This window comes from Aedes aegypti, chromosome 2 (genome assembly GCF_002204515.2).
Source record: "Aedes aegypti strain LVP_AGWG chromosome 2, AaegL5.0 Primary Assembly, whole genome shotgun sequence".
NCBI classification, from domain to species: Eukaryota; Metazoa; Arthropoda; class Insecta; order Diptera; family Culicidae; genus Aedes; species Aedes aegypti.
In genome coordinates, this window is record NC_035108.1 from 139,824,773 (window position 1) to 140,844,878 (window position 1,020,106).

General features: G+C 37.9%; 8 protein-coding genes and 2 long non-coding RNA genes across 11 annotated transcripts; 8 read left to right on the plus strand and 2 right to left on the minus strand.

The window, feature by feature from the left end:
• Positions 1-121,345: 121,345 nt before the first annotated feature.
• LOC110676061 lies at positions 121,346-122,358 on the minus strand. Its single transcript, XR_002500035.1, has 2 exons — positions 121,742-122,358; positions 121,346-121,684 (listed from the first exon to the last, which is right to left on the minus strand). It is a non-coding gene; the product is annotated as an uncharacterized LOC110676061 (long non-coding RNA).
• LOC110676062 lies at positions 122,205-122,801 on the plus strand. Its single transcript, XR_002500036.1, has 2 exons — positions 122,205-122,288; positions 122,357-122,801. It is a non-coding gene; the product is annotated as an uncharacterized LOC110676062 (long non-coding RNA).
• A 4,017-nt stretch (positions 122,802-126,818) lies between these two features.
• Positions 126,819-136,005, plus strand: LOC5565401 (17-beta-hydroxysteroid dehydrogenase 13). 2 transcript variants are annotated; one of them, XR_002500037.1, is made up of 6 exons: positions 126,819-127,457; positions 127,522-127,594; positions 135,139-135,206; positions 135,267-135,450; positions 135,505-135,627; positions 135,842-136,005. XR_002500037.1 is itself a non-coding variant. In XM_001649698.2 (5 exons), the coding sequence occupies exons 1-5, from the start codon at positions 126,936-126,938 to the stop codon at positions 135,903-135,905; spliced, it is 966 nt and encodes a 321-aa protein (XP_001649748.1). In that variant the 5' UTR covers positions 126,819-126,935; the 3' UTR covers positions 135,906-136,005. The 2 variants fall into 2 exon arrangements, 1 of the variants encoding a protein (XP_001649748.1); XM_001649698.2 differs by lacking the exon at positions 135,139-135,206.
• Positions 136,006-152,192: 16,187 nt separating this feature from the next.
• On the minus strand, positions 152,193-935,230 carry LOC5578284 (pikachurin). The gene is made up of 18 exons (XM_021842555.1): positions 933,850-935,230; positions 838,098-839,026; positions 643,945-644,061; positions 424,831-425,437; positions 424,141-424,253; positions 285,259-285,341; positions 278,775-278,893; positions 268,213-268,357; positions 252,245-252,434; positions 244,334-244,470; positions 243,312-243,389; positions 208,487-208,626; positions 204,281-204,356; positions 196,234-196,386; positions 185,193-186,829; positions 179,692-179,793; positions 177,432-177,535; positions 152,193-153,884 (listed from the first exon to the last, which is right to left on the minus strand). Exons 2-18 carry the CDS (start codon positions 838,183-838,185, stop codon positions 153,730-153,732), a joined length of 4,044 nt encoding a protein of 1,347 aa, XP_021698247.1. The 5' UTR covers positions 838,186-839,026; positions 933,850-935,230; the 3' UTR covers positions 152,193-153,729.
• Positions 455,600-474,946, plus strand: LOC5578282 (uncharacterized oxidoreductase YoxD). Its single transcript, XM_001663761.2, has 5 exons — positions 455,600-456,250; positions 473,876-473,948; positions 474,035-474,218; positions 474,560-474,682; positions 474,761-474,946. Exons 1-5 carry the CDS (start codon positions 455,711-455,713, stop codon positions 474,843-474,845), a joined length of 1,005 nt encoding a protein of 334 aa, XP_001663811.2. The 5' UTR covers positions 455,600-455,710; the 3' UTR covers positions 474,846-474,946.
• LOC5564804 (17-beta-hydroxysteroid dehydrogenase 13) lies at positions 482,679-498,083 on the plus strand. The gene is made up of 5 exons (XM_021842556.1): positions 482,679-483,327; positions 496,744-496,816; positions 496,887-497,070; positions 497,129-497,251; positions 497,467-498,083. The coding sequence occupies exons 1-5, from the start codon at positions 482,725-482,727 to the stop codon at positions 497,543-497,545; spliced, it is 1,062 nt and encodes a 353-aa protein (XP_021698248.1). The 5' UTR covers positions 482,679-482,724; the 3' UTR covers positions 497,546-498,083.
• On the plus strand, positions 530,003-552,103 carry LOC5567865 (17-beta-hydroxysteroid dehydrogenase 13). Its single transcript, XM_001651837.2, has 6 exons — positions 530,003-530,706; positions 538,280-538,456; positions 551,307-551,379; positions 551,456-551,639; positions 551,704-551,829; positions 551,895-552,103. The coding sequence occupies exons 1-6, from the start codon at positions 530,317-530,319 to the stop codon at positions 551,971-551,973; spliced, it is 1,029 nt and encodes a 342-aa protein (XP_001651887.1). The 5' UTR covers positions 530,003-530,316; the 3' UTR covers positions 551,974-552,103.
• Positions 552,185-553,115, plus strand: LOC110676063 (17-beta-hydroxysteroid dehydrogenase 13-like). Its single transcript, XM_021842558.1, has 4 exons — positions 552,185-552,274; positions 552,341-552,524; positions 552,590-552,715; positions 552,781-553,115. The coding sequence occupies exons 1-4, from the start codon at positions 552,226-552,228 to the stop codon at positions 552,878-552,880; spliced, it is 459 nt and encodes a 152-aa protein (XP_021698250.1). The 5' UTR covers positions 552,185-552,225; the 3' UTR covers positions 552,881-553,115.
• LOC5567864 lies at positions 566,440-607,994 on the plus strand. The gene is made up of 3 exons (XM_001651836.2): positions 566,440-567,448; positions 574,860-575,121; positions 607,373-607,994. Exons 1-3 carry the CDS (start codon positions 567,259-567,261, stop codon positions 607,560-607,562), a joined length of 642 nt encoding a protein of 213 aa, XP_001651886.1. The 5' UTR covers positions 566,440-567,258; the 3' UTR covers positions 607,563-607,994.
• A 45,176-nt stretch (positions 935,231-980,406) lies between the features above and the next one.
• LOC5567870 (putative ferric-chelate reductase 1 homolog) lies at positions 980,407-996,931 on the plus strand. Its single transcript, XM_021842559.1, has 7 exons — positions 980,407-980,565; positions 980,631-980,730; positions 980,968-981,025; positions 995,850-996,081; positions 996,223-996,335; positions 996,402-996,461; positions 996,527-996,931. The coding sequence occupies exons 1-7, from the start codon at positions 980,556-980,558 to the stop codon at positions 996,617-996,619; spliced, it is 666 nt and encodes a 221-aa protein (XP_021698251.1). The 5' UTR covers positions 980,407-980,555; the 3' UTR covers positions 996,620-996,931.
• Positions 996,932-1,020,106: the final 23,175 nt, after the last annotated feature.

Genomic DNA, 1,020,106 nt, shown 5'->3' on the forward strand with positions numbered 1-1,020,106 from the left:
CATAAAACATAATGTGGTAAAACTCACTAAGGTCTATCGTCTCCCACGGTGTGCCAGAAACCGTTATAAACAGAAAAAAATGTCCATGAATTTGGCACCTACCATTCGAAAGATATAGTATTCAAGCATCTTCTCCGTGAATTTGAAAATATTCTAACGAGGGAATCGAAAGTTATCGTGATTTTAAAGTTTTGAGCTGTTTTGGAAGGGAAATTCACATGCTTATAAATAATTCCCAACGGTGCATAATTATTAACTTGTAAACCAGCCAAGTTATCACCAGCTTTGCATTAAGCACTCAAAACATGTATTATTCAAGCACCTTCTCTGTAAATTTGAAATCATTTCGTAAAGAAAATCTGAAGTTACAGTGATTTGTATTTTTATGATTATTTCTGTGAAGTTTAAATTAGGGCTGATTTATATGCCTTTGTTATGAAAGTGTACGTAAGTTGCAAATTAATATGTCTATTGGACTGACCATCAGCATTCAAAAAACATAGTAGTCAATTATCTTCGGAGTTAGTTTGAGATTATTTTATTGAAAAACAACATAACTAGAGTACTTTGAAGTTTTGGAGTCATTAAGATTTTTTTTTTTCAATCGTCTAAAATAGTGTTCGCAACACGCATTTCATAATTTCGACACATATTAACTTAACAGATTTGCATTCAACTTATATCTTACATTGAAGAAATGCAGTGTTTCGTTAAATCATAAGCAAATGGGTTCGTTTTTGTGAATTTTGTTTCATTTTTGCGAGCAGTGTTTCGTTATGGCCAAAATAAGCATATTGGCGAACTTGAACAATTTGAAAGTGGCACCATGTCGAGTCGAGGTTGGATTATTAACTAGTGAGATCGTTTTATGCTAGTGTTTTAAATAAGTTAAAGATGATGGTTCACATTTTGTTCATGACAGCGAAGGGGATACGTTTATATATGTGTTTGTTCAATTAATAGTTAGTAGGAGTTTATTGTAGAAATTAACCTTGTTTCATATTTTGCAAAATATGTAAATGCAACAAGCCTTATATTTTGTTTAGTTCATAGAATTATATGATACTATAAGCGTCGACTTTTCCTTTAGATACTGATAGATTACTTTTTGGATTGATGCTACATGATTTGCATCATGCGAAATCTTTGAATAGTTCGTCATCAAAGGTATCGATTATACATTGATTCAGTCATGTTTTGTGCATATAAAAGGATTACTATTTATGTTATTTTATTCATTATGTTGATGACTTCATTATGTTTTAAGAGAGGTATAACAGGGTATAACAAGTGAAAATTATGTGATGATCCCTAGGACTATTGTAATTAAGCGTTTTGTTTACAAAGACGAATCTGTAATATAACCACTTCCAATTTTCCAAACTCCCATTGACTTCTCGTGGAAGTGCAGAGGATTCCAACGGCTTCTTCAAAGATAGTATCACGTAAATACTTATTCCATAACCCCAATTGACATGTATTCGGACGCAGCAGGACGCAGTATTGCTTAGTATAAGGAATGAGAATTCCATTACTTACACACTGAGAGAGCTGCGACTAATCCTAAGTAATATCCGTTGGTTCCTTGTGCATGTATAGTTGCTCTTGTAATAACGGAGAAGCAACAGTAGGTGGTCAATCACGCTATTAAATCACATTGATCAACATATTGATAAGAATTTGTTGCAATTAGTAGTGGTAAAAACATTGAACGTGGTAATTTAATACTCAGAATTTACTTTTTTATAGGTCCAAAACTTCAAAGTACTTTAGTAGTGTTGTCTCTAGATAAATAATTCTCAGACTAGCTGCGAAGAGGCTTGAATAATCATCATTTTAAATGCCGAGTGTCAGTCATGTGGACATTTTTATTTGTGTATTCTGTGCACTAATATAAAAAAGCCATAAAAAAAGCTCTAATTTAGACTTCATAGAAATAATGGTAAATATACAAATCACTGTAACTTCAGATTTTCTCAACGTTATGATTTCAAATTTACAGGGAAGATGCTTGGATATCACATGTTTTGAATGCTTAATGCAAAGTTGATGGTTACTTGGCTTGTTTACAAGTTAATAATGATGCACCGTTGAGGAATATTTATAAGCATGTGAATATCCTATGCAAAATAGCTTAAAACCTTCAAATCACTATAGCTTTCGATTCTCTCGTTAGAATATTTTCAAATTCACGGAGAAGATGCTTGAATACTGTATCTTTCGAATGGTAGGTGCCGAATTCATGGACATTTTTTTCTGTTTATAACGGTTTCTGGCACACCGTGCTCCCGTTATAGATAGATTGTCGTCTGATTGGCGACGGAGAGCGCTCTATCATGCCTGCCTGTTAGGGTAACCAATATATTTTGGACCTCTATATATTTTGGACCCCCTGGGCCATTTTCCTGCAAATTTTCCTGTTTAAATCGAAAGACCAATACAATCCGCATGCCATTTGGAAAGATAGGACTATTCCGCACTTGCATCAAGCGTTTGTGCATGTAAAATGTGTTTATTTTATCTGAAATCAATTTAATTAAATCGGTTCATCCATGCAACCGTTACAACACGTTACAGGCAGAAATTGAAGACGTCAGAATTTTTTCAAATGTAAACAAAAACTTTTTTCTAATTTCTGAATTAAAAGCGTAGAATTTCTTCGCTTTTCCATTATCAATCGATTGATTAGACTATGGGCAAGCATATTATACAACCAGTGCCGTGGACTTTGTCGCCAAACGATAAAAATATGCCGGGGGTCCAAAATATATACTTTGAGGGTCCAAAATGTATTGGTGTGTCCAAAATAATGAAAAACAGTGCATCACAATTCAATTATTTTCGACGTCTTATGGATCCTACATGACCGAATGGGCATTTTTATCTCGTAGAGAAAGTTTTTCTCTACATTTTGGTATGTTCTTTGACTTGGTTACGCTGTGCAATTAATTAACTGGGACAAAAATGTAAAATCACTTCCTTAGGGGGTCCAAAATACGACCGTTACCCTATAATTGTGTTAGGGTAACGTATATAATTTGGACATGCATATAATTTGGACAGGCTGGTCGTTCTTTGCTCATTTACAATGAGATGATGAGGAATTTTTGTACGGAAAATCATGTATTGCATTATTAATACACTATGCTACTTATTAATAATGGCCATTTTCATAACAATTACAAATTGGCTTCATAAATATAAAAATTGTAAATTGTATCAACAGAACATCTGTGAAACCTACGAATGCAAGAGGATGTACATTTCAAGATCATACTTTAATCGCAATAATAGCGCTCAGAATTGGCATTCATAAAAAGTTTAAAGGCGGCAATATGATAAAATATGTCTAAAATTGAAGCTAAGTTCATCTAAAATCTTAACATGAGTATATAAGGCATAAATCAGGTGGTGTCCAAAATAGATTACGGTTTTTGTTCAGTTGATGTAATTTGGCCATCGGGTGAAACGCACTGGAATGTCGCATGCATGCATACTTGCAGGCGTATTTCGTGGATCTGATGATATTTGCTTGCATTAAATGAAATTATTGATTATCTCTAATATACACATCCAATGAGCGAAAAATGCATGAGTCACATGTAAACTATTAAAACATTATGATATGATCATCTTTTTAAGAATCCATTGAATAGATATTGAGATAACGCTCCTGTCCAAATTATATTCACATGAGGGTGTCCAAAATGTATATTTGATGTCCGAAATGTATAACAGACAAGCTGCTAAAAACGCTATTTTGGCAGCTAATGCTACAGTTTGTAAGCTTTTTCTCTCCAGAAACTCAAAGTACTATGATGCATTAAGCATATAAGTATCATAGCGCAATAAAATAATAGTATCTAAGGCAGTTAATCGATCGCTGTTTCCAGACATACCCTTAGCCTGTCCAAAATACATAATTTACCCTATTTAGTGTGTTTGGTGTTTTAATAAGTCCGTGAACTTACGTTTTAACTTTTAGGTTTGACGACGGATTTTATATTATAACACAATCCTATATCGTGTGGCAGCTACTTTGATACCTTATGCCCAGGGAAGTCAAGGAAATTTCCATTACAAAAGGTTCTGGACCGACTGGCAACGAACCCAGACACCTTCAACATGGCTTTGCTTTGTAACCGCGGACTCTAACCACTCGGCTAAGCATACCACATACCCTTATCTTCAGCACACGTTGTTGCTGGTGGTTCATTATGAACACTGACTTCGCTCGCTGCTCACTGGTAGAGGTTGAGGTTGCCGACTGTTTTTCGTAGTCGTGGTGATCATCGTGCTGTTCTCATCGGCGATCGTCGTCTCCGTCGGTTTGGTTTCAGGTTTTATTTGCTTGTACAAATGTTGATGCCACCCGGCCCGATACCATTTTAGTATGGCACACCGCTAACAGCGCGAAAAAGGGTAAATTTGTAAGTAGGTATTGGGTATGTATATTTAACAATGATAAGGGATTTTTATTCGATCGATAGGGTTGTTTGATTTTCAAGTTGGCAATCGATTCACAATGCTTAATTGAAATAATATCAATTATTAGGTTTTGGTGAACGCTTACATTTGGAAGTCTTCAATTTATTAGGGATAGAGAAATTTGGGCTGCAATGCTGCAGCAAGGAACGCGACAAAACGTGGAGGGATATAAAAGAAAACGAAAGCAGCAAACCCGCCTATTTCGGGACAAAAAGCGCCGCCTCGAAGAAGCGGAATGTGAAGAAATGGAACAGCTGCATCGTTCACAAGAAACGCGAAAGTTGTACGAGAAGCTTAACGCATCCCGAAAAGGCTTTGTGCCGCGAGCCGAAATGTGTAGGGATAAGGACGGAAGCATCTTGACGGACGGACGTGAGGTGTTTGAAAGGTGGAAGCAGCACTACGATGAACACCTGAATGACACGGAGAACATAGGCGCCGAGGGTCACGACAGCGGAGGAAGGAACAGCACGGCGGATTAAGGAAACCAACCTGCCCCCACTACCCGTAACGCGGGTAGATCACCTTTTCGTGGTGCGTTACGGGGTAAGATCTACCAATTTGAACCCTAGTCTCATCTTGTCTGTCGGGCTTGGGTAATATGTTCTGGTAATTCAAGGATTCGCGGTACAAAGTCCTTGTTACTGGCAACAGTTTCTGAAAATTATTCTATTTTACCTAGCAGATGGTTAAAGACTTGGAGTTGGCCAGTCCCGAGACTACACTTGAAGCCAGGATAACAATCATGGGTATTAACTCAACAAGGACTGTTAAGTACTGGTAATTCAAGGAATCACGTGAATTCTGATTACTAAACAAATTTTCTAGCTTGATTCGGTTTTGCTGCTAGCATAAAGCCCCTTTTTTCTAGTATTTTTCTGGGACTAAACTAAAAGCGAAACAAGGATGTGACTAGAGTTCCGTTGCATGGTCAAATATCAATAGTACCGATTTGGTTCCTCAGAAATTGAATCGATTATGTTTGCTAAGGGGCGCGCCTTCGCTGAGATGTAAATTTCTATGAAGGGTGTAAATAGCGGGACCTTTTCATCAAAGTCGATTTTTATCAACATCTGGGGAATCAAAACAAGAACTGTACAGAAATCAATGCTTCATTACCTGTCAATGGAAATGGAGTAATGCGACATGCACTATACACTAAGGATACGGGTAATGCCACAATAGATCTAAATACTGGTCGCAGTGGCGCATCCGAACAGAGAGAAAAAAAAAACCTGCCCCCACATTGAAGGAAGTTAAGGATGCCATCAACCAGCGCAAGAATAACAAGGCCGCTGGTACGGATGGTATTGGAGCTGATGGGCCCGGAGAGGTTGGCCGCCTGTCTGCACCGGCTGATTGTCAGAACCTGGGAAACGGAACAGCTGCCGGAGCAGTGGAAGCAAGGGGTCATATGCCCCATCTACTAAAAGGGCGACAAACTGGAATGTGAAAACTATCGTGCGATTACTATCCTGAATGCCGCCTACAAAGTGCTATCCTAGATTATCTCCCGTCGTCTATCACCAATAACAAATGAGTTTGTGGGAAGTTATCAAGCTACTTTCATCAACGGCCGCTCGACAACGCACCAAATCTTCACTGTATGGCAAATTCTCCAGAAATGCCGTGAATACCAAGTCCCAACGCATCACCTGTTCATCGATTTTAAAGCGGCTTATGATAGCATCGACCGCGAAGAGCTATGGAAGATCATGGACGAGAACAGCTTTCCCGGGAAGCTCACAAGATTGATTAGAGCAACGATGGACGGTGTGCAGAATAGCGTGAAGATTTCGGGTGAACATTCCAGTTCGTTCGAATCCCGCCGGGGACTTCGACAGGGTGATGGACTTTCGTGCCTGCTGTTCAACATCGCGCTAGAAGGTGTCATGCGGAGCCGGGTTCAATAACCGAGGTACGACTTTCACAAGATCCAGCCAATTTGTTTGCTTCGCGGATGATATGCCCAGACAACCAGAAGTCGCATAAAAGTTCACGTAATAACTCGTTTATTCATGCAAACTACATCAAACCCGCAAAACACGGTGGATAAAATCGTCAGATTGATGAATTTCCGCTTTTTTCTGAGTTCATTTGTACATTTTGTTTCGTCCCGTACACTCGTACAAAGTAAATCGGATCAATCCGTAGCAGCTGTCAAATCAATATTTGTTATCATAGTATAACTCGCATAAGATCACAGATCAGTTCGGTAGAAAGTTTACACTCTCACATTGTATGCTATTATTCATCACATAATATGTGCACTTATATCGCCTCCACTTTTATACGTAGAAAGCCTTTTCGCGACATCTTATAAGTAACATTTTACACATACAAAGCCTCCAGGTGATTTCATTATGCGTACATTTTGGTTGTCTGGGTGGATATTGTCGGCAGAACATTTGGAACGGTGGCAGACCTGTACACCCGCCTGAAACGTGAAGCGACAACAGTTGGCCTGGTGGTGAATGCGTCAAAAACAAAGTACATGCTGATAGGCGGAACCGAGCACGACAGAACCCGCCTAGGAAGCAGTGTTACGATAGACGGGGATACTTTTGAGGTGGTTGATGAGTTCTTCTACCTCGGATCCTTGTTAACGGCTGATAAAAACGTTAGTCGTGAAATACGGAGATGCATCATCAGTGGAAGTCGCGCCTACTATGGGCTCCAGAAGAAGCTGCAGTCGAGAAAGATTCACCCTCGCACCAAATGTACCATGTACAAAACGCTTATAAGACCGGTGGTCCTCTATGAACTTGAAGCATGGACCATGCTGGAAGAGGACCTGCAAGCACTTGGAGTGTTCGAACGAAGGGTGCTTAGGACGATGGCGGAGTGCAGGAGAACGCTGTGTGGCGGCGGAGAATGAACCACGAGCTCGCTAGGCTCTACGGCGAACCCAGTATCCAGAAGGTTGCGAAAGCCGGAAGGGTGCGCTGGGCAGGCCATGTTGCAAGACTACCGGACAACAATCCTGCAAAGATGGTGTTCGTGTCGAATCCAGTTGGCACAAGAAGGCGGGAAGCCCAGCGAGCGATGTGGCATGATCAGGTGCAACAAGATCTGGAGAACGTGGGCCAAAATCGAAATTGGAGAGACACAGCCATGGACCGAGTAAATTGGCGTAACATCGTTAACGAGGTTTTATCGAATTAATTGATGTAACACCAACTAAATAAAATAATAGAGAAATTTTATTAAGTGAAAATGATCACTGCAATTACGCTCTATTGTACTAAATGCGAGTAATCATTTTTACAAAACTTGACATTCAAACTGTTAGATTATACACAAATTATCACCTAACAAAGACTTTATCTAAAAGAAATTAACAACATTCAAGATACTTACTCAACAAACAGGGTATATATTTTGCTTAGAAATTTCGGGAAAACTTTCAATGCTATATAATATATATATAGATAGAACAATAAATTTCTTTAAATATTATTAATGTTTGAATGGATTAATATTTGTTCATCCTTTAGTTTTAAAACTACACAAAATAAGATTTTCGGGAAATTCATTAACCATTAGACATTGTTTAAATAAAAACAAAATTTGCTTCTCTGAAAAGCCGTTCTCGTCCTCGATTTTTCAAAGCTCTATGCAGTCAACACTATCTTATACCGCCTTGAAATCGATGAAAAGGTGATGCGTTGGGACCTGGTATCCACGACATTTTTGGAAGATTTTGCGTACAGTAAAGATCTGATCCGTTGTCGATCGGCCGTCAACGAAGCCGGCTTGATAACTTCCCACAAATTGTAGCTAACAGACAACGGAAGATAATCGGGGATAACACTTTGTAGGCCGCATTTAGGATGGTGATCGCTTGGAAGTTCTCACACTCTGACTTGTCGTCTTTCTTGTAGATGGCGCATATTAACCCTGCGCTCTTACCATCATTTAACTATCAACGTTCCGTCATCGTAATCATTGTCATCATCGAAACTTCAAAAGCAAATTTTCTGTTCGAAACTAAAAATTATTCTATGAAAATGAGCTCACTGTGTTTCGGTTGGAGAATAGAATATAGTGAACACATTTTCCTGTAAATTTTCTTGATTTGGAACGAAAAAACTGCATTTGAAAATTCTGGAATCAATGACGGATTCTGCCCCCTTATGTGCTCATCGAAGTGCTGCTTTCACCTTTCGATCATCTCACATTTGTTTGTCAAGATTTTCCTACGCTTATCTCGGCTCGCGGCACGAAGCCGTTGCGGGATGCGTTGAGCTTCTTATAGAACTTCCGCGATTCTTGATAGCGGCACAGCTGTTATATCTTCTCGCATTTCGTTCCCTCAAGGTGGCGTTTATTTTTTCTTAAAAGAGGTGGGTCTGTTGTGGCCGTTTTCGTTTAAAACGTTCCAAGTTCTTCCGAGTCCCTAACAGCAGTATGACCACTCGCACTGCATTATTCTCCTTCATAATCTCCTTCCTCTTCGAACCAATCGATCTGTGCCCTATGTCGGAAGTTGTTCTCAACTGCATTACTGATATTACTTTTCACTAAACTTCAGCAGTCCTCAAGAGGGGCTTAATCAAGTTCACCCTCTTCCGGTAATGCAGCCTCGAGATGATGTGCGTATGCAGATGAGACATCCAGTTACTTTAGTCACCCTGTGCCATTCCGAGGAGGTTGCTGTCAGTACCGAATACTGTTTTGAGCGTACTTTTAGCATCACCAGATAGTGTTATGTAGAGTCGATGGTACCTCCACGATAGGTCCTGATGTCAATAACGTCGGATATGTGTCGTCCATCAATCAGAACGTGGTCGATTTGTGATTCGGTCTGCTGTGCTACCCCAAGTAACCACAAGCATTATAACATTGCACGTATTCTACTGCATATCAAAAACATTGATGTAACATTGCTTTTATTCGACATATTTCAAGAGCTGTCAAGCAACAAAGCATTAACTCTACATTAGAAATGTATCAATACACTGATAACACTTTATAAATTGCTGCACTAATGTTACTTTATAAATTACTTCATTGCTTTATCGTCGTGTTTGCATTAGTGCAACTGTAAAAGGGCCCTTTTCTACTTTTTAACTACTTTAATGGTAGGCTTACGACAATGCAGCTGCATTATATATGCAATGATATAATGCTCCATTATTATTTGGGACGGTTCTGTAGATGCCACAAATTGCCATATATCTGGAGGCGCAATTTTTCTCGTTCTACGTGGTCCTTCAGCACATCGGCGAGTATGCGTGTACTCCCGATGAAGTTGAGAGATTTACAGTTTCACGAACTGAGCTTCCAATTGCTAGTCCTCTTTCATCGCTGTGGTCTTTGCCTATTCGTGTTCTCTCGTAGAGTATTCTTTGCTTGATTTTTTACGGCTAGATTTCCGGAGTAACCCTTTAATTTTTCGGAGTGAATTTTATAAACTATCATGTAATTTTGATATTGATTAATTTTTTTATTAATTTTTTTATTAAAATCACTCAATTTCAATATTTAGAATCATATTTTACAAAGACTCACTGAAGACAAAAAACACACGCACAAAATACGTCTACCACTCCCAGTTGGTTTCTGCTATCGTCATCAATGACGTACACACATTACGTTCTATGGGTTGGTCCAACTCGCCAAAAATAATACTGTGAAGGAATTTGTACAACAGGTATTGCGCTTCTTCCACGATCAGTCGCTTAGCTTTGCTTAAAGGCGATCGTTTCGAATGGTTTGCCTATGATCTATTTGCTGTTTGCTTACGACAACGATGACCATCTTAGCTGTTCTACTGATAGTAGTTGTTTTCGTTTGCCCAGGCGGCGTTATTTTACTAAGAAAGCCTATAGTAGAGCTCGTTTAATTGTCAGTGCTGCTTATACTTTTACGAGAGATGAAGTAGAGGGGCAGCAGGAACGGTTTGCAATTTGTTCGCAACGCTGAGTGGCGGCAAAATACTTACGACTTTGATGGGAGAAGTTCTAATGGTGTTTTGTTTTAAAACATCACATCGTAGGTAATCTAACGTTCGACCGAAGCAAATAGCGCCACCCGGTAATCAGTCGAGTCACTTACACGCTTCACGCATACAACAGACAGGTTTCGAGCTCCGGCGGCGCACAGTGGCGCATGGCTGGACAAACATTTATGTTCCCAAAATCACAGAGGTTAGTAAATTTATAGTCTTTTACACCATTTAGTGGCAATTTCACTTATTTGTTAGATTGTTTTGGATTTATTTCATTTTTTTTTTCGAAATCTTACAAGCGAGAAAGTCAGCAACATTTCACTGCCTTAAATTTATTCGGGAATTGCATGGAAAACAGACTATGACAATGCACAAGTTGGCTATCAAACTTCAACTTACCAATTTAAGCTCAAAGGGCTTCATTTGAAAATTTAGTCCTTAACCTAAGATTTGATGATAGCTATTTAGTTTGTGACCTGTTATGTTGTTATTTGTAACAGAAAATATGTTTTTTATTCTTTCTTCATAATTGCTGTTAACTTTCAAAGCACAGTGCTGTTCTAAATAATAGCAGCCCATGTCGATTTTCATTCAAAATGCTCAAATTTGATATGCTCTTGTTTTACCCGTTAACGCCCAGTGTCCCATTTTGAGGAAACTTATGTTTGAAGAACTTGTTCATAGACCTGATATCTTCCACTCAGTGGTAATTATATTTAGGAATTCACTCACCAGGTGGCGCCACAGTTTGATCAAATGTACCTCACATCTGCACATCCAACCCCCTAAAAACGACGGAAATCCAAATTTGACAATGCATTTCTTTGTTGTTTTCGAAGCGATTTCAAAAATTCTTTCAGCAATGGAACCGAGCATCTTGCAATATCAACGTCCATTTTAATATGTTCTAAATAAATGCGTCTACTCAAAGTTATTTAGTAACAGATACTTCCTATCATTTTGGAAATTACATTCAACAATGAAATAAAATTCTAACTTCTAAGTCTAATTCATAGCGATGATATCTAGCTTTTTCAATATGACATTGCTTGTACAATTCCATTGGACGTATTTAAGCAGACATAGTTATTTTGGATTACACATTAAACATTTTTTACCAAAAACTTACGAGAAATCATAGACTTCAACTTTTTTGTCTTAAAATCAATATATAAAGCAATGGCATATTTTTATGGCATGAATATGTAGAAATTCAGCGACCATATATGGGAAAAATAGTAAATTTTGAACGCACTCAAAACTTATTTTACCAAAAAAAACTGAAAGAAAAACTTATTTTGTTTAACTATAACCATAAATCGAGTTCTAAAGCAATGTCATGTAGTTCTCAGTAATACATTTGATTGTACAAGAACAGTGATTACCTTTGAGAAGAAAGAGACATTTTTGATTACACTCAATTTTTTTGTACCTCTAATACAACAAGAAACTGAAGTTTTGAACTTGTTTAGCTTATAAATTGGAATTCAACGCGATTACATATAATTTTTTTTGCGTTTATTTACTCATATAAGTTTGGTTAACATGTTTGGGAAAAAATGAAAATTTCATATTACACTCAAAACTTATCCTGCTTAAAAATAGAAGAAACCCTCATTGTTTTAAATTAATTGCTAGTTAACCCAAATTAACTTGCACAACAAATTAACGATAACATTCAATTTTTTCGACATAAATTTGAAGCTAGAAGTCTAGAAAATATGAGCAGAAATAAAATTTTCGAAAACACTCAAAGTTTATTAAACCTTAAACTACTTAAAATCTTTTTTGTTTCAAACCGTTTGCTTGTAAATCAAAATTCATGTTAATAACATGTATTTTCTCAACAATGCATTGATTACATAGTCTGGGCAACGCGTAAGAGTAGAAATTAAGCTTTTTGTTTACACTTAATTTATTTTACCTATAGAGCTACTATAAGCTCAAGGTTTTAGCCTGTTAGTCTGTATATCAAAAAAGAAAGCAATGATATGTTGTTTTTTTTATATACAGGACGGACTCGGATTATCCGGAGACCTGATATTCCGGAGACTCGATTTTCCGGGATTCGATTATCCGGAATATGTGTTTTCATATTCTCAATTTTCAGTTTTTATGCATAAATTTGAGATAATTTATTTTTGCAATATACAATATGAATGGATTAGCTGTTTTGGATTTAGGTAGGAAAAAGGAGTTTAAAAAAATTGTTTTTATGCAGGCTGGTAAAATATATTTTTTTCTTATCAAGACCCCTAACATTCCTAGAAATAAGTTCTGGGTACGCTACTGCATCATATAGATAAGATAACATTTGATTTTTTTTATCGCAGATTTTCTTTTTTCTTTTAATGATTCGATTATCTGGAGGATTCGATTATCCGGAGTGAAAAAAAAATCGATACTCCGGATAATTAAGTCCGACCTGTATTTTGCTTTTAGATGCCTAGTGAACATGTTTGAGCAAGAATTACATTTTATGTAACATTCAGAATTTTTTTTTATTTAAAAAAAACTAGGAAATATTAAATTATTTAACCTTTTTTTACTTTAAATCAAAACTCAAAGCAATGACATGTTGTTTTTTGTCTTAAATTTGTTTGCATAAGATATATGGACAGAAATAAACGAATTCACGAGTCAATGCATTAAATTTTAGTTCAAAAACAAACAGTAACGAAAATACTTTTTTCGACGTTCTAGGACAATAAATTTATGTATAATAAAAACTTTCTATTTCAAATCATGAATTATATTTTTTCATTTTGTCTTCTATTAGCTGTTTGATGTAAAAATTATATATTTTTGTTTTATATATTTAATCGGATGACATCAGCAGAATCCGATTATATCCCAATGATGTATAACACATTCATGTTTGACAATTATTTCCAGTTACAAACTATAATACAACTCATGACAAAACTACAATTCGCCAAGAAATGGAAGTGAAACAGATTCAAATTTTCTCCGGATCGTTTGTCGGAGAGCGTGGAAGTCGAAAAAATTGTTTCTAATTTTTGAATTGCAAGCAACAAGTTTATAAAAGGGCTTTTCGTAAGTTTGTAGTAAAATAAATTTTGAATGCACTCAAAAATTTTATTTCCAGGCCGAACATGTTCACCAAACTTCTGTAATTAAATTTAAAGCGACAAAACATGGGATAATTGCATTAAATTTTGATGTATTGGCAATTAGTATGAAAACATAGGAATTTCGTCATTTTCAAAATTGAAATCTATTTACAATGTAATCAAAAAATCTTATTTCTACCCAAATATATTCAATAAACCTCAGCAGTCATGTTTTAGTCAAGAAAACCACCAGTTGTTACTTTGAAGTTCGCTTTATAGGCAAACAGTGATAAAAATAATATAGTTTTCGTAGTTTTTTAATGAAAAGATATTTTGAGTGTAATAAAAAATATATATTTCTGCCTAAAAATGTTTGCTGGACTTTCATAATCAAATTCATGTAGAAACAGTACCATGTCACTGGGTCGAGTTTTGGTTTATAGGAAAAAAGGTTTAAAAATACGGTTTTTCGAACACTCAAAATACAAAATAAAAATTTTGAGTATAATAAAAAAAATTTGTTTTATCCCAAACATGTGAATTGTGGTTCCAGAATTTATTTTTAACCAATAAAACCATAATTTATCACTTTGAATATTGTTACATTGCTAAAATTTGTGCCATAAATCCTTACCAGATAACACTTAGATGTAACTTTTTGTCAAATGACTTTAGGTATACTATCTTTTTGAATAAATTTTAAATGGATATTGATTTCAAAAAGTGTCCAATCTACATCTCGATATTGAAGGGACCATCGAGATAGGGAGAGATCGAGACAAAGAACACATTTTTAAAGAATACTAGTTAGAAAACCACTCCGTTACCAGGAAAATAAAAAACAAACTATCGTCTCATCGTGTTCCTTAACTGTTTTGAATCAATGAAATCGGGTCTATTTACCTTTGACAATGGGCATATCGACATACAGAGAGAAAAGCGGGAACAAAAATCAACTAGGAACACATCGAGATAGGGAAATATCGAGATATAGAGGATATCGAGATACGGAGAATGAAATGTATGTAGAATAGAGGGACCGAAGAAAGAGAGATATCGAGATATACAACATTAACAGGTTAATATCTCGAAGAACTTTCACTATTCATAATAGTAAACAAAGCATTGTATTGTGTTGTGTCGATGTTCTTGTACTTCATGGACCCAACTGAATATAGGACTGAGTATCTACAAACGTAAGTAGTAGTTGTATATTGATGATTCTTAGTTATGGCATAAAATACTAACTCTACATATAAGCAAATGGATCAATGTACTGATCTGTACTGATGTTCTTGAATTAATTTCATAAAAAAGTGACATCAATTGAAATTGCGTTAAAAAACCTTCGTTAATTGAGGTTTTAGTGAATTGCATTTAAAATGGCGTCGGATATCAATTTTCGTCATCGCCTTGTCGTGCCCGTTCCGAGAATACCCATATTGCATGGGTTTTCATGGATTTTCCCAAACCGGAGATCACCATATTGGATTTCAAAATGGCGTTGGACATCTATTTTTGGCATCCCCTCTTCGTGCTCGTTTCGAAAACACCCATATTTCATGGGTTTCCAGCGATTTTTTCTAATTCATTCCAATTCATAAATTCGTTTGCGTAAAAAAAGACTTCGTAAATTGAGGTTTAAGTGTAGTAACCAATTTAAACTCAATATGTTCAATATGCTTCCTGACCCGACAAAATGTTTTTGTTTTGTTTCTGTTTTTTTTTAGTTTTAACTGTGCATATTTGTATATGGAGATGTTAATATGTTATCCATGAATTGTGTCTCTGTTCATAGGAAAGAGCTGCACAAATTGTGGAACTTTTTTTTGAGATGTGTTCACTATTTTAATGGAAGTATCTAAAAAGTCTTTATTTCCAATGGAAGGTTTTCAAATTATGTTTGTTGAACAAAGTAGTCCGTAAAGTTACTATTTTCCGTATTATGTTTGCAGTAAATTTATGTTAAAGTTTCTATACGATCCAGAGAATCCAGAGATCCTTTAGAAAATCTTGAACGACTATTATATATGTTCCTCCAGGATATCTTTAAAGATTCCTCGAAAAAATCTTTTTTAGAATCGTTTTCATCATGGGAATAATTTTTGTAGATATCAAGAATGTCTAAAGTCTTAAAGAAATCAAGAACGACAATTTTGAAGGAAGTCCTGAATAGACAAAATCAGGCGTAGAAAAAATCGGGGACTAGCAAAATTGGGTCAGTTCTGTATAGGGTGACCCAGAGAGTATAGGCACGACTTTACCATATTGTCATTTCAAGGCTACTTTAGATAAAAATATGGTTTAAATTATTATACCTCCATATCACTTTGATTAGATTTGATGAATGTTGTGAACTGCAATAGATTTATAACAAATTTACTTTGGATGATCAATAAAAATCCATAAAGTATGCAGTCAGAGTGGACCAAGTGCTTATTAACATAACAGCGAAAATGATCAGCGCGCTGATGAATGCGAGAAAATGAAGGACATTTCAAGAGATTTGTCAGATTTTTTCACATCTAATGATTCATCTTTTCATCCATCAATAGAAATTCATAAATATTACTTAATTCGATCCATTTGACTTTGATTTTTGGCCATTTACCATATTTGGATGAGTGATCAGAAATTGCAACAATTTCTGTGCAGACAGAGCGAACCAAGTGTCAAAAAACAATAAACTGATTGATTATTGTTTTTTTAGTTGATTTCAGAGTCCGATAGAAGTTTTTGGTAGTTCTATGGTGTCTGTAACGAATGTCTTAGAACCCGCTCAACGGACAAGTATATATTGGCCGGCACTCAAGATTTTGACTTGGTCCACTCTGACTGAACACATGTATGTGAATATTTCTGGTCTTGAATGCCCTGACCCTGCAAAACTTTAATGTTCAAGCTATCGTAATGCCACTGATTTTGTGATTATAAAAGAATTTACGATGCTGGCGTCGAAGGATGTTGATAATCTGTTTATCTAAAAGCTATGCACCCAGTTTGACCGTGCAAGCATTAAATGATAATTATTTTCCTAGAAATTGTTCTGTCAGAGTGAACAAAATCACTAAACGATGGTCCTTAGTTCAGTCAGAGTGGACTAAGTGCACATAGTCCATCGAAAAATTGTTCTATTGGAGGTTTAGATTATGTTTTTTCATGATTCTCACTTTACATTATATTGTTTGTAAGTAACACAAAGATGCATAGAAATATTGAACCAACATATTAACGAGTCAAAAATATTACAAAGTGATATACTCTAAGCCAATTTTTCTCAATATATTCAAAATGTCACTTGGTCAACTCTGACTTAACGCCGACCAAATGTCTTACCACTGAACTGCTAAACGTGAATTTTCAGCGTTTACACTGAGAATGTTTAAATAGCACACAAAGTAAATCCAATGAATTTAAGTTTTTCAAATTATTTTGTAACAAAGACCACATTATTTCATCGGTTAAACTTTCATCACATAAAATCTTGTTTGTAATAGTATGCCAATTCTGTTGGCATCGACATATGAGAATACGATGAAACGAAGAAAGCTAATGAATAATGATTTTCATTCGTTTTGAGACTCATTTAAAGTTTCGTCTGACCTTTATATGAAGACGCTCCACTGTGCGGTGGCGGCAAAAAGTGTTACTTTAATGATCGGTCATTTGAGCATTTGAACGCCGGAACTCGATCATCGCCGGACAGCGTACCTATCTTCGCTGGGTTGAGTTTGGCAACGTGCCCAGTTTACCGGTATTAGTCTCTCGAAGGTTAGATTAGTCAATTAAAGATGAGAATTCGCAACAAAATCGGGGTACTGGGATTTCCAGCGAACGGAGCATTTGTGGGGGTTTTTGTCGAATCTGAAATCAGAAGAGAAGAAAAAAAAACAGTGAGAGAGAAATCAGTGAATGATGCATATCAAAGATGATGATGGGGTTGTTGGTCGGTGTGGCAGTATACAAATCCCCACGGTCACAGCTCTGCGGATCATACACAAAACACACCATAAATAAGCCCGAGACACTCTACTAGCGGGAGATTTCATTGCCAATGCCCAGTTCGGTTCAGTAGTGGAGAGTGCACGTTGACCGTGACCTTAGCAAAATTATTACTCGTTGAGGGGTAAAATGGGCAGCAATGAAGTGGCCAATTGTTTTCAGTTGATCGTGTCGCGCTATAGCTGAGGGAAACGTTGGTACCAGCGGTATCAGCTGTGGTAGATCAACGACACAGACGAATGATCTTTATGTCTTTCAGCTCCTTGGGAAGCAAAATAGCCACAAACGTGTCGCCATGGGTCAAATGAATTTCATTCAGAATGTAAAATTAAGTGCAGAGCGAACGACGTCAAACTTGCGATTATTTTACGTTACGGCATTATAAAAAGCAATTAAAAATTATCCCAAAAAGTTATTGTTTATGACTCCAGGCTTATTTTGACGGCAGTAGCTAAAATTGTTTTTTAAGAGGCGAAAGAAAATAATCAATATAGAGTTGTTGTGTTTAAATTCAGACTGCGACGAAAAATAAATCAAATTGCTCTCGAATTATTAATAACAGCGGCAAAGACACTAGCAAATCGATATGGAAAAAATAAATAGTTTTGAATTTTAGCTATTTTTTTCATATTTTATTATTAGTATCACTTTAGTCATTACAATCATTTCTTATATCAAGGTGTTCTTAAGGTGAAGATGAATCAAATGCCAAACATCAAATTTTCAAGAGCACAAATCTGGAGAACCGAACACCCGTTTGAGCTGAAAATTTAATCGATTGGTCACCACCAGTTAGTGACCAATCGATTAGCTTTTCAGCTTAAACGGATGTTTGGTTCTCCAGACTTGTGCTCTTGAAAATCTGAGGTTTGGCTTCGATTTATTTTCACTTTAAGAGTTAACGGCAATACGTGACTGTCTCCTTCTTTACTATTTGGAAGGAAATCTTGATTCTCGTAATGGAGGTCAAGATTTCCTGCCTAAATACCCCAAATTCGGAACAGCTGACCACGATAGGCAGCACGCTTTATTCGAGGATTTTTTTGTAAATTTCGCAAGACACCTGAGAAACCTTGAATATATCCTATGATCCTGTTATCGGGTAGATACCAATGTGTTTGCCAAACACAACAATTCTCAAAGGAAAATGTTTGCAACCAATTCGATTGTGCAAGCTTCACAGGAGCGATGATATCAGATAAGAATGTTACGAGAATTTTTTTTTCGAAGAATTCATAGCGACTAAATTTTACTTATTTGAATAGTGATAATATTATGCATATCTTGCAAAGTGTTATGACAGTATGTCAGTATTTGTAATAAGTGAAAATAAACCTCAAACTACACTGTAAGTAATAGTCCTGTAAATTTGCAAGATATCTTTCAAACAATCCACTCTTTGTGACACCATTTCGAATCCAGGATTCACAAACATTCAATTTCTATGTCGAAAACAACTAGGTAAATAAATGCCTATGAAAATAAAATTCGTCACCTAAATAAATGTAATCGATTGAGAAACACAACATTTGCGGAACCTCAATTCTAACAACCTACTTTTCAGTTAGTCAAAATGTGACAGCGTAAAACAAACCAACATCGACCAACACAAGGCGGTCTATGCTGTTTGCCTAAGTTATCTCGGCGCTGATAAGAAAGACAAGACCAAAAACTGATAATGGTCCCCGTGGTTAGAGCTGTGCTTCTAATAAAGCACATATAGTACTGAGTTGGCTACGTCATTCGTAATTGATAACGAGCCAAATTTGAGGAAAGTTTTTGCTATTCGGTACCGCTATGATGTACTGATAAATAAAACATTTTGATGTGATTTTTAAATAGATTGCTGCACTGCTGCAAATATGATTCAATCGTAACCATATCAAATATGAAGAGAACAAGATAACAGTTATGCAATGGCGAGAATCGGGGAATTGTAAACTGTAAACATTATTTGTTGAATAAATGCAGGTTTTTGTTTGACTCAGAGAATTTTTTTTGTCGTGCCCTACGTCAACTTTGAACCTTTTACATATATTTAGGACAACATGTTAGAGGCTTTTCTAGCCTTGTAATACCCGCTGCTGCAAATCAAAGTCATGCTGAAGGTTCAATTCCTGATAAGTTCGAAACTTAATACTTTACTTAATACTGATCAGTTTTTAGGATATTTCTTGAATATTTAATTCAAAAATGCAAATGTTCTGAGTTTTATATTTTTAAAACAAGTACTGCCACCCATAGCTCGTGACTACATACTGTATTTTGTTTTTTGAAAGATTTAAGCATGTTTACAACAATGTTTTATGTGATTTTTTCATTTAGCTGATATGGGGTAACATTGATCATCCATGTAAACAACGTTCGGTTATATTGAAAATGTCGTTACTTACTTAAATCATGGCCCCTGAAGCCGAATATGATGTCCAAACGCTTACATCTCATTTACATTTTGAGTTAATCTAAAATTAAAAACACCTCAAACTTCGAAATACGCCTAAAGGTAGGCAATTTCCTAAGGGAATTTTACATTCTTAACAGTAATTCGTTAATGTTGCCTAATTGATCATACTTATAAAAGTTTTGACAGCGGAATCGTTTTGGGCGATGCCATTTTTAGTGAGAACCACATTTTCCTTGCTCATATCGCTTGCAGAACCTATGTGAGACATGAATCTCCGGCAGTGTCATCCTTAACCATTGAAATCATTGTTTCGCAATCTTGACAAATTTACGCATAAAGTTAACGCAATTTTTGCAAAAATCTCAATTTTTAATAGCTCATTAATATAAGAAAGAGAAGCAACATTCATGCTTTGGAAATGTTACATCAATAAATGATGATAACAACTTTTTACGAGATGAGTCATTCCGATCAATGCTACCCCGCTGATCAATGATACCCCGGATTACGATACCTCCCTTTGTTTAAAGTGCCATGGACACACACAGGTTAAACGAATCCGTAGATGTGGAATTTCCGGAGATTGTGTTTGCAAAATTTCCTTTAGGGGCAAGGGTCTGATGAAATTGAAAGTATCTACCATTTATCGCTCTCAGTAACAACCATAATCTACAACTCACAATGAATATCTGTTTATCGTCTACTGTTACAACTCTGGTTAAATCGGGGGATAACAGTGCATGATAAACTCCGTCTTAACAAGCTCACAACATATGCGTAGCTACTGCTGTCAGAAATTCGGGGGTTGTCAATCATCCAGTAGAATAAAATACCCACCCCCCAATTGCAAATAAGCGAGAAAAATCGCTCTTTCTTTAGGGCTCTCCTTCACTGAGCTTACTTTACAATAGGGTAACGACTGTTTATTTTGATCTTAATCGCTAACAGTTGGCGCCAGTGGCAAAAGTATAGACAACAACCCTTCGAACATTCAGTTTATCTGTGCTGGCCGCCTAGCGGCGACACTGATGTGTGTATTCCTTTCACTGATCGCGCTACGCTGGATTCTCAAATTTCTCAAATTTCAAACACAAGCGCATGCACGGAGAAGAATTTATGTATGTTGAGATTAATATCCCATTGATTACTTTTACTTACGCACAAATAGTTGTTTCGAAAGAAAAACTATTTACTCCAACACCACGTTTACCATCAAACTAAATTGACACACTTCATTGATTCAGCATTCCACTTGTGCTTATTTCAATCATAATCTTACTAACTATCAATATCCGAAAACATTTACATCGCTTGACTTCAAGTCATGCGCACAAATCTACTCACTTCTAACTTGAGAGGAATAGTGTAGGTGACAAGATAATCGGTACTCACGCAGGAGACCACGTATCAAGTCTAGGTTTGCACTTTATTTTGATTTTTCCAATCGTTTTTTTTTAAGTCGATAGAGCAGCTATGAGTCTTTTTGGATATGTTGATAAAGCAGAGCAAACTGCTGCGTAAACATTGCAAAATATTGCATACTCAACTATATTTGCTTTGAGTCAACTAAAATATAGTTAAATTTTGACATTTGACGTTTGTAAATTCAATACAAAACATAGTTTTTAACAACTATACGGTATAGTTATTTTTAACAATATATTGTTAAATCAACAATATTTATGGTTATCTCTAGAACAACCTAAAAATATAGTTAATTCGACCGGACAAATGATTACGAACACTATATTTTGTTCTCCGTGTGGAAGAATGGTAGTCGGTGAACTGTCAAAACGTATGGAAAATTTCTTTCTAAAGTTTTATCGGCTCTATCAGTCTTAAGGCAGCTAAAACGACTTTTGCTTCTACTTCTCCGACGTTTCGGCGTATATTTCGCCTTCTTCAAGGGTATGGAAAATAATGAAAAACGTAAATTACTTGCAATTAGGAAACTGGATCGAATAAGTAGTGATTAGAAATCAAGCGTAATATGAATACATAACTTTTTGTGTTTAGTTCATCTTCCATTGTGCTTTCTTTGCTTCAGGATTTCGTTTTTACTACCACTGAAAAAGAGTCATCTATTGCCTTTTCAGTTTTGAATATCGCCCTATTGTTACAATTTGTGAAACATTACCGATCATGGATCGATACAGATACAATGTTTTTCTTCGCTTGCTTTGATCGTGCTTCGAAATCAATTAAGAACGAGTTCTGCAATGCCTATCTAGGAATTAAAAACTAGAAGAAAACCCGAAAAAAAAATCATGTAAAACTGTGGAAGAATCAGGAAAAATCCTTGGAGGAACCCGTAACTGCAAAAATCTCTGGCGGTATTTCAAAGGCAATCCTTTGTAGATCCATAAGGAAATTCCTGAGAACGAAAAGACTCCAAACATAAATTAACCTTCCAGCCGTCACACGGTTTGCCACCATCAGAGCCACCAGTGATAGTCATTGCAAGCTACACGGTAAGAAATCAGCACGTCTGATTTAATTGATTGATCTCTTGACTCAATCCAAAACACCAATCATCATGATTTGAAGAGCTCTAAGTTTGGATTAGCTCTACTGTTTCTAGCACTAGACTCTGAAGGGAAAAGTCGTTGATGTTGAACATCATGTCCTTTGTATAAAGGCAATCATTGACAGCTAACTGTAAAAAGTGATTGAAATTAATTCAACCACTTCTAACAGATGCATGTCGATGTCGAGGTAAGAAAAAGGAAATGCACCTCGAAGATTGTAGGTTCAAGTCTGAGTCAGATGGAATCGTTTATTTGGCCTTTTTTAAATTTCAAAACAAAACATACAACGTTGAATTCAAGGAATTTTTATTTGGTATTGCCAAGATTGAACAGTAGTCAAATCGAAGTGCAGAACAATTGATATCATAGTGATTTTTTTTTACCGTGTAAGAGTTGCGCACTTGGCTGGTAGTGTAGCCTGGGCCCTGTTTCCTTCCAACTTCAGCTAGATTGAGAGGGTGCTTCCTCCGAGCGTCTGTTCACCAAGTAGATGTGGCTCAAACAGCGTCTGATAGGCATCCAAAGGCGGAATAAGAAATGCTCTTCCCGGAAGCTACACCTAAGATGGCAGCTCTATCACGGCGAATAGGGAACCTTAGGCATATTACATTAGAGTGATGCAAATTTTGAAATTTTAGCTCCCCTATGCTTAAACGATTTTAATTATGGTAAAAGGTAACCTCTCAAAGTTTGAAGTGATTCGGAAGAAATTTGACTGTGCACAAGCCATTTGAAGTTTATATGGAGATTACTATGGAAAACGCCAATCCTTTGTGCCCAGCCCTCTACCTCTTCGTCATAAAATTTTAAGGAAAAGTGAATAAATTCTTCTAATTGAAATCCTCCCAGGTACAACTTTGCCGAAGACCACTTTTTGATTAGACATCAGGATAAATTGTTATTCATCATCATAAAGTTGGTTTGCATGTAGCATGCTTCACCATCTGTTCGGCAGGCAACAGTGGTGCTCCTGGCGGGAAGAATAGATCAAAGTAATCCAGGCTACTATGTTCTACAGCAAAAAAGCAGTGTTGCTCTGAAAGTAATTGAATGATCATCTCAGTATGATATAGACTTTGTTATCAATAATAACAAATTATCCTTACGTCCCATCAAAATGTGGTCTTCGGCAAAGTTGTTGCTGGGCAGTTTACACATGAGATGAGTGTGTTCACTTTTCCATAGATTGCACATTGGACCGAATCGACAATTTAGCCGGAAAAAAGTATTTTCTCTGTTCTCGTTGATTTTAGACGTTTGATGTCTTCAGAGAAGTTATTCATAATTGAGTTTTGCATCTTTTAAGAAAAAAGTTGAATAGGGTGGCCCTTATTTAAGTTAAAATTTTTACTCAAACTCTTTTGTTTGATGAAATTTGTGGCTGCGGTCTTCTGCAAACTTTTAGAAAATGTTATTTTGAACAACTTTGTCGAAGACACTTTTGATCTAACTCTTCATTTGAACTAAGTAAATTAATTTTGAAAGTTTTAACTTAGGGTGGACCCAAAAAATCAGTTATTTTGATATAACTTTTTTATTTTCAGTTTTTCGTGAATGTGGTCTTCAGAAGAGTTGCAGAGGAAGTGAAGATACACATTTTTGCTGAACATCGCAAGTTTGTAATTCTTGTGATTTTGAAGTTATAAGCAAATTTATGTGAAAAACTCTAAAATCTTCAGATGCCCATAACTCATGGAGTTGGTTCGATAAAAATTTTCTTTTAGTGGCAATCGAAAGGCCATACGATAGGCAACTTTTGCTGCAAAAACTGTGAGAACGTAATTTTTGTAAATTGAGAAAATTCACTTTAAAAATACACTTAAAAACTCTTAATTTGCTTGTAACTCACAAGATTTCAAAGTTAACGGCGTGCTGTCTTCAGCAAAGTTGTAGGTTTTAGCCAGATCTACAACTTTTTTCATATCAAACCTTATGCAGAAATGTGAAATAAAAAAATAGAACTTTATAATACATTTTACTAGGCCACCATTTGTGTGGTCTTTGTTCTGTCGCGGTTCATCACTTTGAAACCAGTGGACTAGCCGTACCGGAAACACGTTTAATGGGGAAGGATTCGATTGTTGCAAACACAAATAAAAGTCAGCTTTAGGTAATAAAATTAACTAAATTTAAAATTAACTTCAAAATCACAAGAATTACAAACTTGCGATGTTAAGCAAAAATGTGTATCTTCACTTCCTCTGCAACTCTTCTGAAGACCACATTCACGAAAAACTGAAAATAAACAAGTTATATCAAAATAACTGATTTTTTGGGTCCACACTAAGTTAAAACTTTCAAAATCAATTTACTTAGCTCAAATGAAGAGTTAGATCAAAAGTGTCTTCGACAAAGTTGTTCAAAATAACATTTTCTAAAAGTTTGCAGAAGACCGCAGCCACAAATTTCATCAAACAAAAAAGTTTGAGTCAAATCATTTTAACTTAAATAAGGGCCACCCTATTCAACTTTCTTAAAAGATGCAAAACTCAATTACGATTAACTTCTCTAAAGACATCAAACGTCTAAAATCAACGAGAACAGAGAAAAGACTTTTTTCCGGTTAAATTGTCGATTCGGTCCAATGTGGATTGTTATGACGAGCAGTTAGCGGACTGAACACAAAAGGTTTGCCTTTTCCATAGTAATTTCCATATAAACTTCAAATAGTGTGTGCACAACCAAATTTCTTCCGAATTACTTCAAATTATGAGAGGATCATTTTCATCATAATTGACATCGTTTAAGCATAGGGGAGCAAAAACTTCAAAATTTGCATCAGTCTAATATTACATAGTGTCCCGGAAACTTCATAAAATGTTCAAGAAACCGACAGAGAAAGATTACGAACTGATTTAACGGCAACGACTTTTAGGGCGAAACAACGGCAGGGTAAACTGGCACAACTCGCTAACGAGGTGCGAAGTATGAAGCTCGAGATCCTAGGACTGAGCGAAGTCCGTTGGCCAAACTTTGGAGACCACATAATACTATATGGATAGATTATGCTACATTCTGGCCTGCGATGTGAACACGCTCATCCCACCGTGGAGTTGGCTTTCTGCTTAGCGCTCAAGCTTAAGCCGCACTTATGACGCGGGAGCCTATAAATGAGAGAATAATCGTTGCTAGGTTTAGAACAAGGGTTCGAAACCTTACCATAGTTCGATGTTATGCGCCAACCAATGCTACCGAATTGCAGAACAAAGATAACTTTTACAGCAAGCTCAAATCTGTCGTGGATAACCATTTCAAGTTCAGCACCAAGCCTGCGATGGGACCAAATTCCTCCGTTCCCGAAAGATGTTCCGGCCAACAAACTTTGGGAAGCCTGGCAGCGGTTCCGAGAAAACTTCGAGATAGCAGTATCGTTATCGACCGTTATTGATCCCGTTGGCCGAGCCAAATTACTCTTCTTGTCTATGGGTCCGGATTTACAAGGGATCGTGAGGGCCACCAAGCTACGGCCGAACCTTGACCAATCGAATTGCTACACCTATTTTCGTAAACAATGTGGAAAGACATCTGAAATCGATGACCGACACATCATCCGAACATGAAGACTTCTTAAGTATGCGTCAGAAGATTGGGGAATCAGTAGTCTCCTTCCATTCGAGGCTTACAGAACAGGCTACCCTATGTGATTTTGCTCCAGCACACGAAGATCGTTTTATTCATACCCAACTGCTCAAAGGTATGCTGAATAAGGAATTGGCTAGAACCATCCGAACGTTCGAGTATGACACGAACTACATCGTGCAGTCTGCAACTAGAGATGAGACCTACGAAGCAGGAAACGAAAATAACGATCAGGAGGCTTTCGCCGTCACTCACCGAAACAACAACGAAAAACGCTTCAAAAAGCCTACGCCAATGGTGCAGAATTCAGTAAGGTCGAAAGAATACGAACAAAAACCAAGAGGATATGGTCAAGGCTGACGTTCGCGTTGTTCGAGATGTAATCGCTTGTCTCATTCTGGAGGACAATGCCACGCCGTGAACAAGAGATGCAACAGCTGTGGCAACATTGGCCACTTTGCGGCAGCTTGCCGTAAAATACGTGTCAACCACGTGCAAGAAGGCCAAAACGAGAAAAAGAAGCGAGGCGATTCGTTGGATTGTACCGAACAAGAAAACGCTGCGCAGGTATGATTAGTTGTTAAAAACCTACTTAAATAAAAAAGATACTCGTAAGAACTATATAAATGAAACATACGGGCATAATCTCGATCACGATTGAAGACGTCTTAGTAGACTACCGCATAGGATCTTCAATCCCTATCACGTTCTTGATCGACTCCGGATCTGACGTTAATATAATTGGTGGATCGGATTGAGCAAGACTACGTGATCAGTCAGAAAAGGGTTTGGTCAGACTGGAAACGTTAGCAATGCCCAAAAATCAAGAATTTCAAAGAGCATACGTCGTAAGAACATCCATGAAACTTCATCACGCTTTCCGAGCTCAAATCGAAGTAGCTGGTAGCACAAAACCGACTGTTTCTGCTGAATTCCTTGTAGTTGAAGAGGGTCGCAGATCTCTGCTCGGAAGATCGACCGCAAGTGAAATGCGGCTGCTAGAGGTTGGATTGGGAGTTAACAATTGCGAGGATTCTACGTTGACCGCGGTATTTCCAAAAATGCCTGGTATAAAGGTAAAATTTAGTATGGATAAATCGGTTCCTGCAGATAAGAATGCCTATTATAATGTGCCAGCCGCATATCGAGAGGGAGCAATGAAGCGTTTAGAGGAAATGGAGGCTCTTGGTATCATCGAGCGGGTCCATACCGCAGCTGAATGGATCAGCGGTATGTCGGACGTACCGAAAGGTAAAAACGACTTCCGGTTAGTGGTTCACCTAACAAGCCCATCAAGCGTGAATCTCCTCTGCTTGATGAGATTAAGATCAAGCTACATGGTTCACGTTTTTTCACAAAACTTGATCTTAGTAACGCCTTTTACCACCTTTAGCTCGCCAAAGAATCACGAGAATTGACCACGTTTCTTACGGAGAGTGGTATGTACCAATTCACTCGATTGATTTCGGCGTTAACTGCGCCCCGAGATCTTCCAATGGGAAATTAGCCGCTTGCTCGAAGGAATCGAGAACGTCGTCGTCTACATAGACGACATTCTTATCTTCGCTGACACATCAGAACAGCTTCGGATGACCACCGCAAAAGTATAGGCTATTCTAAGGGAAAACAACTTAACCCTGAACGTTGCGAAATGCGAATATGAGAAAACTCATATTAAACTCTTGGGACACGAGCTGAACGAGAATGGGTTCCACGTGGACGAAGCAAAGACCAAAGACATCCGCAAATTTCTCAGATACAGAACTGACCCGATTTTGTCAGACCCCGATTTTGTCAGCTTCTTGACCCGATTTTGTCAGCCTTTTTTAGATTTGTAAAACAAAATTATCGCCTGATGAAAATCTTGTGTTTGAATTCTTCAAATATCGTCTCCAGCACTCGTATTTATAAAATAATTACTTCATGATAAATTGGAAAACTTATAGAGTCCACTAAACAACCAGATTTTTGAAAAACATCTTGCCAGAAATTATTGGAAGGTTTTATCAAATCTATAAGGAAACTCAAATGTGTTTGCCTAATATATTGACAGCAGATTATTATAATTAAAATTATAAGAGAATTAGAGAAATATCCTCGTAATTATTCTTGGGATTTCATTTATATTCCTCAATATATTTCTTCAACTTGTTTCTCGAATTATTTCTGAAATTATTTCGTAAATCGTTCCTGGGCATTTCTACAGAGATTCCGCCCCAATATTTTAGGGTGGTTGTTGCAGATGCCTCTTAACACTCTTCCATAAAAACTTTCATAGAAACTGAGACCTCGAGTATCACCAAATGATGTTTCGTTACTAAGATCGTTATTAAGATTCACACTGCCGAGTTCATGAAAAATATCTAGGTGTGTAGGTTCATTCATGAATTTCATGGTTAATTTTCGAGAATTTCTCTCAGTAATACTTCGTACCTGCCACACGATATACACATGCAAAAATGGTTATTGGCATAGTAAGCTCTCAGTTAATAACTGTGGAAGTGCTTATAAGAACACTAAGCTGAGAAGCAGGCTCTGTCCCAGTGGGGACATAACACCAGAAAGAAGAAGAATACTCCAAAAATCAACACTATTCTACCGGTTTATGCGACTTTACTTATGATAACAAATGTTTATTTGACAGCTGCTACGGACTGGTTCGCTTTAGTTTGAACGAGTGTACGAGACGAAACAAAATGTAAAAAAATGTAACTCATCAATCTGATGATTTTATCCACCGTGTTTTGCGGGTTCGATGTAATTTGTATTAATAAACGAGCTATTACGTGAACTTTTATGCGACTTTTGGTTGTCAGGGTTGCCGGGACCACTAGTTTGAAATAAAGTTTATTACAACAGTGATCGACCATTCGTTTTTTGTTGAACAAATACACAACCGAAATGTCCACTTCGCTGTCTCATTAGACTCATTAGAATTCATTAAAGAAGAAGAATGAAACGAGCTCACCAATTGATATATCTTTCTCGACTGTTCAATCTCTCTGTTATTTGTGGTAGATCCCAAAAACGTATGCATTTTTTCTTCATACTTGCAAAAATGGAAGGCTTCTCGTAATGCTTCCAAAAGTCAACTAATAAAATACCTACATAAACAAAGAGCTTTACTAGTTTTATCTGAAAAAAAAAACACAATGGGGACAAAAGAAGCACTTCATTGGTATTAGCCATCACAAGGTATCTCTTTAATTTCAATATCTTTACCATGTCTCTTTGCTAGAGCCGCCTTTGAGGGTTTCCAACCATTTAGCATACAAATCATACATAGGCAGCAATTTGATTCCTATCGCATAATCTCAATATCCAACGGGAAGCGGGTCGCGCGTAAGAAAGAGGACGGTTTCATCGCCAATTTAGTAAACCTTCCACGTGGAAACCATTCCGAAACAACCGCTGAAAACGTGTACGCTCGCTAATGTTTCAAGCAAGTAGAATATAGTGACCTACTCTAGGATTGGCATTGTTGGCAGAAAATTAGCTTGGTAGCCGTCCGGGAATGAGTAGCTTTGTCACCAATCACTACGCCGTGCGGAGTGTATACAGTGTCGCATTACCGCAAATAATTTATCGAACGATTATGACTGCTAGACAATACAATGGAGTTTATTATTGGGTGTTTTTGCAACCATTTGATGACAAGGCTAGAGCTAGACGTTACACGACACAGAACATTCCGGTCGGTTAATGAAGCGAGTAAATTTGATTAACTGCAACCAAATGAAGAAACACTGCATCTACTGTACAAATCTGGTTGCTGGTGTATGAGTAATTCAGGTGACGCAACCCTAACAATAACTCACAATGGCTCGTAAAGGTAATTTGCTGTACTTTGTCGCATTGAAGAAGATAAAATGCTGCACAAGTTCACTCTTGGTGGCGAAAAATTCGGGCAATATAAGATAAGACTAATCCTCTCAGGTAGTGGTTCTCAAACCCAGTTTCCGCGGTGCTGCATCGCAAGCTGCCTCAACAAGCTGGAGTGGCGCAAAACCAGACTTTAGGAAGTGAGGCTTCCTGTGACTAGAGAAGATTGATGGTTCCGACTCATTTATGTTTCATTAGAATTGAGTAATTTTTTGTAAGTTGGATAAAAATTAATAACACAGCGTAAAAATGTGAAGCCCGGTTAGGCGTGAATATATCATGAATCGTATCACCAACCATAGAAGAATCCAAGATCCTTACCTTATCCCAAGTATCCAATATCCTATGAAGATGATGAGTTATTCTGGAAATTATGACTATGTCTATCTTTTTCCACTCATTATTCCACAAATCTACACTACAGTGACTACACGTAAGAGCAGTTGCAAATCAACTGTTTATTTCCATCGTAAGCATGGGTATCATCCGTCCATCTGAATAACTGGTTGCATTCTTCTTCTGCATAAAGCCCCCAAGGCAGCCTTGAAAAAAAAAAGTTTACAATTCGAAATGCCACATGCATCGCATAAGGACTCTCCTCCAAGTTCGAAGTATGTAATTCGTTTAATGCTTTAATGTCAGTATTCTCCAGGAGTATTTACACGGTTAATGTTGGTAACTGTTGGTTACTGTTGGTAACTGGCGATCTTCCACTCTGTCATGAATAAACCGCGACCACTGAAGCAGCAATGTCCAAAGTCCGTACTCCATTCCGTTTCGTTGGGATGACGACGTCCGACGGCTAGCCCTCGAAAGGTGTTAATTATGGAAGCAATAATAATCAGGTTCATTGCAAATCGAGTGACACCGAAAGGCAGCAGGAGGAAGTTCTCCATCATCCTCGTGCGGTTACAATTAGCAATGAGATGTCATTGGGGGGAACCTTTAGTGTCCGTTTCGATGGCCGTGCGGCAACAAAGCATCGCCAGAGAGACTGGACAAGATCGCTTTTTTATTGTGCTATGCGGCGAGATTTCCGAACAAGGTTGGAAGTACTTTGAGTGTATTTCCTTATTCGGTGTGTATTTATTATGTAACGCTGAAAATGACAAATATTTAAACAATAAATCTCCTAGCTGTTGAGTGGAATATCCATAAAAAAATAAAAATCGAATATAGCTCTACACCATGTTATTCCGCTAGAGTTTGTATGCTTCAACATATGTGCGTATTTCGACTTCAACTGTAAGACCGTCTTCAATGTCATGTACTAGACTAGATATTTTAATTTTTCTTCCTGATTAGTAATGTTTTGTAGTATGGATATTAAGGTGGTTCAAAAAATCGTTTTTGCCCCACGTCGCTCAATAACTCAATAACTAATTACTGAGGTGTCCGATTTGAAAGCGTAGCTCTAATCTTCAAGAGCACATGGGCAAACACTATGACCGAATGAATAAAATGCTTGCGTTTTCCATAGTAACTCCCATACAAACTTTGAAAGGCTTGTGCAGTCTCAGTTTTCATCTGAATGAGCAAACATTGTGGGAGGACTCTCTGAATTTGACATTGAATCGAATGAGCGATGTGAAGCAGAATCGATATTTAGAATCACCTTAATGGATATCTTATTTTACTTTGAGTGTCTATTTGTTGAGTGTCTACCAGAAGATTCTACGGTATTAAAAGTTATCGAAAAGACAGAATTCGCTATTCAGCTTTTCACATAAATTGAGAGTTGACAATTTCAACAGCATTGAAAAGAGCGATGTTTCTTTTACTGTTACATCTAAAAATAAAAAGTTAACAATACGAATGTTAGTGAAGGTGGAAAACAGTTTTCGCGACAAGATCTAGGGACGCCACTTCAAGAGAGATGCTAGATACATAAAGATATGGACGCCGCCACTTTATGGGAGGATGAGTGGCTAAGATGTCAAGAAAATCATAGGCGAAGCAAAGGCGCAGATCGTGGAAAAAATATTTATTTCGTTACGACACAGCTGTTGCAGATAATGTTTGAACACGGTTGTTTAACGAAAATTATTATGCTGATTGGGGTTACACACAAGTTATGACACGCTAAAATTGGATATTTTCGATCCCTACCCCTTTGTCATGCTTTTTGTATGGATAGTTTAAACATTTTGTAAGGCTTGTCACACTTTCCATGACCTCCCCTCATCCACTTGGAGCATAACGTTATTTATGCATTGACTCTTACGTGCAATGCTGGATGGTTCCAAATCAAGTGCTCGGATTTTAGATGATGTGTCAAACTCATTTGTGACGCTAGACAGATTGAAGCAAGGAGATGCACGTTCAAATTTATTGTTCAACATTGCATTTAACCTTAGTAAGGACTTTGGGTCTTTTTCGACCTATTCCAAAGCTCAAATCAATGTTACTTCTGTTTGGAATAACCCAGCAATTTAAAATTTCCAGACATTTTTTTTGTGGGAGATTTATTTTTAAAGGAAAATAAAGGTTTCGAATGACGCCTAGGAGAAATTCCATAAAAAAAACAATTGTGACTAAGGGTCGTTTTTAATCCGATAATTCAAACAGCTCGCAAAAATAAGTGTGTTGAACGATTTCAGTTCTGTTGGACTTGGCACACAAATCAAGTTTCAGAAAACCTCCATGAGATGCGGAGTTGGTCACTATGGCCGCGGGGAATTTGCCGGGAACATCTGAAAAAAGTCCCTTTAGAGACCTCAAAAGATTCTGAAATCATGCCCGCACTCATACCCTGTAACGGAAACCCTACTTTGAGGAATATGTGATAAAGTGAGAATCTTGATCAAGGAACGCAAGGTCGCGTTGTGTCTCATGAGTGTTGCAAATTGAGAAAATCTCCGGAATCTGTGAAACTTTACGAATCTACGACAATTAAGCCTACCAAACTGTTCAGCTGTTAATATTGTAGGTAAAAATCATAGGAATTTATAAAATAACCTTAGTGAGTTGCCTCTACAATGCGCTCATCTAAAAAATATGCATGTCTTGCATAATGTCTCACATAATATGTCTTGCCTGTTTTTTGACATGTATGCAGGAGATATAAACCAATAATTCATTGAAGTTTTTGTTAATAAAAGAACATCTTATGTAAGGAATTTTATTAGATCCAGCTCAAACAAACAAACTATATAGAGAAGCAAAATTTTCAAAATGCATGTGTTATGAATATCCAAGGTCCTAGGATGTTTGTCCATTTTTTCCAGCATTTCTCGAAAACTTATTCAAACAGTCTCAAGTCAGAAAAGTAAACAAACTTACTTTATCAATCCTACGTGTTCGGCAGTCGAAATTCTACATGTTCCGCTCTAAACTAACCCGATTTTCCAGTTTTAGAACGTTTAATTTCCGAATTCTCAAAACGGTATGATTTTCAACTTTCAGAACCAAACCGCTACTTTCATCGCTCCGTTGTATGGAGAGACAAAATGATTTAACCACGAATCAAAACAAAACACTACTTGAGTCGATATTACACTGGTACAAAAACGTCATAAGTAACAAAATGAAACGGCTTATCATTTTGTAATATATTTTTGTGGGAAATGATGGAAAGTAACTATCGAGCTGATTGTATGTACAATTTGTGCAATGTACATGACGAAAAAATGTTTAAAAGTTTCAGAAGACTAATTGTGATTCTTCTTAATAAGTAACGTATCCCCTCAAAACAATTAAACACGGGTAATTGAACACGACATGCTCCGCTGTTTCCTCCACATCAGCACAATGGGTTACATGCATGCCCTGATTCGCTACTCCCCCATAGTAACGCACTTGCGCTAGTGTCTATGCAAATCGCTACAAGGTGACTCGAAAAATATTTATATGGCGAAATGCATCTAACGAATTATTTCTCGAAATTGGGAACTATTTTCGAAATTATTTGGTACCGGTTGTACGTAATGATGATGGCTATCAAGCCTACCAATTATTTTTTTGATTACTGCTTTCATTTACGTGAAATTTGAAATTAGATGCCTTTCCCCAAACAAAATACAACGAGAAAACTCCTGCTGATCAACTGTGGACAAGAGCAAAGCAAGTAATCCATTGGGGTACGCAGGAGATTCTGAGTGAACGAGCCTATGCAGGTACTGTCTATAGCAACCATGACAGAAACTGTGTCAGGTGGAAGTTCACTTCCCCATGGTTTCTTTCATACCAATTTGACACATTTGGTATTAGTCGATGGACTCCTCTGGTACCTCTTTGGATGAAGCATTGAACATGATAATGAGCCCGATGGGCGTCATCCCAGCTATGTTGCACACTGCCTCTTTAGATACCTTTCGGTATGCACTTGCTGTTCTTGAGCACATGATCCTGTACGAGCCTTCCAACCGCTTTAGGTTTCTGTTCCTTCTAAGCGCTTGTGACCATATTGGTCCTCCATACCTTAGTATGGATAGCGCCACGCTTGCCAGTAGTTTACGTTGCTGGAAATTACAGCAGAGCTGTTAGACATCATCCTCGAAAGCGCCGCTATAGCCACAGAGCGAAGCTGATCTTGTCATCGATCATTACCCCAAGATGCCTAAGGGATCGCTTGGACTCAACGGTACAATCACCTACCGAGATAAGCGCCCATTGCTCGGACTTGCGGTTGTCGATCACCACCACCTCAGTTTTGTGACGGGCCAGTCCTAGTTTCCTAGACTTCATCCATTTCTCAACTATGGGAATAGAGAGCGCTGCTGCCAACTCTACTTCCTCCATCGATTCGCCATAGACCACAAGGGAGATATCGTTAGCGAAGCCAACAATCTTAAGACTCGTCGGAAGGTGCAGCCTTAGAACGTCATCGTACATCGCATTCCATAGCATCGGTCCCAAGATTGAACCTTGAGGCCTTTCTACCCCTCCTCTGTATCATACAGTAGTATCTTACTATCAAAGTAGCTTTCTAGAAGCTTACTCAACTGCACCGGTACCTTGATGCGGTGAAGTGCCTCGGCTACCGATTCCCAGTTTGCGCTGTTGAACGCATTCTTTTCATCCAGAGTAACAACCGCGCAGTAACGGATGCTGTTCCTTTTACGCTCGATTGCCTCTCTAAACGACCGAATGGATAGCGTCCAGAGTCGATTTACCTTTGCTGAATCCAAACTGTTAATTGAACAGGCCGTCCGCACCTTCCGTGTACTGTATTAGCCTGTTGAAGATCAATCTTTCAAAAGACTTGCCCGTCGTATCTAGTAGACAGATGAATGTGGACGCTGACGTGTCACCTGGTGGTTTCATCGCCTTTAGCAGTAGCATCAATTTCTGTCGCTTCCATATATCCGGAAAGAACCTTTCATCAATGCAGCGTTGACTCTTGATATCCTTTTTGAGCACTGACTTTGCCTCTCTGAGTGCTGCACCACGTTCTTGTCTTTGTGCTTATGTGCGTGCGCGTTGCATTCTTCGTCTAGCCCGAAGGCAGATTGCTCGAAGATTTGCAATTGATTCGCACCACCAGTACACCAGCGGCCTGTTTTCTCTAGGAAGGGCTTTTCTCGGCATGGAAGCATTAAACGCTCGTGATATCACAGCAACTAGCTCTTTACCGTTTAGGTCCTGAGTGTTCCGTTCGCGCCTCAGGGCTTCAGTGAATACTTCGCCGTCGAAGCCTGCTTGGGTCGAGTTACATCGCGCTGCCTTCCGCCCGCCTGGTATTATACAACAGCGAATCGACTGATGATCGCTATGAGTATAACCGTCATCAACACCCCAGTTCATGGTACCTAAAAGATTAGCACTACAAAACGTGCACGTCGATAATCGATTCTGCACAATTTCTGCGGAAGGTTCTCGCTGTACCCACATTTGCCAGATTTACATTTAATGCGGCCAGAGATTCCAACAATAGCTGGCCTCTTTGGTTGGTGCAGCGACTACCCAACACCACTGCTCATGCATTAAAGTCATCAGCTATCACTACTGGCTGCCGATTAGCAAGTTCGGCTGTCATCCTGTCGACCATGTGGGAAAATTCCTCAATCGACCATCTTGGGGGCGCGTAACAACTGTAATCCACGGTGTACTATATTGAGAACAAAGATGGTAAAAAGGAAAAAGATGATCGACTCTTTATTTTGCCATATATATTGCCGACGACACGTTATTCAAGTAACACTACTGCCGTCTGTTGAGTGAAAAGCGCGTTAACATTATATTCAGCTAAATCAAATCATCGTGTAATCAAAACACAAAAAGGGGAACAAATCAAAACAACCACGCTTAAAAAGTGTTACTCAGAAGTGAGTTCAACTCTCATAACATCAGGCTCTTCTGAACCAACACAACATTTGGGTAGTTTTTATAAATACTAAAAAATGTTCATGTGCTGTTTTTTATTCTTTTTCTCACATTTTTTGCCATTTAGAGATGATTGGCAATATCGGATATCCCCGTGTGAGCTGTGTACCTTTTTCCAAGCGTGAATGTCATAAACGAACAACTCAACATCTAGTGGTCGCTAGGAGAACGTTGCATATTAGTTGGCTTTTGACTCACCAGAGCGGCGCTATTCATGTCGCCTAGAAAAGACGGGAGTCGGTTATCTTTTTCCTTCTAACCATCTTTGTTGAGAAGGTGATATATTCCGAAAACTGACAGCTACGGCATTCCTATCCATCTCGAACACATTTTTGAAAAAAATTATCTAGTGGTCCAGATGGTATATGGTACGATCGTATTGACGTCACATGTTTACAACCAAAATTGATGTTTATACCAGTAAAGAGCCTGCCTTGTTAATTTTTATACCGTGCTGCAATAGAACACGCCGTCAATTTTTGCTATCGCAAAACCGTCATTTGAGATAGAGACTACTTCTTGGATTGGGTATCGTCCTGTCGTCCCTATAGCTGCTAGCTGTTGAGACCTATCCGCCATCTAGTACCTGCTGGTATGCGGTATGGGTCCGATAGTAACACCACGTCAGTCTTGGTATCCGAGACTGGCTACCAAAACAGCTGCTGGGCTGCATCACATTGGTTTAAATTTAACTGTGTCACTTCGATTTTGGCTGCTTTGATACTCCGCTTGTGCTCGGACATTTGGGTCCAACCGTTAAGTGTCCGTTGTCTGCTTTATCGAGACACATGAGGCATTTAGCGATTTTCTTTCAATTACTTGCTCTATGGCCTTCGGTGCCGTATTTTCTACACAGCTTACTACTGTCGGGACCATTGTATTTTCACGACTTATGACCCTTCCCGGAACACTTGAAGCAAACTTCAGGAGGCTGTTGTATGTTCAGCCGGAAAAGCTACAAGCCTACCCAAGTTCTTCGCTTTGTTGGCCTCTGCAACCGGCAGCCTGATCCCCGCTCTTTCTAAGGTGGATGACCTTACCGACTACGTCGATGTCACACTACTCTTTGAGGGCAGCCGAGACCTCCGGTGCATCGGTGACCTCATCCAGATTTTTACACTGAAAAGTCGATTCTGCAGTCAGGATCTCACATCAACTTCGTCGCCAAGTACTTCTTGTGCTAGTCGCTTATAAACTGCGCCCTTTTGCTTGACGTCTTTTTTTAAGAGTACCGTCGTTGGGGGTGACAATGGGTCAAAAAGTGATATGTGCGATTTATTTTTTGAATAACTATCGCAATTTAACTCCAACAAACTTCAAATTTCGTGTGTATGTACTTTGATGGTACATTAACAACTGTTCAAAAAATGAGAGACAAATATTTATTCACAGCGGCATCACAAGTGAATGAAAAATGACCCAATCTCACCCCATAGAGGGGGTGACATTGGGTCACTGTAATTGAAATAACTTGTTTTTTAAAATATGATTTCAAAACCATTCCCAACTGAAAAATATTGATAAAAAAAAACGATGCAAACAAGACAAAAGATATCTAAGATGTTTCACAAGTATGATAAACCCACTTAAAAGAAAGATTATACTGAAAATTGAAGAGCTATGAGAAAAAATATGTATACCCAACATTTATCGTCAAGTTTACATAAATTTTCTTGATTTTTCCCTCAAATTGTCTTCAAAGTCTCATCCCCATTACTATAAAGCCCATTCAGTTTCCCCAAAGGTGTACTGAAACAGTGATTATTTTAAACCTTCGCAAATAGTTAAATTTTGGTGCGACATGCCACGATCAATAAATTTCAGGCAGAAGTTGATGTCATAATCCCAGTATTTCAGCGATCCAACTCATTTGTACTTCCGTGAGATATTTCTATAATATGAAAACACTGATAAATAATCAAATTTAGAAAAAAACACCCTTTTGATAAAAAATTACGATGTTGCTGCGCACGAAACACAGTTGCTGGTTTGAGAAGTTGTCAAGATGCGTTGTATTGTTATTCAATGCACGGAATACTCAAGTAGACCTGTTTGGTGTTTTAGAGATGCTGTATTTAGAAAGAATAAACACATCTTAATGAAAAAAGAAAACACCCGGTACCGTAAAATGTCAAAAAAGTGGACTAGGAATTTAATTTACTATCGTTCTTGCTTGACCCAATCTCACCCCCATTTTCAATGTCTTAGACATCGTACCGAAAAACATGATTTTGTTGTGGGAAAATCAAACAGATTCCGGAAAATACCTGTGATGTGTAATGAAAAGACTTTCAACATTCTACTAATACAACGATAGAGGCTAGAGTACATGCGTGATATTTTGTACAGGGGAAATTTAATGTTGTAAATTTTATCTAGTTTCAACATGCAAAGTTTATTGATGTAGTACAGAAAAACTGCTATTTTTAAAAATGTATATTGTTATGAATTATGTGTAATAATATGTTCCCTAATACATGAATTATTAATTTTAGTAATATCAGCGTTATTAGCTGAAATATTTCACAAAACATATTTTTCCGTTTTGACCCAATCTCACCCCCTAGACCCATTGTCACCCCCATCGACGGTATGATCATTTCACCAATCCTAGTCCGCGTTAAGCTCTGCTCATCTGCGCTAGCTCATCAATCGATGTTCCAAAAATCGATGTTTTCATTACGATTAATCGATTTTTTGAATCGATGTTTGAAGCATCTGAAATCGGATGAAAAAATTATAAAATGGACGCTGCCATATTGCGTTGCGACCAGTATGCCATGAACACGACCTTACTGGCATCAATGCTTATGTGCCGATTGGCACATTCTGGACAACATCCCAACTCACAGAGATCCCAAGAGGGGTGCTTTAAGCCCCTGGATTTTCGCCCCTGCTGCCCCGGTAGATCTAACCTCGTAACGCATCACGTAAAAGTGTTACGGGTTTGGAAACAGTACTTCAATTAAAATGTTATGCGAGGAATAAGGTGTAAGAAGGATTTTCAACTTATTCAGTCAATTATTTTGTTTTCTTCGCAGATGATATGATCTTTGTCGAACATTTGACCTGTACATTAGGGTGTGGCTTATTTTTCAAAAGTTCTCAAAACCGAAAATTCGAGTTCTCTACTGAATTCAAATCACATTAAAAGAGAAACCTCAAAATCTGAGCCAAAAATATTAACATTTAGAGGTGGCGCAAACGTGTTGAAGGTGAATTTTCAAGTTATAAAAAATGACCTGCAGTTAAGTAAACATAACTTTGTTATTTTTCAATCGATTTCAAAACTTTTAGCACTATTTTCTTTCAAATTAAATTTATAAATATTTTGTAGAACATCGAATTTGTCTTAAATAAAAAATTGTCTTAGTTAAAAATACTTTTATCCAAATTTTTCCTCATTTTGCTAAAAAAAACATTTTTGTTTGACCATAACTTCATTAAAACTCAATCGATTCTAAATCTTTTGGCATACTTTTTAAGCAAATTTATTTGTTTTCAAACTGTACATACAACATTTTTTTCTAAAAAATATTTTTGACTTAGGTATTCAACAAAAACTACCCAAAACCATGATTTTTCAATGAAAAAATCAAAATTCTTTGGATTATTTAAGTTTTTTTTGCCGAAAATAGCATTTTTTCTATTAAACTTAGATATGTAAAGTAGCTTGCCTTAATTACGAAATGAATAGTGCATATATTTTTTTAACATATGCAAACATAATTTTGTTTCAAAATTATTTTAAAATTGTTGCAAAGTCCTTCCCAAAGGTTTAAAAAACGAGAAAAATCAGTTTCAGCTGAAGAGACAATATTTAACTGCCATAGATTTGACAAAACTGGCAGTTTTCGTTAAAAAATAATGTTTTTGTGCAGTTTTTGCTGAATAACTTGGTCAAGACATGTTTTTAGTGAAATGTGATATATGAAAGGTTTGAAAACAGTTAAATTGGCTTCAAAAACATGTAAAAAGATTTGGAATCGGTTGAGTAATCGTAAAGTTATGGTCAAACAAAGTTGAAAATTTTAGTAAAATGAGGAAAAATTTGGAATAAATTACTTTTAACTAAAACTTGTTTTGATTTTAGACAAATTTGGTGTTCAACAAATGTTTCACAAATTTAATTTTGAAGGTATTGATGCTAAAAGTTTTAATATCGGTTGAAAAATAACAAAGTTATGTGTACTTCACTGAAGGTCATTTTTTAAAACCTGAAAATTCAACTTTAAGACGCTTGCGCCACCTCTAAATGTTAATATTTTTGGATCAGATTTTGAGGTTTCTCTTTTAATGTGATTTGAATTCAATAGAGCACACGAATTTTTGGTTTTGAGAACTTTTAAAAAATAAGCCGCACCCTAATGTACATGTATCTGAAACGTGGGACAACAACTGTCGAACCTAGTACAGTCGGGACTCCTATTAAACTCATTCCAATTACGCGCACTCCTATAAGACACACTAGAGCGTTATGGGAGACCTAGGGCTTATGGAATTTCGTCACTTTGGGGGTATTGCTGAATATCTCGTATGCCAAAATAGATAGCACAGTACTGTCTTCGGCGAAGTTTCAATGCTAAGAACCTATCTACCTTTAGGAGTTGAGGATCATTATTTTAGTTGAAAACTTATCCGGTAGTGACGCTTTTTCTGATTTGCACTATGGTTCATATGAGGGATAAGAATGCAAAATTTTGTAACATATGATATCTCTAGATCCTGATGTTTTGGAAGGTTAGTGTCTTCGGAAGATTTGTTCAGTAGCTCAAGGGCTGACATGCGGTGGTCATTCTGATACGGAATTACGCCACCAGGCGGCGCTACTGAGCATGGAATTTTTGTTTTCTAGATAGCTCAGTAGCCTGACCACATTGAAAGATGGCGTCTTCGGCAAAGTTGTTCAGTATCACAAAGACTAGCATTATTTAAGCCAAAAGTTTAGAAGTTTTGCCACTAGGCGGTGCTAGTGAGCATGAAATTTTTGTCTTGCGCATAGCTCAGTAGCCTGACCACTTAGAAAGATGGCGTCTTCGGCAAAGTTGTTCAGTGTGGCAAGGGCTATTCCTCGCATTGTCACGTTTAAGTAAAAGTGTCTACAGAAAAATTCATGTGATGAATTATTTTCTACAATGGGATAAATAGTAACAGTATCCTAGTATTTTCGTCGGATTGGGAAGTTTTTGATCAATGATTTGGTATGAGAAATAACTATAATTAAGAAGTTTTTCTCCCGATATTTGTGGAAAACAGATGTTTTTTCTTTCTCTATTTTAAATTTTTCACCTTCCAAAACATCAGGATCTAAAGATATCATATGTTACAAATTTTTGCATTCTTATCCCTAATGGTTCATATAGTGCAAATCAAAAAAAGCGCCACTACCGGCCAAGTTCTCAACTAAAAGGATGATCGTCAACTCCTAAAGGTAGATCGTACTTAGCACTGAAACTTGTCATAGATTCGTGTAAGCAAAAGGTGAACGCAGCAAGATATGTAAGCAGACCATGTGTAGATTGATTTGGCGAGAGTCGGACGCAATATTGGTGTATAGATATGGAAAGAATAAAAAAATGTATACTAGCCAGAATTGAACCTATGAATTCTGGGTTACGAATCATTGCGTATTGGTACGCAAACAGAATCCCATAAAAATACGAGCTTCTGTATTCAACAGTTATTAAAATCATCATTGCATAACTACATCACACAATAAGGTATGAGTGAAACAGTGGGGCCTACCTCAGCCTTGTGGTAACGGCCTCGGCTACAAAGCGTACTGAAGATGTCTGGGTTTCAGGATCTTTTCATCATGACAGTTTTCTGGATTATTCTGTGCAAAGAATGTCATCCTACCTGGTAGATACTCGAAAAACGAATGCGAAATTGGAAAATTTGAAGTTAAAAAGCATGCTTTATGTCAGCTGCGTCGTAATGCCGAGAAAAATAATAAGAAAAAGTAGCGAGACAAATATTTGATCTATGCATAACAGATATCTGACAATCTTATAGCAGGGGTGACATTGGCCAATGAATTGAATTTATTCTTCTGCATCTTGCACGGATTTCTGGTTTTTCTCGGTTCGCTCCGAGAGCCTTCAAAATAAAAAAAATGTCTTGCTCGGATGAACCGCCAACTGTCGTACCTTCTGGGTTCATGATCCATCCCAAAGACAGGGAAAAAATACCATCATTCATACGCCTCTATAGAGGACAATTGCCTGCGAAGGAGGAGGCGTAGGGGTGGATTTCATTTCCAACTACACCTATCTATACCGAGAGCGCTTCATCGCCGATCGAGAATAATCTTAAAACAACACATGGCATTCTTTTTCTTGCTGTTTCTGCACAGCCAGGGAAGAACGAATGTGACAAAGTCATTGACGGTGCAATTTATTTATCTTCGCTCTCCTCGGCGGTGGTGGTTTCCTATCTGAGACTGCGCAGGAGATTCGGATTTGCACTTATTGGACGATTTATTTGTCAACGGAGCTCTCGTTTGCATAGCAATTCACGCAGGCAAAAAAACTGACTAGCGAGGTAGGAATAATTTCTGCTGCTGATGACATGCATGATTGAAGAAGTGATTTGTGCAGCTCTGAAGGAGATGTCGTTTCAATTTGAATTTGAAACAATGTCCGGCATTTTTCTTCGACTTGAACTTCGGGTTTAGCTTATGCATGATTTTCCTTATCTTCTTTCTGGCGATACGTCCCCACTGCTTAGTGTTCTTATGAGCACTTCCACAGTTATTAACTGAGAGCTTACTATGCCAATGACCATTTTTGCATGTGTATATCGTGTGGCAGGTACGAAGATACTCTATGCCCTGGGAAGTCGAGAAAATTTCCAACCCGAAAAGATCCTCGACCGGTGGGATTCGAACCTCAGCTTGGTCTTGCTGAATAGCTGCGCGTTTACCGCAACGGCTATCTGAGCCCCTGATTTTCCTTATATTATTTCTCGTTCTGAATCATATTCTCATATCGGCAGAATAATAAACTCGTCTAATCTCTCCCAACAGGAACTAGAAGATATGGTAATCATGTTCGGACCACCTTTAAGGCGAAATTCTTGGAATTTGTCATAATTTACAAACAAGGCAACAGTCCATTCATCTTCTTCTCAGAAAAAAAATCCCTTGCCAGCTGATAATGCGCGATGCAATGCCCATAGTTCTGAACGGTCTAACAGGGAAAATAGAAGTCAAGTAAGACACAAAGTCAACAGAACACCAGAAGAATCCGGGAGCACCACCAACTATGTGCATCGTGCAAACCACACTTCGATGTTGGCAAAGTTGTCGGTAGAATGCACTCCGTTTTTTTTTTGCCACATATGTCGAGAACCGCCTTCTGATCTCCAGTGCGAAACAGAATAAGTGCAGCAGAGAAAACTGAAAACCGTAAATAAACGACAGACTATCTGTTGCATTGCCACCAGCAAAAGAATGACACATGTTGCACGTTTCATAAAATCTTGGCGGACGTTGCTATTGAGACTTGTCGCCTTTGGGTACGTAGGTCTAGAAAAAAAAAATTGTGAAATACTTTATACGGGAGCATAAAATTATCAACGCATTTTTCAGAAGGCCTTCTCGCTGTCAACATCGTTAGGCGATATGAGTCGGACTGATTGCTGCTTGTTCGTGTTTCGAACATCACTCGTGTCATGGATATTACGTCGAATGTCATCCAAGTTATTGTAATAATATATAAAAAAAATACGTAACTGGTTTGTTTACGTTGTTTCATCTTATTTATTTTAATAAAATGGTATAATTTTACGCAATTCTTACGAAGCCAGTGATATCCAATGACAATGGAACTCGAGATGAAGAAAATTTCTGCTGATTACCAAAGTATTAAACCAAACTCAGTTGAAATAAAAAAACAATAGGTTTATTCTATAGAAGTAACTAAACAAAAATCTATGCCTACGTTGACTAATGCTGGGAAAGTTTACAAATCCTCTATTATGAATAAAATATTATAATTTGATTCAGAAAATTTCATAATTCATTATACTCTTTTTCTAAGTACAAGAGAAACGTTTTGAAATCATTGAATATACTCTAGTGGGTCGTATTTAAAGTAAATTCATAACAATCAGGTGTTGAGATGTATTTTTTGTAGCTTTTATTAGCCTCTCTCAATCTTGGGTTATGAAAACGACTTATGCTAAAAAAAAACGCAGAAACGTAATTTGCAACTAGAGTTATAAAAAAATATTTTCTCATTCTGCCTTTCATGGAAATAAATAACTATTATACTCTTTCCTTTATGATGCTTTTTTATTTTTCCGGGATTCCCGGGATGACGAAATTTATATCCCGGGAAACGGGTTTCTATACCAGATAATTTCCAATACATAAAACGTGATTGAGGCATTTTTTTTCTATCTTTATTAACGAGATTTTTAGCTCTGAGCTAGTTCGGCTTTTTCCCTTCCGAAGGAAGTCAAGTGATTGAGGCATGAAAAAGCCCTGCATAAGAGGTAATATACTTCAAAAAATATCTCATGCATATTCTACTAACACTGATAATTAGATCAGGTATTGTAATATCGTAAAAAGGGGTATCTTTGATAATGCGGGTAACTTTGATATTGCGTTACCCACCACATACCAAACGAAATATCATAATTTCTTTTAATCGGTTAAGCAAAACAAATTCAAAACTAAGTAATATTAGTATAGCACTTCATGTAAAAGCTGTTTTCATTTAAATCTAGATCATTTGAGGCTTTATATACGAACATTAAAAATTGATACGATTTTAGCATTTTCGAAACGCTTACAAACAATCTGTGCTACGATCACTATTTGATGTAGTTTTGAATAGTTGGCACTTATCTTTGAAAGCCCACTCGTCATAGAACTTGAATGTGGTCTTAAATCTCTTAGCGAAAAGCATTTTCACAAACTGGGACCATTTTTGTAATCTAAGTAAGAAACAACTTATAAATGTTACGTAATTCAATCAATTTTGTTCGATTTATTTTCCATTATCAAAGTAACCCCAAAACAGAAAACCGACTTTCGATTATATGAAAAATCATATATCCATTCAAAATAAATATTTTGACAATCTATCATCTGCAATCGATAGCTAGGATGCCAGTACTTGTTTTGAAAATATAAATTATAGCTCTTTGAAATAGCATGCATGAATATTCAAGTTTTCTTCGAAAAAACTATCATAGTTACCCTGTTTTGCGGTACCTAAATAATATATGATGGATTTTTATATAAAAAGGAAATGTTTCTATAGTATACCTCAAGCAGTCGTTAAAAGCTGTCGAATACCTCAATGAAGTATTTTTAACTGTTTTATTTTTTTTTTCAATGCCACTATGATATAGAATTGAGGTGTTGATCACTTAACAATATTGAACCTTCTAATTTCGAAATTACAAGCTTCAAGGCATGATGCTGCTAAAATTAATGACGAGCTACTTTGCCTTCAAACAAATTATCATGTAGGCCAACGTTGCGAGTGTATTCAAAGTTGTCATTTTCGCATTCTTACATCGTGTCGCAGGCAAGATTATATAAATGTGATTTCTGAGTGTTTAGATTGTAAAGATCATGTCTTCGATTTGATGTACATTTTACCTCGATTTTATGAACTTATGTCAGTGACATAAGTTAGTAACCAAATGCTGTTTTTCCATACAAAATGCCCAAGCTTGGGGTGCTGTATCTCAGCTTCTGGTAGTCCGAATTGGCTGAAATTTGGATGACGAACTACAAATAATGTGAAATTTTGCCTGTAAGGGAATTAGTACATTGCAGTCATTTTACATAAAGTTTCAGAGGGTTGTTCAAAGACAAAAGTAAGTAACCGAGAGACTTTTTAATTTAATTCGAAAATGGTAAGTCGTAGAAAGTTGGTGTGTTCTGCAAATTTGTGTGACTTCTGAAATTGAACAACTTTGTGGAACAGACCAACTTTCCACGACTTACCGTTTCGAAATAAATTAAAAAGTATCTCGGTTACTTATTTTTGTCTTTGAACAACCCTCTGAAACTCTGTGTAAAATGACTGCAATGTTATAATTCCCTTACAGACAAAACTTCAAGTTATTTGTAGTTCGTCATCCAAATTTCAGCCAATTCGGACTACCAGAAGCTAAGATAACCCCCCCCCCCCCAACCCAAACTTGGGCTTTTTGTATGAAAAAACAGAATTTGCTTACTTACTTATGTCACTGACTGTAAAATTATCATGTTTTATTTATTGATGATTATGCCATACTTAACCTATGTTATGTAAATTAAAAACCTCACGCTATGCTTACGTAAGGGCTGGATCCTGTTTTGTTGCAAAATATTTAAAAAAAATATCAATAAACATACAACAAAGCTTTTACAAGATAGAAGGAGTTTGAAAATAAGGAGACTTCAGTGGGACTTCCTCAGCATGTTTTTTTTGCATTTGAGTGTTTTTGGTTTGGGTTTTGACCCAACAAGCGAAGCTATGTCCGTGACATGAATAACCAAAAAATTTTAACTTGATGCCATTCACAAATTCAAAATTGCTATAACTTAGTCTATACCGATTTGCGCGAATTGTTGTTATTATAGGTTACAATTTCATTCTCTTGATTGATTCAAAAATTTAAAAATTTCGAATGTCTCATTTGTTTAGTTTTTGCAAATATTTCTTCAAAAAGTTGTTAATTAGGCGGCATCCTCAAATTACGTAACGCTCTAGAGGGAAAGGGAGGGGGAGCTTAAGCGTTACAACTCATACAATAATTTGAAAATTTTCATACAAAAAGCGTTACGGACGGGGGTATATTGCCGTAAGACGTAGTTAACGTCAAAAAAGTGAGCTATTTTTTGGTGATATTAGCGCTCGTAAAATGCTGGAAAGTTCATCCAATAGAGTAAGGTGGGGCAAAAGTTCGACCTTAGTGGTATAATCAAAGTTTCCAGGAAAATATTAGCAGATGAATCTAAACAAATACCATACAGCGAACCTTCAACATATTGGCTATAATTTTGCTGAACAAACTTGTGTCAAAATATTTACCCATTTTTAGTTATAATAGTTTTAAAATTTATTGTCTTAATCGAACTTTGGCCCACCGGTGGGGCAAAAGTTCGAATCTAGTGTGGGGCAAAAGTTCGTTGGCTAAAACACAAAATATCAATACTTTTATGTCAGGTATACTTTATACCAGCCGTAAACTTATGTTTGCCGAAAAATACATACTAAATTTTCTTCAAAAAATGCTCAAAACAGGGTTAATTGTAATACTCCCAAAAATAGCAGTTTTTCGCAAAACTAAGAGGAAATGTAAAATTTTTGTGACATTTTTCGCACGATCAGGCAAATTTCGCTAAATTTGAAGATAATATGTAGATTTCAGGATATTTGAAAATTTGTCCGCGGATTTATACATGGGTCGAACTTTTGCCCCGCTATGGACCAAAAATTGATTCCAACTATTTATGCAAAAACTAATACACGTCGAAGCATCCTTATGACAGGCCTAGAAACGCCCTTACATAAAATATTGAAAAATATTTTATCTTCATATGGTGCCATGCATCGAAAGTTTGACCAAATATTACAATATTTACGTCGAAAAACAACAAATAGCCATAACTTTTCCAAATCTCAATCGATTTTTATGATACTTGGAGTGAAAGTCTCTTACTTGAATAGCATTCGAACCACCATTACATTTCTAAGTTTTGATTTGATTTGAGCTAGAAATCTTAAAAAGAAACTCTTGCCCAACTCGAACTTTTGCCCCACTTTACTCTAAGCTCCAATAAGACATCTGGTAGTGGGCATGAGAAAAAAGGTGTTCAAATCCACAAAAAATCAATGCTGCGAGTAGAAAGCTGGATGATCTCGGATTGTTTTCAAGCTGCTAACAACATCTATCAATCTATCAGTTTTAACTTATCTAGATCAAATTCGAAGGAGTTGAAATGAATAACATACATTACATTACATTTATTGGTATTAAATTGATATTACAATAAAACCGCGTGAACAATTCAACGCCATACAACTCGGTTCGTAGCTGCCTCCCACCATCCTCGGCTGCGGCCCACACTCGCCCAATCTTACAGCACTTGGTCAGCCCACCGTGCCCGCTGTGCTCCTCGCCTTCTTGTACCAGCCAGATCGGAAGCGAACACCATTTTTGCAGGGTTGTTATCCGGCATTCTTACAACATGCCCGCCCAACGCATTCTTCCAGCTTTTGCTACCTTCAGGATGCTAGGTTCGCCGTAGAGTGCAGCGAGCTCGTGGTTCATCCTCCGCTGCCACACACACCGTTCTCCAGCACACCGCCAAAGATCGTCCTAAGACTCCGAGTGCTTGCAGGTCCTCCTCGAGCATCGTCCACCGGTCTAATCAGTGTTTTGTACATGGTACATTTGGTGCGTGGACGAATCTTTTCTGACCGCAGGTTCTTCTGGAGTTCATAGTAGGCGCGACTTCCACAGTTGATGCGTCTCTGTATTTCACGGCTAACATTGTTGTCCATCGTCAGCAAGGATCCGAGATAATGAATTAATCTACCACCTCAAAAGTATTCCCGTCTATCGTAACACTGCTTCCCAGGCGGGCTCTGTCGTGCTCGGTTCCGCCTATCAGCATGTACTTTGTTTTGGAAACATTCACAACCAGTCCGACTCTTGTTACTTCACGTTTCGGGCGGTCGTACATTTCTGCCACCGTTTCAAATTTTCTTCCGATTATATCCATGTCATCAACAGAGCAAACTAATTGACTGGACCTTTTGAAAATCATGCCTCGGTTGTTAAACCCGGCTCTCCGCATGACACTCTCTAGCACAATGTTGAACAAAAGGCACGAAAGTCCATCACCTTGTCGCTAACCCCGGCGGGACTCGAACGAACTGGAATGTTCGCCCGAAATCTTTACGCAGTTCCACACACCGTCCAACGTCGCTATACAGTCGACTCTCCACATCTCGATATCTCTCCCTATGTCGATGATTGCTTCTGTCCCTTCATTCTGCATACATTTTCGCTCTCCATATCTCGATATCCTCCTTATCTCGATATCTCCCTATCTAGATGGGATTTTCGTCACCAATTTTCTCTCCGTATGTCGATATGCCCATTATCAAAGGTTACTAGACTAGATTTTAGAGATTCAAAACAATGTGCGAAGACAAAATGACGTCTGTTTGTTTTCCTGGCAACGGAGTGATTTTCAATCTAGTATTCGTTAAAAAATGTTCTATGTCTCGATCTCTCCCTATATCGATGGTCCCTTCGATATCGAGATGTGGAGAGGCGACTGTAATTAGGCCTGTGAGCTTCCCGGAAAAATGTTCTCGTCCATGATTTTCCATAGCTCTATGCGGTCGATACTGTCGTATGCCGCTTCAAACTCAATGAACAGGGGATGTGTAGAGACCTGATATTCCCGGCATTTTTGGAGGATTTGCCGTACTGTAAAGATCTGGTCCGTCGTCGAGCGTCCGTCGTGTTCGGAGCTGTTCAGAGTCAAATTGTTTCTGATTACAAAATGGTAGTTTACTGTCGATTTGATGGTTATACAATTATTTTTTTTGTCAATACCATAATAAATCACATCTTGCTCGGTTACTCGCGAGTAAACATTCCCGAGCTTGTTGCTACTTCTTTTGACATACTCTCCAGAGCAGAGGTGTGCGGACTTACTCACACCTAGCCAGCTCGCGAGGCTGTGATGTTATGCGTTGGTATGCGTTGGTATACACTCGTGACCTGCTTCGTGATGTGAACTTTTCCACTACTGGCGTCCGTTCACGAAACCGGCTTGATAACTTCCCAAGAACTCATTTGCTATTGGTGATAGACGACGGAAAATAATCTGGGATAATACTTTGTAGCGACCAACTTCTCCGGGCCCTTCTTAATGAGTCTCGCTTCGATACCATCCTTCACAGCTGCCTTGTTGTTCTTGAGCTGTTAAACGGCTTCCTTATCTTCCCTCAAAGTGGGAGCTGGATGGTCGCTATTGTCCAACTTTCCGACGTAGTCATTTCTCCCGCTGCCCTGAACCTGCGTGCCTGTGCTCTCAGCACCATTCATGTGTTCGTCGTAGTGCTGCTTCCACCTTTCGATCACCCCACGTCCGTCCGACAAAATGTTCCCATCTTTATCCCGGCACATTTCGGGTCGCGGCACGAAGCCTCTGCGAGATGCGTTGAGTTTTTGATAGAACTTTTGCGATTCTTGGGTGCAGTGCAACAGCTCCATTTCATCGCATTTTGTCTCATTCAGGAGGCGCTTTTTCTCCTAGAACAGACGGGCTTGATGCTTCCGCTTCTGTCTATAACGTTCCACGTTCTGACGAGTACCTTGCTGCAGCATTACTGCCCGCGCAGCGCTCTTCTCCTCCAAAATCATTCTACACTCCTTGTCGAATCAATCGTTCCATCGACTCCGTTCAGCGTACTCAACAATGTTCTCGCCTGCAACGTAATGGCTCCTTTTATTGTATTCCAGCAGTCGGAGTCGGAACCGTAGGTTGTTAACGACGGAGAGTTTTGGGCGCAGCTTTACCATTGCCAGGTAGTGGTCGGAGGCGATGTTAGCGCCACGATAGGTCCTGACGTCGATAATGTCGGAGAAGTGCCGTCCATCAATCAAAACGTGGTCGATTTGCGATTCTGTTTACTGTGCTGATCTCCAGGTGTATCGGTACGGAAGGCTATGTTGGAATAAAGTGCTACGAATGGCCATATTCTTGGAGGTGGCGAAATCAATCAGTCGAAGGCCGTTCCCGTTCGTCAGCCGGTGGGCGCTGATCTTTCCAATCGCCGGTCTGAACTCCTCCTCCTGGCCAACCTGAGCGTTTAAATCTCCTATAATGATCTTAATGTCGTGGCTTGGGCACCGATTGTATTCACGTTCAAGCTGCGCGTAAAATGCATCATTATCATCAACAGAGCTTCCGGAGTGTGGGCTGTACACGCTGGATATGCTAATACTCTGCCCTTGATCTTCAACCTGCACATCATTAAAAATCGGCCACCATTCGATCACGCGTTTTTGCATGTCGTCCATCACGATAAAAGCTGTTCCCAGCTCGTGTGTGTTGCCGCAGCTCTGGTAGATCCGAGATCTACCGAGACCCCCTAGATTTCCGGAGGACCATTCCCCCTAAATGTTCGGAGGGCCATAGTGCACAGTTTAGCTTAGAGTCCTTCTCTGGCACTCGGACGATGATCAGCCGACCCTGACATGGGGAACAGACGCTGTTGTTAGCCGCTCCTAACATGGAGTACAGACGTTCCAGGTTTGCAGAAGCAAAAGCAAACCCCCCCTTCCCTGTCAGTATACGTCCAAAGCTCCCACCGGAATTGGTTACCCGATCTTCCCTAAGGTTACTCGTACCCCGGTCAGGTATTATTATTATTCCTGCAGGTACGCAAGGTACCAATTGTTCGCCATGCCCAGCCATTTACCGTACCAAAGAAATGTCAAAAATGCCTCAATGAACAACGTTGCTAAAAAAATGTTTTTGTAGAACGCTCCTGTCAGAAGATAAAACTAATCTAATAAATTCATCAATGAATTTTCATTACGTCGTCTTGAAGAAATCTTCGAGAATTAAGCTTTTAGAGATTTTTTCAGTAATTCAGAAATAGTTATTTATGCAACAAGTTGCAAAATAATGATTTTTTTCAGTACGAGTCGTACATTTATCCAACGAGGCTTGCCGTCCATGCTTAGCAACAGCTCAGATTTCCTAAATCAGGTAGGCTGTGGCATGACTGTCACAAATTTCCACATTTGCATAGCCGATTCAATTTTCAATTACCAACCAGGTAAGACGCTACAAACAATATTCTTACAAAATCGAAATTATTATTTTGTCCTGTGCGAACCACCGCATAAACCTGCTGGCTTTTTTGAGAGTGAACAAATAAACTCTACGCCCACAAGACGATTCCACTCCAACTCAGAATCCATCATAATAACTAGCACCTGACTCTATATCCGTTGAACGATCCGAATTCGACTCAAATCGGATATTCAAACGGATGGAGAACCAGAATCTAGTTGAGTAATACCTGAAGGTCGTAGACACAAAAGTCAATTTGGACAAATTGAGTTGTAAGATTGTGAAAAATAATAGAATCGTTCTGGTGGGCTTCGATCTCACGACTCCCAATACGCTAGACTGGGCGCGTTAACCAACTACGCCACAGAACGGGTAACGATTCTGCAGCGCAATCGGCCAACCTGAAACCAAAGTCCGTCAAAGTCAGGTTGGCCGATTGCGCTGCAGAATCGTTACCCGTTCTGTGGCGTAGTTGGTTAACGCGCCCAGTCTAGCGTATTGGGAGTCGTGGGATCGAAGCCCACCAGAACGATTCTATTATTTTTCACAATCTTACAACTCAATTTGTCCAAATTGACTTTTGTGTCTACGACCTTCAGGTATTTTCAAAACACCGTCGGCTGGTTAAGCCGTAATAGACATGACAACCCTAGTTGAATAGTTGAGTAAGTTATTTAGATATTCAGAACAAATCGATATATTACATATAGAGCCAGTCAGATATCAATTTGACAACTCTAAAAGTAGTGCTGAAAAGTGCTACTTTTCGATACCGTTATTAGTGCTGAAAAGTAGCACTTTTCAGTTCTGTTTTTTTTTGTTGTATGAAAAGTAGGCCATTATGTTGACTAATTTCTTCTTATAAAGTAGGCTGATATACAACGGAATCGCAAAAATGTTCAATTTAAAACTTGGTTTAAGTGTAAAGTATATTTCTATGATCTTGCAAAGAAATTCTTTCAAACATTTTTACTCAGATTCTCCAAGCATTTGCTAGGCCTTACTGGTATTTTTCACTGTTTTTTTTCAAGACTTTTCCGAAGAATTGGCATTGGCTGGATACTGAAATTTCCGTTTACAAACTCAATGGCTCAAATTAAACCAATCAAATGCTTATAAATAATATCGCGTGACTTTTCCCACCTCGCCTGATGTTACATTCCAATTCTGGGTCAACGCAAATGGGCATGTATTTTACTTGAATTGCATCAAGCGTAAAATGGAAACACTTGAGTTAACTTTTTTTGTTCGTCGGCCATACACTACCGAAAATGCCAACTGCTGCTGGTGTTACTTTTATTACGATCGAAATATAGCAGAAGCGATTCTATGTGGGTAAATAATAAAGTAGCTCCCAGTTGGTTTGTTTTGGTTCGAAACGATACGATAAGCAGCTTGGGAAGCGGTCAACGGCCTTGGTTTGCGGTTTGTGGAGGCCCGCTCCATCGATTATTCAATATCGTATAGAACGGGAACACTTGAACAAAAATTGCTAATACCTCTGTTTACACACATCGCATTATTGCTGAAGTTTAAACAAGATGTTTTTTGTCCGACAGCACTGTTGAATATCAATTTAATTACTGCTGTAGTCGATTTAAAGTTTTACGCACGATGTTGAGAGGAACTGCACCAAATCGAGGTCGTTAAATGAGATTTATCGCCTCGCCCGATCTGTTTGGAACATGCTCCACAAATGTCCATATAAAGCCGAACGTGACAAATTTATTGCGTTTGGTTGTTTCTAAAAATAATCAAACTCCCTCGGTTAGGTTCATATCTTCAAAATTCGTTTCGACGTATTTTGTGTACCTACTGTCGTCAATTCCCTAAAAGGTACGTAATAAGTTAACTCGGATCACAAAAAGAAACCGCGCCACCAGATCAAACCCGCCAAGTATATGTATGAATTATTTCTCTTTTCGTATCGAAACCGGAAAATGCAAATTTCGCAAGCATCAGCCGTCGCAACACGAATGAAATAAATTGTACATTCATCATTTTCTGCTCGCGAATCAGTAATTGACAGAGAAGTGCTATGAAGGGAAGGTATATGGCTTGCGAGCGATCCGAGAGCAGAAGATTTTATGGAGAAGGTCTCCAATTTAACACTTTGCGACTCACGACAGAGGTTTGCGTTGATTCTTGACTTTTGGTAGCATTGTGGATAAAATGAAGTGGTTCTTCGAAAATACACATTAAAAAGCCTGATACATCAAGACGAATTTGTAAATGTCAACACAGTGTGCGAAACTGGTCTCGTAGGTGTCCTGCATGTGGTATAAAAACTGACCGTGACCCATACAATTTTATTCGCAGATGCATCTAAGTTGATAAATGCTGGCTCTAGAGGCACTGGCTCCGCCAATTTGAAAAAAATTGTCCTATCGCCATATTATGAGTTCATTTCATTAAGGTACCGCGGGGCAAGTGGGAACGAAAAAAACGATAGTTCAAACAAATTGTTGAATAAAATTTTCAAATGTCAATATTTTTCAAATCCAACAACACAATCACGTTTTGGCAACATATTTGCTGGTGTGTGCATGAAACTAATCGAATAATTTCGAAATTGTGAAAACCTTGGAAGAAAGTTTTAGAATGAGCCAATGGACGCAGTTACCTCGCTAAGCGGGGCAAGTGGGACACATCCAGTTTCATGCGTCAATCCACATCAGTAAGTCAACCATTACAATAATAGGATTGATAAGTAATAGATTTTTTATTTTAAGTAGATATTTGATGTACATAAGGGATCAACCATAAAATACGTTACGTTTTAGGAATAAACCCTTTATTTAATAGTTTGTCACCTCACATTAAATATTAACTGAAAATTCCTCAATAAAAGCGTAAAGAGGAATTAAACATGTTCAAAATATATCATTTATAAGTTGTTAATCAAAATCCCAAGTAGCACGCGAAACATCTTTCAAAGAAATGCTTCCCAAAAATGGTTTCAAAGATGAATCAATAAAAGCATCTGTAACTTTTCTAGTTCTAGTTCCGTTGCATATTAGTCAAAAGCTCATAAGGTTTCATTGTCGTTCCAATGAACTTGCATTTTACCCCGTGTTTGACGTCTAAAATCATTAAAACGACGGGATTTGTTGCAAATGTCCTCTGCAAGCATCAATGAAGTCAAGTTTTTAAGATGTGTTCTGTAACTTTTTAAACAAACGCTTGCAACTTCTTCAAAAATACCAATTTTAATGTTATGTTTCAATATACTTTCATTAAGAGCATTCGCAACATAACTTCATTGCATGCAAGATGCGTTTCAATACCCACAACTTAAGAAGATTCATCCCAGTTGCGTGAAAGTTGCACTAAACTACGTTTTTGACAGTTAAAAGTTTGTTTGTTTCCATCAAGTTGCAGTATAGTTGAGTTGCACCTCACGTATCATGTAACAACGAAAACATGTTCTAGAAACAGTTTGTTTACTAACATGGTGTTTCTCATATGTTGCGCGAAAGTTTTTGCAAAAACTTTAGCTCTGTTGGGCTTGTCCATATTTTGCCAGTAATCAACTTGTATATCGAAGGGTGCAGTGAAGTAATAAGCAACAAAGCAATTCGGTTGCTTATGTAGTGCATTGGTGAGGCAATTTTTCGAAGGGCTGCTGGAGTAGTGGATAGAGGAGAAGATATATGATCTAGGAGTTCAATTCTCGTTTATATTTTTTTTTTTTTTTTTCTCCTCTTAAGTATTTTGCAACAAATATGGATTTTCTCCGTAACATATATATTAGACTGGCCCTTAAACAAAAAAGTTGTAAAATTCAACGGGGCACCCCCTAGATATGTGCCTTAGGGTAAGTAAAAAGCTCTCTCAAAATTTCAACTCATTTGGTTGCTCCCCCAGCTGGCGCATTCAATTCAAAGTTTGTATGGAATATTCGTCTCAAATATATTCAAAATTGACCCTATGTCACTGTTTCGTCTCGTACACTAGCTAATCGCATTCAAATGAGCCCAGAATGACAAATTCACTAGTTGATACGCTAATGAACATAGTTGCCGAAGGTTGTATCTGGATTTAAGCTCATTTTCATTAAGCTTTCAGTTGTTGAAAGTTAGGCTTAGATCAGCACTCCCGTACAATCACACATGTGCATGCACCTTGTGCCGCAGCTCGCCCAGCGTCAGCAAAGTTGAAGGAATACTAAGCAATATTGCAAATCTACTTCAGATAGTTAAAACACCAACTTTATCAATTTTAATCATCATACAACCTTCTACAATATTGTTTGCTATAGTATCAAGTATTGTTTTTGACATTCTGAGTTCAATTGAACGTGATCAACAATTTTCCCGTCTCAAACAGGAGATGATGTGCTGTTTCCTATAGAGTAAAGTGGGGCAAAAGTTTGAGTGGGGCAAGAGTTTCTTTTTAAGATTTCTAGCTCAAATCAAATCAAAACTTAGAAATGTCATGGTGGTTCAAATGCTATTCAAGTAAGAGACTTTCACTCCAAGTATCATAAAAATCGATTGAGATTTGGAAAAGTTATGGCTATTTGTTGTTTTTCGACGTAAATATTGTAATATTTGGTCAAACTTTCGATGCATGGAACCAAATGAAGATAAAATATTTTTCAATATTTTATGTAAAGGCGTTTCTAGGCCTATCATAAGAATGCTTTGACGTGTATTAGTTTTTCCATAAATAGTTGGAATCAATTTTTGGCCCATAGCGGGGCAAAAGTTCGAATCTGCGGGGCAAAAGTTCGACCCATGCATAAACCCGCGGAAAATTTTTCAAATTTCCTGAAATCTACATATTATCTCCAAATTTAGCAAAATTTGCCTGATAGTGCGAAAAATGTCACAAAAATTTTACATTTTCACTTAGTTTTGCGAAAAACTGCTATTTTTTGGGTGTATTACAATTAACTCTGTTTTGGGCATTTTTTGATGAAAATTTAGTGTGTATTTTTCGGCAAACATAAGTTTACGGCTGGTATAAAGTATGCCTGGCATAAAAGTATTGATATTTTGTATTTTAGCCAACGAACTTTTGCCCCACACTAGACTCGAACTTTTGCCCCACCGGTGGGGCAAAAGTTCGTTTAAGACAATCAATTTTGAAACTGTTATAACTAAAAATGGGTAAATATTTTGACACAAGTTTGTTCAGCAAATTTATAGCCAATATGTTGAAGGTTCACTGTATGGTATTTGTTTTGTTTCATCTGCTATTATTTTCCTGGAAACTTCGATTATACCACTAAGGTCGAACTTTTGCCCGACCTTACTCTATGTTGGAGCTGAAAATCCCATATTAACTTCAATTCGATTGCGCCAGCTCATGGAACGACCAAATGAGCTGAAACTTTCAGGAAAACTTCCTCTTACCCTAAAGAATAATCCTGGTGGGTGCCCCGTGGAATTATACAACTTCATTTTTCTCCCAAACTAAGGTGGGCCAGTCTAATAAATATGTTGCAAATAGGCTCCGCCTCATGCGCTTTTTGCGTTGCTATTCAGTGCAATTGTATGTAATATTTTCAACGATTTTCAACTCTGATTAGTTTCAAGAGATATGTTTATTTTTGAGTTGAAACAAACTGTATTGCTTGGGATGTAGCACATAAACAATCAATAAAGCCTGTCCACGTTAAATTTCAGACACCTAAATAATGGCAGCAAAAAAAAGTTACTCATAATTCAACAAAAACAATTGTTTATTTCAGAATAAAAGAGTTATATCTACAAAATAAACAGTTGACAAGGATGTTAATCCTTCTTTCTGTAAAATTCTCGAACTTTCTGTGGTACACCCGCCATCCGTGTCCGAAATTTATCGTGGACAGGCTTTAATTGACGAAATTATAAATATGTTTTGTTATTATTTATATGCATGGCAGAAAACCACCTTATGGGATGGAATTGTTTTCCATCACTACTTAATTTGGTAGAAATAACAAATAAAGTTCAAATAACATAGAAAAGTAATCATTCTCATGATGCATTTCAAATTTCAGCTGTGTGTTTGTTCAATTTTGAAGTCGAATTTCAAAAATAAAAAAATAATTAAAAAATAAAGAATAATAACATTTTTCTTCTCCCTCTTATGCAATTACGTAATTTGAGGTTGATCTTTTTTGATTAAAATTATTTGTTTGAATGTTTTAGTGCTACTCTCTAGCAAAATGTATGAAACGTGTACGAAAAGTTTTGATTCTGGTTTTTGTTTTGATAGGTCCCACTTACCCCAGGTACAAATATATTTTGGGGTAAGATAGACCATCGAAAATTTCATATAAAATGAAAACAAAATACTAGGGGTATTCACTTAAAGCTGCGTAAAACGTAATACTGCGTATCTTTAGCAATGAAATATTTCGCATGAAATATTCCTTTTCAAATGTCAAATGTGAGATTAATGATCTAGTTATCCGCTGAGAACGTCAACCATTCGATTGGAAAGTTGTTGTTCTGACCCAATAAAATGTTTTAGATTTCTCTTTTTAGGTTCATTTTGAAAATTCTGATCATTAAAAACAAGCACTCATCGTCCCGCCTATTTATCAAACTGGAGGAGTTTGAATAATTAACTGTTGGCTCACCAAAATTTTACCAGAAACGACCAAGTTGGATGTGCAGTATGGTTTGACCAAATGACCTTCAGAAATAATTCGAAGGGCACTTGCAGCTAGCTCCGGATCATCGGACATTTTCACTCATCCAAACAAACATTTTTATGAATTGAGAGTTGAACAAGTCACTCTCAAGCATATTACAGCTGAAAAAACTGAAACCCAATTTCTAATGTTTCGTTGTAATCTGTTGGGAAGAGACAGCCCGATCTGCATTTCGCCTTCAAACGCTATTTGACGTGTCAACCTAACCTAACCTCTTAGACAATTATAAAACCAAACCTCGTTCCATACACTTATTCACGGAGGTTACATGTTCACGGTTGAACTACGTTAACAAAACTCTGGACCAAAGTTAATGGACACTTTATAGACAACGAATACTCCACATGGTAATGCGCTGTACATATTTCAAAATTACTTAGTTTTTCCTATTGGTTATCATTATTTGCCCCAGTTTTCTAATGTCCTTCCTTTAATTCTCAGCAATTTTTCGCAACCGTTCATAAGAAAAATAAGGATAATTATTGATTGTTTGGAGTTTTCTCGTTACCATTTGTCAGATAAATCAAGGCGCTCTTTGATTGATTAACCATTGAATTTCAAGATTCTGAAACGTTTCATTGACAGTATATGAAATGTTTAAATAATCAATTTAGTATGACTTACGCAGTGGTTTACGCTGTTAAGTGAATCCCCTTACTGGTTTATCGTTAGCAGCTTGTAATAATACTAAAAATTATAGCTTACCGATGGAAATTCGATTTAAAACACATTTATTTTTTTGCGAGTCAAGGCAAGACGTGAAACGTGTCACAATTTGTCATGCAAGTTGAAAATGGCGCTGAACTGACAACTGTTACATGAACCACATGGTAATAAAAATAACAATATGTTTAGTACTACATACATTCCTTGTCATTGTATCTTTAACTTTCTAGAAGAATACCCCCATGAAAAACTTTTCCTAGTTGAGCTATGACGAAACGCCCCACTTACCCCGGATTCTCACTTGCCCCGGGGTACCTTATCATACCTGTTGGGATGAGAGGTAAACGGGAGGAAATAGGGGTGGGATTTATTGAAGATGAAAGAGGGTATATACCTCCATTCTAATAACGTTCCTCAAGCGGCTTTGCAGAACTCATAAGTGAAAGGAGAGCCTATAGCTTCTTACCACAACGGGTCACAAAGTAACACAAGTGACTAAGCAAGACCTAAAAAGATCACTGAATTAGTTCGGCAATTTGAGTTCGACATGCTAACCTTGATCTTAGGTTGGGTGATAAATTAAAATTAAATCTTTGCAACAGTATAAAGAATAGCATGTTCATTAGTATCAAGAGTGTGTATTATGGTATAAAATTCAAAGTGGGACTGTTAGAATAGTGTTTGGTCCATCAATTGTGTCTCCTGCGAGAGCGAGCGAAGCGGACCAGAAGCACACTCGTTTGGCGTGCAATGCGTATCCATGTAATAACGCGAAGCCGAAGGCGCAACTTTATAATGATTTTTTTCCTATTCCCACTAATCCAACATCCTTTCCATAACAACTGTGGAGATACAGAGGTATATTCGGTCTCTAGTAACAATGGTCGTCTAACTAACATTCCTTCCCTTCCCCGATGACCGCATTAGGCGTGGCCGGCGTCGTTATTGACTTTTAAAGTTTGAACTCTCGATATCTGCACATTGAGAATGGTTAGCTAATCCCAAGTCCAATTCATTGAATCTCTTTGCAACTTCGATTGTTCTGGTCAAACACGGAGTGCAACGAAGTGATCATTTATGCTTATGCCCATGCTTTCAGTAAATTTCTATGCGTAAAAGTTCCACTGATAGTAGTGACCAATCATGTGCTGAGCATACTGCTGTAGATAACCGTGGTTACGTTTAGACCAGTGTTTCCCAAACTTTTTTGACTTTCGCCCCCTTGAGATCAGAACATTTTGGAATCGCCCCCCTGATGCGTAAATTTATATTTTTCTATTATATAACCGCTATACTGTGTTGAGATTCTGATCTACATAAATTGATCACAATATCAAATATCAATTCAGGCAAATATGGTCAGCGTTCAAACAAACTGGACTACTCCCTAATTTTGGCTTTGTACAGGTAATTCAAGGACTCCATCAATTTTGATCTTTTTTGATGATAATTTGAAACGGATTTTTTTAAATAGGTAAGTTCAAATACTAGAGGAAATAATACAAGTACCTTCTTATTATGCATGCTTGAAGTACATTTTCTTGAAACCATGAGAATCACTTGGCCTGAAACGTCAAAAAATATTCTGCACTTGCATATTTATAAAAGAGTCATGGAATACCTGTTTCGACGGAATCTAACTGTACTCGGATTTCGGAACATAGACTGAACGGGACACTGAATTAGGTAATTTAACGACACTTTATTTTAAAGTAATAAGTCGGCACTGTAGAACCGAAGAGATATTTATTGCTTCTTAAAAAGCGGTCGCAATAGAATAAAAAATGGGTCTGCGCGCACGGTCGATTGGAAGAAAACTAACTGCTACTAGTTTAGAATCTATCGTGTGCGCCTATATGCGATATGATCTGTTCGGGTTGATGAGAAACCGACTGATAATGAGAGAGTGCTCTGAGCAAACTGTGAGGCTGTAGAACATGTTATGCTGAACGTTAGGGTGTCACTATTCAAATTGGTTCAAACAATACCATTACTGGCATCTGAATCAGTTTTCACTAAACTGCGACCATCGATACAGTTTTAGTTCACTTCTTGCTTTATGAATCTTATATAGATTCATAATGTTCCGTTTTCAATTACATGTTGTTTTGAGATTGTTGGAATACATTTCCAAAATTTTAGATTAATGATTGACGATCCTGAAAACGTTTTTTATGCTTTCCAAAACTTAAAAAAAATGTATGAAAATCCTAAAAGTTTTTCTACTTCTATTTCATTGATACATATTGTAGAAAAGGTAATTTTTTTTCAACTCTGAAAAACTTATATTTTTTTACTTTTAGAAATTTTAAAATAAGTAATATCAATAAAAGTGTGCGTGAAAAAACAGATACCTATAATGAAAGTATCTGCTGCCTAATTTTAAAATTTCCCAAGAAGAATTTTATAAAAAATAGTTTTTTTTTTGTACAGAGCCAGCCCCGGGCTGCAAATTTCTTAAATAAAGATATGTTTTTCCCTTTTGAAATATTTGTTTATGCTTCGTTTAAAGTGTTTATTTTGAAAAAAAAACAAACAAAAACTGTGTGAACAAATTATTAAGCTCTACGTTATCTTTGTGGCAACTTACAGTCATTGATTCATATTTTATAATTCACAAAATGTACGAAAAAACCTGAATGCGTTACTCAAACATTCTGTCTTTGGCAATCGTCAAGTTTTGCCTTAAATGATTTGAAAATTAGCAAACCCAGAGATATAAACAGAGAGAGTTGTAGCATTAATTATCATTCAAATGCATAACAGCACATGGGATAACAGTATAATCTTTTATTAAAAAGAGTGTCTTCTACAAATGTTATGAGTAATTGTTTTCAATTTCTCATATACTAGCACGTTCGCCCTCTTCCTGGCCTTTACGCCCCCCAAATTAAGTTTTCAAATTTTCGCCCCTCGACCGAATTCGCCCACTTTGGGAATCACTAGTTTAGATTGTACCGAATGTAGAGGATGTAGGGTAAATGTACCAATAGTGGAGGTACTAAGTACGATTGAACTACGTTTAACCGCCTAAATTCAAGGAGCGCAATTAATGTACAAAATGATTTCATCGTAGTAATCCACGGCATGTCAGTGAAAAATAGTACCTCCACTATTGGTATACTGTTCCTTTAGTTGCGGTATTTTTTTAATTTGTGTTCCTATAGTTGCGGTATCCGTTGTTTTCTTATGGAATCCTCCACTATAGGAACACTTTACCGCAACTATTGGTACAATCAAGAAAATTTTTAGCAATTTTAGTGATATTTCATCAGTTTTGAAGCAATTTGAATGCTCTTTTCAACTATTCCGTGCATCAACAAGCCAAAACGTCGATTGGAAGTGTCGGTTCTGTGGCTAATGTATTAAAATCAGTGGAAACGGCACTACTGCAACTATAGGAACACCCACAACTAAGGGAACACTTACCCTATACGTTGAGGCAATTAATGAAGGCTCAAGTAACATGTACCAAACGGAGCTACATATGGGAAGCAAAAAAAAAAATACGATTTTATACTTTGGGATGAAAAACAATAAGGGTATTCACTTAAGAGCGTGAATCACTGCGTAAGTCATGCTAAACTGGTTATATGAAATGTTTCATGAACCTGCATAAATAATCAATGAAACCTTTCAGCATGTTCAAAATCAATCGAAGTATGCTTTGGTAATGGCAGTGTGTCACTATGGGAATTCCAAACAAATACAAATATTATGTAACGGAAAAGACTGAAAACCCAAAGTTTTACCTTTCTACTGCAGGAAATTGTAAAGAATAGAGTTTGAAATAGAAGATTCTGGGCGAACTTAAGTGTACACTTGGAAATAAAATCACATGTTGGCCATTCTACGTTTACGTAGTTTCCGTTTACGTTGGTCTCGTGTCTAGTGAAGGTAGTTGAACCGGGTACACTGGGTACATGGCTTGTTGTAGCATGTGAGATAGAAACTGCACCTATTTGGCTTTGTCATATAGGTCCCACTAGTATTCCCATCTTCACGTATTCCCATACCATTACTCCCCCAAGTCATGCACATATGAAGATCATGGACATTTCCTTTTACACGATACAAGGAAAAATATCCTGAATGACCACAAACAGTGCACTGGCTCTCATTAATTGCTGTTTCTTAAGTTGGTTTCAGATTATTTGAATGAATAATGAATACATAAACAGCAGTTCTGAAAAATTATCCTCCTACGATAAAATACAATTTTGAGTTCAAACAACAAACCTTGGACGACTGTTTGAAGTTTATAATGGATAACTAGATTGTATTTCTTTGATTTGACATTCTATTGAAGCAGACGAGGAATGTTTTATTTGAAATGTTTGATTGCCAAAGTTACGCAGGATTTCATTTTACGCAAGTTTAAGTGAATACCCCTAATGTATTCTGTATGTAAGATACTGAGAAAATGTATAAGTTAGTGAAAGCAAGAGTAGATGAGTAAGTTAGAGAGCTCATAAGATTTTGTAAAGGTGATAAATTGGATTATCGATTTTAACAGCTGCTGACATGACTTATCTGCATTTTCAAAGTAGTTCTGCGGTGTAACTATTTAACTCGAAATTTACCGACACAAATCTTCACAGGATCTATTCTTTCTTTGTTCTTCTTTTGCAAAATCATGCTGCAAACTAAGTTTTAGATCCGCCAATATATTTTTCTTTAGACTTGATTTTCTAATTCATGAAGTTTAATATGGTGCAAGATAGGCCTCAGGACCGCCGATATAATGGCCCTACACCTGGGGAACTGGGTAGCCAAATAAATCCGGCATGTGATGAAGTCATCCAAATACGTTTAAACCATATCTTTGGACTTGATTTACATATTCATGCAGATTGACATGTCGTTATCCTGGTATCCTCCAGGAAGCCAGGGTACTCGGAACTACCCAGCATGTGTCTAAACCATCTATTTTTTTATGTTTATTTTTTTTTTCCTGTAGCGGGATTTGGGGCAAGTGTGCCACCTTAAGCAAATTGTTCTCTAACTTTGTCTAAAGCTTAAAAAACCCGCCAATTCAGCCTCACGATGTTAGTTTCACATCTTTTCATAAGCACTGTGCCATTTAAAAAGAATATAATTTCAAAAAGTATTAGTTTTGGAGCTCCTCAAATATTATCCAAAATACCCTGATTTTCAACACTATGGGGCAAGTGTGCCACCCTTATGGGGCAAGACGGCCATCGAATGAACTTTCATGTAATTCTATTTGTAATGAAATTTTCATTATTTCCTGTAAATATTGCTAACAAAGCAGAGCCTAATTGACAATTTTAAAAATATTTTTAGGTTTACCGTCATGAGGGGATGCTTTATAACAAGGTTCATCACATGTGGAACTCTCTACTAGTCAATTCGGATAACTAAAATCGGTTTTTTTGTCTCCATTCAATGCGATATATGAATTACTCTTTCATTATGGAGGATCTGTATAATATTACACTAGATCAGCACTAAATAAAGATAAAATATTGATGAAAATAAGTAAAATAGTTCTTAAAACGCCTAAAACCATGTTATTATCGAATATTTGGAGAAAAAAATAATTGTGGGAGCAAAAATGTTCGCTATTCCTTTTCTACACTTAAAAAACCACTACTGGTGCCTCATTTTGGTTCATTATCATGATTTTGTTGATGATGTTTACATTTTTATGAATTTCACCCCAACCATTTTTGTTTACCAAATAGGTGGCACACTTGCCCCAAAAAGTATAGATTTCAACCAACATGGATTTTGTATGTAAAACTAAATATTTTTTTCGTTCAAATGCCACAATAACTTACACATTTGTATAGCTTCACAATGTATAGTACGTTTGAAAAATTCGTTATTAATTTACCTCTCACCATGCTATTTAGAAACGACGAAATCTTATAAAAAATCACTGAAATTTTATGGTTTTCACAAAAATCGATGTAAATACGTGAAAAATAGAGCAATTTGCGTCATATTTTGACCATTGTATTATGGACTATAAGGGAACATATTGTTAAGCTCAAATAAAACATATAGCTTGTAGTTTTTACAAAAATCAGGGGTGGCACACTTGCCCCTATGGCACACTTGCCCCAAATTCCGCTACTTGGTTTGCTAGATCATGAAGTTTGATGTGCCGCAAGCCATGGACTCGAAGTAGAAGTGATAAATGATCCTTTAAGTGGGATTACCTCAGTATTCCCCGTAATAATCCGAACGTAATTTTCGAAACGATGAACTCGGTTCAGGAAACTATAATATTTTTGCGATCGACCCTGGACATTCGTTGCCAAACGGAATTAATATTTTGAAATTGAAAATTTTGATCAAATTTGACGTCATGCAATTGAAAATATTAAAGCACTTCGAAAATACAAAAACATAGTATGTAAAGCCAACGTACGAAGAAGATATTCAAAACGGTTTCTCCAAACCACCGCCAGTTAAAAACTGCGAACTGAATATTTTGTTCGAGATTAGCGCTGCAAATTGTATGGCGTGATAATTATGCGTAGAAATACAACAACGGGACAGTTATGCGTGAAAAATCAACAATGGACAAATTGACTTGGTTTGCTTTTCATTGAATTTCACGAAAAACCTTTCTTTTTGTGAGTGTTTTCCAAAACTATACACGAACTTTTGCACGATGACTTGAATGACTGTTTCATTGATTTTAAATACTTTTCAGATTTTTCCGCCCAAAATTCGGGAGTGCTCTTCGAAGAATATAAGATTACGATTCTAATGACACGTTTAGTATACAAAATTCAAAGAATGTTTTGGAAAAATACAAACGAGGTAAGAATAACTTATTGCCTTTCGAAATCTCTCTATTCAATTGGAGGTGTTATCACAGAGATATGGACAAAACACTTTTGTATGTTTTTAAGGGGGTGAACCCAAACTTTAGCACGGGAGTGCAGTTCAATATCATTCTTTCTGGATTCCCAGACGTCCATTATTTTGTGTTTGGAAAATGTCTTGTGAGGAAAGCTACAAGCAATTGCGAAATCCTCGGTAAAACTGAAAGTTTCTCATTTCCCCGAAACTAACTTCTTCTTCTTTTTCTTCTTCTTGGCTAACGTCCTCACTGGGGCAGATCCTGTTTCTCAGCTTAATGTTCTTATGAGCACTTCGACAGTTATTAACTGGGAGCTTTATTTACCAAAGTTATCATTTTCGCATTCGTATACCGTTTGGCGGTACCATGATACTCTTTGTCCAGAGAAGTCAAGAAAAGATCCTGCACCGACCGATAATTGAACCCAGACACCTTCAGCATGGCTTTGCTTTGTTACTGCGGACTTTAACCACTCGGCTAAGGAAGCGATCAAGAGAAGCACAAGAAATGATGGTATTTGAACTACCACATAAGCCGTGTAACAGGTGTCATTTCAGCGACATAATGTACTTACATGGCAATTAGAGGCACTTTTAACGTTTCGTTTCACTTCGTAAGGAAATTCTTGTGTCAAAAATAGCATTATTAACGAAAAGCACAAATTTTGATTCAGTGGCTTTGAGCAGGCATGACTCTTACTCCAAACAGTAATAATTTTAAATGCTTAAACTAACATTTTCAACACTTTCAAATATTGAGGACTTGTGTTGTAAAATTAAACAGTAAGTCTAGTTTTCGGAATTTGAGATAAAACTGTATTCTGATTTCATCTCATTTGCAATAAGACAAAATTCCTCCGAAATGTCCTAATATCCAAAACAAGGATTGAAATCAAATTGTTTTCCACGAGTTTAAATTATTGACTAGTATATAGGCACTCAAACATTGAATGTTGCCGAAAGTATCATTCACTTATTATTTACTTACACTGGTCGACAAAAAATTTTTTTTTGGCTGGATCAGGGACGCGGTTATATGGGTCTTGAAGTGCATGAAAAGTGTAGAAAAAGGCCGTTTTCAAATGATTTGCAGCACCCCTGGATTAGTTTTTGACAAAGTTTGAAAATTTTGCATTTTTCATCAAAAAAAGCGTAATAAGCAAAATATCAATATATTTTCAAATTCAATTATTCAACCATTGAATTAGTCAAATCAATATTTTTTAGCCCTAGATCGCTTCAGGGAAACGTGCACCATTTCAGAAGAATATTGGCATCATTTTTATATATGAATTTGGAATGTTAACGATCATTAAACAAGCATATGAGGATGTGCACCATATAAATACTACTTATTTTTCTATTCCACACATCTGCTTCATTATATAATAATTATTATAGGTTCAAGATGACGCTTGATTAGGATTTAATTTTTTGCTCCATTTTATAAAGCAATGAGCAATGCAATCCAGTAAAATTTGATTTCAACAAGGATACGAATAAGGGAATTGATGTGTCTGTTATGTTTATATGGGTTGTTTGGTCTAATAAACTCTCAGCAGTAATACAAAATTAGGTTGGACACTGACATGTAAGTGGTCTTACATGAGCTAGTCGGTTTATCAGGAGCCGATGGCGAAGTCTGTGAAAAATGTCATAATAATGTTATTTGCGATTTCCAAAGATTTTTAAAGGTACTCATTAAGAATAGATTACCTATCGTGAGGTCCATTTGTTATCAGAATATCCCTAGAAATTACAGACTAACGTAAAATAGCAACCAATAATGCAGTAATCAACATTTCAACATTTTTTGTGACAACATTTGACAGCCACTCAGGCAGGCATGAGATCTTTTTGATTCAGTTTGCGCACAATACTAATCATTTGTGAAGACTGATTTAGTGGTAACATGCCTACTTCTTACTTGTAAGATGATACAATTTCTGGTTAAACCATTTCCGATTTTTTTGTTGGTTCTACATTTTACAAATTTTTCGGCAATTTTAATCAAACTTTCAAATGGAGCGTTAGTTTCATGTTCAATGGGATGTTTTCTTCAAATGGGTTTAGTTGTAAGTATATTGGAAACATAAAGAAGTCGACCATTAAGGTTAATTTTAAACTCGTCTCCCATATAAGGACAAACGTGTCCATTTATGAGCCCCCATTCCCATATCCTCGAAACGAGTAAATATGTTTTTCAATTAAGTGAAGAAACAATTTATCCATACATTTGTGATAAACAATTTTGCGAAACTTCACGTAATTTCTAATTTTCTTTCTTTAAACAAGAAGACATAGAAAAACAAGTGTTTTACTCATTTTGAATATATCGCAATTATTTGTGAAATTCATTCCAAATCTCAAAACTGAAAGTTTGATAAAAATTGCCAAAAAACATGTGAAATTAAGAACCGAAAAACAAAAAAATATCGGAAATGGTTTAACCAAAAATTGTTTCATCTTACAAGTAAGAAGCAGGCATGTTACCACTAAATCAATTTTTACAAATGATTAGTATTGTGCACAGACTGAATCAAAAATAGATCATGCCTGCCTGAGCGGCTTTCGCAAAAAATGTGATAATGATGATTACTAAATTATTTGTTGCTATTTTATGTTATTCTGTAATTTTCCTAGGGATATTCCGAGGAAAATGAATGTCACGATAAGTAAACAATTATTAATGAGTACCTATCGAAATATTTAGAAATTGCAAATAACAATGTTATCACATTTTTTTTACAGACATCGTCTTAGCTTAGCTTAGCTTAGCTTAGACTGACTACACATATCAATGGTTGCTATTCCGTGATTGACCGAAGTCAGTGAAAATGCACAAAGAATCAACTAGAAGTTTGGCTGGGATTGGCCATAATCTTCTTCAATGTGCATAATTCAGTGCCTCTATTAATACAGGGTCAATAACGGCGCCGGCCACGTCCTTGCAGTCAGGTGAGATTGGGGGAAGGAATGTTAGTGTGTAACCTTTGCTTTTTGGAGACCGTGTTTGCCTCTGCATCTTCACAAAGGTTACTGGGAGGGATGTTTGTTAATGGGAAGGATCGTTGGATCACAGGATTCACTTTGATAAGCGATTAGACCATGATAAATAATGATTTGTGAGATATATACATGCTTATTTGTAAATATAAAATTTTCATTTGATATGAACAATTTCTATGTAGTGGAAAATTATGCCGACGCTTGAGGTGACGAACCATTCAAAGTTTGTTGAACAAATACCTAAATGTAACATTCCTACAGCTGTCAGGACGAAAGCATGTGTTATTATATTTTACTTATTTGAAAAGAAACAAAAAATTTGATTGGTTGGAACGTCATAGAACACTCTTATTCTTATGCCGACACTTACAGTGGCGAACCATCCAATGTTTGTTGAATAAAGTGAACTTTTCGCAAGTCTACACTTGTAGTGTCGAACCATTTAAAGTTTTTTTTTTAATTACAAAAATAAAGGTAAAAAGGGGTGTTCTGAAAATAAAAAAAAAAATGTGAAACATAAATAATCGTTTGCTCGGCTATATAAAAGCACTCAGGAAAAAAAAAAAAAAAAAAAAAAAAAAAAGAAAAAGCGCGCGACCCGAAAAGGAAAAAAAACTTGGCTTTCTTGACGCACTGCTCAGCAGCAAGCGTCAAGGTCAAAGGATCAAAAAGAACTAACCGATCACGCCACATTTTCACTTAATAGACCGACGCGCGACATGTTTGATCCTGCCCTCGTCGCTGGCCCCCGTAGGAGCAAGCGTCAAGGTCGAAACATCAGACAGAACTAACCGATCGTGCCTCTTTTCATTTACTCTAACTGATCACGCCACTTTTTCACATACTAGACCGACGCGCGACATGTTTGATCCTGCCTTCGTCGCTAACCCACGTAGGAGCAAGCGTCAAGGTCGAAAGATCAAACAGAACTCTCCATTTCAAATTCAATTGTTTAGTTAAGAAATCGAAATCAGATTAAAATTGAAATAAAAATCTAAGTTTCGAACACTTCTTCTGATTATTAAACCTCGTTTAAACATAAATCCATCCACTTATACAAGGTACAAGTGCACACTTCGGCCCACATTTTTTTACAGACATCGTCTCCTGATAAACCGACTAGCGCATGTAAGACCACTTACATGTCAGTGTCCAACCTATATAAATTTTGTATTTCTGCTGAGAGTTTATTAGACCAACCAGCCCATATATTCACATCACATCACATCACAGACACATAAACTTTCCGTAGTCGTATCCTTGTTGAACTCAAATGTTATTGGGGTGCATTGCTCATTGCTTTATAAAATGGAGCAAAAAATTAAATCCTAATCAAGCGTCTTCTTGAACCTATAATAATTATTATATAATGCACCAGATGTGTGGAATAGAAAAATAAGTAGTATTTATATGGTGCACATCCTCATATGCTTGTTTAATGATCGTTAACATTCCAAATTTATATATAAAAATGATGCCAATATTCTTCTGAAATGGTGCACGTTTCTCTGAAGCGATCTAGTGCTAAAAAATATTGATCTGACTTATTCAATGGTTGAATAATTGAATTTGAAAATATATTGATATTTTGCTTATTACGCTTTTTTTGATGAAAAATGCAAAATTTTCAAACTTTGTCAGAAACTAATGCAAATCATTTGAAAACGGCCTCTTTCTACACTTTTCATACACTTCAAGACCCATATAACCGCGTTTTTTTGTCGAACAGTGTTATTGTGAGGGCAATAAATGATATTTCCAGTAGAAACCCTCTTCCCAAAGCATTACATTTTGGCAAAAAAAATAAAAAAAAAAAAATGTTCCACGATATTTTTTTAAAATTTGGAATGGTTTTAAATTCAAAAAAAAAAAAAATTAATATTAATTTAAAGAACATACATATGATCAGCTCATTTTGAAGATAGCCATATGATTCTTAGGGGAACGATACTTCCCATAAACAAATCTTTGACCTTCATTTTTTTATTAGAAAATAAACTCATCAACTTTATAAAATAACAACTACACAACGTCAGGTTTTCAGGAGTATCTCCTTTAAAATATCACACAAAACGCTTAACTTTTTTCCAAGAAGTTTAAAAGTGATGTTTTTGAAGTTTATATTGCTGTGTGCGTTTGAAACGCAAATATCAAATGCGGGAACACCAAACGCGGTAAGATTTTCCACAGGCAATCCGATGTCAAAGTAAGCTTTTCTGTGCTAGGTTGGCGGTGATGTGTGTAATCGTTGCAAAGTGTCCTTTGATTATTTCGTCTTACCATTTGAAGGACATTTAGTGCGGAATTGCACTTCAAATGCACACAGCAATATGTAATGTATGCGGCTCGAGTGATACTATAATCATAAATGCTCTGTACTCAAAAAACGGCACCAAAACAGACCATAATCAAAGTATTGTTTTTAAAAGCGACGGCTATCCGTCGGTCCCTCAAGAAATTTCCGAATATCTCCCAAACCAGATCATTAATGATCAAAAACGATACAGATTAACCCGTATAGTGCTGAGTGAAAGCAAAAATACTAAAACCCTCAGCAACGCTCAGCAAATACTTGACGGATTCAAATATTTGCTTGTCAGTATATTGGCACACATGTCCTGTTTTTCAAAGTGTCCAGAGGAACTCGGGAATATTCCTGAGGCCGAGGATATTCCGATGGGTCACTGGGTCAGGTCCGATAAAAAGAACTATTTTTGAGACATGGTAAGTTATCTTTTTCTGCTTGCAATGACAATCATTTGAATTTGCAAAAATCATCGAGATTTGATGTTCAAAATTATAATATGTGGCAACCCTCCTCCACATAAACATTTTGCATTATTTGGGTAATTATGCATTACGAAACTCAAAAGAGTTACTTAACGGAAAAGCGTTACGTAATATCCATTATGTAACTGATTTCAGTTTGACAGATTGGCGTGATAAAAAAGCCTATTACGATGAGAAATTGCAAAAATAAAATATTTTCCGAAGACTTTTTCCACGCATAAGGACGACATTCATGACGTTTAACAACCCTCCTTGCATCACATGTTCCTGCTTCAATTTTCCTGAAGTTTGATATTCATGTCAGAAATAAATTGAAATTTACCCTGCGAGAAACTAGTTCAAACCTTTTGAACAATTTAAAAGTAATTAGAATTAAGCATTTGTTGAAAAAAAACACAACTTTCAAAATGAACTATTCCTTGAATACAAATATTTATAACGAGGCATGTTTCTATGAACATGTTCACTAAGACTTGATATAAAACTTTGTAGAACATGATATAATACAATAAAAAAAATTTTTTGCTTTCAATATATTAAAATCTAAATGTTTTACCAAACAATACTGCCTAAAATCGCTTTAAATTTACTGAACAACTTCAACCTCAGAATATTTAATTTTGCACATTTTTGATGAAGACAGCAAAGAGTTATCTCGATTGTTTTTCAAGTTATGGACGATTTTTGTTTAAAAACATATTATTTTCAAAATTTGGTTGATCTCTTCAAACAAAAACCGCCCTATTATCTTTCCAATGGCGACGAAAGATTAAGAATTCGTTTGCGCTTGTCAGAGATATCGGCATTTGAAAACAACTATTTTTTTAAAAGAAAATCTCTGATAACTCTGCAATTATCAGAGATGGACCAATAGTTTCTTCGACAAAAAGTTGCGCAATCAAAAGTTTCAAAAGTGTTTGGAACAAAGTTTTTGCGAGAAATTATCGTACAAAAAGTTATCAAGAAAAATCTGATTTTTCAGTACCACCCTAACTTATTTGTTTAGATAAGAGATAAAAATTTGGGTTCTTCGACAAAGTTGCTCCAACTAAATTGTTCTAAAACATTGTAGAACATTGTATAGCCCTAAATGCGTCAGCAAAAAAGTTTATATTCTGATCTCGTAAACCATGTGGGCCACCCTAATTTCACATCACTGAAAAAAATGTCTGAAAAATATGGAGAAACTTTGCCGAAGACACCATGTATTTAAAATTGATGGCTTACGCGCAATTATTCTTGTCTTCCTAGATATGGCTTTGGAACCAATGTGCAATGTAGTATTCAAGTCGTTGTTTGAATTGTGAAAAAATTGGTCCTGCTTGGTTTTCTTGCGACTCGATGTCTACACCATATAACGTTGCCGCTATAATTTTGAAAAATTCAACCTGTCCACAACGAAATTAGTGATCCAATCAGCATATGTTTCCATCTGTGATCATATTTCAAATTTTTCACATATTTTCATTCCAACAGTATAGAAAAAATGCACCGATAACCGTTCATTGATTATTCAAATCTATCCCATCCATGCAGCCGAGCATTCTAGTGCCCCAATCCAAAAGCGATGCATTCCATCGAATCAAAACCGAATCTGACTGCATTCCGAGCCATGTTTGTCTACTGCGTTGATTGTGCTCTCAACGCGTATAAAAATTTGTCATCTCACGAGTTGCGCCGTCGCGGCCTTTTTATCGATGCATTTGTGGTGGCGCAGTTCGACATAGTTTATCAGCTTTTCCACTCTACTCTCTCTCCGTTATTCGAACGACGTTGGATTGTTTCGATGCCACCGGAGTCATTAATGAATCCGAAAATTACTCATTCTGATTGGATTATGCTTTTTTAATGCGTTTTCGAGATCAGATTTGACTGCCGGTTTGTTTTGTGTTCTCCACCACTCGAACTTAACGAGCGTTCTCTCGCCATAATCTTCTCACATTTATAACGTGAATTGAGTAGGATGGTTCCATTTGGAAAAGAATGTTTCTGCATCACAAACGTTCTTCTATCTTCCAGAGTTGCACGAATCAGTCATATTTGCTGATGGCTGTTATACTAATGCTATCAATATCACTTTCTAGCTATCAATATCTCTTTGACTTGACAACCAACAACAATGATGCGACTTCGTTCTCTAGATCAGAATCACTGTGGTAATAGTACAAACTTTTAGTGTTTTTCAGTGACCATCATATGGTTTCAAACCGTCCGCAGCATTGTCTAACTGTTGAATTGCCATTTTGTTTGATTAATTTAAGGCTCATCTTAACCTATCAGTGATATTCATAGTCTATCGCCACCAAAGCACTGGTGATAGTATGAACAGCAATGGTGTGGTACAGAATGATCCGAATGGTATCGCAGTTCCTATTATATGTAAAAAACGGTAAATTTTAAGCATTAATAGAGACATCGGGGGCCCAGATAACCGTAGCGATAAACGCGCAGCTATTCAGCAAGACCAAGCTGAGGGTCGTGGGTTGGAATCCCACCGGTCGAGGATCTTTTCGGGTTGGAAATTTTCTCGACTTCCCAGGGCATAGAGTATCTTCGTACCTGCCACACGATATACACATGCAAAACTGGTCATTGGCATAGTAAGCTCTCAGTTAATAACTGTGGAAGTGCTCATTCGAACACTTCTCAGCTTAGTCCCTGTCCCAGTGGGGACGTAACGCCAGAAAGAAGAAGAGAAGACATCGAGCCACTCTGCTATCTTCTATCTTTCTATCTTCCTGTCTTCCTGTCTTCCTGTCTTCCTATTTTCCTATCTTCCTATCTTCCCATCTTCCCACCTGCCATCTTCCTATCTTTCTATCTTCCTAGCTTCTTATCTTCCTATCTTCCTATCTTCATATTTTACTATCTTACTATCTTCCTATCTTTCCATCTTCCTATCTTTCTATCTTCCTATCTTCCTATCTGCATATCTTCCTATCTGCCTATCTTCCTCTATTCTTTTCTACTATCTTCTCTTTTCTATCTTCTATCTTCTGTCTTCTTTTCTCTATCTTCTATCTTTTTTAAATATAAATGATCGATCCCTTCTGCACAAAAGAACACCATTCCAAATTAAATATTCTAATGCATTCTTAAAAAGACCCACCCTAGCGAGCACGGTACGATCGCTGCATTTAATGCGTGCTTTCGCGCCACTTGATACCGACGTCGATGCACGCAATCAGTTGAATTCTCAGACAGGCGCGGGAGGGGTTACTAATGTGAGAATAGTTCTCACTATGCGAGGTCCAAGAACTGATAGACGAAACCGTTTTATAGAAGAATCTCATTTAGCTGCATTAAAAGGCTGGATAATTATGAGAAACTGGAAACCCATTCCACTTCCAGTCTGCAGTGTGAGAGATATGGAATGTTGATTAAATGCATATCGAACATAGTGTCGAGTTGCATTTGATTAAATAAAGGTGGTGCAAATATTCGACCTTTAGTGGCCATTTTCTCATACAAAATGGTCAACTTCAGATAGCTAAATCTCCGCTGTTTTGTAACTATTTTTCAATGTGTGACGAACTAAAAGCTACCTGAATTTTGATAAACAATAAAAAAATGAATGAAAAGTTACATATAGGTAATGTTTTTAAACAATGTGTCAACACAAAAAGTGTCATAGGAGAAAAAACTAGAATTCAAACTTTTGCCCCACTATACTCCACGGTATGCTTACCGGTCATAATATTAAAACCGATATTGCACCGAGTAATGCTTTCATCAAACGATTTGAAAATACCTCGTTGCCACAAGTTTTAGTTTCAGCTGAGTTCCGAAAGCTCTCAACCGCAATGATGTAAATTGGTTATAATAGTAAGCCGAGTTGTTGCGCGCGCGCCCGCCCTTTTAGTTTGCGATAAAATCAACAAACGGAATCGGTTATACCGCATCCAATATTTGAGCTCTTGAATGCATTTGCTCGAAAAACAGAACCACAGTTTGTTTTGTCGAATTCCTATCCAAGCGCGTCAAATGATCGATGAAGCTGTCACAGTGCCTGCCAACAAAATCAACGGCATATCATCGTCTAGTCATTGCGATACACTACTCTGATGATATGATGTAGTACTTGGGGGCCCTCTTGACGGGTGTCAAGAGTGCCGCCTCGACTTCTGGTGAACCACTTGTTCATTACAAACGCTGAGTGCTTTTGAAAGACTTCTTGCCGGATGGACGCCTTGGGCAACAGGCGAATCGAAAATTGCTTCCAAACTGCTGACGAAACTCACATGAGTGCTGTGGAATGATGTTGGTTTTATGATAAGTGGTGCAAATTAGGTCATTGTCAGAGGATCTGCGAAAATAGTTCTTTATTTTAGACACGCTTTTCACGCTTATTTGAAGTACATACAAGTACATAGTATACATCTTTTCTTTACACCATAATTTCTTCAGTATATAAAAACCTAATAATCGAAATTACACGACATAAGAAGCTTTGCAGTAACATACATCTTTAATGTACAATTTCGGGGACTCCAAACTTAGTCATAACAATAACGATGCCGACAACGTTTTTACGGTCATAGGAAGAGGAAGGAATGTTACCTCTGCATCTCCTTCGTTTTCACAGGAAAGAGTTTTCTTAGTGGGAGGGTTGAAAAGCTATATGATCAGGATTCACCTTGTGATTGCGAATCATGTAGCCTCAATTTAAAAAGTTATCCACCAGTGCGTCTTCATTTTAAACGTTAAACTATTCAAAGGTTATTTTTAGTAATAGCGACAAAACAAATAATAGGTACGTGTACCTCAATCAAACTGGAATGAGGGGTTATGCCGATACTTTATGGTGACAAAACATCCATAGTTAATTTAACGATTAAGTAAATGTAACGTTGCCACGATACAAATTCGTGTTATTACAAACATGAAACAAGCTCATCAGTTGAATTCGAAACAAAACACGAGTTATAATCTAAAGTAGTCCTTATTCTATAGAATGAGTGTAACACTTGCAATCTCAAATTCTGTTACACAGAAGATGTGTTCTATATTTTGGCGAACAATTTTATTTTCATTTTTATTTGCCCCTGCCTTAAATCATACACTTTCATGGCGACCGTATTTATTTATTTGTGCATGACTCCCAAAAGTTCTGGCTCGTTTGAATGATTGAGAATGATGAGAAACTAACTTTAAGAATTGTTACAAGAAACTTAATTCCTCGATAGAAAAACAAAATATGGCATTTTTGATTCATTCATTCAATGGGGTTTCTATAAAGAACTACGGCCAACGGTTCTAGGACAAATTGCAGTGAGCATTCCTGGGAGTAATTCTTTAGAAATTTCTGAATCGGAATACACTTCTAGAATTTTTTGAAGAAGTACTGGATTAATCTAAGACCAGCTGCATCGTGCTATACAAAGCATGAGAGTGGTTGTGCCTACGATTTCTGAACATGCGGTCACTCTATCAAAACATTGCTGAATGTCTTGACGATTTTCAAAGCAATGTCTATTGAACTTTTACCACACACTCTCTAAAAGTTCTTGACTAATTCAGAACTGCCGTAGAAATATCTGGAAGTACTTAAAGAACAAAGAATAATGAATTCCCGAAAAATGATTTGATAGTTTTATCACAGATATTAGTGACATCACTCATAAACATATGGAGAGCAGATTTTCTTAAACGTTTTGTTTTTACAGAATCGATAAATAAATTCCATAGAAATATTTGAAGGATTTTCTGCGCGATAAAACGTTTTCCCAAGAGTTCAGCTTATCGAAAATTATTTATTATAAGGAAATAAGAACAACCTCACTGATAGTAAATGTAACCAGTTTGGTATATTTTTGTCGAATTTGTTTATTAGAACTGATTTAAAAACATTTCAAGGTAAACTATAAAGGGCGAACACGAAATTATTGCTACACTGAAAATGTCATGCCAATTTTCTTATAATGTTTAGAATCAAACCAAAATTTTAGGGTAGTTTTATACATATATTTACTTTAAAAATCAAAAGAAAAATTAATCGATGGAGCCTTGAGTGTAAAATTGAAGGCGTTCCCGCATCATTATTGCCCAGTACTGCTCCACCGGGCGCAGCTCCGGACAGTTTGGCCGATTCATGTCCTTTAGAACAAAACTGATAGAATTGGCCTCATACCACTCCAGGACACTTTTAGAATAGTGACATGATGCCAAATCTGGCCAAAATAGCGGAGCTTCGTCGTGCTGCTGCAAGAACGGCAAAAGGCGCTTCTCGAGGCACTCAGATTTGTAGATCTCGCCATTTATACTGTGCCCTTTGTCACGAAAGGCTCACTCTCCAGTCCACAAGAGCAGATGGCCTGCCAAATGAAATATATGGAGGCGAACTTCGACTTTCTTTTTCTTAAATTTGTCGTCCACATCGAACTTGCTTTTGCCGGTGAAAAACTCCAACCCCTGATTTTGCTTAAAATCGGCTTTTATACACGTTTCGTCGTCCATCACACAGCAGCCATATTTTGTCAGCATCTTCTCGTAGAGCTTCCGTGCCCGAGTTTTAGTCGTCGATTGTTACCGCTCATCGCGGTTTGGGAAGTTCTGTACCTTGTATGTATGTAGTCCAGCTCTCTTCTTTGCATTCTGGACGTAGCTCTGCGACATACCGATCTTTTTAGCCAAATCACGGCTTGAGACGTTGGGATTTGCTTCAATTATCCGCTTCACCTTCCCGTGGTCCAACGTCAACTGCTCCTGGAACCGCTTCAACACTCTGGAGACGATTGAATGGTGAATGTTCAACATTTTTCCCAACTACCGGTGCGACAGGTAAGGAAATTCCTGGTGTTTGGAAAGAATTGGTTTTCTCGACTCACGTTGGTTCACCTTCATTTTCGTTGAATCGAAAAACACGACTTCGAGTTTGACAGCATGAAAACAATACACATCAATGAGAAAGTGTGCAAAATTTGGTTGATCTTTACCCAATGGTAGAAAAGTTATGCCCTGTTGAATGTGTCGCAATAATTTTGTGTTAGCCCTTTGTTTCATAATATGAACACAGACAAACAGACGTAACACTTAGAACAAATCTCGATCAAAATCATAGTCACGAGGATATGTACGCCCAATGCTAAAATCAGTGTGTTTGGCCGACAGGCCAACAGATGGCGGTAGTGTGTAAACGTCAAACGCGAACAAAAACTATGCGAGCGCTGCAGGTGGATGATTGGCCACGTACAATATATTTGAATCAACCGTTAAAAAGGTGGTCGATGCACAATGATGAGAGTGTGACGTCTGTTTGTCTGTGATATGAATGTTTATAAAAGTTAATGAATCAATGGAAGATCGTATAAACCAGACCTGCCCAACCTTTTTGAATTATGGGACAAATCTAAAATACAATACTGTTAAGCAGACCATTTTGTTTTACTACAACAATTTAGAATTTTATAGTTAATGCAAATGAAAATGTAAAAATGTCTTTTGGAGAAATTGGAAATTGATATTTGGTAATCTTGCTGATAATCTGATAATCTTGCTGAAGACTTTGTAAGAACAGTGCTCAGGATGTCGTCCAAGATTTTATGAAAACTAGAATTCTATAAGATTTTTTTTATAAAATTATATCAGATTCCAAGCATTATTTAAATATTCTGCTCAAAATTGCCATACAATGAAGTCCCGAATATAGCGAATTTAGGATGCTATGAAAACTGTCCTTAGAATTCCGCCAGAACCCCACCAAGATCCATTCCAGAATCATGTTCTAGAATCTAAAGAACTGTATACTGCTCAGAATTCTGTAAGTAATTCCTTAAATTATTTGAATATCTTTTCTAGGATAAATGTTACGAAAAGTGAATCATTTTTCCGTAACAATGCAAAGATAGCAACGATGAAGAGAAAACGATCATTGCAAGTGAGCCCTGATGGGAAGTCACTGTTAGTCTGTTCGATCTTTATATGAATTCAACTTTATCTTTTTAACGTTCTACGATCCGTCATCATAATCATCGTCATCATTGAAATCTCAAAAGCAATTTTTCTGTTGGAAACTAGAAATTATTTTACGAAAATGTGTTCACTGCGTTGCGGTTGGAGAGTAGAGTACGGTGAACACATTTTGGTGTAAATTTTCTTGATTTTGAAAGGAAAAATTGCTCTTGAAAGTTGCGAGATAAATGGCGGATTCTGCGCCCTTAATAGTGAAGCCTTGTATAGACGACAATCTTTTTGTCTTGTGGTAACGACTGGCATGGAAATGAGGGAGTTAAAATCAAAGGTGTTTAAGTGACGAAAACCTAGTTTTGAGAAAACCAACTTTTGAGTTTTTCAGCTTTATTCGTTCTATACAAATTGCATTTTTATTTCTGTTGAGTGGAAAAATACATGTATATATTGTTGGGAAGCTTGAAAACAGTAGAATTTTTCTTTTTTGGATTCCATCACGACTGTCGGTATTTAGTTACTCAAAACCGACCAAAATGTCACTGACACCCATTGCGATTGGGCCTCTTAAATATAGGGGTTCCTAGGGTAAAATGCACTGCCGGGGCAAAATGCACCTCGCCAATTTCTCTGAAATGAACTATTTTTGAGAGAAAATCACAATGCAGATTGATGAAACGTTGCAACTTGTTGACACTCTGAGAATTTGATACATTTTGGAAAACTTAACAGGGAGACAAACCATTTATTCGAAAAGCACGACTCTGATGTGACTTTTTCGATCATTTCAATTATTGTTTTGAAAGTGATGAATTGAGCATTTTAACAATCTTAAACCATGAAACAGATGGTTAAAGTCTAAGTTAACAGTTGATGAGATGATTCGGCAAAATAACACAACGATTTCTATTTTCAATAACATTTTCTGTTGAGCGCCCGGTTGGGGCAACATGCATTCCATCGGTCGGGGCAGAACGACCCATCCCTAAATAAATTACAATCATAAAATTTAGGTCATGTGAAGACTTTACTAACGTATTTATGCCCAACTGTACCATATATTTGACGAAAATCATCCAAAATTCGTGTTTTTACGATAAATAAAATAACGTTTAAAACACGATTATGCATCTTGCCTCATTGTTGTAGTGCACCTTGCCTCAATATTGTTGTGCGTTTGGCTCCAAAAAGCGGTGCATCGTGCCCTGCACGAATCATAATTCACGCAAAAGTAGTGTTTGAAAAAGGTTATATTTTCCAACAATCTACCCAGTAAACACAAACTCGTATACGATATAAGGATACGCATAAGGAGGAATAACAGAGGTGTTTCTGCGAAAAACTTTTATAAGTGCCGAAGATCTCTTCAAAGTCCTCAAAAAAATAAAATAAAATTCCGGCCGTTGTGCGGAAGCACCAGAAGCACCACGCTGAAGCTTGTGTGGTACTGAATGAACATTGTCATAGATCTTGTCTTCCAACCCTGTTATGATGGCTGACAATCAAAAGCCTGTTGAAAGATATCCGAGAATGTAGCAGCGGATCGAACATCAAACGATCTAGTAGGCATGGCACAACTTTGACGCCTCACTCCTATAGTAACGTCAGAATGGAATGAAAGGTTTTTCGTGGGGCTCCCGCTTGCCAACATCGATTCTGAGCTTCACATTTGGCGATCCTGCCAGAATTTTAAATAATATTTCGTGTTCCTGGAGTGCCTGGATTCGTTAAAAAGCGGGAGTGTCCACTAAAAAATGTGTTTGTGTCGAGTGCTTCTTAAATCGCGTGTGAAAATATGTGTTCAGAGTGATTGTGGAGTGAAGTTTGAATCTGATAAAAAAGGCATATATCTGTAAGTAAACAGCAATGTGGTATTTTCTATGAACAAGAGAAACTGATTGAAGAGGAAATATGACATGAATATGTATTAGCCGCTTCACTACTCGTTGAAGCAGCAATGTTTCTCTCTGTGCTTGTTGTTGTTCTTATTGAACACCAGCATCACCTCAACTATTTGAGTTGCGCGATGCAGGCTTTGAAGTGAATATTTTGTTTTGCTTTTGAATTCAAACAGATTACTTCGATGAAAATATTGGAATGTTAGTGTGTGCAAATTTTCCTAGCCATGGGCGATTTTGAATTGATGTTCCAAGAGTAGATTTTTCGTTCCAATTAATCGATTTTTTTATGTTGGCACTACATGAAATCCTAATTCAAGGGATTTGGTCTTAATTTGAGCCGTTGTTCTTGTAAATTTGCTTACGATTGGAAAAATCGAATCGATTTAAAAAAAAAATGGATACAAAGGATTCGATTGAATATGCGAAACGATTCGACGTATCGAATTTGAATCGATTCAGTATTATCGATGTTTTGGTCAAATTTGCTCAATAGTGCACATGATTGTTTTCTTTCCTATTTGCTTCAGTACATTGTGTATCCAGTAATGTTTACAAGTTAAGTGTGAAGCATACTGAATCGGTAATTTTTTGTGAATTTTGTGTCGATAATCGGTGAGATCCAAACTATTCAAATCTGCTCAGTTCATTATTAGTTCTAAATAAATGCCATGTTAAAAAACATGTATGAATGCAAAAAAATGTCCTTAACACGACTGGTAGTTGCAACGGAAAAAATGTCCTTAACACAACTGGTGTTTGCAATGCAAAAAAAAAATGTCCTTAACGTGACAGGTGGTTGCAATAAAAATAAATATTCTTGCCGCGATTGGAGTTTACAAACAAAATGTCCCTAAAAGCGACTGGTGGTTGCAATATAAAAGTAATGTCTAACGCGACAAATGGTTGCAAAATATGTCCATAACGCGACTGTTGGTCGCAAACTTGTTCCTATCAATCAATGTTATTGATATTGCTAGCGCGACTGGTGGTCGCATATTTGTTCTAAGCAATGGTAGTGTACACTTGCCTCCGCGACTGGTGGTCGCATGGTTGTTTCTATGAAGTGCTATTGATGTTGTTAACTCGACTGGTGGTCGTATACTTGTTCTTAGCAAGTATTATTGATGTTGTAAGCTCGACTGGTGGTCGTATATTTGTTCTAAGCAATTGTGGTGTACACTTGCTACCTCGACTGGTGGTCGCATACTTGTTCTTAGTAACTGCTATTAATGTTGTTAACTCGACTGGTGCTCGTATGCTTGTTCTTAGCAAGTATTATTGATGTTGTAAGCTCGACTGGTGGTCGTATATTTGTTCTAAGCAATGGTGGTGTACACTTGCTACCGTGACTGGTGGTCGCATACTTGTTCTTAGTAACTGCTATTAATGTTGTTAACTCGACTGGTGGTCGTATACTTGTTCCTTTCAAGTATTATTGATGTTGTAAGCTCGACTAGTGGTCGTATACTTGTTCTAAGCAATGGTGGTGTACACTTGCTACCTCGACTGGTGGTCGCATACTTGTTCTTAGTAACTGCTATTAATGTTGTTAACTCGACTGGTGGTCGTATACTTGTTCCTATCAAGTATTATTGATGTTTTAGGCTCGACTAGTGGTCGTATATTTGTTCTAAGCAATGGTGGTGTACACTTGCTACCTCGACTGGTGGTCGCATACTTGTTCTTAGTAACTGCTATTAATGTTGTTAACTCGACTGGTGGTCGTATACTTGTTCCTTTCAAGTATTATTGATGTTTTAAGCTCGACCAGTGGTCGTATATTTGTTCTAAGCAATGGTGGTGTACACTTGCTACCTCGACTGGTGGTCGCATACTTGTTCTTAGTAACTGCTATTAATGTTGTTAACTCGACTGGTGGTCGTATGCTTGTTCTTAGTAAGTATTATTGATGTTGTAAGCTCGACTGGTGGTCGTATATTTGTTCTAAGCAATGGTAGTGTACACTTGCAACCGCGACTGGTGGTCGCATACTTGTTCCTATCAAATATTATTGATGTTTTAAGCTCGACTAGTGGTCGTATATTTGCTCTAAGCAATGGTGGTGTACACTTGCTATCGCGACTAGTGGTCACAAATTGATTCCTAATAAAAGTGATGCTCACATGCATGCGCGACTGGCGGTCGAAAATGTATCTATAGAATAATATATGTAAGCCCAATGATGTCTAGTAACTTAGTAGATCAAGGTATGTTATATCAAAACAAGTAACAACAGCCAAACAAGTCTTCGAGTGAGTATTTCCGTGAAAGTACGGTGGTATGAATGTACAACAAGATGAGAGTCAAACGCTGATGCTACTCTGTTCAACATGTATATGTCAGTTTATTAATAGCAATATTTTGTCCAAAATTAGTTCGTCTTAGAGATGTCATTGCATAGAATTAGCTTGCCGTTTCTAATGAATGGAACGACATTCAACCGATCAATAAGTTCAACACCGTATCCTACAGCGAAAAAAATGTTTCCAAGTCGCATGTACAAGTGAACAGTTGAGATATGAGACAGTATACATCGGGGAAGTTCATAGCGATGTGAAAGATATATCCTAAATTCCTAAAAGCTTTCGTGATGACGAAAACGATGTGAAAACTCATCACTTAAAACTTTTTTTTTCCTGAGAAGAGGGAGGATGTGTGGTACTGAATGAACATTGTCATAGATCTTGTCTTCCAACCCTGTTATGATGGCTGACAATCAAAAGCCTGTTGAAAGATATCCGAGAATGTAGCAGCGGATCGAACATCAAACGATCTAGTAGGCATGGCACAACTTTGACGCCTCACTCCTATAGTAACGTCAGAATGAAATGAAAGGTTTTTCGTGGGGCTCCCGCTTGCCAACATCGATTCTGAGCTTCACAAAGCTGTAAGATTTTTTGCTGTGTTGCACAAATTACAACAGCGTGACTACTAAACCATAATCCACTCCAAATTGGTCCCAAAGCCATATCTAGGAAGAATAAAATGATTGCGCCTAAACCGTCAATTTTAGATATATGGTGTCTTCGGAAAAGTTTCTCCATATTTTTCAGAAATTTTTTTCAGGTATATGAAATTAGGGTGGCCCACATGGTTTACGAGATCAGCACATAAACTTCTTTGCTGACGCATTTAGGACTACACAATGTTCTACAATGTTTTAGAACAACCAAATTGGAGCAACTTTGCCGAAAAACCCAAATTTTTATCGCTTATGGTTCGCGAGTTATGATTTTTTTCAAACAAAAAGTTAGGGTGGTACTAAAAAATCATGTTATTCTTGATAACTTTTTATACGATACTTTCTCGCAAAAACTTTGTTCCGAGCACTTTTAGAACTTTTGATTGCGCAACTTTTTGTCGAAGAAACTACTGTTCTATCTTTTATGGTTACAGAGTTATCAGAAATTTTCCACGAATAAAATGGTTGTTTTCAAATGCCGATATCTCCGAAAGGCGCCAACGGATTTTCAATCTTTTGTCGTCATTGGAAAGATTATCTCTTTTTCTGTTTATGGTGAATAAACTGTGAGGACGTTTTTTGTTTGAAAAGATTGACAAAATTTTGAAAATAATTTTTGTTTTAACTAAAAACTGTCCATAACTTGAAAACCAATCGAGATAACTCTTTGCTGCCTTCAGCAAAAATGTGCAAAATTGAAAGTTCTAAAACTACTACTACGTGACTACTCGAAAAATCCAATTACTGAAATTTGTTGTAAAGAATTGAGTAAAAATTGTTACATTTTTCGTAGGTATTTAATAAAACCCTTTGGAGAATGCTATTTGAAAATAATCAATTCATTCCTCTTTTATTCAAAAATAATCTCAAAATTTGTATGAATCCCAAAAGCTTTCAGTCATCTTTCAAAAGAGATTGGCATTAAAACGAATTCCGTGTCAAATTTAACAGTCATAAAACTTGAACATATTTGATTTGGATTTTATTTCAAAAATATTTTCAGTATGTATTCTACCATAGAATTTTTCGAGTCTTTCCATAGAAAAATTTATCATTTTGACTTATTTTGTTCTTGTTGGAGAATCGCTGTTAGATAATTAGATATTTTATTTATTTCATTTAATAATTCAATTATTCAAATTTCCTAATTCAAAATTTAATTGATAAGGTTTTGCATTTAACTGTACATTACTTACTTGTTTTTAATTATGAATCGTGGTTTTACGACTAACCAGCCGAGTGGAAGTTTAACAACTACCGAAAAGCTGTAATGTTTACATATAATTTGCAATTGGATTAGATGGACAAATTGATGTGAAAATTTGCGAAAAAGTTACACGTCTTCTCAGTGAGAATCGAACTCACGACTCCCCGATAACTACATAACTTGATAATGTCTGCATATAGATAAGTGATCGTGATAATCGTTATGATTGAGAATAATTTCAATGTCAAAATATTTTTATTTAATAAAAAACAAAACTTTTTTTTAATATCTACCTACGAAAAGTTATGCTTAGAAAAACTTGTTTATCAAATATCTAGTCTCCCTCATGAAACTTCGTCACAAACATCCTTTTATGTTAAGATTGAGGGGTTGTAGTAGGCCTAGAATCAACAAGACGTTTTTTTCAACGTCTCTTTGCCAGGAGGAGAGAATGTCACAAACTGTTCGAACATGTTCAATATATGGATTGATCCTGTTTACGAGAGTGCTTTGGAATAGGGTCCTAAAATGTTTAATGAAATCTTGTTTTTATTCAATAACACGAAAAAGAATGTTACTGCAACTAATTTAGCAATTTTTCCCGCTCAAATAACGTCTATATCATATTTAAACTTTTATTTAAAAATTGGGACCAAAAATGAACCTTGACACTTGAGATCATGTTTGACGTTCGCTTAGTTAAGCAAAACACCACAGGGCTTTTAGTTTTAACACTGGGGTTGTTCCTATCTGACATTTCGGAAGGGACACGGAAAACAAAATACACCCAAAATTTGAGTTTAAGCCAAGGGGTGTGACAAAATCTGAAATAAACATAAAAAATGTTTTTTGGACTTAAAACTACCGGAAAACATTAAAAAATTGAGTAAATATGTGTTCTTGGCCTAAACTTAAGCGTTTGGCACTAAAATTGGGACATGGCTTTAGGACCCTATTGAGGAAGAACATGCCGTCTAGGACTGTTCTTAACATGTGAAAGGTGATCGTTTTTTTGGGTGCGTTCCGTTTGTTGGACTGAGGACGATTTTTTTTTCGAATTGATGCGGACTGCGGAAATTTTTTTGAAGTTGCTTCTTCTTTTCTTTATTTTTAGTTTTAACTCGGATTGTTTATTTAATTTTTGTCAACTGGTTACCTTTCTATGAACACATGTAAATACACTAGGTGGGAACATTCCTTCTATGTTTTACCTTTTATCTTTTTTCGATATTCAATATTTGTCAAATAAATAAATTAATGATGTATGGTTCGTCACCCCGTGTGTCGGAAAATACTTGCATCAAAAACACTCATCAATTCAAAATATTTTTTTTTTTATTTAACAATAATTTTTAAATAGTTCGTCACCACAGGTGATAACATACATTTGTCTACGTTTATAATAAAGCCATAAAAATAGTAATAATTTAAATCAAAGCTTCATGAGTCGCATCACTTACCAAGGTGAATCCTGATCATGTAACTTTTTGACCCTTCCCACTAACAAAAATCTTCCTGCGACAACCGTGGAGATGCAGAGGTGATCTGGGTCTCTAGTAACAACGGTAGTCACACTTACATTCCTTCTCCTCCTCGATGATTGTAAGGGTGTAGCCGGCGCCGTTATTGACTTGTATTTCGTTATATTCGAAGCTCTCGAATTGTGCACTTTGAGAATGGTTAGCTAATCCCATGCCCCGTTCTTTGGTTTTCTGTGCAATTTCTATTGTTCTAGTCAATCACAGAGTAGCAATTACGAATTGTACAGTCATCCATGCTCATGCTAAACATCCTTTTTCTGTTAAGATTGTATGGTGAAAATCTTTAAAAAATATTAAAACTGAGGCTTTTGTGTAATGTAAAATAAGGTTTTATTTTTGAATTTTCTTTGATGAAAAATAAAATATTTTTTCGAACGTTTTTTTTTGTAGTTCAAACGGTTCATTACAACTTTTCATAGAACATTTTTCTTTAAAATTTACAGTTTCAGAGCTTTTTACAATGTCTCCTTTGCTCTAATTGATTTCCATATCTTTCTGTAACAATGTTGAATATTTTCACCTATTCACTCATAGTTCTGAAACAATTTTAGAATGTTTGCCAGTCCTCCTACACCCTGATTTTGATTGAACATCCTTTTTAAAGCATAGTCTTTCACCAGCAGTTCAAAAATAACACAAAACTTTTACTTATCTGAGTCCCCACTTGCTTTAATGTTGTTAGAAGTTACCAACGATTCAGAAAGTAATATTTCTACTAGAAGACCCAATCAACACCAAGGAACCCATAATAGAATTAGTTGGGTACATCTTGAATACATTTTTAAAAACGCACTGGAAGAATTACTTGAAATTGTTCAAAACAAGATTCAAGAGAAATTCTTCGAGGAATGTCCAGAAAAATCTCTGATGTTATATTATAACCTATAGGAAGGATCTAACAATTTCCCATTTTGATCAAAACTTGACATTTTGCCAACAATTTTAGAAGAATCCAATAGTCGAATGGGTAGACAAGACCTGATACTTATATGAGCACTTTGGAGTATTTCAATCTGGTGGTGGTGACTAAGTGAGTTTTGGTTTTTGTTTTTGAATTTTCAACTTCATATTTCGTTCATAAAAAATCTCGTGGTCATATGGGGTGGGGATGTATTGGCAAAAATCACGTAGAGCCACGATGGAGTTAGGTATCTATGGCTCATACTACACAGTTAAAAATAAGGAAGATTACACGTCGTCATGTAAATTTACGTCTGAAATCATGTGACAATGTGTTATATGTCATGTAATCACACAGAATCCTGCTGGATTACATGACATATAATTGAAGTTAACATGACATATCATGTAAATATGCATGATATTCCACGCTCGAATTATGTGCATTATATGTCTCAGAAATTTACACGTTTCGTTCGAACTTTGTAGATTAAAATTTAACTTTCGAAAATCACGTTGAAAGCATTCAAGCCAAATGTAAGAAAAAATATGTAAAATGTCTGTATCCACTTATTAGCATTAGCATTAGCATTAAGCGATTCGCACAAATTCGTAGGTGGCACAGTCCTGAACCGTTGTATGAGGGTTGCTTCCCCCCGTCCGTTACCAAAGTCAAAGCTGTGGGACTAACCCTTGACTCTTAGACAAGATTGACGCATCCTTCAACAGTTGAGAGCTGTCCTAGCCACGTCCTTGCGATGGTTAATTGAACACCCACTTGAGAAAGATGCAGAGAACTTTACGACCTCTCATAGGTGTTACGGGATATTGTGAAATGTTAATGGGGTGGGAAAGGCCATAGGGTACGCTTGGCAGACGTTCTGGCACTGGTACTGTTGTCTAACACAGGACACCTAGATATAATGAATGAATGTAATGTTGGGAATGATACTAATAAAATTATATGGGCAAATTCTCTTATATTTTTCAGTAATACATATATGACAAATATTTCTGCGCCAACTGAAATGATGTGAGTTTTATACTGCACACATTTGAATACTTATGGGTTTAATATAGAAGTTTGAAAGTGTGTCCAATATCTACGCTTCAAACAAATTGTACGGACAAATGTCTTAAATCCCCAAAACTGTTGTACATGGTCTATGAACAGTGGGATATAGGAATATACGAACATATTTTGAGTTCTTGTTGTAGTCGTCTGCTGCTAGATTCTAGTAGCTGTACTCTTCCATGAATCGGGGTGCTATATATATTGGCTTTGACGGCCACAACAAAAACTCTTAATATGTTCGTATATTCCTATATCCCACCTTGTAGATTGCTGACGTGTTGCCGAAACGACGCCTGACGCTAGAGAGATTTGTCTTTTTCTTCCGAACTGTCATTCAATCTACCTACTACTGCAAAACTACGTGAAAATCGCATGACTGCTTCACAAACGACGCAAAAAGCGCCGTGAGTGATGACGAACACATCTGAGAGACAACATGAAAAACCGAAAATGAACAGATTTCGCGAAATGGGAATAACAGCAAAGCAGAGACGTTGTATGTTTTTTCATACCTGAATTAGGCATTGGAAGGTCAAACTGTGGCTAAAAAAAAACATCTCATTCAACTAGAAAAAGGTGGCTTCGAGATTTAGTCGGTCATTACCCCACGCATTTTTTTGTGGGGCAGTCCATTTAGGAATTAGACCCAATACCGTATTAAGCCCCCCTCAGTCGGCATTGGCTGAATGATAGTACCTAATACCAAGAAATACATCGATGGGCTAATTCAAATGTGGGCAAGCCTCAGCCAAATAACCGTACCACATGGTGGGTTTGGAGGTGAACAAAACGGAAAGCAGACGATTTATGCTTTTTTAAGGTTTCCCAGAAATGTGACTCGAAAAGTTCAGCAGATAGTGCTGGTTGGATGACGTACATGTGTCTTAAGCCATCATCACACGAACACACCCGATGACGTGACGCGCCAATTGTAGGTGGTTTTTGGCAAGCGCCAAAAAGTGTTGGCTTAAAAAACGGATAACTGACTCAGCACCTGATGATTTCATAATGATTGTTGTTTTCTGGAATTCGATGAATTGTGTTTAAATCCACCAATTTGTACTCTACTGGATATGGTTTTACTACTCATCCACACAATGCACATGATAGTAACAGAACTAGTTTGGTTGTAATTTTGTAAAGGTGTGAACGACGAAATTGACTTATCTGTCAAGATAAGCACTATATTAGAGATTAAAGGTATTTGATTGCCTTAGTAATGACTTTTATTTTTTTTCTGCAAAAGTGAAGTGTTAAAGTTCAATTAGTGTTTTTCTTAAAGATACTCTAATAATCCCTCCATTGAAATAAAAAATATGTAAGGAAAATTTACGTTTTATTCCATAGTCCAATCTACTGGTACATTACATCCATTGGTACTGGCACCCTACGGATTGCTTTACTCGCTAGGCTACTCTCCAATTTAAAGCATCCAAAAAAATATTCTCAACCTGTTCAGCTGTGTAGATATGTTGCTCACGCGAGATCGTACGATATTGCCCCGAAGACGATATCCACACAAACCTACGAAAGAGCAAACGCCTGGGTCCAATTCACAGCTCTAAGCGGTAACCACACAACCCCTAAAGTACCCTCGTGCAGCTTCAACACCAATACCAGCCCGATGGTGCTGATGATGATTGTAATCATGATCGTCATCATTACCATTACTGTACCTCTACACCACATCTTCGTATGATTGACCCCTCGATGGCCCGACCACGGTGGCTCCCTTCTCAAGAGGTTCACTGTTTTTGTTGTTGGTGGTCAAGTGTGATTCATAAGTACCACTCTCGTAAAAAAAAACTTGAGACCGAAAATCGTAGAAAAGTAGAAGATCAAAACCTGAGCTACGAGCTGTAAAGTGGACGATCAACTTTCATCCTGATCCTCTTATGCGGCCTCTGTTGTGCGCAACCGGTTAGTTAATGATCGCAGACTGCAAATAAGCTTGGGATCGTTGTTAGCTATTCAGCGACCTTGACAATGAACTATAGTCCCATAGAGCGAGCTTGAGTTCAGCGTTTAAAAATGGATAACAGCTCTCATGTACCTACAGTGGTTTGTTCAAAGCGGATAGTTCGTTTATGATGCATCAGGTGATCCGATTTTCGTGCAGATTGATTCATTTCGATTTGCGTTAAGGTGAAGATGAACAAATTCAAACAAATCTAGAGAACCAAACAGTCGATGAATATTTGATCAATTAGTTATTGGCTGGTGGTAATCAATTCGATCAAAGATTGATCGTTATTTTGGTTCATTTGATTTGTGCTCTTAAAAGCTTCAGGTGTGGCTTCGTTCTATCTTCACCTTAAGATGAAGATTATCTTTCCGTGCCCACGTGACGCCTTGGTACTCAGAGACTTTATGGGCCGAATAGAAATCGTTTTTGGTCGGAAACAAAGCATGACTGGACAAATTGGAGGAGAATTGCAACTGCATTGCGATGCCTACTTCACGTTGAAACTGCTGGTTGTATGAGAATGAAGCGTACAGCTGTGTGCGAAATAGTGCAATTTTCGATTACATAATCATCCCAATAAACGAACGACCGTAGCCTAGGGGCTGTGAGAGTGTGCCAAATGGGCTCATGTGAATTGAGCATCGATCCAACAGGGGATTTTTTTTAATTCCGTACGGGTTTGGGCCGAAAGATCTCAGATTTTCATAAAACTTTTTCCACAGGCAGGGCTCATCAATATATGAATAAAAAAAATAAGAAAAATTCAGCGTCGCCTGTTTTCCCGGAAAACTCAGTTGAAATTTTTTTATTTTCCCCTGACACTACTAACTTTGAAAAATCATAACTCAAGAACGAAGCATCATAGAAACAAAGTTTTTTTTATGAAAATGAAAGCAAATTTTCCCAGGAACAAAAAAAAATATTAACTGGAAAAAGTTTTCCACAAAATTTTCCACCGTTGAGAAAATTCGTAAAGAAAAGCCGGAAAAACGATGCTCCAACTCGTGGAAAATTTTCAAAAAATGTGTTTGAGAAGATAATTTTATAAGCTTTAATCGCTGAAATTTTTAAAATGTACTTATTTTTCGTTTTTGAGTTATGGCCAATTTTGTAAAAAAATGTGCAAATGTGCCATTTTGAGCCTCTTCTTTGAAATGAAAAATCTTTGTTTCTCCGATGCTTCGATTGAAATATGGATTTTCAAAGAAAAGACTTATATGGTCATTTTTCACAAAATTGGCCATAACTCAAAAACAAAAAAAAATTTCTTTTCAAAAATTTCAGCGATTAAAACTTATGAAATTATATTCTCAAAAATATTTTTTTTTAAATTTTCGACGAGTTGGAGCATCGTTTTTATGGTTTGTCTTTACGAATTTTGTCAACGGTGGAAAATTTTGTGGAAAACATTTTCCAGTTAATATTTTTTTTTTAATTTCTGAGAAAATTTGCTTTCATTTTCATAAAAAACTTTGTTTCTACGATGCTTCGTTTTTGAGTTATGATTTTTCAAAGTAAATAGTGTCAGAGGAAAACAAAAAAAAAATCCAACTGAGTTTTCCGGGAAAATAAGCGACCTTGAATTTTTCTCAATTATTTTTTATTCATTTATTGATGAGCCTTGCCTGTGGAAAAAGTTTCATGAAAATCTGAGACCCTTCGGCCCACTTTGTACGGAAATAAAAAAAAATCCCCAGTGAACGAGATACAAACAGTTACCGTGGGGTGAAGTCTTAAATAGCATCAGAAGTAGGGTAGTCTCATAGATATATGTGTATTTTAATGCTCTCGACTTTAACTTAAGTATGAATATGAAGTGCTCCTTCTTACGATAGTGAGGGAAAAATGGGGATGGCCCATTTTGCATAAGGAGGTTTGGCGAAAGCACGTTTGGCATAACTGACGTTTGGCATGATAGTTCCATACAAGAGAAGAATTTTGAAGAATGCATATACACCCCAACCTCTTTTTACGACCGTTATCGGGGGGTCGTAAAAATTAGTAGTTATTGCAGTCCGGGTTTCGACTACCGATATTAAAATTTAATGGTTTTTCGGATAAACGCAGATAGACCAAGAAATGACGATTGATAGTTTGGAAAAACGAAAATTTGACGATAAAACTACAATAGTTTCGAATCCATGAAAAATATCTAATACGGATCGAAAAGTTGGAGTTTTTGATCATAAAAATTCGACTGAAACGCTAACAAAAACGATTTATCCAACAGTCAAATTCAAAATGTATGCAAACATCTCAGATTCCTGACGACTAAGAAAAATTACGCCTATGGTAAACTAGTCCAGTTATTGTTTCTTTATTGTTGTTATTTCCATCTGACATCGGGGTCTTAATGAAGAAATCTTAAAATAATTAATTAAATAAACGAGATCTGTACAATCGCTGTCTGAATGACTCTACAGAAGAGTTAAAATCGAACAGCTCGTAACCTTCTACAAAACATCTACTAATATAATTCATCGGATCATTTGCTCCGTAATTAGTATTCCTGGATTCAACCTGAATAACTTGTCTGGACCGTAAAACACGTTCAGGGGCATAGAGTCGAATACGCTCCAACAAAGCTGCACAATCTACTTCGCTACGAATTATTTTCGCTCCATATACAGCTCTATCGATTCTGCGACGTACACGTAACGGTTCAATTCCCAGCAAGGCACAACGATCCTCATAAGGTGGTAGCATTTCAGGATGTCGCCATGGTAGATTTAACAAAGCACGCCTCACGAATTTTCTTTGAACAGCTTCTATTCTTGCAATCCACACGGCTTCATATGGCGACCACACAGTAGATGCAAATTCCAAGATAGATCTAACAAGAGAGCAATATAAAGCGCGCAAGCAAAGAGGATCGTCAAAATCTTTGGCCATTTTGAAGACAAAACCCAACTGTCGGTTTGCTTTATCCACGATGGCGCAATAATGCAATTTAAACGTCAATTGGCAGTCTAACAACACCCCAAGATCCTTGACTTTATCAACGCGTTCCAGTTTCTGTCCATTTATACTGTAATCGTACAGAATTGGAGATTTGCTTCGACGGAACGAGATGACGCAACATTTAGGAACGCTTATTATGAGGAAGTTTAGGCAACACCAACGTGCGAAGGTATCCAAAAGGTCTTGAAGTTCTCTGCAGTCAGCTTCAGTTCTCACTACTAAAAATAGCTTCAGGTCGTCTGCGTAAATCAACAATCCTCCATTAGCGAGCAAATCTTTGTTTGAACCATGCAATTCAATATTTTTCCCCCATACGGTACGAGTGAGTATGATTTATTGTCAAAAATGTCAAACCTCTTGGCTAAAATCAGCCATTTTTACGAAGATACCATCTTTCTAGGTAGTCAGGATAATGAGATATCTGAAAAATAAAAATTTCATGCTCACTGAAACCACCTAATGGCAAAATCTCATATCTGTCTGGTAGAATAATTACAGATCTTGAGCTATTGAAAAGCTTTGCCGAAGACGCCATCTTTCTAAGTGGTCAGGATCCCGAGATATACTTACTTACTTATTTGGCTTTACATCAATTATCTTGATAAAGCCTCGCCAACAATATATCGCCAATTCCCTCGGTTCATGCCCGCTTCTCTCCATCCTCGACTGTGACCCACGCTCTCCAGGTCCTGGTGTACCTGGTCAATCCACCTAGCTCGCTGCGCCCCACGCCTTCTTGTTCCGACCGGATTCGTGGCGAACACCATCTTTACAGGGTTGTTGTCCGGCATTCTTGCAACATGCCCTGCCCAGCGTATCCTTCCAGCTTTAGCTACCTTCACGATACTGGGTTCGCCGTAGAGTTGAGCGAGCTCGTGGTTCATCCTTCGCCGCCACACGCCGTTCTCCTGCACGCCGCCGAAGATCGTCCTGGGGGTCGAAACCCCAAGAGCTTGCAAGTCCTCCTCGAGCATAGTCCACGCCTCATGCCCATAGAGGACTACCGGTCTTATGAGTGTTTTGTACATCGTGCATTTGGTGCGGGGGTGAATCTTTCTTGACCGCAGTTTCTTCTGGAGCCCATAATAGGCATGACTTCCGCTGATGATGCGCCTTCGTATTTCCCGACTAACATTGTTGTCAGCCGTCAACAAGGATCCGAGGTAGACGAACTCGTCCACCACCTCGAAGGTATCCCCGTCTATCGTAACACTGCTTCCTAGGCGGGCCCAGTCGCGCTCAGTTCCGCCAACCAGCATGTACTTTGTTTTCGACGCATCCCGAGATATCAGAGGAACAAATTTCGATATCCATTAGCGCTGCCTAGGGCAGAATTCCGCATTTCAATGACCACCGCATATTGGCCCTCAATCAACTTAATAATTTTGCTGAACATCAGGACTCTCCATTTTGATTACTTTTTAAGATATTGATCATATATGAAAACGATCGTTAATCTGAATTTCGGTCGTAAAAAGTGGTCTCATGCGTTCTGTCACATGTGCTGTTTTAAAGTCAGAGCAATAATTGACGTGATGACAACATTTTTCAACTCTCGGATCGCAAGGGTTAGACCATATTGAGGCGCTAAAAAGTCGAAGAGGCTCTTCGTTGCTAAGCAGTTATTCCACAACTTGGATTCCAATAATGAGCCGTAGCGCCGCGCAGCACTTGAGACGAGGCTACCCGAGAGCAGAGCACCGAGCACGCGCTTTAAGGATTTTCATGAGACTCAGGCTAGCGCAGCAGACTGCGATTCTGATGAGCTGGAAGACGGCTTGGCTGGAGACTCGTTAGTACATTTATGTACTTCTGAGTAGTGATGGAAAGTGGCAAACAACTCTGCTCAACTGGAATAGAAACAAAACCAAATGCTCCCAAACGTCAAAGTGCTGCTTTACTCGTATCTGTTGTGCTCCCGAGTAATCGAAGCTAAATTGATTCGTGATCGTTTGTGCTTTTGGAAAAAAAGGTGCTTCCCCTCCGAGATTTCTGGTTTTCAAGAAATTTTGACTACAAAATGGGAGTTCACTGTCGATTAGATGGCTATCCAATTAGTTTGTCTGTTAAAACTATATTAACCCTCTAATACCCAAATTTTTATTTTCGATTTAAGTATTATTTTTCATTATCTAATATCGTTCTAAACACGTTTTGGGCATTTATTTAGTTTTATTCGCAAATTTTTAAATTTTGGTTTTTGATTTTTATAATTTTTTGTTTTTGAACATCCCTAGCTTTTTTCATTTTTTCTTGAAGCCTTTTCTAGTTGTTGATTTTTGGCAATAATAAAAATATAAATTGTTACGGTATTTTTAAAAATATTAATTTTTTTTTCGGAGCGTATTTTATTTTCCGTGTAACTAACGGAAAAACAGGTTTGAAATGATTTTAATACCACCAGGCTCTTCGTTTGTGATAGGTTAATCGTAGAAAAATATAAAAGGTACGATTTTTTATATTACACGTTAAATGAAGCCCAGGCATTTGTAGGTTATATAAGAATGCAATTTTTCAAACAATTTCTAAAAATACAAAAAAGTTTCAAAAGTCATAAAAAACTTTTCTTATATGCGTGTTATGAGTCAAGGTATAAGCCAAAAATAAAATCATTTTGATTTCCGAGCTACGAAAAAATACACAAAATTCCAAAGTGTACCCCGTCTAAAGGCGGGGTTGGGTATTAGAGGGTTAAACTACACCTTGCTCGGTTATTCGTGAGTAAACGTTCTCGAGCTTGCGGTTACTTCTTTTGACATGTTCTCCTGAGCAGACGGGTGCGGACCTACTCACACCTAGCCCGATCGCGAGTCATTTTTGTTATGAGTTGTGTCGCGAATTTTCGGGGCTATACACTCGTGAGCTGCTTTGCGTTGCGAACTTTTCCACCACTGCTCCTGAGAAATATGTAACTCTACTTTTTACTCAAATTTGTAAACTGTATTTAGTTCTTCCCGCAGTTGGGTTATTTGCTGCTCTCGTAACAGCAATATTGTCAAAAACAGAAATTAGAGCACCGACACAACGTCGAATGTCCGTGGAATAGGTCAAATTAGGGTTCTTTCGAGTTTATCTAAATTTAAGTTGCTTTAACCCACGAGGGGTAGCAGCAGCCGTATGCGTGGATGGCTACTTTTTATCGTTTGCTGTCACGTTCATATCGAATCCCCGTAATTGATTCGGCCGGTGAAATTTTCAAACGGCTGGTGGTGCTATGCCACCTAGAAGATACTGAAAAAAACAATGAAGTGATCCCTGTGGTTCAGCTGTACAATTCCGGGAAATTAGCGTTAGTGTAAATGCCAGTATTTACTGTGAGTCACATCAATAATGATGTATTTAAGTGGATGGATCAATTTCACAGATAAAAATATTCAAATTTCAATGTAGCGTAAATAGAGGAAGATAGTAAAAGTAAATTGAATTTGAATTTGATCTATTGTTACAGCATCACGCTTAATTTTCATCTGGAGATGCTTGAATGTTACATGATCGTGTAAATTATAAGTGTATTAGATTGAAAAATAAGCGATTTGTCGTTGACATTTCAGTTTATTTTGATGCTCCAAATATGTGCAAGAAAAAAAACTTAAATTTACAACATCCCATAGCAAAGCTCAAAGCATTGAGCCAACCCTTTTCCAGTAGAGAAGCTAGGCAAAATACAGGACGCTTCGATGCTTACTGACTATAAAATGGCTTGCTCAACTTTCACCACCTAATTAAATTTCAATCTTGTCGCTCCCTTGCGACGCCTATCCACCTATTCATTGCCATCATTTGCTTCTATTGATTCTCTTTAACTTTGAGTCGCATGACCGATGAAGCCATAAAACAATTGAAGTATCATAAAGTTCAAGTTAAATTTTATCAGCGTGCGTTCGAACTGGTTTCTTCTGGTTTGTTTTATACCATGGTTTGAACCAATGTTTCAAACCTAGGTTCAACCGAAGTTGAAGTGTACCGGGTTCAATGTGCAACGCGAGTTTTTTTGTCGTCGTGCATTTGCTGTTAAACACGAGTAGAAGGATGCGAACCCAAGTTGAACATCGGTAATGTTCATGGGAAGACTGGCTGCCACGTTCACGCCAACATTCTGCAGTTCTCGAGCCAGGAGCCCAACAGTCGTGGGTCCATTCAAAGTTCTCACGATCTAAGATCTGAATTTTTAATCGTTGTCTTTATTTCGTTGCCAGGTCTGTTGCCGTAAAATCAATCCATTTGCTCTACTTTTGCCTTTCTAGGTTGAGAAAAGCTTTCGATAGGCAACCTAACCAGGGTTGCGCTACCTACATCGTATTAGAGGGGCTGCCTTCTAGGTGCTGCCACGATACAGCATTGTCCGTTGTTCTTTACATGATGACCTCGGTTATAGCCAACATAACCATCCACATTAATCAGTGCTTTGGACCTGTAGCTTTGGTTCTCGATAGTTTCATGTTCTTTCGGACATGCTGAGCCGTCATGCATTTGGCAATTTTCGCATCTTACTAGTAAGTTCTGTTTTATCTCAAATGCCAAAAATGACAGCAGTGATTCCGTGTTTTTATTTTTAATTTGATTGTTGAGGACTTGTAATGTAATTTTGTTCTGCTGCTAAAAGCAAATGACATTTTTTTTAATAAAATAAAACATACCGTCAACTCCCCATAACTCGATATTGAAGTTAGGGAGGTATCGAGTTATTGAACACAAAATCAGGGCAAAAGCGATTCAAGGAACCATCGAGGTAGCCATGAAAACCAACTTTCACTACTCGATATCGAGATACGATATATCGAGTAATTGAGAGTTGACTGTATTAGAATAGTTTATCCTTTGATCTCGGGGCTTGCAAATTGGGTTGAGCGTTAATATAAATATAATCTTTATCGTTTACCGAAACGAATCCCTTCAACAACCCTCTCCCAAATACAAACTCCAAGTGTTTTCTTGTGGAAGTGCAGAGAACTCAACGCACAATGATTCGAAGGCGGCCAAAACCTCAAAAATCAAAGTTGTTTTCTCCGAATGGTAGAATTTTTCCCGACTTCCTTAACCTATTGATGGTTGGAATCCAAAGTTTGAAGCAGATTCATTGCATTTTGAATTTTATACAGCTGTTGGAGTGGACCGTGAACATGATTTTTCAAGAAAATTAATAATTGCGATCTTAAATTCACAACCTATTTACGATTATAAAAAGAGTTCAAATCACAATGGTATATTCAGAGAAGTTGCTTGTTTATACATGAAGTAGACCTGAGTTGAATAAAAAATTTCATTATATTTATACAAAGTAAGTTAAGGCAAAAAATTCTTTAAAAAACGTATTTCTTTTCATAAAAGTGCCCTAAGACATTAGTAGCCCGCGAATGCCTGCGATGAGAATAAGCTCATTCGAAAGCTTAAAACAAGAGCATTCAAGAAGGATACAACTTATTTTGCGAAAACTTGCGATATACCTCTTTTAACGCGTTTGAAGGTGTACGGAGTGCAATTCTAACTAAACAATAACAATCCTGTGATTCTCTAGTACGTGCATTGCAATCATAGTAGCCATGCATAGCATCCCGAGAAGGAACGAATAACTCTCACCTATCAACTTCTTCATCGAGTAGTGTTGGATCCGTTGAATCTGTTGCATGCTCCTTGTGAGCGAGCGACGGAATCCGGATCCATTGTGTCCAGTTTGCGCTGCGCGGAAGAAAAAACGAAGTGTGCCGGTGAAAAACAAAAAAAAAAACGCGTCAATAGAGTTTGATACGTTGAACCTGTTGTATGCTCCTGTCGAGCGAGCAACGAATTCAGTATCGTGTCTGGTTTGGATAGTGCGGTCATTCGTGTATATGCTCACGTATTCATTTCGAATTATATATTTATCGTTTACCAAAACGAATCCTTTCCCATATCCAAACTCCCAGTGTTTTCTTGTGGAAGTGCAGAGGACTCCTCGGCTTCTGTAAAGCAAGTAACACGGGGGGTGGGACATTTCGCATAAAGACGTTTCGCATAAGGACGTTTCGCATACGGATGTTTAGCATAATGGACATTTGGCATAATGAGAATTATATGCCTTCTTTAAAATGCTACCTGTTCTTGTATGAAACTGCTTTATGCGAAACGTCCATTATGCTAAACGTCCGTATGCGAAACGTCCTTATGCGAAACGTCTTTATGCGAAATGGGTCACCCCCAGTAACACGTCAACATTTCCCTCCCATTCCCAAATTGACCTGCATTCGGACGCAGCCGGCGCCGGTATTGTTTATTATAATAATAAGAACACCAGTATTTACACATTGAGGATGATACTGATCCCGAGTAGCGTCTGTTGGTTCCCTGTGTAAGTACAGCTGTTCTGCAATAACGGAGTAGAAACTGCGGGCGGTCAATCATGCTCATGCTCTGCTTATGCCCATTGGCGTAGCTAGGATTATTTTCTGGAGGGGGCCTAGGGGGGCCTAGGGGGGCCTTACAAATACTTGTTTACAGAAGTAATTTACTTATTTTACAGAAGCAATAATCACGATTTTCAAAAATTGTGTAGTTTTTAACTGATTTATCTTGATTTTATTTATTTGTTCATAGATATTTGTAAAATTAAATTTTCGATATGAAAAAGATTTATTCTTTTTGTAATCCAGTCAAAAATCATTCAAGAAAGCAAAACAAACTCACAAGTCCTTTGCAATTCTTCCATGAACTTTTCAGGTATTCAACCATTTGCTTTGAAGAGATTCCTCAGAGAAATCCTACGGGTGTTTTTTTATGTATTATGTTCGTACTTTTGAGTGTTTTCTCCAAGAATTTCTTTACTATCAGTTTTCACTGAGTTCGTCCTGGGAATCCAACGGAAAATCATTCCCAGATTATCTGATATCACCAGAAGATTTCTCGAGGAATCTCTATCGGCAGTTTTTCTAACTTTGCTTTTGATGTTCTTACTAAAGTTCCTCTACAGGATTGTTTGAAAAATCGCAGCAAAAATTATATGATTTTTACAGGTGTTACTTTAAGGATTTCTCGTAATATTCCACAAAGATTTTATGAACAATTCACAAGAATTCAATTGGAAAAATGTTATTCATGACTTCTCAAAGAAGTTCTCCGAAGATCTGTCTGCATTTTCACAGATAATTAATTTTAAGATTTCTCTTAAATTAAGGAGCAACATCATTCCTTCAAAACTCTCTCGAAAATATTTTATTTTGTTTTTATATTGTTTCAAAAATACCTAACTAAGAAATGTTTAAAGAAATCTAACACTCCTATAAAGTTCCTAGCGGAATACGTTCATCTGTTCTTAAAAAAAAAATCTTCCGTGGAAATACTCAATGATTTTCCGAGTTATTTATTCAGGGATTTCTTGGATAATTATATTATTCTTTCCCTAATTTGCTTCCGAAAAATTAACCAGAGATTCATCTAAGTATTTCCCAGAGATTTTTTTTATTTGAACAGTACTCACCATTCTTTTAGGATTTATTCTATGGAATTTGTCATCAGATTTACTAAGATTTTGTAATTCATTTTTTAAATTCTCAAAAAAAATCTCCAAAAGTTACATCAAGTATTCTTTAAAGTTCAAGAAAAAAAACTCCAGAAAAAAAATAAAGGACTTTTTTTCCGAATGGTGATTCTTCCCAAAATAACAATTAAAAATTCATCCACTCTTCATTCTGTGCTTCAGATCCAGGAATACCTTAACATTTTGGGGATTGCTTTACAATTTCCTCTACAAATCACTTTATATTAGATTTCTGGAGAAGAATTCTGTAGTTTTTTTTAAACTCCCATCATTTATCTTTCTTAGATTGTTTGAAATGTAGCTTTTGGAGTATGGAAAGATTTTTGAACGAAGTTCATCAAAGCGTCATGTGAAGGAAGGAGAAACAACAAAATATTCAATTAGGTTGAACTTGAAAGATAACTTATTATATTTTCTCTTGAAGTTAATTATAGGATAGTTAGAACATCTTTAATAAATTTACAAGTAAAGCTATTTTTCAAGAAAATCTATCAGAAACTTCTTTAGAAATTATCTTTCTAATCTATCCTTCCTTGACTTCTGGTCTTCTAGAATTCTGCCAGAAAGCCTCTAGAAATTCCGCCGTCGTATCTTAAAATACTGACAATAATTGGTAAAATTATTTCTTGAAAAGTGGTTTAAGGAAGATCAATACAAATTTCACAATGAATATCTTCATAAATCCTTTCCCCCTTTCCAGTTCATTTGCTACATGTTTCCCTACAGATTCCTTTACCACTATGCTAATTTCGGAAGTAAAAATTTTTCAGGGGTTTTTCAACAAATTTCCTCCGAAGATTCGAAGGCAAGAGACATTTAAAAAACAATTGTCTTTGCAATTCTTGAATAATCCGGGAATTTGAAGCAAAATTTCTAGAAAAAAAACAAAGAAGAATTTTTGATGGAATTTATGATTCATTTTGGAAACACTTCTTTAGGATTTTTGATGAACTTTGCGGAAGAATTTGTAATAAAATTTTTGGGAAAACTATTTGAAGAAATTCACAAAAAAAATTTCTAGTAGAACTTTCAGCAAAATATCTCAGAATTATATTTGACAGAAGCAATGATTTTTTGGAGGAATTGCGAGGAAAAACTTTTGAAGAATTATGGAACATTTTTTTTAGGTTAATACGGGAACATTTTCCGGAATCAATCAGCTAATAAAAAAGAAGACAAAGAAGGAATGGATGAATTCGTTTTTGAATAAATCCCACAATATCATTTGACTAATTTCCAAGAGTTTTGCAAAAGTTCTTAAGCCACCCTCTAATATTCCTTGAGGAATTTGATTGTACTAAAATTTTATAAGGTATATCGTATATAAGTTTTGCTACAAATATGTTGGAAATTGAACAAATATTTTATGAAATATATATATATATTTTTTTTTTTGTAAAAATATAGATTAAGCAATAACTTTATCCATGTGACAATACTTAAATCAAAATCAAAGAGAGAATTTATTGTTGGAATTTAACACTATGATCGATTCTGATACATTTTTTTCACACCAGGTTATATTTCTGCCTTTCATCTAAAGAAAACTTGCCCATGCCAAAATTCCTTGAAAATTGAGCCTTACCCAACTAACAATTCAGAGCCACAAACAAGCATGCATGTTTAATTATTGTTCAATAATGGTAATGGCAGCTGAATAAAAAAAATGCTCTATAAAGAGCTGAGAAGGTGCTTTTTTAACACAAACTTAGATCAATGTTCAACGTTATGCATTACAATGAACAAAAGTTGAATCGCCACTTATTAAACGTTTCCAAAGATTCTCATTCGACTAGTCAAGATTGTTCTACAAATGAGCTGAACAAGACATGTTTCCCCCAATTAAAAAGCCAATATTCCACTAAACAAATGTATATGTATAAAAGGATATTCAGAAGACGAACTAACGTTTTACTTGCGTCGCACTTCAGCTATTCCCACATGTTTAACATAAGCATGAATAAGACCTGAATAAGTATCTTATAAAATCCTAATTCAGCTTCAGTATATTATAAGAACAGTTGATCCAATAGAGGCCAAAATGACGTTTAACAAACACATTGTTCAGCAATAAATAAGCCTTGTAAAAGCGATCACACTATAGCTAAATTTAATAAAATGGACAAAATATCCGAAATTCGTGTTGAGTTCCGAATGCATTTCAAAGCTCATAAATTATGCTATCTTAAACTTTTAAAATAGCTGTTCGAAAAATAAACATGGTCAGCCTCCAGAAATGCAGAATTATTGTGAAAAACAAAAATAAACATTTAAGCTAAGTATTCCGAGTAGGAGCAAAGTACTGACAAACAAAGCGTGATATTGACTTGATTGACATAAGAGATAAAATATCTAAAGACAATATAAAAATTTTGTTCCTGGAACTTCTAAACCTATGAAAAAATTTCTTTGACAGAATTGATTAAATAAATTTCTATAGCCAGCTACATTTCGCATGACATTTCTCCACAACTGAATAAATACTGCGCTCTAAGAAAAATGATTTACTTGGCCATTTCCGAAAATAAAAATCGCATCAAGATATTCGAATATTTTTCTATTCAGGTGGGTTCTGAGGATTGAACCTTCAAATGATTCAAATATATTCATACAGAGAACTTTTACTTCAATGCATATGTAATAGGTTTATGAAAAATACAAATAAAAAAATAATCAAACTATAATTTATAAAATTATTTAAGTTAATGAATCAGTTTTGAACAAACTAAAACTTATTACGAAATTAGATTAATCATTTCAGACTGTTTTTACTTTGTGTAAATAAACATTATTCTGACCAACATCGACATAAATTTTCTCACTGTGCGCTAAAAATAGCCGACTGAACTCAGCTTGGATCAGCACTAAACAGCAGCTGAATAATATGCTTGTTCAGTTTTAGATTAGCGTACCATGTGTTGATTAGACGTTGTCGAATAGAAGCTCGAACATGGTCAATATTCAGCTATGAGAAGTTTATATTTTGCACTGGACGGTATAATCATCAATTCTAGGATGGCGCAGATGGCAAGGCATACCGCTGACGATTGGAAGGTCTCGAGTTCGAATCCAGTATACAGGCGATTTTCAAATAAGATTGTTATACTATCATAATAAAAGTGCACACTACATTTATAAAGTAAAGTGCCTAGAAAAATATTTTTTTGTTTTTATTAGTCTATAATTATTTTTAGACCAGCCGTATAAAAGCTGAACTAAATGCTTGTAAAACGTTTTTAAAGCCGAAAAATAAAGTTGGTATTCAACGACATGCTTTAAAGTTTCTCCAAATTTGTGTGAACAATGCTTTAACAAAGGTTGGCCATGGAAATTATTAAAATGTTATAAAACATGATGCTGGATAAAACTGCCATAATGGTGTTTGTTAAATGAGTGAATGTTAGTTGGGTATTTTCAATTATTTTTTTTGGACATTATACGCTAGAAGTTGATGTAAGGATATCTTTATAGAATTCTCATAAAAGAAATCATAATCACCCCACACCTCGAGCAGGGTATCCTTAAAAAAACATGAGAAATCAGAATGCAGTGAATATGCTTCTTCATGCTGAAACAGCATTATTTGGATTCTTCAGAAAAGAAACATTTGAAATTGAAAATTTTGAAAACAAAATTTCCAAGATACTGACGCTTTTTGAAACAAGGTATTTTTTGCAAGTTGTCGAAAAATTGCGCTTATCGCATACAACAAGACTCTAGTTCTAACAGAAACTGATCGACTGTTAAGCTTTCGATTGTTACGCGATTAGTCGAAGCCAGAACAACCACGCTGATGCTGTATAAGACAAGCGAGGTTTTTCTCACTATAGTTGGACAATATAAAATAACGTAACTATTGAAGCGATTTTTTTGTTTACAGCAAGAGTCATCATGTACATTAATTCAGAAGATTTTGCTTCATGTTAAATTGTTTTTTTTTTAATAGTCATTAAAAATTCTGGGGGGGCCTGGATGATTCTGGAGGGGGCCAGGCCCCCCTGGCCCCCTGTTCCTACGCCAATGCTCATGCCTATCTACTTCTTCATCTTTTTGCTGGTGTTACATCCCAACTGGGACAAAGCCTGCTTCTCAGCTTAATGTTTTCATGAGCACTTCCGCAGTTATTAACTGAGAACTTTCTTTGTGGATTGAGCATTTTTGCATGTGTATATCGTGTGGCAGGTACGATGATACTTTATGCACTGGGAAGTCGAGAAAATTTACTTTACGAAAAGATCCTCGACCAGTGGAATTCGAACCCACGATTCTCAGCTTGGTCTTGCTGAATAGCTGCACGTTTACCTCTACGACTTTCTGGGCCTCTATGAATATAATTTTTTATATTAGGGTGCCGGTGCCATTAGTGGACTACCTAAGCTGTAAAAAAACATAACAAAATAACGAAAAGCCCTAACCGAGATCTTTTGGCGTGAACAGAAAGATTTCAACCTCTACTATATGGGAAAAATATAAAAAGAGTGATAAAACTATGTTTTCAACATAAAATCGCTTGAGCCACTATTGGTACACGTGTTCCAGTAGTTGCGCTATTGCTCCAGTAGTAGACGTTTTGGAATTATACAAGGAACTTTTAACAAAATGGTAAATTTTTACATAGGTTTAACATTTTTCCCACGGAACAGCAATTAATATCTTTCGAATGAAGCATAAAGATCATCTCTAGGGCTTTTTTTCATTTTTATACATCCATTTTAAAAACTGCTTCCAACCGTTGATCCACTACTGGAACACGACGGCTACTACTGGTGCAAGGGAGCCAATTTTTTACGTAAACTTAATTATTTATATGACTTTTTAATAAGATAAAAAGCTGAAATTTGGCAAATCGGCTAAACTAGAGACAATGTATCCATCAAAAATAGAACATGTCGTTTGTATCGAAAAATGTACGTTTTATTCCATAGTCCAATCTACTGGTACATTACAACCATTGGTACCGGCACCCTATACCTTTTTTGAAGATTGTCCACCCCTCCATTTTGTATTATTGTGGTATTGAAGTACTTTTGATTAAAATTTGAACTGTTACTAAATAAATTCACTAAATAAAATAACACAAGTCATCTCGGCTTATTAAGAAGGTCGAACTATTTCCTTCGAAATGGAGCTTCCAGCCTCCAGTCATATTAGAAGAATCATTCCCTACGTGGGCTTGCTTTTGCTTCCAAAATAAATTTGAGAACAGACTGAAGCTAAACACATGACAATCATGCTGAAACTGATGAAATTGATGTTACTTGCATTAAGGCAGGGTTAGATCTGAGATATTAATGGACAAATTCGTATTAATTTTCTACAGTTTTTCAAAAATCACATGAATTTCAACATATATTTTAGAGTGATTTTTCAAATCACGAGTTCACCGTAGTGATTTTTTTTTTACAAATTCGAATAAAAGGCATTTAAAAAAAGTAAAATCGTAAAGTTAGGCGAGATGAACAAATTTGATGATGATGGTTTTTGTGTAGAGCTACCATATTTTTGGATAAATCATAAATAATTTTTCTTCAGAAATTTCACTTTGTTCTAGTTGTTTTTACTATTGGAGCTGTGCACAAAAAATGCTTTAAAATATATGTTGAAATTCAATTAATGCCTGACATGCTGTGTAAATTTCAATTCAATCCATCGATAAATAAGTGAGAATCAGCCTGCCCAAGCAGACCATTTTTCATGGAAGATTCAAAAACTTACAAATATATTGTCCAAACCTGTATACTCTAGTAATCAGTCTAAACCAAGAAATATTTGAAAATAAAAGCCCAATACTTATATATGGTATAAAATATGCTAAATATATGATTTCAGCTATTTTAAAGAAAGTTTGAGGTTTTGGCCGACATTTGTTCTGGATCGAACCAATGTGCAACGGCTTCTTTAAAGCAAGGAACACCAACACGTCAACATTTCCTTCTTATCTCCAAATTGGTCTGCATTCGGACGCAGCTGGCGCCGTTATTGTTTGGTATAATAATGAGAGCATCAGTACTTACATATTGAGGATGCTACTACTGATCCTGAGTAGCATCTGTTGTTTCCCTGTGTAAGTACAGCTATTTTTGCAATAACGGAGTAGAAACTGCGGCGGTCATTCATACCAATGATCATGTGGGAATGACCAAAAATTAACAGACTTTAAGTTCATTGTATTTATTAACCATTATAATACGCTTCACGCTTAATATTCAAAATCTTGTTAATAAATCTTCACCTATCGTAAATTTCAGATTTTATAAACCATCCAAATACATTCTTCCGAAAGCCCTGGCGGTAAAACATTTTCATGGATTATGTTTCGCCTCCGGTAGCAGCGAAACGACCGGGAGCAATCCCTTCTGATCTGGGCAAATGAACGCCCTTTTGGTGGCAACTTGGAAGCAAACGCCAACGGTCCAGTGAAATTATCCGGCGACGTGTTTTATGCTTCGGTAACCCAATTCCTCACTGAGCGATTCCCTTCATTCGGATTGGTGGGGCTTATACTGCAAGCCGCCGTCGCTTTCGAAGGGATTTGAATATCATTTTTCGGATCTCTGCCGCTGGAGTTGAGAGGAAATCTATTTCGGTGCATATATAGTGGCGTTGATCATCTTCAACCTGTGGTGACTAGTTCCCAATCTAATCTGGCGCGGGATTATTCAGAGCCGAGAATTAGTTTACGAAGCATAAAACCGGAGTTAAAAAGTGAGTCATAAAATATATTGTGTCAGCGAACCGGTAGATGAAAGGCGGTTTTCCGAAAGATTGTCACGGCTCGATGGGTTCGATTCGGTCTCTGCTGGTTGAGATTCTTGTTCCAGAATGGTGAAAACAAACAAGCGTGATGAGTCGTTACCATCATGTTTGGTACACACTATTTGGCTTGTTTGGAAAGCGTGAGTGGGACAATATAATCAAAAATAGTATAAATCTTGCATGATTTCAGAATTCAACATGCTCATGGAAACTGAATGGAATGCAGACTATGAATTTAATAACGGCAATTAATTTTGACTAGAGATACTTTGAAACTTAAGCGTATTCTAAGTGGTTCAAAACAACAAAGAAGCTCATTCTTTTTGAGCTACGATTTTATTGACTCTCAATGACTCGATTCGGATTAGATTGTCTATCCCAGGTCATTCTGGGACAAAAAATTGCGGGTTTTGTGAAATTTCGGAACATTCCGGTATAAAAGTTCTGACGTCCCGGAAATTCCGAGATTCCCGAAATGAACGTAATATGTGATTAAGACTGCAAAAGAATCACACTTTTAATCAAACTCAAAGTTTGTTCGTTGAGAAATAGAAGCATCACAAAATAACAAGAATAATTAGGATATTATTTTCATTAATGGACTATTTATTGCATTGCTTTGCCGTTTATTTAATAAAACACAGGCTGAGAATTAAACATCAATTAAATCAATCAATTAAACGGTAAGAGTACTCAAGTTTAAATTTTAAAAGCCTTTTCGTGACATCTTATACGTAAAATTTTGCACATGTAAGCCTCGCATAACGGAAAAGGTGATTTGATTATATGTACATTTTGGTTGTCTGGGATCTTGGTCAATTCATGTGCTTGAAAACAACATGCTACATACTCGGTTTTCGTACCTTTTATGTCGAGATCAAAAGTTATACGAGAATTATTATTATTTGAGAATCTGCTCAAAATATCTCAGGCAGAAATTTTGTAAGTTAGTTTTAGCTAATTTCTTGCAAGGTCCATTGCGGATAGTTTGTAAAACCTTCGAAAAATTTCTGGAAAGATGATAAGCCTCATTATTATGTAGAACCAACAGTTTCTTCAAGAAATCTATCATGACGCAATTATTTATTAAATACAAGTTTTAGGGACAATTTCATAAAAATTCAAATACAAGAACAATTCCTTTATTGAATTTTGTACCATAAGCCACGGTAGATAACTGGCCTATCCCTTCATCTGTCCCCCTCTGGTTTCGCCCATGCTAAGATAAGCAAAAGATAAAGAACGAGAAAAATTGAAAGAATTTCAATTATATGGTTTCAGCGCAGACACTTGTTAATTTTGCATTCTCGAGTGTCAAGATTGATCAATGTAACTTTAATTGTCGGGCACGTAATCAGTTATCACAGCAACACACTGTACAGCATCAACCGTCTAGCTAGAACATCCACCACAAAACCACCTAAATCAGTGTGCAATGAGAGTTAATCGCCCATTTCCGATCTCTCGAGCGCACTTGTCGTAAGTACTTACATATTTCAATTTAACATCTAAGTTCAGCTAGATTTGCGCTCTATCGAGAGCCGAGAATCGCCAACCTTCGGAACGAACCGGTCATATCAGATCTGTTGCGGCAATTGCAGCTATATTGCAGTGAAGTGTATGGAAATAAATAGTTAGCAGGGCAGACAGCCGGACAGTCGTTCTATTGCGAAGTACCTTGCTTGCAGAGCGGTTGGCTTGCAAGACTGTACATTTTCAGACAATATTGTATTGGCAATAGGGTTTATTTTTCCCTGTATTCTACTACCCAGGAAACGGGAAATAGAAAAGTCATTTCTCAAGATTTCTCAACCAAAATCTACCTCGTGTTGATAAGTTTGTTCTGCCACTTGCTCTATTAAAGCTTGGTAATCTGGTTCAATGATGAATATCAGCATCAACATGAATAGGATAGTGCTACCGTACCGATTTTAGGAGTATCATTTGTGTTGTTTCATATAAATTGCTTAAAACTTGACAGAACTCCCTAGTCATCACCTAATGCTCTAGACGGAAATGTACTCTTTGAATCAGGGTTTCCCAACTGGCAAATTTTTTAATTGATGACACTGCAGAACAATTTTAGTGCCAAACATTTTCCACATTTCAAAAAAGGTTTTCAAGGTCATTTGCAGCATAAAAGCCAAAACATAAAAGTGGATAATAGCTACGACTATTGAAATGGCAACGCACCCACTTCTAGAAAGAGCCATAACCACACTCACATTGAATATACCAATCCAAAGTCAAGTGGTACTTTTTTCTGGCCATTCGAACCGGAAGCGAAATAAATCAATTCCCTTCCCGATCGGCTTTGCCTCTTTTTGCGTGTGTCTTCCAACTCCTCCTCCACACGATGTGCGATCGTGGCAATGGCACAAGACGACAACGAAAACCAGCACGAGCTCTACAAAAAAAACCGTAGATAATTAACTATCTACGATATCCCCAAGGGGAGAGATCAGCCGAACGTATCGATCCTCGCCCGATCTTTTCACGGCTCGGTAGATCTTGTCGAATGGTATGGCTCATGAAAACGCAGAGTTTCTACTCTTGACTTGTGAAGTTTGGTGTAAAAATGGTGTTCTTAAGAGATGTGTTGAAACACACCTTGCAAAGGTTACAGAATTATGCCCATTTTTTTGGGTATACTATAAGCATAATTTTTTACTGACACGCGCTCCACGCACGCACCTAGCTCTTAAATTATAGGGAATTCAAACTCGGACCAATGTACCTTGCGGTAGTTATTTTCCGTTCTATGATTCAAGAGCAAAAAAACGCAAATTAAAGATCCAGTCGCTACTTATTCTGTTCGTCTGGATATAATCAATGGGAAATCAGTTCTAAAACAGGTAAAGGTATGGCAGACTTTGGTGGGATGGTTACTTTAAATGGAAGAAAATAAAAATTCGACTGTAAACCACACAAAGTTCATCAAACTCATAGAAAACAACAAATTCGCTGAATATTGTTTCGAGTGGTGTTTGATATGGTTCCAATATCCTGCTCCACTGCCCGTTGTGCCTCTCTTCGCATTGTACCGGCTGGATTTGAGGTGAACAACACTTTTTCGGGATTGATCACAGACGGGGTTGGTGGTCTAATGGCAACCGTTTCTGCTTCATAAGCAAAAAGTCATAGATTCAATCCCATGCCCGTCTCTTTCCTCGTACTTTGTAATTGTATCTTTCACTTGCTTCTGTCTTCCACTCATTAACTATCACACTTCAATTATTCTTTCATAGCAATCGCTAGACTCAGAGATCGATAAGAAACCGTTTCCCTTCGCTTCCATTCTTCCATCATTATAGTACGCTTTCCCTTACGTCTGATACATAGGTAGGCTGCTAACCAAAACGCTGTCATACCCGAAGAAGAAAGAATAACTCGCAATAATGTATGCATACCTGATCTGGGTATCATACCATAATCATTTTAGTATTATAATGGTATTTGAAAAAAAAAAAAAATGTTTAAAACAATTTAAAATACTTCATTTTGGTATTCGAAAGGTATTGAGGACTGCTGGAGGTATTTAACTATCATTGAAAAAAAAACTTTTTTTGAAAATCCATCACGTATTATATAGGTATTACAATACCTGATCTAATTATCAGCTTGGTGTTTGTAGAATATTCAAAAGGTATTATTTGAGGTATTTTACCTCTTATGCAGAGCTCAATCATATCTCATTCAGGTTGTGAGTATTGGAAATTATCAGGTATGGAATACCTGAATACCAACAGTAGTTATTTTCTTCTGCTCGGGTAACATGACATCCATTTACCTTCCCGCATGAACTAGCGTAAATGCAGGGGTATATCCAGTATACTGTCGGCCAGTTTTAAATACATCATCTATTCCTCCCCATATCCCTCATTACTCTGCATTTTGACGTGACAGGCGTCTTTGTTGCCTTAAATTAGAAGATCACCAGCACGTATACACAGATCTGTCGATAATGGAGTAGCAACCACGGGCAGTCAATCAAGATCAAGCTCAAGCTCATTGTTGTCCCACGTATTTTAAAGACGTCCCCTTAGCGCATGTCGTTCATAAATTTTTAGCGCTTGCAACCCTCTTTGAGCATTGTCCACATCTCATATCCGTGGAGCATCTTGTACATGGTACGCTTAGTATGGGGATGATGTTTACCAGACCGCAATGCCTTGAGAATTACGTAGTCTTCGAATTTGTCCACTGCAGTTGTTATTCGACGTTACCAATGAATAGAGGTACAAAAATTCATCCATCACCTCAAACTTATTTCCGTTGTTCGTCGCTCTTCTGCCAATGCCAGCTCTTTCGCGCTCGGTTTCTCCAGCCAACAGATACTTTTTGTATGTCACATTTACCTTCAACCTTTTCTACTTCACGTTTCAGCCTGGTGTACTTCTCCTCAACCGTTTTTTCGATTATGTTCATTAGGCCACCCCTTATTTTCCAAAAATTCTAAATGTTATGGTATCATATTTGTAAAGTGCACGTTTTGTCGAGAAAAAAAAATCAGATAAAATTTTATATGTCTGTACTTTGACGCTAAGTAGCCCCTAATTAGCCATGAATGTATCAGGTATATGTTTTATATCATCCTTCTCAGCTACTATGTGGCTCTTACACTGTTTAATAGCATCACCTTCACTCATTGTGGGAGTTGACACGTCTCCCTCATACACCGTACCTATGAAACCAATCCTTCTACTGTCTTGATATTTCGTCTCTACGCCATTCAGGTGTATAGTGTAATACTGCTTTCACCCTTCAATAACGCCTAGCCGAACTAATCGTTTCTTCGATTTCCTTCCACGCACCCAATTGCACCTTCTGCAGCGTTGTGAATGGCTTCGCTCCAGTACTTTTCCCATCCCTGGCTGCAGCTTCAATTTATGTATATCTAATCAATGGTGTGGTACTCTTAAGATGAAGATGAATCGAAGCCAAAGTTCAAATTTTCAAGAACACGGATCTGGAGAACCAAACTTCTGTTTAAGCTGAAAACTTAATCGATTGGTCACTAGCTGGAAGTGACCAATCGATTAGATTTTCAGCTCAAACAGATGTTTGGTTCTCCAGGTCCGTGCTCTTGACAATTTGAACTTTGGCTTCTATTCATCTTCACCTTAATATGATACAGTCAAACCCCAATGAGTCGAGAATTAGGGCACCATCGTTTCATGGAAATAATGCGTCATGGAACAGATATTCTTTGGAAAATTGTTTGAGGAAACTATCGTAGTAACCAAGATTTTTTTTAATTCAGTATGATTTCATGAGCCTATAACGAATAATAGAATATCGATACACAGAGTTTTAACTGTAAAACTGTTGGACATATGTAGTTTTGAATCATATACTTGTCCACTAAACTACGGCCTTGGCTCTCTTATCCAGAGTCATACAATAACTGATATGACAGTTTCCAAGCGTCTAAGATCTCTAAGATCTCATAAGATAAAACAATCAATACACTTTTAACTCACTTTTACTTATCAAAACTTGTCAAGAATCGTAGAATGAATTACTTTGTTGAATTATCAGTTTCTATAAAAATTATCTATTATTATCTTAAACGCGAATTTTTGCGATCTAACCATCCAAAGTTCTTTCATTGAATTGTTTTTCGCTGATAATGACCGTTCTTAACACTCACTCCTTCCTAACGCTTTGTACATGAATTATACAACATTTCGAGGACATCCATCCATCCCCTTCGGTTTCGGTGTAAAATTTGTGAATAGGCCAATTATGTTATCTGTGACTACAAAAAATCACATCTTCGTTAAATATTTTAGAAAATTTAGATTCACGTTCTGAAATACACATCAAGTAACATTAGTAGTTGAATAATGATTTATTCAGCTGAAGTATGCTTGAGAATGATTTGTTCAACTCTTATTCAGCAAAAATGTATGTTGGGACATGTGGTGCAGAAACTGATTTTTTTACAAAGTCTTGTCAAAGCTTTGTCTATCATTATTTAAAAATGAGTGAGCCATGATACAGATAAATAGAGGTGAAATAGTTATGAATGTGTGGAATCAATTATTCTACAAATTATCAGAGCATATCTTTCTAAATAAAGTGTCTTTGCCATGTCTCGTCAAAATTATATGAGATGATTTTTTAAGTTTCTTCCACTTTCGCTCCCTTTTTAAATTTTTCGCCCCCCTTCCCTCCCCACAATTCAATTTTACAAATTTTTGCCCCCTGGGCCTGAAAATCGCCCACTTTGGGAATCACTGGTCTAGAGCTTAGCATTACGGTATACGAATCTTTCAAAAAGCCGAAGTTATGTGAAAACTGCGTGCATTACGTTGATGTCAAGGTGATATGCAATTTACCACGAAAAGTTACGGAATATCGTGGACAAGAACAGCTTTCTCGGAAAGCTCACAAAAATACGCGTATCTGTCAAATACTATAAACTCTAGTCGAATTAAAACTTGATACCTTGCCGGGCGTATTGTAGAGCCCCTTCTTCGTCGGTCTTGGGTGATACATCTCCAGTTGTCCCGAACGTTTAGGGTCGCCAGGTCCTCTTCAACTGCGTACAGCCAGCGTTTCTTCCGACATTCGCACTAAATGACCAGCCCACTGAAGTCTGCCATATTTCAAACGCTTGAAAATATTCGCATCTTTGTACACTTGATACAACTCGTGATTCATGCGTCTGCGTCACACACCATTGTCGAGTTTCCCACCGAATATTGTCCACAACAGCTTACGCTTGAAAACACCAAAGGCTTTCCGGTCTGCTTCCTTCAACGCCACCGGAAGAATCAATGTTTTATACAGGGCGATTTTTTTCCGTTTGCAAGCGGCGAGACCTAAGCTGGTTACGTACCAACTAACATTCACTCATTTAACAAACACCATTATAGCAGTTTTATTCAGCATCATGTTTAATAACATTGGGCCTCGTGGCCGTGTGGTTAGTGTTACCAGGCATTTAAGCGCATCGTGTCATGGGGTGTGGGTTCGATTCCCGCTGCAGCCATTGAAACTTTTCGTCAGGAATGTTTCTCTGCTGTGCCACTGGAGCATTCTTGTCCGTTGTCTAGTGTTAAGTTACAGTCTGTGCAGCTAAATGGCTGAAGACGGTGTCCGTGTCTTTTAATAATTTTCATGACCAACCTTTGTTCAGGCGTTGTTCACACAAATTTGAAGAAACTTTAAAGCAGTCGTTGAATTCCAACTTTATTTTTCAGCTTTTAAAACGTTTTACAAGCATTTAGTTCAGCTTTTATACGACTGGTCCAAAAATAATTAAAAACAAAAAAAAAAAATTCTAGGCATTTGATTCAAAATGAAGTGTACACAATTATCATGATATAACAACTATTTTTAAAAATCGCCTGGATACTGGATTCGAACTCGAGACCTTCCAATCGTCAGCGGTATACCTTGCCATCTGCGCCATCCTAGAATTCATGGATAAATCGTCCAGTGCAAAATATAAACCTCTCATAGCTGAATATTGATCATATTTGAGCTTGTATTCGACATCGTCTAATCAACACATGGTACGCTAATCAACAACTGAACAAGCATATTATTCAGTTGCTGTTTAGTGTTGATCCAAGCTGAGTTCAGTCGGCTATTTTTAGCGCACAGTGGCAAAAATTGATGTCAATGATGATCAAAAATAATTTTTATTTACACAAAGTGAAATCAGTCTGAAATAATTAAGGTGAAAATGCATCGAAGCCAAACCTCAAATTTTTAAGAGCACAAATCTAGAGAACCAGACAGCGCAGCGGTTCTAACTGAAAATCTAATCAATTGGTCACACGCTGGTGGTAACCAATCGATTAAGTTTTCAGCTTGAATGGATGTTCTCTAGATTTGTGTTCTTGAAAATTTGAGGTTTGGCTTCGATGCATCTTCACCTTAGTCTAATTTCATAATAAATTTGAGTTTGTTCAAAACTTCAATTTGAATGATTCATTAACTTAAATTGAAATTCATTTATTTCATAAATTTTATTTGTATTAAAGAATTATATTATGGATTTGTATTTTTCATAAACCTATTATGCAATAAAGAAATAATCCTCTGTATGAATATATTTAAATAATTTGAAATGTTCTGAGGACTATGCGCCTGAATAGAAAAATGTTTGAATATCTTGACACGTGGGATTTTCATAAATGGCCAAGTTAATCATTATTATTCGATAGTACTATTTAGTTGTGAAGAAATGTCATTTCAAATGTAGCTCGCTATAGAAATTTATTTAATCAATTCTCTCGAATAAATTTCCACTTTTCTTGTACGGAACAACATCCCGAGCAGATGAAAAAGGTTTTGCAATAGCAAATTATAATATGGATAGCTAAAAGTGATATTAACTTGGTATATATACATAATATATAAAAGATCTGGAAATGATATCTTAAATTAACTACATACAAAAAACAAACAAAATTTTGATGTTCTCTTCAGATCTTTTATGTCAATCAAGTCAATATCACGCTTTGTTTGTCAGTACTTCGCTCCTATTAGGAATACTTAGCTCAAATGTTTGTTTTTGTTTTTCAAAATAATCCTACATTTCTGGAGGCTGACCATGTTTATTTTCTGAACGACTATTTAAAAAGTTTTGAGAAAGCAAAAGTTATAAGCTTTGAAATGCATTCGAAACCCAACACGAATTTCGGATATTTTGTCCATTTTATGAAATTTAGCTATAGTGTGATCGCTTTTACAAGGCTTATTTATTGCTGAACAATGTGTTTGTTAATCGTCATTTTGGCCTCTATTGGATCAACTGTTCTTATAATATACTGAAGCTGAATTAGGATTTTATAAGATACTTATTCAGCTCTTATTCATGCTTATGTTAAACATGTGGAAATAGCTGAAGTGCGACACAAGTAAAACGACACAAGTGGAATATTGGCTTTTAAATTGGGGGAAACATGTTTTGTTTAGCTCATTAGTAAAACAATCTTGACTAGTCGGATGAGAATCTTCGGAAACGTTTAATAAGTGGCGATTCAACGTTAGCTCATTCCAATGCATAACGTTGAACATTGACCTAAGTTTGTGTTGAAAAAGCACCTGCTCAGCTCTTTATAGAGCAAAATTTTTATTCAGCTGTCATTACCATTATTGAACAATAATTAAACATGCATGCAGTTGGGGTAGTCCACAAAAGGCTCTGTTCGAAGCCGCAACACGTCTATTCACTTCGCGGGAAACGTCGTTGTCACATGGCACAAGGGTTCTAAGGTAAACAAATTCTCCAACAACTTCAAACACATCTCCATCAAACACTACCTCAGCACCTACACCACCAAGCCTGCCTCTATTCCCACCTGCAACCATGAACTTAGTTTTGTCAGATTAAATGCTCAGGCCTATTCTCGCTGTCTCCCTTTTCAAAGGCACGAATGCATCATCTACTGACCTGCGATCGATTCCAACAAGGTCGATATCATCCGCAAAGCCAAGGTTCATTTGCGACCGTGTTATAATACAGTCGACTCTTCCATCTCGATGTTATATATCGCGATATCTCTCCCTATGTCGATGATTTCTTCGGTCCCTTCAGTCTGCATACATGTTCTTTCTCCATATCTCGACATCCTCCTTATCTCGATATCTCCATACCTCGATATGCTCCTGTTGATTTGTTGTTCCAAATTTTCTCTCCGTATGTCGATATGACCATAATGAAAGATGACTAGACTAGATTTTAGGGATAAAAAACAATTTCAGAACGTGAGATGACGTCTGCTTGTTTATTATTTTCCGGGTAGCGGAGTGGTTTTCAATCTAGTGTTCATTAAAAATGTGTTCTTTGTTTCGATCTCTCCCGAGATACGGAGATTGATATTGAGATATGGAGAGGCGACTGTAGTACCATTTCTCTGCACGCCAGATCTCCTGATAGCACCCTCGAATGCAATGTTGAACAGTAAATTCGAAAGTGCATCTACCTGCTTCAATCCGTCTAACGTTATGTACGACGTTGAAACCTTGTTTGCGATCCGAACACTTGAATTCGAACCATCCAGCGTACAGTCTAATTAGTTTCGCCGGAAAGCCATGTTCAGATATTATCTACCGCAGCTCATTTATATTCACTGAGTCGTACGCCGCCTTGAAACCAATAAACAGATAGTGAGTCTACAAGTTATTTTGATCTTACAGAATTTTGTGTTCCGAATACAGCAATTAAATCCATCTGTAATTGACACACTTCAGTCTATGGTCTTTCTTGTGGATTGGACGTATGAGATCATCCAACCAGTCCTCCCATAACTTCAGAAGTACTCGTTGCTTAAAAAGCTTCTCGTCCTTCCCAGGAGCCTTACCGTTCTTCAGCTCGCTGATAGAGTTTTTAACCTCTCATATGGTCGATGGGTCTCTGTGCCAATACCTTCCCGCGCCGTAGTTGTAATAGCTTCGTGGATATGGTCCCACAGGCTATCGAGATCCCCAGCAACGCTGAGCCTTGCCAACTGTTTGTCTAGCTGCTGGCGGTATTATGCAGCTACCTCATCAGTCAACAAGCATTCACACTCGAAAAAATCATGTGATTTTACGTCTTTTGGATGCACATAAAAGAAGCGAGCCAAATGACGTGCATTTGTGTCACATTTTAAATACGATGGTGTCTGATTTGGGAAATGTCAATCATAGTGCCAGCGTTCTCATGTCCTTAATCATGTAGAATTACATTTTTCGTTCAATACATCTTTCAGAACACATTTTTACGTCATTTCATCACTTACATCATGTGCCATTCAGTCATACTGTCAATTACGTCCGCAGTGATTTTCATTATTTTTAAGAGTGTTGAATATTGAAGCGCACCGTTCTGTTGGTTCTGGAACTCGTGGCGCTGGATAACCGCACCCGAATTTTAGCTACAATGAGATAATGGTCCGAGTCGATATAGGGGCTTAGGAAGGTCCTGACATTCATAACATCTGAGAAATGTCGCCTATCAATCAGCGTGTGGTCTATTTGGGATCAGGCATCGCCACAGAACCGACACTACCAATCGAATTCGGTATAATGAAGTTCAATAGTGCTTAGTACCTCCACTATTGGTACATCTACCCTACTCGCCTTTTTAATGGTAAATTTTAGACAATTTTTTGTTGGGTCCAACATTTTAAAGTCTTCTACATCGGTGTTTATAAAAGTTGGCCAAATAAGAGTTTTTGGGTGATTTAAGGCCGGTGTTCGGATTTGCAGCATCCGGGAAATTCTAATCAACATGGTTTGTCACGAAGCTCATTTGTTTCCACAACTTTTAAAATTAAAAGTTTTTGTAAAATGTTAAATTGAAATAAATAAAAAAAATTTATACGGATTTAAAAAAATAGCTTTAGAAAAATTTGCAGAAAAATATTTGATGGAAGCGATGAAAATTTAAGTTGCTTCAACTAACTTTTAACATTTTTGTAACGGGCGTACCCTGAGCAACCAAAATAAACACATCATGAATTAAATCTTCCTGCAGCCCGTAAATTTGCATGATGTCACACCCAGCGGGCAGACATCTGTTTATTATTTCTCTGAGAGCGAAAGAAAAAAAAAAATGACAGGAGCGGTTGTTTGTCATCGTGTAACAAATTAGCATCGAAAGTGAAATTTACCACTCCGGAACCGTATATGCTTCATTTTTTTATGAAGAACAATACACACGAACGTGGGTGGATGGAATTCACGTACCGTAGCAATCGTGAGGGGATCAGATTTTCTTCTCAAGTTGTTACTTTAGTACGATGTAAAAATCAAACTGACTATCAACAATTTCTCTGCATTTTTAATTTGAATTGTGTTCAGAACTACATTTTCTATGGATTTGTAAGATGCTCAATAAATTTATTGATGTCATTATATTTTCTAACGTTGATAAACAAACAAAACATTTCTAAAGTTTTTGAAACATGTTCGTTTAAATCTTCATGAATATTATCCTTGTTGATACACCTTATAGATTACTAGTCTTGCAAATATGTAGTTTCAAAGAACTGTACGAACTCAAAACTTAATAGATTATGATTATTTCAGTCTTCTCGAGTATGAGCCTTATTCAAGAAAATATTTCTGAATTATAGGGGCCTTCCTCAGCTGAGCCAAAGCAAAGTCATGCTGAAGGCGTCTTGGTTCGATTCCCGGTCGGTCCAGGATCTTTTCGTAATGGAAATTTCCTTGACGTCCATGGGCATAGAGTGTCATCGTATCTGCCACACGATACACGAATGCAAAAAATTACAGCTTTGGCAATGAAAGCTAAAACACTAAGCTGGGAAACAGGTTCTGTCTCAGTGAGGACGTAATGCTAATGAGAAGAAGATATATGAATTATCAAGAAGAATATGGAGTACTTAAAGATGTTTCCCCTAGAGGTTTCAGTAATACCGGAATGATTGAGCTGCAAAGTAATTATCATTTGCTGTACATGAACATGACAAATTCTATCACATGAACAAGTTTATACAGCACAATCTAGCAAAATAAGCCACAATTACTTGTATATTAGAAAAAAATCTCATAGCCAATGAAAGAATATAATTCTTATCAGATTATAATCAATAATTCATCAACCTTAGGGTCCTATGAAAAGGAACATGCTAGTCATCAAAATCCAAGAGCCTTGCCAGAACGTGTCAGAAATTAATCAAATAGACACATTATATTTTTCCTGTGATATCTCCGCTGCATCAAGTTTACTGCATGTTTCTTCCGCAGCTGAAATGCGTGTTGTTAGTTCCGTTTCCACACCTCGTCATGCCGTGAGCATCATAAATCAATTCCCTAAACTCCTCCGTGTAGTTTATTCGTGAGCAGCATCGTTGACAACCGAAGCACGTGTATCCGTTTGGAATAGAAAATTTCCACCGTCAAACCTTGTTCTGGCCGTGTTTGGCAAAACAGTGCAGCTCTTTCCCGAAAACTGCCAGAACCTAATTCCTCAAATGCTTTTTTTGGTGTTTAAAAATAAATGCCTAGAACCCAAAACAAATCAACAAACGTGCGACGGCGTTGTATAATTAAATATTCACCTTTCACTGTCGCTGCCTCTGTTGTATGAAGACACACTTCCACCTCCGGGGTTTCCTCAGGCGACGTTTTGAATGCTTCTGTTCGTTTTGCTGATTTTACGTTTCGGTGATCTTCTCGTTTCCACCGGGTCAGACAATCCGATCAACTAAAGTCGTTCTACGGTTTCACATTTCACGTGGGCTGCTCAGCGTAAATCCCCGAATCAATTAGGAAATTCGCTAAATGTTCACTTGTCTTACGAAGTGATTTCCGAACAGATGGACTACAATTCGCAAAATTAAATTAAAACAGTTTTGGCCCGGTTTTTGTTTGCCAAAAACCACCCCATAGCACCTGTAGCTCATCGTTTCATCACAATCACAGGCATCAAATGATCAAAATGATCAAATAATAGAAAATACGAAAAAGCGGCGAAGTAAACCTCAAAATTCACACTCACATTGGCTTTTTCTTTGGTCAGTGACCACACTGCAAACAACACGTTCTGATATAGCCACATAGATTCGAGATATAATTATGAGAGATGAAAAAAAGAACGTTGAAAAGGTAGACACACAAATCCTCGCTAACATACCGATTTCAAGCAATTATTGTTCTCGCTGTTTGTCTTCTAGTTTACTTTTATTTCACAAGTGCGCAGCACACCAGGTTCTAAAATCCCATACCAATCGCGAACCAATGCCGAATAAGCTCTTTCCTTCCGAAGAAGCAGCATCCACCAGACTTTGAAAGCCCGGCAATGATCGTCTAGCATACCGCAAGCATTTGGATACCGGTGATCATCACTGACCGAATCTCTCTGCTCTCGTCAAACTTGGAGCATATTCTCGCACATTCATTCTTTCCTCATAAACAACATGGAATGGACGATACGACTTGTTGCCTTCTATCATCACTTACAAACATCCAATGTGCGCTGACAATTACCTACTTAGGAAATAAAACAGTCATTACCAACAACCATGTTTGCTTTCTCCGTATTCTTCTCTTTGTGCAACTGTCTGTTGGCACAGCTTTCCTAATTTCCACATTAACACTTGGTTGTTATTGCACCATAAATAAACATGATAACACAAAAGTTCACTTTAGTTTGGTCTTGTTTCAAAGCCGCAAAGTGCCGCGTGCCTCCAAAATGATCCAAACCCGGACCAGTGCGAGAGATGGAGAGACAATTTACCGGTTCCGCTCTGTTTACTTGTGCACTCTGTGAACGTGCTCCAAAGGTGGTTGCGTTTGTTGGTGTTTGCAGCACACGTGCGTAAGAGTTCAGCCAAACAGTTCATTTCACACACACAGCTCTCAGCTTCACTCTCATCGAATAGCAACGGCGCGTCTGAAAATCGCCTGCCAGTACCTTGCTCAATGCTGGTCATAGCAGAACATCAGCCTCTTGCATGAGAATGGTAAGCGCGAAGGAAATTCAACTTTTCTCTTTGCTGGCCTCGGATTGACCGACTGGGTGCCAGTTATTGTAGTTTGTTCGTTCTGAGAAGGTACATCAGAAAAGTACTATTCTGCATTGTTAGAGTACTTGTGCGCATCATCATAAATTTTGGTTTCTACTTTCATTACAGTTACTGTGATATGGTTTTCAAAAACCCCTTTAAATCTGAGATATTTAAAAAAATATTTTTGTTGGCCATGATTACCAGAAGAAATGTCCCATTAAAATTTGTTTCAAAGTTTGTTTAAATTGTTTGTAACTTCTGAGCGGAGTTTTGAGTAACGCACTTTGAGAGGTGTACACACTTAATTTATTTTACGGATTCCTGTAAAATCTCAACAGCTGAACTGTTCGGTGAAATAAATTAACGGAGTACGGTGATTTTTTACATTATTTGGTGAAAAATCACCGTAATCCGTAAAATTTCTACGGAATTACGGTGTTTTATTTCACCGAACTGTTCAGCTGTTGAGATTACGGTGAAATTCACCGTAAGAGCTTAGTGTGTAAGCATTAAAAATTATACCTTTTTTATTTCTTTATTAGTATCATTTCAAACATTACATTGATTTTTTTCATATCTAGGTGTTCTGTGTTATTAGACAACACTATCATCCTGTGGAAAACACATTTTAGATTTTATTAATATTTTGTTAACAACATATTACATTTCATTTGCCGTAGCAGTTCAGATTTTTTACAGGCAAGTTAACTTCACTTGCTTATAAGCGAAAAAAAAACACGTTTTCAATTCACTTTACCTAACATAACCTTAACATATAACGCATTAATTGTAGCAATAGAAGATTGTAACGATTTTTACCTGAAGTTATTAATTATTTTAATTGATATTTGTTCAATGTTTCAACATTGGATATTCTATGTAACTCATTGGTACTATACCAGGGAGGAAGCTTCAGAATCATTTTCAAAATTTTATTTTGAATTCTCTGCAGAGATATCTTCCTGGTATAACAACAGCTACTCCATATTGGTACAGCATACAACATGGCTGGCCTGAAAATTTGTTTGAATATCAAACTTGTTCTTAAGACAAAGTTTTGATTTTCTATTAGCACATATTGGACATTTTACATATTTGTTACATTTGGCTTGAATGCTCTCAATGTGATATTTGAAAGTTAAATTCCTATCCAGCATGAGCCCTAGATACTTAACTTCATCTGACCAATTTATTGGAACCCCTCTCATCGTGACAACATGTCTACTTGAAGGTTTTAAATAAAGAGCTTTTGGTTTATGTGGGAACATTATTAGTTGAGTTTTGGAAGCATTAGGAGAAATCTTCCATTTTTGCAAGTATGAAGAAAAAATATCCAAACTTTATTGCAAATTACTACAGATGACACGCAGGATTCGTCCTTTTGCGGAGAGGCCTGTGTCATCCGCAAACAATGATTTTCGACATCCCTGAGGTAATTCAGGTAAGTCAGATGTGAATCATTTTACAATATTGGTCCCAAAATGCTGCCTTGAGGAACACCAGCTCTTACAGGAAGTCTTTGAGATCTGGAGTTCTGATAATTAACCTGAAGTGTACGATTTGACAGATAACTTTGAATTATTCTAACAATGTATGTTAGAAAGTTAAAGTTCTTCAATTTTACAATCAAACCTTCATGCCAAACACAGTAGAATTGCCTTCAGATTTGTTGGAACGGATCAAATTTGTTACACAATAAAAGTTGATGAGTGGTCGAATGTCCATGGCGGAACCCGAACTGTTCATTGGCAAAAAATGAATTTTCGTTGATGTGGGCCATCATTCTGTTCAAAATAACCTTTTCAAAAATTTTACTGGTGGAGGAAAGCAAACTGATTGGACGATAGCTAGAAGCTTCTGCCGGATTTTTATCTGGTTTCAAAATTGAAACAACATTAGCATTTTTCCATTTGTCAGGAAAATATGCTAATTGAAAACATTTGTTAAATATATCAACTAAAAATGATAAGCTACTCTCTGGAAGTTTCTTGATGAGGATGTAGAAAATTCAATCATCGCCAGGAGCTTTCATATTTTTGAATTTTTTAATAATAGTTCTCACTTCTTCCAAATCAGTCTCACAGGCATTTTCGAGAACGTTCTCTTGATTGAGAATATTTTCGAAGTCCTGAGTAACTTGATTTTCAATTGGACTAGTAAGTTCTAAATTGAAATTGTGCGCACTTTCAATCAAATTCAATTTCAAGTTTTTGAGCTTTATCGCAATTAGTTAGTAATAATTTGTTTTTCTCTTTCAATGCCGGTGTTGGCTTCTGGGGTTTTTTCAAAATTTTTGATAATTTTCAGAAGGGCTTAGAGCCAGGGTCCAATTGAGAAATCTTATTTTCAAAATGTTTGTTTCTTAATTGTGCAAAACGTTCCATGATTTCTTTCTGCAAATCCTGTCATATAATTTTCATAGCAGGATCGCAAGTGCGTTGAAATTGCCTTCTCTTCACGTTTTTAAGACGGATCAAGAGTTTAAGATCATCGTCTTTAATCTCGGATTCCAATTGTACTTCACATTTTGGAAATGCAATGCTCTTGGCTTCAACAATGAATTTGTAAAAGTTTCAAGAGCATTGTCAATATCAAGTCTGGTATCCAAAATCAAATCAACATCATGCATTATGAGCGATAAAGTGATAACCATCGCGTGTTGGCACAGTATCGCATATGTTCGATTCAGAATTTTCAATCATGAATCCAATCACCCTTCACTGTGTCTTCATGGGCTGCACGGAATCGATGTTATACTTAGCCTTGATACCCTTAACCCAAGCCGGGTCGTCAAGTCTACTAAGTACATTAACCCCTCTACCGGCAGCTTCACTTTTTACCGCAGAATAAATATTCAAATCGTCATAACTTTTTTGTTTTTCAATATTTCTGCACCATTTTTTCACAAGTTCTCAAACAACTCCGTGTTGATATTAACTATTGGTGATCTGGTTTTGAAGATATTCCTTGGGGGACCGACATTTTCCATATAAAATGTTTTTGGCGGCCATTTTGTTTTTGATCAATTTACCAAAAAAATAAAATGTGGACTATATAATGCCACGTAATAAGGAGCTTCTCTGAAAAAATCATCTAAATCGGTTCAGTGTTCTTGGAGATATCTGAAAATTACAATATGATGTTTTTTGAAGTTTTTAAGATCTTTAATTGGCCAGCGTGGTTCCAGAAACCTAAATGATGATTACTTAAAGACGGCTGCACCAAATTGCTTCATTTTTCACAATATACTCTCATTAATGTATTGTTCCGAAGAGTGAATATCCGAAACGATTAAAATTCTATAGCCAGAGAAATTAATGGGGGATTCTAGTTACGGGTCGGTCCCCCAAGGAATTTTGGAATATCTTCAAAACCAGATGACCAATGATCAATATCGACACAGATCCTGAAACTAAAAGAGTTGTTTGAGAACATGTGAAAAAATGGTGCAAAAATATTGAAAAACAAAAAAGTTATAACGATTTGAATTTGAATTTTGCGGTAAAAAATGAAGCTGCCGGTAGAGGGGTTAATAAGCTCTTTGGAAAGCTGGCTTTATTGTACAGAGCTGCTGGGTGCTGATAGTGTGACTGTTCATGCGTTAATTATTGCATTGCCGATAATTGCAGTTTGTGCCGTTCACAATCGTTAGTTGTGAGGAACGATATGTGCCTTTGGATGACTTTCAGTCTTAGTAAACGTATTGCTCTCACCTAGAACGGAACATCTTACGTAAAAGAGGGCTATGGCTTACCTAAAGTGCCAGGACGAAGTTTATGAAGCAGCAAATGAAAGTGACACAGTTCCGTTTAGTTGGACCAAAGTGATTTTAAAGTTGGTAGTGCAAACCATTTTGAATATCCCCTACCATGTGGTTGATTTCATCAAAGCGTACATTTGGAGTCCGAAAAAGAACATAAAAGGACACGTGGTGCTCGTGAGTGGAGGAGCAAATGGGTTAGGCAGAGCGTTGTGTCTTCGGTTTGCTCGGGAGGGGTGCGCGGTAGCTGTGGTGGATGTTGATCAGAACGGTGCCACTAGAACAGTGAATGAGATTCGTCAGTTGGGGGTAAAGGCTGAGGCTTTTCAAGTGGATGTCAGTGATGTACGATCGGTGAGGAAGTTGAGGAAGGATGTTGAAAGATCGCTAGGACCAGTGCAAATATTGGTCAACAACGCTGCATTGCTGTCGTTTGCATCGATAAACCAGGGTAGCGATGATGAGGTTCAGAAACTAATCAACGTAAATTTATCTTCACATTTCTGGGTACTACTCACGATTATCTGTGGTTTGGAAAATAGTTACTATTTATATGTTCACTATCATTCAGATGATTCGGCAATTTCTTCCCGGGATGCAGCAGAGAAAAGAAGGTCATATTGTAGCCATATCGTCAGTGCTAGGTAAGTTCCTTGAATAATGATCCTACAGTTTTGAGAAATAATTCAAACTGTTTCCATTCAATTTAGTTATTTAGAAAAGAAACATAAATTTATTTATTTTGGAATTTTAGCATGAATAGCAGTATTTTAGATGTGATTCAAATATGTAATACCTAGGCTGATATCTTGATGGCTACAGCGTAGCGTCAAGCCATTGCAGGGTGTATTGTAGAGCTCCATGTTTGTCGGTTTTGGGTGATACTTCTTCAGTTGCCCTGAACGTTTAGGGTCGCCAGGTTCTCTGCCACTGCGTACAGTCAGCGTTTTCGTGGTCTTCCACGAAGTCGCCGACCTATACCTGGTTCAATTCTGATTATGATTTTCACATTTTTTCAAAGTTACAAGCCCACTGAAGTACAAGCCGTATTTTACACACCTAATAATATCCGACTTTTTATACACTTGATATTACTCCTGATTTATACGACTGCACCACACATCATTTATAGTTTCTCACCGAGTATAATCCACATCACTTGACGCTAGAAAATATCGAAAGTATTCCAATCTGTCTCCGTCATCGTCCATTATTCGTACCAGTAGAGAGCCACCAAAGCCTTCCAAAAGATCTTAGATAAATTCCGGGAGTATAACTTGCATACCCACCATCTGTTTCAAGGCAGCGTATGATTTAGTGAAAAGAAATTAGCTGTGGCAGATAATGTCTGAACATGGTTTGCCGGTGAAACTAATTAGGCTGGTACGTGAAACACTGGATGGTTTAGAATCAAGTGTTCGGATTGCAGATCGTTTGTGACGATACACGAATTGACGCAAGGAGATCCACTTTTGAATTGCGCATTGCATCGAGGGTACTATTAGACGATCTTGTGTGCAGATAAACAGTACTACAGTTAACTCTCCCTTACTCGATATTCCGTATCTCGATATCGAGTAAGAGAACCATAGTAAAAATTGGTTTTCATGGCTAACTCGATGGTCCCTTGGAACGCAATTACACTGCTTTTGTGTTTTGTAACTCGATACCTCCCTAACTCGATGGTCCCTTCAATATCGAGTAAGGGAGAGATGACTGTATAATCACACGATCCCATATGCTCCTTGGCCTGCAGACGATATCGACCTTATTGGAATCGATCGCAGATCAGTGGAGGAGGCCTTCGTGCCTCTGAATAGGGGATAGACCTGATCATTAATTCTACCATAACAAAGTTCATTGTTGCAGGTAGAAATAGATGTAGGCCTAGTAGTGTTGGTGCTGAGGTAGTGTTTACTGGGATGTGTTTGAAGTTGTTAGAGAGTTTGTTTCCCAGCCCTGTCTTCGTAAAATTTGAGCTTCTCAGTCGTCCTTTTTGAGGAAGCGTTGCTATAGCTCAAAGGACGCTTCTATAGCCAGGCATTAATGAGGTCGTCTCATAAGAACGTGGCCACCATATATCCCAAACACACGAGAATCAATATGCATTTGATTTCAGTTGAATTCAGCATCAATTTGCAATTATTTGCGCAATATGAACAAGGGAATGAATTGACTGCCTAATGAACATATGAGTTGAGATTTTTTTTCAGCTCCAAACTGCCACATATTTTATCAAACTTCAAGAGTTGCTTCGATCGATATGCTTTCACTATTATTATTATTACTATTATTATTACCACTAATGCTCAAGTGTATGTCAAAATGTCGACATAATTTTGCTTGCCATACGAAGAAGGCGTTATTAGAATTTATTGGTGTCAATGGGCGATAGTCCGAAAAAGTTTGGGAAATACTGATCTGCTGTGCTCTCGTGATTCATGAGTTTTCTCAGTTTTTGGAGTTCATTCGCACATATCGTTTCGTAAACATAGTAAACAATGTTAGTCAGATCAATTCGAAGCAACTGTCAAATCTATTTAGTAATCAAAAATTTAGGCGCATAAGTGTACAGTAGGGTGAGGCTTATTTATCAAAAGTTCACAAAACCAAAAATTCGTGTGCTTTACTAAATTCAAATCACATTAAAAGAGAAACCTTAAAATCTGAGCCAAAAACATTAACATTTAGAGGTAGCGCAAGCATCTTGAAGGATAATTATCAGGTTATAAAAAATGACCTTCAGTAAAGTAAACAGAACTTTGTTATTTTTCAACCAATTTTAAAACTTTCAACATCAACACCTTCAAAATTAAATTTATAAAAACTTTGTATAACACCAACTTTGTCTAAAATCAAAACAAGTTTTAGTTAAAACTAATTTATTCCAATTTTTTCCTCATTTTACTAAAATGTTCAACTTTGTTTGACCATAACATCATGATTTTTTAACCAATTCCAAATCTTTTAACGTGCTTTTGAAGCTAATCAATTGTTTTCAAACTGTTCATACGTCACATTTCACTAAAATATATATTGACCAAGTTATTCACCAAAATCTTCACAAAAACATGATTTTTGAACAAAAAATGCCAGTTTTTTCAAATTTTTGTCAGTTAAATATTATCTCTAAAGCGGAAACTGTTTTTTCTTATTTGTTAAATCTTTGTTCTTCTCAACAATTTTTAAATAATACTGAAACAAATATATGTTTGCAAATGTTAAAAAATATATGCACTATTCAACTGGTAATTAAAGCAGGATGCTTTGTTAGTTTGAGTTTTATAGAAAAAAATGCAATTTCCGGCGAAAAACCTTGAAAAATTTAAAGAAATTTGATTTTTTCATTGAAAAATCATGTTTTTGGGTATTTTTTTGTTAAATAACTAAGTTGAAACCATTTTTAAGAAAAATGTTTCGCATAATCAGTTTGAAAACAACTTAATTTGCTTCAAAAACATGTAAAAAGATTCGGAATTGATTGAGTATTTATGAAATTATGGTCAAATAAATTTGATTTTTTTAGTAAAATGAGGAAAAGTTTGGATAAAAGTATTTTTAACTAAGACTAGTTTTGATTCAAGAAAAGTTTGATGTTCCACAAAGTTTTTATGAATTTAATTTTGAAGATAATGATGCTAAAAGTTTTAAAATTGGTTGAAAAATTACAAAGTTATGTTTGCTTCACTGAAGGTTAGTTTTTATAACTTGAAAATTCATCTTAAAGACGCTTGCGCCACCTCTAAAGGTTAATATTTTTGGCTTGGATTTTAAGGTTTCTCTTTTAATGCGATTTGAATTCAGTAGAGCACACGAATTTTTGGTTTTGAGAACTTTTGAAAAATAAGCCGCACCCTAGTGTACAGACACCTTCGAAATGAAATTGATACATTTGCATTGTATGTCAATTTTCAACACATAAAATAGGCACGTATTTCGCTTCTAAATTTTTACACAAAAGGTATTTAGGTATGATAGTCTAGGTCGTTCGTAGAGCATGGTATTTTAAATTGGTTCTTAACCAGCCTCATCAAGGACACAGATTATAAAATTCGATTGAAGTCGCCCAGGGCACCTAATCTGCATAAAATGAGGAAGTGTAAAAAAGTCAAATTACTCCGTTGACGTGTCTTGACCATTTCAATTGATGCCATACACGACATTAGGATGCACTTTATCTACATAGGATAAGGTCAAATTACTCGAGGGCGTTGATACAGCACGGAAATTTCGATTGATATTTTTAAAAATGGCCATTATCTACGTAGAATCAAATCAAATTACTCTAGGGCGTCAATACAGCCTGGAATCAACAATTTATGTCTTACAGGGTGACAAGATGTACCTGATCTACAAAGGATAAGATAATATACTCCATGGCTTGGAATTTTAATTGATGTCCTACAGGGCGTTAAAATACAGCTAATCTATTTGAGACAAGGTCAAAAAACTCCAGGTCATTGATACAGCACATAATTTTCGATTGATTTTTTACAAGGCCTTAAGATACTTCTGATTTTGCAAAGATCTATGCCAAATTAAGTTAAACTACTTCAAGGCGTTCATACAGTGTGACATTTTTGATTCATGTCATATTTCTACGTTGAAACAGGTCAAATTACTCCAAGGTATTGATAACTAAGATGCACCTGATCTACATAATATGGGGACACATTACTCCAAGGCGGTTATGCAGATTGGAATTCACTATTGATGTCCTACAAGGCGTTAACTTACAGGTGATCTGCATGAGACAAGGTCAAATTACTCCAGGGTGTTGATGCAGCTTAACAATTTCGCTTGATGTCATACAGGGCTTTAAAAGGTCGAATTACTTCAGATCGTTAGTTCAGATTGGAATTATTACGTACAGAGCGTTAGGATGCACCTGATCTTCGTAAGATAAGCTCAAATTATCCACGTTGATACAGCTTGGAATTTTCGATTGGTATCCTACAGGGCGTTAAGGTACAGTTGATCTACAAGGTAAAATAACTCCAGGGCGTTGATACAGCTCACAATTTACGATTGATTTCATTGCTTCTGATCTCCGAAAGCTCTATGTAAAATAAAGTTAAATTACTTCAGAGCATTAGTACTGGTTGAAAACTTCGTTTGATGTCTTATTGGGCGCTAGATTGTAGCTGATTTTGGAAAGCTCTATCACCTTACTTATAATTTTTCATGAACTCTGGTAAAAATTATAGTCTGAGAAAAGCATCTTAGTTGTCGAGCAAGCAAGACTAAGCAGAACGTTAGAGCTGTTGTTTACCTTGGAACACTTGTGACATGTGGCAGTGACGTTTCCCGCAAAATGAAAAAAAAAATGCGGCTACGAATAGAGCCTTTTATGGACTACGTAACAAGCTTAGGTTCCGCAACTTGCAAACGGAAATAGAACTCACCCTGTATAAAACATTGATTCTTCGGTGGCTCTCTACGGGCACGAAGCGTGAATGTTGAAAGAGGCAGACCGGAAAGCCTTCGGTGTTTTTTAGATTAAGGTGAAGATGAATCGAAGCCAAACTTCAAATTTTCAAGAGCACGGATCTGGAGAACCAAACACCCGTTTGAGCTGAAAACCTAATCGATTGGTCACCACCAGCTAGTGACCAATCGATTAAGTTTTCAGCTTAATCGGATGTTTGGTTCTCCAGATCCGTGTTCTTGAAAATTTGAAGTTTGGCTTCGATTTATCTTCACCTTAAAGTGCCGCGGACAATACTCGGTGGGAAACTAGAAAACGGTGTGTGGAGCAGACGCATGAATCACGAGTTGTATCAAATGTATAAAGATGCGAACATTATTAAGCGTATAAAAGTGCGGCCGACTTCAGTGGGCTGGTCACTTAGTGCGAGTGTCGGGAGAGAGAATTGCGAACATATTGTTCAGCAGGGAGTCAGGTAGAGGTCAGCGACTTCATGGAAGACTACGAATACGCTGGTTGTGGCAGTACCAGAGGACCTAGCAATCCTAAACATTCGGGGTAACTGGAAAAGCATCACCCAAGACCAAAGAAGATGGAGCTATAACTATTCTTCGACAACCTCGATTCATCACCGTCAATATGAACTCGAAGTGGGTGGATTGCCAGAGGACATGAGCCCCTCGCTATCATGTACTTCGTCACATTGATGTTCAGTCCGATTCGCCTAGCTTCAGCCCTTAGCCGGATGTACGTATCCGCCATCGTTTCAAAGTTTCGTGCTAAAATATCAATGTCCTCGGCAAAACCAAATAACTGAACGGACTTCCTGGAGATCGTGACACTCGTGTCAATCCCCGCTCTTCTTATCACACCCTCTAACGCAATGTTTCTGCAAACTTCGGTGAGATTCGAAGGGACTCGGGAGTGTCCCTGATATTCGGACTTCGCACATCACTCGATCCATGGTCGGCTTGATCAATTTTATCAGTTTGTCCGAAAACCCGTATTCATGCATAATTTGACATAGCTGTTTCCGATCGATTGTATCAAAGGCCGAATTAAAATTGAAGAACAGATGATGTGTATTGTACTTGCGGCATTTTTGTGACACCTCTGGTATATATCTGGTCCGTCGTTGCTTGTCTCGCCTGATATTGCCCAACGAATGCTCTAGCGATGGATTACCTACTTTGTTCTTGTCCACAGGTGATCAGCAAAAGTTTTCCCAACAATATGAAGCCAGTTCCTAGCTCATTTGTGGTACCACAGCTTTGGTAGATGGTAGCCGCACGATGCCAACTTTTGCCCACCTTCTGTCCCATCCAACAAAGTTTCAGCATCGTAACGCTGCTACGAAGTTACGGGGATACAACACCAAGTGACTTGCAGTTCCATGTTCCAAGGTTGCAATCGTTACCCTTATTTCGTCGCGTGAGTCTTTGTCGATTGTTCCGGGTCGTATTATGTCCCTATCTCTCGCTACATATCAATTTTCGAAAAAGCTTTGATCGTTTTTTTTTTCAATTGTTTACCGGCCACTAGATATGGTTCATTGCGGAACTCTTCACGCCTGTCACTCTTTGGCACTCTTCATCGAACTTTCGTCGTCGTTGACTAGTACAAATCGTGCCCCAAGTCGCTATGGTCACAGCTTCGTGTATATGGTCCCATAAGCTGCTGACATCTCTAGAAACGATGATTCTGCTGCGCAGCTTTCCCATCCATTGACAAGCGTTATTAATTAAATCGCATCATCCTGTTGTTTCTGAAACTCATGACGCTGAATAATCAAGCCCGAATTGTAGCTGCAACGAGATAATAGTCTTGACTTTTATGACATCAGACAAATTAACCAACACGTGGTCTATTTGTGAGCAGGTATCGCCAATAGAGTGTCGCCGGCGAGTTTGCGTAAATACTAACCTGCGAGATTGGTTCTACAGTCGACTCTCCACATCTCGATGTTCTATATCTCGATATCTCTCCCTATGTCGATGATTTCATAGGTTCCCTCACTGCCCATAACTGCATAACAGTCACATTCGACATTTTTGACAAACTGGAGTTAATACCATGATAAATAGTTTCAATCAACTTACTAAAATCTGTTAGATTGTTCTAGAAAATTCAAAAAAAAAAAAAAAATACCAAGTTGTTTTGTCACATTGGTAATTATAACCACATAACAGTCACATTGAGTTTATAAATGAGCCTCGTTATGTAATAGCAATGAAAAAATGCCGTAAAATGCACGCTTGGAATTCTATTCACTCAATGCCTACTTTTGTCGAATGTTACAAATATGCAGTTATGGTCAGTTCAGGCTGCATACATTTTCTCTCTCCATATCTCGATATCCTCCTTATCTCGATGTGTTTCTGTTGATTTAATGTTCCCAATTTTCTCTCCGTATGTCGATATGACCAATCTTGAAAGTTACTAGACCAAAGTTTTGGAATTTTAAACAAACTAGGAGCGTAGAATGACATCTGTTTGTTTATTGCTTTCTTGGCAATGGAGTGTTTTTCAATGTAGTATTCATCAAAAATTTATTCTTTGTCTCGATCTCTCCCTATCTCGATGGACCCTTCGATATCGAGATGTGGAGAGGCGACTGTAATTGTTGCCATTCCACTAGGGCAGCGAAGATCACAAGCCGCATGCCATTATAAGGAAGACTTTTCGTGTCAAACTCGGATCGAAAAAAGCGGATCCTTGCCGATTATTATTTCGAAATCTTATTTTGGGTACTCTCCATAGGTATCATTTTGGAACACATTCTCCATGTAATCGGGCATCGAAAGGCTAATGTTTAATCGTTTATAATCGTAAGGCAAATAGTTTGAAATCATAGAATTTAAATTTACCAATATCAAATTACTTCACAGGAATTGTTCCGAACTTCCGTACGATTGCGTACAGTGCCACCAAATTTGGAATCCGCGGGATGATGGCCTCTCTTAGTGATGAACTGTATTTCAGCGGATTCGGCGACAAAGTTTTCACTACCTGTGTCTATCCCGATCTAATTGCCACCAGAAAAGAGCTAATACAAACAGTCAACAAAATGGGGTGAGAATTCTCGATTACTTTTAAATGTACGCACTTAACTTTTGAAAATTGTAGCCTTTCAACGCAAGTGTTATCACCTGAGCATGCGGCCAACTTGGTGGTGGATGGAGTTCTGCGGAACAAAACGGACATTATTCTGGCCTCGTTTCCAATACGGAAATTCATAAAGCTTTCCGAGTAAGTATTCAGCAGATAATATGAATGTATTGCCTTTGCAATATTTTTCTTATGATAATTCGATAGTTAGAAACGATTTCAATTTGATAGTTATCAACATTTACAAATGTGGTATACCTGATTTTGACGATGTATTCATAGAAATACAACCAAATGCAAACACCTGATATGCATGATGTATGATAATAACAAACTTTTTTTTGTCTTGTTTTAGGTTCTGCTCATCGAGGATGCGACGCATTTACACTTCATGTATTTGTACTCATCCAAATGAATAATAATTCAGTGCAAGAGAACGGCTTGCCATATATGGTTAGTTATAATACTGACTACGGTTGTTTTAGTTATCAATAAAAATGTCTTAATTTTGGTTTTATATTTTTGCGTTTTTGCATTTATTTTTCTAACTTGTCAGGTTTTTTAATATTGCAATTTAGGGAGTCGATGCCGGTTATGGACCCTTTGCGAATTATGGACCCCCAACAGAAAAACATAAAATTAACACTCAAAGCAACTTTATTCCTATGAAAATCCACCGGGGGAACTTCGATTACATTGTTAGCCAGCAGTTTCAAGCAAAATATTTGGTTTGAGACGCATAAATACAGATATTTGAACAGTTTTGTAAATGAAACCACACAAGAGGGTCCATAATACACATTTCCAGGTGGGTCCATAATAGGCTCGTCGGCAGTGAGCCGGATTATTTGGGAATCAAATGGAGGGTCCATAATACGCAACGTCAAATTTGTTAACAATCCTATTATGGACCCCGGGAGGGTCCATAATAGGCATTCGGACAACAGTTTATCAAATGCATATTTCGCTGGAAAAATCGAATGATTTTGTATGTTTCATAGACGTACTATGAAGTAAAGACATTGAATTTGTTGTTAGACTCCACAAAACGTATATGCGTCTGAGATATCATTGCGGAAATGCGTCTAGAATGAATTTCAGCTACTAAGGGGTCCATTACTAGCATTGAAACCCTACATTTGTACCGAATCCAACCGAAATTTAGAAAATAACACAACTAATCAAATCATGGTCATGGCGTTTATATTTTGAAACAAAGTTATCTTAAGAATCAATTCAGCATGTTTTCAGTCGTTCTTTTTAGGCCAACCTTACATAACTAGGTACTAGGTTCAGAATATTTAACGCCACAGCTAGAAAAGCCGCAACTAGATCCAAACAATTATAACTGTGTAACAGACAACTAGTAGCACCATAAAACTATGAATAGGATAGGAAGGAAGTACATACAGCAACGAAGTTTGGAAGGAGAGTCACGTAGCCGCCGAAAATTCGTTGTACGAACTGAATGTGAGCTACCAAATTAGTATTCTATGGGAGTACCTTTTGGGATGGTTGTAATTGTACGGGACGTTGCGCGCTAGAATCTGAACGATCAGTCGAACCAAATATGGAGGCGAAAGATTAACGCCGTGTCGGTCATTGTTTGGGGGATCTAAACGATTCAAGCATTGACTGGTGCTGTTTTTGGCGCTACGTTTTATTGTTTTTCTATTGTGGATCAAATTCTGACAATAATCGATAAAATTAAGTGTTTCGTTTATTGCTGCTGGTATTAACAATGATGATGATGAGTTATTAATGAACTTGTTAGTTGCGCGCTGAAAAAATATCAGCTTTCGAAAATGAAATCAGAAAAATCTTTTCAGACTGCAATATAATAAAAAAAACAACTTTTAAGTCGTATGACAGCTACTAAGCAAAATTGGTCGGAACCCTGCGGAAAATTAACCTTTTATGTACAAACGGTTTCGACGAAGCGCCATAATTGTTCTCGTTTGCACTTCGAACTCCATGTTTTTTTAAGATGGTTTAGACGATTTTAGTTAATTTTCTTCAAGTTTCACTGTTCACCATGAGATCAAGTTTTCAAAAAAGATATCAAAAACGCAGTTTTCAAACATGTTTTTAAATGAAAAACAAAATGAAACATTTATTTTCAATAATATCTGATAGATAAGCAAACGTGCGAAAATAAAAAAAAAACGTTTTTCGTGTTTTGTTCCTCAATACGTGTATATGTTCAAACAACTTTATTTTCTGCTGTAAACCTCAATAATTTCATCTTCAAGAAAACTCTTGCAAATTAGTTTTTAGTATGAGTTTTTCTGACCGATTAATCATTTTTGTCTAGTTTTAACTTTCCCGAAAGAAAATTAATTTTCTTCTGTCGTAAACCCCAATCAACCGACAACTATTACTGTTAGTATCTTTCTGCAATGTTTTTTTAGGATTGATAAATCGACTAGAAGAAATTTTCTTTCCTAAGCTTGCCTACATTTTGAGAAAAAGTTTTTTTTTTCTATCTTTATTAACGAGATTTTTAGCCCTGGGCTAGTTCATCTCGGGACCAACGGCTTTACTTCCCTTATGAAGGAAGTCGTCACTATAACTTTTTTGTCAGTGACTATCTTGGGGATGGGATTCGATCCCAGGTCCTCGGCGTGAGAGGCGTGTGTTCTAACCACTACACCAGGACCGTCCCCCGAGAAAAAGTTGAGAGCCTCAAAATGTATGGGAAAATGAAATTTTACTAAAATTTTGGTCTATGAAAACCGAAATATGATGACAAATTTGCCCAGAACAGGGTCTGTAACCCTAAATCCGTGTTCCTCAATACTTGTCATGACTTGTCAAAAATATATTAGGTATTTGTCATAATATTTTCAAGTTGGACCACTGTGCATGAGCCATTTTCCAAGTTTCCTGAGATATGTGACCGATGCGGAGGAAGTATGGAATCACTTCAGTATGGGTATCGAACTTTATATTTTTTCTGGAAGATGTCTCCAAAAATATTTACAGAATCAACTTGTAGCAGATTCCGAGTCATCATGTCACAACACACAAAACAAATGCAAATATCAACAATTAGTTTTACGGTTTACAATTCTTACATTTGTTGAACATTTGTTAAGGAGTTCCGATAAATAATAACAAAAGTAACATGTAAACGATGAACATATTCTTAAATTCTTTTTTTTTTTATTTCACTCATGTTCGTTCATATATGTTAGGGCAACTTCACCAGTGGTCTAAATTTTGGTCTTAATTTTTATCAAAAATAGATCTGTCAAAATTAAATACACCAGTTAAAATAGATCAAACCGCACGCGCATGCCCCGGTTGTTGTATTTTGTTTTCGATTCATTTCGAATGTGATCAACAAAAACAAACAAATAGTATGGAACTAACAAAATTCTAAAGTTTAATTTCGGAAGCTAGAATTTTTCAACTGATATTTACTGATAAGTGGAGCGCTGTGGAAGAATTTATGGAATAACTTCGGAGCAATTCTTGGTTGATCTTCGGTGGAACTTTCGAGGAATTGCTGGATGAAATATATGAGAATTTTGGGAAAAAAAAGGAATTCCCTGAGGAACTCCGGAGAAATTTCAGGTGGAACTCTAATTCCTCTAATTCCGAATAAATTCTAGGACTCTTGAGAAATTTACGGACCTAAGTTTCTCCGGATTTCTCGGAGGGTCTAGGAAAATTCACGAAGTAACCCCAGTAGAATTCCTATGAAACACTGGAGTATTTCTGAGGAATCACCGATCGGAGGAACCCTGAAGAATTCCTGAAGAAAATGCGATTAAATTCCTGGCGGCACAATGGCGAAAATTTGAAGGAATTATAAATGGAACTACAAAGGATTTCTCGGGGGAACTCCAAAGAAAATCCTTGTGGAACTTAGAAGAAATTCTTGGAGAACCTCAAAAAAAAAATTCTTGGGAAACTCTGAAGGATTTTCTGGAGGAACTGTTGAATATTTTTTTGAAAAAATCCGGAGAAATTCCTGAAGGAACTATGTAGGATATCCCGGAGGAACTCTGTAAAATTTTTTGGAACATATTCAAAAGAATTCCTGGAGGAGCTCTGATTTCTGGAGGAATTCCGAATGAATTACCGGTGGGCCTTCAAAGGAATTCCCGGTAGACCTTTGAAGGAAATTGGAAATTACTCTGGGAAATTCATGGAGGTAAGGAAGTTCTTGGAAAAAATCTCCGGAGGAATTTCTGGAGACTATTCACGGACAAATGCCTGGAGGACAATCCACGGAGAAATTCATGGTGCAAATTCCAAGAGACACTTCTGGTGGAAATCCCTGAATAAATTCTCTGAATTAATCCACGGATCTTGATAAAATGTCTGGATAAATTCCTGCTGCAAACCCAAAAAACATTCTCGGAGGAAATCCAGGAACAGTTATGCTCTTATGGGCAGTATATAAAATAATAAATAATAAATTATCTCTAAGATTTCACAACAATCTAGAAAAAACAAAATAAATCAGACTTAATTTCGTAAACTTCTCCTTAATGCAGCATTTGAAATTTAGGTGAACAACGTCGTGCGGCAGCACCATAATACGTGATCTTCTTATTCATATAACTCAATTCTTTTTTTTTACATAGACTGAAAAAACTCTGGCACTAAGTAGAAATCATTTGCAGTGTATGAATCTGTTCGAGCAGTTTTTTATGTTTTCGAGTTCATGAAATCGATATTTTCTCACCGAACACTTAACTTCATTTTACATAGAATTGAGTTTATTGCTCCTTCGCAAATTCATTCTTTCTTTTATCACATCTTGTTACTTACATAGATGATTCGCAATATTGAGCATACCTGTAGGTCATAAAATTTAAGAAAATAAGCAAAAACTGTCCCTGGAACAATATTTTAGCATGTGTAGAAATTACATATATTACGAGGTCTAGTAGAGTTTGATTTTGTGTTATTCGTAATCAATTATGCATAATTTTTATTAAGCGTGCTCCATTGCAAGCTATATGCTAATAAATTTCTACATGACTTCGATCACGACTCTCCAGAAATGTACGTTGAATGCCAGAAGTTAGCTCTAGCAGCTTAAGAGTCAAATACTCGAAATTGAGGATCAAACAAGTGTAAACCTGGGTAAACCGACCAGTGAATGGGAACAAAAACATAAAGTATCGAAACTATGAGAGAAACAGCGAAAATGTACGCAGATGACTGTCTTCGGTAAGTTATCTAGATTACTGATGGGAATTTTTTGGGAGTGATTACTGCTCGAAATAACTCGTGAGAAAAGTTGTGTTCAATGTTGTATTCAAGAAGCACGGAAAAGCGGATCTACTCAAACCTGATTTGTTTGAACACAAAACTCAAACAGAAGCCCAATAAGGGAAGATTCAAATATGACGTCCATCGTTTTTCGGGATTTCTAGACCCCCCCTCCCCCTTCGGTCACTCTTCTTCCAATACCTAAAATGATGGACGTCATTTTTGGATGACCCCTAACCAAAAATTGGGTAGAGTTTCAAGGCCCCCATTAAGGGTCGTCCATTACCCACGTGGTCATTCATAGGGGGAGCGAGGTTTCTAACCAATGACTTTGGGCCTTACTATTTTTAATATTTTTTGTATGGACGAAAGACCTCGAAGTGGAGGAGGGGTCTGAAAATCTGGAAAAAAATGACCACGTGGTTTATGGACGACCCCTTAAGAAATTTGAGAGAAATTCAATCCGACGGATAGCAGAAGAGATATTCATGAGTTTATTCGCTATTATTTAGCTTAAAATGGGATTATAGCCCTGCAAACATGTACAAAAATCCCAAACAAAATTAGCTCAAAAGAGATTTGTTTCTTCAGCAACTTTCTTCATTAAGGTTCGAAGAATGTGTTTTCAATATGGGATGACAAGTTTCTACTTAAATTACAGTACTAGTGTGTTTGAAACATTTCTCAAAATTTCTCAATGGAAATTTCCATATAAACCTGCATTGCCTTGGGCCACCTTTAAATCACCACCTAGAAAGCTGAAAATTTACCAGAACACTATTTTTATGGTGAGGATTGTAAGCAACATATGGGAGATAGGGTTTTCAAACATTTTTAAAATTTGAATCGCCCTAATGGAACTTGCTCTCTATTTCAGACAACATTTAATGAGAAGAGAGGCAATAGCGAGACATTTTTGTTTTAAATAATGGAATTAAGCAACATTTTCGAGGTCATAGAATGTAAACAAAATTCTGTCTTCCTATCCTGAAAGAAGACAACCATACTAGCAAAACCTTTTTTGGGATTTGATTTGATTAGTTAATGTTTGGATGAGCTTCGACTGAGGTTATGCTATTGAACCAATGTTGGCTGAGCAGCCTTCAGGGAATTAAAGACGCTAATTTTTTATTTTTCCCGACGTTTCGGTCCGTTTGGGACCTTTTTCAAGGGTTCTATCACTACGGTTGTCTAGTCAAGATGGCTTTGCTAAACGCTAAAATGTCATGCGGAAATATCGGTATCGATTGAGTCCGACCGGTTCTGAACCATCGTGGGTTGGACATTCTCGTACCTACCGAGCGGTCTGGAATTCGGTGTCCTATATTTAGATCTTCCACCATTACTTTACAGGAAAAGTAATGGTAGAAGATCTAAATATAGGACACCGAATTCCAGACCGCTCGCTAGGTAGGAGATTGTCCGCCCCACGATGGTTCAGAACCGGTCGGACTCAATCGATACCGATATTTCCGCATGACATTTTAGCGTTTAGCAAAGCCATCTTGACTAGACAACTGTAGTGATTGAACCCTTGAAAAAGGTCCCAAACGGACCGAAACGTCGGGAAAAATAAAAAATTAACGTTTTTAATTCCTTGAAGACTACTCAGCCAACTTTGGTTCAATTTGATTAGTTAAAAATTTGGTGTTACGCCTTTTTTATTTTTATAACATGAGAACATTGTCATTTTTATAAAACGAGAACTCCGGCCACGAAAAATGGCTGTTGTCCACATTTTTAGGTCAAAACTTATGAATTGTTTATGTTTTAGCATGACTGTCTTCCACAAAAATATGCTACTAACCAACAAAAACTCCTTTGCTGAACTTGTTGATAAGTTACTGAGTTCGAATCTAGTGAGGAGCAAAAGTTCGCCGACTGAAGCAGAAAATATCGATACTTCCATGCCAGACTTCCTTTACACCAGCCTTATGTTTGCAAAAAAATACAAACTAAATTTTCATCAAAAATATACTCAAACTAGGGTTGATTGTAATGAACATTAAAAGCAGCTTTTCGCAAGACTAAGGAAAAACGTGAAATTTCTTTGTTATTTTTGTTTTTACATTTTGGACAGTCTTGCATTATTTTATTTATATTTTCTTGCATATTTTTGAAATAGATTCCGATGGCCCTGCAGGTATTGGTGCTACTTCTTAATATACAGTAGTTTCTCAATTTTATCACTGCTCGTTTTAATATCGCTTAATTAAATCCCTCTCGATTTTGGCACGGTTTTCTGTTCGATTTTATCACGCCCAAATAATTGTAGGAGTTTCATACATTTTTCATTAAAAATAACCCCCAAACAACCAACATGTATCTAATTGATCTAACTCTCACATGCTTTGTATTTTATTTGCTTTATTTCTGCAACATAAAGCTCAAATTTTGATGAAAATTATATGGCATAAAAAACGTTTTCATTATATCACGCTTTGGTACATACCGCCAAAAATTTGTGGCTTCGTGATATAATCGAGAAATTACTGTATATAACGAGCAGTGAATCACTACGGATACACGCGTATTTTTTTTTCTTTATTAACGAGATTTTTAGCCCTGGGCTAGTTCATCTCGGGACCAACGGCTTTACTTCCCTTCCGAAGGAAGTAGTCACTTTTTTTAGTGACTATTTCGGGGATGGGATTCGATCCCAGGTCCTCGGCGTGAGAGGCGTGTGTTCTAACCACTACACCAGGTCCGTCCCTTACACGCGTATTTGTTTATCTACAGTATGGCCCATAAAAAAATGCGAAAATCTTCATATCATGTTTAATGGTAGTTTTTATATGGAAAATGTAAACGAAACATAAAACTTATTCAATATTGGTATTGTATAGTCTGTTTAGTCCCTGTGTTTCGCTTTGGACATGATTTTTATCTATTACTTTCACCTTAGTGGTGAGGAATTGGAAGCTTACCTTCATTTTTTATCATGCAGCCATCGAGTTCAATATCTTTGTGTTGAAAACTTCTAAAACATTAACGATGGGGTGAGATTCATCACAATCCTTGTCTCCAGCACTCGCCCATATCAAATAATAGAATGGATTCATACCTGGAGAATTGGAGACCTAAACATATTTTAGAAAATTTGATTCATTCTGGAGAGTCGTGGTTGAACCTTTATATAAGCGTGATAAGCGGTTCTGTTTTGCTCAAAACCTATGAACCAGTACAGATATAAGTTGTCTCTAGCCGAAGGAACAATTTTTTTACTTAAAAAACTGTTATAGATCTCTGTTTTATGTTTTATTAAACTTAAACAAGAAATAAAGGCATTTCAAACCCTTAAGACGCAAATGCCCCCAAATTGATTAGCCTTGCAAAATATTTTCTTGTGACCATGAAAAACACGTTCTCTAAGAACTCATCCATCCGCTGATACCAAACAAACCAATATTTACAACAATAAAGTGTGATTTTAGAAGGGGGAAAGTTCACCACTAGAGCATACGACAATCAGACGCTGTTTCTAACTTTGAGCGGACAAAACCTCTAAACTTCTTTGCTTTATTATATTATTTTGGCTAGCAAGTAAAATATGATAAAAATTGTCCCAGATAGTGAAGTTATGTTAAAATATACTACAGTAATCGGAAATTACATTCACTCACAAAAATAATGAAATAAACGCATGTGGATACTGAATTCACGTTCAAATAATTTTCGCATTTTTTATGGGCCATACTGTATACTATAAATAAATAGGTTTCCTCTTTAAATAGCTTAAGTTAAAAGCAATTAAACAACAAAAGCTCCGGGTTCTTCGTCAGCTTTTCAGGTAAATACTGACCTTATACCACATCCAATCCTCAAGTCCGTAGCACTTATAAGAAAGTCGCTGATTCGCCGTGACCTCTCATTGAACAAGTATTACATCAACATTTCCTTCCCCTATCCCAAGTTACGGTGAAAAAAGGTATTGCCGGGAATATATTCATGGTTTTGGTAAGAACAAGGTTATCTCCAAATCATGTTACTGAAAATATTTCAAATGATCGAGGAAAAAAACAAGAATATTGCTTGTACCGTAATCCGGGGTAACATTGATCAGCGGGGTAACATTGATCGGGATGACTCATCTTGTTAAACGTTCAAATAAAGATTTATTGATGAAGCATTTTTGAACCATGAATGGTGCCTCTCTTTCGTATATTCATAAGCTAATGATAATTAAGGTTTTTGCCAAAATTGCGTTTAGTTCATGCGCAAATTTGTCAATTGTTTGAAACATTGATTTCTATCATTTTCATGTCTCACATGAGTTCTGCAGACGATGTGATCAAGGAAAATGCGGGTGTTACTAAAAATGGCATCACCGAAAACGATTCCGTTGTCAAATCTTTCATAAGTTTATTCATTTAGGCAACATTAACTAAATACTATTACGAATGTAGAATTTCCTGAGGAAATTGCCTACTTTTAGGCGTATTACGCGGTTCAAGGTGTTTTTAATTTTGAAATAACTCAAAAAGTAAATGACTTGTAAGAGTTCGGTCTTCATATTCGGCTTCAGGGGCCCTGATTTTAGTAAGTAACGACATTTCCAATATTAGCGAACGTTGTTTACTTGGGTGATCAATGTTACCCCATATCAGCTGAATCAAAAAATCACTTAAAACATGTATTTAAACATGTTTAAATCTTTCGAAAAACAAAATAAAGTACATAGCTAGGAGCGGTGGGTGCCAGTACTTGTTTTAAAAACATGAAACTTGTAACATTTGTATTGTGAAATGAAAAATTTAAGAAAAACTAAAAAAAATGATCAATGTTACCCCGGATTACGGTATCTAAATTACGAAGTATACCGTAACCACCCGTAACTATACTAACGCGAACGCTAACTTTGAAAAAACGAGAAATTTGGTGAGTGTTTTTCGCACAATCATGCAACTTTCGCTAAATTAAAAAAAAAAATGAGGATTACGGACAGTTTTCTAATTTGTCCACGAGATAATATATGATTCGAATTCTTGCCCCGTTGATTTGAACTTTGGCCCTAATATGTGCCAAACATGGTTTCTGAGCATTTATGCAAAAACTTATACACCTCAAAGCATCCTAAGATGTAACCTAACATCAGATTTCAATTTCATTCATGAAATCATAGGTTATAACAGTTAATTATCTCGTTAAAATTCAGATTGTGTCTGCAACTGTAAAATATTCATAAAATTTTCACCAAGTCGTGGAAATTTGACCATTTGGTTTGAAAAATCATAAAAATTGCAAATACATTATGTAACGATAACTATGTTACAAATGTATTATTTTCGGATAATGTCAATTCGACAGAAAAAATCAAATTAAAACCCAATATCGCTTCATTTTATTTGAATCTCTTTACCATTTACATACTTTTCGCTTCACCCTAGTACATGTGTCAAGAACCTAAACCAGTTCTTGATTTTAGGTTCGAAAACAATTCATGGAATAGCATCGGACATTTTCAGCACTGAAACTCTCCGAAACTAAATACAGTGTCCTTAACGTAAGCATCTCGTTTCGATGTGTAATTAAGTATACTTAAAGGTAAACGAATCGAATCGTAACATTGCATGTTGTTGTTCTCTTTGATATGCAAAATTTTCTAATTTATTAATTTTCCTCGTTGAATGTCTAACAGCAGGACGTTACATAGGGTTTAAAGTAAGTATATATCGTTAGTGGGTTGCAATCAGGTTTGTGAAAAGTACATCCAGAACTAAACCGCTATAATTAATCCTAGCACGATTGTTGCACATCACATTGTCTTGAACATTTATAAGCAGATTTTTTTTCACTAGTCTTCTAAGGAGCTTCTATTTACACACAGGGGAATTGGGTTTCTTCTTTGGTAGTGACGAAAAGCTTTCTTTTCAAATAAAACAAATCAAATGTTGAGATTTCACTTGTTCCTCCAGTCAGTTTGCATGTAACATGAATGTATATATAGCTTTTAATGGCTCACGATTTGAGAGGGCGCTTTTTTAGACTATTTACAGTATACATTTTATTTAGATGCCTATTACTAGGATGTTCTTTTGTAGACGAGAAAATAATATCTTTCTTCTGCGTATCACACAAATAAACACTGCTACGATATATCATCTTTCTTCTAAAGGACAGCTCGCATTAGACTATAGAGTTTGCAGCATTTAAAAATTTCGCTACCAAAAATCAATACATGGGCTTACAAAAATCGCTGCACTACAACTGTAAATACCTGACTGACACGATGTGTGTGATCTTTTTTTTTTTATTGTGATCAAAAGTTTGCTACACTTCATTTCCATACTGCCGTTTGCGCTAAGGGTTTGCTTTTGAACTCAAATACACTTTTCTACTGTTTTGTATGTTCGTTTTATATTTGCACACGTTTAAGCACAGACAACATTGTTCATCATTTCATCGATTGTGATTCATAGTTTTTGTTTCACCCTACATAGAGCTCCAGAATGATTGGTGCTTGAATTTGCAGCACAATTGTTTGCATTAAAATGTACATTAAAAGTTATTTCATCTTTGTAAAGCACTTGAAATGTATGACAATTACAGGGACAACAAAGCATTCGTTTGGAAACAGAAAATGAAACGGTAAGGATTTCGTTCAAAAACTGTTTAGTATTTCCCTGTATTGTTGCATACAAAATAGTTTTGTTATTAATTATTTTCATACACTTTTTTAAGATTATTTGCTTCATGATACTAAGTGGTCTACTTGATCAATCGAGTCGAGTATTATTCAAATGCATTCATTGGACAGTATGAAACAGAGTTATTCACTTATTTCTCCGTGATTGCTCAGTTGAAGTAATCATGAACACTATTCATGGAAAGAAAACTGTATTGTACTTTTTCAAATAACTTCCCCACTGGGAAAGAACCTGAACCTCAAATAAGTGTTTTGAAGAACTTCCACATAAGTGAGACAATTTTGTCAAAATCCCTGCAGGGACATTAAGGATAGTTAATAAAATGTCCATTATGAAAATATTCCGGACTGTCCGGGAATCGCACCCAGACACTTTCAGAATGACTTTGCTTTACAGCCCAGAAGTTGCTACAAAGTGTATATTTTTATAAACTTGCGCTATCTTTGGTAACAATAAAACTCAATTTTACCAGAAGCGTATGATAGTCGATCAGTGATCGGCAGTGATTCCAAATAGTAAATTCATATTTTTCGGCTCGACTAGAGCAATAGACCTTTAATAAATTGGTTGTTAGCTTCTTAACGTATGATCATTTGTGAAAATAAATCAATTCAGTTAACACTACATTTTTTTTTTGAAAAGAAAAGTTTAAAATGTAAAGCTTTAAGCAACACACAAGTAGGTTCCATTTCTATTTGATTATTACTGTTTTGTTGAATACCTGTCTTGTTTTGACCATTTTTCTGCATCTGCATTCAGCTTATTGAAAAACATTTTCAATATGATATGGTGGTATTATTGTTCTTGTTTTTGTTCTCTATAAGTGGAGTAAACTCGGTTGCAAACTTCTGACTTGATTAGATGCGCGAAACTGAAATCCAACCAAACATATACTTTAAGGAAGGCCGACAAACGAATTGACGCTCTTATAACTGTTACAATGAATTGTTCGTTTTTAGATTAGAAGAAAAATTTCACTTCGTTTGGGATTATGGTTACTATCTGATTCATTCAGTACATGATCGGACACACTACATGAAATTTGATGCTTGTTAGAATCGGTGCGATTTTGAACGATTATCTCATGCGGTGAGAATGAAAAAAATTAAAGTTTCTAGCATTAAATATATGAATACATATGAATGTAAGCATTTTCTGGTACACAATTTAAATTTTATTTTCAATCACAAACACATATTATTAACACGTAGGTACGCAGCTGGCATACAAATTTCAAATTGTCTGTATTTTTGTATATATTTTTTTTAATTTTGAGGTTTGCTTAATTATTTGTTGTAGTTGCATGGATGACAGGAAATCATAAACTTATAGTACTGCGAACAGAGTTATACCAGAACTTCACTGGGTAAAGTAGGGAGAAATTCACCTTAAGTTTACTTTAGCTCTGTATTATTGTTTGGATCGATATGCTCTCGTACAAGACATGGCGTACCTCGCACACCTGAAGGAATAAAAAAGAACCCTCTGTGTGGTCCTTAGCCTCCTGCCCAGCAGCTCCTATCCCTACCTCCTCGTGATACTGGCCAGGGTACGAGTAAACTTAGTGAAGTTCGGGTAACCAACCCCAGTGGAAACTTTGGTCATATGCTGAGAGGAGGGGAGGGAGACGGGTTTCTTTTACAAATCTGCAAATTTAGCATATGTACTTCATATAAGGAGCGGCTCACAACAGCGTCTGTTCCCCATGTCAGGGACGATTGATAATCGTCCTAGTGCCAGAGAAGGACTCTAAGCTAAACTGTGCACTTTGGTCCTCCGAAAATCTAGGAGGTTGGTATCAGGCCCTGCAAGCCAGCCGTAAAAAAATCAAACAACGAATAATCAACGAGAGAATACGAACCGGAACAATCGGCGAAGCGACGTAAAGGGTCTAGCGATTGGAAACTCGGTACGAGGAACAGTAAAACTATCCACTTCATCGGGAACACACGCATACTCGCCGATGTGCTGAAGGACCGCGAATCCGGCATTATAGCGTTGCAGGAAGTGTGTTGGAAGGAATCAATGGTGCGAAAGTTTGGACATAACCATACCATCTACCAGAGCTGCGGCAACACACACGTGCTGTGCAAAGACCGGTTCTTCAACTTCAGTATAATAAACGTGCACAGCCGTCACTCCGGAAGCACTGATGATGATAAAGACGCTTTTTACGTGCAGCTCGAACGCGAGTACGACCGCTACCCAAACCACGTCGTCAAAATCATCATAGAAGATCTAAACGCTCAGGTTGGCAAGGAGGAGGAGTACAGACCGAATATTAGAATGTTCAGCGCTCACCGGCTGACGAACGAAAAACGACTTACGACTATTTGATTTCGCCGCCTTCCAAGAATATGGCCATTCGTAGCACCTACTGCATGCGCAGCCTTCCATACCGATACAGCTGGAGATCACTACAACAGGCAGTATCATAAATCAACCACATTCTGATTGATGGACGGCACTTCTCCGACATTGTCAACGTCAGGACCTATCGTGGCGCTAACATCGACTATGACCACTATAATGGTGATGGTTAAACTGCGCCCAAAACTCTCCGTCGTCAACAGCGTACGTTACCGACGGCCGCCCCGGTACGATCTAGAGCGGCTCAAGCAACAGGATGTCGCAGCGGCATACGCGCAGCACCTCGAGGCTGCATTACCGGAAGAGGGAGAGTTGGTTTAAGCACCTCTTGAGGACTGCTGGAGAACAGTGAAAGCAGACCTCAACGATGCATCTTAGAGCAACGTAGGACGGTGTTGACGAAACGACTTATTCGACAAGGAATGTGGGCAGATTATGGAGGAGAACAATGCAGCGCGTCATGCTGCAGCAAGGGACCCGGCAGAACGTGGTACATGGTCGACGGAAACGGCAACAACAGACCCGCCTCTTTCGGGAGATAAAACACCGCCTGGAGGAGACGGAGTGCCGGTCTCAAGAAACACGTAGGTTCTATCAGAAGCTCAACGCATCCCGCAACGGCTTCTTGCTGCGAGACGAGATGTGCAGGGATAAGGATGGGAGCACCAAGCATGAGGTGATTGAAAGATGGAAGCAGCACTTCAACGAGCACCTGAATGGCGCTGAGAACACAGGCAATGAAGGTCGGGACAACGGAACAGTCAGTATTGCAGACGAAGGAAACAAACCAGCCCCCAATTTGAGGGAGGTTAAGGTTGCCATTCCACAGCCCAAGAACAATAAAGCTGCTGGTAAGGATGGTATCGGAGCTGAAGTCATAAAGATGGGCCCAGAGAGGCTGGCCATTTGTCTGCACCGGCAGATATGCACAATCTGTTAAACAGAACAGCTACCGGAGGAGTGGAAGGAAGGGGTAAAATTTTCCATTTACAAGAAAGGCGACAAGTTAGATTGTAAGCACCTTCGAGCGATCACAATTTTCAGATCGTCCAGTTCCAGATCATCTTCCGTCGTCTCCCACCTGTAGTAAACGAGTTCGTGGGAAGTTAACAAGCCGGCCTATGGACGACGGACCAGATCTTTACTGTACGGCAAATTCTCCTAAAATGTCCAAACCAAACCAGGTCCCAACGCATATCCATTTTATTTATTTTAAGGTGGCGTACGATAGTATTGACCGCGTAAAGCTGTGGAAAATCATGGAAGAGAACAGCTTTGTCGGGAAGCTTACAAGACTAATAACAGCAACGATGCATGGTGTGCAAATTTGTAGGAAGATTTCAGCCAAACATTCCAGTTCGTTTGAATCCCGCCGTGGACTACGACAGGGTGATGGACTTTCGTGCTCGCTGTTCAATATCACGCTACAAGCTGCAACACGGAGTGCCGGGCTTAACGGGTACAATTTTATGAGATCCAGTATATTTGTTTGCTTCGCGGATGATATGGACATTGTCGGCCAAACATTTGAAAAGGTGGCAGACCTGTACATCCACCCGAAGCGCGAGGCAGCAAAAGATGGACTGGTGGTGAATGGACCTGCAAGCACTTGGAGTCTTCGATCGCCGAGTGCTTGGGACAATCTTCGGCGACGTGCAGGAAAACGGTGTGTAGTGTAGTCCAGCGTGCGCTCGCAGCGATTTACTGGATTCACTCCGGCGTTGACGGTCTCTCCTACTGACGCTGCGACGATCGGCAAGATGGCACCGATACCGGTGAACAAAGCTTGGGGTAATGGCGGTTTTGAGTGGGCTGGAATGACGGTCTTCAGCGATGTGGAGTCGGTTCGGATGCACAGGCGCTTCCTTCGGACGAAACCGGTCAACGACGGCAAGGCCGCTCTCTGTCGAACCGTGAAGGGAATTACTCCTTGGTAATTAGGGCCGTTGCCCGAGTACTGTCCTCCTTAACGTTGATGGCCTTCGGCCAGAGGAAACAATGGTCCTTGACTGTTGGGTCTAGTGACTACAAGACTACAAAGGACACTTCGACCGTAGCGTGCAATGGCCGTGTCTCCATTTTGCTGTAACTTCTTCATGCCAAGATTTTACGACCGTTACATGAAGTTATGTCGAATCGCACAGTGGTTTGGAATACTCGATCACATGGTGCAATTTAAAAAGGAATTTTAATTCTTGTAACAACGGTTACACTGTGCAAAAAAATATCTAATCAGGATTAGTTTGGAATTCCTTGTAGTGGGTTAAAACAACTTGAATTTAGGTAAACTCCAAAGAACCGAATTTGGCTATATCCCATTGAAATTCTATGCTGATCTGGTGCGCCTCCATTTGACAAAATTGCTGTTGCAAGAGACGCAAAACCACCCAACTGAGAATAAAAACTAAATGCCGTTTACTCAAACTTGAATTCAAAGAACTTTTTGAACTTTAAAGAAGTTTTTGATGTGTGTTGTTGTGCACGCAATTTACTGTTTTCTTCGCCTGTCTTGATTAAAAGTTTGATTCGCTTATGCTCTCCTGCAAGAAATTAAAAAAAAAGTCATGATACAATAATCGAGCTACCGTAATATACCTTTCGGGTGAGAGGAAGTGAACCCTGGATCCGAAGAATTCAATTTCGGTAGACCATCAGGTACCGAATTAGAGCAAAATTTCAATTATCTTCAATATCCAATCTCATGTAATAACGTCTGTTAATTCTTTACGAACGTTGTAAATCACTGTATTTAGCCATTATATGCTTCAAAATAATACATATATCTATCCCTTGTTTTATTATAATTAATATTTGTTGTTCGAAAACATATAGTTTTCTAATAACAGTACAGTGCTAAAAGTAATTTGATGTGTGTTTAACCCTACCTGACCTAGTGATGTTCTAGAACTAATTTGTCCATAATGCTCCAAACCTATGATGGCCTATCATTCACCAATATATAATAAATATTGGAGCACACAGGTTACATTGCTAGCTGAATAATAGTTTATTCAGCTGGAAACAGATTGTTTAAACAGCATTTCAAATGAATAAGCTGTTATTCAGCTGGCAATAATACTTGGGAAATTTCAAAATTTAATGAAGAAATATCGGCCTCTGGTCAAATACAAGCAATTTGAAATATTGAAATATTTACGAAACTTTGAAGTTTTATAATATTTTGATGTAACTAGAACCTAATGATGACTGCAACGAGTGATACTTTGCAATTGCGTACCATTCAGAGATTTTCACTTTTTTCACATTTATAACGAACTGTTTTATTAATTGTTGGTCTTGGTATGATCTTCAAATATGCCTTATTTAATTTTACAACATAACAAACTAAACGCTTTTTTCCTCAACCGCCACGATTCCAACAATGCATCAATCTCCACTATGCAAATTCTCTTCAATTGAACATTCAATTCGACGAAGTCGACTCCGGTTTCCGTTTTATCCCATAAGTTTTCGCTCTTTAACATTAATATTACATTTCATCAGTACCTATATCTTACTCTTAAATTGTTATCCTAGATACTCATCCTTATATAAAAAATTCATTTAGTCTAAATCGGTGTGTATGTATTCCGCGTAGTTTATCTGTCTGCTGTTGCATTCTATCCCTTATACTCTCGCACTCAAATCCTGCCGCATCCACAACCGTTTTATCAGACGTAGTCCTTCGCTTTGCCTGCAATCATTCGCAATCTTCTCTCACGCTCGGCTCGTAATGCGAACCCTTTCAATTTGTATACTGGACACCTTTGAGACCACCCCATTCCCCGCTCCCCATTCCCAACCAACCCCAACTCGCTGATGGACGTTTTCAATTGATGTTACTCCTAGTAGTGTTGGCAGTAGCCGTTGTTGCCCTAGTAGTAGTTGTAGTGGTAGTAGTAGTGTTAGTAGAAGTGGTTCTAGCGATATCATCATTCGGCGGCAGCGAAGACGACTGCTGTCCGGCTTTGACGCTCGCCGCCTAAATCTACCTTCACGGGGCGCCCGGTTCCACGTTGTGCGCTGTGCCCAGTATCGTCGAGTCGAAGTTTAGCCGCAACTCGCCAGCCAGTATCAGCTCTGAGATGCAGCCCACGATACCGGATGAGTACCGTTGTCGTGTATAGAAGGATGCAGCCGGCAGACCACCTGCGGGAAAGTAAAATGCATTTAAATTCTAATTAGTATTATGCTGATTTTGTCGGAGATGAATCAAGGGGTGAAAGCAAGCAGTTCAATGGAGATTTTACGGCAAAAATTTGTGCTCAGTTCACATTATGTCTAGTGTCCATGTTCCGGATTTTCACCAAATTTGGGAATATATACCATCCGTTCAGAAACGATTATTGATCTTACTTATCCCACACCAAGTATCTACACAATGTACTTATACACCAAACCCTCATTGGGACAGAGAATGCTTCTCAACTTATAGGACACTAAGTTCACTCTTTTTCTATTCCTAATTTACACATGGTTTGCTGGCAAAATATGCACAAATAAATGTTGAGTTTTGTTATCTCGTTATTGACTGAGGAATCTGCCAAAAAATAATTTTGGAGCTCAACAGATTTCACCGAGCGTCTTAAAATGAATTCAGATAGGTATTCTCCAAATATTGCCCAGAATTTTTTCTTGGGATCCTCTTAATTTTAAGATTATTCTATGAATTTATGTTATAATCATTCCAGGTACCTCAAGTACCTGAAGGAATAAAATATACCTTTTTATGTGATCCTTAGCCTCCTGCCCAGCAACTTCTATCCTTACCTCCTCGAGGTACTCTGGTCAGAGTACGAGCAACCTTAGGGAAAATCGTGTAACCAAAACTGATGGGAACATTGGTCGTATGCTGAAATGGAAGGAGGGATTTGCTTCTACATATCAGGAGCGTGTGTACTCCATGTTTGGAATGGCTCAAAACAGCGTCTGACTCACTGAAAAGGGTTAAACTGTGCACTACGGCCTTCCGAATATAAATGGGAAATGGCCCTCCGGAAATTTAGGGGATTTGTGCAAGGCCCTGCAAGCCAGCCGCAAATAAGAACTGGGACAATCGGTGAAGTCTACAGCGCCATAAAGGGACTAGCGGTTGGAAGCTCCGCACGTGGAACTGTTAATTTCTCAACTTCATCGGGAGCACGCGCATACTCAACAATGTGCTGAAGGACTGGATTCGGTATAGTAGCGTTGTAGGTAGTGTGTTGGAAGGGATCAATGGTGTGAACGTTTAGAGGTAACCATACCATCTACCGGAGCAGCGGCAACACACACGAGCTGGGAACATCTTTCATAGTGATATGCAGAGGCGCGACATCGGGTTGCGGCCGATCAATGAGAGAGTGTGCAAGTTGAGGAACAAAGGTCGGTTCTTCAAGTTCAGTGCAATAAAGGTGCACAGCCCTCACTCCGAAAGCACTGATGATGATAAAATCATTAGAGATTTAAACGCTCAGGTTGGTCAGGAGGAGCTCAGGTCTACGATGGGAAAGTGTGGTAGAAGCCCTACTTCTACCACAGCCTTCCGTGCCGATACACATAAAGATCATAACAGCAGACAGAACCTCAAATCGACCACGTTCTTATTGATGGACGAAAGTTCTCTAATATTATCGACGCCAGGACCAATTGTGGCACTATCATCGACTTTGAGCATTATGGCTATTATGGCTGAACTGCGCCCAAAACTCTCCATCGTCAACAACGTACGGTATTGACGGCCGCCCCGGTATGACCTAGAGCGGCTATAGCAACGAGACGTCGCAACTGCATACGCGCAGAACCTCGAGGATGCTTAACCGAAGGAGGGTGAGTAGGATGAAGCACTTCTTTAGAACCGCTGGAGTACCGTGAAAGCAGGCATCAAAGATGCAGCTGAGAGCAATATCGGATACATGGGACGGAGTCTACGGAACGATTAGTTCGACAAGGAATGTAGGCAGGAGAAGGAGAATGTAGCACGAGCGGTCATGCTGCAGCAAAGGATCCGGCAGTACGTGGATCATTATAGACTGACATGACAATAAAAACTCGACTCTTTCGGGAGGAAAACGCTGCCTGGAGGAGACGGAATGCGAGTAGATGAAACAGATGTGCCGGTCTCACGAAACGCTGAATTTCTATCAGAAGCTCAACGCATCCCGCAATGACTTCGTGCCGCGAGCCAAGATTCGCAAGGATAAGGATTGAAAGGTGGAAGCAGCACTTCAACGAAGACTTGAATGACGCTAAGAGCGCAGGCCATGAAGGTCGAGACAACGAAGGAAATGCCTTCGTCAGTACTGTGGACGGCGGAAACCAACCAGCAGAGCGCGACAGAGCTTGCCTAGGTAGCAGTGTTACGATAGACAGGGATATTTTCGAGGTGGTCGACGAGTTCGTCTACCTTGGATCCTTGCAAACGGCTGACAATAATATTAGCCGTGAAATGCGGAGGTGCATAATCAGTGGAAGTCGGGCTTACTATGGTCTCCACAAGAAGCTGCGATTAAAAAAAGATTCACACCCGCACCAAATGTACCATGTATAAAACGCTCATAAGGCCGGTAGTCCTCTAAGGGCATGAAATGTGGACTATGCTCGAGGAGGACCTGCAAGCACTTGGATTCTTCGAACGTCGGAAGCTTAGAACGGTCTTTGACGGTGTGCAAGAAAACGGTTTGTGGCGGCTAAGGATGAAGCACGAGCTCGCCCAACTCTACGGAAAACTCAGTATCCAGAAGGTGGCCAAAGAATTCATTATTCTTTCAAAATATCATCAATATAACTGCCGATTTTTATTCAATGGAAACTTCCAGAGTGAGTGTTAGGAACCTTTATTACATATCAAGTTTTACAGCGAGACTATGGGTAAGAATTTGGAATGCGAGGACCAGACCTGATACAGTTGGCTATAGAGCAATTTGGTCTGATTGAAGTGCCTGCATTATATGCACGCAACGTAAAATACTTTTGTACTTAATATAAGAAAGCCAATTTTGTTGACCATGGTGTTTATAAAACGATTTTGAGGGGACGGACCTGGTGTAGTGGTTAGAACACTCGCCTCTCACGCCGAGGACCTGGGATCGAATCCCATCCCCGACATAGTCACTTATGATGTAAAAAGTTATAGTGACGACTTCCTTCGGAAGGGAAGTAAAGCCGTTGGTCCCGAGATGAACTAGCCCAGGGCTAAAAATCTCGTTAATAAAGTCAAACCAACCAACGATTTTGACGAGGTACATCAAACATCTGCAAATAGGATTAGTTCTCCTGATCATGATAACATATTTGTGTGATTGTTAATTCCAGCTAATTACAGCAAAATTACGTTTCTTGGGCAACCATGTGACTTTGATAACGGAGCTGATGACTCTGATTGATAAAAAGTTCATAATTAATATTTGAAGTTATGGCTTTCAGTCTTCAATAAAACTCAAAATCGGATTTTCGATTACATCCGACATTTTGGAATCATGTGCAAACAAAAGAATTGTGTTTATCCTATGTATTATGTGAGGTGAGACTAGTCGACGAAAGTTGAATTGCTTCCATTTGAGATCAGCTCGTCGCGATTCATCCGACTTACATCAAATAACGTCAACAACGCGAGGGGTCAATCGGTTGTGGTGGGGAGTCAAGGTGATCAACTGGAGTCCCAAAATATCGGTCGCCGCATATTGAAGGCTTAAAAATCGATCAAGAAATATTAGTACACCAAAGCAGATCATGTTGTACTAGTATATGCTACCTCCAGTAATTGCAAATTTCCACTTTTTCAATGACCCTGTTATTAACGTCAAAATGACACCCTGTGAAATAATCTGAAAAATCTCTACACCGGACAACAATCCTGCAAAGATGGTGTTCGTTTAGGTTCCGGTTGGTACAAGAAGGAGTAGAGCGCAGAGAGCTAGGTGGGCGGATTAAGGAGACACGGGAGACCGTGTTATTTTCCCTATCTTTCGTCTCACTCTAACAATAATAATCAAAACTTTGTGGAAGCAAATCTCGAGTTTTAGTGAACCGATGAAGCTGAAAATTTATCGGGTTGTGCACTACATATATAGAATCATAGTGATACATTTTCGCATCGATATATGGAGTGGTTCTTGAGATTTGCTTCTTGAAATGGATAGGGTGATTATGATGACGTCCCGTGCGGCCTTAAGTGCACAGCGATTTGGTGAGCGTGGGGCAGAACATATAATGGGGAAAAGCGGCTACGAACCGAGTATTGAGGCATGAAATAGTTGATTCGGTGTCTCAGTCTTCAGTATTTTAAATGTCTGTTTCACCAAATGAATGAATGAATGAAGTGTTTATATAAAATTCGTTGCTGAAAGTACATCGAATTTCTCAAGCTACCAATATCTTAACATATTTTTCTGCCCCTAAAATTTTTCCAGGAATTATTCTATGAATTCTAGAAGAATTTTCTATGAAATCTATAGACAAATTTAGTGAAGAAGATTCCTCCAAGTATTTGTTTAAAATGGCTCTGGGGAATGTCCCATTCTGGGGAATTACTTTCTGGGGACCGTCCTTTTCTGGGGATTGTATTTCAGGGGAATGTCCTATTCTGGGGAATGGCCTTCTGGGAAATGTCGTTCTGGGGAATGGGTTTCTAGAAAATGTCGTACGTAATGCCAAGAAGAAGAAGAGTCTAACAAATTTCCCCATTCGTTACAATTTCTCATTTTGCTGACAGGTTTAATAAAACCCAATAAGGACTTTGGAGGAGTGCAATCTGGTAGTTAGTGGTCTTATAAAATACCAGTACAAATAAGTAGGTATTATAAGTTTTGATTTTTGTTTCCGAATTTTCAACTTTTAATTGTGTCATCCAAACCACGTGGAGAGAGGGGTATTGACTGACCAAAACTACGCAGAGCCACGAGAGGAGAGGGAGGTGAGGTAAAGTCTGAAAAAATGACCACGTGTTTGATTGACGATCCCTAATCGTTATTCTAGCTGTGATATGTAAAATTTTCGGTTGACGATCTTTCAAAGTTACAACTTTTCTCGACTTTCCAAGGCATGGTAAGTATCAGTGCTGGGAACGGTAATAGTAGTAAGCTTGAATTTCGAGAGAGTCACGTGGCTTTCTGACTACAGTACACCCGATTCGGTTTTTGCACGGATTTTTTTTACACGGCCGTGCAAATAAAGTTTCCATACATTTTTTTCCGCCAAAACCTTATTTTTACATGAAATGGTGTTACTTTTTTTGCACGGTTTTTGGAATTTTGAACTGAAAACTGAATGTTTCAACATCAAGATATATCCTATATTGTACTGCTAACACGCAAAAAACTTTTCAAAATATGAAGGCATTCTAGATATCACGTATGGCGAAATAGGGAACCACTATTGCCATAACTGGTTCAAAAACGTTGAATCTCATCAAGTAGCCTATGTTGGGTGCATGAATTTTCTAAATCGTTAGTGTCATTGAAGGCTCTAAATGCGGGAAATGCAGTGGGAAATACAACATTTTTCTACAGTAATTTTGGGTTGCCCTTAGCAACGGGTGTTTTGCAATTTTCAAGGCTTTTTGCCTACAGCAGCGATGGGCGTGAGTTTCACTGGCTTCGCTGACTGTGATTGGTTTTGTTTGGCTAATGTAGAGTGAATTTCAGATTTCATCCCAACCCTGGTAAGTATGTTCGTACTTGCCTGACGATATAAAAATGCAAAAATGGTCAGGTGGCTAAGGAAGCTCATATAAGTCCATAACTGTGCAAGTGCTCATAATACACTAAACTGAGAATCAGCTTGGTTTCCACCGGTCTGAATAACTGATTGGCAAATTACTCCAAAACGTCCAAAACAAAATATCCAAATCTGGTCAAGGCTCAAATCCGAATGTAACATGTGTGAAATGTGGTTTCGGATTTTCATTTTAAATGACAAATCGCATACCATCCACAGATACGTCAACAGACGGACTCCATGTAATGGTTCCACCTGTCCGGCAGGATCTACATGTAGATAAGCTAGACCGACCACTTGGTAGCATCAGCATTCAGCATATTAAATGGGTGAAACAGCTGGTGCCACCTCGAATGTTGAAACAAAAACAGAACAAAAAAACAATTCCGAAAGTTCATCCCTCCTTCTCCCGGTTTGGGACCCGAATTGGATCAAATTTTCGTAATGGGATTATATTTTCCCCGGTGTGTATGTGTGTGTGTGTGGAGCAGCAGCAAAACGACACCAGATACGTGTGGGTGTGTGGTCAAACGTGTCACGGTTGTTCCTGAGGGCGAACGAGGTTGCATCGGTATTAATTAATAATTTAATTCGGTTTTGGCAAATCCATTTTATAGCTTTTTGATTAGGTTCATTTCGAAACGATTCTGTATGGAACAGGTGCATTTGTGGGTGGATTTTCAAACAAATTGATTGAATTGGAATTACTAATCGTTGGTTACGAACGAGCACAGTTCAAAGCCGAAACGTTTGATGCAATTGGCATTGACTTTTGCAGAATTAGATGATTCGTTTAAGGTAATTATAAAACGAAGCCAAACTTTGAATTTTCAAGTGCACAAGCCTGGATAATCTGAAAACAGTTTGCAATGAAAATCAATCAAATTACTTGCTTGCTGGTGGTGACCAATGGGATAAATTTTCAACGCGGAGCGCTGTTTGGTTCTGAAGTCTTGTGCTCTTGAAAATTTGAAGTGTGGCTTCGTGCTATAATCACCTTAAAATATGTTTGTTATGCGTAGTAATTAATAAAATGCTTTCGTTTAAAATTGTTATTAACTACAATTTCAAAGTTAAGATTGATGAAAGACTTGTGTTTCAGTGCGCATTGTACACTCGTACTGTGCGAACAGGAAATCTTTCTCAAAAAGGCACCTCTTCATCTTTTCTTAAAACATTACAAAATAAACAATCTTAACAATAAGAGGCTCAAACGGCATTGATCCATAGCAGAGCCAAATCCTTGAAGATGTGAAAGGTCCAAGGAGAGGTCCATAGTAGTAAAGGTACCACATATAGAAAACTGTTCTTCAAAGCTGAAAAGAAACGTACAAAAAAAAGACAAGTATCATACATAATAGGAGATTTCATTCAAAAACTGAAATAAATGTTTCAATATTGGAAGGCACATATTTCCTAAAATATCTCTAACAGATATTGGAGTAGTATGATTTAAATTTTGAATTTGTTTTAAAAATTATTCCTTGGTATAGCATATCTTGAACAATGAAAAAATATATGATCAATGTTTTCATACAATGGTCCATAATCACATAAAATTGAATCTTTTATGTCGATGCGATATAAATGACTGTAACAATTATAATGATTTGATATCAGTCTTGAAATGCTACAAATGAAATTTCGACTAACTGATAAAATTTTTAAACCATGGATTTAGACAAACTTTTGGTTGAATAGAATGACACCAATGCCCTTTATCACAAGAGTCCCAAGACGTTTGCCAATCATATCAAGAAGATTCCTTAAATTTTGTATGATATTCAGATGCAGAAATACTACGGTTATATGTAATAACACAACGAACATCCAATTTAGCTAAAGAATCATCTTGTTCATTGCCATAAATTTTTGAATGAGATGGAACCCATGCAAATTTAACGATAAATACTAGTAAATTTAGTTCAAATAATAATTGTTTTATCATTAGAATAAGATGATAAGTATTAGCATGAAAATTTACGGATCTAATGGCTTTAAGACAACTGAAACTATCAAAACAAATAAAAAATATATACCCCACCAGGCACCAGTAATAGTTTTAAGGAAATTTATTCGCTTCGAACACGTTTTTTGGATATATTGCTGTGTGCATTTGAAATGCAAATATCAAATGCGGGAACACCAAATGCGGTAAGATTTTTCACAAGAAATGCGGCATCAAAGATAGATTTTTCTATCTAGGGCGGCGGTGATTTCTATAATTGTTGCTAGGTGTCCTTTGATTATTTTGTGTTACCGCATTTGGAAGACGTTTAGTCAAGATTTGCTTCTCAAACGCAAACAGCAATATTGAATACTAGTGGTCCCGGCAAACTTCGTCTTGCCATCAAGTAGGCTGTTGAAAAATGTCATGGAAGCTCCCATACAAAATGATGTATTAATACTCTCCCGTTTTACCAAATCTCCCGGGAACTTCCCTGATTTTTTTCGTCACACGAACACGTCGGAACCCTTCAAAAACACAGCAGTGAAAGAATCGTGCAAACTGGATGTCCCGTTCTCAAGCCATTTCGTGACATACAAACACCACTCCATTTTTATTTATTAGATAGATAGATGATATTTCCACGTTAATTTGGAATCAAACCATATTCCGAGGTATTTATATTCATCAACCTGTTCAATTTCAATATTTCTAAAATATAAATTAATGTTTATAACAGAATAATTACGCGAAAATATTATACATTTTGTTTTAGCTACTGAAAATGTAAAACCATTTTTATGTGCCCAGCTACAAATATTATCCAATGCACATTGCATAAAATGACGAATCACTTCTCTATGTTTGCCACTGACAGATAAAACCTTGTCATCAGCAAATTGATAAAAATGGCAACCACTTGGTATAATAGATGCTAAATCACTTGTAAATAAATTGTATAATAAAGGGCTCAAACAAGATCCTTGAGGTAGACCAAAATAGCTATAACGAACCATTTTAGAAGATCCATTGAGAAAAAAATTCATAATTTTGAAAGAAACCATATAACATATGAAATTTAATAAAACAATTGGAATTTTGAAATTCAACATTTTTTCATATAATAAATCAATAAGAACAGAATCATATGCTCCAGAAACATCAAGAAAAGTGGAAACCATGCCTTGCTTTCTATTGAATGAAAGATGAATTTGAGATGCTAAAAGAGCAGTACAATCACGAGTACCACAACCTTTCCTGAAACCATATTGTGATGAGGCAAAAATGTTATTCCTCTCAGCCCATAATTCAAGGCGATTCGAAATCATTCGTTCCATAAGTTTACGTACACATGATAATAAACTAATAGGTCTTCTACTGTCAGCCAATGAAGGATTTTTACCTGGTTTTAATAAACTCATAACTTTTACAAAACGCCATTCTGGTGGGAATATATTTTGAAGAAGAAAATAATTATATAATGATAGTAAATGCATTTTGCCTTCAAACGGTAAATTTTGTAGTACAATCAATTTTATTTTATCAATTCCTGGAGAAGCATTATGAGTAACAGATAGAGTTTAATTAATTTCTTCCAGAGAATATAATGCACAAAGCTCAGGAAAATAGTTAAATGTTTGATGAGTTTTAAAATTATTATTTTGAGATGCAAATTTAGGACAAATTTTTCTATTCATTCATTAGAATATTCTAAAATAGGTTGAGTTGAAAATTCGTAATTTCTTAAACTCCATGCAACCTTCCGTTAAGTTGATAATGAAGATTCTTTATCAAGATTTTGAACAAAATTTTTCCAATTATTTCTTTTCTTAAATTTGGTTATCATAGTAAATTGTGCTTCAGCTTTGCAATATAAAAAGTAATTATCCCTAGAACCAAACCTTCGGAAATTTTTAAATGCATCAGATTTATTTTTTCAAAGCTAATGAACAATTATTATCCCACCAAAATGTCGGACGTTTTTTAGCAGGAGATTTAGAGACATGTTTTTTTGTTTGCGATTTTATTAAAGTTTCCATTAAAAGCTTCCAGGAATCCGGGAATATTTTTTGAAGTAGATGCAATATTTAGAGGAAGAAAATTTTGTTCTAACAATTTTGAAGAATGAGTATATGTTTTAGGATCATTATAAACAGAGGAAATGTTAGGACGTTTTCTTTTACTTGGAGGTTTGTAAATACATTTATCATTTTTATCAAATGTATTATCACTTTCAATATCAGATAAAGTTTCATATAGATTTGGTCAACTGAAATCACCAGAAGTTTTCAAAATCTCTGAATATGAATATTCATTTTAATTTCTTAGTTTTTCATTAAGTGTTTTGATTGGATATGCATACCGAACAATTATTAAATGAATTATGTTTTTGTTTGCAATAAATACAAATATCTGATTTTAATTTACATTCAGATGTAGAATGAAGATCTCCTCATTTTGAGCATTTTTGTTTATTTGAGCTAAAATCAGATGTATGCCCAAATACAAGACATCTATTACAATGCATGAGCTTTGGGAAATAAAGCCTCACGCAAAAAAAAAACATTGTCAATATTCAGAAAATCTGGCAAAACAGATCCTGAAAAAGTAATTTTAATACAATTGGAATGAACATATTTAGAAATTCCATTTGTATCAAATGATAATTTCGACAAACGTTCGCAATCTAAGATTTTGGCCGGTGAAAACGATTGATTTCTAAAAATGCCTGTGCCATGGGACCTAATAACGTCACAATCTAATGATTCATCGTAAATTACTCCGTTGATTTCACAAGAATCGCACGGAGCATACACACGATAAGAATTATTAAATAAATTAGACTCTAAAAGAGAATTGGCTTCATCTCTTGTTCCAAAAACAACTCAAAGTCTAAGGAATTTTTTTAATTTCCCTCTCTGATTTATATTTCTTGTATACTTCCGATGAGATCAACAAAATATTTATAGGTCGATCTTTTTTTCGGAAATAAACAGGAAATGGAAATCTGAATTTTGGCCACCCCCGTCAATTTCCATAGTGGAAACTGAACGGGGATTCAACTAATAATAAAAACAAACTAATCAAACAACAAAACAAATAGGATAATACTTAACAAAATTCAAAATGAATCCAGGAAACACCGGAATGACTAAATGGACCAAATGTTTTCACTTCTTTGAACACCGCCAAAAAATGTTTCAAAACTAACGCCAACCAGCTAATAGGGGAAGCTGAACACAGGATAACTAGATCTTACAGGACCCAATTAAGTAAATCGTCACAATTGGAAATTCTTGAAAAATCGTATCTGAAAAATGGAAGAAAAATGACAAGCAGAAAAAAGACCATCCAAGCCGTACAAGGCCTACTTACCTTTTAAGAATCGTGATTAGTTAGACAGGAGCTGAGATGAGACTAGCGGAGACAGTCTTCTTTTTCTGCGATTGCTGAGTTTTTTTTTCTTGTTCCCCTCATTATTTACATCTATCTTGAGCAAGCCGTTCAAGCTCTCACATGACCATCTCAGCAAAAAACTATTGCGTTTGAATCACATCGAAGCATAAACCGCATTTGAGTGAAATTTCATGCCAGCAAGCATAGCAGACATTATAAATAACTATGTCTTGTGTTTAGATTTATCAGCATCTTTGGAAAAACTGCTCCACTGATTTAGATTTTTATTAATAATTTATTTTGAATACAATACTTTTCACTTTTTCACGACGGGCTGCATTTGACGTTTCGTGACAGCGGAATCTGGGCTGCATATGACGTTGATATTTTTCCTCTTCGCGAGTCTTTCTCAGGGCAGGAGATCTTAAACTCCATTAGGGGAATCAAGGTTTCCTCCAAAATCATAAAGAAAGTAGACTGCCGCGTTTTATCGGAAGCTCTTAAAGATCACGAGCTTCTTCCCAAACATCTTAAAGAGAAGAAGCACAAATTTTTCACTTATGACGACAAAACCGAACGTTTGTCCGAAGTTGCCTTGAAAAGTCTCTCATGTGACTATAAGTCACCTGAAGCGATCAAAAATAGAATAAATTATTTACTTGGATTTTCCCTAGTCCAAGTAATCATTATGAAAAAGAGAACCCAATTTGACATTGTTCGGAAAGGGCTTTCTCAAGAATATAATTTAGTTTACTTTAACAAAAAAATCTTAATAATATTAAAGCTTTAGAATAAGCTAGACTTATGTTTGATGTCCGTATGACATGTGAACAATTCCAGAAACCTGGAGAAAATTTCCAGAACCCCACTCAGTGCCGTCGGTACCAAAAGTGAGGTCATGAACCAAAACATTGCCACATGGATGCTAAGTGTAATTTTTGTGATTCAAAAAAAAAACAGACATACTCTATTTCACACCGAACAACTAAAATGTACCTAGAACAGAGCTTTTCTCCACTTAAATTTTAGATTTGAACTGTAACAGTTCAAATCTAATATTTAAGTTGTGCGATGATAAATGACAGAAATCCAAACATTCCACTTTCCATCATCAGACCATTCTGTATTTGCTGAATCCCACATAATATGAGTGAAATCACATTGTAACCATATTTCACCAACCGAAGCCTGTCCCAGCTTTCAACATCGGGCCATCCATTTAGGTGATCCAAAGCTTAGAAAAAAGATCCTAACGCATTTCGTGCCATCTTTTTTTCCCCCGCACCCTTTCATAAAAAGGTCGTGAATGAAAAACAGCTCCCGTCGACAAGAGCGCATGGAACTAAGTATTTTCAACGCCCATCCAATAGGTACCCCAACTGAGATCCGAGCGAATGATTATGTCCTCGGTCCTAAGTCCTTCCAATCCCAACTGAATTTTTAGTTTTGTTCGAGTGAAAGAGGGAAAACCCGAACAAATCGCAACGAAAAAAAAACGTTTTAAAACCGAACAACATATTGCTCGACCATGCTGCGCAGCATAAATATCAGCTTAATGGACGAGACTGAAAACTGGTCCAAATATTTGCCTTGCAGTTCTCCGGTCTGGCGGTTGGTTTGTCCGCTTGAACGCCATTTCACATTGGGCTGGACCGGAAAATTAGGGGGAAAACAATTCGAATTTGAAGATGAAAGCTTAGAACAAAAGTACCTACTATAAATTCCTTTCGTATATTATTAAGGAATTCATTATAAAATCATGTGACATAAGGATGATCCCACAAAATACGGAAATATTTCTGCCATATTTTGCTTTTCATGTACGTAATTTGTACGTCTTCTCATTGATTAAAAGCAGGATTGTCTTTGAAAAGTTTCAGTTCATTTTAAATTTAAATTATTTTTCTTTAAACTAAATCATTGACAACTGTTTCTTTTCCTTATTTCACACAATGTCAAAATGTAATCCTTATTAGCGTACCGATTTTCTCAAACATTTTTTAGTTCTGAAAAATCTAACTTCATTAGTCAAAATATTTTTCGATCTGGCCCAATGTGCATTGTGGATGGAACAAGTGTAAGCTCCGGTGCTATCGGTATCACCATCATCGACGTCGGCATAGTCGTCATCAGCATCATTCTATCGTTTGAAGAATATGGATTCCATTGAAACTAAACACAAAGAAAATAATGATAGCACATTTGAGGACCCCCCAACTCGAGAAGAAGCGAAGAAAATGAGAGTGCGAGTGGCTTACGAATCAAATCATGCTGAAATGGTTATTTTTCTGCCACCAGCTCCACTCAGGGTGACCATATGGTATTATAAAGGATCCAATTTTTAGACTTTCATACAAAGTAGGCCAAAATCGTATGAATGGGTCGAAAACTAGTGCTAGGTCGAAAATAGCTGCTCTTTCTCTTCCATCTTGATTTGATAAAACAAAATTAGGCTTTTACTAAATGTTGTTAACGAAATATTACATTTCGTTGGCCGTAGCAGTTTAGATTTTTTGTAGGTAAAGAAATCAACTCATCTGCTTATAAAAGAAAACATCAGAGGGGGTTGTGTACAAGACACGACCGCATGACGTTAACTACGCCAAGTGATTTTCTGCATTTGAATTTTAGTCGATTGTCATAGTTGCAGCCTTCCTTTAGTTCAAAATCTAACATATTCTCGTGACGGTCGCAACATTTTAGATTTTCAATTGACACCCAGTATATTGCCGTAAAACGTAGTTAACGTAAAAAAAAAAAACGTTTTCGATTTACCTGATCTAACTTAACCCAATTATCTAACCCATGAAGAATAGCAATAGAAGATTGCAATGATTTTTGTCTACCATTATTAACAATTGTATACGACATTTTCCGATGTTTTGACATTGGATATTCTATGTAATTCATCAGTACTATACTGCCCATAACTGCAAAACAGTCACATTCGACATTTTTGACAAATTGGAGTTAAGACCATGGAGAGTCATCAAATGATAAATACTTTCGATCAACTTACTGAAATCTGTGAGAATGTTCTAGAAAATTCGAGAAAAATACCAAGTTGTTTTGTCACATTGGTAATTATAACCGCATAACAGTCACACTGAGATTATAAATGAGCCTCGTAATGTAATAGCAACAAAATTTCTATCAGAATTATTTTCTGGCTATTCACCTAGTATGCGATATCAGTTGTACAAAATATCAACCTCAAATAAGCAGTTTTGAGTTCCTGGTAATTTTTAGAAACTTTAGTTTCCTCCCATACTGCCGTAAAATGCACACTTAATGTTCCATTTACTCAATGCCTACTTTTGTCGAATGTTACAAATATTCAGTTATGGGCAGTATACCAGGAAAGGAGTTCCAGAGTCATTTTCAAAATTTTATTTTAAATCCTCTGCAGAGCTTTCTTCTGGTATTACAACAGCTAGTCCGTATTGGTACAGCATACAACATGGTTGGCCTGAAATTTTGGTTGAGCTTGTTATAAATACAAAGTATTGATTCTCTGTTAACAAGTGGATCCATATATTTTATACGTTTGTTACATTTGGCTTGAATGCCAACATGTCTTCGAATAAAGAGCTTTTGGTTTAAGAGGGAATATCATAAGGTGAGTTTTATAAGAATAAGGAGAAAATTTTAATTTTTGCAAATCCAAACTTTTTTGTAATCGACTACAGATGACACGCAGGCTTCGTTCTTTGATGGAAAGGCCTGTGTCATCAGCAAACAAAGATCTTTGACATTTGTGAGGTAACTCAGGTAAATCAGATGTGAAAATATTGTATAATATTAGTCCCAAAATACTGCCCTAAGGAACAAAATCTATTACAGGAAGTCTTTAAGAATTAGAGTTCTGATAATTCATCTGAAGTGTACTATTTGAAAGATTACTTTAGATTATTCTGCCAAACGCTGTCGAATGCATTTTCTATGTCTAGAGGAGCAAGTCCAGTCGAATAGCCTTCAGATTTGTTGAAACGAATTAAATTTTTTACTCGCAAAAGTTTATGAGTGGTTGAATGTCATGTCGGAAACCGAACTGTTCATTGGTAAGAACTCAATCATTACAGTTGATCAAAATAACATTCCATTCTTCAAATGATTATTATTATCCCCCTATCAAATTTCCATATGGTCACCCTGGCTTCACCACAACAGTTTGAAAATTGTACGGCTTGTTGCCTTTTTCTGTATATAATTCTACTTTACGACCAACCGACTCCGAATGACTGACTGAATCTAACAAAACGGATCCTTTCGGTTTCATTTTGGCGTGCGATGACGGGTACAGCGCGTACGCTTCTGATAAAATTAAAAATTCCTGCCTCGACCACAGGGATTTCGTTGCATGGAAGTTTAAGCTAGGAGGAGATGTTCCCATTTTGAATACTTTCGCAAAAATTATCTCTACAATAACGAACAAACAACATTCATTGGGTTCATGGAGGTCTAAACCTAAACAATTTAGCAAATGTTTGGCTACATGGCATAATAGTAAATGCTAAAATCTTTTAAACATATACAAGAATATTCCCACATTATTCTTTTTCAGAACCAATTTAAGAATGAATAAAATTATGAAAACAGCATAAGCCATGTAGTATTTTATCACAAATTTTTGAAAAACGGATACAATGGTCAAAAATGTTTCGACTTAGCAACATGAAATCGTACAATTCCACACAAAATAACGTCACATTCATTAGGTTTTTATGGTTTTCCCCGACTTTCTAATGGTCAACTGGAATAAACCATTTTTCAAACCGGATGCCGCAATTTTATTCGTGTCATAAATTTTATCCACTTGTTTCAGTTTTCACTGCCATCGTCATCGCAAGCTGAAGCAATCTTGTTGAGCAATTGTCAGACCAACCGTTCTAAACGTTTCTGCAGTGGGACGAGTTATGGTTTAGTGAAATTTATTTAATTTTCTTTAACGTTCAACGCTCCGTCATCGCAATCATCGTCATTGTCGAAACTTCAATAGCAGTTTTTCCGTTCAAAACTGAAAATTATTCGATGAAAATGTGTTCACTGTGTTTCGGTTGGAGAATAGAATACAGTGAACACACTTTCATGTAAATTTTCCTGATTTTGTACGAAAAAACTGCCTCTGAAAATTCCGAAATCAATGACGGATCCTGCCCCCTTAAGCGAAAGGGATTGGAAAACAGCTGCGCACCGTTTGTGAAGATCTACGACGGTATATTATGTCTATCATCATTGTTATCATCTGGGTGAGAAATGATATGCGAACGAAATTGGCACTTTGATTGGTAGGCACACTGAGGACTCATAAATCATTATTTTGATTTTGGGTTGTCCATATACCACGTGGTCATTTAATTTCTATTGACAGTACGATTTGTGAGTATTTGACCGCACACAATTTTTTTTTTTTTTTCAAATTATGGACCGTGGCATTTGATCGGAAGCTCTTTCCCAAGTAGTATATGGACGGCTCAATCGAAATCCATGAAACAGTATCTCAATTCCATAGAAATTCGATAAGGAACTTTACTAGTACCTACTTTACTTTAGGTTTGACTGTAACACTTAATCGTTCGGATTTAACGGCTATGCAGTCTTTACAGGAGTAAAACTAGTTTTATTACTTCCTCAACGTTTCGAAACGGGGTTAGTGTTTTCTTTAGTGAGAACTGGAAGTGAATAAATATACTACTAATAATGATATCCAGGACCCAGATAGTCGTAGCGGTGAACGCGCAGCTATTCAGCAAGACCAAGCTGAGGGTCGTGGGTTCAAAAACTAGTCAATTTACAAAGAAAACGCTCATAAGAACATTAAACTGGGAAGTAGGCTCTGTCTCAATGGAGACGTAATGTCAAAAGAAGAAGAAACTGGTTGATAGATTGACAAAGTCTGCCAAGCGATACCGGGTGTAAAATGGCTTCCAGTTTACTGGCGCTCCACAGTGCGTTGAATATATTCAGACCTCTTAGAGGACACTCTAAAAAATATGTCTGTGAGTGATTTAGGGTGGAACTTTTTATGAATCAATTATCAAAGTTACAAGTTAGTATTTCATAAGTTTGATTTCAATAGCCAACACATCATGTCGATCTCTCATATTCAAAGTGAAAATTAGTGTGCTTATCCCATCAAGTATACTTTACCAACCTTGAACCATGTTCTCTTCTAGATTTTGATTAAATATATTGGTTTCAACACTCTCCGTACTAGTTGAAAAGAATGCTGAAAACTTGCGACAAAATGTAGTTTTTCTGCTACTCCGACAACTGTCATTTTCAACGCTTGTTGTAGTAGTTTTTGTGCTTTGTATATCTTTTAAATACTTGATTGAATAGCGGATGCTATCTATAAACACTTGTGGATACTTATTATCGCCGAATAAAATGACTTGAAATTTGATTTTTGTCTATGGAGCAACGCACTGTGCGCTCCTTCGACTCTAGTCAGGGATAAACCCCGCCGGTGGATCCATCTTACTCTCCGGAAGAATTCCACGGTGGCAAGAGATCTCCTGAAGCGATACTATCCAAACTGATGCCGATGACGGTTTTGTGATTACAGGGGGAGAAACTTTTGATTCACAAGCGACCCGACAAACATTAGGTAATGGTGAACGTATACCGATGACCCACATATATTAATTTTCTAGCAATTCCAAAGTCCTCCATCGATTTCCTTAGTATATCTTCCAAGATTTACGTTTAGCGCATCTTAAAAAAAATCTTTGGAAGATTTCCTAGATTCACAACTGGAGAATGTGGTTGAAGGATAAGTGAAAAATTATCTGAAGGAGCTCCTCGTATACGTTCACAAGACGCTACGGGAGACAAGGCATAACACTTATCGTTCTTACAAATCGTCAAAAAGTTTTAAAAATTGCCTTTGCGTAGACCTTACAAGCTTGCAGGAACTCTTTCACTGTAATACAACTAAGGTGTCCGTGTCCCTGACCTCGTGAAATTGCTGACCTCCGCCTGGTTTTCTGCTGAATTGTACTTTTGCAATTCTTTGATCTGACATTCGTTCTAAGAAGCCCCACTCAGCAATCCCAACACTCAATTGATTGACCGCATGCCATGATTTGTTTCACGTACAAGCCCAATTAGTTTCGTTGGAAAACCATGTTCGGACATTCGATAACCCAGCTCATTTCACTTCACTGAATATCAGCTTGAATGAGTGCAGTTGTGAGTCTGCAGTTATACTTCCGGAACGAATATCTGATTCGTTGTTGAACGATCCTCAAGAATACCAGCTTGGTATTCACCGACGAAGGACTCCTCGAACGATTGATGTTTGTCAGTAGTGCAACCAGGATTTGGTTCTGGGAAGTGGGGGGGGGGGGTTTGGGGGTTTGCAATTTTTTAAAAGCATAAAACATATTTTTTGATAAAAAATATAAATAATATAAATAGGGTGGGCGTGCCAATTGTGGCCATAGAGATTCCCTATTTTCCCATAAATGATAATTTGATTTTTTTTTCACATTTCGAAGGGTTTTGAGTTTTGAGAATGACTTCGACACCATTTTTACTTGGGCCTTAAGCGCAGGAATTTAAAATATAAATCATTGGCACCATTGTTGCAGTAGGTCGAAAGTAGATCAGCATTGCAAAGCTCAACTGCCTTGTCACATCTTACAATCAACAAAATCCATAAAATCGAGTTCAAAGGTCAACAATGAGTTGTGCTATTTTTCTGCTTCAGTAGTTATCTTTTTACATTGCTATTTTTTTTAGTAGGGATAATCAGATTTTCTTTTCAAAACCTACACCTAAAGGCATAAAACCAGAGTCGTTGTTTTTCGTGTCCTGGAACAAGTTTATGTCAAACCTTCCACAAAAAATACAATTTTTGGAGTTCTATAGCCAATTCAGTATTAACTCAACACTTAAATCCTGAAATTAACAGTTGATGCCGTCAACAAAATTCACAGCAATATTTTAATTGATCTTGGAAAAATGAATTACTGTAAACTGAAATGCATATGTTTATAAAAAATATTGCAGTGGTTTTATTTTTTTTTGTGGTATTTGTTTAGTTAATCAAAAATATTCACTCCTATTCCATAACTTTCGTAAACTCAATTGGTTGTCAGTTGTCTAAAAATAGCCATTTTTGACGCCCACCTACTACCTCATAACGCATTTTGTATGACTAATTTTCGAATTTTGTATGAGCTGTAACATTTTCAGGATACCCACCCATGCCCTTTAGCGTTATGTAATTTGTGAATGGGCCCGTAGTGTTTAAAATTCTGAATGTTAACCTACCTATATCATGTTATATAGTATTGCGTCAGAATATCGAGAGTTTTTTTTTTGTGAAAATTATGTCCAGGAAAATAAAAGAAAAATAATCAGAATCTTCAAAGAATTCTATCAGAATGACACCAAGGATTATGTTCAAATTAAAGAATGTCCAGGATTTCGTGGTTTGACTTTTTGTATTGTTGGCAGATATGTTTTTTCGTCCTGTACGATTTTCTAAAAATACATATGTTCATCAGACCTGCAATGTTCACAGCAAATTGAAGAGAGAAAGCCATTCAAACAACAAATTTGCTTATGTCCTGGTTTGTGTAAAAAACTTAGCTATAATTCTGTGGAATCCCAAAATGCTTTCCAATATTTTGTGAGTTTTTTTTAAGATAATTTATGAATGCTGCCCTAAATTTTCTCCAGAGAACTGTGCCAAATTTAAGATGGAATTTTTTAAGAATCTAGTCTATGATTTAATAAAGTTGTGTTTGACGAAAATTGTTGTAACGCAACAAGTTTTCCCCAAATTTAATAGAAAGTTGCTTATTAAATACTGCCGTGAATCGCAAGTCAGTCCCATCTGCATTTTCGTCCAAATTGAGTTGAATTCAGTTTTCAACATATCTTCCAATGCTCTTTCAGCTGCCCTAATGAGATAATAAGATTTGTTCAGAAAAAGTAAGTCAAACAAGTCAAAAAGTCATATAATGAAAAGTAATCGAATATCAGTCCCACTACAGATTTCCGCACCATGTAAAGTGAACCGTGTTTCGATAATCTTTATATTTCTCTTAGAATGATATTGTTGTGAAAATCAAATTGTGAAAGTTTCATAAAGATTTAAACATGTTTCAAATCTCTGGAATTGTTTGAATATTCGTATGAATAACGAGTTAGAAAATTTCACAGCCTATTTTCTCAATTCCTTTCTTATTTATTTACATTTTGAACTTCAATTCATCACATCACAAATTACATTCATGTGTAAAATAATCGTAAAGGCTACATATGATAGTCCTTCCAATAGCCGCTAATATGACTCTCAAGTAGTTCGCTCTGAATCTAGCTGCGAAATTTTTTGATTAATCCCAAGTAGGCCGTTAATGAAATTTGTAAGCGTAAATCTTTACTTTTATATATTTTTAATCAATTATTGATGATTTTTGCTATTTTTTTTCCTAACGTCAGGTCATAAAATAGTGTTAAAAAGAATCAAAAGTATACTCAATTTTCAATGTTAAGTTACCGTGTTTTTTTTTTCAACTGGCGCTCTTATTATATATGTCTCTTCCAAAATCATGACAAGTGCTTCACGTATTTTGGCGCCCCCTTATAGCTGACACCCTTGGCGAGTGCTAACCTGGCCAAACGCAAGCAACGGCACTGCATAAAACATGCTCATCTTTTCAACAAAATATTCAGTACGACGCTTCCAGTGAGAATTGGTTCTCTTGTTAGGTGTTCTGCTTCCATTGTGAAGATTTTATGACCAATTAAGTGATAACACCTGGAAATTTTCAATACGACCATTAAACTTATTAAGCTTATTAAACATTTTGGATGGCTTTGAAATTCGTTTGATTTACAATTGTAATGGGACGCCAATGCGTCCATTTTTGTATCAACAAATCTGAGTCAATTTTTCAACATTTTTAAAATGAACATCCTATTTTCATGATTTACCTGAACAATAGAATGTAATTCATGATCCGCACCTACAAAATCACAAATTTGATCTGCTTTGGAAGTTGCAAAATTTGGCGGAATGCAAGAAAAATGAAAGATTTTTGATATTTCAGGTGCTGTACCAATATAAAAGATCCAATATATCTGAAGGTTTGTCAAACTTTTGACACAATGCCTTCAGTTTATTATAAAAAAAAGTTCAGACAATTTCGTTATTTATTAGCTTATTATAGTAGTGACTCGTAGGTAATTTTGTTTTTATCAAACTCTTCAGGGGTCTTAGAATAAAAAAAAATGTTTTTAAATATTACGATGCTGATAACTACTGAAATTCACAGTGTTAATACGAAATGAACTGTGTTACTGCTTAATAGTTGTAGGTTATGTATAGTTTAGTTTCAAAAATATACTTGGTAAGTCATATATTTTTCCGGCTTCGAAGGGGGGGAGGTTTGACCTTCAAAACCCTCCCTTGGTTGCGCTACTGATAACTATTAACAGAATGAGCGTATTTTTTTTTATACGCAAAATTCTGCAGAGTAGTTTTTCTGTATTCGGCGTACTGCAGGCTGTATATTGTAGCTTGTATATTTGACGCTTAAGACAATCCAATTAACCGGTGGGCATTTTCTTGTCATCCCATACCCTCTGAAGTATTCGACGAATCGATTGGTTAAACCGTTTACTTCCGTACTTAAGACGCTTTACCGGGATCTCGTCTTTTCCAACAGTTTTAAAGATGTTCAGTCTTATTCACTTCTCATATCACTTTCGGGACCAAGCAACACAATTGTACTAAACATGATCTTTTTTAAGCTTACAAAGGGCTGAATTTATGTATAGTTTGTCTTCGGCTAGAGAAATTTGATCATAATGATGAAAAATTTTCCATCGCGAAAGGCTTATGGTCCGTGTGTCGACGACTTTTTACTGCTCATTCCACCTGGCAACCACCGCTTTTACAGTCGCCTCTCTACATCTCGATATCGAAGGGTCCATCGAGATAGGGAGAAATCGAGACAAAGAACTTTTTTTTATTGAATACTAGATTGAAAAACGGTCCGTTGCCAAGAAAATAATAAACAATAAGACGTCATTTCGAGTTCCTAATTTGTTTTGAACCCCATACATTTGGTCTAGTAACCTTTGACCATGTATGTCATATCGACATACAGAGAGAAAATTGGGAACGAAAAATTAATAGGCACACATTGAGATACGGAGATATCGAAATAAGGAGGATATCGAGATATGGTGAGAAAAATTGTATGCAGAATGAAGGGACCTAAGAAATCATCGACAAAGGGAGAAATATCGAGATATAGAACATCGAGATGTGGAGAGTCGACTGTATATCGATTTGCAAATTCCCCTCATAATGGATCAGTGCACGAGTTCACTAATTTGACGTTTGAGCGGTGCCGAATTCACTCGTTGCCATGGCTACGTAAATAACGAGGCACCGCTCAAACGTAAAATCGTAATTTCGTGCATCGGTCCATTGTGACATGCAACCTTTGCACATCTTCCTGGTGCAAGATGTTTTATGCTGCAGCTTGTTTGTGTGTGGTGCATACAGCGCTTGGCAGCATGCTTTACGTCTGTCACTTTCCAGCACTCTTCACCAACACCAAGAGCTATTGACATCTTCAAAAACGTATTTAAATGTTTCGGCACTTCTCGTCTATTCAACCGTTTCTCGAGTCCATTCCACGTACAATATAGTTATGCAATAAGCTTCATCGTTGATGGCTGCTTTGACTATTCTCTATCAGTCCTCAAGAGCGGCATAAACGTGCTTGCCGAAAACGCTGCCTCAAGATGCTTCGCATCTGCGGTGAGGACATCTGATTGCTTCAGTCGTACAAGATTGTACCGAAGTGGGCATCAGTACCGAACCTTTTAACGACGAATATATTTGGGCGTAGTTCTATTAACACCAGGTTAAACAATCATCAAGCCGAAAATTATGTGCTGACGTAATTTATATAGGTCAAATGTCTTTCAGTGATCATGGTTGATTTGCGATTATGTCTACTGTGGTGATCTTCAGGTTTAGTTGAGTAAGGCTGTATTGGATTTAGATGCTACCAATGGTCTAATTTTTGCAAGCGATGAAATCCAACATGAATCCCTAGGGGCCGCCTGAGTGAAAGCAAACTTAATTCAGCCTTCACTGCTCAGAGAATACTTAACGGATTAAAATGTTTTTTGTCGGAGTACTCATACACATATTTTGATTCTTAAAATGATTAGCGGAACTCGGGATTCTTCCTGTGACTGAAGTTATTCCAATGGATAAATGGGTCAGGTCGGGTAAAAAGGGCAATTTTTTGACATGCCAAGTTATCTTTTTTTATTTGCAATTACAATCATTTTAATTTGCATAAATCATAAAGATATGTTGTCTTCAGTTCTTTCTTGAAGAATACACAAAACTCGTCACGATACGAGATTTAGCTCCGAAGCTAGTGGAGATACACAGTTTGACCTTTGGAAAACATCCAATAGTTGTATTACTTAATGTTTCACTTCATACGACAAATGGCAGTGAATGTTAATAATAACACACCTTATTAAATGGGGATCGTTGAAGATCTCAATTTTTCACCAAACTACCATTGGAACCACAATTTTACAAAGTCTGGCGCTCGGAAGTGAACATATGAATGTCGGGATAAAACCAAATTACATTTACTCACCGACATACAGTCCGGTGTCTGTGTTGAGCTGCCTCAGCTTTCCCGGTGACCTCCGAGTGATGGACTTTCCGCCATCAACCTTCAGCGTACCGTCCTGGGAATTCCTGCGGAAAACGGAAAACATCGTTATGAGACAGGAAAGAATTATCTGATACCACCACCATCAATAACCAACAAACGAGTGCCTGTGTATGCATATAAAGTGACCTCACCTAACCCAACCCAACCCATTTCTCGGCCTCACACACAGCTGGCATTATCATACGACCAAGTTTGTGGACGACCGCTAATAGCAAATAGTGAAGTATCGATTTTGTACAACTATTCCCGCATATCCCATATAGGGAAACCTCGTCCCACCGCGGGCTCGTGATTGATTGATTTATAATTCATGGAAAATAGCTTTCCATGTTAAATGCGCGAGAGAAAAATAGGAAAACAATACGTTGAACCCGTTCCACGTGCATACATTGAATTAAGGGTATGCGATGTGATTTTTTTCCATGCCGATACGAAACGAAACAATACAAGAAATTTGGACAAAATTGTATAATCGTATAATAATGGCGTATAATCGTGTGTATCACACGATATACAAATGTGGAAACGGTAACTTTGGCAAAGAAAGCTCTCAGTTGATAACAGAGGAAGTGCCCATAAGAACACTAAGCTTGATAGCGGGATCAGTCCCAGTGAGGACGTAATACCAAAAAGAAGAAAACAAAATTTCATAACCATAGAAGATACATTATTTTAATTATTTCATAATTTAAAGAAAAATGTCAGCGATTCAACTTGATTTTTTTACGAAGTCTCATTTTATATGGAATGAACACAAACATTTTGCCTACGGAAAATTCCACGGTATTTCGTTTTGAATATAGTATTTGATTGGTATTCGAAATACCGCATATCCTCAACATCGACCGCTTCGGTGGATGGCTTCGAGGAACTTGGCACATATTGTGACTCGTTACCGTTGGTCTTTCTGGCAGACACCCCAAGTGGGCGCTAACCAAGGCCGGATTCAGGTGTCAATCGATGCGGGACGGAGGAAGTGTGGAAAACATCGAGAAAATGGTTTACCAATTTTAGTTTCGCTGTTAGTTTTCTTGGATCAGGGTGTGCTGTTAAATTTCCGACGTCAATATCGCTTGAAGCGAAAACCGTCGTCAGGCACGTCTTGGTGTGAAAGCAGAATTTGAATATTAAATTTTCTGTGGTCGCGAAAGCACTTAGGGAGTTAGGATCGGATAAAGGCGAGCACTGAAACTGTGGGTGGGGCAGATTATGCCGGCCAGAGTGCGAGATTTTTTGTCGCTCCAATATGAGAATTTTTTCGTGGAATGGATAGTGAATGCTGCTCCGAGGATGTCTGCAATGTTAACGAAGTTGGATCAGCGCTAAAATCCGATAGATTATTTAATAAAAGGAACATGTGGAATTTGTTTAATAATGGAACGCATCTTATACGAGAAACTATCAAAGGGAGATTTTGAAGAAAATTGATATAAGATAAACAAGGTTTCGATTTCTTGTAACAATGTTTTATATTTCAAACAATCAAACATTTTCAATGCTCTTGTGTCAGTAAAATTTGACAAACTGCTTTAGCGGTAGACAAGATGAAAAAACGCGTGATTGTGTGCTTTTAAATTTATATTTTTTCTTTAAGGCATTACGTCCTTAATAGGAAATAGCCTGCTTCTCAGCTAAGTGTGCAATGAGCACATCCATGTTTACTGAGAATATTCTTTGTCCGATTGGCCATTTTTTTATTGTTATATGTAAAGTGTGGCATAATATTTTAGGCCCACAAAAGTCCAGAAAAATAACACTACAAATAGATCCTGGGTTCAACCAATAATCAAATGGCAAGTAAATTAACAAATAAAAAAGTGATACAGTCGAAGGTCCCTTCAATATCGAGTTTAGAAGCGATAGAGCTATTCAACCAAATTTTGACGATATAAAATATCAATACAAAAAACGAAATTGTTTCGCACGACAATATTTCATTGAACCATCCTCTCTCAATACTAAATGATACGTTCACTGACAGAATAAAGTGTGAATGGATATTATCTTTTATGATTATTTTTATAATAATACTTCCCATTTTTATTTTCCATATAGCGTTCAACGGGAGTGACTTCCGCCAGTGTGACCGGAAGCGAAGCAGAAATATAAGAACGCACATCCTCTCCGGATATCCCACGCAAACAGGCACCCATAAAATGGAAATGTTTTTTTTTCTTACCTCAAAGCTCGCACCCGATGCCACAGCCCGTCGCTGACTTTGGTTGAGTTGTATTTGATGTTCACTTCACCTGACCCCAGGTTGTATCGCAGGTGGAGGAATCTGCAAATAAATGGTGGAAATTGAATGGAGAAGAAAAAATATCCATTTAAATATCAGTTAGTTTGCCATAATTATGCACTGTATCAGCTTCGGATCATCTGAATCGAATCGAAAGTCAGTTCCTCTTCTAACATTTAATCACCACCAACACCCGGTGTCAGTGGATTCTGGAATCATTTCTGATCTTTGTTGGCAAAGGCTAAACATTTGCTCATTCAAATCACGTTATCGTTCACATGGTCCTTGTTTCTTAAAGTAGTATCGGAAGTATGGCATAAAATGGCTTTTATCAAGCGAAACGTTTCGAACAGGTGTGGAATAGATTCAAAAAAAAAAAGGGGGAAAGAAAAAGAATTTGATGTTTGGAAATATAACGTGCTAAGCCTTGATGACACTAAGCATCCAATGGCTTTCGATGTTCGCGCTTACTGTTCTATAAGAACGAACTCATGTATAACACAATTCTACCACTGATGGTCATTGCAATCAATTCGTCTATTCGTTGTTCATCAAAATTTAGCGTTAAGGCTCCCCCAAATCTACGCGACTTTTTACGGCGACAGCGACAAAAAATTGTCGCGATTTCGTTTTTGTGTCGCTGCAAGCACTCTTTTATGGAACCATCTTGACTGACACGACGCGAATCGCTGCGTAATCGCGTCGCTGTGGCTTAGACGCGCTCATCAAACAGTGCATGCAGCGAAATATCAGCGAAATCGCGGCGATTGTCTGTCGTTGTCACCGTAAAAAGTCGCTTAGATCTGGGGGAGCCTATAATTGGCTGCTGTTGCTACATTTAAAATACATTTACAAACAATTGCCTTCTATTATGGGTTCTATTTTATTAACCCTTAAAAGGTGTGGACGACATATCTTTTGCTTATATCTTTTAACTCAATTGATAAATTTTCAAAATTTTAACAGTACTGTGTAGGGAATCAGTTGCACCTCTGAATGCATTTACAATGATTTGGATCCCGGTGGCCAATCCGGTTATCTTATTCCATTAGTGATTCTTGATAAAATTTTAATATATTTCGAATGTATTTATGTGAAAGTATATAAATATATTATGTATCAAGTTTTGCGAGCTCGATTATTTTTGAATCATAACCATCACTTGACATGTTCAGATACAGAAGATCGGAAGTCTTGGTATGCGATCCCGAAGAACCAACTCAAATCAAATATTGATATCCAAACTGAGCAAAATAAAATCATATTTATTAGACAAAATATGACCGTTGGAAGCCTCTCTGGTCCTTTTAAATACAGGTGACCAATTTAAGTCCAATTTGTTCCAAGACTGTTTTTCTTATGTTAGAAGACACGCATAGTGCGAAACATCAAATATTTAACACTGTTTTAGCAAACTGGAACTTATAAAATTGGAACATTCTAAACGAATAGGGGGCATTTTGAGTTTTGTTAAGCAACTCTGGTATTAAGTTCCGGAATACAAATATTATTAAAATTATTTCGGAAGATCAAAGCTTTATTCTGAAATATAATGGGAGGCTTATTGTGAAAATTTTTAAACGATTTCAATAAGAATCTTGAAAGGATTCTTATGAACATTCTGAAAAAAGCTGATGAGAATCCTAAATGGCTTCTTATTAAATTCCTGGTAGGCTTCTGATAAGTTCCCTGGATAAAATTCTGCACATTATTTGGTGCAATACTTTAAAATTTCTGATGAAAATCCTGGTAGGATTGTGATGAGAACCTTGTAAACATTATAATGAGAACCCTCAATCTCTTTGTGAACCCCTGAATTTCAGATGAGATCTCTGCATTTTTTTCGATTAAAATCCTAGAAATTTTGGAAAGAAGCTGATGTTTCGAATCCCACCGGTCGAGGATCTTTCCAAAATTCTCTCGATTACCAGGGCATATAGTACCTAAGTACCTGCCACACGATAAACAAATGCAAAAATTTTCAAATGGCAAAGAAAGCTCTCAGATAACAACTGTGGAAGTGCTCACAAGAACACTAAGCTGAGAATCAGGCTCTGTCCCAGTTGGAACGTAACGCCACGAAGAAGAAGAAAACAAATTGGAAAAAAAATCGTTGAAAGATTTAATGTGAATCCTGAAAGAATGATGATGAAAATTCATGAATAATTCTGATAAAATTTTAAAAAGATTTCTGATTAGAATCCAAGAAGGATTATAATCAGAACACTGGAATGATTTGGATACAAATTCTACAAGTATTCAGTTGCAAATATTTATCCTGGAAGAGTTCTAATGAGAACCGTGGAAGTATTTTGAAGGAAAATTTGGAAAGGTTTTGGTGAGAATCATGATTTATGTGAGAATCCTGTAGAGATCCTGACGAAAATACTGGAACGATTCTGACGAACATATTGGGTTCTGATGAGAATTCTGGAACGATTCTGATAAGGTACCTGGAACGATTCTGATGAGAATTCGGCAACACTGCTGATGAAATCCTGAAAGAATTCAGTTTAGAATCGTGACAGGATTTTGATGAGCACTTTAAAAGGGTTCTGATGAGAATCCTGGTAAGATATCTGATTCTGACAAGCATCTCGAGAGATGATCTCTGATGAGAATCTTGAGAGGATTCAGATGAGAATCCTGAGAGGATGCTGAAGGGAATTCTGATGAGAATCCTGAAAGAATTCTGAATAGAATCTTGAAATAATTTTGATGAGAGTTTTGCTAGGAATCTGATATGAATTCTGTGATGATTTTGTCGAATTCTGATTATAATCAAGAATAAATTTTGAGGATATTCCTGCAAAGAATCCTATTTGAATCAAGCGGCGAATCCAATGAGAATCTTGAAAGTAGGGAAAGAGGTTCATATGGAATTGATATGGTTTGGGAGAGAAAAACGAGGCATTTGAATAGTTCTATCACACACATCAAAGATGTTATCTAAAGTAGCGTCACGAATTATGATCAAAATAGCTAAATTTTCGCAAATTTTTATCGCTAGCAAAACACGATGCAAATGTTCATTTAACCTGCACTATGTGGGTAAAATTAACAGCTGTTGGTGGTAAACTTTAAAAATTTCACAATATATATTTCAACGGATTATTATTTAAACATTTTCAGCAAGCCTGTGTAATATACTTTAAGAAATTTATCAAACAATTACTACGCAAATTTTTCAAAAATCCCTAATAGTCTCCTATAAGAATGTTCTCCACAGTTTTTAGTTATTACTCAAAGATTTTTTTCTGTCTGATATTGTATAAGGTTTTCCAGAGGTTCCACCAAAATTAGCTCCATGAATTACTGTTACTTATAAACCTAGTGTTTGCCTTAAGTCAAGCTGTAAAGAGTAAAAGCCCAAGGACATTTTTACGGATTTCACAAAGATCTTGATAATTTTTTTTTCATGGGAAATATACAGAAAATACTTGAGGAGCGATCACAGGGAGACATTAGCATTACTGAAAAAAAAACTATTGAATTCACTGAAGAAATATAGGGAGTAGTTTTAAGGATGAATTTCTAGCATTATCCTTGAGAAATTTTACTTGGAAACTATCGACAATTGTTTGGAAAAACATTTAACCAAAATACACCTGGATCAATAGGTGCAGAAATTTAAGAATACTATTTTTTTGGTAGGTTAAGGATATAACGGAATTACCAGAGGCGAATTAACGGCAGAGATTTCGAGCACATTAGAATGTATTTTAAGTTAAGATTTTAGAGGATTTTTGACTGGAACTTAAGAAAAAAAATTTTGACAAGATAATGAAGGAAACTTAGTGAGGAATCGATTCTTTCATATTGCTTAAGGTGAAGAAGGCTAAGGCTAAGGGGCCTTCCTTAGCCGAGTTGTTAGAGTCCACGGCTACAAAGCAAAGCCATGCTGAAGGTGTCTGGGTTCGATTCCCGGTCGGTCCAGGATCTTTTTGTAATGGAAATTTCATTGACTTCCCTGGGCTTAGAGTATAATCGTACCTGCCACACGATATACGAATGCGAAAATGGCAAATTTGGCAAAGAAAGCTCTCAGTTAATAACTGTGGAAGTGCTCATTAGAACACTACGATGAGTAGCCGGCTCTGTCCCAGTGAGGACGTTAATGCCAAGAAGAAGAAGAAAGTGAAGATGAATCGAAGCCAAACCTTGAAGAGCACAAATCTGGAGAATCAATAACCCGTTTGAGCTGAAAACTTAATCGATTGGTCACCACCAGCTAGTGACCAAACGATTAAGTTTTCGGCTTGAATGGATGTTTGGTTCTCCAGATTCGTGCTCTTGAAAATTTGTGATTTGGCTAATTTGCTATCTTATCTGGATCAGTATTTATGTCGCATGAAATCCTTAATTTAGTATTGCAGAATTTGTTGGAATTAAAAGTCTTCCAAATGTCTTTGACATCTTGACAAATTTTGTCAAAGGCTGAAGCTTTCTATCTCATGTGGTTCACAAATAGAACTTGCTCGAAATGCTCATTTCTACATGATTCCTAGCGGCAAAACTAAACTAAACTGCTTCTGGATGTCCTTGACTATTAAAACAAACTCGAACTTTCTACCTCATCTGAATCATGGGATAGATGTTCATGTTTAATGATCTCTAGCGCCACCTAGCGGTGAAATTGCGAACCAAACTGTTTGCTATCCGCTGAACAACTTTGCTGAAGATCGCTTCTTTGCTAATCAGAAGGATCTCGAGATAGAGCAAAGCAAATTTAGAGTTTTGAGGTGACGCTTATCTTTTTGGAGGGTGATTCAAAATTGAAATGCTATTTTTTTATTGAGACCGTATTTATGACGAGCAGTGAAGTTCATTCTTTGATGAATTTTATCAGATTCTGGCTGAACTTTAAAGGATTGAGTAATTTTGGTCACATAATTGATAGGATTACTGGAAGAGTTTCAAGATTCTTAACAGTGATTCGTACAAGATTCTACATATTAAATTTGCCACCAAAATCATGGAAGTTTTCGCAATTCTCAAGAAACTCGTTTAGGAATTTCTTATAAATTTTAAAAACGTATGAAGATATTTGTAAGAAGAATTGAGAATGTTTAAAGAAATGTTTCGCGAAACTCTTGGTGCTTATCTCTCAAGAACAACCTGGGAAAACTCAACAAATTCTACGCCACAGCGTCCTGCAATAATTTCGGATCCATGTGTCATATACTGCATCTCATGCAAAACTTGAAATATGACCGGTTCTATTGGCCATACATTTTCAAAAATCTCACATTCAATATACTCGAATATGTTTCTATTCACAAATTGTTTGCTCATAAATCGAACAAATAACACGCGGTCGCAACTTGCGTAAATGTTGCATCGCGCTTAGTGTAATCAAAGCATTAGTAATTTATTTGCTCACTATCTCGACGAACCACAATAAATGTGCAGTAAAAATTGCTAGAAAAAAATGTACTCACCCATTCTCAACCCCCAGCGACAGGAAGTCATCTCCTTCTAGTGCACTATGCCTACCCGTCCACAGTATCAACCCATTGGGCGAATGCGTTTTAAACCGCAGGTTCAAATCAATTTCGTAGCTGATCACCCGCCGCATAGTTTCTGCGTCGCTATAATGAAAGAAACTCTCCGTGCCGGTAAAGCACGCCCCCTGATACCGCCGGTAGTATTTGTTTTTGTACTTCACGCCTCGAGACACGTCCTGCTCCTCCCCCACCAAATGCTTCTGATGTTGCCGATCGTTGTTTGTGCTGCTGCTCCTGCTATTGCTACTCGCGCCACTACTGGATGCCATTTTCGCTGCACCCTTGCTAAAGTTGGTATTCGTATCACGAAGCTTATTGTTTTTCTTTCCATCAACATCAATCGCATCGCGGTTGCCATCAATACCGTTTTCGTTATCGTCATCCACCGAGTTCAGTTGCCGTTCGACGACTTCTCCCATCCGAGTGCCCGTGTGCCTGATTTCCTCATCGTCCATCGCTAGTTCCCATCCCACCGAGCCTCCATCGGTTGAATCGTCGTCGCTCTCGTATCCATCGTCTTTATTTTTCATTATTCGATTCATCTCTTCCATTAACGTTTCGTCAATGTCCGGGTCCCGTTCTGGCTGTTTCCTGTGTGGTCTCGTCCTTTGCTCATTCCCAGATTTTTTCAATAGATCAGGACGATAGGGTATTCTGTCACCGTTATGGTCATAATCTCTATTAAAACCGTCGTTAAAGTCACCGTAACTGTCGTTCTCATACTGTGGACCATCTGTGGTTTCTTCATTTATTGCATTGTCGTTGTTTGTGGTGGCAGTAGCTTTACTTTCATGGGATCTCGGTTTGTTTGATAGATTTTTGCTTTGTTGATTATTTTGCCGATTTAAAAATCGATTTACCCCATCTGGCGAACCGGAATTTCCATACTTATTTTCACCATCATCATTGGGGTTAGAGTAACTCTTGTCATCATAAGTATCTTCATCGTCATAATTTTGCAATTTACTATTGCTCTTTGTACTAGTTTCAACCCCCACCATTTGACCCTTTCGCTTTTCGTTGCGGTAGTCTTCGTCGTTGTCACCGCCATTAATCTGTGTGGTCACATCCGCCTGTTCCCGTTCAGGTCTAGTGACTATTTTCACCACATTTTTCAAACGACCAATGTCCTCATTAGGTTGTCCGTTGCTATTTGGGTCAGTACCGTCGCTCTCATCATCATACTCATAATAATAGTAATCATCTTCCCCGCTGCTCGTGCCCCCATTAGCTCCTTTATCGCCACCTGGTTTCCCCGAAGGAATCATCGTAGTTGTGTAGTCATCGTCTTCCTGTTGCTGTTCCTCCTGCAAGAGTTGCTGCTCCTGACGGTGCACCTGATGGAGTTTCAACAGTCGTTGGCGCTGTTCAATCACTTCCGATGGCAGCTCTTCCGCCTGGTTGCATTGCTTGTTCTGTGGGTTGCATTGGCACTCGTAGCTGTCCAGATTGGGAACACATTTGGCTAGCGGTCCACAGGGTCGGGCAACGCAAGCATGCGGACAGTTTTCCACGTTTGACCCACCGAGAGCCTCCGAGATTATGGAAATGGTGCGGTCGTTGATGTCCACCTGTGGGAAAGGAAAAGGGAAGTTTGTACAATGTGATTCTATAAACTATTTTTTTGCTACTACGAAAAATGCAGTTTCAGTTGGATTATGTCCAGGAGCACGATAAAAATTGAAAAGAAAATCCACATGAACAGCCATGCGTAGAAACCCTTGGTATTTTCAATCAGGTAGGCATACAACATTTTTTGCAATTCCGCATCATATTAGCCTACTTTTCATGAATAGTTTGAATAGCATAATGGCCTACTTTTCCTAACAGAACAAACAGTGCTGAAAAGTGCTACCTGAGCAGTCAATTTGTCATCGTGATAACTCTTCATACGCAATTCGCGTTGTCTCTTCATACGCAATTCATTGAATTGCTCTGTGGTTCTCAATGACTTACAATGGCTAAAACCTTACGATTTTATATCCATTGGATGATCCGTATTCGTTGATGAGCCAAACGGATGCGGAATCGGCTCGGCAAGCCTCGTCGGATAAATGTACGGACTCAAGCTGAAAAAATCATAATTTTGCAACTTGTTGCATAAATAACTATTATATTGAAGATAAAATGTCATAATTTGGATTGATTGTTTGATTAGCATAAGAGAAAACGCTGCTATTTTTTTATTTCTCAATATAATAGGATGTTGGCTTGATGAAATGTCAGTTTGTCATGATAAAACGGCATATAGTTATCCACATATGTTTCGGGGAAGTGGGCTATTAAGGGAAATGTGACATTCGTGGAACTGGCGTTCGGGGTTACGACATTCGGGAAATAGTGGCACAACGACTATCTAATTGGTTTCAATACGGTGCCTTACGGCAACATTACGTTCAATGAATTGAAAACGATGTGATGTGGACGCATGGTAGCTCACATTTTTATGAAACAAACCAATCAGCTTAGGGGGGTTCCGTAGCCTCAAGGTTACGCTTTCGTTTCGTAAGCGGAAGGTCATGGGTTCGATTCCCAATCCTCCCTCACAAAAAACTCCGTCCAGTCACCAGAAGACGTCGCACGAAGGACCGTATATTGGGGAAACACATCCATCCTCCGTCAGTATTGGATGGTGACTGAGACAAATTGACCCTCTTTGTAGGCTGTTGCCTCACACGAAACGGAAACATGGCAAAATGAACCACCACACACCAATGGACTACGGCTATATGGATAAGAATTGGACCAACGGCAGCTCTCTCCTCTACCTGCTCGGTATGAGAGAAATAGCAATAAAGATATAAATAGATTCTTTAACGATATGGTAATCGGCATAGTAGGCATAGGCATAGTTAGGGGCCCAGATAGCCGTATCGGTAAACGCGCAGCTATTCAGCATGACCATGCTGAGGGCCGTGGGTTCGAATCCCGCTGGTCTAGGATCTTTTCGTAATGGAAATTTTCTCGATTCCCAGGGCAAAGAATATCTTCGTACCTGCCACACGATATACACATGCGAAAATGGCAAATTTGGCAAAGAAAGCTCTCAGTTAATAACTGTGGAAGTGCTCATAAGAACACTTATCTGAGAAATAGGCTCTGTCCCAGCTGGGACGTAACGCCAGAAAGAAGAAGGAGAATCGGCATAGTGCGTGGACTGCCCAACAAAAAAAAAAAAAAAACAATCAGCTCACATTGCACATGCTACGGATACTCCATCTAGGGTAGAAGCACCGCCATTTGTAGCCATAGTGGATTATAAACTGTTTTACATAGAAAATCAGCATTAAACCTTTTGTATTTACATTCACATTATAGAGCTACATTCGTTTACTCGTCCGAATCAATTTAAAACACAAGAAAAATAATTCATTTTCCTTATAAAGTCGACTCTTATATACCTAATCTGGTAAAGATACTAATAATTCATGAGTAATCAATGTGACTGGGGATTATTAGGGAAACGAGGCTAAATCTCCGGCCAATGTTTTTTTTAGTTTAAAAAAAAAAACTAATGAATTATTGTTATTATTTTGTTGCATCTCAATATTTTTTAATTCCCACAATAGGGGTCTGCACAAAAATCATTCTATCTCGTTTACTCTTTCATGAATTTAGTAAACAACAAGGCCAGTAAATGTCAAAATCCCATGCAAAATCAAAACAGTGCAGAGGCCTATTGTATTTTTGTAGTGCTGTATATATAAACAGGGAAAACGTACCAGTTATGGTCATAGTGGTTCCCTATTTGGCCATATGTGAAATTTTTATAACTTTTTGAATGTTTTAACATCATGATATATCTTAAATCTAACTACTACAACACACACAATTTTTTTTTCCGATCCTCTAGATCTGTAGTCGAGAAGCTTGACCTCGGGGCTATATCACATATCTAATTGATTGGCATCAAATGCGAATGTTGTTTGAAACACGACAGCTTTGATGACATTTGATAGCTGTTTTCTTCAATCATCATCAATCATTGAAAAAGCAAAGCTACTATATTCAATTTTGTAACATGTCAGCAATTGCGCCATTTGGCAGCAGCTCTAAATGCAGGGGAATGAGGAATGTCGTTTTTTTCGACGATTTTTTACAATTTATCTGTATTTCGGATACAAAAATGATGTACTACAATAATGTTCAGAAACGACAAAGGAATGATACTACGGTTGAACTTTTATGATTAGACATGAGGTTAAGAATCTTGTAGAACAAAAACTGTAGAGAAATGTATGTTTTACAGGTACTTCAATGAACAGAAATCAATTTTATGAGGTCAAAACCATCTCTAATCGGCATACAGTGTTCTCAAAAGTTGTAATGTACTAATAATACATTCAACTAGTGGTATTTATTTTGATTTTCGTTTTTCCAAATTCTCGTTAGAATTTTTTGAATGTAAAAAATAGCCCCTAATCTTCTCCAAATTGGATGAAAATTTGTCTGGTAGTTTGTTTTAGTATTGCAACTAGGACTAAGGGGTGACTGGTTGAATCCTATAAATTTTGATTTTTGTGAAACTGTCTAATATACTCTTTTCAAACATGTTTATTATGTTTATTTTCAGTCAAATATAAATTTTTCTAGTTGTCTATAAAACAAATGCAACAAAAGTGACATTTAATACTTTTGATAGCATGGATGATACACTGCCGGGTAAGAAATTCTCCATATGGTTGGTGTTCACTGAATACTTTTAAACAAATGTTTTGAGTAAATTATTATTTTTAAGGTATGCTCTAAATGCCGATTTATCAATTTATATGAATGAATAGAGTGTGGTGGTTGTTTGCCACTGTTTAGTACGAAAAAGGTTCAATGGAATTACCTAACTCGCTTACAGTTGTGTTCATGCAGGGCTTACGTGTTTTTGTGAAAAATTGTAGGAAAAAATATAAATAATTGGAAAACACTTCATAGTCTTTTGGTATAGGAGTTTTCCGTCAACAAAATAGTAATATAAAGTTTGCCGGAATAGTTTTGGTAATAACCTGATTACACTATTTTAGTTCGGATACAAATCAACAACGGTTCGTGAGATTTGAGAAGCAACTTCCATGCTACAAGTTCCATTTATGCTGTCAAAGTCAAGTGATTTATCAAACTTATATCACACTGTAATTTTTTTTAGGGCACTCTGTGCTCGTGGCCACTACTGTGCCGGAATCAGTTGATCTGTAGCTTCTTCTTTACCGATACAGATCTGTTAGTGAGGCTAGCTTCCTGCGAAGAGGGTCAGTATGTCTCAGTCATCATCTGATACTGACGGAGGATGGATGTGCTCCTCAAAGCACGGTCCTCCGTGAGGCGTCTTCTGGTGGATGGACGGGTTTTTTGTGGAGGGTCTGGGAATCGAACCCATGACCTTCCGCTTATAAAGCGAAAGCGTAAACTGTAAATTTATGATCACACTAGTTGTCCCTGAAAACCTTTTCATTGCCTTGAATGAAACAATGGCAAATGATTGGCAATGAAATCAAGAACGATCAATATCGTTTTTCAACAGCCTACTTGATGGCTAAACGAAGTTTGCCGGGACCACTAGTTTTGAATATTTACCATAACGATGAGATTTTGTTCTGAAGCGTTGAAAAAAGTAATAATAGTTCAGTAAAAGTTCAGTGTATTAGTAGAAAACACAATAATGAACTAATTTGCAAAATGTGATCATTCCTTTTTGGAAATATTTACTTCGCTTGATGTCGAAAAATGTATATTGAACGATTTATAATGGTTAATTGATTTTTTGGAAGCAAAAGTACATATTTCACCATAATTTTTGATTCGCATATTAATTTAGTGTTAAATAACAGTTATCAATCAATAACAGTTATGCAATCAAAAATGAAGGCTTGTCAATGTTTGCACTTTTACATTTTTCATTGTCGACCATCCAATGCATTTCCACTACCAAATGTTCTCAGTATTTTGTTGCGTTAATGATTTGTTGGACAAAGTATAATACATAATTATGTATACCTAAACCCATATGATACATAATTTTGACAACAAAAATATGTTGCACAAGCTCCACCTTCTGCGCTTTTCCAGTCATATATAAGTTTGAATTCCAGTTTTTTCGCTATGAAACAGAACATTCTCATTAGTCATATTGAAATCATTGTGATTTATATGAGACATGTTGTGTTACTTGGGAGGGCTAATCAATATATGAATAAAAAAAATTGAGAAAAATTCAGGGTCGCCTATTTTCCCGGAAAACAGTTGTAAATTTTTTGTTTTCCCCTGACACTACTTACTTTGAAAAATCATAACTCAAGAACGAAGCATCATGGAAGCAAAGTTTTTTTTTATGAAAATGAAAGCAAATTTTCTCAGGAATAAAAAAAAATATTAACTGGAAAAAGTTTTCCACAAAATTGTCCACCGTTGAGAAAATTCATTAAGAAAAGCCGGAAAAACTATGCTCCAACTCGTGGAAAATTTTCAAAAACATATTTTTGAGAAGATAATTTCATAAGCTTTAATCGCTGAAATTTTAGAAATGTACTTCTTTTCGTTTTTGAGTTAAGGCCAATTTTGTAAAAAATGTGCATATGTGCCATTTTGAGCCTTTTCTTTGAAAAATCATAACTCAAGAAAGAAGCATCGTAGAAACAAAGTTTTTTTTTATGAAAATGAAAGCAAATTTTCTCAGAAATAAAAAAAAAATTAACTGGAAACAGTTTTCCACAAAATTTTCAACCGTTGAGAAAATTCGTAAAGAAAAGCCGGAAAACTGTTCCAATTAGTGGAAAATGATTTTTTTTTTCGTTTTTGAGTTATGGCCATTTTTTTGGAAAATGACCATATACGCCTTTTCTTTGAAAACCCAGATTTCAATCGAAGCATCGGAAAAACAAAGATTTTTTATCAAAGCAATTGCAAATTTTCTAAAACATCTGAAAAAAAAATACGGGATTGGTTTTAATGAAGTATAAGTTGGAATGGATGATATGTTTCATAAAAAATTACACCGCTTAGAAAAACTGAAAAAAAAAAACTGTTTCTGTCTCAATTTTTCATTACACTGAAAAGGGATTCTTTCTTTTCTATGGAACAAATAAGATATTTTTTTTTTAATTTCATTTATTCAATTGTTCAGTATATAACTTACATTTTCATCATAATACTATCTAATTTTTCAACCGGGAAGATTGTCTTTGGTCGCTAACACCAGAAAATTTTCGTTTCTTTGTATTATTAGGAACAAAGCATACTGTATTTTCTTGGTTTTCATGTGCATCTGAGAATTCACTAGAAAAAATGCTTCGTTCGTCTTTTGGTATAAATGAAGACATTTTTCAGCCTCTGAATAGTCATTTTCAGTTGCATAGATAAATTCCCAACCTTTTTTAAATTGGTCTTTCATCTTTTGCGACACAGCCCAGTCGAAAAATGGTTTGGCATTATTAATTTCTGCTGACTTTCTAACACTAGCATCTCTAGCCATTCGCTTAATGTTGCCACCGATACCATCACAAGGACCTTTTCCATGTGAGGTTGAGAAAAAGTGCCATTCTGCTTTAATTTCAAAATTATTTTCATGGTTGCATACATTTTTGAAATTTGACATTGAGCGAATGGCTAGAAATGCTAGTATTAGAAAGTCAGCAGAAATTAATAATGCCAAACCATTTTTCGACTGGGCTGTGTTGCAAAAGGTGAAAGACCAATTTTAAAAAGATTGGGAATTTTGTTCCAATTCCTGGAACAAAAAAATATCATTCATTTATACCAAAAGACGAAAGAAGCATTTTTGCTAGTGAATTCTCAGGTGCACATGAAAACCAAGAAAATACAGCATGCTTTGTTCTTAAAAATACAAAGAAACGAAAATCTTCTGGTGTAAGCGACCAAAGACAATCTTCCCGGTTGAAAAAATAGATAGTATTAAGATGAAAATGTAAGTTATATACTGAATAATTGAATAAATAAAATTTAAAAAAATAATCTTATTTGTTCCATAGAAAAGAAAGAATCCCTTTTCAGTGTAATGAAAAATTGAGGCAGAAACAGTTTTTTTCAGTTTTTCTTAGCGGTGTAATTTTTCGTGAAAAATATCATCCATTCCGACGTATAGACGTATTGAAGTATAACTTCATTAAAACCAATCCCAAATCTTTTTTCAGATGTTTTAGAAAATTTGCATTTGCTTTGATAAAAAATCTTTGTTTTTCCGATGTTTTGATTGAAATATGGGTTTTCAAAGAAAAAGCTTCTATGGTCATTTTCCACAAAATTGGCCATAACTCAAAAACGAAATAGAGTACATTTCAAAAATTTCAGCGATAAAAGCTTATGAAATTACCTTCTCAAAAATATATTTTTGAAAGCTTTCCGCTAATTGGAACATAGTTTTTCTGGCTTTTTTTTACGATTTTTCTCAACGGTGGAAAATTTTGTGGAAAACTGTTTCCAGTATTTTTTTTTATTCCTGAGAAAATTTGCTTTCATTTTCATAAAAAAAACTTTGTTTCTATGATGCTTCTTTCTTGAGTTATGACTTTTCAAAGAAAAGGATCAAAGTGGAACATTTGCACGTTTTTTACGAAATTTGCCATAACTCAAAAACGAAAAAAAAGTACATTTCAAAAATTTCAGCGATTAAAGTTTATAAAATTATCTTCTCAAAAATATTTTTTTGAAAATTTTCCACGAGTTGGAGCATAGTTTTTCCGGCTTTTTTTACGAATTTTCTCAACGGTGGAAAATTTTATGGAAAACTTTTTCCAGTTAATATATTTTTTATTTTTAAGAAAATTTGCTTTCATTTTCATAAAACAAAAAACTTTGTTTCTACGATGCTTCGTTCTTGAGTTATGATTTTTCAAAGTAAGAAGTGTCAGAGGAAAACAAAAAAATTCCAACTGAGTTTTCCGGGAAAATAAGCGACCCTGAATTTTTCTCAATTTTTTTTTTATTCAAAGATTGATGAGTCCTGCCTGTGGAAAAAGTTTCATGAAAATCTGAGACCCTTCGGCCCACTTTGTACGGAAATTAAAAAAAATCCCCTACATGTATACTGATATGTAATAAATTATATGGATATTTGGCTTTATTGGTAAAAACTAACAACTTTGATGGCACGCTGCCAGCTTATTTGCAGCTAGAACCTTTACAAGTTAATTTTCCTACTCATACATGATCATGAGCCTGGGTCACGGTTATATGAAAAATTTAGATTCTCACTCCAGTCCACTTTATGGATTGCATTTAGGTCCCATAACAACTGTGCAAAATTTCAGCTCAAAGTTTGTATGGGATTCACTATGGAAAAACTTACTTTTGCAAAGAAAAATCGCCAGAGGTCGCCATTGACCTCTATAAAAATTCTGAACACAGAACTGAGATGACTGTGATTTGACAGCAATCAAGATCATTTGAGTATCCGCATTGAAATGCATTTGAGTATCCAACGGTTGCTTAGAACATGTTGGATTCGAAAAGATGGCGGCGCCGCATACTACTGGTCAGATTAAAATGAAAGGAACCATGGGGAAGTGAACATCCACCTGACGCAGTTTCTGTCAGGACATGGTTGCTATAGGCAGTACCTGCATAGATTCGGGCACTTAGCATCCCCTGCGTGCCGTTGCGATAAATGCCGTTTTAGTCGGATTATTTTAAGGAACATAAACATATATCAATTAAATCCACATGGACATCCAATCGTATATTTTTAAATAATGTATTCTGTAATGCAGTTCAATGACTGTCACAAATTTTCACGCCTTCATTTCTAGTCTTCTACCTGAATCGAATTTGGAGCATCCGACAAATGTAGAATCAGAAGCTAGTTGGCTTAGTCATTGAGAAATCCAGAGTAAGTTAACGAATAGACGCACTTATATATTAATTTGACAACTCCCAAAACAGTACTGAAAAGTGCTACTTTTCAGCATTGTTTCTAAACGCTGCTTAAAAGAAGTACTTTTTAGTTCTACATATTTTTGGAAGTTAAAAACTTGATATCTGAGTGCCTCCATAGAATTTCTCTGGATTCCCGGTGACTCGAGATATTTCCATCAGTCGATGGTCCCTTCAGGAATCAAGTCATAGAGGTTTGACTGAATATTCATTTTTATCAAAATTCTCAACAAACACACCTACCTTTTCAGTTGAAAAGAACCTGTTGCTAGTGCTATTTAAACGTATAATCTCAAGCGGGGTTATTACAAACCCAGATTTCGGAAAACCTAATTTTATCTGATTTACTCCTCATTTGTTATAACCATCACAAATCGCTAGATGTTAACTTGAACTCACCGAAAATTGAAATCGCCTCCGCTATAATGAAATTAGCAACAAATTTGATAACGGCTCTGGAGCTCTGCTTACATCTGAGTTCTTCCTTGCGGATACTCACAGTGAAGGATTTTACATGGCGTACGCCTTCTCCGTACCGCACCGCAGACAAAGCTTCAGTTGGCGGTTTGTGATGCGGAATAATTGCATTTGCTGCCAGAAAGTTCAATCCACCGGAACAAAGTCATAAAACCCCAAGAAACGTTTCTTGGAGAAGCGAACACGGTATGAAAAAAACAAGCCATTTCATTCCACGTCCCGTTTCTGTACACCATACCGCACAGGGGTCCAGATTTAAAATATAATGGCAAAAAATACGTTTTCCTAATGTTTTACAAGTTTTTGTCATCGTATACCCTATTTTGTGCATATTCATCAGTTTTTGGAACTCATAGAAAAAAAGGCTGTTTTCCAAGACCTCAACTTTTTCAAAACAAAACAAACATGATATGAATGTTTGACTGTGTTCTTCTACATGTTCAAAAATAGGGTTTTCCCAGCTTTCCACAAAACTGGACCTCTGCGTACCGATGTCGGTTCTTTTGCCAATCTGTCCCTCACTCGGGACGTCCGTTGCGCGTTTCTCCCCTCAGAACATTTATCAAAGCAATAAAATCAAAAGAGGAAGAAGCTCACGAAATATTTGGGATACCTGTCTTACCTTCTGAACACATCCGGCGAAGGAACCTTTATCCCTGAGGCTCATCGGCAGCGTGTGGATGTTGTGCACTCCGCCCAGGTACAAGCTGTGTGGCAACGAAAGATGCCAGAATCCGTTCGGCGAGACCGTCATCACTTCTGGCAGCTGATCGATCTGCAATGCGGAAACAGAGTAGAATGTATTCCATCGTCCTTCTTTTTTTGCGAAAAAAATATCAAGATGACAAAATCCGGGATAAAAAATGATGTAATGTGAGATGTAAGAGTGGGGGAAGATTTAATTGCTTAAACAATATGTTTTGTTTGGAAAAGATAACAGTCTTGGTAGTACGATAGTAATTGCTCTTGGGAAACAAAGCAATTAGAAAGATATATTTACATTCATGCATTCCTTAGATAGGATTCTTTGAAAAAATTGTGCAATGATTTAAAATATTAAACCTTAACATCAATCTTCTTAGTTTATGACTTTTGGACTTTTGACTTTTGACTCCAGGAAGATAAATGAGCACTAGTTTTTGCGACCCCATGTCATAGAGTTATCACGTTTGCATAATTCCAGCAGGTATATTGCAAAATAAGCCGAAAATTACAATAATGGCGCTTACTTCATTCCATTAGATTACAGCAGGAAATGCTGAAATAAATAAAATTATCTACAGGAATCCCTGATTTGGGATTTTCCCAAGCGAGTTTAGCTAGACCTTTCTCCAGGTACTCTAATAGGGATTCCATAACAGATTTTCCTAGTATTCCAATTGAGAATTTCACCCAAAAATTCTAAAACATTAGAATTTCTCATTCAACATTAGTTATTTTTCCAGGAATTTCTATTAGAAATCCTAGCAGGATTGTACCCAGGGATTTTATAAGGGATTCTCTAGGAGTTCTACAAAGAATTTTCCACAGAACAGCCTCCATGGATTCCATTACAAATTTCAACAAGAATTCCATCAGATTTCATCCAGAGTTGCTACACAAATTCATCCACGGATTGACCCTGTGTTTCTTACAGGAATGAGATGTCTCCAGAGATTCTTCAGAAACTTCCTACTAGAATTCTTCCTAAATCCCTTCAGAGATTCATACAGGCATTTTCAAGGATTTATCCCAACTATTCCTCTAGAGATTCCACTTAAAATTTCTCATTGAATCCTCAAAAGTTTTCAACAGAAGTTTAATTTCAGGTATCCTTCCAAAAGTTTATCCCAAGGTCTTTTAAGGAATCCCAATAGGAAATTCTACTGGCATTTCTTCAGAAATTTGTCCAGGAATACTTCTAGTGATTTTTCCAGCAGTTTCATCTGAAAGCCTCCAAAAATGCCCGCATAAGTTCTTCGAAAGATGTTTCTAGAAATCCTCAAAACATCCTCCATTGATTCAAGAGTTTTTTCTAGAGATTATTCCAGAAAGTGCCCAGGTTAGTCCTTCTGGAAACTGGGATTTTCTTGTTTTTTCCAGATTTCATTCAAAACTCTTTCAGATTTTATAGAAATTTTTTTTTATTTATTTTTTTTAGAATTTTGTTTCAAAAATACTTTTAGAAATTTCTTCAGAACTTCAATAAGAAGAAGAATTTCTATGGTCAATATTTTTTTTGTTATTTCTTTTTCAAAATTTTCTCCAAGAATTTCTACAGATATTTCTACAGTAATTACTCCTCGTATTTTTATAACTATTCTAAAATTGACTCCAGGGACTCATCCGGAGGTTCCTCCAAAAGATATTTTTGAGATTTTTCCATGAATACTTTCAGAGAATTCTCTTGAAATTCCTTAAAAGATTCTTCCAGACATTCCTATTAGTTTCATAGAATATTCAAGGGGTTAGGAGGATTATTTCAGCAGCTTCATCTTAAATTTTTAAGGATCTCCTGCCTGGATTTCTCCAAATTTCTTTTCATAAATTTCCTTAGCTTTATATTTTTTGCTGGGATCACTACTGTGATTCCTGCTGAAAATTATACCTATAAATATTCTTCTGAAGATTCCTCCTCATAATAATCCAGCAATTTCTCAAGTAATTCTTATTAGAATTACATTAAAAATAACTCAAAGAATCCGATTTCATCGAAAATTCTTGGTTTTGACAGAAATTATTATTTTTTTAATTATTTTATTTTAGAACTTTGTTTAATAATCCTTCAGAAATTCCTCCAAAACTTCATGCAGGAATTCAGCTAAATTTTCACATATTTTTTTCGTTAGCAAAAATAGATGTAAATGTTTCTTTTACCCGCACTATCTAGGGAAATGAACAATTCTACCCCATTACTCCGAATTCCATTACCCCGAATGTACAGAGCTGGTAGAAAAAAGTGGTTCCGAAAAAAGTCATTTTAGTGACCAGATTTCAAAAATAAGTGACTTAAAAGCAGACAACATGTATACGCGCCTCATATCAAGAGCTTGAGATCAGCTTGCCATGAGCGCACAAAAACAATCGCGCGCTTCAGCACGTGCTATGGTGAGACACATTTTTTTAGATCTCATGTAGCAATGTACTAGCTCAAACGATCACATCTGCACTGGCTCCTGCGCTGTCTCATGAGAAAATCTCAATGTGACAGTGCATTTGAGCCTCGCAGGCGATGGTTTCAGAAGCAAGGAAAAGGGATTCAACTATCAAAACTGCCCGTAACCAGTTTGAAAGGACTGACGTGGTTCAACACGGTTGAGGTTCTGGCATTTGAATTGAAAAACGTGTGTTGGCCACCGAAGAAGCATAGGCATAGAACGAAGTCGTATGTTTCCATAGGGTTATTGTACTAGGCAAACATAACTGCATAGAAGTACTCCTAGTAAGCGCATGTGACGAGCCTCACGAGATGTATCATGAGACTCGCTCACTATGATATATTTTGTACGTATCCGCATCTCGTGTCTCACATATTTTATGAGCTGCGATATGAAATGTTGCATGGCACACTAGCTCATTCAGGTATACATGAGAAACACGACACTCTGCTTAAAAGTGACTTTCGATTCTCGAAAAGTGACTAAAAGTGACTTGAAAACCGAACCGTAATCAATTTTATTTCAATTCTAATATACTGTTTTACGATCAATATCCAATATGACACTGTCATAATGACAGGGAATATTCAATATGATCTTCTGCAAATAGTTGGTCTACTTAAGTACCATATTTGGAAATTTTTATTGTAATTCCAAAATTTCATGATATTGACTACTTTTATTTCACACAGAAAAGTTAGCATTTACACAAATAATCCATTTTTAGCAGATTTTCAATCTCTTTAAAATGTTGTGTCTGTTATATCACCAAAGTATTGGTCTTTTATATCACCGAAGTATGGTTGATATAAGCTTAAGTGACATTGAAATATTCCATCAGTAAGTTTAATAGGAGGTACGTTTGGCAGAATGGACATTTAGCATATAGACGATAGGCTTAATAAGCTGTTCATCTGAGTTATGCTGTCAAAGAAGTTAATAGCATTAAGCTTCTGAATTTCAATCAAAATTACTTGGACACTTTCATGATTCACTTGACATTGGGGGTTATAGTTGGTCGATTGTAATAAAGTATGCAATGAAAAAATATCATATTTTTGCGCGTATTATTGTTAAATATAAAGTCTGTGACTTTCAAAAAACTTCCTGCCAAAGTGAATAAAAAAACCAAGATGAAGATGCGACACCCCACATTTATTGGACGAAAGCATGCATATTAGGGCGATTCAAAATTTAAAAAAGTTTGGCAATGCATTCTCCCATATCTTTCCTCACATCTTTACCATAAAAATAGTGTACTGTGAAATTTTCAGCTTATTCTGTAGTGATTTAAAGGTGACCCAAAAACAATGTAGGTTTATATAAAAGTTACTATGAACCAATACACGTGTTCACAAATTTGACGTTTGAGCGGTGCCGAATTCACTCGTTTCCATGGTCACATAAATAACACGGCACCGCTCAAACGTCAGATAGCGAATTCGTGAATCGATCCATGGAGAAATTTATAGAATGTTCAAAACACGTTAGTACTGTAATGTAAGTACAAACTTTTCATCCCATAGTGTAAATTCACCCTTTGAACCATACTGAAGGATGGAGAATCAAATTTGACAAGCGGTCAAAACGGCAAGACAAGTTCATTGCTAAATATTGTAAATAATGTATGAAATTGAATTATAAAATGATTTTTTTTTTATTCTGACACGAATGCACCTGTTCGGTGTAAAGTGTCGTTAATAAAACAAACAAACAAACAAACATACTGAAGGATGTTTCAGAAAAAAAACCCTTTTGAGCTTATTTTGCATGGGAGTTTTGTAAATGTTTGTAGGGCTTTAATCACATATGAAGCTTAATAATAGCAAACAAACTCACGAATAACTTTTCTTCTTTACGTCGAATTGAATTACTCTCTTGAGCAGATTTCATTATTATGGTTTAAAGAATGAGTTTCCACTATGGGATGATGAGTTTGTACAAACGTTCTAGTATTAACGTGTATTGAACATTTTTCAAAATTCGTCTATAGTAATTTCCATATAAACCTTCATCGTCTTTGGGCCACCTTTAATTTACCACCTTGAAAGCTGAAAATTTCCCAGAACAATAATTTTAAGAAAACTATGAAAGTAAAGATATGGGAGATTGTATTTTTAAACCTTTTCATATTTTGAACAACCCTAATGCATATGGAAATGAATTGTCGAAAAATACGAATAACGTTGTTTTAAGAATCCATTTAGATCAATTCATTTTTGGTTTGGTTTGCAAATAAAATGTGTACTGATAAGTACTCTCAAATAGAATATCATATAATTATTGCTTGTTTTGCGTTTTTGAAAATTTTGAGGAGCTAATGTACTTTATACCAGGATGGTTTGATTAATAAAACGAAGTTCGAAGAATAATAAGGATGAATATTTCAAAACGTAATGTACGGTAATAGCAGATAAACATCTAATTATCCACCACAAGGCATTAACATTTCTTTTTAATAAGAATTCACGAAATATTAAAAAAAAACTCTACATTTAAACCTTTTGTGAACTCAAACCATATTAATAATAACTTAGATACTGTTACAAATTACGTAAAACTCTATGGAAAATAAACTTTTTTCGAAGCTTTTTTCACACGAATCAATATTTTGATACTGACATGAGGTTGATCTGATGATAACCTAAATAATAAAAAAAATATATTCATAATTTTCTTCTCAAAATATAAGCTCAAAATGGTTGAAAAAAGTGACTTTTTGACGAAAAATTGACAGACGTCAAAAATGTGACGAAATCACTGAAAAGCTAAAAAGTGACTCGCTACCAACCTTGCAAATGTACCATTACTTCGAATTCCATCACCCTGAATGCCATTTCCCCGAATTTTCAATAAATTTAACATGATGATACTGATGACATTTCCCCATGATTTTGGAATTCGGGGAAATGTTATTCGGATGGGTCGATCGGCGATTTGGAATTCGGGGGTAATGGCATTCGAGTTAATGTCATTCGGGGTAATGGGATTCGGGGTAATGGGGTAGAATCAAAATGAACGGCTGTTGGTGGTAAAATGAACACTATACAAAACACGTGAGCAATTGGGTGTCCCAAAATTTCACTTTGTCACGAAACTTGGTGGCTCAACCTCCAAAATGGTAGCTTATCACAATCGAGCTTTTGTATGGGGGAACAGTAATAAATGACGTTTAGAGATTACCCCATCGAGATTTTTGGAAAATAATCCGAATTTCGTGAGTTATGCCTAACAAATATATCTAGTTCCACAAAATTTCGTAAACCTCATACTGCCCATAATTTCATGTTTGTCAAATTCGACTTTTTTTGTCAATTTCGAGTTAATATCACGAAGAGTCATCAAATACACACTTTCGATAAACTTACAAAAATCTGTGAGATTGTTCTACAAAATTCGAAAATATACCAAGTTGTTTTGTCAATATTTTCGAATGAAAATGTCCAGAAAATCAAAAGAGTCTGCCAAGAAACTCCCCATGACATTTTTCTAATATCTCATCGGGGTTCCGACAGGTATCTTGCCGTAAATCTTGAAAAGCGTGGAATTTGCTTACTATCCACAATGATATCAAAATTTCATTAAGGATTCAGCCATATATTTTCAACAACCGTTAAACAGTTTCTAACTATTACGAACAAGAATAACTGAAATTTCATTATCAATGAAGAAAAAATTACCCTTTTTCACGACGGTTCCATGGACCCCCTGATTAGTCGTGATGGCCCCCTAAGGGTCCGCGGACTATCGGTTGGAAACCACTGATCTAGAAAGTAACATTTCTGTCCTCAGTAAATCTTGAGTAACTTAAAAACACATTAAATTAGGGGTATAATGTCTTCAGTAAAGTTTTTCCTTACAAAACTTCCAATCTTTTCGTTAATGAAGAAGAATACAGGTGTCAAGTTTGAAACCCACTTTTGACGATATCAAAATGTGTTGAAAAAATCATAATTTTTAAACATTCAAAAAATGATTGTTTTAAATTTTTGTACAAAATATACATAGTTTTACCCCAATGGATCTGCAAAAACAATAAATAAAAACTATGTGTTTTATGCAATTTTACTGAACTAGAAATATTTGTTTGACATTACTCACGGAAATCGAGCTTATTTCAAAAATCTCGATGGGGAAACCCCTAAACCTCATATGGAAAAATATATTATATCCTCATCAGCTACATTTTGGAAGTTGAGCCCCAAGTGAAATTTTGGGACACCCTAGTGGAGAAAACAAATATTTTTGAAAAAAAAAACCCTTTGCATATGCGAAAATATAAACATAAATGATCGTAACCCATTCATCTCACTGATAAACCTCATGACCTCCGAGCTTAAAATTACATTGCTTTCAATTTTTCAACGTGGTTTTCTAAAATCTTATATTAAGTTGATGTTATCACTCCAGTTGACCACCGCATAAACCCCTTTATTCATGCTCTGAATTGCACATGCACGACAAAAACTTTGAAATTTGTTCTACACATTCAGATGTATCGTTTTTAATGTTTAGACTTTGGCATGACGTCCATTCGAATCTATGTGAAAAATCATAAATTTTAAGCTGTTGGATGATGATATTTTAAGATGTTCTGAAAATTATCATACAACGCCTTACCGCAACCGGTCAAAAAATGTTAAAATTTTTAAATTTATTATTTCATGACTTCATATCATACAAGCGTTGAAAGATTTGAATACGATGTGTACCAGTTCCTGCCAAAATTGGTTTCTGGAGTCCATGTGTCGTGTTTTACAATTTATTTGTTTTTTGCGTGGGTTCTTTTAGGGTTTTGATATCTCGAAATCGAGTTAGAAAACCATAATAAAAGTTACTTGGTTTGCATGGCTACCTCGATGGTCCCTTGGATCGCATTTGCACTGGTTTTGTGTTCTTTAACTCGATACCTCCTTAAATCGATGGTCCCTTCAGTATCGAGTTATTGAGAGTTGACTGTATTTTTTTCAGCTTCGTTCCTAGAAGTTGCCCAAGGGTTCTTTAAAAATAGTCCGAACATGTTCGTTTCCAAAAGCTAGGAAAAGTTAGAAAATTTCGGAGTACTCTTCTTCTTTACAGAATTGTAGCTTCTCTTCCTTGTCAATTGGTCATAAATGAACTTAATTCCCAAATTAGGTTAAGGTGATTATAGAACAAAGCCACACCTCAAATTTTCAAGAGCACAAGACTTGAGAACCAAACAGCGCTACGCGTTGAAAATTTATCCCATTGGTCACCACCAGCAAGCAAGTAATTTGATTGATTTTCAACGCGAACTGTTGTCAGATTCTCCAGTCTGGTGCACTAGAAAATTCGAAGTTTGGCTTCGTTTTATAATCACCTTAAACACATTGTGCACAACTTTGCGGTAGAATTTGCAATATATTATTTTTGTATTGAACATATAAACGTAACAGAAAACTGTACAGTACATTAGTGACACAAACAAAAATATGGCAATGTCCAACTTAAAAGGTTACATTATATTTGCAATGGACTGCACATATGCCCATGGACAAGTAATGTACCCACCTTTAAGACTGCCAGTCGAGATGTTCTGGAAACCTTGATTGTGTGCCATTGACCCATCGTCAGAGGAAATTCGCTTCTGTAATGAAAAAAATAATAAATAAATAATTATTCCATGTTAATTATTTTACAGAAACAAAATATTCCAGAAGTTCAACTGAAAGAAATCTTAAATAAGAAAGGATGGTCAGATTTATGGAATTGTGTGACAAGCCATAAAGTTTTATTCACTACACAGATCTACGAATAAAAGTCATATTTCTCCGAATGGTGCTTGATTTGATCGTTAGACTGCTGCCTAGATCCCGAACTAGAAGCCTCACACATCGTTGAGATACTGACGTCGTCCAGATTTTCACTTCCGCTGCCACCAGTAGTTGAATCCGTTTCCATTTCGGTCACCACGAACATTCCTTTCGGATTCGATTTATTTTCATCGTTTTCCTGCGGGTACATTTCTATATCGGTCAATGTCGAACAGGAATCTATTGATGATGATTCCATGGCTAATGAATGTGGACTTGCTTCCTCCGCGTGTGATGGTGGCGGCTTAGTGATGGTTGAACACATTGACGGTTTTTGAAGTGAGGATTCAATCTGACCCAATTCTGCTGCTTGTTGGGATAATCCTAGGAATACCAGTGATTCGCTTTCGTGTGGATAACGTGGGAACTGATTCGGACATAATTGTTGTTCATAGGGTAATTTATCTGAAATTTCACTAAATTTACGTTTTTTGACATCCATAACTGCAGGGAACTGAGCGTGAGATTTTAGGACGAAATCAATAAATAAACCAACGGCTGAGCCTGCTTAGATTAAATAAATGGATAAAAAGATTGAAAAATTTGGTTGAATCAAGTGAAAACGTCTTTGTAGGTTGTCTCTTGGCTTGATCCTCCCATCTTTAAGCGTGACATAATTTTTGCATGACTCCTTAGTCACATCCTGTAATTTCATTATTTCGAACATTTGAACACCCTCGTTAATCATTTGACACCCCATTTTACGGCACAACACTAATTTTTTTTAAAGAAATTTGTCAAAGTTTAGTATCCTTATTGTTTAAGAATAATGTACAAAAAGGCTACCAAAACCATTATGACCATATAAATATGTTCAACATTCGCGCACTTACTGTTTACTGCTAAACTTCCTAATATCTCAAAGTTGTAACTCTGTAAAGCACTGCTTCATATCCGTATCATACGCGATAAAATTTAATTGTTTCCCACCACAGACCGCCTCTATTACGTAAATACAGACTGGATGCTGTGTGTAGTAACATGGTTTATCGTCCGAGTTTTACTGTGAACCAACAAAGCTGTAATGGAAAAGCACTTGCAACGCCATATCGAACCCATTCCAAAGCCCTGCTCTGAAGCACCTCTTTATAAAGAACCTGAGGGGCCAGGTATCGCACCAAAACAACGTACATACCCAAAATTCATGTTCGCACTGCTTGTCTGGCACACGGTAAAACATAAACTTTTTAAACCTTCTTTGCCAGCATTTGGTAGAACGTGCTTACAATCGTTTTTTCCTACCTGAAACCACTAGTTTAACAGTGATTCGATATGGTTTGCCGGCTGTTGGCCATAGGGTAAGTGTTCCTTTAGTTGTGGGTGTTCCTATAGTTGCGGTAGACCGTTTTCACTGATTTTATTATATTAGCCACCGAACCGACACAGCCAATCGACGTATTGACTTGTTGATACACGGAATAGTAAAAAAAAGCGTTCAAATTGCTTCAAAACTGATGAAATATCACTAAAATTGCTAAAACTTTTCTTACCTGTACCAATAGTTGCGGTAAAGTGTTCCTATAGTGGAGGATCCCATAAGAAAACAACGGATACCGCAACTATAGGAACACAAATTAAAAATTTACCGCAACTAAAGGAACAGTGTACCAATAGTGGAGGTATTATTTTTCACTGACATGGCGTGGATTACTGCGATTAAATCATTTTTCTCATTAAGTCAAAGGTTGTTCCTTCCCGTTACAACATTAACATGTACATTAATTGCGCTTTTTGAATTTAGACGGTTAAATGAAGTAGAATCGTGCTTAGTACCTCCACTATTGGTACATCTACCCTATTTCTGTGTGGTCGTCTAGTTGTGACCAATGAACAATAATGACTATCGGCGTTCCCTACACCCTATCTAGCATTTTCAGCTCATAACAAAAATCGGATAGATACTACCTTTTTCCGAATTTAGTGTACGTAGTAAGATTATTCAATATAAAATTTTACTAATATAATTTTGGTAAATTTTCAGTACTTAGTTTTGAAAAATGACCTTTTAAAGAAAATGATTTATATATTTAAAAAATGCAATTTTAATATGCGATTTAAGCTGGAAATGCTCTATAGTGAACTGCATGTGAACGGTACTAACCACGCTAGAAGTGGGCTGTTCCGAAGCCAGAGGCGACAAAAATGAAACCATTAAACGCTGGCTGGTCTACCGGACGATGATGATGGCCCTTGTCGTTGGTGCCAGCCACTGAGATGATTTTTGCCGTTTAGATTCTAAATTTATTGTAGCACGGCTTGAATTGCTCTATTGGAGACTACGGCACTGGAGTGCAGAACGCACTTGCAAACCGAAGTTGGAAATGATTTATAATGGTACGTCCTACTGTGTCGTAATCGGCTGATGAAGGACTCAGAAGGAAATTGAGGGGAAGTTGCGTCAACTTTTAGAAAATACATGGAAGCTCTTCAAATTACGAGAACTGTTCAGCTTGAACTCTTCTTGAGTACGTACTTTGCCAAAAGTACTCTTTAAATCAGAATTGTGATGCTTATGAGAACACGTTCAGAGAATGAAATAGTTCGGTCAATAATGATGGATTATTTTCCGCCAGTTTCAGAATTGCAATGTATGAACATGGTTTAACGGCGATGATTATTAGGCTGGATTTGTGACGTTACACTACCGAATTCACTGCTCAACATTGCACTTAAGGACACGATTAGGAAATTTGGTGGCACTCTCATCACAAGGAATATTCAGCAAGACCAAGCTGAGGATCGTGGGTTCAAATCCCACTAGTGGTGGTTTTTTTTTCGTAAAGGAAACTTTCTCAACTTCCCAGGGCAAATAGTATCTTCTTGTCTGTCACAAGATATACACATGCAAAAATGATCAATTGGCAAAGAAAGCTCTTAGTTAATAACTGTGCAAGTGCTCATAAGAACATTAAACTGAGAAGCATGCTCTGTCTCAGTTGGGGCGTAACATCAAAGAAAAAGAAGAAAAATGTTAAAAATCTCAGTAAAGGTAAAAGTAACATTTGATAAATCAACCTTCTATCTGGTTTTTAATTAGCAAGCATTCGTTTTATATTATGCCTTCTTCGTAGAAAATATGCAATTCGTAACACTTTTTTTCTCATTCAACTGCGATGCACAACTAAAACTTATAAGCCAATTAAAATGTAGCCTTGCCCCAGATTCCACTTAATCAGCAGCAAATCAGTCGATTGAACCTATGCAAACACATAATCAACATAATCAGGAAACATCTCCATTCCCTATTTATTAGCCCGACCCCTATAATCCTCTGTCTCCAGTGCCGCACGTCCTAATCTGTCGTCATTAGTTATCATACCGCATGGCTTTAATTATGTCATATACGAAGTGGAGCGGTCGAATGTTTTTGTTTGAACATCATTATGAGAATAAGCCTCATCCAGCATTCAACCATGCAACATGCACTGTTGGACCGTAGGTGGATGCTGCTCGGGCTTGCCATTCATATATTCTGTATCCTTTTCTCATTGGCGTAACCGACTTCTGAGCTGAAGGGGCGACAATCACTCAATATAAAGTTATGTTCTTAACGTAATATTTTAGTGTTGAAATAATCATTCACATAGTGTGTCTATTATGCCCCTAATCTTCCTATATCATAAAAAATGTTCACTTTATAAAATGAACAGTCCTTAAATGGCAGATAGCCATGGGCGGCATGAATTCACTCTCTGTATGTAGATGTATGCGCTAAATTTAATAAATATTCTTATAGAAATAACATCTACCAAGAGGGGCCAGAAACTTAAACCAATCTACACCACTGCTTTCCCATTCACATAAACCAGGAAGCCCCAAAATTTATTCCGGAGCCGCTAAATTAATACATGCACGATACCGTACCCCTCCGATAAGTGCGAGAGGCGAGTCATGCGATACGTACCTCACTGTTGCTGGCCCGCTGCCAAGATCGAAAGTGAACTCCACGTAGCCCATGTTGAGGCACAGCGAGATGTAGTCCCCGTACTCGTGGTGGCCACTGTACAGCAGCAGCCCGTCCTCCAGAAGGGGTTTGATGATAATCTGTTTCCAGGTTTTCAGAGGGTTTTATGCGTTGTTTGATGTTGCGAGATGATTGAATGGAGGCGTCGAGATTGGTATGGTTTGGTGCCGATTGTTTCCGGTTTTGAACATGAATTTCATCGTTTTGGGGCGATTTGTGATTGTTGTGTATGACGTATGAACGATGGAATTATTATATTATGCGGAATGTATCGAAGAGGTTCATGGAAAGAGAAGATAATACGAGATAGTGTGGATTAGTAATTTTGAATGTAGCTACGATAATTTCTAATAGAGAATTTATGTGTTTGGTTCTTCAATTACATTGTTTGCTTCTAGATCCCTGGTCGGTTAAATTAAAATTCCTAATAACGAGGGTCATATTTGATTTTTTTTTGTCGAATCCCTCCCACGGTGTGCTGATACACACATATTAACGGGCTTGCATGAACCTCCGATATTTTTTCACTAATATTTAGCGTTGGTAGTCAAAAGAAGCTTGCGATGTACATAATAAAATTTTTTTCATTGGCAAAAAATTAAAAACAGTCGAGATTTGTAATTTTGATCTTTTTTCATGCATGGAGAGTATCAGAGTTACACTCATTTTGATGAATTTCAACAGCCTCAAAACCTATTTGACAATTTTGAGTTAAATTTCTAACAAAAACGGCATAGCACACGCTTCTACTCTTATGTAATATAGCGCACACAAATGTTGAAACAGGATTTTCGCACTATTTTCGCATGGCAAGAGTCCTCAATGTTGAGCACGAGCACAGTTGAACATACAATTCGCAAATACTACTCCGTGATTGACCACAACAATCGAAGTAGCACGGAGGTTTAATGAATGGGGCTTGGGATTAGCTTACTATTCTCAATGTGCACATATCAAGAGCTCAAATTTTAAAAGTCAATAACTGCGCAGGCCACATCCTTACGGCCATTTGGGAAGAGAAGGATTGAGAGTTAGACAACCATTGTTGCTAGAGACCAAAAATCTTCTGCATCTCAACAGTTGCCACTGGAAGGATATTGGGTTAGTGGGAAAAGGATCTGCGAGTTACCTATGGTTGGTGAAACGATCCATGATATATTCACTCCTAATCGAATTCGCGATATAAATCGATAACAGCATTGTATGACAAACTATTTAGATTTGTGCTTTTGAAATTTTATGGTATGCCTTAGATTAATTTTCACCTTAATCGAGGAAGATGCGTACATATATGAAAAAAACAAGGTTTAAAAACTTTTTTATAATTGGAGAGCGTGCAAAAATTATGTCAGGTCATAGATATAATTTCTGCACGCTTCCCAATTATAAAAAGTTGTATTTTCGAGTGTTTTAATATTTATCACCTATTATTTATTACAAGTATCGGATACAAAATACCACAAGGCATTTTTCATAACTTTACGGCACTAGGTACCGACATCAAAGTTTTATAGTTTCGATCGATTTTGATGATTTTTTTTTAGGAAAAATTACAAATGGATTATATATTTGATTCCAGCTTTGGACACCTTCTGGATACTGGGTTCGCCGTAGAGTGGGACGAGTTCGTGATTCAACCTTCGCCGCCACACACCGCCGTAACACTGCTACCTAGGCGATCCCTGTCGCGATCAGCCCCACCAGCTGGCATGTACTTTGTCTTGGACGCATTCACCACCAGTCCAACTTTTGCTGCCTCGTGTTTCAGGCGGGTGTACAGGTCTGCCACCTTTTCAAATGTTTGGCCGACAATGTCCATATTATCCGCAAAGCAAACAAATAGCCTGGATCTCGTAAAAATCGTACCTCGGCTGTTAAGTAGTCCCCGGCGGGATCCAAACAAACTGGAATGTTCGCTTGAAACCTTCACACAATTTTGCACACCTTCCATCGTCGCTCTTATCAGTCTCGTGAGCTTCCCGGGAAAGCTGTTCTCATCTATAATTTTCTATAGCTCTACGCGGTCGATACTATCGTATGCCGCCTTGAAATCGATAAAAAAGTGATGCGTTGGGACCTGGTATTCACGACATTGTTGGAGGATTTGCCGTACAGTAAAGATCTGGTCCGTTGTCGATCGGCCGTCAACGAAGCTGGCTTGATAATACTTTGTAGGCCGCATTTAGAATGGTGATTGCTCGAAAGATCTAACGATCTAACTTGTCGCCTCTCTTGTAGATGGGCCTTCCTTCCACTCCTCCGGTAGCTGTTCTGTTTCCCAGATAGTAACTATCAGCCAATGCAGACAAATGGCCAGCCTCTCTGGGCCCATCTCTATGAGTTCTGCTCTGATACCATCCTTACCAGCAGCTTTATTGTTCTTGAGCTGGTGAATGGCATCCTTAATCTTCCTCAAAGTGGTGGCTGGGTTGGTTTCCATCGCCCGCAGCGCCATTCAGGTGTTCGTCGAAATCTGCTTTCACCTTTCGTCACCTCACGCTCATCCGTCAAAATGCTCCTATCCTTGTTCCTGCACATCTCGGCTCTCGGCACGAAGCTGCCATGGGATGCGTTGAGATAAAAACTTACGTGTTTCTTGAGACTAGCACAGCTATTACATCTCCTCGCACTCCGTCTCCTCCAGGCGGCGTTTTTCGCCCGAAAGAGGCGGGTCTGCTGTTGCCGTTTCCGTCTATAACGTTCTGCCGGGTCCCTTGTTGCAGCATGACCTCTCGCGCTGCATTCTTCTCCTCCATAATCTGCATACATTCCTCGTCGAACCAATCGCTCCGTCGACTCCGTCCAACGTACCCGACGTTCCTCTTAACTGCATCGATAATGGCTGCTTTCACTGCTCTCAGCAGTCCTCTAAAGGGGCTTTATCTAGCTCCTCTTCTTCCGATAATGTAGCCTCGAGGTGCTGCGCGTACGTAGTTGCGACATTCGGTTGCTTAAGCCGCTCTAGATCATACCGGGGTGGCTGTCGGTACCATACGTTGTTGGCGACGGAGAGTTTTGGGCGCAGTTTAACCATCACCAGATAGTGGTCAGAGTCGATGTTAGCGCCCTGACGTCGATAATGCCGGTGAAGTGTCGTCTATCAATCAGAACGTGTGATTTTGTCTGCTGTGGTGATCTACAGGTGTTTCGGTATGAAAGGCTGTGCTGGAAGTAGGTGCTACGAATGGCCAAATTCTTGACGGCGAAATCAATTAATTGTAAGCCGTTTTCGTTCGTCAGCCAGTGGGCACTGAACTTTCCAACAGTCGGTCCTCCTCCTGGCCAACCTGAGCGTTTAGATCTCCTATGATGATTTTAACTTCGTGGCTTGGGCAGCTGTCGTACTCGCGTTCAAGCAGTGCGTAAAAAGCGTCTTTGTCATCATCAATCCGTGGATCTTCAGCACGTCGGCGGTATGCGTGTGCTCCCGACGAAGTTGAGAGATTTACAGTTGCAGGTACCGAGCTTCCAAACGCTAGTCCTTTCACGTCGCTGTGGTCTTCGCCGATTCTCTCGTTGATTATTTCTTGCTTGATTTTTTTTTACAGATGGCTTGCAGGGCCTGACCGGAGGACCATTCCCCCTAAATGTTCGGAGGACCATAGTGCGCAGTTTAGCTTAGAGTCCTTCTCTGGCACTCTGACGATGATCAGCCGCCCCTGACATGGGGAACAGACGCTGTTGTGAGTCGCTCTTAACATGGAGTAGAGGCGCTCCATGTTTGCAGGAGCAAACGCCCCCTTCCCTGGCAGCATACGATCAAAGTTCCCACCGGGGGTGGTTACCCGATCTTCCCCAAGGTTACTCGTACCCCGGCCAGTACCACGGGGAGGTAGGGATAGGAGTTGCTGAACAAGAGGCTAAGGAACACACAAAGGGGTCTTTTATATTCCTGCAGGTACGCGTGGTACCATTGGTACGCCGTGCTCAGCCATTTACCGTTCCATTCTTCATGACTTTTCCTGAGATCATTCCAAGAATTCTTCCATAAAATGAACCGCACCCTTTTTGATATTTTTTAAATATTTTTATGATAAGTGAATTAATAATAAGTAAAGATATAACAATTTGAATTTGGGATCAGTTTTACCCCATCGCGCAGAGATAAGGTTGATTGCTGCAAGAATTCTTTCAAAGGTTTGTTTATTTATTTATTTATTTATTTATTCGAAGCAGTAATATGTTAAGTATCCGTTCAAAAACTTCACTACTATTACCTTTAAAAATCACTTCATTCTTTATGAAAATTCATTAAGCATTCTCTCTTGAACAAGTCCAACAAGATTCATTTGAAGTCAATGTCGGCCTTAAGTGTTCAGAATATGAATCTAAACGGTTTGCAAAATATCTCAGGGTTTGATTCGAAACATTTCTCTGGACTCCCTCGAAAAGCCTGATTTGCTACTGAAAAGGAATCGCTAAAGAAATTTCTCGCAGATTCCTTGCAGAAATTGTGTACAGCGACTCTCATTTGAACTGACAGTTCTTTATAACTCCGTACTGCGATCAGAAAATAACGCATTCTTAATCGATTCCTTGCAGAAATTTCCCATGCATCAAAATAGGCCGAGAAATTACTTGTCAGCAGCGAATCAGGCGAAAAAGTTGAAATTTAGCGTAACATAATTTGTGTACCGTCCCAAAGTACCGTTTTGTCTCAAATTCCGAACAGACTCATATTCCGAACACTCGGTTTTTGTATGGCGATTTGGTTGAAATGTTTCGTTGAAATATAGTTACGAGACGACCTGCCTCCCATTCCGCCGAGTCAACACCAACGGCCAACAGCACACGCAAATAGCCAACAGCCTGGTCAGCAGATTCCTTAGACTTTGGACGCATCGAACGACGCCGCCCTGATTCCACGCGCGAGGTGACAAATAGCAGACTAATCAGTTTTTTCTTTTAAATACAGGTAGTCGCTGTCGAGCTCGCTCTCTTTTACCGGTAACTCTTGAACAGTGTAAAACTAGTTAGATTCAGTTAGATTGATTAATGAATAAAGTGCAAGGTGTAATAGTGTTAGAAAACCTTTTTTAAAAAGGCTATCACAGCCTGGGAAATGTGATTGGCGCAGCCGGATAGGCCAGTGAAGAAGTGATTTCAGAAGACAAACAGTGGAAAAGACTGTCCTAATAAAACAGTTCTAAAGTGGTACCCGTTGAAAAACGTCGCCAGCTGAAAGCATAAGCTGCTGGATTGATTCGAGGACCCCCCGCTTCTGCAGCACACGGAGCACCGTCAACGTTCTTCGCCGAGCCTCCACACGACAAAACCGTGAGTACAATTTTTTTTTCTAAGTGATAAAAAGTGTTACCCACGTCTGTTACACCCTCCACAAGTGGAATAGTGCATCAGTAATTGAAATTAACGAGTTCTGAGAGAACGTTATTTCATCGGACATACGAGTACTTAGAGAACGTGTGTTCAATTCCTTTATTCTCTTGTTCACAAGTGCAGTGCGCTGATTGAAATTTTATTTCAGTCGCGGAAGGCCGCTACCACCGTGAATCTCAAATAAACACAGAATCGCACAAGCGGACTGTTGCATAAACCTAGCTTGAGGCGAATGCCTAAGGTAGACCGTATCAAATTCTTTCGTAGGGCAAAAGCAAATAAAACAGCTGATACCCACATTTCCGAATCAGAATCAGACAGAAATCAGAAATCGTCGACAAAATGTCTGAGATGATGGCTGCCATCGCCATGCTTCAGCAGAAGCAAGAACAGATGGAAACCCACGCTCCAGGTGCACTAGGAGCACATAACGCATCTAATATCGGAACAATGGGAGACTTATTTAAAATCCCAGATCCGATAAAATCTATCCCTAGTTACGAGGGTAATCGTAAACAATTGCAATCATGGCTTACGACGGCGGAGAGTACACTCAACCGCTTTAAACCTTTAGTAAGTGACCAAATTTTTGAGATGTATGTGACAGCCGTCACTAATAAAATAACGGGTAAGGCGAAAGACATTTTGTGTCTCGCCGGAAACCCACAAAATTTTGACGAAATAAAAGAAATTTTATCGGCCGCCCTTGGCGACCGCCAAGAGCTTTCAACTTATAAGTGCCAATTGTGGCAAAACAGAATGCAAGAACACATGAGCATTCATAAATATTATAACAAAACCAAGGAGATCGTGCAAAACATTAAGACAATAGCGAAACAAAATCCCAAGTATCAAAATCATTGGGACGCGATAAATAACTTTATAGATGAAGACGCTCTAGCCGCCTTCATATCGGGACTCCGCGGTAATTATTTCGGACATGCTCAAGCCGCGCGACCCAAAGATATCGAAGACGCATATGCGTTTTTGTGCAAATTCAAATCACAAGAAATCACGGCAAGCAACATGGGAGAAAGTTCAAATAGAGGGAACCAGAACAAATCCTTTGGAAACCAGAAACCATTCAAAAATACTCAAAATAACGATCAAAAATCAAAATTTAAGCCTGATTCAATATTTAAGAAGGAAACAGAAACTCCCGAACCAATGGAAATTGATCCTTCTTTAAGAAGCAGATTGAGCTTCAAAAAAGTGGTCCACAATAATGAAACTTCTCAGGATCCGGAAAACAGCTCGGATTCGGACGAAGAAGATGAAGATGAGTCGCCGGAAGTAAATTTTTGTGTGACACAACAAAACAAAAATCCAAATTAAATTTTTTACCATACCTACAAACAAACCAACTTAAGCTTCTAATAGACACGGGGGCAAATAAAAACCTTATTCGACCTGGAATTCTGCAAAATGCGAAACAAATAAACTCCACAACCATCAAAAATATAAACGGCAAGCATAACGTATCACGTAAAGGAAAACTCAATTTATTAGGACCAAACGTACCAGATCAAACATTTTACGAAATGAATTTTCACACATTTTTTGACGGCCTCATTGGTTCCGAATTTTTAGCGAAAACAAATGCAACAATAAATTACAAGAAAGAGGAAATAAGAATCAATAAAATAATTTTCCCATTTAAGAAGTATCATTTGAAAAAAGAAAAGGTTTACAACCACATCGTGACTATTCAAACCATAAACGATGGGGAATGGTTCGTGCCAAAATTTACTAAACTCATAGATGGGTTAACATTAGCACCGGGTCTTTACACCTCTAAGGATCAGAAATCAACAGTGATGATTCAAAGCCATAACAAAAAAACACCAAAATACATTCCAGAAATCGCCGTTACCGTAAATAATTTTGAAGTCATATCGCCAATTCCAAATGTCAATAACGAAGCTCTTGACAAAAATGACATAGAGAAATTAATTCGTACTGATCATTTATCGGCTTACGAAAAATCAATGCTTATCGATGTCATACTTAAACACCAAGAGACACTACTGAAAACAGGCGAAAAATTAACCGCAACCACTGCAGTCAAGCATAACATAATCACGAAAGACGACCAACCTATCTATACAAGGTCTTACAGATACCCGCACCACTATAAAAAGGACGTGGACGAACAAATCAGTGAAATGTTGTAATGTGGAATTATCAGACACTCCTTGAGTCCATATTCATCTCCCGTGTGGGTAGTCCCGAAGAAAACGGACGCCTCGGGAAAAAAGAAGGTTAGAGTTGTTATTGACTACCGTAAACTCAACGAGAAAACGGTAGACGATAAATACCCTATACCTCAAATTGAGGAAATCCTCGATAATCTGGGAAAGTCTGCTTATTTTACTACACTTGACTTAAAATCAGGCTTCCACCAGATCGAGATGAATAGTAAAGATATCGAAAAAACAGCATTTTCAACAGGACAAGGACATTTCGAGTTCACACGAATGCCCTTCGGCCTGAAAAATGCGCCCGCTACTTTTCAGCGAGCGATGAACAGCATATTAGCCGACTACATTGGAATTATATGCTTCGTTTATCTAGACGATATTATTATTATCGGATACAATCTACAAAATCACCTTGAAAACGTTTCGAAAATATTAAAACGTCTAGCGGATTTTAACCTTAAAATTCAGTTGGACAAATGTGAGTTCCTTAAAACCGAGACAGAATTTTTGGGCCATGTTATTACCCCTAGCGGCATCAAACCAAACCCAGACAAAATACAACAAATTTTAGAATGGAAATTGCCCACAACACCAAAGCAAATAAAACAATTTTTAGGTCTTACCGGGTATTACAGACGATTTATCAAAAATTATTCTAAAATTACTAAACCCCTAACAAAATATTTGAAAAAAGAAATGGAAATCAATATCAATGACAAAGATTATGTTGAATCCTTTTCAAAATTAAAAACAATTATCTCTTCAGATCAAGTTCTCGCCTATCCTAATTTCGAACTACCATTTATTCTAACGACCGACGCGAGCAATTACGCTCTCGGCGCCGTACTTTCACAAAAACAAGATGGTCCAGAAAGACCAATAGCTTTCGCCAGCAGAACACTAAATAATACAGAATGTAACTACTGCACTACTGAAAAAGAGGCTTTAGCCATAATATGGGCAATCAACAAATTCAAGCCATACCTTTGTGGAAATAAGTTTACCCTCATTACGGACCATAAACCACTAACATACATTAAAAATTCAAAAAAGAATCTCAAACTAATTAACTGGAGCCTTGAACTGGAAAATTATGATTACGATGTGATCTATAAATCAGGGAAAACAAACGTCGTCGCGGATGCGCTAAGCCGTAAAATTGACGCCAATACCAATGAGGTAGACGAAGAATCAACCGATACAAATCACTCCGCAGATACATCAGCGATTTTTTCATACACTTCACCGAGAAACCTATCAATAGCTACAAAAACCAAATTGTATTCAGAAATGCAACATTTAATAGTATCATAACTGAAAACCCTTTTCCTCGGTTTAGACGAGTTGTCATATGCTCAACTACTTACAATAAAAACAATTTAGCTGAATGGTTGAAAGAGTATGCTTCTGATTCACAAACTGCAATTCTGGCACCGGAAAGTTTACTCCAATTAATACAAGAGGTACACAGAGAACACTTCTCTATTATCAACACACATTTTGTGTTAACGCAAAATATGGTGGAAGACGTAACTACGGTTGAAAGACAGGAATTACTGATCCAGACCGAACACGAAAGAGCTCACCGTGGAATATCTGAAGTTGAAAAAAAGTTGAAGAGATCATATTTTTTTCCAAAAATGATTAAATGTATCAGGCAAATTATCAATACTTGCACAATATGTGCAAAACATAAATACGAACGAAGACCTTACAATATAAAGATATCACCTAGACCAATAGAAACCAAACCATTTGACAGAGTCCATATCGACATATTCGGCATAGATAAAAATAATTACTTAACATTAATTTGTGCATTCTCTAAACATCTACAAATAATGGAAATCGCATCCAGAAACCTCACAGATATTCAAAATGCCTTGGCTCAATACATTCGAACATTTGGTGCCCCCAACAGAATAATATGCGACCACGAAGCAGCTTTTACAAGCTTACAGTTAAAAACATTCTTGGCTAATTTGGGAACTGAAATAGAATTTGCCTCTTCCTCAGAATCTAATGGTCAGATTGAGAAAACCCACAGCACCATTATCGAATTGTTTAATACAAATAAGCACAAATTTCCTGAAGTGCAATCATCCGAAATAATTGCAATAGTTACCGCACTGTATAACAATACAGTCCACTCCGCAACCTCATTCACACCCAATGAGATTGTATTCAATCAAAGAAATAACGTCAATCCTCAACAGATCGCCGAAGAAGCAACTGACATTTTTAAAAAGGTATCAAATTTTCTTAATAAAGCAACTCAGAAAATGAAAAAATACAATTCCTCTAAAGAAGACCCACCTGAGTTTCCAGTCAATTCAGACGTCTACGTAAAGAAAGACACCAGAAAAAAATTAGATAATCGTTTTTCGGAAACAAAATGTTTGCAGAATAATATTCGAAGTATTCGCATAAAAAGGAATGTCAAAAGAAATAAAAATAAACTCAAGCGTTTAAGGAAGCAGAACTAATGTATCTATTCTTTTCGTTTCAGGTCCATTTAGGAACATTAGGGGGAAGCTTTATGGAAATTTGCCATCCGAAACTCATACAACTATTAAACTATTATTATCATTCCAAAACTTATACAAGTAAATTCTCATTACAGGAAACCAAATCCAACGGTCAAAACGAATAAATAATAAATTACATATCCCGAAATAAACACTCGAACTCAGTTAGACTAGGAACTACTCGATAGCGACAATGAAGTTACATATTTTGATGATACTTATCGTTTTTAAATTTATTAGAATAATTTCTCAAGATCTATCAATAACGAATATGCATGAAGACTCTCTGCTGATTTTAAAATACGGAACATGTAGGATACAGACAGGGACCATTAATTTAATTCACCCAATTAACATTACCGATCTACAAATAACCGTTGATTCACTGACAAATTTAGCGTATAGCAAAATTGACAACCATCTATTAGAGCTAGTTACATTCAAAATTAAGAAGATGTACACAAATCTTGCTCAGCTTAGACCTCAAAAACATTTTCGCACAGTAAGGAGCTTAAATGCTATAGGGACAGGTTGGAAATGGATCAGTGGAAGCCCGGATGCGGATGATCTTCAAATTATCAACTCGACCTTGGCTGACCTGGTAGAAAGCAATAACCAACAATACAAAATCAACGAGCAGCTTGGAAACCGACTACAACTCTTAACGAATGCAGTCAACAAGATAATTGGGAGGAAAAATGGAAACCAAATTTTGTTAAACGAGGTTGAAACAATAACTACAATAATGAACATCGATCTGATCGACAAAATCCTAGAAAATATCCACGACGCTATACTATGGACTAAAGTTTCAGTCGCAAATAACAAGTTCCTTTCAGCCCAGGAAATGAACACAATAACAAATCTCATGTATGATCAAGGCTTACAAGTCGAACTACCGGATGAAGCACTGAGTCTAGTAAAACCAAAGGTAGCAGTTAATAAGGATACCTTATTATACATCCTACGCATCCCACAACTAGACAAGGAGGAAGCAAACATACTAGAACTACACCCACTAATCAACAACGATTCCGTGATACAAGATTCCCCACCGCACCTTATCAGGAGAGGAAATGAATTATTCACTACCATCAAACCTGAAGAGTACGTACAACGCAGCAATTACATAAGTAAGTACTCAGATGAATGTATTTCCAAATTGATATTAGGCAAGCAAAGTTTCTGCGTTACAAGAAGAGAAAACAAAACAGAAACCCGCCTAATAACAGATAATCTCATAATAGTTAACAATGCAAGATTGCTCAAACTACAATCTAATTGTGGTCCAGACGATCGACTACTGAAAGGAAATTTTCTCATATCCTTTTCGAACTGTAACATAACTATTGGAGATATACAATTCATATCAGCAGACGAAACTATTCATCTACCGATTCTTCAAGGAGCAATGCATGGCGCCCTTACCCATCATAGACTGGAGGAAGATAGTATGTCTTACATCAATAATCAAACGATAGCCAACAGGAAATTGATCGACCATGTGTACTTGAATCAATACGCACACCAATTTTGGAACTGGAGCTTACTAGGAGGATTGTCTTTTTCAACGACCCTCATTATATCATTAGCCATTTCCACTCTCATTTATTATAGAAAGACTGTTCGTTACATCATTACCAAATTCACAAAGGATAACGGAGACGCATCAACCCAGAACAGAAACGCGTGAGGCCACGCTTTTTCACCCCCCGGAGGAGTTACGAGACGACCTGCCTCCCATTCCGCCGAGTCAACACCAACGGCCAACAGCACACGCAAATAGCCAACAGCCTGGTCAGCAGATTCCTTAGACTTTGGACGCATCGAACGACGCCGCCCTGATTCCACGCGCGAGGTGACAAATAGCAGACTAATCAGTTTTTTCTTTTAAATACAGGTAGTCGCTGTCGAGCTCGCTCTCTTTTACCGGTAACTCTTGAACAGTGTAAAACTAGTTAGATTCAGTTAGATTGATTAATGAATAAAGTGCAAGGTGTAATAGTGTTAGAAAACCTTTTTTAAAAAGGCTATCACAGCCTGGGAAATGTGATTATATGTCACCAAATAGCAAGTAAATGGCAGTCAATTGCAATTCAATTTAACCGTCTCCAATATAATTTTTACCGCCGGAGTATGGATGATTCTCTAGTTTAAGACCATTAGAATAAGCTCAGATAAATTTATTTGCTAAATTATTTATTTGAATACGATTTATTCGTGCTGTTCGGAATTTGAATCAAGGTTTTCGGAATATGAGACAGAATTAACACAGTGTTCGGCATTTGAATCAAAATGTTATTCCATTCTTTTGTGTAAAAACAATACTAAAACTAATTAAATCAACATTATTATCGGTACATTCAACAGCTAACAGTTAGGCTTCGTGAAGAAATTAAAATTTACACGAATATCAGCTAACTTTTGCCAATCAGATGCATTCGAAGTCACTGTTGGCCTTAAGTGTTCGGAATATGAGTCAAAACGGTAATCCAGGCTATGATGTTCTATAGCAAAAAATCAGTGTTGCTCTGAAAGTAATTGAGTGATCATCTCAGCATGATTAAGACTTTGTAATCAATAATAACAAAATATCCTTACTTCCCATCGAAATGTGTTCTTTGGCAAAGTTGTAGCTGGGTAGATTCCATAAGTAGAGTTTGTTCACTTTTCCATAGATTATTATTACGAGCAGTTAGAGGACTTCCCAGGTAACATTGGTAACTGAATAACAGTTTATTTAGCTGAAAAGAGGCTGTATAAACAGTATATTAGATGAATAAGCTGTTATTCAGCTACCAATGTTACTTGGGTTAACACACATCTTTTTTTCAGCACTAGATCGACAGCACGACACCCGTTAACATTTGCCAAACAAACATTTTTTTTTTGCGTCCAGTACACTGAAATAGTGCTCGATTTTTGATTCATTATTTAAATTACGGCATTGACACGCTTTACCTAGTACGTTCTATACACAACATACGACATCGATTTCACTATTCCACGTAATTACCCTTAATATCTCGCCCAGTCCATAGTTTGCTCCAATATCCCTATCAATCCAATCCCCACAAATATATTTGCATTACCTTCTGGCCTGGGAAATGCTCGCAGGTCGCACTCCACCTACCATACCTAATGCAAAATGCAGAGCGTCGCAAACGTATCTACAGGACTCTCCGGTCACAGAGTAGGTACTACACTCCCGAGCACTGGTCCTGCTGCCACTATCGCCCACATCCGAAGACGAGACGAGAATATTGATGTGCGGTAAATTAATTTACGCAATTATAAATCATGTATCAGTGCCTACACTGGAGCCGATCTAATTATCATTTTAGTTGCGTGTTTACCCGAGCAGAAGAAAATAACTACTGAATACCAAATTGAGGTATTCCATACCCAATACTTACAACCTGAATGAGGTATGAATGAGCCCTGCATAAGAGGTAAAATACCTCAAATAATACCTTCTGCATGTTCTACAAATACCAAGCTGATAATTAGATGAGGTATTGTAATACCTAAATAATACTTGATGGATTTTCATATAAAAGTGAACTTTTGCAATAATAGTTCAATACCTCCAGCAGTCCTCAATAGCTAACGAATACCAAAATGAAGTATTTTTAACCTTTTTTCAAATACCATTATAATACTAAAATAAGGTATTAATAACTGAACAATACCTAATTGTGGTATGATACCAAAATATGGTATGCATAAGTTATTGTCGAGTTATTCTTTCCTCCTCGGGTAGCGGTGCTCTTTTTACTCCGAGTCGACGCACATACACGTCAGTGCAAAAGTTTAGAATCGTCCCCTAAAGCACATACAAAAGTATTTTGACCAAATCTCTGTGATTACACGTTTTATTGGAACTCTCAAGAGCTCATTCAAAAGCTAGATTTCGGGTCAACTCAGTTCTTTCACTTTTTTTTTCAAACTAGTACGTCCTTAGTAACAGAAACTAATAATCTTTTATGAGACTTGCAAAAAATCGTCAGAAAAATCTTAAAACATTTCAAACCCAAATAAAACAATCATCCAAGTCATCGTGTAAAAGTATGGGGCCACTTTTGCACGGTGTAAGAATGTATAACTCTAAGAAGGAACCCTAAATTTTCGCAGGATGACTTGGATAATTGTCTTATTGATTTTGAAAAAAAATGGTTATTTTCTACCAACATTTTGAAAATGCTTCTTGAAGAATACAAGATTACGAGCCTTGATTTATAATTTTCGTAGATCCAGTTCCGAGAAAATAAGTCAAGTTTTTTGGTGTAACTTTTGAAATATGCCACAATTTATTTGGACGTGCAATCGATGAGATACGAGGAAAACACTTGTACCGTAATCTGGGGGCAAATTGATTGCTATTTTACAACTTTTTTTATGTTGTCTTTCGGAATTCAAATATTGTCAAATATTGTCAAATAAATTTCGGCAAAATCAGTACTCCATTGATCTTTATTAGTTTATGTTATAGACTTTTTATGGAATAATATTTAACACATCAGAAAACTAATTTTAATACCAAAAAATAAAATGACACCCTGGGGCGAAAATGATCACCATATAACAGAGCAAGTTTAAGAAAGAAAAATTTCACAATCTACTAAATTTAGGTCTACTGAATCTGAAAATGATGTCAAAACAATTACATCTTGAGTATTTGACAACTGTATTGCAAAATAAACATTGAATATCTACTCAATACGCCTAAATGTAGTCAATTTCCCGTGAAATAAGCGCGTTAAGAATAAACTTCTTTTTTTAGCAAATAACTGTAGTTGCTATACTGTATGATATCAAAAATAAGTTCAGCAGATCATACTTAAGCTTATACAACATTTAAAACAGTCAAAGTTTACATGTTAACTTAATACCAGTGGATTGTTTCACACCGACATTTCCAACTGTATTGTTTACACTTCAAAAAGTTTGAATATTTCTATGCAAAACTATCCCTTACAAAAATGGAATAGTTCAAAACCATCATTAGACATCTATGAACTAGAAAATATGGAATGCTTGTGGTGCCAACGAAACCATTCAGCATCCTTGGGAGGAGATGTTTCATGATACCGACCTGATCAAATTCACCCCGGTGATCAATTTGCCCCCGGATTACGGTATATGTTTTTAGGTAGTGACCCCAAGCTTTTGCACGGTAGTGTAATAACGAATGCCGGTTTATTCGCCAAATGATATTTGCAGTGAGGTCCTGAGCGGGATAATTATACATGTTTCGGCCATTGATACAGCCACCTGTGCCGTCGCGTCGCCTCGGTGCCATCAATTAGAGAGAGAAAGAGCGGGTGCAACAATCGGTGAAAGAGCTGAACTGTGCGTGGCATAATTTGTAGTCTGATTATCAAATGTTGTTGATGAAAATTGACTACGTGTAGAATGAACGCCAGTCACCAGTTGCTGCATAGCTTCGGCACGCGGGAGCTGTTTAGTCGAGATTTATTCGCTCCAGATTATTTATGGGATTGGAGCTAGGAAGTTAGTAAATCATTTGCTAGTGATGCGAACTATTACTGTGGAATTTTTTTTAATTTGGGTAAAAATGAAGGAATATTTATATTTTTAGTAGAATTACTCATCATTCTTCTTTTTCTTCCTTTTTACATAACGTCCCAACTGGAACTGGGACTGGGCTGCCTTATCAGCCTTATCCCAATCCCAATCCCAATCCCAATACCAATCCCAATCCCAATCCCAATCCCAATGCCTAGTCTAAGTCCTTAGTCCAAGTCCTTAGTCCAAGTCCTTAGTGCAAGTCCTTAGTCCAAGTCCTTGGTCCAAGTCCTTAGTCCAAGTCCAAGTAAACTAAGGTTAAAGCCATAGATGAGTAGATTCAAACCAGACTCCACCACTTTTATACCAACTCACAGCCAACCATCCACAATACTGCATCAACCAGAGGGTTTGGCTACCACCTTTTGGGTATGAAGGGAGGCGTAACTAGTTTAATGAGAATGGAAGGCGAACTACCTAGGTGCGAGGTCATGAACCTCAATACGGCCGATGACTCGACAATGAAATTTACAGCCACTTGTCGAAAAATTTAAAGACAGTTGGAAAATTTATGAAGAGTCAGAAGCTAAGTTTTGAATTGAATGTAGAAAGCAAGATGGCGAAGCGGACATCAGGTAACTGATAAAAATCTTCAGAACGAAACCTGAAGCTTTCCATATTCTCCACTATCAGAACCCCGCCGTTCTGAAATAGAAAACCCTGCCTCGTAGGTTGTACCTTTCCTACTGGTCCCGGCAAAGCATCCGACAAAAGCCTATTCATCACCATACCGGCGGGACTGGGGCGGATAGCAGTAAGATTGGCCATCCAAAGTAGAAGGTTCGTCAGCGTGGAAGAATACAGACAAGACAGACGTCGCCGTAAAGAAGTCCTCGTGAGTAAAAGGTTGGAGGTTTTGAGTGGTGCAATGCTGTGAAGAATAATGGGGCCGGGTCAGGTTAGATTTAAGAAAGCGGGAGAAAAGAAGTACCGGTAGATAAAACTGTAAAAAACTATTGCATAATAATGAACGGTTTGAGTAGATTACAATTTGAAATCGATGTATCTCAAAATCCAAAAAAATTGAAACCTGGAGACTTTAGTTCAGTTGTTCTACAGGAGGAGCGGTTTCTGATAGCACCTGATGAAACTTTTTTCTTTTACATCTATCTCAGGAGCCATATAGAAAGATGGCGTTTTCGACAAAGTTTCTCAGACTCTCAAGGGCTATAATTGTTCGAGCATGTTAATTCAAAATTTTGCCACCAGGCGGCGCTAGTGAGATAAATCAGGAGTCTGTCCACTTATAAAGATGGCGGCGTTTTCTAAGCAAAAGATTCTAGATTTTGCCACCAGACGGCGCTTTTGTGCATGAAACTTTCGTTTTGCGGATATTTCAGGATCCTGACCACTTAGGAAGCTAGCATATTCGGCACAGTTGTTCAGCAGCTCAAGGGCTTTCATTATTCTAGCCAAACAGTTTGAGATTTTGCCGCTATGGCATCACTGATAGAGAGTAAAAGCGTCTGAAGCGTCTGATCGCTTTCGCCTCTACTTGGTCACGAACGAAATGATGCCTCACATCGATGTGTTTCGTTCTTGCTGAATATCCCGTTTCTTTTTCAGCCAGACAAATTGAACTGTGATTGTCGTATTTGATAACCAGAGCAGGCTTGGGAACTGTGACCACTATTTACCACAGTTCATCGATTCTGCCAGTCAACCAAAACACAAAGCAGCAGCAGCATCAATACCATCAGGTGTTGCGCTGCCAACAGTTCACACACTGCTTGACTGTTTTTGTCTCTCCACTATGATCGTTTTCGGGCAGCCATCTCGAGGTGAATGATTGAAAAAAATGTTATATAATTCAATCGCTAATATTTCGCTTGTGTTTTCAACTAATTGAAATCTATTAGCGCTAATAGCAAGAGCACAATCATTTCGTTGCGATACATATAAACAAGTTCAATTTTATGCCTCCTTTACCGAGCAAAAAGTCGAAACCCCGAAAACCGGACAAATCGTGTTACCATTGCGCTCAAGTCATTTCACATTCGAGTTTGAAAAAAACGTTGGGAAGAAGAAGATTACAGTTTTGAGGAGTCGTGGCATTTTTTTGTTTTGAACGGTCATGGTTTGCTTTGGATTTTGATGGTCGTGTAGAAAAATGTGAATGTCGAGGTGGTAAATGTTTACTACAGTACATTTCCCATCCCTGAACCAGAGACTCGTTGATGTCGTATAACTCACTCGAAGTCGAGTCTAGTACACGACACTGAAGAAGGCCTTACAGTTGAAGTCAAAATACGCGTATCTGTCACAGGATACCAACTCTAGTAGAATTGAATGGTATAGTTATAAATTCGGGTTTTCATCTATACTGACAGTAGCCTGCCTTCTGAAAATCCACGAAACCGCTCCATCACACATTAGAAATACATACCCACTGGCTGATCGTGTGGTCTCTAGATCGTTCGCCCAATCAGCGTCACTGTATCCAGAAAACTCCAGATCCAGGTTCCTTCTGTACGTTAGCTTGCACTCCATGATCCCTTTGAGGTAACGTAAAATTCGTTTGGCCGCTGTCCAGTGTGGAATAACAGGAACATTGCAAAACGAGCTGACCACACTTACTGCATGGCTGATATCCGGTCTCGTACACTGTGCGATGAACTAGAGTCCTGCAATCAGCTCACGGAAAGGAATAGCCTTCATCTTTTCTCTTTCCCCCTTATTTTGTAGGCTCATCGTTTTTAACAGTCACTGATTCGCGTCCAGCGGTGTCGCTACAGGATTACAGTGGCTCAGATTGTATACTTCTATGTACCGTTCCTGATCGAAGGAGATGGCGCTGTCGGTCCTGGTGACTTGCAGTCCCAGAATTTGCTTGGCTAGACCTAGATCCTTCATCTGAAACTCTTCGCTAAACTGTCGCTTCACATCGTCGACCAACCTTGACTTGGTCGTTGGAGAACAGAAGAAAATCGTCGACATAGACCGCCACGATAATGAGCTTACCATCGGTCACCTTGTAGTACATGCACGTGTCGTACTTTGAACGCCTTTGTCCCATTTGCTTGAGTTTGTGGTCCAGCTCGATGTTCCAGACTCTGCTTGCCTGCCTGAGTCCGTACAGAGCTTTCTTCAGTCTGCAGACCTTCCTTGGAGCAGCATCGCACAGTGGTTCCATTTGTTTTACGAAGCGGTCATTAATCATTTTACTCAATATCCAATGATAAATACCATCAGAAATTGCCAAATTAATTATTTTTGACTATTAAAACTGCATCGAGGTTGATGCCGTTATTGATATCACTTCAAAAATTCTAATTAGGATGCGGTAATCATATTGCTTTGAATGCTCTGTTATATGAATTATGTTATGTGCAAAAAACTGACTTGCAATTATCTCTCTTTCCGTGTCCAAGATTAACAATAGTATTTAATATTTTATTGATAAGTATCATTTAATCTATAGATTGAAAGCAATATATTAGGATTATCAATGTCAAACTTGAGAATATTCCCCTCACAGAGTTGCAATACATGCTCAGAAGCCTAGATTCTGGTATGTAGATGTAAGAAGCTAATGAACACTTTTCTAAGTGCTGAAGATGTACATGCCAAATAAATACTAGAAGTACTTATTAATTGATAATGCCAATTTCACATCAAATCTCTACCAAAACCAAATAACGAACATGTCACTTAATGTACTTATCCTAAACTTTCAAATATTTACAACTGTTCGCGCGCTAATCGGCAAGGAGCGGCAAGGAGTTTTCTGATCGTAGCCACCTATGTAGCTACGACTAAGCAAGTCAACAGCCACGTTAGCAACAGCCACGCGACAGATGGGCTCCGAAGTTTCTGGATAGAAGCCGGAGCACTATAAAAGGAGGGCACCCAGCTCGAGATAGTCAGTACCAATTCGGAAGCCAACAAGTGAATATCATTGCAAGCCATTATTAATAAAGTTTAGTTGTTAGCAGCAGTACAGTGTGTTGTGTTCCTGTATTCCCTGCCCTGGTATTGGTCCGGGTAACCAATTTCCCCAGTTCAGTGTTCCGCCTAATAAATCGTTGGGTTCACGGCCGAGCTCAAACATTGGTCCTTCGAACCGGATCTGGACTGGAGTACTGCTGCTAAGAAAGTAAAGCGTTTTGCGTGGCTGACAACGCAAAAAAGCGTTCGCGTGGCTTTGACAACGCGAAAAACCCATAGTGTGCTTCGTTGGTATTCCGTTTTGCGTGGCTCACTGCGACTTGCGCGAAAATCGCTTTTTTCGTCACGTGTCATAGTTTATCGGAAGGATATTCCGTGCGTGTGTTCCACCTTCGCGATTGAAACTCGAGCGTGACCCTTGTACCTGTCCAACAAGTCGAAGCTTTCGTGTCAAAGATGTCGTTTAGCCGTACCCCGCCCCGGAGGACAGATAATACGGACGATGTGAGGTTGCTAACGAAGAAGCGAGGCCAAATCAAGGCAAAGGTCACTCGGATCTCCAACTCCTTGGATGCAGCAGGAGAAGAAGACAGAAGATTACCCCTTCCCGTCCTGCGAGTGTTTGCGAAAAATCTCCAGGTGATCTACGAAGAATTCAACAACATCCATGATGCCGTCATCGCCTCCGTCGACGAAGAAAATGTCGAGTTCCAAGAAGAAAAGTACGTTGAGTTTGAAGAAGTCTACAATGGAACCCTGATCAAGGTGGAAATGATGATAGAAGCGATTGAGAAAGAGAACCAAACCACCTTGCATATGCCCGTGCCATCGTCATCGTCCACAGCGAATCAATCGTCGGGCCAACCAATTATTGTGAACACCCAATCCTATCGTATTCCCCTGCCGACCTTTGATGGTCGTTACGAAGCATGGCCACGCTTCAAAGCCATGTTTCAAGACATGATGCAACGATCCAACGATTCTGATGCCGTGAAGCTGTACCATTTGGAAACTTCGTTAAGAGGCGACGCTGAAGGTGTCATCGATATAGAAACGTTGCAGAATAACAATTACGCAAGAGCATGGGAGATTCTGGAAGAACGTTTTGGCAACCAGCGAGTGATCATCGAGTCCCACATACTTGGCCTCCTGAGTATGAAAAAGATTTCCAAAAGGTCTTCAAAGGAATTGCGCAATCTGGTAGATGAGTGTTCCCGTCACGTTGATAATCTCATCAAGCTGGATCAGCAGTTAACCGGAATGTCTCAGCTATTCGTGGTGACATTGTTGGCGCGTGTTTTGGACGAACAAACCCGTGAGCTTTGGGAAGCTTCTTTCAACCAATCCGAACTCCCAGAATACGAACAGATGATCGATTTCCTGAAGCAACGTTGTGTGATTTTGGAACGGTGTGAAAATGCTACTCCAATTTCAGCTTCCAAGAATCCAAACCCGAAGGTCGTTTCCAAAAGTGAACCATACAAGTCACATGTCATAACAATGGCATCAGAATATTCGTGCGACTTTTGTTCCGGCCAGCACCAGAATTTCAAATGCCCAGCCTTCCAGCAGATGAGCATCGAGCAGCGGCAAGGCAAACTGAAATCGGCTAATTTGTGCTACAACTGCCTAAGAAAGGGCCACCATAGTGCAGCATGCTTTAGTAACAAATCCTGTGGAAGGTGTTCCAAAAAGCACCATACCCTGATACATTACGAGCAGCGAAAACAATTAGATGCAAGAGCAAGTGAGACACACAACTCGGTGAAGTGAATCCTTTACCAGCTGTGTCAGAGCGACCTGTGAATGCCTCCTATACTAGTGTGTATCGTCCACCAACCAAGCAAGTATTCCTCATGACAGTGATGGTCATTCTCCGTTCCGAAAACGGCCATACCCAGCAAGTTCGAGCGCTACTGGATTCAGGGTCGCAGGTCAACCTTCTGTCGGAGTCTGTGGTTAAGAAGTTAAACATTCCCAAATATCCAGCCAACGTTCCTGTAGTCGGTGTAGGTGGTCGGCGATTCCAGATACGACATCGAGTAGCAGCGGAAGTTACATCCAAGACAAGCAATTTTACTGCTAGCATTGATTGTCTCGTTACACCGAAAGTGACTGGTACTGTTCCGGCCGTGAATGTCGAAGTGGATTCTTGGCGTATCCCCGCCGGTATCGAATTAGCTGATGATTCATTCAACTATTCAAGTGAATTGGAAATGCTGATAGGTGCCGAACATTTTTTTGAAGTTCTGAAACGCGGCCAGATCAAGCTGGCGGACCACCTGCCTACTTTGTACGAAACTCAATTCGGATGGGTAGTTGCGGGTTCTTATGAAGAAATCGAAGAGGATCCTACAGTGTGCTCCAACCTGGCCGTATCCGATGGAATGCTAACATACTTACAACAAGAAAAAATCGCTGAGTCAGCATTGATGACGAGTGTGGAAGAAGACAACGAAGAACATTTTCAACGAACCTACCGTCGAAATGAAGATGGGCGATTCATGGTCCAGCTGCCTTCCCGTGATTCAGTGGATCAGCTGAAGAGTTCCAGATCATTGGCATTGAAGCCATTTCTGCGGTTAGAGAAAGGATTGCATCGAACGAGTTGTTGGCGACAACAGCAAAGATCTTCAACCAGTGTTGGAATTCTATTCCAACGGGGGCAGTATGTTCGCGCGCTAATCGGCAAGGAGCGGCAAGGAGTTTTCTGATCGTAGCCACCTATGTAGCTACGACTAAGCAAGTCAACAGCCACGTTAGCAACAGCCACGCGACAGATGGGCTCCGAAGTTTCTGGATAGAAGCCGGAGCACTATAAAAGGAGGGCACCCAGCTCGAGATAGTCAGTACCAATTCGGAAGCCAACAAGTGAATATCATTGCAAGCCATTATTAATAAAGTTTAGTTGTTAGCAGCAGTACAGTGTGTTGTGTTCCTGTATTCCCTGCCCTGGTATTGGTCCGGGTAACCAATTTCCCCAGTTCAGTGTTCCGCCTAATAAATCGTTGGGTTCACGGCCGAGCTCAAACAACAACTGAGATAGAACTAATGAATTATTTGGTAATATTTCGTAGCTTCTTAATATTTTTTATTTCAACAATTTTATTTTTTCAGCACTGTTTATAATCTTGTTGAATACCTTGTTTAATGCACAAAATAAATACAAGAACAATTTCATGTCATTCCTCCCACACTTTGGGAAGTCATGTCATACATATTAGAATGGCTGTTGTACCAATACTAATTTAAAAGGATTTTATTGTCTCAGTCACTAAAACTACTTGTTAAATCAATATACAATGTTGCATGTGCATTCATATCGAAATGAAGTATGAGTAGTGAAAATTTCATTATTTTGTATATTCATTCCAGTTAGCTACAAATATACTGCTATGTAATCAATTGTATGAATATTTTTACCATTGCCTTTATTGGTAAAAACTCACAACTTTGAAGGCACTCTACTAACTTATTTGCAAATATTTGCAGCTAGAACCTTCACAGGTTCATTTTCCTACTTAAACGTGATCATTTGGTGCGCTACGTATTCTATTGTTCGTGCTTCCGTTCGGAATGTGATAAAAGAGAGTTGAGAGAGCACTCTCACGAACTAGCCTGGTGGTACAGTCATAATACAAGCATCGGTCATTTACATTTGAATTGCATGACGAGTTGGCTGACTAATAATTGTGACAGAGTGATCCATAGCTGTTTGATGAGTGTAGTAGATACTGTATATGTTGTTTGCACTTGCTGTGAATACCTTACAGATATGTTTGACTCATTTGATTCCTGGCGTGTGAATTCAGTTTACCTAAGAAGAGTGACCTGCTGGTATGCGACATTTGGCAGGACGTCATGTTGCAGTGTTTGATACTCGAAACCATCAGAAAAAAAGGGTCCGCCAGTACAAAGATATAATACTCTTCCCATACAAATTAGAAAATTGCTATGAGTTAAAGTTGTGGCTATGCGTATTTTGTAGAAAACTCATAACTGTTATCTTCTACAGGCTTCGTCGGGAAATCTCAGGATTTTCGGGAGTGATAAAAGAATAACGATCTCTTGTTAACGGAAATCGTGGAAATTATATGTAACAAATCATGAAGAAAGAACTACCACTTGACGTATTTTGTCCGAATTCCATATTTGTATAGAGTGGAAAAGAACATTTTTATTTGTGATAGATAACCTACTTATAAAAAATAAAAAGAGCATATTTGTATTCTGTATGAGCGCCAGAAACAATTTATAAAATTATTACGTTTGTACTCAAAAAAAAAAATGCATGTTAATGTATTCGAAACAATAAAAAAAAAATCATAGTTGTGTTCTGCATAGCATAACAATAAAATGTTTTTTCTTTGGTCAAACGGTTGTCGAAAACATAAGTGGAGTCAATGAATCTTACACTTGTTTAAAAATCACATTCATAAAATAAGAGAAAAGATATTTCACGGCAAGTCTAGAAGTAAATGAAATAATGTCATTCAAAAGGTTCTTTTTACAAAGGAAATTCTATCGATGAAAAATCATGAAGGAAGAGCTGTCACACGGTGTACTTAGGATCGAAAACAAAAACGTTTTCTACTACAGAATTCGATGGAAACCCTTAGGAGTTTCTGGATATGTCCAACATATCAATGACAATTTTCATACGACAGGTGACCTACATATTTGAAGAGAGCTGTAGCATTATGCTATTTTGAATACAATGGAATTGAACCCCACCACATGATTCGGCGGTATACACCAGGGGTTCCGAGAGTGATGAAAGTGGCCATGTAAAGAGTAGCTCACTTGTGAGAAATCATACAGATATTGCTGGAAAACTTCATTTTAGAGCAAAACCGGGATTGTCCCCTACTACAGGTTCCGCCGGGGTACCCCAGGGGTTCCAGAAGAGGCCAAAGTGGCCAATGACTGTTTTTATGCCGATTGATAGCCTATGCAAGAGAAATCATGAAAAATGAGCAGTCGCATGATGCACTTTTGAGCAAACCCGGGATTGTCCCCTACTACAGGTTCCGCCGGGGTACACCAGGGGTTCCAGGAGAGGCCAAAGTGGCCAATGACTGTTTTTATGCCGATTGATAGCCTATTCATGAGAAATCATGAAAAATGAGCAGTCGCATGATGCACTTTTAAGCAAAACCGGGATTGTCCCATACTACAGGTCCCGCCGGGGTACCCCAGGGGTTCCAGGAGAGGCCAAAGTGGCCAATGACTGTTTTTATGCCGATTGATAGCCTATGCAAGAGAAATCATGAAAAATGAGCAGTCGCATGATGCACTTTTGAGCAAAACCGGGATTGTCCCCTACTACAGGTTCCGCCGGGGTACCCCAGGGGTTCCAGAAGAGGCCAAAGTGGCCAATGACTGTTTTTATGCCGATTGATAGCCTATTCAAGAGAAATCATGAAAAATGAGCAGTTGCATGATGCACTTTTGAGCAAACCCGGGATTGTACCCTACTACAGGTTCCGCCGGGGTACCCCAGGGGTTCCAGGAGAGGCCAAAGTGGCCAATGACTGTTTTTATGCCGATGGATAGCCTATGCAAGAGAAATCATGAAAAATGAGCAGTCGCATGATGCACTTTTGAGCAAAACCGGGATTGTCCCCTACTACAGGTTCCGCCAGGGTACCCCAGGGGTTCCAGAAGAGGCCAAAGTGGACAATGACTGTTTTTATGCCGATTGATAGCCTATTCAAGAGAAATCATGAAAAATGAGCAGTCGCATGATGCACTTTTAAGCAAAACCGGGATTGTCCCCTACTACAGGTCCCGCCGGGGTACACCAGGGGTTCCAGGAGAGGCCAAAGTGGCCAATGACTGTTTTTATGCCGATTGATAGCCTATTCAAGAGAAATCATGAAAAATGAGCAGTCGCATGATGCACTTTTGAGCAAAACCGGGATTGTCCCCTACTACAGGTTCCGCCGGGGTACCCCAGGGGTTCCTGAAGAGGCCAAAGTGGCCAATGACTGTTTTTATGCCGATGGATAGCCTATGCAAGAGAAATCATGAAAAATGAGCAGTCGCATGATGCACTTTTGAGCAAAACCGGGATTGTCCCCTACTACAGGTTCCGCCAGGGTACCCCAGGGGTTCCAGAAGAGGCCAAAGTGGACAATGACTGTTTTTATGCCGATTGATAGCCTATTCAAGAGAAATCATGAAAAATGAGCAGTCGCATGATGCACTTTTAAGCAAAACCGGGATTGTCCCCTACTACAGGTCCCGCCGGGGTACACCAGGGGTTCCAGGAGAGGCCAAAGTGGCCAATGACTGTTTTTATGCCGATTGATAGCCTATTCAAGAGAAATCATGAAAAATGAGCAGTCGCATGATGCACTTTTAAGAAAAACCGGGATTGTCCCCTACTACAGGTCCCGCCGGGGTACACCAGGGGTTCCAGGAGAGGCCAAAGTGGCCAATGACTGTTTTTATGCCGATTGATAGCCTATGCAAGAGAAATCATGAAAAATGAGCAGTTGCATGATGCACTTTTGAGCAAACCCGGGATTGTACCCTACTACAGGTTCCGCCGGGGTACCCCAGGGGTTCCAGGAGAGGCCAAAGTGGCCAATGACTGTTTTTATGCCGATTGATAGCCTATTCAAGAGAAATCATGAAAAATGAGCAGTCGCATGATGCACTTTTAAGCAAAACCGGGATTGTCCCCTACTACAGGTCCCGCCGGGGTACACCAGGGGTTCCAGGAGAGGCCAAAGTGGCCAATGACTGTTTTTATGCCGATGGATAGCCTATGCAAGAGAAATCATGAAAAATGAGCAGTCGCATGATGCACTTTTGAGCAAAACCGGGATTGTCCCCTACTACAGGTTCCGCCAGGGTACCCCAGGGGTTCCAGAAGAGGCCAAAGTGGACAATGACTGTTTTTATGCCGATTGATAGCCTATTCAAGAGAAATCATGAAAAATGAGCAGTCGCATGATGCACTTTTAAGCAAAACCGGGATTGTCCCCTACTACAGGTCCCGCCGGGGTACACCAGGGGTTCCAGGAGAGGCCAAAGTGGCCAATGACTGTTTTTATGCCGATTGATAGCCTATTCAAGAGAAATCATGAAAAATGAGCAGTCGCATGATGCACTTTTAAGAAAAACCGGGATTGTCCCCTACTACAGGTCCCGCCGGGGTACACCAGGGGTTCCAGGAGAGGCCAAAGTGGCCAATGACTGTTTTTATGCCGATTGATAGCCTATTCAAGAGAAATCATGAAAAATGAGCAGTCGCATGATGCACTTTTGAGCAAAACCGGGATTGTCCCCTACTACAGGTTCCGCCGGGGTACCCCAGGGGTTCCTGAAGAGGCCAAAGTGGCCAATGACTGTTTTTATGCCGATGGATAGCCTATGCAAGAGAAATCATGAAAAATGAGCAGTCGCATGATGCACTTTTGAGCAAAACCGGGATTGTCCCCTACTACAGGTTCCGCCAGGGTACCCCAGGGGTTCCAGAAGAGGCCAAAGTGGACAATGACTGTTTTTATGCCGATTGATAGCCTATTCAAGAGAAATCATGAAAAATGAGCAGTCGCATGATGCACTTTTAAGCAAAACCGGGATTGTCCCCTACTACAGGTCCCGCCGGGGTACACCAGGGGTTCCAGGAGAGGCCAAAGTGGCCAATGACTGTTTTTATGCCGATTGATAGCCTATGCAAGAGAAATCATGAAAAATGAGCAGTTGCATGATGCACTTTTGAGCAAACCCGGGATTGTCCCCTACTACAGGTCCCGCCGGGGTACCCCAGGGGTTCCAGGAGAGGCCAAAGTGGCCAATGACTGTTTTTATGCCGATTGATAGCCTATGCAAGAGAAATCATGAAAAATGAGCAGTCGCATGATGCACTTTTAAGCAAACCCGGGATTGTCCCCTACTGCAGGTTCCGCCAGGGTACCCCAGGGGTTCCAGAAGAGGCCAAAGTGGCCAATGACTGTTTTTATGCCGATTGATAGCCTATGCAAGAGAAATCATGAAAAATGAGCAGTTGCATGATGCACTTTTGAGCAAACCCGGGATTGTACCCTACTACAGGTTCCGCCGGGGTACCCCAGGGGTTCCAGGAGAGGCCAAAGGTGCCAGTGACTGTTTTTATGCCGATTGATAGCCTATTCAAGAGAAATCATGAAAAATGAGCAGTCGCATGATGCACTTTTAAGCAAAACCGGGATTGTCCCCTACTACAGGTCCCGCCGGGGTACACCAGGGGTTCCAGGAGAGGCCAAAGTGGCCAATGACTGTTTTTATGCCGATTGATAGCCTATGCAAGAGAAATCATGAAAAATGAGCAGTCGCATGATGCACTTTTAAGCAAAACCGGGATTGTCCCCTACTGCAGGTTCCGCCAGGGTACCCCAGGGGTTCCAGAAGAGGCCAAAGTGGCCAATGACTGTTTTTATGCCGATTGATAGCCTATGCAAGAGAAATCATGAAAAATGAGCAGTTGCATGATGCACTTTTGAGCAAACCCGGGATTGTACCCTACTACAGGTTCCGCCGGGGTACCCCAGGGGTTCCAGGAGAGGCCAAAGTGGCCAATGACTGTTTTTATGCCGATTGATAGCCTATTCAAGAGAAATCATGAAAAATGAGCAGTCGCATGATGCACTTTTAAGCAAAACCGGGATTGTCCCCTACTACAGGTCCCGCCGGGGTTCACCAGGGGTTCCAGGAGAGGCCAAAGTGGCCAATGACTGTTTTTATGCCGATTGATAGCCTATGCAAGAGAAATCATGAAAAATGAGCAGTCGCATGATGCACTTTTAAGCAAAACCGGGATTGTCCCCTACTACAGGTTCCGCCAGGGTACCCCAGGGGTTCCAGAAGAGGCCAAAGTGGCCAATGACTGTTTTTATGCCGATTGATAGCCTATGCAAGAGAAATCATGAAAAATGAGCAGTCGCATGATGCACTTTTAAGCAAAACCGGGATTGTCCCCTACTACAGGTCCCGCCGGGGTACCCCAGGGGTTCCAGGAGAGGCCAAAGTGGCCAATGACTGTTTTTATGCCGATTGATAGCCTATGCAAGAGAAATCATGAAAAACGAGCAGTCGCATGATGCACTTTTAAGCAAAACCGGGATTGTCCCCTACTACAGGTCCCGCCGGGGTACCCCAGGGGTTCCAGGAGAGGCCAAAGTGGCCAATGACTGTTTTTATGCCGATTGATAGCCTATGCAAGAGAAATCATGAAAAACGAGCAGTCGCATGATGCACTTTTAAGCAAAACCGGGATTGTCCCCTACTACAGGTCCCGCCGGGGTACCCCAGGGGTTCCAGAAGAGGCCAAAGTGGCCAATGACTGTTTTTATGCCGATTGATAGCCTATTCAAGAGAAATCATGAAAAATGAGCAGTCGCATGATGCACTTTTAAGCAAAACCGGGATTGTCCCCTACTACAGGTCCCGCCGGGGTACCCCAGGGGTTCCAGGAGAGGCCAAAGTGGCCAATGACTGTTTTTATGCCGATTGATAGCCTATGCAAGAGAAATCATGAAAAACGAGCAGTCGCATGATGCACTTTTAAGCAAAACCGGGATTGTCCCCTACTACAGGTCCCGCCGGGGTACCCCAGGGGTTCCAGAAGAGGCCAAAGTGGCCAATGACTGTTTTTATGCCGATTGATAGCCTATTCAAGAGAAATCATGAAAAATGAGCAGTCGCATGATGCATTTTTGCGCAAAACCGGGATTGTCCCCTACTACAGGTTCCGCCGGGGTACCCCAGGGGTTCCAGAAGAGGCCAAAGTGGCCAATGACTGTTTTTATGCCGATTGATAGCCTATGCAAGAGAAATCATGAAAAATGAGCAGTCGCATGATGCACTTTTGAGCAAAACCGGGATTGTCCCCTACTACAGGTTCCGCCAGGGTACCCCAGGGGTTCCAGGAGAGGCCAAAGTGGCCAATGACTGTTTTTATGCCGATTGATAGCCTATGCAAGAGAAATCATGAAAAATGAGCAGTCGCATGATGCACTTTTAAGCAAAACCGGGATTGTCCCCTACTACAGGTCCCGCCGGGGTACACCAGGGGTTCCTGAAGAGGCCAAAGTGGCCAATGACTGTTTTTATGCCGATTGATAGCCTATTCAAGAGAAATCATGAAAAATTAGCAGTCGCATGATGCATTTTTGCGCAAAACCGGGATTGTCCCCTACTACAGGTTCCGCCGGGGTACCCCAGGGGTTCCAGAAGAGGCCAAAGTGGCCAATAACTGTTTTTATGCCGATTGATAGCCTATGCAAGAGAAATCATGAAAAATGAGCAGTCGCATGATGCACTTTTGAGCAAAACCGGGATTGTCCCCTACTACAGGTTCTGCCGGGGTACCCCAGGGGTTCCAGAAGCGGCCAAAGTGGCCAATGACCATTTTACAGTAACAGGGCATTTGGTTTTGAGAAATCATAAAGAATGAGCTGTCACACGATGTGGTTTGGAATAAAATTGACAATGTCCTCTATGACGGGTTCCGCTGGGGCACCCCGGAGGTTCCGGAAGTGGCCAAACTGGTCCAAGACCCTTTTCGCAGTAATGAGACATCTCGTTATGAGAAATCAAAAAAATATGAGGTGTCACACGATGTGTTTTGGAATAAAATTGACAATGTCTTCTACTACTGGTTCCACTAGGGCATCCCGGATGTTCCGGAAATGAGCAGTCGCATGATGCACTTTTGAGCAAAACCGGGATTGTCCCCTACTACAGGTTCTGCCGGGGTACCCCAGGGGTTCCAGAAGCGGCCAAAGTGGCCAATGACCATTTTACAGTAACAGGGCATTTGGTTTTGAGAAATCATAAAGAATGAGCTGTCACACGATGTGGTTTGGAATAAAATTGACAATGTCCTCTATGACGGATTCCGCTGGGGCACCCCGGAGGTTCCGGAAGTGGCCAAACTGGTCCAAGACCCTTTTAGCAGTAACGGGACATCTAGTTATGAGAAATCATGAAGAATGAGCTGTCGCAAGGCATGTTTCTAGGTAAAAATGCAAGTGTCCATATTTCTGGTTCCCCCGGGGCACTCCAGAGGTCCTCGGAACATCCGGAGGTTCTCTAGAAATTCAGAATATTCTCTGTTAGAATCACCATTGATAACGCTTCGATTTATAATAATGGTTCCATGTGATTCCATAGAGAAAAAAATAGTTTTGATTGAAATACCCCAAATGGCTTAAGCTAGGTACCCCAAGGGAATCTGGAATAAATCCGGAACCATCCGCATTTCGGTCCATACCATCCGTTTGATCAAAACTAGAATAAAAACTGGACCTTGTCTCCAATTTTCATAAAGATCGGTTGAAATTCACCTGAGTTATGAATTTTTCAATTTGAAAATTTGGTACCGAAATTACCTTGGCCTTTTGGGTGTTAAATGTGATTAAGAACATATATAAAAACGTACTTCAAATAAAGGGATGTAGTTACGAAGTGAGTATATTTCTATCCTCATTACCCACATCAATACTGACTCCTAGATGTCAAATAAAACTCTAAAACGTATCGGAAGTGATAAATATACATCTGTACTAATGTCCTGTAATCTTAACTGATTGAAAAATCATTTTATTCTGACTTGCGAAGACAATAAACAAAGTGCTGAAATCGCTTAATTTATAACGTATTTTTTACACATGAAAAATACACTCAATCATTCCTAGCTTTACTATGCATATCATACAGAAACGTCTATAATGTTTCTGTTTTTACAATCTTGAGATCATAATTGATCCATGAAAAGGTAAAGGAGTAATAACCAAGACATTTTGTTTTTCGATTTATGACCTATGGGCGGTACCACTGTGCAGCGATACGATAGACGGGGATACGTTCGAGGTGGTCGACGAGTTCGTCTACCTTGGATCCTTGCTGGCGGCTGACAATAACGTTATTCGGAAGCGCATCATCAGTGGAAGTCGGGCCTACAATGGCCTCCACAAGAAGCCTCGGACAAAAAAAAATCACACCCACACCAAATGTACCATGCACAAAACGCTCATTAGGCCGGTAGTCCTCTACGGGCATGAAACATGAACGACGCCCAAGGAGTACTTGCAAGCACTTGGAGTCTTCGATCGTCGGGTGCTTAGGACGATCTTTGGTGATGTGCAGGAGAACGGTGTGTGGCGGCGAAGGATGAACAACGAGCTCGCTCAACTCTTCGGTGAACCCAGTATCCAGAAGGTGGCCAAACCTGGAAGGATACGATGGGCAGGGCATGTTGCAAGAATACCGGACACCAACCCTGCAAAGATGGTGTTCGCTTGATTGTACCCCGTTTGGCATAAAGTCATTTGGCATAAGGTCGTTTGGCATAAAGCCGTTTGGCATAAAGTCGTTTGGCATAATGGTCGTTTGGCATAATGGTCATTTGGCATAATGGCCGTTTGGCATAATGATTGACTTGAAATAAATATCGGCATTTTTTAAGCTTTTACCGAGATCAACACCACCGAGCCCACAGCAAAAAAATTTGGTAGGTTCTAAACAAGCGTAGTGTCCGTTCAGAGATTATCCGAGCTAAGAATTTCAAAAAATGTTGTGATATTATAGAGCATTACTAAATAAAACTCGTGACGGGTCTCTACAGCTCAGAACATAGAGTACCCTTGAGCTTGTTGCGGTATACATATTTGAAAACATCAAATTGGCAAGGAAAGTTCGCAGTCATTCATCAAGGGAACGCTCATAGAATATTTCGCTGCATATCAAGCTCTGTCCCAGTTTGGACGTAACACTCGCTGAAAATTACTTGATAAAAGAATGATTTTTATTTTGCAAAATATCAAAAGCTCTAATCAAAAGATCTATTAATGCGACTTAATGCAAAAATAGCCTTTATACGAGAGCAGATTATTTTTCGTTTAAAATGTTTCAGACTCTAACGTAAAAAAAATCTTTTCACAGGACAGCTTAAATGAACAACACAGCTTAAAAAGAAAATTTGTGGCAAAACTTTTCAACGGTTCAATATTAATTCTAATTTTGGAAGTGTACATCAAAAACACCGTCTATTCTCGACAAAAGGGAAAATTTGTGATTGAAATAATATATTTTCCAGCATATCTCGTAAGGAGATCACGCGTTTGCCCCAAAAAAAGTATATATTGAATATTGACAGGTTCTGAAATAATTATAATTTCAACAACACATCTGGCAAGAATTGATAATAAAAATGGTTCACAATTAGCTTTTCTAAATAATAAAATTTATAACGGTATAAACATAAAGAACAGCCTATTTTTAAAAGAAGGCAAAATTTACAATTAAACCAATACAAGAATTGACGCCAAAAATTATTGCGGCAATGACTGGTCCCCCCGAAAAGTGGTGACGAGAAAGAACGATAAACAGTCAAAAGAAGGAAGTATTCTGTCATTCTCGGTTATACACATGTTGGCAAATATGCTGAAGAGGGTAAAACTTGAAAGAACCGCCAATTAAATAAAGAAGCGTGCATATTAGATGGTCAGTTCGTTCACCCCCCTGAAATGTATATAGTTACGACAATTATGGGTGCTAAAAATTTTCCGGGGGAGTGGGCTACTTAGTCGAGGAAACGGGATATTCGGGAAATGGCATTCGGGGAAACGACATTCGGGGAAAAGTAACTGCAGTAATCGATTTCTCTTTTTGCTGGTAATTTAAGCAGATCAATGTTATCGATTGCCGCCCTTTTGTCAGTTGTATACAAAAATACTTAAAAAATATAGCTCCAAAGAACAGCCTATGCATAAAAGAAGGAAAAAATTATTGAAATTTAAAATCAACAGTTTTCATACCTATAATAATGGTTACATCATATTTAGGAAAAAATAGAACAATAAATAGAAGGGTAAATTTGTGCTAAATATATAAAAATCTTCAGTGCAAAAATTTGTTCCAATAGCGAAACTCAAAAGAAGAATTAATATATGAAAGAAGGGTAGTTTCTGGATAAATAATAAAATACTATTGGCAATAACTTTCCTAATATGCTTAAATTTATTCAAGAGCGAATGATTGTTGAATAGAGTGCCATTTTGTACCAATTGACTCCAAAACAAGCCTTGTATTCAGATTCAATAGAAACGTAAAAACGAAAATTGAGAAATTCTTGGTTTCTGACTCATTATGCCAAACGACTTTATGCCAAACGACTTTATGCCAAATGACCATTATGCCAAACGACTTTATGCCAAACGGCTTTATGCCAAACGACTTTATGCCAAATGACCTACCACCGTTCGCTTCGGATCCGGTTGGTACAAGAAGGCGTGGAGCGCAGCGAGCTAGTTGGGCGGATCAAGTGCGTATCGATTTGACGAGCGTGGGGCAGAACCTAGGATGGAGAGATGCGGTCACGAACCGAGTATTGTGGCGTGAAATTGTAGATTCAGTGTTATCTGTTTAGATTTAAACTAAATATATAAAATTAATCCTCTTATGTTTTCAGGAATCATGCTTACAAGCGCCGCCTGGTGGCTAAATCTCGATTTTTTTGGATCAAATAAGGCGCCATCCTTCTAAGTGGTTAGGCGAGATACTTGCAAAACATAAGGTGAAGATGAATCGAAGCCAAAATTCAAATTTTCAAGAGCACGGATCTGGAGAACCAAACACTCGTTTGAGCTGAAACCCAAATCGATTGGTCACCACCAGCTAATGACCAATCGATTAAGTTTTCAGCTTAAACGGATGTTTGGTTGTCCAGATCCGTGCTCTTGAAAAATTTAACTTTGGCTTCGATTCATCTTCACCATAATTTTCATGCACACTAGCACAGCGTCTGGTGGAGGAATTCCAAAACCGGAAATCTCCGCATGCCATCCCTTGACCTCCTAAACAAAATTTTCGAAGATGGTTTTTCTATATTTAATCTTGATCGCGAGGTAAAGGCGAAAAATTTGTTCGACATTTGAAGAGAGACCAGAGTATTAATCAAGAGATATTTCATGTTGAACGTGAAAAACCAAGGGTGTTGCACGGCATACAACGCGCGACTTCTCGCGTTACAAAAATTCGCGTGGCAACTGAAAAGTTAAAACAAATCAAAGAAAAAAAATGGTCTAATGATGATCAAGCTCAACTAATTATCATTTCGACTTAACAATTTTCTCAAACATAAAGATTTTTCTTGATATGTTTCTCTAAAACTTTTGTTTTCGTCTGAGTACTAACATTTCAATTGATTCAATTCAAAATATCACTTACCTTAAGCTCAAACCAGATAATACAGCTGTCTCCCAATGGAGGAAACCGAAGGTAGGATGATCCGTTGAATGAAGGCACCTATTGGAAAAATAAAATAAATGTTTTATCCACATTTGTCAAGAAGCGTGTATTATATGTGATTGTACCATAATTGGGCCAAATTTGGGCCTATGGAAAAAATGGTTATTTTATCCTATTCAATTGTAGTAGTACACGATGTGAAGTATTTGACTGGGATCTGACGACAGCTGTCCAAACATTTGTTCTAAACTACAATTACGTAGAGAAATTCTGAGAGAGTATTATAAATGTTTGAATCTCTGTAAGATTTACGTCAAATATTTGAAGCTATCGGTGTCTTGCTCGTAGTTTGACTGCTTTGTGCAGTGATTCTCATGCAGCGTTTTATTTCGAAAAAATAAAATAAAGTTCAATTATCGTGAAAGATTTAAACCAGCATCTGCTTCCTGGTGCGGTCATTATTTTACGGAAGCGATCGGGCTTGATTGGAGAGTGATGGCTATCCTCCGGGGATGTATGACCGATTGTTAGCCGCAACGGAATGAAACAATTGCCATGACACGGAAGTAAATGCCATTTAAAACGAATTTCAAGTGCTGTCCTGCCGCAGGAATGGATAGCCCGCATAAATGAATCAGTGTGAAATCTCAATTATAATGAGTCTGGGTATGTTTAAAAAAATTTTTTAAAGAGAAAAGTGATCTTTATGCTGCAACTACTCTTTGGAAAATATTGTATCCTAGAAGCTTCTCTCTGAATTTGAAAAAAATATTTCGACGAAAAATTATAATTGTAATTGTAGTTATTGGAAGACTTGGGATTAATTGGGACTTGGGAGTTATGTGCAGTAAATGAATCACTCTATTTTAATACTCTAAATTATTAAATAGAAATAGTTTCAATTTGGGTACCATAACAGTCATGGTACATTAACACAATCCTCTCCCATTCCCATTAGTAGATAACGAAAATTAAAACCGTAAAATAATGAAACAACATACCTGTAAATCCAGTCTCATCTCGCATAAATCACCGCCGAATCCCAGCGGACAAAGACAGATTGCACCGTCATCCGAGGGCAGACACTTGCCTCCATGTTGACAGGGGTACCGGCTGCACCGATCGGTGACACATTCCTCTGTTGTTGTTGTGTGAATGTGATTTTTGTGACCCCAAACAGGCATTATCCGCATCCACATCCACATAGACACATCGGTACACAGGGGTCACCAATTATGGGCCACGTTTTGTTCCATTGTGGCGCGCGAGATTCGATCGGTTGATAGTTGGGCGCACACAGTAGGGAATTCCGTGTGGGTGGTTCAGTCATGAAATGAAAAATGGGAAGAGAATTGCATAGAAGATTATCAGACATTTCCTCGAAAACAGATTTCCCGAAAGATTTTGAACCGAAAACCAATTTTCCAAATAAACTGTTCCCCTTACGTACTTTTTCCCCGAAAGTTTTTGTAAAGCATTCTTTAGACTTTGTTTATAATTGGAAAATTAATATTATCGGTATGGCACAATAAATTCAGCATGGTTAATTATCACTACAAATTAATTGTTTATTTTTCTCACTCAAATTTCTCATAATTAGTGTCTGGCTATTTCCTAGTTATACTCAAAGATTGTGGTAATACACTGTTTGGAGAATGTTTTGATCGACGTGCATCCCAGATATGAAACCTTTGGAACAACGCATGTGACTATAAATTATGGTAAATCAAGATAAATTCAATCTATACATACTTTGTCAAGACAAATGTTATAAATGTACAAAACAGAATGTACACTGTACATATGGATTATATAAAAAATACAAAACTACCATCATAATATACACTAGATAGCATTTTAAAAACTTTTTGGCAGCAGAATCAAGAATAACATTCAATATGTAGAATAAATAACAATTTTTTTGGGAATATCGTACATTCAGGAAAAGAGTATATTCGGGAAAACGTCATTCGGGCAAACGTCGGACAATCGCATAGAACGATATGAATTATGGAATATCCAACTGGTGACGGCAACCAGCCAAGGACGGGCAAAGGATGCGAGAGATAAAAGTTTAAAATTAATTATCGTTTAATTAAATTGTAACGGAGTGAACCGTGGACGGGAGATGCACGATTCCGTTAAATTGTTTTTTTTTGTTCGACTGTAATGAACGCTTATCATCTGGCACTGCGCTGTAGAATTGCGGGATGATGTCGTACAAGGCAGCTGTTGGATGTTGCGAGAAAAATGGGAGAAATTCACGTTATTTTCGAATCAAAGTTTTACTAGCGCAGTTGTTTAGTTGAAGTAGAGAAAGACTTAAAGTTGTACGCTGAGAATCATAGTTTTCCCTATCGTTGATGATTCTTCAAACGAATGAGTTATATCGATGATTGATTGTTTCATTTATTTTGTTCTACATCAATTGCTCTGATGAAACCTCGCTAGCGAAATTTTGTCAATTTACTGGGTTCATAGCCGGCTCTATACTCTATATCTCTACTTTGTTTTCGTCACCAGTCGTATTTTTGTTGATTTGCGTCCCAGGCGGGTGAACAGCTCTTTTTTATTTTCAATAAAGGATGTACCATTTTTCATCCGCACACACAACATCAATTCCCAAAATTCAAGTTTTTATTCAATTATCTTCAAATTTCCAGGGAGTACCCCATGATTTCCTTATTACTTCTACATTTCCAACACTTTGACACGTTTTAGAAAGTGCGCCTTTGGTATGGCACAGTATTTTTCTATTGGGCACTTTTCCGGAGTATTTAGTTAGAAGGTTCATATTTTTCGACACGAAATCTACATCATTCACCTCATACCACTCTCTCACGTCCCAGAAGATCTTAGGATCATCGTAAGCCTTCAGGGGAGAGAGAAGTCGCTTTTGGAGATTTTTATTCTAATCCTAAGTAGCATTTTCAGGTTTAGTCCATTTATAACGCTTTCATATATATGGATACCCTTTTCTATAAAGCTTCGCATAAAACTCTTTTGTCTACAAGCAACATCTCTTCGAAGCGCTTCTGAAGCCACATTATGCTCAAAGTTGCCCATGATAAAGGAGGTTGCCACTAATAAAACATGTCAACCTTCTCTAGATAAAATTTCGTTTGAAAATAGTCTGGTGAATAACCATTTTAACTAATATTATTTTATTTATTTGGTTTTACATGACTTATCTCGAGAAAACTTCGCCAACATTATTTCGCCAATTCACTCGGTTCATGGCTGCTTCTCTCCATCCTCGACTGCGACCCACGCTCTCCAGGTCCTGGTGCACCTGTACAATTCACCTAGCTCGCTGCGCCCCACGCCTTCTTGTTCAGACCGGATTCGTAGCGAACACCATATTAACAGGGTTGTTTTCCGGCATTCTTTGAACATGCCCTGCCCAGCGTATCCTTCCAGCTTTAGCTACCTTCACGATACTGGGTTCGCCGTAGAGTTGAGTTACTTGAGTTCATCCTTCGTCGCCACACGCCGTTCTCTTGCACGCCGCCGAAGATCGTCCTTAGCACTCGGTGTTCGAAAACCCCAAAAGCTTGCAAGTCCTCCTCGAGCATAATCCACGTCTCATGCCCGTAGAGAACTACCGGTCTTATGAGCGTTTTGTACATCATGCATTTGGTGCGGGGGTGAATCTTGCTTGACCGCAGTTTCTTTTGGAGCCCATAGTAGTCCGCTGATGATGCTCCTTTATATTTCTCGACTAACATTGTTGTCATCCGTCAACAAGGATCCGAGGTAGACGAACTCGTCCACCATCTCGAAGGTATCCCCGTCTATGGTGACACTGCTTCCTAGGCGGACCCTGTCGCACTCATTTCCACCTACCAGCATGTACTTTGTTTTGGACACATTCACCATTAGCCCGACTCTTGTTGCTTCGCGTTTAAGGCGGGTGAACAAATCTGCCACCGTTTCAAATTTTAAAAGACAATTCATACCGTCTTCAGCCAAAGGCTGCACAGACTGAACAATCACTAACATTAGGCTACGGACAACAAGGAACATCCAGTAGCCCAGTGGAGAATTTTTCGTTTGACGAAAAGTTTCCACTGAGCGAGAATCGAACCCACGCTTCGTCAGACAATACGACTAACGCCGCTAACCGCTCGGCCACGAAGTCCAATAACATCCATGTTGTCCGCGAAGCAAACAAATTGTTAGAATCTCGTGACAATCGTGCCTCGACTGTTAAGTCCGGCTGTCCTCATGACACTTTCAAGCGCAATATTGAACAACAGGCACAAAAGTCCGTCACATTGTCGTAGTCCCCACCGAGACTCGAACGAACAGGAGTGTTCGCCCGAGATCTTCACGTAGTTTTGCACACCGTCCCCCGTTGCTCTAATCAATCTTGTGAGCTTCCCGGGAAATATGTTCTCGTTCATGATCTTCCATAGCTCTAGACGGTCGATACTGTCGTATGCCGCCTTGAAATCGATGAACAAATGGTGCGTAGGGACCTGATACTCACGGCATTTCTGGAGGATTTGCCACACGGAAAAGATCTGGTCCGTTGTCGAGCGGCCGTCGATGAAACCTGTTTGATAACTTCCCACGAACTCGTTTGCTATAGGTGAAAGACGACGGAAGAGAACCTGGGATAGCACTTTGTAGGCGGCGTTTAGGATAGTGATTGCACGATAATTTTCACACGCCAATTTGTCACCCTTCTTGTAGATAGGGCATATAACGCCTTGCTTTCACTCCTCCGGTAGCTGTTCCGTTTCTAATATTCTGACTATCAGCCGATGCAGACAAGTAGCCAACCTGTCCCGGCCCATTTTGATGAGCTCGGCTTCGATACCATCCTTGCCAGCGGCCTTGTTTTTCTTGAGCTGATGAATGAAATCCTTAACTTCGCCCATCGTGGGGGCTGGTTGGTTTCCACTGTCCGCTGTTCTGACGTAGCCATCGCCTTCGTTGTCCTGACCTTCTGTGCCTGTGTTCTTTGCGCCATTCAGGTGTTCATCGTAGTGCTGCTTCCACCTTTCGATCACCTTGCGTCCGTCCGTCAAGATGCTCCCATCCTTATCCCGGCACATTTCAGCTCACGGCATGAAGCCTTTGCGGGATCTGTTGAGCTTCTGATGGAACTTCCGCGTTTCTTGACAACGGTACAGCAACTCCATCTCTTGGCATTACACCTCTTCCAGGAGGCGCTTTTTGTCCCGGAATAGGCGGGTTTGCTATTTCCGCTTCAGTCTGTATCGTTCCACGTTTTGTCGCGTACCATGCTGCAGCATTGCAGCCCGCGCTGCATTCTTCTCCTCTAAAACCTCCTGGAACTCTTCGTCAAACCAATCGTTTCTTGAGCTCTATTCCACATATCCGACAATGCTTTCGGCAGCGTCGTTAATGGCTGCTTTGACTGTCCTCCAGCAATCCTCAAGAGGGGCCCTATCGAGCTCGCCCTCATCCGGCAACGCTGCCTCAAGATGCTGCGCGTACGAATTGGCGACATCCGGTTGTTTCAGTCGCGCTAGATTGTACCGAGGCGGGCGTCGGTACCGTACATCGTTGATGACGGATAGTTTTGGGTGCAGTTTCAACATCATCAGGTAGTGGTCGGAGTCAGTGTTACGCCACGATAGGTTCTGACGTCGGTTATGTCGGAGAAGTGCCGTCCATCGATCAAAACGTGGTCGATTTGCGATTCTGTCTGCTGAGGTGATCTCCAGGTGTACTGATACGGAATGCTGTGCTGGAAATAGGTGCTACGAATGGCCATATTCTTGGAGGCGGCAAAATCCAGTCGTAGGCCGTTCTTGTTCGTCAGCCGGTGGTCACTGAACTTTCCAATTGTCGGTCTGATCTGGGCTGTGCACGTTGAGTATGCTGTTATTGAAGAATCGGCCCTTGATTCTCAACCTGCACATTCTTTCATTGATCGGCTACCAACCGATCATGCGTTTTGACATACCGCCCAACACGATGAAAGCTGTTCCCAGCTCGTGTATGTTGCCGCAGCCTTGGTACATGGTATGATTACCCTTTCAACAAACCTCCAGCAGCGCTACGATGTCGAACTTGCGGTCCTTCAATGCATCGGAGAGTATGCGGGTGCTTCCGATGAAGGATGGATGAAGGATTTACAGTTCCACGTACCGAGTTTCCAATCGTTAGTCCTTTTCTGTCGCATTGCACAATGGTCCGAGGGCGGCCAAAACCTCAAATATCAAAGTTGTTTTATCCGAACTTCCTTAACAATACTATGGTTGAAATCCGAAGTTTGAAGCAGATTCATTAGATTTTCAATTTTAAACAGCTGCTTGAGTGGCCCGTGGACATGATTTTTCAAGAAAATTAATATTTGTAATCCATTTTTCACAAGCTATTTATGAATTTAAAGAAAGCTCAAGCCGCAATGGTGTCTTCAGCGAAGTTGTTTGTAATTTTTCATTAAATTAATACAAAGTGAATTAAAGTTAAAACTGTTCAAAAACATTATTTTTTATAAAAGTACCATAAGACATTAGGCGGCATCCACAAATTACGTAACGCTCTAGGGGGAGGGGGGAGTAGGCTCAAGCGTTACGGCTCATACAAAAAATTTAAATTTTTCATACAAAAAGCGTTACGGAGGGGGGGGGGGGGAAAGTAGTCAAAAATTTCCAATTTTAGCGTTACGTAATAAATGAACGCTGCCTTAGTAGCCTGCGAATGCCCACGATAAGAATAAGTTCATTCGAAAGCTAAAAACAAGAGCTTCCAAGTAGGGTACAAATTATTTTTCGAAAACTTGCGATAGACCACTTTCAACACGTTTGAAGGCGTACGGAGTGCAATTCTAATTAAATAATAATAATCCAGTAATACGCTAGTACGTGCATTGCAATCGCAGTAGTCATAAATTGCATCCCGTCTCGAGAAGAAACAAAAAAACTAAGTCCAATATTCCTCTTCTTCTTTTTATTTATGGCGTTACGTCCCAACTGGGGCAAAACCTGCTTCTAAGAAGGCAGGTGTTCTTATGACCACTACCGCAGTTATCAACTAAGGACTTTTTTGCCGATTGACCATTTTTGCATGTGTATATTGTCTGGCAAGCACGATAATACTTTATGATCTAGCAAGTCGAGAAAATTTACTTTACCAAAAGACCCTCGACTGGTGGGATTCGAACCCACGATTCTCAGGTTAGTTTAGCTGAATAGCTGCGCGTTTACTGCTAGGACTCTCTGGGCCCCTATGTATGCAATATTCTGGTGTTATACCTTAATTAAATATTGTCTTTAACTTTATTTGATATTATTAGGATATTGACTACCTTGAAATTAAATTTGAGCTGTCACTAAATAAATTAACACAAATTATCTCGGCTTATTAACATGGTTGAACGAAACTTTTTCCTTCAGCATGCAGCCTCCAGATAAAATGAAACAAATTGGAAAAATCATTCCCTACGTGGACTTGCTTTAGATGTTAAAACAAGTATGATAACAGACTGAAGCTAAAGACATGAAAATCATGCTGAAACTGATTAAATAGATGATACTTGCATAAAAGCAGGGTTAGATATGAGATATTTATGGACAAATGTGCATGAAATTTTCACATTTTTTTTTCAGACGTCACATGAATTTCAACATATATTTTTGAGTGAGTTTTTCAATCACGATTTCAACATAGCGTTTTTTTTACAAATTTGAAAAATGACGCATTCAATAAATAAGGTGGTGATTAAGACAAGATGAACATATTAACTTATATTTGTTTTTCCATATCTTTGGTTGAATAGTTAATATTTTTGTCAAAAGTTGCGCTTCAGTCTAGTTGTTTCTACTATTGGAGTTGTGCATGGAAAAAATACTCAAAAATATATGTTGAAATTCAAGAAATGCCTGGCATGCTGTGAAAATTTCATTTCAATCCGTCAATAAATAACTGCGAACCAGCTTGCCTAAGTTGACCATTTTAAATGGAAGATTGGAAAAGTTGAAAATTTATTGTACAAACCTGAATATTCTAATTATCAGTCCAAAACAATAAAAAATCGAAAATAAAAGTCTAAAATAGTTCAATATGGCATAAAATATGTCATATATATGATTTCAGCTACTTTAGTGAGAGTTTGAGGTTTTGTCCGACATTTGTTCTAGATCGAACCGCTGTGCAACGGTTGTATCGCACAACATTCTCTTCCGCCATTGGTTTTGCAAGTTTGACAAACAAATTTTCAGGATTTTCACTGACAAAAATAACACATCTGTTTTAAACTCCATCAAATCATTTGACCACCATATGACAGAACCACAACACTGTGTAGCACGAAGTTAGTGCACCGCAGATTCACTTGAAAAACAGCTCTTGTTAAAGAGCAGACACTTTTGCATCCACTATCCACACACACACTTCGAATGTAAGGGAATAGGTTTCTAGTCCGTTTCTGGTTCTAACGATTGCTGAGATATGTATTGAGAGAAAGAAGTAAGCGATATACACAACTACAGAGTACGATTAAATGGACGGGCTTGGGATTGAACTCATGACCTTCTGCTTACAAAGCAGAAGTGATAGCAATTGAACAACTAACTGCGTTTTATTAAAGTAAATTGAGAATCACAGCAAGATCAAGAAAATTGTGTGTGGCGGCGAAGAATGAACCATGAGCCCGCGCAACTCTACTCAACTGTAAGGCCGTCTTCAGTGTCGTGTACTAGACTCAACTTACGAGTACACGACACTGAAAACGGCCTTACAGTTGTGGTCGAAATACGCGTATCTGTCAAAGAATACAAACTCTAGTGGAATTAAATGGTATAGTACTGAATTCGGTTTTTTTATCTACTTATAGTCATTCTACCAAACAGCTCGAAGATTTATTATAATATTTTTTTAGTTTTGAAAAGGTTAAAGAGGAACTCTAATGACATCAAATAATTCATACTTACGGATATCGAAACCCCGGGAAACGTCACCGAGTGGCACCGGATGGAAATTGTAGTCATGCTCGTTGGCGACAAACTTTCGTATGCACCCGGTGAAGCCATTGGTGACGGGAAGCTTCTTATCCAGGCCTGTGATGTTGCCAAATCCTCCGAGGAATACCGGCTCCCGGAAAGTGATTCGGGAGAAGAGACCCTGCAATGAAATAGAATTTAGAATAAAGATATTAAATTATTCGATGAATACTGTCTTGCAGTTAAATTTGCGAAGAGAAGTTAAGTGAGTTGACCACAATTTTGTAATATACAATATTCTGGAAGATTTGTAAAATAGAATTGAAATAAATTGTAACTGATGACGGATACGTGACCACATCGCTGCGATTATGTAGAGAAAGATGGGGTCAAAGTAAAAGCTTCTCATTGAGATGTCTACTTCAATTCAAAGAGTCTCGAAACTCCTGAGAATATTTTGGGAATTCCATAAGAACAACTGGAAACTTTTAGAAAATCCTTGAAAACTTCTGATTGTAGCTTTTTTGCTATACGTTTTCTGATTACATTGTTGTAAGCAATCAGTTTGATAAAAAATCTAGATCTAGATCCAGAACCACAAAGAATTTGCTTACAGCGAGTCTCCGATTAACAATTCACAACAAATATGTTAATTTATTACTACATCAAGTCTTCAGAGTGCATCCCATCTTCTAACAGTATCTTTACATGTTGTACATTGCGAGTCCTTCGCATCCAGTTTTCCATTATTTATAGCGCAGTAAGTCATACACATAGTATTTGCTTTATGATGATGGTGCTGGTGATAGTTTCAGGTTAGCACCCTTTTCTATCGATGCGAACACCGGTTCCCAGTGGTATCCAACGAAGGCGAGCCATTTCATCATCGACCAACCACACCAGTATTCCACTGGAGCAGTGGCAGTGGCTTGGTTGGGTGCCAAGTGACTCTTGTGCTCCAGGACGAACACGACCATGGTGTGGAAACAATGAGATTTTAATTATGTTTGCTCTGTGGATTACACGAATAGTTCAATTAACTCCAAACGATGAGATTGGAATACGCCGAAACGCTGATGGCTCCGGTAAGGTAGCATCCCTTCGATGCAGATCTCGACGAGGATGATGAAGGCAAGCTTCAACGGTGATATTTCAATAGATGTACCGAGCTGATAATGGTGGCTATAGGATGCTATGAATATCTTATGTTCAGGTTGCATTGCGCTGATGATTATATTGTGTGGTTTTTCCGAATTGAGATGTAATCTCTTTCGAATGATACAGTACGGTATTGAATTCTGGTACACTGAAATCTGCATTCACATTACTCCCCGTACGTAAATGAATTAAATGGTATCAGGTCTTCAGATCTACCAGCGTTGGTAGCCAGTGATCTCTTGAAGGTTCATGAACAACATTTATACTCATAGAAGCTCATGAAAATATATTCTGTCAAGTTTTAAGTTCAATATTTTTTTAATGTTATACAAGAACTCATTTGAGTTCAAGCCTGTGTATATCTGACAAACGTTATCAGTGATTTGTAAAAGGATTTTGATTAAGGATACACCTAGTTGCATTCTATGAAGAACCTAGTACAACGACTTTCAAGGTTTTCCAGGTTTGTTTAGAATACAGATCATCAAATATATAAGCGTAACGAGTGATCTTTCAGAACATTGCTCACAATGGTAAAACCTATACAGGCTCATAATGTTAAGATCCTTCATGTTTTGAGATGAATGTGCACAAATTCTGTTTACGTAATGTGTAAATGTAAATGAAATTTACGTAGATGAATTTTACGTCAATGGAGACATTAGTGTACCTGAAATCATAAGTTAAAGCATAATAAATCGCGCTTAAAGCCAGATTTCGATCATATGACATGGCGACCAATTATCCCTGCATTTACGGACGGTCTTTGTGCTAATTAATTACCAAAGTACCTATTTGCAACTAATTAAGCACCATCATCATCAAACATTATTGTACCTCGTGAAAGCAGCAAGGCAGGGTCACAAAACGCTCTCCACCTACATAACACTCACGAAACAAATACGGACTAAAAGCTGTCCATTATCCTGGAGCACATACCGGCCGAGTGCATCGGTTTTCGGGAATGCACTTCGCACCGGCACTCAATACATCAAAGAGTGCGTAATGATCTGCGGTGCCGGTGCTACTCATCAATCTGTAATCCGATCTGGATTCCGGTGGCTCGCAGCTCGAGCACGCATTCCATCATCATTCAATTGAGAAGAAAATCCATTCCCGAGCTGGGTGCATCTCTGACCTGCGTGCGTGCAGCTTAATAGACCTTCAAACCGGAAAATGCACTGCACCAAGGCGGATTTCCGATCGACAACACTATCAATTCTAGCAGAGAGATTCCGATTACGGGTTCGTTGCGCTTGGGTGTCTTCCCGAGCAGGAATGCATTCCTAGGATGTATTTATTTCATACCATTTTTGGGATTATATCAGAATTAAGTACTGTACAGTAATCAAGGTATTGTCCACATCACAATTTGGTTTTATTGTGGTATCAAAACACACATGTTAAACATGTGTAAAGGTATAAAAAATACTTCAGTGAGGTATTGGTAAGCTATTGAGCATTGCTTGAGGTATAGTTATTTACTATTTAAAAATGATTATAAATCTTCAAGCTGTTCATTGGAATCGAAAAAAATCGAATGAACAACGGTTTTTTTCTCGACATTTGAGCTACATTTTCATAATCGGAAGGTTAAAATTTCACTTATATAATATTTTAAAACATTTCGATTACTCTGCGGAATATTTTTAGTCTTAAGCACCGAAATATCGCTGACTACTTAATTAGGAATGCTGAAGGCAATGCCGTCTTCAGAAATACCATAGTCTAGATCTTGAGATCAAGGGCTACCTTCTGGTGACCTAATTGAATGGGAATTCATAGTAAGTAAGAATGTAAATATTTTCAACGCTTACGAGATTTCATCAATTTGGGACTGTTGAATATCGCGTTTGCGTTAGAAGAAATATCTTCGGTGAATTTTCAGTACTCAGTACGATTTACCTTTAAGAGTTGAGGATGATACTTTTAGTTGTGGACTTGGCCAGAAGAGGCGCATTTTCTAACTTGAAATATATAAACCTTGAGGGATAAGAATGTATCCTTTGTAACATACGGTATCTCTAGATCCTGATCATTAAGATCATGAAGACGACCTTACAGTTGAGGTCGAAATACGCGTATTTTTCAAAGAATACAAACTCTAGTGGAATTAAATGGTATAGTACTAAATCCGGTGTTTTCATCTACTTGTAAGTATTCTACTAAACAGCTCGAAGATTTATTATGATCATTTTTTTAGTGTAATAGGTTGTCCTGTTCTTTATATTTGTGTTCTTGAACATTTGAGATTTAGCTTCGATTCATCTTCACCTTAAATATTTTTTCTTGGATACTATCCTAGGTATGTATGCGAATGTGGAAAGTAGTATGCACTGCGAATATCTTTATTCGACATTGGAAAGACTCTCGCATTTTCCTTATTCTCATTACAACTAATTGTGTTGGTGAGTTAAAACTTCCAATGGGTCAAGAGATTATCTGATCTCAGACGATCTTTCTCTTTTGAACGCCTTGGATGGCTGATCATCTCGATCATGCCATACCATAGGGGAACATGGTCTAAGACGCACTGATGGGGTAACATGGCTCATAAAATCATTCCTAGAACGTTTCAATTTGTATTTTTTTGCCAAACGATGTTAAAATATTGTCGGCGCGGTAAAAAGTTAGAATCGGTTTCTCGCCGAAGTTGGATTTTTCTTAGAATCTATGCGAAATATCTAACTTCGGAAGTGGTGCATTCGATTCGCATCCGGATGCGCTCTAATGCGCCCTACTTCCGAAACAGTGTATCTTGCATGGGTACCGAGAAAAATATATTTTCGGTGAACTGCATTTTCTAACGATTGACCGAACTTACAATATGTTTACCCAAGAGTTGCCGCCACAACCCTTAGACATAAACTTATAGATTTTTCCTTTGTTTTCCGGTGAAATTCATTATTTTTCTTTTTTTGCCTAAATATTAAGGTTTTCCGATGATTTCATGAAGGAATAAGCGTTTTCATACCACAGGGAAAACGCATGGAGAATCTTGGTTGCTAACTACTAGTAATACATAATAAATGGCATTCTACCCAATCCAATCGGTCATTTTGAACCACCCCCATCTTTCAACCAACCTTTTTACACGATTTAAACCAGTGAATCAAATGGTCATCAAAACAGATGAAAAACAAACAAGAAAGCAAGCTCGCTCACATCCGTTTGTCCCAACTCTTGCGGATTGGGATACAATCAAATGCAAAATTATCATGACAATCACAGGGTGCAACATTGTTGCAACTTTTCAACTCGCGATCAAGCAGATGTTTCAATCACAAAACCAAATTTGTTTTATGGATGCTGTTCGATAATGTGCCAATGTTTACCAACACGGAGAAAGTTCTCGAAAATTACAAAGCGAAGCCCAGAAAATCGCTGCGCCCGAGGTGATCGATCATTGTCATATTCTGTTCAAGTGGTTATAAACTATTATTGCGGAATAAAATTGTTGCAATAAGAACAGGAGATGACAATGTTTTTGTTGCTGCTGGTTGGGTGACAGATTCACTAATTTAAACTCGTTAAAAAACTCAAATTCGGGAAATGTTTTCATGATGGTAGCAAGCAAATATTGTTATGTTACTGTTAGGACTTCGAATGACGTTAAAATATGAATCTCATTAGTTGAAAACGACACAAATCCTTAAAGTGGCATTTTGGACCCTACAGCTTCTTTAACATGGCGGTAGTTCGAAATCCTATAGCGAGTCCTCCTCAAAACCATCTACTAAACATGCTTTTGAGAGAACACAGAATGATGACAAATAATTACCAGTGGCTTTTTCTTCACCTACTGGTGATGCAACTAGTTGTTCCTCTAGAGGGAAAAACTATACAAAGAAAAGCGGAAAAAAGTTTAACCACAAAGCTGCTTCCGCAGATATAACTCTTTTTTCGGAATGCTAGTAATTCACGATCGTCATTGCGCTTTCAGATAAAATATCAGAACGGTTTTTTTTACAAAAGCATGGAAGGATGATTTACTTACTGATTTAAACGTTTTTCTTTAACAGACGCCGCCTGGATCGCCTAGTGATCAACAAAATAGCAATTGATGATTTGAAATTCGTTTTTGTACCGTTCATTCTTTATACAAACAATGTTTGTTTACGCGTTCCTTGGAATGCGAATGAACAATTGAACCAAACTGATGTGCTGAATCGAATAGTTTTCCAGAATCTCTCGATTCTGAACGAGAACGGACATCCTCTTTCTTCTGCAGCATTGGTGATGACTCTGTTGAACTTCTTAGGAAGCAAAATTTTATGATTAACTATAGTTTTCATAAAATTTCTTCTCGTCTTCTATCGAAGAACTCAAGCTCTTTTATCAACGTCTTCAACAACAGATTTCTATATCAGTAGAACCGATGTTATGCAAATTATTTTTTAGTTTGATTTTCTATAATTCCCGAATATCATCAAAACCAATGCAATCGATAGAATCATCCGATTTGGGGTGCTTGTTATGATATTTATACTCTTTTCACTTTACTCCTATCCTCTCTCTTTCAATGATCCTTTCTATCGTGTAAGTGATGAGACGACAATGACGTGCAAGCACAAATCTCCCTTATGTACGGGGACGTGCCGCCTGAGCCAAATTTCTGATTCATGATACTTCAAATTTTTGCCACCAGGCGTTGCTAGTGTATGTGAAACTTTTATTTTATAGTTATCTCAGAATCCGGACATCTTAGGAAAATTACGTCTTCGGCAAAGTTGTTCAGTAAGTCAAAGGCTACCATTGTTTGAGACAGTTTATTCAAAGTTTGGCACCGCTAGTCTGCCGTGAATCGCAAGTCAGTCCCATCTGTAAATAGTAGGTATTGAGAAAATGGCCTGTGAACTTTCCGAACTCGTTCTCCATACGAATATTCAAAAAACTCCAGAGAACTTGCACATGTTCAAATCTTAATGAAACATTCATAATTTGCTGTTTACTACGATATTTTCCAAGAAAATTATAAAAATGATCGAAACACGGTTCGTTTTCGTACTAAACGGTGTGGAAATCTATAGTGGGACTGATATTCGATTACTTTTCATTATGGGACTTGCTGTTTTTCCATACTTCTTCCAAACAAACCATGTTGTTTCATTACACAGAAAGAAAAATCCATGTAAATTTCTGCGTAAAATCATGCACATAAAGGGAATGCCAGATATGTCGCAAATTTACACGTCACATCGTGTAAAATTACAATGACATCATGTAAGTTTCCGCTATATATCGTGTAATCTACCATGGACTCTAACCGATTACGCGACAATTTACATAAATTTACATGATGTTGATGTAATATTACAAGATGTGTCATGTAAATTAGCGAAAAATCTGGCATTTCCTTTATGTGCATGATTTTACGCTGAAATTTACATGGATTTTTCCTTCTGTGTAGTGCAACTGAAAGAGCATTGGAAGATATGTTGAAAGCTGAGTTTTATTTTGCAGATGTCTTAGGAGCAATGATGGGAATGGTAATAGGGAAAGTGTACCAGTTATGGCCATAGTGGTTCCCTATTTGGCCACATGTGAAATTTTGATAATTTTCACATTTTAATTCTTTTTGAATGTTATAACATCAAGATATATCTTAAGTCTAACTACTACAACACACAAAAGTTTTCAAAATTTGAAGACATTAAAGTAATCACGTATGGCGAAATAGGGAACCACTATGTCCATAACTGGTACACCTACCCTAGTAGAAGGCTTGAATTTTCGCGAAAATCACGTAGCTCTCCCAGTACAGTAGTTCTAAAACATGAATCTCATCAAGTAGCCTATGTTGGGTACACGAATTTTCTATATCATGAGTGTCATTGAAGGCTCTAAATGCGGGAAATGCAGCGGGAAATAGAACATATTCCCACAGTAATTCTAGGTTGCCCTTAGCAACGGGTGTTTTGCTATTTTCAAGGCTTTTTGCCTACAGCAGCGATGGGCGTGAGTTTCACTGGCTTCGCTGACTGTGATTGGCTTTGCTTGGCTACTGTAGAGTGAATTTCAAGATTTTTCCCAACCCTGCTTAGGAGCCAAGCCACTTCGAAAGATGGCGTCTTCTGCAAAATTATTCAGTTAGTCAAAGGCTATCATTGTTCGAGCTGGTTGATTCGAAAATATGCCACCAGGGTTTTTTTTACAGTAGGGTACAAGAAGCTTCAGCCTGTTGTGTGTTGGCACTTTATGTCTTCTTTTTCTTCTTGAAATTAACGTCCTCACTGGAACAGAGCCTGGTTCTCAGCTTAGTGTTCTTATGCACTTCCACAGTTATTATAACTGAGAGCTTTCTTTGCCAAAGTTGCCATTTTCGCATTTGTAGGGGGAGATCCCCCAGTGCCGGACAGCACCCAATACCGGACAAAGTCGAAATATTGAGAAATCATGGTTCGATCAAGATGGTCTATTAGTAGAAAAGAAAGCTATTATGTAGACTAATGTTTGCGTAGTATAACACATCCTTGAAATATGCATCCCTTTTTAAAAAATCCTTCTTGGACACCGTCTTGGGAAAAAACCTCTCGAAGGTCACGTCTTCTTTCGTTTATTAACTAAACATGGTATCAACAACAAACAAAAGGAAGGGTGAATCTCTGAATTTACTTCTTCCTTCCAAAAAAGTGGGTTTTAAAACTGTCACTACACGTGGCAAGAATGGAAGAAAGGACGCTTCCCCGGAATGCGAAGTTTCTTCCAAGGGTGAAATGAATAATTGTATTGAAATGAGCAATCAGTTCGATGCTCTAGACAAATTTTCCGAACACCAAATCGAAGCAGCCTCTAGCCCAGGCTCTTTGATTCAAGTGAGGAAGCAAAGAGTGCCGCCTATCGTGGTCAGTTGTTCCGAATTTGGGGGATTTAGGCAGGAGATCTTGAACTCCATTAGGGGAATCAAGGTTTCCTTCCAAATCTCAAAGAAAGGAGACTGTCGCGTTTTGCCGGAAACTCTTAAAGATCGTGAGCTTCTTCTCAAACATCTTGAAGAGAAGAAGCACAAATTTTTTACTTATTACGACAAAACTGAACGTTTGTTCAAAGTTGTCTTGAAAGGTCTCTCAAGTGACTATAAATCACCTGAAGAGATCAAAAATGGAATAAATGATTTACTTGGATTTTTCCCAGTCCAAGTAATCATTATGAAAAAGAGAACCCAATCTGGCATTGTTCGGAAAGGGCTTTCTCAAGAATTTTATTTAGTTCACTTTAACAAAAAAGAACTGAATAATATTGAAGCTTTACAGGGTGTTCGTAAATTATCCGAACAACAAAATATGGGAAAGATGATCTCACATTTAAAACGATAAAAAATCAATGACCGTGTACCTTTTTTAATACATCCATATGCTGACACAAAATAGAATTTAAAATAATTTAGAAATAATTGCTTCTTTCTGAGATAGACAAATTTTAATTTTTCGGAGACGTTATTTTTGAGGGCCGCTAGTCATTTTAGAGATGTTTTCTCCTTAAAATCTGAAATAGATTATTCCAAATTTTCCATTACTGTTTGAAGTAATCTACAGTTCCTTGGCTTCAAGTTAAGCTGCAATTAAAAAATGAATCAGTTCAAATCTTGTGAGTTCTGTGGACTTTTATCTTCCGTCAAGAAGCTCGAAATACGGCTCTCTCTAAGACCTTTCAACACTTTTGTCTTGATTTTACAAATATTTGAAATCGAAAATGTGTGAAACTTACTGCTAAAGAACATAATAGGTCAATGTATTATACCATGCAAGAATACTGAAATTATTCCGCCTAATTGCATTGAGCCATGCCTTCAAAGTTTGTACGGATAATTTGACACCCTGTAGAAAAAGCAAAACTTATGTTCGATGTCCGTGTGACATGGGAACATTTCCAGAAACCTGGAGGAAATTACTAGAACCCCACTCAGTGCCGTCGGTGCCAAAAGTGGGGTCATGGTACAAACAATTGTCGCATGGATGCTAAATGCATGATTTGCGGAGGTTCTTCTCACGCTAAGGACGACTGTCCTGTGAAAGAAGATACCAGAAAGTTTGAATGCGCCAATTGCAAGGGCCCTCACAAAGCTAACTTTTGGGAATGCCCTTCACGCAAAAGGGTCATTGAGGCTCGTGCCACACAGATGAAAGATAATATCCGTTACGATAACGGTCGTTACCGCAATTTGCCTGGTAGAGTATCGAACAATGCTCATTTTTCAGTTAACGATCGCTTGATCATGAATCATACCCATCAGGAAGATCATAATCATGCTCATTCACAAACTAATTTTAATCCGTCGGGTAGCCGTTCGAATCTTTCAATTTCGAATGTTTCTACCCACGGTAAATCCTTTGCCGATATCGTAGCAGGAAATTCGAATTCCTCCCCTGTTCGATCCATGGGTACCCATTCTACTTGTTTCAAATCAAATGGAAAAAACCCTACCGCCACAAGTAATTCCGCTTCTTCGTCTACCGGAAATTCTAATGGGAAATCACATGACATGTCTGCCTCTGATTTTAATTTTCTAACTGAACAATTGAATCTAATGATTGATGCAATGTTCAAAGCCACCACTATGACTGAAGCAGTCCAAGTAGGTGTAAAATTTACAAATCAAATTGTTATTGGATTACGTTTTTCTAATGGATCCAAATAATAATTTAAATATTTTAAATTGGAATGCTCGTTCTCTGAATGGTAAAGAGGACGAGCTGTTTAATTTTCTTACGGTTAATAACGTGCATGTAGCAGTTATTACCGAAACGTATTTAAAACCTGGATCTAAACTCAAAAGAGATCCTAACTTTTTTGTTTATCGTAATGATCGACTTGATGGGGCGTGTGGGGGAGTTGCAATCATCATTCATAGGCGTATAAAACATCAACTGTTTTCATCATTTGAAACTAAAGTTTTTGAAACTTTAGGTGTTTCTGTTGAAACACAGTTTGGTAAATATACTTTCATAGCTGCCTACTTGCCTTTTCAATGCTCTGGACAGCAAGTTAATTTGCTCCAAACTGACTTGCGAAAATTGACTCGCAATAAGTCAAAATTTTTTGTCATTGGTGACTTTAATGCCAAACATAGGTCATGGAATAATTCTCAAAGTAATTCCAACGGCAGAATTTTATTTGATGAGTGCTCTTCAGGATATTTCTCAATTAAATACCCTGATAGCCCTACATGTTTTTCCTCTTCTAGAAATCCATCTACGATTGATTTGGTCTTAACTGACTCTAGTCATCTTTGTAGCCAACTGATTACCCATGCTGATTTTGATTCTGATCATGTCCCTGTTACATTTCAAATATCCCAAGAAGCGATTCTCAATCCTATCAGCTCCACTTTCAATTATTTACGAGCCGACTGGAATACATATGAAACGTATGTTGACTCTAATCTTGATGTAAACATTTCTTTAGAAACTAAACTTGACATTGACAATGCTCTTGAAACTTTAACAAATTCCATTGTTGAAGCCCGGAGCATTGCAATTCCTAAATGTGAAGTAAAATTTGAATCCGTGATTATAGACGATGATCTTAAACTCTTGATCCGTCTTAAAAACGTGAGGAGAAGACAATTTCAACGCACTCGCGATCCTGCTATGAAAATTATATGGCAGGATTTGCAGAAAGAAATCAAGAAACGTTTTGCTCAATTAAGAAAAAAAATTTCTCAATTGGACCCTGGCTCTAAGCCCTTTTGGAAATTATCTAAAATCTTGAAAAAACCTCAGAAGCCAATACCGGCATTGAAAGAGGAAAACAAATTATTACTAACGAATTGCGAAAAAGCTCAAAAACTTGCTATGCAGTTTGAAAGTGCGCACAATTTTCATTTAGGACTTACTAGTCCAATTGAAAATGAAGTTACTCAGGAGTTCGAAAATATTCTCAATCAAGAGAACGTTTTCAAATATGCCTCGAAATGACTGATTTGGAAGAAGTGTGAACTATTATTAAAAAATTCAAAAATATGAAAGCTCCTGGCGATGATGGAATTTTCTACATCCTCATCAAGAAACTTCCAGAAAGTAGCTTATCATTTTTAGTTGATATATTTAACAAATGTTTTCAATTAGCATATTTTCCTGACAAATGGAAAAATGCTGAGGTTGTTCCAATTTTAAAACCAGACAAAAATCCTGCAGAAGCTACTAGCTATCGTCCAATCAGTTTGCTTTCCTCCATCAGTAAACTTTTTGAAAAGGTTATTTTGAACAGAATGATGGCCCACATCAACGAAAATTCAATTTTTGCCAATGAACAGTTCGGATTCCGCCATGGACATTCGACCACTCATCAACTTTTACGTGTAACAAATTTGATCCGTTCCAACAAATCTGAAGGCTATTCTACTGGTCTTGCTCTTCTAGACATAGAAAAAGCATTCGACAGTGTATGGCATGAAAGTTTGATTGTAAAATTGAAAAACTTTAATTTTCCAACATACATTGTTATAATAATTCAAAGTTATCTGTCAAATTGTACACTTCAGGTTAATTATCAGAACTCCAGATCTGAAAGACTTCTTGTAAGAGCTGGTGTTCCTCAAGGCAGCATTTTGGGACCAATATTATACAATATTTTCACATCTGACTTACCTGAGTTACCTCAGGGATGTCAAAAATCTTTGTTTGCGGATGACACAGGCCTCTCCGCCAAAGGTCGAAGCCTGCGTGTCATCTGTAGTCGATTGCAAAAAAAGTTTGGATATTTTTTCTTCATACTTGCAAAAATGGAAGATTTCTCCTAATGCTTCCAAAACTCAACTAATAATATTCCCACATTAACCAAAAGCTCTTTATTTGAAACCTTCAAGTAGACATGTTGTCACGATGAGAGGGATTCCAATAAATTGGTCAGATGAAGTTAAGTATCTAGGGCTCATGCTTGATAAGAATTTAACTTTCAAAAATCACATTGAGGGCATTCAAGCCAAATGTAATAAATATGTAAAATGTCTCTATTCCCTTATTAATAGAAAATCAAAACTTTGTCTTAAGAACAAGCTTTTGATATTCAAACAAATTTTCAGGCCTGCCATGTTGTATGCTGTACCAATATGGACTAGCTGTTGTAATACCAGGAAGAAAGCTCTGCAGAGAATTCAAAATAAAATTTTGAAAATGATTCTGAGGCTTCCTCCCTGGTATAGTACCAATGAATTACATAGAATATCCAATGTTGAAACATTGGAACAAATGTCAAATAAAATAATAAATAATTTCAGGCAAAAATCGTTACAATCTTCTATTGCCACGATTAGTGCGTTATATGTTTAGGTAAAGTTAGGTTAAGTATATTTAAAGCGTTTTTTTCTCTTATAAGCAGGTGAAATCAACTCACCTGTAAAAAATCTGAACTGCTACGGCAAATGAAATGTTACATGTTGTTAACAAAATGTTGATAAAATCTTTAATTTGTTTTACCAAATTAGGATGATAGTGTTGTCTAATAACACAGAACACCTAGATATAAGAAATGAATGTAATGTTTGGAATGATACTAATAAAGAAATTTAATAAAAAAAAATAAAAAAAAAGAAAAAAAAAGATAGTATGAATGTATTTTGTACCACAATTGAAGTAAATATGGACACATTACAATTTTGGTTCCTCCTGTCCCTCAGTTTCGGACAGCTTGATTTGTTATATGATATATTTGTTATTATTGCATCAGTGTCTCAAAATACTTTCATTTTTCATGGGTTCCGTCGACCATGGTATCAAACATGCAATAAAATTAAGAAGAATGAACATTCATAACAACATCGTAAAATGTTTTATTTTTTATCATATATGAAAGAGGTTTTTGATAGGCATCTTGCAAACTAAGAAAAACTCAAATTATTTTTGTTGCAATTGCATTGAATTGGTAATTATAAACTATTTCTATAGTGTACATATTCAATGATGTTCAAATTTACAGAATTCGAGGCATTTCCAGATCGTGTCCGGTATTGGGTGCCACCTTTCAAGATCGATCAATTTGGTACTAAAATACATCATCAAAACACAATGTCAAAATTCATATTTATATTTTCAAATTTATTTTTGCACACTATAAAAATGATAATATATATCATAAATGGGTAACACGAGCCCATAAAATCAATATTTTTCAAATTATGAATTTAGTGGCTTAAGTGTCCGGTACTGGGGGATCTCCCCTTATATCGTGTGGCAGGTACGATAATACTCTATGCCCAGGGTAGTCAAGGAAATTTCCATTACGAAAAGATCCTGAAACAATCGACCCCAGACACCTTCAGATTGGCTTTGCTTTGTAGCCGTGGACTAACCACTAACCACTCGGCTAAGGATGGATTTCAATTTTTTATATGGGTAGTCCCGTTTCCCTGTAAGCCCCTCCCTCCTCCTGTATACGTTACGTAATTCATGGACGACACCTCCAATTCATTTTTTTTTTTCAATTTCTTTACATTGTAATGGGTCGAATAGCATGGGAATATATTTGATAAATCTTGAAAATAATCTTATAGAACAACTAGATATGGACGACACTTGAACACATTTTCAACAAAATCGTTCGGACGATTGCGAAGTTCCAGAATTTTAAAACTTGTTTTTCGGCACCCAGTCCTTATAAGGTTAATGGCCCTATTTTACAAAAAAAACTATCCAATATGCATCACAATACACTCCCGGTGAAAAAAACTTGAAGATTGATATGTCGAATGATATGGACTGTAATCATCGGATTGACGTTCTTTTCTAGGGTCCTGGAATTGGCTCCAGGATATTCAGGAAGTACTTGTAGATGACCCTATGTTGACTCTATATGCATTGTTTTATACTTGCCACATAATATGGTTTGTGTTGATCAAACTTTGGTCCTCAATTGAAGACCCAGTAACCGGTTCAAGGGAATCCTTAACAGGCCAAGGGAATCCTTAACACCCAGAGCCAGAATGGTTCCAAATGAGTTGAAACAGTCGAAATATAATTCAGTTTCAAAAACAGTAGTTATGTTTAATCCGTGCAAAATATTTTTTGAAATCTCTGAAATGACCTTTGGACAGATCCCAACGGGTTATCCACCTAAATCCGGAACCGACCGTCTGACTTGGTTTCCCAGTGCAGTTCATTGAACTTGAATTGTGTTGGAGTGTTGCATGTAGCAATTTTCTTCTGCTCGGGTTGCAGCCACATGAGACGACACTTGGAATAGAAACGATAGGGAATGCATGAGGGCACAAACATGGTGATATCTATATTGTCCACAATATAATAGGCACATCACTCTTAACCGAGCGTATAATGCATCAGGCAGTTCGGTTCATTAGATATCAATCTTGAATAGAAGACATAGAAACCAGGCGTAACATTGACGAATGGAATCGGCATCAATTACGGAATTGATTACTAATGAGAGTTATTCTGCTCTAATTCTCCTATTTCATCACACTGTGAATCTACTCTTCAAGTTGATTAGCACAATATGAAAATGTCATTTCAAACATAACATGATTTTCCAAATATTTCTGTTAAGGCAACACTTTCACCCTAATTTGGTAAAACTTAGTCAATGCTCCTGCTTACAAGTCATATAAAACGCTTTTCAATAATTATGTTATTTTTCCTTCTGCTCGTAGTGCGGAACAGCTTTTGTCCCAAACACCGAAATAGAGCGCTGCATATGACGAGCCTAACCTCACTTATTTGACAGCTGCTGGTTCTGTTGTTTACGTTTCGGACTTTTTCCATATTTTTTTCATCATCGCATTTCTATCACCAGCATGCTGATGGTGACGATTTTCCACGGTAGGAAGATAGAATAATACGATCCGTGGGTATCTGCAGTGGATTTGACCTCTCCTCGCAGCAAACTTTCACGAAATTAAGAATGATTCGAAAAAAGTACTAAGTCCAAACTGTAAACAACAGGACCAGTACCTGTCAAAATTGATGCGTGACGTCACAGTCCAGTGGAGTATACCGATATTTATTAAATTTAAATAAAGAGATTTTATTAACCCACAGCATGAACGTATGATGCTCTCCGATAACAAATCTATTCAAACAACAATAACAAAACAATTCATCAAATGTTCCTCTGTACTTCATGATTATTTTTTATCAATAAAAATTCCTCATGTCAACCAAGCTCAATCCGACAATCACTAGTTTCATCGATTCGTTCCATATTGTTGGGCTTGCATCGATGTGAAGTGGTTTGTTTGTTGGGATTTGAGATGCAGGAAAATTAAATCAGATTGCGATTGAGCCGCCCAGAATCGGCAAAATCAGATCACAATCGAACAGAAACCTAACGAGAAACTGTGGTCTACTTTTTTCCTGATAAGTATTACGGTTGCATAGGTATTCCTCCCATGTCGGATACAGGAATGTAGCGTAGGAAGGAACTCCAGTGATGATGTGTATTTCGAGTAGAATGTGATGCGAATGCAGATCTTGTGTGCGATACCTACTGTCACGGTGCCTCCCAGATCGTTATTATAGAAAATTTGAGATCACCAGTTATTTTCCATAAGTTAGCTGAATGTCTGGGCAAAATTGGGGAAAAAACTCCTAGGGCCCGTTAATGAACGGTATAAACTCATAAATTCAAATATAATCTGTGATTTTTGAACGGGTTTTAATTTACCATGATAGTCAGAAAAAATATGCTATCAAAACTTGGTTTAAAAATTAAGAAGCGTTTGTTGTTGTTTTTTGTTTGCTCAGAAATGAAGTTAAGCCATTGAAAACGACTGGCAAGTACAGATTTGATGGATATGTTTTTCGGTCAGGGGAGCACCCCGTACTCTTGAAACGGCAATGTTCGCTTACCTTCGAGCGTCCTTGCACCCGGTTTCCTTGGTTCAGCACCAGCCAAGCATCCCAACGATGCCGATAGATTGTGATAGTATTCCACTGATTCAAGACAATCGTTTCCTCCGAACGCACTCGTCCCGTTCCAGATCCGCAGTCAAACCTGTGTGGGATGAGAAATGGTGATGATGCATATATTTAAGAAGTAGGATATGCTAGAATGCAGAACAATTTATCGATGCAATTGAATTGTGCAGGTCTTATTTGTGGTAACATTTAGACATTTCAATTGATAAACTAAAATAATACACAAATCAGTTTCTTATCCTTTGAATAAATCAGATTTCTAGTATGATAAACGTTCATTTCCACATCGAGCTGAATAATGTTTATTAGGATGTCTCAGATATAAGATAAATATTCAAAAACTTACAGTGCTAACCTTCTTCTTCTTCTTCTTCTTCTTCTTCTTCTTCTTCTTCTTCTTCTTCTTATTCTTCTAGGCATTACGTCCTTACTGGGACCGAGCCTGCTTCTCAGTTTGGTACATTCACAGTTATTAACTGAGAGCTTTCTTTGCCAAAGTTGCCATTTACGCAGTCGTATATCGTGTGGCAAATACGATGATACCCTATGCCCAGGTAAGTCAAGTAATTTTCCATTACGAAATGATCCTGGACCGACCGGGAATCGAACCCAGATACCTTCAGCATGGCTTTGCTTTGTGTCCGTGAACTCTAACCACTCGGCTAAGGAAGGCCCCATATTTTTTAAGAACATATATATCAAAAAATTTTCATAAGCATAAATCACAGATAAACAGATATAACACTCTCAATTATTTCATCGTACAGAAAAATAGTGCTCAGTTCTAATATTTTGTAGTTTTCAACTTGCTCACTAGTGCGGTTGTATTTGCTTTTTTGTGAGTTTGAAATCTGCGCACTACCACCATCTAGATACCGTAAGGAAAAAATCAGTATTTTATAAAGTTTGCAGTAGGGAGCTGGATGCTATTCTTGGCACTTTGAATTTACTTCGGCAGTGGGGGTTTTTGAAAGCTATAAAGCTAATATTTGGCCACAATATATGCCGTACCGGAGCGCTTCTTATTGCAAAGTTCAGACAGTTCGGCCGAAAAAACTACACCAAAGTGAATCATGGAAGCACCCATGGGGTTCGGCACCCTATTATGTTTTAAATTGATAACTGTTCTGAAAAATTCAAATTTTCAATAATTGATCTGGTGAATCCTGAATCAGTTGAAAAACTTGATTTGTTCTACAAAAATGCTACCAATAAGCATTTATTTCATTCTAGGATAGATCGCCATACGTTTTTTGACATTATTTTTTTTTCTGGACCACCCTAATTCCCATATAGTTTAGGCGTATAGCTAAATCAATTTAACCATTCACTGATAGAGAGAGCGAGTTTGCCCATAAACTTTAGCGCCACTCCGGCACTTCATTGAAGATTTCTAACTTTCTATTAATTGCTCCCCAAACTGTGGTTTCCTTCTGTCGGAAGAGATATGAAAATTGCCCCCACCATTCAGAAAATACCCTCCACGTTGCGTTGGCATCTCTCCGAACTATACGACCGTTGCCTCTCGAAAGAGATCCGACCTACTTTTTTGAGCTTGCTCTTGGTCTGCCGTATTCTAAACCACAAATGGTTCATTCTGATGCCAACAGAAAAAGTTCACACCGAGCAGAAATTCATGTGCATATCTAGTTGTATCGTTCAATGCAGAAACAGTGTGCACTTTATCGATCGTTTAGTCGAAAGGCAAGCAGTGTACAGCTATTGTGAAATTTTTGCTCTCGGAATACTATTATTCGAAATTTTCGGTTCGAACGTTGTAGTTTTTCGCTGTGGCTTTGGAATTTTTCATTTCCATTTAGTGCTCGCAGGAAGCATCATAATTCTTTATTGAGCAACAAGTTTCGATTGTTGCAATAAATATCAACAAACTTATTGCAGGAATATATACATAGTTTTACAGTCTCTACGGTTCTCTACGATTCAACATCGTTCAACATTCCTATCGAAGGCGTGAAGACCGACACCGACACAAGAGAAAATTTCTCGCGATAAATCAACGGGCAACTGATATTTATGTGTACATTAATTTGAACAGGGGAATGTTCAATTATGCAAGATAAAGATACGACGATGTGCTTTCCGTAGAGTACGGTGGGGCAAAAGTTTTGCCGTAGTGATATAATCAATATCTTATGAAAAATTACTACAGAACAGAAGAAAAAAAAATACCATATAAGAAACCTTCAAAATATTTTGGGTACAATTTTGTTTAACATTTGTTGATTATCTTAAACGAATTTTTGGGGCAAGAGTTCGAATCTAGTATGAAGCAAAAGTTTGCTGTCCGGAACAGAAAATATCGATAGTTTTATGACAAAGATACTTCAAACCAATCATACTTTTATGTTTACAGGAAGAAACGCAAAATAAATTTCATCAGAAATTGTCCAAAACAGAATTTATTGAAATATATCCAAAAAGAGTATTTTTTCGCAAAACTTATTAAAACGGGCAATTTTGGTGATTTTTTAACCCGATCAGGCAAATTTCGCCAATTTCAGAGAGAATATTTGGATTTTAGGCCCCTTGCAAATTTCTATGTAAAATAATAAAGGGCTTGAACGTATGCCCCACTTGGGGCTTAAAATGGTTTCCAAGCATTTATGCAAAAACTATCACTCTTCAAAGTATTCTTTTGATAGATTTAGAAACACCCTGGCATAAAAATCGAAAAAGATTTTATTTTCATATTTCCCCATGTAGTGAATGTTTGAACGAAAAATACAATAAGTCTAAAAACAACAAATGGTCATACATTTTCCAAATATCAATATTTTTTTATAATATTTCAAGTGCAAGCCTATTACTTGAATAGCATTCAAACGACCATGACATTTATAACAATTGTTTTGAATTGAGCTAGAAATTTCAAAAAGAAACTCTTGCCCCACTTTACTCTATGTAGGTAAAAGCGATCGCTTGAGAGAGGAAAACTGACCTCCAAAGTGGAATTTCCTTCTTTAGCTAAAACGGGTGCTCTGGAGTTGGTATTACGAGAGCACTATGGTAGCCACTGTGAATTTACAAAGAAACATCATCTGCTACACAATTGTTTAGAATAATTTATATCCTTTATTAGAGCCATCAATAATATGAAAATTTATGCAGGGTAATTTTATAATAGTTCAACTGAATTTTCTCAGTATATGGAAGCCGTTTTGCCTCAAGTTACAAACATGACTCATATTCCGAACAGTGGAGATTCTGAAAATCGAAACTAATGTTTTGTCAACTTTTTATTATGAAAGACCCCTTTTGTAAAACAATTGATCATCCTGTAGATAAATTTGGAAGAATTAGTTAAAAATAAACAGTGTTTAAAGTTGAGTAATGGGAATACGAGTAATGTGCGGAATTTAAGACAAAACGGTATGATGAATATCAGCCCTCTCATGTTCCTTCTTCTTTCTGGCGTTAGTTCAGTTAAGTCTATGGGAAAGTTGTCAGAAATTTTAAGGGCTATAATTGACATAAATGACATTTTTCATAAACGTAACCGCATAAATGACATGACCACCAATTTGTATGTTTGATTTCATGATTCTAAAGGCTGTTGGATTTGGCAAAATGGTGTACAGTGCCTTCCCGATTTTGACAGCACTGGCTATTGTCTACCCTCGATTTTAGCAACACCCGTCTATGGCAACATTTTATTCCCGATTTCATCAGTACATTGAAACATATTTTCAAATGAATCTTGGATAATGAAACCTAAAATTTTAAATTTTAAATGGTGAAATCTCAGCAAGCTGTAAACTATCTTGCAGACTTGGGTCTGCACAGTGGGCCAGGCCATTTTAATATATGTATCATATTTCAGCAAGCTGTACGCGCGAGTGGATGCGTTTGGGATTTTGATATCACGATTAATCTCGGTTCCGCGATATTTTGTATTCGGCCGATGAAGTGTTGAAACGATTGACAGTGCTATGCCACCCAGTAAGTGTTTTACAGAAAATTGATAGTTTGTCGGGTGATGCCGTTGGTGCATTGAACATATAATTACACCAAATTATGCCTTTAGAAAAGATGCTTATAGAAATTCAAGAAACAGGAACAAAAAGTTAACTAGTACTAAAACGTTGTAAGAAAATTCATCTTCTTTATTGTGGTGGGGTATTGAGGAAGAATCATCGATTTTGACAGACGCTGTGTGTGACGCGTGGTCATATGATGACTGATTTTTTTGTACGACAAAGATAAAGGGAGCAAAAAACCAGCAAATTGAATTGTCGTTTTAGCATGAAAAGTTTCCTTGACCGTGTACTAAACACGCACGTTCTTATTAGAATTTTGTAGCTCTCGGAACCTTGCTACAAAGCAAAGCCATGCTGAAGGTGTCTGGGTTCGATTCCCGGTCGGTTCAGGATCTTTTCGTAATGGAAATTTCCTTGACTTCCCTGGGCATAGTGTATCATCGTACTTGCCACATGATATACGAATGCGAAAATGACAACTTTGGCAAAGAAAGCTCTCAGTTAATAACTGTGGAAGTGCTCATAAAGAACACTAAGCTGAGTAGCCTGCAGTCTTGGGTAATGTTACCACAATTCACCACATTTCATCGATTCTGCCATTCAACCAAAACACAAAGCAGCAGCAGCATCAATACCATCAGGCGTTGCGCTGCCAACGGTTCACACACTGCTTGACTGTTTTTGTCTCTCCACTATGACCGTTTTCGGGCAGCCATTCCAAGGTGAATGATTGAAAAAAGTGTTAAATCATTCAATCGCTAATATTTCGCTAGTGCTAATTGAAATCTATTAGCTCTAACAGAAAGAGCACAATCATTCCGTTGCGATACATATCTCGCATAATCTGGGATAACGGCCTAAAAGCCATTGGTAACCACGTTTGTAGCTCGTTGTTTCTGAGCAAATTAATGAATAAGCTTCCAAACCAACACCACTGGCAGGTAGAGAATGATCCTTTCTTCCCCATAGCATTGTTAAAAAAACGTGTAACTCCATTCAAATGCTCAGAAACAACGAGCTACAGTGAAACCTCCATGAGTCGATATTGAAGGGACCATCGACTTATGGAAATATCGAGTCATGGAACAGCAATCCTTTGAAAGCTGCTTCTAGGGACCATCATAGTAACCATGAAATTTTGTTTTTAGTATGGTTCCATGAGTCGATATCGAGTCATGGAACATCGACTCATGGAGGTATCATTGTACACACATGGTTACCAATGGCTTTTAGGGCGAGATCAGAAGTTATGCGAGATATAAACAAGTTCAATTTCATGCTACCTTTATCGAGCAAAAATGAAAAACCCCGAAAAGCGCAAAAATCGTGTCGCCACTGTGCTCGAGCCATTTCGCATTCGGGGTTGAAAAACGTTAGGAAGAAGAAGATTACAGTTTTGAAGATCCGTGACATTTTTTGGTTTTGAACGGTCATGGTTTGCTTAGGATTTTGATGGTCGTGTAGAAAGATGTAAATGTAGAGGCGGTAAATGTTTGCTCCAGTACTTTTCTCATCACTGGCAGCCTGCTCTGTCCCAGTGGGGACGTCAATGCCAAGAAGAAGAAGAAGCTCTCGGCTGATGGTGGCTAAACCGTTCCACTGACCAATACTCTAACTTGTGGTAAATTTGTTATGGTTTTTTCTCGATATTTAGAAAAACAGTGAAAAGCGATAACATAGATGGGATTCGAATTTGCGAAAGTTGTTCAAATCACGATCTCCGATGTCGGTGAGGTAAGTGAAGAGACCAGCATTGAATGCGATCATTTTACAGCTTGGAGTTATTTTGGTGAGTTCGTTCCTGCTCATCTGTAGATATCTCTTTTGCCCTCCACAAATAAGTCCATGAGTCTCCTTAGCTTTTGTAACAAGAAGGCACAAACCCGCCATAGAACGGACAACTTGCCAGCTACCTTTCAGATAAAAGAGTTTAACAAACTGTTATTTCCTGTTTTTTTTTTTTTTTTTATTAAACACAATTAAGTGCAGTTGCATCATGCAAACAGTTCCACTACTCTTAATCATCTTGTTGTTGTCTTGTTGTCGTGAAATATTATCTCAATAAATGTTTTTTTTTATTATCTTTGACTACCGCGTGAGAGTGGTCAGAATAAGTTTGCTTCTCGTTTCAGAGAGCGAGTAATGGCGCTTTAGCCTAAGCTATATAGCCAGGACATGAGGAAGAAATACCCGTGTCTCATCTAAGGAAAGGGAAAAGGACCACAAACGGAGTGTGCATCATTCTTAGCAAAGCCCAATGATTTTATTGTTATCCCTGAATATGAACGGTTGGTACGGTTGTCCCCGTTTCTTCCTAAAAAAGTTTGAAAATTTTCGTCTATCATGTTATTTGCACGTGACTAATCTGATTGCCGTAAATTTTTAAACTATCTTGCAGACTTGGGTCTGCACAGTGGGCCTGGCCATTTTAATATCTGTATCATATTTCAGATATGCTACAAATATTAATACTGACAAGAAAGTACCAGAAGATGTTCCGGTATTTCCAGGATGCTTTTCATTGTTGGCTGTGCAAGCACTTGGAATAGAATTAGAACAGAATAAAAATAGAATAGAAAAGTTTTAACATTTGGTGAGCGATTTCTTCTAGGTATTTCTGTAGGCATTTTAGTAACAAGTAGATGAAAAAACCGAATTTAGTACTATACGAAAGTCGAGTCTAGTACACGACACTGAAGACGGCCTTACAGTTGAGGTCGAAATACGCGTATCTGTCAAAGGATACAAACTCTAGTGGAATTAAATGGTATAGTACTAAATTCGATTTTTCATCTACTAATAGGTATTCTACTAAACAGCATTATTTTAGTAACAGTTGTTCAGGAAAACATTGAGGAACTTTGCTCACAATTCCAGAAGACAATAAGGACAAAATAATGAGAATGGGGTTTGAAGTAGTCATTGAAAAACATTTATATAGGAATTCTAAAAGCGAATATAAGAAAAGACAAAGTTCAAAATTCTTAGACCATTGCTGATATTGGTATGGTTTCCTCCTTCCCATCGCACTTATCCAATACAGACATTTGGTAATCTCTGGAAATCTAGACAAGATTGATGGTTATTCAGCAGTCAAGAATTTGTTGACCACATTATTGCGATAGCTGGAGATTGGTATACGAGAATATTTGGATTCAACTATAGACATTTGCACAAACTTCTACAATTTAAAATTTCACTAAAAATGGTTTACTGTGATCAACAATATACCTGCAATTTCTCACATTATTCTGCAAGAAGGGGACATTTTTTAGAGGTTGGCATTAGGCATGGGATAACTCTACTAAAGGTAGATGGACCCATCGACTAAAATGAAATGTGTCAGATTGGTATAAAAGAAACCATGGGAAAGTCCGCCTGACTCAGTTTCTGTCAGGACCTGCGACAGGTGGAGGTTTGGGCACTCAGAATCTCCTGCGTGCTTCAATGTTGCTGGTGTGGAGGAAACAGCGGAGCATATTGTGCTCGATTGCCTGCATTTCATTGTTGTGAGAGATTGCATGCTCGCTACAGGTGGAGGGGCACGTCCCTGGACAATATAATGCAAAGAATGTGTAAGGATGCCGAGTACTGGAATGCAGTAACTGGCTGTCACTCACATTATGCTAGAATTGCAGCCGACCAAGAGTCGGCTGTAGAGGATTAGCCCTGTCCAGGCTGGTTCCCTGTAACATTGTTTAAGTCGGCTTAGAGAAGCAGTTTGCCTAAGCTACTTCTGCTACATGTGTTAAGTGCTATATGCACTGGACCCGTGGAGAAATACCATAAGTTGCTTCCGGGAAGAGGAGGGTCTGAGACCAAGGGTAATGTCGGTGCACTCTGTATACCACTTGAGCAATTCAACAAGAATTGAAGTGCATGGACTGGTTGTAGTGGGTCGTCGTTGATGCGGCATCCACTCCCTGAGTTCCCTTCTCAGTCGTCTGTTTGCAGATTTACCACTTGTGAAAAAAGGCTTCTTACTGAAGATAGGCAACAGATTATTCCGGAGAAACACAGGGTCACCCGCACCATTACTCTGGGTTGCGCAGGATGGGAAATATATTGTGGAGGACACCCTGGCACTCACAGTACTTCACAGTCTTGTTTGCGGTGAGATATTCATCAAAACTTCTTGTAATTACATTAATTCCTAGGCTCAATTAAGCCACACCATAAAATAGAGATCTCCTGTGATATAAGCTTTTACTATCGGAACAAGTGGTCCGTAAGCAACAACTGCTACCGACACTACACTACGCAGTTATCTAGGCTGATCGAGAAAAAGGTTTACATTGATGATTATCTTCTAACGTACTCACATAGCTAACCTTCCATTTTCCATGTTATGCTTTCTACATTGTATGGATGGAACTTTTTCATGTATGGAGCTGTCCATTTATTACGTAAGGCAATTTTTAGGATTTTCAAAAAAAAATCCTCGCCCATGATAAATTATTTTGTATGAAAATTAAAAACAAATTGTACGGCACGTAAGAAATCTCAAACCTCCCCTCCTTCCATAAACCCTTACGTCATTGATGAATTGCCCCTATGTACTTGACCATTACTATGATTCGAATCAGAGCATTTGCGTTATGGACAGATTAACTAGAGCCAGCTGAAGTTCCCTGAAACGAAACCAGTAGCAACAAATGTTTACTATGGCTTGACGGGTCAGTCGTTTATCGTAGTCGCAATATGCTCGGATGGATCATAAAAGTAGGTTTTATCACTCATATAGTTTCCAGTGGGGACCTTCTTGGTCACTCGATAATTTGATTGAATTGTTCACATTTTACAACCCAGCGTCCGGTTTCCCTTTGGCATGGTTTCAATTTGGGAGGCCCCGTCCACTGTCCGGCGATGAGCCTTTGCTTGTGAGGGAAGGACACCGTTTAATTCGATAAAAGTTGTTAAATTTGATCATTCGAAGCAAAATGGGTGAGAGTCAAAAGGGCAGGCAGTATAACGTGTAATAACGTTGCTTGCTGCTGATGACAGGTTGAGCAAACATTAAATCATTAAAGTGGACAATTTAATTTGGCATATATGATTACACAAAGCGGAGATTTATTTATTTGGTAACTTTGTTGGAGATGCGATCGAGACTTGTCCAGACATGTTAAGCATATAAAAGTTTGAATTAATTTGCGGTTTCTCTGGAATATGTTCTTGTTTATAATTATGATCAGATTTTTGATCATGCAGGGAAGTCGCAATATTGCGTAAAATTGAAACATTCTACGGCACAATACCAACTTCGAATCTAAATTAAGCTTAATAATTCTAAAAATTTAAATGTAGGATCAAAAAGTTTCAATTTATCTAATGAGTAAATATTATTTTTTCTTAGAACATTCACCCCCTTTGTGTATTTGGATATTTGATATTTGCACAAAAGGAGTATTGAGTAGCATGGTGGTTGCAAAACTGACCGTTATTCACAACAAGGAAAAAACAATTTTTGCTCACACTGGTAGGGTACGATGAAAGTTTTCGGAAAAAATTAACACGCAGCAGAACGTGAGAAGAATATAGTACAAAAGTTTATGTTAAATTGGGATTGTATCACCGGAGAGCAATAACTTGTCATGAGTACCCAAGAGGTGAACCAAAATAGAAAATATGTTTACTTGTTTTTAGTAAATTTGATTTTTCATAATTACCTTTTTTTCTTTTTTTGATCAACGCAACCTTTTTGTTAAATGAACCGCAATCTTATATTCTTTTAAAAGCACTTGCGGAAATTTGTAGGAAAATCTACATTTTTGTGCGAAATGAATGGATATAACTCCTGCATTCACCTCTAAAAAGTAACATTGAAAAATCAACGAACAAGTTAGACTCAAGCTCCTTGTACATTCTTAAAGTACGGGCACACAGGAGCAAAAGTAATTTCCATCGCCATCATCATCTTGTTCACCGTCAGAAACGGCCAACCAGCAGCCGTCAGTTAAGGGAGCCTGACATTTTCTTTGAACATCCATCCGAAGCAGAAGAAAACACTGTCGCTGCCAGTGAAACGTAAAACTCCATCGGACAAAGTTTCGTGGTAGTTTTCACGAGACTGGCAGCAGGCGGGTATTGGATCAAACTTTGATGAAAGAAACTGTAATGAGTGTTTGTGAAATGAACAAGCGAGACGCTGGACCAGGTGGATCTGATTGTCCGGGCAGGACAAATAGTCGAAACTTTAAATTGCATCACATTCTGGGATGCTGTAAATTGTACCGGTGATTTACTAACCAAACGAAATGAGAACCTCAAACTGTTAAGCAAATACGGTTGAAAAATTAAATTCGGCCTAATTGGAATTATTGTGGAGCCAAACTTTCATAAATGTTTGACGCAAAAATACTTATCGGGAATACGTGTCACATAAAAATCTAAATTTAAAAATTTAAATAGCTTCGATAACAAACAATAAAACAGTTAATTCAACGAAGATATAACATTTTTCATGAGAGAAAATAGTCAATTGAAGAAACTTACCAAAACTCCACGAATCCCTGGTGTATAAGTAGTGCCATGAAGTCGCCACTTAGATCGTCTCTTTCACCTGTCAGCAGCAGAATGCCATCGAAGGATTCCGGCCGAAATTCGATATGGAGCTGAAACCAGAACAAAAATACACAAATTATCATCTATCGAATGATCTACAATGAGCAATATTTCTCTTGAACCTCTTAATGCAACGGTGGCAGTGTTGCCACCACACATAAAAAAAAAGTTACCATTATACATTTAGGGTCAAAAATACAAGATTTTCATCTACATGTAAATGGACACCATGCTAAACACCTTGCGTTACATCCCTACTGGAACAGAACCTGCTTCTCAACTTTCATAGTTATTAACGGAGATCTTTGCCATTTGACTATTTTTGCCTCTGTATATCGTGTGGCAAGCAAGAAGATACTCTATGCCCTGGAAAGTCGAGAAAATTTCCAACCCGGAATGATCCTTGACCGGTGGGATTTGAATCCATGCCTCTCAGTTTGATCTTGCTGAAAAACTGCGCGTTTACCGCTAAGGCTATATGGGCCTGACGAACATAAAGTTATTATACTCGAATTCCATTTCCGATATTACTAAATTAGAAAAAAAATAATTTAAGGAATTGGAATCATTTGTTAAGTAATAATTCAAGTTTTGGATAAGTAAAACGTCATTATATTGTTGGCAAATTACAACTTTTGGCATCAATCGCCATTTCGAGACCTGTTCAAATAGGGCACCAGACATTCTTTTAAGGAAAACTTCCAGAGATTCCTTCAAAAATTCCTCTCTAAATATCTCCAGACACTCCTCCAGAGATTTCTCCAGAAATTATTTCGAAGATTCCTTCAGCGATTTTACCAGAAAATTCTCTGAGGTAATCTCTACCGTTATACTAACAGTAATTTCTTTACTAGGGCTTTTGTCAGAGATTCCTTCAGGAAGAACTTTTGTTCGCCATGATACATTTTAGACCGGTATCGATAGGTCTCCAGGAATATCGTAGCAATTCCTCCATGGATTCTATTAGGGATTCCAAGGCAAAAATATTAACAGGGATTCCTTCAGAGATTTCACAAAGAATTCCTGCAGGAATTTCTCTAGCGATTCCTCCATAGATTACTCCAATATTTTTTTACTGAAATCTTCCAGAAATTTCTCCCAGAAATCCCCCAAGACTTTTTCAGGATTTTTTTCAAGAAAGCTCCAAAATTCCTCCAAAAATTTTTCAAGCGATTTCCTTTGGTATTCCTTCAGAGATTCCTCTAGAAAATCATCCAAGGATTGTTGCAGAGATATCTTCGAGGATTTCTCCAGGAATTTCTCAATGAGTACACTAGGACAATGTCTCCAAGGATTACTCAAGATATTTTACTAGTGATTTTTTGATTTCTTGGATTGATTAGTAATAATTTCCACGGTTGTGGTTGCTCTCGTTGTCGTGGCTGAGTTTACCATAGTAACGTTTACCTTTCGACAATAACGCCGCATCCGCCGATGGAATTTGCACCTCTTGAAGCAGCTTCGTTTTTATCGCGTCGCTGGTGATTCCAGAATTCTCCAGGGCCATGATCATTGGCCTGTATTTCTCCGGCAGACCGCAAAGCATCAGGCCACCAATCCACTCCTCCTAAATGTTGAATCCGATTCCGTTGAGTTGATGGGCCGTGAAAAGTATCCGATTCACATATTCGGACATCGATGAACAGCTCATCAGATCGGTTTTCACCAGCTTGTGAAGGAGACCGATCCGCCAGGTTAGGCCGGAATCTTCAAACGCCCGCTCCAGGTTTCCTCACACTTCCTGTGCCGTTTTCGCCTCCTTGACGTGAACATAATTCACCGGTTGGAGGAGAAGAATTACCTTGGCTCTTGCTTTCGAATCCTTCGCAGGTTCCACGGCTTCGAACGTTCCGTCCTCTCTCAGCGCCGGCTTGATGGCTTTTCAGAGATCTTCCAGCTCGAGGTACGTTTGAACGGCAAACTTCAATGTAGCCCAGTTCTCTCGTCCGGATAACCACTCGATTCCTGGCAGACTTGAAATTTCTTGCACGGAACTGCCGCTTAATCCTGCTTGCGTTCCGGAATTCATCTTGAGTTTTCAGAGCTTCGGCTTGAAAACGAAAGGCCCATACCCTTTTGTATCTTCAGATAAGAAATAAAACGACTCGTCATGGCTTTCTTATATCTAACAGGAGCTTCTTTCAAAGAAAAAATCGTCCACTGGAAGCCTTTACGTGTAGGTGTCATTTTTTTTTGGTTTCTCCAGGGAATGCTCCAGAAATCCCTCCAGGGATTTATCTAGGGTTTAAAAAAAACTTCTTTAGGAAACGAGTTTCTGAAGGAATCCCAAAAAAAATCTCAAATGAAATTCCGGATGAATTCTTATCAATTTTGACGAAACCCCTGGAGGAATTCATGGGTGAATCTTTGTAGGAATCTCTAGAGGAATCCTCGATCAATTCACCGGAGGATTTTTTGGAGGCTCAAAACGAATCTCTGAAGATTCAAGAACAATTCATGTAGCGGTTTTCTGGAGAATCCCTAAAGGAAACACTCGAGGAGTCCCTATAGGAATTCATGAAGTTATTTCTTGTAGAATCCCTAGATGAATTTCTTCTGGAGAGTTTCTGTAGCGATCCTGGAGAAAATCCCGTAACAATTCCAAGAAGAATCTCGTGAACACTACCAGAGGAAATTCTGGAGCCAAAACTGAAGAAATATCTGGAGTAATCCTTGAAGAAATTGTCGAACTGTAACTTGGAGAAAGCCTTGGAGACATCTCTGCATAATTCCTGGAGGAATCCTTAGAGGAGTCCCCGGCCAGATAGAAGAAACAAGATTATAACAGAATGAGTTGCTTCGATATGATTTTAACATGTGACCAGTTGATATAAAACATATATCGATAGTAGATAAAATAACAAAAGTCCTATCAAAATTTACACCAAACAAATATAGCAGCCATTCCATAAAAAACCAATCTAGTGGCTCTCCGAATTCCGTGAAAGTTTGCTATTTTGTTCCTTATCCGAAATAAAAATACACGTGCTTTTGGATTTTTTGGTTAAGGTTACCATTTCCGAAATAGGGTGACCAGAAAAATAGCGACCTTGCAAATCTTTTATTTTTTTTAAATCATAATTATTGAACCGCTTGACCGATTTTAAATTTTTTGGACGGAATGAAAGCTAAAGATTTTGACTTCTCAAAAAAGAATACAAAATTTCACAAAAATTGGGTTTTACATTAAAATAAATAAAAAATTGCGTTTTTTCGTGATTTGAAGGCCTTGGAACAAAAGGGGCTATTGCTGTTCTCATATTTTTTCTTGAAAGTTCAGAAAATTTTATGTTTACTGTCAAATTTTTAGCGATGTATGTTTTTCTTTTAGTTTATGAAATACATATTTTTGAAAAAAAAATCAGTCATTTTTTCTCGGCACCACTGTAGGTCCCAGTGCATTAGATTTTTTTTAACAATCATGACTTTTGAACAGCTCAACCGATTTCTTATCTTTTTTAATGGAATTAAAGCTTAAGATTTCAACCTTTCAAAAAAAAATATTTAGAAAAAAAAAAATTACATGAAAATATATATTTTTTTTTTTTAAACTAGAAAATAAATAACCTAATTCGCTGAGACCTACAGTGTGTATCGATGAAAAAATATTGATTTTTTAATTTCAAAAATATATATCTCAAAAACCTTAAAAGACTTACAATACTAAAAATTTGACAGTAAACATAAAATTTTCTGAACTTTCAAGAAAAAATAAGAACAGCAATAGCCCCTTTTGTCCTAAGGCCTTCAAAACACGAAAACGGAAATTTTTATTTATTTTTTTTCATGTAAAAAAACAATTTTTGTGATGTATTATATTTTTCTTGAAATCTTTAACTTTCATTTCGTCCAAGAAAATTGAAAATCGGTCTAGCAGTTCAAAAGTTATGATTTTTGAAAAATAAAAATTATGCGAATTCGCGATATTTCTGGTCACCCTATTTCGGGAATGGTCACCCTAATCAAAAACATCCAAAAACACGTGTAGCCTTATTTCGGATCAGGAGAAAATTTTTACGGAATTCGGTGACCCACTAGTTCGGTTTTTCATGAAATGGCTTATATTTAGAAAAAAAAGTGTGTTAATTTTTATATGCTAAGTGAAATATACATTAAAACAAGGATATTGCGACGAAAAACAGTATTGGCTTGAAAATCAATATGGGACAGTCATGCTTTTATGGGCAGTGATAGAATATTACAAATATTATAGCTAAATTATTACAGAACGTGTTTCAGACATATCAAACATTACACAATTATTAAAAAAAATGTTACTGTTCATAACTTTAGATGTTATTCATAACAAATGTTGCAATAAATATGTTACGAAAAAATGTGATAAGTTAAAAACAAGGCTCTCATGATAACAAAATTATATCAACTTCTGTTATTTTTAGAAGCTTTCGTTACAAAACGTAATAATCTTTTTATGTGGTTGTAGCCGGGTCTCTGATAAGAGTTTTGGAGAAAGCCGTAGAAGTAATCTCTGATAAAAGTCCCTTTGGAATCCTCGGAGAAATTCCTGAAGAAACTCCTTCAGAAACTCTTGGCAAAATCCCTGTAGGAAAATCCCTGCAAAAATTCCTGAAATAATCCTTGAAGGAATCAATGGAGGAACTTCGGGCAAAATCCCTGAACGAATTGCTGAAGCTGTTTCTGTAGCCCTATCGGAACCGGTCTGGTTTCAAAGTTTCTTTCTGGAGGAATCTCAGGCGAACCGCTTGTGGTATCCCTGGAAAAATCGCTGTAAGGATTACAGTAGAGATTATCTTGGATCTTGTGGCTCCTACGCATAAGACAACAGCACATGCACAGTAACTCTATCTTTAACTGTATATCTCGCTTATTTTATACTTTCGTCAGTATAGAGTTATGGGGAGTTGACTGTTTAATCGTTGTTTTCTAATTTGTTCGTAACGGAAATGATTTTCGAATATAAGAATTTTATGTTTGGGAGGCCCAGCGGTAAATGCGCAGCTTTTCAGCTAGACCAAACTGAAGGACCTTTCCGGGTTGGAAATTTTCACGACTTCCCAGGCATGTGCTTTCCAAACGATGTACTTTTACCGAGCCGATTGTCCAAAAATAACCTCACTGCACAAGGAAGGATAAAATAGATTTAATTCATCTTTTCGTTATCCAATTAGCTGGATGTACAGTAATTCCTGAATAAACCTAGTACAAATATGATCAAAAAATTGTTGTCCCCCGACAAAACCCGCCTTTATTCGAAGGTGTGCTCAAAAAACACCTCACATACATTGACTGCATCGACTAAATGAAACTGACTATAAAAAAACCTTCCTGCCAAGTCATGCGACAACACTACTGGCCAGATATTGTTGTGTGCACGAGTTATTGTTGCAGGCGAGGTATTTTTTTGCCTGCCATACAGGACACTGCAAATACATGCCATGTCCGGCAGCGGATACTATGCCAACGGCGACGTGAGATTGGCCGGTAGATGCAGCACAGCCGAAGCACTCACCGTATTAGTTTAGCGGTGGAATATTGGAAGTTTGGACCCTAGTGGTTCTCAACTGGTGGGATTGATTGAAGGTTACTTAAGGAATAAAACATACATTTCGTATGAAGTTTATGGAGACATCAGTTTTAGGCTTTGAGAACACATTTAGTTTTCAGATAAAGTCTTAGTATTCTGCTGACATAGTCTTGCTTTATAGTGATCATAGACTATAAAGCAAGATTATGTTAGCAGGACTTCAAGACTGTTGCAAATAAGTATAAAGATTGGAGCATAAAATACTATTTTGTTAATAATGTGCCTTTCGTTACATTTTTACTATTAAATATTTGAAAATATTTTAAAGTTTTACCTGAAACTCGAAGTCATACTTGCAACATGGCGATCATGACCGTATGTGGATCATGTTCTCATTGATATCAGTTTGATTAATACCTAAAATTGAAAGCCGCTCCAAACACATCTGGCTATCCACGGTTCAAACGGTTGGGAACCGCTACCGTTTCGAGTGGCCATGTGTATGTGGAAGGTGTGCTACTGCAAGGATGCCAAACAATGCCGCACACGTGTATGAATAGCGTTGTAGATCTGTGGGCACCGCAACACCTCCCTTTAAGCAAAGGCAAAAAACTGTTTGATGCTGCTTTTTTTAATCGGAACCTGCTTCATTCAACCGTTTTGCGGCGTTTGGTATAGCATTTAACCGGGCAGCAAACTATTATTCGTCAGGATTGTTGATCAAGGTGAATACATACATATTTTGTGTGGGTTGATTTTTGTTTTAACAGATAATTTATCCCGTTGTTCGCTCGCGCCACTGATTGGTTGCGAAAATTTCTGGTTCAGTTTTGGAGCGCAAAAAAAAGAACATGCATACACACAATCGGACATGACACCTCTATTGTTTAAAAGGACCTGAATGCTCACCTGAACGTGTTTATATGCACCCCGCAGTGCTGGAAAGGCAAGCCACGAATGCTGATTGAAACGCGGTGTGTTGATTTGGGAATCTGGAAAAAAGAGAGAAAACGTATTAGATATGCCATGATGATGTGAATTTCATTTCAAGTTTTTTTATATTTTAGCCGGAATATAATCTTTATTCGTCTGTTGTCAAATAATGTAAAAATTTCAGAAAAAAAACCATTTGCATTCATGTTATCATTTATTATTTCTATGACATCATTAAATTGACAACGAAACACCGTGTGAAAAATTATAAATTAAATGTCACTCCGACAAAAATGCGACACTGTTGCTTGTCTTAAACAATTTCGCAAAACGTACTCAAAGACGAAACAAGAAAACACTCATTCTGCTTCTCAGAAGTCGAGCGGGTACCTTCGTCACGAAACACCGAGACGACCCATCGCTTCCGGTCAAAGGGAATCGACGTAGAAATGGGTCCGACAGATACTGTCTGTGCCGACATACGTTCCACGTAACTTATCGGGCTATTTTTGCCGGTGATGGTGACAAGCCGAATTTAGGTTTGTATATATAATTCCATTAAAGCCCAGAACGTTGACAACCGATGAACTGAGCACCCAAAAGGAGCTGATCTGATTTTTAAAGATATTCTCTATCAATTTTGATTGTGAACTTGGTCATTCCATACTAGTGTTGATTCATTTGAAACATGCAAAAAGTCCAATTTATATGCCTATGGGACCCTCCTCGATTCATGAGATATCCCTCTGTGATTGTAAATTTAACAAATACCTATAATAATAATAAATATTCGAGCTGTTAAGTTGAATACCTGGTACGGACCTGGTGTAGTGGTTAGAACACACGCCTCTCACTCCGAGGACCTGGGATCGAATCCCATCCCCGAGATAGTCACTAAAAATCTCAGTGACGACTTTCTTCAGAAGGGAAGTAAAGCCGTTGGTCCCGAGATAAACAAGCCCAAGCTAAAAATCTCGTTAATAAAGATGGAAAAAAAAGTTGAATACCTGTAAATAAATGAAAAACAGAATTAAGTACTAAACCATTTAATTCCACTACAGTTTGTATCCTTTCACAATGGTCGGGCCCCATATAAAGGGGCGGCCAAAACTACCAAAAACTTTTTTGAGATGTTTATGATTTTTTTAATTTTAAAATATATCTCATGTGTTATATTATTATGATCCTTAATTGAAATTGAACTAAAATTTAAATTTCTATGATTTTTATGACGGCAAACAGGCTGAAGTCAAAAAATTGAAAAATGTAACAATAAAATAAAGCACAAAATTTATAATTTAGGAATGCAATATTTCCCCAAAGTTACCCACTATCTGAAAGCTTATGGTTCAACACTTTTATCGAGCATGAGGATGGAAAAAAATATTTGGTTTAAGTTTTGATACTATTCAATATTACATTTTAGTAATTTTGGTTATTTTGAATATGAAAAACAACTCTTGTTGCGTCATGTCGCCGCCATTTCGAATATTGCACATCAAAAAGCATCCTTAGATCTTACAAAAAACCTTTAAAATTTTTGCAGAAATTTGCTGACTTGCAAGTTAAAGCCATTTGAATAATTCAATATTTTACATATATTTTGACGATATTTTTCATACAAAGTTTATTTATAATTTATTTAACCATACACATTTTGATCAAACTCAATCAAATATAAACAAAATTTGTGCTTTCAGCCTGGTTTGATAACAATTTTAAATTAAAAAAATATTTTTTTCAAAGTTACGTAATTTGTGAATAATCCCTTCTGAAACAACAAAACCGCCAAATAACATATTCAGATTACATATTTCATCGATTAATGCGATAAAAATAGTTTTGGCGAATCTATGACAAAAGGTCGAAAGACAGAAGGTCGAAAGGACAGAACGTCGAAAGACAAAAGGTCGAAAGGACAAAAGGTCGAAGAACAAAAAATAAGGGACCAAAGGTCGAAAATCTTTTTTCAAAAAAGAAAAAATTACCCACCAAGTTAATAATTTTCGACCTTTTGTCCTTTCGACCTTTTGTCTTTCGACCTTTTGTTTGTAAACCATGCATACTATGATTAATTGTTTCTCAACATCCCGCCTCAATTAATTAATCCTAATAACTCACGCAACTTTCGGAATCTAGGGGCAGGAAGGCCTTCTGTCATCGCATCGGCAATCTGCTCCTCAGATGGTTTGTACTGCAGTTGTATTTGTTTTTTTCTGGATCAATTCTCTTACGAAAAAGTACTGGATGTCAATATGCTTGATTCTCCTGTGTTTCCGTGGTTCTACACAGATGGCAATGCAGGATTGATTATCTTCATAGACGGTAACGGGAAACTTTACTTCTACATCCAAGACTTTCAGCAAATTAACGACCCATATTGCTTCACAACTTGCTTGACATAGGGCCATCAACTCAGCTTCTGTTGTAGACAAAGCTATGGATGCTTGCTTCCTTGTTGCCCACGAAATTGTTGCTCCATACAGCTTCAGGACATATCCAGATACAGATCGACGATCATTTGGATCATTTCCCCAATCCGCATCAGCAAAAGTACATAATGTTTCTGGAGTAGTAGACCGACGAAATTCCAATTTGTAATCTGCTGTGCCCCGCTTCAAGTATGTCCAATGTTCATCTGTAGCACAGCATTGAAAACCAGCAAAATAACTCACCGCTGCACAAATGTCCGGTCTTGACGTAATCATTAAATACATTAGGCATCCTATGAGCTCCTTATATGGTTTCGTCGTGAATTGTGTTTCATCTTCACATTTCAGCAACTTCAATTGTGGATCTATTGGAACAGACGCAGGTCGACAGTCCTTCATTCCAAAACGCTCGAGAATTTTCTTGACATACTGCTTCTGATCTATCTTCATTATACCATTCTTCCGGTCCCGTTGTATGTTGAGACCAAGAAAAGTTTTTACCTCCTTAAGATCCTTCATTTCAAACTCCATGGACAATTTTTTCTTCAAATTTGCGATTATTGCTTCTGATGTGCTTGCTATCAAAATATCGTCCAAATATATCACTAGACATACTGTGATTGCTTGATCCGTCCAGTTGCTCGCTTCTTCTGAATCCTAACTTGGTAATAAACGAGTGGAACCGCATGTTCCAGCTCCTCGACGCTTGCTTTAAACCATAGATTGCTTTATTCAGTCTGCAGACTTGATCTCCTTTCTTGAAGCCAGCAGGTTGTTGCATATAAACTTACTCCGCCAAGTGTCTGTTTAGTAAAGCGCATTTTACATCCATTTGATGGATATGGAAATCTCGTTCATTACAAATAGCCAGCAGAATTCTTAAAGTTGTCATCTTGGCCACAGGTGAGTAGGTTTCCGAATAGTCAAATCCTTTCTCTTGTGTAAATCCCCTGGCGACTAGTCGAGTCTTGTAGCGTTGCACATCTCCATTTCCATCTCGCTTGATAGTAAATACCCACTTGTTACTGACAACTTTTCGTCCAGCTGGTAAATTCGTTAGAGTCCAAGTTGGGTTTTTATTCAAAGACGCTAATTCTTTATTGATCGCTTCTTCCCATAACAGCCAATCATCTTGCTTCTGCAGCACTGCTATGTCACTCGGAATATTATCTACAAATTCTTCAGCACTCAATGCAAATGCAGAAATTTCGTACTCGTCGTACCACTCTGGCGGACACTGAATTCGGTCGCTCCGGCGTAACTCATTACCACGGTTAACTTCACCATTACCACGCTTCATCAATTCCAAATTCATCTCCTCTGGCCGCTTCACCGATCAATGTTTCATCCAATTCCTCATCGATATTTGTTTGTTCAGGTTCTTGCAAATCCGACGGGTCTCTGTTACTTGTTTCGGGTTGTTGAACATGGTCACATACTACTACTAGCTTGCTATTGTCTTGATGCCTTTCCGATCTCGGTTCATCACTGACTTGCTTTATTTCAGATTGTTTCTCGTTGAAGACAACATCACGTGCGACGAATACTTTTCTTCCATTCCATACTCGGTATCCGTTTGGTAAATTGTTTGGAAAGCCTAAACAATATTTGTAATGTGTTTTCAAATAAACTTGCTTTCGATTCTCTAAATTTAAAATCTAATTTTATCACATGAGGTTTTTTAATTGATTTTTTTTTATTTCGATTGGCCCAAAGCAATTACTGTTATGCCATAAACACAGACAAACAGGAGTAAAACTGGTGAAATTTCATTGAAATTTCTATGCTTCAAACCTGGGGTTTTGATATCGTGTTGCTCGGAGCATACACGGGGCTATGGTAAATGATGAAACAGATTAATTGATGAACTTTAAAACATTACGATAAACAGAACATCAGGAACATTCAACTCAACTTGTTCTTACAGGTGGCAGTGAAGTTGTAAAAATTATCCTCGGCTCTGCCTCATGCTCGTTAAACTGCTGTGCACTTGATCCACCCACATAGCTAGGTACGCTCCACGCCTTCTTGTACTAACCGGATCCGAGGCGAACACCATCTTTGCAGGGTTGCTGTCCGGCATTCTTGTAACATGTCCTGCCCATCGTATCCTTCCAGCTTTGGCCACCTTCTGGATACTGGGTTCGCCGTAGAGTTGGGCGAGCTCGTGGTTCATTCTCCGCCGCCACACACCGTTTTCCTGCACACCGCCAAAGATCGTCCTAAGCGCCCAGCGTTCGAAGACTTCAATTGCTTGCAGGTCCCACTCGAGCATCGTTCACGTTTCATGCCCGTAGAGGACAACCGGTCTTATGAGCATAGAGCGCAGCTTCTTGTGAAGGTCATAGTATTGTTTTGATTCATATTACGGACAGCTTTTAATTCCGGGCACTCTTCTTTGTATGGGAAACATTTGCTGTTCAAAAAGTACGCACTTTCATAGTTGATTTTAATAAGCATTTTTTCATCGGTATCTATGAAAATTAACATTGCTCAACAGCATTACACGTTTGTTTAGTGGTTAAACGATCTCAATTGATGATTTGACTTCTCGATTTATGGTTTTTATGAGCTGTTCGGAATTTGAATCAAAGTGTCCGGAATTCAAGGCAAAAGTAAGGAAGAGTCCGAAATAAGAATCATGGAAAGTTCACACATTTGTATTTATTTAAAATTATTCACGTTGCGAAATCAAAATCTTCGCCCACAATTCGAAAGCTTAGTGTTTTCAAGGCTTGATAATGCGGAGGAATCATACAAACTGATTTATTTTATACGCTTTTAGATCAGTTTTACTCCACTGAGGCCTTAAATATCCGTTATACAGGTCGGACTCGATTATCCGGAGACTCGATTATCCGGGGACTCGATTATCCGGGATTCGATTATTCGGAATTTTAGACTCGATTATCCGGAATTTGTTTTTTGATGTTCTTGTTTTTCAATTTTTATGCATAAATCTTATATAATTTGGTATTGCAATATACAATATGAATGGTTTTGCAGTGTTGAACGTATTTAAGATAAGGGGGTTTGAAAATAGTTATTTAGGCAACAAGTTGCAAAATGATGATTTTTTCAGCACGAGTTGTACATTTATCCAACGAGGCTCGCCGAGTTGGATAAATACAACGAGTGCTGAAAAAATCGAGTTTTGCAACGAGTTGCCTACAACATTTTTTGCTATTTCGAAAAATGCCGTTTCAGCTGAATGAACTCTAAAAGCACAAACAAACATTTCAAGAGAACCCACGTGGGAACACATCCATGCGTAGTATCAATTCAGTATTTTTCAATCACGTAGGCTGTGATACAGTATTACCTACCCATAAATGTCACAAGTTTTCACGCTCCCATCGGTATCAGGTAAGACAACACAAACAGTAGCTGATTACTAATGTTGGACAATTCGATTCCAAATCAGAATCGCCAGCCTGTGTGGGGTCGTTCATAAATCACGTGGTCGTTCATGGAGAGAGGGGGGGTCTGGCAAATGATTGCGGTCCACACAAATTTTAAAATTTTTGTATGGACAAATGACCACGAGGGGGGTGGCCTGGAATCCCAAAAAACTGATCACGTGATTAATGGACAGCCTCTGTCGGAATCAGATCGCACAACGGATTTTGAATCAGATGTAATTGTGCTTATTCTACGCGGCATGGTGGCGAGACGAGTCGAATGAGGGACAATTGTCGACTCGCTCCCATTGGATTAACAATAGTCGCATCGCATCACCCGAAGTGAGAACGACTCGTCTCGACTCACACGCCACGCAAATAACCACTAATGGCATGAAGAGACTGGGATGTTCGGTTGACGCCTACCAAAACAGTACTGAAAAGTGCTACTTTTCAGCACCGAAAAGAGTGCTGAAAAGTAGCACTTTTCAGCACTGTTTCTTTCAGTAGAAAAAGTAGGCTGTTATGTTGATCAACTTCTCAATGAAAAGTTGATTGATTTGCAACGGAATTGCAAAAAGTGATTTTTTGTGTATGCTGGTCAAAATTTTATTTATTCTTGTAAAGACCCCTACTATTCCTAGAAATAATTTTTGGCTACACCACCGCATTATATAAATAAAACAATAAAAAAGATAACATTTAAGTTCTTTTATCGAATATTTCTATTAATTTCTGAGTGATTCGATTATCCGGAGGATTCGATTATCCGGAGTGAAAAAAAAATCGATACTCCGGATAATCGAGTCCGACCTGTATTAATCAAAACGGTGGACCCGACTTTCACTGATGATGCGCCGCCGTATTCCAAGGCCAACGTTATTATCAGCCGTAAGCAAGGATCCAAGGTAGAAGAACTCGCTGACCACCTCGAACGTATCCTTGTCTATTGTAACACTGCTCTCTAGGCAAACTGTGTCACGCTCCACTACACCTGCTAGCATGTACTTTGTCTTGGACGCACTCAACACCAGTACAACTTTTACTGCTTCGCGTTTTAGGCGGGTGTACAGGTTCGTTCTGTTCGGTTGATAATATCCATAACATCCGCGAAGCACACAAATTGGTTGGATCTTGTGATAACCGTACCCCGGCTGTTAAGTCCTGCTCTCTGCATAACACTTTCTAGCGCGATATTGAACAACAGGCACGAAAGTGCATCACCTTGTCGTAGTCCTAGGCAGAATTCAAACGAGCTGAAACCTCCACGCCATTTTGCACACCTTTCATCGATGCTTTTAGTATTCTTGTGAGCCTCAAGATATATTTCATTTTCATTTCATTTCATTTCATTCTTTCATTTATTAATTTCTATATGTAACTTAAGACGATTTGTCTTTTCTATGTTACGTTGTAGATAAAATGGCACATTTGGTAAACCACGTATTTAAAAAAATCTCATTTATGTTTATAACTAAACTACTGATTATTAAAGTGCGGGAAACATTTCCGTCTAAAACCCATTGGCAAAATGTTCTTTGCGATTTCTCAGAGAAGTTCTCTACAGATCTAGTATTTTTTCACAGAAAGTTCACTAAGTGTTTCCTTAGATATATTTTTAAATCATCCAAGAATGTTCCAAAAAAAAATTTTACCTTAAACAGCATTATCAATTCTTCTGAGGATTTTTTAAAAAAATTAACAGATTTATCGAAGGAATTTGCAATTAGTTATACATTTTTTCCGAAAACAAAAATTCTCTGGAAATTCTTCCAAGTAATTGTTCATTCAGGGATTCTTTCATAAATAATATCTAGAAATTTATCCACTCTTCATACAGTGATACCTCCATGAGTCGATGTTCCATGACTCGATATCGACTTATGGTTCCAAAAAACAAAATTTCATGGTTACTATGATGGTCCCTAGAAGCAGCTTTCCAAAGGATTGCTGTTCAATGACTCGATATTTCCATGAGTCGATGGTCCCTTCAATATCGACTCATGGAGGTTTCACTGTATTTGTTTCAAAACCTACTCCAGGAATAGCTCCATGTTGTTGAGGAATTTCTTCATAAAGTACTCTACGAATCCAAAACAAACAAACTTATTTTTGGATGATATCAGCTAAAATCAAATTTGGAAAAGTTCACTTAATTTCTGGTCGGCAAATTCAAGAATTCACCGTAGAGTTTCTATAACTTGAGTAAGAAAACCCTTACGATGTTCCTTACAAAAAAACTTAAGTGGTTTCTGTCGAATTTACTACAAAAAATCTTGTAATTTTTTTTATTCGTCTTGTATAATGGACAAGGATGGAATATTTACCGAAGGTGTTTGTATCCATTTTCGGACAATCGCTTAACCGATACGGACGTACAGTGGCTCAATTTCATTTTCGTACGGGGCACTGTTTTCATATCAAGTTGGTATAAAACTATTAAATGGTGCATGGACTTCGATATACTTTATCAATAATGAAGGTTATAGGTGTCATCTATTGTTTGGCAATGACAAACTGTATTCATTTGCTTAAATCTTTGGAATAATGGAAAAGTATTGAGATTGTGTCTATAATTGACCCAATTCCATATTCGTACACCTAACAAAAAAGAAATATACAGCATTCAAAACTAATTTTTAATAGACTAGATGACTACTCAAGCTCTTCGTTGTGTTGTTCAGATGCAGTAGAATACATTTGGAAAATTTATAAACGGATATATTTGAAACTTAAGTAAATTTAAGAAAAATACCAGTTTTCCCATGTTTTTTGCTAAAATATTCGGTAAGTCGAACAATAAATTGCATTTTTTCATCATCACTTCCTTAAGAATGCTAATTGCGAATATTGCACAAGTTTCGAAAAATTATAATCAGTTTTAGAGTAGCTAAGAGTGGATATCGACAACTTATACTTTTGAATCTTAGGTAATATAATATTTATAACAAATCCAAAACCAAAAATTTTAGTCAATTTCTTTACGTTTGGCTCCTCAATGTATGTACATAATCCATAGTTAATGTTCCTATCAAAACATTGCGTGATTATCATTTTCAATTTACATTTTACTACCAAACATGATTATAGAGATTGATAGAATAAATATTATTGCCATAACCGCAACACAAACGTGTTTTTAAAATGATGAAAACAACAGGATATATTCTATTAAATAGTGTATCAATGCTTTCTGCTCATTCAAGTTATTTTGTATTTTTCTTATAAAATCAATAAATTGCAAAAAAGGGTGCTATTTTGAATATAATTTAAATATTATTTCAAAGATAATTGAATATTACGATGACATCAATTATGTGGAGGTATGTACAGCGTAGTTTAGGGTACTTTATTGTAAAACGAAGTTCGTAGTTCAAATTATTTTTACAGACAAATTCGAAATTAACATTTACCTGTTGTTTAGAATGAAAATTTGGTTTACATTGATTAAAAATATCATTTTAGAAGAGTTTTGAACTTATGGCACAACAATTTTCTGAACTCAAAAGGGATAAAAACTGTTTATGATTTCTGTAAAGTCTATATATTTCAACTAAATTTCTATCAGAGCTTACGAGTATAATCTATAGATTGGATCCAATGACAAAAATAAACGTTATTGTTCGAATTATTGGATTTTAAAGCAAAAATCATTGGAAAACTGGCATTTCTCATAATTTTACCCAAATTTTATATATGTCCACTAATAAATTGTACAAATGTATTTCACTGCATCTTAACATCATAACAAAGCACTTCAGTAATCAAATAGAGCTTCTAAATTTAGTTTTGAACGTTGTGCGTTTGAATTTTGGTAGGTGTACGAATATGGAATTGGGTGAATTTTAGACATCAATTCAATACTTTTATATTAATCCAAAGATGAATGTAAATGGAAACATTTTGTAATTGGCAAACAATAGATGACACCTATTACCTTCAATGTGGATAAAGTATTTGTAGCTCAATACTTCATTTAATAGTTTTTTACTAACTTGATGTGGAATCAGTATCCTGTACGAATATGAAATTGGGCCACTGTAGATACTCGTTTGCTTCCGAAGAATATTGTTGAACAATAGCCCTCTTTGGCTATTGTTCTATTATTTTTGTTTTTTTTCATTAGCGGAATCTTTCCTTGAGGAAAGAGTTAATCGGAAACATTGCCAACAGTGTAAGGAAGAATACCGTAAAACTGTTTTCGGACCCGGTAGTAAAGTGCCGTCTCATCTGGAAGTGCTCAAGATCTCCCTCGGAAATCTGAAATTATCAGCAGCGGATATCCACTCCATTTACAAAGACGAAAATGGAGGTCAGTTCTATGTGAAAGTGATCGATGAACCAACGTTCTCTGCCTTCATCGCGGACTCAGAAGAAAATTTGCAGTTTTAGTTATGACGACGGTTCAGTGACTGAGGTACAAGTTGATCAAGCGTGCCGTATCTTCCGATACGTGCGAATCTTTAACCTGCCACCCGAAATCGAGGACGGTGAAATCCAATATGTGTTAGGTCAATACGGTACAATACGGCAACACGTGCGCGAACGTTTCCCCAGTGAAGTGAATGTTAACATTTTTACGAGTGTGCGTGGCGTCTACATTGAGGTCTCCGGAGAGACTCAAGGTCACCTCTATTTCGACATTTCCGAGCTTGTATTTTTTATGATGGGCTGAAAAACAAGTGCTTCTACTACAAAAGTGAAGATCACGGAAAATCAAACTGTCCGAAGCTAGCTGCGGCGGCAACACGTGGCGGTGGTGCTGAAGGGTCAACCTCTAAAGCACCAGGTGCTTCGTCGCTGGGGAGGCCCACTCGGCCTGTCATCGATACAGCTGCACCAGATGTCGGTGTTATGACGACATTGACTCCAAAACCGAAATCGGAGAACAGCAACAGCAACAATGGAACGCTACCACCATCGGCGGCGACAACCTCAGAAGCTTCCGTGAAAGACAACAGCAATTGAAGGAAGTTTTTGCAAGTGCTCTCCACATCAAAACAAAGGCGCCACTGTATATGGGATTTAACATTGTGACAGCATTGCTGTTCTGTCAAACACACAAGGCTACGGTGGCGCTATCTATGTTTTCCATAGCGGCCGTTTTGGTTATTTTAATGATCCATTAGCAAGCCAACGCACAATGGTCGGGCTCCATATAAAGGGGCGGCCAAAACTACCAAAAACTTTTTTGAGATTTTTATGATTTTTTTTAGTTTTAAAATATACCTCATGTGTTATATTATTATGATCCTTAATTGAAATTGAACTAAAATTTAAATTTCTATGATTTTCATGACTGCAAACCAGCTGAAGTCAAAAAATTGAAAAATGTAACAATAAAATAAAGCACAAAATTTATAATTTAGGAATGCAATATTTCCCCAAAGTTACCCACTATCTGAAAGCCTATGGTTCAACACTTTTATCGAGCATGAGGATGGAAAAAAATATTTGGTTTAAGTTTTAATACTATTCAATATTACACTTTAGTAATTTTGGTGATTTTGAATATGAAAAACAACTCTTGTCGCGTCATGTCGCCGCCAGTTCGAATATTGCACATCAAAAAGCATCCTTAGATCTTACAAAAAACCTTTAAAATTTTTGCAGAAATTTACTGATTTGCAAGTTAGAGCTATTTGAATAATTCAATATTTTACATATATTTTGTTGATATTTTTCATACAAAGTTTATTTAAAATATATTTAACCACTATTCATACACATTTTGATCAAACTCAATCAAATATAAACAAAATTTGTGCTTTCAGCCTGGTTTGATAACAATTTTAAATTAAAAAAATATTTTTTTCCAAGGGTTCGTAATTTGTGAATAATCCCTTCTGAAACAACAAAAACGCCAAATAACATATCTAGATTACATATTTCATCGATTAAGGCGATAAAAATAATTTTGGCCAAACTTCACTTTTTTCCGACCATTGTGCAACGTAAGTAAATGGGGCTGATCGAGTCGAGCACATGGCCGACAAGACCAGCGAGAGAGACAGAGCGATGTACAAGCGCTCGATGAACACTTCTTCCGAAGGTTCAGATACACGCTCGTTCAAATCTACTCAAAAGAGAGTAACTTTGACTCACTTTTGAAGTTTCAAGTTAGCTGTCAAAAGTGAGTAACTTTATTTTATCAAAGTGAGTAACTTTTTACTCAACCATGAAAGAAAACGACCTTACTCACTTTTGAGTAAACACAAACATATTTGACTCACTTTGTAAACGTCAAAGACTTGTGAAAATTTCGCGCGCTCGAACTGACAAATCTTCCGTTGTGGTGAAATTTCTTCCGTCGCCGTGATGTCGGACTGTTTTCAAAAACAGTCGAGATAAAAGTCGAGCCGGCAGAGCGCTTCGGAAGTCCAACCGGCGAACTCCAGATTAGTGCTGCGATGTCAATAATCCTGATATCAAGTGAAGCGAGGTCGGATTAAAAATGACCAAGGTTTTGATCAAATAACCGCAAAAAAATATAAACTGTAAGTTTTATCGTCGTTCTTTTTATTAGACTAATTATCAATTCTTTACAGTCTAACCGGGAAGGCTACTGGATCGGTCAAACTACATCCTCCATGACTTTCATCAATGCCCCAGATATTTATAACATCCGGGGATCCATTCCAGAGCAGCGAAAATTTCAACACAAATATCACAATTTTTTTACTTGTTATCATGTATTATTATTATGTATTATGTATGAGATAATGAATAAATGTTATGCTCTTTGTATATTTCTTCTGATTTTATAAAAAACATAATACATTTATTTCCAAAATTATTATTTCCTAAAGTGAGTGACATCTACTCACTTTCGCAAATTTCAGATTAAACGAAGTGAGTAAGTGTTACTCCCACATTGACATATGACTATGTTACTCTAAAGTGAGTAACGATGGTGTTACTCACTTTTGAGCAGTTCCGCTTTGTTCCGAAGAGAGTCGAAATCTACTCACTTTTGAGTAGATCTGAACGAGCGTGTATGGATGAGACACACGTCACCAGGCATTGCAGGATTCGCTCTCATTTGAGTATGAAGCACGATCAAAGCAAGCAAAGAAAAACATCCCATCTGTTGCGGTCCACGATCGTCATTGTATCGCAAGGTGTAACAAGTCTGATAAATGGAAGCAGCGAGCGAGAGCCCCAAAGAGAGAGCGATGATAAAATCAATTTTTCTCGCTTGTTTACCGTTGGGGATAGGTGTTTTTCTTCACTTGCACGATAAACAATCCACGAACTTTCAATAGCAATAGTGTCCCCCAGGCTTTTAGCATGTTTAGAGGGGTTTTATCATGCACTACTATCCCCCCAATCTGATCAAAGTTGTAGCAGTATACGATATACAGTCTCTCATAATGTGCAGCATGTTATGATAGTTACGGAGAGCGATACGTGAGAGATTCTCTCAATTTTCTCAGGATTCAATCCCTGCACGTCACCAGTAAAACAATGGAGCCCCATCAACGATACAACCAATACAACCAAAAGCAGTCAGTTCTACTGAGAAGCACGGAGGTAAACCAAAACGTAACAAAAATTGAAGCAGCACCAAGCGTGCTCACAGAAATTTTTAGATTATAGAGCATCCATGTTTTCAAGAAAGATAGCGTCTATTAACATAAATGCAATAAGCAGCACACTGAAGAAAAATTTGCTGAGGGACTTCATTAAGAATAATGATGACGTCATTTCCTTACAAGAAGTCGCATTTGAAAACTTTAATTTAATTTCGAGCCACGTAGCATTTGTAAATATTAGCGATGATAATAAGGGAACAGCGGTTCTAGTGCGCAAAAATGTGGATTTTTCCAACATTTTGTTGAATCCGAACGATAGAATTAATGTTGTTAATATCTATGCCCATTCCGGATCTGGTTACCGTAAGGAACGAGATGTATAATTTACCCAAGATATAATTCCTCATTTGTCGAGCAACGAGAGTAATGTAATTTTAGGTAATTTTAATTGTATTTTACTCAAAAGAGATTCAAACGGATCGGTAAAGAACATAAGCCAAGGTCTCAAACAGTTAGTTGAAAATCTCAATCTTAAAGATGTTGAAAACACTACTCAAGGAAAAACCCATTATACTTTCTTTAGAGGTGGAACAATGTCCAGATTGGACAGGGTTTATGGTCCTGATTCCTTCTTGGAACAAGTTCGCAGTTTTGAAAGCTTAGCAACAGCATTTTCTGATCATCATGCTTTGATTGTTAAGTATGAAATTCATTCAAACGATGATGTTACAGTATTTGGTAAAGGCTACTGGAAAATTAAGCCTTCCTTGCTACGGGACCTCAAAAATGAATTTACGAACGTAATCCAAGAAAGGAGTAACGTACAATTAAAATGTTTGCGCATTGTAGAATAATCATTTGAAAACAAAGACAAAGTCTTTTTTTATATCTAAAGCTTTTGAGTTGAACAATCAAGTGACTAGTTCGAAAAGTTTCCTATATGGATGTTTAAGAGAAGTTACAGCTAAACAAAATAAAGGTAGCGATGTTGCAAAAGAATTAGGTTTTATTAAATCAAAACTTATGGTTATTGAACAGTCAAGGTTGGAAAATTTGAAACTGAAAGTTCAAAGTAACAATGTTCTGGAAGATGAACAACTAAGCCTTTTACAAATTTCCAAACACGTAGCAAATAGGAAAAATTGAAATTTGAAGTTAAATGTAAATGGAACTGTAACAACTGAAGCAGGAAAAGTTAAGTTAGCTCTAGAGAATCACTGTTTGAAAGGGATTACGTCTTCCATCCTGGAACAGGCAACTTTCTCAATGTCATTAAATTGACACTTATATTGAGCTGTTCGGTAATCCAATCCGCATGGTTATTAAATTAATTAACTCATTACGCGTGGTAAAGATGGACAAATTATGGGTGAAATTATGAAAAAAAAAAATCCACGTGCTCGGCTGGGATTTGAACCCAGAACTCTTGTATGCTGGACGAGCGCTTTACCAACTAAGCTACCGAACCACTTGGTGACCCAATAACTGAGTTGATTACAAGTTTAGAATTCAAATCCCTACAAACCACGCGGACCCCTTTCATAACCAATATCCATCCATCTCATGTACCTACACACGCGGAACAAGCGAGTGCGATTTATTTTGTGTTGAAACTGTTTGCCTATCGTACCTACATCGCTTCCACAACAACTGTATTGTGGAAGAGTAAAGATGTGGGAAGGCTATCAACGTGTCGTTCTTACTCAAGTGACGACATGACTACTACAGAGAGGCAGTACACTCTAAGGCAGCGTCCATTTATTATGTAACGCTAAAATTGAAATTTTTTGACCCCCTCCCCCCCGTCCGTAACGCTTTTTGTATGAAAATTTTCAACTTTTTGTATGAACCGTTACACTTGAGCCTACTCCCCCCTCCCCCTAGAGCGTTACGTAATTTATGGATGCCGCCTAATATAAATTGACTCTTATATTGAGCTGTTCGGTAATCCAATCCGCATGGTTATTAAATTACTTAACTCATTACGCGTGGTAAAGATGGACAAATTATGGGTGAAACTATGAAAAAAAATCCACGTGCTCGGCTGGGATTTGAACCCAGGACTCTTGTATGCTAGACGAGCGCTTTACCAACTAAGCTACCGAGCCACTTGGTGACCCAATAACTGAGTTGATTACAAGTTTAGAATTCAAATCCCTACAGACCACGCGGACCCCTTTCATAACCAATATCCATCCATCTCATGTACCTACACACGCGGAACAAGCGAGTGCGATTTATTTTGTGTTGAAACAAGATACAAGAGCCCTGGGTTCAAATCCCAGCCGAGCACGTGGATTTTTTTTTCATAATTTCACCCATAATTTGTCACCAAGTGGCTCGGTAGCTTAGTTGGTAAAGCGCTCGTCTAGCATACAAGAGTCCTGGGTTCAAATCCCAGCCGAGGACGTGGATTTTTTTCATAATTTCACCCATAATTTGTCCATCTTTACCACGCGTAATGAGTTAATTAATTCAATGTCATTGATAAACATCTCACTGCAGACGACCGCGAACGTCTTAATGCTCCTATTACAATTGAAGAAATCGAAATAGTACTAAAACAAGCAACAAAAAAGAAAAGTCCAGGACCGGACGGCCTTACGTATGAATTCTATTCAGATTTCTTTGAGGAACTACAACACGATTTGATCAAATCATTCAACTGTTTTTTATCTGAAACAGAACCAGATCCTTCTTTTACTGAAGGTATGATTACTTTAATACCAAAAAAGAAGAATCATGCTCAATTAACGCTAAACAACCAATTAGTATGTTGAATTGTGATTCCAAAATCTTCACAAAAGTTTTGTACAATCGCATGCAACCTATATTGGAATCTCTTATCGGCCCTGGTCAATCGGCTTGTATGCCCAATAAATCATGTACTACAAATCTAATGCAAATCAGAAACATAACTATCAAAGCTTAGAACTCAAAACGATTCAAAGGGTCCATAGTAAGTCTCGATCTTGAAAAATCATTCGATCGTGGTAAATCACGATTTTCTTTGGTTGGTTTTGGAGAAATTTGGATTTCCAATAGAATTTATAACCTGCTTAAAGTATCTGTATGGAAAAGCCTCATCCAAAATTTTATTCAACGGATTTCTTACCAATGAAATTCCCATCAGATCATCAGTCCGACAAGGATGCCCCCTGAGTATGGTTCTGTTTATTTTGTACATTGAACCACTGATTCTAAAAATAAGTAATAGTATTAGAGGTTGTCTCATAGGCAATATCTTTTACAAAGTTATCGCTTAAGCAGATGACATAAACATCTTCGTCTGTGATGATGAAGAGTTTGACACAATTAAAGATATCATCAATAAATTTAGCGATTTCGCTAAAATTAAATTGAAGGTCAAGAAATCTTTTTTCTTGAGATTACATAATTGTCGCACTGGACCGCATCTTTTAACAGAAGTCAAATCGCTCAATATCCTTGGGGTTGAATTTTTTTTCAAAATTCCGGAGAAATGGTAAACTTTAACTATTTGAAAATGATACAAACCATCCAATCCATCAAAAAAAAACCTCAACATTTTCCAAAAATCTTGGATTTTAACTTTTTTGATTCTGTCAAACTTGAGGTACTTATCACAAGTTTTTCCTCCGAATAATTCTCATTTAGCAGAAATCAAAACAGCTTGTAGGAACTTTTTATTTAAAGGAATCGGAATATTTAGAGTAAGTCTTACTCAGCTGTATCTCGATGTAGATAAGGGTGGACTAGGGTTCATTGACGTTGCAAGCAAGCGTTGTTTATAAAAAATCTATTGAATTCTGCCGAAAACAATGGAAAAGATTGTTTAATGATTTTGCAGGAATTTAGTCAATCGATAACCAGAAATACACGAGACTGGATTTGTGAGGTTCATGTTTTAGAGAATCAGATTAATATTACAACTTGTAGAACAATCTATAATTTATTTCTAAGTAAACAGTATATTACACTTAAAATTACAACGAAATTTCCAAATAGACCCTGGGATCAAACAAAACATTTATCAGTTCTGAAGTTAAACACTTTGTATTTTAAGTTTTGAACGATATAGTTCCTACCAAAGAAAAACTATGAGATGAAAAAGTGTAACTTTCAGTAATTATATGGGTAATATTTGCGGAAACAGATACCATTGAACATAGGTTCAAAAGTTGATAAAAGATGAAAATAGTAGCATTATTTGGAATTGGATATTAAACACCATAACAATTAAGTTAAATAGTAATTAATGATCCCATAGACATGTTTGGTAGAATAATAGAAAATAATCAACTTTAGAGCAAAGTAGCATTATGGCTTACTACTCTAGAAATCGCATACAGTTTGAAAAAATAAAAACGGGACTTGTCAGATTTCATTGAAATGATTCGCGAACAACGATGCAATAATAGGAAATTGTATGAAAATAGTTTTAAACGATGGATAAATGTATTGTAAGTTTAGTAACGTTTACTGAATAAATAAATAAAAAAACATTTTAGGACATGTTTTGCATAAAGTAAAAATCCATTTCTTCCTACTTGCATAAATTCAAACAAAATTTTTTTTCACCGTCTATATTTAACTAGCGTGATAAAACTGCCAAAGTTAAACGTGATTAAAAATTTTAACGAACTTGTATTTTGGAGGAAATTTTCCTGAAAATTCCTGATGGACTTTCAAAAATCATGAACCATACGTATAAAAATCCTGCAATTTTTCAAAACCCATAGAATTTTTTTTTTTTTAGATTTTTTTTTAATTGTTGCTTTCTGGAGAATAAAAGAGTTTTTGTAGGAAGTTGTTTATTTGAAGGGAAGAGACACAACAACATTTTGAAGCAGGTAGGAACAACATATGGATGGTGAAACAATCAAAGATAAATGAGTGATTCCAAGCAACAGCACCAAAATTTGGTAAATTTTTTAATTCATTTTTTTCTATTGAGCTGAAACTTTGCACAGTTTTCCAGTTCCATCTAAATCGTCATTTTCCGATATCAACTCTTCAAGTTGAGTCACGACTAACTTTTCAAAAGGGTGTATGTGAAAATGGTTCAAAAATATTCAAAAAGCTGCACAGCAAAAACGGTTCGTTCGATTGTTAGACAAATAAAGAAACAAAGTTAGACAACTAAATAAAGATTCCAAAAAAAAAATACACACAGTAAAAATTTGTTTTTTTTTGCATTAAAAAACATAATTTTTGACACAAAAACTCAAATATCTCAAAACCCTATCGGAATACCAACGTATTTTTTTAAGGAAAAACGGTCCATTATATCAGCTATCTACCATAAAAATTTGGTGATGGTAAACCAATAAACAAAAAAGTTATGACATTTCAAACATGTCACAATTTTCACATTTAGTAGAAAAAAAAAAATTTTCGGTGTAAATTATTCCGGGAACCACAGTTTGTTGCTGATTTTATTGTTAAGGGCCTTGCGTGAATTAAACAAGTCGTTTTCATGTATTCATTAGTATTATGTATATTATACGTATAAGTATTATGTATATGTATAAATATTATATGTATATGTATATATGTATAAATTAAAATGAATTAACAGATAACACGAAAATATTTTTTTTTACCAGGATATTTGTTTTAGAGTATGATCGATGAGTTTCTAAATGTTATATATAAACTTTAAAAGTTTTGGATTTGGGTATGCGTTATGAGATCATGAAAACATTTTATTAATACTTATTTATTTATTTATTGTTATTCAATTTTTTTACAATATCGAACACTTTTGCATCATTATCAGTACAGTTCGAGTATAGTTTTGCTTTAATTTTATTTTCTGACAATGGAATGAAACAGTGAAATTTTTGGGTTCCTTGGATCGTTTTTGCGTTATTATATTGCTCGCTGAGCTCTGATGCCGTTAATTCGTACTCTTCAGTAGTAGTAAAACAAAATGATAATTTTGTTAAATCTTCTTCTTTTCTGCGATTCGCCCAATCAAATAGTTCTTTTGCAGTTTTAATTGGATGCTCACGTTCTTTGGCTAAACTTGCTCTTGTGGCCATGCGCTTTATGGTTCCTCCAATAGCATCACAAGGACCTTTGCCATGTGACGTAGCAAAGAAATGCCATTCTGCATCAATTCCGTACTTTGATTTAAATTGACATAGGCTCGAAAAATTCTTACGATTTTTGTACTGCGATGCTGCTCCATCAAACATGAAATATATCTTTCTGATTTCTTTATCCTTATCAACGCGTAAAAAGTTAATCATTTTGGCAATGAACAAATTTACAGATACTGAGTCGTGTCTTAAATCTTCGGAAATTACAATAAAACTAAAATGTTCAATTTGCGTACTTCCATTGAAATAAATAACGAATGGATGAATTGTAGCTTGTTGTACGTTCCAGTGATGGGACTGCACTTCATCTTGCAATACAAAGCTATAGTTTTCAGAAAAATCACAAATGACTAAAAATTCACCATCTTGTAATGTATTTTTCGTATTTTTTAAAAAGCGGGATTGCTCTGTTTTAATAAAGTCGTGAGGAATTAAACTTTCTAATTTCAAGCAAAAAATAGTTTCTAGGTTACACCTATCCATGGTCACCCATTGCTCAAATGATAACTGATCAATATAATTTTCTTCAAACTCAGCGAATAAAGTATTTTCCAATGATGAAGAATCTGGACAATCCGAACAAGATCGTAGATAGCAATTTGATGTTGTATTTTCACACAAAAGACTACCAGTTAACATTTTAATATCCTTTGATAAATTGATTCTTTTCAAACTATGTAAGATTAGGTTAATATTTTCGTGTGTTGTGCACACACAAACATTATGTGTTCCTGAATTGGATAGAAGCTTGCATTGCCTTGGACGAAGGCTTGCAAATGAGGAAAAACCCACCTTAATATTTTCGTTAATTTCCTTGAAGCGTGTATACGCTTCTTTCAAAGTAGTCATCATTAATCGTTTTTGGATTGCTTGACGCTTTCCATCTTTTTTTACAGATACATAATCTTTTTGGCCAGGCATAGCTCTACTTACTTCATCGTCTTCAAAATATTGAATTATTTTTTCTTTTATCTCATCTGTTAATGAAGTACTCGACCTAGCATTTTTGGTTGCAAGACAGTTATTTTTGAATTGTTTTGCCTCTTTTGCTGTATTTCTATTGGTTTTGAACTCATCAATGGCGTCTTGAATAGACCACGAGCTTGGCAGCATCGACAAAATCAATAATTTTTCTTTCCTTGTCGTGGCTAGATTCGAGAACCTTTCCTTCATATTCATAATTACCTCATCGTAGTCTGTATTTTCCACATCCTCAGGTCCTAATTTGAAGAGGTTTCTTCGTACAGCTTCGTTGATTTCACGGTATTTTTTTCGGGATAATTGACGTAACCCATCTTCGTCCATTTAATCGGAGTCACTTTTATTCCAGCTATCCCTTCGTTGAAGCGTTCGATGTTGACCTTCTGGATGCACTCATCTTCTGATTGATTTGTTGAAACAGATGTCGCTGATGGTACCGTGGCAAGACTATCTGCACTTGGTACTTCTGGTAACTCCTCAGTTGTTGTCGGTGCATCTAGTAATTCCTCAGTTGTTGTTGTTTTCGAACTTCCTGCAACCTGATCCACCGATGATGTACAGATTGCCCGTTTGTCAACGTTTAAACGGCAGGACGTACAAATGCGTAAATTTGTATTCAATGTAGACATTGGAGCATAACCAGCCGCTTTCAGTTTATCTATGGTGCTTTCGGTGAGATTTCGTAGCTCTTTCGAACACTTTTTTTCTGCAAACGGCCTGCAACAGTTGAGAAAGCGACTACTCATGTTGCTCGTTAAATTTTAATAAACAAAATCACTTTTAAGTTTTTACTGACTAGTTTGGTGTCGTTTGCTTGACTGAAGAAAAATTTTACAATTATATCTTTTATAACCATAGTGGTAGTATATTTTTAGCATTTTCGTAAGTATGTTCATGGTATGTACCTATCATGTTTTTGATGTTGTTGAAGTTACTCGCTTTCTCCCAAATATGATTAACAAAGTCTATTCTCTACCAAGGCGGGTCTATACCCAGGTGTAATCAGATTTTAACTTTGTGGAGAAAACCAGCGCCGAGAAAACAGACCTGCTTTACGTATACTAGATCACCTGGGTATAGACCCGCCTTGTTCTCTACGAGGTAAACTTTTTGCAGGTAAACTAGTCGTATACCTGTATAGAAAACTTTTTTTGTAGCTTTTGTCTTCAATATTAGATTTCTTATAGGTTTCTTTTATCAAAAGGTTTCAACACTATTGAGAGAATTTTTCTTCAGTTACGTACAATAAAAAATATGACACTATCAAGACTTTAGATCACAACACTGGATCGCGTCTAACTTTCTAATAGATGCTATAATAGTTATGAATAATTAAATAAAATATCATGAAAACAACTTGTTAACCTCATGTGGTACCCTTAACAAAAAATTCAGCAACAAACTGCGGTCCTAAAAAAAATTAACAATGAAAAAAAAAAAATGTTTTTCACTAAGTGTCAAATTTGTGAAATATTTGAAATGTCATAACTTTTTTGTTTATTGGCTTACCATCACCAAATTTTTATGGTAGATAGGTGATATATTATAGTTTTATCAGGTGGTATTGATTCATTTTCAAGTTTTTTCTTTTAAAAAATATTGATTCTTTGATTAAGGTCTTGAGATATTTGAGTTTTTGTGACAAAAATGATGTTTTTTAATGCGAAATTTTTTTTTTTTACTGTGTGTATTTTTTTTTGGAATCTTTATTTAGTTGTCTAACTTTGTTTCTTTAGTTGTCTAACAATCGAACGAACCGTTTTTGCTGTGCAGCTTTTTGAATATTTTTGAACCATTTTCACATACACCCTTTTGAAAAGTTAGTCGTGACTCAACTTGAAGATTTGATATCGGAAAATGACGATTTAGATGGAACTGAAAAACTGTGCAAAGTTTCAGATATTTTTGAAATGGTCGATCAGAATCGACTTGCATGCCTCCGTGGAATCCCTCAAATGGTTATTTATAGTCGACTACAGGATAATTAAAACTTCTCTAATGAATTAAAAGAAAAATCACACAGAGCTCCATAAGAATCTTTCTTTTTTAATTATTCTTGAAATCTAGCAGAGTTCTTACTTAGATTTCTGGATTTCCCAGAAAGCCTCAAGGAACTTCATCTTGGAATTGCACAAGAATTCAATTCCAAAATATGGATTATTTGCAGAGTTGAATTGAATTGAACTAAATTATAAAGTAATGTTTTAAAGAAGATCCCTACAGCTTTCTTTATGAATTTCTTAATAAATCCCTTCCTCGTTTTTTTGCTTCATGTTTCTCCTCAGATTCCTTTACAGCTATGCTAGTTTCGGAAGCAAAAGTATGTAAAGTTTTTCATTAAATTTCCTCAGGAGATTTGAAGACAAGAGACGTTCCAAAAATACATAGCGTAGATTGTTCTGGGGTTTAATACTTCATATAATTTATAGCTTTAAAAAACATTGGGGAATTTGTGACGTAGGAAAAGTTTAAACTTTTGAAATGTTATTTTTTTAGTTGAATCCGGAAACGTATTTTCTGATAAAAAGTAGACATAGGAGGAATGGTTGTCCTCCATGAGGAATTCACGTTAAAAGTATGAACAAATCTCATAATATTATTTGACTTATTTACGAAAGATTTGTAGCCAAAGGAATGAAGTCACTATTCATCAAGGAATTTGATTACACTGCAATTTTTGAGATTATAAAACTTTTTCTTGTTTAAACGTTGTTTAGAGTTTAAGCAAACAGTTTATGCATGCAAAATTATTTAAATGGAAGTTAAAGCAAAATTGAAGAAATAATTTAGTGCTGGAGTAGAAAAACCATGACCATGCATGATACAGATAATACGAATTAATAAAACAAAATTTCTTGGATACTGACGTGTTTTAGTATCATTATTTTTTTTTTCATTTATCATTGAGGACCGACCATAGCACTGTTTTGGCCACAGTTAGTTCGTCGCAATGGCAACCTCAACATAGCATTGTTACGCAACGTCCTGGAGTGAGCACTCGCATTGATAGATTCCAGGATTTTAACGGTTATGTCGAAAAATTGCGCTTGTCGCGCACAACGACAGCTGGTTCTAGCAATAGCCATTTGAGCGACAATCTTTCGGTTGTCGCGCGATTAATCGAATTCGACTTAAGTCAGAACCGCCACACTGATGTTTTATACGACAAGTGAGGCTTTCCCACCTTTGTTGTGCAAAATAAAAGGACGTAACTATAGAATAGTATTTGTAAATTCATTCAGAAGATGTTTTTTTTGTAATTTTCATATATATTACCATTCAAAATTCCAAAATTTCTAGGAGGGCAAGAATGATTCCAGGCGGTTAAATCAATCATCGTCATTGTCAATCATTGTGTGAGCCGCTCCTAACATAGAGTACAGACGCACCAGGTTCACAGTATCCAGCCTCAAGTGCTTTTGAAAACATTTTTCAAATAAACTTTATTGATGGTACTGGTTTCATGGATTGCGTTTTAAGCATTATATTTGATGATTTGAAGATTTGTGGCCAGAGAAGACTAATTTCGACTGTAGTTAGTTACAATAAAACATCGATAAATGTGTCATGAAAATACGCATAAGCTCAACCCGATTATGAATTCATACTTGGGATGGAATGGACCCTACTTCATACCACCCATGTGCGGATTTTTGCTTGAATCAAACAATTTCAGATTGATGCAATAGCCAAAGCATCCAACAGGAACACGAGTCATGAATAGTTTAATAAACTAATTTGTGAATTTTGATTCACCCCTTCAGTAACACAGCATGGCGAAAGATATGCGTATGTCAAAAAGTGGACCATTCCACTGACAGAAAATTCCATTAGAATATTAACTCAGCCATTTTTGCAAACTCTGCTCTCTATTGGGCAACCGCTGGCACTCAAACAACTTAACTTTGTACTTCCTGCGTTGGTCGGCTTCAGTGCTGCTGCTGCTGAAAATAGTTTTGTCTGTTGGCTAAAAGCAAGACAAACGGACTTCCCAATTTCCCAAAAGTCATCCAACACGGGCAGCAACTCACAATATTCTCCGCCTGGCTTGCCTGATGGTGTCACGCTGACACTGCAATGTGAAATTGTGCTTCCGGCTAAACTTTCCAGCTGAGCTGTCATCATATTTATAGTTTGCTATATCAATATACTGTTTAGGAAATTTCTCCTCCGGGATTAAAAAGTTTGCAATTTATGCTATTACCGTGGAGGTGGAGATTTTCGCTGACGGCTTTCTTTGCCGGTCTCTCTCTGTTCGTCTGGTGCCAAAACGCCACAAACAGGTATATCGGTTGATCCTCAACATGAACTGCTAGTGAAAGGAGCAACTTTTTATAAAGAATTAAATAATGCTCCTAGCAGCACCGTTAACGTGGCTGTCTTCAGGAGAACGGAGGGATTAGAACTCGATTTCCAAGTAGATATTCTATCTTCAGTCTTGACTTTCCCATATTAAACCATTTTGAGTCCATTGCAGCTTACGATGCGCAGTGGTTTGATGCTTTTTTTACCCTTAAGGTGAAGATGAATCGAAGCCAAAGTTCAAATTTTCAAGAGCACGGATCTGGAGAACCAAACATCCGTTTGAGCTGAAAACCTAATCGATTGGTCACCACCAGCTAGTGACCAATCGATTAAGTTTTCAGCTCAATCGGATGTTTGGTTCTCCAGATCCCTGCTCTTGAAAATTTAAACTTTGGCTTCGATTCATCTTCACCTTAAATATCTTCAACATTCTTCTCTAGTTTCAACATAAGCTTTTCTTGATAAACTAAATAAAAACTGAAAGTGTAAATTTTTATATATGATGTGTAATTATATGCTTCATGACATATGAATTATTGATATTAGTAATATCAGCGTTATTGGCGGGAATATTTCATGCATTATATTTTTCCGCTTTGACCCAGTCTCAACCCCAAGATGCATTGTCACTCCCATCGACGGTACTTTGATTCTTAAGGTTATCGCCGCCTTCGAACCACTGAGCGCGCTGCCGAGTTGCAACTTCCTGTTGGACGTAAGGCGGCTAATCCAGCAACTCGTTGCCATTGCTCGAGTCGAGTACTATCAAATTACCGAGCAAATTTTAATCACCAAAGTTGATCATTCCGTGCTCGTTTGCGAGGGTTGCTAACGCGTGAAAGTTGCTGGAAAGCTTTCGATTTGTTCCAAGAATACCTGACAGCAACTTGTCAAAATCAATTAAAATTAAATTTATGATGATTTAACGATTTTTAATTATGGTGTTGAGGCTCGCTTTTACTCGCGATGAACATTTCAGGTGGTCATTCAGTGAATCAGTTTGTAAATAAAATAGTACCCAAGGTAGAAATAATTTGGTGTCGAGGAATAAATTATGTATTTCAGGCCTAGCAACATTGGACGATATCAACAGACACTTTAGTGTGAGCCTTCGGAATGGAATAAGATTGAGTGACTAGCGATTAGTACAAGAAAGTTGTCGTTAATATGATTGATAGCCTCACGAGCCTGAATATTAGGAGGGGAAATTTCTTGGCTTTCCTAATGGCCTGCTACATCGTCTTAGCAATCTGGTGGTCATTTCAACAATTAGAGATCAAAAGGCTTTCGTACCTGCTATTGAAAGAACCTGTGTGTAAAGGAGCGCGTGCTATGAATCAGAACAACTCGAACAGATTTCAACGCTTTGCTAAATTTAGACCTTGCAGTTTTAATATTATGCTGTAAAGATCAAATTAGTACCATTAAAAATGGAAACAATGTTCATGGAATATACACCCAAAAGTTGAAACCGTCATTATGGTCTTATCCACGGGTGTACTAAACTGACTCGGTCGAAGAATTTTGACACTAGAGCGGGTCCAGATCACGTGGGGATCATACGGGAGCGTGCCCCGCTCAAGTGTCACAATTCTCAGACCGAGTAAATTTAGTACACCGGTGGATTAGACCATAGGCGTTTTCTGCGTCTATTGATGGCGGAAAAGTGTTCTTCTGAGCGACATGACGTTTTTGAGCGTCTATTGATAGGCAGATAATCCGGTCATTGAGTCGAGCAGTTTTTACGGTACAAATGGGGAAGTACAACTTGATATGCTTTTTGCACCACGCATACCAATAAGCGGGTTTAGTGCTGTGGTATAGTATTTGGTTCTCACGCTCTTGACCATGGATCGATCCTGGTTGATGTCGCATGTGTATTTTTTGTCATGTGCGTGCATCACCAACACATGTATTAAAAAATATAATTTCCACACATATGCCTTAAAAGTAAGTGCATGTATTGGAAGTATGGAGATACTCAAAAAACCGAGAGGGCGCACACCAGATTCGAACCATAATCTTCGGATCGACTAGCACACTGTGTATTTACTGCTCCAAACTTACTACTGATGTGTTGAGTAACCAAAGTCGATGTGGTTTTACGTTTCATATGCATGATTGCTCATGCTGTTGATAAACATGTGAACATGTGTTATCCCCAGCAAAATAAAGATATACAGTCAAGTCTCCTTTAAAGCGTTAATCATCGTATGTTGAACAAGTTTAATGTATATTCATAATAATTTATCACCTACCAGAGTAGCCACATTCTCTATTGTAGAACTTACTTAAGGACTGTTCATTTTATAAAGTGGACACCTTGTGCATGCTATATCTTTATAATATATCAATAGAATCGTAATCGGTTTTCTGTATACAGTATCGTTAGACTGTTATATTATTGCACGATGGTGTTATAACAAAAAAGCCATCAAAATAATTATAATTCACATGAATAAGAAACAATGTTTAGAATGGTCAAAGATTGGTAGGTCTGGAGCCAAGTATAATAGTTGAGTATACCAAAACACAATTCATTCATAAAAATTCAGATTTTTGGTATGTGAAAAATATTGTTTAAGTTTGAAGAACATCTTTTCTAGGAAGTTTTTGTCGAAACTTCTTTGTTCTTCTTTGTAAGATCTTATATTTCCATATAAGAGGAAAATAATAGTATTACGATGCACAGAAAACCGATTATGATTTCATTGATAAACTAGCTAACCCAGCGTGGCTAGTCACGTTCCATAAGAATTTTCAAGCAAAAACCTCTTTCAAAGATTAATAATGTTTGAGTTCAATTGCAAAATGATAACATGGACAGAGAAATTTCTCTGTTGATTAATATGCCATTGGTGTATGAATAATAAGCTGAGACACGCATGATATTTATGAACGCAAAATCGCCCAAATTTATGCCCTAACCATACTCCATTGTTATAGTGCCGTTATTCTGATCTGAAATAATTACAGCCTTAAATGCTGTTGTGAAATATTTCAAAAGTTCCAGGAGCTTCTATAAATTAGAGAGAAGAATCTGACTGAAAATTCTAGAATATTCTATTGAATCCCGAATAACCAGTGCTACAATTTCTGTATAGATCTTTGTGCTGCGATGGCGATCGTCAACGATATACAACGAATCGAATTGTAATTAGGGGACTATCGACTAATGAATATATCGAGTCATCGAACAGGAATGCTTTGGAAAGCTCTTTTAGGGGACCATTATAGTTACCATAAAAAAATATTTTTATTTTGCCTTCATAAGTCGATACCGAACCATGGAACATCGACTCAAGAAGGTTGTGTAAATAAAAAAACTAGAATATTCGGCCCACAATCATGTTTATCTTTCCTTCGCAAATTTCTTATTTGTTTTTGAACCTTATATTGAAATGACGAAACCCGTAATGAATCACATTTTCAACTTGCATCGGAATTTAAGTGCGGGAACAGCATAAAGTTGGTTTGTTTACATTTTGATTACCGTCCAAGTTCATAAAACCGGAAAACTACAATGATAAAAAGATCGTGACTTTTATACGAATTAGGAAGGACAAAGCTCCGGAAAACTCTAGAACACCCTGTGCAATAGCTGTTATAGTGCTCCACAATTTGCAATAGGGTCCTAAAATGGTTAATTAAATCTTGTTTTTATTTAATAACACGAAAGATCATATTACTGCAACTACTTTAGCAATTTTTCTCGCTCAAATAACGGATATATCATATTTAAACTTTAATTTCAAAATTGGATCCATAAATGAACCTTGACACTTGAGATCATGTTTGACGTTCGCTTAGTCGTCAAAAATATCACAGGGGTTTTAGTTTTAACACTGGGGTTGTTGCTATCTGACATTTCGGAAGGGACACGGAAAACAAAATACACCCGAAATTTGAGTTCAAATCAAGGAGTGTGACAAAATCTATAAAAACATGAAAAAATGTTTTTTGTACTTAAACAAATGAAAAACATTAAAAAATTGTGTAAACATGTGTTTTTGGCCTGAACGTAAGCGTTTGGCACTAAAATTGGGACAGGGCTTTAGGACCCTATTGTAATGTTGTTACATTCAAATGGACTTTTGCAGTGCTCTTAATTTGACTGTTGTTGTGCTCTTAAATTGCTGTTGTATGCTGCTCAATGAAACCTTTCAAAGCGTTACTGACAGACAGAAAACTCTGGGATTTTATATACATGATAAAAAAGATATAGCATAAACAAGGTGTCCTCTTTATAAAATGAATAGTCTTTAAAACATGAAAACTCTGAGGAATCTTTTGCTGGTGCTATTCAAAGAAAACAAGATCACGGTTCTACTTTCACATTGATAAAAAATATCGATCCAATGCTGATGAATGCTACCCAGAATGAGCCGATTATAAGAAACCGTGCCCCATATATGGGATTAAATTTTAACCATGGTTTTAGTATAATAGTAAAAGAGTTTTCTTTAGATGAATCGATCATTTTGACTCAAGAACAACTTCTGCAAATTGGCTATTAGTTTTTGCAAGCAATTTATTTTAAGAATTATTGCACCGATATGTTGATTTTAGAAGAGAACGTTCAGTGGGGAGATTGTAGTAAACCGTTTGGAGAAGTCAAGAGAACATATATACTGATTTTTTTATCATGAAAAATATGAAAACAAAATTTCATTTTTATATAACGCAATAATTTTTTTTTATCATTTTTAATTTTGACTATCTATGAATTGTGATAAGAATAAGTTGTTCAGGACAAAATTTCAGAGACATTTTCGATAAGAAAGTTTTTCTAAGAACAACTTATGCTGTCCATAAAGGCCCATATTGAAAAAAGTAGGCACTGAGAAAATAGCGCTCAAACTTTGAAGTTTTTCTTTCATACAAATGTTTATAATTTTCTATTAGGGGCCGTCCATAAATAATGTAGCATTTTCACTGATTTTTTACACCCCCCTTCCCTCTCGTACCGTTTCGTCACAAATGCTGATACTTCCCCTTGGAAAATACGTAGCATATCAAGCACCCCCCCCTTCTTCTTCTTCTTCTTCTTCTTCTTCTTCATCTTCATCTTCATCTTCTTCTTCTTCTTCTTCTTCTTCTTCTTGGCATTGACGTCCTCACTGGGACAGAGCCTGCTTCTCAGCTTAGTGTTCAATGAGCACTTCCACAGTTTTTGATTGAGAGCTTTCTTTGCCAAAGTTGCCATTTTCGCATTCGTATATCGTGTGGCAGGTACGATGATACTCTATGCCCAGGGAAGTCGAGAAAATTTCCAACCCGAAAAGATCCTGGACCGATCGGGAATCGAACCCAGACACCTTCAGCATGGCTTTGCTTTGTAGCCGCGGACTCTAACCACTCGGCTAAGGAAGGCCCCCTCGAAAGTAATTTGGAAAACAGTTTCAAATAAACACAGTTCCTGTTACATAATTTTGGTATCTAGTTTCATATAGGCTAAATTGTATTACTTTTGCTGTTGTCACCAAGCCAAACAAGTTTACTATAGAAAATGTGAAAAAAAATTGATTTGATTGATGAAGCTCGTTATTGTTGAGTTAGGGTACAATGAGCAATTCTCGCTGAAACCAGGCCGCCATCGGCACCCATCGTTAGAATTCCAATTTTATGTCACTGATCGCTAGCTTTCTATAAAACTTAAGGGTGGTCCTTTTTGTTTTCTCAAATTGGTGGACCCCTCGTACGCCAGCTAGCTAAACAGTTTGCAAAAAAGCCCATTTTTTGATAAATCTTGGGTATTTCTTCACGTGATATGTCTCATATTTCCCTTGGAACACATACCAAACATAATGGCATCGTATAGAGAAAGGATATAGCTTTCATTTGAAGTTAAAAAAAATCCGGCGGCCATTTTGAATTTGGCCGCCATCTTGAATTTTGTTAGAAAAATCGTTTTTTCACCATTAGCGCACCGCTCGTTTTGAATTCTGAGATCACCATCAGAAAGCTGAGGAAAAATTGCGTAAGATAGGCTACAGAAACTAGGTGTGCAATGGTATTTACCCTATGAAATGAACGATTTTCTAAAACATGTTCCACGATTTTGACGTATATGGCGAGTGCAATCAATGCAAACATCATTTTTTGTACAACAAAGATACAAGTTTTCAATAGTTGGTGTATTTTTCGAGTCAGATGAAGAATAGGAGTATTATTTTGAGTGATAAAATCTGGCGGCCATCTTGGATTTTGACGCCATCTTGGTTTTAAGTAGTAGAATGAGTTTTCACCTTGATAACACTCAACATGTTGAATTTTAATGCCACCGTTGCACTTACTATTCTTCTTGTTCTTTTTTTTCCTGACGTTACGTCCCTACTGGAATAGAGCCAGCCCCTAAGCTTCAAAAATAAATTAACAAGTAGAATTTTTTAACGCTTATTTGCCACCTGAATGATTGTTCTGCATATCTGCGAGTTGAAAAATAGCATTAATTCTTTCATTTATTTGGTCTAAAACCATTGATAGAAATGAACAATCTGTTGAACAGCTAAAATAAGATAAGAAATAAAGAATCTGTCCACTGCATCCACGTCAGTTCATGCGGGAGTGTATGGATTGGGGGAAAGGCATGGCAGAGAGGTTTGCTTTTGTGGTTAGCAGACTGCCTATGTATCAGGCGTAAGAAAGGCGTGCGCGTGGAAGTAGGAAGCGTTAGGGAAACGGTTTCTTGTCCGTCTCTGGTTCTAGCGTTTGCTATGAACGAATAGTTTGATTGTGATATATTTAGAATGGAAGATAGAAGCAAGTGAGAGATATACAACTACTAAGGTACGAGGAAAGGGACGGGCCTGGGATTGAACCCATGACCTTCTGCATATGAAGCAGAAGCGGTAGCCATCAGACCACCAACCCCGTCAATTAAACATGAAGAGCGCTGAGATGGTAAAAAATCATTCTACTGCTAAAAACTAAGATGGCGTCGAAATCCAAGATGGCCACCAGATTTTCCAAACTCAAAATGATTCACCTGCGTTTCGGCATTACGTCCACATTAGAACAAAGCCTGCTTCTCACCTTTCAATTTCGCTATTTTTCACATGCATGTTGGGTGTTAGTGAAAACAATACTTTATGATTCAGAAAATCAAGGATTTTTTTTGCTTAAAAATTTAAGATTTCCATTATAAATTAATGCACTTTCGGAAATATTTTACGTTAAAACTACAGATATTACCACAAAACTTACTAATGTCGCAACAATTTATAAACTTCATTCGATGACAAAAAAAGCATATGGTAAAAAAAATATTTGTTTATTTCAATCAATGTTTTTGGACGGTTTTTATTCATTAAATTTATTTATTCATAATAACTGAATTCAAAGATATGTCGAGAATTATTCTGTTATTAAAAATCGTATTATAAAAGAAAATTCCTATTTAATAACCTGTATTTATAACTAACAAAGCTGAGTATCAGGCTCGGTTCCACTAGGGACGTAACGTCAGGAAAATGAAGAATAATAAGAAGAAGAGTATACGTAACCTTGTTTTTATTGGTAACCTCTAAATTAGACATGCTGAGTGCTATCAAGGTGAAAAATTCATTCTACTAGTCAAAATCAAGATGGCGTCAAAATCCAAGATGGCCGCCAGATTTTTTCACTCTAAATAATACTCCTATTCTTCATCTGACTCGAAAAATACACCAACTATTGAAAACTTGTATCTTTGTTGTACAAAAAATGATGTTTGCATTGATTGCACTCGCCATATACGTCAAAATCGTGGAACATGTTTTAGAAAATCGTTCATTTCATAGGGTAAATACCATTGCACACCTAGTTTCTGTAGCCTATCTTACGCAATTTTTCCTCAGCTTTCTGATGGTGATCTCAGAATTCAAAACGAGCGGTGCGCTAATGGTGAAAAAACGATTTTTCTAACAAAATTCAAGATGGCGGCCAAATTCAAAATGGCCGCCGGATTTTTTTTAACTTCAAATGAAAGCTATATCCTTTCTCTATACGATGCCATTATGTTTGGTATGTGTTCCAAGGGAAATATGAGACATATCACGTGAAGAAATACCCAAGATTTATCAAAAAATGGGCTTTTTTGCAAACTGTTTAGCTAGCTGGCGTACGAGGGGTCCAACAATTTGAGAAAACAAAAAGGACCACCCTTAAGTTTTATCGAAAGCTAGCGATCAGTGACATAAAATTGGAATTCTAACGATGGGTGCCGATGGCGGCCTGGTTTCAGCGAGAATTGCTCAATATATTTTTAGTTTATTTTTAGTTAGAACAAAAATTTTGTTATTAAAGGATTGTTTTTTTTAAAATTATTCTTTGTTAGGAAATAGATTTCAATGAAAATGAACAATACAATATATTAATTCGAAATGAATTATTATCCAAATTCAAATCCATTTGGCAATCAGTGGCCAGATATAGAAAAGATTACACTTGATATATTTGGAATGTTTAGAAAATTATTTATCTCTATTAATATTTCAGCTGAACTTCATTATCTTTCTTCATAATAAAATAAACCTACACAACCTATAATGAAACAGTTAAATAATAAAAAAATATCAAATTACCAAGTTATCAATAAAATTGAATGATAGGACAATTTCGATATCACTCGAATCTGTTGTCCTCATCGATATTCAGGCTATTCCATCAAGAGCATTGATACATCAAAACAAATCGATGAGTTGATTGAGTGAGATCTCCTGCAACATTGAATGCATAACACACGGTATAAATATCTTGTTTCATGTAATATTTGCCGAAAAGAGCATATTTTATTGTCTTGAAAACGGCTGACTTTATGACTTGTTAACAAATGAGAAAACAATGTACTCCAAGTAGTTAAAGCATTGATTTTTAATTTATTTATTAAACTTTGATTTTGTTTATTTATAAATTTATCAATTAAGACACGAATATAATATAATATTTACATAACCATTTAAAGCTTTGAAAAATCTGTTTGATTGCATTTATCAAGAAAATCTAAAATTTCTCAGATTTCTTTTCAATCTTGATGAATGTTTTGAAGCTGAATCTTCATTTTATAAACCAAGTTTATAAGTCAAACAAAACAAAGGACAGAGCCTGCATCTCAGTGTTCTTATGAGCACTTCCACAGTTATTAACTGAAAGCTTACTGTGCCAATGACCATTTTTGCTTGCGTATATCGTGTGGCAGGAACGAAGATACTCTATGCTCTGGGAAGTCGAGAAAATTTCCAACCCGAAAAGATCCTCGACCGGTGGGATTCGAACCCACGACCCTCAGCTTGATCATGCTGAATAGCTCCGCGTTTACCACTACGGCTATATGGGCCCCGTAAAGATCCCCCTCCCCCCTAAATAGCTATGTCATTTATGGATGACCCCTTACATTTCTTCCTGACATATTTAACACAACCGCATAGCTTACTAATGTTGCTTCTAATGATCAGCAAAAAATAATAAACTTGAACACAATTCACGTTTGCAGCTGAAATTTAAATTAAAAGTTCATATGGAGACTGGTATGCCTTTATTTTTCAATATGGGACTGTACCAACTTCATATTTTCCAATACATTTTCAAACAATGTGTGTTTATTTTTATATGCATAATAAAATGCAGATTAAAATAAGTTTTATTGCACTCATTCGATAACTGTCAAGCAATGATACATAGTTTTGACATCATGAATGCTCTAAAGCATGACTTTAAATCGACAATATGTTGAGCATTATTATTATAAGTAAATTTTCTGGGATGTAGAAAAAATATTGTTCGGAAAAGATCTTCACGAGTTTTATATAGTTATGCGGCTTGGCAAACCTCTGAATGAACACCAACACCAAAAAATCCACTTAAGGGTTGAAGAAATCATTTCGTGACGCGTTCACCATTATTTTGCGATTATGTTGTGCACATAAGTTTTTTTTGAGAATTATTATTTATGTATATCAATTCCAAAAAATATGGAAAATCTGGCTTTGGTGTAAAATGTTGAGTGCGATAATTAAACCTTATTGTAATTTCTGTAAATTCCAGTTAGGTACTATTGCATCTTCTGTACAAAAAAAAAATATAACGGTAAATGTAAATGACTGGTAATAAGAGCGGTTATAAATTTAAAAAAAAAGTTTGAAATTCCAATCCCCATATCTTTCTTAGGGGTCGTCCATAAACCACGTGAACATTTTTCCTGACTTTTCAGTCACCTCCTCCCCCTCGTGCTTTTGTGTGGTTTTGACGACGCCCAATGATCATGTGTTTCATTTGTTCATGAATGAAACAGAAATTTGAAAAATGGGAGAAAAGATATTTATGAATTGGTTTGCTATTACTAAGCGAAATGTGAGATTATAGTGTGACAAACTTCTGCAAAAATCACTAACAAAATTAGCTCAAAAAGATTTGTTTCTACTGCAGTGTTCCTTATTATTGTTTGAGGAATTAGTTTTCACTTAGAGATAATTTTGTATTAACATTACAGTACTAACATGTGGGGAACATTTTTTTTTTCAAATTTTGTCATAGTAATTTCCATAGAAATCTTAATCGTCTTCTAATCGTTGTTGGTAAAGAAGATATGAAATATTGAATTTTAAAACTGTTTTTTTTTTTAATTTGAACCATCCGACTGCTAATGAAACCTTTCAGGTTTAGTTGATGGTGGAATTTTCTTTGAAACACAAATGGGTGGACCGTGGTCTTTGGCTAGATACCCCCTCCCCGCTAAATGATAACATAGTTTATCAACGGCCTCTATTTTGATAAGTAATTGTTAAAAGAATTACGGTAATCCAGTTTGCTGTATGCACACTTAGATGTTTGATTACAATATTACATCGTCAAATGAATCGAATCCCACAAACCCTGGGTCTCCTACTTCGAGGAGTCTCATACCGTCCCCAACCATGCGACTAATAGGAGACCAAAATGTAAATAAATGAAAAGTAAATCAATCAGCAAACGTCAACGATAAAATTCTGCTTATAAAGCGCCCGACTGTTATAGTCAAGTGTGTTTATTTGTTTCTCCCTAATATATTACCCAATCCAACACGCACGGCATGAAATTCTATTTCCACTGCAAATGTATAAGTCATTGCCGATAATAAAGATATACAAACATATAGATTTTGACTCTGGTATAAGTAAGAAATTCCCGCAGCACCGCGTTGGTACTTTAAATATATTTATAGAACATATCATCTCACCCCTTCTCGCACTTGGCTGTCCAACGGGTGTTGTATTTTGCTCCTCTTGCAGGTTGTCCTCCGTGACAAGATGGTTCCATGTTGTGTGATGTAGAAAACTCCACACATGAGAATTTGTGATAGGCCACGGTGTGTTTCGTAGAGCAATTTCAAAACAAAAAATTCGGCATGTCTGAAATGTTGACACAAGAAAGCCATGATTCTCCCCTTTCATTTGCAACCAAAACGAAAATAATCGGTCGGGGGGTCTAGAACAATTTTTTTTTCAATTTTTTAAGGAGTTTGGGATATAACTTAACCTTAGTAAGGACCTTGGGTACTTAGTTTTAAGAGCAATCCAAATTTCAACAATGAATGAAAGCAAAAGAGAGGCAACTCAAAAATTTAAATTTCGGCCTCGGCCTGTAAATTTTTAGGCTGTCTAGAATATAATCTACATGATATTGACACTAGATTTTTGCAACATTTTCATCCTAATCCGTTTAAACAGTTCACCTCAACAAAATTTATTAATTTACGGTGCATTTAAAATGATATTACCAACAACAAAATTAAAAAAAAATTGCACTAGACCCCCCGATGGATCATTTTCATTTTAGCAGGAAATAAAAGAGGAAGGTCTTGTCTTTCATTGGTCCAAATTTGAGACATGCCGATTTTTTTGTTATAAAGTTACATGTAAAAGACACCGTGAGGCGAGTGGTGTGGGTTTATGTTTAAGGATCCGAAGGTTGCGGTTTCGAATCTAGTTACTGTTACTATTTTTTTGTTTTTCATATTTTGGTGTCTAAGGCAAATTTCTTGTGGCGGAGCCTTGGGGCAATCGGGTATATGGGGTAGCTAACAAGGGAAGGTCACGATGTGTTACACGGGGTTTTCAACCGGACTATTTTTGTTGGATTCAACATGTCGAAATATGTGAAACCCCAAAGCCTTTCGGGTGAAGAGCCAGGGAGATGTAGTATGTTGTTAACAAAATGCTAATAAAATCTTAAATTTGTTTTACCAAATTAGGATGATAGTGTTGTCTAACACAGATCACCTAGATATAAGAAATGAATGTAATGTTTGGAATGATACTAATAAAGAAATTAAAAAAAAACATGTACATCGTAGTGTTCTGAATGGCTTCAACGGATGACGCATGAATTTGGATACTAGGTTCAAATAATGACTTATTCAGTAGGTACAAGAATGTTAACACTTTTGACCGGGTTAAATCCGCTCGATAAAGGCAATAAATACATTACTTAGAAAAGAGATAATTTAACTTTATATAAAATGAGTAGTAGAAAATCGGTAAAATAGAATGGTGTTTGATTTTCGATGATGTTATTACTTTCAATAAAAGTAACATTGTTGCTAAATAAATAACTTTACTCAAGAAAATTGTTTCAAAAAGAACAAAATGTTTAATATTTATGTGTGATTTTTTGTGTATTCATACACTAACAAATGAGGCCATTTGAAATCACAGATCTGACTGTTATTTTTTTAGTTATAGTTCAGTCATTTAAAACGACAATATTTTCACTTGTCCCACTAGTTTCCAAAATTTTCAATATTTACCTTGAACTTTGGCACAAACATTAAATTTAAATATAGCATAGATTTAGTAGGAAACAATCTGAAAAATATAGTAGATCTTATTCATTTTATTTTTTAAGAGCCCTCTCTATACGATTTCCTTTACCCATTTGTCACACGGTACCTTATTTCGATAGTCACTCAAGCAAAATGATTATCTAAATACAGGGACCGGAATCTATTATGATAATTCGCCACAAGAAATCGGGTTGAATTTCATAAATTTGCCTGAAGAACCAAAAAATAAAAACAGAATATATACTTGCGCTTATTCAGAATCGAACCAAGGACCTCCCGATTCATAAACCAGTACTAACTCCACGAACCTATCGACGGCTTGATGGGAGAAGTGACAAAAGTAATATATAAAGCGTTTTATATTGCAATATTCATTCCATTCTTCTGACATGTCCACCATCCATTTGCCGCGTGACCATTTGCCTAAGTGTGCGTTTCCGATGCCATCATTCGGCTTCGGATTGGTTGTGCAATTGTGTGGGTCGGGCGTAAACATTTAGATTGCTCGAATTTTCAAGTCCAATGTGCTCGATTTCAATTGACGGGTTTGCCCGTCTACGCTTAGGAGGCGAATCTTACCATCAATAGGTGGATTTAGCACCTAATACGTTAGGAGGGAAATCCGCCATCCGAATTATTTTGGGTGTAGCCATTTAGACAACATGAGCAATTTTAACGAAAGTTCAACCAATGAAAACATTCTTTCAATGACATTCTGTGAAGTCAGAATACGAAGTCCGTCTCATTTTTCCGTCATACTTAAACAGATGGAAGATTTTTCCTAATGTTTCTCAAATTCAATCAATAATATTCCCACAATAACAAAAAAAAAGCTGTTTAATTGAAACCTTCAGATAGTTTAGTATCATACAGGCGTATTTGCAGTGATCGATTCCTTTTCGTCGATTTTATTTTTACGTTAGTACGTGAAAATCAAACGATCTTCGTAACATTTTACGATGGAGCATGACGAAAAATGATGAGTATTATCTTGAATACTATCTACTGAATAAAAAAAGCTGTCGAAAATATTCGGCAGATAAATTAGCTAAGAAGAAAATTGACGCAGAGAAATCGATCATTGCAAATACGTCTTTATGATACTGATCGCGAGATATTATCGCATATGAACTCGATTCAAAAACGAAAGAGAATGAGTGTGTGCACTATGACAAGAACAACGCAAACCGAGTGATTCATGTAGTGTGAAATTGACTACGGTGAAAGACAGACTTGCTTTGAACGTCATCGAGTGCGCGAGTGTAGGTATAGATAAACGAATAGATCAAAACATCCGCCGAAAAAAAAAATTGACATGGAACGTGTACCTAATTTTAGTGAGTGATTTGGAGCAATCCTCAAAATCAACTATTATGTGAATTATTATGTGAAGGGTGATCCCGAAGGAACGACAAAAGGTGACGTCGTGAAGTGTCTGTTGTGCTTAGAACGTCACAATGCAGTGCGCGAAATTTGAGAACATGAGGGATTACGAGAAGCGGCTTTTTATGCAAAACAACCATTTGTGCTTTTCGTGCCTCTAGTCCGGGCACAGCAGAAGCGACTACAAAAGCAAGACATCGTGTGAATTGTGTGGCAACTGCAATGCCATCATTGTTCGCAACATCATGAAGGTCATCGGAAAGGCAGCAGAAGATATCCGTGAGCTATTTGTGACTGCAAACATAACCTGTATAAGTGTGACAAGTTTGGAGATGAACTTGATGAACTGTTTCCAACCGAGACATTCAAGAGTACAATGCGAACGCCCTACAAGCTGCTGTCATAAAGTCAACGTCACCACTCCTTGTTCCATCTTGTGTTAAGCCCTCTAATGCAGTGCAAATGATGCTGAAAAATGTATTACCCATTTTGATTATTCTATAACCTTTTGAAATTCGGCTTAACTAAATTGTACCCACTTTGTTTTTGAATATAATTGAAATACATTTGTTTGGCGGTATATAAAAGTCACGGTTCGAGGACCAAGTTGGTAGTGTAATGTGTTTGATCCTTTTGTCGCGTCGCTTGCTCTTGGGAGGGCGAGAGATGCGGTCAGGATCGATCGTGTTGCGCGTCGCTCGCGTAGCACGGTAGATAAGTGTCACGAATTGCGTAAGCAGTGTTTAATCTTTTCATCGCATTCAGTTATTTACGCTAGCATGCCATAAATTTTGAATCACCTCTTTATTGCCTACACCATAAAGTTTTATAGTTCGATCGAAGCAAACTTCGGGAAGTATTTTGTTTTCATTGTTGACTTTTTAGTGTCTTACTTTCCTGAACAAAGGACCTTGATATATCAAATATATTTTTTCATTTTCCAATTGATTTACCGTTTTGATTCATATTACGGACACTCAAGACCTCAATGAAGTATAACTCATTAGAAGCCATATAAAATAAATCATTCTGAATGATTCCTCCGCGTTATCAAGCCTTCAAAACACTTAACTTTCGAATGGATGGTCAAGATTTTGATTCCGCTACATAAATAACTTTAAATGAATGGAAATGTGTGGACTTTTAATGGTTTTTATTCCGGACGCTTCCTTACTTTTGCCTCAAATTCCGGACAGCTCATGAAAATCATACAAGAAAGATCAAACCACTGAAGAGACGTCTAAGGCAGTTGAGCTTTATAAATTTTCATAGTTATCTATGGAAAATGTAGATTAAAACGAGCCTCGAAAGTGAGAACTTTTGAATGGCAAAAATTGAAACATTTCATGTGAAATGTTTGCCATACAAATAAGAGTGACCGGAATCTGAAGCTGCCCGTAATATGAATCAAAACGGTTCTTATCTTTGTTTTAGGTAAATGAAGAGCAACAAACCAAAAACAATTTACACTAGATTATTCGGAAGATGTTAACAATCCAAGGGAGCCATTCTACTTCTTAACACGTGCAGTGAAAAATAACTTCTCATGTAAGAAAAAAAAGTTTAGCATTAACGCTTTTACGAGTTTTTCAACACTGTATGAGACAGAAATGAGAAAATGATTCCACAGTTTGTTTCAGTATTGATAATCGGTACAATGTGTCGGAAATAGCATAGCATAGCATAGCATAGACTGACTGTACATGTCAATGGTTGGTACTCCGTGATTGATCCGAAGAAGAATTGTAAGAATAAGAAGAATTGCACAAATGAATTTCCGCATATTCTCCGGGATTTTCCGCATATTCTCGAAGTGCAATTATAGCAGCTCTCATATTATTGATCAATAACGGCGCCGGCCAAGTCCTTACAGTCAGTTGGGAAGGGTAAGGAACGTTATTGTGTAATGATCGTTGCTTCTAAAGACCGAGAATACCTCTGCATCTCCACAATCATCACGGGACAGGTGTGGTTAGTGAGGGAGGAAAAAGATCTGGGAGTCACCTTTGGTCGGTGATGCGATCCATGGATTAGGAGGGAAAATACGAAACTTAAAACTAGTGTTACATAGTGTTGCATCATATATTGAAAAAAAATATAAAAAAGTTGACATTCATAATATCGAACTATTCAAAGGTTATTTTTAGTAATGATGAAGACAGAAAGGATTGTGTGTTTTAAAAGTGTATGTAACAGAAATAAAGGTATTGTCGACACATGTAATGACGAACCATTCAAATTTGTTTGAAAATTAAAATAATATTAAAAAAGTTACGTTGCAATAAAAAAAATGTCATTGATAATGTCGAACAGTTCAAAGGTTACTTTGACTAATGACGAAAACATAATGGTATATTAAGTTTAAATGAAACGCGAAAAAGTCGACACTTGTAGTGACGAACCATTCATACCTTGTTTGAAAATAAAATAAAAGCTACTTATAGCAACGATAAAAATGAATTATCATAAGCATGTAACGATCTCACCAGTACTTCATCCTTGGCTGAACACGAAGTTCTTCGCACATGATCAACACGAACCGAACACGATTCGTCTTGACTCCGTTGTGCGTCCCCGGAACATGCAACCGAATCAAAGGACCACGTACTATTGTCGATTTTTTTTCCGCACTCGAATGACGCGAACCGAACACGATTTATTTTGATTCCGTCGCGCGTTCCATCGGAACACGCAACCAAATCAGTGCTTTGCAAAGACCACGCACTCTGCTCTGGCCTTCGCAAAACACTGAGCAAACGAACGAATCCAGCTAAAATACACTCCGAGCGCGCGAAAATGAATCGGACTGCTTGGGTCCTCGCAAAGCACTCCATTGATAATCGGTACTATGTGTCGGAAATAATATATTTTCATTCCTGCAGGGCTTTTAAAATCAATTCTCGTAGTTCGAATAAAATCAATTAATGATAGCGATGATTCTTCCAAAAAGGGCTACCTAAAATAAAATGATAAAATGCAGTTATTTAAATAATATATAATAAACATGCGGGGCCCAGATAGCCGTAGCGGTAAACGCGCAGTTATTCAGCAAGACCAAGCTGAGGGTCGTGGGTTCGAATCCCACCGGTCGAGGATCTTTTCGGATTGGAAATGTTTTCGACTTCCCAGGGCATAAAGTATCATCGTACCCTGCCACACGATATACGCATGCAAAAATGGTCATTGGCATAGTAAGCTCTCAGCTAATAACTGTGGAAGTGCTCATAAGAACACTAAGCTGAGAAGCAGGCTCTGTCCCAGTGGGGACGTAACGCCAGAAAGAAGAAGATAATAAACATGCAAGAGAATATCGCTACTCAGAAATTCAAAACAATTGACGTGGAAAATGTTGTCATTGTATCAACAACTGCAATTCATTGCCTACCAAGATCAAACCATAAAAACTGTAGGCATGAAATGTAAAAATCAGTTTTATAACTAGCGTAAAAAGCTGGGTTGCTAGCTTTTGCGAGGGGAGCGATGAATACTTGTTTGACGTTCAATGCATTTATCGAATAATATCGTGAATCCGTTTAGGCGTGAATATATCATGGATCGCATCACCAACTAAAGAAAAGGTGACTTCCATATCTTTACCTAATCTCACTAACCCATTATTTTGACTTTCGAAGTTTGAGATTCTTCATTTGTGCACATTGAGAATGGTAAGCTAATCCCACGCTCCATTCATCAAATCTCTGTGCAACTTTGATTGCTCTGGTCAAACACGGAGAAGCAACAATGAATTGTACGGTCATCTATGCACATGTTCATGCTGCTCATAAGTGAGATACATTTGCATGGTTTTATCAACAGATGTTCATCTATACTTGTCATGGACCGCAATGAATTCCTGCCTAACAACCATTCAAGACACCGAAGAGGAAACCCATTAACTTATGATAATTTCTTGGATCAACGTTTCCAAAATTATGTCACTACCTTCTACTGAACCAAACTATCTTGTTAATTGTTCCTCCAACTGAATTGTCATGTTCCATATCGTTTTCTCCACCAACAGTGAGTTCCGTCCGTAATTTCAAATGAAATTAGTGAAATTGAACCAACCCTGTTCCAATTCGAACCGCTAGTTGTACAATATAACTCCGAAGTACTGGTATCAAAGCTGATTGAATGCTTCTGTAAGCGCAAACACAAAACATAAACTCAATACGTGAAAAATTGCAATTTAATTCGAGTCAGAACTAGCTCAAGTAAAATGTGAATTTCCTTTAAGAAAAAAAAAGTGGTTGAAATCCGAAACTGGTTCAAAATTGAGTACAGTCATTGCTGCCTACCTCGATTGTAAACGGACCGTCGTGTATGGGAGATATCAAGATAGAGAACACATCTTTTTTATTCTGGAACTTTAGAATTTCGACAATGCAGCAATATTTCAACACATTGAAACTTTGCATGGAAATATCGGATTAAAACGTGTAACTTGCACGGAAAAATGAAAAAGACGTTATTAAGTTGTAGAAGTATTGATTTACATTATTGGGTCAATTATTTCAGGTGATTTTAAAATGAACCCAAACTTTAAATTTTCAATACACATAAGGTAAGGTAAAGATGACTGTTTTCTCTCAGCACTCGTAAACGTTTTTTTGTATTGTACATATTGTCAATCTATTTTGGAAAGCTGTATCCAAAGTAGGCTGTGGTATCGATGGAGATGCTTTTTGAGTAGCTGATTTATTGATTCCTTTTTTTCTCAGTGGTCTACCGTATTTCTGAGATTTCTCCGAAGACTTTCCCTTGACCGCAACAGAAACAAAGGCACCATCGATCATTATTACAACTTCTGTGATTTCCTACCAAGTCGAGAAGAGTTTCATGGGGTGAAGCTCTTGGAATAGACAGAAAGCTCGTTGAAAATCAAGGAGTTCGTATTGAACCATATCAAAAGGTCCAGATTGGACCAACACACATTTGCTGATTTTCAAAACTAGTTTAGCGCAAACAGTGCACAGACATTAGAGTGATGCAAATTTTGAAATTTCAGCTCCCCTATGCTTAAACGATTTTTATATCGTTTATAGCATCCTCCCAAAGTTTGAAGTTGTTCGGAAGAAATTTGGTTGTGCACACGCCATTTGAAATTTATATGGAGATTACTATGGAAAACGCCAATCTTTTGTGTTCAGCCCTCTATCTCTACGTCATAATATTTTATGAAAAAGTGAATACACTCATCTCACGTGAAAACTTCCCAGCTACAAATTTGCCGAAGACCACTTTTTGATTGGATAAATTGTTATTCATCATCATAAAGTTGGTTTGCATGTAGCATGCTTCACCGAAATTAAAGGAGATCGCAGCAGGCTGTGCGCGCGGGTTGACGTGTTTTGTATTTGCTGCCACGTTTCATCTTGCTTCTTCATATATTCGGCCGGTGAAAATATCAAAACGAAGAGTGGTGCTATGCCACCCGAAGCTATTAAGAAGAAAAGTATTAAATTGTGAGAAGAATGTGTTGATTCAGCAGAAAATTATTTCGATTACGCGTCATTTTAAAGTTCGACCGATGAAAAATTGAATCGACTGATGGTGCTATGCCACTCGGAAAACAATGTGAAAAAAGTGATGTGAAAAAAAAAATGCTTATAGATGTTTTATGAGTGGTTTACAGCAGCAATGGAAAAAACAACAAACTGGTGAGATCGTTCAAAATTATATGACCATTTGTAACCACTAAATACGTGCCAGGGTCGAAAATCTAATTTTCGATTCGGGAAGTATGAAATCATTTCAGATATCCAATTGATATCTGGGTGCTTTCGTGCGGGGCTTGCTGTGATGAAAACGACCTCAGAATGTGTGTGTATGAACAGCCATTCTAGAAATGGGTCGTTGGAATTGCAGTAGAGCTATCACCTTCCATCTCCAGGGCTAAAGTTGTCTGCATCTATATAGACATCTAAGTGTCTCGATAAATAGGTGCACACAAATTTCTTCCATAAAAGCACTGCCGGTCAGTGGGCGGTGGATTGTAAACACACACACACACAGCATGCTTCACCGAAATTAAATGAATTAACTGAACGGCGTCATATTCATTGTGCAACATCCTAGCCAAGGTGGGTAGAAAAACAGTACACACAACCTTTACAGTAACGCCAGTATTGAGAAATGCTTGATGATCCGAATTGAACCAGGTTCCCCTTCATATTTAATTATACCCAAAAAGTATTGGAAATGTTTATTATTCCTGCACTATGCGGGTAAAATGAATAGTTGTTGATGGTAAAACGATATATCATACAAAATAATACGGAGGAGTTCCATTTGTAACCTAATTGTATTCCGCATTACCAAGTTAATTTTGAATTAAAACCAGAAAAAAGACTATAATCGTACAATAAAATAAAGGTACGGGCCAAAGGATCGAAAAGGGATCAATGGGAATAAAAGAAGCACTGACAAAAGCTGTTTTGTCGCTGGGAGCTACTGTTTTGTTGCTTTATGTACGTAGGTTTAAAACATGAATTTATGTACGCACAGCACAAGAGTACGATGCGCACTGAGAAAAATTGATTTTTTTTGTAGAACTCTAAACACTATTCATCAGGTCTAGCTTTTCCGGACATTCGACTGTGTTTGGAAAAAAGGTTTGATCGAGAATACTTAACATCTCGTATATGTGTGCATAACTTAACTTAACAATAACTTTAAGATATCTCACAGATCGTACACTGCTTGTTATTAACCAGAACTTAATCAAGAAAGCATTTCGTAATAAATACTTTCAAATCAGGTTTACCTGATTTACCACATGGAAGTAAAAAAAACGGTCATACAGGCTTCTCTATCCAAGGACCAAGCTTGTGTTGCATCTGTAGTAGATTGCAAAAAAATAAAGATATCTATCTTCAAATTTGAATGAAAGATTTCTCTTTTAAAATATCCAATTGTTACGAAAATTTACAGTTCTTCAAACGAAACAGGCAGGCCTGCACCGTGTCCTACCCTTCTGAGAATCTTTGGAACCAGCTACACGGGTAGAAATCAGAATCCAAAAACAAGTTTATGACTCATGATAGGGGAACTTACGTATTGTCGGCAGCCTAAGCAGCTAAACTTTTAAGAAGGCAATTTTACGCAACAATGGAGCACAACAATTAGCAGGAGACAACTGAACTACACTTGAGCACTCTTCGTTTATTGAAAGTTATACATAAAACACTATTTTGTTCTCTTAATCTTCTATTTTTCCTCACCAAAGTCACGAGGCACTTGTTCTTTTATCGGCAATGCAATTACTATTGTCGGCAACAAAAATGTTCACTTCGGCAATCCAAAACTGCGCAAAAACTAGTTTATGTATTGGTAACATTTCGTATTTGTTGACAATTCCTGAAATTAAACGTCACCCATTATGTTCTACTCGTTGAAAGGGCCAATGCAGAAAAATACAGACTACACTGAGAAAAGAATTGCAGTTAGAAATAAAATAGCGGAGATTCAAATTGAATACACAACGCCACTAAATTTATGCAGACTAAGGCGCCGTCCACATATTACGTAACGCTCTAGGGGGAGGGGGAGTAGGCTCAAACACATTTTTTTTCATGCAAAGACCGTTGCGGAGGGGGAATGGTCGAAAATTGTACATATTAATGTTATGTCATAAATGGACACTGCCTAATTTCATTTTCATTTATTTTATCGAATAAATTTTGTATTCAATCTCACTATGGCAGCATTTCGGCTTTAAAAATTGCCATGTCATGGTAATAAACTTGCAGCAGGTGCGAATCCAACCTAGAAGTTGCAGCGTAACGTCATGGTTAATTGATTCATAATATTGTGCTCTGCAAAAAAAATCCACGGAACGCGATTATTGGATTACTTGAATTTCAGAGTTGCGTTTGAATGAGTTACATGCATGCTCCTATTTGCTACTCGCACATGCCTACAGTCTATTTAGGGTGCGGCTTATTTTTCAAAAGTTCTCAAAACCAAAATTTCGTGTACTCTTCTGAATTCGAATCATATTAGTAGAGAAACCTCGAAGTGTGAGCCAAAAATATTAAAATTTAGAGGTGCAAGCGTCTTGGAGGTGAATTTTCAAGTTATAAAAAATGGCCTTCAGTGAAGTCACCATAACTTCGGTAATTTCAGCACCATTACCTTAAAAATTATTTTTTTTTGAAAACTTTGTAGAACATCAAATTTGTGTAAAATCAAAACTAGTTTCAATAAAAAGTAGTTTACTCCATTTTTTTTTTATTTTACTGAAAAAATATCTTTGTTTGACCATAACTTCATGAATACTCAACCGATTCCAAATCTTTTTGCATGGTTTTTAAGCTTATTTAAATGTGTTTAAGCTTTGCATACACCGCATTTTACTGTTTTGACCAAGTTATTCAACAGTTTAATTTTTATCAGTTAAACAATATTTTTAAAGCTGAAACTGGTTTTCTTTATTTGTCAAACCTTTAAAAAGGACTTGGCAACATTTTTTAAATAATTTTGAAACAATGCTATATTTGCATATGTTAAAAAAAACACACTATTCAACTTGTAATTCAAACAAAATTCTTTAGAAACATAAGTTTTATATCGTCCCCTTAATGCTACAACTAGATAACTCGAAAATCAAAATTTTGAGATGTGCAACTTTGAAAGTATGACCGTTTAACAAGGTGATGGTTAATCGCAGAGATTATGATTGAAAAATAATCTTTAACTTGTATATTTTAAATCACACGCTTGAAACCTGTGGATATTTTGCAGATCTAATTCAGAAAAATGTTTTAACATATTAAAGTCAAAATTTTCAAATTTCGAGTTATCTAGTTGTAGCATCAAGGGGACGATATGAAACATGTAATATTCGGCAAAACAAACTTAAATAATCCAAAGAAATTCGATTTTTTCTTCAAAAAATCATGTTTTTGGGTAGTTTTTGTTACAAAACTAAGCAAGGTTTGGTTCGATTCCAGGTTGCCACGAAAACTATTTTTGTTTTCGAATTTCGGTTCCATGACGTAAATTTATGAATTTCAATCCAATTTCTTGTGGCGAATTTTCATATGGGGTACAAAACAAAAGTTTCATGCTCACTAGCGCCACCAGGAGGCAAAATTTTGAATCGCATAGCTTTTATAATGATAGCGCTTGAGCTTCTGAATAACTTTGCCGAAGGCGCCATCTTTCTAAGTGGCCAGGATCCTGAGACATCCGCAAAACAAAAAATATCGTGCTTACTAGCGCTGCCTGGTGGGAAAAACCTTATATCTTTTGACAAAAATAATAATAGCCCTTGGCAAAACTTTGAATCGCATAGCTTTTATAATGATAGCGCATCAGCTTCTGAACAACTTCGCCGAAGGCGTTATTTTTCTAAGTGGTCAGGATCCTGAGATATCCACAAAACAAAAATTCTACGCTCACTAGCGCTACCTGGTGGCCAAATCTCGAATCTCTTGGCCAGAATAATGATAGTCCTTGAGCTACTGAATAACTTTGCCGAAGACGCCATCTTTCTAAGTGGTCAGGATCCTGAGATATCCGCAAAACAAAAATTCTACGCTCATTAGCGCCGCCTGGTGGCCAAATCTCGAATCTCTTGGACAGAATAATGATAGTCCTTGAGCTACTGAATAACTTTGCCGAAGACGCCATCTCTCTAAGTGGTCAGCATCCTGAAATATCCGCAAAACAAAAATTCTACGCCCACTAGCACCGCCTGGTGGCCAAATCTTGAATCTCTTGGCCAGAATAATGATAGTCCTTGAGCTCTTGAACATCTTTTCCGAAGACGCCATCTTTCTAAGTGGTCAGGATCCTGAGATATCCGCAAAACAAAAATTCTACGCTCACTAGCGCCGCCTGGAGGCCAAATCTCGATTCTCTTGGCCAGAATAATGATACTCCTTGAGCTACTGAATAACTTTGCCGAAGACGCCATCTCTCTAAGTGGTCAGGATCCTGAGATATCCGCAAAACAAAAATTCTACGCTTACTAGCGCCGCCTGGTGGCAAAATTTTGAATCTCATAGCTTTAATAGGGATAGCGCTTGAGCTATTGAACAACTTTGCCAAAGACGCCATCTTTCTAAGTGGTCAGGATCCTGAGATATCCGCAAAACAAAAGTTGTATGCACTCTTGTACTGCCGGTGACGCAATTTCACTTAAGCAGTGTTGCCAGCTATGACAAAATTTTGAACCCTTCATGAAAAACTGGATTACAGTTGAAGAGTATTGCTATGTTGCTAAGCATTCTATTTTTCTGTTCCGCTCAAGTTTTATGGTTTTGATCTTTTCTTTATTCTTCTTGAACAGTGCTGCCAGCCACATGAACATTTGTGATTCGGCCAACTGTATAGCACGCAACACTTCCTTCAACATTGGTCAACATTCGGTACCGTCATCTTTGAAATTTCTTGGTATTTGCATATCACACCCCCATAAAATTGGCTCTTTTGATAACAATCGAGCAGTGTTGCCATCTTTTACCAAAATATGAAAACTTGAACGGCCATTTTGGAAAGTTCTCAACCCATGCTTCAACTTTCCCGAATCAGTATTTCCGCATATAGACGTTGCATTTTTCAAAAACATAATTATTACTCGGATTTTTTTTTACGACCCCCCGATAACGGTCGTAAAAAGAGGTTGGGGTGTATTAAAAAAAATCTGATTGCGATGTCCCAGGATTTATTTTTTTTTTGTTTTTGAATATCACTCTCCGAATATGGATCAAAATCCAAACCTTGCCAGTAATTTTTAAGGTTCATATTCTTCTCAGTGTATGAGAAAATCAGAATAGACCCTTTTCAAATCTACTCACTTTTGATTTGACACAATTACATCATCCACTGATTGCCTGTAAAACAACAGGAGTGTTGCCAAAATAGTCAACCTATTAAAAGACGTATATTTTATATGTTTCTCAGTATTTTGAAGTTTATGCGCTACAATCTTCAAATAAGGAAGGCATTGAAAGACTCAATTATTACCAATGCTTGCTTTGTTGCATAATTCCAATAAATTAATTAGTTGTGTTCGATCTTTTCTGTGAATTTAAATCGTGAATAATAATTACACCGCAATTGAATATGGTTTTCTGGCAACCTGGTGCAGTAATAAAAAGTGATTGCCGAGGAAAACAAAGTTCATTAATTTTTACTTGTGATTTGAAGCATAAAAATTAAGTATTTTCGGGTGCTTTATAGACCATTTAAAAGATTAATTGTGCATAAGTGATCGGTGCGTAGATTTTGTGAAAAAATTGGCATTGGAGCGGAGAATTGGACCTTTCGAAGTGGTGAGTTTTTCCTAAGCTGTTCTTGTGTTGTTCTGTTCGGCAGCTCACAAATGACGATGATTTCGTAAGCATTTATTTCATTTAATAATAAAACCCATGTTATATAATATTTTCGTCAAGAATGTGATTTATATGGAAGATTATAGTTTAAGGAACATGTTGAGTACATTGAAGGTAACCCTTGTTCCGTAGATAAATTCTAACAAGGACGATAAGTTAGTGTTGCCGAAAATACCCTCAGGGTGCCGAAGCCATCATTTACCCTATCATGATTCCAGCGTGTTTTCGTCTTATGAAAATACACCATGATTTGGACTCATGATATCATGAGTCAGATTGCCGTAACACAACACACGCGTTAGGTTTTTGTAGCTGATTACTTGGAATCATGATTCAAATGCCAAAAATGCTGAGTCGCGCATCCGTTTATGATCTACAAAAAAAAAGTTAAAAGTAGCATACATTGAGATCCGAGCCAAGAACCTTCCGATTGTGATCCACGTACTCTACCACTCAACCGCTTCGTCATCTTGAATTAAGAGTGATCGATACGAATGAGATGAAGCAAAGTGCGCCGCTTAGTGCTTTCACACTGGATGTTACGCTTATGAGGAATCATGATTATGACTTCAGGAACCATGATTTGTGATCCTGATATTATGACCTAACCAATTTATGAATTTCATGCTTTGTAAATCATGGTGTGGGGATCAGATTTTTATCCGTGTAGGAGCTTATCCTTCAATAAACAAACAGTCTGCATAGTATGAGTCATTAATTCGTCCCCTTGATGCTACAACTAGATAAATCAAAATTCAGAGTTTTTCAGTTCAATGTGTAAAAAAACAATTTTGCTCATGAGATTGTGATTGAAAGTAAACCAGTTTTGGTTTATATTTTAATCTTATTCTCTGCGGTAAACCATCGGTCAGACATTTTTTATGGTGCCCATCCTAGCATCATATAGGGTAGAAGCACCGGGTTTGGCCATACGCCAATTGTAGCCATAGTGGATTATACACCGTTTTACATAGCCAATCAGCATAACATCTTTTGTATTCAGTAGATTACATTCATATGATAGAGCTTCATTCATTTACTCGTCCAAATTGATTGAAAACACAAGAAAAACAATTAATTTTCCTTATAATTTTAACTCCCATACACCTAATTTGGCCAGAGCACTCCTAATTTAGCCACTCTCATGAGAAATCAATGCGATTGGCCAATCTAGGAATCAAAGTTAAATCTCTGGCCGAAACTGGTTCCGTTGGCCTATATTGACCAACGGGATTTTCAAGGCGAAAAAATGGTTTTAGCTCAGTTTTGATATTTTACACACATATTATGGATTGGAAGCTTGCATTTGACATATTGGTAGTATAAATACGGCTTCCCATTGAATTTTTATTGACATTTTCTCTTAGGCTGGCCAAAACCGGTGCTTTTACCCTAGGCGAAGAATAGATGATCAGGTTTTTCTTCGGCATGTGAAAGTGATGTATGTGTCAAGGGTAAAAAGTTAAACGTGATTAGTCAGATTAGAAATGTCTAAGCGTTGATCGAACCCAACGTGTTATGTGGTCAACGCCTTTTTACTTAAAACTCCAGCTTTGCGTGAAGCATGAGTTGATGGAGAGGTCTCTTCAAATTGTCATAACACATATCGTCCCCTTGATGCTACAACTAGATAACTCGAAATTTGAAATTTTTGACTTCAATATGTCAAAACATTTTTCTTAATTAGATCTGTAAAATATCCACAGGTCTTAAGCATGTGATTCAAAATACACAAGTTAAAGATTATTTTTCAATCATAATCTCTGCGATTAACCATCACCTTGTTAAACGGTCATACTTTCAAAGTTGCACATCTCAAAATTTTGATTTTCGAGTTATCTAGTTGTAGCATTAAGGGGACGATATCATCCTCTCCCATTTTTCTAGCTGTTGCAAGAACGGTGCTTAAGCCTTTGACTAATTAAAGATAAATCATTCTTGTTTGAGGGATACAGTTTAGTATCGAATTTCTGTACTTAGTAACAAACAAGCAGGAGATCTACGATTTACTCCATACTAATGCTATTCGAATGTACAAACCAAAGTATCCCATGAACACTTACTCAAAAACATCATGAACGTGGTCCTGTTTCCTATTCTAATTGGGATTGGATTCACTATTGATGCGGATATGTTCATCGTTGAGAACCGGCTCCGGATTTGCCAACAATTCGTTAAGAAAAACAGAACAGAATTCAAAATATAGTCGAGAAAAGTAATGACACAATTTGGCTCCCTCCTACGAGTAACACAGAATACAGTAATTCCCTGTATAGTATACTCGTTGGCATCACGAAAATCGTCACTGCATTAATGGGAATCCTTACCATCCTTCTCTTCTACCTGGAGTAACGTCCTTACAGGGTCTGCTTATCAGTGATCTTATGAGCACAAATATCTACTGAGAGCTTTCTTTGTCAATTTACTATTTTTGCATGTATATATCGTGTGACAAGTACGAAGATACTCTAAGCCCTGGAAAGTCAAGGAAATTTTCATTACATCTGGCGCGATTCGAACCCACGACCCTTAGCTTGGCCGTGCTGAAGGACTTATTTCCACAGATCCTACATGCTGCATGCAAGTTTCATTTAAGCGACAAGATGCAAATTTCCGATACCACGTCGATGAACAACGTCTTTCATGAGAGATTACTGTTTTGTCATGTGGAACAGAGCTGAATTGCGACGATGTGCTGTAACAAAACAATGCCAGACAGCAAAAAACCCAGAGTAGCTTTCGATGCTTTTGTGCTAGTTCTTTCACTAGGTTTCCATGCATGTAGCTACGCTTACTCAATCGGAAAGCAATGTCAAACGAATACTTGGTATATAAATTTCGTTTTCTGCATATATTTGCAAGTCTTAATGGAGAAGCAAGAAGAGATATAATTTAGTTGGAATTTCATATCAAACTAATGTATGTAAGGAGGAAATCTACGTATTTTTGGCTAATTTGTGCCTCTCGTGATGTGGGGTTTTGTCGACAAATTATTCAGAAATCCAATAGTAAGATGCAATTGTATGCTGAAAGTATAGATGCAAATTTTGAGCTAAATAAGTTTAAGAAAACGATTTTTTATTACTCATAATTGTATGCAGATCTAGAATTTGACCAAAATTTGATCCAAATCGTTCATTTCGTGAAAAGATCAAGATTAGTTTAATATTTTTCATCGTTCATACACCTTAAAATTGCCCATACCCTTAGTTGACGTACGGACGGGTATGTTCTTTTTCTTCTTCTTGGCATTACGTCCTGACTTGGACAGGGCCTTCTCAGTTTAGTGTTCAATGAGCTTACTTTGCCAAAGTTGCCATTTTCGCATTCGTATATCGTGTGGCAGGTACCATGACACTCTATGCTCAGGGAAGTCAAGGAAATTTTCATTACGAAAAGATCTCTTGCCTTTGGTCCAGAGATGAACAAGAACAGGGTTAAAAATCTAGGTAATAAAAAAAAGTCCTGGTTTCTATCATACGAATTTGGCATAAACATAACAGCCTTTTTTCATATCAAACTTTATCGTCTTACCATCTTTGAAGAAGTGATCCAATATGTCCAATTTGAATACAATTTTATAACAAATCAATAATACTATGTGAGGTAAATATTCACTGCTTATTATCAAGGTTCGGTAAACGTTCATCATTGTCCCATTATTTCCCTCTGCTCGGGAACATATTAAGCCGATTGCCGTACACAGCAATGGCAATGGATGCTGGTGCTTCGAATGTTGATTCTTCAAATAAATACCTGTTGTCGATGGCAAGGATTTGTATTGTACACAATGGGCACAATGGATGGAGCTTCCCGTCACCTGAGTAGCATTTTATTGTGTGACATCATTCGGAGTGGAGCACGTTGAACAACCAATTCAGTGCCATGGTGTAGTTCATTATTTTCGTTGTTTTTTTTTTCTGGGAAAAAGGAGGCGACACTCATTATAGTGAAAGTTTCAAAACTCTGGGCCATAGGCAAAAAAAGGTTGCATTGAAACATACAGTGAGGTGGAAGAAGATAATTTGTGTTGTGTAGAACACTAGATGAAAAACAAACTTTGCAGCTTTTCATAATGTACATGAAAATGGCTCTTATGTTGACAATTTATAAAACTGTCCCTAGATTTCACTTGATGAGAAACTTTAAGTCTCTACCTCTAAAAGAGAGCAAAAATTTTACAAATAAACATTTCTATACGGAGAAACCTAAAAAAAACTTATGAACCAGTTCAGAAGTATTCAATGATAGTTTAGTGATATAGTGAGATGCACCGAGTGGGTTTTAAGAATTACAAGAACTTACCAAAAGTTTCAAAAGGTTTCCAAGATCTTTCCAGGGATTCTCAAGAGACTTCTGAAGGAGCTTAGGTGAACTTAAAAGATTCAAAGAGCTCCCCATGGTTCGCCAACAGATGTTCAATCAGATTGCCATGGCGCTCTCTGGGGTTTAAAAATAGTTCACAGAGTTTACTAGAGGCTCCCGACGATTTTAAAGATGTTTCCCGATGTTTTCAATGTTTTGTTAGGTTTATTTAGGTACTCATAATTGGTTTTGAAATACTTTAAAGCGATTTATAAAAGTTCGTTTCCAAAAGTTAAACATACAACTTTTAATAGTTTTTGCGGTGGTTTTCTACGTGTATTCCAAGAGATTCACAAATGTCTCCAGTTGACTCAAATCGTTTGAAAATCAGAACGGATCCGCACTCGTGTCTATGAAAGAAATGATCGTTACAACAGTTTGAAGAGACCTTTCCCTCGAGAACGTCTGAAAAATCCCTGAAACCCCCTCGAGATCCCTTTGGTAACCCTCGGAGCCCCGAAGATCCTTTGAGAACTGCAAGTGAGTCCCAGGAAACTTAGAAATACTCCTTGATAAATCTTTTGGACACCCTTGGGAACACTTTGGGAACTTCTGTAAATACTGTTATATCTTGAATTCTATTCTTTTAAAATTTCTATGGTCGTCTTGAAACCTCTTTGAACCCATTGAAGACTCATTAAAAGCCATTCAAAATTCCTTTGTGCTCTTTGGAATTTCAAAGGAAAGGTTGAAACAACTTAATATTACTACGGTCTCAATGAGAACCAGTGAGAGCATCCACAATTCAAGAAAATTTATCAATATATTAGAATGTCGTTGGATGAACCAGATCATCCAATGACATTTTAAATAAATAATACAGTCAATTTATCTTGACCAACCTGAGAATGTACTGCGATTCCACTCCTCTACTCCGAGTACAATTAACATGAAGGCCATGGCCCCGATTCCTGTTGAACCGAATGCACTAAGAACATCCATCGAATACAACACTTTATTGTATTTTTTTTTCTTTGAACGTATATGACTATGTTCAAATCGCCTAATCTTTCACAGGATGATTCAAATTCAGCAAATTCATGTTATCTAATGATTGTTTAGCATTGCCTCCATTCTGCGAAGCTAAGTGAATAATGTTTCATAGTAAAATATCCAAAGCCTTCTAATTGGAAGTATGATCCATCAGATCTACATTCAAAGCGGTATCCATTCCATATCAAATTCAGCATATCGACAACGGCAAATGTTTGGTTCAGCACTGCAGCCTTCCTTGCTAAATTTACTTCACTGTGTGCTCCTATTGATGGCAAAACGCCACCCAATTCGCTCGTTCGGTCGCCCATTTGCAAAGTGAGGTTTTTCAGAGCAAAGCAGATAATGGATTTTGCTTCAGCACTTTCTTTCCAGAACAATTTTCAACACCGTCGTCGTCGTCGTCAGCACCGACAAGCCATCAGCACCAATGGAAACCACGTGAGCGTCCTGCACTTTTGCATCCGGAATGGTCATTGCAAACGAGGACGGTTGGTCGCATGATCCGGTTCAGAGTAGCTTCCGATTTCAACTACATGGCGATGGCTCTGTACGCAAATTATGTAACGTAAATTTAGTATGACCTTTTGATCTTTTTACGTTTTTTTTTGTATAATTAGGATGACGTTTTAATTTGGCTTTTATCTTGAGCATTGACCTCTCCCTCCCTATGAAATGTTATTTAATCTGTGAACGACCCCTATAGCATGGCTGGTAGCAAGTCACTTTTCAATCACTGATCGTTTTTAATACATTTCGATGAAAGGAACTATTTTCAACAATAAACCCCTACATGTGTTAAACTATTTTTAGCAAACATTCTGTGAAAAAAAAACAAAAGTTTTAAGATAGGCCATCCCTAGAATAACTCAATGGCAACCTCAAATGAATCGTACAAGATGTTCTTTAGAAACTAGCATGAATCTAATATGGAAATTTTGTATTAACTATTCTATGCACTGTTCATCTTAACCATTAAACAACTAGTCTACGATCAGTTGACAGCCTGTACTCGAAAGACTTTAGCAGATATTTCGCCTTCGACGTATTTACCTTCAATCCAACCCGATCTGCTTCACGTTTCAGCCTGGTATACTGTTCAGAAACCACCTGGAACGTTCTTCCGACAATGTCCACGTCGTCAGCAAAGCAGATGAACTGGCTGGACTTATTGAAGATCGGGGCCCGCATGTTTAAGCCCGCCCGTTTCATAACACCTTCTAGCGCAATATTGAACAGGAGGCAGGAAAGACCATCGCCTTTTCGAAGTCCTTTGCGTGTTTCAAACGGGTCCGATAATGCACCCGATATCTTCACACAGCACTGTACACTATCCATTGTTGCTTTGATCAGTCTAGTCAGTTTCCCGGGAAAACCGTTCTCGTCCATTTTTTTTTTTTTTTAAATTTCTTTATTAGTATCGTTCCAAACATTACATTCATTTCTTATATCTAGGTGTTCTGTGTTATTTGACAACACTATCATCCTAATTTGGTAAAACAAATTTAAGATTTAATTAACATTTTGTTAACAACATATTACATTTCATTTGCCGTAGCAGTTCAGTTTTTTTTTACAGGTGAGTTGATTTCACCTGCTTATAAGAGAAAAAAAAATCCTTTACCGTTCTCGTCCATAATCTTCCATAGCTCTTCGTGGTCGATGGTATCATAGGCCGCTTTGAAATCGATGAATAGGTGATGCGTAGGGACTTGATATTCGCGACATTTTTGGAGGATCTGTCGCAACATAAAGATTTGATCTGTTGTCGATCGCCCGTCCACAAAACCGGCTTGATAACTTCCCACAAATCTTCTTGCCAGTGGCGATAGACGGCGGAAGATGATCTGGGAAAGCACTTGAAAGGCTGCGTTAAGGATGGTGATCGCTCGATAGTTCTCACATTCTAACTTGTCACCCTTTTTGTATATTGGGTATTTTATTCCCTCCTTCCACTCCTCCGGTAGCTGTTCTGTATCCCAGATCCTGGTTATCAATCGGTGCAGACAAGTTGGTAACCTGTCCAGGCCCATTTTAATAAGTTCCGCTCCAATACCATCCTTTCCAGCTGCTTTGTTGTTCATGAGCTGTTTGGCAGCATCCTTAACTTCGCCTATTGTGAAAGTTGGCACGTCTCCCTCATCCGCCGTACTGATCAAGATGTGTGGATTTTACTCTGTAGCCGGAGTAAGGTGGTCCCACTTGGCGAAGATGGCTAGGAGGCCATCTTTAACTTGCTGGCCGTTTTGTTTACAAACATTACTGCCTGGTCTGGATAACGCTCAGACTGAAGCTAACCGTGCTGCCAATAGTGCGAACGAAATAGTTAAAAAGAGAGATAAAAGTAGAGTACGCTACGCGCAGATGCGGCTGCATTAGAATAATGTTTGACACCACTTTTTCTCCAACCAATCAGAAGTCATTACTGCCTGGCCCGCAAGATGCTGAAACTTGAACTAACCGTGCTGCCATAGGTGTGGACGAAATTGTAGAAAATAGAGAAAGAAGTATAGAGCACACATGGAGCAGATGCGACCGTATTAGAATAATTATTGACAACACTGTTTTTCCAACCAATCAGAAGTCGATTGTCCGACTACCTGTCTCAGATGTTTGTAAACAAAACGGCCAGCCCTTCCTCACCTACCCTTCCTGGTTTTCTCCACAAAGTGAGCATAATGTATCACCTTAGGAGGAGCTGCAGCCGCCTTGGTACTGATGAAGCCATTCCTCCTGCTGTCCTGATCTTCCTCCTCTGCGCCGTTTAGGTGTTCATCGTAGTGCTGCTTCCACCTTTTGATCACCTCACGTTCGTCCGTCAAGATACCTCCATCCTTATCCCGGCACATTTTGGCTCGCGGCACAAAGCCTTTGCGGGATGCATTGAGTTTCCTGTAGAACTTACGTGTTTCTTGAGCAACTTACGTGTTTCTTGAGAACGATACAGCTGCTCCATCTCTTCGCACTTCAACTCTTTCAGACGGCGCTTTTTATCCAGGAATAGATGGGTTTGCTGTCTTCGCTTCTGTTTGTATCGTTCCACGTTTTGACGGGTGCCTTGCTGCAGCATCATCGCCCGCGCTGTATTCTTCTCGTCCAAAACCGTCTGACATTCCTCGTCGAACCAACCGTTCCGTCGATTTTCTTCCACGAACCCAATGGCACCTTCCGCTGCGTTGTTAATGGCTGCTTTAAGACTACTCCAGCAGTCCTCAAGAGGGGCTTCGGTGAGCTCTCCCTCTTCCAGCAACGCTGCCTCAAGGCTTTGCGCGTATTCAGTTGCGACTTCGGGTTGCTTGAGTCGCTCCAGATTGTACCGGGGCGGGCGTCGGTACCGAATGTTGTTCACAACGGAGCGAGGCAGTGACCGTCAAATTACAAGATCTACCCTCTTCCGTAGAAGCATTACTTTGCCGGCGTACTCAACGGGGTTAGGGTGCTTCAGATGCGAATCAAACATCCGATTCCATCATCCAGACACTGAATAATAGTCTTGAATAATCACCTATTCAAACTGCACCACTTTTCGGGGAAATGGGACATTCAGGGAAATTACATTCGGGTTAAAGGGTCATTCGAGGAACTAACATTCGGAGAACCGGCATTCGGGGAAAAGTAGCACAATCCTATCAAACTATTTAAAACTGCATCCAGAGAAGAGTACACAAGTTGATTGATACAAGCAATATTTTGCCCAAATTAAAATATTCATGAATTATTAACAAATGGATGAAATTGGATATATCCTAAAGCAGTGACAGTAACTTAGTAATAAATTTTCTCAGATACTTGTATACTTATGTGGTGTAAAGTATTGATGTTTACAATTTTCTTAGAAACTGGAACTAATTGGAAATCAAATGCTGACGGACCAATAAGTAAGATTTGCTTTAGTAATATTAAGCAATATGACCATTTCCGTAAACCTGGTTGCGAAAAAAATGGTCCGTTATTTTTGTATTTGTAATAGTTCCGAAACCATATCCAACTTTGCATCAAACATAAAACCGGAATATCTGGACGCACGCGATCAACAGGAACGCAATCCGAACTTTCTTAGCGAAATCGATAATCCACCGAGGAAAGCTCAATCGATCCTCATTAACCAACGATATATTACGCATTCTTCTTCCGATGGTCCAAAGCGTTCTCAACGAGGTCTCGCGTAATAATCCTTCCATGAAATGGTGCCAATAACTGCTTTTCTTCGCTTTGGCCAAGCTTTTGAACTTGCGTTAAGGCTGCCCCAGATCTATGCGACTTTTCACGGCGATAGCGACAACAAATCGTCGCGATTTCGCTGATGATTCGCTGCATGCACTGTTTGATGAGCGCATCTAAACCACAGCGACGCGATTTCGCAGCGATTCGCGTCGTGTCAGTCAAGATGGTTTCATAGAAGAGTGCTTGCAGCGACACAACAACGAAATCGCGACGATTTTTTGTCGCTGTCACCGTGAAAATTCACTTAGATCTGGGGGAGCCTTTTAAGGGAAGAATAGCGCTCATAGTTGAGGGGCGTAAACGCGAAGGTGTGTAAGTGACATTTTGGTCGGGTTTGAGTTAAGTATACCGTGCTGCATCAATACCCGAACGCCTTAAGTGATACATATATTCAAATGCCTGTATTCAATTGGTTAGTCAGTATTTGTTTATGTATTACTATAAAATGATATTTTTTAGGGTGGAACTTGATAATTTACACAAAATTTACAATGAATTTCATAAGAATATAGTGATAATTGTGTTAATCGATGCATCGAAATCCGGAAATTCAAATCAATACAGCTGTATTTCACATAAAACCATAAATAATGAATCTTACCTTGATGTTACGAGACATAAATTAATGGATTTGTGATAACAATTGTTGCTCATTTGTTATAGTGTCCTGGGACTGCTTTATACACTGTTTTTGGAGCCCTAAAAAGATAATATGATGTGCGCATCGTTCCCCCATTAATAACATCTAATTTACACTCATTTGTAGATTATAATTTTCAAAATCACAACAATATCACTTTTATATATTCTTTCAAGCTTTTCCAGTAATTATAGTGCTGTTTCTGTTGTAGAAATTAGTTAAATTTCATGCTTGAGTACTGTGTCCGGATTCCAAACCACACGTATCAGTATCCGGACAGTCTTGTTTCAAAAGAGAAATGTGTTTTTTTTTTCATTATTTTCACAAAACTATTCCATCAAACAAGCAGGAAACTTCAACAATTCACATAAAAACATGTTCCACAATAAATTATTAAGTAACAACAACAACAGCATTGCTAAATTGCGATAGTGTAGTGCGTTGAATTCTTCCGGTGTCGGATAATTTACGAAACAAACACGTATGAGTGAAACTGACTTTTGTTTTCGTATTTGACAGTATTTTACAAGGTTAACTTGGTGTAATTTCACGTTACAATCGACAACGGTTGTTAAAATTCATCGTAGGAATAATATTCATTCGTTCATACAGATATTTAACACTGAAATAAATTAATTTCACTTATCGTTTCGAAAGTTTTTAAACGTGGCGAGTTCCTCACATTCGTTATCCCACCACGGTTTGGGAGGTGTCTTACGAACCGACGGACCTGGTACAGGATGGCGTTGTGTTTGAAGCGCGCTGTTGACAATCAACTCGGATAAAAATCGATACTCTTTCAACGGAGGAAGAACTTCTACCGCTTGCTCTCCATCAATGATCGCTTCCGCGTAGTTTCCCCAGTCTATGTGCTTTGCGAGGTGGTATACGAGATAGATTGATGAAAGCTGTTGTGTTCCATTGGAAATTGCAACTACGTTCTGAAAGTGATTGCTACCATCCTGGATTACCCTCCATAAACAATCCAGCGATAACGAGCTTGAACATATTTTTTTTTTTAATACGTTTATTTTATCGACAAATTGAATTATTCACATAATTATTTAAACTCCGGCATCAAAATTGAAATTTAGTTCATCAATATCTATCCTCCCATTACTATCATTAATGAAGGAAATATAATTAACTAAAATCTTCAGGGTCATTGTCTTCCTTCTCGCTCCGATTCGTTCTAGTGTGGGTCGCAGTAGTTCATCAGTATTGAGCCGCCGGCCGCTAGCGTCCGACAGTTTTTCTTGCAGCAGTTCGCACGCATTGGCTACTCTCCGACAAGCAAAAAATTTGTGTTGTATTGTTTCAACGTGTGCTTCACAATGCGTGCATAGTTCTCCGTCGGACCGTCTCATTCTGAAAAGTAGCCGACGGTGCGGGATCTTCTGATTTACCCACATGTAGAGCATGCTTCGATGAGAAGCAGGTAGGTCACGGGCAGAAATATTTCTCCAGATTCGAGTCCAATTCAAATGGGGATTTTCTGTCTCTACTTTTGGTCTGTCAGTGCGCTCGACAAAAAAGCGATGGATGAGAGCGGCGGAAGGGTGCTGACGTATTTGGAAGGGTAAATTACGAACATTTTTAAGGAGTAGCTTTAGGCAGGGAAGATCTAGAAGAGAAGCTTGTGGTGGATTTGCTGAGGTTAAGAAGGAATTATAATACGGGAGGGAATCGATCTCTCGAAGGTGACGGTTCAACAGAAGAGCGCTGCACTTTATTGCTGGAATATGCAGTTTAACACCGCCACTTTCCTTACTGCGTGAGAGTTGCTGCATTGGCACGGTAGCAGGAACACCACGGAAAAGGTATCGTCGCATTGTCGCCGTCACTTTAGCCACTTGTGCTGCTGTAGGGACCAGGTGGGCCGCGATGTACCACATTTTAGACGACAAGAATGTATTTAGTAGTGTCACCTTTTGATGTAGTGCCAAACTGCGCTGCGAGTGCAGCCAAACTTGGCGCGAAAAGTTTGAGACGAGAGTATCCCAATTTATTCTCGCCATCTCCGCAATGGAATTTACAAAAACTATACCAAGGATTTTGATAGTATTTTCTGTGCGCAGCCACGGCACAGTGAGGTGATCATCGATTTGGCCAACATTGATTGCTGTCGTTTTAGCTTCGTTTAATCGCGCTCCAGCTACCCGTTCGAAACGCCTGAATAAATCTCGCATCGCGTCCAACTGCTCGGGCCTAGTGACTATTGCACTGATGTCGTCGGCATAGGCCACAATTAAATCTCCATCACACGCTTGCTCCAATCGCCGCAGAAGAGGGTGCAGGTACAAAACAAATAAGTGCATGGAGAGGGGATCTCCTTGCCTAACCGATCGCTGTATCGGAAAGGGTGCTGTTAGAGATCCGTTGATTAGCAAGCGGGATGAAGATGATTCGGCTATACGAGTCAATAAGTTCACCATCTCTGCATCGAAGCCCAGGCTACGCATTGTGCCGAACAAAAAATTGTGGTCAACTCGATCAAAAGCATGGTCCAAGTCAAACCCGATCAACTTTCCAGAACGCCCGCTCGCTTTGAGTTGGGCAATTTTGTCTTTGATCGAAAGTGTCGCTTGGAAAATATTCTTTCCTGCGTTAGAACATTTCTGCGAAGCAGTCAAAATACTGTGACGGCAGAGCACATCATTTATCCGCTTTTTCAGTATTCTGGATAGAATTTTGTAGTCAAAGTTGACTAAGCTAAGCGGTCGATAGGATCGAGCTGTTTCTCCTGCACCACGTTTTTTAACCAGCACGATCACACCATCAACGAAACTCGAAGGGAAGTTTGACCTGAGTTCTTCATTCATCACCAAATTTAGCTCCCGGTGGATCACATCGAAAGCCCGCAGATTAAATTCTTTGGGCAGCCCGTCGGGTCCAGGGGATTTTTTCGATGCGCTCGTGCGTATAGCCGAAAATATATCGGCTGTCGTGATTTCGCTCATGCAGGCAGCGTTTACCTCGTCCTCCTCTGGAATAACTCTCTCGCATTCGGAAGCGTCATTCTGTTCTACGTTCTCCCGTGCGTAGAGGTTGGTGAAATATTGTAGCATGTGGTCTCGTATTGCTTCTGGTCCTTCAATCATTTCGTCTTCTTCGTTCTGCAGTCGCTCGATAGTGGTGTTCTTCCTCGTTCTCTCTCCAAGCTGGTATGTGGATAGTGGTTCGCCAGCAACAAGGGTTTCGTTGATTCGGACGAACATTTCAGGGATCATCCAAAAATGACGTCCATCATTAGGGGGAGGGGGGGGGGGGTCTACGAAAGTGTGACAGTACGTGTAGAAGGTATTGGAAAAAGCGTGACAGAGGGGGGAGGGGGGGTCTAGAAATCTCAAAAAACGATGGACGTCATATTTGAATCGTCCCTCAGAGAAACGCCGCTGGTGTGAAAGCATTTCTGCCTTCAATTTGTTGATGGTTACTATCATAATGCGGTTGTTGTGATAACCGTCGTATGCTTGTCGTAGCAGCTCATACAGACGCTGCTGTTCGCGGTGGAAAGCATCAAAAACAAGTTTCGATTTCCATCGGAAAAAAGATTGAATATGCGGCTTCGCACAGGATAGCCACCATTCCATCCAGGATTGATAATTGCGGCGCTGACGGGTCCAATATTGCCATCGAATTTGGAGTTCTTCGATGTTTTCGGTGGTTAGCAGGTGGGGACGGAGGGACCAAAAACCACGACCAGGTGGTCTGTCAGGGAGGGGAAGGCACATTCTCGCAGTTACAGCTTTATGGTCGGAGAAGCAACAAACATGCACAGCTGTGGTTCTCAACCGTTCTCGGAGACCGGAACTCACATATAGCCGATCGAGCCTGGATGAAGAGTTGTGAGTTATGTATGTGTATCCCGTATCACGTGAACGAAGTTGTTGCCAAACGTCATGCAAGCGTAGCTGCTGTACTGTGGATTGGAGTGCGGGGCTTGAGTTGGAGCCTGTTGCATCACACTGCCTAATCACACAGTTGAAATCCCCACCGAGGATGATGTTGTCGGTGCGATGCCGTAGGTAGTAGGCAACGGTGGTATTGTAAAATCGTTCCCGCTCGGCACGTAGAGTTGATCCCGACGGGGCATACACATTACACAAGGTGGTATTTTGAACTCGCAAGGCAAGTAATCTTCCATCCAGGCTCTTCTCGACGTGAGAGAATTTGATATGCTGTTTTAAAGCAATCGCTGTCCCTCTTCTCGCATGATCGACGTTGCAGATGACGTTGTAGCCGGGTAAGGCAAGTTGTTCGTTTTCAACCTCCTGCAGAAAAACGATGTCCAAGTCGGTCGACCGAATGAACGTGTGGAGGGCGTTTAGCTTTGTTGTGTTCGTGATCGTGTTGATATTGATGGTGCCGATGTTAATGCTCGTGTACCGCCGTGCGGGGTGACATTGGGCCTAGGGGGTGACTTTGACCGCCCTTTTCGATGCATCTCATGGCTAGTATGGGTGTCAAAAAACTAATCCATGACGATCCAGTGGCTAATTAAAACGTATTCTTGAAGCTTGCCACATTGTTTTCATTATTCTGGTTTTAGTTTGCTGTAAAAATCTTGGCCCAAAGTCACCCTTATGGCCCAATGTCACCCCGCACGACGGTACTCCATTACTGTTTATGATCGTCCCCCGAGCCTCGTGCGTGTTCGTTGGTTTCGTTATGTCGCATCTTCTTTCCTGGTGGAGATCTTCTGACACGCAAACGTCGATTGTAGTTCGAGCTGTTCGAAATATGAGAGGAGTCTGTTTCACTTCCATCTGACCTTCGTGTTGTGGTGTCGATCGGTGTGGATGCCGGTATAATTTGGATGACGGGTTGCGCTCCTTTTGTTACAGGCGCGGGGGGTGCCATCGTGGTTGTGAGTTGTGGTGGTGCGATTCGCTTCTCTTTCGGTTTGGTTTGGGATGCGCCTGCCGCAATAGGCTGTGACTGTGATACTTTAGGAGGAGGATTGTTCGGCTTTGCCGGTTTTTGCTGCAGCGCTGGCTGCTTCGCAACGTTCGCATATGATTTGTCTGCAGCGAGCTTTTGCACCAGCAGTTTTTTTATTTTGCACGCACGGAATGCCGACATGCACGAATTCTTGGCAGTGCAAGCACGTCTGCCGCTGCCCCTTGTAAACCACGGCCGTGTCTTCTCCGCGAATTGTCACGAGAGAGGGGATGTTTTTCTTCACTATCATTCTAGCGATACGCACACCAGTCTTGATACCGGCGAAAACGGTTTGTTCGTCCCACAAGAGGTCGCGAATGTTGATGACGTCACCGTATTCGGAGAGAAACTCAACGATCTCGTTATTGGAGATTTCGTTGGAGAGATCGAATAGACGCACTTCTACCGCTCCGTCCTCCATCGAAATACGCAGTTTGTAGGCCTTGCCATCAAACACGAACTCGTGCTTGTTATCGTGTTTCCGTACGATGTCCTCGGCGAGCTCGAGGTTGTTCACCTCTACGAAGGTGCAACCTAGGCGTCTGCTAGGTTGGAGAAGAAGAACATTTTCTCGCGTGAGGCCGAGTTCTTTCTCGATGAATTTATGGATTTCATCGTGGGAAAGTTGCTTCGGAAATTGCGAGTAGTCAACGCGAAACGTATTTTCGCGGCGCGGCATCGCGAACACGTCGACGCGGTTTATTGCTACACTTCGACACTTGTGTGTGAGATCGACAAAAAAACGTGGAAATAGTTCGTGATCGACTTCCGAATTTCGCTCCGTTACGAATAAAATCGACTGATCGGCTCGGAAGTTGAGCGCTAACTGTACATATTGAGAAATCTTAACCGCTATCCCTAGATCTTCCATCTTGAGTTGGAGGTGCCACTCATATGTCATCTGGAATAAAAGAGACACGGATACCGTCTTCAGCCATTTAGCTGCACAGACTGTAACTTGACTGCTGAAGGTGTCTGGGCTCGTTTCAAAGAATGTGTTACACCGGTCGGTCCACGATCTTTTCCTAATGGAAATATCATCGTACGTGCCACATGATATACGAATGCGAGAATGGCAACTTTGGCAAAGAAAGCTCTCAGTTAATAACTGTGAAAGTGCTAATAAGTACACTAAGCTGAGAAGCAGGTTCTGTCCCGCTGAGGACGTTAATACCAAGAAGAAGAAGACTGTAACATAACATTAGACAACGAATAAGTATGCCCCAGTACTAACTGCCTGATGACACTAACCGCTCGGCCACGAAGCCCACGTAAAGCAAAAGTGAGGTAGTTTCCAGAATATTTCTATTTTTTAAATTTATTCAAGTTGTGAATTCAAATCTTCATCTAGAATTGAAAGATAAAAGTTTTGATTGCATGATAGAGTGAATGTATCATATAACATGATTTAATTGATATGCTTTAAGGTGGCTTATACTTCAAAGAGGTCTTAGATGTCTGTAATATGAATCGAAACGGTATTTCTCTATTCTTTTTTTGTAGAGAATAAAAAGATAAAAAGATCATTTCACTACTGATTTTAAACTTGATTTGCCAGTGTTATTATGATGTGTAGAAATTGAATATGCTTTTTGTCACTTTTATGAAATGTAAAAATATTTATTTTCAATTATGCGTTTTTGTCATGTTAGTCCATTGTTTAAGAAGGTGGCTGATACTGACAGTTCATGACGCAGAAAGCTCGCCATCGGTTTCTCTATCCCAGTTCAGAACCATACCGAAATGGGCATCAAAATCCAAAATTTTTGAATGTGCATGGTATTGCACTACAAGACAGAATAAGTATTAGATACTCCTCCGGGGCACCTGAAACTTAATATAGAGTGCTAAAGAGTGTTATTATTCAAAAAAAGTTTCCGTCAGTAGCACTTTCAGATTCTTGAACTTTCATATTTATAATGATATGGTTCCGGACATGCTATGAATTGGCCATTTCTCTCAGGAGCTGGAAACTACCATAGAGTAGTTATTACATCTTGTGATTCTAAAACAAATGTACATAATGATTACATTTTGATTTTCAAGCCACTTTAATTCGTATTTATCCGTATTTGTAAGTTACTACTTGCTCACTAGTTTTCTTCTCCACTAAAATTACTAACTTTGGCACCACTTTTCGCTACCAGCCCTGCTGTGGACGCATTGACGACGGTGGCTTGCGATCTAGTTTTTCTGCTGCACTGCATGTGTCAATTAAGGTTTTGAAATGGATATTCAATCGATTATGTTTGTGTTGTCGTGATGTCGTCCTCGGAAGTCCTTCCCAACAGTCTACTGTGCGATGTGCACCGCGGTATGGTTCATTGCGCACTGCAAAATGGACTTCTGGGTGGGTCGTTTGTTCTCATTCTTGGAGGAATTGATAGTTCAGCATTCGAAACCGGTGAAGAAGGACGATGATAGGGGGACAGTAGCGACGGGAAACGGAATCGTTTTGATGAGATGACAGTTTGCATTACACTTCCTCCATCTTTATGGTTTTCCTAACAAGACTATCCGACGTGGCATCCGAACATCGCTATTTGCTATCTATCGTCGCCACGCTATGACTAAAGGAGGTTATTATGAAACTTTTGTGAATCTTAGATTTTCTGCAGAAATTCAAAAAATGTGCCTGTAAAAGTACCTACAAAACAACTTTTACTCATTAATGAGTCATAAAGAGTTCCAATTTTCTAATCCCAGAGATATGAATAAAATAACGTTTTGTCTCAAAATCCGAATATACCCATACTCCGAACACTCGGTTTTTGTATAGCGATTTGGTTGAAATGTTTCGCTGAAATATGTCACCAAATTAGAAGGGAATGACAGTCGTTTGCAATTCAATTTGAACTTCTTCCAATCTATTTTATACCTCGGAAGTAGTTTTGATTCTTTAGTTGGAGGTCAGCAAAACTAACTCAGATAAATTTATTCGCGGAAATTATTCACTTTAATACGATTTATTAATGCTGTTCTGAATTTGAATCAAGATGTTCGAAATATGAGACATAATGAACACAATGTTCGGCATTTGAATCAAAATGTGGTTCCAAACTTGTTCGTAAAAAAATGCTAAACAAGTTTAAATAAACAAATTTATTGACACATCCAACAAGTAACAGTTAGACATTGCAATGAAATTGAAATTTACACAAATATCAGCTAATTTATGTGCATCAGGTGCATTTGAAGTCACTGTTGATCTTAACTGTTCGGAATATGAGTCAAAACGTTACTTAAAACTGTTTTAGATTTTCAGAGGGTACCGTTTTGACTCATATTCCGAACACTTAAGGTCGACAGCGACTGCAAATGCATCTGATAGGCAAAAATAAACTGATATTTGTAAAAAAATATTTCTCTGCAAAGTTTTACTGTTAGCTGTTGGTTGTGCCGATAAAAATGTTGATTTAAATTTGTTTATTAATGTTTGAACGTAAAAGTACCGTTTTGACTCATATTCCGAACACTTAAGGCCAACAGTGACTTCAAATGTATCTGATTGGCATAAAGTGGATGATATTTGTGTAAATTTTCATTTCTTCGTAAGGTCTAACTGTTAGCTGTTGGGTGTACCGATAATAATGTTGATTTAATTAGTTTTAGTATTGTTTTTACGTAAAGTATGCAACTGCATTTTGATTCAAATGCCGAACACTGTGTTTGTTCTGTCTCATATTCCGAACACCTTGATTCAAATTCCGAACAGCACGAATAAATCTTATTCAAATGAATAATTTCGCAAATAAATTTATCTGAGCTTGTTCTACTGGTCTCAAACTATAGAATTATTTCTACTGCCGCGGTATAAATTATATTGTAGACTTTAAAATTGAATTTCAATTGACTGCCATTTCCTTATTATTTGGTGGCATATTTCAGCGAAACATTTCAACCAAATCGCCATACAAAAACCGAGTGTTCGGAATATGAGTCTGTTTGGAATTTGAGACCAAACGGTAGCCCCAAACTTTTGCACGAGATTGTATATTTATAAGCTTCTATGGATAACTATGAAAAATTCTAAATTATGATTTCTCAAATAACCTAATGAATAACATTATGTGGTTTAAATCGCCTTGCTTCTAATAACCAAGAACAATTTCCTGTAAAAGCAAATCTGATGTACATAATAGTTGCATCATAACCCCCTTCGGACATAGCGTGACGTCGTTGGTCCGCTTTGTGGAATGGTTTCATGTAAACTTGTATTACGAGTGATAGCCATCCGAGATGCATTGGACTAGTTACGATAACAATGTGTCCAAGTGCGGTGACATTTATTGGGCCATGTCTTTATTTGTTCGTTGCAGTTGTTGCCGAGTGAGCGCTACCGCTTCGATACACAGAACTCGTGCAATCTAGCTGGAGAACGATCCGGAATCAGAAAGGATGGGAGTAAACGTTGATAGCAATTTCTTGTTGCTCTCGAAATGTGTGGCTTATAGCTCGACTAGCTCAGGAAGTATAGAGTAAGGTGGGGCAAAAGTTCGACCTTAGTGGTATAATCAAAGTTTCCAGGAAAACAATAGCAGTTAAAACAAAACAAATACTATACAGTGAACCTTCAACATATTGGCTATAATTTTGCTGAACAAACTTGTGTCAAAATATTTACTCATTTTTAGTTATAATAGTTTTAAAATTGATTGTCTTATTCGAACTTTTGCCCCACCGGTGGGGCAAGAGTTCGAATCTAGTGTGGGGCAAAAGTTCGCTGGCTAAAACACAAAATATCGATCCTTTTATGACAGGCATACCTTACACCAGCCGTAAACTTAAGTTTAATGAAAAATACACACTAAATTTTCATCAAAAAATTGCCCAAAACCGAGTTAATTGTAATATACTCGAAAATAGCAGTTTTTCGCAAAACTAAGTGGAAATGTAAAATTTTGGTGACAGTTTCCACACGATCAGACAAATTTAACTAAATTTGAAGATAATATGTGGGTTTTAGGCAATTTGCAAATTTTTCCGTGATTTTATACATGGGTCGAACTTTTGCCCCGCTGATTCGAACTTTTGCCCCACTATGGGCCAAAAATTGTTTTCAAGCATTTATGCAAAAACTAATACACCTCAAAGCAACCATATGATAGGCCTAGAAACGCCCTTACATAAAATATTAAAAAAGATTTTATCTTCAATTGGTTCCATGCAACGAAAGTTTGACCAAAAATTACAATATTCACGTCGAAAAACAACAAATAGCCATAACTTTTCCAAATCTCAATCGATTTTTATGATATTTGGAGTGAAAGTCTCTTACTTGAATAGCATTCGAACCACCATGACATTTATAAGATTTGTTTTGTATTGAGCTAGAAATCTTAAAAAGAAACTCTTACCCCACTCGAACTTTTGCCCCACTTTACTCTACGCGAAGGACGAGCGCTTAGATGAGGAGAATGCAGATGCAATAAAGTGTACCGTCTCTGTGGTGCGTGTGGTAGATAATGTTTGGACAGCAAGGAGGACAGTTTATGCCGCCAAAAGTGGGTTTCTTGGGAGATCAAAACTATCAACATTTGTTCCGACGAGGACGACTTATTGCAGACGAACAACAATAGGCCATGTTGGCCAGAACTTCAACAGTATCAGTGTCTTCGTTTGTGTAGTAAGGATTGTCGAGGAGGAAATTTTGTTGCTTCTAATTTGTGGAATTCGTTTTAACAGTTGCGTCTCAAAGTGGTCCAGTTTTTCAAAGTGCTGACAAAAACTCAATGTTCAAAATTAGTTGTTAGTTGAAAAACAACGTCAAAATTCTAAGACGTTGTCATTTAATTTCTCATCACTTTTTAATAGAATGATGCTAATTTTCGTCTGCGGCTGAGACAAAATACAGACTTATTAGCTACTTAGCTGTAGACAAACATATGGAACTAACGAAACAATATTTGAAAATCGAAGCATCTTTTGTTTTTCTCCAGCAAAACTCCACCTTTTACATAAGTAGAAATAGCAAAACTGAATATAATTATAATACAATATTAGTACTCCATACGTTATACAAATGCAAATCAGCAATTGACTGCGCTACGCTGACATGAAGGCTCAGTTCCAGAAAGCTCATAACGTTAGACAGAGAATAACTTAATCTGTTGGTTAAATAATAAGTTATAATATTAGTTCTATTATGAAGTAAAGATATATTACAATAAACTTAGTGAACAGAAACGCTTACATTAGTCAGCATGCAACCATATGGCCCATTTTGTAAAATTAACAGAATAATAACCATTCGCTTAACAACTAATGCATCATAGCATGACAACTTACATGGGCGTTTCTTTATAGAAACAATATTTATGACCCTGTACCAGTATTCCATCTAGCCACGAAAAAAGCTTCTGCACCAACTTTTTTATAGCTAGATATACATGATCGGGAGTAACCAAAAATAAACGCACAAAAATGGCACGGTCCTTGTATCCTTGCGTGCTCTGGTAGGTTTACACACAGTGGCATGATTTATGAGTCTGGAAGAATATATTTTTCTCTTTGTCGAGTCAAGACCCCAATTACCCTCATTCCACACAGTTACTTCCTCCAGTCCGCTACAAGCCTCATCCATGCGTCGTCGCTTTGAACAAGCATTCCGCAGCAATACAAACAATACCTTAAAGCAACTCATGTTTCACCTGAACTGCAACGGCGTTGGGGTTTTGGACTGTGTTTCCCGGGTCTGGGAAAACATATACCGTAAAACGACGAAACTCTGATGGTTTTGTGGAATAAAATCATGAATCAATTTTTGAAATTCCATAACACATACTTTGCGATTTGGTGAAACGGACAAATCGGAGTGAAATCCACGAAAAAAATACACTTCTTCTTGGTAAGAATCGAACTTACGATTCCCAATTAACTAGACCAGGCGCGTTACTGCTACGCCATGGATGCTCTCGTGGCGTAGCGATAACGCGTTCTGTTTATCCAATTGCAAAGTATATGTAATGCCTCGGCAGTTGTTATGATATTTCGTTTAGTTTGTCGTTAGTCTCACACTATCAAAATTGCCCGCAATGTCAAAGACACCCCGTTCTACAGTACATATGTTTAACACAACCAGCGAATGAGCCGCCCACCAGCCAGAGCGTTCTCGACGATTAGCATATGAATGGTCGGTCGATCCTGTTTAGAGTGTTGCGCAAAAAATACCCGTTCAATGTTTTGCAGTTCCGTGGAAGGAATGGAAAACCCCGCCCGCAGGCACCAAACATTGCCTGATGTTAATGTTGCTTCCTATGCAAATTTACTTTTACACTACTAGTTTGGATAAAGCCATTTCTGGTTGGTTGTTCCTTCGCAGTCGGTCTCGTCATTGTTTGGGTATTGATTCAATCTCAACCTTATGCAAACGGATTGTAACACTTGGGATTTCGGAGATTTGGGGTCTGAACAAACATAAATAATTAAAAGCCAGTTGCAGACCACCAGTCACAGGGACCCAAAAAATCGCACGGCTTCATGATTGGGTGCACCACCGCGTGGTGGAGTCCGGGGGTTCAAAGCATAGCCATGCTGCCACACGAAAAATGGATCCGGAAATATTGATATATGCCAAAGAAAGCTCTCAGTTAATAACTGTAGAAGTGCTCATTGAAGAATAATCTGAGAAGCAAGCTTAGTCCCAGTGGAAACGTAATGCAAAAAAAAAGAAAGAGAAGAAAATAAAATCGATTACGTCATTATTTGTTAAACTCCCTCAATCATTTTCTATTACTTCAATACGCTTCATGTATACGTATAGCCGCAATAGATAGAATGATTTCAAGAAATACGAAACAAAAACAAACAAGGTTTATTGAAAAACCCTCGCAAGACAACTTCATACTTTTCCATTTCATTTGATTAAATTCTCTCTCCACTCGCTTAAAAATGCCGAACTGATGCGAGTCGAAACAGAAAAGACATCATGAAGCACAACTTTTATTGTTTTTCATTTTCTTCACCTTCTTTCTTCTTTTTGAAATGAAAACAAAATGTTTTGAGAGGAATATCATCGTTCGAATTACTAGGACATTGAGTCAAACAGTGATGTTTTATACTGTTTTGAACATTTGATAAATAAAGCCTTCGGTTAAGTGCATGGAAAACCAAGTTGTTTATGTTAAAGACCGCTTGAAGCTTTTATATGATGTCTACAAAATCACTTTTAAATTAGGAGCAAAAAAAATCTTCAAAGATAATTAGGCAGCTTTTGTGAACTTCACAAAGTTATGGCCGAATTTCTTTTGATTTATAGGATCTTCTTCTTGTTCATTCTGGCGTTACGTCCCAGCTGGAAAAGAGCCTACTTCTCAGCTCAGTATTCTTAGGCGCTCTTCCACATATATTACCCTAGAGCTTTATCTGCCTGTTGACCGTTTTTGCATTCAAATATGGTGTGGCAAGCACTGCAATACTATGTCCTGCAAAATCTAGAAAATTATCTTTTCGATGGGTTTTTCGACCAATTGTATTCGAACCAACATGGTCATGCTGAATAGCGGCTAAGGCTATCTGAGCCCCATTAGAGTTATTATGTGTACAGAAATGACGCAGGTCTGAACAATATCTCATTTTTTTTATTTTGAGTTCTCCTGTGAATGTTGCCAAGCATTTGGTCCTATCGTACTTGTGCCTTAAAAAAAGATCCTACACACATTCCTCGGATTATTGCTTAAGGGTTCAAACTACTATCTCCTATAGAAATTTCTCCATTTATTCCCATATGATTTTTTTTCGAATGATTTCTGCAAGAAATCCTCGAATAAACTTTTCAGATATTCCTCCAAGAAATATTTCTGGAACTTGCTTAGATTTTTTTTCCAATGTTATTCCCGGAGTTCCTTCTATCAAAACTCCTACATACATTCCTAAATGGATTCCACCGTAGGACCGACCTCGGCATCTGCCCGGATAGCCTCGGTTCGAAAGATCTTCAGCCGCTCGGAGAAATTTTCGTCGAAGTAGGATAGATTCACCGCTATAGATTATTCCGTGTAGTACCTAGAGTAGTAGCTTGAGTCGTCGAAGCGCTAGTGAACCGGAAACCTACTGTTCCTAAAAATATTGTCTGGCTACGCCACCGCATCATATAAATAAAACAACAAAAAAAAAATATTTAAGTTCTTTTATCGAAGATTTCATTTTTTTTTTCTTAATGATTCGATTATCCGGAGGATTCGATTATCCGGAGTGAAAAAAAATCGATGCTCCGGATAATCGAGTCCGACCTTTAATAACAACCCGTAACAATACCGGTTTCGGGAGATATTCCTCCGACGGAGATGTCTCTATCGGAGTAGGCTAGCTTCACCGTCGCATCTGTTGTAAAAAGTCAGTAGAAGCATTAACCTAAGAATGCCAATGTCGCTACTGTTCGTGTTACCAACATCTAGTTTGCCACGCGCTGACAGCTTGAGTACCGGTCCTCAAAGTGTCAAATTAATTTTGAAATCATCCACTACAACATGCCATCGAACAAATAATGAATAGATACAGTTAAAGGTGATAATAAACTAATTCAATTTTGTGAGAACAGCGCTATTAGCGTTCTACTACCGTTTTGACTCATATTCCGAACACTTAAGGCCAACAGTGACTTTAAATGTATCTGATAGTCATAAATTTGCATATTTTTGCGAACATTTTGCTTTCTTCGCAAAGTCTAACTGTTAGTTGTTGGGTGTGCAAAGAAAAATGTTTATTTAAACTTGTTCAGCATTGTTTTAACGTAAAAGAAGGGAACAACATTTTGATTCAAATGCCGAACACCGAACACCTTGATTCAAATTCCGAACGGCACGAATAAATCGTATTCAAATGAATAATTCCGCAAACAAAATCAGCTGAGCTTGTATTACTAGTCTCGAACTAGAGAATCAACACTAATTCCGAGGTATAAAATGAATTGGAAGCCGTAAAATTGAATTGCAATCGACTGCCATTTGCAGGTAATTTAATGACATATTTCAGTGATACATTTCAACCAAATCGCCATACAAAAACCGAGTGTTCGGAATATGAGTCTGTTCGGAATTTGATACAAAACGGTACTAATATTTCTATTAAAAAGTCTCACACAGCCCAGGCGTGAAGCCGGCCCCAAAATGACAAATCGACAAAATCGTTGGATGCAATTTCGTATTAGTTTTGCTCGAATATGTGCAATGCTAAGATTTAAGGTGATTATAAAACGAAGCCAAACTTTGAATTTTCAAGTGCACAAGACGAGAGTATCTGACAACAGTTCGCGTTGAAAACCAATCAACTTGATTGCTTGCTGGTGGTGACCAATGGGATAGATTTTTTATGCGGAGCGCTGTTTGGTTCTCAAGTCTTGTGCTCTTGAAAACTTGAGGTGTGGCTTCGTTCTATAATCACCTTAAAGGATTGAAAACCTTTAAGTCAGGAGACCATGTAAATAATCTGAGAATTTTACAAAATTTTCAATGTGGGTCAATGATGAATAAGATTTGAGATTGGATGAAACCTGAGGATAATCATGACATTCCCTCCAATGTATGTGATACATCACGTATATATTGGAAAGTCAGTGGCCCCTCTGTTCGTTCTGGTTCCATATTTTTAACAAATGGCTCAAAAATTGAAACAAAGATGGGAGCATAAATCTTCGGCCCTGGGGTACAAATCTCAGGGCCACTACCCAATGGTGTTCCTAGCGTAGATTTTCGCAATAATGAAATATGAAAATGTATTTCTACAGACAGTCAAGCAACGCTCAAAGCATTGAGTACTTATAAAAGCTCTTCAAAACTTGTCTGGGAATGCATTCCTTCACTGCGAAAGGTTTGTCAAGAAAATTTCTTAAATTTATACTGAATTTCGGGACACTGTGACATTGAAAGCAATGAAAGAGCAGACGAGTTGGCAGAACAAGGTTCAAACTCACAGGATTGGCCCTGAGCCTTTCTGTGGTATAGCATACTGTGTCATAAAAATTGAATTTAAATCTTGGGAAGAACTTAGGATGGTTGGCCATAGAACATGTACTCAGTTTAAGAGATTTATAGTTCCAAATGCATCTATCAGCAAGAAGCTACTAGAACTCAACAAGAAAGTTCTGTGTACATTTACTGGCCTAGTACCAGTGCCTGAGCAGATATCATTTGAAAAACATCGGCCAGCTTGAAAATTATTATTATCATTATTTATTAAGGAGGTTTTAACTTCAATGTCATTCGCCTCCACGCCAGCTTGAAAATGATTCTGTCATTCCAGAACATGGCACGAAAAACCTCGGGACATCTGCTTTGTAGTTGTGGTGCTTTGTGCATGCGCAGATTCAAATTTCAAAACAATTGCCCTATGAAACCTAGAGAAATTTGGACTGCGAATCCTGAAAAGATTGTTGGTTTCATAAACTCAATACTTCCTATCTGGGAAATGGCGCGTCTTCGGCTGTTTACTTGATAAATGACGATGAACCTTTGAGATGCGAATAGTAAACAGGGGAATACTACGAAAGTTCAAATTAATGGACACAGTGGTTCTACGCCCCAATAAACAAACAAAAAGAGTCTAATTAATGTATTCGAATACTCTGAGCAGAATCTCAATGGAGAAACTTAGAAGTAAATAGAGTACCTTGTACCTTTGAATTCCGCCCCTAAATGCTTATCTTTGACAGATACGCGTATTTCGACTACCACTTGCAGTCTTCTTCAGTGTCAGTATATGTCAGGGTCAGTTAATATTATACAATTTTTATATTCAATTTTCTCGACGCATTTGTGTGTTACATATGTTTGTTTTTAAATTTACTCCGGAGATTTATCCTAAAATACCCCACAAAGGTGATGTCTACAAAGGACCTTTGCGGACATTTGCAAACTTTCGTAGACGTCGAGGACTTCAGCAGAATGTTACTGATCTTTCTGGACAAACGCAGACTTTTGTAAACTTTCGCAGATCTTCGCGTAACATCATGGGCCTCTAAATACATTCGCAGACCTTCACGGAGCATTGAAAACTTTTACAAAATGATAATCATTGGAACTCCCTGCATATTTTCAAAGACTTTTATAGTAAATTACTCACGATTGAGCCAAGGTGATTATAGAACGAAGCCTCAAAATTTCAAGAGCACAAAACTTGAGAACCGAACAGCGCTCCACGTTGAAAATTTATCCCATTGGGCACCACCAGCAGTCAAGCAATTTGATTGATTTTCAACGCGAACTGTTGTCAGATTCTCCAGTCTTGAAAATTCAAAGTCTGGCTTCGTTTTATAATCACCCTAAATAAACGAACCAGTAAAAAGAAGTAAATTGCTCGAAAAAATGAAACATTAATTAAGCCGTTCAGCCAAAAATTATGTCTGCTATCTTGAAAATACAATGGCTTTCTACAGAGGGTTTCATAATTTGACAGTTTCCCGGGTGATGAAGTCATACAAGTAGGTCCAAACGTCTCAGATGAAGGCAAGAGTGACTAACGAAACCAAGATGCGACGTGACGGTGTCCGGCCATTTGGCCGAATGCCGTTTGGTCAAATCACGAACAAAAAATAATCAAATTTCTCCAACGCTGATGTACCTACTTAGTTACTTATTTGGCTTTACATCAATTATCTTGATAAAGCCTCGCCGACAATATTTCGCCAATTCACTCGGTTCATGTCCGCTTCTCTCCATCCTCGACTGTGACCCAGGCTCTCCGGGTCCTGGTGCACCTGGTCAATCCACGTAGATTGCTGCGCCCCACGCCTTCTTCTTCCGACCGGATTCGTAGTGAACACCATCTTTACATGGTTGTTGTCCGGCATTCTTGCAACATGCCCTGCCCAGCGTATCCTTCCAGCTTTAGCTACCTTCACGATTCTGGGTTCGCCGTAGAGTTGAGCGAGCTCGTGGTTCATCCTTCGCCGCCACACGCCGTTCTCCTGCACGCCGCCGAAGATCGTCCTTAGCACTCGGCGTTCGAAAACCCCAAGAGCTTGCAAGTCCTCCTCGAGCATAGTCCACGCCTCATGCCCATAGAGGACTACCGGTCTTATGAGCGTTTTGTACATCGTACATTTGGTGTGGCGGTGAATCTTTTTTGACCGCAGTTTCTTCTGGGGCCCATAGTGGGCACGACTTCCGCTGATGATGCGCCTTCGTATTTCCCGACTAACATTGTTGTCAGCCGTCAACAAGGATCCGAGGTAGACGAACTCGTCCACCACCTCAAAGGTATCTCCGTCTATCGTAACACTGCTTCCTAGGCGGGCCCTGTCGCGCTCAGTTCCGCCAACGAGCATGTACTTTGTTTTCGACGCATTCACCATCAGCCCGACTCTTGTTGCTTCGCGTTTTAGGCGGGTGAGCAAATCTGCCACCATTTCAAGTTTTCTCCCAATAATATCCATGTCGTCCGCGAAGCAAACAAATTGTCCGGATCTCGTGAAAATCGTGCCTCGACTGTTAAGTCCGGCCCTCCGCATGACACCTTCAAGCGCAATATTGAACAATAGGCACGAAAGTCCGTTGCCCTGTCGTTGTCCCCGCCGAGACTCGAACGAACTGGAGTGTCCATCGTTGCTCTGATCAATCTTGTGAGCTTCCCGGGAAAGCTGTTCTCGTCCATGATTTTCCATAGCTCTATGCGGTCGATACTATCGTATGCCGCCTTGAAATCGATAAACAAATGGTGCGTAGGGACCTAGTACTCACGGCATTTCTGGAGGATTTGCCGCACGGAAAAGATCTGGTCCGTTGTCGAGCGGCCGTCGATGAAACCTGCTTGATTACTTCCCACGAACTCGTTTGCTGTAGGTGATAGACGACGGAAGAGAATCTGGGATAGCACTTTGTAGGCGGCGTTTAGGATGGTGATTGCACGATGATTTTCACACTCCAGTTTGTCGCCCTTTTTGTAGATAGGGCATATAACGCCTTGCTTCTACTCCTCCGGTAGTTGTTCAGTTTCCCAGATTCTGACTATCAGCCGATGCAGACAAACGGCCAACCTGTCCGGGCCCATCTTGATGAGTTCGGCTCCGATACCATCCTTGCCTGCGGCCTTGTTGTTCTTGAGCTGTTGAATGGCATCCTTAACTTCCCCCATCGTGGGAGCTGGTTGGTTTCCGCTGTCCGGACGTAGCCATCGCTTTCGTTGTCTTGACCTTCTGTGCCTGTGTTCTCTGCGTCATTCAGGTGTTCATCGTAGTGCTGCTTCCACCTTTCAATCACCTCGCGTCCGTCCTTCAAGATGCTCCCATCCTTATCCCGGCACATTTCAACGCGCGGCACGCAGCCTTTGCGGGATGTGTTGAGCTTCTGAAAGAACTTCCGCGTTTCTTGAGAACGATACAGCAACTTCATCTCTTGGCATTCCACCTCTTCCAGGCGGCGCTTTTTGTCCTGGGATAGGCGGGTTTGCTGTTTCCGCTTCAGTTTGTATCGTTCCACGTTTTGCCGCGTACCATGCTGCAGCATTGCAGCCCGCGCTGCATTCTTCTTCTCTAAAACCTCCTGGCACTCCTCGTCGAACTCATCGTTTCTTGAGCTCCATTCCACATATTCGACAATGTTTTCGGCAGCGTCGTTAATGGCTGCTTTGACTTGTTTTTTGAGTGAAGAACTAGCCATATGTGTTAAAATTCACGTTAATAAAGAAAAAAAAAACATGCTTTGACTGTCCTCCAGCAGTCCTCAAGAGGGGCCCTATCGAGCTCGCCCTCATCCGGCAACGCTGCCTCAAGATGCTGCGCGTACGCATTGGCGACATCCGGTTGTTTCAGCCGCTCGAGATTGTACCGGGGCGGGCGTCGGTACCGTACATCATTGATGACGGATAGTTTTAAGCGCAGTTTCACCATCACCAAGTAGTGGTCGGAGTCAATGTTAGCGCCACGATAGGTCCTGACGTCGGTTATGTCGGAGAAGTGCCGTCCATCGATCGAGACGTGGTCGATTTGCGATTCTGTCTGCTGAGGTGATCTCCAGCTGTACCGATACGGGAGGCTGTGCTAGAAATAGGTGCAACTAATGGCCATATTCTTGGAGGCGGCAAAATCTATCAGTCGTAGGCCGTTCTCGTTCGTCAGCCGGTGGGCGCTGAACTTTCCAATCGTCGGACTGAACTCCTCCTCCTGGCCAACCTGAGCGTTCAAATCTCCTATGATGATCTTGTCGTCGTGGCTTGGGCAGCGGTCGTACTCGCGTTCGAGCTGCGCGTAAAATGCGTCCTTGTCATCATCAGTGCTTCCGGAGTGTGGACTATGCACGTTGATTATGCTGAAGTTAAAGAATCGGCCTTTGATTCTTAACTTGCACATTCGTTCATTGATCGGCCACCACCCGATCAACGCTGATGTGTAGGATTCAGAAGTGTTTTGATTTTTATGATGTGGCGGGACGTTATGTTTGTCGCTATATAAGTTTTCCAAGAGAATGTTTAAATTTATCCTTAAATTTAGTATAGAGTTGTGAACTCCACTCATCACTTCAAGACTCTAAGCTGATGGTTGGTTCGTCTCTGGGTTACCAATGGTGTGCTAGGGTTTAAAGTGTTTCTGAATGATTTCATCAGAAAATTTTCCTTCTTTTCAACATATTCGAGTTATATTGGTTTCATTATTGTTTACAATCATTTAGCTTATATTTTAATTACCTTCTTTAAATCACTGGCAGCTCTTTGTAATTATACTTACACAATGTTTGTTTGCATTATACCTTCTAAAATTTTCATATGAGATTTTTCCTTTATTTGATCATCTTTCTTTCTTTCAAGAGAAACTATATTTCATAGTTATTGAAATTATGCCTTTTTTAAATTTTATACCTTATCGAAAGCTGGGATTTGTTATCGTAAAGTAAATTATCACCCATGAGTTGTTTGCCAGTGACAATTTTCTTGTACTGTTTGAAAGTAGGCGGCGCTTTATGTTGTCAATGAAACAAACAGTAATACGTTCATAATGTGTCTTATTCAAAACTTCTCTGTACCGTTGCTTACGTATGTCGAGAGAAGCTTATTGTATCTCTGTTGTAAAAAAGAATTAGTACGATTTGAGAGATCGAAGCAAGCCAATCCTGCAGAAGAACGAAAAAGTCGTAAACCGTTTACTGTCAAATACTGACTACAAACGCAATGCAAAAACCTCTGCTGACAGCTATTACCGGTAGCAGATAAATTAATGATTGCTTATATTAAGGATGTCCGTCTTTCAGCACTGACTATTTGTTGAACTAACACTAAAGAGCTTATTATTCGTATATCAATGATGGTTTATCATTCCTTAAGAATAAACTGTTCTTTGAAATTCACATTTGAAATTTATTACTGCTAACTGTTGCTCGCTACTGTTTTCAATATTGGCCTAACTGCATTCGGCCAAATGGCCCTTTCGGCCAAATGACCCTTTTGGCCAAATGACCCTTTTGGCCAAATGGCGTTCGGCCAAACGGCATTTGACCAAATGGCATTAACTTGTATGCACGTTATGTCATCTTGTACGCAAGGATTACTGATAGTTAGATTGATACGCAAACAAACTGGACGACAGGTCTAGGATATTATTTATACCTACTGGTTCAGGGACAAAATGTCGAAAAACAAAACGTCGAAAGGGACAAAACGTAGATTTTTTTTTATACTTTCGTAATAGAGTCAATCTTCTACAAAATTTCCATTCCCAGCCAATTCCCCATTTTCAACGTTTTGGAATTTGATGTTTTCTCCATTTGTGTTTGTGTTTTGACGTGTTGTCACCCAACCTGTTGTGGCAAATGTTTGTTGAATTAAAGATAACTAGCGTTGCTAAGTGAAAAATGGTTTCAACGCAAAAGGCCTTTATCATTTTCATCAAAGTAAACATGAAACAAATATTCGGAAAAAATCTCAATCTTATATTAATTTCTGACGAGGAAAAAACACTACAGCACTTTGTCATTAAAGCCTGATTTGCTACTGAAAAGGAATCGCTAAAGAAATTTCTCGCCGATTCTTTGCAGAAATTTTCTACAGCGACTCCCATTTGAACTGACATTTCTTTTAAACTGCGTACTGCGATCAGAAAAAAGCGCATTCTTGATCGATTCCTTGCAGAAATCTCCCATGCATCAAGATAGGCCGAGAAATTACTTGTCAGCAGCGAATCAGGCTTAAATCGTGAAATATTTGGACTGCATCAGATGTAATGACGATGATGCATGTCATAATGCAGGTATATTCGGAATGGTAAGGTAACATTCACGTGACTAATATATCAGAAGTGATGATAAAGACATTGCAAAAGTCCAACCAAGTCTGTTAGAACATGATAGAATAATGATAAAATCGAAAAGCTCTCTTTCACCTCTGAACTCACAACAAATTTAAATATGAAGCGTAACATCTTAATTTGTCTTTATTTCAACAACAAGATCTATTTAGCAGTGCGTCAAGAAAGCTCCAGCAGTCGTCAGTTGTTTTCCCTCTCGGGTCGCACGCCTGTTTTCTTTGAGTGCTTTTATATAGCCGAGCAAACGAGTGAAGCTGAAAGTGGATTGTTGCTGCTCAAGGATGACGGATCAATTGGTAAGCTCGTTTCATGCTACTATTTCTAATCTATAAAATATGTTGGACTGCACCTTCAATCGTTACAACGGTGAGACGTAAATATAATTTTTCAACAAACTATGAATGGTTCGTCACTGTGAGGATCGACATAAACTCTGATTCATTAATTATTTACGCGCTTTTTCCATGTTAGTCCAATGTTTGAGATCTGGGCTCACAGTGACTCTTCATGACAGCGAAATCCCGGCTCACTATGACGTACAGAAATTTTGTATTGGTTTCTCCCTCCCAGATCGAGACAAAGAACGGATTTCCAATTAAGGCTAAGTAGCCCGTCATTCGTTTTGGCAACAATGATGACTTTTCAGCTTGCATTTCAAAGTGATAAAACTCAGTCTTGATAGTTTATATTGACTTGAAAATGTATCACTGTACTCGCTAACATGCATAAAGTATGCTGATACTTTTTCAGCTGGGTCAGTGCAAAATCAACTGATTTTCTTTAATTCGAAATCGTGAGATGAATTAGCAACAATCATCAACGACGCGTACAAATTTCAATGACGGCCTACTTCGCCTTAATACTAGATTGAAAATCACTCCGTTACCGGAAAATAATAAACAAGCAGACGTCATCTCGCGTTCTGAACTTCTTTCGAATCACTAATATCTAGTCTAGTCACCTTTGATTATGGTCATATCGACATACGGAGAGAAAATTTGGAATAAAAAATCAACAGGAGCACATCGAGATATGGAGATATCGAGATAAGGAGGATATCGAGATATGGAGAGAATAAATGTATATAGACTGAAGAGACCGAAGACACCAACGACATAGGGAGAGATATCGAGATATAGAACATCGAGATGTGGAGAGTCTTCTCTTCAATGTTTGACTTAAATCAGCACTTTGATGGAGGCACCAACTCTCAAAAAACTATTTAAACTGCCTTATCTCCGAAAATATACTTACGGATTTGTATTATCATTTCATCATATTCCATAATATGATAATAATAATTCATATAAAATTCTACACATTCCACTTTTTCAAAATGTAAAGTTTCCGTATTTACACAATGACTCACGCTACATCTGAATCGGAAGATTACAAATGCATGCTAACTGTTGTATTTGTTTTATGTATTTTTATTTGTAATTAATTGTTCATCGGATTTTTTTCTCACTGGAGTATTTGGGTTAATTTTCATAGTCGGCAAAATCAAAATATTCCATCGATAAAATTTAGTATTTTTCACTTTTGAGCTATTTTTATACCAAAAACCCACACAAAATGTATGAAAAAAAAAATCACCGATAGAATGATTTTAAGCCTTCCGATTATAAAAATATAGACCAAAGACTGATCTATAGCGACAAAAAAACTGATGTACATTCGATTTTTATTATCGTCTGGTCCAGACATAGCGTGTGACTCAAGTCAAATTTTCGACTTTGGAAACCTAACATCCACTTTCATCGCTCCGTTATATGATCAGACAGAGTGACTTATCAATGGATCAAAACAAAACATAACTTGAGTCGATCTTACTCTGGAACAAAAACGTCGTGAGTAATTGGAAACTTTTGAAAGAAAATCCTTTAATATTGAAGCGAGCTGAAGATGAACCTACGCGACGAATACATAGTAAAAATGGGATTCACTTTTAAACAGTTTTAAATCATGTTTTTGATTCATCTCAATTAATTATTTCATGATAGTTACATAAGCCGATTGGAAAAAGTAACCGAGAGTTGGATTATATGCTCGGTATTCGGACAGACCACACTAGATGATATTTTGGCATTCTAAAGGTACGTTGACGACTCCATTCATTTTGATTTTTCCGATGATGCAGATGCATCATCAAATATACAAGTTTCATCATTACAGCAAGTAATGCAATTATATTCGGCCTTCCTTGGCCAAGTGGTTAGAGCTCGCAGCTACAAAGCAAAACCATGCTGAAGGTGTCTGGGTTCGAGTCCTGGTCGGTTCAGGAACTTTTCGTAATGGAAATTTCCTTGACTTACCTGCCACACGATATACGAATGCGAAAATGGCAACTTTAGCAGGGAAAGCTCTCAGTTAATAACTGTGTAATATCTTACAAAAACAGTACGCTGAGAGACAGGCTCTGTCCCAGTAAGGACGTATTGAAGAAGAAGAATGCAATTATATTGATAAATAGAACCCTTGGGGTACGTTTTTCTGTACCCATTAAAACACTTGGTCCAATCAGTCTGAGCACCGAGCAAATGCAGGTTAAAAATCTGAAGCAATTTCGACAAATTTTAACTACAGTCAACTCTCCCTTACTCGATATTCCGTATATTAATATCGAGTTAGAGAGCCTTAGTAAAATTTGGTTTTCATGACTAACTCGATGGTTCCATGGATTCCACTGGTTTTGTGGTCTGTTACTCGATACCTCCCTAACTCGATTGTCCCTTCAACGTCTACTTATGGAGAGTTGACTATATTTTCAATTAGATTTTTTTTATCCCTTCCAATACCAGCTTAAAACTATGGTATCACGGATATATTTAATATTGGAAAAGGATATATTTTTGAATGCTTTAATTGTTGAAAGCATTGCTTATTATTTCGATTGGACGCTAATTTTGAATACATTTTATTCGTATTTCTCATCAAGTGAATCGAGCACGTCTACCTGTTTGTCAGAAATACTACTCTTCGACGTTTTGGCTTTCGAGATTTCCTCTCGACAATTTGGCATTGGCCGTTTGTCACCCAAACTAGATAGAAGGACTCTGCGTCATACAGTTTTGCATTTATTGCAAAATTTATCGCAACATTAGCTAGCATACTTCACTGTCTTCCCCAATATGACACTTTAATACGACTGGGAGCGCCCAGGTGTTGTTTTCCCGAAGCTTTCCATTCCCATCAACTGGCACAATTTCCGCAAACCGTGCGGGGCTGTAATGAAATTTGTTTTCCTTCTTTCCAGACTCCAAAACCCCAAGCAGAAAGGGCAGCGCCTACGCCAGTTTTTTTTCTTTTCTTTTTTTCCTGCTGTCGGATCCGTTGTTGTTCTGTCAGCAGGTGGCGGAAAAAACGACCAAAACTCGTTCTCCCTCCTGGTGATATTTAATTTTCACCAATTTATATCGTAACGCTATCAAAGAAATATCCATCTCGATTACAGCGCTGCGCAGCAACCACCATAGGAAGAAAACACAATCTGCCGTTCACGGTGCTCTCCAGGCTGTCATTTTCAGAAACAAAATATCCATCAAACCTTATTCCATAAATTGTCATGTGCATGAATAGAACTTGCATTAACTTTTATGCATATAAAACTGCTTTGTTTCTATTGAAATCAATCGGTTCAATCATGCAACATTCCTAAATGAAGTAAAGATTTGACGTAGATATAATTTCTGATTATTACGATCTGGAGTGCACCGTTTCTATACATTTCCCGAACTATAGCTGACGCGAAGAAGGTTTACGTCGGGAGTTCACGGTACAACTTGAAATGAAATTAATATCTGAGTTTCCTGAAAGCTGTCAGTTCGCAGGAATTTGTTCCTCGGTGCCCTGCGTCCGTCTTCCGTCAAGCGCAGCAAGTCGTTCCCAACCGGATTCGGAAGAAATTTCGCAACTTTTGGAAGCACTTTCTTCCCGTTTCCATCTTCTGCAACTCATGGCTGTTGTGGTTGACAGTGCAGCAAACATTTCAACACCGAAATCGACGACAGTCAGCGACTACGTGCGGTGCGAAAGGTGGGGGAATCCTGTTTGCAATGTAATAAATAATGGTTTGTATTTCTATGAAAAAGGGCTTTTTAATAGAATGTCCGTAAATAACCACACGTTTACAAGCAAGAAGTGTTTTGGGGAACGTAATGGTTCATATGAATTTATTGGAATGGATGGTATGAGAATCGAGATGAATTTACGAGTAGCATTATTAGTGCCCCGTTGCACTCTGGTAGACTGGTGCCAGGCTAGCAAACAATTGTTTGCGGGAATGATTCAATACGATCCTTAGCACTTTGTATTTGTTTGGGTTTTTTTGTTTGGGGTATAGTTTGTTTGTCTCAAACTCCAAACATCCGGTTTTTGTATGGCGATTTAGTTGAAATGTTTCGTTGAAATATGTCCTCAAATAACCAAGAAATGTCATTAATTGCAATTCAATTTTAACGTCTTCCAATCTATTTTATACTTCAGGAGTACAGACGATTCTCTAGTTGGAGACCAGCAAAACTAGTTCAGATAAATTTATTTGCTAAATAATTAATTTGAATACGATTTATTCGTGCTGTTCGGAATTAGAATCAAAAGTCGTTCCATAGTTTTGCGTCAAAACAATACTTAACAAGTTTAAATAAATATTTTTTACGGCACACCCGACAGCTAACAGTTAGGTTTCGCGGAGAAAATAAAATTTTCATAAATATCAGCTAATTTGTGCCCATCAGAGGCATATGAAGTCACTGTTAGCCTCAAGTGTTCAGAATATGAGTCAAAACGGTATTTGCTACAAGGTCATGTTGATCCCAAAATTGAAATAGCGATAACTTTGCGAAATCTGAATGGATTTTGAATCTTTCAACGGTTTTGGCGCGATGAGAGGTTTTTATGGAAAAAGGTAAAAAAACGAAATATTGAAACGCTGAACGCTAATTTTCCAGTAGTATTATTACTTCTTAAGGTGGAGATAAATCGAAGCCAAACCAAGAATTTTCAAGGGCACGAATCTGGAGAACTATAAATCAGTTTGAGCTGAAAACTTAATCGATTGGTCACTAGCTGGTGGTGACTAATCGATTAAGTTTTCAGCTCAAACGGATGTTCAGTTCTCCAGATTTGTGCTCTTGAAAATTTGAGTTTTGGCTTCGATTCATCTTCACCTTAAAGAAAAAAACATGATGAAAACAGGTTTTCCGCCAACTATTACTTCAAGGTTTTCGTCAGAGACGGAGATACCAACATCAAAAGAATCATAAAGAAATTTCAACTCAATGCGTTTCTCCTGCAGTGATTTACAAATGCGTCACATCTTAAAGCAAAGAATAACAGATTTGGAATTGGAAACAAGGAAAAATAACCTTTAACGAAAAAAAAAGATTCTGCTAAAAATAAAAAGATTCTGCTAGGAAAGAATTCCTAGCAGAATCCAAAATTCAAAAACAAACAATCACCCAAAACATGTACGGCGCATTTGATGGAAATTTTATTGTCATTTAAAAAGTGTTTTCTACCACAATTACGATACGATACGATATATTAACCTGAATTCTTCCAGAAAGTGGGCATATAATCCCTATCTTTATTGAAACCTAAATTTTCAAATCTTCCTATATTTTTCCTTTGATTAACACTCCCACTACCATGCCATTGAAACAGTGAGAGCAACTATTTCAAATTGCAATATCTCAGCGATTTATCATCCGAATCGCAAAATTTTTAAATTTGTGGATTTTTTCAGCCTTCTAGAAGCTGCATCATGATTTGATTGAATTGTTTGATTTCTAGAACTGAAGGCTCCACCCTATTTGGCATAATGCCGTTTGGTATAATGCCATTTGGCATAATGGCCATTTGGCATAATGGCCATTTGGCATAATGGCCATTTGGCATATCAGTCATCTGGCGTAATTGAAAAAAAAAATATTATTTTTCTTTCACATTTCACATTTCAATTAAATGTTTTTCTAGGACAAGTAAAATTCACTGGAAAAAAAGAAGGCAAATATTGACAATAATTTTTAGTCCAAAGAAATTAATGTGAAGTAAATACAAGGAAATATGTAAGTTGCTTATTTTAAAAATATATTACTGGAAATTCTAAATAGAACTATTCTCGCTCTGAACAAAGTCACAAAGTGTTCGTTTGAGGCTGATGATAATAACATCACCAACGTTATTTCTTGTCACATCTGAGGTTGAGCATATCAATAGAGAGGCATCCCATAGCATATGGGATAATTAATTTAGCTTAGGGGTCGTCCATGAGCCACGTGATCATTTATGGGTGGACTGGGAAGTTTGGTCAAAGACCACGGAAAATAGAAATTTCAAAATTTTTGTAAGGACAACTGACCACAAGGGAGGAGGGGGTTGGGTCTGAAATTGCTAAAAAAATACCACGCGATAAATGAGCAGCCTCATAGTAAAATTCACCTTCTTTCAAACATAAGCTGTTCTTTTGAGTTTGTAGTTTAGCGAACCATAACGAATTGTTGGACGCTTTGAAAGCCGGACAGTGACCTTTTCACGATGTTTGTGAACTAAATGCCGACTTTTTTCGTCTAAAGTCTATATTTACGACGCCCTCTACATTTTCCATGCATAAAGTAGAAGAAAAATGACTTTTGGGTGAATTAAAGGCGGTTTCCGGGATTGAGTAGTGTTTGGTCCATTGGTTGTGTCGCTATCTCCAGCGTCAGCAAGCGATGGGACCAGAAACACACTTAATGCTTAACCGATCCGGTTAGGCATGAACATATCATGGATCGCATCAACGAGTAGTGTTTGATCTGATGAATCTGTTGCATGTTTCTTAGTGGGCGAGCGATGGAATCAGGGTCAATTATGTCCGGTTCGCGTTGTGCGGATGAAAAAAAAATCGAAAGATAAGTCAGTAGTGTTTAATCTATTGGATTTGTATGTGGTTACGAAAAGAGTATCGGATCTGAGTATTTAAAATTATATATGTATCGTTTATCAATATATATTACATTCAAACTCCCAGTGTTTTCTAGAGAAAATGCAGATGACTCTGCGGCTTTCGTAAAGCAAGAAACATGTCATAATTTTTCTCCCATCCCTAAATAGACCTACATTCGGACGCAGCCGGCACCGTTATTGTTTGTTATAATAATGAGACCAACAAGTACTTACACATTGAGGATGTTACTGATCTTGAGTAGCGTCAGTTGGTTCCCTGTGTAAGTACAGCTGTTCTTGCAATTACAAAGTAGCAACCGCCGACGGAAATCATGCTCATTCAATTAAGGTCAGTGTTCGGAATTTGAAGCGTTCGGGAAATTCGAATCAACACGGTACCAAGGGCATCCGATGTAAAACAAAATCGATCAAGACGAGCTAATGCTTTACAAGAAATAAGTAAAGACAGACGTTCAGAGAGCATTACAAGATTGATAAAAGCGAGCTCACTCTATGGCGCTAAACTTTATATTCCTCATAATACTCCTTTATAAAGCTACGCCAAAAAGTTCTCACATCTACAAGTGTGACATGGAGGGCGCTGGTCCGAAATCGTAAATGATCCTATTCTATTGTCTTGAATCGAAGATGTCATGCATTTAATTTAGGCAGATCATTATCAGGCCAAAAGTTGAGAACAATAATTTGAGAAAATGTGTTCTTCAAATTAGGCCAAATGGCCATTATACCAAATGTCCATTATGCCAATTGGCTATTATGCCAAATTGCCATTATGCCAAATGGTATTATGCCAAATGACATTATGTCAAATGGGGTTGAGCCTTACATGCCTTGGATGAACGCTGAAATTAAGTGCAAAATTTAAGATATGTTTTATTACAAACTAGTGGTCCCGGCAAACGTCGTCTTGATATCAAGTAGGCTGTTGGAGAACGATTTGAATCACCCCATACAAAGTGACAGTTCCGTTCATTCTCGTTTGTTCGGCTTTCCTGGTGAATATCCTTGGATTTTTATACACACAAACACGTCGGAATCCTTGTCGAACGAAGCGGAGAAAGAATCATCCAAATCCGTAGACCCGTTCGTAAGTTATTTCGTGACATACAAACACCATTCCATTTTTATTTATATAGATAGATTATCAAATATATTTTTTCCAAAATGGCACAGAATTTACAGGAATTTCAAGTGCAAAACCCTACTTTTTCACATAGTTGCGTCTAATACCTTTTTTTTAATTCGAATTTTAGATTCATCATGAATAACTCAAAGTTTTATTACATCAGAATATTCAAATTTAACAGGGAGACTAATGTTATGATCATTGTTGTTTAGTACATAGATCAATAGTGTAACCAAGGGGGGATTTAGGGGTCAAAACTCATCCCAGAGCAAAAAAACATATAAGAATTATCAAATATATTTTTTTAAGTTCAACACTACAATCCACAAACACCAGCAGTAAATTTTATTTACAAATATGGTCTTCTAAGTTGTGACTTCTAAATTTAAAACCCCTGAAGAGTTTTATAAATCAAAATTTACTCAACATATAAGCAGATATGTGTGCATGTTGAGACCGTTTGAGACAGATTTATGCTTCAGAACTGTTTCTGTCGGCCCAGTATTTAACCGTATTTTATGACCCTCAGAGAGTACGTGAATTCTCGGAAAAGCAATTCTTAAGTTTTTTAAGATAACAAAAAATAAAACGAATGGAAATATTCAGGGAGATGGTGGTTCCGTTTTTAAGCTAAGAAATCTAATGTTGATTTGTCTTCGGACAACTGATTTTTATAATTGAAATGCATCTTACTGCAACTTATTGCGCTGAAAGATCATTGTTTTGTTAAAAAACATGAAAACATGTTTAAAGAATATCACAGGCGAAGATTGTTTGAATAAGCATATGTACATCTAATCTTTCGAACAAACTGTAAAACAAGAAGATTTAATTAATGTTAGAAAACTGTAATAGCCTTCAACCATTCATATTTGAGAAGTGAAATATTTGTATGGTTTTAAGTTTTGTAAAAAATCACCTGCCACAGAAGACTAGCTTTGTAAGTTTATATAAAATAGTTTGCCTCGGGTACTACGAGAGAAACTGAAGTTTGCAATTGTCGGGTCTGTTTTTAAAGTTTATGCAAAATATTTTTAATTTCTTTACCCCCATTAAATTTGCACAAAAAAAAACATAAGCTTCAACTTTACAAACCACCCCCCCCCCCCCACAGGAAAATCAGGGTTGCTTTACTGACATAGATTAAAGGCTCTTATTCCAGAAGCAAGATCAAATGGAATTTTGTATTTATTGTTTACGGAAATGGTTTTCGTATGAAAACAATCCATTTACGCTCGGTTGCTAGGATGATTAAACGTCAGATCGCCTCACGTCTTCACAAAAATGAGTGGAATACACATTTTTCTTTGTTCACGATCCTGAAATTTACCCAATGCCCATTGCGATATTTCATTCTTAGTTATGAAATTTAAAATCAAGTGCTAAATTTTTAAAAGGCTTATCTTGCAAAAAACCGGCGCTGAAGAATCGTTACCTCTTCAGAGGCGTAGTTGGTTAACGCGCTCAGTTTAGCGTATTGGTAATTTGTTCAAATTTACTCTTATGTCTACCAACTTTTTTCTAAAACACTGTCTTTGGTTCAAGCTGTAAAAGGCACGACAATTATAGTTGCTTATTTTTTCTAGTCGAATTTCAGATTGATAAAAAGCTACAAATTTTAATGCAAACAATAAATATTTTTAGCAGAGAGATAATTTTCCAGGACACAGAAAAATACAAAATATTTACAAAATTACGTGAAGAACAGATAATTGAATTCGTTGAATCGAATTTATTAATAATTAAAAACTATAATATTACAAAATCGTGGGTCACTTTTCATATGAAAAACACTCAAATCTTCATCAAGTTTCGTGTGGCACAGAAAATTTCATACTTTGATTTGCATTTCACGTTGATTTTGTTTTTCATTTCGATCAAATCATCGCATTCTCAGAGACCTAATAGTTACCAGGAATCTTTTCTATCAATTATCAACAAAAATCCCAGAAAAATATCAGAATCTCATTTTAACAATCGAAATCTCATTACTAAGCTAGTAGCGGTCAGAAAGCAAAATAATAGTGGCTTACTGACCAAAATGATCAAAATTGTGACCTAAAAGTAACCTAAAAGTGAGTTCAAACTACAAGTATTAGTCATAATAATGAATATACGTTTTATGTATAAATTAATAAATTTAAACATTGAGTAAATTCAGAATGTATGACTGCAGGAACTGAAACAATATCTTTCTTGTAACCTCACTTTTTATCTTTCTTTGTTCCTGAAAATGACTAATATTGCAATGTTAGTTTAAAAAGCAACCAATATACGATTGAGATCGACTTTTTAAGAAATCTTTTTTTGTTAGATGCATGTTTGTTGCTGAAATTATTTTAATAGGTAGATTTGACGTTAACATATTGCCAAAAATGAAAAATGTACAGTAAATTGAATAATTAATTAATTGAATAATTGATCTATTGAACCTGACATAGATGATGATTTTGCAAAATTGAATGTCAAAATGATGCAAATTAATCTCAAGACCTGAAAATTTACAGACATAGAGTCTCCACAGACAAACAGACGTAACAGCTAGAACAATTATCGAATTGAAACAAAGTAGCGCACACATTATCGCTTGATGCTACAAATGCTGAGATTGGCCATCCGATGGCGATAATGTCAAAGTCAAGCAAAAACTATACGAGCAGCACAAGTGAGCTATTGATCATTTACAAAATATTAAAATTGAGCGCTATTTCGCAGTATGATGACAATAATTCGGATGTTAAAAATGTTGTCTGTCGGGTCTCAGTTGCCCGCCTCTCCTTTACTTTCAACCAGTTTTCGGCATTTGTCTTACTCTCACAGCTGAAGGTCAAGCTGTGCTTCTCCCTTTAAAATATTGGTATGTAACTCATAAGCAGTCTTGATTTTTCTGGCCTCTCATCTCTACTGGAATAAATTTCGTTTCTCAGCTTAGCGTTATATGGGAATTTCTACAATAAATAACTGAAAGTTTTCTAAGTTTAGTTACATTTCATTTCATTACATTTCAGAAGCAAATGGAATGTTGTGAACATTGCCTGCATAGTAGTGTAATGTTGACAGAATATAATTTGTTTATTGTTTTTGTGGATAACATAAATGTGAACAGATCTGCTGTTGAGCATATACTTTCTAGTTTAATTAGCGTTGGAAAAAGTGCAATTGATGTCAACATTCAATCAGCTCTGAAAATGTTGATTTGGAAAGCTACTCTCAAGCTACATCTCTTGGTTCCTCGTGCAACTGAACGGGTGTTTACGTTTATTTCTATGCGACTTATGGTCGTGTGGGAGGTCTACTGCGTGGTATTTTCTTCTTGTCAATCGTTATAATTTTTCTGGGAAGTATAATTTAATATGAAATTGTTTCTGAGATAAAAACGCTTAAAAATTGAAATTTTCGGTATTTTTCAACAATATTTTTCTGAATCCAACTCCCTTCCCAAGTAACACAATTGGTCATAAATAAGCACAAAATACACCTTTCATACATCATCGCTGTTTTGGTTCAAATGTACAATACTGAATATCATACACCTTTATAACTGAAAAAGCGCAAGAACGGAAGGCTTTTAAAACATCTTCTTAGTTCACCTGAATGTTTTACAATACCTGTTTCATACTTCTCATAGCATTCGAATTTGTTATATCGAAGTTATATCATACATCATTATAACCATTAAGTTATAATCAAGTTATCAAGATGTAATCTGGCATGCAAAAATACAAGCGCACATTGTGTATTGCTTGAAATATTTTGACAGCTGTAAAAAAAATAAACAAATGGAAAAGATTCGTCATGTATTCAAGTGCAAGTACCGTGATCAAAAAGGAATGTCTTGGTGCATACAATTTAGTTGGGATTTTTTTTATTATGTTCAGAATTGGAAAATATAAGGTGAGCTTTGTGCATAAAGGGTATGTGTTTTTTATATGCGGTTTCGGATTTCTGGTGAAACGGGGAGCTGTACTTATTGATTATTCACGCGCCGCTTATACATGTGCAGTTGCTACTTATTTTTTCGTGAAATCTATGCGGTTGTGTCAAATTTTCGTCAGATCGAACAATCAAGAAACATGGTGTAGTTGACCACCAGCACACAGTGCGGGTCAAAAAGTTTTGTAGTGGTTATTTGTTTATGAATCGATGATAATTTAATTGATTTGTATATTTTGAGGATATGATACTAGAAACATTAAACAGTGACTGGGTCGTACTTATTCTTAACTTGCCGTGCTTAAAATCGCAAATTCATTTGTCTTCATTTTTCTGAGCGGTGCTGTTACATGGCCTTGCTTTGATTGTAGCCATAGAAAAAACAGGTATTGGAATGTTTTAAATAAGTATCAAATACGTGTTTAAAACAACAGAAATAAAAAAATAAACATGCTATTTTACTCATGGTAAATGTGAGTATCGTCATTGAGACAAAATAATCTTTTTCATCGGAAAAAATCACAACATCTGACAAGATTTTCATTTCGTGCACTATTAATTAAAACATCCATCTTCATTCATTTTCCCCTTTTCGCTTGCATTGATTACCAATTTGTGCAACGTTTCTTTGCATATTTTGTTTTGCTTCAAAATATAAATCTCTGCATCAATCTTCGAAGAGAAACTGAGATGCTAAATTTGTTTTTCAATTGACGGAAAAAAGCATTATTATAACATCATAATCACAACAATCAAAACAGAGATGTATGCAATATGTTTTCGTATGCAGCTTTATAACTAAGTTACATCAGCTGAATTTTAGTCATGGGTAGTATTTTAGCTAAGTTATACATACAAGAATCGAACAGAAATATAACGTAACTGTGATTTCTGTGCTTGCCTAATAGATATGTTTCCCTAAAACATCATCAGAACGGCATTAAAGCAGAAGATGTATTGGATTTTATCTTTAACACCTGAATATAACATAATTTTCAGAGAGCTGACCGAGAAGATGTTTTCTGTGTTACTTGGGTTTTCCATGTTTATAGTAAAACTGAATAAAATTTTCTTTTAAAACACGATTCAAGTTGTATCAATTTGAATTTGGGATCAAATTTACCTCAAGGCACAAAAAAACCATTCTAAATCATTTGAATCACAAGAAAATGCGACACACGTTCCTTTTCACTCAACGTTTTTCAACATTTTTGTTGATATTCTTTGATCATCAAATAAAACCCTTAAATTTTGATTGAAATGTGTATTTCCATGCACTCATTGGGCATTCTATAGCTCGTCGCATTCCAACCGAATCCTCCGAATCAGGCCTCACACATCGCGACATCACGTTTACACTCTCATTAGTTCCAGGTGTCAGTGCGCTTCGGATTCACATCACTCAGTAAATTAAACCCAGTCACCGTCGAAAGCTCGTTTCCTGTTGTCGGTTGTCTCTGTTTGCCCAGAATGGCAGGTAGGCCCATATGATGCCAACCAACGCCACCATTGCATTGCTGATTGTAGCTACCGTAATACGGGCTAGCATTGATCAGAATGCCCATTCCCGTAAAAAAAACGAATCAGCATTCTTGAAACACGAATGGTGCCTCTCCTTCTCAAATCTATGAAGTTATTAATATAGGAATTCTTAGAATAATTGAATATTGTTTATACGTTAATCGATCATCTTTTCGAAACAATCATTTGTAAATAGTAAATAGTTACGAACTTTGGGTATCTGTATTTGTTTCATATAAATAAAATTGTAACATTCGCTGCTACGACTTTAATTTTGCAAAAATACACAAAGAGCTGCTCAATGTTACCCCGGACTACGGTACCCACTACTGTTCCGCAGACGATGGGACGTGCGACACATTCGTTTATGCTCTGGGCCAATTTCCGCACACTCTTCCGCGGCGAACGAGAGGGTGATGGGCTGCAAAAGCCAATCACTTTTTTGTTACATAATATGTATTCGCTTGACATTGGTAATCACCGGCACATCATCATCGACACTATCCCGTCGTCATTCACCTGCCATGGCTGCCACTTATGGTCGGAAAAGCGGAAAACCGGGAGAAAATATTCGTCAGCCATTCGAGCCATTGTACGCATTGCAAACAGATATGATTTAAAATCAAATGATTTCAAAAATTAACATGGAACATTTGCAGGTATAATCGTTACTTGCTACACCCCTAAATTTTGACGGTAACTTTATCAGGCAGGTAGGTTCAGAATAATTTTCAAAACTTTAATTTGAATCCTCTACAGAGCTTTCTTCCTGGTACTTGAATAACTAGTCTATATTGGTACATCATACAACATGGACGACCATTCATTTAAAATTTTCTATAAAAAGGAGAGACATATATTTTATGTACCGTAATCCGGGGTATCATTGATCAGCGGGGTAACATTGATTGGAATAACTCATCTCGTAATAAGTTGGTATCATCATTTATTGATGAAATATTTCCTAAGCATGAATATTGCTTCTGTTTCTTATATTTATAAGCTATTAAAAATTAGGATTTTTGCAAAAATTGCGTTAACTTTATGCGTAAAATTGTCAAGTTAGTGAAACAATGATTTCAATGGTTAAGGATGGCACTACCGAAGATTCATGTCTCACATAAGCTCTGCAAGCGATATGAGCAACGAAAATGCGGTTCTCGCTAAAAATGGCATCGCCAAAAACGATTCCGCTGTCAAAACTTTTATAAGTATGTTCAATTAGGCAACATTAACAAATTACTGTTAAGAATCTAGAATTCCCTTGGGAAATTGCCTACCTTTAGGCGTATTCCGCTGTTCGAGGTGTATTTAATTTTAAAATAACTCAAAAAGTAAATGAGATGTAAGCGTTTGGACATCATATTCGGCTTCAGGGGCCATGATTTATGTAAGTAACGACATTTTCAATATTACCGAACGTTGTTTACATGGATGATCAATGTTACCCCATATCAACTAAATGAAAAAATCACATAAAACATTTTTGTAAACATGCTTAAATCTTTCAAAAAACAAAATACAGTATATAGTCACGAGCTATGGGTGGCAGTACTTGTTTAAAATATATAAAACTCACAACATTTACAGTTTTGGATGAAATATTTAAGAAAAATCCTAAAAACTGATCAATGTTACCCCGGATTACGGTATTTGTTAAATTTGGCTTGAATGCCCTGAATGTTATTTTTGAAAGTTATTTTTTTATCTAGCATGAGCCCTAGATACTTGAATTCATCTGTCCAGTTGATTGTAACCCCTCTCATCATGACATAAAAATAGCTTATGATGTATTTGGCAATATTATAACTTGGGTATTAGTACAAGGAGAAATCTTCCACTCCAAGTATAAAGAAAAAATATCCAAACTTTTTTGCAATCGACTACAGATGATACTTAGGCTTCGTCCTTTGGCAGAGAGGCCTGTGTCATCTGCAAATAGACATTTTTGACAGGTAACTCAGGTAAGTCAGATGTGAAAATATTGTACAACATTGGTCCCAAAATGCTGCTTTGATGAACAACAGCTGTTGTACGAGTAGGGAGATTCGAAATTCAAACAAAGTTTGAATATCCAATATCCTGTATATTTCTTACGATACTTGAGAAAAATAAACTTTACTGTTAATTTTTATCTGAAAAGGTGATTAAAATGTAGTCCGAAGACGATGTAGGTTTACACGGAAATTACTAAGAAAAACTGACTAGGGTCGGGTAAGATAAAATCAATCCTAGAAAGGTTTTCAGAAGAGGAAAAACAAGTACGGTCATAAGGGTATTGAATTGAAAAATTTCCTGAAGAGTAGTCATCAAATGAAATTCTGCCGTTTGAATTCCCATGCGAATTGTTCCATGTGATATGTTTGGCATTAAAGTCACCAATGACAAAAAAATTTGACTTTCTGTGAGTAAATTTTTGCAATTCAGTTCGAAGGAAACTTACTTTTTGCCCAGAGCATTGGAAAGGCAGCTTTGAAAGGTTATTTTCCAAGCAGTATTTTAACAGAAATACTCAAATTTTTAAAACAAAAAAATCGGTTTCAAGTGACAAAAAAGTTGATGTGATCATAGACGTGTATATATGCATGATGATTGCATCGGGGGTGGAACATTTTGCATAAGGACATTTCGCATACGGACGTTTGGCGTAATGGTCATTTGGCATAAAGCAGGTTCATACCATAACTGGTAGCTTTTCAAAGAAGGCACATACTACCCTTCTACGCCTTTTTGTCCCATGTTCTATGCAAATGTTATGGACCGCGGGACAAATATTACAGAATTAAAAAAACAATCTCATGGTTGAACCCTGACTGCTTGTATTCTTAGAAATTATTTCAAACCTAAAAAGCCGATTCTGATATTGGGAGAGAGTAGCTAAATACATTTTATTTAACTATATAAGGACTGAAGTGTTTATTATAAGAAACCCAGATTTTAATGAGAATTTATTGCTATGTTTGGAATGATACTTATAAATAAATTATTAAAAAAAAGTACAATGAACATTATTGATCCAATGCTTGTCCCCGCAAGAAATCAAAGAACCAAATCTCACTCGCGTACTACAAGCTTGTTTTACCAGGTTTTATCCTTCAAACTAAATTAATACTAAGAACCCACATGAACTGCCAACCATATGATACTCTTGAGCTATTATTCATCATTTTACGGCGCAATGAAGTTTTCTCACAGCCCCACAAAACTTTTATCTTCGTTATCAACACCATCATCGCCACCACCATCCGAACAATATGTATTGCGGTTTTTTTACGCCCACGCAGGTTTATAGTGTCAACTTTTTTACGACTTCACGGTGCGAGCCCAACGAGTTCGTCATCATTTAGGATATGGCAAGCCAGCTATATTCAGTTGAGGCTGCTGCCAAACACAAACGCATGGGTCATCAATCAATCTTTTCCTAACATCTCAACAGTATCCCAACTTGTATTCAAAAGTTTGGGTTTTTTTTAATATATACTCAGAAAATTAAGGGAACTCTTTTAAAAAAATCTTAAACATCATTCCCTGTTTGCCAAACATTTTCCACTGCCAGTTATTTGAAGTAATACAGTATTCGTTATCATCGGTTTAAAAAGGATTTGATTTAGCTATCAATTTTTGTCACATCTCCATCCGCTCTGTTGGAAACCACTGTTCAACAACGCGATTCAACAACTGTAAGCTGTTTATGTTGTTATACAGCATGAAGAACGACTGAGCTCACGAGTAGACCACCATTTGGTTCATTGAGTTCAACCATCATCGTTGTGCTGCGAGTGCGGTATGAACTTTCCCACACAAAACAACCGATGTCGTATAGTGTTACGTTCGCCTCTTCATTTCATTCACAACTTTTTATACCACCGACCGACAGCGTCATCCAATGCTAGCTGCACCATCATGTCTGGTAGGTACATATTATCAGTGTGTGACTGAAACATTCGCCAGTCGTCGTGAGTACCGAAACAAAACTACCAACATTGAAATGAATGAGAGGCTCCTTAACACTCAACTCTATTCAACTATGTTTGGTGGTGCGGAGCTTTCATTTATTCATCTCAACATTTGAGCCGCTGCAAGTGGCTCGGATCGGATTTAGGTCAGAGGTGGAAATGTCAGGTTTCGCTTTTTTTCTTTGAACAAAAAAAAAATCCTAGAAATGGAATTTACTTCAAATGTACGACGTGACAAACAAAAAAATAGTTTTTTTTATGTTGAAAAACTAATATTTTCTTATTATTTTATTTATTTCGTTCAGGTTAAAAACGGTCAAATGCATTTTTTATAGCTAAAAGAGCAAGCACAATCAAATAGCCTTCATTGTTGTTAGAGCGAATCAAATTTGTTACACGTAAAAGTTGATGAGTGGTCGAATGTCAATGTCGGAATCCGAACTGTTTATCGGCAAAAATTGAATTTTTGTTTGCGTGAAACATCATTTTGTTCAAAATAAGTTTTTGCAACTTATGAAAAAAAACCAAGCTGATTAGATGACTTTGCTGGTAATTATGCCCAAGTAACCACTAGCCCGCTAATTCGCCTTTTTGGCCTTATAGGGCTGTTATACGGCTAATATAGAGCATGTTAGCTCTATAATAGCCCTATATTAGCACGGAGGGCGAATTAAAGTGCCGTTTGGTTACTTGGGTGGTTTCTAAATCTGTGATCTTTGAAATTTTTGAAATATTATTTCAAACACAGTTAACATCCATACAGACTCACTTCATTGTATTCTACAAAGATTTAGTACAACAACGACAAAAGCTACTTGGAATACAGATCATCAGATCCATCAGCGTAACGAGTAGGTGTGCTGCGAACAATGATAATTCTCATACAGGATCATATAGTTAAGTTCTACAATATTTTGAGTCCAAAGGCTGTTTGGGAATAGCCAATAGCTCCTTGGAATACGGGCCTCAAGATGTACAATTTTATTCGATGATCTCCTGAATTTTTGTAAACAGCATTCATTCCCATAAAGGCTCATAAAATATTTTCTGTCAATTTTTAAGTTCAATGACTGTTTAAAAATATAAGAACCCTTTTGAGTATGGGCCTTCTTCTGTGATGGATACCCAAGTAACACCTAAAACATAAATCCTAATTTAAAAATATGTAATTTGTTCTACAACAGTTGCTAGAATGTTTTTGAAACATGTAATGTCTCTTAGGGACCCAGATAGCCGTAGCGGTAAACGCGCAGCTATTCAGCATGACCAAGCTGACAGTCGTGGGTTCGAATCCCACCGGTCGAGGATATTTCGGGTTGAAAATTTTCTCGACTTCCCAGGGCATAGAGCAGGGCTGCCTAACGTACGGCCCGCGGGCCGCATCCGGCCCGCGACCTTATTTTGTGCGGCCCGCGGAGGGTTAGAAAATTCTTCTCATATTTCGCCCGGTGAATATTCTACCAACCCGAAGTTAGAACATTCTAAGCCTATTTAATTATCAATTTAGTTCCAACCTTATATTGTAGCTTAGTAGTTATTTAAATTATTTTGTTGTTTTAACCTTCGTAGATATTTAGTTTTATGATTGATTCAAATTCTAAATCTCAAATTCAGGGTATTTCAACAATGTTTCTACCATGACTTCCGCCAATATTCATTCATTCGACATTCATCCTTGACAGGATTATAAGAAAGGCATGCTTTTTATAGAATCTTGAACAGGATTTCTTAAGAATTCTGGACTCAACTTTCCCCGAATGAAGCTAAGTTTGCTGTTTCGCTAAAGAAAAGTAAAGAAATTCCATGACTGAATGAGGCAAGAAAAACTTCTAAAGAGAGCCCCATTTGAAATGAAATTTCTTCCCAACTGCGTACTGCGATCAAAGAAATATAATTTTCTTGACCATTTCATGCAGTTAATTTCCCACGTATCGAGTTTGACGATAAGTTTTCTTATCAGCAGCAAATCAGCCTCATTATTTGCAAGATTCTCACAAAACTTTTACCAGGATTCCATAACCAAGATTTTCAACGAATTCAATACATAATATTCAAGAATCAACGAATTCAATACATAATACTCAAGAATTCTGGAAGAATCATAGGTACAATTCTTGTAAAATCTTGCACATTCTGACCAAGATTTTCGTAAAGGTTTGTTCAGAATTTTGGCACATTTCTATTCATGCTAATAATATTAGGTTGGATTCAGAACAGAATTCAGAGTACAATTTATAAAAAATCCCGAGATCCAAAATTTCTTGGGTAAATTCTTCAAAATATTCTGGACTAGATTATTATATAGTTTTTAAAGGGATTCTCACAATATCTATCAGAATGCTTAGCAGCAATTATTTTTTTTTCGATTTCTTCAAATTTTTTTTCAGGTTTTATGAACTTCATTTACAGACTTTTGTCAGACTTCATGGGAATTTGTGTGCATTTAAGAATGTGGCCCGCGACACAATTTTTTTTCTGTGATTTGGCCCGCGGTTCAAAAAGGTTGGGCAGGCCTGGCATAGAGTATCTTCGTACCTGCCACACGATATACAGGGGATAGGCAAAATGATTGAGATAGGCAAAATTTTGCCTAAATTCAAATGCTTATAACTTTATGAAAAATTGATGAAATTGGATGCATCCCGAAGCAGTCGACGGCAAATTTAGTCTTGTTTCAGGAACTTGCTTGGCCATGCATATTGGCCACCGGACACCGGAGATATTCCGGATTTTCCGAGGTCATGTCCAAACGGCACTTTTTCTGCCGCTTGTATTTTTGAAGCTGTATAGATGTTTACAATTTTCCTAAAAACTTAGAACTAATAAGAAGTTGAATGCCGGTGGACGCATTAAGATTCGTTGGAAATCATCAGAAATATGACCGTTTCTGTAAAACTGGTTCCGGAAAATATGGTCAGTCATGTTAACATTACCAATCATGTAAATATTATTAGGAGCTATATCCAAGTGCCATTAATCTTCAAAATGATGTTTCTAGTAGCATATTCAGAACCATTAGATGCACTGACCACTCTATAGTAGGTTCCAGGTGGCCTGAGGGAAGTGGTCAATTTGGAACATATATGGAGCCATATCAATATGGGCATCAAACTTTAATATTTTCAAAGGTGATGCTTCTGGAAGCATTTTCAGCATCACCGGCTGTCATGACCACTCTATAGAAGGTTCCAGGTGCCCTGAGGGATGTGTCTAATTCAAAGCTTAGCGGGAAACACATCAATACGGGTAAAAAACATCAAGATTTTTGATGGTGATGTTTCTGGAAGCATTTACAGAGGAACTAATTTCTATGACCACTGTATAGTAGGTTCCAGGTGCCCTGTGGAAAGTGGCCAATCGGAGATATGTCTGTAACCATATAAATATGGGTATCAAACTTCAAGATTTTCGAACATGATGCTCATGTGGCAATTCGGAAGCATCACCATCTAAAATCTTGATATTTGATACCCATATTGATGTAAATCCGGATATGCTTTGAATTGGCCACATTTCTCGGGGCATCTAAAACCAACTATAGCTTGGCCATGGCAGCTGATGGTACTGAAAATGCTCCCAGAAGCATCACCTTTGAAAATGTTAAAGTTTGATGCCCATATTGATATGGCTCCATATATGTTCCAAATTGACCACTTCCCCCAGGCCACTTGGAACCAACTATAGAGTGGTCAGTGCATCTAACGGTTCTGAGTATGCTACTGGAAGCATCATTTTGAAGATTGATGGCACTTGGATATAGCTCCAATTAATATTTATATGATTGGTAATACTAACATGACTGACCATATTTTCCGGAACCAATTTTACGGAAACGCTCATATTTCTGAAGATTTTCAACGAATCTCAATGCGTCCGCCGGCATTCAACTTCTTATTAGTTCAAGTTTCTAGGAAAATTGTAAATATCTATACCACTTCAAACCGCACAAAAATACAAGCGGCAGAAAAAATGCCATTTGGACATGACCTCGGAAAATTCGGAATATCTCCGATGTCCGGTAGCCAATATGAATGCCCAAGCATGTTCCTGAAACTAGACTTAATTAACCGTCGACTGCTTTCGGATGCATCCAATTTCATCAATTTTTCATAAAGTTATAAGCATTTGAATTTAGGCAAAATTTTGCCTATCTTAATCATTTTGCCTATTCCCTGAACACATGCAAAAATGGTCATTGTCGTAGTAAGCTCTCAAGGGGGGTCCCGTAGCCTCGAGGATACGCTTTCGCTTCGCCAAGCGGAAGGTCATGGGTTCGATTCCCAATCCCCTCACACAAAAACTCCGTCCAGCCACCAGAAGACGCCGCACGAAGGACCGTGTATTGGGGAACCCAACCATCCTTCGTCAGTATCGGATGGTGACTGAGACACACTGACCCTCTTTGTAGGCTGTTGCCTCACATGACACGGAAACATGGCAAAATGAACCATCGCACACCAATGGATTTCGATATGGATGTGGATTGGACGAACGACAGCACTCTCCTCTACCTGATCGGTATGAGAGGAATAGCAATATGAACTATAAATAGATTGATACTCGGCATAGTAGTGGCCAAAAGCACGGAGTGCCTATCAAATAAAAGTTAGGAAAAAAAAGTAAGCTCTCAGTTAATAACTGTGGAAGTGCTCATAAGAACACTAAGCTGAGAAGTAGGCTCTGTCCCAGTGGGAACGTAACGCCAGAAAGAAGAAGAATGTCTCACGTAAGCCGTCATTTTGTACTGTTAAACATATACTTAAACATTATACTTCGATCATCAGCAAAGCAAACCGACAACTGGGCTTTATTTCAAAGATCGCCAAAGACTTTATGGATCCGTATTTCTTGAAGTCTTTATACTGTGCCTTAGTTCGGCCTATTTTGGAAAACGCTTCTGTTGTTTGGACGCCTAATGACATCTCATGGACTTTGAGAAATGAACGTGTGCAACGTAGATTTATCCGGTTGGCTTTGAAGCATTTACCTTGGCGCGATCCAGTGAACTTTCCTGCTTATCCTGAACGCTGCAAATTAATTGGTATGGACACCCTTGAGAAAAGACGGAAGATGCAACAAGCGATCTTTGTGGCAAAACTTATGGGCAATGAAATTGATTCTTCTCGGTTACTTTCCATGCTGAACTTTCGCGCTATTCAACGTCCTCTTCGACAGCGCTCTATTCTGCAGCATTTCACCGAACAACGTTCGGTTATAACGATCCAATATGCTCGATGATTCGTTCTTTTACTCTGGTTGAGGATCTGTACGACTTTAGTGAAACATCGCTGCGCTTCAAGCATAAAATTTGTCAGTCATCGTTATTGTAATGTGCGTTTATGTTTTATTATGCATTCATTAAGACTTTGATGTCAGATGGATTGAAATAAATAAATAAATATCAAAATTGACTTGAATGAAGATGTTCTACTTAAGCTTGTAATTTGTTTCGCAATAAAAATCTGCAATTTTTCTGGAAATGTTCTAATAATGTTTACTATGTTTCAACCATATTATGTTCTATAGCCGTCTTCTCATGTTTACCAAAACATATGTTTGATTATATGTCTTATTTTGGTTCACCTTAAATCAAAATTGTGCTCGTTTTCAAACTCACGCACATGAAGTGTTATTGAATGTTCTAATTTGAAGTGAAGATAAATCGAAGTAATGGCTCAAATGCACGCTCGAATCCATCTGTACCTTAAACAAACAAAATTCTCCAATAAAACATGCAGTTGAATACCAAATCGTCTTCGACCACAACGCCACAAAATCCCACTGATAGATGCAACTTCCATCAAACCTTTACACCGTTAGCCACACGCTGACCGGCAACGAGCTTGCATCGATTGGTGTGCTGACGGTAGCAGCAATTCAGACGTTTTTATGTATATTTAATTGCAAAATCGATGAAGTAGTGAGCTTTTTCTTCGTTTCTCCGTTTCCAACCGGTAGCAGTTACTACTGACTGGAATCGACCAAAACACGTTTCATTTGCGAATCCAAGCGAAAAGGGTAAAACTACCGGTGGATGGCAATAGCTAAGGGTTAGGTGCTTGAAATCGGTTCTCGCATCTCACTACTTGTGGCTTTACGTGCTATAGTCGGTCAATAGTGGTAGACATGAAAAATAGAGAAGGTATATCATGTTGATCGCACACATGGAATGCTTTATTACAGGGGGGTGAAACTTGGATCCGTTTATCGGGTGGCAAGGTGATTTTCTACTCTGCACAGTAATGTGCCGACCTTCTTTGAAAGAAGTATACATGCTTCAATGCAGAACGTTTCTTGAGAACTGGTTTTATGGACCAAGTATCGAACTTTTATTTGACTTTGGCGATTTGAATGAACGCAGCTGTAGTTGATTTCTGTTGAAACGTGTTGACCGTTTGGTTTCAGATAAATTGCTTTGGAAATGACATGAATAGAGTAGCATTTCGAAATACCTTGAGAACATTTTTTCTAGTTCAAGGTTAAACTAATATTGTCAAGCTTATTTTCATAGTGAATACCTCAACACCTACTGGTTGAAGTTATACTGGTAGAATTTAAGGAACTCTTCCAATACTATTTATTGAATGAAACATCTGGTCGTAATTTTATCCCAGTCATTTCAGATTACCAGGTTTCAAGAATATGAGCGGCTTACTTACCTACAAAAACATCATACAAGCTCCAGCAAGCCGACAAAGTCAGTCACTTCGCAAATTTTTCCCCGTTTTGATCACTTGATTTGAATTTAAATGCTTTCGTGTGGCTTTCATCGTTAGACGTAATCCAAACCGGAAAAGCCACCGAAAGCTTTTCGGGTACGAGCGAAGCGGTAGCACACCTAGCCGGGAAACCCTCTCAAAGGGGATGAGTGGCGGCTGAAACTTTTTCATCTATTCTGTGGCTTCAGTTTGACCACGATTTTATGCGCGACGTATATTTCGCTGATCCCTACCTCCCTGGACGGGGACCGAAGCACTGCCAACACCGTCAACCACAGTGCACAGTGGGAAAATGTGGACCTAAAACTTTGCGGTTCCTTTTTATATTCCATGGAAAAACGTCAAGGAATCGAATGTTAACAGTTTCGTTGACCCTGAACGTGTTATTTTTGGCAAACTACTACAGACGACACGCAGGTTTTGTCCATTAACGGAGAGGCCTGTTTCATCCGCAAACAAAGATTTTTGACATCCCTGAGGTAACTCAGGTAAATCAGATGCGAAAATATTGTGTAAAATTGGTCCCCACCCCCATCATTCTGTTTCTCTTTAAAAGTTTACTTATGAGGTTTTCAAAAAGTTGACTGAAGGAGAGCAAGCGGATAGGATGATGCATAGAAGCTACTTCAGGATTTTTGTCCGGTTCAAAAATTGGTACAATCTTAACATTTTTCCATTTGTCAGGAAAATATGACAACTGAAACCATTTGTTAAATATACCAACCAACTACTCTCTGGAAGTTTCTTGATGAGCAGATGAAAAATTCCACTTCCCACATAAAATTGGAACAAATATATTTGGTTCTTACAACGACGCTAGTGGTCCAATTTAGAAGCTGAACCGTCTATGTGTCCTCTATAACATTAATAACATCACATGATTATTTTCGCAGTTTAATTCGAACGCACATTAAGACGTCAGGAACATAAATTGCAAAAGTGTTTGGTTATTCGATAAATACTGTGAGGGCTCGTACTATGGAGGGCGGCTGTCAAATGGGAGTAAAATTGAAACGCCACCAACCAGAACCAGTTTTAAGGATTAACGCGGAATAGTGAAAAATATTTTTCGCATGATTGCAGGTAAATAATGCGCTTGAAAGATATTGTTTGCAAGCAAATTGTTTGCTACGTGCTACTGCAGTGCACTGTTGGCAATTTAATCAGTAAATTCTGCTGAATTCCTAAAATGGATGCTTTCGAGAAAATAGATTACGCCTTCACCATTGTTTGGTCAAAGTTTTGTATGGTTGTTAACATTTAAGAACCAGCGACACGTTGAGGTAGCAGTAAAGAGCCGCCAGTACCACCATTGTAATGAATAAGTACGAAGTAACTATTTTGACTGATCGCAAGCCACAAAGGAAGCGTTGGGCAGTTACTGTGCACCGTCAGCTGTGGGTTAAAGTCCGGACCATTGATTCAAATCCAAACATTTCAGACCGCGATTCGGCCAAAAAGTACGGTGCTGTTGTGCAGTGCTATGCAATGGATTCGACTTCAGATATTGAAGCCTCCGATCATACTAAGTCTGCAGACAACCAAATAGGTATCAAAATTGAAGAAACGTGGCCAAATTCCTTACCATGAAGTTGTTTGATCAAGTGTTGTTGAAATTTAGGGATTTTTTCATGATTGACCCCAACTCAGCCCAATTAAAAGATTTTGGGCTATTATGAAGCGGAAGCTAAGAGCGAATCAAAGTATCGCCAAAATATCGACGAACTGTAAACTAAATGGGATGAATTTGTCAAAAATATGGATGAAAATAGTGTGCGCTAATTGATTAATCGTATTCCGGGAGAAGTCCGACAATTTCTTATAAAAGTGGATGATTTTTCTTATTATTATTTTCCTTGTGAAATTTACAATCAATGCAACATTTGGGTTCATTTTTGTTGAATTATATCCAAATTATTCCAATTTGTGTATGTTCCAATTCTAAATGGGCCACACCTTAATCGCCAGGGGTTTTCATTATTTTGATTTTTTTTAACTCTTTTTTACCAAGGGTGTTAAAACTATGCCAACTTCCACCGGTAAAAAAAAGTTGAAAGTGCAAATTTGACGTTGTACATATCTGTCATTTTCAGCGACTTTCAAAAATTGTTGAGCGATCGAACCGGACATTATTGATGTTCATTTTTAGGTTTTTGACATAAATGCGTCTATCCAAAGTCATTAAACAGAAGGCACTTCCTAGATTTTTGCATATCGCATTTTTTTCACAAATTCAACAATAAAACGAAATTCAAGTATTCCGAACGCTCCTGTTATTGGGGGCCCAGATAGCCGTAGCGGTAAACGCGCAGCTATTCAGCAAGACCAAGCTGAGGGTCGTGGGTTCAAATCCCACCGGTCGAGGATCTTTTCGGGTTGGAAATTTTCTCGACTTCCCAGGGCATAGAGTATCTTCGTACCTGCCACACGATATACACATGCAAAAATTGTCAATTGGCATAGAAAGCTCTCAGTTAATAACTGTGGAAGTGCTCATAAGAACACTAAGCTGAGAAGCAGGCTTTGTCCCAGTTGGGACGTTACGCCAGAAAGAAGAAGAAGAAGAACGCTCCTATTGTTTGGATCAGATTGTCAGTACCTCAAAATTTAAAGCGGTGACATACAGTTTTTTCGACATAAAATTGATTGTGAAAGTCTTGTTTGAGTAAAAAACTTTTGTTTTTTCGATAACACTCGAAATTTATTTCACCCAGTAAAACCACACAGAAAACGTATTCCTCAGCTTTTTTGTCTGTAAATAAAAATTGAAGGCTATGACATGAAGTTTTTATCGACATGAATTTACTTGTGGAAGTCAAGTGAATATTGCAGAGTAGCAAAAGAAATTTTTGACACTCAAAATTGTTTTCGCCTAGGAAACAAACAAAAAACTTATTTGCCGAGTTTGTTTGCCTGTAAATAAAAACTCAAGGCTATGACATGTTTTTTTTTCGGCATGAACTTGCATGTAAAAATCAGGTGAAATTTTTTTTTTTTTTTTTGATTACACACATAAATTTGCTTATTTAATGATCTACAAAAAAATCCTATTTTTCTGGACCACTTTGCCTGTTACCTCAAAATTTAAAGCTATGACATGTAGTTTTTTTTCACTTGTAGAGTAATTCAATAAAGTTTTTCGTTGTAAATTGTTTCAAATAAATTTGGAGTGCATCAAAATTTAAGTATCTTTGCATATATGTTCACATACTTGTTATATGCGAAATAATGTCGAAAAAACCTATATGTCCTAGCTTACACCAAACAGATCCAGAAATAGGTAATTTTGTAATATTAAAAGTGAATTAAATGATGAGTGTAATCGGAAATTAATTTTTTACTCAAACATGTTAATTTGACTTTGAAAATAGATTCGGATAAATTATTGAATTTGGAGTAACAGATAAACAAGGAAATACATTTTTCTTAGTATTTAGGCAAAAAAAAATTAAGTGTAGTTAAACAATTATTTTTGTGCGTAAAAAAACAACTTTATATTTACAAGCAAAACAAACTCGAGAAAAAAAAATGTCCTAGCTTTTAATTGTAATTTCCTTGCAAACGGATATAAAAGATTTTTCTCCAATAATTTGGTAAAACAAATTTTGAGTGTACTCAAAAATTTATTTAATCTTCCAAACATGTTTCCTTGATTTCATCAATCAAATTTATGGTAAAAACTTCATATCCTAGATTTTAATTGCAATTTACAAGGTCATGGATCCAGAAAACAGGTTTTCCGTAGTACCATGTAATAGAAATTTGATGTCTAATAAAAACAATTAAATTTCAGTTCAAATATGTTCACTTGACTTCTACAAGTATATTCATGTCGGAAATACTCTACATACCATATCCTTAAATTTTGATTTACGAACGATCAAGGTCTTGAAATACGTTTTTGTGTAGTTTTTTGGGTAGTTTAAATGTTAAGTGTAACCAAAACTTTCTTTTTCTTTTTAAATATGTTGAATTGTCTTTTACAATAAAATTCATTGCGGAAAAACTACATTTTTGACAACTTAATTTTTGGTTTTTAGACGAACAAGCTCAGGAAAAATGTTTTTGTGTTGTTGGGTAAAATAAATTAATAAAGTGTAATTGGATATTTATTTTCTTACTCGAACATGTTCACTTGACTTTCACAATCAATTTTACGTCGAAAAACTGTATGTCTTCGCATTGAATTTTGAGTTTCAGACAAACGGGACCAAAAAATAGGGTTTTTCGTAGTACATTAAGTAAGAGATAATTTAAGTGTAATCAAAAACTTCAATTTCTGCTCAAACATATTCAATTGACTTCAACAAGTAAATTCAAACCACATGTCATAGCCTTGAGTTTTTATTTACAGACGAACAAGTTCAGGAAATAAGTTTTTTGTTCTAGATTAAACCAATTTAGAGTGTAGTTAAATATTTATTTATTTTGATTTTACATTCTACATGTCACTTGGTTCAACATGAATTTATGTAAAAAAAACTATATGTTATCACTTTGAATTTTGAGTTACAGGCAATCTAGTCCAAAAAATCGGGGTTTTCGTGTTATTTTAAGTACATTAAATTTTGAGTGTAATCAAAAATTTAAATTTCTACTCAATCATGTTCATCATCAAAACAAGCAAATAAATGTTGAAAAAACTATATGTCACCGCTTCAAATTTTGATTTATTGTTGAATTTGTGAAAAAGAAAATGCATTTATCAAAATAAAAAATGGCTGATGCCTTTTGCTAAATAACTTTGGGTAGACGCATCTTTTCGGAAAACCTTAGAGAAAAATCAATGTAGCATAAAATTTCCATTGCTGAAAAATCTTTGAAAATATTTTTTTTTGAATTTTTGAAAACGACAGAGATATGTAAGGTTAAATTTGCATATCCGACTTTCTGAGGGGGGTTGGATGTACAGGATTTAATAAAAGTTCTCATTTCTTCCAAATCAGGCTCCTAGAAATTTTAAAAAACGTACTATTGATTGATAATGCTTTCGAAGTCCTGAGTAACTCCATTTTCAGTTTATACATAACTGCATAGCATGTTTTCCAGCTTCTTCGCAATTATTTAGTAATACTTTTTTTTTCTCTTTCAAGTCCGAAATTGACCTCTGTGTTTTTTGTTTTTTTTTTTTTGAAATTTTAGATGATTTTCAAAACGGATATCCAGGAACCATTGATGAACGAAGATGACCCTCCCATCACATTTCTGTTAATTCTAGCAGACACGACAATTACGTAACATCTCTTCGACCACCGTACGAAAATACAGCGTAATCAGTCGGACATTGTCGTTAGTGCAAACTATAAAAACGAGTAGATCATACCGATAATTAAATAAATTTGGATCTCTTTTGGGTTTGGATCTAGGTTTCAAATAAGCTTTAGTAATAAGTGATATATGTATGCTATCAGTTGTTAAAAAATTCAACAGCTCGTTCTATTTATCATTCAAAGAAGGGGAATTAAAATTAAAAATATTTGAATTATTATTTGGATACATTTGAAAATCGTAATTCAATAACAAATTGATTAGTAAATTTTACACCAACTTGGGCTACTTCAATCAAAGTGGTGGTTTTGCATATTGCATCAATCATTTGATTCAATTGTTCAGTTAGAAAAATAAAATCAGAGGGAGACATATTACTTGAAGTGGGTACATTATCTGATGATTTTCCGTTAGAATTTTCGGTAGACAAAGAGGAGGAAGAAGTTTCATGTGGCGACAGGGTTTTTCCATTTGATTTGAAATAATTAGAACGGTTACTCGTAGTACGAAAAAGGGAGGAGTTCAAATTACCTGCTACAATATCGACATAGGATTTTCCTTGGGTAGGTCCATTTGAAATTAAAAGCCTCGAACGACTCCCCCATCGAAAAAAAAAGGTTTGTGAATGAACATGACTATGATCAACCTGATGGGTATGATTCTTAATCAAGCGATCGTTAACAGAAAAATGAGCATTGTTCGATACTCTACCAGGGGACTTCCGGAAACGACCGTTACCATTACCTTAACGGACTTAACCGTTCATCTGCCTGGCACGAGCCTCGACGACTTGACTACGCGAAGGGCAATCCCAAAAGTTAAACTTATTAGGGCCCCCGCAATTTGCGCATACAAACTTTGTGGTATCACCCTCTACAGGATAGACGTCCTTAGCGCGAGAACCTCCATAAATCATGCATTTAGTATCCATGTGACAATGTTTTGTACCATGACCCCACTTTTGGCACCGACGGTAAATTTCCTTCAGGTTTCTGGAAATGTTCCCATGTCACACGGACATCGAACATAAGTCTTGCTTTTTCTAAAGCTTTAATATTATTTAGATCTTTTTTGTTAAAGTGAACTAAATAATATTCTTAAGAAAGTCCTTTCCGAACAATGCAAGATTGGGTTCTCTTTTTCATAATGAGTACTGGATAAATTCAGTTTTGTCGTCATAAGTAAAACAAATTGTGCTTCTTCTCTTCAAGATGTTTAAGAAGAAGTTCGCGATCTTTAAGAGTTTCTGGCAAAACGCAACATTCTCCTTTCTTTGCAATTTAGAAGGAGACCTAAATTCCCAAATTCGGAACAACTCACCACGATAGGCGGCACTCTATGCTTCCTCACTTGTATCAAAGAGCTTGGGCAAGAGACAGCGCATTCCGGAGAAACATGTTTTTTTTTTTCATTTTTCTCACTTTTTTGGAAGAAGTTGTGAATTTACAGACTCACCTTTTCTTTTGTTCGTAGTTGCAATCATGTTTAGTGAATAAACGAGAGAAGACGTGATCTTCTAAGAGGTTGTTTTTCCAAAACGGTGTCCAAGAAGGAACTAGTTTTCACTAAAGAGTCCAACGAAAAATCAAAGGCACGAGTCCTAACAAGGATCGTAAAGGGATCAATATTTGAAGGATAGTACTGAAAAGTACTGTTTTTGTAGCCCGGAGAAGTACTGTTTTAATGCTTTAGGTAGTTTTTAAAAACTTCCAAGAACAGAGAGAATTCAAGTACGCACAACATGAGGATACGATACGCACTGTTTTAACTCCATATTCTCCCACTGTCCACCGCCAGCAAAAGCTTCCACGAAAAAAAAACTTTTCGTCCCCCTTGACGTGGCGTGCGTCCGACAACTGAGTCAAACAAGAATGATATGAGAAAATTCAGTTTCTTCTTTTCGACCGGAGACCAGAAGTTGACGGCAACAGCCACCCGACCCCCCCCCGCAAGCTGGAAAGCTAGCTCCCGTGAGACGTGCATGAAGAAAACATAATTTACGAAGGATTATGAATCGCCATGACAGTGAGAAGTGTGAGTCTCCAAGGGGGAGAAGAACGGGTCCCTGCTCTGGGAATCTGATATGACAACGGCCGGGATGACGCGACAACGATTGTCACTTTATTTTCAGGCACACACAACATTTCGGCACCAGGACACTTCTGTCGGAAAGTTTGCGCCGTCGGGTTGGGGACAGTAACGGCGCTAGCGCCACATGTGGTCACTTTGTGCTTTCGGTGGCACTGTTTAATAAATCTCCAGTTGGATTTCTGAGCAAAAGTATGTAACGCCTGTTTGACGAATTGTGGGTTCGGTAATCGCTCCATTTGAGTTGAAAATTGGAGTCAAACGTTGAAGATTTTTCATTTCTTTTTACAATGGTAGTTGTCAATCTATGTAGGTCAGGGGACCATTAATTACGAAAGACTAAGACTTTTTAACTTCCAAATCGAAAACAGTTGTATGATGTGTAAAAAATCCAAAACCTTCCTTCCCTCATAAACCCTCACTTTATTGATGATCAGTCCTTAAAATAAGTACAACTGGATTATCCATCTGCCAAGAATCCTTGGAACCTTTTTTTCCTCGTTGTCATGAGGAATCTCCAAATCACGCGTCTGATATCAATATCAATAGAATCAATTCAATCAGCTAGACGATACAAACGAACATGACGCACATCTCTCAACAGTAGCTTTCAATGTTGACCAAAAATAAACCTACCAAAACAAGGGCGTAACCAGGTTTCCCATAGATGGGATTGGAGCGACCTTATGAACGTAAAAACGCTTCATACACTAGTTCTGCATCAATTTTGCATGAAGAACATACTTCTTTTTCTTTCACAGTGAGCAAAGAGTTCAAGAGAGTAATGTTTGATCCTAAGACCTTGACGCTTGCTCCTGAGGGGTCGAGCTATGAGGACAGTATCAAACATGTAACGCGTCGTTCGCATAGTGAAATGAAGAAGCGCCGTGGATTGTTAGTAGTGCTTGATTTATTGATCGTGTCGCTTGCTCTTGCGGGGCGAGTGATGAACACTTGTTCGACGTACAATTCTATCATCGTATAATATCGCGAATCCAGCTAGGCGTGATTATATCCTTTCCATGACAACTGTGGAGATGCAGAGGTATACTCGGTCATTAGTACCAACGGTTGTCTAACTAATATTTCTTCCCTTCTCCGATGACCATAAGAACGTGGTCGGCACCGTTGTTAACTTTTAAATTTATGCCCTTGATTTGTACACATTGATGACAATAAGCTAGTCCCAAGCCCCATTCATTAAATCTCTGTGCAACTTCGATAGTTCTGGTCATTCAAGAACTAGCAACTACGTTTTGTACGATTTGCACAAAACGTAGTTGCTAGTCTAATTTAATAAATTTCAGGATTTCCCATATCCCGGGATATTAGCTATAACGTCCCGGGAATCTTAGGATTCCCGAAATGAACGTAAAATTTGTTGATAACTACTAAATTTTAATGCAAAATAATAACATTTTTTCTCAGACTCGAATTTTGTCTAACAATATAAGGGTATCCACATGGATGGAGATAATATCTTCAATGGTGACCTAAGATCATAGAAGAGAAGTAAATTATTTTCGCCAAATACCAGATTACCAAATACGACTTAAATATATTTTAGTCTAGTTGCAAAATTTATCTATGGTATATCTCGTCAACATTAGTCTTTTTCATAAGCCTTGACTGAGAATGCAAGTCTGATAGAATACCTAAACTTCAGTCGATAATTCCAATAATTACCTTTTGACATGATCCACAATCATATCATCAATGACGTTGAATCTTTTCCTTTGTTCATAAAAATTTTGATGACTATTCGATATTCTGAAGCAAATTGTTTGAGAATAATGACTTGGGGTCCATTTCTCCACACCCGCTTATACCTTAAACCTAGTTTAATCATATGGGTAATCGTAGCTTACGGCTTAAGCGACGGTGAAGAAATCGGCCCTCAAGTGTTTACCATATTCTAATTTATATTGAAGAGAATTTAGAAAATGAATCCTAGCAGACCCGAAAATAAGGTAAGCTATTTTTCTTCTTAGTTACTGTATTGGATTAAAAAAGTCATGTATGAAGTTATGTGCAAAAGTCAATTTAATTTATGTTTATTCTAAAAATTATTGAAAAAAATGTGATCAAAAGTATCATAATGCTCTACACCTTCGAAGGAGTTGTAGTGGGGGGTTCATTGACATTGAATGCTTTAAAATCCTGATTGAGTTAAATAGATTTCTTTTTCTTCCTTTCGATACATTAGACTTATTTCTGGGAATGGCGACTTATAATAATAATAAGCCTTAATTTCTTTTTATACTTCATTGTAAAAACATTGTATTGTTAAACTTTTATTTCCATTTCTGTTAAAAATTGTTAGTTTTCTGGAAGTTTAAAAAAAATTTCCCGGGACAAGCTTCAAGTTTTGTCCCGGATCCCGGGACAGGCAAAACGGGAAATGGACACTCAACTATAGTGGTTGTGGTAAGAATGTCGAATAAAATGGTATGATTTTGTTGAGTGTGTAAAGTATCAAAATTTAACGTGTTGGTTGAGTTCTAATCGGAACAAAACGTGAACAAGCGAAACGCGAAAAATTAAACGAAGGCTTGCTTCGGATTGAAGCGAGCCCAATACAATTGCAGCCGACGCGTATAGAATTGTGTGCTGTTCGGAAAATGATAAACGCAACACGCAGTGTTGCCACAAGTACAGATTTATCTGGAAAGGTACAGATTTCCTGATAGTTTTTGGTACAGATTCTGTACGGTACAGATTACAGATTTTCACGAAAAAGTACAGATTGGTACAGATTTTTGGAATTGACATTTTGTAACCTTAAATATTTATCCGTTTCCGTGATTTATGTTTTGTGTGTACCCAAAGCTTTTCATAGTGACAATAAGCCACCTATATCTGAAGTCATCAACCTCTCTGAAATATTTCGATATGAGAAGCTTTAGCAATATCGGGTTTCGAGCAATGTGCTATTGATGCATACATTTAGGCGAATTCACCAAACCATTTTGAAAAATGAAAGGTGTGACGTTTTTCAATACAGGTGAATCCCCATTGCAATTAAATGACTAATGGAAAATTACTGCCTCTCTCTCTACAAAACTGAGTTTAAAAAGAACACAAAAGCACAATAGAAGATAGTTATTGCGCCTTGGATTTTGAGCTCAAGCCAATTCGACTCGCGATTAAACGCCCATTTCTGGTGGAGTGTTCAAGTCGTTAAGACGTGTATTTTTGGAAAAGCTTAGTGAACTACAAGTTGATTGTGAACAATAGTTAGACTAAATTCGAAGTAAGTGCGCGATACGTTTTATAATTTTTAAGCTTTTTAATTTGTGTTTGAATGTTTTTAGTGAATTTAGTGAGTTATTAGGAACGTTTGAGGAAGTTTGAAATTTGAGAAAGTTTAGTGAATACAAATCAGGTAAGCTGGTGAGCCAATTGACCGAAGCCATGTGCTAATAATTATGACCGCGTTGAACAGGCCTAGCCCATCCAACGTGGGCGGTTTATCTGGGATTCTTCCTAGTTTCCCCTAGTGAAGCCGAGACCGGAACCAGCGTTCAAATAGTCGAGCATCCGTTTTCCCGAATCAACCACGTGCTCGACGACAGTGGTGAGTACGGTGAGCCAAGGAACTCGAACTCGTAGCGCCAAGGCGTGTGGTAGCGAGCTCCGCAAACCCAGCTCGAATCTCCACCAAGCGTGAGGACGCATTCACCTCACTATTACCCACGCACGAGTAGGCCCATGTGACACCGTTAGCAAACGCCTGGTTCATCGGATTGGATCCTGGCTTCGAACTGCTCGACATCGTTCGACGTGGGAGCAGCGCCGCAGCGAATATTAAGGTCAGACCTTTTTAATTAAATACGATTGCGCAACGTATGAAGAAGTTTTTGAAAGCGAATATAGATAGCTCAAATGTGACGTCACACGGTCCGTAGCCAGTTTTATTTGATTCAAAATCCCAATAATTTGAAAATTGAAATGAATCGAAATACAAATTGTAAAGCTCATTAAATTTACTATTTAGAAACAATACTTTTTCGGTCCGTAGAATTTTTAATAAAGTTTAATAATTACTTCGAGTTTGGTAATCCACTCTATCAGACCGTGTTCGATTATTTTTTTTTCAATTTCTTACGAATTTGTTCGAGCTCTAATTCATCGTAAGACTGTCGCTGAGTATTGTAGAGAGTTTAATAGTTCAACATAATTTTAAAAATTCCCTCCTATTATTATTATTATTTGTTTTTTAGAATTTTGGTTTGGTTAATTTGCGTCGCGTCGTTTGGGTCAAAGTGTGGATAAGAAGTTCCTACTAAACTGTTTGGCCTGCCCTGAGCAGGAGTTCTCATACCGGGTTATGAACAGAGGTAACGGTCCTTCAATCTGAAGGTGGCGCTAAAGCCGTTAGCTTGGTGGAACGGAACGGATTGTTACAATTTGGCGCCCAACGTGGGGCTCGAAAAACAGTTAGTAGAATTTTCAATTGGATTTTGTCCGAAAAACTTTTAATAGAATTTCAAATTGGAGTTGGTTGAAGCACGATTCATACTTGATTGTGAATACTAATTGGGTCTAGTTTAGGTTTAATTTTATTGGTCTTATAAGTTTAGTTTGCATTGAGTTTTCTTTAGTTCTTAGTTTAGGTATTGGTGTCGGAATCTAGGTTTGGTATTGTGCTTACAGCTTTCCATTTGATAGTTTTATTTTCATAAGCCTTCTAGTATATCTCGTTACATTTTTTTTTTTGAATTCTTAAGTTTAATTGGTTATTACATCTCCTTGAATTTCATTTACTATAATTTCATTTGAATTTTCTCTCGTACGAATCGGTAGTGAATTAGAAGCTAGTGTGTATTTGGTGTAGAGTACGTGTTTATTTCTGTCATACGTGATTTTTTTTTTGCGAACTTTGAATTTGAATTTGAACTTAAAATGAATTACTATCATATTAACGAACAGTGTCTAGAAGAAGATGAGATTAACTACGAGTTACGTATTCGGGGCTATTCGACTGATGGTTCGTTGGAAACCCGACGTCGAACATTGCGTCGTTTGTTGCGAGAAAGCGAAGGCATGGAGGTGAAGCAAACTTGGTACTCCATTGAGGACGAGTATGTGGGCATTCCGATGAAGTTACAGCAAATTGAGCTGGCGATTAAGAATCGAGTTGGTGCAGGCTGTTTGTCGCGATTGGTACATCTGCACAAACGAGTTCGTCGATATAGGGTCATCAGTTTCGACCAACGAGAGAAGCAGAGGATGCTATTGAACGCGGTGTCTCAGATGGCCTTGAACTACTTCGGTGTCAACCTGGACAATCTTGGGCAGGCAGTACCTCTGATGACTCTCGTTACCGGCCCTGAGGAGACGAACGTGGTTTCTTCGGTGCCTGAAAGTCGGGATGACTTGGCTGAGGGAAAGAGACTTGGTGTCTTTCCAAAGCAGCAGTCGTTGAATGAGGATCTGATCCTATTCTCACCCATGCCGATGGACGGTTCGAGAGTGGATCCGAGACGGCACTCGTTTCCGGTGGCGGGTCCGCAGGCTTTCAGGGGTCAAGCGATTCAACCTATTTTAGTTCCACAGCCACAGGCGTTCGATCCACAGGTTGAAGATGACGTGGGAGGTGATTGTGAATCACCGCATTTCAAAAGTTCGATTCAGGTGCAGTTGAATCGTCGAGATCCAGCTAAGTCGGCCACTCCGATTCCGAAGGATGAGAATGCGTTTGAAGTCAATCCCTTCGAGCGACCAAACGTTGTAACAGATATGGGTCAAGCCAGTCTTCGTCAGAATCCGCCGCTTTCCAACATTTCTCCCGTGTTGCAAGACTGCTTTTCGGTGGATGGGTCACGAAATAGTTCATCTTTGAGTCCTCAAGAACAAACTGGAAAGAAAATATCGTTAAATGAGTATGTCCATGTCTCGGAGATAGAAACGTATATCAAAAGTTGTATTAGCCAAATTCTGACGAGTGATGTAGTTGACAATTTGGCAGGTCGATTGAAAACTGTTGGTTTGAAGGAACAAAATGGGTTAGAGATTCCGTACGCTTGGTCTGGAAGGCCGAGGGAAGCAGAATCTCCTATAACACATTCCTTCGCTCAACCCAAACCATCAATCCCAATCAAGAACGTGCATGGATTTCCATCATATACTGGTCAAAAGGTTGGGAATCCGTCTACGGAATGGAGACCTCCAATTCCAAATGTCTCTTCAAGTTCTATGGTACCTCCGTTGTATCCGACAACTACTCCTGAGCCGTTTCCGAACCCTTATCGTCGAAATGACCTTCTAAATCAACAAGTACATCTACCGCCGAATTCCTCGACTTTTTTAGGACCGCTAGGTACAGGAAATCCTTTGAGTAACAACTTCGTTCCAAATCATTATTTACGTCAGCGTTTACCGCATCAGACGTGCAATATAATTGAAAAATGGCCGAAATTCTCCGGGGATAGCAATGCCGTGCCCGTAGTAGATTTTCTGCGGCAGATAGAGATCCTTAGCCGGTCTTATCAAGTGACTCAAGAGGAATTACGTATGCATGCTCACATGTTGTTCAAAGGGGATGCATATGTATGGTTTACGGCGTACGATGACAAGTTAGATTCGTGGCCCACACTGACCGCGATGTTGAAAATGCGGTATGATAATCCCAACAGGGATAGAGCGATTCGAGAAGATATGAGAAACAGGAAGCAGAAACCCAACGAACTTTTTAGCGCCTATTTAACCGACATCGAGGCCATGTCGCAAAGGTTGGTTCGTAAAATGTCTGCCGAAGAAAAATTTGATTTGGTAGTGGAAAATATGAAGATGTCGTATAGACGGAGATTAGCTTTACAGCCAATACAGTCTCTTGACCATCTAGCTCAACTGTGTTATCAGTTTGATTCGTTGGAAAATAACATGTTTCTTACCAAACCCGCAATGAAACCTGCGGTACTTAATCAAATCTTGGCTGAAGAGGAACTTGAAGATTATGAGGAAGTATCAGAGGAAGATGATGCAACTGTGATGGCTGTTCGACCTAAAATGTCTCGTAAGGAGGCAAATAAAAGCTCGGGATCCAGCATAACCTCAGAAAGTCAAGAAGCTGGCCAACCTTTATGTTGGAATTGCAAAAACTTTGGTCATATGTGGAGAGAGTGTAGCCAACGGAAAACTCTTTTCTGTCACATTTGTGGTCACAATAATACAACGGCCTATCAATGCCCTCAGAAACATAATCTCAAACCACGTGAACCGGCAGATTCAAAAAACGAGTAAAAACGGTAGTTTCGGGGAACCAAATTACCGAAAAAGATCAGGATAGTGTTCCCATGTCCAATTTTAAGTACTTTTCGCAAAACTATAACATTAATACTTGTTTTCGTAGATGTCCTCATTTATCAGTGAAGATTCTTGATGAAGAAATTCAAGGTTTAGCCGATACTGGCGCCGGAGTTTCGATAATCAGCTCTGTAGACCTGATTAAGAAACTGGGGTTACCCATAAACAAATGCAACGTTAAAATCAAGACGGCAGATAGTACCGAATATTCTTGCCTAGGTTATGTGAACGTACCATTCACATACAATTCAAAAACCCGAGTAATCCCTACAATCATTGTACCAGAAGTTTCAAAAATACTTATTCTCGGGATCGACTTTTTGGAAGCGTTCAATTTTCGTTTAATGATCCCTCAAGAACATAGTCAAAAAGACAGTGAAGGTGTTGAATCTGTTGAAGAGTGTTCTTTATTTGAGATTATGTGGGTCGAAAATTATTTTGGAGACGACGACCGTACAATTTGTTTTCAAATTGAACCAGAAACTGAAGTTGTACCTATACCTACGGAAATGGACGAAAGTTTGGACATGCCGACTATTGAAGTCTTGAAAAACCCGTATGAAAATCCCGCAGATATAGATACTGAACATCAGCTTTCAGACGTCGAAAAACAGGAACTGTTTGAGGCAGTTCATAAGCTTCCAGCAACCACTGATGGCAAATTAGGACGCACTCATCTTTTAGAACATACGATAGAACTTCTTCCTGGAAGTACGCCTAGGAAAATGGCAACCTACAGATGGTCGCCAGTCGTTGAAAAAGTGATTGACGACGAGGTTGATCGTATGCTACGACTTGGTGTAATTGAGGAATGCACAGGACCCGTAGACTTCCTGAATCCTATACTGCCCGTAAAAAAATCCAATGGCAAATGGAGAATATGCCTTGATTCACGTAGGTTAAATTCATGCACCAAACGTGATGATTTTCCTTTCCCGAATATGCTCGGAATACTCCAAAGGATTCAGCGTTCCACTTATTTCTCTGTAATAGACCTTTCGGAGTCTTATTACCAAGTTGGGTTAGAGAAAGCCTCGACTGAAAAAACGGCCTTTCGCACAAACAAAGGATTGTATAAATTCGTGGTGATGCCGTTCGGGTTAACAAACGCTCCAGCGACGATGGCACGGCTCATGAGGAAAGTTTTGGGAAGTGATCTTGAACCGTTCGTGTATGTATATCTGGACGATATCATTATTACGTCCAGATCATTTGAGCATCACTGTCAACTGATTCGGATAGTCGCTCAGCGCCTTAAACAAGCAGGACTCACTATTAATATCCAGAAATCGAAGTTTTGTCAACGACAAATTCGATATCTAGGATATGTTTTGTCTGAGGATGGACTTTCGATGGATGCGTCCAAAATCCAACCCATCGTAGATTATGCGCAACCAAAAACGGTCAAGGATATAAGACGCCTCTTAGGGCTTGCTGGTTTCTACCAGAAATTCATTCGAAATTACTCCGAAATAACAACACCGATCACTAACTTGCTGAAAAAAGGACGCAAACAGTTTATATGGACGGAGGAAGCCGAAGTGGCTTTTCGAAAGTTAAAAGAAGCCTTAATATCCGCGCCAATTCTGGCTAATCCCGATTTTGACGTACCCTTTATCATCGAGACGGATAGTTCAGACATAGCAATTGGGGCCGTCTTGGTACAAATTCAGCGAGGAGAACGACGAACGATAGCCTATTTTTCAAAAAAGCTATCAAGCACTCAGCGCCGTTACAGCGCAACGGAACGAGAGTGCCTGGCTGTATTACTGAGCATAGAAAACTTCAAACATTTTGTTGAAGGCTCAAAGTTCATAATACAGACCGACGCGATGAGCTTAACGTTCTTACGCACAATGTCCATTGAATCGAAGTCCCCTCGTATTGCCCGATGGGCATTAAAACTCGCTAAGTATGACCTTACGTTACAGTACAAAAAAGGTACCGAAAACATACCCGCAGATTGTCTCTCGCGAGGTGTTCAAGCACTAGATGTTCTTGGATTGGATCCTTATGTCGATGGCCTCAAATCTCAAATTGAGCGATTTCCAGATAAATTCAAAGACTTCAAGATCGTTGAAGGGAAGGTATACAAGTTTGTTACCAATAGTACGACTCCTGAAGATCCAGTTTTTCGGTGGAAATATGTTGTGCCATTGTGTGAACGTCAAAAGGTCGTTCGAGATATTCATGGAGAAGCACATTTGGGATACTTCAAAACACTTTGTAAAGTCAAAGAACGGTTCTACTGGCCTAGAATGTCCAGCTTTATCAAGAGATTTTGTCATACCTGTGAAGTTTGTCGAGAGTCAAAAACGCCAAACCTGAATGTACGACCACCGTGTGGAAAGCCTAAGGAATGTTCTCGACCATGGGAAGTAATTTCGCTAGACTTTCTTGGTCCTTATCCAAGGTCAAAGCATGGAAATGTATGGGTTTTGGTTGTGAGCGATTTCTTCTCAAAGTTTGTTCTTACTCAGTGCATGAGAAATGCAACCGCTCCCGCAGTTTGCTTATTTCTCGAAACTATGGTGTTTACGTTGTTCGGGGCACCCTCTGTACTAATATCCGACAATGCCCAGGTGTTCAAGTCTAGCTCCTTTCTCAAGCTTCTTGAAAAATACCAAGTCACTCATTGGCTTCTCCCGGTATACCACCCAGCTCCGAACCCAACAGAACGCGTAAATCGCGTAATTGTCACCGCAATTAGATGTGCTTTGAATAAGCAACTCTCTCATAAAAACTGGGATGAGTCTATTCCGAACATCGCAATGGCAATTAGAACGAGTGTGCACGAGAGTACTGGATTTAGTCCATACTTCATTAATTTTGGTCGGCACATGGTGAGCAATGGTAGCGAATATGATCACCTTAGGAAACTAGGTCCGGATAAGGAGCCCGACCCTACCAAAATGAGCGAGGAAATGAAGAAACTCTACGAGGTTGTCCGACTTAATCTTCATCGTGCATACGAACGATACTCACGTCCATACAACCTCCGTTCTAATGCGCGACATCAGTTCAATAAAGGAGATATAGTTTATCGTAAAAATATGCACCTGTCCGATAAGTCTAAGGACTACGTAGGAAAATTCGGAAACAAATTTTCCAAAGCTCGAGTAAAAGAAAGAATCGGGACCAACACTTACGTTTTAGAAGATTTATTAGGGCAACGGTTACCAGGAACGTATCATGGCTCTTTCATTCAGAAAGCATAAGCCTTACATTATTAAATCCAGCTATGACTGCTCTAGTACCGGCTAGTGCATACACCAAAACGTTCATCAAAATACGCTTCATAGCGGTGTTACGGCTCATCGTCACGTACTGAGATGTCCTTTTGGTTTCCTCGTACGTTGGCCACTCGTAGCTGACATGATCAGCATGAAGAATCAGCTATGACTATGGGACGTGGGTCCCATATAAACAAAGTGCCTACAGCAGTAGAAAATACTCTTCGGAGGTGTTTCCAGCAATATAAGCAGGTAAAAATAGATCTGCTCGAAGACACAGCTATGTACGGTGCTCGATTAATGCCCAGACCACACTCGGAAAACACTCATTGAGTAATCCTTCGCAGCGAAATGAAAGTTAGTCGAGTGTCTAATCACAGCCTCGAAACGCCTACGACCTCCTAACTTTCAGAGTAGCATTGCTATCCGTAGAAGATATGTTGAATGTTTGTGTCCTCCTAAAATAGTATATCAACAATTAGTTAGTTGTTCGTCCACTACGCGAGAGAATTTGTCGTACCATTCATATCATCAAATCATTCGAACTAGCTTCATTCTCAATCCGGTTATTTTTCTCAATTAAAGCTTTCAACTACAGCACCACAGTTTATTCCACTTCAATCGCACAGTTACAATAGTTTCCCAATAGTTTTTTCGCCTTAATTTCCGTTTTAACTTAAATATATTTCAACTCACTTTTAATAATCGCTGTTTTTGTTTTTATTTTCCATTTTTTTTACACCTCTGACAGTTCTCTTTGCATTAGCTGTTTATGTATGTGTAGGGTCAAATCAGTCGGTTAGAGTGTAATGGTTTGAAACGCTATGTTGACAGGAATGAGTAAAAATCGGGCGCGTATGGTTTTGAGTGATTAGGTTGAGCAGAATGAGTGAAATTGGTAGGATAGGTTTTAAGGTTTAGTTGTATAAGGCAATTTATATTTTCAGACAATTTCTGAAGTAACTTAGGATTATCGGTTATTAAGTTTCCAAACATTTTTGGAGTAAATTGGGACTTCTAAGGAAGTTAATTTGGTTAGATGTAAGCACAATTTCCAAATATTTTTGGAGTAAAAATATCGGTTATTGTAAATAATTTTATCTAGATAAATCGGAATGAGTCAGTTAGAATGAGTGAGTAGATAAGAAGGGACTAGAAGATAAGAATACAGGAAAGCAAGTCTTCATAGTTGTTGAGAGCCCGCTGTTCGAATTTGTTGACCCATCAAGTTTCAATAAATATAACAAATAATTATTTAAAATAGTAAAATATGACTTAAAAATTTTGAAAATTTTTAATTTTCAAAATTTTTAAAAATGTGTTTGTGCAAATTGTAACCTTAAATATTTATCCGTTTCCGTGATTTATGTTTTGTGTGTACCCAAAGCTTTTCATAGTGACAATAAGCCACCTATATCTGAAGTCATCAACCTCTCTGAAATATTTCGATATGAGAAGCTTTAGCAATATCGGGTTTCGAGCAATGTGCTATTGATGCATACATTTAGGCGAATTCACCAAACCATTTTGAAAAATGAAAGGTGTGACGTTTTTCAATACAGGTGAATCCCCATTGCAATTAAATGACTAATGGAAAATTACTGCCTCTCTCTCTACAAAACTGAGTTTAAAAAGAACACAAAAGCACAATAGAAGATAGTTATTGCGCCTTGGATTTTGAGCTCAAGCCAATTCGACTCGCGATTAAACGCCCATTTCTGGTGGAGTGTTCAAGTCGTTAAGACGTGTATTTTTGGAAAAGCTTAGTGAACTACAAGTTGATTGTGAACAATAGTTAGACTAAATTCGAAGTAAGTGCGCGATACGTTTTATAATTTTTAAGCTTTTTAATTTGTGTTTGAATGTTTTTAGTGAATTTAGTGAGTTATTAGGAACGTTTGAGGAAGTTTGAAATTTGAGAAAGTTTAGTGAATACAAATCAGGTAAGCTGGTGAGCCAATTGACCGAAGCCATGTGCTAATAATTATGACCGCGTTGAACAGGCCTAGCCCATCCAACGTGGGCGGTTTATCTGGGATTCTTCCTAGTTTCCCCTAGTGAAGCCGAGACCGGAACCAGCGTTCAAATAGTCGAGCATCCGTTTTCCCGAATCAACCACGTGCTCGACGACAGTGGTGAGTACGGTGAGCCAAGGAACTCGAACTCGTAGCGCCAAGGCGTGTGGTAGCGAGCTCCGCAAACCCAGCTCGAATCTCCACCAAGCGTGAGGACGCATTCACCTCACTATTACCCACGCACGAGTAGGCCCATGTGACACCGTTAGCAAACGCCTGGTTCATCGGATTGGATCCTGGCTTCGAACTGCTCGACATCGTTCGACGTGGGAGCAGCGCCGCAGCGAATATTAAGGTCAGACCTTTTTAATTAAATACGATTGCGCAACGTATGAAGAAGTTTTTGAAAGCGAATATAGATAGCTCAAATGTGACGTCACACGGTCCGTAGCCAGTTTTATTTGATTCAAAATCCCAATAATTTGAAAATTGAAATGAATCGAAATACAAATTGTAAAGCTCATTAAATTTACTATTTAGAAACAATACTTTTTCGGTCCGTAGAATTTTTAATAAAGTTTAATAATTACTTCGAGTTTGGTAATCCACTCTATCAGACCGTGTTCGATTATTTTTTTTTTCAATTTCTTACGAATTTGTTCGAGCTCTAATTCATCGTAAGACTGTCGCTGAGTATTGTAGAGAGTTTAATAGTTCAACATAATTTTAAAAATTCCCTCCTATTATTATTATTATTTGTTTTTTAGAATTTTGGTTTGGTTAATTTGCGTCGCGTCGTTTGGGTCAAAGTGTGGATAAGAAGTTCCTACTAAACTGTTTGGCCTGCCCTGAGCAGGAGTTCTCATACCGGGTTATGAACAGAGGTAACGGTCCTTCAATCTGAAGGTGGCGCTAAAGCCGTTAGCTTGGTGGAACGGAACGGATTGTTACAATTTTTTGAAACAAGATGCGTGAAACTCGAAACTAATTTCCTCAAAACTATTATTGGATGACACTTTTTTCATAGAATTTTATAATAATTTTTTGAAAAGTGCAATTATTTGAATGAAAAATAAGTTAAATTTCCAAATTAATAAGAATTTTAATGAATTCTTTCAACAATTTATATTGGGTATGGTACAGATTTTGGGTACAGATTTTAAGAATCTCTGGTACAGATAGAAAAGATTTTTGAGCCCTCGGTACAGATAGAAATGTGGCAACACTGGCAACACGAGTGATTTGCGTTTGGTTAAGTATGTAGTGATAAATCTTCGGAGATAAAGCTACGAGATGGCACCTACTTGATTTGGGTCAGCGAAATTGGGATCGTTGGCGTGAATTAAAGTGGGTTGATTCATTCTGGTAACTATTTCGGTAACGAATAGATGCTGATTTGATTCCATAACCTTTCGTTCACTACAGTACCAATAGTAGAATTACCGCAGGGCGTTAGGCGCTTGCTAACAAACTAATCTAGTATTTACTATATATACATGGAAATCTGGATTTATTTGCCCTTGAAGGTGTTTTCGTGGAGATAGTTTTGGAAACGCCATAGTTGCTCCAATGGGGAAGTATACATAGTTTATTAACTGAGAGCATTCTTTACCAATTGACCATTTTTTCACCTTTATATCGTGTTGCATGTACGAAGATATTTTATGCCCAGAGAAGTTGATAAATTTCCTTCTACAACAAGATCCTTGACCGGTGAGATTCGAACCCACGTCTCTCAGCTTGGTCTTGTTGAATATCTGCACCTTTTCCGCTACGACTATCTGGGCTAAAATGTTACTTTCAGAAGAAAAAAAGCTGAGTACCGATCTGAAACCACTTCAACATTATTCTCCCGATCTTTTATTTACCTTTTATTTATTTTAGCATTGCAGAAGCACATTCGGTAAACTTAATATCGAATCTAAATATATTTGGAACAATAAGATTTCATGAAAAATTTCTAAACTTTTTACAAAAACTCTAATATATGAACTAGCATCACGGTCAGCCTAGCAATAAAGTGCCCTGTTTCAAACCAACTCAAAGATGTGAAAGTAGGCCTTTGCCAAAATGACCAACGAGAAGAGGTTTTTTCCTGACAGGCAATTGGTTAAGTTTTTGTACTTTGACCTGACACGTCTTGTCTTAGATCCAAGGAAATTATAACCAAACGGTAATGCTACTTTTCTCCGAATTTCGGATGCCCAAATATCAATTTCCCGAACAACAGTTCCCCGAATGCCACTACCCCAAAAAGTTGGTGGTATTTATTTTGAATCACTAAAATCTAGTCTAGTACTGTTTGATAATTTATACATCGACATACTGAGATAAATCTATTTCATTGATGAAGAAAATATCGAGTTAAGGAGGATATTGAGACATGGAGTGAGAAAATATATGCAGAATGAAGGAACCGAAGAAATCTAGCTGAACTTTTCTAAAGGAGCTTACTAACATTGCGAGCCTTTCTTTGTTTACATTCTCTTTCGTCAATGCCGTAGCCACATTTACATCTTCAGATGCGCTTTTTGTATGAAAAGTTAGTCAAGTTAGTCTTGCGAACTATAGTTAACAACTTTCCAAATATTTCAATATTGCACTGTCGTAATAAAAAAGGAACAAGAGATAAGATAATGTCTTATTGTTATTTAGGTAATTTTGAAAAGTTCAGCAAGATCAAGGTGACGATGTATCGAAGCCAAACGTCAAGTTTTCAAGAGCACAAATCGATCAAATTTTCAGAGCGAACGGTTGTCTGATTGTCTAGATTTGTGCTAATGAAAATTTGAGGCTTGGTTTCGATACATGAACATAGAAAGAGATACCCGACCAGTGGATTATAACAGAGCTGTAATAGATTTTATTACTCTGTAGGCACGTTTTTTTTCTAACAGAATTTGTCAGAAGTTTGGCTGGTTAGTAGTTAATAGAACAAAAATTATAACAAAATTTCTTCTATATGAACCTATGCGTACCCAACGTCTGTTTTTGAGGATTTTCAAATCTTCAATCAGCTGTCGAAAAGTCATTATCCAACCGATTTTCTTGAAACCAATGGCAAGCGATCCAGATTTGTCTAAATTTGCAAGGGTCGCAAAACTGAACCGGTTCACCTAATGGTTCCGGAGTTATTCCGGATTCCGTTGGGGTCAGAACCTGTCGAAATACGAATTTTCAAAGAATTTTACTTCTTTACTCGTGCTATTCGATATTTTTATACATAAAACACTATCAATATATACAACCATATACAATTAAGTGTTAATGACCTCTTTGGACACGACAATCCGTTGACTTGTGCCAGATATGTTCCGGAAGTCCTGGGGGAGGTGTTCATTCCCACAATGTTATCAGAACCATTTGTGCGACACCTCAATCTTCATGATTTGTCAAATAAAGAGTGGCAATGGTCATTAGGAAGTTCAACGACCATTCGAGATTGACCTGGTCACACCGGACATGTTCCGAACACCCTGGCGGAAGTGGCCAATTCCACAATGCTGTATAAACCGTTCGTGCGACATATCAAACTTCATGATTTGTGGAAACAAGAACGAAAATATATGTTCTGGATATCCATGACCTTTCTGAACCGGGGTACACCGGACATATTCCGGATACCTCGAGGGAAATGACCATTTTCTAAGTATTTCCAAAAAAAAATTGTACAACTCCTCAAAAACCACAATTCATCAAATAATGAGTGGAAATGATCATCAAAAACTTAAACGACCATTTAGGTTTGAACTAATTACCGTAAGGACGCCATTCACCGCTCATGCTCCATTCACCGCTCATTGAATTATTTTGAAAAATCTGAACAAATTTTCGCAATAAAAGTCATCAGCATGTATTAGTATACCAGAATGGGTTGTATCAGAATGAAATTCATATGATTTAATATTATGTACTATTTATAAAAAATAATTTTAGGCTGTTCAAGGTGGTACACATGAGTTGAGCAATGATTTTATTATGGCAAATCGAAAAATGCTTATAAGCTGCCACGCTTTAATATGTTCTTGTGCTATAGTACAAAGATAACAACCAGCTAATGAAAGTAAATTGATTCCAACTAGTTGTGTATATAGAGCCTCATACTTAGGATGAGCGGTGAATGGCGCCCTACACATGTATCATTGGCATACATTTTATTCCATACCATTATACGTTGTTCACATTTCAACTTCTTTCCTACAAAAACAAATGAGCGGTGAATGGCGTCCTTACGGTAAATCTGACAAGTTTCGAACGCTCTGGCGAAAATAGCCAATTCCAAAATGTATAAACCTGTACAAACCGTTCAAGCAACATATCACTCATCATGGCTGACGAAAACGATAGTGTTAAGTGATATATTTGCAATTATAACGTAAATTTCTTGTTTCTTATCAGATAATTTTAAAAATATTATTATCTTGACAATGGTGGTATAGGGTAGGTGTACCAGTTATGGCCATAGTGGTTCCCTATTTCGCCATACGTGATATCTTGAATACCTTCACATTTTGAAAAATCTTTTGTGTGTTAGCAGTAAGATAAAGGATAAATCTTGATTTTAAAACATTCAGAAAGATTAAAAATGTAAAAGTTATCCATATTTTGCATATGGCCAAATAGGGAACCATTATGGCCATAACTGGTACACTTTCCCTACACTTTTATTTAACTGATTTTATTTTTGAAGTCAAAAACACTCCTTTTCGGTGGTCACTTTAAGCTGCAACATTGACCCAACATTCACAACAGAAGCTGTGTGAACCTCCATGCGACCCATGTTTATTTCAGATTTTCTTAAGACACATACTGCAAAGGGTTTTCACTTTTATATTCTAAGATCTGCAACATAAGTAACATCTTTCTCTCTCGAAACTGATCTTGTATTCTAGATGTAGTGTTATTTCTTGTGAATTTTTGCAAACCTGACACAATATCAAGTTTACGGTTCTCGTATGGGTGTCACAAGCAATATTGTCAAACCTGTAACATTGTAACATATTTGAGCTGCCCGTACTCTTGAAACAAGCTTTCGTCAACAAGATGTATCGTCCGTACATTTGTTCATAATAATTGACGTACTATGTGATTTTATCTTGAACGGTTTTAGATAATCCCAACGTATCTAATCGACGCTTCGCAAGTTCAATAGCCAACTATTTTGCCAGCCAATAAAAGAATTTACGTTTTCTTCTCTTATAATTGGGACAATAATTAGGATTCGCAGTCGTGAAAAGAAAATAGGCATTATGGCTGCAAATTGTTTAACCCACTACGGAGACTTCGAAAGCTAACGCTGGATAGATTTTTTGCACTGAGTTGTTATTTTCGCTGGTGTCAAATAAAAACTACCTAATGATAGCTATGTCAGTTAACCCAAATTTGGGTTATCCCACGGAAGAGCCGAATTGCGTTAGAAGAAGTTAAGGTGAAGATGAATCGAAGCCAAACCTCAAATTTTCAAGAGCACAAATCTGGAAAACCGAACACCCGTTTATGTTGTTAACTTCATCGATTGGTCACCACCAGCTTGTGACCAATCGATTAAGTTTTCAGCTTAAATTGATGTTTTGTTATCCAGAAATGAAAATTCGAGCTTTGGCTTTGATTTATTTTCATCTTAAAGTTGGGTTGATTTGTGGCTCCGCGTACAGTCAATGAAGAGATCAACATAGGGATGTTCCCGATTCGATACGATTATTGAATCAAAGTATAGACATCACCGATATATTAATTTGAATTATTGATATATCAAAATATCATATGATATAAGTAAAGTGCGAAGTTTATTTTCAAGTTTCCTCGCAATAAAATCGTGTGCGATATTTCGATCGAAAATATCAATATCATCCGTATATTGAGTAGAAAATATAGATATAAAAATATTGAAAACAAAATATCCATATTCGGATGTTTTATAAACATCGAAACAGAAATGAAGAAGATTCTTCATTCAATTGCCCATTGCACGGTGATGTCACCAGAAAATCGCTCTCTTTCTCTGCTTTGAGAAATCTAAAAACAACGGTGGCAGTACCTGTTAACTTTCACAGGTTCTGGCACCGTTGTTTTCAAGTTTTGTTAAAGAGCAAAAGAGAGATAATTTCACCGAAAAATGAGCAATAGGTCACTTCACAGTGATATTCTTTCTCTTTCATTCTTCTAGAAAATTCATTCGACAGGAGCTGTTTCTTGTTTTTTAGTTTCCCATAGGAGAGAAAGAGAACAAAGTTTGCCCAGAGAACCAGAAGTCGCAAAAAAGTTCACGTTATAACTCGTTTATTCATGCAAATCACATCAAACTCGCAAAACACGGTGGATAAAATCGTCAGATTGATGAGTTTCCTCGCATTGAACGCTTTTTTTCTGAGTTCGTTTGTACATTTTGTTTCGTCCCGTACACTCGTACAAAGAAAATCGAATCAATCCGTAGCAGCTGTCAAATCAACATTTGTTATCATAAGTTAAATCGCATAAGACCACAGGTTAGTTCGGTAGAAAATTTATACACTCGCACTGCATGCTATCATTCATCACATAATAAATGCACGTAAATCGCCTCCACTTTTGTACGTAGAAGGCCTTTTCGTGACATCTTATAAGTGAAATGTTGCACATACAAAGCCTCCAGATGATTTCGTTATACGTACATTTTGGTTGTCTGAGTGACTACTACAAGCGATCATTCTATCCATGTTTCAATGAAACATTGTGCACCACTCGGGTTATCCGAATTTTGTTCGATATGGCCACAAACCATCTGAAATGTTTAGAATTTCATCTAAACGAAGAATAAACTCTGAGGTACACACGAATAGTTTTGGACAAACTGAGCTAATGACCACTTCTCTTGAAGCAACCAGATTGTATACAAAGGAACCCGTCCTGATTGGTCCTGAAACCGATGTAAAATGTCGCAAAAAAAATGAAATTTGATATGTCGCATAAACAGTATTGTGGAATTGGCCACTTCCGCCAGGCCGTACGGAACATATCTGGTGTGGCCAGGTCAATCCTGAATGGTCGTTGAACTATCAAAGGACCATTTCCACTCATTATTTGACAAATCTTGAAGTTTGAGGTGTTGCACGAATTGTTTAGGAAAAACTTAGAAAATGGCCATTTCCCTCAAGGTATCCGGAATATGTCCGAAGTACCCCGGTCCAGAATGGTCATGGATATCCAGAACATTTATTTTCGTTATTGTTTCCATAAATCATGAAGTTTGATATGTCGCACGAACGGTTTATATAGCATTGTGGAATTGGCCACTTCCGCCAGGGTGTTCGGAACATGTCCGGTGTGACCAGGTCAATCTCGAATGGTCGTTGAACTTCCTAATGACCATTGCCACTCTTTATTTGACAAATCATGAAGATTGAGGTGTCGCACAAATGGTTCTGATAACATTGTGGGAATGAACACCTCCCCCAGGACTTCCGGAACATATCTGGCACAAGTCAACGGATTGTCGTGTCCAAAGAGGTCATTAACACTTAATTGTATATGGTTGTATATATTGATAGTGTTTTATGTATAAAAATATCGAATAGCACGAGTAAAGAAGTAAAATTCTTTGAAAATTCGTATTTCGACAGGTTCTGACCCCAACGGAATCCGGAATAACTCCGGAACCATTAGGTGAACCGGTTCCGTTTTGCGACCCTTGCAAATTTAGACAAATCTGGATCGCATGCCATTGGTTTCAAAAAAATCGGTTGGATAATGACTTTTTGACAGCTGATTGAAGATTTGAAAATCCTCAAAAACAGACGTTGGGTACGCATAGGTTAAACAAGAATAAAAAAAACAAAATATGTAATAATTTGAACAAAATTACGAATCACGGTGTTTCAAACCTGGGAGGGAGGCACCGATACTACACACGAAATATGACACAAAGTTATTTCGAACTGCAAGAAAACTCCAGCTTGCCAACGACAATCAAGGCAGACTTGATGAAAATCGCTAGTTTTCTTTTGTTGTGTTCCTTCGATTATTCTGGACAAACATGGAAAAAGGGCCAAAGTTTTCTATGCATTTCATTATCGTTTTTATTGAAAAAAGTAAAATGATGCGTATTTGAATACTTTATATTCTATCAGAATAGAAGGTGCTATTGTGACATTACTTTTGAATAAGCATGAATAGCTTTTCAATCGATTTTTTGTCACATTTGACAAAATGCAAAAATGTGTTTTAATAGATTACGCGCTTTTATCATGTTTGTCCATTGTTTCAGATTACTTATAACAAACTGAGTTAAAATTGTTACTAACAAAAACTTTGTCGTTAAAATCGGTTTTGTTTTATATGTGTTAAACTTTATTCAACCTTCTCTAGCAAAAATGAAACAAGATTTGTTTTCGGAGACAAATTTTAATATTTTGATTATACCGTAATCCGGGGTAACATTGATCATTTTTCTGAATGTTTCTTTAATATTTCGTTTGAAAATGCAAATGTTGTAAATTTTATATTTTTAAAACAAGTACTGCCACCTATAGCTCGAGACTATATACAGTATTTTATTTATTGAAAGTTTTAAGCATGTTAAAAAAAATGTTTAAGGCGATTTTTTGATTTAGCTGATATGGGGTAACATTGATCACATATGTAAACAAGGTTCGGTAATACTGAAAATGTCGTTACTTACTTAAATCATGGCCCCTGAAGCCAAATATGAAGGCCAAATGCTTACAAGTCATTTACTTTTTGAGTTATTTTAAAATTAAAAACACCTTGAACCACGGAATACGCCTAAAGGTAGGCAATTTCAGAGGGAATTTTACATTCTTAACAGTAATTGGGTGATGTTTCCAAATTGAACATACTTATGAAAGTTTTGACAACGGAATCATTTTCGGCGATGTCATTTTATGTAAGAACCACATTTTCCTTGCTTATATCGTTTGCAGAAAATATGTGAGACATGAATCTTAGGTAGTGTCATCCCTAACAATTAATATCATTATTTCGAAAAGTTTCCAAATTTAGATTACAAGGATTGTTATAATTGCTCGAGATATAACTTCTCATCAAAATTTACTATATATTGTATACAGGGATTGATTTTTGAGAAAACTGAGAGTATCTCTTACTTATCACTACCTGTAACAATCATGATCCGCATGACATCATGAGAGTCTATTTATCATCATCTGCTACACCTCTAATTCGATCGGGGGGATAACAGTGCATGATAAAACCTGGCTTTACGAGAGTTGAGTTGATCGACTTCAATTAAATTTACAAACGAATTGGGTCTGGGACATTTAAGAGAAACCAGCAGGGCAAGATAAAAGTCAAATATCTAACGAGTGCCTTCACGGCTGCATTTAACACACATTCTGGAACCGTTAAATCGTTTACGAATTCAAGATATAGCATACGATTCCACCGGGGACAAGGCTCACAACTCAGTTTCGCTTCTCACTAAGTTGAGTTAAATAGAAATTGATGAATACCAAAAACTTGACCCCAATCCATCAAAAACAACCACCAGGAAAAGAACAACATTTAGAACCCTTGAGAAAGATTGAAAATACAATCGAAACGTTGGGCATAGAAGAAATATTTTAGTTCTGATTGTCGTTGAGACTGAAAGCCGTTAAGAAAATCCCCGGTGCAATTTATTACAGTCGAAAGCATCCAACTAAAGTATACGATTCCTGGAATTCGCTTTCATCTGCTTCATGTCGATTAGTGACATGCTATCAATCAGTTTAGAGCTGGACCTGGTGAATATTGAGATCGTAGGATCGGAGTACATGTGTAGAGTAGAACTTTTTTCCAGTTAAGTAGAGTAAATGGAAATCACTGCGATCGATGTGAGAGAGCAGAATCCTGTCTGCTGGTGAGAACCACCCAGCATGCTGTTATGTGCGTCCGAATCGTCCGATGGTCCATCAAGGAAAGAGGATGTATTTCGGTGCTGTATGCTTACGATGACAAGTCGGTTGTTGCTGTGGATATGTGAATACCTCCGTCGAACGATTCACTCATCTGTCAGTCACTACACAGTAGGGTGCGGCTTATTTTTCAAAAGTTCTCAAAACCAAAAATTCGTATGCTCTACTGAATTCTTATCACATTAAAAGAGAAACCTCAAAATATTAGCCAAAAATATTTACATTTAGAGGTGGCGCAAGCGCCTTGAAGGTGAATTTTCAAGTTATGAAAAATGACCTTCAGTGAAATAAACATAACTTTGTAATTTTTCAACCGATTTTGAAACTTTTTGCATAAATACCTTCAAAATTAAATTTGTAAAAACTTTGTAGAACATTGAATTTATCTAAAATCAAAACTAGTCTTAGTTAAACATACTTTTATCCAAATTTTTCCTCATTTTACTAAAAAAATCATTTTTGTTTGACCATAACTTCATAATTTCTCAATCGATTCCGAATCTTCCTTCATGTTTTTGAAGCAAATTTATTTGTTTTTAAATTGTTCACACAACACTTTTTTCTAAAAAATGGTTTTGACTTAGTAATTCAACAAAAACTACCCAAAAACATGATTTTTCAATGAAAAAATCAATTTTTTATTGATTATTTAAGTTTTTTTCGCCGGAAATTGCATTTTTTCTATTAAACTTAAATTTATGAAGCATCTTGCCTTAATTACAAGTTGTATAGTGCTTATATATTTTTACATACGCAAAAATATTTTTGTTGCAGAATTATTTAAAAATTGTTGCAATGTCACTTACAAAGGTTAAACAAATGAGAAAAACCAGTTTCAGCTTTGAATATAATATTTAACTGGCAAATAATTAAAAAAAACTGGCATTTTTCGTTAAAAATCATGTTTTTGTTCAGTTTTTGCTGAAAAACTTGGTCAAGACATTTTTTTTAGTGAAATGTGATGTATGAAAGGTTTAAAACCAATTGAATTAACTTCAAAATCATATAAAAAGATTTGGAATCGTTTGAGTAATCATGAAGTTATGGTCAAACAAAGTTGAAATTTAAAAAAAAAATGAGGAAAATTTTTGAATAAATTACTTATAACTAAAACTATTTTTGATTTTAGACAAATTTGATGTTCTATAGAGTTTTCATAAATTTAATTTTGAAGGTATTGATGCTAAAAATTTCAAAATCGGTTGAAAAATAACAAAGTTATGTTTACTTCACTGAAGGTCATTTTTCATAACCTGAAATTTTACCTTCAAGACGCTTGCGCCACCTCTAAATTTTAATATTTTTGGCTCAGATTTTGAGGTTTCTCTTATAATGTGATTAAAATTAAGTAGAGCATACGAATTTTTGGTTTTGAGAACTATTGAAAAATAAGCCGCACCCTACTACACAGCTATTATAAGATAGTCATTATCCTATGCATACCACACAATCGAGAGAGTTGACAATGGGGCTAACAGACTCTATGTGTTTGTTGATACACTGAACATCGAAAGCATTATCAGGACTGAGATATACAACACCGATATTTCGGCCAGATGCAACGACGCTTACCCAGAGTTGTTCAATCTTATCACTTATTTGCTGACGCATCTTATAAGAACTCAGTCAGCGAACAACAGCCACAAGCACTCCTTCTCCCCTTTCCTTTCCAAATATTGTTGCACTCACTACATAAATTTAAGATATTCGCAGGAACGATTTCTGGAATAAACCCTGGAGTTGAAGTTATTCTTTGAAGAATCTAAAGAATCATATAGACGAAAATGAGAAATCCCAGTATACATTCTTGAAAAATATGTAATTCTTTATCATTAGATTCGGTAACGAGTTTTTGAATGATTTTTTTCAAAATAACTTGAAAAATCCTAAGCAGAAACATGGGTTAACAATTATTTGGCATATTTCTCTTGCTGTTGATTAAACCGTAATTTTTTTTGGTGATGTCTTTCGCAGAAGTCTGTGACTTTAAGATTAACTCCAAAAATTTACTAAAAAGTTTATCGTGCCGTATTTTTATACAGATATCAGTTCTAAAGTATATCTTCTCCGATATTGACATTTGTAGCAAACCAGTAATTTTTTCCTTTGCCTCCCCCCTCCTCTCTGTCCCGCTGACTACGCCCACGCATCAATATAGCACTAGATCATACATACCTTCTTCGCAGCGTGGGCCAGTTTTGCCAAAAGGACAAAGACATCGATGTTGCTGTCCGCTTTCGCCATTGCTGCAGATTCCCTCATAGCCGCAATCCAGCGTGCAGGGCGCCCTGTGTCGGAATATAAAACGTCATAGTCAATAAGTCACACCACGAAGTGGCATATTTCACGTACGTCTAGCTGTGAGAGGATATGATTGAATTGAATCAGTTCACTGAATAAGGGTATGCGATCTGACATTTTTGTTCATGGCAATAAGAAACGAAACGATACACGAAGTTTCTAGTATGACGAAATAACACACTTATTATTATTAAAAAAAGATCGTTACACGATAAAAAAAAATCCATTAACCATTTAATTAAACCGTTTTGTATTATCACCAACTAAAAATGGTTAGTCTCAAATGGCCAAAACTAAGAGAATGATTTCAATAGTTTGACAATAAAACTTTTTGTAATTTAATATTTGGCCAGGAATCAATCTTGATACATAGAAAAAATACGTTCTATTTCATGTGTTACCGAATCAATTATGCTAAATTCGTTCATTTTGACACCACGAAACGAAATCAGAAAACAATAATTTTGCCTCATTGGATTCCGTAGAATTACGCGGTATTTCGTTTCGAACGGTTTCTGACAAAATCATTCGAAATATCGCACACCCTTATCACCGATATCGTACCTTGTCACGACGGGTGTAGATCCCAGAGTAGAACCTGCCGTTGTCGTGCTTTCCTCACTCGCAGCAGCAGGTGGTGAAACGGTAGCTACTGGCTCTGCTCTATCAAAGCTATCAAAGTCATCATCATCGAATGCCGTAAGCGCGAGAGCTTTTATTTCACCGGGATTGCTTCCGTCTGTGTCCTGCATATGTAATGAGCTGTCGCCGGTTATTTCCATACGAACTGACCTGGAGCTAGTGGTGCTACTGTCGCTTTTACTTTTGCCAGCACTACTGATTGGTCTCTTTTGGACGCCGTTATTGCTACTATTAACGGAATTGGTTTGCCCGCGGCCACCACCGGACAATTTTGACGAAGCCACTTTTGAGTTGTTCGTTTTCCAATTATGATTAGCTTTCCTCAGCGATAGAGCGCCATCGAGTGCATTGAAATTTATTGGTTTCATGCTGCCCTCGCCATCTCCATCGCCGTCCTCATCGTCGAAGGTTTTCATCGATATGTGCAAATCGGACATGTCCAGCTTGGCACTGAACGACGCACCCCGCTGGTATAGAACGTCCTCCTCCACAGCCGACGAATTTTCGTCCGTCGATGTTGAGTTGATTTCTGTAAAAGAAGCAAAAATGGAAAAATATTAAGCCTTAGGAAATTAATGATCAAATGATTTTTACATTGTAAGTGTTTAAAAACAGTGGATATGAATGAATTGTAAATGAATTAACCTCAACATTTTTTTTTTCATGTCGGGAGCAGCTTTCCCGGTAATCTCACAATTCCGATGAAAGCAATGATGCAGCGTTTCGATTTTGTGCGAAAATGTTGTTGCGTTTGAATCCCGCCGGGAACTTCGACGAGATGATGGGCTTTCGTGTGTGCTGTTCAACATCATGTGGAGAGCCAGGTTTGACAATCGACGCACATTTTTGACGATATCTAGTCAATTCATTTGCTTAGCGGATGATATGGAGTTTAGGGAAATTCAACATTTAAAAATGTTGGAAAATCCAATCTCCCATGTCTTCTACACCATCTTTAGCTTAAAAATAGCGTTCTTTGAAATTTTCAGCCTTCTAGTTGGTGTGGTGTGGGCCAAGGACGATGTAATTTTATATGAAATTATATGAAATTACTATGAAAAAAATTAAAAAATGTTCCAAACTCGTTAGTGCTGGAATGTAACTACAAAATTATCATCCCATAGTGAAAACTCATTCATCGTATTTGGACCACCTTTGAATCACCACCTAGAAAGCTGAAAATTTCATAGAATTTCGATGGATCTTATGGCTCAAAACAGATCTATGACCATATAGTGACTTTTTTTTCTATCTTATCAACGAGATTTTCAACCCTGGGCTAGATCATCTCGTGACCAACATCTTTACTTCCTTTTTGAAGGAAGCCGTTACTACAACCTTTGTGTCATAAGCAGTGAATGAAATTATCGCGGAAATGAGACGAAAATAGGCATTTTTCAAGCAACCCGACAATTCGTTGCCGCCTTTATCTGCGAGCAACATATTTCGTGAACTGCTATAATTGTTGATCATTGTACTGACGAAAAGCCAAGATCGGTCCGATCATATGCACTGATCCAACTTTATCGACTCTGAACTTATCGCGATAATTATCACAAGGTAAATTACAAAAATGATTGCCACCGACGGGATTCGAACCCATGACCATGAGCAAAAACGTTTTCAAAGCGCGCGCACCATAACCACTAGACCACGCCAGCTGAACGAAGGGGGAGAGAAATTTGGTATATAAAAGCTACATGCGGAAGCGAAAGACACTCGAAACGACGAAACAGGAGTAGAAAAGAAGGAAGCCAACTTATATCAAAAAATATCACAGGTGTTGTATTTCTAGCATAGCATAGCATAGCATAGACTGACTGTACATGTCAATGGTTGCTACTCCGTGATTGATCGGAACTGGTAAGAATTGCACTGGGATCCAAATGAATAAGGGATGGGAGTTTCCGCTTACTCTCGAAGTGCAATTTTAGCAGATCTAATATTATTGATCAATAACGGCGCCGGCCAAGTCCTTACAGTCAGTTGGGATGGGGAAGGAATGTTAGGGTGTAATGATTGTTGCTTCTAGAGACCGAGAATACCTCTGCATCTCCACAATCACCACGGGAAGGGTGTTTATTAGTGGGGGAGGAAAAGATCTGGGAGTCACCTTTGGTCGGTGATGCGATCCATGGACAAGGGGGAAATATACGACTTACATTTAAAACTAGTTTTGTATTTTTGTCTCGAGAAGTTTTTAGTAGTAGATTCAAAAAAAAACGTCAACATCTATAATATCGAACAATTCAAAAGAAGTTTTTATTAATTGCGAAAACTGAGAATTACATTATATATTTTAAATCATATGAAACAGCAATAATGCCGACACTTGTAGTGACGAACCATACATAGTTTGTTTGAAAATTACATATGAGTATTACTGTGCATTTTTGTCTCGAGATGGTAGAATTTTTAAAAAATACGTCAACATTCACAATGTCGAACATTTCAAAAGATATTTTTAATAATGTAAAAAAGAGAAAAATATATGTATATTGAAATTGTGTAAAACAAGCATAATGCCGACACTTATAGTGACGAACCAAACAAAGTTTGTTTTAATATTACACAAAAGTTACACTTTCAAGAAAAAATGTGTTATCATAAGCATGAAACGAACTCACCAGTTGGTAATCCATCCTCGACTGAACACAAATATCTCTTCGCAACACAGTGCGAACAGAAAAACTTCTTGGCGTCCCGAAAACAAACCGTTTTCACGAAGCACTATCCAGCAAGACGCGCGAAAACAGGGAAAAAAGAAGTTCTCCATCGACGAAAACACGCGCGAAACCGAGAACAAAACCTATCCGTCGACGCAACAACGATCCATCCTGCTTGGGCTTCACGGAGCACTACTCAGCAAGACGATTGAAAACAGGGGAAACAATTTTCTCCGACGACGAAAACACGCGCGAAACCGAGAACAAAACCTATCCGACGACGCAACAACGATCCATCCTGCTTGGGCTTCACGAAGCACTCAATATCACAGGTGTTGTATTTCTAAACAATATTTATTTCTTGAAGCTTTTAAAAAGTGATGTCTTATCACGATTAATTTTAGCGACGGGGTAAAACCGCCCACCCACGGGGTAAGAGCGACCACCACGATTTTCGTACACAATTTTGTGAAAAAATATATCAGTTTCCTGTGATTCATAAAAGTATAATGTTTTTTGAATTCTACATTGATTAACGTGAATATTGAATCATTTTTAGGGTTAATTGTTTCAAAAAACTTAAATGTATACTTATTATTACCTTGAAACACCCATATTTTGGAAAAACTATGCGGATTTGGCTTGTATTTTTCACAAAATTGATTTCATTTCGCTTGAACAGTTATGTACAACGTAGTTAAAACTTTAAAAATGGTTTACACAGTTAGGCTGATACAAATATTAATTTTCTTTTATGTCACCCCTCCCTTCAAAAATCCGAAAATTTTGAAGGGGAGAAAAAAAAAGATTCATCATTTCTTTGGCATCATTTAGGTTTTTTTCAATTTTTGAAGTAAAACACAAGTAAAATAATGATCCAGAGGACGTTTGGAAAAAGTTTAACAATTATCGTTAAAAATAAAAATTCGAAAAAATAACTTTTTTCATTTATATTTTTTTGTTCCTTATTTATTTTTATCCCCCCCCTCGAACCTTCCAAGTGGTCTCGGACATAAAAGAAATTTAATATTTGTATCAGCCTTATTTGATATAAATTAGGGGTGGCGGTCTTACCCCGTCAACAGTGGTCGGTTTTACCCCGCTTGCACAATTTTCACAACTATGGCCACAGCATATTTCACATTTATGTCAAAGCATGGACGGGTAATTTGTTATGTTTTTCCAAAAAAATCCCTTCCGAAATCCTTAAGTAAGCATCTGTTAAATTTAGAACAAATTCAATATCGACGAGCAGAAACTTTGTTTTTGACATTTGTTATGAAAAATTTGATTTAAATATCACACTAAATACTCCGGAATGTCAAAAATCTTGTGTTTATAGAATGTGCTTGATGAACTTTTAAGAAAATTGCCATTTTCATGCCAAACTGAAGGTGGTCCGTCTTACCCCGGCGGGCGCTTACCCCGTCTTCCCTTGATATAAATTCTCTGCTGCAGATCTCGTGAGAGCACACTCTCGCAGTGCTGGACGGGTAGGATATTATCGCACGTCTCTTTCCTCCGGAAAATCGGCTTGAGTGATAGGTTTATAATTATCGCCGTAACCGATAATTTCACTCCCTGGTCATAAGTAACTATTTTGGGAATGGGATGCGATCCCAGGTCCTCGGCGTGAGAGGCCTGTATTCTAACCACTTTACCAAGTCCGTCCCCAAGATAGGGCAAGTGACTAGTTATAACGTACCGTTTTGTCTATAATTCCGAACTTGCCTCTTCTTCTGAACACAAGACTATTTATAGCGATTTTTCAAGAAAATTACTCAGTTTTTTGAAGAATCCTTAGAGTAATTACTGAAAAAAAATCTTTGTTTACATTACTGGATCCCTAGAGTCCTTATATAAATTTCGAACAGCCCTGTCGTCCTGCTTAGTCGCGCTTAGTCGACGACTAAGAAGCTTTTCTCAGATTTTTTTTGAATTTTTCACCCGAAGTCATAGAAAAAAATGTGCAAAATCAACAACAATCTAACGCCCCATAAGATATTAATCGAAATTTCCAACCTGTACCTACCAACGCTCTGTTACCCTATTTCTTTCAGAACTTCATTGAGAACATATTACCGCCCTGTAAAAATTCAATTGAAATTTTTGAGCTGTATCAACGCCCTAGAGTAATTTCACATTATTCCACGTAGATCAAAATTGAAAACTACAAGCTGTATCAACGCCCTGGAGTAATTTTACTTTGTCCCATATAAAACCGTAGCATCCTAACGCCCTGTATGACATCAATTAAAAATTCATGCTTATCAACGTCGAAGAGTAACTTGACCTCCCTCATGTAGACCAAGTGCATCCTTACGCCCATCTTTACACCCCACATCACTTGAATATTTTAAACATTATCAACGCCCTGGAGTAACTTGGACTCGTGCCATGTAAATCAGCTGCATCTTAACGCCCTGTGGGACAAATGTCAAGATGTACAAACGCCCTTGACTTATTTGACCTTGTCTCACGTAGATCAGCTGTACCTCAATGACCTGCATCGATTGAAAGCTACAATCTTTTGACGCCCTAGAGTGATTTGAACTTGTCTCATATAGATTAGCAACATCTTAACGTACAGGGCTGTAGGACATTATTTAAAAATTTCAAGTTGTTTAAATGCCCTAGACTAATTTAACCTCATCCCAAGTAAATCAAGTGCATCTTGACGCCCTGTGTGACCTCAATAGAAACTCCAAGCACTATCAACGCCCTGGAGTGATTTTACCTAATCCTATGTCGATCAAATACATCTCATCGCCCTGTAGGACATCCATTGAAAATTCAAGCTTTATCAACGTCCTGGAGTAATGTGACCTCATTTTACGTAGACCAAGTGCATCTTTACGCCCTGTAGGACATCAATTGAATATTCAACGCCCTGGAGTGAATTGACCTTGTCACATTTAAATAAGCTGCATTTTAACGCCCTGTGGGACAAATGTTAAGATGTATAAACGCCCTTTACTTATTTGACCTTGTCTTACGACGATCAGGTGCACCTCAATGCCCTGTATCGATTGAAAATTCTAATCTGTATTGACGCCCTGGAGTAATTCGACCTTGTCTCAAGTAGATCTTAGATAAGGCAGCATCCATTTATTACGTAACGCCAAAATTGGCCATTTCTGGACCCCCTCCCCCCCGTCCGTAACGCTTTTTGTATGAAAAATTTAAAATTTTTGTATGAGCCGTAACGCTTGAGCTTACTCCCCCCCTCCCCCTAGAGCGTTACGTAATTTGTGGATGCCGCCTAAGGTGCACATTAACGCCCTGTAGGACATCAATTGATAACTCCATGCAGTATCAACGTCCTGGAGTAATTTGGACTCGTGTCATGTAATCAATTCATATTAACGCCCTGTTCGATATCTATTTTCCTTGTCTTACGACCTTGTCCAAAGACCTTATCTTACGTAAATCAGGTGCAACCTGATGCCCTGTATCCATTGAAAATTCCAAGCTGTATCAATGCCCTGGAGTAATTTGAGCTAATTTTATGTAGATCAGGTACATCGCAACGCCCTGTAGGACATCAATTAAAAATTCCAAGCTTTTGCAACGCCCTGGAGTAATTTGGCCTTATTTCACATAGTTCAGAAACATCTTAACATTTTGTATAACATCAATCGACTAAGGTATATCAATGGTCTGAAGTAATTTTATTTATTCCATATAGATCTTTGCAAGATCTGGAGGATATTTACGCCCTGTTTAAAATCAATAGAAATTTCTTAGTAGTATCAACGCCCTGGAGTAATTTTATTTTATCCATTGAAGATCAGGTGCATTTCAACGCTCTGATTGATGTCATCGAAATTGTCAAAATATATCAACGCCGTGGATTAATTTATTCCTTTCTCACGTATATCTTAACGTCCTATATGCCATTAATTGGAAATTCTAGCCTGTTCAACGTCCTGGAATATTTCAAGCTTATCTTATGTAGTTCAGGTGCATCTTAACGCCCTTTAGAACATTAATTGAAAATTCCAAACTGTATTACCGCCCTGGAGTAATTTGACCTTATTCTCTGTAGAGAGTTTCGTATGCGCTAGTTACAATGTATTATTGGTGAGTTCTTTCCGTTTTATAGGGCTCATTCATTTATTTCATAACGCTAAAATTGACCATTTTGGACACCCAACCACGCACACCCAGCTTTTTGTGTGAACATTATTCAATTTTTGTATGGGCCGTAACATCCTTAGGACACCCACCCACCCCCTCAAGCGCTATGATATTTGTGAATGGACCCACACGTTGTTTATAATATCTATATTTTGTCTCATATTATATTTCCATACTATTTGTCAAACGATTTTGCTACTTTTCCTCGAATGTCGCTTCTGCGAATGACAGTTCCCCGAATAATCCTTTTCCTCGAATCCCATTTTTCCGAATGACCTGTCACTTCGAGAAGTGATGCAGTTCATGAAGGTGCAAGAATAGTTCTCAGTGACAGAGTGCTACCAGATGACTGGTCCGTTCATTAGTGATGGAAAGTGGCGATAGTTCTTCTGAACTGGAACAAAAACAAAACCAAACGCTCCCGAGCGTCAGAGCGCTGCTTTACTCGCATCTATCGTGCACCCGAGTAACCGAAGCTAAAAGTGATTCGCGAACGTGTTCGGAGCTGTTCAGAGTCATATTGTGCTTTTGGGAAAAATGCTACTTCCCCTTCGAGATTTATGATTTCAAAGGGTTTTTGACTACAATCTAGTAGTTTATTGTCGATTTGATGAAAAAAGTTTGAAAAAAAAAAGTTTCAAGAATTAATGTCGATTTGATGGTTATACAATTAATTTGCCTGTCAAAACCATAATAAATCACACCTTGCTCGGTTACTCGCGAGTAAACGTTCCCGAGCTTGTTGCTACTTCTTTTGACATGTTCTCCCGAGAAGACGGGTGCGGACTTACTCATACCTTGCCAGTTCCCGAATCTGTGATTCTTGTTATGCGTTGGTATACACTCGTGAACTGCTTCGTGATGCGAACTTTTCCAGCACTGCTGTTCATTACTCTGAAATGTAGGAAGTTGTGAAACGGGATATTCGGGGAACAGACATTCAAGGGACTGACGTTCGAGGAAACGACATTTGGGGAATCAATATGTAGGGCAAAGTAGCACAATCCCTTAATAAAATGGGCTGTATGCGCTTAATTAAATGCGCTGTATCCCAAATATTCGGTATTATTAAAGAAATTGTTGGTTAAATTATCTTGAGAGATCCTTCGATAACAGCACGTGATTATTAAGAGGCCCAAGACCACTCTCGAAGTTTGATGAAATATGTTGTTAATGTTTAAAGCTGAAAAAAAAAATTCAACTTATATGTTCTTAAGATAGTCAGTTCATACCCTTGTTTATTTTGGACCCATAATTTTCAAGTGAACTTTCATAATCAAGTATGCAAAAAGAGCAGCATTTTCGTGTTATTAAATGTCATAAAATTCTGTAATTGATACTTGACAATTCCAAGATTCACAAATATATCCAACGTAAAACTACAAAAGATAAAACCATAGCGAAATATATTGAAATCCAGAGCAATTGTTGACTTTTTTCATTTTGATATCACTTCAAGAGCGATATTTTATTTTAATTTAAACCAGCCGTAGCGGTAAACGCGCAGCTATTCAGCAAGACCAAGCTGAGGGTCGTGGGTTCGAATACCACCGGTCGAGAATCTTTTCGGGTTGGAAATTTTCACGACTTCCCAGGGCATAGAGTATCTTCGTACCTGCCACACGATATACGCATGCCAAAAATGGTCATTGGCACAGTAAGCTCTCAGTTAATTACTGTGGAAGTGGTCATAAGAACACTAAGCTGAGAAGCAGGTTCTGTCCCAGTGAGGACGTAATGCCAGAAAGAAGATTTGATTGAAAATTGAACACCTCTTCTTACAGTTAAAAAAAGTTCGAACGTTCTAGATGTCCTGCTTTAAGAAAACTCAAAAAAAGTCTTTGTTAACTTAATTATTTGATTTATTTTTTTAAAGAAAAAAATATAATATTTTTCTATATGTATGTATAATATATGAATACTTCACGTTCAAATAAAATCAATCATTTGAAACATTGAATATTAAGTATTAATTTATCAATGCTTAACTTTAAAACTTTTCTTTGCTTCCTAATCAAATTTTCTTAGTCTGACAGGACTGAGAATACGCATAATATTTCGTGAAAAATGTTTCAAGTTATGGTTGAGTAATTATCGCTGAAATGTGATTACCATTGGCATACATAATTAGAATTACAGTTTGTGTCGTATTTCGGTTCAATTTTATAAAACTAGAGGAGAAGCGTTTGGTTAATTAAAATTGCGAAGCGAATGAACTGGCTAATCAAGTTTAAACCCTCATAAATAAAACATAAAAAAATAACTCAAAATGCTGAACCCTAGGCTTGACAATTTGCAAAAAGCTCAGTTTTTTGAAAAAAAAAATCCTTGTATTTCACGTATCTTTCTTCTCATATATTCCTTGAAACACAAAGCAATCTTAGGGGCATTTCGAATTCGACTCCATTTTGAATTTTATCAGAAAAACGTGTTTCACCGTTAGCGCTTCGTTTTTAATTCTGATATAAGCATCAAAAAGCTTATAAAAAACTGAGTTTGAGCAGCTGCATAAACTGTCCAATAATATTAACCGAATGAACGAATTTCTGATTAAATCCAAACATCATATTTTGTACAAGGCCATTTCGTTCTTAGTCAATTCATCAAACAAAAAGAAATACAAGAAAGTCAAGTAATAAAAAATATCATACTATTCAGTTGTATTGTCAAAATTATGCTTTTGACTTTTGACTATCGCATCAATTTGCTGAACTTTTTCACAATTTTGTTTAAAAAGCGAAATGCAATAACAATATATTGTTTTAAAAGCAAAATGCCGAACATAAGAAAAAAAAAATTGAGGCAGACACAAAAACGTGTTCAAATAAACGGTTCGATAAGGTTTTTGGATTTGCACTCGATGATCCGTTTTACATTGAGTGATAGGTTCTAAAAGACTGAGTTTATTTCATGGATTGAGATTAATTTTAAAGTGCACATCGTAATAGTCTTAGTTGTTAGACTCTAATAAATAGTCACAGGCATTGTTATGGTAGTTTCAATTGGTACAAGGAGTAAATAATTTTCTATTTTTACATTAACAAATTTATCAACTGAATCATTTTAAGTCCATGTACTTGATATCTTCATTCCATATATTAATAGAAATGGAATACAAACTAAATACGTGCAAAAGCATAATAGTTCTCATTTGCTAGGAATGTATATTGAAGTATTTGTGATATTTGTAATTTTTATATATTAAATGTTGCTAAGGGTTTTTGGATTTCCGTTTATGATCTGTACAGACTAAAAGTCGAAAACCCATAGCAAATATAACCTCCTTCATAGTTGATCCCTACATACTAAAATATGTGTGATATTTCTTATGAGAAAACATCAAAACGCCTGGAAACAGAAGCGCCCTCTGGGATAAAGTAACGCCCCCCTCAAAAAGGGACGACCAAGAAGCTCAAATTTTACGACGACAGGGCTGATTTCGAATCTCTATATATTTCAGATTAAATATCAGACAAGATTACATAAAAAATCTTTCGGAGGAATTCTTGAAGGAATGTCAGGGTTTTTTTATTTGAGCAGTATCAAGTATCAGGTACCAGAAGGCCGGCTCCAAAGGCACGTACCCCACCAGTTGGGAGATTTGTGCCATCGCCATATTTGAGCCTATTTCATCATCTACCCGATGGGAGAGGTAAGGGAAGGGAATAATGGGAGAAAAAAGAAGTGGGGTCCTTTGAAGATGGAAGATCGCATAAGCGAAATGAGAGCATGTAGCTCTATACCACAATGGATTCGAACAAGAAGGGCCCTAAACAGCTCATTACCATATCGGGTTAAGAATAACAGAATGTCCTGAAGATTCAGGCTTCTGAATTCAACTTCAATTAATAAGTGTTTACCAAGTAATTGGAATCGCATTTGCGCAGAAACTGGACAGTTACATATCAGGTGATATGAAGTTCCATAATCGGAGTCTCAACTATCACACACAAACGAGTCAGCACGCTGTATATTTGCCATGTGATAGTTGAGTCGGCAGTAGCCTGTCAACGCTCTGACCAAGAGACTGCAATTCTGCTGTGACAGATTTGATAAATACTTCGCCACCCTTGAAGATGGCTCAGTAATGTACAATTTTGTTTGAGGACACGACTCCAAACTATTCCAATATTGCATGTGCTGAGTTGCTGCCCAAGAGTTTATCTGAAGTTTCACCCAGCACTTCGAAATTGGAACAGCAGACTCAGGGCCAATGAAGTCATGCGATGCTCCATCGCGAGCTAACTCATCAGCCAATTCATTTCCAGCGATAGAAGAATGGCCAGGTACCCATACAAGGTTTACAGAGTTGACTGAATTCAGTTCTTCAATTTGAGTTCGACATGCGATAACAAGCTTCGACCTTGAGTTGGCTGAAGCAAGAGCTTTTCTAGCAGCCTGACTATCTGAACAGAAGTATATGACTTTACCCATTACTCGCTGTTGAAGTGCTGATTGCATTCCACACATAAGAGCAAATATTTCCGCCTGAAAAACGGTGCAGTTTCTACCAAGTGAGTAAAACTAATTCAGCCTAAGCTCACGAGAATATAACCCAGCACCAGCTCTACCTTCAAGAAGGGAGCCATCAGTTTAACATACTATATTGTTTGACATACTTCTTTCCAAATAGCCATACGTCCACTCTTCCCGTGAAGGAATTTGTGCGGTAAATGTTTTGTAAGGAAAGTGACAAGCAATTGTGAGATATTTTGGAGCAAGGACATTTTTGTCCGGATTCACCAAAAGTGGAAACAACGAAGGGGGCATCCACAAACACTCAATTTTCGAATCGCTGCTTGACGCAATGTCGAGAAGAGATGTCGGTTTTTGAGCATTTGATGAATCCAATTGGTAATCATTGTAGGTAGCCCATGGTTCCGTGCAGCTTCCAATATGGCATCAAAGGCAAGAAAACACCCAAGCAGGATTGCTTCTGACCAAATGCTTCCTCAATATCGTATACAACTTTGTGTAGAAGAGTCATTTTATATGGCAAATTTTGTACTAGGATTTACTCTAGAGATCACCTTGAATTTCTTACAGATTTCTTGGGAGATTCCTTCATGAATTCATTCAAATATTCTTCCAGGAATTCCTTAAGAAATTCTCCCAAATTTCCTACAAAGATTTCTTAAGGAATTCCTGCACGAATAATTCAGGGATTCCTTCAGAAATTATTCAAAAGATTTTGACAGGCATTCCTCTAGCAATTTATCAGTTATTTTCCAGAAATTCCTTTTAGTACCACTAGGAATTTTTCTAATGTTTATTTTAGAATTTTTCCAGTAATTCTCAAAGAATTATTATTAAAATGTCTCCAGGCTTTTTATGGATGGCTTCAATATCGTGTCGAGTTTTTTTTTCTAGAAATTCCTACAGAAAATCTTTAAGAGATGCAAAGTTAAATTTTTAGAGGTTTTATAAAAAAAAAAACAATAATGCCTCGAATATTCCTATAGACATTTCTCAAGAAATTCTTCCAGAAATTTATGAAAGAGTCCTTGGGGAGTTCCTAGAGAAATTTCTGAAAGAATCCTTTGACAATTCCTGAAGATGTTTTCAAAGAATTCCTGGGATGTTTTTGCAAGAACATCTGGAGATTTTTTGAAGGAATCCCTTGAGAATTGCTGAAGAACGTCCTGAAAAACTCCTGAGTTGAGAACCCTGGAGAATTTTTGGAGAAATTTATGTTAATTCCTTCCCCAATTTACTGGAAAATACATAAAGAAATCTCAGGGACATTCCTGGAATCATTTCTGAAGCATTCCTCTGCAGTTCCTGGAGAATTCTTGAAGAAATTTCTGGAGGAATCCAGCAAGAGTTCCTAAAGGAATCGTAGAGGAATCCCTGGAAAATTCTCGGAGGAATCCCTGGATGAATCACAAAGGAATTCCTGGATTAATCCCAGATGAATCCCTAAAGGAACCCCGGAGAAATCCCTGGAGGCTTCCCGGTGGAACCCCTGAAGGAATCCTGGAGGAATCTCTGAAGGAATCCAGGAGAAATTCCTAAAGGAATGCAGCAGGATTTTCTGGAGAAATCCCGGAGGAGTTTTTTGAAAAATCCCTGGAGGAATCCCGGGAGAATTCCTGAAGGAATCCCGAAGGAATTCCTGTAGGAAAAAAAAAAATACTGGAGTAATTTCTAGGGATCTTTTTTAACAATCCATGGAAAAATCTTAGAGAAATCATGGGGAATCCCTGGAGACATCCCTGGTGAATCCTTGAAGGATTCCCTGGGACAATACTGAAAGAATCTTTGAAGCATTTGTCTGAAGTTCCTGGGGAATTTCCGGAGGAATTTCTGAGTCCTTGGGGAGATCATGAAGGAATTTCTGAAAGATCTCTTGAAAAATTCCTGGAGCAATTCGTGGTGGTGTTTTTTTGTTAGGAGTTGCTGGGATATTTTTGGAAGAATATCTTGAAAATTTCTGATGGAATCCGAATTCTGGAAGAGAATATCTGGGGAATATCTGGAGAAATGTATGGTAATTCTTCCACCAATTGTCCGGAGAATTCATGAAGAAATCTCTGGTACATTCCAAGAATAATTTCCAGGAAGCATCTCTCTGCAGTTTCTGGGGAATTCTTAAAGAAATTTTTGAAGAGAACCCTGGTGGAATCTCTGGGGAATTTTTGTAATATCCCTGGGGAATTCCTGGATAAACCATGGAAGAATTCCTTTGGGAATCTCTAAGAAAATCCTGGAGTAATCTCTGAGGAACTCTGGACATTTTCCGGAGTAATCATTAATAAGTCTCGAGCACTTGCATATTTTTGTAGGAATACCAGGGATTGAATCCTGAGAAAATTGAGAGAACCGCTCACGTATCGCTCTCTGTAACTATCATAACATGCTGCACATTATGAGAGACTGTTTATCGTATACTGCTACAACTTTGATCAGATTGGGGGGATAGTAGTGTATGATATAACCCCTCTAAACATGCTCCAAGCCTGGGGGACACTATTGCTATTGGAAGTTCGTGGATTGTTTATCGTGCTAGTAAAGAAAAACACCTATCCCCAACGGTAAACAAGCGAGTAAAATGGGTTTTATCATCGCTCTCTCTTTGGGGCTCTCGCTCACTGCTTCCATTTATCAGACTCGTTACACCTTGCGATACAATGACGATCGTGGACCGCAACAGATGGGATGTTTTTCTTTGCTTGCTTTTATCGTGCTTCATACTCAAATGAGAGCGAATTCTGCAAAGCCTGAGGAATACATAAATAGTTCCTAAGGACATTACTGGAAAACTCCAGTGAAAACCATTGAAAAATTCCAGTAGGCGGAATCCGTTGGAAATTCCCAGGGAGTCCCTGCAAAATTCTTGGAGAAATCCCTTTTAAGGCCAGGAATAGGAATCTAAGATGAATTCCTGGGAAGTTCTTGGAGAATTATCTGTAGGAATCCTATATGAATCTGTAGAGAATTGTTTAAGCCATTTCCAAACTATCGAAAGGTATTTCATCAGAACTCTCGGAACCATCATCGTAGAATTTTATGGAGGAGTACCTGGATAAGTTCCTGTAGTGAATCCTTAAGATATTTTTAAGGAATACCTGCAAAACATCTGGAGGAAATTCTGAAAAAAATTCTTGGGGCACTTTTTGAGAGAAAGCCTAGGAGGAATCTGTAGAGGAGTTTACAAATGAATTTCATGTGGAACACCAGTGCAATCATTGGGGAATATTTGGGTGAATACCTGAAGAAATGCTGGAATAACTTCCTGGAGGTTTTTCTTCTTTCAGGCAAATTTCACAAGCCTTATGAAACTAGATATGATTGCTTTATTAATCTTCAATACAATAAAATTGTGAACAAACATCGACTTTTGCAAAAGATTGTAAATACTCAAAAATTCCACTAAAATAACCTTAACACCATATTGCAGGACAATCCGATGGACTGAACGTAGTCAAGAAAACCTTTTCAACAAACTCAACAGAATCCCTCGACCAACTTCATATTACCACCGAGAACTATCTATATTACAATTTTATTCCTGTGTAACTCGAGGCCGGATTCACTTTTCACTGCTCACCATTAGACATTTTAGGAACTTTTTGCTATCCTTGCTGCTCATTCCCTGGAGAAGATGCTTCGTCGAACGTTGGACGCAGAACGGAGACCAATATAGAATATTTTGGGTTTTCAAGTCAGCAAACACTTTTCCGCGGCCCTTTCCAGATGAGTCACTTGCAACTGAAACTGAACATATTTTCGATTACTTCTATTTCATTTAATAAGCTCACTTAATTAACTAATTTTCATCAATTCTATAATGATTCGACACTACATTGTCGAAGGAAGATTGTTTTTCTTGGAAAATCACTATCGTGGCGGCAAAAACACCAGACATAAAAATAACATTAGTCGAAATTATTCATCCATTCACCATCCCGAACAGGGATCACTCTGAATACGGCAAAGTAATGTTGGTGCAACAAGATTTGGCAGTTTGTCAAGCGGTTGTAGTAACAAACGAAAATCAAACCACTCTTTGTATAACTTGGGGACGGAGTCAATGTTAGAAACCGTCTGACCGTGTGTGGGGTGCATAACGGATGGATCGCAGGCAGCTTCACACTTGGCTAAGCAAACCCCAATACACTCACAGCATGCAATAGAACTCCTCGTCATTGTTTGCCCTTTTCGTCGATACAATTCATTATCAACTAAACCAGTAAAAGTACAAGAACAGAGTTCAATTGTTAAAACTTATTTTCTACACTAAAAGTAAGAATTTATTATTACTTATAACTATAATTTGTTAATAATATTAATTAATGTGGGGATTAAATTTAAGTAAAATAGCTATTTCCTTAGCCTTCCTTAGCCGAGTGGTTTGAGTCCCCGGCTACAAAAGCAAAGCCATGCTGAAGGTGTCTGGGTTCGATTCCCGGTTGGTCCAGGACCTTTATTAATGGAAATTTCCTTGACTTCCCTGGGCATAGAGTATCCATAGCACCTGCCACACGATATACGAATGCGAAAATGGCAACTTAGGCAAAGAAAGCTCTTGTTAATAAGTGTGGAAGTGCTCATAAGAACACTAAGCTGAGATGCTGGCCCTGTCCCCAGAGTTGCTTAATATCAATCATATCAGTTGATGGCTGATGGTCTGAAACTATCAATATCACTTGCGAGCTATCAATATCACTTTGATTTGACAACCAACAGCAGTGATGCGACATCGCACTCTAGATCAAAATCACTGCAGAATGAGTGATCACGTGGTCATTATCCATGCTATTAATGTTTTTTTAGTGACCAACACATAGTTTCAATCTATCTGCAACACTGTCGAAAATATCGTACTGATAAATTACCATTTTATCTGCTTAATTTAAAGCTAAACTTAACCCATCAGTGATATCCATAGTCTAGTAGACAGCATGATGTTGATGTGATATGGAATGATCCGATTTGTATCGCAGTCGGCCTGTACAAATCAGCAAATTTTAAGCATTGATAGTGACATCGAGCAACTCTGCCTGTCCCAGTGCGGACGTTAATGCCAAGAAGAAGAAGCTATTTCTAAGAAACAATAATAGCTAAATAATAGCTTATTCAGCTAAATTACTATTTATACAGCTTCTTTTGAGCCGAATTAACTGTTATTCAGTAACCAATGTTACCTGGGTTGTTCGGCACTCAAATGTGTGATACAACTATTGATAGCTTCAAGCTAATTTTCGAGCAAAAATCGAATTTGCTTCGGAGAATCTGAATAGTTCAGGAACAGTCATGTTTGTAGAAGATATAAAACTTGCACTTCAATCAACTGCTCAGTTTTTTTCATAAATTTTTACCTCAACTGGTCAGACTGCTTCACTTTACCCCCGCATCATGATCGACTTTAAAAAAGTGCTGCGTCGGCCAAAAAATCGCTGTGCGTGAGTATTCTAGTCCTTGAGGCGCCTTCAAAAGCGTATCTCTCGAGAGTGCCTTAGGTAGGTACCTACCGCACGCATTCGATAACAAAGCACAACTAAATTGCGGCATGCTGGTGGATCGAGATATTCTACGTACCTATCCACTGCTTTTGGGGTTTTGTTGAAAGTGCTGTAGCAGCTATATAGACGTTTGGGGATGACGGTGGCAAAGCACATGGGAAACATATCCATTGCGTGCCGAGTAGGTAGAAAGAATTTGCATCCCACAACCCGTTGCCCCAGGGTTGCGACAAGTATCACAATAGCTTTGGTGCAGGTGCTTGATGTATCAGGGGCGTTGTACGGTAATTCAACAACCATCTTCTAAGTACCAACCACTAAAAAAGGTTACTCCTGTTCAGGGTGTCCCAGAAAAATCACTTTTTGAAACGTCGTGATTCTCAACTCAAGAATGAAAAGTATTTTTTAGTATTTTTTGTAGATTACATCGACTTTAATTTGTTTAAAGGTTCCGTCAGACCGATTAAGTGAATATCAGTTAAAGTAGATCTAGTAAATTTGAATGAAAATAATCAAATGCTGACGTTAAGTGCAATGTTTTCAAAAACTTTTATTTCTTATAATATTTACCTTATATTTCTATGAGTTTTTTTTGGCATTCATGTGGTGATAGCTTTAACCTTCCGGTCGTCGCGTGGTTGACCACCGTCAGAACCACCACGCTGCTGTTGTGATCGAAAAGCGGGGTTTTTTCATCAGTGTTGTACAAAATACAACAGCGCGACGACTGAAGTGTTAAAAAAATCATTTTCCATCCAATTTCAATTCTATGGTTGCGCACCATGATGTTCTAAATTGATTTATTTTTTCTGGGACACCCTACTCCTCGTACTCACATGAGCACCAAAAACACGTCCGGAATGAGTCTGTGCTACTCTACACCCTTGGAAAGATTAATGCTCGGTGGAAAATTCAACAGAGCAATGCTATCAACGGCATAAGTGGTTTCTCGTTTGCAACATAACTCACATAAACAAGCAAAAGAAATCTAATTTTTCCGCAATTTGGTATCCAGCCCCAGTTTCGCTTCCAACCCAACCCAGCCCAACACACGCATCGGGCTGTCGTCTTCATCCCACACTTGACATGCGTCGCCATAGGAGTCCCAGGGAAGGACACGGCGAAGTGAGGGCAAGCGACGCAGATCGTACGGGATGATAGAAAGGTTTTCTTCACTCACGTACCGGGGAGTTGTTTTTCTCGGGATTTTTCTCATTTCGCTATGAATACTTGGCGAGTCCTCTTCAAACGGATACGACTTCATCCCCGTGCCGGTATACGGGAAGAGATTTGTGTGAAGGGTTGATGTATCTATCATGACCAGGCTACAGAACCAATTATAGCAGTAGAAGAAACAAAGAGAGATTTATGTTATTGTTTCACTATAAAGGCTAATAGTTATTGGAATGAGAAACGCCACTAAAATCTGATTCTTATCCATACTGTTGCAACCATCATTGGACCACCTACCCTACAGCGAAGCACTTGATTGGAATTTGTTGCTTGGGTAGGGAAAAATTAACTTCTCATGAATCCTTCGTTCAAAATCTCGACTAAATCATACGGCTCTCGTTTTTTTTAGAAATGCGTACTTTATTATCCTTAATCCAGTTTCCTCCCCGTACCACGCTGAGGAAAAAACTTGCCGAGGTTAGCCGGGATTGGTTTTCTGTATTATTGCAAGCATACGGAAGCTCGGGTATTGAGAAGCATAAGCAATGAGCTTGGCAGTTTGCTTTCACTCGCATTTCGCAAAACAAAACATGCATAGAAAGAGCATTGTGATGAGCTATGTTTGTGAATGCTATGCTGATGACAACGTTGATGGGTGTCTGTTAAGTCATTGGAAAAGTTTCCAGTTTTTTGTCCTGTCGTCTGCAGCAGAATGTACTACTGGATAAGGATTTGTTGAAACATGTTTCAATAATAGAGCTCATATTAGTTTTTTGTACTCACTAGACTAAAAGGCCTTGTTCAACAAACATATTCCATTTTGGGATATTTTCTTCATGTTCACGTTTGTTAATTTCAAATGAGAATAGGGTGATGTGCCTGTATTCATCGTATTAAGCATTGATCAGTGAGAACCTGCAATTTTCCCAGTATTGCAGTGAATAATGCTAATACAAACCGATGCCAAACAATTCTTTCTCAAAACGGCTTTCGCATTGTTTAGTAAGATTTTGATAAATCTTGGTCATCTTTTTGGAAATAATGCAATGAAATTGCATCTTGCCGTATTCTCATTTCGTCGTATCGTTTTCATTTCTGTCGCAATCAGTTTTCAGGTTCGTCTCACAACTAACGGCTCACTGTGATATAGTGAGTGGTCAAAATACAACATATCAACTCTATAATAAAATGCATTATTTGAATAAATAGATCTACGGGCATCTCCCTCCATTCCTTCAGCATGATAAAATATAATAGTTTTCTTTGAAATTCATTGTACGCCATCAACATTTAGCCCAAACATATAAGTACATTTCCTTTTGACCGAACAATCATGACAGCTGCTCACAGTGCAGCAAAAACAACACAATCAGAGGAACCGTTTTCTACGCCGAGCATCGCGCTCATGCTTTTTTTTCAGTACGACGGAATGAATTTTGTTAACATTCTCATTTATACGCGGTCGTTGAGGAAATTTAATAAAATTTCGTAAATTATAGAAGATTTACGGCGTGTGATTGGAAAGAAATCCGTCAGTAAAGAAGTACCTACGAAGGTTTTTCTTAGTGAAAATAAGTACTCGGCAAAGTAAGTCACACAGAGAGGCGGGAAGAAACTTGTATCGTAAAGTGGTGTAACTCAGTCGGTCGCTAAGCATTTCTCTCAAATCGTGTTTGTCCATGCGATTTCGGTGGAAAAGTGCAAAGTGGATAATTTAACTGAAGTTATTTATTGAAATACAGTAGTTTTATTGCATTTTGGTGTACAATTGTACGAACCATAACAGCTTTCACAAAATTACACTTGGAAAATTAATCTATGTTGCAGGTAAGTTAGAAAATCCTCCGTAGTGGAACATTTTAAGTGTGACACGACGAACAATAGCGCTTACAACGAATCAGAACGAAACCTTAGGAGAAATTCTTGGACCACGATAACAATAAAGATCATCTGATAGGACCCACACAGTGTAGTTGCTGCTCCATGAATAATCACGATAGTGATATTGCACAGAGAAGCACTTAGTAGTGATGAAAAGTGGGGAACATGTTTGCTGAACCGGAACCAAAACAAAACAAAATGTCATGTGTCATGTTCGTTGAATACTGTGAATACTGTCCGCTAGCCAACATTGATTTTCCTCGAAATTTACGTAAAATATGCAAAGTGCATTCCCAGAATCCTCAAAAATCTAACAATAGATCTATATGTGACTGCATCGTTTTAGGAAGTGCCAAATATCGTCACACTGCTAACTTTTAGCCGTATGCCAATTGATCAACGGACCATGATGAGCTTGTACGATCACTAATCTGTCGTTCGACTGGTCACGTTGCCATATGTGATAATCAGTTAGATTCAGTTAGATTGATGGCAAATGTCATGGGCACAACAATGTTGATGAAAGTATCGGGGTTGTTGGACGTGGGAAACAACATTCAGAGCTGTAGGTGCATACATCTTGAATCGGCGATAAGTTATATCATTGAAGCAGCTTGTATGGCAATTGCTATCTAATTTTAATGATTATATTGTGTATCAATAAAAAAACACAGTAAACAAATTGAGAAACTATAGTTTTCGACTATAAAAAAAAGTAAAACAAATTGTATCAGAGCAGTTATTGTACCGATCGTCATGCTTTCCTGCGCTTCTCTAAACCTTCCATGAAAGTCAAGGACACTGTGTACAACGATTTGGCTGCACAGACTGTAATTTAACACAAGCCAATGTACAAGTATGTACCAATGGCATGACCGAGCCCACATAGTTACGGACCGCCAACAGTAATGGATCACTTTGGTGTACAACATTGGATAACTCTAAACATACACGTTGACATTTGTGTAAAGTCGTACTAATTATCTTCTATCATTTGTAATGTAAAGCATAACATCCAACCGCAAAAAATGGTGTTGTTAACAAATGTTGAGACGGTCTTACAATGCTATAAAATATCGTCTTCTGTAAGAAGTTTCATAAGCTCCTACAGGTGATAAAATTCAAATGTTATACCGTAAACACTACTCACTCGCTAAGATTCAGTGTAAGTTAACGTTTAGACAACATTTCTCTTGATTCTTGATTCTGAATACTGAATATTAGCATTTACTACTAGAGATCCATAATATGAACTATGAATGGATTTGTCAAACTTTCTCACATTTATGGATCGCTTTCAAAGCAATTAGATTTCTGCCATTTAATGCATTAGACTTGAAATTTTTAGGCCATAGCACTTAGGATAAACACGCACAACATCAAGAGTTCTTAATTTCACTTTTTAACAGATACAAATGCGTGAAAAGCTATCGTCGAAGTTCTTGTTTCAGTTACTACAATACAATATCATTAAAATAAAATCTATAAAACATATATAGAGATTTAATATGCTTGAAAACAATGAAAATTATCAAAGATGAATGGTCAAAGTGTGGTTTCCTAAATATGTGAACAATCTGAAAAGCGCCTCCAGGTAGTTTTAATTGATCCATTCCTAATTCCTTTCCCAACTGTCCATAAGAGGTTGTTTTGCCCTTGTTTCCAGCCCCAACTCTGCTGTTCTTGGCACGCATTGGTATAGTTTACCAAACCTCTGCAATTTAAATTAATGAGGTTCAAATCTTTTGGTTCTGTTCACTGATCCACAATCAGAGCCGTAGCGTTGCCTCATGGCGCCCATGGTAAACCTCCATTTGAGCGCCCTCTAGTCAAAGATGAAAACAAAACTTATCTTTTGTTTTTTTTTCATGAAGCAAGCTTTCCTCAAACACACTATAAAAATTCTAATAGGCTTATTTTTGAAATTCTTTACCGACTCTAATATGAACTCATCACATCAATCCTGCAGAGAATAATGCCAAAGCTAAAATATTAACGTCAAATTGAAATTCATTAAACTGTTGTTAACGTACGCGAATAGCTAAAATTTGTGATTAGAAGAACTGTTCGAGAATTAGTACAAATGAAACAATTAAAAAGGTCTAAATTATATATGTTTATATGGAAATAAACAAACCTGCATAAACTACCGGATGCATTGAATATATATTTTTTTTTTTGAAAATAGTTGTCCCGGCAAACTTTGTCTTGCCATCAAGCAGGCTGTTGTATACGCTATGGATCGCCCCATACAAAATGACAGTTCCTTCCACTCTCATTTTTCCGACTTTCCCGGGGAATATCCTGAAATTTCTATACGAACAAACACGTCGGAACTCTTGACGAACAAAACGGAGAAAAAATCATTCAAATCCGTTAACCCGTTCGTAAGCCATTTCGGGACATATAAACACCATTCCATTTTCATTTTTATAGATAGATTTTAGTGAAATTCAGAAAATGTTCTAGGTATTCCCAAAGAGATTATTCTTGACATGGTTTAATAAATCTAAGATTATTTGTCCAAATTACAGTCGAAATCAACAGATGCTCAATGAAATTGTCAACAAAAACAAAATATTTATTTCAGAAAAATTTAAGGGCTTCAACCATTTCTACCATGTCTTTGAAACAAATTAACCAATAGTTTTTTTTAAATAGTTATGGTAAATCACAATTTCAAGTTTTGCAAGTCAAATAATTTTAAGTAAGTGCAAAATATTCTGCTCAAGATTGTCCAGGTAAAGTTATCGGGATCTTGTAAGATTGGATTTCACCAGAAAATCCGGTGAGAACTTTTGAAAATTGTGATAAGGGAAATCTGAGAATGACAACCCGTTTTTTCACATTGTTTTGCTCAGAAATTCATCAGAAATACGCAGGTTCTGTTCATTTAGTATTCTGTCGTAATGGCATCAAGAATTATGTTAATTTTGAAAGATATGTCCAGGATATCCTGTGACAACTAGGGTGATTAGAAGGATTGTATTTTCAGCAGCTATCTTCTCTTCGTCATGGACGGTTCTTTTTGAACTGACTGTGCTCAAAATTCAAACAATAGTTTATCTCGCAGTCGAATATTAGGACATTTTGAATGCTAAACCTTTCATTTCAAAGAAAAAAACTGCTGAAAATTCACAAGTTTATCTTTGTTCTGAATTGTGTAAGAATCTTGTCAATAAATTTGTGATATTGTTACGGATATTAGGGATGACCTGAATGAATTCGACGGAAATCGTCACAATATACTGCTGCGCATCCTGTAACAACCCTTATATAATTTGTGTGAATCTTGCTTAGGAAGAACTCTGCCCAAAATTTTATAAAAATATTACCCTATTTGCGGTTGAATTTCTTTCAAGAATTCTCTTCCAGGATTCAATTAGACTCGTACTCAAATATATTATTGAGAATTTTGTTGAAATCCAGTCAATGATTCAGTAAAGTTGTGTTCGACGAACTTAGCTGTAAGCGTTTGTTCACAAATCTCATAACGCTGAAAATGGCCTTTTTTGACACTAACCCACCCCCTCGTAACGTTTTTTGTATGAATGTTCAACAAATTTTGTATGAATTGTAACATTTCGTGGACACCCACCCACTCCTTTCAGCGTTATGAAATTTGTGAATGGGCCCTAACGCAGCAACTTTTCTCCTAGTTTAACAGAAGTATAGTTTTGTCTGTTAAATGGTATAAACGCGATCGGTTAGTTCTGTTTGATCTTTCGACCTTGACACTTGCTCTTGCCGGGGCGAGCGACGAGGGCAGGATCAAACATGTCGCGCGTTGGTCTAGTAACTGAAAAAGTACCGCGATCGGTGAGTTCTGTTTGATCCTTCGACCTTGACGCTTGCTCCGGGGCAGTGCGACAAGAAAGCCCGAACAGTTTTTTTTATTCTTTTTGGGTCGCGCGCTAATTTTTTTTTTTTTTTCCTGAGTGCTTTTTTATAGCCGAGCAAACGAGTGAAGCCGAAAGTGGATTGTGGCTGCTCAGTCAAGGATAACGGATCAATTGGTGAGCTCGTTTCATGCTACTATTTCTAATCTATAAAATATGTATGACTGCACATTCAATCGTTACAATGGTGGGATGTAAATAACTATGGATGGTTCGTCACTGTGAGTGTCGACACAAACTCTGATTCATGATTTATTTATGTTTAACATTTTTTTTTCAGAACACCTCTTATATACCTTTATTTTTGTAATTAAAAAAAAAACTTTGAATGGTTCGACACTACAAGTGTAGACTTGCGAAAGGTTCACTTTATTCAACAAACTTTGGATGGTTCGCCACTGTAAGTGTCGGCATAAGAATAAGAGTGTTCTATGATGTCCCAACCAATAGAGTTTTTTGTTTCTTTTCAAATGAGTAAAATATAATAACACATGCTTTCGTCCTGACAGCTGTAGGAATGTTACATTTAGGTATTTGTTCAACAAACTTTGAATGGTTCGTCACCTCAAGTGTCGGCATAATTTTTCTCTACATAGAAATTGTTCATATCAAATGAAAATATTATATTTACGTATACGCATGTATATATCTCACAAATCATTGTTTATCATGGTCTAATCGCTTATCAAAGTGAATCCTATGACCCAACGATCCTCCCCATTAACAAACATCCCTCCCAGTAACCTTTGTGGAGATGCAGAGGCAAACACGGTCTCCAAAAAGCAAAGGTTACACACTAACATTCCTTCCCCCAATCCCACCTGACTGCAAGGACGTGGCCGGCACCGTTATTGACCCTGTATAAATAGAGGCACTGAATTATGCACATTGAAGAAGATTATGGCCAATCCCAGCCGAACTTCTAGTTGATTCTTTGTGCATTTTCACTGACTTCGGTCAATCACGGAATAGCAACCATTGATATGTGTAGTCAGTCTAAGCTAAGCTAAGCTAAGTATAGTTTTGTCTGTTAAATGGTATAAAATACGTGCAAGAGGTAGCATTTTTTCAATGCTAAATTTGTTTTCTCCTTTATTATAGTGGTTTTAATCTCGTTTGACTAGTTCATCACTGCGGTAGTGCTTGTAAAATGAATCCAATGAATAAAACACCTTGTTTCTTTTCGTTTTACAACTACAAATTAAATTTATGTGTAAAACAGTTATAACGCCTATTAGAGGTATGAAAAATATTGCTACTTAACATATTCGTACCCGACCAGAACCACATAACAAAATGATAACACATTCCTATCAGCAGCAGTTAAAAGTAACAGAAGTTGATAAAATGCTGTTATCAATATGGCTTTGTTCTCAACTTGTTATATTTTTAGTAACTCATTTATAATAACATTTGTTATATTTGTGACATCGCGTTTATAAGTTTGTTGCAAATAACATCCGATGTCATAAACAGTAGCATAGTTTGCAATAATTTTGTTATTTTGTAATATCCTTGCAACATATTCTGTTATAATTTTGATATAATTGTAACAGGATTTGTTATATTTAAGTTTAATTTGGTGCAAATTTTGTTCAAATTTTTGTTATTTTAACTACTAATGGTACATGTTTTATAACAACTGATGATATAGAAAAATCATATCAGGGGAACACATTCTGTTTTAATCTTGTTTCTTCCGTCTGGTCGGGTATGCTAAATTTTGAAGTTGAATAATTGTAAACTTCATAAAATGTTCAACAAAACTATGATTAAAACTTTCAGAACTTCTCTCAGAAATTTACAAATTTTTAATGTTGGTATGAAAAAATCGGTCACTGATATGTGTACGATTTTTTTTAAATGGCGCCCTTATTGAATGTGTCTTCTCCAAAATGTTGTCAAGTGCATCACGGATTTTGGCGCCCCCTAAAGGCTGCCGTGTGTGTGTGAGTAAACTGTGGAATGATTGCCAACTCACGCATGAAAAATCTCAAGCGTGAGTTGTGAGAAATTGAGTTTTTCACAACACTGCGGGAAGGTGTAGGGGTGTTTTGTTCGTATATCGACACCATCCCCTTAACTGATTACAGTTTTCTTCAAACTATCAAAATATCAAATCATTTTGAAGTGTAGAACTAGCCCTCGTGCGTTAAAATACACTCAAATAAAGATTTAAAAAAAAAAAAATCATTTTGATATACAGTATCGGACATATAAAACGCACCAAAGCCGTTTTCCCATACAAAATGGTCAACTTCAGAGAGCTATATCTCCGCCGTTTCTCAACCGATTTTTCTCATTTTTTTCTGTGACGAACTACAAATTACCTCAATTTTTTATAACTTGAAAAATTTGTGTGAAAACTGTTGGTTTAAAAGTTACAGATAGGTTGAATTTTGACATAAAAAATGCACCAAGATGAAAAGTAATGTATCAGACAAACTATGCGGCGTATGTTTTCGGTGTCATCAGTGCATTTGATCCTTATCACGCAATGAACAAAAGCGCTAAAGACATGTAATGCTACGACGCGCAGTTTTTCTGCCACATAATTTTGTGTCTTGGAACATTTTTTATGTCAAAATTCAAAAGTTTTCGAAAATTGAGGAGATTTGTAGTTTGTCATCGAAATAATGAAAAGAATCGGTCGAGAAACGGCGGAGATATAACCGTCTGAAGTTGACCATTTTGTATGGGAAAACGGCTTTGGTGCATTTTATTTGTCCGATACTGTATACAATCTGCCCATTCCGTATATATTAATCCAATTTTTACCTTATGTTAAACGGGGACGTGGAACGAGTCTACAATACTGCAAATGAGTTCACGACCTGGAGAGATTGGAAAATCACTGCAAAATTATATACGAATCTCATTCCATATCGTTTCGCTTTAATTGGTCACGGTTCAATGGCTATGTGCATCCGAAAATTAGGAAATCCATGATGTATGTACACGATTTACTACTTGTGGTGCGTACACTCATCTTGGTAAATAAAATTATTATTATTATTATTCATCATGGAGGTTTTAACTGGTGTCATTCGCCTCTGGCAAATAAAATGCAATGAACAATTGCAAGTTTTTTGTAAGAATAAACCCAGGATTATGATACGTTTAACGATGCATATAGGTTTGATGATCATCAAATCACTTTGAAATGAAAAGGAAATATCCGCATTCATTTTTCATTTCACTTAGAATATAATATTATTTTTTGGTCCTAGGATTCAGATTCTATTACACCTTATTTTGCAATATTATCCCTTCATTGACATACGATATCACCGGGAAGGCGAATTCACGAACTTGATTTGGATTTCAATAAACATAATGACCCGTATTAGAAAATGCGGAGGGGTAATTATATATATGATATATATGTCAATTTTAACCGCGTTTCAAATATATTTCAAAGCTACTGTAAATTTTTCAAATTCAGAATATGATAAAGCCTTCTTCTTCTTCTTCTTCTTATTGGCTTTACGTTCTCACTGGGACAGAGCCTGCTTCTAAGCCTTGTGTTCTTATGAGCACTTCTACAATTATTAACTGAGAGCTTTTTTTGCCGAAGTTTCCATTTTTGCATTCGTATATCGTATGGCAGCTACGATGATACTATATGCCCAGGGAAGTCAAGGAAATACCCATTACGAAAAGATCCTGGACCGACCGGGAATCGAACTCAGATACCTTCAGCATGGCTTTGCTTCGTAGCCGTGGACGCTAACCACTCGGCTAAGGAAGGCCCCGTGATGAAACCTAAATCCCCTAAAACAAACTAATTGACTACATATATGGTAAAAAATTAAGCAGCTCATCCAGTATTCGTCGTATTGGATTGAAAGCATTAGTTTGATATATCGACAGCATTAAAATACACAAAACAAAAGACGTTTTTAGAAGGTGGCCCTGATACAGCTACCTCAGTGTGTATTCAAGGTAGTTATTTGCGTAAGCAGCTTAACTGGCCGGGCTCGTCTTCAAGCACAAACAAAATTTCAATAGAAGGGACTGAAGATAGGCAAAAGCCGCCTTATTTTACCCAAATTATGTCTGTCATGCTCTGTTGCTGCTCTCACATACGTCAGAGCAGATCAATATAAAGAAGAATGTAAGATAACAAAAATCGCTTTCATGATCGGTTTGCAAATTTTCGTAATCATGGGTATGATCGGTAAGACTTTATTCGAATAATAGACTGCACAGCATACCTGACAATCTGTTCAGTTAATTTTTATACCTATTAAAATCAAAAGTTGTGAAATACAATTATAGCTATGTTTCCAATATATAGCATAGGCAAAATATTACCAAGCAAGTGATATATGGGAATCCCAACAATCGTTCAACGTGGTTAATGAGATACAGGTGGCCTGGTACAGCACAATGAGTGTGAACAATTTGAATTCATATGTAGGGAGAAGCACCGGTTTTGGCCATTGAAGCAATAGACCGTTTCTCACATGAAACCAAAATGGTATTTTTGATGTTTAGTATAACAAAAATCATATCATGCCTAAGGGATGGTACACAAATTATGTCATGCTACCCCTCTCCCCCTCCCCTTGTCACGTTTTTTGTATGAGTCTTTCAAATTTTTTGTAGGACTTGACACGCTTGGCTTGACCCCCTCCACCCCCCTGGGAGCATGACGTAATTTGTGCATGATCCCTAACGATTGTTATTCTTCAAACTTTTATCACCCTAATAATAGGTAACCACGAATAAAATTTACATTTTTTGTACCGTGCTGCATCAATATCCGGACACTTAAGCTGCCATGAATGTTTAAAATCCGTTTTGAATAGGTTTTCTCCAAAATTAATCAAAGTATTCTTATGTAACGAATACTTTCGTGTTTTATCTAAGCAAAAACGATCAATTTTCAGATAAAATTTAAGAATTTACGATAAAAATAATTAAAACAATGCAGCATGTCTTGTCCTTAAATCCGGACACCATCACAAATCATGTCTGTAAATCCGGACACTTTTGAATCAAAATCCGGACAGCTATTTATTAGCATACTATTAATAAATCACCGAATGTAAAACTCATCAAATTAACTGAATTTATCTCGCTCTTTTAAATTGGAGCAATGCGTATGTTTTTTAATGGTTTAAACACATTAAAATGTAAGCAAATGTGTGGTTTGCTTACCTGGATTGAGACGACTGTGGGTTGAACTGCACCAATCACTTATTAGTTATTTTTTTTTCGCGTAAACTCTGTCTATGTTTTACCATTAATGCCACTTGTATTGGTTGTGTTGAAAGTTTTCTTCCGGTTTTGCTGGTGAATTATGTTCTTACACCTTACAAACACAATATTTGATTTCAATGTCCGGGTTCAAAACACTTGGCTCCAATTCCGGACAGCCTCTTTTTCATGACCTTTTCTTTGTTTCAAACACGTGTTTACTCCATATTTGTGTAATGCTGTGTCGCTAAACTCTTGAACAATCACTTCGTGCACAATTATGTTAAAATCACTACATTAGCAGAATAATTTCACATCCAAACGTTGTGAGTGCGTTCGTCGACATTATCAACAAAATCACTTGCACCGCGTAGAAATGACGTTCAACTGGAGCAATTTTTCTGTTTTGTTATTTTTAATTTATTTGACATGGTTACTAGATGGTAAATGAATTTCAAACGATCAGCGCTGTTCAAAGCAAAAGTTATTATATAAATTGAACATGTTAACATATCAATTCTGCCTTAAATTAACGAATATTATCATAGTGTCCGGATATTGGTACCGTCCGGATTTTGATTCACCATGGTACATAGTTAGACTTAAAAAGACCCTCAGCAACATTGAAATTTACGTGATAGGTGACTAACCCATGATCCATTTTTTGTACATGCATTTCCGTATTGCTAAAATCGAACGGTAAAATTGTCAATATCGAATCGTGCTAAAACAAAATCTGCCAAAATCAAACGGCACTGTACATAAATTGAAATGAAGTGAATGTTGTGCCTCATATAATACTAAAAAAATAATTAATTCTTGGACTAACCAAAACTGTAGCTTTTACCCTAGTAGAACCAGTCGAAAAAGGAATATTCAAACATGTTGCCCGTCACTGTTTGCTATCGAGCAAAAACTTGATATGGTGCACAGGGCGGTAACATCCAAGTACTAAGAGCGAAAATGTAAGCGATTAATATACATAAAGTTGCAATTTGCCTGTTTCATATATTAATTTTGATGAAGAGCATTGGTTCGTATTATATACGTTTAAAATAAAAACATGCTCTACTGAGCTTTTGGTCTGTCTAATTGAATGATTGTATGAACTTATCAAACAGAGACATACAATGCATGAAGAACTCTTGTATTATGACATTATATGTTCATGTATCGAAGATGGATTCATTGTCGCGTTACGGAGTACACTTTTTAAAATACACGATTTCAGGACTTCTTCTGAATGCTTCATTGAAACTGGTTCCTTTTCGAAACGTGTCCTCATATTGTCATCCATAGGAATTGCATTTCCTTTCTAAAACTAATGTATGTCATCCCCCCGTTGAGCTACATTTAACTTAATTGAAAGTATGTTTTCAAATATTTCATATCGGTCAACGCTTCGCGATCGTGATCTGTTGTGCAAGATGAGACGGTCACTTCTCTGCAGTATCAAAATTGGTAGCTTCAGTAACTAATTTAATGCAAGCTATAAAAAACGACCTATCCACAACTGTGCACATGACCTTATGGGTGAACGCTTTTTTCGGATAATCACTCTGAATGATGATAGCTGCGTTTCGCATTGATTTCCGCTCTCCGTTGGATGCTCCGCTTGAAATTCGGTCCTGGCAGCTGTATGTGTAAACATTTTCGCGAAGTCTTAGCGCAATTAGGTACTCGTTCCGCTCACCTGGTTACTCTTTGGACCCATCACCGATTGACGGAGTATTAGTCGCTGAACACATATCTTATGACATGGCTGAGATACATCATTCTCCTAAATTTTAACACACCAAAATAAAGTGCGGAGGTAGCATCAGTCTTCGCGGAACAGTAGATTAGATCGCATCGCGGAGCGTTTATCACTACCATGGCCCATCAGGAACAATACTTCCAACACAAAGATGGCGAATACACCCCCGCTTCCGTGGATTTTACCAAAATAAAAAATGCTCGAAAATCGAAACAGTTTTTTGTGCAAGTGATAAAAGTGGTGGTGATGTTCATTCCCACGTTGGTCACGGAGTGGTATAAGTATCTTTTCGGGAAGAAGAAATCCGTAAAGGGTCAGGTTGCTCTGGTTACCGGTGGAGGCAACGGACTCGGGAGGGCTTTGTGTTTCCGATTGGCCAAGGAAGGATGCCTGGTTGCGGTGGCAGATATTGATATGATTAGCGCCGAACGCACGGCTGCCGAAATTCGCAACCTGGGAAACAAATCGGCAGCATTCAAGGTCGACGTTGGAGATCAACGTTCCATTGAGCAGCTGAAGATTGATGTTGAGGCGCAGCTCGGTCCGGTGGATATTTTGGTGAATAATGCTGGGCTGTTGGCGATGCTGTCACTCTCGGAAGGAAACACCGAAGATGTGCAGCGGATCGTGGACGTGAACTTTACTTCGCATATTTGGGTGAGTGAAATTATAGTTGAAAATACGTTTATTTATAAACAGTCCGAGAGGGGTTCAGGATTTCTTAAGCGCCATGCAAGTTATTATCAATTAACACTCTTTTTCATAATCTTCTTCTTCTTGGCATTACGTCCTCACTGGGACAGAGCCTGCTTCTCAGCTTAGATTTTAATGAGCAGTTCCACAGTTATTAACTGAGAGCTTTCTTTGCCAAAGTTGCCATTTTCACATTCGTAAATCGTATCGCAGGTACGATAATACTCTATGCCCAGGGAAGTCAAGGAAATTTCCATTACGAAAAGATTCTGGATCGACCGGGAATCGAACCCAGACACCTATAGCATGGCTTTGCTTTGTAGCAGCGGACTCTAGCTACTCGACTAAGGAAGGACCCTCAATTTACACTCATTTAATCATATTTTGGTGCAGAGGGTATGCTGGATATTGATTCCATGACTTTTAATTCACTTATTTAGGTACTCGGGTAAAATACCTGTTTAATTTTTATGCGCAATAGTTTTGTGCAAGTGTATTTGTTTGCGAAATCAGATACACATTTCTTTCGAAGTTGGAATAAAACGACCTAAAACTGTTGTTTATTTTCTATTATTTTAAATGAGTTATTTATTTATTTATTTATTCATCTTCGACCAGGTCGCACAAATTACTTTCTTATGTATTTATGTTAAAATGCTTCACGTTCATTCAACACATGCATTACAAAAACTTTGAAAAACAACAGTGGCACCTTCAGGTAACAAACTATATAAAAGCTTAACTATCTAGTCCTTGATCGGCTTTCAGGTCTCCACGCGGTCTTAGAACTGTTTATAAATTCAAGGCATGTTATTCCATCCGGACAAATTTTAAAAGAGTGCAAACAGTTTGATCCTCAACTACAAATGTTTTTGACAATAATGGAGAAACGTTCGTAAAAAAAATCAAAGTTAACTGACCGGTGTAGTGAAATATCGCTCGATGCATGAAAGTTATCTGGGTAATACGCTCTATTTCAGTTTTCAAAAGAGTAACGTCCGATTTCGTCACAAAATCATTAGAGGTTTCCTCATTCATTGTATTGCAATAGCGACCGTTTTCAAAATAAACTCTGCAGGAATTACATATCCAAAAGATATTTTGATGTTAGCATGCGCATCCTTCATCCAACACATTTTCCGCCGAATTGGGGTAGATTTTCACAAAATCCCTCACAGCATCCTCCGCGCAAAATTCAACTTTACATACGGTACAATAATTTTTCATTTTGCGGTTTGGGAAACCCTATATCACACACAAACAGACGTAACACTTAGAATAAATTTCTTCAAAATCCATCGCCCAGTTTATGCCATCATCATCTGGTGAGCATGTTGCACGAAATACTGTTTCGTACTATAAGACCTACAGATGGCGGCAGTATGGAACGTCAAATGCGAAGAAAAACGATACGCGCGCCTCTGGTTGTGAGATTTGTAACATAGCAAATTTGAAATGATCGTTTAATGAGTGGTCGATGGAAATTTCGTCAGTGTAACGTCTAGTTATCTGTCCCTATATCTTTAACAGTACTTCACAACTTTCAAGTAGAGATGGCAGCACAGTCGCTCGGATGATATTGATGACGTTCTGATTAATACGGTGCAGAAACCAGTTAGAGATGGCGAGGTCCGTGTTAATAAGTATTCAGATCAATACGATCGAAGGAAGGGCAGAAATTACCCGATTGTAGATACGGCAATTTGCTTTAAATTCAGTTGAATGCAACAAACAAATCAGAATCCACAGCTTATAAAACAGCTCCGGAAAGCCAGAATACTACCGACTTTTTGATACATCCAATCAGATACGACAAGAAAGCGTACAATAAAATGACAATCTTTCTCTTTAATGTATATGAATCCTCTGAGTAGAACTTCTATTTACTGGATACGAGTAGCTGATACTGAAAAAAAACTGCAAGTGGTAGTCGAAAAACGCGTATCTGTCAAAGATAAGCATTAAGGGCGGAATATAAAGGCACAACTTACTCCAATCTACTTTTTAGTTTCTCGACAATCTTTGTTTTGTACAACCAAACACTCCAAACGCTAACAGAGTTGGAGTTTCTTTGTTGTACTGTTTGAACTTAATGGCCTGTGTTCGGTATAATATCCAAATTTAATTTCCTAGTTTCAAATTTATGTTTTAATCAGTATTGCATCGCTTATTTCAAATCCAGATCCTGCGGCGGCGGTAACGCGCAGAAGATATGCGCGCAATTCAAACGCAACGTCAAAATTCAAGTAGGCTTGGATTTTTTCGTTCCTCAAGGACGCAAATGTTTCAAATTTGCTAAATCTGAAACACTTGGTGATTTTTATTATCACTGCGACGGTATATCGACATTTTCAGATAATTGCATTACGTGGATTTATCTTGCAGAGCACAATAAATTGAATTGTTATCGAAAGCGACACAACACAAACAATATATCTTGTGCGTTGAAAATCTATTGTTACAATCCCAGCATATAGGGACACAATCTCACGACAAAAAAGGGCACTTTTAACTGGTAAATAATCACTGAAAATCAGTTAATATTTGCATATGAAGGAATGACGAAATAAATCAGGTGAGTCATAGTAGAAACCAGTGGGGACCAAAACACTTGAATTAAGTTTTTGTTTTTTTTTCAGAAGATTGGCAAATTTTGCTTCCACATTGTAGTTCAACGTTGTCTGAGCACAACAGTATATGTTCAGATTATTTCTCTAAATCACAAGAAATAAAAAAAAATAAAAACCTGAATTTTAGCTCATTGAAAGACGAATAACATGATGACACAAACTGGGGCAGATCGCTGTTTTCGACGGCCAAAACCTCTAGTACTCTAGATATGCACCCTAGAGGTTTGGTGTCTTTGACAAAGTGTTTTGGAATAACTTGTACTATATTTTGACACATTCAGATTTGATCTAGATAAGTGAAAACTGATCTAGATCAGTTTTATCTTTTTATAGGAGCGTCCTAGCAAAAAACTTTCTTCTGCAAAGTTGTTCATTGAGGCATTTTTGACATTTCTTCGGAAGATACTTACACTCTATCACAGACAGTTTAATAAAAACAGTCAAAAAATCGATTTTGACCGTTTCTTCATACAAAAAAATTATTAAAACATATTTTGTCATCAAGTATTACAAGTTTAACTATAACAAAGTAAATTTACATCATTCACTAGCAAAATTTTCAGATTTAATTATGTTTTTGGTAAAAACAGTCTAAAAATAGTGTTTTACAAAATCCAGGATAACTCATGAAGCGGCAGATGGCGGCAGCTAATTTTTTGTATACGACTAGCCAATAACGTAAGTTTCATTGTCGCGAAGAAAGAAAAATGGGGCCACTTGGGGCTTTTTTGTTATTGTGGTTTGAAAATTTGATGAAAATACAGTTAACTCTCCCTTACTCGATATTCCGTAACTCGATATCGAGTTAGAGAACCATAGTAAAAGTTGGTTTTCATGGCTAACTCGATGGCCCCTTGGATCGCAGTTGCATTGGTTTTGTGTTCTGTATTTTGATACCTCTCTAACTCGATGGTCCCTTCAATATCGAGTAAGGGAGAGATAACTGTATGTTAAAAAAATGCTCAAATATGCCTCAATGAACAACTTTGCAGAAGAAAGGTTTTTGCTAGGACGCTCCTATAAAAAGATAAAACTGATCTAGATCAGTTTTCACTTATCTATATCAAATCTGAATGTGTCAAAATATAGTACAAGTTATTCCAAAACACTTTGTCAAAGACACCAAACCTCTAGGGTGCATATCTAGAGTACTAGTGGTTTTGGCCGTCGAAAACAGCGATCTGTCCCATTGTGTGACAGCTCGTGTTCTATCGAAAAATGGTTCCAGTTTATCGTGTACAACTTGTTTACGACAAGTGAAGAAAACCATGATGTGTGGATAAACACTAGGTTGACTTAGCAATAATGGATGAACGTTTTAGTCTAATTTGCAGCTGGTCAATATTACGTTGCATAAATTTAAATTTTTGTTTGAAATAAAAAAGTAAAGTAGTTCCAGGGCTTAAAATTAATCAATAATTCGCTTTCATAGTCAATTCCGAACGACGAATCGGACAATTACAAAATCTCAATGTTCTTTTTCCTCCTTTTCTCCTTCTTCTTCTTCTTCTTCTTCTTCTTCTTGATATAACGCCCCCACTGAGATGGAACCTGCTTCTCAGCTTAGTGTTCAAAGAGCACTTCAACATTTTTTTTACCTGAGAGTTTTCTTTGTCAATGTTGTCATTTTCGTATTCAGCAAGAGTATCAAAAAAGTCAACAAATTTCCATAACGAAAATATCCGAAAAAAAGAAAACAAGAATGTACGTATAACGAAATCACCTTCTGCTTTATGCAATGCTTAGATGTGTAAAGATTCCATATAAGACGTCGTCAATAAGCCTTATACGTAAAAAAATGGAGGAGAAATGTGTACCTTTCTATATACCTAAAATCCTTGTGCAATGCGAGGGAACAGGATTTATTGTGAATAAATCTGTTATCATATACGACTCCATTGATGATACCAAAATTGATTTCACAGCTGCTACGGATTGATTCGACTTACTTTTTACGTGTATACAGAATGAAACAAAATGCATTGACGAACTCAGGAAATATAGTTTAATGAGAAGAAACTCATCAATTAAACAACTTCATCTGCCGTGTAAATGAATGTTATGTATAATTTTGTTGTTGTTGAAAGGTAATTGACGGGAACCTATTTTTTCAAATTTCTCTTCGTGATAGCCTGTTTTTCATCAATCCAACCTATCGTAGAACGGCCTACTTACTTGCACTGAATTATGCAGTGTCGTATAGTCAATACGCCACTGAAAAAAGTTGCGATAAGACTATTACGCAACGCTTTTTCATTACGCAACTGTTTTGAGTTTCGTAATGAATCATTACACAACAATTTTCAGAAAATGCTTCGCTAGACAAATGTACGACTCGTACCGCAAAACTCATCATTCTGCATTCATTTTCATTCTTGTTGCGTTATATTGTGAAATCGTGTTTGGAGCATTTACATGCTCCTAGACTTTTTCCAACTTAAATGACTCTTAATTTTTTTTTTGCCTTAAGGCTGGTTTGCTACTGACAAAAAAAAATCGCCTATGCGTGGAAAATCTCTTTCAAGAAATAGTCCAAAATCACATTTTTCTGATCACAGTACGAAGTTGAGAAGAAATGTGATTTTAAAGGGGGTTCTCTGTAGGAAATTTCTTGACCCATTCAGTCAAGGAATGTCTTTCATTTTCTTGAGCGAAACAGCATACTTAGCTTTTGGTTTGTTTGACTTGAAGACTTGAATAATATTTAGCAAGGAAACTATTTTGCTTTCTAGGAAAATTTAACAAATTGTAATAAAAATTATTGATTTTTTTTTGTATTTAAACGTTATCACACAGAGCCCATGTCATCTTTAATGGAAACAATATTAATGTGTCAATAACTTGACAGACTCGATCAGAAAAACTTGTTACTTCTCAATGAAAGCTTCTTGGTATACTACAAAATTATACATGTTAAAGCCAAGCATGGGAAAATTCACTGACTCACACGAACACCACGGATAAAAAAATAGCAACACATCTGCAGCTACCGAATGTTCAGTAAAAAGAGAACCGCACTGGAAAGAGTGTAGCGTGAAAGCGTCGAAACTGATTGTGTTAAAGCGAGAAGCAGAAGGAACACGAAGAGAATATACCAATACACTTGTACTGTGAGGCACAAGTGAATGTATTTAGCATCCATTCGCCGAATGCATTGAACTGATTGAGTGGATTCCCATCCACTGAATGATTCCGTAGTGTATATTGCCAGCCAGTGAACGCTCATCAGCACTCAAACCAGAGTGCCATTTGAACGGGATCAGAATTTAAACAATCATTCTGTATTGCATTCAGTTGCCTTCAGCTTTCAGAATTGGTAGTGACTCAATCAGTCGCTTAGTGCTCGCTGAAGAAGCAGAATGGGCACCAGAAATTGAAACGTTCAGCTTGGTTAAAGAAACGGCCAGTGTTGTCATATTAAAATCTGTATCTTTTCCTTGAAATATCTGTACTTCTGTATCGTTGAGCAAAATATCTGTATTTTCAATATGTTTCGCTAAAAATTGATATAACTATGAATAATTTATCAAAAAAATCATGAAAATGCCAATCATTTGCAACTACATTGCTGAATTTTCTCAATTCAACTTAAATTGTAAGAATTTCTGCTTTGTTCAAATATTTGTATAATCAGTATCTCGAGCAAATATTGCTCGAGAGTGCTTTGTGATGGCTCCAACAATTGAATTCGTTTCGCGCGACTCTTTTTTTTTATCTACTGTGTGTGTTAAGCGAGTTGATTCAAAAATTGAATGTGGTTCGTGAATGCTCGGTTCGGGATGGATTATGAACTGCAGTTTTTGGTCGATTTTTCGAGCGGTACGTGCATTTTGATGAGCAATGCTAAGTTACGGTTGTTCGGTTGTTCATTATTAAAGGAGTGACGGATTGCAGAGGAGTTTCGAAAAAGGAATTTGGTGAGTTTGTTCTGATTAGCAGCGCATGATCTCAATGCGTAAATATCAACCATTTGTCGGCCAGAACGTTTACCGAACGTATCCTATGGCACTACCCTTTCCATCAACATTCCACAACATCCCGTAATACCTATGAGAGGTCGTAGAGTTCTCTGCATCTTTCTTAAGTAGGTATTCAATCAATCATCCTTTCCCATTCCCCAGCTTTCGCAAGGACGTGGCCAGGACAGCTCTTGATTATTGGAGGATGCGTCAGTCTTGTCTAAGAGTTAGAGGTTAGTCCCAAATTTCTAACTTTGGTAACGGACGGGAAGGAGACAACCCTCATACAATGGTCTAGGACTGTACCACATACATTTGTGCGAAATGCTTAATGCTAATCAGTATACATTTAGCAAAAATGTGCATACATAAACTGTATATCTGTATTTTTCCAAAATATCTGTAATCTGCATGTACAGATTTTTGGTCACAAAATATACGAGAAATCTGTAAAATACGTATAAATCTGTTTCATTCTACTTCGTCGTAAGCGCTATTATTAGTCGTATCAAACTTAAAATGTTCCACTACGGCGGATATTCCAGCTTACCTGCAACATAGATTAATTTTCCAAGTGTAATTTTATGAATGCTGTCGAACACGATTTGAGAGAAATACTTAACAATCGACACCAGTCACACCACTTTATGATACAAGTTTCTTCCCGCCTCCCTATGTGACTTACTTCGCCAGGCACTTATTTTCACAATGGAAAATCTTCGTACTTCTTCACTGAAGGATTTCATTCCAATCACACACAGTAAAAGTTCTATAATTCACGAAATTTCATTAAATTTCGTCAATGACCGCGCAAAATTGAGAATGTAAACAAAGTTCAATCCGTCGTGCTGAGAAAAAAAAGCTTGTGCGCATCAATGTGTGCGCGATGCTCGACGTAAAAATACGGTTCCTTTGATTGTGTTGTTTTCGCTGCACTGTGAGCAAATGCCATAATTGTACGGTCAAAAGGAATTGTGTTTATATGTTTGGGCTGAATTTTGATGACGAATAGTGTATTCTAAAGGAAATAAGTATATTCCATCATGCTGAAGGAATGGAGGGAGAAACCCGTAGATCTATATATTCTAGTAAAACATTTGATCATAGAGTTGATATGTTGCGTTTTGACCACTCAATACATCACTTAGGGCTCGTTGTGAGACGAATCTGGAAACTGATTGCGACAGAAATAAAGACGATAAGACGGATTGAGAATACGGCAAGATGTATTTTCTTTGCATTATTTCAAAAAAAGAGAACAAGATTTATCATAATCTTATTGTACAATGCTAAAGCCGTTTTGTGAAAGAATTTTTTAGCCTTGGTTTGTATCAGCATCATTCACTGCAATACTGGGAAAATTGCGGTTCACTGATCAAAGCTTAATACGATGGATACTAGCACATCACCCTATGTGGCAACCCTGGAAACGGCAAGCTCGCTCCCGACTGTGCGTGAATGCGAGTAAGGAAAACGCAATAACAGAGTGAGTGCTTCTCATGTTTGGTTGAAGCTTATGCTTATTTTTGAAATTGTCAAATGTGTCAAATAACCAAACTTATTATAAAAAATAAAAGCGCAGTCATTGCGCCTTAGTTGCTCCGGCACTGCTGTGATTGCACATTAGTATTCTCACCATCAAATTTCATCGAATAGCAAGCACGTGACTTGCTTTAACTTTGTTATTCTTCTTCTTGACATGACGTCCTTACTACAGAGCCTGCTTCTCAGCTGAGTGTTCTGAAGATCACTTCCACAGTTATTAACTGAAAGCTTTCTTTGCCTATGTTGCCATTTTCGCATTCGTATATCGTGGGGCAGGTACGATGCCCAGGGAAGTCAAGGAAATTTCCATTTCGAAAAGATCCTGGACCGACCGGGAATTGAACCCAGATACCTACAGCATAGCTTTGCTTTGTAGCCGCGGACTCTAACCACTCGGCTAAGGAAGGCCCGGCAATAATTTTAGTATAACTTTATTCATTGAACCTTTTTTATATCTTTCTATAGTTTTAAACTATCTTTCTTATAGTTGAAAGCAATAGAATATCGGATTAACTTTCTTTCTCGGGGACGGCTCTGGTGTAGTGGTTAGACTTCACGCCTCTCACGCCGAGAACCTGGGATCCAACCAAATCCTCAAAATAGTCACTTATGACGTTAAAGCCATAGTGACGATTTGCTTTGGAAGAGAAGTTAAGCCATTGGTCTCGACATGAACCACCCCAAAACTAAAAATCTAATTAACAAAGATAGAAAAAAAATCTATATTTCTTCAAATGACTTCTTGAAATTCAGAAAACGAATAAATATGAGCAAACTTGAACCTTTTCTTCTTACTTTGGATATAACAAGATCAAATTCTTATAAACAAAGCACTTGAAATGGCGTTCGTTTTTTATCAAGAACGAGAACAATGTATGCAAGAATGAATCAAACCGGTGAAACTTTATTTATGCTTCATCAAATGGTGCATGCACAACGAAAAACAACAAAAGCTTTCGTGCTTATCGTTCTGCTAATTGAAAACCAACCGGCCATTTTCACTACAACCAAATCAAAACATAACTGACCTAGCGTGTCGCGTTCGCTTTCAATGCTTCGAACCACAGCTGATCTTGCTGAAGGACGGCAACCTATTGGAGGTCAGTCAATGAGTTCAATAAACGTGCATATTAGAGTGCTGCCAGATGGGTATGCGCAAACATAGCGCTTATAGAGCCGGTTATTCTGTGAGCAACGCTTAAACTACACGTGTAGCTGGTTTGCGATCGATCTGCGTAAACCCTGTCGCCATGTGATGTCACAGTTGAGTAACAGTTTGAAACACGAGTTTTTTTTCCAGCTATTGAATATGACCATTGCTAATGTAAGATTTCAAGGTCACTAATTCATGTTGAAGCAATTTGCTCCGTAATAAAATCTACAAGCTTATCAGAAATCTATTTTTATGGCTGATTATAATCGTCAGAAAACATTGGAGGGAGCTATACGCAAAGGGGTGTAAGTGATATTTTGATTGGTTTTGAGTTTAGTAGACTGAAAAATTCAAGTGTGAAGTGGGTTTGAAGCTTCTGTTAAAGATTTATAGCTCAATTTCAAACAAATGTTATAAATGTCATGGTGGCTTGAATGCTAAACTTTCACTCCAAATGTTATAGCAAATTTTAAATGAATAAAAATAAAAACTTTTAAAGTTAAGTATATTACAATTAACTCTATTTTTGGCATTTTTATGTAATATTTAGTATGTATTTTTCTGTAAACATAAGTTCATGGCTAGTATAAAATATACCTGTCATATTATGTGTCGATATTTTGTGTTTTGGCCAGCGAATTTTTGCTCCACACTTAAAAAAATAGTAAATGGGTGAACATTTTGGCACAAGTTTTTCAGCAAAATTGTACCCAATATATTGGAGTTTCACTGTGTGGAATTTATTTCTTTTCAACCGTATTATTGAAAGTATTGATTATTCCACTAAGACGAAATTTTTGCCCCACCTCACTCTACTGCTTTCTAGCTTTCCAGCGTTGTTGTAGGAGGTTTATCGTACAACATAAAACATAACACGATCGTAGAAGTTTTACTCGTTGTTTTCAGAAGCAAATTGTTGTCATTTACACCCCTTTGCTTCTAAGCCCCTCATTTATATGGCTGCAGCTTATTACAACCATAATCGTTTACTTGTTACACTGATGAGAACAAAATGATCAACACACTTTGTCTGACGTTAAGTTTAATGTGGTCGGATCATTAGCAACTATGTATATCTAACACGCACCAGAAAAAAAAGCCCGTTTGCAAAATGGCGGTCTACATGGTATTGTAAAATATTAAACTGTTTGACAGTAAGTTGATAAACATGCTGTGAAACTTTATCAACAATAAATTGAGCAATAAAAACATTTGTGGCTGATGAAACCTTTTATTATCGATGCTTAAATTAAAGAGGGCAGACGATTTATTTTTTAAAGATTGCTAGCTAGATTGAAACCAAATGTCATGAACGTCATGATTGTTCAAATGCTACTAGTGTAAGAGACTTTCACACCATTCACATAAATTATATAAATTGGTTAAGATTTAGAAAACTTGCAGCTGTTTGTTATTTATTTTGACTAATTTTTATGGAACCAAATATTGGATTATATCATTTGATCAGTAGCAATAGCCTTTTTATTATGAACTTGCATGTATACTTTTTTTTTGCATAAGAGGTTTGAAACCAGTTTCGTTCCATAGCGGGGAAAAAGCTCGACCCAAATACTAGTAAAAGGAGGAAATTCCAAAAAAAAAAAAAACAATTTCATATTACACTGCGTAACAAAAATAGCATTTTTGCGTGTTCCAAGGATCATTCGATATCTTAAGTTAGTTTTCTGCCTCAGATTTTATCCAGAACTATATCCATGATTTTATCCAAGAATTGATATGGAATCTTTTGAAAAACGTTCACAAAAAAACTCTAAAGGCACTTTGAAGAATTTATATATAGAATCTTGACATTTTTTTTCTAAATTGTGATGATTTCTTCACCATTACTTTTTTCAGTAATTCTAACAAAAACATACCGTAATCCGGGGGCAAATTGATCACTATTTTACATCTTTTTGTTATGATATCCTTCGGAATTCAAATATTCTCAAATAAATTTCGACAAAATCAGTACTCCATTGATCTTTATCAGTTTATCTATTCGACTTTTCCTTAAATAATATTTAACACATCATAAAAATAGTTTTAATATCAAAAATTGAAAATGACAAACGGAGGCGAAATTAATCACCATATAACAAATCAGGGGATTTTTTTTTATTATCGTACAAATTGGGCCGAAGGGTCTCAGATTTTCATGAAACTTTTTACACAGGCAGGGCTCATGGATATATGAATAAAAAAAAATTGAGAAAAATTCAGGGTCGCCTATTTTTCCGGAAAACTCAGGTGGAAATTTTGTGTTTTCCCTTGACATTACTTACCTTAAAAAATCATAACTCAAGAACGAAGCATCGTAGAAACAAAGTTTTTATATGAAAATTTAAGCAAATTTTCTCAAAAAGCCAAAAAAAAAATGAACTGGAAAAAGTTTTCCACAAAATTTTCCACCGTTGGGAAAATTCGTAAAGAAAAGCCGGAAAAACTATGCCCGAACTCGTGGAAAATTTTCAAAAAAATATTTTCGAGAAGGTAATTTTATAAGCTTTAATCACTGACATTTTTGGAATGCACTTTTTTTTTCGTTTTTGAGTTATGGCCAATTTTGTGAAAAATGTCCAGATGTGCCATATAAGACTATTCTTTGAAAAATCATAACTCAAGAACGAAACATTGTAGAAACAAAGTTTTTATTTGAAAATTTAAGCAAATTTTCTCAGAAATCCAAAAAAAATATGAACTGGAAAAAGTTTTCCACAAAATTTTCCACCGTTAGGAAAATTCATAAAGAAAAGCTGGAAAATCTATGCCCGAACTCGCGGAAAATTTTTATTAAAATATTTTTGAGAAGGAAACTTTATAAACTTCAATTCTAGTAACTTTTAGGATGTACTTTTTTTTTTGTTCTATTTTGTAAAAAATGCAAAGATTTGCCATACATGCCTTTTCGTTTAAAAATCATGACTCAAGACTCATCATGACTTGTCGAACCGGTAATGGAGCACTTCACGCAAATTTTCATCTTTTCCGTAATCCACCAAACTCCATTCGAATGAAGCTTACTGATGAGGCCTTGGCTGATCGATCGTAGATTTATCCTTACTGATTTGTGGCCGTCCAGTCCGAAGGGGTTACAGCATGAAGACATATAGACGAATACAGAATTGTATTCGTAATATTGAACTTTGTCCATTTCAACAGCTTCGGGAAAACTTTTTTCACTTTCCAAAAATTAATAACGAGGAATATACAGCTGATAGACAACACTTGCACTTTCTCACTGCTCTTTGTTAGTTTTTGGTAAACTTATGATTCTCAAGCCATTTCAACGCTTTAAACTTGAATTGGTAAATACCTATTTGTCATATTGTCTACCCATTTATTTAACTGTCAATTTTATAGTTACCTAACAGGAAAAAATTGCCTAAATTCTGATTGAAGAAAACTTTGTTTCTATGTAGTTTCGTTCTTAAGAAATTTTGTTTATGAACTTATAAATTTGTCAATATATAATTCAAACAGCTCATCCTAGCAATGTTTTAGGAACGATCATGTTTTAGGAACGAAAAATGAGCGTATTGAAAAATATTGTAGGATTGGATCTTATTGATCGCTCTTTTCAAAAATACTTTGTTTGAAAGCTGGAATAGCTAATCGGGTTTTAATTATTTGTTTTCATAAACAGTGAAAAATGTCCTGGGAAACTGATTCCATTTCAAAAATTTCATATTTTTGAGATAATTTGAGTCCGGTTCGACAAGTCATGATGAGTCTTGAGTCATGATTTTTAAACGAAAAGGCATGTATGGCAAATCTTTGCATTTTTCACAAAATTCACTATAGATCAGGAACTAAAGAAAAGTACATCCTAAAAGTTACCAGAATTGAAGCTTATAATGTTTCTTTCTTTAAAATATTTTATTAAAAAATTTCCGCGAGTTCGGGCATAGATTTTCCAGCTTTTCTTTATGAATTTCCCCAACGGTGGAAAATTTTGTGGAAAACTTTTTCCAGTTCATATTTTTTTGGATTTCTGAAAAAAATTGCTTAAATTTTCATATAAAAACTTTGTTTCTACAATGTTTCGTCCTTGAGTTATGATTTTTCAAAGAAAAGTCTTATATGGCACATCTGGACATTTTTCACTAAATTGGCCATAACTCAAAAACGAAAAAAAAGTGCATTCCAAAAATTTCAGTGATTGAAGCTTATAAAATTACCTTCTCGAAAATATTTTTTTGAAAATTTTCCACGAGTTCGGGCATAGTTTTTCCGGCTTTTCTTTACGAATTTTCCCAACGGTGGAAAATTTTGCGGAAAACTTTTTCCAGTTCATATTTTTTTTTTGGATTTCTGAGAAAATTTGCTTAAACTTTCATATAAAAACTTTGTTTCTACGATGCTTCATTCTTGAGTTATGATTTTTCAAAGTAAAAAGTGTCAAAGGAAAACAAAAAATTCCACTTGAGTTTTCCGGAAAAAAAGGCGACCCTGAATTTTTCTCAATTTTTTTTTATTCATATATCCATGAGCCCTGCCTGTGGAAAAAGTTTCATGAAAATCTGAGACCCTTCGGCCCAAACCCGTACGGTAATAAAAAAAAATCCCCATCAGATTTAAGAATAAAAAAAATCGCTATCTACGAAATTTGGGTCATCTGAATCAGAAAATGATGTTAAAATTCTTACAACTCGAGTGTTTTATCATTTTATTACAAATTTAAACTTTGAAAATCTGCAGAATACACCTGAATGTAGGCAATTTCCCTTGAAATAAGCACATTATTTGAGAATAAACGGTTTTATGAGCAAACAACTACACTTCTCGAGCAGAAGAAAATAACTACTGAATACCAAACTAGATAATATACTTACAATCTGAATGAGCTGTGAATAAGCCCTGCATAAGAGGTAAAATACCTCAAATAATACCTTCTGCATATTCTACAAATACCAAGCTGATAATTTAATCAGGTATTGTAATACCTAAATAATACGTTATGGATTTTCATATAAAAGTGATTTTTTTTTTTCAATAATAGTTCAATACATCCAGCAGTCCTTAATACCTATCGAATACCAAAATGAAGTATTTTGACCATTTTTTTCAAATACCATTATAATCCCGAAATGAGGTATTGACAACTGAACAATACCTAATTATGGTATGATACCAAAATATGATATGCATAAGTTATTGCGAGTTATTATTCCTCCTCCTCCTCCTTGACATGTAGGCATAGCAGCAGTCGATTGTTTAGCACCGACATTTTCCAACCGCGTTGCTTACACCTTCAAATAGTAAGAATATTTTTATGCAAAACTGAACGTTATAAAAATGAAATAGTTCAAAATCATCATTAGACTTCTATAAACTAGAAAACATGGAATGTCTGTAGTGCCAATGAAACCTTCAGCATCCTTGGGAGGAAATGTTTTTTGGTATCGACCTGATCAAATTCGCCGCAGTGATCAATTTGCCCCCGGATAACGGTACTGAGAATTTCGGAAGCATTTTTCTAAACATTTATCTTAGATACCTCCTTCTGGAGTTTTTCTACTTTTTTCGAATTTTTTTCATGCATTCCCACTTTAACTTAAACTGAAAATACATCCATAGTTACGCTTCAAGAATTCTATTTTTTCTATGTTTTTTTTCTTATAGGATTCATCCATCTATTTTCTTTTATATTCTTTCTTAGTGACACAATTAAATAAACTTGTAGGAATTATTCCTTATATTTTTTTCTGGATTTTGCTTTCAATGACTCCATAAATTATGTCAAACGTGTCCGCAAAAATCCATTTTCCATTTTTTTTTTTCTTCTAAAAATCCCTTATTAAAATTGTGACCTACAGGAAATTATTGTTTTTGCTGAACACTTTCATCTTTTCATGAGAATTATTCATAAAAATCCCACAGGTTCTAGGAATTCTAGGAATTTACCGTTTTGTCTCAAATTCCGAACAGACTCATATTCCGAACACTCGGTTTTTGTATGGCGACTTGGTTGAAATGTTTCGCTGAAATATGTCATCAAATCACTACGAAATGGCTGTCAATTGCAATTAAATTTTAACGTTTTCAAATCTATTTTATAGCTCTGGAGTAGTGATGATTCTCTAGTTCAAGACCAGCAAGACTAGCTCAGATAAATTTATTTGCGAAATTATTCATTTGAATAAGATTTTTTCGTGCTGTTCGGAATTTGAGTCAAGGTGTTCGGAATATGAGACAGAATGAACACAGTGTTCGGTATTTGAATCAAAATGTTGTTTCATACTTTAACGTAAAAACAATAGTAAACAAGTCTAAATAAATATTTTTTTCGGTACACCCAACAGCTAAGGGTTAGACTTTATGAAGAAATTTAAATTTTCACAAATATCACCTAATTTATGCCTATCAGATGCATTTGAAGTCACTGCTGACCTTAAGTGTTCGGAATATGAGTCAAAACGGTATCTAATGGCTCCTCAACGATTACACCAAAAGTTTTTCAAAGAGCTTCTAACAAATTTAACTGAAAATTTTCCTTAAGATGTGCCTCACAATGTTTTAATGAGATTTTATTAATTCATTTTGTTTAATTTTATTAATGTTTTGATTATTTTTTTTTAACTAATAATTTGTTCAGAAGATCATTACCTGGTACAAAGATTTCCTTCATAATTTAAGCAATTTTTTGAGACTTATTCAAAACTAAATAAATTATTCAAAAATAAATGTGATTTTCCTAGGAATTAATAGGTTTGAAAATTCAGGTATATATTTTTAGCGATCCCATAAATGATTCACCCAGAAATTTCTCTAGAAATGCATTTCGTTCAGATCCAGAGAAGAAGATTCTATGTTCAGATCCAGAAATGAAAAATTCCATAAAATGTTACTACAGAATTCTAGAGCAATTCTCAAATAAATTCCTTGTGAAACTCCCTGTGAACTGTTATTGGAGATCTGAGCAAATTTCCATTAGTATTTTGAAAGCTATCATTGAAGAAATTTTTGAATTAATTTTTGGATGAATTTTAGAGATCTTGAAGATGTTTATGAAACAATACAAGAAGAAAACTAAAAAGGAGAAAATGAAATAAACAAGGTTGTTCTCATAGTTATTTTTGGACTAACGAAATAAATCTAGGATACATTTCTGTATGAATATTTTGAGAAATTCCACATGAAAACCAATGTAGTGAGACATCCATGGAGTAAAATATTCTAAGGATATCTCAAAGCAAGGGTTCTAAGAATTTAGGTATATATTTTACCGAAAATCTTGCATTGATTCCTGAAAAAAACGCAGTATCCCTTATAAAATTTCATGAATTTTTACGAATACAGTACGATGCGAATCGTTTAAACATTTGTTTAGAAATCCTTGAAATGGTTTATGGAAGATTCTTTGCTTGAATTCCTATAAAAGTCATGAGATTATTTAATAAATAACTCTGACAGGATACTGACAGGTTTTTGTACATAGAAAAGTCTCAAATTCCTTGGGGAAATTTTAAAGACATTTTAAAGGATACTTGGAGAGCTTCTAAATCTATAACTGGATGATAATTTAAATTTATTTCTTCTGAAACTTCATAAGGTCTATTCGGGATCTCTATCACCGCCAATCATGTACCCATTTTTTACAATACCCTCATCGAACCCGTTACCTTATCAATGAATTTAATAAGGTCGTATTACATTACCCACTTTTATAAGAGGTTAAGGTTTTACGTCGCATTTAAAAGTTAAGTAAGTATGTCCCCAAAAACTGCACAAGATGAATTAAAGTGTCATATTTTGTGTTTTGTGGGACTGGCAAACCATTTACCATTCTTGATCTTGGGAATCCTCCAAGGTACTGTATGATCTTGCTATATACTGTGTCAAAAACTGGCCAGAGTAAAGTTGCTGCACATTATGATGTTTACAAGGTACAAAAAAGTATCTCAGAAAATAAATTGAACCAAGACGTGTTTAGGACTGCTTATTGGTCGGCGTTAAGTCAGAGTGGACCAAGTAACATTTTGAATATTACTGTGGATGAAAAAAGAAGATGGACGCCCATAATACTTTAGGCTTTCATGAAATCCCTCCCCCGCTCTAACTGAAATCCTGCCTACGCCCATGACTGGTGATCTGACTAGAACCAATACTTCTACCCTATTTTAAAGAAATAAAAAAAAACACTTCCTTAAACTTATATTCAAGATAGACAATAGCTTTAGGTGGCATCAAACCATGTTCCAACACTTCATGCAACATCATGCTCGATTACTATCCTCTCGTTAACTTGAATCCATCACCAACATCTATCTAACAGGCATCAAATCTCTCATATTTTCAGGCAATTCGCGCCTTCAAGGACGGAATGATGGAACGCCGCCGAGGGCACATCGTAGCAGTATCGTCTACCTTTGGTAACAAAAAAAAAACACCATTTATTTTTAACCAACTTGCCTTCGGAAAATTGATCACTTTATTACACCCTATCTATCGCACTCAGGTATCGTCCCATTTGGGCGCACCGTTTGCTACAGCGCCACCAAGTTCGGAGTACGTGGCCTGATGGAAGGTCTCAACGAAGAGTTCTACATGAACGGCTACAGCAACGACATCTTCGTAACTTGCGTCTATCCGGGCTTCGTTGCCACCAGGAAAGAGTTCATGGAGTACCTCGAACAGCTGGGGTAATGCAATCGAAAACGATGACTTTATATTGTTGCGGCCACAGTTGGTGGCGTGGAACTGGATTGCAGGTGTACAGTGTTTTGTTCGGTCGATTTCGTGCACCTTTTGAACAGCGTCAAAACCATTGATTTTAGCGAGCTGGTTTGTTCGGTTTAAGTTTCAAGCACATTTAAGAAAACTTTTAGCGTCATAAAATATGATTTCATGTATCAGGAAACATCTCCGAACAAACAAAATCGCTAAAATCAACAGTTAAGATGCTACTGAAAAAAGCGCACAAAATCGACCGAATAGAACATTGTGCGGTGCCAATAAATAAAACAATTGTAAAATCTTTCAGCTGTCGTGTACCTATCAACACGCCGGATGAGGTGGCGGATACAGCAATCGATGCCGTTTTGCGAAATCGTTGCGAGGTCATTACATCATCCCTTATCATGCGAATCATGCTCAAGTTCTACGCGTAAGTTGTAACAACCACGTGCTAGTTTGATTGTTGCGTTAAAGTATATTAACTGTTCTCAATTATTTTTTGTTTTAGATTTATGCCGAACGAAGTATCCCGGTTGCTACTTGGAATGTTCATTGATAAAGTGCCACAGTTGACGGTTCGAAAGGAGGATTAACGCTCAATCACCAAGAGATGCTTTGTTTAACATTTCCAGTTAGATTTCAGCATTTGTTAACGCTTGTAAATAAACCGAATCATTGATGTGCAATACCAGTTTATGTTATTGTTTTGTTTGAAAATTATCCGAAGGCAGTAATCGTTTAGGCAGTAAAGAAAACGAAACAGGTGCAGGCAAATTAAACATTACAATCATGAAAATTATATAGAACATCAGTCATGTGCAATCCATTCCATATTTTCATTTTTTTATATTTCATGTTTTTTTCAAATAATATCGAAGAGGACGATATAATGGGCAGTTCGCTTTAGAGTTCCGAAGAGTGACGGATGATAAGGATGTTGCCAGTTTAAGGCAAAAGTAAAATTGGAACAAAAAGCAGTTTTCTCTGTAAGGATTTGACATGTTATGATTCTAATAATAGAATTCAACAAATAAAAAAACATTATCACATGATAATAATCGAGTCAACTATTGAAAAGGATTGAAAAAATATTAATTTAGAATGTTTATTGATTGCAACTATTGCTCAATGAAATATAATGGCTGTTATTTCATGGTTTCAGGGACCTTCCTTAGCCGAGTGGTTAAAGTTCGCGTCTACAAAGCAAAGCTATGCTGAAGGTGCCTGGGTTCGATTCTCGGTCGTTCCAGGATATTTTCATAATGAAATTTTTCTTGACTTCCCTGGGCATAGATTGTCATCGTACCTTCCACACGATATACAAATGCATAATGGCAACTTTGGAAAAGAAAGCTTTCAGTTGATAACTATGGAAGTGCTCATTGAACACTAAGCTGAGAAGCCGGATCAGTCCCAGTGAGGACGTAATGCCATGAAGAAGAATAATAAGAAGAAGATCTACCGAGTAACATAGGTGCATTTATTTATTAATAGCTGTGAACAAAAAGCTTAATAATGTTTAAACTTGCAAAGTATGCAGAAAACATGCACTTGAAACAATCGTAGAGAAAACATCGCTTTCAATCGCAATTATCGCACATTGTAGAAACTTTCATGAAGGGTGCATAATAAACATGAACATTATAGCTGCCTCTCTCCTATGACACGCCCTGCACTAAGGGAGCATTTCAGAAAAATACGATCAACATCTTAAAAAGATTTTTAATTGGAGTTTTAGTGCAAAAATGTAATCAGAGAGTACTTGCGAGATATTGTTCTATATTTTTTCCAAGATGTAGTCACAAGTTTAAACCTATTACTTTTTTTTCAAAACATAAAGTTTTTCGTAGTTTTTAAGATAAACGAAATTTTGGACGTTATCGAAAAATTCTATTACTGCCTTAAAAACTTTTACAAGCAAATTTACGCAAATAAAAACCATCATCATCGCTTCAAAGTAACATTATCAGTTGAACAGGTTAAAAGTAAAATTTTGTCGAAGTTTTATAAGTGCTTTTAACCCGTATAGGCCTGAGTAAAAGCAAAAATACTAAAATACTAACCACTCAGCGAATGCTTAACGTATTCAAATACTTTTTTTGTCAGAATACTGTTTTTTTTTCAGTTAGCACTTTTATTTGCACGCCATCGAAGTTATTTTATACTCCTGCTTATACGTGTTGACGCTGCAATTGTAACTGTTCAGTCAAGGATGGATTACCAACTAATGAGCTCGGTTCATGCTTGTAATAATACATTTGTTTTATAACATATATTTTTATGAATTTGTTGAACAAACTTTGAATGGTTCGTCACTTTAAGTGTTGACATAAGCGCTTATTCATGTTTTATAAAATTTCGAGATTCAAACCTTTGAATAATTCGATGTTTAAGATGTCGACGCATTGATAGACTTAAAAACTTTTTGAACAGAGGTTACATGAATCGCATCACTTATCAAGGTGAATCCTGATCATGTAGCTTCGAAGCCTAACAAAACTCCTTCCCATGGCAACCATGAAGATGCAGAGGTTTACTCGGTATTTAGTAACAATGCATGTCACACTAACATTCCTTCCCTTCCCCGATGACCGTAAGGACGTGGCCAGCGCCGTTATTGATATTACTATTTTCAGAGTCCTCGAAAATGTACATTGAAGATGGTATGCTACTCCCAAGCTGCATCTGTTGGTTCCCTGTACAATTTCGATGATTCTTGTCAATCACGGAGTAGAAACTACGAATTGTACGGTCATCAATGCTCATGCTCATGCTTATGCAATTTATTGGAAAAAAAAATCTGACGCTGTTGACTTTGCAATGCAATGAATACGTTCTGATGATATAATAGGAATCTTGAAATTGTTCTAAATCAAAATGATTATCATGATCACTTCTCTAGAAGTAACCATTTATGAGGAATATCAAGTTCAATGCAATATATTATCTATTGATTAATAAAATAGGTCATTTTCATTAGATATTCACGATTTCCCATCAATAACAATGCGTTTTAGACAGTGTAGGTCATTGTTCGCACACATCTCCGACGGAAAGACGTCCTGGTCGAAACAGTCGTATTTATCTCTATTTACTTATTTTTCTAGATGGAAAATTGCGAATAACTTATGAACATGGCCTATTTTATTATTTAATTATCTTTTTCTGCATTAAACTTGATATTATTACAAAATGGCTATTAGAGTATTCATGATAATCATTATGGTTCAAAATAATTTCAAGATTTTTATTACATCGTCAGAACGTAGTTATTTTGACAAAAAAAAACAACACAATTTTGAAAATCGACCAAAAATTGTTCTTGGGACAACTTCTTAATTTTAAAATTTCTCCATCATGAACATTTGTCTCTAGCATATGTTTCCTATCGAGATTCTATGCTGAAAATTGAAAAAGTGTTAAAAATGAGGTTTAAAAGTTATTCAATATATGAACTCTATTTTTGACCTTTAATTTAAGAAAAATTGAATCAAAATGAAAAAAAAATTAATGAAAAAAATAATAAAATTAAAAATCAACAGTTTCAGAGTTAGAATGTTTTGAAAAAATTGCGTGCAAAAACTTAAAATACACCGATACATTTTGCTTCCAGTAGAAGATTAACCTATTGAAGAAAGCACCACACAACGGACAAGACTAGCATCCAACGCCCAGTGGCACAGTCGAATTATATTTCTGACGAAAAGCGGGAATCGAACCCACACCCCTTGACTCGATGCGGCTAAATGCTTGATAACACTAACCGCGCGGCCACGAAGCCCACAAACAAGTAGGATTTTAACATGTTAGGCCATTTTCAAAAGTCATTCTCGAGTCAAATTATCGATTTTTCTACGGAACCATACTTAAAATTGTCTGCCATACCAAAATTATGTGCAAAATTTAATCAAACACGAAATTTATTCGTCATAACGGTATCTATGCGGCTAGAACAACTCAGTTATTATCAACAAAGAAATCACAAAATTTCAAAATTCCATTGCTGTTTCTATTTTTGATGAAAGAGGCCAGGTGAGACAACGTATATATTTTTCACCATTTATTCCTCTTTTTATTTTTATTTTATTATTGTATTTTCCTCTTCGGCACATTTAAAGGACGAATAACCCTCAGGTTAACGTCCCCCTCAAACAACAACAATAATTTTCGGCACATTCAGCTCCCGACTTATTTTAAGTGAACTTACAAACTCCACTATGTCCACAAGAAAACCAATTCAAACTTAGAATCCCTCACAGCAAATCTCAATCAGGATCATCCAATGAATCAGTACTGAAAAGTGCTGCTTTTCGAAACCGTGAGTACTACTGAAAAGAAGCACTTCGAAAAGTGCTTTCGAAATCCTGAGTAATTTGATTTTTAATTGGACTAGTGAATCCTAAACAAAAATTGTGCGCAAAGTTTGAAATGCATAGCAAGTTTTTGAGCTTTTGCCGCAATTAGTTATTAATAATTGGTTTTTGCATTTTCTCATCGCAATAGGCCATTTTTCATCACGCCAATCTGTCATGAAACGGCTTACTTTCCTGCTTTAAAGCAACTGAAACCAAATGCGTAATGAATATTATGCAACGCCTTTTCATTACGCAACTGTTTTGAGTTGAGTAATTTATCATTACATATCAACTTTAAGAAGTAGCTGAATAGTGGTGACTGCATCCCAATATGATTTCAGATATCCTCAAATGGTCTTCTACCAAATTTCAAAAAATGTACGTAACTCGTTTCAGAACTCGATTTTCACGGCACTTTTCGCTATTTTCCAACTCGTCAAGCCTCGTTGGCTAAACTTACGACTCGTGCTGTAAAAATCATTATTCTGCAACTTGTTCCGTAAACTACTATTTCCTCTATCTATGCCGGAATTGGCTGTTGAGGTTTTTTTTTTAAACTTTTAGATAATTTCTAGAAAGGCTAAGGGCCCGGGTCCAATTGAGAAATTTTATTTTCAAAATATCATGTCATAGCATGTTCATAGCATCATGTTGTCATAGCAGGATCGCGAATGCGTTGAAATTGCCTTCTCCTCACGTTTTAAAGGCGAATCAAGAGTTTAAGATAATCAGTTATGTGTAATCACGGATACGAACTTTACTTCACATTTAGGTATCGCACTGCTCCTTGCTTCAACAATGGAATTTGGTAAAGCTTCAAGAGCATTGTCAATGTCAAGTTTTATTTGCACAAGAAAAAGGTAAACATCAAGATTACTAACGGCAGTCTGCTCGAAAATAACTGGAAATTTGACATGTAATGTGGAAAAGATCAGAATCAAAATCAATGTGAGTAGCCAGTTGGCTACAAAGGTCGATATATACCAAATCAATCGTAGAAGGGCTTGTAGAAGAGGAAAAACAAGTAGGGCTATCAGGGTATTGAAATGAGAAATTACCTGAAGAGCATTCGTCGTTTCAAAAACTTTGATTTCAAATGACGAAAATAGTTGATGTTTTATATGAATGATGACTGCAACTCCCCCACATGCTTCATCCAGTTGATTTTGAGCTTGAGCTTGAGCTTGAGCTTGAGCTTGATTGGCCGCCCGTGGATGCTACTCCAGTATCGCCAGATCAGCTGCGCTTACACAAGGAACCAACCGAATGACTGCTTGGGACTAACAGGCATCCTCAGTGTATAAGTGCTGGTGATCTTCTATTTTTAGACGACAGTGGGGCCTGCCACGTCAGAATGCAGACCAATGTGGGGAAGGGGTAGGAATCGATGATGCATTATACTGGCTCCCACGTAGACCGTATATACCACTGCATCTACGCCAGTTCATGCGGGAGTGTTTGGATTGGGGGAAAGGCATGGCAGAGAGGTTTGCTTTTGTGGTTAGCAGACTGCCTATGTATCAGGCGTAAGGAAAGGTATGCGCGTGGAAGAATGGAAGCGTTAGGGAATCGGTTTCGTGTCCGTCTCTGGTTCTAGCGTATGCTATGAACGAATAGTTTGAGTGTGACAGATTTAGAATGGAAGATAGAAGCAAGTGAGAGATATACAACTACAAAGTACAAGGAAAGGGACGGGCCTGGGATTGAACCCATGACCTTCTGCTTATGAAGCAGGAGCGGTAGCCATCAGACCACCAACCCCGTCATACTTCATCCAGTTGGTTTTTAGGATAAACAAAAAAGTATGGATCTCTTTTGGTTTGGATCCAGATTTCAAATATGTTTAAGTAATAACTGCTTTATGTATGTTATTAGCTGTTAGAGGATTGAACAGCTCGTCCTCCTTACCATTCAAATAACGAGCATCCCAATTCTAAATACCGCCGATGGGGGTGACAATGGGTCTAGGGGGTGAGATTGGGTCAAAACGGAAAAATATGTTTTGTGAAATATTTCAGCTAATAATGCTGATATTACTAAAATTAATAATTCATATGTTAGGGAACATATTATTACACATAATTCATAACAATATACATTTTTAGAAATAGTGGTTTTTGTTTACTACACCAACAAACTTACATGTTGAAACTAGATAAAATTTACAACATTAAATTTCTCCTGTACAAAGTATCAGGCATGTACTCTAGCCTCTATCGTTGTATTAGTAGAATGTTGAAAGTCTTTTCATTACACATCACAATTATTTTCCGGAATCTGTTTGATTTTCCCACAAAAAAATCATTTTTTTCGGTACGATGTCTTAAACATTGAAAATGGGGGTGAGATTGGGTCAAGCAAGAACGATAGTAAATGAAATTCCAAGTCCACTTTTTTGACATTTAACGGTGCCGGGTGTTCTCTTTTTTCATTATGATGTGTTTATTCTTTCTATATACATCATCTCTGAAACATCAAACAAGTCTACTTGAGTATTCCGTGCATTGAATGACAATATAACGCATTTTGACAACTTCTCAAACCAGCAACTGTGTTTCGTGCGCAGCAACATCGTAAATTTTTATCAAAAGGGTGTTTTTTTTTCTAAATTTGATTGTTTATCAGTGTTTTCATATAATAGAAACATCTCACGGAAGTACAAATGAGTTGGATCGCTGAAATACAGGGATTATGACGTCAACTTCTGCCTGAAATTTATTGATCGTGGAATGTCGCACTGAAATTTAACTATTTGCGAAGGTTTAAAATAATCACTGTTTCAGTACACCTTTGGGGAAACTAAATGGGCTTTATAGCAATGGGGATGAGACTTTGAAGACAATTTGAGGGAAAAACCACGACGATAAATGTTGGGTTTACATATTTTTTCTCATAGCTCTTCAATTTTCTGTATAATCTTTCTTTTAGGTGGGTTTATCATACTTGTGAAACATCTTAGATATCTTTTTGTCTTGTTTGCATCGTTTTTTCTCAATATTTTTCAGTTGTGAATGGTTTTGAAATCATATTCTCAAAAACAAGTTATTTTAATTAATGTGACCCAATGTCACCCTCTCTATGGGGTGAGATTGGGTCATTTTTCATTCACTTGTGGTGCCGCTGTGAATAAATATTTGTCTTTAATTTTTTGAACAGATGTTAATGTACCATCAAAGTACATACACACAAAATTTGAATTTTATTGGAGTTAAATAGCGATAGTTATTCAAAAAATATATCGCACATATCCCTTTTTGACCCATTGTCACCCCCAACGACGGTATTTATAAAAATTGGATGCTTAGAGAAACGTAATCCCATATTATAATTTTTTTATTTTACATCAACTTGGACTGCTTCAGCCATTGTTTTGGTCTTGAACATTGCATCAGTCATTTGATTCAATTGTTCAGTTAGAAAATCAAAATCAGAGACTTATTACAAGAAGTGGGTACCTTTTCTGATGATTTTCCGTTGTAATTTTCTGTGAGATTGTTCTAGAAAATACGGGAAAAAATACCCAGTTGTTTTGTCACATTGTTAATTGTACCTGCATAACAGTTACATTGAGATTACACATGAGCCTCGTAATGTAGTAGCAATGAAATTTGTACCAGAATTTTTTTTCTGACTAAGAACCTAATATGCAATATAAGCTGTATATATTTTCAGCCTCAAAAAAGCGGTTTTTAGTTCTTGGTATTTTTAAGAAATTTAAGTTTCTTCTTATACTGTCATAAAACGCACAATTGGTATTCCATTAACTAAATGCCTTCTCTTTTTCGAAGGTTACAAATATGCAGTTGTGGACAGTGTAGTAGCAGTAATGGTTGTGGTAACTTTAATTCAAAATCAGTTTTCCGACTTTCACATCCTTAAAAAATAAATGTTTAGTACAGTATGCTCCAAAAACATACTGAAACATAAACTTAACATAATCTAAAACTTAATCTCTTATAGGTTTTGATCGTCAGTTTCTCTAGAATGGTCCCGTTGTGCGCCGCTTGCAATGAATCTCGTTTTCAGCACGTGTCCGGCTTAGAACAAACGATTCTGATACCAGCTACAATCAATTCACAGCGCAACGCAGTCAAGCTTTGGACGCGAATCGAAACAGATGGCCCTCCCCAAAGAACGCAGCATGGCTTTTCGAGAGCAGTACTTCCAACACGTGGACGGAGCCTACGAAGCCGCCAGTGTTCGACGCAAACGTCCCGACAAACCTCTTAGCCTTGACAGGCTGGAGAAGAACGTTCGATTTGTGTTGGTGGAAGTGTTTCCTAAAGTGGCCAAAGTGTTGCTTCTGTTAGTTCCTGTACTGGTGCGCGATTTTGTGCAGTTTTTATTGCCGGCGAAAAAGAAATCCATAAGCAATCAGCTGGCACTGGTTACCGGCGGTGGCAACGGTTTGGGCCGAGCCCTTTGTTTCCGATTGGCGCAGGAAGGCTGCTCGGTGGCCGTTGCTGACATTGACCTCGTCGGTGCGCGTCGGACGGCCGAAGAAGTGCGAACACGGTTCGGAGTGAAGGCCGATGCGTTTCACGTCGATGTGAGTGACTACGGGTCGGTTACGAAGCTTAAAGAGGCCATCGAATCTTCGCTGGGCAATGTTGATATTTTGGTTAACAATGCTGCACTGTTGGCTATGCTTTCGTTGTCCGAAGGAAAGCCGGAAGACGTTCAGCGGATAGTGAATGTCAATTTGCTGTCGCATTTTTGGGTAAGTTTGGAAGGGAGCACAGGAAAGCGTTGAACTTGATTTATCTCAATTTCCACCTGTTCTCGTTTGTTTGCGATGGTTAATGAAAGTGAAACCACTTAGCGCAGTAGTTGGAGCGCGCTAGATGTATGCGCAGTGGTTTTCAACCGATGTTGTGCGTTGACTTATTTCAAGTGATCTATAATGTGGCATAATGATATAGTAAAGTGGTCGTCGTCAAACCAACGAAAGCAGTTAATTGAAAATTCCACAAAGAAAAAAATAGAAAACCGCTGAAGAATCCAAAAATTTGCAGTTTCAGTATCGCTATTAGATTGCTTGTCATTAGCGTAACGGATGGTGGATGCACAGCGTGAAATGTGAACCAAATAAGCTTCAATTAATACATCTTCATAAACTTTAGTACAAGTTATCATATAAAAAGAACACGACATTTTCAGACTGAATACTTTCAATGAAGATGGAACTTTTTGCATATACAAACTAGCTACAAGCTCCGATATTATATTTCTCATCAAAAGTTTTCTAAATGTCTTATATTACGTTTTGAATAAGCCTATCAAAAAGGAAAAAAAAACATTATTATCATAACTGAAAATGTATAAATCAAAATGAATAATTCTTTAGAAGGTTGCAGTAAAGCCCTTCGTTTGGTCATAAAGCCATAAACAAATGGAAATAGCAAATTGTTGATATATTTTATATCAAAATCAGATTAAGAGCAATAATTTGCTTCAATTTGATATCGATAATTTTTATTCCAGCTCTAACCGCTCTCAAGTTATTGCGAGTTTTAGAATAAAAAAAATACATCACGGTTACCGTTATTGTCAGAAAAAGATCTCCATCAAATCTGTGCTCACCAGTCGTTTTCTTTAGGGCTTGTTCATATATTTCATAACGCTTAAATTTGCCATTTCGGATACCCACCCACCCCCTCGTGACGCTTTTTGTATTGATACTCTATAATTTGTGTATGAGCCGTAACAACGTTAGAACACCCACCCACCCCCTAAAGCGTTATGAAATTTGTGAATGGGCCCTTAGCTTAGCTGCATGTATGGGCAAAATTTAAAAAAAAAATCGTAGGGCCTGTTTTGAAGTTACGCCCTTTTGATTGTGTAAGTCCACTAGTTCAATAGAAATCTGAGATATTTAAAAAGAGGTTTCATTGGCCATGATTACCAGAAGAAATATAATATTAAAAATTGAATCAAAATTGATTTATATAGTTATTTGTAACTACAGGGAGGAGTTGTAAATGAGTAGATAAAAAATAAATGGTATTACGTCCTTTTGGAAGTGCAACCATTGAAAACAATAATTTTAAATAGAATAATTAGACCTTTGAGCATGTTAAATGTTTTCAACGACACATTACACACATTACACTTACGTGTCGCAAATGTGTGCTTGTACCACAATATCCAAGCTAGTTTTGTGAACCCATGTATACTTGATTCAGTTTAGTCTACAGATTGCTATCTGTTATATATCGAAGCGAAATATACGTCGAAGAATACTTTTCGAGTTGAGTTTTCGGTTATGGGTAGTAGTGTGTGGAATAGAAAAAACAAATAACGACGTAGGAAGCAACTATACAAAATGGAAGAAAATAATGCAAATTTTAGAACATTCATTCTTATACATATAATATATAAACATGTTTTTATATTTTGGCCCATTCTAAATGTTATTCAAGGAGTCCAATATTTGTTTGTACAAAGCTTTGTTTAAGACACTTTTCGAATAACAACATACTAGGTTTCATCATGCACTGTTATCCCCACAATAACAATCAAAACTGTAGCAGAAGATGACAAACGGACTCTCGTGATTTTATGTGGTTCATGACTACTATAGGTAGCGAAAAGTGAGAGATACTCTTAATTTTCTCAGGATTCAATCCTTTGTTACATAGCAACTACAGGTACAGGTTTACCATGTAAATGCATTTTGGCATCATGGTAGGGTGTACTCAATTCACTTTGTGAATTGAAACCCAATATTTATTAAAAAATATGTGTTTTCTCAGCTCAAATGTGTATCGTGTAGAAATTATTTTTTTCCAATTCAAATCAAATATTGTCGCGTGTCATAATTATATTTTCCATTCGAACAATATCGCTTTCTTAGACTACGTTTGAATAATACTGAAAACTGATAAGAAGCAGTCTTTGCCCCAGTTGGAACAAAATGTCAGAATAAGAAGAAAACAAATCAAGTGCATTCAACTACACTGAGAAATTCATATTGTGCTAGATTCATATTAGATATCCTATAAAGCTGTTAAAAATGTATTGTTCCTCCTTATTTTAACAGAAACTCCTTTTAGATATTATTTTATTCGAATGCATTGTTTTTGAGTTACCGTCGACTCTCCACATCTCGATGTTCTACATCTCGATATCTCTCCGTATGTCGATGATTGCTTCGGTCCCTGCATTATGCATACGACTTCCCTCTCCACATCTCGATATCTCCATATCTCGATGTATTCCTGTTCATTTCGTGTTCCCAATTACCTCTCCATATGTCTATATGAACCTTATCAAAGGTTACTAGACCATATTTAAGTAACTCAGAGCAATTTGGAAACTGGAAATAATGTTTGTTTGTTTATTATTTTCCTAGTAATGAAGTAATTTTCAATCTAGTATTCATTAAAAACTTGTTCTTTGTCTCGATCTCTCCCTATCTCGATGGTCCATTCGATATCGAGATGTGGAGAGGCGACTGTATAATTTTAAAAACCCTTTTCGTTGAAAGACTTTCTTCAAGGTGTAGTCAAGTAAACCCAGAAAATATTTGATGGGAGCTACTAATAGAATGTTAATTCTAAGTGTCCGGATGCTCCGGTCCCAAATCACTCAAAAACTATTTTTACGACAACTTTTATGCAGGGAGAATGTAGAAAACGTCTTAATTATGGATTCAAGGCGAAATAAAAAATCGAAATTTGGTCCGAAAACACAGTGAAAAATGCTTTTGTCCGGCTCTCGAAGGGTCCAGCAACTTGATGCAGCACGGTACATGTGCTAAGTTTCATTCAATTTGGAAAATATAGTGTCCATGCGATTTATGTTTTGCACTGGAAGTGCTCCAAAAGTTAATAGCATATATTGTAATAAACCAACATAACTTGGGAACGTCTGTATTTAATTTAGACAAAAATAACCAGTACATGCATCTTACGTCTTAGCCTTACACCGAGCAGTGAGTAAGGGCCAAATGAGATGGCGTGTAGTAACGACTTATATGTGTGTCTTTCAATAAAAGAAACACAATGTGTCAAAGCCGCCAGTTTCCCTTGATGAATTTAATATGTGAACCAAAAATCCAGGGTCAGCTGGGTTTGGAGATACATGTAATTGAATGCATAAAACAGTGCGTTGGGGTTTTGAGGAGTATTGAGTTCAGATTCATCGTTCAAAATTGACTTCAAAATCAATGTTTTTTTTTACATTTTTGGACTTGTATATGTTTAAAAAAATGTGTTAAGTTAAAAAAATGAATCCCAATAACATAACATTGGTGATATGCAAGTTTGATTGGAATGTTCATCCATGTTCATATAGACAACTTTGTGTTCATTCTAGCACCATGGCCACCAATTTGTAGATCAACTGCGCACTATAAACCAAAACCACTCAAATTTGGGGTTGAGAGCTAGCTGCATTCGTATCTCAATGAGATGTAAAACCAATCCAAATATATTTAACGGTCCTAGCGTACGCCTTTTCGCGGTCTTTTTCATGCAGGGGAAATGTCCTTCAAACTCGTTGGGCTTGAACCGAATAATTTTCTATTTTCAACTTTTATTGAAGCCAAAAGCAAGTGGGCAAACTCAAGTAATAATAGGATATTCAGAATCATAGAGTTCAAAGAGTTAAGGGAGAAAATATCTGTAAAAGTGGCCTTCAAAAATAACGTATACGATAAATTTTAATTTGGTTATCTTAGTACGAAGCAATCATTTTAAAGTTTTTAAAAATTGTAAATTTTATTTATATTTTTATGAATTTGAAAAGGAACATGCACATTGATTTGTAATTGTTTTAATAAGAGATAATCATTCCCATATTTTGTTCTTCAGATAATTTACGGACAATCTGTAGAAATTTTAACGTGAACTGTCCAACTGAAAACAGGTATGTTTGTTGATGATTTCCCCATCTTTTCAAAATAATCTCTATTTATTCAAGACATCCAGCTACATACGTTACTGTCGTTGAAACTGATTACAAATTAAACATTAATTCACCCATTTATAATTTTGTCTGTTTTTTTAGTTATGCTGTAGAAGCGACTTTCAGTGCAGGAGCCTATCATTTATTTTTCCAACAATTAGCCACTTTCTGAACATTTAAAACAATCATGTGGTTCTTAACAGCCCCTAGAAATTCTTCTTAGAATTTCATTACAAGGTCTTGTCTTGTATCTTTTTTCTTAGCTTTATTTCCACCCTTCAAACGTTACTGAAGTTTGAGTATATGCTTTAAAAGTATTGTATCATGAAAGAAAGATATTTGCAATTACTATTCCGTTTTTTGACTAAACATCGTACCAAGCTCTGCCATAAGATTCTCAATATGATTACAGTGCAATTTGCAACAACAAAACCTGCCAAACTTTCATCAGCTTTACGATGCTTTTCCTTCCCGTAATCCATGTTAATGGGCCAAAAATGTGGAATAATAGAAACATTCAAGCTATACATAAGCACAAATTGTTTTTATTAACATATAAAAAATACCATTTTTTTTTTCAACAAAGTGTCATGTCCCGATATCTGCCTAAAAATAACAAACATTCGATGTACCCAAGGCCGCATTAACAAATGCTGGAGCCCGGGGACTATTGCCTTGTGGAGGCCGTATTTCCAGAAAAAAAAAACATTTTGATACTTTAAAATAGACTAGATATTTTTGGTGCTCTTTATAAGGTCGCTTTTTTCTGTCTTGAGGCTTGGTTTCTATTTGAATGCAAATCTCTAAAAAGTTTATATTTTTAACGGAAGGTTTCTTAGGACTTTATTTTAGGCAGAATTGTCAAAATCAAGAGACTATTTCAATTGTTCTGACCGCAGGGAATTCCGATGCAAAATTCTACAGACTCCAAAGAAAAATTCAAAGATTTTTACGCGGTATTCAGCAGGTCCTTCAAGAATTTCGTCTCACATGTCTCAAGGAAAAACTGAAAGAAATCTTCCAGTGATTTGTCAATTGATTTCACATGAAATATTTGCAGGGATCTCTCTAGAAATATTTCTAGAGATTACTCTACCAATTCTCCCAGAAATTCGAGCGATTTTTCAAAGGATGGTTGGAGGATTTTCTCCCGGATATACTTGAGTACTTCAACGGTACTACTTCCAGTAATTAAGTAGATGAAAACCCGAATTTAGTACTACAGTATGGCCCATAAAAAAATGTGAAAATTGTCATATAATGTTTTATGGTAGTTTTTACACAGAAAATATGAAAGAAACATAAATATTATTCATTATTGTATTGTATAATCTATTTAAACTCCGTTTTTCGCTTTGGACATGATTTTCATCTGTAACTTTCACCTTACCATAGAGGAATTCGAGGTATACCTTCAAATTTTATCATGCGAGTTCAATATCTTTGTGATGAAAGTTTCTAAAACATCAACGATGGCGTGAGATTCTTCACAGGCCTTGTCTCTAGCATACGCCCATATCAAATGATAGAATTGATTCATACCTGGGTAATTGGAGACTTAAACATATTTTCGAAAAAAACGGCTTATTTTAGAGATCTTTGATTGAACCTTCATATAAGTGTGATAAGCGGCTCCGTTTTGCGCAAAACCTATGAGCTAGTATTGATATAAGTTGTCTCTAACCGAAGGAACAAATTTCATCCTCAAAAATCTGTTATAGGCTTCCGTAATTATTTTTTATTCAATCTTAACAAAAAATAAAGGCATATCAAACCTATAAGACGCAAATGCCCTTAAACCTATGACCCTGGCAAAATATTTTATTGTGATCATGAAAAACACGTTCTCCAAGAACTCCTCCATCCTCTGATACCAAACAAACTAAAATTTGCAACAATAAAGTGAGGGTTTCAAAGGTTAAAAGTTTATCACCAGAGTATACGACAATCAGACGCTGTTTCTAGCTTTGGGTGGACAAAACCTTTGAACTTATTTGCTTTATTACATTAATTAAGACAGTAAGAAAAATATGACAAAAACTGTCCTGAATAGCGAAGTTGTGTCAGAATGTACTAAAATAATCAGAAATTTCATTCATTATCAAAAACAATGAAAATAAAGCTTGTGGATGCTATATTCGCGTTCAAACAATTTTCGCATTTTTGTATGGGCCATACTGTATACCATTTAATTCAACTAGTGTTTGTATCATTTGACAGATACGCGTATTTCGACCTCAACTGTAAGGCCGTCTACAGTGTCGTGTACTTGACTCCAGTAATTTCCTTTTTTTTTTTACAAAAACTTTGCTAGGAGTTCTTTTAGTTATTTTTCACTTATTTTTTTTAATCTGGCGTTACGTCCCCACTGGGACAGAGCCTGCTTCTCAGCTTAGTGTTCTAATGAGCACTTCCACAGTTATTAACTGAGAGCTTACTATGGCAATGACCATTTTTGCATGTGTATATCGTGTGGCAGGTACGATGATACTCTATGCCCTAGAGAGTCGAGAAAATTTCCAACCTGAAAAGATTCACGACCGGTGGGATTCGAACCCACGACCCTCAGCTTGGTCTTGCTGAATAGCTGCGCGTTTACCGCTACGGCTATCTGGGCCCCATTTTTCACTAATCTTCCAACCGAATTCTACGGTTTTTACTCAAGGACACCTTACAAAGACTTTTTGAAGACGTTCTAAACGTAAATCTTCGAGGATGTACTGAGAAAATCGATCGAAGAATCACCGGATAAAATCTTTGAGGCTTTGAGATTTTCTTGAACAATATCTAAAAAAATCTTTAGATAAATTTCTGATGGATTCTCGATTAAAATGCGAGTTCCCGGGGACCATGGCCCCCAGAGACCCCTGAAATGCGGCCCTGGATGTATCTTTGAAAAAAAGGTGTTTTCTGTTACTTCTTTTTTTTTTTCATTCTAGTCTTTCTTTCTTTTGGGTGTTTCGGGTATTTGATTTCATAGAGAATTTTGAAAGCGTGGAATTTGTCAAAGGAACCTTTTTACCCACGCTTGCTAGGACTCCAAAATGTAAAAAGTTCAAATCTGTAACGCTTGCTATTATTTTAAATTATCGGTTTAAAATGAAATTAAAAAGTTTTCTACAATTGCTCTTTTTTCTTACTCCAAATGGTGCTTTATTTATCCAGAAAATCTTACAGAAATTTCTCCATATATTCCTGGATAATGTCATCCTTCTAAGAGCTTTTCCAGGAATTATACTATGGGTTCCCTCAGAAATTTATCAGCTTTTGCTTAAAAAAATCGTTAAGAAACCTATTTTCGGAGATTTCATCAAGTATGTTTTTAGGACATTTCAGGGATTTCCACAATTGGTCGGCGTTAAGTCAGAGTGGACCAAGTGAAATTTTTCATATTTTGAGAAAAATGGGTTTAAAGTCTAAAGCTCCGTAATTTTTGAACTCGTTTAAATTTTGGTACAATATTTCTACACATCTTTGTGTTACTTTCAAACAATATAATGTGAAGTGACAATCATGAAAAATCATAATCCAAACCTCTGATAGAATGATTTTTTGCTGGACTATGTGTACTTGGTCCACTCTGATTGAACTAAACATCACCGTTCAGTGAGTTGGTTCACTCTGACTGAACAATTTGTAGGAAAATAATAATCATGTAATGCTTCAATGGTCAAACTGGGTGCATATCTCCAAGATCAGCAGATTATCAAGACCCTTCGACACCAGTATCGTGAATTCTTCAATAATCCATATCGTCAATACCAAAATCAGTGGCATTACGATAGCTTGAAAATTAAGGTATTGCAAGGTCATTGCATTGGAGACCAGATATATTCAAATATGCGTTCAGTCAGAGTGGACCAAGTGAAAATCTTAAATACCGACCAAAATATGCTGGTCCAATAAGCGGGTTCTAGCACATTTCATACATACACCATAGCACTACCATAAGCTTCTATCGGACTCTGAAATTGACTCAAAAGATGCAGTAGTCAATCAGTTTATTGCTTTTCAACACTTGGTCCGCTCTGTCTGCACAGAAATTGTTGCAATTTCTGACCACACATCCAAATATGGAAAATGGTCAACAATCATAATCAAATGCATTGAATTAAGTAATATTCATTAATTTCTATTGATGGATAAAGAGAAGAATCATTCGATGTCGAAAAATCTGACGGATCTCTTGACATATTTTTTATTTCCTCGCATTCCTCAGCGCGCTGATCATTTTTGCTGTTATGGTAATAAGCACTTGGTCCGCTCTGACTGCACACTTTTATCGATTTTATTGATCATCCAAAATAAATTTGTTACATATCTCTCGCAGTTTACAGAATTCACCAAATCTGATCAAAGTGAAATGGAGGTAAGGTAATTTCGCATTTAATGAGAGAATAATCAAATTTTCCCAAGTTTTGTACTTGGTCCCCTCTGACTTAACGCCGACCAATTATTCCTCCAGGAATTTCTACATCAGGAATGCATTTGTGTATCCTATCAAGAAACATTGAAACTTTCTGATACATTTATTTGAGATTTTTTTCTACCAAAAAAAAATCTAACAATTACCGAAAAGCTAAACATTACATATAATTTGCAATTGGATTAGATGGCCATCTAATCCAATTGCAAATTATATGTAATGTTTAGCTTTTCGGTAGTTGTTAAACTTCCACTCAGCTGGTTAGCCGTAAACCACGATTCATAATTAAAAACAAGTACAAAAAAATCTCTCATCTCTTGGTGTTTTTTCTGCAATTTACCAAATGATATTTTCGAAGTTTGTGCAACACAAATTGTTTCGATTATTACTGAAGAGAATATAAAGTGTGATTTTTAAACGATTCTTTTAAAAAACATGTCCATGTGTTCCTGCAGGAACCCTTGCTGATTTTTTTTCCACAAATTTATGTTAGAGTTCGATCAGGTTTCTCTCACAGATTCATTTCGAATTTCTCCAAAAACAAAAATTTTATAGAAGTGCCTCCAGTGTTTTTTTTTAAATTGTAGCCCCTAAACAAATTTTCAATAAAAAATACTGGAGGGAGGAGTTTCTCTAGTAATTCTTGCTGTGTTTTCAACCGTTCCTTTTAAGGAATTTCGCTTTTGAATTCCTTCATAAATAGCTACACAAGATCTTTTATAGATTCCACCAGCAACATATCTAATGTACCGTAAATTTGGGTGAAATTGAACAGTAAGGTAAAAATTTGAATTTTAGCGTTACGTAATTAATCGACGCTGCCTAACTATTGTCGAATTGTGTGCTGTGAAGTTTTTTTTTTGCGTTAAAGATTATTTGTTTCTATGAACATAATGAAAAATTTAAAACCATGTACGGTGCAGTGCAGTATTGACAAACATCCATAAACTTCTTGTTCTAAACAAGGATTTGAACATGGTATGAACCTGAAAGTTTGTAAGGATGCTTAAGATATATCCCCAAACCGGATTCCATCATAAAAACCGGTACCAACTTGCTCATTTGGTTGAAATAGTAGAATTTATGTAAGATATCAGGAAGTTCATCAGGAAATTGCACATATTTAGGCGTTTTCCGCGTGATTCTTGAAAGTTAACTATCTATTATTTTTATAAATATTGTATTGTTAAGAATTTAGAAAACATATTCGGATTCAGGGAACCCAAATTTATTATGTAAAGTTGTTTTGAAAACTAACAATAATCGCATTGATAAGTGATCAATTCTACCCCGAAATGAGATCCCCAAATTTTTTATTTCATAGATATTTCTTAGCATTAAAATGACACGTGTTAAACAATTTCGGTACATGAGCCATTGATGATCCACTTCGTACTTGTTTTGCTGCATTAGGTTGTTTGGCATTGTCAACATTCTAGAAAACAGACTAGAAAAACCGTGAATAAAAAAAAAACTTCGAGCTCAGATTAGCAAGTAATGACTTAACCCCTCTCCTGCAGCTTCATGTTTTACCGCAAATAAAAAATCAAATCGCGACAGACTTTTTTTGTTTATAGATATTTTTGCACCATTTTTTCACAAGTTTTCGAAAAACTCTTCAAGTTTTTCAATATCTTTATTTGACCAGCGTATAAACATAAAAGCCAGAAACATAAATGCTCATTAGTCAAAGACGGCTGCACCAAATCACTTCATTTTTTCACAAAATACTTTAATTAATGTATTGTTCCGACGAGTGAATATCCGAGATCTTCTTTTGTCAGTGCATGCGGTGAATGTGCTACAGTTTCGCAACGGATCTTCTCAGCTGGATTAAGACTGCGCAGCAAGCCATCATGTCGAACGCAACGGCTTTGAGTAAGTAATAGCCATTATATATCTATTTATTGGTTTGCACATTTGATGAGTTCTGTTTGATCTTTCGACCTTGACACTTGCTTTTCCCGGGGCGAGCGACGAGGACAGGATCAAACATATCGCGCGTCGGTCTCGTAAGTGAAAAAGTGGCGTGATCGGTGAGTTCGGTTGAAGAAAGTGAAAAAGTGCCGCGATCGGTTAGTTCTGTTTGATCTTTCGACCTTGACACTTGCTTTTGCCGGGGCGAGCGACGAGGGCAGGATCAAACATGTCGCGCGTCGGTCTCGTAAGTGAAAAAGTGGCGTGATCGGTGAGTTCGGTTGGAGTAACTGAAAAAGTGCCGCGATCGGTTAGTTCTGTTTGATCCTTCGACCTTGACGCTTGCTCCTGGGCAGTGCGTCAAGAAAGCCCGAACAGTTTTTTTTTTTTATTCTTTTTGGGTCGCGCGCTTATTTTTTTTCCTGAGTGCTTTTTTATAGCCGAGCAAACGAGTGAAGCCGAACGTGGATTGTGGCTGCTCAGTCAAGGATAACGGATCAATTGGTGAGCTCGTTTCATGCTACTACTTCTAATCTATAAAATATGTATGACTGCACATTCAATCGTTACAATGGTGGGATGTAAATATGATTTTTCAACAAACTATGGATGGTTCGTCACTGTGAGTGTCGACACAAACTCTGATTCATGATTTATTTATGTTTAACATTTTTTTTTCAGAACACCTCTTATATACCATTATTTTTGTAATTAAAAAAACTTTGAATGGTTCAACACTACAAGTGTAGACTTGCGAAAGGTTCACTTCATTCAACAAACTTTGGATGGTTCGCCACTGTAAGTGTCGGCATAAAAATAAGAGTGTTCTATGATGTCCCAACCAATCGAGTTTTTTGTTTCTTTTCAAATGAGTAAAATATAATAACACATGCTTTCGTCCTGACAGCTGTACGAATGTTACATTTAGGTATTTGTTCAACAAACTTTGAATGGTTCGTCACCTCAAGTGTCGGCATAATTTTCCTCTACATAGAAATTGTTCATATCAAATGAAAATATTATATTTACGTATAAGCATGTATATATCTCACAAATCATTGTTTATCATGGTCTAATCGCTTATCAAAGTGAATCCTATGACCCAACGATCCTCCCCATTAACAAACATCCCTCCCAGTAACCTTTGTGGAGATGCAGAGGCAAACACGGTCTCCAAAAAGCAAAGGTTACACACTAATATTCCTTCCCCCAATCCCACCTGACTGCAAGGACGTGGCCGGCGCCGTTATTGACCCTGTATAAATAGAGGCACTGAATTATGCACACTGAAGAAGATTATGGCCAATCCCAGCCGAACTTCTAGTTGATTCTTTGTGCATTTTCACTGACTTTGGTCAATCACGGAATAGCAACCATTGATATGTGTAGTCAGTCTAAGCTAAGCTAAGCTAAGCTGTTCCGACGAGTGAATATCCGAATACGATGAAAATTCTGTATACTGAGATATTCACGTGGCTTATGGCTACAAGTCCACAAGGAATTTCGGAATATCTTCGGATTCAGATGACTAATGATCAATAACGACACAGATTTTGAAACTAGCGCAGTTTTATGAGAACTTGGGAAAAATGGTGAAAAATATAAAGAAACAAAAAAGCTATCGCGATTTGAATATTTTTTGTGGTACAAAATGAAGCTTCTAAAGGTAGAGGGGATAATCAGTATCTGCGCACGGTCAACAAATCGCCTCACTCAATTTCTTCAACTTGAATCGATATTGTTGTGAAGGGATAATCCTATAAAACTGCAAATCACATGAGCTCCATCGACCTTAAGTTGACAGCCACTATTATCTTTGCCATCAAAGGTAGTCAATGATATTGATGCTAAAGCGTGGACCGGTGCAAGTATAATTAACGATGCTAGGTCAAGTTGAGCTCAACACCCCGCACATTCACCTATTTTGAGGTGAGCTTTAGAAGCCAAAGTGAATGGATGGATCTGTGAGCGGGAAAGCAAGCGCGCGGGGCCATAATTACCATCGGTAGCAGACTGTTTTAGATGTTTACACTTTTGTTTTGTTTCTGGCTACCGTAATAGGAGAGGCGTGACGACTTTGTATGTTTGTGTTTATGGATGGTAATAATATACAAGCTGGATCGCAACTATGCTTGACGCAAAAATACGAGACGCTCGAAAAATTAACATTACTCGATTTGAAATGTGCTGAGCTTTCACTGTTTTTGTTATTATTTTTTTCTAGCGGTAGTTTGTTGGGCAGAGAGTTATGCACGCGGAAGTACGTATATTTGCGGTGATAGTACAAATCTACTAAGAAGCATAATCAATCATGAGCAGGGTAGATTGTCGAATTTTCGGCAATTTTGTTCTTTTCGTTATGGGTAATTTTCGAAAACATGTTGACCTTAGCATTTGCATACATATTTTTCCCTGAGTTCCCTGAGTAACATAAAGAATGGGTAGCGCTTTTTTTCTCGTGGAATCTTCTAAATTATAGTAATTTAACACAATTCTTCAAAAATCTTTATAATGGTGAGAAAAAACCTGGAGGATCACCACCAAAACCTTGGGGAAAACTTGAAGAGAGACATTGAAGAATCTTTCTTTGGAGTTCTTGAGGTAGTTTCACTAGAAGTATTTCTGGAAAAATATCTGTAAGTGAATTATTGAAACATTAAATTTCAATATCTTCTGCTTTTAAAACGTTATATGAAAATAATTGAATTTGATTACAATAGTTTCTGAGAGATCTTTGTGACTCGCAAAAATGTTATTTTTGTAACGCAGTGATATTGAATTATCTTTTTCTCATATCACACTGAATGAGCACCATCCAATCGAAACAATAATCGCACAAGTTTGAACCCGTCACTGATCTCAATCAAATAAATCTATTTGCAGACTATCAGAGCATTCAAAGATGGCATGGTTGAGCGACGCCGTGGACACATTGTGGCCATCTGTTCTTTGTTAGGTGGCTTTCAATACCTTAATTATTTTTTCATTCACGTTCACCAAATTAACATAGTTTTGAATTATGACAGGTATCGTTCCTTTTGGTCGGACCATCAGCTACTGCGCCACCAAGTTTGGAGTACGAGGTCTCATGGAATCGCTGGAGAACGAATTCTACCAGGATGGCCTAAAAAACGACATACATACGACATGCGTCTTTCCGGCAGGAATTCGCACCCGGAAGGGATTTGTTGATCTGGTCAAAGATATCAAGTGCAGCTGACATTTTGAGATTATTACCGGTGTTATTATTAACATTTTTTGCTTCTAGATTGACGGTACCACTCAGCTCTCCCGAATACGTTGCCAACTTAATCGTCGATGCAGTGAGGGCCAACAAAACTGAAATCGTACCTAGTACATGGGAAATGAGGCTTGTAGCTGCTATATACCCGTAGGATGCTTTTAGCACAGACAAACGGACGTAGCTCTTTAAACGACTTCCTATAAATCCATCGTCCACTTCACATCATAATCATGGTTGTGGGATATAAAACCTAGGAAATTTTAAATGATTAATTGAAGGAAATTTATTCGGTGCTACGTCTGTTTGTCTGTGCTTTTAGAATACTGCATGAACGAATTGAATACATTTCTATATCATTTCAGGTACATGCCAAAATCGTTGATTTTACTCGTAGTTGACACAGTGTTGGGAGTAACGCCAGTTCTCACCAGTAGAGAATAAGCAGCTAGATGTTGATATTATACTATTATTGTAAAGTTAGTTCTGATCGGTGATAAACTGTTTGATTTAGCCTAGCCGGACATGCGTGTGGATAAATAGATAGTTTTTCGGAGCATGCATGATGTGATCAGCAGAGTCTAACGGGGTGACGCAGCGCCATCACGTGCAAGTGGCCGCTCTATACATTAAAATTGCAGCCCATATAATGACATGTTGCAGCGAAAGTCGATCTAATTGAAATGGTGCATGCAAGCATGGGAATAAACAACAGTCATCTTGCAACGAGGCCTTATTTATGACTTCAAAATTCTAGTTACAATTCAAGCTGACACAAATAATACACGTTGGGAACACGAGATTCACTTGAAAGCTTAGTTGCAGTAGCTCATATGAGAACATTAATTTGCAATTGATTCATGTTTATTTTATTAGTTAGAGAGAAGCAAAAAACATTGCCAAAATAAAGAAGAAACAAATTTATCCTAGCTTCCTGCACCCCTGTATGACAGCTAACGTCGTTCTCCTAGAATGTAAGGAGTAATAATCACTATCGAATGATAAAACCATTTGAGGAAGTAAGGAGCAAAGGGGTAGAAGTGACAAAAAACTACTTTAAGGGGTCGTCCAAAAATGACGTAGCTTTTTAGGGGGAGGGGGGGCTTTACGAATTTGTGATGATGTGTGACGAGGGGGAGGGAGGGGTCCTACCTTGTGGACGTAGTATTTTGAATCATTTCAGTAAAATGAGAGCCACTGAAAAAATGAGATACAATTATTTTTTATCAAACTTATTTTTTCTTTGTTTGACTTATGAAGTTGGGTTATGGAATGATGATTCAGCTACAGAACATTCATATGATAAGATTGAAAAAAATCTAAGAAATTTTGGTATGGTTCCATCTGAGACGAGACTCGCGGAGACGGTCTTCTTTTTCTGCGATTGCTGAGTTTTTTTCTTATGCCACTCAGTGATTGCATCAATTTTGTGCAAGCCGTTCAAACTCTCACATGACCATTTCAGCAAAAAATTATTGCGTTTGCATCATACCGAAGTATAAACGGCATTTTGAGTGAGATTTAATGTCAGCAAACGTAGCAGACATTATAAATAACTAGTCTTGTGTTTAGATTTACCAGCATGTTGGAAAAAATTGCTCCACTGACTGAGGATTTTGATAATAGTTTATTTTGAATACAATACTTTTCACCTTTTCAGCCATAAAAACGACGGGCTGCATCTGACTTTTTGTGACAGTGGATTCTGGGCTGCATATGACGCTGATATTTTTTCTCTTCGTGAGTCTCTCTCAGGGTTCCATGAGTCGATATCGAGTCATGGAACATCGACTCATGGAGGTTTCACTGTATTTTCAGCAATTTTCCATTCCATTCAACCAAAAAATCATGTCAATCTTCTTCAAAAAAAATTTTTTTTTCTGCTGAACGGAAATTTAACCTAAAAATACCGTGGCAAAGTTTAAAAACAGGAGAATTTCCCAGTACACCTACAAATATATTATATTAACCATATGGTTCACTTCCAAATATTCCATACACAAATTTGGCGACCTGTTCAGCATTGCCAACAGCACCATCTGTTGACGAAAAAGGTGATCGAACCGTGCTTTGGTTAATTTATTTCGATCGTGTACACTGGTTTGACGTCGCCTCGGTGACATTTCTCATTTTTTTGATTTCATATTTCTAGAGTTCGAGCTTAACATTTGAAAACATCATGCACAACCAAAGTCATAAACGAATAAAGATTGATTAAACGTATGATAACAAGAGAAGAAAGGAGCTTTATGTCTTTCAAATAGGTTCACTCCCATTAGTTGTCACAATATTGGCTGTTATTGCTTTTCTGATGAATTGAAAATATGTATACTGATGCATTTTCAGCTTTGACAGAGCAGAACTAATTGATTTTCATTACTTCGAAATCTTACTTGCAAAAAATATACTGATATTTAAATTCAATAAAAATCATGAGATGAATTAACAACAATCATCAAGGATGCGTACAAATTTTAATGACGACCTACTTCGCCTTAAGAGAGTAAATAATATAAGGTACCCCGGGGCAAGTGAGAATACGGGGTAAGTGGGGCGTTTCGTCATAGCTCACTTAGGAAAAGTTTTTCATGGGGGTATTCTTCTAGAAAGTTGAAGATACAATGACAAGGAATGTATTTAGTACTAAAAATATTGTTATTTTTATTACCATGTGGTTCATGTAACAGTTGTCCATTCAGCGCCATTTTCAACTTGCATGACGAATTGTGACACGTTTTACGTCTTGCATTGACTCGCAAAAAATAGATGTGTTATAAATCGAATATTCATCTGTAAGCTACAATTTTAAGTATTATTACAAGCTGCTAACGATAAACCAGTATTTTCTTTTCATTTCATATGAAATTTTTGATGGTCTATCTTACCTCAAAATATGTTTGTACCCGGGGTAAGTGGGACCTATCAAAACAAAAACCAGAATCAAAACTTATCGTATACGTTTCATACATTTTTTTTTTCTAGAGAGTAGCTCTAAAACATTCAAACAAATGATTTTTATCAAAAAAGATCAATCTCAAATTACGTAATTGCATAAGAGGGAGAAGAAAAGTGTTATTATTCTTTATTTTTGTAAATTAATTTTTTATTCTAGAAATTCGACTTCAAAATTGAACAAGCACAAGATGAAATTTGAAATGCATCATGAGAACGATTACTTTTCTATTTTATTTGAACTTTATTTGTTATTTCTACCAAATTAAGTAGTGATGGAAAACAATTTTAACTTATTGAGTGGTTTTCTGCCATGCATATAAAATATAAAAAAAATATTTATTATTTCGTCAATTATTGATTGTTTATGTGCTACATTTTAAATAACAACTTATAAATGACGTATTTTGAACATGTTTAATTCCTTTTTACGCTTTTATTGAGGAATTGTCAGTTAATATTAAATGTGAGATGACATACTATTACATAAATGTTTTCTTCCTAAAACATTACGTATTTTATGGTTGATCCCTTAGGTACATCAAATATTTACTTAAAATTAAAAATCTATGATTAATCAATTCTATTATTGTAATGGTTGACTTACTGATGTGGATTGACGCATGAAACTGGATGTGTCCCACTTGCCCCGCTTAGCGAGGTAACTGCGTCCATTGGCTCATTCTAAAACTTTCTTCCAAGGTTTTCACAATTTCAAAATTATGCGATTAGTTTCATGCACACACCAGCAAATATGTTGCCAAAACGTGATTGTGTTGTTGGATTTGAAAAATATTGACTTTTGAAAATTTTATTGAACAATTTGTTTGAACTATCGTTTTTTTCGTTCCCACTTGCCCCGCGGTACCTTAATCAATTTGATATCATTGATTTTCTCTCCAAAAAAGCAAGTATGCTGGATGCTGATTGACTGAACTAATGAAAAGTAGTGGTGTATTTATAGGTGGTAGGCAATTTGGCATAAAGTCGTTTGGCATAAAGCCGTTTGGCATAATGGTCATTTGGCATAATGCTCGTTTGGCATAATTATACTTTTCCCCGAATGTCGGTTCCCCAAATGTCAGTTCTCTGAATATCCCATTTCCCCCATTAGCCCACTTTCCCGAAAAGTTTTTGGTACTCATAATTGTCGTAACTTTATACATTTCCGGGTGGTGAACGGACTGGCTATCTTATATGCACCCTTCTTTATTTAATTGACGATTCTTTCGAGTTTTGCCGTCCTCGTTTTTTATCAACATGTGTACATCCGAGAATGACAGAATATATTCTACTTTTGATTGCTTATCGTTTTTTCTTATTCACTATACAGCCACTTAAGACTGTTATAGCACCTTTTTAAATCGCACCACATTTCGGAAAAATGACGTTCGGGGAAAAGTAGCACAATCAGTTCGATGATTCTGAACGCAATTATTTATGTCTTTTCGCCGTCTTTATTATGCTGCAATATTTTTTTACGTCTGATCTTCTATTGGTTCAATCATAAATTTTGCCTCCTTTTAAAATAGGCTATTGCTATTATCTATAATTATACTGTTTTAAATTTTATTATTTAGTAAAGCTAAATGATTTTATTATTTAGTAAAGCTAAATGTTAACCATTTTTATATTTGGCTTTTTTATCAATTCTTGCAAGCCATGCTGTTAGTATGATAATTACTTTGGAACTTGCCAATATTCAATATATTTTTTTTTGCGTACACATGATCTCCTCACAAGATGTACTGGAAAAAATATTATTTCAATCACAATTTTTTTCCTTTTTTCGATAATATACGGTGTTTTGATGTACACTTTCAAAACTCAAATTTATGTTGAATAGTTCAAAAGTTTTGCCACAAATATTTTCTTTAAAAAATGTATTGTTCATTTGAGTTATGCTGTGAGAAGATTTTTTTTGCGTTGGAGCCTCAAACATTTTGAACAAAATATAATCTGCTCTTGTACCTTTATTTTTGCATTATGCTTCAATAATAGATCTTTGGATTAGAGCTTCTAACATTTTGAAAATGAACTTTCCCTTCTCTTATCCAGTAATTTTCATCAAGTGTTACGTCCAAACTGGAACAGAGCTCGATCTGCAGCGCTATATTCTATAAGCGTTCCCTTTATTGATAACGGCGAACTTTCTTTGCCAATTCACTATTTTCAAATATGTATTTCGCAACAAGATCAAGGATACACTATGTTCTGGGATGTAGAGAAAATTATTATCCCGAAAAGATCTTCCACCAGACCCGTCACGAGTTTTATTTAGCTATGTTCTCTAATGTCACAACAATTTTTCACATTCATTGCTTGGAAAATCTCTGAACAAACACCAATTTTGTTAAGAACATACCAAAGCATTTTGATATGGGCTCGGTGGTGTTGATCTCAGTAATAGCTTCAAAAATGCCGATATTCATTCCAAGTCCATCATTATGCCTAACGGCCATTATACCAAATGACCATTATGCGAAACGGTCATTATGCAAATCTACCATTATGCCAAACGACTCTATGCCAAACAACCTTATGCCAAACGGAGTATAATCGTATTTATACGTCTAATAGGGAAATCTTATTAAATATGCTTCTCACTAAATCTCTGCATAGGAAACACAGCAAAACAAAAAAAAAAACATTTTTGCGTGTCTTAAAGATCAAATTATGTGTCTCCAGAAAACATGGGGTTGCTGATTTCGTTGCCAAAATGTTTCAGCAGGTCATGCTGATTTCATTGATGTTTGAATGAAATTTAACCCGTATAGGCATGAGTGAAAGAAAACTAACTAAAACTCTCACTGCTCAGCTAATACATAACGGATATAAAATTATGTTTATGCGCTCTCTATTAAACACTGTCGTCTCAAGCTGTTCGTTCCAATCGAAATGCTGAAGACTCAGAGATGATGTGCAACTGGGAGTGCTTGCAGGGATGTTCAAGATAATATTTCTACATACCATGACCCCACAGTTATGGATCAAATAGTGTGGAGTCCAACCTATAAAATTCAATAAAACGACATGGAAAACGTAAAATTGCAATTTAAAAGCACGAATCGAATCGTTTCAAATTGGAACTTCGGTTAGTAAACTGTTTTGAGTGTAATATTTACATAGGATTGCAAAAAAAATAAAAATTGTGTCGGTTCCTGAAAACCATATTATGGATCAATTACCATATAATGGATCAAATTGTGACATATTATGGATCAGTGCGCAAAATCAAGAGATTTTCAACTCAATGCATCTGTATTGCATGGTATGACGAAAGTTAACAATGTGTCATATATTACTGCAAAAAATAGCAGTGTTAGAGCTGGAAACAAGGGTAAAATGCTCTTTTTATTGTGATACTGCATTGTAGTAACTGAGATATGAACTGTTTTCGCTCCACAACAAGTTTTCCACCCATTTTTGTCTGCTAAAATATGAAATTTACAAACCTTGATGTTTTATTAGTTTTATCCTTAGTGCTATTGTCTGAAAATGTCGAATCAAATGCATAAAATAGCAGAAATCTACATTCTTTGGAAGTGATCCATAACCGTGGTAAACAATCATTTCCTGGTCCATATTATGGATCACTAGTTAAAAGTGCTAATATTCGGTGTTTTGAATAAAAATTCACGTCAAATGTTTTCCAAAGATGAATTCATACTAAATCGAAGCGAAAGAGCATAAAACATGCTATAACATTTGAATTTTACCACCTGTGGGAGCTTATGAATGCTGACGGCACTTCTTACAGAAAACGACCATATAATGATAGCTGTGTGGTACCAACTAAACATTTGTCAAAAACACCGTTATTTAGTGGTTGAATGTTGTGCTTAACATTACAAATGGTAGAAGTCAAATAGTATAACATGGAAAAAATATGTTTTACGTCAACGTTTATGTTTTGAGCGAGTTATCCGATGTTGAACGCCAAAGTGATCCGTCACTGTGGGTGATCCGTAACTGTGTGGGCATGGTATATGTATTATAAAAGCTATGCTTGGCATGTTTTCTGGATTTATGTTTTCGAATAAACACTTCAAAGATTTACATATTGAAATAGGGGGTTTCGTTTTTTTAAGTTGCTGAAATTTTCAGTGTAATTAAAAATGTATATTTCATCTTAAACATCTCTGGATATAAACTTGATATTTAATGTTATCAATATCGATTGTATTTTGATTTACAGGCAAACAGGTTTTGAAACTAGAGGTTTTAATTTTATAAGAAGTATACATGAGATGGATGGATATGGGTAATGAAAAGAGTCTGCGTGATCTGTGTGGATTTGAATTTGAGACTTGTAACCTTCTAAGTTATTGGGTCACCAAGTGGCTCGGTAGCTTAGTTGCTAAAGCGCTCATCTAGCATACAAGAGTCCTTGATTCGAATCCCAGTCGAGCACGTGGATTTTTTTTTCTTTATTTCACTCATTATTTGTCCATCTTTACCACGCGTAATGAGTTGATTAATTTAAAGTAAAAGAAGTCTCCAGTCTGATTCGAAGTTGCTCTTCCTGGGTACTTTTCTTGTTCTGTAAAATTTCCGTCGAAAAAAACTCGTTGTCAGGGCATGTAATTGAAACAAACAAGTTTTTTCGTAGTTTTTTAGTTGAAGAATTTTTGTGTATACACCAAAATAACTATTTATGCCCATTTATATTAAATAGATTTCTACAAAAAAAACAAATGCATTCCACAAAAAATACATGTCTTTGCTCTGTAGATTGTTTTACAGGCAAACAGAGTGAATATTCAGAGTTTATCGTAGGATTTCTAATAAAAAAAAGTATTGAGTGTAATTTTATTTAAACTTAAAAATGCTCACTGAACTCGTGCAATATAGGGTATGCCAAAAAAAGAACTGCATGTTATTACATTGAAATTTGATTTATATAACAAAAGGTTAAAAAACGAGGGTTTCTTGAAGATATTGATTAAATTTAGAAAATTGAGTGCAATATCGAATTTCTATTACAATTCAAAAATGTTCAACTCAAAAATAGACTGTTGTAATCAAATTATTTTCAAAGACATGACATGACAATGAAGAATTTTCGTTTATAGGCAAACACTTAAGAAAAGAGGTATTTTTCAGGTTAATTGTTAGGTGCAACCAAGTGTTTAAATTCCTGGTAAAAAATGTTCAATACATTTTACAACAAAATCGATGTCGCAAAAATGTTAAAAATGCCCATTGAACCCTATTGTAGAAGGAAGTTTTTAAATTAGACGTTCATGTTAAGAGATAAAACTGATCTGGGTCAGATACAAGTGATTTAGATCAAAACCAAAACGATCAAAATGTAGTGCAACTTAATCCAAAATACCTTGTCGAAGACACCAAAACTCTAGCATGCATATCCAAAGCACTAGAGGTTTATACTGTTGAAATAAGCGACGCGTTGATGATGCTCGAAACATTTTTTCGAAATACATATCTTGTTATTCTTGATTATTTGAATCTGAGTAACTTAGCATTTTTTTTTTTTTTTAACACATTTATTTGGAATCACACACTTAGGTACATACAGATATTACATAAACGAACAGTTTAAAACGAAATCTAACGCTCCTATCGTTAATTGGTCATTGGCATCTAAAACAAAATTTATATACACTATAAATGTCTTTAGAGCCTGGTATCTTCTACTCCTATTGATATTCTTCAATTCCGGTATCCGTAATTCATGAAAGGTCATTCTTCGTCCCTGGATTGCTACCAATCTAGCTTGAAGATGATCCCACAAAATCCTTGTTTTTTGACATGTACTGAATTTGTGCTCTAAGTCTTCGATGACATTGGGACAATGTTCACAAACAGGGCTGGCAATCCTATTTTGTCGATGAAGCAATGCAGCATGCGGGATTTTCTCATTCACAAGCAGATAATAAACTGATTGTTCTCTCGAAGTGAGTCCTGGTAAACTGATGTTACTCCAAACTCTGGGCCAAATTTTGTTGGGATGTTCTTGCATAACCTTCGGTTTTGTCAATTGTTCCCGGTTGAAGCTATGGAGTGATGCTGCTGACGGATTTTCCTGAAGTCTTCCAGGAATATAAGGCACTAGCTTTGCTATTGTTTTCAAACACGGGTACAGAGCAGGAATGGCAGCGAAATTTGGTGGATTCTGCAGGTACTGTGTATAGGAACTAGCAAACGGCATTTGGTCAATTTCTTTCAGAAATCTTGCAACCAACAGAGCTTTGCATTTATGCATTGGAAGATGAAGATTGAGTCCACCCATTTGTTTAGGCTGGGTTAGTTGTTCTATAGGAACCCTTGTTGGAAAACGTTCCCAGATAAAGCTTCCTATGTACGAAGTCAGTCTTCCAACAGCTTGGTTTGGAATACTGATTACAGAGGCTAAGAACCATAATTTGGACGTAATGAAGGTGTTCAGCACTACCACTTTCTGTTTTAGCGTCAGGTTTCTTGGTTTGTACATCCACATCAAACGGGATGTTTTTCTTATAGTGTCGCCCCAGTTGAAGTCGATTGTCTTTTTTTGAGAATTGAAAAATGTAACTCCCAAAATTTTTACTGAATCTCGAACAGTTGGCCAAATGGGACCATTTTCATTTCGTTGAGGTCCTATGTTGACAGCAAATGATTTGCTGAAATTTAATAATGAACCGGAACATCTTCCAAAGTCTATGAATGCCTGTTTGATGACTGGTAGTTTACGATCATCAATTATGACAATCGAAATATCATCTGCATATGCCACCACTAAGTCCATTGGATCATTACAGATAGTGCGTAGTTTTTCTAGGAGGGGATGTAGGTAGAGGACAAATAGGTGCATACTTATGGGATCGCCCTGTCTGACTGAGCGCTGGATTGGGAATTTGGATGTGAGATTTCCGTTTATGAGCAACCGAGAGTGTGAGGAGGACATAATCTTCCCTAAAAGCCGGATGAAATTTGAGTTCAAACGAATGTTCCGCATCACGACCATGAGGAAATTTGTGTTTACACGATCAAATGCATGATCGAAGTCGAATGAGATAAGTTTCCCTCGTCTCTTTCTACAGTTTAGTTCAGCAATTCGATCTTTAATTGCTAGTACGGCTTCGAAGATGTTTCTATCCGAGTTTGAACATTTTTGACTTGGATTCAACAGATTGTTTTCAATCATTACTTTTTCGAGCCGTGATTTAAGTATTCTAGATAGGAGTTTGTAATCGTAATTGAGCAAACTTATGGGTCGATATGATTTGATTGAGCGATCCTCCGTTTTCTTTTTACTTAATACAATGACACCTTCAACAAATTTTTCTGGAACATTGCCTTGCAATGCCTCATTGATGATAAGATTCAACTGTGGATGGATAATATCGAACGTTTTTTCGTAAAATTCTTTAGGTAATCCGTCGTTACCAGGCGATTTTCGTGAGGCACTATCCTTTATTGCAAAAAATATCTCAGAGGTTGTGATTTCATCCATCATAGTGTTGTTGGAATTCGAATCTTGTGGTATAACACGATTGGTTGGAAAATTTCCGTTATTTGTTAATTCTTCTAACGTATACAGATCTTTAAAAAAGTTGAGTACATGGCGTTCAACCTCATCTGTATCGGTAAGATATCGATCTTCATGGTGGATAGAGCTGATAACTGTTTTTCGTCGGTAACGATCTCCTAACTGAAATGATGAGACTTTCTCCCCAGACACATATCTGTCATTCAAACGTTGGTATGCTTTCGCAAAGTCGCTCTGATCTTTAAGCATTTGAGCTTTTATCTTATTCACTTCCGTTGTGCCATTGGGATTCTGGTACATACGTCCATATGCATCTCTCAGTTGACGATATAGCAATTCATTTTTAGCATGGAAACGGCGAAAAGATTCGTTCGTTTTCCATTTGAAAAAGTTTCTAATTCTCGGCTTTGCGAATTCAATCCACCAAGCTATCCAACTGTTGTAGTTTCGTCGCTCGCGCAACCAACGTGTCCATTTATGCTCAAACTCTTCTATATTCTCTTCGTTTAGAACATGTGCACGGATAGACCAAAAACCACGACCATGTGGTTTACCAAAGCTAGGTAAGCAACACCGAACTTTGTATGCTTTGTGATCGGAAAAAGCAGTAGGGAACAATTCAGATGTGCGGAGATGCGGAACAAGCGACCTTGAAACATAAATACGATCCAAACGAGATGCAGAATTTTGTCGAACAAAACTATAATCAATGGCATTTCTGTTCAGGCAGTCCCATGAATCATGAAGTTGCATATTTTCTATGAATTGCTTGAGAGAAGGACTGTGGCTATTGGAGCCTGTAGCATCTTTAGAAGCGATAACACAATTAAAATCACCACCTAGAATTAGATGTTCAGAGGCTGCTTGTAGGTAGAAGGGTAACTGTTCTTTAAAAAGTTTCTCACGCGCAGAAAAATTTTGAGAGCCAGAATGTGCATACACATTGCAAATTGTAATAGAATCACCAATTTTCATTGAAAGAATTCGACTATTCAAACTTCGTTGCACGTTTGAATAAGGGATGTGGGACTTTAGCGCAATAGCAGTTCCGCGCTTAGCGTCATCTACATTAGAAATAACATTGTAGCCAGGGATATACAAATTTGCGCATTCAACTTCTTGCAAGAGAATAATATCAAATTCCAAAAGACGGACAAACGAACGAAGCGCTGATAGTTTATTGTCACTTGAAACGGCACTGGTGTTAATAGATCCAATATTGTAGCTTAGCGTAGTATTGTGGTTCATTGTGCGTGGTTATGGGATTTGAGCCGAAGTACTCGCGGCTTACTCGAGATTATTTTTTGGGAAAGGAATTGGGCAATCAATTTTAGTTTTTGTGATTGGTAGTGCGGATTGTGTTTAGAAATTTGTTAGTATGGTTTAGTACATTTACGATTGAGAGGAACCAATTTTGAGTTTCTTTGGCCGCCCTCTTGCACGCTTAACTTTCAAAAACGGACCGCCTTCTGTTGACGACTCGTTGCTCTCCGTCTCGGAAATCTCCATGGATAAGGGATTGGAAGGGAGGGAATTGATGTTGAGGGGAATTTTGAAAGCACTCACATGGCAGGGTACAATGTCCTTGTGTTGAGCCTCCATAGCCTGGTGGGTGGAACAATCAGCCAAACCGCTCGACAGTTCCATCGAGATGGTGTCATCTACAGCAGCAGTAGCAGCAACAGCAGTAAACGGGGCAGGAGTAGTAGTGAGCGGGGGCAGATCGGCATCAGAAGCAGCAACATCAGCAGCAACAACATCAGCAGCAGCAACCGTAATAGCATCATCCGTGGTATTTTTCTGTTCTTCGCCTCTGTCCATTCGTTCGTCATCGACCGTAGCTGACGGGGTAGATGAGGCGCCAAGAGCTCCCCTTTCTCCAACAGCAGCATTTGATGGAGATGATCGGGCGTTCGCATTCAATCTGTTTAGATTCGTGCCGACAAACTCAGGCATGAGTGAAGCCACAACCGTACTCTGGTCCAGCACACTGGCGTAGCTTGTTTTTTTCTGAGCTGCTTTTAGTCTGTTGTTGAGATCTACCTTTTGTCCCATCAACTTTTTGTTTTCGACACATGTTAGACCCGGGTGTGACGGGTTGGTACAGTGCTTGCAATATTGAGGCTGGTTCCGATAAGATACCAGGGTCTCTTCTCCAAGAATCGTCACAAATGATTTGATGTGGCGATGCAAGATCATCTTGGCGACGCGTACTCCGGATGATACTCCTTTGAATGCGAAGTTATCTCCCCACACCATCTCCTTGATAGAGATTACTTCGCCGTACTGTCTGAGAAACGTAGTGATGTCCTCGTTCCGAACATTCTCGGACAGATCGTGAATTTTTACTTCGACGCCTCCGTCGTCCATCAATAGGCGCACTTTGATTTTCGTGTTGTTGATCTCCATCTCGTGACGACCGTTGTGTTGGTCGATAGCATCCTGTGCAGTTTTCAAGTCACGGCATTTCACATGCGCGCAGTTTTGGGCGTGATTCATCTGCAGACGCAGCACTTGGTCGACGCTGAGACCCACTGTTTCATGGACGAAGGAGTGGATTTCCTCGAAAGAAGGTCTTTTTGGAAAGTTGGACAAGTCCACTTTGAATGTGTTCTCTCGAGCACGCACGGTATTCATGGTTGCTACGTATCGATAGCACAGATGATGACAGTCGTCAGATAAAAATTAACTGACGCGATTTATATTTTGCACACGGCGGTGCGAGATACACCGATGAAAAAGAGCAAAGCGATAAGGAGTAAATCTGATATACGTCTGGTCACAGCGAGAGCTTGAACCTAACTAATAATAACTTTTACGGTAAGGTTTGATATGATACTTCTGACGTTTCAATAACCAAGAAAATCTATTGGTTTAATTGCTGTAGGGTAAATTTTAACATCCCTAGGTACCGTTTTTTTTTCAAATCTTACAAAGTTTGATAATTTGAAAAAAAAAATACCGTCGGACGGGGCTACTTTTGATTCCAGGGGCTACTTTGGACACTCACCTTTTGTATTTATTAGCAGCGTAAATATTAATCTGAGCTATTTTGTGTCTTCAGCACTTTTATTAACCAATATATGCTCTACCACTAGGCATGATTTTTTCTTGGAACAACATCAACAATAACAGGATAAAAAAGAAAACATTTCAAAAAAGCCCGAATAAATATTCACAAGGTATAAAACATTGGCTATACAAACATTGTTTGAATTTTACCCATGTCTTGGAAACTTATTGGGAGCATCACAAAACTATCGAATCGTCATGTTTCATGAAAATCTTGTGATTTGTTTTGCTTAAAATTGTTGTTTTATTTAAATACTTGATCGAAGGTCTTATTTTTGCGACTTTAATTTTATTATAATGTTTTGGTTTGTGTATTTTACAACTTAAAAAAAAAATAAGATAAATGTTTGTAAAAGTGAACAGCCATAAAACGCTAATATTTCAATACGTACCAATGCCAAATTCATAACATAATCTCTAAAAAAAAACAATTTTTTGTCATAATTTACATGAATTTGTAGTACAGAACAGTTGCATCCTTCAAATGCCTAAATTAAACTACTCTTAAGCCAGCTCTAAACTGCTTAGAAGCTAAAAGCATATTACAAAAGCAAACTTACTTCTTTACGATTATGCTAAACTTTACTTCATAGATTGCGTTATTAATGAAAATTACTTACTGGTATTAAATTAGTTACCGGTATTAATATGATCCTTCAACATATCGTTCATATAACAGTAAGAATAGAAAAAAAAAAGAGTTTTTGTACATAACTCGTTTATTATCGCAGTACCTAGTAGTTACGTCGTTCGTTTATGTCAACATGAAAATCGAGCATTCGTAACTGATAGTTCCATTTAAGAGGAAGTTAAAAATTTAAGTTTCATACTGCATACTGAGAATAGTAAATGGAATGTTTCGTTGAAATTTGTTATATATGTATAATTGATTCTAGCTTTGCAATTTTCTACATTAAGTTTATCAATGAAAAACGTTTCATAACATCACAGTGGACGACAATTTATTGAATCAGTTTGAAAGTTATAAAAAAAAAATCATTTCATTAGCAAATTGCGAAAATGTCCAAAGTAGCCCCTCTTTTGTCTTGAAGGACACGTTTTTTCGCTATTCAAGCATTTTTGTTATTTCTTGATGGATTTGCCTCATATTTTGCACATTTGTTACGTACATATACAACTTAAATATAGGCAAAAATTATCAACATCTATCCATAATTCTAAGAGTTACAAATCCTCAAAGTTAAAGAATGTGAAAATAATGTCAAAAGAAGCCCCGTTTGACGGTACGTGAAAGAATTTTGAAAATTGAGCCATCGCACAGTGCTTTTTTCGGCGATAATAAATATCCACAAGTGTTTATAGATAGCACCCTTTATTGAAACAAGTATTTATTTATTTATTTATTTTTTATTTATTTATTTCGTCAATCAAATTGTAGACTACATGTTTGCTTAATACTATGTTGTATTATATCTAAAGGAATCAAAATATTGCCTAAGCTTCGTTCGCGACATGGTCAAATCAATTTCTGTGTAATGCTGGTTATAAAGAGACATCATTTGATTTATTGGGCCGAACTTGGCATAATTAGTTCGATGATTGTTTGATGCGAACAAATTCCGATTCCTCAACTGTCTGGCGGGCGTGTAGAAATTCAAACTAGATAAGAGATTGGTGGAATCAATACGATGCGATACTATATCATTGACAAATGAAATCATGGCTAATTCGCGACGCTCCTTTAAAGTTTGGATGTCAATAAGCATGCATCGAGCCTCGTATGATGGCAGTGGAAACGTTGTCCAGCCTAATTTGCGTAAGGCATATAAAAGAAATTGCTTCTGTACTGATTCGATTCTATCCTCATGTGTTTTCATATGTGGGGACCACACAATACTACAATATTCTAAAACTGATCTTACATAAGCAATGTACAAGGTTTTAATCGTATATGGATCCCGAAAATTGAAGCTAAAACGCTTAATAAAGCTTAACATATTGGTTGCTTTGTGGACAATAGTATTATAATGGTCAGTAAATGTAAGTTTAGAATCTAATATAACACCTAAATCTCTAATCTTATCGCACCTTTGAACGTCTTGATTTTCTAAAAATACAGTAATCTGTGGTGTATTACGTTTTCTGCTATATGTGATTAGATTACATTTTTTGACGTTTAATTTAAGTAAGCTTTTACTACACCATTTATCAAATATACTTATTTCATTCAGATAAATGTCGCTCTCTTTTTTGCTATTGATTTCCATAAAAAGTTTCATATCGTCAGCATAAATAAGAATTTTAACATGTTTTATCACATATGAAATATCATTAACAAACAATATGAATAACAATGGGCCTAAATGTGAACCTTGGGGAACTCCTGATGTAACATGAACAGGTTTGGATAGTTTTCCCTCAAATCTTACTATTTGTTGGCGATCTGTTAAATACGATTCAATCCAGTTGAGGAGTTTCATTGCAATTCCCATTTTATTTAGCTTGAAAATCAACATAGGAATATCTAATCTGTCAAATGCTTTACTAAAGTCGGTGTAAAGTGATTCGACGTGGTTACCTCTATCCATTGCATTTAAAGTGTAATTAACAAATTCCAAAAGGTTCGTTGTAGTAGAACGACCTTTAAAGAAACCATGTTGTACATTCGTTATCCTATGTTTTATTTGGCTAAATACTTTTTTATTAATGATTGATTCAAATAGTTTTGGAATGGATGAAATAATAGCAATTCCACGATAATTTCGAATATCAGATTTTTAACCAGACTTGTAAATGGGTATAAGAAATGACCTTTTCCATTCTTTTGGAAATCTGCCCTTCTCAAGTGACATGTTGAACAGCCAAAATAATGGTGCTGTAAATTCATTGGCTAAGTTTTTCAGTAAAGCAGGTGGGATTCCGTCAGGCCCTGATCCTTTGGTGGAATCTAAATTCTTCAGTCCTGTTAAAATATCTTGTACCTGTATTTGACTAACGCCGACATCGGTTGTAAAATCAGGAAAACTTGAAAAGTGTTCAAAATCACGGTCATTATCCGAGAAGTTTGTATAAGTCTCTCGGAAAAAATCAGCAAAGAGATTGCAAATGTCATTTTGATTATCTGCTACTTTATTATCCAATGTCATTTTAGATGGAAAGTTGTTAGACTTCATCTTAGTTTTAACATAATTGAAGAAATTCCTAGGGCAAGATTTTAAATCATTTTCAATTTTTGTGTTGTACTCTTCAAGTGCAGTGGATATGGCCTGATTAAGTTGGTTGACAATATACAAATAATTTTCTAAACTTTCTTGAGTTTTTTGTTGTCTGTAAATTTTATGAGCCTTTTGCTTACGATTTTTCAAATTTTTTATTTGCTTATTAATCCAAACAGGATTTTTTGACCCATTCCTACGACGTCTCCGCAAGAGTGGAACTTCCATCTGAATAATTTCCGACAAAATTGAATAAAAACCCGTAACTGCATACTCCAAATCTTCCTGATTTTTCAAAACGGATTGCCAATCTATTCTATTAAATTTCTGTTTGATGCCGTTATAATTGGCATTTTTATAATCAAAGAAATTCTCAAAGTCATAGTAGTCGGAATTATGATAATTATGAACAAAGATTGAGTACTCGATAGCTGTATGAAACGCTTCATTTTTCCATAGTGGAGAAAGAGATTCGTTCACACAGAAATCTTCCATTATGTTTGAGAATAAGAAGTCCAAATAACAGTTTTGTCGGTTTTTCACATGATTGATTTGATTTAAACCTAAAAATGAAGCTCTTTCAAAAATAAGTTGTAATGATTCGTTTTCACCAACAACCGGCAGCAGAACATTTTCGTTTTCGGAATCACGAATAAAATCAGCATTACGCTGATTAAAGTCGCCATAGATATGCACTTTGATTTCTGGAGAAAACTGCGACAAAATTTCTTCAGCGGTTTGAAAGAAAATTTCATATGATAATTTGCAAGCATGGTCTGGCGGAAAATACACAGAAGCAAATATATGTGTTTCACCGGCGATATGTGCTTTAACCCATACGTGTTCAAACTCTTTATATTTTGATGAAACAATTAATTCTGAATTGAATTTCGAAGATATTGCAATGAGAACTCCCCCACCAGACATTCTTTGGGTAAGAACCAGATCGCGATCATCTCTAAATACATTAAAATCGTTACCAAAAACTTCTTCACTCTTAATTTTTTCGTTCCAACTAGTTTCAGTACCCAAAACAACCGAGAAGGATGAAGTTACTATTCTTTTATAAATTTCGTTCATTTTTGATGCACTCCTCATGCGATTGAAATTTTGGCAATATACCAAAATTTCGGTAGCTTCTGAAGAAGTTTTTGGAAACACACCCCTTTGCACAGCATTACTTGAAATTCCAGATCCTTCATTAGACACATCGTTATTATTTAAAATATTACCTAGAACAATTTGTTGAATATTACCCACTATTGGATCGTCATGGTCTACGTCTGGAGACTGCGTCAGGTTGAGCGTAAACGGCTGAGAGGTCATCAGGTCCTGGTGAGCATCGGTTTCCGCACAATTATTGTCGTCATAATTTGCTTCCTCTGGAGAGAGCGTCAGTTCTGGCGAAAACACGTGTATCTACACGGGCACTCTACGTAGGATGATGGAGTTGAAAAAGTTCCTTGTGGCATGTTTCGTGAAGTTGTGGGGGCGCTTGGTTGGTAGGGATTCATGGTTTCCCTTTTTTCAAATTGTATCGTTGGTTGGTAGTTTAGCGGTGGACGTGAAAACTGATTTTTTGCTGCTGCAAGTAGCTCACGATCGGGTGGAAGGTGGAAAGAGTTTGCATTATTAGCATTGGCATTCCTGCGATTGCCGAAAACAGTACGGCGGGAGTTCATAGAATTTAAGCGGAGAGGAGTATTGACAGAACTGTTGTTGTAAACGTTGTTCACATTACCACCCAAACTGTTGGTTGTAGCTTTGCGTGTCACGTTCCGCTTACGTCGCCTTCTGGCCTTCTCGGCCTGCTTTTGCTGATTCAATCGGTGGAGTTGGCGTTTGTCGTATTCCGCCCAATTCGCTTTCCACACTTTCCTCGTGCCTAAGAGTCGCCAGCCAGAGTTGTCTTCTTTGTTTTTATTTGATTCAGAATTTAAACTGGGCGGTGAACCTGCGGTACCGGAACTCAAACCAGAGTTTACATCAGCAGTTTCAGCCAACTCTTGTAATAGGCTTGGCGGTGACTCATCTTCCGCAAATCGGTCTAGCATTGGCAGAGACCGATTTGCGGAAGATGAGTCACCGCCAAGCCTATTACAAGAGTTGGCTGAAACTGCTGATGTAAATTGTGTTCGTTGCAATGAGCAGCCATCTCAATGGTTAGGCTACTCAAAGACTGAACCTCGGTACAGATCTTTTTTAATTCATCAGTCAGATCTACCGTCAAAGCCTCTACAAAATCTTCAATATGTTGTTTTGAAGATTTCATTGAAATATCTAATAGACCAGTCAAATGGTTTTTTAGTGCAATCAAGTAAAGTAAAGTATATGCGGTGATATCACATTGAAAACACGTCCGTTTTTGTTCTTGGTTCAACTCAATGTGTCCCCGTTGTGTTGTACCTGAGCCTTTGACTCCTCGGTACCCATTTTTAATCTTCTTTTAACGAAAAATACCGAGATTTTTAAGAACACTTTAACACTTAACACTTTAACACAGATTTCCAAAGTTCACTTTTTAGTACCGAACATTGCCTGTTCGAATGTCAGGTCGCCATTATAAGCTTTACAAATCACTAGAATGACTACAACAAGCGTCGAAAATTGACAAAATTAAACACATAGGAGGAATAGCTTCAGGGTATCTTCAGCAAAGTTGGAGATTTTGACGAGATGAACAAGTTTGCTGAAAACAGCTTTTTGTGTAGGGCTATTGGGTTTTAAGATAAATAGTTTTGAATTTTTCGCCGAAAACTTCACTTTAGTAAGATTGTTGTTACTTTCAAACTCGTGATTGGTAAAATCATTCCAAATGTATGTTAAAAGTCAAGTTGTGTCTGATGTTGTGTTAAAATTATATTCAATTCGGTACATAAATAACTGAGATATAGCTTACCAAAGTCGATCATTTTATATGGGAAATCGAAAAAGTTGTAAATGTTTTGTCCAATATTGTTGGTTTAAAACTTTTCGCTTGGAGCAGCAATTGAAATCTATCTGAATAAAGCACAGATATTATCTCTATGGTTTGTCCTTATTTTTACACATCCATTTTAAAATTGGCAAATTGACTAAAATGGAGCTGATCTATACACAAAAAATAGTGCATGTCGTTTTCATCGAAAATATACGTTTTATTCCAAAGTCTAATCTATTGGTTTATTACAACTATTGGTACCGGTACCCTACTTAACGACAAACAGAAAATCCCAATAAAGATTAATCCAAGAGCAGAGACATCGTGAACTTAATAACTACACGGTCACACACTTAGCTTGCTGAATGCTTGGTGCTTTTTGCTGTGGCAATTTGCGTGACCATTTTTGGGTTAATCATAGACAAACAGACGTAACTCTTAGAACAAAATCTCATTAATATCGGTCGCCTAGCTCACAGCATCATCATCACCATCTGGTGAGAGTGTTTCACAAAATTCTGTTTTGGCTAACAAGACCTGCAGATGGCGGTAGCGATAAACGTCTAACATGAAGAAAAACGATGCGAGCGCCTCTGATTGCTTAGGTTTGAAACATACCAAATTTAAAACAATCTTCAAAAGTGGGGTCGATCAAAATTTCTTCAATTTTGTGTCTGTTTGTCTGTGGATTATTTCTTGTCTCTATATGATTCATTTTGCAGGTTTTTTGGGTCTAGAATTGTTGATCAACAATGCGTTTCTTCACATAATATTTCTCACCGGTAAGCACCATAGCGCGCGATTCTCCGTCCAGTGGCCACTCGTGACAACAGGAAAGTTCTGCAGACGGAAATCAGTTGCACCAAACATTCGGTTTATGGACATCAAGTGCTGGTATAAGCAAGCAAGCATACGTCTCGTGGCATAACCACAGCCGATACCCGGTAAACACCAACTGCATGAACATTGCACGCATCATACCAGCGCCCAGACACTGCCGGTTACGTTTTCAACAAACGATGACGAACGGACGGACGGTTGCACGGTGTGTCTGGAGCCGAATTGCCTTCAGGAATTTTTTTGCATATCTCTCGAACTCGGTCAGCAACTATACACGGAATTTAGCATTCGAAATTAGATATTTTAGAGAATAACTTTAAGGAATTATTTTATTTCTGCTTAAATTCATTTATTTTTTTCGTTACATATGATCATTCTCCATGATAATTATTTAACCCGTATCCGACCAAGTCACGTTTTTCTTTCATATGTTACTGTGAACGTTCAATTCAACTGATTTAGGTGCGGTTTTCACATCATGCAATCCAGAGGAGTCATTCCCGATGGCCGGCGTTTTTCCGGTGTCCTCCTGGGTCAGGTCGGGTAAAAATTAGATCAACTTCCTTTTCTGCATAGTTTATCAATAGAATAATGTTTGAACAACTCAGATTTAACAGAAAATTAAAATTATGTATCCTCTGGTAGTATTGTGATATCGTGGGTCTAGCGATTGCGGTCAAGGCCGTTTAATGGCCCTCCGAAAGATCCGGAACATCCGTAAAAGTGGACATATCCTGAAAGTTGATCTTGTGAGCTGGGATTTTTTTCCAAACGACGTGCAGTGATGAACTTCAAATGAGTGTCTTAAGGTGAAGTGGACCGTCATTGAAATTTGTATGCTTCATTGATGATTGCATGATTGATAAAGCAAGTCACAATTTTGAGTTAAAGAAAATCGATTGGTATTGCACTGACGCACTGTAGGTCAGCGCATATAGTGTTACTTTTCCAGATCAATATGAACTATGTGGACTGAGCTTTATCCAGCCCTGTCGTCGTAAAATTTTAGCTTCTTAGTCATCCCCTTTTGAGGAGGGCGTTGTTATAGCCCAGAGGGCGGTTGTACTCCCAGGCGTTAATGAGGGAGTCTCACAAGAAATTTATATCAAATTAATATATATTCCAATCATATGAGAACTAATATGCATTTGCACGTGTTTAGTTTGTGTTCAATGCTCATTCCAATTAAAATGTGAAACGGAGAAACAACTATTTTTTTTTTAAATATATGGATAATGTCGAGCCCTCTTGATATATCGGAATATCTTTAAAACCAGGGACGAATGATCAAAGTTCACACAGATTCTCAAAATGGAGAGTATTTGCTTCAAGTCAATTTTTATTTCATTTCAACATGATAAGCATCGTCATACTAAATAACTCATAATTTTGCTTAAAATCAAGATGGCGTCATAATACAATATAACCACCAGACCCAAAATTTAATCTCATTTTACAGTTAACTCGAGGAAAGTACTAGCGATTGATTAAGATTACTTATTACTTTGTTGTACGAAATATGTTGTTTTCATAAATTTAGAAAATTGTTCATTTCCAACGGCTAATACCATTACTCACTTAGTTTTTGCAGCTGTTCTAACTCAGTTTTTTCTTAGGAAAGTTTCAAATATGACGTCCATCATTTTTCAGGATTTATAGACCCCCACACCCTCTGTCACGTAAGGGTATGCGATATGAGAATTTTCCATGGCGATACGAAACGAAACGATATGCGGAATATTCAATACTGTTCGATGCGAAACGAAGCGAATAATTGAAATATTCCGTAAAATCGATACGAAATTCAAACCCGCACAAAATTTTTCGAAACAAAACGATTTTTTTCTAAATATTCCTCAATTTTTTTTTTTTTTTTTGTTTGGTGATAATGTTGATAAACATACACATAAGGCGGTTTCTAATATTTTTGACAGGTTCATTCAATTGGTCAGGAGAGGGTGGTCTTTTTATGACCAATCGTGCTCAAAATATTGTTATTATGTTACGTGCATCTCACTGCTAAAATTTAGTCGAATTGGGTGCAAATATGTCCGATGCCGAAAATACACAAGGTCCCTTATCTGCAATAAACATCCTACTTTTCCCTCAATCACAGTATACGCATCATACATTGCACCCCTAGGGCCTAATCTTGAACATTTTTTTTTTAATTCTTGTAAGAATGTTTAATTTCATAGCAGAACTAAAAAGGGTCGTAAGTAACTATGAAAAATTCAAACGAAGATAATATTGCAAACCATGCTGAAAGTGACAGGTTTGTATCCCAATCCGGTTTGGGATTTTTTCCTTTTGGAAACCTTTCTGACTTTCAAGGACAAGCCTACATGTCGTGTGTCTTGTTAGATACCCATTCACAAATTCAATATCGCTCAAGGTGATGTGTGCAACTAAGGTGTGGATCGAATTCAAAATATTCAATTAATCATAATATAACTTTTTTGTGATTTTTTATAAGAAATCAGATCAGATCCTTACATTATCCCACTAACCCAATATCCTTTCCATGACAACTGTGGAAATGCAGACGATTATTTGGTCTTTAGTTACAATGGTTGTATAACGAACATTCCTTCCCTTTCCCGATGACCGTAAGGACGTGGCCGGTGCCGTTATTGACTTTAAAATGTTGTGCTCTCAATTTGGGCGACATTGAGAATGGTAAGCTAATCCCAACCCCTGTTCATTAAATCTGTATGCAACTCCTATTATTCTGGTCACTCACGGATTTGCAACTACAAATTGTATGCTCATTATATGCCCAACATTGAGGACTCCTGCCCCGCGAGAATATTGCGAAAAGGCTTTTCTTACATTTGTGTGCAGTGGAACCTTTTTTTATTAGCATTACGTCCTCACTGGGACAGAGCCCACTTCTCAGCTCAGTGTTCTTGTGAGCACTTCCACAGTTATTAGCTGAGAGCTTTATTTGTCAAAGTTGCCATTTTGAATTTCGCGAAATTCCGGTTTATTCCGTTTCTTTTTAATTTTCCGCGGAAATATTTTAACAATTTGGCGAAACGAAACGAAATCGTAAAATAAAAATTCCGCTTGTATGAGTTCCGTGGGATTTTGCGGAATTTCTTTTCGAAGCGTGTTTGTTTCCAATACCTAATACATGCACTGTCACACTTTCGTAGACCACCCCTTTCCCTCAAATGATGGATGTCATTTTTAGGTGACACCTTAGTAAGCTTTTTGATGGTGACCACAAAATTAACAACGAATGGTGCATGAATGGCGAATTTTTTTTCTGATGAAATACAAGATCACCAAATTTAAAATGACCAAAATTATTGCATTTGAAATTCTAGCTAGCGTTAGAGAGATCCACTTATATGCCTGCTTCCCCCTGACAAGATTTCCGAACAAACAATTTCGCCAGAGATGTCATTGATTGAAATAAATACGGCTTATGTGGCATTCTACGAAAAGATTTGCCTGCAGTTCTTATGGGAAAGGCTGGCAAAGAAAATGAGGATGCCGGAAATAGTCACAATTACATGAGATATTTGAAATATTGTAAAAACGTTTCTCAAAAGTACTCAACAAGCCTGCCGGTGTGATATTAGACAGGATTGAGCAGCGCATAAATGTAACAAACATTTAGTTTGTCTGCGTATGTCAAAAAATTACAAATGAATCGCGACATCGGCTTAGACTGCTGAACTGTGGTGCACCAGTCAAAAGATGTGCCCACCTCCTGTAAAATCAATTCGGTGGTAACACAAAAAACATATATGCTGACGCGAACGATAAACCAACATTGAGGCTCCACGCATGTGCATGAAGCTCGATTAACAGTTCGATCATTCGCGATAGGCAACGATCGGACCATTATTATTTTGTCACGCTGACCTCAGCATATGCGCTCCAGAACTCTTTACCCATTACTTCTAGGCAAATTCAATTATGTAGCACCCACTAGGTGCAACACTTTTAGGCCTATATAAGGATTTTTGAATCAATGAATAGACAGTTCAATTCGGTCTTTGGACCAAGTAACAACAGGAGTTATTACTGGAATATCACCTTCCTATCGGCGATCATACGTCATCTCCCTGCTTCATCAAGACTCGTCGGTTCACTTTCGCTTCCCACCAACGAGACTACATCAGAACACGTAAATTCCATTATATTACTTTATATAAAAAATAGAATCGAAAAATTAGGTTCACGAACAAATGCTGAAGGTGTCTTAAAGCAGGACATCTAGAAAGTTTGAACCTTAATTTTGGATTAAACAAGAGGTTCAAACTTCAGCCATATATATCGCTCTTAAAGTGATACCAAAGTGCAAAAAATTTAACAATTGCCCTGGATCTCAAAATATTACGATATTGTTTATTATAATAGTCTGGCGTTGGATCTACAAGTGGATATTAGAATTATTTATTATTCATTACAGCAGGTTTTCAAACTCATTTCAGCTAATACCGTTTTTGATGTGTACTTTATAATGAATTTTCGTCACTATCGCATGAAAACTATTGGCCCAAAATGAACAAGAATACGAAATGATGATTTTTTTTCTGCTCCAAAACTCCATGTATCTCATCAAACTTCAGGAGTTACTAGAGATGATTCGATCGATATTGTTTCATGCTGTCGTATTAATAATTTCAACATAATTTTTCTTTTCACACGAAAAACATTTTAGTTTTCACACCAAAGGAATATCAGAATTTCAGATTCAGTGGTGACAAGGGGTCGTACAGCTCGGAAATTTCAATTGATTTTCTACAGGGCGTTAATTTGCTCCTGATTACTTCAGAGTGTTTATAAAGCTTAACAATATCGATTGGTGTCCTACAGTGCGTAAAATTGTGCCTGATCTATGTGGATTAAGGTCAAATTTCTGCAGGTCGTTGATGAAGCTTTGAATTTTAAATTATTGTTCTACAGGGAATAAAGATGAGCTATCTGAGAATATCAAATTACTCCAGTGCGTTAATACAGCTCGGGTTAATTTCGATTGATGTCATAAAGGGCGTTAAGATGCAGCTGAACTAACATTTACTCCAAGGCATTTATACATCTTGACAATTTTGATTAATACCATACAGAGCGTTCATATGCATTTGATCTTTGTGAATTAGGTCAATATACTTCGAAGCGTTGAAAAAGTTTGGAATTTTTAATTGATGCCTTAAAGGACGATGAGATACAGCCGATCTACGTATAATAAAGTTAAATTACTCCAGAACGTTGATACTGCTAGGAATTTTCAGCTTATGTCCTACAGGTATGACAAATGGGACATGGTCAAACTCCATGACGTTAATGAAGCTTAACAATTTTGATTGATGCCATAAAAGGCGTTAATATGCAGCTGATCTATGTAGGATAAGGTCACATTACTCCAGGGCCTTGATACAGCTTGAAATTTTCAAATAATACAGGGTGTTAGATGCAAATGATCTACATAAGACAATGTCAGATTACTCTAATGCGTTTTAGAAGCTTGTATTTTACAATTTAATCCTTCAGGACGTTAAGATGCACCTATTCTTCTTGAAATAAGATCAAATTACTCCAGAACGTCGATACAGCTTGGAATTTTTAATTGATTTGGGGCGTTAAGGCGCACTTTATCTACATAGGATAAGGTCAAATTTGTCGTAGGTACCACTTAGAGTTTGAAATTGATCTTAATCAGGGCATTAAGATGCAGCTGATCCACATAACACAATATCAAATAATTTCACTGTGTTGAAGCAGCATGGAAATTTCGATTGTTTTTCCAAGGCGCCAAAATCTTTGTGGACTCTTACTCCAGGGCGTTGATACAGCTTGGAATTATCGAATTCAGTCCTAAAGGGCGGTCACATGTACCTGATCTACATGGAAAAAGGTGAAAGGGCGTTGATCCAGCTTAGAGTATGCAATTAATGTCCTACAGGATGTTAAGTCGTATCTGATATACATGGAATAAGCTAAAATTACTCTAAGGTGTATCAACACCCTGGAGCACGTAGGTTTCGATTGATTTTTTACAGAGCGTTCAGATGCTCTAGACCTCGCAAAAATCTGTGTGGAATAAAGCCAAATTTTTCTAGGGTGTTAATAAAGCTAGGAATTTTCAATTGATGTCCTACAGAGCGCCAATATGCACCTGATCTACATGGAATAAGATCAAATAACTCCAGGACGTTAATACAGCATGAAAATTTCGATTGATTTTCTGCAGGGCGTTGTTTTAGATCTCACAAATATCTATGTGAAATAAAGTCAAGCTACTCCAGAGCGTCGATACGGATGGATCGATTTATGTCATACAGGGCGTTGAGTTGTACCTGATCTACATAGAGCAAAGTTAAAATACTCCAGGGCGTTGATAGAACTAAGAATTGATAACTTCAGACCGTTAAGATGCACCTGATCTACATAAAATAAAGTGAAACTACTCCAGGGCGTAAATATAGCTTGTAATAATTAAATGATATCCTACAGGGCGTTAAACGCAACTGATCTTATTGAGAAAAGGTCATTTTGCTCCAGGTCGTTGATACAGCTTGACAATTTCGATTGATGTTACACAGGGCGTTTAGTTGCACCTGATCCAAATGCAACAAAGTTAAATTAATTCAAGTCGATGATACAGCTTGAATTTTCAACTGATGTCCCAAAGGGCGTTAAGAAAAAAAATCTGAGAAAAGCTTCTTAGTCGTCGACTAAGCGCGACTAAGCAGGACGACAGGGCTGGCTTTATCGCTTTGAAATAGCGAGCAACAGTGACAACATAGCTGCCAACATGAATGACGGGCTACTTAGCCTTAAACAACGAACGGACTCAGATTCCGAAAACTCGATTTTTGTAGGACTATGTGGTTGAAATGTTTCGCTGAAATATGTCATCAAATTACCAGAAAAAAGGGAGTCAATTGCAATTCAGTTTAAATGTCTTAAAATCCATTTTATACCTCGGGAGTTGTGATGAGGTAAAATTAGCTCGGATAAATTTATTTACGAAATTATTCATTTCAATATGATTTATTCGTACTGTTCGGCATTTGAATCAAAATAGCGTTTCATATTTTTACTTAAAATAATACTAAACAAGTTTGAATAAACATTTTTATCGGCACACTTTAAAGCTAATAGTTAGACTTAACGAAGAAATTAAAATTTTCACACATATCAGCTAGCTAGGCATAAATCAGATGCATTTGAAGGGTCCATCTTTAGCCGAGTTTTTTAGAGTCCGCGGATACAATGCGAAAATGGCAACTTAGGAAAAGAAAGCTCTAAGTCAGTAACTGTTGAAGTGCTCATAAGAACAGCACACAAGAGAAGTAGGCTCTGTCCCAGTGAGGACGTAATGACAAAAAGAAGGAGAAGTGGAACATTTTAAGTTTGATACGACGCATGAAAACGACTACGATGACATCAGAGAACTTCTCCAAAAACTTTTTCAAAGATTGTTACTGTAATTTTACTTATTTTCATTATGGAACATCTGTTTTACACCAAATTCAAGAGGAATAACAAAATAAATTCAACCAAAAACTGTTAAGATTATCCAAAGACTGTCAAATGATTTAATCAGGATTTTTCAATGATTCAATTAGAAATTCCACGAGGAACGTCTACAAGCATTGTCCTAGGTATTTCCATACCTTTCAAGCTTCTTAAAAAAATGTTTGCAGAATACTTTTGATAGTTTTAATTTGTGTGAGAATTTCCTGTGTTAATCTTTTAGAACTTATGTTCCGGATTATTTTAAAAATATGCTCACTCATTTGAATGCTCTTGAGAACTTTTCAAAAAGGTCCTGAAAATTATTATAGATATTTCAAAAGCTATCAAGAAATCTTTCGAAAAAATAATTGAAGAAATCAACCAGAAGTAACTCAAGTGATATAGTTAATTTGATTCCATACAATAATTAACGTACATCGGGGTGAGATGAAACGTGTAGGGCAAGTAAGAATGGGATTGTAAGATTTCCGTAAGATAAAGTTTTATGATTTTTCTCTGGGTTCTTCCAAATATACAAACAGATTTTTTCCAAAGATGTATTAGCAACGGTCTCAGAGATCTTTCCAGGACTGCATCTAATGCTCACTTCAAGTTTTACTATCTTCTATCCATGAATACCTTTTAGAACGAGAATCAAACAGTTGATTTGAGTATTGTACTTTTTGATTTCTCCCTTATTGCTTATCCTTTGATAGATATGCGTATTTCGACTACCACTTGCAGCCTTCTCCAGTGTCACATACGAGTAACTGACGAATGAGCAATCAGGGAGGGAAGAGTACAATTCTCAAAGCTACTTTTTGATTTTATTTTAGATTCTGTTCAGAGAGTTCGAAAAAATGAATTTACGAATCAGGAAAACCCTTAGAACACAACAAATATGAATAATTTTAAAGAAATTTCTCATAATATTGCTTCTTGGATTCCACTAGTTTCTCCAAAGCATATTAGGAAAAAAAACCTAGAGAAATACTTAGAGGAGTTTCTCAAGGAATTCATGAGTATTTCTAAAGAGGATCATTTTTGTTTTTTCTTTCTCTTTACTAAGGTGAATTTTAGCACATTGACATATGGCCAGTTCTTCACATATGCAACATTATTGATAATTCGGGCAGAAATCTCTGGGTGAAATCTTGATATTTTTTTTTTTTCAAATTATATCTCCTGAGTGATTTTTTTGAGAATTTTGGTGCTCTATAAGAATTTTTTAGAATTTTGGTGTAAATTTTAAGAGAATCCTATAAAAAATTTCTTTATTGAGAGGAAATTTTAAAAATTTGGATTGCTTCGCGGAAATCACGCCCAGCGAGCGATCCTCGCACAGAGGAAATCAACCACAGTAAGCATTGAAGTTTTAAGGCCAAGTAGCCCGTCATTCGTTTTGACAACAATGATGAGTTTTCAGCTTGTATTTCAAAGTGATAAAACTCAGTCTTGATTGTTTATATTGACTTGTACGCGCTAACATACATAAAGTATGCTGATACTTCTTCAGCTGCGTCAGTGCAAAACCAACTGATTTTCTTTGATTCGAAATCGTGAGATGAATTAGCAACAATCATCAACGACGCATACAAATTTCAATGACGGCCTACTTCGCCTTAAGCTTGATCCGACTCGTTGACAGTCTACAGCATAAACAGATGGTGAGGGGTGGAAAGCTGATAGAAATATTTTTAAACAGCATTTTCTCCAGAATTCTGCAAAATTAAAATGATGGAGACGAGTGATTCATAGATACTTGGATCTCGTAAATTACGGACCTCTATGTATTCGGAATAATCACGTTCGAGATCAATTCAGTACTTTACATGAGGGATTGTCACTGATGCTTTTTAAAAACAATTGGTCGGCGTTAAGTCAGAGGGGACCAAGTACAAAACTTGGGAAAATTGGATTATTCTCTCATTAGATGCGAAATTACCTCACCTCCGATTCACTTTGATCAGATTCGTTGAATGCTGTAAACTGCGAGAGATATGCGATAAATTTACTTTGGATGATCAATAGAAATCGATAAAAGTATGCAGTCAGAGTGGATCAAGTGCTTATTACTAGAACAGCGCAAATGATCAGCGTGCTGAGGAATGCGCGGAAATGTAAAACATTTCAAATGATTTGTCAGATTTTTCGACATCGAATGATTCTTCTACTCATCCATCAATAGACATTTATAAATATTACTTTATTCGATGCATTTTATTTTGATTTTTGACCTTTTACCACATTTGATTGGGTGGTCAGAAGTTGCAACAATTTCATTGCAGACAGAGCGGACCAAGTGTTGAAAAGCAATAAACTGATTGATTATTGCATTTTTTTTAGTACATTTCAGAGTCCAATAGAAGTTCACGGAAGTTCTATGGTGTATGTATTGAATGTCCTAGAACCCGTTTATCGGACCAGTATATTTTGGCCGGTACTCAAGATTTTCACTTGGTCCACTCTGATTGAACGCATATTTTAATATTTCTGGTCTTCAATACCCTGACCCTGATAAACCTTAATTTTCAAGCTATCGTAATGCCACTGATTTCGGTATTGACGATATGGATTATTGAAGAATTAACGGTACTGGTGTCGAAGGGTCTTGATAATCTGTTTATCTTCGAGATATACACCCAGTTTGACCATGCAAGCATTAAATGATTGTTATTTTCCTAGAAATTGTTCAGTCAGAGTGAACCAACTCACTGAACGGTGGTCTTTAGTTCAGTCAAAGTGGACTAAGTGCACATAGTCCATCAAAAAATCGTTCTATCAGTTGGTTCCCTCCATGAACAAAATATTATCCGCACGTCCATCTAGGCGTTTCACATATAGGGAGCCGGACCCAATTCTTGGCACTTTTGATTTACTTCGGCAGTGGGGTTTTTTGAAAGCTACAAAGCTTATATTCGACCAAAATATACGTCGTAGTGAAGTGCTTCTTATTGCAGAGTTTCAGACAATTCGGCCGAGAAAAACCCCCCATGCCAAAGTGAATCATGGAAGTGCCCAAGTGGTTCTGCACCCTAGGTAGTTGTATTCACGAATTAGACATTTCTAACAAAGACAGACAAAAAATAAAAATTTGATTAAGCTGCATTTAACAGCATATGAACTGCAGGGCCCAGATAGCCGTAGCGGTAAACGCGCAGCTATTCAGCAAGACCAAGCTGAGGGTCGTGGGTTCGAATCCCACCGGTCGAGGATCTTTTCGGGTTGAAAATTTTCTCGACTTCCCAGGGCATAGAGTATCTTCGTACCTGCCACACGATATACGCATGCAAAAATGGTCATTGGCATAGTAAGCTCTCAGTTAATAACTGTGGAAGTGCTCATAAGAACACTAAGCTGAGAAGCAGGCTCTGTCCCAGTGGGGACATAACGCCAGAAAAGAAGAAGAAGAAGTGCAGTGCGTAGTGATGCAGTTCATTTATGAGTACTGAAGCTGCGACATTTGCATGGCTTAGTATTTTCCGATAAGGTTCATATGAAAACCGATGGATTTAACCAAATCCGTCGAATTCATTGAATACTCGGTGACATTGACTACAAAATGAACAGCAATGATCAGCCTCAAAGTCATAGGTAACTAGGATAATCTTGGTTGGAAATTTTAGAGATCTGTAGCTCTTGATTTTCCAGATATCATTTTTTTTTTTCTTGCTACGCGTAATAGTAAAAACTTAAAGATTTTTTTTCTTCAGATATATCTGTTAAAAATGTTCGAAAAAATCCTTGCATGAATTTCCATAAGAACTTCAATAGAAATACCAGGAGAAAAAGAATAATGGAAAAAAAATTATAAATGGGTGGAAAATTCAAGACAAAACCCCGTAAAGTTTAGATTCCAAATATGAGTAATGTTTTGGTGATATTCCAATATAAAATATATTAATTTTTTAAGAATCCTTCAAAAATCTTGAATTAATTCCTAAACATTCAATACAAGCAGAATTCTTGAATCAATACTTAAGCAATTCAATAGAAATATATGAGAATAGCTGTTGTGAAATTTGATACATCATCAGTTAAACTTATTGAAAAAAAGGGGTATCCAGGAGAACAATAAAAATCTTTTGAGTAGATTATAGAATCTCTGCAATAAATAAAACTGTGAGCACATGCATTGTGTCAAATATAATGCATCGAAGAGTTTTCGAAATAATTCCTTGATGAATGCAATTTTTCGGAGAGTAAAATTGTATCCCTTAGGCTTGGAGCTTATTTAGATGGATCCTCACATTAACTGTTATCCCCCGATCTAATCAGAGATGTAGCAGAAGATGATAAACAGGTTCTCATGATGTTTTGCGGATCATGATTGGTACGGAAAGTGATAAATGAGAGATAATCTCAATTCTCTTAAAATTCCCTGGCCAACTTTTAACTCCAATACGCTTTTTCTATTCCACCTTGCTTATTTTGAAATAAATAAAAAGGATTGATGTCCAATGTACTTTAACGATTCATGCAAAAATGGTGGAAAACTTGTGCAAAATTATCTTTCTGATGGAAATCTTGGCTACTCGTATGAACGATGAATATAAATAGGAATTTTCTCAAAAATAAAAATATCTTTTGGAACTGACGCTAAATTTTAAAATCACTATGACTCAAATTGCCCTCGATAAAGCATTTCAATTGTGAAGAATAAGATGCTAGAATACCTTGTTTTCCAAATGGTGGGGCCTTGTCCCAGTGGTTAGAGGCCGCGGCTACAAAGCAAAGCCTTGCTGAAGGTGTCTGGGTTCAATTCCCGGTCGGCCCAGGATCTTTTCGTAGTGGAAATTTCCTTGCCTTCTCTGGGCATGGAGTATCATCGTGCCTGCCACACGAGATAGGAATGCGAAAATGGCAACTTTGGCAAAGAAAGCTCTCAGTTAGTAACTGTGGAAGTGCTTATAAGAGAACACTAAGCTGAGAAGCAGACTTTGTCGCAGTGAGGACGTAACTCCAATAATAAAAAATAAGGTGTAGAATTGATGGTAATTTTTCCCGTTCATAACGGTGCTAAACACACCGCGGTTGCATTTTCCCGGAGCTGGTGGGGACCCATAAGGGAGCAAACATGAGCGCTTAGCTTATTCAGCACCACAGCTTGGTAACTTAGTTCAGCGCGAACCACCGTCGACTTGAGACCATAAAGCTACAATCGGGTGTTTGTACTGCACTATACTGTACGGCCTCCTCCTCCCAGTGCAGTTCGGGTAAACTGTTTTTCATTGCGGTGCTAGTTTGTAGCAACGCACGGTAGCATTCTAGTTTGCGCAAAATGGAACGCATCAGTGATATTGGCGCTACGCCTTACGAACCGGCCCCACGTGGAGAGTCCCTGAGGAAGCTACGCAACGGAGGCCGAAGCAGTGGTCTGGAATCGTTGAAGTTTGCTCTGTCGATTGTGCTGGACTGTTTGACGTTTGTGGTGCTGGTGATTCCCATTTTGGTCCGATATGCGGTTGGTCTGTTCGTGTCACCGCAGAAGAAGAAAATTGCCGGACAGTTGGCACTGGTGACCGGTGGTGCCAACGGACTGGGGCGGGAAATATGCCTGCAGCTGGCCAAGGAGGGCTGCCACATTGCGGTTAACGATCTGGATGCCACCAACGGGGCCAAAACGGTTGACGATCTGAAGAAGATGGGTGTCAAGGCGAAGTTTTTCAAGGTAGGTCGTTCGGGGGTTGTTCGTTTGATGGTGGGTGGGGCGGAGTGTGGAGAAACAGGACGTTTGAGATGGAAGGATTAAGTGAAGTTAGCTCTTATGACACCATTGTTTCAATTCCGTCTGAACATCAAAATCCTTGAAATAATTATTTTAAGGAAATCGTTCTGCATTTACAATCAATTTGTTTTTAAATTGATCGTCATCAGATTAAATTGGTAGATATTTCTAGACTAACACGTGAGAGGAATAGAACAACCTTTACGAATTATAGCTGTTTATCAGCTACCACGACATGATCTCGAATTTCATTTCCCCAAATGTACTATTATCCCAAATACTGTTACCCCAGAACTCTCAATTATTACGCATGGGATTATCCTGGGGATATGTAATTCGAGGTAATGGTTCATACGGGGAAATGGTCAGAAGGCTGGCACGTTCACCATCCATTGGGAGATTTTTGCCGTCCTGGCCATTTGTTATTCAATATCATTGTTTCCCAAATTATGGGTCGCAAATCTTTAGGGGTCGAAAGCCATTATCAAGGGGGTCGCGAGAAAAATTCTAATTTTTTATTTTTGCCTATGTTATCGATTATTTTAGACACTAATGAAATTTTTCACAAAAATTGCGAAGACAATAACTTTCAATTGCGCAATGATTAAGTTAAGTTTGAAGGAAGGAAGCAAAAGTTGTACTATCCCAGCATAATCAAATTTGAAGATTTGCCTGGAGTTTTTTTTCACGTCTAGCTTTGTAATACAGTGATGTCCCGATTTTGTCAGCCCCATGCTGGATTTAGGGTTGACTAAATCGGGAAAGAGCTAAAATCGGGGTAAAACTTTTTTCGACTGGTTTCAAGTTTTATTTTAACTTAAGGGCTTAGTTTTATGATTTTGTTAATACAAACATTATTTTTTTTACTTCCATTTCTATGTACCATTCAAGGAAACATTGATAAGTTTCATGGATAATTATTAAGAATTTCAAATTTCAAAAAATCGATCTTTAGATGATTGTATAGACGTGGCCAAGGTCAAAATTGACTTTATGCACCCAATATTGCCAGTATAGATGTGTTTAGTCTAATTAAAATAAATATAATTTTTAGGCTGACAAAATTGGGAAAAAAGGGTATTAAAATCGGGAGTACATAAAATCGGGAGTAGACAAAATCGGGGGCTGACAAAATCGGGTCATAAGTGTAATCTCAATGATCTGAATAGTTCAAATGGCATACGGGAGATTCTCTGAAGACAAACTAGCTACCAAAATTGAATAAGTTTTCATCAATAAACAAAATAATATTAAATTTTTAGTTTCAAAACTTTTTTTTTGATTATCTGTTTTTTGATATCTGCTGTTCGACGAAGGCTAAGCATTTTGATTGACCAAAAAATTGATCAAAAATTCCCAATTGCGTTCGATGGATCAAAAATGTTCTACGAATTTCAAGCAGGCTCATAAATTTCATTAATACGACTTTTTTTTTAAATATCTGAGTTCCAACATGTCATCTTAGTAGACAAGGCTATTCTCCAGGAAAACCTAAGAATTTAAAGACAAATATCAATATTCATTCTGACCCTTCTCCATTGTATTATTAAGCTATCCGATATTAACCTAACCTTAAGAAAGCTTGCAAATTTATTGTTAAGGTAAAGATGAATAGCAGCCATACATAAAATTTCCAACAACCCAATTCTAGAGAACAGAACATCCGTTTGAACTAAACATTTTATCGATTGATCATCACCAAAAAGTCACCAATCGCTTTCAGCCTAAGCGGATAATTGGTTCTCCGGATTAGTGCTTTAAAAAATTTGAGATTTCGCTTCGATTCATCTTCACCTTTAACATTGAACTTAAGAAAATTTTAAATCCATAGCCTTGTTTTACAGTTTTCATTTGGTGGGTCATGTGAAATGACCTTGACGGGTAGGTGGGTCGTCCACCCAGAAAGTTTGGGAACCCATGTTCTAGATTATATTAATCCGCAGGTAATATAATATTGATTGTAATGAATGGTAATGCGTTGCGATATTTCGAAAGATTCAATTGAAACCATTAGAAACGGAATGAGAAATTTTTTTTTTTTTCATTTTTTTCTGTATCGCAAGATTTTTTCGAATGTTTTTGTCAACAAAAAAAAAGGGATTGAAAGCGGAATTTGTGATTTAAAGAACTGAATTTCTGGTAAAAAACTGATTGTTAATTCAAAAATACAATCTCACAATTAAATTGAATTGAAGGCTATTCAATTTTACTTGTATATAGAAAAGGCATGTTTTTTATGTGATGGTTTTTACACTATATCAAAAATATCCAAACATTTGCAATAAGTAAATTAAAGTTTCAAGTATTGTACCATTGATTATTAACCGAATTTGAAAAGATCAAAAACAAAGCTGTACAGAATATCTTATAATTCGCAGAAAAAATCTTCTTTAAAAAATTACATGATGTGTTCAAACTCAATCAGTGATTAATTTTTGCATCTAGAATGATAATCTGCACCTAAAATGATTTTAAAGAATTGTAATTGCAGTGCATTTTTTGCTTAAGTAAGTATATAAAAACTGCATAATGTATTGAATTAAACGGATGATCTAATCTATCTGATCCAATATCATCAAGATATCGTTATGTCTCAAATTCCGGACTTGACTCAATTTCCGCATAGGATGACCAATTCATTTACAATTTAAGTCGTCCATTTTAAAAAGTATTGAGAACATAAGTTTAAACCATTAAAATCGTCACTATTCGTATTATGGTCAGAATTTGAGATCAACTGGTAAGTATGTTTAGTTTCACGTTTTCAGGCATAATCGGAAATTACTTCATTTTTTTCAAAGCAGTGAAATCTCCAAAAGATTCCCAAGACAAGGTTTCCAAATGTTTTAAGGAGCAAGAACAAGAATGAAAATTCTTCAGCTATTTTCATGCAGTTTCTCATAATTTTCAGTAAGTTTCAAGTGCTTTTCAACGTTTACTTTATGTAGCGAAACCAGTTCTCTGAGATTCCAATTCAAAAAATGATTTTGAAGGCCTTTCTGAGGGTTGCAATACGTTGAAAAGCCCTTGTTAACCTCTGAAAACCACTAAAATTTCGTAATCTCTAAAATTTTTTGTAAATCCCTATGGGGTCCGTGTATATTTTTCGCATCCCATTTGTATTTATAGAAACGTTATGCATACCGTGAATATCTTATCAAACTCCTGAGGTGCTTTTGGAATCTCTATGAGAACTGCTTATAAACATGTGAGAAAAATCTAAAATTTATTAAAAAAAAATCACTGGGAACATCTATAAATCTTTTCAAAGTCACTCTTGATTCTTTTGAGAACATATTGGGAATCTTTGATAATCTTTTGAAAGCCCTCGATAACGTTTTGGACCATTGGGATATTCAGGATACTTTGTTGAGTTCCCTTGGAGAACTTGGTTCTCAGGGTCTTCCTGGGTTTTTTTTCCTCATCTGTAGAGCCTTTTAACCACTGCTATTATTTGGTGCTCATCAAATATTCTTTCACAATCTACAACTCATTTGAGATCAATGGAAAGCTTTTAGGAATCCCTGAAAACATCTTGGAACATATTTCGAACCCAAGGGAAAATACTGGGTAGATTTAAAGGTGGCGCAATCGACTTGAAGGTGAATTTTCAAGTTATAAAATATGATCTTCAAGGAAGTTTTCATAACTTTGTATTTTCTGAAGAATTCAGAAGAACCCAGCATCATTCTCTTAAGAATAAAATGTTGACAAATTTGTGAAATATCAAAATTGTCTAAAATCAAATTAAGTAAAAAAAAAAATGTTTCAAAATGATTCCTCATTTTACGAAAAAAAAGTCATTTTTGTTTGACCAAAACTTTATGAACATATAACCGATTTCAAATGTTGTTACATGCTTTTGTAGCAAATTTATTTGTTTTTTTTTTTGGTTTGTCCTCTTTATATTCAAATAAAAACTTGCTTTGACTGAGTTATTTACCAAAAAACGCCCAAACACATGTTTTTTTTAACAAAAATACCAAATTACACTAGCTTTCGCCAGTTAAACGTTAATACTTAAGCAGAACTTTTTTTTTCGAACTAACATAAAAATCTAAGCATAAATTTATATTGAAATTTTATGACAAAATTATTTTTCCGTCTTTTAAAACATATGTTCACTTTTCAAGTCGTAGTTATAACCGGATGCTTTATAAACTTCAGTTTTCAAATTAAATCTGTTACATACACACTTTTAAAACACCAAATTAGCTTCATAAACATGTCAGAAGCCTTAAAATCAGTGAGTGTCCATGAAAATACAAAAATGATTTTTTGTGAAATGAAGAATATTTTGGGAAAAAAACTACTTGTGATAAAAATTTGTTTTAATTTGAAAAACATTTGATTTCCTACGCATTTTTCATATATTAAACTTTGAAGAGAATGATGTAAAAGGCATCATAATTGGTTAGAAAACTACAAAGTTGTGTAGACTTTACTTAAGTCCGTATTTCATAACTTGAAAATTCACCTTGAAGTCACTTGCGGATCCCCCTAAATCTTAATATTTTTGGCACAAATTTTTATGTATCTTTTCTTATGTGTTTAGAATTTAAAAGAACACACATTTTTTTTGGTTTTGAGAACATTCGAAAACTAAGCCGCACCCTAATACCAACGTATAGTAAAACAAGAATTTTTGTTTTGCGAAAAGTAATCCTCAACTTTATGCAACAATTTTTCTTAACGGTGTATGGAAAAACTATTAACCCTCTGATACCCAACCCCACATTGAGTCGGGGTAATCTCTGGAAATTGGATATTTTTACGTAGCTCGAAACTCAAAATGATTTTATTTTTGACTTAAACAATAAACCAACCGCATGTCAGGAAAATTTCTCTTGAATATAGGAATATTTTTGTATTTCTAAGAATAAAACAAAAAAAAAATTCAACCTACAAATGCTTGTTCACTTACATTTTATATTCTTCAAAAATCAAGTGATAACTGAAGTAGAGCCTGGTAAGATAATTTTGCTCAAAAACTGTTTTCCGTTAGATACACGGAAAAAAATAGGTTTCAGGAGAAAAATAAAAAAAATCATATTTTTAAAAGCACTGTAAATTTCAAATGTTTAGTACTGTCAAATATTAGTAACCAGAAGAGGCTTTAAGAAAAAATAAAAACGGAAAGGAATGTTTAAAATAAAACATAGAAAAATCAAAATTCACAAATTTGCTAATTAAAATAAATCATTTCTTAAATCGTGCTAACAATAAGATCGATTTAAGGTAGCGAACAAATTGGGTAAGTGTTGAAGGATTAAGTTTTTCAACAAAAAAGCATTTCGTTATATCTTATAGTGTTTCTACCTTGTAGATTAAAAGTTGATTTATGTATAGCCTGAAAATCTTAAGTAATCACCTATCAAATTCGATCGTTTCGACTCCCAGAAGCTACTGTGAAAATATCAGCAAAACCCGTCAACTTTAAGGAGGGACTTAATTACCTTGAAGTTTGTATGGACAAAATCAACCATTTACGAGTAAAAATGGCGTTAGGGTCGATGAATATCTTTCATTTTTTATTTCAAAACTCCCCAATGAATAGAGCAGAGACTGCAACAAACCCGAAGTATTTTTGCTGAGAAACAAACAATGTTATAACTAGAGAAACTGACACTCAGTTTTCCCTGGGGGTTACATGTACGAGCCGTTTCGTAAAAAATAAAAGGGTTCGTCCAAATTTTGTGAGTCAAAGTCATTACTCAAAAATATTAGACTTGTATAAACTGGCATAAATGTGTCCTTTTTATAGTATAGTGAGGATCAAAAACTAAATTGTCTGTCCGTTCCTTTGCTGCTTTCGGGTTTTGGGTTTCAACTTTCTGATCTACTGATTAGATAATGTTCAAATAAAAAATGTAAGAAATTCTTTGACTGTTCTAGAAGATGAAACTAGAATCTTTCTTCCCATATGTGATCGATTTACTTCATGTTATTTTAGCCCCTCCTTAGTGTTCAGAAATTTCACTTAAAAGTTTTACAATTTTCTAGCACCCTCAGCTAATGAACGGATTTGAGGAGTGTAACTTAAGGTTTTTACAAAGTTGATTTGTTCCATACAAAAATGGGTCAGTTTTAATTCTTTATTTTATGATCGTTTTTATTATAAATTGACACCATCATGGCACATAATGCGTTTTTTCATGAACAAAGTATTAACATTACTGACACTAAACTAAACCTTGTTTAGTCTTTTCCTTATCTTAGCATAACGTCCACATATGAAAAAAACTGCTTCTCAGCTTTGTGTATTTATGGGGACATTTATTGTTAAGAACAGAGAGAATGCTTTGCAAAGTTGCCATTTCGCATTCGTTTACCCTGTGTCATGTTAAGGATAAGTGTGGTTCAAAATTTAAAAAGGTATGAAAATTTAATGTCCCATATCATCTTTACCATAAAAATAAGGGTTTGTGTAATTTTCAGCTCTCTAAAATATTAGCCCTGCAAACACCTATAAAAATCCCAATCAAAATTAGCTCAAACGGGATTTATTTATTCAGCAACATCCTTCATTAAGGTTTGAAGAAAGAGTTTCACTATGGGATGATAAGTTTGTACTCACATTGCGTATTAGGAACATTTTTCAAAATTTCTCCTTAGCAAATTCCATATAAACCTACATTGTTTTTGAACCACCTTAAAAGCACTACTTAGGAAGCTGAAAATTTCACAGAACACTATTTTCATAATAAGAATGGTAAGGAAGATACGTGAGATTGGATTTTCAAATATTTTTAAATTTTGCATCGCCCTAATGAGAATACTTTCTGCCCAGGAAAATGACGCAAATTTCGATAACGAACAAAACCTGCAGGGCACCGTTCGGGATTCAAATTCAGAATCCTTCAGCATTGCTTTGCTTCGAAGCTGCAGACAAACCGCAAAGTGAAGGAAGGCCCTTCGATTTAGTTTATCATGTAATTGATGTAGTTAAGTTGTTGATTGAATCGAAATTTCTATGTTACATGCACCTGTTGATGGACGAACACACCAGTTATAAAACTGTTTCGTCACATAATCAAACGCCCCAAAATGTGTAAAACACGCATTAAACCACCATCGCGTGCTTATCAACAAGGTATTCATATGCCGTGCGCATATCAATACAGAACATTGAAAAATCGACCAACCATCATCAGAAGTAAAAAACCTTTCGCCAAACTCCACTTTTTTTTTGCAATCGAACGTAAACAAACCATCGATCGAATTAGTCCACTGGCTCCGCTGATATTAGAGACCGATAGAAGTTATGCGCAATGTGCAACCCGACTGCACTAAACTCGTTTGCCGGCCTCTTCAATGCTGCAAACCGCACGTTGGCGACCGCTCAAGAAGGGTAAAAACAGTGCAAGTGAAGTACGATTATGTAATTGGTGGGAAAAATTTCTCGATAGACTCGTTGCAGTCGTATGCAGCAGGCATAAAGGGACTATTCGGAGGAAAAGTACTGGCGAACCATTTACAATTTTCGTTTACATTTACTTTATTTCTTTATTTTTAGGCGGACATTTCCAACTATGATGCCGTGCAGGGACTCCGCAAAGAAATCGAGAGTAGTTTGGGACCCGTCGACATACTGGTTAACAATGCCGGGGTGCTACCGTTGATGTCGCTTCGTGAAGGAAAGCCTGAAGACATTCAGAAGGTGCTAGAAATTAATCTGCTGTCGCATTTCTGGGTAAGTGATTTTTGCTTGAAGAGTTTGCTTTGTTCTCAAATGTTTTGATGGTTTGTTCAGTAATTTATATCTGAAAAGTTGAACTTTTGCGATACTGTTTCTAAAATATGGATTTTTCAGTCTTTACGTACGTACTCGCGTTGATTTATGTTCAATGTAATCTATTTATCAAATGCATAATTTTACTGCGTTGTTATCACTTATTAGGTAGTATCCTGAAAAAAATACTATTCGATTTTAGTAAATTGTAAAAATGTTGTATCGTTCAAATTAAACTTATTAAATAACAAACAATTCAAAAGTTCTACTAATAATTTGAGAAACCTAGAGACCACGAGATGTTCTGAGTAGCGTTGGGTGATTTTAAATCGATGTTCCGAAAATCGAAGTTTCCTTTTCGATTAATCGATTTTTTAATCGATGTTTGGAGCACTAAAAATCGGGTGATTCGATTCTCTTCATTCGATTCATTTGGTTGAAATCGTTAAATATTTCTTAATGAGTTTGTGGAAAAGAAACCATATTTTGAACTAAACTTGAAGTAGTAAATCTGTTCGATTTTCAAAACTGATTTGATTGAATGATTTTGATATCAAATGCAAATGCTTTTGGTCTCATTTCAAGCTTCATAAATGTCAATTTTCATCCGATTCGAATCGATTCAAAATCATCGATTCAAAGGATTCGATTGAATCGGTGAATCGATTCTGCAGTTCAAATGTGAATCGAGTCATTAACATCGATGTTCTGCACAAATTTACCCAACGCTAGCTCCGAGACAAGTTTAAATTCTTGAAAATACAAATGGGGAGGATAACTGCAATGACAATTGAGTTTACAAAATCGGTAACAAACTGGTAGATCCATAGGCAAATAATGCGATAAATTCAAGAACAAGGCTGTCCAACGTACGGCCCGTAGCGTAATTTTTGCGGCCCACGAAGAGTTGACTCTTCTCATATCTAGCCCATTGTTATTATTATTTGAAGTTAGAATTGACGTCTCACCTTAAATTTGAGCTTCATTAATAATTATTAAGAACATGAAAACATAATAAGGATCACGCAAACAAAATGGAGTTATATTATAATTTGAAAGTATGAATGTATTTTGTACCAAATTTGAACCTAAACTTGACAAACTACAACTTTAATCCAGAATATTCTTCATCTTCATGGCATTACGTCCTCACCGGGACAAAGCCTGCTTCTCAGCTTAGTGTTCCACAGTTATTAACTGAGAGTTTTCTTTGCCATAGCTGCCATTTTCTACGAATGCGTGTGGCAGGTGCGATAATATCTTATGCTTCAGCCCAGCCTCTGATTCAGCATGGCTGCGCTTTGTAGCCGTGGACTCCAAGCCAAGTGTTGCTAAGGAAGACCCATGTCCTCTTGTCTTCCTGTTTTGGACAGCTTGACTTGTTATGAGATAGGAATCTTTGTAATTTTTAAACCAGTGTTTGAAAATGCATTCATTTTTTTCGCATTTCATCGATCGTGGTATCAAACATGCATTTAAAATAAGAAGAATGAAAATTCAGGGCAACACTCAAATTGTAATATTTTTCTTCACATATAAAAACAATTTTTGATGGAGTCTTTGAGTGAAACTTAAATTACACTTGTTAATGTTGCAAATGAATTGAACCAGTAATAATTCATTGAGTTGACAATGAAATACTGTTCCTGGAGTAAATGCATTCAATGATGTACAGATTAACTGAATTACGAGATATTTCCACATTGTGTCCGGTATTGGGAGCACCTTATAAGATCGGTCAATTTGGTAATAAACTACATCATCAATATGCAATGTAGAACAGTAGCGTAGTTAGGTCTGTTAGGTTAGTGAGAGCGGTCTGTACCGGGCCCCGGGTTCTAAGGAGCCCCGAAATCATGGTAGAAACTAAACTATAACTTGAATTTATAACAAACTAAAATGTATTCAGGTGAGTAATATCAGGTTCGGAGGTGACCTGAAATAGTAATCCTTTCACATTATCCCTGTATCAAGTATGTTGATAAAGATAGCGTTTATTTCAACATAATATAACAGTACTTTTTTCAACCTTCGGGCTGTCGCGCTGTTGTACTTTGTACAACAGTTGTGATTTATATGCTATCATTTTGCAACAAAGATATCTATCGACACCAAACCAAAATGTATTCCTCAAGAATTATCTTAAGAACAATACTCGACAGTTTTTATTTACAGTATGGTCCTTTATAATACGGTTAAATCAACAAATTAACATGGAAGTCGCATAATAATGAACGCACTATGTACGGTTTGAGGAAACCACAGTTTGAAATCGTCATATCTCAAAATCCTGATACTATAAAAACTTGGGGTCTTTAGTAAAGCTGTTCTGGAGGTGAAGCGCTATCTGATGGTTCCTCATTTAATTTGGAATTTGACCGCTAGGTGGCACTAGTGGGCATGGAAGTTTTACTTTTGTTTTTGCAAATATTTCAGGATCATGACTATTTAGTAGGATGTCGTCTTCGACAAAGTTGTTTAGTAAAATTAGGACTATCATTTTTCGAGCCAGTTGATTCAAAATTTTGCCACTATGCGGCGCTGGTGAGCATGGAACTTCTGTTTGCAGATATCTCAGAAGCCTGGCCACTTAGAAAGATAGTGTCTTCGGCAAAGTAGTTCAGTAGCTTACGGGCTATCATTATTTGAGCCAATAAATAGGATATTTTGCCACCAGGTGGCGCTAGTGAGTATATTTTTTTTTGTTTTGCAGATACTGCAGGATCTTGACTTTTCAGACAGGCACCTTCGGCAAAGCCGTTCAGAAGCTCAGCGACTATCATTATTTTACAAAATCTCGAACTTTAAGGATTAAATAAAGAAAGAATTTGAGCTACTGAACAATTTTGCCGAACACGCCATCTTTCTAAGTGATCAGGCTTCTGAGATATTTGCAAAACAAATGTTTTATGCTCACTAGGGCCGCTTAATGGCAAAATTTTGAATCATCTAGCTCAAACACTGATAGTCCTTGAGTTACCGAACAACTTTGCCCAAGACGCCACCCTTCTAAGTGGTCAGGATCATGAGATCTGAGAAACAAAAGTTTCATGCTCACTACCGCCGCCTAGTGGCAAAATCCTGAATTTCTTGGCTATAATAATGATAGCCTTTAAGCTACTGAACAATTTTGCCGAAGACGTCATCTTTCTAAGTGGTCAGACTCCTGAGACATTCGCGAAACCAAGGGTGTTGTACAAGGTACAACGCGCGACTACTCGCGTTACAAAAAATCGCGCGACGACCGAAAGGTTAAAAGATCATCGTTTTTTTTTTTTGAATTGAAAAATAACTTGTTTGGTTAATCAAATAATTGACAAAACAGCGAATGCCTAAATAGGAAGGAAACATCTGGAAAACAGTGTTGAAAATTGCCCTCTTTTGACATTCTGTCCATCCGATGTTCCAGAGCGCGAACAAAGGTGAACAAAGGAGTCTTAAGTGTTTGTTTTTAATTTTATTTACGTGCAAAAACTCCTCCAGAAATTGTTATAAATGTTCCTCAAACAATTATTCGATGAATTCATCTCGAAATTCTTTAAATGATTTCTCATGATACTGTAAGATGAATTCTTTCAAAATTTACTCCAGAAAATCCTTCAGCAGGAAATCCAATGGAAATTCTCATAGCATTCCCTAGAAAGATTCTTTCAGAAATTTTTATATTGAATTATTTAGTTATTACTCTGAGATATTTCGAAAATATTCCTACTGAAATTCTACCAGGACAAGTATACTTCCAATAGTTTTCAGGACCGAATATTCAGCAATTACCCCGAGGATTATCCCAGGAATTGCTCCATAGATTTTTCCATGGATTATTCCCCAAAGTCTTGAAGAATTTTTCTCTACGAATTTCGTAATAAGAGAAACGGGTTCTCCTCGTAAATTTCACTGAAAATTTCGAGTTCCTCCAAAGATTCTTTGAATTATTATTGAAGTAAATTCTCCACAGGTTTGAAAAATTATTTGGGGTTTATAATCTGCTACAGACGTCATACATATAATTCCCCCATGAATTAAATAAGAAATGAGCATTTTATGCTGACTTTTAGGTAATGCTACATCTCAAATCTTTAAGAGTACAAATCTTGAGAACCAGACTGCTGTTCAAGCTTAAAACCTCCTTCGATTAGTCATTCCCTGGTAATGACTAAACTAGAGTGTCCATCCCGTGACGTCACGCCTGAAATAATCCCAGGATTTGAGAAATTTCGGGATTTTACGTTTCCTGGGATACAGATTCTGTCGTCCCGGGAATACCGAAATAAATTTACTTATTTACGACCGAAATACCGAACGACTGTTTTCATGAATGATCAATATCTTGAAAAGTAATCAAAATAGAGGCAAAAGAAGCATAATTGAGGGTCATAATATTCAGCAAATTAGATTTATGACTAACAAACGGTGGTCATTGAAATGTGGAATTCTGCCACCAGGCGCCGCTAGTGGGCATCGAAATTTTGTTTTTCTGATATCTCAGGATCCTTACACACTTAGAAAGGTTCGGCAAAGTTGTTCAGTAGCTAGTCCTTGAGCTAGTCATTGTTTGAGTCATAAAATTTTCGTTTTTTACACTAGGTGGCGCTAGTGAGCATGAAACTTTTGTTTTGCGGTTATTTTATGATCTTGACCACTTAGAAAGATGGCCTCTTTGGCAAAGTTGTTCAGTAGCTGAAGCGCTATCATTATAAAAGCCATAAGATTTGAAATTCGTTAAATTTGGCAAAATTGTTTAGTAGCTTAAGGTTTATCATTGTTTGGGCCATGGTATTTAAGATTTCCCACAAGGTGACGCTAGTGACTTTTGGTTTGTGGATATCTCACGAGTCTGACCACTTAGAAAGATAACGTTTTCAGCAAAGCTTTTGAGTAGCCCGAGATCTGTAATTATTCTACCAGAGAGATTCGAGGTTTTGCCAGATGATGCTAGTGAGCATGAAACTTTTATTTCAGAGATATTTCGTGATTCTGACTATTTATGAAAATGGCGTCTAGTCAAGAGGTTCGTGATTTTTGGCAAAAAAATCACACTCACTGGTGCCGCCTCGGGGCAAACTATTGAATTGAAGGGCAAATATAACTTTTGACTGACTGGACAAGTTTGCCAAAGGCATAATTTTTTTAAGTAGTCAGGCATTTTAGACATTTGCAAAATAAAAGTTTAATGCTCACTTACGCCACCTAGTGGCAAAATCTCTAACCTTTTGACTAGAATGAACATATATCCACAAAACAAAAAATAAATCGTGATCACTAGCGCCGCCTGGTGGCAAAAACTTAAATCTCTTAGTTAAAGTAATGATAGTCCTTGAGCTACTGAAAAAGTTTGCCGAAGACGCCATCTTGCTAAGGAGTGTATCGAAAAGTAGTCGCAAACATTCAAAACGGTATATCTCAGAGTATATTTCATCTTTTTAAAAGCTTTATTCACGCAAATCTTCATCATGTCATCAAATATTGTAGCAACTAAAAAAATATTGAATAATATGCAGTCTTAATATGAATACAACAAGGTTTATAAAGCATAGAAAATAAAATCTTGCACATATTTACATTTTTGAAGTGTCTTCTGAGGATTCGATGATTTGTATTGAACAAAATGTATATCAAACAAAATAGGATGAGAAGCTTATTCTATCGGAAAATATGTTTACTTCACACAGCACGTAAAACGGATTTCAAAAAAATAAATTATTGGTCTAAAATATCTCAATTATTGGAATAAGGTCGGTTTTAGAAAGTCACTTTTGTTTAATCAACTTTTGAAGCTCTGTCATATACAGCGGTAATTATATAGAGTACAATTTTTTTGCTTACGTTACTTCGTAATTATGCAAAGTCACTGCATCATAATTTTTAAATACTTTGTAAAGCAGTTTTGAATGTTTGCGACTTTTCGATACACTCCTTAAGCAGTCAGGATCCTGAGAGATCCGTTTAAGGAGGTTGGAGTGTATTGTTGGAATTTTACTTCCATTTCAACAAATGAATATCTAGTTTTATTGAAAATTTTAGAAGTCCCAGGATTACCCGGGACAAGCATCATCTCATGTCCCGAATCTCGGGACAAGCAAAATGTTCAGGAAATGGACACCCTACACTGAACTTTCATATTTTCAATTCGAAATGCTGTAAGGTTCTCTACATATGTATTCTCAAGGTTGGCTTAGATTTATCTTCACCTTAACTGTAACAACTTTTGTACAATACAACACACCAGAAAATCTTAAATTTACAGGCTACGCTGGCCACGTAAACTTTTCTGACCGTCAGGTCAATGAGTTATAGAACATTCAACAATAAATAATGTAAAATGACTCATCGCATTAAAAACCGCTTGCAATCTTGAGTGAAACTGAAACATTTCATGTTCTTGCATACAAGATTTGACTACATTGCATGCTTTCTTTCATTTTGGAAGGTGGAATTCCAAACAGATTATATCTATTTAACAGAGAAATTTTCTCTGTTTACACGATTTAACGTTGCAAAATTTGGCCAAAACAGTGCACATCAACGGAACGGTTGCTCGGTCATTTCAAGTGCATTGATAATGATTGAGCTTTCCGTGTAAAATCATGTAAAGGGAGTCGTTTTGCTTGAAACATTCTTTGAGAGTGGACATTTTGCGCTTAACATAGGGATGTTTGCTAACAATGTTGGATTAATAGATGCATAGAAAGGATTTTTTTATTGAATAATTTGCTGCTAAAGGCTTTACACGTGTGATGCTCAAATTACATGACATGTAAATTAAAGATATTGTTGATAAAGCTGTGGGCTCTTGATATGAGTGAATAATAATTGAATAATATTATTGAATGCCCAACAAAATTCGCTGGGCACACATCGACGTTAATATAAAATTCCATTTTTCATACAAAATTATTAAATTTAGATGCCTGGATCAAGGAAGAAAAAAATCATGCTTACTATACTCAATTCAGCGACATTTATGCCATCACCAAAGTAACCGCTTCACCGCCAATATGATTGCACCAAAGAAGATGACACAAAAGTAGATGCAGAAAACTGCGGTGTACTATATTAAGAAGGTGATATATTCCAAAAACTGACAGCTATTTGACGACGTCATTCCTATCTCTTCTTCTTTCTGGCGTTACGTCCCCACTGGGACAGAGCCTGCTTCTCAGCTTAGTGTTCTTATGGAGCACTTCCACAGTTATTAACTGAGAGCTTACTATGCCAATGACCATTTTTGCATGCGTATTTCGTGTGGCAGGTACGAAGATACTCTATGCCCTGGGAAGTAGAGAAAATTTCCTTTACGAAAAGATCCTCGACCAGCGGGATTCGAACCCACGACCCTCAGCTTGGTCTTGCTGAATAGCTGCGCGTTTACCGCTACGGCTATCTGGGCCCCATTCCTATCTATCTCGAGCAATTTTTTGAAAAAAATGATCCAGTGGTCCGGGTGGTACCGTTTTGATTCATATTACGGACAGCTTCAAATTCCGGACACTCTCGTTTGTATGGGAAACATTTCACACGAAATGTTTCGATTCTCGCCGTCCAAAAGTTCTCATTTTCGAGGCTCGTTTTATTAGGTTTTTTCCATAAATATCATTGCAAATTTATAATGCCCAACAACCTTAGACGTCTCTTAAGTGGTTGAACGATTTCAATTGATGATTTGACTGTTCCATTAATGATTATCATGAGCTGTCCGTAATTCGAATCAAAGCGTCCGGAATATGAGGCAAAAGTGAGGGAGCGTCCGGAATAAGAATCATGAAAAGGCCACACGTTTTGATTTATTTAAAATTATTCAAGTTGCGGACGCGTATTCTTTACCCACCATCCGAAAGTTAAGGGCTTCCGACGCTCGATAACGCTAAAAAATCATACAGAATGATTCATTTTGTATGGTCCAAGCTGGGTTATACTTCACTGAGGCCTTAAGTGTCCGTAATATGAATCAAAACGGTATATGGTACGATAGAAGTGACGTCACATGTTTACAACCAAATTCGATGTTTACACCAGTAAAAGCCTGCCTTGTTAATTTTTATGCCGTGTAGAAAACAAACATCGATGCTCGTTTGTCGTTGGTGTTTTTGATCTTCAGAAGCAGAAGAGTATCAGTTTTAGAAAATTGAGGACTAATGAGGTCCATATCAGTCAAGAAAATATGCTTTTATACTGGCAATAATGATCCAATGCACGGAATCAATTATATTGACTCGTCCTTAAAGTGCTTCGTGCGAAAATAACAACATACCGAAGCGAAATGTAAAAAGGCAAGCTGGTTTGAGAAAACCTCATTTATTGTTTCCGATTATCACAAAGCGGTTGAGTATCAGCAGGTTAAAATGAAACTGACAATCTTGCGGCAAGCTCTTTGTCAATCTTCGTTGTGTTGTCATAAAAAAAATAAAGCCAAGAAGATTCTTCACAAGTGTCAATATAGGCGAGGGTAGATTGAGTATTTTCATCCACAGAAATAATTTTAAACTATTTAGCAGAAAGTTTACACTACCATCAATCGGTATAACTTGCACCACTTTTCAACTTAAAAATTATCTGGATGAAAAATTTAAAGGATTCTGAAGAGCCAAAAATAATCTGCTATCCTAATCGTCATGTAAATAATACTAAACGGTATTTGTTTTATTAAAATTTGGTCTCCCGGGATCAAGTGGGCTATCTACTAATTTACATGCTTTTCCTGATATGGGGTTTAATTCAACACACAGTACCACCTAATGTTAACCATCTCAAAGTTAAACTGTACCTTGTTTTTATCATTCAATAATTTATTACAGTAAAAACATGACAATAAAATAAAAATAATGTGTCCTACTCTTTGGAAATAAATTTGAATAAATTAATCATAAGTAAGGTAAAAAGGTGTAATACGCCCCCCTAAATGAAAAACTGCACTATTGCAGTAGCAAATGCATCAGTCCTAAAGTTTTTCATGTCAATGTGTTGCTTATTTAGTAGGTCATGCTCTGCATGCAACTTTCTCTTTCCAGGTTGCTTCTAAAAAGTGTAGAAAATGTTTTTTTGTAAACCGTCCCAATGTTTACATTTTTAAACAACCCAGGCAATATGCCCCTCCCATAGATCCACAGCGTTGTAGAAATGTTTCCATGGAGAATTCCACCACTTGCTAAGCTTAAAGGGGTCCATTAGCAGTCGTCTTCCGGTAAAAGTTTTTGTAATAAGTACAATTGTAAAGAAATGGCTTCATTTACGGCAAGACTTGCTTATCGGACACATAATTTTACGCCAAAAACCTGATTTTCGATATTTTTAGAATTTCTATTGATTGTTTATACTTCTCAAAGAACATATATGCGCAACATCATTTTTTCACGAATAGGGAAAGTGTTCCAGTTATGGCCATAGTGGTTCCCTATTTGGCCATATGTGAAATTTCGATGACTTACACATTTTTAATCTTTTTGAATGTTTCAACATCAAGATACATCCTATATCTTACTAGTAAAACACACAAAACTTTTCAAAATGTGAAGACATTCAGATTATCACGTATGGCGAAATAGGGAACCACTATGGCCATAACTGGTACACCTACCCTAGTTAAGAAATGTAATCCTATTTACGTGTAAAAGAAGCCTAAATCCCGTGAAACTTTAGAGGGGCGTATTGCCCCGTTGGGGCGTATTACACCGAGTTACCCTATTTAACCTATTCTATTGAGGAATCGATAGAATTCTATCCCGTAGTAGTGAAAAAATGCCGTAAGTGTCAGTAGTGTCTGATCTTTCGACCTTGATGCTGGGGCGGGCAATGAGGGCAGGATCGAACATACCGCGCGTTGGGAAATGAAAAAGCGCCGCGGATCGTTAGTAGTGTATGACCAATTGATCGCGTCGCTTACTCTTGCGGGGGCGAGTGATGAACACTTGTTTGGCGTACATGCAAGTTTCGAATAATATCGCGAATCTGGTTAGGCGTGATTATATCATGGATCGCATCACCAAACATTGATGACTCCCAGATCTCTACCTTATCCCACTAACCCAATATCCTTTCCATGACAACCGTGGAGATGCAGAGGTGATCTCAGTCTCTAGTAACAATGGTAATCACACTAACATTCCTTCCCTTCCCCGATGACCGTAAGGACGTGGACGGCGCCGTTATTGACTTTTAAATTTTGATTTGTGCACATTGAGAATGGTTAGCTAATCCCAAGCCCCATTCATTGAATCTCTGTGCAACTTCGATTGTTCTGGTCAATCACAGAGTAGCAACTACGAATTGTACGGTCATCTATGCTCATTAGGGCGAATCAAAATTTAAAAATGGTTGAGAATCCAATCTCCCATATGTTCCTTACCATCCTTACCATAAAAATAGTGTTGTGTGAAATTGTCAGCCTTCTTCGTTCAAGGTGGCCCAAAGACAATGTAGGTCTATATGGAAATTACTATGGAGAAATTTTGAGAAATGTTGCAAACACGCTAGTACTGTAATGCAAATACAAACTTATTATCTCATAGTAAAAACTCATTCTTCGAACCATAATAAAGAATTTTGCTGAAGAGAGAAATTCAATCCAACGGATAGCAGAAGAGATATTTATGAGTTTGTTTGCTATTTTTTCGCTTAATATGGGATTATAGCCCTGCAAACATGTACAAAAATCTCAAAAAAAATTAGCTCAAAAAGGATTTGATTCTTCAGCAACATCCTTCATTTAGGTTTGAAGAATAAGTTTTCAATATGGGATGATAAATTTCTACTTACATTATAGTACTAACGTGTTTGGAACATTTCTCAAAATTTCTCCATAGTAATTTCCATATAGACCTACATTGTCTTTGGGCCACCTTTAAATCACCACCTAGAAAGCTGAACACTTCACAGAACACTATTTTTATGGTAATGATAGTAAAAAGCATATGGGAGTTTGGATTTTTAAACATTTTTAAAATTTGAATCGCCCTAATGCTCATGCTCAATTTATTTTATACATATTTTTATCAATATGACGTATTGAATATTGTTATGCTATTTCTCGAAATCATTCTTCGCTTTGGTATTTTGACATAGCTCTTATCATACAGTTAAACCTCAATGAGTCGATGTTCCATTACTCGATATCGACTCATGGAACCATACTAAAAATCAAATTTCATGATTACTATGATGGTCCCTTCAAACAGCTTTCCATAGCATTGCTGTTCGATGACTCGATATTTCCATGAGTCGATGATTCCTTCAATATCGACTCATGGTAGGGTTGACTGTATTTAATGCAGAAATTTCACAATGGCAGATCTACAGGTTGGATTTTAAAAATTGATCGCAGGTATTACGAACAAAAAATAAATTAAATAATAAACAATCCTAATAATAATGCGTTTTATGTAAATGTTCTGCAAATGTTTGCACTAAACGTGTAATTAATTGAGAGACACAATTGTAACGTAAATATACACGGGAGGAAATCAGAAACTCAAAATCATGATTATGCACCCTGATATCATTACTCCAGAGTTTATGCATCTTAGCAAGATTGCCATAACGCAACACAAGCGTTATGGTTTTGTAGCTGATTGCTCGGAATCATGCATCGAATGCTCGAAAATCATGACTCGCGCATCCGTTTATGATCTATTTATAGTTCTGTCAGTCAACCCGATAAAATTTAAAAAAAAACTAAATTTGCCAGAGCGAGATCCGAACCAAGAACCTTCGGATTGAAATCACCATACTTTACCACACTACCAATTAGTCGTATTGAATTGTGGGTGATTGATATGAATGATTTGAAGCAAAACGCACCATGATTTGTCTTCCTGATATAATATCGAAATCAGTTTATCAATCGCATGACTTCTTAAGCATGCAATTAAAAAAAGTTTTATTGAGGTTTTTTGAACACCATGAAATATTATAACTGACAGCAAATACCTCGAAATTCCTATTCATACTGTGTGTTTGATACGCGGCAAGATTTTGAGTCTCGTTTTGATACGATCAAACGTGTGATATTATTTTCACCCCCAGCAAACCAACCAAAATAGAAACAATACTCAAGTCCTCGCTAAAATCTTCGGTTTTATATCTCATGTCAATGACCGGTGTAATAATTTATAATTATTTCACTCAATACTATATAAATGTCAATTGGGTTACATGTTGCAAGTTTCACCCCTGTTGGAAGTTACCTCGTTTGACAGTATTTCACAAACACTTGTACGTCATTAAAAAGCTCCCGTTTAATAAAATGTATATAAATTAAATCAATTAGAGTCAATTTGAAGTTTGATGTAAATTCAAAAGTTTGTTAATGAAAGGCTGTAAAATTACCAGCTAAGAAGATTTCAAATTATTTCAAAGTCAGGTTAAACCTAACAGTGAACGGAGCACAAAAAGCCGACATCCAAGACTCCAAACTTGGCCATTTGGTGTGTAAAATCGTCCCATACGTACTTTATTCTGTTCAGTACTAAAGTGAGAGACAAGAATGCAGTTGACCATTCATCCGAAATTATTTTTCACCACAAATATGAAATAATAAATTTTCATCCTAATTCAAGAACAATCAATTGAATTGCAAGTATAGGTTTCAAGAGTGCAGCTACTCAAAAATCTGATAATTTCGTTCTTTTGCATTGAGGAACAGTGTAGTTGCATTTTCATAAAACTATAACAGTGTAGATAAGTTGCAGAGCTAGCCTTCTTCACGGAAAGATCTTTTCCGATTGAAAGAATAAAAGTTTCGTTCTCACTTTCGCCGTAAGTCCTTCATGTTAGTACACTTGAGATTCAATCATATTCTCTTTACTCTTTTCGATTGCAGACGCTGCGTGCATTTATCGAGGGTATGATTACTCGACGCTCGGGCCATATTGTGGCTATAGCTTCCGCCACTTGTAAGTATCCATTTCCCCGCTGCATAAATCATTGTGAATCTCATTGTAATGGAATCATTTTACTCCATTGTAACAGCCTATCTGCCAGTTGGACGTCTGGTGTCGTATGTTGCTTCCAAGTACGGAGTCCGCGGCCTCATGGAAGCGCTCAACGATGAGATGTACTTTGACGGGCTTCAGAACGAGATTCACACCACCACCGTGTTCCCGTGCTTCATGAATACACGCAAAGAAGTTATTAATACCTTGCAGAAATTGGAGTGAGTGTTCAATGGAACCATTGTTATCGAGTATTTTCGAACGTTATTATTTGTTTCTTTGCAGTATTCTATCGAGGATGCCAATTTTTTCGACCAAGAGAACAGCCCGTGCTATTGTCAGTGGCATGCTTCGGAACCAACGCCACGTGTTCATGCCCAAATATGTGGGCCCGTTCCTGACACACTATGAGTAAGCTATTGGAAGCTATAGATATCGTTTGTTATGTTTTGATTGGGATTATGTTTCCTTTCCAGAACTATTCCAGTGGAAATCAGAAGAGTAGCCACAAAGTTGTTGCTGCAAAACAAGGGGGTTCCTAAGCTGATGGACTAAGAAATTTTTATCGATATGTGTTTGCTTTAGTTTGACTGAATCTATAGTTAGGTGCAAGTTTTACAAACTAGAATACGATTTTCTGAACATCACTGTGATTGTACCTCAAAATATTTTGTCACAAATAAAACCATGGTTAAATATTGTAAAGAAAACTGTTTCTTGGATTGCATTGTTTTGACTAGTTCTTAGAAGATTTGTAAAACTTTAGTTTTTTTCACATTCTAGACCATCCGTACATTCATCGATGGGATGATTGAACGCCGTATGGGTCACATTGTTGCAGTTGCTTCTGTAGCATGTAAGTATAGACAATGAAAAAATGTAATTTTCTTGCTCTCAATGTTCATTGGCATTTTTATTGAAGCTTACCTCCCGCAAGGCCGAATGATATCCTACGTTGCCTCGAAATATGGACTTCGTGGCATGATGGAAGCCTTTAGTGACGAGCTTTACTATGAAGGACTATCGGATCAGATAAAAACGACAATCACGTTCCCATTTTTCATGCCCACTCGAAAGGAATTGATTGATATGCTTTGTAAATTGAAGTGAGTTGAATGTGGTGAGGTTATATAGTCAAAACCGCGGTAAAAATTTTTGAATGTTCTTTTAGAATTATCGCTAGAGTGCCAATTTTTGCACCGGAGAAAATGGCACGTCGAACCGTCAATGGAATTCTCTGCAACAGTCGACAAGTATTTTTGCCGAAAATTTTCGGCTTCGGATTGAAGGAGTACGAGTAAGTATTATCCTTTGAACATTCGAAATCTTCTCCAACTTATGTATTGGATTCTTGTTTTACAGATTCATTCCAAACGACGTGAAACGATTGGGACGGAAGCTGGTGTTCCAAAGTGACATTCCACGATTGATGCCGTTGCCTTCACAGTTCAATATGGGGTGATTCTCATGTAACGGGCATAATTGGACCTCCGACGATGGGCATAATTTGATCTCCGATTGGTCTAAATTCGTATCGGTCAATTGCTACTTTGAATCAGTAAAAAGAAGGAAATTTGTTTTATAACTTTTTATACAGTAAAACAAATACTCACTGTGTTCCACAAAAGCTACATTTTTGTGGTTTAGCATTACCAATTGTAAAATAAGCAGTACCTGGAAAGAGAAGAATAATTATGTTACTAGAAATAATTGTTATTAAAAATAAATCAAATTAAGAAAAAAAAATTGAAATTCACAGTTTGTTTATACATGATTTTATTTCAATTTATTAACACGCAGATGAATAATTTGTAAACGCAAATACATTCTTGTTCAGATCGGGTTACTCGTTGAGCGGCTAATAGCTTCCCACAAACTTATTTGCTATTGGCGATAGCAACGGGAAATAATATAAGAGAGCACTTAAAAGTAGACCGTGGATAATTCCATTTCAGATTCTGTTCTATAATATCAGGCATCACTTTATTCTGGCTAATGCACAGGACGATTGTGCTACTTTTCCCCGAATGCCATTTCTCCAAGTAACCTTTCTCCCTGAAAAGTTGTGTTGTACAATAACGTTTGTGTTTTTATGAAGCAACTACTTGAAACGCATACAACCTCTGCGGAACTTTTTTTGTCTCAAGCATCAAAATTCCGTTATCATCTTAATTTAGGGTTACTGAATTATTGCCGTTTTCAAAAATATCTCAGCACGCCTATTTTTGAGAAAGCGAAAGTGCTCATTTAAATCAATTTGCGTGCAAGTGTATCAGCTTGTATGAGGATTTATTTGCTCAATTTACTAATCAATACTTATGAACAAAGTTTATCCTGCTTTCTCTGTTCAAAAATTATATGTTGATACTTTAGAAAACTATTGTATTACACCATATGGAAGAAACACAAAATATTGAATAGCATTCAGTCCTTTAAGGGGTCATGCACAAATAACGTCACGCTCCGAGGGGGGGGGGGAGGTCAAGCGTGACAAGCCTTACAAAAATTTCGGAGGACTCATACAAAAAACGTGACAAAGGGGGGGGGGTCTAAAAAGTTGAAATTTAGCGTGACATAATTTGTGTACCATCCCTAATGCATGTTTTGTAAATAAGATCATTTGAAAGTTTGATATATCATAGTTTAAATTCATGTGAAAAGTATTAAAACCAACCCACAGCCTCATTTTGTGCGGCCCACGAAGAATTCAAAGTGTTGTTCCATATCTGGTCCGTTTGTTTGTTCTACCAACCTGATTTGTACATACAAAGTTCAATTAATTTCTTTTTGAGTTGGCTTCCAATCTAACTTAAATTCAAATTTCAAATGTTCAAAAATAAGTGAATATTTTGTAGCTATAATCTAAGCACTTGCTTTCTTGAATTTGAGTTAGCAATAGAACTACTTTTCATAGTAAATTAGCACCGTTTTGATGTTCCTTATGTAATAATCTATTTTTCACTACTTGATAGAAAATAAAAAAAAACTGAACTCAATTCAAGTGTCAACGATGCCTACTCATTGTAACAGAATCTATAGCTGTATTCTCGATAAAATAAACACTTAATCTGGAACAAAATACCGTAATCCGGGCTATCATTGATCAGCGGGGTAAAATTGATCGGAGTGACTCATCTCGTAAAAAGTTCGTATTATCATTTATTGATGGAACACTTCCAAATCATGAATGGTGCTTCTTTTTCTTATATTCATGAGCTAATAAAAGTGAAGATTTCTAAGAAGATTGCGTTTACCTTATGCGTGAATTTGGCAACTTTTCGAAACAATGATCTTAATGGTTGAGGATGACACTTCCGAAGATTCATGTCTCACATAAGTTCTGCAAACGATATGAGAAAGAAAATTGGCATCGCCGAAAACGATTTCGTTGTCAAAACTTTCAAAAGTATGCTAAATTAGGCAACATTGCCGAATTACTGTTGAGAATGTAAAATTACCTTAAAAAATTGCCTACCTTTAGGCGTATTCCGTGGTTCAAGGTGTTTTTAATTTTAAAATAACTCAAAAAGTAAATGACTTGTAAGCGTTTGGCGTTCATATTCAGCTTCAGGAACCATGCTTTAAGTAAGTAACGAAATTTTCAATATAACCGAATGTTGTTTACATAAGTGATCAATGTTACCCCATATCAGCCTAATCAAAAAATCACTTCAAACATTTTTTTAAACATGCTCAAATCTTTCTGAAACAAAATACAGTATATAGCCACGAGCTATGGGTGGCAGTACTTGTTTTAAAAATATAAAATTCGAAACATTTGCATTTTCAAACGAAATATTTAAGAAATATTCAAAAAAAATGATCAATGTTACCCCGGATTACGGTACTCACAAAATCCTGCACAGGGTGTCTCCAAAATCCTAAAAGGAAAAGGAATTCAGATAGTGTAGCAGAACTCATATAAAATCCTAAACAGCCAAATTCGGATATTCCTCAGATTCTAGGCCAGAATTACAAACAAAATTATCACACCAACAAACATTTTGAGATAAGGTGATATGCTAGTATCCATCGTATTAAGTTTTCATCTCACAACTAACGGCTCACTGTAAGTGGTGAGTGGTCAAAATTCAACATATCAACGCTATAATAAAATGTTTTACTATAATATGCAGATCTATGGGAATCTTCATCAATTCTTTCAGCTTGATTAAATATATTAATGACCTTTAAAATTCATTGCCAAAACATATAAACACAATTGCTTTTGACCGAACAATCATGACAGCTGCTCACAGTGCAGCGAAAACAACACAATGAAAAGAAACGTTTCCTACGTCGAGCATCGCGCACACATTGATGCGCACAAACCTTGTTTTTCTCAGTAGGACGGATTGAACTTTTTTTTTTAGATAAAATAAAATTTAATTTAAAATTCGTGGATTATAGAAGTTGGCGTGTGATTGGAATGAAATTCTTCGGTGAAGAAGTACGACGGTTTTCCATAGGGTAAATAAGTGCCCGGCAAAGTAAGTTACATAGTGTAGCGGGAAGAAACTTGTATCGTAAAGTGGTGTGGCTCAGTCAATTGCTAAGCATTGTGTTCGTCCATGCGATATCGGTGAAAAATTGCAAAGGGGATAACTGAACTGAAGTTAGTAATCGAAATACAGTAGTGTTATTGCATTTTTGATGAATTTTGGAATCAGATCAGCTTTCGCAAAATTACACTTGGAAAACGAATCTATATATGGTTGTTGAATATTCGCTGTAGTAGAACATTTCAAGTTTGATACGACAAATAATAGCGCTGACGACGAAGTAGATCGAAACACTATTGTGGGGGTCCACTGCTCCTGACAATTTTTTTTGTTTTGTTTTGCTTCCAAGTTGACAGCCGTCGTTTAGTAAAGAGAATCGTTCGAGTCTATTGTGTCCATACTTGAAAACGATGTATTATCGTCGGGAGGATGCTGATCGGTGTTGTTTGATCGTGTCTCTGCTTTGGAAAGAGAACGCCTGGCTCTTGCTATAATCTCTCCAAATCTGGGGAGGATGGTGTTTCAGCTACAACTCTGGTTGTTGATATGTTGGTTTCCTAGCACCGCATAGCTTCATTGCTCACCAATTTAATGAACACGCACCGATTGATGTTATGAAATTGGATGTGGTTAGCATCTTATAGCTTCAGTGTCATTGTATCCATGATAAACTGATGTATTTTAGTAGTATCGGGTCTCGATGGCAGCACCCTAAAATTCACGAAAAGCGAAATGATAGAAGCGAGTGAAGAAGCGCGTCCGAAGGAAAAGAGCTCAAGCTGTCAACTGTCGGCTCATGTTAGTAGCATGTCCGAAAGAACTTGAAACAATTGAGAAGAAGCGCTACGCTTACGTAAATAATGGATGGCCCCTTATCCAGCGTATTTTTTTTCTACCAGTCTACTGAAGTCTGCCATATTTCACACGCCTATTATGCACTGCACAGTTAATTAATGGTAAAGTTATAGGCAATTACCGCCTTAGGATTCTAGCTGTTATAAGGTTTTAACGTTTTCAAGTTTACATGTACACAACGGAACACTTGTCAAATGCACAAATTAAAATTGAAACCGCGAAGAGAAACCACGTGCTGCATTGGGAATCGAACTCACGACTCTCTATTCGCTAAATGGGCGCTTCAACCTACAAGCTGCGGAGCCCCTTGAGAGACCTTGAGGCTCGAAGGCGAACTGAACTCGATTACCCCGTAACACATGGAATCATCATTTCACAAACTAAACTTGCTTCGGATGTATGAGCTGTACATTTGACACATACATCGTCATTGTTTGGAATGATATAAAAAATGTTGATTTGTTGTTTTTAGTTATGAAATAGTTGGGGGATTTTTCGAGGTATCTTTTCCATGAATGGTTTTCATGGATGTAACAGTCACTATTTTGTGCTTGACAGTGCTTGAAAGGATTGATTCAATGTTGGTAAATCTTATTTGAACTTCATATGATTTGTAATAACCTCCACATAGACTTTTGCTTCATGTTATAAGTTTTCGTAGTTGGAAGGGTCGACTGGTATTTGATGATGCTAATTTATTCGGCTATCTGCTTAATGTTTTACAACGATATTTATTTAATTCTGCCCGACGTTTCGGCCACGGATTTTGGCCTTTTTCAAGGGTAAACTATTGTGTACGAAATACAGTTAACCAAATGAATTTAATTTTAAGACAAATAGTACAAAAGTAAGATTTAAAATCGTGCAAATTGACAGAAAAATTACATTCACATTTTAAAAATTCTACAGAAGCAATGACTACAAACAACTGACAGAACAAACGACGATTTCAACCAGGACAAAACGATAGACAATGTAAGACAAACTAGACTATATTAACTAAGCTATATATATTAACTGTATTTCGTACACAATAGTTAACCCTTGAAAAAGGCCAAAATCCGTGGCCGAAACGTCGGGCAGAATTAAATAAATATCGTTGTAAAACATTAAGACTGAGATAGCCGAATAAATTAGCGTTATAAGTTTTCTTTTGAAGCCGACAGATTTTTTTTTTTGAGACATGAATAAATTACTCACAATAAAAGAGAATACCATACATACATTTACTGGTATAAAAAAATTTACGTAAAATACGAATTATTTAAAAAAAATCCATAAAATTTGCTTTGTTTTCACGTTTTCAAGAGTTTCCCGGGATCTCGGAACTTCTCGGGGAATGGCAAATTTATTTCCCGTTTCCCGAGAAGTGAAATCCCGGGAAAATTGGAACTCTGTTTTCAACACTGTAAAGAATATCGATAGATAATATCAATTTATCCGGTTTAGTGACTCCGAGGCTGTAGAGGGAGAAGTAATCCTCCGTCGTTTGTTGAAGATTCTCGTTCCCTTCGGTATTACACCGACAAGGTGTTGACTTGCTCCGCGATTGTCCTCCATAGACGGTCCATCCAGGTGTTGACTTTACTGAGATCAGCTGCCCAAATTCTTTTTCTTGGCCTTTTAAGGCTAAGATGGGCATGTTTGTTCCGATTAGTATACATGGCTTATTCTTTGCCGAAAATAACAATGTCCAACGTTTATTGTGCCCTACTTGGCTCCAGCAATTCGGAGATTGTAAGCTTGGGAATTCGCTTCACAACGTTCAGTACCTCCGGTCCATTATAGGCGTAGTGAACGCTCGGATTATCCAGCTCTAATGCGTCAGCAATGGGTGGTAAATGACTGGACAATGTGTACCATTGGTACTTCGCGTACCTGCAGGTAAAAAATTGACCCTTTTTGGTGTCCTATGCCTCTTAGCGTTAGCCTAGTTACGGTATACTTCGTAGATTGGATACTAGCAACATTCATGTTTCTTTTTAATAATCTCATCCTGACTACTTTCGAGAACAAGGCAGGGGAGTATACCTTGTTCAAATCATAAACAAGAAAACTAAAAGCATGAATATCGCTATTCCCGGCCACGCCCATCATTACCGTAACTTGGGATAGGGGAAGGAAATGTTGATGTAGCACTTACTTAATGAGAGGCCACCGACTCAGCGACACCCTCATAAGTGCTACGGAGTTGGAGGTTGGGGAAGGTATATTGTCAGGGTTCGCCTAGAAAGCTGGCGATAGACCATTAATATTTGTTGTTTAAGCGTTTTCAAATTAATCTTTTGAATGCCGGCAATCACAAGAGAAAACAATAGCTTATTTATAGTATAAATAGTATTTCGCGAAATGCTTGTCGATTGTGCAGTAATATTTTTGCTCAATAACCAGTCAAAAGCAAAACCGATCCCTCCAGGGTCATCGGATTGTAAAACAATCTCCGGCGAAAAAAACACGCGCGAACCCTGAGCAAAATCTATCTGACGACGCAAAACCGAACTGTCCTGCTTGGGCTTCACGAAGCACTACCCAGCAAGACGCTCCAAAACAGGAAAAAAAAAAATCTCCGGTGACGAAAACATGCGCGAAACCGTGAGCCAAATCTATCGGACGACGCAAAACCGATCTGTCCAGCCTGGGCTTCACGAGGCACTACCCAGCAAGAGGCTCCAAAACAGGAAAAAAAAAAAATTCCAGCGACGAAACCACGCGCGAAACCGTGAGTTAAATCTATCGGACGACGCAAAACCAAACTGTCCCGCTTGGGCTCCACGAAGCACTACCCAGCAAGACGCTCCAAAACAGGAAAAAAACAAAAAAAATCCAGCGACGAAACCGTGAGCTAAATCTATCAGACGACGCAAAACCGAACTGTCCTGCTTGGACCCCACGAAGCACTACCCAGCAAGATGCTCCAAAACAGGAAAAACAAATCTCCGGCGACGAAAACATGCGCGAAACCGTGAGCCAAATCCATCGGACGACGCAAAACCGAACTGTCCTGCTTGGGCTTCACGAAACACTCCTTTTTGGTGTCCTATGCCTCCAGTAACTCCTATCTCTACCTTCCCGTGGTGCCACCTGGGGTACGTGTAACCGTAGGGAAGATCGGGTAACCAACCCTGGTGGGACCTTGGTCGTATGCTGACAAGGAAAGAAGGCTCCTCTCTTCTGAGGGTGTAGCTTATCAGAGCGTCTGTTCTCTATGTTAGGGGCGGCTCAAAACAGCGTTTGTTCTTCATGTTAGGAGCGGCTGATCATCATCCTAGTGCCAGCGTGGGACTCTAAACAGTGCTGTGCACGATGATCCTCCGGCGAGACAGGGGGTTGATGCAGGCCTTACAAGCCAGCCGTAAAAATCATCGGTACAGGAAGCATACAATGTAAATTCGTACCGGAACAATCGGCATGGACCCAGGTATCGAAAACGGACTAACGATTTGAAACTCGGATCATGGAACTGTAAGTCTCTCAATTTCTTGGGAAGTACACGCATTCTTTCCGAATTATTGAGGGTCCGCAAGTTCGACATCGTAGCACTGCAGGAGGTTTTCTGGAAAGGGTCGACGGTACATACGTATAGGGACCATCTACCAGAGCTGCGGCAACAGACATGAGCTGGGCACAGCTTCTATCGTGATGGGCGAAATGCAGAGGCACGTGATTGGGTGGTGGCAAATCGACAACAGAATGTGCAAGTTGAGGATCAAAGGCCGTTTCTTCTATATCAGCATAATCAACGTGCACAGCCCTCACCTAGCAAGTGACGATGACGATAAGGACGCTTTCTATACACAGCTGGAACGTGAATACGACACCTGGCCAAGCCATGATGTCAAAATCGTTATCGGAGATCTCAACGCTCAGGTTGGCCAGGAGGAGAAATTTGACCGATTATAGGGAAGGTACGGTACAGGTCGAACTCCCTTGTTGCAGCCCATCGCGAATCTCTAGAGAGGTCCACGAAGCGCTTATACTTGTCGGCGGACTTGCAGTTGCCTTTACATATTGGGAAAACCTGTTCTCTCTTTGAGGACGACGACTGGGTCGGCGAGGTATCCATACTCTCCTCGGAAGACGGTGTCTTTGAATTGAGACACACATTTCCTTTCTTGGAGCCACGAGCTTCGTTTCGAGATTTTCCAGGTTGCAACGACGACGGAAAGGTAACAACAATCGCAAAATCTGCCAAGGATCCAGCCATTGAAGGACACCAGCTTGGCGGCAGGCATCGTAAGACGATATTGTGCCCAATTGCGTTTGAGCGATGTTAGCAACTTGCTGACCAGCTGATAGGGCTGTACTTCGTCGGCATCGCTAATGAGATATTGGGAGTTGTAACACCGAAGAAGTTTTACTTGTTCGATGATTGGAAGCACCTTCAACCACGAAGGCCATCTATAGTAAGCATCGGTCTTCTCGCCTTGCAGCGTTACTAGTTGATTTAGTACTATCTTTGAGTTGCTGATACAGTTTCTAATCTCGAACCCACCTTGCTGGTTAACGTCTTCACTAACTATGTATGTTTGCTTTTTGTAGAGCTTGTAGATATTGAAGAGCTCAAAACTCGGTAGCTTTGAATGGTCAAGATTATAGGTATTCAGACTAAGAAAGACCAAAACTGTATATTTTTTACAGTTAATCAATTGTGGTTATATATATAGACAATTAAAAAGTAACTTAAAAAGGTTTGGAAAGCCTTTTTAATACTGTATAACGGCTAGCTAACACATTTAACGTCATTTGCAATTAGTTGAAGGTAGGTACTATGGATATTAACCATCATCCAGTGAACATACTTTTCACCTGCTGAAAAACACACTAAAATGTGCATAACTAATGTCTGCGGATGGATTTTGTTGACATTTTCAGAACTTCCCGAAAAACTCTTGGGAATATAGTCCGAAAAAAAATGCGATGACGCAACTCTAAAGAAGAATTAAAATTTGAAAGAAGGGTAATTTCTGGATAAATAATAAAATTCTATCGGCAATAACCTTCCTCATATGCTTTAATGCATTCAAGAGCAATGTCGTATTGTATCAATTGACTCCAAAATAAGCATGATGTCGTCAGAGAGATTCAATAGAAACGTAAAAACGAATATCGTCTTAAGAAATCCTTAGTTTCAGAATTATTATGCCAAATGACTTTATGAAGAACGAATTAATGTCAAACGATTTTATGCCAAATGACCTATCCCCCACCCCACTAACTCCACCTGTAGGAAAAATTCTTTGTCAGGTTTATTACTGCCAGATGGCCTTTAATCTGCCTAACAAATTTGCCAAAGACACTTACCTTCCAGCTCATCGGGGTCTTGAGATATTCATTAAATAAATGATTTGGCCAATTTAGTAACCCCAAGCAATCAGCAATAGCTCCGGACCATTAACTTGAAGAGCTATTCAAGAAGTTCTAAAAATTTCAATAAAATCCATTCAGAAACAAAAAAATTATGCACATTTTTGTATGTTTTCCAGCATCAGCAATCACCCAAATGTTTCTTAACATCCTAAATGTTAAAATAGTGTTCTGTGTAATTTTCATCTCTTTCGATTTTTATCGCAAGGTATGAAAAATTGGATTTTTAAACTTTAATTTTTAATTTTGAACTGCTCTAATGGATATCAATGAATGTCCATAAGATGTTTAATGTGGACATAAGTTACGGTAGATTTTGAAGTTCATAACATCATAGTGTTTTGGGTAAATCATCCAGATACCATTTTGACTCATATTCCGAACACTTAAGGCCAACAGTGACATCAAACGCATCTGATGAGCATAAATTATCTGATAATTGTGAAAATTTGAAATTCTTCGCAAAATCTAACTGTTAGCTGTTGGATGTGCTGATAAAAATGTTTGTTAAACTTGTGTAGTATTGTTTTTACGTAAAAGTAGGAAACAACATTTCGATTCAAATGCCGAACACTGTGTTCATTCTGTCTCATATTCCGAACACCTTGATTCAAATTCCGAACAGCACGTATAAATCGTATTCAAACGAAAAATTTTGTAAATAAATTTATCTGAGCTTGTTTTACTGACCTCGAACTATAGAATCATCACTACTCCCGAGGTCTAAAATAGTTCGGAATATAATTAAATTGAATTGCAATTTACTGCCATTTCCTGTCAATTTGATGACATATTTCAGCCAAACATTTCAATAAAATCGCTAAAAGAGATAGAGGATATTGTTAAAATACTTAAAACAGAATTGAAAAAAATTGGATTAGAAGTAAATAATAACAAGAGCCAAATTATGATAAGAGAACCAATTTCGAACAGAAATATACCGAAACAAGTGAACATAGATGGAGAAGATTATGAAGTGGTGAATAATATGAGATACCTAGGAACATATTTATCAGATACATTAGATAGGCCACAAACTTCAAGGAAGAGATGTAAATTAGCAATAGGAAGTAGCAAAATAATGATAGAATTTTTGAGAAGATATAAACCACCCTGGAGCTTAGCAGCTATTCAGCAAGACCAAGCTGAGGGTCGTGGGTTCGAATCCCACCGGTCAAGGATCTTTTCGGGTTGAAAATTTTCTCGACTTCCCAGGGCATAGAGTATCTTCGTACCTGCCACACGATATACGCATGCAAAAATGGTCATTGGCATAGTAAGCTCTCAGTTAATCTGTGGAAGTGCTCATAAGAACACTAAGCTGAGAAGCAGGCTCTGTCCCAGTGGGGACGTAACGCCAGAAAAGAAGAAGCTTAGCGAAATTAATGTATAAGGGCCGATTTCTTCACCTTCGCTTAAGCCGTAAACCACGTTTACCCATACGATTAAACCAGGTTTAAGGCCTAAGCGGTGGTGAAGAAACCGCTTATAAGACAGTCATTTCACCAGCAATCACATACGGACTTAAGACAGCAACATTAATTAAAAGAAATAGAAAGTCAATAACGAAGTATGAAATGCAGATATTAAAATAAATGATTAAGTATTGTAAAGACAAGCCAAAAGGGAGATTAACTGCATCAAAATTATTAGATGGTAAAACAGCAGTAAAAAAATAAGGGTCATGAGAATTAACTATTGGGGACACATACAGAGAAGAGTAGAAGGACATCCATTAAAAATAGCACAAAATCTTAGATGCAAAAAGAAAAAGATAGGTAGACCTGCTAAAACATGGAATGAAGCGGTTAGAGAAGATAAAGATAGACTACCAAACATAACAGAGGAGGATTGGAATAGAATAGTGAAAGATAAGTACGAATTAAAAAGGCAGGCAGAGCAGATATATAAAACAACGGGTAGTGAAGAAGAATCGGAATCAGGTGTAGATGAATAAAGAAAATGTTGAGAAGAGCAAGACAAAAAACATGAATTCACGTTTAATTTTTGAATACTACGGAGGTTTAGGAAAACATAATATACAACTTAATATTTTGAAGTGTAACAGCATTAGATTCACACAGCTTTAAATATATTTTGTAAAATTATGTAATCATATGTAATGATCAACTGCGCTCATTCAGTATTGCTGGACCTGGTCAAATGATTGCGTTTGAGGAGCATCAAAATTGCGTTTGATGAGCATTCAAATGGATTAGCAAAATGACACGGACATTCAACATCCAATAAGCAACTCGGTGGGCCAAGGTGCAGATTGATTACAAAAAGGAATTAAAAAATATTACTTTTTTAATTATATGTATAATAAGATATGTATGTGATCAAGAACTAATAAAGCACACTTACAAAAAATAATAATAATATTATTAATAATTATTAATATAAAAGAAACATTAAGAAAAAAAAAGAAAAAAACTAGAACCGTATTATAATGCTTATAATTTATATTATGATAAAATGTGAACAGTATATCTACTCATAAAATGTCCCTTCATAAATTGCAGGTTGAAACAGGGAGGACGGGAGAACGAATCAAGGAAATAGAAAGATGGAAAGAGAAAGACGAGAAGATTGATCCAACGAATAAAAGAAAGAGGAGTGATACAGAGAATCTCAGAGGAAGCTATCGCATCGGAAAAGGAGTGGAAAAGCAGAAAATGGTGAGATCGAATCAATTATATTAACATGCATATTATCATGAATATTAACTAAATACGCGCCAGGTATAAAGATGAAATCTTTAAACCAGGAAGTGTGAATATATTGCCATTATCCATTTGATAAAGACAATATATACATGCGGGGCTTATTGTAAGTGAAAGTGACTGTGTGTCACACACATATATTTCAGCGAAACATTTCAATCAAATCGCCATACAAAAACCGAGTGTTCGGAATATGAGTCTGTCCGGAATCTGAGACAAAACGGTAGTATCATAATGACATTTTAATTATTTTTGACGATCTGTGAATAGCATAAAATCTATTTCGCAAAATGGTCTCTCAAAAATGTTTTTGTTGACTGTTCAGTTTTGAGATACAAACTTACAGAATACTGGAAATCTTAGGAGAACTCTTAGGTCATAACTTCAATGCATTATTATTAGGAGTTTTAAGCTGCTTACCTATAATTAGGGGCCCAGATAGCCGTAGCGGTAAACGCGCAGCTATTCAGCATGGCCATGCTGAGGGTCGTGGGTTCGAATCCCGCTGGTCGAGGATCTTTTCGTAAAGGAAATTTCCTCGTTTCCCAGGGCATAGAGTATCTTCGTACTTGCCACACGATATACACATGCAGAAATGGTCAATCGGCAAAGAAAGCTCTCAGTTAATAACTGTGGAAGTGCTCATAAGAACACTAATCTGAGAAGCAGGCTTTGTCCCAGTTGGGACGTAATGCCAGAAAGAAGAAGACCTATAATTAGTAGAAACCATGAAGTAAATTTAAAAGAAAAAAATTACATAATTGCCAAAAAAAAAAGAAAAAGAGAAAATAAAAGTATTTTTATGCCGTAAAAAGGAAAGAAATAGTGTGAAAGGAGAGACAGTACTAAAATTAATCTCCTTAAAACAACAAAACCATGAAGTCCTAGCCTTTTAAGCTAAGGTTGTACGAGTTCAACGGGGGAGGGACGTCTCGCATAAAGACGTTTCGCATAAGGACGTTTCGCATAATTTTATGGGTGGACGTTTCGCATAATGGACGTTTGGCATAAAGAGAATTATATGCCTTCTTTAAAATGCTACCTGTTCTTATATGAAACTGCTTTATGCGAAACGTCCATTATGCCAAACGTCCGTATGCGAAACGTCCTTATGCGAAACGTCTTTATGCGAAATGGGTCACCCCCGAGTTCAACATATAAATAACTGTTGAAGTTTTGGTCAAATTAAACCACTTTATTATTACATATTATTTATTCATTAATTTATTAACGTGAATTGCACTCTTAACTTATAATTGAAGATCCCTTACATACAATTGAAATTATTAATTGCAACCTTGCGTTCACTCTGAAGCATTTGATTCGACTCACACATCATTGAAGTGGTGAAAACCAAACCACATTTCGTAAGCTTGACCAGAACAACCTCCATCCAAAGCTTTCTCATAAATAAGGCATCAAGCTTCATACTGCTTCTGAAAGCTTCAAAAACATCGCATGAACACAAGTCACGACTTCATGAATCATCATCACAGTCGATTCATGCCGCGATCAGCCACAGGTAAAACCAAACAACAACAATCGCACACTGCTGAGCTGACTGCTCTGCTCTTCGGCGGCGGCGGCGGCAACAGCAAAACCATGCTCAATCGCTTGTTTTAGGTGCGGGTAACAACCTACCTTACCTGGGCCTGGGCGCAAAAACAGAACCAAACAAATCAAATGCGTTCGCAGCTTCAGCAGTTGCTTTTGGAAGTTGGTACGTATCGGTCAAGCTGGTCGCTCCTTAACGATCCATTCATTGTGATCTCTATTCTGGGTTTGGAGCACGCGTTGTTCTGTGTTGTGATTTCCCAGCGATCTCGCGGAATATTCGTTCAGATAGACTGTCGCAATCATGCTGTTCGGTCATCGATCTGTTTGATCACTTCATTTCAGGCTAGAACAGCTTCAAGCTATTAATATAGAGAAACCTGACGTAATCGAGTTCGCGGTGGCACGCAAGGTAGCAGCTTATCTACGCCTCTCGGTTAACAACTTCCGAAGTGAATGTGTTTTTTGGTGTGTTTTCGGTTGGCGTGCAAGAGAAGCTTACAGGCTGTGCAATAGATAGTGAAAGGTTGCACTTGTGGGAATCTCGGAGAGACGAGCCGGTTCCATGTGAGTGTGAAGGTAATTGAATCCAGTTTCGTTGAACCAAACTGCAACGGATCGATGCTTGTGGCCCTCGATACTCTCAGCTAGCAGTTTTGCATTCGGCGGCGAAGTGCAGTGTAGTGTGTACAATTCAGATCAATTTGAACATCTAGATCAAGGAGTTCAACCGTAAGAGTGTTCATTAAATTCAAGTGCGAGGTTGGGCTTCAGCGCTAGGAAATTGAAGTTCTAATTGTGCACCTATTATCAAGTGATTGCAATATTTTCAAAAAAAAATGGAGGTCGCCTGGCGGTTTAGGATCATTTTTGCGATGGCATTTGCGGTGATCATATTTGGCGATTTGCTCGGCTATGGGGGCGCAAAAAAAGATCCAAAAGATAAGTCACTGCTATCGGGGCTATCGACCGGTTTCGGAAGCGTGAGCGGTCACATGGATGGCACCGCGAGGTCCAGCCGAGAGAATGGTAAGTGAAGGGAAGCTGAAGGTCGCGCACCGAGACGGGAGTGGTAATTGCAATTTTCAATGAGCGTTGAGGTTCAAATTGTTTTTTTTTTTCTTGTATGCTCAAGACATTGACGAGTTTGCATGGGTTGCATTGAGTTGAGATTTATTGTCGGGAAGATAAAAAAATAATAATAAAATTACTTGAGTTTTGTATTCTTTTTTGACAGAATATATATTTAGAATGTATAAAAACGATTATTTTTACGCCTTCTGTGGTAGAGCAACTGTTTTATATATTGTGTGACAAGCGAAAAAGATGGCTCCGTTTATAAAGCCTGTTCCATTTATTTCCATTTCCATTTGGTCGATTTGTTTCCATTTCCATTTGGTCGTTTTTTTCTAGTTGTCATAGCGAAACATTTATTTCAGCCTTATACTCCGGAATAAAAACTGTATATTCCGTGGTAAGAATTTCATGAAGATTCATACAGTTTTGAAAAAGTTATAGAAGACGTAACGCGAAAGACGTAAGAAAATTCTGCCCACTTACGTTCTGAAACCAACATAGTCGGAAAGATCATTTCTTAAATTTCAAAATTCTGGGGAAAAAATACCACTTACAAACAAAAGTTTCCCATTCCTTCTATCCAACAAAGGTTCCGTGAAGTTCTGACCTGAAGACCTGTCAAGGAATGATATTACATAAAATATTTTAACGTATTCCTACCCTCTGGGCAGAATCTCAATGAAAAGAACCATTAAAGTAGATTTGAATATTGAACCTTTCAATTCCGCCCAATTGCTTATCTATTCAATTGCTTATCTATTGACAGATACGCGTATTTTGACTACCACTTGTACCCTTCTTCAATATCAGTTACTCGTATCCACTGGACTGAAGCTGGTATCGAAACAAATTTAGAAATAGCCATAGAGTGATCATTTTTTCACAGATGAAAATACTACTACTGGCTTTAGTTTTTCTATTGATTAAGTAAACAGTTTCATCCCATATAAGTTTCACTTTTGAGCTAGTTCAGCTTAGAGTAGCAATTGAATAATTTTTCTTCGATAGTTCAATTGTGAACGAAATATTACATATTTTGTGCATTTAAACAAGTGTCGTTGAGAACCAGTTTACGATGGGGGTGACCCATTACACATAAAGACGTTTGGCATAATGAACGTTTCGCATAAAGCAGTTTCATAGAAGAACAGGTACCATTTTGAAAAAGGCATACAATTTTCATCATGCCAGATGTCCATTATATCGAACGTCCTTATGCGTAATGTGGCGGGGGTTCATGATTATTGTGTTTTATTATCCGGATGTTTTTATATGTTTCATAAACTGTTTATCACTGTTGATCAGCAATGTAAAGATTGGTGGTTACTGTAACATTCCAGTTCAAGGGCCAAATTAGCAAAAGTATTGTAATGTTTGTGTTTTGTGAAAAGGTCGTAAAATGCTATAGAGGTTTACACTGTATCCAAAGTTTCACAATTTTACGTGCCCTGGAACAATTTTTAAAACATGTTTGAAGTGAGCAGGGAAATTACTTTTGAATAACCCCTCGGCACATTTTATTACTGGACGAGCTGTCATTTTGTAAATTGAAGTGTCATTGAGTCAAAACTAAGATATCAAAGCACAATAAAAAATGTATGCTTAGAAAACTGTGCTCTTTCGATTAAGCAAAGAAAAACGGTAACTGTTTCAACGCCAAACAACCCAATTAGACACAGTTGTCGCAGAGTAATGGTTTTTAAGCTTTTTTTTTCTATGAAAGTGAATTGAAAAATTTCATGTATTCTTATAGGTGTCATACTGCCGTGAATCGCAAGTCAGTCCCATCTGTAAAAGTAGGCATTGAGAAAATGAGATGTGAAGTTTCAAAACTCGTTTTCCATGCGAATATTCAAAAAATTCCAGAGGATTGGAACATGTTCAAATCTAAGAGAAACTTTCACAATTTGCTTTTCACCGTGGTATATTTCTGAGAAAAATATAAAGATGATCAAAACACGGTGCGGAATTCTATAGTGGGACTGATATGCGGTTACTTTTCATTATGGGACAATTTGACTAGCTGTTTTTTCCTAATTTTTCCGAACAAATCATATTAATTCATAAGGGCAGCTGAAAGAGCATTGAAAAGTATGTTGAAAACTGAACTGAACTCAATTTTGACGAAAATGCAGATGGGACTGACTTGCGATTCACGGCAGCATAGATGTCATAAAGATACGGTATCTGTTCGACTTTGAAAAAAAAAAATCAGTAGATGGTCCTTGTTGTTACAAAAACTTTACCGAAGACAAATGCCGTAAATGCTTCATTACCGAGTTATCGATTTTGTCCCGCCAGATTGCGTTCCTGACCCATAGTGCATTGAACTACATTCAGAAAGTTTTAAGCTACCTTATGGAAACAAGATTGAACTTTTGGAAAAATTCAAAAACCTAATTTAAATCCTCGAAACTATTAGACATAGAGATAACGACCTTCGGCACTTCGGAAAGCAATCGTTTGAGGATTTTTTTTTATTGAATACAGTGTTGCCAAATATACTTTTCATACAATTTTGAATCGTTTAATAAATTTTACGTCGAATGGGTATTTTTTATAAAAAAAAGGTCCATCGTGTTAGCCAGACGTCCGATTCAAAAAAATTGCGATTATAAGTCTAAAAGTCCGATTTTTTGCATTAAACCCCAAGAAATCCTTAATTTTGACAAAAAATATCATATGCAATCTCAAATTAAGGTATTTCTGGCTAATTGAGTGCCTAGCAAATAAAAGATAATAAAAATTAAAATGTTTCTGCCATAGGGAGCCGGATCCTATTCTTGGTACTTTTGATTCACTTCGACAGTGAGGGTTTTTGAAAGCTTCAGTGCTCATATTTGGTCACAATATGCGTTTAACTTATGCGCACCTTATTTCAAAGTTTCAGACAACGCCTATTTATTATTTCAAAATTTTTTATCTTGTGTTTGGTGGTGGTTATCAATATAAAACGACTGGACTGGAAAAAAAATTGTTAGAATCTATGATCTGGCAACACTGTTGTGAGCTTATTTTTAAATGACTATTACTTGTAAAATCCTCAATAAACCAACAATGCCTGAATTTGTATTTGAGTTAGAAATTCTCCTTTGAAATCCAAAACTGTAAAATTCGCACTTGAAAATCTTTTGTATATCAATATGAAACGATTTGATTGAAACAAAATATAAAAAAAAAATGTAAAAATCGATGATCTGGCAACATTGTTGTGATCTTATTTTTGAATGGCTAATACTTGTTATGCTCTTAATCAGCCAACAATACTTGAAACCCGGAAACTGCTATTTTTTAAATTAAAAACATGGTTACCAATAAATTCCGGACCTCTTTATATTTTAGACCCTCTAGGTCGTTTTCCAAAAAAACAATCCCTGGTTAAATCAATTGATCAACTTAATTCGCAAGTCATTTGGATATATGGGACTGTTTTACACTTGCATCAACTGTTTTACATAGACAATAATTTTATTTTGACTAAAATTAATTTATTTCAATCGGTTCATCCATCCAACTGCTTCAGCACGTTCCATGTAGAAATTGAAACCGACAGATTTTTTTCAAATTTGTACAAACACTTTTTTCGAATTGTTGAGCTAAAAGCGAAAATTCTTCCCATTTTGAATTGTAAATTGATTGATTTGGCTATGCGCGAGCAAATTGAACCAACAGATACTTTGACATTGTCTCCGCCGGGAGTTCAACATGTACACTTTAAGGGTTCAAGTTATATTATGATTTCAAAAACAGTAAAAACTAGTGATCCATAATTGAACTATTTTAAACGTATTTGTATTTGTCAAAGGAAGCATTCCTCTAAATTTTGGCATGTTCATTGACTTGGTTACGCTGTGTAGATAATTGATTGAGCCATGAGCAAGAGCATGGATGACCGTACATTTCGTAGTTGTTACTCCGTGATTGACCAATATAATCAGAATTGCACTAGGAACCAACAGACGGAGCTTAAGAGTAGCGTGCTGTCTTCAGAGCACAATTTAGAGAATTCCAAATATTATAAAGTCAATAACGGCAACGTCCTTACAGTCATCGGGGAAGGAAAGGAAGGTTAGTGTGACATCCGTTGTTACTGAAGCCCGAGTATACCTCTGCATTTTCATGGTTGTCATGGGAAGGAGTTTTTGTTAGTGGGAAGGAGTAAGAAGTTACACAATCTGAATTCACATTGATAAATTATGTGATTAATGTAGCTTCAATTTAAAGTCATCTGACCAGATAGATGAAGATTGAACATAAAATATGTTGACACATCTGGTGACGAACCATTCATACATTTTGCAAATACAAAAATGGACATTTCAGGAGGAATGTTAGAATGGCATCCATTATTACTAAAGATCGAGAATACCTAAGCATCTCCATCATAAACACATGAGGTTTCTGTTGGTAAGGTAGCTTCAAAAGTCATATCATATAGATTTAATTAGATAGGTTCTGGAAAATGAATCAAGATTGTCTCCTTTAAGTCTGTAATGGAAACGTCTACACTTCTTGTGTTTAATTATTCGAAGTTCCATTTTGTAATTTCAAAACCAGAGCAATGGTAAGTGTGTTTGCAAAATATGAATAAGAGTATGCCGTCACTTGGAGTGACGAACGAAACATAGGTTTTCTTTTATACACATTCATAACGTAGCATTCATACCGTTTGATTGATGTAAAGACATATTTTACTTAATTGAAACCAAGTCATGAGACGAGCTCACCAATTGGTAATCCATCGTCAATAGGGCAGTAACAAATTTCGTCAACCATACGCCTGCACACGTGTGCACACGGGCTGCCGAAATGCGAAAACCAGCTTGATTGCTCGTGCCATCTCGAAGCTCTGTCCGGCAAAAACGCGCAAACAGAGAAGAAAAAAAAAACACTATTTCTCGGTCCTTCTCGAAGCACTGCCCGTAAAAAACACAAAACGAGAGGAAAAACACATTATTCTTCGGCCTTCTCAAAGCACTACCCGGCTAAAACGTGCAAACCGAGAAGAAAATAAGCACACACGATTCCTCGGGCCTTCTCGAAGCACTCACCACCACCCGTGAGTACAGATTTGATAAAAACTCTAAAAAACGATTAAATGATCCATCATCGTCATCACTGAAACTTCAACAGAAGTTTTTCAGGCAAGCACTGAAATTTATTCGACGAAAATATTCACTATTTATCGGTTGGAAAATTGAAAACAGTGAACACATTTCTTTCACATGATCTTGGAAGAAAAAACTACTTTTTTAATATCTGAAATTTATGATGGACCGTTCGCCCTTAAGGGCTGTTTAGATTATATTTTTTTCTAATTCATCTTTCAGAACTGGCTCCAGACTCATACATATTCGATAAACTGTGATCCCCCAAATGTACTCTAAGAGAAAATATTTGGACAACATAGTATATAGTTTTATACTCAAAAGCTATACTCAGTACTCGAAAGTAAAATGTTTTCAAGACTCGTTTACGTTTCACTGAGGCCTTGAGTGTCTGCAAGAAAAACGTATATTAGTCAATTATTGTCCTATTAAATAAAACACCTGTTTATTATGTTAATGTAACCAAATCTGGCAACACTGTTATCTCATAACTGGTTGAAGTCAATTATTTTGTCATATAGACTAGATAGACAAAATTGAAATAAAAAATAACAATTGAATAACGTGATAGTCTGCTCACACTATCATAAGCCTCTTTTTTAATTGGCTATTGTTTGTTTACTTCCTCATCAGCCCAAAATACCTTAACTTTGCAATGATTAATAAATTCTGCGTTGATATCCCAAATTGAAAATTCGAACTTTTTTAACTTAAAAACGTGATTTCTCAAGATTGGATTAACGAACCGTTCCATCATAACCAATTCAAGAATTATTATATTGCGTATAACGCGCAAAATTATTTGATTTTTAAATTAAATAAAAAAAGGTACATCGGTGATATTCACCTACCGAAGAACAGTCACTTTTAATGCAAAGCTGCCTACATGTCTACAATCGATAATCAAAAAGGATTACTAAACTACAAAAGCCATTAAATAAGGCAAACTCAAATGGAACCGCTCAATAGTAAGAAAGATATGGGAGATTGGATTTTTAAACAATTCGCCCTAATGTGCACGTATGATCTAATAATGCAAAAGTGAAATATAAACTCCCAAGATCCCACCCTTCTCGAGTAGCTCGTCAACAGACAATTATTGGTGTCTTTGTTTACCATACAAATTTGTTGATTTGGTTAACAGTCCTAACCATATTCAAGATCCTGTTGACTGCTCTTCTTTTCTAATCGGCTGCACAAATCAAAGCTTCAATTGACATGCTTCTAATAATAGCATAAGAACAAGTGGCTCAAACAAGAGAGTGGTCGACCACCAGCAGACACGCACGTACATATTCCGGTTTGTTTTGCGCGTTTGCTCATACACATCTAGGTAGGTAGGTATCTCACACGAGCCTTATGATTCAAAACAATAATCTACTCCGCTGCATACAAACCGCTCCATTATCGACCAAATGTTGGGTGGCCACACTGGTCTTTAGTTTATTTACGCAAATGCAAAATTCAAACATTGACCAACACGTCGGATTCTTTGCTGCTAGCATTTTTTTTTTAAAGCTTCGGTCAAACCAGTAGTGCAATTAGCATTTGGTTCTAAGGGGGTTTTACAAATTTGACAAATATTGATTTGAAGAATTGCAATCGATCTTTACGCACATTTATTGTTTGCAACAATTGGGCCTTCCTTAGAGCCGAGTGGTTAGAGTCCGCGAGAACAAAGCAAATCCATGTTGAAGGTATCTGGATTCGATTCTCGCTCGGTCCAGGATCTTTTCGTAATGGAAATTTCCTTGAGAGTTTCCAGGGCATAGAGTTTCATCGTACCTGCCACACGATATACGAATGCGAAAATAACAACTTTGGCAAAGAAAGTTATCAGTTAATAATTGTGGAAGTGCTCATTGAACACTAAGCTGAGAAGCAGGATCTGTCCATTTTGTGGGCGCTATGTCAAGAAGAAAAAGAAAAAGAATTATTGTTCCAAAAAGATTTACTATTACAGAAGTTTTTACAGAAAGTTCTACAATAATTGTTTGCAATTTCTTGGCCATGCATCAATTGATGTGCAAAATTTAATTGCTTTAATTAGCTTTGATCAAATTTGACCAGAACATTGATGTCACTGAATCGAATCAGCCTTACTTTTTCTGCTCTTGGCGGGGGGAGTTGGGTTCAACTCCCAAAATCCCCCTTAGTTGCGCCACTGGCTCGTACAGTTTCTAATATTTTTTCAAGGGTACCAAAATCACACAAAATTAACAGTTTGTGTTTCTTTATTCACCAAACCGTCACAGAAATCACATCCGCCGACAGAGAAACACCCCTTGCCCCTCAGTCGTACACAAGCGGAAGCAGCAGCAGTAGTAGCGGTAACAGCGAGAGTGATAACAAGCTGTCGTCGACCAGCGATGGCCAGGCGGCAGATCTGGCGCTTCACAAGGAACGACTGAAGAACTCACTGCGGGAGGCATGCCTGCCGAAGCTGCTGTGCGAGATGGCAGCGAAACCCAACTACTCGCTCAACGTGCGCGAAAGGGACCTGCTCTCACTGATACGGTAAGTTGGTCGCTCTTCAAGGTCATGGGCCACATTCTAGTCGATTCGGCACTGTTTAGCAAATCAAGTCAAGTCAGTATTCAAGCCAGCAGCCTATTGAATGCACCAATAAAAAATTGAAAATTTTACTAATAACGGCATAGACTCTAAGAGTAAGAGTCTTTACCCTTCATATGACTACATGGAGCATCGCATTGAGTTTTTGGGTTGTTCTTGGTTTTACCAGGACTCTTTCGAACATAGGTCTTAGAATCTACAAGCGTAACCGGTTATATTTTGATAATTTTTAGTGGCACAGACCCTTCGCCATACAAAGTCACATAAGTAACGAAATATCATTTATTTCAACTTATATCTTTGTTCTCGATTCTACAAGAATTCCATGGAGTATATGCCTTAAGATCTTTATTCGTAAGCATAGTAATAGAAAATAGAAAATATTGATCATGGCGCGGTTTTCTCATTTACTATGGAGCATTTTCATATTCCCACAGTAGCAAAAACCTTTTGTCCCTCAAGCCCACGTCTATTGGTGCAACAACATGATGAACCACCGGCGGAAGCTCGTGAATTTCCAATTAGCACGTTTGGTAAGCAGTTGCGTTTGCAGTCAGTCATGGAAAGCCATTGAAGCGTTTCGGATCGGGACGATTAAATAATGGCTATGGCTGGCACGCAGTTTGTTATCTTCTATGGCATTGTTTTGAATCGAATTTACGGCCGATGATGGCCGGCCATTATATTTGAATGCGTTTTTCAATCGCTCATTATGTGCAAAACTGGAAACCGTTTGGATATGGATTTATATTTAAACTCCAGTTGAAACACAATAGTTGATGGGTTTCCAAAGAGTTCACCGTTTAATTACTGGATACATATTCAATTCACTTTACTGCGCATTGGGATTCGAAGTTTGGTTCCGGAATTAGAATATTTATAAAAATTGTTCCTTGTAAGCCCTAGGTCAGGAAATTTTCAATTTGAAAAGAACTTCAACCTATTAGGATTCAAATCCATCTACCTCCAACATGGTTTTGCTGTAATGTTGAGCTTTTATCAATTGAGATCATGTAATCACCTGAATATGTTTTCCAATAATCTAAGACATAAAGTTCAAAGATAAACGTCAAAGGTAATTGCTAAGATCTTGTTGAATAAACATCGTTTATTTTATTTTTCAGTCCCCATTTTCAAGTGTGCAAACCATCTTCCAACCGAAGCTTCTCCTGAATATTCAAAGCTTTTTTCGACATATGTTCGTAAACTAATCTCACCAGGCAGTGTGGAATCAGCTATTTCTGTAAGTAGCACATCATAAGTTACTGAAAATCAGTCTTGGGTGTTCGAGGGAAGCACCGATTTCCGAAGACTGCTTCACCCTATTCAAACACCAAATCACACTAGCAAAGATTATGGATAAAAACAAAAAGATTTTAGAGAAAGTAATTCCCTTCTTCATATATAAACATGACATACCACTTTAAATAATTGCTTAACGTACATAGTTTACTATGTTGAACGTCTGAATAGATAAAACCTTTGAAAATATGTGATTCCTATTGGAAATACAACGATCAGAATAGATCAGAAAAGGTTATTTGCATTTTTGGAAAGACGCAAAACCGGTATTGATTTTATTTTAACAAAGTTGAGTATATTTTGCCTAGTCATACTGATTCATGCTTAGTCACCTATAGAAAACACGCGCAGAGGACAGCGATCATCTTCAAAATAGAAATACCACCTTAATGTGATACTAGAAACTAGATGAGATACCTTTCGGTTGAGGCAGATTAGTTGGATGGAAATGTACGGAACATTAAAATTCATAGATGCTTATGATCGTTTTTGTCAGTAACTTAATTCGAAATAGAAGTTTTGATTTTCTAATTATTTTATTTCTCTCTGCAAAGCTTCTACTATTGTTTATATCTTTCTAAAGCAATTTCGATTTATGTATAAGCCTGACCATAATTATGGAAGAGATTATTTAACATTTATGTTATCAAGGGATCAAATAGTCGTACCAGTTAGCGTGCAGCTATTCAACAAGATGAAACTGAGGGTCGAGGGTTCATTGGTCGTGGGTCTTTTCGATGTGGATTTTGTTTCATCCTATCAGGGCATAGAGCAGGGTTTCTCAACCAGTGGTCCGCGGACCCCCAGGGGGGCGTGATGAATTCTCAGGGGGTCCGCAATAGCGTTGGGCAAAATTGTCTATAACATCGATGTTACTGAATCGATTCACATTTGAACTGCTGAATCGATTCACCGATTTAATCGAATCTCTTGAATCGATGTTTTTGAATCGATTCGAATCGAATTCAAATTTAAAATATAGTTTGAAATGAGACCAGATGCAATTACATTCAATTTTAATATACCTCAATTAAATCAGTTCTGAAACTCAATAGAACAGATTTACTATTGCAAAAGGCTTATTAAAAATTTGATTTATTTTTCATTATGCCATTAAGAAATATTCATAATTTTCAACAAAATGAATCGAATCAAAAAATCGAATAAAGAGAATCGATTCACTCGATTTCAGATGCCCCAAACATCGATTCAAAAAATCGATCAATTGGAATGAAAACATCGATTTTTGGAACATCGATTCAAAATCGCCCATCGCTAGTCCGCAAAGCCAATGTTAATGGGGATCGCTTTTCTTGATTGATGAATTAATGTGAGGAATCATTAGGAACATTTTGCAAAAGATCATTGATACGGGGCTTAGACTTTCGATATCACAACTATTTCAAAATTTGACTTTTTTTCTATCTACACATTTAATGATTTAATACTTGTTTGAATGCATTATGATTCGTGGTTTAGGGCTACCCAGCCAAGTAGAAGTTTCACAACTACCAAAAACTAAACATTACATATACTTTGCAATTGGATTGAATGGACAAATTGTGAAGTTTGCGAAAAAGTTACACGTCTTCTCGGTGAGAACTCACGACTCCCTGTTCTCTAGATAGGGCCCATAGAAGTACGCCACGAGAGGACCCATGGACGCAGAAGTTAACCTGAATTCGATATCAGCTTAATAATCACGTGGTCCTCTTTCGCAAAGCGCACCTCTTTCGGATGAATTAAATGCCCATCCAAACACAACGCTTTCTATTTATATCCAATGCCTAGCCCGAGAGCGTATTATTGATTAGGTATTGAAATACCACACACCACTTGCCAACGACGTGCTAGCTGAGATTTCTATAGTGCGGGCTTCCAATGGGTCGCGACGTTCTCAAACGACCGGTTACGGAACATGAGTCCGTTACATGATATATGTAAGGTACCGTGGGGTAAGTGGATACAGAAAAATCATTAGTCAACTTCATTAATATGTGCAGCTAACGTGAATAATGTAATTCAAACTTTTTTCTGTGGATTGCAAATGAGGGACTAATATACTTCAAATCATCGATTATTTCGATTTTTCTGATTGTTATGAATTGAGTAGGAGGGACTTAAAAATTTAATCGTAGCCGTTGAAACTCAAATTCTTCATTGTTTCCACTCAATACATTGTCAGAATTTTCTAGAACCCATCAGTAGAATTTTCGATGAGATTTTTCACTGTTGCAATGAAACCGTATTAGTTATCCATCAAAAATGACTTGATGGATAACTAACACGGTTTTTTGAGAGTTCCTGGCGAAAGTTTTAACGAATACTTGCAGATCCAAAAAATACTTGGTGGATACATAAACTGTTTTTGGAAATATTTTTTCGTGAACTGTATGAATTTTTGAATTTTAGTGCAACCTCAAGGAAAATGTTCATATCTTGTGAAAATCTTTTGGTATGAAATCTGTATTCGGCTTTCGGAAGTATCTTTGACAAATTATTGTCAAAAGTTCATGTTGGAAACTTTTTTAACTATCTCATTTTTGTTGAATTTAAGCAAACAAAAAAATAGAAACTTCATATCGGACTCTTGAAAAGATGTTTTGTAGACTCCTAACAAATTTATTTGTAAACTTAGTGCACTACAGATGATCTGAGTAGAATTTCAACATTGACTATGATGGATTACAGAAGTTATTTTTGAGTATACATTCCAAGAATATATGTTGATTGGCATAGAGTATTCTCGTGTCTACCATTCGATAAAAGAATGCAAAAATAGCTAATACGAACAAGGGGAGACGCATGAGCTGATCCAGCTTGAATCTAACGCCAAAAATAAGAAGAAGCAGTTTCAAGATATGATTTTGTTATCATGGAAGATTTAGAATAGAACACTTGAATGTGGAACCGTAAACCGGGGGCAAATCGAAATGTAAATTTGGAATGTATTTGGTGACCATTTTGTTTTACGTCAATTTACCAAAAAAAAAAAATGTTGGCAAACAAAGGCTAGGTGATAAGGAACTACACTGAAAAAATTATACAAATCGGTTATCTGAAAATAACGATGTGATGTTTTTTTTTGAATTTTAAAGATCTTTATTTGACCAGCGTGGTATCAGACACATGAATGCTCATTACTCGAAGATGGTTGAACCAAAATGCTTCATTTTTTCACAACATACTCTCATCGATGTTTTGTTCCGAGGAGTGAATATCCGAATACGATAAAAATTCTGTTGCATGACATTTACGTGGGTAAAGCGTCAGTCCGCCAAGGAAATATGGAATATCTCAGGATCCAGTTGATCAATGAACAATATTGACACAGATTATAAAACTAGAAAAGTTTCTTGAGAACTTGTGAAAGAATGGTGCAAAAATATCAAGAAACAAAAACAGTTATCGATGTTTAAATATTTTTATTGCGGTAATATATGAAGCTACCGGCAGAGGGGTTTATTGGAAAAATAAGCTCATTTCAAATAGAGATGGGCAAAACGGATCGACAAAATGGAGAGAGCCGTTCAAAAGAACTCATTCAAATAAGTGATTCGTGGCTCTTTTTTTTCGAGAGTCAGTTCTTTCAACCAGCAGTAAGGGACCGTCCATAAATGACGTAGCATTTTTTTACTCATTTTTTACACCCCCCTTCCCCCTCGTAGCATTTCGTCACAAATGCTGATACCCCCCCTTGGGAAATACGTAGCATACCACGCAACCCCCCCCCCCTACATTTGTTTATTTCTTTTCTTTAACAATTCTGTTAAAACAAAAAATTGGGAATCAGAAATTCAATACAGATTTTGATATTAATTACTGACTGAAACGTAAGGATATTCTAACAAATAAATGCTTGATTTGCAGCTGCGCTCAAAAGTAATTTGGAAAACAGTTTAAAATGAACTTTTTCCTGTTTAAGTTGTTGGCTAAATTGTATTACTTTTGCAGTTGTTAACATGAAAAATTAGTTTACAGCTGAAAATATAGATAAAAGGAAAAATCTTGGATTGCATTAATGAAGCTAACAGTAACGAGTAAGGGTACAATAGATTTTATATGTTGAAAAGACATTCAGTTACATAAAAGTTTTGTTTTTTAATTATTCGCTGTTAAGAAACAGATTTTAATGAAAATGATCAAAATAAGATACATTTAATTTGAAATGGATATTCGTCATTATTTTCCAAATTCAAATTCATTTAGAAATTAGGTGCAGATGTAGAAAAGATTACACTTGTAATATTTGGAATGTTCAGAAAATCTTAGCGATTATTATACAAGTTTTTCAACTTTGTTAATAATTCAGCTTAACTTCATTATCGTTTCCCATACTGAAATAATCTTACACAACCTATAACAAAACAATTAAATAATAAAAATAATCTTTCTTCAAATTACCAAGTTATTAAGAAAATTGAATGATAAAATAATTTCGCTAACACTCGAATCTGTTGTCCAGGCTTTTCCATCAAGTTTTATTCAGGCTATTCCATCAAGAGCATTCATATATCAAAACAAATCGATGAGTTGATTGGGTGGAGATCTTCTGCAACATTGAGAGCATAATTCACGGAACGAATATCTTGTTTTAATGTAATATTTACCAAAGCGAACATATGTTTTTTTTTTTTTTAAGAAATAAGCTCTAACAGAAAATATGAATAAAACTAAAACAATGTTTTCCAAGTCGATTGATTTTTAATTAATTCATTTACCTTTCAATTTATATATTTATAAATTAATTTGTTAATACATGAAAATAATGCTCACATAATTATTTAAAGCATTAAAAAAATCTGTTTGATTGCTCTACAGAAAATCTAAAATTTCTTAGATTTTTTTTCAGTCTTGTCATATGAATGTTTTGAAGCTTTACCCAACTTTATAAGTCAAACAAAGAAAAAAGAAGGTTGATAAAAAAAAATAATTGTATGTCATTTTTTTCAGCGCCTCTCATTTTACCGACGTGATTCAAAATGCTACGTCCACTAACTAGAACCCCTCCCTCCCCCTCGTCACACATCTTCACAAATTCAGGAAGCCCCCCCCTCCCCCCTAAAAAGCTACGTCATTTATGGACGACCCCCAACACAACGGATCAAAATAAAAAGTGACCCGTCATAAGAGAGAACTGGCTCTTTAGCGCCGTCCACAAATTACGTAACGCTCTAGGGGGAGGAGGAAAGTAGGCTCAAACGTTACGGCTCATTCAAAATTGTTATTTTTTCCATAAAAAAAACCTTACAGAGGGGGGAAAGGATGTGGAATATTGTCAATTTTAGCGTTACATAATAAATAGACGTTGCCTTTTCTCCTATTTTTTCGTTAGTATCGAGGCTTTATTATAACGCTTGACACGTGCCTTGCTTTGTGCGCCATACCAAAGATTTACTGCCTCTCCGTGCTCTCAGCATAGACAGACAAATTTGCTCCGCCCTCTCGATTTACAGGCAAACGAAAGATAAAGAGAGAAAGACTTCGCCTGAACGGCAGAGCACATAGTTTTGCAACTTTAATTTGGTTCGGGTAGGGGAAATCGGCCGAATATCGTGTTTGTGTCCGCACGAATCGTGAGTTTCTTGGGAAGAATGTACGAAGAATGAGGAAGCAAAAGAACGGACTGAACCGTTGGATCCGTTCGTTCGGCTCAGTTCGCTCTTTCTTTATGAGCCGCTGAGCCACTAAGCCTCACTAAAGTGAGTGATTAGGATCGGATCCGTTCACTAAAAAGAGCCGTTTTGTCCATCTCTAATTTCGAAAGAAACTGCCTACCTATAGTTCCAGCAATCTAATTGTAGAATTTTTTTTTTCAGGGGCCTACATTTATTGGATGAAGTTTTTTCAATTTTTGAACGTGTTTCGTCACATGATGATTAAATTTGCCCCAAAGTGACATTTTTTTGTGATTGTCAATTGAGTAGGTCAGCGAAGAACTAATCTGTCAAAGATAGTTGAACAATATCAATAACCTTCTGGACGATATTTCAGAAAGCTCTATAATACTGATAAATTTCCCCTTGGTTTACGGTATTTGAGTATTTTTGAAACGCTAAAAAGCCTGGCGATTAACGATTACTATTTGATGAAGTTTAAATGACTTCGCAACTTATTCTTGATGGGCAAGTTATTGAAGAACTTAAATTAACTCTTAGCAAAACGCGTTTTTGCAAACTGGGGACTTTTTTGTAATCAATGTAAGATATTTTCATACAACGTTTAAACATTTAGAGGTATGCAACGCCTCATTTACTTAATGTAATTCATTCAGTTTTGGACGAGATGTATCCATCTAGGTATCCATTTCTATTCCATAAACGATTGACATTTATTAATAAATCAACGTTAAAACATAGTAATCAATTGATATTTATACAGTAACATAATTTTATACAAATACTTATGGACTGACCTAGAATGGATTTCGTTACGTTTTTCGTCTTAATGAAACACAATGTTTTGTCTAATATTTATCTTTAAATTTGGTATTTTTATAAAAAAGTGCTAACAAGATGAAGTTAAAATCTTCAAGCCAGCGTGCAGAAATAATCAAATTATCTTCTATACATTATAAAATTATCAAATTTATTGTAGCATAATAAGCTATTCAACAAATTTATTCAAAATCAGCTAAAGCTGCAAATCTTGCAAGACTTATTATTTTAAAATACATTATAGGCGCCTAAAGCTCATAACTATGTATCTTATTTTGTAATCCGAACGTTTAAGTTTGTTTTAGCAAATTTCGTAATCAATTTTACAAAGATGCTCCGTATCCGGTGGTCTAAGCAATTACGGTAGTCGACCCGTTTTCGTTGACATTCGAAAGCCTTTGCATTCAGCATTCGTACGTAAGGAAGAGAAATGTCATCGGAAAACGTCACTTTTTGATTTATTTTTATCATTTTTCGAAATAACAGCTGCTTTTATTGTATGTTTGTCATATTCGTCATAACAAGCAAGATCAAACCATTCTTGTTGTTCATGATCGGATATTAATATTAATAAAATATATGCAAGATAATCAATGAAAATGTCATCGTGTTAGACGATATTCATTCCACAGTTGTTGTGTTTCTCGATGTTCATTCTACCGCTTGGGCTGTGTGTGAGATGTGACGGTAGCGGATGAATGTAAGGAAATAATTTGACTGCTGACCATGGAAGCGAAACGAACTTCGAAAAAAAAATGTCGAATGTTTACAGAACTGTTCATAATACACTAAAATCTCAATAAATTGAGTTGAGACAAATAAATGGGAAATTGTGTATTAGAAAGTTTCGCGGGAATGAACTTATTTATTTTCCACTTATGTTTTGTAGTTAAGTTCAGACGGTTTAAACCTATAAATTTTTATAACATATTATTGGTCGTAATAACTGATTGTTTGATAAACGCTTTACGTCCAGTAAACTCATGTTATTAAGCTGAATAAATTGTTGAGTTTAAAAGGTGATCTCATCCAATAATTTCCTGTAATATAGCCACTAAAATAAAAATAAATAATAATAATATAGGTCATAGGATCCACCTAAAACTCTGTATACTAATACAAAGGGCAAGAGTCTACATCATCATTACAAACCATGAATATACAACCATTTAGGCTTGTATACCCTTAAGCCCATTGAGTACATGGTGAACCAAGAATACGTTACTTCCCATACAATGATTGAATGGTTGGGAGATTGAAGGTATCTACTCCAGAATGTTTTTGGGTGAACTGGAACACCCGTTGTACTCACTTGATTACCAAAACGAGGATCTTGGTGAAACAAATGGTTCTTCAAAATATTAAATTCATCTAGGATCCACAATTTTGAGATATTCCTCTACTTAGAAATGATGAATTGATCTTTTACTCATGTAGAATCATATGCCCAAACTCCAAGAAATACTTGGAAGAACTCATCTTGCACACATTTTAGCCAGAGTAAGAGTAAAAGAAGTTAATAATATGCTTAAGATAGATTGTACGACATTTCCCAGAATGACGTTCCCCAGAAATCCATTCCCCAGAATGGGACATTCCCCAGAAAACCATTCCCCAGAATGGGACATTCCCCAGGAGAAAAATAAGAGATTTTTGAGGTGTTCAAATCCAGGAAAATGGTAAATAGTAAATAGTGAATGCATCTAACTGGAAAATTCGAGGAAAACCATAATTTTCATAAGTAAAACATGTAAATGTAATTCGGAAATGTAATTCGAACCATTTGGACGATTTTTATATTTTTTGACGATTTTCTCGTCAAAAAAGTTAAAATATAGCGTGACATAATATGTGTACCATCCCTAATTATTTAGACAATAAACCTAGGAAGAACAGCATATGTTCAAAAGAAGGGAGAATATGCCGTGAAAGCCGAAAAACAAATTTTATTAATATACTTTGTGACATATTACACTACACCAATCTCCCTTTGAAAGTACAATAAGAAAGAACAGCAAATTTTAAAAGAAGGAAGAATAACTATGAAAACAAAAAAAAACAATAGCTTGGATCAAGTTTGATCATAAAACACAGTATGGCATATGTAGGAACCAGTGGCGCAACCAAGGGGGGGTTTTGGGGGTCAGAACCCCCCCCAGAGCCGAAAAATTATATGGCTTGCCAAGTACATTTTTTAAATGCAACACTACAAATCATACAACTACAGAGCAGTAACTTAGTTTGATTCGTATTAGCACTGGGAATGTTAGTGGTTTTCACAGTTATATTATTCTAAGTTGTGTTTATTTGAACTATTGAACTCTTCAGGAAGTTTGATAATAACAAAATCATCTGTGAATTATTACTACAATAAGCTGATAAATAACAAAATTCTCTAGCCTGTTTTGAAAACAAACTGATCAGAAGGTCGGTTCCAAAGGCACGTTCTCCACCATTCTTCCCCACCATTGCCTCAGCATTTTGCCAAATTTGGCGAATATCAGAGCATACGAATTCTTTGATTTGAAGATACATCTGTATTTAGCTGGCAGTGGAAGCATTTGGCACCTTTGAATATTTCGATAATTATTAGATTTTGTTAGTGTGGATAATGAATATTTTTGTTTATTTTTTTTTTTTTTAATAAATCGTGAAAATAGGGTGTTAAAAGCTTTTGGAACAATGTGACTCGGATTTGTCCATAAGAAATATGGATGCATTAGCGTCCTACTCAATATCAAATCAATCGGATTACAAAATCATCCAAAACAAAGTTTGCAAGATGTGACAATTAGTTTTCCACCGCAGTTTCAGTTTTGCAATGTTGATCTACTTTCGACCTACTGCAACAATAATGTGAATGATTTCTATTGCAAATTACTGCGCTTAAATATTGTTCTCGAAGTCATTCTCATTGTTGCAAAACTCGAAAACATATAAAAAACAACACAGGAGAGACATATAAGGAACAGCACAGAAAAAGAGCGGATGAATAGCATCACGATAATTTACTAAAATAATTCTTAAATCATTTAACTATGCAAAAACATAAAACTTACTTAAATGCTTCAACTCGATTTTTTATATCAAAAATATTTTCTCAAAAAGTATTTTAGAATTTGCAAAACCTCCCCTAGAACCAAATCCTGGTTGCGCTACTGGTAGGAACAGCTTATGTTAAACGGTTGAGCTACTTTTCCTCGAATGTCCCCGCACGCCAGTTCCCAGAATGCCAGTGCCCCGAACAACCCGTTTCCCCGAATAACCTAGTTTCCGAAAAGTTTTTAGCTCTTATATTTATCATAACTTTTGTGTTTTGAGGTGGTAACGAACCAGTCATCTAATATGCACCCTTCTTCACTTGATTGGCGGTTCTTTCGAGTTTCACCATCATTGGCATTTTTGGTAAGATATATTTAGTCGAGGATGACGTTCAAATCTATATTATCTTCTTCTTTTAATTGCTAATCATTCATTCTAGCTCAGCACCCAGTCCTTAAAGACTATTCTTGCACCTGTTTGAACTGCTTCACTATTCGGGGAAACGGATCATTCGGAGAGGTGGCATTCAGGGAAGTGATATTCAGAGAAACGACAGTAGCACAATTATGAAGTTAATTAAGACACAATTAAGAAAATTTTTTAACAGCATTTTCCTCCTAAGATTATGGTTGGGTCTGTCGATGAACCACTTAGCCACAAAACAACCTCTTTCCCCTTTCGTGATATTTTGACCGTACAAACTTTTTGAAATTTGTATGCCATATGTATGTCTTCCATAGAAGACCAAGTGATTTATGGACGGCAGCTTAGATGGTTTGCCTGAGAAAAAAGAAGCAAACACTCGCCGTTCAAAAGATTTTTTGACTCAATTCCGATTTTATTCGCTTGAGATCCATAATAATGAATTTGACAAAATAATATTTTGGGTGAATTGACGTCTTCCGGACACAATTCGAAGCTTCTGGGAATTTGAATCAATTCAGTAGGTACATTTCTTAACGACAAACGTATAAAACCCATTCTGGGGAATGTCCTATTCTGGGGAATGGTTTTCTGGGGAATGTCCCATTCTGGGGAATGGGCTTCTGGGGAACGTCATTCTGGGGAATGTCGTTCTGGGGTTTGACTTTCTGGGAAATGTCCTACAACCCTTAGGATATAGTAAAACCTTAATTTCTCGAATAATAAAAATTAATTCCCCAAGAGTAGACTCCAAAAGGAAAAACCTCGTTTGACGAACTGATTCATTTTACGAACCAATTCAATTAACGAACCCCTGATCTAGTTCGTAAATTGAGGTTACAGTGTATTTGAATTCCGCTACTAGTCAATTTTTTTTCTTTTGAAACCGAATATGCAGGTCAAGTTCTTGCAAGTTGATTATACTGCGCACACTATCATGGGTCACGTAGTCACGAATATTAGTTGAAAATGTTGATTTGAATTTTATCAATGATTCCCCATTTTATGCAACTAACAGTACTTGTTTTATAAAAGCTGTTGATACGGAGAAGCAAATCAAAATAAAATATTTAGTTATAGTTTTGTTGCTTCCGTCCAGTCGGGTACTATTAACACATTTACTTCCGGGGACGGACCTGGTGTAGTGGTTAGAACACACGCCTCTCACGCCGAGGACCTGGGATCGAATCCCATCCCCGAGATAGTCACTACAAATTTCAGTGATGACTTCCTTCGGAAGGGAAGTAAAGCCGTTGGTCCCGAGATGAATTAGCCCAGGGCTAAAAATCTCGTTAATAAAGACAAAAAAAAACTTTTACTTCCAATTTTTGAAGCAAATGCATTATAAATGCATGAATACATCACGAAGTTTTGAAATAGAACCTATGTTTGATAAGCTGATATTGCAAATGGAGAAGAAACAACAACCTTCCAGTCAGCGGCATTTTGAAGGCATAGAATTTTCGCTATTTCAAAGAATATTCTGGACCGTTCTTAAACGTGAACCATAAGCTACCTACTACAAGCTTCTCTGTGCTTGATCCAAATTCGACCGGCACCGCCTACCGGCAAACTTTTGCATTTTCGCTAATCAAAGCAGAGACGTTAAATGCATCGTCACCCGCTAAGGTCAACCGCATGCAACACGTAGTGTAACTCTGAATTGGTAATGCATTCGAAAGCAACCGCGTGCCATGCAAATCCAGTATAAAGTGGGTCGCACGTCGCAAAGCTGAAGCTGCTGCTGCTGCTGCTGCTGATGTGCGATGGCATCCGATCGACCGGTGGCGATTGTAATTTCGTCTATCTCATTATTCGATCCGAAAACATTGAACTCTCAGACACGACACCAAAATATCAGGTTTTCGGTTCGACCTTCAACAGCTGAACAAAAAACGAACGCACAAAAACAAATAATCCACACGGTGGCTACCAACCGCATGGTGCACAGTGGTCAAGTTATAAAAAAAATCATGGTAAACAATATTCATTTTTATTATTTCAAAAGTTTTGATCATGACGGGTATTGAGGAACATATCTTGAGGATGCAGATTGTATTTTGGACACAACCATTATTTTTTGGTTTTCGCAAAACAAAATTTTAACAAAATTGTTCTTTTTCAATACAAAATAAGGCTCTCAACTTTTCCATTTTACGAATGTATATGGAATTCTTCTCTATTATGGATTTATAGGTAAAATTGGATTACCGACCAGATAAATTTATAACAAAAAAACACTAGTTTTGTTGGACATTAAATAACAGGCTATCGACATGGATGGAGACACCATCTTCGGGTTCATTCATTTATTTCATAACGCCGAAAACGACCACTTTTGACACCCACCCACCCCTTCGTAACGCTTTTTGTATGAACATTCTACAAATTTTGTATGAGCCGTAACATCGTGAGGACACCCACCCACCCCTTTCAGCGTTATGTAATTTGTGAATAAGCCCTTCTATGGTGACAGAGGGCTCGATTGGCTTGTCAGATGGATCGGGCCCGGGACATCCTGTCTATTGCGAATCGTTGCAGTTGATATAGGGCATGTCCATCCCAGGTAACATTGGTAGCTGAATAACAGTTTATTCAGCTGAAAAGAGGCTGCATAAACAAAATTTTAGCTGAATAAGCTGTTATTCAGCTACCAATGTTACTTGGTTACTTGGCCTGTTAAATAATTACGCTTTTAAAACAAAAAATCGGTTTTTGAACATTTGTACCTATTTATACATGGAGAAAAACAATATTCTTTTGTTTTCATAGCTATCTACTATTGTAGATATATGTTTGATTTTGTAATACAACTAATGACATGTTTAAAAGTTGGGTTTTTAGCAAGTTTTTTAGAAAACTGGACATGTATGCGGCATGAGCAACAGAAGCAAAAGCAGCAGCAGCAGTAACCAAACCAAGCCCAGCCGTGACGCAGCTGAAAGTAAACAATTCAACACTCGCGTATTGTTGACCAACGAAATTGTGTGTGATTTTTTTTGCTTTGTTGTTAGTAATTTGGTTGGTGGTGTGGGAATGACGGCGGTACCCCATCAATGACCCCCTCGGAGCAGAGCCTGGTGCATTTTACAATGTAAATGTTTAAAGTGCAGCGGTAGCAAGCGAGAGCAAGCTGCGGTGAGAGCAGTAGTTCTCAATTATTAAAATACTTCCTTCGTCTCATCTTTTAGCTACGAAAGGCTTGGACGTCAAAGCGCATAACGAAGCCAAGCAACCATTGACCTTTCTAATGATGCTGCTGTATTTCGTATTGAACGTGGCACGATTGAAGCTGTTTTTAGTTGATTAAATTTTGGAAAATTATTCGATAGAACATTTTTGCAATCATTCCTGCAAATATGATAAGAAATCCACTAAATATCAATTCTCGCATAACCTGTGATCTCGCTTCAAAAGCCATAGGTAACCGACTGTGTAGCTTGTTCTTATCGAGCAAACGAATGGATTTACACGTTATTTAACAATGCTACGATGTAGAGAAGATCCTCCTCTATCTCCCAGTGTTGATAGTTTCCATCCTGAGCCATTCATTTGCTTAGAAACAAGGAGCTACACACTCGGTTACCAATGGCTTTCAGGGCGAGATCACAAGTTATGCGAGAATTAAACGTTTGTTATGAAATCCTTCGAATTTCTAGTATCATCAATAGAATTCCAAGGAGAAGTATTGGAGAATTCACTATACATTTTTTTTGAAGAAATTTATCAAAATATCCTGACAAGTTTCAATCACAGTGCCCAAATTTAAAGTGAAGCTGAACGACTGCGGCATTATAATTTAGTTCCACGGTGTGAGAAATGACAGAGACTGAGTGCCGTATTCGTGAGAGGCCATACCAAGCGATTTCAAATCATTCACACACTGTCCGCGCTGAAAAACCACTTATGTCAATCGTTGGCTCTTGAAATTGTGCGTCCTATATTAAACCGTAGTATTTTTCATTATTTACACTGAGATGAACCAGCCTCAGTCATCAAATCTCGTTAATAAAGATAATAAAAATTATCTTTTATTTACAGAAAACTGAGAGGAAATTTAGATTTTTCAAACATCAGCATAAGCGCGCCGCAAGTGAGTGAGTGCTCCTGTTTACCTTTCTCCCGCTCCTGCAAATGAAACATCAACAGACATAACGTGAAAAAAAAAACAATAAGAATGTATCGTCACAAAGTGGTGTAGGAATTTTGCAGCAGTTTTTTTTAGTAATTTCTCAAAATTTTATACAAATGATTTCGTAAAATGTTGCAAAAATATGAAATCTATTTTTTGGAATAAAAATATACCATTAACAATCATGATGTCATTACTGTCAAAACTCTTGGAAGTATCTTTGAAGAGAATCATGCAGTAACCCCGACCAGAAGAATGTAATAAGCCTATGACAATGAAATTCCAAACTGAGCTAGAGTAGGTGTACTGGTATTCATCATAGTATCAGGACCACGAATTCGCCACTTTTAATGAGAAATCGACGAGGTAACAAATTCAGGAACTGACACTAAGAGATTAGCCGCCTGTGGTTGCTACTTTAGTATCGCCATATCAGCTGCACTTACACCAGGAATCAACCAGATGACTGCTTGGGACTGACAGACACCCTCAGTGTATGAGCACTGGTGATCTTCTATTTTTAGGCAACGATGGTGCAACGTTAGAGTGCAGACCAATGAGGAAAAAGGAATTGATGTTGCATTTATAACTGGCCCACAGTAGACCGAATATACCCCTGCATCTACGCCAGTTCATGCGGGATCCTATAGGAGTAAGGTAATTCTATGACAGAGAGGCTTGCTTTTGGTTAGCAGACTGCCAATGTTTCTTGCGTAAGAAAAAGCGTTCTATTATGATGGAAGAATGGAAACGGTTTTCTTGTCCGTCATGGTTCTTACGATGGCTATGAACGAATAGTTTAAGTGTGATAGAATGAGAGTGGAAAATAGAAACAATAACAACAGACTACGAGAAAAGGCCACCAACCCGAGTCTGTTTGTCGTATACTGCTACAGCGCTGTTCAGATCGTGTGTATAGCGATGCTTTAAACAAGCCTCCATAACAAGCTCCTATAAACAAGCTCCAAATCACACTTGCTTCTTTACCAAATGAGAACGAATTTTGCAATGCATGGGTATATTATAGTAAGCTAGTCTATCTATATATAAATACGAATGGAGTGGTATTTTTATGTCACGAAATACCTAGAGAACGTATCAACGCATTTACTTCATTCTTTCACAGTTTGGTTCTTGAAGTGTTTCAACGTGTTAATGTGTACAAAAAGTCGAAGAACTTTACGGAAATATTCTGAAAACCAGAGGTAAAAAACTGACACTTTCTTAGTAGAATTTTGTTTCACGTTGTCAAACAGCCTTCTTAGGGACAAAACGAAGTTTGTCGGGTCAATTAGTATTACCCCTCTATCGGCAGTTTCTTTTTTAACGGTTAAAAATATTCAAACCGCGATCATTTTTTTGTTTCTCGATATTTTTGCACCATTTTTTCACAAGCCCTCGAAAAACTCTTCAAGTTTAAGAATATGTGTCAATATTGATAATTGGTCATCTGGATCCGAAGATATTCCAAAATTCGGTGGGGGACCGACGCGTAGCCATAACCCACGTAAATATCTCAGGCTACAATTTTTTTATCGTATTCGGATATTCATATCATGGAATAATATATTAATGCGAGCATGTTGTGAAAAAATGAAGCAATTTGGTGCAGCCGTCTTTGAGTTATGAGCATTTATGTTTCTGGTACCACGCTGGACAAGTAAGGATCTTGAAAACTTCTTCAAGAATACTTAATCGATTTGTATGATTTTTTCAGAGTAGCTCCTTATTATCTGGCATTGTATAGTACACATTTTATTTTTTTGATAAATTTACCAAAAACAAAATGGCTGCCAAAGACATTTTATATGTAGAATGTTGGTCCTCCAAGGAACATTGGGCTATCTTCAAAACCAGATCACCAATGATTAATATAGACACGGATTCTTAAACAAGAAGAGTTTTTTGAGATCTTGTGAAAAAATGGTGTAAAAATATCGAGAAACAAAAAAGTCTACCGCTGCCGGTAGAGGGGTTAATATCAAGATATGGCTTTCGTTTTCCATGTTTTTTTTTGCTCGAGAATCCTAGATGCTTCAGAAATTCCTACGTGACCAGTTCATAAATCACAAAATCTTCAGAGATCCGTCCACATAAAACTTCTCAAATTCTTTCCACAATTTTCAGTAATTTCACAAGCATACAGTGATTACTCTGTAAGTTCTCTCAGAATATCCTCCAAAAATCCTCCGAAATTTTCCACCGCTTATTATTACACCATATTCTGTAGTTGTTTTCATAACATCTCCAAAAGATTTCCAAAGGTATTTTTCCAGGAAAAGCCACAAAGGATTTATGAATAAATTCGTTGAGGATTTTTTCTTTCGGAAAATCCTACAATAATTCATCCAGGATCTAGGCCCAGATATTTTATCATATTTTTAGTCATTTCCATTTGAATTCCTACAAAAATTATTTTAGTGCTCTCAAAAACAAAAGGCAAACTATCAGAAATGCTGTAACATGTATTCCGTTGATCTCTTGATCAAGTACTCCAGAAGTTTCCTACAGTAATTCAAACAAAAAATGCACTTCGTCCGAAATTGCTCCTGTAATATTTCCTTAAGATTCGTCAATAAAATACTCCATAAATTCTTAAGACGTTTATTTAGTATTCATACAAGAAAATACTTAAGCGATTATACTTGTTATTCTTCAGAATTTTCCTGCATTTATATCTCCGATGTTTTCCGGAATATCTTGGTTTATTTCCGGATTTTTTTGTGTAGTTTGTCCAACCTTCAATTTTATTTATTTTTTCGTGAAAAAGTTTAAACTTTCTCTCAAAGGCTCGGAAATGTTTTCAGAGCTTCATATATGAGTTGTTTTCTCTAAAACATCATTAGTTATTTTCATAGTACCGTAAATTCGGTGGAAATTAATCTGTAGAGTGAAATTGACCCAGGCAACCAGAATGTGTGCGTTATGTAAAGCTTATATGTATGTGCAAATTTTCTCGTCTACGATGTCGCGAAAAGGCCTTATACGTACAAAAGTGGAAGCGATATACGTGCGTGTTTTATATGATGAAACATGCCATACAATGCGAGTGTGTAGATTTTCTTACGAATTTGTCTGTACTCTAATGCGACTTAATTTATGATTACAAAATTTATTTGACAGCTGCTACGGATTGATCCGACTTATTTTGTACAAGTTTACGGGATGAAATGAAATGTATCGTAATCCTGGGTAACATTCATCAGTTTTTTAGATATTCATTAAACATTTCATTTAAAAGTGCAAATGTTGCAAGTTTTATATTTTTAAAACATGCACTGGCATCCACCGCTCATGACTGTGTATTTTATTTTGTTTTCTGAAAGATTTAAGCAAGTTTTAAAATAAAAATGTTTTGTGAGATTTATTGATTCAGCTGATATGGAGTAACATTGATCACCCAAGAAAATAATGATCGGTAGTATTGAAAATGACGTTACTTACTAAAATCATATCTCCTGAAGTCGAATATGAAGGCCAAACCCTTACAAGTCATTCACTTTTTAAGTTATTTTAAAAATAAAAATACCTTGAACTGCGGTATACGCCTACAGATAGGCAATTCCCTAAGAAAACTCTGCATTCTTTATAGTAATTCATCAATGTTGCTGAATTGAAAATACATATGAAAATGTTGACAACGGAGTCGTTTTTGGCGATGCTATTATTTGTAAAAACAACATTTTCCTTGCTCCCATCATTGCAGAACTCATGTGAGACATGCATGTTGGGAAGTGTCATCCATAATCATGGAAATCATTGTTTAAAAATAAATAAAAATTTACGCATGAACGAAACTTGATTTAAAAAAAAAATATTAGCTTATGAATATTTTAAAAAGAAGCACCATTCATGCATTGAAAATATTCCATCGATAAATGATCATTTGAAATTCTTACTAGGAGGAACATTCCGATCAATGGACTGGACTGGAGCGAGAATCTAAATTTTGTCCCACACTACTAGCCAGTTTGTAATGTTTGATTTGCAAGGGCTTACATGTGACTGATCCAGAAATGTTCAAAGATACACTTATTTTATGTATATATACGCGTGACAGGTGCAATGATTCCCTATTCCCTGGGAAGAAAAACGAACCCAAAAACCTTCAGCATGACTTTGTTCTGTAGCGACAGACTTTACCACAAGACTAAGTATTGCAGTTATAGGATTTCAATACAATGTGAATGCGTCTCAAAGCAGTTTTATTGTGTGATACTCAGGGGATGTATTCTGAGAAAATTGAGAATATCTCTCACTTATCGCTCTCTGTAAATATCATGATCTGTATCATACAAGAATCTGTTTATCATCGTCTGCTACAGCTCTGATTTGATCGGGAGGATAACGGTGTATGATAAAAACCCATCTAAACAAGCTCTTATCCGGGGGCACTATTGCTATCGGATGTTTTGGAATTGTTTATCACGCCTGTAAAATAAAACACCTAGCGAGTTAAATGAGCTTTTTTTTCTCTCTTTTTTAGGCTCTCGTTTGCTGATATAACATGGCTGATATAACATCAGATTTCAAGCTTGTTAGAACTTGCGAAACATTGCCTATTACACTCCCGTGCATAAGTTTGGGTTCATCCCCTAAAAAACATGCAAAAGTGTTCAGTCCATATCTCTGTGATTACACGTCCAATTCAAACTCTTTAAGCCGCATTCCAAAGGCAAAGAGTTATTCTTACTTCGTATGTATTTTTCCTAAAACATTCTTTGAACTTTGTATACTAAATATGTACTTAAAATTGTGACATTTTTCAAAAAACACACTTAAAAAACATTACTAATTTCCTCAGCATTGGATCGACCAAAATTTTAAAACAAGGTGTCTTTAGAATCGCAATCTTATATTCTTTGAAGAGCACTTATGAAATTTTTGCGGAAAATTCTGAAAAGTATTCAAAATAAATGACAGCCAGTCAAGTCATCGTGCAAAAGTTTGGGTTCACCCCTCAGTATGGTGTATCGTGCGAAAGTTTGGGTTCACCTGAACTTACTTAAATCTGTGAAATCTCAAACCAATCATGTACGCGCCATTATTTGCGCTCAAAAAAGCTTTAAACTATTAAAATCGGTTGAAAAATGGCAGAGATATTGACAAAAATGATGTGCGTGTGGCTCAGATGAACCCAAACTTTTGCACGATTTGCATCATACTGAGGGGTGAACCCAAACTTTTGCACAATGACTTGACTGTCTGTTTCATTGATTTTGAATACTTTCCAAATTTTTCTGCCAAAATTTCGTGGTGATTTAAAATTTTGGTCGACCCAATTCTGAGGAATTTAGATATGAATTTCCAGTGTGTTTTTTGAAAAATGTTACAACTTTAAGTAAAAATTTAGTATACAAAATTAAAAAAATGTTTTTGGAAAAATACATACGAAGTAAGAATAACTCTTTGCCTTTCGAATGCGGCTTAAAGAGTTTGAATTGGACTTGTAATCACAGAGATATGGACAAAACACTTTTGTATGTTTTTGAAGGGGTGAACCCAAACTTTTGCACGGGAGTGTATATACCGATAGATATGGTATGTTTTTCTTCACTTGCTTTGATCGTGCTTCAAAATCTAATGAGAAAGAATTCTGCAATGTCTGATTATGCTTTGGAAATGCATAAAACTAATTTTATGTTTGATTGGAATACTGAAAAATGATTAAATTGAAATATTATATTTTATTTAAAAATTATGTCCCACCGTTTGAGAAACACTGTTCACGAGTGAGATGCTTCTAGTGAGCCAGTCTCTGCCATCAGCAAGCCATTCATCCATTCGTCGGCCGCCGCCGGTTCGATGCATGGTTTGTGGCATTCGCGGGCTATGAGGTAACCACGGGCCCGTACCTGATTTGCAACGGTTGAGTAACCGTTTTTTAACTTTCGTTTTTATTTTCCTAGTTTCGTTTCTTGTTCATGCAAAATCTACCCACATGTGTGTTTGTATCGGTGCGTACCTTTGTGGGGGGAAATGTAGGGTCGGTGAAACTGAATGGTTGTTTCCGAAGGTTGAACGTTTGCTGAAAAAAAACCGCATGGGAAACTAATTGGAAATTCGGACTGAAATCGCAGATCGATGCACCGTTGCGTTGAAATTGCGACCAACTGATGAAACAAAGATCTTTTGTATTGGTTGAATGAGTTGGATGTAGATATCGACTCGCATTTGGCTGTGTCACTACAGACACGGTGCCGACGAGGTGACCTGGTCATGGATGGCCTAATTTCGGTATCAATTGGACGAGCTTCCACCGTTTTTTTCGTCTGTGCTAGGTATTCAAAAACAAAAGCTTCAGCTTTTGTGCAATGTGTAAATTACTCAAATAATCACTTTGGTTGAACAGCAGTTGGGTGAACCTTACCAGTATTACCAGGTAGCTGATTTGAAGCGGTGACGCCAGGCCGACTGTATGTGCATTCATAATTAGCTTAATGAGCTTAGCTTGTTTGGTTTAATCAGGGGTGGTAGCGACTGACTGTCAAGAAAATAGTATCATTTGGAGCGTAGATAGCCGTAGAGGTAAAGCAAGATCAAGCTGAGAGTCCAGATGACACTCTGGCTTCGTCCTTTGGCTGAGAGTTTTGTGTCATCCGCAAACAAAGATTTTTGACATCCCTGAGGTAACTCAGGTAAGTCAAATTTAAAAATATTGTATACCATTGGTCCCAAAACGCTGCCTTGAGGAAGACCAGCTCTTACAGGAAGTCTTTCAGACTTGGAGTTCTGATGATTAACTTGAAGTGTACGATTTGACAGAAAACTTTGGGTTATTCTAACAATGTTTGTTGGAAAATTAAGTTTTTTAATTTTACAATTAAACCTTCATTCCAAACACTTTCGAATGTCGCGATCCCTGAAGAAATCCCTAAAAATTTTCCATCAAAGAATTTGAGAAAAAAAAATTTGGAAAAACCTGAGCAATTCCGTTAAGTCTTTGATGCACAGGATTTCAGAGAAACGGAAAAACATACTTTAGCTATCATTCCGGTTTAAAAAAAGACTTTAGAGAACTTGTTTTGTCCTAATTAAGACGTAACGCCAATAACAGTGAGAAGAAGAAGTCCACTGTCTGTCACCGAGACAACGAATCAGCAGACCAACAATGACACCCAGCGCGCTGCAGCGAAGCGGCGAAGGCAATTCTCGAAGAACTCCACCAACCATCACACACCATTGGCTGCGCTTGGCCCCAAGTTAAGCACTTAGACTCAACTCAGCTGATCTTGAAAATAGCTTTCATGTGTATGCGCGGACATTATGCAACAAGCTCGTGGTGGCCATCTGTCGTGGTTATGTCGCCGTTGTCGTTGTCGTCATCATTAGAAGCTTGGGGGGCACCACAGAGTCGGTGTGCTAGCTTTGTTACCTAACGCCGCAGATAGGTCCCTGCACTGTTGCCGCTGGGGGGAGATTTTGCTGATTTGGATTTACAGGGGAAAAAGCACGACTCATTGCTCATTGAGACAACGAGAGGAAAGTTTATTGTGCTGGAATAGCGCTTTAATAGGTCATGCAAGCAGAGGAAAGATCGGCGCTTAACCTACGGCTGCAAAGAGTGATATAAGTTTGTAATTGGATATTCTATAATTTTTTGCATAAGATCGTTGACGTAGAACTTTTTCTTGTTAGTGATAAACAGACAAAAGAGTATAAAATTGATTAATCATTTGTGAGAAATTGTCTATTGGTCTATATCGTTTTGATGATGTCGCTTTCCTTAGTCTAGTGGTAACGTGCGCGACTACAAACCAAAGCCACGCTGCAGGTATATGGGTTCGATTCTCGATCGGTCCAGGATTTATTCGTAATGAAAGTTTTCCTGAACCCCCTGACATAAAGTTTCATCATATTTGCTACACGATATACGAATGCGAAAGTGGCAACTTTGACTAAGAAAGCTCTCAGCTGTGGAAGTACTCATTGCATACTTCGCTGAGACGCAGGCTCTGTCCCTGTGGGGACGTTATGGCAAGGAGAAGAAGAAAACGAAAAAAAAAGTAAATTTTACATGCATCTCTTAGTTAATAGGTTTATCTAAAATTTAGTATCTTCAAAGAAACTTAAATTGAGCCTCAAGATCCATAATCAGCGTTTGCATTGTTTTATATGTTAAGGTTATCAATTTTGCAAATAAAATGAAGAAAAATACAGTCCTAGGTGAGTCACCTTCAGATTGGATTCTCGTTAATCAAAGTTTGTGTTCGAAAATCTCATTTACATAACTTTACCAGATTCAGGCAGTTAAGATATCATGCTTCAAATTCGGTGTAATCAATAACATTTTTTGGATATACTCAGAAAACCTACACCTCGAGAACATCAACATACAAGCTGTCACAATGCCAGGTTCTGTAAAACGTTGCACATGCTAAAGAAGAAGTTCGAATGAATAATAAATTGATATTCGAGGACCTCGTGTGACATTCAATTAAGCAGGAAGGACGTCCAGTTCAAATGGCAACACCTTCCTGCTTGTTTGTCGTGCTACCATACTGCAGTAACGAATACTTGCTCAATTACAAATGCCAACTAATTCCAAAATAATGACTTTGTCCTTTTTAATCGATACGATTTAATTTTCAAATTATGTGACATGTCAAAATCAACGAGTATCAAGTATAATAAAACTGTATTTCATGTACGTTATTCTATGCCTGCCTATATCCTGTTTAGAGATTTCAGATGTGAATTTAATCCATTTGTACTGATATATGGGACGCTAACAGAAGACCGGACGCATCGTATAGGTACTAGATGCATGCACATTATGGACAGCACGAGCGTGATGGTACTGATGCTGGCAGAAGTTTCGACCGCTTTTGATTTGAAAATCATTTAAGCGATAGGGTAGAAGCACTGCTTTTGGCCATCTAAATGGAATATATTAAAAACAAGGAACAAAAAATATTTGCTTGGTGGGAAATTTTGTCTTCTTTAAAAATAGTTTTTCGAACTTTTGTTCCTTATTTTTTCCTTTCGACCTTTTGTCTTTCTACCTTCTGCTCTTTCGACTTTTTGTCATAGATTCGGCTACCAGAACAAGTTTCGTCCTTCCTTAGCCTTAGTTGTAATGTCCGCAACTACAAAGTAATCCCTTGCGAAGCTAGAGGTCATATTGAAAACTAGTTTTGATGTTACGGAATTTGATTTATTAAATTTGTTGTCGTATCGGTCGTTTCACGGTTAAAATATTACTGAGAGTAGAACAATGTTCCCATGAAATCAGAATACAATGCACATGTTCATCATACAAATGTACAGTATTGATATAAATGGGCTGTCAGGACCGTTTAGATTGTTCACTCATATAGGTTCACAATGAAAAAATATGGCAATCAATCAATATGATTCTGTGATAAATCATTGAAAGCTTCAGTTCTTTGGTCACAGTGTAAATATATGTAATACGGAATATTAAGCCAATAATCATAAAAATGTTGCAATATGAGATAAATAATATTTATAAAAATATCAAACAAGGAAGTGGGTGAAGCTGATCATTTTTCTCTTGTCAAGAAAGATTCAACAAGAAACTACAGTGAAATCTCCATGAGTTGGTATTCTAGGATTGCTGAAATCTTGTCAGTTAAATTATTGTGGGGACTTGCCTTCTAAATTTATCACTACCAAATTTGGCTTGGATGTACCACTCTACAACGGAGGTAGTGCTCTCCGTATTTTAGCGTTGGTTTATGGGCAAAAGGTTGAAAGACAAAAGTTCGGAAGGTCGACCTTTTGTCTTTCTACCTTTTGTCATGTATTATTTAGCGTTGCGTTAGATCACGAATATTCAGTCAGCTAAGAATTAGAGGATGTCGTTGTCAAGCAGCTCGGAATCGATGGCCCATAGAACCCCTGGGACTACAATAAACAGGAAACATCAAGAAAAAACGAAGCAAAATCCCAGCGAATTTCTTCGAAAGTTCGGTAACAGGATAAACCAAACGTTTTGAACTGTCAGATGCTCGAACTAAATGTGTACTTGTACTGCCATCGCAGTCTATGCGGTATGAGGAACAAGCGAAGAGGTATCCGTTTTTACGAGGCCTACCGCTGCAAGATAATGTGAACGTATCACCAAAGATGGCACGGTAAATGACTGGGCATGGTGTACCATTGGTACCTCGCGTACCTGCAGGAATAAAATAGACCCCTTTGTGCGGTCCTTAGCCTCTTGCCCAGCAACTCCTATCTCTACCTCCTCGTGGTACTGGCCGGGGTACGAGTAACCTTGGAGAAGATCGGGTAACCAACCCCCGGTGGGAACTTTAGTCGTATGCTGATAGGGATGGGGGGGGGGGTTTGCTTTTGCTTATGCTTTTGCAAACCTGGAGCGTCTGTACTCCATGTTAGGAGCGGCTCACAACAGTGTCTGTTCCCCATACCAGGGGCGGCTGATCATCGACCGAGTGCCAGAGAAGGACTCTAAGCTAAACTGCGCACTATGGCTCTCCAAACATTTAGGGGGAATGGTCCTCCAGAAAACTAGGGGGTTGGTGTCAGGCCCTGCAAGCCAACCGTTAAAATACATCAGCACAGGAAATAAATGGTAATAAGTGGTAATATGTCCCCGACACTGAAAAAAAAACGTCAACGAGAGAATACGGACCGGAACAATCGGCGAAGACCACAGCGACGAAAATGGACTAGCGATTGGAAACTCCGTACGTGGAACTAAATCTCTCAGTACCAGGTCCCTACGCACCATTTATTCATCGATTTCAAGGCGGCATTTCTCCGACATAACCAACGTCAGAACCTATCGTGGCGCCAACATTGACTCCGACCACTACCTGGTGATGGTGAAACTGCGCCCAAAACTATCCGTCATCAACAATGTACGGTACCGACGCCCGCCCCGGTACAATCTCGAGCGGCTGAAACAACCGGATGTCGCCAATGCGTACGCGCAGCATCTTGAGGCAGCGTTGCTGGATGAGGGCGAGCTCGATAGGGCCGCTCTTGAGGACTGCTGGAGGACAGTCAAAGCAGCCATTAACGACGCTGCCGAAAGCGTTGTCGGATATGTGGAACGGAGCTCAAGAAACGATTGGTTCGACGAGGAGTGCCAGGAGGTTTTAGAGGAGAAGAATGCAGCGCGGGCTGCAATGCTGCAGCATGGTACGCGGCAAAACGTGGAACGATACAGACTGAAGCGGAAACAGCAAACCCGCCTATTCCGGGACAAAAAGCGCCGCCTGGAAGAGGTGGAATGCCAAGAGATGGAGTTGCTGTACCGTTCTCAAGAAACGCGGAAGTTCTATCAGAAGCTCAACACATCCCGCAAAGGCTTCGTGTCGCGAGCTGAGATGTGCCGGGATAAGGATGGGAGCATCTTGACGGACGGACGCGAGGTGATCGAAAGGTGGAAGCAGCACTACGACGAACACCTGAATGGCGCAGAGAACACAGGCACAGAAGGTCAGGACAGCGAAGGCGATGGCTACGTCAGCACAGCGGACAGCGGAAATCAACCAGCTCCCACGATGGGGGAAGTTAAGGATGCCATTCAACAGCTCAAGAACAACAAAGCCGCTGGCAAGGATGGTATCGGAGCCGAACTCATCAAGATGGGCCCGGACAGGTTGGCCGCTTGTCTGCATCGGCTGATAGTCAGAATCTGGGAAACGGAACAGCTACCGGAGGAGTGGAAGCAAGGCGTTATATGCCCTATCTACAAAAAGGGCGACAAACTGGAGTGTGAAAATTATCGTGCAATCACCATCCTAAACGCCGCCTATAAAGTGCTATCCCAGATTCTCTTCCGTCGTCTATCACATATAGCAAACGAGTTCGTGGGAAGTTATCAAGCAGGTTTCATCGACGGCCGCTCGACAACGGACCAGATCTTTTCCGTGCGGCAAATCCTCCAGAAATGCCGTGAGTACCAGGTCCCTACGCACCATTTGTTCATCGATTTCAAGGCGGCATACGATAGTATCGACCGCATAGAGCTATGGAAAATCATGGACGAGAACAGCTTTCCCGGGAAGATCACAAGATTGATCAGAGCAACGATGGACGGTGTGCAAAACTGCGTGAAGATCTCGGGCGAACACTCCAGTTCGTTCGAGTCTCGGCGGGGACTACGACAGGGCGACGGACTTTCGTGCCTGTTGTTTAATATTGCGCTTGAAGGTGTCATGCGGAGAGCCGGACTTAACAGTCGAGGCACGATTTTCACGAGATCCGGACAATTTGTTTGCTTCGCGGACGACATGGATATTATTGGGAGAAAATTTGAAACGGTGGCAGATTTGTTCACCCGCCTGAAACGCGAAGCAACAAGAGTCGGGCTAATGGTGAATGCGTCGAAAACAAAGTACATACTGGTTGGCGGAACTGAGCGCGACAGGGCCCGCCTAGGAAGCAGTGTTACGATAGACGGGGATACCTTCGAGGTGGTGGACGAGTTCGTCTACCTCGGATCCTTGTTGACGGCTGACAACAATGTTAGTCGGGATATACGAAGGCGCATCATCAGCGGAAGTCGTGCCTACTATGGGCTCCAGAAGAAACTGCGGTCAAGAAAGATTCACCCCGCACCAAATGCACGATGTACAAAACGCTCATAAGACCGGTAGTCCTCTATGGGCATGAGGCGTGGACTATGCTCGAGGAGGACTTGCAAGCTCTTGGGGTTTTCGAACGCCGAGTGCTAAGGACGATCTTCGGCGGCATGCAGGAAAACGGCGTGTGGCGGCGAAGGATGAACCACGAGCTCGCTCAACTCTACGGCGAACCCAGTATCGTGAAGGTAGCTAAAGCTGGAAGGATACGCTGGGCAGGGCATGTTGCAAGAATGCCGGACAACAACCCTGTAAAGATGGTGTTCGCCACGAATCCGGTCGGAACAAGAAGGCGTGGGGCGCAGCGAGCTAGGTGGATTGACCAGGTACACCAGGACCTGGAGAGCGTGGGTCACAGTCGAGGATGGAGAGAAGCGGCCATGAACCGAGGGAATTGGCGAAATATTGTTGGCGAGGCTTTATCAAGATAATTGATGTAAAGCCAAATAAGTAAGTAAGTAAGGCGGCATACCGCGTAGAGCTATGAAAAATCATGGACGAGAACAGCTTTCCCGGGAAGCTCACAAGATTGATCAGAGCAATGATGGACGGTGTGCAAAAATGCGTGAAAATCTCGGGCGAACACTCCAGTTCGTTCGAGTCTCAGCGTGGACTACGACAGGGCGACGGAGATTCACCCCGCACCAAATGCACGATGTACAAAACGCTCATAAGACCGGTAGTTCTCTATGGGCATGAAACGTGGACGATGCTCAAAGAGGACTTGCAAGCTCTTGGGGTTTTCGAATGCCGAGTGCTAAGGACGATCTTCGACGGCGTGTAGGAGAACGGCGTGTTACGGCGGAGGATGAACTACGAGCTCGCACAACTCTACGGCGAACCCAGTATCGTGAAGCTAGAAGGATACGCTGGGCAGGGCATGTTGCAAGAATGCCGGACAACAACCCTGTAAAGATGGTGTTCGCTACGAATCCGATCAAAACAAGAAGGCGTGGGGCGCAGCGAGCTAGGTGGATTGACCAGGTGCACCAGGATCTGGAGAGCGTGGATCACAGTCCAGGATGGAGAGAAGCGGCCATGAACCGAGTGAATTGGTGAAATATTGTTGGCGAGGCTTTATCAAGATAATTGATGTAAAGCCAAATAAGTAAGTAGTAATCACCAAAGATCCTTATAGGTCTTGACAATTTGAAACTCACAGTACCACTGAAAGTCAAAGAAGGTGGATGTAAGAACCCAATCTCAGCCAAACGCCGTCTTGGGTAGAGTATCTACGGTTGTTTGCAGACATTGGGTTTAATTTTGGATGATGGACCAATCCGGATCGAGAACTACATGATCTCGTGAGAAACTTCTTTAGCATTGAGGACGCGGGCGTCACAAGCCCCCAGAGGATCTTGGAATCCTAGGAAGATAAAATTGGCAGGATGTTATTGGAAACAACCACACATAGAGTTGCAACAGGGTACGAGACGGATCTACTTTGGAAGACCTTTTGGTATGGCTTCTTGACGACTTCGTGCACTTGAAAGTAAGCTAAGCAAGGATCTTGCCTTGTACGGGAATGCTTGGCTTCAAATCCTCCAATATCTCGAAAAAGGATATGCCCATATACTGCCCATAATTGCAAAACAGTCACATTCGACATTTTTGACAAATTGGAGTTAATACTATGGAGAGTCATCAAATGACAAATACTCCGATCAACTTAATCATAAATCAATCAGTCAATCAATCAATAAGGCTACTTGGGCGTAATTACCTGATTGTTGCTCCACTCGTTTTCTCGCTTCGGGGAAATTCAGGTTTTCACTCACTTTAACCTTGATCACTTCAACCTCTTTTTTATACACTGGGCACTGACGATTGGTTGACCGATGATCACCCTTGCAATTACGGCACGACGGGGCTTCACCGCATTCTTCCCCGTGGAAGTTCTGCGAACAATTGACGCAGCGTTGCGGTCCAGGGCAACGAACACGAGTGTGCCCGTAGCTGAAGCATTCGTAGATGCTCAGGCGTTCCCAAAATTGTGTGCCGCACTGTAGACACTACTGGACACTACTGTAGTGAACCCCTGATGAGAATCGCTCACTTTCTCAATTCCAACTATTTCCCAAACTTTCGACACTTTTTTTTTCAACAAAAAAAAATTCAAGCACACTGTGCACCACCGAATGCTGTATGAGAACAAATCGAGAGGGATTCGCGATAAGGGCCTATCTGGCAAATCAATAACAATGAGAAAATAACCAATGAAATTATCATGTGAAATTTTAATTCCCAATTGGAGAAAATATACTCCAACTTTAACTATTTCACTTTAATACACATTTCATAAAACTAGTTTCAAAATCCTCATCAATACAACACACATCTCCTTAAATTTTCCTAGCTATTTCGTAATAAAAAAATATTATAAGGTTTTGCCTTAAACGCACTCAAGAATGCCTGTATCGCCCAATGTTATGAGCCTGTAATCGATAATATTTTCAGTGTCGCCTATTACTTTTGCGCCGTGTTTTCATTCTGGTTTAAATTAAGCCCGCCATGTACGCCTTGTTTATTTTTTGTTTGCAGTGTCGCCGTTTACTCTCGCCGAGTTTTGATTTCGATTTCAGATGCGCCCATCACTTTGATAAACAAAAACACAGGCGTAATCAATACAATGTGTGGTTTGGCATGAAGTGAAGTTTCGTCTTCTACAAATTTGCGTTTTTTGAATAGTTAAAATATCGAAAGGGGAAAAGTTCAAGTGCAGTGAATAGACAATCAAGCTACAATTTCACCGCTATAGTTTTTTAAATTGTGTACATTTTGTCAGTTTCGCCTAATTCGCGAATCTTTCTAGAAATGGCTGACAGCGATTTGTTTGGCCGTTTCGAAGCACGTGGGTGTCACTTTTTTCGCAGTTTTCGGCCGGTTTAACACCGATTTTTACCAAACCTTCATTATCCTCTTCTTCTTCACCACCGTATCCACAGATTCACACGCGTTGCGATCGCGAAAAACTCGGAAAAACGCCTGGTTTAACTTGAACGCGTGTACGAAGACAACTGGTCAACACAGTGTGTCGGAACGATTTGATAAAAGTAATATTTTTCAGGGTAATGTCTCTTCTAGTAGGAAGATCGAATCAATATTTATCGATGGAATATTTTCAATATTTGAATGGTGCTTCTCTCTCATATTAATATTCGACCAATAAAAATTAAGGTTTTGTTACAATGAAGTTTTATTCTAGTAAAAATTTTCAACTTTTCGAAACGATGTTTTGCATGGATTTGAATGACACTACCAAAGTTGCAGAGATCTGCAAATGAAAGAAACAAGGAAAATGCGGTTTTTAACTTAAGTTGACACCGTAATTTCGGGTGAAAATGATCAGTAGGGTGAAATTGATCACCACACCACACGATTTTATTTCTTTCTATTGAAACACAAATATCAATGTAACCTGCAATAAATGAACGTTAATTGTCGTAATTATTGTTGAATTTTTTTTAGAGATATTTAGCACAATAATTGAATGTTGCTTCTCTTTCTTATACTTATAAGCAATTAAAAATTAAGATTTTTGCAAAAATTGCGTTAATTTTATGCGTAAATTTGTCAAAGTTTGCGAAACAATGATTTCAATGGACATTTGGACATCATATTCGGCTTCAGGGCCATGATTTATGTAAGTAATGACATTTTCAATATTACCGAACGTTGTTTACATGGATGATCACTGTTACCCCATATCAGCTAATTGAAAAATTCACATAAAACATTTTTGTAATACTTGTTTTAAAAATATAAAACTCATAACATTTACACTTTTGGATGAAATATTTCAGAAATATCCTAAAAACTGATCAATGTTACCCCGGATTACGGCACTTCGTTTGACAGCTAGACGAATATGGTCTAATCAACCGATGTACTAAATTCACTCGGACTGAGAATTGTGACACTTGAGCGGGGCACGCTACCGTATGGTCACCACGTGATCTGGACCCGCTCTAGTGTCAACATTTTTCGGCCGAGTTGGTTTAGTACACCAGTGGATGAGACCATACCCGAATAATATATAAATATACGAATATAATTTTGTAACATTTTGTTCTACATTCATCCGTCTTTCGTTGACCAGAAAAGGAATGTCTTAGCCAAACGCCAGAATGTATGCATTCAACTACCTCTTTGCGAAGGTCTAAAATTGTTCTTCGTCCATACACCTCTATGTGTATCAACCTGCGGTTTTCACGTTCCTAATGCCCTCGAAACGCCAACCACACTAATCGTTGTCCACTTCTCTCGCTCCCCTATTGCAGGTCCACCACGCTATCACTGACGATGGCAGTTAGCCCAACCAAATGGCACTTTGCGGCGCACATGGGTCAACTGTTGCGAGACGCCGGAGACAGTTTGGTTACCCCGATGGGCTGCTCGCACCTGTGGCCAAGCTGCCCGTACAGTTCGAAAAAGTTGCTCAAACTCACCAATGTGGTCCAGCTTAAATGAGGCTGGACGGAGACGCCGGCGGAAGTCAGAGGAAGACACACTGTGGGGCAGCAATACCGCGAATGAGATTTCTTCTTGTTCTTCGAGCTTCCGTATTCGTAGCACACTTCGGAGAGGTCATCGCATCGGCATTACGGCATTACAGTCATCATCCAGATTGGAGCCATACATCACCCGACGACGATGCTATCCTCATTCAAAGTGCAGATTAGGGCGGTTCATATTATATTGTTTTGTTTCAAATTACGAACATGACTCATATTCCAAGAACTCTTCTATTTTATAATGATTTTTCAAGAAAACTACTTAAATTTCTTCACAGAATGATCAATTGTGCTATAATCCAAGTCCTCTACATTTAAAATTAGTGAAAATATCAATTCCTACATTTGATATAGCTACTGTTCAAAATATGAGTCTTGTTCGGATTTCGAGACAAAACGGTAAAAAGTTTTAAAACCCATTTTCACATATCTTCCTCACAATCTCTACGATAAAATAGTGTTCTGTGATATTTTAAGAATTTTGGGTAGTGATTTAAAGGTGGCTCAAGGAAAATGTACGGTAATATGACAATTATCATGAAGAAATTAGGTTGATACGATTGAATTGTGCTTATACGTAAATTATTTTACTTTTCATATAAAACTTCATCGTCTTCGAACCACATTAAATCCTCACCGGAACGGTTGAAAAATTGACAGAACCCTATTTCCATCATGAAGTACTGTAAAGACTATATGGAAGGAGGAATTTCCAAACTTTTTTGCAGTCTGAACCACCCTAGTGTAGATATTGCAAGCCCCATCGAGGAGAGAGATTAGCCCGCTCATTAGCCACCAATGAATTCATATCCTGGCTTCATTGTTTGCCTTCTTATGGAGCGAGACCACCCGGAAGGATTAGTGTGATTGTATAATTGTATGATATGTGCGAAATGTGTGGGAGGGGGAATGATGTGTATGTGTGATTGAGTGACTTTTCACCCATGGATTAATACGCGGCTCATTACCAGCGTATGCTAATGTGATTTTATACACTAACTGTTGTATATAAGTAGAATTAATAATGAGATAGTAATTGTGCTGTCATGAGTGGAATAAATGAGAGAAAAAAATGTGAATTAATAAAGGATTGTAAATAAACACTAATTAAATGCTAGTTGACAATTTATTATAAATCAGTTAATGCACCCGTCATAAACCATATGCACTAAAAATTGCAAATTTATAATGCTATCAGATTTTGCAACTAGTAATTATGGTTCCTCAGGGACAAACAGCGAATTGGTGTAACTAGGTAGAGTTGCGGTTTGTAGTGTAGGCTAATGCTAATAAATTCACTGTGGATCAATACATAGACGTGACAAAAAATAAACGTATTCCCAAGCAAAGGGGAATACCAGGATGATAGCACTTAGAAATCTTGTATCATTATCGTTGTAATCATTTTGATAATTTGTTATTGATGATGACCAAATGATAACAATATTTGTCATCACCGTATCTATTACAGACGTTTGTTTTTTTTGCGTTTATTAGAGAGGTTTTAAACCAGAAGGGTTCATTCGCCTCTTAGTAGACGTTTGTAATAAATAATATGTTAACGAACAGCTTACATGTAGCATATTGATAAAACAAATATTAATGAACCAGTTGGATTTTCGTCCATTCAAAATTTGTGGTCCACGGATTCCTATGAACTCCAAAATCTGATTTACCATAAAAAACAATGCAGACAAAACCCGATTTATAAGACTTCTCTAAGCATTTGTTGACAAAATTCTCAGAAAGTACCACGAGGATAGTTGAAGGTTCAACAAAATATTCAAATAAATAGAATTATGTGATGTGAGAACATATTTAACACTACATGTATCATAAAGCAGTTTGAGATCAACTGGTAAATATTCGGAACACTTATTAAAGGATTACTCAGAAGGGTTATCTTTTAAATAGTGTAGAATCGAAGGAAAATCTGCAAACAATATTTCACATTGTAACTCATTTTTTTAGTCTAAGATTCTTTCCAGAATCATTATAAAAAAGTAATCAGCTCGAGCTGTTGCATATGTTCAGGACTTGCAACAACTTGCAGGATGGCAAATTTATTCCTATTTTTTTTTATTTCATTAGATCTATCTCACCTTACGAAATGATGGTTGTTTTCACTGCGCTCTTACATATGTTTCGCAATATCACGAGACATTTTTCCTTTATAGATTTTTGGAAAATTTGCATTCAAAGGTATATCGAAAGCTATTTCCTGAAATAATTCATTTAATTTACATGCGAATTATTGTTTGGATGGCTATTGAAATATTCAACATTTATGCTTATATCCGAATCGTCAATTAACTTTTATTGCAACAGTTTATAAACTAAAACAGTATTACATAAAGAAAATTTGCTCAAAATTGTTTGGACTGATCATTCCAAAAATATAGGTATGATCATTCCGAGTGGAGATGGATGGCTTAAGGTGAAGATATATCACAGCTAAATCTGGAATTATCGAGAGCACGAATCTAGAGAACCAGACATCCGTTTTTACTCTTCGGTCACTCGCTGGTGGTGACCTATTCAGGTTGTCAGGTTCTCTAGATCTGTGGTGGCGCACAGACGCCAACAAATGTCGCATGTAGAAGAAATATATGGAACAACCTTATTAGTTCTTAAAACACTCACAAGATGGCGCTAGTGATCCAACATTTTATTTATTCATATCTCAGTCCAATGATGAGATACAAAATTGGTGTCTTCGACCAACTTGTTCAACTAAATGAGCTCAATCCGCCAAAAAACTGATTAGTTCTGAAAACACTCACAAGATAGCGCTTGTTTGCTAATATTTTATTTGCTTATGTCTGAATCAAGTTATGAGGTACAAAAATTGGTGTCTTTCGAGTTTAACAACTGAATAAGAAATATTCACATTCTACCTTTTTAGTTCAGAAAATATCTCCAAGACGGCGCCTTTCTAGCCAACGGTGGCGCTAATTTTACCAGAATGTCAATTCTCTGAATGTCGTTTCTCCGAACGCCAGTTCCTCGAATGCCGGTTCCCCGAATACACAGTTCCACCGAATAGCCAATTTCGCCGAAAAGTCTTTAGCACTCAGAAATGTGACAACTTCATACGTATACATTTCATGGTGGTAAACAAACTGATCGGCGGATCTTAAGAGTTGCACCGACCTCGTTATCTTTGTAAGTATGTTTTAGTTGAGACTGATCAAACATCACCTTCTTTTGATCGTTTATCGATCTTTCTAGTACACCACGCTGTCACTAAAGGCAATTCTTGCCTTTTCTTGACCTGAATCACTTTTTGAGGAAACGGCTTGTTCGGGGAAGAGGGTTATTTGGAGAACTATCTTTTGGGGAAATAATATTCGGGGAAACGGCATTTGGGGAAAAGTTGCACAATTCCGCCCAACACCTTATTAGTTTGGATGGCGACAACAAGATGGCGCAAGTTGTCAAATATTTTATTTGTTTATATCTCAGTCCAGTGATGAGATCCCAAATTGGTGTCTACGACATATGTATTTAAATACATGAGATTTATTTGCCAAAAAACTTCATAGTGCGAAAAACACTCACAAGATGGCGCTAGTGTGCAAATCACTTATATCTCCGTTCAGTTATAAGTGATGATTAGTATGGAACACAGTCCTAAAATGGCGCTAGTTGCACAAAAAATTAACTTGCTTATAGCGTTTTGATTCATATTGCGGACAGCTTTTTATTCCGGGCACTCCTCTTTGTATGAGAAACATTTCACATGAAACGTTTCTATTTTTAGAGGATGATTTTAGAAGAATGGTATTTTACGAAGACTTGAAGGGTACTTTCATTTTCATATAAAAAATAGTTGTGATCTATCCACCTACCAGCTACCACAGTGCTTGAACGTGTCAGCTATCTAGGAAATAAGTACGCTGGTCGAAAACCAAAGAACGTGAATTCCAAGGGGTGGATCCCATCGTCAACATTGCATTCAAGTACACATCTATTAAAGCAGCGGCGGCAGAGCAGAACATAGATTGGGATGATTGGGGAGCAGATGAAGCGAGCTAATCGGTGGAAACCGGTAAGCGAACAAATCAGTATGTTGAGAATGAAGCGTAAATTCTTCTAGACGACTACTAGACTAAGATCGACGAAGAAGACTTCTGCCGACCCGTCATTGGAGCAGAAAGCCTTAATTCCGTTACCAGTAATAATGCATGTAACCTTCGCTGATGCTAGAGGACTTCCAGTTGCTGTGTAGTTTCTGGCTTATAGAATAGAACTACGGATGACCTGTTCCGGTGGTAAGAGTCCACCAAACGGGGTAACCCCAATTCAAGGTGTCAAGCGAAAAACCGTGCTGAGGAATGAATGGTCGAAGGGGTGAAAAAGATGTTCGGCCATTAACGGAGCCTGTAGGGCACCTGGGCACCCCTCACAGTACTTTGTCCCTTACCGCGTTAATGCAGGGCTCTGGCGTGGTGGACCTCTTTTCCCGTGCTACTCGTGGGATTCAATAATGAGTACAATTTCTAATCTAAACAATAGTAGTAGTGCAGTCAGTAGCAGTAGTAGGGAAGCGAACCCCTTCGCAAGAAGTGGGCTAGCTAGATCTCCGTTGAGGAGAGTTGAAGCAGGAGGAGGCAGCAGTGCACGTAGTGCCAGTGCTGGAAACCATATTTCATCCCCGGCTAACGCATCGGGTGAGGTTATGGATGGAGCGTGGTTGATGAGGGCCATCAATAAAAGTAGAGATGGGCTCTATGCGATGGAAGTGGCTGCACAGCAGCTCGACTCCATAATTGACTTTGCGTCCTCGAAGTCTAACATCAGCAAGGACCTCAAGCAGGCCCTGTTTAGACTTCGTAAGTCAATCTTGGCGGCCAAGCAGAACCATGCTGAACCCATGGTGACTGTGGCTGCGGCAGAGCCCGTGGAATTGAAGGTGCCGAAGTCTACCCAGACGGAGCCCTTCGTCTTCGCGGGTAGCCCCAAAAGCGCGGAAGCGAATGCTTACAACAAGCAATCGCAGAAGCGTGCGAGGCAGCCGTCAGGGGAGGAGCTACCCGGTGGCGCTCGCAAGGCCAGGCGGATATTGACCCCGAAAACCGGCAGAAGTGCCGGAAAATCGGACCCCAGCCAGGCGTCCCGGAAAGCCGAGAAGGGTGGGTCCGAAAAGGCCGGCCCCTCACGGAGTGATGGGAACAGGGGGTTGCCACCTTTGAGAGGCCCTCAATCACCACAGGTTAGGGCGGATCAGGGGGGGGACGCCCCCTGGACAACCATAGTGAACAGGAAGAAGAAGAAGAAGAAGCAGGAGGTTCTTCAGCAGGTTCAGGAGCGCAGGGATACCAGACCTAAGAAAGGTAGGAGGGTAGGTGCCAAGCGCGAAAAGGGTTATGCGATCATCATCAAGATGGAAGAGTCCAAGTACTCGGAAGTCCTGAAGGCGATGCGCAGTGACGCGAAGCTCGCAGATCTAGGAGCCGACGTACGCAGTGTCAGACGCACTCGTACAGGTGAAATGATCCTCGAGCTTAAGCGCGACAAGGAGTGCAAGGGCGCCGCCTACAAAAGTTTGGCGGAAGAGGTCCTTGGCGCTGGTGTTGAAGTGAGGGCTCTGACGCAGTCAGCGACTCTGAAGGTGATGAACCTTGACGAGATCACCAACGCAGAAGAGCTCGTCACGGCACTGCGGCAACAGTGTGAAGTTCAGGTGCCCACCGCCGCCGTTCAGCTACGGAAAGGTCCGACAGTTACTCAGGTGGCCTTAGTACACCTACCTGTGGCGCAAATAAGTCCGCTAAGGTAGGTAAGATCAAGGTTGGTTGGTCAGTATGTTCACTGAACATACATGAGCAACCGGTGATCTGCTTTAGGTGCAGGGAACCTGGACACAAGTCCTGGGGCTGTAAAGGCCCTGATAGGACCAAGTTGTGCAGGCGTTGTGGTGAGGAAGGTCATAAGGCACTAGGCTGCAAGAACCCTCCCAAGTGCTTGATTTGTTCCGGCAAGTCCGTGAACAACAATCACCCAACGGGAGGCTCAAGGTGCCCACCTTCAAACGAGCCATTAACGAAAAGTCACAGTGCAGGTAACGCAGCTGAACCTGAACCACTGTGACGCAGCTCAGCAACTGCTGTATCAGTCAATTGCTGAGTGGGGGATGAACATCGCCATCATATCGGACCCATACCGAGTACCCACCGGCAACGGCAGCTGGGTCGTGGATGGATCCGGAAAAATGGCGGCGATATGGACAACGGGTAAATACCCTGCCCAGCAGTTGGTGTCTACTACCTACGAGGGCTTCGTGATCGCCAAGGTAAACGGGGTCCTCTTTTGTAGCTGCTATGTGCCTCCGAGTTGGTCGACCGAGCGGTTCACGCAGATGCTGGACTGTATGACGACCGCGCTGACAGGGCGAAGGCCAGTAGTAATAGCGGGTGACTTCAATGCCTGGGCCGTGGAATGGGGAAGCCGTAACACGAACCAGCTAGGTCAAATCCTGCTAGAGGCAATGGCCGTGCTAGATGTCGATCTGGCTAATGTTGGTACCAAAAGTACCTTCAGCCGTAACGGAGTGGAGTCGATTATCAACGTAACTTTTTGTAGTCCTGGCCTAACGAGTAGTTCGAACTGGAGGGTAGACAATGCCTACCTTCACAGCGACCACCTGGCGGTTCGCTACAGTATCGACTACAACAACAGCAGGCAGCGGGTTGAGGAAGCGGCTAGGTCAAGGCCAAGCCCTCGTAGGTGGAAGACATCGTACTTCAATGATGAAGTAATTAGGGAGGCGCTCCGCCGTGAGCGTAACCTACTCGGCCTAAGCGGGGACGAATTGGTAGCGGTGCTTACGCGTGCATGTGATGCGACCATGCCTAGAAAAGTCCACCCTAGGAATGCGAGACCACCGACGTACTGGTGGACTCAAGCTATTGCGAACCTGCGCCGTGCCTGCCTACGGGCCAGGAGACGGATGCAGCGAGCACGTACCGAGCAGGAGCGTGAAGAACGACGGGCGGTGTTCACCGCTGCCAAAGTCACGCTGAAGTCCGAGATAAGGGCAAGCAAAAAGGCCTGCTTCGAGGGACTCTGTCAGAGTGCCAACGCGAACCTGTGGGGTGATGCCTACAGGATCGTAATGGCGAAGACAAGAGGTGCAATTGCTCCTACGGAGCAATCTCCACAGATGCTGGAGGGGATCATCGAGGGGCTCTTTCCGCGCCACAACCCTAGCCCATGGCCTCCTTTTGTAGGACAGCCGGGGATTGGGGTTGGCGATGAGGATAGAGTAACCGATGAGGAACTTGTAGGGATTGCAAAATCCCTAAGCATGGGGAAGGCACCAGGTCCGGACGGAGTTCCAAACCTGGCCCTCAAAGTCGCAATCTTGGAGGCTCCCGGTATGTTCAGATCAACGGAGATGAACCAGCCATAGGGCTGAAAATCTCCTTAATAAAGATAATAATAATAATGTTCAGATCTGCTATGCAGATATGCCTGGACGAGGGAGTATTTCCAGATGCGTGGAAGAGGCAGAGCCTGGTACTATTGCCAAAGGCGGGGAAACCACCCGGTGACCCGTCGGCGTATAAACCAATATGCTTGATTGACACGGTGGGGAAAGTGCTCGAGAAGATCATCCTCAACAGACTGTCGAGGTACACCGAGGGTGTAAATGGTCTCTCAAGCAACCAGTTTGGCTTCCGGAAAGGGAGGTCCACCGTAGACGCTATTCTGACGGTTAAGAAAACCGCTGAGATAGCACTCCAGCGTAAGAGGAGGGGTATTCGCTACTGCGCAGTAGTGACTCTGGATGTAAGGAACGCATTTAATAGTGCCAGTTGGGCGGCTATTGCTGATGCGCTCCTGCGTCTGGGGATACCCAAGTACCTGTACAAGATTCTCGGAAGTTACTTCCAGAATCGGGTATTAGTCTATGACACAGAGGTGGGTCGGAAGTGCTTTCACATAACCTCAGAAGTCCCGCAAGGTTCCATCCTGGGTCCGGGGTTATGGAATGTCATGTACGACGAGGTGTTGAGATTAAAATTCCCGGCGGGTGTGGTCATCGTTGGCTTTGCCGACGATATTACGCTGGAGGTCTACGGTGAATCGATCGAAGAAGTGGAATTGACTGCAGCCCACTCGATCGCAATTGTGGAGGAGTGGATGAGCTCCAGGAAACTATAATTGGCTCACCACAAAACTGAGGCTGTTGTTGTCAACAACCGAAAGTCGGTGCAGCAAGCGGTGATCAGTGCAGGCGACTGCACAATCACTTCGAAGCGCTCCGTCAAACACTTGGGGGTGATGATCGACGACAAGCTTACCTTCGGTAGCCATGTTGATTATGCCTGCAAGAGAGCCTCCACAGCTATTGTGCCTGAGGGTTGCGAGCGCGTACCGTACCGTGTCACACGATGCACTCTGTGTCATCACCGGTATGATGCCTATTGGTATCCTTATCATGGAAGACATAGAGTGCTTCGAAAGGCGCGGCACAAGAGGCGTACGCAGGACTGCCAGACTGACCTCCATGGTCAAATGGCAGCGTGCGTGGGACAGTTCCACCAAGGGAGTGTGGACTCACAGGTTGATTCCGAGGCAAGATATCTGGGTCAATAGGCGCCATGGGGAACTAACATTCCACCTAACACAGGTCCTTTCAGGCCATGGATGCTTTAGACAGTATCTACACCGTTTCGGTCATGCGGGTTCTCCCGAATGTTCAGTTTGTGCAGGTTTAGAGGAAACGGCGGAACACGTTTTGTTCGTGTGCCCGCGTTTCCGCACAATGCGTGACCGCATGTTTGCCACACCGGACAATTTGGTCCAGAGGATGTGTGCAGACGAGTTTGGCTGGAATGCCGTTTCATCGGCTATCACCCACATCGTCTCGGAACTCCAAAGGAGGTTGCGTGTGGACTCGAGGAGTGACTAGTGCAGACGCTAATCAACAGGTGGTCCAAGGGTTCGCAGTCGGCTACGTAGGTCATACCGGTGCCCTACGGTCGAAATCGACCCTTACAGCGATTAAGTGGCCGCGGGGAGAACATCCTGGTAGCGCTGCTCTCGTGACGCCGGCCTACTGGGTGGATACGAGCCTCTGGTTGTTCGGGGCAGGTGGAGGCCCCATCGTCAGCAATCCCAGCTGGTGCTAGCTGATAGGGCCTGAGCCTTCAGTAGGTCAAATTGCGAAGCCCGCAGTATCAGTTCTTGATACCTGCGGTGCAGCTGGGCGCGGGCTTAGTGGTCGACTCTGCCCGCTTTCAGCGGACAACGGGAGGTGAGGACCACCTGGGAAGCTGGCAAAGCGCCAGCATGCTACCTTGGTGGACCCCCCTAAGCGTGTCATCGATGTTCGTTGCTGCATGGCTACGCAGCTAACCTGGAGGATGCGATGTGCAATAGCCCCTCTCCGAAGCAATGCCTTCTTGGTGGTCCCGGAGAGACGAAGGGTTTGGCGGCAATGGAAATGGTTTAGTGGGTCGGGGGTGTAGTCCTGTTTACTGCTTGTATGTAGTAAATGGTCCCCAACCCCACACTCCCGGACCTCGGCCCGGAGTCTGTTGAGCAGATTATCCCCCCATTGCTTAGAAGGAAAAAAAAGAGTACTTCCAGAAACCACAGAACGATGTGATTGACACTGATCAACGACGAAGGTGAGACGAATGGTTAGATGAAGAGTGCCAAAGAGTAACATACGTGAAGAATGATGCCAGAAGCCGTATGCTTGTGGCCGGTACCTGTCAGAACAGAGAGCGGTTCAGGGCAGCGAGAGCTGAAAAAAAGTGAATCCACCGTAAAACAGAAAAGGCAGCACGAAGAAAGTGCGGTAGCTGAAGCTCAAGATAGCATGAGCCGAAATTATATGAGGAGATTTTATGCAACGGTCAACGGCACATGGCAGAGTACCATACAAGGGCCTGCCATGTGCAATGATCGATATGGGAATCTGATGACCGATAAAACGGCGGTGGCCATCCAGGTGCAAGAAGCACTTTTAGCAGTTGTTGAACGGCGAAAATGAAAATGTAGCGACATACAGGGTGAATGTTTATGAGGACGATCAAGTTGTGAACCCACCGACCATAGAAAAGGCTAAAAAGGCTGACAGCGAGCTGAAGAACAGTAACGCTGTTGGGAAGGACGAGATCCTATCGAGCAGTTTTACCAGTCGATCCAACGAGTCCTTCTGATGATATGGGAGGACGAGAAAATTCCTACCGGTTGTTGCGATGTCCTCATACGCCCAATCTACAAGAAACGACGTAGACTGGAGTGCGTCAATTACAAAGAGACTACCCTGCTGAATTAGGCGTATAAAATACTGTCACGCATCCTGTTTAGTAGACTTAGACCGCTCGAGGAATCCTTCGGCGGCAAATACCAGGCTGATTATCACAAGGGCCGATCGACAGCTAACTAGATGTTTACCTTGCGAATGATCTAAGATAAGTTCCGGGAGTATAATATACAGGCCCACCATCTGTTCATTGATTTCAGGGCAGCGTACGATTCAGTGAAAGCAAATGAGCTATGGCAGATAATATCTGAACATGGTTTTAGGGCGAAACTTATAAGGCTAATACGTGCAACGCTGGTTGGTTCGATATCAGGAGTTCGGATTGCAGACGAGGTATCATCGTCGTTTGTAACATTAGACGGATTGAAGAAAGGAGACGCATTTTCGAATTTGCTGTTCAACATTGCACTCGAGGGTGCTGTTTGAAAATATGGTGTGCAGAGAAACGGCATAATCATCACACGGTCGCATATGCTCCTTAGCTTTGCGGACGACATCGACCTTATTGAAATCGATCGCAGGTCAGTGAAGGAGGCCCTAGTACCTCCCCAGACAACCAGAAATCGCATGAAAGTTCACGTTACAACTCGTTTATTCATACTAATTACATCAAACTCGCTAAACACCGTGGATAAACTCGTCAGATTGATGTGTTTCCTCGCATAAAACACTTCTTTTCTGAGTTCATTTATACATTTTGTTTCGTCCCGTACACACGTACCAAGTGAATCGGATCAATCCGTAGCAGCTGTCAAATCATTATTTGTTATCATAAGTTAAGTCGCATAATATTGCAGGTTAGTTCGGTATAATATTTATACACTCGCATTGTATGTTATTATTCATCACATAATATATGCACGCATATCGCCTCCACTTTTGTACGTATAAGGCCGTTTCGCAACATCTTATAAGTGAAATTTTGCACATATAGAGCCTCCAGGTGATTTCGTTATACGTACATTTTGGTTGTCTGGGTCTGAAGATGGAGACAGCGAGGATAGGCATGCTCATCAATTCTACCTAAACGAAGTATACGATTGCAGGTAGATATAGTTGTAGGCCTAGTGGAGTTGATGCTGAGGTAGTCTTTTTAGGCCAAGAATACGCTGGCTCTATGCAGTGGAAAAGGACCTTCTTTTTCATGGCATTAACGTCCTCACTGGGACAAAGCCGGCTACTCAGCGTAGTGTTCTAAAAGCACTGCCACAGTTATCAACTGAGAGCTTTCTTTGCCTAAATTGCCATTTTTGAATTCGTATGTCGTGTGACCGGTACGATGATACTTTATGCCCAGGGGAGTCAAGGAAATTTCCTTTACGAAAAGGTCCTGGACCGACCGGGAATCGAACCCAGACACCTTCAGCATAGCTTTGCTTTGTAGCCGCGGACTCTAACAAGTTGGCTAAGAAAGGCCTCTGGAAGAGGACCTGGTGATCCTAAATGTTCGGGGAAACTGGCGAAGTATTGCCGAGGTTGACGAAAATGGTGCTCTATAATATGCCCGCTAATGGCGTGGCGCTACGGTGTAGCCATCAAGGTATCCAGTTAAGGTAGGATCATAATTCCGTATAAGCGTAACCTGCAGAGTGGAAACATCAAGCACTGTAGAAATGAACATCCTAGACAATCAAATCTGTACAACAAAATCAAACAATGTTATGCACTACTAATATGTACGATTGTTTCATACGTGCCAAAGTAGAGACGATATTCGTGTATATTAAATATGATGAAAATAGCATGCAATGTATATTTTTACTGCGAACTAATCTGAAACGTTTTGCGACTTCATTATGATATTAAAGTAGATTGGTCAGCTGCTATGGATTGATTCGATTTAGTTTGTAAGAGTATACGGTTTGGAACGAAATGTGCGAATGAACTTTAGCGAATGAAGTAGTTTTTTATACGACCAAATTCAACCATCAAAAGATTTTTCTCACCATGTGTGCGTGTGTGATGCAACATGAATAATTGATCACCATATTTACGAACAATTCTTATGTGAGTTCTGGTTTTTTGGGCTATTATCTGTTTCATGAAAACAGCGTAATTTAATTCATTATTCCAACCCATAGCGCATTTTCATAACCAGTACTAGATTTGCAGATATGATAAGCATTTCAATATATTAGGGGAGCTCGCTTACACAGTACTGGCAACATTGAAACCACTTCAAATAACATGTCCAGTTCTTTGAAATGACTTCTGCAGCTGATGTCGCTTATCATTATTTTGTTAACTGTAAGGAGATCACAGTTGCAACCCAACGTTTCTAATTTACTCATCCTATTTGTCCATCCAGGTTGAAAAGCTCCCTGATAGCATATTTGTTCAGCTAAAAGCCACTGTCGCATAGCTCTACGTATCCCGTACGTACCATACATATGAACCTCACAATGTAGTTGGCATCATGTCCCTCCCCGGTGTGTGGTCGGTGTGTGCCATTCGTAATTCATGGAATCATTCGTCTTAATTTAATCCCCAGTAGCAAAATGGGAAAAATCCAAAGGCAACCTTCGGCCAGCTAGAGCATCGCCGTCAAGGTAGAAGCAGAGACAAACATATGTAATACTGATATAATTTCCATCGATATTATTCATTCAACGGTCATTTCAAATTCGCTATGGTCCAAACCCCACAATCAGAGGCGCACGCATCGTTTTTCTTCATGTTTTACGTTTCACACTATCGCCATCTGCAAGGCTTGTTGCACGAAACAGTAGTTCGTGCAACTTGTTCAAAAGATCATGATGATATGAAAAACAAATTTCAAATTTTTGCGTCTGTTTGCCTATGGTAGAAGGTTTGCTACTATATGTGTGCTCCAAAAACAGCATCCGAGTCAAACCCTATCAACCAAGCGGATTACAAGTGGTTTATCGCACGTGTGAATGTTTCTGCTTTCGCTTGTTCGGTGTTGCTGATCCACTACTGCTGGTGGTTTTGCAGGCCAACGGTTCTCCGTGCGGTTCTTGGGATGAAATTGGGGTCCGGATGATTTGGTCAGCAGCTACCTAGGTATACGGTCACTCTTGTCTGAGAAATGGGTGCTCTTGAGAATCAACAGCACTGGCAATGTTGTTGAAGAAAACAAAACTCATTCGTTTCACAGGTGACATTTTGACTTCCAGTTTAGAGAGGTGATATGGGATTGCATGGCGGTCATGCTGTTTTGCTGGATTTGTTCATTTTCTTCATTTTCTAGTTCTACAGAATCTGCGGAATAATACGCTTTACACTGAAGTTTCCATTTACGTAATCGTGGTACGTCAATGAGATCACAAGTATGTATGATATTTCATAGATTGATATCAAATAGACTAGAATAAGACTTGTTTGACAAAGATTGAGTAAAGAAATTGTCGCAACCCTACGAGATGCGACGCACCTTGCATCTACACAAACCTTGCATTCGGACAACAACTAGTTCCGACTCTGGCATATGAGCTGTCAGCTACTTATCGGTCAGCGGGTGACGTTTGGTTCATAAGTAAGAATACAGTATAGCGTACAACACTGAGTCAGTAGAAAGTTAAATTGCGTTTGCACAGGTGAATTTGCAATGAATGTATTGAATTCGTTGTTCTAAATACAAAATTGTTTATCTCTCACTAGATTTAGCATAAAAATATTGAGTGCAGAATTATATGTGAGTCGACATATTCAGTAACCTAGCCTAGAATCACATGCATTTGCGGTAATTAGCACGGAGATAATTTGGATGGTTACGATTAGTACGGACAGATTCACAACAGAAGGAAACTAAACGTGAGTAGTCAGCATGCACCTAATATTACAACGAAACCTTGATTTTACATATCCAAAAAAAAAATCAGAACAAAACTGTATTATAAACCCCATCTCATTAGGTTAAGGCTCAAGAAAAAATGGCACAACAGTCAGAACTGAAAAAGCACTTTTCTCCTTTTAAAACAACAAATTGATGAAAATAAAAACACACAGCCTTCTTATTTAGCAAATAAAAAAGCTGTGTGTTTTTATTGCCTTCGATTTGTCTATTTAAAAAGAGAAAACTGCTTTTTTAGTTTTGACTTTTCCATAATTTTTACTTGTGCCTTAATCTAACCCTATCAAATTATGTTTCTCTCCCCGAAGGGATTTTATAACTCTTTCCGTAAATGAATTGAGTTACAAAACCGGAACACTACTCTCTGTCTGTCTTATTGCTGTTGAAACATTTTATAAAATTCGTTTACGATCGGGGGCTTAAGTCGGTATGTCAAGCAAAGGTGACGGTCAACTTCTCCAGCAAATGAAAATCCACTGCCGGGTGTGAGTTGCGAGATATGTCGGAAGCCGGACAACAGCCGTATGGTAGTGTGATTCGTGCGGCCAGTGGTTTCATTTTGATTGTGTTAGTGTGGATTCGACTGTACATAATGTGGAGTGGAGCTGCAAGAAGTGTCTTAAGGCCGCAAAACAACTTCCAACTGGTACATCTACGCCTAATACAAACAAAGAAACGGTGCCGAAGTCGGGAAACATCAAGTCAGCGGATCTGAGCCTGGAAGAATATTTACGGAAGCAGCTAGCGGCGATGCAGAAAAAGTTCGAACGAATGATAAAGGAGAAATAAGACCAGCGTCTAAAAGAGCTTCGAGATCAACGGATGAAATATGATCAGGATCTGAAAGATACGGAGCGTTGCGTATTAGAGCAGTTGGAAAGGCAACATCGGATGATCAGCTCGAGTGAGGGCAGACCTACGATGAATTCGACTGGCAATCAGCAGGCACAAATGGTGTTCAGTGGTGGATCGACGGCGAATTCAACTGATACTCAGAACCTGCTAGTTACGCTTGGAAGTGGAATACCGATGACCAGCGCTAGATCAGCGACGGATATGGGCAATCAATTGTCGTAATTAACATTTGGAGGGGGGCCGACAGCGTGTTCGACTGGTAATCCACTGCCGTAAATTAATGTACACGACGTGAGTCAAGGCGAGCATGTTTGAAGAGAAACAAGCTTTGGAGGGAAGGCATCTGGAGGAACGAAAACAACTGGTGGTGGTGCCGGACTGAATCCTCAGGCGACAGTGTTTCAGTCGAGTGTTGGCAACCTCTTTGGCCATTCTTCGCTAAGCCAAAGCCAGGTTTCAGCGCGTCAAGCGGTCAACAAGGAACTTCCCACCTCTTCCGGGAATCCGAAAGAATGGCCTTCTACCTATTTTCTAGTAAGCTACGAGAGTTCTACTAGAATCCTCGGGTACAGCAACGAGGAAAGCACGTCTTCAACATTGCCTGAGGAGAAAGGCTCTGGAAGCAGTCCGTTGACGTCTGATGCATCCTGCAAACTTAGTATTGGCGACGTTGAAAACCCTCTTTGGGAGGCCAGAAATTATTGTTCATTCACTGGTGAACAAAATTCGCGATGTGCCATCGCCGAAGGCGGAGAAGTTGCAAACGCTGATTGATTTCGGAATAGAAGTCCAGAACGTTTGCGCTACCATCACTGCTTCAGGCCTGATGGAGCTGATGGAGAGACTGCCACCTTCAAGAAAATTGAACTGAACAGAGTTACGCTATCGGAGTTCGGAAATTGGCTAGGAAAGTTAGTTGAGGCAGCGAGTATTGTCACGATACCTTACATCAGCGCTCCGAAAGCAGAGTGACGTGGGCAGAAAAGTTGACAACTACATCAACGTCTATTCAGAAAGCAATACAAGCGTCGGAAATATTCCGAAAGAATGTTAGCCTGTTACACCAAAGGATTGTTTCGTATGCAAGAATGAATGCAGCAGTCTTGAAAAATGCCCGATATTCTTCGAAATGGATGTCGGATCTCGCTGGACGGTTGCCAAGGAGCAGAAATTGTGCAGGAAATGTCTGCGGAAGCATTTCGGAGCCTATCAGGTTAAAACACCATATGGGAGGCGTGGCTGTACGTTCATGCACAATAGCCTGTTGCACAACGATAAGCGATACAACAAACCAGCAGCAACACGCATTCAAAGACGATAACGAAAGTTCTGTTTTGCAACGTGCCAGTGACGGAAAAGAGAAGCGAGTTACAACTTTCGCCTTTCTCGATGATGGATCGTCGGCAACGTTGATGGAGCACAGTCTGCTGAGAGAACTGGACCTCAAAGGAGATTCCTATCCACTGTGCCTTGACTGGACAGGTGGTCAACGACGGGAGGAAAATGAATCGATTGCGCTAGCACTGAAGATTTCCGTTACGACTGAAGGCAGTGAAGTTTTCGAGCTACCGGTGGTGCATACAGTCCGCGAACTTGCACTTCCGAAGCAATCGTTATCAGTCTCGCTGATGGCAACCAAATACAGCTACCTGGAGGGATTGCCAATAGAGTCTTCCGAAAGTGTTTCTCCGCGATCACTGATAGAAATGAACAACTGTCGTCTGGGACACGCCTTAAGAAGTGTTGAAGGAGGTGAAAACGAACCAGTGGTATCTAAAACCCGTCTCGGATAGTATATGGACCTTGTGCAGTAGAATCAGGTGTGACAAACTCTGGCAAATATCACAACTTCCATATCTGCCCATGCGTCAAAGAGGAAGAAAGGGATTTGAATGCAGCTTTGAAGGAATATTTCTCAATCGATTAACTGGGAATATCAGCTGCATACAAATCACTACCATCGAAGAACGAGGAGTGGGCGATGAAGATTCTGTCCACTGAAACGCGTCTGATAGGAGACCGTTATGAGATTAAGCTACAGTGATGCTATGATCAAATCAATTTGCCTGATAGCAAAGGGATGGCTTTGAAACGTCTAGCATATCTGCAGAAGCGGATGAAACGCGAACCAGAGCTAGCTGTAGCGATGCGAACAAAGATGTCCGATTACGAGGAAAAGGGCTATATCCGTCGACTTTCAACAGCAAAGAAAGCAGAGAAGCATTCGAATGATTGGTATCTGCCGATTTTCGTGGTCACTAACCCTAATAAGCCCGGGAAACTAAGAATTGTTTTCGATGCAGCGGCGAAAGTGAACGGCGTCTCGTTAAACTCTTTTCTCCTGACGGGACCAGCTCAGCTGGTATCCTTGCTCGCAGTTCTGTAAAAGTTCAGAGAGTTCCGTGTCGCCATTGTAGGTGATATTCGGGAAATGTTCTTCCAAGTCCAGATGAAGAAGCAGGACCAGGAAAGTCAGATGATTCCTTGGAACGACGGCAACCCAGACAACGACCCCGAAGTGTACGCGGTTGCAGTCATGACGTTCGGAGCGGCTTGCCTCCCAGCTGTGCACATTATGTGAAGAATCGGAACGCTGAAAAAATCGAAGAGCAGTATCCAAGAGCGGTCGAGTGCATCAAGTACGAGCACTACGTCGATGACATGCTGGCAAGTGTTGAAACCGAGGAAGAAGCTATGAAGCTAGCCAGTGAGGTTCGATCCATTCATTCTTAAGGAGGTTTCGAAATTCGCTACTGGTTGTCAAATTCCAACGCTGTCGTCGAAAGTCTGCATGAGAACACTGCTACGGAGAAGAATATGAGTTTCTGCGCGGAGATGTCAACGGAAAAGGTCCTTGGTATGTGGTGGGATACAACAACTGACACATTCACGTTTAAACTGTCACTGAAGCATGACGTAGAGCTGCTGTCTGCAGTCAAGATGCCCACAAAACGAGAAGTTCTAAGGACATTAATGGCAATATATGATCCAATGGGACTCATCGCTAATGTCCTCATCTATTTAAAGATCCTTTTTCAGGAAATTTGGCGTTCAGGATGCGGCTAGGACCACGAGATCGATGGAAAGCTGTCTGAAACGTGGATAACATGGATTGAAGCACTGCCTAATGTCCACCAAGTCAGTATTCCTCGTTGTTACCGAATCAAAATGTCCGCCCAACCGACGAATGACTTGGAATTGCATATTTTCTGCGATGGTAGTGAGAATGGGATGGCAGCTGTAGCCTATTTCAGATTCGAAGAAGGAGAGTGTAGGAAGCATGATGAGATGTAAATATATAACTAATACCCATGTAAATAAATTTAGCAAATAATGTAAAAAAAAGCGATGATGATTCGATTCCATGATGTAACTATAAATAAAAAAAAAAATAAATATATATAAAATCAATTTTTGATAAATTAAAAGAGAAAATTTATTAGAGTGTACATTTTGATTGAGCAGAGAGAAGGATTCTACAAAAGACTTGACCGTCGCGGTCGGGATTCGAACCGAGAGTCTTAGTCTAATCATCCACCATATGACGCGCCATCTACCACGGCTATGTCAATTTATTTACATGGGTATTAGTTATATATTTACATCTAATCATGCTTCCTACAGAGAGGACGTGGAATGCACTCTTATCGGATCAAAAACGTTGGTAGCCCCTCTCAAGTTCCTTCCAATCTCTCGACTTGAACTTCAGGCCGCCGTATTAGGAGCTCGGCTCGCCGATTGCATCGTTAAGGCACACCGAATGAAGATTGCACGCCGCGTTTTCTGGACCGACTCCCGTGACGTAGTATGCTGGCTGCGGTCTGAACAACGACGCTACAGCCAATTTGTCGCATTCAGGGTCAGCGAATTGCTGGATACGAAACAAGTGAATGAGTGGAGATGGCTTCCGACCAAGAAGAACGTTGCGGATGAATGAACGAAGTGGAAAAGGTTCCCAGACTTTCAGCCGAACTGTCGCTGGTTCCGTGGACCAGACTTTCTATGGCAGTCCCAAAACGAATGGCCTGGCAACAAAAAAGATCAAGGTGAAACTATGGAAGGAATCCGCTCCAGCATTCTACATCATACAGTTGTAGAATCATTGGTGAGTTTCGAGTGGTTTGGGAAATGGAGGCGTCTGCTGAGATCGGTAGGATATGTTCATCGATTTATCGCTAATCTTCGGAAGCGTGTCAGTAAGGAGACAGTAGTTCGGGGCCCCCTAACGCAAGAGGGGGCTAAAGCTGGCGGAGATTACTATCTATCGGTTGGTTCAACAGCAAGCCTATCCGGATGAAATCCAGTTGATCCACAATAGCAATTCGGAGATAGATGCATGGCAACGTATGTTACCGAAATTCAGCTCGTTGTACAAACTCAGTCCGACCATCGATAGGTACGGTGTTTTGCGAATGCAAGGACCCATTAATGCCTGTAAATAGTTGGATGAAGCTACTAATAACCCAATCATACTCCCGAGGCAAAACTGTGTGACCGACTTGGTGATCGCAGACTATCATGCGACGTATCGTCATCAAAATCATCAAACAGCGATGAAATTGAAGTACAACATTCCTCGTCTTCGCTCAGAGTTCGACCGCGTCCGTAGAAATTGTCAGCGCTGCAAAATCCGCCAAGAAAATCCGCAGCCTCCAGCCATGGGAAGTCTTCCGCCAGCCCGATTAGTGGCGTATCAGCGACCATTCTCCTACACCAGAATTGATTACTTCTGTGAGCAAATGTCACGATTGTTCGGTCAAAACAAATTGTGTTTAAATCTTCTTCTTCTTGGCATTAACGTCCCCACTGGGACAGAGCCGGCAATTCAGAATAGTGCTCTAAGAGCACTTCCACAGTCAAAATCACTCAATCAACTCAAAAACTCGTGAAACCCGAATGTTGTTGTTTACGTTAGAAAGGATTACCTTAATTTTACCAGACTAACAAGAAAATATTGTCGTATGTGCATAAACTGTGGAAATACGAGACAATGCGTGAAAAGGGTGAGTCAACTCATCCATGATCTTTTGACTGCTGAGTTGCATGATTGACATCTCACGCATGAAAAATCTCAAGCGTTAGTTTTGAGAAATTGAGTTTTTCACAACACTGTCCACAGTTATTATCTGAGGACAGGGATTGAATCCTGAGAAAATTGAGAGAATCTCTCATGTTTCGCTCTCTGTAACTATCATAACATGCTGCACATTATGAGAGACTGTTTATCGTATACTGCTACAACTTTGATCAGATTGGGGGGATAGTAGTGCATGATAAAACCCCTCTAAACATGCTCCAAGCCTGGGGGACACTATTGCTATTGGAACTTCGTGGATTGTATATAGTGCCAGTAAAGAAAAACACCTATCCCCAACGGTAAACAAGCGAGAAAAATGGATTTTATCATCGCTCTCTCTTTGGGGCTCTCGCTCGCTGCTTCCATTTATCAGACTTGTGACACCTTGCGATACAATGACGATCGTGGACCACAGCAGATCGGATGTTTTTCTTTGCTTGCTTTGATCGTGCTTCATACTCAAAAGAGAGCGAATTCTGCAATGCCTGTCTGAGGACTGTCTTTCCCTAAGTTGCCATTTTCGCATTCATATATCGTTTGTCAGGTACGATGATACTCTATGCCCAGGGAAGCCTAGGAAATTTCCATCACAAAAAGATTCTGGACCGACCGGGAATTGAACCCAGACACCTTCAGCATGGCTTTGCTTTGTGGCCGTGGGCTCTAACCACTCGGCTACGGATGGCCCCAATTGTGTTCAAATGTTTGAGCTGAATTTTGAATTTTAAATGAAATAATATATTTCGTGATGCTGAAGGAACGGAGGGAGATTTAAATATTCCAGTAAAACATGTTATAATACCGTTGATGTGTTGTATTTTGATCACTCATCATATCACAGTGAGCCGTAAGTTGTGAGACGAATCTCAAAACTGATTGCGATAGAAATGAAATCGGTACGACGAATTGAGAATACGGCAAGATGCAATTTAATTGCATTATTTCCAAAAAGATGATCAAGATTTATCAAAATCTAATTGTACAATGCGAAAGCTGTTTTGTGAAAGAATTGTTTGGCATCCGTTCGTATCAGCATAATTAACTGCAATGCTGGGAAAATTGCAGGTTTTCACTGATCAAAGCCTAATGCGATGGATACAAGCACATCATCCTACTCAATTATCTTTCAAGTTAAAGTTAATGTTGTTTAACATTAACTTTGATTTGATAGAGTAGGTAACTTTTTGCTAATGAATCTTACCATCCTTTTTCTCATTGATTCGCAAAGCACCCAGTGACCCAGTAAACCTACAACTACGGAAAAACAACTACATATGTACAGTGAAATCACCATAGGCGATGATCGTAAGGCAATGTGTAAATCATGGTTCTCTGGGGTTAACCCCGCCAGATATGTGAACCCGAACGCAGCTGTTTTAGCTCGAACAATTCCCCAGAATATTCCATGCGGATAAACATCCGAGGCGATCCAAAAGGGGGTCATAACTGGGCCATTCGGCGCACCTGGCCTCACCGAAGGTTCGGGAAAACAATCGCCAATGTATGGAAAAAGCGAACGGACGAATGGGAACGAAACGGTTCTTCCGATAACAACACAAAGCTGTTGAATGCCATAAATCTTCCAACTTATCCTCCGTACAGAATTCGGACTGTGGCCACCTTTCCTTCGCCATCAGCGCACTACCTCTCTTTTTGGTTGATTGTTCAATAAGGGGAGGTAGGATTATTGCGGTAGTAGTTTGATTCATGTTGTCGCTTCTTTTTGTCATCGTTCCGATTCAGACTGAGCAGTAGGGTGCGGTTTATTTTAAGTAAGTTCTTAAAACCAAAAGTTCGTGTGCTCTTCTAAATTCAAACCATTTAAAAAGAGAAACCTCAAAGCTTGAGCCAAAAATATTCAGATTAAGAGGCGGTGTAAGTAATTTGAAGGTGAGTTTTCAAGTTATTAGATGTGAAATTTACATTCTTTTTATTTTTGTAATAATTTTGAACCTTTCGGTATCGATCTATCAAAACATATTATATGAAATATTTTTGACATATCAAACTTTTCTAAAATTAAAAGTGTTTAAGTGACAAAAAAAGTTTTCACCCAATTTTCCCTCTTTGTGTGTGTGTTTACGATCCATCTTTTGCTGACCAGCACGATGTTCTAGGACTCGATATTTCCATGAGTCGATGGCCCCTCCAATATCGACTCATTGAGGTTTGAATGTAACTTGAAAATTCACCTTCCAGTTGCTTGCGTCACTTCTTAATGTTAATATTTCCAGCTTTATATTTGGGGTTTCTTTTTCTACGTAGTTTGAACACTGAAGAGCACATAAATTTTTGTTTTGAGAACTTTTGAAAAATATGCCACACCCTACTGAGCAAGCTGAAAAAAGCTTCAGGTCTCTTTGTATTCGACGGCGGCAGGTCGAATGGGAAGCGGTCAGCGAAATTTCCTTTTATCAGAAGCTTTTGGGTGCCGGTTGGGCACTATTTTTTTGTGGCCTTCACGTTGGTAATCCCTTGATGAGCTATCGGGCCAAGGGTGTTGGCCGCGGGAGTGCACTGCTACTTGCAATAATTTTCCTGTCAGAGCGGAAATCCTTCCACTTAGAAAGCAATTATTGTGCAAATTGGACAACGCTTATGATAATCAGTTGACTTTTAAAGGGCTGCAACGTAAATAGTTTCTCGATTTGGAGGATGATTTGTGACTTGCGGTTTTGGCAGATATGATACCTCACTTTTCTCGGCCAATTTATCTGAATGACGTTTTTGAAACGCTTTGTGTTTTGAGTGCTATAACTTATTTGCTGAAAAGCTTGATCCAACAATAACTCTGCTAAATGGCATAGTCGACCAGGGATGTCAAGTCAATTTTACAAAAATCTGGAAGATTTTGAAAATTTCTCTGGAAAAGTCTGGATCGCTTCTGTCTTATATGGAGAACCTTACAAATTATTTACAAAACCTTACAAATTCATTTCAAATTTTATCTGGATCTTCCAGATATTTGTAATATGAGGCCTCAAAAATCTGAAATATTCCAGACAAATCTGGAAGGTTGGCAACGCTGAAGCCGACAGTTTCAGTCTGAGGAGACAATCGAGCATAAAAGGAACAGATGTGAAGAATGCGTTCAACAGCGCAAACTGGGAAGCGATAGCCCACGTAGAACAGCAGTGAAACTTTCAAAACACATGAGTCGGAAGGAATACAGATTGATAAGAAATAACAGCTATAATTCGCAAGTCTACTGATGAAAACTCTAAAATTATAGTGTTTCTGTCGGGAATTATTCTGATCACGAAATATCTTCGATTATTATTTAAAGAAGTTTCCATGGTTTTGTCTAGTTTTACTAATTTTGACTTTTTATGGAAATCCCTGCAATAATTGTTTAAGTTTCTCAGGCCCCATCAGGAATTTGTCCATGGATTATACCAAGGATTTCACAAAAGATACTTCCAGAAATTTATTCACAGCTCCATACGGAAATCCCTTCAAAGAACTACTCCGAAAGTTCCTCCAGGGATATTTTTAGGAATTCATCCAGGTATTCCTTAAGATATTTTTTTCAGGAATTGTTTTGGACATTTCCTCAAAGATTCCTTTAGAAATAAGTATTTCCTGCACTGAATCCTCCAGAAATCCATCCAAAAGTCAATAAAAAAAAACCTCATGTTGTTTTTGGGCTACTTTCAAGGCTTCCTTTAAGAATTTATACAAAGATTCCTACAAGAATTTATTCAGAAATTCTTTCTGCAATTCCTCAAGGTATTGACTTCAGGAGTTCAAAAATATACCGAGAATTTCTTCTAGACTTACACCAGGAATTTCTCTAGAAGCTTCTTCAGAGATTACTCCAGAAATTCTTCGCAATAAACTCCTCCCAGGAATTCGGGCAGGGCCTTTTCCAAAGATTTTTAAAGACACATTAATTCTTCTTGGGATACTTTCAGGAATTCCTCCACGCATTTCTTCAGAGATCTCTCCAGGAGCTCTGCCAGTCATTCCTTCAACATTTTTTCTAGAAATACTACAGGTATTCCTTCATTGATTTTTGTAAGGATTCTTAAAGAAATCACTCTAAAAAATAACCCAATTTAAAAAGGAATTCCTCTAAGATTTCCTTCTCGTAATGTCCCAACAGATTCTTCGAACGATCAACCTAAGAATTGGTTCAGAAATTACTCAACGAATACCTCCATGAATTGTTTCATAGATTCTACCAATAATTTCTCAAGAGATTCTCTCAGATATTTCTCTAGGAACTTTCCCTGTGATTTCTCTAGGAATATTTTCAGAGATTCCGCCATAAATTCCTCCGGGGATTGATCAACAATTTTCTCAAGGGACTTCTTCGAAAAACTTCTAATGTTTCCTTCAAGAATTTCACCAAGAATTTCTCCAGAAAATAGTTAAAAGGATTTGTTCAGAAATTCCTGCAGATATTCCTTAAGTAGTCTCTCTTTAAAAATTCCTATAAGGATTCTTCCATAAGTTTCTCTAGTGATTTCTTCAGAAAAAAAAATCCACGAACTCCCTCTTGAGATTCTACAAAACAAAACCTGATGATTTTCATAATTATTCCTCCAAGGATTTCTACACCAATTCTTTTGCGGATTCTGCCAGAAATTCATCAAGTGATTATTGAAATAATTCTTTCAAAAGTTACTTCATGAATGTATTTATGCTTACTTCTAGGAATTCTTCCAAAGATTCCATCATAAATTGTTTGCAGAGATGTCTTCAAAAAATCCACAAGTTCTTACAGGGATTCTTCCCAGAGATTTAGCCAGAAGTTCCTATAGACATTCCTGCAAGAATACCTCCACAGGTTCTAACAGTAATTTCCCAAGGAATCCACCAGGATTTTTTGAGAGATTCCTCCTGGAAATGCCCCTAGAATTTTTCCATGAAATCTTCTACGAATATTTGCTGAGTGTTTCCAGTGATCCCTCAAGAGATTTTTCCAAATATTGCTACAGGGACGCAACCATGAATTCTTGCTAAGATTTTTTTCAGAAATTACTTCTGGAATATCAACGGGATTTCTACTATTATTTAAAGGATTTCCTCTATGTACTCCTTCGAGAAATGTTCAAGAGATTGATTAAGAAATTGGGATGGGATTTCTTTCCGGAGGAATTCCTGGAAGACTTCATGGTGTAATATCTAGAACAGTTCTGGGTGGAATTCCTGTATGAATTTGTAAATACTTCTAAGTTTTTTATATGGAATCTCTGGATAAATTCTAGATGAGGAGGTATTCCTGATAGAGTGTCTGGAAAAATTCCTGGCGGAAATCCTGGAAGTATTCCTGGTCGAATTCCTGAGAGCATCCCTGGTTAAATCTGGAGGAGTTCTTGGTTGAATTTCTAAAGAAATTCCTGGAGGTAATCCTAAAAAATCTTGAATGTTTCCTTGGTGCTCTGTAAGGACAAAGTTCTGTAAGGTATTTCATTGTGAAGTGTGTTAAGGAATTCACTATGATTTTCCTGCAGAAATCCCTGAGAAAATTGGTGGAATCATGGTGTAATTCCTGGAGAAATTTCTGGAGGTATTTCTGTTAGGATTCCTGGTGAGATACCTGGTGGGATTTCTGATGAAAATCCTGAAGAAATTTCTGGAGGAATTTCTGGAAAAAATCCTAGTGGAATTATCGGAGAAATTCCTGGAGGAAATTCATTGTGGAATTCCTGGAGGTATTTCATAAGTTATTCGTATTGGGATTTCCGGTGAAAATAAATAATCTTAATATTCGTTGTGAAAAATATAAAGTATCGAAATATTCGTTGTGTAATTCTTGGATGAATTTCTGGCGAAATTCCTGATAGAAATCCTGGCGGAATTCCTGGAGGTATTCCTGAAAAATCTTGAAAATTTTCTTGGTGTATGTCCTGGACAATGTTCTAAAACGGTTTTTGGTGAAATTCCTGGGGGAATCCCTGAACAAATTGCTGAAAAACCCATGGTAAAATCTAATGTGAAACTCCTTGAGGTATTCCTGAAAAAACTTCTGCGTAATCTTTCGTAATTTTAGAAGAAAACTTAGAGGAATTCCTGGAGTAAAATCCGGTTGAATTCATAAAGGAATATTTGTGGAATTCTTGACAAAATTCCTGGAGGAACCTCAGAGGATTTTATAGAGAACCCCGGAGGAATCCCGTACAAATTTCGAAGAAATTTCTAGAGGGATCCCAGAAGAGGAATTCCTGGAGAAATCCTGGAGGAATTCCTGGAGGAATTCTGGGCAGAAATCTCGGAGGAAGCATCACGGAGAAATTCCTGGAGAAATTCCGGGGGAATTCCAGGTGAAGCCCGGATATAACTCCTGGATAAATCCCGGAGGAATTTCTGGAAAAATCCTGGAGGAATTCCTTGTGGAATTACGAACAAAAATCCTGGAATGATCTCGGAAGAATCCCTGGAAGAATCCTGGAGGAAATCCTCGAAGAATCCCGGAGGATTCCTGCTGAAATGCTAGTCAAAATTCCTGGAGGAGCGCTTGAAGGAATTCTTTAAGAAATTCCACAGGAATTCCTGGAGGAAAACCTGGTTGAGTTCATAAAGGAATTCCGGTGAAATTAATTGAGAAATCGCGGAAAACCGGAGGAATTGCTGGAAAAATCCTGGAGGACTTTCTGGAGCAATATCGAATTTGTGGAGGAATCCCAGAGAATATCCTGGAGACATCCCGGGAGAATCCCGAAAAAATCCCGGAGGAATTTCTGGAAGAATTGGAAATCCGGGAGGAATTTCTGGAAGAATCCAGGAAGAGTCCCGGAGGATTCCTGCTGTAATTTCGAAAAAATATCCTTGAGGAAATCCTCAGGAATACCTGTAGGAATCCAAGAGATATTCTTCGAGGGTTCCCGAAAAATTCTTGGATGAATACCGGAGGAATTCCTGGAGGAATCCTGGAAGAATTTCTGGAGAAATCCCGGAGGAATTCTTGGAGGAATTTCTGGAGGAATCCCGGACAAATTTGTGGAGTAATTTGGAAGAATCTGTCAATCTGTATAATCTGTTATATCTGAATCTGTATAATCTGTAATAATTTGGAAGAATCTGTGAATCTGTGGAATTCTTGGAGGCACCTTCGAAAATTCATTCCTCTAAGGATTCTTAGGGAATTTTTGGAGGAATCCCTAGGGATTGGAGCCCTTGCGAAATTTTAGAGGAGTATCTGGAGATATTCTGGAATAATGCTTGGTAAATTCATAAAGGAATTTCTGGGGGCTCTTGAATAAATCCCTGCGAAATTCCTGAACGAATTACTGATCTAATTTTTGGAGGAAGACCTGGGAAATTTATGGAAACATCCCAGGCGAATTCTTAAAGGAATACCTGTGATATTCCTTTATGAATCTTCTAAGTATTTACCTTAATTCCTGGAGGAATTATTGGAGAGTTCCTAGAAGAATCCCATGCAATTGCCGAAAGTATTTCTGTAGAACTTGTTGAGGATTCCCTAAGATATTCTTGAAAGGATATCTGGAGATTTTTTTAACTGGAGAATTTCTGTAGAAATCTCTGGAGGATTTTTTGAGGAATTTCTGGAGAGATTTCCAGCGGATATCTCTAGAAAATTTCTTTTTGTTAATATTTTTAGGAATTTCTGTGAAATTTCTAGGAGAATCTCTGAGGAACTGGATAAAAACCTGAAGAGTTTTTAAAAAATCACTGAAAACTACAGTAAGAGTTCCTGGTTGAATCCCAGAGCAATTGCTGAATAAATCTCTGGGGGAATCTCGGGTTAAATTTTGGAAGAATCTCTGGGGAATTCTTGTAGTAATTCTCCAAATTGTTTTGGAGGCAACCTTGACGAATCTTTCGAGAATTTCTCAAACCATTTTCGAAGAATTTCTGAAAGAATTTAAAAGAATTCTTGTTTCTATTATTTAATCAAAGAGGTACCAGAGGAGTACGCAATGCGTGTAAAGAGACAATACTGAAAGGTTGAAAGCAGGAATGGGATAACTCCACTAAAGGTAGATTGACCCATCGTCTTGTACGAAATATGTCAAACTCGCTCAGAATCTCCTGTGTGTCCCAATTGTGCTGATGTGGAGGAAACCGGGGAGCATGTCGTATTCGATGCCACTCGTACTTATCTTCAAGAACACGATTTTGAGCTGGACCGGGCCCTGGATCCGGTTTACCGATTTCGAGTCAGTCCAAGGTGAGGTTGCCTAGGACGTGGCGAGGGTTCAATGCAGGACTCTGTTGAACTCGAACAAAAACCCAGAGGTCTGCAAGCACGTCTCCGTACAAGTGACCCGAACCGCTTTCAAAGTACTTTAGCTCATCACCAGGAGCACCACCCGGAGCATTACGATCCAGGCCTGCGGGATCCTGATTATGGAAGACTGGCAGCATAAGAACATGGACAGTGTCCATTGGACACGACTACGGTCTACGCATATGAACCGCGCTGCAGTGCTGACGGTCGTGCAGGGATGGATGACACCTCACTGAAAATACGAGAGGGTTAATATGTAGTTTGGTTGCCCTGTACCGTCAAAACATTGGTAGGCCTCCAAGTACGTTCTAAACCCGCCACTTTATCTGGTGGAAGTAGACTCAGTTAAACCTTTCCTGACTTGTGCCGATCTGGCTCGAACTTGGCACCCCATAAGAAGCCGGGTCAACCCTAGCATGGCGTCACTGCTTGCAAGCATCACCTTTGGATCACGAAGGCGACTACTTACGACGGGCGAGGATAGCGGCTGAATTTGCAAAACAATGCCGATACAATGGAGTTCAACACAGCAGAAGTCGAAGACGCGAGCGCGTTTCAGAAAAGCAGTAAGGTGCTACGATCGCCGGTGCATACCACGGAGAATCTACCGACGTATAGAAGTAGCTCGAAGCAATGTGAAACACAAGGACAACAAGGAGGATTAGGAATTCAGAGTCCAGTGTACATACCGAAATCGAGCAACAACGCTGATCAAGGAGGACAAAAACCTTTGAACTAGAGCTTGACGGAGATGAAGAATAAGCTCGATGAACTCAACCAGTTCATCAAGGACCGGCACAATGTACATACCGCGATCAAGAGTACGCTGTCGAGCATCAAATCCTATGTCAACACTGCTTTATCGAGTAGAAAGCACTGAGGATAAGAGCAGAGCTTGCCAAAAAGGCACTTGAAAAGGTTACGGAGTTAGCAGCGGCGGACAAGCTTACCCAGTAAATACGCGATCGCATATAATAGGATAATAGTACAAATGTGGAGGTGATATACGTAAATTTTGCACGCAGTTTAATGGCGCATGAACGCGGTGCACCCAGAAAGGGGAAATTATGTTTGAGCTGAAGAGTGACCCAGCGATCAAGAGCTCGCCCTATTAGGAGCTAGTAGCCAACTCTTTGGTGAAAGAAGTGGACATAAGAGCACTTACTCAAGAAGCAGTGAGGGTGAGATAACAACCGTGGACGAAGTGAGTGAGGAACTGCGTAAGCAATGCAGCTTTGACGGAAGGCCATGGAAATCCGTCTGAGAAAGTCGTTCGATGGCACACTGTCAGCGACGATTCGGATATCAGTTGACACGGCGAACAAACTGGTGGAGAGAGGAAATGTGAGAATTGGCTGGTCGATATGTCCACTGAGACTGGTCGCATGAGCAAATAGGCCACCGATGCGATGATTCACGTGCATGAATTTCATACACCCGGTGGCGTGCTGTAAAGGTCCGGACAGAACCGAACTGTACAGGAAATGTGGAGAAAGAGGTCACTTGAGAAAAGACTGCAAGAATTGACCAAGGTGCTTGCTCTGCTCACCGGAGGAAAAAACACACATTCGATGAGCAGCTTCAATTGCCGTGCGTACTAAAAGGTGATCGCAGCCCAACAGTAACGGAGGCAATGTAGATCACTGCAACACCGCACAGCAACTGGTGTGGTAAACGACAACAGAAACTAAGTGTGACGTTGCGATAATTGCTGAACCGTATCGAGTACCACTCAATAACGCCGGGTGGCGGATATCACAGGCGCAGTGGCAATACAAGTAACGGGTAAGTTTCCTATCCAGGAAGTGGTTGCCAGCTCAAACGCGGGGTTCTTGATCGCCGAAATCAACAGAAGTAACTTTTGCAGCTGCTACGCGCCTCCAAAATAGACGCTTGAAGAATTTAGTCGGATGTTGGAGGAGTTGACCGACGAGCTAGTTGGTCGTAAAAGCGGTGCTGATTGGAGGTAACTTCAATGCATGGGTTGTGGAGTGGGGCAGCAGGGTTACATCCTACTGGAGGCTTTATCAAAGCTAGACGTACGATTTGGATACTATCACTGGAGGTATTTACCCATGGGCATCGAGATCGTCGGCTTTGCGGATGACATCGTCCTAACAGTAATAGGCGAAACGCTGGAGGAAGTGGAAGTGACATGGAGGCAATAAGCATGGTCGAGAACTGGATGACATGATCGCTAAGACACTTGTGCGTGATGATAGACGATCGGCTAAACTTCAACAGCCATGTCGGCTATGCATGTGAAACACACCTACAAGGACCATATCGAACGCTCATGGACCGAGAAGCAGTAGGAGGTGTCATCTGGCTTGTCGACACTGAGATACGGAGTTCCAGGAGCATCACTGCAAACCAAGCGCAACCGGGGCAAGCTCAATAGCACGTACCGGCTCATGGCCATGAGAATAGCAAGCACATACACTACAATATCATCAGAATGATTTGCATCATCCTGGGAAAAAACGTCGAGTGCTATCAGCGGAAAGGCACTGGGCAGGTGGAGAAATTGGCGACGATCGGCTAGCTAGTGAAGTGGCAGCAAAAAAGGGATGCCTCTGAGAAAAGTAGGAGGGCCCACAGACTCATCCCGAATGTGTCGACCTGGGTAAACAGGGAGCATGGGGAAGTAAACTTCCACCTGACACAGTTTCTGTCAAGTCACGGTTGCTTCAAACAATATTCGCAACGGTTCGGTCACGCTCTTTTCCTGTTCGGTCCTGTGCAGGGATGGGAAATGTACTGTAGCAAACATTTACTACCTCGACATTCACATTTTTCTACACGACCATCAAAATCCAAAGCAAACCATGACCGTTCAAAACAAAAAAAAGTTACGACTCTTCAAAACTGGAATCTTCTTTTTCCTAACGTTTTTTTTCAAACCCGAATGAGAAATGACTCAAGGACAGTGGTGACACGATTTTTCCGGTTTTCGGGGTTTTGCATTTTTGCTCGATAAAGGCAGCATGAAATTGAACTTGTTTATATGTATCGTAACGAAATGATTGTGCTCTTGCTATTAGCGCTAATAGATTTCAATTAGTTGAAAATACAAGCGAAATAATAGCGATTGAATTATTTAACATTTTTTTTTCAATCATTCACCTCGAGATGGCTGCCCGAAAACGATCATAGTGGAGCAACCCGGGAGCATCATGACAGCTGCAGTACAACGTCAATGTACCGAAAAATTTTGGTCCGTGGTACTGTCAAACTCAATGAAATCATGGAGTGTGCTCAAAATAGGGCGTAAACTAGAATTATGCTTGATGGACATAAAAATAGTTTTACATTTTTTGTTTGGCATTTGTAACATCATAATAAACGAGTGATCACCAAATAGCGATTCTCTAAAAGGATTTGTATGGTCATCGGGAAGATTTTGTATGGCTCACGAGCGAGTTTTGAATAGTGGTGTGATGTGGTTCGCATGCTGAAGGTGCTTATAGTAATCGTTCCTTTGTTTACGAAATTATTTTTTGACCACTTGTCAATTCAAAGCAAGACAAATTTGTTAGGTATTGTTCAAATATTACGTAACACAACAAGGGAAGGTAAGGGATATTTTGTAGTGTTTCGGTCCTTACAATAAATTGGAAGGGGAGGAAGGGGGTTTAAATTGGCAAATTTCTTCGTTACGTAACATTTGAATCAAGGCGATTTTTTGGGACATTCTAAATAATCATTATTTATTTCCAATTACATTTATTTTATTTTGCATAAATCATCAAGATCTGATATTCAACATAATAAATTAATAGTTTTGCACCATTTAGAGTGAACTAGATGCGGCCACTCGGGCTTAATGTCCTGAAGAACCGGCTCTAGATTTGTTAGGTATTTCAAATCTCTAAAAGAATAGATTGAACATAACAGTTCACTAAAATGCATTCCCATAAGCTTGACACAGATGTTAAGATACAAGTTGTGCACTTTATCATAAATTTTAGGCATCCCGAGGACCCGAAAATGGTCATTTTTAGGATCAATCAAATGCAGTTGATATAATTATTAAATTAAATCGATTATCAGAAGGTTTACGCTGATGCGTTTTTCTTAAAACTTCTTGATATAGTGGCCACATTATAGCCGATTCTAGAAATTATCTGTGGCTTGAAATTTGCCTTCCTCCAGGGGCACAGAAGCACAAAACCCTTGTCACCCAACCTGACCCAGAGATTCACCGCAATAACTCCAGCCACAGGAACATTCCCGAGATTCTTTGACCACTTTTATAAACTAGATATGTGTATGAGTATACTGCCAAAATATTATTGAAATCCGTTTAGTATTCGCTGAGCGGTGAGAGTTTTAGTAATTTTTCTTTCACTCAGGCCTATACGGGTTAACCGAGTGAATTTATCACACCGGTGGACAAGTCAATTGACCGGACCAAAGCCAAACGTCAATATGTTGGATCCCTACCAGAAAGTAAGCTAACTGTTGGCGGCCATTACCGCTTTTAAAAAGCTGGATAGTTCATCCAATAGACTTATCCACGGTCTTCTTTTCATGTTGATTTTTTCCGATCTAAATATGTTTACATAAAATGACATCCACGCCAACACGAATGTTCACCGGATGAACAATGCGTGGATGAATGTGCAACGAAATCGTTTATTTTTCTGTATACATCGCCCGCAGTAAAGGTTTTCTTCACGCTGAAAGTTGCAGCGTGACGTCATCGTATATTAGTTCATAGGCTTATTTGATTGAAACTTAGACCTCTGGTGGTGAGTATGAGAAAAAGTGTTCTAATCCGCATAGGAAAAAACTGCAAATAAAAAAAATATCACTTTTCGACTTGATTCGATCTCAAATAAAAAGATAAGGACACCGTCTTCAGCCATATAGCTGTACGGAATGGAACTTAACACTAGACAATGGATAAGGATGCTCCAGTGACACAGTTGAGAAACATTCCTGACGAAAAGTTTCAATGGCTGAAGCGGAAATCGAACCCACACCCAATGACGCGATGCGCTTAAATGCCTAACGCAGGGTGGCCAGTGAAAAGTCAATTTCAAATTCCCGGTTTTCTCCCGGTATTTCAAAAATATTCCCGGTTTAATGATATGCTAAAAATCATTATTGTGATTTTTTCACCATTTCAAACGACTTTTAAGTACTTATTTGGTAGTTTTTTGGTCATAAATCAAAGCATTTCTATTAGTGGTAGACGGAAATCAGATATTTTCCTGCGCATTCAAATTTTCGGGGCTTATACTGATTCTGCTAAATTTCAGTTTGATCTATGAAACGATATTTTACGACGGTCATATTAAGTAATCGTGGAATATGTTACGAAAAAGTTCAGTGTGAAAAAAAAATTTTTGACCCTTGTTTATATGATGCGATCGAGTCAATCTTTGAATGAATCATAGTTTAAATTTTAAACGGTCAAATAGTTTGAACCATAGTTTAAATTTTAAACAGTTGTAAACATAATAATAATAATAATAATAATAATTAACATAATAAATTAATTTATCAATCAATTGTTCAACATTTCGTTTGATGGGCATCAGCATAGAATTTTTTGTTATGTTTCATCCCCACACATCTAGAACATTTTCTCAGTTCAATTATTTCTGATATTGCTGTTTGCATTTGAGGTGCAAATATTGAGTAAACATCCTCCAAATGCGGTAACACCAAATAATCAAAGGACACCTAGCAACGATTATATAAATCACCACCGCCCTAGCAAGGAAAATCTATCTTTGACATCGCATTTCTTGTTAAAAATCTTACCGCTTTTGGTGTTCCCGCATTTGATGTTTGCATTTCAAACGCACACAGCAATAAAAAATGAAATGAAATGAATTAAAATTGTATACTATTTTTACCAAGCCCAAACAAGAAACGAATGGCATTTAATATCATAGGTTGTAAACGCATTTAATTTGATCTCAGTGAATTGCAAGCTTTCTTAGAGAAATTTATAATATCCAAACTATGGAGTTTTTAATGCTTCATGAAACTATATGAAAAACTTTTCGCAAGATGTTTCTTCATTAAATGTTTTTAAATTACTGGATTAGAACGGTAACATTTGTATAAATAATATGTTTTTGACTTTATTGACTAACTTGGGATTTGAATTCAGAAGCTTTTGTAAAAACCCACTAAACTATAGATTGTGCTGGTTAAAACATTACTTGGTATGCACAATTTTCCCAGTGCTAATTGAAATTCCCGTATATTTCCCGGTTTTCTCCCGGTGATTCGAAATTATCGGCTTTTTCCCGGTTTTCCCGATTTCCCGGTGCGCTGGTCACCCTGCTAACGACACTAACAGCACGGCCACGAGGCCCACAATATTTTATTTTATTTTATGTTATGGCCAGCGCTTTCTTTTGAGGGCATAAAAGAGATCCACAAATCAGTTAGGCTGTAAGTAATTTCTTATAGAAAGTAATCTTCGCCTGAGTAAGTAAGTTCGTAAAACATAGCACTAACACGTCATTTAATCTTTTCACCGAACGAATTGGTACGCTCTTAAGTTCATTTGGTGCTTAAACTTGATGATTTTATTAATTTTATTTCCATTGGCAGACGAAAATATCAGACTCGCCCTTATTTCATTTCATTCCATTCGTTGTTTTGCACCCGTCAACAACGAAACAAAATTCCGATCTGCCATAGTGAAAAATTGTGCCGGCAGCGGTGGATGGCCCCATTGTTTACGTTGAAAGTAGGTACGTGAAAATTGCGTTATCTGTCACTTCGCGGGGGGGTTGTAGTGGAGAGACAAAAACATTCAAGCAGTGTGTGAACCGTTGGCAGCGCAATGCCTGATGCTATTGATGCTGCTGCTGCTTTATGTTTTGGTTGACTGGCAGAATCGATGAACTGTGGTTCATAGTGGTCACAGTTCCCAAGCCTGGTCCTGTGTATTGTGAGAGAAAGGGAACCGCTGGAATATATTTGCTTCGATAAGGCTATCCATGAGGACTTTCCGCGATAGGACTGACAGCTAAAAGTGTGAATGCAACCGAAACGAATGCGTAAACAAAGCATGTGGGTGTTGCCGGAGCTTTACATTTTCCTTTGTAATCGAACGGTCACTCCGATCGCGAAACGTCAAAAGCTCTTGGTAAACAAAAAAACCAGCTGATCGCAGCTGTCTCATGGATTGCCTTATTGCCTGAGGTTCAACATGGAACGAAGTGCAGCGACGGCTGCTTTTGGACAGGACTTCAATGCAGACAGAATGGTAAGCAAAATGGTAAGCGATCCTAACCTTTGGAATCTGGCGAACATAGTGGAGATAACATCTATTTTTGTAGAGAAACTGGCGGGAAGAGCAGCAAAACGAGAAGCAGAGAGCAGTACCTGGCATCGGATCGGCGCTAATGAACCGGAAGTCAACCCCCAATCGGAATCATTTGATCGACCTCCGCCCTCGAAGATCTCCCCTGCGATAACCGCCGGTGGTCTGGGCACTATCAGTGCGGATGTCTCCCCAACCGGTTCTGGTGACAACCTCCAACGCCGGGGGATATCAGGAGGAGAAGGAAGCTAGAAGGGAAGAAGAGGATGCGCAACGGTAGGAGACAGAGAAGCGAAGGAAGATGAAAAGGCTGTTTGCTCAACATTCAAGAGCAAACCACTGGCAGGCTGCGCAGAGTGCAAGAGAACATAACGGGAAAACGTCAAGAGCGTAATAGAAGCACAGATGCACAGCCAACAGGTTGAGAATGTTTCTCTTTATGCTTTTCCGTTATGGTGTTTTATTTTTATTAATCCCATCTTCTTCTTCTTGGAATTGACGTCCTCACGGGGACAGAGCCTGCTTCTCAGCTTAGTGTTCTTATGAGCACTTCCACAGTTATTAACTGAAAGCTTTCTTTGCCAAAGTTGCCAATTTCGCATTCGTATATGGTGTGGCAGGTACGATGATACTCTATGCCCATGGAAGTCAAGGAAATTTCCATTACGAAAAGATCCTGGACCGACCGGGATTCGAACCCAGCCACCTTCAGCATGGCATTGCTTTGTAGCCGCGGACTCTAACCACTCGGCCAAGGAAGGCCCATATACTAGTTCAATCACCAATAAGACAAATAAAACACAAACTTACCTTGACAACTGTATCCATTCTTGTTCAGCTCGAATCCTTCCGTACAGTCGCATTCGTACATTCCATCATGCAGTTCGTAGCAAAGCTGTTCACAAGGGCTGCCATGACCGCAACGACCTGGAATCAGATAGAGCAAACAAAAAGTTTATGAATGTGTTTCAAAAAAACGAGTGAAATAACAGACTTGAGTTTAATTGTAAATAAAATGTTTAAAGCCTTCCGAGGACATCAAAGTACCTAACCTAACTTCCATAACTTATTTCCACTTTGCCTGATACTTTATCAAAGAAAATATTTTTTCTCAAAGTGCAACTGTGAAAATCACTACGAGAATCTATGAGGTACAGTTTTATCTCCATTACAACATTTCAATCGACGCTTCATATAAATATAACTAGATTCTGATGCAAATTGTGAAGGTATTCGAAATTAAATTAATGATCCTTCAGCGGAATATCCAATTAGGCCTTAATTCCAAGAATAAATCCAAAGCCCTAACGCCCAACAATAATCAAGATAAGCGCCCGAAACCACCACCGAATGTCGACGTCGTCACGTATTGATTTTTTCTTTTTTCAATTCTCACCACAAAACAGCAAAATCCACTCTTATCGTAATGACGACGGCTACCGCCATTCGCGAAGCTCGGTTTTCAATTAGGCGGCATCCATCGGGGGCGACGACGAAAACCGTCAACCACCCCGCGCGCAGATAACCATCGGAATGGGGATTGCCTTCCATTTCGATCGAACATTAAACTTGCCTGATTGTAACTTGCGAGTCATGGATGGCGCTTAAATCGATGGATGACCTAATTACTCCTAATCCACTCGAGTAGACCCACGAGTCGAGCCTGGGTCTAGTCCGGCATTAGGACTTGGCCAGTTCGGCTGATTGCGATTTTCCCTCTGATTGCCCCTGCCGCAATTGTAAAGTGTGCAGGAGGGTGGAAAGCTACGTGACATTTTCAATAATAGCGCTATCGCCGACAGCCATCAACTGTTGTTTCGGCTTGGTCATTGCCCTAATGTTGCTTGTTGTTTGATTACCGATTAGGGAGTGCTTGGAAAGTGAATAGGAGTCAAGTCAGAATCAGTTGTAACGGTAATTAGAAAAATTGGACAAATATTGGAATTAGCATCTAGCTTTTTTTATTTGGTTCTTACAATCAATCTAATATAATCTAAAATAAGCCGCCAGGAGGACTTGGATTTCAAGAAGGTCGAAAAGCTATGCCAGTTTCAAGATACGCGGAAGTTCTAGCAGAAGCTCAACGCACTCCACAATGCGATACCAGTTGTGCAGAGATAATGAAGGGAGCAGCACTTCGATGAACAGTGTAGGCAATGACTATTTGTCTGCACAGGCCTATAGAACAAAAACAGAACAATTACTGGAGGAGTGGAAGGAAGGGCTTAAATCCCCATTTTCAAGAGACTGATAGACAACAAACATGATCTTTACTGTATGAAAAATCCTCCACACAAAAATTGGGAGATTGCGGTGGGCCGGTCATGTAACCAGGATGTCGGAAAACACACAGTATTTTCACAGTTTACTTGCACAAAACCATGCTTTCTTGTTAGTCTGGTAGTATTATAATAATCCTTTATCGCGTAAGCAACAGCAGTTTTTACATGTTTTTGACTCATCTTATGACTGAATCATTTTTAATGGCTTGATTGAGTGTGATTTTGCATGAAAATTTCAAGCATGAGATTTAAGCTTATCAACACTGCTGTCAGGAGTCTTTCTTAGCCTACACTGATAAGAATCCACACGCTCGATTTGAGTGTTTAAAATTATGGATCGATCCATGAACGTCCATATCGATGTGCTGTGATTTTCTTGCAAACTTCATGTGTGTTACACGTCAACCTAGGGACGCCATAGATCATCACCCAACACGGGTTCAATGTGTTTTGCCTATGGCTATCTAGTGCCATGATCACCATGTTCAAGTTGGTCGATTCATTGATATGCGCAATGAGTTTGTTATGATGAAATGGATGAGTTTTGCTATCGATTTCCATGTTAAAAACTTCTAAAATGTTAGTGATCAACCCATAACAAACTGAGTTGCGGTTGGACCTCGTGTTGAACAGTCATCATCATGCTTCCAGAAGATGCAAATTTTGAAGCTGAAAGTGAAAATTAGTGATTTAGTTTTTTTCTTTTATTAGTGAAGTTGTCCGATATAACAGGATTCTACCTTTCTATAAAAAACGTTGATTATAATGTATAATTTAGCAGCAAAATTGGGTTCTACTAACAGATTTTCCTGGTTTTCAGTTTCGAATATAATGGAATATGCTAATGCCTGGCTTTCCAAATAATAGATTTGCGGCGCCCCACTTATTGCTAGCTCACTAGTTTGAAAAATAAAACAACTTTCAAGTGAGCTTGCGACAAGCAGAGGAGCCTCGAATTCACATTTTGGGGAGCAAGCGTTCTTCTACCAAATTTATTCTTTTAGTCTCATAACCATCATGTTCCATCACACATGGCTATCTAAAGCCACTACATTTCGAATTCAATAAGCAAATTAGTCGGTTTTCATTATTTAACATTTAGACATTCATGTTGGCTTCACATGACAACCTAATGTTGATACACATGTAATCATACCGTGAAGTCAATGACGGAATCCATATGGTTACCACACTCGAGTCATGTGGTTTTTCTTATTGCGCAAATCTGTAAGTAAAACACACGACCTTGGCGTGTAGATTTTTCTCAGTGTAGTGGTTAGAGTATACGGCTACAAAGCAAACTCATGCTGAATTGCTGATTCTCGATTGGTCCATGATCTTTTCGTAGTGGAAATTTCTTTGACTTGGCTGAGCATATATATAGAGTAGATCGTACTTGCTATAGAGTATCATCGTACTTGCCACACGATATTCTAATGCAAAAATGGCATCTTTGGCAAAGAAAAAGCTCTCAGTTAATAACTGTGGAAGGCGGCGAAGGATGAACCACGAGCTCGCCCAACTCTACGGCGAACTCAGTATCCAGAAGGTGGCCAAAGATGGAAGGATACGATGGGCAGGGCATGTTGCAAGAATGCCGGACAGCAACCCTGCGAAGATGGTGTTTGCTTCGGACCCAATTGGTACAAGAAAACGCGGAGCGCAGCGAGTTACGTGGGCGGATCAAGTGCACAGCGAGCGTGGGGCAAAACCGAGGATGGAGGGATGCGGCCACGATCTGGCGTGGTATTGTTGATTTAGTACCATCTGTTTACAGGGTGCCCGCAAATTATCCGTACAAACTTTAAAGACATGGCTCTATACAATCAAGCATAATAAATTCAACATTCTTGGCTTATTATATTCATAAAAAGTAAGTTTAACGCATTTCCGATTTTAAATATTTGTAAAACTAAGCCAAACGTGTTAAGGTGTCTTGAAGGGAGCTGTTTTTCGAGCTTTATGACGGAAGAGAAATGTCAATAGAAAGTTCGTTTTCTGACATCTCAGCAAAAGTGAAGTTTGATGTCAGCGGCACCCAGCTGTCATTAATTACGTAGAACAATTTTTCAGCCAAAGAAATTTAAAACTATCCCTCCCTCCATAAACCCTTACGTAATTGATTAACGGACTCTATATCAGTTAAAATTCAGATGCATACCGCTTGACTGTGCGGATCTCGGCAAAAGAAAGAAAATTATCCGATCTCAACTGAGTGTGCATATTGCCTTTTTGTCGAGTCAAGTTAACGTAAAAGGTGATCAAAAGTGCATTGCTTTAAATTTCGATCCAATTTTAATAATAATGAGTGACAAAACAACTATGACGTGGCCTCTAGACGACAACGATATTGACAATGCTTTTATTGTTGATACTTATCCACAATACTTTCACCAATTATAAGTCGGGTCAGCCATGATGGAACAAATCACCTGACGGGGTAATATTGAAATGCACGATTCAAACTTACAGTCAGTGACATAAGTTAGTAACCAAATGCTGTTTTTCCATACAAAATGCCCTAGTTTGGGGTGCTGTATCTCAGCTTCTGGTAGTCCGAATAAGCTGAAATGTGGATGACGAATTACAAATAACTTGAAGTTTTGCCTGTAAGGGAATTATTATATTGTTTCAGAGGGTTGTTCAAAGACAAAAGTAAGTAACCGAGAGGCTTTTTAATTTAATTCTAAAACGGTAAGTCGTGGAAAGTTGATCTATTCCACAAAGCTGTTCAATTTCAGAAGTCACACAAATTTGCAGAACACACCAACTTTCTACGACTTACCGTTTTTGAATTAAATTAAAAAGTCTCTCAGTTACTTACTTTTGCCTTTGAACAACCCTCTGAAACTCTATGTAAAATGATTGCAATATAATAATTCCCTTACAGGCAAAACTTCAGGTTATTTGTAGTTCGTCATCTAAATTTCAGCCAATTTGGAGTACCAGAAGCTGAGATACAGCACCCCAAAGTTGGGCATTTTGTATGGAAAAACTGCATTTGGTTACTAACTCATGTCACTGACTGTACCTGATTCCAACTCAATATTCAAGTCTTTGTATTGATGTCACATTCAGACATCAATATATTGAGGGGCAATATCAAGAGTGATGAAGTAATAAACCCTTGAATGGCAAGGACGACTTTTTGCCATCTTGTGCTCATATCTTTTGACTCAATTGCAGTGCTGGAAAGTTGCGAACTTGTCTGCTGAACCGGAATAAAGCAAAACAAAAAGCTCGCGAGCATCAGAGTGCTGATTTATTCGCATCTTTCGTTCTCGCGAGTAAACGAAGCTAAAGTGATTCGTGAACGTGTTCGGAACTGTTCAGAGTCAATTGTGTTTTGAGAAAAAAAAATAGCTATTTCCCCATCAAGATTTATGCTTTTCAAGGGTTTTCGACTGAAAACTGGTAGTTTACTGTCGATTTGATGGATATACATTTTTAGTCCGTCAAAACCATAATAAATCACTTCTTTGATTGCTCGCGAGTGAATGTTCGCGAACTTTTTGCTATTTATTTCGGTATGTTCTCCCGAGCCTGTTTACGAGTCCGTCATGTTTCTTTTGTGTTGTTTTACACCCGTGAGGTGCTCCTTGATGGAAATAATCTTAACACTGCTCAACTGTTCAATTCTCAAAGTTTAAACAGTTTTGTGCAGGGGATTAGTTACACCGTTCATGTAGATTTGGATACTGGTGATCATTCTGGAAATACGGCCAGAACTGTAGTGTACACCTTTTATCCAGCAGTGGCTCTTGATAACATTTTGAAATATTTCGGATGTATTTATGTGGAAGTTTATGAATATAGTATGTATCAAGTCTTGCGAGCTCATGTGGAATAATTTTTGGCCATTGGGCATCTTAAGATATGGGAGGCCGGAAGTCTTAGTATGCGTTCCTGGAGAACCAATCCAAATCAAATGTTGATTTCCAAACTGTGTTATATAAAATCATATATGGTTGACAAAATATGACCATCGGAAGCCTTACTGGTCATCTTGAATAAAGGGTTACGTCCTTATCTTCCGCGCCTTCTCTGGGTATTCCGTTTTCGGTTTTCGGCCGCTTCAACCGCGCCACTTGATAGTTTTCGTCTCCTGGAACATCTTCACAACGCGGAACACGGTGGAATGGTGGATTCCAAGCCTATTATCGATCAACGCGCCCAAGATTTGCTGACGTAGCTCTTTTTGTTTTGAATGCATCTTGAAAACTACTTGACAGTTCGCGATAACATAAACATAACACTCTAAACTAGTATTACCCAAAAATTTATTATTTTTTACCTACGCGATGTAAAATACCACCCAAGATAAAGTGTCGCATATTATCCGAGACCAATCTTTATTCGATCATTGTGCTGAGACTCAGGTTTAGTAACAAAGTTCAGAATTCTGATTCCATTGAGAATCTTGGAGGAAAGGATGAGAATCATAGAATGTTTCTGATTGATTATATCAAGGATCTCTCAGAATTCTCACAGAAATCGCATGAGTATCTTCTTAGGATTTTCATTGGATTCACATTGCTCTTCACAAGATTCACATCAAATTCTTCTCAGGGTTCTCATCAAAAATTATTCATGATTCTTATCCGAGCTCTCGCAGAATTCTTATCAAAATCATCGCTGGATTCACCTTAGAGTAATTGAAGGATTATCATTAGATACCTCACAGAATTCTCATCAAAACTTTATCAGGATTCTCATCAGAATTCTCTCAGACTTCTTGTAAAAATCCTCTCAGAATTTTCATCAGAATCCTTCAAGATTAACATCAGAATCCTCTTCGGATTTACATCAGGATCCTTGAGTGTTCTTTTTAAAACACTCATAACAAACCTCTCAGGATTCTCTTCGGAATCTTCTCAGGATTCTTATCAGATATCATCAGAATTCTCTTAGTAGTCTCATCAGCGTCGATGCCGAATTCTCATCAGAATCGTTCCAGGAATCTTATCAAAATAGTCAGACTCGTTTCAGGGATCTTATCACAATCCTTCTTGTATGCTCATCAGAATAATTCCAGGATACTCATTAGAATCCTTCCATGATTCTCATCAGAATCACTACAGGATTCTCAAATGAATCCTTTCTGTATTCGCCACAGAATCCTCCCAGAATTCTTTGCATCACAATTTTTATTGAAATCTTTCCGGGATTCTCACCTAAATGATTGTAGTTTTCTTACTGGATTCTCATCAGAATTCGTCTTGGATTATCATCAGAGTTACTTCCAGGACTCACATCAATTCTTATCCAAACTTTCTTGGATTCCGGTCAAAAACATTGGAGAGATCTCGTCTAAAATCAGAATTTCATTACAATTCTTCCAGGATTCTCATAAAGATCATTAGACTATTTCTAGGATTTTCATAATAATTCTACGACGATTTCCAATAGTAACCTTCCAGTATTGTCACCAGAAACTGAGCAGGATTTTCATCAGAAACCTTTAAGGATTCTTACCAGAAACATAAAAGCCTTCTAGGAAGCTTATCAGAATACGTCCATGATTCCAATCAACAATGTTTTTTTCAACGATTTTATTTACAAAAGCATATAAATACAACCCAAACTTTGAATCACATCCACTTTTAGTTTGGCTAAATTTTTACACTCTGCCCAACCAATGTGCGGTTTTCAGTGACAGTTGATGACAGGTTCGCTATGACTTTTGGGAGCTCGCAATCAGAGCCGACTGTCTGCCCTCTCTCAGATTTTACCTTTCTTTCTTCCCCTCCCTTCATATCAATATTCGGGCAGAAAAAAGATTAAGTGTATATTGTCGTTCCATTTTATTCCCTTTTGGTTATCTACACCAAGAAAATTCTTCCCTTAGATGCTGCATGAAATCACCAGTAGATTTTTATATCTAGTTTACTATATCAAAGTGAAATGTTTCATTAGTAAAAAGTTTTTTTTGAAAAATTTAAGTGACTTATTACTGCTAAATTTAGTATGTTTTAAATGAATAAAATTGAGCATTTTTTATTATTTCCCATGTGCAGTACCATATATTATGTATTTGTATTGTTTGTTTTTTCTTTCTTAAACATTTTATTCCATTCTTGGATCATAAATAGCATTTTTACGTTACAAAAGGAGGGACTCAAAGGGATCAAAGCTCACTGCTGCATACATTTTGGTACACAGCTTGATGCGATGGATAACAACACATGATTTCTATCTCCAGAACAAGTGAAATTCACTGGGAAATCACATACATGTTTGTATTAAGCTATTCATGTGATTTTATTCTGAATTTCATAGCAAAAATATAGAAATTTGAAGTGTAATTCACTACATTCATGTAAAACCACCAAAATATCCATTTTTGTAAGGTTACTTAATTTTCTAGTGAAATTGGCGATGATTTTGACATCAAAATAGTATAAAGAGAAGCCAAACTTTTATTTTAATTACTAGGTAGCTACCGCCTATGATGGCATAATTAATTTTCCCGCCAATTGATATGGGAGGAAAATGTTCATGAAATTCAAGGACCCACGTGAGGCTGTCATATTAATATGCATATTTGCCGTCGGTCCCTTCCGCTTAAGTAATTTTCATGTGCACTTCTGTGGCAAGTGCTCTTTTGGGGGCGATAAAAAATTCAGCTTCCCAATTCGCCAGGCTAATTGAATGTACCGGAAAGATCAAAAAAAGTTAAATTATCATCATCTCAAGCTTTCGACCTGGTTTTTCCACTGCTGGTGTTTCGATCAGATCGGACTATTCGTTTTGTGAACTATCCTTTAAAGTTAATGTAATCGGTGTTATTGATTCCGAAGGAACAGCCTAACCTCCCGTACCACTATTCAGCATGTGAGTTCTACAGTTGGAAGTCCGTGGATGGTTACTACGGCAATTGTTGCATATTCATGGATTTCCTAATTGAAGGGTACATGTAGCAGAGAGCAACGCGTTGGAGGAAAAAATCTGGAATTCAATTAATTTTCACCAGTACCTACCAGTTCGTGGAACGATGACCACCGGTATTCGAAACGGTTCTCGTGAGATCAGGAAACTGTGTTATTTTAAATGCAAATTAATTTTGCGGTCCCGTCCCTTGACATTGCGGGTCAGATTTCGGTTACTCTGTTTCATAAGTACATGGACGTAAAAACTGACGAATGGATGAGAAGCTTGCAAAATGGGAATTTTCATTTGGATGGGATTTGTGTAAGTGATGAGTTTTGTATTATGAAGTGAGTATCTCAATTTATCGCATTAATTTTCAATCGTCTAAGTTGTGCTTCAATCGATATCTCTATGAACAATAAACATCCACAATTTACGTAAAGCTCTATTGGAAGGGGGAGTAGGCTCAACCGTTATGGCTAATACAAAATTTTAATTATTCTCATATGAAAAACGTTAGGGAGGGGTGTGGGGGAGAAGTTCGAATATAATCAAAAAGTTCGAAATGTCAATCAAGAACTATTTTTGTTCCAGTTTGATCAAAGGTCATCCAGTATCGAACGGAAGCTGAATCACGTAGCATACTAAAATTAAATATTTTCAACTAGAGCGAAAATAAAAAATTCTCCTCATTAGCTCGATCAATATTTAACATGCTCATGTTCACGTTTGTTTCAATGATCAATATTTGTGTCTGCCGCACGCTAATCCGGGTACATATCAAACGATTTGCAACATTTCCGTGTATGTGCTGTTGTTGCCAATGAGAGGAAAAAGAGCGTGTCACGGAACGAAAGAACAATTCACATTCCCGTGCTGAATCCGAAGCAAACTGGTCCTGTATTGAGCCAAATACTTTATACATATTGCCAGCAGCCACCGAACAACCTATCGTTTGGGATTCTATTTCATCGAGCCTGGTCCACCATAAGTGGACAGTAAATAAATAAATAGGATTTGTCTGCACTGGACATCACATGACTCGAAAGGGTAGGAAAATATTAGAATTTTGAACAAGCCATTGAATTTTCCGGTTGACAGATGTGATCAACATGTTGGAACTTTTTTTTTTTTTTTTTTTTTTTTTTTTTTTTTTTTTTTTTTTTTTTTTTTTTTTTTTTTTTTTTTATTAGTATCATTCCAAACATTACATTCATTTCTTATATCTAGGTGTTCTGTGTTATTTGACAACACTATCATCCTAATTTGGTAAAACAATTTAAGATTTAATTAACATTTTGTTAACAACATATTACATTTCATTTGCCGTAGCAGTTCAGTTTTTTTTACAGGTGAGTTGATTTCACCTGCTTATAAGAGAAAAAAAACTTTTTTAACATACTTAACCTAACTTAACCTAAACATATAACGCATTAATCGTGGCAATAGAAGATTGTAACGATTTTTGCCTGAAATTATTAATGATTGTATTTGACATTTGTTCCAATGTTTCAACATTGGATATTCTATGTAACTCATTGGTACTATACCAGGGAGGAAGCCTCAGAATCATTTTCAAAATTTTATTTTGAATTCTCTGCAGAGCTTTCTTCCTGGTATTACAACAGCTAGTCCATATTGGTACAGCATACAACATGGCTGGCCTGAAAATTTGTTTGAATATCAACAGCTTGTTCTTAAGACAAAGTTTTGATTTTCTATTAATAAGGGGATAGAGACATTTTACATATTTATTACATTTGGCTTGAATGCCCTCAATGTGATTTTTGAAAGTTAAATTCTTATCTAGCATGAGCCCTAGATACTTAACTTCATCTGACCAATTTATTGGAACCCCTCTCATCGTGACAACATGTCTACTTGAAGGTTTCAAATAAAGAGCTTTTGGTTTATGTGGGAATATTATTAGTTGAGTTTTGGAAGCATTAGGAGAAATCTTCCATTTTTGCAAGTATGAAGAAACTATATCCAAACTTTTTTGCAATCGACTACAGATGACACGCAGGCTTCGTCCTTTGGCGGAGAAGCCTGTGTCATCCGCAAACAAAGATTTTTGACATCCCTGAGGTAACTCAGGTAAGTCAGATGTGAAAATATTGTATAATATTGGTCCCAAAATGCTGCCTTGAGGAACACCAGCTCTTACAGGAAGTCTTTCAGATCTGGAGTTCTGATAATTAACCTGAAGTGTACGATTTGACAGATAACTTTGAATTATTCTAACAATGTATGTTGGAAAATTAAAGTTTTTTAATTTTACAATCAAACCTTCATGCCAAACACTGTCGAATGCTTTTTCTATGTCTAGAAGAGCAAGACCAGTAGAATTGCCTTCAGATTTGTTGGAACGGATCAAATTGGTGACACGTAAAAGTTGATGAGTGGTCGAATGTCCATGGCGGAATCCGAACTGTTCATTGGCAAAAATTGAATTTTCGTTGATGTGGGCCATCATTCTGTTCAAAATAACATTTTCAAAAAGTTTACTGATGGAGAAAAGCAAACTGATTGGACGATAGCTAGAAGCTTCTGCAGGATTTTTGTCTGGTTTTAAAATTGGAACAACCTTAGCATTTTTCCATTTGTCAGGAAAATATGCTAATTGAAAACATTTGTTAAATATATCAACTAAAAATGATAAGCTACTTTCTGGAAGTTTCTTGATGAGGATGTAGAAAATTCCATCATCGCCAGGAGCTTTCATGTTTTTGAATTTTTTTAATAATAGTTCTCACTTCTTCCAGATCAGTCTCCCAGGCATTTTCGAAAACGTTCTCTTGATTGAGAATATTTTCGAACTCCTGAGTAACTTCATTTTCAATTGGACTAGTAAGTCCTAAATTAAAATTGTGCGCGCTTTCAAACTGCATAGCAAGTTTTTGAGCTTTTTCGCAATTAGTTAGTAATAATTTGTTTTCCTCTTTCAATGCCGGTATTGGCTTCTGAGGTTTTTTCAAGATTTTAGATAATTTCCAAAAGGGCTTAGAGCCAGGGTCCAATTGAGAAATTTTATTTTCAAAATTTTTGTTTCTTAACTGAGCAAAACGTTTCTTGATTTCTTTCTGCAAATCCTGCCATATAATTTTCATAGCAGGATCGTGAGTGCGTTGAAATTGCCTTCTCCTCAGTTTTTAAGACGGATCAAGAGTTTAAGATCATCGTCTATAATCACGGATTCAAATTTTACTTCACATTTTGGAATTGCAATGCTCCGGGCTTCAACAATGGAATTTGTTAAAGTTTCAAGAGCATTGTCAATATCAAGTTTAGTTTCTAAAGAAATGTTAACATCAAGATTGGAGTCAACATACGTTTTATATATATTCCAGTCGGCTCGTAAATAATTGAAAGCGGAGCTGATAGGATTGAGAATCGCTTCTTGGGATATTTGAAATGTAACAGGGACATGATCAGAATCAAAATCAGCATGAGTAATCAGTTGGCTACAAAGATGACTAGAGTCGGTTAAGACCAAATCAATCGTAGATGGATTTCTAGAAGAGGAAAAACATGTGGGGCTATCAGGGTATTGAATTGAGAAATATCCTGAAGAGCACTCATCAAATAAAATTCTGCCGTTGGAATTACTTTGAGAATTATTCCATGACCGATGTTTGGCATTAAAGTCACCAATGACAAAAAATTTTGACTTATTGCGAGTCAATTTACGCAAGTCAGTTTGGAGCAAATTAACTTGCTGTCCAGAGCATTGAAAAGGCAAATAGGCAGCTATGAAAGTATATTTACCAAACTGTGTTTCAACAGAAACACCTAAAGTTTCAAAAACTTTAGTTTCAAATGATGAAAACAGTTGATGTTTTATACGCCTATGAATGATGATTGCAACTCCCCCACATGCCCCATCAAGTCGATCATTACGATAAACAAAAAAGTTAGGATCTCTTTTGAGTTTAGATCCAGGTTTTAAATACGTTTCGGTAATAACTGCTATATGCACGTTATTAACCGTAAGAAAATTAAACAGCTCATCCTCTTTACCATTCAGAGAACGAGCATTCCAATTTAAAATATTTAAATTATTATTTGGATCCATTAGAAAAACGTAATCCAATAACAATTTGATTTGTAAATTTTACACCTACTTGAACTGCTTCAGTCATAGTGGTGGCTTTGAACATTGCATCAATCATTAGATTCAATTGTTCAGTTAGAAAATTAAAATCAGAGGCAGACATGTCATGTGATTTCCCATTGGAATTTCCGGTAGACGAAGAAGCGGAGTTACCTGTGGCGGTAGGGTTTTTTCCATTTGATTCGAAACAAGTAGAATGGGTACCCATGGATCGAACAGGGGAGGAGTTCGAATTTCCTGCTACGATATCGGCAAAGGATTTACCGTGGGTAGATGCATTCGAAATTGAAAGATTCGAACGGCTACCCGACGGATTAAAATTAGTTTGTGAATGAGCATGATTATGATCTTCCTGATGGGTATGATTCATGATCAAGCGATCGTTAACTGAAAAATGAGCATTGTTCGATACTCTACCAGGCAAATTCCGGAAACGACCGTTATCGTAACGGATATTATCTTTCATCTGCCTGGCACGAGCCTCAATGACCTTTTTGCGTGAAGGACAATTCCAAAAATTGGACTTATGGTTAGCCCCGCAATTACAACATATGAATTTGGTGGTATCTTCCTTCACTGGACAGACGTCTTTGGCGTGAGAAGAACCTCCGCAAATCATGCATTTAGCATCCATGCGACAATTTTTTGTACCATGACCCCACTTTTGGCACCGACGGCACTGAGTGGGGTTCTGGTAATTTCCTCCAGGTTTCTGGAAATGTTCCCATGTCACACGGACATCAAACAAAAGTTTTGCTTTTTCTAAAGCTTTAATATTATTTAGTTCTTTTTTGTTAAAGTGAACTAAATAAAATTCTTGAGAAAGTCCTTTCCGAACAATGCCAGATTGGGTTCTCTTTTTCATAATGATTACTTGGACTGGGGAAAATCCAAGTAAATCATTTATTCCGTTTTTGATCTCTTCAGGTGATTTATAGTCACTTGAGAGACCTTTCAAGACAACTTTGAACAAACGTTCAGTTTTGTCGTCATAAGTAAAAAATTTGTGCTTCTTCTCTTCAAGATGTTTGAGAAGAAGCTCACGATCTTTAAGAGTTTCCGGCAAAACGCGACAGTCTCCTTTCTTTGCGATTTGGAAGGAAACCTTGATTCCCCTAATGGAGTTCAAGATCTCCTGCCAAAATCCCCCAAATTCGGAACAACTGACCACGATAGGCGGCACTCTTTGCTTCCCCACTTGAATCAAAGAGCCTGGGCTAGAGGCTGCTTCGATTTGGTGTTCGGAAAATTTGTCTAGAGCATCGAACTGATTGCTCATTTCGATACAATTATTCATTTCACCCTTGGAAGAAAGTTCGCATTCCGGAGAAACGTCCTTTCTTCCATTCTTGCCACGTGTAGTGACAGTTTTAAAACCCACTTTTTTGGAAGGAAGTAGTGAATTCAGAGATTCACCCTTCCTTTTGTTTGTTGTTGATACCATGTTTAATTAATAAACGAAAGAAGACGTGACCTTCGAAAGGTTTTTTCCCAAGACGGTGTCCAAGAAGGATTACCACCGCTAGCTTTCGCCAACGGGTCCAACGAAAAATCGAAGGCACGGGTCCAAACAAGGATCGTAAAGGGATCAATAGTAGAAAAATAGTACTGAAAAGTACTGTTTTAGTAGCACTGAAAAGTACCGTTTTTAATTTTAGCACTGAAAAGTACTGTTTTATTGCTTTAGGTAGTTTTTAAGAAAACTTCCAAGAGCAGAGAGAATTCGTGTACGCACAGCACGAAGGTACGATGCGCACTGAACATGTTGGAACTGATTTTCAACTGATTTCAGCAAAGTTCACAATTTTGATGACAAAGTTTAAAAAAATATAGCTTAAAAACCTCTATTGCAAAATGATTTCCGAAAGTAATCATAGAATATAAAAACAGCGGTGCGCTAAAAGTGGAAAAGGGGTTTTATGATAAAATTCAAAATGGCGACCAAAATAAAAATTGCCGCCAGTTTTTTTTAACTTCAAATGAAAGCTACATACTTCCTTCATACCAAATTTTGATAATGAGTTTTACATGATTTTTTTAATCGTAATATAATTTATGATGTTTCTTTAAAAGTCAATATAAAAAATAAATAAGTTATTGTTGAATGACCAGTTCAAAAATCTCAATTTTTAGAGTATCTGTTTTTTTGGGTAGATTTTGTGTTAATGATAATCACTTTCAACATAAAAAGACACTCTTACTTTGCATTCACTACGAGAAATCCTAGTATTATTTTAACCGTTTTCTGTTAATCCCATCGCTAATAAAAAAGAAACTTGCTTTATTTTTCATGAAAAGGGTTCAATGGCTTCCGTAGAGTTTGGTCCTAAAAGCAAAAAATAAGTACTCAGCGAAATAAAACCATATTATTCAAAGCTTTCTTCTATCCAGCTCGTTGAATAGTTTCACCGAGAATCTCTCAGTCTAACAGCTTTTTTGCCCATGAGAACTGCGAAAAAAACGAAGGGTTCTTCTATCAAACTCGACGACAGACTTTTCTGGCTTCCATTCAGAGTCACTTCAGTCGGTTCCTCGGCGGGTATCTTACTATACTGCAAAAATTTACCAAGAATACTCTCATCAATCCCTTTTTTTTTTCCTGCCACCCTTACCGCGAGACAAATGGTAAAAATTCAATGAAGTATAAAATTTTCATTGTGAACGGGAAAATAAAAGAAGCGACACCGGCACAGAAAAGAGGGTGCGTTCAAGATCGCTCTTGATTTTTTCCCCCCGCTTTGCCCCATTACAGTCGAATCTTTTTTAACACGTCGCCATATAGTCAGTAGAATGGGACTCATACGCCGAAAATTTGCAATACCAAAAGTTCATGTGCTTTTTCTAATTCAAATTACATAAAAACTTCAATTATTTAGCCAAAAATGTTAAGATTTTGAGGTGGCCCAGCGATCTGAAGGTGAACTTTTAAGTTTAAAAATATGACCTACAGTAAAGCATACCTCACTTTGTTATTTTTAATTAATTTTGAATCTTTCAGCATGTTTCTAATTAAATTAAATTTATGGAAAGTTTGTAGAGCATTAAATTAGTATAAAATTAATATTAATTTAGTTCCTAGTAGTTTTCTCAAAATGTTTATTTATTGAACTAAAACATGAACTATATTTAACCATAACTTCACTAATACTCAATAAAATATGTGAATCTTCTTTGGGTGAAAATTTGATCGTTTCTTAACAACTTGGATAAAAAACCGTTTTGACTCATATTCCGAACACTTAAGGCCAACAGTGACAGTGAATTGGCTGATATTTGTGTAAATTTTAATTTCTTCGCAAAGTCTAACTGTTAGCTGTTGAGTGTACCAATAATAATGTTGATTTAATTAGTTTTTGTATGGTTTTTACGTAAAAGTATGGAACAACATTTTGATTCAATTGCCGAACACTGTGTTTATTCTATCTCATATTCCGAACAGCAGGAATAAATCGGAACCAAATGAATAATTTCGCAAATAAATTAATCTGAGCTTGTTCTACCGGTTTCAAACTCGAGAGTCATCACTACTCCTGCGGTAAAGATTACATTGGAAACCTTAAAATTTAATTGCAATTGACTGCCATTTCATTGCTATTTGGTGACATATTTCAGCGAAACATTTCAACCAAATCGCCATACAAAAACCAAGTGTTCGGAATATGAGTCTGTACGGAATTTGAGACAAAACGGTAATTGAAAAGATTTTTTACATAATTATTTGACAAAACCGATTTTGACTATTTAAAAAATAATATCAGTTCTTTCAATTTTTATATAGTTAATATATATACTAGTGGAATAGAGTATACTAGTAATATATATTATACTAACTAGCATAACACAATAAGTGCCTGGAATGCGGTTCGATCCCAGGACTTCGGCGTGAGAGACATGTGTTCTAACCACTACAGAAGGTTCGTTTCCCAATATTTTTTTTAGTTTCAGACTCTTTTACTGACCTGAGATAATCATAGAAACGTGAACAACTTCCATGGAGTACAAAACAGCTAAGCAGTAAGCACTTCCAGAAAAAAACATCGTCTGACAGGAAACCCGACTGTACTCGTGCGAACCCTCCAAATGACTGCACATAGTAAGCGCAATAGTCGATTCCACTGTCGTCGGCGGTTGTTGGCTTTGTGCCCCCTCCACAGTCTTAAGTCGCAACGGGTAAAATATTCAAATTCACTTGTCTTCCATTCGTGAACCCGCCGCCAGTAGAACAATCCGCTCCGATAGGATTCCTCTTTAAGAACCGTTTCTTGCGCCGCGGTCGGCAGTTATCTCTGTGCTTCGACGAGGAGCAAAAAGCCGCTTCTCCTGCTCCTTAGACAATAAGAGCCACTTCAAAAGGTCCTATCCAAAGGGCGGAATTTGAGAAATGGGCTGAAACTGTGCCGTCTCGTAGAAGGTATGGAGATGTAGCAGATGGAAGTTCGTTTTTCTTGCTTTTTACTCTTTGTTTCAGGTAACTACTGCTAGGACGGCGAAAAGCCGTATGCAGGTGAGTGCATTTTCTGCTCTTTAGAGAGCATCTTTGGGCTGATCGAAGTCAATGGTTGGTAGAAACTGCAGCCGATAGGCGAATGAAACGTGCGACAGACAAAAAGACGTAACATTGACTAAATTTCCATCAACCACTCATTTAACGATCATTTCAAATACGCTATGTTGGAAACCTCAAAATTTCATTCAAGTTTTTCACGCATTTTTCTTCGTGATTGACTTTTCACAATAGCGCCATCTGCCGGTATTGTTGCACAAAACAGTTTTCAGTGCAACAGATGATAAAATTGAAAGGAATTGGTTCAAACTGCCAAGTTTGTTTGTCTGTGGTTCGTCGACGGTTGGCTGCAACGATAGTCGAAGTCTGAAAAACAGAATGATTGAATGGGCGAATATAACGGGAAATATATTCATGGAAAGCTAATGTGGTAAATGATGTGTGCAAATCTGCGGTAAATGATGATTGCATCCAATAAAAGAAGGAAATCGAAGGTTTTCCTACGGGGAAATGTGTCACCGAGGATTAACGACGGTTGAATGGCACTGAATTACCTAGGAATAATTGTATTCGAGCGGATTTATGGAGATAAGCTGTCACGACTGCTTTTTCGAGGATTTTGTTTCGACGCACAACTCTAGCCGACTGATTTGAAAATGTTAAAATCCTATAGAGTTATTGATCAAATGTACACTGTAACCTCAATTTTTGAACTAGATCGGGGGTGCGCATTGAATCAGTGCGTAAAACGAGGGAGCTTAGTTCGTAAAACAAGGTTTTGCCTTTTGGAGTCCACTTGAATGAAATTAATTTATATTATTTAGAGAAATTAAGCTCATTTAGCATCATTAACATATAATTGATATATTGGGTTCTCAATCGGGCTCGAATGTGTACAAGTTAAGGGCTTCTAAAAACTCTTTGGGGTTTGGATTCTACATGAGTTAACGCAGATCAATTTATCATTTCTATGTAGAAGAATGTCTCACAATACTGGACCCTAGAAGATTGTTATATTTCGAAGGAGAGTTTGTTTTTTCAGATCCGAGTTTGGTAACTAAGTGAGTACAACAGGTGTTCAAGTTCGCCCAAAAGCTTCCTGGAATATATACCTGCAATGTACTGGCTAAATACGATTCTTTGATGTTTTTTTGTTATGGTTTTATCTATTAGCAGTAAAATGAGTATTGTTATAATTTGTACCGATATCCTAGGTCCTCCTTCATTGAATATAGGCCTTTGAATCTACAAACGTCTCCATTCATTTAAGTCATCGGAATATATTACTGGTTTATACGGATGTTTTTTCTTCTCCAAGGACTATAGGCCTTAAGATCTACGACCGTAATCAGTGATTAGAAGTTAGTTTTCAAATACTACAAAGGCCTCTGACCTTTCCTTTGAGTAAACGGTGTATTGTATTAATTTGTGCGGATGTTCTTGGTCATCCAAGATCTCTATCGAATAGGGTATCCGTCCTATTATGGAGGACTTAAGCAAGGTGTTGAAATTAAAATCGTATTGCAGTGTCCAAAATCTAAATATTATAGTATTTTGCAATGTTAAGTGTTAAAACTATCCTTTATCTGGAGAATAGTGGAGTGAAAAAATATTTTTTGGAATTATACATACATTTTCTGGATATAAATCTGAAGCTCTTCCTCTGTCCTATTGTTGCGGTATTTTGTCCTATTATTGCGGTAGTGCCGTCCTATTATTGCGGTATACCAAAAACCATAGATTTTATTACATTCAATATACATTCAATACCACACAATGTTCGAGCATTGAAATTATGCTCCCTCCATGTTAATGACACTGCACGGTACTGTCAGTTTGTGTGACTTTGGACATATCTATGAGGAAAACTAATTCATTACTTTATATCACGATTTGAAAACAAATCAACAGAATCGAATGATTTTCTGCCGGTTTCGTCTCCACTTTCGTCGTAGGTGGACAATATTAAAGTAAATAGAAAAGGTTCTTCCATCTGAGACCACTAGTCGCTATATAAGAAATGAATTTGTTGGCTTAAGTATAACCTACAATTTTGATGCTTTTAAAAATATTTTCCACTAGCAACACGATTTTAAAGGATTGCTTCCTTGCGATCATCTTATATCTTAGTTTTTCAACGTATTTTTGGCATGTTTTCCGATTTTCAGTCAGTTTACGTGATTTTTTGGTAAAAGATTGTGCTTATTTGCAAAATATTTGTAAATAAGAGGAGCTACAGGGTAAAGATAAACATAAATCTTTTGTTTGACTAAATAAATGTATGAATAACTCAAAATTATGTCCCTAATTAGTATCCTAATAATATAATTAATGTTTCCAGCAATTACATTTAAAATGACTAATGAAATATCGAATTTTTCAATGAGATTAACAGATACCGCAATAATACGCAAAACGCTTTTTTCATTGTCCTATTATTGCGGTATATGCTTTTTCTCAAAAATATAGAACTTTTATTCAAAATTCAATATCTATCATGTAACTACATCCATATTGAACTGATATACCCGCTACATATAATTGTTTTGGTTCTAAACTTAAAAAACTAAGCTTATGTAAACCCACCCGTAGATAGAGAGACTGGTTAAAAATATAGGCTTTTCTTGATGCATGATTTAAAACTGTTCTTCCAACGATCAAAATCGTTTAATTTTTAAAACATTCATCTGGTACAGCTTGGGAATACTATAAGCTTTCATCATCACCAATAATATCCATAGAAAATAGAGTTTTCGATTGATAATGAGGGTTTAATTCTTATACCGCAATAATAGGGAATACCGCAATAATGGGCAAATTACCCTATAGGTATTAAGATCTACAAGCGTAACCAATCATCATAAGATAGTTCTTCAATATTTCAAAGGCTTCTTACTCACCATATTAGCAAACGAAGTATTGTATCGAGCAGTGTCGATGTTTTTGGACTTCCAAGGACCCCATAAAACATAGGCCTGAGTATCTACAAACACAAGTAGTTGTATATTGATGATACTTTTATATAGCATAAAATCTTAATCCTTCATATAAGCAAATGGATCGATGTACTAATGTTCTTGAGTTTAATTGATTATTGTTGATAATTGATTGAGGTTTTAGTGAATTGGATTTAAAAATGACATCAGACATCGATTTTCGTCAATCGCTTGTCGTCTTCTTCTTCTCGGTATTACGTATTCACTAGGACAGAGTCTGCTTCTCAGCTTAGTGTTCAATGAGCACTTACCCAGTTATTATTATTATTTCATTGCCAAGGTTGCCATTTTCGCATTTGTATATCGTGAGGCAGGTACGATGATACTCTATGCCCAGGGAAGTCAAGGAAATTTCCATTACGAAAAGATCCTGGACCAACCGGGAATCGAATCCAGACGCCTTCAGCATGGCTTTGCTTTGTAGCCACGGACTCTAACCACTCGGCTAAGGAAGGCCCCATCGCTTGTCGTGCCTGTTCCGAAAATACCCATATTGCATGGGGTCCTAACGATTTTCTTGAACCAGAGGTCGCCATCTTGGATTCCAAAATGGCGTCGGAAAATACCCATATTATATGGGTTTCCTCAACCGGAGGTCAATCCATTACATAATTTTCCTCATTAATTACTTAACTCAATTTACGCACTGCGTAAAAAAGTGACGTAAAGTTTACTTCGTAAAAAAAGTGACTTAAACTGAGGTTGCGTAAAAAAAAGACCTCATAAATTGAGGTTTTAATTTAACATTTGAAAGGAGTTCCTTTTTCTTTCCCCCTTGTGAGAACTCCTGTTAAATCCGAAAAAGAGTTCTAATCTAACAAAAATGTATCTAGACAATTGTCTGTAGTTTCTTGGAGATTTTTTGAAAATGTCCTTAGATCAATGGTGCTGGGTCATTAGACCGAAGTATGTTAGGCCGAAACACGTTAGGCCGCATGGATCATTAGGCCGAATGGGTCATCAGCTCATGATGGTAGATATCTACTTTCATAATTGATCATTTGATACCACAATTTCTACATTTATCTTGAGATAAAGGAAAAATGTTAGATCAAGCTCTGCTGAATTAGGAATGTGATTCCAATTTATAATATGAGAAGTGTCAATATTCAATGTAATAATCTAATTGTAAAAAAACAGCATACATTAAGTGAAAGGAAAAAAATCTTATAAAACTACGGCTACTTTGATGCCAAAAACTAATCATCGAATCGACATAACTCGAAAGAACAACCAGTTTTAAGAGAAAGACAAAATCTCGTAGGATTGTTGGTAGCCATAACTCCGATAATAAATATAAATGCAGACCTCTAAGGAATTTGTAATATACAAAACTGAAATAACTTGCTAAAAAATGTAAAACTCACAATTTTTTATTAATAAAGCACTATAACAACAAAGATCGAACGGACTTATTAAAAGAAGAAAAAGTCACCGAGTCGAATGATGGCAGGTTTAAATACAATGATTATAACAACAGTGTAAATTGAAAGCTCTTCCTATTGCAACAGGAAAACGGAGAATATCCGATGGAAACATCAAAGCTGAGTTACAATGATGAGAAAAAACAGGCTCACGCTTGCTCTCCAGTGTTTAACTCTTTGAACTTTGCTTTAATAAAATTAAAAATTACTGTTGGAGTAATTGTGGACTATCTATATTCAGTTAGTTTTTCTAGCTCAATAACCAAAAGCTAAGCTTAGCTTAGCTTAGACTGACTACCCATATCATTGGTTGCTATTCCGTGATTGACCGAAGTCAGTGAAAATGCACAAAGAATCAACTAAAAGTTCGGCTGGGATTGGCCTGGGAGGGAGGCACCGATACTACACACGAAATATAAGACAACGTTATTTTGAACTGCAAGATAACTCCTGCTTGCCAACAACAATCAAGGCAGGCTTCGAGAAAATCGGTAGTTTCCTTTTGTTGTGCACCTTTGATCTTTCCTGACAAACATGAAAAAAGGGCCACAGTTTTCTATGTACTAAATATTCATTTTCATTGGAAAAAGTAGAACGATGCGTTTTTCAATGCTTTATGTTCAATCAGATTAAATGGTGCTGACGTGAAATTACTTGCGTTATGTGCATGAATTGATTTTCATTCGATTTTTATCACTTTTGAAGAAATACGAAAATGTGTTTTAATCAGTTACGCGCTTTTTTCATGTTAGTCCAATGTTTGAGATCTGGGCTCACAGTGACAGTTCGTGACAGCGGAATCTCGGCTCACTATGACGTACAGAAATTTTGTATTGGTTTCTCCCTCCCAGGGATTGGCCATAATCTTCTTCAGTGTGCATAATTCAGTGCCTCTATTTATATAGGGTCAATAACAGCGCCAGCCACGTCCTTGCAGTCAGGTGGGATGGTGGGAAGGAATCTTAGTGTGTAACCTTTGCTATTTGGAGACCGTGTTTGCCTTTGCATCTCCACAAAGGTTAATGGGAGGGATGTTTGTTAATGAGGAGGATCGTTGGGACACAGGATACACTTTGATAAGCGATTAGACCATGATAAAAAATTATTTGTGAGATATAAACATGCTTATATGTAAATATAATATATTCATCTGATATGAACAATTTCTATGTAGAGAAAAATTATGCCGACACTTGAGGTGACAAACCATTCAAAGTTTGTTGAACAAATACCTAAATGTAACATTCCTAACAATCTTATTCTTATGCCGACACTTACAGTGGCGAACCATCCAAAGTTTGTTGAATAAAGTGGACCTTACGCGAGTCTACATTTGAAGTGTCGAACCATTCAAAGTTTTTTTTTAATTACAAAAATAGAGGTACAAATAAAGAGGTGTTTTGAAAAAAAAAATGTTAAACGTAAATAATTCATGAACCATAGTTTATGTCGACACTCACAGTGACGAACCATTCATAGTTTGTTGAAAAATCATATTTACGTTCCACCATTGTAACGATTAAATGTGCAGTCATACATATTTTATAGATTAGAAACAGGGTTGGGGAAAAATCTGAAATTCACTCTACAGTAGCCAAGCAAAGCAAATCACACTCACGCTCATCGCTGCTGTAGGCCAAAGCATTGAAAATTGCAAAACTTCCGTTGCTAAGGGCAACCCAAAATTACTGCCTAACGTCATCCGGCTTGATGACTGGACACCAGAACAACCAGTTCGTGAAATCTGGAGAATATCCTAAAAAAAAACAGATTCTTTCTTAAGAAATTCCTCTAACGAATTTTGTGTTTATTCTTGGGGTACAAGAAATGATGAACCGACAACTAGGAAGGAGCGTCCAAAATAGCACAGGTCCTCACAAGTCCCTTCCTCACGCTTCCACGGGTCAAACGATGACAAAGACCGCCAGCTAAGGGTTGCGTACTTAGCTGGTAGTGCAGCCTGGGAAATGTTGTCCTTCTGACATCATCTAGAGTGAGGAGGTGCGTCTCGAGCGTCTCGTGCGTCTGTTCACCAAGGAGGTGCGGCTCAAACAGCGTCTGTTCTGGCATCCAGTGGCTGAGTATGAAATGCTGTATCACGTCAGCTACACCTAAGGTGGCAGCCCCACCATTGTGGTGTAGGTATCGCAACCCTGGTAAGGTAGCATATTGAATTTATTACCTACCACGAAAAATGGAGAGAGAAGAAATAACGAACGATATTTTCGGCAACCGACCTGGCAACGAAAAAAGGACTATGATTGGAAACTCGGTACCTGGAATGTCAGGACGTTAAATGAACCCGGACGAGTGAACCTTTTGGCTCGTGAATTGCAGAAGGTTGGAGTGAACGTGGCTGCTAATCAGGAAGTAAGATGGCCTATAACTGGAGAACGTGAATTCAGTGCAGTGGATCCCGTCGCCAACACAGCTTTCAAATACAACATCTACCATGGTGTCGGATTCATAGCGATCGGGAAACAGATGAAGCGGATTATGAGGTGGAAACCGATTAATGAACGAATTTGCATATTGAGGACACGGGGCAAATTCTTCAACTACAGTCTGATCAACATCTATGCGCCGACAAACGCTAAACCCGACGAAACGAAGGATGCGTTTTATGATTGTCTCGACTAGACCTACGGAGAGTGCCCAAAACACGACGTAAAAGTTGTTATCGGGGATGCCAACGCTCAGGTCGTAAGAGAGGATTTTTTCCGCCCAATAATTGATACGGAGAGCCTTCACTTCGCCAACAATGACAACGGCGTAAGACTAATAACTTTCGCTGTAGCTAGAGGGATGGCCATCAGCAGCACCTACTTTGCACGCAAAGACATCCGAAAGCACACCTGGATGCACCAGAAAAACAGCGCCGTCTCCCGTCATGTGCAATGACCGTGAAGGTAAATTGCTGACAGACAAAATCTTGGTGGCTGCCAGGTGGAAAAAAATAATGGCAAATAATGGTAGAACACGGTTTTCCGGCGAAACTGATTGGACTGATTCGTGCAACGTTGGATGGATCGAAATCAAGTGTGCGGGTTGCGGATGAGACTTCAACCTCCTTCGTAACCTTAGATGGATTGAAGCAAGGAGATGCGCTTTCAAACCTTTTGTTTAACATTGCTCTCGAAGGAGCTATTAGGAGAGCGGGCGTGCAAAGAAGCGGTACCATCGTCACCCGGTCACATATGCTCCTGGGTTTTGCGGACGATATCGATATAATCGGAATTGATCGTTGAGCCGTAGAAGAGGCATTTGTGCCTTTTAAAAGGGAGACAGCGAGAATTGGACTTACCGTCAACACCAGAAAAACAAAGTATATGATCGCTGGTAGACAGCGTGGTTCCAACCGTGACGTTGGTAGTGAAGGGGTGCTGGGAGGTGAACAATTTGAAGTAGTGGAAAAAATTGTGTATTTAGGTACTTTGGGGATGTGCGACAATGATGTAACCCGCGAGGTGAAAAGGCGTCTTGCAGCTGCGAATAGGGCTTTTCACGGGTTCCGTAACCAGCTCAAGTCCCGCAGCCTGCTGACGAAAACAAAATTCGCGCTATATAGGACACTAATCCTTCCGGTTGCTCTATACGGCCATTAATCCAGGACGTTAAAAAAGGTCGACCGGAAAGCGTTTGTAGTTTTTGAGCGTAAAGTGCTGCGAACAATACTCGGCGGTAAACAAGAAAATGGCATCTGGCGGCGCCGCATGAATCATGAGTTGTACCAAGTATATAAAAAAGTGGATATTATTAAGCTCATAAAACACGGCAGGCTGAGTTGGGCTGGTCACTTGGTACGAATGCCGGAAGAACGACAAGCAAAAATAATATTCAGTAGAGAACCCGGACGAGGCCGTTGGCTTCGTGGGGGTTCTCTACCGCGCACACGTTAGGTTTTTGCAGTTGAAGAGGACTTAAGGGCACATAGCGTTCAGGTCGAATGGAAGCGATTGGCTTAGGACATAGTCCAGTGGAAAAGAGTTATCCATTCGGCGTAGATTCAATGTAGCGGATTGTAGCCCATCAAGTACCAAGTAAGTACGAGAATATATCCAGCGTATTTGTTAGGAGTTTCCATATGATTTTTAATAGATTCCTAGTATTTGGTCTTAAGCAACGAAAAATGTCATGGGGATAGATGAAGATAGATCTAAAAAGTTCAATGAATTGATAGGAACATAACTGGAATTGTTCAAGACTTGCATTGAATTTAATATTCAACCTAGAAATTTGATCAAAATTGCAAATTGTAGGCTCAGGTTTATCAAGTGTTAAAAAGGAAGGGTGGTTGCTTTTCATAGTCTTGAGTACCATGCATAAAATGAATAAAATCGCAAGAATGCAATCTTCCAAAAAAAAAATAGCTGTGAAAAAGGAAATGGAAAGCATTGATATTTTAGAAATTACTGGAATATTTTCTAAAAAATTTCGTTTGAAGACAAACTTCATTCAGAATAATGACGGGGTTGCTTGTCTTATGTCATGCTTGTCACTTCTGATTCACAAGCAGAAATTCAAGCAACTATTCGTTCATAGCAATCGCTACAACCAGAGACGTACAGGAAACCGTTTCCCTACGCTTTTACTTAGTCCTCCATCATTATACACACTTGAATTAGAATGCCGAATCTCGGCCTATTTTAACCGAGAGGCAAACACATTTCCTGAGATCTCAGAAAATAAAAGCCGAGTATCAGTAAATCGTGCTTCGTTGCTAAGCAAACGGACAAATTATTAGCTGAGTCTCAGTTAAAAACGGGAAACCGAGATTCGCACAGCCGAGCTCGTGAAAAAATCTAAGTGTGTAGCACGACTTTCCTCACGCCTGATACATAGGCAGTATGCTTACCAAAAAGCAAGCCTCTCTGCCATAAAATCACCTTACCCCTATACCTCCTCGCATGTATATACAGGAGTATATCCGTTCTGCTATGAGCAAATGCTAAATGCAACATCAATTTCTCTTTTTCCCCTCATTGGTCAAAATTCTAACGTGGCAGGCGCCATTGTTGCCTAAAAATAGAAGATCACCAGCAATCATACACTGATACTTGTCCCTCTCTCAAAAGTAATCATATTGATACAATGTTGATTTTCATATGTTTCATTATATTTTTTCAATTTATTATTTTGGTCTTAGTTTATTAGTTATAAATATTGCTAAAACATTATCAAAATTTTGGTTTTGAAAAATCTTTAAAATTCAGCTAACCTAAACTCTATCATTTGTGCATCGTCCACCTATCTACACTTTAACTAATAATTTGAAAACATTGAACAATAAAAATGATTTGAAATAAGTTTCAAAATTAAAAGTAGCACATTCCTCAACCATAAGCCTGAACTTTGCATTCATCAAACCGAAACCAGTGCCGAACAGTTTGTGTAATCAACTTAAAGTTAAAATATACCAGTTATTAATATAGAAGCACTCTCGAAGAATCAACTGCAACACTCCGATGTAGCCACGTATGGTAACGTACCACAAGTGACCTGCATCAAATATGCAGCCTCACAAGAGCAGTCCAGGTCCAGGTCTGTTTGGTACGGCCAGCAATACATTCGCCTAGGTCTCTGTATGGTTTCGGAGAGCTATCAGAGTAGAATATTCTGAAGCCTCACCGACCTGGCCAGCTGAAAAGCGTGCTTTGCAACATTGAAATGGCATTGATAATTGATTTGCATTCGGAACACCTCCTTTTGCCACTGCATTGCATTGGGTGATGGCCAAATCATCACGAATCGGTATGTGGGCAGGGATTTGCAGAAACCATACCGTGCCACAAATCGAAATCTCTTTTCGGGTATTACGCATGATGAACTCATCGTATCGTTATTGGTTGCACTGCAATGCCATAGAGTTTTTCAAATATGAAACTTCCATTCATGAGGAAGAGAAAGCACACCTTTCAATTTTTTCTGATTATTGATGTGCCTAACTTGGAAAAGTATGATGAGGGAAAGTATTTTTAGATATTGCTACAAATATGAAAAAAATGTGTAAATACTTTTCTTTGGAAGTTATGACAAGAATCAAGTATTTCCTAATAAACGCAAAGTAGAACTTCGAAATCAGATTTTTTGTCCGACAACAACCAGCGATCAGCGTATAACAGGGTTCTCTTATTTGCAGTCAATCCGAATGATTTCAATTTTCTTACAAAATTAGAGTCTATACGGTTCTAGATGTTCCATTTCATTAGAATACACCCCAGATAGCTCAGTGGTAGATTATTGGGTGGCACTGTCCATCCTACATGATTTCTCTTCATGTAAGGAGTAAAAGTAATAAACTATGCGTCTCTATGGCCGCTTAAAACGGAAGGCGATGGATTCGTTAAATACAGTGTTGTGGATCACAACTTTTCCAATTTCGATACAATATGTTTTTGTTTTGAAAGCACTAATCTCTTCGGCTAGTAATCCAAATGACAACTAATTTTAGCGTGAATCAGACACTACATTACATATTTGCAAATTTCACACCAATTTGTTCATTTAATTCAATTGCAATGTAATGTTTAGTTTTTCGGTTGTTGTTGAAAGTGATAATTAATCACAAATGCGTTATTTCAATAGACGAGAAAAGTTATCTAAAACTTTAGATGAAATTAAGATGGCTTCAAAATAGCCTCACGATAAAATGGAAATCGAAGTTCGAATCATTCCTCATTTCAACGTTTTAAGCATCCCGTTGGCATCATCTTCTTATCGAACTTGTGCACATAGTGACAGAACGTGCTTTCAAATATATTCATGTGCCACTCAACACCATTGTGTGCATGTGAACATATGTTTTACCAGAAGATACGTCAGAAAAGCGTTGAGACTGACGTAGCTTCTAGAAACTGAAATCCAATCAATTATTGACAATGCACAGCTGGGTACAGACAGGATTCATAACTGGCTAGAATATTATTAACAAGTCGATTCGAACATGGACGTGATGCACACATATTTCTTCATTCTTCCGTACAAGTAAAGATTATAAGAATGGTGACAAGTTTTTGCAATCAGAAAAAAAAAACTTGGCTGATATTAGCTTGGCACCCATAAGAAAGAGATGACAAAAATAACCCAATTGGATTTTTTTTATACCAACAATCTTTATGTTAAAATATATTGCTGAGTACCGATCTGATACAACTTAGCATTATATCAGTTGTATCGCGTGCACCTTCCATTATCAAAACTAATCTAGCAATAGTAAGATTGCGGCCAGTAAAACACAACTTTGTTTCTTTCACTCTGATGTTTCGACCCGTATCGGATTTTTCAAAGATTTCGAACTCTTGGAAGATCGAGCCACTAAAGTAACAAAATGTAAAGCTGTTTAAATCCTTTTAAAACATATCCTATTGCTGCAAGTGAGTTTTTCTTTGTCAGGGAAGTCAAGGAAATTTCCATTGCAAAAAGATTCTAGACGGACTGAGAATCGAACCCAGGCACCTTCGTCATGGCTTTGCTTTATAGCTGCGGAACCACTAAGCTAAGGAAGGCTCTTGTCAAATGTTATTCCCGACTAAAACGCATCACTTGCGGTCATACCCTCCATCTCTTTCCACCACGTGCGACAAAAACCGAGCGGAATTTCCGATCGTAATAAAATAATTAAAGTATAATTGTCCCCGGCCGAAAACGAATTTATCGTCAATTTTAAATGATTGCGTGTTTTAAATTTTCTTCACCTCTTCCACGCAGGGGCCACCTCGCACATAGACCTCGGCTGGCTGGCTGGCGGTATGTGGTTTGACCAATCCGGTGCAATTGGCAAATGTGATGCCAACCGAGAGATCTCAATCGACTACAGCCAGTACAGAATACAGTTGGCTCAAGCGTGCCAAAAGCGCGATTGGCCTGCAAAATTACCCCTTCGGTTCAATCCGCACGTGTAGGGGAGAATGCTTCAAAATGTACCATGGCCCAGTGATTGCAGCTACATAGGAGGGCGGTCATAAATACGAAAGTCGGTAAATTAGTCATAAGTTCATGCAATTTGATATGTATTCGTGTTCTACATGCAAAGCATTTTTTCTGATAGGAGGAGGAGGTGCTAAGGTTTATACCTGCTTAAACCCCCTTACGAGTTGACTTGAGGGAATTAAACATGCTTTTAGCTTTATTCACTTACATGTACCAGAAGAGTTAACAAAGTCGAAGAAGCTGTACAATAAAGCCTTTCTACGTGTATTGTTAACAGTCGACTACACGGAGAAAAATCAAGCTAGTTTGAAACAACCAAAATGTTTGTTGTTTTTCAACCTAGAAATTTGGTTGTTCTTAATTATGAAATTGTTGTTACAAAGTCATAGTTTTGTTTAAAACAACCTTACAAGTTACGACGTTTCAAACTGTAATTTTCATTTTGATTCGACATTGACCAAGGTTGTATCAAATCAAAATATTAGTTAATTTCAACCAAAACCTAGTTTAATATTGCCATAAACTGGGTTGTTTTTATATAGAGAGATTTCAAAAACTCAAACAGAAATAGAAGTTTGATTCAAACTAAATGTTTGTTTGTAGGAGTAAACGAATATTTTTTACGATTCGAAAGAAACCAAATATTTAGTTTGATTTGTTGTAGGTTTTACAACGGTCTACTGCCAGAGACATCTTAAATGTAAGCAGTGAAAGCAAATTAATTGTGAAATCTGCTAGTACCAGGTATTATCTTCATATAAACGTATGGTAAGCGTAACTTATTTATCAAAGCATAAGCAATATTGCTCAACCTTTTATTTCAAAATCGCTTCCGGAAATACTGACCTTCACGCTACTCAAATTTCAGATTCCTTTTGTTCGAATTCCCCAGGAAGAAGCTCGATTAATTTGTGTTTCCTGAAGGAGAACTCACAGGTAAAATTTGAAATTTACACATTGTTGTAGAATGTTCATATTTGTATATCTCTATAATGTTTCCATGTTTCCTGCAGGAAATTCCATGCTCCCTCACGAAATCACACGAATTTATAAAAGGAATGGAGTGCCATGGGTCATTGATTGAACAAGCGGACCACATCGAGAGCTACATATGAAATTGATTATTATTTTTGTTATTAAATGCATCAAGTTAGAAAAAAATTGTGTGTTTCAATTACTTTTTGTTTATTGAAATATTCACAATGCATGAGCAAAGCAGGATTTCCTACAAAGATTTTGTTAAAAACAAACAATAGAGTTGTTTGTTTCAAAATATACTTTTGTTATTTCAAACTGCTTTTCTATGTTTGGAACAACCTAAAATATTTGTTGTTTTTACTGCTGCCAAATTGAACAACAAATTTCTAGTTTGTTTCAAACAAAAGTTGGTAAAATCAAATGACATTTCTAAGCTAAAAACCACCTAAAATTTTAGTTTGTTTCAACCAACGTGTCAAGTGAAATCAAACTAAGAACATGGTTGTGCAAAATTCAACCTAAAATTTTGTTTGAAATGAAGCGAAGATTTGTTGTATCTACCATTTTTTTTTTCTCCGTGTATGATTATACATTTAAAACTCAACATTAGGATACTTGACAGCTACCATTTGTTTATTAATCAAGTTAAGTTTTGGTAAACTGAACATACGACACATAAGCGGTTACCACCAATCTACAAAACGTGATATAACTATATAGGTAAGTTTAATAGAAGAACGCATGAATGGATTTTGAGGGGAAACATTCATTTCGGCTTATTAAGTGTTCCTACAATTTCAAGTTTTTTCGAATTTGGGCTGTAAGCGATACTAATCAAACAAAATATGAAAATTTTAATTTTATTTCTAAGAAATCGATTAAAACCTTATTGAAAACCAGTACCATTGATAGCGTGCTTGTAAAGTATCTCTAAGGTTTCTAACAGCGTATTGAAAGTGTTAATAATGTTCAGATTTTTGTGATTCATATCTCCACTTAAATCATCTCACTTAAGTGACCCATATAGAAACGTAAAAGCAATAGTTCAGCAAAAACAATTATGGAACCTTGTTCTATAAGTATAAGACATGATATCATAAAAAAATATCACGATTTCGTTGAAGTCGATTTGTTTTATTCATGACCTATGGGGGAACCACTGTGCATGGGTCCAAAAAGGCCCAATAAGGAAGAGCTATATTTTACGTATTTTCAGTATGTTTCTCATAGTTATTTAGCAAAACTATGCTGAAAGTCGTGGGTCAATGAAGGACATCATTGATTTGGGAATTTTCTTGACTTTTCATTCAAGAATGCCTAGGGTTTCGAAAGCGCTATTATTCCTCGTATCTTAAAAATTTCCACTACGGCGGATGTCAACGTGTAACATAGATTCATTCTCAAAGTGTCATTTTGTGAAAGCTGTTATGGTTGCAATGAATGCAATAAAACTACTGTATTTCGATAAATAACTTCAGTTCAACTATCCACTTTGCATTTTTTTCACCGAAATTGCATGGACGATCACGATCCGAGCGAAATGCTTAACGATCGACTGAACCACACCAAGTTTCTTCCCGCCCCCCTGTGTGACTTACTTCACCGGGCACTTATTTTAAATTTTAATGGAAATTAATATATTTCATCATGTTGAAGGAATGGTCGGAGATGCCTGTAGGTCTATATATTCTAGTAAAACATTTTATTATACCGTATACAGTTGGAAGGTTTAATTTCAACTTTACTTTTCGTGTCATACAAACCAATGTTCTCACTAGATCACTAGATATATTTCAATATTTATTTGTGGTTTATCAAATTCAATTAGTTTTAAGTGAAATGATTATCTTTTCGTAGATACGTTTTTTTTACAAGAAAGATTATATTAAATACAAATTTTTCAAGAAATTATTTTATAAATTAAGGGCTTATGAAGTAATTTATGGATTCTGTTCAATGTAACAGTCACAATTTCAATGTAAGACTCTAGTTGGTTGTTATTCAAGAGCTTTAAAGTTTATTCAGTGTTGGTAAAAATGGTTTTAACGCTATGATTTATTATAATGAGCTTCACCATTCACATTACGCTATGGTTTGATTAGAATGAGCTTTACCATTTGACTTATTGCATGAAACATTGACAACTTTTTAAACTTTTCTGGTTTAAATCACCTTGATCAAAATGAAGCCCAGAGATTTATTTGGGAGAAACATAAATAAATTACTGGGAAAAAAAATAATGGCATGTTTTTTTACTCTTTTTGACAGTAATTTATAGGTGTAAAATATCAGCCATTCCATGAAAAACCGATCTAGTGGGTCACCGAATTCCGTGAATTTTTTTTATTTTGTTCCTTATCCGAAATAAGGATACACATGGTTTTTGATTTTTTGATTGGGGTGATCATTTCCGAAAGAGAGTGACCAGAAAAATCGATTTTGCAAAATTTTTGTTTTTTTTTTTTTTTATTTTAACTTTTGAACCGTTCGACCGATTTGCAATCTTTTTTGATAAAATGAAAGCTTATGATTTTGACTTTTCAGAAAAAAATAAAAATAAAAATTGTATTTTTTTCATGAAAAAAATAATCAATAATTTCCGTTTTTTCGTGTTTTGAAGGCCTCCGACCAAAGGGGCTATTGCTGTTCTCATTTTTTCTTGAAGTTTAGAAAATTTTACGTTTACTGTCAAATTTTCAGCGATGTAAGTTTTTTAGTTTTTGAGATATATTTTTTTGAAAATAAAAAATCAGTCATTTTTCATCGGCACACACTGTAGATCTCAGCGCATTTAATTTTTTATTAAAAAAAAAAATATAACTTTTGAGCAGCTCAACCGATTTCCAATCTTTTTTTATGAAATGAAAGCTTAAGATTTAAATTTTTATCGTTTCCCGGGAAGTCAAATCCCGGGAAATTTGGAAACTTTAACAATGAGCCGTTAGTTGTGAGACGAATCTGAAAATTGATTGCGACAGAATGGAAAATGATACGACGAATAGAGGAAACGGAAAGTAATAATTTCATTGAATTATTTTCAATAAACGATCAAGATTTGTCAAAATTTTATTGTACCATGTGAAAGTGGTTTGTATCAGCATCATTCACTGCAATACTGGAAAAATTGCAGATTCTCAGCTAATCAAAGCTTAATACGATGGACACTAGCACATCACCCTATCACATGATCAGTGAATCAATTTCCAACCAACACTCTGCCAAAAAGACATTGTTCTCTCATATTCGCGTTGCAACAATCTTATTCCGCTTCAACAGTTTATCACAACTTCAACAGAATACGACGGTGATCGCTCACCGCATGCGAAGCGATTTTATAAGCGTTGCATTAAAATTTTCGAGAACTTTCTCTGTGTACGTAATCGTTGCCACATTATTGACTAACAACCATGACAAAAAATTGATTTTTTGTGTATAATAATTGATTAATCACGAGCAGCGCTACGAAAATCTCAAAATTCTTAAATGTCATGCTTGAGATTTTTGACGATTCCTGGTCAACCAGTCATTGATTTTCGATAGGGATCGATGGATTCAATGTTTTAAATCCTTAAGGGGGCAGGATCCGTCATTGATTTCGGAATTTTCAATAGCAGTTTTTACGTTCAAAATCAAGAATGTTTATAGGAAAAAGTGTTTACTGTATTCTATTCTTCAAGCGAAACACAGTGAACACATTTTCATCGAATAATTTTCAGTTTTGAACAGAAAAACTGCTTTTGAAGTTTCGATGATGACCATGATTACGATGACGGAGCGTTGATCGTTAAGCGATCGCCATTGTTGAACAAAGATCTAGAAGGAATTATACGAAATGGTTGGTCAGGTTGAGTCGTTGCTTTCGCAACTAAACATCCAACAATAATGCATACGTTTGATCATTCATTTTATTAACTGGCTTGTGAGCAATCTCATGCGTGATTTTTGCGAAGCATATTTCATATGAGTTATAGACGTTGGGGGTCCGCTGCATGGCTCGATATCTGCTTGTTTTCTGGTTGGAAAAAATCAAACTAAAAAGTACAGTGAATCCACAATTAAGAATCACCCACAATTTATGAATCAGCTGCCTTTAAAGGACAAAATAACAGTAAAAAATAGCACAAAACATCACGGAAACATTTTCGCTTACAATTTATTTTGAGTAAAATTGTTTACGTGATGTTTTGTGTTGATTTTTGTTGATATTTTGTCATTTAAAGTCAGCTGATTCATAAATTGTGGATGATTCTTAATTGTGGATCCACTATATTCGAATGTCAAGAGTAGATGTCAATCTGACTTTAACATCTGAGCCCCGTCGCACTGAAGTCTCCATATAAAGAACAAATGTGCATGTATATGTGCGTACGACGTAACTCCGTTAATGTGGGTTACAATGTAATTAAGTAACAGTAGTAAGTGAAGTAATTGATATTACGATTATTTGTCGTACATCTAGACATTTATCGATTATCATTCTTCCATGAGCTTGTGTTGGAAGCTTGAGTAATTAAAAAACTGAGCGAAGCAGGATGATCGAGTGGATTACAAACAACATGTGTGGAAAGTCACGGTAAACACAACAAGGTAGGCTATTCCCACGTGTAAACAACGATTTTCAATAAAAACATGTGTCGTCATTCCGATCGCCAAGCGTGGGGCTAAAAGGATACTAAAAGAGAGCAGGCTTTGCAACTCGTTCGAGATTGCGATAGGAATGACGTCACTACCAAATGTCATTTTTCGGAATACAATACCTTGTTTCTTTATGTTGTTGGTTTATAAACATAAATGATCAGCTGTCTTAATTTTACGACTCTTATTTTATCACAAAATGTTGGTTTCTATGTTTTACAACACAATGAAAAATAAACAAAGGATTAAGAAAAGTGATAAATTATCTATATAAATAAAAATGGAATGGTGTTTGTATGTCACGAAATGGCTCACGAACGGGGCAACGGATTTGGATAATTCTTCCCCCATTTTGTTCGTTAAGGGTTCCGACGTGTTTGTGTGTATAAAAGTTTCAGGATGCTCACCGGGAAAGTAGGAGAAACGGGACTGAACGGAACTGTCATTTTGTATGGGACGATTCATAGCGGTTTTCAACAGCCTACTTGATGGCAAGACGAAGTTTGCCGGGACCACTAGTAAAACATATAAAATTCAATTCTTACATATAGTAAACTCACAACATAATTATTAAAAAAATATTGTTTGGTCATATGGTCGGCGTTAAGTCAGAGTGGACCAAGTAACATATTGCATATTTTGAGAAAAATTGGTTTAAAGTCTAACGCTCTGTAATTTTTGAACTCGTTTAAATTTTAGTTCAATATTTCTACACATCTTTGTGTTACTTCCAAAAAATATAATGTGAAGTGATAATCATGAAAAATCATAATCCAAACCTCTGATAGAACGATTTTTTGATGGACTATGTGTATTTAGTCCACTCTGACTGAACTAAAGAACACCGTTCAGTGAGTTGGTTCACTCTGACTGAACAATGTCTAGGAAAATAACAATCATTTAATGCTTGCATGGTCAAACTGGGTGCATATCTCTAAGATAAACAAATTATCAAGACCCTTCGATACCAGTATCGTAAATTCTTCCATAATCCATATCGTCAATACCGAAATCAGTGGCATTACGATAGCTTGAAAATTAAGGTTTTGCAGGGTCAAGGCATTGAAGACCAGAAATATTCAAATATGCATTCAATTAGAGTGGACCAAGTGAAAATCTTGATTACCGACCAAAATATACTGATCCAATAAGCGGGTTCTAGGACATTCCATACATACACCATAGAACTACAATAAACTTCAATCGGATTCTGAAATTGACTCAAAAAATGCAATAATCTATCAGTTTATTGCTTTTCAACACTTGGTCCGCTCTGTCTGCACAGAAATTGTTGCAATTTCTGACCACCCATCCAAATATATTAAATGGTCAAAAATCAAAATCAAATGCATCGAATTAAGTAATATTTATAAATTTCTATTGATGGATAAGTAGAAGAATCATTCGATGTCGAAGAAACTGACAAATCTCTTGAAATGCTTTTAATTTCCTCGCATTCCTCAGCGCGCTGATCATTTTCGCTAATATGGTAATAAGCACTTGGTCCACTCTGACTGCACACTTTATAGATTTTTATTGATCATCCAAAGTAAATTTGTTACATATCTCTCACAGTTTACAGCATTCATCAAATCTGGTTAAAGTGAAATGGAGATAAGGTAATTTTGCATCTAATGAGAGAATAATCCAATTATCCCAAGTTTTGTACTTGGTCCCCTCTGACTTAACGCCGACCATATATTACCTGAATCTGCTATACAAAGCACTGGCATCCTTTAACTGCTAAAAATAAGCTATTCTTACCCATCTCAAAACTATTGAGAACCAAAATGCGTCTAACGAAAGCAAACTTTTAATTGTTTATGATCTTATGAATCATTATTCTTAAAGCTTCATTGATTGGACTTTGAATAAAAATTGCTTTCAAGTACTGGAATTAATTCGACTTTTCTACATATCGTTCTTATAACATTTAGAATCAGAACAAATGTTTCTGTACAAATCTAATTATTTACTTGGTAGTTACACCATTCGTTTGCACCAACATGAACAATCTAGCATTATTAGCTGACCTTTAAAAGGAAGTAAAGTTGAAATATCATCATGCAAACTAAAAATTATGAAAAGCATGGTTTTCTGAAAAGTATTGTATAGATATGTGTAGTTTTTCCGAGTTTTACCATTTTCTATATTAGATTTATCACTGAAAAACATTCGAAAACATCACAATGGACGATAACCTAAAGTATCAGTTTGAAATTTATGCTGAAAAATAATTTTACTATCAAAACATTAATTTCTTAAAGTATCCAAAGTAGCCCCTTTTTTATCTTGAAGGACACATTTTTTCGCATTGCAAGCAACTTTTTCATTTCTCAATGGATTTGCCTCATATTTTGCATATTGGTTACGTACATACACAACTTAATTATATACAAGAATTATCGAAATCCATCCATTATTCTCAGAGCTACAAATTCTCAAAGTTGAAGAATGTGGAAATAATGTCAAAAGAAGCCTTGTTTGACGGTACTAAAAATAGTTTAAGTAAACCTAATTATTCATATGAATTTTTGATGAAATAAAAAGCCGAAATTTGGCAAATCATATAAATAAGAAGCGATCTATTCACCAAAAAACGCATGTCGTTTTTTATCTCAAAATATATGTTTTATTTCATAGTCCAATCTACTGGTACAATACAACCATTGGTACCGGCTCCCTACTTGTCTCAAAAATATATAATATGGCTACGGGGCTCAGAAGTAATGAGATATTATGATCAACATTGTTTATGATTTCGATATATTTTAAGCTTATGATCGGTGGAATGTTGGTCAAACATTCCAGTGTTATGAATAGCCATAATAACAACTATTATAATAAGATATGAATAAGAATGAATCAATGGTTCCACAAATTCAATCGGTGCGTTTTGTAACATCCTCCCCTTCGCATGGAGCAACAAACATTAACGGAGTGGAGCGGAGGATATAGGCGGGTGCGTTTGGTGTGAAATGCTTTCCGAAAATCATCATGCCAACAACAGCGGTAGCAAAAATTGTGCGGTAGAATGGATTGGCTTTATGGTGGTGTACTGCTCGGGTGAAGCGAGGTATTCAAATGGAGGTGCATTTTCGTTCCTGGGATAAAGGAGGGAATGTAGTTTTTTGGGAATGAATGCTTGGCGTAATTTTGGAAGGGAATTATTTCAAATGAGTGTAATAATGGTCATCACCAGAAAACCCACGAGATGATTAAAGATTTGCTCACATAATGATGATTGGAATTTTGGATCTCAGTGGTTTCTCAGTGAACAGCCAATTCAGCCAATATCCCCCATTAATCATTAGTGAAAATATGTATTATCAAACATTATGAACATTCCTTGCTTAGCGCTTGTTTGAGTCGGTTCCCGGTCTCATCGCACGGCTCTTTTGCAACGTATTTTTCGGCTTTTTCTCCCACCGCCCGCGTGGGTTTTTGCTCAGTTAGTGCTTCTAAATAGTACCTTCAGTTAGTGCAATTTGAGTGCTTAGGCGATCGCGCTTTGCGAAGGAAGCGAACTAGTTTAACTAGTATCGTTCCACCGCAAAAAAGTCATCATCAAAAGCTATAACGGTGATTAATTTTTTTCCCCCGCACGGAGAGCAACATCGAAGCAGAACCGCCTTCTGCTACCTACGGTGCGTGGACGCTATACAACGAACGGATAAGTATCTCCACATCTATTGAATTGCTTTTGCATCTCCGAACAAACATTGTTGAGTTCAAGGTTGTTTTTCGCTTGGTTTCTGTCTCTCTCCCGGTGTTGTGATTCTTTTGACCAAATAGGGGAGTAGTATACAAAATAGTCCACTGATCGTTTTTTTTTTCACATATTTTTTTTTCGTTTTTTTTTCCACATTTTTTTTTATTTTTGTTGATTCGGTTGCGGTTGGATTTTTTTTCCCGCATGGACGAATCGGATGGAGGCGATACGCCTCCTAAAGATCTCGTTGCTCGAACGCGGTTTTATCAACCGTCTTCGGCTGTGCCTTGGGTTGTCTATTTCCGGCGCAAAAATAAGATTTTAAATGTGCTCTCGATCTCTAGAGAGCTGACGCGTAAATATCCTGGGACCGTTATTCACCAAGTGAAGCAATCCAAGCTGCGTGTAACTGCACCTAGTTACAAAGCAGCGAATGAGATTGCTCAGCATGAGGCTTTTACTGTGGAGTATTTTATCTACATACCTGCCAGAGAGGTCGAGGTGGAAGGGAAAATCATCGACGCGAGTCTGACATGCGAAGACATTAAGACTGGCAAAGGCGTTTTTGAGAACCGGTCCATTCCTGATGTGGATATACTGGATTGTAAACAATTACAATCAGTTTCCATGGAAGGAAATAAAAAAGTGTTTTCGCCGTCAGCCTCGTTTCGTGTAACTTTTCCTGGTTCCGTTTTCCCGAAATTTGTTTGCATTGATAGTGTTTTTTACCCAGTGCGCCTTTACGTGCCGAAGGTATTCAATTGTACCAACTGCAAACAGCTTGGTCATAGTGCTAGCTTTTGCGACAACAAGCCCCGTTGTGGCAAATGCAACCAAGCTCATTCAGAAGATGCTTGCACAAAGGAAGCTGAAAAATGCTGCTACTGTAGCAAGGATCTGCATGACTTGCAGAAATGCCCGGCATACAAAAGGCGCATTCGAAATGAGAGTCGCTCCATTGTGAAGCGCTCCAAGAAGACGTATGCGGAAATGGTGAAAGCTTTAAATCCGCCTGCAAAAGAGTCTTCATCAGCCATCCCAGTTGGTAACTCTTTTCAAGAGTTGTCTTCCGATGAAGCAAACGACGACGAAACCGATGGGGGAGATTCTTCGGAGGTACACGCACCCGGTAAAAGAAAGTCTCCATCTTCTCCGGGACTGCGCCGTAAGGTATTGAAATCTTCCCTCAGAAGTTTGCCTAATTCCAAAGGAGGTGGGGATAATTTGAAAATCCCGAAGGAACAGGTCTTTGATGCTTCCGTTCCGTGTTGCAGCAAAGATCTGCCGCCCCCGCCTCCACCGACTAAATACACTTCGAAAAGAAGCTCTAGACAAGAAAGCAAAAGAAATGCTGCTGAAGTTCCTCGCTCTTCCTCGAAAACCCCCAGGGCCAAGCGAGGACTGATAACTTTTACGGCCCTTGTGGATCGCATATGTAATGCTCTCGGAGTTTCAGACTCATTCAGAGGCATACTCGACCTTTTTCTCCCCGCAATAGAAGAATATCTCAGGAAATTGACTATCTCGTGGCCCCTCCTTGCTTCGATCATATCTTTCGATGGATAATTCATCAAGTGAGATACAAGATATGATCACTGTGCTACAGTGGAACTGTCATAGTCTAAAACCTAAATTAGACACATTTAAATTTTTGCTTCACAATTCCGATTGTGATATATTTGCACTCTGTGAAACATGGCTTTCTTCTGAAGATGATCTTAACTTCTACGATTTCAACATTATACGCCAGGATCGAGATGATAATTACGGGGGTGTGCTTTTAGGGATCAAAAAGTGCCATTCATTCTACAGAATCCCCATCCCGACTCATTCAGGCATAGAAATCGTTGCTTGCCAAATGAACGTAAAGGGTAAAGATCTTTGCGTAGCTTCTGTTTATATTCCTCCAAGAGTTTCAATAAACCGCCGTCATCTTAGGAATGCAGTCTCTATGCTCTCATTCCCGGTTTTAATACTGGGTGATATGAACTCCCATGGTACTGGATGGGGCGAATCTTATGACGATTATAGAGCGGCTATTTTCTATGACTTATGCGACGATTTCAACTTGAATATTTTAAACACAGGTGAAGTGACACGTATTTCATCCGACGGCAAAGAAAGCCGTCTTGACCTGTCTTTGGGATCAAGTTCACTATCATTCGATTGCATGTGGAAGGTGATCGATGACCCCCATGGTAGTGATCACTTGCCCATAATAACTTCTATCAGAAATAATTTTGAAAGGTCAGAACAGTCAATTCAGGTTCCTTTTGACCTCACTAGGAATATCGATTGGCAAAATTTTGCACAGCGGTAACTTTTGGTATCGAATCATTCAACACTCTCCCACCGTTGGATGAGTATCGATTCCTAACAGAATTGATTTATAAAAGTGCATTAGAATCCCAAAAGCAACGAGTTCCAAGTGCATCCTTCAAAAGACGACCAGCCACACCTGGTTGGGATGATGTATGCACTCAGTTGTATCGAGAAAAATCTAATGCCTTTAAAGCTTTTCGTAGATATGGTACCTCAGAACTTTATTTAGAGTACTCGAAGCTCGAAAAAAGACTGAAGAATCTTATTAAAGCGAAGAAGCAAAGCTATTGGCGACGTTTCATCGATGGCCTCTCACAAGAAACTTCAATGACGACGCTTTGGAGAGTGGCTCGCAACATGCGAAACCGCTCATCCTCAAATGAGAGTGACGAATACTCCAATCGTAGGATATTTAACTTCGCAAAAAAGGTCTGTCCAGACTCAGTTCCAGCGCATCCGCCTTTTTGGGAAACTCCAAGAGACGACTCTTTGGACAGACCATTCACTATGCTGGAATTTTCTATGGCTCTTCTTTCATCAAACAACTCCTCTCCGGGACGCGATATGATTAAGTTCAATCTTCTTAAAAATCTCCCCGATATTGCTAAAAGACGGTTGCTTGACCTGTTCAACTCATTCATGGAGCACAACATTGTTCCACCTGAATGGAGACAGGTCAAAGTAATAGCTATTCAAAAGCCTGGGAAACCAGCGTCTGATCATAATTCGTACCGCCCGATCGCTATGTTATCATGTTTAAGGAAATTGTTAGAAAAAATGATCCTATCCCGACTCGATCACTAGGTCGAATCAAACAACATGCTTTCCAGTACACAATTTGGCATTCGCAAGGGCAAAGGGACAAACGATTGTCTAGCGTTGCTTTCATCAGATAGTCAACTAGCCTTTGCTGACAAGGAGCAATTGACTTCGGTTTTCTTGGACATTAAGGGCGCTTTTGATTCAGTTTCCATAGAAATATTGTCAGAAAGCCTGCACAATAGTGGACTACCTGGAATGTTGAATAATTTCTTGTACAATTTGTTGTCAGAAAAACACATGAGTTTCGCTCTCGGTCAACTGACAACTTCCAGAATTAGCTATATGGGTCTTCCCCAAGGCTCATGTCTAAGTCCCTTGCTTTATGATTTTTATGTTAAAGATATTGACAACTGTTTGGAAGAACCATGCACGCTTAGACAACTTGCAGATGATGCTGTGGTCTCTATGAAGGGTCCACGAGCAGAAATTCTGCAAAGACCATTGCAAAATTCCCTTGATAATCTATCCACTTGGGCTAGAAACTTAGGGATCGAGTTTGCTCCGCAAAAAACTCAACTAGTTGTATTTTCTAGGAAGCGGAATCCTGCCTAACTAAAGCTTAAGCTGTTGGGAACAGACATCGACCAATCTTTGACTTCAAAATACCTTGGGGTCTGGTTTGATTCAAAATGCACTTGGCGAACTCATATTAGGCATTTAACGGAAAAATGTCAACAAAGGATCAATTTTCTACGAACAATTACCGGAACATGGTGGGGTGCTCACCCGGAAGACCTCATAAAACTCTATAAAACAACTATTTTATCTGTTCTAGAGTATGGCTCTTTCTGTTTTCTCTCAGCAGCAAACTGCCACCTGATTAAATTGGAACGAATTCAATATCGTTGTTTGCGTATCGCCTTAGGGTGTATGCACTCAACACATAATGCGAGCCTAGAGGTTCTGGCAGGGGTTTTACCGCTACAGAACCGATTCTGGGAGCTCTTGCTAAGAATACTTATTAAGTGTGGAGTGAGCAACACACTCGTTATCGAAAATTTCGAAGAATTGCTCAAACTGAATGCTCAGTCAAAATTCATGAGAGTTTATCTCTACTACATGTCATCTGACATTAGCCTTCCATGTTATAACCCCCCACGTGTACGCTTCACGAATGACAGTTCCTCTGTTGAATATGATCTGTCCATGAAACAAGCTATTCATGGAATTCCAGATCAACTTCGATGTATAACTATCCCACGTATTTTTAACGCAAAGTACCAGAATGTCGATTCCTACAGGAGATATTTTACTGACGGGTCCCGTATACATGGATCCACTGGCTTCGGTGTCTTCAATGAAAACTCTTCCGCCTTCCGAAAACTTCAGGAACCTTGCACGGTTTATGTTGCTGAGCTGGCAGCAATCAACTTCGCTTTGGGGATGATCTCAAACATGCCCGCAGACCACTTCTTCATCTTCTCGGATAGCCTCAGTTCTATTGAGGCACTCCGATCGATGAAACCTGTTAAGCATGCATCTTACTTTCTTGCAAAAATAAGAGAGCAGATGTGTGCACTGGTCGAAAGATCATATAAGATTACCTTTGTATGGGTCCCCTCACATTGCTTAATTTATGGCAATGAGAAGGCGGACTCTCTCGCAAAGGTGGGCGCTGAGGAAGGTGAGATTTATGATAGACGAATTTCACACGATGAATTTTTTCATTTAGTACGTCAAAGTTCTTTTCACGGTTGGCAAAGCGATTGGCTAAATGGCCAACTGGGACGGTGGTTACATTCCATAATTCCTAGAGTTTCCTTGCGAGCCTGGTGGAAAGGTTTGGACGTAAGTCGAGATTTCATTCGCGTGATGTCAAGACTTATGTCCAACCATTACTCGCTAGATGCACATCTTCACAGGATTAACCTCGCGCTGAGCAATATTTGTAATAGGTGTGGTTCCGGTTATGATGACATCGATCACGTAGTTTGGCAGTGCCCGGATATGGACGCCTCCAGAGCGCAACTTTTGGATACCCTTGCGGCCCGAGGTAGACAACCCTATGTTCCAGTTAAAGATGTGTTGGGCACCCGCGATTTCATTTATATGGTCGCAATTTACGATTTCCTTCGCTTGTCTGGTATAAAAGTTTAATTCTCTTGTGTTCTCTTCTCCAGTTTTTTTTTTCTCTGTGTTGTCCCTTTTGTGTTGGATTGAGGATCCTGGCCATCCGGCAGACGAATACCGGCAAGAAATTGGTACCAACACCATGTCACGATAATAGAGCTACCACGCTATACCTCCCGGATGAGCTGCAAAGAACCCTAATCCCAATCCTTACCATGTCCTTCCCTTTCAAAATTGTGACCATTAACCTCGAGTTGCCACGAGTACCCTGGCTCCATCCCATACTAACTTTGGTAATGAAAAAGTAAATAAATTGTAAATAGTACAAAAATGAACTTCGGCTCCGTAAAGCGTTACACGCATTTGAGCCCCAAATAAACGAACTTGTTAAAAAAAAAACATTATGAACAACTAGAATCCTTCAAAGTAATTTGAAGGACTCAAGGCGATTCAAACTTTCAAAAATATTCGAAAGGGTTCGAAACAAAAAGCAAGATTTAACAAATATTCGAAGCAAAAACTAAAACAAAATATTTAAATTTTTATGAATACAATTCACTAGAAGCAACTGGAAGGATATAATCGAATCATTGTTGGCTATGATGAATATTCCAAAAATGCATATGTAGCGCAATGAAGGTAAAAAATATGCAAGGATCTTAATTGAATAGCAAAAAACGTAATTTCTAGAAATTGAGCCCACCTTTTTTTTTTTAATTTTATAGTTGTGTTATTTAATAGTTACTCATATCTTAAAGTATTCTGAAGCCAAGTTGCATTTAAAAAGAATTCAAATCAGTAAAAATCTTAGGTAAAGTTCAATATAAGTAAAGTGAAATAAAATCTTGACCAAATTGGATAAAAAACAATCAATCATGAACTTCATCTGATACGACGTTTCTTCTCAACTACGTACTTCGATCAAAGAAAAGTGATTTTTTTTACCATTCAAGACAAGTTATTTTCCACTCAACGACATAGGCGTTTACTTTTCTATTCAACAGCATATCAGCCTTTTTATCCAGAACACCAAATAATTTGTTATCATTAATTTATTCTATAGAATAAAAAAAAACTGCGAGGGTGAGGGGGGTTTGGGATTTCTAATTTATTTTTAATTTTCCTACAGGAAATCTAACCATGGGGGAATAGGGGGGTGGTTTGAAAAATACCGAAAATTGCCTTACGTAATTGATGAACTACCCTATGTGTCAACTAATTACCAATCAACAAGTTTTGATGGAATTTTACAACTTGTTGTTCAAAATTAACTTCCCGCCGACATATTTAACAGAATAAGACGGTGATACATGGTCGTTCAACTAAGAAACATCCATGTAACACTTACACTCAAGTAGCAGTTATGAATTGAGTGTTAATTAATGGTTCTAAACGCAAAGGGGTGTGGAATTTTGGTCATTTTTCAGTTAGATATACTAAAAAAACTATTTCCAAGCTTTAAAACGATATTTTTAGGTGATTTTCCGTACTACTGAAAAACTTAAATAATGTGTTAGAATATTGGTTTGTTGTTTTGACTTCTGCCTTCTTCTTCTTCTTGACATTACGTCCTCACTGGGACAGAGTCTGCTTCTCAGCTTAGTGTTCAATGATCAGCACTTCCACAGTTATTGACTGAGAGCTTTCTTTGCCAAAATTGGCCAGTACGATGAAACTCTATGCCCAGGTAAGTCAAGGAAATTTCCATTACGAAAATATAGTGGACCAACAGGGAATCGAGCCCAGCTTTGGTTTGTAGCCACGGACTCAAACCACTTGGCTAAGAAAGACTCCCATATAAATCTGTCCATCTAGGAAAATGCAGAAGAACTTCCAAAGTCGATGTTCTCAAAACAAGGGTTTTGTTTACTGCTTCTTACTCCCTCAAATCTCGCGACATTTTTCTAAAGGACCTATCCAACGTTGGTAGGTTCTTTTTGTTTACCTTTTCTATTGCGTTTTTATACGAAAAGGACACGTCGCCATGAACATTGTTATTTGATCTATAGTGAAAATCTTCCCACAAGCTCAAGTATTGCATTTTTGAAAGAGAGCGAGAGAGGAGAGTATATTTCATTATTAAAAAGGTCCTTTTGTTAAGTTCAGCAAGAATTGATATAGTTCAGTGTTGATAAATTTAAAAAATAACAAGAAATCTTTTACGCTAGTCTGCTATAATATTTGAACCACCCTCTTTTGACATTTGTTACATGCATCATAATTTTTATAGCTCAATCTTAGCAAGCTCAGTGAAAATGAAAATTTCTAATGTTGACGATGTAAGTTTATTTTACTCCTGTTTTCTTAAAACAAAATTACAATATTTTTCCATTTTTTTTCAAACATTTTTGCTTTCTATTTAAGGATAAAATTAAGCTATGATAAGTGCTAATCTGGTGATACTATTAACAGCAACGAACTAAATTCAATCGGTATGAAAACAAATTAAGCACTAACCAGTTGAAGATGTCGCTCGGAAACAATTCAACAACTCAACAATTCAATCCAATTCTAGTTAGAGAGAGAATAATTGAGCTAACATTGATGGGTGAAACGCATGCATGCAATTCTACTTTTGTAAATATTTTCAACAAAACACATTATCTAGAGCGAGAGTTATGTTAAAATCCAACGCAATATTATGTGAGATCTCGAAAAAAAACATGTGGCCCATGCTACTGTCAATTTTTTGCTACTCAAAACTATTGCTCGTTATTGTTATAGTTCCTTGCCCATTTTCGCTTAGATTTCCTGACCAAGATATTGCAAGACCTCTTTCAAAAAATCCACACAGTATTACGGTAGATTCATGCTCAATATTCCATGGATTTTATCCTTCTTAGTAATCAGTGTTTAGCCAATATGACCTTTTACAACAACTTTTGTTAATCCATGATTAATAATCAATTTTGTCTGAACGAGTTTCAACTTATATTTAAGAACCAAAAATGACGAAGCTCTTCATTGATCAAATAAAAATTATCAATCCATTTGACATGACGATTTTTCATAAGATATCTAGGTATATGATTCATTCATTGCGTCCAACATTTGCCATTTTATTTTGCACTGCGGTCTTGAGGAAGAAGATTATCTGAACTAGGCAGCTAAAATGAGATAGGGTAGGTGTTAAATAATGTTTAGGGAAAGTGTAACAATTATGGACATAGTGGTTCCCTATTTCGCCATACGTGATTACTTTAATGTCTTCAAATTTTGAAAACTTTTGTGGGTTGTAATAGTTAGATATAAGATATATCTTGATGTTAAAACATTTAAAAAGATTTAAAATATGAAATTTATCAAAATTTCACATATGGCCAAATAGGGAACCACAATGGCCATAATTGGTACACTTTCCCTAAACATTATTTTAAAGAATGAAAATGATAAGTGAAACAAATGAATTACAAACACATCATAATATTGGAGTGAAAATTCTTGACATTTCAATCAATAAACGCAAATGATTGCCTACTAAAGCCTGATTCGCTGCTGAGAAGTAATTTCTCGGCCTATCTTGATGCATGGACAATTTCTGCAAGGAATTGATCAAGAATGCGCTTTTTTTTTGATCGCAGTATGCAGTTGAAAAGAAATGTCAGTTCAAATGGGAGTCACTGTAGAAAATTTCTGCAAGGAATCGGCGAGAAATTTCTTTAGCGATTCCTTTTCAGTAGCAAACTTCGCTTAAGACCTAAATATAAAATTTGTTGGCAAGAAATATCAAATATAAATCACCCCTTGTCGTTTTATAGCTAGTGTAAAAAGCTGGATAACATAACCTTAGGGTAAATGAAAAAGAATTCGTTGAAATCGAAATTAATATCATTAACAAACTCTCTGAACAAAACAATCAAAGTATTATTACATTATGAATTTAATGCGATAATCACAATTCAATTTGACTAGGCAGATGCAATACAAATCACATCTGACACAGCAACTTCGAACCTGCTACCTCGATGATTCAAAAACAAACTTCTTTGATGATTCAAAAATAAATCTCTTCCGCATTTGATGATAAGCTTTTTCTGTGAGAAGAATGGAGAAAGAATAAAACGACAGCACACAATGTAGAATGGTACAAACAAGTTTCGCAAATATTTGATGCTCCAACATGTACCCTGGATAAATTGAAAGCAACGGCTTGATTTTTCGGTTTTTGTTTTTCTCTACATCGAAGTCATAGCGTAAAGTGGGGCAAAAAATCGTTCTTATAGTAAGCACTTGAATATTCATATTACTAGTTCAAATTACTCTCTCCGGAGATGAGAACGCTCATCAGGGCGTCTGTACTCCATGGCGGCTCAAAACAGCGTCTGCTCTCCATGTTAGGAACGACTGACAATCACCCTAGTGCCGGCATGGGACTCTAAACAGTGGAAGCATACAATGTAAATTCGCACAATCGGCATACACCCAGGCATAGAAAAAGGACTATCAGGTATCAGAAGGCCGGCTCCAGAGGCACGTTCCCCGCCATTTGGGAGATTTGTGCCATCGCCATATTTGAGCCTATTTCATCATCTACCCGATGGGAGAGGAAAGGGAAGGGAAAGATGGGAGGAAATAGGAGTGGGGTCCCTTGAAGAGGGAAAATCGCATAAGCGAATTGAGAGCATGTAGCACCATACCACAATGGGTTCGAACAGCGCCCTAAAAAGGGCACTGCAAAACGCATGAGCGTAAAGAGAGCCTATAGCTCATTACCACAGCGGGTTAAGAATAACAGAATGTCCTGAAGATTCAGGTTTCTGAAATCAGTTTCACTTAATAAGTGTTAACCAAGTAATTGGAATCGCAATTACGCGGATAGTTACATATCAGGTGATAAGTAGTCCCATAATCGGAATCACAACTATCACACACAAATGTATCAACACACTGAATATTTGCCATGTGATAGTTGAGTCGGCAATGACCAGTCAAGGTTGTTACCAAGAGACTGCAATTCTGGTTTGACAGATTTGTTAAATACTTAGCCACCTTTGGGATGGCTCAGTAATGTACAATTTTGTTTGACGACATGACTCAAAATTATTCCAATATTGCTGGTGCTGAGTTGCCGCCCAAGAATTTCTGAAGCTTCACCCAGCACTTCGAAATTGGAATAGCTGCCTGAGGGCCAATGAAGTCATGCGAGCTAATTCATAAGCCAATTCATTCCCAGTAATGGAAGAATAGCAAGGACCCATATAAGTTTTACAGAGTTCACTAAATTCAGTTCCTCAAATTGAGTTCAACGTGCGATAACAAGCTTAGACCTTGAGTTGGCCTAAGCAAGAGCTTTAAAAGCAGCCTGACTATCTGACATATTCCTTTACACATAGCCAGACGTCAACTCGTCCCGCGAAGGGAGTTGTGAGGAACAAGGTGACAAGCAATTGTGGAATTCACTCGAAGCAAGGACAATTGTGTCCCAATTCACCGGAAGTGGAAACATTCAAATCACTAGGATTTCCAATGGACGGAGAGAATTCATAGAATTTGATCACAACCAATTCCCAGTTTGTGGAGTATATGTTCATATAGAGATGTAGCGATGATCAGATAATGATTCATCATCTGATACATGCCAATTCGTCAACTCGTGACTGATTCTGTTCAAGCAGAGCATTATGTCTAACCCTTCTTCTCTAGCAGATACCATGAAGGTTGGGCGATTCCCTAAAATAAGTAATCCAAGATTTGAACTACTTAAGCATTCCATCAGACTGGAGCTTCTCAAATTGATATCTGAGCTGCTCCAGATGATGTGATGAGTATCAGCATCACTACCCACAAATCAGCAGAAGGCCTTTTCATAGGCAGTGAACGACAACTCGTTTGAAATTATCCATTGGGGATGGTTCATCATGTGGTAAATACACCACAAAACGAAAGACGTATTTCCGTATTTTCTCTACATCGAAGTCATAGCGTAAAGTGGGGCAAAAAATCGTTCTTATAGTAAGCACTTGAATATTCATATTACTAGTTCAAATTACTCTCTCCGGAGATGAGAACGCTCATCAGGGCGTCTGTACTCCATGGCGGCTCAAAACAGCGTCTGCTCTCCATGTTAGGAACGACTGACAATCACCCTAGTGCCGGCATGGGACTCTAAACAGTGGAAGCATACAATGTAAATTCGCACAATCGGCATACACCCAGGCATAGAAAAAGGACTAACGATTTGAAACTCGGATCATGGAACTGCAAGTATCTTAGTTTCTGGTGAACTATCCGCATTCTTTCCGACTTATTGAGGGTCCGCAGGTTCGACAGGAGGTTTGCTGAAAAGGGTCAACGGTACATGTGTATTGGGATGCGGCAACAGACACGAGCTGGGCACAGTTTTAATCGTGATGGGCGAATTGCAGAGGCGCGTGATTGAGCGGTGACCAATCGACAACAGAATGTGCATGTATGATATTTCTTCAATATCAGCATAATATACGTGCATAACCCTCACCTAGCAAGTGACGATGATGATAAGGACGCTTTCTACGCGCAGCTGGAAGGTGAATACGACAGCTATCCAAGCCATGATTTCAAAATCATTATCGGAGATCTAAATGCTCAGGTTGGCCAGGAGGAGAATTCAGAACGATAATAGCTCACGAACAAAATCGGCCTTACACCTATTAATTTTGCCGCCTTCAAGAACATGGTCATATGTAGTATCTACTTTCAGCACAGTCTCCCGTACAAGGCAGTCATTAACAACTCAACAGAAGGTGCCATTGATCTCGTGGAAAGAAATCGACGATACGTTGGGTCGACGAGAAATGTCAGACGGTTTTGAACGAGAAGAAGAAGGCGCGGACGATGATGCTGCAGCAAGGTACCCGTCAAAGTGTGAAAGGGTACAAACAAAAGCGAAGGCAGCATACCAATATATTCTGGGACAGAAAACGCCGCCTGGAAGAGCTGGAGTGCGAAGAGATGGAGAAGCTGTATCGTCATCCAGGAACACGTTTTACAAGAAACTCAATGCATCTCGCAAAGGCATTTTGCTGCGAGCCAACATTTTCTGGGATAAAGATGGAGGTATATTGACGGACGAACGTGAGGTGATCGAAAGGTGGAAGCAGCACTACGACGAATGCCTAAATGGAACAGAAGAAGAAGATCAAGACAGCAGGAGGAATAGCTTCATTGCGGGAGACGTGCTAACTCTCAGAATATGTGAAGTAAAGGATGCTATCAGGTTGGAATGTGAAAAATATCAAGCGATCCTTACACTTAACGCAGCCTATAAAGTGCGTTTATTGCTACAAGCAGATTTGTGGGCAAACCAGTTTCGTAGACGGGTAATCAACAACGGACCAAATCTTTATGTTGTGGCAGATTCTTGTCGCAAATATCAATATCCTACGCACCACCTATTCATCGATTTCAAAGCAGCCCATGATATAACGATAGATAGCGTATAGTGCTGTGTGAAGATATCGGGTGCGTTATCAGACCCGCTGGAAACGTACAAAGAACTTTGACAAGGCGATGGTCTTTCTTGCCTCCTGTTATATATTGCGCCAGAAGGTGTTATGAAACGGACGGGCTTCAACATGTGGGACACGATCTTCAATAAATCCAGCCAGTTCATCTGATTCGCTGACGACGTGGACATTGTCTGTAGAACATTCCGACTGAAACGTGAAGCCAAACGGATTGCATTGAAGGTAAATACGTCGAAGATGGGACTGCTGACTGGATGAATTGAGTGGCTATAGAGCATGCGCTTGTGATGATCGACGGAGATAAGTTCGAGATGGTAGATGCATTTGTCTACCTCGGATCACTGGTAACGCTGGATAACAACAGCAGCAGAGAAATTCGAAGACGTATCATTGGGCATGAGACGTGGACAATGCTCAAAGAGGACCTGCAAGCGCTATTATGTTTTGAACTACGTGTGCTTAGGACTATCTTTGGCGGAGTATGTAAGAATAGCGTATGGAGAGAAGAATGAAACACTCTACGGTGAACCCAGTATGCAGAGTGTCGTCAAAGCTGGAAGGGTACGACGGGCGGGACACGTTGTGAGAATGCCGAACAAAAATCCCGCTAAAATGGTGTTCATTTTGAATCCAGTCGGTACAAGACGAAGATGAGCGCTACGCGCTAGGTGGTTTGACCGAGTGGAGCAAAGTCTTGGAAGAAGGTGACGATCGAGAAATTGGAGGCAAGCAGCCATGGATCGAGTTTGTTGGCGTAACATTGTGGCGCAGGTTATGTCTTAAAGGACGTAGTGCCATAGAAAGTAAGGTAAGCAAACTACAGACTTTTTTCTTCTAACTTGCCACAAATCCATAAATGGTCAAGAGGCGAAGAATGCTCTAACCACAAACAAAAACTAAGCTAAGCCGTAGTTGTACTCACCAATTGAGTCGTAACGCCAACATTCTGTGGAAGTCTGTTAACATTGTTTAGACGAAGCGAAAAAAAATGTGAAGTTTTTCTTTTGTTTGTGACTAACAAGTTTTCGTGAGGGGGAAAATAAAAGATTCGATTTAGTGCCGCCCCATGTTCTCCTACAGGATGTCGAGCTTCGTTTGTGGCCTCCTGAGCAAAATACTGCACTCACAAAAGAGATGCAAACCGAGTGTTTCCGCCTGACTGCATATGCCACGAGGACCGAACGGTCTCTGGATACATGTGCCGTTGTTGTATGTACCTATATGAACTCACACGTCAAGATTATGCTGATTTGTGTCACACACCGGTCGCCGGTCACAAAGCGGTGAAAATCACTCAACACAAGAAGCATTTTTCCCGGGGCCATCGGAGAAAACGAGTGTGTGCTGCCGGTGAATGTGAAGTGTTTCCCGGTCAAAGCATTTCTGGCGTCGGTTCTGAATAGAACAATACAGAACCACGAAAGACCCTCTTGGGGAAGCTAGAAAAGACCACCCAAGTGAGGCATCGTCGTTCCGTGTTCGTTCGGCAGTTCTGCGGCAGGTACGGGACACGGCTAATAGTCACAAAGGTGACAAAGGACATTGATTGGCATACTTGCACAATTCTTTGGTTGCCGTTCGGTAGGTACCTATCAATTGTGGTGCATGTGTTTAGCATTGCTTTTATATTTTTTGGAACGGAACACGTCAGGTACTCTTTCTTTTTAGCAGCAGATAGAACAAAGTAGGATGACGTTTTCAATTGCTATGGTCAACTATACATCAGTAAAATAAAATAGATAAAATCTATACATTTTCATCTGATGCTTGTTAATTGTTAGCATGAATTAAGGTTCGTGCAACCATGAACATTTTAAACGTAAATGGCAATAGTAGATCCGCTTCTTTCAGGAGAAAAAAAAACGTCACCTGGAGTGCGAGGAGATGGAACGCCAAAGTAATTACTAGTTTTGTAATTTACATCTCAGGACTTGTAGGGCTATAAACGGCTAATATAGGGCATAACAGCTGAATGATAGCACTTTATATGCACGCAGGGCAAATTAAACTGCTATCTGGTTAATTGGGACAGCTGTGCCGGTCTCAAGAAACACAGAAGTTCTGTCAGAAGCTCAACGCATGTCGCAATGGCTTCAAATGATTGATTATGGAAGCAACACTACGACGAACACCTGAATGGCGCTGATAGCACAGGCTATAAAGGTCGAGACAACGGAGGAAATGCCTTCGTCAGTACTGCGAACGATGGAAACCAACTAGCCACCAGTTTGAGGGAGGTTAAGGATTAAGGAACCCTCAAAGTTAAAGATTTAATTATGCCATTCAACAGCTCAAGAAAAAGCTGCTGGTAAGAATGGTATCGGAGCTGAACTCATAACGATGGGCCCGGAGAGGTTGGCCATTTGTCTGCAACGGCTAATAGGCACATCGTAGGAAATTATCAAGCCGACTTCGTTGACGGCCGATCGACAACGAACCAGATCTTTACTGTACGGTAATTCCTCCAAAAATGTTGTGAATACCAGTTCCCAACGCATCACCATTTCATCGTTTTTAAGCCAGCATACGATAGTATTGACCGCGTTGAGCTATGGAAAATCATGGACGAAAACAGCTTGCCATTAATAAGTGCAACGATGCAAAATTGTGAGAGTATTTCAAACTTCAAACCAATATTCCAGTTCGCTTGAATTCCGTCAGGGAGTACGACAAGGTGTTGGGGACTTGCCTGTTGTTCAACATCGCGCTGGAAGGTGTGTTGCGGAGAACTGAGATCAACAGGCAGAGTAAGATTTTCACAAGATCAAGTCAATTTGCTTGCTTCGCTGATGATAAGGACATGGTCCGCCAAACATTTGAAAAATTGACAGACTTTTACATCCGCCTGAAACGCGAGGCAGCAAAAGTTGGACTTGTGGTGTATGCGTCCATGACAAAGCAGATGGAGCCGAGCACGACATGGTTCCCATAGGAAGCAGTTTAAGAGCCAGTTCGCGAGAACCGCAACCCCCTTTCCAAGGGAAGTTGTATTGATGTTCTCCGATCAGGCTGAAATTTTCAGGGATTTTTCTTCTATATAAAAGTAGATGTTTTGCAAAATTTAAGATGGACAAAATGACCCCCTTTGATTTCATGTCACTAAACATGCTAAATCACAAAAATTGTTATAACTATAGTAAAAATGCACGGATTATGTTGAAATTTGGTATTATTACTCTACGTTATATAAACTTTAAGGTTGGCATGGTATTTGGATTTTGAAAGTACTTTAAATCGAGAAAAACGAGTTTTTCATAAAAAGTTTAGTGATTTTCAAATAGATTTTTTTCATGCCAACCGAACTAGCTCAAAAAACTAAATATGAAATTTTGTAGGGCAACTCATGGGCTTTCATTTGAGGTTTGATCCAGATATGCCGTTTCAAATATTTTCGAAAAACATTTTTTTTTTCGAGGTAGTGTTTGAACTCAAGCCATTTTGCGAGTACCGCAACCCCATTGCATAGGGAGGTTGTATTGATGTTCTCCGATCGAGCTGAAATTTACAGGAGCTAGTTTCCTATATAAAAGAAGATATTTCGCAAAATTTCAGATTTCTATATTAGGGGAAACTGGTACAAAATAACCACTAATGATTTAATATAAAAAAATATACAAAATCAATTAAACTGCTCTAGCTATAGTCAAAATGCATGGATTTGTATGAAATTTGGCATGTTTACTTATGAGCCTTAAAATGAACATGGTATTTTATTTGAAAAAATGTTTCAAATCGCGGAAAACCTGTTTTTTGTAAAATTACTTTTTTTTAAATCGACTTATTTTTTGGCAACCGAGCTAGGGCAAAAAACTAAATATGAAGTTTTGTAGGGCAACTCAAGGACTTTTTTTTGAGGTGTACCGTGGTGAATCAAAATCCGGACGGTGTGAGCAACGTATGGAGGCCTCTTGTCGGTAATTGTTATACCGATACAGTAAATCATACCGTGTTGCCGCTGCCATATCTGAAAGAAATGTCACTTCCTTGCAAAAGTGATTATGTGTATAACAAAAAGGCATTGCACCAATGTTTTCGTTAGCAGCCTCAGCAGTTCAGTAGTAAGCGTTGTTTCTTCTCACGCTGTTTGGTTGGGAATCAACTATCGCATTTTTTTTTTATTTGGGTAATGTTTTGATGGTTTCGATAGGGAGGGCCACATATGTGTGTGTGTACCTTGATGGTATGTTTGCTAGAGATCATTTTGTAAATAATTGAGTTTAGTTTATTTTAGACTGACTGCACATATGGCTGTTATGAGACACTGAATTGTTTATATCGAGAATAGAATTTTGACTTTTACTGGCCTCGATTTGCAAATTTCACGAAAGAGTGAAAAAGAGAGAATGATTGTGGAAAATTGCATTTTCCACGAAAATTATCTATTTTTGCATAAACATACTTTTCAGTATCCATTTATTTGTTACAGTAGTTCTTATGATTTTGTGTATTTTCCGACCCAAAAATATTGGGTGTCATTTTGACCCACTTTTCCCTTATGAAAAGTGTAGTTTTGCCAAATCGGTTCGTTGAATAGTGACGAACAAATCCTGAAAAACTATAGATTATCATGAGATAGCTGATAAACTTTAAATTGTGCTTATTGTAACTTGGTTACTACAACAAAAAATGCAGCAAATCGTAGTTATAAATCCGGACACTTTTAAATCAAAATCCGAACAACTTTGTTTCAACATGAAATTCTAAAATTGGACCAAGCAAAGCTTTTCAAAATCAACAAAGTATATCATGCCTTTAATAAATAGTAGAATGCATGTGTTCTGTATTTGTTTAAAAATGCAAAAGTAAGCAATGTTTGTGAATTAGTTGTTTGGACAGACATGTTTGTGGTTTAAACTGCAATCATCACGGATTGGTTCAATGAATCCGCAATGAACGACGCACATTGTTTATATTGTTTTTATTTTTTTTACTTATGTGTTGATAATGTTCAAAGTATTATTTCAGTTTTATTTGAAAATTGTGTAGTTATGGCATCTAAACATACGATTCCAATACAATGTCCGGATTAAAAATATCATTTGGCTCGAATTCCGGACATCTTTTGTTTTACTATTTTAAATCGTATTTAAATCATATTTTTGCAATGTGGTGTCACTAAACTTTTAAACTATAACTTTGTATATTATTATGTTATAATCTTTATACAAAAAGCATATTTTCGAATTAAAATAATCAATTTAGCATTTTATTGGTTAATATTATGTCCGGATATTGGTACCGTCCGGATTTTGATTCACCACGGTACACCGCAAATGACAGCCCTTGAGTTGCCCTACAAAACTTCATATTTAGTATTTTGACCTAGTTCGGTTTACAAAAAAAAAAGTCGATTAAAAAAACTAAATTAATAAAAAAAATGTTTTATTATTTTTATTTCATTATTATTTATAATTTATTTTTTAACGATTTGAAACATTTTTTCAACCCAAATATCATGTTCATTTTGAAGTGCATATAACGCAAAGTAAACATGCCAAATTTCATACAAATCCATGCATTTTGACTATAGCTAGAGCAGTTTAATTCATTTTGTATTTTTTTTTCATATTAAATCATTAGTGATTATTTTGTACCAGTTTCCCCTAATATAGAAATCTGAAGTTTTGCGAAATATTTTCTTTTGTATAGGAAACTAACTCCTGTAAATTTCAGCTCGATCGGAGAACATCAATACAACCTCTCTATGCAATGGGGTTGCGTACTCGCAAAATGGCTTGAGTTCAAACACCACTACGAAAAAAAAAATGTTTTTCGAAAATTTTTGAAACGGCATATCTGGATCATACTTCAAATAAAAGCCCATGAGTTGCCCTACAAAATGTCATATTTAGTTTTTTGAGCTAGTTCGTTTGGCAAGAAAAAAATCGATTTGAAAATCACTAAACTTTTTATGAAAAACTCGTTTTTCTCGATTTGAAGTACTTTCAAAATCCAAATACCATGCCTAGCTTAAAGTTTATATAACGTAGAGTAATCATGCCAAATTTCAACATAATCCGTGCATTTTTACTATAGTTATAACAAATTTTGTGATTTAGCATGTTTAGTGACATGAAATCATTGGGGGTCATTTTGTCCCACTTTCCCCTAATATAAATATCTTAAATTTTGCAAAACATCTTCTTTTATATAGAAGAACAATCCCTGAAAATTTCAGCCTGATCGAAGAACATCGATACAAGAAGGGGTTGCGGCTCTCGCGAACTGGCTCTTAACGATAGACGTGGATACATTCGAGGTGGTCGACGAGTTCGTCTACCTTGGATCCTTGCTTACAGCTGATAATAACGTTTGCCGTGAAATACAAAGGAGCATCATCAATGGAAGTCGGGCCTAGATAATGATTCACCCCTGCACCAAATGTACCATGTACAAAACGCTTATTAGACCAGTAGTCCCCTACGGGCATGGAACGTGGACGATGCTCGACGAGGATCTACAAGTACTTACTTGGAGTCTTCAAACGTGCTTTTTTTCCAGTGTCGGGGACATATTACCACTGCGACCATTTATTTGATCTTTTGTGGTGAACGTGCTTAGTACGATATTTGGCAGTGAGCAGGAAAACGGTAGGTGTAGGCGATGGATAAACCACGAGCTCAACCAACTCTACGGCGAACCCAGTATTCAGAAGGTGGCCAAAGCTGGAAGGATACGATGGGCAGAACATGTTGCGTGAATGCCGGACAGCAACCTTACAAAGATGATATTTGCTTCAATCCACCTGGTACAAGTAAGCGCCGCGAGCAAGGTGGGCGGATCAAGTGTACAGCGATTTGACGAGCGTGCGGTAAAACCAAGATTAGAGAGTTGCGGCCACGAACCGTATATTGTGGTTGTTCATTCAGCTTTATCGAGTTTTCTTAATACAATTTAATCCATAATCGCAGCAAGTTCAACTTTCTTGCGCGCGGGCGGCTGCGTTTTGAATTTTCTGTTACGTTTACTTCGGTCTCGCGTTTATTTTTTTTTTTCGATTCGGCTGTCGAAAAATAGAATCGGCTTGTGGTGAAATGCCAATTGCAAGTTTTCTATGAAATGATAAAAGTGTGTTTTTTTATGTGAATTTTTATGGGGTTCCGCTGGTGGTGCGGTCGGGCTTACGCGAGTGTTTTTATTCTGTCCGGTGTTTTTATATACCCGTTTTTTGTGATTCCGATGAGAGAATCTAAGAAAATAATCAAATTTGTGCATTTGTGAAAATCGCTGTCTTTCATCAGACCGGGAATGTGTTTTATTCAAAAATCAGGAATATTCAATTTTTTAACAAAGATAAACTACTTGGTTGTGAGATTTTTTCATGTGGAGATGTAAATGAACAATTTTCGAATTGAAATGATTCTTTGAACATGATGTAAAAAAATACAACGTGTGCATCGTCAAAAGGAAAAAGATGAAAAGTCAACTAGTATCTTCTCAAACTATAAAATCACCTATCAACAGGAACTGAAGTTACAGTACCTTACAGGATTTATAAATTTGCAAGCGTTAGTGAAATGGTTGATTGACATAGATTGATACTAACAATTAATTTAGTTCAAGTTAGTTTAAATGCATAAAACTTTGAATGGATCGCAACAAGCAGCTCGCGTGCGCAGGTGTTTCAAATTTTCTGTGAAGACTATGCACGTGGAAAGAGGGATAATTGCATATCGCGATGCGTGGCAAGTTTCTTGCGGGAAATGATCAAGAAAAACATTTTTCGTTGATCACAGTACACAGTTGAAAAGAAATGTGAATTCAAATCATGTTTTCGCGTTTGTCGGCAGTGTGCTTGGTAAAACCCAAGCAAGCAGGTTCGTGATTTTTCTGCATCGCTTGATTGGATATTTTTTCCGTTTTCACGTTTTGTCGGCAGTGCACTTGGTGAGACCCAAGCAAGCGGGTTAGTGTTTTTTTCTGTATCGCAGTGACTTCAACCGAGAATGGATTACTAACTGGTGAGCTCGTTTCATGCTTGTGATAACACAAATACATACGATTTGTGTTATCACAAGCATGAAACGAGCTCACCAGTTAGTGGCAGTTTTTTTTCAATTTTCTTCAAGGCATTTCTTTAAAAACCAGAAATATCAGAAATTGTTTCTGGGAGCTCTTCAAATGTATCCAGCGAGTCCTCAGTATGTTTTGGGAATAATTTCAAGAGTATTTTCCTGAAGTTCATCTATGAATTTTTCCTACGAATCTTATCAAATGTTTCACGAAAAATTTCTCTCAAGACACCTTCAAGAGTTTACACTGCGGAACATATATTTGTCTCAAACACCAAAATAGTTCTATTTATTTACAGTCAGTGACATAAGTTAGTAACCAAATGCTACTTTTCCATACAAAATGCCCAAGTTTGGGGTGCTGTATCTCAGTTTCTGGTGGTCCGAATTGGCTGAAATTTGAATGACGAACTAAAAATAACTTGAAATTTTGGCTGTAAGGGAATTATTACATTGGAGTCATTTTACATAGAGTTTCAGAGGGTTGTTCAAAGACAAAAGTAAGTAACTGAGAGACTTTTTCATTTAATTCGAGAACGGTAAGTCGTGGAAAGTTGGTGTATTCTGCAAATTTGTGTGATTGCTGAAATGGAACAACTTTGTGGAACAGACCAACTTTCCACGACTTACCGTTTTCGAATTAAATTAAAAAGTCTCTCGGTTACTCACCTTTGTCTTTGAACAGTCCTCTGAAACTCTTTGTAAAGTGACTGAAATTTAATAATTCCCTTGCAGAACAAAACCTCAAGTTATTTGTGGTTTGTCATCCAAATTCCAGCCAATTCGGACTACTAGTAGCTGAGATACAGCACCCCAAACTTGGGCATTTTGTATGGAAAAACAGCATTTGGTTACTAACTTATGTCACTGACTGTAAGTAAGTGTAAGTGTAAGTACCAATTTTCTAAAATATCACAGCAACTCTAGTTTTTGAGCGATTGGCTGTTGAAAATGCAACATTTGACTATTTTAGCTAACTTGTATGCAAGTTTTCCAGCTTGTATGGCAAGTTGTTTGCTTGATTTACCACAGAATTCAAACTTCATGTGTATAACAATAGTTATCAACAAAGTTCACATTACTTTCGATGCTCAAAAGTTATTTTTTGATGATATAGAAAAGTATTGTATTATTTCGTATAAAAAAAAAACAAAGAATTTTGTATTATGACTGCATGCATGCACATTGCATATTTAAAAAAAAAATCTCAATGCTTTCTCTTTTTACTAAGCTGAGGAAATGCACCCGGAATTATGCTTTAGGATTTGTGCAATTTTTAATAACCCCTCGATATTCTTCTATTCTTTATAAAATTCAATAATTTTTTCATCAGCTTTTTCTGAGAAACCTCAAAAAATTCCTTCTCTCTCTTCATTTTCTCTGGAAACTATTGATGGAATGTAACCTGATTCTGGCCAGGAAAACTAAGAACTCTCCCACGAACTCTTTTAAAGATTCTTCCAGAAAACTATTTCTTTCTTGGATGTATACACAGTTTACACTAAGCTGAAATCTTTCAGATAAATTTGAGAAACTTCACCAAAAACTGCTCAAAGTGTTTCTATAGGAATCATATCAGGAGTTTTAACTGGTTTCAACAGAAATTTCTCTAAGAATAAGCATTGTGTTGAAAATTGTTCCAGAGATTCTTCCAAAAATTTTCTATAAGTAGTTTTAGATGTTATACTAGGATTTAATGCTTTTTTTTAGCTTGCTCATGGAAGTTTTCAGAATACTTTGCATAATTAGAATGGCTTTAGGAATCTCTGAATATTATCTTATATTCATCCAAGCATTTCTTTCCAAATGTGCAGGAGATATTTATTTACATTAAAAGAATCTTTTTCGATCACTGCAGGAATTTCTTCAGGCAGTTTTCTGGAATTCTGAAAGTATGCAGGAAGAAGTTTGGGAGGATAACTATTTTTCAGAGTTTTTCTAAAAGATATCTTTGAAAGTTTTTTGTTCTAGAAATCCTTGAAAAGGAAAGAGATCTGTGAAAGAATCTTGATAGAGTACATGGAAAATTCAAAAGGGAGTCCCAAAGAAATTTGCAAGAGTAATTTCTAAAGATGGATATTGTCAAAATTTCAAATCGCATTCAGATGAAATTTGGAAGAAATTTTTGAAGAATCAAGAACTGATTAATGAAAAAATGGGTCAGTTTAGTAAACAATCTTTGCAACAAATGTTAAAGAACTACTTGATGCATCCGAAGAAACTTCTCATGTCGAGGACCTGCGATCGAATTCCATGCTTAGCTAAGTTTAGACTGACTCAATGGTTGGTATTCCGTGATAAACGAATTCAGTGAAGATGCAGAAATAATCAACTAGAAGTTCAGCTGGGACTGGCCAAAATGTTCTTCAGTGTGCTTAATTCCGTTACTCTATTTATACAGGGTCAATAACGGCACCAGCCACGTCCTTGCAGTCAGATGGGAAGGAATGTTAGTGTCTAACATTTGCTATTTGGAGACCGCGTTTACCTTTGCATCTCCAGAAAAGGTGGCTTGGAAGGATGTTTGTCAATGAGGAAGATCGTTGGTTCACAGGATTCACTTTGATAATCAATTAGGCCATGATAACCAATTATATGTGATATATAAACATGCTTATAAATATAATATTCTCAATTGATATGAAAAAAATCCAAGTAGGGGAAAATAATTTCGTCACATGAAGTGACGAACCAATGTTTGTTGAACGATTACTAAACGCAACAATCCCTCAACCTTTAGGACTGAAGCATATTATATGTTATCATATTTTACTCATATGAAAAGAAAAAAATCTCGATTGGCTGGACAATCACAGAACACTTACAGTGGCGAACCATTCAAAATTTGTTGAATAAAGTTTACCTTTTGCATGTCTACACTTAGTGTCCAGCCATTCGAATTGTTTCAATTACAAAATAAAAGTAAAGAAAAGGGATAATTTGAAAACAAAAATACAAAGCATAAATAATTCATGAATAAAACTTTATGTAACAACTCACAGTGACGATTCATTCCATAGGTTTTTGAAAATTCATATATACTTCTCACCGTTGTAACGATTAAACGCTCCCCCAGATTGACGCGATTTTTTTTCATCAACAGCGACAAATCCGCCGCGATTTCATTGTTGTGTCGCTCTAAGCACTCTTATAAGAAACCATCCAGACTTACGCAAAAAAGAAATTACTCTAAAGACGCGAGAAAAATATCACTGCTTTTCATGCAAAAAATCGCTCTGGAGACACAAAACAAAATCATGAATGCTTGGGTTTCCACGAAGCACTGTCCAGCAAAAGCCGCGCAAACAAAAAGAACGAAATAAAAACACTAACAAGGCACAAAGGTGACCTGATTAGATTTCCGTGGTCAAATCCGATTGTGCTGCCTACGTATGATAGTCAGCACCAACTAATAGGGCTAGAGTCACAACGCCATCGAAGAGTTTACTTTCAAAGGATGATCGCATATGACATAATAAGTAACCGGATCGACTGCCCAGAGCTTCTGCAGCAGGCGAATTTTTTTTTTGTACCAGCGCGTATTTTATGTAAACGTACCAAAATCATCCACTCAAGAAATGCTTTAATCTAGATATTTTTGATTTCTATTCTATTAATTTTATATTCTATTGATAGAAATCATTTTAAGAATATTGTGAGGCAAATTAATAAGTAAGATTTGTAAGTAAGGGATATTTAGTCTGTTCAGCTAAGCTAAGACGGTGTTTAATGAATAAATAAAAATCGAAATCTATTCAAAACTGTCTCGATGTCGAATTAAGTGCTTATATTTGGAATAATGTAGTTCATTTCCAAATTAAACTACATTTTTTTTAGTATCATAAATCTAGGGCCTGAACACATCGACCCACAAAAGCCGTTAAACAATAGCTCCTTCGAACCAGCTACCTGCCAGGGAGTGCCACCGCACGTGTTAGTACCGTTTTGATTCATATTACGGACAGCTTCAAATTCCGGACACTCTCGTTTGTATGGGAAACATTTCACACGAAATGTTTCAATTTTCGCCATCCAAAAGTACTCATTTTCGGGGCTCGTTTTATTAGGTTTTTTCCATAAATATCATTGCAAATTTATAATGCCCAACTACCTTAGACGTCTCTTAAGTGGTTGAACGATTTCAATTGATGATTTGACTGTTCCATTGATGATTATCATGAGCTGTCCGTAATTCGAATCAAAGCGTCCGGAATATGGGGCAAAAGTGAGGGAGCGTCCGGAATAAGAATCATGAAAAGGCCACACGTTTTGATTTATTTAAAATTATTCAAGTTGCGGACGCGTATTCTTTACCCACCATCCGAAAGTAAAGGGCTTCCGACGCTCGATAACGCTAAAAAATCATACGGAATGATTTATTTTGTATGGTTCAAGCTGGGTTGTACTTCACTGAGGCCTTAAGTGTCCGTAATATGAATCAAAACGGTACAGGGTTAAATTTTACGATTCTTTTCCAGTAAACGTGGGCGCGGTCGGTTGGTCGGTCGGTCCCAATGCCATCGGAAAATGGAAGTGGCGCGTCTGCAAACGATAAATCATACCCCGGGAACATATGCGCGACTCGTTTTCGTCCTTGCGATGGTCGTTACAAACAACGAAACGCGGCATTGGGCTGAGGCTGAGCCCCCCGGGGTGTTCCCGTTGTAAAATGACATGCTTCGGCGCGTTCACTTTGTTGTAAATATCAATTTGCCCTCACAAACATAGGACATCAAGCTGCCGGATTGATTCGGAGGCGGCTGCTGTTGGAGCAGACCGGTGCACTATGAGCCAGAAATGAAAAATTTCGCGACAGAAGTAAAAGAGGTTTTTTTTATTAACTATAGAGATGCATTTTTCGTGATGTGCGTACAATGAGCAATCAGTTCGATGCTTGAGATAAAAATTCCGTACATCTAATCGACGCAACCTCTAGTCCAGGCTCTTCGATTCAAGTGGGGAAACAAACAGAGCTGCCAATCTTGGTCAGTTGTTTTAAATTTGAAGGCTCAGGCTGATTTTTGTTCTTTATGAACGTATTAGAATTTTGTCGTGAAATTGAGATTTCTGGCCCATAGTGCGGTAGACGAACATTTTATGATAGACGCGCTCTCTCGCGATGGATGTCGGTAGCGAAATTTGTCGTGCAAACTGCCATCAATAAGCCGCAGATTGTTGCAGAGTCACGATCTGTTGGCGACCCGGACGAAACGGCGAAGGAAGCCCATAAATGTTTGAGTGTTGGGTGTTTTGTTTTCCATTTGTTTGCCGCAAACATCTATCATTCTCGCGATAGAGAGAGGGAATCACTTTGATAAGAGATCGATTGTGTCAGCAGCTTCTTTTCAAAGCCACAAAAATAGATTAACAATGATTTGTGATAAAATCATGTTTAGTAAATTCATTCTTATTTGGATCATTCACTTTAAACATATCCCTAATAAACATTTAGCTTAAAGGGTGGCAGACAGTAAAGAAGTTTGCTGTATTTATGTTATACAATTATTTCATTCAATTTAAAAATTTAATCTTTTACAATAGATGTCAATACTCTTAACATTCATTTCAAATGTTTTAACATCTGACAAAAGATTAACTAGAACTAATTCGTGGTCATAATTTCAATTAAAAAAAAATGCCGTGGTTGACCAATATTACTCCTGTGTACATCGCAGCAAATCAAATTCTATCAATTCCAAATATTTTATGGTCGTTCCCAGTCGCTTCAGTCACACAGCACATCATTCTCGAAATATAATCTCATGTTGAAAATTCACATCAACAAAACGGGACAAAAAAGGTAACCTAAACAGTCTCCTCAGTCCTTCGCTTCCGTCGAATAAAGTAGCTGCATGTTGACGGAAAGCTCCCGCATTGCATGACTGCTAGGCGCCTCCCACCTACCCACCGGAGAGGAGCACGTGTTGTGCAATAATGGTTTCTAAGAAAACGAAACACTTCCAATGCAGTTATAGAAGTGGACGATCCAGATGGAATGAGGGGCGACGAATCAAAGAATATGCAACAGCACAGCGACAACCGGGAGAGAGAGCACACTAGGAAACTCAATTTTCAATTCCCTGCAAATATATCTAGTGTATCGTGTTCCGGTTCCGGAAAAGATAAATAAATATCTTCCCAAGAAAAATATCTTGAGTCTCGCAAAGCACCCCGGTTTGTATCGCCATCGTCGTGTTGTAAAAAGAAACGCAATGATCTCGCTGTGCAGACCAACGACAAAATGGAACTGCAGTCAAATGTTATAGCAGAGGTGTCTTCTTCTTGCTGATATAACGTGCTACCTTGGTATTCACTGAAATGTTTGCTCGACAATTGACCATTTTTGAAGTCGTGTCGTAAGGCAAGAATAAAGATCTATTTCATGGGAAATCGTAAAAAAATACAATTCAAAAAACACCATGATCGACGAAATTCGAAACCACAACTCTCAGCATGATTGTTAAATAGCTTGGCGTTTACCGCTATGGCCGTTTGGGCCCCTGAGGAGGCGATATCAGCACCAATATTTTTACATAGGGGGGCCTGTGGTAATATGCACCACTTAAGGAAGATGTGCCAAAATTAACACTGAACAACATGTATGTAGTGTTTTAATACACGAATCTAGTTGGTTTGGGCTCACCCAACCTAGATGCCTAACTGGTGCTGAGCGCGTTTTCATCATAATTACACTAGATTGATGGAAAATTTAACTTATTTCAAACAGTTCGATTGGTGCGAGGCACGATGCTCCACTTGTTAGAGCAGAACGGTAGAAGCATTGACCTTAGTATGCTAATGTCGCGACTGTTCGTGTGACCAACATCTAGTTTGCCACGCTCTGACAGCTTGAGTACCGGATCTATAACTGTCAAATCAAATTTGTTAACCAAAAAAAAAAACATTCTCTATAGCATGGCACTAAACAAACTATCAAAAGCTTTAATAGTTAGTATTAATAAAATATTTCTGTTTTGTAATAACAACGCCACTAGCGTTCTACTACTTATATTTCTATTGGCGGAAATCACAACAACATTGAGGCAATACGCACCTAAACAAAAGGGCATGATGCACCATCGAGTTTTAAACGTAATTTCATGAATTACAAAAACACAAGTTTCGGATGATATTCTTGTACAAGATGACACAATAGTGCATAAATACGTTAGTAAAGACTTCAGATGACCTAACTTTCATAGTTGTAGTTTTTTCAAAGTTGACAGGTACTGGCACCATTGTTTTCAAGTTTATTGAATATCGAAAGAGAGAGAATCTCGCCGTGAAATGCCTAATTTTAGAACAGGTTTAAACAATTAAAAAAAGAAGTGTAAAAGATCATGCACATTCACTCAAGAAGTGGAGAAAAAGGGGTTATGGAAACTGTTCATTGTCCATAAAAGAGTAACTGTCCCCTATGGATTTTCAAATTTAAACCATTTTTCATCGCAATATACAAGTTTTAATATATGTTTTACAATACATGTTAAAATTAGCACACTCTGTTTGAAAATGTTTTTTTTAAGGCACCGGCACGTTAATACTTCCAGTGGATGATTTGCCTTTTGAAGGAAGCACATATTGTAGAAAAAATATTAAGATCCATATTGAATAATAAAGGAAGAACACTCTCTCAATGAACTTTTTTAACCGAAATAGCAACAGCAAAACGTGAATTCTGTACAAATTAATGTTTTTCGCTAATCTATAGAAGCAATATAAGTTATCTGTGCAGTGATGCTAAATGAATATGGCATCAAGAAATGTATTGGAATATTATGAAAATTTGTATGAGATAACATACTTCAAACTTTTACTGGTAGGGAGTCGATGCCAGTTATGGACCCTTTACGTATTATGAACCCCCTAGAAGAAAACATGAAAATTACCACTCAAAGTAACAGTGACAATTCTTGGTTCACTTAAACAGCCATTACTCTGAAATTTCTTCAACAACCTCCGGATAATAACATGGTTTTGGAAAGAGAAAACACAGGAGATAGATAAAAAGAAGATAAAAATATTTGGCGGCCATATTAAATTCGGTCGCCATATTGTAAAAGTTTTTGCGTCATTGGAAGGCTGAGCAATATGACGGCCGAATTCAATATGGCCGCCAAATATTTGTGTTTTTGAAAATGAAGCTCCTGCGTTCTCTCTTTCCAAAACCATGTTATTGTCAAGAGGTTGTTGAAGAAATTTCAGAGTAAAGGCCGCAGCTTTCGAATGAGCATAAATTTGAACCTTTTTAAAGACCAATTGTAAATAGAGGGCCTAGTTCAGCGAGAATTACTCTATGGCATGAATTCACTTATAGAAGTCAATTGAACATATTTGAGTAGAAAAAGAAAATTGTAGTCAAACTAAAATGTAAACTGCCCATTTAAAGAGCTTGATCGTTTATAAATCAAAATTGAAGGATATGACATGTAAAGTATTTCTGGCAAGAATTTACTTGTGGAAGTCAAGTGAAAATGTTTGAGCAGAAATTGAAATTTTTGATAAGACATACAATATTTATAACTTGAAATACTACGGAAAGCCTATTTTCTGGGTCCGTTTGCTTGTAAATTGCAATTCATCCCTAGGACTTGTAGTTTTTTCAAAATAAATTTGTTTGTAGAAGTCAAGTGAAAATTACATAACTTTTTGACTACACTCAAAATGTATTTTACCAAATTTCTTGTTAAGCTCCATTTTTGCAAGTAAATTGCAATTTAAAGCTAGGACATATTGTGGTTTCTCGACGTTAATTTGCTTTTAGAAGTAAAATTGATATATTTGTACTCAAAAATAAATGTTTGACTACACTCTCAATTTATTCTGCTAAAAAACTAAGAAAAACTGTTACTCCAAACTTGTTTATCTGTTACTTCAAATTCAATGCAATAATATATAGTTTTCTCGACGCAAAATTTATTATAAAAGTCAAATTACCATGTTTGAGTGAAAATTGAATTTAAGATTACACTAAAACTTATTTTATTCAATTAACCAAAATAACCAATTTTTCGATACATTTGACTTGTAGTTTTCTTTCGACAATATTTTGCTCACTGCAGGTATGTGAACATGTTTGTGAAGAAACAGAAATTTTGAGTACACTCCAAATTTATTTCAAACAAAAAGCTACGAAAATTTCTATTGAACTACTCTACAAGTGAATAAACACAAAAAAATGACATGTCACAGCCTTTATATAATGACTTCATATAATGATTGGGCCCAGGAACGCCTGGAGGACGCTAAGGCGGCTTCAATAAGGGACCACGAGGAAGCACCTGGACGAGGAGATATAACCTGGACGAGGAGGCAGAATCTCAGTGAGGAGGTAGAGCCTGGACGGGAGGTGGCTTGGACGAGGTGCCCAAGAATTGGAGGCCAAGATGCAGAGAACGAGGCTGAAGGTGTGGATGCTGGCTGATCGGAGAGGACGAGCTCGGAAGTGCTGGAGGAACTCGGAAATCAAGAGGAGCTCGGAGGATGGCGTGGTTGATCAAGAGGACGATGGTACAGCTGGCCAGGAGAAGCTCGGCTAGGAGGAGTTCGGTAGCTGGAGCTCGGTGCCAGGAGGAGTTTTGTGGACAAGAGAGCTCGGGTGGCAGATGGAGGTTTGAAGGTTGTGTGATGAGGAGGAATGTTGGAGAACAGGGACATAACACACCCTGTAGCGGAGGTGTCTGGAGGTAAACATATTGTAAGATAGAGGTTAGAGAAGAATTGTAATTTATACCCAGACAGTCAATAAAAGAGAGGTGCTGACATGGTAGCAATATCATTCAGTAGCCTGCGGTGTGGAGCAGAAGCCCTGTTTTGTAATCATTTATTTCACGTTTTCTACAGATAGAAGCAAGTGATAGATAGACAAATTTCTACCCTTACTCACAAATATGTTAAACAATTGTTTTTATTTGAGAATATACAAAAAGTTTTGAGTTCCAAATGTATCAATTTGATATAACATAAACCTGCGGACTGGTGAATATATAACAAAACTGCACCTTTTACTTTCAAGAACACGGTTATCGCTACGAAATAGCCAAATTGGAACCATTTTTTTTTAAATAAAAGCATCCATATGAATGTGGAAATTTAAGGTTACAAATGTAGTCGCAAAATTGAACTGGTTCTCCGGTTTAAAAAGTTCTCGGCAAGCCAAAATGTTTGAAACCCCCATTCTTTACGTAATTCATCATGCTTCGTTCGATATATTCGAATTCAACGTTAAAACATAAAAATATTAGGTGGTATTAATTCTCGCAGAACAGAATCGTTGGGTGGTATTAATTCTCGCATGATCTTGCCCTAAAAGCCATTGGTAACCGATTTACACGTTATTCAACAATTCTACGATGAAGAGAAGATCCTACTCTATCTCCCAGTGGTGATAGTTTTTATCATGGCCATTCATTTGCTTAGAAAAAAGCAGCTACAAACTCGGATACCAATAACTATCAAGACGAGATCACAAGTTATTTGGCCACTACAAAAAAATACAGCTAGTAGGTATGTAACTATCGCACTTTTAGTACACAAATGTGGTAGTTACATTTTTATTCCCAGCTGGTATTGAACAAAATTATAGTGCATGCCTTTTTCACTGATGGAATGCAATCTGAGCTTGGCTTAAGCTTTTGTATTTATTTATCTTGAGCGTAATATATCTCAGATAATCTGTCAAGGTCTTCCTCAGTTGTTGCGGCACAAGGGACAGAATCATCTAGAAACACGTTGGATGGTACGTGTTGAAATAAATATCCAAGAAAATTGACTCTGTCAAGATGGTTAGATTGTACAAAGGACGATAAAGAGCTGCACCAGAAGCTTTCATGTCAGTGCTTCTAAGGAAGAAACATACTATCACGACTGCTGAAGCAAAAATGCAATTAGAGATACGTATTCCTCCTAGGTCAAGCCGGTTTTTTCCCTTATTATGAAGATATTTAGATATTCTTGGTAAACATTCTCCGCTTCTATTACGATCGATGCATTCATTACAAATCTTACTCATCTTAGCAAATCTTCTATCACGGAATACGCTTCACTCGAGTTAGAGGCAAAATCGTTTGGCATATTAGAAAACTTGCTCCTGATTTTACCGAAGCCGAAAATCACTCGCCACCCCATGATGCGGCCTTCCCACTACCCACAGTGGTCCAGATTTTGAAAAATTATGGCAAAAATCATGTGTATTCTCAATGTTTGACAAGTTTTGATAATGACAAATGTTGCAGAACATATTTTAGGTTTGCATTTTCTGTTTTGAGCAAAGTCACTATATTTTGTTTTCATGAAACAAAATTTTAATAAAATTGCCCTTTCCTATACATTTTGAGGCTGTCAACTTTTCCACGAAACGAATGTTTAGACAAACTTAGGCGAGAGATTTCTTTTCTGTTCGATGCATTAGGTAAGAGAAAAATCATTTGAGCAAAATATCTACGTGGGGATTTGCAGGGAGAGAATTGTACGATGTGAAGAAAATTTCTTTTTATTATTTGACATACTAACAATAAAAGTAGGTCATTAAATGGAATTAACAACAGATGAAAATAAATTTGCATACGGGAAAATTTAAACTGGACAACACGAAAAAATAATCCTTTTATATTTTCGTAAGTGTTTTTAACTCTCTGATATTGTAGATGCATGTTTGACTTTGGTTTTCAATTAAAAACATGTTTGCGAATTGGGTTTTTGACACCTTTACAGAAAACTGAACCACTGTGCCACTTCCGAGTTTTCGTAATCCATCGCAATGCGATGTCGCTCTCTGCATGCCGACTCGAGCATTATTCATCCATAATTCATAGCATCTTCTCGTTTCCATTCTTTATCAGTGGCGCTTGTTTGCCAACACTTATTTTGCTCGTCCGTCCGCATTTGCTTCTTGTTGTTGGAGGGAAAATCATCTTATACACATTTTTTCGTATCCATTTTCGTTTACATTTCCCTTTTCCCGGTGCCAGTAGGTAACTAATGGCACTTCTCTGGCCCGCTTTCATGTGTTAGTTAACGTTATGAAGTCGGAAGTCAAGTTTGTTTCGTATAAACACATACACACTCGAACAACGTTGATTGAAGTACGAGTGATGACTTATTCTGTTGATTTATTCAACCACGCTACTTTGCCACCGGGGTTGGTTTTTGGTTCGATAAAAAGAGGGGTGGAATGGAAAAATGGGCCCAATTGACCGTAGCGGAAAACGCGCAGCTTTTCACCATGACCATGTTGAGAGTGGTTCTTTCGAATTCCCCCATTTTCGTGCAAAATAATTGACAAATAAAAAAAATAATTTTCTAATAAAAACAGCTGTGTGTTTTTAGTACTTTTTGACTTCTCGATTATTTTTGGAGAAAACTGCTTTTTCAGATTCGACATTGATGCCAATTGTACTTAGGCCAACAACCATCCCAATGTATTTTTATAAATTAACAATACTGGGCAATACATTTGCAACTTTTTAGATTTTCCATACCAAATAGACTTGGAACGTAGATATCAATTATTTATGGACCAATTTGAATGAAATTACTCCAGCACGTCAGACATAATTTTAATAGTAACACATAATTATGAGTACTTTTTCCAATAACTAGTTCTTGAATTGTTTGAAAAAAGTGATGTTTCTGACGAAAAATTTAAAACAATTTTTGGAGAATACAAAGGTCCTACATAAAAAAATCTGAAAATGACTTGAGACTGCAAATATCCAAAACCTCATATTTTGAAGAGCACAAATCTAGAGAACTAGCCAGCGGGTCAAATTTTCAGTTTGACTCTAGCTTTGTGCTCTTGCAAATTTGAGGTTTGGCTTCGATTCAGCTTCACATCAAAGTTTGTACAGAAATAACTATCGGAAATCCAAGAAATTCATTCAATCGATCAGAGTATTAGCCCATCTGCCCTTGAGGGTTATCATTGTGATAATACTGTTAAATAATTTATAGGCTTCTATTCTTAAGAAAAATATTTTCAAATTGAAAGACTCAGATATTACTAATTTTAGTAATTTGCAGAGTTCATTGGACATTTCCTTTGGGATATAATTTATTTTTTCAAAAATCCTGAATAACATCGTGGCGTGGCGGATTCAGTGAAGTCAACTGCTGATACCATTTTTGTAATAATTATATTATAATTTAAAAAAATGTCAGAGAAGTTCAATAAGCGGTTGGCGGAACTTTAAAAAATAAATATTGGTGATTCCAATGACTACATCAGTTCCCTGAATTCCAGTTCCTCAAACACCCTTTTATTTTTCAAAATGACCATTTCCCCGAAAAGCCTGTTAAATTCAATCGTTTTAGAGTTGTGACTGAGTCAGCCATCTGATATGGACTCTTCTTCATTGAAGCGTCTCAAATAAAGACAACTAACTCTTCTTTATGTGCTTGGCGGTTCTTTCTAGTTTTGAAGTCCTCAGCATATTTGGTAAAAAATGTTTAGTCGCGAATGGCTGATTTCTTATCGTTTTTTTTGCAAGTCCACCACCGTTTCACTGAAGATTACTCTTATTAATTTTTATCCTGTATCACTTTTCAATGAAACGGGTCATTTGGGGAAATAGCATTCGGGAAAAGGGATCTTTCGATAACTGGCAAACGGCGATATGGCACTAGGTGAAACGACATTCAAAGTAGCACAATCTTGCTGGATATTTCCTTACGAATGTTCTCAGCATTTTCTCTCAAATTTATTACAAAAGTAGTTTATTTTAGTTTACATTAGTTAGTTTAAAAATATATTGCGAAAATGTCTGAATTTAATCTCGTAAACCTATCTCTACAAAACTGTAACGCAGTTTCAGTTCAAACAAAAAATAGTCTCTAGGGCAATTTCTTGAGAAACAGAAATTTGAGGTTTGTTTTAACTCAAATCATACATGTATTGAATTACAATTATATTTTTAACTTCAGATAGTCCTTAATAAATTAATTGTCATGGGGGGTTTCTGTTGGCTGAAACTTTGTAATAAAAAATGCTTTAGTACGACGCATATTGTGGCTTGGTAGCTTCTATAAAACTCCATTGTCGAAGAGAATCAAAAGTTCCAAGATCTCTTCTTGGCTCCCTATATGAAGTTATGACAATTATGAGCGCCATAAACTTTTCGGGGAAATGGGCTATTGGCATTCGAGGAACTGGCGTTCGGGGAAACGACATTCAGGGAAAAGTAGCACAAGCAAAAAAGGTATGTTTTTGAACAATAGAAATCAGCATTCTATATAACATCGGAGATTTTAAGTCCTAGTTGTGTATGTTTTTTAATTTGAAAAAAGCATTTCAACTGGCAACTGATCATAACAATAAAAATAAGATTGAACATAAGATCTTAGAAATTGTGGGATAAAATATGCTGCACATGGTAGTATTGACTGCAAATTATTATTATTCAGAAAAATACTTGATTTTAAGCCTAGCATACTACTGTAGGCCCTTTATAGGGCCACCTTATATTGAAACACAAATTCAAATATTCTTTTTCATGATCACATGACCCTTTGCAGTGATCAATTATTGAGATTTCTAATGAAAAGAGACAGCCTGCAGGCCATGGTGCTATCCTATCCATAAAATGAATATAATATGAATAACTGACCAATGAAAAAAAAAATGAATGGATGTTAATTTGTATATGAAAAAAATTAAATGAATGTTATAATATATTAATGAATACACTAAGGTTTTTTTTACACGGTCCCCCGTGCCGTGCAAAAAAATTCCGTGCAAAAAAAACCGTGCTAATTCTGGAATTTGTGTTAAAATAAACCGTGGTAATTCTAGAATCCGTGGAAAAAGTACCGTGTTAATTCTGAAATCCGTGTGAATAGGAAAAAAGCCGTGTTAATTCCGAAATCCGTGTAAATAAGTAAAAAAACCGTGTTATTTCCGAATTTTGTGCAAAAAAAGTACCGTGTTAATTCCGAAAGGCGTGTAAAAAAAGCCGTGTAAAAATAAAGCGTGCAAAAAAAAACGTGTAAAAAAAGACTTTAGTGTATATTGATTTACAATTTTTTCTATGAAACTCGTATAATCCCCTACTGCCAAATTTCATCACCCCCAGACAACCAAAATGTACGCATAAAGAAGTCACCTTTTGCTTTATGCGATGCTTATATGTGCAACGTTTCCGTATAAGATGTCGTCAAAAGGCCTTATGCGTACAAAAGTGGAGGCGATATACACTCCCGTGCAAAAGTTTGGGTTCAACCCCTCAAAAACATACAAAAGTGTTCAGTCCATATCTCTGTGATAACGCGTCCAATTGAAATTCTCTAAGCCGCAGTCGAAAGGAAAAGAGTTATTCTTACTTAGTATGTATTTTTCCAAAAACATTTTTTGAATTTTGTATACTGAATTTTGACTTCAAATTGTTACATTTTTCAAAAAACACACTGGAAAATCATATCAAATTTCCTCAGCATTGGATTGACCAAAATTTTAAATCAAAATGTCATTAGAATCGTAATCTTATATTCTCTGAAGAGAGCCCACAAAATTTTGTCGGAAAAATATGGAAAGTATTCAAAATCAATAAAACAATCAGTCAAGTCATCGGGCAAAGTTTGGGTTCACCTGAGTCGCACGCACATCTTTTTTGTCAATATCTCTGCCATTTTTCAACCGATTTTAATAGTTTAAAGCTTTTTGGAGCGCAAATAATGGCACGTACATGATTGGTTTGAGATTTCAAAGATTCAAGTAAGTTCAGGTGAACCTAAACTTTTGCACGATACACCATACTGAGGGGTGAACCCAAACTTTTGCACGATGACTTGGCTGACTGTTTCATTGATTTTGAATACTTTTCAGATTTTTCCGCAGAAATTTTGTGAGTGCCCTTCAAAGAATATAAGATTACGATTCCAATGACACCTTGTTTTAAAATTTTGGTCGATCCAATGCTGAGGAAATTAACTATGTTGTTTCAGTGTGTTTTTTGAAAAATGTCACAACTTTAAGTTAAAAATTAGTATACAAAGTTCAAAGAATGTTTCTGGAAAAATACTTACTTTCGAATGCGGCTTAGAGAGTTTTAATTGGACGTGTAATCACAGAGATATGGACTGAACACTTTTGCATGTTTTTTGGGGGGTGACCCCAAACTTATGCACGGGTGTGTATGTGCATATTTTATATGATGAAAGTTGACATGCAATGCTAGTGTAAAGATTTTATTGTGAGTTATTCTGTAATCTTATGCGACTTAATTTGTGAAAATAAAGTTGATTTGACAGCTGCAACGGATTGCTTCGTAAGTTTTTTGTAAGTGAATGCGGAAAGAAATAAAATGCACCGATGCACATAAAGCGTATGCAAGAAGTGTCAAACAATTTACTTTACACATCGTAATAAATTACATCAAAATCATATAATTGTCCAAGACACATTGAGCAATCCAAACGATTATGCGCAAATTCTAAAAAAATACCTACCTTGATACCTTGATGGCTACAGCGTAGCGTCACGTCATTGCCGGGCGTATTTAAGAGCTCCATCGTCGTCGGTCTTGGGCAAAACTTCTCCAGTTGTCCCGAATGTTTAGGGTTGCTAGGTCCTCTTCCACTGCGTACAGCCAGCTTACAGTAGTCTTCCCCGAAGCCGTAGAGGTCGGCGGTTCCCTGCTGAATATTATTTTCGCAATTCTTTTTTCCAACATTCGCACTAAGTGACCAGCCCACTGAAGACTGCCGTATTTTACACGCTTGATAATATTCGCATCTTTCTACACTTGATACAACTCGACAACTCGACAGACTTTCCCACCGAGTATTGTCCGCAGCACTTTATGCTCGAAAACACCGAGAACTTTCCGGTCTGACTCTTTCAACGTCCACGCTTTGTGCCCGTAGAGAGCCACCGGAAGAATCAATGTTTTATACAGGGTGAATTTTGTTTCCGTTTGCAAGCTGCGGGACCTAAGCTGGTTACGTAGTCCGTAAAAGGCCCTATTCGCAGTCGCAACATGTCTTTTCACTTCGCGGGAAAAATTCTTCAACAACTTCAAACACATCCCCATCAAACACTACTTCAGCACATACGCCACCATGCCTGACTCTATCTCTACACACTTAGATTATATTACTGGGGTTGGTAAAATTTTACTGGGTTTTGGAACTACCGAAAAAGTCAGTAAAATGAAAGCTGTCGCCACACGTAAATGAAAAGCAAATTTCACCATGTTTTATATTTTATCGATATATGATATAAAAAAAAAGCTTTCTGCAAAATTGCAATGAAAAATCTCTGTTTTTCGATTTCTGACATATTTTTTTAGTTTACTGACTTTTTCGGTAGTTCCAAAACCCAGTTATTTTTACCGAACAGATTGAGTGTTACCTGCAACCATGTACTCGCTGTCTTCCTCTTCAGAGGCACGAAGGCGTCTTCCACTGCCCTGCGATCGAGTCCAATTAGGCCTATATCATCCGTAAAGCCAAGGAGCATGTGTGACCTTGTGCTAAGAGTGCCATTACTCTGCACGCCAGATCTCCTAATAACACCCTCGAGTGCAATGTTGAACAGTAAATTCAAAAGTGCGTCTCCCTGCTTCAACCCGTCTACCGTCATAAACGAGGTTGACACCTCGTCCACGATCCGAACACTTGATTTCAAACCATCCAGCGTAGCACGTATCAGCCTAATAAGTTTCGCCGGAAAACCATGTTCAGACATTATCTACCAAAGCTCATTTCTTTTCACTGAGTCGTACGCTGCCTTGAAAACAATAAACAGAATTTATCTAGGATCATTCGCAAGCTAGCTTGGTATTCGCTGACGAAGGACTCCTCGAGCGGTCTCAGTCTGTTAAACAGGATGCGCGACAGAATTTTGTACGCCGAATTCAGCACGGCAATTCCTCTGTGATTGTCACACTCGAGTATGTGCCCTTTCTTGTAGATGGGGTGGATGAGGCCATCCAACCAGCTGATGGGCAATTCTTCGTCCTCCCATACCTTCAGAAGTACTCGGTGAATCGACTGGTAAAGCTGCTCACTTCGGTACTTGAGAAGCTCGACCGGGATCTCGTCCTTCCCAGCAGCCTTACAGTTCTTCAGCTTGCTGATAGCCTTTTTAACCTTTCCTATGGTCGGTGGGTCCACAGCTTGATCGTCATCATATATGTCCATCCTATTCCTCGCTACATTTTCATACCGTTCAACAATTGCTGAAAGTGCTCCTTTTAACCTGGCAGCCACCGCCGTTTTATTGGTCAGCAAATTCCCTTCTCGATTATTGCACATGGCGGGCACTGGCATGGTATTGTTCCGCGCACCATTGACCATTGAGAAGCTCGACCGGGATCTCGTCCTTCCCAGCAGCCTTACAGTTCTTCAGCTTGCTGATAGCCTTTTTAACCTTTCCTATGGTCGGTGGGTCCACAGCTTGATCGTCATCATATATGTCCATCCTATTCCTCGCTACATTTTCATACCGTTCAACAATTGCTGAAAGTGCTCCTTTTAACCTGGCAGCCACCGCCGTTTTATTGGTCAGCAAATTCCCTTCTCGATTATTGCACATGGCGGGCACTGGCATGGTATTGTTCCGCGCACCATTGACCATTGAGAAGCTCGACCGGGATCTCGTCCTTCCCAGCAGCCTTACAGTTCTTCAGCTTGCTGATAGCCTTTTTAACCTTTCCTATGGTCGGTGGGTCCACAGCTTGATCGTCATCATATATGTCCATCCTATTCCTCGCTACATTTTCATACCGTTCAACAATTGCTGAAAGTGCTCCTTTTAACCTGGCAGCCACCGCCGTTTTATTGGTCAGCAAATTCCCTTCTCGATTATTGCACATGGCGGGCACTGGCATGGTATTGTTCCGCGCACCATTGACCATTGAGAAGCTCGACCGGGATCTCGTCCTTCCCAGCAGCCTTACAGTTCTTCAGCTTGCTGATAGCCTTTTTAACCTTTCCTATGGTCGGTGGGTCCACAGCTTGATCGTCATCATATATGTCCATCCTATTCCTCGCTACATTTTCATACCGTTCAACAATTGCTGAAAGTGCTCCTTTTAATCTGGCAGCCACCGCCGTTTTATTGGTCAGCAAATTCCCTTCTCGATTATTGCACATGGCGGGCACTGGCATGGTATTGTTCCGCGCACCATTGACCATTGCATAGAACCTCCGCATACCATTCCGGTCCATGCTTTTTTGAGCTTCAGCTACCACACTTTCTTCGTGCTGCCTTTTTTTTCTACGGTGGATTCGCTTTTTTTCGGCTCTCGCTGCCATGTACCGCTCTCTGTTCTGTCGGGTACCGGCCACAAGCATACGGCTTCTGGTGACATTCTTCATGTCTGTCACTCTTTGGCACTCTTCATCGAACCAGTCGTTTCATCTTCGTCGTTGACCAGTGCCAATCACTTCCCGCGCCGTTTTTGTCACAGCTTCATGGATAGGGTCCCACAGGCTGTCGACGTCTCCAACAACGTTGATTCTTCCCAACTGCTCGTCTAGTTGCTGACGGTACTGTGCAGCTACCCCATCAGTCGACAAGCGTTGTATATTGAAGCGCAGCGTTCTGCTTGTTGTAGAATTCGTGACGCTGGATAACCGCGCCCGAATTTTAGCTATAACGAGATAATGATCCGAGTCGATATTAAGGCCTCAGTAGGTCCTGACATCCACCTGACAACACCGCTAACGCATGACGGCTCACCATAGTAGCATGTCCGAAAGAACTGGAAACTATTAAGAACCAGAGCTACAGGTCCAAAGCCCTGATAAAGGTGAATGATTGTGATGCCTATGACCATGGTCATCAAGTGAAGAACAAACGGACAATGCTGTACTGTACCAGCATCGAGGAGGCAGCCCCTCTAGCACGATGTAGGTAGCGCAACCCTGGTTAGATGACCTATCAAAGACTTTTCCCAAACCCAGAAAGGCAAACGGGGTGATTTTACGGCAACAGATCCGGCAACAAATGAAGGACAACGATTGGAAAGTCCGATCTTGGGACGTGAGAACTTTGAATGGATCCACACGTGTTGGTTTCCTGGCTCGAGAACTGCGGAATGTCGGCGTTAATGTGGCAGCTATCCAGGAAATACGCTGGCCGAGAAACGGAGAACGCGAATTCCGAGCGGTGGACCCAATTGCCTTCCTTAGCCGAGTGGTTAGGGTCCGCGGCTACAAAGCAAAGCCATGCTGAAAGTGTCTTGATTTCAATCCCGGTCGGTCCAGGATCTTTTCGTAATGGAAATTTCCTTGACTTCCCTGGGCATAGAGTATAACCGTACCTGCGATATACGAATGCGAAAAATGGCAACATTGCCAAATAAAGCTCATAAGAACACTAAGCTGAGAAGCCGGCTCTGTCCTAGTGGGGACGTTAATGCCAAGAAGAAGACCCCATCGCCAACACTTAATTCAAGTACCACATCTACTACAGCGGTGGCGACAGAGCAGAACGTGGAGTTGGCTTCATAGTGATTGGGAAGTAGATGAAGCGAATTATTCAGTGGAAACCGGTAAGCGACCGAATCTGTGTGTTGAGAATGAAAAGCAAGTTCTTCATCTACAGCCTGATCTGCATATGTGCGCCAACGAACGATAAGCCCGATGACATGAAGGATGAGTTCTATGAGAGCCTGGATAAGGCCTACGGAGTGTACCCAAAACAAGACTTCAAGATAGTCATCGGCGACGCAAATGCGCAGATCGGGAAAGAAGATTTCGTCCGACCCGTCAGTTGGAATGGAAAGCCTTCATTCCGTTATCAATGATAATGGCCTGCGACTAGTAACCTTCGCTGCTGCTAGAGCGACGGCAATCAGCAGTACCTACTTCGCACGTAAGAATATCCGCAAAAAAATACATGCTGTTAATTTAATTTAAGTTTTGTTTTGCAGATATCTCAGAATCCTTACCACTTGGATAGATGCTGTCTCAGGCAGAATTGTTCAGTAGCTCAAAGGCTGTATTTATTTAAGCCTTGAAATTCAAGACTGGCTAAAATAATAATAGCTCCTGACCTATTGAACAACTTTGCCGAAGAAGCAATCCTCTTAAATGGCCAGGATCCTGAAATATCCACAAAACAAAAGTTTCATACTCACTAGCGTTACCTGGTGGCAAAATCCTCGAATTTATTGCTTATAATAATGATAGCCCTTGAACCACTAAAAAACTTTGCCTGAGACGGCATCTTTCTGAGTGGTCAGGTTCCTGAGATATCTGCAAAGTTTTTAATCAACTAGCTTAAACAATGGTAGTCTTTGAATTATTCAACAGCTTTGTTCAAGACGCCATCTCTCTAATGGTGGTAAGCTCCATCGAAGTTAATACGCCAATCGCGTATTATCCTCGATTTTACTATAGTAAAATCGAGGATAATACGCGATTGGCGTATTAACTTCGATGGAGCTTACCATTATAAATGAATCCTAATTAAATGAGATATCATCAAATAGCGCTCTACCTCTAAAACAACTTGCCTGAAGACCTCAAGTATAGAAATTATCTGGATTTTGAGATCTATCGATTTCAAACTATGGTCTACTTGAACCATATATAGTACGTTCATTATTACGTGACTTCTATGTACATTTGTGGATTTTACCGCATTATAAAGGGCCAAACTGTAAACAAATATTGTCGAGCATTGTTCATAAGATGATTTTAGATCGTTACAAAATGATAGCATACAAAACACAACTGTTGTACATAGTACAACAGCGCGACAGCCCGAAGGTTAACTAAGATATTCAATTTCAAAAAAGTTCTTATTTGGTTCAAAAGAGCATTTTTTTTTTACAAAAGATCGAACTCTTCTTGTTGAAAGATTAATTGATTGTAAATAAGATGAAATGGTAAACAATCAGTTCACAACCGAACAAAATGTAATCTCAACACAGGACGTGACCAATGTGTTAGAAAAGTTTGAGAATCCCTCGCCCATTCCCATATTTTATATTTTTCAAGCTTTTCAACACATTTGTCCGCACTGCCACCTCTGCAGAAAAAAAGTACTACCCGGCTAAGAGGCTCCCTTGAAAACCAGCGCCACAGCCGCAGTAAGCCATGGATATAAATCATCATTCCTCAACACTTGGCGCTCATACTTTGTATCCTCCATGTTCAAGTAAGACGAAATGTCTGCCTCCGACAAAGGCGCAAACTCTTTTTTAACGTCCTAGCTCTTTCCTGTACAGTTTGCAAAGGCTCCCACAGGAGCCAACCCAGCACATTCCCTTCGTTCTTTGCTCTTCAGCTCGAAAGTGTACAATTGAGTCACAGTCCTTCTCCCATCAGTGTTCCGCTCCATTCCCCCATTCTGTTGAGCCAATAGTGCTCATATGACTTTATAAAAATGTTGAAGGATATTCCAGGAAGCTTTTGCTTTAGTTACAGGTTGATCTTCATTTTTTCATCACTCGTACCGTGCTTCTTTCCCATTCAGTTGAGTGGGTTGAACTGGAAGTCACAGCGCTGAGACCAAAGTTGTAAAGTATACGTTTCATCCCAGCCTGGAATAAAGGAAACGCGATTATGAATAAATAAATGTTGAACGAATAAAATTTCGCGTAGCATTTAGGTTCTGTGCTACTTTTATAGAAGTTTTAACACTGCACATGGGATTTACTTGCATGTACGAAAAAAAACGACGAAACGCCGTCGTAAAAATTGACTTTAAGGTGAAGATAAATCGAAGCCAAAGATCAAATTTTCAAGAGCACGGATCTGGAGAACCGAACATCCGTTCAAGCCGAAAACTTAATCGATTGGTCACTAGCTGGTGGTGACCAATCGATAAGGTTTTCAGCTCAAACGGATGTTTGGTTCTGCAGATCCACGCTCTTGAAAATTTGAACTTTGGCTTCGATTCATATTCATCTTAACTCGAACAACCCTTTTCGTACCCAAGCTTAATGGAAACCAATCAATAACATCCATCAACTTCCATCAAACAACCATCATTCAGGCGACAGGCGCTTTATCGCTAGCGCGGTGTCCCAATTGGTGAACCGTGACAACCGTACCACGAATCGAATAATTTACTTACCTCCATCCTACCTTATCGGCATGAAATATTACTAAGGGACCGTTAGCCTGTTCGCTCCGGTAGTGCTGTGGAGTTCCCCTTTTTCGATGTAAAATGTGTTTCGCTAGTACACTTACCTGGAAATAGAATATAAATGGACATCGTTAGTCAGAGTGCAAGAACAAACATCGATTGCGAGGAAAATATTGTTTGGAGAAATGTTGGGGGCAGAGTCTTTGAACATATAGGTATACCAATTTGTAACTGAAAAATACTGTATTCAATGATAGTGGACAAAAAAATACAAAACATCTAAAAGCTACTGGTTTTAATCGGTACCATATTCCAATTAAGCATATTTTATACTCAATTTTAGACTATTGCCGCTTATGTACGTTCAAAATTACCATTACTGTAATCAGGAGTGAGAACTGGTCGAATCGCATATTTATGTCAAAGAAGATAGTCGGATAACTATCGTAATTTGACTTGAAATATTATTCTATCTATAATAATGAGTTGTGCACGTGTTATTCTATCTATAATAAAAAGTTGTGTATGAGTGATTCTTTTAATAATGTTGGAACAATATTTGAAATTCATGCGTTTCTCACTGATCTATGTTAGAGATGGACGGGTTTCACATTTTTCAACCGCGAACCCGACACGTACACAACTTATTTTATTTCTTCAAACAAGGACCCGACCCGAACCCGTAAAAAAATAATGTTCAAACCCGAACCTGACCCAAAACCCGACATTTTTTGGCAAGTGAAACTCGAAAAACCCGAGTTCAAAGAGATAATAAATTCATCGAACCCAAAATTAACCCGACCTGTACTCGATGATTTTGAAGCCTTACCAGGCGTATTGTAGAGCTTCCATCTTCCAGTTGCGTTGAACGTTTAGAATCGCCAGGTCCTCTTCTACTGCGTACTGTCAGCGAATTTGTGGTCTTCCACGAAGTCGCCTACCTCTACATGCTTCCAAATAAATAAAATTTACACAATTCTTTCTTCCGAAATTCACAGGGGGCCCAGATAGCCGTAGCGGTAAACGCGCAGCTATTCAGCAAGACCAAGCTGAAGGTCGTGGGTTCGAATCCCACCGGTCGAGGATCTTTTCGGGTTGGAAATTTTCTCGACATCCCAGGGCATAACATATCATCGTACCTGCCACACGATATACGCATGCAAAAATGGTCATTGGCATAGTAAGCTCTCAGTTAATAACTGTGGAAGTGCTCATTAGAACACTAAGCTGAGAAGCAGGCTCTGTCCCAGTGGGGACGTAACGCCAGTAAGAAGAAGAAGAAGAAATTCACAGTCTTCCATATTTTGTACGTTCAATAATATTCGCGTCTCTATACACTTGATATAATTCGTAGTTCTTGCGTCTGCATAAAACACCATTTTCTAGTTTCCCAACGACAGTTGTCTGCAGCACTGAACGCTCGAAAATTGAAGGCTTTACATCTACCTCTTTTAACGTCCACGCTTCGTGCCCATAGAGAGCCACTGGAAAAATCATTCTTCATACAGAGCAAAATTTTCCGTTTGCATGTTGCGGGGCCTAAGCTAGTTACGTAACCTGAAAAAGGCCCTATTCGCAACCGCAATTGGTATTTCCACTTCACGGGATAAGTCATTTTCACATATCACTAAAACTACTATGCCTATCCAAATCTCTACCTACAATCAAGCACATCGTTTTGGTAGAGTTAATTGTCTACATGCCTGTCGTTCTTCAGAGGCACGAAGGCCTTTTCCACTGACACCTCGTCCGCAATCCGAACGCTTGATTTCACTTGACGTATCAGCCTAATTAATTTCGCCAGGAAACCATGTTCAGACATTATCTGCTACAGCTTATTGCTTTTCACTGAATCATATACTGCCTTCAAATCAATATACACATGGTGAGTCTGCAAGTTATACTCCGGAAATTTATCTAGGATCATTCGCAAAATAAAAATCTGGCCCGCTGTCGAGCGGCCCTCACGAAAACCGGCTTCGTATTGGCTAACGAAGGACTCCTCGAACGGTCCAAGTCTGTTACACAGGCTACAAGACAGTAGTTTGTACGCCGAGGTCAGCAAAGTAATCCCTCTATAATTGCACACTCCGGTATGTGCCCTTTTTTGTAGATTGGGTGTATGAGGCCATCCAACCAGCTGCACAGTGGTCGCATCCCATACAAATGCAGGCCAAAAGTACAATTATCTCTCAAAACGTTCAAAAATGCTAATTATTTGACAAAACATGATTTTTAGATGTAATTTGATAGTAATAGTCGCTGAAACAGAAAATCGATATTTCCGCTACATTTGACAGAATTAGTTTAAAATAGCATCTCTTTTTAATTCAATCCTTGAAATCCGTATCCAGATCAACATCAAATGATACGTCATTATTTGGATGCCAATTTGAAGTTAAACATCGTGGGCAAGCTCGAGGTGGTTTCTGAATCTATTCGGGAGCTTAGAATGGTAAAAAATGCGATATTTATAACAAGTATGATGGTCTTATGGTCTGATTCGCAGTCTAACTTTTTTCCTGATATATGTGTTTCCATAAAAAACACCATAAATAGAGATTATATCTCACCAACCTTCACGCTTATAAACTGTCAACAACCGCCATCCCATTCCAGCAAGCAAATTGACCCTTCAGATTACCAAAACTAAACCTCCTCTCCATAAAGTCTGGTTCACATTCTACTCGACTTCTCTCAACCCAAATGTCGTACATTAATCTTTTCTTCCTCCAAACACGCTCCGTCCACCTCATTTCGCCACATTTCTCATCCTAGTTCCTTCGTCGTCGACCATATTTTCCATTCACAAGAGAAAACAACCCGTCTATTTTTGGACTCAGCTTCGCCATTTCGCGATGCTGTTTATTTACAGTGCCCATTACAATGCTGACCTAATTTGATTCCTGTTCACATACTCCTGGAGCAACCATAAAACATGAATCTCCATTTGATCGACATCGTAAAGCAGTAAGTTTCACTCTGCCATGTTCGTCCCCAGTGTTCTGGCCGATTCAGGTCGTGAAATATTTCGGCGATACACAACCTGGATTGTATGACATTTTCCAGAAAACCGTTTGCCAGAATGGCTCATGATTTAAAAGAGTAAAAATCTCAAAAAGAATGTTAATACAATTGCCATCGATAAGTTGCTTAAAATAATCTTGAAAATGATCATAACAAAGAAAAACTATGATCTTCTTTCAGAAATATTGAAAGCTTATAAAACTATAATAAACTAAGAGCATAATGAGAAAATAGGAAGAAAGAAGGTGTTTTCCAAGTAATTGCAAATCGTATACTGATGTACAAAATAATTAGAAGAATTTTACAGTCCAAGTATTCCTATGTAAAGCATGGTAATGAAGTTATATATTTTTGAAGTGGTCTTTCTGAGAAATGACTCTTGGGCAATGGTTCATTCTGGCAAACAGATTCTGACAAATGCGTACAACTCACAACCTGCAAAGCAGCACATGACTGAAAGGTGGTGCAGTGCTTGAGACAGCATTGTACAATCCGGCTGACTCGATTCGGCAGATAGGATGCTCCAGTTCCTAAGTTCCCAAAATGCGCCCCGACATCGTAAAAAGTGCTGAGATGCGACGTCCCAGCGAAGCAGTAGTGAAGGCAAAATTAGATTTAAACAAAAAAAAGTGCAACGACGAAATAAGAGCCGAAGAAAAATGGGTTATTTGAAGCTTTAGTTTCCCGCAGTGAAAGGTGATGTCGAATACAAGCAGCACGATAGAGGCAAGATGTCAGCTTGAATTTTCTATGCACCGATTGCTATGTACAAAACGAACGCGATAGATATACATATTTCTCGGAATCGTTTCTTTCTGCAGTCTACAAACCCACACTAGAACCGATCGTTATCTGCTGGAGAAATAGATATAAAAAATCTATATAAAAAAACAGAAAACAAATCTTTTCAGAGGAATAATATTATTTTTGCATGGGAAAACGTCTACATGTTGTATACTAACTCAACGCCACAAGTATGGGTAGGTATAAACTAATTTTCATTGCATAATAAAACACATGCAAACTAGTTACATAGAAGTTCATCATGAGATATTCGGGGATTATTACAGGAACTAGCGACCATAAATAACTGAAAGTATGGCTTTTAGAAAGTAAAAGGAATAACTCATGAAATTTACGAAGATTTTTTTTCTATAAACTACTTCAAGGATTTCTATTTGTGGTCAACTAGTTTGAAAATCATAAAATTTTAGTTGTTTCAATCCGGAACTTTCGATATACCGTCGATGGGGGTGACAATGGGTCTAGGGGTTGAGATTGGGTCAAAACGGAAAAATATGATTTATGAAATATTTCAGCTAATAACGCTGATATTACTAAAATTAATAATTCATATGTTAGGGAACATATTATAACGCGTAATTCATCACAATATACATTTTTAGAAATAGTAGTTTTTGTTTACTATATCAATAAACTTGTACGTTGAAACTAGATAAAATTTACAGCATTAAATTTCTCCTGTGCAAAGTATAACGCATGTACTTTAACCTCTACCGTTGTATTAGTAGAAGGTTGAAAGACTTTTCATTACACTTCACAAGTATTTTCCGGAATCTAATTGATTTTTCCACAAAAATTTAATTTTTTTCGGTACGGTGTATAAAACATTGAAAATGGGGGTGAGATTGGGTCAAGCAAGAACGATAGTAAATTAAGTTGCAAGACCACTTTTTTGACGTTTTACGGTGCCGGGTGTTTATTCTTTCTAAATACAGCATCTCTGAAACATCAAACAAGTCTACTTGAGGATTCCGTGCATCGAATAACAATGCAACGAATTTTGACAACTTCTCAAACCAGCAACTGTGTTTCGTGCGCAGCAACATCGTAAAATTTTATCAATTGTTTATTTTAATAAATTTAATTATTTATTAGTGTTTTCATATTACAGAAACATCTCACGAAAGTACGAATGAGTTGGATCGTTGAAATACCGGTACTATGAAGTCAAAATCTGCCTGAAATATATTGATCGAGGAATGTCGCACCGAAATATAATTATTTGCGAGGGTTTAAAATAATCACTGTTTCAGTACACCTCTGGGAAAACGGAATAGGCTTTATGGCAATGGGGATGAGACTATGAAGATAGTTTGAGGGAAACAAACAAGAAAATTTATGTAAACTTGACGATAAATGATAACGATAAATAACTTACTACTTGCATTACCAATGGATCAGATACAAACAACACTGGACATCTTCAACAACTATAACCCCCATCTGCAGTTTACGTTTGAGACAGAAAACAACAACAAACTACCATTTCTCGACACAATAATAACCCGGCATATCGATCAGTCACTTAGCACCGGTTGGTACTGCAAACCAATTGCGTCAGGACGACTGATGAACTATCTTTCCTTCCACCCGACCGCTCTAAAAATGAACGTTGCTTCAAATTTCATCGACCGGGTAACGAAACTCTCAACAAACCAGGATATCCAACGTCACAAACAAACAATTTTCCAACACCTCCGCCGCAACAATTTTCCATCAGCCCTCATCAATAGAATGATAAATCGCAAACTTCCGATAGTCCTACAAAACACAACAATTAGAGACGCAGAACCATCCAATCAAACATCACCTCAGCTCAGCACCAGATCGATGACGAACGGACAACATCAACTCCCATTAGCATCACCGGACAACATGATACAACCATTCCAGAATCCGACGACACAACCCAGCGAAAACAACAACTCAAACCAACAAAGACACACCACCCATTCAACAGTGCTCCCAAATTCTCCACCGACTCAGATAACATACAGATCCATACCGTTTATCCCACAACTATCAACAAACATAGCCCATATCTTGAAAACCGACTTCCCCCATGTAAAGTTAGCATACCGTACGATCAAAACAACTAAAAGTCTACTCAAACCAGTAAAGGATCCAATTCCGAAAATACAACACTCTCAAATAATTTATAGCATTCCATGTAACGATTGCAACAAGACATATATAGGCATGACCAAAAACCAACTGAAGACTAGGCTTAGTGGACATCAAACCCATATTAACAAATATCAAAAAATACGAGAAATTGACACTAGTGAAACAGAACAAGAGATAAACAGACTACAAGAGACAACCGCACTTATGAAGCATATCATACAAAAAGAACATATATTTGACTTAACCAAAACAACCATACTTGACAGAGCCAAAAGAGCATCAGCTCTCCCAATTTTAGAGATGTGCCACATCTCCAATAACCCCAACACAGTGAACCACAGAACAGATATAGACAATCTAAACACAGCTTACGCAGGTGTATTACACTCTCTCAAAAACCAACAAAGCAGAAAAAATCGGCAAATTGTACAAACACAAACACACTCACCATAGTATAAAAGCACAAATAAGCTCAAACAACCATAAAGCTTTAATAGAAACTCACCATTTTGAAACAACCGTTAGTAGTAAGTGCAAGTTTAGACTGTGACCAAAACCAAATGAATTTAATTTTAAGACAAATAGTACAAAAGTAAGATTTAAAATCGTGCAAATTGACAGAAAATTTACATTCACATTTTTAAAAAATTCTACAGAAGCAATGACTACAAACAACTGACAGAAGAAACGACGATTTCAACCAGGACAAAACGATAGACAATGTAAGACAAACTAGACTATATTAACTAAGCTATATATATTAACTGTATTTCGTACACAATAGTTTACCCTTGAAAAAGGCCAAAATCCGTGGCCGAAACGTCGGGCAGAATTAAATAAATATCGTTGTAAAACATTAAGACTGAGATAGCCGAATAAATTAGCATCATCAAGTACCAGTCGACCCTTCCAACTACGTTGTGTCTCATATATTTTCTCATAGCTCTTCAAAAATTTTTGGTATAATCGTTCTTTTAAGTGGGTTTATCATACTTGTGAAACATCTTAGATATCTTTTCGTCTTGTTTGCATCGTATTTCATCAATATTTTTCAGCTGTGAATGGTTTTGCAATCATATTCTCAAAAATAAGTTATTTCAATAATAGTGACCCAATGTCACCCCCTCTATGGGGTGAGATTGGGTCATTTTTCATTCACTTGTAGTGCCGCTGTGAATAAATATTTTTCAATAATTTTTTGAACAGTTCTTAATTTACCATCAAAGTACATACACACCAAATTTGAAGTTTATTGGAGCTAAATTGCGATAGTTATTCAATAAAAAAATCGTACATATGCCTTTTTGACCCATTGTCACCCCCAACGACGGTAGTTAAATACCCGTTATACGTAGTTAGGATTTTTTTCTGGAGGGGGCCTAGGGGGGGCCTAGCAATTTCTTGTTTTACAGAGTATTGTCGGTCGCAATAATGACGATTTTCACAAGTTTCGTAGTTTGCATAGAAATGTACTAATTTCATTTGTTTGTAATTTTGTCTGCACACCAGTGATATTTGTAAATTTCGATTTTTTCTTTTCTACGCAAAATTTTCATTCTTTGTGTTATCTAGTAATAAACATCCTTTAAGAATTCATCAAAGAACTCACGAGGGATATCCCTTGTTATTCTTTCAAGAACTTTTCAAATATTCAACCATATTCTTTTGTGAGATTCCTCTAACAAATCCCACGGATTTCTTTATGCATTATTTCCGTACTTGTTCAATGCTTTCTCCAAGAACTTCTATCAGTTTTCACTGAGTTACTCGTGGGATTCCCACGGAACATCATTCCCGGGATAAATAGTTTGTATTCAAAAGATTTTTCTTCAAGTTTTGCTATCTGATTTCGTCAGAAAATTTCTCAAAGAATCTTTATTAAACTTGAAAAAATCTCTTGAAGAATTCCGCCACAGAAAGCTTTGGAAATTCCTTTGAATATTTCTTCTGGAAGACCTTCGACATAGTTAATACATATATATTCCAATCGTTAGTATGAAATATCATCAAATTGTATATTTTTAATTTGTTTGGGATTTTCTGTAATTGGTGAGGATTTCTTCAAGAAAAAGGTCAAGAACTTCTAGGAGTCTCACCAAAATTGTCTTCAAGATAATAAACCAAGGACGCTTTCCACATATTCTTTACAGAATTCACCAACAGTATTTCTAACTTTGCCTTTGAAGTTCTTCCATAAAATTTTTCTTCAGACTCCTTCAACAAATCTTTTAGAAAATCTCTCTGAAATTGTAACGGGATTGCTTGAAAAATTCGCAGCTAATAATATTCAGGACTTCCAGCAAAAACATTAAATGGTTCTTTCCCTATATTTCCATAAGCAATTAAACAGGATTCATTTGGGAAAATAATCTAAGCGATTTCTCAGAGAAGTTCTCCAATCTATCTGTTTTTTTTTTTATCAGAATTTTATCTAAGTGTTTCTCTAAAAATTGAATTGATTTAGTCGCATTCCTTCAAAACTCTTTCGAAGATAATATTTTAAAACGAGTCGTCCCGGCAAACTTCGTCTTGCCATCAAGTAGGCTGTTGGAAAATGTCATGTAATCCCCCGTATAAAATGACACATTAGTATTCTCTCGTTTTCCCGATTATTCCAAAGATTTTACTGAACTTTTTCCTCGCACGATCACGTCGTATCCTTTGTCGAATGCAACAGTGAAAAACTTACATCAATCCGTTGATCCGTTTTCAAGTCATTTCGTGACATACAAACACCACTCCATTTTTATTTATATAGAAGATAGAAGATAGAAGATAGATAAATGTCCTCAAAAATGCCTACCCTACCCAAGAAAATGCTGATTGATTCAAAAGTTACTAGCGGAATTCGTTCAATTTTTTCTTCAAAAACTCTACACATTCCGAGCAATTTGCTTAGGGATTTCTTAAATAAATCATATCCAGTGTTGTGAAAAACTCAAATTCTCATAACTCACGCTTGAGATTCTCATGCGTGGGTTGTCAATCACGCATCTCAGTAGTCAAAAAATCATAGATGAGTTGACTCATCCTCGTATTTCCAGAGTTTACTCACCCACGGCAATAATTTCTTGTTAGTCTGATAAAATTATAGTAATCCTTTCTAACGTAACCAACAACCAGGGCCGTATTTACGGGGGGTCCAAGGGGGCCATGGCCCCGGGCCCCCACAGTTTAGGGGCCCCCACAAAATTCGACTTAATTAATCATTATTGAACATTTAAGAATTATTATAAAACTCGATGGAATGGTGCCAACTTTTTTAATCACGTCGAAGGGTTTGAAAGTTTAAGGTTTCTATTTTTAAATCGTTTGGCTTGAGATCTAAATGACGTTTAGTTGTCTGTAGATTGTCCTTTTGTGACGATCTAAGAATTTTAGTTTTTGTTTGCTTCTACGAGTTTTGTTTGATACTCTTACACATACATCTAAAAATAAATTAAATTAAAAATTTATGTTGGCTCACATATTACTTGAATTTCAAAGAACAAATACGTCGAAAGATAAGAATATCCAATAAAAATTTGATTTATTTCAAATAAGTTACATCGAATTACAATTGAGGGGCCCAAGGTAAGCGAAAATAACATTTTGCTTAATTTTGAGTTTGATGTGTTGAAATATTATACTATTTTCAAACTTTCTAACAGTCTTTTTAAGTGGTAATTCCATCTTAAAAATGTAAAAATGCGTAAAAGAATGGATTTACAACGTACAACATTGCTAAAAAAATATTCAAAGCCGTTTTTTCTCAAAAGCAGGATTGCAATTTGCACTTCTGAGGGTTTAAAAGCAGTTCAAACCAAACTTCTGGTAAGTTAAACCTTATCCAGAACAGTAAGCATGAAACTTATAAGGGAAATTGCCTATGAGAACATACTATAGCATCCATTATATTCTGGGAAAAAAAGTCCTTACAAAACTCTGGCCCCAGGGTCCCCACATTTGTAAATCCGGCCCTGCCAACAACATTCGGGTTTCACGAGTTTTTGACGGGTTTTGCGACTGAATCATTTTTTTTTACAGTTTGAGTTGATTGAGTAATTTTGCATTAAAATCTCAAGCGTGAGATTTGGGAAGCAGATCTCTAATGAGTTAGCTCTCACGGGAGAGCGTATTGATTGAGATTTTAAAGTGAGTCTATCAACACTGATCATATAATTCTATCTCCAGATATGTCGTCCTCAAATTTTTCAAATCATTTACCAAAGTTTTATTCAAGTAAAATACTCGAGATTTTTTTTCCTAAGCAGCACTAGCGATTCTTCTGAGTATTTTTAATAGAATTTTTTCAACAGATTTTTTAAAGAATTTTGCAATTCATTTTTGAACTTTTCAAATATTTCTCCAAAAATTCCATCAGATATTGTTTAAGTTTCTAGAAATTACTATATTATTTTTTCCGAATGTAAATCACGGGACTCTAAATTCTTCTTGGAATGTCACTTTTTCAAGGAACATTTTTTTTTACTCTACGAATCACTCAATATGCATATCCATTTTATATTAGATGGCTAGAGTAATGTATGTGTTAGAAAGTTTGTTTTAGATAATTTCGGCTTAAATCGAATTCGAAGAAACTTACTAATTTCCTGTCGAGAATCTCAAGAATAACAATTTGAACAAAAGATATTTGTACCAAAAATCTAAAAAATGGTGGAAAATGTAACAACAAAAAATAAGTGATTATTTATATGTTTTTTCTCTAGAGGTGAATGATTACAGGATAATTAATCATTCTTTTATAAAAAAAACTAAGCTTCTCAAGAAGTTCCATCTGAATCTTCTTTAGAAATTGTCTTTCAAATCCAGCAGACTTCTTCACTTGACTTCTAGATTCCCCAGAATTTTATCAAAAACCCTATAAGAATTTGCACATGAACTATTTTTAAAACAAATGTTTTATGGAAGATCCTTGAAAATATCTAAATAAATCCCCATTCCATCCATAGTTATTTTTCTAGAATTTAAGAATTTAGAATTTTTGACGCAATTTTTGACTTATTATGGAAACATTACTGAAAGACTTTTGATGAACTTCACAAAATTGTTTGTAATAAAATATTTGGGAAAACTGTTCCAAGGAATTCACTGAGGAATTTCCAGTAGAATTTCGTGCGAAATATCTCAGTAAGGGTCTGTTAGAATCAATGTTTTTTTTGTAGATTGAAGTTTAAGTTTATAAGATAAAAGTTAATCTAATCTAATCTAATCTAAGCGCTTGCACAGCCAATATTGAAAAGCATCCTGGAAATACCTATATATATTCAGGTATTTTCTTGTCAGTATTAATATTTGCACAATGTCAGCGATATGATACAAACATTAAAATGTCCAGGCCCACTGTGCAGACTTTGGGGAAGAAGAAAATTGAAAAAAAATATGGCTATTAGGTTATTCACGCATGAATGAATTAATGGACATTTTTTTTTTTTCAATTCAAGGAAGGAAGAAACGGTGACAACCGTACCAACCGTTTCAATTCAGTGTTATAGTTAAAATCGTTATGAGTGGCGTTGCTAGAAAAGTTAATGCACACTCCATTGCTGTTCTCCTGGGATGGGACATAGGCATTTCTTCCTCATGTCCTGGCTTTAGAGCCTAGGTTTAAGGCCTTTGCTCGCTCTCTTATAAGATAAAAGTTAAGATAAAAAAGTAGGCATACAAGGAATTGTCGTCCTCCGGGAGGAATTCACGCTGGGTTTTCACCTGAGGATATTACTTCGAATATGGTTAAAGGTTTGCATTTGGCTATCATAACTCAAGGAATTTTTTCCCAAATATTTCAGATATCATAAAAAATATTCCAAAAATTATTTGAATTTTTTTATAGAAGGTCCTATTTTATCCAAAATTTTAACCAGTGATTCATTCATAGATTTTCTTGGAACATCCTCCGAAATTCCTATTCTACAGAAACTCCGCCACTACATCTATTAGAATTTCTTAAACAAGTCTTGAAAGCTTTAATTTTAAGGAATGTTTCCAGGGAAATGCCAAGATTTTTTTTTGTTAAGAAGAAATCCTTGAGGTATTTCTGAAGAATATCCTATAGTTACCTCATATATATATAACCTTTGAAAGTTTTAAAGTCATCTTTAATAAACAAGGTTCTCGGAAAGAGTTGATAATTTGCTGAGATAATCGAGAATTAAAAAAGATTATTTTGCAGGATTTTCAAAAGGAATTTCTTGAAAAACATTGTAAAGAATCTCGAAAACAAATTGTGCAGCAACGATTGGAGGAATTATGAGGAACATTGCAGTTATGTTAACTGGTAATAAACTTGAATAATTTTTTGAAAATTGCATGGGAATGTTTTGAGAAACATTTTAAGAAATATTTCGGGGTAAAAATACAAGGGGTAATATTTGAATTGAATGCTGGAGAATACTTGGATGAAATTACTAGAAAAATAAAAAAGGTTTGTTCAAAGGAATTCCCTGGTAAGAAACGTGGATGAATTTGTGAAAGAATCTACATTAACAGGCGGAGGAACTCTTTTAAGGTTTCTAGAAAAAAAAACTCCTTAAGCTATTGTTTCAAAAACTCTGGAATATACCTTTTTGAATTTCCTCAGGAAAAATTCTGGAAATCTTTTGAAGAAATCGGATGAAGGATCAATGACAAAATAACTGGAGGATATTCCAGGATAGTTTTGAGAAACAAAATCTAAATAATACCTGAGGAAATTACTGGAGGTAATAGCATTGGAGTTCTCATTGATTTTCTGGCGCAAATTCAAGAGAAATTCTTCTAATTATGCTTTGAAAAATCGCTGGAAGAATTTTTGGGTGAATTGGTGGAGAAATCTCCTAAAGAATTTCAGGAGAAACCCTTCTTAGAGACCCAAAAAGTATTCTAAATAAAATCTCTATGATCATTTCTGAAGCTATTCCTCGGGGAATCTATTTGAGACGAAATTCTTGAAGAGCCTTTTGAACCCGCTATAGTCTCTGAAGGGTTCTCTGGAGCCTGTACAGTTTTGCACATGGATTAAATGTAAGCAAATAAGTAAAACAAAAGAGACAACTTTGGTTAAACAGAGACTTGAGAGGCTTTCGACTGAAGTAGATACTTCTAAAGACTTGCATTTAAATAGAGACCGGAAAATAAAAGTGGGAATTTGATGAAATCTTTTTTCAAGAATTAACTAAGAACTTCTCCCAGCAATTTCTAAGGCAATCAGCCAAGACTTCTTGACACTTCAAGAATTAGGATAATCGTTTGATTGTCCTACCCAGGTTTTTTTTTTTTGTGCGTAGTACATGTCCTAGCTGTCCTACCCGCTTTCCGCGCCATGGTTTCTATTGTCCAACATGCTGACGCCCTCAGCGCCATTCAAATGTTTGTCATAGTGCTTCTTCCACCTTTAGATCACCTCGCGTCCGTCCGACAAAAATTACCGTCTTTATTCCTGCACATTTCGGCAGAGGCTTCGTATCCGCACTAAACAGTCCCCGAACATCCGATATTTATACTATCCCCCAGGGTTGAAGCTTGTTGAGATGGGTTTTATCCAGGGATTGGGTGCGACTCAAATCTCTTTCGGTGCTACACGCGCTGCTGCGAGATAGCACCCAAAATTCGAAAGAGACGTGCAGGAGTATTTTTCTCTGGACTGCACCCTAGCTGTGCTGACTCGCAATGTGCTTTGGGATGCATAGTATCGAGTTGTCTCATTTTCACTCTTTGCGTTTCGTACACGCGTAAATAAATTCACTTGAATTTATTTCATTAATATGTGACTGTCAAAGCTGTTAAACACGTTGAACATAATTCGTCACCACCTTATGTTTCTGACTTTACCAAATATGTCAAGATCCAAAACAATAAGATTTTGCAAAGCACTTATTAAGCTTGTCCGCTTTCAAAGCATACTTTGTTGAAAATATTCTAGAGTGGATTTTGTGCTTTCACGAAAGAGACTGAAAGAGTAGAGATTGTGCTTTGCTTTGTCTCGCACAAAAACAAATTGTCTCCTGCGCCTTGCTTTGAGTTTACTCGCAAAGAATGGGAGACGCACAATCAATTTCTGAGTGGCACGCTTGTTTTTGGCACTGCACTGAGTTTTCAGACATTCCCTGGTTTTATCATGCACTGATATCCACCCGATCGTATCAGAGCTGTATTCAGTATACGATAAACAGGCTCTAATGATGTGCTGCAAATCATCATTGTTACAGAGAGCGATAAGTGAGAGAATTTCTCAATTTCCTCAGGATCCAATCCCTGCTCAAGATCATACCGAGGCGGGCGTCAGTACGGTACGTCGAACAACGCAGAGTTTTGGGCGCAGTTTCGCCACAACCAGGTTAACCCCTTTACCGGCAGCTTCATTTTTAACCGCAAAAAACAAAATTCGAATCGCAATATTTTTTGTTTCTCGATATTTTTGCACCCTTTTTCACAAGTTCTCAAAAAATATTCTAGTCTTAGAATCTGTGTTGATCGTTGGTCATCTGGATCCGGAGATATTCCAAAACTCCTTGGGGACCGATGCGTAGCTATAACCCACGTAAATTTCTAAAGCTTCATATTTTTATCGTATTCAGATATTCACTCTTCGGAACAATACATCAATAAGAGTATGTTGTGAAAAAATGAGTCTTAGAGTAATGAGTATTTTTGTGTCCGGTATCAGGCTGGCCAAATAAAGATCTTGAAAACTTGAAACACATCATATAGTAATTTTTAGATATCTTTAGGAATACTTAACCGATTTGTATGATTTTTTAGAGTAGCTCCTTATTACCTGTCGTTATATAGTGCACATTATATATTTTGATAAATTGACCGAGAACAAAATGGCTGCCGAAGATATTTTGTATGCAGAATGTCGGTCCCCCAAGGAACATCGGAATATTTTCAAAATCAGATCACCAATGTTTGATATCGACACGGATTCTTTAACTAGAAGAGATTTTTGAGAACTTGTAAAAAAATGGTGCAAAAATATTGAGAAACAAAAAAGTTATCGTGATTTGATTTTTTTTGACGATAAAAAAATAAGCTGCCGGTAGAGGGGTTAAGTATAAGTTTTGTTCTGTTTTTAAGTTTATTTAAAAGCGTTTTTTTAATAGGCAGACGAATTCAATTAACCTGTAAAAAAATAAGCTGAAACGCCAAATGAAAGTTAAGATGTCGTTCGTAATATTTAAATAATATTTAAATCTATATAAATAATAATAGAATTAAGTTTCATGAGGTTAATATGATTGAATTACTTATCACAGCTAGACAAAAAATATACATGCATTGCACCTGGACATAAAATATGATTGCAATGTTTGAAAAAAAAAAATACTAATGAAGAAATAAGAAACAGACTTAATGAGCACAAAATAATCAATTGAAATGGGAGAAAACCTTCTTACAGGAAACAATTTAGAGAAGTCTGAATAAAGCTGGGGCGATTGAAAATACCAACATCTTCGCAGCAGAAACAATTCTTAAAATGATGGTCTCCCTTCTTGTCGATTCCCAGCACAATCGAGCTGAAAATTTAAAATTTTGCTTGCGTTTGGCGTATCAATTCATTTTCCAGCAGTCGAATACAAGGAAGGAAATAATCCCACAATTTTCTTGCGCTCCGGCAAAACTTTCCCATGCCTACATCGTGCTCTCCTCCTGCTTGTGCTCGTAGTCCAATTGTTGTTTCAGGCTGGAAGCTGGCGAGTTGCTATTATGCTGTAAATTGAGATTTACAAGAGCGGCACAAAAGTCTCTAACTAGCATCAGTAGAAGAAGAAGCAGCAGCAGCACGGGAGCGCGAATAAACGGACAAATGCGCTTTTCCCATTCTCACGTATAGGGGGGAAGAACGGAATCGCTTGCGGCAAACATCGGGCGGAACTTTACGAGGGGGGATGATGATGGCAAAACCGTGCCGCAAGGCAGGATCGTTTAATGAGGATGGGAAATCCAGTGTTTCAAAAAAATGTGGGAGCGTGAGGATGTGGGCGCTAAGGAAGAGTAAACACGCTTCGGCGCTATATATATAGAGAGAGAGCGGGACGTGAAGTAAAAAGAACATCTGAAGGCGAATGATGAGAGCGAGTGGTGCAATTGAATGGAACAAGAGTAAAGATAGGTGCTTCAGTGCGCGGATAATGAAAATCCATGAAAATTTAATTCGATCATGATTTTTTATACTCAACAGAGAATCTCGTGGATTGGATAAGCCTCGGACGATGCTGGTCCTATGATGAAACCGGGTAGATTAAGATTATGGAGGATTTAATTGTTTGGATGATTGCTTTAGAGATTCGTTTGGCGGGTGATAATTTATTACCACGTACTTGTGCTTTGTAACGGTCTGCACACAAGATAAGCATTTGAAGATGGTAAAAAAACATAAAAATAAATCCTTCAAGCATTCCTTCTTTCGAGCTCTCGTTGATCATTAGGATTCGGTTGCGCTGGTGATACTTGTCGGATGGTAATGAAGATGATGAGGTAGATTATAAATAGCATGATATAAAGAAGATGCGTTCCCCACTCTAGTTGGAAAACGTGAAGCCTTACAGTTGGAAGATGCAACAAGCTGAAAGGGCTGTGTTCTAACTGCAGTTTAGCCAAGTTTACGAGAACCACAAACGTCATAAAGGAGTATTTATTCTTTTAGTTTCTATTTTTTCTTTTGAAATTATCTTTGTCCAGACCTAATTGAATATTCTAATTAGGTGAGCATTGATATCAAGCTTTCAATCGATAAGTTTTGATGCACTAAAATACAACACGCCGCAGCGCCAACATAAATAAACTTAAGGGTAGTTGAATTTCTCTTATGTACCCCATAGACGCTCAAACTGTTTGACCAACATTGTCTCCGGCCCCAGGTTCATGCTCATGTTGGTGCTATGTTTTACCGTGTGTGATGCTGCTTGACGAATCAATCTGACAGTTTGTAAAACCGATTTGACAGTTGGCGAATCTGTCGGCCAAAGTTAAACGAGTTTGATTTTCCTCAAACCACCGGTGGGTGGAGCCAAATGTTTGACGAACTGACTGTAAGGATATTGCACGAACATCGACGACAGCATGTGATCTACCAAAAGTGCGCCCTTGAGTTATTTCTATGGGAAGTGAGTTCTTCTAGGGAATTCATCACGAGTTCCTCCAATGGCTTCATCATGAGTTCCTTCGAGAATATCTTAAGGATTTTCTCCAAGGATCAGGAATTGCTATAGGAATTTCATCGGGAGTTCCTCCAGATCTCTAGTGATTCAGGAAGTTCATCAGGAGTTCCTATAGAAATTCCATCAGGAACTCTTCTGTGGAATTAATCACAAGTTTCTCCAAATTCCATCAGGAGCTCCTCTAAAGATTCCATTAGGTGTTTCTATATGTATTCTGTCAAGTGAACCTTTGAGGATTCCATCAGAGTTCTATTGGGGATTTCATCAGGGGTTCCTTCATAGATTTCACCTGAAATACTTCCAGAGATTCTATCAGGAGCTCCTTCAGAGAATATCTCAGGATTTCCTCTGGTAATTCCATCAAGATTTCTTCTAGGGATATCAAAGGGAGTTTTTCTAGAGATTCTATTAGGAATCTTCTATAGCTTCTACAGGGATTTCATCAGTAGTTTTTCTTGCGATTTCATCAGAAGTTTCTTCAGAGATACTTTCTTCTAGGGAATATTATCAGGATTGCCTTAAGGAAAAGCATCAGGATTTCTTTTAGGGATTGCAGAAGGGGTTTCCAGGGATTTCATCGGGAATTCCTTCAGGAATATTATTAGTATTTTTTTCAAAAATACCAACAGGAGTTCCTATAGAGATTCCCTCAGAAGTTCCTCTAGAGATTACATAATGAAATTTCCTTAGATATTCCACCTGGAAGTCCTCCAGAAATTACATCACAAATTATTCTAGGGATTAAATCAAGAGTTCTTTAAGAGATTACATGAGGATTTTCTTCAGAAATTCCTCCTGAAATTCCTACAGGGTTTCTTTTTCAGAAGTTTCGCTAGGGAATCTAGAGAGTTCCTTCGGAAAATGCACCTGGAATTTATCTAGATATTATATCAGGGATTCCTCAAGGAGTTCCATCAGGATTTCGTCTTGGGATTTTTAACCTTTCAGTCGTCGTGCGGTTTGACACCGTCAGAACCACCACGCTGCTGTTGTGAACGAAAAGTGAGGTATTTTGACCACTGTTGTACAAAATACAACAGCGCGACGACTGAAGTGTTAAAAGAGTATCGCCAGGCATATTATCAGGAATCCCTTTAGGGATTTCATCAGGAGTTCCTATAAGGATCCCGTCAGAAGTTCCTTCAGAGATTCCATTGGGTGTTCCTCCAGGCATCAGAAGTTCTTCTAGGAATTACTGCTGGAGCTCTTTTAGGGGTTCTCTTTAGAGTCCTTCTAGAGATTTCATCAGGAGTCCCTTTAAGAATATCAAAAGTTTCTGTAGGAATTTCTTTAGGAGTTCCTTCAGATATTCTACCTGGGATTCCAACAAAAATTCTATCAAGAATTTCTCTACGGATTCCATCAAAAATTCCTCCAGTCATTTCATCATAGGTTCTTCCAAGGATTCCATCAGAAGTTTTTCTAGGTATTTCATCTGTAGTCTTTCAATACATTTTATTGAGAGCTCTGTAGGGATTCCATCAGAATTTCTTCCATGGATTCCATTTGAAATACTTCTAAGATTTCATTATAAAATCCTCATGGGACTCCACCATGAAAACTTCCTGGGGTTCCATCAGAAGTTTTGTCAGGAATTTTTCTTATGGTTCCTTCAGGAATTCCTCTAGGGTTTTTTTTGTTTCCATCAGGCTATTTACTACGGATTCCTCTCGGAATTTATTAGGGGTTTTTCCAGAATTTCCTTCCAGGGGTTTTTCTATGGAATTCTTCTTTGGATTCCTTCAGAAATTATTCAAGGGAGTCCTGCCAGAATTGATGAAGGGCTGCTTTTCGAAAGGAATTAATAATTCCAAGGGTTATCAGGAATTCCTCCTGTGATTTTCATAGAGATTGCTCGAAAGGATTTGATTATCGGAATAACTCAAGAGATTTCTTTCGGAATTTCTCAAGAAATGTCTCCAGTAATTCTTGGGGTTTTCAGGAATACTTTAAAAAATGTTATCAAATATTTCTTATGAGGAACCACAAGCAATTTGGGAATCCACCAATATATTCTCCAGTGACTTTATGGCGAATTCCTCCTGGGATGCATTAAAGGAATTCCGCCAGGAATTGCTCTGTGAATTCCTTAAATATTTCCACCAGGAATTCCTTTGAAAATTCCGCTAGGATTGCCTCAAGGGGTTCCAACTAAAATCGCTTCATGGATCGCATCTGGAAATCACCCCGATAATTCTCCATGATTTCCATCAGAAAGCCCTTCAAGAGATTCAGCTGGAACTCTCATAGGGATTCCATATTTTTGCAGTGATTTTTCCGGGAATTTAAAAAATCCTCTAGAGGTTCTTCTAAAACATTCTGAAAAAAAACCTCCAAGAGTTCCACCAAGATGATCTCCAAGGATCCCATAACGAGGAAAATTAAACAAAACATTTCTCTGAATGTCTGCAGTTTGAATTCCTGGAAGGATTTTTTTGATAAATTTGTGGTAAAATCCATGTAACAGTGTATTGTGAAATCCTTGGAGGAATCATCATAGAAATTACTGGAGAAATTCCCAGAGAGTACCCTGGATAAATTCCTTAATGAATCTCTGGAAAAAAATCATGGTTAACAGTTAATTGTGAAATCTTTGGAGGAATGACCAAAGAAATCACTGAAGAAATTCTCTGAGAATTCCATGGTTAAATTCCTTAATATATCTTAAAGAACTTTCAAAGCAATCCTACAGGATTCTCTAAGGTAATTCCTGGTGGATGACTTGGAAAAAAATCCTTCAAGAAATACTGGAAAGAATTGATGAATAAATTCCATAAGGTATCCTCGTAGAAATTTCTGGTGGATTCTTGAAGTAATCTCTTCAAAGATCCCAGGTCAAATGCCTCGTAGGGTCCCTTCAGGGATACAAATCTTTGAAGGAAACACTGGAATAGTTTATAAAATAATGGAAGAATCCTCTGAGAATAATCTGGGAGAACCTCTCAAAAAATTGCAAGAAGAATCTCTAAAGGTATTCCAGGTGGAATCCCTTGTAGGAAATGTTTTGAATTCTTTTGCTGTAATTCTGAAGACTTCCTGGTGGAATCCCTGGAAGAATTCCTTGATGAATCCTTGAACTTCTGGGTAGAATCAGTATAAGAGTTCCTAAAAAATATCTGGGCATGTATTTCTGTAGGAATTTTTGAGGAATTTTTTAGCGAAAATCGTGTAAGACTCCCTGAAAAAATCCTTGCAAGAATGATTGGATTAATTGCTGAAGGAATTTTGGAAGTATTTCAAGGGAAATCACTAGAAGAATCACTGGAAGATTTTTGATAGGAGCTATTCCTGGTGGAATTTTTTATGGAACTCCTGTAATAATTTCTTTTGGGGGGTTCATTAGCAATCTCGTTAAGAATTTCTAGTGGAATCCCTGGGGGAATTGGGGGAAAAGAATTTTTATTTAATCTGTTTAGAAATTCGTGAAGTTTCGCTGGAGGAATTCATAAAAAAATCTTTGGAGGATTTTTGGTGGAACACTTGAAGCAAGCATAATAAAATTTTTGGAAAGTTTATGGAGGACTCTGCAGAAAAACAAATATTTAAGATTTTCTGAAGAAATTCCTTTTGAAATTTCTGAAGCAACTCGTAGTGAAATATAAGGAGAAGCCCTGAAAAAGGTCCTGGTGAAATCCTTGGGGGGATTTCTGGTGATGAATTTCTTGAGAAGTATCTCAAAGAATTTGTGATGTGATTCCTGAATAATGCACGATGGAATCCTTGGAACTAACTTATAGAAGAATTCCTGAAGGAATATTTTGAGAAATTGATGTAGCAATCTCTGGAGGAATTCTTGGAGGCAGCCTTGGAGTAAGCTCTGAAAAATTACTGCAGAAATCACTTGAGGTATTTATTTGGATTCATTTTTGAAGGAAAATCAATGGCGGAAATCCTGAATAATTAGTACAGGGACCATTGAAGAAATCTCTGTAAGAATGCCACCTGAAGGTATGTCTGAAGAATTTTTCCCGGAGAAATTTCTGGTTGAAACGGTGGATAAATTTCTAGAGGAATTATTAGTAAAATTCCTGGTAAAATCCCAGGAAGAATATCAGGAGGAATCACTAGTATATCCTATGGATTCCTGGAAAATTTTCAAAGAAGAATAACTAGAAGAAACCACTAAAGATTCGGGATAGAATCTTTGAAGAAATTACAATACCCATTTCCATATCGATGACATTTCAGAATAATTCCCGCAGAGACCACTCATAATTTTGGAGTTTTGCTGGAATTCTTCGTGCGATGTATAAATGGAAATTCTTATCAATACCTATTTAAGCAAATAAATAAATAAATAAATAAATAAATTCTTATCAATATTTACATTTCTTCCGGTACTTAAATATGAAATGTTATGCTCATCCTTACTACCATTATTGTAAAAAAATATCGTAGAAACATTCCCCCACAGCCACAGAATTTGTAAAAATAACAATCAAATATCCTCTAGACTTGCCGAGATCATTCAAAACATGCGAAGACATTTAGTGTAGCTCCAACGAACATTGACAGTCGGTCAAACGTTTACATCAACATAAATCGGTTTAACTAACTTGGGGCGAAGTCAATGTCGGTCAAACCGTTTAAGCGTCTGTGGGCAGCATTAGGATCAATACCTTTCAGTGCATCAAATCACATTAACCCTTCAGTCGTCGCGTGGTTTGCCACCGTCAAAACAACCACGCTGATGCTGTGTATGAAAAGCGAGGTTTTCTCCCCAATGTTGTACAAAAAACAACAGCGCGACGACTGAAGTGTTAATAGAAAGATACAAAGTAATCGTATGTCGTAAAGATGGTTAGAGTTCGCGGCTACAAAGCAAAGCCATGCTGAAGGTGGCTGGGTTTGATTCCCGGTCGGTCCAGGATCTTTTCGTAATTAAAATTTCCTTGACTTCCCTGGGCAAAGAGTATAATCGTACCTGCCACACGATATATGAATGCGAAAATGGCAACTTTGGCAAAGAAAGCTCTCAGTTAAGTTAATAACTGTGAAAGTGCTTATAAGAAAACTAAGCTGAGAAACAGGCTCTGTCCCAGTGAGGACGTTAATGACAAGAAGAAGAAGAAGTTGACATTTTTGTCCTTTCCATGCCAAATTATGACTGCTCTACAGAGACCTTCTAGACACCATTCTGCGATTGATTTGGTCTTTGTTTATAATAAGCTCAATTTAGTTTTACCAAATTAGGATGATACGATTGCCTACCATAAAACACCTAGATATAAGAAATGAATGTTATATTTAAAATGATACAAATAAAGGAATTTAAAATAAAAAATCTTTTGATGAAACTTTAGAAAAACAAGTGTTCGTAACAAAAATTAAGTCTGAGCAAAACTTAAGTATTTCAGGCCAATCTAAATAAAAAAGCTGCCAAGCATAAATTTCAGCTTCAATAGCAATCAACGAGACATCAGCACCCTGATGTTGTTTCGTTTACTCCATTCTTCTAAATATTTAACGAACGTCAAATTCTGCAGCGCAATTAGGACGAAATTTTCTTCCGACTCAAACGTACGGCATCCACCATCGACGAATGGAAGAGAGGTGGGTATCGTGCATCCCATTTTCCAGACCGATGTATTTGTTTGTTGTCGGTTGCAGGGGAGTACAAAAAACGCAAGCTATCCCATCACCCTCACCGCTGAAAAGAGACATGACCGCCTGGCTGCAATGGGGAAATATCAAAGAACCCAAAGTTTTTCGCTTCATTGAATGGAGCGGCGAAGCCAAGCGAGGTAAAGAAAAGTGGCTTCATTAATTTTCATTTGTTTAATGAAAGAAAGTTTCGTTCCGTTTTCCCTTGCTTTGGTGTGTACGTGGGTTATAGGATGACCAGTGTTGGTAAAAGCGTAGGCTGTGTGTTCGATTATGGGAACTGTAATGAACTACACCCAGAAAGATTTTTATTTAGTCCATGCACAGGAATAAGGCTTATACAAATTTGATTTGGGGTTCGTTGGTGTGAACCCTCTGTATGTCCAATTAATATGCTTATCGTAAAGTCTAAAGAAATAACTTGACGATATCCCAAGAAACAAAACTAAAAGAAGGTCTGGAAGAAAATCCTAAAATTGTGATTTCTGAAATCAATATTGCCAATATCCCTGAAAAGAACTCTAAGGGCCGATTTCTTCACCTTCGCTTAAGCCGTAAACCACGTTTACCCATACGATTAAACCAGGTTTAAGGCCTAAGCGGTGGTGAAGAAACCGCTTATAAAAGGAATACTTCGGAATACATTTTAGATGTGCTTGCAGAAATTTGGAAGTTATTTGTTGTGTAAATGTCGATGGAATCTAACTTGAGAACCGTATGACCGTGTTTTATCCTGTGAAAATAACTTGTCGTGGTTAAATTCCTGGGCTTCAAAAGCTCTACCAATCGATTTTTTGAACATTCTCCAATCTGGAATTTTTCAACCCAAGATTGGACTGCTCATTATAAAGGATCAAAGAGTATAAATGTCGTTCATAGTTAAAGTTTCATGCAAAACTGTGATTAGGTTGTGTAAAATGATCGTTTTGTGCGAAACACGTGACTGAAAATCCTTGCTACAACCATGACTCTTCTACCATGAAGTACTACTAGAAAAGGAAAGGAGCATCAAGACAAACGGTCGCACGCTGATCGAAAGGTGCAAGTAGCAATACGATAAACACATTAATGGCGCAGAACACATGCACTGAGGGACTATGCAGTGGCTAATTTTCATTTTTCACTGAATTTTGTTTCCCTAAATGCCCATTCCTCGAATACTCCGTTTCCTGGAATAGCTCATTTCCCCGAAACGTTATTGGTACTCATAATTGGTCGGGGTTCTGCTAAACCGCACCAAGTGCCAAAATCTTTATTCCGAGATATTTTACTTTCAAGTCTTTTCCTGTACTAGTTTATCGCGGATGATAATTTTAATTTTTTTATCGCTCACATGCAATTAACAGTGTTCAATAAGTACACCGAGATTAAATGTACTAGTCAATCATCAAAAATTAACGATTTAATTGAATTTCATTAAACAATGTGAAGCATTCAGTTCACTCTGGATGATTCATTCATTTCATTTATTTAGTTAACATCTACACAGATAACACTGAATCAACAATTTCACGCCACAATACTCGGTTCGTGGCCGCATCTCTCCATCCTCGGTTCTGCCCCACGCTCGCCAAATCGATACGCACTTGATCCGCCCATCTAGCTCGCTGCGCTCCCCGCCTTCTTGTACCAACCGGATCCGAGGCGAACACCATCTTTGCAGGGTTGCTGTCCGGCATTCTTGCAACATGCCCTGCCCATCGTATCCTTCCAGCTTTGGCCACCTTCTGGATACTGGGTTCGCCGTAGAGTTGGGCGAGCTCGTGGTTCATCCTTCGCCGCCACACACCGTTCTCCTGCACACCGCCGAAGATCGTCCTAAGCACCCAACGTTCGAAGACCACTCTGGATGAACAAAAATTGAAAAACATGGTTCTTGGATACCGAACCGGAGTTTTCAACAACACAAGTAAAATTGGAGACAAATGATGTTTATCATCACCATGCATGTTGGAATCCATGTCACAAGTGTTTATGGGAAGGATTCGTATGTATTGAATCAAGGTCTTCACGTATTCATACATAGATCCTAATGATCGAAGAAAACCATGAATTCGCTCTGCCAAAACGCACCAAGTTGCTCCCATTTGGTGCACCTTTGCTGATTAAGTTCACAGTTTAATGCGTGAAGTGTTCACCAGGAATGACCATCTTTTCAGATGTACATCAACCTGCTGATGTTTTACTGCAATACAAAAATAATCACAGAATCTAAAAGTTGTTTGATTTCCATCACCATCGGATAGAACATCAGAAAAAAGGTTTCATCGGGATTCGAACTCTTGCCTTCTGAGTGGTAATCTAGCGTGCTACCACTAGGTCATCTTGACTTCTTGAAGGAATGGTGATAAACTTGAGTCAAGTAATGTGCACTTTGTCTGACGGGGTTTGGTGATGGTAATGTCATTTTCTGAACAACTAAAGCGCACCAAGTCCACCTGAGTTGTTCACACAGCATCAGATTAAATTAATTCGTTTTTTCATTACGGCTTCTTTGTGGTTTGGTAAACATATTATATAACAAGCTAATGCAAGTATTAATTGCCTGTAAATGCCTTTACTTCATGTCTAAATGTGATTTTCTGATAAACAGTACTTAGTGCGGTGTGGCTGGCTAAAATTTCAAAGAAAACACATCAACGCCACCGAAACAATATTAAATTTAATTAATCAATTGCTGTCCAATTTCACTGGCTTCTATTTCTATGAGTTGCTTGGAATGGATAAATTGTAAGAATATAGAAAGAAGTTGGAAAAACATAGCTTTATATCTGAAAAATGAATTCCCTCTAATGACGTGCGTTGGTTTATGGTTCACTCTGGCTGAACAAAAGTACAGTTTTACGTGTCCTTACAAACAAAATTTGTGATCTAAGATTACAAGGGATTGTTCAAATCACTCGATATTTTTATGGTAGAGAGGTTATGGTTATTTGGTGTTAAAAAATCAATTTGGGAAAAAATGGCACTTGGTGCGGTTTAGCAGAACCCCGACCAATTGTCTTAACATTATGAATGTACAGGTGGTGGACGTACCGGGAAATGCACCCTTCTTCATTTCATCGGCGATTCTTTCGAGTTTCACCGTTTTCAATGGCAATATGTATAGACGAGAATGGCTCGATACCTCCTTTTTTGATCGCTAAGAATCAAAAAGGACCCATGCTTTGAAACGCTCTCAAACATCCATTTTCAAACCGATTTACGTTTTTTAAGCTTTATATGAAATACAGTATTGGACAAAACATTTGCAACTTTTTCGATTTTCCATACAAAATGACCAACTTTGGTAAGCTAGATCTCAGTTATTTCTGGACCAATTCGAATGATATTTACACAGCACATCAGATATAACTTTAATTTTAACATATATTTTTGAATATTTTTTCCAACCTCGAGTTTATAAGTAATAACGGTTCAACTAAAGTGTAAGTTTTGACGGAAAATTCAAAACTATTTATCTCAAAATCTGATAGCCTCACACAAAAACTGTCTTCAGCAAACTTGTTCATCTTGTTAAAATAAACAACTTTGCTGAAGATCCCATGAAGCTTTTCCTTCAATATGTTTAGTTATGTCATTTATAAAAAATCGTCAAAAAATTTACTTCAGTGAAACCATTACTGCTTTCAAACTTGTGATTGGAAAAATCATTCAAAATTATGTGTTAAAATTCAAGGTATTTTCGATGTTCTGAAAAAATTTCATAAAAATCGGTCCATAAATAACCGAGATATAGCTTAGCAAAGTTGGTCATTTTGTATGAAAAATCGAATAAGTTGCAAATGTTTTGTCCAATACTGTATATGGAACTTTTGAATGGAACTATAGACAGTGTGTGTATGTATGGTCATTCTGGGCACAAGAGCACGTCTGGGGCGTCTCAGAAGGAACTGGCACATATCATATTCAGAAGTTCATACGCATGTGTGGTACGACGGCATCAAGAGGACCAATAATTAGATTTGGTCAAATGCCGTAGGAGTATTGTGGAATCGGTTTTGGTAGGGTGCGATGTGGATATTTTCAGACCATCATATATTTCCACCATTGGTCTCCCAAACATAACATTATTAAATTGGAATACCATTTCCAATACGGCCAAATAAGAAAAAAATATAATATAAGGAATCGACATCATTAGCAAGTCATAATTCATATTTTTTACAAATCATAGTTCATGACAAAAATCAGAATTTTGGGACCAGATCAAATAGTGCACAAATAAATTTTCCAGAGATTTCTTCTAAAAATTCTCTCAGAATATCTCCAGGGACTCTTCCAGAGATATCTACAGTAATTTATTCAAAGATTCCTCCAGGGATTTTATAAAAAAAATCTTCGAATATAATCTTAACCATCATCCCTACAGTGATTTTTCCAAGGATTTCACTAGCAGTTATACCAGGGATTTCTCTAAGAACAAGTTTTGTTCACTACCATATTTTCTAGCCCATAGAAATATATTCAGGAATTCATTCAGGAATTTTTCCAAGGCTTATTCTTGGAATTTTTGCAGGGATATTTCTACAGGGATTTTTTTAACAATGCCTCCAGTGATTCCTCCATAAGTTCTTCTAGTAATATTTAACCTGGGATTTCTCCAGGAATTTCCCCAAGGATTCCTCAGGGAATTTTTCAAGGAACCTTTGCAGAGACTAATTGAAGATTTCCTCCAGAAATTCCTCCAAATATTCTTCAAGCAATTTCTCTTTATATTCCTTCGAAAATTCTTCCAGAGACTTCTTTAAGGATTCCTCAAAAAAAAATTCTGAGAAGATTTCTACAAAAATGTCTTTAAAGCATTCTGTAGGTTAAACTACGACAATTTCTTCAAGGATTATTTCAGATTTTTCTCCAGAAATGTCTCAGGTAGACCTCTCAAGATTCTACTAGGCATTATTCCCGCGATTTCTTACAGGGATCGCTTCAAGAATTCTACCAGAAATTCATTCGAAGATTCCACCAGAAATCCATCAAGGGATTCTACAAGAAATAACTTCATGCTTTCCTATAGGGATTCCTCAAGAATTTTCTTCATGAATTCTTCCAAGGATAACTCCTGGAAATCGTTATATGAATTTTTCTGAGGGTTTTTTTTACAAATAATTTTCCTGTTATTCCCCTTGCAATTTTTTTCAGAGATTTGTTCTAGGCGTCCAAAAACTCCGCCGGGAATTCCTTGAAAAATTCCACCAGAAATTCACCCATGAAATCCTCCAGGGATTTCATCAAAAATAATAAGAATTCCTTCAGGGTTTCCTACGTGAATTGTTCTTCTTTCTTCCAGTAACTGCCTGAAAAAGTGTTTTGAGAAATTCATCTATATATTCCTTGGAGCAAAAAAATATCCTATATATCCCTAGTTTAATTCTTGGAACAATCACTAGAGAAATTCTTGCAGGTGCTTATGAAAGGATTTCTGAAGAAATCTTTAAAAGAATTCCTGAAGAAATCCCTGGAACACCAAATATGCTTTTCAGCTACACAGTCTTTATTTTTCAAACATTTTTTTATCATAAAGACTGCGTAGATAAAAAGCGATTATTCAAATATTCAGTCGATCCTCTTCCAGATCCATGGAACAATTTCTGGAGAAAGCCATGTAGAGTTTTTTTCTGGAGCAATCCTTGAAGAAATTCCTTAAGAAAAAGCTGTAAAAAAATATCTACAGGAATTCTTAGATTGCCATAGAGAAATTTCTGGAGGAGTCCCTAGAGAAATTCCTAAAGAAAAAGCTGTACAAATCTCAACAGGAATCCCTGGATAGCCCAAGAGAAATCCCTGGAGAATCCAGGAAGAATCACTAAAGAGGTTTTGTTGGTGGAATCCCTAGAGAAATCCCTACAAAAGTTTTTGACTGTGGAAATCTCTGGAATAATCCTTGGAGGAATTCATGGATACATTTCTGGATGAATCCCAGTAAAAATATCTGGAATTATACATGAAGAGATTTTCCGAAAGAAATTTATGTAGAGATTTTACTGAAGGAATTTTAGTAGAGATTTGTTTAATGGAATCCATGGAGATATTATTCGGATAATTTCTGATGAAATTATTGCAGGAACTCATGGAAGAATGACTTGAAGAATTTCAAAACGAACTCTAAGAGGAAACCCCGGGCGATTTTTAGGAGGCCTAGAAAGAATCCCGAGATAAATTCCTGGAGAATACCTGAAAAATAATCTGGAGTAAGTTATGTAACGATTTTCTTGGTGGAAGCTCTAGGAGAATTCTTTAAAAAAAATCTTGAGGAAACCCTTGCGGAATACGTGGAAAAATTCCTGGTAGAATCCCTGGAGTGATCTGTGGAGGGGACACGAGGGGACTATTTGGGGATATCTTTGTATGCATCCGTGGAGGAATCCTCAGAGAAAATTCTGGAGAAATCACTAGAGAAATATCTCGAGTAAACTAATGCTTGAAGAGATTGAACTAGTGTAACTCCTGGAGGAATTCCTGGAGAAAGCCTTGAAGATATCTCTGCAAGAATCCATGTAGAGATTTTCCTGAAAGAGTCCTTGGAGACGTCTCTAGGAGATTTTCTAGAGTGATCTCTGAAGGAATGCAAGAAGAAATCACTTGAAAAATCTATGGGTAAATTTTCGGATAACATCCAGAGTATTCCTGAAAGAAGTCCTGAAATATTCCTTGAACCCTATTATAACCGAAAGTGCTTTCTGGTGGAATCTATTGTTTTCATAAAAATTTCCCTTTCTTATTTTTAAAGCTGTTTTTTTTCGATGATTACATAAAAAAAGAGTTTACAGACAAAAAACACCACCGCATTACTGACTCTACATTGATAATTTTTAACTTAACTGCTGTAGTCAAAGTACCAACATATCATTTTATGCTTAACGTCCATTATGACTAACGTGTTTTATGTTTATTTTCTATTACGCCTTAATGCCTAACATCCATTATGCTTAAGGTGAAGATGAATCGAAGCCAAACCTCAAATTTTCAAGAGTACAAATCTGGAGAACCAAATATCCGTTTAAGCTGAAAACCTAATCGATTGCTTACTAGCTGGTGGTGACCAATCGATTAAGTTTTCAGCTCAAACGTGTGTTTGGTTTTCCAGATTTGTGCTCTTGAAAATTTGAAGTTTGGCCTTCACCTTAAAATACTTATGCCTATTGTCCTTAAGCCAAACGTCTTTATGCCTAAGGGGTCATGCACAAATTACGTCACACTCCAAGGGGGGTGGGGGTGGTGGTCAAACCAAGCGTGACAAGCCTTACAAAATTTTCGAAGGACTCATACAAAAAAACGTGACAAGGAGGGGGGTTCGAAAAAGCCGAAATTTTGCGTGACATAATTTGTGTACCATCCCTAATGGAGTATACTCGTCACTGAACAATGTTCTTGCACATTTTTTAACTGTATCACTTTTCGGGGAAATAGATCATTCAGGGAAAAAGCATTCGCAACAATAACATTCGTGGAAGCGACATTTTGAGAAAAATAGCTAAATCTAATACACACACTCGGTTGAGCTTGGCTAATTTCCATTCTATTACTGCGATCCGCACAGTCGAGCGGACGGTAACTGAATTTTAACTGATATATCCGCTAAAAATCAAGTTTTTTTTATATAGCAGCTCCTTTGGGTGCCGCTTACATCAAACGTCACTTTTGCTAAGATGTTAGCAAACGAACTTTAACCGAGATCTGCACAGCTGGGATCGGCTTTCTGATTTAAGTGTGCAATGCAGGTTATAGCTACCCAGTAAACACAAAATCGTAAACGATAGCGCATATGAGTACAAAAGTGGAGGCGATATACGTACATGCGCCATTAGGCTGCATGAAAAATGTTCGTATATCACCTCCACATATACGATTGTGTGTTTACTGGGTATGCCAGCATTACCAACGAGCTCCCAAGATGGGGAAGTTGTCATTCAATAGCTCAAGAACAACAAATTTATCAAAGTGAACCCCAGGACGTTATCCGACTGACTGCCTCTCTGCCATAAGTTTACCACCACTACACCTTCCCGCATAAACTGGAGTAGATGCAGGGGTATATCCAATCTACTGTGGGAGCCAGTTTAATGCTTCATCAATACCTCCCCCTTCCCCTCATTTGTCTGCATTCTGACGTGGCAGGCGCCATTGTTGCCTAAAAATGGAAGATCACCAGCACTTATACAGTGAGGGTGTCTGTTAGTCCCAAGCAGTCATCGGGTTGGTTCCTTGTGCAACTGATCTGGCGATACTAGAGTAGCAACCACGTGGCCGCCCGCTCAAGCTAAAATCGTCTTAAGTGTCGTGTACCAGACTAGTCGAGATATTATATTTCTTGAAGCTAAAAGGAGGCTCTGTCCCAATTTGAATAAACGCTAAAACGAAGTAAAAGAAGACATGGTTAGAACATGAATTAACAAGAAATAAATACACAACTTTTTTCTTTTGTCCTTCGTGGATAAGTATTCCTCAAACAACTTATTGCATATGGCTTTCTTGGTAAAAAAGGGTCGTAACTTTGGTACTGCTTCAACTGGTAAGGCGTACACTCACTGGTACCTACTTTAAACCATATCAAAATTCATCTTAGTTGTTCCCTACTCGTTCAAGCATAAATGTGTTCGCGGAAAACAAAATGCACAAGAGTGTTTCCATTAAGCTTTTGTTGAAATAATCCGAAGCCATCCCATGGCTAAGGCAACACCATAGTAGGTTCAAATTTCACTTTATTTTAAAGGTCGGTGGGTGAGTGTGTTTGTCGCAAAACGTGTTTAAAATGAAACCGTTAGAGACGTTGCCTTTCAGTCCCATCATTTTCTTCCGTCTAGCCTCGGATTGCCGCACGAAATTTCCCACGTAACCTCTCACCGCCCCCACTTGAAAATGCAAACGAGATCGAAACCTTTTGAGCTGCTTGGGATCACATCGCCATCGGCAAGTGTTGGGGTTGGGTAAAAGTGTCCCAAACGGCCAATTAGATTTGATGTCGGTGGAATAAGTACATAAGCTACGAGCGTTTTCGTAGGAAATGATGAGGAATCATTTTGTTTTGGCTTCCTCGAATGGAACGACGAAGGGCAGGAACGAGGCTGTGGAAAGGTACGAAAGCTAGATTCAAACTGTTTATGGGTGGAAAATGAAATAGCAGAATGAATGAATGAATGACAGCTGGAAAGATGGAAGGTCGTTTTGTATCGATATGCTATAACACTGCGGAACACGTTTTTGTCTCCAGCACCAAAATACCGCTATTCACTTAATTAAGGGTTGCTGAATCCATTGCCGTTTTAAGAAATATCATAGCACGTCTAGTTTTTGAGATATTGACTGTTGAAAATGCAAAAAATGACTATTTCAGCCAACTTGCATGCAAGTTTGTCAGCTTGTAAGGTAATATATTGGCTTAATTTGCCACAGAATTCAAACTTTATGTGTATAACAATACTTATCATCAAAGTTTGTATTACTTTCGATACGGAAAAGTTATTTTTTGATGGTTTAGAGAATTGATGTATTTTGCCATATAGAAGAAACGAAGAATTTTGTATGGAGACTGCAAGCATGTTGAAAAAATCGGTTTAATCGAAATTTAATCGCGGAATTTCAATCAAATTATGTCTGAAATGAAAGTTCAAGTTCTATTTTGCATGTTTGGTGGATTAGACTACAAAAAAGTATGATAAATTGTACTTCAAATTTCATATAAACATTAATAAAACCAGTGTTTTATACAACTTTGGCGACCTGTAGCTAAAAATTGTGACGCACTGGAACATTTCTGAGAATGGCACCAGATTCAGCAACCCCAAATCTACTAGAGACACATAATTTGATCCTTGAGACACGCAAAAATGTCATTTTTGTTACACTGTGTAATCCTTCTTTTGAAGGGTGGAATACTCAGCTCACTCTTAAGGTAAGCTCGATCGGAGACAGGACACAAATATGAAAACGGCACAGGTTTGACGAGCCACCAGCACAGAAACGAGAAACCATCGATAAAATATGTGGCAAATTAAGGGTGGAAAATTGTACAATAACATCAAGGATTTATTTTCCATTTCGGTATGACAGAGCCATTCGTATTCCATTAGGCAGGCACTTTGTTGTGGTTGTGGAACAATTTTTATCTGTCGAATTTCTTTTCGCAATTTACGACCCGAGAGCTTAAACTGTATAAATCGAGGATTTGTTCGACTGCATAATGTTATCGCTCCAGTATCAATGATAATAAACAGGGAGTGAATGATTCCATAGGCTTATGCGAAATTGAGGATGTCAAGAAAAAAAGTTGTGACCTGCATGGATCAACAATATTAAATATTTAAGTTTATATTCAATTTTAATAAATCAAACCTTCAGGGATCCTGTCATGATCCTAGGCTCGAATATATTCTCCAAGCATTAAAAAAAGGCATAAAAAAACAAAGTACCGTACATATAAAAAATATACTGATCAATTTATCTTAATTTTGAAACTTTTCCATTCTTCTCCTTCTTGGCATAACGTCCTCACAGGGACAGAGCCTACTGTTCAACTTCAATGAGCACTTCTACAGTTATGAACTGAGAGCTTTCTTTGCCAAAGTTGCCATTTTAACATTTTTATGTCGTGTGGCAGGTATGATGATACTATATGCCCTGAGAAGTCATGGAAATTTCCATTACGAAAAAATCCTGTGCGGGGGAACGGGGATCGAACCCAGACACCTTTAGCATGGCTTTGCTTTGTAGCCGAATGAATTATTATGTAACGGAACATGTTTAAAAATTTAAACTAGTTCCATCCACTAAATTTCGAACCCCCAAATCCAGAAACAGGGTCAAAAGTCTGATTACCAGTGAATTGTACCAGTTAATTGCTAAAACAATTTCAAAAATCCCCAAAAGTAGGAAAATTTCTTATTAAATTAGCATGTTTTCTTTAATAATCGTTTTCTATAATCTAATAACAAAGATTCTAACTAACTTTGTCAAAATTGTTGAAAACGTTTAAAAAATCAATCAAGTGGGCATCGTGGCCATGGGGTTGGCGGCGTCAGTCGTTTAGGTGTAGCGTGGGTTCGATTCCCGCTCCGCATGAGATACACTACCCGCCATAAGTATGGAATCGCATCATCTAGTATTGCAACACCTCAATTGAATATTGCAGCACCCCCCAAAAAGTTTAGCATCACCCGCAAAGTATTACACTAATGACGCAATATCTTGGAAACCTTACTTTCTAGAAAGCTGCAGTCTTCAGCAAAGTTGTTCAGAAGCCTTACGGTGTTCATCAGCTGAAATTTTTAATGCGCCATTTTGCCGCTACGTGGCGCTAGTGTGCATATAATTTGATCATATTTTAGACGGCTCTAGCTCATGAACCTGATTACTTAGAATGTTCGTGTCTTCCGCAAAGTTGTTCAGAAGCTTAAAAGCAATCTGAGGTAGCACTGATTGGTTAGCAATTTTGCCGCTACGTGGCGCTAGTGCGTGTGTGTCATTTGATCATATTTTAGACGGCTCTAGCTCATGAACCTGACCACTAAGAATGTTCGTGTCTTCAGCAAAGTTGTTCAGAAGCTTAAAAGCAATCTGAGGTAGCACTGATTGGTTAGCAATTTTGCCGCTACGTGGCGCTAGTGTGCATGTAAATTGGTCATATTTTAGACGGCTCTAGCTCATCAACCTGACCACATAGAATGTTCGTGTCTTCAGCAAAGTTGTTCAGAAGCTTAAAAGCAATGTGAAACAGCACTGATTGGTTATAAATTTTGCCGCAACGTGGCGCTAGTGTGCATTTAAATTGGTCATATTTTAGACGGCTCTAGCTCATGAACCTGACAACTTAGAATGTTCGTGTCTTCAGCAAAGTTGGTCAGAAGCTCAAAAGCAATGTGAGGCAGCACTGATTGGTTAGCAATTTCGACGACGGTGGTTCTGCTTTTAGCGAAATGATGGATCCGAAATTTGAACTACATGTTGGAAATAACTTAAAATTAAAACTGTGTACGATCCCTTAAGGCATTAAATATAGCCTATTTTAACGAAAAATGTCGAATTTTGATATTTTTTTTAACACATAGTAAACAATTATACTGACCCGATTTTGTCAGCCCCCGATTTTTTCTGCCCCCGATTTTGTCAGCTTTATGTGCCCATAACTACATAACAGCCACATTCGACATTTTTGTCGATTTCGAGTTAATACCAGAAAATTCGAAAAAAAATAACAAGTTGTTTTGTCATATTGTTAATTATAACCGCATAACAGTCACATTGAATTTATAAATGAGTCTCGTAATGTAGTAGCAATGAAATTTCTATCAGAACTATTATCTGACTTTTCGCCTAGTATGCGATATAAGTTGTATAAAATACCAACGTCAAATAAGCACTTTTGAGTTCCTATTATTTTTTTAGAAATTTTAGTTTCCTCCCTTACTGCCATAAAATTCACACTTTGTATTCAACTTACTCAATGCCTACTTTTTTTTTTTAGGGGGCCCAGATAGCCGTAGCGGTAAACGCGCAGCTATTCAGCAAGACCAAGCTGAGGGTCGTGGGTTCGAATCCCACCGGTCGAGGATCTTTTCGGGTTGGAAATTTTCTCGACTTCCCAGGGCATAGAGTATCTTCGTACCTGCCACACGATATACACATGCAAAAATGGTCATTGGCATAGAAAGCTCTCAGTTAATAACTGTGGAAGTGCTCATAAGAACACTAAGCTGAGAAGCAGGCTTTGTCCCAGTTGGGACGTAACGCCAGAAAGAAGAAGAAGAATGCCTACTTTTGTCGAATGTTACAAATATGCAGTTATGGGCAGTGTACACCCGCCTGAAACGCGAGGCAGCAAAAGTTGGTCTGGTGATGAATGCGACCAAGACAAAGTACATGCTAGCTGGTGGGGCCGAGCGCGACAGGGCTCGCCTAGATAGTAGTTACTATAGACGGGGATACGTTCAAGGTGGTCGACGACTTCGTCTACCTTGGATCCTTGCTGACGGCTGACAATAACGTTAGCCATGAAATACGGAGGCGCATCATCAGTGGAAGTCATGCCTACTATGGGCTCCAGAAGAAACTGTGGTCAAAAAAGATTCACATCCGCACTAAATGTACCATGTACAAAACGCTTATAAGGCCGGTAGTCCGCTACGGGCAAGAAACGTGAACGATGCTCGAGAAGGACCTGCGAGCACTTGGAGTCTTCTAACTTCGGGTGCTTAGGACGATCTTTGGTGGTGTGCAGGAAAACGATGTGTGGCGGTGAAGGATGAACCTCGTGCTCGCCCAACTCTACAGTGAACCCAGTATCAAGGATGGAAGAAAATCGTCTCTAGCGACAAATAACACAGTATTCGATTGATTTAAGAAGGCTGTCGTTCTTGCAAAATCATGATTGGGATACATTATTCTGCGCGCGTTGAAACGATATATGGATCATCAGATGATCTGGTCGGGGTTCTGCTAAACCGCACCAAACGCCAATTTTTTCAAAAATGAGTTATTTACACTAGAGGATTCAGATTATCATAACCTATCTACATTTAGGATATCGAATAATTTGAACCATCCCTCGTTGAGTAAATTCAAAATATTTCTCTAGCAGGATATGTAAAACTGAAATTGTATCCAACCAGAGCGAACCGTAAACCTTAGCTTGTCATTGGAGGTTATTTAGAATTCTGATTAAAGACGGCATTTTTTTTAATTCTTCCTTAAATATTGCTAAGTGGCCATTCCGGACAACATACAGTAACAACACCAACGGATTTTAGTATGTCATGTAAGTTAACGGCTTTGTAAAATACAGTATTGTTTCGGTGGTGCTGATCTAATATCATTCCAATTTTGTTCAGCCACACCGCACCAAGTACAATTTATATAAAAATCGTGTTTTTATATGAAAAAAGATATCAACATTCGCTAAACGCTTGCCTTCGCTTTATATATAATATGTCGATGGGTCCATGCAGGAACCGTGATGAAATAACAAGACTGTCTGAGATTATTAATTGTTATTTTTTACCTTTCTTGAATTTACTTTTGAAAATTTGAATTTGCCAATACAGACTAATACTAAATAAAAGTGTATATCTAGATAAACGATCTAACGATCACATTGCCAGATGAACAGGAAATAGATGAGGCCTCTCGTAGGTCCCAGTTACCACTACACATGAATAAAATACTGTACCCAATAGCTTTGTAAGTTAGTTGAAATATAGCAGTCGATCGGAAAGGAACACTTTCTCGCGTAGGCCAGTCGTGAGCCGAAACATCCGAAGTTCCCTAAAGTCCGGTCTTCCACAGTCGCGTTAAAATTCTCTATCGCTTCCGAGATCCGCGAGTTCTGGCAAGCGCCACCGTCCGCCGAATATCTTCCCGTGAACAATAAATGGTGCCGAAACCCGGGACGTTGATCCCACAGTGACTGAGTGTTTTTCGATTTTTAATTCCCACGTGCTCCGGATCATTCCATTCACGCTTCAATTGTGCTGTTGTCGAGTCGTTGCCGTATTGCACCGAGATTCTACCATCCCATCGCAGAGTGGAAGACGTCCGCGAGAAGGTTTTGTCCAGGAATCGAAGTCGAGCATTGTGTCGAACGAACGGAGAGGTTAGACGAAACACGTGGCGTAGGTCAATCATCATCTGCAGGTGGGTACACTACTATTTTTCACCTAAGTGATGAAAGCAGAAGCCATGCGAAAGAACGCACATCATCACAAAACTCTTCTGCGGCGAAGAGATAACATCATCGGCTCGGCAAAATTGATCAAGTCCTTTGACGATCAGTATGATGTTGAGCAGGCCAACCAAGTGCCATTACGAATCGAGCGTCTCGATGAGCTATGGCGGAGCTTCGAAACAGTTCAGGATGAAATTGAGGTTATCGAAGATAGCGATCAAGAGTTTTCCGACCTTCGTCAGGAATTCCACGATATGTATTTTTCATTGAAGGCTTCGTTGATCACCAAACTGCCGACAAACGAGGCTCCTGCACTCAATCAAGCTGTACCCGTAGCTCCACCGCCTCCTATTCCCGTAATGTCTGTTAAACTTCCGGAACTAAAAATACCGGAATTCGACGGACAGCCAGAACAATGGATAGAATTCCGTGACCTTTTTAAATCGGTCATTCATTCTAACGTACAGCTATCTGCTGTGCAAAAAATCCATTACCTTAGAAGCTCGCTCAAAGGTGAAGCTTCCCGTTTAATTTCATCGATTCCTATCACGGCGAATAGCTCTTCAATAGCGTGGAAGGCCATATGCGATCGTTATGAAAACACGAACTATTTGGTGAAACAGCACATGTCGGCCCTGTTCCGTATTCCTTCCATCAAAAAGGGATCGGCCACGGCATTAGCTGAACTTGCAGACGAGTTTAATCGACACGTCGGGATTTTAGATAAACTTGAAAATCCTAACCGTCACTGGAACTCATTCCTAGTAGAACGGTTGAGTAGTTTGTTGGACGAGAAATCGCTTCTAGAATGGGAATCACAGTGTGATGAGGAAGAGACAGAATACACCGATTTGTTGGAATTCATCCATAAACGATCGCGTACCCTGCAAAAGTGTGCTGCATCTTGTGTAGCTTCCGCGAGTGGTTATGCAAAACCCGTTAAGGGGAAAGCTTCCTCTGCTCACGTTTCTTCAGAACATGTACCTAAATGTCCAACGTGTAAACAAGCACATCCGATAACACAGTGCGATGCTTTCTCTAAACTTTCACCAAATCAACGATTGGAGTGTGCCAAAAAACACCGATTGTGCATTAACTGCCTGAGGGGTGGTCATATGGCGAAGGACTGCCGTAGCAGCTTATGCAGAACATGTGGCAAGAAACACCACAGCTTGCTGCACCTTCCCTCGTTAACCTCTGCTTCTTCAATTGTCGAAACACCAGGGGAAAGTGAATCACCAGTCACTTCTCAAGCATGCACTGTAATCTGTCCCTCAACTGCAGTGCCTACCTCACAATCAGACGGTTCGCGTTCGGTCGTAAATGAACCATCGGTGGTTCACGCGATGTCGATACCCCAGGTAGTGTCGTCGTTACGCAGTAGTTCGTCGTCAATCGATTGGGTGTGCCCCCCTTCTTCGTCGTCGGTTGTGTCGTCCGATATTCTTGAGCATGAACCCTCTCCAACAACAACAACAGCCCGCCGCTTCATTAACACAGTCAAATAATGCTCGTGACAGTACCGTCTTTTTATCAACAGCCGTCATCCGAGTAAAGGACGTGAACGATGTATACCACTTCGCACGAGCTATGCTAGACAGTGGCTCACAGTCGAATTTTATTTCGGAGTCTTTGTGCCAGAAACTAAACCTAAAGCGTATACGTCATAACCTTCCTGTCAGTGGAATAGGCCAAGCAATTGTAAACGTTCGCTATAAAGTAAATTTGACATTTGCCTCTCGGTTCGGTGGATTCGAATGTTTGGTGCTGCCCAAACTGACAGTCAATCTTCCTTGCCGCAGTGTTGACATCACTCAGTGGAACATTCCAAATAATCTACCGCTAGCTGACCCAAGATTTAATATTTGCCACGGTATAGATTTAATTATTGGAGCGGAATTGTTCTATACGCTGCTAGAAACTCAACGTATAACATTAGCTGACGAGTTTCCTATTTTACAGAAAACAACCTTAGGATACGTCGTGTCCGGGAAAGCGTCTATTCAGCCCACAGAATCGGTGCTGTGTCACAGCTACCAATCAAGAACTGAACGCTCAATTAGAACGGATGTGGGAAATCGAGGAATTCAGCCACGGAAAGGCCTTTACTCCGGAAGAGCAACAGGTTGAGGAACATTTTATTCGTACCGCCGCTCGTGATGAAAGTGGCCGATACGTTCTGCGGCTGCCTTTTCGAGAATCAGCTATGCCACTCCTGGGAGACTCCTACAAAGCAGCTGTAAACCGTTTTTTGTTGATGGAGCGTCGTTTCACGAAAGACCACAAATTGAGACAGGAGTATACTGAGTTCATGGAGGATTACATCAGGCTGGGGCATATGGAGGAATGCTCACGCGTCGCGGGCCCGCAGTTCTTTCTTCCACACCACGCCATTCGACGACCGGACAGCACGACAACCAAAACAAGGGTTGTCTTCGATGCCAGTAGTAAAAGCCACGGTCAACTGTCGTTGAACGAAACACTGTTTACCGGGCCTACAGTGCAACCAAGTCTGCTTGCCATCGTACTCAATTTTCGGATCCCAAAGTACGTATTTTCCGCAGACGTGGAAAAAATGTTCAGGCAAGTGTGGATACATCCTGATGACCGAAGGTTCCTCCAGGTTGTCTGGCGTCCAGATGCAACAGTACCATTGAAAACGTATCAACTGAAAACCGTGACCTATGGGCTGGCTTGTTCGCCCTTTCAAGCAGCACGGGTCCTAAATAAGCTAGCTGACGATGAAGGCGATAAATTTCCACTTGCAGCTCCCATCGTCACAAAATGTTTTTACGTCGATGACGTGCTAGGCGGAGGAGACGATTTGGATAAAACCGCTGAATCATGCCGACAGTTACAGGATCTCCTCAGTCAAGGGGGATTTTCCTTAAGGAAATGGAGTACAAATCATCCGAAGGTATTGCAGCAAATCCCAGAAGAGCTCCGAGGTACCTCCTCATTAACGGAGATCGGTAAAAGTGCATCTACAAAAGCACTTGGGTTGCTATGGAACCCAAGTACGGATCTATTTGGATTTCAGGTACCAACTCTTCAACCAGTTGACATCATAACGAAGCGCTCGGTTGTTTCCGAAATGTCGCAGCTTTTTGACCCTCTGGGGCTGCTTGGCCCAGTTGTCGTTAGCGCCAAGATATTTGTCCAAAGGCTGTGGGCAAAACAGTTTTCTTGGGATGAATCACTGCCAAAAGAAGAAACCGATTGGTGGAAGAACTTTCGGTCAGAGTTGGTCCAATTGAAAAATGTTACAGTGTCGAGATGCGTGCGGTCTAGCTGTAACGAAAATTATCAGTTGCACTGTTTTTGTGACGCCTCGTCAAAAGCATACGGTTGCTGCGATTTTGTTGTCGGACCTAACGATCGCGGACGCATCGAGTGTAGGCTGCTCATCGCGAAATCGAGAGTAGCCCCATTACGAGGACTATCTATTCCCAGGTTGGAATTATGTGCCGCAGTGCTTGGCAGTGAATTAGTCCACAACCTACTGGCAACCACTAATTTCTCGAGTCCAGTTACGTTTTGGTCAGATAGTACTGTTGTGTTGCAGTGGATACAATCACCACCCAATGTTTGGAAGGTGTTTGTTTCAAATAGAATAGCCGAGATTCAGCGCCTTACACGAACTTGCCGATGGAGATACGTTCCATCCTCTCTCAATCCTGCTGACCGAATATCCAGAGGTATTCAGCCAAGTCAAATTGCTGAGGATCTCTTGTGGTGGGAAGGCCCACCATTCTTGTCCCAGTCAGTGGATACATGGCCGGAATCTCCAAAAGGCATACCATCACCCAACGATTTCGAAGAGGAAAAACGTGCGACTGTCGTTCTAACTGCATTCGAAGTTGATGACACCATTTTTGAGCGGTACTCCGAGTTGGGAAAACTTTTAAAGGTTGTAGCATTGTGTATCCGTTTCGGAAGAAACTGCTGGCGAACTCCGGTCGATCGAACCGTTGGCCACTTAAATGCAGCAGAGGTAGATGAAGCGCTGAAACGACTGGTAAGAATATCACAAATTAGTAGTTTTCCAAAGGAAATACACCACCTTACAAACAAAACGGTAGACACTCGATGCTCTTATAATTTTGACAGCAAATCTCCTTTGAGAAACTTAAGCGTGTTTGTAGACGAGCACGGCTTACTGCGTTTGGATGGGCGTTTAAAGAACATAACTGCCCCGTTTGATTCCAAATGCCCCCTCATATTACCAGCCAAGCATCGGTACAGCCTTTTGATTGCGCGACAGCCCACTCTGGTCCTTCATTACTACTCGCCACTATCCGTCAGCGATTTTGGCCGTTACGTGGCCGCGACCTTGTTCGAAGAACAGTACGTAGCTGCATAACGTGTTTTCGTTGTCGCCCAACCGAATGCAATCAACAAATGGCACCACTACCAACAGTTAGGGTGGTTCCATCGCGAGTATTCTCAAGATCTGGGTTGGACTACTGCGGGCCATTTAACGTACGTCCGTTGTATGGGAGGGGGGCAAACATTAAGATGTACGTCGCGATTTTCGTATGCCTGGCGGTTAAAGCGGTACATTTTGAAATCGTTACGGACCTTACGACCGCCGCATGTATTAACGCGATAAAACGGTTTGTTGCTCGGCGCGGTCGATTAACCGAGTTGCATTGTGACAATGGCACAGCATTCGTCGGAGCTGATCGCGAACTAAACGCGTTGCATCGTCGTTACCTCGAACAATTCCAGTCGGATGAATGGACGAACTATTGTGTCGAGGCTGGAATAACATTTCGCTTTATACCGGCACGATCTCCCCACTTCGGGGGATTGTGGGAGGCCGGAGTTAAGTCGTTTAAGTTCCATTTCCGGCGCATTTTTGGAGGAAAATCTTACACCTTCGACGAATTTTCTACCGCGGCAGTGCACATTGAGAGTATACTAAACTCCCGGCCTCTCACACCTCTTACTGACCATCCAGATGACCTCAACGTGCTGACCCCTGGTCATTTTTTGATTGGGGAACCCATGTTCTCGATACCAGAGCCTGATGTAACTAACACCACAGTTTCGCGACTTTCTCGCCTGCAGGAAATGCGTCGATCAGTACAACATTTCTGGAAGGTGTGGTCGACAGATTACATTAGCCAGCTACATCAGCGGATCAAATGGAGAACGGCTAAGCCCAACGTTCAAGTTGGAGCTCTGGTGCTCTTGACGCAGGACGGTCTCCCACCGTTCATGTGGAACCTCGGTCGAGTGGAGGAGGTATATACAGGAAGTGACGGCCTAGTACGTGTGGTGTTGGTACGCACCAACCGTGGGTCATTCAAGCGAGCTGTTACTCAGGTCCGAGTTCTGCCAATCGAGGACCCTGAAGACGATGACCAACAACGTACGACGAGATCAATGGTTGAAACAGACCGTTTCAACGGGGCCCAGGATGTCTGAGATTATTAATTGTTATTTTTTACCTTTCTTGAATTTACTTTTGAAAATTTGAATTTGCCAATACAAACTAATACTAAATAAAAGTGTATATCTAGATAAACGATCTAACGATCACATTGCCAGATGAACAGGAAATAGATGAGGCCTCTCGTAGGTCCCAGTTACCACTACACATGAATAAAATACTGTACCCAATAGCTTTGTAAGTTAGTTGAAATATAGCAGTCGATCGGAAAGGAACACTTTCTCGCGTAGGCCAGTCGTGAGCCGAAACATCCGAAGTTCCCTAAAGTCCGGTCTTCCACAGTCGCGTTAAAATTCTCTATCGCTTCCGAGATCCGCGAGTTCTGGCAAGCGCCACCGTCCGCCGAATATCTTCCCGTGAACAAAGACATTTGAATTTGATGTTGTCTGAATTATTTGGAAGCACTTGGTGCGCTTTAGCTGTTCAGAAAATGACTTTTTCTCCTGTTTTCAGCATCATGCCTCCTTGATCAGATCGCGCACAGTTTGTTTCGAGTTATTCGCTCTGAATTCAACAGTTCAAAATGACCGAGAGACAGCACGCCTAATCACCACTCGAAGGACACGAGTTCGAATCCCGAGTAATATTTTTTACGTTGTCACTAACAAAGAGTCATAAAAAATGAATCAACTTTCAGCTTTTATGAATATTTTTGAACAATAAAGCTCAAGCAGTTTCATGTACAACGGGAATGATGAAATGCATGCCATTCCTGGTATGCACTTCACATAAATAATCGTGAACTTGTTCAGCCAAAGTGTGCTAAATGGGAGTAACTTGGTGCGCTCTGGCAGATCAAATTCATGGTTTTCTTCGATCGCCACATTCTTCAACTACATCATTATTATCTTTTTCAAATCTTTGAATGCGTGAGGGACTGTGTTTATTGAACTCTTCTGTTGAAATAGATAATTCATCTAGAGAAAGTGGGGCCCAGATAGCCGTAGCGGTAAACGCGCAGCTATTCAGCATGACCATGCTGAGGATCGTGGGTTCGAATCCCACTGGTCGAGGATCTTTTCGTAAAGGAAATTTTCTCGATTTCCAGGGCATACAAGTATCTTCGTACCTGCCACACGATATACAAATGCAAAAATGGTAAATCGGCAAAGAAAGCTCTCAGTTAATAACTGTGGAAGTGGTCATAAGAATACTAATCTGAGAAGCAGGCTATGTCCCGTTTGGGACGTAACGCCAGAAAGAAGAAGATCAAGAGAAAGTCGGTAGAATACGTTAGAATACGAATTAGCTTGTACCAATTCATACCACTACATTGTGGCCAGTTCTATGGAAAATTACAAATCTTTTCCGTTCATAGAGCATAAACATTTGTGACAAGCATTCCAACATGTATGGCGATGATATGAACCCTTTTTTTCTTTTTTTTCTTTGTTCTTATGAATCATGAAACACATTCAGCCATACCGAACTGAAAACCATTTTCTTCAATTTTTGTTCAGCCAGAGTGAACTGAGTACCTCTTGATTTGAAATCAAATCTAATTAAATGGAAAATATTTGATGATTTTTTTGAATATTCTATCTTGAGTTACTTATTGGACCCTGTTAGTCATTCGTGAACGATGAAATTTTCAAAAGAGACATTTGCGATTTACCTGCAGATGAGTGAACTTTAAACTTAAATATCTCAAAATAATACTTTTGGCGCTTAGTGCGGTTTAGCAGAACCCCGACCAACTGTTTGTCGTAGGACAAACCGTTTGTCGGATGTTGTAACATGTTGCGATAAACGTGCATCAGAACGCATATACGACGGTTATTTTCGCTCAAACCATTCTCGAATGACTTTTGGACCAATAATGGTATGCTAGAAGTCATATCGCAGAGTGAATGCGTGAAAATCCTCCAAAACTTATGAAATAGGTTTGCGAACAATTGAACGTCAGCTCACAGGACGAGCGATTATTTTTTCGTGGAGCGGAGTTTTTTGTGATGGCTTGACGACTAAGGGTTTATCGTTGTTGCTATGATCGCATGATAAAGAACAACCACGATGCATCATTTGATTTATCACGATCACTAGATTTCCATCCTTGCCCAGTATCCAAAAGATGACCAAAGCTGGAACGATACGATGGGCAGGGCATGTTGCAAGAATGCCGCACAGCAACCCTGCAAAGATGGTGTTCGCTTTGGATCCGGTCAGTACAAGAAGGCGTGGAGCACAGTGAGCTAGGTGGGCGGATCAAGTGCGTATCGATTTGGCGAGCGTGGGGCAGAACCGAGGATGGAGAGATGCGGCCACAAACCGAGTATTGTGGCGTGAAATTGTTGATTCAGTGTTGTCTGTTTAGATTGTAACTAAATAAATGAAATGTGAGTTCCTCATCTTTGATTGATGATTTGTTAAGACATTGATCATTAATTAAAACGGTCGTTAATCTCAATCCCAGTCGTTATAAAGTGGTCGAAAAAAAGAATCGTCGTGAAAAAAACCACCGTCAAAAGAGATTGGAGTGTATCTAGCTGAGGGTCGTGGGTTCGAATACCATCGTTCTAAGACAAAATTTAAAAACTAGCCGAGGACAACCAAAACACATTGCCATTTTTGATCCTAAAATATGTATTCGCTTTTGTGTTCGTTATGCCATTAAGTTGAAGATGCATCGAAGACAACCGTTTGTGCTGAAAATTTAACTCACTGGTCACTTGCTGGAGGTGATCAATCGATACTACTGATTGTAATTACACAGCGTTACAGAAAGAACAGGAATGAAATTTTTGCGTGTCTCAAACATCAAATTATGTGTGTGTGTTTAAATTTGGAGTAGCTGAATCTGAGTCTGATGTCACTATCAGAAATGTTCCAGCACGTCACGACTTTTTTGCAACAGATTATCGAAGTTGTTTAAAATATTGATTTTATTAATGTTTTTGCAAGTAGTAGTAAGTAATTTTAAATAATTTTGGAATTTCCCTTGTTATGACAGTTGTCACATTTCGGTTATCATAATTTCCCAGAGGTCAACAGAAAAATATATAATTATTCATTATAGCTAATCTATATTTACATCTGCTTTCATTCTCTTCTGCTCTTTTGCTCTCACACCGAGCAGGTAGGAGAGTGCTCTGCTGTTGGTCCAATCGATTTCCATAAGCCATAGTCCATTGCTCTTGCGGTAGTTCGTTTTGCCGTGTTCCTGAGTCGTTTGAGGCTAGCTGCCTGCTAAGTGGGTTAGTTTGTCTCAGTCACCATCTGATACTGACGGAGGATGGATGTGTTCCCCTAAGCACGGTCCTCCGTGCGGCGTCTTCTGGTGCCAGGACGGGTTATTTTTTGGAGGGGCTGGTAATTGAATCCATGACCTTCCGCTTATGAAGCGAAAGCGTTACCTCAAGGCTACGGACCCCCCTAAAAAAAATAAGCCGATGTTGTAATCGAAAAATGAAATCTATCTTTTCGTGGAGACGTGTGTTCAGTTGTACATCCAGAATGTTTCATATAACTTCTTAAACGATGTTTTTAGAATTCTCTCCAAAGATTATTGATGAACTTTGGCAGGTAACTGTAAGAAAGAGTGGGTAAAGCTATTTTTCTCATTTAATAAAACCTCTGTTATCATCCCAATTCAGCATAGTTCTCGGAGGACCTTCTGGAAAAAGAAGTAAGCCACAAAAAATCTCCTTAAGAATCATTGTGGCTATTTATGATGGATCTCTAAAAATTTGTGTAAAGATTTGTGGAGGAAATTTCGGTCAATTTTTCATAGGAATTTCTGAAAAAAAAATCTCATTGAGAAATAATTAAATCATTCATTGTCTATTCAGAAATGATCTTATTGGTTTATTGGTCAAAACAACGCAGAGCCACGAGGAGAGAGAGGAGTGTTGAAAAATCGAAAAAAATGACCACGTGGTTTATGGACGGCCCTAAATTGGGGTTTAAATGTGATTGAATTTACGCTGTACGACCGATTTCACCGAATTCTATGATTTTACCTTCGATACTGCAAGGAAACATTGTAGATATTTATTTCCGCACGAAATTCCATCCGTCACTGCTGTTCGACTTCCCACGCACACGTAAAATGTTTCCAGCATGCACATAAATTTCATCGAGAAAATCTACACTCACATAATAAGCACAATTTCAGCACCAGCAACAGTCCTCCTTTTCCGGCAGGCAGCAGAGTAACCAACATCAGCACTATCGGAGCGGAGTGTAAAAGCTTTACAACATTGTAACGAAACTAGCGAATAACCGGTGTCATTTCACACTCGCTTGCTTCCTGACTTGATGGTTGGCTGTTTTCCTATTTTTATTTTGGCTCTACCCTTTCTAGCGTGTATATTTGCCTGCACTCACTGTCAACTATGGGCCAGAAGCAGAGATATTGCGACAAGAGTCCAAATACTTGTTTTTTTCTTTAAATGAATAGAATAAAAAAAATGTTTCATTATTAACAACATGTGTGATTATATTCCGACGATTTGAATTGATTAATTACAGAATCTCATTGCACTTCATGAAGTTCAACTTTGTTCAAATGGAAAAGCATTATTTAAGCATATTTTAAGATATTATGATTTGTGATAGAAAATGGCAAGAATTATATTATTGTGTACTATTTTAAGGTTGTATTTATTCGCTATGGCACTAAGTTTTGTCGCGAAATATGGATTTCTGGCCCATAGTATCTTCACTTGCTACTGCGCTGGACGGTTCGGTGGAAAATGGACCGATTTCCCAACTCTATGTCTACCGAGCAAGAGCTTCAGCTCAAGGAAGCTCAAGAGCAAGCAACCATTTGATTTAGTTTTCCTTAACAGCTCTCCACATCGGTCGTCCGTCTCTTCTGCTAGTTTGTATTGTTCCACTGCAGGAGCGAAAATTGTTGGTGGACATTTTGTAGCTACTGCAAGAAACAGGTAATTTCGCAAGCTTCACAATATCTTGGCAGACTTGAGGAAATTCCGTGCAAGTTTGGAGGCCAAAATTAATGGTTTGTGGAAATTCGTTGATTGTCTGCGACGAGAGATGTGGTGGAGTTGTAATTTGTAGCAAATTTTGATAGTTGGTAGCGAGCTGTGACTAATTGATCACGTAAACGTGGCAAATGATGCATGATGTGTGCTTATGATGGTAATTCATTGAGTTCTGTGGTGAGGTGAGGGATGATGACTTAAAAAATAACACTATTTGTTTTAATTTTATCACATTTATTGCCCTGACTATTCATTTTGCCTTTATATATTAATATATGAGCTTTGGGGAATCGTTAAATCACGATTACCCAAGATTAGGAGAACACATCAACTGTTTTATGGTTCCAGTGGACGATTTGTTATTTGAAGGATGCTCCAAACTACACAATGGATCAGCATGCAACGCCCAGTGGCACAATATGGAGACTTCGGATTTATCTACACCCGATTCTGTTTTTGCACGGGGGATGCGTACCGTGCAAAAAAAAGTTTTCAGTTCAAAATTTCAAAAACCGTGTAAAAAAAAAGTAACACCATTTCTCGACGTTTCATACAAAAATAAGGGTTTGGCGGAAAAAAATGTATGGAAACTTTTTTTGCACGGTCGTGTAAAAAAAATCCGTGCAAAATCAGAATCGGGTGTACTTCGAAACATTATGTTTCGGGACTTAAAGCACAGACAAACAGACGTAACACTGACGCAATTTCCATCGATCACTCATTTAACAATCATTTCAAATTCGCTATGTTACATATCTGACAATCAGAGGCGCGCGCAGCGTTTTTCTTCGCGTTTGACGTTTCACACTACCGCCATCTGCAGGTCTTGTTGCACGAAACACCTTTTCGTGCAACATGCTCACCAGATGATGATAGTGTAAACTGGGCGATGGATTTTGAAGAAATTTGTTCTACGTGTTACGTCTGTTTGTCTGTGCTTAAAGGATTGCTCTTATTCAGTGATTTTTGTTTTGAGTACATCTCATTTTGATATTGTTATACATAGTGCAGAAATATTATTTTAATAAGGTATTTTTACAGCTACTCATGACTACTTGCTGTGTTGAACTACCACCGTTGTGATTCATATTACGGACATTTAAGGCCTCAGTGAAGTATAGCTTATCGAAAGAGTACTTCAAATTATGGTTAAATGGAGATTACGAAAGTGCATCTGGTAGCAGAATCCAAATCGATGACGATGGACAGGATGTAGAACTTCCAACGTTAGATGAGGTAAAGAAAGCTATCAATGGACTGAATAACAACAAGGTTGCTGGGAAGGACGAGCACCCGGCCGAACTTCTCAAACACGGAAGTGAGCAGCTGCACGAACTCCTTCACTGTATCATTTCGAGGATATGGGAGGAAGAACAAATGCCTACTAGTTGTTTGGAAGGTCTCATTTGCCCTTTGTACAAGAAAGGGCATCGACTAGAGAGCGCCAATTACCGAGGGACAACACTCTTTCATTTGGCGTACAAAATCATGTCTGGAATTCTGTTCAACAGATTGAGACCGTATGAGGAGTCCTTTGTCGGCGAATACCAAGCTGGTTTTCGAGAGGGCCGATCAACGACGGATCAAATGTTCACCCTGCGCCAAATCCTAGATAAATTTCGGGAGTACAACTTGCAGACTCATCATCTGTTTGTAGATTTCAAAGTAGCGTACGATTCAGTGAAGAGAAACGAGCTGTGGCAAATTATGTCCGAACATGGCTTTCCGGCGAAGCTGATTAGACTGATTCGTGCATCGCTTGATGAATCTAAATCAAGTGTACGGGTGGTGGACGAGATTTCATCATCGTTCGTAACCTTAGATGGGTTGAAAAAGGGTTACGCTCTTTCAAACTTGATGTTTAACATAGCGCTCGAAGGTGCTATCAGGAGAGCCGGTGTGCAGAGAAGCGGTACCATTATCACACGTTCCTTTGGCTTTGCGGACGATATCGACATCATCGGGATTGATCGTCGGGCAGTGGAAGAGGCGTTCGTGCCTTTCAAGAGGGAGACAGCGAGAATCGGGCTCACGATCAACACTACAAACACAAAGTAGCTGGTGGTCAACATGGGTCCGGACGTGTTAGTGGTAGTGAAATGGTGCTAGGTGGTGAAAAGTTTGAAGTGGTGGAATAATTTGTGTATCTTGGAACACTAGTGACGAGAATGATGATACTCGCTTGATAAAAAAGACGTATTGCAGCTGCGAGTCGGGCTTTCTATGGGCTCCGTAACTAGCTAAAGTCCCGTAGCCTGCAAACGAAAACAAAACTCGCGTTATATAAGCCACTGATCCTCCCGGTTGTCCTATATGGCCATGAATCATGGACATTGAAGGAAGGCGACCGGAGAGCTTGCGGGGTGTTTGAGCGTAAAGCGCTACGGACAATACTCGGCGGTAAACCAGAAAACGGCATCTGGTGGCGTCGCATGAATCACGAGTTTTACCAAGTGCATAAAGAGGTGGATATTGTCAAGCGCATGAAACACGGCAGGCTGCGTTGGGCTGGTCACGTTGCCCGTATGCTGGAAGAACGACAAGCAAAGATAATATTCAACAGAGAACCTGTACGAGACCGCCGACTTCGTGTCTGACCAATGTTGCTCGGACCACCCTATGTCACCGTAGGAAAAAAGCTCTAAATCGGTCAATTTAAGAGATACAAAAAAAACTTTTTTTGGCAAAGATGCTTGGAATTGAATGGTCTACAACTTTGCCGAGGCATGTATAATATAATTTCTACAAATGAGAAAGTTAGTTACACCATTTCTATGAAAACGTGGACCACCCTAATTTTCAATAACACCAAACAAAGGGCCTTACTAATACAAACAACTTTGTAGAAGACCGTTTTCGTCTAATTTTTCATTCTAAGGCTCAAAATGCATCTTTCCGCGTAAAACTGCTTTCTGGACCATAGTGCAATCTAGCGTTACTGAAACAACCGGGTGTCGCCAAAGTTTACGCGCAACATCTTGAAGCAGCGCTACCGGATGAGGGCGATGTGCACCGCCCCGAAGAGCCGATAGCGGTCAGGTCCAAGCTTGGAAGGACGGTGTATGGACCGATCGGCGGTGAAAATGTTGAAGGAGGAATCATCGGGCAGCACACGTGCACTACCGTGATAAACCAAGATCTCCACGGCTTGCTGAATTGCCACTATACGCTGGAAGAGTCCGACATTTTCGTTGCTTTGCTTCCCAAGCCGGAAGAGGACAAAAGAGCGAAAGAAATTTTGAAAAAGACAACAAAGCCAACGGGTTCGAAACCGGTCTGCTTTGGAAGGACAATGAGCCGGAGTTTCCCGATAGCTACCCAATGGCGATCAAGCGTTTGCAGTGCCTGGTGAATCGTTTGAGGAAGGATCATGATCTCTAAGCCAAAGTCCGCTCGATGATTGCCGAGTATTTGATTAAAGGGTATGCACATAAAGCAAGGGTACGCACACATAGCAACATCATCTACAATCCGAGGAAGAAGAAGTTCCGCTTTTTGTGGACGCCAGAGCAGAAGTAAAAGGCATGTCGCTGAACTCCAAGCTGCTAAAGTCAGCATATCCGACTGCCCTACTGGCGGTGATCTGAATGTTTAGAGAGCTAGCGGTTGGATTCGGTACAGATAACAAGGAGATGTACCACCAGCTGGGGATCCGAGAAGCAGACAAGCGAGCGCAGAGGTTCCTATTCCGGAACGAACCTTCAGAAATGCCGGAGATGTACGTGATGGACGTGATGACGTTCGGATCCACGAATTTGCCAAGCTCCGCACAATATGCGAAGGAGTTTTCGCCAGACAGTTTTCGGAGGCAGCGAAGGCGATCCTCGAGAACCACTACGTCGACGACTACTTTGATAGTGCAGATGTGGAAGTTCTGCACGTCTATGCCAAAGGCGGCTTTGAGCTCCACAACTGGGTATTCTTCTTTTTCTTCTTGGCATTAGCATCCTCACTGGAACAGAGTCTGCTTCTCTGCTTAGTGTTCCTATGAGCACTTCCACAATTATTAACGTTGAGCTTTCTTTGTCAAAGTTGCAATTTTCGCATTCGTATCTCGTGTGGTAGGTACGATTATACTCTATGCCCAGGGAATCCAAGGAAATTTTCATAACGAAAAGATCCTGGACCGACCGGGAATCGAACCCAGACACCTTTAGCATGGCTTTGCTTTGAAGCCGCGGACTCTAACAACTCGGCTAAGGAAGGCCCTTGGGTCTCCAACTCCGAAAAGTTCCTTGTAGAGATGAGAAAACGGATACAGATCAGTGCGTCCGGTTCAGCGAATATAAGAAGTCCAGCATCGATCGCGTATTGGGGATCTTTAAGTTTTGCGGCAAGATGCTGATCCAAGACCTGTGGCGGGGAAGATTTCGTAGAGAAGTGGAACAACTGGATCCGAAGATTCTCAGAAGTCGAGAGCGTTCGCGTTCTCCGTTATTTCTTCCAGGGAGGCCGTACCCTAGACTACAGCAGCCTTCAGCTCCACGTTTTCGTTGAAGCAAGCCAGGACGCGTACGGTACAGCAGCATACGTCCGCATCGAGATGACAAACGGGCCGTTGTATTCACTCGTGATGTCGAGGTCAAAGATGGCCCCGCGGTGATCTTCAATCCCCTGGGAGAAAGGGAACAATTGGCTGGAGCAAGAGCACATCATACCGAATGTCCCCGAAGAAGTCCGAGGGAGTCTGCAGTTCCACGATATTTCCGTGACCGAACCGACAGTTGATCACGAAATGGAAGGCTCTAGTACGGACGGTAGCATGCGCCAACCGGTTCGCATCGAACTGCAGGAGGAAGCGAGATGGTGTGGAGATCGAGGCCATTCCAAGCACGGCAAGAGTGAAGAAGGTGGTGAATAAGAAAGTCCGCTCAAATGTAGTACCGCCGAAGCGCGAGGAGTACAGAAAAACGGAGGCGTTCCTCTGGAGATCGGTTCAATCCGACCACTTCGAAGACGGTATTAGGATGCTGAAGAAGAATCAACAGCTCCCAACACAGCAACGTCACCAGCTGTAGAAGTCCAGCAGCTTGTACAGCCAGAGTCCTTTACTGGACGACGATGGAGTGTTGCGGATGGAAGACAGAGATGCGCGGGGATCGACGTTACCTTTCGAGCTGCGTTTCCCGATGATTCTACCGAAGCAACATCCTGTGACGAACAAGTTGCTAAAGTACCAGTGAGTAACCCACGGGAACGTGGAAACTGTCGTAAACGAGATCCGGCAGCGGTTGAGCATAGCAAACTTGCGAGCAGAGATAAAGTGCATCGGGAAATTAGGCGTCTGGTGCAAAAGAAAGAAGTGTCGCCCGACAAACTCCAGGATGGCTTCACTTCCGTAGTCACGTGTCACGCCGAACTTACCACAATTTAGCCAAACCGGCGTAGACTACTACGGACCGGTGACAGTGGCTGTCGGCCGCAGAACGGAGAAATGATATGTCTGCTTCTTCACGTGCATGACGACGAGGGTTGTCCACCTTGAGATCGCTCACAGCCTGACGACTCAAGCGTGTCTGATGGCCATACGGTGATTCGTGTAAATGGCTGGGTAAATGGCTGGGCATGGCGTACCATTGGTACCTCGCGTACCTACAGGAATAAAATAGACCCCATTGTGTGGCCCTTAGCCTCTTGCCCAGCAACTCCTATCCCTACCTCCTCGTGGTACTGGCCGGGGTACGAGGAACCTTGGGGAAGATCGGGTAACCAACCCCCGGTGGAAACTTTGGTCGTATGCTGACAGGGAAGGGGGGGTTTGCTTTTGCTTTTGCTTCTGCAAACCTTGAGCGTCTGTACTCCATGTTAGGAGCGGCTCACAACAGCGTCTGTTCCCCATGTCAGGGGCGGCTGATCATCGTCCGAGTGCCAGAGAAGGACTCTAAGCTAAACTGCGCATTATGGCCCTCCGAACATATAGGGGGAATGGTCCTCCGGAAATCTAGGGGGTTGGTGTCAGGCCCTGCAAGCCAGCCGTAAAAATACACCAGCACAGGAACGTCAACGAGAGAATACGGACCGGAACAATCGGCAAAGACCACAGCGACGAAAATGGACTTGCGATTGGAAACTCGGTACGTGGAACTGCAAATCTCTCAACTTCATCGGAAGCACACGCATACTCTCCGATGTACTGAAGATCCGCGGTTTCGACATCGTAGCGCTGCAGGAGGTGTGCTGGACAGGTTCGATGGTGCGAACGTTTAGAGGTAATCATACCATCTACCAGAGCTGCGGCAACACACGTGAGCTGGGAACAGCTTTTATAGTGATGGGTGATATGCAGAGGCGCGTGATCGGGTGGTGGCCGATCAACGAAAGAATGTGCAAGTTGAGGCTCAAAGGCCGGTTCTTCAACTTCAGCATCATAAACGTGCATAGCCCTCACTCCGGAAGCACTGATGATGACAAGGACGCATTTTACGCGCAGCTCGAACGCGAGTACGACCGCTGCCCAAGCCACGACGTCAAGATCATCATAGGAGACTTAAACGCTCAGGTTGGCCAGGAGGAGGAGTTCAGACCGACGATTGGAAAGTTCAGCGCCCACCGGCTGACGAACGAGAACGGCCTACGACTGATAAATTTTGCCGCCTCCAAGAACATGGCCATTCGCAGCACCTACTTCCAGCACAGCCTCCCGTATCGATACACCTGGAGATCACCACTGCAGACGGAATCACAAATCGACCACGTTTTGATCGATGGACGGCACTTCTCCGATATTACCGACGTCAGAACCTATCGTGGCGCTAACATTGACTCCGACCACTACCTGGTGATGGTGAAACTGCGCCAAAAACTATCCGTCATTAACAATGTACGGTATCGACGCCCGCCTCGGTATAACCTAGCGCGACTGGCCCAACCGAACGTCGCTGCCGCATACGCGCAGAATCTCGAGATAGCGTTGCCGGAAGAGGGCGAGCTTGACGAAGCCCCTCTTGAGGACTGCTGGAGCAACCTAAAAGCAGCCATCAACAACGCAGCCGAGAGCATCGTCGGGTACGTGGAAAGGAGGACATGTGACGATTGGTTCGACGATGAATGCAGGCAGGTTTTGGAGGAGAAGGATGCAGCACGGGCTGCAATGCTGAAGCAAGGAACGCGACAAAACGTGGAGCGATATACCGTTTTGACTCATATTCCGAACACTTAAGGCCAACAGTGACTTCAAATGCATCTGATTGGCATAAATTGGCTGATATTTGTGTAAATTTTAATTTTCTCGCTAAGTCTAACTGTTAGCTGTTGGGTGTACCGATAATAATGTTGATTTAGTTAGTTTTAGTATTATTTTTACGTAAAAGTATGGAACAACATTTTGATTCAAATGCCGAACACTGTGTTCATTCTGTCTCATATTCCGAACACCTTGATTCAAATTCCGAACAGCAGGAATAAATCGTATTCAAATGAATAATTTCGCAAATAAATTCATCGGAGCTTGTTCTACTGGTCTCCAACTAGAGAATCATCACTTCTCCTGAGGAATAAATTATATTGGAGACGTTTAAATTGAATTGCAATTGACTACCATTTCCTTGTTATTTGGTGACATATTTCAGCGAAACATTTCAACCAAATCGCCATACAAAAAGCGAGTGTTCGGAACATGAGTCTGTTCGGAATTTGAGACAAAACGGTAAAAGAAAACGAAAGCAGCAAACCCGCCTATTCCGGGACAAAAAGCGCCGCTTGGAAGAAGCGGAATGTGAAGAAATGGAACAGCTGCATCGTTCACAGGAAACGCGAAAGTTCTACGAGAAGCTTAATGCATCCCGAAAAGGCTCCGTGCCGCGAGCTGAAATGTGTAGGGATAAGGACGGAAGCATCTTGACGGACGGACGTGAGGTGATTGAAAGGTGGAGGCAGCACTACGATTAACACCTGAATGGCACGGAGAACACAGGCGCAGAGGATGTGGCTACGTCAGCACGGTGGATGAAGGAAACCAACCTGCCCCCACATTGAGGGAAGTTAAGGATGCCATCAACCAGCTCAAAAATAACAAGGCCGCTGGTAAGGATGGTATTGGAGCTGAACTCATCAAAATGGGCCCGGAGAGGTTGGCAGCCTGTCTGCACCGGCTGATTGTCAGAATCTGGGAAACGGAACAGCTGCCGGAGGAGTGGAAGCAAGGGGTCATATGCCCCATCTACAAGAAGGGCGACAAACTGGAATGTGAAAACTATCGTGCGATCACTATCCTGAATGCCGCCTACAAAGTGCTATCCCAGATTATCTTCCGTCGTCTATCACCAATAACAAATGAGTTTGTGGGAAGTTATCAAGCTGGTTTCATCAACGGCCGCTCGACAACGGACCAAATCTTCACTGTACGGCAAATCCTCCAGAAATGCCGTGAATACCAAGTCCCAATGCATCTCTTGTTCATCGATTTCAAAGCGGCTTATGATAGCATCGACCGCGGAGAGCTATGGAAAATCATGGACGAGTACAGCTTTCCCGGGAAGCTCATAAGACTAATAAGAGCAACGATGGACGGTGTGCAGAATAGCGTGAAGATTTCGGGTGAACATTCCAGTTCGTTCGAATCCCGCCGGGGACTTCGACAGGGTGATGGACTTTCGTGCCTGCTGTTCAACATCGCGCTAGAAGGTGTCATGCGGAGAGCCGGGTTCAATAACCGAGGTACAATTTTCACAAGATCCAGCCAATTTGTTTGCTTCGCGGATGATATGGATATTGTCGGCAGAACATTTGGAACGGTCGCAGACCTGTACACCCGCCTGAAACGTGAAGCGACAAAAGTCGACCTGGTGGTGAATGCGTCAAAAACAAAGTACATGCTGATAGGCGGAACCGAGCGCGACAGAGCCCGCCTGGGAAGCAGTGTTACGATAGACGGGGATATTTTTGAGGTGGTTGATGAGTTCGTCTACCTCGGATCCTTGTTAACGGCTGATAACAACATAAATCGTGAAATACGGAGACGCATCATCAGTGGAAGTCGCGCCTACTATGGGCTCCAGAAGAAGCTGCGGTCGAGAAAGATTCACCCTCGCACCAAATGTACCATGTACAAAACGCTTATAAGACCGGTGGTCCTCTATGGACATGAAGCATGGACCATGCTGGAAGAGGACCTGCAAGCACTTGGAGTGTTCGAACGAAGGGTGCTTAGGACGATCATTGGCGGAGTACAGGAAAACGGTGTGTGGCGGCGGAGAATGAACCACGAGCTCGCTAGGCTCTTCGGCGAACCCAGTATCCAGAAGGTTGCGAAAGCCGGAAGGGTGCGCTGGGCAGGGCATGTTGCAAGACCGCCGGACAACAATCCTGCAAAGATGGTGTTTGCGTCGAATCCGGTTGGCACAAGAAGGCGAGGACCACAGCGAGCGAGGTGGCTTGATCAGGTGCAACAAGATCTGGAGAACGTGGGCCAAAATCGAAGTTGGAGAGACACAGCCATGGACCGAGTAAATTGGCGTAACATCGTTAACGAGATTTTATCAAATTAATTGATGTAATACCAACTAAATAAAAATAACGGTGATTCGTGTGTCGTAGAGGAAAACTGTTAGGGGCCCAGATAGCCGTAGCGGTAAACGCGCAGCTATTCAGCATGACCATGCTCAGGGTCGTGGGTTCGAATCCCACTGGTCGAGGATCTTTTCGTAAAGGAAATTTTCTCGATTCGCAGGGCATAAGAGTATCTTCGTACCTGCCACACGATATACACATTCAAAAATGGTCAATCGGCAAAGAAAGCTCTCAGTTAATAACTGTGGAAGTGCTCATAAGAACACTAATCTGAGAAGCAGGCTTTGTCCCAGTTGGGACGTAACGCCAGAAAGAAGAAGAAGAAGAAGAAGAAGAAGAAGAGGAAAACTGTAGTCGAACAACGGCTCGAACTTCCAAGCGGAAAGCAAAGCTATCGGGCAGCAGATTCAAGTCGCGAGCGAGGACGAGTTCACGGATCCCAGAACCCGGTAGAATTTCAACCTTCCAAGCACACCCCATATAGGAGGGGTCTGGGAGCGACTAGTGCGCTCAGTCAAAGCAGCACTCACCGCACCGTACTGAACGACGGTCGTACAATAATCGACGAAGTGTTGTTGACAACTATCGCGAAGGTCAAAGACCTAAAATATTCGCAGCCGCTGACTCACGTCAGCGGAAGAAGCGTTAACGCCGAACTACTTCGTTCGTGGTGTCGGTGCAATCGAGGTAGAGCAAGCCGTTCCACGAACCAGCGAAGGCGAAGCACTTCGGGGTCGCTACAAGCGGTCACAGCATCTAGCGGACCAGCTTTGGGCTCGCTGGGTAGCCGAATATCTGCCGACAATCAACCGAAGCACCAAATGGCACTCGGAATCGCCGCCATTAGCCTGTGGTGATTTGGTGTACATCGCTAACAAAGCCGTGTGGAAGAGCTGGATCCATGGCATCGTGACCGAGGTCTACCCGGGAGGGTCGAATCCGGTAAGCCATCATCAAGACAGCGAAGGGAAAGTTCCGAAGACCGGTGACAAAGCTGGTGGTGCTGGAGGTTCAGCAGTGAATCCAGTGCGGCCCAAGGACCATTACCAGAGTTACAGGGAGGGATATGTTCGCACCGCCGCTCACAACCCTGCAAAGACGGAGTATCTGGCTGCGTACCTCCTAGGCGCGGCGCAGCTGTCAGTGAGTATGTTGGTACGCGAGAGGGAGAAGGCAGGTAAACAAAACATAACCATGGATAAGGAGCAAAACAAAATGGTCAGTCTAGGAAAGTTTTAGGAACAAAAACTTAGTGCGAGTTGAAATCAGTTTAATGTTTGCTGATTATTTAGTTTGATTTAGCGGAAAGTTAGGATTTTTCAAATTAATATGAGGAGTATTTAAAGGTAAGGCGAAATGTTTGAACGTTTGAGAAATGTGTTTTGAACGGTGAATATTTTACATTTAACCAAGGAAATCTGCGCGCCAAAGGTTCAACCGCCATACCTGAAACGAGGAGAAAATTACAAAATTTAAGTAAAATGTTAAAAAGATTATTGAAAAAAAAGTGAATTTAATTATGTATTTGGTTTCCTAATTACGTTCAATAAAATTAGTTTCAAGCTGTTGCAAAAGTACAATCAGTACTGTTTTGGAAATTGAGTTCCTTGGTGATCCAAAAAGAAACAAAAACAGATGGACATTATTGTATTAAATTGTTACCATTTAAATTTTCCAAAGTTTCAAATAATCTGTTCTACTTTTTCTGTTTCAAGGTATTTGTTAAGTAATTCGACTTTCCTTCAATTTTTCAAGGCATAGCTTTCCACGACATCTGCTGCGACGCTTATGCCTATCTAGACGAATGACCACTTTGTTCAGGAAGCTTCTGTGTCTCAAGAAGAACACAAGTGGATATTGTTTTTCAGAGCATTGCAGCTGGGGCCTATTCTCCCAGAACGTTAATATTTCACAACAAAAGTTCAATGCTTAACCTTATGTTGCAGGGCGGAAAGGGTTAGGTCAGATTGTCTCAGTTTGGAAGGGCAAGATGATTTTGTCGATTCTCTTTCCGGGCCACATGCATACAAATCTCTCTCCTGGGACACACACAGGTAAAATAGAATCGCCTCAATGTTTGGATATTAAATTGAAATAGACGATCGTTATGGTGCCTCAAACATTGATATGCATACAGTGCAGGAAGAAACGAACGAGGGAGCTAGTTGGTCATTTGACTTTTTCGTCTAACATAAGAGTGGATTGCTTGGAGGAGAACTATATGGCACGATGTGTATAATGTGAGTCTCGGAAGGTTGTGAATATTTAATTGTCAGTAAAAGCTATTACAGGAAGTGATGTGGGATAGCTCTTAATGAACATAAATTAAGAACCTATCACACACTGTGTACACAATACTATGTCGGTGCCTTCGTTGGCTTTAACAATATAAAAAATAGTGCAAGAGCATTCTACTGAGGATTGTTTTAACCCTCACATTTTCATGGTAGCTCTATAGAGCTCTGTTGATTTTCGCAAAACTTGAGACAAATCCAATTACATAAAACATATGCAACAGTTTCAAGAAAATGATTACATACTCACTGTTGAAATATTGATAAACCACAATTCACTATTAATAAGCAACTAAAAATGTTTGATCTTATTTTGAAAAAAATAACCCATACGATACGCATTAACATACGCTAAAATATTATTATAGCGAAAGCGTAAACAATGAACAAAAAAATGCTTTTAAACATGCATATTAATAACAACAACTCCATCCAATAACAACTAGCACCCTGTGGAGTGTTGTTGAGCTCCAGAACGTTTGCCTTTACGTAAGTTCTAGACCGTTCATCGTGTGGCTGCAAGAATGTTTGACCATGTTCGTTTCTCGGTCAGCCGAAGAAAACTCCTCGGAACGACAGCCGTGGGAGGGCAAAAATTGCTTCCACTCTAATTACAAAGATCGTTAGTTACAGCAGGAAACCACTCTAAATAATGAAACTGAAAGCAATTATCCTGCCTAGGTACCGTCCATACAATCTTGGGTGGGGGTACTTGGGAGCTACACATCCGGCAAATGAAGATGCATGTCGATACGGTTCGAGTGAAGTTGTAGCTTTGCATGTTTGATGACTTAGTTATTCTTGTCTACTTCAACGGCAAAAGGTCACCAGGGTACTTGCTACGGAAAATTCTTGAGGGGATTGGAAACCCTTATTCGGATACATGGATTTTTCCATTATACCGCATCAACTCGAATATTGTGAAATTTGAAACATGCCTCCAAAAGCGTGGCCCATCACAACGATAATATTCAACACGATAACAATCTAACAGTGCATTCTATCCCAATATTTTGATTTGTCGTATCCTATTGTTTTGGTGCATTCTGTCCCATTTAGTTAGCATTTTAAACAAGCACCTACTGTTCTTGAGTGCGTCATAAAATTATTTTTCTTTCTACGGCAAATTTTCTGTGTTTGTTTGAAATATTGTAAACTACGTTACAAGTTTTTAGTAACACTTTATAACGATCACGCTTCAGTTGGCATTTGAACCCTCTCCACTACACTGTCACTTTCCGTGCCCTTGCTAAACACGATAGATTTCTAAAAAGCATGCAGGAACCCAACAACAATAAAAGTCGTCCCATTTTCATCAATCATCTACCCTGTTCTGTGATCCACTTCATGCTCGCACAAAGTCGGTCAGTAATGCCAATTAAATAATTCTTTCCCTAATTACCTTCCTTTGCTTTGATCGTGATAAATACGGAAAGGTTACAAACGACCAAACCGAAAGCATAAAACAACTGCCAGAAGGAAAAGATTTTCTTCTTCATTACACCGGAGGTGCCATTCTTCTATTACGACGGAGTCCATTTTTTTTTCTTTGGCCCTGTGCCCAATTTCTTCCTATTTTTTTGTCTCAGTCATAACCGTTGTCGTCTACAGCAGTCATTCCGTTTGTATCGTTTCTACAATCTGTTTATTGTTTCACGGTTAATTAGGGTGTAAATATTTTCACGAGTTTGCTTAGCACAAATTTTTTGAGGATAACAATTTTTCACCAAAAAATTGTTTACCAACATTAATTTTCAATAACAAGCTTATAATGGTAAACCGTGTTCTAAAAATCGATGAAAAATCACTATAAAACTGTTAATTGTTGACAAAATTTCACATTTTAAATTCGACAAAAGTCCATAACGTCTACAATGGTAACCACCATCACTGATGTCATATACAACCTACATACTTCGCTCCATGGTTGTGTGTTGCTGGAATGGAACATCCGTTTATGTCCATTCATCACCAGTAGACAGAGGTTCTTTGTACATCGCTTGGGACAGCTGTCTCCAACGGATGTTCTTGTAATCGTTATTGCCACAACCATCATTATCGTTGTCACCATTTTAAAAGTACACACTAAGCAAAATGGAAACGTAACCTGTTGAAGAGTAATAGAGATGGCCAGACCAGAGGGTTTAAGTTGTTTTATCATGTTCAATGAAATTATGATATGTGGTGTAGTAGTCAATGTAGCTTAATAACTGCAATTGAGTTGTGTAATGAATTATTACATGAACCTTTACACGATTTTCAAATTAGTAGTTTACGCAATAAGTTGCAGAACGATTGATTTTAATAGGTGCAACATTGATTTGAACTAAATCTAGATGTTGAATAGATTCTGTTCTATCTCATTATATGAACGTAATGAATGTTCTTCTTCATCTTCTTCTTGGCATTTACGTCCTCACTGGGACAGAGCCTGCTTCTCAGCGTAGTGTTCTTATGAGCACTTCCACAGTTATTAACTGAGAGCTTTCTTTGCCAAAGTTGCCATTTTCGCATTCGTACATCGTGTGGCAGGTACGATGGTACTCTATGCCCTGGGAAGTCAAAGAAATTTCCTTAACGAAAAGATCCTGGACCGACCGGGATTCAAACCCAGACACCTTCAGCATGGCTTTGCTTTATAGCCGCGGACTCTAACCACTCGGCTAAGGAAGGCCCCTAATGTATGTTATATTTAGTTAATTTATGTGTGAAAATAGTTTTTCTAGTTTGCCCCTCGCCAAAATCGAAGAAACGACAGCTGATAAATTGCGGTAGGCTTATAGCTTGTTTTAGCGTTAAATAGTAGTTAGTCAGCATTTCTCTTAAAATCTTTGATATGTAAAAAATAGTCTTTTTTCTCCATTGGTTCATCGATTGGTTTTCGGCGAGACACCAATCGCCGAAAACCAATCGATGAACCAATGGAGAATCAAGTTCGCGGCGATTGAACCATAGAAACCATTTCAAAAAATAGTCTTCAAGAACATCTTTAAAAAAAATAGAATCATTTGACAAGCTTCAAATAATGAAAAAAATCTTTTTACAAATTATCATTTAGAAGTTCTAAAGTAGTATAACATCTAAACAGGCGTAATTTCCCATCATATCATATAACATGATGAGAAGTTTTTTATCAACCTTCTGTTCATTGTGCGATTTGTTAGTATCAAAATCACCACGAGGTTTTTTCTCCTGTGGTGTACAAAATTCAATAGCACGCAACTACTGAAATGTAAGTCTTAAAGCACCGGTTTTGGCCGAAGTGTCAATTTTAGCAATGAATTAAATATTGTTTTGCTAAGTAAATAAGAAAATCTGTGTTCAGTAGACCACATTCACATGGTAGAACTTCATATATCTAATTGTCCGAATTAACATAAATATGTTTCTTTGTAATTTCAACTGCCATAGCCCTAATTTGACCAGAGTATTCCTAATTTGGACACTCTCACAAGAAATCAATGTGATTGGCCAATTTAGAAACCAAAGTGGAAAATGTGGCAGAAACTACGACCATTATTGATTTTCAACGCAAAAAGGTTTATGCTTTATTTAGATATTTTTTTATACATAATATGGTTTGAAAACTTTAATTCAAAAAGCTGCCAGTACAAATAGAACTTTCCACACATTTAAAAAACATAAAAACTTCGAGACACTTCAAGATTGCATCTGGTATTGTAGGTTACTTTCAAGGTGGTACTAAAATAAATTTTGAACTTCCTGACGTCACAAGTAGTTCTTTCAAAATATGTAGGAATATTGTTCATTTGTGTTATAGCTGCTTCAATTTTCATCATACGGGTTATGCACAAATAATGTCACGCTCCAAGGGGGGGGGGGGGGAGGACCCATACAAATAAAGTGAGAAAGGGGGGTGGAGAGTTCGTCGAAAAAGTTGAAATTTACGCGTGACATAATTTGTGTACCATCCCAATAGATTATCTTTACTTGTAATCAAAGGCTGTTCTGTTAAGTTATAATGTTCTCATAATTATTGTCATTGCACTTGCTGATATTTAGTTAGATATATTTTTTCTTGTATTAATCCTAATCTTTTCATTACAAATTCCATCATCTTGCAAAAATAGGCTATTCTTTCAATTGTTAATATTTGAAAAATCATAGGCACTATTCACTTATCTGCATAAGGAAAGGTATACAAATAAATTCATGCTTAATTTCAACGACCCCTCCCACACTTTGTTACGATTTTTGTGTTTTCCATATTGAGAAATATTTACCGGGAAATGAGAATTCCCGGAATTCGCGTTTCCCGAGAAATACTTTTCTGTTTCGCGGTATTCTCGTATTTCCCGAGATTTCCATATATCCCGGGAAGTGAAATGTAACATAAATTTAAGAGTTGACCATCTCTTTTGAAACAAAATCTATCACACAATTTACTCTTCATGTCATAATTATATCACTAATTGTATTTCAATGTTGTAATCAAATAGTTATTAAAATATATGAATATATTTTCAACGATATGTTTTTCCAAGAAAGATTATATACAATTCAAATCTTTCGAGGGATCTACTTCATAAATAAGGTATGCTTATAAAGTTCTTCATGGAGTCTGTTCAATGCAAACGTCACAATTTTAATATAATCCTCTACCCATAACGCGGGTAGATCACCTTTTCGTGGTGCGTTATAGGGTAAAGATCTACCAGCGTCCTGACTGATTCAAACGAAGAGAACAGGATATAATAGTAATCAAAGGAACATTTATCAGTCCTTGTTACATTTTAAACCTTGTTGAAAGTGACAAGCCTCGGTTTTCCCAGTTGCCGAGTATGAATCCAACACAATCATTTGTTTTCTAATCTTTTATTTATTTAGTTCTCTAGTTTGGGGAAGTAAGGACATCGGTGTAATTTCTTGGCATTATCAAGGGATCCAATTTTTGACTGATAAAAGGGTGCGCCTGTGGAGAGTGCACTCACCACACTCTTCGAAGGGAATAAACAGCGGAACCTTTCAATTAGAATCCTTTCCTGTGATCAAGTTAAGAATTACTACTGTAAGAAAACCGAATACTTCACCAGTACTCGACAGTGACAAAGTAACACTACACAAAGGACACGGGATAAAATATGCTTCATTTTTATTTTTTTTTTTTGCATGGATTTTTGCTTAATTTCCTGCATCTTTTGTGCTACGAAGCCTGTAGTTGAAAATGAGTCAATAGATGTTTTTAGAAGAAAAATAAATAAATTACTTCATAAAGAATGGAATAATCATACAAATTCACTGGTTATCAATATAATATACATAAAATACTTAGAAAAAGTAAAACAATAAACCAAATTTCACGTTTTTGAAAATTTTCCGTTTCTTTATATGGCATTTTTTTCCCGCTTCCCGGGAGGTCAAATCACGGGAAAATTGGAAATTCTATTTGTGAGGCTTGTCACATTTGGGTTGACCTTCTCTCATGGAGCGTGACATAATTTGTGCATGAACTCAAAGTGGCCGGAAGTAATGTAAACATAGGCAAGGATGTCATTGTCTTAGAGCACTTTGCACGGGTTCATTAATAACGTATCGCTCACATAATCCTGAGCTTCACATTTTGATTCTGACATGCCATTAATTTCATTTTTGGCCAAACGGCATTCATACAAATGGACCTTTCGGCCAAATGGCGTTCAACCACACAGCATTCGGCCAAATAGCATTCAATGAATGACCCGGAACAGTGTACAACAATTTTACAATCACTTCCTTGTGGCTAATGCTTGAAACCTCCTTCCTTTTGGCTGTCTTGGTAGTGTCATTCTCAAAACACACCCAAGCCGTTCCCATAGGGGACGTTAGCCACAAGGAAGTGACGTTTCAAGTAATACTGTTTCATATGGTATGCCCTCTTCAACATCTAATCCAATTTCTCTCGCCGTTCCCTTACGGTACCTATCCATCTAGTATGCACTTCCTTCTCCATGCTCCCTCTTACTTCGAGCAAAATAGACCGATATGCCGATAAATAAATTCAAAATAAAAATTATCACGGTCGATACCTTTGTATATAAAAAAAATATGAAAACTACGAAAACTCAAATGTTTGTATTTATTATCACGTGTGCCACTAAAGAAATACATGTGCCTATAGTAGCACTATTTCTAATTTCTGTTCCTATAGTAGCACTAGCATCACAGCGTTGGCAAAATACTTATCAAAACAGTATTTTAACAAAACTTTTATATTTTTCCTACAAAATGTGGGTCAAAAGCTTTCGTTTGGTGCAAAAAAGTTCTTAATTCATCAATTATTTCGTAAGATAAAAAATAGTTTCTCTCAGTAGTGCTACTATAGGAACAATAGGTTTACTATAGTAGCAAGGGAGCTCAAATTTTAAGCAAATTAGTTATTTCGATCAGTATTTGAACAAAATCAATCTGTGTATCAATGGTACTTAAATAAATAGCTCCTTACCTTCATGTCAAAAAATATTTTGAATAGATTTATAGCAAAACGGCCGTAAAAGCCACTAGTGCGACTATAGGGGACTGTCCACTAAGGGAACACCGACCCTAGTTGAGTTTTGGAAGCATTAGGAGAAATCTCCAATTTTTGCAAGTATGAAGAAATGCATCCCAACTCTTTTGCAATCTACTACAGATAACACGTAGGCTTCGTCCTTTGGCGGAGAAGCCTGTGTCATCAGCAAACAAAGATTTTTGACATCCCTGAGGTAACTCAGGTGAGTGTGATGTATAACATTGGTCTCACACTGCTGCCTTAATGAACACCAGCTCTTACAGGAAGTCTTTCAGACCTGGAGTTCTGATAATTAACCTGAAGTGTACGATTTGACAGATAACTATGGATTATTCTAACAATGTATGTTGGAAAATTAAAGATTTAAAAAAAAAAAAGCAAGACCAAAAGAATAGTTTTTTGATTTGTTGGAACGATAAAAAATTTATTACACGTAAAAGTTGATGAGTGGTCGAATGTCCATAGCGGAATTCGAACTGTTCATTGGCAAAAATTGAATTTTCGTTGATGTGGGCCATCATTCTGTTCATAATGCCTTTTCGAAAAGTTAACTGATGGATGAAAATTAACTTATTGGCCGATAGCTAGAAGCTCCCGCAGGATTTTTGTCTGGTTTTAAAATGGGTACAACTTTCAAATTTTTCCATTTGTCAGGAAAATATGCTAATTTAAAACATTTGTTAAATATATCAGCTAAAAATGATAGGCTACTTATTTTTGATTTTTTTATTAATAGTTCTCACTTCTTCCAAATCAGTCTGCCAGGAATTTTCGAAAACGTTCTCTTGATTGAGAATATTTTCGAAGTCCTGAGCAACTTGATTTTCAATTGAACTATTAAGTTCTAAATTAAAATTGTGCGCACTTTCAGGAGACGGGGTTGGTGGTCTGATGGCTATCGCTTCTGCGCAATAAGCAGAAGGTCATGGGTTCAATCCCAGGTCCGTTCCTTTCCTCGTACTTTGTAGTTGTATGTCTCTCACTTGCTTCTATCCTCCATTCTAAATCTATCACACTCAAACTATTCGTTCATAACAATTCCATTCTTTCGCGCGCATGCCTGTCCTTTCGCCTGATTCATAGGCAGTCTGCTAACCACAAAAGCAAACCTCTCTGCCATGCCTTTCCCACAATCCAAACAATCCCGCATGAACTGGCGTAGATGCAGTGGTATATACGGTCTACGTGGGAGCCTGTATAATGCATCATCAATTCCTCCACCTTCCCTACATTGGTCTGCACTCTGACGTGGCAGGCACCATTGTTGTCTAAAAATAGAAGATCACCAGCACTTATACACTGAGGATGCCTGTTAGTCCCAAGCAGTCATTCAGTTGGTTCCTTGTGTAACTGATCTGGCGATACTGGAGTAGCATCCACGGGCGGCCAATAAAGCTCAAGCTCAAGCTCAAGCTCAACCTCAGTTAAAATTGTGCACACTTTCAAACTGTATAGCAAGTTTTTGAGCTTTTTCGCAATTAGTTAGTAATAATTTGTTTTCCTCTTTCAATGCCGGTATTGGCTTCTGAGGTTTTTTCAAAATTTTAGATAATTTCCAAAAGGGCTTAGAGCCAGGGCCCAATTGACAAATCTTATTTTCAAAATGTTTGTTTCTCAATTGAGCAAAACGTTTCTTGATTTTTGAATCCTGCCATATAATTTTCATAGCAGGATCGCGAGTACGTTGAAATTGCCTTCTTCTCATGTTTTTAAGACGGATCAAGAGTTCAAGATCATCGACTATAATCCCGGATTCAAATTTTACTTCACATTTTGGAATTGCAATGCTCCTGGCTTCAACAATGGAATATGTTAAAGTTCAAGAGCATTGTCAATATCAAGTTTAGTATGTAAAGAAATGTTAACATCAAGATTAGAGTCAATATACGTTTCATATATATTCCAGTCAGCTCGAAAAAAATTGAAAGTGGAGCTGATAGGATTGAGAATCGCTTCATGGGATATTTGAAATGTAACAGGGACATGATCAGACTCAAAATCAGCATGAGTAATCAGTTGGCTACAAAGATGACTAGAGTCGGTTAAGACCAAGTCAATCGTAGATGGATTTCTAGAAGAGGAAAAACATACAGGGCTATCCGGGGATTGAATTGAGAAATATCCTAAAGAGCACTCATCAAATAAAATTCTGCCGTTGGAATAACTTTGTGAATTATTCCATTACTGATGTTTGGCATTAAAGTCACCAATGACAAAAAATTAATAAGTCAATTTTCGCAAGTCAGTTTGAAGCAAATTAACATGCTGTCCAGAGCATTGAAAAGGCAAATAGGCAGCTATGAAAGTATATTTACCAAGCTGTGTTTCAACTGAAACACATAAGTTTCAAAACCTTTAGTTTCAAATGACGAAAACAGTTGATGTTTTATATGCCTATGAATGATGATTGCAACTCCCCACATACCCCATCATTACGGTAAACAAAAAAGTTAGGATCTTTTTTTAGTTTGGCCAGGTTTTAAATATGTTTCAGTCATAACTGCTATAGGTATATTATTAACTGTTAGAAAATTAAACAGCTCGTCCTCTTTACCATTCAGAGAACGAGCATTCCAAATTAAAATATTTAAATTATCATTTGGATCCATTAGAAAAACGTCATCCAATTACAATTTGATAAGTAAATTTTACACCGACTTCGACTGCTTCAGTCATAGTGGAACATTGCATCAATCATTAGATTCAACTGTTCAGTTAGTAAATTAAAATCAGAGGCAGACATATCACTTGAAGTGGCTACATTATCTGATGATTTTCCGTTAGAATTTTCGGAAGACGAGGAGGCGGAGTAGAAGTTTCCTGTCGCGGTAGGGTTTTTTCCATTTGATTTGAAACAATTAGAACGGGTACTGATAGTTAGGGGAGGAGTTCAAATTACCTGCTACGATATCGGCATAGGATTTTCCTTGGGTAGATCCATTCAAAATTAAAAGGTTCGAACAGCTACCCGACGGAATAACATTAGTTTGTGAATGAGCATGATTATAATCTTCCTGATGGGTATTCCTATTCAAGCGATCGTTAACTGAAAAATGAGCATTATTCGATCCTCTTCCAGGGGAATTCCGGAAACGACCGTTTCGTAACGGACATTGCCGTTTATCTGCCTGGCACGAGCCTTGACGACTTGCCTTTGCGAAGGGCAATACCTAAAGTTAGACTCATGAGTGCCCCCGCAATTTTCGCATATAAACTTGTTGGTGTCTTCCATCACAGGATAGACGTCCCTAGCGTGAGAAGAACCTCCGCAAACCATGTATTTAGCATCCATGTGACAATTGTTTGTGCCATGACCTAACTTTTGGCACCGATGGCTCTGAATGGGGTTCTGGAAATTTTCTTCATGACATGGAATTGATCCCATGTCTTACGTACATTGAACATGGGTGTTGCTTTTTCCAAAGTATTTATATTATTTAGATCACTAGTGTTGAAGTGAACTAAATAATATTCTTGAGAAAGCCCTTTCCGATCAATGCCAGATTAGGTTCTCTTTTTCACAATGATTACTTGCTCTGGGGAAAATCCAATTAAATCATTTATTCCGTTTTTGATCTCTTCAGGTTACTTATAAGTCGTCACTTGAGAGACCTTTCAAGACAACTTGTAATAAACGTTCAGTTTTATCGTCATAAGTATAAAATTTGTACTTCTTCTCTTCAAGGTGTTTGAGAAGAAGTTCGCAATCTTTAGGAGTTTCCGGCAAAACGCGACAGTCACCTTTCTTTGCGATTTGGAAGGAGACCTAGATTCCCCTTATGGAGTTCAAGATCTCCTGCCTAAATCCCCCATATTCGGAACAACTGACCACGATAGGCGCCTTTCTTTGCTTCCTCACTTGAATCAAAGAACCTGGGATAGAGACTGCTTCGATTTGGTGTTCGGAAAATTTAGCTAGAGCATCGAACTGATTGCTCATTTCGATGCAATTATCAACATTATCCATTTCACCCCTGCAAGAAAGTTCGCATTCCGGAAAGAAGAAGATACCTTCTTCCATGTCCAAGAAGGATTACCACCGTTAGCTTTGACTAACGGGTCCAACGAATATTCGAATGAGAAATCCAGCAAACATGAGACTGATATGCGATTAGGAACAGTGCAAGGATAAATTCCAAGTGTGCTTACCCTACGCAACAATAAATGTTAATTCGTCTAAATTGAACCTTCATAAAGAAATGAGCTGGTACGGATAGAGGGGACACATACAAAATATGGTCATTGAATGGGGGGTATGGTATTTTTATCGGGATACTTTGCGGTATGCTTGCCAGGCGTCGAGGGCAAGCAGTGAATATAAATAAACCATAATTCCATTTGAAACCTATTAAGCTTCAATTTAACTTCTGGATAAATCGACTGCCGTTGTGAAACGTGGAGGGGTTGCCCAGTGGAAGCAATATGTGCTAATACATAAAACATCGCAGCCAGGTATGGGGTTCCGTAGGGAATTCTCCGTTTTCAACCATGGAGCAGAAAGGTCACATTGCTTCGCGTTTTGGTATGGGAAACTGAGGGAAAATTGCTCAAAGTTTTCCTGGCACGTTCCAATGTTGGTTTACGATAAAATCATTTGTTTTGCGGGTGAACCGGAAGCGGTGCATGGTGTGGAAATTATAAGCAATATGAAGCTGTTCATATAAATACACAGAATTCGCTTGCGGGCAAGTCATGCGCGCATTAAGTCATAAATTGGAACGTGGTTGCATGGTTCATTGATCAGAAAGAAATTCATTCGTGTGAAATCTTGCTGGCATCCCTCAAACCCCCGATGAGTGATGAGTTTTGTGTGAAGTGGGGCGGTTTGTTTTCATAAATGTTTGCAATTTATGACACCTGCTGCATAGTAACTGATGGAGGTTTGAATTGTTTTTTCTTTAAGGGTGGGTATAGCTATGTTTTGCTTTCACTGACGCCTCTGTAATTATCGCAATTTAGCGTAGTTCTCAACTTTTGAAAAAAAGTAAATAAAAACCAAAAAATCTCCCCAAAAATCGTAATGGATTGTGGATGAATCGCTGTAAATTTGTTTAAAGAACTGTGCAGAATATTTAGATTAATTTTTCCCTTTTGGGGATGCTACGAGGAGAGAGGGATTTGAAAAATCAGGAAAACATTAGCACCCTTATCTACGATTCGTAAAATGTGTGTTTAACGAATTTCTCACAAAATTGCTGAATTGCGATGGCAGTTGATTTTAGATATGCTATAGCAAATCAATGTTGGTCAATGATACCTCATATAACGGTATAACAAATATATAATAACACTTTCCAAACATCAATGTTAGCTGCGAATAAGCTGTATGAACAACACTCGAATAGGATCCATGGTGTCATTGAAGTACTCATAGTGTCCTCCAGTGACACACGCAACCAGAGAAAAAATGCTTAACAAGGCCGAATGAAACAAGAAGCCACCGACAAAGGCTCAAATGTCAGCTCCTATCATCAACAACCAACAATATTCGTTAGTCCGCCGGACATTAGTCACTGCCTATCGACGACAGGACGAGTAATTCTTCTCAAAGTGCCTACACCGGGGTTTTTCTTCTTCCTGAGAAGGCATCAAAAACAACTCTTCTTGGGAAAAACACGACACAACTCAATACAGCGTTCTTTATTGAACTAACGAATGATGGCACAGCTCGTGAAAGTGACAGAACAGCCTTTCGGTGAAGGATTTCCGTCGCCTATCGTGCCAAGTAGGGGAATATGGCCCAATACGCACTGATAGGGTAAAAGCATGGAGAAGCATGGTTGCTGACTAATTGCTCTCCATACTAAATGGCGTTCTATCCCACCCATTCGGTCATTTTGAAGTATCCCCATTTTTCAACCAACTGTTCGACACGATTTTAAACCGTAAAATAGCTTAAATGCTTGCAAGGGGGTAGCTAACAAATATTTTATGGTTACTGTTAGCATTTCGAATGGCCTTAAACTGTGGACCTTATTACGAGAGAACAAATCCTTGAAGCGGCATTTTTCTACCATTTCACCCTATCTGCTGCCGTCTGACCCTTGGCTACGCATCCAAGCCGCACTTCGTCATTCAACGGATTGATGTCAGGTATTTTTCACGTCTCATCTTTCAGCACACACTTGGGCTCACTAAGGAGGAAAAAGTGTTCCGACGAAAAGAATCCTTACACTTTTTATTCATTTTTGGGTATCTCTTCGGCTCCAATCGTTCGATTGGATCGATATGAAATACCCAATACTTTTGCTTGTGTGCTCGTAAACATTCCCACCCATCCGTATGAATCTTTCCTTCTCTCCAATGTGGCAAAAGTATTGCAAGTTGAACCATTTCTGCCGAATTACTTTCCACATCCAACTTTTCCAATCAAAAAGGCAAGCAACAGAGAATCAAACATAACACCACTTGTTCCATGTCGATGATTTTTCCCAAATCGGGTGCTTGTTACATGACACCTTATCGCAATGCGCTGTGTTGTCAGGATAACTTCTCGGATCTACCGCTGAGAAAGGTTGATGGAGCATCGAAAGTTGTGTTCCATTGAGCCCAAAAATGTTCATGAAAGGTGCAAGAAAGGTATAAGCCCAATTTGACAAAACTAAATTGAGCTTTTTCTTCTTCTTCTTCTGCTTGGCATTACGTCCTCACTGGGACAGAGCCTGCTTCTCAACTTAGTTATAAGCACACTGAGAGCTTTCTTTGCCAACGTTATCATTTTCGCATGTTGATGTAGGAACGATGATACTATACGCCCAGGGAAGTCAAGTAAATTTCCATTAAATTTCCGAACGGAAATCGAACCCAGACACCTTCAGCATGGCTTTGCTTTGTAGCCTCGAATTATTGGATTTCTATAAATGTTGTTAAAATTGGAATTTCGAATTGATCTTTGGCAGTGTTACGAATCGTATTGCAAATTAAATCATTTTTGTCACACGCTTTCACTGGAGCTTTTGTCCATTCGAACTTTTCTCAATTCAACGTTCTGTCCATTCGATCTTTTGACCAATCAACCGTTTGTTCATTTGACCTTTTGTCCTTTCGATCTTTTGTCAATTCGACCTTTCGTCCAAAGATGCTTGGTTTTTAGCACTTCTCCCGAGTATTTTTGAGCATTTTACCCTGAGTTTTATGAGATTGGAATTCAAGTTTTTATAAGTAAACAACAAAGAATTCTTTAAGAATCTGACTTGTCCCTGTAAGTCCTGTTCTGGTTTCTAAAAGAGTGATGAGCTATGAGCTTTTCTGAGAAATCTTTCTAAGGTTTTACGAGAAATTTGCCTAGGTTAAAATAAAATTATGCGTAGGATTTTGTGAAAATTTTGCATAGCATTATGTCAGAATCTTGCTTAAGATTTGCTTTGTAATACTGTCCAGGAACCTGTGAAATCGCTGTCTAGTGTTTTCCTGCTCGGAACCCCACTTAGAAGTTTGTATATGCCCTGTCCATGATTTTGTGAGAATTCAGTGTTTATTTTATTGAGAATACTACTAAAATTCTGTAAGAATCCTGTCCAAAACATCTATAAATCATGCACAAGTTTTCTACAAAATTCATGTCAATGGTTTTGAGAGAATAATGCCTAAAATTTTTCATGGGATCTTTCTAATATTTTGGATAATATTACCCAGGGTTTTGCTTGAAATAATCCCATTTTGCTCGATGAAAATAACGTTTATATATCATTAAGTGGAAATGGGCTTTCTCATTGTGAACTTCAAACTCAACTTCAAACTAAATTTTATAAAGAACAGTTCTAACGGATATTAAAATCCATTAATGCATAGAATCCAGCTATCGCACATGCACTCATTTTCTAAATTTGAAATTCTATTGAATGTTGGTTTGAAAATAAAATAGAAGAAAGGGAAATAATTGGACTTGGTATGCCCGTTCTTCAAGATTATATAACTTTCAACGGTCTAGATATAGAACGAATCTTTAAACTTTTCATGGGCCGCACAAAATGAAGTCCGTACGTTGTGCAGCTCTGTCATAAGGGTAAACTCGCCAAGGTTAAGAAGCAGCTTTAAAAAATAATAGGTAATAATAACTTTCTACTTTCTCTAACAAAAAACTTAGAACAAGAGCAACCTTAGATGCTTTGCCACTTAAATGTATAACCTTAAGAACAAAAGTCCAAAAAGTTTTAATCTGTGGTTTCTTGAATGAACCATTCATTTAATTAGGTCAGACTTTCTGAAAAGTGGAAATATGTATAACGATTTTGTTATGCTTGAATAATGAGATTCTTACTGTTTGAAAAAATATTGATCAATTAGAAAATAGTATTGTTTAATTTCAGATAATGATTATTATTTGATAAATTTTGAATGTTTTTTTAGGTTGAATAAGAGGTGTTAGCTGGTTTGATGAATTAGTCGAAATTTGGGTAAAACAAAAGTGAAAAAATGTATTTTGGAAAACTTAAAAGCATTTCAGCACTTCTTTTATCCTCCAGACAGCATGCAAAAGATCACTGATGACTAAAAATTCACAGCAAGATGACTAATCCGAGGCAATAAAAGCATCCCTCACGGTGTGTTTCGTAGAACAAGTTTATTACAAAAAAAAATAGGTAAGTCTGAAACTTCTCCACAATAAAGTCTAGGTTTCTCGCGTTTATTTGCTGCTAAAACCAAAATAATCGGTCGGGGGGTCCAGAGTAATTTTTTTTTTTGTTTGATTTCGAGAGACTTGCACATATGTTAGAATTTACCTATCTATGTGTTTATGTACATTAGGGCGGTTCAAAATTTAAAAATATTCGAGAATTCAGTCTCACATATGTTCCTTACTATCCTTACTATAAAAATAGTGTTCTGTGAAATTCGCAGCGTTCTAGGTGGTGATTTAAGGTGGCCCAAAGACAATGTAGGTTTATATGTAAATTACTATAAAGAAATTTTGAGGTATGTTCCAAACACGCTTGTACTGTAATGTAAGTACAAACTTATTATCTCATTGTAAAAGCTCATTCTTCAAACCATTATAAAGAAATTTGCTGAAGAGAGAAATTCAATTCGACAGATAGCAGAAGAGATATTCATGAGTTTAATTGCTATTATTTAGCTTAACCCCTCTACCGGTAGCTTCATTCTTTCAACACAAAAATATATTTGAATCGCGATAACTTTTTTGTTTCTCTATATTTTTCCACCATTTTTTCACAACTTCTCAAAAAACTCTTCTACTTTTGGAATCTATGTCGGTATTGACCATTGGTCAACTGATTTTAAAAATATTTCGGTGTTCCTTGGGGGACCGACACTTCCCATATAAAATTTCAATATGATGTTTTAAGAAGTTTTCAATATCTCGTTACGGCTAGAGTGGTACCAAAAACATAAATGCTCATTGCTCAAAAACAGGTACACCGATTTGTTTAATTTCTTCACAATAGACTTTCATCAAAGTTTAGTTTTGAAAAGCGAATAACCGAGTATTAAAAAAAATCTGTAGCCAGAGATAATGACGAGAGTTATGGCTATGCGTCGGTCCCCCAAGGAATTTTAGAATATCTCCGAATATAGATGATCAATGCTCAAAATCGATACAGATTCTGAAAATAAGAGAGATTTTTGAGAAGTTGTGATTTATTTTCTTTTCAAAAATATTGAGAAACAAAAAAGTTATCGCGATTTGAATATTTTGAAAAAATGAAGCTGCCGGTAGAGGGATTAATATGGGGTTATAGTACTGCAAACTAGTACAAAAATCCCAAACCCATTTTAGCCTCATGATGTTAGTTTCTGATCTTTTCAAAAGCACTGTGCCATTAAGAAAATAACATAAAAAATATAAGATTTGAAACTTCTCAAATACCATCCAAATTAGCGTATTTTTCAGCACCAAGGGGCAAGTATATTACATGCCTTATGACAAGGTTTATCACATGCGAAGCCCTCTACTAGTTAATTCGAATAACTGAAATTGTGTTGTTTCAAAGGCGGATAAGTCACTTTTGTATCTAGGGGTCATGCACAAATTACGTCACGCTCCAAGGGGGGGGGGGTTAAGCCATGCGTGACAAGCCTTACAAAATTATCGGAGGAATCATACAGAAAGTGTGACAAAGGGGGGGAGGGGGTCGAAAAAAATGAAATTTAGCGTGACATAATTTGTGTACCATCCCCTACGAGTCAAAAGAGAAATCTCGCATAATTTATGATCTCGTCCTAAAAGCCATAGCTTGTTATTACAGAGCAAACGAATGGATTTACACTTTATTTCACAATGCTACGACGAAGAGCAGATCCTCCTCTGTCTCCTAGCGGTGACAGTTTTTATTTTGGTCCGTTTATCTGCTTAATAACAACAAGCTACACACTCGGTTATCTATGGTTTTAAGCGTGAATATACATACAAGCCAAACCTCGAATTTTCAAAAGCACAAGTCTAGAGAAGCAGACAATCGGTAACTCACTGGTCACTCGCTGGTGACGACTAATCAATAAAATGTTCAACGCAAAAGGAGTTAGGTTCTTAAGATACAAATCTACAGACAAGCTCTTGAAAATTCGAGGTTTGATATTGATGCATCTTCACTTATTAAAAATATTTCCTAATTACTTCTTACTAACTAAAACTAAACTAACTAAAATGACGTTTGAGACAGTTTTGCAATTATGCGTACCGTAATTTCGGGTGAAATTGATCATTTTTCACGGTTTTTCTAGTCTGTTTTCTATAATGTTAACAATCCCAAACAACTAAATGCAGGAAAACAAGTACGAAGGTGAGCCTTTTCGACTCATGCACTGAAATTTTCTAACAAATGTAATTTTAGTATTAACAAATATCTCTAAAATAAAAAATCAGAGAATCTCATTTCGGGGTGAAATTGATCACTTGTCAATGCCATTATTGTTAGTTTCCAAAACAACTCTATATGATGAATTAAAGCACCCTGAATCCGAATATGCTTGTAAAATTCTTAACAATGCAATATTTCTATAAATAACGAATAGTTAAATTTCAAGAATTACGCTGAAAACGCCTAAATGTATGCAATTTCCTAAGGAATTCAATGATATCTAACAAAAAATCAATTATTTCAACCATATGAGCCAATTGGTACGAGTTTTGGTGATGAAATCTGGTTTGGGGATATATCTTAAGCATCCTCACAAACTTTCAGGTTTATACCATGTTCAAATCCTTGTTATAAATAGAAGTTCATAGGTGTTTGTCAATACTGCACCGTGCATGATTTTGAAATTCTACGTTATTTTCATAGTAATAAACATTCTTTAACGCAAAAAACTTCACAACACACAATTCGACAATAGTTACGACAAGCAACGTTCATTTACTGCAGCTTACATCAATATTTGTGCTCCATTACGAGTAAATAAAATCGTGTGATACGATGATCAATTTCACCCTTCTGATCAATTACACCCGATTTTACGGTATATCATATGTCATATATGCTTATTACAGCTCTTTTGAGCAAGAACAACTTTACCTTCCAAGCCAAGGTGTTCAAATGGTTTGATCTTGCAGTTTGTCCCGTATCTATGTTCAACGCGATGTGTGTCGGTACAGAAAACACATACCGTCGATGGGGGTGACAATGGGTCTAGGGGGTGAGATTGGGTCAAAACGGAAAAATATGTTTTGTGAAATATTTCAGCTAATAACGCTGATATTACTAAAATTTATAATTCATATGTTAGGGAACATATTATTACACATAATTCATAACAATATACATTTTTAGAAATAGTATTTTTTGTGTACTACATCAATAAACTTGCATGTTGAAACTAGATAAAATTTACAACATAAAATTTCTCCTGTACAAAGTATCACGCATGTACTCTAGCCTCTATCGTTGTATTAGTAGAATGTTGAAAGTCTTTTCAATACACATCACAGGTATTTTCCGGAATCTGTTTGATTTTCCCACAAAAAAAAAATAATTTTTTTCGGTACGATGTCTAAAACATTGAAAATGGGGGTGAGATTGGGTCAAGCAAGAACGATAGTAAATGAAATTCCAAGTCCACTTTTTTGACATTTTACGGTGCCGGGTGTTCTCTTTTTTCATTAAGATGTATTTATTCTTTCTAAATACAGCATCTCTGAAACATCAAACAAGTCTGTGTTTCGTGCGCAGCAACATCGTAAATTTTTATCAAAAGGGTGTTTTTTTTCTAAATTTGATTATTTATCAGTGTTTTCATATTATAGAAACATCTCACGGAAGTACAAATGAGTTGGATCGCTGAAATACTGGGATTATGACGTCAACTTCCGCCTGAAATTTATTGATCGTGGAATGTCACACCGAAATTTAACTATTTACAAAGGTTTAAAATAATCACTGTTTCAGTAAACCTTTAGGGAAACTGAATGGGCTTTATAGCAATGGGGATGAGACTTTGAAGACAATTTGAGGGAAAAACCAAGAAAATTTATGTAAACTTGACGATAAATGTTGGGTTTACATATTTTTTCTCATAGCTCTTCAATTTCCAGTATAATCTTTGTTTTAAGTGGGTTTATCATACTTGTGAAACATCTTAGATATCTTTTTGTCTTGTTTGCATCGTTTTTTGTCAATATTTTTCAGTTGTGAATGGTTTTGAAATCATATTCTCAAAAACAAGTTATTTCAATTATAGTGACCCAATGTCACCCCCGCTATGGGGTGAGATTGGGTCATTTTTCATTCACTTGTGGTGCCGCTGTGAATAAATATTTGTCTTTAATTTTTTGAACAGTTGTTAATGTACCATCAAAGTACATACACACCAAATTTGAAGTTTATTTGAGTTAAATTGCGATAGTTATTCAAAAAATAAATCGCACATATCCCTTTTTGACCCATTGTCACCCCCAACGACGGTACACATGAATACTTCAAACAAAAAAAAAATGTTCTGGACCCCCCGACCGATTTTTTAGATTTTGGTCGCAAATTAAAGAGCAAAGTCTAATTGTTTTTAGTTCGAAATTTCGGACTTACCTATTTTTTTGTAATAAAGTTACTCCACAAAGACACCGTGCCCTTTTTCTGCAATCAAATATTACCGTTTTGTCTCAAATTCCGAACAGACTCATATTCCGAACACTCGGTTTTTGTATGGCGATGTGGTTGAAATGTTTCGCTGAAATATGTCATCAAACAACAATGAAATGGCAGTCAATTGCAATTCAATTTTAACGTCTTACAATCTATTTCATATTTCTGGAGTAGTGATAATTCTCTAGCCCGAGACCAGTTAAACTAGCTCAGATAAATTTATGTGCGAATTTATTTATTTCAATACGATTTATTCGTGCTGTTCGGAATTTGAATCAAGGTGTTCGGAATATGAGACAGAATGAACACAGTGTTCGGCATTTGAATCAAAATAGTGTTCCATACTTTTACGTAAAAACAATACTAAACAAGCTAAAAATAATAAATTTATATTCACAACCAACAGCTAACAGTTAGATTTTGCGAAGAAATTGAAATTTTTACGAATATCAGCTAATTGATGCCTATCAGATGCATTTCAAGTCACTGTTGGCCTTAAGTGTTCGGAATATGAGTCAAAACGGTATCTAGAAAGGAAACTAATAATACGATCCGAACGTTTATTTTTTTGTAATTTTACGAACACATATAAAATTTACTAAACATTACTTTTTGTTTGAAGTGAAATCTCCTCCATCCTCATCCAAAATATTCTAACTAAAAAGTGGACATGAAATTTAATATTACATTACTTGAGAAAAGGAGGACATTTTCAGCCCGTAGGAGGACGGGAGGACATATGATCAAAAATGAGGACATGTCCTCCCAAGGGATACCATCTAGTAAGCCTAGTCGCAGATAAAAGTATATAAGTGCAAAAAGCTTGCGATTCTAGACTGGTTCAGAAACTCAAATATTTGGGTGCCTGTCTCTCAGGATAATATCGAAACTAACCATTGATATGAACGCTGCTTGTGACCGTTGCCCCAAGACTACAAAGTTGATAGATGAAGTGATGGGCTTCTGCGAACACATCGTCCACTTACGGTGCGAAAATGTTGAAAAATTATGAGTCAGCGAAAGCGATACCGTTGATCAAGCAGGGATCAGATGTGAATTCATTGAATTTCATCTCATTCAAAGTCGGCGATGATCCCAAATACCGATCAGCAGCGCTTGATTCTGCTTCGTGGCCGAAAGGTATTCTGTTCCGAAAGTTCGAAGACATCAAATCTAAGATTTATTGGATGCCCGGCCTCAGTACTTCATCAATCATCACTACGTCGAATCCTGATGAAACACCTCAGCAAACCGCAGCTTCCATGGAAACCACAGAATGCTGACCCCAGGGTGGAAGCAAGGCGTTATATGCCCTATCTACAAAAAGGGCGACAAACTGGAGGATGAAAATTATCGTGCAATCACTATCCTAAACGCCACCTACATAGTGTTATCCCAGATTCTCTTCCGTCACCTATCACCTATAGCAAACGAGTTCATGGGAAGTTATCAAGCAAGTTTCATCAACGGCCGCTCGACAACGGACCAGATCTTTTCCGTGCGGCAAATCTTCCAGAAACATTACCGTGTAGAGCTATGGAAGATCATGAACGGGAACAGCAGTCATGGGAAGCTCACAAGATTGATTAGAGCAACGATGGACGATGTGCAAAACTGCGTGAAGATCTCGGGCGAACACTCCACTTCGTTTGAGTCTCGGCGGGGACTACGACAGGGCGACGGACTTTCGTGCCTGTTGTTCAACATTGCGCTTGAAGGTGTCATGAGGAGAACCGGACTTAACAGTCGAGGAAAGATTTTTCAGGCGTGGACTATTCTCGAGGAGGACTTGCAAGCTCTTGGGGTTTTCGAACGCCGAGTGCTTAGGACGATCTTCGGCATCATGCAGGAGAACGGCGTGTGGCGGCGAAGGATGAACCACGAGCTCGCTCAACTCTACGGCGAACCCAGTATCGTGAAGATAGCTAAAGCTGGAAGGATACGCTGGGCAGGGCATGTTGCAAGAATGCCGGACAGCAACCCTGTAAAGATGGTGTTTGCTACGAATCCGGTTCGAACAAGAAGACGTGGTGCGAAGCGAGCTAGGTGGATTGACCAAGTGCTGCAAGATCTGGCGAGTGTGGGCCGCAGCCGAGGATGGAGGGAGGCAGCTGCGAATCGAGCTGTATGGCTTGGAATTATTGAAGCGGTTTTATTGTAATATCAATGTTACACCAATAAAGGTATGTAATGTATTGTTGTTCTTATCGAAACGTGGCGCCGATCAGCTACTAGTAACCGTGATCGCAATGTGGGTACTAGTAACCTGTCGAGAGAAGGCGACGTGCTCGTCGCAGTTGAGAGTGATTTGCAGTGTACGGAAGTATCTGTTCCCGATTGTACTAAGATCGAGCAGGTGGCAGTATGAGTAATGTTTCGTAACCATGCGCTGTCTATTTTCGGCATTAACCTCCAGGCAAATTCCAATCCAAGGCTGTATTCCACCCACTCTGAGGCCGTTCAGTGTGGTCGACTCATCTGCTAGTAACCTTGTTGTGCTGCTCTTTGGTAACTACAATCTTCCTCATCTGCAGTGGAGCTTTGATGAAAATGTGAACGGTTTCCTGCCTTCGAATGCATCCAGCAACCAAGAGAATAATTTCATTGAATTGATCTTGTCCTGCGGACTTGTACAGATTAGTTCTATTTTAAACCGGAACAATCGAATCCTTGATTTGGTATTTACAAACTTCTCAGGCATATCTGAAACCTGACCATCATCCACCGCTTGTTCTACAAATCGATGTTTGCTGCTTTGTCACCTGCCATGATGAACCAGAACCGGATATTTTCGATCTCGACTTCCGACGTTGCGATCTCTCCTTGCTCAAATCCATACTGTCCTCGGTAAATGGGAATGACTAGCTACTTGGGCTAACCGTCGACGAAAGTGTCGGCTTGTTTTACGACAAAATCTATGAAATACTTCGATCAGTCATTCCACGTAACCGGCGCGTTAATCATTGTGTAGATAGAAAGCCTTGGTGGAGTTTCCAGCTACGAAGCTTGCGCAACAAGCTGAGAAACATACGAAAGTGGTATTTCGCCAATAAAACCGTAGAAAATAGGAATGCACTTTGTCAAGTGGAATCCTTCTATAATGATCTTCGTGACATGAGCTATCGACTATACCTTAGAAATCTGTAGCTCTTCTCCGAAGTTCTGGAAGCATATGAAGGCTCAAAAGATGAGCAATGGAATCCCGAACATCATTATCTTCGGAGACACTAAGGCCGCAACATCCGTAGAATCAGCGATCCTCTTTGCGAGCTACTTCCAAAGGGTGTACAGTAAGGCATCTCCTTAAGTTTACCCAGGTTGCTTCCACAACGTTCAAACGTACGACATACATATCCCGCCTTTCCAATTTTCCAATCGAGAAGTGTTGAATGCTTTGCTGAATTTGGACGCCACGAAAGATGCTGGACTGGATGGTTTGGCTCCCCATCTGTTGAAAAGCTGTGCTACTTCTTTAGTAACTACAGTTACAGTTACATATTTCTCAGGATCACATAAATGTACTGACGAGTCTCCAACCAAACCGTCTCCCAGTTCATCGGAATCCTAGTGGTCAAAAAAGGTCTCACAACGTACAGCGCTCCAGCTTGCAAGCAATGAGGCTCCTGCACCTTAATCTACAGCACGTGGTCAGTAACACCGTTGACCTTGCTTTACAACCGAGAAAACGTTTCCGGAATTTCTGTGACAGAAAAGCTTTCGTCAGGATCAACACTTCTCGATCCACTACCTTCAGCATTCCATCAGGTGTACCACAAGGCAGTAAGCTGAGTTCACTAATTTTTGTGCTGATCATCAATGACTTGTGCCGACGATTTTCGTCTGAGAAAATATTTTTTGCTGATGATCTTAATTTTTTTCGAATGGTCAACTCCATACTCGACTTTCATTCTCTTCTAAAATGGTGTAACGAAAATGGCATGGCACTCAACATCAACAAGTGTAAAGTTATATTGTTTTGCCGCAGCCTTACCTGAATTGACTACGCTTACGCTTTAGTATCCAAACTTTTGTCAGCAGAAAGAATTTTTGTACTCACAGCACGAGTAAACGTGGCTCATAAAAATGACTGGAATTCTAAGAGATTGCTGATTCATTTCTCATCAAGAAAAAAGTGTAGGTGTCATAACAAAATTGAATGAAATTTAAAAAAGTGAACAACACTGTCTTTATCAGAGAGCTCTACAAACGAAAATGAAAAAAAAAACATGCATTAATTGAGAACCTTCGATCAGCAAAACTGCACAATACATTAATCAGAATCTGTATATTTTCATGTCCATGAATTGATACCCTCGAAATGTTAATTTCCGAAACCCTTCATTTGCTATTGGGCGCAACAGAAAAAAAAAAACAAAAACTCGACTACATATGCTCACGGAAACCCTACTCCAGCAGCATTAAGCAGGCTAGTTCATCATTGCGCTGTCCGAATTGAGAGATTATCTTCAATTATGAGCATTTTCCGGGGGAAAAAAGCTGTAAAGTAATCCAGCGATATGAAATATATTTTTTGTGGAAATTCGCAGATCTGGCAACTTTTCGATACAAACATATGCGCACGAATTGTTCACATGGGAAGGTATTGTTATAATAGTAGTTTACGGAACAAGTTGCAGAATGATGATTTTTACAGCGCGAGTCGTAAAATTGTCCTACGAGGTTTGCCGAGTAGGATAATTCCGACGAGTGCTGTAAAAATCGAGTTCTGCAACGAGTTACGTACAATTTTTTTTGCAATTTCGTAGGGGACCACTTGAGGGTATCAGGAATAATATAGGAATGCATTCACCATCATTTAACAATTTCTAAAAAATGGTTGTGTAATGATTCATTACGCAACTCAAAACAGTTGCGTAATAAGAAAGCGTTGCGTAATGAATCATTACAGCACTGGTTTCAGTTGCGTAATGACTATTCCCGCACTGCATACTTCAGTGCAGGAAAGTAGGCCGTGTCATGACAGATTGGCGTGATGAAAATCAGCCTATTACGATGAGAAATTGCAAAAAATATAATGTCATGATTAATCATTATTATTGTGTAGAGTTCGCCATTCAGGTATTGTAACAATTAAATTTATAAATAAAGCAACTATTTGATAACATTCAAGATTCATTCATCGTTACCTTTTGAGTTCTTGTTGCTAAGAAATTATCCAATTATTGCACATGTAGAATATTTTATAATATAAATTCCACAGCCCTGGCGGTGTGTCGCAACAAAAATGAGGCTCCCATTTCAATTCCGTAGAATCTACTTATCAGCATATGAGCTTATGATATGAGCATATGCATCCAAGCATTTCCAGCTCAGAACACAATTAAAAATTCCATTTTCAGACTGAGTACCAGATCTCACATTTTTCATAAAAAAAATACTGAAAAGAAGGTATATCATGTGGGTTTCAATGAATAACAGAGGCTATTAGAAAGGAAATCTAACCTAGAGCGGTCAAATTCCTAAACAGTAGTTTTTGCAATTCCGTTGCATTTTTATTAACAGGCCAGAATTCGGCCTATTATGTATACTAAGTGAAACGGTTGTGCTACTTTTCCCAGAATGTCGTTTCCCCAAAAACCAGTTCCCCGAATATCCCGTTTCACCGAATAACCCACTTTCCCGAAAATTTGTTGAAACAGTGCTGAAAAGTAGACGGGGTTGCTCGTCTAATGGCTACCGCTTCTGCTTCATAAGTAGAAGGTCATGGGTTTAATCGCAGGCCCGTCCCTTTCATCGTACACTGAAAAATTAAAATAGTCACAGAATTACTAAAGTTTATGCAATAATGACTATTTTCTATCTGCCTCTATTTCATCCTGCTGTGAATGTTTACACTAATTGTCATTTCGACTGGGTTGAAGCTTAGCGATGCTTCAACCCAGGCGAATTGACAAATAGGAATAAAATTCCCTGCAGGATGAAAGAGAGGCAGATAGAAAATAGTAATAAATTATTATTATGCTTTAGAGAACTCTCTATTTTTATGAAAAAAATTCAAAGCATTAAGAATTGAAATAATTTCAATTACAGTAAATAACTACTTGGACATCTTGATGATTTGCTTAGGCACTTAGGGCTTTTGTCGGCCAAATTATCTGAAATCCTTCATTAAGATGCATTTAAGGCGCAAGTAAAAATAGTGCAAAAGTCAAAACTGAAAATCAGTTTACTCCTTTTAAACCAACAAATCGAGGAAAAAAGAAACATACAGCTGTTTCAAGGGGCCCAGATAGCCGTAGCGGTAAACGCGCAGCTATTCAGCATGACCATGCTGAGGGTCGTGGGTTCGAATCCCGCTGGTCGAGGATCTTTTCGTAAAGGAAATTTTCTCGATTCCCAGGGCATAGAGTATCTTCGTACCTGCCACACGATATACACATGCAAAAATGGTCAATCGGCAAAGAAAGCTCTCAGTTAATAACTGTGGAAGTGCTCGTAAGAACACTAATCTGAGAAGCAGGCTTTGTCCCAGTTGGGACGTAATACCAGAAAGAGAGAGAGAGCTGTTTCATTTAACCAATAAAAGAACTGTGTGTTTCCGTTTTCCTCAATTTGTTCATTTTAAAAAAGAAAACTGCTTTTTCAGTTTTGACTTTTGCACCATTTTTACCTGGACCTTACGATGATTATAAACCAAAGTCGAACCTCGAAATTTCAATAGCACAAGTCTAGTAAACCAAGCAGAGCTCTGAGCTGAAATTTTGATCGTTTTATCATCACCAGAATGCAACTAATCCATCAAATTTTCAACACGAGCGATTGTCAGGCACTCTAGATCTTAAAACTTGAACTTGAAAATTCGAAGTTTGGCTTAAAGAGTAGTATTCAAATTTAACCCCTGTTATGGGGCCCAGATAGCCGTAGTAAATGCGCAGCTATTCAGCAAGACCAAGCTGAGGGTCGTGGGTTCGAATCCCACTGGTCGAGGATCTTTTCGGGTTGGAAATCTTCGTACCTGCCACACGATATACACATGCAAAAATGGTCATTGGCATAGTAAGCTCTCAGTTAATAACTGTGGAAGTGCTCATTAGAACACTAATCTGAGATGCAGGCTCGGTCCCAGTGGGGACGTAACGCCGGAAAGAAGAAGAAGATGTCAAGAGTAGGATCTGTTTTATTAGCACAATTAACCATCTCTTTCCCATGATAAATAGCTCCAGAGTTCCAGAGCTTCATTGATTTTCGACAAACGTGAGACATTCTGTATAGATTAGAAAAATCTAATAGTCAACTTATTGTTCCAATAGTGAAACTATTGTTAAACAATCAAATTACTATGGAAAGCAACTAAAAACAAATAAACCGATTTAAAAAAAATGTTTCAGTGCTTTTCATAGAAACAATTTTTGATGTAGAAAAAGTCAATTAAAGTCGTTGGAAAGAATGCATTAAAAACCGGGAAAATATTTTTACAAAATATACCGGATAAACCGGAAAAAAGCGGGAATTTCAAAATCGAAATTTTGTGGCCACCCTGTCATTGGTATTGATTCCGGTAAAAAGCTTTAGAAATGCCTATATTCGATGAAAAAAAGTGTATATTTTCAATCGCTTATTATATATGAAATATATTGTGTTTGAATCACTCATTATGCCAAACGACCATTATGTAAACCGACTTTATGCCAAATAACTTTGTGCTAAACGGCCTTATGCCAAACGACCATCATGCCAAACGGGGTACAATCATTGAATTATCTGTAATACATGTGCAAAAGGTCAATCAATTCGCAGAGGGTACCGTCCACTTCGGTTTGCGTTTTGGGCTGGAAATGGCATTTTTCCCGTGATGAAGCATTATGAGTAATTAAAATTCATAAATTGATTTTATAATGCATACCAGAGCTGTCCATTTCCGAACAAGCCGTAAGGATACTAGTTGCATCTGGACAAAGGCTTCGTGAGCCGAGCATACTTTTAACAGTTTCAATGAGAGTGGATCAATATAATGAAATTGAAGTTTTAACAAAGAGAAATGCTTGGGGCAAATTCAGCAGGTTACAAATCGTTCGGCTGTAACTCGCTTTACGATTTGTAGCACCGCTAAAGATGGCCTTAGAATGCGAAGTGATAAGTTATGTCAACTAAACAATAACGTATACTTAAGATTAATAACATATAGATTCTTAATGTATCACCGAGGAGAATTAGAAACCAGTACTATTTATTTTACATTTAACTAATTAATTGCTTGTCAAAACAGTCTTGTCAAATGTTCTCATCGCTTATTACCAAAAATATAGCAGGTTTTCAAAATTAAAATCAAAGCTAACGTTCATTTCCAGCGTCTCTACAATTTTTGCACGTGTGATTTGAAAGTAGCATAAATTTTCACGAGTCATGATGAAAAAACCAGCAAACTCAACCCACACACCCTCAGAAGCTGTATAAAAAATAAAGATTATGTGTTACATGCAAATGTGACGGTAATGTGCTCGTCAGCCAGGACGGGACGCGAGACCACCGGGACAATAAGCAGCACGGATTATTTTCTCTCGCAGATTATCCTCACCGCTTTGTTATAAATTTTATTTTCACCAGGTTCATTCGGTTCCGGTGCTCCTCGGTCAGCGGCAACGGATGTAGGTACCGTAAAATGGAGTAACGTTGACCAGTTCTATGAATATTTCTTCGACAATTTATTCAAGTTTCATAATTTTTGAAACAAGTACTGGTACTTGAATATCATGGCTGTTTATTGCATATTCTTTTTTTAATAAAACGATGTCAAAACTGTTTTTTTGCTGATATTAGGTAACATTTTTAACACATCGGGTAATACAAATATCATAACTAATAGAAACACAAATAACTGATCAAGGATTCTCCGTCCTACGGTACCCGTACCAGTGGGGGATACAGCAACCGATACGGAATACCGGTAATTCTATGTAGACATTGCTTGAAATAAGCCTTAGTTACTCGGTGCCCAAGCTACAAATATGAAGCCTTGCAATCACGACGGTATACGTGTGCTGCTGAAATAGGCCACTACAGGAGCAACAAAGCAAGTCTAACCGTGGGGTGATAAATCCCTTTGGAAAAAGAGAAAATCTGCACAATTAATAGGATTATCTCTGTGGAGCGATTCAATTTCCGCATGTGCCCTCAAAACGAAGGGTGTCATCCTGAAAAGTCGTTGCTTTCATTGTCATTTCACTGGAATGCACTTTAAAGTTTAGGGTGAGCAAATGGTTGGGGTCTAGTTAGTGGTAACAGTAAACGCGCAGCTATTCAGCAAAACCGATAGAAATATAGTATAGTATTAGGCTAATGCTGCTACTGCAAAACCAAGCTGAGGGTTGTGAGTTCAAATTCCACATGTCTAGGATCTTTTCGGATTGGATTTTTTTCTACTGTCCAGGGTATTGAGTATCTTCCTATCTGCCACATGACATACAGATGCAAAAATACCCAATTGGCACTAAGCTAAGAAAACAGGCTCTGTCCTAGTCCTAGTTGGGACGTTATACCAGAAAAAAGAAGAAGAAGACCCGCAAATGGGTCTTGCTAAATAATTGCACGTTTACCATTACGCTACTTGTGTCCATTAGTGTGGGACAAAATTTAGATTCTCGCTCCAGTCCACTTTTTGGATTGCATTTAGGTCCCATAACAACTGTGCAAAATTTCAGCTCGATCGGAGAAACTATATTTTAGCGCCAGCCGTTCAAAGTTTGTATGGGATTTATTATGGGAAATCTTACTTTTGCAAAGAAAAATCGCCAGAGGTCGCCCATTGACGTCTATAAAAAATATGAACACAGACCTCGATAGGTATTTTTACGATGAAGAATATTGCCGAAGACCGCGAAACAATCCGACACTTGTGGAAAAAGTTATTCAATAAAAACCTATTGGCAAGGCGACGTTGATTAACACGTAAAGGAATAACAATAATAATAACAAAATTGGGCAAAATTTCGGAATAGTCTATGTTTAATAACTTTTTTCACAAGCATTGGATTGCTTTGCAGTCTTCGGCAATGTTGTTCATCGTGGAAATACCTATCGAGTTCTGTGTTCAGAATTTTTATAGAGAACAATAGGCGACCTCTGGCGATTTTTCTTTGCAAAAGTAAGTTTTCCCATAGTAAATCCCATACAAACTTTGAACGGCTGGCACTAAAATATAGTTTCTCCGATCGAGCTGAAATTTTGCACAGTTGTTATGGAACCTAAACGCAATCCAAAAAGTGGACTGGAGCAAGAATCTAAATTTTTCATATAACCGTGTCCCAGGCTAGTGCCCATATCTGTTATCAGACTCAATTTTACATTAATTAAAATGCTTCTAAAATTTGCAGTGAACGAAAATTGATGAACTATTCTAGCTCTGCTTATCAACCAAGTAAATAAGTTTACTGATCCCAATATTTGCTAGTGCGAAAACATTCCAAAGCTTGTACAAAATACTATACCCGGAAGGTGAATTAGCTTCAGCATAACTTTACCCGTTCCACAATACAACAATTATTCGGAATCATGTTTTTCGTGTGAAATGGGCCTGCTCTTAATTAGTAAACGAAAGGCTGTTTAATTATTGATACCGAGCCAGCAACCCACGTGCGACTGGTAATAGGCGCCAAGGCTCCGATGTGTAGAACACCAGCGCCGTGTATTTACCATGAAGATTCTATTCACGTGCAAAGCTAGAAAAGCTAACAGCCAGAGCCGGTGTCATTGAAAACTTTCAATGAATCGGCCAAGTGTAGGCAGCGTGTTTCTAACTTGCAAAGAACACATTACAACTCCACTGGTACTGTTTTAGCTGTAGCAACTTCATGTTCTAACGGCACTCCCACAGTTTTAACTGAGAACTTTCTTTACCGCAATTGCATTTTTTCCATTCGTATACAAAACATTTAGAATTCAGGATAATGAAACATTCGGGGCAATAGGATCCGGGGTATTGCATTCGGTAAAGGGATAGAAGCAAAATAGATTCTACCACATTCCCTTGAAGTTCTTTATCTAGAATATCATTAATCTGGATGTCATTACCACGAATTCCATAGTCCCGAATTCACCATTACAAAAAAATCCATAACCCTAAATTCCGTAAACCCATAGAGACTCTCTTCTTTACCCAACCAGCGTTATGATCGATTTTTCGTTCGGGAGCAATAAGCCGACTTTATATATGAATAGTGTTGTCGATAGATTATCAGCCTTTTAAATAAAATAAAACAGAAACTAAACGCTCGGTGCGCATCGTACCTTCGTGCTGTGCGTACACGAATTCTCTCTGCTCTTAGAAGTTTTCTTTAAAACTACCTAAAGCAATAAAACAGCACTTTTCAGTGCTACAAAAACAGTGCTTTTCAGTGCTAAAATTACAAACGGTACTTTTCAGTGCTACTAAAACAGTACTTTTCAGTACTATTTTTTCTCTCTTTACGATCCTTGTTTTAACCCGTGCCTTTGATTTTTCATTGGACCCGTTGGCGAAAGCTAGCGGTGGTAGTCTTTCTTGGACACCGTCTTGGGAAAAAAAAACCTCTTGGGAGGTCGTGTCTTCTTTCGTTTATTCACTAAACATGGTTGCAACTATAAAAAAGGAAGAGTGAATCTCTTAATTCACAACTTCCTTTCAAAAAAGTAGGAAAACTGTCACTAACCGTGGCAAGAATGGAAGAAAGGACGTTTCTCCGGAATGCGAACTTTCTTCCAAGGGTGAAATGAATAATGTTGATAATTGTATCGAAATGAGCAATCAGTTCGATGCTCTAGACAAATTTTCCGAACACCAAATCGAAGCAGCTTCTAGCCCAGGCTCTTTGATTCAAGTGAGGAAGCAAAGAGTGCCGCCTATCGTGGTCAGTTGTTCCGAATTTGGCGGATTTGTGCAAGAGATTTTGAACTCCATTAGGGGAATCAAGGTTTCTTTCCAAATCGCAAAGAAAGGAGACTGTCGCGTTTTGCCGGAAATTCTTAGAGATCGCGAACTTCTTCTCAAACATCTTGAAAAAGCACAATTTTTTACTTATGACGACAAAACTGAACGTTTGTTCGAAGTTGTCTTGAAAGGTCTCTCAAGTGACTGTAAGTCACCTGAAGAGGTCAATAATGGAATAAATGATTTACTTGGATTTTTACCAGTCCAAGCAATCATTATGAAACAGATAACCCAATCTGGCATTGTTCGGAAAGGGCTTTCTCAAGAATATTAGTTCACTATAACAAAAAAGAACTAAATAATATTGAAGCTTTTGAAAAAACAAGACTTATGTTCGATGTCCGTGTGACATGGGAACATTTCCAGAAACCTGGAGGAAATTACCAGAACCCCACTCAGTGCCGTCGGTGACAAAAGTGGGGTTATGGTACAAAAAATTGTCGCATGGATGCTAAATGCATGATTTGCGGAGGTTCTTCTCACGCCAAGGACGTCTGTCCAGTGAAGGAAGAAACCAATGCGCCAATTTCAAGGGCAATCATAAGTCCAATTTTTGGGCTTGCCCTTCACGCAAGAGAGTCGTTGAGGCTCGTGCCAGGCAGATGAAAGATAATATCCGTTACGATAACGGTCGTTTCCGGAACTTGCCTGGTAGAGTATCGAACAATACTCATTTTTCAGTTAACGATCGCTTGATTAGGAATCATACCTATCAGGAAGATCATAATCATGCTCATTCACAAACTAATTTTAAACCGTCGGGTAGCAGTTCGAATATTTTAATTTTGAATGTATCTACCCACGGAAAATCCTTTGCCGATATCGTAGCAGGTAATTTGTACTCCTCCCCTATTCGTACTATGAGTACCCATTCTACTTGTTTCAAATCAAATGGGAAAAAACCCGACCGCCACAGGTAACATCTACGCCGCCTGTTCGCCCACCGAAAATTCTAACGGAAAATCATCAAATGTACCCACTTCAAGTGATATGCCTGCCTCTGATTTTATTTTTCTAACTGAACAATTGAATCTAATGATTGTTGCAATGTTCAAAGCCACCACTATGACTGAAGCAGTCCAAGTAGGTGTAAAATTTACTTATCAAATTGTTATTGGATTACGTTTTTCTAATGGATCCAAATAATAATTTAAATATTTTAAATTGGAATGCTCGTTCTCTGAATGGTATAGAGGACGAGCTGTTTAATTTTCTTACGGTTAATAACGTACATATAGCAGTTATTACCGAAACGTATTTAAAACCTGGATCTAAACTCAAAAGAGATCCTAACTTTTTTGTATATCGTAATGATCGACTTGATGGGGCATGTGGGGAGTTGCAATCATCATTCATAGGCGTATAAAACATCAACTGTTTTCGTCATTTGAAACTAAAGTTTTTGAAACTTTTGGTGTTTCTGTTGAAATACAGCTTGGTAAATATACTTTCATAGCTGCCTATTTGCCTTTTCAATGCTCTGGACAGCTAGTTAATTTGCTCCAATCTGACTTGCGAAAATTGACTCGCAGTAAGTCAAATTTTTCGTCATTGGTGACTTTAATGCCAAACATCGGCCATGGAATAATTCGCAAAGTAATTCCAACGGCAGGATTTTATTTGATGAGTGCTCTTCAGGATATTTCTCAATTAAATACCCTGATAGCCCCACATGTTTTTCCTCTTCTAGAAATCCATCTACGATTGATTTGGTCTTAACCGACTCTAGTCATCTTTGTAGCCAACTGATTACTCATGCTGATTTTGATTCTGATCATGTCCCTGTTACATTTCAAATATCCCATGAAGCGATTCTCAATCCTATCAGCTCCACTTTCAGTTTTTTTCGAGCTGAATGACTGCTTGGGACTAACAGGCATCCTCAGTGTATAAGTGCTGGTGATCTTCTATTTTTAGACAACAATGGTGCCTGCCACGTCAGAGTGCAGACTAGGGTGCGGCTTATTTTTCAAAAGTTCTCAAAACCAAAAATTCGTATGCTCTACTGAATTCTAATCACATTGAAAGAGAAACCTCAAAATCTGAGCCAAAAATATCAAAATTTAGAGGTGGCGCAAGCGTTTTGAAGGTAAATTTTCAGGTTATGAAAAATGACCTTCAGTGAACTAAACATAACTTTGTTATTTTTCAACCGATTTTGAAACTTTTAGCATGAATACCTTCAAAATTAAATTTATGAAATCTCTATAGAACATCAAATTTGTCTAAAATCAAAAATAGTTTTAGTTACAAGTAATTTATTCAAAATTTTTCCTCAGTTTTCTAAAAATTTCAACTTTGTTTGACCATAACTTCATGATTACTCAACCGATTCCAAATCTTTTTACATGATTTTGAAGCTAATTTAATTGGTTTCAAACCTTTCATACATCACATTTCACTAAAAAAATGTCTTGACCAAGTTATTCAGCAAAAACTGAACAAAAACATGATTTTTTAACGTAAAATGTCAGTTTTTTTCAATTTTTTGCCAGTTAAATATTATCTTTAGAGCTAAAACTGTTTTTTCTCATTTGTTTAACTTTTGTGAATGACTTTGCAACACTTTTCAAATAATTCTGCAACAAAAATATTTTTGCATATGTAAACATATATATGCACTATTCAACTCGTAATTACGGCAAGATGCTTTATAAATTTAAGTTTAATAGAAAAATATGCAATTTCCGGCGAAAAAACTTAAATAATCAATAAAAATTTGATTTTTTCATTGAAAAATCATGTTTTTGGGTAGTTTTTGTTGAATAACTAAGTCAAAACCATTTTTTAGAAAAATGTGTTGTAGGAACAATTTAAAAACAAATAAATTTGCTTTAAAAACATGAAAAAAGATTCGGAATCGATTGAGTAATTATGAAGTTATGATCAAACAAAAATGATTTTTTTTAGTAAAATGAGGTTTCTCTTTTAATGTGATTAGAATTCAGTAGAGCATACGAATTTTTGGTTTTGAGAACTTTTGAAAAATAAGCCGCACCCTAGTGCAGACCAATGTAGGGAAGGTGGAGGAATTGATGATACATTATACTGGCTCCCTTGTAGACCGTATATACCACTGCATCTACGCCAATTCATGCGGGAGTCTTTGGATTGTGGAAAAGGCATGGCAGAGAGGTTTGCTTTTGTGGTTAGCAGACTTCCTATGAATCAGGCGTAAGGAAAGGCATGCGCGTGGAAGAATGGAATTGCTATGAACGAATAGTTTGAGTGTGATAGATTTAGAATGGAAGATAGGAGCAAGTGAGAGATATACAACTACAAAGTACGAGAAAAGGAACGGGCCTGGGATTGAACCCATGATCTTCTGCTTATTAAGCTGAAGCGGTAGCCATCAGACCACCAACGCCGTCTCCTGAAAGTGCGTACAATTTTAACTTAGGACTTACTAGTCCAATTGAAAATCAAGTTGCTCAGGACTTCGAAAATATTCTCAATCAAGAGAACGTTTTCGAAAATTCCTGGGAGACGGATTTGGATGAAGTGAGAACTATAATTAAAAAATTCAAAAATTTGAAAGCTCCTGGCGATGATGGAATTTTCTACATCCTCATAAAGAAACTTCCAGGAAGTAGCTTATCATTTTTAGTTGATATATTTAACAAATGTTTTCAATTAGCATATTTTCCTGACAAATGGAAAAATTCCAAAGTGGTACCCATTTTAAAACCAGACAAAAATCCAGCAGAAGCTTCTAGCTATCGTCCAATATGTTAATTTTCATCCATCAGTAAACTTTTTGAAAAGGTCATTATGAATAGAATGACGGCCCACATCAACGAAAATTCAATGTTTGGCAATGAACAGTTCGAATTCTGCCATGGACATTCGACCGCTCATCAACATTTACGTTTAACAAATTTTAATCGTTCCAACAAATCAAAAGGCTATTCTTTAGGTCTTGCTCTTCTTGACATAGAAAAAGCATTCAACAGTGTTTGGCATGAAGGCTTGATTGTCAAATTATAAATCTTTAATTTTCCAACATCCCCCTCCTTCTTGGCATTAACGTCCCCACTGGGACAGAGCCGGCTACTCAGCTTAGTGTTCTTATGAGCACTGCCACAGTTATTAACTGAGAGCTTTCTTTGCAAATGTTGCCACTTTCGCATTCGTATATCGTATGACAGGTACGATGTATTCTATGCCAAGGGAAGTCAAGGAAATTTCCATTGCCAAAAGATCCTAAGCCAACCAGGAATCGAAACCAGACACCTTCAGCATGACTTTGCTTTGTAGCCGTGGACTCATATTGTCCAACTAGTAAGCTCGTTTTATGTTCATGATAACAATTTTTCATCCCGGCAACGTTACGTTTATTTAACTTTTACACAATCTATAGATGGTTCGTCACTACAAGTGCCGACATAAACCCTCATTCCTGTCTCAAAAATAGTTTCAATATGCACATATCTTCCCTTTTTCTCCATTACTAAAATAACCTTTGAATAGTTCGGCATTATAAATGTTGACGTACTTCTTTAATCTTCTATCAATGTACCTTTTCTAAACTAGAAAGTAAGAGTCGTATTTTATTCTGCTTATCCATGGATCGCAATACCGACTAAAGGTGACATCCAGATCTTTTTCCTTCTTCATTAATCATCACCCTTCCCATGATGATTGTGGAGATGCAGAGGTATTCTTGACCCCTAAAAGCAATAATTATTACGCTCTAACGTTCCTTTCCCGGATTCGGGTTTGAAAAATGTGAGACCTGACCATCTCTATTATTTACCTTGTGATAATTATCGTGATAAGCTTAGAGCCGATAAAGATGGATCAGTACATATGATCGGATCGATCTTGGCTTTTCGTCAGTACACATCAACAATTACCGTCAAACGGGGTATCTTGCAACAGGGGTGAAACTTGCAACACTTCGACATGTAACCGAATAGTCGTTTCATTCAGCATTGAGTTGAATTATTATGATCTATTCCGCCGTTTATTGAGCTTAGGTATACAACAGAAGGTTTTGACAAGGTTTTGGGTATCGTTTCTTTTTTGGTGAGTTTGCTGGAGGTGAAAATCATATTAAAATTTGGATTGTATAAAACTAATATTGAAAAACGTTCTTAGTACCACACAAACGGTAGAAATATGTCATTCGAGGCATTTGCTATCAGTTACAGTACTTAGTAGTGTACAAATTGACAACATAAAAGTTTTGATAATATTTTGCTTAAACGCTTTAAAAATTCAAAAACGTTTTTGACTACCCTTGCAACAGCAATTTTGATCTCAATTGTTTGATATTTCCTGCCGTTTGTCATCGAAAACATATGAAAAAGCAAAATTGAACATATATTTGCACCGGAAAATTTAAATTGTTTGTACCTCAATACACTGTTTGTATTAATTTTAAAAAAGATTAAATAAATCGTATTATTATTAGATTTAGTCTAATTTTTTTCATGAAAATAAAGAATAATTTAGGAAATCTGCAATAAATTAACTTACAGATCAGTCATTGGGAACTCTCTGCAAGAAATATGATGAAAGTTATGTCAAACCAATTTTACATATCAATATGTTATACGTGGCTTTGATTTAAATATGTCTAAAAAATAAGTTATGTGAAGTAAAGCCTAAAATACCATTGTATTTGTAAAAAAGTTGCATTTTGATGGCTTTCCAATAACTGTCAAGACTTATAGTATGCTAGAATTTTCCAGTGTGGACACCCTATGCAATGCCAATGATGCTTTCAATCAAATTGATTCAATATTCATAATACAATCGATAATAATTAGTTTTCTAAGAGAAAAGCAGCCTGTTTTTGATAATTGTCATGCTTTTGACAATTATTAAATGATCATAATAACACAATATAGGATAAATTTTTAATAGTGTACTTCAGGTACAATTGTGTGTTGCATGTTACCCCACATCAGGGGTAGCATTAAAAATACATATTTTTCGTCTCTCCTGATTCCAGAAAACTAAATACTGATAAAATTAATACCGCGTGGTTATCTTAACGTAGCAATTAGGGTACCAGATGGTTTTTGTCTCATCTGAATTCTCAATTTATTCGTCCATATAGCTTTGAAGTTGAAAATTGTTGCAAGTTACCCCGTTTGACGGTATAGCAGTTTAGGAAATCTGTTTCTCGCAGATAAAGGCGGCAACTGTGGGCTTCGTAGCCGTGCGGTTAGTGTCACCGAGGTATTTAGCCTCATCGTGCTAAGTAATGTGTGTTCGATTCCCACCTCAGGCTGAAAAACTTTTCGAGAGGAATGTTTTCCGACTGTGCCACTGGGCGTTGCATGCTAGTCCGTTGGCTAATGTGGTACTTCTTTCAAAAGGCCCACTGGAAGCATATTAACGTGTACTGTCCATAACTGCATATTTGTCACATTCGACATGTTTGACAATTTTGAGTTAATACCGGGGAGAATCTTCAAATGATAAATACTTTCGATCAACTTACTGAAATCTGTGAGATTTTTCTAGAAATTTCGAATAAAATACCAAGTTGTTTTGTCACATTGATAACTGTAACCGCAAAACAGTCACATTCAGATTATACATGAGCCTCGTAATGAAGTAGCAAAGAAATTTCTATCAGAATTGTGCTTCGATTATTCGCATAGCATGCCATATGAGCTGCACAAAATGTCAGCCCCAATGAAGCATTTTTGAGTTTTTGGTATTTTTTAGAAATTTATATTTCCTCCCATACTGCCGTAAAATGCAAACTTGGTATTGCAATTACTCGAAGCCTACTTTTGTCGCATGTAGCATTTACTACCGAGAATGTAGTAAACTCAATTTTATTACTTTTTATTCATACGACCCATTGTCCAATTTTCGAGAGGCTAAAATATTAACGTCCCATGAAAAAATATAAAATTTCCATAAAAAATGCAAAATTTGCCAGTAAAGAAACAAGGGTAAAATCAACAGAAAAGTTAAAAATTTCCATAAATAAATGAAGAAGTGCATAGAAAAAACAAAGTTTTCCATAAATAAAAAAATTTTGAGCAATAAATAGATTCAAAAGTGCAGTAGAATCGACAATAATCTCACTAAAAAATATCGGATTTTACATTTAAAAACCTCAAAATGTCCCTATTTTCTTCACAAAAAGCAATAAATAATTATAAATTTTCCACAAAAAAAGCCAAAATTGGCAATAAATAAATAATAATTCGCCCACAATAAATCAAAAATTTCCATTCAAAAAATCAGAGATAGCAATAGCAGTAAATGCAAAGTTGCAATAAACAAACCCAACTGAGCAATTCGAAATGACAATCAATACATGAAAATGTTGTAGAAAATTCCAATATTTAAGTAAAACTTTCCATAAAAATAACGTAATTTTCCAAGAATGAGTAATAATGTGTGTAATGGATTTCATAAATTTTCAGTCAAACTGAAGCATTGTTTTCACAATTGGAGCTAATTAGTCGTCATATGTAGATGTAGTAATTGCATTTTAGAGTTCGATAATTAATTACGTAAGAATTTAGGGGAGGGGAGAGCGGGGAGAGCGGGGAGATTGGCCGGGTTTGAAAAAATATTTCTTGCCATATAGAAAAAATTAATGTTTCATACAAAAAATCATACATGGAGGGGAGGCGAGGTTTCGAAAAATCACAAAAAAAAATGTTTTTTAATACACCCCATCGTTAGGCGCTACAATTTTAATTATTTCGGCAAATTTGAAATGAAACATGGCACATGGGATATCTAATCATCCAATATTAGGAACACTTATGTCACTGCTTGGGTTATGTCCAACTACATTGATGGTAGAAGCTTATGCTCTCATGCCCCACCAGCCAGGGAACTGGTGTTTACAAACTAAGCATCATTTGTGGCAACACTTTATGCGGCATGATAGAACTTCGCCGAGCGCGCTAAGTGTTATTAGACCACTGACGTAGTTGCATGAAGTGGGTGTAAGGTACAAAAGTAGCGTTACAGCATGCCATATTTGTAGTACTGAGACAACTAGAGTGTCCATCCCGGGACAAAAAATCCCGGGATTTGACGAATTTCGGGATTTCCCATTTCCCGGGATTTAATTTCTGACAGCCCGGGAATCACGGGATTCCCGAAATGTACGTAAAATTTGATGAAAACCACTAAATTCCAATGAAAAACAATGACATTTTTCCTCACTATCAACCTTATTTGATAAAGTAGAACAGCATAATGAAAAAGAGAATAAACGAGTAATTATTTTCATGAGAAGATCAATTTACCAAATAAGAAGCACATATTTTTATCTGTCTTGTTGCAAAATCTTAATGCTTTGCTTTTTAACATTAGCCGTTTTATAAGCCTATGCTGCATAGCCTATTTTAAATAAACCTAAACTGCTTTAAGAAAATTGACTGAGAAGTTTTCAATCTCGTTTTCCATACAAATATTCAAAAAATTCCAGGAGATTGGAACATGTTTCGATCTCAATAAAACTTTCATAATTTGCTTTTCACTCCGTTATCTATCCAAGAAAAATATAAAGATGACCAAATAACGATCCATTTTTTTGCTACACGATGCGAAAATCTGCAGTGGGACTGACATGCGTTTAGTTTTCATTATGGGACAAATCGACTTGGTTTTTTTTCTTCCTAATTTAACTGAACAAAAAGTGCTTTCTCGCTAGTGCAGCTGAAAGATCATTAGAAGATATAATGTAAACTGATATCAACACAATTTTGACTAAAATACAGATGGGATTGACTTGCGATTCACGGCACTAAACTTCAGTCAATAATTTTCAGTGATCAACCTTTAGCATGATCTACAATATCTTCTATGATCTTCAATCGTTTCTTTTGTTCTAAAGTTTTAAGACTTCTCAAATATTTGAAGCAAATTGCATTAGAATTATGACCTTAGTTGTTAACATACTTGTATTGAAAAGTGTTATAGAGAATTTGAAAAAAAAAATCCATAAGCAATCGAACCAAGTTTTGATTTTTGTTAGGTTACTTCATCAGAACAAAAAAGTCTTATCTGAAATGTGATTTGCTATATTTAACATATTCTTTTAAAAAATCTCAATATCTGTTTATTTCATTGAAAAAAAATGTATTGTTTAATTTTTACTTCCATTTCAACCGAAATGCTAGTTTTATTGAAAATTTGGTAAATCCCGGGATCCCGGGATTTCCCGGGATAAGCATGAATTTTTGTCCCGAATCCCGGGACGAGCATAATGGCCGGGAAATGGACACTCTAGAGACAACCCATTAGATCTAAAAATGAACCTATTAGTAGATACTTTAAAAGGCGTTATGTTCGTATGCAAATAAAAAAAAATATTTGAGAAAAAACTCATTAATCGAAGTTTACACATTTCTGCGACTGCTGTGGGCAGTTACACCAAAGATGAAAGTGAATTTCAGTATTATGAGTCCGTATTATGTTTAAAATCACTCGCCACTAGCTCGGTAGAGAAACCTATCATACAAAAAAAAAACATACATTATTACTCATTATTGGAAAATTACGTTATTTTTATGGAAAGTTTTACTAAAATATTGGAATTTTCTACAACATTTTCATGTATTGATTGTCATTTCGAATTGCTCAGTTGGGTTTGTTTATTGCAACTTTGCATTTACTGCTATTGCTCTTTTTGATTTTTTGAATGGAATTTTTTGATTTATTGTGGGCGAATTAGTATTTATTTATTGCAAATTTTGGCTTTTTTTGTGGAAAATTTATAATTATTTATTGCTTTTTGTGAAGAAAATAGGGACATTTTGAGGTTTTTAAATGTAAAATCCGATATTTTTTAGTGAGATTATTGTCGATTCTACTGCACTTTTGAATCTATTTATTGCTCAAATTTTTTTTATTTATGGAAAATTTTGTTTTTTTTATGCACTTCTTTATTTATTAATGGAAATTTTTAACTTTTCTGTTGATTTTACCCTTGTTTCTTTACTGGCAAATTTTGCATTTTTTATGGAAATTTTATATTTTTTTATGGAACGATTAATTGTCTGCCATTTTCGAGAAGTGTTTGTATGTAGGATGCGAAAACTAGTAAGTGCAATCATCAGCCCATTTTCCAATGTATCTTTGCCAGACGGGAATCATCTTTGAAGTATGAGATACGTTCCCATCTAGGTTTCCAATAAATAAGTAAAACACAAACATTTTTCAGAGGAACAAAATTATTTTCAAATATTTTCTAGATAGATCTTACTTTGGATAGCGTTAAATAATACCCTATATGCGGATATAGAGCCAATGTAGTGCTTCTTTGTATCATGCACCTACGATCTAAGCTTAGAAGCATCAATGATGCGTATCTACATTTGTCGTGCTAATATAATGCTTATATGCATTACAATGCTATTTTTGGGCTTATTATTCATGCCAATGGTTACCTGGCTAGTTTATGAATAAAGTAAAAATGAGCTAGTGAGTTGGTTTTGGGTTGGTCTTCAATATATGTTAAGCGCTAAATCCCTTCAAAGAATTATCCCTTATATATTGCGGGGATTTTACGATATCTAAATATATTTTTAAACCTTTAATGTGGAATCCACCTGCTCTACCCACCAAATGTTTCTTGTTCACTCAATAGTCAAATATCATTGAAGTACACCGGTATCAAAACTACAGCGTCATACACCATGCGCAACCGAGACCTTCATATACCGCCAAAGAAAGGTAGTTGAAAAACCGCATAAGACACCGGATGTTCCGTTCAGCTGCAGCGCTGGAAAATCCATCGGTCCTAAGGATCTGCATGATGAATACCACACCAGCTGCTACAGCAACCGAACTGAATCGAAGCGACCCCAAAGCTAAGAGTTGTACGCTGCTCTACCCTTCCCGTTTGAAGACGATATTCAGATTCACCTTCAAATACACTGCTCGATAGCTTTTGTCGTTGCCAGAGAAATTGAACAGCTGCCAAGAAGTTTATTGAAAATTAATTAAACTGCAATATTTACGGCTACATGGCGTGTCGCTCTCCGGTGGGACAACATTACACCCAAATAACACATGATGCAGAAAATTCGCATAGAGGTTTTTCATTTACAATATAAAAAACTATCGTTTTAGGTCCCATTTGCCCATGCATACCATACAGCAAATTTGCATAAAAAGTGTTGATAATCATTATAAAAATCAAGTTATAATCTTGAAAAATGTCAAATTGGCATTTCAAAATACTTGTAGCATCCAGAAATTTTCTATTTTCCCTTCTTTTTCAGAACATTTCGTATCAACTGGAACAGAACCTACATCTAAGCTGTTGTTATCACCACTTCCACAGTTATTAACTGAGAGCTTTTTTCCAATTGCTTTCGTTTATCGTGTGTCAGAAGAAGATAAATTATGACCTGGGAAATCGAGAAAATTTCCATTACGAAAAGATCCTCGACCGGTGGGACTTTAACCGACAACCTTACAAATTAAAAAAAAAACTCGCAGAAAGTAATCTGATTATTGCTGACAACACAAGCTTCAGTTCTCTATTCCAAAAACGAAACATCCAAAAATGTTCGAAAGCTAAACTGTTACAGATTTGGGTGCACGCAATGACTTTCGAAAGCTTTTGCGGCAAGGCCAGGTGTGACTTATGTTCTCTTTTGAATTTCCGACGCTGCGGTGTAAAGCGTGGGCTGAAGATCCTATTCTTAGTCTGAACACATGAAACGCTTTATAGGTACAACCATACAGAGAACTAAGTATAGCGTGCAATTGATAGACTTGAAATCTCTTGAGAATAGACGATAGACATAAGTATAGACGGTGCGGTTCTTTGTTACCAACTGGCGCCTTTCAATAAACGTAGTTCAATCTTAACGTTGAAGGAAAATTACCGATACTAATTGAGCTAAATTGCTGATGATTCTAGTGTAGCAACTACAAACAAAGCATCAATGCGTCACAAATTGAGACGGTTTATTGATTCATTACTGGTTTCGTATTCGATGAGAGGAAGGGGTCAAGGGTTACGAGTTGATGATAGGTATGTCGGTTTTAAATTTGATTGAAATTGAATTTCTCTGATCCACCATTATAGCCATCGCTGGAATGAAATTTGCAATACGCTATTTTATAGCCTGTTTAGTCAAGGACACATTGAAGTTAATCTATGTCTGGTCATCTGAAATTCATTCTTGAAATCTAACAAAATAATTCCCCGTTTGAATTTACTTGAAATCAAAAATTCACTTGTTCGTAGGAGATGCTCCAGAATATCTGTTGTTATGCAGTATGTTGAATCAGGAAATTTATTTTCTGATTTTAACGAGTTTAGGGAGCCCACCATTGTGAAAGAGTCCTCCTTTTTTTTGCCATAACTTAGAAAGGTAATCTAGTATCATAATTTGACTAGTTCACAGGTCTGCTCTTTTTTTTTTCTTTGGCAAGAATGCAAGATGCAAGCTTTACAGGTTTCATCGACCGGAATACCTCAATAGAACTGAAGCTTTCCGAGAAGATGAAAAAGTGGTCTAGGGCACGTTGGAGATCATCGCCAAAGCGATTTTGATTGATGCCAGCTCAAAAACGTCAACCGTACATGGTTTCTGAAGGTTTCTAAAGTCTGACATTCAAGCAAAGATGGTTAAAAGGAAAAAGATGATCGACTCTTTATTTTGCCATGTATTTTGCGGTCGACACGTTATTCAAATAACACTACTGCCATCTGTTGAGTCAAAAGCGCGTTAACATTATATTCAGCTAAATTTAACTCATCGTGCAATCAAAAAACAAAAAGTGGAAGAAATCAAAACAACCACGCTTAAATTTTTTTTATACAGAAGTGAGTTCGACTCACATGCCATCAGGCTTTTCTGGTACAACACAAAATTTGATTAATTTTCATACATACTAGAAATGTTCATGTGCTGGTTTTTCTCCTTTTTCTCACATTGTATGCCATTTAGAGATGATTCGCAATATCGAACATCCCCGTTTGAGCAGTGTACCTTTTTTCAAGCGTGGATATGATGGATATCTGGTGGTCACTAGGATAACGTTGCATATTAGCTGGCTTTTGACTCACCAGAGCGGCGCTATTCATGTCACCTAGAAAAGACGGGAGTCGGTTATCTTTTTCCTTCTAACCATCTTTGATTCAAGCGAAGCTTCTCGTGAAACTGACTAGACTGATCAAAGCAACGATGGATAGTGTACAGTGCTGTGTGAAGATATCGGGTGCTTTATCGGACCCGTTTGAAACACGCAAAGGACTTCGACAAGGCGATGGTCTTTCCTGCCTCCTGTTCAATATTGCGCTAGAAGGTGTTATGAAACGGGCGGGCTTCAACATGCGGGGCACGATCTTCAATAAATCCAGCCAGTTCATTTGTTTCGCTGACGACGTGGACATTGTCGGAAGAACGTTCCAGGTGGTTGCTGAACAGTATACCAGGCTGAAACGTGAAGCAGATCGGGTTGGATTGAAGGTAAATACGTCGAAGACGAAATATCTGCTGGCTGGAGGAACCGAGCGCGATAGAGCTCGCATAGGCAGACGCGTGACGATCGACGGGGACGAGTTCGAGGTGGTGGACGAATTCGTCTACCTCGGATCATTGATAACGTCGGATAACAACTGCAGCAGAGAAATTCGAAGACGTATCATCGCCGGAAGTCGTGCTTACTATGGACTCCACAAGACCCTGCGGTCTGGTAAACTTCACTTCCGTACTAAGTGTACCATGTACAAGACGCTAATAAGACCGGTAGTCCTCTACGGGCATGAGACGTGGACAATGCTCGAAGAGGACCTGCAAGCGCTAGGAGTTTTTGAACGACGTGTGCTTCGGACGATCTTCGGCGGAGTATGTGAGAACGGCGTATGGAGGAGAAGAATGAACCACGAGCTTGCGCAACTCTACGGTGAACCCAGTATCACGAAAGTCGCCAAAGCTGGAAGGGTACGATGGGCGGGACACGTTGTGAGAATGCCGGACAACAATCCCGCAAAAATGGTGTTCAACTCAAATCCGGCCGGTACAAGACGAAGGGGAGCGCAACGAGCTAGGTGGTTTGACCAAGTGGAGCAGGATCTTGGAAGTGTGGGGCGATCGAGGAATTGGAGGTTAGCAGCCATGGACCGAGTTAGTTGGCGTAACATTGTGACGCAGGTCATGTCTTGAAGGACGTAGAGCCAGCAAAAGTAAAGTAAGTTCTCGTGAAATAGTTATGGAACCGTGTGGGTCATTTCATGCCAAGTGTACACAAAAATAATTGCCATTCCCCGATTTCATCCCAATTTTGCTCAAATGTTCATCAACTTAAAAAATGCATAAGCCAAATTCTCATGCCTATCGAACCACCACCATAATTATGAATTTGTAAAAATCCATGATTTTGCTCACATTTTTCAGTTGATATTTTCGAAAATATTAAACATTGTGAGAAATGACCCTCGGCACGTTTTAAGAAAAACGTTTAAAGACTCCAGGAAAAATATGTTGGTTGGTACTGTGATGCCAAATATACTTATTTTTAATTTTTAAATCTTAAACCGATTATTCGTTGATGATTCATCGTATTTATCAGAATTAACAATCAAAAACGCTCACTCGCGATCCTGCTATGAAAATTATATGGCAGGATTTGCAGAAAGAAATCAAAAAGCGTTTTGCTCAATTAAGAAACAAAAATTGGACCCTGGCTTTAAGCCCTTTTGGAAATTATCTAAAATCTTGAAAAAAACCTCAGAAGCCTATACCGGCATTGAAAGAGGAAAACAAATTATTACTAACTAATTGCGAAAAAGCTCAAAAACTTGCTATGCAGTTTGAAAGCGCGCACAATTTTTATTTAGGACTTACTAGTCCAATTGAAAATGAAGTTACTCAGGAGTTCGAAAATATTCTCAATCAAGAGAACGTTTTCGAAAATGCCTGGGAGACTGATTTGGAAGAAGTGAGAACTATTATTAAAAAAATCAAAAATATGAAAGCTCCTGGCGATGATGGAATTTTCTACATCCTCATCAAGAAACTTCCAGAAAGTAGCTTATCATTTCTAGTTGATATATTTAACAAATGTTTTCAATTAGCATATTTTCCTGACAAATGGAAAAATGCTAAGGTTGTTTCAATTTTAAAACCAGACAAAAATCCAGCAGAAGCTTCTAGCTATCGTCCAATCAGTTTGCTTTCCTCCATCAGTAAACTTTTTGAAAAGGTTATTTTGAACAGAATGATGGCCCACATCAACGAAAATTCAATTTTTGCCAATGAACAGTTCGGATTCCGCCATGGACATTCGACCACTCATCAACTTTTACGTGTAACAAATTTGATCCGTTCCAACAAATCTGAAGGCTATTCTACTGGTCTTGCTCTTCTAGACATAGAAAAAGCATTCGACAGTGTTTGGCATGAAGGTTTGATCGTAAAATTAAAAAACTTTAATTTTCCAACATACATTGTTAGAATAATTCAAAGTTATCTGTCAAATAGTACACTTCAGGTTAATTATCAGAACTCTAGATCTGAAAGACTTCCTGTAAGAGCTGGTGTTCCTCATGGCAGTATTTTGGGACCAATATTATACAATATTTTCACATCTGACTTACCTAAGTTACCTCAGGGATGTCAAAAATCTTTGTTTGCGGATGACACAGGCCTCTCCGCCAAAGGTCGAAGCCTGCGTGTCATCTGTAGTCGATTGCAAAAAAGTTTGGATATTTTTTCTTCATACTTGCAAAAATGGAAGATTTCTCCAAATGCTTCCAAAACTCAACTAATAATATTCCCACATAAACCAAAAGCTCTTTATTTGAAACCTTCAAGTAGACATGTTGTCACGATGAGAGGGGTTCCAATAAATTGGTCAGATGAAGTTTAGTATCTAGGGCTCATGCTTGATAAGAATTTAACTTTCAAAAATCACATTGAGGGCATTCAAGCCAAATGTAATAAATATGTAAAATGTCTCTATCCCCTTACTAATAGAAAATCAAAACTTTGTCTTAAGAACAAGCTTTTGATATTCAAACAAATGTTCAGGCCAGCCATCTTGTATGCTGTACCAATATGGACTAGCTGTTGTAATACCAGGAAGAAAGATCTGCAGAGAGTTCAAAATAAAATTTTGAAAATGATTCTGAGGCTTCCTCCCTAGTATAGTACCAATGAGTTACATAGAATATCCAATGTTGAAACATTGGAACAAATGTCAAATAAAATAATAAATAATTTCAGGCAAAAATCGTTACAATCTTCTATTGCCACGATTAATGCGATATATGTATAGGTTAAGTTAGGTTAAGTATATTTAAAGCGTGTTTTTCTCTTATAAGCAGGTGAAATCAACTCATCTGTAAAAAATCTGAACTGCTACGGCAAATGAAATGTTATATGTTGTTAACAAAATGTTAATAAAATGTTATATTTGTTTTACCAAATTAGGATGTTAGTGTTGTCTAATAACACAGAACACCTAGATATAAGAAATGAATGTAATGTTTGGAATGATACTAATAAAGAAATTGAAAAAAAAAACAATCAAAAACGCTTAACTTCCCGAATTGTGTTGAGCCAACCTTGAAAAATTGCGTTTTGAAGGTAAAAAGTCCGAATTTTCCACATATAATTAACGTTGTGGCTCAGATAGCCGTAGTGGTAAACGCGCAGCAATACAGCAAGACCAAACTGAGGGTCGTGGGTTCGTATCCCACCGGTCGAGGATCTTTTCGCAATGGAAATTTTCTCGAATTCCCAGGGCAAAGAGTATCTTCGTACCTGCCACACGATGTACGAATGTAAAAATGGTCAATCGGCAAAGAAAGCTCTCTGTTAATAACTATGGAAGTGCTCATTAAAACACTAAGCTGAGTAGCAGGTCGCAGTTGGGACGTTAACGCCAGAAAGAATAAAAAATCAACGTTGTGATTTTTTTTATTGTTTAGTTCTGCAACAACACAGAATATGTTAAATTTTCACAAAGTTATAAGTTTTTCGTTGAGATACAAGATTGCTTGGAATTCTTCTTCTTCTTGCTGGCGTTACGTCCCCACTGGGACAGAGCCTGCTTCTCAGCTTAGTTTTCTTATGAGCACTTCCACAGTTATTCACTGAGAGCTTACTATGCCAATGACCATTTTTGCATGTGTATATCGTGTGGCAGGTACGAAGATACTCTATGCCCTGGGAAGTCGAGAAAATTTCCAACCCGAAAAGATCCTCGACCGGTGGGATTCGAACCCACGACCCTCAGCTTGGTCATGCTGAATAGCTGCGCGTTTACCGCTACGGCTATCTGGGCCCCTGCATTGCTTGGAATTATATATTTAAAATTCGAACTTTTTAACATAAAGACGCAATTTCTCAAGATTGACTTAAAACAATAAAATCGCCGAAGGTTATTTCTCCCTATTTCTTACAGTTTTTAAGATATAAATTGAAGATAGTAAGCAAAATCATGGGCTTTTGTCAAACTTGTCATGGGTCGAAGGGTATTCACTGGAGATGGTAAAAACGGTATTTTAGTAAACCGGATCTTTTAAACGGTTCAGTGACTCAGTGGTTCGCAAAAGAAAGGTGAACTGAACCGAGAGCGGAAAAAGAGCAATTCTCTCTTTATTGCGCTACATGCGCCATACATTGCGTATCTTTCATTCTCTATTTCTCCCAGAAACTCAATGAGAATATATACCATAATATATAGTAATCTTATTGCCAGAAACTTACGTCGAGCGATATTCCCTATCCGAACCGAAAGGAAGAAGCAATATGTGCTTTGACATCTTGGTGCCCATATCACGATGACGTCATCAGAAAATCGCTCTCTTTCTCTGTTAAGGGAGAACTGAAAACAATGGTGCCAGTACCTGTCAAAATTGATAGGTACTGGCACCATTGTGTTTAAGTTTTCTTCTGGAGCGAAAGCGAGAGTATTTTGCAATGAAATGCAAGATTTGATTCATTTTTTTCCGTATCACTTTTTGTCTAATCCGAGCTGATCAAATGAACCGACTCTCACCAAAAACGAATACTAGTATGTATTCACATACACACTCAATCTGTTCGGTAAAAATAACTGGGTTTTTGAACTACCGAAAAAGTAAGTAAACTAAAAAAATTGTCAGAAATCGAAAAACAGAGATTTTTCTCTGAAATTTTGCAGAGAGCTTTCTTTTTATATCATATATCGATAAAAAATAAAACATAGTGAAATTTGTTTTTCAATTACGCGAGGCGATAGTTTTATTTTACTGACGGTTTCGGTAGTTCCAAAACCCAGTAAAAGTTTACCGACCCCAGTAATTTAATCTAAGTGTGTACGTGGCTATCAAATCAGGGACTACGGTTACTGCCAACTCCTTAATTTGGAATTATTATGGTAATGGACAGTGTTGAAGCTAGAGCTTTCGTGGCCCGCTGCGGATTCAAATTCAAGGCCCTTTGAAATAGGGGTGCTAGGTTTAAGTACATACAATGTGCCTCATCAATAGAGGTGGTAGAGGCGAAAAATCTGAAGATTTGAACTTATTTAAAAAATAAAATATGATTCAGGAAACATGTTTCAGTAAACTGTCCTCATAGTCTCTCTAATTTTTTTTGTGACCATTTCTTCAGATGTTACGCCAAATATTACTATATGTGTTTAATAATTTCCTGAGAATGAAATTCAGGTGTTTGTTTAAAGTTTCCTTCAGTTAATAATTTAAATATTTCTTCAGGAGCTCGTACAGCGCTTGCTTCACAAATTTAACAAAGAATTCCTCCCAGATTTCCGTTCAGGATACCTTGAATAATTTATCCAGATTTTTTTTTCAAAGTAACTCTCAGGAACTCGCGGAAAATTTCTTTCAAGATTCGTTTCTTAGGGAAGTAATCATTCAAAAAACTCATCCAGCGATTCTTTCATAGCATTCAAAAATAACTTTAGAGCAGATTCATACGGAGATTCGTTCGGAGATTCTTCAACAGCTTCTTCCAAAAATGTCCCAAAGAAGTTCTCCGAATCATTGAGGATTTCTCTAAAACGTCTCCAAGACGATACTCAGAAAAGTTTCCCGAAATAGTTGAAAGGAATCCCACAAATAAAAAAAGTCCAGTGGATGTTTCTAAACTTATTCTTAAAGATATAACTGGTTTTGGTAAAATAGATGATAATTTCTCACAAGAGAAACGTCTTTTAAGACCTCCGGATTTCTTCAAGACTCTTGAAAAAATCTGGGAGAGTATCCCGAAAAATAGATAAAGTAATTATTGCGAAAATTACCAAACGAAACCCATTATTTCGTGCAGGATTTTCAAGAGGAGATCCCTGGAAAATTTTGAGTTAAACTTTTGAAGAAGTTACAGGAATAATTTATGTAGCATTTTATGGGTTCATGGAATTCTTCTTTCTTGGAAAATTTTCTACACATTTTTTTTTCAACCCTAGAGTTAGCATTTGTATAATTTTCTTGGAAGTATTACTGAAGGAATATATCTTTAGTTATTACTCTGAGATGGCAACTACTGAAGAAATCGGTGCAACGGAAGGGATATTTTTAAGAATTTCTGGGAGAATTAGAAAGTAATCTCATTATAGGGCTGATAAACAATTTCCTGTTGCAAATTCTGTATAAATTCCATACAGCATAGCTTGAGAAATCATTTAAAAATTTTTGAAATGAGTTCCTGAAATAATCACTAGAGAAATAACTTTTAAAAATTTCTTGAGGAATCTCTAGGGTAACTGTCAATGCTGAATCTCGGTATTTATTTTACCGAGATTTCGGCAATCCAATTTTTTCCGAGATCTCGGCGAACGTTACCGAGATTCGGTAAACGTTTACCAAGATCTCGATAAAAGGGTCACGTAAATCATTTAAATCAATCTACATAAACTTCAGGTAAATTTTATAGTAAAATCCCGGCAAAATTCCAGTAAGAATGCCATGAGACATTTTGAGAAGATAGTCGTTGGGGAGTTTTTGGGGTATTTTTTGCAAAAAACTCTGAAAAACATACTGGCGATTTTACTTAAAGAATCTTTGAAGAAACCTGGAGAAATGGTCAATTTTCAATGTATTTACGAGAATATGAACTTTATTTGGGAAACAATATAAATGTTAAAAGCAAATTATATGTGTGAAATATTAAAAGGTAATTATTCTGAGACAGATTACAAAAGGTGTATCTATCATATAACATTGAGTAACATTTGCGTGCCCAACTAAGATGAACATCTTAATTTGCTATTTTGCTATGAATCTGAGACATTATGGTTCTTGTCATGCTATTTGAGCAGGATTAAAAAAAGAGTAAAATCATTGGATAGAAATTTAGGCCAACGTTAATTTTGTAGAAGTCATAAAGCTGATTTCAGATATTAGGTATTGTATACTACAAACTGCATACCACATAGGTAGTTCTGACAGTTAATTCCATTCGTCCAACAGAATAAATAATTCGCTGAAAATGCAATCTTTTTATCCTGTCTTGAAATTTTGTTATTTGAAATATTCAACTTTCCTTGATAGATCCTCTAAATACCTTAATAAAAATCTACAATTCTTATTTTTAATAGTAATATGTTAACAAACATGTTGTTGTAATTTCAAGACAGTACACATAATTTAAACATGGAAATTTACAAAGGTTTTTTTTTTCAATTTAATTTCAATTAATTGTAAATTAAAAGCCCCTATAATCAACAACCAATTTTGAGCCACAACATCATGTTAAATACATTAAATCATCAGTTAATTCAGGATTCAAAACGTTTGAACTTTGCAAAATGATATACTCAAAGCATGATATACTTTTTTTCTAATTCGGTTTTCTTGGTCTATATCCGATTTACCTTGAAAAGCAGCTTCAACGGAAACGTCTGCATCGGTACATTTGGCTGCGCACACGATCACGATGAGAGAAAAAGCAAAAAGCCACATTGTCACTTCACTCCGGCAAAGTTGCCCCAATTTCGCGAAATCACTCAAATAACTCGACTCCACTGAAAGAGCTTCTTGACACTAAAAACAGCTATTCCTCAGTATTTATGAAACATTGGACTACACACAACGACACTAATTAGAAGTGCCACGTAAATACACAGCAGATATTTATTTATCTGGAAACAATTCTTCTCAAATCCACTTGTTTCCGGTCCACGAACCATCCATTCGACGGGCGACGAAGCAAGCCTCTTTGCTGCTTCCAGTTGTATTCACTGTTATTTATTTTTCATTAAAATCATTTATTCATGACTTAGGTGGGTACGTCTCAATGCCATCTCATATTTTCCTGCCGGAAACATGCCAAATTTTCGGAGAAATTTTCACGGTTTTTTGGGCAGAAACAGTGCAAGCATTTGGGGGAAATATGTTTGAAATTTCAAACAGCCGTACTAAACCACATTCGTCCCCACTTGGCACTCTCAGACCATTCTGTCCGACTGTTGTTTTCCTAAGAATATTTCGTTTATGTTTTATTTTGGTTTGACTCGCCGTCAATTCTGCAGCAGAGTTTGTTCCAGTTTGCACAACTGACGGGCCCAACTTGGACGAAAGTTTAATGATGTTTGCTTAACGTTCCCGTTTTCCGTTTTATCCTGAACTCAGCTTTGTGATGATAACCCACACTGTACAATCGGGTCTCAAGGTAATAAACTGGGGCAAAAATTAAATCCACAAGTGCTGTCCCGGTTCATACAGGAACGCCTAACCCGGGGTGGCTTGACGTTTTAATCGTTTGTCGGTGGGGGGGGGTTTCAGTCTGACATGGGTTGATGAGCTGCAAAAGAAGAAATAAAAACGAGTTCATTAATTTTCATTTTGGACATAGATTGCGATGGTTGTTAATGGTTGTTGCATGATCTCTGCTGGACAGTTATGATGAAAATTTGGAAAACTTGTTATGTTATGGGCGAAATTAAAATTATGAGGTACAACATGTACTTGTTTTATCGTTACAGTCCGAGAATTTAAATAACCCAAACGACCTTCAATGTTTTTTCATATATGTCATCTCTCGTTATTACGCCTTCTGGCTACGCCCATGCAATCGTAGATTTATTGGAAGATTAGAAGTTATCCTTTCACTGACAGTTTTAGCGTTCGGATATCACTGATTTGATTCAGTATGTATTCAAATTGAATTTTTAAGATATAAATTTATCAAAATCAAAATGAATTGCATAAAGCTTTTCAGATTTATAGAAGAACTAAGAGCATGGAAATTTGAAAAATATCCTTCAATTCTCTTTTTAAAGAAATGAGGACGCATTTCGAACCGAGGGAAAAGCCAGAAATCAAAACGAATCAGGGTTCTTTTTTACAAAAGTGCCATCTTATTTTACCAACCCAATCCGACCAGGAATCTGCGCCACATGGTTGACCGCAGGATGCTATCAGGAGCAGTTTACGCTCCATCGCCATCCATCGGCATCCGAACATTGAATGAGATATATGGTGTATCCCGTAGGGACATCTGTTAGCATGAAAGGATGATGGGAGCAGTGGAATAACAAATGAAAATCGCATTTTTTCCTCGCATTTTGATGAGCGTAGGTTTCAAAAGCCATTATGATCTTTGGGTAACAGGGAATGTATATGCCTACCCGTCATGTCGGTTTAGTTCGGTGCGTGGTCCAGTCATCGGGCACATAAATTAAATTTGCATGTTTGATTTGTGACCAGTTCTAGAAATAACCCACGGAATGAAAAAGGTTTTGCCTTTTTTTGTAGATAAACATGACCAGCATAACCTGGGATCGGAAGGCCTAGGATAGGCGTTTGAAAGATATGCTTGGAATTTCGGATAAAATGGAGAAAAGTTGGTCCTAAATCTTATTTTTCAAATCAAGATTTAATGCATGATAGTAAGAAACAGTGATAGATTTCCTAGCCAGGAATAAAAACAAACAACAGCTTAACGTTCATCGCTTTAATAAACAAATAATGGTAGAATGGTGAATTGTGCCACGGAATCACCGAAAACGTCAAGAAAAAATTCCCATATCTTGATTTTTTTTTCCGACACTCAAATATGTAATCAAACAGCAAAAAAAACTAGAAATAAAGTTACAGCGTCTTTCTTTGCTCAGTTAAAAATTCATGACTGCTCCCTGCGTCATCCTACTGATATCACCACAGTAGAGAAAGAAGTTATCTAATGGTCTACCATAAAATATTTACTTTCCAACTTGATAATCATCTAATGTGAGCAGGAGAGGCACATTTTTTTATCCGACCGTCTGCTCTGGAACTGCCATTTTGCGCCTGACTGTTTAAGAGTTCTATTTTCTATTAGGTAAGGCCTCTCGGTGCAAAACTTCTTTTCCTTAAACTGAGTGATGCGAGAAGCAGCCGGGAGGGAAAAAGGTGTCGAAAGAGATTAGGCTGAAAATCTTTCCAGACCTTCCGAGACTTGTGTCCGGAAGTTTTCTTCGAATGAAAGTTTATTTTGTTTGCTGTTTTGTTGAACGCTGTCTGGATTAAGGCCTTGACGTTTTCTTTTGAATATCTTCCTGCAGATAAGAGCTCTCCTACTTCATCGTTATATTTATGCCCACGTAAAGTTTATTTGGAAATGCTGTCTACAACTAATCCTTTAGTTTTCTGATATTTGCCTCATGATTTAATAAGGATATGGCAGAGCGAAAATTTTCATTTTGGACATTATTTGGAAGTGATTTATTTCTTGAATCATTAAAGAATAATATAACAGTATCGGAAATATGTGGCAACATCGAAGTCCCTCAGTCTTGAAGCTGAGTGATTTTTTTTTGCCAAATTGCCACAATTATACAAACTTTGAGATGAATTTTCAAAATGAATCAATATGATTCCACTCTTTTAAAATAAGATTTGTCCGAAACGTAGTGTTCTATGCATGTCTAACGATTAAAAATATTTTATGATAAAAAGAATGTAGGGGAAAAGCACTAATTTTCGACTTACAAGAATTCTTTTCCAATTTTCGTATTTTCATGTAAAGTACAGTCACCCCACAGTTATCGATAGCACACAGATATGGATCAAAGTAAGCTTAAACGGAGAATATCTCATCAAATAGAGTTGATATTACGCAGAACACATTTTATCTACGTGAACCATAAATCTGTACAGCAATCAACCATATCTTCTTCTAGCATATTTTATTCGTCCATATCAAATAAAATGTTATTCGTATTTATAGAATCGTTGATTCATAACTGTGGGGCATTGAAACCCGTAGGGTAAGTGTACCAGTTTTGGCCACCCTAAGGAAAAATATTGTTTATTTATATATCAAAAGACCTTTGGTTACTGTCAATACATCAAACGAAAGCTTTCAATCCATGCTCAGCAGGGAAAATATATAAACTAATCAGAAACTTTGTTTTTGTATTAAAAATGGTGGTGGCGAATACTGGACCACTTGCACCAGTATTCGCCACGATTTTAATTTCGGTTCCTGAATTCGCCACTTACGTTGATTTCTTATGAAGGGTGGCGATTTTTTTTTTTTTCTATTATTTTTTGAGAAAATTTTGCGGTTTCCAAGAATGTTTCCGGATCATCTTTAAGCAATTTAGCGAACACTAAACAATTGGCAACCATATATGTAGTAAAACGGTATATAATCTGGGGTGGCGAATAACTGGTACATGGCGAATACCGGTACACCCAGCGTTGCCAACCTTCCAGATTGGTCTGGAATATTCCAGATTTTTGAGGCCCCATTTTACAAAAATCTGGAAGATCCAGATAAAATGTGTAAGGGATTTGTAAAGTTTTGTAAATAATTTGTAAGGTTCTCCATGTACGATATAGGAGATCCAGACTTTTCCAGACAAATTTTTAAAATCTTCCAGATTTTTGAAAAATTGGCTTGGCATCCCTGGGTACACCTTCTCTACCACAGTTATGAATCAACGATAAGACGATTCCGAAAGAAACGCCGAAAAGTATACTTTCACTAACACCATTCGTTTGCTTCACAGATAAATTGCTTTTATAGTGTTCTGATCTATAATATGAGTGTATTTGGTCCACAATAAAGACCCTCCTGTTCCACTGATCCACATCCAGGGCAGGTAATCGCCATCGTCAAATGGAAAAAGTCGTCGACGAAACTAAAAAAAGAATCGTCATCGTCACTCAACCAGCGTTGGATGACGATTTGTTGCAGTCGTCCGCCACAAAGGCTCAGCGTCATGACGAACAAATAAACCTCCTTCGTTATGGTCGAATCTTCGTTCGGGAGCTGTGAGCCGACTAAAACTATGAACCGTGGCGTCGATAGATTATGAGCCTTTTTTGACAAAAATAAAACAAAAACAAAACAACAAAACGTGTCCGGATTTGAACAAACGATCTCTGAATTATCAACATCACGCGCTTACCAACAGAGCTATTCTATAAGCTTGAGGGGTAAGGGTTAAATTGCCAATACAAGCAATTCTGGGATGGCATTCGCCGTTTTGTGCATAGCAAGCGAATATACAATAAACGCCTCCTTCGTTTGAGAAAGGGGAGGGAACGGAATGAAGACAAAGTGGTTCGTAGACGATTTTGGGTTGACGTTCGTCGTGCATTCTTTCGTCGATGACGAGACGACGACCTGCCAGAGTTATTATACTGGATGACGATGTCTTTTTTTATTTCGTCATCGCACTGTGACGAATCTGACGATTGCCTGCCCTGTCCACATCTGTGGGATGGACAACGTTTGAAATTTCTTTCGAAATCGACACTTTTTCGTAAATAACCGAGATTTTTTATATGTATTCTCGAAAACAATTATATTCGGCATTGCCAGCCGGGTAAATTTTGTACAAGGTCGTCATGATTTGTAATCATATATTATTCTAAAATATGACGCTTAGCTGATCCATAACAACTACCGAAAAGCTAAACATTACATATAATTTGCAATTGGATTAGATGGACAAATTGATGTGAAGATTTGCGAAAAAGTTACACGTCTTCTCAGTGAGAATCGAACTCACGACTCCCCGATCTCTAGTTGGGGCGCGTTAACCACTACGCCATGAGAGGACTCATGAACGCAGAAGTTAACCTGAATTCGATTTCAGCTCAATAATCACGTGGTCCTCTTTCGCAAAGTGCACCTCTTTCGGAAGAATTAGATGCCCATCCAAACACAACGCTTTCTATATATATCCAATGCCTAGCCCGAGAGCGCATTGTTTTTTTTTTAGATATAGGAATAGCACACTACACTAGCCAGCAACTGCGCTGGCTGAGGTTTCTATTGTGTGGGCTTCCAATGGGTCGCGACGTTCTCAAACGACCGGTTACGGAACATGAGTCCGTTGCTCGATAAATACTTGTTTTAATTATGAATCGTGGTTTACGGCCAACCAGCCGAGTGGAAGTTTAACAACTACCGAAAAGCTAAACATTACATATAATTTGCAATTGGATTAGATGGACAAATTGATGTGAAGATTTGCGAAAAAGTTACACGTCTTCTCAGTGAGAATCGAACTCACGACTCCCCGATCTCTAGTTGGGGCGCGTTAACCACTACGCCATGAGAGGACTCATGAACGCAGAAGTTAACCTGAATTCGATTTCAGCTCAATAATCACGTGGTCCTCTTTCGCAAAGTGCACCTCTTTCGGAAGAATTAGATGCCCATCCAAACACAACGCTTTCTATATATATCCAATGCCTAGCCCGAGAGCGCATTGTTTTTTTTTTTAGATATAGGAATAGCACACTACACTAGCCAGCAACTGCGCTGGCTGAGGTTTCTATTGTGTGGGCTTCCAATGGGTCGCGACGTTCTCAAACGACCGGTTACGGAACATGAGTCCGTTGCTCGATAAATACTTGTTTTAATTATGAATCGTGGTTTACGGCCAACCAGCCGAGTGGAAGTTTAACAACTACCGAAAAGCTAAACATTACATATAATTTGCAATTGGATTAGATGGACAAATTGATGTGAAGATTTGCGAAAAAGTTACACGTCTTCTCAGTGAGAATCGAACTCACGACTCCCCGATCTCTAGTTGGGGCGCGTTAACCACTACGCCATGAGAGGACTCATGAACGCAGAAGTTAACCTGAATTCGATTTCAGCTCAATAATCACGTGGTCCTCTTTCGCAAAGTGCACCTCTTTCGGAAGAATTAGATGCCCATCCAAACACAACGCTTTCTATATATATCCAATGCCTAGCCCGAGAGCGCATTGTTTTTTTTTTTTAGATATAGGAATAGCACACTACACTAGCCAGCAACTGCGCTGGCTGAGGTTTCTATTGTGTGGGCTTCCAATGGGTCGCGACGTTCTCAAACGACCGGTTACGGAACATGAGTCCGTTGCTCGATAAATACTTGTTTTAATTATGAATCGTGGTTTACGGCCAACCAGCCGAGTGGAAGTTTAACAACTACCGAAAAGCTAAACATTACATATAATTTGCAATTGGATTAGATGGACAAATTGATGTGAAGATTTGCGAAAAAGTTACACGTCTTCTCAGTGAGAATCGAACTCACGACTCCCCGATCTCTAGTTGGGGCGCGTTAACCACTACGCCATGAGAGGACTCATGAACGCAGAAGTTAACCTGAATTCGATTTCAGCTCAATAATCACGTGGTCCTCTTTCGCAAAGTGCACCTCTTTCGGAAGAATTAGATGCCCATCCAAACACAACGCTTTCTATATATATCCAATGCCTAGCCCGAGAGCGCATTGTTTTTTTTTTTAGATATAGGAATAGCACACTACACTAGCCAGCAACTGCGCTGGCTGAGGTTTCTATTGTGTGGGCTTCCAATGGGTCGCGACGTTCTCAAACGACCGGTTACGGAACATGAGTCCGTTGCTCGATAAATACTTGTTTTAATTATGAATCGTGGTTTACGGCCAACCAGCCGAGTGGAAGTTTAACAACTACCGAAAAGCTAAACATTACATATAATTTGCAATTGGATTAGATGGACAAATTGATGTGAAGATTTGCGAAAAAGTTACACGTCTTCTCAGTGAGAATCGAACTCACGACTCCCCGATCTCTAGTTGGGGCGCGTTAACCACTACGCCATGAGAGGACTCATGAACGCAGAAGTTAACCTGAATTCGATTTCAGCTCAATAATCACGTGGTCCTCTTTCGCAAAGTGCACCTCTTTCGGAAGAATTAGATGCCCATCCAAACACAACGCTTTCTATATATATCCAATGCCTAGCCCGAGAGCGCATTGTTTTTTTTTTTTAGATATAGGAATAGCACACTACACTAGCCAGCAACTGCGCTGGCTGAGGTTTCTATTGTGTGGGCTTCCAATGGGTCGCGACGTTCTCAAACGACCGGTTACGGAACATGAGTCCGTTGCTCGATAAATACTTGTTTTAATTATGAATCGTGGTTTACGGCCAACCAGCCGAGTGGAAGTTTAACAACTACCGAAAAGCTAAACATTACATATAATTTGCAATTGGATTAGATGGACAAATTGATGTGAAGATTTGCGAAAAAGTTACACGTCTTCTCAGTGAGAATCGAACTCACGACTCCCCGATCTCTAGTTGGGGCGCGTTAACCACTACGCCATGAGAGGACTCATGAACGCAGAAGTTAACCTGAATTCGATTTCAGCTCAATAATCACGTGGTCCTCTTTCGCAAAGTGCACCTCTTTCGGAAGAATTAGATGCCCATCCAAACACAACGCTTTCTATATATATCCAATGCCTAGCCCGAGAGCGCATTGTTTTTTTTTTTTTAGATATAGGAATAGCACACTACACTAGCCAGCAACTGCGCTGGCTGAGGTTTCTATTGTGTGGGCTTCCAATGGGTCGCGACGTTCTCAAACGACCGGTTACGGAACATGAGTCCGTTGCTCGATAAATACTTGTTTTAATTATGAATCGTGGTTTACGGCCAACCAGCCGAGTGGAAGTTTAACAACTACCGAAAAGCTAAACATTACATATAATTTGCAATTGGATTAGATGGACAAATTGATGTGAAGATTTGCGAAAAAGTTACACGTCTTCTCAGTGAGAATCGAACTCACGACTCCCCGATCTCTAGTTGGGGCGCGTTAACCACTACGCCATGAGAGGACTCATGAACGCAGAAGTTAACCTGAATTCGATTTCAGCTCAATAATCACGTGGTCCTCTTTCGCAAAGTGCACCTCTTTCGGAAGAATTAGATGCCCATCCAAACACAACGCTTTCTATATATATCCAATGCCTAGCCCGAGAGCGCATTGTTTTTTTTTTTAGATATAGGAATAGCACACTACACTAGCCAGCAACTGCGCTGGCTGAGGTTTCTATTGTGTGGGCTTCCAATGGGTCGCGACGTTCTCAAACGACCGGTTACGGAACATGAGTCCGTTGCTCGATAAATACTTGTTTTAATTATGAATCGTGGTTTACGGCCAACCAGCCGAGTGGAAGTTTAACAACTACCGAAAAGCTAAACATTACATATAATTTGCAATTGGATTAGATGGACAAATTGATGTGAAGATTTGCGAAAAAGTTACACGTCTTCTCAGTGAGAATCGAACTCACGACTCCCCGATCTCTAGTTGGGGCGCGTTAACCACTACGCCATGAGAGGACTCATGAACGCAGAAGTTAACCTGAATTCGATTTCAGCTCAATAATCACGTGGTCCTCTTTCGCAAAGTGCACCTCTTTCGGAAGAATTAGATGCCCATCCAAACACAACGCTTTCTATATATATCCAATGCCTAGCCCGAGAGCGCATTGTTTTTTTTTTTAGATATAGGAATAGCACACTACACTAGCCAGCAACTGCGCTGGCTGAGGTTTCTATTGTGTGGGCTTCCAATGGGTCGCGACGTTCTCAAACGACCGGTTACGGAACATGAGTCCGTTGCTCGATAAATACTTGTTTTAATTATGAATCGTGGTTTACGGCCAACCAGCCGAGTGGAAGTTTAACAACTACCGAAAAGCTAAACATTACATATAATTTGCAATTGGATTAGATGGACAAATTGATGTGAAGATTTGCGAAAAAGTTACACGTCTTCTCAGTGAGAATCGAACTCACGACTCCCCGATCCCATTGGAAGCCCACACAATAGAAACCTCAGCCAGCGCAGTTGCTGGCTAGTGTAGTGTGCTATTCCTATATCTAAAAAAAAAACAATGCGCTCTCGGGCTAGGCATTGGATATATATAGAAAGCGTTGTGTTTGGATGGGCATCTAATTCTTCCGAAAGAGGTGCACTTTGCGAAAGAGGACCACGTGATTATTGAGCTGAAATCGAATTCAGGTTAACTTCTGCGTTCATGAGTCCTCTCATGGCGTAGTGGTTAACGCGCCCCAACTAGAGATCGGGGAGTCGTGAGTTCGATTCTCACTGAGAAGACGTGTAACTTTTTCGCAAATCTTCACATCAATTTGTCCATCTAATCCAATTGCAAATTATATGTAATGTTTAGCTTTTCGGTAGTTGTTAAACTTCCACTCGGCTGGTTGGCCGTAAACCACGATTCATAATTAAAACAAGTATTTATCGAGCAACGGACTCATGTTCCGTAACCGGTCGTTTGAGAACGTCGCGACCCATTGGAAGCCCACACAATAGAAACCTCAGCCAGCGCAGTTGCTGGCTAGTGTAGTGTGCTATTCCTATATCTAAAAAAAAAAACAATGCGCTCTCGGGCTAGGCATTGGATATATATAGAAAGCGTTGTGTTTGGATGGGCATCTAATTCTTCCGAAAGAGGTGCACTTTGCGAAAGAGGACCACGTGATTATTGAGCTGAAATCGAATTCAGGTTAACTTCTGCGTTCATGAGTCCTCTCATGGCGTAGTGGTTAACGCGCCCCAACTAGAGATCGGGGAGTCGTGAGTTCGATTCTCACTGAGAAGACGTGTAACTTTTTCGCAAATCTTCACATCAATTTGTCCATCTAATCCAATTGCAAATTATATGTAATGTTTAGCTTTTCGGTAGTTGTTAAACTTCCACTCGGCTGGTTGGCCGTAAACCACGATTCATAATTAAAACAAGTATTTATCGAGCAACGGACTCATGTTCCGTAACCGGTCGTTTGAGAACGTCGCGACCCATTGGAAGCCCACACAATAGAAACCTCAGCCAGCGCAGTTGCTGGCTAGTGTAGTGTGCTATTCCTATATCTAAAAAAAAAAACAATGCGCTCTCGGGCTAGGCATTGGATATATATAGAAAGCGTTGTGTTTGGATGGGCATCTAATTCTTCCGAAAGAGGTGCACTTTGCGAAAGAGGACCACGTGATTATTGAGCTGAAATCGAATTCAGGTTAACTTCTGCGTTCATGAGTCCTCTCATGGCGTAGTGGTTAACGCGCCCCAACTAGAGATCGGGGAGTCGTGAGTTCGATTCTCACTGAGAAGACGTGTAACTTTTTCGCAAATCTTCACATCAATTTGTCCATCTAATCCAATTGCAAATTATATGTAATGTTTAGCTTTTCGGTAGTTGTTAAACTTCCACTCGGCTGGTTGGCCGTAAACCACGATTCATAATTAAAACAAGTATTTATCGAGCAACGGACTCATGTTCCGTAACCGGTCGTTTGAGAACGTCGCGACCCATTGGAAGCCCACACAATAGAAACCTCAGCCAGCGCAGTTGCTGGCTAGTGTAGTGTGCTATTCCTATATCTAAAAAAAAAACAATGCGCTCTCGGGCTAGGCATTGGATATATATAGAAAGCGTTGTGTTTGGATGGGCATCTAATTCTTCCGAAAGAGGTGCACTTTGCGAAAGAGGACCACGTGATTATTGAGCTGAAATCGAATTCAGGTTAACTTCTGCGTTCATGAGTCCTCTCATGGCGTAGTGGTTAACGCGCCCCAACTAGAGATCGGGGAGTCGTGAGTTCGATTCTCACTGAGAAGACGTGTAACTTTTTCGCAAATCTTCACATCAATTTGTCCATCTAATCCAATTGCAAATTATATGTAATGTTTAGCTTTTCGGTAGTTGTTAAACTTCCACTCGGTTGTGCCGTAAACCACGATTCATAATTAAAACAAGTATTTATCGAGCAACGGACTCATGTTCCGTAACCGGTCGTTTGAGAACGTCGCGACCCATTGGAAGCCCACACAATAGAAACCTCAGCCAGCGCAGTTGCTGGCTAGTGTAGTGTGCTATTCCTATATCTAAAAAAAAAAACAATGCGCTCTCGGGCTAGGCATTGGATATATATAGAAAGCGTTGTGTTTGGATGGGCATCTAATTCTTCCGAAAGAGGTGCACTTTGCGAAAGAGGACCACGTGATTATTGAGCTGAAATCGAATTCAGGTTAACTTCTGCGTTCATGAGTCCTCTCATGGCGTAGTGGTTAACGCGCCCCAACTAGAGATCGGGGAGTCGTGAGTTCGATTCTCACTGAGAAGACGTGTAACTTTTTCGCAAATCTTCACATCAATTTGTCCATCTAATCCAATTGCAAATTATATGTAATGTTTAGCTTTTCGGTAGTTGTTAAACTTCCACTCGGCTGGTTGGCCGTAAACCACGATTCATAATTAAAACAAGTATTTATCGAGCAACGGACTCATGTTCCGTAACCGGTCGTTTGAGAACGTCGCGACCCATTGGAAGCCCACACAATAGAAACCTCAGCCAGCGCAGTTGCTGGCTAGTGTAGTGTGCTATTCCTATATCTAAAAAAAAAAAACAATGCGCTCTCGGGCTAGGCATTGGATATATATAGAAAGCGTTGTGTTTGGATGGGCATCTAATTCTTCCGAAAGAGGTGCACTTTGCGAAAGAGGACCACGTGATTATTGAGCTGAAATCGAATTCAGGTTAACTTCTGCGTTCATGAGTCCTCTCATGGCGTAGTGGTTAACGCGCCCCAACTAGAGATCGGGGAGTCGTGAGTTCGATTCTCACTGAGAAGACGTGTAACTTTTTCGCAAATCTTCACATCAATTTGTCCATCTAATCCAATTGCAAATTATATGTAATGTTTAGCTTTTCGGTAGTTGTTAAACTTCCACTCGGCTGGTTGGCCGTAAACCACGATTCATAATTAAAACAAGTATTTATCGAGCAACGGACTCATGTTCCGTAACCGGTCGTTTGAGAACGTCGCGACCCATTGGAAGCCCACACAATAGAAACCTCAGCCAGCGCAGTTGCTGGCTAGTGTAGTGTGCTATTCCTATATCTAAAAAAAAAAACAATGCGCTCTCGGGCTAGGCATTGGATATATATAGAAAGCGTTGTGTTTGGATGGGCATCTAATTCTTCCGAAAGAGGTGCACTTTGCGAAAGAGGACCACGTGATTATTGAGCTGAAATCGAATTCAGGTTAACTTCTGCGTTCATGAGTCCTCTCATGGCGTAGTGGTTAACGCGCCCCAACTAGAGATCGGGGAGTCGTGAGTTCGATTCTCACTGAGAAGACGTGTAACTTTTTCGCAAATCTTCACATCAATTTGTCCATCTAATCCAATTGCAAATTATATGTAATGTTTAGCTTTTCGGTAGTTGTTAAACTTCCACTCGGCTGGTTGGCCGTAAACCACGATTCATAATTAAAACAAGTATTTATCGAGCAACGGACTCATGTTCCGTAACCGGTCGTTTGAGAACGTCGCGACCCATTGGAAGCCCACACAATAGAAACCTCAGCCAGCGCAGTTGCTGGCTAGTGTAGTGTGCTATTCCTATATCTAAAAAAAAAAACAATGCGCTCTCGGGCTAGGCATTGGATATATATAGAAAGCGTTGTGTTTGGATGGGCATCTAATTCTTCCGAAAGAGGTGCACTTTGCGAAAGAGGACCACGTGATTATTGAGCTGAAATCGAATTCAGGTTAACTTCTGCGTTCATGAGTCCTCTCATGGCGTAGTGGTTAACGCGCCCCAACTAGAGATCGGGGAGTCGTGAGTTCGATTCTCACTGAGAAGACGTGTAACTTTTTCGCAAATCTTCACATCAATTTGTCCATCTAATCCAATTGCAAATTATATGTAATGTTTAGCTTTTCGGTAGTTGTTAAACTTCCACTCGGCTGGTTGGCCGTAAACCACGATTCATAATTAAAACAAGTATGATCCATAACTATGGGGTGACTGTAGGCGAAAATCGTATGAATGGGTCGAATATTAGAGCTCGGTCGAAAATTAGTGCTTTTCCTCTTTTAACTGACATTTGATAAAATTCTTACGGATTATAAGACTTTTACAAATGAGTTTTTGCACAAGATATTTGTACATATAATTTGAGACTGGATTAAATCGTATATTCATAGAAGCTTTTGTTGTGATGCATTTTAAACTGAACGCGAGCTAAAAGTGAACCAAACGTGTTCTAATTTTGCACGTGAACCTAGTAAGCATTGAACATTTGTGCAAGATTCTGCACTTGCTCATGAACGTTCATTTCAAAATGCACAATGAAGTTAAAAACCCAGAAAAATACTACATCCGACTATATTGAACACATATCACTCAAAATATATGGAACTCTAAATGTTTCTTAACATCTTGCAAAACTTCCGCATTGAAATATGTCGTGTATCTGCCATAAAATGTTTTCATTCAACGTTCAATTTCCAGCTACTTGATTCCTCGTTCAAACGCTTGAACTGGAATGCAAACTGAACGCGTTCAAATGCAAACTGGGGTAAGATAACAAAAAACTAATACATACAACAAAATAAAATGGACTCGGAAAAACAGCAGAGGCACAAAGAAATTTTGCGCTCGTACCCCGAAAATCCGGATCTATTATCATGTCATTAGCAGAAAACTAGAAATGGTACATTCTACGGTGTTTCGTGTTCTCAAACGCGTACTTCAAGCTATCCAGAGGAATCCCAAGAGTTCAGTTCGAGATGTGGCTAAGCAACTGAATCTATCCAAAATATTCGTGCAAGATGCGTGAAGGACTACATATGTACAAAGTCCAAAAGGCGCCTAATCGCGATGAACGACAGAATATGATAGGTAAAGCACGGCAAATAGGGTCAATTTGGTGCCGAAGTATCACAACCCCACGAACGCACCGCCACTGCGACCAATTGATAAATAGGGAGCCGGATCCTATTTTTGGCACTTTTGATTCACTTCGGCAGTGTTTTTTTTAAAGCTATTGAGCTCATATTTTGCCACAATATGCGTCCTTCTTGTTGCAAAGTTTCAGACTATTCGGTCGAGAAAAACCCCTCAAGCCAAAATGAATCTTGGAAGTGCCCAAGTAGTTCTGCATTCTACTGGGTCAAAATAAAACAGGCACTTCGAAAACATCCTAAGGAAGTGATATCGGAGGAGGATATGAAGAACAGTTGGTCCAAGTGTTGTACAAGACCTTATGAGTAATGTGTAGAGAAAAGTTCGTGCATCTGGATATGGAATTGAAATTGAATAAAACAAAAATGGAAAAATATTCATGACATGTTTTATTTTAGCGGAATTTGGGGCAAGTGTGCCACCTTAAGCAAATTGATCTCTAACTTTGTCTAAAGCTTATAAAATCCACCAATTTAGCCTCATGATGCTAGTTTCACATCTTTTCATAACCCCTATGCCATTTAAAAAGATAATTATTTCAAAAAGTATTAGTTTTGGAGCTTCTCAAATATCATCCAAAATAACCTATTTTTCGACACTATGGGGCAAGACGATTACTTACAAAGCAGACGCTAATCGATAGTTCAAAAAATAATTTAAAGTTTACCGTAATAAGGGGATACTTTATAACAAGGTTCAAAACATGCGTAACTCCCTAATACTCAATTCGAATAACTAAAATGGTTATTTTTGTATCCATTTAATACAATATATGTATTACCCTTATATTACGGCAAATATGTATAATATTAATCTAGATCAGCACTGAATAACGGTAAAATATTGATGAATTTATGTAAAACGGTACTTAATAACCGAAAACATGTTATTATTGAATATTTTGAGAAAAAATCACTTCAGGGGCAAAAATGTCAGTTATTCCCCTACTATACTTCAGAAACTACTACCGGTGCCTCATTTTGGTTTATTATTATGATTTTGTTGATGACGTTTACATTTTTATAAATTTCACTCCAACAATTTTTGCTTACCAAAGAGGTGGCACACTTGCCCCAATAAGTATACATTTCAACTAAACTGAATTTCGCATGTAAAACTAAATATTGTTTTCGTTCAAATGCCACAATAACTTACACATTTGAATAGTTTCCTGATGTACAGAACGTTAGAAAAATCTGTTAATAATTTACCCTCCACCATGCTATTTTGAAACAACGGAATCTTATAAAAATTCACTCAAATTTGGTTGTCTTTGCACAAGTCGATGTAAATACGTGAGAAATAGAGCAATTTTCATCATATTTTGATCATTGCTTTGTGAACTATAAGGGAACGTATTGTTAAGCTCAAAGAGAAAATAAATATTATAGTTTTTACAAAAAGCAGGGGTAGCACACTTGCCCCTATGGCACACTTGCCCCAAAGTCCGCTACTCCTTGAAAGTTTGAAGATAATTAGTTGAACGTGCGAATATTGCCAAATATTTGTGTTTGTCGCAATTTGCTTCCATACATCCTTTAATACACGATACTGAAGCGTTTGGAATAATAATCATGAAGAGCCACACATTTATAGGTTTTTTTAATATTCAAATTGTTTATTGAATAAGAGTAAGTGTCCCTATTACCGCTCACGGTAAACAGATTTCATGACAAACATACTTAAAAATGCATTATGTACTGTGAATTTCGTTTTTTATCATGATATATTTATGGTTAAACCATAGCTACTATAACAATAAAGAAGGTTGTATACTGAATAGTTTTGTTTAATTTTTTTCATAAGCGGTTATTGAAACACACAAAAAATCACTACTGATGCAATAGCCGCTCAAGAGGTCATGTGTTTTTATTATACAAAATTATTTGTTACAAATGAAACTAATGTCAATGAATTGCATTTGAAAGTTGTTAATGTGGCTAGAACATGTCTTTACGAAAAATGTTGCTTTTTGACACGAAAATCAATTTTTACTCTAGTGGGCGGTGATAGAGGCATGACCGGCTACTGGTGCACTGCCCGACTAGAGCCTTGTAACAAAAATATAATAAAATGTTATCAGAATATGATATGCATATCATATTATGATATAATTTTGTTAGGATCCATTATCCACAGAACATAATAAAACAAAAATATAACATAATGTGTTTTATTTCCCTTTAAGATATTTTTTTGTTCATTTTTTACAACTTTATAACAAAATAAATATTAGTTGTACATTTCAATAATATACAATATTATCGTATATCGAACAGTATTATCATTTTGATACTTTGTATCAAACATAATAACTTGATTTAATATGTTTTTGATAGAATTAAAACACATTTTGTTATGTTTATGTTACTATTCATACACTTTTTGTTATAATTTTAGTTATTTTAACAACATCCTTTATCAAGTTTGTAATAAGCTATGTTCGAAAAAAACCTTATAACATAATAACATGTGCTGATATAATTTTTTATGTACCCTTCGTCGGGTGATGGTAAATCAAGTTTTGTTAGAAAAATCCCAAATTTCCATATCTTATATTCAAGAAGGAATTTGAATTTTTACCTCAAACATATATTTAAGAACAATGTTGCAATTTGTAGTTTACAACAATTATTTCGAATACACTGATCAACATTAAATTTGAACTTAACACCACGCGTTGCAAGAAAAATGTTGCGTCCACATTTTGTAGTGAATATTTGAAATCTGTGCAACGTTTGCAGCGGTATTGCAAGCAATAAAAAGCGTCGTTTTTTAGATTTTATGAATAATACAATCCTAAGATTCAACGTTTCTTTCTTAAAGTTACCTAATTCATTGAACAGCACATAATACAGTCTGATTTAATACCGACCATCTTTAGATTATAGCAAAGTTTTTTTTACCCAACTTTAAAATTTACCTGTGAGAAGTAAACTGATTTCCGGGCACGTCACAAATTTAAGCTGAACTGTAATTTAAGAACACTAGCTTAAATACAACAATTATTAAAATTATAATTGTTTTGAAAAATATGAAATATTAATGCTTTGTCTAAATTATTTATTATAATAACACTCAATCTGTACTACACTGTGGGTTATATTGAATAATAAGTATCTCATCAGGACCAGAATATTATTAATAAAAAAAATATATTTAACAAAACTTCAGTAGTCAATTAAATACTAATTATTCACATTTTAAAATAATGCCTGATCGTTTTCGAAATAAAGTGTTAGGTTTCCCAACTAGAGGCTTGTAACAAAAATATAATAAAATTTTATCAGAATTTGATATGCATATCATATAATGATATAATTTTATTAGGAACATAATAAAACAGAAATATAACATAATGTGTTTTATTTCCCTTTAAGATATTTTTTTGTTCATTTTTAACAACTTTATAACAAAATAAGTAGATAGTTATGCATTTCAATAATATACAATATTATCGTATATCGAACAGTATATTAATTTTGATACTTTGTATCAAACATTATAACTTGGTTTGATATGTTTGTGATAGAATCAAAACATTTTGTTATGTTTATGTTACTATTCATACACTTTTTGTTATAATTTTAGTTATTTTAACAACATCCTGCATCAAGTTTGTAACAACCTATATTCGAAAAAAAAACTTATAACATAATAACATATGCTGATATAATTTTGTTATGCACGCTTAGTCGGGTTTCAATATAATTCTCAAGATTCCATCTTTTTAAGCAAACTGCTAAAACGCCTGAATGTGGAAAACTAAGTCCGCTAACCAAAAAAATCAGTGGATATCTCTTACGAACTCAAATTTGAGAAAGGTAATAATTTGATAACACGATTTTTGTTATTGTTAGTTGAACAGAATAATGTACGCATTGGCCAAGTGTGCAAGCTTCTAGAGGTCCGATTGACACGCAATTTTCAACGCAGTTTCAAAGGATCTTCAAAATAGCAAGCTGGAAATTCAGAGCTTTTCATAAACAAACTCTTAATTAACCCAAATCTCATATTTTGACAATAAAAATAAAATTTTAAATAAGAAACAATTTTCAAATGAAATTATTTAGAGCACTATGCCTTCTGCAAAATTGTGCATCTTGATAAGAAACTCAAGCTTCTTAAATAATAAAGCTGAGTTTCCTAAATGAGATACTCAAACTTCTTACATAATAAAACTGGCAAATTCAAGAAAAAGAAGAATTTCAACTGAAATTTTGGACTCAACTTTTATGTACCTAATTTTGAAATGTTAACTGTTTGCTTAGGACCATTACAAAATGACTTTTCCATTTTTTTGATTTTTCTTGCGCATTAACCATCACAATTTGACAAAATTCAGTCAAATTGTGTGACGTTTTTATACATACGTTTTTATTATACCATATATGAAATTCATACATTAAATCAATTCATCATAAATTGCTCAAAAAATTAATTTAAAAGGCCAAAATTTTCCTATCCGAAGAAACATTAATAAAACTATCGATTCTTCAAAAAGATTTTATAAAACTTTTATCTTTTATATAAATAAAAGAAGAATGGTGTTTGTGTGTCACGAAATGGCTTGAGAACGGGAAAACGTATTTAAGTAGTTCTTTCACTGTTGCGTTGTTCAAGTGCTGCGATCTGTTTCTGATGAATATTTTTTTGTGAAAATCCACGACGCAATTTCTTGCAATTCTAAAATTTTTAAAGTACTAGTTTTTTTAAGATCACAAGAACCGCCGAAGGCACTTCAATGTAATCATGTTTCTAAAGAAACTCAACACTTTCTGAAGTAATTGATGTAATTTGTTTCCACGGTTATTTTCTCGAAAAAAAAAATATCATGAAAATGTACATGTCTAAACCTTTTCAGGGAATCCCAATTTCGGTAAAAACTTCCACTTCCTTGCTATATCGTTTACGAAATTCATATAAGAAATAAATGATTGATCAGTAAGTGACTTCCGGTGCACATTTTCTTCGATGAAAAGAAATTTCTTCGTAACTCACCAGCAAGAAAATTTTCTTTTCTTCGAAGGAAAAAAGCGCCAGAATTCACCTGCAGGTTCTTATAGTTTAAGACCTTTCAGTGGTACCTTATCGACGTTGTGACTCCTATTGATGTTGTGCCATTTTACAGCCTCGAAAAAAATCTAAACTCCTGAGTGATTTTCTGGGTATGCCACTGATGTAAGGTATTACTACTCAATACTAAAATGTCAATTTATTTCAAGCTCTCTTAGTCTTATATTGATTTAAACAATTCAACTAATAAAAGGTAATACGACAACACTGGTTCAGTTGTTTTATTGTCTATTATGTATTTTGTTCTAAACCAACCAAGAATAACCTAATTTTGTATTCAGCAATATTTTTTTTTAATTTGCTTGGGATTTAATATGGAAAATCCAACTTTTTGAACTTCAAAACGCAATTTTTCAAGATTGACTAAATACACCTCGGGGATTTTTAAAAGTTCTGTCGACAGTCTGATAAACGCAATAGAATAAAAATATACTCTTTCGATGAAAAATCGATTTAAAGAATTAAAATTGTAAAAACGTATATTTGGCAACACTGTACCCATAAAAATAATTGGCCTAATTTTGCTCTGCGTCTGGAAGTTTTAAAGTTTAGATTTAGGAACGCAAGCAAAATCATGAGTCAAATCTGCTGTCGAGTGAGGCAATCTCATGGACCGAAAACTGGTCCAATTGGCATAAAAATTTGACTTCTTGCCTTCTTTGGCCAAAATTTGATTGACATCGGTGATGTGTAGACTTTGTATGGAAGTATTGATCGATGGAAAGACTCTTTTTAAATCGATGGAAAGACTCTTTTTAAATCGTAATATTCTCATAAAATTTAGAAGAAAAAAAAAACAGATTCATAGCAATTGCTCAATTTATTAAAAATACTGATTCCTTGAGGAAGTTTCGCTTGATTTATTGAAGAAATTCTACCAAGATTCTTGTACCATTCGTCGATGGATTTTTTAGAGCAAAAACCCAAGAGAAAGAATCCATGTTCGCTTGGAGCATTTCCGAAGAACTCTAGGCGAAATTATGGTTAAGAATCTACTTTGGTTGGTTACATTGTATAAATTCCTTGAAAGATTTTCAAAGATTTGCTTAACGAATCATACGAGAAATTGTTGAGACCTAAGAATTTTTTGAAAGAAACTATTTTGAAATTGATGACAATTGATTTGAATTGATTTGCAACCTTAAATCATAAAACAGATAGTTACAGACTGGGTAACTTGGTGATTAGATGATTTGGCAAAGTAACACAATGATGAGGATTTTACATAACATTTACTGTTAAGTTCCTTGTTGGGGCAGCATGCACTCTGTTCTTCAGGGCAAAACGTTTCATTCCAAAAATAACTCCAAATATGAAAGTAAGATCATTTGAAGTCATTTCCTACTCTAAAATGCAAAATTTTAGCATTTTGTCCACGAAAACAAACTAAAACTCGTGTTTTTTTTTCTATGAGCAGAACTAAGCTTAAGACACGACTCCACGTAACGGGAAACGTAATGCAAAGAAAGAAGAAGAAGAAAATACGATTTGTGTGGAGCTAGATGACAACAGTGCGTTTGTGTCGTCTCGGCCCGATCGTTGCCAATCGATCAATCAGTCATAGTGGAGAAGATTACAAAGGAAGGCGTGTATTCCCTTCCTAAGCGGTCTGCGAGACGGGTGATTTCCCAGTTACAGTTTGGCGAACGTGACAGGTTTTGCTACGGATATTAAAATTCAATGTCATAGCAAAAAATTTAACTTTTTGAACAAAAATAATCACCCATTGCGTAGTAGAATAAATGTAATGCGGCCGAGACAAAGCAAACCAAGATGGCTGGTAGGTATTATCAATCATGTTGGAGCGAGTTGAGATAGCCGCTACAACTTGCAAAAAAAAAAAAAGCGAGATGAGAGAAATATTGACATCGGAAAAAGGGTTAGTGCGCGTTGTGAGGACTGCCACATTGTAAAGAGAGTTGAGAGGACCGGTTGGGAAAAGATTTGTAGCGGGTTGAGAGGACCGCAGAATTAAGTAAACATGGTAAGAGCGCATTGGGAAGACCGCACCCTTTGACTTATAGTGAAAAAATAGCGGTCTTCCACGCTTGGAAATTGATTAATAGCGAGCTGAGAGGACCGCTGAGATCGGAAAATAGGATAAATGCGCGTTGTGGAGACCGCCACCTTTGATAAATGCTTTGACTACAGTTATCACTTTTCATTGTGTTTATGGGCACTTCTTCATCGAAGTTCTTGAAACAGGACTGCGGATCTGGTGTTTCACCAAAGGGAGATTGCCGTTAAACTGCAGAATTTGGTATTCTACATGACTTGGCTAACGACGTGTTCAGGATGTTTTATGACCCTTTCCCAGATCTCAAGATATCATAGAGAGTATCCTGAACTTGGCCTTTGAAAAAAGGAATGTTTTACGCTATAGTTCGCAGAGTAGAGAATCATTGCATTGTCGTGCTGCTATCAGAAGGCTTGTTGGTTTCCGTGAGATGAAACGTGGGTTTTAGGCAGGGATGAGAAAAGTACTGGAGCAAACATTTACCGCCTCTACATTTACATCTTTCTACACGACCATCAAAATCCAAAGCAAACCATGACGGTTCAAAACAAAAAAATGTCACGGCTCTTCAAAAATGTAATCTTCTTCTTCCTAACGTTTATCAACCCCGAATGCGAAATGACTCGAGCACAGTGGTGACACGATTTTTGCGGTTTTCGGGGTTTTGCATTTTTGCTCGATAAAGGCAGTATGAAATTGAACTTGTTTATATGTATCGTAACGGAATGATTGTGGTCTTTCTGTTAGAGCTAATAGATTTGAATTAGTTGAAAACACAAGCAAAATATTAGCGATTGAATGATTTAACACTTTTTTCAATCATTCAGCTTGGAATGGCTGCCCGAAAATGGTCATAGTGGAGAGACAAAAACAGTCAAGCAGTGTGTGAACCGTTGGCAGCGCAACGCCTGATGGCATTGATGCTGCTGCTGCTTTGTGTTTTGGTGGAATGGCAGAATCGATGAACTGTGGTGAATTGTGGTCACAGTTCCCAAGACTGGTTTTAGGTATTGAATCTTTGAGGTGAACATGGGATTGCTGGAAGCAAGGTGACTGTGGACTGTACTGCTCAAAGAGATATACTTGGTGTTTGATGGAGGACTGACACCATTCCCGAATTAGATGAAATCAGCTGCATCGAGAACAACGAGCCGTGTTAAAGGATAACTTCAATAAGCCCCGTATGCGACAACGGAATATTGAGGGTAGGTGGAGACATCAAATTGTCGATCTTACGCATTCTGTTGGTTTTTTTTTAATGATGATGCTTGATGGAGGACTGAGGTACTCATCCAGAATTATTTTTATGGGGTTGACGCAGAAATTGATTTGATTCATTTGAAGAAGGGTGATCAGTATGCATCGGTAAGGCAGTACCGCCAAGGCTATTTTTCTTCAAAGTACGTTATTTTATAGCCAATTCATTTTCTCCGGAAAGAGAGGGAGATGTGTGAAGTAAGATGACAACTGTGTGTTTGTTTCGTCTCGTCCCGATCGTTGTTCACCGATCAATCAGTCGTAGTGGAGTGGAATACAAAGAAAGACGTGTCTTTCCTTCGTTAGTGGTTGTCTGCGTGACGGGTGATTTGCCAGTTACAGTTTGATGTTATACCGATGATATTTACAAAAAATGTCATATGAACTTCATTGATATGTCATCTGCCCATACTCGCAAAACAGTCCCATTTCAATTTTCATCACTTTTGAGTTTTCTTCATGAATCATGTTTATTGTTAGTGTACTTCATGGTATCATACTTAAAATTGTATTTTTGTATGGACAAAATGCGAAAAAAATACCAAATCATGTGCGTCCCATATTGAAAGTACCCGCATAACAGTCCCACTAGTAGATTACGACGAAATTCATGTACCCTTATTCCTATTATGATTTCTGTAATCTTGCATCGTAGTTTTCATCCAATAAGAAAAAGAAATGCTACAAATTACAGTGTTTTAAACTATCTGCACTCCATAACAAATGTTGTTTTTAATTTTCTTCTAGAATGCTTCTGGTGCGATGAGTGATTGAAACATATCTAGTCCTTATGAGAGTCTAAATTAAAAATAAGATAAATAGCTTCCCTCTAAGTCAAACCTATTGCTGTCATAACTTTTGTCTTCTGACCAATTACCTAAATCTCCGGTAGTTTCATCTTTCTAACGACATGGCGGGGAGGCTTTTTGGGATAACATGGGAATTAGCATACCACCACTGGTATCGTCGACTGGTCAAGCAGTACGTTTAGCGACACTAATGGTGATAATTAAAAAAATCCAATGAAAAGCCAGCATTATGGATATCTAAGAAATGTCCAACAGCTTTTTCGAAATCAGGCTAATCAAAACTTACCCGCCTTAGTACTTGTGTGTCAGATACTACAACATGCTGCAGGTGAATCCTAACTACTTTTCCTATATGGCCGGCCGCAACGCATTCATCAAACCCAGGAATGTCTTGAGGACTGTCACTATCACCACCATATTATTTTATATTGTATAATAAGTATCACAATTAAAATATGAAAGCACTATAGTAGCAAAAGGAAAAGTCCCTTGGAATCCATGATAAACTTGGCAATAAATGTGTCAAGATGCGCGATAACTAAGTAAGCGAGTCCCAAGTAATGGGACTGGTATGCGGGTATATTTGAATTTGAAGAGGAAAGTACTCGGATAACGAGTCCCATTGGCAAGTATCTTGGATTTGTATATAAAAAACAACCGCATTCACAATATTTTATTAGTTGTTCATTTTCTTGTACTCTAATGATAATGTGTTGAGTAATGTCACTAGAATTTTCTGCTGCCTGCAGCGGCGTTACGAAAACCTTTGCAATAATGTTCAATTGCGTTTTTCTCGACATGATGATTTTCCTGATGGGACTGTATTGCGAGTATGGGCAGTCATGTAATTCAGCAATAGTCTGTAGTTTACGTGGCGTTTAACACAAATTTACATGTTTAAAGCTTAAACTTACAAGTCTCCACACAGCAAAAATTTATGAATATTAATCAGCACGCAATTTGGACATCGACGAAAAATTGTGGCAGGCATTTGAAAATTACAAGCGTTAGCCAACAGCTCAAGCAAATATGATCATAGTTGGCCCTTCCAACTACATTCCAGTTAAATCCGCTAGAAATTTACATGAATCTGCCACAAAACAAACCCAGGCATGCTCAACAATCACGCGATCGAGAGAACGCTCCGCATTGTTGACTACACGGTAAAAAATAAGCACCATTCTCTCAATAGTTCTGCACTTGGATTTGCACTACTGTTGAATCTTGACAAAATCAAGGTAATAGCACTTGAATTCAACGTTGCATGTTTTGAATTGAAATAAAAAAATGTTAAAAGAAACTTTTCCGCCTGACCTAGATTTGAACCAACAATCTTCGGAGTGCAAGTCTAGTGTCTTACCTCGACACCAACTCGCATATGTTGAAAGGGATTGAATTGATCTCAATCACTTTCTACAACGAGCTGTCAATGATTGCTTTCACACAAAAGACATAATATTCAAAATCAACAACTTTTCACTTCAGAGTCTAGTTCTAGAGACAGTAGAGCAAATCCAAAGTTAGAACTCTTCAAATCATGGTGATTGATGTTTTGAATTGAGTCAAGTGATCAATCTATTCAATCGAACGTGCTGATTTTTTACCGTGTACTCTTTCAATCACTTCTCGATGAAACCGCTTACCGTCGAAGCGATTCTGTGATAGGGTAAACAGGTATAGTACGCCCCCTAAGGAAAAACTGCTCTATCGCAGTGGCAAATGCATTACTTCTATAGCTTTTGGTGTCAAAGTGCTATTTACTTAGTTGGCCATGCTCTGCATGCAACTTTCTCTTGCCAGGTAGCGTCTAAAAAGAGTACAAGACGTTTTCTGTAAACGGTCCAAATCTTGACGTTTCAAATCAAATCGGGCAATATGCCCCTCCCGTAGCGCAGTTCCGCAGCGTTGTAGCAATGTTTTCAAGGAGAATTCCACCACTTGCTAAGCTTAACCCGTATAGGCCTGAGTGAAAGCAAAAATACGAAAACCTTCACCGCTCAGCGAATTCTTAACGGTTTCAAATGATTTTTTGTCAGTTTACTGGCCCACATATCTAGTTTCTAGAGATGGCCAGAGGATCTCGGAAATATTCATGTAGTCGGAGTTTTTCCGGTGGGTCACTGGGTCAAGTCGGGTAAAAATAGGCTATTTTTTGGGGCATGCCAAGTTACCTTTATTTATTAGCAATGACAATCATTTTAATTTGCATAAATCATTACGATTTGATATTCAGCATTATAAATGAAGAGTTTTGCATCGTTTAAAATATACCGGATGTGGCAATTCACATGTAATGCCCGGAAAAACAGGCTATAGATTTGTTGGATACTAAACCGTTTCAATTCTTGAAAAGTAGAAATCATACATATTTGTGCACTAAAATGCGTTCCCATTAGCTTTACACAGATGTTCAGATACAAATTGGGCACTTTATCGTAAGTTTAAGGCGTCCCAGGACCCGAAAATGGTCATTTGTAGAATCAATCAAATGCAAAACTCATAGTTATCCAATTCAATCATTTCTCAAAAGGTTTACAATTATGAAATTTTATTAAAATTCCGTCATATAGTGGCCACATTATAGCCGATTCTGGAAATTATCTGTGACTTGAAATTTGCCTACCTCCAGGGGTACAAGCGCACAGTGCCTGTTCACCCGACCTGACCCAGTAACCCACCAGAATAACTCCGGCCACATGAATATTTCCGCGTTCTTCTGTCCACTTCTAGAAACTAGATATGTTGGCCAGTATACTGACAAAAATTCATTTGAATCCGTAAAGAATTCGCTGAGCGGTGAAGGTTTTAGTATTTTTGCTTTCACTCAGGCCTATACGGGTTAAAAGGGTCCATTGGTAGTCGTCTTCCGGTAAAAGTTTTTCTAATAAGTACAATATTTAAGGATGGGCTTCATTTACAACGAGGCTTGCCTATCGACCCAACATTTCACGCCAAAGAGCTGATTTTCGATATTTTTGGTACTTCTATTGATTTTTCATACTTCCCAAAGATCTTATATACGCAACAGCATTTTTTCGCAGATATTTAAGATATGTAATCATATTTACGTGTTAAAGAAGCCTCAATTCCTTGAAAATGAAGTGGGGCGTATAACCCGGTTGGGGCGCATTATACCAATTTACCCTACACTCATTTTACGCAGAACTTGTTCAACTTTCGTCAGCAATTTGCTAAGATGGTGAGATAGCCGAGAGAGCTCAGGCTTGTAGCTATCGCTCCAGAAGTCACGAGTTCAAATCCCGTTAAGAACTTTTCTATATATTCTTCTAGTTTGAAAGCTAATTATAGCTCATTTTCAAACCAGCAGCAATGTAATTTTAAGATCGCACATAATAATCTATCATGATGGAGTCCTTTTGTTACATTCAACTCGCTATAATTTTACAGGTTTCGTTTGTACTGTGCATGTTTACATCACCTCAATGAAGTTTACATGACGTGTAATCTTCATTATTTTTAAAAGTGCAAATTATTTAAAGGCAAATGAAATGATTCAAAAATAATGCTTATGTCATCAATTACGTTAACGAATTTAATAATAAGGACTGTTCATTTTATAAAGTGGACACCTTGTACATGCTGTATCTTTTTAATTCATCAATGAAATTTCAATCGGTTTTCTGTACATCGTAAGACTAATATTGTACAATTTTGTAAGAATAAAGTATTCTCCAAAACAATATGGAACAACGTTTAGAACGGTCGATTTTTTTAGATTATCAAAACCAATGACTTTTAGACATTGGGTGAAAAATTCGACAATCTATATTTTTTATTTTCAATAAAGGCTTGCTCTTCGAAAGCAACATCAATCAGAAGCCTGATGGAAAAAATCAAGTTATTTTTGGTGCAACAATTTTACAGATATAATAAAATCATTTTTCCCTGATATTTTTGGAGAAAAATATTTTAAATTTGAAGAGAACTGATATGAGTAGATTTTTTTTTGGTTTAGAGTACGTCCTGACGGAAGTGCTAATATTTATTAATATTAGCACTAACTTACGCCTTCAAAGAGTTACATAATCCCAACGGCAATCGAAAAACAATTGATTTATTTTAAGAAGACCTTTCGAAGCACAATGACAATAATCAAAATGGGAAAAACTGCTGTAATAAAATCGATTTTATTTTCCACATTTTATTTTCAAAATACGTTATTCTGAGACTACCAATTGAAATATCCGGAGAAAAAAAACGTTTACAATTTGCTGTAGATCGATAAATATGCGAACATGATTTTAAAAGTATGAGACTTTTAAGTAAAAGGACCATAAAGAGTAAAATTTATACTTAAAACTTCGTTTAAAACTCACGATTTAGCTCTCGTTTATAGAAATATAGTCTTTAAACTAGTTTTAAACACGCATTTTACTTTCCTCTTTTGCTGGGAGTGAAAGGATGGTGTATCAACAAATTTGGGCATAAATGGATCAATCACTAATGTAACCTTCTTCGTCTTCTTCTTTCTGGCGTTACGTCCCAACTGGGACAAAGCCTGCTTCTCAGATTAGTGTTCTTATGAGCACTTCCACAGTTATTAACTGAGAGCTTTCTTTGCCGATTGACCATTTTTGCATGTGCATATCGTGTGGCAGGTACGAAGATACTCTATGCCCTGGGAATCGAGAAAATTTCCATTACGAAAAGATCCTCGACCAGCGGGATTCGAACCCACGACCCTCAGCATGGTCATGCTGAATAGCTGCGCGTTTACCGCTACACCTTATGTCAGTGAATTGTGGAATATAATTCATTTTAAGCTACACCTTTAGTAAAATAGTAAAGGATACAAACATACAATTTGTTCATAAAAATAAGGATTTTTGTTCTGCGAGAGATAATGTTAAACTTTAACAATCAGCTTTTCTTAAGAGTTTTTGGAAAAAAATATTTAGCTCTTCAACCAAAAGCATTTTCCAAGATCTTATATTTTCATAGCATTGTAGAATAATAGTTGAACGATGCACAGAAACCCGATTACGATTTTATCAATAAATAAAAAAGATATAGCATAAACAAAGTGTCCACAGTCCTTATACCATAGTACTGTTTCGCTTAATACTAAGTACTTCTCATTTACACGTCATTTGAAGTTTATATGGAAATGACTGTGGAAAAGGCAAACATTTTGTGTTCAGTCCTCTAACTGCTCGTCATAATAATCCATGAAAAAGTGAACACACTCACCTCATGTGAAAACTTCCCAGCTACAACTTTGCCGAAGATCACATTTCGATAGGACGTAAGGATAATTTGTTATTATTGATAACAAAGTCATTATCATGCTGAGATGATCATTCCATTACTTTCAGAACAACACTGCTTTTTTGCTGTAGAACATAGTAGCCTGGATTACTTCCCGCCAGTAGCACCATTGTTGCCTGCCGAACCGTTGCAAACATGCAAACCAACTTTATGATGATGAATAACAATCTATCCTGACGTCCAATCAAAAAGTGGTCTTCGGCAAAGTTGTAGCTGAGAGGATTTCACATTAGAAGAATTTGTTCACTTTTTCATAAAATATTATGACGAAGAGATAGAGGGCTGAACACAAAAGATTGGCGTTTTCCATAATAATCTCCAAATGAACTTCAAATGGCGTGTGCACAGTCAAATTTCTTCCAAATCACTTTAAACTTTGGGAGGATGCTATTTACCATAATTAAAATCGTTTAAGCATAGGGGAGCTGAAATTTCAAAATTTGCATCACTCTAATACGATACGATAAGCACTGCTCTCAAGTTTCATTTGCACCATGGATTTATAGAATTTTAAATTAATCAATCAGAGCTCGGTTTGCTCTAACCATACCTTCATTTACACACTTAAATTATTTCACCGACCTCAGTAAAATTTTTCGCTGAGAACCCAACAGCTGAGTATTTGGTAATTTTCAATGCCGAATCTCAGTACTTATTTTACCGAGATTTCGGCAATCCAATTTTTTTGCCGAGATCTCGGCGAACGTTATCGAGATTTGGTAAACGTTTACCGAGATTCCGGTAAAAGTTTTACCGAGAATCGTCGAATTATTACCGAGATATCTGCTGTTGAGTTCTCGGCGAATCCGTTTAAGTGTGTACATCTATTTTGTGACTTAGGATTACATCTCCCCACAATCCTTTGCAACAGCAAAGTTCATATCAGCCGCTATAGTATAATCATTCACCACATCAGCTTCCATTCCAACTAATTTCCAGCCAAACATAGCTTTCTAATATAGTGAAATTTAATTTTCAGAGGACAACCAAAGATAACAGACAGCAATAGGATTTCCCTCACAACCCTTTACACCAAATGCTAATCCTGGTTATGTCTTCGCGTTGGACGTATCAGCTAGATCATAGGTCATACCCTCGTTGCATACTCCGACTAGTGTGCAGAATGGGAAACAGTTTGGGTTACGGTTCCAACCAACGGCGACAACGGAAACGGTTCAGTCAAAGAGGAAGTCCCTTTTTCAATGGGAATGTTTCCGCTTTCATCATTACTTTGGTTCGTTTGTTTCGTGTGTCGTCGTAGCTATCGATGCTCTGCTCCTCCACCTCAGAATGCAGTCCCATGTATGTGGCGCCTTTTGTTCTCAGAACGAGTACCATAAATGTAGAAACAATGATTTAGCTTACAGTCCTGGTCATCATCCCTTTCGGCAAACGAGCTGATATCCATTAGACAACGAATGGTCAACAAAAGAGTTTTTTTGTGGATTTGTGCTATGGACAGAAGCAGAGCGGAACACAGTTTCCCCTCTGGGGGCAAATGGAATGGAATTTCCGCAGACCGCAGAGCTTCGTAGAAACCCGTTTTCAAAGTAATTAAAGCGTTATTTTTAGCTATTTTGAAATGTGTTATTATGATTCGAGTTACAAGCAGATTGACATTGGAGGTTTCCAGTTACGATAGAATTGTTCCTGAAAAAGTACATCAATACAAGGCCTTTTTACTAAATGCTGAGTCCAATAGCTTTTATTAAACACTCCTGTCCCTTTCAATAACGACAAAAGATAGATCAATTCAGGAATTTCTTTGAAAGAATCCTTAATGATAGCAGCAATTTGTTTTTACAGTTTTCTCTAAAAAAAATAAAAGTACTTCATTTGTTATGCTTTTTTAGAAAACTTCTTTCTTTTTCAGAATTTCTCCAAAAATTCAACTGGAAATGATTTGAAAGATAATTTAAAAATTACTCAAATGATTTCTATGGGCATTTATACTGTTATTTCTTGCAGACTTCTTCTTTTCTTCTCCTTGGCATAACGTCCTCACTGGGACAAAGCCTGCTTCTCAGCTTAATGTTCTCATGAGCACTTCCACAGTTATTAACTTGAGTGATTTCTTTGCAAATGATGTCATTTTCGCATTCGTATAACGTGTGGCAAGTACGGTGATACTCTATGTCCAGGGAAATCGAGAAAATTTTCATAACGAAGAGATCCTGAACGGATCGGGAATCGAACCCAAACACCTTCAGCATGACTTTGCTTTGTAGCCGCGAACTCTAAACACTCGGCTAAGGAAAACCTCCGTCTTGCAGACTTATACAGAAGTTTATACAAATATACGTCTTGATATAATCCAAAAAGTTTAACTTAAACATCTTCTTTTTGGCATTAACGTCCTCACTGGGACAGAGCCTGCTTCTCAGCTTAGTGTTCTTATGAGCACTTCCACATTTATTAACTGAGAGCTTTCTTTGCCGAAGTTGACATTTTCGCATTCGTATATCGTGTGGCAGGTACAATTATACTCTATGCCCAGAAAAGTAAAGAAAATTTCCATTACGAAAAGATCCTGGACCGACCGGGATTCGAACCCAGACACCTTCAGCATGGCTTTGCTTTGTAGCCGCGGACTCGGCTAAGAAAGGCCCCTAACTTAAACATAAAAACATGTTTTTCTCATATTCCACAGGGAATTTCAGTCTCTAAGATTCTTCTTGGGGAATTCCTAAAGTGTTCCCAGAATGAACATCTGTTGGGACCTGGTAAAATTTATTCAGCTTTTTTGGCGAACATTTAAAAATCTTTTCAACAATTATTCAGATCAGTGTTTCCCAAACTTTCTTGGACTTTCGCCTCTTGGAAACAATGTTCTATTTTGGATTTGTTCCCTCGAAAAATAATTAAACTGTTGTTTGTGGAGTGCTAGATTGTACCTTGAAAAATATTTTATTATTAGATTAATAAAATCTATCAAACAACTAAGTAGTGCAGTACTAAACTATGATATGAACGTTATATATATGTGAAATTGTATCATAGCTTAACAACGAAAAAATTGTATGAGAGCCAGATGATAGGTAAATAAATCAAGCAATATCAACAAAGCAATTACACTTCTCATATTTTTTTATGTAATCAAATTTCGAAAGCTTTTTGTTCTGAACCATAGATATAAAAAAATATTCAAACAATATTCAAATTGTGACCTAGCGTTTGTATCTTCAACACAAACAAAGGCTTCTTTTCAGTCACTTGCGCTGGCAAAGCTTTTCATTCATGCATTAACTTGTTTCGGTTGATAAAACATGCTTTTTCGTCATTTTATTTCACTTCTCTGACTTATACTATGAAACTCATCCCACAGCAAACACTCATAGGCCTTTTGTAACTTGCTGGAGTAACGCTTCCGCACAGACAATCTGAATTTCTTTTAGTCACAAGTTTTCCAGCAGAAAGCTATGTTTGCTTTGCAAATACTTCCATCGCCATAAATGCTGTCATGCTCTTAATAACAATAGAAAGGTATTAAAATAATTAGGTTGTTTCAAACACGTTTTCAGAAAACTGTCGTAAAATCCATCCTAACGAAATTATCGCTTCGTGCGATTTTTATGGACAACCCCCATTAAAAGTGCAAATGGTAACTAACCGAAAAAAAAACACATGGCTGCAAACGGCTGCCAACGACGCGAAAAAGCGGAAACAGAAGATATTTGAAAAGGCATAGTCAAACGACGGAGAATGCCGGAAAAAAAAACTTCGAATGCACTGGCAACCGAGTCTGAAATTGCACTTTTAGAAAATTCTTTCCCTTCCAACAGCAACCACACAGAGCGTATCGTCGCCAGTTGCTATATAGGGATCAAGTGCATCATCAGCTATAAAATGAGGGAAAGTTTTGCCATTACTGGGCTGATGTCGGATTGTGTTCGAAATGGGTTGGGGAAATATAGCGAGCACAATCAAGCGAAGAATCGTAAAGAATGGAGGTAATGTATGCAGACGATAATGGGACACTATGATACGATTAAAAAAGTTTTGCATCGCAGCTAATTTCTGGGGGACTACAATTGCTTGTGTAGCGTGAAATTAGATTGCTACAGATTGGCGACTAACGCTAGCCAATTTCAAATGTAATGGTTTTGTTTTCCTACGTGCATATAATATCACTGAAACAAACAAAAATTGCATAAGCATTTCCGTAAACAGTGGTTTGTTTATACAAATTGATTCACATCCGCAATACAGGGAAATAAATCGTTTGGTTGACGCGTTAACTCGCATAAAACGTTATATTCTTGGTTCATTCGTACAATTCGATTCTTTTCGTAAACACATACAAAGTAAGTCATTATCATTAATCAGGTCGCATAAGGTTACAGATAAGTTCGCAATAAAATCTTCCCACTCGCATGTTGTGTGAAACAAAATTGATCTTTTATTGAAATTTTGCTAACAACAAATAACATTTCATTTGCGGCAGCAGTTCAGATTTTTACCGGTGAGTTGATTTCACTTATTTATATGAAAAAAAGCTTTCAATAAATTTGAGCTAACCTAGTTTAAATATATAACGCAATAATCGTGGCAATTGGAAGATTGGAAAAAATTTGCCTAGAATTATTATTAATTCTATTATATATTTGTTAGATATGCTATGTAAATCATTAGTACTATTGTTCCGGGACGGATGGATGGAGTTTCGAAAACCTCTTTAGTCAAACTCGTTGTTGGCAAGCTACAACAAACAGTTTACTGATTTCAATTAAATATAATTATTTTAGGTTAACCAACAGTTTTTAGTTTTCTTCGTTCGTTTTCCGTCTTTCTGTGTTTTCGCGTCGTTTTTTAGATAGTACATTCATGTTTTTTAACAATTTGTTTTTAACTCATTTTATTTACAGTTTTAACGGGTTTGGGGGTAAAATAATTTTAACAGTCTGCAGTTAAATTGCAATTGATTGGGGGGTACTGAACGCAATAGACTGCGTCGCGCAAATATTCCCACCCGTATCGCTGCCCGGACCTTCAGCTATACCTAGGAACTCCAGTGACGTTCAGTATAGCCAACTTGGAAACAGGCCCTTGATGAACTCTCATCGTAGTCTGCACGTCTACTCTCCTAACTCTTCGATCTTTTCCTGGATAAATTCGGAATATTCATCCTCACGTGCAGCTGTTTCTCTTCTTCTCATAAGCTATCATCACCAAATCTCTAAATTGAGCATTCTGCAACTCTCTAAACCATTTAGTTTGAAGTGACATAACTGGAAGGTACTCCTTGAGCCAACTCTTCCAGAAGTTATCCAACATTTCCTGAATTGAATCGTATGCCAACTGGCACGAAGAGCAGCAGCTTTATATGTTGGCCTCGGAACTGGTTGAACCACCCCGCTGGAGCACAAGAGAATAAAATGATTGGGCGTCAAATCCTCGAGTTCTTCACTCTCTAAGGGTAGGTTGGTCAGTGGGCGTGAGTTCACGAGCGTTTCTACCTCAGCAAACACTGTCGACAAAGTTTCATCATCTGGGTGTCTGTCCGTCAGTAAACTGCTGAGACCCTTCTTACGGATTGCACAAGTCTCTCCCACTCGTCTCCCATGTTCAGAGCGTACGAAAAGTTGAGCCTCCACTGGGTGTGATTGGTGATGGTAGAAGCGAGTGTTTCATTGATGGACTGCATTTCCCTTGCCAATTCACCGATAACTCCTTGGAAATTCGTTCCTTGATCCGAATAAATCTCCTGAGGAGCTCCTCTCCGTGCAATGAATTTACAAATAGCCTGTTTACACGATTCTGTGGACAATGGGCAACCTATCGCTTGACATTTGTCTGCCCAACGAGAACAGCCAGAGATCCGAAATAGTCTAGCCCTACAAAAGTGAAGGCTCTCACGTAGGGCGTAAGTCCTGCCAACGGTAGAGGACTCATTCTGGGAACCTGAGGTACAGATCGATACACCAAGCACCATTTGCTACGCTATCGGCATAGGATTTTCCTTGGGTAGACCCATTCGAAATTTAAAGATTCGAAAGAATCTTCCTGATGGGTATGATTCTTAATCTTGCGATCGTTAACTTAAAAATGAGCATTGTTCGATACCCTACCAGGGGAAATGAAAACGTTCATCTGCCTGGTACGAACCTCGCCTACGTGAAGGACAAGCCCAAAAGTTGGCCTTATGATTGCCACCGCAATTTGCGCACACAAACTTTGTGATATCATGCATCACAAGACAGATGTGAGAAAAACCTCTGCAAATCATACGTGTAGCATCCAAGTAGCAATGTTTTGTTCCATCACCCCACTTTTGGCACCGACGGCACTGAGTGGGGTTCTGGAAATTTCCTCCAGGTTTCTAAAAATGTTCCAATGTCACACGGACATTGAACATAAGTCTTGCTTTTTCTAAAGCTTTATTATTATTCAGATCTTTTTTGTTGAAGTGAACTAAATAATATTCTTGAGACAGCCCTTTCCGAAGAATGCCAGATTGGATTCTCTTTTTCGTAATGATTACTTGGACTGGGGTAAATCCAAGTAAATCATATATTCCATTTTTTATCTCTTCATGTGACTCATAGTCTTTTGAGAGACCATTCAAGACAAATTCGAACAAACTTTCAGTTTTGTCGTAATAAGTAAAAACATTGTGCTTCTTCTCTTCAAGATGTTTGAGAAGAAGTTCGCAATCTTTAACAGTTTCCTGCAAAACGTGACAGTCTCCTTTCTTTGCGATTTGGAAAGAAACCTTGATTCCCCTAATGAAGTTCAAGATTTCTTGCCTAAATCCCTCAAATTCTGAACAACTGATCACGATAGGCAGCACTCTTTGTTTCCTCATTTGAATCAAAGAGCCTAGAGACTAAGGGTATGCGAAATACCGAATGATTCCGTCAAATACGCTTCGAAACGAAATTCCGCGGAATTCCACGGAACTCGCACAGGCGAAATTTGTATTTTGCTATTTCGTTTCGTTTCGCCAAATTGTTAAAATATTTCCACGGAAAATTGAAAACAAACGAAATAAAACGGAATTTCGCGAAATTCGAGTTTAATTTCGAACAAAAAAAAAAGGCAAAGCGTTCGCTTCTACTCCTAGCTACAGTCAAAAATGGGTCCGTATTACGGATCAAATCGATAAGCCATTTTACGAGACGTTCGAATGACGTTTTCTGGCGGGCCGTTCATTGTTGTTGTTCAAAAAACTAGCCTGATATCTGAATGGCGCGGGTCACATTTTTGTTGGCGATGATGTCCCCGTCTCTTTCAGCGCATGTTTCTACTCGGTTTACATGTATTATGTTACCTGTAAATGAAAAATATCTTCTCTGCCTGCTGATTTCAATTTTACATGCGAAAATTAAAAACTTTGTTACACTGCCACCAGCGCCATTGTTGAATAAGCTCCTTCCAAATGTAGCGCTAGAAGAAACGTAAATAAATCGGCCCGCCAGAAACTTTCAAAGCTGGTAAACAAACGGAAACCATATGATTCGAAACGTCTCATAAAATGGCTTATTCATATCATGGATCAGAACACTATAACAGCAAATTATCTGCGAGGCAAACGAATGGTGTGCTAGTGAAAGCATACGTTTTGGCGTTTCTTTAGGAATCGTCTTATCTTAGATTCATAACTGGTCGGTGTTCAGACAGACTGAACCAAGTGTTTTTTCATGGTTCCAGAAAAACTTTTCCCAGGCATGTGAAATATCCAAATATTTGTGTTATTTGCTGTAATAATGGAACTTATCTATTTGATGATACATCTGTATAAAAATAGCATAGGAAAAATCACATTTGATTGAGTCCTTAACGTATCTTTAGAACGCCAAAATATTATCTAGTCCGGTCTGTCTGAACACCGACCAACTGTGGTATGGGTTTCAATGCCCCACAAATATGAATCGACGCTCCTAGGCATATGTATGAAATTTTATTTCCTACAAATGGAACAAAAGTGTTTAAGCATGTTATTGTTGATTGCGATGCTGTATAGATTTATGGTTCGCGTAGGTAAAATAGGTTCTGCGTAATTGCTACTCTATTTGATGAGATATTCTCCGTTTAATCCAACTTTGATCCATATCTGTGTGCTGTCCATAACTGTTGGATGACTGTAGTCAGTGATGCATTTGAACGCGTTCAGTTCGCGTTCCAGTTCAATTTGTTGAACGGAGTGATCAAGTAGGCTTGCTCATTGTTCAGTTCAAAAATTTGAACGCTAGTGAGCAAAAAACTGAACGCAGATTGTGCTGCCAGCATTCACGGAATCTTACCGCGCTAAAGTTGTTTAAAAGGTACTCAAAGCAAGACATAATATATTTATTTCAAACTTAATTGGTTTCACTATTGATTCAGGAAATCTTTTCTTGTTAAAAACCTAAATCTATGCTTTGATTACCATTGCAGTGCATTGCGATCTGAGCAGCAGTGGGCTCCGGCTCGGGAGATCACTGTCTACTGCGTTCTCGAGAAAAATTTGAACTTGCTCCGTTCAGTTTTGGCTCGCGTTCAGTTCAAAATGCATCACTGACTGTAGTATTGACTGGTCCGCAGGATATGATAAACTGCACAGCATTGTAAAGTTTCCAAAATTGCCAATTTGTCCTAAATTACTCGCAGCGAATAGCCCAGGAAAGGAACAACTGCGTTTGATGAACTACCGCAATGTTATCTTCCACAAGAATGAAGAAAGCAAAACCACGGTTTCCTCCGGGAAACATCGCGTGTCCTGTTGAGCAAATCCGTTAATATATCGCAAAAACTGTTTGTACACAAATGTAAAAAAGCTGCGGAGCGTGAGTCCCTGATGTTCTGGATTTGCTCAGGTGGTGCAGATTATTGATGCGCGTGCATTAGTTCTCTCTCTTGCTTTCCCGCTATGACGTCACTTAGCATAAGATCAGCTCTCCCAAATCAACGCGATTTTTTCCGCGATGGTGACAAAAAATCGCCGCGATTTCGTTGTTGTGTCAAAAAATTCTATATGTAGCAGCGAAATCGCAGCGATTGTTTGTCGCTATCGCCGTAAAAAATCGCGTTGATTTGGGTGATCCAAAGCCACACCTTAAATCTTCAAGAGCACAAATCTAAAGAACCAGACGTCCATTCAAGCTGAAAACTATATCGATTGGTTATTCGATGGCCAATCGATCAAGTGTTCAGCTTGAACCGCTGTCGAGTTCGTTAGATTTGTGCTCTTGAAATTCTGAGGTATGCTTTCGATTTATATTCACCTTAAACAAGTAAGATGCATACATTATTTTTTTTTTTATCGAAAAGTGAATCTAGGTTTATTCACGCTGTACCACACCACCAACTCCTCTCTCCTCTTATAACGTGACATAATTTCCTCACGACCCCCAATAAAAAAATGCGAATATTGATAATATATCATTACAAGTATTAGAAGCCAAATGCCGCAAGGCAAAAGTCTTAACCTTTTCAATACCGACATCAAGTTTCAAAATTCTCTAGTTTCGCCAAATCAGTTATAAATTTGATTCATGCATTGCATGCACCATCGAAATTGGTTCCGGATATAGATTCAAGTTTGGCGGGGTACCTAGGGTATTTCACAATGGAAAAGCGCAACATTTTTTTTTCGATTTTCGCACATCTAAATCCCGAGAAAAAAAATGAGCCAAACATTAAATTTAGCTCATTGAAAGACGGATTGTCTGAACGTACATGGGTGAACTTGTCAGCCTTATTTGCGGTTCCTCTATGCTATGTAGTACAGGTTCAAAGCTTTTTTTTCGATATTTTTGAATATATTTAAAACTCTCGAGGCACGAAATTGAGTGAAAATGTGATTTTGTAGTCAGTTTTAAACAAAGAATCTGAAAATAAGATAATATCGACAATCCTTAATTCTTCCAGAAATCGTCCAGAAATTCCTTCACAGATTTTGGAATAGGATCATTTCTCCAGTATTTGCTCTTCAAAATGATAGAAATAACTTTAGTATTTTCTACAAGGTTTATTCTAAAAGTTTGCTTTCTCCAAATTTGATCCCTCCAAGAATTAATTCACAGTTAATCAAGGCTTTTCCAAAAAAAATTATTAGGAACTTCTAAATTAACACCAATAGGCAATCCTGGTTAAGTTGCTGCCGCAATATCTCTTGGTGTTTATAACTTTTGCAGTTCTTTTAAATTTATCTTGATTGATTTCTTAGGTATGTGTAGATGGATTCTTTACAATTTAATTTAATTCAATACTCCAGCAAATACTAAAGCAAATATTCCAGTGATTCCTATGTTCTACTTATTTTTCTTCTTCTTTCTGGCGTTATGTTCCAACTGGGACAGAGTCTGCTTCTCAGTTTAATGTTTTCATAATCACTTATCGACTTGTGTCCCCTATCTCATTCATTCATGCCACAAAGCATACAGTACAGTAAGAAAAAGAATATCATTATTCCATGTTTTATGGTATATATTAGCATAACATCACATCCACATGATTAAAAAAATTGTAAGGCATTTCTAAAAATCAAATTAATTTTGGGCTCCTCTCAATATTTTTGAGATTGTTTTAAATGTTTGTAACTGCTTTTCGACCCACTTCTTAGTTGTAACATTTAAATTAAACCCACTCATTGCCTTGTGTGAATGTCAGATATGTTGAAATGAAACCTTATAGAGTTATTCAGAAAATTTCAAACAAACAGAAAAGAGTCTTACCAAAACATGTAAGGATTCCGCTGAGCAACACTAAGGTCTCCATATGGTAGAGGATTTAAAAATACGTTTTTTATACCTATGGTCGAATTTCCAGCTTTTGACAAGAAAAAAACTTAAACGTGTATTCCGCGAAACAAATTCAAAAATTTCGTTTCGTTTCGAAAAATTCCGTGAGATATTTGATTTCGTATCGAGTTACACGAAACATTTTTAAATTTCGTTTCGTTTTGTCATTATCAGCGCAAGATATTCCGCGTATCGTTTCGTTTCGTATCGACATGGAAAAAATCCATATCGCATACCCTTACTAGAGACTAGAGACTGCTTCGATTTGGTGTTCGGAAAATTTGTCTAAAGCATCGATCTGGTTGCTCATTTCGATGCAATTATTACCATTAACCATTTCACCTTTTGAAGGAAGCGCGCATTGCGGAAAACGTCCTTTCTTCTATTTTTGCCACGTAGAGTGACAGTTTTTAAACCCACTTTTAGCACTGAGAAGACTTAAGTAGTTTTAAAAGCTTTTGAGAGCAGAAAGAATTGGTTTACGTATAGCACGAAGGTAAGTATAATGGAATCTTATGAGCAATGTCTTAACGCACGTCATAATCAAAGAGATCCTCATCGCTTCAACAATGCACTACACATCTTGGTATAGATTTTAATCATTGCTAGTTTCTAGCACAAATTACATGGATCCTCTCAGAATACTTCCGGATCTGCCACATTTCCAATTATTCATACTATCCCAGCTTCAGCCACAAATAGCTGTAGGGAAATCAAATTAGCTGCCTCACCCGGTAAATGGACGAATGACTCTCTTATGGCCGAACTTATTCATCACAGCCGGTACTCGGAGCTGATTGTGTGTCCAAAGCACGAACTAACGTCCAAGTCAAATGTGTTATTCCAACGGACCTCATAACAACTTTTTTCTGCTTCTGTGCCCTCGTCCAGTGCCTGAGCTGAGATGCATAATAGAGAAACCCATCTTTTCAAAAGTTGTCACTTGCATTTTGTGCCAGCTCGTTTGCTACTGAAAAGAACGTTTGCTATTATCACACCCGACTTGCTACTCCTTTTTCCGCTCGTACTCCATAGCAAAATTCATCTTGGCCCACCAAAGTGGAAATAGCACAAAACTCCAGGAAGGGACAACTATTATCCAAGAGGATGTCAGGATATTTTACACAAATAATTAAAATATATGAATAAACTTTTTGTTTCATCCGAGAGTAGGTTGGAGACGGAATGGGTCTCGGCCAGCTTCAAATGTCTAAGCTAATGTTTGCTCTGCTTTTCTGTCGGTTTCTCTGTGAATATAAATGCGAATACTTCATACCCATAGATCTACGGCCACACATATGCACGCTGAACATGCATTCGTATCACTTCTTCTCTGGAAGCAATTATTTGCACTACAGCAATTTTTCATCATACTGCATGTAGTTGTAGGTATGCAATGCAGCTCTGGTCCAGTGCAATGTTAGCACAACTCTCAACAAGCAACGCAAATTAAATTCCGAATCTGTAACCCGGTAAAATAATCGCTGCAAGACGATGAGTAATGGCTGTAACCCAGATTACTACTATACGTAAACAAGTTTAAATACTTGAATCAAGTTTGTCAAGTTTGTCATGAATTCAACGCTTTTGTTTTAAGGATACAATGAAAGTTCTGATGATGATAACTTTGTTGGTGTTTTCTAAGTCAAAACATATTCGATTAAAAGACATCATCAATGGACGATGTCTCTTACCTATTTACACCTATTTTTTACATTTCTAATTACCTGTGTGAGAATCATTGAATATGAATTGAATTCGTGGTATATACTTCATATAATCCTACAATTCTTTTAAATAGAAATTGCCAAGTCTACCGCAAGGTCCATTCAAGTCAAGTGTGCCACGTTTAAACCGAAAATCTATTTCATATATCTACCGCTTATGTCAAATGGCAAGTACTTTCAACAATAAAAGGAACCACAACCGTTACAGGCTAATACGTCACACTACAATGTGGAAAGCATGCCATTTTCCCCATTTGCTTGGTACCATTTCGTGGAATGATTTTGGCACAACTGGATATAGTCTTGGTGTTTGCTAGGGGATAATCCGGATTACTGGCCGAATCGCAGTCATCGTTGCTGAGAAAATGCTTCGCATGCGACTGTCAGACAGGCAACTAAAATGTTTTGAAATTGTTTTTCAAAATCACGGTCACTTCAGGAGTTGAAGTGAAGTACAGCTGTTTTGAGTTCTACTGCTCATAATGGCATAACTGTCCTATCTACATCTTTTTCTTCTTATTGGCATAAAATCTCCACTGAGATAGAGCCATTTTCTAAGTTACTTTATGTTCCTGGAAGGAATTCCAATGTCCAATGTCGATACTTTATGTTTCAGCAAGTAAAGCAAATTTCCATTACCAAAAATCCTGAACCATCGTGACTTTGCTTCAAAGCCACGGCTGTGAACACAAAACTTAGAAAAGCCAATAACTGCTAAGAAACTCGAACAAAGATGAGATTGATATGCGATTATAAGCAGTCTACTCAAATACAGCTTAGGGCAATTTATCAGGCAGTAGTACAGCTGACGCTGAGTAAACGTAACACGAGTCGTTCTTCACCTCTATATGCAAGCATGCCTTGGAAAATTGTTTCAAATACTTTAAAGAAAAGTAACCAGTAACCAGTTGCAAAAACTATTGGGACAAGATTACGTTACCTTATAGAAAGGATGCATAGCTTGAAATCTAGCAGTTTACCTAATTAGAGGTTGGCAAAGAGAACTTATTGAGGAATTTGCAGTTGAATGCCAATCCTTTTCCCTTTTTCATCCACTAACTCATAGCAATGACCTCCCACGACTCGTTTAATCATGGCAGGGACGTATTTTGGGGCCAGCTTGGCACAGTACCCTTTTCCCTTGTCCGACAGTTCCGTATTCCGCTTCAAGACCTTTTCTCCAATCGTATACCTAGGGCAGTTTGCATTTGACCTTAAATTGTAATATTTTGAGTGCTTTTCAAACGCTTTTCTTATGTTTTCGCGGATTTCAGAGTACAGTTTTTCTCGATCCTCACTTCCCATGTTTCCATTCTCAACTGAGGTATCCCTCAGGTGTCTATACTCCCTCCCGTCTGATATCATGTTACGGCCAAACATCACAAAGTATGGCGTGTACTTCGTGGCTTCGTGGACCGAATTTCGGATTGCGTTGGCTATAATCTGAATATTGTTGGACCACTCTTTATGATCTTTCTTGATCGTTGCTCTTATGGCGGTTGTTAATACACGATTTACTCGCTCGGAATCGTTAATCTGTGGATGGTAACTAGGAGTTTTCCAGTGGGTCACATGGTACGTGGCTAGCAATTCCTGAAACGGTTTAGATACGAATTGAGATCCGTTATCCGTCAAGATCACCTCCGGGACCCCGAAAAGTTGGAAAACCATACTTTCCACAAACGGTACTAGTGATTCAGCGGTCGCTTGCCTGAAGGGCTGTATCAGCACAAATTTACTGAAAACATCAGTGATCACTAGCAGCCAAGTGTTTCTTCCTCTCCCAGAAGCTGGCAAAGGTCCTACATAATCCATCGTTATGAATTGCCAGGGGTATTCCGCAATTTTCCGTTGAACCTTTAATGGCGCAGTCGTATTTATATTCGACGCTTTGCTGGCTTGACATTTGACACATTTCTGGCAGAAACTCTTGATTTGTGTGCTCATCAACGGCCAAAAATATTTCTCTCGCACAGCTGCTAGAGTCTTCAAAAACCCAAAGTGGGCTTTTTCATGGATTTCCCGAACGATTTGTACTCGATCGTCTCTTCGAGGATATCGCTTCCAACAGAAGCGCGTATCTTCCAACGAATGCTGTCTTTTAACAAATTTGTACACTTGTTCGTCGACAACCTTGAAGTCCCTGTAATTCTGTGGGCTTTTGGTAATCTGTTCTATCAAATCTTGATATTCTAGGTCAAGTGATGCCAAAGAAACGACCTCTATTGAGCGTGAAAGACAGTCAGCTATTATATTCTGTTTACCTTTCCTGTACTCCAATTCAATGTCGTATGATTGGATTTTGAGTGCCCACCGAAGGAGTTTGGAATTTCCTGATTCGACTCCGATCGTGAACAACCACAGTAAGCTTCTTGCGTCGGTCACAACTTTGAACTTGCTGCCCTCCACAAAGTGTCGAAAATGCTCGATCGCTAAGAGAACTCCCAAGCACTCTTTTTCAACACTCGCATATTTCTTTTGAGTGCTGCTTAATTTCTTGCTAAAATAAGCAATGACTCGCTGTTCCCCATCGATGTGCTGTATTAATGCTGCTCCAACCGCGTTATCAGATGCATCTGATTCTATAACGAAAGGTAAACAAAAATCTGGGTTGGCCAATATGGGTGCCGACACCAATGCCGCTTTGAGCTCCTGGAATGACTCCTCTGCTGCTTCCGTCCATACAAATTTCTTCTGCCCTTTTCTCAACAGATCGGAGATAGGCGCGACAATTCTACTGTAACCTTGAATAAATCGCTGATAGAATCCAGCCAATCCTAACAAGCGCCTAATATCCTTGACGCTCTTAGGTCTTGCGTAGTTCATTATCGGTTCGATTCGAGAATTGTCGATTGCAATACCTTCATCGGTCAGTATATACAGTATTGGACAAAACATTTGCAACTTTTTCGATTTTCCATACAAAATGACCAACTTTGGTAAGCTATATCTTAGTTATTTATATACCGATTTGAATGAAATTTTGGCAGAACATCAGACATAACTTGAATTTTAACATACATTTTTGAATGATTTTTTCCAATCACAAGCTCAAAAGCAGTAACGGTTTGACTAAAGTGAATTTTTTGACGATTTTTTATAAATGACATAACTAAATATATTGAAGGAATAGCTTCATGGTATCTTCAGCAAAGTTGTAGATTTTAACAAGATGAACAAGTTTGCTGAAGACAGTTTTTGTGTAAGGCTATTATATTTTGAGATAAATAGTTTTGATTTTTTTGTCGAAAATTACACTTTAGTTAAACCGTTATTACTTTTTTTTTTATTTAATGTATTTATTGTCCAGTATTTACAAATTATAGTTCATATAAAACTTAAAATCATCTAAATTACGTTGATTTTCATTGAATTCAACCATGTACTTTATCATTATGCTAAGTGATTTTACAAAGTGTTGTCTTGTTTGTCTGTTGATTCGATGCAATACCGGATACAGCCATTCTTGCGCGTCCAAACTTGCTACACGACGATCTATTGTAATGAAGTAGTTCCGCATGTAGGACCAAATTTGCCTATTAACTCCACATTTGAAGAGATGATGTATCACTGTGTCGATTTCGCCTGGACATCTGTCACACCCTGGGTTATCTTTTCTGCCCCTATTGAAAAGCATTTCGTTGGTCTCAATTTTACGATGCATGACAGCCAGCCATGTGGTTCGTTGATCCGATGTTAATATTTTGCTGTGCAGATTGTTGAATACTTTTTTCCAATCTCTATGGGGATTTTCTCTAATGAACTTTGGATCCTTCAAACGTGAAAGATAGAACTGGTAGATGGCATTGGAGGATGCTGAAGCTGTTACCGTGTCCGGAAGGAAAGCAGTTTCCTTCACAACAGTCCGAACATGCTCGAACTTCCTTGGTATTCCTCCGATGTTCGGCGGGCTCATATTGTGCTCTAAAAAGCTCCACATAAAGGGAAGCTCTGTTGCCATTGACGTAGTTCTATTCACAAGCAATGCTCTTGCCTTAATTTCTGGTGAATGTAGATTCAAACCACCTCGATTCTTAGGAAGCACAAGCGATTCAAAAGCAATACGAGTCCATGGCTTTCCGTACCACAGAAAAGATCCGATTCTTGAGATAAACTTTCCAGAATATTTTTTAAGTAGAGGTAGTATGGAAGCGATGTACCATAATTTTGAGGTTATGTAAGTATTTATCAAAATTACTTTCTGTACGAGATTCAAGTTTCTTGTATTGTTCAACCACAATCAAGCTTGAAAACCACGCAGTACTTTACTCCAGTTTTGTTCTACAATGTCCGTCATATTTTCTGCAAACGTTACTTCTAGTATACTAACTTTTTCTTCAACTCCAAGCCATTCAGTTTGCGGCGTAAGTTGTACAATACCGGACATCATCGCTGCGGACTTGCTTTTGTTCAAAACTGCGCCTGATGTTCTTCCAAAATCTAATATAACTGCTATTACTGCACAGAGCTGCTGTTCACTTTCAATGAACATTGAAAGATCATCGGCATAAGCTTTTAAGATAGCATTGGGAAACATCACAGTAAGTTTGTCCAGGAGAGGTTGAAGATGAATAACAAACAGGATCATAGAAAGTGGATCTCCCTGCCGCACAGACCTTTGTATTTTAATTTCCAGGGACAGAGTTCCATTGACCAACACTCTAGAGTAGCTGCTTCCATAACAGCCTATCAGAAGATTTACCAATCTGTCATTGAAGTTCATTTTACGCATTGTGTTCATCAAAAATGTATGGTCAACTCTGTCGAACGCATGATCGAAATCAAATGCTACCAATAGAGAATTTAGCCGGTGCTCGTTCAGTTCGCAAAGTCGATCCAGGATCCTTGCAGTTGCTTCAAACATGTTCCTCCGTCCATTAGAACATTTTTGCTTATCAGATAGAACAAGAGGAAGAAGAGGTGTCATTCGTTGCTTGATGATTCTTGAAAAAAGTTTGTAGTCAAAATTTAATAACGAGATCGGGCGATAACTTTTAATGCAGTCATCACCGCCTTTTTTTCGCACCAAAACTATCACGCCATCAAAAAATTCTTTCGGTGCTCTGCCTGCTAGCACATCGTTGACAACAAGCGTCACTTCCCTCTGAATGATGTTCCAAGCTCTTTGGAAAAACTCCTTGGGAAGCCCATCGACACCAGGTGACTTTCGCGAGGAACTACATTTAATCGCCTGCAGTACTTCATCCGATGATATTTGGTCCATAATGTTGAGATTTATCTGGTTGTCTTCAGGTATTCTCCGCACCGGGTTGAAACTCTCATCGATAACCGAGTTCGATGCCGTGTAGAGGTTTTCAAAAAAGCTGTGAACAGTGTGCTGAATATCAGTAGGATCCTCTATCACGCCATTCTCCGTTGCAAGTTTCCTTATCGTTCTTTCACATTTGCGCTTTTTTGCATTGGCGATGTGAAAAATGGATGTGTTCTCACCCCCTATGTAGACTTCATTTCGTTGTCGACGTGCCTTGAAGTGATTCCTCTGATGAGAAAGCATAAGTGCTTTCAAATGATTGATGGTACGCAACTGATCACGGTTTCCGTGGTATGTACTGTAAGCGTTATTCAGCATTGCATAGTACATTTCCGTAGTGTCGTAGAAAATGCGATTTTTCTGTGCCGTTTTCCATTTTAGGAACGAAATCAACTTGGGTTTCAAAAAGTTTATCCACCAGGAGATCCAACTCGGAAAATTTCGGCGGAATCTTACCCTTTATCTCCATTTGATGCCGAGCTCTTCCACGACAAGTGTATCTTCAAGAAGATCGCCATGCAATCGCCATATTCCGCGACCTGGTGCAGTCCCTAATGTTGGTAGGACCATGCGTACAACATATGCTTTATGGTCGGAAAACGGAGTAGATGTGAAGTACGCAGTTCGCAGATGGCTAGATATATTGCTGGATACAAGTATTCTGTCTATGCGAGAGGCAGAATCTGGTCGAATCAGTGAAAACTCTACACATCCACGGTGTAGGATTTCCCAACTATCTTTCAAGTCGCTTGCTTGCATAAGTCTTCTGGACATAGGGCTACGGGAGTTATTTCCAGTGGCATCGACTAAATTGACTACGGAGTTAAAATCGCCACCCATGACTACTAAACCCGTGGCATTTTCTATGTAGTATGGAAGTATGCTGTTGAAGAAGTTTTCTCGAGTCCCTCTATTCTGAGAACCCGGGGGGGCGTACACATTTATGAATGTAGTACCGTTGATTCGTAGGCTAATGATTCTCGCATCTCTACTTCTTTGGACATTGGTGCCTACCTTAGAAAAAAATAGTAGTCGCCGATCTGTTTCAAAACATATCGTAGATGTGGTAGATAGTCGGTCCACGATGCTATTGGAATGTGTGTTTGTAGAGATGATAATGGTATACATTGTTGCTTCGAAGGTTGCACTGTACAGATGCTAGTGTTTCCTACTTTTTGAGTACGCTCGTGTGACGATTCTATCTAAGCGTACCTCCGATCGGGATTGCCTTTTTTCGGTATTCTTGTTGTCATCTACAAGCGGAAATCCAGGACGTTTGACATTGGGGATTGTTTTTTGTTGTTTGCTTCGTGTGTTCAGACGATCAGATGGATCATGAGACTTGGCCTGCCGATCATTCTCATTCTCGTCTGCAAAGGCATTCGAAGCCTCTACAGCCACATCCTTCTCTACACCAGGCAGTTGAGGAAAATCCTGCTCCATTTGTTCCGTCGAAGAAAGGGAAATCTCACTCGCCAACGACGCGTTGGACGTATGCGTTGGTGCTTCCTTGGTCAAATCAGCGATGTTGGAAGTGCTAGCCATGGGAGAAATGTCTCCATCCATTTGATTGCTGGAAATATTCCGGATACCTTTCAATGCCTCGGCCATAGTTAGTCGCTCGTTCACCGATACACTCAGAGATTTGGCGTATTCTGAGCAGCTTTGTGTGTAGTGAACATTTCTTTGGCAGTGTTTACAAGTGGCGGCCTGCCCCTTGTAAGTCACCAGGCTCATCTCACTGTCCACTGTTACATACGATGGAATGGGTTTCCTTAGCTTCATCCGAAGAACTTTTATCCCGTTAGGAACTCCCGGGAAGAAATCCTTCCATGTCTCATCTCGAATCGAAAGAACTTCTCCATACTCCAGCATTCGTTGTGCAACTTGTCTGTTGGTGACTCGAGGACGGAGGTCATGAATCCTAACCTCAACCGATCCATCTTCCATTGACAGTGGTATTTCGTACTGTTTGCCACCATACTCAACCTGATGCTTAAGATTGTGGTCGTGAACCATTTCTTGTGCCAATTGAACAGAATCTGTACCAACAAAGACTCGACCATTGCTGATTTGTAGGTGCTTGATGTGCGAGATATCGAAGCCTAGCTTCGATGTGATGAAGTCGGATATGTCCGAGTACTTCACTTTTGTCGGCACAACCCTAAAGTTGATGACGAAGGTACGGTCTACTGATGAGGACATTTCTGTACGGGCTGGTTCCAGTAACGGAATATTGGAAGGGTTTGGTTTCAACGGACCAAGTCCGTAGAATTATAACACAAATCAAAAATAAACCGACGACTGCTGCTACACGGCGTGTGTGATCAAAACAACAGCCCGATGTATACTGTGATACTAATAAATTCGTGATTGGAAAAATTATTCAAAAATATATGTTGAAATTCAAGTTATATCTGATGTTCTGTGAAAATTTCATTCGAATCAGTCAATAAATAACTGAGATCTAGCTTACCAAAGTTGGTCATTTTGTATGGAAAATCTAAAAAGTTGCAAATGTTTTGTCCAATACTGTATCCCAAGTAGTTCACTCGTTTTCTGCCAAACCGCGATTTGTCCAACGAGATTGTAAGGTTTGCCATCCTCAAACAGTTTGCCACGATTCTTAGTAGACGAAAGTGCTCCGACAAAGTTTTGGTGGCCACCACGATGTCGTCTAAATATACGAATACGTGAGGCTCCAAATCGAAGCCAATAACCTTGTCCATAAGGCGGCACATTGTGAACGGTGCATTCGTGAGACCGAAAGGGCACACCTTAAATCTAAATAATCCCTGCGATGTTCTAAATGCAGTCAGATCTCGACATTCTTCCTTGAGCGGGATCTGAAAATAAGCATCTTTTAAATCGATCACTGAAAAGTACTTGGCGTTTTCGAGGCGATGGAAAATTCCTTTCATATCCCTCATTGGATATGAATCCTTCTTAGTTAATGCGTTGATGCGTCTTGAGTCCAGACATACTCTGATCTTCCCGTTTGATTTCCGAACGGGGACCAAAGGATTCGCCCATTCACTCGAACACTCCTCAATAGCATCTAGCTTCTTGTATCGCTCGATCTCTTTTTCCATTTCCGCTTGAATGGAGGGAGAGCATCGATATAAAGGTTGTCTTCTAGGCTTTGCCTCATCGCGTAGTACGATCTCATGCTGTATCAATGTAGTTCGTCCTAACCTGTTTTCATTAGTGCAAGGAAACTCCCTCACTACTTCCGTTAACTGTGACCTTTCCTCCGGCGTTAACTTGTGTTCAGTCTCAATCGATTCTGGTGTAGCTCGAGATGGTTCCGGTAATTCCAAACCTGGAATGTCCAAAGAGTCATCGGGGTCCGTTTTCTCGAGATTTGGCAAATTTTGAATTGGGTGAATAAAGAAATGTAGAGATTCCACTCGCTCGGTATCCATCGGCGTTTGTCAAATGAGAGATACTTCTTCGAAATTCGTACCATTCTGTATCATTGGTTTAATGTTGAACGCCTTCCAAAAATAGATTCCTAGTATAAGCTGCCTGGAAATCTCCGGCACGATTACAAGAGCAACCACTCTGGTCACACCTTTGAACTGAATGGGAACGTTCACATAACCAGTACAAGAATATTGTGTCTTATCAGCCGTGCAAATTTTGATTGGCGACGGTAACAGTTTTAGCCCATGACGATCAATCAGATCACTGGAATTGGCAACACTGATACCGGCCCCAGAATCGAGAAGGGCATCAATTTCTACTCCAAATATGGCCACTTTTACCTGAGGGCATTAATTAGTTTGGATTTTCACTTCTAGAAGGCTATTGAAGGGATCAATATACAGTTTCGATTGGATGGGAACAGAGGACTCCCCAGGAATGCTAAGGTCCCCAACTACGCACTCCGCATTCAGTTTCCCGAATTTTGTGAACCCGCCACCCCACGCGCTGAATCACGTTTCGGATGACTTTCACATGTGGTTGATATTCTGCCTGGATTCCCACAAACGTAGCAGAAAGTTGTCTTAGCCTCCATGCACTCTCTCCAGAAGTGTCCGTTCTTGCGGCAGTTCCAGCAGAGCGGTACTCTTGCTGCCTCGTTTGTTCGCTCTCTTGTTCCATCTTGATGTCTTGGGACACCTTGGCCTCGTTGATACTGTTTGCTCAGCTCGTTGATCTCTTCATCCTCTGATGGTTCTCCCTCGGAGTCTACCTCAATGTTGTTTACTCCCTGCTTCTGACCGACCGGATGTAAACTCGGGTCACTGGCATCAATTCGGTAGTTCATTTGTATTAATTGGTCTAGATTGTTTATCTGAAAACATGCTAACTTCGACCGATAATGCTGGCGCATATTCTCCCAGATAATCTCGAACTTTCGCTGAGCTGGTAGTGGATTCGTAAGTAATTTACTCAATCTTTCAATCTCCGTTACAAAAGCAATGAAGGTTTCTCCTTTCAGTTGCTTTCTCTCGTAGATCTGTTGTCGATTTCCCTGATCTTGGTTAGGATTCCTAAACCTATACCTTATTCTGGTTTCGAACTCGTCCCAATTCCAGTTTGCTTCATAGTAGGTAAAAAACCAGTTGGAAGCCTCGTCTCGTAGTAACAAATGAATGTGGCTTATCAAGATATCCCTAGGAATGCCGTTCATACTTGCTAATACCTTGACCTTATAAATGAAGTCTTCCAAAGTGGGCGATCGTGGAACTCCTGAGAAATAATTGTTCCATTTTTCGATCCTTCTATCGTACTCCATACGACAGTCCCTCTGAAAATTTTCACTGCCACTTGGGCTTCCAAACGGTTCATTCCGGTGATTTTCATTCCATGTACCATACCATGGAAAATGTCTTGTTTGACCTACAAACGTATTGCCCATAGATTGTTCCCCCCGTACTCCATATTGCGGACTTATCGGCGGATTGACTGTTCGAAGTTCGAAAAAGGCTACCGTTACATCACTCCATGCTAAGGTTACAAAAATTTAGTTGAATTCATTCAACTAAATTTTCGTAAGGGTTTTAACTTACGATTAATATTTACAAAAGTCGAATCGTTCGACGTACTTTGCTTAGAGTTCAATAAATTCGGGGTCATATGGTTTCATCATCAACTGAAAGTTGACAGATCTATCACGGACCATAACTGCTACTGACCATCAGCGTCGCGTGACTCCGGTCTCCAGCGAATCATTATATCCTCTAGCAAATCTGCCAACTGATTCTACTATAGCTACTTTAATTCGGAATGTGAATTATTATGTACAAGGCTCTAATAAATTCTAAAATATGAATAAATACAAAAAATGTTTTCCAGTTCGAAGTCGCCAACGTGTTAGGTGTATTCTGTCTTCACAAATCTGAAAACTCAAACCAACTTAATCCAAAACGTACTTTTGACAGATTCAGTCGAATCTGGAAAAATACTTTACATAAAAATTCCTAAAATCCCAAAAATACAGGCTTATTCGGATTCTATTATAACCTCAATCATTACGTTGAGCACATAAATATCCTCCAAATTTTCCGCAAATATCTATTTTGCAGAGATCTGGCTCACCCCGAAGCTATACTCCAGGCAATTTGTCCATTTCTCTCACAAAACGTAACTTAAACCTAAAACTTAGTTGAGTTTCCACACCAGAAACTTGTTCTGGTCACCCGAAACTCAAAAAAGCTAACTAAACTTAACACCCCTCAACTGTTATACAACACTTCACATTTAACTTCACACCACAAGTACAGAAGCTACCCAACACATACGCAGCCATCGAACTGTCAAACTACCGGAACTAGATTCCAATCAGACCGTGACACCTCACTAGAAGTCAGAAAGTGTGTTGGTTAGTTTTTTAGTCAAAACCTAAGCAAATGATGAATGACCATGTCGAAGTTATCTTTCGAAAATGTAAGTTGAAATGAATTTGTACACAAAACCTATAAAATAAATACTGTTGGTTTTAGCTTCAAGCTGAACATACCTTAAATAAAGGGACTGATTATTGCTGGAAGAACTCCAATCAACTCTATCGCAACAGTAGCATAAAGATTTTAACCGGATCGAGATAAATCTTCAGTCCATTCCTTACCGATCGCTTTCAGCAGCCGGTTGTGTTTACCGCATCGCTTTGTAGCTGGTGGAGTTTTTTCCCCACTTAATAGTGAAATTAGTGGGTTTTTATATCCTGAGTCATCCCACCGAGGACAAAACGATATCTGTGATCGCCGTGAAGGAAGGAGACACTTGTAACAAGGGTTACAGGTGTACTTTTCAACGTAGCATCATCATCATCAAAATCAATCACCGCCAATTCTGAGCCAAACCAACCACAGTACAGCGAGACCGACGGTGGTGGTGGCGGCGGCGGCGGCAACGGGTGCGACGAACAGTAGCAACAACAGCAGCCAGAGCATCCAAGCACGCCAGCAGTTTCGATAAGTATATTCGATTCGCTCTATTGTTTCCCCCTTTCCTCGTGTATCACGTGGTTGTTGTTTTTCTGCCTAAATTCCCAGTGGTTCTCAAACTACGGTTTACGGACCAAGGTGATCAACTTTTTTTTTTTTCACGTTATTTTTTTTCGGTTTATTTTTTTTCTTTTTTTTTTTTTTTTGGTTATTATTATTTATTTTGAATTCAATAATCCTAATCATTTTGCATCTCCGAACAAACATTGTTGAGTTGAAGGTTGTTTTTCGCTTCGCTGTTGTCTCTCTCCCGCTGTTGTGATTCTTTCGACCAAATAGGGGAGGTGTGTACAAAATAGTCCACTAATCGATTAAGTTTTTTTTCACATATTTTTTTGGTTTTTTTTCACGTTATATTTTTTTTTGTTTTTGTTTTTGTTTATTTGGTGGCGGTTGATTTTTATCCCGCATGGACGAATCGGATGGAGGCGATACGCCTCCTAAAGATCTCGTTGCTCGAACGCGGTTTTATCAACCATCTTCGGCTGGGCCTTGGGTTGTCTATTTCCGGCGCAAAAATAAGATTTTGAATGTGCTCTCGATCTCAAGAGAGCTGACGCGTAAATATCCTGGGACCGTTATTCACCAAGTGAAGCAATCCAAGCTGCGTGTAACTGCACCTAGTTACAAAGCAGCGAATGAGATTGCTCAGCATGAAGCTTTTACTGTGGAATATTATGTGTATATTTTGGCCAGAGAGGTTGAGGTGGAAGGGAAAATCATCGACGCGAGTCTGACATGCGAAGACATTAAGACTGGAAAAGGCGTTTTTGAGAACCGGTCCATTCCTGATGTGGCTATACTGGATTGTAAACAATTACAATCAGTTTCCATGGAAGGAAATAAGAAAGTGTTTTCGCCGTCAGCCTCGTTTCGTGTAACTTTTCCTGGTTCCGTTCTCCCGAAATTTGTTTGCATTGATAGTGTTTTTTACCCAGTGCGCCTTTACGTGCCAAAGGTATTCAATTGTACCAACTGCAAACAGCTTGGTCATAGTGCTAGCTTTTGCGACAACAAGCCCCGTTGTGGCAAATGCAACCAAGCTCACTTGGAAGATGCTTGCACACAGGAAGCTGAAAAATGCAGCTACTGTCGTGAGGATCTTCATGACTTGCAGAAATGCCCGGCATACAAAAGGCGCATTCGAAATGAGAGTCGCTCCATTGTGAAGCGCTCCAAGAAGACATATGCGGAAATGGTTAAGTCTTTAAAAAAGCCTGCAGAAGAGTCTTCATCAGCCATCCCAGTTGGTAACTCTTTTCAAGAGTTGTCTTCCGATGAAGCGAACGACGACGAAACCGATGGGGGAGATTCTTCGGAGGTACACGCACCCGGAAAAAGGAAGTCTCCATCTTCTCCAGGACTGCGCCGTAAGGTAATGAAATCTTCCCTCAAAGGTTTGCCTAATCCCAAAGGAAGTGGGGCAAATTTGAAAATACCGAAAAACCAGGTCTTTGATGCTTCCGTCCCGTGTTGCAGCAAAGATCTGCCGCCCCTGCCTCCACCGACTAAATACACTTCGAAAAGAAGCTCTAGACAAGATAGCAAGAAAAAAGCTACTGAAGTCCCTCGCTCTTCCTCGAAAACCCCCCGGGCTAAGCGAGGACTGATAACTTTTACGGCCCTTGTGGATCGCATATGTAATGCTCTCGGAGTTTCAGACTCATTCAGAGGCATACTCGACCTTTTTCTCCCCGCAATAGAAGAATATCTCAAGGAATTGACTATCTCGTGGCCCCTCCTTGCTTCGATCATATCTTTCGATGGCTAATTCATCAAGTGAGGTACAAGATATGATCACTGTGCTACAGTGGAACTGTCATAGTCTTAAACCTAAATTAGACACATTTAAGTTTTTGCTTCACAATACCGATTGTGATATATTTGCACTTTGTGAAACATGGCTTTCTTCCGAAGATAATCTCAACTTCTACGATTTTAACATTATTCGCCAAGATCGAGATGATAATTACGGGGGTGTGCTTTTAGGGATCAAAAAGTGCCATTCATTCTACAGAATCCCCATCCCGACTCATCCAGGCATAGAAATCGTTGCTTGCCAAATAAACGTAAAGGGTAAAGATCTTTGCGTAGCTTCTGTTTATATTCCTCCAAGAGTTTCAATAAACCGCCGTCATCTTTGGAATACAGTCTCCATGCTTTCATACCCGGTTTTAATACTGGGTGATATGAACTCACATGGTACTGGATGGGGCGAATCTTATGACGATTATAGAGCGGCTATTTTCTATGACTTATGCGACGATTTCAACTTGAACATTTTGAACACAGGTGAAGTGACACGTATTTCATCCGACGGCAAAGAAAGTCGCATTGACCTATCTTTGGGTTCAAGTTCATTACCATTCGATTGCATGTGGAAGGTTATCGATGATCCCCATGGTAGTGATCACTTGCCCATAATAACCTCTATCAGAAATAATTGTGAAAGGTCAGAACAGTCAATTCAGGTTCCTTTTGACCTCACTAGGAATATCGATTGGCAAAAATTTGCATCAGCGGTAACTTTGGGTATCGAATCATTCAACACTCTCCCACCGTTGGATGAGTATCGATTTCTAACAGAATTGATTTATAAAAGTGCATTAGAATCACAAAAACAACGAGTTCCAAGTGCATCCTTCAAAAGACGACCAGCCACACCTGGTTGGGATGATGAATGCACTCAGTTGTATCGAGAAAAATCTAATGCCTTCAAAGCTTTTCGTAGATATGGTACCTCAGAACTTTATTTAGAGTACTCGAAGCTCGATAAAAGACTGAAGAATCTTATTAAAGCGAAGAAGCGTAGCTATTGGCGACGTTTCATCGATGGCCTCTCTCGAGAAACTTCAATGACGACGCTTTGGAGAGTGGCTCGCAACATGCGAAACCGCTCATCCTCAAATGAGAGTGACGAATACTCCAATCGTTGGATATTCAACTTCGCAAAAAAGGTCTGTCCTGATTCAGTTCCAGCTCAACCGCCATTCTGGGAAACCCAGAGAGACGATGCGTTGGACAGACCATTCACTATGCTGGAATTTTCTATGGCTCTTCTTTCATCAAACAACTCCTCTCCGGGACGCGATATGATTAAGTTCAATCTTCTTAAAAATCTCCCTGATATCGCTAAAAGACGGTTGCTTGACCTGTTCAACTCATTCATGGAACACAACATTGTTCCACCTGAATGGAGACAGGTCAAAGTAATAGCTATTCAAAAGCCTGGGAAACCAGCGTCTGATCATAATTCGTACCGCCCGATTTCTATGTTATCATGTTTAAGGAAATTGTTAGAAACAATGATCCTATCTCGACTTGACCACTGGGTCGAATCAAACAATATGCTTTCCAGTACTCAATTTGGCTTTCGCAAGGGCAAAGGAACAAATGATTGTCTAGCGTTGCTTTCATCAGATATTCAACTAGCCTTTGCTGACAAGGAGCAATTGGCTTCGGTTTTCTTGGATATTAAGGGCGCTTTTGATTCAGTTTCCATAGAAATATTGTCAGAAAACTTGCACAATAGTGGACTTCCTGGAACATTAAATAATTTCTTGTACAATCTGTTGTCAGAAAAACACATGAGCTTCACTCTCGGTCAACTGACAACTTCCAGAATTAGCTATATGGGCCTTCCCCAAGGCTCATGTTTAAGTCCCTTGCTTTATAATTTTTATGTTAAAGATATTGACAACTGTTTGGAAGAACCATGCACGCTAAGACAACTTGCAGATGATGCTGTGGTCTCTATGAAGGGCCCACGAGCGGAAATCCTGCAAAGACCATTGCAAAATTCCCTTGATAATCTATCCACTTGGGCTAGAAATTTAGGGATCGAGTTTGCGCCGCAAAAAACTCAACTGGTTGTATTTTCAAGGAAGCGGAATCCAGCCTAACTAAAGCTTAAGCTATTGGGAGCAGACATCGACCAGTCTTTGACTTCAAAATACCTTGGGGTCTGGTTTGATTCAAAAGGCACTTGGCGAACCCATATTAGGTATGTAACGGAAAAATGCCAACAAAGGATCAATTTTCTACGAACAATCACCGGAACATGGTGGGGTGCTCACCCGGATGACCTCATAAAACTCTATAAAACAACCATTCTCTCTGTTCTAGAGTATGGCTCTTTCTGTTTTCTCTCAGCAGCAAACTGCCACCTGATTAAATTGGAACGAGTTCAATATCGTTGTTTGCGTATCGCCTTAGGGTGTATGCATTCGACACATAATGCGAGCCTAGAGGTTCTGGCAGGGGTTTTACCACTACAGAACCGATTCTGGGAGCTCTCGCTAAGAATACTTATTAAATGTGGTGTGAGCAACACACTCGTCATCGAAAACTTCGAAGAATTGCTTAAACTGAATACTCAGTCGAAATTCATGAGAGTTTATCTCTACTATATGTCAACTGACATTAGCCTTCCGTGTTATAACCCTCCACGTGTACGCTTCACCAATGACAGTTCCTCTGTTGAATACGATCTGACCATGAAACAAGCTATTCATGGAATTCCAGATCAACTTCGATGTATAACTATCCCATGTATTTTTAATGCAAAGTACCAGAATGTCGATTCCTACAGGAGATATTTCACTGACGGGTCCCGTATCAATGGATCCACTGGCTTCGGTGTCTTCAATGAAAACTCTTCCGCCTTCCGAAAACTTCAGGAACCTTGCACGGTTTATGTTGCTGAGCTGGCAGCAATCAACTTCGCTTTGGGGATGATCTCAAACATGCCCGCAGACCACTTCTTCATCTTCTCGGATAGTCTCAGTTCTATTGAGGCACTCCGATCGATGAAACCTGTTAAGCATGCATCTTACTTTCTTACAAAAATAAGAGAGCAGATGTGAGCACTGGTCGAAAGATCATATAAGATTACCTTTGTATGGGTCCCCTCACATTGCCTAATTTATGGCAATGAGAAGGCGGACTCTCTCGCAAAGGTGGGCGCTGAGGAAGGTGAGATTTATGATAGACGAATTTCACGAGATGAATTTTTCCATTTAGTACGTCAAAGTTCTCTTCACGGTTGGCAAAGCGATTGGCTAAATGGCCAACTGGGACGGTGGTTACATTCCATAATTCCTAGAGTTTCCTTGCGAGCCTGGTGGAAAGGTTTGGACGTAAGTCGAGATTTCATTCGCGTGATGTCAAGACTTATGTCCAACCATTACTCGCTAGATGCACATCTACACAGGATTAACCTCGCGCTGAGCAATATTTGTAATAGGTGTGGTTCCGGTTATGATGACATCGACCACGTAGTTTGGCAGTGCCCGGATATGGACGCCTCCAGAGCGCAACTTTTGGATACCCTTGCGGCCCGAGGTAGACAACCCTATGTTTCAGTTAGAGATGTGTTGGGCACCCGCGATTTCATTTATATGGTCGCAATTTATGATTTCCTTCGCCTGTCGTGTATAAAAGTTTAATTCTCTTGTCTTCTCTTCTCCAGTTTTTTTTTTTTGTGTGTTGTCCCCTTTGTGTTGGATTGAGGATCCTGGCCATCCGGCAGACGAAGACCGGCAAGAATTTGGTACCAACGCCATGATACGTTAATCGAGCTACCACAATATACCTCCCGGATGAGCAGCAGAGAACCCTGATCCCAATCCCTACCTTGTCCTTCCTCCAAAATTGTGACCACTAACCTCGAGTTGCCACGAGTACCCTTGCTCCATCCCGTACTAATTTTGGTACTAAAAAGTGAATAAATTGTAAATAGTACAAAAAATGAGTTTCGGCTCCGTAGAGCGTTAAACGCGATTGAGCCTCAAATAAATGAACTAGATAAAAAAAAAAAAAAAAAATCTTCAGTCGAACTTTCGGAAGATCCGATCACGGCTGCTTGGGCACGTCCAGGCGTTGCAGAATTCGCTCTCATTTGAGAATGAAGCACGATCAAAGCAAGCAAAGAAAAACATCCCATCTGTTGCGGTCCACGATCGTCATTGTATCGCAAGGTGTAACAAGTCTGATAAATGGAAGCAGCGAGTGAGAGCCCCAACGAGAGAGCGATGATAAAATCCATTTTTCTCGCTTGTTTACCGTTGGGGATAGGTGTTTTTCTTTACTGGCACGATAAACAATCCACGAACTTCCAATAACAACAGTGTCCCCCAGGCTTGGAGCATGTTTAGAGGGGTTTTATCATGCACTACTATCCCCCCAATCTGATCAAACTTGTAGCAGTATACGATAAACAGTCTCTCATAATGTGCAGCATGTTATGATAGTTACAGAGAGCGATACGTGAGAGATTCTCTCAATTTTCTAAGGATTCAATCCCTGGGCACGTCAGGAGTTAATCATCAATATTAACCTCCTTTTCCCGAGTAGCCTAGATAGCCGCGTAGTGTCGGTAGCGGTTGTTTCAATTGGCTAAGAATTACCACCTCACAGGTGACTCCTAATTCATGGTGTAATGCGTACCGTGCCTAGGAATAAATGGTTAGGGGGGTCTAAATAAAACCTAATCGCTAACTGGAGTGCCAGGTCGCCCTCTGCAGTATTGTGCCCTTCCTGTGCTACCCGGAACAATGGCGCAGGTGACCTTGTGTTTCTCCGTGATAATCAGCTGCCCTTCTTCAGTCTTTAGCCTGAGGCTAAATATAAGTGGGATTAAGAATATGTTGTTATTTTATTTAAATTGTCACCTATATGGTTTCACATTATGCGTTTTACACAATGTATTCTGCGCTCTTTCGCCTCTGGCGACTCTTTGCAGACTCATGCCTAATGGTACAGCCCTAGTGGCGCTAGTTCAAGAACCTTACTTTCGTAGATGGAACTTCTATCTGGTAACCTTGTGGACCCAGTTTCTGCTACTTTCAGAAAACTTGAAATGGCAAACTCGCGCTACATGCCCCGCGCATGCTTGCTCGTTAATAAAGCAATCGTTGCTATACTCATTTCTGACTTAACTATCAGAGATGTACATATGCTGTTACAATCGATGTTTCTGTTGGTGACCTCAACAGGAAATACGTCTATTGTTCGGTATATTTACCACATTATGAACCATCCCCAACGGATGACTTCAAACGAGTTGTCGTACACTACGTAACAGAAGGCCTTCTGCTAATTGTGGGCAGTGATGCCAATACTCATCACATCATCTGGAGCAGCTCAAATATTAATTAGAGAAGCTCCAGTCTGATCAAATACTTAAGTAGTATAGATCTTGGATTACTTATTATAGGTAATCGCCCAACCTTCATGGTATCTAATAGAGAAGAAGTGTTAGACATAATGCTATGCTCGAATGGAATCAGCCACGAATTGACAAACTGGCATGTATCAGATGAGGAATCATTATCTGATTATCGCTACATCTTCTTTGAACATTCAAATGTATCTGCGCAGACTTTGCGTTTTAGGAATCCCCGGTCAACAAACTGGGAACTCTACACTGCGATCAAATTTCATGGATATTCTCCGCTCATTGAAGTGATTTGGATTTGGATGATGCCGTTGATACTGCAACATCCAAAATTATGGCAGCTTTTGAAGAAGCATGTCCTCTGCGATCTGTGAAGACTACAAAAGAGACCTCATGGTGGAATTCCGATCTGACTAGACTCAAGAAACAATGTAGAAGGAGTTGGAACAGACGCCGTTCAGCTGGATCAGAGTCGTTGAAGTCGGCTCGCAAGGCTTACGAAGCTGAACGAAGAGCCTTCTCTGCTGAAGGATCCGGCTGGAAAAAATTTGTACAAATGTTAAGTCAGTTGTCTGAACAAAATCCTTTCAAAATCTAAGGATTTCCAAGTAAACGAAATTCGTTTACCTAATGGTGACTTTACTTCTTCTGATGAAGAAGTTTTAGAATGTTTATTCAAAACACACTTCCCCGGATGTGTGGACTTAGCATCTACGGATAAACCAAATGTCTTTTCATGTAGTTACGAGTCTCTGGCCTCGGCTCGCAGTATCGTAACTACAGAATAGATTCGATGGGCACTTAATAGTTTTGCTCCTTTCAAATCTCCAGCAGCAGATGGGATTTTTCCTGTTCTGCTCCAAAAGGGATTTGAGTTTATCAAACATGTTTTGTAAAAGCTACTTGTGAGCAGTTTGACTACCGGGTATATTCCCAGATCCTGGCGTGATATTACTGTAAAGTTTATCCCGAAAGGAGGACGTGCATCATATGAAGAAGCGAAGGTTTAAGACCAACCAGTCTAACGTTTTTTCTTCTGAAATGTCTGGAACGCATTATCGATCATCACATCCGTAATGTTTATTTGGCAAACATGCCTCTTCATATTAATCAACATGCTTATCAATCTGGAAAATCCATTGTGACTCTTTTACACAAAGTTGTATACGATATCGAGAAAGCATTCGCTAAGAAGCAATCCTGCTTGAGTGTTTTCTTGGATATTGAGGGTGCCTTTGGTAACGTGTCTTTCGATGCCATATTGGAAGCTGCACGAAACCATGGGCTACCAACAATGATAACCAATTGGATTCATCAAATGCTCAAAAAGCGACATCTCTTCTCGACATTGCGTCAAGCAGCGATTCGTAAATTGAGTGTTTGCGGATGCCCCCAAGGGAGAGTCTTGTCACCACTTTTGTGGAATCTCGTAGCAGATACGCTATTGAGGCAACTCAATAATTGCGGTTTTCCAACTTATGGATTTGCCGACGACAATCTAGCTCTGATAGTTGGTATGTGCATAAGCACCCTATTCGACCTGATGTGCTTTCCAGGTAGTAACTTATCAGGTAAAGTATGTCGGAATCGTTCTAGATTCCAAACTTTCTTGAACACCTCACATTGATTTCAGAGTCAAACAAGCTTGCATGGCCTTCGGTCAATGCCGGCGAACCTTTGGTATAACTTGGGGCCTCAAACCCAATTATTTCAAATGGATTTACACAACAGTTGTTCGATCAATATTGGCATATGGATGTCTTGTGTGGTGGCAAAAGGGCGAAGTGAGAACAATCCAATCAAAAGTGGGCCATCTCCAATAGATGTGCTTGATGGCGTTGTCTGGTGCGTTCTCTACAACTCCCACAGCAGCGCTCGTGTCCCTTTTCCACGTCGCACCACTACACATACATCTTATACAAGAAGCACTTTCTTATGGGTACTACATCTACTGGAGAAAAATCCAGTGAATCGTAGATCTACACACACTTCGTTGTTTCCACTTTTGGTGAATTGGGACAAAATTGTCCTCGCTCCAAGTGATCTCACAATTGCTTGTTACATTTACAGGACATTTACCACACAATTCCCTTCACGGGAAGAATGGACGTCTGGCTATTTGGAAAGAAGTACATCAAACAATATAGCATGTTACACTGATGGCTCCCTTCTTGAAGGTAAAGCTGGTGCAGATGTATATTCTCGTGAGCTAAGGCTGAATCAGTTTTACTCACTTGGTAGAAACTGCACCGTTTTTCAGGCGGAAATATTTGCTCTTATGTGTGGAGTGCAATCAGCACTTCAACAGCGCGTAATGGGTAAAGTCATATACTTCTATTCGAGGTGAATGAACCTATGCAGGTTTAAAACCTCTTAAATAAATACTTCTGTTCAGATAGTTAGGCTGCTATAAAAGCTCTTGCTTCGGCCAACTCAAGGTCGAAGCTTGTTATCGCATGTCGAACTCAAATTGAGAAATTGAATTCAGCAAACTCTGTAAACCTTGTAAGGTACGTACCTGGCCATTCTTCCATCACTGGAAATTAATTGGCTGATGAGCTAGCTCGCGATTTAGCATCGCATGACTTAATTGGACCTGAGCCTGCTATTCCAATTTCGAAGTGATGGGTGAAGCTTTAGATAAATTCTTGGGCGGCAACTCAGCACAAGCAATATTGGAAAAGTTTGTAGTCGTGTCGTCAAACAAAATTGTACATTACTGAGCCATCTCCAATGGTGGCGAAGTATTTATCAAATCTGTCAAAGCAGAATTGCAGTCTCTTGGTCAGAGCGTTGACAGACCACTGCCGACTCAACTATCACATGGCAAATATTCAGCGTGCTGACTCATTTGTGTGTGATAGTTGTGACTCCAATTATGGAACTCCGTATCACCTGATATGTAACTGTCCAGTTTTTGCGCAAATGCGATTCCAATTACTTGGTAAACACTTATTAAGTTAAACTGAATTCAGAAGCCTGAATCTTCAGGACATTCTGTTATTCTTAAACCGCTGTGGTAATGAGCCATAGGATCTTTTTACGCTCATGCGATTTGCAGTGCTCTGGACCGACCGGGAATCGAACCCAGAAACCTTCAGCATGGCTTTGCTTTGTAGCCATGGACTCTAACCACTCGGCTGAGGAAGGCCCCTACAAGAAGATACATGCTCTCATTTCGCTTAGGCGATCTTCCCTCTTCAAGGGACCCCACTCCTTTCCCTTCCCTTTCCTTTCCCATCAGGTAGATGATGAAATAGGCTCAAATATGGCGAAGGCACAAATATCCCAACTCCCAACTCCCAACAGCAGAGTTGAACTTGAACTGAGGCGCCTCGATGAAGAAAGGAAGCTTCTGGAAGATGTTAGTCGTGAGAGGATCGAAAAGGAGCAAGCACAATGAACGGGATTTTCAGGAAAGGCTTGAACGAGAAATGCAGTTCATCACTCGGAAGCACGAGTTGCTGAGCTAGAATGACGGTGATGAGGGTAAAAACGTGCGCAGTATGCGGAGCAGTCAAAGTAGTAGAAAGCGAACAGAGGACTGGATTACTGCCCATAAACGCATGTCAGTCCCATGTTTGCTGGATTTCCTATTCACATGGGACAATTATGCGTTTATGGGCAGATTAGGCCATCGACCATCAATGCCTGTGAGTGCTGGACATCTGGAAGATCCGCAAGTATCTCAGGGATACGACTGTGATGATTATGTTGTAGGCTATGGCCTTCAGTCTATTATGCTCAATAACGGATTTTAAGTTTTCATCCGACGTTTCGGACACATTTATTGTGCCTTTTTCAAGGAGTTAACTGTGTTCCGTTTTCTCGTTAACTTGCCCACAGCATAGGCAGCATAAGTCATCATTCAGAATTTTGCCCGTTCTGGTCTAAACACGGGCGTAGAATCCGAAAAACGAATCTTTTCTTATTGTGAATAAGAATAAAAGTGGCGATAAACAGGCAACTTTATCGAAGCTCTGCGACCCGGATCGTTTTTCGGATTCTACGCCCGTGTTAAGACCAGAACGGGCAAAATTCTGTATATGTTCTGTATATGTATCGGCAGCCATATTTAATATGCTTTAATGCCTTATTATATGAGTTAAAGCCCCATGGCAAAAGAATGATCGGGTCTCACAGGGCACATTGATTTCAACAATGTTTGACGAGCTTGGAACTTCGGCCCTAAACGGTTTTTGACCTTTTGTGTGCTCACAGTGCAATTAATAAACTTGAAATACTCTGTATTTATTATATCGCAAAAAAACATTTTGAAACAACATCTTTGTCACACTAAAACTGCTCAATTTTAGCACCAAATTGTAGTAGCCGACGATAATTCGGCTTCGTTCACAATGCATGAAAAATTTAAGAATAAATAATAGTATGTATTTATGATAAAAAGCAAATAATAATAGAGAGTTAAACATAATTTTGCCTGTTAAGCCCAATTCCTCTAATTTTTCAACCATGAGACTAAAGGGGAGATTTGTGGGATTAACGAATGCCCCAAGCGACACTATCGTATGCGACGACTACCAATGCGGTAGTAACAATCTATCGACAGTTACCTGCCGGTTACCTTGTTCGGGAAAAAGGGTCAGCTCAATACCTAAGCCTTCGTCGACTACGGGTCTTCTGTAACACTTGTGAAGCGATCAACTGGAGATGCAATTGGAGATAGCGGAGATTTAGAGACTTTGCATATAGAATGGACCGGAGGCATTAACAAGACGATTACCGGCACAGAGGTTATCACTATGGATATATCCGAACTCGGAAATACCAGACGGTACAACGTCGACAATCTTGGATTACCACGACAGACAACAAACTATGCAGAGCTCGCTGCGCGTTTTGAACACCTCAGTAATCTTCCTGTCACGAGTTTCAAGTCTGCTGTACCAGGAAATTTGATTGGGCAAAGCAATTGTCTTCTTCTAGCTACTCTAAAACCTTGAGAAGGCTGAATAATCCGATCACAACAAAAACTAAGATCGGATAAGCAGTGTACGGAAGTTTGCGGAAGCCACCATCAATTACAATGCGTAAGCTTCTTCACATGCATGCTGAACCGACAGTTGTGGATCTCCCGTCGTTTCTGTGATATCAAGAGCTTGGGTGTAGCCATTGTACCAGCTGCGAAAGGCGCAGAAGAGCAGTGCTGATGTAATACTCTAGCGGCAACAACACAGCGGATAAACACCGACGTTTCGGCGAATATGATCTGAAGAGTTTGTGAGGGGTACACCCATAGCGATCATCAAACGATTCGCTATCGCATCGGCCAACGGAACCCTGCGCCAACAATTGGAAGAATAACTAGCGAGTGGAAGTGGAACACGAAAGCCTTAAACAAGGAACTATTCGTTGAGGCACTTCATCAAGACGGCGATAACGAGGACATCGACGCCATCGAGCTAACACAAAGAATGGTAACGACTTGCCGCGAAAACTTGAGCCAAGGAACAAACAGCGACCAGCACGCTTCGCGCTGCTTGTCTAAAAAAGAAGGGAGAAAGGAGAGAAGGGAGTGAAGGACGGCGAAGCACTGCACTTAAACAAGAGGTCAAACCTAGTAATTCTAATTGCAACAAGCAGCTGTGCCGGGACGCAGACACCAATCCGTGGGGTAATGCGTATCGAGTCGTTATGGCAAACATCAAGGGCCCTTCGACACCAGCTGAGATGTGCCCAAACAAGCTGAAGTTGATTCCCGAAGCACGACCCGACGTCCTGGGCACCAACGCCGTACGTTGAAGCCGCAGAAGCAATCGCTGAGAACCGGCTAGTGTCTAACGACGAGCTTATAGAAGCGATAAAACGACTAAAATCGAAGAAAGCCCCTGGTCCAAATGACTACGGAACGTAGCGCTGAAAGCTGTCATCCTGGGATATCCGGACATGTTCAGGAAGATACTGCAGAAGTGCCTTGATGCTGCCAAAACCAGGGAAAGCTTAACGGCGCTATTCGAGCAGTACAAGTGTGCTGAAAAGGCAACGAAGAAGAAATGAAGATGAGATCGATACTGCGCCGTAGTCACGATCAGAGTTGGGAAAAGTTCTGAAATTCACACTACACAGAAAAAAATATTTAATTTTCAATGTGATGTAAACTGAAGTCTACTGTAAAAATAATTCAAATTCGTGTGTTGTTACAGCATCATGTAAACTTAAATGCTTATACATTCAATTTTCAACTTAAAATGGTTGAATTTTACATGGTCGTGTAAATTTAAAGCGAATTCGATGGAAAAATAATGGATTGGTCGTTGAAATTTAGGTTTATTTTGATGCTCCAAATATGTGCATGAAAATAAACTTAAATTTACAACATTTTTTTAGCTGTGTACAGTAGGCAAGCGCAGCAAATCACAGTCAGCGGAGCCAGTGAAACTCACGCCTATCGCTGCTGTAGGCAAAATGCCTTGAAAATAGCAAAACACCCGTTGCTAAGGGCAACCCAGAACTACTGTAGAAAAATGTTCTATTTCCCGCATTTATCGCCTTCAATAGACATTACTGATTTACAAAATTCATGTACCCAACATAGACTAATTGATGATATTCAGAATTTTGAACTACTGTTTTAGAAGAGCCACGTGATTTTCGCAAAAACTCAAGCCTACTACTATTACCATTCCCAACTCTGGTCACGATAGATGTGAAAAACGCATTCAACAACGCCAGACGGCGGGTCATCGCCGCAGCACTGCACAGAATGCAGGTTCTGTGCAAGATCCTGAAGAGCTACTTTCAGAGCAGAATCTTGGTGTACGAAACAAATAAAGGTCAGAAGTCAATGTAAGTGACAGCGGGCGTCCCTCAAGGTTCCATTCTCGGCCCAACTCTTTGGAACAGGATGACACTGCGGCTACCCAGGAAATTAGAGATTATTGGTTTTGCGGATAATGTGTTACTAACGGTGATGGGCGATACGCTGGAAGAAGTTGAGTTGTCAGTGATGAAAACTATTGACGCAATCGAGGGCTGGATGAGTGGTGTCACATAGCTCACCACAGCTCACGAATTTCAACAGCCACGTTGATTACGCATGCGAAAGTGCGAAAAAGTATTTCCATAGATTCATGCACGCAGAGTCGTAATACGGCCCCACTGCCCAAAAATCGGGGAGATACCGCAACCTTTAGTTTTTGACTGCCCAAGATACTCGAAAGTGTGGAACGAAATCTTCGGATGCAGTGACAGAGATTTAAACCCTGACAGCATCATGCAGAAAATGTGTCGATACGTTAGTACGTGGCACGCGGTCAACAGAGCAAAAACGCTTATCATGTCTTCGCTGCAACAGAAATGGCGAGAAGGCCAGAGGGCGTCAAGCCGCAATCGGAGTAGGCTAGATCCTCCGTCGTGGGCTAGGCCGAGTAGTTCGATCGTCACGTAGTATCGTGAGTAGTCGTGGTACCGTAATTTCGGGTGAAATTGATTATTTTACACCTGAGACGAGACTCGCGGAGACGGTCTTCTTTTTCTGTGATTGCTGAGTTTTTTTCTTATTCCACTTTGTGTTTATACCAATTATGCGCATGCTGTTCAAATCCACACATGAATCTCTCAGCAAAAAATGATTGAGTTTGCATCACATCGAACTATAAAGAGCCGTTTGTGTGAAATTTCATGCCAGCAAACGTAGCAGACATTAGAAATAATTCATCTTCTGCTTAGATTTATCAGCAACTTTGGATAAAACTGCTTCGCCGACTAAGGATTTTAATAACAGTTTACTTTGAACACAATACTTTTCACTTTTTCAGCCATAAAAATGGTGGGCTGCATTTGACGTTTCGTGAGAGGGAAATCTGGGCTGCATATGACGTTGATATTTTTCCTCTTCGCGAGTCTCTCTCAGTTTTACACGGATTTTCTAGTCTATTTTCTATAATATTAACAATGCCAAACAACTAAATGCAGGAAAACAAGTACGAAGGTGAGCCTCATCGACTTATGTACCGAAATTTTCTAACAAATATCATTATAGTGTTAACAAACATCTCTAAAATAAAAAAATCAGAGGATCTCATTTTGGGGTGAAATTGATCACTTGTCAATGCCATTATTGTTAATTTTCAAAACAACTCTACATGATAAATTTGAACTCCCTGAATCCGAATATGCTTGTCAAATTCTTAATAATGCAATATTTATATAAATAACTAATAGTTGAATTTCAAGAATTACGTGGAAAACGCCTAAATGTATGCAATTATCTAAAGAATTCAATGATATCTAGCAGAAATTCAATAATTTCAATCATATGAGCTAATTGGAAAGATATTGTACTCAATGTCTGCATGTTGAACTTTGAATGTAAGCTTCCAAATTCTCTCTAGTAAGGAGAAATTAACAGATCCAAATTATGTCAAAGCGAAAAACAAAGTCTTAACAGATTAAACAATACAAATAATGAATAACAATTTTGTCTCGTTTCCATTTTCCATTCAAAAATTACAATATAGCATTATATGACGATTTTCGCTTTTTTTATGGGCCATACTGTACTCAAAATAGTGTGTTATTCGATTAAATTTCGCTTTAGGGTAAAAGACATTAGGGTTTTGAGTACATATGTTTAAGGTATTTTTATAGAATCAATTCGGATGATACTGTTGCCTACAGAACACCAAGATGTTTGAAATAATACTGATGATACTAATGATGTTCGATGTTATTGAACTATTTTGGGAATTGCAGTACTGAAAATGGTTAGTCTACGTGTGAAGAATTTTTAGCAACCCGCAAAAAATATCATCTTCTTTTAATCCTTCCATCGCTATTTACAACCCTTGAGCCGGGTTCAAGATTGATTGATGAAGCAAAACTTCGTTATCAAATTAATTAGTTTTTCAACTCTAGGGTCAGTCAACCCATCAACCTACTCTCCATACAGTCTTAGTGCAACGTTGAGCTCCCCGAGAATTGGTTGCTTTTAGAAGTGGTAAATTTTGTCTGAAAGTTAAGCAAACGTCCGACGAATAAATTAAGTTAGATGGCTAAAACCCACTCGGGTCCATTCATACTACCATGGTGGAGACTATCCTGGGAATGGAAAGTTGTTTGTCTTCTGTTGGTTCTTCGAGCATGTATCGAAAATGGTCCCGCTTTTGAGCATGCTATACCTACTCGTCACCGGAACAGTTCCTTTCCTGTTTGGAATCGAGCTGTATGTGTCTTTGCTGGAAGGGACCTGACATGGTTGATTGATGCGTTTATTTCACCTCTAAGCACTCTGGTGAGACGTGTTCCTGAAGGCCTTCGGTCGAGTTGTAACTGATGTTGCCTGTTAGGAAAGAGCAGCCCGTTTGTAAATTAAGGTATGCGCATAATACATCACTTCAGACAACGTTGTTGATGGAGAATGGACGGATTGGGGCCATGAGGACCACCCCTTCCAGAATGATGTAACAATTTGATTCGTTGCCACATGGAACACCAAGCTTGTGAAATCTGGTGACACTACGAATAAAATAAAGTGGCAGAACATATTACCGTAGTGATTGACTTTCATGAAACGTTTGATTAATTGGAATCCAGGCTGTAATCCTCTTACGATAATTGAGATGTGATTCAGTTGACTATTTTGTAGGTCGATGATTACGGTCCCTCCGTGAGCAAGACGGTCGCATGGTGTTCCATACAAAGTTAAATTTACGAACGATATTTTGCTCGGATTCACTTCTTCAGGGGGATAGTCTTTTGATAAGTGGTTATCCTTTGACCCAATTCGACTGCTGGAGTCACGTTCTCAGGCAATTTCTTAAACAAACGTGTTGTAAACGTCGTGTGCATAAAGGGAGCCGCTGTAAAGCTGACCAACCGCTCCAAGCAATGTTGGAGTTAAAATTGTGAGTAAAAGTTCTACTTCGATGCATGTATGGAATTTGGCCATTTCATTCTAGGGTAGCACTAGCGTGTGAAGGAAATGTGATAAAGGGGTTATATTTCTCCGAATGAAGAGCAATTCATACTCAACATAGAATTAAATGCAAAAAGAAACAGAGTACAGCTGGGTGTTTTGGAAATATAAAAATGACCCAATATATGCAAGGCTTCAAAAATTCATTTTCAAAGATCACTCAAAAGTCTCAAAAAATGGCAGATTTGTTGGTGATCCTTTTTTTTTACATATTTATAGTAGTAATGAGATTTTCCCACGATAAATCCCATATTCGGCAGAAAAACAGGGGATAGATGAGGCAAGACATGTATAGTCGACCCATGCCCATCAGAATATGTGTAAAAGCCTCGTACTATAAATGTATAATTAAAATTTAAACTTCATTGCTTTTATAATAGGCCATAAGAATTTCACTGCTATAAGATATTGTTCGTCTTGAACCATGAGCGAAGCCAGCGTGGGAAACTAGCCGATGAAGGAAAAAAATAATTCAACTAGTTTGCTACGACAGTTTATATATTTTGAATTTTCAACGATTGTTTTGAATGCTCAAAACTTATGTAAAGCCCCATCATTATAAACTTTCCCAAAAAAATAGAATTTTCCGAAAATAGTCTTCATCATTTTGTCAAAGATCTTATCAGAAACCATTCGTAGGTTTTATCAACAGTCCACAATGTATCTTAATAGAAATCTTCCGAAAATGTTTTCTGCATCTTAAAAGGTGGATGACAAGAATCTGCAAAGTTGTCTTAAGACGAATTCATGGAAACTTCAAAGTAATTAAACTTGATTGGCCGTCCGTTATTGCTTCTCCAGCTGCTATAATAATGGAAGTATGGAAGCGTAAGGAAATGGTTTCTTGTCCGTCTCTGGTTCTAGCAATTGCTTTGAATGAATAGTAGTGCGATAGATCAAGAGTGGATGAGAGAAGCAAGCGACAGATGAAACAACAAAGTACGAGGAAAGGGATTGAACCCATGACCTTTTTCTTAAAAAGCAGAAACAGCAGCCATAAGACCACCAACCCCTTCTCTTTGAAAAAAAAAAAAAACATCGAAGAATTTGATAAGATACAGTTTTACATATTGCAAAGGAACATAACTTGGGATTTCTCTACATTTTTCTTCTTGTTTAACAAGATTTTTTATCAATAACCAGATCAGGGTTCAATTTTCGTTCCTTAAGGAACTTCAAAGTACTCTAACAAGTTGTCAGCAATAACTCAATGCATTTTTGATAATGCGTGATTCCGAACATGCTGAAAATTTTCTTCAAAACATATAGAATTAGTTTCAAGAGTAAATAGAAACAGCAGCGGCTCTTGAACCAGACTATTAAGCACTGTAATGGGGAGAAATGCCAATGCGGAACCCGTAGCTTCCAAGAATGAAATCAAACCCAGCAATGGAGACACGCTCTTCTATTTCTCATAGAAGAATGCGATCGCCCAAGGAGGCAACCCCTACTGGAGCTGTCCTGGGACGGAGGACAGAGTGAGCAGCCAGCGGCTGGAAGAGGATAATGTACAAGAGCTGCCTTCCAGTCAACGGGCACAGCTCGTACCGCGAACGCAAAACAGAAACGGCAGCAGCAGAAATCACTGAGGCCACTGTGGCTGATCGACGTCAGTCACTCACATTGGCAGGCAGCCTACGCCACGGATCATGTAGACGAGGGAGATGAATATATATGTGATTCGCTGCTACTGTCTGCACAAGGATGGAGACGGACACGTCAGGTAGATCAGGGATGTTGGAGATGTTCAACGAGCGATTCCCTCGCTTTGTGCACCAGCTTGACTTGCACAAACTGTACACACGCACTCTTAAAAATAGTGGAAATTACTGTGGACGTAATTCATAGTATGACTGAATGACACATGATGTAAATGATAAAACGACACAAAAATGTGTCCTTGAAGATGTATTGAACTAAAAATGTAATTTTACACGTAAATGGACACGAAAATGGACACGAGTCGTGATTCCGCTGCACCCACTGCTCCAGGACCGACAGCGGATATGCAACGACAGCAACTACGAGACGAACTAGTGCTCCATATGGGCACAGCAGTTTCGTGGGACAGACCCCATGTCCCGGCACCGGATACCAAATCTACGGTACTCCTACCGGCTGATGAGTGCAGTAAGCATCCTTAATCAGATATTATATAACAGTACTTGGAAGCCGTGGAGAACCTTGAGGATCTGCAGTTTATCTTGTATTCAGCTGCAGTAGATGTATCAACGAGGCTAGTTCGTCAATGTTGCTGAAATTGTTAGGCCCGCACTTCCAGACTTCCTGACGTTACACAATTTTGGGCCAATTTATGGGAGAACCCCACCGTACACAATGGCGATGGGATATGGTAAGCAGAAGAAGAGAGGCAGTGTAATTGAATTGGAGACATGTCCGCGGTCGTGGAAACCGCTCAGGACCCGGTATACATACCAGGAATTGGGCTGCACCATGACCTGATTTTGTGCACAATTTTTGGTATAAAAAACTTATAACAATCCATAGGCGGATATCGAAATGCTTCAATACGGAACTAGGAGACGCCACGCAGCTACCGGAATTCATTATCAGGGGTATTACATTTCTTCTACCAAAGGACCAAAACACAGCTGACACAGCGAAGTACAGACCAATAACATGCCTTCCAAGTCTGTACAAAGTGCTATCGTCGGTAATAGCGAAGAGGGTGCAAGACCATTGCGACGCCAACAACGTGATGACCGAGGAACAGAAAGGGTGTCGCAGAAACACGCAAGGCTGCAAAGATCAAGTCATCGTAGACGCAGTCATTGTAGGGCAAGCTACCCAAAAGCAAAGGAACCTGAGTATGGCGTACATTGACTACAAAAAGGCATACGACTCAGTACCACACTCGTACCTTCTCAAGGTACCGCATTTGTATAAGGTAGACGGGAACGTCATCAGGCTAATGCAACACGCGATAGGGATGTGAAGCACATCCCTACACATTACCGATGGTACATCTGTGTTACGGTCCTATGGCTACCAACTTAAAAGAGAAGAAAGGAGTACAAAAGTTACCCACACCTTCTATATGGACGACATTCAGTTACGGCATCCAGATGAAGTTTGGGACTGAAAATTCATCTACTTCGATGTCAAGTTATGAAAACCAGCTATTTCCGCGTCAACGAGCAAGAGGAGATTTAGAATATGGCTGAAGGCGGAACGTATAAATACCTCGGATTCCTGCAACTTAGAGATATTCGCTACACGATGATCAAGTAGGAGGTGCAGTCACCCTGCCACGTGTAGCAGGAAGAAGAGACGTCACCGATATCCAGGCACTATGTGTCTCCCAGATTCATTAGCTGCGAGCACATTTTGTAGAAAGCCAGAACGGCCACGAAATTTACCACATTGTATGTGAAGCTGACACTCTGCATCTGGCGCAAGAAGACCAGCTGAACTGCGACATCAAAACCGTCGATGAGATGATCGCAACGTAAAAGCAGAAGGAGTTGCATGGACGCACCCCCCATAAACTTGAGCTCGAGCACATCGATAAGGTGGCGTCAAACACGTGGCTGGTGCGGAGTAACCTCTTCTCAGAAATAGGAGGTTTCATGGTAGCCATCCAGGACCGGGTAATTGCAACGAAAAACTATCGGTACTACATATTGCACGAAGACGTGGGAGATCACTGTATGAAGTTCAATTCAGTAGGGGATCGAGCATGTTGTTGCCGGCTGTTCAGTACTAGCTGGATCAGCCTACCTACATAGCCACAACGAAGTTGCCAAGGTTGTGCACCAACAGCTTGCTCAGCACAACTTGGTGGACTGATTTGGAGGAGTTCTTCGTCGGTGAATACCAAATTGGTTTTCGTGAGGGCCGCTTGACAACGGTTCAGATGTTTACCTTGCGAATAATACTAGCTGAATTCCGGGAGTATAACTTGCAGACTCACCATTTATTTCTTAATTTCAAGGTGGCAAACGATTGAGTGAAAACAAATGAATTGTGGCAGATAATGAACACTGTTTTCCGGCGAAACGTGCTACGCTGTATGGACCGATGCATGAATTCACTAATTTTACGTTTGAGCGGTGCCGTGTTATTTATGTAGCCATGGAAACAAGTATTCGGCACCGCTCAAACGTCAAATTAGTGAACTCGTGCATTGGTCCATAGTTCGAAATCAAGTATTTGGAGTTCAGACGAGGCGTCAACCTTGTTTGCGACGTTAGACGGATTGAAGTACAGAGACGCACTTTCGAATTTACTGTTCAACATTGCACTCGAGGGTGGTATTAGGAAATCAGGCGTGCAGGGAAACGGCGCTATTATCGCACGGTCGCACATGCTCCTTGACTATGTGGACAATATCGACCTTTTTTGAATAATTTGCAAGACAGTGGAGGACGCCTTCATGCCTCTGAAGAGGAAGACAGCAAAGATAGGCCTGACAATCAATTCTACCAAAATGAAGTACATTGTGTGCAGGTAGTAATAGAAGTACACAGCTAAAAATATGTTGTAAATTTAAGTTTATTTTCATGCACATATTTGGAGCATCAAAATAAACGTAAATTTCAACTACCAATCCATTATTTTTCAATTGAATTCACTTTAAATTTACACGATCATGTAATATTCAACCATTTTTAGTTGAAAATTAAATGTATATTAATTTAAATTTACATGATAATGTAACAACACACGAATTTGATTTATTTTTACAGTAGACTTCAGTTTACATCACATTGAAAATTAAATATTTTTTTCTGTGTAGGCTTTTGGTGTAGGTGCTGAGGAAGCATTTGATGGGGATGTATTTGAAGTTTTCGAAGAATTGGTTTATCTTAGAACACTTGTGACATGTGTGACAACGACGTTTCCCGCGAAGTGAAAAGACGTGTTGCGGCTGCGAATAGGAATTTACGGACTAAGTAACGCAACTTGCAAACGGAAACAAAATTCGCCCTGATTGATTCTTCCGGTGGCTCTTTACGGGCACAAAGCGTGGACGTTGAAAGAGGCAAATCAGAAAGCCTCCAATGTTTTCGAGCGTTAAATGCAATACTCGGTGGGAAACTTGAAAATGGAGCGTGACGCAGACGCATGAATCACGAATTGTATCAAGTGTACAAACATGCGAATATTATTAAGCGCGTGAAATACGGCCAACTTCAGTGGGCACTTAGTGCGAATGGCGTAAGAGAGAATTGCGAAAATAATATTTAGCAGGGAGCCAGGCCGGCAACCTCATGTAAGACCACAAATACGCTACGCAGGAGAAGAGGACCTGGTGCCCCTGAACGTTTGGGGCAACTGGAGAAGTATCGCCCAGAAACGACGAAGATTAACACTACGGTGCTAATTCAACGATATGACAATAGGGGTATTCACTTAAGTCGCGTAAAATGCAAAACTGCGTAACTTAAGCAAGGAAATATTTCAAATGAAATATTCCCCATGGAGTGTCAAACTGGTTTTTTTTAATCTAGTTGGTTTAGAACTGAGAGAGACTCGCGAAGAGGAAAAATATCAACGTCATATGCAGCCAAGATTCCCCTCTCACGAAACGTCAAATGTAGCCCACCGCTGAAAAAGTGAAAAGTATTGTGTTCAAAGTAAACTGTTATTAAAAACCTCAGTCGGAGGAGCAGTTTTTTCCAAAGTTGCTGATAAATCTAAGCAGAAGATTAATTATTTCTAATGTCTGCTACGTTTGCTGGCATGAAATTTCACTTAAATGGATATTTATGATTCGATGTGATGCAAACTCAATAATTTTTTACTGAGAGGTTCATGTGAGGATTTGAACAGCATGCGCATAATTGGTATAAACACAAAGTGGAATAAGAAAAAAAAACTCAGCAATCACAGAAAAAGAAGACCGTCTTCGCGAGTTTCGTCTCAGGTTTAGAAGTAGCAGCTGTGAACGTCAATAAATTTGTTTTAATCCTGGAATTTCAACTCGCAAATGGATCATTCTTTGAGGTTATTTAGGTTGGATTTTGCAATTTCACGACGTACAAATTGATATTACAGATTGTGGTAAATCATGCAGTGGTTGGCGCACCAAAGTTGTATCGAAAGCAACGAAGAATGGTGCTTAGAAATTGCATATACGACCGTTTTTACCAGGGCAACTAGAGCTGATTCCGGAACATTTCTTATGGGTGGAAAGATAGCTCCGTATTCAAATTGCCCAAAAACACCACTCGCATTTTAATTTGCATGATTTGATTGGGAGGAACTTTAAATTTGATTGGAAAATGTCCCCAGACCACTGAAGTAGATAGTCAGTTTATTGTATTTTTTCTCTATTGGTATGAAACAAAATGCCATAGCTATTCCAGGAGCCTCGCAGAAAAAAAATCACGTCTCCAATGTGACTAAACCGATAATAAATTTTTCCAATTCTGCCACCAGGACACTTATGTACCGTTTTGATTCATATTACGGACACTTAAGGCCTCAGTGAAGTATAACCCAGCAGAGAGCATACAAAATAAATCATTCTGTATGATTCTTTAGCGTTATCAAGCGTTGGTGCGGGTAAAGAATTCGCTTCCGCAACTTGAATAATTTTTAATAAATCAAAATGTGTGGTCTTTTAATGATTCTTATTCCGGACGCTTCCTCACTTTTGCCTCATATTTCGGACACTTTGATTCGAATTCCGGACAGCTCATGATAATCATTAATGGAGCAGTCAAATCATTAATTGAAATCGTCAAACCACTAAAGAGACATCTAACGTAGTTGGGCATAATAAATTTTCAAAGATATTTATGGAAAATACTTACTAAAACGAGCCTTGAAATCGAGAACTTTTAAACGGCAAAAATTGAAACATTTCGTGTGAAATGTTTCCCATACAAAGTAGAGTGTCCGGAATTTGAAGCTGTCCGTAATATGAATCAAAACGGTATTTCAATATAAAGATACAAGTTCTAATTTGAATGAGAATCAGCAATGGTTAGCCAGTCATGAAATTCCGGATCACAGTGCGAACACGTCTTGTTGGTATCGAAATATTAAAATGCATTTTCCGAATAAATACATACTAAGAAAAAACTGTTGACATTTGTCAGATCACCAAAGCGCTCTTGGATTGGTTTTGAACATCCCGAAATATTCCATTGGCAGTTTACGAAATGTCATGAAATATTTCAGATAACAAATTTAGCATGACTTACGCAGCGCTTTACGCTGTTAAGTGAATACCCCTAATATATTTTGTTAATGAGATGCAAGATGAATGCAATATTTGTTGATCTACTAAATATGTTTCCTACTATTTCCCGATTGCAAATTTTCAATTTGTACTATTGTCTATTTGCAGACCGCCCTACTGCCTACGCTTCTGGAAAGCACACAGTAAACTACTCCAGATTTGCATCGCCTCGAAGCGATGAATTACCTGTGCTGGCCATCTCAGAAGAACGCCAATTTGGCAAAATTTCTCGTGTTTCACGAGGTTATCATAATTCAAAATACAGAGATATTGCAGCTTAGCCTCGAGAAAAGTGGAAGCGTTCATGCTTTAACATTGGATGGGTCATCCCCCAAGTCGCTCCCGAAACGCTCTGCTGCAGTAGCTAGTGTTTAGAGTTTTAACCTTTCCAAGTTCTTATTTATGATAGCTCAATTTGGGATACGGCTCGAAACAGGAAAAGTTTTTACCGCTCGTTTTGCAGTGCTTAGATGGTATCGTGGGGACGTTGTGGCTAAATGCAAACACTTTTGCTGCTCCGCCTTTATCTGTGCCAAAGCGATGCTGCCGGGAGGATAATATGTATAATGGATGTTGGTTTGCAGATTAAATACCACAGCGCACACGTAAATTTCTTTTCGGACAACGCAACGGTTGATATCACTGTACATATGCACACACGTGACGTCGTAGACACAGATCCTTTTCTGGTAATCGTAAGCTAGCAGTTTTTGGTGTCCCATTCCCACGGGTGTGACCACACTCCCCATCCTGACCGAAGCGCAAATATAGACACTAGACCGAGCCCATGTGGGCTCCATGGTTGGCCCTAACATCCATAAACATACTAATCTTATCTGAAAGTTTATCAGGGATTAGCCATTCGGAAGGCAAGCCAATTTTCTTCCAACGTGTTCCAACTACGTGTGAAGCTCTGGCTTATGAGGACGCATAAGTTGCTGTAGCATATTTTCCATATGAAAAAGTTTTTCTTACATTTTTCTCCGGATTACTCGTATCATAATGAAACGCACTTGCACACCTTCCGATTGAGTTTAAAGCAGATTATGAGCCTCTATTGAACTGACTAGTTTCGGATTGGCATAAAATCACACAGTAAACGCAAATCTCAACTGATTGCTCATGTCGATGCAATTATCAACATTATCTATTTCACCCTTGGAAGAAAGTTCGTATTCCAGAGAAACGTTTTTTCTTCTATTCTTGCCACGTTTAGTGACAGTTTTAAATTCCATTTTTTGTGGAAGGAAGGTGTGAATTCAGAGATTCACCCTTCCTTTTGTTTGTAGTTCCTACCATGTTAAGTGAATAAACGAAAGTAGACGAGACCTCCTAAGAGGTTTTACCCAAGTGTTCAAGAAGGATTACCATCGCTAGCTTTCGCCAACGGGTCCAATGAAAAATCGAAGGCACGGGTCCAAACAAGAATCGTAAAGGGATCAATAGTAGAAAAAAATAGTTCCGAAAAGTATCGTAATCCGGGGGCAAATTGATCACTGGGGTAAATTTGATCAAGTCGGTACCAAATAGCATTTCCTTTGAAGGATAGGTAATACTTCGTTGGAATAGCAGACATTCAATGTATTCTAGTTTATAGACGTCTAATGATGATTTTAAACTATTTTATTTTTAATATGGTCAGTTTAGCATAGAAATATTCACAGTTTTTGAAGGTGTTATCAATACTGTTGGAAATGTCGGTACTAAACAATCTGCTGGTGTTAAACCTGTATGCAAACTATGAGTGTTAAAAATGTTGTGTAAGCATCAGTATGAACAGGTGAACTCATTTTTTAAATCGTATAGCATTACAAGAATAGTTTTTTTTGCGTATAAAACTGTTTATTGTTGAGTAACGTGCTTATTTCAAGGAAAATTGCGCCTAAATGTATAGACGTATTGTGCAGATTTACAAAGTTTAATTTTGCAATAAAATGAATGTATACTAGTTGTAAGAATTTTGACATCATTTTCGGATTCAGGAGACCCAAATTTAGTGAATAGCGAAATTTTACATTCCAAGATTTGCTTTATTATATAGTGATCAATTTCGTCCAATGTGTCATTTTCGATTTTTGATATTAACACTAGTTTTATGATATGTTAAATTTTATTTCATAAAAAACGATTACATTAACTGATAGAGATCAATGAAGTACTGATTTAATCGAAATAAATTTGACAATATTTGAATTCCAAAGGATAACATTACGAAAAGTTGTGAAATAATGGTCAATTTGCCCCCGGTTTACGGTACTGTTTTAGTAGCACTGAAAAGTACCGTTTTTATTGCTTTAGGTAGTTTTGAAAAAACTTTCAAGAGCAGAGAGAATTCGTGTACGTACAGCACGAAGGTACGATGCGCACTGATAGGTTTGGATTTGACATCTTCCCCTTCATCAGTGCTAAAAGCGAATTATTTTTTAATGACTTGGTAACTGTTTCCAACCTGGTCCCTAAACAGCCACTATTTTCATATAAAAATCACTAGAGTCACTATTTTTACAAAATTGCTCACTTAAGTAACCATTTCCGTGATGTGAAAATAAAAATTTCGTTAACTAGAGCAACAAGATATTCATTTTTTTTATTTGAAAAATGAAAGAGATAAATGGTGATTTTTCTGCCAAACATCAGGTAAACATTTATGGCAGAATGTATGTTTGTCGAGGTTTAGACGAAATTAATGCTAAAATTAAGATAAGATTTGAAGAACAAATTTGGATTGGTTGAAATCCATGACGTATATCTGTCAGATCTGTTTATAGAATTGCTGTCTAAATTTCTTGAAAAGTTCTCTAAAGAAGTTCCAACAAAAAAAAAATCATAAAATAAGTAACTACAGCTCCAAACATAATTGTTCAAAGTATTCTTCCGAAAATCGTTATTTTTGTTAAAAATTGCTTCTTCAAACTATTCAAGAAATTTGTCAAAAAATCTCCCATAGTTTTTGTTGAAAACTTACCCTTTAGCTCCTCCAGGAATAGGTCAAGTAGCATGGTTGCTACTCCGTGATTGATCGGAACTGGTAAGAATAGCACTACAATATAAATGAATAAGGGATGGGAGTTTCCACTGACTCACGAAGTGCAATTTTAGCAGATTCAATATCATTGATCAATAACGGCGCCGACCAAGTCCTTGCAGTCAGTTGGGATGGGGAAGGAATGTTAGATTGCAATGATTGTTGCTTCTAGAGACCGATAATACCTCTGCATCTCCACAATCACCACGGGAAGGGTGTTTATTAGTGAGAGAGGAAAAGATTTGGGAGTCACCTTTGGTCAGTGATGCGATCCATGGATAAGGAGGAAAAATGCGACTTATACTTAAAACTAGTTTTATAATTTTGAATCGAGAAGTTTTTAGTAGAAGATTTAAAAAATATGTCAACATATTCTTCTTCTTCTTTCTAGCGTTACGTCCCCACTGGGACAAAGCCTGCTTCTCAGCTTAATGTTCTTATGAGCACTTCCACAGTTATTAACTAAGAGCTTTCTATGCCAATTGACCATTTTTGCATGTGTATATCGTGTGGCAGGTACGAAGATACTCTATGCCCTGGAAAGTCGAGAAAATTTCCAACCCGAAAAGATCCTCGACCAGTGGGATTCAAACCCACGACCCTCAGCTTGGTCTTGCTGAATAGCTGCGCGTTTACCGCTACGGCTATCTGGGCCCCATACGTCAACATATATAATGTCGAACCATTCAAAAGAAGTTTTTCTTAACGGCGAAAAGAGAAAAATATATGCATATATTTTTAATTATATGAAATAGGAACCATGCCGACACTTGTAGTGACGAACTATACAATGTTTGATTCAATATTACATAGAAGCAAAGCTTTTATTAAAAAATGTGTTATTATAAGCATGAAACGAGCTCACCAGTTGGTAATCCATCCTCGATTAAACACGAATATCTTTTCGCACTCACATAGCGCGAACAGCAAAATTTCTCGACGTCCCGAAAACGAACTGCCTTGCTTGGGCTTACCGAAGCAATCCCTTTAGTCAAGTAAGTCAGCTATTATAATACAAGCTATTATAATACAAGCTATTATAATACCAGAAAAGGCGAAATAGCGTGCCATTATAATGCAAAGATATAACCGTGCTTTTCTGCACCACTATTGCTGATATAAGACCACGTGAGACACGTTTTTTTTTAAGGCACTCCGTGCTTGTGGCCACTACTGTGCCGGAATCAGTTCATCTGTATCTACTATACCGATACAGATCTATTTTTAATTAATCTATATTTACATCTGCTTTCACTCTCTTCTACTCTTTTACTCTCACACCGAGCAGGTAGGAGAGAGCCCTGCTGTTCAGTCCAATCGATTTCCATAAGCCATAGTCCTTCGCTCTTGCGGTGGATCATTTTCCCGTGTTCCTAAATCGTTTGAGGCTACCTGCCTACGGAGAGGGTCAGTTTGTCTCAGTCACCATCTGATATTGACGGAGGATGGATGTGTTCCCCAAAGCACGGTCCGCCGTGCGGCGTCTTCTGATGGCTGGACTTTTTTTTGTGGAGGGGCTGGGAATTGAACCCATGACCTTCCGCTTATGAAGCGAAAGCGTAACCTCAAGGCTACGGACCCCCCTTAGATACGTCATTTGATTGCGCCAGGTATTTAGGGCGATTATTTTGTCCTTTCGGGTACGCAGCCAGAGAGCTTTCGAGTATGCGGCCGAGCAGCTGATACACGAGGTAAATAAATGAATGAGTGAAAACGGAAACCTCAAATAGTATGCAAAAATGTAATAAAATGATTCAGATAGTACTTATCAGACTTATTCATTTTGGTTGTTTTCATCCTTTTGAGGACTTGCAATTGCCACATTTTGATCCTCGTTTTATGATGATGAAATTTCTCATTTTGCGTCTCGAACTGTCGCAGGTTGTATTGTTGAGTTGTTGAAGTCCTGCTCCTTTGCTCTTTCGGCCACATAAGATGAATAGTATTGGAAGGAAAAGTGACCAATTTTAACTATCATCTTTCCCCGTCATAAAACATGCAATTGTAGTAGTGAGAAGATTTATGTTTGACTCCCTCTTACCACTATATGCAAACACAAAGCACGTGGTATATCTGTCAAAACACTGAATGGTTCTTAAACATGCCCTGTATGCGAATATAGGGCCAATGTAGTGCTTATTTTATGCTTGTATGCATCAGGCTTAGAAGCATTAATGATGCAGCAATAGGGTTTCTATGCAGCGAAAGTGCTGTTATAAGGTTTGTAAGCATTTGTAGTGCTATTATAATGCATGTACGCATCTATGATGCTGATTAAGGGCTCATTATTAGTGCTTATGGTTACTTGGGAATGTGATGCTCTCTAGATTGCTATATGATATGTCAGTTTACAGTGTACTTTACACAACTTAACGCGATTTTATGTTGCACTATTTACGACATATTTTGCTGTCAACACAGTTTGTCGTTTATGAATCGCATTGGGGATTTATATACAACTTGTGTTGACATTGATAACGCTTAATTTGTAGAGGGTCTTGTCCCGGGACAAAAATCCAGGGACATCTCGGGATGTAAAAAATCCCGAATCCCAGGATATTTTCGAAAATCCCGGGATTTCCCGAAATTGCATGTTGAACTAGAAAATATTGTATCATTTTTAAATAATGGCACAGAACAAGCTGCATGTTTTTTCCGCTGACTGTTGATACAGGAATGCATTTTGGTTATTGCATTTATCTTACTCAATAAGCGTTTTATTGAGGCTTAGGGCCACTTATGCTTTCTTTTTTCTTTTATATTAGTTATGTGTTGTCCAATAAACAGTAGGTTACTCTACGGTTTGTTCCATTTGTCTATAAATTCTTTGGTACTTGAATTATTCATCATATTAAAATTTTGTTATTGCCATTTTATCTTTCCGTACCATACAATTTTCCAGGACGAATTTGTCTGTGTTTGTCATGCCAACAATTTAAATGCATGAAGATTTGACACAACAAAACTTGTGTGTGTGCCTTGCGATCGCGAAGTGGGTCTTTTTTCGCTGCTCTTAATTTGTCATTATCGTGTGTTTTTTTTGCTCCTATAATCGCAATAAGTGCATAAAACGTTAGTTGAATCGTTCCTCGTTGCGACGGCTATATGCTTATTCTGCGTTAACGCTTGCTATATACTTAATCTGTGGATTGAAGCTACTACTGTTCGGTATCGATAACTGCGATTGCTTTCTTCGCGATGTATTCAAATGCAGCAGCTACATCGACATGCAAACAGTGCTCAGAAGCTATCGCCCATGGTGCTGATTGTATTGGTTGTGAAGGTTTCTGCAACAATGTCTTCCACGCTCTGTGTGTGAAATTGAGTCGCGAAGATCTCATACAGTACCGTCAAATCTCAAATTTCTGGTGGATGTGTGATCAGTGTATCGATACGATCCGCAAAATGAGGAATCATCGCATGGATCTCAACAACATGACCGTTCAAGCCACCACACAGAAGCCTACCGAAATTGAACGCATCGATGGTGAAATTGCTGAGCTGAAGGAGCAAATGGTAGCCTTACATCAATCGCTTTTAAATGGTACTGCGACTGCAACCCGTGTCGAAACCAGTGACGAGAAATCAAAAGCAAACCGTCCGCTTGCAGAGTCATCCCTATTGTCTCTACCTGAAACTTCACCGAGCACAAAACCCGTAGACTGTCTGGGCAGCATAGAGAAAGAGAGGTCGCCAAATGATCGTTTCTGGCTATTCATTACTAAAGTAAAAAACTGTGTTACCGAGCAACAAATACTGAAGCTGGTTACCGATTCGCTAGGTACAGAAGATGTTGTAATCAAGAAACTAGTTCCCGCTTGGAAGGATACTACGTCATTGCCGTACATCTCATTCAAAGTCGGAGTCAACGTTCGTCTCAAATCGCTCGCACTACTGTCGTCTACTTGGCCGGCTGGATTGAGCTTTAGAGAATTTCGTGATTATGTTTGGGAACCACTGTGATTGACTGTATAAGCTGAAATGCGATGTATGTGTTCTCTAGCGAAGATATAATTAGTTATGTTTTTTGAATGTTTGTCATCTCACTGTTTTGCCGATTAAGTTCTGTGAAATGTAGGTAATATTAATATTAAGTTTAATCGTTCAATTAGACCATAGAAGTCCGTTGAACCAGTAAATAAATAAAATAAAATAAAAATAAAAATAAAAATAAAATAAACAATGTAAACAAGTTGCATAATCATGAGAGTAGATTTTAAAAGATATGATAAAATTTGAGTGTGATTGGTATCACCTATACTATACCTTATACATCACGATTGATTTTCGTTTCAAATCAACTATAATAAATGCCCGTTGACTTCAACTGCAGATAGGTGATATATAGATGAATGAAATCTAAGACAGCATTGTTTTTGTCTACTATAATTCAACTTAACCTTCGAAAACAGGTTCGGGTATTGTGAAACTGCTCTATAAGACTAAACAAAGCTTCATTACGCGCTCTGGTCACGCTATAGTCGTTTTGGAAGCATTTGATTTTTGTCTCGGTATTTTTAAAAACAAAATCCCGAAGCCCGGGATTTTATTGGGAAACAAGACCCTCTATTAATTTGGTATCTTTTTTTTAAGGCACTCCGTGCTCGTGGCCACTACTGTGCCGGAATCAGTTTATCTGTATCTTCCTTACCGATACAGTTCTATTTTTAGCTAATCTATATTTACATCTGCTTTCACTCTCTTCTGCTCTTTTGCTCTCACACCGAGCAGGTAGGAGAGTGCTCTGCTGTTAGTCCAATCGATTTCCATAAGCCATAGTCAAATGCTCTTGCGGTGGTTCGTTTTGCCGTGTTCCTGAGTCGTTTGAGGCTAGGCTGCCTGCGAAGTGGGTCAGTTTGTCTCAGTCACCATCTGATACTGACGGAGGATGGATGTGCTCCCCTAAGGACGGTCCTCCGTGCGGCGTCTTCTGGTGACTGGACGGGTTATTTTTTTTTTTTTTTTGGAGGGGCTGGGAATTGAATCCATGACCTTCCGCTTTTGAAGCGAAAGCGTTACTTCAAGGCTACGGACCCCCAATTTAGTATCTTGTGCGATTCTGATTTTTGACGAATGCACATTCTTATACGATACGTGGTTCACCGAGATGTCACACCGACATCGAACATAAGACATGCTTTTTCTAGAGCTTCAATATTTTTGAGATCAATTTTGTTGAAGTGAACTGAATAATATTCTTAAAAAAGCCCTTACCGACATTACCTAATTGGACATAACATGTCAGATTAGGTTCTCTTTTTCATAATGATTGTTTGGACTGGAGAAAAACCAAGTAAATCATATATTCTATTTTTGATCTATTCAGGTGACACATACAGTCAACTTTTCCTTACTCGATGTTGAAAGGACCATCGAGTTAGGGAGGTATCGAGTTATAGAACATAAAACCAGTGCAACTGCGATCCTAGAGACCATCGAGTTAGCCATTAAAACCATGAAAAACTTTTACTATGGTTCTCTAACTCGATATCAAGATACGGAATATCGAGTAAGGGAGAGTTAACTGTAGTTTATTGTGAGACGTTTCAATGTGACCTTGATCAAACGTTCAGTTTTGTCTTCATTAGTAAAGAAAACATGTGCTTCTTCTCTTCATTATTTTTGAAAAGAAGTTCGCTAAATTTAACCCGTATAGTAACCAGCCTGAGTGAAAAAAAATTACTCAAACTCTCATCGCTCAGCGAGTACTTGACAGATTTCAATTATTTTTTGGTAGTACATATACTGGCACACATATCTAGTTTCTAAAAGTGGCCAAAGAATTTCGGGATTGTTCATGTGGTCGGAGTTATTCAGGTGAGTTACTGGGTCAGGTCGGCTAAAAAGGGTGCTGTACTTCTGTGTCCATGGAGGTAGGCAAATTCCAAGTTGCAGATAATTTCCAGAATCGGCTATAATGTGGTCATTACATGAAGGAATTTTAAGAAAAACGCATCAGCATAAACCTTTTGAGAAACGATTAAATTAGAAAACATTGTGTCTTGCATTTGGTTGATACTTGAAAAAAACATTTTTGGGACCCCAGGACGCCTCATTTGTACCCCGTTTGGCATGAAGTCGTTTGGCATTAGGTCGTTTGGCATAAAGCCGTTTGGCATAATAGACGTTTGGCATAATGGTCGTTTGGAATAATGGCCGTTTGGCATAATGATTTACATACAATGAATATCGGAATTTTCGAAGTTTTTACTGGGATCAACACCACCGAGCTCATAGCAAAGGTTACCAATAAGCATAGTGGTTGTTCAGACATATTTCAAGCTATGAATGTCAAAAATTGTAGTGACATTAGATAGCATAACTAAATAAAACTCGTGACGGGTCTGGTTGAAGATTTTTTCGGAATAATAATTTTCTTAACATCCCATAACTTTTGCACGATACACCATACAGAGGGTGATTTTGAATACTTGACAGATTTTTCCGCCAAAATTTCGCGGGGTCTTTTCAAAGAATATAAGATTACTATTCTAATGATTAAAAATTAATTCTTTGATTAAAAATTTTGGTCGATCCAATGCTGAGGAAATTAGGTATGATTTTTCAGTGTGTTTTTTGAAAAAAGTCACAACTTTAAGTAAAAATTTAGCATACAAAATTCAAAAAATGTTTTTGGAAAAATTCATACGATGTAAGAATAACTCATTGCCTTTCGAATGCGGTCAATTGGACGTGTAATCAAAGAGTTATGGACAGACAACATTCGTATGTTTTTTAGGGGGTGAACCCAAACTTATGCACGGGAGTGTACATGCAGTATGGCCCATAAAAAATGCGAAAATCGTCATATCATGTGTTATGGTAGTTTTTACATAGAAAATGTGAATGAAACATAAATATTATTCATTACCTGTATTGTTTAATCTATTTAGAATCAGTTTTTCGCTTTGGACATGATTTTTATCAATGACTTTCGCCTTACCAGAGAGGAATTGAAAGCATACCTTCAAATTTTATCATGTGTACGTCGAGTTTAATATCTGTGTGATGAAAGCTTCTAAAACATCAACGATGGCGTGAGATTCTTCACAGGCCTTGTCTCCAGCGTACGCCCATATCAAATGATAGAATTAGTTCATACCTGGGTAAATGGAGCCTTAAACATATTTTCGAAAATACGGCTTATTTTGGAGAGCTTTGATTGAACCTTCATATAAGTGTGATAAGCGGCATTGTTTTGCTCATAACCTATGAGCTAGTATTGATATAAGTTGTCTCTGACCGAAGGAACAAAATTTCATCCTCAAAAATATGAAATAGGTCTCCGTATTTATTTATTTTTTTTTTCAACCTTAACAAAAAATAAAGGCATATCAAACCTATAGGACGCAAATGCCTTCAAAACTATGACCCTGGCAAAATATTTTATTGTGATCATGAAAAACACGTTCTCTATGAACTCCTCCATCCTCTGATACCAAACAAACTAAAATTTTCAGCAATAAAGTGTGACTTTTGAAGGTGGAAAGTTTATCACCAGAGTATACGACAATCAGACGCTGTTTCTAGCCTTGGGCGGACAAAACCTTTGAATTTATTTGCTTTATTATATTATGTAGGACAGTAAGAAAAATATGACAAAAATTGTCCTGGATAGCGAAGTTGTGTCAGAATATACTACAATAATCGGAAATTACATTCACTATAAAAACAAAGAAAATATCGCTTGTGGATGCTATGTGCACGTTCAAATAATTTTCGCATTTTTTTATGCGCCAAACTGTACCGGTCAAGCTCTGTCTCAGCTTGGACGTAACACTTGATGAAAATTACTTGGTAAAAAAGGGAAAATTTAGTTGCAAAATATTAAAAGCTCTTTTCCAAAGATTATTGGAGCATAATGCAAAAAACCCTATACACGAAAGTAGATTATTTTTCGTTTTAAATGCTTAAGGTTCTCATGCAAAAAAAATCTTCTCACAGCATAACTCATATGAACAACACATTTTTGAAAGAAAATATTTGTGGCAAAACTTTTGAACGATTCAATATTTATTTTAATTTTGGAAGTGTACATCAAAAACACTGTACCGTTTTGATTCATATTAGGGACACTTAAGGCCTCAATGAAGTATCACCCGGCATAAAGCAAACAAAATTAATCATTCTGTATGATTCCTTAGCGTTATCGAGCGTCGGAAGCCCTTAACTTTCGAATGATGGGTAAAGAATACGCTTGCGCAACTTGAATTATTTTAAATAAATCAAAATGTGTGGCCTTTTCATGATTCTTATTCCGGACGCTTCCTCATTTTTGCCTCATATTCCGGACACTTTGATTCGAATTCCGGACAGCTCATCATAATCATTAATGGAACAGTCAAATCATCAATTAAAATCTTCAAACCACTAAAGAGACATCTAAGGTAGTAGGGCATTATTAATTTTCAAAGATATTTATGGAAAAAGCTTACTAAAAACGAGCCTTGAAATTGAGAACTTTTGAACGGCAGAATTTGAAACATTTCGTATGATATGTTTCCCATACAAAGTAGAGTGTACGGAATTTGAAGCTGTCCGTAATATGAATCAAAACGGTATACTATCCAAAGAAGGGAAGATTTGTAATTGAAATAATATTTTTTCCATGTTGAATATTGGAAGATTCTAAGAAAATAATCACCCTAACAGCACGTCTTGCAAGAATTCATAAAACAGCAATATATAAAAATGGTTAACATTTAGCTTAACTAATTAATAAAATTTAAAGAGAACTGCCTATTTTTAAAAGAAGGCAAAATTTATTATTAAACCAATAGAAGAGTGGACGCCAAAAATTATTGAAGCGTAATAAAACGAAAAGACATTAAAAATTGCGTTCAGAATCATCGAAGTGATTGTGCTACTTTACCCCGCATGTCGTTTCTTCGAATGTCGGCTCTTCAAATGCCAGTTCCCCGAATGACCCTTTTCCCCGAATGACCCGTTTCTCCGAAAAGTGGTGCAGTTTAAATAGATGCTGTAATAGTCTTCAGTGGCTGGATGGTGAACGAGAAAGAACGATAAGCAATCAAAAGAAGGAGATATTCTGTCATTCCCGGCTATACACATGTTGTCAAAAATGCTGAGGACAGTAAAACTCGAAACCGCCAATTAAATAACCCAGACAACCAGAAGTCGCATAACAGTTTACGGACAAAGTCGTTTATTAGTACAAATGGCATCACACCCGCACTACATGGTGTGCGAAATCGTTTGACCGACGAGTTTTCTCGCATAAAATGCTTTTTTATGGGTTCATATGTACATTTCGTTTCGTCCCGCATACACATACATAGTAAGTCGGATCAATCCGTAGCAGCTGTCAAATCAACTTTGTTGTTACAAATTGAGTCGTATAAGAGTACAGACTGGTTCGCAATAAAATATACACACTCGCATTGCATACTACTTTTCATCATATAAAATATGCACGTATATAGCCTCCACTTTTGTACGTATAAGGCCTTTTCGCGACATCGTATACGTGAAACTTTGCGCATATAAGCATCGCATAACGCAAAAGGTGATTTCATTATATGTACATTTAGGTTGTGTGGGAAAGAAGGGTGCATATCAGATAATAAGTTCGTTCACCACCCTGAAATGTATAAAATTATGACAATTATGAAAGCCAAAAACTTTTCGGGGAAGCGGGATATTCGGCGAACTGGCATTTCTGTGTAACTTGCGTTCGGGGTAGCGACATTCAGGGAAAAGTAGTATAACGAAGTAACTGCAGTTATCGATTTCTCTTTTCGCTGATAACTTGAGCAGATCAATGATATCGATTGCCGCCCTTTTGTCAGTTGGAAACAAAAAAATATATCTAAAAAACATAGCTTCAAATAGGAAACAGTATATGTATAAAAGAAGGTGAAATTTATTGAAATTGAAATGAGCTTTTCCTATTTCCGCTAGGTGTTCCTTGAATCTAACATCGAGAGACCGTTTTGTTTGACAAACGTAAACCGTGCCACAGTGAGGACAACTGGTTTTGTAAACACCAGCCTTGTTCAGTGTGTTTACCGGATCCTTGGTAGAGCCTAACGAAGTCTTAAGTTGGTTGTCTCTGCTAGAAAACACCAAATCGATCCCAAAATTCCTTAGCTCCTACTAATAAGAATGTTGGCTTTCATTTCTAAAAAAATAAGGACCTTCCTGATATTACATAACACGACACAAAGGGTGCATTAGATACCAGTCACTTTGTAGAAGACAATTTTTGTCTAAAGCTTCATTCTAAAACTTTGATGTCTCATCAGACTTAGAAGTTGAACCCACACTCCTTAACATAATGTACCTAAATATCCGACGATTCTAATCACAAGACCACGAAGCTCAAAACAGCCCACAAACAGCAAAAAGTTAGTTCTTATAAAATGTATTTTATTAAACAGAGCACAAAACTCAGCACCTGTGTCACAACAAGTAACATCTAGCTAGAAGAACAAACCAATTCAAGCATAGATTGCTTTGAAAAATGAGTTACATCCCATTGGGATATACAATTTGTATCTGTGTAGTATGCTGGTAGCTTGTGCTTCACCCACAATAAAATCAATAACAAGACAAGAGTTATTGCTGTGTCCTATCCCACTGGATTTCATATAATAAACGTTATTTATCCTGTGTGAAACGCCCGTCAAGAAACCGGACAAAGCTTGGCCCCGTTTTGGGGAAAGATGATGATGGCAGATCTTTTGAACTGGTTCTTTCAACATGAACGGAATCGGCTACAATCGCATTGACAAGCTGGTGGAGGGAGAAACATTTTGATTACTAGCGCGAAAAATGTTCCAAAGCCGGGAAAAAGAAAGCTGTTACGGATAAATTATTTTCATAAAACAGGCACCATTCGTCGATGCGATGAACAGATTTTTATCCTCACCAAGTTTTTTTTTCTGCTTGACTTTTTTCATCATTGGATACGAAAATTACGGTATCACGGATTTGTCTAGTGAAGCGGAAGTTTCCCGCTGTTTCTTGTTTGTAATTAAATTGAATCGAATTTCCCGAGGGCGGTTCGGTAGCTGACAAAACTTTTGCACTCATTAGAGTGTTGTACCGCTTTGCAAATTAGATAAACATAAGCACGCTCCGGTTCATAATTCAATAGAACAGTCGGAAAAGTGCTCGATCGCTTCATAAATAAATACGCGAAGCGGATCAAATAAAACTTCTGGTGTGTATACTTTATTAAATAGCCCAACTCGGGAATCCTACACAGTAAATAAAACACACAGTAAAAAAAACACTTGAGCTGGCAAGTAGGAGTATTGCTACACGGAGAAAACGAAAAACCCATATTTGAGTTCTTTTTAAATTACTTTTGAGTTATTTTTCTCTCCCTATTTCATTCGCTCCTTCTATAGTTGTCAGAGAGCGAAGAGCAAAACAACCCAAAAACCGAACCTTTGTGCGTTACCTCAAATTTGAGTAAGTGGCACAGTACTGGAAGTTGAGTTATTTGATCTGCCGATTGAGTGAAAAGAACTTAGCCAGTAAGTATTTTTCGCATGGCTGCAAATGAAAACAACTTCTACCCCATCAACTCAAAATTAGGTTAACGCACGAACCCCCGGAATTGAGTGGAATGAACTCACTTTTGAGTACTTCATTTTCTCCGTGTACTGTATCGAGAATTTGAAGTTTGGAATGAATAGCTGATATCATCCTTTCAGGACCAATCCCCTGAAGGAAGCGCTAGATCTTGATGCCAGCCACTATCTGCGTTGCGCTAGTGCTGAGTAAACAAGTTTCGTCTTTGACCCCATCAATCCCCGCACGGTAGCGTTAAATGTCGCATGATATTATCTATTGTTAATCATTTATCACTGTGCCAATAAAAATGTGGAAAATTATCTTGCGACTACATAAAACTGGATAAAATTATACGCACTCAACACCAGAATGATAAAAGAAATGTCGCATTCGAAAATGAGCGTGTCTCGTGCTTAAATCGATATTTTTGTGTGAGCTTTCAAATCAGCACCTTCTTCACCACAAAAATTTTGGCAGCACTCCAGTTGTTCGTTAATGACAGCTGTTTCAGTCATGTGCTTAAGACAAATCACATTAACAATTTTGGTTTAGGTAGGTTTGGTTTTAGGTATAAGTCAGTTATAAAACCATGACAAAACTCGAAGTATAAACAGGTATACATGCAAATATACAGTAACCATTTAATGGATTTAAGATTACGCACTTACCATCAATCCACCACCATCAACCGTCATATTTGAGCCTATTTCATCATCTACCAGATGGAATAGAAAAGGTAAGGGAAAGATGGGAGAAAATATAGATAGGGCCCCTTGAGAGGGAAAAGCATATAAATGAAATGAGAGCATGTAGCTCCATATCGAAATTGATTCAAACAGCGCCCTATCTGCAAAACGCATGAGTGTAAATAGAGCCTATGCGCCACAGCGGGTTAAGAATAAAAAAAATGCCCTGAAGATTCAGTTTTTGAAATCAATTTCACTTAATAAGTGTTTACCAAGTAACTGGAATCACAATTGCGCGAAAACAGAACAGTTACATATCGGGATATACGATATTCTTTATTCGGAATCACAACTATCAAACGCAATGAGTCATACACTGAATATTTGTCATTATAGTTGAGTTGGCAGTGCTCAGTCAAGGCTCTGACAAAGAGACTGCAATTCTGCTTTGACAGATTTGTTAAATACTTTGCCACCTTTAGGGATGACATGACATGACACCTTTAGGGATGACATGACTCCAAATTATTTAGGGATGACATGACTCCAAATTATTATAATTTTGGCAATAATTTGAGAAAGGGTAATATTCACAACATTAGTAATATTTAAAAAAAAATGAAACAATTTGCAAACAATCAATATTTGTGTAATATTTGGTTAGCATCAACTTTTTACTAATTTTATTATTTTAGACATTCAACGAAATAAGTGCGGATTTTGGAGATTAATACTTCTATATTTTGCCGATTTTACCGATATTTTTCACTGGAAAGTATTGCGCTAAATACCTAGTTTCATTCAAAAAATAATCCGGATTCAAATGTTTTTGTCAAAACAAAGTATGGGAATTCGGGGTAAAACCGACACCCTAAGCTTATAGACAAAAATTTGTGTACTTTCGCTTGTTAAATGAACCTAAAATTGTTGAAGCATCACATATTGGTTATAAATATATCAATCCTTGCGATCGCTGGATGATATATTAAGGTTATATAGTGATTTAAATCGAATTGATATTTCATACATCCACTTTGAGTCGAATTTATACGTTGTGAACATCACCATCACATTGCATATTTAAAAGAATGCTTTAAACATGACTACCGACATTTATTACCCCTTCTTCTTAAGGATTATTCACATATAACGTAAATTATTGAGGAGAGGCCAAAGATCCACTAAATACTATGCCCACACAGTTACGGATCACCCACAGTGACGGATCACTTTGGCGTTCACCATCGGATTACTCGCTCAAAACATAAACGTTGACGTAAAACATATTTTTCCCATGTTATACTATTTGTCTTCTAGCATTTGTAATGTTAAGCATAACATTCAACCGCTTAATAACGGTGTATTTGACAAATGTTTAGTTTGTACCACATAGCTATAATAATAGGGCCGTTTTCTGTAAGAAGTGCCGTCAGCATTCATAAGCTCCCACAAGTGGTAAGATTCATATGTTATAGCATAAAACATGCTCGTTTGCTTCGATTTAGTGTGAATTCATCTTTAGAAAACAGTTTTCTTGATTGTTGATTCTAAATACCGAATATTAGCACTTCTAACTAATGATCCATAATATAGACCAGGAAATGATTGTTTACCACGGTTATTGATCACTACCAAAGAATGTAGATTTCTACCATTTTAAGCATTGTATTCGACATTTTCAGACAATAGCACTAAGGATAAAACTAATACAACATCAAGGTTAGTAAATTTCATTTTTTAGCAGACAAAAATGGGTGGAAAACTTGGTGTGAAGCGAAAACAGTTCATGCCTCAGTTACTACAATGCAGTATATCACAAAAAAGGACATTTTACCCTTGTTTCCAGCTCTAACAATGCTATTTTTTGCGGTAATGTGTGACACATTGTTAACTTTCACCAAATCATGCAATACAGGCGCATTGAATTTAAAATCTCTTGATTTTGCGCACTGATCCGTAATATGTCACAATTTGATCCATAATATGAAAATTGATCCATGATATGGTTTTCAGAAACCGATGCAATTTTTAATTTTTATGCAATCCTATGTAAATATTACGCAATTAATGTACATGTTGATGTTGTAACGGGAATTAACGATCATTGACTTAATGAGAAAAATGATTTCATCGCAGTATTCCACGGCATGTCAGTGAAAAACAATACCTCCACTATTGGTACACTGTTCCTTTAGTTGCGGTATATTTTTAATTTGTGTTCCTATAGTTGCGGTATCCGTTGTTTTTTATGGGGTCCTTCACTATAGGAACACTTTACCGCAACTATTGGTACAAGTAAGAAAAGTTTTAGCAATTTTAGTGACATTTCATCAGTTTTGAAGCAATTTGAACGCCTTTTTCAACTATTCCGTGCATCAACAAGCCAATACGTCGATTGGCACTCAAAACAGTTTACTAACCGAAGTTCCAATATGAAACGATTCAATTCTTGCTTTTCAATTACAATTTTACGTTTTCCCTGTCGTTTTATTGAATTTTATAGGTTGGACTCCACACTATTTGATCCATAACTGTGGGGTCATGGTATATGTGAAAATTTCAAATGCCACATGCTAAGATTATAAAGTTGCGGTGAATACACATGGGTATTATTGAATTGTGTTCATGGAATGCTTACGAAGATGAAGTTGTAGCGAATGATTGGTTGTGATAATGAATACTGTTTTATTTTAACAAAACATAAAAGTGTAAGTATTTTTAGATAATAAAAACTGTCGAACCTCATGGTTTGTAAATAAACAATAAGATTAATTTATGTGAAAATATTTAAAATTCTAATAATTCGTCAATTCTAAATGAGAAAACATAAAAATCAACATAAAAATAGTAAATGATGATGCAGGCGCAGAACAAATAACGACATTTTCAAAATTTCACATGCGTAATAGTTAAAGAATAACAGCGAAATATTGCAACTGCTTTTATGTTATCCAATATGATTTTGTTGTTTTTTTTTTTTTTTTGGCAGTTTATTGGTAACGTCAGTTGTAATGTCATTCGAAACACAACATTTCACAAGTCAAGATAGAGCGTGGTGGAAACTGTATGAAAATCTGCTCAAAACATGAAAAATCAAAGGGTGTCGAGCTTATCCACAGTGTCGATTTTACCCTGATTTCCCCTAAGTGGGATAAGTAAGGAATCTAAGTCAAAAAATTTCACCATGCACTTTAATGTGTTCAGTGCTGTACATGCCATAGAAACTAAACCTGCTGCTACAGTAGAACTTTTACAAGAAATTTAATTCCTTATAGCTCCCAACCACTTTAATTTTAAATTATGTTCACACATAGTTCAGACGATCAAGCTTGGGTATTATAAGTTATGTCTATCACGCAATGTTGCACCTACCTTGAAAAGTACAAACTCCTAGATCAGGTAAAACGGTATCCTTTACTGAATGTTTTCTTCACTTTTTGAAACTGCTTGTAAAATTAAAACCATTTCACATCCTTATCGATACTTCTCGAAACACTGAAAACGTTTCACATCACGCACGCAACGTACTTTTAGGGGAAAATTCCACCACGGTATCCAGTATGGAGTCATTTACCGCACAAAGACCGTAAATTAAAATTTTTCACGCAATATTTTAATTGCTTTTGCTATTCCGCTCAGAGGCGGCACTAAACTCCTTCGTTTCCACTTTTTTTGTATTCTGATGAAAATTTTAATTGTAATTGCAGTCGTAACTGTCACGGTACAAGCATTTTACGAGCTCAAAAGTAGGAACCGTCAGCTAGAGCCAACAGACCGACGTATCCAGTCCGTAATTACAATAGAAGGCTCAGATTGCTCGCTCAACAACTGTTCATAATTTGGACGCAAATCGTGTTGTTGAATCCAGTACTTAAAGCGTATGTATTATTCTCCAACGGTTTTGGTATGAATTGCTGTGGAAACGTCTATGGTACTGCTATCGGCATGTAAGAACCAAGATGTTTTTCCCTTTGAAGTATCATTCTTCAGGATAAACTCCTCCACATACACTTGTTTACCTCTCTGATATTGGGGCTCACGACAACAAAGACACTCTTGCAGAGTGCATTCTGGTAATTTCACTTCACCTTCACAAACTTTTACTCCTTTCTCCAATTATGAGGGTCAACAACACTTCTAGCAAATATTCAATGATTACTTTTCGAAGTTCACAGAATGTAGTTGCTCATTTACTTATAACCGCAGCTTGAAATTGCTTTCTATTGTGGAACTCGCACTACCACAAACTAGAACCGAGTAAAACCAGCAAAAGAAAAATCAGCTTTCAGTTACAACTTCTCCTTATTCCAGCGGAAAAACTTCACTATGGACGTGCACTACAGCTAAAGCAGACAAGTGTAATTAGTCGTCGTTACTTTCTTTTTCCTTTATTCCGACTGCCTCCCTGTTGAGAAGTGTAACTCATTTCAATTCCCCAACATCCATACTTCCGTAATGCAGTCAGTGTCACTTCAACGATATCCTTCTGGAATGGAGCGAAACTAACATCAACTCCTCGGCTACCACTATTAAATCTTCTGAGTGCTTATCCTTAAACCAGCCACTGAGGAGCTGGGGGGAGGAAAATCAACTCCCACTTCTCACACACCACCTCGTATTCTTCCGCCCACCGTACCACTACTGTAGCTAAATGAATTAATCCTCTTCAGAGTCTACTTGAGAAACCGACAGTCAGTTCAGTGAAAAACCAAACCATTAGCGGTGCGACCGATTTTCACGAATGCCAAACTCCAACTGTGCACTAGAGGGGGATTGAGTTTGCAGGATTACCTTTCACTGTCGAGGCAGACATCCTTGCATGGTGAGAATGAGCAAAACTGTGAGAGGGTGGATTTTTATCCTTAGATATGAGAGTGGGGTTTTCAGTGGCACCAATACACGTACAGGGAGGGGTGATCTCTGGTGAGGAGCAAACTGTTATTTCGGAAAATGTTCAGTGCTGCAGGTCGTGCGATTTTTTAGCGAATACCGCTGATTCTAGTTAAATGGTACATGCTTTTGTTTTCAAAATGTTTCGTACTCAAACACATGGTTTCACAATTTAAACACTGAGGCATAAATATTTCAACTATACTATCTTTGTCTGAGGGACAAAATAATATTGAATATCGGTTAGAAGCTGAGACCATAGTTAAATAAACAATATTTTAAGAAAGAACAACATTGAAAGCAGATTTTGAATTTTTGTTCCAATATCTACTTCGTAAATATAACGCCATCTTCATTCACTATACGATACATTTGGGGACCCAGATAGCCGTAGCGGTAAACGCGCAGTTATTCAGCAAGACCAAGCTGAGGGTCGTGGGTTCGAATCCCACCGGTCGAGGATCTTTTCGGGTTGGAAATGTTCTCGACTTCCCAGGGCATAAAGTATCATCGTACCTGCCACACGATGTACGCATACAAAAATGGTCATTGGCATAGTAAGCTCTCAGTTAATAACTGTGGAAGTGCTCATAAGAACACTAATCTGAGAAGCAGGCTTTGTCCCAGTTGGGACGTAACGCCAGAAAGAAGAAGAACAACGATACATTTGTACTTGAAAAAATCAGCAAATTTATGAAAAACTAGTGGTCCCGGTAAACTTAGGCATAAAATCCGTTAGGCATAATGGACGTTTGGCATAAAACAACTTGCGTGTGTGTTATTTAAAACTCTTCTCATATTGAAAATTGTTTGGGTCCATTTACAAATTCAAATACGTTGATGGGGGTGGGTGGGTGTCCTTAACCCACCTGAGTGGAAGCAAATGCTAAAAATCACCACTCAGCGAATACTTAACGAATTCATATTATTTTTATCAGTGTACTGGTACATCTTCTTCTTCTTCTTCTTCTTTCTAGCGTTACGTCCCAACTGGGACAAAGCCTGCTTCTCAGATTAGTGTTCTTATGAGCACTTTCACAGTTATTAACTGGGAGCTTTCTTTGCCGATTGACCATTTTTGCATGTGCATATCGTGTGGCAGGTATGAAGATACTCTATGCCCTGGGAATCGAGAAAATTTTCTTTACGAAAAGATCCTCGACCAGCGGGATCCGAACCCACGACCCTCAGCATGGTCATGCTGAATAGCTGCGCGTTTACCGCTACGGCTATCTGGGCCCTCATACTGGTACATAAATTCAGTTTCTAAAAGTGGCCATAGGATCTCGGGAACGTTCCTGTGACCGGAGTTATTCCGGTGAGTCACTGCGTCGAGTCGGGTTAAAAAGAACTATTTTTCAGGTCATGCCAAGTTATCTTTATAAATTGGCAATGACATTTATTTTAATTTGCATGCATCATTAAGATCTGATATTTAACATTGTAAATTAAGAGGTTTTCACCATTTAGATGTGGCCACTTGGACATTATGCCGTCAGGAACCGGCTATAGTTTTGATGGATACTAAATCGTTCAATTCTCGAAAACTAGAGGTCAAACATAATTCTTCAATAAAATGCATTGCCATAAGCTTGTTACGTATGTTTAGATACAAATTGTCCACTGTAGCGAAAATTTGAGGCGTCCTGGGCTCCCAAGGACCCGAAATAGTAATTGGCAGGCTCAATCAAATGCAGGACACATGGTTATCCAATTCAATTGTTTCTCAAAAGGTTTTTGCTGATGCATTTTTCTTAAAATTCCATGATATGGTGGCCTGATTATAGCCGTTTCTGAAAATTATATGTGACTTGAAATTTTCCTACCTCCAGGGGCACAAAAGCACACCACATTTTTCACCCGACTTGACCCATAGACCAACTGGAATAACTCAGGCCACATGAACATTTTTGAGATCCTTTGGCCACTTTTAGAAACTAGATATGTGTACCAGTATACTGACAAAAAGTGAGAATTTTAGTATATTTTCTTTCACCCAGGCCTATACGGGTTAAGTTGTAACAGCTCATAAAAAATAGTGGAAACATCATACAAAAAGCGTTACGAGGGGTTGGGAATTGGTTGGTTATTAATTACGATTTCCAGTGTAATGAAATTTGACAATAAATCCATTACTGCAAGATATGGAAGAAGATTGTTATCATGGTCATTGTTATAATTCTCCATTTCCATTTTAATCCATTTTTTGTAAGTATCCATTCATATTTGCGATGTGCAAGTGTTTTTTTTTAGAGATGTTTAGTTTGGTGAGTATATGACCTTTTTTATTATATTGTTCTTACATAATTACGTTAATTCTAAAGAAGGGAAATCTTCCATGTAATTTGTAATACTTATAATGCAAATGAATAACTTGAAGACAACTATCTAGAGTCAAGGCAAAAATTCTTTTCGCTTGGCATAATGGTCGTTTGGCATAATGAGTCTGAAACCAAGAATTTCTTGAGATGACATTCGTTTTTACGTTTCTATTGAATCTTACTGATGATAACAGGCTTGTTGAGGAGTCAATTGATACAAAATGTCACTTTATTCAACAATCATATGGTTTTGAATAAACTAAAGCATATTAGGAAAGTTATTGCCAATAGTATTTTATTATTCATCCAGAAATTACGCTTCTTTCAAACATTTATTCCTAATTTGAGCTCCGCTATTGGAATAAATGTTTGCACTGAAGTTTTTGATATATTTAGCACAAATTTACCCTTCTTTCAAACATTCTATGTTTTTTTTCTAAATATGATATAACTATAATTAAAAGTACAAAACTATTGATTGAAAATTTAAATAAATTTCACCTTCTTTTATACATAGGCTGTTCTTTGGAGCTTTATTTTTAGTTATTTTTTGTTTTCAACTGACAAAAGGGTGACAATCGATACCATTGATCTGCTCAAGATATCAGCGAAACGAGAAAATGATGACTGCAGTTACTTCGATAGGTTGTGCTACTTTTCCTCGAAGATCGGTTCCACGAATGTCGTAATCCCGAACGCCAGTTCCCCGAATCAGTGATGGAAAGTGGCGAACTTTTCTGCTGAACTGGAACTAGAGTTTTCAATCCCGGGAACATTTCCCGGGAAATGAGATTTCCCGGGATTCCCGTATCCCGGGAAATGATTTCCTGTTTCCCGAAATTCCCGTATTTCCCGGGATTTCTGTATTTCCCGGGTAGTTCTATTAAAAAAGGATTGACCATCCATTTTCAAACCAAAACTATCGTAAAATTTACTTTTCATATCATTCTAACCAATGACCTTACTAGATCACTAGTTATACTTCGATATTGCTTTGTTGTTTTTTTGTAATCAAATAATTGTTGATAAAATAAATAGCTCTTTGACGATATGTTTTTTTTTCTCCAAAATACATTATATGCTAAACAAAATACAGGATTTTTCGATGGATCATCAATGAATTGAGTATGCTCATAAAGTTTTCATGGATTTAACCACATTTTCCATCGTAAGACTCTAGTTGGTTTTTATTCTAGTGCTTGAAAGGTTTGATTCAATGTTGGTACAGGTCGGACTCGATTATCCGTTGTATCAATTTTTTTCACTCCGGATAATCAAATCTTCCTAATAATCGAATCATTAAAAAAAATCGAATCATTAAAACTGCATTAAAAGAAATTCAATATTATCTTTCTTTGTTCTTTTATATATATATATATAATGCAGTGGCGTAGCCAGAAGTTATTTCTAGGAACATTAGGAATCTTGGGAAGAACTTATTTCGACCGGCATATAAAAAACCTCTTTTTACCTACATTCAAAGCTACAAACCATTCATATTGTATATTGCAATACCAAATTTTCTCAAATTTATGCATAAAATCTTTAAAACAAGAATATCAAAGGACAAACTCCGGATAATCGAGTGTAAAAATCCGGATAATCGAGTCCGTCCTGTTCATATTATTTGAACTTCATACGATTTGTCAAGAATCTCCACATGGACTCAATCTCATAATTTGTGTTGCTCTGAAGCCTACCGTACACAACGAAATCATTTTTTTTTTTTTTTTTTTTTTTTTTTTTTTTTTTTTTTTTTTTTTTTTTTTTTTTTTTTGAGAAACATAAATAAATTACTTACAAAAAAGAGAATGTAGGTACTATTCAAGTTTACTGGTATAAAAAATATATAACAAAAATACGAATAATTGAATCAAATTTCCTCTATTTTTACGTTTTTGAAAATTTACCGGGATCCCGGGATTTCCCGGGAAATGACAAATTTATTTCCCGTTTCCCGGGAAATTTGAAAACTCTAACTGGAACAAAAACAAAACCAAATGCTCCCGAGCGTAAGAGCGCTGGTTCACTCGCATATGTCGTGCTCCTGAGTGATCGAAGCTAAAAGTGATTCGCGAACTTGTTCGGAGCTGTTCAGTCCTATTGTGATTTTGGGAAGAAAAAAAGCTGCTTCCCCTCCGAGATTTATAGTTTCCAAGAGGTTTCGACTACAAATTAGTAGTTTACTGTCGATTTGATGGTTATAAAATTAATTTGTCTGTCAAAACCATAACAAATCACACCTTGCTCGGTTATTCGCGAGTAAATGTTCCCGAGCTTTTTGCTACTTTTTAGACATGTTTTCCCGAGCAGACGGGTGCGGGCTTACTCTTATCTTGCCAGTTCCCGAGTCTGTGATGTTTGTTATGCGTTGGTATACACTTGTGAGCTTCTTCGTGATGCGAACTTTCCCACCACTGCCCTGAATATCCAGCCTCCCCGAAAAAAAATGGCATTCATAATTGTCATAAATTTACACATTTCAGGGTGATGAATGAACTGGCCATTTGATATGCACCCTTCTTCTTTAAATTGGCGGTTCTATAGAGTTTTACTGTCCTCAGCATTTTTGCCAACATGTGTGTAGCCGAGAATAACAAAATACCTCCTTCTTTTGATTGCTTGTCGTTCTTTCTCGCTCACTATCCAGCCACTGAAGAACATTATAGTACCTATTTAAACTGCACAACTTTTCGGGGAAAAGGGTCATTCGGAGAACTGGCATTCGGGGAACTGACATTCGGAGAAACGACATTCGGGGATAAGTAGTACAATCACTTCGATGATGCTGAACGCAATTTTTGATGTCTTTTCGTTTTATTATGCCGCAATTATTTTTGGCGTCCAATCTTCTATTGGTTTAATCATAAATTTTGTCTTCTGTTAAAAATAAGCTGTTCTTTATATTTATACTGTTTTTTATATTTTATTTTTTAGTTAAGCTGAATGTTACCCATTTTTATATTTTGCCGTTTTATCAATTCTAGCAATGATAATTCCTTCATCGGTGAATACCAAGCTGCTTTCCGTGAGGGCCGATCAACAACGGATCAAATATTTACCTTGTGGCAAATCCTTGATGAGTTCCGGGAATACAAGTTGCAGACTCACCATCTGTTTATTGAATTAATGGCGGCGAACGGTAGGCTTACGATTCATTGAAGAGAAATGAGTTATGGCAAAAAATTATAGAACGTGGTTTTCCGACGAAACTCATTAGACTGATTCGTGCAAATTTAGATGACTCGAAATCAAGTGTGCGGGTTGCAAATGAGATTTCGACCATTTTGTTCAACATTCTCATTGAAGGAGCTATTAAGAGAGCAGGCGTGCAAAAAAGCGATGCCATCGTCGCATATGCTCCTAGGCTTTGCGTATGATATCGATGGCTAACATTGTTGTCAGCCGTCAACAAGGATCCGAGGTAGACGAACTCATCCACCACCTCGAAGGTATCCCCATCTATTGTAACACTGCTTCCTAGGCGGGCCCTGTCGCGCTCAGTTCCGCCAACCAGCATGTACTTTGTTTTCGACGCATTCACTATTAGCCCAACTTTTGTTGATTCGCGTTTTAAGCGGGTGAACAAATCTGCCACTGTTTCAAATTTTCTCTCAATAATATCCATGTCGTCCGCGAAGCAAACAAATTGTCCGGATCTCGTGAAAATCGTGCCTCGACTGTTAAGTCCGGCTCTCCACATGACACCTTCAAGCGCAATATTGAACTAAAAGACATGCGTATAGACACATCATATGAGAAAGGGGTAATTTTTAAAAGGATCATTTAAACGTTATCTCTTAGTCAAGAACTCGTTCATCTATGTTCACATAATTTGATCTGCATCTCTTTCCATCTGCAAGTGAAATATGATGAATTCCATCCAGAATGAGCCAAAAAAAAATCGTGCTCGATAGTCTTCGATTTGGATTAAATTTTGCACATGGTTTTGGTGTGGTAGAATAAGTGTTTTACATAGAAAAATTGATCTTTTTGACTCAAGACTAACTTTTGGAAACGGCCTATAATTTTTTGCATGCAACTTATTTGGAAAATAATAACTTCGATATTGTTGATTTAAGCCTGATTCGCTGCTGACAACTAATTTCTCGACCTATCTTGATGCATGGGAAATTTCTGCAAAGAATCAATCAAGAATGCGCTTTTTTTCTGATCGCAGAAAGCAGTTGAAAAGAAATGTCAGTTCAAATGGGAGTCGCTGTAGGAAATTTCTGCAAGGAATCGGCGAGAAATTTCTTCAGCAATTTCTTTTCAGTAGCATCAGGCTTAAGGAGAAAAATGTTCTATGAAGAAGTTGTAATGAACCGTTTGAATCATTAGAAAAAATATACACTGAAAAAATATTTTGTGTTTTTTCATGGAAAATTCAAAAATTAAATTTAAATTTTTAATTACACATAGACCCTATATTTAATATTTTTAAATTTTCACCATAGAATCTTGATAGAAAATAGATGATTGGGACAAAGTTTCATGATGGAGAAATTTTCAATTAAAAAGTTTTTCTAGGAACAACTTTCGCCCAATTTTAATAGTTTTGATTTTTTGTCAAAATATATTTGGTCTGATGATACAATACGAATCTTCAAATCATTCTGAACCATAACGATTAAATGAATAATTTCTCCACAAATAGCCATTTTCGAATTATATCGAGTTTAATGCAAAAAATATCATTTAAATATTAAAATAGGCCATTTTCATTAGTTATTCGCGATTCTCGAGTTCTGCGAGTGACCGATTTGACATGGAATTCGTCATATGTCCAAAAATACTTCATTAACTGCAATAATTTGTTACAAACATTACTGCATTCTACAAAATTATCTATTTTAACATAAGAAAAAAATCTAAAACATTCTAAAACTACACACTTAAATTATTTTACGGATTCCTGTAAAATCTCAACAGCTGAACAGTTCGGTGAAATAAATTAACGGAGTACGGTAAATTTTTACAGTATTCCGTGAAAAATCACCGGAATCCGTAAAATTTCGACGGAACTACGGTGTTTTATTTCACCGAACTGTTCAGCTGTTGAGATTACGGTGAAATTCAACGTATGAGCTTAGTGTGTATAAAATCAAAAATGCAAAAGTTTTATCGCAAAAACTACTTCAAAGGGATTATTATCAAAAAATAGATCATATCTTGAAAAGTAATAAAGCTATGAACAAGGTGTCTACAACAAAATTTTTTGAGCATTTTGCTCAAATTTTATGAAGACACCAGTCTTATACATTGAAAAATTCAAAAAAAAAATCTTTTTCGCTTTTATTTAATTACTAGTGTGGTCCCGGCAAACTTCGTCTTGCCATCAAGTAGGCTATTGTAGAACGTCTTCTCCCGTTTTCCCGATAAATCCGGCGCCTTTCCTGATTTTTTTCTTCGCACGAACACGTCGCATCCCTTGAGGAGTGCAACAGTGAAATTCTTGCGGCAATCCGTTGGACCGTTCTCAAGCCATTTCGTGACATACAAACACCACTCCATTTTTATTTATATAGATATTCAACTTGGTTTCTGCTACGAAATCTATCATAATGGTCAATATGAAAATATGAATTAGCTGTTTTAATACCAGAAGGAAAGCTCTGCAGAGAATTCAAAATAAAATTTGAATCTGAAGCTTCCTCTGTGGTATAGACCTAATGAGTTGCATAGAATATCCAATGTTGAAATATTGGAACAAATGTTGAACAAAATGAATGATTATTTTACCAATTGGCCAAAAAATGCTTCGTCATTTATGGACGGTTCCTTATGTGTTCTAGTTAAGCAATCAGGAAAATTAATTTACCCCAAAAACACTGCCGAATACGATTTTGAACTCGAAACATCGAATCTGTGCTACCATTCGGAACTGTTTATGTTTTCCAACCACTTCACAACTGAGAGGATGAAACATTTTATCCCACCAGCAGGACGACAGATACAACAACAGAGAACCATCGGATCATCGAAGAGAAAACTCACTTTCCCTGGTCATGCGCAGCACTCCAATTACCCCAACGGTAGGCACCAAGCGAGCGTGCATTGGAAACGAGCCACCTCTTAGTTATGTTTTGATTTCCACTCATGCAATTTTATGAATGTGCGTCCTGTAAATCGCTATAGACAAGCATCGCTCGCCTCATCACCACCCCGCTAGGCATCTTTCGCAGCCAGCAGGATGGGACACCAGAGGAGTGAAGCTGTCGCCGTTGTGGGTGTTGGTTGGAGGAGTTGCCCTTCCTGTCCTGTGAGTCGTCATCTGCTTCGCCGTCGTGGCAATGTATTGGTGTGATGTAATTCTTTGACTAGCTCGTGTCGCCAGCATTGAGCGTAGATAACAGAGGCATTACCGTCCATAGTCTGCCCGTTCTCAATATGCTCGATGTAAAATCTTGGTTTGCAACCTGTCGTTCTGGAGTTTCCGATTGGGTGTGTGTATGGGTTTTGTGTGTCGTGTGGGCTATGTTTGGGCAATGAAAGGACGATGATTTATCACTAATGTAAGGAGCTACGTTTTGAATGTTTCTGCTTACTGACGATCAGTTGAAATCAAATTAAAATAAATCAAAACAACAATTCTTCTTTTTCTGGCAATACGCCACAACTTGGACAGAGCTTGTCTCTCAGTAAAATGTTCTTATAAGCAGTTTTACAGTTATTAATTAAGAGCACCATCCGATCATTTTATGTTATGTTAAGATATGTTATCTCTGGGATGTCGAGGCAATCACATTTACCTATGTATATTAATATAATAACATTATAGTAAAATTGAGTTTTTAGCGAAGCCTGCTGTACCTTTTTGATCCGCGGGCTAAGCCATGCGGCGGCGGGCCAAATTCATTTAGAGCACAGGAAATACAAATGCATGGAAACCAAATCTTCAATTTTCAAAAGAGCACAAATTTGAAGAACAAGAGAACTGTTAACGTGAAGATAGATCGAAGCCAAACTCAAAATTTTCAAGAGCACAAATCTGGAGAACCGAACACCCGTTTGACCTGAAAACTTATGCGATTTTTCACCACCAGCTTGACCAATTGATTAAGTTTTCAGCTTAAACGGATGTTTGGTTCTCCAAATTTGTGCTCTTGAAAATTTGATGTTTGGCTTGGATTCACCTTCACTTTAAGGCTGAAAATTTTATCGATTGGTCATCACCAGCGAGTGTTCAGTCGTTTAAGTTTTTAAATTGAACGGACATCTGGTTCACCTTGAAATCTAACGAAATTGTGTATTTTATTTTCGCAGAAATAGTTAAATAATTCATGCTTCCACACATGGTGATAGTCCCTACTCGTACTTTTGCTATTACAATGTCCAGGGTTTTGATATAATTGTGCTGAGAAATCACGTCAGTCCAAGATGGTTTGAAAATTTCTTGCTAGGCTCTGTGAAAATTATGAACAGAAATTGAAAAGATTGTAAACAAGGGGCTGGACAGCTTTTGCTTTTGAGCTAACTCCTGAGTTAGATAGAGAGCAACTCTGAGTAACTCTCGTTGCTTGATTTCAAATGCACATAGCAACCTATGTAGCAACTTGTCATTGTGCAGAAATCTGCGGTGTCAATGACGTGCGTGTGTAAATGAAGTGGATACGAAATTCTCACTGACAGGTTCCCGATGGTATGATCAAAAGATTGTGGTCTGCAAATTCCATGAGCGGCAAATTAACGTTTCACGATACTTATGCGATGGGTCTGTGTGTTATCGAACTTCAGGTCGTCATGGAAGGCAGAAAAAGATGAAAAACAGCTGTTCCAAAAAAAATTTTTTTTTTTTTTCAATTTCAGTATCAATCACTACCATAAACTGTAGTTCTGAGTTAAAGTGTTGCAAACGTTATTCAATTCTGTAATGAACGTTTGGACAATGGATGAAAACAGTGGATAAAATCAAAACTAAACAATAAAACTATTATAACGTGTGATTAATGTCGTCAGATATCTGGACTCCATTTATCTAGGAAAGTGGGTTAACAATTTCGCTTCAGGGCATAGAATATTTTTTGAATAACGTTGTCCGACTATAGGGTAAATTATGTATTTTGGACAGGCTAAGGATATGACTGGAAACGGCGATCGATTAACTGCATTAAATGCAAATATTTTATTAAGCAATATTGTTTATATGCTAAATGTCCCATTGTACCTTGAATTTCTGGGGAGAAAAAGCTTACAAACTGTAGTATTAGCTTCTAAAATAGCGTTTTTTGGCAGCCTGTCTGACATACATTTCGGACACCTAGTATACATTTTGGACACCCTCATGCAGGCTTCCCAAATGTACCGCCTCACGACAGTATTTCGACGGCTGTCATCAACTGCTTCCCATGACAGTCTTTTGAATGAACTATCCATGACAGCCTACCATGAGGTGGTCATGCGACATGTAACGATGCCGTCTTGTACAGCACACGGCAGTTTGGTCACATTGCCTGTAGTGTGTTCGTTTGCCGATGACAAGCTCGGTTATTCATTCATAACATGTCTCGTACACCCGAGCGTCGTACTGGCAAAATGAATATGCAGTCGGGGCCTCTCGTGTTCTGTATTTTGCGCAATGTGATACGTCACGCTTAAGCATTTTCACACGTATTTTTTGAATCTTTAAAATGTTTGCTCTGCAATCACCAGACTATGCGCCTACAAGACGAACATAGTTTTGAACATAATCATATTATCAATGATTTTCAAATCATATTACTCAAATTACGTTCATATTCTCCTTTTTGTACAACATTGTATTCTTATGTGAAAAATGTTTAGCGTGAATCTCAAGTTTCATGACAGCCCACGACAGCATTCTCGCGACAGCTGGCTTGAGTAGCCGAAGTCTGTCACAGCCCTTCGGTGGCTGCAATGTGAGACAGCCCGTTCGGCTCGCTACGACATGATCACGAATGCTGTCAGCTGAGTTCGTTTGGTAGCGACTGTTCCAATACAGCCAACATTCATGCGTGTGTGTCTGGTTGCCATTACGTTCAACGTTTGTTGCGAAACTTACAGCAGCAAGAGGCAGTGAAAACACACAGCGAATGTCGGCAGGGTGTTTTCGGCTGCTGTCGTGTCGAGGCTGTACATTTGGAAAGCCTGCCCTCATGTGAATATAATTTGGACAGAGGCGTTATCTCAATATCCATAGAATGGTTTCTTGAAAAGACGATCATATCATAATACTGTAAGAGTTTACAAGTGACTTATGCATTTTTTCGCTTATTGGATGTGTATATTAGTGAAAATCAATAATTTCATTTAATGCAAGCAAATATCATCAGATCCACGAAAAAACGCCTGCAAGTATGCATGCATGCGATATTCCAGGGTGTTTCATCAGATGGCCAAATTATATCAACTGAACAAAACCCATAATCTATTTTGGACAACCCCTGATTTATGCCATATATACTCATGTTAAGATTTTAGATGAACTTAGCTTAAATTTTAGACATATTTAATCATGTTTCCACTTTCCAACTTTTTATGAATGCTAATTCTGAGCACTATTATTGCATTTAATGTATGTTCTTGAAATGCACATCCTCTTGCATTCGTAGGTTTCACAGATGTTCTGTCGATACAATTTACAATTTTAATGTTTTTGAAGCCAATTTGTAATTGTTATGAAAATGGTCATCATTAATAAGTAGCATAGTGTATTAAGAATACAATACATGATTTCCCGTACATGTATACTCCACCATCTCATTGGAAATAAGCATAGAACGACTAGCCTGTCCAAATTATATGCATGTCCAAATTATATACGTTACCCTACCAATCATTTCTTGCATTGTTCGGACATGAAACTACTCTTCTCAGTTTCAATAATATAAATTTCCCAGGAGTATTTCCTCCAGACTTTACGAACCACTGTATGATTTTTGTCGGATATTACCCATGATGACTTTAATGAAGAACAATTCCGCACAATAGATGTAATGGTTGTGCTGCATTATTGTCGAGTTTAAAATACAGTCACTTCCACTAAAACATCCAAATTTAGACCATCGCGGAACTTCGATCTTGGGGTAAAAAACTACAGTCTGTGCAGTTCAATGGCTGTAGACTATGTCTATGTTGTCTATTTTTACTTTTTTCAATTCACATCACTGTAATTATATCATTTTTTCTTCTTTCGACTTCACAGGGGTGCCCGAAAAATGTCATGAGCCCAGAAAGAGTGAATGAAAACCAAGCAAAATCTTATTTAAATAAGTACCGTAAATTCGGGTGAAATTGATCAGTTTTCACCGTTTTTCTGATCTGTTTTCTATAATGCTGTCGATTTCAATCAACTAAATGCAGGAAAACAAGTACGACGGTGAGCCTTATTGGCTCATGTAACGAAATTTTCTAACAAATGTGATTTTGGTGCTAAAAATTATCTTTAAAATAAAAAATCGGGGGATCCCATTTCGGGGTGAAATTGATCACTTATCAAAGCGATTATTGTTAGTTTTGAAAACAACTCTACTTACTAAATTTAGGCTCCCTGAATCCGAATATGCTTGTCAAATTCTTAACAATGCAATATTAACGGAGATAATTGATAATTAAATTTCTAAAGTACCGCGTAAAACGCCTAAATGTAGGCAATTTCTAAAGGCATTCGAACTAACTAATAGAAATTCTATTATTTTAACCAAATGAGCGAATCGGTACGAATTTCGATTATAAAATCTGTTTTGGGAAAATATTTTAAGCATCCACAAAAACTTTCACGCTGACACCATGTTCATATCCTTGTTTAGAACTAGAAGTTTATGGAAGTCTGTCAATACCACACCTTATATGATTCTACATTTTCACATTATTTTCATATAAATAAGCATTCTTCAACTCTTAAACCTTCACAACACACTATTTGACCATTGCTAAGACTAACAACGTTCGTTTACTACAGTTAACATTGATATCAGTGCTCTATTAGTAAGAAATAAAATCGTGTGACACGGTGATCAATTTCACACTACCGATCAATTTCACCCGAATTTACGGTAGTGTTGACTCATTATAGTTATGATTGATGAATTCCGTTTGGTTGGAAATTTACCCGGTTATCCCTATATTTAGTTTTTCATGATCAATTGTATGTCAAGGTGTGTTTTTTTTTTTTGCTCCAAGCAAATTAAACGCGTGGATTGCTGAGCTCAAGATAACTCATATGAGCATAAGATACTAATGAAAAAATGATCACAGACCTCTAGGATGACATCTCACAATTCGATCCATATCACACTCAGATGATCAAAAGATGGGATGAAATGCAATGCCTGGTTCAAAGTGTTGCTCGGAGTATAGCTGTCCCACCCCTAGATTGTAAACATCCTGCTCAACATTCTTCCTGGTCAGGTTTAAGGGAGAATTATTTTTAAGAACTAACAATAGTTATGCCTAAAATTTCGTCAACATCTAGACTCATACTACCTTATTATCTTGGAGAATGCTACCCAGGGAAGAATCCTGTTTAGAACCATACTAGAAATTCTTCTAAGATTCTGTTAGAATGTCATATAAAATCATTTTGAAACTGTGCACTTGGTTAGAAGTCTCAATTACTCTGCTAAAGAGTATGTGAGCATCTTTCTGTCTGCCAGATTTTTGTGAAAATTCAGTGCAAGATTCTGCTTAAAACTCTTCCAGGTTTATTTTAAATTCATTCCAAGGGTTCTGTAAGAATATTGGCAAATCTTTCAAAAAGATTGTGTTTGAAAATTAGGCTGTTTGGCAATAGCTTTGTTTCATGCCTAATAGACAGTTATTATGACTACCAAAAAGTATGGGTTTCCCGACTAAGGGTACATAACAAAATAATATCAGCACATAACATAATAACATATGTTATAAGGCTTTTTTCTAATATAGGTTGTAACAAAATTGATGCAGGATGTTGTTAAAATAACTAAAATTATATCAAAAAGTGTATGAATAGTAGCATAAATATAACAAAACGTGTTTTAATTCTATCAAAAACATATCAAACCAAGTTATAATGTTTGATACAAAGTATTAAAATTATAATACTGTCTTATATACGGGGTGGCTCATACAGTTACAAGCTTTTTGTTAAATTATAAGACAATTTAAACAAAGCATGATACTTGGCAATTGACAGAAAAATGTATGATGTGATGAAAAACAAGAAATTTAAAATGTGACTTATGTAGTAATGAGTTAATCTCTAATCACTTGTAATTAGTAAAAAATTAAATGATAATCATAGCCTTCTGTGAATGCTTTGCTAGTTTGGAAAATCCAAAAGGGTTTTTTTTTATTCTTCCCGAATGGAACAAAGTATTTCATTAATTAATATTTATCAAAAGGTTACATGATCTGATCAACAACAAGATAGATATAAATTTTGTGTAAATGTTAAAATAATCAAGAATTGTGATCAAGGACACACAATGAAATATGCTTTGCTTTGTATATCAAAAACTCAAGTTGAATGAATTGAAAACAGCATTATAATATCAAATAATCGTTAGTCTAAAAGACAAGAAAAAGTTTCAATCATTGTATTTTTTTGAAATGCATAAGTTTTATTTAATTTTGTTATAAAATTGATAAAAATCAATAAAAAATATATTCATGAGCCTAACAAAATTATATCATAATATAATATGCATATCGTATTCTGATAAAATTTCTTTATATTTTTGTTACTCCTTTTGTCCTCTAGTCGAGTTACTAGCATTTCAACAGCAATTTGGCTTTTGACATTTACGTGTATGCCACAATAATTACCCGACCAGTGGATTACAACTAGCGATGGGCGATTTTGAATCGATGTTCCGAAAATCGATTATCTCGTTCCGATTAATCGATTTTTTGAATCGATGTTGAGAGCACTCAAAATCGAGTGAATCGATTTTCTTAATTCGATTTTTGTTTCGATTCGTATGGTAGAAATTTATAAGATTTTTTAACGAATTGATGACGCATAAGACTAGTTTTGCATCCGCCTTGATGTGTTTGATACATAATGTTCACATTCAAATGTTATTCATTTTAAGGAATTTTAAAAATCGTAACCAAATTCATTTGATCTTATTTGTAGAGCATATTTTGTTAATTTTTCATATGAGCTTGAAAATCGAATCGATTCAGAAACATCGAATCGAATGATTCGATTAAATCGGTGAATCGATTCAACGTATCGAATTTGAATCGATTCAGTAACATCGATGTTCTGGTCAAATTCGCCCAACGCTAATTACAGCAGAGTTGTAACATATTTTGTTACTCAGTTGGCGCATTTTTTGTAACAAAATATGATAAAATTTTGGCTTATTAGTAGTTAAAAAAAAACAAAAATAATAACTTCCTATACACTAAACGAAATTGATACAAAATATGTTATAATTCAAGCAAAAATATAACTAATTATGTTTCAAATCTAACAAAAATATAACTCATTTTGTAATTTTGCAAATCTGAAGAATAACAAATTTTTTTATATGCAATTTTTGTTTAACAAATTGTGTTATAATTATGTTTTATATTGAAACAAATATGAAATAGCCTTTGTAATTGAAACTAATTTTGTTTTTTTTATGTTATAATTTCCTACATCAACTCAATGTGCTTCTAACAAAAATGATTCTTTGTAACAAATCTTGATAAAATTGTGCTGTCATTTTGTTCTAATCCTCTGGTCGGGCAGAGGCAGCATTCAACGTTGCTTACAATGATGTTTTGTAGTTCGATAGCTAAGTCTTCGGAACATTTTAAAGACAAAATATAAATTTAAAATTTTGTGAATACAAAACCAGCTTTATTTCAGCATACAATATTTAAACAGTTTCTAGGGGCCAAACGGCAACTATTTGTTACGGATATGATAAAATACACCTTGTTATCTTAAAATTTCAAACTAATTGACGTCCACCTAATAAATTCCTCCTAATCAGTATTTGGGCTTTTTAGATAAAATAACACCATAAACATTGCGAATTTATACCAACACAACATCATTAATATTACGTTATTACTCAAAAACACTTATACCTGATGGGAAAATGCGAAACTAAAGCCCGTTTTCATTATTTTTACGTATATTCTTCATAACATCACGCCAAAACTGTTAAACTTTGTTGCTGCTTGTTTATCATAAAAACAAAACAAAAACTGAATCATTTTCAATCAACATCTATAAAAGCGATTTTACATACACGCACTTCGAAATACATCACTTTTAGAAGGGGCACATATCATTTCACGTCTCTTTCACCACATTTCACAGTGAATCCCACTCGGCACCAAAGATTTTAAAACTACTTCAAAATAAATCACTTAATAAGTACGACGAATAAGTTTTTAATCTTATTTTGTATTGCTTCCGTTAAAATGTATCTGACAAGATCGATTGATTTTCATAAATCCTAAAACATTATGATAAGATTCATTCATTCATTCATCTAGAACAATTGGCAGCAAAATAGCTGCCATTTATGCTATTTTGCTTTATTTGTGTTACAAAACTACCCACTTCATGATCTCTTTTAGAGTGAACCTACTAGGAACATTCTAGTCTTCAAGAGATTTTGAGGGATGTGATGAAGGCAAAAGTACCTTGACCGTGGTTTAATGCGCGTTTATTTAGAGCACAATAATATTATTGTTATTGATTGAAAAACTTGTTTTTCTTTTCTCATTAAAAACCTCAAATCGATAATCTCGATTAAGATGTATGTGCAATGCAACCGTCATAAAACTTCAATTCAAAAAATTTTAAATCAAAATTTGAATATTTCAGAATCAAATTATAAAAAAACAATTCGACAAATTACTAAACTTAAAAGTCAGCTCGAGTGAATAAAGTATAAATAGTAAGTCTGGGTATTCACACAATTCAGATTAGTAGATTCGTCAACCAGCGAGCTGGTCATAAATGCTCGTAAGTCTCTGTTTCTTAATCCATGCCCCCGTACTTTACTGTAGATCTGAATCAAGCAGTTTAAATACTGCCGTTATACGCATAATTGTCCTAAGTTCCAATAGAAACAACCGAGAAAAACGCGATTAAAGATTTTAACCCTTTTTTGCCTCATATTGTCCAGTTTTATGACAAATTTTAATTATTTCATTGAAATTGTATAAATAACAGGGTCTTCTTTAGTATCACAAGTAAATATTATCGGAAAAATGTAAATTTTGCAAATAAATCCAAAATGAGTCAAGAAATACGACACTCAGGGTATGTTTCTACGCATAACAGTCCCACTGATTGTAGTTAAAGATTTGGTGCTGAGAATACTATTGTAGATAACTGTTCTTACGTTTACTTTCTACCGTATATAGGGAATGCGTATCTGAACTACTATTCTAAGACATCTAATAAAGGCTCAAGTGACATGTGTCAAATGGAGCCACATTTAGTGGGTCGGAATAGTTTGGGAAAGGGAGCAAAACTGTATGTGTACTAAATAATAATAAAATGAATAATTCAGTGAAAGATTGAGAACCAGTATGTTGGTGAGTTTCTGAAAGTAAGTAAAGTTGATAAATTTCTTTATTCACTCAGACTTCATAACACATATCGTCATACGACATGAACGGACGAGCATCGAAACATTACTTTTTCTTGCTTGCTGCTTTGTTCACTTTCAGTCACACTCTTAAAACACTTTTGAGTAATCCACCCATTCAAAACACGTATTGTTGCTTGCTCACACGTCTCAATGCTATGATGAAAAATGAAATTCTTCTCTATTGTATCTTATTCTGTTATTTACAGTCATAACATTTTGAATAAGGCTTAAGTGACACTGGAAGAAATGCAGTTGATTTAATGCATATGGTGAGCTCGAGACTTGTAATATACAATATATCAAATAGTTAAGGTTCAAGGGCAAAGCGTTGAAAGCGATTCTATACCATTACCCGGAATACCATTACCCGGAATGCAATTTACCGGAATACCACTTACCGGAATGTACCATTACCCGGAAAAACCATTTACCGGAATGTACCATTTACCGGAATGCACCATTACCCGGAAAGCCAAATTTCCCATTTTCGACAACCTTTTTCAGTACATTTGTGTACAATATTTATTCCCTTTCATTGATGCTGAGCACAAATTATGTCACGCTAACCATGGACATTCTCGCCACGGTTTCCATAAACACTTTTTCAAAAGTCTTCTTCAAACAGCTATGGACCAAATATGTTTTTCTTTATGCCGGCGTTACGACTCAACTAGGACAAAGCTATTCTAGTAGCATTTCTACAGTTGATAACTGAGAGCCTATGTCAATCGACCACTTTTACATTCGTTCATAGTTTGACAAGTATGTAAGTACTCCAGCTCTGAAACGTCGTCAAGTTTGCCAACCAGAAATAATTTTGAACCGGCGGTATTCAATACTACCAACCTCAGTTTGATTTTTCTGAATAGCCTCACTTTGCCGCAACGAACATTACGATAGCAAAATTTAATTGCACATGTCATTTATTTGCGATTAAATTAGAAGAATCGCCTGATATGGTGCAGAGCTACTTGGGCACTTCCATGATTCACTTTGACATGGGAGGGAGGTTATTCTCGATAGAATTAGCTGAAATTTTGCAAAAAAGAAGCACTACAGTACGACGCACATTGTGGCCAAATATGAATTAAATACCTTTCGAAAAACCCCACTGCCGAAGTGAATCAAAAATATCAAGAATCGGATCCGGCTCCCTATAGATCGAAAAACTATGTCTTCAAATTTGGGCTATAAAACTATACATTACAGGCAAGGATAAAAATAATGAAAAGAATTTTTTGTATTATATATATGATGTCAAATATTAACGAGGTAAATATAAATCGAAAAAATCGCCAATCAATTAACCATTGGAGTAAATGGAACATCCCAGCATTTGAAAATGTTTGGATTTATGAAAGTTTTCTTATCCCCTTCAGTTAAAACAGTTTAGAATCCAATTTAAATATTGCATCAAAAAATTAAAAAAAACTGTGCAGTACAGTGCAATTCTCATTTTAGCTTTAAAGCTCCCCCAAATCAACACGATTTTTTAAGCGAATTCGACAAAAAATCGACGTGATTTCGTGGTTGAGTCGTTGCAAGCACTCTTATATGGAACCATCTAGACTGATACGACGAAAATCGCTGCAAAATTGCGTCGCTGTGGGTTAGACACGCTTATCAAATTGTGCTTGTGCATGTCGCTGTCGTCGTAAAAAAAAACGCCTTGATTTAGGGGAGTCTTTAGGTTTGAAGAAATCTAAAAAATCAAGACGAAACTAAGAGTGACTTGGTGATCGAGAGTAGGGACACTTTACGCCATTGTGACGTCCATCTTTGGATTCCGAGATATTTAACCTCAATAGATCTACTTTTCCTTTGAATTTCCTTTATTGTGCTATTTTTCTACGAATGTCATAACTCTGAATGTCTGTATCCCGAATCCAGTATAATATACTAGAAAGAATAGTAAGCAATCATAAGAACAAGGTATTTGGTCATTTTCGACTAAACACATTTTGCCAAAAATTCCGAGATCGGTGGAACTCGAAAGAATCGCCAACCAAATAAAGAAGGGTGAATATCAGATGACCCGAAATGGGTTATTCTAGAAAAAAGGATATACGAAAGATTTGCATTTGGTTGATCGACGTTTACAGAAACAACATTCGGTGAATTGACACTCGGCGAAAAGTAGCACAACCAATCGTGTTAAAAATTCTAACCATTGCTTATTCATTAACATTTGGACACTTGGAGAACCTTCTAGATGGTCGAATGTTGAAAGTAAAGTTACATAGTTGTAGCCAAATTTAGCCAGTTCAGCCAAGACAAGCTGGAAGATAAGCTGAAAGAACAGCTTATTTTTAAAAGAAGGGTGAATCATCTATGAAATGCAAATATATGAAGATGGTGCATATTGACATGATCAGGTACGAAGCGTCTTAGACTCCTCTTCAATGCTTATGTTTTTTGAAGGAATCAAATCCCCTGTTCATTATCGTTGGTGATATTTTTAAAATATTTCAAGTCAAAATACTGACCTGAAGTACCGTAAAACGGTTAAAAGCACGTTAATGAAAAAGGCGAGAAATAATTTTTCGGTAAATGGTTCTTCCGGGTAATGGTTTTCCGGTAAATGGTTCATTCCGGTAAATGATTTTCCGGGTAATGGTCTTCCGGTAAATTGCATTCCGGGTAATGGTTTTCCGGGTAATGTCGGAGAACCGTTGAAAGCGTGTCTCGTAATTTCCTATGTCTTATCCAATTTATTGAAATTTAATTCTAATTATAATTATTATATAATGCATGTGTTTTCTAAAACTATATGGTCGGCGGGGTCAGAGGGGACCAAGTACAAAACATGGGAAAATTGGATTATTCTGTCATTGGATGCGAAATTAGCTTACCACCATTTCACTTTGATCAGATTTGATTAATGCTGTAAACTGCGAGAGATATGTAATAAATTTACTTTGGATGATCAATAAAAACCGATACAAGTACAGTTAGAGTGGACCAAGTGCTTATTTCCATAACAGCAAAAATAATCAGTGCACTGAGGAATGCGACGAAATGTAAGACATGTTAAGAGATTTGTCAGATTTTCCGGCTTTGAATGTTTCTTCTACTCATCCATCAATAGAACTTCATGAATATTACTTATTAGATGCATTTAATTTTTATTTTTGATCATTTACAGTATTTGGATGGGTGGCCAGAAATTGCAACAAGTGTTGAAAAGCAATGAACTGATTGAGTATTGCATGGCAATTGAGTCAATTTCAGAGTCCGATTGAAGTTTATGGTAGCTCTATGGTGTATGTATGGAATGTACTAGAAACTGCTTATTGGATCAGTATATTTTGGTCGGTACTCAAGATTTTCACTTGGCCCACTCTGACCGAACGCATATTTGAATATTTCTGGTCTTCAATGCCCTGACCCTGCAAAACCTTAATTTTCAAGCAATCGTAATGCCACTGATTTCAGGATTGGCGATATGGATTAGTGATGAATTTACGATACTGGAGTCGAACGGTCTTTATAATCTGTTTATCTTAGAGATATGCACCCATGCATGATCATGCAAACATTAAATAATTGTTATTTTCTTGTAAATTGTTCAGTCAGAGTGAACCAACTTACTGAACGGTGGTCTTTAGTTCAGTCAGAGTGGACCAAGTACACATAGTCCATCAAAAAATCGTTCTATCAGAGGTTTGGATTATGATTTTCTATGATTATCACTTCATATTATATTGTTTGAAAGTGACACAAAAGTGTCTAGAAATATTGAACCAGAATTTGACCGAGTTTAAAAATTTCAAAGCGCTACACTATATGGACTATATGGATCATTGAAGAATCTACGATATTGGTGTCAAACGGTCTTGATAATCTTTTTTAAATTAAATGATTGTTATTTTCCAAGAAATTGTTCACTCAGGTAAACCAACTCAATGAACGGTGGTCTTTAGTTCAGTCAGAGTGGACCATAGGCCATCAAAAAATCGTTCTATTAGAAGTTTGGATTATGATTTTCCATGATTATTACTTCACATTATATTGTTTGAGAGCAACACAAAGATGTGTAGAAATATTGAATCAAAATTTGAACTAGTTCAAAAATTACAGAGCGTTAGACGTTAAACCCATTTTTCTCAAAATATGAAAAATGTCACTTGGTCCACTCTGACAAAACGCTGACCAATTAATCTAAGTGCAGTCCTTGTGCTTCGTCAAAAAAAGAAAAGGTAGACCAAGAGCCTTGCACGCTTTTTGGCCAAGGAATTTTACTTCATTTACTGGCTCGGATGTTGTCTTTGGCAAAGATGATCTGCACTGTTTGAAAGTTGGCGTTGTACCTTCTGGGGATATCTCGGATCGGGCAAAGTCATGTTTTGGCCTGATTTGGTCACATACCACTACTACCAGCTGCCAACAAGATCGATTTTATTCCCAAACTAATGAATCTTGCAAATTTCCCGGTATTTCAACCATTCATAAAATACTGGTGAATTTCAAAGCAATGATCAGTGGCGAAGCAATTAAAGGCATCCTGCGAATGCGTGTAAAATTAAAGAAAATCGCTAATTCCGAGTCCATTTTCATTGTGCAAACGCGAATGGAATTGGAGAAATCCATCTAATGCTGCATCAGAGTTTGATATTAAAAAAAATACTGCAAGGCAACAACACAGAAAAAAATCCGTTCTCGTATCCGTAAACAGCAGGCGTGAACTCGTCAACAACAAAAATACACCGTGAACTAGATCATGTATACGAGACCAATCATGGTAGTTCACGGTGTATTTTTGACAGTTCACGTTTTCCAGAACGCTTTTTTGAGCGTGAATTAATGAACTTCTGAACCTTTTTGAATTACAAATTACGCGTCTTTTTGAGCGTTTCATTTACTTTTTGTCTAAAATTATGAATTGCCTTATTTTGGAAGTTATTTACATTTTTTCTTGTTTTTTTTTCAGGCAGTGTTGAAAATTTGCTTTGTTTGACCATTTCTAGGTCCACCTGCTGTGTCAGGATCCTTAGTGGTTCATCCAGTTGAGTAGAGCAAGCACCAGTCTCCTTCGACCTGACAACCGACTGGCACGATAGCATAATATAACGCTATAACCAGGAGAGTTGTGACTTCATGTTCAGTCGTAGAACAGACGAAAAAAGAAATGAAAGGAAAATCGATATTATTCTACATTCACACGAAACGTAAAGTTTCACTAGATGGGATAGTCGCATGGCTGGCTGACTGGCTAGTCTAGCGCTATTGACGACCACCTCGGGGCTTCCACCAAACAGAAGCATGAATGGCAATGAGGCAACGCAGCCTGCAGACAGCAAGTACGATTGGACAAAGGCAAAAGTGCATTACAACATCGAGAAGGATAGGGAAGCGCAGGAAAGCGGAAGGGATTAAGTATGCGGTGTATGTACTACTTACGGTGAGGCGCACTCCGACGGGGGCGGTCAACGACTTGTCAACAAGCTATCCTTTTTACGGTGTTCTTCGGCCAGAGATTGCCGGTAGATTGAATGGGAAGGGAGACGTGGTTCTTGTTAGCGAATAAATGCTCCTTCAAATCAACGCGATTTATTATGAAGGAAAAATGATAAATAACAATCGCGATTTTGTCGCTGGGAGGATTTGAAGTACCCCAAGGAATATCGAAATGTATTTCGATGCTGGAGACCAATTAGCATAGATTTTTAAATAAGAAGGAGTTTTCAACAAATGGGGTTCCAACAAATGGTACAAGATTGAAAAAAATACATTAAATAAAACTACGAATTAAATCTAAGTCAATACTAACATTAGAGTGGCCTAACACGGAAGCAACAAATGATATAATAAACGAAAAAATGAAACAAAACATACAATATTGCAGGTATGAGATAAAATCCAAAACGGTACAATGCAGAACACCATATGAGTCTCACATTTGGAAACCAATTCCGCTGCTATTGGTGTGGTTAGTTGCAAAAATTGTTAAGCAAGCCACATTTGAAAAAGAGGAAAATCTGCCAGGCGCTAACCACCAAGAAATAAAGAATGGAAAATTGTTTTCCTCTTCCAAACGTTGTGCCTAATCCTGCATGTGAATGGCTGGTGGTACTTCTCGCTTTGTTCAGATATGTATATTGTGAATAAAATTTGAGGTTAAAGTGGTTGCGGTTTGAACTTTGCCTAGAAATTAGCACGATTGTTTGCACATTGAAGCGTTACGAAAGAAATATTATTGTTCGATTGAATAGCGTACACAGCAACCAGACGAATGGTTGGCAACTCCACAGGAACAATACATTTTATCAAAAGACAACACTTTGTGGGGTGTGATTAGGCAGCGAATGTGTTCTGTATAACGGTCGTTATTATGAGATAAGAACTGTAATTATCGCCTGACCTCTGTTGATTGTGCCATTTAACGGCACAACGGTTGATATATGATTTGAAAAGCTTGTAAATTTCGCAAGTGGCTGATTATGTGAGACGTTTATTACCCAAATGGATCAATTACTATACACCAGTACCTAAATTTTTGAACGTCATTACTGCACATTCTCCACAGCATGGCCACCATTTTCTTAGAATGGGAAATATTTTCAGAATCAAATGTGCATTTTTCTGTTTTTTTTTTTATTTATAAACGGTTTAAGTGTCTCAATACACATTCTTTTCTCTTGGATTTTGTCGATCATGGTATCACACATGCAAGAAAAATAAGAAGAATAAGCTTTCAGAACAAAATCGATATTATTCATCTTAAACAAATGGAAATGGTTCAAATTCGTATTAAATCACTATTCCTGGAGGAAAAAACATCGATTTCTCTTCATCGATTTTCTATTCTGTAAATAAAGGTGACAAGATGCCTGTTTGTCAGCAATTTTTCACCTCAGGACGCAAGATTGCATCGCTGCCAAGCGGTCTGAAGTGAAAACATGCTAACAAATTTGCATATTATCACCTTTATTCACAGAAGAAGGGAACGATGAAGAGCAATCATGTGACCATGTGACTCACGCCCTTATTCTAGCACACGCTTGACTTATCATTTATAAGTATATTTAAAAAATATCTTGGTTACTTACTTTTGTCTTTAAACAACCCTGCGAAACTCATTGGGAATTAACTGAAAGTTAATGAACACTCTACAGACCTCAGGTTTTTTTTTGTAGTTCGTCATTAAAATTTCAGACAATTCCGACAATCAAAAACTGCGATAGGTTTATATCTCCAAACTTCCCAAGCAACCAAGAGTTCTTTTTTTTCATTTTCAAATTAATTTTTAACGCTTCAAATCGATAATATTTATAAATGGATAACAAAATTCGCACAAAACCATACATTTTGAATTATGAATTTGTCGGTTTAAGTGTCTACTCTTCTCGAACAGTGTACCAATAGTGGAGGTATTATTTTTCATTGATATGTCGTTGGTTCTTTACTTCCCGTCACAACAAAAATGTGTACATTTATTGCGCTTCTTGATTTTTTAGCAATCAAATGAAGTTGAATCTTGCTCAGTATCTCCTCTATTGGAACATTTACCCTAGACGCGAAGCCGGTGAAGTTCTTACGATAGTCGTGGAAGGGTAGGAATGTTAGTGGAAAAACTATTGTTACTAGCGACCGAGTATATCTCTGCATCTTCACAGTTTTTTTTCTATCTTTATTAACGAGATTTTTAGCCCTGGGCTAGTTCATCTCGGAACCAACGGCTTTACTTCCCTTCCGAAGGAAGTCATCACTGAAATTTTAAGAGACTATCTCGAGACTGGGATTTAATCCCAGGTCCTTGGCGTTAGAGGCGTGTGATGTAACCACTATACCAGATCCGTCCCCATCTTCACAGTTGTCAGGTGCAGATCTGGAAATGGAAGTCAACCTTGGGTTTGTTTGATTACTACTTATTATGTATTCACGGTGGATTCGCGATATTATTCGATCCGTCAGCTCGGTTCTGCAGGTAATATTTTCGTAGCCTGCAATTCCGTATTTTATACCAGTCCATCGCAACTTTTGTAAACATAATAATTGGATTCTAATATGAACCGACCCATTTCGTCGAATATATTAGAAAAAAATAACAATGTACAAACTTTACATACTGTTCCTGACTTTTATTTTTGTCTGACAAAGAGTGTGTTTATTGTGCAAAGTTAATAAAAATTGCTTATAAGCGATTACTCCACCACCGCTTACGCCTTAAACCTGGTTTAATCGTATGGGTAAACGTGGTTTACGGCTTAAGCGAAGGTGAAGAAATCGACCCTTAGTAGAATATAGTTATAGGGGAACAATTGTTCACATCGTTATTAAATAGTACAGATTCAACTCAATTTTGGGTTGTTTCAACGCAATTCCGTTGTTGAGCCCAATTACTCAATGTTGGCTAAATTTCCAAGGTCCCCACTAGGTAGTTTGCCTTTAATTCCATTAGAAGCATGTATCCAGTTTTGGGTTCATTTAACGCAAATTTGAGTTCTTTCAAGCCAAACAAAAAGAGAATATCGAGAGATTTTGAATTGAAAGTATAATCGATATACTTAATTTTGAATAAACTGAACTCAAAAATAAGGTTTTTTTTCGTGTAACATTTGGCGCCGGCGGCAAAAAAAACAGACAACAAATTTTGAACACTCAGTTTCTCTCAGTTTGTTTTTACCACAACTGACAAAAGCCATCTAATGCCTTTTCAGTTTAGAATATCTACCTATTGTTTCATAAATTGTAGATCAATTTTATCACGAAGCTGATAACATACATGCCTTGTACTATTTAAGTGCAGAACAGCGAAAAATTTCAAAGTTCAAACAATCAAATTGAAACATAGATAAAACAGTAAGGTACCGTGGGGGAAGTGTAGCAGTGGGGTAAGTGGATCATTTGTCCGTAATAAGAATAAATACTTTAATATTTCGAATATTTTCATACCATTGCTTCATTTTAGGTTATATTCTCACGTACACACTGATACTACTGCAAAACTGATACTATACGTGCACTAATACAAGCAAACTTACTGACTGCAAAAATCAATTCATTTTAAAGTTGTTTTCTGTCGATAAAAAATCCATTATATCTGTGCCTGAAATCGAATACTATTAGTTTTTTCAACACAAGGTGAACATTTCAGTTCTTATTGTATGAATCACAATGAAAAAAATGTATTTTTTGTAAATAAATACAGATATATTGGTCATGGTACACTTACCCGCACTTTTTAATGGGATGGGGTAAGTGGATCAACTATTGTTATCAAATATTGGCAGGCTACTTTCGCGGATTTGAATAAGCTTTAGTGCCATCAAGTGTTGTTTTCCTTTTACATGTTTCATTCCTAGATTGAATTTGCCAAATTGATCTGAGAAAATTTCAATTAATTCACCTAAAAGTGTTGTACAGTCTTTCTACTACAAAAAAATGAAAAATGAAAGTTCAAACAAAATTTTCCGTGATTTTTCTTAGCTAAAATGCATAAGCGCAAAATGTACAAATCCTACAGATAAAAGCATATTATCATACGTTTTTTGACCATATCGATTGTTCTAGAAAACTGAAATAAATATTTCCATTAATAAAATAAAAAGATTTAAGTATGTTAAACAAAAGTAAATGTAATTAATACTTTTATACTTTTAAAGTGTCTTTCGAAAACATCGTTAGGAATAGTCCTCAATTCTTTTGTATTCAGGTTTTCAGGTATATAAACTGGATGAATTTTCTCCAAAATATTCTAGTTACAGTGTTTGTTTTTTTCGAATAAGTGTAAACTAATGTACAAATATTTTTCATAATATTTTGATTAAATAAAGATTTTTTTTTTTATTATAAAGTAAGGCTGATACAAATATTAATTTTCTTTTATGTCACCCCCCCCCCCCCCTTAAAAAATCCGAAAACTTTGAAGGGGAGAAAAAAAAAGATTCATCATTTTTTTGACATCAGTTAGGTTTTTTTTAATTTTTAGAGTAAAAACCAGGTAAAATAATGATCCAGATGACGATTGGAAAAAGTTTAACAACTATCGTTAAACACTTTTTTTTTCATTTTTAATTTTTTGTTCCTTATTTATTTTTATAACCCCCCCTCGTACCTTCCAAGTGGTCTCGGACATAAAAGAAAATTAATATTTGTATCAGCCTTATAAAAACACATAACATGGAAAAAATAACAAGAATGACAGTAATATCATTCTTACTATACATGATTACATCACATTTGTTTTGGGAATAGAGTTTTTTAATAGGTGATCCACTTACCCCACCATAGTGGGGCAAGTGGATCATTTGGCGTAAATTTTCAAGTGCCTCATGCTCAATACATAACAATCAGAAAAATTAAAATAATTGTCGATTTAAAGTATAATAGTCCCTCATTTGTCATCGACAGAAAAAAGTTTGAATTACATTATTAACGTAAGCTGTACATAAAAATGAAGTTGACTATTGATTTTTCTGTATCCACTTACCCCACGGTACCTTACTGTCGTATTCTTCTGAGGATGTTAAGCATCCTCAGCAAAATCGTCGCCGCAGCACGTCCTTTGCTCTCCACTGTAACCGATTGACTGACTGAATTCTATCCTTGCGATCGTTGCATCGTCAGACTTCCGATCGGCTCTTTGTTTGAAATCATCACTCGCGCACACACTCTCACGTTCTGTTACCGCGTGAAAGAGACGGCTTCTTCCAATCCTATTTCTACACAGATTTGATTAACTCTCCCGCTGGAGCCTTTTTCTAACGTGATGCAAACCGAAGACGAGAGCAATCAATGCAAACATCATATTTTGCACAACAAATAAACAAGTTGTTAATCGTTGGCGTTGTTTTAGAGTCGAATAAAGTATAAGAATAAAAATTTAAGTGGAACAAATCTGGCGGCCATCTTGGATTTTGATGCCTTCTTGATTTTAAATAATATAATGAGTTTTTCACCTTGTTGTGCACCTGTTTAAAATGCTTCACAATATATTGCATCGCATTTCAATTGAATCTTTCTGAGTGTAAGAAACGTTGTTTTGAAAAAAAAATATACTTGATTGGGCTTTATTCTTTGCTTCTTATTCTATGCAATTCCACATATCCTGCTTTCACAGTTTTAAGTTACCATTAGTGAAAATTTCTCATAGCAGTATAAGTTATGTTTTTACCAAACTAAAATGTATATAAGCAAGAAAAATCAGGTTTGTTTGGAATCGATATTATTAATGTGTAAGAGCCCCTATACCATCCAGTATATTGGTAGCAATTATTTCATCGTTGTAGAACAGTACTTTTTAACATAACATCGTTTTTTATTCAAAATATAGGACTCTATGACACTAGCCCGAACGCCACTACCCCGAATTCCACTAGCCCGAACGCCATTACCCCGAAAGCCATCACCCCGAATGGGTCACTACCCCGAACGCCATTACCATTTTGAGACATATTCTAGTTAGAGAGTGAAGAGATAATCGTACGATTTCTTATGAGTATTTAACGAGTTTGGCTCAACAACGTTTTTTTCTAAATTCGAAGACAAAAAGCAGCAAATAATTCATACATACTAAGTTTTGTTTGGATTTATCCTCTAATTTTGGTCAGATTCACATAGCCACATTGCAATGCTATGACGAAGCCTATTTCGAAAAGATTATTATTATGAAAAGTATAGCTAGAATATGCACAAAATTAGGATGTAGTAAAGTCTCTTATTGGACGTCGTACCCACTTCCTTTACTCATTAGTAGGTGTCGGGCTACTAGCATTAAGATCTTCTTAAAGATTTTGTTTCGTAAACGATGGTAATGGCCCTGAGATTATCGCTGCAAGTGTTGTTCTATGGAACCCGCCTAAAGACCAACCTGATAGCAAGAAAATGTTAATACACTTGTACATGTTAGAAAAACGGTGGCCTCTGATTGCCGCTACAGTAAATACTTTCGTTGGTTTGTGGGATCATTAATTTGAATTTCGATGAGATAACCACAAAACATTTTCGTTACTCGAGACAATGAAGAAATGATGATGGCAGATAAGTGGTGAGCAAATCCATAAGAGACCTGTCTGTTTAAAAACATGAAGAAAAAAGTAAAGGAAGATTTCTGATTAGAATTATAGCAAAATTCACTTTAGTAAATGCCTTCAGGATATATTCCTTTAAAAAAATTTGTCCTATATGGAAATATTAGTGACTAGCTTATCCCACGAAAACTTGAAAGAACATCCTATTTAAGAAAGAAGGGCAAATTTCTGGTGAAATGTTTGCAGCTATGACGTGAATGATCACTGTAGCAACGTGATGCTATGACACAACCTATAATCATAAGAAAGGAAAATAATTGTTAAAAATTTAAATTGAACACGACCAAGAAGGCCAAATACCGGTGATCACGCAGCTGTTCAGCAGGACCATATTGAAAGTTATTGGTTCGAATTCCTCCGGTGGCGGATCTTATGCATTGAACATTTACTTGACGTCCATGGGCATACAGTTAATAAAAGGCTAATTTTATTAAAATCCTATTCACAAATTTCGTAACGCTGAAGGGGGCAAAACATATTGTGGGCGGTTGTTTTCAAAATGTTACAGCCCATACACAATATGTGCCCATACCCAAAATAGTACGAGATGCTAAAATGGCAATTTTAGGAGTTATGAAATTTGTGATGAACCCTTGAACTGTGAGAGTGTCCACTGAGCTGATAAACAGGCACAGTCTCAGAAAGAATGAGAAGGAGATAGTTGCCAACAAGATATTTCGAAAGAATAGCTGACATATAAAAGAAGGGAAAATATATGATGAACATTTTACCGACGAATTTAACGCGTCAATAATTACCAGTTTTCATGAGAGAAAAAAATGCATGCCCGCAAAACAAGATACTACACTGCATCGCATACTATTCGGGTTAATGGCTCATTCGGGGTAGTGGCGTTCGGGGTAATGGCCCATTCGGGGTTATGGCTTTCGGGGTTGTGACCCATTCGGGGTAGTGGCGTTCAGGGTAGTGGCGTTCGGGCTAATGGAATGGAGCCAAATATAGTGTTCTGTTAATCGTCGAACAACCGGGACTGAAAAAAGTGAAAGTTTGAACACAATGTTTTATACATGCTTGAAAAGTATCAAAGTGCAAACAAAGGAGAGCAAAGATCTCTAAAGTATCTTTGCACAATCAGTATCAAAAGTCCCTCTTTCATTTTGCGCATTGCAATGAATTTTTATGTAAATTCTTGAGGCTATTTCACAGGATTCTCGTGGAAAATCTTCATGAATTCTTCTAGTGGTTCATTCAAAACTTTCTTGAAAAATACGTACTAAGACTTTTCAAGAAATTGTTAACCCTTTGTCTGTGTTTGGGGTCAACATGGCAACAGTTCATGTCTCAGTTACTACAATGCAGTATCACAAAAAAGGGCATACAGCATATAGCCGATGATCAAAACAACAGCTTTCCATCAAAGCTACAAGAGTCAATCAAATTTTAAATTTTCAATGCGAACTAGCGCCTGCTAGTTATAAAATTCCAAACTAGCTAAGCATGCAGCACATAGTCCTAAACCTAACGAACAACTTTTCCGGAAACTCCGACTTTCTAGCAGTTCTACATTGTTAGATATGTGAGTTTAAAATATGTGTAGCTCACTAGCGCCTCCTAGTTGTACAATGTTGAACTAAGCATATATGTAGTGTATGGCCTTTACACTAATTAGCAACTTTGTCGAAGTCATCAATATTTCAAATCATCAGAGCTGAAAACCATACTACGATCTAATTACAGAACGTTAAATTCTCAACTATGAATACGAAATATAGTTTCCCTGTTGCAAAACTTCACTGAAGAAAGTATAATTTTATCTAGAACTCTTTCTAATATTAAGCGTCCAAAGTTTTAAAAATTCGCTGTTTTTCGACTTTTTTTCACAATTACCGAGAAGTTCGCGATGAACTATCCCCCCTTTGAATTTTCTTATACATTTTAGTAAAACTCAATTAAATTTGCTTTCTAAAACTGTAGAAATATCGAAAATCCGTTCAAATTTGGGGTCAATATGACCCCAAAACACAGGCAAAAAAAATCCTCAAGCATTTATGCCAAGAATTTATTTGAAATTCTTTGAATGATTCCTCAAGATAAGCTAAAAGGGTTTCCTTTAAAATTTGTTCCAAAAAATCTTTCGGCAATCCAATAATAAAATAACAATGAAAATTATCCAAAAAAAATCCTTGAAGGATGATTTCAGAAATGATTGCACTGGTTTCTTTGTTTATTACCCTGAGATACCTTTAAAATATTTCTACAGAAACTCTTCGAGAAAAATAAAAAAGATTCAATCTTTGATTCTAGGGAAGCTTCATTTCAGAACTAATCCTTCAACATTTACCCCACAGATTATCCCAGGAATCGCTCCATAATTCTCCATGGATTATACCACAAAATCTAGAAGGATTTTTTTCACGAATTCCACAATACACTCAACCGGTGTTTCCCCACAAATTTCTACCAAAATTTGGGTTTTTTCGAAGATTCCTTGAATTATTTTTGAATGAAATTCTCGATGGATTCTTTAATTAATAAAATCATTGAGGGTTAAAAATATCTCATCTGGGATTTACAACTTGTTCCTGTAATTCTTTCAAGAGTTCCAATCGAGATTTTCCAGGGATTTCCTTAGAAAATCCTGCAGGGTTTCATATGGCACATTTTCCAATAATTATTTTAGGATATCCAGAGATCTTCGAAAAAAATATCTTTTCCAGGAATTTATTATGTATTTGGTCAGCCATATATACTGGTTTTTTTTTTCCGGAAATTTCCACCCATTATTTCTGAAAAAAATCTTAGCATCTTTTTGGACAAATTCCAAGCAAAATCTTGTAAGAATTCTTTAAGTGCTTTCTATGGGGAATTTTCTGATGGTAATTATGGAAAAAATCTGAGCGTATCCTTGGAAAACACTCTGGTTGAGTTCTTCAAGGAGTCTCGAACGCTGGCTTAGCGGAAATCACTTATATCTTGAAGGGTCCTCGAATCTTATCTCCGAATAACGCCCTCAAAATCCTAGCTTCTTCTTCTTTTGCTTGGCATTACGTCCTCACTGGGACAGAGCCTACTTCTCAGCATAGTGTTTTTATGAGCACTTCCACAGTTATTAACTAAGAGCTTTCTTTGCCAAAGTTGCCATTTTCGCATTCGTATATCGTGTGGCAGATACGATTAAACTCTATGCCCAGGGAAGTCAATGAAATTTCCATTACGAAAAGATCCTGGACTGACCGGTAATCGAAGCCAGACACCTTCAGCATGGCTGTGCTTTGTAGCCGCGGACTCTTACCTCTGGGCTAAGGAAGGCCCCAGCTACGCCACTGGTTATCATTTTGCATTAGTATTTCGTGTTTCAAAAACAATGATTCTTCATACCCAAGAAAGTCAAAAAAAAGTGTTTTGAAAAGATCTAGGACCGTATGGGATTCAAACCCCGAAACCATCAACAACCCAGACAACCAAAATGTACGTATAACGAAATTACCTGGAGGCCTTGTATGTGCAACATTTCACTTATAAGATGTAGCGAAAAGGCCTTCTACGTACAAAAGTGGAGGCGATATGCGTGCATATATTATGTTAAGAATAATCAACATACAATGCGAGTGTATAAATATTCGACAGAACTAACCTGTGATCTTATGCGACTTAGCTTATGATAACAAATGATGATTTGACAGCTGCTACGGATTGATTCGACTTACTTCGTACGAGTGTACGAGACGAAACAAAATGTACAAATGAACTCAGAAAAGAAGTGTTTTATGCGAGGAAGCTCAATAATCTGACGAGTTTATCCACGGTGTTTTGCGGGTTTGATGTAATTAGTATGAATAAACGAGTTGTAACGTGAACTTTCATGCGATTTCTGGTTGTCTGGGAAGGTTTTGACTGCAGACGTTACTGCTAGGCTAAAGTATGCCCATTGGAACCTTCAATGTATTCGATAAAAGTCATGTGCAGTGCAAAATAAAATATCGGCGTAAAATCAAACGAAAATCCATCGATGATGCACGATGAACAAAATGAGCAAGATGATTCAATAAAGGTTTTACACTAAACTGGCAAAGAGTACGATATGTTCATAGCGTTGAGTTGTTCCAACATTGCATTGTTTTTTCCCTCATCCATGGCTCGTACAGCTATTACAAGAGCGAATAGATGGACAAGCTTGACTGCTCACATATGTAGGAGAAAAATTGAACCCTGAATATTGAATGAAGTGGAAATGTGTGGGCTAAGGGTGACTGCAACGATGGCACTACAGTACTAGTACCATTCGATGGTGACAGTGATGGCGCCCGGAGAAAAAGTCATCGTCCCGTATTCTAGCTACAATGCTCTACTATCCATATACACATATCTACGGATCCCTCTCGGAACACTTTTGCTTCAATTCCATAACGTTTTGCTGTGATGCACTCCACTGAAGCTATTCGGGGGAAAACACGCTCGTTCCATTGGATACAGAGGCCGCAAACGAGGATACTCTTTTGCTATATTGGTTTTTAATTGGTTCTAATAGAGAGGGAAATGATACTTCGATAGAGATTTCCATTGGCCTTGTTCGGTGGCCTGAAATTGAAAATCATTCAGCATAAACGTTCCGATGAGTCCTTTCTGCACCCTGTCAGTCTGTCGTTTTGGATGAAGATCATTGGATTAAAATAGTGTTTGTCGAACATTTATAGCTATTATCGATAGCTGGTCCTTATGCAAATGCAACGGGGTTCTCTTATTGAATCTTCTGGAAAGATAGATCGAGTGACAAAACTTTAAAGTTTGCTGTATTCTACATGTAGAGCAAATTTTAAACGAAAGCTCAAAAGCGCATAAAGTCGAGATTAAAGAAGGAGATTCTCATAGAACTACCATATGCCAACGATACCCGTAGAAAAGAGCGTCGAAACAATAGAATTTCTTCAAAGTGTTCAAACTTTGTTGAAAACGGGATGGATGCAGTATCCGGATTACGTAGTTGATAGCTGCCGGAGTGGAAAAAGTAATCTCCCATGTGGTGCTGGGCGGTCTTTGAAGTAGCAAGAAATGATTTTTGCTGCGCTTTTGTTTCCATTTTGTCGGTGCTGCGAACGTAACACACAATAACCAAAACGGTAATTTTTTTTTTTCTTTGTGTAACCGCAGATGCATAAGTAGTTCGAAGGTGATGTAGAGTAGGTTGAGGTTGATTGAAAAATATTATTCTCAGCCCTAGGTCATTCCATTGAAAACTGAAGAATATGTTCATTAATGCATGAGATTCGAGGCTAACGCTTCTGTAGCATTGAATCAGATTTTATAAATCTCTGCTGCGTCATATCAATACATCATACACTAATGCAGGGAAATTTCACTTAACATTACTGTAGCCGTTTATGGCGTAAATAAAAAAAAATCTAGTGAATCATCTGGTAACAGCCCTATTGTTTGGGGATTATCATGGACAGTTAGAGACCCAGAATCAACAGGAGCTCTTTATTCTGCACGATGTTAAGATAAAGTTACACTAATTCGGGGTTGTTCTGGACCAACACCCCATGTGTGTTATTTTTATACATCCTGTAAATGGATTGTTAGCTGATTTCTACTTATTTTTTCAAACTTAACGATTCACAGAGATGCTTAGTATTACGAGCTTATGTGTCACATAATTATGAGCAGCATTTCAGCATGTGTTAATATTACACACCTATTGTTGATTTAGGAAAGAGCTCGATTTTGTGCGAATCTTAATCAACTTTAAGTAACTTATTTAAGGCGCAAACGGTTCCTACAGAAAATCGCTACAGTTATTTTCAGCAATATTTCCGACAGCAATTTTGAAGAAACATATCAAGTACTTTTTCAGACAGACCTCTGAAAGTTGTGTGAGACAAGAATTACCTCTGGGTTTATGTATGCAAGGCTTTATGCGGCTCGCAATCTGGTTACGAATATATGTATTATGTACATGCAATAAAGTTTTTGAAAAGTGTGGCGATTATCAGAAAATCAATGAATCCGAATCTGAAATGTTGAAGCTTCAGTAGTTCGAGAGGCTTTGAAGCTAACTTAAAATCTTAAAACTTTGAAGAACATCATGAAGTTCTTTGGCTTTTCATTTTCATGTTTTTTTTAAATAATTATTACATTCTTTGAGAGCATTATTATAGTGGCCCACATAGTTAGTAAGGCTGACGACTACTATTCCTCGACTTCCAATAAGGATATACAGTACTGACCCGATTTTGTCAGCTTTATGACCCGGTTTTGTCAAAAAATTGTCTTCGTCATGTTTTACAACGTTTACATTAAAACTTACGATGATGTTCGATGTCATGCACGCATGGGCGTTGCCAGAGGGGGCATTGGCAATGTCTCCTGCCCTCTATACTATAGAACAAGTTAACTACGAGAATTATTTTTGTGTTTGAATTCTTCAAGGGTTCCAGCACTCGTATTTATACAATAATTACGTCATTATATAGTATAAAACTTATAGAGTCTACCAAACAATCAGGCTTTTTCAAAACATCTTGGCAGAAATTGTTCGAAGGTTTTAGCAACAGTCCGCAATGGAGACATGCAGAGCCGAGTAGTTGACAAACAAATTTAATAAGATCTCGAGTATCAGTAAATCGTGTTTTGTTACTTAGCAACCTGACAATTATTGGTTAAAATTGAAAAACACAGCGGAGTTAACGAAAAAGAAACTAGGTGTGTAGGTTCATTCATGAAATCCTCCAAGAAATTTTCTGAATACTACTTTAATAATTATTCTTTGGAATCCTGATGAAACTTTCTTTTAATAAATATTCATGTAATAATTGAATAGAATGTTTCAGAAACATGCTAGGTACATTGAAGAGGTTTTTCAAAGTATTCGTTCAAGATTAAATTTCTTCTTGCGTTCCCTCTTGAACTCGTCCAAAAACTATACCCTGCTATGAAATAATTTTATTTTTTATAGAATGACTTCATTTACTTTAACTTCTTGTTACATTCTTTCGTTTTATTCTTCAGTAATATCTCGAAATATTCCTTTAAAATTTGCTTCAGATGTTATAATTGGATTTTGTTTTGAATAGCTCCAGAAGCTCTTAAAATTACTGAAACAATTCTATTTTTTAATGCTTATGGATGAATTTCACAATGTTTTTGAGATTATGGACGAGAATGGTTTTCCCGGGAAACTGACTAGACTGATCAAAGCAACGATGGATAGTGTACAGTGCTGTGTGAAGATATCGGGTGCATTATCGGACCCGCTTGAAACACGCAAAGGACTTCGACAAGGCGATGGTCTTTCCTGCCTCCTGTTAAATATTGCGCTAGAAGGTGTTATGAAACGGGCAGGCTTCAACATGCGGGGCTCGATCTTCAATAAATCCAGCCAGTTCATTTGTTTCGCTGACGACGTGGACATTATCGAAAGAACGTTCTAGGTGGTTGCTGAACAGTATACCAAGCTGAAATGTGAAGCAGATTGGGTTGGATTGAAGGTAAATACGTCGAAGACGAAATATCTGCTGGCTGGAAAAACCGAGCGCAATAGAACTCGCATAGGCAGACGCGTGACGATCGACGGGGATGAGTTCGAGGTGGTGGACGAATTTGTCTACCTCGGATCATTGATAACGTCGGATAACAACTGCAGCAGAGAAATTCGAAGACGTATCATTGCCGGAAGTCATGCTTACTATGGACTCCACAAGACCTTGCGGTCTGGTAAACTTCACTTCCGTACTAAGTGTACCATGTACAAGACGCTAATGAGACCGGTAGTCCTCTACGCTAGGAGTTTTTGAACGACGTGTGCTTATGGCGATCTTCGGCGGAGTATGTGAGAACGGCGTATGGAGGAGAAGAATGAACCACGAGCTTGCGCAACTCTACGGTGCACAATGGTCGGAAAAAAGTGAAGTTTGGCCAAAACTATTTTTATCGCCTTAATCGATGAAATATGTAATCTGAATATGTTATTTGACGTTTCTGTTGTTTCAGAAGGGGTTATTCACAAATTACGTAACTTAAAAAAAAAGATTAAAAAAATGAAATTTGTTATCAAACTGAGCTGAAAGCACAGTTATATTTGATCGAGTTTGATCAAAATATGTATAAATAGTGGTTAAATATATTTCAAATAAACTTTGTATGAAAAATATCGTGAAAATAAATGTAAAATATTGAGTTATTCAAATAGCTCTAACTTGTAATTGTTTATATTTGATCGAGTTTGATCAAAATGTGTATAAATAGTGGTTAAATATATTTCAAATAAACTTTGTATGGAAAATATCGTGAAAATAAATGTAAAATATTGAGTTATTCAAATAGCTCTAACTTGCAATTGTTTATATTTGATCGAGTTTGATCAAAATGTGTATAAATAGTGGTTAAATATATTTCAAATAAACTTTGTATGAAAAATATCGTGAAAATATATGTAAAATATTGAGTTATTCAAATAGCTCTAACTTGCAAATCAGCAAATTTCTGCAAAAAATTTAAAGGTTTTTTGTTAGATCTAAGGTTGCTTTTTGATGTGCAATATTCGAAATGGCGGCGACATGACGCGACAAGAGTTGTTTTCCATGTTCAAAATCATCAAAATTACTAAAGTGTAATATTGAATAGTATTAAAACTTCAACCAAATATTTTTTTCCATCCTCATGCTCGATAAAAGTGTTGAACCATAAGCTTCCAGATAGTGGGTAACTTTGGGGAAATAATGCATTCCTAAATTATAAATTTTGCACTTTATTTTATTGTTACATTTTTCAATTTTTTGACTTCAGCCGGTTTGCCGTCATAAAAGTCATAGAAATTTAAATTTTAGTTCAATTTCAATTAAGGATCATAACAATATAATACATGAGGTATATTTAAAAATTAAAAAAATCATAAAAATCTCAAAAAAGTTTTTGGTAGTTTTGGCCGCCCCTTTATATGGAGCCCGACCATTGTGCGGTGTACCCAGTATCACGATAGTCGCCAAAGCTGGAAGGGTACGATGGGCGGGACACGTTGTGAGAATGCCGACAACAATTCCGCAAAAATGGTGTTCAACTCAAATCCGGCCGGTACAAGCCGAAGGGGAGCGCAACGAGCTAGGTGGTTTGACCAAGTAGAGCAGGATCTTGGAAGTGTGGGGCGATCGATGAATTGGAGGTTAGCAGCCATGGACCGAGTTAGTTGGCGTAACATTGTGGCGCAGGTCATGTCTTGAAGGACGTAGAGCCAGCAAAACTAAAGTAAGTAAGGCATTTTGACTCATGGAGTATGTTTGCAAATTAAACTATAATTCGGAAAACCTATACGTTATCTCGATGGTTTAAATATTGAATTTTCAACAAGCTTGAGTCAATTCTATTATTCCAAAACAATCTCAAAGTAATATTTGTGTTTACATTTGAAATCATTTTGCTTAAAGTTTTGCTCGGGTCGTGACGGACTTTGGTTTCAGGTTAGCCGACGACGCTGCAGAATCGTTACCCGTTCTGTGGTGTAGTTGGTTAATGCGCCCAGTCTAGCGTATTGAGAGTCGTGGGATCGAAGCCCGCCAGAACGATTTCATTATTTTTCACAATTCTACATCTCAATTTGTCCAAATTGACTTTTATGTCTACGACCTTCAGGTATTTTCAAAACACCGTCGGCTGGTTAAGCCGTAATAGACATGACAACCCTAGTTGAGTGGTTTTCATGGCTAACTCGATTGTCCCTTGGATAGCAATTGCACTGATTTTGTGTTTTGTAACTCGATACATCCCTAACTTGATGGTCCCTTCAATATCGAAAGGGAGATTTAACTGTATATGGTTCCTATTACCGTGCATTAGAGTAAAAGGCATGAAATTATTGGGTAATATTGGATTTATTGTTATGTCGTGATTTAACTACTATTTAGTTTTTGATCGAATATGAAACGGTTTGGACAAAACAGTTAATCCTCGTAAAACGCTTTTAATGAAAAAATAATAATTATTTTAACAATTTTTCAAATTTCTATGGCTTTTATTGTAAATTTAGATTTGAATACCTTTAAAAATGCGTGCACACACTTGTATCAACATAGTTGATCCATCAACAACGTTTTTTTTAAGATACGAAATTAAATCATGACGAAAACTTTACGCACGGTAAATGGTAAACTAGCGTGCACGGTAAATAGTGGCATAAAACGGTACGAGGCGTCCTTAACATGGCATATTTGAACATAGTTTTTCAATAATTAATTGTTGTGCATCACTAATTTATGATTTTTCCCTGAATTGAGCGAGATTTTTATAAGATTTCGTTGTTTCAAAATAGCATGGTAAAAAGTTAATTATTATAAGAGTTTTCTACAGTACTGTAGATCGTGTAGTTATTCAAATGTGTATGTTATTGTGGCATTTGAATGAAAAAAGTATTAAGTTTTACATGGGAGATCCATTTTGGTTGAAACGTATACTTATTGAGGCAACAAAATCAGGTACCAGTAGTGGTTTCTGAAAAATAGTAGGGGAATAGCTGACATATTTGCTCCCAAAGTGATTTTTTCTTCAAATATTCAATAATAACATGTATTTCTGTGTGTTACGTACTGTTTTACTTAACTACATCAAGATTTTATCGTTATTTATTGCTTATGTAGTGTAATATTATACACATCCGTTATAGTATAATGGTAATACACAAAACGTATTGAATGGAGACATAAATAACCATTTTTGTTATTCAAATTGACATGTGATGATCCTTGTTATAAGGCATTATAAGGTTGATGTGGGGTGAACGAACTCTAGTTGCCGTTTGTGTAGATTGAAAACGAAACCCTTGTAATCCTTGGGTTCCAAAAGTGGTGCCAAATCCTTCCTGGGATAGGGTAATTTATCCACAATAGTCCACTTCTCTTTGGGGCCCAGATAGCCGTAGCGGTAAACGCGCAGCTATTCAGCATGACCATGCTGAGGGTCGTGGGTTCGAATCCTGTTGGTCGAGAATCTTTTCGTAAAGGAAATTTTCTCGATTTCCAAGGCATAGAGTATCTTCGTACCTGTCACACGATATATACATGCAAAAATGGTCAATCGGCAAAGAAAGCTCTCAGTTAATAACTATGGAAGTGGTCATAAGAACACTAATCTGAGAAGTAGGCTTTGTCCCAGTTGGGACGTAACGCCAGAAAAAAGAAGAAGTCCACTTCTATTTGAGAAAAAACAAATTTCGATGATTTTTTATCACTCACGGACGATTTAGAGCATGAATCGGAGTGTTACCCGGGTAGAGGTGAATAACAAAATAATGGTACAATAACAACAAATTTTGCAATCATATCTAGTTTAATCATTATTATGTTATTAATATATGACATAAATATCTCATCAATAGCAAAACATACAATCATAGCAAAATTTGTCATTGGTATGTTATACTTGAAAGTCATGTAATAACTAATCAATAACAAAATATACTATCATGGTAAAATTTGTTATTTGTGCAAAAATACTAAAAACACATTAAATATCTAAAGAATAACAAACATCGCCATCACAGTAAAATATGTCATTATTTTAATATTTGAAAACTTTATTGAAATAATTCATGAGAACAAACCAACATCAAATTTTGCCATAATAGCTCATTTTACAATTCGTATGATATTCATTGAAGATTTAAAAAGCAAATGTTTTTTGCAGGCAAGCTAAAAGTTTATTTTTCAATCATGCTCAATTTAGATATTAAAGTCAAAGAACTAAAATTACCATTATTTTGATTTACTCGTGAATAGCTTATTTAGTTATTATTTTGTTATCAATATTAAAATAAAAACATATTTTGTTATTTACTGTTGCCCATGTTTTTACTATTATTTTGTTATTACAATGGCAAAATATGATATTATTTAGTTTTTATGCCATATAAACTTAGTTATTATTTTTGTTATTTTATCTCTTATTTCAAACAAACAAAGAACAAATTTTGCTATTCAAACATTCTATTTTAATGGTAAGTTTTGTTATTCTTTTGCAATTTTCCTCTACCCGGGTAGAGTTGATACGGAGGTCAACTGGAGTAAAAATATCAACGAAAACTAAGATTTTAGAAAACCACGTTTGAAAATTAGAACTTACGTAACTTTGGCTCGGAAGACTTGAGGTTGTTAGGTGAGATGAATATCGTTATGATATGATGTTAAATCTGATACGTTTAGCATTCTTTTTGAATGGGTTACAATCAATAATGGATATATTTTCGGGAAGGCAATGCATATTTAAAAAAAATATTTGTTTGTTTTTTTTCACGTTTTTTGCTTGATGTTCATTTTTCCACCAACAGCTGTTCATTTTACCCACATAGTGCAGGTAAAATGAACATTTGCATCGTTTTTTGCTAGCGATAAAAATATGTGAATATATAGCTATTTCAGTCCGAATTCATGTCGCTGCTATAGATAGCATCCCTGTTTTTGATGCTGTGCCATAGAACTACACAAATTTCTTGTTTTTCTATCAGAAACAAGGTGCTCATTTTACCACCCCTTCCCCTTAACAACATCGTCTTTATTTGTTACACAAGACATTTATTCTTCTTACGACTACACATTTATTCTTCTTAAAAAAACTAGGATCAATTTGTCTTAATAGTTAGCACTTATTGGATTCACTACCGTCCAGGTCAACGATCAGTTGGTAACTAATCCTCTCTAATCCCCAATCATTCCTCTCCGAATTTTTGTGATGGCTCCATGTATATCCCACAGAAAACCCATGTAGTAGGTAGTGGTATATCTATGCCCGCTTTGGCTCATTATAAATCCGACAATTGACCACAGTTGATAAACCACGGGCTGCGTACGATTTGCCTCATTATTTTGTACCTAAACAAAAATATATTTAAAATTGTCAATTAGCCTCTACTTTAAAAGTAATATAAATAGGTAATTAAAAAAATTCATTTCAAGTAGAATTACAAGCGATGTTCATGCGATGGCCGTCTTGCCTCAATTGTGTAAAAATAGGTCATTTTGGTTGATATTTGAAAGACTCCAAAAGTAATAATTTTGGAAGTTATTTTGTTTTTAAATGGCACAGTGCTTATGCAAATATGCGAAACTAACATCATGAGGCTAAATTGGAGGGTTTTGTAAGCTTTGGACAAAGTTAGAGAGCAATTTGCTTAAAGTGGCACACTTGCCCCAAATTCCGCTATCTACGCAGCCTACTAAGTGTTTCCCAAAGCATCTTCCGCAGTTTGTCGCCACCAGCAAGTAGATTTTTAGAAAGCTGAGAATCGAAAGCTATCGGACCAGCTTTGTTATTGGCATTCAACATCAGACCTAAACTTTACGTTGGCGTGGTGAATTCATCAAAAGTGTGCAATTGTCTTTCTTGTGTCTTGGTTCAATATTGGACTTGAATGTGTTAAGTGTTATGCAAACTTTCACATAAGTAGTACAGTTTTCAATAAATCCAGTCAATTTATATGCTTTGCTGACGGCGTTGATATTGCCTGAAGCTCAATCCAGGTGGTTACACGAAGCTGAAACGTGAAGCATAAAGGTGGAATTCAGAAAGTAGTATCATACAATCGACAGTGATGTATTTAATGTTGTAGACAGGCTTCCCAAATGTACCGCCTCACGACAGTATATCGACGGCTGTCATCAACTGATTCCCATGACAGCCTTTTGAATGAACTATCCATGACAGCCTACCATGAGGTGGTCATGCGACATGTAACGATGCCGTCTTGTACAGCACACGGCAGTATGGTCACATTGCCTGTAGTGTGTTCGTTTGCCGATGACAAGTTCGGTTGTTCATTCATAACATGTCTCGTACACCCGAGCGTCGTACTGGCAAAATGAATATGCAGTCGGGGCCTCTCGTGTTCTGTGTTTTGCGGAATGTGATACGTCACGTTTAAGCATTTCCACACATATTTTTTGAATCTTTAAAATGTTTGCTCTGCAATCACTTGACTATGCACCTACAAGACAAGCATAGTTTTGAACATAATCATATTATCAATGGTTTTCAAATCATATTACTCAAATTACGTTTATATCCTCCTTTTTGTACAACATTGTATTCTTATGTGTAAAATGTTTAGCGTGAATCTCAAGTTTCATGACAGCCCACGACAGCATTCTCGCGACAGCTGGTTTGAGTAGCCGAAGACTGTCACAGCCCTTCGGTGGCTGTAATGTGAAACAGCCCGTTCGGCTCACTACGACATGATCACGAATGCTGTCAGCTGAGTTCGTTTGGTAGCGACTGTTCCAATACAGCCAACATTCATGCGTGTGTGTCTGGTTGCCATTACGTTCAATGTTTGTTGCGAAACGTACAGCACCAAGAGGCAGTGAAAACACACAGCGAATGTCGGCAGGGTGTTTTCGGCTGCTGTCGTGTCGAGGCTGTACATTTGGAAAGCCTGGTTGTAGACGAGTTCGTGTACTTAGGTTTCAGGATCATTGAATTTTAAATATCAACCATAGCAGGTAAATTCGGAAGCGTATTACTGTCGGAAGCCATGTGATAAACTTCACCTCCATACCAAGAGTATCATATAATATACAGAGCTTCAAAAAGACCAGTAGTCCTTTACTGGCACGAGATGTGGACAGTTCTCGAGGAGAACTTGCAAGCGTTAGGAGTTTTTAGACGCCGTTTTCTTAGGACCGTTTTTGACGATGTATATGGAAACGGCGTTTGGAGGGGATGAATGAAACACGACCTAGCGCAACTATTTGGCAGTATTCAGGAATTGAAAGCGTACAATAGGCAAAACATGTTGTAAGAATGTCTGCCAAGAATTCTGCAAAAATGATGATTACCTTGAATCCAGCAGGTATAAGATGAAAGTCGTAATATTCGTCTAATAAGGTCTTCTGGCTATATGACTCGTTAATCGATCACCCACCTACCTGGTGACCTGTTGATACATAACTAGATAATTCTGTAAAAATCTTATTTATGTACTGGAACAAATAGTACTATGAAGATAGCAAACCAACTCTTATCTACCTCAGCTGTTACTATGATTACTCCTGTTGGAAGTTTCCATAGATTTATGAATACCAAATACCAACTACCACTGAACATATCATTCACATATCATATCATCAACAGTCTCCAAAATTCGACCAAAAAGGCAGGTACCCACCATTGATTTCTTATCAACTGATAAATTTATCAGCGAATCATTATCATTCCATATTAAACGTTGCATATGCATGGGCGGCATGTCGCGTTTAGTTTATTCCGGAGAATCAACACGATCGGTCGCAAACGGTGTTTGTTTAAATTAGATTTATAAATTGAACAACGACTTTTAAAAGAAACCAACAATGGTTGTCGGTGCGTTATTTAACCACGTTTCCTCCACAAAACAGAACCACATTAACGGGAGTGATTGCTTTCAGACATAGACTTGCCGGACCCAACGGTTCTTATCAAACTGCATGGCACATTCATGATTATCGCCTGGATTTTGTTCTCATCGATTGGCAGCACAGTTGCAAGGTAATCGACGCGTTAGAATAGATAATTTTTGGGCGTCCAACGGCAGCGTCTACCTCCGCCAGTGAGTAATCACCGGATGGCGTTGATAAACAGTTTGATAAACCGGCGAAATCCGCGTGTGTTTTGGTGAACGACGATTAATCGATTACGCATTTCGATTTTATTGTTGATTAATACACGTCTCGTCTGTGTTGATCCTGTGCCATTTATGAATGAATGTTTACTTTATTTGTGCAGGTATTTTAAGAAAACATGGATTGCAGAACGTTACTTCGGTGGAGAAGCATGGTTTCTGGTAAGTGAAAGTAGCTTTTAAATCTGAACGTAAAATATAAAAGCAAGGACCTCACCATTGAAAAGCTAAGTTCAAAATACAAGATTGTTATGTTAGAAGGTAGCATCTAATTACTAATAGCATTATGAAGACGAACGAAATTAATCGTACGCATTGTAGCTAGCAATCTTCTTAAAATCGAAAGCAATCATACGTTTCTTTAATTACGTAATTTCGGATTGAATTAATATTTCTTTTTTACAATATTTCATGCATTTTTTCAATAATGCCAACAATTTTAACAAACTTGAAACGGAGAAGTAAGTACAACAATTAATTTCTAAGGATCACGTACTCAACGTGTTTATCAAGAAAGATTTTAATGCTGCCTCTAAAATAAAAATATTTCGGGTTTAATTTAAAGCTTTAAGTCAGTGTTAAGTCAGAGTGAACCAAATAACATTTTTCTTATTTTGGGTTTAAAATCTATTTTTTTTTTTAATTTTTTTACTCGTGAAAACTTTGGTTCTATAATTCCACACATCTTTGTGATACTTTCAAATAATAAAATGTGATAATGTCATAAAAAAACATAATCCAAACTTAAAATAGAACGATTTTTCGATAGACTAAGACTACTTGGTCCATTTCGTCCCGAGATTTGATTATGCCCCTAATCTCCCTACTGAGCAAATGGTGTATTTTAACGAAACGTACCAATTTATAAAACTCTTCATTACTTTTATGCTGGCCTGTTCGTTTCTAGAATCTATTTAGGGCAGCTACCCTTTCAGGCTGCCAACATGTGTAAATGTTTTCCACTAAGTGAAAACCTCCAATTTTCAACTCATCACTCCAGAAATTGGCACAAAATTCTTGTACGTAGAAAATTAATGCTGTACCCCTACCACAATAAAAAAAAGTTGAGGAATATCAGCAACTTTACAAAATTTAAACCTTTTATAACTCATGAAACTTCATAAACTGAAAATTTAAAATGATTCAAACAAATTCGGCCCACATAGGACAAGGTACATTGCACTTTGGGCCAGAGGCGCAATCTGGCGGGGTAAAATTAATAACTCGGTAACAACGCATTTCCGGTATTTAGTGTTTTCGGCAAAGTTTCTTGTAACAACGAGGACCATCTACTGACGGGTGCAGGTCTTTAGGCCGGATGCCGTTAGGCCGAATGTCGTTAAGCCGAAGGCCATTAGGCCGAAAGGGTTATAAGGCCGAAAGGGTTATAAGGCCGAAAGGGTTATAAGGCCGAAAGGGTCGTTAGGCCGAACTTACATTTGATCATTTACTTCTTTTTCAAATGGATAACATATTTATCAATGTTTTTTCCTTCTTTTAATCAAAAGCTGTTCTTCCTAGTTGTATGTCACAGCTGATATTGTAGGCTTTTAGGTAATGCAAATTATCCAACAATCCATTCGATACACAACTCGACCTTACGGTTCATTAGAACTATAGGACATTTTAGGCCTAATGACCTTTTCGGCCTAACGGCATTCGTCCTAATGGCCTTCAGCCAAACAACATTCGGCTTAACAGGATAGAACCGGACAAAATTAATAACTCCGTAATAACACATTTCCGGCATTTGGTGTCTACGGCAAAGGATCATCTACTGACGAGGATCATCTACTGACATAATAGTTCGTCAATCGTCCGCATAGGTGACGATCTAGAGTCTTGGCATGTTCGGCAAAGTTGTTCATATTGATAAAATAAACAAAATTTCCTTTTCTATCACGTGAAACCGTTTAACAAAATGAACTACTTAATTCGATTTAACGGTAATTTTTTAGACGGCTGCTTGGGCACGTCAGGAGTTAATCATCAATATTAACCTCCTTTTCCCGAGCAGCCTAGATAGCCGCGTAGTGTCGGTAGCGGTTGTTTCAACTGGCTAAGAATTAACACTACGGACTGCCTGTTCCGGTGGTAAAAGTCCACCTCACAGGTGACCCCTAATTTATGGTGTGATGTGTACCGAATGAATGGTTAGGGGGGTCTAAATAAAACCTAACCGCTAACGGAGCCTGTGGGGTACCAGGGCGCCCTCCACAGTATTGAGTCCTTCCTGTGCTACCCGGAGCAATGGTGCAGGTGACCTTGTGTTTCTCCTAGATAATCGGCTGCCCTTCTTCAGTCTCTATCCTGAGGCTTAATAAGGGTGGGATTATGAATATGTTGACATTTAATTTAAATTATCACCTATAAGGATTCGAATTATGCGTTTTACACAGTGTATTCTGTGCTCTTTCGCCTTTGGCGACTTTAAATAGATACCGATCTGGTTTTTTCGTTGCTGTTCTTTTTCGAGCTGAGATTGCAAAAAGCTTAATCCTGCCTAGTTTGGGTAGTGGCTACGGTTAGGTTAGCTCAGATCAATCTTCAGCATAAAAGAACAGCAACGATCAATCTTTGCAGACTCATGCAAAATGGTGCAGCCCAAGTGGCGCTAGTTCAAAAACCCTACTTTCGTAGAGGGAACTTCTATCTAGGTAACCTTGTGGACCCAGTTTTTGCTACTTTTAGCAAACTTGAAATAGCAAACTCGCGCTCCATGCCCCGCGCATGCGTGCTCGTTAATAAAGCAATCGTTGCTACACTCATTTCTGAGTTAACTACCAGAGATGTATGTGCTGTCACAATCGATGTTTCTGTTGGTGACCTCAACAGGAAATACGTCTATTGTTCGGTATATTTACCACATGATGAACCATCCCCAACGGATTACTTCAAACGAGTTGTCGTACACTGCGTAACAAAAGGCCTTCCGCTGATTGTAGGCAGTGATGCCAATGCTCATCACATCATCTGGGGCAGCTCGGATATCAACTTGAGAGGCTCCAGTCTTTTTTTTTTTTTTTTTTTTTCCTTCTAAGCAATGGGGGGATAATCTGCTCAACAGACTCCGGACCGAGGTCCAGGAGTGTGGGGTTGGGGACCATTTACTACGTACAAGCAGTAAACAGGACTACACCCCCGACCCACTAAACCATTTCCATTGCCGCCAAACCCTTCGTCTCTCCGGGACCACCAAGAAGGCATTGCTTCGGAGAGGGGCTATTGCACATCGCATCCTCCAGGTTAGCTGCGTAGCCATGCAGCAACGAACATCGATGACACGCTTATGGGGGTCCACCAAGGTAGCATGCTGGCGCATTGCCAGCTTCCCGGGTGGTCCTCACCTCCCGTTGTCCGCTGAAGGCGGGCAGGGTCGACCACTAAGCCCGCGCCCAGCTGCACCGCAGGTATCAAGAACTGATACTGCGGGCTTCGCAATTTGACCTACTGAAGGCTCAGGCCCTATCAGCTAGCACGAGCTGGGATTGCTGACGAAGGGGCCTCCACCTGCCCCGAACAACCAGAGGCTCGTATCCACCCAGTAGGCCGGCGCCACGACAGCAGCGCTACCAGGATGTTCTCCCCGCGGCCACTTAATCGCTGTAAGGGTCGATTTCGACCGTAGGGCACCGGTATGACCTACGTAGCCGACTGCGAACCCTTGGACCACCTGTTGATTAGCGTCTGCACTAGTCACTCCTCGAGTCCACACGCCACCTCCTTTGGAGTTCCGAGACGATGTGGGTGATAGCCGATGAAACGGCATTCCAGCCAAACTCGTCTGCACACATCCTCTGGACCAAATTGTCCGGAGTCGTGTCCCGACCGCATGTGGCAAACATGCGGTCACGCATTGTGCGGAAACGCGGGCACACGAACAAAACGTGTTCCGCCGTTTCCTCTAAACCTGCACAAACTGGACATTCGGGAGAACCCGCATGACCGAAACGGTGTAGATATTGTCTAAAGCATCCATGACCCGAAAGGACCTGTGTTAGGTGGAATGTTAGTTCCCCATGGCGCCTATTGACCCAGATATCTAACCTCGGAATCAACCTGTGAGTCCACATTCCCTTGGTGGAACTGTCCCACGCACGCTGCCATTTGACCATGGAGGCCAGTCTGGCAGTCCTGCGTATGCCTCTTGTGCCGCGCATTTCGAAGCACTCTATGTCTTCCATGATAAGGATACCAATAGGCATCATACCGGTGATGACACAAAGTGCATCGTGTGACACGGTACGGTACGCGCTCGCAACCCTCAGGCACATTAGCCTATAAGTACTCTCTAGCTTGCTACGGTAGCTATCGGTACTCAAAGCCGTGCCCCAAGCCGGGCTATCATACCTCAGTATGGACGAGGCGACACTGGCCAGAAGCTTACGCTTGCTGGCGTACACCGCAGAGCTATTGGACATCATCCGGGACAGTGCCACAATAGCTGTGGAGGCTCTCTTGCAGGCATAATCGACATGGCTACCGAAGGTAAGCTTGTCGTCGATCATCACCCCCAAGTGTTTGACGAAGCGCTTCGAAGTGATTGTGCAGTCGCCTACACTGATCACCGCTTGCTGCACCGACTTTCGGTTGTTGACAACAACAGCCTCAGTTTTGTGGTGAGCCAATTCCAGTTTCCTGGAGCTCATCCACTCCTCCACAATTGCGATCGAGTGGGCTGCAGTCAATTCCACTTCTTCGATCGATTCACCGTAGACCTCCAGCGTAATATCGTCGGCAAAGCCAACGATGACCACACCCGCCGGGAATTTTAATCTCAACACCTCGTCGTACATGACATTCCATAACACCGGACCCAGGATGGAACCTTGCAGGACTCCTGAGGTTATGTGAAAGCACTTCCGACCCACCTCCGTGCCATAGACTAATACCCGATTCTGGAAGTAACTTCCGAGAATCTTGTACAGGTACTCGGGTATCCCCAGACGCAGGAGCGCATCAGCAATAGCCGCCCAACTGGCACTATTAAATGCATTCCTTACATCCAGAGTCACTACTGCGCAGTAGCGAATACCCCTCCTCTTACGCTGGAGTGCTATCTCAGCGGTTTTCTTAACCGTCAGAATAGCGTCTACAGTGGACCTCCCTTTCCGGAAGCCGAACTGGTTGCCTGAGAGACCATTTACACCCTCGGTGTACCTCGACAGTCTGTTGAGGATGATCTTCTCGAGCACTTTCCCCACCGTGTCAATCAAGCATATTGGTCTATACGCCGACGGGTCACCGGGTGGTTTCCCCGCCTTTGGCAATAGTACCAGGCTCTGCCTCTTCCATGCATCTGGAAATACTCCCTCGTCCAGGCATATCTGCATAGCAGATCTGAACATACCGGGAGCCTCCAAGATTGCGACTTTGAGGGCCAGGTTTGGAACTCCGTCCGGACCTGGTGCCTTCCCCATGCTTAGGGATTTTGCAATCCCTACAAGTTCCTCATCAGTTACTCTATCCTCATCGCCAGCCCCAATCCCCGGCTGTCCTACAAAAGTAGGCCATGGGCTAGGGTTGTGGCGCGGGAAGAGCCCCTCGATGATCCCCTCCAGCATCTGTGGAGATTGCTCCGTAGGAGCAATTGCACCTCTTGTCTTCGCCATTACGATCCTGTAGGCATCACCCCACAGGTTCGCGTTGGCACTCTGACAGAGTCCCTCGAAGCAGGCCTTTTTGCTTGCCCTTATCTCGGACTTCAGCGTGACTTTGGCAGCGGTGAACACCGCCCGTCGTTCTTCACGCTCCTGCTCGGTACGTGCTCGCTGCATCCGTCTCCTGGCCCGTAGGCAGGCACGGCGCAGGTTCGCAATAGCTTGAGTCCACCAGTATGTCGGTGGTCTCCCATTCCTAGGGTGGACTTTTCTAGGCATGGTCGCATCGCATGCACGCGTAAGCACCGCTACCAGTTCGTCCCCGCTTAGTCCGAGTAGGTTACGCTCACGGCGGAGCGCCTCCCTAAGTACTTCATCATTGAAGTACGATGTCTTCCACCTACGAGGGCTTGGCCTTGACCTAGCCGCTTCCTCAACCCGCTGCCTGCTGTTGTTGTAGTCGATACTGTAGCGAACCGCCAGGTGGTCGCTGTGAGTGTAGGCATCGTCTACCCTCCAGTTCGAACTACTCGTTAGGCCAGGACTACAAAAAGTAACGTCGATAATCGACTCCGCTCCGTTACGGCTGAAGGTACTTTTGGCACCAACATTAGCCAGATCGACATCTAGCACGGCCAGTGCCTCTAGCAGGATTTGACCTCGCTGGTTCGTGTTACGGCTTCCCCATTCCACGGCCCAGGCATTGAAGTCACCCGCTATTACAACTGGCCTTCGCCCTGTCAGCGCGGTCGTTATACAGTCCAGCATCTGCGTGAACCGCTCGGTCGACCAACTCGGAGGCGCATAGCAGCTACAGAAGAGGACCCCGTTTACTTTGGCGATCACGAAGCCCTCGTAGGTAGTAGACACCAACTGCTGGACAGGGTATTTACCCGTTGTCCATATCGCCGCCATTTTTCCGGATCCATCCACGACCCAGTTGCCGTTGCCGGCGGGTACTCGGTATGGGTCCGATATGATGGCGATGTCCGTCCCCCACTCAGCAACTGACTGGTACAGCAGTTGCTGAGCTGCGTCACAGTGGTTCAGGTTCAGCTGCGTTACCTGCACTGTGATTTTTCGTTGATGGCTCGTTTGAAGGTCGGGCACCTTGAGCCTCCCGTTGGGTGATTGTTGTTCACGGACTTGCCGGAACAAATCAAGCACTTGGGAGGGTTCTTGCAGCCTAGTGCCTTATGACCTTCCTCACCACAACGCCTGCACAACTTAGTCCTATCAGGGCCTTTACAGCCCCAGGACTTGTGTCCAGGTTCCCTGCACCTAAAGCAGATCACTGGTTGCTCATGTATGTTCAGTGAACATACTGACCAACCAACCTTGATCTTACCTACCTTAGCGGACTTATTTGCGTCTGCCACAGGTAGGTGTACTAAGGCCACCTGAGTACCTGCCGGACCTTTCCGTAGCTGAACGGCGGTGGTGGGCACCTGCACTTCGCACTGTTGCCGCAGTGCCGTGACGAGCTCTTCTGCGTTAGTGATCTCGTCAAGGTTCATCACCTTCAGAGTCACTGACTGCGTCAGAGCCCTCACTTCAACACCAGCGCCAAGGACCTCTTCCGCCAAACTTTTGTAGGCGGCGCCCTTGCGCTCCTTGTCGCGCTTAAGCTCGAGGATCATTTCACCTGTACGAGTGCGTCTGACACTGCGTACGTCGGCTCCTAGATCCGCAAGCTTCGCGTCACTGCGCATCGCCTTCAGGACTTCCGAGTACTTGGACTCTTCCGATGATCGCATCACCCTTTTCGCGCTTGGCACCTACCCTCCTACCTTTCTTAGGTCTGGTATCCCTGCGCTCCTGTTTCTCCTGTTTCTTCTTCTTCTTCTTCTTCTTCCTCACTACGGTTGTCCAGGGGGCGTCCCCCCCCTGCTCCGCCCTGACCTGTGGTGATGGAGGACCTCTCAAAGGTCGCAACCCCCTGTTCCCATCACTCCGTGAGGGGCCAGCCTTTTCGGGCCCACCCTTCTCGGCTTTCCGGGACGCCTGGCTGGGGTCCGATTTTCCGGCGCTTCTGCCGGTTTTCGGGGTCAGTATCCGCCTGGCCTTACGAGCGCCGCCGGGTAGCTCCTCCCCTGACGGCTGCCTCGCGCGCTTCTGCGATTGCTTGCTGTAAGCATTCGCTTCCACGCTTTTGGGGCTGCCCGCGAAAACGAAGGGTTCCGTCTGGGTAGACTTCGGCACCTTCAGTTCCACGGGTTCTGCCGCAGCCACAGTCACCATGGGTTCAGCATGGTTCTGCTTGGCCGCCAACATTGACTTACGAAGTCTAAGCAAGGCCTGCTTGAGGTCCTTGCTGATGTTAGACTTCGAGGACGCAAAGTCAATTATGGAGTCGAGCTGCTGTGCAGCCACTTCCATCGCAGAGAGCCCATCTCTACTTTTATTGATGGCCCTCATCAACCACGCTCCATCCATAACTTCACCCGATGCGTTAGCCGGGGATGAAATATGGGTTCCAGCACTGGCACTACGTGCACTGCTGCCTCCTCCTGCTTCTACTCTCCTCAACGGAGATCTAGCTAGCCCACTTCTTGCGAAGGGGTTCGCTTCCCTACTACTGCTACTACCTGCACTACTACTATTGTTTTGATTAGATATTGTACTCATTTTTGAATCCCACGAGTAGCACGGGAAAAGAGGTCCACCACGCCAGAGCCCTGCATTAACGCGGTAAGGGACAAAATACTGTGAGGGGTGCCCAGGTGCCCCACAGGCTCCGTTAATGGCCGAACATCTTTTTCACCCCTTCGACCATTCATTCCTCAGCACGGTTTTTCGCATCACACCTTGAATTGGGGTTACCCCGTTTGGTGGACTCTTACCACCGGAACGGGTTGTCCGTAGTTCTATTCTGGACGCCGGAACTACACGGCAGTCTCCAGTCTGATGGAATACTTAAGTAGTACAGACCTTGGATTACTTAACATAGGCAATCGCCCAACCTTCATGGTTTCTAATAGAGAAGAAGTGTTAGACATAACGCTCTGCTCGAATAGAATCAGTCACGAGTTGACGAATTGGCATGTATCAGATGAGGAATCATTATCTGATCATCGCTACATCTTCTTTGAACATTCAAATGTAACTGCGCAGACTTTGCGTTTTAGGAATCCCCGGTCAACAAACTGGGAACTCTATATTGAATTGGTTGCGACCAAATTTCATGGATATTCTCCGTCCATTGAAAATCCAAGTGATCTAGATGATGCCGTTGATACTACAACATCCTACATTATGGAAGCTTTTGAAGAAGCATGTCCTCTGCGGTCTGTAAAGACTACAAGAGGGACCCCATGGTGGAATTCCGATCTGACTAGACTCAGGAAACAATGTAGAAGGAGTTGGAACAGACGCCGTTCAGCTGGATCAGAGTCGTTCAAGTCGGCTCGCAAGGCTTACAAGAAGGCTCTCCGTTCTGCTGAACGATCCGGCTGGAAAAACCTTTGTACAAATGTTTCCAGTTTGAGTGAAGTCAGTTGGTTGAACAAAATTCTTGCAAAATCTAAGGATTTCCAAGTGAACGAAATTCGCTTACCTAATGGTGACTTTACTTCTTCCGATGAAGAAGTTTTAGAATGTTTATTCAATACACACTTCCCCGGATATGTGGACATAGCATCTACGGATGAACCAAATGTCTTTTCATGTAGTTACGAGTCTCTGGCCTCGGCTCGCAGTATCGTAACTACTGAATCGATTCAATGGGCACTTAATAGTTTTGCTCCTTTCAAATCTCCAGGAGCGGATGGGATTTATCCTGTTCTGCTCCAAAAGGGATTTGAATCTATCAAACATGTTTTGAAAAAGCTACTTGTAAGCAGTTTTGCTACCGGGTACATTCCCAAATCCTGGCGTGATATTACTGTAAAGTTTATCCCAAAAGGAGGACGTGCGTCGTATGAGGAAGCGAAGAGTTTTAGACCAATCAGTCTGACCTCTTTTCTTCTGAAATGTCTGGAACGCATTATCGATCATCACATCCGTGATGTTTATTTGGCAAACATGCTTCTTCATGTGAATCAACATGCTTACCAATCTGGAAAGTCCACTGTGACTCTTTTACACAAAGTTGTATACGATATCGAGAAAGCATTCGCTCAGAAGCAATCGTGCTTGGGTTTTTCTTGGATATTGAGGGTGCCTTTGATAACGTGTCTTTCGATGCCATATTGGAAGCCGCACGAAACCATGGGCTACCTACAATGATTACCAATTGGATTCATCAAATGCTCAAAAACCGACATCTCTTCTCGACATTGCGTCAAGCAGCGATTCGAAAATTGAGTGTTTGCGGATGCCCCCAAGGGGGAGTCTTGTCACCACTTTTGTGGAATCTCGTAGCAGATACGCTATTGAGGCAACTCAATAATAGCGGTTTTCCAACATATGGATTTGCCGACGACTATCTAACTCTGATAGTTGGTATGTGCATAAGCACCCTATTCGACCTGATGCAAAGTGCTCTTCAGGTAGTCGAGAGTTGGTGTCGCCAATATGGCCTTTCGGTTAACCCGAGTAAAACATCTATTGTTCTTTTTACGGAAAGACGAAACCGCGATGGAATTCGACCTTTACGTCTTTTTGGCACTGAGATTAATGTGACTGATCAAGTAAAGTATGTCGGAGTCATTCTAGATTCCAAACTTTTATGGACAGCTCACATTGATTTCAGAGTCAAAAAAGCTTGTATGGCCTTCGGTCAATGCCGGCGAACCTTTGGTAAAACTTGGGGCCTCAAACCCAATTATTTCAAATGGATTTACACAACAGTTGTTCGACCAATATTGGCATATGGATGTCTTGTGTGGTGGCAAAAGGGCGAAGTGAGAACAATCCAATCAAAATTGGGCCATCTCCAAAGGATGTGCTTGATGGCGATGTCTGGTGCGTTCTCTACAACTCCCACAGCAGCGCTCGAGGCCCTTTTCGCCGTTGCGCCACTACACATAAATCTTAAACAAGAAGCACTTTCTTGCTCTTACCGTTTATGGGTACTGGATCTACTGGAGAAAAATCCAGTGAATCGTAGATCTACACTTCGTTGTTTCCACTTTTGGTGAATTGGGACAAAATTGTCCTTGCTCCAAGTGATCTCACAATTGCTTGTAACTTTCCCTACAGGACATTTACCACACAATTCCCTTCACGGGAAGAGTGGACGTCTGGCTATTTGGAAAGAAGTATATCAAACAATATAGTATGTTACACTGATGGCTCCCTTCTTGAAGGTAGAGCTGGTGCAGGAGTATATTCTCGTGAGCTAAGGCTGAATCAGTTTTACTCACTTGGTAGAAACTGCACCGTTTTTCAGGCGGAAATATTTGCTCTTATGTGTGGAGTGCAATCAGCACTTCAACAGCGCGTATTGGGTAAAGTCATATACTTCTGTTCAGATAGTCAGGCTGCTATAAAAGCTCTCGCTTCGGCCAACTCGAGGTCGAAGCTTGTTATCGCATGTCGAACTCAAATTGAGGAACTGAATTCAGTCAACTCTGTAAACCTTGTATGGGTACCTGGCCATTCTTCCATCGCTGGAAATGAATTGGCTGATGAGCTAGCTCGCGATGGAGCATCGCATGACTTCATTGGTCCTGAGCCGGCTATTCCAATTTCGAAGTGCTGGGTGAAGCTTCAGATAAACTCTTGGGCGGCAACTCAGCACAAGCAATATTGGAATAGTTTGGAGTCGTGTCGTCAAACAAAATTGTACGTTACTGAGCCATCTCCAAAGGTGGCGAAGTATTTAACAAATCTGTCAAAGCAGAATTGCAGTCTCTTGGTCAGAGCGTTGACAGGCCACTGCCGACTCAACTATCACATGGCAAATATTCAGCGTGCTGACTCATTTGTGTGTGATAGTTGTGACTCCGATTATGGAACTTCGTATCACCTGATATGTAACTGTCCAGTTTTTGCGCAAATGCGATTCCAATTACTTGGTAAACACTTATTAAGTGAAACTGAATACAGAAGCCTGAATCTTCAGGACATTCTGTTATTCTTAACCCGCTGTGGTAATGAGCTATAGGCTCTCTTTACGCTCATGCGTTTTGCAGTGCCCTTTTTAGGGCGCTGTTCGAACCCATTGTGGTATGGAGCTACATGCTCTCATTTCGCTTATGCGATTTTCCCTCTTCAAGGGACCCCACTCCTATTTCCTCCCATCTTTCCCTTTCCTTTCCTCTCCCATCGGGTAGATTATGAAATAGGCTCAAATATGGCGATGGCACAAATCTCCCAACTGGTGGGGAACGTGCCTTTGGAGCCGGCCTTCTGATACCTGATAACGGTAATTGCACCATATTTTAAAACTGAAAATGCATATTGCTTTATATAATGAAATCGTTCGCTTGAACTACGATATTGTTCGTTACTTTCTGCAACGAAACAGTTTCCTGGCATGTATGTTACCAGCTTTGTAATAAAATTCAACCCTCAAATCAAATTAAACAATGATTATTATATTGTACCTACCTTGATACCTTGATGGCTACAGTGTAGCGTCATGTCATTGCCGGGCGTATTGTAGAGCTCCATCTTCGTCGATCTTGGGCGAAACTTCTCCAGTTGCCCCGATCGTTTAGGGTCGCCAGGTCCTCTTCCACTGCGTACAGCCAGCGTATTCGTGGTCTTCCCCGAAGTCACCGACCTGGTTCCCTGCTGAATATTATTTACGCAATTCTTTCTTCCGACATTCGCACAAAGTGACCAGCCCACTGAAGTCTGCCGTATTTTACACGCTTGATAATATTCGCATCTTTGTACACTTGATACAACTCGTGATTCATACATCCCACCGAGTATTTTACGCTCGAAAACACCGAGAGCTTTCCGGTCTGACTTTTTCAACGTCCACGCTTCGTGCCCGTAGAGAACCACCGGAATCAATGTTTTATACGGGTCGAATTTTGTATCCGTTTGCAAGCTGCGGGACCTAAGCTGGTAACGTAGTCCGTAAAAGGCCCTATGTACACCACCATGTCTGACTCTATCTCTACCAGCAACCATGTATTTCGTTTTGGTAGAATTAATGGTCAGGCCTATCCTCGCTTTCTCCCTTTTCAGAAGCACGAAGGCCTCTTCCACTGACCTGTGATCGATTCCAATTAGGTCTATATCGTCCGCACAGCCAAGGAGCATGTGCGACCTTGTGATAATAGTGCCATTTCTCTGCATGTTGAACAGTAAATTCGAAAGTGCGTCTCCCTGCTTCAATCCGTCTAACGTCCGAACGAGGTTGACATCTCGTCTGCGATCCGAACACTTGATTTCGAACCATCCAGCGTAGCACGTATCAGCCTAATTAGTTTCGCCGGAAAACCATGTGCAGGCATTATCTCGTGTACTCGTATTCAGTTTGGAGAACTTTTTCATGGGCTTGATATCTTAAATTTATTTTCTTATTCTAACTTCGGAATCCCCTCTCCAACGGGAGCTGCAGCATGATTAAATGTGCTTTCAACAGCTGTGCATCCTCCCGCCTGAATGCATATCTATTAAGGTAGGAATGTTTAGCCATTTTGGCGGCAGAGCACTTTTTATAGCTTTATGCGTGGAGCTCCTGTCATTAAAGACTGCCTATTATTAACGTAAGGCTCCCCCAAATCTACGCGACTTTTTACGGCGACAGCGACAAAAAATCGTCGCGATTTCCTTGTTGTGTCGCTGCAAGCACTCTTCTATGAAACCATCTTGACTGACACGACGCGAACCGCTGCGAAATCGCGTCGCTGTGGCATGCAGCGAAACATCAGCGAAATCGCGATGTTTTTTGTCGCTGTCGCCGTAAAAAGTCGCTTAGATCTGGGGGAACCTTAACTCTAGCCAATCGTCGTCTCGTCTTCGACGAAAGAATGCACGACAAACTTCAATCCAAAATCGTCAACGAGCAAATTTTTCGTCATTCCGCTTGCTACCCCCACTCACAAGAAGAAGGCGTTTACTGTATAGTCGCATGCTTCGCACCAAACAACGAATGCTATCACATAATTGCTTTTATTGGCAAATGAACCCGCTCATGATTCTACAATAGCTCTGTTGGGAGGCGCGTGAAGTTGTCGAATCAGAGATCGTTTGTTCGATTCCAAACGTGTTTTGTTGTTTTGTTTTAGTTTTATTTTTTCAAAAAATGCTCTTAATCTGTCGAAGACACGATTCATATTTTTAGTGGGCTCATTGCTACCGAACGAAGATTCGCCCATAACAAAGAAATGGTATTTGTTCGTTATGACGCCGAGCCTATGTGATCGGATCTCTGTGCCAAATCGTCATCCGACGCTGGTTGAGTGACGATGATGATACTTATTTAAATTTCATTTTTCCATTTTGATGACTGCTGTTTTGCAGATTTGATGACTGCTGTAAACTGAGTGAGATATGTAACAAATTTACTTTGGATGATCAATAAAAATCGATAAAAGTATGCAGTCAGAGTGGACTTATTACCAGAACAGCGAAAATTAGCAGCGCGTTGAGAAATGCTTCGAAATGAAAGGCGTTTCAAATGATTTGTCAGAGTGAGTGATTCTTCTTCTTATCCATTAATAGAAATTCATAAATGTTTCTCAATTCGATGCATCTGATTTTGATTTTTGACCATTTACCAGATTTGAATGGGTGGTTAGAAATTGCAACAATTTTTGTGCAGACAGAGTGCACCATGTGTTGAAAAGCAATAAACTTATTGATTATTGCATTTCTTGAGTCCATTTCAGAGTCCGATAGAAGTTTATGGTAGTTCTATGGTGTATGCATGGAATGTTCTAGAACCCGTTTATTGGACCAGTATATTATGGCCGGTACTCAAGATTTTCACTTGGTCCACTCTGACTGAACGCATATTTGAATATATCTGGTCTTCCCTGACCCTGCAAAACCTTAATTATTAAGCTATCGTTATGCCACTGATTTCGGTATTGACGATATGTATTATTGAAGAATTAACTAAACAGGTGTCGAAGGGTCTTGATAATCTGATTATCTTTGAGATATGCACCCAGTTTGACGAATGATTGAATTAAATGATTGTTATTTTCCTAGAAATTGTTCAATCAGAGCGAACCAACTCACTGGACGGTGGTCTTTATGTTTTTTCATGATTATTACTTCACATTATATTGTTCTAAAGTAACATAAATATGCGTAGAAATTTTGAACCAAAATTTAAACGAGTTTGAAAAATACAAAGTGTTAGACTTTAAGCCTATATTTCTCAAAATATGAAAAATGTCACTTGGTCGACTCTGACTTAACGCCGACCAAATAATGTTCAAAATAAAAAGATAGCGATGCTCTTCAAGATTATCCTTTTAAATTTTAATATTATCTTAATGATTTTCATTTCATTTGATTTACCACCTTTCTAGTATCACCGGGTGTACATGTTCTTCACATGGCTATTGACATGTTGCGGCTTTATCATCATCTTCATCGACATGGATGGTTGGCAGGATCATGCCCACGCCGTTGTTGGTCTGATTACTTTCATCCTGTGCTTCCTGCAGCCCATTTTCGGCGCTGTCAGTCCATCGGAGGATGCTCGAAAAATCTTCCGTCTGGTGCACGTGGTTTCCGGTCACTTGGCATACGTTTTGGCAGGTGAGTAACAGTGGGGGGAAAAGGAATCGTTGCGTCGTCCCCTTAATTCTCAATTCCTGTGATGGAATGGAAATTGATTGTTATTGGATTTCGCTTTCTTTCCGCTCTTCTTGACGATTTCGCATCTATCAACCGTGACAGTAACCAACATGTTCCTGGCTATGGGTTTGAGTACGGCCAAATTGCCGGAAGAGATGTACGGCTTGTTCGGAGCAGCCGTCGGGTTTAACTTCCTGGTCCACATAGTGTTCAACGTGAGTAGAAGTGGAAAATTTTGCCATCCTTATATTTTATCAAATTAAAATTCAATTTCACCGCAGATTCTGGAGTACATGTCGATGAAGAAAGGGATCCCTACGGATCCGACGAAAGATGCTTCGGTATGTATGAGATGATATCTGGATGCACGATTCAGTTGATATTTTTTACCATTACTTTTATGCAGTATTCGAGATGGCGTAAGGTGACGTTGATGGTGCAAATGATTGGACTATTTGCATTTACTGTGGCACTCATTGCAATGCTGTGGAGAGATTGATCGACTATAATAAAAAAGTTTGCAAATTTGTGATAGAGATGTTATTTCATATACAATCTGATGAATTAATTGAGAGTATCTTTGTGACTGTTCCACTGTTGAATGGCCCATTCAACTCATTGAAAGACTTTGAAAGATTACTGTTATCATTGATAAGAGTAATTTGGGTTTGCATCGATTCGATAAAATCAATACGATTTTGAATCCTGTAGCGTTTAGCTACCAATAAGCCCGAGTAATAGCGTTAAAAGCAACAATCAATAGATGTATAGAAAATAAATAAATAATTGATGAATAAAAAATAAATAAATGGTTTGATTATTTTATTGATTTTACAAAGTTATCTCTGACTGCATGCCCAATTTACTTTAATTGACTTGTCTCTACTAATGGCTCTACTAACTTTGTTTCAGTCATGATCACCAACAATAAAAAGGAATTATTATAACACAAACTTTGAGCAGATTTTTAATTCATCAGGAAAATACTCTTCATTGTAGAGTTTACTGCCCGTTCTTCGACCTGTAATACTTAGGTTCTGGTTTAGTTTCCAAGCATGCAACAATTAATAGTAGTTTACGTAACAAGTTGCAGAATGACGATTTTTACAGCACGAGTCGTACATTTGTCCAACGAGGCTTGCCGAGTTGGATAACTACGACGAGTGCTGAAAAATCGAGTTCTGCAACGAGTTGCGTACAACATTTTTTGCAATTTCGTAGAACACCACTGAAGGGTATCAGAAATAACATCTAGATGCTTGCACCATCATTTTGCAATTTCTGAAAACAGTTGCGTAATGAGAAAGCGTTGCGTAATGAACCATTACAGCACTGGTTTCAGTTAGGTAATGACTATTCCCGCACTGCATACTTCAGTGTAGGAAAGTAGGCCGTTTCATGACAGATTGGCGTGATGAAAAACAGCCTATTACGATGAGAAATTGCAAAAATAATATTAGTATAATGAGAGTGTTCCTTAGCCGAGTGGTTAAAGTCCGCGGCTGCAAATCAAAGCCATGCTGAAGGTGTCTGGGTTCGATTCCCGGTCGGTCCAGGATCTTTTTGTAATGGAAATTTCCCTGGACATAGAGTATCATCGTACCTGGCACACGATATACGAATGCGAATATGGCAACTTTGACAAAAAAAAGCTCTCAGTTAATAACTGTGGAAGTGCTCATGAGAAGAACATTAAGCTGAGAAGCAGGCGCTACCCTAGTGAGGACGTTATACCAAGAAAATTAAGATGATAATTAAGGGTATTTTTAAACAACAGTTCAAAATCAGGTACAGTACTCAAGTTATTTTTATTGGTATTCTTCTCAAAAGGTTCGAATACGTCAAAGAGAAATGAAAATCGAAACAATTGCTGTTAAATAAACAAAGAAATATAATGCCACAAACTTTTAGGGCAACTTACCAATAATTGCACAGGCTAAAAACACGCCAATTATTGCACAGCACGTGCGCTTCTTATGGGAGTGCAATAACACAAAAGTTCATGTGCTCTTCTGAATTCAAATACGAAACAATCTCAAAGTTTTAGCCAAAAATATTAAGGTTTAGATTGTAAATAAAACACAAAAAACTCTCAAGAGCAGAGATAATGAAAAAATAAATTTTATTGCAGTTTATAGCTTTTCGTCGAACAGAACTTAACGTTTAACGGCAGCAAACTGAAAAATACAGCTTTTTTTTTAAACCTTTTTTTTTGTATTTTTTGTTCCCTAACGATCAAAAATACTTTAACTATATGTTTTAAAAATTATACATCTCAAATTGTCCAAATTGACATTTGTGTCTACGAACTTCAGGTTTTTTTTTTTCGACAGGTTTAAGCCGTAATAGACATGACAACTCTAGTTGCATACATATATTAATTCAACTGTTTAAAAACAATTACATTATTTTCAAAAACATGATAGAAGATTTGGAATCGGTTGAATATTCATGAAGCTATGGCCAAACAAAGTTCTGGTTTTAGTTCAAAGAGGCCAAATTTGGATAAAACTACTGTCAACTAAAACAAGTTTTAAATTTATATCAATTTGATGCTCTACAAATTTATAAAACAAAAAAGAACTTTATGTAAACTTCTCTGAAGCCTATGTTACTTAAAAATACACCTTCGCTCGCCACCTTTAAATTTTAAAATTTTGGCTTGAACTTTGGGTTTTTCCTTCTATGTGGTTGTAATTCAACAGAGCATATGAGATTTTGGTTTTGAGAACTTTCGAAAAATAAGCTGTACCCTAGTGTGTAATAGATGGGTCATTTTCAAGCCTATGGAACATGGTCTCCATCAAAACTGCCAACCACCAAAATCTATTTTTCAAGGATCTGTACGATATGACAATTTTCCATTGTTTGTGCCCAAGAAGAACTGCAGACAGATGATTAATGCTACAGGCAGTTCAGGTAAATGATCCTAAGATACGCTCAAATGACATTGAATGTGGTTTTCCGTGATGCTATCTGGTTTGCATATCTGGTGACAGCGTATGTTTCCTCTCATATGGCTATAAAAGACATCACGAAAGCATGCTTCATTAATTCCCCTCAGTGAAGAATTTTGCTCCCGTTCTTGTTCCATGCATCGTACTTCTATGAGATGTACCAAGTAATAAAGTTCATCCTCAAACGAGAACGGCAACGGCTGTTGCAGTGCTTCATAAGAGTACACACTTAAATTATTTTACGGATTCCTGTAAAAATCTCAACAGCTGAACAGTTCGGTGAAATAAATTAACGGAGTACGGTAAATTTTTACAGTATTCGGTAAATAATCACCGGAATCCGTAAAATTTCGACGGAATTACGGTGTTTTATTTCACCGAACTGTTCAGCTGTTGAGATTACGGTGAAATTCACCGTAAGAGCTTAGTGTGTAGAGGGTTTTCTATAGTTACATGAATAAGTATGCAGGTAGGTGACTGGGGGCCCAGATAGCCGTAGCGGTAAACGCGCAGCTATTCAGCATGACCATGCTGAGGGTCGTGGGTTCGAATCCCGCTAGGCAAGGATCTTTTCGTTAAAGGATATTTTCTCGATTCCCAGGGCATAGAGTATCTTCGTACCTGCCACACGATATACACATGCAAAACTGGTCATTCGGCAAAGAAAGCTCTCAGTTAATAACTGTGGAAGTGCTCATAAGAACACTAATCTGAGAAGCAGGCTATATCCCAGTTGGGACGTAACGCCAAAAAGAAGAAGAAGAAGTAGGTGACTGAATGGATATGAAAGACTAATCGCAAGGATGTGATGGGGTGCATGAGTATATATTCTGCAAATCATAATAGATTGAATGTTTGATTCTGTGTTTATGTTTCAATAAATTTCATTGAATGTACTACTCATAAAAGAACAACTGCCATATCGGTTTGTGTTACATTAGCGCGATATTTGCCTGAAGAGAAGAGTCATCAAAATTACACGTTTTACTTAGTTTTGCGAAAAAACTTATATTCTTGGGTACATAACAATGAACCCGTTGTGGTAATCATTAATGAAAATTGAGTGTTTATTTTTCTGCAAACTTAGGACAACTTCACCGGTTCTCGATTTTTTGTCAAAATTTATAACAGAAATGGACATATTCTTCTACTACTTCTTCTTTATGGCATTAACGTCGTCAATGGGCCAAAGCCTACTTCTCAGCTTGGTGTTCTTATGAGCACTTCCACAGTTATTAACTGAGAGCTTTCTTTGCCAAAGTGCCATTTTCGCATTCGTATATCGTGTGGCAGGTACGATTATACCCTATGCCAAGGGAAGTCGAGGAAATTTCCACTACAAAAATATCCTGGACCGACCGGGAATCGAACCCAGACACTTTCAGCATGGCTTTGCTTTGTAGCCGCGAACGAAGGAAGAAATGACCCTTTCAAAATTAAATAAACCAGTAAAATTAGACCAAACCGCAAGTGCATGCACCGGTTGTTGTATTTCTATCGATCCGTTTCAAATGTGATCAACAAAAACAAACAAGTAGTGAACTGAACAGCAAAACTCTAAAGCAGAATTGATTAAACCTGAAGAATCCCTAAGAAACTTCGAGGGAATACACGGATGAACTCCAAAGGAATTTCCGGATGGAGAATTCTCGGAGAGAAATCCTCCGAAGTTCCTTCAATGCTCCACCAGGAAGTACTTTGAATTTCCTTCATAGCTCCTTTGGAATTAATTTAATTAACTCATTACGCGTGGTAAAGATGGACAAATTATGGGTGAAATTATGAAAAAATTCACGTGCTCGGCTGGGATTTGAACTCAGACTCTTGTATGCTAGACGAGCGCTTTACCAACTAAGCTACCGAGCCACAGGGTGACCCAATAACTGAGTTGGTTACAAGTTTAGTATTCAAATCCCACGGACCAAGCAGACCCTTTTCACAACCCATATCCATCCATCACATGTTACTACACACGCGGGCAGAGCGAGTGCGGTTTGTCTAGTGTTGAAACTGTTTGCCTATCATACCTACCTGTGGGGATTTGAAATCTAAACTAACCATGCGGATTGGATTACCGAACAGCTCAATATAAGCGTCAATTTATCCTTTGGAATTTTTGCGCAGTTTTTTCAGGATTTTTCCGCATTTCCCTTATGAATCCTCTGTAGGTCTTCCAGCAATTCTTCCGGAGTTCCTTCAGCGATTCTTCCAGAGTTCCTCCTGGAGCTTTTGAGTATCTTCGGAAGAAATGCTGAAAAAAAAACAAAAGAATTGCTGAAAGAGCTCCAGGGGAATTTCTGGTGCAACTCAGGAAGAATTACCGGTAAAGCTCCGAAGGAATGCCAGGAAGAACTCTGTACAAAATCCTAGAGAATCTCGAGGAAATCCTAAAGGAACTACGACGCAATTCCTAGAGGAACTCAAAAGGTGTTCCTGGAGAAACACCGGATGTGTTTATGGAGGAATTCCGGAGGCTTTTTAGAGCAACTCTGGGGTAATTGCTTCACGAACTCCGGAGAAAATCTTAAAGAAACTAAGGGCGAAATTCGAAGCAATTCCCATCGTTGGGAAGGAACTCCGGAGGAGCTTTTCAGGAATTACTGGATAACATCCAAAGAAATCGCTGGAAGAACTTCAGAGGAACTTCTGAAACCAATCTAGAAGAATTACCGGTGGAAATCCGGAGGATGTTCCGAAGAATTGCTGGATGAAATCCAGAAGAATTGTCGGATGAAATTCGGAAGAATTTCTTGAAGGACTTAAAAAATAACCTAGAGAAAGTCGAGAGAATTCCCAGAGTCGGTTGCCGAAAATATCTTTCGTTATTCCTCCTTTCTCCATTTTTCGTGGTAGGTAAGAAATTCGATATACCTACATCACGATGGTGGGGTGGCCACCTTACACCGCAAAAATTTGTGAATATTAAGCAGCACGCAATTTGGACATCAATGTCCAGTGATTCCAAGCAACAGCACCAAAATTTGGTAAATTTTTTAATTCATTTTTTTCTATTGAGCTGAAACTTTGCACAGTTTTCCAGTTCCATCTAAATCGTCATTTTCCGAAATCAAATCTTCAAGTTGAGTCACGACTAACTTTTCAAAAGGGTGTATGTGAAAATGGTTCAAAAATATTCAAAAAGCTGCACAGCAAAAACGGTTCGTTCGATTGTTAGACAACTAAAGAAACAAAGTTAGACAACTAAATAAATATTCCAAAAAAAATACACACAGTAAAAAAAAATTTTTTTTTGCATTAAAAAACATAACTTTTGACACAAAAACTCAAATATCTCAAAGCCCTATCGGAATACCAACGTATTTTTTTTGAGAGAAAACGGTCCATTATATTAACTATCTACCATAAAAATTTGGTGATGGTAAACCAATAAACAAAAAAGTTATGACATTTCAAACATGTCACAATTTTCACATTTAGTAGAAAAAAAATTTTTTTTTTCGGTGTAAATTATTACGGGAACCGCAGTTTGTTGCTGATTTTATTGTTAAGGGCCTTGCGTGAATTAAACAAGTCGTTTTCATGTATTCATTAGTATTATGTATATTATATGTATAAATATTATGTATATGTATAAATATTATATGTATATGCATATATGTATAAATTAAAATAAATTAACAGATTACACGAAAATAATTTTTTTTTTACCAGGATATTTTTTTTAGAGTATGATCGATGAGTTTCTAAATGTTATATATAAACTTTAAAAGTTTTGGATTTGGGTATGCGTTATGAGATCATGAAAACATTTTATTAATACTTATTTATTTATTTATTGTTATTCAATTTTTTTACAATATCGAACACTTTTGCATCATTATCAGTACAGTTCGAGTATAGTTTTGCTTTAATTTTATTTTCTGACAATGGAATGAAACAGTGAAATTTGTGGGTTCCTTGGATTGTTTTCGCGTTATTATATTGCTCGCTGAGCTCTGATGCCGTTAATTCGTACTCTTCAGTAGTTGTAAAACTTTTTAGTTGATATATTTAACAAATGTTTTCAATTAGCATATTTTCCTGACAAATGGAAAAATGCTAAGGTTGTTCCAATTTTAAAACCAGACAAAAATCCTGCAGAAGCTTCTAGCTATCGTCCAATCAGTTTGCTTTCCTCCATCAGTAAACTTTTTGAAAAGGTTATTTTGAACAGAATGATGGCCCACATCAACGAAAATTCAATTTTTGCCAATGAACAGTTCGGATTCCGCCATGGACATTCGACCACTCATCAACTTTTACGTGTAACAAATTTGATCCGTTCCAACAAATCTGAAGGCTACTCTACTGGTCTTGCTCTTCTAGACATAGAAAAAGCATTCGACAGTGTTTGGCATGAAGGTTTGATTGTAAAATTGAAAAATTTTAATTTTCCAACATACATTGTTAGAATAATTCAAAGTTATCTGTCAAATCGTACACTTCAGGTTAATTATCAGAACTCCAGATCTGAAAGACTTCCTGTAAGAGCTGGTGTTCCCCAAGGCAGCATCTTGGGACCAATATTATACAATATTTTCACATCTGACTTACCTGAGTTACCTCAGGGATGTCAAAAATCTTTGTTTGCGGATGACACAGGCCTCTCCGCCAAAGGACGAAGCCTGCGTGTCATCTGTAGTCGATTGCAAAAAAGTTTGGATATTTTTTCTTCATACTTGCAAAAATGGAAGATTTCTCCTAATGCTTCCAAAACTCAACTAATAATATTCCCACATAAACCAAAAGCTCTTTATTTGAAACCTTCAAGTAGACATGTTGTCACGATGAGAGGGGTTCCAATAAATTGGTCAGATGAAGTTAAGTATCTAGGACTCATGCTAGATAAGAATTTAACTTTCAAAAATCACATTGAGGGCATTCAAGCCAAATGTAACAAATATGTAAAATGTCTCTATCCCCTTATTAATAGAAAATCAAAACTTTGTCTTAAGAACAAGCTTTTGATATTCAAACAAATTTTCAGGCCAGCCATGTTGTATGCTGTACCAATATGGACTAGCTGTTGTAATACCAGGAAGAAAGCTCTGCAGAGAATTCAAAATAAAATTTTGAAAATGATTCTGAGGCTTCCTCCCTGGTATAGTACCAATGAGTTACATAGGATATCCAATGTTGAAACATTGGAACAAATGTCAAATAAAATAATCAATAATATCAGGCAAAAATCGTTACAATCTTCTATTGCCACGATTAATGCGTTATATGATTAGGTTAAGTTAGGTTAAGTATATTAAAAACTTTTTTTTTTTCTCTTATAAGCAGGTGAAATCAACTCACCTGTAAAAAATCTGAACTGCTACGGCAAATGAAATGTAATATGTTGTTAACAAAATGTTAATAAAATCTTAGATTTGTTTTACCAAATTAGGATGATAGTGTTGTCTAATAACACAGAACACCTAGATATAAGAAATAATGAATGTAATGTTTGGAATGATACTAATAAAGAAATTAAAAAAAAAAAAAAAAAAAAAAAAAAAAAAAAAAAAAAAAAAGAGTAGTTGTAAAACAAAATGATAATTTTGTTAAATCTTCTTCTTTTCTGCGATTCGCCCAATCAAATACAGTCGAAGCTCGTTATAGCGACATCGCAAGGGACCGTCGGTATAAGGAGATGTCGCTATAAAATCGTCGTTATAAAGAGGTTGGATGTCGTTATGGAGCATGGAGGAATAAAACGGTCATAATATGTACTAAAATAGATAAACGAATGTCGTTATATTGAGTGACTATTGAATATAACACTAATGTCGCAATAGAGAACGGTCGAAACAGAGAAATGTCGCTATAAAAGTTGAAATTAGTATGGGAATTTGAAGGGACTATTGGAAATGTCGTTAAAGAGAGATTTGTCGCAATAAAAGTTGTCGTTATAACGAGCTTCGACTGTAGTTCTTTTGCAGTTTTAATTGGATGCTCACGTTCTTTGGCTAAACTTGCTCTTGTGGCCATGCGCTTTATGGTTCCTCCAATAGCATCACAAGGACCTTTGCCATGTGACGTAGCAAAGAAATGCCATTCTGCATCAATTCCGTACTTTGATTTAAATTGACATAGGCTCGAAAAATTCTTACGGTTTTTGTACTGCGATGCTGCTGCATCAGACATGAAATATATCTTTCTGATTTCTTTATCCTTATCAACGCATAAAAAGTTAATCATTTTGGCAATGAACAAATTTACAGATACTGAGTCGTGTCTTAAATCTTCGGAAATTACAATAAAACTAAAATGTTCAATTTGCGTACTTCCATTGAAATAAATAACGAATGGATGAATTGTAGCTTGTTGTACGTTCCAGTGATGGGACTGCACTTCATCTTGCAATACAAAGCTATAGTTTTCAGAAAAATCACAAATGACTAAAAATTCACCATCTTGTAATGTATTTTTCGTATTTTTTAAAAAGCGGGATTGCTCTGTTTTAATAAAGTCGTGAGGAATTAAACTTTCTAATTTCAAGCAAAAAAATGACACAAACTCATCTACAGGTTTTACAATAGTTTCTAGGTCACACCTATCCGTGGTCACCCATTGCTCAAATGATAACTGATCAATATAATAAAGTATAATATAAAGTATTTTCCAATGATGAAGAATCTGGACAATCCGAACAAGATCGTAGATAGCAATTTGATGTTGTATTTTCACACAAAAGACTACCAGTTAACATTTTAATATCCTTTGATAAATTGATTCTTTTCAAACTATGTAAGACTAGGTTAATATTTTCGTGTGTTATGCACACACAAACATTATGTGTTCCTGAATTGGATAGAAGCTTGCATTGCCTTGGACGAACGCTTGCAAATGAGGAAAAACCTACCTTAATATTTTCGTTAATTTCCTTGAAGCGTGTATACGCTTCTTTCAAAGTAGTCATCATTAATCGTTTTTGGATTGCTTGACGCTTTCCATCTTTTTTTACAGATACATAATCTTTTTGGCCAGGCATAGCTCTACTTACTTCATCGTCTTCAAAATATTGAATTATTTTTTCTTTCTGTTAATGAAGTACTCGACCTAGCATTTTTGGTTGCAAGACAGTTATTTTTGAATTGTTTTGCCTCTTTTGCTGTATTTCTATTGGTTTTGAACACATCAATGGCGTCTTGAATAGACCACGAGCTTGGCAGCATCGACAAAATCAATAATTTTTCTTTCATTGTCGTGGCTAGATTCGAGAACCTTTCCTTCATATTCATAATTACCTCATCGTAGTCTGTATTTTCCACATCCTCAGGTCCTAATTTGAAGAGGTTTCTTCGTACAGCTTCGTTGATTTCACGGTATTTTTTCTCGGGATAATTGACGTAACCCATCTTCGTCCATTTAATCGGAGTCACTTTTATTCCAGCTATCCCTTCGTTGAAGCGTTCGATGTTGACCTTCTGGATGCACTCATCTTCTGATTGATTTGTTGAAACAGATGTCGCTGATGGTACCGTGGCAAGACTATCTGCACTTGGTACTTCTGGTAACTCCTCAGTTGTTGTCGGTGCATCTAGTAATTCCTCAGTTGTTGTTGTTTTCGGACTTCCTGCAACCTGATCCACCGATGATGTACAGATTGCCCGTTTGTCAACGTTTAAACGGCAGGACGTACAAATGCGTAAATTTGTATTCAATGTAGACATTGGAGCATAACCAGCCGCTTTCAGTTTATCTATGGTGCTTTCGGTGAGATTTCGTAGCTCTTTCGAACACTTTTTTTCTGCAAACGGCCTGCAACAGTTGAGAAAGCGACTACTCATGTTGCTCGTTAGATTTTAATAAACAAAATCACTTTTAAGTTTTTACTGACTAGTTTGATGTCGTTTGCTTGACTGAAGAAAAATTTTACAATTAAATCTTTTATAACCATAGTGGTAGTATATTTTTAGCTTTTTCGTGAGTATGTTCATGGTATGTACCTATCATGTTTTTGATGTTGTTGAAGTTACTCGCTTTCTCCCAAATATGATTAACAAAGTCTATTCTCTACCAAGGCGGGTCTATACCCAGGTGTAATCAGATTTTAACTTTGTGGAGAAAACCAGCGCCGAGAAAACCGACCTGCTTTACGTATACTAGATCACCTGGGTATAGACCCGCCTTGTTCTCTACGAGGTAAACTTTTTGCAGGTAAACTAGTCGTATACCTGTATAGAAAACTTTTTTTGTAGCTTTTGTCTTCAATATTAGATTTCTTATAGGTTTCTTTTATCAAAAGGTTTCAACACTATTGAGAGAATTTTTCTTCAGTTACGTACAATAAAAAATATGACACTATCAAGACTTTAGATCACAACACTGGATCGCGTCTAATTTTCTAATAGATGCTATAATAGTTATGAATAATTAAATAAAATATCATGAAAACAACTTATTAACCTCATGTGGTACCCTTAACAAAAAATTCAGCAACAAACTGCGGTCCTAAAAAAAATTAACAATGAAAAAAAAAAATCACTAAGTGTCAAATTTGTGAAATATTTGAAATGTTATAACTTTTTCGTTTATTGGCTTACCATCACCAAATTTTTATGGTAGATAGCTAATATAATGGACCGTTTTCCCTCAAAAAATTACGTTGGTATTCCGATAGGGTTTTGAGATATTTGAGTTTTTGTGACAAAAATGATGTTTTTTAATGCAAATTTTTTTTTTTTACTGTTTGTATTTTTTTTTTGGAATCTTTATTTAGTTGTCTAACTTTGTTTCTTTAGTTGTCTAACAATCGAACGAACCGTTTTTGCTATGCAGCTTTTTGAATATTTTTGAACCATTTTCACATACACCCTTTTGAAAAGTTAGTCGTGACTCAACTTGAAGATTTGATATCGGAAAATGACGATTTAGATGGAACTGAAAAACTGTGCAAAGTTTCAGATATTTTTGAAATGGTCGATCAGAATCGACTTGCATGCCTCCGTGGAATCCCTCATTGACGGAAAATTATGGCAGGCATTTGAAAATTACAAGCGTAAGCCAACAGATGAAGCAAATATAACCATCTGTCAACCAATCAGGGTCCTTCCAACTATATTTCAATTAAATCCGCTAGAAATTTACATGAATCTGCCACAAAACAAACCCATCAGCCACGCTCAACAATCACGCGACCGAGAGAACGCTCCGCATTGTTGACTGCTCTTTCAATCACTTCTCAATGAAACCGCCAACCGTCGAAGCGATTCTGTGATACACTCATTTTACGCAGAACGTGTTCAACTTTCGTCTATCACTTACTATAGTGGTGAAACAGCCGAGAGAGCTCGAGCGTGTAGTTAGCTTATTTACAAACCAGCAGCAATGTAATATTAAGATTGCACATTAATATTTATCATATTTGATGGAGTCCTTTTGTTACATTCGACTCGCTATAATTTTACAGGCTTCGTTCGTACTGTGTAGGTGTAGCTGACGTGATACAGCATTTCTTACCCTAGATGCTGGATGCCAGAAGAGACGCTGTTTGAGTCGCACCTCCTTGGTGGATAGACGCTCGAGACGCACCTCCTCACTCTAGCTGATGTCAGAAGGACAACAGTGTCCAGGCTGTATTACCAGCTAAGTACGCAACCCTTAGCTGGCGGTCTTTGTCATCGTTTGACCCGTGGAAGCGTGAGGTAGGGACTTGTGAGGACCAGAGCTATGTTGGACGCTGCTTCCTAGTTGTCGGCTCACCATTTCACAGCCCGGCCGAACTTTTCAAGCACGGTAGTGAGCAGCTGTACGAAATACTGCACCGCACAGTACGAACGAAACCTGTAACATTATAGCAAGTTGAATGTAACAAAAGGACTCCATCATATATGATAGATATTTATGTGCGATCTTAAAATTACCTTGCTGCTGGTTTGAAAATGAGCTATAATTAACTACCAAACTAGAAGAATATATAAAAAAAAGTTCTTGACGGGTATTGAACTCGCCACCTCTGGTGCGACAGCTACACGCTGAAGCTCTCGAGAAGTGATCGAAAGAGCAGTCAACAATGCGGAGCGTTTTCTCGGTCGTGTGATTATTGAGCGTGGTTGGGTGTTTTGTGGTAGATTCATGTAAATTTCTAGCGGATTTTACTGAAATATTGTTGGAAAGGCCCTGATTGGTTGACACATGGTTCTTATTTGCTTCAGCTGTTGGCTAACGCATGTAATTTTCAAATGCCTGCTACAATTTTCCGTCGATGTCCAAATTGCGTGCTGCTTAATATTCACAAATTTTTGCAGTGCGTACTCTGTTGAGGATATGGGAGGAAGAAGAATTGCCTGCTAGCTTGCTGGAGGGCCTCATCTGCCCTCTGTATAAGAAGGGGCACAGGTTGGAATGCGCCAATTACCGAGGAATAACGCTCCTCAATTCGGCGTACAAAATAATGTCGCGTGTTCTGTTCAACAGGTTAATACCGCTGGAGGAGTCCTTCGTCTTCGAATACCAAGCTGGTTTTCGTGAGGGCCGATCAACGACGGATCAAATGTTTACCTTGCAATAAACCCTTTATAAGTTCCGGGAATACAACTTGCAGACTCACAATCTGTTCATTGATAGAGCGGCGTACGATTCAGTAAAGAGAAATGAGTTATGGCAGATAATGGTAGAACACAGTTTTCCGACGAAACTGATTAGAGTGATTCGTGCAACGTTGGATGGATCGAAATCAAGTGTGCGGGTTGCGGATGAGACTTCAACCTCCTTCGTAACCTTAGATGGATTGAAGCAAGGAGATGTGCTTTCGAACCTTTTATTAAACATTGCTCTCGAAGGAGCTATTAGGAGAGCGGGTGTGCGGGTGTGCAGCGGGTGTGTTATGGGGCCTAGATAGCCGAAGCGGTAAACGCGCAGCTATTAAGCATGACCATGCTGAGGGTCGTGGGTTCGAATCCCGCTGGTCGAGGATCTTTTTGTAAGGGAAATTTTCTCGATTCCCAGGGCATAGAGTATCTTCGTACCTGCCACACGATATACACATGCAAAAATGGTCAATCGGCAAAGAAAGCTCTCAGTTAATAACTGTGGAAGTGCTCATAAGAACACTAATCTGAGAAGTAGGCTTTGTCCCAGTTGGGACGTAACGCCAGAAAGAAGAAGAAGAAGTGTGCAAAGAAGCGGTACTATCGTCACCCGGTCGCATATGCTCCTGGGTTTTTCGGACGATATCGAAATAATCGGAATTGATCGTCGAGCCGTAGAAGAGGCATTTGTGCCTTTCAAAAGCGAGAAAGCGAGGATTGGACATACCGTCATACCAGCAAAACAAAGTACATGATCGCTGGTAGACAGCGTGGTTCAAATCGTGACGTTGGTAGTGAAGTGGTGCTGGGTGGTGAAAAAATTGAAGTAGTGGAAGAATTTGTGTATCTTGATACTTGGTACGTGCGATAACGATGTTACCCACGAGATGAAAAGGCGTCTTGCAGCTGCGAATAGGGCTTTTCACGGGCTCCGTAACCAGCTTAAGTCCCGTAGCCTGCAGGCGAAAACAAAGTTCGCGCTTATAGGACACTAATCCTTCCGGTTGCTCTATACGGCCATGAATCCTGGACGTTAAAAGAGGTCGACCGGAAAGCGTTTGGAATTTTTGAGCGTAAAGTGCTGCGAACAATACTCGGCGGTAAACAAGAAAATGGCATGTGGCGGCGATTTTCTCAGGACCGAGCCCTATGGAAAAGAATTATCCATTCTGCGTAGATTCAACGTAGCGGATTCTAGCCCATCAAGTATCAAGTAAGTACAGTGAAACCCCCATTTATCGAAAAAATGCTGGTGCAAGTCCCCAGAGAAATTCCCAAAGAAAATCTTCGGATAAATTCTCTGTAAAATCCCCGAAGCAATTTCTGGAGAAAATCCCCGAAAGGATTTCTTCATTCCAAGATGATTTTTTTTTTATTTCCGTACGGGTTTGGGCCGAAAGGTCTCAGATTTTCATGAAACTTTTTCCACAGGCAGGGCTCATCAATATATGAATAAAAAAAAATGAGAAAAAATCAGGGTCGCCTATTTTCCCGGAAAACTTAGTTGGAATTTTTTGGTTTTCCCCTTACACTACTAACTTTGAAAAATCATAACTCAAGAACGAAGCATCATAGAAACAAAGTTTTTTGTATGAAAATGAGAGCACATTTTCTAAGGAATAAAAAAAATATTAACTGGAAAAAGCTTTCCACAATTTTCCACCGTTGAGAAAATTCGTAAAGAAAAGCCGGAAAAACTATGCTCCAACTCGTGGAAAATTTTCAAAAAAATATTTTTGAGAAGGTAATTTCATAAGCTTAAATCGCTGAAATTTTTAAAATGGTATTTTTTTTGTTTTTGAGTTATGACCAATTTTGTAAAAAAAAGTGCAAATGTACCATTTTGAGTCTTTTCTTTGAAAAATCATAGCTCAAGAAAGAAGCATCGAAGAAACAAAGTTTTTTTTTTATGAAAATGAAAGCAAATTTTTTAAGGAATAGAAAAAATGTTAACTAGAAAAAGTTTTCCACAAAATTTTCCACCGTTGAGAAAATTCGTAAAGAAAAGCTGGGAAAACTATGTTCCAACTCGTGTAAGATTTTCAAAGAAATATTTTTGAGAACTGAATTTTATAAATTTCAATCACTGAAATTTTTAAGATGTACTACTTTTTAATTCCTGCGTTTGGTCATAGTTTTGTGAAAAATGCCCAGATTTCTCGTACAAGACTTTTTGTTCGAAAATCATAACTGAAGATAAAAACGTCACAGAAACATTTTTTTTTGTCAAATCGGAAACAAATTTTCTCAAAACTTTGAGATTTTTTTGAAATGCAATAAGTTTCCCAGGGCATTTTTCACCGTTAAGGAAAATAAATAATGATAACCCGATAAGCTATTCCAGCTTACACACAAAGTATATTTGAAAAGAGCGATCAATAAGATCCAATTCTAAACATTTTTAAATACGCTCATTTTTTGTTCCTAAAACATGATCAAATATTGCCAAGATGATCTGTTTACAAAGTTATACATTTATAAGTTTATAAGGCTTATTTTCAAATTTATAAGTTTATAAACCAAAGTACTTAAGAACAAAACAGCATAGAAACAAAGATTTCTTCAATCATAATGTAGGCATTTTTTCCTGCTACCTGTTATGTAACTACAAAATTGACAGTTTAATCAATGGGTAGACAATATGGCAATAAGGTACTCCCAATCCCATATCTTTTTTCAGATGTTTTAGAAAATTTGCAATTGCTTTGATAAAAAATCTTCGTTTTTCCGATGCTTCGATTGAAATATGGGTTTTCAAAGAAAAGGCTTATATGGTCATTTTCCACAATATTGGCCATAACTCAAAAATGAAAAAAAGAACGCATCAAAAATTTCAGCTTATGAAGTTACTTTCTCAAAAATATATTTTTGAAAGTTTTCCACTAATTGGAACATTTTTTTTACAAATTTTCTCAACGGTGGAAAATTTTGTGGAAAACTGTTTCCAGTTAATATTTTTTCTATTCCTGAGAAAATTTGCTTTCATTTTCATAAAAAAAAACTTTGTTTCTACGATGCTTCTTTCTTGAGTTATGATTTTTCAAAGTTAGTAGTGTCAGAGGAAAGCAAAAAAAATCCAACTGAGTTTTCCGGGAAAATAAGCGACCCTGAATTTTTCTCAATTTTTTTTATTCATATATTGATGAGCCCTGCCTGTGGAAAAAGTTTCATGAAAACCTGAGACCCTTCGGCCCACTTTGTACGGAAATAAAAAAAATCCCCCTATCTAGGTCGATCGCCGTTAGGGAGAACGATGCGTCAATCGTTGTTGCACAGTCGGAGGGTCTTCGACAGTGATTCCCAAGTCGGCAACAGGAGGATTTTCTCGGAGGAATTACTGGATTGAATTCCCGGAAGAATTCCTGGAGGAAATCCCAGTAGGAGTTTCGGAAGGAAATCCTCGGAGGTGCTTCTTGAGGAAAACCGCGGATCTATTCCTGAAGAAAATCCCCAGAGAAGTTCCTGATTTAAATCCCAAGAGAAATTCTTGGAGGAAATCTTCAGATAAACTCTCTGGAAAAATCCTCAAAATCATTTCTGTAGAAACTCCTGTGAACTTGGGGGATATCCCCGAAGAAATTCCTGGAGAAAATCTATGGAGGAATTCCTGGTACAAATCCCCAGAGAAATTCCTGGAAGAAATCTTCGGATAAATTATATGAAAAAGTCTCCGAAGGAATTTCTGGAGAAAATCCTCGGAGGAACATCTTAATGAATTTCTAGACGAAATCCCCAGAGGAATTCCTGGACGAAATTCCATGAGGAAATCCCAGGAATAGTTCTTGGAAAAATTCCTAGAGAAAATGTCCGAGAAAAATCCCCGGAGGAATCCTTGAATGAAACCTCCAGAAAAAAAAAATCCCGGTGTTAATCCCCAGAGAAATTTTTGGAGAAAATCCTACTTCTAGGCGATATCCACAGAGAAAAGTTTCAGGAGGAAATACATACCCGAAGGAATTCCTGGAGCAAATCTCCGGATTATTTCTTGAAAGAAATCTCCAGAGGAGTTCTTGGTGGAAATTCTGTTGGACACATCGAAGCAACTTCAGTAGAACTCCTGGAAGAGCTCCTAATGATATTTGTAGGCGGACTTCGTTGTGAAAATATATTTTCAAATATATTCCCGTAGAAATTCGTGGTGGAATCCTTGGAAAAATTCCTAAAAGATTTCCCGGAGATATAACTGATGATACCTGGAGGTGTCCTGTTTGAGTTCCTGAGGGGATAGCCGAATGAATTGCCGGAGGAATCGCCGGTTGAGGAAAAAATATTGTTTAAAAAATAGCAGCGATGGAATATTATTCATGTTTTTACTTACCTGAAATGAGTAGGAACTAGAGATGATGTCAGTTTCAGCGAAAAAATCCAAACTGTTAAACAAACATGTGTCAAACTAGTTTCGGACCAGCTTCAATCTTGGTCCAAATCCGACCAAAAATGAATCAGGCAGTTAGTCTGTTCCTAAAATAAGATTTACTTATCTGGTATAAAATAAAATTGGAACATTATTTGCAATACCGGTGCAAGCTCCAATTTATAACTTGGTCCACAAATTTGGACCACACCAGTGATTTGGACCACCGGTGAAGTTGCCCTAAAGTTCATGACTGATTAAGTGTATTCCTGTTATAGAAGTTTCGATATTTTGTTTATAAGTCCCACACTAGATTTAAACTCTTGCTACTGGTGGGACAAAAATTTTGTTTAAGACCATAAATTTTAAAACTGTATATGTTTTACACAAGTTTGACAAGTAAAATTGAAGCCAATATGTTGAGAGTTCTTTGTATTGTATTTGTTTCTTTTCAACTGTTGTATAATTACTAGAATAAGTGCTCATTCCACTAAGGTCTAACTTTTATCCCACCCTATCTCTATCCACACGATACACGAATGCGAAAATGACAAATTTGGTGGAGAAACCTGTCAGTTAATAACTTTGGAAGTGCTTAAAAAGAACAGCAAGTTCAAAAGCAGGTTCTGTCCCAGTGGGGATGTAATTCCAAGAAGAAGATATAATCTAAATTGACTAAATCTATGTCAATCATGGTGTCGGTAACTGCTTATCAAGGAAAAAAGGGAGAAATGTAAATGTGATATAAATTGTACTAGAGGCCGATAAGGCGCCGCCCACAAATGCTCTAGGGGGACGGAGAGTAGGCTCAAGCGTAACAGCTCATACAAACATTTGAAATTTTTCATGCAAGACGCGTTACGGAGGAGAAGAGGTAAATATATTAAATTTTAGCGTTTCGTAATAACTGGACGTTGCATTATACCTCTGAATCTCCATAGCTCATATTCATGTTCACTTGTAGTTTGAGTTTCGGTAAATTGTATCGAATAAACACAATACTTTCTCTTCATCTGCGTTGTGAACAAATTGAGCAAAAATAATACCACAAATTCATATCAATTCTTGCTAGTGATAAAAGTGTCTAGAAGACATCATCAATGATATAACATATGATGTCCACTTCAACATAACAATAGAAGCTTCCTGCCAATCAACCGCAACACCTAGCCCCGTATTTTCTGACATTCGTTAACGCCCTCACATCGCTTAACCGAAATTTCAGTGAAATGAAGATCGTTTCCCCAAAACGCCACTTTGGCACCATATTTCAACGCCCTTGTGTGGACAGCACCTTGGGACCGCCATTCATTAGTTGCTGGTTTCCATATAGTATGGAGGTACATACCCTCATTCAGCACGAAATGGCACAAACAGGTTAATTTCCCCTCCAAAAGACTTTCCACCATATTTATCTTTATTTGTAACTTTTCCACTTTTCCGGTGCTTCAACTCACCTCACCCGACCCGACACACCGAACAACGTTGGCGTGAGTCTGGCCATAGGGAGTGGTACATAATGAAGCTGCCTTATCCCAAGGACCATTCACTGATGGGGCGTGTAAGTAAGCGTCAGTTCATACGCGGTGATGGCCTGCAGAGTTTCCCCTTCAGTATGGAATTGTTTCCCATGAACAATTCCCGGTCTATGCAAAAAGTTGAACAGCCTCCAGTCCCGGTATCTACCACGATCCCGAGTAGAGGAGTATTTCCAACCAATATGGCAGGTTAAACTAACCACTAATCACTGAAACAAAATATTTGAAAGGACACATTTGCCATAGATAGTTTTGGTAAAAAGGACAAAAAACTTGACATATATTTAACGTAAAATTTTCGGAAAAGTCACACGTTAGCAAGACTTGGTGCTGCATATTCGAACTTTTGACTCCCAATTTGCTAAATAAGCGCGTTTTTGTGTCTTCTCGAGCGCGTTGATACCAAAGTTTAGCATTTGTCATCGGTTTTAGGCTGAGCTATAGGTGCTAGAATAGTTGTTCAAATGCTATTCAAGTAAGAGACTTCCACTCCAAATATTATAGAAATTGATAACGGTTTGGAAAAGTTATCACTATTTGTTGTTTTTTTTTTTTTGACGAATTAGTTATAATTTTCGATCAATCTTTCATTACATGGTTCATTTTGGGCAAACTTCTGATTGAAATTTAGTGTGTATTTTTATGCAAACATTATATCAAGGTATATATGAAGCATTTATGTCATAAAATATCAATATTTTGTGTTTTAGTCAGTGTACTTTAGCCCCACATTAGTACCGAACTCTTGCACCACTGATGGGACCAAAGTTCATTTAAGGCTATCTATTATAAAACTGCTTTAACTAAAAATGAGTTAATATTTTGACACTAGCAACATTGTAGCCAATGTGTTAAATTTTAGCTTTGTGATATTTGTTTCTTTTCAACTGCTGTATTTTTTTTAGAAACATTGAATATTCCACTAAGGTTACACTTTCGCCCCACCTTATGCTGTAATTTTGTATTTTATCAGGCATAAACCTCTAATCGGGATGCTTGACAAACGTACGTAATGCTTTAAAGCAACTAACTTTATCTGGCTGGCTTGCAGTCGAGCGCAACATTAGTTCAAAGTTGTCAGTCGTCGTTTTGCACATTGCACAGTTGTGGTCAGGAAGTAAGATTTTCGCCAACATATGGGATGGAGGGACCTTGCTCCATCAAGGACAGAGTAACAAAGGTAGGACGCATCTCATTCAGCAAAACTACATATACAGTGATGGATAAAATAATAAGACCTTCGTGATTCTGAAAATCATCAGCACTTAGAATAAGTTGGGCCGAAAGTTAGACTTTAGTTGATTGAATCAATATTTTCAGAAGAATTATAAAATTTGAGAATAAATAATAACCGATCATTGGTCTTTCAACGTATTGACTACAAATTTTCTGAGAAATATTGTCTTCAATGATCTTCTTCTTTTTTCTGGCTTTACGTCCCAACTGGAACAGAGCCTGCTTCTCAGATAAGTGTTCTTATGAGCACTTCCACAGTTATTAACTGAGAGCTTTCTTTGCCGATTGACCATTTTTGCATGTGTATATCGTGTGGCAGGTACGAAGATACTTCTATGCCCTGGGAATCGAGAAAATTTCCTATACGAAAAGATCCTTGACCAGCGGGATTTGAACCCACGACCCTCAGCATAGTCATGCTGAATAGCTGCGCGTTTACCGCTACGGCTATCTGGGCCCATGCAATGATCTTCTAACGTACTGGAAGGGTACCTGTTCGAAACTAGTAAGGGAATAGATCGCTGACTAAAACAGATATGTCTTTTGCCAGACAATAAGTATAGATTGCAAAACGTTACGCATACTTTGGTAAAACATGAAATTAATACAAATGTAGATTTAAGGGGATTTGAAAGTTTTTCCATGAGATAATTATGGTTCGAACTTTGAGTCCGCTGATTTTTGCAAAACCTAATACACCTCAAAGCATCCTTATGATAGGCCTAGCGATGCCATCACAATTTTTTTGTTTCGCGCTATGCAAAAGTTCGATAAAAAATTACAACTTTTCTAAATTCCAACCGGTTCCTACATTATACGGAGTAAAGTGAAGTAATGTCGCTTACTTAAATTTGTTGAAGGCAGTGGGGGTTTTCAGACATTTTCCCTCACGAAGCACTTCTTATAAAAAAAAACGCAGAGAAAATCATAAATCTTCCCAGGATTATCATCAGATTTTTTTCCAAGTTTTCATCTTAATCCTTTCAGGATTTCATCAGCATCGATGCAGAATTCTCATCAGAATCGTTCCAAAAATCTTATCAGAATCGTCCCAGGATTCTCATCAGAATCCTTCCAGGATAAATATTCGCAACAGAATCCTTTCAAGATTTATATCCAAATCTATCCAGTTTTCTGATTAAAATTAGGTTCACACAACTCGTAATTACTAAATAATGCAAAGTATGCTGTTTTAAATGTTTTCTTGAGATTTACCTTTACGAAACAGTTGTATTTTATACTAGTGGCCTCGGTAAACTTCGTCTTGCTATCAAGTAGGCTGTTGAAAAACGTCATGAAGTCATCCATGCAAAATGACAGTTTAGTTTTTTTCAAATTTGCATTTTTGTGCCACAAGATAACTCTTTCTTGAAACTATTTGTATTCCGGAACTAAATACCGGAGTTACTTAACAGAACTCAAAACGACTCCAATTTTATAAGTTCCAAATTGTTGAAGCAGTGTTATTTGATGTATCATATAATGGGTGTTTTCTAATAATAAAAACGGTATTTTGGAACCAAAAACATAGTTCTTAAACTGGAATTAAATTGAAAATATGTATTTAAAATAGCCGGAAAGGCTTCCAATGGCCATATTTTGTCGAAAAAATATGATTTTATTTAACACAGTATGCAAATCAACATTTGTTTGGGTTGATTTTACTAAGACTTCTGATCTCCTGTATTTGAACATATCAAAAAATTAACAAATACATTTTTGACATTTAACAAAGTAACAAGGAAAATATCTTCTAACTTAAAATAAACGTTTTCTGAATGAGCTGAAGTGAAAATTGCTGCTAGTTTTGCGTTAAACTGGACCCAGGCAAATGCTCAAACCTAGGTTGTGACTAAATAGGTTACATGCATGGCCTGATTCGCTACTCACCGCATAGTAACGCACATGCACTAGTGTCTATGCATGAAAAATATCGCTAATAGGTAACGCGAAAAATATGTGTATGGTGAAATGCATCGAACGAAATATTTCTTAAAATTAGGAACTTTTTTCGAAAAAATATTTGGTACCGGTTGTAAGTGATGATAATGACAATCACGCCTGCCACATATGTTTTCAATTTATGCTTTCATTTACGAGCAGTTTGAAGTTGGATGCCTTTCTCCATACAAATTGAAATGAGAAAACTTCTGCTGATCAACTGGGGACAAGAACAAAGCAGGTACATAGTCCATTAGAGATAAGTTAAACAGAAATTATTGGACTAGAAATAACTCCAAGCTTCTGCTACCAATTGTTCTTCTATTAACCTATTAATGCCCAGTGATCTATTTTGCGATCAGTTACTTTTATGAATACAGTTAATTACAGTTAATTACCAAATAAGAAATTCCTGATCGAGTGTAGAATGGAACCTAAAATCCAGTTCGGTTTTTTGGAATCCAATGTGCATTTTGGGAATCCAGTGTGAGTGCTGGGAAATCAGTGTGGATCCTAGGGTTTCAGTGTGAATGCTGGGAATTCAAAGTGGATCCCGGGATTACAATGCGGATCGTGGTGTTTAAGCCTAGATCCTAGGGTTTCAGTCTGGATCTTTGGATTCTACTGTAGATTGTGTTATTGCATTATGAATCTCGGGCTTCTAATGTAGATATTAGGATTCCACTGGGTTTGCTGTATTTTCTGTGCATCCTGGTACTGTTGTTCGAATCGTAGTGTGTCCGTTTGGATCTTGTGAATTTCTAGATCCCAGAATCCAGTATGGGTATTGGACTACCAGTGTGAATCCTGGTATTCCAGTTTGGATCCTGGGATTTTGACGTGGGTTGTCACCAGTCACCTTTATATTCCAGTGTGAAACCTGAGATTCCAGTGTGGACCTTGTGATTTCAGTTTGAATCCTGAGAATGACACATGAGTCCTTGGTTTCCAATGTGGGTATTTGGTTATCAGTACGGATTTTGGGTTTCCAATGTGGATCCTTGGAATTCAGTGCGGATCCGGAGACTCCTTGCATACCAGTGAGGAATTTGAGTTTCTGGTGTAGATCCTTGAATTACAGTGCGGACCATGGGTTTCTAGTGCAGATTTTGCAATTTCAGTGTGGATGCTAGTACTCCAGTGATGATTCACAGAGATTTTCACAATGCTCCTGCAGAATCAAACAATGTCGATACATTCGATAAAACAATCAGTGCAAAACAAAAACATTTTAATACTTACGCTTTTGATAGAATGGAAAAATCAATCAAGTGTCGCAAAAACTCTTCGGGCTAAAAATCTGATGCTGATTTGATTTGTAATTTAGCTTTTTGCATAAAAAAGATTCGCATCCATACTTTGAAATCAGAATTTCTTTCAGAACAACTGACCTTATCTTCACCATTTTGAGCACAACAAACGATGAACGTGATATGAAAT

What these genes read in the sequence shown, in the direction of transcription:
- LOC5565401 (XM_001649698.2), top strand. Translation starts at nt 126,936, where the DNA reads ATGGCTTACCTAAAGTGCCAGGACGAAGTTTATGAAGCAGCAAATGAA. An exon ending in CAAACAGTCAACAAAATGGG is followed by an intron (nt 135,451 to 135,504) that starts GTGAGAATTCTC and finishes TGAAAATTGTAG; the next exon opens with CCTTTCAACGCAAGTGTTAT. An exon ending in AAATTCATAAAGCTTTCCGA is followed by an intron (nt 135,628 to 135,841) that starts GTAAGTATTCAG and finishes GTCTTGTTTTAG; the next exon opens with GTTCTGCTCATCGAGGATGC.
- LOC5578282 (XM_001663761.2), top strand. Translation starts at nt 455,711, where the DNA reads ATGGCCCATCAGGAACAATACTTCCAACACAAAGATGGCGAATACACC. An exon ending in ACTTTACTTCGCATATTTGG is followed by an intron (nt 456,251 to 473,875) that starts GTGAGTGAAATT and finishes TCATATTTTCAG; the next exon opens with GCAATTCGCGCCTTCAAGGA. An exon ending in ATCATGCTCAAGTTCTACGC is followed by an intron (nt 474,683 to 474,760) that starts GTAAGTTGTAAC and finishes TTTTTGTTTTAG; the next exon opens with ATTTATGCCGAACGAAGTAT.
- LOC5564804 (XM_021842556.1), top strand. Translation starts at nt 482,725, where the DNA reads ATGGCCCTCCCCAAAGAACGCAGCATGGCTTTTCGAGAGCAGTACTTC. An exon ending in ATTTGCTGTCGCATTTTTGG is followed by an intron (nt 483,328 to 496,743) that starts GTAAGTTTGGAA and finishes ATCTATTTGCAG; the next exon opens with ACTATCAGAGCATTCAAAGA. An exon ending in GATCTGGTCAAAGATATCAA is followed by an intron (nt 497,071 to 497,128) that starts GTGCAGCTGACA and finishes TTTTGCTTCTAG; the next exon opens with ATTGACGGTACCACTCAGCT.
- LOC5567865 (XM_001651837.2), top strand. Translation starts at nt 530,317, where the DNA reads ATGGAACGCATCAGTGATATTGGCGCTACGCCTTACGAACCGGCCCCA. An exon ending in TCAAGGCGAAGTTTTTCAAG is followed by an intron (nt 530,707 to 538,279) that starts GTAGGTCGTTCG and finishes CTTTATTTTTAG; the next exon opens with GCGGACATTTCCAACTATGA. An exon ending in CCGTTCCTGACACACTATGA is followed by an intron (nt 551,830 to 551,894) that starts GTAAGCTATTGG and finishes TTTCCTTTCCAG; the next exon opens with AACTATTCCAGTGGAAATCA.
- LOC110676063 (XM_021842558.1), top strand. Translation starts at nt 552,226, where the DNA reads ATGATTGAACGCCGTATGGGTCACATTGTTGCAGTTGCTTCTGTAGCA. An exon ending in GATATGCTTTGTAAATTGAA is followed by an intron (nt 552,525 to 552,589) that starts GTGAGTTGAATG and finishes ATGTTCTTTTAG; the next exon opens with AATTATCGCTAGAGTGCCAA. An exon ending in TTCGGATTGAAGGAGTACGA is followed by an intron (nt 552,716 to 552,780) that starts GTAAGTATTATC and finishes CTTGTTTTACAG; the next exon opens with ATTCATTCCAAACGACGTGA.
- LOC5567864 (XM_001651836.2), top strand. Translation starts at nt 567,259, where the DNA reads ATGGAGGTCGCCTGGCGGTTTAGGATCATTTTTGCGATGGCATTTGCG. An exon ending in GAGGTCCAGCCGAGAGAATG is followed by an intron (nt 567,449 to 574,859) that starts GTAAGTGAAGGG and finishes AAACCGTCACAG; the next exon opens with AAATCACATCCGCCGACAGA. An exon ending in GACCTGCTCTCACTGATACG is followed by an intron (nt 575,122 to 607,372) that starts GTAAGTTGGTCG and finishes CCCCTATTGCAG; the next exon opens with GTCCACCACGCTATCACTGA.
- LOC5578284 (XM_021842555.1), bottom strand. Translation starts at nt 838,185, where the DNA reads ATGTGGCTTTTTGCTTTTTCTCTCATCGTGATCGTGTGCGCAGCCAAA. An exon ending in AGATGAGACTGGATTTACAG is followed by an intron (nt 243,390 to 244,333) that starts GTATGTTGTTTC and finishes TTTTTCCAATAG; the next exon opens with GTGCCTTCATTCAACGGATC. An exon ending in TCGCCGGATGTGTTCAGAAG is followed by an intron (nt 186,830 to 196,233) that starts GTAAGACAGGTA and finishes CCTTTCCCACAG; the next exon opens with GTGGACATCAACGACCGCAC.
- LOC5567870 (XM_021842559.1), top strand. An exon ending in ATTGGCAGCACAGTTGCAAG is followed by an intron (nt 980,731 to 980,967) that starts GTAATCGACGCG and finishes TTATTTGTGCAG; the next exon opens with GTATTTTAAGAAAACATGGA. An exon ending in GTGGAGAAGCATGGTTTCTG is followed by an intron (nt 981,026 to 995,849) that starts GTAAGTGAAAGT and finishes CCACCTTTCTAG; the next exon opens with TATCACCGGGTGTACATGTT.